Here is a 1153433-nt window from a genome sequence, read left to right on the forward strand (position 1 = left end):
CAGCACCTGTATCCTAGCAACATTTGCAGTGGGCAGGTGTTCACCATAAATAATTGCAGTCACAATTAATGACAGATTAAGGGGGTACTACACCCCTGGCCAATTTTGTGCCTATTTTTGCATTTTTCAAAAATTATAGCATATTGGTGACAAGTAAGATATGTATATTATAGGGGCAAGGACTACAACTGTATACTGAAAATTCAGCAACTCAAAGTACGTAGTTATTGATTTATTGATCAAATATTGGTTTTCCCTCATTTTTGACTGTAACTCCACAACTGTTGTCTGTGCTGAAATAAAATTTCCAGTGCAGTAGTTGTAGTCCTTGCCCTATAATATACATATCTTGCTTGTCCCCAATACGCTATGATTTTTGAGAAAAATGCAAAAATAGGTACAAAATTGGGCAGGGGTGTAGTACCCCCTTAATACAAACCTCAAAAAGCAATTACTATTGTAGCTTATGCAAATAAAATTCTTTTGTCAAATGGCATAGGTTTGATGTCCTAGTCACCACCGGGTCCGAAGATGGGCAGAGAGCACTATGACAGCGCACACATGCATGACCAATAAACCTGTGAAGTGGTGTTTTTTATCAGGTGATACAAGTGTGAAGTGCTCAGAGGCCAAAAATGACCATCTTCATGGTGGTCCTTCTGAAGTTTTTTTGTAAATTTGAATCCAAATACGGTACACTTCTGGCAATACATTTGCTAAAGGGGACGTCAATTTAATTAGATGTACAATTTTCTTGTTAGTGGTATTTTGCTGAAAACTTGTTTCAAAGGGGCGTTTTGCTGGAAACTCGTACTCTAGCATACTTGAGTGACACCCCTCTATTATTTGTATATTGATTGCGTGTAGTAAGAGCAGTAGATTCAGCTTACTGGAGGAGAATGGAACAAAGGATATACAAAACTCTGAAATAAAAATTTGGCAAACGTGTTTATCTTTTGTTTAATACACATTTTATTTCCATAATGATACAGGAGCAAAATTAAAATGCAAATTGCAACCATGATAAAGAAGCTAACACAAATAATACATACACAGTTGAATAAGTGAATAGGCAAATAGAATGGAATATCAACACACCTGCTAATTACATCCTTTGTTTTTAGTTGAGGGATTATCAGTGATATGATTGGCAAAACTAAAGTTGTTTTTTTAAAACTTCCGTGGTCCGGGTACGCGCTGGTGAATTGCGATCGCGTAGAAGTGACAAGGTCGCCTACTACGCGCCGCGCCGGAAGACCAATGGGTCAGCCGGCTTGTTGTCAAGTGCATTGATCAGCCAATCAGCGGGATTGTTTACTGTTTTTGCGTTTACGCTCGTGTACGCGATACGCACAGGCACGACCACGGAAGTTTAAAAAAAAACTTTAACCAATGGTCGGTTTCTCTAGCAGCTCATCCTTTAACCCAACATAGTAGACTCATAGTCCCAAACTCATTGCAACTCAATTAACATGGAGATGAGTTAAAATGGTCTGGCGTCGGACTTGAATATTATGGGTTCAAGACCTTATTATCAAAATCCAGATTTTTGCATTTTAGGAACAAGCATTATGTGCTAATGAAGAAAATTGCAAAGCAGAATGATTGAGATCAAATCTGATATTGTTGTTGAGCAGGAAAAACCTTGTACATTGTATGTACTTATGGCCCTTGAACATGTTCAAAACTGCCAAAATATTACATAGGAAAGTTAACTTTAAACATGTACAGGGGCCAATGACACACAGGAGGTTTTTCCTGCCCAACAATAATATCAAAGGCGTGAGGCTGTCGAGTCGACTTTGGCAACCATGGGTTGCATATGTACCCTTGCAGTTGACACACGGGATATCAATTTACACTAACAAAGTTATTTGCAATGTGTCTCATGAGTCATGAAACACACACAAGATATTATGATATAATTGGGGATTGTTTCGTGATACAGTTTACGATAAATAGTCTACAGGGGATATTAGTAAGGTGTTTCCTGAGTAACAAAAAAATACACATTCTACAAGTATCTGGGCAGCAGAAGTTGGTATGGTTTTAAAACTACACTTCCTCATCTTTCATGGAAGCTGTCCATCATTGTCTCAAAAATAACCTACCATATTAGACATCATTAATACATGTGTTTAAGTTAACCAAATGGGAAGGGGGATTTATGTCGTGCCAGTTATAAAATGTTCAAGTGGACATTTTCCTAAAACCTGTGATAAAGATTGTAGAACACTGGGATAAAACTAAGTCATGACGATTTATTCTTAAAGTGAAGAACTGACGACACACTAAGTACTTCCTTCACACCAGATGACACAAGTTAAATGGACTATGTACAACTAATCATACTACCAGTCGCAGCATGAGGCAGAAAGATCGTCAACACTGGTATCACATAGCAAAAGCTACATATCGTTATGCAGGAAAAACCTATCTGTGTCATTGGCTCCTGAACATGTTTAAAGCAAACCTCCTTGCTCCTTCGTAACCTCTTCACAGTTTCGTTTTAAACATGTTCAAGGGCCACAAGTACATAAGGATGTTTTTCCTGCTCAATGATGAATTATTTGAGACAAAATAAACACTATTTAATTTTGAGATTGCGTAGCAGTTGCTGCAAGAAAAGAAAACAAAAACGTCCTGTTTACAAATCAATCACTTAAACTTTGAATATCGCTGATGATCAAACGCCAGTAGTGAAAATTGTTAGTTAGAAAGTCGCGATTAGACGCTAGGGTGTGCTATGTTTCTAATCGATATCAGCAATTACTTTTCTGATCAGGCGACTGAAATATGTATAACAACAATATTGTGCTCCTTGCAACTGCTAAGTATGATTTGGGCGCAACTAGTTTTATCAATCTTGTTGAAAAGAATTTAGAAAAAAAAGGACTAATCTTTATTTTCTATAAACCATGTTGATCAATGACTGACATCACATCACACACTGGTTGAGTTCATTAGTTATGGACACATAGCATTATCTTGGAAGCATTGAGATGTCTTCATTATGTGATGTTGACTACAAAAAGAATTGAGTTTCAAAATTGATACATGGTTAGTCTAGAGGCTACAGGCATTCACTTACATGTATCTGCACCATTTAAGGAAATAGTTAATTCACCTCGCCACTTAGCCATCAATTTGTACATCTTTTTTGATAACCCTGCCCAGTTTATTTTCACCTGTAATTTGGCTATAACATAGCAAATTTAGTGCTACCGTCTACAATATATACAGCCCCAATATAATTGGGAGTATTAATTAAATACATAGAATTGGTATTCAATATCAAATCGACAGGAATTGTGTTTAATGCTAGAATCCATTTGAGGCATGTTTTGTCAATTAAAAAACTCAGTAAGACAAGGCAAGGGCGTACAGGGACTACCTAACTGGGAGGGAGGGTTCCAAATCAATATCATTCCGTTCCTGGGAAGTCTCCTTCCCCCAGCGTTATGAACTTGCAACCTTGGTTAGGGATAGCCTGTGTTAGGACCTGGGTTAGGGACAGCCTGTGTCAGGACAATAGCTATATATCAAGTACAAGCTGTTACCTGTACAAAGCACTTTCTTTAAGAGCAATTTTACTGATGTTTTCCCATCTTTACAAATCCTTTCATGCTTGTACGAAAACACCCTTCTTTTTGTCTGTTTTGATTGCATGAAAGTTATGAACTAGTGAGGTTAGCCAGACTATTTTTAGGCATGAGAATGAACTGAAACCCGAGTTGTAAAACTGTTCTCTAATATTGAAACTGATGCCAATTTTCGTAATTAAACAAAATTGGAGATCAACGAGATGAAAAATTGATACTTGCACTTATGCACTACAGTAAATTTGGCTCACTTCTGGCAGTGACATCCGTACTTTATCTCAGTTATTTTACATGTGTACAGATGCACGTCTTTGATCTCACTTGTAAAAACGCCAGTTCTTTGATTCAGTGCACACAATTTAATACTGCACGCACTGGAGCATGTACTGACATCACTGCCTGAAAGTAGCCAAATGGATTATGCCCCGAATCCCTGACACTGCCAGCATGCATCAATTGGACAGCACAGACAAACAAATCCTGCCTATTTGGTTTTAAGAACTTAAAAATTTGTCACAGAATCTATACAATAAACTGTACATTAGTTTTGGTTTGACATTGACATTATCTGCAATATATGAGGCAAAATGGATCACATTTTCCTCAATCATTAAAAATAAAACACATTTATAAACCACGTTGGAATTCTCGTTTTTTTTTTTTTAAAGTAAAGCACCAACTAGATTGCAGACAATCCATGCCTAACCTTACACACAACCAGATCTCTCCATGATCTGGTACCCAAATAGCCAAGCTGTTCCACGCATCACATACTAAGTCTCTTACAGACATTTGAGACTTATGACACTACCTCATAGGTACTAGCAGTTTAGGTAACCCATGGGAGTCTGGTCGTGAATAATTAATTGATAAGATTATTCCAACCCATTAAACCGGACCCGTTCAGGGAATACCCTATCGACATCTAGGGTTGTTTTGCCTTGGCGTGCGTTAGGATGTGCGATTTGAGATTGGTAGACTGGGCAAATTTCTTGTTACATCCATCGAATGGACACACATACGGACGGTCACCTGTGTGGATGCGGACGTGGGTCCGCAAGTTGAAATCCAGAGAGAATCGCTTGCCACAACCTTCAAAGGTACACTGTAGATAAGAGAAGAGAGAAGGAACAAGGTGTTTAAGATAACAGTTGGAGTTATTTAAATGAGTTCTCATAACAAAAATATTGTTGTTTTAGCCCATTTCATAGGAGAGAACTGGGCTATCAATTAGGCCTTCATGCCTAAGTCGCCAATAATCAAAGTCGCCACTATTTGGAGATAGTCGCGACTACGACTAATGATTGCCAATTGGCGAATATTCCTGAAAGTTTAAAAAGCAACAAAATTGAAATAAAAACAGGTTCTAAAAGTGCTAAAAATGGTCAAAGAACTTGTGCTACCACCTTGAAAACCTTTGTGAAAGTTGCTTATAACTTAACCTATGTTATTATTTCTATTGCCAGTTAGAACTAAGGATTAGTGTATATTTTTAAGTGTATTCTGAACAAAAAAAAGATTGAACTTCAAGCAAATTTTGACATTTGACAGTCGCCAAAAGTCGTAGTACGCGATTATTTGCATGGCGACTACTAAAAAAACTTATGTCGTGCAGCCCTACTATCAATGTCCCAAATGGTCATAGCTTTTGCCTCTTCCACACTTGTGTTATGAAGAGAAGTGCATCTAAGACAGCCATTTAAATGTTATGTAATTATTTTGCTTTTCTTTTCCCCCTCTATTCGCCAAGTATTTCACTTGCCAAGACGGTCACGTTCTTACCTGGAATGGCTTTTCTCCTGTGTGAACCAGCTGATGGCGCTTTAATTTGGAGCTTTCAACAAACGCTTTGCCACATTCTGCGCAAACATGAACACGCGGCCCGTGGGTGTGCAAGTGCTTCCTCATTGCAGAGTTATCACGGAACATCTTAGTGCAGCCCTGCAAAGCATGAATGGAGTGAAAAAAAAAATCAGTAACACTCTTGACGATTTATCCTTCATCTTCAGCACAACTTTAATTGTTTTTTAAATACCACATAACATTAATATACTTTAGTTTAACCAGGGCCTCAGATTCGACGAGAATCACTGAATCGATTCTCGTAATGATTCTCGTAACATTTATTGCGAGAATCAATTTCTGCCATTGAATCATGCAGTAATTGAAGCAACTTGGGTGGTTTTGATTCCCGTAAACTGGCACGAAATCTAGGCCCTGGTTTAACTCATTCAAAGTAATAATTGTCATCTCAAAAGTTTCAAATTTTTTCAACTATTTTTTAGTGTGTGTCACCCTTGCGATGGTTTCTGTGGTCCCCAGTTCTCGCAAAAAGTTGTTACCCTTTATTTACTATCAAATCCTATTAGTTTACTGGAGTTTGTACAATTATCTTGGAAAAAAAACATCAATTCACTTTTACTGTCAGTACTTTAGCAATCAGAATAGGACATTCCTGGCATTTGGCAGATAAACCCAAGAGATTTTTCGCCAGGAAGAGGACAAGAAATTTATACATCTTTCGCTCTTTACATTTCACTTTTTGTCAGATTTCAAAAATACAGCATTTTATAAGGTCTCCCTGGCCGTGCGCTGTACTAGACAGTTCTTATAAGCAAATAAAGGGTAACAACTTTCTGGCCGTGCCCTGTACTAATACAGTACCTAAAAGTTAAATTACTCTTTTAAAAACACATATAAAAAAGAATTTTTTATGCAAAACAGCTACATGTATAATGCAAGATAACATACAATGTACCTTATGAGGGCAAGCAATTGTCCGTGGTACATCATCATCTCTGGGCTTCTTGGGTTTGATTCTGGAAAACAACAATTACAATGGATAAGGCGAATTGAGTTAAAAAGACAACGAGATGCGATATATACGTGTAGCTGGATTGCTCTCTATTGCTCTCCTTAAATCTGATATAGGAGAGTGATTTTTAGCTCTCCTTAGTTGACCATTCTCTCCTTACATTCAATTGTAAATGCTCTAAACAGCTTTCCTTGAAGGCTCCAGAAGAGCTATTTAATGCTCTCCTGCAAATTCCAAAAGACAGTCCCTGACTCCCTGAAATTGTTCCAAATTTATTCTAGGATCAGAATCACTTAATTATTACAGCTTAATATTTAAAGACACATAAATAGTTATAAATGGGTCTGTCATTTAGAATGGATTTGGCTTTGAGTATAAATTATGAACATCAACTCAAGCCAAAAGTAAAGTTTAACAATTGAATTGAATTAATTACCTTGCAAATTCAGCTAGTTGTTTCGGATCACTGAGGTCAATACCAGGTATCCCACCAGGAGGCAGCTTCTTCCCTGTCAGATACTCGGAGTAATCTGGTAGATCACCGCTGCTGTGAGCAATATGCTCTGCCACTTGAGCTGCTATCACTTGCTGGGTGGCTACATCTGTGTCATCCGTGAGCTGCTTCTTGTCCTCTGTGTGCAAACCTGCAGGGAGAAAAGAAAGAGTTTGAAAAGTCAGAGTGGGTGTATTCTCTGTCTCAGTCTAGTCTACAGTACAGTAGGCCTAATGGAAAACTATCAGGGCTGCGGGCATACTACACCAAGGCACCAAAGGCAAATTTGTACTTGCCCCAGCACCCCTCCCCTGCACCAGCACCACCTAACTTTGGATGCATTCTCATGGGATTGCCATGGTCCTCTAGAAATGCATGTTTTAGCTGAATTCTATATAAAGTAGTCCACATAATGTCCCTAGCCCTATTTTGTGTATTTTGCTTTATCACTTTAAAATCTGTGATTAACAGATTCAGAAATTTTGCTATTTTAGTATTTTCATAATTTTTTCTGGGCTGAAAAAAAAGTTGTCTGAGCAAACAATTGTCCAAAAATTTATTGATTTGGTGTGGCACGACCACCATTTCAATTCTCATCCAGCTCCAGTAGGCTTATTCAATATTTGGGACAAGTTCTCTGACTTCTTGATCATGCAAAGCAATTAGGAAATTGGATCCTTAGATAATGAAACCAGGAGAGACAATATGTAAAACAGTACGTGAAGAACGATCAATCATCCAGATTTTTGATTCATTTTTTTAAAATCACTGAAAAGCTTGTGAAATCTAGCAAAAAAAATTTTTGCAAACATATTTTGAACATTTTCTGAATTTTTTTTGAAGGTTTTAAGTCTACATCAATCAATTTTGAGCCCAATATGGCAATTTATGATTTTTAACACAATTAAAAAATTCTCCCACAAATTACCAGATGACGCTGAGTATAGTCCCACCCCGCTTTTTGGGTGAACATTTTTCAAAATTGGGGGTGGGACTATACTCAATTTCAAAAAAAAAAAAAAAAAAAAAAATTTTTTTTAATTTTTTTTCGGTTTTGAGTGTCCCTGGACCTAGACCTAAATGCTAGGATCATTCATGGTTGACCTAAAAAAAATTTTAAAAAATTTCAAGATGTTTTGTTATTTTTAATATGAAAATTGATAATTTGTATTCATGTCATACTCTATTAATGATTTCAAAATGCATTGAATGCATTTTGAAATCATTAATAGAGTATGACATGAATACAAATTATCAATTTTCATATTAAAAAATAACAAAACATCTTGAATTTTTTTTTTTTTTTTTTAGGTCAACCATGAATGATCCTAGCATTTAGGTCTAGGTCCTGGGACACTCCAAAGCCGAAAAAATAAATAACTTAAAAATTTTTTTTTTTTTTTTTTTTTTTGTTTTTTTTTAAATTTCTGAAATTTTCCGAAAGTTTGGGGGTGGGACTTTACTCGAAGGTGGGACTATACTCGCGTCAGTACGGTAATCTGGGCTGGTCACCTTGTTTATACAATGTAAGTTACTGAAACCTGACCAGGGGTGCAGGATGGGAGCTTTCATACATGATTTTTTAAATACTAGTATAGCCAAATGCATTTAAACTCTTCATTTTAATTAAAGCATAAGGCCAATATGGAACTTGATTATTAGTTTCCGATTGGATGTTTGAAAAAAAGGACAAGGTCGCTATTTCATTATTCATTATTTGGTCTCTTTTCATTACCCATTATGTCAACAAAATCAATGATTTTATGAACAGCTTTCTCTAACTTTAGGTACCCCACCAGTACCAAAGTATATATTGTTGATGAAAGACCATTTCAAAACAGGTATTAATGCTTTAGATCATCATTACAGACATTTTGCAACAAATTGAGAAAAGATTTGAATTTGTTTTTATTAAAATGCAAAGAAATTTGCAATTTTTGTAATCACTAGAAACATGATGAGGTTATCTGTAAATTTCCATTATTTACCACATCCTCTACCCCTACAACTAAGAAAACTGCTGATTATGATCAGCAGGGGATGTCAGACATTTTGAGAGTTTAAATTTTGATTATTTCCATCTCAATTTTCAGATAATTTGACTTTTTTATAAAAATAATGAAAGTTTTGGTCAAATCGAAAATGTGATGCGGGCGGTCACTAGGAAACTAACAATCGAGTTCCATTAGCCTAACATGACTAAATAAAGGACAATTAAAACTTAGAGACAAATTTTATAAATAGTAATCGTGGAATACATAAACAGTGCTCAGTGAATTAGGGATTCAATCATGTTTCACAGTTGTTCATCACCGTTTAACAACGATGCGGCGCGTCGTCTGCGTGGTTTACTTGGCAGGGCAGCTTTAGCTGCCCGAGCGAAGTAAACCACGCAGACTCGCCGGACGCGAGTTGTTAAACGGTGATGAACAACGGCGAAACATGATTGAATCCCTATCAACAACGAAAAGAAGCTAAATATCGTATAATTCACGATTATTTTACGAGGAATGTCAGTTAATCATTGCCACTCAGCCTTACAAAAACTTCGATGGTTTCTCTTTTAATATCAGCAATAAATAAAACTACAGAATAAAACGGCAAAGTTTAGCCGCTACCTGAAAAATACTGAAATCAACTTGTAAGCTTGCATACGCACAAAGACAAAGGTTCCAGGCATGACGAATTTTACGCGCTCTCGCGTAACGCGTAGTCTCGCTCGCGTTCGCGTATACGCTACAGTAAAAGTGTGGATTCATCACGGATTAACAACGGTTGGCTCCTGTACAAAGGTATAGGAGGAGTTGTTGAAAAGATGAGCATCATGGGTTCTATTCTTTATGTTATTGATAAGCCAGGATTAATGATAAGCCCAGAGATGCCACTCAGTTTCACTCTGTGACAAAAACCCTGAAACTGGTAAGAATAAAAATTCCTTTAAAAAAGGAATGGGGCGCCCAAATTATGTGAGCTTGGACGTGATATGGTGAATTCCATGGCATGGTGTTTAGATTTGGTCCCGGGGATTTGGTATCATAATGATTTTTCTAGGGAAGAGTAGAAGATGATCAAATGCAAGACAAATGTGTTTGATTGGGGAAGGTGTATCACAGGACCGTTTTTGGATGAAATAAATTGAATTGGAATGAAGCTGTCGTGTCAATTTGCGATTATGTGGGGTGGGGAGTTCAATTTTGGGGCATATTGTAGTGATGATATTGCTTTGGATATTGAATATTGTTGAATTTCGTTATGCAGGGGGTATATGATGGATAGTATAGAAGAGGATCTACCCTATTTTGACCAAAAGAAAAGTTTTTATGAATGTATAACGTCTGTGATACTTATACATCATAACGTCTGTGATACATATACATCATCTACTTGCTAATACACTGAAAATCTAATAGAGATGAAGGATAAAAGACAATTACAGAACATTCATTCTTCAAAAGTAGCTATATGGGTATACAATGTTTACAAGATAAGAACGTTAATGTTTTGTACATGAACGTAACATCTTTGATACATAGTTGTTAACACACTGAAAATCTGACTAGAGATTTACAATTTGATGATATCCAAAAGAATACTTACTAACTTAGCATTGAAGAATTAAAATAATTACAGAACTTTCATTTGTTAACATACACGTAGCAATGATTAACAATGTTGAAAATACAAACGTAACGCTTTGTTCATAAACATAACATCCTCGACACATCTAGGATCCGCATAATTTGTTGATTAATGTCATAAACAGTCACAAAAGATTTATGGTCTGATCATTTTATCATTTTAAGGGGACCCGATATTGCATTTGGAAGAACCAGGCTTTTCAATTACTATCAAAACTGCTGGGTACCAAACTTTTTGATACAGCTTGTATAGTAATTTGTTCTAATTTCCATGCAAAAGGAGCCAGTTGTTTCATCCTTAAAACAAATAGGCTACACCATAATTTCCAATTACCCCATGCAGATAGATAAGACCTTGGTAAGATAAGCGTGTTAATTGTTATGTCACTATCACTATCTTGATCTTGATAAGATGCCTGACTTTGAAACTTTGGGTACAAAAACTCATACTCTGCAAGTTAGGTCAAATTTTGCACTATGATTGTTTATTTGAGCTTATTGGACTATGCCATTCAGATTAGGCTATTGTAATCCAAAGTGTTGGTCACCGCTCTATCGGGTTCTAAGAGGCGGTAAACTGGTTACAAAGGTCAAAGTGGTTACAAAGGTCAAAGGTCTCGATTTATTTGGTGTTTTTACAAATCCATTAATTTTGTCTTTTAAACAAAGAATATACGCACACCATTTTATCCTGTGCATAACAGAAAACAATAATAAAATAAAATCCAAGCATATTGTGGATTTATTTCTGAGCAAGGGCATAATTTTAGCAAAATAGCACAACAATTGCGGAGTAAATCTAGTAAGACTGAAATTAGAAGCTACTCACAAGTACATGCCAATATTGTGGGACGCCTCCGTAGAGGGCGCCCCAAAAACATGAAAAAGCATTTATATGAATGCAGGCAAAACACTCCCAAAACGGGCTGAAAATAAATAAAAATGCAGGAATTTGGACTCACAAAAAAGCCTGAAAAGTGGCATCTCTGAATAAAGCCCTGGCTCATCATGATTAGGGTAAATTTATATCAATATGCCTGCTGTGCATGTGTGACTCGAGCTGAACAGAACTTATGAAGTTGCTGTGTGAAATAAATAAATTACAAATTTAACCAGCATGACCAGCAGTGCACATGAGAGACAGCAGCGAGTGTCATGACATGACAGTGAGTGACTGTCACCGATTTCTTCCTGACCACAAATCACACAGGCTATAAAAGATACCTATTCATTTTATTTTTAGTAGTCAAGTAACAAAACATCCCGCTTAACCATGTTAACGCGATAATTGATTGGTCGCTTTCTTTGTTCATCATACCTCAACTTCAGGCACGCCTACGTTGCAATGCTGTGTGCTGCGGAATGACAACTGGTCCGCCATCTTGGATTTTTTGCAAATGTTAAGTCCAAATTTGACCAACATTTGCATCACAAATACACAGTGAAAACTAACCAATACCCCACCAAAACTGTCTTCAAACAAATGATCAACATCTGCAGATGGTGACAGAGCATAGATTGGTCCATATTTCCCAATTTTAATCCAGAATTCTGGAGACGAAATTCAACATGTCCGACACACCCCGCCATCTTGAATCGCCATGTTATAACATGGCTGCCCCCATGGATCAAACATGGCGAGAAAACATGGCCGAAAACCATAATAAATCGTCCATAACAACTAAATAATTGAGCCAACTTTAGTTGAAACGAGTGCGATATCTAACCAACTCAACAAATCCGTATACACTCACTAAATAACACTATTTCGCCAATTTGAAATTGAGATACAAGACTTGGTTTGCTCGAACGACAACTTCGAAATTCTGCCCGTGACCAGCCCATACAAAACTGTGTATGGTACGCATACGTTAGTGCCTGGGAAAAAAGTTTTTTAAAGTTGGAAAAAACAAGCAAAATTATTAGATACGAGAAACAGTAATAAAATGTTCTTTGTCTTACCTGATGCCCACATTGTTACGGAGAATTCTCCTTCTAATGTTTTTATTTGGACCTGTTTTTGCTCCCATTTTCTCGTACTCTTGTCATCAAACGAAAGCTCGCCACTTGCCAAAACCCGTGTTCGCGAAGTTTTCTTTCCCTTCTTTTTCCTGCCTGAAATAGATAAACTATCTTCGTAAACGTCTGATGTTGGTACAGGAACAGAATCCGAATCAATTATATATGTTCCTCCGAAATCATCAACATCTCCGACAATTTCTTCACGAGTTTGAAGTACAATTTCTTCTTGATCTGAAAGTGGTTGCAAAGCTATCATCGGCTGTCCATGATGATCGGTCTCGATAACTGTTTCAACAGTGGCTACATTTTCAATTGTGTCCACGGGAATTGTAATAATATTTTCAGCCGGTACCGTTTCAATGTTTTCTACTGGAATATGTTCAAGTTCTACTTCTTGGACTGGAAGTTCAACTTCACAAGCGTCTGAAATGATAACACTGTCGCCGCAGCTATCAAAAATTATTGTTTCGGACGCCATTTTTCTCAGTGCTTCGCCAGGCAGCCGACTCGCGATGTGATTATGAATATGCTAATCACGAGCTGTCTATCTTCTTCGCAGGGGGTAAGCGAAATAAGTGATTGATATCATGTGGTTTCTGTGAACTGATTTTCAAATGAATTTTAAATATTGTGGTTAAAATTTTACTTTAAAAGATTGATTAATACTAGGGGGAGTAGAAAAAGAGACAGGAGAGCTAGCTAGAAGCCCGGGATCGGCCCCCTCCGTCTCAAGTCCTGTAAAACTTTTTTTATGGCCCGGCTCCTTTAGGAAAATGGGAAATTCGAAAAAAAAAAATGGTTTAATTTTCTTCTTTTTTGAATACTAGTATACAAAATTAATAAGTAGAACTAGAGAAGAAAGTTATAGATGTCACCGATGTTGAATTTACTCCCGATTTCCAAAAAATGCAGCACTTTTAAATGTTGTTGGATTAAAAAACATTATGCCTATCCTGTTTCAGTGCCAAATGAAACCTGACTAAATCCTAATCCTTTAGTTCTTAGGCCTACTACTAGTTTACTAGCATAAAAGTTAAAAAAATCAATTTGAGGGGAAATGAGCCAAAAACATACAATTTTGCAAGTTTTCTTACAATTGCAGTCAAAGACTTGCCACAAGTCTAAGCATTCAAGTTCAAGTTGGCTATCGACATCATCATCATCATCGGAGTTTGCTCATTATTTCATGTTTCATTTGATGTTAATTTTTATATTAAAAAATATGCTTTTCAAAAATTAAGGGCAAAAGTATTAAAAAATGACACAAAGGCGTAGGCGTATAGACAACTTGTGTTCAAGCACTTCCTTTAGGGACCGTTCACAAACACTTGTTGGGGGGCCTGATGCAAAAAAAATTCATAGTGAAATTTTTTCGGGGCCCCCCTTTACTAGACTACCCCGTAGTCCACTTGCCCATTGTGCATATAGGCCTACTCTGGATATTGTATTTAAAGGAGTATTTCGTGATCCTAGCATCCTCTATTTATGTCATTTTTCATTAGATATCCACGAAAAAACCTATTCCCAAAATTTCAGTTGATTCCGATTTTGCGTTCGCGAGTTATGCATGATTATGTGTATTACACTAGCTGCTCCATAGACAATGTGTTGTAATTTCGTTCTGGTGCACCAGAACGAAATTCAAATTTCACGATATCTTTGCTAAACAAATTAATCTGCAAGAAATATTTTGTACATAAACATTATGTAGCCAGAGGTTTCCAGTGATATAAAAATCTCAACTTTGAGAAAAGTGGGGGATGAGGCTGTGGATCACAAAATGCCCCTTTAAGCTTAAAACTCTGATTTAATTAATGTGTGCACAATTGATAGATTTTCACAGCTGATCTTTTCAGTCCCCCTACTCCCTCTGTTTGTTATTTTTAACCTGGAATTTCGCGATTAATAAACTGGCATATTCTAAAATCAGAATTGTTCAGAAGTGCCAATACAATTATGACATTATGATAACTTGCATTCAATAATATAAGCCACTTTACTTTTACTGTCACTAATATAATTATAGTAACTTTTTCATAACAATTTTATACTAAAGTATAATTTCGAGTTCAACTGAATGCTTTCATCATGCTTTTATTTATCAAAAATAGACTATGGCATAGTCTACCCCTTTACAGATCTCAAAAATCAGCCCCCCCTTTTTGACATGAAAATTATGGGTCAACCCCATAGAAAAGCATATAAACTCAATTTTCCCAGGAAAATTTGTGGTCATTTTTTCAGGGCCCCCTTAGGAGGGTCAAAACTTTTCAGTGTACACCTTTTTGCATCAGGCACCCCCTTACAAGTGTTTGTGAACGGTCCCTTAATTCGCCTGATTAATTTTTCGAGTAATGTCCCGGGGGGGGACACTTCAATATGAAATGGATATAGGTGTAGGGCTGGCACTTTCGCACTAAGGGGCATTCGGTGAGAGCAAAAGGTATAAAATATGGGGTCATTGGGTGAGAGCATGATTTTTGGCATTCAGTGAGAGCAAAATGTTAAAAAAAAGGGTCATTGGGTGAAAACATGTCTTTTTTTTAATGGAATCTTTGGGTGAGAGCCAAAACAGCGCCACAGAAACCTCGAAAATCGAATTTCTAGTTCTAAATGGCTTCAAATTTCAGTTTGTTTTTTCAAAATAAGTAACAAAATCAGTGATAAATAAAAGTTGCTGTTCAAATTGAACTTGTAAGGGTCTTTGGGTGACAGATGAAATGGAAAAATAGGGGGTCTTCGGGTGACAGAGCATGTGTTTGTAAAAAAATATGGGGTCTTTGGGTGACAGCAACACTGAAAAAAGCTGAAAAAGGGGGTCTTAACAGCCCTACATACGCGTCACCTCCAAAGTTGGAGTGCCCCGAATGTCCCTTAAATACCATACCTTGAAAGAGTCAACTTCCTTCTAATTTACTGATTTTCATTCTTGTAGGAGTGACTTTACTCTTTTGGAGAGTGAGTTTTTCACTCTTAAACACTCTCAGGTTAAATCAATGCAGAATGTTTTACTTCCAGCTTTCGTTTGAAGAAACTTTCTGTTAGCATGTATTGTATAACACATAATTTATCAAAATTATAATTTCAAATGACCAGGTTTAGCCAGGTGATTTTGAGATGCAGAAAATAACTTCTCAGCTTCTGCTTGTCACACAATTTTTGGCAAGAAAATTGGTGGATATGATCTCCATTGAGCTTTTTGTTATTCTGAATTAAATGATTTTTGAAGTACTGGTATAAAAAAAATCAGCTTTCAACATTGAGTATTTCACATTATTTATTAGTCTTTGTGGTATTTGCCAATAATCTATCCTTTAGTTGATATCTGATGAACTTGACCTGAACTTGCATATATTTCACACTTTACATCCACCATGTTTCATGACAATCCTTGCAACCGATCATCAATAATGGGAACATGCACCCTTAAACACCAAACCAAACTCCTACTTCGTCTCAACTCACCAATTCATAACTCCAAACTTTTCTCCCTTTTCTGTCAAAATCCAGTAATCTTTACTAACTTGACCTCAGATGACCCCTGATGAACTTGAAAGAAATCCTCATATTTTTGCAAGAACTACTAAGTTTCATAAAAATCCAACAATCTTTTCTAATTGACCTCAGATGACCCCTCATGACCTTGGAATAACCTTGGGAAATAATATCCATATTTTTTTCAACTAGAAGTACCAAGTTTCATGAAAATCCAATAATATTTATTAATATGACATCGGATCCCGGCCCCCAACTCAACACAAAAGTTGGCAACCATGAGAGTTACCAAATATTCCAAAGACCCCCTTTGCAATGATTTTTCATCAAATTTACCCCCCTTTTTCATGCAAAATCAAGGACAAAATTTGGCCAAAAACAACCCCTTTTTGTGGTTTTCAATTACTAGAATTTCAAACACCCCTTTTCAATGACACTAAATATTGACATAAAATTACCGGATTTTCTCAAGTACCCCTTTCATCCAAATTTGCACTAGGTTTCAAGAAAATCACAGAATATTTCCGTATTTGACCTCACATGACCTCCATATGACCTTGAAATTACCATGCAAAATACTGGCATTTTATAAAAATTCATCCATTTATCCCATCTCAGATGGTTCCGCCTTTGATACATGTGTGGTTGGATCCTACACATATGGAGGATCATTATGTAGTTGGATCCATGCAGCATCATGTGTAGTAAAATCGCTGGGTGGGCGCTTATATGAGCATGGGCAGTAAAAGGAACAATGGAACAAATGCAATACTAGACAAGTTACAATCATCAGTTTATTATGTAAAATATTACAAATAATCATCTTTTTTCTTCTTTTCTTTCAAAGTATAGTATATAACTTGAAGTGATCACAAGAATCTGAATCATTGACAGGGATAATAACCGGGGGGCACTCACATATTGGTCTGTACGCATGCGTGACAACAAAAAAACAAGTAAAAAGGGGTGTTTTATTAGGCAAGGCAAGTTACGCAGCGTGACACGCTTAGGGTCTAAAAACATTGATTTTCAAGAATATTATAAAGGGTAGTTTTCTGAAACTGAACAACTTGTTTTAGGGTACCTTTTCAAATTTTTGGTAATTACGAGTCCAAAAAGGGTTCATTTTTTTCATTTTCACTAGCCAAAAACTAATTAGGGGGTAAATTCTATATTAAATTACCTCAATATTAAGGGGCTAAATTTGCTGGTAGGGTAAAATTTGTTTAGGGGGCGTTTCAAAAAAAATTTGGTCACGCATGAGTACACTATCATACTTGAATGCCCCCGGATAATAAAAAAAAAGTTAAATAAAATTAAATAGATAAACATTGTACATGTATGAAAAATAAATATGCTAAGGCTAAAATAAAAAACATGTTTGTTTCCTGTACACCAATATGTAAAATACAGGTTATAATTTGCTATTATTACCATATTTGAGTGTGGGCACATGTAATGTGTTGGGGTGTATGTGTCGGAATGTATGACAAAACACGATAAAATCACCAATATCAAATGGTAACATATGAAAATTATGACTTTTAGGAAAACTACAGATTGACTTTCAGTGTTATTGATTTAATTTTCCTGTGAGATCTTATTTTCTAGAATGAAATGCTACTCACTTCATTGTCGATTCTCCAAATAAAAATGAAGAATGGGTCCCAACAAAAGCAAAATGAACATGGCCTACTGGAAACAAACTTATTATTACTTCTTAGCCTAATCAAGTATACAGACCGTGTCAAAATTGATTGGAACCCATCAGTTTGAATGTTTCTTGTGATTATGGACAAGACTACCCTATTAAAATGCAACATAGGAGCTACATTATTTATAGATGAATGCAAAAAAAAAGGTCATAATAACTATGAATCCTGGGCATTTCAAGAGGATCAAATGTTGCATATTGAAGAAGCATACAGACAATAAATGCCAAGAACTGATGGGTACCAATCATTTTGATACAGCCTGTAGTAACAGACAAAAACCACCACATGGGCATCAATCCTGAGGGTTAGGGGGACATGCCCCCCACACACACATCGGAAAACATTTTCACTCAGTTTTGTTCTTACCAGCCACTTTTTGGCAATTTAGTCCCACCCCAATGTCCTCCACTTTTCAAGATGGAATGATGTCATTGATGTAAGGAGTATTTTTCACTATTTTGTGAAAATAAAAAGATAAGAATACTAAATGAATAATTAAATCGTCACTGTTCTGTTAAAACCTTGTAACTCCAATAGCTGCTAGGTGTTAGACATGTACAATAACATATTGTATTATATTATTATAACACCTAGCAGCTATTGGAGTTACAAGGTTTTGACAGAAAAGTGACGAAACATTGCCATACAACCTCAGTGGGAACATTGCAAACAAGAAATGAACATCAACCATGGTTGCTACTTTCTACACCCAAAAGTAAGCCAATTCTGTAAAATTTCCATTGGTTTGTATGCACTTACTCCTTGTGGCAACACTGATGATTTGTTTTAATGCTGTTCACCTGTTACTATTTTATCCAATGTAATAAACTCTTGATAATTACATAGACCACAGATGGGCAGCATTATCAGACTATTATCAGCGATTGTATAATATATTATTGTGAACAGTAAGATGTTCATTAATTAAATAATATTGATCAACAAAAATTAGGCCCAAATTCATTATTTTGTACAAGCAAATTTTTACAGAATATAATCCACAAATTTGAGAACATTTTGTTGTTGAAACACTTGACATTTTTAAGGTTAAATGCATGCCAATTTTATAGTGACTCTGATCAGCACAAAATAGGCACGAATGATTAGGCTTTTGTTACTACGCCTGAAAAGAAGACCCATGCCCAACAATAATTGTCCTATTGTTTTAGGTTTGTGTACATAGAACAAAAGACTCTCTAGGACATCCTTGGGTTTTTGATATTAGCACCAAGCAAGACTCACTTTACGGCTCATCAATATTAATCCGAAATGTGATGAGGCCTTCCAAGTTGGTACTGATCAAAGCAGGGAGTTGTGAGAAAAAAGGTGGGATTTTTATGCATAATAATGACATTGTCTCATAATGCAATGTTTTTGTCCTTGCTTGCTCCTCTGTTCTATAGAACCAATCTCAAGTGTCCTTTTAAAGCTTGGTTGTTAATACTTCAGAAGTCAAATTGGGCAAAGAATTATCTTTAGATGACTTCTCACATTTTATGAATTCACAGAATATTGTTTAGTTACTGACAAGTAAAGTTAGACAAACAATGTTATACTAGAAGGCAAAAGAATGAGAATTGCACTTTGAAAAATTGGTCTAAATATCAAAATAACCTTATAATACCTTGCTCAGAAAAAAAACAAAGCAAAAATAATTTATTACTATATATGTACAACTTAAATGCAAATATATACAAAAACAGGTGGTATTGATTTCATAGTAGCAAATTCATTAATTAATTTTCAGTCTTGTCATGCATTTATACAGATTATGTTTTTGAATTTGGCTCTTGGGTCTGGAGACTGGGAATACATATATAGGAGTATATCTACCATATTGCCTGTAATAAACAATCTATCCAATAAATAATTCCCCCATATAATTTCAATGAAAAAGTGACCGAAGTGCATGCCATACCATGTCATTTGCTGGACATCACAATTGCTGGTAAATTGTATCCATGAACAAGGGTGAAAATAAGCAGACTACAGGCTGGGCATTGTTTCAGGCCCATGATTTGCCTACTGTAGCCCATTGATATTAAAAATCACAAAACCAGGCTACACTTTTTGTCCTGAGGCTGAACCACAGCCCGTCACCATACGAGGGGGTATCCAAAAGTTTTTGACATCACCCAGAAGGAAAAGAGCTATTTTGATGAAATTTTATCAGTGTGATCACTGGTCCTTATGTACATTATGGTCCAAAAATGGTCTCATAAGTATGTTTAATTTTTTACAGGTGGCACTATGATGGGCAGTAGGCGCATAACCTTTTCATGATAAGATCCTCCACTTTTTTGAGTTTCTTCACTGTGGCCGCATCATCCGTAAATGATTGATGTCCACTTCTTGGCTCATCTGTGAGGGACATGTGGCCAGTTTGGAAATTCCTTTTTCAAAAAGCAACAGTACCATATGATGGGCAATCATCACCGTAGATGGCTTTCATTTCATCATAGATTTTCTGAGCATTGTAGGCCTAACCCTCCAAATGCAGGAACTTAATCATGCTGTGTGCCTCAATTTTCACCATCATGCAGGTTATGCGCCTACTGCCCATCTAGCGCCACCTGTAAAGAAAGTAAACATACTTAGGAGACCATTTTTGGACCAAAATGTACATAAGGACCAGTGATTACACTGACAAAATTTCATCAATATAGCTCTTTTCCTTCTGGGTGATGTAAAAAACTTTTGGATACCCCCTCGTACAATGTACAGTCTATACACATTTTAAAATATGCAAGAAATAGAAAATGGTGAACCAAAACAGGGTTTCTCTGCAATTATAAGGTCAGAATTTGAGCTTTCATTGTTGAAAGTACACTGTTGATCTGTGTAATTGGATATCAGACCGTTTTGGCTTAAATTCTGACTGTTGCTAAAACAAACAGGAGTACTAAAATCATAAGTCCTGGTCCCGACTAAATTCAGGTGAACTTGAACTTACTTTTTTCCCAAACTGAGGCCTGGTAGAAAAGCTCTTATTTTCACCCTTGTCCATGGACAAAAATTGGTCCAAACTTTGATCCAGTTCACATAGATATTAGCCAATTTGTATTTTCGAGCTGCTGAATGCCCAAAATTACAACACAGCAGCCTAAAGGGCGATGTAATACATGTAATTGGGCATAACTTGCAATTCAATGTCCGAATCAAATGAAATGCTGGAAATAAGCTTTTTGGGTGGATAACAATTGAACCATCATACCTTACAAAGAGGGTTCTTAAATCACAAAATACCCCTTTAATGGATAATTCACAGGTCTCCTGGTAGTTCTGCCTGATCAATGTTAGTTGGCATACCACTTCATATAAAGACAGAATCTACACTGGGTTTCAGAGAAGAACGGCAGCTCCCTTGCTCAGATTGACGCGAGCGCCCTGTTTAAAATGAGCGACATACGCGGAGCTTTGTGTTCACTTCAAGGGAGCCGATTTGCTCCGACCAACGATTTGATGCACAATCAGCCAATCAGATTATCAGTCTGTTGCTATGATTGTCAAACGATTGATTCAGCCTATCAGAACCCCACTTCTGTGTTTACGCTCTGCACACTCTCAAAATGTAAGTGCCATTCTTCTCTGACAAAAACTTTAAGCCCTTGACTCCTGGAACGAATAACAGTGACACATTTATACACCAGCAGAGTTCAATGCAATGGATTTCTTCAAGTCCAACTATAGCAAAATCCAATTGGATATCACTATCAAAATTTGTTGAATGAAAAATAACATTATACCTCTGCAACAGTGGTGTAGTCAGGTCTTTTTCAGAGTGGGGGCAAGGCAAATTTCACAGGTCAAACTTGGACAAAAATGAGCTAAAAAAGTACAAAAAAGCCTAAAATCTTAAATATCAGGGCAACCAGCTGATTTCACAGGGGGATAAAGGGGGCAAGACTTCTCACAGGAGGGGGCAGCTTGCCTGCTTCCCCCTTGCCCACCCCCCACTCTTGGCTACACCACTGCTCTGTAGAGTTCATTCTTATGTCCATTTCATAGGTCTGCTGCAAGTCCCGGATTTGATGTATTACCGCTGGATTTTGCGAACACACGCATTGCTTCTTTTTCTGCTATCGTCTCCTTCTTACGATCTCGCTTTTTTTCCAACATTTCAAGTTCTTTCTTCTCCTAAAAAAGACAGAGAAAAGAATATAAATTTTAGAGTCTTAACATATCACCTGAAAAATCACTGCTTGTTCACTGATTACACCAGAATTAATGTACACACAAAAATCTGAATAAATGTAACAATATGATCACTGTAAAAAAGAAATAATGTTTTCATAACTTGGAATATAAAAATTATACATCTTAGGGGGCTATCGTTTTCTTTGGAAGGGGGTCCCAAATTTACAAAAAGTCAGCGTCAATAAAATTGCAACCCCCCTATTTTGGCAACAAAAATTGTATGACCCCCCACCACCGATACACCTTACCCCCTAAACAGGCTAAAATTGTATTGAAATCAGTCTTTTTGAATCAAATAAACACACTATCTGTGGTCATCTTGTGACTCCCTACATTTTGGTTATCAAAAATTTTATGACCTCCCTATTTTTCTTTCCAAAAATTTATGACCCCCATATATTTGGGACCCCCCTTCTGAAGAAAATGATAGCCCCTTACATACAAACTCTCTCAGTTAATATCCAGTATACAATGATTCTAACTGGTGTAACCATGGAAGCAAACAGGATCTATGATGTGCCACAATGTACTCAGGCACACAGACACACATAACAACCAAACACCAACACATCCTGCTTTTGCCCCGTTTGACCTAGTTCATTATAAAGTCTTGCTATCTTCAATGATGACACTGGTATTTTATTGGTAATGATTCTGAACATGTATATCCGGGGGTGCTCATTACAAATTACCATACGGGGACATGCTGCAAACATGGGTAGCATTTTCGGCCTTTTGGTATATCCTTTTTCTTTGCCAATTTCCATATATATGAATGGGTCCTTTTTTCAAAATGTTCTCAATATTTTTGGAAAATGGCTAAATTTTGCCCAACTATAGCCAAAAGTTTTGAAATTTCTCCTAATTTGGGGGGGGGGGGGATTTGTAAAAACTAAGACAATTTGTCTTCAATTTGGCCAAACATTTTGATTTTTGGTCTATCGATGGGTCCAAATTTCATAAAAAATTATTATACTGATGCGTCCACTTTAAAATTCTTGGCAGTACACCCCTCCCCAAACCAAACTTGAGTATCCCTGGGATGTATACCCACACTAAGATACATATCCAACACCCCATTGTCAAACTCACACACCCACACCCATGCATATACCCCCCCACACACACACATTGATTGCCTACCTCATCCATTAATCTGTTGTATTCACTAATAGCATATTGGTATTTGGGTGATGTTATTCCTAGCATGTAGGCTAGCTTCTCTCCTACAAAATCACAGGCTGTTGTAAAAGGACAAAAAAACAACAACATTATATTTGTTAGGATTATAGAAAAATTTCAAAAGTCAAAAAAGTTTGCAAATTATGAGATGTTGTTATTCATTACAACATGTTAATTCTGTGGTGGATGGAGATGCTATTGAAGCATCTGGAGTGTACAGGTATTATGAACCTCACATTAATTACTGGACTATGCAATATATCACCCCATACACAATTCATACATCACCCTTCAGTGTTCTCTTGTTAGATCTTAAGAGGGTACTACACCCCTGGCCAATTTTGTGCCTATTTTTGCATTTCTCAAAAATATAGTGCATTGGTGACAAGTAAGATATATTATAGGGCAAGGACTACAACTACTGCACTGAAAATTCAGCAACTCAAGGCAAGTAGTTATTGATTTATTGATCAAATATTGGTTTTCCTCATTTTTGACTGTAACTCCACAACTGTTGTCTGTGCTGAAATACAATTTCCAGTGCAGTAGTTGTAGTCCTTGCCCCTATAATTTTTGAGAAAAATGCAAAAAATAGGCACAAAATTGGGCAGGGGTGTAGTACCCCCTTAAACACAGTCTTTAAATGATGGGTCATGCCCAGTGATTGTGAAAGTCCCCTCGAAATACTGTAAAAGTAGAAATTTTCACGAGGTTTTTATTTCCACAAATTTCGTGAGCTGACATTAAATTGCAAAAATAAAAGGTCGCGAAAATATCCTTTTGCAATAGAGATGCATTGCAATTAATAATAATAAAATTATAAAATCGTGAAAATATCTGCATACAAAAATTTCTACTTTTACAGTTTTGGGCTTTGGCCGCAAATAAAACAGGGATGCCAGTGGCCTGTAGTGACTTTGCAGGAAAAGCCTGAAAAAGTGCACAAATTTGGGCTATAAAGCCTCAATATGGGCTGAAAATAAATAAAAGTGCAGAAATTTGGAGTAAAAAAAAGTAGGAAATCAGCCTAATCAGGTACTTATCTGAACACTGGCATCCCTGATCAAATTAAAAATAAGAAATCAGAATCAAATCCATTTTGTGGGCAAACTGCCAAATTTTAGGCAAATTGTTGGACTGTTGCCCTACCAAATCTGGTACTACCACTGTGTACTTCAAATAGTAAAAACTGACTTACCAGATAATGTTGAAGTTGATGCGTAAAGAAAATAGTACCACAAATAAGGCACCCAAGCTAATGTTTTCTGTATAAAAGAAACAATACAAAATAATCACATTCCTGCCCCATAAAAGAAATCATTTAGCTTCTCTCCATCAGTCAACCCAAATCCGATAGAATTTTTTTTTAAACCAGTACTTTAAGTAGTGAGAATCAAAATTTATCCAAATTGGCAAGAGTTTTGGAAGATAAGATTGAAAAATCCTGACAAGCAATAGAAACTACCAGATTTATAATGGCAAACCTCTCAAAATTTGACAAAGGAAAGATGAAATTTTTGTTAACAAGCAGCATGATGCTATAGTAATGATACATCTTAACAAAATCACGCTTGTTCAATTACAAATTCCCCTTTGTGAAATTCCGTCTCTAACAGTGTAGCACCAAAGTTCCTCCACACAACGACAACGTACCAATAATTTTACCTGTAAAAAGCTAAATCTCACACTGTATTATGCCTCTCTAATTATTACTAACAAACAGAAAAGACATGTAATGTCACATACAGCATAATGATAACTATAAAATAATTAACTTACAGGATCAACTTGTGGCTCTGATGGCTCATCATCACCACCATCCTCCTCATCCGTACTATACTCCTCCATGATCCCATCACTAAAATGAATCACTCTCTTAGGGACGCGCTTCTTTTCCCCCTTGCTGAGGTCAACTGATTCAAACTCTTTGACAGGTTTCGGTTGGTCTGTTGAGGTAGAGATAGTTGCTGGACCCTCTGTAGGATCACATTCTGGGTGCTATAAAAGTCAAGGAAAGAAAACAAAATGATCACCAGTCTGGTAAGGTGGGTAGAACCGATTATTTGCGATCAGCGCAAACCCCATCTCTATGCGGTACCGGATGGATAGCCATGGCTTTAATTAGTTTGGGTGAACTAATGGGGGATATAATGAGTAATGGAGTTCAGCATGGAGTGGACCGAGTATGGTAATGGTACTATAATTAGAGTTAGGTGCACTACACACAGCTCATCTATCTTCCCTTGTTGAATCAGCCTAGCATGGCTCTTACCTTTTGGATTTGGGAAAAAAATAGCAAAAGCAGAGTCAATGAATACGAGTCTAGTAAAATCTGTGTAAATCAAAAGTTAGCAAGAACATTGGTAGTCCTCATTGATTGGCTAAATTACTAATTGAATCACATTCACATCATTATTTATATCACACACATCAGCACCGATCAAGCTGCGCAGCATCGCATGACCTAGATCTTTTTAAGGTCGTGCGTCATGAATTGGGGTATATTGGAAAAGGTGCCGTGTTACATTTGTACATTTTTTCAGCACGTTCTATACTGATCTCAAGAATGAAGAGGGGTACTGAACTTGTTTTGGTCTCATTTTGTTGCTAATTTATCTAGCTAACATGTTGGAAAGTAACAACTTCACACTACATTTCGTTCTTGAGATATTTCAATTCAAACAAAGTAGTGTTAGGGGTGGTGGTGAATACGGTTGAGGTGAATACGGTTGATGTGTTAAAGTATAGGGAATATTGGTTTTTAGTGCCTCTCGAATTTATTTTTTACTGTAACTTCGTAACCCAGCAAGGTATTGGGATGGCTTATGTAGTATATACCATTGTTTTGGTATTTATGTCTAGTAGGTAATGTGACCAATTTTACTCCAAGCTAGTTTAATTTGTTGTAAATGTGCTGCATTCTGTGTCATGGGTTCTAGGCTTTTTTTTAATAGTTTTTCCAGAAAATTTCGGCGAAATTCAGATTTTTTTCTCAAAATACCATGAAAAATGTTGGGAATAAAATTTTTTTTTTAAATCGCATTTCACATTTGTTTTCAAACCACTCGTGAGCTTTGAGACAAACCATTATTTTTTTTTGCCTAACGTTACTGTACTAAGCATGCATTTATGCGCTGAAATGGTCTGAATGTCATATTTCTTGAATAAGTTACCCTACTTCAGTAAAAGTTATCATTTCTTAGAAGGAAATTTGATGAGGAATTCTAATAGGCCATTGGTTTTTGTGTAGGGCATGAAGGAAAAAAGTTTTGATTGAAAATGTAATAAAAATCATAAAAATTTTGTACGACTTTTGAACACCCTGTATCTCAGTTAGGCAACATAACTCATCATTACAAGTTTGCTTTTTTTGAAAGTCTACAATGTTATTAGCACATATCTAAAAAGGTTATAGCAAACCAGGTGTTTATGTTAGTAAATAAGAGAGGAACAAAATTGTATACTTTTTGAACCAAAATTTAACTTTTCCACCCTATATGACATTTGTGGCACCCTGTATATTGACCAATTGTTTGTACGTGTGTATTCCTGCAGTACTCTAAGTCTAAGCTTTACAGTGATATATAATTTTATAGGGTTTTGATGAACAGTTTATTAATTAGATCAGTTTAAGGGGGTACTTCACCCCTGGCCAATTTTGTGCCTATTTTTGCATTTTTCTCAAAAATTTTAGTGCATTGGTAACAAGTAAGATTGGTATATTATAGGGGCAAGGACTACAACTACTGCACTGAAAATTCAGCAACTCAAGGCAAGTAGTTGATCAAATATTGGTTTTCCCTCATTTTTGACTGTAACTTCACAACTGTTGTCTGTGCTGAAATAAAAAATTCTAGTGCAGTAGTTGTAGTCCTTGCCCCTATAATATACATATATTACTTGTCACCAATGCGCTATAATTTTTGAGAAAAATACAAAAATAGGCCCAAAATTTGCCAGGGGTGTAGTACCCCTTAAGTACAAAAACATGTAAATTGTTCAATTTTTTAGTATGTAACGCATTTGGCCCCCAATTCAATGCACGACCTTTAAAACTTCTTTTCCAGTTTTTTTGTTGTTGAAATATTTATCAAATTGCTCATCTGAGGATGCAAACAACAATGTATAGTTTGTGCTATCTACGACTTAGCGTTTATAATTATATATTGAGTTGTTTTTAATTTATTGATGCATAAAAATGCAGTTGGCTGAATATTTTTGATGAAAGTCAATCTTTGACAAGATGCAACTTTGCTACGGAAAGTGCTATGACAAAACGGTTTTCAGTTTTGGCTTTCTTTACTCAAGGGCTTTAATTTGTAATATCACGAAAATGATGCAGTTTGATGGCAAATTTGAATTCACTTACATGTATAAAAAAATAATATAATGTGCACTGAAAGTAAAATTAATTGGTAAGCTTAAAAATTACTGACTACGTACGACTATCACTGTAGCATCAGTGATTATTAAACTTGGCAGAAATATAAAATGTATAAAATACTACAATAGAGTGAACCTTTCTTACCTGCTCATTCTCAACTAGGAAGACTTGAGACCCAGAAACTTCATCTCTTTCCTTCTGAACTGCCATCAAATTGGAAGCCATTGCTGTAAAATGACGATTTGTTTGGGTATGACGTCATTCAATTTCCGGGAACATGTCCATTTCAACAGACGGTGAAGCTACTTGTTTCTGATGATTTCAGGGAAATAAAATGTTAGAGAATTCATTAAATCCAACATTATATATCATGTTCATTTTAACTGAATATAATCAAATCATGTAGCAATAGAAATATAGTTTTTCATGCGCTATAATACTTAGAATATTAACTAATTAATATATATCCCTCCAAAAAATTGAGGTCAACAAACTTTCAAATTTACCTATACCTATACCAAAATGAACCAGTCCACACGATCAGCTGCTGATAAAAATGGCTTCAATGTGAGTGGAAACGATCGTACAAAACAGCCAAAGAAATGCCTTTGTTTCCTTTACACATCATCTATGGAGAGAGATAATCCAGTGGATTAAGCCTCATTATCTACTCAATTGGTAAGTGATAACGGTTACCAGTTAGGATTCTAACACAAGTGTTTATCGCGTTAAAAACAAACACAAATTTGTACACGACAGCGCGTTGGATCGTAGCCAGGCAATGGATCTGTGGAAAAAGGTCAGTGAGCCGTGGCCGTGTGTGTTGTTGTGAAACAGCTGATTTTTGGCAATAACAAACACACACAGGAAAGTGAAACCCCAAACCGCGCAGATCAGATAGAACAAAAAGGTATTGGGCAATGCTAAATTTTGACAGGAATTACATCATTTGCACGTGTTGGGTCACTTTCTTTGTTGGAAGTTATCAGCCAAAATTACCATACAATGCTGCAGTTGAACTGAAGAAGTGAAGTGAAGGTTTAAATGTTATGGAACTTGAAGTTCATACCTGAGCAGAAACAAAGAGCTATGCATGGTTGCATTTGGTTTCTTTCTGCATCCTCAGCACATTAGTGTTGTCATCAAGGACTACTCTGCACCATACCCCATCTTTTGTAAACAACAACAACAGCCAGCAGGTAAGAAGACTTGTTTGGATTTGACATACCAGGTTCACAGCCTTTTCTCTTTTTTATTTTTTCCAGGGGGTCAAGAGCAAAGAATTAAAATTTTAGATTACTAATACTAGTAGAGTTTTAATTTTTTCATTTTTAAATGGGCAAGATATTTATTTGGTGATTCTTAAAAATGCAATGTAAAATTCAACAACTTCACTTTTTCATGTCAGTATTAAAATAATTATATTCCCAACAAACACAATTTGTTTTGTCAAAATCGGGGTCAAAATGTTTTCATAAAATGTCGGGTTAGATAAAGGTCATGAAAAGGTTTTAAATGTTGCTGAAGAGCAATTAAACAAAATAGATAACTTCTCCATCAATACCTGAAGACAGGCCCATAACTAGGGAGGGGCGAGGGGTGGATGCCCCCCCCCCCTCCATTGCTAAAGGCCAAAAAAGTCCCCTTTTTGACCCAAAAGGTACTATTTGCGAATGTAGTATAGTAGTGAGTGAAAAAAATAGGTCAAAAAGGTCAACATTTTTTAAAAAGGTCCACTTTTCTTACAAAAAGGCCCACTTTTTCAAAATCCACCATCCGGCCTCCACAAGTCCACTTTTTCAAAATACCCACCCCCCCCTCAAATAAATCCTGGTTATGGGCCTGCCTGAAGGTCACTCTCACCATACTATGCTCTCACAAAGATGTTGATTACAAGCCGACGACGAATGTCGGCTTGTTCTGTCTCTTCTCAATTCTTTCTTCTTCTTTCTTCTGGCAACTCGTGACATTTTTGCGTGACTTGCCACGTTTCGCCCTAGCTCTCTTATGCTTCGACAGATTTCAACCATACTTGAACCAAATGACCACTGGACTAGGCCAAACCTGCCATTTGACCTTGCTGTGACCTTTGACCTAGCTATAATGGTCAAAAATGTGATTTCACAAAAAATGCTACTCCTTCCACAAATTGCATGCAATGATCATGTGACTCATGCATATGAATCAACATGTGGCAGTGCTTAAAACTTCCTAAAAAGAATTGAGGTCAAAGGTCATTAAGGGGGCCATTCCCGGTCTGAAAGCTAAAAATATTCAAAAAATCACTGTCTTTACAAATTATATAGCAGAGAGTCGCCATTAGCACACATGCATTGCTACTAGCCAGGGTCTTTAGGATGCCTACAGTTTTGGGGTCAAAGGTCATTAAGGGGTTACTTCCAGTCAAAAACCAAAAAGTTCAAACAATTTTTATCTCAAAATGTAAACAGACCAGAGTAATATAACCATCATACATGAATTAGTGTTACCTGATGTATGCATAGTATTTTTATTTTGGGGGTCAAAGGTCATTAAGGGGTCACTTTCTGTTTTTAACTAAATAACTTCAAGAATTTTTATCTCGACAACTGAACATAGTAGAATTTTTAAATTAAAATTAGAACAATGCATTTTGTCTGTGTACATAGGTTTTTTTTTTCATTGAGGTCAAAGGTCATTAAGGGGGTCAAAAGGTCAATCAAAAATTTAAAAAAAATCAAAATCCATGTTTAAGTTCGATTAAGCTGAAATTCACCAGGAATATTTCTTATGACATCCTAAGCACAATGTAAGAGCAGTTGACCCCATCCGTAACCCAGGGGTCAAGTTATAGGGTCAAATTATGCTTGTATTCAGCGTCTGTTGACTCTAGTTGATATCTGACATATCAGCATGTGCTTCCCATTGACTGGTATTGCATTCTTGTGATAGATCTGCATGTGACACCTTGATACATGTAGGTGTAATCCATGATCTATGGTATAATTTACCCATCTCAAGTGTGTGTAGGGTAGAAATCTTGAAGCTCCTTAAAGGAAGTCTCCGGCAATCACAACGTTATTCCTTAAATGTTAGAAAAATAATTATCAAGCACGAATCACATAAACAAACTCATAGTGACCATAAAAACGAATAAAAACATCCGTTTCTCAACACGCGATATTCAAAATTCCCGGGCGCCGAGTGCAATGACGCCCCAGTAATACAATGAAGGCTGACGACAATTGAACACAAATAACCATTACGTCATTGCACTTAGACAATTTCGGCGCGGGAATTTTGAATATCGCGTGTTGAGAGCCGACTGTTTTTATTTGTTTTTATGGTCAATATGAGTTTGTTTTAAATAAAACAATTGATGTGATTCGTGCTTGATAATTATTTTTCTAACATATAACTTAGGCATAATGTTATGATTGCCGGAGTCCCCCTTTAACTGATTTTGCAACTACAAATAACATGTAATTTAACATTAAATAAATTTAACATAATTGTGACCCAACACAAGTAAATGAGGCACTCAGTCATAAATTTTGTTATAATAAAATTAATTTAAAATCTGTTCATCTGAAGGTACTATTTTGTATCACTTGTCATCGAAGATGCATCATCAGGCTGATTACCTGTGTTTACCATTGCAGGTGCATCATCAGACAACATTGGTCATTTTGTATGTTTGGAATACTGTCAGGATCAGGCAAGGCAAGGTATAGCCGAAAAACAATGGTGAAAGTACTAGGAATCTGCACCACGATACTCCTACTAAATATCGCCTTACTAGCCTGGTTATGGGCTATAGCCGTAGAACATTTCACAGTACCAGTAGAATACAATGGCCCACCCCATCAGAGAGGACATAAGCCGCCTTATCCAGGAGATACAATGGACAACTTATGGTGGTTTATACATGTGAGTATGATTATGAATTTGTTGTGAATAATTATTAATGATTTGTTATGAATGAACAGGGTCAGAATTTCGCAGTGCAGGAATCACTCTTGATTCACACAAAGCTGTTTACTAGAATCATTGGGGGAATTGATTCTTGGGTTCTTTCCAAATGATGATTGAAGTAAGATATTCCACCAAAACCTGCGCTCGCTGCTTGATTCACTCGCTATTTGATTGGTGTCGTGGTTTGCAAACAGCATATCTGCCAATTGTCCCGATTTTGGCGGGTCATCCCGATTTTAGACCCCCGAAAACATCATTTTAATTTTCAAAAAATATTTTTGGCCAAAAAATCAAGTCATAGGCCCTAAATTACTTGTTATTGAAGGTGAGATACAAGGACAACTTATGGTGGTTCATACATGTGAGTATGATTATGAATTTGTTATGAATAATTAATGATTTGTTATGAATGAACAGGGTCAGAATTTCGCAGTGCAGGAATCAATCTTGATTCACACAAATCTGTTTACTAGAATCATTGGGGGAATTGATTTTTGGATTCTTTCCGAATGATGATCGAAGTAAGATATTCCACCAAAACCTGCGCTCACTGCTTGATTCACTCGCTATTCGATTGGTGTCGTGGTTTGCAAACAGCATACCTGCCAAGTGTCCCGATTTTGGCGGGACATCCCGATTTTAGACCCCCGAAAACATCATAAAATCGGGATGTCCCGATTTTCTTTTTTTTTAAATGTATTTTTGGCCAAAAATCAAGTTATAGGCCCTAAATTACTTGAAGGTTGGAAACCAGAGAAATACTGCTAGTAAAAAAAATTGCCAATTTATTTTTACAAAGTTGGATAAAGTTGTACAATTTGATTGTAACTGTTGTTTCTATAAGGAAACTGAACATTTGAAACCAATTTTTTAGGATGAAGGAAGCATTTTTTCAAAAAAGTCTAAAACAGGTTTTTATGTCAAAAGTGGTCTTTTGGGGTGCTAAATCTGCTAACATTGCCTGGGCTTAGGTACCCAATTTGCATATTTTACGGTATAATTTTGAGAAAACAAGTCAAGATAACAGCCTTGAAGAAGATTACATGTATAATAGATATTCTTCAAGGCTGTTATCTAGGCTTGTTTTCTCAAAATAACCTTATTTTTTAATCCATTTAAATGTAATTTCCCCTCAGAAATGGTGTCTCCTGTAGTGTAAAATGTGTATAAACCCTCTGGATTCTGGGCCTTCACCCCCTCTACCACCACCTTAAGCGGGCCCCTGGACCCCCGGCCTTAGTCACGAGCGCTACACTCGCTCGCTCCGCTTCCCAAGTGTCCCTATTTCTAGTTTTCAAAAGTTGGCAGGTATGAAACAGGGTTAGGTCTACTAAAATTCAAGTATCCAGCAGTTCCAGGGTAAATAGATACGGTACAGTAGTAAATTAAGCGCAAAGTAATTAAATCAGCATAAGATCGGACCATTTCCTTGATGACCAAGTGCATCTTACCGACAGAGGGACAAGATTGAGGTGATATTTTTATGGGATTCCGATTCATTTTCTGCATGTGAAATGTAATCAAATTTGCTCACTGATGTCTAATGACCGGTGTCACGTTCGTGTTCACCATCACCTCCTCCTTGATAGGCTGGGGAGGTTTTCCTTGGCTCATTGCATTTGATGCATGGTACATTAGATCTATACTATGGCGAGCAAAGTAACCTATGATTTGCACACATTTATCTAGCCTAAGTGGAATTCGGGACAGCTGCACCATGAGCAGAGATTCAGGATTACTACAGATGAGTTCCTTTATCAGTATCAAGGGTACAAGGTTGCCATCTAAAAAGTAAACAAATCTGGAGTCTGAGAAATGGTCACCTCATCTTGCTAAAAAATGTGGTTATTTTACCAGGCAGACCCAATATCAAATGCCCCTCCCCCTCCACATTTTAGTCCCTAAAAAGGGAAAGGATCTAGGCTAAGAGAACAGGAGAAAAAGAGAAGAAAAAAAGGGAGAAAAAGAGAAGAGATAAAGTAAAATTGCACATAATTGAGTAGGCCCATTACTCCCATGCCAAAAAAAACCCACACAGTCGGGTCAATCATAAGTATTTAATATATAGGCCTGGGATTATTTTAGGAATTGCTTCAAGGCGGGTCCTCAGCCTAATAGCCTGTGAAAATTGCCAGGCGATATGCAGGGTCCAACCTGTCATATTTTATCAGTATGTTGCTGACTTCAACATCAATCCATGTATGCTTTCTTGCAAAAAATTTGCAAATTGAGTTTGGGCCCTATTTTTAAGCAATGATCATACATTACATGTAGTAGTGTAAAAATGATGCACCAAATGACCTCAATTATACCTTCATTTGCGTACTTTTTCTATCTAAAATTTTACACAATAATAGTGTCAAAATCATCCACTAAAAGGCTTCAATTGGGCCTTCATTTTGCAAACTTTTCTAACTTCTCAGGGAACATCCCCCTCAAACACCCCCTGCGTATGCATAAAGAAGTTGCCCTACATTGTATGCTTCTGCTTTGGACATCCAGGTTTTTGTTTTTAAAAGCAATACTAGTAATTCATACAAATTTAATAGTGAAGACTTGTCCACAAATGGCTTTAATTAGGTTGTCATCTTACAAGGTTTTGGCTTTTCCCCGGCCCCCGCACTCCGTTCATCCGCGGGTATTCATGCTCGTCGAAAATTTCGCGAAATAAGGGGCGTTTTCAGATGAAGAAACACGATTCGCAAAACACACAAAAAAAGGGGTGTTTTTTTTTCAAACCACGTGTTCGCGAAATTGACAGAAAGGCTATTTTCATCGAGCAGCCTATGCGTTTCTGCCAGAAAAGGGTATATTAGAAATATTGTTTGTGTTTTAAGGAAAATAGGGGTATTGTCGAAGGGCAAAAAAAGGGGTGTTTTTCCCCTAAAAACTTCACGAAATGAGATGCAAAAGAGGTGTTTTTAAAGTTCACCGACAAGCATGAATACCTGGGGATGCACTGTTTCGCCAAAGCGTCATTGACTATCTACCAAAAAACGTTGACAACGTAAAGAAATCAGCAAGTTTAAAAAACCCACCTCGGCTCACTTTTTGAAACTTGGTCCCATTTGTAAAAGGTACTGATTTAAACTTTATCATATTTATATAAATTTAAAACATTTCCAGAAGTGTTATGTATCTTTAATGTGCAGATGCGATATTAATTTGTAAGCTTTCTGGAACGACCTGAAAGGTTATTATCTTGTTCTTGCACGGTAAGCCAATATCCTATTGTGTTTTGTTTTATAATAATCATGATTAATGATTGAATTAAACAAATAACACGTAGGCTTGTAATCTTGTTGGAAACGCTGTGTTCTGTTGATAAAAACACTGATTTGCTGTTGGTGTTTAAAATGGGACCAAGTTTCAAAAAGTGAGCCGAGGTGGGGTTTTTTACACTTGCTGATTTCTTTTACGTTGTCAACGTTTTTTTGGTAGATTTCTTTTCTTTTTATGAATGTAGCCAAGCAGCTCCAAGCTTAGAAAGTCATCAGGTTAGGATGTGCTCCATAAAACAAATAAAACGAAAAATAGATGTTTGAAGTTGCAATTCTGGATTCATGACAATAAATAATTAAACAAAACTTTATCAGTCGTTTATTCTTAAAACTTGCTTGTCACACGTGACTGTAATGTTAAGAGGCGTACACAATGATCAATATACATTTTAATATATTTTAATTATTCAAGGCAACGTAAATATGTAAAGAAAATGTAAATATGAACAACACACACCCAATGTTGATAATGCCAGAGAGACACAGAGAGTAAGTCCGATTTAGGCCTACTTCAAGTCGGAACTGGTAAATGCGCATTATATTTAAGCCTATACTACGGAAGCGCCTAAATGCCCCGAGTAGACAATATAATCGTGTTTTAATGTTTGTGGTTCTTTGTAGCCCTGTGGGGCAACCTAGTTCGATATTCCTATTAAGCGGCGGTTGTCGGCGATCTTTCGTGGTTTGTGGTTTTCATCATGCCCTGCCCTCTATCGGGAGCTAATTTATAGTTTAAGCTTGTTGGATATCCATATTTCGTGGTTTCTGGTTCTTTGTAGCCATGTGGGGCAATCTAGTTGCATATCCAAATTTCGCTGTTTGTGGTTCTTTATAGCCCTGCGGGGCAATCTAGTTGGATATCAATATTGAGCTGCAGTTGTTGTTGATCTTTCGCGGTTTGTGGTCTTAATTTGTTGGATATCCATATTTCGTGGCTTGTGGTTCTTTGAAGCCCTGTGGGGCAATAGTTGCATATCGAAATTCCGCGGTTTGTGGTTCTTTATAGCCCTGCGGGCAATCTAGTTGGATATCCCTATTAAGCGGCGGTTGTCGGCGATCTTTCGCGGTTTGTGATTTTAATTTCCCATATCAAGCCCTGCCCTCTATCGGGAGCTAATTTATAGTTTAAGCTTGTTGGATATCCATATTTCGTGGTGTGTGATTCTTTATAGCCCTGCAGGGCAATCTAGTATATATCCAAATTTCGCGGTTTGTGGTTCTTTATAGCCCTGTGGGGAAATCTAGTTGGATAACAATATTCAGCGGCAGTTGTTGGCGATCTTTCGCTGTTTGTGATTTTAATTTGTGACAATTTATAATATTTATTCCAAATATAATTTCAGTCTGAGCTGCAGCTGTGAACAGAGCCACTGATAAATGTGTTTTAAATGACGAAGATATCATGATAGTCAGGCATGGTGAAAGCATCTGGATGGTGAAAGTAGGCCCTAGGCCTAGGCCTAAATGTGAATAAAACATCAAACATGTTTGTTTGATGAAAAAAAATATAATATCACAATAGCAATGGATGTTCGAAATGGTGTTATTCTTGATTTATGACAATAAATTGGTTAATAAAACATTAAATAAAAAAGGTGGTGGGAAGTTTCAACTTGGGCAAAACTTCATAAGTGGATTAGAAGTCCATGGCCTTAACCACTTCGCCACGGGGACGTCCCGACGTAACGACGTGTGAAAGTGGAGTATTTATTAATATGAATGTATGCTGTGGTCCGGAAAGAATAAAAGAATTGTGAAAAACTTGATTTTTTTGGCGAATGGGATCCAGAATTTGTATGTAGGGTATCCAGGAAAATGCTAGGGTATATTTTGAAAGTGAATCTCAAAAAGTAGTGCGACAGTGACAGCCATGTATGGCTGTAGCAGTGACGAAAGATTCTGGATATCAGTATGATTAGCTATGATTTTACACTAATTTTGGCTATGAAATACAAGCGTGAAATAATACAAGAATGTTTGTTTATTATCAAACAATCGGATTGACTGTAAGATTGGTGTAACTTTTTGAATTAATGAGTTATTAAAATATTACACTTTGGACAGTAAATAAGATTTAGCATGGTTTTAGATATATTTTGTACCCAGCTAAAAATATCACAGAACAATAGCGTTTTGTTTCGTAAATATAGTCCATGGGTGCATCTGTTTATTCTTCTTTATCAGGCGTTTTTTTTAAAACTTGCTGGTCATGCTACCGCTTGACTCTAATTAATAATGGTCATTGTGTCCCCCACTTTTTAAAATGGATTTTTTTTTTGTCTTTTTCCAGACAAATTTGAAGTTGAACTGTGCAAGTTGACTGCCTCCATTATCTGGTATACTGTATTTGGTATGAGAAAATGAGCAGCCTTGTTTTATGTTTGTCATGAGCCTTGAAGGCAGATTATGCCCTATAGATGTCCTTAAAAGATGTCCTTACAAATAGTACCAGTAGACAGATATATTATTTGATTGATTTTATATAACCTTAATTTGAATAAAAAATATAAATGTTGTAGCCTGTGTACATTGTAAAACAGCAGACTTTTTACATGAGTGTGTTGTTATTATGCAGCTATAGACATTTTGAACCAGTATAAGCGTAAGCCCTTTCCCTTGACACCATACTAAAGGAATTGCTATAATCACAGAAGGTTTGCATTTCAGGGTTCAACTTGAAATGTTTGAGAGTATAGCCCTTTCCGTTAATGACCATTATGTTATACAGGAAAAGTGTCCATTAAATGTTACTCCTTCGTGTGGGAAATGTTAGGGTTTTTGTAGACCCACATTAAGAGTGCTATTAGTTGACATGTCTGTTCCCTATTTTAAGTGTTAAAAGAGAGTGGACAAAGTATAGGACTCGAATAATAACTTGTGATGCTTCTGGCGGGGTGTCACAAGAAAATTCTCAAAAGAAAATATTTTGATATTAATCCGTTTAGTTTATATTATTTATACATCACTGATTCAATGATTTTACACATGAGCTCACATGCACGAGATGTGTTGGCCATCACTTGATCGGTGAACCCAAAGTTAAACCAGAGATAACCGGATTTAATATAAAAACTTAAATTTTACTGTTATTAAACACGTCAGGCTTAGTCTCTTTCATGCAGTATTTTAGTACACTATTGGGCATTACAATCATGCAAAAAGTAGAAATTCAAGAGAGCATCGCTGTGGAGCAATTAAATCACATATTATGGCTTTAAATTGTGATTTGTAAGTGACAAATTGCTGTCACCTTTGATTTGCTTTGATATTTGTAACTGTGATTTCCATATTTTCAATGGAAAATGAATAGATGATGTTCATTTAAAGTGCCCCTTTATCATTTATATTGGAAGGGATAGGAACACAGTTTTGGAATGAAATATCTTCTTTTTTTTAACATAAATTGTCCACAATTTCTAGCGAAAAAGGCAGCAATTAAAAGAAAAATTGTTGTTGACCAATAAAGAGTCCTTTGGCCTGGACCCAAATGGATGTACACAAAGTACTTATGCAGGGTCACCCAAAAACAAACAAAAATGAAAAGATATTGAATACATATATTTTGGTGATGTTGATCGATTGTCAGAATTTGTCAAAAATGTATTTGAAAAAATTGCATTACTTGTATGTGACTTAATTTGTACAGTGTCTGTAGTGCTACATTGCAGGTTGATCTTGAATAATGTACATGTATGTATGGTGATATTATTTTAGTACAGTGTAGCCTACATCATTATTATTGGGTGCTGAGAAGCTGTCACCCAAATAAGCTGATTTACATATAATGCATAATTTGGCAGATGTTAGTTGCCCTCTGACCCCACCCCTGGATATGTGTCGTATGTTAGTTTCATTTTCAAGTGGACAGCATGAAGCAAGGATGTGATCATTCTGGTGATCTCAATCTTTAATGCTTTGTGTCAAAGTTGACATTTTCACAAAATATCAAGTGCTATCCAAAGAATCACTCAACCAATATTGGGTTTGTTTGTACTCATTTTAATGCATTTACAGTACTGATTCTTAAGGGGGTACTACACCCCTGGCCAATTTTGTGCCTATTTTTGCAAATTTCTCAAAATTATAGTGCATTGGTGACAAATAAGATATGTATATTATAGGGGCAAGGACTACAACTACTGCACTGAAAATACAGCAACTCAAGGCAGGTAGTTATTGATTTTTGACTGACATAACTCTACAACTGTTGTCTATGCTGAAATAAAATTTCCAGTGCAGTACTTGTAGTCCTTGCCCCTATAATATACATATATTACTTGTCACCAATGCGCTATAATTTTTGAGAAAAATGCCAAAATAGGCACAAAATTGGGCAGGGGTGTAGTACCCCCTTAATGGCCATGGAAATATATAATTTTGACATTTTTTCATTGATAGAAAGTTTTGAACTTTGTTGTCTGCATGTTGACAACCAGGCCCGTACGCAGGATTTCATTTGAGGGGGTGCTGATTTTGAAAAAGTGGACCTTTTTCCAAGGGGAGGGGGCAATTTTGTGAAAAGTGGATAAAATTTGGACATTTTTTGTCTAAAAAAGCGTTTAAAAAAATCCTAGACTCAGTACACCGGTCGATCTTAAAGTTTCCGATGTTGATTAAGATACTTCTTGCATCGATCCCGAGATGCGGAAAAAAACCAATAGTCATTTTGTCCCACATAAATGAATAAATAACAAAACCCCCCCGATCCCCCGAGTGGACTCACCCATTCGGTGACGTCACACACGATAATCATCCCTTATCCTCCTTGGTTTCTAGATGAGATAGACGTGTGGATTTTTCTTTACCAACGCTAAGTATCATTACGAACCAAAGGATTTAGATATACAGTTTGTTTGTTACACTGAGGTAAAAACCAACCAGTATAGTCGCTAGGGAGATAGTTTTGACGACATTTTTCGCTAGGAAAGTGACAAAAACGATCCAAAAACTTAGCTTGTATGTGTGTTTCCGTCAGATCACGGTACACGTTTTCAAAATGGCACGCCTTAGGGCGCCATTTTATTTTTGTTCTCACGTAAAACAACTATAACAGACTAGTAAGTTACAATAGATGTTTGTACAGTACTGTGTATACATGTATGGTGAGTGATTATCGCTATGTTTATGGTGTGCTCTATCGTTATATCTTTCAGTACGCCTGATGACGCCGAGTTACTGCTAAGAGTTCGGTGGGTTTCGAAGGACCAGCCTGACAAATCTTCCCCAAAAGGTTTTCAGTTTTTCATCCCTTTGTATATATATTTTTATATCATACCACTACATCAGCGTCAGCCACTGTGCGTGTGGGTCTGTTTATTGGGCTTGAGCTTGTGTTCGGGGTAGTACTGTACGCTCCCGATTACTACAATGTCTAGGCCTTGTCAATCATGCCCTTCCCTTGTACCAGAGTGGGACCCGCATCCACTCTGCTACTCCCACAGGGATTGCTCTAAATCAAATAAGTGTGCTTCCTTTTGCATAGGCTTATCGGACATCCACTTCGAGGATTTAGAAAGTAGCGCTGCTTAGGTCTTCGACACAGACAGAAGACGAAGACTAAGAAACAGAAGCCTACAGGTAAGATTGATATGGTAGGTACTAGCGAGGCGGCAAGGGCCACGCTAAGGTAACCTCTGGGGCTCCGGTCCCGGCAAGCAGGCGGACCCTCCGGGACTCTAGCGAGCCCGAAGGCCTAGCAGCCAGCGAAAGCACTGACTTTACGCCTAAGCTAGTAGCAGGCAGCAGGGCGGTACTTGCCCTAACGGGCGAGTACCAGTCTACCAGTGAGATCTCTAGCGAGCTTCTTGCAGGTGGACACCCGTCTATTGCTGGCGAACGAGCGGGTCTAGCACCCGCGAAGTAGCCGGCGACGGACAGTATGCCAAGGGGAGCCCGGGCTTGCCGGGGATGGATCCGAGCATACAGCGTGCAGCGGACTTGCCTCGGCCGGTCTGCAGCACGCAGCGTGCCAGTGGACCCCCGGGCTTGCCTGGGTTGATCCACGGCACGCAGCACGCCTTTCGTTCCCCGCAAGGGTCGAATGAAAACGTGAATGGGTTTAGCAGAGACGATACCGGGCTAACGCTTCAGGTGTAGTCTTAGCAGAACCAACTGGGGTTGTCACACGGCAGCGTTCCATGGTGGGACCGCCGAGTGATTCCCTGGGCCTTGGAATGGCTGCCGGCTGTCCTCCGGGACTGGCTAGCGGCTATACCGGGGGTGGGCTCGCAGTCTCTCACGGGACAGCGACCCAAGTGCAAACAGTGGCAGCTACCGAGACGAGCTACGGCTTGACTTCAGTGGTAGCCACTATGCACGCGCCCATAGCTGCCGTGAGTGGTCCGCCACACACAGCGACCTTGGGCGAGGCTCAAGAGGTTAGGGTAGGTAGTTTGAACAGCCTGGCTGATCAACAACCCACTTATGTCCTCGAGAGCCAGCGGAGCGTGGGTGATCCATTACAGTCAATGGGTCAATTACCCTCTTATGATCGATCACTATCTATTCAGCGGAGCATGGCTCCATTGATTGATACTGCCTATTCAGGTAGCGAGGTGACTGATCGAGGGTATACACGCTCAGCTACCCGTGATACTAGGCAAGCTCCTTTTAGCCAAGGGACAGCCAGTATAGCGGGTACCCATACACACGGCTTGATCCTCTAGCGGGAACGCTGTGAGGCATGGGTACAGTGGTACGCAGCCGGAGCCCTACCGGGCACCTACGCTACAACCACGCAGGTACCGCAGTACTCGTCCTGGTTACCACAGTCTCTGTGGCAACAGGGGGGGGGGAGGCGGTACTGGTACTGCCGGTCCATGGGGTTTCCCTGGTGGCGGATCCTTTCAGGGTCAGCTACCAACAGGGTATGCCCCGTGGTATCCGCCGCAGGGTGGTTTCTTCCACGGTCTAGCACCGTGGCAAGTGCCGCCTAGCGTTGGGCAAGCAGTACCACCAGTTGTTACCCAACCCGGCGGCGAGTGGCTAACCCTGATACAGCTCAGGGTAGGCCGCACACTGCTATGGCTAGGGCGACAGCAGCGAGAGCGCATGGATCCCGGGTGCTATAGCTAGCATCTCGGGTCTAGCGGAGTACTCCCTCTTCTGCTGGTGTTCAGTTGGCTAGCCACACGGTGGCGACACCTCCCTGTCCACCTTCAGATGCCCGTCGTCAGATCTCTTCCTCATCAGAGAGTGAGTCAGAGTCTGAAGGCGAGGGAAAGGAGTCGGAAGATGACACCAGTAGCGACTCACAGTCTGATGAGACTGTGCAGCTAGCTTCAGGTATCCTTCCCCCGCTTCCCCGTGAGGAACTCGCTAGCAATGGTCTACCTGCGGACACCGCTGAGGTGATGAGCCGTGTGGCCCAAGGTTTGGGCCTGGCTTTCTCTCAGGAGGAGTCCGTTCAGGAGGACCAGGGCATCTTTTCAGTAGGATGCCCAGCTAGCGCGTCCACACAAGGGTCGCCCGCACTTGCATTCCCGGCGGACCTCAAGGGTAGGTTTCGTAGGGCTGTCAGGCTAGCTGGAGCTTCGACGCCGCGTGCTTGCACGCTTCCACTGCGTGTTTCGCAGGAGGACTACTGAAACCTACCTCAGGGTCCCTGACATGGATCCAGACGTTGCCAGCGCCTGCCGCTGGCGGCCAAGGCGCACGGGTCGTTCTCCCCACAGTGGGAGGAGGAGCTAAAGCTCATCGATAAGCGAGCACGCTCGCTTATCAGAGTCTCTAGCGTCGCTACCACGCTTGCCGAGCACCTCGGTAGGAAGGTAGCGAACGACCACGGGCAACGTCGAACTCTTCCGCGAGGTTAATCTGTTAGCGGTGCTAACAGCTAACCTCAACGAGAGTTCTATGGGCCTAGCCCATAGGATGTCATCTCGCCGCCCGGAGAATGCCTGTCTGTCCCTCCAGTCAACTTACGGCTCCGACTTTGCTGAAGCAATGAAGAAGTCTGACTCGGTGGGACAGGGGCTACTCTTTGGACAGGCCTTTTATGCGCTACGGTGGAGGACCGGGCAAAGAAGGCCACCAATGAGAGCACTCTGAAGAAGTCAGAGGCTGCCCTGACCAAGGGAAGGGCAGTAAGGCGAAGAAGAAGCACAAGAAGAAGAAGTCTTCTAAGCGTTCTTCTGCGCCAGCTCCGCTTCAGCAGGACGCCGCACCACAGACTACACCCGAGCCTGAGGCTACTCCAGCACCTCCCAAAAAATCTGGGAAGCGCAAGAGTAGTTCTGGATCGTATGGCAAGCCCCCTAAGAAGAGCCGTTCTTCTAAGGGTGGCAAACCAGATCGGTCCTGAGGGCACGGCGGTCGACAGTCCATGCCGGCAGGTTTGACTTCCCACAGGGATTCCCCTGTGGGCGGCCGCTGTGCATTACGCCCAGAGATGGCATGCCATCTCACCGGCGCCTGGGTATTGTCAGTGGTCAGTGGGGGTTACAGGCTGGAATTTACCAGCCACCCTCGTCGCGCCTGCACGATTCAGAGGTCCACGGTAGTGCCGCCAGACGGCCCCCAGCGTCGGGCACTACTATCAGAGGTCACTCAGCTTCTCACGGCAAGCGATTGTCCCGGTCTACCCCCTTTCACCAAGGGGTTTTGGAGCACTTTTTTCTGGCTCCAAAGAAGACCGGCGATTGAGGCCATTCTGAACCTCAAGCCGTTGAACGAGTTCATCAGGCCCAAGAGGTTCAGAATGGAGACTCTCGCTTCGGTGCTAGCCTGCCCCATCAAGGGTATGTGGGCGGCATCGCTAGATCTCTCGGACGCATATCTGCATGTTCCGATCGCACCTCAAGATCAGAGGTTTCTACGCTTCAAGGTACAGGGTCAAACTTACCAGTTTCGATGCCTGCCATTCGCTTGTCCACCTCCCCAGAGTGTTTACACTCCTGGTCAGGGCGGTGGCAGCGCATCCTGAAGCGCAGGGGAGTCAACATGTGTTGCTACCTGGACGATTGGTTCATTTACGGACGCACCCCACTGGAGACACAGTGTCTCGTGGAGTTAGTAGTCCGTGACGGTGCGGACCTGGGATTTCTGATCAACGCCAAGAAATCCAATTTGGTCCCGACGCAGACACCACTATTCTTAGGGGCCCAGATCAACCTCAAGGAGGGGATCGCGGCGCCCTCACCCGAGAGGGTGACGAACATGGCGAGGTGTGCCCGACTCTTGGCCGAGTCAGAGGGAGCACCCGCTGTGGCATGGATGAAGGTTTTGGGCCTTATGGCCAGTATGGTAGACCTCGTCCCGTACTCCCGCTTTCACATGAGGCCTATACAACTACACCTTCTAGCCTTTTACAGGCCCAGTCGTCACCCAATATCCCTCGCGGTTCCGATGTCGGAGATCGCGCGAGAGGAACTCTGGTGGTGGACCCATCAGCCCAATTTGACTCAAGGTGTCAGGTTCCTGCACCAGCGGTGCGGCCACGTAGTGACGACCGACGCGTCAAAGCTGGGCTGGGGGCCACATCCACGGGACTCAGTCTCGGGCCTATGGTCGGCCACGGAGACGGAGTTCCATATCAACCTTCTCGAACTTTGGGCAGTGGCGAGAACTCTCCAGCATTTCGAGAAGGCGATCGTGGGATCTCATATCGTTGTGCAAACGGACAACACCACCGTGGTAGCCTACCTCAACAGACAAGGGGGCACCAGGTCACCACGGTTGTGCCTGCACGCACCACGCCTGATAGGGTGGTGCAAGGCCAGGCAGATTACGTTGAGAGCGATGCACATTGCAGGAGTCACCAACATCCTCGCGGACGATCTGTCACGAGGAAAGGTGTCGGGACCTACAGAATGGTCCCTTGCTCCGCAGGTCGCCCAGACGATCTTCGAGGTGATGTACCACCCCTCGATAGATTTGTTCGCATCTCATCGCAATCATCAGCTGCCGGTGTACTGCTCGAGGGTCGCAGACCCACAGGCATTCGCCGTGGGCGCTCTGTCCGTGAGACTGGGAGGAATGACTGCTTACGCTTTCCCCGATCTCACTGCTCGCAAGGGTAGTGACCAAGATCGGGAGGGAGGATTGCAACGTCATTCTGATAGCACCGTTCTGGCCGAAACACCTGTGGTTTCGACCGATGGTGGATCTACTAGCGGCACAGCCGCGAGTACTCCCCGAGTTACCAAATCTACTCCGGATGCCCGGAGGAGAGGTACCAAGTCTACCACTAGAGCACCTGCAGTTAGCTGCATGGCCCTTATCAGGGAACGGGCGGCGGAGGGAGGCTTTTCATCAGAAGCTGCTTCTCTCATCGCCGGGGTAGACGAGAGTCTACCCTCCGTGCGTATAGTCAGCGTTTGGCTCCCTACTACGCATGGTGCGATGAGAGAAATACATCTCCCACTAGAGCCCCTGTGCCTCTAGTAGCAGATTTTCTGACAGAAAAGTTCAGGTCAGGACTTCAGCAGGCAACGATAGCCAACTATAAGTCAGCCATTCTCTCGATTCATCGGGATTTGAAGACGGGTCGACTATCAATTCAGATGGGTCCCTAAGTCTTCTTCTCGACGGTATGTTCAACGAGCGCCCGCCGGAAAGGAAGGTGGTCCCTCCATGGGACCTCAACACAGTCTGGGAGTATATTAAGGGTCCCCTTTTGAGCCCCTGTCAAAAGCGACCCCTTAAATACGCCACTCTTAAGGCGGCCTTTCTTCTGGCGTTGGCTTCGGGACGGCGCTGCTCAGAGTTGCACGCAGTCTCGAAGTCAGCCTCCGTGATTTACTAACAACGGAGCGACGCTGTTTCTTCGCCCGGATTTCCTTGCAAAAATGAGCGGTACATTCCGACACTCGCCCTCTTCCTCCCCAGTATTGGGCAGGGTTCACAATAGCCGAAGACAGGTTGTGGTGCCCGTGAGGCGCTACAGCACTACCTTGGCGAACACAAACCTTAAGAGGGCTCATGACCGCTTATTTATCACTCACGCAGAACCGCACGGTCCAGCCGCTAAACAGACTCTGGCACGGTGGCTGGTCCAGGTGTTGGTGGACTCGGGGCGACAAAGACGCCGCCCCAAGGCCCACTCAACCAGATCTATCTCATCTTCGTGGGCCTACCATAGGGGGTCCCCATAGAAGAGATTTGTCAGGCTGTGTCTTGGAAGAACCCGTCGTCCTTTTCCACGGTTTACTACAAAAACGTAAACCAACGACCAGGCGATAAGTTCTCCAGGGCTATTCTGCGGAGATAATATGGTGGTTGGGTATCAGGTGTTTTGCGGACGATCAGAATTCCAACATGGTAAGAACCAGTGTTTCTATTTTAACCACTGAACTTTCAGTTCAGGGTTTTTGTCTGTTCACGTAGTCTTTCTGTTTCCGGCCGTGAGGGGGGGGAAATAGTTTGACCTCGCGATTACCATGCTACCCACTCTCCCGATCCTTATCAGATGCTGGCCAATCTTGTACCTCCATCCGTCGGTTACTTGCTAGATCGATCTTTCAGATGTTGATGCAAGAAGTATCTTAATCAACATCGGAAGCGGTAAGATCGACCGGTGTACTGAGTCTAGTCCCAAACAAAAATGTTTGGTAGACTCATAACCGTGCGATCTTACCTTTCCGATGTTGATTATCTCGACCCCGCCGCCTCTACAAGTTTGGCCGAGTAGGGGCTGCCCAAGTCGGATAAGGGATGATTATCGTGTGTGACGTCACCGAATGGGTGAGTCCACTGGGATCGGGGTTTTGTTATTTATTCATTTATGTGGGACAAAATGACTATTGGTTTTTTCCGCATCTCGGGATCGATGAAAGAATTATCTTAATCAACATAGGAAAGGTAAGATAGCACCGGTTATGAGTCTACCAAACATTTTTGTTTGGGACTATTTAGGATCTGGTTCATGGTATGCTGGAAGTGGCTATTTTATTTATTATTACTACTGTTATTTAGTGTTGAAAAATCTGCATCTTGATAATATACAATTCTTTTTCTCTTCCTGTATTCCCAATTTTCAGATATCCGATATTCACATATCAAGATTCCGTGACCCGTCAAGGACAACAGATTTCCAAAAATTTTGCACAAATGAGATAGACATTATCAAACCAGAAGTTACCATTGTGACGGGTAAGTCAAATTTACAGTAAATTTGTACGTTTTTAGAGAAAATTTAGAAGAAAAAAAATCTCCCATCTCTCAAAGTGAAACCCAGAGAGTTATCTGAAAAAAGCCTGAAATGCACCCCAAATCTGCCACACACCCCCTTTCCCACCTTTCCACTAAGATGAACCACCCTGATTACCCCCCCTCCCCTCCCACATGGATCCTGGGTGTGTCCTCCAGAAGTCAATTTGACCAAAATACCTTCCCACAAAATAAAGTGCAACAACAAAGGAGATGGACCCCCACCCAGCTGAATATGCCTATTACTACTTGTGGGAAGGAATTTCAGTACAAACTGCAGACTTCCAGTAAAGAAGCCCCGGATCCAAATATTGGATGATTTCTGTGCTTAATTCCATAAAGCCTTTTCTTAAATTTGGCTTGAAATGCAGAAGTCCTATTTGAGCATTGTCCAGCAAACCTTAATCACTTGCGGCACATTTTGCTATTTCAGTTGAAATCCATACACCCCTGGAAGACATAGCTTTAATCTTCCACACAGGGAATGTAGATTTCAAATGGAGTCACCCATTTTTATGTGCTGGTGAAGTGATGTAATAATCGGATTAACTACCATAGTATTAGGGTAAAATAATTTTTGAATATATCCCTCTGCACTACAAGCATGTTGCACTCATCACCTGTGCATACAAAATAATAGATTGAATACAATACCGTTCTTTTCAAAGATATTCTATACTAATCTTACAGGTGGGAGTGGGCATGATATGGTTCAATGCAGAGGTACCACATGAACACACTAGCAAAACGGTCAACTGCATATCTGTCAATACACACTTTTTCAATGGGAAATGAACTTTGCTGCTTGGATGATGTCACGATGAGGTTAGCATTTATTCCGTATTGAAAAGCGTGTACTGACGGATATATGCAGTCGACCGGCCTCCTAGTGAAGTGTGGTATATTCAAAAATTGTTTTACTCCACTACTGTGGCAGTTAATCCGATTATTACATCACTTCGCTAACGAATAGGTAACTCCATTTGAAATTCACACTCCTTGTGTGGTAGATTAAAGTCATATCTTCCATCATAAGGGATGTACATTGATTTCAACTGGAATAGCCCATTTTGTCAGTAAAATTATATCAACCCTGATGGTGATGGGAAAGCCAATATCATTTGAATTTGGCCCCTAGTAATATCTATTAGTACGGTTGCCAAACCTGCGATTTGGTAGCCCAATTGGGCGAGTTTTGAAGATTTTCCCTGTGACTTTTGACCATTTTTACTGTACCATAGAAACCAATGGTTAAGGAAAAACATGAGCAACTTATTGACATTGCCTCCTATCCCATAAAAAACAATGGTAAAGAGAAAAATTTGGCTACTTTTTGATGATTTGACCCTCAGTTCGGAGTGAACATTTTGGCAACCCTGATCTACCGGACTTGGGAGAGTGAATTCAATACTGTGGTGGAGTTCATCTTTTATTAGATGATGAATGTTATTGATTTTTAATGTTACTTGTTATTATAAGAGCTGTATTTACTATTTGATGCTCATGTAATTGTAAATATTGATGTGGGATAATACAGCTGCTCTTATTTGACCTACATGTGCTACATGTTTACCTGAAATGTTTGTGGTAAAAAATATTTGACTTTGGACCACAAAAAGGGGAAAAAACTGAAATGTTGTAGGGGTAGACAGACTAGTCAAATAGGGTTAGAAGGTTGGTTTTTTAGCTGGACCATGAAATGGTATCAGCCTATAATATAGTGTGTCTATGTTACTCGCTTACTAACCTACTTACAGGCTAACCTTTTGGTCTGAAATGGACATCTTGATATGCCACAAAGGTATGACTCCCCATATGGTGTCAAATGAAAGAGAAAAAAGTAAAGAATAAATAAAAATATTATCATAAGACCCCGCTCAATATTTGTATGGGTCCTTTTCAAACCTCAAAATGCTTTTTTTAAATCACTTTTTTAAAAGAAACCTTAAAATTTGACAGTATCAAGGACATTTGATATTTGTTATTTAAATGCATATGTGATTAAAAACATTTCCATTTAAATTCAGTCCAAAAATGCACAATTTTTAACCGTAAAATGTTCAAGCATTTGTCAATACTAGCCTCTTCAAAATGGAGGGCATGGAGGAAGGGCCGCCCAAAAAAGATTGACATACGGACCTTCCAAATTTTTGTCTTGGAAGGGCAACCAAACAATTTTTTTTGGCCAAACTATGAAACTGTGAAAAACATTGTGTCTAACACTGCTACACTATTCTGCTGAACATTTAACATAGCACATTTCCATTGTTTTCACAATCACAGGTGATTTAACAGACGCCAAAGATTGGGATCATGTTGGCTCTAAACAATATGAGATAGAATGGAAGGCGTATCATAATGCCATCAAATTTGGACATGTACAAGAAAAAACAGTATGGATTGATATCAGAGGAAACCATGGTAAGCAATGTTTTCTAGACCTGATTTATTGTGGCATCTAGATGTGTAATTAATTGGTTTCAAAAGAACTTTTGAAGAATCGAGGGTCAAAGGTTATCTGGTTCATTGTTAACAGTGCATAAAATTCTGCCTTTTTCAAATGTTGATATTTTATCAGAATAAATATTTCAGTGTAGTCTCAGAGTGCATGAAGCACTGTTAGAAGTTATGCATGATCACAAAGGTTATTTTGGTATCTGAAACTGACACATCTTTTTAAAAGACTTTTCTTGTTAAATCAAAATGTTCATAAATGTTAGCTCAAGTCCATATAAAATACTATGAAAACTTAATTAAATTGTATTATTGTTGTTTCTGATTGTTGTTGTTGTTGTTGTTGTTGTTGTTGTTGTTGTTGTTATTGTTGTTGTTGATATTATTAGTATCTTGTCATGCACACTGCAGTTGTTGAGGCATGAGTACTTAGGATGAGATTGATCAATAGGGATTTGTTTGCCCTTGAGTGAAATTATTTTGAAAGAAAACACTTTTCTCATATATAGACAATTTAGGTCACTCTTCAAAATTGTCTGTTTGGTATTAGATAACACATTATATTTATACAAAGAAAAAACTTGAAAGTTGAATAAAATAATAAATGAAATTTTTTTTTATACAGATGCTTTTAAAGTTACACACAAAACACACAGTGTCAACTATTACAGGTAAGTTATAAGCAGGGCTACAAAAAAACTTGCTCAAAACAATTCAAATGTGTGCCATATCAATAGTATGAATGAGTGAAACAAGTCTGATATAAAATCCAATTTTATCATTATTTTTTTTGGATCCAATATTTTTACACACTTGGATTCAACAAAACATAATAATGGTGTATATTGGTTTGAAAGGGAGACTCCATTCTGTATGCCATCCTTCCCCACCTCATCTTTTAATGTTAGAGGGTCTTGCAGACCTCTTGACAACATGGCTTGGATTTTTTGCCTTGATTGTAACAGCTATAATAAAAGTAGGTACATGATAAAATTTTTGACAATGTTTACAGTTTGTTTTTACTAACTAAGACTTTGGGATGATGATCAATGCTTTACATTTGGGACATTTGCAAAGCTGGTAATAATAATAATAATAATAATAATAATAAAACCATGCTTATAAAGCGCAATACACAAGTAAGTCTCAAAGCGCTATAATGAATAATATAGATAGAATAATGTTGCACGCTTTTCCGTGTATAACAATTATGGTGCAAGTTTTAGGACCATAGATGCTCTCATTACAAATTAACTAAACTAATATAAAGTAGTAAATTAAAATCATAAATGAAGTAAATATTAATATGAATATTAACCATAATGATGCTGAAACATTCATTTTCTAGCCATTTAAGACTTTTTCTTATCCCATTCCAGGCGTTATTCTGCAATGGGAGAGAAAGGAGACACAACTTTTATGTATCAACATAAACTTCCATTTGGTACTTATTCATTCATATCAGTCAATGCAATCTTAGATCCAGGACCTGGCAGACCGTTCAACTTCTTTGGTTATATAGGAAAGGTAGGTCATTGAAAATAGGGACATTGTGCATATCAGTCAATGCATTCCTGCATCCCCTTCTCCCGGGGGTCTCAAGTTTGGTTTGGGTAAGGGTGTTCTGCGGAGAATTTGAAAGTGGACCCATTCTTCAAGAAATTTTGACCCATTGATATATATCTATAAGTTTAAATTTTTGGCCAAATTTATGAACTTTTCCAAAAATTATTGGAAATTTGTCAAACATTTGGGCTACTGTACTGGGGCAAAAATAGCCTGTTTTCTATTTTTTTTTAAACAGAAAATTTTGACTGAACTGAATCACCCATATACCAAAATTGGACTAGGAAAAGGGGTCAATGATATACCACATTTCACAAATATTACACAAGTGCTCTGAGAAAATATTTTTTCTTGGATATTCACTGATGTATTTAGAGTGCGACCTTCAACACATAAAATACGAAAGGCTATTTAGCATAACAAAAGGATAGATGCACACAGTTCTGTGAGGCATGGAAATTGATTATGTCCATAATAAATACAATACTAAATCCTTTTTAGGCATATTTGTGTATGAAAGATATGTCATGAAAGGCCAAAAAAAGTGACCCTTCAATTGTTTAGTGCAATAGCTGCCATGTGTAGCTGCTATGTGCACTGTGTGTAAATTGCCAAACAGGGCAGCAATTGCACTTACCCAGTTCTGGCACAGAGTAGTCAATATCAGTGTTTCTGGCACTTCTTTCTTTAAATCATTCCCACGCAGCCTTATTTCAGTCAGATTTTACTGACTGAAATGTTTCAGTTTCAGTTTTTGTTCCATCAGTTTTAAGATGTTTTTTTATGATTAATAACTTGTGATATTTTCATATCATCAACATTGCAGGATGATATAGAAAAACTTGAGCACTATGTGGACGAGAGTCACCATAGCAACCATACCATGTTCTTTGGACACTATCCTACATCTACCATTATTGGTGAACAATTTAGACTCAATAATGCATTAAGGTAAGCATTTGATTTTGTGTTTGTTTGTTTTGTTTTTATGCCTCCACCGCGAGGTATACTGTTTTTGCTATGTCCGTCCTTTCGTGCTTCTGTCCCTCCGGATGCTGTATCTCATGAATGGATGGGTGGATTGAATTCAGATTTCAGGTTAGGTGGGTCATGGTCAGAAACTCTGGCTACTTTTATTGAGGGATGTTCAAGTTCATTTACTGAGGTCAAAGGTCATTTGAGGTCAATAACTTTGTGAATTAAAATTTGGTCTCATATGAATAGTTCAAATCCTATTACAACCATACGTGGGTCATAGCTGCACTATGGGAACCCTCGCATCTGTTGGTGGTGTTGAAGGTCATTATACTGAGGTCAAAGGTCATTTGAGGTCAGTTTGTAAAATACCATTATTTAAGACTTTTGGTTAAAATCTGGTCTCATAAAAAATTTAAATCCTAATGCAACTAAATTTGTGTCATACCTGCATTATGGACACCTTCATGTGTGGTGTACAGGTCACATACAGAGGTCAAAGGTCATTTGAGGTTATGTTTGTTTGTTTACATGTACAACTCATAAAGTGTGAAATTTTAATCTTTCTAAATTTAAACTTATCGCCTCATTTTGGAGGCATCCCAATCAACGCCTTTGCGTCCAAAAACCGAGACGCTTTGTTTTTGCTATAAAATAAGCTCCGTGTCTGTCGGTCTGTGTGATGTATGTACAGAATTAAAACATTAACTTTCCACCCATTGTATATGATTAACATGATACATCCTTTCCCAATGAAGCATACACTCAACCTATATCCTACCATACACAATTTAAAAACAACAACCTTGTACTACATTAAATGGCCATTGGGCTGTTCCAGATGAAATCCTTACACCCCCTATGGAAGGCATGGTCTTAATCTTCCACACTGAAATTGTGGATTTCAAATGGTGATATCTAAATGGGCGACTCAAGTTGAAATATTCACCCCCTCCATGGGAGATTAAAGTAATGTCTTCCATATGGGGAATATGGATTTCAACCAGAATAGCCCATTCTCTATAATAGATGTGTGATATAGCTTGTATGCATAAAGATATGCAATATGAACATAGATGTTCCACAACTCATTCATTTATTTATGGTATTGTCCATTAGTGCATGAAATTGAATAATTAATCATGAAATTAAATAATTCATCAGTCATACTTTCTTTGAGAGACGGTATATTTGTGTCTGGGTTATGTTGAAAGAGTTCAGTGGTGGTATACATTTGCTGTCTTAATTGGTGCGCTCTTAATTTTAAAGGTGGGTAACCCGGTTGATAGCCTCATCCCCCACTTTATCAGTCTCGACTATGGTAATGGTATACCATGTTTGAGACTAATTTGACAGTTTTTTGATGATATCTTTGGAAATACATTGATTTGGAACTCCTAATTTCAATGTGTCAATAAAAAAATAGAGTCTTTCATTTGATATCAATATATTACATGATCATGATGATTATCAACAATAAAAACACTGTAGACTACCAGTATCACACTGTTTAAATATCAGTATTTACATAGTCACATTTACGAGAAACAACATGTGTTCTTTTTGCATGAATGCTTGAAAGGGACAACATTTTATGTTATACATAAGTTTAAAAAATTTAATCAAAATATATTTGGTCACCTTCCTTTAAATAATACATTTTTTTATTGCAGCCAAGGTATAGCGTATCTATGTGGTCATCTACACAGTTTAGGCGGGATGATACCTAACATGAAAGCATTACAAAAAACTGGATCACTAGAATTAGAAGTAGAAGACTGGAAAATTAACAGAATGTAAGTGTTTGAAATGGTTAAATAGATGTCATATTATCTGCTCCGTGGAATATGACACCAGACCATATTTTCCTGTATTTCATAAACAGAAAGTAATTAATAATACTGATGCTTCATCAATGAGGCAAACAGATTATGGTAGATGAGTTCCTTTACATATTAAGTTCTATCTGTCTGCAATATTAAATAATGAGGATTTAATATGAGATATATTAATTAAACTTAATTTTAGCATTGTAAGAAGTTGATGCCATATTTATATCTTGAGGCAAGAGAAATACAGTAATGATTGGGAAGTAATTTTTTGTTTCTTGGCAACTTGGTTGTGAAAAAGTATATTGTTAACAGCAAGACATTTCAAAATTAACCTGCACTTTAATGTCAACATTTAGAGCAGTTTAAATCTTGTGTAGTTAATACTAGTAGTTAATACTACTATTAAAAATAGGACAGTGTTTTGGCAGATACATAGCTTTTATAAGACATTTCAAAATTAACCTGCACTTTAATATCAACATTTAGAGCAGTTTAAATCTTGTGTAGTTAATAATAGGACAGTGTTTTGGCAGTATAGCTTTTACATGGTATGTCCATGATGTCTTTAATTAGTTGAATTTGCCATGTTAGAAAATATAATAACTAGACACCAAAATTATTTTCGCGAGTTTTTGTTTTCGCGTTTTTGTCACGAAATTCGTGAAAATAGCCTCGCAAAAATTTCTACTTTTAAAGTAAGTGCAGTAGTTCAATATCTGCAAATCGTGAAAAATTTTGCACATGAAAATTACCATTACACTATGTATGTACACAAGAAGCTCTTCCATCATTGAAATTGGACAATCTTAATTAGTAAAATTGAACCCAGCCGAAAGTGTGTTGACCTTTCTGCCCATAGCAGATAGGGCAACCTATACATTTTTGGATTCCTTATGACCAGATGAGTAATATGGTGTATATTTGAAAAGAATTGAGATATTTTATAATTTTGACCTCTGTTTGACCTTATTTGACCCCTACCAAAAATGTCCTACACTTTAAAGAGGGCAGCCCAAGCTAAATTTGTTCAATATCCTTCAGGCATGCCAAAAACACTTTCAAGAATTCAAACCTTTGTTCCTAAGATTTAGTCACCATACATTAGCACTGGTCTCTTACTAAGACAAAATATGATTTCACATTTGCCAATATTGCATGGTAATAACTAGAATTCTATAAAAGTGGACATTTTCGCAGCAAGTTAATTTTCATGCTTTTCGCAGCCATAGCAAAAATAAAAACACACAAAAATGTTCTTTTATGTATGGGTGTATGTACAAAATCACAAATTTAAGGACAAGTGAAGTAATTAAATATCTGCAAATCGTGAAAAATTTTACGCACAAAAATTACCAATACAGTATATGTACACAAGAAGCTCTTCAAATATTAATAATTAAGGTGTACTATTACATAAAGCTAGATCATTACTTCAATGTGTGTTGGAAATGGCTCTCTTATGTTTTAAACTTAAAGGAGCATTTCATGATCCACAGCATCATCCCCCCCCCCCCACTTTTTTCAAAAAAAAAACCAGGTGACTCTTATACCACTGGAAATCTGTGGCTACATAATGTTTATGTACAAAAAAAAATCTTGCAGATTAATTTGTTTAGCAAAAATATTGTGAAATCTAAATTACATTCTGGTTCACGAAATTACAACACATTGTCTATTGAGCAGTGTAATACATGCATAACTTGCAAATTGGGAATTTAGCATTGGGAATTTAGCATTTTTCTTGGATATCTGCTGAAAAATGTCATAAAAAGAGGATGCTACAATCAAGGCTCCTTAAGAGAAAAAAGGAAGATATTTATCGCTCATTTGTAAGAAAAATATTTGATAAAAAAATTGTGCACTTATTAGTGGTTTGTTTTGGGATCAAAATCAAAGTCATCCAATACATACATAATGCTGTAAATTGTTTTGACATTGACATCCTTTTTACAGGCCATTAATTTATATGAGGTCAGTAAATCACAACAGAGCACTTTATTTTTATGGCAAATGAAAGGTCCCAGCTTTTAGCAGCAGCTAACATGAGTTTTTTACGAGCTATTGTCATAAACCTTAACAATGAACACATTAAAAAGTTCAATGCATTTGCTCTGTGATATCTACAAATCAAACAAAAATGTTAACTTTGTTATTGATCAGGGTTGGTACGATTGATGTAAATCACATTTTAAATCACATTTTTTTTTTAATCATTTTTTTAAATCACTTCAGTTTTTACCATTTTTGATCAATTTAAGTTAATTTCTTTCTTGAATTGACTGTTTTACTTCATTTGTAATGCTTCTACACCTTTTTGATATTTAATCTATTGCTAAAAAATCATTTTCAAGGTACAGAATTCAACAGGTTTTTCCCCATGATTTTATCAAATGTTTCTTTGAAATTTTCACATTTGAAAACATGTTTTGATTTTTTGTAAATACCTGATAGGATTGTGCATATGTCTAGCATTCCACTAGTCACTTTTGACTTTATCAAGGGGTATTGCAGTTCTTGGAATAAAAAAAAAATTAAAATTGATTTAAATTTAAAAACATCTGATTTATCAAGTAAATCAATTTTTATGCCTCCACCGCGAGGCATACTGTTTTTGCAATGTCCGTGCTTCCGTCCTTCCGTCCTTCCGTGCTTCCGAGCTTCCGTGCTTCCGTCCGGATGGTATATCTCGGGCATGCATGGGCGGATTGACTTCAGATTTTCAGGATAGGTGGGTCATGGTCAAAAACTCTGGCTACTTTTTTTTGGGTGAGGTTCAAGGTCATATACTGAGGTTAAAGGTCATTTGAGGTCAGGGGCCCATTTTCCTTATTTACCTCTTTTCTCAGAGACTAGGGTCGACGTTCCTCAAACTTGGTGGGTGGGTGCATCTTGACCCCAGGCAGAACAAGTTTGTATTGGTTAGTGGGTCAAGGTCACCTGAGGTCACCCAGGGGTCATCTGAGGTCAAATGAGCAAAAACTGTTGTATGGCCATGATACTTGGTACATACAATCAACATTTAGAGCCAAATTTTTGGAAGGTCATTTTGGGGTCACCCAGGGGTCATCTGAGGTCAAATTAGTAAAAACTGTCGTATGGGCGTGAAACTTGGTGGGTACAGTCAACATTTAGAGCGAAATTTTTGAAGGTCATTTTGAGGTCATCCAGGGGTCATCTGAGGTCAAATTAGTAAAAACTAGCATATGGGCATGAAACTTGGTGGGTACAGTCAACATTTAGAGCCAAATTTTTGGGAGGTCATATTGGGGTCATCTGAGGTCAAATTAGTAAAAACTGTCATACGTGCATGAAACTTGGTGGGTACAGTCAACATTTAGAGCCAAATATTTGGAAGGTCATTTTGGGGTCATTCGGGGTCACCCAGAGATCATCTGAGGTCAAATTGATACAAACTGCTTTGTATCAACTTTTGAGTGCCACATCGCTCCCTTTGGTGGAGGCATCACGGTCGACGCTGTGCGTCGAAAACCGCGACATCCGAGAACCGCGGTCCATCTAGTTTGATTTTTTTGTAATCGCCAACCCTGTTATTGATATGATTGTCTTTTCACATGAGATGCTTTTTGATTATAATACTTGATATTCTCATTTATATCCGCCATATAGGTACAGAGTAATGGCATATGACCATGATCTGCTCTCATTTAATGATGTGAATTTTGGAGAATGGCCTGTAGTGCTTATCACCAATCCTAAGAGAGCTCGATTTATGGCACCCAAACACGAACCAGTTGATAAAATGATACATTCCACTCACATAAGGTAAGCTGTGTTACATTAATTCATTCCATCCTAATTTGTTACCTATAACAATGTGATCAAGCAAAATCAGTCGGAAGTCTGGAAATTTTTATTTTGAGATAAACTAAACAAATTTCTTCTGTTTCGTATTGTTTTGGAAATCCTTCAATTGCTTATATCTTTGGAACAAATTTTTAAAATTCAAAATTAAATGTATAGCTTTCTTTTATACATCCATGCCGGACATCATACTGATTTTGCTTGATCACACCACATATTCTTATTTAATGATATAAATTTTGGAGAGTCACGAATCCTAAGAGAGCTCGGTTTATGGCACCCAAACATGAACCAGTTGATAAAATGTACGATAAGCTGCATTTCTTTTGGTATCTTTGTTTAACTTGTGACACCGAACAGATGGAATGGACTGTTATGTGTCAAGTTAACAGTGTATTTGTTCCAAAAAGTAACTCTGAAATATATGTACAGGTGTGGACACCAGTAAACTGATAAAAAAACCAGTTATCTGCAATTGTTTGGAATCCATTTGTTCCCAAAGTGAAACACACTGTCTTCTATATACATCATTAATTTTATGATCCTGTTTTTAAGATATCAGGAAATTAAGATTTTCACATCGCTAGATCTAATGGGTTTTCTAGGTAAAGATTGTACATTTGAATACATGTGTCAAAAATATTGGCCAACTTTCAAAATAAGCCCTCAGTGTTGGGCACCGATTGTTGTGGTTTGCAATAGGTCGCTGAACCCCATTTCTAATTATGTTTTCCAGCTAAAATAGGACGAAACTGAATCAAAATGTACGAGTGGATATCAAAATGATATTAAGAATTTTGATGTTGCTGTTAAAATTGTGAAAACATATGTTACGAGGGCCGGTCAAAAAGTTCGTAGAACTCGGTATGCTACTTTGTCCCACGGTATTGAATTTGGTCTCATTTGAAAGCTTGTTCCTTAAAAACATTACTGCAAAGATATTATATTTTTGCATCACTGTATATGGGCAGGACACTCTTCAGAGGAAGCCTACCTCCATGAATTCACAGGTACTACCAAAAGTGAATACAGGGTCATCATGGAAATTTCTCCCGACGGTGGTGAAAACTCAAATAAACTTTAACAATGTACAGTTGTTGTAAATGGTAATGAAGTCCTTGGTATTCAACAGCAACAAAATGGTTCTTAGAGTTCAAGAATGGAATGAGCGCCCTTGAAGATCATCCAAGGTCCAAAAGACTTGCTGACGTCACCACTAATGATATACGCGCTGGTACAGTGGCATTGGTAATGAATAATGAGCCAAATAAGAAAGATGAGATGGCCACAAAATATGACAATTCTGATGAATGTGTTTTCAATATTAATCCATTTACATTTGGGTATTCCAGGGTGTCTTCTAGATGGGGTCCCGGAATCTTCATGTTCAAAATTGATACCAGTTGACATATTCAGGTCCACACCTTCTATACACTTAGAATGAGGACCAAGGCAAGTTTAATCTATATGTGGCTAAAGGTGATAAGGCATACATTAATCACTGGAATTATGAGTGAATTTAGTGGAAGCACCTGGATCTCACATCCCTAAGAAGATCATCACTCGGTCACCGTAGTGCAAGGTCTTCATCGCTGTTTCTGAGATCCAGGGATAGTTTTGATGACAGATCTTTTGCCAAATGAAAGTACAATTATAGGCACATGTCATACAATTTTGATAGCAAAATTGAGGCAAGCCATCATATGAAGAAGGTTGATGGTAGGAATATGGCTGTTCTAGGATTGTATCCTGTACGCTATTCTTAGTTTGTCAAGCTGCCATTCAGGACAGAGGGGTCAGTTAACTAAAGTAACCACATTGTGTTTCAGGCATGGCCTCCAGTTAGTGAAACCTATTTTAGAATTTTAAGTCCTACCTTCATAATATCAGGTTTGCTGGTGATCAATGCTGGTGAGCCTTCACTGAAGAATGGCTCAAGGAGCTATCGGAAGACTTCCATTTTGTTGACATAGAAGGTCTCAAGAAAAATTGCGACGGGTGCATTCAGGTTTGTAATGACCATGCTCAAGCCTGAGATAGAACGAATTTGGCTAGTACTCTTTCAAGTACCTTGTTCTACGAACTTATTGACCGCCCCTCGTAGATTCTAGGAATGTAAAAACAATTTTCTTTCATGACATTGCTTATTAAATAACAAATCAGTTATCAATAAAATTAAAACCAAGTGTCTTTTAGATGTTAATTGAATGTATAATATATAGTATACAAACATTGAAATTGAAATTTTAATAACTCTTCCATTTTGCCATGTGAAATGGAATAGTTAAAAATTAAGAGTGATATATTTCTACCATTGCACAAATATTTGTTTTATATAATGATACAAAACAAATAATTTCCCAGCCGTTAAATAGTACAAACTCTGCTATCATTATAAAGTAATTAATATTAATACTGCATTTTTTATGAGGGAAGGTCAGATGTGCTACACAGGTGGGCGTGACTTCCTGTCGGGGTGGTGGCTATAAATTGCCCATGGCTCAATCCTATGTAATTCTCAATCCTATTTAAACAAAATTGTTATTTTTATCTTTATTGGAAATAAAAATATTTTTAAAACTGAAGACTTTGTTGTAGTTTTACAGATTGTTTTTGTTTGTGTTCATCCTCTGCAGATTCCTGCTATTTTCTCCATCGCCCATTACATTAGCAACAGTAGCTATTGATGGTGTTGATTTGGGACCAGCCAAGCATGTGGAGGGACCTTTATATGTATTACCATGGGAACCAGCCAAATTTATGGATGGATTGCATACTATAACTGTTACTGCCAAAGTAAGTTTCAATCAAATAAGACTCAATTCCCATGTGTCATTGTCCATGTTTTTCCTTTTTCTGTCCCATTCTCCAAGCTGTTTTTTTACCCTCTATGCCTATTTGTCTGTTCTTCCGTGTCTATACAGTATGGTACATATGTGACGTGTCATGTCAAAAAGAGACACTTTTGGGCAGGATCGTAAATGGACAAATATCCAAAAATCTGGCCCGGGGTGATTTTTTCACAATTTGGGTTTGTTGCGAATTTGTGATGTTATGAATGTTAAAAATATTGTCTGATAGTTTCAGACCGGAATATAACTGGCATCTTGTATTTTTTGAGACATTTTTCAAGGTAATTCCTATTCTCAACATTGTCAATAATATTTTTAAAGGCCGATATCTCAATTTCCAATTTTATAATACCATAACTTACGAACTCAATATCTTCGCTTAAGAATGTCCTATTTCATTGGGGAAAATGGTGTTGTGGAGCAAAATATCTCTACATTTAAGATATGTAAAAACCTCAAAATTGATAACCTGCCCAAAAGTGTCTCCTTTTGACATGACACGTCACATATTTGTCTCTATCTTTTTCATTCTCAACTCTAAGCTTTCTTCTTCCACCTCGACCTGCATCCTCAGTTTGTCTCTACATGTATTTCACCCTGTTTCTTATCTCTTTCCCAGGATTGCCCAACATTTGAGTAAAGAAAAGCAGTTAGATGTGATTCATTCAGGACCTCCCTCTCTCTTTCTGTCTGGGTGTCTGTGTGTCTGTCTCTGTCTGTCTATCGCTCTCTCTTGCTCTATCTCTATAAATCTCTTTATATCTCAGTCTCTATCTGTATATTTCCCTCCTTCCTTCCTCCCTCCCTTCCTTGCTACCCTCCATACATACCAACATACCAGTACTTCCTTCCTCCCTCCATAAACCTCCATTCGATCCCCCCTTCCCTTCCATCCTTCCTTCAATTCTCCATCACTTCCACCCTTCCATCCTTCTTTCTTCCCTTCCTTTTTCCTTCCTTTCTTCCTCCCTCCCTGCCAAACACTTCATCACAAATACCAGTGCTTATACTTGATTGCTATGCTAAGCATTATTTATTACCTTTCCCTGCTTTCAGAATGCTGATGGTGATGTAACCAACACTGGCTATAGGTTCTCATTAGATGGAAGTAGACCTATGCAGTGGTTTGCAGCTAGTTTGTTTCTTATGGGAGATATTACTTGTGGGGTAAGTGCAAGTGGGTTTAAGTGTTTGTTTGTTATTTTCATTAAGGTCCGTATGCACAAAAGAGTTAGACCGGGTCTAAAGTTAGACCTGGTCTAAGTGAAAGTTAGTTTCATCAGGAATGGTCCCGTCATCTTATTTCCTTCCTAGAGTAGCCAGCAAATTTTAAAGATTTAAATGCAAAGTTCAAAAATAATACAAAATAACTTAAGAAAATGTAAAGGAAAGTGTCCTTTTTCCTGGTACTAAATTCCACTTAGACCAGGTCTAACTTTAGAACCAGTCTAACTCGTAAATTGTGCATACGGACCTAAGGGTTTAAACTGCAGTACCAGAAACCCCGCAAATAATTTCATGAGGATTGTCAATAGAACAGATAATTGAGAGATCCTTTTGATCAGTACAATCCATGTGTAGATGTTGAACAATTGAACTTGGATTGAGTCTACAAACCTGTCATGAGTGTACCCATTATCTTGTAGCCCCGTAGACTGAATCTGGCCATCAGTCGTTTAACATCTATGCATGTCATAATGGTCATTGGGTTGTGTGCTGAAGAAGAGGAGGGAGAAAGACTTTGAGAGCCTTGGACAAGGCTATGGTGATGTAACTAACTCTGGCTACAGCATGTATCATTGTATATTTTTGTTCTCTGAGGAAAGGAGACATTTCTGATGGAATTTGAAAAAGTAGAGTTATATGAAAGGCCAGGAAATATCAACAACTATGGAAGGAATTGGATTACACTTTGTTGTAATTTGAATGTAATCACATTTGAATGAAGCTGGCAACTGTTGCATGGAAAGTGCAATGACCTTTTATTTAAATGCAACAAAATTAATGACCTTAACAAAATAATGATTGCATTCATCTAATAAAGTAAACTTCAGTCTTTTACCTCAGAGTCATATATTGCAAAATGTACATATTTGTCACTAATTTCAAATTTCCTGTCTATTTTCTATTTCCACAGTTACAATTTTTATGTATATTTGTTGGTTTTTGGTTTGTACTCTCATTACCTGTTGTAAGATGGCTCACTAAATCAAGTGCTGGTAAGTTGACTGGTCTAAAACAATGTTTTCTTGTGAAATTTATATTGTGGTTGCAGTCAGTGCATCTATCCATAAGCACTATTTTTCACTGAGTTTGTCTTGGGTGAATAAAGGGTATATTATAAGCTGTCGTTTGCTCCTTGGATTTGCAAAGGAAACTTTGGAGATATCGATATAACTGGCTGGAACCCTTCGTAACAACTGCTCATATCTTAAAGGTGATTTACTTTAAATATCATGGTTTACTACATGAAATCCACACAGCCCATAGGGGTGACATTATGAACACATGGAACTACAAATAGCATACTATATCCTTCTGAAAAAGCACTTTCAGTGAACTGTACAGTACACTAGTACTAGATTTGACCATTCAGTGTAAAAATTGCTTTACAAGTGGAATATTTATAAAACAGTTCCCTGATTGAACTAATTGTACTAATTATTATGTTTTGTTGCATTCTTACAGGCTATCGTCACCATGGTCTACCTCGTAGTCTGGTAGTACTAGTACATAACAATATGTATCTGTACTCAATTCTAGGAATAGCTATCTACCCTCTAATAGGTATGTATTATAGGATATTTACACAAAAAGCCAAATACGTCTGTATCTTAAGCTAAGATTTGACAAGTGACTGTCATTTTCATCAAAACTGCCTGTTCAAAATTGAAAACAAATACACCTCTGCCCCTTCTGGGGTTTCAGTCAGTTCAAATAGCTATTGCTAACCTAGATTTGTTTGTCTGGTCTTGTTTTGGTTCACAGAACTTATTCAAGCATTATTTTACAAATGTAGCATTTGAGCAAACTGCCTGTCCAAAAGGATGGGTGGCTAGCTAACACCCTGCATTACATCAATTCTACCATTTAGGAGTAGAGGGCAATGCAAGGCTGAAGAAAGCAATGAAGTGATGAGAGGCCTGGCATAAGAAATTCAAATTGTAATGTGATAATATGTCAACTTGGCTGATCAGCTAAAATGAACAAAAAGTATAAAGTTTACGACCTTTAAAAAAGTTGCTTGAACTTGTTATCTGATGTCATGAAGGAAATGTTTATTGGAGTCAATTCAACAATAGTTGGTTGACCTTGGCCCATATCAGACATATTGTGATCAGCTGGATGGTAATTATAATGTTTGCCAGTATCAATGACAGTACCAGGTCTAAAGACTACAGTGAAAGGTGGACATCACATCATAACTGCATATTCTCCAGTATTGATTAATTAATTCACAATTATTGTGGCTGCATACATGTGTGTTGAAAAAAATCTTAACTTCTAGGTGAACTGGAGTATAGTGTACTGTAAAAGTGGAAATTTTCGCACTGCATTTATATTCGCACTTTACACATTCTTAGGTGCTACCGTGAAAATAATAGAGTGCAAATATATTCCTTTTATGTATAGGTCAATAAGGAAACTTAGAATCACAAATTTAAGAACAAGGGAAACAGGTCATAATTGTCAAAGCGTAAAAAAATAATCGCGCATTTTCACTTTTTACAGTATATTCTCTCTTCCTATAAGGTGGAAAGCCCTTCAAAAATCCATGGAACCAATTTGACAGTACTTTGATCAAAACATATTTCATCAAAATGTTGCCAATACTATAGCAGATTCAACCAATCGTGGTGGGACGTTTTTAAAACAAATTCAGGCTACTGGGCGATCATGCATATAATGCTATGCATGACTGGCAGATGTTTGACCGGCAGCCTGGATTTGTTGGAAAAAATGTCCCACGATGGGTTGAATCTGCTATAGTACTAGTGAAATTTCACAAACATACACACAGTTTGCTGTTTGTCTATTTTTGTACTTGATTCAATTGCAACAGTTTCATTTCAATTTTATTTTAGGTCCATGGTGCATAGGGGAAATAATACAAGGTCATTACGGTGCTAGCACACTATTAGGACTCTATGTGAATGGCACTTTTATACCGGAGACATTCAGCTATGCAGTAGTGTTTGTAGATGTAAGTATCTGTATATCAGTAGCACATTGCATGAAATGATAAAGGACAGAGTGCCTATCTCTCTTTCAAAGCATTCGATATTCCAGCTGAAATCCATACACCCCCTATGGATGACATGGCCTTAATCTTCCACACAGGGAGTGTGAATTTCAAATGGGGTTACCTGAATGGATTTACTCCATTTGAAATCTACACCCCTGTGTGACAGATGTAAGGTCATGTTTTCCATAGGGGTGTATGGATTTCAACTGGAATAGCCCATTTGGTGCCTGACAACTCCTCAATGTAACATGCTAGAGGAAAGCCACCACCTACACAGTGTGTACCTTCCCAGCATAAACCAGCACACTTGGGTGGAGAGAGGAATATAGGTGAAAGGCCTTGGTAGGAAGCACAAGGGTTCAAATCTGCAACTTCAAGATCATGTGTAGAAAACTGAGTCTCTCATGTAACAACCTTTCTACTGAATAGATCCTCATCATCATCAGCATTATCCAATACTATGTTGAAAACCTCAATAAGTGCAGACAAAAAGACTGGTGCTGATCCAAAACTATATACAAGGTGCATGTGCAGTCAAAAGGTATAGATGACTGAAAAGTGAACTGGTTAGGTGAAGGAGATGCCACACACTCTGGACTTAAAGCCCGGGGGGGTACTCAGTACAAATGACCACCGGGGACGTGCCGCAAACATGGGTAGCATTTTTGGCCTTCTGGTATATCAATGACCCCTTCTTCAAAGCCTATTTTGGTATATGAATGGGTCCTTTTGTCAAAATTTTCTCAATTTTTTTGGAAAACAGCCCAAATTTTCCTTAATCTAGCCAAAATTTTCTTAATTTTCCCAAAATTTTGGAAAAATTTGTAAAAACTAAGACAATTTTAGTTAAATTCGGCCGAAAATTTTGACTTTTGGTATATCAATGGGTCCAAATTTCTTGAAAAATTGGTATATTTATGGGTCCACTTCCAAAATCTCAGTGGCACGTCCCTACCAAAACCGAACTTGAGTGCCCCGGGACTTAAAGATATCTAGTGTTGGTGACTTAACCACTTCCTGTGGCAATAAATATCGGTATGACATCCCATGGCTAGAGGCTATGCAAGAACTTGAATTGATTATTTATACCTAAACCATTTTACCAGCTTTGTAGATTATTTTAAATTCCCAGTCTTGGTATGTGCCTAATTGTGTTTCTGCTTCATCTTTTGTCATATCCGCAGATTCTACTATTCCAGCTGCCAATGACAATCTACTTTGCTCTTCATCTAGATTGCTACCAACCAACAGTATCTAACGGATCCATTACAATGAAATCCAACAGGCGTGCAAAGCGCCCTCTATGTCTATGCTCCAGTGTGACTTCATTTGCATGTCTAGTCAGCATGTTCATATGGAAAATATACTTATGCTATAGCGCATATGCTTGCTATGGAACATTAGCACTGTTTACCTCCAAAGACCTGTGGACAATGGTTTTTGTTCTGCTGTTACGAAGTAAGCTTGTACGATCAAAACAATATTATAGAGAAATGAACGGAAACGGACAGACAAGTTGATGTTTGGACGTGATGTGATTGTACTGTAAGAGGTACATGTACCAACTAGGGAATTTGGAATCAATCGTAGTAATTTTGACAGATGTAAGTATTAAGAGGTAAATGTACGGTGATGTACCAATTACTTTTGTTACCTTAGGGAATTTGGACTCAGTCGTAGTCATTTTTACAGATGTAAGTATTAAGTTAAGACCCAGTAAGTTGGGTCAAGTGGTTCTTGAATATTTTTATAGTAGTGTGATAAATTGCCAGTATCTTTAATCTTCATGTGTAATTCTCAAGACAGTCTTAGAATTTGTTGCACTCCTAGAAGTTGAACAAATTTTTATCTTTACCCAGAGCAGCCAGTGCACATAAACTTTGAAAAAAAACCAGTGTATCTGGCCGGATTCGAACCGGCGATCTTCATATTACTAGCACAACGCTTTAGCCAATTGAGCCACAGAGACACACTGGAGAAGAGTGGAAGATTTTAATCTATAGGTATTAGGATCGAATGGTGTTCGTCACATTCCTAGCAGAAGGCATCAGAACTGCATATTTTTTATAGAAATATACAAAGTCACATAGGGATGAAAGTATATAATTTTCACTTATAGAAATTCTTCCAAATGTAGATTGGAAGTCATTCATACACTCTTTGATACCGAGAACCAATCAGAGCAAACGTTAGAAAATTACGAAACATGCATTGATTGTGTATATTGTGCACTCCGTGTACTACTCGCAGTGTTTCGCGCGCGTTCGCGTCGCATAGGATTGATTCATTTTTCGGGCGGGTTGATGCATTATATTTCTTTCTATTTTTCAACATGTTTAGTGATAATTCGTTATGAAAAATCACAAATTTTTCTTTCTTCTCGTATATGAAATAGGTTAATAAACGCGTATTACTTGTTGCTCGAGGAATTAGACAAAATAATGCACTTGCGCTGATGTTGATGCATCTAATGCACTCCCCCCTTCGGGGCTCGTGCATTAGACGCATCAACATCAGCGCACATGCATTATTTTGTCTAATTTCTCTCCCAACAAGTAATACTTGTTCATTAACCTATAATCGCTGTATCGGCGTCTGAAGACGAGGGTTGTCTAGCTGGCATATTTGTGAGAGAGAAAATGAACCACTCTTTTGAGGGGTTAGTTCAAGAAGGTCCTATCATAGCTGCCCTATAGGTATTTGACAATTGCTGCATACTATATTGTACACATCTCTAAATGTCACCTGGCAGCTATTACATATTTGTGAGAGAGAAGAGAATGAACCACTTTTTCAAGGGGTTTGCTCAAGAAAGTCATATATGCAATAGCTGCTCTATAGATATTTGACAATTGCTGCATACTATATTGTACACATCTCTAAATATGTCACCAGGCAGCTATTGCAGACGAATCTTTTTGTGTATTACATTAGGGGTCTTCTTGCACTAACCCCATGATGTATGGCTTTGCCAAAGATGTTGGAATCCTGGGGGGTACTGAAGTTTGGTTTTTGGGTAAGGGAATTTGAAAGTGGACCCATCAATATACCAATATTTTAATGGACCCATTGATAAAAATAGTTTTTGGCCAAATTTAACATAAATTGTCATAATTTTGACATTTTTTTCCCAAAATTTGAGGGAAATTATAAAATTTAGCAGTGAGGCAAAATTGGGCTATTTTCCCAAAATAATTTTTGAAAAAAGGACCCATCCGAAAACCAAAATTGGCCTAGAAAAAGGGGTCATTGATATACCAAAAGGCTGAAAATGCTACCCATGTTTGTCCCCATATGGTCTTTTGTACTGAGTAGCAACCCCCAGGTTGAAATATGCGAGTCTGGATTCTGCATGGCCCTTGGTGTAACACTATGGAAATTTGCAATATTGAATTGTTGCAGCATGGGGATAAAATAGTGCAGTCCCTGATATTTATCAAATAAGGCTCAAAATGGAACAATAACTACTGCTGTAAAGCATGATGATTGTTATGAAGGATTATGTAGGTAGTGCTGTAGCATACATTATCACCATAGTGGGCCATTCCAGTTGAAATACATACACCTGATGGAAGATGACTTACACAGGGAATGTGAATATCCAATGGGGGTTACCTGAATTGGTGACTCTATTTGAAATCTACACCCCCTTTGTGGGATATTAAGGACATGTCTATCCATAGGGGATGGATGGATTTCAACTGGAATGGCCCAAAATTGCTCAAATGCATTGCACACTATTGCTAGATGGCAAACAAGCTTGCCTTAAAGAATCGAAGTTTGCTAATAAGTATTAAAGATATTATGCAATATTTCACTGTAAAGCGTATTTCAATGACAATTTGCCTGTCCAATATCTAGAAGAGCTAAAACACTGGCTCCTAATTCAAACCGGTTTTCAAGGAATTTACATTTGAAGCTTCTTGAAAGAATTAGCACAGAAGTACTCTTAAATTTTATATTTGTATCTGCAACAAAAAGTGTACAATGTCAGCATTAAGAGCTATTAAGCTACATGCAGGCTGGGAAATAAGAAGCGCCAGACCAGGGGCTACTCTGTAAAAAAATAGCCCCTGGTTCACAGGGTTTTACAGGAAACGGGACTATTTTCAATGGATCAGGGGCTATTTTGAAAACACATAATTACTGATGTTCGACAATGTTATGATAAATGCCTTAATAACCAGTGTTGGAGGACTCGGGACTCGGACTCGGACTCGAGTCCGGACTCGAGTCCTTTTTTCAAGGACTCGGACTTGGACTCGGAAGCTAAGGACTTGGACTCGGACTCGGACTCGGACCCCAAGGACTCGGGACTCGGCTTCGAGTCCTCCTCGAGTCCGCAAAATAGGGTCTTTTTAGGTCTTTTATTTTCGCTCATTGTAAACTTCTTATGCTTGATCAATGATCACATCACATGATTAATTTAAGTAGTTTTACATGCAAATAAATTCAGTTTGTAAATAAAAGTAGGCCTACAATCAAAAGGCAAGATTGCTTTCAGTTATATCTTTAATCGGTTAAATGGATTTTAATCATATTCGTTTGTTTTGACATGACTGCTTTGTTAGACGCAAGTGTAGAATGTACATGAATAATAATAATACTCTGGGGCACTCAAGTTAAATTTTGGTAGGGGTGTGCGGCGCCAAACTTTGGGAACTATAAGAACTGATTTGGGGGCAAAATAGGGGCTTGATGAACGGAAATTTCAACATTTTTGTGGAGGTCTGTGAACTAAAGTTGGGCCAAATTGTAGGCTTTGGAGCTAACAAATTCAAAATATTTCCAAATTTGAGCTCAAGACCTACAATTTTCAGAGTGTAAGGCTCAATGAGCTGGAGCATGATGCAAATGTGTTAAGGGACGGCCGGAGAGCCTGAAAAAGGACCCCTGACTGCATCTTTTGCCTCTCTAAAACACAAGCCTAATAAGTTACTGTGAGTCTGTTTCCAAGGTATGCTACCTAAGGTTAAAAAGTTTTGACCGATCGAAAGGGAGGGTGGAAGCAATTTTTGGCAATGGGGGAACAAGCAATTTTTGGCACATATGGGGCACCTTTCAAATTAAATGCTCTAAAAAGGCTTAGAAAACAGTACGGAAACGCTTACATAAATACAGATTTCCCTGCTCGCTGCACTTGAAACATAATTAACCTTTTAAGGTTTGTAAATTGGGATCCCCAAAAAATGGCATGTGCAAAGGGGTGCAAAGATTTTTGGCAGGTCGGGAGGGGGGGGGACGATTTTTGGCAGGCCGAGAAGGGATAAGCATTTTTGGCATTTTCACCCCTCCCCGGGCTCAGCATAATTATTGCACAGCCCCAAAACAATACTAGGCATGCTAGGTGGGACTAGCAAATTATGTATTTACAAGAAAATAATATAGAACTAAAATTCTGTTTAAGTATATAGGCTATACGTTGATAACTTGAGTATTGGTGAAAACCCTGGGGCTTGAATTTGATACATAAGGACTCGGACTCGGACTCGGACTCGAACATTGAGGACTCGGACTCGGACTCGGACTCGGACATCAGAAATTGGCAGGGACTCGGACTCGGACTTGGACTCGGACACCAAGGACTCGGACTCGGACTCGGATGACGAGGACTCGACTACAACACTGTTAATAACCAGATGAACAGGCAGAGAATGCAAGAAATAACCTAAATTATATGAACAAAATGCACAATTCTGTCAAAATGACCGTTAGGGCCAGGGGCCAGTTTGAACAAAATAGGTGTCCCTGGTCACATGTATTTACTTGAGAACCAGGGCCTTTTGGGGCTTTATGGGAGCCAAATGGCCCCTGGTCCCCACTTATTTCCCAGCCTGGCTACATGCAATGACCTAAAAATGTATGTTTTTATTATATGTGTAACATTCTTTGTGAATGTCTTTCAGATTTTAAGCAAGTTGTTAATATAAAGCTTTTTAATATTGTAGGTAAATTTCGTCAAATTAGCAATTTATGAACTAATATATCAGTAAGCAAAAAAAATGCAAATTAGAGTTAATATGACAATTGGAAATACTCAAGTTACAAACTAGAACATTTCGACTGCTGAGTACCAGAAGCGGGTAAGTGCAGTAGCTGCCCTGTGAACATTTCGCAATTTACACACAGTATATTGTACTCATCTACACATGGCAGCTATTACACTTACCCACTTCTGGCACTGAGCAGTCGATTTGCTTGTTAACTTGTATCTGAGACTATTGTCTCAGCGTGTATGGTTAGGATGTGCATGATGATACTCAATCAAATGCAATTATCTAAAGAAATTGCAGTGTGGGTTTTGTGTGTGTGTTGTGCTTGGTTTTTCTTTATTTTGTTTACTTTGAAGTTCCATTATATAATTTCTTCATTCCAAATGCTATGCACTGCTGCAACATATATTACCATGTTTAAGTGTAAAATTAAATAATTTCTGACCACTCATAGTCTCAAAGGGTAATGCTGCATTGCTGTATTTTTTTAATCGACCACATCATATTACAAATATGCTAGAAACTGACTCGGCTTATTTGACTGCTGCGTAATGATGGTCTATAACAAGATGGCCTACCTGCAGCTTTACTGGCCCCTTACAGCCTTCAACGATGACCAGTGAGACATTTTCTTACAAAAATAACATAACTTTATAAAATAAAAGTTTGTAATAACTCTGGTCCAAAATGTGATAATCCCTGGTCTATAATATTTATGCAAATTATGATTTCATTATTATTTAGTTTATCACTGCAATATGGTATCCTTTTTCCATAATATTAGTTTATCACTGCAATATATGTTACATATATACTTTTTCCATAATATGTTGTATATAATATTTTATACCCTGATTTCCATCAGCTTATTAATTATTTATTCAAATTTATTTTATTTGTACTGACTTCTTGAAGAGACATGCAAGACCTTTGCTTAAAAATACCAAAAAATATTTGTTAAAATATGGTTTAAGGCCAGAGTAATGGGAGAGATCATGAACCTTTTCGAGCATCATTATTTCTGAATTGTATGTCCAAAGTATATAAAACTGTACATTTTTGGAAAGGAAATGAGTCAAAGAATCCCATGGTGACGTCAGATTTGTTCTAAAATCACATTTTTACCCCAATTTTTTTGTGACAACTTAGAAAAAAATCCGTACGGAGTAAAAAAAAATCAGTTAGCTTGAACATGAACTATGGGAAGGTTTTTTAATTTTTTGAAATTCATCTCTTTTTCAAAATATTGAAAAAACACGTGGAAAAAGCAATTTTGTCACTCTATTAAGCTAAAAATTGCACATAATGGTGTATATTTTTGTTTAAAACAAATATTTTGAAAAAATGAGAAAACCTTCCCTAGGCTTTGATGTACTCTAAGCGATAGTGCAAAAAGTTTACCTTTTGTTTGCATATTTTTCGAGTTATCTTGTCACAAAAATCGCTCAATATTGTCAAAAGTGAACTCTGAGAAATCGATGTTTTAGTAAAAAAATGTCAAAATTATGCACAAAACGTCCTTATATTTTAAAACGGCAAGACTTTCAGGCTTGTAAAAGCTGTATCTGGTGCATGGTCTAAATATGCATCTTTTTACACCAATAAATCTATAATGTCCACTTTCAGTGCGCCAAAATTCAAAATAATTTAAAAATCTAAGTGGCATTTTGACTGCAAATTTTTGTTTTGTTTACACCACATTTACTGGCGTGAAGAACATACCGAATGCGCCTTTGACTGTGTTTGACATACGCGATAGTTGCGCCTGTGTCACGCTGTGTGAATCGCACGCAGAATCACAATATTTCGTGATTCGCATTTCTGACTCATTATTTCCCGCCAATTTACTAAGCTGTCTTGAACCATGTGACTTTTTAGAGTTGAAAAGAGTGAAACAAATCAAGCAAAAATATGAGTAAATATTAGAAAGTTGTATTTTATCAGTTTCAAGTGAAAGAATACATCTTAGTGTTGATAAATATCAAGAAATCTCAAATTCAGGCGTGGACGAATGTGTCTTCCATTACTCTGGCCTTATAAGCATTTTGTTTGTACAAATGTGTGATTAACACTTTTCAATTAATAATTCATTCTGTGTATAAGAATGTAAGTTTTGAAAGTTTGGGGAAAAATTGAGATAAAAAAAAACCACACATTCCACTTTGGCTTTTAAAATCTTCACAAGCTTTGAGGAGACATTTTTTTGCCTTAAGAAGTATTGCAGCAATATTGTTATTGGCTTCATTTCTTCAGCTAGTCACCCAATTCACCTGATTAAAGACCCATTCAGTTATCCCTGCCAAGTGTAAAAACAAATTAAAATTGTTTATAAATTGCTTTAAAGTGAACAATAAGTCATTCAAATTGTCATTTGGTATTTTTAAAACGAAAAATTTGGCAAAAAAACGCAGTATTGATGAAGTTATGATGATGACACCCTATTTAAATACATATAGCTAATTTATATACTGTCAGTATATAACAGATTCATGTAAAATGTCTTATTTTGTCTAAAATACACAGCTTTCGGGTGAACCACTAGCAGGCTATGTTAGCACATCTATGACAATGATAAAGGTACCAAAACCGGAATTTTGATGATTTTTACGATCGTCCGGATGAGCAAATCACTGAATGGGCCTTTAATGTTTGCAAGGATAAATGTAGGATGGGTATTATTGTGACAGGCAAACCTTGCATCCCTTTCAATGTTCTTTCATTGGTTATATTTGTGACATGTTCTTGTTTTGCCAAAGTTCAAATCGAGGGGTCAGTGACACAAAGACGTAACTCCATTTTGGACATTCTGAGAAAAATGAGTTTGTAGATAATTGACTTATGTAGTTAAGTCTATGTTTCACTGGCCATTGATTTCAATTGGGTGCTAAATGGAGTTACTTCAATATGCTTATTGGAAAGTGCTCATGTTTCTGAAAATGTTGATATCAAAATCTAATTTGTGCAAAAAATGGAGTTACGTCTTTGTGACACTGGCCCCTCTAAATGGAAGCATAGCCAGAAAATGTGGGAGTAATCCTATTTGTTTATTTTTATTTTTTTGGTTGTTTTTTTTACTTTAAACAGATTTTGTAGGATGAATTTTGTGGGTGAGCATATAAACAGCACTTTAGACTACATTGTCACTTTGGTTTTATATTTATCATGTTTTTGATATAAATTTTGAAATTCCTGGTTTATTCGTTTTGTACAACTGCACAAAATTAGCCTAGCAGTAGCATAGAAACCATCTATTGATGGATTGATAGATAGATAGATAGATAACAATCTTTATTCAGGGTAATTCATTCAGTTTACAAAAACTGGTCTCCCATGAGACCCTGATAATAATATAAGATTTTTACATGTCAAGAGATAAATTACATAATACAAAAGAAAAGCAAAATTGAATAATGTTTACATTCATGTACATTTAGGTAATATTTACAAATCAAGATGATAAAATGTATTTATAAGACATGAATCTTAACAAACAGACCTAGCGATAATTTAGTAGTAGTACAGAGTTGGAAAGGTGTGAATTAAATGCATATCTTTGATTTTAACATATTCACATTCATTGATGTAAGATTACTGCGAACATCAGAAGACAATCTGTTCCACACTGAGGCACCTCTGTAAGAAAAAGTTTGTTTCCCTGAATTATTATTCCAAGATGGCAAGACAAGTGTATTACAAGATTGACTTCTGGTACATTTTGAATGAATTGAAGAAGTAAAAATAAATTGCCATGAGAGGTAAGAAGGAGCATCATGATGAAGACATTTAAAAACAATTACAAGAAGCTGTTTATCCCATCTTTCATTTAATCTGTCCCAGATTATACAGATTTATTCCATAAGTAGTTTAATTCCTAAATGGAGTCTTCACACTAGTCTAACTCTTGAATATCTTACACCAAGGATACACCATTATCATGCTTCAAGGAAAATCTTGATCAAACAAAATGACACTGGCAAGATCAAAGTATAGGTAACTCAATATGGTTTAAACATCTCATTAAGGTTGTCCGATTTTAATCAGAAAAGACTGATTGTAGGGTGCTAGTCTGTAGTTTTCAACTTCTTGTTGATCATTAGCAAAGTTATGTCATATTTTGACTGGACACATCAACTGCTCAGTGCAAGAAGTGGGTAAGAGCAATAGCTGCCCTGTGAAAATTTGGCAATTTGTACACAGTATCTTGCACTCATCTACATATGGCAGCTATTGCACTTACCCACTTCTGGCACTGAGCAGTTGATAATTTGTATATACATGTACTAACACCAAAGTTGTGCCACATAATTTGATGCAAAAAAAATGTGCACCCCTTCTGCGTCAGCAATGCAAATATATATAGTGTTATTATTATCGTATGTAGAATTATAATTTATATGTCTACCCGTATATTATTATGTAAGTGCAGCCAAGAGGTATTAGAAATATAATTTCATTCTGTTATATTTAGATTTTCTTGTCATCATATTTTTTGCTTCATACATTCAACATTTGTAATTATTGATATAGTTTTCTGTTTTATTACTAATTACTAACTTCAGATAGAGTCTTGTGTGTTTTGTTTGTGAGCAATGTAGCAGAGCAAAAAAAAATGTTTGATTGCCCTCCGCCACCGACCGAAAAGGTTTTTTATTCTTTTTTTCTCAATCACTTTTTTTTTAAAGAAACATTAAAATTCGACAGTATCAAGGATATTTTATATTTGTTATTCACTCATTTTATTCATTAAATGCATATTTGATTAAAAACAAGAAGTATTTCCATTTAAATTCAGTCCAAAAAGGCATGTTTTACTGTAAAATGTTCAAGCATTTGTTAATACTAGCCTTCTCAAAATGGAGAACGAGCTCATGAAAAAAAAAGAAGTTCAACCTACTGACTCTCCATATGTTTGTCTTGGAAGGCAACCAAACTATTTTTTTTGTTTTGCCTAACGTTAGGTATTGTGATTAGATCAAACTATTTCATGGCAGCCATATGATCTCTTTCCTGTACTTCTGTGTGTACATAATGCAATATTACTTTTATTTAGTCCATGTTTATACTTTATAGTCAATATCTTTAGCAGGGTTTTCAATGGTTTGTACAAAGCCTAAAACTATGTCAAAGTGGAATAAACCTGAAAACCTGCCAAATTAACCCTGATTGGGTATCAATGATGCACACATCTTTACTGCACAATTCACTGCGATTCAACAAGCGCAAATTTACAAGAGGCTTTCGAGAGTTACCAGAATGGTCTATTCAGAGATTGTAAGGGGAAAAACATCTGGGGTGTGACTAAACTAGGGTTAATATGCACAAATCATTGAGCCTTATGCCAGTATTTAGAATGGTTATATTTCTGCAATTTTTATGTATTTATTTATTAGGTTATCAATGGATATTCCTGGAATCCATACAGCCCTTATGGAAGACATGACCTTAATCTTCCATGCATGGAGTGTGAACTTCAAACAAGGTTAACTGAATGGGCAACTTCATATGAAATCTACACATGATTCTGTATGAAATCTGTATGGGAGATTAAGGCCATGTCTTCCATAGGGGGTGTATGGATTTAAAGAGGAATAGCCCATTTCTTTGCTTTATAAAGAGTATTGGGTTATTCCAGTTGAAATCCATACACTGATTACACGCCTATGGAAGACATTACCTTAATCATCCACACAGGGAGTGTGAATTTTAAATGGGGTTACCTGAATGGGTAACTCCAGTTGATGATGGCCCATTTTAGCATGTATAGTATGTATGTTCTTGAAAGTCTTGAATGTGGTCGGTATCTGGACCATCCTCTTGCACCAGCAATTTTTCAAATTTCATTTAGTAACAAATGTTCATAGAGCTTACAACTACTGTTAAATTTGCACAAACAAATGTAGCAGAATCATAATGGGTGTGTCATGCATGATATATGCAGCTCTTTCAACTAATTTGTGTACCACTCGGTATGCAATGCATACAACACATGCAACTTCGTGGGCAGCAACACACGCATCTGTACGACACAACTGCAACATGCAGAATCAATCAATCACATTCATGGATAAGATTATCATATAGACTGTGTCTTACTGTGCATGCTACATTTACGTGATGCATATATGTTCCACGATGGTCACAAATTATTTGAAAGGTCTGTATTGAGTAAAAGTGCAAATGAATGCAAAAATGTCTCATTTAAGACAAACATCACAGTATGCCAATTAGGGTCAGGCGTTACTAACCCTAACCCCTTAACTCCTGACTCTTATTAACCCCTGACCCTAATTAGCATATCATGATGGTCTGTCTTAAATAAGACCTAAAACTTTGGTAGGTAGTTTTAAACTTTGTATCCAAAAAAAAAAAAAAAGGAAATCTTGTTACAGTGAAGGGCAAGGATTATTTTTTCATTCTTCCAATTTTTTTGGAAAAAAAAAACTTGATTATTTTATCTCTTAAAAGCTGAAAAACTGCATTATTTTGATGCAGGATATTGAGATGTTATGATGTAATATTCAACTGACAAGCTGTCAACAAAAAATGCAACTTTTTAAAAATGGCCTTTCATATTTGTCTCAAACCGTATGTCATGTTTGTTTGGCTTATAATTTGATGAATTATTCAGTTTTTGTTATTGCAAGCATCGATATAGAACCAACTTATGCTCGTGTTAATTCACATAAGCGCGCACCAGTAAAATTAAGTAACACACATCTAGCACAAGTGCTGCACCCAACTGCGTACATGCCATTCAATACCAATACATGATGTTATGAGTCTTCATTATTTAGCCAATCATAAGCTGAACAAACTATAGCATAATGGTTGTCATTCCGAATTGAATGTGGAAGCAACTTAAGATTTAATATATTACATAGAATATGCTTTTTTATATTATCGTGTGTTATATTATGTTAATATAATGTAGAGAATTGACAATACAATGCAAAATACTAAAGCTACAATGATTAAACGAAAACATTTGTCTTGTGTTTTATTTATTTTTGTACTGCATTTCTATGAAGTACTTATGACATGTTCATACTTCCCTACACTTGCACTAAATTTATAGAATTAAAAAGGTATATGCCTAATCTTGTTTTTGGCATCCTAATCCTTTAGTTCTAACTGGCATTCTAAGACTTGGCACAAGTCTAAGCATTCAAAATCTTGAGTATAGGCTAGCAGTGTCTCATAATCTTCTTTTATGTTATTTTTTTTTTTTTTGATATTTGGTTTAGAAAATATTTCGATTAGAAAAAATGTTTTCCCGAAAATTAAAATGTGTAACCTGAAATTAGTCTTTGAACAAGTCTTTGGGCTTGATTATCACAGCATACAAGAAATGCATGTTTTTAGCCCTTATTTCCTAAATATTGACATTTTATTGCTAGTTAGAACTAACTGAAGGATTAGAATTAGGCTATGTTTTACTTGGCAAATCAGGATATTTTTTAATCCCCAAAAATTGATGCTGTTATTTTATTTGAATTCCACATTCACAGCATTCCCCTGCAATTGCACATTGCAGGGTATTATAAATAGTAGTTTACTCAGCTGCTTCATCATGTTATTGTGATTTCCCATATACTGGCAAATAAACTATCTCTGTCTGGGAGTATTTGACACTTGAGGCTCCAATTTAACTCTTGGTTTTCACCCACAAGTGGTTTGATCCCTAATATAAAGGTTACATATTGATTCACTCTTGGTTATTTCTTTCTAACTCTTGGAATTTTTACTGAAGAGTCAAATCACCTGGGGAAAAATCCCTATGGCATCACGGCTACAGTCATTATAATATATACCACCTGTTAAACATGGTTAATGCCTTGATCAGCCTTGACATCAAAAATATATAAGGGAATAGTTCATGGTTATCCGAGATATGTGGGGATCACAGCCATATGAAATGAGTACAAAGTCGCAAGTTGGTAATTTCGAGACATCCTGGCTGACTAGTTGATGTTCTTTGTTTAGTTGCCTGGTACCTGTACAAGCCAGTAATAATTTATGTGAATGGCCCATTGTGCCACCATTCACCAAGGACTTACATGTACAGACATATACTTCTGGCTTGAGCAGGTGCATGTAAAACATAGACACAGTAGCCACAGCATTCTGAAACTAGCAACTTGCGATTTTACGCTCATTTCGAGGTAGCAGGTCACATATTGTTGTAAAAAATAATGTTTTGGAAGACATGACCTTAATCTTCCACAAAGGGAGTGTGAATTTCAATGGGGTTACCTGAGTGGGTGACTCCATTTGAAATTCACACTCCCTGTGTGAGAGATTAAGTTCATGTCTTCCATAGGGGATGTATAACTTTCAACTGGAATAGCTTCATACACTCTTAGATAGCGAGAACCAATCAGATCAAGCGTTAGAAAAATCCAAACCATGCATTGATTGTGTAAATTGTGCACTCCGCGTACTACGTGCAATGCTTTCGCACACATTTGCATTGACTTGATTCATTTTTCAGGCTGGTTAATGCATTTATAGTTGGTTCTATTTTTCAACATTTTTAGTGATAATTTTGTTATAAAAACAGTAAAAATCACTTTTTTTTTTCTTCTTGTGTATGAAATAGGTTAATGAACACGTATTACTTGTTCGGAGAGAAATTAGACAAAATGTGATGTTGATGCGTCTAATGCACTGTGCATTAGACGCATCAACATCAGTGCGTGTGCATTATTTTGTCTACTCTCCCAACACGTAATACACGTTCATTAACCTATAATTATTGTATATGCTCCACAAAAATATAAGTGCCTTTTGTAATTATGTGTGCAAGAAAATTGTGCATATTTCGTTAGTTCCATAGATTTGTGACATTTTCATGCTCACAAATATTTTGTCCTACAGACCTTTATCAACACAAAAATGAGGCAAGGTTATCTTGAAATTGATAAAGTTTTGTTCCAGGAAAATATTACAGAAGCGTTTTCTAGATACAACATGAACACTTTTTTCTCAGTATAATAGTTTGTATGTCTTCATCTCCACTACAGCACCAACAACTGACGCCAGTCCATACATCACTTCTTCAACCATAGCAATCTATCATGTCACCTTTCTTCTCCCGACACCAACATATGCACATTCTTTTCTGTTGACAACATATGTGCGCATCTGTCTGCGCCCACCACTGCTGCGAGTCTATGCGCGTCGTACTTTGAGTACAGCACCATGCATGTGTGCTCAGTAACGGTACCTCGTCTTGAGTCCAGCATGTTGCAAAGTTCACTATAGTAATGTGGATAGGATGGTAGCTGGTAGAAGATGAGGTTAGTAATTCCACGAAGCTTGTACCTGCATATGGGGCAAAAACGGTAAACTTTGTTAGAACATTGAATTGGTAGAAATACATGGAACCCACTAGCCAAGCTAATTCTGGGTTTTGTGACTAAAAGGTCATCTTAATTTAATAATTTGTCTCAAAGCCCTTCCCAAGTTGAAAATCTAATTAGGAATGTGGGACAAGCTTTTTGACAAGAATATACCACCTTTCATCTCTCAAGGAGGACTTAGGCTATTTTCACATCTGACATGAGATTTTTGTGTGGTGGATTTGAAAGAAAAAAAAAAACAGAAAAAAAGTGAAATTTACTCAATCCATCAGGAATAACACGCAAAAGGCAGGCAATTTTACTAAGGCCTACAAAAATTGTTTGATTGGCGTAACCCGACCGACCCTCAAAATTGGCCCGACCCTAAAAATAAGCCCGACCCTAGACTTTTTTCTTATTTTTTGCAAAAATTTAAAATTTAAATTTAAAAAAAAAGTTCCAAAAGCCTTTATCATACGCAATTTACAGCTTAAAATGAGTGTAAAAAAATAATTTAAAAAAAATTGCCGACCGACCTACCCTAATTTTTTTTTAATGTTTCACCAATCAAGCAATTGTTTTAGGCCTAAAGCACGCGGGGACCTTTGAGACAAACTATTCAATTAGGATGACCTAAATTGAAATCCCTGCACATGATACCTTGCAAGTTCAGAGTCTATTGGTGTAATCAATGCTATGACTTTCTTATCTAGACTGTGAAGCCTTGATATGAGTCATATATCATAGCCATGGATTGGAAGTACAGTCTCATCATCACAAGCACAACTTAGCCCATTTAAATCATCCTTTGCTTTGGCCAATCAATCGATTGATCATGATCTATCCATCAATCAATCCATCAATTAATTGGGAATCTATCAATCTAAATTAGGCTATTAACTAATTCCAAACTGAGCTCCTTAGCACTAGAATGCTAAAATACTAGTTTTGTCAAAGGTCATCTGGGGTCATTTGTTTGTTTGTGTACCCAAGTTGGTCCATGAGGGACACATGCTAATACATGGGAAATCCATGGACCGTTCCAAGCTCATACTAAAAAAACACAAGCCTGGATAGCCAATGTAGGCTAATAAGATGCATGCTGGCTTAGATAGCTTTGATAAACAAAGCAAGAAATGGAAGAAAATAGCAAGGAAAAGAAGAAAGAGAGAAGGCCACTCCCAAACACAATTGTACAATTTTACTCTTAGCCCTTACTTCGTGAGAATATGCTTTCATTGGTATGATATTAACTACACTTTGTTCACCTCAAGTTGGGTAGTGATGTTAGTGCTTTTACACTGGTGTGTCACAAGCGAGCCAACAATCCACCCTTGAATGCACACGTAAACCCTTCCTTTTTTTTATTTGATTTGTTTGGGTTTTGACAACCGTGGATAACCTAAAAAAAGCCTCTATTGAAGCTTATTTCCATTGGGGTCCATTTGAACACTGGTACAGGTTGGGAACAGTCAGGGGTTAACACCGGTCCCTACTCTTTTCAAATATGGTTGTGAGATATATGTTCAGGTATGGCTCTCTGTACACAGGGCTGATGGCTTAATGTCCCCTCTGAAGGACAGAGTACTTTCATGATTCATTTACCCAATTCTAAATGAACCATAGGGAGAGTGGAAGTCTGAATTTAATCTGCAGAGGTTGCCAATTAATTTCAGACATTTTTCCCCAAGTCAATATCTCAGCAAATCTCCACAGCTGGGAATTGATCCCGGGACCTCAAGTACTAAAGGGAAGTACCCTAACCATTAGGCCACGCTCTTGCTTGATTGGGTTAGTGTGTGTAATTCGACACTGCGACCAGCGAAATATGCACCTACATACTACCAAACACAAAGAGAAACGCAGTACAACCACTGATCAAGTCTCAGATAGGAAAACCAAGAGTAATTTGCTACAACATTTGAGTGCTTCTGACATATCCTCTCGTAAGCAACCTTACTGTCTCACCTTCTGTAGAAATGAAATCTCTCTGTGTACACCAGGTAATGTCTGTTTCCTCCAACCATGTACTGCCTGGCTCGCACTATGTTGGGCTGACTTGTGTATCTATATACAAGAAGAAAGACTTGGCATATTAATGACAAGAACATTCTGCAGTTCAATTTTAAAACAACAGTCTATTTGACAAAAAAAAGTTTTTAATTCAGATTTAAATGCAATCAACAATGAAGATGAATATATGTATTCAAGAAAACTTTCTGCCATACACAGAACACATTAAACCCTTATGGAAAACAAAACGCATTACTCACTCGCATATCTGGGCAAACTTGATCTCCTGCTTCCGAAAGTAATTCCGAATTCGTACAAAGTCAAAGTAGGATGGTACATAGATCATGGTACCTGCCATGATGCCGTCACGGAACTGAGGCAGAATCTGCAGCGTAATCAAACAATAACCAGTATTACAATCAAATCAGTTAGTTTTGCCATGAATAAATACCGAGATGGATATTAAAGATTACAAATACTTGCTTGTTCAGATTCTAATAGTGTAATCAATGCTATGACTGGGTCATCAAGCCTATATAGTCTTGATATAAGTCATATATCATAGCCATGGAAGTACAGTCTCGTCATCACAAGCAAATATCAATCAATCAATTAGTTAATCAATCAATCAATCATCGATCAATCATCAACAGGCTTCAAAATGAGGTGGGCCCTCGAACCAAATGTCATTAGAAATAGGAGAGGGGCTGTGAACTTCTTACAAGGGACCCAACTTTTTGTACACAACATCCCTTTCAATAGCATAAGCCCTGGAGAGCCTGCATGAGAAATGTCCTATTTGAAGCCCGATAATCATTAAGTTAATCAATCATCAATCAAGTACAATGGTGATCAAGAGAATCTACTTACCTTTTTCACAAAGAAATCAAATCTTTTTTGCGCATCCTCTGAGAAGCTACCGCACTCCACTTTGTGAAACACCTGTAACAAATCAAAATATATCAAATTAGAATTTTTAAAGTTATATTAACAGAATATTAGTGGTTCATTTAAGGGGGTACTACACCCTGGCCAATTTTATGTTAGTTTTGCATTTTTCCTCCAAAATTATAGCACATTGGTGACAAGTAAGATATGTATATTATAGGGGCAAGGACTACAACTACTGTACTGAAAATTCAGCAACTCAAAGCAAGTAGTTATTGATTTATTGATCAAATATTGGTTTTCCCTCATTTTTGACTGTAACTCCACAACTGTTGTCTGTGCTGAAATAAAATTGCCAGTGCAGTAGTTGTAGTCCTTTCCCCTATAATATACATATCTTACTTGTCCCCAATGCGCTATAATTTTTGAGAAAAATGCAAAAATAGGCACCAAATTGGGCAGGGGTGTAGTACCCACTTAATTTGATTAGATGTTACCATTCCTCACCAGGTTCATGGCCACCAACTTGGAGCCCAATCTGAGCAATCTATTGGACTTTGTTGGAATGGAGGGAGTTATTAATGAAGGACCCAAAGAAGGGAAGGGAAGGGAAGGGAAGGCTATATGAACTGAAAATGACCCCCACAGAGCCATCCAACACCCACAACAAATTGCTAAGTGGTCCTTCCAGCTATGCTGGCGGAACACAAAATTGTAGTTTTTTACCCAGCAAATTTGATATTTTGTGCACAAAATATGTGAGCTCTCAAACTGAAACAGAGCAATTGTAATCAAAAATGAAATCTTCAAATTTCTATATCTGGGGAAAAGTTGCTTTAAAATGACACCTCAAAAATTGATGTTAGATATACAATGTATTATATATATAGAATTGTGATTATATGCGACAAATATGTTAAACAGTTTTTCATACCGATTTTCATTAGTATCTTTAAGGGTAGACGATATATTGTTGGTCGAAGCAGCCACAAAAAAATCAATTTTCATTATCGAACTCAATATATTATTGAAAAATAACACTTTGATGTTTTGCAAAAGATCATTCTACAAATCATACACTTTGAAAACTTTCTTGATTTATTGTTGTTAATGAGTTATGTACGTTTTACAAAAGTGTTGTTGTTTCAGCCCTCTTTACAACATAACTCAAGAACCACAGGACCTACAAAAGTATATCTGTGATACAGTCCGACCTCGGTTATCCAGACACGTTGGGACCAGCTACAGGCCGGATATGCGAAATATCCGGATATGCTTAAAAAGTCGGAAAACGGTCAAGATTGTATGGGGTCCTATGCGAATTACGACATGTTTATGAGTTTAATTGCTTTGTTGAACTTACTAGAAGAAAAATAAATATTTATTTTAACAAGAATTTATGTGTATATTGTCATTCTTTGGTACATCCTTGGCATTTAGGCCTATTTGTGCTGTTGCCGAAAATATCACGGCCCCACGTAGCATGCCGAGCCATTCCATAGGATGGATGTGAATTGATTGCTTGAGTCATAATTTGACCTTTTACATTCTGTACGCAACTCCAATATTTTAACTACTGAATTTAAAGACCAGCTTTCTCATCACTGCATTTGACAAATAAACTGACCCTAAAAGCCTAATCCTACACAGGTTCCCCTCATCAATCGGCTACAAGGTCTGTTATTTTCCTAGGCCAGTATCATCAGAACTGCAAAATAAATAGCAGCAAGGTAGAGATTGTAACATCATGCACGTTTACCTTGCTGCGAATAATGATCAGATCATGTGTCACGGTTGCAAAATAAACATGATAAATGCAGCAAGGTAGCGGCTGTAATATTGTGCACATAGAGACCTATACCATGCTGTGAATAATGAACAGACCCACATGTATACCAACTGGCTATGGCTCTTGATTGTAAACAAATTGAAGATGTCAATAGTAATGGGACGTAATCTGTAATAAATGGATCATTTCCAAAGTTTATGTTGTGGTGAATTTTGGAAGTCAACATGGGTGACGATGGAGAATATAATAGGCCTACAGGGGTTTTAACAACATGGTTTATCGCTAAAACTTGGTCAATTGCATTTACAGTTGATGTCCTTACAAGTTACAAAGTAAGCTTACTCGTTTTTGACAATGAAGATGGAATTTATTAAAAACCTATCAACACTATATGTGACGTGCCATGTCAAAAGGAGACACTTTTGGGCAGGATCGTAAATGGAGAAATAGCAAAAAATTTACGCGGGGTGATTTTTTCACAATTTGGGTTTGTTGCGAATTTGTAATGTTATTAATGTAAAAAATATTGTCTGATAGTTTCAGACCCGAATATAACTAGCATCTTGTAGTTTTGGAGACATTTTTCAAGGTAATTCCTACTCTCAACATTGTCAATAATATTTGTAAAGGCCGATATCTCAATTTCCAATTTTATAATACTATAACTTACTTAGGAATGTCCGATTACATTGGGGAAAACGGCATTGTGGAGCAAAATATCTCTTTATTTAAGATATTATATGTAAAAACCTCCAAATTGTTAGCCTGCCCAAAAGTGTCTCCTTTTGACATGACACATCACATATTATTCAGCTTGCAAAATGGGTCCGGATAACAGAGGTATCTGGATAATTGAGGGCCGGATAATCGAGGTCGGACTGTATTTGAATTCTTCTACACCCTCGCTATTAAATGATCAATGCAATTTTTGCCAAAGCTCACCACCATTCGCAAAATGCTGTGAACTACCAAATCGCAACAGTTTAAAATAGTTGCTAACCTTAAATGTAGGTTTCGACACAAACTCAATATCTTCGCTTAGGAATGTCCGATTACATTGGGGAAAACGGCATTGTGGAGCAAAATATCTCTTTATTTAAGATATGTAAAAACCTCCAAATTGTTACCCTGCCCAAAAGTGTCTCCTTTTGACATGACACGTCACATATTATTCAGCTTGCAAAAAGTGTCCGGATAACAGAGGTGTCTGGATAATTGAGGGCTGGATAATCGAGATCGGACTGTATTTGAATTCTTCTACACACTCGCTATTAAATGATCAATGCAAATTTTGCCAAAGCTCACCACCATTCGCAAAATGCTGTGAACTACCAAATCGCAACAGTTTAAGATAGTTGCTAACCTTAAATGTAGGTTTTCGACACCTGTCGTGTTTGGATGTGATGGGTCGCATACATTGAACACACAATAAGATCAATTAAACCAGGTTAATATTAACAGGGTTTATAACACATTAACAATTATATTTACTGTTAATAAGATCATATTGACATTGGCTTTGAATTAAAGTATATAACTTCCCCGTCTTTCAGGGTTTGGTATCAGCAACTTTTGACCTATCATGGTTGCCAAACTACATCCTATGCACACAATTGGGCTGTTTTGGGCTACTTTTCAATCTTGTGAAGGTGTATTTGTGTATGTAGACCTCAAATTCAACCACCACAGTCCAATTTGCACTCCACAGATACAAGTAAAGTAGGTAATGGGGCTATGCATCCTGCACAAGACCATATAAACACAATGGGGAACGATTGCTCACTACAAGAGGAAACTGAATGTAATTAATAAGAACAGTTTACCAACCCAAAGTGTTATAAATTAAACAAGACACAAATCCCGCCTGGCACACAACCCAACTTGAAAAAAAAGCAAGGGAATGTGCCGGCGTGGGATTCGAACCCACGACCTTCCGATCACTAGGTGTCTGTCTTTCTTTCTTCCACAGAAGGCATCATGGCGCATTCACTACACTTAGTGAACTATTGACTCTGCAACTAACTTCCAACTTTATTTCGTATCTCCAAGCTAACACATTTAGCAGTCTCCACAAGTTGCAACATTTGGATTTTACTTCAAATAATATATCATCCTTGCATGATGATGCATTCACTGGACTTGATGAACTATTAACTCTGAGACTCTTTCACAACTCAATTTCCCATATACAAGCTAATGTATTTAGCAGCCTTCAAAAGCTGCAATATATGGATCTTTCCTTTAACCATATATCAACACTGCATGATGATACATTTGCTGGACTTCACGATCTACTAATTTTGGACTTGAGTAACAACTTAATATCCTTCATCTGCGACAAAGCCTTTAGCAAACTTGGCAAACTCACCACCTTGAATGTACGGTACGGGGGAAACTACTTACATTCATTAGAAGGCGCACCCTTTCAGAATCTCACTTCGCTGCAAACACTTCAACTTGGTTGGCAAAATGTAACAAGTCTTAGTACTTCCTCACTTGTAGGACTCGAAAATTTACAAAATCTACATATGGCATTTCATGATGGGTCTGATCATATCACTGGTACCCCTCTAGCTCGACTTTCATCGTTACACATACTCTACATTTCACCTGATGACTATTATGACTGTGATAATATTATCGGACTATTTACTGGATTACATAACCTACAACACATTGGGATCAGAGTCAGCGGCACCTGTCCTGATATCATGTTTGGCTCATCGTATGAAGAAACTATCCATCACCTGAATGCAAGAAGTAAATGTAACCGAGTGATTCCGTTAACATATCTGAAATTTACACAGGCATCACCAAGTACTACAAGTCTTCCTGCATTTGAGGTGCTCAACAATCTTACTTGTCTCTACCTTGTTCTTCAAGCTGACATCCATACAGCCATAGAGGCTTTGAACTCACTAGATTCACCCCTTCAAAACCTAACTATCCGTACATTTGGCAATGCTATCGTTAACTTAAATTCAACAACATTTGCATCATGGGGAAATTGGAAGGCATCATTGCAGACATTAACATTATATGCTAATGAATATGAGTTTCAAGGTGCACCTTTTGAATGGTTTCAGCAATTAAAAGTGTTATCTTTATCCGCACTTGATAATGCTCCAACAACATTGTCTGCGAATGTCTTCAAAGGGTTAAGACAATTATATGATTTACAATTCAAACTTGTAAACACTGATTTGCCTTCATCTGGTGCTCTGAATATATTTAGTAACTACGACTCTTTAACATACTTGGATCTGTCCTACAGAAAATTGAGCGGTGACTTTGAAGCTTTGTGGGTGCAGTTGTGTAACCTTTCATCACTTGAAACAATAGACTTATCAAACAATAATTTTGACAGTAATCAAATTTGGTCATGCTCTCCACCAAATTTGAGAAAACTGCGTGTAGGCCAGCAACGATCAAGTGATGAGACATTTGGTGCAAATATATGTCAGGTTGCGCCACACTTGGAATCATTTGATGCTGGCACAACCATAATCAACTTCCAGCAAACAAATTCTACCTGTCCATTTCTTGAGACTTTAGATTTTTCCGAGTGCCTCTTGCTTAATTATAATAGAAATACTGCTATGCAATTACCTGTTTTACAAAGACTGTACTTGGATAGGATCAAATATACTGGCCTTGCTGGTGTACTGAATATCTTCAAAGCACCTAGATTACAAAGCCTTGTTTTGAGTCGCAATAGAATTACCAACATTGAAAATGAACTTGTTACTTATTTCAGTAGCTTAACATTCCTGGATTTAAGTAACAATAAACTGGTATCAGTGAGCAATTTGCAGCACTTAAGCAATATAAGACAACTGATTCTTCATGACAATGCAATCATAATTGTTCCAAGAGAAATTCTAACTCAATCAGGTCATCCTAATATGAGCATCTTAGATTTCAGTAACAATCCATTTCAATGTGATTGTAGTGTGGAGGCATTTAGGAACTGGATACTCACAGATAACATGCTCAAATTTACCATGCTTGATGATATTAAATACACATGTTTTTCCCCAGATTCAGAAAAAGACTTCAGCATTACACAAGTAAATTTAGATTGTGGATTACACCTATGGAAGTACATTTCAATTGGCATTGCTTGTGCTGTAGTTCTAGTAATTTCAGTAATTTTGATAGTACGTTATTGGTGGCACATCAAGTACACTTTTTTCCTAGTATTCAACAGAAGACAAAACCAACAATATCATCTCATTGAAAACACTGAATGTATCAATGATGATGAGAATGGACCCCCTCAATATGATGCCTATGTTTCCTACAATGAAGAAAGTGCTGATGATTGGGTACATGGAGAGTTACTACCCAATATTGAGCAAGGCGATGAACCTTTCAGACTTTTCCTAAGGTATCGAGACATGCGTATTGGGAGAATAAAGTTGGATGAAATATCTCTTCACATGCAAAGAAGTCGCAAAGTTCTTGTTATACTTTCACCAAAATTTTTTGATTATTTTTGGTGTAATAAAGAACTAGAGATGGCACATTATAGAGTCCTGGAAGAGAATCGCAATGTGATGATTCTTATCATCTTGGAAGAGATTCCAAACAATAAAAAGACTCTGTTATTTAGACAATTACTCTGTAAAGTCCAGTGCCTAAAATGGCCAGGTGATGGATATGGACAGTATTTGTTTTGGAGACACCTTCGAGAGGAACTCAAGAGGCCTGTGCCACTAGATCGTCGGTTTAATATTTAATTTGTTGTACCTAGTGTCCCCCACAAAGGTTAGATGTAGAAAATTAACCAAATTTTGCAATGGCACAACCAATTCAACTTTTCAGAATATTATTTATTCATCCTTCTTGTAAAAGTTTTGACTCTGTATCTTAAGCAAATATTATATGTCACATAAACAGTTTGCTCAGGAATATGTGCCTGGAATGCGGGCTAAATATGCAAGTTGTGAACTGTCATTCACAGATAAAAATTCACAGGAAATAATATTTGTTAACATAAACTTAGATTATTTTGAAATATTTTCAAAAATCTACATGTAACCTTTTGTTGGGACACACATGGTTTAATTATTCACATAATTTGAATAGATTTAATATGTTTGATTTCCGTGGTAGCTGTGTCGATCGAGAAAAGAAAAAATTAATCTTCCGTGAAAATTTCCACTTTTTAAACAATCATTTGATAAAATTGGTTATAACCATTCTGAAAACACAGAAGTAAACATCCCATTCTGGATTTGGTAACAATTTTAGTCGAAATAATTAAAATCTGCACTTTTAAATGAACAAATATTATCCTTTGTTTTGTTCTTTTCAGCAAGGCTCCCGCTAGCCTTCAAAAACTCTGCGTCCGATCGGACGCACAACTGTAAAACCTGGTCGGGAAATGTGAGTCCCACAAAATTTGTGTGCGTCTGTACATGTATATTAATGTGTTGGGCAACAGGGAATACAATTTTACAAAGCCCCGGTATTGCATCGCAGTTTGATGCAAATATTTGACTATTTCCTTTCAGATTCCTGATGAGATTTTATAGATTTATGTAAATATTATTGTCAATAACAAATTACGTGAATGCAAACTTGCTGACAACGTACGATAGTTTAGAAAGTTGTATTTTTGCTCTCGTGTTTGAAAGCTTATCACGTCTCGCTGCCGTAAGAATTTTCATTCATTGACTGGTGACCGGAAGTGTTACAAAATGGTAGTGGTTAAATGTGAAAGGTCAATAACTCGTTTACTGATTGGTCCATTGGTTATGAATATTAATTAAGCTTTATTAGGAGAATTAGGAATGATCAGTCAACGTAATTTTCGCGATTTTTATGATGATGAAGTTGGTAAGCTTATAATCACTCATTTTTGGGCTGAATCAACTTGCGTCCGACTGGACGCAACGGATTGATGAAATTTGTTGAACATTGCGTCCAGCAATACAAAAATGCATCTGGACGCAAGAATTCGCGTCTAGCGGGAGCCTTGCTTTTAAGCATAAGAAAGACCAGCTCTCTTCACAGTATTCTGGAAAATCTGATAAATGTTCTTCCCTATTAAATTTGGAGAACATTCATTTGTTATTAGTTTTCCGATTTAATATTAAATTCCGTTTCACATAAAAATGTTTGGTAACGCTATTTACATTATGATATCGTTATGTGAAATGGACAATGATATGTAACCTTTTTTTATTTCTGACAATATTTTGAATTGAATTTTCAATCTTGTGAATTGAACATGCAACAGAAATTGTATTCTGGCATATTAGTACTGCACAGAACTTAACATGTTTTCTCATATATTTTAATCATTCTGTAACCTGTAATGTTTAAAATAGCTTTGCAAATCAAAGAAATAAATTTAAAACTATGTGATCACTGCTCTTCTCCATCTGACTCATTAGCAAAGTTGGTAGAGCATCGGTCTGGTGTAGTAGTGATTCGAAGGTCCCAGGCTCAAATCCTGGATGGTCAGTGAAAATTTTCAATGGTGTCATTTATGTCTGTGCAGACTTGTGGTAAAAAACCTTTCTCACAGTTTTGCAAATGTTTTATAGTGAGTGACTCCAATTGCAATCTACACTCCCTGTGTGGGAGAATAAGGTCATGTCTTCCATAGGGTGTGTATGGATTTCAATTGGAATAGACCAGTATGATGGTTCTTTTCAAATCGCAAAAAAAATTCATGCAGCAAAAATATTGTGCATTCAACAAAAAATAAAATTATCGCTTTTTTCTATTTTGTTTAAATTAAATTATTCAAACCAGTTTCTGTAACCATCACCACTGTTGTAAGGTTGGTATTACTATTAACACTGGAAATGTGGACAAAATGCTTCAAATTTGAGTTAAAAGCATGCTTCTTTTATGAAGTTCTCCCAAATTGATAATTTTCAATCACTTTTAGTGAATGCTCTTCAAGTTGGCCAAAATATCAAACAGAGACAAAAAATGTATTCCTAGATCTTTTCATCTAGTTTTTGAAACTTTATAAAAAAATAATAATTTTGCAGTGCCCGGGTTGCGCGGTTGTGATCATATTCAAGGAAATTGGTGGTCCGCTTTTATTTTAAGATGTTCTAATTCTCACCATATTCATATCCACCAACTTTGAGCCCAATTTGAGCAATTAAAAAATTTGATCCCTCCATGACATTTGACCTCGATGACCCGTGCATGATCCCACCCCCACTCCCCTCCAAAAGATTATTATCACCAGGTTTGGTTGGTCTAAGTATGTTTAAAGCAGAAATATGACCAAAAATCTATCCGATTCTGTGAACAAAAGAGCATTTTGAAATATTTTGAAAAATGACTTGTGACCCTTGACATAGATAATAACTTACATAATAGCTTACTAACTAAGTACTACTCATGGACACTCATGTTCAACTTACATTGACAGGAGCATTATAATTTGGAAAAGGGACCATTTTAGAGACATTAACTGATACCTTAACATACATACACACACCCCACCCACACACATACACACATTATTTAGTCTATTTTTCAAAAGGGGAGTTAATTAGAGGTCTTTTTTACAATGCTAATTCCCATTAAAAACATTGCTTTATAGTATCATCTGGCAATGCTCCAAACAATAAGGAATTTCTATACTGTAAACACTGTCGATAACAGTGGCTGCACACATCAATATTGTGAAATTGGTAATCGTATGTTTGAAAATACAGGCACTGTATGGTATTTTGACAGCATTTATGAAAAAGTTTGGTTGAAAAAAATGGGGGAGGTGCTTTAATTGAGAGAGAAAACAGTATGCTGGCGGTTCACAAACATAATGAAAGAAACACATTCCATACATTGGGACATCTACACAGGGCCTGGCAATAAAAATAATAAATTATCTAGACTCGATTATTGCAACAGTTTATTAGCAGGTATCGACAACAATCTCCTTAAAAGACTCCAGAACATTCAGCGCACTGCAGCAAGGTTGATCACCAGAAAACGAAAATATGATCTCATCCACTTGCATTGGTTGCCTGTTAAGTAAAGAATTGACTTTAAGATCATGGTTCTAACATACAAATCTCTCCACCCACAGGCTCCAGAATATCTTTCTAGCATGCTCCAAATACAGACTGACCGCAGGCTGTTACGTTCATCCTCTGCACCATTACTGTTCGAACCTAGAACTCACCATAGAACATTTGCAGACCGTGCTTTTACATGCTACGCACCTCGTCAATGGAACCGGCTGCCGAAACATATATCAGAAATGCAAACTCTCTTCTCATTTTCAAAAGACTCTTGAAATGCCATTTGTTTAATGTTGCCTATGGACTGTAATTTTATTTGGTTTAAGTGTTTGTCAGCACCTTAGTACAATTGTTTGGTTTTAGACGCTTTATAAATTTCAGTTGCAATAAATCTGCATCAATCTGTACTCCTAAATCCAGATCAATCCGGACCTGCCCAGCACACTTTGCTGTCTACACAGTGTAAATGTAACATAACACTAGTAGCATAATAGGCTATTCCAGCTGAAATCCATACACCCCTATGGAAGACATGACCTTAATCTCCCACACAGGGGGTGTAGATTTCAAAAGGAGCCACCCATTCAGGTAACCCCATTTGATTAAGGTCATGTCTTCCATAGGGGGTGTATGGATTTCAACTGGAACAGCCCAATATATGGATTACATTACAATGCTTCCCATACACTTAGGGATTCAATCATGTTTCTTTAGCTGCCCGAGCGAAGTAAACCACTCAGACACGCCAGACGCGAGTTGTTAATCGGTGATTGAATCCCTTTCAACAACGAAACAAGCTAAAGATGTCTAATTCACACGATTCTTTCATTCGGAATGTCTGTTTGTCATTGCCACTCAACCTTACAAGAAGCAATAAAACTAAAGAATAAAGCGGTAATATTTAGCTGCTACCGCCAACATAAGAGAGTTCATGTTTACGGATACGTTCCAGGCATGACGAATTTTAAGCGCTCATGCGTAACACATACGCGTAACCTTGCATTTTGCGTATACGCTACTGGACTGTAGATTCATCATGGATTAACAATGCTTGGCTCCTGTACAAAGGTATAGGAAGAGTTTTTGAATCTGTTCTTTTAACCACAGATGCAAGTTCAGAGTATGATAGTGTAATCATTGCTATGACTATATCATCAAGACAAAAAAGTCTCAATGTATGTCACATCATAGCCATGGAAGTACAGAGTCTCATCATTACAAGCATCGATGGATCAATTGATGAATGAATCGATGATCCATCAACTGATCATTGGCTGGTACAGATCAATCAGTCCATCATTCGATCCATCAATCATTCAGTCAATCAATCAATTACTCAAAACTGATTCATTCATGTAAATGTCAGAATAATGAATTCTTCACGTAGTGCAACTAGCCGAGATTGGTGGCTTTGAAAATTCAAACTTTTATGAAAACTGATCTAGCACAGAACCAACCCTGTGCCTTCTTTTGATAAGCTTACCTGAGGTAATTGTGTCACCACCTGACATATGGAGCCGTTCACTGGAGGGTTTTGTATCATAATTCGACCAGCATAATCTAAAACATTTGAGTCAAGGAATATTAACTATTTTATGCCATCAATATATCAAGATATAATATTTTGTAGAAATTGAACAGCAAGTGATATTTTTCTGCAAAAGAAAAATAGTTTATTTTACATTCTTTGGAATTAATACACTCCTATTCCACATAAGCCAATCAGAAAATACAGGTATTGAATGTGTCTTAACCACACTCCACAAACTAAATGTAGGATTGACAATTTTCTTTGGATTTATATTTGTCAACTTTTAGTGACAAATTTGCTATCAAAATAGGACAAATTGTGGCTTTTCTTTCTTGTGTATTACTAGGTTAAAAACTGTGTATTACTGGTTGCACAAGAAATAAACCAACTCAATACACTTTGCACTGAATTTTGAGGCTGTTCTAATCTGCAGGGCTAAAGTACATTCATTTGATGCATCAACATCTCAGCATGCATGCATTAATTTGCCAGCAGATTTTAACCCTATTCTCTCCTTGTACAGTCACCAAGTTTGAGCCTCAAACTGGCAGCATATATGTGACACGATCAAGGGAAATGAATCGGGTGTCGCTAATATTGATTTTGAGATATTGGCAAAGAAAGTGTTAAAATTCTTTTGTTTTATATTGTTTTCAGCGATCGATAAATTGATGTAACTTTGCAAAGGAAAGTCGTATCAACATGGGGTTTTCAGTTTCAAAAAGCTATAAATGGCCTCTTAAGAAATATATGTAAAACCCGACATGTGACTCATTCCCCTTGATCATGTCACATATGAACCGGTCACATGACATTGTGCAAAGTTATGTAATTCTTCCTTTCATGTTGCCAGGGTTAGTTCCAAGCTTTACCCAGTATACCTTTGCAGCATCTGAACAAAAATCGTTGGAAATTAGTACAGAAAGATGACACATGCCCCAACATGTCAACCAATCAATTTCTGGCAATTTGCATGCGTAATCCACCACGCAGTGGACACCACGTTCAATATGCTGCATCAAATAAGAGCGCCGTGATACATGGTTGGTGTGAACAATCATACCACACTACCTGCTCATTGAATGCTCATCGAATGTTTACCTTGGTTGTGCATGATTGGTGTTTTTTGCAAAAAATCCTCCTGAAAAGGCCTATATGGCAGAATTGGCTAGGAGTAAATAATCATTCTCTATGATGACACTAAAAGGATAGACTGCTGCCCTCATTTGTCAACCTTCTGGATTGACGACTGAGAAAACTATATGGAAAAAAAGTGACGGATATTGCAACAGGATTCCTGTGGCATAGAGCATTTGTGTCCAAATTGATGTTTTGACCGAGTTTGTTGTTTTTAGAACTACAGAGCGTGATCTTATCACAACGGCGCGGTACACGGGTGCCGCTAGTCAGTCGTGCTATATCGCACAACCAAAGTCGCATTGAATATTTTCAGTAGTCCGTCACGATATGGACTGTAAGTTAATCAGTCGTCACTGCGAAGCATAACAGAGTACATGCACAGTGTAGACGGCTGATTGGAATTAGTCTAACTAAAAGGATACTGTGACAATGGCGGTTGAAAAGTGCTTTCAATTCTGGTACTGCTATACTGCTACAGATGACGGTCTGTCTGTAGAATTTGTTCCTGTCAAATAGAAATAACAAAAATGGCTGATATTAACATTTAAAATTCCTGTTTGGAATTTGTACATCACTGCAACATTTGAAGATTTTTTATGAAGTCTTTGTTTCTTAACCCGAGGTATAGGACATTTGATGTATGAGGACAAACGCTGATTACGGAGAGAACGGACTATACGAACACTCTACCAACACACTATGCAAAATTAGAAAACATAATAAGGTGCATTTTCCCAACACACTATGCAAAAATTAGAAAACATAATAAGGTGCATTTTTTTTGGCTAGAAATTGGGTTTATAGTGCCCTAATCGGCCAATAAACTCCATTATGGACTTGCATGTAAAACGCCTTTTTTTATCTAAAAAATGCCAAAAATAAAAAATGCACCTAAATTATTTAATCAAGTTTGCACATGATATTTTTGAAACATACTGGCATCTGATTCTATAGATCATTAATCATAAATGGTTCAGATAGCTTAAGTGAAATCACAGCTAATGCAGCATTTGGTAGAAGCATAGTCATAGCCATGGAAGTTTAGTCTCATCATAACCACATATGATTTACAACCCAAATCAGGGGTGTGATTTAAAGCTTGTGAAATATCCTAAAAATAGTTTTAAAAATCCAGAAAAACAGCGCGAAATTGGGCAAAAATACCCTACAACAGGCTGAAAATCATTTAAATTGAGTAAATTTTGGCCACAAGAAATCCGAAAAAATCCAGACAAATTACACCCTGCCAAATAATTAAAAACCCAACAAATAATTTACTTTCATGAACAATTTTACTTTGTTAATATCTGCACCCAATGAGGCTGCATAAAATCCATTTTTACTCCCCATTCTGTGCAGATAGAATGTCAAATGGTGTCATCGTGGTTTGGGGGTGAGGCAGGAAGATATGTCGAATTTCCATCCAAGATAACAACATTTCCAATAATTTGTCATGCATTTCTTACAGATGCAAAATTTTCCTTCAAATGCCAAAATTTCCCTGGAATGAGCTTCCTGTATTCCATATTAAATCCCCTGCGCCTACGTAAATAACTGGCATGTTTACACTCGCAATCTGTGGATCTGAACATGTGCGAAGTAACAAAGTTCAAGTTCTTAATCATTGCCTCAAAGAAGCCAAATGGACTGCAGAGGGAAAGATCAGACACTTCAATATCCTTACATCTATGGTGTCATGAAGACATTAGCCCCGGATATCGACGACAAAGAAGAAAGACACAAGACAACCAAACTTTTGTGCGGAATGACCACAGAATAATTTTATGGCTCAATAATACTGAATAAAAAACACATAAAACACAAAGCCGTATATACACAGGCTAACTGTGCAATGTTAAACACAAGAGCACCTTTAAATTCTGAATTACCAACTGTCACCGCCATACACAGGCGCACGAATAAAAACATATACTTTCAACATGTACTTACACAATGTTTATGCTGTCGCCATACTACACGGACGACTAAATATAACAATTTGTAGCAAATCACAATAGTCCCTAAAAGCTTAAAAGTTTTTTCCCAACCCCTATTTGTTCCCGAAGGGGGCGCGTCCCCTCCAACGTGAATAATCTGAAAAAACCGCTCAGGCTCCAAAAAGTAGGCCCTCAACGCCCACCCTTTTTTTTCCCGAAACGAAACAAGGGCGGGTAAGGTGGGTTTTCATTTGAAAGAATGGCCATCAAAACTATTACGGAGCCAAATTGTGATGACAACGGCCAATGCACACGCCTCAACGCCGATCGATACCGGGCTAACACCAATTAACGAAAACAGGTTTCGCTAATTGTACTTAAATCAATTTACTCACCATCTGTTGAGAGCCCACATTCGGACGCGAGAGAAATCAACATCATGAGATTCTTGGGGTTGCAGATGCATGTACTCCATCAAATGCTACAAGAACAAATTATATAACAGAAACAGATATCAGTATGTGAACGCCGACTTCATGGGACAGAGACAGTCAAAATTGTAATACTTTCCAAAATCCTGCAAAAGAGAAGACTTTTCCTATAGTTTTGTACATGGAACTATTATTATCTGAAAATTTTATGAAACCTTCAATTTTTTATTATTGCAAATTGTAACAAAGACAATTTATTTCCTCTCTTTAATTAATTTTGTACCCAATGCCTTAGTATAGCTGTTTATATTAAACTCAAATCTAAGTTTTATATCAACTAGAATGTCATGTCTTTCATTAAGTGCCCCCCCCACACTGCCTTTTTTGCCCATTTGCCTCCAAAGACCACATATTTGTTAAGGCCGGCGTTGACACGTCTTCTGTCAGAATCCTGTTGACAAAGTGAATTATATCAATATTCTTCTTCCATGGCGACATAAAAGTTCAGTGCTCAGGAAATGGCCCAGTAAAATCATTTTTACTCAAAATATTGGCCAATGTATTTTCAACAAAATGTAGTGCCAAATCTGATCTTTTACCTAATATTTCACCAACTTTTCTTGTTATTTGCCTGCACGGGTCATACTTTTGGTAGTATTTTGCCTTGTTTTCTGGTGTAAGTGTACACTTGATCGCTGTGGCCACTATGAATTTTGCTAATGATTTTTCTAGATATTTTTAGGAAATTTTTAGGAAATTTCCCTAAAATTATGAAAAAAAAGGTCCTGGTAAGTTTCAGAATCAAAATGTATGTTGACACACTGTCGACGTCAAGATACGAAATATGTCGACATCAAACAACAGTGCCAACACCGGCCCTAATTTATTGTGTTTTCCCCAAAAGACCCCTCCTTCCCCACAGACCTCATATTTGTTTCCCCCAAACAATGACTCCTCCTTACAACTCTTGATTTTAGCCAATGATTGCAAGTTCAGAGTATGATAGTGTAAGCATTGCTATATGACTATATCATCAAAACAAAATAGTCTCAATGTATGTCACATCATAGCCATGGAAGTACAGAGTCTCATCATAACAAGCAAGGAAAGTCTAGGCAATTAAACAAGGCATTTGTTTTACATAGCTAAAAAAAGTTGCAACTTGTTTGTATCAAACTCAAACACGAAGCATTATATCAATCAAATTGCATTAAACATTTCATCTGACATGTGTACGTCTCTGGCAACACTGCCTTAAATTACAAGGCTTAAAATTAACTAAACTGATCCGTGGATCAAATTCTTGAATCATTAAATAAAGTATCTTGAAAGTTGAACCCAGTTGAAAAAAGTTCAAACAAGTAGACCGCCTAACGTGTCGTACGCTATTTTGTGCGGTTTGTATAGCAAGGAGATCACTGGCTTGTGCAACGCTATATTGTATGCTTTGCATAATTCATTGAACTACAATTTACTCATAGACTAATTTGCAGTCAACAGGATTTTTACAGTTTTTTGTTGTTGTCGTTTTTGGGAAATCGGACTGTTCTGATTTTTACAACTTTTATACTAAAAAATTAGAACAAATCCAATTGTATTCCGAAAGAAATTCCTATAAATCATCTTGTCCCGTTTTTTCTATAATGATAATGACACAATGCCATAATATAAAGGATACTAAATTGATTGAAAAATGATACCCCCTCCTTTAATTTGACATTACATGTATAACGTTCTATGTTCATCAACTGTGACCATTTACAATTAAAGGCCAACCAAAAAATCTGGAATATTACCATTTTACTGTCCATTTAATCTAGTGGTATTAGTTTTATGAGCATATCAGTAAAACATAATTTGATATAATTTTTCTGTTAAACAAACTTGAACACAAACGTCACACAATGATACCAACTTTATTACATTTATTCCTGTTTAATAGCGACTGCAAACACAGATTGAGAATGTGGGTAGGATATAATTTGTCACTGACAAAGGGACAGACAAGGGCGTTATTACTAGTCTTACAGCTATTCTAGCGTACGACAATAACAAATATCCAACAGGTAGTGAAGACATAATGCTCTTGTCCTAACCTGCCAACTTACATTAATGTGATCCCAGTTCTGCATAAGAAAGACATCCGCTTGGTCCATAAAAAGAATCTCAATGGATGACAGGAAATCATAGTCTTGATGCTTCTCTCTGAGGGTCGGAAAAGAACAAAATTAAACCATGGCTAAATTGCAGACATAATGTATGGACCTCCAGATCTTTCTAATGAAGTTGATGGCCATTTTTGTGTACAAAAAATTGAGGGCCAGCCAAGAATCCACAGGCCCTCACATAAGTTTAAGGGCATTTGGTCCGAGGATCCACCTTATTTCAAGGCCCGAAGTCTCACTCTGCATAACAATATTCACAAAGAGATATCTCAGCAGTATTTTAGCAGCGGAATAGCTCTCGTCTGGAAATTGTGAGTGTGCTGGTTCAATCCCAATACGCCCCTGGTTCAGATTCTTGTTTCACTCTTTCAATTTAATACATGTACACTTTTCCCGAGTTTCCTTTTCAACTGACATATTCCCAAGATCTCACTTTCCTGTTGAGGCACATTAGCCCAAACCAAGGCAGAACTTTACGGTCAGGATTAAGGTACAAATTAAGGGGTTAGGGTTAGGGTCACATCTTAAACCAATTGCCACATATATAAAATGTAAGGAACCTTTTCAGAAACAGGCACAAGCCAAAAATACCAATGCCCACAGGAAATCATGAAGAGAAATGATATGAACATAATAAAATACCAACCCTTTAGTTCCAATAACAGTTCTAAGCCCCAATGGGGATGCAATGATGATATCCGACATGTAAAACTTGGTGTAGAGTCTGAGATGTTTGCGAGACACAGCCAGGCCTATCCTGAAGTGATCATCTGTGTTTCCTGAAAACGTGGCTTCCCAGTCCTCTGTAGTTAGAAGTATATTGAAGGAAAATACATGGATGACGTTGTAATTATTCATTGTCAATGAAGTGTCATTCATTGTCAATTAAGTGTCAATCAGAAATATTTTTAAGCACTTCCCATATTCCATTTGCAAAAGTGTCATCACCACGGTTTCAACTGTTACTGTAGCTCGCACTGTAGCTTGCATTGAAAAGATGTTTTTTGGAACAAAAGAGTTCTACAGGTAGAGGGTATGTTACACTAATGTATCAAGTTAATTTTCTTATCAACTGAAGTTTGACTATTAACATTTGCAACTCAAATAACAGCGAAACTCAAAAATTTGATCACACAACTGTGTGTAGTTAACCTTGGCCTGTTTGCAGTGCACAGAACATTGAGATTCACAAGTTGAATAAAGCTTAAAAAGTTACCTATTCAGAGTCTGAGTTGAGCTACGTCTTTGAGTCAGAGTTGAGCAAAGACGTAGCTTGCGACGCCATCACAGCAAACTCAGACTGTGAAAAGATAACTTTTTAAGCTTATGTCAATATGACAGAGTCCAATATCAGTCTACATACTGCTAAGTTGAATAAAGTTTAAAGGCACTACTCACCAGGCTTAGGTACTTTACTTTGGTGTGGATTCTCATCGCTGTACTCATCCTGAAATCTCTTACGATGACTCACATGTTGAGTGGTACCCTGTGTTTCTAGTAGCTTAATGAACGTATTGACAATACGCAGGGCAGCATCACGGAACGGAACAACGATGAGCACTCTGGGTCTGGTCAGGCCTTGGTCTCGCATAGTTCTGAAATGTATGAGAGATGAGGCTCTCTTGGTCAAATGTATGGCACATACTGTAATAATGTCCACATACTAACGATGCCAGTAACTAGATTCCTATAAGCCATCTCTAAATTACCCGTAAAGTGGCCTTAGGCATTTTTACACAAGAGGTTTGATTTCAAAAGGCCAAATACACATCGGAGTATTTTGCGATTCTCGGATTCGCTTTTTATAGTATTTTTCAGTAGATATCCATAAATAAAGCTCATTCCCAAAATTTCAGTTAATAACGATTTGGTATATGCGAGTTAAGCATGATTATGTGTATTCATACAGTCAGTCTACTCTGAAGTACAAAGTACCGACGCGGATGCACACATTGTGCCGACTTTAAAGGCACGCATACCTGCAGCAAAGACACAGAACTACGCACTGTTAACGCGCTGTATATGCGCACATTGTCACTTTGTACTTCAGAGTGGACAAACTGTAGGCTCCATAGGCCACTGTGTTGTAATTTTATTACGTTATCAGAACATAAATACAAATTTGATGATATTTTTGCCAAGCGAATGAATCTGCAAGAATTTTTTTGCACACAAACATTATGTAGCAAGAGGTTTCTGTTGGTATAAATACACACCTTTTTGTTTTAAGTGGATGGGGATGAGGCTGCTGATCACAAAATGTTAAAATATCAAGTTATTTACATTATTTCTATCTGCAAATTCTTTGGTTACATATCAATATACATGTTTAAATCTTACTCAGAATCCAAGTTAGGGTCTGCAGACAGCATACTGTTGTGTTTCAGTACTGTACTTCTTGATCTACAAACAAATGAAAAGGAAAGCAAGTTAGTCATCATGTGTTTTAAGATTGTACAAACTGGATTGGAACAATACTGTTTAAATGAATTGTTACATACATGTATATATCATAAGTGTTATACTGTCGATTAACCACAACCGCCCCAGGATGGGTTAGTTGAATACCTGTGCTTTACAATGAATCATTAATTACAACAAATACATATCATTATTAGTACCGGTACTTAATTAATTTCCAACAAACATTTAGCTCCATAAAGTAAAATTCTAACACATGACAACTTACTTGATGACATGGTTGAGAATATGAAGACAATAGACATTTCTCAACTCTTCAGCATTCTTGTGGCTTCTGTCTGTATACAATAAATCCTGCAAAAAATAAACAAACAACAATGACAAACAACATACTGTTGTTGTTGTACTTTCATAACAACAAAATTTGTGGAAATGTGTCCCATAAAGTGACATGAAACAAACCTTTTGCTAGCTATTAAGACAGATGATCAATCCAAGTCATGATGTAATGAAATTGTGGGAAAGTACATCAGGGATTCAGGATCTTCCCTCTACTTTTTTCAGGCAAAGATGTAATTCTACTTCTCTTGCAAGTTTGTTTTCCTAATTCTGCCAACTTTTCTTGTTTGTCCAATTTCGTGACTTTTTGATCAGTGCCACAATTCTCAGCACTTTTTCTTTAATATTTTTTTATAATCCTGATAAATTTGTGTATAGATTAGATTTGGACCCCCCCCCCACCTCAAAATCATTTTGGGTTGTCTAACACTGTTTGGTTGCCAACAAACAACTAAACTTATTTTCAATGCTGACTGTTATAATTCTCCTTCTACAGTGACTTTGGATATTTCCACTGTTCAGTGCTAGAAGTGGGTAAGTGTAATAGCTGCCATGTGTAGCTAGCATGTGTAGATGAGTACAATATACTGTGTGTGTAAAGTGCCAACTGATCAGAGAGCTATTGCACTTACCCACTTCTGGCACTGAGAGCAGGCGACCTATACTGATTTTCAATGTCAACTGTTTAAGTCATAATTCTCCTTCTAGAGTGACTTTGGATATTTATGTCACCAATAACTCACTTGATATGAATTCATTACAGCAAACATCTCCTCTTGGTATGGTGTAAATATTTGCTTCTCATCCTCAACAAACTCTGCATTGACTCTCTTCCACTGGTCAGCAATGCGTTTTCTCACCTGCAAAAGTGATAGAAAAGACAACACATTACATGTCATTGTTCTGACTTCGATTTCACAGCTCTAATTTCAAATTTCTTGTCAAAACATGGCACACACATTTCATTATTCGACTAGACCATGTGGAAGATTTTAGAAAAGTCTTCCGCATACATGTAGGTGTTTAGCTTGTGTTTAGATTATATACAGGTTGATGTTTGGTATCTAAACATGATGTTTAGCTAAACGGTAGAGCTGTAACACTTTTTAAACACATTAGGCATTTAGATACAAATTGAAAGTGTGAATTGAATTTTATTTTGAATTTGTGATGTGTAGGAGAATAGGTTTCAAAATATGAAACCTCTTTCTGAATAAGGTACATGTATATATTAATAACAATTTGGCTAAACGCCTAATATGTTTTAAAAGTGTTCGAGCAAGGGCTTTACAGTGCAGTGATAATTGTATGACTAATCTTTCACTTATAAACTATTCCTACAAATCAGAAATATTGTTATAATTTTCCCAGGAGATCACTGACATTGCATAGAGCATGTCACATGCTGTGAAAGACATTAACACATGTACAGAGGCAGTGGTTCAGCTAATCAGTAGGATTCAATGGAAGCAATCATAAAAAATGTCACACTTTTCATGTGGAGTACTGTCTCATCATAACCACTCCATGCTTGATAAGAAATTATGAGATGGTAAACTCAAATGACTAAACAGAGCTATCACAAACAGGCAAAGTCCAGCCTCACCTCTTAATGAGGGCAAATTGCTCTACTACATTGGGTTTCAGAGAAGAATGGCAGTCCCTTGCTCAGATTGATGCGAGCACCCTGTTAATGAGTAACATACGCTGAGCTTTGTGTTCCCTTCAAGGGTGCAGATCTGCGCCGACCAACGTTTCGACGCACAATCTGCCAATCAGATTAGCAGTCTGTTGCTATGATTGCCAGATTTCTGATTCAGCCAATCAGAACCCACTTCCGTGTTTATGCTCTACACGCTCTCAAAATGTAAACAAGTGCCGTTATTCTCTGACAAAAACTGTAAATGCGCAAGACAAAATTCCTATGCCCACTCTGCATCTGTTATGCTTTTTCGAAGCGCCCTCATGATATGTATCGTATAAATACAAAGGCGCACAACGCGGTGCATGATTTGTTAGACATGGACAAAAGAACAATCAGCTCTCATATGATTATGTGAAAAAAACTTCATTTCATATAAACCACAGGAACTTTGCCCGTTTGCACCGCATCTATTCTTTTTATACTGGGCTATTCCAGTTGACATCCATATTTGAATGGGCGACTCCAACTGAAATCTATAGCAGCTTTGTGAAAAACTGATTAGGGAATCATTAATGACATCAAACTGGCAACCCTGTCACATACTTTAGTAAGCAGCCAGAATGGCATTTACAAATCTCAACAAATAAATATTTATAATGTTTCTCCACTTTGTTGTTCTTTGAGAGTTTTTACAGCAAATATTGCAATTCAACTTTTTGATATTCATTGAGAGACCATGGGATATATAGAATGAAATGTTTCTTCAGAGATACACAAAGGGCAAAAACTTTGTCCTAGCAGTATAGTACTTACACGCAAATCTTGTAGGCTGTTCCCTTTAGTTTTCTTGACTCCCTCTGACTGAGAGGATGGAGATGTACATAGCATTTTACCAAGACATGGCCACTAAAATTGTTATGAAAACAACATACAATGTTGAACTGATTAGAAAGTATGTAAGTTACAGCTTAAAGAGCCTCAAACACACTGAAGTGAGAACACATTGGGCTATTCCAGTTGAAATTCCCACTACCCCTGTGGAAGATTAGGTCTTCCACAGAGGGAGTATGAGTTTCAAATAGAATAGGCAGTTGGGTAACTTCCATTTGAAATACTCACTCCAGCTGTGGAAGATATAGGTTAAGCCATAAAACAGGGGGAGTATGGGTTTCAAAATGCTTTACCCTGACCAATTGCATTTGAAAAACATATTCCCCCTATGGAAGATATTTCCAAAATCTTCCACAGGGGGAATGTGGACTTTAACTGGAATAGCCCATTGGCAAAGTTTTAGGAAAAATCCAAATGCTTTGAACTTGAAATGCATTCAAGTTTGATTTTGAAAAACATTAAGTCTTGAAATGTTTCAGGCAACTGCAAGTTAAGATTCAAGAGCATGTACACTATGAGAAAACAGTTCTAGGGCTAAATCCAAATACTATGAACTTTTGAATCATGTTCAATTTTGCAAAATATAGTGCAAAAGTGGAAATTTTCACACGATTAATTTTAGCACTTTGCCAATTTCAGACAGTTTCCCTGTTTTTAAATTTCTAAGTTTCTTTACATTGACTTTTACACAAAAGGAACGTATAAAAGTGTAAAAATAAATATAGTGTGAAAATGTCCACTTTTGCAGTATGAAGTTGTGAGCACTTCAGCAAATTTGAATAGCTCATTAACTTGGTATTTTGATCAAAATCACCAAAATACAACAGAAAATATATAAATAAATGTATTACAAAAACCAATATGCATGTTTGTGTGATTTGGCTCAAATGAAAAAATGTAAGCGTAATGATAATTTTTATTTAAACTGTGTCTAAAGCATTTGTATAAATTTAAAAAGATCATATAGTGGTTATGCCCCAATCGCTCACTTAAAGGCACTCCTGCCTCACATTATTCATACCTTCTCTTCAGAAGTTTTGCCAGCAATCTTCCCTTCACCAAGTTTGGCTGCCATCTTCTCACCTATATCATAGTCCATCCTCTTAAAGAAAATATCTACAATGAAAATAAGCACAAAAAAAGTACTTTCAGGAGGCTACTAAAATCTTTGAACAAGTCATGTTACAAATGACTTCATTTAGGACTCTAGGGACACCTCTCTAAGAATGTGAATGCTCTTACTGAAGGTTGTCATCTGTGGCATTGCATCTCTGAAGTCACAAGCTGTCAACCATTCGAACCAACCAAGTAACCAATTCTCAGTTTCACAATTGCTGTATTGGGCTATTCCAGTTGAATTTCATACACTTCCTATGGAAGACATTGTGACATTAATCTTCCATATGGAGTCACCCATTCAGATAATCCCATTTGAAAAACACACTCCCTGTGTGGAAGATAAAGGTCATGTCTTCCATAGGGGGTGTATTGATTTCAATTGGAATAGCCCATCTGGCCTGGATGCATGAGACTGCATGACATATATCAAGTAGAAAGGTAGGGCCTTGAAACAAGCAGTAGAGAGAATGGTTTTGAAAATACCTTGTAGTGTGAGAAACTCTTAATAGCAAGATTAAGCAGTCTACATTTTTATGCACAGGCAATTTGAACAAAGCTCAATAACAGATATATAGATGCATGCATGCAAATCTGTATGCTATCTGTACCTTTATAAATCAATGAAACTATAACCTTTTGGTCGATCCTTCATATAAATATTTTGTGTATGTTAATCCGAACCCTAAGCCTAATCCTAACCCTAATCATAATCATAAGCCTAATCTTAACCTTAATCCTTACCCTAACCCTAAACTTACCATAACCTTAACCCTAACCCTGATTTCGTGTAAAATCACATGAAGGAATAACCAACATTTCGCTGTAAACCTTTGATGAGCGCATACTACCTTTTTGTAGCAAAGTCAGAGCTGATAACGTGTATGGCGCAAAGTCATTCATAAATTTCCACACGGCAACAGCAGATCAGAAACAAACACATTTCAACGTAGTAAATATGCGATGTACGCTTAAAATATGCTTAAAACTAGCTCTCATCAAAAGTTTACAGGAAAAATTATAGCCCTATTACTTACCTTGAACATTCACTTTTACATCTGCTTCTTCGTCTTCCTCATCTTCATCATCATCATCAGCCTCATCTTCGTCGTCATCTGCATCTTCCTCCTCATCGTTCTCATCCTCGTCATCATCACTCCCATCCTCACTTGGTTTCTCTTCATTTTTAGTTTGTTCTCCACTGCCCTCTTCATCATCATCATCATCATCATCATCATCTTCATCTTCATCATCATCAACATCTTGCTGTGCTGTGGCCTGCTGTTGTCTTGATGACAAGGTTTCTTCATCGCTCACATCACTGTTAACTTCTATTTCATCTCCACTGCCTGGAAACAAATTAAAGTATTTTTACAATTTATTCCATTAACAATGGGTATGTTTGATCGATGAGTAATTTAATACAGCACCGTAACAAATCATTGCTCACATCACCTACAAATCCTTCATCTTTTAAAATGAACTTTTGAAGAATAAAGAATGCAATTGCAAATCCTTTGAGCTTTTAACACTTTTACTCTGTTTGATATGTTTGCAAATTGTCATTTGCACCAATTTTGTCAAAAGGCAACATATTGTAATTATTTTGATATTCTTCATGTTTTATCTGATACCGGAGTGTGGTACATCACTATTCCATATCTGAACAATTTTTTAAAACATACAATGTAGAATTGTAGACATGTCAGTACAGCCATATGTACAACAATGTTAATGGCATTGTCCTGTCCTTGCCATAAACACCTTATGTTGATGTGTGAAACACTGACATGGCATATGCAATACATACAGAGTATGTGAGTGACTGATAAAACTTACCTTCCTCAGCTTCATTTTCAACATCTTCTTCCTCCTCCTCACTTTCTTCTTCATCTATGTAAAAAAAACCATATATGTAACACTTGTTCAGTTCCTGTTAAGGCAAGTGGGATGGCAAGAGACATATTTTTTCCAGTTTTAGAAATTTAAACTCAAAGGTCTGTATGCACAAAAGAGTTAAACCGGGTCTTAGTTCCATCAGGAATGGGCCTTTACTCTTATTTCCTTCCTAGATTAGCTACCAAATTCTAAAGATGTTAATGCAAAGTTCAAAAATAATGCAAAATAAATTAAGCATATGTAAAGGAAAATATCCTTTCTCCTGGAACTAATTCCACTTAGACCAGGTCTAACTTTAGACCCTGTCTAACTCTTCTGTGCATACGGACCAACATTTGTAGTATATTTTTAAATATTAATTTATTGATCTTATTGGAAATTACTCAAATGAGCAACAGAATCCAATTATCGTATAAATATTTCCATGGGTCTTACAGTTTTTAAGTTAAGACCAAAAACACAAGTTTAAGGCATTTCCCCTCCCAAGAAAAATCATGCACATCAGGTAGATGGGCTACTCCCAATTGAAATCATTACTTACACCCCATATGGAAAACCATGACTTTAATCTTGCACACATGGAGTGTACATTGCAAATGGGGTTACCTGAATGGGTAACTCCATTTGAAATCTACACTCCCTGTGTGGTAAATTTAAGTTATGTCTCCCACAGGGGGTGTATGGATTTCAACTGGAATATCCCAATGTTAATGACATTCTGAACCCCTATGTACCTAGCAAAACATCTTTTCTCCACAGAGTTTAATTTACTAATCTTTTTGATTTGCTCCGTAAGTCAATTTAATTTTGGCTTAAAACAGTCACTTTCTTGCTCGTTAGCACTCAATAATGCCATTTCATAATAATCCCAGGCTACATGCCTAGTAAATGGTACCTGAATACTTGTAGTCTATATCAGTGTTTTTCCCTAAGGTAGATAACAGCATCTGGTAGCTTGATACCGTCGTCTCCTCCTCACTCTCAGAAGATTCGTCTATCACCTAAAGCAAATATATAATTATGGAAATGAACTAGCAATGGGCAAAAATTAGGTATAAGAATGAACTTTGATTGATGATAAACCTGAAAGTGACGAAAATCCTTGGAAAAAGCACAATATTTACCAAAAGCATACCCAAATAATCTGAAACCAAATAAAAACATGTATATTTTGGTGACAGGAAACCTTGAATTCAAATATCGACCAGAATATTCTTCATACCTGAGTATAAGATGATAAATAGATCTCAAATCTGGACCAGGTTTTTGTTGCACGAGTTGTCATCTGATTTGTACATTATGCTACTGGCTACATGTAGCTAATCTGTCTGCATGTCATTTTAAGCTAAGACTTGCTCCTGAGACAGGCAAAATTAATGGCTTAAAAACAGAAGCTGTTGAGAAAGTGCCTTGAATTTTCAATGGACCATTTTTTACAAAACGCACATTTGCAGGTCGTATGCAGGATTTATTTGGTGGGGCGAGACTTCCAAAAATGTATGTGCTTGTACAGATTTTTTGTAAAAATGTGAGCCAAAACTTCCTAGAAATTGCCCTTTTTTATTTTTTGAATGCCTTATCATCAAAAAGTGGACTCAATTTTTCTCATACTTCCCATTAAAGAAGCAAAAAGTAGACCTCTGCGGATTTAGTCGGTGCCTCTGCACCTCCACCCCCCCCCCCCCCGCTTTGCAACATCTTGGTTGGTGTGTAATGTAATCAAGAGGTTAAGCCCGATCCTGACTCCACTTCGCAGCGATGCGATGCTGCAATGCTTTTTAGTTTTCAAATATCGCAGCATCGCGCGATGAAATTAAAATGTACATTTTAATTTCATCGTGTTACATCGTGTTTCATCGATGTTACGATGTTTTAAAAGCATGTGGGGTCTGCATCTCCTTTTAAGGTCATTCTACCGACCTTGATTTTGCAGCAGCTAATCAGAAGCATGCACGGCTGCGATATCGCAGCGCGATGCGGACCGAAATTTTCACCGCTGAGCTCGTAAAAACATGGCTCAGATTACAGTTTTTTTAGCATCGCAGCATCGCATCGTGCTGCGATGTGGAGTCAGGATCAGGCTTTAGTGCAAGGCCTTATCTGCAATAGCTGCCCTGTAATAGACATTTAACATTTCTGCATTCTATATATCGTACACATCTAAAAATATGACAACTGGCAGCTATTGCTGATTTTCTTGAGCTCGAATCCCTCAGTTTTCAAATTTCTCATCTTAAGCCTTTATTCTTACCTTAAGCCTTTATTCTTACCTCATTGTTATCTTTGTTTTCAGTTTTCTTGTCTTCTTCTGGCAATTCATTTCTGGAAACAAAATTACTCAAGTTTAGGTTGAAGAAGAAAGATCTATCCCAGTTGAAATCCATATACCCCCTATGCAGAGGATGTTTAAAGACATTCCCACAACCCAATGGGGTTTCTGACCTTGTATGTCTGGCTTTTGTACACATGTGGTACAGTTGACCATACCTTGCATTGGGATTGTGTGCAAATATCTGGTGTTTTCATCCTATTATTTAACATTCAAAACATCGAGACTTAGGAATAAAATTAATGCAGTGGGGCAATATAAATGTTTCCTGTAAGAAAATCAAATATCAGTCGTAAGTCTCAACTATTATCTCGTTGGCTGCAGTTTTAAAATTACCATTTTGTGTGTGTGGCAATGGGGACTTTGCCTTTAAAATTAGGTTATATTGATCAACTTTCCCAATCATAGTGCATTGTAGGAATGCCTTTAAGCCTCCTCTGCCCCCTATGAAAGACATGACCTTATTAAATCTCCCACACAAATAGAGTCACCCACTCAGGTAATCCCTTGTGTGGATGCTTGTTTCATACTTTCCTGCCGCTTGTTGCTTTGCCGCTCTGAAGAGGAATTTGCTTCACTGCGCAGTCGCACCAGAAACGGTAGCGGTGACCAGTGGGAAGCCGATATGTTGATCACTCCACCGCTTTGCCCAAGCGGCAGCAACACTGGGAGTTGAATTAAAATCAATTTGGAGCGGTGCCACTCTGATTGATCAATTAGCACCTGTCAAATTCAGAGATAACCTTGTTACTGATTAATTTGATAACCAGGCAGGTTTGGTTCACCTCAGAAGAACTGCTTTGGAAGGGCTTCATCTTTAATAGCCCTTCTAGCTGGGTAAAACCATATGGCCCAACAGGTCCCATGTACAAGTAATGTGGCCCATACACGTTCAATCCTATTGATGAATATCAAAGATCCTAGATTCAAGAGTGGATACAAAATCTACCATTGAACATGCACAATGGTAGGGTCCCCTATATTGATCAATATTTTGATAGTGTATGGGCCGCATTAGATTCCATACCTGTTCTGAAATTTGCCTTTATTTTTCTGCTTGCTGAGATTGTTCAAGTCTATCGTCACGGCGCTTCTTGGGAGCGTGATTCCTTCGCTTTAAAGTGACGCTTTTCTACCCATCTTTCATCACCTGGTTGTCTTATCTATTATCTGCCAAACAAAAACAAACTAGATATCAGTGCTGTGAAAAGAGGGAATGACATATAAAAATCATGAAATTAAACACTGATAAATTATTCCACTGTATGTATTGCACTACATTTGTGACCGTACAGCACGAATGAGCCGTAAATTCCCTAAATTGTATTCCGAGTTACAGTGTAAACTATGCATGCAGGTCGTATTCATCGGCATCTCTAGCTGGCGCGACATCTATCTCATTTTGATAGTCAAACACCCATCAATAATCCTATTGTTGAAGAGGATAATAAGCTTCTACCTTAGATGGCAATAGAATTTTTAATAGCTCTGGTCTTTGTTTGCTTTGGCTAAATCCTGTTCAAGTGGTGGGTTACCAGGTATTGTATTTTGTATAGGTAAGTATAACCAACAATTAACAATGAGAGAATTTTCTTGAACCTTGTTGACTTTGGGGATGATTTGATATGACCGCCAATTATGACTGTTTGATATTTATTGCCAGCAATGTGGAAAAAGAGACACACGTAGAAACGAAAAAAGCTACCATTTTGTTGAAGGAGCAAAGTTCAACAAACCATAACCCCGCTACTGGATATCATTTGAAGTAAAATAATATATCATTTTAAAGCTTATGATGTATATTTTCTAAACACGAAATAAAACAATTTTGACCGGGGGAGGAATTTACGGCTCATTCACCGTGACAGGTCACATTTGTTTTCATATTGCCTTATATCAGTAGTCAGACCACAGATCCTGATCTGTGGTTAGACCTGAGCCAGATCTGGACCTGATATTAGTTCATAGTCTTAGGATAGTCCGACGAGTAGGCCCGGCGAGTAGGACCTTTTTTTTCTTATTTACCAGACTATGTTCAGCTCAGACTATGACCACTATCTCATATGGCGCACACCCCTACTTGCTCGAGAAGTCTAGCCAAGAATTTGCTCACCGATAGCTTCACATTCTAGGTTAGAGACCATTGCATTCAAAATCTAGTCGGATTCACTGAAGCATGACACCATGAAAAGTAATGGAAGTTCAGAAGTAAATACAGCCGATCACAACAGGCGATAGCATCAAAAATGTTGCTACTAAAATTACACTTCAGCAACAGCAGATCGCCTCAGGCTCAGCCTCAGCAGCGCAGCCAATCAGAGACAAGTGCGTCCAACACAGTAAATATGCGATGTATGCTTAAATATGCGCTTGTCAAAGAAGGTTTACTGCAAATGAATATAGTACTACATGATGTAAGCTCAACATGCTTAAAGTTAAATGACTGTAAGTGTAACATGTTATGTCATGATGTTAAAACATGTTAAAAGTTCTGTTATTGTAATTTGTATATACTTAAAGTTACTTATGGCTATGCTTTACTACAAATCTAGAGCAATTATAACAACAATAAATTATTAATATAAATACTGCACAACACTTACAATATACATGTACATGATAGATGTGGTGAATGGTTGAATTTTGTATCGGTTCAGTAAGTTGGTGATGTTGCCTTTTTTTTAGGAGGTGTTCTACCGACACAAATACCCAGATCCAGATCCAGAAGCTTACACTCACACTGCACTTGCATGCACATGGTTAGACAAATGACCTTTAACGATTGCCCTTGTTTACCAATCATGCAATGCAATGCAAAGCGCAATGCAAAACCACGTGGGTCATTAAACTTAGACTTCTGGTAATGATGTGATTTTTAGTGAAATCAATAATATTTTATTTTGTAACACATTTTCAATAATTATAATTTTCTTTAAATGAATTATAATTAAAATACAAAATATAAATATAATCTATATGATATTTTCATAATAAAAAATATTAATAAATAAAGTAGGTCTTATTTATTTGAAAAATAATACAATAATTTTGAATATATTTTGATGAATATCTTTCTTAACGTAAAATAATATTGATTTCCTGTAAGTAATTTACCAGCGTGCATTTTACATTTTGTGGTGGTCCGAGGAAAATCGGCCGCGAAAACGTCGAGAAAAGAAGTAGGTAAGTGCCACATTTTGGCAAAATCTTGGAAAATCAAGTATTCAGAATATATGTGTAATCTTTCAAGCCAGGTTTGAAACATGCAGGAGGAATATTTATGCGCAAAATATGTCGGGAAACTCAGTCATGTCATTGACACAATGAGAATCCTGATGTGAACACAACACGGCGGAATTCAATGGTGTCATGTAGTAATGTTATCAAGGGGCGCAACACTAAATAAGCGTCCCATAGGATAACGTGTGATTTTGGCCTACTTCGAGCGCCATTCCTGGCGTCCCTGCAATACTTGGCAAAATAAATTTGGTATCAAATTAAAGCTCTGTTTCTGTAGATTCCAAAACTTTTGTCGGCATATATCGATGACCGTGACTTTTTTTTTTTATTTCGCGGTGCAAAAAATATGGCCTAAAAATACTAAATTCACCACTCACATTTCAAAATCGGAAGTTGTCTTCATCCGCCACAGAGAATTGCTTTTGAGATAAAATGTCCGGTTTTTTCTGCATGTTATCATTGAAGACACTTGTCGAATTCATATGAGCTGATATTGAGTGATTTAAAGTGAACATGTCGGTAGATATGGTCGCTACAATATCATACTCACTATGGACTATATTAGCTTAATTTCGTTCTTACATAAAATGCGTAGTGATTTAGTGTTAAGCCTTTATAAGGATTTAAAAGTTTTCAAAATCCACATTTGTCACTTATTAATTAAATTAGAGAAAATTTGTAGCTCAACACCGAAAATTTCATGTCTCTGCGACATTTCGTTCAAGAGATATGTTGTTTTAAAGATCAGTGCCGAAACGCGGAAAATCGAATATTTCGACTTTTCCTCCAATATGCTAGAGTTTGCACAAAACTCACTAAAACTAGTGACAGACAACAATTTAAGCAACGCCTTTGAACCAAGTTTAATTTCTTTTCTAGATTATCTGTCTTGCCATTTTGTTTTGGAAAGCACTTGTTAATGAGTGTGAAGTACAAACACCCCCTGTTTCAGTAGTAACAATTATGGTCTTTTTGTATAGGCCTACTGAATATGCAGCAAAACGGCTTCATGCAGATTAACAATGCCTATTAACTTTAAAACCCATTTTTGAGCCTTTTTGAAGATTTTTGGATACAATTTCTAGACTTTGCAGGCGCCTGCTCGGCCAATAAAGCATTTTTCCCAATTATAATTCATCAGGGTGACTTTTCGTAATTCTTCTTTATCATCATGATTGAAATAGAACACATTTCATGACGCGCATTTCTTATTTTACGCGAAGAATGTAAAAAGAACGCGTTCATAGCGACGGCCGTTACAAGGATTTAAAAGTTTTCAAAATCCACATTTGTCACTTATTAATTAAATTAGAGAAAATTTGTAGCTCAACACCGAAAATTTCATGTCTCTCGACATTTCGCTCAAGAGATATGTTGTTTTAAAGATCAGTGCCGAAACGCGGAAAATCGAATATTTCGACTTTTCCTCCAATATGCGAGAGTTTGCACAAAACTCACTAAAACTAGTGACAGACAACAATTTAAGCACCTCTTTGAACCAAGTTTAATTTCTTTTCTAGATTATCTGTCTTGCCATTTTGTTTTGGAAAGCACTTGTTAATGAGTGTGAAGTACAAACACCCCCCCTGTTTCAGTAGTAACAATTATGATCTTTTTGTATAGGCCTACTGAATATGCAGCAAAACGGCTTCATGCAGATTAACAATGCCTATTAACTTTAAAACCCATTTTTGAGCCTTTTTGAAGATTTTTGGATACAATTTCTAGACTTTGCAGGCGCCTGCTCGGCCAATAAAGCATTTTTCCCAATTATAATTCATCAGGGTGACTTTTCGTAATTCTTCTTTATCATCATGATTGAAATAGAACACATTTCATGACGCGCATTTCTTATTTTACGCGAAGAATGTAAAAAGAACGCGTTCACAATGACGGCCGTTACAAGGGGGGCGCAACACTAAATAAGCGTCCCATAGGATAACATGTGATTTTGGCCTATTTCGAGCGCCATTCCTGGCGCCCCTGCAATACTTGGCAAAATTAATTTGGTATCAAATTAAAGCTCTGTTTCTGTAGATTCCAAAACTTTTGTCGGCATATATCGATGACCGTTGACTTTTTTTTTTTTTTTTCTTTTTTATTTATTTTTCTTATAAATATACTAAATTCACCACTCACATTTCAAAATCGGAAGTTGTCTTCATCCGCCACAGAGAATTGCTTTTGAGATAAAATGTCCGGTTTTTTCTGCATGTTATCATTGAAGACACTTGTCGAATTCATATGAGCTGATATTGAGTGATTTAAAGTGAACATGTCGGTAGATATGGTCGCTACAATATCATACTCACTATGGACTATATTAGCCGAATTTCGTTCTTACATAAAATGCGTAGTGATTTAGTGTTGCGCCCCCTCAATGCGCGATTAATTGCAATATGCGCTCAAACTAGTATGCTGGGCGTGGCGCTATGTCCGCAGATTTGCGTGAGCGCCATGATTGCGTAATGTATTTTATTATTGTAATTCACTTTTGAATGTAATGTCCGACCGTGATGTCGTAAAACTATGGAATGGGAAGAAAAGAGGAGAGAGAGGATGGAGAGAGGAATAAAAGGACTCTAACTAGTCTAAGAATTATGGTAAAACTTCGCCTGATGGTGTGATTTCATAGTTTTATTAAGAAGATAAGCCGGCAGCGAACGTAACATGGTGGCAGCGGAAAAAGTAAATCTACAGGTACGCCATTTCCAAGAAATAGCCTAAGAAAGACTCAAAGAAATCACCAAGAAAACATCAACGAAGTTTTCAAGAAAGAAACTGAAAATCGCCAAAGAAAACATTAACAAAGGTTTCTAAGAACGATACTTGAAAATCGACAAAGAAGGTATCAAAGTCGATAAAGAAGCTTGAAGACTAGTTCAGCTTTGAAGAAGAAACCTTCAGTGAGCTAGCCATAAGAAGAAAGAAGAGGACGCAGAACTGATTAACTGTTGTATTGGAAGCCCGGATTGGAAGAAAGAAGAGAGCGTCACAGTACCAGATAGCTTCGCTACAGAAGAAAGAAGAGAAGAAAACAGATAGCTTCGTTGACTGTATCATCATCAATTCCGCTCAAATACCAGAATTGTGAGATTTGATGCATTTTCATCGTTGGAATATATTGCTGATTTGTGTTCTTCTGGAAAAAGACGGGTGAATCGTGTTTTCATGACAGTGGCAGTGTTGTCTACATGATCTACGCATCGGTGTGGCAGATTGATGTGGGAAATGGATTACGAGAGGCTGTCTTCAGGTTCTAGCCTGCTTGGATTCCTTGCTAAATGACCAGACATTTGGTATGATATTTTGACTGTTGGCCTTTTTACTTGAAGACAATCAAGAGATGTTCATATTTTCACAGATGAAAATGATCAGTAATATGGCGATCCTGACTTTTAGACCACCCGAGCTATATAAGGTACAAATTGCAAATTTATCATATTAAACTTTCGCAACAAGGTTAAACATGTTTTCAACTGTGCAAGCATACCTTTTATTCCATCGAACAAGCTTTATTTTGTTCCAAAATTCACGCTTTTATAGCTATTTTTGACGTAAAAGAGCTGGTAACAAAACCGTGATGCCAGCTCAAGTTTTCGCAGAGCACAAGCGCTTGATGTACGCTCATTTTGACGGTAATTTACGCTAGCGTATCATGCATTTTCAAACGCGTTTGACATCGTTTTACTGCGTGACGCAATTCTGCATTTATTCAAGATGGCGAATTTCTCGAAAAACGTGATGTATTTTACCCCGTAATTTCCCTCATTACTCAAAGCCCTGCCCTCTTTTACAACATTTTAGCTTCTTGGATATCATCGAAAACATAGATTAGTAATATTAGGTAGGTCACTGTATTTCTTAAGAATTTTTAGATGATTTTTACGATGAAAAAATTGATGTTTTAAGCTTCTTTTCAAAAATTGGTTTTAGCTTGTTAAAAAACGGGCAAAAATCGTTTTTAGCTTGTTGGATATTTTTGCTTAATAGTTTAAAGCTTGACTCCTTAGATGAAACTTTTAGTTTAAGCTTGTTAGAATATTAAACCTTGATGAAATAGTTATATTTGAGCCCTATATAGCGCGGGTGGTCTAAAAGTCAGGATCGCCAGTAATATATTATAAAATTTAAATGAAGATTGTGCGATAGTGAAGCAAGTATTATAAATATTGCAAATGTACGTGCACAAATGAAAGGTACGCATAACTAAAAAATGTGTATGCACATATCAAAATTAAATGTTGTATACATCATGCGTAGTAGAAATGTAGGCCTAACCTAAGCTTACATAATGCACGCAATCTTTGTGGCATTCAAAAATGTTTTGTTGTGTAAAAGCATAATTGCTTTAAAAACAAAGATAAACAGCAATGAAACATTATATTGTTTTAATTTAGTATTATCATGCACATGGACAAATGTGTGCATTATTTCACATGCAAAAACTCCAGCCAGAGTACAAAAATGTGTGTAGATTTTTTATTTTATTGTTGTAATAAGCGAAGAGCGTTTGGGATTGCAGCAGTAGTGCGCAAGTCAATCGAGTCGACATTTCTTTAAAAATTGAAATGAAGGATAAAGTAATATAATATGGTCGTCAAAAAAATGTTGTGTTTAAAATAAGATTTTATCACAAAATGTGCGTATTGATCAGGATTTCATGATGAATTTAAATTTCTGGACAAGCGTTTGGTATTGCAGCTATAGTGCGCAATTAGTCAAGCGACATTTCCATATAAACATGGACATGTATAACTAAATTCATTATGTTTTGGAGAGATGGAAACTAGTGTGAGATTATCATTGGAGAAGAAATTTATCACATAAATTTTATTTGTATTTATGGCAAATGTACGTTTGGAGAATATTTTATATAATGAATTAAAACGCATTAAAAACAAATTGCATGAAATTATATTTATGCACACAAAAAGATGTAAATTTAACGCGATTTAAATGTGCATTTTTGAGATGATTGACACAATCATATAGGAGTTCGGGAGTGTCATGTAGTAATGTTATCAATGCGCGATTAATTGCAATATGCGCCAAACTAGTACGCGGCGTGATGCGCTATGTCCGCAGATTTGCGTGGCGCCATGATTGCGAATGTATTTTATTATTGTAATTCACTTTTGAATGTAATGTCCGACCGTGATGTCGTAAAACTATGGAATGGGAAGAAAAGAGGAGAGAGAGGATGGAGAGAGGAATAAAAGGACTCTAACTAGTCTAAGAATTATGGTAAAACTTCGCCTGATGGTGTGATTTCATAGTTTTATAGAAGATAAGCCGGCAGCGAACGTAACAAATGGCCAATGCATACTTCATTAATTACTTGCTTGTGCATTATTAAAGTATTCCATTATCTTTTATCAGGGGTGTGATTTTTCCGGATTTCCGGATTTTTGGGATTTAAAAAAAATATGATAAAATCTCCAATTTTAAAATGAAAATTCCTTAGAACCCTGACTGGATGATTTATACTTTAATTATAGACACACTGTACTGTGCAAAAATGGTGATGCAATTTCTCATGTGTATGTGAATGATATGATACTGGAAGTATCTATTCACAGATAATAAATGTTTTGATACTATAAAGTGAAGTATTTTAACAGTTTCTCATTTTTGCATTTTACCCCATGAAATTGCATCTCCAGTGGTGCTCAAGTGTGTAAAACCCTCTGGCTTTGGGGGGCTTCTCCTCTCAACCCCCACCAGGGCGTTGCCCCTGGACCCCACCAGGGGCCCTTAAGGATGCACACAGGATCACTGAAGTGTTACATGGCCAAAATTGAGTTTTCATCATTAATGTCATCTTCAAACCGTATTTTATCTTGTCATTAAAAGATTTTAAAGAAATCTTAAAATTTGAACCATAAGAAAAGCTATTTTAAAGACCCTTTTACATTAAAATTCACAAAATGCAAAAGCAAATAAATCATTGTTTTCCCATAATATATCGCGTTCTCGAAACGCTGTATGCGGCGTACAGCTAGCAAAGACACGCACGCATGATCAACTGGATGGGCGAGGTGATTGCTGATTGAGGCGCTGGAGTCGCCAATCGCGATAACTACCGTATTTTATCGTATTGATCTCTTCCAAGGTAGGTAAAGCTTGCACCATTGCATTGCGAAACTGCGGGCCGACAGACCACCACCGTCCCCATCCTAGAATCAGTAGGCCTACTCGATAAAAAAAAAAAAAAAAGTGCTGATATAGTGGTATAAATTATAGGTTTTTTATATGAACATAATTTAGTTAATTAATTTATTGTAGCTTTAGGCCTATAATAGGCCTATGACCTTTGTACGTGTTTGATATTCCGTAAAAAGTTAAAAATAAAATATGATAACTAGGCCTACAAACAATTACAATAACAAAAACGGAATATTGAGTAATGCGACACATCAGAATCTTTTCAAAATTTACTTGGGATTCCTGTGGTGTATAGGCCTACATGTAGCTATAACGGGCGTTAAAATCTCATTGGCGCGGACGGGCCGTTGTGGTGCCTCTCAAGCACTAACTAAAAAGAAAAAGCAACGAGTAGTAACAACATATTGTTTGCGGTTCAGAAAAGGACAATGAACATAAAATGCAATATTTGTCAACACCAAAAAAAAAAAAAAAAAAAAAAGGAAAGAAAATAACCAAAAACGATAAATTAAAAACATTGCATTTTTAAAGCAAAATTAAGAAAATTAGGACAAAACAGAAATCACAATTATAATATGTCTCAATTTATTCTTCATTTCATCAAAACTTCCTGATTATCTGCTAAAATAATTGCTTGTCAGTTATTCTATGCTACTTTTAATGTTCTGATGTCCGCAAATTTTAATACAGAGCATGATCTTTTTTTGTACGGAACAGGACAAAATTGTGCTTAAATAATCATGGTTTCGCTTCAAGGCAACACTACCATGCACTGTGCAACTTATTCGCAGTAACCTGTCTGTCTGTCCGCTACCCTGTCGCTCCTCAAACGCTGACGCTGACGCCATGCTGCCCGCTGCCTTGCCGGAAGCTCTGCTGCACCATGGAAACAAGACTGCAGTAAATAAAATGATTACACCATGTGGATAAATAGCTGCCGAATGTGCACGGATACTTTAGTAAAATTGTATATTTTACCTTCTAAATCACCAAAAAATGCCAATCTGCTGCAGTTGGACGCCTTCTCATTTTCTAACTTGACCAAACGTCACAAGTCACCGGATTATATATTTATGGAATAATCTTCAAAATGGACCTAAAATCCGCTGTATTTTTCTAAATCGCGATTTTCGCAAGTTCACTTTTGACCACTTTTAACCATTTTTGGTCCGCCATAGCGTCTAAATGAAGCATCACTGAGGTAAGTTTTAAGTCAAACGCTTAGATATGGCCAAAATCTAGATAGTGTTTTTTCATTTTTTAAATTAGGGCCTAGAACTTTTTTATCACCCATGATTCAAAAATTTGAACACGGGTCATACGCTTTTTACTGATTTTTTGCCTATATTTTAAAAACTAAGCAAAATTTCGAAAAAATAAAAAAACACTTTCTAGATTTATTTGTCTAAATTAATAAAATTCATGTTTTACAGTTTTTGATTTTCAAATAATTTTTTTATGGCGGACCAAAAATTTTTGGTCAAAAAAGCTTTTTGACCCAAAACTGACATTTTAAATGGATTGATGAGCTCATTTCCGCTCAAAAAATGTATACTTTTATATACTTTACATAAATAGTTTTCGAGTTATGAGGTGAATAATAATGGATAATTAGTGATCCTGTGTGCCTCCTTAAGCGGGCCCCTGGACCCCCCGTCGCAACAGGCGAGAGCTCCGCTCGCTCCGCTTCGCAATTTCATTGCTTTGGGGTTTTTTTCAGAAAGCACCAATCACACCCCTGTTTTATCCATAGATATATTTTTATGTATCACATGTTTTGTACTTTGATTCATATGGATTACACCTGTATGTTAGGTATATATCAATATTAAAACATGACCTTTTTTAGGTCATTTGATTTGTCATGCTGATTCTGTCGTCGACGTCGCGTCGGTATGCACGAACGAACTATACGTCGAACAACTGAATACATGCACAACGGACGGACCAATATATTTTTGTAAACATTTTAGGCCTATAACAAAATGTATATTTTCGCACAATTGTACAACTATCGCTTTCTACCCTATGACCTATAAAAGTTACCTGTTATCAAAGTGTCCGCAAAAAACTGGTCATCGCAAGTATCTTTGATGCTGAAAAGTCACGATATTCACGCAGGGACAGGCCGAAAACCTTACCTCGATCGAAAAATCCAGCCCATGCATGTCATAAATAATTCATTATTGTATTGCGTAAATGTCACTGATTGTGTCAACGTATTGTTATTGCACCTGTTACAGCAGAAGTCATGCTGAATTTATACTCGATCGCTGGATCACCATGTGAATTCGCTTATTAAAAAAAAAAAAAACCTCTACGACCAGGTTGTTAAGCATCGAGCACGCTGACTGGCTTAGCAAATATCCAATTATTTTTTTAAACCAATCAGGTTAGACGTACTTTACTGGCGGGTCACATTAATTCATACCGTAAAAGGCCGTCGCCTTCATTGATTGGCTAACAATTGCGATGAATGGTGTTTGCAACCAATCACAAAACGGGTTACAAATAAATAAGGCGCCCATCGGAAATTTTGTGTGACGTCATGCCACGAGGTAGCCGGAGGCTTCGCTTTTCTGCTAGCTTTAAAAGCGAGCGAGTGGTATAAAGTCAGTTTCACAGCTGTGATTTATGGAGCATATCATAAAATCTCTGAGCACATACACAGCGGATTTGACAGATAAAATGACATTTGCAATTCTGAGCAACGGGATTCCATGAAATTGAAGATTATGTGTTATTCTACAGGATCGGTAATAATTAACAGCTGGTCTGCAGTATTTGAAGTGCATATTGAAGTTTGTAAGTTTGTGACATCGTACGTTATGTGCAATAGATATTACAGGAAGCTTAAATTGGCACGCTTTCCTGCAATTTGTCTGTCGCTTACGAAAGTTATTGGGAGTTCAGGGCACGTCACACCGAGTGTGACGTGACCTCGCTGGGCATACGAACGAGCTACCCCTATAACGCTGTACGAAGTTAGAAATAAATTAGCCAGTTAGCATGCTAGGCACCACTCAGCATGCAAAGTGCTATAGCTAAAATAATAGTTTCTCGATCATGAGAGTATTATGTCGCAATTAGTGGAATGACCCCGGGAATGACACGATAGCGCGATCGATTGTGCATGCACAGTAAATGCAGCACTACCCAAAGCGTGTGTGGTAGGCGTTGTACACCACCAACGCAATTGTCATTGCGTACCTATTGAGCTCTCATGATCGAGAAACTATTATTATAGCTATAGACAGCTGCCCTCATTCGTCAACCTTCTGGATTGACGACTGAGAAAACTACATGGAAAAAAAGTGGCGGACTTTTGCAACCAGATTCTGGTTGCACATGAATATTAAGTAGGTTGCAAACTTTCACGGAGACTGCACAGTTGTGTGAGTCCAAGACTGAGTTTGTTGTTTTTAGAACTTCAGAGCGTGATCTTGTCACAACGGTGCAGTACACACTGTGCGGTACACGGGCGCCGTTAGTCAGTCGCGCTATGGCGCATTAACCAAAGTCGCAAGCATGGGTCCGCCACAATTTGAACTGTAAGATAATCAGTCATTACTACGATGCTCGAAGCAAACACAGTACATGGGCAGTGTAGACGGCTAGTGGAATAAGTCTAGCAAAGTGCATAGCATCGGAACTTTGGGTGATCCCCATCATCTTTTTTATAAATCGTATGACGGTATGAGGCAGCATGGCGCTGCTCATTAAATATTCATGAACATGTTACACACTCACGTGGACATGGTCTTATTCGGAAGATTGGAGTGGTTGGAATTGACCTGATGTGGGTTTTTTTAATGGATTTATGAACTTACAGGGGTTAGACAATATACATACACATTCATGTTTTACTTGACATTCAAGATGATCCTGGCAAAAACAATTCAAATCCGTTCCATTTGGAAAATATTGCTGTTTGAAAATAGACTTTTTTCTGGCATCAAACGAGCAAAAATTTTGATGACTGAAGATTCTCAAATTTTATTTATCTGTTATTTTGGTTTTAATTTTTCATTGGACATGGTATATCTGACTTAGCTAAAAGCTTATGGTCATGATGGATTTTACTTCAGAGGATCCTGTTTTTTCAACAGAAACGGACAATATGCATGAGGTGTTTTTTACCAAATTTGACAAAAATTTCACCGATCCTACGCACACAAATCGTCAGTTCTGTGCATGTGATGTCATGCAGTCAGTGCGTGGTGCGGTGCTTGGAAATTTGCATAATTTAGACTTTGTAAGAAGTTTGATTGTGGTATGGTCGCATTGGTCGGGCTTTTTTTTTAGTTTGACAACAAGTTGAAGAAGATGAGACTGATGATTGAAAACAAAGGTCTGTGTATAGTTAGACTGGCCCCCAGTCTCGGTTTGGTTCCATCTCTGGATAATGTAACAATAAATAATTACATAATGCCCTATGAAAAAAATATGAAAAGTCCTGTAACCCCCCCCCCCTTATTTTCTTCAGTGCCAAAAACCCATTCCTCTTCATCCACAAATCGACGCCACTAATTACACCCACCACAGTCAACCATGCAGCAATATAGAAATATAGGCCTACTCAGATTATAAGTGAACGCGAAAGTCCATTGAGCGCTGATTCCGAGACTGGTCCAATCTGTTAGAGATCTCCTTCCAAATATTCGTTCAACGAAGCACGTTGTTTCCGATGTCACTTACGAAAGCCCCGCCCCAGTTTCAATTCAAATATGGTAGCACAAAGCTATGCCGCGGGATGTGACGCAAGATCGGATGGGACACTTGTCAACAACTGAGAGGTATTGAGCTCAAGTGGCACGCGTCTGATAGACCCATGGTACGCTCAATAATAAAAGGCAACCACTCGACTCGGACTTAGGCCTATTGTCCATATTGCGTATATTAGCTTGTGCGGTTTGCAAATGTTTGCACATTATTTAGCTAGGAAGCCTTTTCAAATATCCCCGCTGCCAAGCTGCGTTGATTGGTCGGATACAATATCGTTGTTTTAGTCGCTTACACAAACGTTAATGTAGTGAAAACATGGATGTGGTATATAGAAAGATTGCGTGACTCCTAGGCATATTCGGTATACCGAATTTCGCGGTTTATATCGGTTTGAAATCAATACCGAAACCGATACCGACCGTTTTTTCAAAAACCGAAAAACGAAAAAAAAGGAAAAAAAAAAATCGATTTTTTTTTTTTTAATTTTTTTTTTTTAATTTTTTTTTAAATGTTTTCCCTAACCTTATAACCCTCTAACCCACCCCAACCTTACGACTATCCCTTCTGCCAAACCTTACTATAACTATACAAACCCATCCAAGCCCAACTAACCTAACACCCTTGCCCGAATCGGGAATTAGGGATGAAATTTATTTCACCTAAAAATCGGACCTATATATATTTTTTTTCAAATTTTATTTTGTTTAAATGTTTTTCCTTACCTTATAACCCTCTAACCCACCCCAACCTTACGACTACCCCTTCTACCAAACCTTACTATAACTATACAAACCCACCCAAGCCCAACTAACCTTTAACCTAATCCAAAACCCTTGCCCCCTTATTAGGGGAGAAATTGATTTCACCTTGAAAATCAGACAGGTATTTAATTTTTTATGTTTTAAATGCATGAATGTGTTAATAACGTTTTAATTACTTTATTTTGCCTCATTTCATTGATTTGCTATTTTTATTGCTAAATTATAAAAGAGAAACCTTTAAAAGAATTTTTGAAATTTCAAAAAAAAATCTAAAATTCTGAAAATACAAAAAAATACATTCAAGTGCACAAGTTGTTTTCATCTGGGTAAGAATTTTTATCTTACATGCACCAGTTTCTTTCTTGCAGGTTAGAAATTTGATAAATAGGTCATCATATACAAAATTCATGCATGGGCCTATTTATCAAATTTCTAACCTGCAAGAAAGAAACTGGTGTGTGTAAGATAAAAATTTTACCTAGAAGAAAACAACTTGTGCACTCTAATGTATTTTCTTTGTATTTTCAGAATTTTAGATTTTGTTTGAAATTTCCAAAGTTATGTGAAATGTTTCTCCTTTTATAATTAGCCATAAAAATAGCCATTTTGATGAGATGAGGCTAAACAAGGTAATTGAAATATTATTGACATATATTTATGCATTTAATAACACTAAACATGTCTAGGTCCGATTTTAGGTGAAATCAATTTACCTCTAATTCCCTCTTTGGTGTTGGGGCTAGGGTGTTAGGTTAGTTGGGCTTGGGTGAGTTTGCATAGTAAGGCCTGCGAAAAAGGGTTATAGTTTGTTTAAGGTCAGAAAAACATTAAAACAAAGTAACATTTGAAATTTGAAAAAGAATATTTTTATATGTTTATAGGTCCGATTTTTAGGTGAAATTTAAATTCCCCAATTCCCTTTGGGGTTGTGACATGGGTGTTAGGTTAGTTGGGCTTGGGTGGGTTTGTATATTATGTAGTACGGTTTGGGGGAGGGTTAAGAGTTTGTTTATGGGTAGGAAAAACATTAAAAAACTTGTGAAAAAAATTTATATCGGTTTTACACAGACGGTATATCGGTTTTTACAATACCGATTATGCCTAGTGACTCCAAATCCGTAAAAGTGAACTCCCAGCATTTTGTGGGAACTTGAAGGCAAATTGCTTACAGACTGGGAGGGTCCATGTATTGGGTTGATTTTTAATGCTATGTAATCTACATTACCAGTCGTTCTCCATGGACCCGAGGGAGGGTCTAGTGTATAGTAGGCCTGCTAAGAATACGCGATTTTTTAATTTTTTTTTTGGGATTTGGAGAGTCCCTGGACCTAACATCAAGTGCTACCATCATTTTTAAAAAATAGGAAAAAAAAAATAAAGAAAATAAAAATAATAAAAATTATGGATTTAGAGAATCCCTTGACCTAGAGTGAAGTACTGCAATCATTTGTGGTTGATTTTTAAAAATTGGTTTTGTACACAAGTCTATATCTTAGATAGATTTTGAAGTGAACACAAGTTACAAATTGGTCCCATTTGGATACAAACTTTTTTTTTTTTTTAATGATGGTAGCACTTGATGTTAGGCGCGTGAAAGTCGATTCCGAGTTTATAGTCCCCCGCCCGGCGTCACTTTTTGGAAACCAAAATGCCCGCGTCAAATTTTCAAAAATGCCAAAATAATTCATTATTTTCAAAGTATCAGTGTTTTCACCAGTTTTAGCAATTGGAAACATATATTTTTGGTTGTAAAACATATAAATTCATAACTCTAGGCCCTACCCATAAAAAAAACATGTTTATAAATCACATGTATGAGTTTGGGTTTAAATCAAAACGCATTTTAGGTCAATAATGAAATCTGATGAAAAATGAAAAAGTCACCTCACCAACCTGGGGAAAAAGTGACGATAAACTCGAATTGACTTTCATGGGCCTTAGGTCCAGGGACTCTCCAAATCCATGAAATTTTTTTTTTTTTTTTTTTTTTTTTTTTTTAGATTTTTCAAAATGTCAAAAAACGTAATTGGAGCCAAAATACGCAAATTGCGGCGCAAATAACGCAATTGCGTATTCTTAGCAGCCCTAGTGTATAGCTAGTCCTGCCAGCAAGACTTCAGTCTTTATCATAAACATAATGACATCTACGGACCTGAATCAGTAATCAGATAATGTCATAATGTTAAATAAAGATTACTGAGTTAGAGTTACTGGAACTAGTGTATAGCACACTATATTTTATCAATCGCTTTTTATATTTTGAGGGCTGAACAAAAGCAATTAACAATGCCAATCATGCAATTGAATGATGATTGAAATTGAATATAATGCAAGATGCTCGGTCGGTGTGGTTTGTCGCAACCTTGGAATGGAAATTGCCCAGAGAATTTAAAATCAGGCCTGTTATCGACTGTCGAAAGTATCGACAGTCGGAAAATTCACAGACTTCTGACATGTCGGTACACTCAATGATAGTATCGATACACAAACGACATGACCGATACACAAACGACATGAACGATGTACTGTCTCCCAACATCAAAAGCCACTAGCCGCTGATAGCTTAAACACTTGAAATATAAATAGCACAAGACCAAAACAAACCAGGAGTAGGAAACTACCATTAATGCAATTTTTTGTACGGAAAATTACTAGGCCACACCCCCGGCATAGAGAGTTTAGCCACTCGTGCACTCACCCAGGGGCCAACTTGTGACACCCGACATGATTAAGTTTGTTGACCTTAAGGGCTGGGGTATGAACGTTTGGACAGTATTTATTTTGGGACATTAGAGCACATCAGACATATCGAATTGCATTCTGAATACGAAGAATGTCATTCTGTTATCAAATAATTTTGATTTTTTGAAATTCGTAATTTGATACACATTTTATGGCAAATCATTAAAATTGATATTTTGATATTTAACAGTACTTGAAGTAAACTTTATAAATCTGATGATTTATACTTAAAGTGTATGTAGGTGGGATGAAAAGTCGACGATCAATTGAACATTTTGATCTTTTCAGATTGAAGATATGGATTTTTTCCCAAAACACCAAAAAAATTAGGTCGCTTTTGGGAAAAAATCCATATCTTCAATATGAAAGGTCAAAATTTTCAATTGACCGTCGGCTTTTCCTCCCTGCTACATACACTTTAAGAATATATCATTAGATTTATAATAATTTACTTCGAGGACTGTTATATATCAAAATTTGAAAAATATCAAATTTTTATAATTTGTCATAAAATTTGTATTATATTGTGATTTTAAAAAATGAAAATTATTTGATATCAGAAAGACATGCTTCAGATTCAGAATGCAATTCGATAGGTCTGAGGTGCTCTCATGTCCCACAAAAAATACTGTCGAAACGCAATTAACGCTCATTTTGGATCCCTTAAGTTCACACGGTCAACAAAAATTATACACCAAGACATACCCCCACAACCAGGAGCATAGAATTGTATTCACAAATTACATGACATGCACAAGATATGTCATCACAGTGATGTGAATTTACCGTAATAAATGGACAAACACATTTATGTAAATATCATGTCAGTGACATGGGCACCTTCCAACCAATTACACCTTTGGAATATATTATCATGACATAATGTTCACTATTGTGCAGATCACGTTGGGGTAGAGCAGCAATGCCACACACACGATGATGAATATTAGGTAAGCTTAATTGGAGGTTGGTGCAATGGGCAAGTTAAGATATTTCCCACGCTGTCAGGTTGTTGACTGTCGATACATGTCGATCGTCGGAAGTATTTTCTTCCGACATGGCGATACACAAAATCTCTATCGATAACACCATTATTTAAAATCAGCCTCTAGCCTTGTTAGACCCCGCCCCATATCGAGTATGCTGTAATTTGGGATCAGAATAACAAGGTGAAAGTGGAGAAGATCCAGAGAAGTGCTGTCCGCTTTGTCAAGTCAAATTAAGAACGCATAGGGACAGTGACAACTCTCTCAGAGCTCAGCAGTCAGGTTTAGCGCTCGATTCGGTGATCAGTGACTAGAGGGACACATGTTCCGACATCGGCTGATTTGGTGACATTCAACGTAATATTTTTAAACATAATTTTTGTTCAAACGTCAGAATATGGTATATTATTATGCTTTGAATTTGAATCCAAGCTCTACTTGAACCTTCAAATCTAGACTAAAAACCCAGGAGCCTAATTCCTGGATCCCCCTTCTTCTATAAGTGGCAGTACACTAGTGCACAGTGACATTATCTTATGAAACAAGCCTAAGTCTCCTATCCCTAAAGTTATTTATATCTAGAATTCTATTAATTAAAGGTGTACAAATGTTTGTTTTTTCCAGTTCCACACAATGACGACCAAAAGCTGTATGTGGGCAACCTGCCCAAGGGTTGTACCAGTCAGATGCTGTCAGAAATATTTGAGAAATTTGGCGAAGTTGTCGAGTGTGACGTCATTAGAAATTACGGGTTTGTGGTAAGTACATATTTGTGTGAGACTAGAACTGACAAATGAGAATTCACAACCAACTGTGGACTGGAACCAGGATTTGAAATTAGCGGGGGAATGAGAAGTTTGTGTGAATCAAAGTTGATTCTCACAAACTCGTCTCATCTGCCAAGAATCAAGTGAAAATCCACTGATCATTGTAACATACTGTGTACAGAATTGATATAATTTGGGGAGAATCAATTATGATTCTTGCAAACTAAGTTTAGGAGAATCTTTGCGAGAATTAATTCTCTGTTTTCTCACCGAATGTGAGGCCCTGAAAGCAGACTTACAGTATTAGAAGTCAAGTCATGACTCGTAAATTGAAGGAAAAAATGATGGAGCTCAACTCTACTAAATTTCAGATTTGTCCCCAATGAAATTGTAGAGTGACTTGACATGATTTGACAAGACATGATTTGAATAGACTTAAAAAAATAATTCCAATGACTCCACTCAACTTGAATTTTCATGACTCTGATAGCAAGTCTGCATTATGTAGTCATTGTACATTGTCAGGTCATGTCTGCACCTGGAATGGATACTTAAAGGGAGTCTCTGGCAATCATAACATTATAATAAGTTAGAAAAATAATTATCAAGCACAAATCACATGGTTTTATTTAAAACATACTAATATTGACCATAAAAACAGTCAGCTCTCAACATGCGATGTTCAAAATTCCTGTGCCGAAATTGTCTCAAGTGCAATGATGCAAGGTTATTTGTGCTTAATTGTCACCAGCCTTTATAATATTACTGGGATGTCATTGCACTCAACAATTTCAGCACCCAGGAATTTTGAATATCACGTGTTGAGAGACAAATGGTTTTTTTTTTCATTTTTATGGTCACTATTGAGTTTGTTTTAAATAAAACCATGTGATTCATGCTTGATAATTATTTGTCTTACACATGTACATATAAGGCTTAATGATGTGATTGACGAAGACTTCCTTTGAGAGTCCATGCTAAGGCGAATCAACTCAATAAGGTAGGTCAGTGTCAGCAGTTGTATGTGGGTTGTCTTTGTGTGTTTTTGCGAGTCTTGTTTATATTCCAGTTCTGAAGATTATCACAAAGCTTATGTGTGTGGGTGTCTTTTTAAAAGAGATGTACAAAGTGCATATATCAATAAATATGCAATGTTCAAATGTGCAGGCTTCAAAATAATAGGTACATGTAACGTTGTTTCTTTTCTGTTATTTGTAGCATATGACCAATGAAACTGAAGGCCAGGAAGCAATAACCAATCTTGACGACAGTAACTTCATGGGTTCTAAAATCCTGGTTCAGTTTTCCACCACTGATGTACACAAGGCACCCGGTGTTGGCAGTGCGGGAGAATGCTTTAGATGTGGCAATAGGGGACACTTATCAAGAGAATGCCCAGAAGGAGGGTGAGTAGAAGCAGTAGTGAGTGCTGTTGTATATCAAATATTGGTTCTTTTGATACCTGCAACTCTCTGCAAGCAGAATTGACTTACATCAGGGAGTGAATTACATGTGTTTCTTACCGAAGTGGGGAAAATGTCAAAATTTGAAGAGATAATCTGAGATAAAAATATGAAGTGGAAGAATTTGCTGGTAAAGTACTGAAAAAGTTGTAATTTTTTTGTGTAATTTTTTGCACTTCGCCAATTTCAGACTACTTCACCTGTTTTGAAATTTGCAGATTTTGAGTTTCTATAGAAATATTTTTATTTTCGCAGAAGGTGTGTTGAGCGTGAAAAGAGTGTTCTGTGAAAATTTCCACTTTTACAGCTTGCACATACAGGGTGTATCAAAATGATTGGTACCCATCAGCTTTAGTGTCTAATAAAATGTCTGATTCTTCCCAATTCAATATTAGATCAGCTTGAAACGACTACTATTTATAGGTTTCCTTAATCACAGAAATCTACAAATAAGGTGGATGTTATACTGCATTTGGATGTGGCAGTCTTGGCAATACTCATTGGATATTGAGCAGTACCAAACTACCAATCATTTTGATAGTTCAAAATAATGCACTTACCAAACTTGACGGTGAAATAAGGTATCACTTGTACCTTGCAGGACCGACACACCATGATTCTGAACACTGCAATATTTTGTCTTGTGATTTCTTTGCTGTTTGAAATGAACAGAAGAGGAGATGAAAACCCATGTCTGAAGTTCAATCAGATGATGTTTTGCAGCAAAACATTAGCCCCGAGATATTTTCCACTTAATGAGATATTCCTGTGACTGTGAGTACACCCTAGAAAGTTAACATTTGAAACTAATAATGCAATTTAATAAAAATAAATTCATGTTTTGCTCTCATAGGACCAAACCAAGGAGGCGAGGCGGCCGCGGAGGCAGAGGTGGTGGTGGAGGTGGAGGCGGGTACAGAGGGGGTAGGGATCGAGGACGAGCAGCTATGATTCATACGATTCAGATTATTATGATTACCTCCTCCCAGGAGATTTGGACCTCCCCAGGTTACGACTATGACAGAAGGTAAGCTCTAGGAAATAGAATCACACACACATGAGTAAGGACATGCATTAGCATAACAGGTGGAGGTAGCTTGTGGCGGTGGGTTCGAATCCAGATAGTGCCAATGTGTTGTGCACTTGGGCAAGGCACTTCGCCAAGTGTGTCTCACCCCAACCCTGTGTTATGGGGAGCTGTCAGGGGATAATTGCAATCTAATTGCTGATAGGAGCTGAACTTCGGTTGCACCCTTGTTGAAGCAAAGTTCTTCAAGTGTATCTCAGCAAATCGACAATAATTTGCATCTTTAAGCTTGAGCGTTGCAACGTGATGCGTACAGCCGTACACCGCACTCGCACAATTTTGGCACAACATGTTTCACACAGAATGCAAACAACAACACGCATAGAATAAAAGTTTGCAGGGGGCTTGGCTACATTATCCCGGGGTACAATATTTGCCCTCAATGAGTGACATGCAACATGGCAGTGTACTATAATGGTTCCACCTCATTGACTTTTTGTAAGAATGCTCGAGTTACAAAATGTGTCAAGATTGTCAAAACATGTTTTAAAGGAACAGCTCCACTATTTTGCTTCTGATATCTTACCAACAAGCATTAATATTGTCATCAGAAATTTGATAAATATATAAAAATATCCCTCTTTTGTGAAATAAAACTGATTTTTTTCACATCATATCTATTATCTTTTGCACAAAAATGTATGATTAACTTCAATGTCTTTTTTCTTCTTCAGGCCGCCCATGCCCAGGGACTATCCATACCCTCCTCCTTACAGAAGTCGCAGCCGCAGTCCACCAGGAAGGCGCCCTCCAGCAGACATGTACATGCGCAGAGGCAGGTCACCACCAAGGTAGGGATTGTGATCTTGCAATGATAAGTATATTGTAATTATGGAGGATGTACATGTATAATGTATTCTTCCAATTCTTAGTATTGGTACCATATAATTGTCTCAAATATCTAAAATGGCCAGAAACAAGTACCATCCGAAACTGCTTTGCCATATATTTGCTACATCTTTGTCCATCAAGAACCTTTCATCAGACTTGTGACATATTGATTGTGTGACATATTGTCAGGTGACAGATAAATAACATTTTGTTTCGTAAAACGTAAACGTCAGATTCTCGTGTTATTATCCATCAGTAATCTCCGCAAAATAACTGTAGCAGACACTATTTCCAGGATAAACGCATCTGCAGAATCACGGTTGTGTAACATAATGCTACGTCTGAACAAACAGAGGCGCGTGGGGTTGAGACACCATGTAGTAGTAGGGGTGTGGAGGTTTTACTACATCCCGTGCAGCGCGTAATTGCACAGGCACGGGAAGTAGTCAAAATATCAGACTTTCGACGCTGGCGCTATTAACCAATAAGATGTCCTAATAAATATTTATGAGTTATAGTAATCTCATCTTCCCAAGTCTCCTACTTACTTGTACTTGTCATAATATGTGGAGATATAATATGCATGCGAATGGTTGAGCCATACCTAGTCAACCCTCCTACCAAACTTTACAGCAGTATGACTTGTACCATATCGTATGAATAGCCTAACCATGTATACAGTTCTGTAAACTACAGTCCATTTGGTCTCTTAAGAGAGAGTGACGTTAGCACTTTGTGTAGATGTACCGCCTTTGAGCACACATTTAAATTGAGTTGATGTTGGCGATCTACACGTACTGGACCACATGTTGACGTCATTCTCTCAGTGAAGCCAAATGGCCAATAGAGGCCGTCAGCGTGACGTCATATGCCGCCATCTTGTGGGTACACGCTGCGATGGTCGTTCAATCTCCATGCGTGAACAGCAAAACACTGTGTCGATGCGTGATAACAGCTGTGTGGCAAGCTGCGCCTTACGCGTAGTATCCGACGCATGAACACGCGTATAATTTGTACCCACAAGATGGCGAAAGGCTGACGGCCTCTATAAGTTTATAGTAGCTTCTAATCTGCTAATTCTTCAGGGTTGATTATGTGAGATCACAACACTGTTTCTTCTTTTTGTTTTTTCACAGAGATTATCGTGACTACTACGACAGGCCACCCATGCCCAGGGATTACTACGACATGCCTCCCCCTAGACGGTACTACACACACTAAATGTTTATTCTACATAACCAGTATTATTGCACTAAAAAAAACGTAGAAATAAGATCTTTTGTACATAATGGTGAACAGTAGCCTGCTTTGATAAACCTACTCTAAGACGATGAAGGTCTCAAAAATTTCTTGACTACAAATTCAAGATGATAACGGTTTGGTGCAAGAAAGGCTTATCTGCAATAGCTGCTGTATAGACAATTCGACCATTTGTGCATTCTGTATTGTACACATATGAGACATGGCAGCTATTGCTGATAAGCATTTCTTGCGCTACACCCAAAATGATTGATTAGAGGGAACAATTGGATATGGATTCTCTGGGTGGAGATTAGATTGGAGTCCCAAGGTGCTCTGGGTTCTTCTATGCACAGTTAAACCACCTGCAATTTGAAGGACTACTTGGGGATAACAAAAATTGTCAATTTTTGCATGCGTTCTCTGGCTTTTCCAAAACAGGACTTTTGTGTCATTTGTGTCTTTGTATTTTGTAAACCCAATTTTTATCTCTTGTGCAGCCTTTGGAATCCCCCAGTAACATAAGCGTGGTGTAGATATCCCTTGCTCTTAATCTATGACATATTGAAGCTGACATCTCCCAAATTGGGCTATTCTGTTTGAAATCCATACACCCCCTATGGAAGACATGACCTAAAGCTTTCACACAGGGAGTATGAATTTCAAATGGGTTTACCATTTGAAATCTACACTCCATGTGTGGGAAATTGAGATCATATCTTCCATAGGGGGTGTATGTATTTAGACTGGAATACCCCAATGTAGCAGCTGATTAATTTGACTGGTATTTTTGGACCAAACCTTATGTTGTATGACCATACTGGTTGAATATTTAGATTTGCTTGTCAGACACAGCATGATTCATTTGAAAGATAGCTTAATTTGTGGGTTTTTTTCACTATGTGAGAAATATTAGTGGTTTACTTATAGCAGGTTACATGGTTTACTTACTGCAGATTACATGTACTTTAACTCGTAGGTGTGTGAGATTTTTGTGATAGTTTGTTATATGCTGTTTAAATCAAGTGTACAGATAAAGTATTATTCAGATTTCCTTTTACAAAGTAAGCGTACTGCTAGCCGTCCAGCGCGTATTATTTTGCACATGGTCCAATGCACACGCTTGACGTCGCGCACGTATGCGCGATGGTTAATTTGTAAAAGGAAATCTGAATATTACTTTACTAGTCATTTGTTTGTTTTTTTACATTTTAACAAGTTTTTGTTATGTAGAGAAGTTTCCTTACGATTGATATGACTTTTAACATAATAAATATTTAACAAGGGGATGTAATTCTGTCGTTAATTACGTGCCCCGAACACATTTTTTGGCAAAATGAAAGGTTAGAAGCAAAATTTTGTTTTTGAAATGATACAAAGTTTCTTGATATTGTGATAGATAGAGCTAAACTCTCAGTCTCCAGTTGTAACAAGTGTACATGTATGCAGGGTTTTTATTCCATCAAATTCATTTTACTGCATGGATTCTATTTTGTCGGTTTTAAATCTGGGACATTTGATGATGATAATTTTGCTTTTACCTTCATCGAGTCAGTGACGTCAGTACGGAAATCAGTGGTTGCAGCATTCAAACGTGCGCATTGAGTCGGCACTGGTTTTAAGACGCATGTTTAAAGGCAGTGTGTAGATACAATGACCTGCTGACGTCACCAACTCGAGGAAGGCAAATATAGTAATTGTGATTTGATAGACATGTATGAATATATCGTAAGTACAAAACAATCAAATGTCCTAGGATTTTTGACTCCCACTGTTCTGGTGTAAATCGCATTGCACTTTTAACGATAGATTTTAAAGTTTCCACAGGTTTTAATCTAACCAATCACGGGAAGGTATTAAACGAGCCGCGTGGGGACGGACAAACCCAGTAACGGTGACGCTATCGGTGATCATGCAAGATGTAGCACTTTTCATAAACAGTATCGGCATGTACTTGGGACTGTGTATTATTAAGAACTGATGCATCAGTGAACTTTGTGGTAACAATATGAGATATTATACATGGTGTATATCATTATGGCATACCTCGTAAAATTTGTTGCACATGTTGTAGATAAACATTTCACAGAAATATTTTCGGAAAGATGTGCGCTTCCGGTGATCAAATCGGCAGATAGATGGATATGATCAAGTGAGCTAGTAAATTTGTATAGAACTTAAATAGTTAAGGAGCCAACTTCATGTGGGGTATTATTAGTGCTGTTGTCAACAACACACATTTCATGGTTTCAAGTGAAGCTGGATATATATCACACATATTCGATGACAATCCCATTAAATATCACATTTGTATTTTATTTGCTTCAGAACAAGAACAATTAAGAATTAAAATGTTTATCTTTCAAACGTTGCTGATTATGAATTAAATGTTTATTCTTTAAAACGTTGGTAGTTTTCCACATATAATTTCCATCGTTCATGATAGTTGCAGAATTCAGCATACATTATGTCAAAAATTGTTGACATTGAGACCCAGCGTTTATTTTTCGGTGACACATCAACAATGAAAACGCCAGTAACGACAACAGCACTATTAAGATACATATATGTATGTTTTCAGTTGTAGACCGACTTGTAGTGCATTGTAATTGCTTCAAATTAATTATTCATAGTCAGTACTGAACTCCGTGAACTGTATTACATTTAAAGAAGCTTTTAAAATACTGAGCACAAGTTGAGATGTTAAGAAAGATTTATACTCTAGATACTATCAAGAAAACGGAATACAAATGCTGTTGTAATTAGAAATGATAACTTCTGTGTTTTAGCTAGATCAATGGTAACATTTGTTATTGTCGTGCATATATTACCTATAAACGCGATTTGCTACTTAATTTATGTAAGAATCGGTCCTTGTGATTAAACGGCTAAATAATAATGTAAGATTCGGTCATTGTGATTAAACAGCTTTGAATATTAAGTTAATATCAGCATCGATATGTCTTACTTTGTCAATTGTATATTTCAAACTGATATCAAGTGCTTCATGACAAGTTGCTGATCATTGCAACTCCGGAAAAGACGTTATTTATGATTCTGTTGATTGAGAGTGTGTGTGTGATGTGAGTCTGGAGCATGCAGCATATTATAAATTGTTGAATCTACCATTGGTCAGATAAATTGTTACGGATTCAACCATCGGTGAGCTACACGGAACATGTGCTACATCAGATGTACTAGTAGGCTGTATTAACATCTACAGCGTTGATATGTCTGTATTTGTCGAGTGTACATTTCAAACTGATACCAAGTGCTTCATGACAAGTTGCTGATCATTGCAACTCCGGAAAAGACGTCATTTGTGATTCTGTTGATTGAGAGTGTGTGTGATGTGAGAGTCTGGAGCATGCAGCATATTATACATTGTTGAATCAACCATTGTTAGATATATTGTTACGGATTCAACCATCGGCGAGCTACACGCTGCTACTGTAGGCTGTATTAACATCTATGAACAAACATAGCCAACTCCAGTCCAACTTCAAGATGTCCATACTATCGCTGCGGTGGATCCTCAGTAATGGGCTTCTCACTTGCGGAAATGGCTGGACCATTCCGGTAGTGGATTCGCGCCATCGGACAGCCTACGTTAACTCGATGAAACGTAAACCTTACTAACGGAAGCACCTTTTCGGCAGTGGATGACTTATTCGTGTGGTAACGTTCACTTATTTGGCACAGGTATCGGTTTTAACTATTTCATATCGCGTGGAATTTGTTTAGCTCGGTTCCAAACAAATGTAATGTGGTTTCTTTTGTTCCATATCGTCGTTGGACAGGACCTCTTATGTGCTTTTGGCCCCTGAACATGTTTAAAACATAACTGCCAATGGGTTACATAGGAGGTTTTGCTTTAAACATGTTCAGGGCCAATGACACATTTTTCCTGCCCAACGACAATATTGTTTCGGTTTTAGTTCGGCTGCCAACTTAGAATATGATGTTGATATGCATAAACTTCTTGTACGCTTTAATTTTGATTTTATGTTAAAACAGAATCCAGCTGTTTTAAATATCTGAAGGCTTAGATTAATATCCTCAACAAAAATAAAAATAAATGCATACTACATATACTGGATCTGTACAAAATATTCCATGTTTTTACGCTTCGGTTTCCGCATGGATTTTCGGATATTTGCAAGAGACAGGTCATACAGATTATCTTTGCTCTAGGGAATGTCTACGCTATTTGTTAAGATCTTTAATGCATTAGCGCCAGTCTCTTTAAAGATGTTATAAATTTTGCATTATTTAGAAGTTTGTTTAATATAATAATCTTTAATGCTTTTTATATTAAGTTCTCAGTAATTTATAATGTGTGTGTGTTTTTTTGCAAATTGAAATGAGTTTTCATACCGGTATTTATTTCAGTATTGTTGCTTTATGTTACAGAGATGCGCCAGTGTCATACCCGCTTCCATCGGCGTACAGAGACCGTCCTAGTTACAACGACAGAGGCTACCAAGACGGAGCAAGTTACAGACCCAGGGGCGGAGTTAAAGCACCGCCTCAAAGGCCCGCATATCCCAAAGCACAACCGTTCACAAAGAGAGGTGCTTTCACCAATGGCAGCTCTTCAAATAACACTTTAAACGGACAGTTGAATGGTGCATTTACGGAAGATGTATGCTGATGCTTTGCTTGAAAATCAGGATGCATTTGCTGCATACAGTGACTAGTATTATTAACTGGATTATTTAATGCGAAAACAAGTCCTTTGTGCTGTAGTGATTTGATCCGGCCCACCGTATGCAAAAACTATGTTTGTTGTGTTAAAATCAGCATTTTTTTCTTCGCCTACAACTTTTGTCTACTGTGGATTTCAAAGAGCAGGGAAAGGAGCTGTACTTAACAGGCATATCCATTGTGATTTGAAGCATAACTTATAGCATAAACTTAGAAGTTTGGTCACAACTTTTGTACGCCCACGGTCACATCCATCACTAGGATCACGCCCATGCTCATCCGTCAGGACAGAATTCCGTAACCTCAATATCCTTGTACACTTATAGAATGACCTTTCAATGCATTGGGTACAAAAACTCATACCCTGCAACTGGAGGTCAACCATTGAACTATGAGTGTTGAATGAGAGTTACGTAATTATGCCCCTAAACATGATGCTGTTTTGGTTGATAATCTGTGTTGCACTGATGTGCTACTATGTTTGCTATCTGTGATACACTAACTGAATTTTTGCCAGATTTTTAAAATGATTACGAACATGGTGAATCGGTCAAGCACAAAGCAATTTGTATCATTTATGGGTGCCAGCTGACAATGTCTAGTCTACATGAAGCGTATTCTTAGAATTTTTGTCTAACCATTGAAGTATTTTATATTGCAGCTGTTATGGTTATTAGATAACAATTTCAATTTGATGTCGATTTGAAGCCAGTGATGCCAACACAATACATCACACTGCATTGTCCAATATTGTGGAAAGGCCAGTTGCACTTAGACATTTTGCTTATCCAGGATACAAACGTCCTATACTTTGCGTAGGGAGGAGACCATTGTCAAGGACTCATTTCTAACAAGTTGTAGCCAGCCCAGCAAACACAGAAATGTTTTTTAAAACATTGTTTGGTTTTTGTTAAAACATTTTTAATTGTCGGGTTTATATAATTATATAAATATTTTTCTCTTTGAAAAAACACTACAACAACAACAAAATGTTGTCAAAATGTTATTGAAAAATATTTTGTCAGCACCTTACTAACATTATGTTGGAATGTTTTTGTAGCAATATTTCAAAAAAAATGTACATGTGAATGTTATTAAAATGTTTTATACCTTTTATATAACCTGACATGTAAAATGTTTTGTGTTTGCTGGGAAATGGCAGCAGGTGTATGCCAGTAGTCCGTCGATCGGAGTATGCCTGACTGCATTCGGCAGTACATTAACGCTAATGATTGCCAATCAGTTTTACATGATCTGCTGTGTACACAAAATGGAAAAGAACAAATGACTGCAGTGGTTCTGCTGTTACCACACTATCATGGCCAGTATTCTTAATTTACTTTGTGGATTTATATCCAGTAAACGGTCAGATAACTTGCCTTGGGAGTCTTCTACTTTACATGTATAGTGCCAGGATAAATACTTTACTGTTTTTTTATATAAATTATGTGAAGTTCTAAAGTCTGTATGTTTTAAGAAACCAGTGAAGTGCTGTATCAGTACTTACTACTTATGAAACCATAGGCTTATGTGTGCAATTTGTTGCATGCTTAACATGCAAAAGTGCAAAAAAACATGCAGGACAAACAAAGTTGGTGCAGCAATTTTCTTTCATTTCCCGCCTTCCTGACAATTACATGGTGATGACCTGATAGCATCCCTATCCTCAATTGTTGTCACAATCAAAGCAGGTTATCATGGCCACTGACGAACCTACGCTTTCTCATTGCTAATTTGACATGTTAGGCTGGGTTCATTTCTTTGAGCTAAGTATGTAGCTTGGGTCAACCAATTTGTTAACAAATGGTAGTATTTTTAGCTGAGTCATTCTCCCTCTCTGGTAATGCTACTCCAGTTGGGGAGAATGGAGGTTAAAGGCGAGAAATAGCATAAAATGCAGTTTGGCCATCCTGTGGTAATACTAATATAAATTCTATGGTTTATTTTGTCATTTTGTAAAGTACTCAGTCTGTCTGGAATTGTACGTTCATATTTGAAGTGCAAGTAGCTTACGTCTACATTTTGTGCCATAAATGGGCTTTTGTAGTTGAAATTCATACACCATTATGGAAGACATGACCTTAATCACCCACCCACACTGGGGTATAGATTTCAAATGGAATCACCCATTTTGGTAGTCCCATTTGAAATTCACACTCCTTGTGTGGAAGATTAAGGTTGTGTCTTTCATAGGGGGTGTATGGATTTTAACTGGAATAGCCAAATTCATGACCTGATCAAGGAAAATGAGGACAATGTTGTAAAATCTATGTTAATTTTGAGATTTTTTGCATCATGATAATTAAGAACTTTCAATGCAAATTCCATCAACCTGTGTAAGAAACAAAGTTGAAAACATCAGGTATTTAATTAAACAAAGCTTATTTGGATTTGTGAGTGATAAATTGGATCATATCACACACTCGGAAACAGTTTGGCTGCATTGTCCTCAATTTACTGGATCGCGTCAAATTTGATAATCAAAAACCTTGTGTAATTGATATTAAACTACTGTAAAGTAGTGAACTTCATGTGCCAACTTTGTAGCTTAAACTAAGGACAATTTTGTATTCTAGACATTCCATGCCATTGATTTTTGTGTATAAATAAACAAGGGTCAGTATTAGTTCTTTGTTATACGGGATTGTCACAATAGGAGCCAAATGTACCTCCTACTTTTCATCGGTAAAGCAGGGACTGTCTTTTGGAATTTGCAAGAGAGCATTAAATAGCTCTTCTGGAGCCTTCAAGGAGAGCTGTTTAGAGCATTTACAAGAGAATGTAAGGAAAGAATGATCAACTAAGGAGAGATCAAAATCACTCTATATCAGATTTAAGAGCAGTAGAGAGTGATTTACTCTATCAGATTTAAGGAGAGCAGTAGAGAGTGATTGCTCTCACTCTCCTCAAACGGCAATCCCTGGTAAAGACCCCAAATAGGACAATATTTGATATCTTAAAGCATGGGCATTACGCAGGTATACTGTGTACTATTTGGGCTATTCCAGTTGAAATCCATACACCCTCTATGGACGGGGGTGTGAATTTCTAATGGGGTTGCCGGAGTGGGTGACTCTGTTTGAAATCTACACTCCCTGTGTGGAAGTTTGAGGTCATGTCTTCCATAGGGGGTGTATGGATTTCAACTGAAATAGCCCATTTTGGTCTCCTTACTGACAATTCAATATTGCAGAGTCCCCATCGTTGTTGGGCAGGAAAACCCTCCTATGTGCTTTTGGCCCCTGAACATGTTTAAAATAAAACTACCTACCGGTTACATAGGAGGTTTTGCTTTAAACATGTTCAGGGGCCAATGACACATACAAGGGTTTTCCTGTGACACATACAAGGGTTTTCCTGCCCAATGGCGCCATATTTATCAAGCCCAAGTTCTTGTGGTTCAATTTCTGAAATAGCAAAAGCTTATAAACTGCCAGTGGTTGGGTTCATGCCTGGGCAGTGTTTTTACTATTTAATATATCCTACATTTGTTATAATAAATTACAAAAAATTGTTGTTTGCAAAGTATCGCAAAACTAAAGCACAAAGGAAGAAAGTATTCCATGATCCATCCAAGTTTTGTATTCCTTTATCTCTCTCTTTCTCTTGTAACTCTTAGGAAGTTGTGGAGACAGAATTTGATCAGATTTGATTATCATTATAAGCTACTAAAATATGTACAGGGTCAGAAATTTGGTATGAATTTGAGAATTGATTCTTGCAAAGATTCGCCTGATTATATTTGCTAAATCTTATTACAGTAGATTTGTGTAAATAATATAATTATAAAGACTAGTTAAATGACAGGGGATCCAAAGATTTGTGTACAATTCTTTTAGCCAGAATCCATATAGATTCTTACAGTATGTTACAGAATTCTGACCATACTTCTATGCCTTAATCAGTCAGTACAGACTACTTATAACTCGGTACCAATTTTGCATTTTGAATCATCCATAGTTTTTAATCAATTTTTACAGTCCATATTAAAGATGATATCAAAATCTCATTTGTACTCCATACAACTGTTGATAAAAGTAATTTTACAAAGATACAGGGTACTATTATTAATATAATAACATGTGCAAATTTTATGTTTCTCTGCAGTTCTAACACCATTTGAAATCTGTATGGGAGAGAGTAAGGTCACATCTTCCATGGGAGTTATGTATTTCAACTGGAATAACTCATTCTAAAAACTAAACATGGGTCCCTTTTCCAAACTAGTTTTCTGAACATTTTGTGATCCATAGCTAAAGGTCCATTCATACTACGTCGCAATTGCGTTGAGGTGCGTTGCTGATATATCGATCACTTTCTACTGCAACTCAACGCAATTCGTCGCATTTCCAAGTTAAAATGTTTTAAAACTTTATTGCGATATCGCAATGCAGTATTTTTCAGTACAATCGCACTGCATCGCAACGCAATTGGTGTAGCATGAATGGACCTTGTTGCCATTTTGGTTGTTGCAAACGACTGTTTATTTTTAACACTGCTAAAAATCCATCATGCACAGAACTGTCAAGGGAGACAGCTAGGTTTTACAATACTGTATGCCACCTTAGAACTGCGCTTTGTTCCATGAGTATGCACCGCTCTCTAAATAATAATAAGGTGTATGGCTGGGTGTAGGACTAGGTACCAGATTCAAAAGTTGTGCCAGGGAGACTACCAATCAGTGTTGTTTTTTTTAAATAATTTGGATACTGATATTAAGTATCACCCTGAACCATACAGACAGTATAGGTCACTTTCTTTCTAAGCAGTGACTGTTTCCAAATATATTATACCAAATTGATCGTTTGTGGTTGGCAATAGACCAAGTATAGTGATGATATTTAATTTTGTCCAATGGGACGACCATGTACACGTAGCTTTAATTTGTTATATACAGGGTTCCCACAGTCATTGAAAGTCCTTGAATTTGAAAACACCTTTTCAAGGCCTTGAAAGTCCTGGTAATTTGACAAGGTCCTTGAAAATTGGGATTTTTTGACAAAATATGTGCTGTATGGAGAGCCATATCATTATTTTCATGTTGTTGTAAGTCCTTGAAAATCATGCTTTTGGAGTGGACCTTGAAAGTCCTTGAATTTTAAAGGCTTCAAGGTGCGGGAGCACTGTATATAACTTAACCATTGTGTTGCAGCTGTATTCCATGTAAATGCTAATGTGCTGTGACATGTTCATTAACATGTAGGAGGCACGACTTGTGTTTTTTTATTCCAAAACTTAACAGTATTATTATATTATGCAGTAGTTTTAAAATGCTAACTTCATTGCACTAAATATGGAGAGGTGCATTGTGGTAGTTTCAGTGACTGCTTTATAAAGCTAATGAAAGTTGATTCACCTTTTAGGTAAATCCCACAAGCCTTTGCGAATGCACCTGAGAATTTGTCATTTGATGTCACGCCGACTTGCAATGCGCAGTAACGATGTTCGATAAACGATGCGCAGATCAGCGTGACGTCAAATGACAAGGTCTCAGGTGTACTCGCAAAGGCTTATGGGATTTACCGAAAAGGTGAATTCTGAGTTTCCTGTCACCTGCTAAGATTACCTTTTCATTTTGACCAAAACTTTCATTTATTATCATGAAAAAGTCAATTATCTGGAAAAATTGAGATGGAAATTACAAAAAGTATACTCTCAGATGTCAGACATGGCCAGTTGATATTTTCATCTGGTTGCCTCAGTTGTAGAGGTAGAGGATGTAATCAATGAAAATTGAAGGATTCCATCATCACATTCCTGTTGATTACAAAAATTGGACAATTTTCATTTTAATAAAAACAAACTCAATATTACTCAAATCTGTTGCATAATGTCTGTAAAGATATCCCTGCTTTGACGGACATGGTCTTACATCAAACAATAATGAAATACAGCCAAATAATGAAAGAGTTGCCTCTTCCAACAAAAAATGTGTGACGGGAAACTTAACACCAACTTTCATTAGCCTAATGTCAATTTTTGTTTTGCCAGTTTAGTTGATGTTGTCATTATACAGGAAAAAATTGTCTTAGTACAATGTATTTAATAATTTTACAGTACTTCAGAATTCTTCAAAACTAATTACATCAAACGGCTTTATCCCGAATGTGTTATTTTAAGACCTGAGTGAAATACCAACAATTACTAAATGTTTATACTAGGATTTGGGCAGGTAACCTTGTCCTTACATATCACAATGTTCTTTTAGATGGTCAGGACCATGGCGAGTTGGACACTTTTATTATCATGGATTATGTTATGCCATAAAATGCTGAGCTTGTGTAACACTTTATGAATAAATCCAGATGTGCTGTTTACTCTTTAAGTGAAAACTAAACTTTAAAGAGGAACCAATTCATCTGGATTTATTCATGAAGTGTTAAAACAAGCCTGTGGTTTTATGGCAAAACATTTAATACTATATGAAAATTGAGGTGTCCAGACTCCCAAGGTTAGACCTGTGTAAAAAAAACCCTGTATGATATGCAAGTACAAGGTCACCGTCACTAATCCTACACTAGCTTCCAGAGAAGTACAGCAGTCTCTTGCTCTGATTGATGCAAGCACACTGTTAATGAGCGACATATGCCGGGCTTTAATGATCACCTCTCTGCGCCAATTACTTCTTTGACCCACAATGGGCCAATCAGATTACCAGTCTGTTGTTATGATTGTCAGACGATTGAAATATCCAATCAGAACCTCACTTCCATGTTTACGCTGTGTATGCTCGCCATGCGCAAGAGAAAGCCATTCTTCCCTGGAAACTAGTGTAGTGTAAACATTTTGTAATTGGATGTCATAGATGGATACTCTATACAAAAACAGATGTTACTAGAGTTGAACTGGTCAACGGCTGTTTCCTCTTTATGAGCTTTTCTCAAGTTCAGTTCAAGTTTCACAAATTCAAGGAGAACGGTGAACAAGATTCAAAAGATTATTGCCTGTGTATGGTAGCAGTCCTTCCCATACTATATGCACGATACCCACATGCCCTTTATTCAGAGGTGCTTTGACCTGCTTTCTTTTTCATGAACAATATGAAGAAAAGATGGGTTCAATTCATATTCAGTAGTAAGCTCAGGTTTTAATCAAAACTTCCATATTCTATATTCTAGAACCAAAAATCATTAACAATCCCACTTTTGGGTGAAAATTGCAAATTTTTATAAAACTTGCACCCCCCCACCACCACACACACCCCCCCTGTGTGGCACCTGACAATTGTGCAATTGAAATAATGTGTGCCCCCCCCCCTGAAGGCCATCAATTTGAACAATTGTTTGATTATATGATAAACCATTCTTTGCAGTGAGCTTACATTAAGTGTGTACAGGTACATGTATCCTAATGCTACATGTACAATACAAATTGAACTTTAGGGGACAGACCATAAGATCAATGTAGCCCTATGATTAACACAAGTTGTTTTTCTTGTACACTCTTTTTTGTTACAGGTGTAAATGGAGGGAGTCGGATTTGTAACAAAACTTTGATCGTTTGGTTTGAAATGCCGTAAAATATTTTGCGTCCTTATAATTCACTATGCTCCGGTGTAGTGATTTCAGAATGTAGACTATTTTCGATATTTGCTTATTTTGAGTTGCCAAAATTATAAGACTGCCATTAAGTATTTTGTGTGACGTTTTCTATTTTGCACTAGATTTGAGGTTGAAGTGATCAAATATTGCACATTGATGTACAATGATATTGTTATTTATAAGATTGTGAGCAGTGGCGGTACTATCTCCCCCACAATATCTTTCTTTTCCCCAGCTTGCCCAAAAATTACAAAAATTTCCACTTTTTGCAACAATTTTCGGCTAAATATGTTGATTTTGCCTGCCCCCTCCCTCTAAAATTCGCTTCACCCCCACCCAAAAATTCCTAGTACCACCACTGATTCCTTACCACCGGTCATTTCTGGTTCATACATGATCCACTGAGCTCTCATATCCAGCTTGTATTTGGATTGGAAAAGTAGAATTATATCAGATCTGTACAGGAGTTGAGTAGTTCAAACCGGTTAGGGTGTAACCAGCCCAGACATTCTAAGGGAGTAAAAGACTGGAGGTAAAATGAGTCCAAAATTGCATAGATGAGTTAACATTATTCTTTCTGTCCCAATTTCACCTGTTACACCCTCGACTTTTCTGTCTCAATTTCACCCCCTCCCTGTTGCACGGGCCATATTTAAGTGCCACTACTGTAGACTGGATCCCTGTGCTCTGAATTTGTATTCAAAGGTGTAATACGTGATCATTTTGAATAACCCGTTTCGATATAATGTTAAGGACATTTGGAACCATTGTGCTCCTATTTTGTACAAAAGGGCTATTTCATTATAAATGACAACATTGAGTCCCAAAAGGGGTCAAAATTCAAACTCATTTATTTCATGCAAATTCATTATCATTTCAAAGTTCAGATGGTGTGTCAATAATTCTCAAAATATTAGAGCGTCAAACCCTCAGGAACCATTAAAAAAATTAAATTGAATTTTTGCTGTGTAAAACATAGCTGCCGTCTGGAGGGACATTTTTTAAACAATTTAATACACAACTTTGAAAGAGTATATGTAACCAACATTGGGTTCATACTTATTCATATTTAGTCTGTAATAATTGTTGTATGTTCCTTTACACTTCAGTGTCTTAAATATGCCAGTTTCAATATAAAACAATTAGTAAATTGATACTAATCCAGATAAATGGTGCAAAATTACTACATATTTTAAGGATAAACTTTATCTTCACATGAAAAATTCATGAAATAGTCATTTTGTCCTGCCCAATAGCTACACTGATGCATAAGTGAGTATTCTGAGTCAATCTGTTGTACTAGTCATGGAAAACCTAAAATAAAAGACCCCTCCTGTGTCATTTGTTCTGGATAGGACACATTTTTTAACACATAATAAAGCATACTTTAACTTTAGAAATAGCTGCATCAATATTATTGCATCAATATTATTGCCTAAAAGATCCCCAGCATTTAAAATCCACTACAAACAGGGTTAATATTCTGGTTAAATTAGGAATATTGCAATTTTTAGCTAACCGAAGTTCAATGCAGAATAATATCATATGTGTTCTCAACAACTGGACAATAATTTGAACACTAAAGTGGTTTGTAAGCATAATTTGCAATAAAATGCAAAAATTTCTTGTGGGTTTGGCTCTTTGAAATTTTTATTTTTTAGTTTGTTTACCAATTCATGGAAATGACATAATTGTGCTGGAGAGGACATTTGTTAAATTGCAAACAGAATCGTGGATACAGGCTTGCAAAATGCAACAAATACCAAATCATGTGCCACCTTGGTAGAAGGAAGACCACTCTTCCTCTACAAATTTCACATTCTATGATATAATCCTTCTTATTTCAACAATTAGTAATTAACTTCAGTTCTGGAGAGGACAAATTTTTAACGCGGAACTGTGGTATCAAGAACAAGTGGTCTACTGTATGTAAAATAAATGAATTCCTCAATCAGTGCCCTGTCCCATCAATTGGTAATATAACACAGATTATACAGGTAGGGTAAGGGTTTATATTTCCTCTTTAATGTTAACAAAAATGGAGGCATGAATTGGAGAGGACACTCATTTTTTTTAAGAAAATGCCAATTTTGCAAGAATCTACGGAATTTTAACATTTTTGCACCAATTTTCACCATTCAACTTGCATGATGTTCCACACATATCATATTTTCATTGCAACAAGCACATTGCCATAGAATGTACCTAATTTTTCAAAGAATTAATTCAGAATACATGGGCAAAATGAAATGGGACTCCAAAATTGGGTTAAAATGTACCTTTTGGCAATTTTTTTATACAAAAAATAGACAGAATTCTGTAAAAATGCTCATGTAGCTTGTAGTTTGTGGCATACTTAGAATTAAGTTAATAACACTGCATTATCACCCTAATTATATCAACCAGATATGATAAAAGCCATTTTTGTGAACGTGTCATTTATAATGAAATAGCCCAAAAATAGGAATAATTTAAGATGCCATATGGGCATTAAAAAGTGTGCGATCAAGACTTGGAAATTTTTTCCACATTTATATCAAATGATTATATTTAACACTAACAATATCAAGTTGGCGCACAGGGTACTGAGCTAGCTGCTTTATGTTTACGTGAACCACTAAAAGCTTCTTTATAAAAAAATCATTGAGCTATAACTGATTGTCCACAGCTGTTTCTGTCAAAAACAATATAAAATCCATCATTGTTATTTAATTCCATCATTTTTTGTACCATTTTAAGTTATTTTTGTTATGCAGCTTTATTCCTTCCATCCAGCTGACCAAGTTTGTATTATGTAGTTGACCAAAGATAGCATCATGTCTTTTTTATTATTTTTTGTAAATAAATACATTCGTGTATATTAACAAGTTTCAATCAGTTCAAATGTGTTTGAGTCGTGTGTTTCTTTTGATTTCCTGTAATTATGTCGATTCGTTCATGATAAATTTACTCCTCAAAACAGATGTTGACTCCCAAAATCTTTTTATGACATTTTTCAGTAGATATCCACGTATAAAGCTTATTCCAAAAATTTCATTTGATTCCAATTTTGAGTTGATAAGTTACGCATTATGTGTATTACACTGCGCCATAAATAAAAATCACACTGACATATTCCTAGGGTCTTAAGTTGTCAATTTATCAATTTATTTGTTGTGACTATCTCAATTGCAATTTGTATCAATTGATGATTTAAGGGATCTAAAATGAGCGTTTATTATGCTTTCGACAGTATTTTTGTGGGATATGAAAGCACCTCCGACCTATCGATTGCATTCTGAATACGAAGCATGTCTTTCTGATATCAAATAATTTTCATTTTTTGAAAATCACAATATAATACAAATTGTATGACAAATTATAAAAATTTGATATTTTTCAAATTTTTGATATATAACAGTCCTCGGCGTAAATTATATAAATCTAATGATATATTCTTAAAGTGTATGTAGCAGGGAGGAAAAGCCGACGGTCAATTGAAAATTTTGACCTTTCAGATTAAAGATATGGATTTTTTCCCAAAAGACCTCATTTTTTTTGGTGTTTTGGGAAAAAAATCCATATCTTCAATACGAAAGGTCAAAATTTTCAATTGATCGTCGGCTTTTCATCCCACCTACATACACTTTAAGTATAAATCATCAGATTTACAAAGTTTACTTCAAGTACTGTTAAATATCAGAAATATCAATTTTTAATGATTTGCCATAAAATGTGTATTAAATTGCGAATTTCAAAAAATCAAAATTATTTGATATCAGAATGATATTCTTCGATTCAGAATGCAATTCGATATGTCTGATGTGCTCTAAGGTCCCAAAATAAATACTGTCCAAACGTTCATACCAGCGTTCGAAATTTTGGGTGTCCGGTTGCCCGGGACAACTAAAAAAGTCGCCGGACAACCAAAAATATTGATTCGGTTGTCCGCCGGACAACCATAAATCTAGCCAAAAGTCACATTTATAGGCCTACGGACAACCAAAAACTTAGACGGACAACCGGAAATTGTAATCTGGTTGTCCGTGGGACAACCATTTATTTTTCCTAAATTCGAACACTGGTTCATACCCCAGCCCAAATTGTAGCACAACCAATTCATTGAACAATTTGCAGCATAAAAAAAATAAGTAAGCCACAAAAGCCTGAAGGGGTTTCGCCAAATTTACCATTTTATACAGAAACTATTATAATAGCAGTTGTGCAAAACCAGAAACTTTAAAATACCCATTGTAATGAGTCGCCTAAACACAACAGATTCACAATACAGGCAATAAAAACTTTTTTGTATACTGGGAAACATTTATTTGTGTACTTCATACAGAGTATAAAATTGTTGCAATGTTATCTGCATAAATATAATATCCAGCATCAAATAACATGCATATAACATGATTACACAATCATGAAACAATGCAATGAAATTGTCATCTACTGAACACATGCAAATCATGAGTAACCAGACATTAAATTGTTATTTAATGACATTTTACCCTAAAATTCCAGGTATAGAATTAATACAGTGGTCTTCAAAATATAATTCAAGCAAATTTAACATTCCTTATTTGGCTTCCAACATTTGTCCCTTCAAAATTAGCCTATTGTCAAGACTTCATTGCAGGATTACACAGCTTTATTCTGTTAGCTCTATCCTAGACTTGATACTAGGCTAACTCTATGACATTAGCCTATTGTCAAGACTTCATTGCGGGATTACACAGCTTTATTCTGTTAGCTCTATCCTAGACTTGATACTAGGCTAACTCTATGACATTAGCCTATTGTCAAGACTTCATTGAGGGATTACACAGCTTTATTCCGTAAGCTGTATAATCCCAGACTTGATACTAGGCTAACTCTATGACATTAGCCTATTGTCAAGACTTCATTGAGGGATTACACAGCTTTATTCTCTTAGCTGTATAATCCCAGACTTGATACTAGGCTAACTCTATGACATTAGCCTATTGTCTAGACTTCATTGAGGGATTAGACAGCTTTATTCTGTTAGCTGTATATTACATCCCAGACTTGATACTAGGCTAATTCTGAGTAGGCTTGTAACATGATGGCAAATACACTCAATCACCAGCATGGTGCATTTTTGTTTCCGATGCTTCCCGCCACTATTCACCGTTGTAGTGTGACGTCAATGTTGATCGTTGCCAGGTGAACTGGTTCACGCTATCTGTGTTTGGAACCACAGTCAAAATGATCACCACACAAAGTCAATGGGTAGCTGACAGGGGTACAAACCAAGCGCGAACCAGTTACTAAGGTATGACATATACAATAATACGGCAAATACTGGCTTGGCCCTCGCACCTAAAACTACGGTAACAAACTCAGTTCCATAACAAACTGATGATTCATAATACACCTGAAATTCTTATGATGGCAGGAGCGTAGCCAGCTTTCTTGGTCACAGGGGAACAAAATAAAAATTTGGGGGGAAAAGACAAAAAAAGTCCTGGTTACAACATTTTGACCCGGTATTATCGGTGGGATTATTAGAGAGACTACATGCAAGTCTGAGCTTTCAAAAAAGGTCTTTATTGGGACAATGTGCATGCATACAAATTTGGTATTTTGCACTATTTTGGTCCATGATCGGGATGAATTTTGTTGGGAAAAAGACTCCTTTGCCCTTTACTTTACTTTGTTTTCCCAATTTTTTCTTTCATTTTTTATCAAAGTGGCATTTTTCTCTTCATATTTTGTCAATGGAGGAACCCTGCCCCACCTGCCTCACTGCTGGCTACGCTACTGTACGATTGTCTTAATTTTGGCATAGTAAGTACTCCCAGTGAGAAAATTAACAAAGACTTTTTTTTTTAACACAAGGAAGATAATGAACACACTTGGACTGGTGGAAGAGAATATTTTAGAATACATTATACTAAGATGCAATTATCAAGGTATCTGAAATGGTTTACAATCATGATTTATACACATTATTTTCCCTATCTACAATTGTAGATATTATTTCCTGAAACAAGATTTGTAAAATTTGGAGCCTGCATCTCTGATTTTGAAAATGATTAATAATAATAATATATAGATCTATATCTTTCAGAATACACAATTTTATAATAAATCAAATTATTACAGATACACAAATAAAGTTAAAATCACAGATGACATAACATGATAACTATGTCCATGGACTGCTCACTCTAGAAAAGATTGATCGTTAATTTGTTATCAAATATTTGTTTTAAATACCATACCGTAAAACCTTGTTTACAAACATATTGAGTGGGTTTTTTTTATGAAAGCTAAATTAATCCAGGTGCCCTCCATAAACAAAGTAATAACTTTATGGAGTTTGAGCTTATAAATTACAGATAACGTATACTTGTATGACCAATCTGCTATATTGGCATATTTACGGCCGCTTCGTATTAATTCATCATCAAAAACACTCTATATGCTTGTAGACAAGGTTTTACGGTATGTAACTAGAACATAATTCACCATTGCTAACCCAGAATCTACTAAGTATATGAGAAGAATTGTTTTGCAACTGCAGAATAATATTAGCTTCCAGCTGAAATCATTACATCCCCTATGGAAGACATGACCACAGGGTGTGTGTAGATTTCAAATGTGGTCACACATTCACCCCTCCTCATTTGAAATTCACACTCTCCATGTTAAACATTAAAGGTCATTTCTTCCATGCGAGTGTATGGATTTCAACTGGAATCATTACACCCCCTATGAAAAACACAACCACAGGGTGTGTATAGATTTCAAATGGAGACACACATTCAGGTAACCCCAATTGAAATTCACAATCTCCATGTTGAACATTAAAGGTCATGTCTTCCATGTGGGAGTATGAATTTCAACTGGAATAGCTTGGTACCTTTGAGGTATTATGAAATCAAAAGTACAAAATATGGCCAATGGAAAAATGATCAGTTCTAAAGACTTTATAACATCCATCCAAGATTCAAAGAATGAAACAATCAAATCCATATTTCCCAAATGGGTGGAAAGTTATGATAATAGCGACATCACCTAAAAGCTTTGTTGGAAGTGTAAATTGCAATTAGGATCATATTTCCAAGATTCGGCATTGCATAACCCCTTATTTGACTTGACATTATTTTCCTTGACCACATCCAATAAAGTGAGCACCCCTAGACGATAAGGCACAAATAAATAGGATAGTCCTCTATATATAATAGTACAGCACATAAATATACACATCATCAAGAAGTAGTACCACTTTTTAAAAAGAAAGCACTGACTCTTTTCCTCACACAAAATTTCTTGTATCTACAGTACTGCTAAAAACAATTTATCTAAATATACCAATCCTACTTGCATATCGTCTCCACAGCTAGACTACTCTAATTACACGTCTATGTAGCACAAAATAAACTGGTACCTGTAAGGTACTCATGATGTACTTCACCTCAGCACACATGGTAAAATTAACCATTTAACATGCAACAACAAAACCCACTGCTTTAGCGGGCCAAGTTTGTTCGACTTATATAAGGCGGAAATTATTTGGCTTTTGTTACTGCGCGTGACAATAAAGTCCCAACTGACAACTCGTGTATATCCACATAAGCGTGCGGCAGTCACACATTACACAACACACAACGTAAACATTGCGCCCAACTGTGTGCATGCCATTCTATATCAATACAGGATGTTACAAGTCTTATCTTTCCGCCTTATGTAAGCCAAACAAACTTTATCACATGGTGGTGTACACAAGGGGAAACATGATCACATGGTGTACACGGGGTGTGTGTCTGGCTGTGAATGTAATGAATAAAAAAAACTTTAAAATCTTCAAGCTTTATGGAAAGCTTGTTTTTTATAACAACAAGTGTGCATAGGTATGATGCACTAAGCTGCAAATTTTCATTTGGTTTATATGAAACCTATAAATGAGTTGACTTCTGACATCAATGCCTGGCAGTATGCGCACGCATCATCTTAATTTTCATTGTTTATTGCCTGGCAGTATGTGCGTGCATCATATTTTGTTCAGGGCCCGTTTTTTTTAAACTCCCGCCACATCAAAATAAGGCTATTGAACAGTGTAGTGGTTGCATGGGGTTCATTCAAGCATATCGATATACCAGTCCCTAGCCTTTGTTGATAAACATTGAGGTCAACTCATCTATAGATGTTTCAATAACAAGTGTGCAATGTGCATAGATGTGATGCACTAAGCTGCAAATTTTCATATGGTTTATGGGAAACCTATAGATGTTTCAATGTCAGTAATATGAATGAAAAGTTATCTTAATAACTTTATGATGAGTAACTATTTGATAGTTGTGTGAAAGCAACTTCAGGTTGTACTAGTTACGACCCTTATAATAAAATAATGCAACATTACAACAAACTATACTTTGATCAGCTCGTAATCGGCGGGAATTTTAACATCGCGGATTAATATCAATATATTTTATTTAGAGAATTGTCTTGTCACACCTCGCCAGAAAAATCACAATTTATTAATTCAAGTCCTATACTTGTCTACTTTCTTTAACATGCACATTGTAGATCTTCCAGATGAACAATATCACTCTTAACGCGGATCTACTTTTTCGGCGTAGTGGTAAAAGCCTAACAATTCCCGCCGATTACGAGCTGATCAAAGTATAGCCTTGTTGCACATGCGCAGCACGTTTAATCTTTGGGTTTTTATAGGAGTAGTACTTTGACGAGAGGTGGCAGAAGGTGTTCACTTTTTGCTTGATTGTGTCACATTAATATACACGCTTCATGAATAGGAGAATTCATATTGGAGATGATTAAGAGAATTCAAATTCAATGACTGATTTTTTTTAAAGAAATTTGAACCCTTACACCCCCTTTCCAAGAAAATCAAGAATCTCCTCATTCCTCACCCCTTCTGCCACTAATGATAACTAGTACAATTGGTGGGTATTTAAAAAGAAACATTATGCAGTGGTCACTGCTCCCATGGATCTTTCTGTGTGGGGTCTACAGACGATGGTCTCTTGACTCTTGCATAAGGTCCAATTTTGGGGTCGAAGATGAAATCCCACACTACTTTACCGAATGAGTCATGCCTTGGAAGAGGATCGTAGTACTCTGGTGCTATCTTCCGTAACTGAAATGAAACAATACAGAAATCAAAACACTTGAGTTTACATCTGTGCAAAAAAATATATTGTAGGATAAACAAAAAACTATTTCAGTTGTCAACTGTCAAATCTCAGTTGGAATTGTTCATTAAACTCATTTTTTCCCCCAATAAAAGATTCAATCCAATATCTTTAGCCCATCCATTTTGAGTTTAGTCATATATTTGGGGGCCCAATAAGTCCAAAATCAGAGTTCTGATTATGAAGCTCTGGACAAAGCCACTCCTGAATCTAATCTATTGATTAAGCACAGCCACGGTACCTCATAAATAATCATCATAGCACAAACTGGCAAGTGTAAAATGTTTGGGACTGGGATTTCTATAATACATTGTAGGCTTTACATAGATTCAGCAATCAGCTTGTTAGTTTTTGGAAGTTTATGGTTTAGTTCAGTTTAAGATAAGTTTAGGGAACAAATTCTAAATTCATTCACTCATGAATTCTTCCTTGGAGCCAGCCAGTGAGTGGAAGAAGCATAAATTGCTGCACAAGACCACAAGATTTGGACTTATCTCACACATAAGGCAGCATGCAGCAGGTGCAGCAATATTGCATGTAGCTGACTGGAAAGTATATAAGGAATAAACCTAAAGATAGATGAAGTCCTACGAAGGGAGGGAGGTTCAAAATTGAGATTACGTTTCTCTTATCATCGCTGTAATGACCCCTCGGTTCTCACTTTTTGGTGAAATTGATATATTGTACTGATCTTAATTGTAGCTAGCAAGCCAGGCTTCATACTGGCAAAACCTATATGTCTATCTTCAACAATAAACCCACAGTAACCTTACATGTATTTTCAAAATTGAACTTGTGACAAAACCTCATACATCTTACATATATAGGATAAGATACGAATACGATATAAAACGTACTACAGATTTCAGCCAAAAACAAAATGAATGTTTTTGAAAGTAATTGTGCAAAAACCTTGTATCTCCAAAACTCAAAACCATGAAATCCATTTTTGTGTCTTTCTTTGTGTTGGGAGTTATTAATATTATAGTCATGACTGTAGCAAAGCGCATACAAAACATTGTTTCTTGTCAAAAGAAGGCTTTAACATTGATATTTTTTTACCCTTTCAGTTTTGGGAAGGAGATCAGCTACAAAACATAACTACAATCCCGGACATAAGTCGTTCGAACACTTGTGTCAAAGTAGGACTGTTTGAGACCCTATTTCTGATATACTTGACATATTAAAATATCGCTTTCTTTGACGTGAAGTCTGAACCATTTCCTACTACTATAACCTCCCCTGCCCCACCAATCAATGTTGGATGTTTCTAGGGTTCATGACCAAAAAGAACCAACAACATTGATCAGGGGGAATGGGGGGCATATTTGAGGTACTCATGTTAAAGTGTTCGAACAATTATGACCGGGATTGTATTTGCGATGTCAAAAATATAACATCTAAATTTGGTTTTTGGCTCATATCTTTAAAACCAAAGTAGGTATAACAACCAAATTTGGCACACATTATCACAATGATATGTGTCATATGTTCTGAATTGGACAGCATGATATTGATTAAATTAAGGGAACGGTCAATGAAAATGTGTCGCACACCATGTAAACCTATGTGAAAACTGTCCTATTTTCAAGAGTGTTTTGCCTGCCAATTTAAAATAATTTAGTAGAATTTAATGATTTTTTTCAGATATTATTCCTGAAAGTAAGATTTTTATATACACGCTAATATTTTCTATGGGGGATCTTTATATTTTAGGGATCGGTCAATACAAATATTGAATATTATAGGTTTTTTGATGTAAATTAGGTACTTTTTTATGAGAAAAGACCACAATTTGATATTAAGTGTTAAAAAGAAATCATTTTCATTGCAAATATATTCAAATTGTGTACAATTTAATAAATATTCGATATTAAATGCCAAACTTTGTGCTAAATTGATCACTGATTGAGCCACTGGAAGTGAATAACCGCAGAGGCAAAATTTATCTTCAGTAGATAGCAGGGTTTATCTTCAGTAGATAGCAAACCACTGCACAACCTGTACGTTTTTGGTTCGTGATCAGTAGAGTACAATCATTTCACCCATATAAACAGAAAGCCAGAGATTCACAGACGGAGGCGACACCCGAGCAATGTGTTTTGGGAATGTATCCTCAATTCAAATATTAAAGTGAAAAACAAAACAATCAACGTGCATTTTCAAGAAATTTGATGTAAATTTGATGTAAATGTCAAAATCCAAAATGTTAATACATCTTATTCAGACAAAGTTACTTAATGACTCATCATTAAAAATGAAAAAAATTGTAAAAATATATCCATTTACTTTTGATTATTTTATTCCACAGTGTCAAAGCAATTTAATGTGTAAATGAGAGGGGACGATAATGACAATGTTTAACACTAGAGGAAGTTTTGGATGAGAAAACGGACATTTTGATGAGAAACGGCCAAAATGGTGAGAATTTAAATTTTCTCATTCTTTTGGATGAGAAACTTCCTGGTGTAGGTGTCAATCATTATTGTCTTATTAAAACTGGTGAGAATTGCTAATCCCCGCTGAGCTCAAAACAAACATTATTATTTTCTCATCCAAAAGAATGAGAAAATTTGAATTCTCACCATTTTGGCCGTTTCTCATCAAAATGTCCGTTTTCTCATCCAAAACTTCGTCTAGTGTAAGTTGTCATACAGACAAAAAATCACATCGTCGTCGTCCGTATGCGAATTAACGCATCATAAAGAATTCCTTCATAATCACTATATGTAGCAAGTCCTTCATTCAGTCTCGTTCCAAAACTAAGTCTAATCGTGAAATTTAAATATACTGTATGGACTTTGCATTTTAGGATGCGCACATGACGATAAGCCAACGGTATACCACACGCAAATCAATGCATACCATCGATAATCCACTACTGTTAAAGATTTGATCATTGTGATTTCTAATATTCTATGAATATGGTGGTATATCGTTAATTTATGTGTTTATGGTGTACAAATCGACACAATATTTTCACAACAATATGGATTACCGATATGATCATTTCAGAAATTAATTTTTTTAGCGCAATTTGTCAATTTAAATAACATGATTAATATGACACTTCTCAATGAACAAAACCAAACCAAAACCACTGGCCTTCAATAGCTCAATCGGTTAGAGCGCTCTTGATCTGCAGTTAACGTGGCGGGTTCGAATCAATCCAAGTATTTTTTTTATTACTATTTATTAATTGTTATAAATATTTCAGGAAAATTTTCATTCAAATAACTTTGCAGAGCAATTGTTGTCAAATTCTTTTTATTTTTTCAACTAAAATGCAAAATGTCACTATTATGCGCAGTTTATTGTGTCTTCTTAGTATCTCAGGCAGATTCTCCTATACTCCGGTTGTTGTGCTATAAGTTAATATGTTGTTTCATGAAGATGATCCATATTTTCCTGTGATTTATCCCTAACTCGTGGACTATACATTTACCATGTTTACTAGTATTCATCCTTATGATCACCAGGACCTACAAGGATATGAATTTGAAAACATCTCCTTGCGCATTTACACATAGATTTTATTAGAATGTGAATTTGCATGGTTTTTATGGTCCCGTATACATTTTCATTGACCGTTCCCTTAATTTACAATATTTAATACTGCCCATTTTATAAAACTGAGAACATATTGTTGTGATAAAACGTGCCAAATTTGGTTGTAATAGCTGCTTCCGTTTTAAAGATATGAGCCAAAAACCAATTTTAGATGATTTTTTTTGGACATCGCCAATACAATCCCGGACATAAGTCGTTCGAACACTTGTGTCAAAGTAGGACTGTTTGAGACCCTATTTCTGATATACTTGACATATTAAAATATCGCTTTCTTTGACGTGAAGTCTGAACCATTTCCTACTACTACAACCCTCCCCCTGCCCCACCAATCAATGTTGGATGTTTCTAGGGGTTCATGACCAAAAAAGAACCAACAACATTGATCAGGGGGAATGGGGGGCATATTTGAGGTACCCATATTAAAGTGTTCGAACAATTATGACCGGGATTGTAGTTATGCGTATGGGCGCCATTGATATTTTGGTAGTTTCTAAACATTCTGACTGCCGAGTTGATGTTCTTTGTTTGCCGCTCACCCGTACAAGCCAGTAGTATGTCCTCAGTGAATGGCCCATATATTTCTGTGCCCTTCATTCACAAAGAACATACATACATACTATTGGCTTGAACCGGAGCGTGTGAAACAAACAACACAACGCAGAAGATAGGATGTCTTGAAACTACCAACTTGTGACTTTACGCTCATTTCATGTTAGCAGGTTACATATTTTGTCTTGCTTACCAGAGGAAGTTTATGCCCAGGTATATTTGGGAAGTCATGATGCTCCATGTGATAGCCAACATTGAATCCAATATAGTTATACGCTCCTCTATATGAATACGTCTCATGTCCTTCTTCAAACAGATAATGCTCCGAGATAAAATGTCCCGCTAACGGATGCAACCCCATGGTGACTAAACTACCGATGATAAGATACAGGAGTCCTTTAATTCCGCTGCAGTATATAACGGCTGCATTGAAGACTATCTGCACAGCGAGGTTGACGTACTCCAGATTACAAGGTATTTTGGGGCGCTTGAAGAATGGCCGGAAGGCATAGAATAATGGTTGAAGAATCATCCAGATGGTTTTGGTGAATGAGGTGCGGAAGAGGTAGCCTTCCCATTCTGACGGGACATCGGGATCAAGGGCGTCTTCACCCTGAGACGTACAAGAAAAAAATATAACAGATGTATTAGTGTTGATAAATAAAAGCATGAATTATAATATTTAGTATTCAATGAGCTAGTTGAAAGGTATTTGTAGGTTTTTTCAATTTTTCATTTTCAGATTATTAATAATTAATTACTTTTAGGCCATGCTGTTTGATTGCTTTTAATTAAAGCATAACTGACTCCATCAAAGTTGACTTCACAATTCTCTAGCCTGTGACAGCTGCAGCAATAAAACAGTAAGGGACTGTGCAATAATTATGAGACCTGGGGGGGGGCGAAACTTGGGGGGGAAGAAATTTTTGGCGAGCTGAAAGGAGGGAAGCAATTTTTGGCAAGCCGAGGAGGGGGGCAAGCGATTTTGGCACACTTTCATGGGGCGCCTTTTAAATAAAACGCTCTAAAAAGGCTTAGGAAAACAGTACGGAAACACCAATCACTAGGATCTCAACATGCTCAACTATCAGTCGACAGTTCTTTACCCTCTAGGCTGTCATCGATAAAATGACCTTTGAGTGTTGGGTACAAAAACTCATACTCCACAATTTGAGGTCAATTTTTGAGCTATGCTTGTTGAATGTAGGTTAATCAGGTTATTGAACTTGACCCTTATTATAGATGAAATCATTTTGGCTAATAGTGTATTATCCTTTTTTACTATGCTTAAAAATGTGATTTTTGTTGATTTTGTAGATTTTTTGATTTTGACTGAGTGCCTTGATAAGGGTAAATCAAATTCATAACACAGCAACAACCATTTGAACTATTAAAAACAGGGAAAATATGACACAACATCCAATGGGGGGAGTAACTTAAGACATATAAACAAAGTTAAAAACCAGACGTTTGAAAAGACAAAACTTTTCTTTCTCAAGGGATAGAAAGAAAAGTTTTGTCTTTTCGAAACGTCGGGTTTTTAACTTTGTTTTAAGTTACTCCCCCCATTGGATGTTGTGTCATATTTTCCCTGTTTTTAATTTTATCCATTGCTAGTGTGACACTGTTGTATCCTTTTGGATCCATCTTTTTTGGTTCCCCGCCGGTCAGTTGGAACAGATTTTCCCTGTTTTTATACATTTGAACTCTGTAAGTCCGCATTAAATGTCAATGTTTTTTAGAAGGTCAAATTTAAGATGGTCAAATTTTGGAGAGACACTGACATCATGAACACACAGGAGATTTTGTTAAAGATTTGAACTTGCTGTTTGGAAAGGACAAAATGAAAAACCTGAAAGAGCTCCTTACCTGGTAACGATGATGATCATGATGATACCTCCTAAATGAAATCGATATCGGCACCCCGATGCAGCAATTACCTATGAACCCAATCCACCTATTCCATATAGGCTTAGCATGACCATAGGCTAAATTATGACCTATCTCATGAATAGCCAGAGTCATTGAATGATTCACCACGCCGCCAAAACAGTAACCGACAATGACGATGGTCGCCCATGATTCGTTGCGTAAACAGTAGGCTGTGATGAACTGTACTGCTACCATTGCTAAAACAATCTTGGCCATGTATGTGTCGTGACCCATTAATCTCTTGATTTCTGGATATTTTTCTGTGGACAAAGAGAGAGAAAATTCAAATATATTAGCACACATTTATTTATATTCCTGTCATTAAGGGGGTATTACACCCCTGCCCAATTTTGAGCCTATTTTTGCATTTTTCTTAAAATTATAACGCATTGGTGACAAGTAAGATATCGTATATTATAGGGGCAAGGACTACAACTACTGCGCTGAAATTTTATTTCAGTACAGAAAACAGTTGTGGGGTTACAGTCAAAAATGAGGGAAAACCAATATTTGATCAATAAATCAATAACTACTTGCCCTGAGTTGCTGAATTTTCAGTGCAGTAGTTGTAGTCCTTGCCCCTATAATATACATATCTTACTTGTCACCTATGCGCTATAATTTGTGAGAAAATTGCTAAAATAAACACAAAATTGGCTAGGGGTGTAGTACCCCCGTAACAGAACAAACATTTCCGAACACCTGTCAGAGGTCTAATTCTGCTGTAAACTGACATATAAATTTGCAAAGGAAGGGCAGGAATAGACTAAATTCCAATCAGCCGTCTACACTTCTCATACTATGTTATGCTGCGTAGTGATGACTGATTATCTTCCAGTCCATATCGTGACGGACTTCTGAAAACTATTCAATGCGACTTTGGTTGTGCGCCGTAGCGCGACTGACCGTGTACCACGTCGCTGTACCGCCGCTGTGACAAGATTCCGCTCTGAAGTTCTAAAAACAACAAACTCTGTCAAAAGGTCAATTTGGACACAATAATAATAATAATATTTATTTCAATTGTCATAAATTACAAACATGTAAAAACATTAAAAGCAATTTAAATGACAATCCAGGAAAGAAGAAATAGACTAAACAGTCCAAACACAATGTGTTCTTCTTTCCTGATTATAATGTACATATAATAATAATAATAATATAATGATAATAGTAATAAATACCAGATACACATTAAAGCAAAAACATTTGCAGAAAAAAAGAGTGAAACACTCTAAGACATATAACTTATGCACACAGGATGTATCAATAGTACACAAGATACAGGCAGCAAAAAATACACATAATTATGTGAACAAAGTTATTGCCATAGAGTGGGCTCCAAATTTAAAAATAAAACTAAATTTCCCAAATTTAAACCAAAATGTTTACTCACAAGAGATTTTAAAACATAAATGGCAATGAAGGGGGAAAAATTAGATAAGTAAACATGCATATATGAAAAATATAATTACATCATAAAATGTTCTTTACACATGGCCTTAAACAAGGTAAGGGAGGGCGAGAGCGGATATCATCGGAAGTTCATTCCACAAACGTGGAAAGGAAACAAAAACAGAGTTGAAAAAGGCATTGGTATGAGAACTACAGTGGAGATACCTAAACTCCTTAACCTTAGAAGGCTTGAAAAATTGGCAAAAAGAAGAAGAAGGACCAATTCCATTAATCAATTTAAAGCAGAAGATCAACCTCAACAAATCAAATAAGTCGCACGCTTTTAAGTAATCTAAATTCATCTAATCTAGACTCATATGAAAGATCAGAAGGACACCTCTTCCTATACATCAAAACTTTAGAAATCTTTCTCTGACTCTTATCTAACCTATCAAGCAGGCCAGTCTGACAAGGATTCCAAATAACAGCACAGTATGTAAGATGAGGGAGTATCAATGCTTTAAATAGATGCAGAAGAGCACTGAAGTGCATATGGCGAGAAGTTCTGATGACAAAACCAGTTAGACGAGAAACCTTTTTACAGATATTATCAACATGTGAAGAGAACGATAAGGAAGAATTGAAAACAACACCAAGCAGTTTATACTCATCAACAACCTTAATTGGAATACCACCTAACTTGTATGTAAAAAGACTACAAGCCCTAGACCTCGAAAAATGAACAACAGCACACTTAGAAGCATCAAGGGGAGATTATTCTCAATGGTCCACCTGTGAATTCTGTCAAGATCTTTCTGCAGAGCAACTTGATCCTCAAAAGTTCTAATAGAGCGCACAAGTGTATGGTCATCAGCAAATTGAAATAAGGGAGAGGACAGGTTTTCATTAATGTCATTTACAAATAACAGAAACAAGATGGGCCCCAAAACAGAACCTTGAGGAACTCCCGATGTGACTGAAGACCAATCAGATTTAGCTCCGCCAAATATAACTGCGCATGCTCTATGCCACAGGAATCCTGTTGCAAAATCCGTCACTTTTTTTCCATGTAGTTTTCTCAGTCGTCAATCCAGACGGTTGACGACTGAGGGCAGCAGTCTAGGGCAGGAACAAAGGTCCAAGGTTTTTGTCAGGTGTGTGCATAGAACCTTGTGGTGCATGGTTAGCAGAATGTTTAATTTGTAAAAGGAAATTTGCAAAACATTACATTAATTGTTTGGTCATGTTTGATGTTGGTAAATATTTACATACATTCTCTTGTTCGGGTTGTTCCATCTATAATTGCACTAATACAGGTATTTATCATGTTTGTCAAATGTCAAATGGGACACCCTAGTGAATTCCCTCTTGATTCATACAGGGGCTTTTAGTCAATTTTCTCAGCATAGTAAATACCGGTTTGCCATTTCTTATGTAATTAATTTGTATCCTAAATAATGAAGAAGGAGGCGGCCTATATGCTTCACCCTAGCAGGGCGTAAGACAATGCGAGACACAAATTGATATGTGAGGATCGGAAATAAACGATACAATCCTGATAAGAAAACTTTTTGAATTGTTTCAAGAGGTATTTATTTTATGATTATGTTAATTGTAATGTTACCTGGTGATTTCCCCCCATTGCATGATTGAGTGCTAGAGACCTTTGCATTCAAAATCTAGTCGGATTCGCTGAAGCATGACACCGTGTAAAGCAATGGAAGTTCAGAAGTAAACACAGCCGATCACGACAGTCGATTGCATCAAAAATGTTGCTAAAATTACACTTCAGCAAAATTTTAGACTGTCCAAAATAGGTCAATCTTGTTCAAAAAATACAGTTGACTGACTCATCAAAATAACTTTCATCCAAATTTCAACATTTAATAACAAAATAAATAACCTCGGGTGCAACAAATTGCACCACTGCGCGACGAAAAATGATAGCAACGCACTCTAGCATTGAATGCGTAACTATCGTGTGCAAATTCGAAGCTAGAGTTCTCGAGTAATTATCAGCGTTATGCAAATTAAGTCAATTAGAGTACTCTAATCTAGGATTAGAGCTGAGAGTGATCGTAAAATGAGCAAGGCTGCTCACTGCCAACACACAGATTAGTCCCAAACAGAAATGTTTGGTAGACTCATAACCGTGCGATCTTACCTTTCCGATGTTGATTAAGATACTTCTTGCATCGATCCCGAGATGCGGAAAACCAATAGTCATTTTGTCCCACATAAATGAATAAATAACAAAAAACCCGATCCCCGGTGGACTCACCCAAAAGGTGACGTCACACCATATGATCGCCCCTTATCCGACTTGGGATCCCCTACTCGGACCAAACTTGTAGGGGTGGCGGGTCGGGATAATCAATATCGAAAGGTAAGATCGCACGGTTATGAGTCTACCAAACATTTCTGTTTGGGACTAGACTCAGTACACCGGTCGATCTTACCGCTTCGATGTTGATTAAGATACTTCTTGCATCAACATCTGAAAGATCGATCTAGCAAGTAACCGACGGATGGAGGTACAAGATTGGTCAGCATCTGATCAGGGATCGGGAGCGGTAACGATGGTTTTCGCGAGGTCAGAAAATATTTTCCCCAACGGTCGGGAAACAAAAAAGACCACGCGATCACAGACATAAACCTCCTTACTTAATAAGTTTGGTGGTTAAGAATAGCGACACTGGTTCTTACCATGCTGAGTATTCTGTATAGTCTGAAAACCTGGTACCCGTACACCACCGTATTATGATCGCCCGAACAATGTCCCGGTAAACCTCCCACCCCGTCTCTGATTACTAACGTAAACGGAAGTATCGTAGAGAAGGGCGAAGGTGGCTTCCGGGACACCGCCTGCTAGATCTCCTCAAGGGACAACCGAACAGTATACCCAAGATGATGAGATAGCTCGTGTCGAGTGGGTCGTGGGACGCGAAACCTTCGCGATCCCCCAGACCCCACCAACACCTGGACCAGCCATTGCGACAGCGGCTGGACCGAAAACTCTGTAAGGGTGATGAATGCGGTCGTGAGTCCTCGCAAGGCTTGTGTTCGGAAGAAATAGTGCTGCAGCGCCTTATCGGACACCCCAGCCTATCTTTGGCTTCAGCCGAACCTTGCCCAACCCTGGGGATTGGAGAGGGACGAATGTCGGTATGCACCGCGCCCGTTCAGAGTCACGAGAACAGAGCGCCAAACAGTGTCGCTCCAGTGTTTGTGAACACGGAAGCTAACCTCGAGACCGTGTGCAACTCAGCACCGCCGTCCCGAAGCCAACGCCAAACCGAAAAGCCATCTTGAGAGTTACGTATTTAAGCGTCGCTTTTGACGGAAGGTCAAAAGGGTGACCCTTAAAGTAATCTAAGACTGTGTTGGGATCCCTTAGGAGGATCACTTTCCTTTTTTGAGGTAGACACTGCTTGAACATACCGTCGAGGCGTAGACTAATAAGGTAACCATCGGCTATGATAGTCGAATTCGCCTCGAAACCTCGGTGAATGGAGAGGACAGCTGACTTATAGCTGGCCCCAGTGGCCCGCTGAAGTCTTGCTTGGAACTTTTCTGTCAGAAACTCCGAACTAGCAGCACAGAGGTTTCTAGCGGGAGAGCTATTTGTCTCATTGCACCAAGCGTAGTATGGAGCCAGACTCTGGCTATACGTGACGGAGGGTAGACTTCCGCCTAGCCCCGGCGATGAGAAAAAACAGCTTCTGATGAAAAGTATCCCTCCGCTGCGTGTTCCCTGGTAAGGGCCATGCAGCTAACTGCAGGTGCTCTAGTGATAGACTGGTACCTCCGCTCCGGGCATCCGGAGTAGATCTGGTACTGGGAGTGCCAGCGGCCTTGCCGCTAGCAGAATGACAATGCAGTCTTCCCACCCGATCTTGGCCACCACCCTCATGAGTAGTGAGATCGGAGGGACTGCATAAGCTGTCATCCCTCCCCAGTCTATGGACAGAGCGACCACGGTGAATGCTTGGGGGTCCGCGACCCTTGAGCAGTACACCGGCAGTGGATGATTATGCGATGAGATGCGAACAGATCTTTCGAGGGGTGGTACATCCCCTTGAAGATCGTCTGAGCGACCTGCGGCGCAAGGGACCATTCTGCTGGTCCCGACACCCTTCCTCGTGACAGATTGTGCGCGAGGATGCTGGTGACGCCCGCGATGTGTATCGCTCTCATCGTAATCTGCCTGAACTTGCACCACCCTATCAGGTGTCGTGCATGCAGGCTCAATCGTGGTGGCCCGGAGTCCCCTTGTCTGTTGGGGTAGGCTACCACGGTTGTGTTATCCGTCAGGACAACGGTATGTGATTCCACGATCACCTCCTCGTAAGCGAGGGAGGTTGATGTGAAACTCTGTCTCTATGGCCCCCATAGGCCCGAGACGGAGTCTCCGTGGATGTGGACCCCCAGCCCCGCTTTTGACGCTATGGTCGCTCACTACGTGACATACCGGGGTGCAGGAAACCTGACACCCTGGGTCAAATTGGGCTGATGGGTCCACCACCAGAGTTCTCTCGCGCGATCTCCGACAACGGAACCGCGAGGGATATTGGTGACGACTGGGCCTGCAAGCAGGCTAGAAGGTGTAGTTGGGTAAGCCTAACGTAGAAACGGCAGTACAGTACGAGGTCTACCATACTGGCCATTAGGCCTACCACCTTCATCCATGCCACAGCGGGTTTTGCCCGAGACTCGCCAAGAGTCAGGCACACCGCACCATGTTCGCCACCCGCCGGGTGAGAGCACCGCGAACCCCTCCGTGAGGGTGATCTGGGCCCCTACAAATAGTGGTGTTCATGCGTCGGGACCACGCTGGACTTTTTTTTTTTTTTTAAAAATCCAGGGTCCCGCACCCTACGGACTATCAACCCCATGAGACCCGTAGTCTTCAGTGGAGTGCGTCCGTATATGAGCCAAACGTCCAGGTAGCAACTGATGTTGACACCCCTGTGCTTCAGGTACGCTGCCACCGCTCTGACCAAGAGTGTTAAACACCCTGGGAGAGATGGACAGGCGGATGGCCGGTATCAAAACTGGTAATTTTGATCCTGTACCTAGAAGCGCAGATGCCTCCGATCTTGAGAGGCGATTGGCATATGCAGATAGGCGTCCGAGAGATCTAGCGATGCTGTTCCCATGCCCCTGATGGGGCAGGCTAGCACCGAGGCGAGAGTCCCCATTCTGAACCTCTTGGGCCTGAAGAACGTGTTCAACAGCCTGCGGTTCCGGATGGGGTTCCCGTCGCCGGTCTTCCTTGGAGCCAATGGCTCCAAGATCACCCGTAGAAACGGGGGTAGACCGACAATCGCCCGCCGTGAGAAGCTGTGTGATCCCTGTCAGTAGTGCCCGACGCTGGGGGCCGTCTGACGGCACTACTGTGGACCTCTGAAATGTGCAGACGAATGTGGGGAGACTGGATTGCCAGTCTGTAACCCCCACTCACCACTGACCATACCCAGGCGCTCAAAGAGATGGTTTCCCACCTCTGGGTGAAAGCCATAAGCGGTTGTCCACTGGGAGATCCCCTGTGGAAAAACCGCTGAGCCCCCAGGAATGCTCTGCCTAGCTTCCCTTGGAAGAGCGCTTGCTCTTCTTCGGGCTTGCCAGCTGTTCCTGTGCTACCCTTGCGCCTCCCAGAAATGGGTGCTGCAGAGGTAGTGGGCTCGGGTACTGTTGGTGGTGCACGGCCTGCTGAAGTCGGAGCTCCTACCCATGGTAAGGGCAGTTTCCGACCTCTTCAGAGTGCTCCCGTTGGTAGCTTCTTTGCACGGTCCTCCCCCGTAGCGTGGAAGCATCCAAAGAGAAAAAGGACCCTGCCTTTCCATCGCGTTGAGCGATTGGAGTGGCAGGCCCCTCCCCCGCGCTGAGTGGACACCCTATGGGCTAGGCCCATGGAGCTCTCGTTGAGGCTAGCTGTTAGCACCGCTAATAGGCTCACCTCGCGGAAGAGCTCAGATGTTGTCTGAGCGTGATACGCTTGACGACATCTGGGTCCCTCTCGGATCCCCTCAGGTATGTCCCGTGGTCCTCCCGCGATACACGCAGAGGAAGCGTGCAAGCACGCAGGCGCCATAGCTCTACTGAGCTCGACAGCCCCACGATATCTACCCGTGAGGTTTGCCGGGAATGAGAGTGCAGGCGTCCCCTGTGAGGAAGCAGCAGCTGAGCATCCTACTGAAAGGATCCCTGGTCCTCCTCCATGGACTCCCCTTAGGGGGTGTCCGGAGGAAGATCAGTGCTGTTGCTCCCCTCGCGGGCAGCGGGGAAGGAGATTGTAGTGATGTCACTACCGGACTCAGCTTCCGACTCCTTTCCCTCGCCCACAGTATCCGTATCATGCTCCGATGATGACGGCAACTGAGGACGGGCATCTGAAAGCGGGTAAGAAGGCATAACCACTGTGTGGCTCGCCGACTACCTGCCAGCAGAAGAGGGAGTACTCCCGCAAGACCCTGAGGTATCCGCCATGGCACCACTGGGTCCGCATGCTCTCGCAGCCGTCGTCCTAGCGCTAGCAGCACGGGGCCTACCCTGATCAAGATCTGGGTTAGCCCCATGCCGGCTGGTCTGGTCAACAGCTGATGTTGGTACTGCGTGGCCATCGCTAGGCGACACTTGCCACGGTGCTAGGCCGTGGAAGAAACACCCTGCGGCGGGTACCACGGGGCATACCCAGCCGGCAGCTGACCCTGAAAGGATCCGCCACCAGGGTAACCCCATGGTACTGCAGTACCAGCACCGCCTCCCCTTGTTGCCACAGAGACTGTGGCGACTAAGGCGGTGCTCGGTACCGGTGCGGTATCAGCGTGGGTACCCGTGAGGGTTCCCAACTGTGGACCGCTGTACCTCGCCACACTGCGCTCCCTGTTTGGGGGATCAAGCTGTGTGCTGGCGTGTACCGGCGCTGCACTAGCATGGGTACCCGTGAGGGTTCCCGGTTGTGTACCGCTGTATGCGTGGTTCCAGCGTAGGTGCCCGTGAGGGCTCCCGGCTGTGTACCACTGTACCCATGCCTCACTGCTGTTCCCCGCAAGGGGATCAAGCCGCGTGTATGGGTACCCCGCTATACCGGCTGTCCCTTGGCTAGAGGGAGCTTGCCTAGTACCACGGGTAGCTGAGCGTGCATACCCCCCGATCAATCACCTCGCCACCTGAATAGGCAGCGTCAATCAATGGAGCTATGCCCTGTTGATTTGACAGTGATCGATCAAGAGAGGGTAATTGACCCATTGACGGTAATGGATCACCCACGCTCCGCTGGCTCTCGAGGACATAAGTGGGTTGTTGATCAGCTAGGCTGTTCAAGCTACTTACTGTACCCTCTAGAGCTTCGCCCAAGGTCGCTGTGTGTGGCGGACCACTCACGGCAGCTATGGGCGGGTGCATAGCGGCTACCACTGAAGTCAAGCCGTAGCTCGCCTTTGTAGCTGCCACCGAATGCACCTGGGTCGCTGTCCCGTGAGAGACTGCGAGCCCAACCCCTGAATAATCGCCAGCCAGTCCCTGTGGACAGCCAGCAGCTATTCTAGGGCCCAGGGTATCACTCGGCGGTCCCGCCATGGAACGCTGCCGTGTGACAACCCCAGTTGGTTCTGCTAAGACTACACCCACAGCGTTAGCAGCGGTATCGTCTCTGCTGAACCCATGCATGCTCGGGTTCAACCCAGGCAAGCGCGGGGTACCCTTGCATGCTGCCCGTCGCTGGCTACTACTGTGGCTGTTTGAGCCCGTAGATATGCCTGCAACAGACGGGTGTCCTCCTGCTAAAAACCCGTGAGGATTTTCGCTAGAGGACTGGTATCCTCCTGCTACAAAACCCGCTAGGGTTTTCGCTGGTGGTTACCGCTCTGCTGCCTGCTACTTTGCTCCGACGTATAGTCAGTGCTTTCGCTGGCTGCTGAGCCTTTGGACGCCGCTTAGCAGTCCCGAAGGAACCGCCTGCTTGTCCGGGGACCGGAGCCCCTTAAGCAGACCTGCCATGACCCATAGGGGCTGTCACAGCAGAATCTACCGTGTCGACTGGTATCCTCCTGCTGCAAAACCCGCTAGGGTTTTCGCTGGTGGTTACCGCTCTGCTGCCTGCTACTTTGCTCCGACGTATAGTCAGTGCTTTCGCTGGCTGCTGAGCCTTTGGACGCGCTTAGCAGTCCCGAAGGAACCGCTTGCTTGTCCGGGGACCGAGCCCCCTTAAGCAGACCTGCCATGACCCATAGGGGCTGTCACAGCAGAATCCACCGTGACGACCTTACCAGTGCCCTTGGTAGATTTCTTCTTCGCCTTATGGCGATGACGGAGCCTATCCCAATCGTCAAGCTGGAACTCGGAGAGTCCTAAGCAAAAGAAAGACATCTAGAAGATCGTGAGCACTCCCTGTGGGTGAAACAGAGCGGGTGTGGGTCCCGCTCCGTCACCAGGGAAGGGCAAGCCCGACAGGGCCGAGGCGAAGCGAGGAGAAAGGGAGGGGGCACTACCCCCCAACACGCGACTCAAGCCCAGTAAGCAAACCTGAGCACGGAGGCTGGTCGCTAACGTTAGTGGTAAAGTAAGGACTGGCTAACTTTATTACTAAAATGTCAGACGGTCCCTACCAATCCCCACCGTATGAATATCTGATTAACTCGCCTTTATTGGACGGTAATGAAGACATAACGATAGAGTAATCACCCTAACATAGCAACAATAACCTACCGTACATGAAATACAATGTGTATGTACAAACATCTATTGTAACTTACAGGCTGCAATGGTTGTTTTACGTGGGAAACAAAATGAATGGCGCCAACGAGCGCCATTTTGAATTGCTCGTGTGTCCCGTGATACAAACGGAGGCACGATATGTAGCTAAGTTTTGGATCGTTTTTGTCACTTTTTCGCCAGAAAATGCCGTCAAAACTATCCTCAGCCGAACAATACCGGTTTGGTTTTACCTAAGGTGTGAAACTACAACCCGTATATCTCGCCTTAATTAGAAATTGATACACAGTGCTATGAACAATCGATAGGCACGTCTGTGTCAGTCGGAGACCAAGGAGGATAAGGGGCGATCATATGGTGTGACGTCACCTTTTGGGTGAGTCCACCTGGGGATCGGGGTTTTGTTATTTATTCATTTATGTGGGACAAAATGACTATTGGTTTTTCCGCATCTCGGATCGATGCAAGAAGTATCTTAATCAACATCGGAAACGGTAAGATCGACCGGTGTACTGAGTCTTAGGGTTTCTCTACCAGAAGTCAATTTGTGCCGAAATTCCTCCCACAATGCAATAAGCATTTTGCATAACAATAGATACAGTTCGGAGGTTAATCAATATTCTTTGTTAATCTGCGTATTACTCTACCCACTTACTCAAAATGGATTAGACTTTAGGGGTGTAAATTAACGGTTATTTGTCTAACCGTTTAAACAGTCCACAATCCGGTCGGTTAACCGTGTCAACGTATGTAAAAAAAAAAAGTTAAAAAATTTTGGAATCAAAACAACATGGCAACGCTGCGATTGGTGTTATTCAGTGGTGAAAACCCGGGTGAGAATTGCCTATTTTCCCCTAGCCTTGTCAGATAGAAAATGTATAGCATAATAGAAGATGTTATTTATAAGTGAAAAATAATTCTATTTGGAGTTTGAGCTCCGGATGGGCTTCTGAGCATTGCTGAGTGCCTTCAAACTGCTACGGCGGATGGCCCTAGTAGACCCCCGGCTGCTATTGCGCTGCTCACTTCGCTAGATGTCGGCGCTAGATTTTTTTTTTATGTTTAAACGGTTAGTGATTTTCCTAAACGGATAGTACTCGGGGAGCTAGGACCACTTTCTGTGCACCCCCACAGGACTAAACCAAACCAACTTTTTTAGGTTCCTGAGATGACCCCAAAACATAATCAGGATGTTCCCAAAAATATAAACTGGCCTCAAGGGGGTAAAAGGTCATCGAACAAATCAAATAAGGATAGGATTGTAATATCTTGGATGCTTCGTTACCTAGGTAACACAGCAAAATAGGTCAAGTAGGCCCTACCATTGAGGCCTATTGACCATGACCTATTTTGCTGTGTTACCCAAGTAACGAAACATCCAAGATAGTGCAATCCTATTCTTATTTGATTTGTTTCATCAAAACGAACATTTTGACACCTCTTTCTGCAAAATCGGAACACTTTGATGTATTCGACCCCCATAGAGGCAAAAAACGTGACCTTGACCTTTTTGGTTATAACTCAAGAACGGTACATCCTAGATAGGTCAAACTATACATTTTCTGAATCCTTGTGACTAGTGGAATACATTGGAATGGGTTTCAACACAATTTGAGCAAGTTTTTGACCCTATGCAAAGTTCGATGACCTTTTACCCCCCTTGGGGCCAGTTTATATTTTTGGGAACATCCTGATTATGTTTTGGGGTCATCTCAGGAACCTAAAAAAATTTGGTTTGGTTTGGTCCTGCGGGGGTGCACAGAAAGTGGTCCTAGCTCCCTAGTATAGTGCATTTTACGAAAATCGAGTTAAGGGGTACTACACCCATGTGGTAATTTGTGGCAATTTTGCATTTTTCTCAAAAATAATAACACACTGGTAACAAAGGTTATGTATATTGGGGCAGGAATCCAATTACTACACTGAAATTTCAATGACTCAAGACAAGCGGTTCATTATATATGATAGGAAACGAGGTACATCCTAGTGGTACCTTATTTCTTATCATAAATAACAAACCGCTTGCCTTGGATCACTGGAATTCCAGTGTAGTAATTGGTTTCCTTGCCCTATAATATACATAACTTTTGTTACCACTGTGTTATTAGTTTTTGAGAAAAATGCAAAATAGACACAAATTTATCGAGGGTGTAGTACCCCTTAAACGTGAAACGAGACACCCTTAATTAGACTTGTAGAGATTGTAAAATGAGCAATGGCTGCTGAATGTCAATTATAGAGTGAGAGGGGTGTGTTTCATCACACTAAACTTATCTGCATGTGTGTTTATCGCAAAGCCACTACCGGTACATGACTAGTGTTCATGGTGTTCGAGCTTTACCAAGCCCGGGGATCAAGCCCAAGAAATACTTTTAATTTAATCCCTCCCTATAGTCATGCTAGCACTAGAAAAATACCCGATATAAATTCATCTCAGGATTTTGTAGGTATGATCATCAAATTTTTCAAGTATGATATTTCACATTGAAATTGTTTTGTTTTCCAAGTTCTGTGACCATCATTCATTGACAGTACCTTACAATGAATTACTGTACAAACAAGCTAGTACATGCAACATTTTTCAGTACAGTGATCCATTTTACAGAAAAGCGATTTCATTTGAAAAAAAATTACTATGACTGTGTGACAGTGTATGATAACTTCTATATCACGGTATACCAATTGACACTTTTTATCTTTCTACGTAAGGTTTCTGGCGTTTAAATTTCAAATTTTTGTATTTTCCTACATGGGGTGGGGATTACACAGTTAAGCCATTTCTGTGGTTACAAGTAGGAGTTGAATGAGGCCCTCTGTAATTACACCCATCGAATGTGTGTCATCAGCCCTCAGATCGGCCCTCAGACTGTAGGTGACTGTAGGAACCCATGGATTCGATCCATGTACTCTGTAATAAGCAATGTCAATGTGGGCATACCTATTTTAGGTCTGGATCTTTTTTTTTTTTTTTTTTTTTTTTTTTTTTTTTATGTCAAGACATATCAAGGCATTAACAGCTGTTATCGCTGCAATAAAGCTGACGGGTTGGCGCCTAGATAGCTATTAACCGCCTTTTTGAAGCTGTTCCTTTTCGCAATTCCAGGAATGTGAGGCGGGAGTGCATTCCATGTGCATGCTGTAGATGGAATGAAAGACCGCTCATGACTAACAAGGTTAGATCTTGGAATTTGAACTGCAAGGTCGTGAGATCTAACTGAACGGCGCGGCTGGCGAGGGTCAGTCTGGAGCTGGTCCGAAGTAGTTGGCATAGTAATTCAGGGGCATTCCCGTAGAAAATTCGATGGAACATAGTGGTGGCACCTACTGTTCTCACGGTGAGCCAAAGGCTGAATTTGAAGAGAGGAAAGTTCTTCTCCAGGGAGATCGATGATGCGAGCAGCACGCCTCTGGACTGCATCTAGTTTTGACAGTGATGTAGGAGTTGCTCCATGCCATGCTGTGCTAGCATACTCCATCTTAGATCTCACCATACTCTTATAAATTATCGCTCTCTGAGCTGGCACCAAGTAGGGAGCAGCACGACGGAGGAGACCAGTGCGCTGGGCTGCTGTCTTTGCCATCTTGGTTAAAACAGGATTCCAAGATAAATCTCTGCTGAGGGTGAGACCAAGGAGTTCAACACTATCTGCCTCTGGGAGCTTTATACCAAAGAATTGGAGGCTAGGATGATTGCCAGCAGAATCTCTGCGGTTGGAAACCGTGATGGATTGGCATTTAGCTGCTCGAAAAGAACATTCCATGTAGAGGCCCATGTTTCGATCTCTAGTAGGTCTTTGTTGAGAGATGCAGCAGCAGCTTGTCTGTCCTCTCTGGACTCGATAAAGGTCATCAGGGTAACATCGTCAGCATACAAGATGGAAGTATTTGTCAGCCTCTGAGAGATGTCATCTATGAATATTATAAACAGGAGAGGACCAAGGATGGATCCTTGTGGGACACCAGCATTGATCCACTTCAGACTGGACGATTTGCCATTCAGAATAACCTTCATGGAGCGGTTCGAGAGGTAGTCAGCTAACCATGCTAACAGCTTTCCAGAGAAGCCAAGAGCAGAGAGTTTCTCCAGAAGTCCAGGGTGCCAGACTCGGTCGAATGCTTTGCTGATGTCCAGGCAGACAACACGAGCTTCTTCTCTGTTGTTCAAGGTGTTGGTGAGACGCTGGGAAACATAAGTGAGGGCATCTGATGTTGAGTGGCCAGCTCTGAAACCAAACTGCTGTTTGGATATCAGCTTCTGTTTGTTGAGATGTTTCCACATAGCCTTGTTGACCAACTTCTCCATGATCTTGGAGAGAACAGGGAGGAGAGAGATGGGCCGGTAGTTGCTTGGAGAGTGTTTGTCCCCTTTCTTGAAACATGGGATCTGGATGCTGTACTCCGATTAAGCAGGACAAGCCTACATCACATCAGAGGGTTTGACCTATAAATGACCTAATTGTTGGAGTGACTGGGTTTGTCGAGGGCTATGAAATTTGAGTCCAGGAGTTTGACAAGTTCTGTCTTGAAGCTTGTGAGTTTAGTTGAATCCAATATGCCATGGGGCAAGTCGTTCCAGGCCTTGGTTGTCCATGGGAAGAAACTTAGTTCCCGGATACGAGTTCTGGATTGTTGTCGTTGATAGGTCAGAGCATGGGTATTTTTAAGTAACGTTGGGGTTTGGTGAGGTGGTCTTTCCAGTCAATATCAACTAGATTATGTGAAATCTTAAACATCAGGATGAGCCGTGTGATAATGCGCCTATTCTCAAGGCTGGTCCACTTCAAATCTTTCGAAAAGGGGTATAATCCTTCTTGTCTTCCATGAGCAACCGCGTCATATCTGGTATAATCTTCCTTCCAGGAGCAACCACTGTGTATGATTGACGGGCTATTCCATTGCTCGTAATAGGGTAGTGTATTTTAGCGGGGCAATACTGGAATGTGCACGCGCGGTTGCACGATGTACAAGGTAGACTTTCGCCAAGACTTGGCATGTGGTTGTTGGTGTAGGGGGTACCGGGTGTGCAGGTGGAGGGGGGGGGAGGCGTGTTGTCTGAGATGTTAGGGATTATTTAATAATAGTTTTTAATATTGGAAGAACGTTTTAAACTTTAATTTAAGGCATAGTAGCCTATACGATTTTATACTATTTTAGATTTTCAATTAATTACAAAATAATAAAATAGCATTTAAAAATTATATTAATATAGGCCTATTTAAACTATACAGGAAAGGGTTATGATATAGCATTCGAGATCTGACTTAATTGTGTTTGGTGGCCATCAATAATCCAAAATGCACCTCGAATCTGTCGCACATCCCGTAGTAGGCATACCCTCCTCCTCCCCCCCCGCTTGCCCTAAACTATACGTGTATAATGTAACCGCCACGAGTAGGGCCTATTTTTTTACCTGTAGGCAAGCTCACCCCTACAGTCGGAATAGTTCTAGCCCAGATAGCTTTTAACTCACGCCTACTAATAACATACTTTCATCAAGTGATGGCGCTATAAGGTTTACCACGGAAGCTGTTTGGTTTACCGTGGAAGAAGATTATACCCCATATGAATCTTTCAGCATTTCAGTGACGCTTGACTCCCTTGAATAGTCATTCATACACATTCTAGCCGCAGACCGTTGGATCATATTAAGCCTGTGAGAATCTTGTTTTGTAATTGGGTGCCATGCGGCAGAGCCATACTCTAATTTTGGTTGTACCAAGGAGAGGTACAATTTAGATTTAATATCACGGGAGCAGGATTTGAAATTCCTGCGGACAACCCCAATCACCATTTTGCAGCTGTTTGTGACATTATTAATATGATTGCTCCATTTCATGTCAGAATTAAATTGAATGCCTAAATATGGTGCGTGATGATGCCCATGCATGATCTACAACTTAAGATCTATCTAGTATCTATGGCTGCATGTTCTCATAAACAACACACTTAAGGTCCGTTCATACTACCACCGCATTTGCGATGCGTTGCTTTGCGATGCCGATATATCGATTACTTTTTGCCGCAACTCAACGCAACTCGTCGCAAGTTAAAATGTATTTAACTTCATTGCGATATCGCAATGCAGTAGTTTGCAGTACGATGCAGTGCGGCAACGCACCGCATCGCAAAGCAACGCATCGCAAATGCGGTGCGCCGGTGGTAGTATGAACGAACCTTTACACAGTGCCAGTGGCAGCAGTTGAGCATGAAGTATGATTTAATTGCTTGTATTTTTTATTTATAAGCTTACATGAATTTGATGAAAATGAAAAATGGGCACGCCCATCAAATAAATTCAGTAAGCTTTAAAAAAAAATTAACTTATCTACTCACTCAGCATCTCTTTTCTCCTCGTGAAATGTGGTTCATCTGTGTAGACCCAAGCGAAGTCACTTCTGGACCCCGAAGCACCCATTTTGGCTGTGTTCAGCTGCAAAACTCAGCTTGATTTTGCACGTACGTCGACGAAACACGGGGTTGGACTTTGTACCGGTCTTCGTTTCCAACGTGATTTTGCAACACTGATCATCCGAGGTTATGAAATTATCAATCGATAATTGATTGGAAACCGTTGTATTCCATTGTCCAAGTAGCTAAATATGAATATGAATTAAATGACGTCAAAAAGAAAACTGGCCTAAGGGACCGTTCACAAACACTTGTAGGGGGGCTGATGCAAAAAGGGGGCCCTGAAAAATTTGACCCTCCTATTATAAGGGATAACAATGACCACAAATTTTCCTGGAAAAATTAAGTTTATATGCTTTTCTATGGGGTTGACCCATAATTTTCATGTTAAAAAGGGGGGGGGCCTGAAATGTTTGAGGTCTGTAAAGGGGGGGGGGGGAGCCCAAACATTTTCGCGATGATTTTTTTGCACGTGAACGGTCCCTAAATTCACTGTAAATGCCGTTATCTTCAACAAACTCTTAACATTTTGAAAACTAACCGATTTGGGGTTTCACTTGTAAAAGGGGACACCGACACCAAAAAATTCGAATTGCTATATTTAGGCCTAACCAAAGCAGTTTTATTTAAGTCGATTTTTTTTTATTTCATGTAACCATGCCACTCATCATATAGGCCTACCCAAATAAATCATGAACCAGTTGTTTCAACTGAATTTTATTCTAAGAAAATTATATTTAGGGCCTACCGTGTGAACAACTTAAAGGGGACACCAAGCTCATTTTGTGCATTTTCTCAAATTCTGAAAGAACTTGACCAAATTTTATGAAGTACCCCTAACTGTTACAAACCCTGCTCTAGCAATACAGTTAGGCGCTAACAGTGAGCTTTAGGCCTAATTTGGAAAAATATACATTTATTAAATATTTTTAAAAATCATTAGAAGATGTATATTATAGGGGCAAGGACTACAACTACTGCACTGAAAATTCAGCAACTCAAGGCAAGTATTTATTGATTTATTGATCAAATATTGGTTTTCCCTCATTTTTGACTGTAACTCCACAACTGTTGTCTGTGTTGAAGTAAAATTTCCAGTGCAGCAGTTGTAGTCCTTGCCTATAATAAACATAGGCCTATCTTACTTGTCACCAATGCGCTATAATTTTTGAGAAAAATGCAAAAATAGGCACAAAATTGGGCAGGGGTGTAGTTTTTGTTTCTTCTGAACTTTTTGTGGTGGGCCAGGACAACTAAATAAAAACAAATCCCAACCGGCACATAACCCAACTTCAAAAAAATCAAGGGAATCATGTGCCGACGTCGATGGGACTCGAACCCACGACCTTCCGATTAACGGTGGTTAAAACTCGTTTTCCCAGTATAATACAAGTAAAATAAGTCAAAGTAAATTAATAAGAAAGAAAGAACAGTTTACCAATCCAAAGTGTTACAATTAAACAAAACAATAAATAAAAACAAATCCCAATCGGCACACAACCTATTTTGAAAAACAAAGCAAGGGAATGTGCCGGCATGGGATTCGAACCCACGACCTTAGACAGACGCTCTATCCATTAACTATCTCTCATACACAATGTCAAAGTAGGTCAACGCAGCGGGCAGGTTCAATAGTTAATGCTCAACCAAATAGGGATGGAAATAATGACAAAATCGCGCTCAGCAAAGGTATGCAAGCATTCTTTTCTTCTTCAAATTAAGTTCGCCTTTGTTGACCGCGTTTTTGACATTATTTCCATCCTTATTTGGTTGATAAAATACCCGCCCTCTGCTAAAATGCACATTCAGGGACTTTTTTCATTACTCCCGGGCATTATTTTACACAACATAATCGGTAAGGCCTAAGTTTCTATCAGCAGTATAGGGCAGTGATGAACTATTTGCAATCAGCAGTAAATAAGGCATTGATGAACTATACTTGCAATCAGCAGTAGATAGATGAACTACTTGCAATCAGCAGTAGATATGGCATATATTAATGAACTACTTGCTGTCAGCTGTATAGGGCATTGATGAACTAAGCCCACTTGCTATCATCAGTAGATAGGGCATTGATGAACGACTTTAAATCAGCAGTAGATATGGCATTGATGAACTACTTGCAATTAGCAGTAGATAAGGCATTGATGAACGACTTGCTATCAGCAATAGATAGGGCATTAATTACTTGCTATCAGTAGATATGGTATTGATTAACTACTTGCTATCAGCAATAGACAAGGCATTGATGAACTACTTGCTATCAGAAGTAGATATGGCATTGATGAACTGCTTGCTATCAGCAGTAGATATAGGACATTGATGAACTACTTGAAATGAGAAGTAAGTAGGACATTGATGAACTACTTGCTATCAGCAGTAGATAAGACATTGATAAACTACTTGTTATCAGCAGTAGATAGGGCATTGATGAACTACTTGCTATCAGCCGTAGATAAGGCATTAATGAACTACTTGCTATCAGCAGTAGATAAGGTATTGATGAACTACTTGCTATCAGCAGTAGATAAGACATTGATGAACTACTTGCTATCAGCAGTAGATAAGGTATTGATGAACTACTTGCTATCAGCAGTAGATAAGACATTGATGAACTACTTGCTATCAGCAGTAGATAAGGCATTGATAAACTACTTGCTATCAGCAGTAGATAAGACATTGATGAACTACTTGCTATCAGCAGTAGATAAGGCATTGATTAACTACTTGCTTTCAGCAGTAGATAAGGCATTGATGAACTACTTGCTATCAGCAGTAGATAAGGTATTGATGAACTACTTGCTATCAGCAATAGACAAGGCATTGATGAACGACTTGCAATAACCAATTATAGATAAGGCATTGATGAACTACTTGCTGTCAGAAGTAGATATGGCATTGATGAACTACTTGAAATCAGCAGTAGATAGGGCATTGATGGACTACTTGCTATCAGCCGTAGATAAGACATTCATGTACTTGCTATCAGCAGAAGATAAGGCATTAATAAACTACTTGCTATCAGCAGTAGATAAGGCATTAATGAACTACTTGCTATTAGCAGTAGATAGGGCATTGATGAACTACTTGCTATCAGCCGTAGATAAGGCATTCATGTACTTGCTATCAGCAGAAGATAAGGCATTAATGAACTACTTGCTATCAGCAGTAGATAAGGCATTAATGAACTACTTGCTATCAGCAGTAGATAAGGTATTGATGAACTACTTGCTATCAGCAGTAGATAAGACATTGATGAACTACTTGCTATCAGCAGTAGATAAGGCATTGATAAACTACTTGCTATCAGCAGTAGATAAGACATTGATGAACTACTTGCTATCAGCAGTAGATAAGGCATTGATTAACTACTTGCTTTCAGCAGTAGATAAGGCATTGATGAACTACTTGCTATCAGCAGTAGATAAGGTATTGATGAACTACTTGCTATCAGCAATAGACAAGGCATTGATGAACGACTTGCAATAACCAATTATAGATAAGGCATTGATGAACTACTTGCTGTCAGAAGTAGATATGGCATTGATGAACTACTTGAAATCAGCAGTAGATAGGGCATTGATGGACTACTTGCTATCAGCCGTAGATAAGACATTCATGTACTTGCTATCAGCAGAAGATAAGGCATTAATAAACTACTTGCTATCAGCAGTAGATAAGGCATTAATGAACTACTTGCTATCAGCAGTAGATAAGGCATTGATGAACTACTTGCTATCAGCCGTAGATAAGACATTGATGAACTACTTGCTATCAGCAGTAGATAAGACATTGATAAACTACTTGTTATCAGCAGTAGATAGGGCATTGATGAACTACTTGAAATCAGCAGTAGACAAGTCATTGATAAACTACTTGCTATCAGCAGTAGATTAGGCATTGATGAACTACTTGCTATCAGCCGTAGATAAGGCATTGATGTACTTGCTATCAGCAGTAGATAAGGCATTGATGAACTACTTGCTATCAGCAGTAGATAAGGCATTGATGAACTACTTGCTATCAGCAGTAGATAAGGTATTGATGAACTACTTGCTACCAGCAATAGACAAGGCATTGATGAACGACTTGCAATAACCAATAGATAAGGCATTGATGAACTACTTGCTATCAGAAGTAGATATGGCTTTGATGAACTACTTGAAATCAGCAGTAGATAGGGCATTGATGAACTACTTGCTATCAGCCGTAGATAAGGCATTAATGAACTACTTGCTATCAGCAGTAGATAAGGTATTGATGAACTACTTGCTATCAGCAGTAGATAAGACATTGATGAACTACTTGCTATCAGCAGTAGATAATGCATTGATAAACTACTTGCTATCAGCAGTAGATAAGACATTGATGAACTACTTGCTATCAGCAGTAGATAAGGCATTGATTAACTACTTGCTTTCAGCAGTAGATAAGGCATTGATGAACTACTTGCTATCAGCAGTAGATAAGGTATTGATGAACTACTTGCTATCAGCAATAGACAAGGCATTGATGAACGACTTGCAATAACCAATTACAGATAAGGCATTGATGAACTACTTGCTCTCAGAAGTAGATATGGCATTGATGAACTACTTGAAATCAGCAGTAGATAGGGCATTGATGGACTACTTGCTATCAGCCGTAGATAAGACATTCATGTACTTGCTATAAGCAGAAGATAAGGCATTAATAAACTACTTGCTATCAGCAGTAGATAAGGCATTAATGAACTACTTGCTATTAGCAGTAGATAAGGCATTGATGAACTACTTGCTATCAGCCGTAGATAAGACATTGATGAACTACTTGCTATCAGCAGTAGATAAGACATTGATAAACTACTTGTTATCAGCAGTAGATAGAGCATTGATGAACTACTTGCTATCAGCAGTAGATAAGGCATTGATGAACTACTTGCTATCAGCAGTAGATAAGGTATTGATGAACTACTTGCTACCAGCAATAGACAAGGCATTGATGAACGACTTGCAATAACCAATAGATAAGGCATTGATGAACTACTTGCTATCAGAAGTAGATATGGCTTTGATGAACTACTTGAAATCAGCAGTAGATAGGGCATTGATGAACTACTTGCTATCAGCCGTAGATAAGGCATTCATGTACTTGCTATCAGCAGAAGATAAGGCATTAATGAACTACTTGCTATCAGCAGTAGATAAGGCATTAATGAACTACTTGCTATTAGCAGTAGATAAGACATTGATGAACTACTTGCTATCAGCAGTAGATAAGACATTGATAAACTACTTGCTATCAGCAGTAGATAGAGCATTGATGAACTACTTGCTATCAGCAGTAGATAAGGCATTGATGAACTACTTGCTATCAGCAGTAGATAAGGTATTGATGAACTACTTGCTATCAGCAATAGACAAGGCATTGATGAACGACTTGCAATAACCAATAGATAAGGCATTGATGAACTACTTGCTATCAGAAGTAGATATGACATTGATGAACTACTTGAAATCAGCAGTAGATAGGACATTGATGAGCTATTTGCTATCAGCAGTAGATAGGGCATTGATGAACTACTTGCTATCAGCAGTAGACATGGCATTGTTGAACTACCTGAAATCAGCAGTAGATAGGGCATTGATGAACGACTTGCTATCAGCAGTAGATAGGGCATTGATGAACTACTTGCTATCAGCAGTAGATAAGGCATTGTTGAACTACCTGAAATCAGCAGTAGATAGGGCATTGATGAACTGCTTGCTATCAGCAGTAGATAGGGCATTGATGAACGACTTGCTATCAGCAGTAGATAGGGCATTGATGAACTACTTGCTATCAGCAGTAGATATGGCATTGTTGAACTACCTGAAATCAGCAGGGTCACACCAGCAGTACATTATCACTAAGCATCTCATCATTGCTACCCGAAATTAGCAGGGTCACACCATTGTTTAAAGATGGTCAACGTTCATCTGTTGGAAACTACCGACCCATCTCTGTCATTCCTGTGGTGATGAAATTGCTTGAAAGGATAGTTCATGATCAGTTTTATGAATATCTCTCTAGTCATAACATGTTTTCTAGTGAACAATCAGGCTTCAGACCGAAACACTCGACTCAGACAACCCTTCTTGAGGTATCCGACTACATTCCGAAAAATATCGATGCTGGTCATCTTGTTGGTGCAGTATTTTTGGACCTCAAGAAGGCGTTTGATACGGTTTGTCATTCTATTCTTATTAGAAAGTTACAGAGTTTTAGTGTTGGGGGTCTGGACATGCGCGTATTTTGGGGGGGGGGGGCTTTGGGGGCGCCAGCCCCCCGGGGTCAAAGTACGGGGCGGCAAAAACGAAGGGGCGGCGGAAGAAGAAGGGGCGGCAAAAACGAAGGGGGCGGCAAAACGAATTGGCAAAGAAAAAAGGGCGCCAAAAATTGAAAAAGCATAAATAATTGTGGAAAAAGGTTGCTTTTGGGACGCTAGCGCCTAAAATCCTTTTTTTTTTTTTTTTTCTTCACTTTTTCAAACGACCGTGAAAAAAATTGGGTCAACCTTTTCGGGCTGTTAAGGAAGGGGCGGCAAAACTGTTTCTTCTTCAGCCCCCCGGGGTTGGGGCGGCCACTCTCTAAATTCCTAAGATTTAAAAATAAGTCGAAGAGACTTATTAAAATGACAAAACTTTTGAAAGACTTAAAATTCAACTCTTTATTAGAGTATAATCCATTAGATTTGAATTTTAAGTCTTTTCAAAGTTTTGTCATTTTAATAAGTCCCTGGAATTTAGAGAGCACGGTACGCCACTGCATGCTGGAGCTTGATTGGTTCATCTCATATCTATCAAATAGAAAGCAAATTACTCAAATTGGCACTGCCATTTCAGATGTTGCTAGTGTAAATTATGGGGTGCCGGCGCGCAGGGATCCATACTAGGCCCTCTTCTATTCACATTGTATATAAATAGTCTGCCTGCTGTGGTTTCTCATTTGCCTTGTAAAATCAATCTTTATGCAGATGACACTGCTGTTTTTTGTGCCGGTAAATCAGGTGTTGAAATTGCTAAAAATCTCACTGCATGCATGACTAGAGTTGCAATTTGGATGGAAGAAAATGGACTTACTCTGAATGTATCAAAAACAAAATCCATGCTTTTTGGGTCTCATTTTAAACTAAACAAAGCTGCCCCTCTCAATGTATATATTAGATCAAATAGATCAAATTGAACCAGTGCCCTCTTTTAAATACCTTGGCTTACATTTTGATCAAACCCTATCCTGGAATGTTCATGTTGATAATGTTATTAAATCTGTGGTGAAATATATTGGGTTGTTCTACAGAATAAGAAAGTATCTGTCTCAGGAAAGTCTTACCATTTTACGCAATTCCCTTTTATTGCCAAGAATTGATTAAGATATTGTATGGGGCAACTGCAGCAAGCATTTATGTGACAGAATAGAGCGCCTCCAAACAAGATCAGCCAGGGCTATTCTAAGGAAACCAATTCGCACAAGTAATGAGTATCTTCGTAAAAAGATGGGGTGGGAAACTTTGGAAAAGCGCAGAAATTACCATCTCAATCTTGCTGTTTTAAATGTCTTTCTGGGCTGATCCCAAATGCTTTGTGCAATCATTTTTCACTTGTAGGAATTCACACACTCTCAATACTTCTCGAGTGCTCACGGGAAAATTAGACCCATTAGGCCTTTTCTTGAATATGGCAGGCGCTCATTTCAATATAGGGGGCTCTTGCTTGGAATCAACTCCACAATTCAATCATTTCTCCGTTACCAACCAGTACTGGTGTTTTTAAATCAAGATTCTATCCAAAATAGTAGGTCTATTAATTTCTCTTGCCACCAAACATTGGTTTAAAAATGTTAGGCTCTTTTGTTGAGTATTTTTAAATAATAGGCATTGCAATGATTGTTACAGGATCAACTTTTGCCAAATTTCTTTTGTTTAAATTTTTATTGATTTTTCTATTTGCTGTTTGATTATTGTGTTCTATCCTAGCTACTAAGTTTTTATCCATTTCCTTTGATTATTTGAATGTAGTTTGTTGTATTTTGAAATCCTGATTTTAAATTATTATGCTGGCATAATGTTTTATCATTTTAAAATTTAAATTCTTTTTAAATTCTCATAGTGCAATAAGAAATAATAATAATATTAATTTTGTCAATGTATTTGAAAATGTAGTCTAATTAATGCAATATAGTGTGTGCTATGTATTATGTTTTACCTATCTTTTAATATTATTGTTGTACCCAATTAATTTTGGTAATTCATGTAATTTAAGTTAATATAGTAAATTATTCTAAGTGTTTTGTAATTATTTATTTGTATTTTTGTATGTAATAACTGGGCCATATGGATGAACAGGGGAATACTTAAATTTTCCCCTGAATATGGACCCAGTATAAAGAAGAAATAAACAAACAAACAAATAGGGCATTGATGAACTGCTTGTTATCAGCAGTAGATAGGGCATTGATGTACTTGCTATCAGCAGTAGATAAGACATTGATGAACTACTTGCTATCAGTCGTAGATAAGGTATTGATGAACTACTTGCTATCAGCAGTAGATAAGACATTAATGAACTAATTGCTATCAGCAGGAGATAAGGCATTGATGAACTACTTGCTATCAGCAGTAGATAGGGCATTGATGAACTACTTGCTATCAGCAATAGACAAGTTATTGATAAACTACTTGCTATCAGCAGTAGATTAGGCATTGATGAACTACTTGCTATCAGCAGTAGATAGGGCATTGATGAACTACTTGCTATCAGCAGTAGATAGGGCATTGATGAACTACTTGAAATCAGCAGTAGACAAGTCATTGATGAACTACTTGCTATCAGCAGTAGATTAGGCATTGATGAACTACTTGCTATCAGCAGTAGATAGGGCATTGATGAACTACTTGAAATCAGCAGTAGACAAGTCATTGATAAACTACTTGCTATCAGCAGTAGATTAGGCATTGATGAACTACTTGCTATCAGCCGTAGATAAGGCATTGATGTACTTGCTATCAGCAGTAGATAAGGCATTGATGAACTACTTGCTATCAGCAGTAGATAAGGCATTGATGAACTACTTGCTATCAGCAGTAATGAACTACTTGTTATCAGCAGTAGATAGGGCATTGATGAACTACTTGCTATCAGCAGTAGATAAGGCATTGATGAACTACTTGCTATCAGCAGTAATGAACTACTTGTTATCAGCAGTAGATAGGGCATTGATGAACTACTTGCTATCAGCCGTAGATAAGGCATTAATGAACTATACTTGCTATTAGCAGTAGATAAGACATTGATGAACTACTTGCTATCAACAGTAGATAAGGCATTGATAAACTATTTGCTATCAGCAGAAGATAAGGCATTAATGAACTACTTGCTATCAGCCGTAGATAAGGCATTAATGAACTACTTGCTATTAGCAGTAGTTAAGACATTGATGAACTACTTGCTATCAACAGTAGATAAGGCATTGATAAACTACTTGCTATCAGCAGTAGATAGGGCATTGATGAACTACTTGCTATCAGCAGTAGATAGGGCATTGATGAACTACTTGAAATCAGCAGTAGACAAGTCATTGATGAGCTACTTGCTATCAGCAGTAGATTAGGCATTGATCAACTACTTGCTATCAGCAGTAGATAGGGCATTGATCAATTAATAGCTTTGCAGTAGTAGATAGGACATTGATGTCTGAACCGTCGCAACCAGAATTAACACGTAGGAATATTGGCGTGGTACATTCAAATGAACCCGCATGTTGTATTATCATACCTGTAAAAATTGAAAGAAGGTCAGAATTAAAAAAAACTGCGCAAAAAAGATGGTTCACCAACTTCAAATAGGGAGGAAATCCTCAAAATATGTTCAGAATCAAGAACTATACAATTCACACATAGAAGCCAAACATACTGCAGTTACTGTCCGTTTTCCTATACACAATACACAGTGCTCTCACCATTGAGCTGTGACCTGTACAAATCGTGCCATGTTAGAAGTATAGGCATTTGCCTAGTTAACGTTAATGTGTGAAAAATAACCGGCCAATATTAAAAGTACTCTCAAAACCTTCTAGCAAATATATTTCTCTAACATTTAAATTACAGCTAGTAATGTTCAGAAATATTCGTACTTTGGATAGTGAGGGCAAGGCATAGCTAGCCAAACTCCCGTGTTAATTGAATGGAGATTTGACCGAAAATTTTGGTAAACGGACCGCTCACTTCTGTCGAATGCCACACGAAAACGGTACAAGCTACATTTAAAGTACTCTCTGTTCGATCATCATGATGAGTTTCTTATATAGTATGCCGAAATTGGGTACTGTAGGTGATTGACAAAGGGTCGTACTTCGCTGATGAGTAAATGACAGTGAACATGAAAGTCAGCGCACATAACCCAAGTTAGTAGCTAGTTAGTGGAGGCCGTCGCGGGACTGATTATTGATTATTGAAGTGCTTTATTTGGTCATGAGAGCGCGATTTAGGGCAAGAAAAAAAACGGGACACTTTTGGAGACATCATCATCATCATCATCATCATCATCATCATCATCATCATCATCACTTTCTACATTTGTTCTAAACAACATACTGTTTTAATAAGAATTTTTCTTAAAATGCATGTAACAACTATAATAATTATTGTTTAGAGCGTGATGAAATAAAACATCACGATTTTCATCACAAAACAAATATAATGCATAAGAAATCGTTTGTTTTAGAGCGTGATGATGAAATAAAACATCACGGTTTTCATCACGAAACAAAGTAATACATAAGAAATCCATTTTTCGTGAGTGATGAAATAAAACATCACGATTTTCATCACGAAACAAAGTAATACATTAAGAAATCGTTTGTTTTAGAGCGTGATGAAATAAAACATCACGATTTTCATCACGGAACAAAGTAATACATAAGACATCGTTTGTTTGATTGCAATCAACCGCGACAGTTCGTCTCACACACATAACAATGCACTGCGATCAAATAGGTTGATGACAACATTTGATTGAATGGACTGCACTGCGCCATGATTACGGTGAGGACACCGGTTCAAATCCTTTGTTTGGAGTATGGAGCCAATCAATAATTTCACGCACAGCCTCTATGCAAATTAGAGTTTACACACGCTGCAGCTGGGGTGATCGATCGAAGCTGGTTGCCGTTAGTGATCGAATGCATGAGCATATTTGCTTTACTGGATCGATTTACTGGATTAATTTCCTGTTAACTGGGTTTAGTGCCACAAAGGTCGAATCGGGTTTGCCGTGGACCATAAGTGCATCATGAATAACATCACCAGAAAACTCAGAATTACCAGACATCACATTTCGTGAAGTAGAAACAGCAATCAAGGTGATGAAGAAAAACAAGGCACCAGGAGTAGGTGAAATAACAAAGGATATTCTCGGGGAGGAAGTGAAGTAATAACCAATCTAGCAAAACTGTTTAACCAAATCATCACCAAAAATGCATCCCACAATCTTGGAAAGAAGCAAAAATCATTCTTCTTCACAAGAAGGGAGACAAAGCAGACATCAAGAATTACAGACCCATTAGTCTTCTCTCACATATATATGTAAAAAAGTTTTGCAAAATTTCTTCAACATAGACTAATAGTTAGGGGAAAAAGTTCACTTTGGTGACCACTCTCTGGCTAGTAAGGTTTGACGATTGATTCGACTTCTATGGACCATTTAGAAAAAAATACCACCACCATTTTGAAAATTTAAGTTTTGAACCAGAGCACCTATAATCATGCACAAAGACACTTTTTCGGATATGTCGAGTACAAGGATTCCTATTCTGACATTAGTTTGACATTACGGCATCATTTTCACCCAGAAATCCAAGATGGTGGCCGGCACCATCTTGAAAAATTTAGTTTTGAACAAGAGGACCTTAAATCGTGTACAAAGACACTTTTTTGGATAAGTCGACCACAAGGATTTCAAATTTGACATTACTTTGACATTACGAACTCATATTTACCCAGAAATCCAAGATGGTGGCCGCCGGCGCCATCTTGAAAAAATAAGTTTTGAACCAGATTACCTAAAATCGTGTACAAAGACACTTTTTCCGGTAAGTCGACCCCAAGAAATCCGAATCTGACATTAATTTGACGTTACAAAATAATTTTTGCCCAGAAATCCAAGATGGCCCCCATTTGGTAGAGCGTAAATGTGATTTTTGAATGAAAGCAGAAGCATAAATGTGTCATTTCCGCCTTATCTGGGTTCATGTCCCTTATATGGGGTTTAAACTGCCTTATCTTGGGTTTACATCCCTTATCTAGAGATAAGGCGCCTTACCTGTGGTTTAGACGGCCTTATCCTGGGTTTACGTTCCTTACCTGTGGCTAAGATGCCTTAACCTTAGCATATCGCAGTCTAAACCCAGATAAGGCATCTAAACCCCAGATAATGCGCTGTAACCCCAGATAAGAGACGTAGACCGTCGATAAAGCAGTCCAACCCCCAAATAAGGCGCTTTAACCCTAAATGAGGAACATAAACCTAAGATAAGGCATCTAAACCCCACATAAGGTGCCCAAACTCTAGATACGGGTCGTTAACCCCAGATAAGGGTCGTAAACCTCAGATAAGACATCTAAACCCAAGATAAGGCGCCTTAACCCCAGATAAGAGACGTAAACTCAGATATGACAGTTTAAACCCCCGATAAGGCGCCGTAACCCCAGATAAGGGACGTACACCTCAGATAAACCAGTCCCAACCCCAAATAAGGCGCCTTAACCATAAATAAGGAAAATAAACCTAATATAAGAGAAGTAAACCCCAGACGGCGCCTTATCTGGGGTTTAGACTGCCATATCTGAGTTTACGTCTCTTATCTGGGGTTAAGGCGCCTTATCTTGGGTTTAGATGCCTTATCTGAGGTTATCGACCTTTATCTGGGGTTAACAACCCTTATCTAGAGTTAAGGCACCTTATGTGGGGTTTAGATGCCTTTTCTGGGGTTTATGTTCCTTATTTAGGGTTAAGGCGCCTTATTTGGGGTTTAGACTGCTTTATCTGGGGTCTACGCCGCTTATCTGGGGTTACGGCGCATCATCTGGGGTTTATATGCCTTATCTGGGTTTAGACTGCGATATGCTAAGGTTAAGGCATCTTAGCCACAGGTAAGGAACGTAAACCCAGGATAAGGCCGTCTAAACCACAGATAAGGCGCCTTATCCCTAGATAAGGGATGTAAACCCAAGATAAGGCAGCTGAAACCCCATATAATAGACATGAACCCCAGATAAGGCGGAAATGACACACTTATGCTTCTGCTCTCATTCAAAAATCACATTTACGCTCTACCAAATGGGGCCATCTTGGATTTCTGGGCAAAAATTATTTTGTAACGTCAAATTAATGTCAGATTCGGATTTCTTGGGGTCGACTTACCGGAAAAAGTGTCTTTGTACACAATTTTAGGTAATCTGGTTCAAAACTTATTTTTTTCAAGATGGCGCCGGCGGCCACCATCTTGGATTTCTGGGTAAATATGAGTTCGTAATGTCAAAGTAATGTCAAATTTGAAATCCTTGTGGTCGACTTATCCAAAAAGTGTCTTTGTACACGATTTAAGGTCCTCTTGTTCAAAACTAAATTTTTCAAGATGGTGCCGGCCACCATGTTGGATTTCTGGGTGAAAATGATGCCGTAATGTCAAACTAATGTCAGAATCGGTATCCTTGTAATCAACATATCCGAAAAAAGTGTCTTTGTGCATGATTATAGGTGCTCTGGTTCAAAACTTAAATTTTCAAAATGGTGGTGGCGGCCATTTTGGATTTTGGCCTCTAGCGAAAAATGCCGGGATTTTCGCGAGGGACATGGTGGCTATTTTTTTCTAAATGGTCCATAGAAGTCGAATCAATCGTCAAACCTTACTAGCCAGAGAGTGGTCACCAAAGTGAACTTTTTCCCCTAACTATAAAGAAAGAACTGGATGAACATCAACCACGAGAGCAGGCGGGATTTAGAGAAGGTTTCTCAACCATGGACCATCTACTTACAATAAACCTTAAAACATTGAAAAATCAAACGAATATCAACTTGACCTATGTATTGGATTCATTGATTACGGGAAAGCATTTGATTCCAGAGAACATCAGGATCTCTTCCAAGCACTGAGAGAAATAGGTATAAGATATGTTTGTATTCTGGAGGATATATACACAAATGCAACATCTCAAATCCATCTGGATAGTGACGTTTCTGAAATTGTTAAGATATCCAGAGGAGTTAGACAAGGAGATACATTGTCACCAAAGATATTCACAACAGCTATGGAGGCTATCTTCAAAAAACTACCTTTGGATGAAAGAGGGATGAATGTTGTTGGAGAAAAATTAACAGACCTCCGATTTGCAGATGACGTCGCCCTTACTACCTCAACAGTGATGGACACGGAAACACAGCTTGAATAAAGAAAGCAAGAAGACGGAATTGAAAATGCACAAAGGAAAAACAAAATATATGACAAATTTGGCAACAGATGAAAAGATCATCATTGAAGACCAGGAAATTGAAAGAGTTGAGGAGTATAAATATCTGGGCCAAACACTGAGGTTAAAGGATTGTTCGAAGGAAGAAGCATTGAGAAGGATAAAAGCAGGGTGGAGCTGCTTTGGAAGACATAAAGAAATCGTATGCAATAAAAATATACCCGTGTCACTCAGAAGGAAAGTATATAATCAATGTGTCCTTCCAACAATGATGTATGGCTCTGAAACACGGTCATTAACTAAATATTTAGAAACTAAACTACAATCTGCCCAAAGAGACAAAGTAAGGTGTTCACCCATCTGACAGCTGACCGGTGTTGCAGACATTTTGAGGAAAATCAAACAATCAAAATGGAGATGGGCTGGACATGTTGCCAGAAGAAATGATAACAGATGGACAAAGAGATTTATTGGAACCCGACGTTCTGTACAGCTTTTTCGAAAAATATTACGTGAATTTAATGTTTATCAAGTTTGTCAAATGGACTTGTTGAATCTGACAATATCTTATTTAATTCATAACGTTTCCACATTTGTCGCTACAAATATTAAATGCACGGTGCGTGCACCGTGTATACAACAGTTAAAGCGAACTTATTGAGCTTCTGTGCAATCGTCCAGGGACCTTTATCATGTTTATCTGTTTTTGGCCTCAAATAAATTGATCTTTACTCCCGGCTGGTCAGTGCCTATCTCCATGTATACATCTCGCACCTGAACCTGCTTTGACATTTGTGTATATGAGAAACACTTTTAAATACTCAACCAAATAAGGATGGAAATAATGACAAAAACGCGGCCAACAAAGGTAAGCAAGCATTCTTTTCTTCTTCAAATTAAACTTCAGCTTTGTTGACCGCGTTTTTGTCATTATTTCCATCCTTATTTGGTTGATAAAATATCCATCCTTTTCTTGTTGCTAAAACGCACATTCAGGGACTTTTGTCATTACTCCCATGCATTGCACCAATATAATCGGTGAGGCCTATATAAGTTTCTCTCATAAACACAATGTCAAGGCAGGTTCAAGTACGAGATGTATACATGAATTTTGCTTTGGTGTGTTGGGAACGCCAAAGAAATAATTATGGTACTTCCAACTTTGAAGAACAACATATGCCTTAATGGATCTTGTCAATGCAGACAATTCGAGTATTCGACGTGATTTTGTAAGCTCGGAAGATATGAAGGTATTATGCTGAAAGGTATCTTTTTTGATTACTTTCCTATCTTTCTTTTTGTTCAGAATTAATGATTTACAAATTCACACTCCTATCCCTAAATACCCCCACTTTGCTCTAACTTTACTAAATTCTACTAATAAGTCATCGCTAAAAAAAACTCTAATAATAATTATGCACTCTGGAACATGGAAAATGAGTTGTCATTTTCATCAATGATTTTGCAGATTTTCGTCCCACCCCTGGGGACCCTTTTTGAATTTTTTTAACATAGCTTATCTTTTTCTACACATGTTTTCTTATCTAGCAACGTTGATTAGAAGTAGCATATATTTCAGAGAGTGCACGCTAGGTTTTTCTTTCAAATAAACTAGTAGTGATACTTTCCCCAATTCAACCCATCCGATTCCAATCCAAACCAGTGGCGGCACTACGGGAGGGGGGGGGGGGCACTTTTGAAGCAAAACCCTCAAAATTACGTAAATTTTCACTTTTTGCGGCAATTTTGGGCAAAATTCGTCGATTTTGCCCTCCTGAAATTCATTTTGCCCACTACGGTCTACTAATTCAATCGATAATGACGCTATTGACATGTATGGGCGTCTTTACCCCCCGAAAAAAAATCCTGGTGCCGCCACTGAGACAAACACTCTTTCTTTGAGAGCTCTTAGCTGCATCTGGTTGGCAGTAATCCTACAGAACTGTCTTTGGGTAAAGCTGGTGTAGCCTGTCAAATCTGTATCGAGGTAATGTGTACCTTTTCCACACCCACCAACATACCAAGCCCAGTTCGATAACCATAATTCAGCACAAGATATTAACAGCAACGAAGGTTAAGTATCCGTACTTCTGGCGTGATCATTAAAACCATGGCATCCGCCATCCGCGCTCGTCGAGATCTATCCCCCACGGACGTTCCTTCTTCATCACTCAAATGCCTATCTGATAGCATTGTAGGAAATTCTTTGATTAGAGATTTTCCCTTCTCACATAAAATAATTGTCAATAGTCGTGACCAGACGGAGGCCGAAAATTGGAGGTATCAGAAAATTCGAGGGGTAATTCGGGGTTTCGGACAGATTCTCACACGTGTGGATGCAATTTGGGTGTCAGCCTCTCGAGGGTCCAACAGCCGACACGGCTGATGTCGCAAAATGCACGATCAAATTAAATTACCCAGAGCATATCACAGGTTTTATCCAAAAAGGGGGTTAAACCTAACATTATGATTGTATCATTTTTATTTAAAATTTGCAGTGTGGTTGTACATCTCGACTTCCGTTGGCAGTCATATCTGTAGCTGTTGGATCATGTTCACACTTTGGATTTCATTGTGGGGTCATAAGTGCCCCCAGCCAGGTGAGCAAAGGTAAATACGGAGGCAAAATTTTTTTTTTTTTAATAAACAACAACAGCAACACATCAGAATTGAATCAACAAAATTGAAAGTTGCCAACACCAGGAGTAATATTTAGACATAAGACCCCGGTTTCAGTCCACAAACACCCACAGTGACAGGACTTACGACAGACTGGCAGTCACCATGGTCACGGTCTTTCGGAGAACAATAGTGAGTTGAACCCAAATAATGTATTTGAATATTTTGTTTCAAGACAAAACAAGTCATCTTTCTTTTAATGATAAGATGAGTGAAATTCTACGAATAAACTTGTAATCTTGTCAAGACTTTTGTATTTGAACTTTGTTCACCATTTCGGGTAATGGTGGAGGTACAAACGCCTGAACTCCATGAGAACTACCTGCCGATTGGCCAAAAAGAAGTTCTCATTATCAGTTGGTCCAATCAGCAACATTGTTAGAATAATTTCACCAAGCAAAACAATTGGGGTGAATTATTTGCAAAGATCCATTCTGATTGGTGATTAAAGTGAAACTGTCATGTAATTAACCAATCAGAGGCAATATTAGATCGGCAGGTAGAGCTTAGATGAACACTTGTATTTGGGGTATTCGGAGGTAATCCTCTTTGAAACTCTTTGAAACTCTAAGAATAATACAAGAAGTAGCTTTATTTGTGTGATCCTTTATTTCAGGTGATACAGGAATTTTATAACAGCTCCCACGTCGACAGACGAGGCATCATCTTAACGGAAAGCACAACACGTTTGTTGTGGGCTGTGACGGTGTCCATTTTGTGTTTAGGAGCGGCTGTTGGAAGCATACTAGGTGGATACGCAGGCGACTTCATTGGACGGTGAGTGATCCAAGAATACTTAATCTTAGTAAAGCTGCAAATTGCAAGTTGTCATTTAGAAACACGGTTCTTCTTCTTGCCTGGTGTAAGAAAAGGATCGTCGGACCATCCGTGCGTAGAGTACTCTGTGTCATCGATTTTTTCTTTTTTCAATTAAAGAAAGTGGTTCACAAAGTTCCGGCAAATCAGCGATTATTATATATGACACACTGGACAAAGAAATTTAGTTTAGGTCATTGAAAGTATGACTTATTGGCTGCAGTGTAAGACGAAGCGGTAGGTGTGTCTCAACTGGAAGGGGATTGCCTAAGTTGGTCCCTGTTTGTTCAGCCACAAACCGTAATTCCTGCACGGTAGGACGGGTTGATGTAAGAGTGGTTGATGAAACATTGCCGCCCTGTTCGAATCCCCGCCATGTCGCGTAAGCATGGTAAGTGAGCATGTTTCGCGATCCATGACCGTCCTCGCAGGGTTTCCTCCGGGCATTCCGATTTACAATGATTTAACTCCTGTATCCTGCATTTTAAAAATTTGACCCCTTCACATAAGCCTTCTTATCCGGTTCTCCCTGATGTGTATATGCATGCTGCGCTTCACAACAGCACCTTTAATCACTTCATGCACTTGGTGGATATAAGTCGCGTGCTTATAAACCCATTTATTCCTTTGTTAATATCACTGCGAAAACGTCTCTCCCATCCTAGGATTGACAGCAATCTTGTCAACAGCGACTAAGCGGAAATATTGATAGATTTCCCCATTTTTGTTTCAGAAAACGGACTCTCTTAGTAAATAATGCGTTCTCCATATTAGCCGCATTACTGGTCATACTAGCTCAGTATCTCAATGTCTACGAAACCGTTATCGTAGCTCGTTTTTTTGCTGGTATAAATATAGGTAAGTAATAATATTTGGCTTAACCCAGTTGATATATCAACCTTGATTCGGCATATACACATTGTGAGAAACAAGCAAACATATAACTCTTCATGTACCGAACACAATACAAAAGAAAAAAATCATCTAGTGTAACTTACAGCAGCTGAAGGGAGTATCCCATTATGCTTTGCGGTACCATTCTAGATCTGATTGTGCCATAGAAAATGTACACAAAATCCCACACTTCAACTTTCAATTACTCTCTTAAATCAAGGAAGCTTAGACTTTTGTTTGAAAAAATATCACCCATAGAGTATTGTCAATCTATCAATAGCTCTCAATATCTAAGCGGCTCTTGTTTATATTTTGTATACATTTGCTATGGAGCAAGCAGATATACTGCAATGCACGATGGGATATTCCTTTCAGCTACTGTGAGTCTAACTTGAAAGAAGTCACGTATATTTGGCTAAACCGAGTAGGCTAAACCCAGTTGATATATCAACCTTTATTCGGACAATACAAAGTGTGAGAAACAAGCAAACATACCGTAAACGTTCGCCTAATGGCGCACTTGGGCTTCTTTGCCTGGAGGTAAATTTTATGTATAAATAGAGATCTCCCTTCTCTAAAAATCCCAACAAGAATTAAGAGTATGTGCCCTTATTTTCTGGTGGAATTTTAATGTAAGGGCACTTTTAGTTTGTGTCTAAAATTCCAGTGTTGTCAAGGAAGCCCATAGCGCCATTAGGCGAACGTTTACGGTATAACTCTTCATTATCGACAGTTGAGAGTCAGAAAGCCTCAACTCACAATCACCTGCTCCCACAAAATGAGCACAAAGTCACCAAGGCACTATAGAAGATACAGTCCATTATAAGTATGACAAAATTCATTAGAAAACAAAGACATTGTGGAGGAAATATTAATTTTTGAATACAAAAGCAAGGAGCCAACTTTATACTCATTTTGCGAGAGCTAGTCATAGTGAGTTGCGGCTTTCTGGTTCTGAACCCTCAAATGAAGATTTTAGACCTCACTCATAAGTTTGGCAGCCCAGTCATGTACCAGTGCACCTAACCATAGACTGTAACCTAACAAAATACAAAAAAAAGAAGCTCATCCAGTGCAAACTTGCAAGAAGTCATGTATAAGTAAGATTCGGAACACTCACTGAAAACAGATGGTCTACGGGGCGTGTGTACGTCCACCTCCAGTGCAAAATACGCAAGAAGTCCAGTAAAAGAAGGACGCTGGGCACTCACTTAAAATGGATGACATGGGTGTGGGCATGAGGAGCAAGGTCATCGGACGATGGAAACTGCGAGGTTTTTTTTTAAATACTGCCCAAACTCAATAATGCCGAATATAAACATAGTGTCTACAATGATTTAATTCTTTAGAAAATGTACATATCACTATGTTGATGATTTTGTTACAATAGGAGTTTCGGTTACCGTAGCTGGTATTTACGTAGCAGAGATTTCACCGACAAATATACGAGGGTCTCTACTTGCGGCACTTGGCATCGGTACTAATGCGGGCTTAATCATCGCTTTTGTACGTCATGTTGTTTGATTGTTTGTCAGTTTGTGTCCGCCATTTATATTGTAATGACTATAAACTGTTAAAGCCATATTGTAACATTTCCATAAGAAATAAAATTGTATTTTTTTCCACAAAATGTTAGTTTCACTGTCGGATATATGTCCTCTTTTAATTTTGACCCAAACAGATGACGCAATACGAAGAAAATATAACGCGACCTATATGTAATTGATACAACAATTATCTCTGCCTTTTCAGGTCCTAAGTTTTTATACCTTCAATCACAACTACGATTGGGGCATATTGATCGGACTAACTCCGTTCTTATTAAGTTTATTTGAGCTTATCACCCTACCATTTTGTCCAGAAAGTCCAAGATGGCTGTTACTTGTAAAGAATGACGAGCGAAAGGCTCGTGAAGGTGAGTCACGTGACAAATATAACATGAAGAGAAGGGAAATAAGAAGAGAATGAATGGTAGGCTGGCAAGAGAACGGGAATGAAGTGAGTGAAATGGGAGAACGGAAAGGAAGAGACAGGGATGAAATGAAACGGACGGGGAGAGAGGAAGGGGAGAGGCAAGATAACAAAATGGTAACATTATGTTTGTAAGAAAATGTCCTGCTGGTTTTAATAGCTATAATATAGCTTATATCTTTCCGTTTATATAGCTCTCGCAATCTTCCGTGACGATGCAGATATCGAGGATGTTGAAATTGAGGAGATGTATAGAGAAGCCAAATTAGAAGAGAAATGCAAAGTCAGTGTATTTCACTTATTCAACCCACGCAATGGACGTCCTGAATGGCGATTACCGTTGGCCATTTGTGTATTTTTTGGTATCACCCATAGCTTTAGCGGAATGAACATGGTAAGTTCGAATTGATTTTTATTATAGATTAGCCTGTAATAACAGATATTGAAAGCAGGCATAAGATGAAGATTGGGTATATATAAGTCAAATTCTTGTCTCAGCGGAAAACGCTTTGTTCGTTAATTTGTTTGTTGAAACTGCGATATATAGTCTCGCAAAACACCGATTCTATTATGCACTGGTACTCTATGGACGTGAACATTATACCAGTTCCATCAAATCCCTTTATTTCACAGCTATTGGCGTTGGAATGTCCATCATCTTTACATTGTATCCTTTCACAAAACATTGTATCCTTTACTCAAAGCTACTCAGTGTATTTTTGCCTTTGTTTCTAGCTTTGGTTTTATTCCTCCAGCCTTTTAGCATCAGCGGGGTTATCACGAAACCAGATCCGTTTCAGTATGGTGCTATTTGGTGTGGATGCACTCATCACAACAGCACTTGGCGTAAGTGTGGGTAGGCCTACGATTAGGCGTGTAATGTATATCTGGAAATCTGAACATCAGTATGTTTTTGTGTGCGTGTGTGGGATGTAGACATGGGGTAGGTCACCCTAGGTGTGCTGAAGATCCGAGTTCATATACTCCTCACCTAAAAAATCCGAACGATAAGAGTATCGCGTAATTTCGAGTTCGAGTTCGAGTTTCAAGTTTCGAGTTCGAGTTTCGATTTCGAATTTCAAGTTCGAGTTTCGAGTTCGTGTGTGGTTGTCCGCTTACTTTTTGTATATTTTTTTATTATTAATATTATGTGATGAGATGCATTTGTATGATTGAAGAATGATGCTGCTAATTTGATTATGCTAGACAAATCCAAAGTCAAATTCACTCGCGATTTTTCTTAGCTTTCGCTATCTTGTCTGATGGCTAGAACACAGATAGATGGTAGGACTACAGCAACACAGCAAACCCACTGACAGGTATCGCGCGAAAAGCAGTAGGCTATAGACCTTTTCAAATCGAAGTTTTCCGAAGTTTGTTATGGATTACCCCGTTTACAATTTCGGGACATCGACGCTAACGCAAACGCAACTATTACGTCTGAACACAAATCTGCGTGAAAGACACGGTCAAGCGTTGGGTATGGCTTGTTCAAGAGATTGATATTTATATTGGGAAGACCACACGAAGACCAAATCCAATGTGCCGCAGACGACAAACATCTGCATTTTTCTTTCTTTTACTGTCACATTGTGAAGTGCCAAATAGTGGAAGTGTTAGTTCAATACCTTTAGAAAATATTTCTCCGTGATGACTCATGTTGATTTTGGCTAAATACGTTGTATTTCACTCAAAAGTGTACGTGATTCCGCTTGATTCATTGTGCACCATTTGACCCCCTAGCTTACTGAATAAATACTGCGGCTTTCCGATCCTATTTTGAAAAGGTCTATACCATCTGTAGTGATCAATCCATCAGAAAAAATGGCGAAAGCTAAAAGAATGGTGAGTGAACTTGACATTAGATTTGTCTAACATAATCAACATAACAATAACTTCTATTACATTGTTACATGAGCAGATATTCTTTTATTTGCATAGGGACGTTTATGTGATAAGTTTGGACGTCGACCTGTTATTCTTTCTTCTTTTGTGATTTGTGCTGTTTTAATGGCTACGTTTTGTGCGACAGCAATTTTTAAAGTAAGTGCGTAATTGTACGATCAATGACAGTAATAAAGCAACCATGGTTTTCGACAAGCTTAATAATACCTTCAAGTATTAAGCTTTGCATTATTTGGGGCAACATTATTTGTTGGTGCAGGCCCTTGTGTCGGACCGTTTGTTAAAGCCATTATTATAACATTTGCTGAGGAGAACACCCTCAATATTTTTCAAAATTCTTTTTTTACACGATTATATTGTACTTTATTAAATCAACATACCCTGCAAAAATCAAGGCCCTATGTGCTGTACTTTTGTCAAAATCCGAGATTTTGAATAAAACGCAGGAACCGTCGTTTTATTATTACGATGGAAATATTAGTCGAACGCATATGATACGCGATGTTCATAACACAGTACTGATGTACATGTCCTGCCGGGGCGGCGATCTACACTGAGGATCGTACCATAACACGACCGAAGGAGGGATACGTATTGGCGACACTGGCGCTGGTAGCAAATTCCAATTTTCTTTGCTTTACCTCAATTAGAAGGGGATATATCTGACAGTAAAAGCTAATACTTTATGGCAAAGAAATACTAATATATTTTGTATAAAAATGTTATAATATGGCTTTAATTTAAAAAAATATCAGCGTTGTAGAGATATGAGTGCAAGCACACAAAAATTGAACGTTAACCTTAAAAATGTCACTTTCTCTTTTTAGGAAGAATTTCCGTGGATGACGTGGGTCAGCATAGCAATAATATTTCTGTTCATCATGTTTTGGAATTTTGGTCCAGGTAACAGTCAAGACAAATTTACAAGTGACCCCCCCCCCCCCTTATGATACAGGTGTAATGTAAATATCTCTTTGTGACAGAAGAAAGGAGAGGAGAGGTATGAGGAGAGGACAATGGAGGAGAGGAGGTAGAGGGGTGGGCGGAGATGAAATGAGATTGGAGTGGTAGAAGAGGACTCAGTGGAGTGACGTGTACAGCCTGTCTCAAAAAAAGTTGTGCAAGTAAAAGCGCCCTCTCTGGCAATAAGAAAATACCTTTGTGACATGATGCTTACATCAACGTCAAGGGCACAATCTTAGCTCTCAAATACCGTTTGTTCTGTTCAATTTGCTCTTTTTAATCTCGAGATATGTTTAGTTAACGACGAAAGGGTAAAATCACAATTGTGCCACTTTTACTAGGGAATGGGGCTGTACATGTAAATCAATGATAGCTGATGTTGATGCGTCTAATGCACTCCCCCTTCGGGGCTCGTGCATTAGACGCATCAACACCAGCGCGCGAGCATTATTTTGTCTAATTTCATTAATTTGTCAAATTACATGAACTTCTCAAAGTTCATTAACCTATAAGTGTGCAATATTTGTCTGTCTTTTAACATGTCTTGAATGACAAAGAGAACAGTATTTACCATGGTAAAATCATTGACATGCACATGTATTTAATTTTACAGCAGAATGTGAAATATTCATTTATCGTTTAATTTGTCGTAAGTAGAAAAAGAGAATCATTATACATTTCTCATGAAAAACACTTAAAACAATTTTGTATTGTTGTGTAATTGATGCATTCTTTTGATTTCACGAAGAAACTCTTGATAAACTTGATGCTATCATTGATTTACATGTACAGACCTATTCCCTAGTAAAAGTGGCACAATTGTGATTTTACCCTTTCGTTGTTAAGTAAGCATATCTCGAGATTAAAACAAGCAAATTGAACAGACTAAACGGCATTAGAGAGCTAAGACTATGCCCTTGACGTTGATGTAAGCATTATGTCACAACGGTATTTTCTAATTGCCAACGAGGGCGCTTTTCACTTGCACAATTTTTTTTGAGACAGGCTGTATGGTGGTATATTCGTAGGAAAAACCACGCGGAGGCCGTGAGGGGCTACGCGAAGGGATCCGATGCATTAATCCCATCAAGGCGGAGAATATGAATATCAGTCAATAGTTTTTCATCAGCCAATAACAAGTTCTCATTGAACGTTTAAGCTTTTTATAAGTTATTTGGCCTTACTAGCCCTGCTGGGTTTTTCAAATATTGGACCTACATCACAAACAAGCCTTTGCTAAGGACGTTTAGGCGCTCGTCGCTGTCGCTTCCTCGCGCTTGTGGATGTAAAAAGAGGACACGGGAAGAGAGTAAAAACTGAAAGCAATAATTATTCAATTAAATTTTTCATTCTGTAGGACCAGTCATTTCTATAGTATGTTATGAATTATGGGCCCAAGGACGACGTCAGGCTGGTGTTATTGTTACAATGCAGAGTTTCTGGTGGGGGATGTTCGTGTGTGGACAAATTCTACCATTTTTACAGGTATGATGCTCAGTGGCATTTTAGCCTACGAGCGAATCTTTCTTACTGCCTTACTAGCGTATACTGAAGAAGAAAAATTATTCATTGGTAGAACACCAGCGCTGTCACCTTCAGAGCATTCACCCTTTTTATGATGAGCACTCCATTGTAGTTTCCTCTTGTGAAGGTGGCTTGGGAAAAGTTCCTTGAACTGTGTTTCTTCTCTTTGCTTATTTACAAACAAACAAAATCAGCTTATACAATAGGCCTATGAATAACAGGGCTTAAGCTACACTAGCAAGTGCCACACCGTTGCAACGGTCGACCCAGGGTAATTTAAGGCAGCAGGTAGGACTAGTGTAGAACTATTAAAAGTATCATTGAGGAATAGTTCTTTCATGGGTAAAACATCAACACTGTCACCATCGAAGCCTATTTCACAATATAGTGTGCACTTGGGTCTCTGGACGTGGGACCAGATTTTAGCGGGTGAAACCAGTTTTATGAGCGTTCAACCGTCCCTCTTCCCTCCAAGTGCTTTATTGGTGAAGTTAGAGCCATTTGGTTGAATACTTCGTTTTGACGGCATAGCCAGATGGCGTAGCTAGCCCTGTGTGTAGTCTTGGAGGATGTGTCCATAATTTATTTATTTCCACTTGGAACTGCCAAAGCTGCAAGGCATTTGCTCAGTGAGGTATTGTAAAAGCCTCTGCTTCCTACTTCAATTGGGAAGTAGTGGGTGCGCCAACCTCTATTCTCGCACTCTGCTACAAGGTCTTGATATTTGCACTTTTTTCTGGCATGTGCATTGGACAAGTTCTCTTTCATTGGAACAGTGAGTTCGAGAACTTGACTCTATACCCAATCTTCATGTTCTTATGTCTACTTTTCAGAGTAGATGGTAACGTTTAGCTGTTTCTGCTATTTAGAGAGGGCACACTATTTGTTTGTATTCTTCATCCATTAGGACTTCCCAGTCTTAAGCATTTTGTAGGATGTTTGTACATTCCTTCTTTGGAAGAGGCAAGGCTGGGATCCTGTAGGTTGTACCATCTGCTGTGCGGTCAAGCGCCTTCTGTGTTCCTGCGACTTCATGTCTTTTTAAAGCCACAGCTGTCCTCTGCACATCTCATTTAGTATCGGGTGGCGTTCTCTCTGCTCTAGTTCCTTGACTCCATTCCATCTTACTTGCTTTGCCTTCTTTTGGAGACAGTCTGTGTTTAGAGCTTGAGTGCTTCCATCTATGGAGTGTTTGTTGAGATGGTACTTGGTGACCTGCATGCACTTTACAGAAGTGGTGAGCCTCTTTTGCTGTAGGCCGTATCTATTCCTACTTCGGTACAGAGGTGTTGGTGGTGTATCGGCTTTCTCCAGGCCATCGCTTTAAGTGTTTGGTAGCCTCCAGATTCTAGAGGAATTTCACGGTGCGTGTCCACCTGAGGAAGTCATTGCCTATGTTGATCACTTCTGGCAATCTTCTGGGCGTTTGGCAATCAGTGTGAGATCAGCTTTAGCAGAGGTTTCGGTGGTTGTGTTGCTCTCACGGTACGCAAGGTGGCTGTGTTTATCAAGTAGATCAAGACCTAAGTTAAAGGCAGCCAGAAATAGGATGCAGGACAGGTGGCACCCTTGGAACACACCAATACTACAGTGTATCCAGTCTGTTGTCCAATCCTTTGTCTTTACACGAATGTAACTCTCATCGTAGTATTTACAGATCACCCTCCATAAGTTATCTGGGACATGATACCATTCCAGTGGGAACTGAAGTTGTGTGGTACAGTGCCATACACATTTTGGTGATCAAGCCATGTTGTCACAATAGGATTTCCATTTCCTTTAGCATCCTGGAGCATCTCGGTTAATTCTTCTTACTTACTTATTTATGTATCTATTTTAGTTTTACTTATTTTGTTTAATTTCTCTATGTTTATTTGTTTTTTTATTTCATAACACTCACTTTTGATACCAATTTTCTAAATTCTGATGTGTTTTTGGTGTTGTTTTTTTCTTTCTCTCTTATAGAATGCCATTGGAGCTTATACATTCGTGTTTTTCGCATCCGTCCTCTTCGTGAGCTCCATATTTTTCTACATCTACGTCCCGGAAACAAATAATGTGACCTTTGGAGAAACAACAGAGTACTTCCGTCGTAGGTCATTAGGTCTTGAGAACAATGACAAGGTGACAAAAGTTAGGACATCTTTGCTGAAGAACAATCAAGTTTAAATTGGACAATGTTCAAATCACTCATCGCTATTGCTACTGGAGTATACACAGTGCCATACTAACGCTTCCTATTCGGTGAGGATGACAAAAATTGACATCCTTGTTTGTTTACAAACAGAGGAGTAGACAAAAGACTTGTCAAAACTGTTCTGGTTGTCCAAACACATTTAAGTGTCAGAAGTATCAGAAGGATCATAGATGGTCCACATTGACGCAACATGAATAGGGATTGAAAAGCTGTCAAAGTGGTATCATGTGCTTCTATTACCCAGTTTGCCATCTAGATTTTGAATGCAAACAGTTCAGACCCAGAACACAATCATGTCAGTGCAGTAAATGAATATTTTGACTGATTATTCGGACTAGAGTATTGTATCAGAGCAGATTTACCAAATAAACCCATGTACCTGCTGTTCAGTATAGACCCTTGCCGGCTCCCTTTAGTGTCCGGCCCACCATGAAATCCAAAGTGTGAGCATGATCCAATAGATATGACTGCCAACAGACGTCTAGTTGTACAATCACGCTGCACGTTTTAAATAAAAAATTACATCATAATGTAAGGTTTAACTACCTTTTTGAATGAAACTTGCGATGTTCCCGAGTAATCCAATTTATCGAGCATTTTGTGACATTAGCCCTACCGGTGTCGGTCCCTGGAGGTTCTTACACCCCAATCACATCTACACGGGTGAGAATTTGTCCGAACCCCAGAATTACCGTTCGAATTTCCCGACACCTTTCAAGTATCGGCCTCAGATAGTTTTACTATTTCATGTGAGAAGGGCAAATCTCCAACCAGCTATCAGATGGGTATTTGAGCGATGAAGAAGGGATGACCGGGACGGGGACCGGGAGGGATGGAACTCGCCGAGCGGCGATGGCGAATGCCATGGTTTTGAGGATCACGTCAGAAGTACGCATGTAATTGCTGTTTATCTTGTGCTGAATTATGGTTATAGAAGTTTAAAAAAAAATTAACCGAAGTAAAACATGGAGTAACAGAACCGGACTTGGCAATGCATATTGATGTGGAAAAGTTACACAACGACTATCACCTCGATATAGATCTGACAGTCTACATCAGCCTTAATACACGCACACCCCCGTAGGATTACTGCAACCAGATACAGGTACAAGATCTCTCAAAAAAAGAGTGTTTGGAGTGGAGAAGGTATCACTATTTAGCCACCGGCACAAGGAAAAGTGAGGAGTACACCAAAAGTGCATATGTAAAGGAGGAGCACGGGGCAAGCGGAACGACCACTGACTCATAATCGGAAGGTTCGAGCCCCAGCGACGCCATCGTGTTATGTCCTTGAGTAAGGCACTTTATCTCGATTACTCCTCTCCACCCAGGTGTTTAAATGGGTACCGGCATTCTTAAATGCTGGGAAGGTAACAGACTCGCTGTGGAAGAGGTGTGGTGATCCCTAACAGCAACATTTCACGGTGGAGTCACTGAAGTTATCATTTATGTCGTCAGTAGTATATGGGCCTTTAGGGAAGTTCAGGGGCGCAACACTAAATAAGCGTCCCATAGGATAACGTGTGATTTTGGCCTACTTCGAGCGCCATTCCTGGCGTCCCTGCAATACTTGACAAAATAAATTTGGTATCAAATTAAAACTCTGTTTCTGTAGATTCCAAAACTTTTGTCGGCATATATCGATGACCGTTGACTTTTTTTCGCTATTTCGCGGTGCAAAAAATATGGCCAAAAAATATACTAAATTCACCACTCACATTTCAAAATCGGAAGTTGTCTTCATCCGCCACAGAGAATTGCTTTTGAGATAAAATGTCCGGTTTTTTTCTGCATGTTATTATTGAAGACACTTGTCGAATTCATATGAGCTGATATTGAGTGATTTAAAGTGAACATGTCGGTAGATATGGTCGCTACAATCTCATACTCACTATGGACTATATTAGCCGAATTTCGTTCTTACATAAAATGCGTAGTGATTTAGTGTTGCGCCCCTTCACTTCCAGATCGGGTCAAAGGTCGCTTCCTGCTTGGGTGTAAGGTCACTTCCGGTTTGGGTCAAAGGGCACTTCCTTTTCGGATCACTTCCGGTTTGCATATTAATGATGTGAACGTGGCTAAAAATTAAATAAAAAGAGTAATTTGCGCAGTATGAGCATGGAATGAGTAAACGAGCAAGGAATGAGCGTTGAATCGAGTAAATGAGCGTCGAATGAGCGATGACTGAGTCAATGAGCACTGAATGAGCGATGGAAATATTTTTAAACCCTCCTAAACCACCCCTCATCCCCGATACATTTGTCCCGATCCGATTCATTAGACACGCCCACTTCATTTATATTCAAATATGCTAATCAACCACGCCCATCCAAAGTGATCTGGACCGGAAGTGACCTTTGACCCCGGACCGGAAATGTCCTTTGACTCGGACCGGAAGTGACCTTTGACCCGAACCGGAAGTGACATTTGACCTTTGACCGGAAGTGAACGTCCTTAAAAGCCCTTATACTACTGTTGTCCGTTTTCAAAGTCGTCGCAGCATTTATGTCATCTGTTTTTAAAGTCGTCACTAAATTAACTGTAACCGTAATAATTTGACAAGTATTTTATTTAATTCATGATGTTGTCAAATTTGTTACTACTTTGTCATATTAAATTAAAACAGAAAGTGATCGGATAGCAACGTTTACACAATATTTTTTGTGGGACATGAGAGCATAGGCCTACTCGAATTTTTTAGGTCTTTTTAAACGTATATCTTTAATACTAACGGTCCAAATTTTCAAATGATCGTCGGCTTTTCCTCCCAGCTACATAATATGTAAATATCATTAGATTTATAAATTTTACTTCGAGGACTTTTAAATATCAATAATATCTATTTTAGCGCCATAAGGTTTGTATCATATCGCGAATTTCAAAAAATTAAAATAATTAATTTTAAGAAGGACATTCTTCGTATTCATAATGCAATTCGATAATTCGCTCTCAGGCCCACTGTGCAAAGGTGGGTGACCGACCCATTAATTAATGATGTTGACTATATCTACATGTATAAACAGATAATGTTATAATACTACAACTCATTTATCGATCACGCTAGGCGGCCGGGGATGCCATGGCCGCCCCACTTCTTGAGAAATTTGTTATGTTTTTCTTTGTATCTTTATTTCAATTTGGGCATATATTTGTAATTTGGCCGCCCCACATTTGTGATGGCCGCCCCACATTATTCAACCTTGCTACGGCCCTATCTTGCGCAATCGTCCAGGGACCTTTATCATGTTTATATCTCTCAGTATTGGAGCTCAAATAAATTGATCTTTACTCCTTCGTCAGTTATTTATCACCGTGTATAGGCCTACATCTCGTACTTGAACCAGCCTCGACATTGTGTATAATAGAAATACTTAATATAGGCCTAGGTTATGTTGTATAATGCCCGGGAGTAATGCCAAAGGTCCCTGAATGTGCATTGTAGCAACAGGAAGAGGACGGATACTTAAATCAACCAGACAAATAAGGATGGAAAAAGCGTCAAAAACAGCGTCAAAGGTAAGCACTAATGCATTATTTTCGGGATTATTTTCTTCTTCAACACTACGTACGCCCCCCCCCCCCAGCAAACACAACAATTACCCCTTTTAGTTTTCGGCGTATGTTTTTTAAAGGGGTCACAAGATTGCCAATAGTGTTACAAAACGTTTTCGCAACATTTTTACAATATTTTCAAAAAGGTTTCAGAAAAAGTTTTTCATAATGTTATTTGATTTAGATATTTTGTAAGCCTTTAGACTACCACGTGTAAAAGGAACCACGTGTCAAAAGGAGTAGTGGTTCCTTTTTACACGTGGTAACTAACAGACCCTTAATGACATAATAGGTCGGGATAATGGGTTATTCCATCAGTGAAATGCATACTCCCTTTATGGAATAAATGACCTTAATCACATGGGGGAGTGTGAATTTCAAATGGGTTACCTGTATGGGTGGCTCTATTTTAAATCTACACCCCTGTGTGAGCCTCATGTCTTTCATAGTACGAGGTGTATTTCAACTGGAAGATCCCAATTGATAGCTATTTTAGAATCTGTGCCCAGATGAACTTAAAATGGGTTATCACTGAAAATAGATGCGTACCCCATATAATAAAGTGTGGACATGGGGCCTAAGTAGTCAAGTTAGCTCAGTCGTTAAGGCGTTCGACTATGGTGCGAGAGGCGTTGCGGGTTCGAACCCTGGCGGTGCCAACTATGCTCTCGTGGAAAATTGTAGTTAGCTTGAAATTCCCCTGGACAAGGAACTTACTGCTAATTGTCTCGTTGTAACCCGTGCGAAACTCGGGGAGCTGATCCTGGTTGCAATAGTTATTTGTGGAATGTATAGGGTGTGCGCTCTGTGATAGCAGCAAAGTCCCTGAATTGTTGTTAAATGGTTTATGGAATGATATGGGCCGTAGTCAGCGACAACCTGTAAAGTGTGCTGAGGCTTGTGGATCAACGTCTAGGCGTTGTGCCTGTACGTAGCGCACTATAAATCACTGCGCTTTTCTTTCTTCTTCTTTTTTTTAAGTAGTGTGCTCTGAAACAAACATCTTACTTCCCGTGAGTGGTTGAAAAAGTCAATGTGTCACAAAACTATTGGTGTAACTGGGACAAGGTCTAAATGAACTCAAACAAAGACTGGATGTTTTGTCAAGAAACCGTTTCTTTTTGTTAAAGTCGCTGACGACTTTGGCTACACCCGCCGCGAGCCTGGATATACGTATATAGTATAGTTTGCAGTATTTCATCGATTTAAATAAAAATTAAAATTTCTGAGACATCGATATTATTACATATATGAAAGAAAAACCTATATTACTGACGAGCATGAACTTGTAACGTAGAAAACTGAATTTTCGTATGGTAACTTCTGTGTCCACAACGTCACTACGGACACTAATGTTATGACTCCAGAAAATTGTTCCAATTCCAATCCAATTCAATTCTTCATTGCTCACAATTATTTCAATTCCAATCCAAATACATTCATGCCTAAGCCAAATCAATTCCAATGCATTGAAATGAAAATCACCAAAAATTAATTTCAATTCAATTTAAATTTCAATGTCATGGTAACACATTAAAAAGCGCGAGGCTCTTACCCTAAAAAGTACGGGTGTCCCTGAAAGAACTGTATCGTCGGAAACTTAATTGTTTGGGTATTTTAACGCCACAACTAAACATAACAAAATAACTGGTGTCGTTGAGGAATAAATCAGCTATCACATACTTTTTGAATTTTGACAATTGACCACACCGTTTGTGAAATATAAGAATTATTCGAAACTCCCTCATTTTCACATTTCCATGGATTATCAATCGATGATCTGTATTCGAAGTGCTAATTACTATCAGCGAATGAGGCGTTTTTGTCATTGATAGTAATAAATGATAGATATTTGATTCCGTGGAACGGGCTGAAAATGAGGTAGTTTCGTAAAATTCTTTTATTTCAAAAACGCAGCGGTCAATTGTCAACATTCAAAAAGTATGTGATAGCTGATATATTCCTCAACCACATCAGTTATTTAGTTATGTTTGGTTTATGCGTTAAACCGTAATACTATATAGGGCAGTTCCGCATTTATGTCAACCACTTAATGGCATTTGAACATCGTTTTATCTCACATCCCAGTAATTTGACATTGTAGATAGTGTAAACTATTCTTTTTCTGAATCCCCACAAGTAGATGAACAATTTACTACCAATTTCAAGGAAATCGGAGCAAGTTTTGTTCCCTGTACAATCTGAAAATGAGACCTCTGTTGCCTATGTTCACTCCCAAACTGCCACCTTTTTGCATAACTTTTAAATAAAAGTTGATAACTAGCTCTCTCGATTTTGCATCCGTGTTCAGTATTAAAGATTTTGGTATCAGGTGAAAGACGTGTCCCCCCTGTCCCCACCTAATTGACACCCTTGGACCCTGAGCATGCTCCTGAGCGCACAGAACACATAAATCGTGGTCATTGCACTAAATGGATCGCTTCGAAGTTCAATAGAACCCGAAGCGACGTTCTACACTCTTTTCAAAAAATATCCATGGAAACGACTCAATTTACAAAGAATATTATTGAGTAATCTGCGGTTTTATATCATCGGGTCGTCAAGTTTAAGTCTGGGGATCTGACCATATACTCTGGTCTGACAATATATAATTTAGCAACATGATTTTCACATTTATCGCTGCTTTGCAAATAATTGAATAAAACATCCAGTCTTTAAAATTAATTTAACCTTTATCGTGTTAACATATAGCATATATACTGCGCCAATAAAGTATCCTTACACTTGGAAAAATAATCACAATTTCAAAACTGAACAATATTGGGGTAAATTTGGTTCTTTTAATAGATGCACTATCTAATCCTGCACATTATGACACCACATTGAATCCAATGTGACCTCAAGAAGTAAAGTTACAAGCAATTGAATAGACAAAGGTCCCGTTTTAAAAGTGAACAAATTTACCCCAATATTGTTCAGTTTGAAAATTGTGATTATTTTTCCAAGTGTAAGGATACTTTATTGGCGCAGCGCGCAGTATATATCTCAGTTTTCAAAGGCTCAAAATACATTTTATGTTTACTCGTACTCGTCAGTTCTGTTATCTCCATGGCATATGAACTCGCTATATGACATTGCGTATATGACACTGTAATAATATCCGAGAATCTAGGGCTCACAAAATTGTGCAATGCCCGGGAGTAATGTCAAAGGTCCCAGTCTGTATAAAAGCCGGGTATAAAGGAGCATGAGAAAAGCGTGTTCATGATATACATGTGCATATTGTGAAGAAACAGTGATACTTTGTACTTTCAGTCTACAGTTTGGTAAAAATGTTCTTATTATAAGCTATTATAATGCCTTTTCATGAGGCACGCTGCAGAGGTTCCCCGTGCTAACATAACCGTTGGAATTGATTTAGGTCTATGTGTCACAGCCTCATCCCGCATCCCGACACATCCGATATGAGAAACTGATCAGTGCATACTCCGACTCATTTTACTGCTAAGAGGACGGATATAAATTTCCTAATAAGGATGGAAATTGTGAAAAAAACGTGGCCATCAGATGCAGAGGTAAGCATTTGTTCTTCCTCAAATTTTTTTTCTCTTCATAAGGCTACAGGCGGGCATACAGGTCAACATGCTATAAGCTTTTCAGCTTGGCTTGAGCATTTTACTTGAGCCTGGTCCCATCAGGACCCTAGCGTGTATCCGCTCAGACCGACTGTTTTTTAAACAAACGAATAAAGCTCGGATGTCATAATACAGGCTGTGTATCAATAAATTATGTGTACCCCATCGTGCACCCAGAGACCAGAACGGGGTGGTGAATTATCCAAATGGCCCGTCACCAAATAATCGCCCCCTAGGTCCCTCTTTTGCCGTGCCAAAAATCGTTGCTTCTCCTTCACAGAAATCAGTGGCGTGGGTCATCATATTGGGGGGGCACCGACCATGATTGGGGGGCACCGAGTCTGATTGGGGGCACAAGCCGTTTTTCGGCCATTTTCCTATGGGATTTAAACATTTTTTAGATCGATTGGGGGCACGTGCCCCCCGATGACGCTACGCCACTGACAGAAATTTTTAAATCACGTGACTGATGCGAACAAGAAATTGTGCAATTGTGACGCGCGCATAAAAATGTGTCTACAATCTTTAGTTAAATAATTGCAAAATTTCCGCGCACTCCTCTCGTTTTCATTACAATCAAATTTTTCGCGCACTCTTTACACTTCAAAGTTTTTGCGCCCTGGTCATAATATGTTTCAGTCTGTTATGGGGGGGTGCCAAAATGTCGATGCTCAAATCCGACCCTTTTTCGCTTTTTTTTTAAATTAACGCTGATGCGCACCGGGGATGTGCAGCACTTTATTCGAGTGCCCCTCCCTCCATGTTAGGCCATCCCCTGCATGCTCTCATGTTTCAGGGGCGTAAGGAGGCATGTGCCCACCAGGTACCATGTTGTATATAGGGCGCAATCAACCCTGGAAATCGTTTTTTATGTTATCTACCTTGAAACTTGGTGAAAGTGCATCTTTTTAAGTGCTCTAACCCAGCAAACACAATACGTTTTCGACAAAGTTCGCAAAAGGTTATAAAAGGTCGTTAGAAAACGTTTAAACATTGTTAAATGTCGGGTTATATAAATGGTATATAAAAGATTTAACATAATGTTATTTAAGTGCTGACAATATATTTGGCACAAATGTTTGCAAAAAATAGTTTACGATAATATTTTGCAAACATTTTAAAAATATTGTTGCAATGTGTTTTCATACAAAACGTTTAAACGTTTTCATGACCTTTATATAACCCGACATTTAATGTTATTAAAACGTTTTTACCCAAACCAAAACCCAAAATATAACGTTTAAAACGTTTTTGTGTTTGCTGGGAATGTATATTGTCTCAGAGCCGCCCTTTTATTAGCACATTTGCATAATTAATGAGCAAACTTGAGTAAATGCAAATCAAATATGCCATGCGGTCTTTGTTTAAATATTGTTGGGTATCATGGTCAACATGATCAAGGTTAGCCATACGCAATTAATCTATTTAAAACATGCTCTTGGTACTTTCCTAATTTCCAGAAAATGCCTCATCCAACATACTACCATGCACTTTGTACCATGACAATGAAAAAGAAGTTTGTACCCTGACTTTGAACTTCCCTAGGACAACTTGCGTCAACTTGCGTGAATATTTTAATTGCTAACGGCTCTAATGTGGACATTGGCATAAATGACATTGTTTGATGACAAACTTACCTTGACCGCCATTTCCCAATAATATTATTGAAGGGCGGATGACAAGGAAGTTTATTTTTAGGTCCAAATTTAACAATGTCAACTAAAAGTAACTCAAGGTAACCAATTGCTAAAAATGCACAAATAAACCAGGTATACATAGTCAAAGAAAGGATGGTATATGCAAGCAACATATTAGGCCATGTAAGGCCGTACGTTGGCCTATATAAACACCCAAAACACACAATGTTACTCACAATGAACTTGTGCCCTTTAAGTAGACCAATTTCAACACAAAATGTACAATTTGTAGCGTAAATATTTAGCCGAGTTTTATTTCCCCTATTGTGCTTTTTAGTCGCCATCATCAAGTCGCAACGCGACTACTACTATAGTCGCGACTTATTTGTGCACTTAAACCGTGCTTGTAACTTTCAATTTTATTAACACCAACAAACATGAACATGCTCAATCTGAGGCTATTGGCCTGGGTTCGGAACCACTATGGTTCGGAACAGCTAAATGGCTGCTAGTGCTGTTATGTGTTTAGTTTCAATAATAATGATCATTATTATTTTCTTTATTCATTCCTTTATTTTGTTTTCTCTGCACTTAAATTATTTCTTATGCCTACACATTGGGGGCCTATCACTCCCACGCTCTTCTTCTCCCTCCCCCGTTCTTTCTTTTTCATATGTCTTCTTCCCTCCCCCTCCCTCTCGATTGCCCATCCGCTTCTGCTCTCACCCCTTCCCTCACTTTCCCCTAGCATTTAAAATTAATATTAGTTATACTGAAAAAAAACACCACAATTTGACTTCATTGAAATAGGCCTATATACACGAAATAGTTACTTGATAGAAAGTGACACAGATAGACATGAACCCAGCAAACACAAAAACGTTTTTAAAACGTTATAAATAAGTTATATTTTGGCTTTTGGTTTAGGTAAAAACGTTTTAATAACATTAAAATGTCGGGTTATATAAAGGTCATGAAAACGTTTTAAAACGTTATATATGAAAACACACTACAACAATATTTTTAAAATGTTTTTTAAAATGTTATTGTAAACTATTTTCGCAAACGTTTTTGCGAAATATTTTGTCAACACTTAAATAACATTATGTTAAAATATTTGCACTCATCAAACACAGAAATGTTCTTAAAATGTTTTATTCAAAACGTTTTAATAACATTTAAATGTCGGGTTATATAAAGGTCATGAAAATGTTTTTAAAACGTTATTGCAAATATTTTGGGCAAACATTTTTCGCAAAATATTCTTTCAACCCCAAAATAACATTCTGTTTAGAATGTTTTGTATCAAGTTTTCAAAATGTTTTTGGAATGTTATTAAAACGTTTTTATACCCTTTATATAACCCGACATTTAAACGTTTTCTGCAAAACATTTTGTGTTTGTTGGGCAGAAGATTATCAAAAAATGTTTTTGAATGTCATGAAAACGTTTTATACCCTTAATATACCCTTTATATAACCCGACATTTAAACATTTTCTGACAACCTTTTATAACCTTTTGCGAATGATGTCAAAAACGTTTTGTGTTTGCTGGGAACCTATTACCTGGCAGCCACGCCACGTTGTTACTGGCAATCAATCAGCAACTCTCTTAGCGAGGCAAATAATGTGAAGGTCATTTTAGGGCCAAGTTAAATTGTACCGGTTCAAATTATGCGCGTCAAGGTGGAAGAATTGCGGCCGACGCTTTGCGTGGAGAAGTCGTTAACCGCGCAAGTCGAGAACCGCGAAATTCTATTTTTTTTTATGTAATCCGATTGTTTGACCAGTTAAATTTAACATAAAGTTGGAAAATCTACTGAATTGTTATTATCAGATTATTTAAATTTAATAGCTAGATAATCATGAAAAATCTATGAAAGAAAACAGCAATCCATCTTAGGCCGCATAAAATTAATGTTTTGGTAGTAAAGTAAGAGATCTAAAAAATGTTTCTTAACCAAATATTAATTTGAAAGAAAGGTTTCAAAGATATTGAACAAATTTGGCTTGGGCTGAGTGGCAGACATTTTTGGTTGGGGTCAATTAGGGTCAAACATGGGGTCAAAATTATAAATTATCTCAATTCTTTTCAAAGTATGCCAAATGGTCATAAGGAATCCTAAATGTATAGTTTGCCCTATCTGCGACCTTTGGCTATGGTCAGCGTGACAAAGTCAACGCACTTTCGGCTAGGTGTATTTACTAAAACGGTTAAGATTGTCTCGAACACCATAACATAAACATGATAAAGGTGTGAACCACATTTATATTGAGCCACCAGGATGAGGAGCCATCAGGGAGCTACAGTATCCTGTGTATTAGGGCCGCTACAGACTCCGAGTATTTGACGTATATTTCATGTAACATATCTACGTTATTTAATCTAGTTCCGTTCTATTTCCAGTAATGTTTAAGTTCTAACGAATGTTTGATGACGTAAAATCGATAATATGTTACGTATAATATCTGGTAGAAATATATTATCGATTTTACATCATCAAACCTTCGTTAGAACTTAAACATTACTGGAAACAGAATGGGAATAGATTAAATAACGTAGATATGTTACATCGAATATTTTACGCCGAATAAAAAGTCTGTAGGGTCACTTATACCAGAGAAGACTAATGTCTTTAACGTCATTGGCACATCATTACAAAAGTCATGACACAAAAATTCAGTTCGTTGTCGTCAGATGTTACAAAGGTTTTTTTTTTATAACATCGATTGACATCTACACGGAAATTGTAATTTTGTCTACCCAGACATGGATTCTGTAGTCAAAGTCACTGAAAGACTGGCGAAAAGCAACTCATTTCTTAACCCTAACGGCAGGGAAAGAACGAAGGCATGAAGAGAGAAAACAAGGAAAGAAATCGTTTGCTCTGGGTGGGATTCGAACAAGCACTGGGTCGGCGACACTTAGCCACGGGTGTTGGGCTTCGCTGACCAGCGAAACCGTGCCTATATAAATCACTTTGGGGCGATTGCGTCATCACACCACGTGGGATGCACGTGGGAACAGCGCATAATATCAAGTGGTATTTTGTAGTACCTGGTACGGTTAGAGTTAATACTAGTGGCAAATGGTGGTCATAGACCACAAACCTAGCTGGGCGTGTTGGTGTTGTGGAGGAATCTGACTCCTGCAAAATGTTCCAAAAATGTTCCCCTGGTTATGAGGTTTGTTGTCACCGAGTTTGAGTCCTGCACTCCTTACAGATGTCAAGAAAATGTATTTCTAAGATTTGACCCCAGATGACATTTGACCCGACACCTCTGACCCCTGTATGATGTTCCATAACGTTCTCCAGGTCATAAGGTTTGTTGCCACTGAGTTTGAGCCCTGTACCTCTTACAGATGTCCAGATTATTAAATTATTAAATTAAAGATCTGGCCCCAGATGACCTTTGACCTGACCCCTGCAAAGTGTTCCAAAATGTTCCCCTTGATATTAAGCCCCGTACCCCTTACAGATGTCCAGAAAATGTATTTCTAAAATTTGACCTCTGCATGACCTTTGACCTGACCCCTGCAAATGTTCCCTGGGTCATGATATTTGTTGTCACTAAATTTGAGAGGCATAACCCTTACAGATGTCCAGATAATATAATTGTAAGATTTTACCCACTTAATGACCTTTGACCCCAATTCTGTGTGTAAGGTATGGACACTGGGTAAAGCCGATGCACATGTCTAAGTGACATCATTGTGCTATGTAATATGTGGCAGAAGAAGCATTTTGAAAATATTTGGTTATATACCGAAAATGCCCCTTTAATGACCTTTGATCCCAATTTTGTTTGCACCATATGGCCACTGGATATAGCCGATACATATGTGCAAGTTACGTAATTGTATGGTGTAACATGTAGGAGGAGAAGCATTTTGAAGTTTGTTGCCAGAAGAAGAAGAAGAACCAGATGACCTTTGACCTGACCCCTGCAATGTGTTCCAACATATTCCCACATGGTCATTAAGTTTGTTGTCACAGAGTTTGAGCTCTGTACCACTATCGGATGTCCAGAAATTGCATTTCTAAAATTTGACCTCTGCATAACCTTTGACCTGACCCCTACAAAATATTCCCCTGGTCACAAGATTTGTTGTCACCAAGTTTGAGCCCCATACCCCTTACAGATGTCCAGATAATACAATTGTAAGATTTTACCCCCTTAATGACCTTTGACCCCAATTCTGTGTGTACGAGTTATGGGTAACTGGGTAAAGCCGATGCATATGTGCAAGTGGCGTCATTATGCTATGTAATATGTGGTAGAAGAAGCATTTTGAAAGTATTTGGTTAAATACCAGAAATACCCCTTTGATGACCTTTGACCCCAATTCTGTGAACAAGTTATGAGCACTGGGTATAGCCGATGCATAATGTGCAAGTGATGTCATTGTGCTATATAGGCCTAATATGTGGCAGAAGAAGCATTTTGAAGGTATTTGGTTATATACCGGCAATGCCCCTTTAATGACCTTTGACCCCAATTTCGTTTACACCATATGGGTACTGGATATAGCCGATACATGTGTGCAAGTTACGTAATTGTAGGGCGTAACATGTAGGAGGAGAAGCATTTTGAAGTTTTGTTGCCAGAAAGAAGCAGGATCGGTCCTTGCTTAACTCACTTACATCCCAGTTACCATGGTTACGACAACAGTTTATTGACGCATTTACTGTTCATGGGAAGTAGGCCTACATTCTTTGTTTCAAAGAACACTTGTGCCTACATTTTAACTCACTTACATCCCAGTGTCCCAGTTACCATGATTACGACAACAGTTTATTGACGCATTTACTGTTCATGATGGGAAGTACATTCTTTGTTTCAAAGTACACTTGTGCCTACATTTTAAAGTTTCGTTTCCCTAACACGAAAGTTTCCTGTTATGACCACACACAAAGAAATTTAAAAACCCCTCCAGAATGTATTATTTCCAATAGTTCCTACAAAATTACCTTTATACAATGGATATCACCAAGGTTATCATGGTTATAGTCAAAAGTGGCGACTAGCGCAAAGGCTTTGACATTGACAGTTGTTATACGATCATGCCGAATTAATTAATAAATCAGATGAGCTATGCACTCACAGAAATGACCCGCTTTTTTGTTTTTACAACGTATTCAAATAGTAAGGACGACTTTAAAAACTTCTAATTTTTGAAAGTTGGACATACTTGGATCCTATAATAGGTTAACTTTTTTCAATTACAAAAATGCACCAGTTCTGCGCTGCGCGCTCGAAAGCCGCTTCTACCTGGTATAGAAGGGGGAGGGCAGGGTGATGCAAGGTGGAAAACAAGAAAATCTATCACATAGCAATTATTGCCTAGCTGCTTATTCCTTTTAGCACGAAAAAACAGCAAAGTTTTTGGCCCAACTAGGGTAAAATTGCAAAATTTGTATACGCCTGCGCGCACTGGTCCATAAAATAGCTCATTTGGGCAAAACACACTTTCATTCACAGTGGCGTACCGTGGCCGCCCCAACCCCGGGGGGCTGAAGAAGAAACAATTTTGCCGCCCCTTCCTTAACAGCCCGAAAAGGTTGACCAAATTTTTTTCACGGTCGTTTGAAAAAGTGAAAAAAAAAAAAGGATTTTAGGCGCTAGCGCCCTAAAGCAACTTTTTTCAAAAATTGTTATGCTTTTTCAATTTTTTTCGCCCTTTTTTCTTTGCTAATTCGTTTTGCCGCCCCCTTCGTTTTTGCCGCCCCTGTTTTTACCGCCCCTTCTTCTTCCGCCGCCCCTTCGTTTTTGCCGCCCCCTACTTTGACCCCGGGGGGGCTGGCGCCCCCAAAGCCCCCCCCCAAAAAAATACGCGCATGATTCACGTGCGCTTGCGCGTGCAACATGTGCAAAAGAAGTCCCAATAAAACCGGAACAAAATATGCTCGTCCCGACTCTTCCCTAATTTTTAATGCTTCCGCCGCCACTTTTCGTAATCGGCGCAAAAAATGTCATAAAGGGAACCACTTTTTGATGAAATAAATAGATGCATTTGTAGGATTGTAGATACTTAGTTCAAACATTAATTTTCTTGACAAATCCATTAAATCTGACTTTAGCTTTCGCCATTAGGGCTGAACCAGATGGCTTGATCACAAGTGACTTGGTCCACTGCTTTTCCCACAAAACTTCTCTTCGAGAAAAACCACACCTTCATCACGGTTGATTGCTTTGGTCCCCTTTTTGTGAATGTGGGTTGCTTCCTTTATTCTTCTGGAGAATGCATGTGAGTCCTTATGGAGGATTGTTGCCCCTTCCCATTCGATGATGTGATTTTTTTGAGCTATGTGGTCTATAATGGTGAATTGTGCTGTTCTGAAGTTGATTCTTTTCTGTTTGTTCTCGTGAACCTTCTTTCCGCTTTTGTTTCAGAGCCCTTCTTACGTTATTTTTTCCTTGTTCCGAACTGTCTTCCAGTCCCTCTCCTATACTCCTAAGACTTGTCGCATCCTATACAAGGAATATTGTACACATGATTCCACAGCCATGAGGCCTACCAACACGCTTAAAAACCTGCTGGTCCACCCGAAGGATAAAAGAAGACATTAAGCAGACCAGTGTGACCCACAAGGACATGAAGGAGGCGGTCATCGGAAAAAAGAGGAATATTTTATGACACATACTCCGGTAGACCATTTTTGAACACACGAAACAAAAGGGGCCCCAGGACAGTGCCCTGGGGTACTCCTTATGATGTGACGTTTGTCAAACTGCACTGCCCCTCTTTGTGGATGACTAGTTGGTACGCCGTGCTAGAAAAGAGAAATGATGACCACGGACCACATATAGAGTAGTGAAGTTTCTGGAGAAGGTGTTCATGTAGACTCGATCCTCCAGTCCTCGAATACTCACGCACGGCCGCTCATGTGCTGTAACCTGGCTGAAGGACTTCGCTATAAATATCAGATTGATATCCTCCTCTACGACTATGTGAAGGCTTTCGATCGAGCCCCACATGAACACTAGCCTGAATCCTTCTGGCCTCTAATGGCGGCGCCTTTTTTTACCCACAATCCTTCACGTTGCCAAGGATTATTCATAACAGCTGTGATTCGCAGGATCGACTCTTCCTACATTGTATATCAAAATTGGCTGTCTGCCAGAAGACCACGATCGTCTAGGTAATGAATTATTTGGCAGCGGACGATGTGCTCTCGACAGAGATTGAAATCCAAACTGTATGGCAGCTTACTGGCAGTAGTTTTTTAAGACTTCAAGTACTCGTGGGTTAGGAGTATTGTGCAAAACATCAAAGTAAGAAAGGCAATGGCATGGAAACCTTGTAACAAACTCGATAATATTTGAAAATCTTCTTTACCCAGACCCCGGGACACATGCACATACCTGTTCCAAGCCACTGTAGAAAGATCCCTGCTGTATTGTTTTGAAAATTAGTAAAGCAATGGGTGGGTGCTGTAATATAATAGAATGTTACGATGCAATCAGCACTAGAAAATACACATTACCAATAAAGAATTGTATGGAGATATTCCACATGTAACTTAGGGATTCAATCATGTTTCACCGTTGTTCATCACCGTTTAACAACGATGCGGCCGCGTCGTCTGCGTGGTTTACTTCGCGAGGGCAGCTTTAGCTGCCCGAGCGGAGTAAACCACGCAGACGCGCCGGACGCGAGTTGTTAAACGGTGATGAACAACGGTGAAACATGATTGAATCCTTTCAACAACGAAAAGAAGCTAAAGATCGTATAATTCACATGATTATTTCATGAGGAATGTCAGTTAATCATTGCCACTCAGCCTTCCAAAAACTTCGATGATTTTTCTGCTAAAATCAGCAATAAAACTGGGATAAAACTACAGAATAAAACTGCAATGTTTAGCCGCTGAAAAATACTGAATTTAATTAGTAAAGCTTGCATACGCACACAGGTTCCAAACATGACGAATTTTACGCGCTCTCGCGTAACGCGTAGTCTCGCTCGCGTTCGCGTATATACGCTATAGTATAAGTGTGGATTCATCACGGATTAACAACGGTTGGCTCCTGTACAAAGGTATAGGAGGAGTTGTTGAATCCCTATATCACTACAAACCGGCTACGGTTTGCAGGACACTGTAAGAGAACCAAAGGGAGGATTACATCTGATCTGGTTACTTGGAAAGTCACACAAGGAAACAGAGCCAAAGGACATCACAAGAAGACCAAGAGGACCTGCTTCAAGACGACACAGGATATACAGTACAGGGGTCGTGTGGCGCAGTAGCTAGAGCATTGGACTCATGATCGTAAGGTTGTGGGTTCGAACCCCATCTCGGCCATTGCTTTTACTCAACAGACCCTAGAGTAATCATTGTACCGTCCAAAAATGGACCATCAGGCTATGATGTTTCCAAATAGACGTAAAAGTTTGTAGAAATTGACCATGTGTAAGCTTGGTGAAATGGTTGATGGAAATCGCCCCTGCCGAGTTCCTCCGGAAGTTTCAGATGAGACAGACAGAAGACAGTACTAGAAACAGAGACCAACATGCACTGATTCGACTCTGACACTCCGAAATTCAACATGGCGTTACTCTCAAATTGAGACGAGACACGGGTCACAATGTAGGCTAATAGTATATGGTAAGGCTTTGGTACATCATCTGTATCAATGTCTTCAAAATGATCCAAATAGTGTTAGTTACGAGAAAAAGGATTTAAACTAACATCATGATTATTCATTCTTATTTGAAACTTGCAGCGTGGTTGTACAACTCGGCTTCTGTTGACAGTCATATCTGTAGCTGTTGGATCATGCGCACAGGTTGGATTTCATTGTGGGGTCATAAGTGCCCCCAGCCAGGTAAGTGAAGGAAAACAAACAAACCCCAACAAAAAACCCAACTACGTTATTCAACACATTAAACAAACGAACATCCCCATATAGGATCTATAACAGAGCGTCACTAAAACGTCAAGCACGTCAAATCCTTCTGTCTTGCATAACCATTCCCATATCCAGTCCAGTGTCCTGTTTCAATACATGTTAGAGGGGTCTGCCAGGTTTTCTGTTTCCATGTTTTGGTGTCCAATGGATCAGCTTGGCTACAGGCTCGATTTCGCTTCTGTATGCATGCCCAGCGAAACGTATCCTCCTCTTTCTGATCTTCTGTGAGATTTTCGATACAGCTCCATTTGATGTTGTATACTGCTCTTAAAGCATTCTTGTGTAGCAACCATCAAGTGAGTTAATAGTGAGTTGCACCCAAATACTTTATTCCAATATTTTGTTTCAACATGTCATGATGCAGTCATGTCTACAGTAGAATTCATCTCGACCTTTGCAGGACTTAACCCCATTAAAAGCTATTAAACCAAGATAACACTCATTGAAACAGCTCAACTGATTAAATCGGATCTTCTCTGGTTGTGCACAAGTGTCTGTTTTCATGTGCGATATCGCAATAAAGCTGGTATTATAGCTTCAGTTGGGTAACCGATTATAAAGGAAACGAAAGGAAACAATGTGTACCTTTGTTCACGAAATGAGACAATTGCCTGCTTTTTGTAAACCAGCATTCTTGAAAATGAGCAACATAATGATTGTTGACTTAACACGGTTTGGAAATAATTTCTTCATATTTTTGGTGTTATCTGTCGTTTACATATCCTTCCTAAAACACAAAAGTGCGACCCTCTCCAAACACCTAAATTAGCTAAAAATTTAGGGGCATGTTACTAAACTATATTGTCTAGAATTTTAGAAGAGTACTTTTAATATTGGCCGGTTATTTTTCACACAGCGACGTTAACTAGGCAATGTACTATTACCTATAACATTAACTAAAACACCAAAGTACGAATATTTCCAAACATCTAAATTAGCTAAAAATTTAGGACATGTTAAAAACTATATTTTCTAGAACTTTAGAAGAGTACTTTTAATATTGGCCGGTTATTTTTCACAAAGCGACGTTAACTAGTCATATCCCCATACTGTTAACGTAGGGCTATTTGTAGAGGTCACGCGTCAATGGGAAAGAGCACTGTGTATTGTGTATTGTGTATAGGAAAACGGACAATAACTGCAGTATGTTCAAGATAATACAGGTCATCTTTTTTTCTTCAATGAAAAGACGTAAAGAAATCTTGTCAAAACGTAGATTGTACACCATTTCGGGCAATTGTCAAGGTACAAATTTCCTTTAACATGTTAACATGAATGTTTGGAAAGAGGAAAAAGGTATCTTGCGGGTATTCAAAAGTAAACATGGTCAAACTCTAGGAATATTACATCTACTAGCGGTCACCCGTCTTTCGCGGTTCGTAAATAAATGCAATTTTCCAAATGCATCACCACCCTCCGAGTTTTATTTTACCAACTCCTTAATTTATCACCGATTGATCAGTCGTTTCATTTAATTCATTTTAACCAACTTCTTCTTTGTGCCCCCTGAATGTGAAACGTAAAATGTACAATTTTTAAGTCAGTATATAAGTATGTCCTATCCCGGGGTCCTATGCTCAAAAAATTTAGAACGGCTATTAATTTGTATTTTTGCCATGTTCGCAAAGTTTGATGGTCACCTATACCCATGCATCGCGGATTGTTAAATAATATCACCAACTCATGGCACCCATGCACTCCCCTCACTCATTTTGTTTTTCCCGTGCTTAATATTCCCACTTGCTTTAGAGGCAGCGTGTTGACGCGATGTCGCGAGATGACGCGTTTTGTTGTTTGACGCGGCGTGTTGATATGCGAAGACGCAATATTTTTTTGTTTGACGCGATGTAGTTTTAGGCGGACATGGTAACCGATGCTCACTATTTTGAGGTCCCTGGATATTTTTAAAACTATTTTTACTCATTTTTAGACTTTAATCACTAAGATTTTTTTAAATGAGGTGAATATGCAGCGTAACTCGGTGAATGATTCGGTTTGCAAAAGTGAAATTTGCAGTTGCATCACCACCGTTCGAGTTTTTATCACGAAAAGTTTTGCAACTCGGTAATTTGTTATAGACTAGCGGGACACCCGCGCTTCGCGCGGGTCCTCGCTAGATGAGTAAATGGGAGCGTTCACTATAACAGGAAGAATTACTGAACAGGTAGAATTATCGAAAATTTTATTTTTCTTTATAGTACCGCTTCATGTTGTTTATACAACACACATCTTTTTCCCGTATTTATTACGTCCTTTCATAGCGTGTCTGCGGACGTGTTCACCCGGTATCCCGTGACCCGTCCCCGTCCATGTACCTTTTTGTCCTTTTTTCTTTCTTTCCGTATTATTTTATGGTATCATTTTTGTACCATCTGGTTCATTTACAAAAGCAATGATTAGACTTAAAGACAAAGCAATGAAAGCATATTATAAAATTAGGGATAATTTTATAAGTGACTCCTACAAATGTAGCATGAAATTATTTCAGACCCTCATCCAACCAATCCTTAGCTATGGATGTGAGGTTTGGGCACCATATTTGTTAAACAAACTGAACGACTCAAACTTTCTTACAACATGTGATAAACTTCCAAGTGAATCTATTCACATTAAGGTTTGCAAAATTATACTCGGAGTTCATAAAAATCCACTAACAATGCAGTAAGAGGCGAATTAGGTAGTTTTCCACTGCTCACAACTATGCTTTCTTTATCTGTAAAATACTGGTGGAAGCTAAACGAAAAATGTATTAATGGTAATGATTCTCTTGTAATTCAAGCACTTGTAGATAACAGAAAGTTAGTGTGTACTAATAATTTCACATGGTCGACAGGTATAAAAAATATATTTAGCCTTATCAATAGGATTGACATTTGGGATAAACCAAATACGATCACCGCTTCCAATTTTAATGAAATTATTGTATCTAAACTTCAAATCGTCTATAACAATCTTTGGGTTAATCATATTAATAATTTTAGTCCTAAACTCAGAACATATTGTACATTCAAAAATTCTTTCAGTACAGAAAATTATGTTATTATCGCTAAAAGATCTTCCAGGGCTGCATTCTGTAAATTAAGAATAAGCGCACATAATCTCATGATCGAAAAGGGCGTCACTTCTCTCCAAAAATTAATCCAGAGAATAGAATTTGTACACTTTGTAATTTAAATAAGGTGGAGGATGAATTTCATTTTGTAATGATATGTCCTTTCTATACCAACCCTCGCCAAGATTTATTATCTACAATACATGAAATGTATGATATAGATGGTATGGTAGACACTGACATTTTCAAACTTATAATGAGTGCAAGTGATTTTGACAGTATTACTCCAATAACCAAATTCGTCAAATCAGCTTTTGATTCACGAACGAACATGGACTTATAGATAATAACAAAGTTCCCATTTGGGCTTAGAGCAGCGACCCCCTGTCATATTTTCATTCTATAGGCTCAATGTAACATGGACTTGAGCGCCACTATTAATATTGTCTATTATTATTAAGACTAATTTATATTTCTTCTATAATTGTAAATATTTGTACTTGTAACTTTAATATTGCAATTTCAATTGTAAATATTTGTATTTGTAAATATTAACTATACCAGTTTGTTTGGTGAATGTTAATAAAATATATTGATATTATCATGTCCACTGGTCTCTGGCTCGCAAGTCGTGTGGCTCTGCGCCGTTTACGCGCGCATTGGCGTAATGCGCATTACGCACGCGGCGCCGACGCGCTGCCGGCCAGCTGCAGTGACGCGTAGGCTGGTAACTGATTTTCATAACAAAACCCGTTTTTACCCATATTTTCACTGTTTTTGCAGCTAATTCTTGACCGTTTCCAACCAAATTTTCGCATAACCGTATACTATTAAAGAGGAACTTGCCGATAATCGATACTTTGAAGAGGAACTGATCGATTCATCGGTATCATCTCGGAGATTATAGATAAATTATAAATTAATAAATAGATAAATAAATAAGTTCTAGCATTTCCAGATGAATGGTAAATGCATAGATAGATAGATAAATTAATAAATACAAATAATTATTTGGATTTATTCGGTAGATCAACCAATGGTGGCCCGCTTATTTACGGTCCGTTGCTGCGTTGCTATACGCGGATTACGCACAGGTCGTGGCAACTTCCCGACGCGCTAATGGTAACAAAACTTCCAGTTTCATCTAAGACGGAAAATATCACATCTCTTAGACGGAACTAACAAATTAATGGCTGAGACAAAGGTGGTTTTAAGTTACGTATTTTGAAAATAAATGGTCCAAGTGATCTAATAATTTTGAAAGTGATATTAGTTTATCCGTTCGTGGTGACTTTCGACGGAGAGTGGGCATTATGCGGCATGGTAACCGCAACGGCTATAATAATAAATCAACTGCATTCGTTTATGCAAATTATGACTTTCGGAAACTTCTTTTGTGATGACTTTCCGAAGATTTTAAATTCAAGGTAGGCCTAGGCATATATACGGTATTGGAAAGTAATTTGAGTTTATTCGTTTGTCAGGTTGTGATGAATTTCGATGGGGAGTGTGGGACATTATTAGCAGATTATAGCATGGTATAAAACCGCAACCGCTAAATATCCGTGGCGTAGATTTCTTTTTGACATTAGGGAGGGATGAAAACATTTCTTGAAGTAGGCATATTAATAGTGAATCCGGCATCTTTTGGCAACATTAACAATGGCGTAGATTTCTCTTGGCATGGCATGGGGGATGGGTCCGTTTAAATCAATTTCTTGCAATAGGCCTACAGTGAAGCCAGCATCTTGGCGACAGAATAATTTATGGCAAGCTAATTAGGCCTACTGGTGAATTATATTGTGCAAAAGTGGAACAAATTCGCACGAAGGCCGCAAAAATTAGCACTTTTTAGTTTGGCCAAAAATGAGGTTAATTTTGTCAGAAACCCACATCTATTATACATGTGTGAACTTGGGGTGATTGTACGGACCATTGACCTTATCAAAACATTGGGGGGGTATACCCACCCCAACACCGGAATTTACGCTATGTAACTCAACCTTCTTGAAACCCAATGTTGCTATAGGCCTACTTGATGAAACAGAAACACATATAAAAAAAAAACGAACGAAAGAAATAAAGGAACCCACATACATGCGTCAACATGGAAGTGATCAGTAGATCATGCCCCTTATCGAAATATTGAGGAATTTATTACTCATCCCGGATTTATGCCTATGTAAAGAAAGAAGAAGGAAGGAAGGAAAAAAGGAAGGAAAGAGGGAAGGAAAGAGGGAAAGAAAGGGGGAAAGAACGAAAGAAAGAAAGAAAGAAAGAAAAAGAAACGGGAAAGCAAGAAAGAGAAAGGGAGAGAGAAACGAAAACAAAGAAGAAATAGACAGACAGAAAGAAAGAAAGAAAGAAGAGAGAGAGAGAGAGAGAGAGAGAAAGAAAGTGAACAAGCAAGAAACAGAAAGAGAAATGGAACGCAAGAAAGAGAGAAACTGAAAGAAAAAAGGGAAAGACAAAGAAAAAATAAGTAAAAAGGGGAAGGAAAGAGGGAAAGAAAGAAAGAAAGAAAGAAAGAAAGAAAGAAAGAAAGAGGGAAAGAAAGAAAGAAAGATAGAAAGAAAGGGAAGAAAGAAAGAAAGAAAGAAAGAAAGGAAAGCAAGAAAGAAAGTGAGGGAAAGCAAGAAAGAAAGGGAGGGAAAGCAAGAAAGAAAGGGAGGGAAAGCAAGAAAGAAAGGGAGGGAAAGCAAGAAAGAAAGGGAGGGAAAGCAAGAAAGAAAGAACGGGAAAGCAAGAAAGAAAGAACGGGAAAGTAAGAAAGAAAGAACGTCGTTTGCAAAGTAGAGGCAACAAAAAGGGAGGGAAAGCAAGAAAGAAAGGGAGGGAAAGAAAGAACGGGAAAGCAAGAAAGAAAGAACGTGAAAGCAAGAAAGAAAGAACGGGAAAGCAAGAAAGAAAGAACGGGAAAGCAAGAAAGAAAGAACGGGAAAGCAAGAAAGAAAGAACGTCGTTTGCAAAGTAGAGGCAACAAATGGTAGGCCTACCACATCACTAACCGCGTAATAATTGAGCTGTTAAAAGCGATACCAATTGACATGATTACCATTTCCATCGTTTATACTAACCGATCCCGTTTACTAACCGCTCCCATTTACTCATCTAGCGGGGGCCCGCGCGAAGCGCGGGTACCCGCTAGTGAGTATAGAAGAAGCACTAACATTTATGTGATCCTTTATTTCAGGTGATACAGAAATTTTATAACAGCTCCCAAATCGACAGACGAGGCACCATCTTAACGGAAAGCACAACACGTTTGTTGTGGGCTGTGACGGTGTCCATTTTGTGTTTAGGAGCGGCTGTTGGAAGTATATTAGGGGGATATGCAGGCGACTTAATTGGACGGTAAGTCAAACCAAAAATTCTTAATTGTATTTCTGCCTGTAGGTTGTCTTGCAATTTACATAAACGCTATTCTATCTCTTACAAGCAGTGGCGTAGCCAGTGAGGGGGAGGGGGCTGTGCTCATCATGGCCGTCAGTATACCTTAGGCCGTCGGTGCACAACTAGCCTAGGCAGGAAAAATTGGGGTCAACAATTTGTAGACAATTTTGTGTGCACTGCTTGTACATGGTATGGTGAAGAAGCAAAGTACATGTTGGCCTGAACTGCCTCTGCCTGTTTACGTTACGTTAGTACATAAGTTAGGCATAATATAAGTTAAACTGGGCAACAAATGGGGATAAATAATTCACGAATTCCAATATTAACAAGTTGTGCCCCCTTTCCAAAAACCTGGCTACGCCAATGAAGTAGAGAGTCCGTGTCAATGACTTGTTGGTTGCAATTTTGAAACGGTAGGCAGTCTTAATAGGAAGAGTACCTAATTGGTCCTGGTCCAACCACAAACCGTAACCCCATGAGGACTCTTTGGTTATGTCGTATATGCTATCTAGAGCTCTAGACGACTTTGCCATTTGTTTTGATGAGAAAGTCCAAACGCTTCATGGTAACTTTAAGCAGACAGTAAGACACTCTCCGGATATACTGTACACTCTCTGGACATGGAAGATCTTGCTCTTTCAGTGCAGTGAGTTTCACGCTTTGTCTGAGCAATAGGTACACATGTTGGTCAATAGCATTGGTCAAATCGTGTCCTTTGGACCCGATGCCAACATGGCTTATCAAGCAATGCTTATATCAGATTTTCCTTTCAATAACACAAATTGATAACAGTAAGACATACACTCTACCCTCTCTGGACATGGAAGAATTAGAAACACCTTGGTCTTTCAGTGCAGCGAGTTTCACGCTTTGCTTGACAAATGCTTGAGGATGAAGTACGCAAGTTGGTCAATAGTATGCCTTCCAAATCGTGTCCTTTGAACCCGATGCCACCATGGCTTGTCAAACAATGCTTAGATCAGCTTCCAAGGTTCTCTTCAACACTTCGATGACACAGTCGTTATCCTTCCCTTCAACTTTCAAAATGGCTGATGTCATCCAACTCATCAAAAAGCGTACCTTACTTGATCCACAATCATTTCAAAGGTATACCGCAGTTTGTCTAATCTGGAATTTCAATCTGATAACTCAAAACTTACTTGGCTGAAAATGGACTGTACCATGAGTTTCAAAATACTTCTCGATAACATCACAATTGTGAAACTGCGCAGACCCGTGTCTGAAATGGCCTCCTTTTGTCTGTCGACGAGCGAAAGGATGCGGTACTAATCCACTTGGCATTAAGTGCAGCTATCGACATTATGGACCGCAGCATTCTCTCTCAGCGGCTTACAGGAAGCGCTCTCATGTGGTTTGACTCCTACATGCGTGTCCGCAAGCATGTTGTCCAAAATTGCTGACTCCACACGATTTCCCCAAGGGTCTGTTACAGGCCCACAAATCGTTACTTTGTACGCTATATACCCCGGTTGAAGACATTGCTAGGCGCTACCAAGTCAGCGGATTAGTGAAATAAAGACCTGGACTGTGAAAAACATACTCTCCCTGAATGACAATAAAACTTAGGCTGTCCACATACCATCATGCTACTCACACAATACTATTATTCAATCCCTTACTGTGGGTGATGCTGTTGCAGAGCCCGTCAATCGATCAAGCCAAAGACCTCGGCGTCTTCATCGATGAAAATATCTCCATTCTCTCCCATGTTTAACATGTGCCGCTTTGCTTAGCTCACCATTAGAAGTATTGGCCATGTGCGCAAACATCTTGATCATAATATAATTATGGTTCATTCATTCATCTTAAAACTGGACTCAAACAATGGCATCCTCTACGGGCTTCCAAATGATCCTTCAGATCAACAAACTGCAACGCATACTAAATGCTGCCGCCCGGCTTGTTACATTGACCAAGAAGCGCGAACACACAACTCCAATTCTTCAATCCCTTCGTTGGTTGACTGTAGAGAAGCGCATCATAATTATACAAACTTCCGTTTCTTACCTCCAAATGTCTCAACAACCTGGCACCTGACTACTTTTTCAAGCTCATCACCATCATGAAAGCAACTCGTGTTCTTAGATCTGACGCAAGACTCTCAGTACTGTAACTAAGAGATCATTTTCGTGTACTGCGGCCCGGGTTTTATTCCCCGTAGTACAGGCCGGCGTAAGTGAGCATGGCTCACGACTCATAACCGTCCTCGCAGGTTTTTCTCCAAGTACTCCGGTTTAATCATGTGATCTAAAATCGGACCTATTTTCCCACAGGTTCCGGTTCTTGTCGTTGTAATACTATAATAGCTGCATGCTGCGTTGCCCATTTTGTATTTCAGAAAACGGACACTCCTGGCCAATAATGTGTTTTCCATATTGGCCGCATTACTGGTGGTCGTATTCGCTCAGTATCTCAATGTCTACGAAACCGTTATTGTAGCTCGGTTTCTTGCTGGTATAAATAGTGGTAAGTAATATTACCGTAAAAACTCGATAGTTAGCATAATATGCTTACTATCGAGCGCTTTTGAAAACAAGAAACTGTACCCAATTCCGGCGCATTACGAACTGAGCTAATGGGTTGAGGCACGCATTTGCAGGTTTACTTGTTCGTATATAACTACATCTATGATTTGCTCCAAACCCTTTACACTTTTGTGGATGGGGCTCTTCATGTTTGCATGTTTTAAAATCGCTCGATATTAAGTCGAGTTTTTACGGTATTTGGCTAAACCCAGTTGATATAATAACCTTTATTCGACAAATACAAGCAGACATATATAAACTCTTCATTCGAATATTTTAGACCTCACTCATAAGTTTAGCGGCCCGGTCATGTACCGATCACCGATGTACCTAACAAAATACCAGAAAGCTCCTCCAGTGGATAACTTGCAAGAAGTCACGTATAAAGAAGACGCGGGACATTCACTGAAAACAGACGGTGGGTGTGTGCACGTCCACCTTCAGTGGAAATCTCGCAAGAAGCCAGGTAAAAGGAGGACGCTGGACACTCGCTAAAAATGGATGACCCTGTTCAGTGCACACGAGGAGATAAGTCATCGGACGATGCAAACTACGATTTATTTTATAAAAATACTGCCCAAACTTTATACCTTTATTAAACTATTAAAGACAAATCAATAGTGCCGAATATAAATATTGTGGCTACAATGATTTATTTCTTACAAAATGTACTTATCACTATGTTGATGATTTTTTTACGATAGGAGTTTCGTTCACCGTAGCTGGTCTTTACTTAGCAGAGATTTCACCGATAAATCTACGAGGGACTCTACTTGTGGCAGTTTCAATCGGTAATAACGTGGGATTAATCATCAGCTTGGTAAGGCGTGTTTGTTTATTTATTTATTTGTTTGTCAGCCAGGGGATGATTTTGAGTCTTCAATCACCCCCTTGGGATTAGAAGGAAGATGAGAGGGAAGGACTTATTTCTAATGATCAAAAACGTGATTTCTTATAAGTTGCAACGGGGAAAATATTAAACCAATACCAATACCATTTTTTGTATCTAAATTTGCTAAAGTCTCAGCTTCAGAGCATTGCCCTCGACCCCACCAGGGGCCCTGGGCTCAAGCCCTTGGAGCGTCACAACTGACAAGTGCGGATGCAGGGGACCGCCGGCTCGCCCCACCCCTTGAGAGAAATCAAAAAGAAAAGAGGGAGAAAAGAGAAAAGAAAGGAAAGGACAGAAATTAATAAATTTCTGTGTTTTATATAGAGAATATCAGAGAATATCAGTATTATCAGCTACCTATAATATAGCGCTACCTATAATCTAATTGATACGACCATTCTCTCTATCTTTTCAGGTGCTTAGTTTTTATGTCTTCAACCATGACTACGATTGGGACATATTGATCGGGCTAACTCCATTCTTGTTAAGTTTGTTTGCGCTTATCACTCTACCATTTAGTCCAGAAAGCCCAAGATGGCTGTTACTTGAAAAGAAAGACGAGCGAAATGCTCGTGAAGGTGAGTCACGCGCCAAATATAAAATGGGGAGGGGAGGGGGAAGAAGGGAAGGACGGGTAGGGCAAAGGCTGGATTGGGAAGGGGATGAAAGGAAGGGAATTTGGAGGGAAAGAAGGGAGTGATGGGATGAAAAGAAAGGGGGCAAAAAGGAAGTAAAAAAGGAAGGGAGGAAAACAGTAATGGTAGCATCAATTATTTGTAAAAAAAAAAATATCCTGATTGTAATGACATGGTCTACATGTACATCTTTCCGTTGCACGTTATAGCTCTCACAATCTTTCGCGAGGATGCAAATATCGATGATGAAATTGAGGAGATGTATAGAGAAGCCAAACTAGAAGAGAAATGCAAAGTCGGTGTATTTCACTTATTCAACCCACGCAATGGACGGCCTGAGTGGCGATTACCGTTGGCCATCTGTGTATTTTTTGGTGCCGCCAATAGCTTCAGTGGAATGAACATGGTAATGTTTGAATTTATTTTAGTGTAGATGGGCTAGTGCATGCATGACAACATTGAAACCAGACACAAGAACATTGAGAATGGATATCAAATCATTTTTTGTCGCAGCGGAAAATGCTTTACCCGTTGAGTGTATTACGAAACATGAAATGCGTCAACTCCGGGGGGGGGGGGGCCTTCAATATGAAATGGATATAGGTGGAGGGCTGGCACTTTTGCACTAAGGGGCATTCGGTGAGAGCAAAATGTAAAAAATATGGGGTCATTGGGTGAGAGCATGATTTTTGGCATTCGGTGAGAGCAAAATGTAAAAAATATGGGGTCATTGGGTGAGAAAATGACAAAAAACAGCGTCAAAAATCCTCGAAAATCGAATTTTTAGTTCAAAAAGGCTTCAAATTTCTTAGTTTTTTCAAAAATAGGTAACAAAATCAGTGATAAATGAAAGTTGCTGTTCAAATTGAAAAGTAAGGGTCTTTGGGTGACAGATCAAATGGAAAAATAAGGGGTCTTTGGGTGACAGAACATGTGTTCGTAAAAATATATGGGGTCTTTGGGTGAGAGCGACGCTGAAAAGGGGGGTCTTAACAGCCCTACATACGCGTCACCTCCAAAGTGGGAGTGCCCCCCCCCCCCCCGGGGCGTCAACCTTGTACTAACTTACTCAATTTATTTTTGTTTTTCTTTTCTAGCTTTGGTTTTACTCCTCCAGCCTTTTAGCATCAGCAGGGTTATCACGAAATCAAATCAGTTTAAGTATGGTACTGTTTGGTGTGGATGCACTTATCACATCGGCTCTCTGCGTAAGTGTGGATACCATTGGTAATATAAATAATCCGTGTAACGTGCATCTTGAAACCTGAACGTTATATCAAATATGTTTTTCTGTATGGGTGGAGTGTAAGGCGGAGTAAGCTTGTGCGTTAGCACCACGTGCATGAGCAGTGGCTCATGAACAGTTATATTATCATTGGGGGGAATGCCCCCTGTCAGAACTCTTTCCAGGTAACTCTTTCCCCCCAGTAAAAACCAAAAGTTACGAAAAACACCACTTTTTGCGACTATTTTGCGCAAAATTTGTTGATTTTGGCTCCCCTGAAATTCACTTTGCCCCTCCTGGCGCCGCCACTGTGCACGAGCGTGTGTATTAGCTTGTATTTTCTATAATTATATTATTTATATATATTATTGTTTATTATTTTATAAACTTCTATTATACATAAGCAAATATTCTATTGTTTGCATATTGTATATAGGGAGGTTATGCGATAGGTTTGGACGTCGACCTGTTATGCTGTCTTCTTTTGTGATTTGCACTGTTTTACTGGCTTCGTTTTGTGCAACAGCCATTTTGGAAGTAAGTGTTCGATTTTTGAAAAAATACAAAATAAACAACAATAAAAAAAAAACCATGATGGTACATCATTACGCATTTATATTTAAATCATAGTCACCACTATTCCAGGATTTATATAAAATAAGAGAACCCGTGGTTTTAGATTTTTGTACCAAATGTCATCAAATACCAGTGTTGCACGTACGTCACGGTACTTTGTCATGAGTGCGAGTAAAGCACAATAGCAAATCTCGAGAACGCGTTTGCAAATTCGCTGGCGTAGTGCACGTTAGAATATGACCGTTGCTATGTCAACTGACTCGCGCTTTCTTCGATACGAACCACTTGACTGATCGAAATGATCACAACACAAATTCTATGGCATATCATAATTCGGAACAGGTGCATGAGCCCAGGCTTGAACCAGAAACCAATGGTTACTAACGTGCACTACAGCAGCGTATACTTGGGCTTGAGTACAAGTCTACGAGTAATTCGTCATGAGATTGAGTACAGCATGAGTACGGCTGTACGAATACGAGTAAACCACAATTACAAAGTATGCGTAGGGCATACTTTGGTACGAGTACGAGTAATAATTATGTCTGTGTACGAGTCGTTTCGAATGTGAGTACTAGTCAAGAACTAATACTGTACACTCAGTACTCCAAGGTCGTAAAATACACGCACAGACTGAACACAACTTACCTAAATGAAAATCAAACGATAACCTAATTTCACTTTGTCTTTTTAGGAAAAATTTCCATGGATGACGTGGATCAGCATAGCAATAATATTTCTATTCATCATGTTTTGGAATTTTGGTCCAGGTAAACCTTAACGAACCCTTATTTTACAGCGTGAAATACATCCATATCTCTTTTTAGTTATAGTATTTCTACGCACATTTTCATGTATGTCCACTATAACTGATGAAGTATAATAATGTACGAAGTTATAATAGGATAATTTTTAAAGATTCAGGGGCCGTTTTATGAATCTTTAATAATGTGATTTCTACGAGTATATACGCCCACTACGCCGTAAGACTGATATTGGAAGTACGAGAGACCTCGTATCCCTTCCATGGACTGATGAAGTCGGGGACCCATCTGACGAAAGCTCGACCAATCACACATGGACAGACTGCACATGTACTGTGATTACCGCGACGCGCGCGCGCCGTGGCGCGGCGAACTCGTAAATACTTTTAAGTTGGTATGAATTTACGTCGAAAAATTACACGTATTGTGGCGTGCTGTGCATGGATTGCAGTTTTATTTGAAGTTAAGTCTTGAAGAGCTAAGAAGAGAAGAAGGGAAGAGAGCAATTTAAACAGAGAACAATATTCTGTCATTTTTTCTTCTGCAGGACCTGTTATTTTCATAGTATGTCCAGAATTATGGGCCCAAGGACCACGTCAAGCAAGTCATAGTATAACGTTGCAACTCTTCTGGTGGGGGATGTTCGTGTGTGGACAAATTCTACCATTTTTACAGGTATGATGCTCGATTGCATTTTTGCTGGACGCGGGGTGCGTTTGTGTGGTGTGTGGGAATGTTATACCGCCCAATGTTCTTATTTATTAATTCTGGTTGCGACGGTTCAGCTCTTGCAAGCCGATCATGGATCTGTCCCACTGCACTGAGGATCTTCGATTATACCTCAAATAAATGATCGTGTGCATGAGAACAAGGCTGCATTTTGTTAAATCATGTAAATGATGACAATTAGTTGTGATAGCGGCGTAATGTGCATTGGTAATTTATTTATGTATTAGTTTATTCATGATGTATTTATTTCAATTAATACAAATTACTTAAATTATGGTGTGTTTTCCCCCGTCTCTCTTGCAGAAGGCCATAGGAGCCTATACATTCGCCTTTTTTGCATCCGTCCTCTTCGTGAGCTCCATATTTTTCTACTTCTACGTCCCGGAAACAAATAACGTGACCTTTGGAGAAACAACAGAGTACTTCCGTCGTAGGTCATTAGGTTTAGGACCTGAGGACAATGAAGATGTGACTAAAGTTAGGTTATCTTTGCTGAAGACCAGTCAAGTTTAAAGTTATAATGCTCAGTTGCTAGCGATTGATATTGAAGACGAAGACGATGTGATTAGAACCTCATCAATTGGACAATGTTTATTCGCGATCGCTATAGATGCCCTACATGCTTTTATCGATTGGCTCCAAACTGAGGATTTGAACCGGTGCCCTTCACCGTAATCATGGCGCAGTGCAGTCCATTCAATCAAATGTTGTCATCAACCTATTTCATCGTAGTGCATTTGCTATGTGTGTGAGACAAACTGTCGCGGTAGTTGCAATCATGCTTTTGTTGAATGCATTTGAGTAGTCCGCCATATTTATGGTATGATACGTCATATGCACAACCTCTATTGACAGTGGAGTATAAACTCAGGTACTTTCTTTCACGGGTTAATGACGTCAATTAACGTCAAAACTTTGATCCCAAGTGATATGAAGCCCAAACAGAGTTGCTATACTTCAGTCGTACAGGTCACTATAGAGTGGCACGAGAGGATGTTGTAAAAAAGAAGACACATTAATACAGACGATTTCAAAAGTCCCCCCATAAAAAGTCTGTCTAATCATTTTGGTGCTGATATGTTTCTTATGATAATTCATGAAGTGTGTGTAACCTAGACTCTCTCTGTGCTAGGAAGATATTCGCTTAAGTTTGATCATTCGCTTGCAGACTATACTCTTTCTAGTAAGTTGCTCCCTCCCTCCAAGCAAAAGTCCACGGAAGACATTTGAGACTTGCAGCCGATATCTCTCATAATTGCCAGTGCAGTGAGCAGATTGCTACAAGCTCCATTCACGACTATCTATTTAATTTACTGAGTATGTTGCCTTATTTGTTGGATTGTCATGAAACTTGGTGGATGTGATTACAAACATTTTCAAGGTCATTTCAAGATCAACTGAATATAGATTGTTTGAATTGTTATGAAACTTAGTAATATGATTTCCATTGAGCTTTTTGTTACAATTCTGTACTAAATTTATTTAGAATATATTTCTAGAGTAAATTCAGCGTTCAAAATGTAAATTCTTGAGTATCAGCATTTCAGGCACTCATCAATGCAAAATTTGGAAACTTGATCTTCATTTGTAGACGTTTTCTTTTTTAAAGACAGTTCTTTTAGTTCATTACCATTATGTAGTATTATTTTGTTTCTTTCATATTTTAATATTGCTGTGTATTTCGTACAATGCAATTTGGCCCCATAGCCCCAATCGTGTGCAAGTTTAAGAAAATCATATCATTAACTATAAATAATTTGAATTTGTTATTTGATAACGTGTTTATAATTATAGTAGTAGGTTTCATCTCATGTACTCATGTAAAACTATATATTATGTCTTATTTCTTATAATAAACATCACAATAGATTATTTCGTCTGTTATCTTGCCTATTTATTATGATTGATCTTTGTACGTTGATGACTTCAACCACATGCATACACAATGATGCTAGCAAGCCCCAGAGGAGGTCCTTGGAAAAATGTTGTACGGGAATGTGCCACGCAGACTTGGAATGTGCCACGCAGACTTTAACTATTCTCTAAACCTATTTTTTGCAACCCATCAGAACACCAATTTTGCACAAAAGGACCCAATTTTGTCACAATTTGGTGCTTTTGCCCGGTGCTCAAATGCGCCCAAATTGGACGCATTGGTTTCCACTGAAACTCCACCCATCAATATACCAAAATCGCTGAAAAGGTACCCCCACCCAAACCAAGGCATATCCCCGTATATCTTTAACCAGGAAGAACCCAAGCCGGTAACAACATGTGCAGTGATATTTGAATTAGCATTTTGTATTTCAGTACATTTTGTATATTAGGCTCTAAATTAAGCCAAAAAGTTTCCCTATATATGATAACTTACAGTCTTTTTTCAGCATTTGGCGGCTATTTTGAAAATACATTGACTTTTGGGACTTTTCTCTTTATATACACTTCTAGTGCCCGTTTCTATTCATCGTTATGTATTCTTCTCCCGTGCATTATTTTCGCGAACTACCCTTCACAGCCCAAATTATATAAACCTGCACGCTAAACAATGCATTATCTAAAACCTGCACGCTAAACAATAGATTCTAGATAATACGTGCACGCTCAAATACTAGAAATACTACTTTCACATAACCATATAGTAGAGTTAGGTGACGCTCTCGACACAGAGGTCACATAACTATATAATTGTCTGTTCGATATATATACCATCAAAAAAGTACGAATATACATTCTGTGGTGTTAAAATGGTATAGTTACAAACGGTGTTCTATAATAGGGTACAATTACCGAATAGGGTGCAACTCGCTAGACTTGAGTCCAGTCCTCGTTTACGGAGTTTAGGGTTAGGGTTTAGGGTTGGGATAGGGCAGTCTTGTAATAAGACTAGTAGAGTTGCACCCTATTCGGCAATCGCTCGTGCAAATATCATTGTCATAAATTATGATTAATGACCTCAAATAAATCAAACATCAAATGAGAATAATCGAGCTTCTATTAATTAAAAAGGGCCAAAAACAGGTGGATCATAATTATACAAGATGACACCATTGCAAAATATTCAGCATTTTACAAATGAAATACATGTAGGCCTATATCTAAAATAACATAGCCGGGCCCGGGAAACACACACTAGCGCATAATATCATGATCTAATTTATAATACCATAGGCCTTCAAACACATGTGTTTGAAGGCCTATGATAATACTGAACAAATTGTTAAATCCCAATGTCGTGTGTTTTAATATAAGTAGATTTTAAAGTTCAAAATATAGAGCTATAAAGTCCAGTTGATATTGATATGTTTTTCCTCTCATCTCAATTCACCGTAGTACTAGTCGGACATCTAAATCGATCGTTTCCAGTTGAACTGGTTCAGTGCTCTCTGTGTTCGAAACCACGGTATTAAATGATCACAACATAAAGTCAATTGGTTACAAACCATGCGTGAATAAGTTACTAAAGTATGACGTATGGCGCAATCGATACCATTGATAGCTAACTTATACAGGGATTGATTTTCTTTACCAGTTAAATGCTACGTAGCTGGTCAATGTCCTGACGGTGTTTTTAAAATGTAAGATATTTTCCCTACTATTAAAACTAATATAATGAATGCAGCAATTAATATTGCCTATTGTTTTAATAGGCCTACACTCAAAGTGTATGACGGATAATGTACTCGTGCAAATGCATTCGTCAAGATAATTGCACTTGCCATGGAGTTATTGCATTTAGCTCTTGAGCCTATCGGCTCTCGAGCTAAATGCAATAACTCCACGGCGCGTGCGATTATCTTGACGAATGCATTGCACTCAGTTCATTATCCTTATCATCAACTTGAGTTTATGTGGGACTCTTTAGCTGAAAAAGTTAGTTTGGTTCAGAAATAGTATTCATAGGCCATCTTGGAAAAAAAAACCTTGGGGCCAGTTTATATTTTTGGGAAGATCCTAATTATGTTTTGAGGTCATCTCAGGAACCTAAAAAGGTTGGTTAGGTTTGGTTTGGTTTTGTGGGGGTGCAAAGGAGGAAGTCCTAGCTCCTCTAGTAGTAGATTTGTTACACGTTGTTTATCAATTACTATATCAGATGCAGATCTTTCACGTAGTTTATCAATTACTTCATCAGATGTAGATATCTTGCACGTAGTTTATCAATTACTACATCAGATGTAGATATCTTACACGTAGTTTATCAATCACTACATCAGGGGTAGATATCTTACACGTAATTTATCAATGACTACATCAGATGTAGATCTTGCACGTAGTTTATCAATTACTACATCAGGGGTAGATATCTTGCACGTAGTTGATCAATTACTACATCAGATGTAGATATCTTACACGTAATTTATCAATTACTACATCAGATGTAGATATCTTACATGTAGTTTATCAATTACTACCTCAAATGTAGATATCTTGCACGTAATTTATCAATGACTACATCAGGGGTAGATAGCTTACACATAGTTTATCAATTACTACATCAGATGTAGATATCTTACACGTAGTTGATCAATGACTACATCAGATGTAGACGTCGTACACGTAGTTTATCAATTACTACATCAGGGGTAGATAGCTTACACGTAGTTTATCAATTACTACATCAGATGTAGATATCTTACACGTAGTTTATCAATTACTACATCAGGGGTAGATATCTTGCACGTAGTTTATCAATTACTACATCAGGGGTAGATATCTTACACGTAGTTTATCAATTACTACATCAGGGGTAGGTATCTTGCACGTAGTTCATCAATGACTACATCAGGGTAGATATCTTGCACGTAGTTTATCAATTACTACATCAGGGGTAGATATCTTACACGTAGTTTATCAATTACTACATCAGGGGTAGATATCTTGCACGTAGTTTATCAATTACTACATCAGGGGTAGATATCTTGCACGTAGTTTATCAATTACTACATCAGGGGTAGATATCTTGCACGTAGTGTATCAATTACTACATCAGGGGTAGATATCTTGCACGTAGTTTATCAATTACTACATCAGGGGTAGATATCTTACATGTAGTTTATCAATTACTAAATCAGGGGTAAATATCTTGCACGTAGTTTATCAATTACTACATCAGGGGTAGATATCTTGCACGTAGTTGATCAATTACTACATCAGGGGTAGATATCTTACATGTAGTTTATCAATTACTAAATCAGGGGTAAATATCTTACACGTAGTTTATCAATTACTACATCAGGGGTAGATATCTTACACGTAGTTTATCAATGACTACATCAGGGGTAGATATCTTGCACGTAGTTTATCAATTACTACATCAGGGGTAGATATCTTACACGTAGTTTATCAATTACTACATCAGATGTAGATATCTTACACGTAGTTTATCAATGACTACATCAGGGGTAGATATCTTGCACGTAGTTTATCAATTACTACATCAGGGGTAAATATCTTACACGTTACGTATAGAAGTGCAGATTCATACGTAGTGGTAATAACAATGAAAATTATTAATTTAAACTTCAACACTTATACTTGTTTATCTCGCTTACCGGGAGCGCTTTCGAACAGTCTACAAAATTACATGTGATGATTGTCACGCCACATACATCGGAGAGTCGGGCATGAAGTTAGAAAAGCGACTTGCGGAACACAAGTCGAAAGCGGCTGGCTCTATCGGCGGTACAAGAACATGTAAAAGCGAGCAAAAACACGCACCAAATAGACTGGGACAACGTAAAAGTACTGTAGAAAGAAACAAAAGAATTTCCCAGGAGGGTCCTGGAAGCTATCCAGATCAAGCAACAGGGACCTTCATTGAACCGAGACACAGGATTGGAACTAGATGTGGGACAACCTGATCAAACCCAGCGGCACCAGGGGTAGGAAACTTCCGACTTTGGTGACGTCATCAAGTGTGATGTCACCTGATCAGGTTGGTCTCTAGCCGTTTCCAAGAAAACATCAGAGCTAACAACATCGGCTGATGACGAGGAAGTTCCTCGAAAGCGCTCCCGGTAAGCGAAATAAACAAGTAGTGTTGAAGTTTAAATTAATAATTTTCAATCTTACACGTAGTTGATCATAGCTACATCAGATGTAGATATGTTGCACGTAGTTGATCAATTACTACATCAGATGTAGATATCTTACACGTAGTTGATCAATGACTACATCAGGGGTAAATATCTTGCACGTAGTTTATCAATTACTACATCAGGGGTAGATAGCTTACACGTAGTTTATCAATTACTACATCAGATGTAGATATCTTACACGTAGTTTATCAATTACTACATCAGGGTAGATATCTTACACGTAGTTTATCAATGACTACATCAGGTGTAGATATCTTACACGTAGTTTATCAATTACTACATCAGATGTAGATATCTTGATCAATGACTACATCAGGGGTAGATATCTTGCACGTAGTTTATCAATTACTTTACACCAGGGGTAAATATCTTACACGTAGTTTATCAATTACTACATCAGATGTAGATATCTTACACGTAGTTTATCAATTACTACATCAGATGTAGATATCTTACACGTAGTTTATCAATTACTACATCAGATGTAGATAGCTTACACGTAGTTTATCAATTACTACATCAGATGTAGATATCATGCACGTAGTTTATTAATGACTACATCAGGGGTAAATATCTTACACGTAGTTTATCAATTACTACATCAGGGATAGATATCTTACACGTAGTTTATCAATTACTACATCAGGGGTAGATATCTTGCACGTAGTTAATCAATTACTACATCAGGGGTAAATATCTTACACGTAGTTTATCAATTACTACATCAGGGATAGATATCTTGCACGTAGTTGATCAATGACTACATCAGGGGTAAATATCTTGCACGTAGTTTATCAATTACTACATCAGGGGTAGATAGCTTACACGTAGTTTATCAATTACTACATCAGATGTAGATATCTTACACGTAGTTTATCAATGACTACATCAGGGGTAGATATCTTACACGTAGTTTATCAATGACTACATCAGGTGTAGATATCTTACACGTAGTTTATCAATTACTACATCAGATGTAGATATCTTGATCAATGACTACATCAGGGGTAGATATCTTGCACGTAGTTTATCAATTACTTTACACCAGGGGTAAATATCTTACACGTAGTTTATCAATTACTACATCAGATGTAGATATCTTACACGTAGTTTATCAATTACTACATCAGATGTAGATATCTTACACGTAGTTTATCAATTACTACATCAGGGGTAGATAGCTTACACGTAGTTTATCAATTACTACATCAGATGTAGATATCATGCACGTAGTTTATTAATGACTACATCAGGGGTAAATATCTTACACGTAGTTTATCAATTACTACATCAGGGATAGATATCTTACACGTAGTTTATCAATTACTACATCAGGGGTAGATATCTTGCACGTAGTTAATCAATTACTACATCAGGGGTAAATATCTTACACGTAGTTTATCAATTACTACATCAGGGATAGATATCTTGCACGTAGTTTATCAATTACTACATCAGATGTAGATATCTTGCACGCAGTTTATCAATTACTTCGTCAGATGTAGATATCATGCACGTAGTTTATCAATGACTGCATCAGGGGTAGATATCTTGCACGTAGTTTATTAATGACTACATCAGGGGTAGATATCTTACACGTAGTTTATCAATTACTACATCAGGGACAGATATCTTACACTTAGTTTATCAATTACTACATCAGGGGTAGATATCTTACACGTAGTTTATCAATGACTACATCAGGGGTAGATATCTTGCACGTAGTTGATCAATGACTACATCAGATGTAGATATCTTGCACGTAGTTTATCAATTACTACATCAGATGTAGATATCTTACACGTAGTTTATCAATTACTACATCAGATGTAGATATCTTGCACGTAGTTTATCAATTACTACATCAGATGTAGATATCTTGCACGTAGTTTATCAATTACTACATCAGATGTAGATATCTTGCACGTAGTTTATCAATGACTACATCAGGGGTAAATATCTTACACGTAGTTTATCAATTGATAAACTCTTTGTCGTGTTTACATAGTAATAACTGATTCCACTTTTTAACCTGTTCTCCATAAGCAGACAGTGATAAACTGTGGATCACCCCACGTATAAAGAAACTCATATTTCAAAACGCCAACTTGCATTTGAAGCTCATGAAAGCAGTTGCGTAGTGCACACAAAAATCACGTGATTGGGTGGGATGAGGCTCAGGTCATTGACCAAGAATCTGACAAAACAACACGCTGGCTAAAGGAAGCAATCTGGATTAGAAGTAGAGGGAAAGACACCATGAACAAGGACGAGGGGGCTTACAGACTGGACAAAATTTATGACCAGGTCATAAATTCTCGGCAACAAGAAAGTTTGGTGACGTCATCAAAACCAGACAGAAGTGTTGCCGGTTCTAAAAACATCTAGAAACACCAGTACCAGAGTGAACAAGATTCCTGATAGGAATTGAAATATTTCTGAGTGAGTAGTATCATTTTATTGGATCTGAAAAAGAACCTTTATCAATCTTATAAAATCACGTGTATGCTTAAGGGCTGGGGTATGAACGTTTGGACAGTATTTATTTTGGGACATTAGAGCACATCAGACATATCGAATTGCATTCTGAATACGAAGAATGTCATTCTGATATCAAATAATTTTGATTTTTTGAAATTCGCAATTTAATACACATTTTATGGCAAATCATTAAAATTGATATTTTTGATATTTAACAGTACTTGAAGTAAACTTTATAAATCTGATGATTTATACTTAAAGTGTATGTAGGTGGGATGAAAAGCCGACGATCAATTGAAAATTTTGACCTTTCGTATTGAAGATATGGATTTTTTTCCCAAAACACCAAAAAAAATTAGGTCTTTTTGGGAAAAAAATCCATATCTTCAATATGAAAGGTCAAAATTTTCAATTGACCGTCGGCTTTTCCTCCCTGCTACATACACTTTAAGAATATATCATTAGATTTATATAATTTACTTCGGGGACTGTTATATATCAAAAATTTGAAAAATATCAAATTTTTATAATTTGTCATAAAATGTGTATTATATTGTGATTTAAAAAAATGAAAATTATTTGATATCAGAAAGACATGCTTCGTATTCAGAATGCAATTCGATAGGTCTGAGGTGCTCTCATGTCCCACAAAAATACTGTCGAAACGCAATAAACGCTCATTTTGGATCCCTTAAGGTGTCTGTCAAAATTGGGCAAAATGGGAGGAGTCTTCCATGTGAAGGGGTGAAGTATATTCTGCAATTACACCATATTGTAAAAGCCAAATGTTCAAGTTCTCAAGTATTCAAGGGCTCCAACACTTTAATATAATGGTGTTATAATTGAGTAGAAACAATAATTAATAAATTGAGTGAAATAATTGGCAATAATTGAGTAATGACGAGTACTTGCATAAAAGATTACCATTTTGATCAAAATGGTCACAGGTCTTAGTTTTACAGGTCTTAGTTTTGTAGGCAGGTCTCAGTTTTATAGGTCTTAGTTTTGTAGACAGGATCTTATTTTTATGGGTCTTAGTTTTGCAGACAGGGTCTTAGTAGGTCTTAGTTTTGAAGTCAGGTCTTAGTTTTGTAGACAGGTCTTAGTTTTGTAGAGAGGATCTTATTTTTAGTTTATCAATTACTACATCAGGGGTAGATATCTTGCACGTAGTTTATCAATTAGTACATCAGTGGTAGATATCTTACACGTAGTTTATCAATGACTACATCACATGTAGATATCTTGCACGTAATTTTATCAATGACTATATCAGGGGTAAATATCTTACATGTAGTTTATCTATCAATTACTACATCAGGGGTATATATCTTACACGTAGTTTATCAATTACTACATCAGGGGTAGATATCTTGCACGTAGTTAATCAATTACTACATCAGATGTAGATCTTACACGTAGTTTATCAATTACTACATCAGGGGTAGATAGCTTACACGTAGTTTATCAATTACTACATCAGGGGTAGATATCTTGCACGTAGTTAATCAATTACTACATCAGATGTAGATCTTACACGTAGTTTATCAATTACTACATCAGGGGTAGATATCTTACACGTAGGTCATCAATTACTACATCAGATGTAGATATCTTGCACGTAGTTTATCAATTACTACATCAGATGTAGATATCTTGCACGTAGTTTATCAATGACTACATCAGGGGTAAATATCTTACACGTAGTTTATCAATTGATAAACTCTTTGTCGTGTTCACATAGTAACTGATTCCACTTTTTAACCTGTTCTCCATAAGCAGACAGTGATAAACTGTGGATCACCCCACGTATAAAGAAACTCATATTTCAAAACGACAACTTGCATTTGAAGCTCATGAAAGCAGTTGCGTAATGAGGTGAAAAGAGAAATTGAGAAAGCTAAAGTGAATTATGCGAACAGAGTGAGAAAGTTGCAACAGACCGAACCGTACAAAATGGTGTCAACAAATCACGTGTATGCTTAAGGGGTGGGGTATGAACGTTTGGACAGTATTTATTGTGCGACATTAGAGCACATCAGACATATCGAATTGCATGCTGAATACGAAGAATGTCCTTAATAATTAATAAATAATTTTGATTTTTTGAAATTCGCAATGCAATACACATTTTATGGCAAATGATTAAAAATTGATATTTTTGATATTTAACAGTACTCGAAGTAAACTTTATAAATTTGATGATTTATACTTAAAGTGTATGTAGGTGGGATGAAAAGCTGACGATCAATTGAAAATGTTGACCTTTCGTATTGAAGATATGGATTTTTTGCCCAAAACACCAAAAAAAATAGGTCTTTTGGGGAAAAAAATCCATAACTTCAATGTGAAAGGTCAAAATTTTCAATTGATCGTCGGCTTTTCCTCTCAGCTACATACACTTTAAGAATATGTCATTAGATTTATAAAATTTACTTCGAGGACTGTTATATATCAAAAATGTGAAAAATATCAAATTTTAATAATTTATCATAAAATTTGTATTATATCGTGAATTTCAAAAAATGAAAATTATTTGATATCAGAACTTAGACATTCTTCGTATTCAGAATGCAATTCTATATGTCTGATGTGCTCTTATGTCCCACAAAAAATACTGTCAAAACGCTCATTCAAGATCCCTTAAGGTGTCTGTCCAAGTTTGAAAACAAAATTGGGCAAAATGGGAGGAGTCTTCCATGTGAAGGGGTGAAGTATATTCTGCAATTACACCATATTGTAAAAGCCAATGTTCAAGTTCTCAAGTATTCAAGGGCTCCAGAGGATGATTTAAGGAAGCCCCATCATGCACCGTAAAAGTGTTATCACTAGAGTTTCGACTGCCACTTTACTTTTTAAATCCCATTGAACTCTGTGCAAAAGATGTTGTTTTAGAATTGCCCGTGTGTCGTCATTACTTAGTCGATTTTAGATCTAAAGTGATGTATGCATGAAGGATACTTCACACCTTCTGTAGATAACATAAAAAGTGAAATCGACCAACCTTATGAAGGTGTTTTTATTGTAAATATATCTGTCCAAATTCAAATTTAACCATGCAAGTGTGTATGCAGTGGGCGGGCAGTGGTGTAATGTTCACTAGAGAGATTGCGAAATTTACGTGAAACGTGACACGGGAACGCGAACAGCAAGCTACATTAGTCGAAAATCGGTTATTATGCCCTCTAGAGGGTGAAATCTATTGTAAATTGGTCAATCGTGGAATTACCGTAAGGCGATTACGTTCCGGTTGGTTGTAAAAAATGACGTTCCAAAATGACAAAAAAACGCATTATAAAATGCAGAAAAATGTTATGTTTATCATGTTATGAAACGAATCAAAGTATCCTAATAGAACAAGTAGAGTCCGACATGTAATAAAATCCATTTTGGGGGTTAAAATTCGACGCAAATTCGAACGGGCAGATTGCCTATTCATTTGTCTGTGGAAAATGCCGTCCAAAAATCAGCTTGCGAAGAGGCGTTTTAGGCAAGATTGTGTCGTGTTACGGCATAAATGCGGTATAATTGTCTGTTTGGGACGGGGAACAAAAGTTCGTGCAACGCTATTTTTCGCCTTGCTTTTTCGTTCTGCATTAAACAGCTGTCAAAGTGTTTTGCTTATGGATACTATTCAGCAAACTCCAAAATGTTTTTAAAACATGATAATGCATGTGTTTTTGGTTTTAGTTAAAACGTTTTGATAACATATCGATGTATGTTTATATAAAAATCATGAAAACTCGTGTTATACTGAAAAAATAATACAACAACATTTTAAGCCAAAATTCGAAATGCTATAGTAAAATATCATTTGGCAAACATATTTAAGTGTCTATTGTGTTAGAACGTTTATCAGCAAGTTTAGAACAAAGGGTTTTTTTTTGTTATTAAAACTTTTAATGCCCTTGACCCTCACATAACCTTTAACGTTTTCTGTAATATATTTGTGTTTGCTGGGTAGTAATCGAACTAGGCATATTAGATTATCTATTTTCATTTTGCTTTAGAAAGTAAACAGGGTATTATTTATATGATAATGGAGTTTGTTTCTTGTTATTCGAATAATATACACCAAGACTTCCTAGGCATCCAACACCAAACTCTGTTTAGATTATGTAGACAAATAGCATACACGTGTGAACATAGGCCTATACTCATTTTCCAATAGCCCGCAAAACTCAAATATGGACTGAATGCTTAGAGCATTAAAGATACAGCCAGTCGTATTTGCATATCAATACCGAGGAAAGTAGTTCGATGAAAGAAGATAATCTTCTCTGGTTCGATGCACCCAAGGTGAATCAATGGGTGCTTCCTATTACCTTTAGATTATTTGTCTCAGCATAGCGCCATCATGATTGCAATTGCGTGTACACGTAGTCTTGGTTCAGACTCTATGCGGCTATCACGAACATACTAGGAACGACGAGCGTTAGGACCGACACAAACTGGCTGTGTAGGAGGCTAGTTTGGATGTGAACGGGACTATGACGTTCTACCGCAAAATGCAGAAATCCGTAACCCGTATGGCGTTTGCAGTGAACGCCTCTCCGCAATCTCTCTACTCACACAGCTGTGCTAACCGCAAGACTTCTGGGAAGTGCTTAAATCATCCTCTGCAAGGGCTCCAACACTTTAATATAATGGTGTTATAATTGAGTAGAAACAATAATTAATAATTGAGTGAAATAATTGGCAATAATTGAGTAATGACGAGTACTTGCATAAAAGATTACCATTTTGATCAAAATGGTCACAGGTCTTAGTTTTACAGGTCTTAGTTTTGTAGGCAGGTCTTAGTTTTATAGGTCTTAGTTTTGCAGACAGGGTCTTAGTAGGTCTTAGATTTGAAGTCAGGTCTTAGTTTTGTAGACAGGTCTTAGTTTTACAGGTCTTAGTTTTGTAGACAGGATCTTATTTTTATAGGTCTTAGTTTTGCAGACAGGGTCTTAGTTTTATAGGTCTTAGTTTTGTAGTCAGGTCTTAGTTTTGTAGGTCTTAGTTTTGTAGACATGATCTTAGACAGGTCTTAGTTTTGCAGACAGGGTCTTAGTAGGTCTTAGTTTTGAAGTCAGGTCTTAGTTTTGTAGACAGGATCTTAGTTTTATAGGTCTTTAGTTTTGTAGACAGGTCTTAGTTTTACAGGTCTTAGTTTTGTAGTCAGGTCTTAGTTTTACAGGTCTTAGTTTTGTAGTCAGGATCTTATTTTTATAGGTCTTAGTTTTGAAGTCAGGTCTTAGTTTTGTAGACAGGATCTTAGTTTTATAGGTCTTTAGTTTTGTAGACAGGTCTTAGTTTTACAGGTCTTAGTTTTGTAGTCAGGATCTTATTTTTATAGGTCTTAGTTTTGAAGTCAGGTCTTAGTTTTGTAGACAGGATCTTAGTTTTATAGGTCTTAGTTTTGCAGACAGGGTCTTAGTTTTATAGGTCTTAGTTTTGTAGTCAGGTCTTAGTTTTGTAGGTCTTAGTTTTGTAGACATGATCTTAGACAGGTCTTAGTTTTGTAGACAGGTCTTAGTTTTATATCCGGTTTTATAGGTCTTAGTTTTGTAGGTCTTAGATTTATAGGTCTTAGTTTTGTAGACAGGTCATATGTCTTAGCTTTGTAGGTCTTAGGGACCGTTCACAAACACTTGTAAAAGGGGGGGCTGATGCAAAAAGGGGGCCCGGAAAATGTTGATCTCTCTAAAGGGGGCCTTTAAATATATCACCTTAATTTCTCTCCTAGAACATGAGTTTACACTATTTTCTATGGGGTTGACGTTCATTTTTCATGGCCAAAAAGGGGTCCTGAAAATAATTTTAGGTCCGAAAGGGGGCCCCTGAAAAAAATTTGATTTTTTTTTGCATCAGCCCCACCCCCTTTACAAGTGTTTGTGAACGGTCCTTCAAGTTTTTGGGTCTACACACTTAAAAATAGGTAGTCAAAATCATTTGACTAATTTAGGGGGTCAATTTGAAATAACCCTGATGAAGTCAAATTTGACTACCATAGGGGTCATTTTCAGTTGTTGACATCATATTAAATTGACTCCTAAAAGGGTCATATTTAATTGACCCCAAATATAGTAATTTTTTGACCCACGTTCCGGGGTCATTTTCAAACCGGGACCCCTGAATGTAGTCATTTCAACTACGTTAGAGGTAATTTTCTAATTATGACCCCCGGATATAGTCATTTTTTGACACTAATAGGGTTATTTTTCAACTGACTCTGTTGGGGGTCAAATCATTTTTTTACCCTAAATGTAGTCATTTTTAACTACAATTTGGGTCAAATCATTTGACTTCATCTCCGGGTCAAAAATGACTTCAATGGGTTCGGTGCATAGTTGACCCTGCCATGGGGTCAAAAATGACTGCTTTAGGGTCATTTTTGACTACCTATTTTTAAGTGTGTTGACACCCAAATTTTATAAAGTTGAGTTCCTCTCCCCGAGATACAAATTTAGTCTCCTTCGCAGCCGGCCAGTTTGGTCCCGCTCCCTGCATAGACGGAACCAAACTGGCTGCGGAGGAGACTAATGCAAACTGTGTTTGTCACCAGGCCCTGGGACCAGGCCCTGTTTGTAGCTGTTTGTCACAGATGTTGTATCATACTTATCTGTGAAAAAACTCGACATTATTTTTTTACAGCCTATAATGAATTCGCCTTTCCCGGGGGGGGGGTTCTTCCTGGTTGAAGGTATACGGGGATGTGCCACGGTTTTGTGGTACCTTTTCAGCAATTTTGGTATATCGATGGGTGGGTTATCAGCGGAGACCAATGCGCCCAATTGGGCGCATTTTGGAAATATTGCACTTAAAGCGCCCAATTATGGCAAATTTGGGTGCTTTTTGGGTGCTTTTTCTTGAAAATTGGTATACTGATGGGTAGCAAAAACAGCAAAAAGTAGGTATAGAGAAAGTCAGCATCCGAAAGTCTGCGTGGCACACCCCCGTACAAATTTTTTCGAAGAACCCCCCGGGTCGCCTTTACGTTTTATTAAACGCTAGACATAAATAAATACATGTACGCTGCGCGCTGAATAGCCTATACTTTGTAATCAGATCCTCACTGTGAGTACCTCGGGCTAAGGTCATTCCATTCATATAGAGATACAGTAGGCAGGTAGAAACATGGCTGTCGCATTACCTGTGTGTGTTAAAGACTTCGAAGACTTTGCACAACGGAATTTACCGAAATATGTTTATAATTATTTTGCAGGAGGTTCTAGCGATGAACAAACTCTACAAGACAATGTAAAGGCATATAGAAGGTAAGACCACAATGGACTCAAAAGTGGAGTGAATTTGACACTGGCATGCAGTTTAAAAAGCTTTAAAACACGATCACTTGATTAAAAGCCGGTATTAAAAGTCTTCAATAGGTACCGGTAGGCCTATGCAGTAGACCAATATACCATGCCATAATATTATATAGCTCATAATAAAACAGTGAATAAACCATTTTTGTAAACAGTGATAACTTTCAAAGCATTTTCCTCTCTGATTTTTTTTCTCTTTTCCACTGAGCACATACTTCGGTGCCAGTGCTTTTATTCCTCTCTGATTTGATCCAGTGGCGTAGATTTCTTTTTGACATGGGGGGGGGGGGTGGGGGGGGAAAAAAATTCTTGAAGTATAGGCCTAGTGAATGAAGCACCTTTTGGCGACGGAATAAGTAAATAGTATACAAATGCAAGCGAAGCTAAATTGATGAAATATAAAAGTGGAATAAATTTGTGTGAAGTGTGCAAAAATTTGCACTTTGGGGGCTAACATGGCCAAATATGAGGTCAATTTGGTCAGAAACCCACATACAGGTGTCAACATTGGGGGGATGGACCACCCCCTGGCAAAATATTGGGGAGATTTATCCCCCCAGGATCTACGCCTATATTATTTGGTCAGACCACTTTAAAGTGGGGGAAGCCTGGTTCGCTGAACCATGCAACTGGGCAAATTTCAATGGCGTGGCAATAAGGCCGAATTATAGGCCTAAAAGGAGCGATTGCCAAATAGGGTGCAACTCCTCTACCCTAACCCTAAACCCTAACCCTAAACTCCGTAAACGCGGACTGGACTCAAGTCTACCAAGTTGCACCCTAATCGGTAATTGTACCCGATCAGTGGAGGGGTCTAACCTACCAGAAAAATACAAAATAAAAGAGGCCTCCTCCTTTTTTCCAGGTATCATAGATCAAATAGGGTTTTCCACCATTTTTCAAAAAAACAAAAAAGCCCATTCCAAAAAAATTTATCCTACATGACAAACATCCCACCCACACTACCCCACACAACATCAGCCATTAAATCACATCGAAAAATACCCCCAGCCACAAATACCACCCTCACACACACACCAGCAGAAGTTGTGCAATTTACAAAAAACATTGTTAATTTTTCATGCCAAAAAGGAAGATGTACATGTACATCAAGGAAATTTTGCTTTATTTTGTCTTCATTTAGGAATTTTAGGGGGGGGGGTCCCCCATGGAACAATTTAGGGGAAACATGTCCCCCTGCCCCCAACCCCACACTACCCAACACACAGATTTAATAGCCAGGCCTAAAATTAATGAGGGTAAACCATGAAACAGTGCCTATTTTTTGTTTTTTTGGATTTTAGTCTTTAGGGTGCTGGCATTTTCTTCGGAAGGGGGGGGTCCCAAATTTACAAAAAATCGGCATCAATAAAATTGCGACCCCCCTATTTCGGCGACAAATTTTATGACCCCCTCCCCCACCACTGATACACCTTCTGTGGTCATCTTGTGACTTCCTACATTTTAGTCATCAAAACTTTCATGACTCCCCCTATTTTTCTTTCCAAAAATTTATGACCCCCAGTATATTTGGTACCCACCCCCTTCCAAAGAAAATGCCAGCCCCCTAAAGTAAAATGCCACTTTTGCATTTTTTGCAACACATGATTTTTACCCCAAGGGTATCAGGAGATTCCTATTTACAGATGTGCACTCATATAGTGAAATAAAAATTCCTTTAAAAAAGGAATGGGGCGCCCAATGTGAGCTTGGACGTGATATGGTGAATTCCATGGCATGGTGTTTAGATTTGATATTATAATGATTTTTTCTAGGGAAGAGTAGAAGATGATCAAATGCAAATGTGTTTGATTGGGGAAGGTGTATCACAGGACCGTTTTGGATGAAATAAATTGAATTGGAATGAAACTGTCGTGTCAATTTGGGATTATGTGGGGTGGGGGAGTTCTGTTTTTGGGGCAAGTTGTAGTGATGATATTGCTTTGGATATTGAATATTGTTGAATCTCGTTATGCATGGGGGTATATGATGGATAGTATAGAAGACACAAGTAAGTAAGCTCCCCCTGCCAAAATATTGTGGGGGGGGGGGTTATCCCCCACCCTGGATCTACGCCTATGTTGACCAAAAGAAAAGTTTTTATGAATGTATAACGTCTGTGATACATATACATCATCTACTTGCTAATACACTGAAAATCTAATAGAGATGAAGGATAAAAACAATTACAGAACATTCATTCTTCATAAAAGTAGCTATGGGTATACAATGTTTACAAGATAAGAACGGTAATGTTTTGTACATGAACGTAACGTCTTTGATACATAGTTGTTAACACACTGAAAATCTGACTAGAGATATACAATTTGATGATATCCAAAAGAATACTTAGCATTGAAGAATTAAAAAAAGTTACAGAACTTTCATTTGTTGACATACACGTAGCAACAAATTGAAAATACAAACGTAACGTTTTGTTCATAAACGTAACATCCTCGACACATCTAGGATCCGCATAATTTGTTGATTAATGTCATAAAGAGTCACAAAAGATTTATGGTCTGATCATTTTATCATTTTAAGGGGGACCCGATATTGCATTTGGAAGAAACAGCCTTTTCAATAACTATCAAAACTGCTGGGTACCAAACTTTTTGATACAGCCTGTACATGTTGTATAGTAATTTCAATTACACCATGCAGATAGATAAGACCTTGGTAAGATAAGCATGTTAATTGTTATGTCACTATCACTATCTTGATCTTGATAAGATACCTACTCATACACTGTACCCTGCTGCCTGCGTATTAAACAAGGACAACTATACAACATTGTATACATGTGTACATTAATTGAATGACTTTGAAACTTTGGGTACAAAAACTCATACTCTGCAAGTTAGGTCAACTTTTGCACTATGATTGTTTATTTGAGGTTATTGGATTATGCCATTGAGATTAGGCTATTGTGATCCATAGTGTTGGTCACCGTCTATCGGGTTCTAAGAGGCGGTAAACTAGTTAAAGCCCGTACAAAGGTCACGGGTTATTTGGTGTTTTTATAAGTCCATTAATTTTGTATTTTAAACAAAGAATATACGCACAAGATTTTATCCCATCCATATCAGAAAACAATAATAAAATAAAATCCAAGCAAATTGTGGTTTTATTTCTGAGCTGGGCATAATTTTAGCAAAACAATTGCGAAGTAAATCTAGCAAGACTGAAATTAAAAGCTTTTTGCAAAGTCAAGCCTAATAATGGGGCCGCCGCCGTAGCGGGCGCCCCAAAAACACAATTTCAAAAATTTTTGTCTCTTAATGACATGTTCTTTTGTCTATGCAGAATATGGCTAAAACCACGCTTAATGAGAGATGTGTCTAACAGAGACTTATCAACAACAATATTAGGACAACGAATTGCATTCCCTATTGCTATATCACCCACTGGTGTACATTGTATGGCTCATCCAGACGGGGAGATAGCCACGGCTAGAGGTATTTAATCTTTCATCGTTTTCATAAAATTTTTGAGCTGTGAGAGAACAAAATAATGGTATACCACTTTCTCAAGTGGTGCCCTCACACGATTTTCTTTTGATCACTTAGTGACAGCCGCCTGCTGGATAAAGCATTAATATGCTGTCAGCAGGTGGTTGCCAGGTAAGTTACGGTACCAATTTAATGCAGGGACTGCCTTTTGAGGAGAGCGAGATGAGAGCGCTCACCTTAAATCTGATATAGAAGAGTGATTTTTAGCTCTCCTTAGTTGAACATTCTCTCCTTACATTCTACTGTAAATGTTCTAAACAGCTCTCCTTGAAGGCTCCAGAAGAGTTATTTAATGCTCTCCTGGAAATTTTAAAATACTGTTAATGGCGGAACCATTTTGTCCGAAACAAAAGGTACCACGTAATGAATAGCTCGTTTGCAAATCAATTTGGCATCAAAGAAACAATTTGTTACATAATATAATGTATTGCATCTCCATGTTTATTATTACTGTATCCTTGCCTATAACCCTATTCACTGTGACGTTGTAATTGGATTAACTGTCATAGCAATGATTTTTTTTGAATAGATCGCCCTGCACTACAAGCAGGTTGCACTCATCACCTGTGTATGTCTGCAATCATAGATTGAATACAATACCGCTCTTTTCAGAGATACTAATCTTACAGGTGTGAATGATTAGTATTTCTTTGACTTCTACAGTTCAATGCATAGGTACCGCGTGAACGTTGTGCAGGGTTATCTATTCAAAAATTGTATTCATCTATTGCTATAGTAGCCTTACGTCACTTCTACAGCGAATAGGTCGTAATTTACCATTTTGACGAATCATTTGAACCAATTTACTTCCAGCTGCAGCCGCTTTAGAAACTGGTATGGCAGTTAGCACCTATTCAACCAATAAAATGGAGGAAGTTGCAAGGTCCGCGCCTGAAGGACTAAGATGGTTGCAAATTAATGTCTTCAAAGATCGTGAACTGTTAAAGAATTTTGTCAAAAGAGCAGAAAACCTGGGGTTTAAAGCGCTGTTTTTGACAATGGATAAGCCTGTTGAAGGAGCAGGTCGTTATAATGTTCATGGGAAATTTGTGCTTCCTGCACAGTATAGGTAAGAGAAACCTCAACATGTATAGTAAAGTTTAGGTTAAGTTTCAATTTGGTCAGTTGCCAAATAATAAAATCTATTTTCATTTTTTTCTTTGAATAAGTAAGTTTGGAAACCTGATCAAGATGTAGACTTGAGCAACGTTATTTGCCAATAATATTCGGTTTGAACATTCCTACCTTCCTGAGTTGCATTGTATTCTTTGGTGGATCAGATCGTAGTGGAAGTTGAAATAAAACAAATGAGTTTTTTTTAACCAGCTTATTGGCAACAACAAGGGTTTTGGGATACCACTAGGGGGGCACTCAACTTTAGAAGTGACAGGTATGTGCCTACCAGCGCCATGAATTAGGGGCCTATTGGTACAAAAAGTTGTTTTAAAAAAGGTCATTGGGTACAAATAAAATGAAAACGGTGGTCATTGGGTACAAACAAAATGAAAAAGGGGTCATTGGGTAGAAAATTTTCTCAAATTTACAGAACAAATTTGCTGAAATAAGAGAATTTGAAAGTTTCTGCATTATTTTGTGGCATTGTGATGATACAATTCTAGAAAAAAAGGGGTCATTGGGTAGCCGCACCTACAAAAAGGGGGTCAAGCCAAAACCATGAATTTTGGGCATGGGGAGTGGCAATGATATCGCTCATTCTACAAAATCCGTGCCAATAGCCTTTTTTCCATTCTTTGGTCCACAAAAACTTTGTCGAGCATTTAGGGCATCAAATATGTTGTTTTTCTGGTAGAACTCAACGAGATCTACACGGACATATATAGTTTTCCATACTTTAAATGCTTTCTTCAGCCTGATTAACCCTTGCAAAGGCTCAAAATCGCTAAAAATGCGCTTTCCACAGCTCAAGTGTCACATCTAACCCTAAATATTTTCTTTGAATAAATGCGATTTCTTTACATATTGTTGTTTTTTAATTAGATAACGCACCATCATATTGTTTATCAACATTATTTTTTAGTGATTAAAATGTCTTTGTGTAATTCTAAAATAAATTGCACTTTCCACCAAAACGCTGTGAGCTACGTTACCCTTTTTAACACACGTTATTGGAAAGAAGTAAAACAGAGGTATCAATGTAATTTGCGGTTTTGAAAGGAAACACTCATAGGTTTTAAAAATCACAGTAAAAATCGTGATGCTGTAGCATTTTTGGCATAGAAATGTTGTAAACATTGAAATTTCGACCGACCATGTTAAGATTGGTGAGCTATGTTACCAGAATTCTATAGTATGCACTTGTATTACATGTACTTCCTAATAATATGTGAAAGCTACCAGTGGTCGAACCCCATTTATATTAGAATTAACCGACATAACGTTCTAACGTTCGCAAATCACATTAAAAACATTAAAAACCAGTGAACTACGTTACTGTGAGCTACGTTACACACTCATTTATGCATCTTCAAAACTTCTATGAAATGGTGAAATCTGTTTTACATTTCACTCAAGTGATCTTTAATTTGCTTTTTATGACCTTGGATTGAGTAAAAACAGCCCATTTTATAGTCGGTAACGTAGCTAATATTACATTGAGTTTTAATGTTAAAAAACATCATGACATCCTGAAAGAAAAATATGCAAGTGGTGTTGGCAATTTTTTACATCTGAAAGTAGTGATACATTTACTTTTAAAAACACAAAAAGCAGGTTTTTTTGAACAACTTTTATTTTTTCTATTTTTTTAGTGGATTGGCACCGGATTTTGTAGAATGAGCGATATACATTAGCATAGGCATATCTGGCTTTTTTGACTATGACTTTAGGTAAAACGTATACCCTTGCTCATCCAATTGTTATTGCTATTTGATATATTTGATATAGTTTAGGTAACTTTCAGGGGCTTATTAATGTTCGATCTTATGCTCAAACCGATAAACTGCGAGACAAGTCAGCAACATGGGATTCAGTGGACTGGTTAAGAAGCATTACCAGGTTGCCGATTGTTGCCAAAGGAATACTAACAGGTAAGATAGCAACCAAATTGGAATACTAACCAGTAAGATAACAACCAAATTGGAATACTAACCGGTAAGATAGCAACCAAATTGGAATACTAACCGGTAAGATAGCAACCAAATTGGAATACTAACCGGTAAGATAGCAACCAAATTGGAATACTAACCGGTAAGATAACAACCAAATTGGAATACTATTAAACCGTAAAGATAGCAACCAAATTGGAATACTATACTGGTAAGATAGCAACCAAATTAGAATACTAACCGGTAAGATAGCAACCAAATTGGAATACTAACTGGTAAGATAGCAACCAAATTGGAATACTATTAAACCGTAAAGATAGCAACCAAATTGGAATACTATACTGGTAAGATAGCAACCAAATTGGAATACTAACCGTAAGATAGCAACCAAATTGGAATACTAACCGGTAAGATAGCAACCAAACCCAGGGGGACTCAACTTAAATTTTGGTAGGGGCATGCGGCGCAGAGCGCCAAACTTTGGGAACTATTAGAACTGATTTTGGGTCAAAATAGGGGCTTGATGAACATTTTTGTGGAGGTCTGCAACCTAAAATTTGGCCAAATGATAGGCTTTGGAGCTAAAAAATTCAACATTTTTCAAAATTTGAGCTAAAGAGCTACAATTTTCAGAGTTTTAGGCTCCATGAACTGGAGCATGATGCAAATGTGGCTCTTAAGGAACCGCCGGAGAGTCCTAAAAGGGGACCCTTAACCGCAACACATACCCATACCATCTTTACATATGAGTGAGTGAGACCCCGGGCTGCAGCGGCCCGGGTCATTCAAGGTTAGACAAGTTTGAAGGCTGCTTTTGCTTTAACAAAAACTTGCTTAGCCCATAATGCATGTTTATAAAGATGAAAAGTATGAAAAGAGAAACTCATTATTAGTGAGTATATCATTGGCCAAAAACCTTATGACTCCACAAAATAAATTTTTAAAAAAGGGTTGGGGTAATGAAAGTATATCCTAATAGAGGCATGATCGAAAATAATATAGTCTGATAAATTTGAATCCGATTGGTCGAAATGCTTATAAATGTTAAGGGGGTACTACACCCCTCGATAGATTTGTGTCTATTTTTGCATTTTTCTCAAAAACTAATAACACAGTGGTAACAAAAGTTATGTTTTTTATAGGGGCAAGGTATCCAATTACTACACTGGAATTTCAGTGACCTAAGACAAGCGGTTCGTTATTTATGGTAAGAAATTAGGTACCGCTAGGATGTACCTCATTTCCGATCATATATGATCCTGTGCCATATACTGGGGTACACAAAAAGGTGGCTTTGTTACATTTTGATGTGCAGTTTGGATTTCAAAACACTGTCTCTTGAGTATTCCTTCACTTAGAAGATTCAATTAGGTCTTAAATTGAGGCTAATTTATTCTATATTACTCATGTTTTTATCCTGTTTTCAAATATTTTTCAATTATTTTCTTATTACGTTTGGCATGAAATGTGCCAAGGGTGGCTGAGGATTAGGGGGGGGAGGATTAGGGGGAGGGATTCATATTGTAAATTTGATTTAAAACCCCCTTTAAAAATTTGAATCTAGTAAAAAAATGTCTAAATGAACTCCCAGACATCTAAACCAAGTGAATAAATACAAAATTTCATTTAAAAGACCAATACTTGCTCAGAATGATTGTAAATGTGGAAAAAGAGGTGGGGTTACATCCTCCCTACTTTGTGATTGTTTTTGCCAAGCACTCTCTCATTTTTTAACCGATTTCCATAAAAAAGGTGTCAAAATGCTCAGAAGGATGAACCACTTCAAATGAGATGTGTAGGTAAAATGTATGAACCATTTCATTTTTTTACTATGTAACACAAAGGTACTCCAGGTTGTGACACAGGACCATATACTGAACCGCTATTGTCTTGAGTCACTGAAATTTCAATGTAGTAATTGGGATCCTTGCCCCAATAATCTACTTAATTTTTGTTACCAGTGTGTTATTATTTTTTGAGAAAAATGCGAAAATAGTCACAGATTTACCACAGGGGTGTAGTACCCCTTAATGTTAAATGATGGTTTATGAAATGTTCAAATTATTCTCAAACATCAGGAGAGTGTTTTTTTATAGTCCATCAAGATATATGCCCATTTAATGATAAAACTGAATTCCTGATGATCAGCAAGAAATATGGGAAAAAGATAGTTGCAAGAAATGCCTGGGGTTTAATGATTGAGGTCCAATAAAATATCAAGCTTGATTTAAAAACTCTCGATCATCTTTTCACATTAAAAATGTAAGTTTACTAATATTTTTCTTATAGTCAAGATTAAAAAAATATATTATCAGACTATTATTTATTATAATTACCTCCATCAAGCTGAGGACGCACGTGAAGCTGTGAAGCATGGAGTCTCTGGGATTTTGGTATCAAATCATGGAGGACGTGGCCTGGATGGAGTACCAGCAACGGTAAATAGATTATGCTAGTATAATACATTCAATATTGTGTATTGTGAGGCGCCACTTACGGAAGGTACAGTTGAACTATAACCGCCCAGTAGCAGCACAAGGATTTTTTTCTGGGGGTGGGAGTTAATATTTTGGCGGGCATATTTATATTTTAAACAGAGGCAGGTGTAGAAGAATCTGATCAACTTTGCTACATTTAAAGCAAAATTTTGAACTATGCACTGACCATAATATTAGCTAAATCAGTTTCCTAATACTTTTTGAAATATATAGATTGACTCTGCACCCTATTAAACAAAAAAATGTTTTTAAAACATTATAAATATGAAATAAACATGTTTTTATAACATTTAAATGTTGGGTTATATAAAGGTCATGAATTTTTTTTAAAATGTTCAATAATATGAAGAAACACTGAAACAGCATTTTAAAAATGTTGTCAAAATGTTATTGCAAAAAAGTTTTGACAAACTACTTTGTCACCCGAGCTTTGTCAACATGTAATAACATTATGTTGCAACGTTTTGCATCACGTTTTCAAAAATGCTGTAAACTGAATGTTATTAAAACGCTTTTATACCCTTTATATAACCTGACATTTAAATGTTTTTAATGAAACCTTTTGTGTTTGCTGGGACATTACTCATTTCAAAACAAAATGGAAGTTGGTATGCTGAAGAAGGTTTATCTGTTCTCTACTTAGATCGATGTTCTATCTGAAGTTGTTGAAGCAGTCAAAGGTTCTGGTGTTGAGGTGTACGTGGACGGAGGAATACGTATGGGAACGGATGTTGTGAAAGCTTTAGCTCTTGGAGCTCAAGCTGTGTTTGTTGGCAGGGCTGTTATCTGGGGATTAGCGTATGATGTAAGTTGGCTTTTATTTCTAAATTTACACTACTTTTCTCACTAAATTTCCATAATTTTCATGCTTAACTTTTATTTTTCCCCAGCTTCAAATGCAGCTAAATTGACATTTCTTATATTACCAAAGATATAATGTGCTATTCCAGTTGAACTCCATACACCCCCTATGGAAGACATTACCTTAATCTCACACACAGTGAGTGTAGATTTCAAATGGAGCCATCCATTCAGATAACCCCATTTGAAATTCACACTCCCTGTTTGGAAGATTAAGGTCATGTCTTCCATAGAGGGTGTATGTATATCAACTGGAATATCCCGATATCTGACATTATTTTGGTGATTATAGTTTGAAAATAATATTACAAGCTCAAAAAGTGATCACAGAATTTCTTGTTTTGTACAGGGTGAAAATGGAGTGAAGAAAGTTCTTGAAATCCTTCGTGATGAATTTAGTATTGCAATGGCTTTATCAGGTAAGTATGCTAACAAATCCCTAAAATTATTGTCAGAAAATCCATATGCTCCTTCCCTATAATATATACTACGCACAAAAACTATTCAAATCCTTGAAACAAAAGCAATATCTTTAAAAACTCAACCTAAAAGTACCAATTAAAGTAATCATTAGTTGGCTAATTTTGTTTTACATTTTTTGATACCCCAACCCCTAAGTTATACTGAATTGAATAGAAAAAGAGAGCATTTCAAAAGTGACGATTTGGGTTATTTCCTCCTTCAGGGTTAGGCAAAAAAAAAAATTGTTGTGTTGCCCTCAAGTGAGAAAATGGGAAAGTTGGGTAGGACGGTCGGATTTTTTTTTTTTTTTTTAAACCTCTAGTTTTTAAAATCCCCTCAAAATATTAAATAATGCTTCTTCAATTAGGGGACATTTGTCAATTTTGACTTCAGGATACCTGTTAAACATCAATTAAAGACTAGTCTTTCAATAAAATATTAATTTTAAGTGAAAAACATTGATTTTTTGAACAAGTCTGTAAAAATCACCATTCAAAAAAAAAAAAAAAAATTGCGACCCTGATTTTTCAGGATTTAGGGGCGGGCGGTTGAGGGCAACACAACAATTTTTTTTTTTTCCTTATTCTTAAGGGATCAACACTCACTCGCCGCACTCATAATTGGCATGTTTCGAGATCCCGCGAGAGAAAAGTATGTAAATTTTATCACTTTTTGAAATGCTCACCTTTTTATTCAAATTGTGATAACTTTGGGGAAAAGAAAGACGCATCGTGCCGAATGTATCAAAATATGCAGAACAATTTCTCCATATATGGACTACATCATTATTTTGGTAAATTAGATTTAGTATCTTTCAAATATTGCTTTTGTTATAGAAGTGTTCAGATACATTTTATGCGCTGTATACATGTAATCCTTGCGAGTCATTGTTAAACCCACTTTTCTCTGGGCTGTACTCCAATCCTTCCAAGTTTGATGTCTATATTTCCTTCCTACCTGTTCAACCAGCTTATTCTTAGTAATTTATGTTAATCTCAATTGTTTTAAAATAGTTAATAGTTATGATTTTCACATTTTTGATGGAACAGTTCTGTGACAGAAACATTTCGAAGGATTTTTCTTTTAAACAAAACAAAACAAAAGAAAAGTCTAATCAAAGTAAAACTGCTCTCAAAAAGCAAAATGTGCACACCCTTTCAGGAAAAAACTTTTTTTGTTTTCATTAAGCCTTCGAGAGCCTTGTTGAAATGGTGTTCTTTCTTATTCATTATAATTATATATTACAAGGACAAATTGTGTTCACTGAGTTTCTGTTTATTATGTTACTGTTCCAGGCTGCCGATCCCTAGACGAAATTAGTGCCGACTTGGTTGAAAAACGCAGTGCATATTCTTCAAAATTGTAACTTCTTCATAAGCTAACAGGTGTATCAGGATTTTTGTAAGCTCATGCTAAGGCCAAACAATTGCTCAAGGGTAAAAAAGGTGGAGCAGCTACCCCTCTTGGCTACGTCACTGCTGAAAATGATAGATGCAGTATCACTATTTCCAGGATACTCACTCAGGGGAGGGAAAATAATGTACCCCAATACTATTTTGCTAAGCACTTGGCAAATTTATATATATAGACCACGTGACATGTGACATCATTGCCTGTCAGTATGCGCACGAATTATGGCAATTTCCATCGTTCTTTGCCCTGCAGTTTGTTGATAAACAACGATGTCAAGTGGTCTATACAATAAGCACATAAGGTATTGGGGCGAATCCAGTCAAAATCCATAAACCCCTCTATGGAAGACATGGCTATAATCTCCCACACAGGTAGTGTGAATTTCAAATTGGGTTACCTGAATGGGTGACTCCATTTGAAATCTATACTCCCTGTGTGGGAGATTAAGGTCATATGTTCCATAGGGTGTGTATGGATTTTATCTGGAATAGCCTGATAATTGCCTGATAAGCACACATTTTGGCCCCAGAATTCTCTTTTGGTCCCTGTGCCTAACAATTCAATATAGGTTTATATCCGACTCCAGGGTTTAATTTCTCCAGTTAAATTCTGCTACTGACACTTTATTTGCACAGTCATCACCTTTTATCGCTTATGCTTTGCCTTGTTAGAAAAGACGCTGAAAGCATAAATGCACTTTTAGCGTGGATAATTTCATCTTGGGGGCAAGATCTGTGCAAAGGGTCACTATGGGATTAACAGGCTCTGGCCTATTTGGTTGAAGCTGAGGACATTTAGTATACATGATTAAGGAATCAGATAGCAACGTTTACAGTATTTTTTTGGGACCTGAGAGCACATCAAACATATAAAATTGCATTCTGAATACGAGAAATGTCCTTCTGATATCTGATATTTTTTTTAATTTTTGATATTCAACAGTCAACTTTAGAAATCTAATGATATGTACTTTAAGTGTATGTAGCTGGGATGAAAAGCCGACCATCAATTGAAAATTTTGATATTTTTCCCCAAAATATTTTGGTATTTTGGGAAAAAATCTATATCTTCAATACAAAAGGTCAAAATTTTCATATGATGGACGGCTTTTCATCCCAGCTACATTAAGTACATATCATTAGATTTATGCAACTTACTTTGAACTGTTAAAATTTCAAAAATATCAATCTTTAATCATTTGCCATATCATGAATTTAAAAAAATCTAATTTATTTGATATCAGAAGATCGTTCCTCGTATTCAAAATGCAATTCAATATGTCTGGTGTGCTCTCAATTCTCACAAAAAATGTGTGGAACCTTCCTATCCCAGCCATTGAGCACATCTTGACGAAAATAAAAACACAGTCACACATTGTATAAAGTCATTCTTTTGCAAGCCTGTCTATTATTTATTCCTTCATCTTGATCTTTTGTCATATTCTCTTTTTTTGTCAACATGATCTTTACTGGTTTAGTTCAGAATAGGTATTTACTGTATAGTGAATCTCAAAAGGGTGATAAAAAAGATGCAAAATAAGCTATTCCAGTTGAAATCCATACACCCCCATGACCTTAATCTCCCACACAGGGAGTGTGCATTTCAAATGGGGTTACCTGAATGGGTGACTGTATTTAAAATTCACACTCCCAGTGTCTTTCATAGGGGGTGTATGGATTTCAACTGAATAGCCTATGTGATATATCATAGCTGCCTTACATTACTTTTATCTTTATCTGATTATTATTATTTTATATTTAATTGACACAAACCCAGATTAGTACACAAGGCAGCCATTAATACTGCATTAAACCTCATTAGTAGCTACCCCAATCAGTGATTACAAAAGTATCCATTACATAAGATAACAAATGCACACAGCAGCCTTTTGATTGATCACACTTTTCATAACATATTTCTTCCCTTTGAACACTAGACTGGGCATGCAACAATGTGAATGGAATTTGCTCCATGCCAGAAGTGAGTAAGTGCAATAGCTGCCCTATGAACATTTGGCAATTTACACACGGTAATGCTGTCAGTATATTGTACTCATCCGCATGGCAGCTATTGCACTTACACACTTCTGGCACTGAGCAGTCGAATTGTTAAATAATGTTACATAATTGGCTATTCTGTTTGAATCCCATACACCCAATATAATCTTCCACACAGGGAGTGTGAATATCAAATGGGGTTCCCTGAAAGGGTGACTCCATATCGAATCTACTACACCCCCTGTGTGGAATATTAAGATCATGTCTTTCATAGGTGGTGAATGGAATAGCGCAATTTCTTTTCCGATTTCCCATTCATTTTGCTGTCACTTCCGCACCTCTATCCACAAAATATATAGTTTATTTCATCCATGGGAGGTGGTAAGTTGTATTTATTAATGGCATAATGTTACTTGGATGGAGGTAAATTGAGTTTTTGAGATACAGCCATATCGGAGGGCACTGTTTTCTGCTTATCCGAGTTTTTGGTGACACACAGTACTTCAGAACTGCCATACTGGGCCAGAGACTGGCCCAATGCACGAAGTATTGCAGATATTTAATGAATGGTACGCTTCAATATTAAGAGAATAAAATGGACTAATTGTGTATTGGAATATGTGTTGACAATTTCTTACACCAATGCCAGTGAATGATTTATGTAAAAGTCCCAAAATTTGAGATATTTTCTCAAAATATCATGAGCTATCTCAAGAACAACTAGGCTTGTTTGTACTTATTTTAATGCATATTTCACGCAGATTCCCAAAATGGTCATGGAAATGTTAAATTTTAAAATTTATTGAATTTTTAAAGAAAATTTGGACTTAATGTCATCTGCAGTCGACACATTGAAATCCAGACACAGTGAAGTGAATTTGAATAAACGCAGACGTTAGTGTTGGCGTGAGAAATTCCGATATCTCAAATAAGTTAAACCCACTGGCACTAGTGAAGAAAATATCAGGATTTGAAAGTTGACAATGAAAACTTACAAAATGTTTACCACTAATATTAGCCACTATGCAGAATAACTTTGTAATAAAGTGAGAATTTGTTATCCTATGTTTTTATTTCCCTCAAGAAAGTTGTTTACATTTCAGTTAAAATTTTACTTTTTCCCCTGTAAACTACCGCTATAATAAATCATTCTTCTGACCACATATGAAATTGAAAAGTATGTATTCTTCACACATCCAATGACATGATTATCTATATCTTAAAATTTAGCAAAAGATAATTTCACAAAATTGAACAAACATTTTGTAGTTTGTGAAGATCTTTGTAGATTTGGAAAGATAGTTTTGTAGAATTTAGTTAACCCCATGAGCACTATCTTACATTGCCTCTGATTGGTCAATTGCATGATATAATCATCTCAGTAACCAATCAAACTAGAGCTTTATAGTTTTATAGAAATTTTAAGCTTAATCAGCCCTACTGATTATTTCTTACCATATCCCTGATTGGCCCAATACATGATATAGCCTTCTTTGTAACTAATCAAAATAAAGTGCTCATGGGGTTATTATAAGCTTGGAGAATTATGTGACATGATTACTATCCAGCAAATACACCACTCTACAAAATATCACCATCTGAGAGCAGAATTACAAACAAAACATAAGTTAAACAATCCACTCAGGATTCTGGGTAACAATAAACTCATACCCACAATTTGCAAGATGCTTTATGAACAGTGACATGCATGTTTGAAGGACTCTGCTCTCTGGAGGTTGATGCTATAATCTGATCCATTTTTTTCTAGCCATTGTCATCATTTATAACAATACATAGATACTATTAATAAGGCTAAATTTCTTTTTAAACTGTTATATACAGCAATTTACACTAGACCTCACGCCTAGTTTTAAAATTAACACATTGTTTTTAAAGTTGTAAATTAGCATTAAATTTCTTGTAATAACATACTTACATACACAGCTATATAACAAGTTTTATCTCATATATAATATATTATATAGAGCCTTTGTCACATTTTGTTATAATAACATACAGAAATGATATGATACAATAGAAGAATTATAACCTACACACATTTGTTAAATTTATATACACTTTGTGCAGACAAATGAAAAAGAAATGCTATAATAATATTAATAATAATAATAAACAAACCCGTCCAGACATATATCTCTAAGACATTTCAAGAATATAAATGGTATTTACATCTGATATGGATGTATTCACCTCAGATAAACAGCATTTAATATTATAACCCCATGGGCACTACTGTTTTCCTTACAGAGCCCCTAATTGGTTAATTACATAATATAATCATCCAAGTAACCAATCAAAATAGAGCTTTTAGATCTCTCAGCAATTTTAAGCTTAATCCCCCTTCAGCCCTACTGATTATTCTTACCAAACCTCTGATTGGCTCAACACACGATATACACCTCTTTGCAACCAATCAAGACAGTTCTTAGAGACCGATTAATGGCTGGTAGTGCCCATGGTGTTACCAGAATACTTAATTACTATTCTTTGTTTCCAGTGGGAGGTAGGATCAACAGAAGCCTCCTACTGCAGGCTCAAAAATAGCCCCTATGATACTATCATAAGTTACAAAGCTCTTAGTGATTTTTTTTCTATACCCACCTGCACCAATTGGTTTTTTTAAATCCTCCATGTAAAAATCATGTTTGTTGCTGAACTTATGATTAGTATGGTATGTCTATAGCTCTATATATAGCTCTATATATTTCTATATTATAGACCTATGTATGACTACATCCCCCAAATGAGCAGGTAATTTTAAAGAGTTTTAAAGCAAATTTTAATTTTAACATATAACTGAAAATAAAATTTGATGGACTGTTTTATTTCATTATTAAAAGCAAAATAACAACACGATACAATTAAACAAAAACATATTTCCAAACTATTGAAAAAGGTGACCTTTTTTTCTTAAAGTAGAATAGTTATTATTTATTCTCACTGGTCCAGCTTTCACAACTAGTTGCCGGAAATTTGTGGAAAATCTTTAAAAACAGAAATTTACATTAATTGCTGTTAAAAGGGTGTATTTGCAGAAGAAAAAAAAAACAATCCTTGAAAACTCATTATTGATCTAAGGAAAAAGCGTTAAACAATCCTAGTTTTTGTGTGAGGCATGATGATCCCCAAAACTGTTATGGGTCAATCTACAAGCACACATTACCCATGCTAGCTCACTGAATCGAGCCTTTGGGTATGAGGATACTATTCTTTATAATCCGCAGCCACAAGCTGCACCACTCATTGCACTGTTGTTGTTATGGTAACACAATAATAATAATAATACAAAAGAAATGAAATATAATAATCTACTTTACATGTATAGAACAGAAAAGTTAATTGCATTAATTTACAAAAGAGTTTCAATGAATACTTATGTACAATTTTACATATTATATAATGATAGTGCATTCTATTGCTTCAGGAGAGGGTAAACGTGGTATAAACACAGAATTCATCAAAGAAAGATGATAGACCACCTGTGATTGTCTTTCAATCATTTAGGCAGAAAGAAAATAATGAAAGTACCGGGCTATTCCACTTGAAATCCATACACCCTGTGGAAGACATGACCTTAATCTTCCACACAGGGAGTGTGGATTCAATAATTACCCGGGCAACTCCATTTGAAACCTACACTCCCTGTGTGTGAGATTTATATCATGTCTTCCACAGGGGTGTATGGAATTCAACGGTAATAGCCAACTGTACTCAGATTTGATCAGAAGTGCACTTTACACAATTTTGAAACATTAGTTTGATAGTGTTGACATGCATTCACAAACACTAAGCTTGCATAGTCAATGCATATGCCGCACTTCCCAGTGGACACATGTTTGAATTCCCAGGGAGGCGCAGGGGGGGGGGGTTCTGAGTGGTAATGTAAGTTGGGTACGTATACAGGGATGTACGCCAAATTGCGGTGCATTTTCAAGCTTTTTGGTATAGATGTGGGATGCAAGTTGCAGAAAAAAACTGGTTAAGAGATGGGGTGGTGGGTTTTTTTTCAAAATATTTATCAAAACAATCTTTAAAAAAAGTGCACATTTATCATTGTCTTTTAGCTAAATGTTTGAAATTTTTCCAGAATCCACTGTAATTTTGAACAGAAATAACAGAAAATTAGTACACATATATTTGTGGGTATGTTTTTGGAATCTCTGTTGCACATTCATGCACAAATCAAAATGAAGCTCCCCACCTGAGTTAAATTTTAATCATACATTGTAAGTTGAGAGAAGGGACCAAATACCTACTATTTCTTCCATGGTTGACAATGCCACTGATAGGGGCAAATGAAAAGGGGACTTTCATCTTCCTTTATTTTGAACTCTGGTACAATGGTAGTGAGATCAGATTTGCATCAATATTAGAAATAAATGTGTAAAACTTTCAAGCAAATTGACCATAAACACAGATGACTCACGATATAGCCAATGAAAGGATTTGAATTTATTTCTAACACCGATGATTATTCTCAGTCTCGCACTCAATTGTTGAGACACAAAACATTGTGCTCAAATGCATATCTTATAATTATCGCAATGAATATGGTACATCTCGCCATGGATGCCTTGATTATACAACAGACTTGTAGTTGACTCACCAAACTCGTGTCAAGTCGAGTCGATTTGAGTCATTACAAGTCATACATGTTATAAATGTCTCAATGACTCAATGACTCCATAACTCAAAACTTGACTCATCACCATAACCATAGCTTAACACTGAATCTATTTACAACATGACTTAATTCAACCAGATTGCATATTAGTCTATGACACAAAAACTCATGATTCAAAGACCTATTTCTTGATCCAGACAACTTGGGTCACCGTACAGTGTTGCCAGTCTTCAGGAAATTTCCTGATTTCAGGAAATTTTACTTGGAATGATCCTGTACAAATGTATAGGCAAAGTACATTTTTCAGGATTTTTTTTGCCATTTCAGGATTTTTTGCCATTTCAGGATTTTTTGACAACACTCTGTCAGGGTGTCATGTTCATCAGCTTAATACCTACTTGCCAAGTTTTAACTGACTTTACTGAATCATGCTTAACAGATACATGTCTACATATTCACTTCCTGCTAATTCCCATTCTATCCTGACACAAACAATTTACCAATATATTACATTGCCACTTCTAGCTAAGATGTACCATCCATTGCAACATATTTTCATTCAGTAGTATAGGCATAGTTGTATAGTAATCTAAATCATGTAAAACATACTACAAACATTGTGCCATAATTTCCATAGTATAAGCTGCACCATGCATGTGCTGCGCAAGTTGTCCACAGAACCCTACACTTGCGTTTACCTTTGTACAGAGTGCCTTGCATAAGTTGAGATGGTTATTATAATAAATATGGTATAATTATTGGCAATACATGCATGGGTAAGTGTACAACACACCAAATTAATTTCCGTTCCTGACGTCACCGGCAACAATGGCACCTGTAGGCACCAACTTCACCAACTCAAAAAAGATATTGATGCATATCTGTACCAACACCTATGAATCCAGCTTCAAAGCAATGCACATTCAGTAATTTGCAAAACCAAATTTGTTCATTTCATTTATATTAATCAAGATTAGGGTATGTTTGGAACATCCATGGATGAGTTACATAAAACCAACTTAATCAAGACCAAATTAGTCAAATGATTTGAAGATGGAATAAGTTTTATAAAACAAGAAGAAAAAGAAACTGATTTGGCAGCAGAAATTCCACACCATTCACAGAAACAAAATGTGTGCATTAAATTGAGATGCCAGAATCTAAATATGACTAGATCCAACATGTTGTTTACAGTCTCTGTCATAATCCTTTTGCAATTGCTGACTTGCATCCTGATTATTGCACAGAATTGAGAAATAGCTGTACCACAACCTCAACCTGTTTTGGTTTGTGTAGAATGCTGATATTTCATGATCGAGTCCATTGGTTAATCAATTCCCACTACTGTACGTGCACACTCGCACGCTATCAGAGTGGAAGGATTATAACATGACCAAGGGTCCATTTCACTAAACTCTGAACCTTTTTCAACACCAGTGACCGTTCATAAGTTACGAATACCCTTTTACTAGAATAAAATTTACGAAGGGTCCCTGTAAATCCATATTACTTCCGATCGTAAGTTACTTTGGTGACATGGAACTTGTGATACGTTGTAATTAAGTTACGATTGATTATGAGACTTACAAAGCTTCGTAAAGTTTTTGTGAAATGGACCCCAGATATTACCTCAATATTATTGTATTGTACACTAAAAATAAACACAATTTTTGCCTTCTATAGATGTACAACTTTCCTTTCGCTCATTTTAAACTTTCCTCATAAAAGTCTGACCAATTGTACAAATTTGCAACAAAAATGTGTCATCATCAAGCTAGCCAAAAGCAAATTGTAGCACCATCCACTTGTCACAAACCTCCTCATCTCAGTGTCCTTGAAAGTCAGAGGCTAAGTGACCTGATAAAAAGAATAGTATACAGTATCTGAAAGAGCGCAAAAAGTCATGAATGAAGTGAGCGTTATAGAAAAGTCCCAAAACAGTCAACATATCCAGTATAAAAAATCTTGGCACTCAAAAACAAATCCAGAAAAAATAGATCACATTTGGCTTATCCATTTCAATAACACATTTCAGATGAAAGTAAGACGCCATATTTGGCACTTTTTAAAGACTAGAAACTAGAAAAAAACATAAAAGGAACTTTGTTTTATATGAAGAAACAAAATCGTAATTAATAAATTACTCTAGTCATAATAAAATTACAAATAAAAAAGTATAAATCAAGCACAATTAAATTGCTAAAGCTAAGATAGAGGAAATTTTACAGAGAGCAAGTAATTGTAAAGTTCATTTGCATTCACTTGGTGAGAAATCACTGCCAAAACAAAATCAGCCATCTTGAATTTTCTGTGCAATTGTCCAAAATGGATCATTCCAGTTGAAATCCACACACCCCCTATGGAAGACATGATCTCAATCTCCCACACGGGAGTGTAGATTTCAAATGGAGTCACCCATTCAAGTAACCCATTTGAAATGTGCACCCCTGTGTGGAAGATTAAGGTCATGACTTTTATAGGTTGTAGTTCTCAAGTTAAGAGTACCACCATGCTAAATGGCGCAGTTTCAAATTGTGCGCTAACCTAATCCCACAGGTGTATACACACGTATAGAAGTGCTGTTCGTCCCTACGCTCACGATGCAACTGCATAAACGCACACTGACGGTACTCTCAACTTGAGATAAGACACGGTATAACACAAAAATTTAAGATAGAACCCTGATGATGTAAAGAAGTAAAAAATTAAATCTATAGATAATCATCAAACTGTGCAATCAGTTCCTCATTTAACTCATACTGACTGTGAATACATCACCAAAGCTTTCCTTTTCTCGACTTTGCTCATCAAACACATTCACTTCTTACTGAAATTCTAGATCAAAACTACCACACCATCAGCATTGTAAATTTCTTCAAAAAGAAAAGTATACTATTTACAAATAATAACAAAATCCAATCCTTCTTCTTAATTTTTAATGTGTCATCACATTGTGGTAACACCACTTATTGAAAATAAATTGCACATTATAGCATAGCAGAAGGAAAAACAAAAGTGATTGTTTCACCATATTCGTCTCAAATCAAGCTTTCCAATTCGACAACTTTATAATAGACCCTTTGCGTGGATCCACCATCTTGCTACCAAATATGGTTCTCCATTCAAACATAGGGATATTCCAATTCAACTCCATACACCCCCTATGGAAGACATATCCTTAAATCTTCTACACAGGGAGTATGAATTTCAAAATGGGGTTACCTGAATGGGTGACTCCATTTGAAATCTACACCCCCTGTGAGGGAGATTAAGGTCATGTCTTCCATGGGGGTATATGGATTTCAACTGGAATAGTCCATATGCTCTGCAAAAGTCCATTTTTACACAATTCTCGTTTAAATTTATGCAATGCCCTAGAATGAAAGTATACAGCATACGCATAAACACACAGCTTGTCAGTAAACTTTTTGAGATGACTGACTGTGCAAAGGGTCTATTAAAAGCATGGACTAATGTTTTTACGACTTTCTATCCTTCAAATAGGCAAACAAATTCTGCTGTCACTTTTTGACTATTTCTCTTACGTTTCTACAAATGGCACAATTAAATTTAAGTAGCATGGCACTAGAACCCATTTCTTGGCACATTAGTTGCTACATTTGTGACTGTGTGTTTATAAATAATTATAATACACAAGAAAGAAAAAAGAATATACAAAATCACTGTTTAATTCCACCATAGAATTGGATCGTCGGTTTATGAGATCAAATAATACCTTTTAAGGACATGTTCATACCAAAATCTGTGATTCAAGTCAATGCAGGTGTTTTCTTAAAACAATCAATAGCTGATTTCTTGTTCACACTAATTCCATACCAAAATGTGATTTGCATCAATCCACATTAAACACGATTCATTCACCATCAACAATACTTATACATGTACACCACTGTGACATATAGAGGTTGTGCATATGACGTATCATACCGTAAAAATATGTCGGACTACTCAAATGCATTCAACAAAAGCATGATTGCAATATACCGTGACAGTTTGTCTCACATGCACACATAACAAATGCACTACGATCAAATAGGTTGATGACAACATCTGATTGAATGGACTGCAATGCGCCATGATTACGGTGAAGGACATCGGTTCAAATCCTTTGTTTGGAGCCAATCAATAATAAGTTCACGCACAATCTCTATTGCCACTGGGGTGTGTGGTGGTGTGCATATTTATATTCAACAGTCTGCCATGATTCATATAAATCACAAGACAGCATGTTCACACTAATCTTCTGAAACACATTGACCCGGGTTTCATCTGAGATGTGGGACAACATTGCTTTTGGTTTAAACATGTCCTTACTGTACTGCTTAATTCGTGCTTATAATGACTGGTCCAGGCATGTAACCAGCCTAGGCATTCCAAGTGATCCAAGGAAACATTTTCGAGAGGGGGGCAATCCGCCCCTTCCATCCCACTGGTTACCCCCCTGGACTGATCCCCAAGCACCAAGACTCTTCATCGTATGTAATACGTTTTTTTAAAACTGGCCATGCAATCTTAAAAAGCAGCTTTTAAGTTTTACCAACATAAATGCGAATGATATGTGAACTTCTATCACAACAACTACCACAACTACTAGAATATTACAATGGCACCGTGTGTCAAAGGTCACATTCCAGTCACATTATAACCTACAGGTATGTGGACAAGCTCTAAAATTTGGCTAACATACCCTGACATAGGGAAATAATTTGGCTGTACCTTTGCAAACGTTTGCAGAAATCATTTCAGTAGTGTAATATGTATTGCTGCTAACACTGACAACATACTATTGTCACATTGTCATAATAACAATTCCAATTATAGATACGAGACTTTATAATGAGGTAGCATTCATGTGCTTAATCATTGGAATCAAATCAAATATTCTGACTTGCATTCACAAAAGTGCACTAACTTAGTTTCTGTAACTGTTAAGGACTCTTAAAAGTTTACACTCTTGGAACAAAAAGTTTTAACAGGATTCTAAAGTTCTCCTGTGAGAACATGCACTTGAATGCGCAAGTCCTCAAAGAACCTTGAAAGAACCATTACAGGTTCAGCAGGTCTTTAGAGAACCACAGTAAGTTCCTCTAGAGTGCCTGAAGATCGATCATTTCCTAGTTCTGTAAGACTCATCTAGGAAAGAACCTTTTTGGAACCTTTTTATTTTCTAAGAGTGTATGCTATCATGTCACATACTGCATCCTTCACATGTTTGTTAATGCTACTCTTTGCTTTTCTTTTGCCATTGAGTTATTCCATTTAAAATCCACACTACCCCTGTGGAAGATTTTGGAAATATCTTCCACAGGGGGAGTATGAATTTCAAATGGAATGAACACATTAACAGCTCCATTTGAAACTCACTCTCCCTTTGTGGAAGATTCAGGCTGAATCTTTCTCAGAGGGTGTATGACATTGAAATAGAACTGCTTAATGTGTTCATTCCATTTGAAATTCATACTCCCCCTGTGGAAGATATTTCCAAAATCTTCCACAGGGGGAGTGTGCATTTTGAATGGAATGGCCCAATTTGCTTTGCCAAGAATTTTGTCCAAGAAGAACATTCTATTAAATAAGCCGATCATTCCCTCTTAAGTCTTAACTTAATGTTAGTCAGGGTTGCCAAACCCGCGATTTGGTAGCCCAATTGGGCGACTTTTGAAGATTTTTCCCGCGACTTATGACAATTTCCTGTCCCATAGAAACCAATGGTTAAGAAAAAATTTGGGCGACTTTTCAACATTGGCTCCCGCGACTTCCGATAGTTTCCTGCCCCATAGAAACCAATGGTAAAGAGGTAAAGAGAAAATTGGGCGACTTTTTCGATTATTTGACCCGCGATTCGGGCTGAAATCTTTTGGCAACCCTGATGTTAGTCCACCTTTCTTAATACAAGCCCTAAATTTGATAACAACAAACTGAAAATTCAACAACCCGTTTTTAAGAAGAAATTTTCACTAAAAACTGAATTTTTTCAAGTATCAGGAAAAACTATAGCAACAACAACAGTTCTTAGTTACAAAACAAACTAAGTGGAAAAAAAAAGAGAGTGATATTTGTATAAAAATATCCACATTAAGTTATTCCAAACTTGATAAAATAACTAAACGTATTGATTGTGAATTTATAGAACAGGTGAGGATTTCATTACTATGGTAACCAATGGGCTATTCCAGTTCAAATACATACACCCTCTATGGAAGACATGACCTTAATACACCGCATAGGGTGTGTGAATTTCAAAGAAGGTGTTACCTGAATGGGCGACTTCATTTGAAAGCTATACTCCCTGTGTGCAAGATTAAGGTCATGTCTTCCACAAGGGGTGTAAGGAATTCAACTGGAATAGCACTATGCTATGGTGGAGGGTGCAAAATAGTTTTGCACTTATCAAAGTTTTTGTGGTTTGTTGGGTATCAAAGGCAACTTGTTTTGCCAATGACGATGAAAACACAAGATGTACATCTTAGCACACACATACACACAAAATTTTAACTTAAATACAGTCCACAGCTGGGGCAAAATTATACAATTATTTAACTTTGTCCTTCAATCAAGATTTTTCGTATGGAAATTCGCTGTCGTAGTGCACGTTAGTAATGGTTACTGGTTCAAGCCTGGGCTCATACACCTGTTCCGAATTTTGATATGCCATAGGCTTTGTGTTGTGATCATTTCGATCAGTGGTTCGTAACAAAGAAAGCGTGAGCCAGTTGACCTAGCAACAGTAATATTGTAACGTACACTACGACAGCGAATAAGCCATACTGTATTTGTTCTATGAATACACAACCAACTCTTCCACAAACACTCATGTGTTTGCTTCTTCACAATGCATATTTAATCATAGTTTGCAATCAACAGGTATGAGATGAGGAGTAGTAAAAACACACACAAAACGAGGCATGCACTAGTGCATGCACGCTGCCTTCAAATGTCCGTTTCTCTCGTCGAACTGTGTGTGAGATTCGAGAATGCATAGCTGCTCTCGTCTTTGCCCTCCTGACTGGCTCTTCTCTCCTCCGTACTGCACCCCTGAATATCACGCTGATTAAGTTCTTTCGACAGCTTTCTTACTGCCTCGACTGCCTCTTTGGCCTCTATCCTCTGCGCTGCCTTCTCAGCAGCCGCCTCTGCCTCAGCGGCAGTTTCACCTTCACAGTCTTCTAGTGTCAGATCAAACTGATCCTTGTCGCCAATAGGCGTGCAATCCTTGTCCCTTTCCTGTTCGTCCGGCGTCGGACTGTTTTCTGTTTGCGCATAATAGTAATTCCTGTTTTCCTCGAGATGTTCCAGGAGGTCCTGTGCATCTGGGAATACCAGATCTGCCCATGTTTCCCATAACGGGTGCACGATGTAATCGATGAAACCAACCTAGTAGAAAAGGAAATACAGACAAGTTAACAGACTATCTTTGACAACAATTTATCTTTGATATGGTTCATCTTGTTTCCATTAATTAGATCTTCAATTTGCAGCATCAAGAAGCAAACATGAAAGTTGTTTGTACTTTGATTTGGTACTGATATACCATAGAATTCTGTCCGTCTACAAGCATATATATATATGCCTCTAAATGAGGGCTTTTTGATGAAAAAGACAAAAGGCAGATACCCTTAAACATTACAATACATTGGTCTTACAATAATACATGTTTGTACCAATGCCTGTATCAGTAATAACAAACTCCAAATTAAAATTTTTGTGGCGGGTGTCTGCCTTTCGTCAAAAAAAGGCATATATGCTTAGGGAGCAAACCAAAAGATCGATGACGTCCTATAAACGTAACTGGTTTCGTTTCTCAGCCGACCCCCTCCCTCCCTGCCTGAAACGTAATAAAGAAATGTTGAAAATTTTGACATAATAATAATAATGACACATTCTTCAGACCGATGTTTTTGTACAAACGTTTATAGGACGTCATCGATCTTTTGGTTTGTTCCCTCATAGATGGAATTCTATGTTATTTGAATATGCTATTTGATGACTTCATTGCTGTATAACCAGCAGCTTAATATATTGAATCATTTTTAAGTTGGCATGTTCCTACATAAAAAATGAGCGCATTGCAAACGCGTCATCACCTGAAAGCTTGAAATGTACTTTATACAGTGCAGTGAATTGAGATAAAAAATGCCAAAACAATGAATTTAGGGAACATGTTAGAGTGATGCAAGTCCGTATAAAGTTGTTTCTTGTTGTTTATTTTGGGTAGTAATTTATGCTAAATAATGGATAATTACACATGAGAGCTGGATCTGCATTAAAACACATCAACGCAATCTCCTGGGATGTGCATCCATGCATCAAAAGAAAGAAATAATAAAGATTTGTCTCAGCGTAACATGTACATAGCTTTTGATTTTGGCATTTCGGAATTTCTTCTTTTCTTCATGCTCTTGAGTTTCTCAAGGTATTTTTTTAATAATCAAAAGAAAAAAAATTAGGAATGTGACTGTGAAATGGCCAAAAAAGTAACCAAATAATGCAATCGAAAATTAACTCCTGCATATCACATAGCCTTGTTTGACTACCTCACATCCTAAATGAAGCTAGCGCTTAGGCCGAGACAAATCTTTCAAAATCATACAAACAACACAGAAGTTTTCATGCCAGGGCGTTTTGTTAATATACCACCCGCAACCGCGCCCTCTATCCCTACCTGCGATTTTGGGATGGTAACGTTATACCTATCCATCAACGGACTTATCGGCCAGTCCATATCTCTCTCCTTGTCCCCCTGACAGAAGTTATCCTCCATGATACGGTCCACCCATTCATTGTATATATCTAACGGTTTAACCGGATTTCCCAAATCTGCGCAATGCAACAAATTGGTCATGACCTGCAAGGAATAACACACAACACCACTCGGGGGTTACAACAACCACATGCACCACACTTAAAGGGTTTACACGTCAAACCATACCTGCGATTTCTCAACAGAGCTGGACGCATTCTCTCTGTCTGCCATTGGGCTGATCTCCAAGCCCTTTTCTCGCTCCAGGTCGCCCTGACCGAACGTCTCGTCTGTGAAGCGTTTCACCCAGTTTTTGTAGATTACAAGCGGTTTGCATGGATTGCCAAGATCGGCACAGTGCACAAGATTCTTTAGGACCTGTAATCAATCATGCGTATATCATGCATTAGACATGCCCATAGCCCCCATGATAGCTCAATACCATAAAATCAGAATAAAGCACAGATAAAGAAATGAAATACAAGAAATAAATCTGTTCAACCAGAAACTATGCTAAAAAGTCTCTTTACTTTTTCTGGTAACAAAATTTGTACCACTAATTTGAAAAAAAAAATCTTTGAAGAGAAACGCTTAGAAAAGGCAATGAGCATGCATTGGTATTCTTAAACTGCTTTTTGTGTTGTTGTTTAATTTTAAGTAGGTGCTACATAAAAAGGACAAGTCTAATACTTAAATAATGTGCTTTGTGCATGTTCTCATCAATGCTTTCAGCATTTTTTTTTTTTTTTTTTTGAGATGTAAAGCTCTAAAAAGGTAAAAAGACTTTTGGGACATGTTGCAATCCCATTTCATAAATGCTACTTCTCACCTAGGCTAAGCTGATCAAATTTATTTCATGACAATTTAGGTTAGCATCATTTATTTTTTATACGTTGGTTCGCCTCAAGTAAGGTAGCGAGGTAGATGCTTATTTCGCTGGTCGCAGAATTGCGCACATAAAGTTAATCGTGCACGTAAAGGTAATTGTGCAGAGCATCGTAAGAACACGTGTACGGGGCAGCTTGTCGGCACGCTTGAGGCGAAACCACAAAAAGCACTGACCTCACTACCAAACTTGAGATTAATCAAAGTATATACTCAATGTTAGGAGGTAAAATAATCATAAAGTAAAATTTGGAACATTTCAATGAAGCCATAACATGTTACATAATCACAATGTCACCTGAAGGTGATACAATCTTGAAGATTTTGGCCAATTTTTTGACCAGAGCCATTAGAAAATGGATCATTTTACAGCAGCACAATATCATGTGGCAGCCTTTATTGGTTGAAGTGTAAAAAATGTTTGAAATTGTTTGAAAATGTTGGCCTGGACTGCATGGTGCACAGTCCTATACCATAACTTGTGGCCAGAATCTTCAAGTTGCGAGGTTATCTCCTCTGCCCACAGTTTGATTCCGCTTGTCATCAAGCACAACTTGAAACAATGCTTTTAATAGGTTAATTGGCTACTTAATATTAATGCTTCCTGAGCATAGTCCTGTAGAGTGATTATATACTTTTTAATATCAAACTTCAGATCAGAACACTGGAAAAGTTTCCGGATATAACTTTTTTTGTGTTAGATCTTTATGGCCAATCAGAGGATGGTTTGTGCAGAAGGCGAGCAGAATACAGGGCAGAACCAAACTGGCAATAGAGGAGATAAGGAGTCATTTTCTGACGTACAACTTTGAACTTAAATGTAAATAATGCACTCAAATTTAACTGAATTAACACTAGACTTTGCATAACTTAACATGACACAACCTTTGACTCATTATGACCGACCTTCAACCCATAGCGAAGTTCAGTTAGTCCAGTTTTTAATTGCAAACTTTGACAGAAAATATCTCCATATTTGTATGCCATCTTTTGCAATCAAGATAAAATATGAGCCTTGAATACCCTCTAGTTTCATGCAACAAGCATATCATGCAAACTGAAAAATAAATCTAAAATTCTACTTCAAACTTTACCCAAATGCTCAAATAACCATTTTCATTGCATTGTGGACATGAAAGTTTAAGAATGAAGTTTTTAGAAAGATTCAAACGTAAGGCAATGGTTTGCATGCTATATGCACTTGGTCACCTCTCAGAAAAAAAGGTGACACAAGAAAATGGATATGAAAAGTTTGATGGCAAATTCTTGAGTAAATTTCTCATGGTATGATGGAACCTGGGGGGCTGCACATATCATACTATGCAATTGCAAGGAGCCTTATCTTTTAAACACAACTTCCGATGCTTATCGGTAAAGTGATTGCCGATATCTGACCGATAAATTGCTAGCACACCCTAGCATAGCAAATCACAAGTAGCTGACTTGAAGGCAACTTTGTCAAAATGTCGCTAGCCACGACTAGTAGCGACTGAGAAACTGTGAAGTTGATTACTCATGATTTAAACGCTGCAATTGCAAGTATGACATGGCGTTAAGTGATACGATCAAGCAAAATCAATACTTTAAAAATCTACATTTATTGTTGGAAATAAGTAAAATTATTCAAGCTCCATTTGGCCCTAAAAGTCTGCAATCTACAGGTCTGTCACAATGGTCCACATTTTGTGACACCTTTTAAAACCAATTCGCTGTCGAAGTGACGTAATAAATCAGATTAACTACCATAGCAATGGATGAATACAATTTTGACTATATCGCCCTGCACTACAAGCAGGTTGCATTCATCACCTGTGTATGTCTGCAATCATAGATTGAATACAATACCGCTCTTTTCTTACAGGTGCGAGTGATCAGAATGATATGGTTCAATGCATAGGTACCGCGTGAGCGTTGTAGTGCAGGGCGATATACACCAGGCACAAAAAGAAACTCGTCAGTTATAGTCATCCTTGCTGTTCAACAACCTGATAATTTTGATTATTCTGAAATATACATTTTGTTAATTGGACTTTGCTTTCTCATTTGACACCCTGTTCAGTGAACATCGAACAAGAATTGACAAAGATATGCGTTTCCAAACCGTCAAACCCCAAAATCAAAAGTTGCAGTTTCAGTTATTTTCAATGGGAACGCACCGTTGTATTGCACACAAGCACCACGGGCCAATCAATAAAGCACACAGTGTAACAGGCACAATTGAATCCATAAAATTGCAACTTTTGATTTTAGGGTTTGAGGGTTTGGAGGTGCATATCTTGGCCAATCCTTGCTCGATTTTCACGAATAGGGTGTCAAATGAGAAAGGCAAAGTCCAATCAACAAAATGTATATTTCAGAATAATCCAAAATTATCAGGTTGTTGAACAGCAAGGATGACTATAACTGACGAGTTTCTTTTTGTGCCTGGTGTAGTCAAAATTGTATTCATCCATTGCTATGGTAGTTTATCTGATTAGCAGGTACGGATTGCTGCTGTGAGCCCATTTTAATGTCTTTCACAACAAAATTTCAAGGGTTCTGTATCGAGGGCCTTGTATAATTGAAGACCGAATTAAAAAGACTAGGTGCGGCACGATTGGTTGCTGACCTGCACAGTACAGCATTTTTGGTCTGGTTGACAGGACGTCATATACAAACTAGTCTTTTTAATTTGGTCTTCAATTATAGGCCTATGGTCATGTTTTTCAAGTTGGGTACCCATAAATGGTGGGGCTGTTACATTTTGATCTCATGATTAGTCTTTAGATGCTTGTATTTTAGTAATCCTGTATCTGACTGATACTCTTGAGGGCTTATTTTAAAGGTTAGTTATTAGGCTTCAAATATCACAAGAGAAAAAAAAAAGTAACTTGTTTTAATTAAAACAGTTTGTTAAGCATAATTAGTCAGGGGTATAATTGCAATTGTTACCGGTACCCCCAATGCCAGCTTTCCTAACTGTTATTCATCTACTCACATGACTAACATGACAATGCTAATTATAATATTTTAAAACTTGTAAATATAATTTCAAAACCTAATTAGTGGTAATTTATTAATAACATTCCTCAAATATAACAAGAACATGGAATTGAACTTGAAATGGCAACATTTTTCCAAAAAACAAACAAACGCATAACATGATTCATTATTATAAAAAATAATTCTGTTTTAAAACAAAATTTAAAAGTTATAAACAAATTATAAACAATTTGCAATCAATTTGAATGTAAAAAGAAATGCCATTGTACCCAATGCAAATCTGATTTATACTCGTGATCTTCGTCCTGCAAATGGAACAGAACGATTATACACTTTCAAATGAGGAACACGCAGAAATACTGTGCAACATTTTTGAAGCAAATTACTGAATGTGGATATCTGGTAGAAACACAGCTAACTTGTAATTTATGCATGTAAGTTGAACAGGTAAATTCCATACTTTAAACAAGCTAATATAATTTGACCACCCTGTATGTTAAATAGCTAAACCTAATGCTTTGATATCCACCCTGTATGCATGACAGAATATGAGTAACTTTTTGAGTATATTGGTTTAATTGCAAAATTTCCTGAAAATACACATGTAACACAATTGGATCCCAGGTTAAAAAAACATGACCCTATATGATAATGTATCCGAGCAGGCCTGCAGTGACTTTCATGACCTTGTTTCCAACACTGAACATTGTTCACATTACTACATAATATAAATTTGCATTGAATTTTACCAAACCATCATTTGAGATATAAACTGAGCTCAAAAAGAAACTTATAATTTTTTACAACTTGTGAATCACAAGGTCATATCTTAAAATAGTGTCAATCAAAATGAACCAAAATAACATACAGGATTACTTTAATACTCTACTCAAAACACATGTCAGTTACCAAGCAGTTGTCCAACTGACACAACAGCAAAATGCACTGTCATGGGACAGCTTCCTGGAAGTTCCTCCACTTTCACAGCCCAACATTTGGCACCCAGCACAAAAAATCTGTGAGAATGCACGCAAGATCCTTGCACAGATGATAAAACGGTGCTGCTTTCTGCTTTTCATACACTTTTTCATGAAACAGGGCTGGGCTGTGAATGTGGTCCAGGAAGCTGTTCCATGTCAGTGCATTTTGCTGTTGTGTCAGTTGGATAACTGCTTGGTTACCGACATGTGTTAAGAGTAGAGTATTGAAGTAAACCTGTGTGTAATTTTGGTTCAATTTGATGGACAGGATTTCAAGATATGACCTTGTGAACAATTATAAGTTTCTTTTTGAGCTCAGTTTATATGTTATCTACTTGTTTTGATTGCAATAAATATATCCAGGGTGTCTCAATCAAAAGTTAGTTTGTATCAAAAATTCCTTCCCACAAGGTAATTAATTGGCATATTGCATAACAATAGATTCAGTTTGGAGGTTAATCTATCTCCTTTGTTATGCCATGCGCGTATTTTGGGGTGAGCTTTGGGGCGCGACCCCACCAAAAGCAGGGTGCTGCCAAAAAAAAGGGGCGGCGGAACATGAAGGGGTGGCAAGAAAAATAATTAAAGAAAAAAAAAGGCAGGGTAAAAAGAGGCGGCAGGAAGAATTATTAATGAAAAAATGGCGGAAAATTATGGGAAAACCAATGTAACTATACCCTTATGATCACCAGCAGGGCTTGAGCGGTGGGTGTAATTGGGGGTGTAACACCTCTAATTATTTAATATTAAAAAAATAGTTAAGAAAAATCCCCCCACTCTTTAGATTCTTTAGCGCCATCATGGCTGGAAAAAAAATCGGGTCAACCTTTTCGGGCTGTTGCAGCATGCAGGGGGCGGCAAAATTTACATTTTCTGTAGGCCCCCGGGTAGAAGCAGCCACAACACTCCACTGTATGCAATATGCATATATATTGTAGGAAGGAGTTTCAGTACAAATTGACTTCTGAAGGATAAACCCAGGATCAAGAGGAAGGGAACAAAATGTCAGACTATACTAGCATGCTAGTCTTTACAAGTTATAAAGTGCCTGTACATTGGTTCATTTAAATGCCACACTCCCCCTGTGGAAGAGTTTGGAAATACCTTCCACAGGGGGAGTACGAATTTCAAATGGAATAAACACATGAGCTGCTCCATTTGAAACTCACTCTCCCTCTGTGGAAGATTCAAGTTGAATCTTTCTCAGAGGGTATATGAAATTTAAATGGAGCTGCTAAATGCATTCATTCTATTTGGAATTCATACTCCCCCTGTGGAAGATATTCCCAAAATCTTCCACAGTGGGAGTATGGATTTTAAATGGAATAGACCATTTACCTGTATTCTGTCATTGTAGTTGTCTAGCAATAAGACCCCTGAGCCAGCTACTTTCTTCGTTTCCACCATGGTCTTCAAATCGGCTAACAGACCCATGTGCTTTGTCATGTCTGTGGCCAGAACCTAAACACATAGATGAAAATTTGATACGGAAAATAAGTTACATTCGGGATAATATCAATTCAAACCCTGGCTAACAATAATTTGCAAGTTCTTGTCAAGTTTGTAATGAACAATATGCGACAAGGGGGTTTGAGTCGCATGTCGGCAATTTTCAATTGGAAGTTGTGTGCACCATTTTCTGACAATTTACCAATGCTACATTTTGATGTAAACCCCATCAAAATCTGACATCTGGTTACTGAATTATGAGCGATTTATCAATGGCTGAAAACAATATAAAACAAGAATTTTAACACTGTTTTTGCCAATATCTCAAAAACAATATTTGCAACATTCGACTCATTCCCATTGATCATGTCACATATAGTGACATCATTATCATTAATTAGGCTTCTTCTTTACAGTCACTGTTACTGAGAAATTACAAGATAACTTTTTGACATACCTGAAATTTAATTAGACCAACACCCGACCATTTGGATTACTGTAAAGTGATTAACAAGTTTGGGAGCCATTTCTTTTTTTACAAGTCTTTGCCTGATTGTGCACAATACCAGGCATGTCAAGTCTTGCTAGGCAGATGTTTCTGGCACCCTGCTTCCTCTTTGGTGTAATTGAATTTATCAACTTGAGATGAATTTACTCAAATGCTTGAAAATGTTGGCCAAACACAATACTATACACATGTATGCCCAACAGCATTGGACAACCACATAGGAATACATATGCAATTGTTTTCTCCATGTAAACCAATTTAATTCAGGATGGAAAAAAATCCTAGGGTACAGTATTTTCCTTCCATTAGAACACAACCATAGCATCGTCTGGACAACCTGTCTTCAGATTATACATTATTGCCAATTACAATCCTAGTTCAAGTCCTTGGTAAAGTGCTATACAGTATTTTGTAAGGCACAATGTCTAATTTAGTCCTAAAGTGCTATCGGTACCCCGATAGGTACTGATGGCTCTTTTTATCGTACCCTGAACAATTGCATAGCGCTCTCATTATTTATTTACATGCAAAATATAAGTCATGCCACATATTATGTTAATATTTACAGTTGATACAATTTATTACATCACCAAGGTATGACAGAAAGAGTCATCAGTACCTAACTGGGCACATATAGTGCTATAGGGCCAAATAATACATGGTGCCTAAGTAACTGTTTTGTATGCCCAAAGAGCAATGATACATGTAATATACCTATTCCTGAAGATGTCAAAGTTCACTTAATCCTCAATGGACACTGTCCAGGGACTCCCATATAACTCAGTACTCACCATGTCTATTGACATCTTCCTTAAGGTTTGCATCTGTTTCCGACTCAATGATTCAAAGATGTTGCAGTTCTTGTCCTGCAGTACCTTGAATGCTACCGCTAACGAGTGAGCCTCCAATACCGACTCGTCGTTATACATTATTGCCAATTCAGAACCTGGGATGGGGCATAAAAGTAAATATTTGGTTGCTTTGATCACAAAATCTATGTTATCTGCAACTAAAGCTGCACCTTAGTTCTACTAGTACTCGCCCCCATATCTGTGGCAGGTAACTTCACTGTTGGGTATATAAATTGTGTAAGTACCCAGCACCAGTGCAGCATATTATGCCCGTAATGTAAATACCCACCTTTCTAGATAAGTGAGTGATAACAATTTGACACCAGTAATTCAAATGTTAGACTGGTTATAGGGCATGTGGATTGGAATATCTGGGAATGTGTTTTACCAAAGAGATTAGTCCAGGACTCATGGAGGTTAAAATAGTGTACTTATTATTTCACCTATGCACCCGCCAAATTTTTATTTTAAGTGCACACATTGCATTCTGCATGTAGTGCACTCAGGGATGTACTTTAGCACCCGTCCAAACGCCAGGGGCGGGCAACTTTGCTGTCGGGCAGGTAAATTTTCAAAAGTGTCCGCCCGCCTGGGTAAATTTTTTTCTTTGCCCCCCTGACAAAAATTCCAGGCATGCCACTGCTTATTTGGAGCTGGACTTTATGTCTAATCTCATTAACAAAATATAAACATGGACATTTTTTTCTGTTTTGCGCACAGTCTTCTCATGCAGTCCTATTGCCTCACCTACTCCAAGCAACTACGGCAAATTGATCTACTTTTTGTGACAGTAATTTGCAGCTTATGTCAAAGGTCATATGACATGCTTGCTATAATATGATTACTTGAATGATTGAGAATATAATTTGTATTGACAAGTTATTGATTACTGAATTGATTGATAGATTATTGATTAATTACTTACCTGTATTGATAAGGAATTGATTGCTGAGACCAGGATGGTCTACGTCGTGTATTGCAGCAGAAAACAGAGCAGCCAATATTTCAAGATCTGTGAATACATTCTGCAAAGGAAAAACAAATTAAACTTACAAATCAATTTTTTGGCTAGACAAACAATCTGTTCTCTAAGGCCCTGTATCCATAGGCTGTTCCCTTGTGGCATGTGCCCTTGTTCTGTGTTCACTTGTTCCCATGTGACCTGCCACACAGACAACGAACCTTTGTTTTGCTTAGTGGCTGCAAAGGTTTGTTGTCTGTGTGGCAGGTCACATGGGAACAAGTGAACACGGAACAAGGGCACACACCACAAGGAACAGCCTATGGATACAGGGCCTAAAAGCTACCAGCATGTTATTAAATAAATTTAATTTTGTGTTTCGGTTCAACACAATGGATTAACATTTTTCTTGAGCAGAAAGTGAGAGAATATCAAACTGGACGATATTTTGCAAGTTTGAACTGTTAAAGAAAAAAAAAAAGAAAAGTTTGAACTGTTTCAAGAAAAGATAAGACTGATGTTTCAAATTCTGTTTACTTTCCCAATCACAACAATTTTGGCCTATTTAAAGAACATTTTGAACAATTTTCACCCTCATCTTTTTTTTACAAAAATGGGTACAAACTGGCTTTAAAAACTCCACGTTTTAAGTTCATTTTTTCAAAACTACCCCTATGTTAAACATTTTAAGAATATTATCAAAAAACCATTTTGCCAGATTCATCTCTAAGTAACACACTACTACTGGTTTTATTCATATTAGGTATGATTAAAATGAAAAACAATTGAGTTGCAGAAGATCATGTATACACATAGTCAATGTCAGGGGTGCGATTCAAAGCTTGTGAAATATCCTTAAAGTAGTAGAAAATCCTGAAAAACGGTGTGAAATTAGGCAAAAACACCCCAAAAAGGGGCTGAAAATCAATAAAATTGCATCAATTTTGGCCACAAAAAATCCTGAAATCAGGAAAAATCCTGAAGAGTCACACCCCTGGACTAAGAACACCAGGGTCGGCTTGTACTCACTTCTAGTGCGGGTGCAGAGAGAAGGAAGTGTGTCGAGTGTACCACATCAGCTGCGTGGATCTGGTTGTGATATTTGACGTCTTTGTGATAGTGATCTTCTATCATCATAAGATATGTAACCAGTGTTTTCTGCGGGATCTCAAACTCTTTCATTAAACCTCTCAGCTGAAAAGAGACAAAGTCAAACAGTTAGCAACACAATCACATAGTGTATCAGTGGAGAATCTTGCAAGTTGAGCAAAATAATATCAAACAAGGCGGTTCTCGAACCACGAGTCTCGCCTGCTTTTGTGACCGCCTGCTTTTGCGATAACTGTTGGTAGAGAGGTAAATGAATTTGGCGGTTATCGGCTGGGCACGATTATCTGGCCGATGGTAACTGTACCCACCAAGTTTCATGCCCATGCAACAGTTTTTACTAATATGACCTCAGATGACCCCTGGTGGCCCTGAAATGACCTAAAATTTTGGCTCTAAATGTTGACTGTACCTCTCGTGCTAAGTTTCATGCCCATACGACAGTTTTTACTAATTTGACCTCAGATGACCCCTGGTGGCCTCGAAATGACCTTCCAAAATTTGGCTTTAAATGTTGACTGTACCCATCAAGTTTCATGCCCATACGAGTTTTTACTAATTTGTCCTCAGATGACCCCTGGTGACTCAAATTACCTTCCAAATATTTGGCTTTAAATGTTGACTGTACCCACCAAGTTCCATGTCCATCCAACAGTTTTACTAATTTGACCTCAGATGACCCCTCAAATGACCTTCCAAAATTTGGCTTGAAATGTTGACTGTACCCACCAAGTTTCATGTCCATACGACAGTTTTTACTAATTTGACCTCAGATGACCCCTGGTGACCCCAAAATGACCTTCCAAAAATTTGGCTTTAAATGTTGACTGTACCCACCAAGTTTCATGTCCATACGACAGTTTTTACTAATTTGACCTCAGATGACCCCTGGTGACCCCAAAATGACCTTCCAAAAATTTGGCTTTAAATGATGACTGTACCCACCAAGTTTCATGCCCATACGAGTTTTTAATAACTTGACCTCAGATGACCCCTGAGTGACCTCGGATGACCCCGTAATGACCTTCCAAAATTTGGCAAAACCAAAGAACTATTTCATCAAAGTAATAAATCAAAACAGAAAGATGCTTCCTTTACGAAGTTATCACTCATTGAAAGTGCTACTTTGCTATACTTTACATGGAAAGCGACTATCTTAAAGTCGCTATATTTCCTTAATTACATGACCGATCAAGCTGTTATTGGGATATGTGATGCACAGTTGAAAATTAATTGTTAAAAGATTTGGTGACCTCAGTTGACCTTTGACCTTGTATGTGACCTTTGACCTCACGAAATTGGAAAAAGTATGTTGCGCTGAAAAATCAAATTTGGCAATACCAAAGAACTATTTCATCAAATAAATCAAAACAGAAAGATGCTTCCTTTACGAGTTATCACTCATTGAAAGTGCTACTTTGCTATACTTTACAAAGAAAGCGACTATCTTAAAGTCGCTATATTTCCTTAATTACATGACCGATCAAGCTGTTATTGGGATATGTGATGCACAGTTGAAATTTAATTATTAAAAGATTTGGTGACCTCAGTTGACCTTTGACCTTGTATGTGACCTTTGACCTCATGAAAATCTAATCAGGTCGAGTACCTCTGGCCATGCAACTCCCCACCAAGTTACGCCACTGTACCCCATACGGATCTCCAGATAATCTGTTCACAAGGTATTTTGCTTATTACGCATATATTATGCAAATTAGGTACTTAATTACCATATTTTACGCTCAAAATCTAATCAGGTCGAGAACCTCTGGCCCCGCTTACTCCTCACCAAGTTACGCCACTGTACCCCATAATGGATCTCCAGATAAGCTGTTCACAAGGGTTTTTTGCTTGATACGCATCAAATACGCATAAATTATGCAAATTAGGGACTTAATTAGCATATTTTGCGCTGAAAATCTAATCAGGTCGAGAACATCTGGCCACGCTTACTCCCCACCAAGTTACGCCACTGTACCCCATACGGGATCTCCAGATAAGCTGTTCACAAGGTTTTTTTTTGCTTGATACGCATCAAATACGCATAAATTATGCAAATTAGGTACTTAATTAGCATATTTTGCGCTGAAAATCTAATCAGGTCGAGAACATCTGGCCACGCTTACTCCCCACCAAGTTACGCCACTGTACCCCATACGGATCTCCAGATAATCTGTTCACAAGGTATTTTGCTTATTACGCATAAATTATGCAAATTAGGTACTTAATTACCATATTTTGCGCTCAAAATCTAATCAGGTCGACACCCTCTGGTCATGCTACCCCTATAAAGTTTCATCATCATAGCACTTACGGTTCTCAAGATAACGCGCTCACAAGCTTTTTCCAACACACACACGCACACACGCACACACCCCCTCTTGTAAATGCCGCCAAGTGTGGAGGTGTGTGTATATTCCAACTGGGGAGATTCACACACCCACATTCAAACTGGGGAGATTTTTTTACACAAATCTCACAGCAACCGCCATACTGTGGAGGTTGCTCTAATCAGAAAATGACAGGTGGTATACCCCCTCTATGGCCCAAAAACCCCATTTTTGAGCTTATCTTCAACTGTGGAGCTCCACGGTTGTTCGCAGACTCCACAGTGTGAATGTGACAAGACACACACACCTCCACAGTTGGAGGCATTTACAAACGCACGCACACACACACACACACACACACGGACACACACACACCATAGTGATTACTAAGTCTCTCCCTGAACATTCAGGCGAGACAACAAAAGCAGCTCACCCATTATTGGCACAAACTAGGATATAGAAAATTTGGTGTAGTCTACAGTATTTTTGGTCATGTATAGGAAACCTAGTGTATTCTAAGCCAAATATTTGGTGTAGTCTACAGTATTTTTGGTCATATACCATAAAATTCCGTCTACAAGCATATATATGCCTCTAAATGAGGTTTTTTTGACACAAGAGACAAGAGGCAGACACTCTCAACAAAAAACATTATTTGGAGTTTGAACAACTATATTACTGATAAAGGCGGCTGTACAAACATGTATATTTGTAAGACCAATCTATTGCAATGTTTTTGAGAAGGGTATTGGCCTTTCATATCTTTCGTTAAAAAAACCCTCGTTTAGAGGCATATATGCTTCTAGACGGAATTCTACGGTGTATTGGAAACATAGTACAAAAACACTTATTTTTTAGCTCTTAATTACAAAATTTAGACATACTGTAGAGCACACTAATTCAGCTGCATGACATTTTTGTGATTAGGAAAGAACTCACATATTGGCAGCATGAAATTTCGCAAATTCAGAAGTTCTTTGGTTGCCTATAGGAAAATGATTATTTGCTAGCATGAAAATTTCATGAACCAGTCACAAAATTCATGAAATTTTGGAAAAATTGGTTCCGCATATTTCTGGACTCGGGAGAAGTTTATTTTTGTTGTACTACTTACCTCAAATATTTTATATGTTATAGCTGTTAGCGACCTATTGTGTGATAATTCATCTATCCTGAAGACATCTATTGACCATTTGTCTATTGTCTCCATTTCCTGGAAAAGAATATGCAAATGTGATTAATATCATTATGTAAATGAGGTGTGTTCTAGATGTGTAACATAATCAAAGAGAATTAGGGGTTCATTCATATATTGTCATGACTAAACGATTGTTTATGCCCGTTCATACATACGCATCACTCACTTGCTGTTATTTTCCTCCACAACTAAAAATACCATCATTTTAGACTAAAACTACTACTTCCTTATCATTTTTTAAAGGTGTTTCCATCGCTAATTGTGAGAAAACGTTGTGTTTAGACGCGCGCGAACATCGCGTACATCACTTGCTAGTAAATAGCTCGCAAGCAGAGGCGCATAATATCCTACTCGCGAGCGTTCATCAGTTCTCTCGCGGCTTGTTTATGAGCTGTTATATAGCGCGTATGCATGAAGTACAGTTTACACACACCTATGTCTGTGTGTTATTCATGGAGATGAAAACATTGAACCTCTGACTATTTTGCTGATCAGGCTATTCTATTTAAAATCCACACACCCCCTGTGGGACATTTCACTGGCACCTCAATGCCAGTTGCAAGTTATGTTCAATGCAGTTGGAAAACGGTACTTGTTTACGTTAAATTCCTGCAGAAACTTGTTGATATTCCTATTATAATCTAGTTGAATTTTGCACAATTTGGAAGACAGGAAAGTTAAAAATCTTTATTTTTATTTTTGAGTTATGGGCAAGCTCATAATTTCTGATATATAACTGGCCAGGATAGCTCCCTATGTTGGTATTCAAAAGCTAATATTTTAGAGATTTTTTTTTATTTCCTATTATTATCTGGCATGTTCAAGAACCATATCTTCTTCTCTTTACTGGTGACTTTCCGCTGATTTTGTGAGAAAAGGGTCCATTTCACTAAACTTCGTAACTCAAGTAACTGTTCGTAAAGTTACAAATACCCAATACTAGACGTAACTTTACAAAGGGTCCCTGTAGTACATCCCTATTACTTACGAAGAGTACTGTTAGACATGTCGTAAGTTATGAACGATTTTGAGACTTACAAAGTTTCGTAAAGTTAAGTGAAATGAACCACAGGTCTCATTTCCGCATGAAGTTATCAAGTCCTGTGACATAAGCCCTGGGGAAAAAACTTGCCATAATTATGCACAGTACTTTTTAACGTCAAAAAAGCTAAAAAATGTGTCAAAAACATTCTACCTGCTCCATTCTTACCTTATCTACTTCCGCCTCCTTTTCAACTTTGACCCCATATTTGGGCATTGCATCTTCTTTGATGCTGTTTACATTAACTAGTGTACTCTTGGGCTTAATCGGCTTGACCTGAGCCATTTCTGTGCCTTTCTTCGTCCGACTTGCTGTTAATGACGTTGATGCTGTTTTTGATAATGGCGACTGTGTTTCTTTAGGCGCTTGATGTGACGGTACATCCATGTCTTGTTGCCTGTCTGAAAGTGGTAAGTTATAAATAAAATTTATCAGTTAAATTTAGAAGAATTGTATGATTAACACTTTCAATTGGTGAAAATATTTCATTATAAGAATCTAAGTTTTGAAAGTTTGGAGCTTTTCAAGCTTAACTGTACAGGTTGAGTGAACATGAATAGCCAGCTTCGTAGTAACCAAAATGATGTGACAGGAAAAGGACTTGGCTATAATGTGCTGACATTATATCAGGATTGTTGATTCTTGGAATGTAATGAAACCTGCATTTGGCTATTCCAGATAAAATCCACACTACCCCTGTAGAAGATTTTAGAAATATCTTCCACATGGGGAGTATGTTTTTCAAATGTAATTGGTCAGGGTTAATCATTTTGAAACCTATACTTCCCCTGTATATGGCTTTTATATCTCCCACAACTGGAGTGAGTATTTCAAATGGAAGCTACCCAATTGTCTATCTATTCTATTCAAAACTCATACTCCCTCCGTGGAAGACTTTAGACAAATCTTCCACAGGGGTAGTGTGGATTTTTTAGTGGAATAGCCCATTCTGCATTGGAGTTTAAAACCTTCATGTTCAAGAAGATATCTTGTCCTCTTAAACTTATTACTCTAATCCTAGTGCATAAAATAGACATGCATGAGAATGAAAAAACCTGATAAGTTTGAAAAAGTCTGGAAAAGGGTGTGAAATTAGGATTAAAAGGCAAAAAAAACCTGAATTCAGGCTTAAACCTGAAAATTCTCATGCCTGAATAGAATATCTGGTGTGCCTTCCCTTCAGCAGGGAAGGGGTTGGCACACATGGGACAACGCTGACCAAACCAGCTGAAAGGTTCATGAACAAAATTTGACATGAAATTTTATTTTGATACACCCTGTACATCTACTCTGTTAAGAGTATTTTTATTTTTCCTATTTGGCCATCTAATCCTAGACAAGGTATCTTGCACTTCCCACAATGCATTTCTTCACAGTTCTGATTTGCTATTCAGTGCAACTTAGGTCGATAGTGACAAAAATACCTCAAATGCAAGATATCGATGAGCTCTGTATATTGAGTTATTTTTGTCACTATCGACCCATGTTGCACTGCAGAGCAAATCAGTACAGGGAAGGAATGCATTATGGGAAGCGTAAGAGGTTATCGACCTATGTTGCACTGCAGAGCAAATCAGTACAGGGAAGGAATGCATTGTGGGAAGCGTAAGATATCTATCATCTCGGATCCATTCCTATCTACAAATCTTTTAATTACTGGAACACCCTGTATACCTCATCTGTCAAGGATATTGTATATTTTCCTGATCAACCTATTGTCAATTTACGGGAAGAATACTTGGTGAACCGTTTGAAATCAGTCCGTAATCTCCAGAGATGGCAGGAGTTCAGCGGCACACAATTTGTCATCACCAGTTGATCAATAGCAGAATGCCAGAATTCTCAAGAAAATTGAAGTGCTCATTTCACCACTTATTACTTTTGTTCTAATCAATAGCAGGCCTGAGTTTTCAACAGTTACTGCGATATATTTTTGTCGTTTCCATTTCATTTTAGATGTGAACCCGGTTGTGCCCTTTACTTCAACAGTTACATGCGATATATTTGTCGTTTCTGTTTCAATTTACACGTGAACCCTGTTGTGCCCTTTAGTTTAAATTACACTAGCACTTATGTAATGCAATACAGGCAATGAAAGACATGGACAAGATCATTCAAATCAAACTTAAAATGTTTCATTAAGAGCTTTGGGTGTAAAATATATTTCTTTTGGCTTTAATGGGTCTTTTAAGAAATTCTAAATGAAAGGTTTAAGTCTCAATTCTTCATTATTTTCAGAGGTGGATTTAAGGGGGGTGCACCCAGCGAACGCCCCCCCCCTAATTTTTGCAGAGCGGCGCCTGACTTTGTGTATTTTTGCAGAGCGGCGCCTGACTTTGTGTGGGCGCCGAGCCGTCACGGTGGCGCTGGTGGCTCGGCGCCCCCCTATTGAGAATTCCTGGATCCGCCCCTAATTTTCTCTGTACCTCACAATCAATATTACAGACAAACAACAGGGGTCCATTTCGCTAACCCCTCGAACTCCAGGAACTGTACGTAAAGTTACAAATACCCAATACTAGACACAACTTTACGAAGAGTCCCTGTAGTAAATCCCTATTTACTAAGTTATGGGTATCATTCATAAGTAAGTTTAGTGAAATGGAACTTATGATTTTATGAACAATTTCAAGACTTACGAAGCTTTGTTAAGTTTAGTGAAATGGACCCCTGATCACATAGCTGCTGTTTTTGCTGCCAAAATAAACATTAACAGACAGGTAGAAATAAATTGATCTCATCTGCTTGTATCAAATCTGGCAAAGTTTGATGACCTTTCCAAATATGCTTCCAGTAATAACAATAAATTCCGCCAAAATGAAAAAAACATAGTATAATATCAACATCCAGGGATATTGGAGTATTGACCAATATGTATGCATTTTTTGCAGATTTATGTATGGATTCAGGGGTTGCCACTACGCTATAATCTAGCAACAACATCAGGAGCACTTAGATACAATTTTTATTGAGGTATGTACTGTTTTTCCCCCAATATTTAAGACTAGTACTCTGTAGAACATTTCTAAAAGTGAGGGCTTTGATGAAAACAACTGCTGTAAAAAGTATGGTTTCAGGCCCAATGTACTACAATTCTAGTAGAACTAAAATGTTATTGAGCTATAAAAAATAAAGTTGGATTAGAGAACTGATTTGAGGAATATTTTTGGTACAAACCATCAAGGCAAAAATATGGTGCAGCTTATGATATCCATGCAGGTTTTTCCAAAATGAAATCTTTATGTCAGAATTTTAACTTTTGGAATAATTTTGTCATAAAACGGGTGCCTGAATATTATAAGCACGCTATAACCGGGGTGCTCAAGAACTGCAGGATGTAAGATGGTGCACTTGACTGTCAGTCATACCCATACCATAATAATGTAGGGAACCCCCTATCCCCAGGGACATACAGCTTGTTATTGCCAAATAATACATACTGCTTGAGGACTCCAGGTGTATGTACTATGAGCTTTATAAATCCAAACTAAAAATACATCAAAATCATTGAAAGATACATGCAACTATAGAATGCCTGTTTGCTTAGATTGTGTTGTGCTATTCCGGTTGAAATCCACCCACCCCCTGTTGAAGACATGACCTTAATCTTAGGGAGTGCAAATTTCAAATGGGGTTACCTGAATGGGTGACTCCATTTGAAATCTATGTACACTGCCCAATGTGGAAGATTAAGGTCAATGTCTTCCATTGTGAGGGGGGGGGGTGGATTATAAAGTGGAAGAGCCCTATGTCTGTTTGCTCAGACTGCAATAATCTGCACTAGCCACAAGGTTGAGGTTTCAGCAGACTAGAACAAATTTTTATTTAAATTTTAATATTTTTTAGCAACATGCACTAGCTCGCTTGCTTCAAATCTTTATCTATCAAACCTACATCTATAATAGAGAGCTGTCAATCAAATTTGAACTGAAACAAAAGGAATGACAAGCCTAGGAATAATATTGAGTTTTTACAATTGCGATGTTTCATGCATCCATGCACTTCAAGGGGTGCTGTCTTGCAAGTGTGGAACCTATCAACAGGGTTTATAAAATTTATTACAAATATTTTGATATGCAATACTGAGGACTGTACTATCTTAAGTAACATAGAACTACAATCCTGGCAGAAATTTGTTGCCACACCAACACGAGCTGGTGTTAAAAGCACGCAATCGGAGCTAAATATGTGACAGTTCTGCATTATCTTTGTGTAATAGTTGCATATGCACATTCAGCTTACACTCGCCCTTCCCCACCCCCATTTATAAATGTTGGGAAACTGTAATGTACTTGAAGATGACGATTTTGTCCAAATCAACATTGCAATAGGGGAGTAGGGAAGGATGTTGACCAATTAACACTCTGGTGTAGCAACATTTTTTGCAAGGATTGTAGGCTCACTTTCTTACCTAAAAATGTATCAAAGAGGTACTGTGATACTTGATTGCCTGATTTGCTTGTTTCTGAGAACGCCGATAACTCCCGACCTAACATCCTCTTGAACTGTACGGAAAGAGAAACAATATAAAAAAGTGTATTGATGTGGGTGTAAAAGAAGTATTAAATCAATGTTAACAATATTAACTACCAAAGTTGCTTAAAAATACAGTTGGGCATAGCATTAATTTTCTTTCCCAGAACTTGAGACCCAAGATCTCTCATTGTTGATGATATATGTGAAGTGTTTAAGCAAAAAACAAGTCGAAAAATCAAAATCAATGTTAATTATTAGACTTTATTTCAACACGGAAAGCCCAATTCAACAAAAGTTGTTCTTCCTTGGGGCCGTGCATAAACAAACATACATGTACAAAATAACAAACAATTACAAAAGCTTATTATCTAGGCTTAAACATATTACAATCACAAAATTATTAATTGTCAAAAGCCATTATGATACTCTTATGGTTACTTACCATGCTTACAGGCATGTCATTATGGGTTTTTTTAGATTATTTTTAAAAGTATATAATGTTGGAGAATTTTGGATATTATTTTCTAGTTCATTCCAGCTTACAGCACCTCTATAAGACAGACTGCGCTTTTTGTACTCTGTTCTTGGCAGGGGTATAGTTACATTACTTTGGCTTTGACGGAAATTATAACTGTTGTTTACATGACTGAAAATATGACCCAAATAAGGAGGTGCAAGATGATTTAAGATTTTGTAGGTTAAAATTAAACAATTTGAGTTTTGTCTGTCAATTAAAGGTTTCCAGTTAAGTTCAGCACGAACATCTCTGCTAGGTGTGTCCCATTTTGCACCACAGATAGTTCTTGCAGCCCTGTTTTGAATAACTTGAAGTTTCTTTGAAACAGTAACACCACAATTTCCCCATACAACATTACAATAATCTAAGTGTGGCAGAACAATAGCATTATACACAGTACATAAAATATCCTTAGGGAGACAATTTGCCCTGCATTGTTTTAGCATGAACATACCTTTTAGGCTCTTTTTACGTACATTATTGATTTGCTCATTCCAAGTTAATGTGTCATCAATAATTACACCCAGATGTTTACATTTATTAACTTTCCTAATAGTTACGCCATTTATGCTGATAGATAATTCTTTAACACTGTCCTTAATTGTATTGAGTCTTTGTCTAGATCCTATTAGCATAAATTCAGTTTTATCAGTATTAAGACTAAGTTTATTACTTTGTAACCAATTATTTATATTTTTTAAATCATTATTAATACATTCCATGATATCATTTGGCGAGTTAGAAGCATAGTACAGCACAGTATCATCAGCATACATATTAACTTTACAATGAGAAACACAATTTGGTAAATCATTTATATAAATAAGAAAAGCGAGTGGTCCGTCAATTGAGCCCTGGGGCATTCCACAAACAGTTTCTTTAAAATCTGAAAGAATCCCATTTACAGATGTACATTGGGTGCGACCAGAAAGATAACTAGTAAACCACTTAATACAATATTCACCTACTTTATACATTTTAAGCTTACTCAAGAAGATATTATGGTTTACGGTGTCAAATGCTTTCTTCAGATCCAGCAGACATAATCCAATTAAATTACCTTTATCAATTTCATTATACCAATCCTCCGTGATGTTTACGAGAGAAGAAGAAGTGGAGTGAGATGGCGGAAACCAGATTGGTTTATATTAATTAAACAATTTACATTTAAGTACTCGTACAGTTGGCCTCTAACACAGCCCTTTCAATAATTTTAGAGATAACAACTAGAATTGAAATAGGTCTATAATTGCTAGGATCATTGGGATCACCAGCTTTAAATACAGGAATCACCTTTGCACGTTTCCAGCATGTAGGAAAAGTACATGATGCAAAAGAATTATTTATTAAATAAGTTACAATTGGTGTGATAACTGGTGATGCTATTTTCAGCAGTCGAGATGGGATGTTATCTAAACCAGTAGCTTTATCATTTGCTAACTTATTGAGTTGATTGAATACATAGTCATTAGTTACATTAAGGGGTACTACACTTATATGGTAAATTGTGACTATTTTTGCATTTTCTCAAAAATAATAACACACTGGTAACAAAGTTATGTATATTATTGGGGCAAGGAATCAATTACTACACTGAAATTTCAGTGACTCAAGACAAGCGGTTCAGTATATACGATAGGAAACGAGGTACATCATAGCGGTACCTTATTTCTTATTATAAATAACAAATCGCTTGTCTTGGGTCACTGAAATTCCAGTGTAGTAATTAGATTCCTTGCCCCTATAATATACATAACTTTTGTTACCACTGTTTTATTAGTTTTTGAGAAAAATGCAAAAATAGACACAAATTTATTGAGGGGTGTAGTACCCCCTTAAGATAATTAATCAATTAACATGTGACAATATGCTGACAAATTAAAATTGCATTAAAATCTTGAGATATTATGGCTGGAAACAATAAAAAAAAGAAGCTACTTCCGTAAGGAACAACCCAGAAGTTTGATGACGTCCTATAAAAGAAAGGGCTTTTGTTAGGCGTATGTCTCCCTCCCTCCTCCTTGAAATGCAAGTTAGTGTGAATTATTGATAATTTGACAATATTTTGACTAGTTTTTGAATCCCTCCCCAAAACAAAGGAACTATCGTTTATAGAACGTCATCAAACTTTTTGTTCATGTTCCCTTAGCTGTAAATTGATGAGGTTCAAAGGACTCATTTTAATTGATACCTGCATAAATTTTATTTACATTTTTGATTTTTACTATAAGGAAAGGTAAGGATCATATACTGAACACAAACTCTTCAATTCAGTCTCTGGGTTTCCTGAAAATTCATGCCAAATCAGCCTATTTCAGGCACATTTTAGCAACTCAGCCCCAGTGCACTCCGAGGCCCCCCTGGCGCACTAGAACCCCAGTTACTTGTTTCTGGCCACGTCCATGCTCTAACAAATAGATTATGACCGTAAGTTTAAGGTGCAGAGTGGGTGTACGATGCCCTTGTCATGCTTGTCACAGTTGTCATTCAGCCCAACCAACAACTGCGACCTCTGTACCTTAACTAAAGGTCAAAATTAACTTGATGAGCACTCTTATGTGAACCGATTCAGCCAAGGCAGATATGAACTTTACTCACACAATATATTACATTACACGTATACAAGGAAATGGCTGCAGTAAATGGCCGGGTTTGGCACACAAAGAGGATATTAAAGCGAGTTTCAAGGAAATAGTATCCCACTGAGAGTATTTTGTAAAAGCATAAACACTAATATGTATTTCTTTAGTAGCTACTTTGTACTTTAACTCCCTGTCCAGGTGTAAATACAGAGTAGAGATGTTATTGTAGCACCATATTGGTTAACCACATGCACCGTATGTACTAGGTTAGAGTTCAGTTCGGTGTAGGGTTAAAGATAGGGTAGTGAGGTATTCAATATTAATAAATAAAATCATTATTGGCTTGAGAATAATTTAAAATTGGACTCCAACACTTCGAGGGTTCAGAACCACAAAGCCGTAACTCACTATGACCAGCTCTCAAAAAATGAGCATGAAGTTGGCTCCCTGTTTGGTCTTCAAAATCAATATTTCCTCTTTGTTTTCTATTGAATTTTGTCATGATTAATGGACTATATCTTCTATAGTGTCCTGGCGACTTTATGCTCATTTTGTGGGAGCAGGTGATTGTGAGTTGAGGCTTTCTGGCTCTCAACTTGCTTATTTCACTTTACCAGGCACGTGAGCGCTTTCGAGGAACTTCCTCATCATCAGCCGAAGTTTTTAGCTCTGTGGTTTCATGGAAAAAAGAGATCAACCAGACCTGTTGACGTCATACTAGGTGACGTCCCCCCACACTACGTAATGTCCCTGAAGCTAACAACATCGACTGATAATGAGGCAGTTCCTTGAAACTGCTCCCGGTAAGCGAAATAAACAAGTAGTATTGAAGTCTAAATTAAAGCAATTCTCATTTTATTACCACTACGTATGAATTTTACATTATTCTATTATTTTGGAGTTGAATTTGTTTTGTATGAAACAAGTGTACGGAGAATTCTAATTTATTTATTCATTGCTGAGTGGGCTCTAATAAGGCTCCATAGAGACAAGAATCACAACAACAACAACAATGACAACAACAACAACATGATGGCAATTTGATTACACAGTAAGATTGTATCTTGGTCATAACGTTTGATGAGAAAACTTGAGTTACAAAAGAGGTCTAGCTTTTACTTGATTTGCAGCATTATTGACTTTCAGGCATTCATTATACAACTTTTCCAAGGAGTTAACCCATTTTACTGGACTCTACTGTATAGGCCTAGTTTGGTTTCTTAGATGTCTCTAACTAACACCTTGCAGAGGGGGACACCCCGTCAGTCCGAAACACCTTATACGAACCAGTCAGTCCAAAAACCTGTTAGGGTTAGGGCTAACCCTAACCAGTTTTTGGACTGATGGGGGTTTGGATTGACAGTGTTTCAGACAGACAGAGAGATCCCCTTGCAGAGTACAGAGTTGCTTATGAATAGCTATTCACAAACTTTTGCCTCGTTTCTTATCAAACTATCTTGACCTTATGACCTCTGTGTCATTAACCTATGACCTTACCTTGCTTGTTGCTAAATCACTGACAGACCTATGTGTTTGCATGGTTTCTAACTAGTCCTTACACCAGTCTAATTCCTATTGGTTCTATTGCCATTTTACTTGACCTTATGACCTAGTGTCATTGACCTATGACCTTACCTTGCTTGTTGCTAAATCACTGACAGACCTATGTGTTTGCATGGTTTCTAACTGGTCCATACACCAGTCTAATTCCTCTAGTGTTTCTATTGCCATTTTACCATAGTTTTCATCTGTGGAACAAAAAAAAAGATCATAAATTAACAATTTTAACTTTAATTTGATAGATCTTGTTACATGAGCCTTGCTACTTTAAAAATTAGCCTGGTAATACAAGCATAAGGAACCTGTGCATGCTCATCTATCAAGCCACAGTTCTTTAATCCCAATATGCTATTATATATTCATTGAATGACCTTTGAAAATTTGGGTAAAAACTCATACTCTTTCAATTTGAGGTCAAATTTGGCACTGTGAATTTATTGAACGATGCATTTGGGATGATGCTATTTATGTTCCATACTGAAGTCGTCTGCACTTTGTTGACATGTGAGCTGGTAGGGAGTTGGAGCATTGTGAAAATGTCCTGTGCTAGGAGCTGCTCTACACATGACACATGAGTACTTATCAGCTAATTAGTTAACCTTTTAAGCATCACATTTTCTGAACTTCAAAACAAAAACAAGTCAATGCACTTAGTTAACAGCTTAGATCTATGACAGTTGACACTTAACCTTTTGTGTTTACAAATTTAATTACTCAACGGGGGGAATGAAAGAGTGAAAGGAAGAATGAAAGAGAGGGTAAAAGAATGAAAAAGAATGAAAGGTCGAAAGAAAGACAAAGATGAAAGGGAGGTAAGAAAGAAGGAAAGGAAAACAAAAAGAAAGAGAGAAAGAAAGAAAGAAAGAAGGAAAGAAAGAAAGAAGGAGGAGAGGAGGAGAGGAGAGAGGAGAGGAGAGGAGAGGAGAGAGAGGAGAGGAGAGGAGAGGAGAGGAGAGGAGAGGAGAGAGAGGAGAGGAGAGGAGAGGAGAGGAGAGGAGAGGAGAGGAGAGGAGAGGAGAGGAGAGGAGAGGAGAGGAGAGGAGAGAAGAGAAGAGAAGAGAAGAGAAAGGAAATAAAATAACTAAATAAAGTAAAACATAAAGTAAGACAAAAACAAAGGGTGAACAAAAAATAGAAAGGTGAACGTAAAAAAGAAAGGGTAAAATAATCAAATACTCCAACCAATAAAAGGTCATGGCATATCCAGGGGGTGCCGAGGGACCATGTGCAACTGGGACTCTGCCCCTTGACCCCCAGTCGATGCTAAAGCCTGGATACATCCATGATAGTAGACAAAGGGATAAAAACCAGAGGAAAGAAAGAAATACGGAAACACAAAAAAAGAAATGAGAAAAGATGCAACACTTACCGACTGTAATATTGGGTTTAAATGAACTAGATTGCGTCTTTGGTGATTGTCTGTAGAGGAAACACAAGAAATCAAAGACGGTTAACTTCATTGGTCCATCACAACAAAACTCAATGTCTGATATGGAATGAATATCATCTACGGAAATATAGGATAATCCAAGACGGTCTTTGCCGCAACATATCCGTGCATCAGTCTCACTTTTAGTACACCTATCCATCGGAATGTGTAACAACTCATGCCGGCTTTTTTTGTCAAATTTTTGCGCAGAACGAGCTTTGTTAATATACGTTTCCATGGCAACGTGTGATAATCCACGTCGGCAACAACAATGTTTCGTTGCGTCATTGGCACGCTTGCTGCACACATCCATGGCAGCATGAGAAAATCCAACATAGTTGTCCAGAATCTCTTTCAGGATAGCACTATTGCTATCTTCAGTAGACGTATCCATGGCAAGAAAATTCTCTGTTGAAAATTACTCGTAAATATGTTGATGTAGACTAGTCACAATAATCAAACTTCAACCATACACACAAATATGTGGAAGCTCGGTGAGCTTTATCATAAAACTGTAGAGAAATTAGAATCTATGTTCACAGAGTCTTTGTCATTCACCATACAAAAAGCAACACAGGTATAGTAACTCCATTTCATCATCAACATGAAAAATGTTTGGAAGTAGAAAACTAAACAATATATTCACAGAATGTTTGAAGAACAACTTTGTGCGATGTGCTGTAACTCAAGAATATCCCTGCATCTTTGAAGAACAACTTAGTGCTTTAAGGCTATCACTGTATCTTTGAAGAACAACTTTGAATGCAATGCTTTTACACAAGTCGGTATCTCCTATTAATCTAAAAATAACCCGTCACGGTATTTACATAATGACATCTATTACGGTGACGTAATTATACCAAGCATCATCATCCACCATCATCCTCTGACTCCTCATTACTACTACCAAGCGGGTTTATAATTTTATTATAAGTACACCACAACAAGCTACTACCATTGAATGACTAAGATTGTTATGGATTCCAGTGCAAGTATGCGTAAGATGATCCCATGACCGACAATGCCGTCACAAGAATGCCATCACATGCTACTATGTACCCACTCAATTTTTGCACCCACATTATTTGTACCAACTTTTATCGTATAAATGCTGCCAAATCTCTGGGGCAAAGTGCTGAATTTACGCATATTTGATTTTGATTTCATTACAACGCATCCTGAAGAATTCTTGGAAAAGGATTTAAGCTTGTGACAAGACTTATATCCGCCTGGAAATCAAAACAAATTTATCTAATCCGACAAACAATTGTTGAATACCGGGAAATACTACGTGCGGTGTTGCGCATCTGAGGTAGTCGGGAGAAAATACGGAACAAGCCTAAGCCAAATATGTAGCAATAAAATAAGTACAAGGAAACAAACGCCCCCCTGAGGGTATTTTTGCAGATCAAAAAATTGACACACAAAATTATTTAGTTGACAAATAATCGTTTAATACCAGGAAATACTACGTGCGGTACTGCACATCTGAGGTAGTCAGGAGCAATTACGGAACAAGCTTAAATAAAATATGTAGCAATAAAATACGTACCAGGAAACAAGCGCCCTCCTGAGGGCATTTTTCCAGATTAAAATAAAGTATCATGCAAAATTATTTAGTTTGGCAAATAATCGTTTAATACCAGGAAACACTACGTGCAGAGTTGCACATCTGAGGTAGTCAGGAGCAATTATGGAACAAGCTTAATAAAATATGTAGCAATAAAATACGTACCCAAAAACAAGCGCCCTCCTGAGGGCATATTTGGAGATTAAAATAAAGTGACATATCGGCGAGACTATATCCTGTTTTAAGTCCACAAGCAGAATTCATTTTAAAAGTTCAAAATTATTTTGGACAAGTCAAATTTTTACACATGCTCTCTCAAATTCGATGCAGTCATGAGAAATGTAACGTAATGTATCCTATTTAAAGGATGTACTCACAGTTTTGTCACATGGACCAAATGGGGGAACTTTTGAATCTAAGAACTACAAGACCTATTGATGTCCCCCTCCCTCAAACTTGAGGGAACGTCAGTAGCTTAGCCAGGATTTCAGAGTGAGGGGCAAAGCTATATTTTTGGCCCGATTTATCAATTTTTTGTCCCATTTTAAGGACACTTTACTCTTTGCCGTCCCCATTTTTTCTATGCAGTACAAGCCTAGCTGGAGAGGGCTGGGCTGAACTGACAATGTCCCCAAACTCAGTCTAGATAGTAAATCATGCCCCAGATAATAAGTTCTACGCCTTAAAAGGCATCAAGAAAATTTAGTTGCACCATCCTGTTGGGACAGGCTGTAGGCTAATCATTTTGAACATATTTGCTTTTAATTTTGCTTCAGGTATATCAAAACACTTGAGTACTTTATTTGACCAGGGTTCCATTTTGTTCAACTTTTAACCCTTTGTATCTAAAGTAACCATTCGCAAGTAACGAAAAGTCGAATACCCTTTTAATAGACGTAACTATTTATGAAGGGTCCCTATAGTACATCCCTTTACTATTACTTATGACGGGTACCAATTTGTTATTTGAGTGAAATGGAAAAGTGAATAGTCACGATTGATATGGAGACTTACAAAGCTTCATTAAGTTTAGTGAAATTAGTCTTTGTCAAAGACTACTCATGATTGAGGGGGGACACACTCCTTAAATAACGAGCCAAGTGAGCGACTATAGTTTCCAAGAGTGTGTGGTTCCCAGAATGCAGAATATTATCTCCCTATGGGTAATATAAGTACACAGTCTGTAGTACAGACTAAGTGAAATGTAACCAAAACAATCCTGCAATCTTACAAGAGATAAATAGTATAATAGCCTAAGTTTGGTTTGGGATAGGGATGTGCCACAGAGAACCTCAAAGTGGACTCATATTTACACCAATTTGGGCTCCTGAGGAGGGAAAAATGTGGTATTTTTTTTGAAAAAAGTTGAAGAAATAAAAAAAATTAAAAAGACCCAAAATTTATACAAAAATGGACATACCATTATTGCTATCTTCTGCTGATAGAGGTATGGATGACATGCTAGTATTGCTATCTACTGCTGATAGAGGCATGGATGACATACCAGTATCATTGCTATCTACTGCCATTGTTAAACCAGAAGCCCGCAAATGAGACTGATATTGGTGGCACATCCCTGTTTTGTCATTTGTACTGGGTAGTAGGTACCCCCTTCCTCTCCCCCTCCCCTCCCCCGGGTTGATAAAAACGCCAACCAAGCTCTGTGAAGTAGAAAACTGTACTGCATGAACTAGAAAGGTTTCAGTTTTGGTTGTTTATATTCTGGCAAATAAATTCATAAAAAAGGCAATAAATAGATATAATTCTATTCAGTGAGAAACTTTCATCGTATTTTCAGCTTTTCATGTCAACTGGAAGGACCCCATTTCATGACAACCAGACCCATAATTGTGTTTACAAACCCTAGGATATTTTTGCAGCTTAAATTTAGGAGAATTCTTACATCACATCTTCTAAGTTATCTAATGATTGGGCCACACAGAGGTAAACATCTCTCACAAGCATGCAGACACGCAAATGTCAGATTTCATTGATCCGTTTCTCTCGCAGAGGTTTAAATGTCATAACTACAAGGGCTTCATCTGCATATGACCCAAGGGTTGCTCTTGAGCAGCGCCCTCTCAGTCACTGAGAAATTGAGCCTCCCCCCTTTACACTTACAGTTTTTACTGTCCATTGAGAGCAAGATGGTGGCCAGGATTTTTTGCGGGGATGTGCAATTTCCAAAATGTGAACCTTCCCCCCCTCCCCCCCACAAAAAACAACACCAAATTGCTTGCACAGACTTCAAAAACCTCCAGAAAAATTGATTTTTTTTTAAAGGCAATACTGAACAGTTTAACATGAAAAAGTGGTCCTTTTTTATTTTGCTTTCTCATATGGATCTATTTGTACCCTAAAAAGTTACGGATTTGGAGAGGTGTGTCTTGTCGTCCTCACCCCCTGGCTACAGGCCTGATTGATCGAGTCCAGATTACACCTCCTCTGACACTGTATTTTCTCCCTGTAGCTTCCTCATTTATCATTTTTATCTAGGCTTTTAAGTTATTTAGTATGTTTTCATGGATTCATCATCATTTTGCATGCAGATGCCAGAATTATTCAAATTTGAAATTTACAGTGTCTCCTTGTTGTTGAAGACAACCGCTCTGTAATCAGAGCCACAAACTCCCCCATCATATCCATCCGCTCTGTAATCAGAGCCACAAACTCCCCCATCATATCCATCCGCTCTGTAATCAGAGCCACAAACTCCCCCATCATATCCAACCACTCTGTAATCAGAGCCACAAACTCCCCCATCATATCCAACCGCTCTGTAATCAGAGCCACAAACTCCCCCATCATATGTACCTTGAAGGCAAATTGATTTGATATTTAACATTGTTATTTCTTCTGTTTTTGCTTCTGCTTGTTAAGCTTTTATTTAAATATCCTGATGGAAACATTGCTTTCTTTGTGCTATTCCATTTAAAATCCACACTACCCCTGTGGAAGATTTTGGAAATATCTGCTACAGGGGGAGTATGAATTTCAAATGGAATTAACACATTAGCAGTTCCATTTGAAACTCTCTTCCTCAGGGGAAGGTTCAGTTTGAATCTTTCTCAGAGGGTGTATGAAATTCAAATGGAGCTGCCTAACGTGCTCATTCCAATTGAAATTCATACACCCCCTGTGGCAGATATTTCCAAAACTTTCCAATGGAATAGCCAAATGGTGCTATTATATATACGTGTATGGTGTATTTACACTATAATAGTAAAACTTTTGTTTGAATGAACACAGCTGCCAACAGCATGACGATTGCCCACATCTACTGTGTGATGCCCCCTACGTGTGCGTAACATGGAAGTGAATCCAACCACAGGCCCTGTGATCCAACTCACTCATGATTGGTTAGTTCTAAGTACTTATGAAAGGTCGTGCATTCTTGTTGTATTTTGAAATAAAATCACAATCAGATAACATACAGCTGCGGCTGTGTTCATTCAAATGAAAATTTTAATATAGGGCTTACGCAATATTTTGTGCTTTCTTGTTTTTAAATTTGCAGAAAAGAGCGCATTATTTTTTGCATTTTTATGTTTGTGTGGGATATGTATATATGCAAGTCATTATTGTGCGTAGTTCCATACCACATCTCACGCGGAGGTCCACTGTTGAATTCTAGTAACTGTGCATCTTATTCATGTTTTGACAAATTAATTAAGTTTGATTGGGTCTCATGGATCTTGTATATATTCATGAGGTTATGAATTTGTGTTAATCAAGTAAGATGACATGAATGTTTTGTAAAACCAAAAACACAAGTCCTTAAACATCTATAAATTTAAGCCTGAAAATTCACTCTTCTTCCTACAAGGTGAAAGACCCTACAAAAGCTTACAAATAAAGTTGTAGAAACACAAACACTGAAAGTGGCATTTCTGATGTCAATAAATGTCTATATTTAGCACAAGACATGATTCAGTAGTAGATTAAAGGATTATTTGCTGATCATTCTGAGAGATAGGTTTACATCTTGTACTAGGATATAAGATCTTATAGATTTGATATAAAAAAATTCGTAACCAATATTGATTCAAATCTCAAAGGCTATAGCTACACAACTAAACGGTATTTTTGCATATTTTAGCGAGGAAAGAAGGAAGTTGGTTGGTTGGTTGGTTGGTTGGGGAAGGAAGTTGGTTGGTTGGAGTTTTGAACCAGGGACCCCTCGGGTGCCAGACACGCACATGGCCACACCTTGCCACCGGGTCTACCGTCTATCAGTGGCGTGCGCAAAGGGGGGAGGGGGGGCAGGGGGCACGTGCCCCCCTCTTTGTTGGTCATTCGGGGGAAAACGCTAAAACCGCACCTTACACACCTAAATCAGACTCCATTCGGGGGGGAACTGAACAACCTGGCCCCCCTCACTTTCAATGTGCTGCACGCCACTGAGATACCTGAGCCCGGGACCTGAGCTTGCAGATGCTCTGTGAGTTGAACTTTTTAGATGTTTGGTTCAGTTAGGGTTAAATGAAATTTTATAGAATGAATGAATGAATAAATAAAAAGAAAATGAAAGATTCAACTCACTTGAGACAAGCTTATTTAATTCTATAAACATTTTTTAGCTGTTGATGTAATACTGTTTAAAGTACTTAAAAATAAGAAAATAAGTAGGCCTAATACACAAATTGGGATTTAATTGATAATTTCTAAACAAATTAGTCCACATGATTTATAACCAAAATTATCAATCATGATATTCATCTTTACGAGTACAACAGTGTTGACAGTCAACATATTGCAATGCACAAGTTGGTTGAACCTTGTTATTTATCATCCATGTTGTTATAAGTCGGTTGACGAGTAGTAATGTTGATTGTGGCGACGTCAACGACGTGGGTCATCATCCGCAAGTCGCCCACGATTCTATTTTACTTTATATCCAGAGCATATAATGAATCAATGTAATTTAAGACCCTTGATAGTCATGGGCTATTTAGGACGAGACTAATAATGAGGCTGTCCATAAGTGTATGTGTCTATAGTATTGCATAATGTGCAGTTGTAATCTATGTACATGTATGTGTCCTGGGTATGTGTGTAGAGGATTGTTGATGTGTAGGGGTGTAAATGAGCCAAAATGTTTTGAGCAGTTGGGGGAATTGAGATCCATGGCCCCCACTTTTGGAAACCTGAGCATGCCACTGGTGTTTATAAAGACCCGCAAATGAGGATAATCAGGACATACACCTGAAAAGAGAAAAATAATGAGGACACCTGCAACCGAGGATGTCCACGGTCCACTCTACCTACCAATGTGTTGCGAACAACATGGAAATGCACATAAGACCATATGGAGCTTAGCTTCAGGTGTGCAAGGTCCCTGGTTAGATAGGAAAGTTGTCGGTCCTTGTTTACAGATCTTTACAAGTAGGGGTATATGTGTGTATGCTTGTTTGTTAGCTTTTGTTTATGTGTGTATCTATGAGGGTGGTTGGTGGCCAGTGCTCACTCTTGCCAGAATTTTGGTGCACCAAATAGGGCATTATTTCCTAAATTTGGGCAAAAATGTTAAATTTTTCATCAAGAATGACAACTCTCTTGCACTAAATCTCATTCCCACTGCACCAAAATAATGGGGCTATAGAGTGAATACTAGTGTGGGAGTTGGCGTGACAATTTGAACCTAGGACCTGAGCTTTCCAAAGCAGACCCCATCAAACTCCCACTATCAGGGTTTTCTTTAAGCATTCTGCTGAAGGGTATATTCAAAATTTTTACCCTTTTAATTGTCATTTTTCCTCTGAAGGGGTATAAAACATTACCCAAGTGGTATTTGTATCTTGGAATACTTTTTGAACAATGTATGTCTTAATTTCTATATCAAATCATACAATATTTAATAGGTTTTCAAGATTTTGTACGCGTGAAGGCGTAAATACGTATTGCGTTAAAGTAAACCCTGCCCACTATCCCCCATATCAGCAAATATCCTTGGAAGTGACACAGCAAATGTATTTACAAATAATATATTAACATGGTCTTTATGTATTTATGTGGATGAGAATTGAAGGCTAACTTGTTTAAAAAAACAAAGACAGAAGAACATTGTTCAATGAAATAGCACGGTGAATACGCTCTTTAATTCTGCTCCTGGCTGTCTGCCCCAATAATTCTTACCACGTAAATAGTCTCTTACACGTTCACCAACAAAATACAAGGTCAATTCAATCCTATCCAATCGTCAAGCTTCAGATTTCACATTAGCTAATTTCTAGCGTATGCATCAGCAGATGTGGAAGAGATTGTTTTTAGACTAGGATCGCAAAATGGCCAGCAGCTATGAGGAACCTTCTTGCCATGTACACAGCAACCTGATATATTTAACGATGCGCGGCCGTCTGCTGTAAATACTTCAGACGAGTTAATTTATGGCGACATATTTAAGTGATGATGCCGTTTATGCGGCAGTTCCTTCAAATATTCAGCTCATGTGCATGGGGTTGAGTCACTGTGAAATTGTGAATCTATTAAAATGCCCCTTAAAGGGACATTCAGAGCTCTGCCAATCCCAAACTACACCATTCCTCACGTGTGACATTTGTTTCAACTTTTAGAATACCATAGAATTCCGTCTACAAGTACATTTGCCTCGTAATGAAATTTTTTGATGAACAGTCAGAATTAATAGGTAAATTTTCACAGGAAAATTTTCTGGACATGTGACACCCATGGGCGCAGACATATTAGCATTATGGAATGTGACCCCGAGCACAGCGGGTGGTCTTCCAATGTATTTGAATAGGAAGAATTCCTCCTTTGATGCAAAATAAGTAACTTGTCGCAAGTTAAAAATATTATGGTAAGAGTTTCCGTAGATAAATATTTTTTTTCCGAAGGTAGATATTTTTGAAATTACGTTTTGATGATATTGTGAAGAAATTAAGATTGCATGATATTCAATAAATTTGGAATACACGAATTTCTATCGAAATTGCGGCCAAGAATACTATTCCAATTCAAAATTACTAAGACTTGAATAGCGAGGTCACCGCCGGGGGTCAGATATCAGGCTCGAGGTTACAATTACATTGATACGCATTGGTCACGTGTCCAGAAATTTTCCCGTGAAAATATACCCATTAATGTTGACTGATGAAAGAGAAGAAGGTAGACACCCTCCACAACAACACGATTTGTCAAATAATTTAGCTATATAAATTATTTGTTCTTTGATGATATTTGTCTGAAAAGTTCATATCATGTTGTGTATAAGTGTTCCATCACTTGAGTATTTGGACACTTGGTGTCTTGTGATGACAGCACCCATGGGTCAGGCGCAGTCATTTTAATCAACTTATTTTAATCATCTAAGCTCACTGAAAAACTTTCCATTTCAATCTGGCCAGTCAAAATGCACTATTTGTGTCACGACCAGGTACAATGGTTTGTGTGTAAAAAAAAAGCCTTACGGCCAACAGTGATTTGTCCCACCCATCCCCTGTGTCCAATACTTGACATTAACACATTTTGGAGCTAAGCAGGTCTAAAACCCCTGTGGGACAATTATTTGAACAATTAAATTTAAATTTTAGACAACCATATTGTTTGGCATTTATTAAGAAGTAAATTGAACATTTGAAAGTAATGTGGAGCAAGAATAAATCAAATTACACATGTCCCAGGAACATCGCTAACATCAATGTCCCATGGTATTTCCTGAAGCACAACATACGATGCAATAGGAATAATTAAATTTAGAAAACATGCTTGTCTACTGGACAATTCAGATGGTTATCAATTGTCTAGAGATTCCACATGGTCCTGTCACTGGTGACAGCAAATTTAAAGCTCTCAGATGAGTATATATTTTCCTGAGTCCCTTCATCAAGCACTGACCTCTATGTGTACTTTATAGATTGTGAGCACTCCAGAGTCCAGAGGCTAGTATTCGGAAGGTAAGTGCTTCGGAGGTACTTCAGAGGTATACTATGATACACCATAGACACTTCATGGGGACATCATGAGTCAATGACCATGCACAACTCCAGTGTTGAAAGTATAGGCTATAATAAGACATGACATGACCTTAATCTTCCTCACAGGGAGTGTGAATTTTAAATGGAATTCTCTAAATGGATGACTCCATTTGAAATCTACATCCCATGTGTGGGAGATTAAAGTCTCATCTTTCATAGGGGGTGTAAGGATTTCAACTGGAACAACCCACTTTCTAGTAGCCCATTGGTTGCATCTAAACTATAATCCTCTATATCCCAAATCAACCCGTGATTTACACCAGGTATTTGTGCCAATTGCAATACGTTATGAATATGCATGGGCACGTAGGTAACATCATCTCAGCTTAACTCTGGGTAAATCTGACAATCCAGTATAATGCGAATGGCATAGCCAGTATTCCAACCACGTAGCTATGTACCTGTTAAATCTGTGGCACTCGATACAGTTCATTTCGTGTTTGTAACAATTAAGCGTGCAAAACCCGTCTTCTGTTAAATCACACAGGGCCTGCATAATGACGCCCACTCTTTGCGTATTTCGGACGAGTCTTGCGATGGTTGTTAAGTGATTGGGAATGGGATTTTTGACAAACCATTTCATATGTTCACCATTTATGGCTAAGTGGGGATAAAAAGCCTAAAATATGCTATAGGCTTCTTAATTCTATGAACCACAAAATTTCTTGGTGAAAACATCACCAAATATCTCAATGTTGCAGACTGTATTATCTGTAATAAATGGCCCCCTAAATGCCCCCTCTAATAAATGCCCCTACACATTTTGTAAAGTAAAAGTGACCGGAATGCAAAAATTGCCATCGCATATCACGTAGGCAAGCTTAAAACTGGCATTTTCTGGGTGTCATGATCGCCACAGTGGCGGAACCAGAAGTAATTTGCGATAAAAATAGAACAGAAAGTAAACTGCAAGTGTAAGCTTACATTACATTTTTTTCGTCCAAAATTCACTTCTAATAAATGCCCCTCCCCTTTTAAAAATGTCAGACCAAGGTTCATTTATTAGAGAGAATATAGCATTCATTTAACTCCAATATCTTTGTACATTAATATAGAATGCCCATCTTTGATTAAGTTGGGTACAAAAACTCATATCGCCAAGGTTACGGATAGCTTCAAAACCCAACTGTGAGATGACCGCTGGTGCCCCGGGAGAACTAGCAATTGGTCTGATGTTCAAAACAATAGAACATGGTAAAACCATTGGTTCTGCTAGGGCACCTGCAGTTGACAGGTGGTTGGGTTTGGAAATCATCCCTTACAATACACTGCCCAGCCATTAGAAAGAGGACCAGGATTAGAGCATTTTGTTTTCCCCAGATTTAAGTAGGCACCTTCCCACTTAAGTTCTATCCATCACCTTCACATCAGATATGGTGAAATTTGATCAATCTAGCAAATAGCCAAACCACTTGATCTTCTGAGTGCAGTCCAAATACACAGCTAGGTGTCTATCAATCAACTAAATAGATCTGTACAAGTCTAAGGATCTGCCCTTTCACAGGCAGAACATGTAAAGGGCTGGTCCTTTCTGTTGTGAAAAGTTTGGCCTTTTGTAGTTCATATCAACAGATAGTTTCAATATGGTTTGGATAAATATATACAACCTTTCATTTTCCCAGTGGCGTAGCATGGGTCATCACATTGGGGGGGCACTGACCATGATGGGGGTACCGACCATGATTGGGGGGCACAAGCCGTTTTTCGGCAAATTTCCTATGGGATTTGCTCATTTTTGCAATCGATTGGGGGCCCCTATGACACTACGCCACTGATTTTACCCTATTCCCAGTTCCCTTAAGTTGGTGCAGGGGGAATGATGTACACATCCACAAATACGCACCTTGAGAGTCTCTCTAACAGATGCCGATTTGTACCCAAATTCCTTTCCACAAGGCAATATGCATATTGCATAACAATAGATACACTTCAGAGGTTAATCCATCTTCTTTGTTATGCAATGTAAGCGGAATTGTGGAAAGGAATTTCTGTACAAATCGACATCTGATAGAGAAACCCTAAAGGGGTGTATTTAGGTGTGTACATCGTACCCCTGCACCAACCCTTGGCTAGGGACCTGAGAATATGGTTATAAAAAGGGGGAAACACACAACTTTTTGTCACTTTTTTGTCAAAACTCCCACTCCCCACCCCCATGTAAATATTGAACAGTCCCTTATAAACACAGAATGTGTAGCTATTTCCAGTACAATCAAACACTTGTAATTCTAAGCAGCTGAATATCCTGATATCAGTTTGTGAGAAGCTATGCAACCAAGCACAACTCCCCAGGATCTGGTCTTTAGATTGGCCTGTTTAGTATTGCTATTCATGGCAAATGATGAATAAATGATGTGGATCTTGAATGCCTCCAAATCCCAACAAAGAGTGTTAATGCATCCCAATCTACACAGGTTTACAGAAGAGTTATGGTAAAACACCTGCCCTAAAGTAAATAGGGATCAGCAGTTAATTGTGCATATGCCCAAGACGCAAGTCGACTTTATCTAGAAATCAAACTCTAAAGCTATACCATATACATGACATGGGAAGTTGATATACACACTATTGTGTGGGAGGTCTGGCTAAGTCCCAAACCCGCTTTTTTGGTAGTAAGAGTATATGGCATTAGCTACGAATATTCTTACATAGCATTCAGCAAAATGCTACTATAAGTGACAGATGTCCTTTTATAGTAAGGTGCGCTGATCTGATGTTGAGTCTATATTGAGGAGCCTGGCCCCAATGCTTCATAAGAGAGATGGGCGCTCGGCCGCACTCTTCGGAATAACCAGCTGAGATTCCTTGGGCCTCAGGCACACCCTTCCCAGGCACCTTCATCTACCAGAGGAAGAGCCTGCTAAGAAGGTACACTCTCCACATACCTCCTCATGGCAAAAGGAGACTCGGACACTCACACACACCTCCTATGTAACCCACCTCCAATGTGTGCTGGGGTAGGATGAAGGCAAGATTCAAGCAGAATAGTTAGCCGCATTTGCAAATGATCCTGCTTCGCACTCGAAGGATAATAATGATGATGTGAATATAACAAAGCCAGGTGAAATATGCTCACAACAAAAATGTTCACTTACGTGGGCTTTCGGTTTGCGGTTGCTGAGTGTTTAAAATGTAATTTTACCCACTCGCTAGGAAGCCTGTAAATCAGGGTTATAAATCAACAAAACAGATCAGGGTTATAAATCAACAAAACAAATCTGTAATTCGTATTCAGTGGGAGTGGTCTACTTCATAGACATATAATCTGATTGGACAATTGCATGATTTCGGTGTCGCTCTATCAGGCGTGAAGTTTCGCTCAATTTAGAATAAGGGCGTTTTTATGACAGCAGCTTAATTTTTGCTCCAATTAATTAAATTCGGGTCTGTTTTTGTGTCAAATTTGGTTTAAAATCAGTAGTTTCCACTACCCAAACCGAAGTTGAGAGTCCCCCCGCTCTCCAGACCAAATCCAAATCCAAATACTCTTAGAAGTGGACATAAGCAGTTCTGGCTCTTTGCCATCGATACATTTCATTTGTTTATTTGTTTACTAGTTTTGGTTTGAATGCATTCCAATTCAATAATTATGATACTTAAATTTGAATTTATCTCAAGAAGTATATACATGTTTGCTATATCATAAGACAAACTTAAATCTACCCCTGGGGCCCACATTTTGAAATAATTTTACATTTTTACAGCAATTTTAGCTTTATAATGGCAAATTTTTGCAAAATTTTGGCCTAGAAAGTTAATTTTCATGGTCAAATTTTAGCGTTTCCACACATAATGACCCCCCAAAATTGCCACCGATAGACCCCCCTGAAACTACCCCAGGAAGTTTATATCATACTTCATGATAAAAAAAAAGGTATGACAGCAGCAAAGCAATAACTAAATGCAATACAATATCTTTGCTATAATAAAAGATGAAATATCCTTGCCATGATAAATGAAAGTATCACACTACCAAAGAAATAACCAGATACAATATTTTTGCTATTATGAGATTTACACTTGAATATACCAACAGAAGAATATCACACTCCATGATAAAAGAAAGTATGATTCTAGCAAAACAATAATTGGACACTATCTTTTTGCTATAAATATCTTTCAATCTACCAAAGGGAGTAAATCATACACCATAATAAAAGACAGTATGACAATAGAAAAGAAATAATCACATACAACATTTTTGCTCTATTGAATTGACCACCACTCAGGTATCATGTGTGAAGTAAATGCACTGTGGCAAGATACAGCCAATTTAAAATATCATTTCCCTTCTAAATCTCTAATTGGCTCAAGTTCAACGACTTGTCATATCTTCTATACTATATTTTGCCATTACTGTAATGATCTGCATGCTAGCCATAGGCTTCAACATAAAAAGGCCAAGTTTAGAAATATTTTCTCAAAATATCAAGAGCTATCTATCTTAAGAACCACTGAACCAATACTAGGCTTGTTTGTACTCATTTGAATGCATTTTTCAAGCTGATTCCAAATATGGTCATGAAAATTTACAATTCTGAAATTTTTTTATTTTGAAAAAAAAACACTTTGTCATCTGCAGTTGACACTCGTGAGCAGAGAGTCAAATAGAGACTGCTCAATATGGTCAAGGGTGGAGTGGGCATGTGGCAAACTGAGAGAAGCACAATTTTCCTGGAAAACCTGCGAAATCAGGAGGAACAAAACATTTTTGCGGAAATGCAAGAGGTGATGCAAATCTTTTCATCTGAAAAATTGTGAATACCCCATTTTTCTGTCTTAATGGTAATTTTGATTTGTCCATTAAATGTGTACTTTGTATAGTACCTTTTCGCTCATTTCTTTTTAAGTGCTGCTGTTTGAGTGGATATCAGTGGCCACAACAGAAAATCAAATCTTCCCTTGTACTTCACAGGAAATTGAGCTATAGCTAGTAAACATACGCCTCAAAAACCTGGCTATAGTATATTGCTGTAGGGTAGTCATTGCAAGTGTTTATATTGAGCATCCCGCATCACCACGCTTTTATTCCTCCGCATTTTTAATCCTCTCAAAGTCAACCGAGTCGCTTCTGCTGCGCTGCAAAATAATGCAGGGTAACAATTCACTTCTCATGTATTTAGTGGGGAGGGCGGAAGTCGTGAAAAACTGTTTTGTGACCCACTAAATCGTCACCCGTACTGTTCTACTGGGTACATCATCACGTATTACCCAAAGTTAGCCATCTCAAAAGGTAGTTGACAGTTGACAGTGCGGTTAACTCACATCATCACTGATCGATTGATCCCGCATCGCCCTTCACTTCCCTTTCTCCATACACCTTGAGAAAAAGTTGATTTTCTGCATGATGATAGCAATGTTCCCAAACACGACTGCTACTAAAGATAATCGAAGAGCCAAACTGCCACTTTATTGCAAATGTATTGAACCACAGTTACAACTTGTTTCCTTTTAATATCATAGCTCAAAACAGGAAACAAAAGTACAAGTAATCATGTGGATTGAGTTGTCACAAAGGAAAATTTATATTAAGATATTGCAAAGTGTTCACTCTTTTGTGTCTTATTGTTATAGTGCAGATTTCAAAATATTGTAAGAATGAACCTATGGAATCCTATTGAAAGTGGACATTTTCCCGCTACATTTATGTTCATTCTTTTCACGGTCAAAGCTGCTACCGTATAAATAACAATGTGAATATATTCTTTTGTGTAAAAGTTCAATTTAAGGAAATTAAGAATCACATATTTATAAAAAAAGAGAAACCATTACAAAATTGGCAATGAGGAAAATATTAAGCGTGCAAAGTGCAAACTCGTAAAATAAATAGAAGAGCATGATTGCAATTGACAAGACAGTGGGCGAATACCTGTCCCGGGGGTACTCAGTACAAATGACCATACGGGGACGTGCACGCAAACATGGGTAGCATTTTCAGCCTTCTGGTATATCAATGACCCCTTTTTCAAAGCCTATTTTGGTATATGTATGGGTCCTTTTTTCAATTTTTTTCGGAAAACAGCCCAATTTTTCCTTAATCTAGCTAAAATTTTCCCAAAATTTTGGGAAAATTTGTAAAAACTAAGACAATTTTTGGTAAATTCGGCCGAAAATTTTGACTTTTGGTATATCAATGGGTCCAAATTTCTTGACAAATTGGTATATTTATGGGTCTACTTCCAAAATCTCAGCGGCACGTCCCTACCAAAACCAAACTTGAGTACCCCCCCCCCGGGTACCTGTCTACTGTAATTGAGTTTCATACAGGCCTAATGTGCTAATCCATTTAAAGTATACACTCCCCCTGTGGAAAAGTTTGGAAATATCTTCCACAGGGGGAGTATGGATATTAAATGAAATTAGTACATTAACCAACTCTTATTTGAAACTCTCCAAGACAGTGCACGATCTGAGGTTACTGGTCCAAACCAACAGTGGCGTACCGTGGCTGCCCCAACCCCGGGGGGCTGAAGAAAATTCCAATTTTGCCGCTCCTTCCTCAACAGCCCGAAAAGGTTGACCCAATTTTTTTCTCGGTCGTTTGAAAAAGTGAAGAGCAAAAAAGAAAAAAAAAAAGGGTTTCAGGCGATAGCGCCCTAAAGGCAGCACATTCATTTTGGCCGCCCCCTGCTTTTACCCCGGGGGCTGGCACCCCCCAAAGCCCCCCAAAATATGCGCATGTACAATGCATACAGACCATAGTACGGCCCTCTATAACAATACACACACTGTACAAAATAAAGCATAGTATCCACACATTCATCAATAGCCTCCTCAGATTGAGCATGTTATGAACTCGCCCTCCCTTTGTGGAAGATTTCAGGTTGAATCTTTCTCAGAGGGTGTATGAAATTCAAATCGAGATGAACACATGGAAGATATTTCCCAAATTTTCCTCAGGGGTTGTGTGGAATAAATGGAATAGCGTAATGTACTTGCCACCTGTGGTATCACAATTGAACCAGGAAACACTTCTCATTAGACTCAGTCAATACAACCTACCCTATACGAGATCGGTGAACCAGGGGCATGATGTTCGTGATGCATGAGTAATATCACAATATTTGATGAAATTTTATCAATTTAAAGAATTTAAAAGTCAAACTTGCCAACTGTGATACAATAAGTGAACTAAAAATAGCTTCTCCAATACAATACAGTTTTATATTATAACCTACTGAGTGCAAGTGATTTTTGTGATGTATGTATGGGTAATTTCACCAACATCGGACTTAAAAACTCCTTGTAAGGGACCGTTCACAAACACTTGTAAGGGGGGGGCCTGATGCAAAAAAATTTCATCGCAAAATTTTTTGGCCCCCCTTTACAGACCTCAAAAATTTCAGGGCCCCCCTTTTTGACATGAAAATTATGGGTCAACCCCATAGAAAAGCATATAAACTTAATTTTTCCAGGAAAATTTGTGGTCATATTTTTCAGGGCCCCCCTTTGGAGGGTCAAAAATTTTCAGGGCCCCCCTTTTGCATCAGGCCCCCCTACAAGTGTTTGTGAACAGTCCCTAATATTATGTAAAGATAAACAAAATGAACTTGATGTCACCTTTGATATCGAAACTAAACCAAGAATACCTTCTTATTTTGTATAGTAGATAAAAGACCAAGAAAACGCTATTTGTGGCTGTGTAATCAATATAATTTGCATACCAACTTGCATGAACTTAAGAAATAAAGGTCATGCAGTATCCTTTACACCCATATAATGTGTCTGAGGTAGTAAAATAGTAACCCATTATTTGAACATTTTTACTGCAGAGGACACATTAAATTCCCGGGGGGGGGGGCACTCACATGTTAAGGTGGTACGGGTATGTGCAGCGGTCAAGGGTCCCTTTTTCAGGCTCTCCGGCAGTTCCTTAAGCCCCACATTTGGATCTGCTCCAGTTCTTTGAGCCTCAAACTCTGACAATTGTAGCTCTTTAAGCTCAAATTTGGAAATAATTTAGAAATTTTAGCTAAACAGCCTATAATTTGGCCCTAATTTCAGTTCTTCAAGCCCCTCTTTTGCCCGAAAATCAGTTCTTAGTTCCCAAAGTTCGGCGCTCCGCGCCGCACACCCCTACCAAAATTTAAGTTGAGTGCAACCCCCGGGATTAAATTATGTAAATGATACAGCCTCACCCTTTATTTCTATTCTATTACCACAAAATAGTATGATTTAAATAGAAAATATCACTTTCTTTACCCAAATATTTAATATTGTACGTTTAACCAAGTGTTAATGCTAAGCCTTGCTACGGCATTCAAACCATTATAGTGAATAAAGGGCTCTCACATGATATGTTTTAATAAAGTTGTTAGGGTAATAGAATTGTAATTTTAGCTGTCTGAATGATTGAACAAGTAGAACAAGTTTTAGCAGTGCATAATAATAACTCAAACTTGTACAGATAACAAAGTATAATAATAGCTGTTGTAACAGTGTTAGTAAGCTCAGAAGTAGATCAAATTCCTAAATAATGGTCACTACACATATCACAGTAGACTTACCTATTCATATTGGGAGGTAACCCTGTCAGTGATGCGTAGTTTTTCCGCACACTCCGTAAACTTGCAAGAATCTGCGCAAACGGTGTGACGATAATGTCTTCTGCATTGTGACTAGTAACGGAAGAAGAAAACATCATAAGAAATTCAAGTCAGAAACCACGAAAGTTAGACGACAAAAATGTTCTAGTAGTAATAAAAAACTTTGTGCAACTAATTCTGAAAGGGCTCATGCAAACAATTATGTAAGTAAAAACAATTCTAGTATAATTCAAACCATACTACTGTTACAATAATACGCAGAAAGAGAATATCAAAATATTTCACTCAAAAGCAAACATTTGTATGCATTCACACAAAGCTTCATATTGAATCTGATTAGAAAATTTGATAAAATACAAGAAAAAAAGCAAAAGATACAAAAAGCAATACAAAAAGTTATGCAAGAACGTCATACACATTTCCCTATATTTCAGACTGGTATTTGATTGTAACTTTACAACCAGGAAATTTCAATTCAATTTCACGAAGAACGGTTACTATGTTGTAAGTTTCTATCGATGGTATACATCTAAACCAAGGTGTTTGTTATACTTTTTATTAATAGGTAAATATTATGGGGAGGGAGGAGAATTGAACATTTCCTATACATAACAAAGAGTTATTATAAACAACAATAAAACAGTTTCATTTGAAAATATAAGAACAATTTCATAAATGTACAAATGAAAGCTTTAGAATTTAAATGGGCGAGGACAGAAAAAACAGTATGGTTTGTACACAAAACTGGAAAGTTTTGAATGACAAGTTTTCCCCATGCCAGGAGTTGTTTCATGTATACACAACACGATTCCTATTGCTGCCAACCGCAGAGGTATACTGCTGCCCAGCTTATTTGTGGCACTGCTGCCTATACTATGTGGCTACTCTGGAGTACTCCAGGGCAGTACCAATCCAGTACCAGTGTTTCTACTGTACATATGATTCCAATGTATGTACTCTAGAGTACCCACACTAGCTTTTCTATAGAGTACCAATGAAGAAGCTGGGTAGCAGTGTAGTTCTGGGGGCGATAGCAATAAAAGCGGGTAGTGATACATTTTGAAACCAGTTACTCTTGAAAGTCACATTTCCGAAATGGGTGGATATGGCAACCCAGATATTACTGAATTGGATCATGTGAAACTTTCAGTTTCATTAACCCTAACCATTCTGGATAGGCCTACTATATACAAAACACTATTATCCTGGGTGCCTCCCCTTCAGTAAGGTGGGGCAGGCACCTCTAACCAAATCACCCTGATGGCATTACAGTTTAGTGGAAAGCAACCATATTATGTCACAGCACCACAGCCACCACCACCTCTCACCAGGCATTTATCATTCATAAGGATTACACAACAAAGTTTCCTGTTGAGTGTTGTATAGTTAACAAGTTAAAACAGACCCCGATTTACTCTTGAAGCAGTGTGGCGGTACCAAAAGGAATGGGGGTCATGGGGACCCCCCCCCTCTCATCCTGCAATCAAAATATTTTTTAAAAATCAAAGAATTTTAAACAAAAACATCCACTCTATACACAAATATTCAGATTATTGGCCCATACCCCCTGAAAAAAAATTCATGGTGCCCCCATTGTCTGTGACATTATTTATATGAAAAAGTTGTTCATAAGTTTAGCAACAAATTACAAAACAGAACACATAGATAATTATCCTATAAAAAAGTAGAACATCAGCATGCAATTATTAAACATCACAATCTCAAATATTTTAAAATACAGCAAATACCCATTACCAATATATCCTATCCAGATTAATAATAAAATACTCAAAACGTTAAAGCATGCAGGGAAAATATGGAAGAGTTGGACATGTAAAATTGAATAAAAAGTTAAACCTTTAATACCAGTGATTTTTGAAACAAGAAATTATGCTATTTACAGAGCAAGAACCAGTGACGGCACCAGGATTTTTTTTTTGGGGGGGAGTGATTATCGGGGGCAAAATTAAACAATTGTGCCCAAAATTGCTGCAAAGAGTAAATTTGTGTAATTTTGTTTTTTTTTTGCCTTGAAAGTGGGGGGAGGGCAAGAAAATATTTGGGGAAAATTCCCTTACCCTCCCCTAGACAATTTCTAGTGGGCCAAGTTGATGATGGGTGAGCTTTGGAGTGGGCAATATGGCAAAAGACCACTGAAATGTCCCAGTTATCCGAACTACACCATAATGGCTATACACATGTTAAGGTAAAATCTTGAAGCAAGCATTTCAATCAAGAGGAAAAACTTGAAAATATCTATTCTACTTGAGAAGCTAAATCTTGATATGGTGACTATGTTTATAGTGCAGATAGTTTGACATAAATCTGACGATTCACAAAAATTTGATAATAAGCATATGTGCCCATATTTAACGAGTTGCTCGACAAGAACAAATTTTTACAGTAGTTTGTTAAACTTTTTAAAACTATTTTTTACAAATATCTGTAACATAAATATTTGTAAAATAAAAGAAAACAAATTAAAAAGTTTAACAAACAACCGTAAAAATTTGTACTTGTCCGAGCAACTCGTTAATAGGCATATGCGTATTATCAAATTTTTACGGTATATGGTTCCCATAAGCAAAAACTGTTGCTTAAACACACACATAATCAATAAACATCTTTTTAAACCCAATGTTAAACTGATCAGTAAGACATCACAAAAAATGTCCATATACTTGGTAGGAAATTGGAAACACAACTTTTACTAGACCAGAGATGTAACATAAGTTCTTGTCCAAATCCTGAGTGTTTGCATGCGGCGTTACACATATATGGGGGCTCGGCCGGGAATAGGCTACAAGGTATCACCCGTAATTTTAAAAAAAACCTGTACTCTTAAATGCTAAAATAATCATCCATTTCCAGAAAGGTTAAAATTTTTTTTACAAAAATAAAAATATTCAGGATTTATTTGATTTATGGCCCCAGATTTGAATTTCCGGATGAATCCGGATATGTTACATCTCTGCTAGACTTTTGCTCCCAATTCATGCTGTGTAAAATTAGGATAGCGGATGGACAAATTACCAAATACGATTTGAAGTCAACCTTTAAGATAAAACATTTCTATCAATTTCATTCTAGAAATGTTTCTAAAGACTAAAACCTAGGGCTAATTTACAGTGTTGCCAGTGACATTGTTCAACCACCCAATTTGTGATATTTTTTATTAATTTTGTTGCAGACTATGAAACCAGGGGGAGGGCCTTGTACGACCTCGTTATTTTTGTTTTGCTGTTAGAGTCCAATGACCCCTTTCGAAATAGTGCTGAACAAATTTTAGATAAGCTTTCACTTAATGACCCCCTTTTTCTTTAAAATGACTACTAATAATTTCTTAAATATTTCCCAATATATTTCTAATTGGACTCCTTATTTTAACATTAATGTTTGTTTGAAAATGCACCAACATTTGTTTATGAGCCCAACATTGTCTATTGTCTCACTGAACGACCTCTTTTTCTGGGGCTTCTCACCTCCTTTTTGGCATCAAATCTCTCATCAAATCTCTCATCCCTAGATTAAAGTTATGGATTTACATGGCATACTTTCACTGTCACTTTGAAAGTCAGGTGCCCCCTCCCAGGATAAGAAACAATTTTGTTTGATGCATGGATTTATTGGATGCATTTAAATGCTGCAACAAATAAAGCAACTAATAAAGTGGACAAAAGTTCTAAAGTTTGTTCGGCTTATAATAGGCAAAAATTATTTGCTTAATCCCAACTCATGCTCGCGTAAATTCAAATAAGCATGTGCCAGTCATGCATTTCGCAACACGTAACTAGCATAAGTACTACGCCCAACTGCGTGTACGCCATTCTATATCAATACACAGATGTTATGAGTCTTTGTCACCTATTATAAGCCGAAAAAACTTTAGAATAGATTCAAGTTTTGGCAACACTGCTACTAGCTAACTGATAAACCCGGTAGGATTTCTCATATATTGAAATAATCTACCCAGCCAGACTCTTGTTTGAAGTATTTCACTGTAAGTGTACATCTTGTATATAATGAATATTTGAGATTCATTCCTCATATAGTGCTCCTGGAGCATTGCTTGTTTGCTAACCGGGCGTATTCATGGCATTTATTCCGTAAAGCTGAAAGTTGTTGAACAAATCTCAATTTTGCTAAATTCACAGCTCACATCAGATCAGTATTGACTAAAAAGTTCAATATTCAAAATGCAATATCTTGATAAACTTGTAATGTGTTTTGCAGTTTATCAGTTAAAAAAGAAGACACTAGTCTGGCTGAGTGGAGATTTACAAATGCAAATGAACAAATTACAGATTCTCCTTTGCATCTGTTTAAGTCTCTATCCATATTCTGTATACTTCTTACCATCCTTTTGTAGTCACACTAGGGATAGGATAGCTTTTCCAATTAAAAAAAATCCAAACAAATATATTTAATATTTCATTCTCAATTAATTTTGAAAGAATACAGGGGAAGTTGATCCTCTCTTGATCAATATACAAGGAGCTAATATAATAGCATCATACCAAATGGCAAGGTCCAATAAGCACCATTAAGCAATCATAGCTCACATATTTACCTCAAGATAAGGAGTATGAGTTTTTGTACTCAAGGTATTCAAAGGTCATTCTATGAGTGTACGGGTATATTGGGGTTAAAGAACTGTGTGTTGGGAAACTGGGCTGCTAGCCATATGGGAGTTATAATTGAAGAAGACCGTATGTAAATACATGTACTTCAAATGTCAAATTTCCTATATGCATGCATTAATAAAACAATTTGAATTAATCTAACTTATTAACTAATTCATTAAACACGTCAAGGAAAAAAAATACATTTCTAAAACATAGCAACATTGTTTAGTTTTCTCAAAAACAATTCAATATATGTTAGTATTCAAATATAATTACTGGGAACAAAAAAAATCAATATATATTAATTTACTTTTTGAACAAATTTTAGACAATATTCCAGGAGTTCCCCAAACATGAGTCGTTGTTGGTCAACGACAAAATAAAAATCAAATCAAAAACACTTGCAATGTAACCAAATGAGTGCAAACAAGTTGTACCAATAATAGCTGCTTTATGATTCAATTTGTATCATTTTCTATTCAACAGTTGCGGGACCGGGTTTTTTTTTTGGGGGGGGGGGGATGGGAAGAGAATTTCAGGGGGGCAAAATCAACAAATTTTGCACAAAATTGCCAAAAAGTGGAAATTTGTGTAATTTTTTGGTTTTGCCTGGAAAAAAAAGAGGGGGGGGGGTGGGAACTGAGGTGAAAAACAAATTGCCCCCTCAATTAGTAGAGATCACATTCATAAGTTCTAGTAAAACACGATTTTCAACACTAAAATTGTTAATATTGTACCGATAGTTGGGACTATGGGCGATTAGGTGTGATAAACTTTTGCCGTAAACTTTTGGCGGATTTAGTAGTATGAACCCTCAATCAAACTCACTATACATAAGTCCTTGAATAAATTCATCAGGTCTGTAGATTATCCTTGACATAAAGAATTTCATCTGATCAAGACCAGTCAAAACTTACGTTTTTCTGGACATTTCATCCACCATTGGTTGACTTCATCAGCAGTGTTGCTGTTTTGAAGTGCTGTGTGATATTGAACCGGCAAGTCTAGAACAGAGATGAGGGGGCCTACCAACTTTCACATCTGTACAATCCTGTGTTGCATAAGAACTTTGACACAGGAGTTGATGCTGCCACATGCTGCTCAAACTTCTAGAGTTGCTGGTTCATTATCACACAAAACAGCAACACTGCTGATGAAGTAAACCGATGGTTGATGAAACGTCCAGAAAAACGTAAGTTTTGACTGGTCTTGAACAGATGAAATTCTTTATGTCACTATACATAAACCAAAATGCTTTACAGCAGCTATTACAAGTTCAACCTCATTGCACTTAAACATGATAATAGTTCACCAACATGTTATAGGTGCATAATTACAAAGCACTTCGCTTATTCAGGAATTGAATTATACTTCCTTCCCGACAAAAATAACAATACATCCTCATCAACCAGCCAACCCTTGATGAAGCTTTAATTATTCCTCCTCAGTCTCAGTATTTCACAGATTAAAGGAGCATTTCATTTTCTGTAATAAATTCATAACACTACTTAGGATGTGGAAAATTTTTATTTAAACTAAACACCCAATGCTATAAAACGGATTTAAATTGATACACTGCATTGGCATAATCTGCACAACACCATTAAAACTTCATCAAGGTATTGACGATATTGATCGCAATGTGAGTAATTAACACCATGCTTGCTAATTAATTAATCAATACATATCAATAAATCAAATCCCAAGTGGATTAATCAACCAATAATTCAACCCAAATCAAAATAATCAACCACTCCAGCCTGCTAATGGACCATTAATGATTTGCCATTTTCACATCATACACAGCTAAACTCCTTCATGAATCAGCTGCACAGGTGCATAGGGAGAGGTTATACTCAACTCTTGCATGTTGTTTGGTATGTGATTTCCAAATACAATATTAGGCTATTCCAGTTGAAATACATCCCCTATGGAAGAGGGTGTTTGAATTTGAAATGGAGTTACCTGAATGGGCGACTCCATTTGAAATCTACACCCCCTGTGTGGGAGATTAAGGTCATGTCTTCCAAAAGGGGTGTATGGATTTCAACTGGAATTGCCCAATATGGGGATCTATGTGGAGATAATTACCACATAGGCACTGGAAGAAAAGTCCCGCATGTGGATCTTGGAATTGGGAAAAATTTAGTGGAACGCCTAATGAGAATACTTTCATCACTTCCATATCATTGTTTTTATAATTATATTATTCTCTTTGAAATAAAGGTAATAAAAATAATCCACTTGATGAATCCAAAGTGTGAAAATGGACTGTGCTGTCACTTGTATTTCAACAGTAGGATATTTTTGTTAGATTTTTAATTAAAAATAAGAATACTTTTATAAAACACTAAAAATAAACTAATTTTGAAATAAAAGTAATAAAAAGTATTTTGCTTTCCCCAACTTTGTATTATTAACTCATACATTTCAGTGAATTGACTATTTGCATTGCTGTTATTTCAAGAATATAGGTTATTCTTGTTAGATCTTTTCCCCGTCATCATTACAATTCTTCTAATGCAATTTTTTTTCTTGACTGCAGATGCTTTTTCAGCCTTCAGACTGTCTAATCAAATTCTGAAAATTTGCCAACAAGTGGTAAATTTCCCTATTTTTTTTTTTTTTTGCCAGGGGACAAGAGTGGGAATATTTAGTACCATAGAAAGTTGAGCACAGGGGTATAACCTGTGCTGTCCCATCTAAGGAAGGAGTTCAGCTGTGTACATGTGTGGAAAGGCAACACCAGAATTGCTGGATGAAATGTTAAACTCAAGTGTGGGTACTATATCAATCCATTAACAATATTACTAGTTGATTACTCCAGTTTACCAGTTTTGTCATTATTGCTCAACTGGGGCAGAGTACTGAATATAAAGGGAGTCCTTTCTTTGTCCTCTCAGCAGAACCCTTGAAGCTTCTTAGGAGGAAGTTTAGGACACTCTGATGAACTTTTGGTTCTCTGAAAGTAAAGAATTTTTTCAGTTTCCTAAGAGTTCTATATTTTAAGAACCATAAAGGTTTTAGAACCTCCAAATTCAAAAGGTTCATAAACATATAAGAACCTTTTGTAGAACCAATAAAGGTTCTAGATAAGTTTCAGAGAACCAAAAAGGTCATAAGAACATTTTATGGTTCTTTCAAAGAATCATCGAGGTTCTTCTGACAGGATAAAAAAAGGTTCATTTGGAACTTCTAATTCTAAAAGTGCACACTCAGCACCCAAGATTAAGTGTAATTTCATCCAGCATTTGTAATAAGGGGTGTACATAGGTATGAACCGATATTTTTGTTTCTCAACACCATGCACCGACCGCAGACCAGGAATGGATTCATTTACCCTAAAGTTCCATCATGCGAGATACTTTCTCGTAAGGGTTTCTTGAAAAACTGTTGTTGACTTGTAGGAGTACTGCTACAAAAATAAAATCAATTTGATGTCAGAACATTTAACTATAGATTATACTTGGTTGCTGATTAAAAAAACCTGAAAAAGAATTTGGACTCATTAAAATATTAAAATCTTTTAAGATTTTAAAAGCTGAAAAGCTGAATTTATACCTGATCGCTTTTGCAGAAAAGCGATTCTAGTGCATGCTCTTTTTGCGCTTCCAATTATTAGTATATCAAGCCAACGTGAGTTGAACATTTGCCATTGTTGCTCGTCATGTGAACTGCATTGACCAATCACTGACTGTATGTTGTATTTTGCAAATTAATTTACTACTCTCAATCATCAATTTTCAATGTGAGTTAATTCAAAACAATAAATATCAAGAGCCATCCTAAAATATTAATATACTTTGTGATATTATAAATATCTGAATTAAAATTGATAAAAAATTGATGCATCGCAATTGGCTATTTCATTCAAAATCCTAACTACCCTGTAGAAGATTTTTGAAATAACTACCCACCCCTCCCATGTGACACATCATATGGGCTATTCCATTTAAATCCACACTACCTCTGTGGAAGATTTTGGAAATATCTTCTACAGAGGGAGTATGAATTTTAAATGGAATTGCACATTAACCAACTCTATTTGAAACTCGCCCTCCCTCTGTAGAGATTCATGTAGAATCTTTCTCAGAGGGTATATGAAATTCAAATGGAGCTGCCTGATGTGCTCATTCCATTTGAAATTCATACTCCCCCTGTGGAAGATATTTCCAAAATCTTCCACAGAGGTAGTGTGGATTTTAAATGGAACAGCCCAATTGCAAAGCCATCAGGTGTAAATTCAGCTTTACAGTTATACAACATCAATGAATACATCTTATATTCCTACAAATTATTCTTGGACAAATAAATAATTCCATATAGCTCAAATCGTCGGTCGCAACACATAGTGGTGTACGTGAAGGACAAAATATGTGTCCGAGCAAAACATTTTTGAAGGACATGGTACTAGTATGGGCTCTACACTCCTCCACTGTTATCTCTCAGCGGCCCGATTCAATTTGAAATTGAAGTTTAAGGTTCAAACTATTAAACTGTATCTTTAATAGCTAACAAGGAATAAATATTATAGGATAATAGCATGGTCTAAACCTATACGCCACTATGTGAAACGGAAAAATTTGGAAAATCACTGCACGCCACTATGTGTTGCCACCGACGAAATGAAACAAGGACTATAAAGATATTATTACACCGGTAAAATCTTTATCAAATGCATCATCAGTACAATTAAAAGGCCATGAAACTCCTCTTGACTTACCATTTTATGGTATTTCTACAAAGTTATCATACAAATGTGCCTGCTTAATAGGCTAATCAAGAAATTAAGATGCATTTTTGAGCTTATCAAGATAGAATATATAGCTAATCAAGATGGATAATGTATTTGAGCTAATCAAGAAATTATAACACCGCTTAAGGGATGGGGTATGAACGTTTGGACAGTATTTATTGTGGGACATTGGAGCACATCAGACATATCGAATTGAATTCTGAATATCAAATTTTTTTGATATTTAACAGTACTCGAAGTAAACTTCATAAATCTGATGATTTATACTTAAAGTGTATGTAGGTGGGATGAAAAGCCGACGATCAATTGAAAATTTTGACCTTTCGTATTGAAGATATGGATTTTTTCCCCAAAACACCAGAAAAAATGAGGTCTTTTGGGAAAAAATCCATATCTTCAATATGAAAGGTCAAAATTTTCAATTGATCATCGGCTTTTCCTCCCAGCTACATACACAAATAAGAATATATCATTAGATTTATAAAATTTACTACGAAGACTGTTATATATCAAAAATGTGAAAAATATCAAATTTTAAATAATTTGTCATAAAATTTGTATTATATCGTGAATTTCAAAAATGAAAATTATTTGATATCAGAAAGACATTCTTCAGATTCAGAATGCAATTCGATATGTCTGATGTGCTCTCATGTCCCACAAAAAATACTGTCGAAACACTCAAAACGCTCATTCCAGATCCCTTAAGAGCTTATAATCAAGAAACTGCAACACACCTTTCAAGTTTATCAAGAAATTGCAATAGCACTTTTGAGCTTATCAAGAAATTGAAAGATCTCTACTAAGCTTCAAGATGTCATAAACTGAATTTATATGATTCTAGACACCAATTAAATATATTTGGAGTTAAGTTGCTTACTACTTAATTGCTTTTCAAATTATTTAATTGCCGTTCCTAAATTGAAACTGTGATCTTCACAGGAGATTAATTTGGTAACATTTCATGACCTCTGCACTTTGCTTAAACACAGCTAAACGTTTATGCCATATGCCAATAATGATGAGAGCCTATGAAGAATTTAACAATTAAAATAACAACATAAATAAAGCTAAATAAAGAAACAACTGTCAAATGGATGAAAAAATGACCGACTGACTGAATAAATAAACAAATGAATGTTTCACACGTATATTATAGTAAAAATTGCATTTATGTTTCATACACAGAACTTTTCAAAATATGGTAAAAATAAAAAGTCTGCACTGAAATATCATGTTATTGATTTCTCTTGTTTCTCATAGGGTATATAACCAACATGGTAGATTTAAGCCTATTACATTTTAAACTTGGACAAAAACAAGAAATATTCTATAAATAATATGTTGAAACATGACTTTTACAACATATAAATCTACAAGGAATTCTAAAAGTCAAGGGGTTGGCTTAGAATTGAGATAAAATCGCATAATTCCGTTCATCACATAAGCCACTTTGTTTGCTTCATCCCACACTGTAAACCCACAACAGACACTCAGACCTACCCACAATGCATTAGCTCAGAATCTTTAACAGCACATGCATAATCTGTAATTTTGTCAAATTTAGATGAATGCTGTATTCTCTCTTAAATAATTAATGACACCAGGGTTTCTGCGCTTTCCAAAATGGGGGAGGGGCATTAATTAGATCTTTTTTACAACAATATTTTCCATAAAAAAATCGCCAGTACCCTTTGCCAAGGCTGAGGTGCTCCACAAACCATAAGGAATTTGTGTAAACAATGGCCACTGCCACATGGATATCATGAAATCGGCGATTGATGCTTGAAAATATGTGTACTGTATGGTATTTTGACACTCATTTATGGAACACTGAGTTTGGTTGAAAAAATGGTGGAGGCATTTATTACAGGGGGGCTTTAAATATATTGTGTCTCATCTCAAGTTGAGAGTAACGCCATGTTGGGTTTTGCAGTGGCAGATTCGAATTGGTGCGTTTACGCGGTTGCGTCACTAGTGACCAAAGTGACAAATCGCCCTTCTATGCATTTATGTATCCCCCGCCTCGCAAAATCCAATATGGCGTTACTCTCAACTTGCATTGAGACAGACTACAGAAAGAATACAGTATAATTATTCGATTATGAGGTTTGAGATCAATCTTGTAAGGTGTAAAACTGACCCTGTTGATGTGCTAGGGTCAATAACCTCCCCTAAACGCAAAGAACAGTGATATCGACAATGAATGTGATCACAATTTCAAATATGCAATGAATTATGGGAAGATGTTATGTTATGCTGTGCTTTGTAAACCTTACTATGACATTCCCTATTGAGAAACACAAACAAATCAATATGGCCTGAGTATTTCCAATTACCATTAACATTTGCTGTGCATAAGTCAAATCCACATGACTCTTGAAAGCCTTGTGATTTTCGTCCAAAAAATTGAAATCTGATACATTTTTGTGACAATTATTTTAAAATGTCATGAAAAATTGATTTAGATGGGAGTAACATGCCTAGTATTGGTTCAGTGGTTCGGAGATAATCATATCAATTTCATTTTGAATGACATGATGACAGGAATTTTGTTTACACTCCGGGCAATTTATAGCGTAAAAGGGTTGCTGATCAATCGCTAAGAACGGTCCATGTTGACTTTATTGATCACTGCAAGCCACGGTGGCCGCGTATTCCATTTGTTTTCTTTATCATCATATCATCCACTTGTTTTCGCTATCTAGGAGGCCATATATCATATTATTATTTCATTGATGTCATAATAGTGCAGAGTAACAAAAAAAGAGGAAACTATAATTGATTATTTGAATTCTGAAGTGACATGAAAAGAAACAAAATGAAAAACCAAAATTAAAAAACTAGAGCAATTTTTTTCAGTAAATAAATAAAACAAAAACAAAAACATTTTTTTTACCCAAATCTCAAGCGAAATAATAATGCAATAGTTCACCCTTGTGTCCTGCACCCTGGGGTCTAGGTTTATGTATGAGTGCAGGCCCGTAACCAAGGGGCTGGGGCGAAGCCCCCTAATCGCCAAAAGTCCCATTTGCGAGCGAAAAATGTTTTTTAATGCCTTTTTGGTCAAAAAAGGTCCAAATTTTGAAAAAAGTCCACTTTTTCAAAATCAGCCCCCCCCCAAATAAATCCTGATTACGGACCTGTATGTGTGTTTCTCAGTGTCTGATAAAATTACCTCAAAATTATGCATTGACCTAATTAAAGCATCACTATTTAAGATTAGATGATATAGACATTTTCAAATCCTCACAGTAGAAGGACATAACCTGTTCCTAAGGTAATTAAATGTCCACTTAAGCTCAAGTTGTCTAAATATGACCTGGTATTGAATAGCTATCAACCGTTTAAAATAGATCGCTGCTCGTTTGCATAATATTCAGCTGTCCATCCATGGATGTGTTTAATAACAACTAATAACCGAATACAAATTATGCAGCTTGAAAAACAGATTATAATTACCCATTGCAAGCTGCTCACTTTTGTTTAATAGCAATAATTTTCCTCATATAATAGGCCTACTTTTGTATATCGCTCATTCTACAAAATCCGGTGCCAATCCACTGTAAAAATTGAAAAAAAAAAGTTGTTCAAAAGACCTGCTTTTTGTGTTTTTAAGAGCAAATGTATCACTACTTTCAGATGTAAAAGATTGTCAACACCACTTGTATATTTTTCTTTCAGGAAGTCATGATGTTTTTTAACACTAAAACTCAATGTTATGTGAGCTACGTTACCGGCTACAAAATGGGCTGGTTTTACTTAATCCAAGGTCATAAAAAGCAAACGAAAGATCACTTGAGTGAAATGTAACACCGATTTCACCATTTCATAGAAGTTTTGAAGATGCATAAATGAGTGCGTAACGTAGCTCACAGTAACGTAGTTCACGGGTTTTTAATGTTTTTGATGTGATTTGCGAGCGTTAGAATGTTATGTCGGTTAATTCTAATATAAATGGGGTTCGATCACTGGTACCTATCACATATTATTAGGAAGTACTTGTTATACAAGTGCATACTATGGAATTCTGGTAACGTAGCTCACCAATCTTAACATGGTCGGTCGAAATTTCAATGTTTACAACATTTCTATGCCAAAAATGCTACAGCATCACGATTTTTACCATTATTTTTAAAAACCTATGAGTGTTTCCTTTCAAAAACCGTAAACTACGTTGATACCTCTGTTTTACGTCTTTTCAATAAAGTGTGTTAAAAAGGGGTAACGTAGCTCATAGCGTTTTGGTGGAAAGTGCAATTTATTTTAGAATTACACAAAGGCGTTTTAATCACTAAAAATAATGTTGATATGCAATATGATGGCGCCTTATCTAATTAAAAAACAACAAATATGTAAAGATATCGCATTTATTCAAAGAAAATATTAAGGATCAGATTTGACACTTGAGTAGTGGAAACACAATTTTAGCGATTTTCGAGCCTTTGCAAGGGTTAATCAGGCTGAAGAAAGCATTTAAAGTATGGACAACTATATATGTCCGTGTAGATCTCGTTTAGTTCTACCAGAAAAACAACATATTTGATGCCCTAAATGCTCGACAAAGTATTTGTGGACCAAAGAATGGAAAAAGGGCTATTGGCACCAGATTTTGTAGAATGAGCGATATTATGAAATTATTTAGAATAGAAAATACACAATAGGCCTACATGGACATGTAGTGCCCGTAAGTGACCTACCTTTACGGTATGAAGTTTAAACAAAATTTACTTTTTCAATTTTCCCCTAAATGATTATTTTTCAGATCTAAAACAAAAACTGACTCAATACATCTACATTTGACTGCATTTTCTTTGTAGATTTGAATAAAGAGGGCCATGGTCTAGAAATCTTAACCCTTTTGTTGCTACAAACTGCTCATTTAGATTTATAGAATTTGGGTCCAATAAAGCTCTGTTTTTCTGATTTTCTCCTTCTTTAAAATTCAATTCATAACTTTGTTTTATAATCTTTCTTGATTAGCTCAAAATTGATAATTGTTCTTGATGAACTCACAACTCCTTTTTCACTGCCTTTTATTTCTTCAATCAGTTCAAAGGTCACATATCACACCTTTACCCACAATTCTTTGGTTCAGCTCCTTCTTTTTTTAAAATCTTGCTGAAAAAAAACATGATTAAGTTATACTATACATCCCAAATCATACATCTTATATATCCATATGAGAAATCTTTAAGCATAAATCAACCTCATGCAAAGGTACTAATGTTTTTCTTACAGAGCCCCCAATTGGCTCAATACATGATATACCCCTCTTAAATAACCAATCAAAATAGTTCTTAGAGGATCTTCACTTACCATTCACTTGTAATTGAGGAATTTCTTGACATGGACTTTGGTGACAAGTCAAAATCACTGTCTGATCTGTACAAAAACGATTCCCTCCTCTGGGGGAAGTTAGCTGACAGCACCAACCCTGATGACGGGCTTGCCGCCCCTCCATGCCGGGACTCCGACTCGGCGAAGCGCCATTTTCAATATCAAAACTGTATAAAGTAAAACAGAAAAAGGAAAAGGAAACAGAATAAGTTGGATTTCAAGTATGAAGTAAGCATTACTGGAGAAAACAATGAGCTGAAAAGAAGATAATTATTTTAAACCATCACTATATTATATTGTTAATTTTGACGATTATGTTCTTATATTGATCTGCAAAAGAGAAACAATTTTATTAATAATAACATTGTTGTAAAACACCCTAAAAATACAAATAAAACAATCAAGTAAACACAAAGGAAGACAGATACGCACACAGATAGACAGACGAACAGAACTAAAATAATAAGATGGATAGCCAACGGAATATGCAATGGTTAATAAGTCGATTTATTTATTTCAAATCGATTTTTGTAAGTGTTTTGGTAATCACTTGTTATTTTTGAGACAGAATATTTTTAAATTCTGTGTTTCGTTATTTAGTCTTGTTCAAGTCCAAATATGCCAATAGGAAAGCACACATGGAATTAAAATAAATTGGGTATTACGGACTCATTGATTGACTGTATTGATGGCTCATATACCTGGCTCATCATAATGTTCATTCGTGTATGCCCTGCCTGACAATACATTTATGAATGATCCACCACAAAATAACATATATTTTTACATTCTCTTTGAAATCATAAAATTGATAATTTTTCATGATTTTATATTTCAAATTTGTCAACTTTTTCAAATTTCATCATCAACAGTTGATGAAAAGGCAAAGTCAATTTTATTAAAAATACATGTATTACTGTACTGACGCTTGAGTATAGTCCCACCTTGAGTAAAGTCCCACCCCAAATTTTTGAAAAATTTCAGAAATTAAATTTTTTTTGTTGAAATTAGACTATAGTCCCACACCCCAATTTTGAAAAATGTTCACCCAAAAGCGGGGTGGGACTATACTTTCAGCGTCAGTCACGGTATTAATTATATTTTATTTACAACCATCACCTTCATCCCTTTTAAGCTTTCATATGCTCCCCAAAAAACTCCATTAATGATAGATCTTGCATCTTTTCACAATCTGTATGCGCCAACACACGATAAAATAAAATAAATACCAGATACCCCATACCAAAAGACCATTAATTTAAATTCCGTCGACTCATTAATATAGACAAATGTTTTATGGGAAGAATCAAGTGTCGCAATTATCTGGCATTGAATCAAGTTTGTGACTAGTTTCATGTAGAAATCCCTACATGGGGGGCACTCACATGTAAAGGTGGTATGGGTATGTGCGGTGGTCAAGGGTCCCTTTTTCAGGCTTTCCGGCAGTTCTTTAAGACCCATGCCATTTGGATCATGCTCCAGTTTTTTGAACCTCAAACTCTGAAAATTGTTAGCTCAAATTTAGAAAAATTTGGAATTTTTTTAGCTAAATAGCCTATAATTTGGCCCAATTTTAGTTCACTGGACCCTTGAAGTTGAAATTTCAGTTCATCAAGCGTCTCTTTTGCCTGAAAATAAGTTCCCAATGTTTGGCGCTTTGTGCCGCATACCCATACCAATAATTCAAGTTGAGTGCCCCCACCCCGGGTTACATTAAAGGGGTATTTTGTGATTCTAGCATCCTCTTTGTATGCTATGTTTCAAACGGAATAAAACTGGCTGTGGAGGAGACTATCATTCTGCTTGATACTGTCACATAATGTGTGCTTACATAGTAGAGCCTCATTTCTGTCAATGTGCACATATGTGTTATACTATCTACCAGATGTTGTTCTACATACTGAATCTAAACAAATATAACATGAAACTGGGTGATGTGAAAATGAGACAAAAATGATAGAATTACCTGCTTTTTCCTTACATTTTAGTCACAAGTATATTCTGAACTAAAACCAACTTTCTCTGTACTCATTTGAAATAATTGTTCAAAAAGATTTTGCATGTTATTATAATTTTAGTCTCGTAAAATTTCGCAACACATTTACAAAGTATCAGCGAATGCAAGGTTAATATATCATGGTTCAAACATTGGCAACATTGCAGAGCGCTACACATGAAAGAAGCGCCTCCGTTTGCAGTACTTTCATCTGCCTGTCTGTGCGTAGTGAGCAGCAATAAAAAATGGACATAAATATTTTACAACATGTTTGAAATCTTTTTTTTTTTCATTCCACATAAATGTTTGATACTAGGAACACTGAACTTGTGATGTGTGCCGTGACGGACTAGAAGCTTCGGTGGAATGCACTTTAAATCATGCAGCAAGAATTGCTTCTTGCAAATTACATGGTAAATAGTTAACTTTACATGATGAAATATTTTTCTTTTTGTTCATATTAGATGAGTTTATATTCAATGGATAAATATACAAGCTTGCTAGCAATTTCATTACCTTTTGTGGACTTTTAACTTTTTTTTTGCAGAGCTTTGAATATTGACATTTTTGCAGCCCATTTGGTTCGTAGATCGGCTTTGTATACACAAAAGATTATTTTACTTTACTTTGTGTGGTGAAAATGTTTTAAAGTATTACTATTTGACTTGTAAGGAAAAGAAAGTACATGGTTTGCTGTTTCAACGAACAAAATCGAGTAAGTATTGCCAAAGTTGTGCTTGAATTAATTATGACTTTAAAAGTTATAGCTGACCTCTACGTTTTCCTTTTTAGTCGGAAAAACACAATGTTTTGGTCCACAATAGGAAACTTTTCAAAATATTGCAAAAATTCTAATAAGAAAAAATAAAACAATATTTATTGACCTCTACATTTTCCTTTTTAGACCGGAAAAACAGAATGAAAATAGGAAAGAAATGGAAACTTTTGCACGCTTCGAAAAAAAAAAAAAATGCTCGCCTCCTTAAGCTTCTGCAGCCCTCAGACGCAGCTACTGGATACAATACCGAGAGTAAAGATGGCAATGCTCGCTAGCATCATTCATACTGGAGAGGAATTCGACCACTCGCCTAGCATCATGCTGGCGAGTGATTAACCACGCGCCTTTAAAATCTAGACGACAAGGCCTGGTTCTCATCATGATGGTTTGGTGGACTGTCATGAAACATGAATTTACATGATGGATGTAAGCGTGATCCTAAAAATGCCTTTCACGGTAACTCAAACTAATTACAAGACCTCTACATTGAGGCTGGCTTTCCCTTTTAAAGGAATTTTATTGCATTAAAAATAGTTCAAATGATAACCTAAGTTTCATCGTCACCATAAAAATGATTAATTATCAAGACTAAAAGAGCTTGTTGAATTTTGGAAATCTTTGAATTGAAATAATGTATTGTCTGTAATAATCACCCCTCTCATAAACGTCCCCCCCCCTATGATTTGCAATTAAAAAGTTATCGAAATGCAAACATTTCCCTGCCATATTGTGCGAGTATTAAAGCTTAAAAACATGCATCAGTGCTGGCTATCGCAATCGCTAAATTGCATGGACAAAAGCTATTTTAACAGTTTATTGCCAAATTATGGCAGAATTTCACAATCACATTCTTGCTTAAATGACCCCATATTTTTTACATTTTGCTCTTACCGAATGCCCCTTAGTGTGAAAGTGCCAGCCCTACACCTATATCCATTTCAAATTGAAGTGCCCCCCCCCCCCCCGGGTGTTTATCTAGGCCCATAATCGGGGGAAGGGGGGTGGCAAGGAACAGACATAGAGGTTTTTATGCCTTTTTGGTCAAAAAGGTCAAAATTTTGAAGAAAAAGTCCACCTTTTCAAAATCAACCCCAGTCCATTTTTTTTAAATCTTTTCTCCCCCAGATAAATCATGGTTACTGGCCTGTGTTTATTACAGACAATATAGTAGTCAAACAATATGCAAAAAAATAAAAATAAATAAATAAAGTGCAGAATATACAAAGCTTTATGTTTAGGTACATCAAAATGTCAAGTCACATCCAATCTAATCATGAAAAAGAAGATATTTGTATCACACACTATAGCCATAAAAACCCATCTGCATGCAATATTGATTCATTATGTCTCAAACCAAGAAACTAGATATCAATTAACCATTATCCAATTAAGACCTTCACGTAGCCATTAGGTATATAGAGCATGGAGTAACATGCAAATCTGGACCCTTGCCACGTTCGTGCTGTCTGAGCGTGTTGACAATTTTCATTCTTCAAATTTTTCATCTGTGGCCAAAATTATATTTCAGGTTTTTAAAGTTTAAAATACATATATAAATAACTTTCATAGAAATAATGATAGAAATTGGCAAAGTCCGATAAATGTCAAGTGACTTTCAGTTACTGTAGGTGTGTGCAGATGGTCACAGAATTCTTGTGGATCAGAGTACTTGAGAATTGTGATTCCTAAGTCAATCCCCGACTGCTATTACACACAACTCCACTGAAGAATGGAATCCCTAAGTTTTGCAATGCACGATGACATCAGCTTTGGAATTGCAACTGGAAGCTTACAGTGCCCTTTCTAGTGGTGTGCCAAATTAAACCATATAATTAAACCATAGGTTAAAGCTCAGCACTCGAGAATCGCAAAATGGCTTATTCACACGTAAGTAGCATTCAAGGATCACTGGAGGATCACACAGGGTTATCACAAAATCCTTTAAATTTCTTGGGGATAAATTTAGAGATTAGAATCCTCAAGACGATTCACACGGCAGATTTCACCAAGTTTTTGCTTGAGAATCATGTTGCTTAAGCAGAAAGTCCTATATGTGGATGTGCCTTATATGAGTGAATGGTTTTGTGTCATTTGTGGCTTGGTAACTGTCAAATCATTTTGGTTGGCGATAAAAAAAATATTTCAGGAACAATATTGGAAGTGAAATAAAAATCAAATTTGAGAAGTCAGCATCTCAATTCTAAATACTGTGCAAGTGGTTATTTCCACGAGGGTTTCATAGTCGCAAATTTAAGTGAATAAAGGTTATCGCGCAAATTTAACAACACACAAATATGAAATTTTATCATACAATAACGATGCAATTGGTAAGGCATGAATTTTACAAAAATATCAACACACACACAAAAGTTTTCTGTTGGAAATTGCGAAAATATTTATATGTGAAAATAACCATTTGCATAGTTATTGAATAGAGCTTTATATAACATATGCAGCTCTATGGGTTTAACTGGCTATTTATTATATTCAGGAAGTAATCTTTTAGAAACCACATCGATATGCCATTTTTCTATGATATACAAGACTTATCACAGATGAAAGGTTAGTTTCGAACACAAAAGCATTTACACATCCAAATATAAAGTTCAATGACTGAATAATTAAAGATTTTAGTTGAAGATGGTAACCATAGCCTTGCAAAGTTTGCAAAATGTCACGTTTACAATCAATGGAATTCCAGAGTGACTTCTATTCTTATATCAATACAAGTATCTAATGATATGTCTTTTACACTCTCTCTGTATACAATTCCACTACAAGGGAGTCACTCACACCAGAAGAATGATTAAAGTCATAAATGTACGTACGATCTTATAATACAAAATTTGTTAATTTTGTTAAAACCCAATTTTTTTGGCATATTTTTAATATTTACACATGTCCCAACTTGCACCTAAATGGAATTGTCCAAATCTGTTGTCTTTGTAGGTCAACAGAGCAAAGTTCGCAATAAATTAAGTCATAATTCTTTTATTGTGACTTTACGTCCTTCCATAGACTGCATGTTAAATGGCCAAAATAACCAGTGGGATTTCTTTGGTCAAAAAACAAGGTTTAAAATAAGGTTATGTTGAAGATTTGCTGTCGAAAATTAGGGGGGGGGCAGATTCCCCCTCCTCCCGGGGCTCCCCCTGGCTATACCACTGGAGTGCTGCCTCCTCGCAATGAAAAAACCCAAAAAAACGATTCAAATCGACAACGTCTAAAATTTAGCCTTACTTTAACGACAGAGACTGACAGATCTCTGCTCTGTTTTCATTGACAAAGTTCATGTTAATGTTAATCACACACAGCAAACAATTGTTATACATGGTTATGTAAGGCTTTCCCAGGGTATATCCTGTAGTAGATGACCAACTGCTATTAGTTCAACATACAGGATATGTGTACTGTAAATAGCTGCTAGAAACTACAATAGTGTCTGACATTAAAACGATGAAGCCATGTTTAAATGTCAATAATTGTAATCATCAAAGCAACTTTAACAATAACATGTAGGCTACTATTCTTGTTTTTCAAAATATTTTTCTGAACATGATGTATTTGTAAGATGTATAAATTACGAATGAATGAATGAATGAATGAATGAATGAAGGAAGGAATGAATGGATGAAGAATGAAAAAAAATGTATGAAAAAAATAATTTAATAATTTAATAAATAAATAAATAAATAAATAAATAAATAAATAAATAAATAAATAAATAAATAAATAAATAAATAAATAAATAAATAAATAGGAATAAATAAATAATTAAATAGGAATAAATAAATAATTAAATAGGAATAAATAAATAAATAGGAATAAATAAATAAATAGGAATAAATAAATAAATAAATAGGAATAAATAAATAAATTAAAATAAATAAAACTTATTTTTCAGATATGAGCCAACCCCGTTCAACCCTAAAAGATATTTGCTGCATATCAAGCATGAACCATATTCCAAGGAGAAAAACATACAAATGGCTTGGGCTGGTACAGCAAAATTCATAATTGTATTTTTAGCCAATTTATTTTCTCAACTGCCGATTTTCAGCCATTTTTAACCAGAAAATTGTTGATGGAGAGCAGCCCACGGGGAGCAGCCCTTTATATGAAATATAATATATACCCAAATTTCATCATCAACAGTTGATGAAAAGGCAAAGTCAATTTTATTAAAAATACATGTATTACTGTACTGACGCGAGTATAGTCCCACCTTCGAGTAAAGTCCCACCCCCAAATTTTTGAAAAATTTCAGAAATTAAATTTTTTTTGTTGAAATTAGACTATAGTCCCACACCCCAATTTTGAAAAATGTTCACCCAAAAACGGGGTGGGACTATACTCGCGTCAGTACGGTATTAATTATATTTTATTTACAACCATCACCTTCATCCCTTTTAAGCTTTCATATGCTCCCCAAAAAACTCCATTAATGATAGATCTTGCATCTTTTCACAATCTGTATGCGCCAACACACGATAAAATAAAATAAATACCAGATACCCCATACCAAAAGACCATTAATTTAAATTCCGTCGACTCATTAATATAGACAAATGTTTTATGGGAAGAATCAAGTGTCGCAATTATCTGGCATTGAATCAAGTTTGTGACTAGTTTCATGTAGAAATCCCTACATGGGGGGCACTCACATGTAAAGGTGGTATGGGTATGTGCGGTGGTCAAGGGTCCCTTTTTCAGGCTTTCCGGCAGTTCTTTAAGACCCATGCCATTTGGATCATGCTCCAGTTTTTTGAACCTCAAACTCTGAAAATTGTTAGCTCAAATTTAGAAAAATTTGGAATTTTTTTTTAGCTAAATAGCCTATAATTTGGCCCAATTTTAGTTCACTGGACCCTTGAAGTTGAAATTTCAGTTCATCAAGCGTCTCTTTTGCCTGAAAATAAGTTCCCAATGTTTGGCGCTTTGTGCCGCATACCCATACCAATAATTCAAGTTGAGTGCCCCCACCCCGGGTTACATTAAAGGGGTATTTTGTGATTCTAGCATCCTCTTTGTATGCTATGTTTCAAACGGAATAAAACTGGCTGTGGAGGAGACTATCATTCTGCTTGATACTGTCACATAATGTGTGCTTACATAGTAGAGCCTCATTTCTGTCAATGTGCACATATGTGTTATACTATCTACCAGATGTTGTTCTACATACTGAATCTAAACAAATATAACATGAAACTGGGTGATGTGAAAATGAGACAAAAATGATAGAATTACCTGCTTTTTCCTTACATTTTAGTCACAAGTATATTCTGAACTAAAACCAACTTTCTCTGTACTCATTTGAAATAATTGTTCAAAAAGATTTTGCATGTTATTATAATTTTAGTCTCGTAAAATTTCGCAACACATTTACAAAGTATCAGCGAATGCAAGGTTAATATATCATGGTTCAAACATTGGCAACATTGCAGAGCGCTACACATGAAAGAAGCGCCTCCGTTTGCAGTACTTTCATCTGCCTGTCTGTGCGTAGTGAGCAGCAATAAAAAATGGACATAAATATTTTACAACATGTTTGAAATCTTTTTTTTTTTTCATTCCACATAAATGTTTGATACTAGGAACACTGAACTTGTGATGTGTGCCGTGACGGACTAAAGCTTGGTGGAATGCACTTTAAATCATGCAGCAAGAATTGCTTCTTGCAAATTACATGGTAAATAGTTAACTTTACATGATGAAATATTTTTCTTTTTGTTCATATTAGATGAGTTTATATTCAATGGATAAATATACAAGCTTGCTAGCAATTTCATTACCTTTTGTGGACTTTTAACTTTTTTTTTGCAGAGCTTTGAATATTGACATTTTGCAGCCCATTTGGTTCAGTAGATCGGCTTTGTATACACAAAGATTATTTTACTTTACTTTGTGTGGTGAAAATGTTTTAAAGTATTACTATTTGACTTGTAAGGAAAAGAAAGTACATGGTTTGCTGTTTCAACGAACAAAATCGAGTAAGTATTGCCAAAGTTGTGCTTGAATTAATTATGACTTTAAAAGTTATAGCTGACCTCTACGTTTTCCTTTTTAGTCGGAAAAACACAATGTTTTGGTCCACAATAGGAAACTTTTCAAAATATTGCAAAAATTCTAATAAGAAAAAATAAAACAATATTTATTGACCTCTACATTTTCCTTTTTAGACGGAAAAACAGAATGAAAATAGGAAAGAAATGGAAACTTTTGCACGCTTCGAAAAAAAAAAATGCTCGCCTCCTTAAGCTTCTGCAGCCCTCAGACGCAGCTACTGGATACAATACCGAGAGTAAAGATGGCAATGCTCGCCTAGCATCATTCATACTGGAGAGGAATTCGACCACTCGCCTAGCATCATGCTGGCGGTGATTAACTCACGCCTTTAAAATCTAGGCGACAAGGCCTGGTTCTCATCATGATGGTTTGGTGGACTGTCATGAAACATGAATTTACATGATGGATGTAAGCGTGATCCTAAAAATGCCTTTCACGGTAACTCAAACTAATTACAAGACCTCTACATTGAGGCTGGCTTTCCCTTTTAAAGGGAATTTTTATTGCATTAAAAATAGTTCAAATGATAACCTAAGTTTCATCGTCACCATAAAAATGATTAATTATCAAGACTAAAAGAGCTTGTTGAATTTTGGAAATCTTTGAATTGAAATAATGTATTGTCTGTAATAATCACCCCTCTCATAAACGTCCCCCTATGATTTGCAATTAAAAGTTATCGAAATGCAAACATTTCCCTGCCATATTGTGCGAGTATTAAAGCTTAAAAACATGCATCAGTGCTGGCTATCGCAATCGCTAAATTGCATGGACAAAAGCTATTTTAACAGTTTATTGCCAAATTATGGCAGAATTTCACAATCACATTCTTGCTTAAATGACCCCATATTTTTTACATTTTGCTCTTACCGAATGCCCCTTAGTGTGAAAGTGCCAGCCCTACACCTATATCCATTTCAAATTGAAGTGCCCCGGTGTTTATCTAGGCCCATAATCGGGGGGAAGGGGGGGTGGCAAGGGGGCAGACATAGAGGTTTTTATGCCTTTTTTGGTCAAAAAGGTCAAAATTTTGAAGAAAAAAGTCCACCTTTTCAAAATCAACCCCAGTCCATTTTTTCAAAATCGGCCCTCCCCCAGATAAATCCTGGTTACGGGCCTGTGTTTATTACAGACAATATAGTAGTCAAACAATATGCAAAAAAATAAAAATAAATAAATAAAGTGCAGAATATACAAAGCTTTATGTTTAGGTACATCAAAATGTCAAGTCACATCCAATCTAATCATGAAAAAGAAGATATTTGTATCACACACTATAGCCATAAACACCCATCTGCATGCAATATTGATTCATTATGTCTCAAACCAAGAAACTAGATATCAATTAACCATTATCCAATTAAGACCTTCACGTAGCCATTAGGTATATAGAGCATGGAGTAACATGCAAATCTGGACCCTTGCCACGTTAGGTGCTGTCTGAGCGTGTTGACAATTTTCATTCTTCAAATTTTTCATCTGTGGCCAAAATTATATTTCAGGTTTTTTTTTTTTTTTTTACATATATAAATAACTTTCATAGAAATAATGATAGAAATTGGCAAAGTCCGATAAATGTCAAGTGACTTTCAGTTACTGTAGGTGTGTGCAGATGGTCACAGAATTCTTGTGGATCAGAGTACTTGAGAATTGTGATTCCTAAGTCAATCCCCGACTGCTATTACACACAACTCCACTGAAGAATGGAATCCCTAAGTTTTGCAATGCACGATGACATCAGCTTTGGAATTGCAACTGGAAGCTTACAGTGCCCTTTCTAGTGGTGTGCCAAATTAAACCATATAATTAAACCATAGGTTAAAGCTCAGCACTCGAGAATCGCAAAATGGCTTATTCACACGTAAGTAGCATTCAAGGATCACTGGAGGATCACACAGGGTTATCACAAAATCCTTTAAATTTCTTGGGGATAAATTTAGAGATTAGAATCCTCAAGACGATTCACACGGCAGATTTCACCAAGTTTTTGCTTGAGAATCATGTTGCTTAAGCAGAAAGTCCTATATGTGGATGTGCCTTATATGAGTGAATGGTTTTGTGTCATTTGTGGCTTGGTAACTGTCAAATCATTTTGGTTGGCGATAAAAAAAATATTTCAGGAACAATATTGGAAGTGAAATAAAAATCAAATTTGAGAAGTCAGCATCTCAATTCTAAATACTGTGCAAGTGGTTATTTCCACGAGGGTTTCATAGTCGCAAATTTCGTGAATAAAGGTTATCGCAAATTTAACAACACACAAATATGAAATTTTATCATACAATAACGATGCAATTGGTAAGGCATGAATTTTACAAAAATATCAACACACGCACAAAAGTTTTCTGTTGGAAATTGCGAAAATATTTATATGTGAAAATAACCATTTGCATAGTTATTGAATAGAGCTTTATATAACATATGCAGCTCTATGGGTTTAACTGGCTATTTATTATATTCAGGAAGTAATCTTTTAGAAACCACATCGATATGCCATTTTTCTATGATATACAAGACTTATCACAGATGAAAGGTTAGTTTCGAACACAAAAGCATTTACACATCCAAATATAAAGTTCAATGACTGAATAATTAAAGATTTTAGTTGAAGATGGTAACCATAGCCTTGCAAAGTTTGCAAAATGTCACGTTTACAATCAATGGAATTCCAGAGTGACTTCTATTCTTATATCAATACAAGTATCTAATGATATGTCTTTTACACTCTCTCTGTATACAATTCCACTACAAGGGAGTCACTCACACCAGAAGAATGATTAAAGTCATAAATGTACGTACGATCTTATAATACAAAATTTGTTAATTTTGTTAAAACCCAATTTTTTGGCATATTTTAATATTTACACATGTCCCAACTTGCACCTAAATGGAATTGTCCAAATCTGTTGTCTTTGTAGGTCAACAGAGCAAAGTTCGCAATAAATTAAGTCATAATTCTTTTATTGTGACTTTACGTCCTTCCATAGACTGCATGTTAAATGGCCAAAATAACCAGTGGGATTTCTTTGGTCAAAAAACAAGGTTTAAAATAAGGTTATGTTGAAGATTTGCTGTCGAAAATTAGGGGGGGGGCAGATTCCCCCTCCTCCCGGGGCTCCCCCTGGCTATACCACTGGAGTGCTGCCTCCTCGCAATGAAAAAACCCAAAAAAACGATTCAAATCGACAACGTCTAAAATTTAGCCTTACTTTAACGACAGAGACTGACAGATCTCTGCTCTGTTTTCATTGACAAAGTTCATGTTAATGTTAATCACACACAGCAAACAATTGTTATACATGGTTATGTAAGGCTTTCCCAGGGTATATCCTGTAGTAGATGACCAACTGCTATTAGTTCAACATACAGGATATGTGTACTGTAAATAGCTGCTAGAAACTACAATAGTGTCTGACATTAAAACGATGAAGCCATGTTTAAATGTCAATAATTGTGTCATCAAAGCAACTTTAACAATAACATGTAGGCTACTATTCTTGTTTTTCAAAATATTTTTCTGAACATGATGTATTTGTAAGATGTATAAATTACGAATGAATGAATGAATGAATGAATGAATGAAGGAAGGAATGAATGGATGAAGAATGAAAAAAAATGTATGAAAAAAATAATTTAATAATTTAATAAATAAATAAATAAATAAATAAATAAATAAATAAATAAATAAATAAATAAATAAATAAATAAATAAATAAATAGGAATAAATAAATAATTAAATAGGAATAAATAAATAATTAAATAGGAATAAATAAATAAATAGGAATAAATAAATAAATAGGAATAAATAAATAAATAAATAGGAATAAATAAATAAATTAAAATAAATAAAACTTATTTTTCAGATATGAGCCAACCCCGTTCAACCCTAAAAGATATTTGCTTTAATTTTCACCCTTTTTTCTACACATTTTATTCAAAAAGCAGATAGATAATAAGCAAATAAGCGTGCATGCAAATTTTTCTCAGACTACTTCATTCAACATTGATAATGGGCAGCAACCATACATCAAGTGCTGGCCGTTCTGGAAATCAGCCAGTCTTCATCAATCATCATTGTCAAGAGCTAACTGGTTTGTCAAAATATACACCCTATCACAAAATATTGACTTAGAAATGGATCCCTATTCATTATGGCAACCTGTGTCACTTCGTCTTTTACGGTATTGGTGTGCAATGGTAACCAGTTTCCTCTTCAATATTGTTTCATATAAAGGGCTGCTCCCCGTGGGCTGCTCTCCATCAACAATTTTCTGGTTAAAAATGGCTGAAAATCGGCAGTTGAGAAAATAAATTGGCTAAAAAATACAATTATGAATTTTGCTGTACCAGCCCAAGCCATTTGTATGTTTTTCTCCTTGGAATATGGTTCATGCTTGATATGCAGCAAGACAAACAATTTGGAATAACTATGAACCCTGTACAAGAAGCAAATTCAATTTTTTTGGTCTTTTTGACGGTCACAGTCTCAAAATAGTACTTGGCAGACAACACAAATTCAGCGTACCCAATTTAACAAAATAAAGCCGGTTTCCATCATTTACACCAACTTGCTGAATGGAACCTTTTTTAATTGCCTCCCTGAAGTGAACTATTGGCTTCTGATTATAAAAATACATTATGGCTTCTGATTATTAAACTAAATTATAGATCAGTCTGCTCAATAAACAAGCACCTGTATCAGGCCCGTACGCAGGATATTTTTTTGGGGGGGGGGGTGCTGATTTTGAAAAAGTGGACTTTTTTACCAAGGGGGGGGCGATTTTGTGAAAAGTGGACTTTCTTCCCAAAATTTGGACCTTTTTTGACCAAAAAAGTGTAAAAAACCTGATTTTTTTTTTGCTCGGTACGCTCGCAAATTGTTATTTTTGGACTTTTTGTATACTTTGCTATTTTTTTGGGGGGGGGTGCGACCGTACACCCCCCCCCCCCCACTGCATGGGCCTGCCTGTATGCCTTCTCTACAGCCACACTGATTGTTTTTGCTATATTGTAACCCATAACAGTGGCTTCTTCAAAACAGAAGATTTTCCAACATGGGAGGGAGGCCGACAAAACTAAATTTGGTCGATGATCCATTCTAGGGGTGCCCTAGGAGGTTCTCTCCTCGGAATTAGAAAATTGGGCAAAAAAATAGGTAAAAACATAAAATTTTTCCAGTATTTTATCACCTTCAACTGGAATTATTGGGCTAAGGGTATTTGAGGCTCGAGTCCCCGCACAACTGGAATTATTGGGCTAAGGGTATTTGAGGCTCGAGTCCCCGCACAACTGGAATTATTGGGCTAAGGGTATTTGAGGCTCGAGTCCCCGCACAACTGGAATTATTGGGCTAAGGGTATTTGAGGCTCGAGTCCCCGCACAACTGGAATTATTGGGCTAAGGGTATTTGAGGCTCGAGTCCCCGCACAACTGGAATTATTGGGCTAAGGGTATTTGAGACTCGAGTCCCCGCACCAAAATTATTGAGGGAGCTGAGCCCCCTCTAGACACCCAGTTCCTAAGCATAACAAATTAAGCACCACATAAAAATTTTAACAATGTCTGTCAAATTTGAAATTGGTCAATATTTGTATAATCAAAGATCACAAACATGACTGTTTTGGCCAACATTTTCTCCATCTATAGACCACTGGACATGTGACGTCATTATTGCCCTGCAGTATGCGCGCAAATTATAGCAATTTCCATCGTTCTTTGCCCTGCAGTGTGTGTACAGATGCGAGTTAGCGCAGCGATAATTCCCTCGCTTTGCACCACTGAGGTCCCGGGTTCAAGCCCAGGCGCGGCCCAAGGACTCATGTGCACTTGGTTTATCCCGATTCCATGCTCGCTCTCGCAGGTTTTCTCCGGGATCTCCGGTTTCCTCCTGTATCGCAAAAATCGGTGATTAGTTGTTTGGTTATCAAAAAAAAAACTTCCTTCACCCAATGGAATTTGGGGAGCTGCACAGATAATTGGTGGATGTTACAATCTAAATGCGGATAGGTGTGCGCCGTTCAGCAGCAACCTAGTTGATGCAATCTGATTGTGATGATTCACCATTGCAGCGAAATTACAGCACTTTGAGTCCTCTAAGATCTGGAGAAAGGTGCTTTATAAATCCAAAATTTATTTATTATTTATTAAAATTTATTACACAAATTTGCACAGGGCACATGCATTTTAAACCTCTCACCATATTTCATATAGTACAAGAAAGCCATTGAACAGTGTAGCGGTTCATTCAAGCATATCGATAGACCAGCCCCTTGCCTTTGTTGATAAACAATGATGTCAAGTGGCCTATACAACAAGCACTAAAATATGCATGCTAAGTTTGAGTAAACTGTCAAACAACATTTTCCAAGTGAAATCATATCATCATCAGATCTTAAAGTAAAAAGTACAATACATAGCAACATAGGTATTACAAACTATTCATTTAACCTTCCCATACCCACATTAACACTTCAAGTTGTTTTACCTGAACAATGGCTCAGAGAACTTTCTAAATCTCAACCGCATCCGGTCATGTTTCTCCGACAGACTCCTCAGCGACGTCGCTTTCTTTCGCTGCAACGGTACATGTCCAGGTATCATGTTGGCGCTTGTGTCTTCCGCAGCAAAGTCCCAATCTGTGTACATATGCGTGGTTTTAAACACATTCAGTGTGTTGCCACAATCATGTAACAATGCAATTAAAGATTGCTTTCGACTGTTCTCACTTAATAAGTCAAGCAAGCTTCATTGCATTGTGAGTGTGATATCACCAAATAGCTATATGGATCCACCGTGTATAAACCTCAGCATTAAAATACCGTAACAACCAAGATTATTATCTGCACACCTCGGATGAATTGCGTCAATTTGCAGCGAATTTTCTCCCAGATGTATCAAATATAAACGACCAATGAGGATAGATTTATATCTCACATGCGATGAGAAAAATGTCACCTTGGAGATTGATATGGAACATATAAGCAAATACTATCAGACGAATCTCGTCAGAAAATAGAGAAATAAGGAACAACAGTTGTACAAATACCATCCAATAAGAATCAACGTGGAACGGGAAACTTCACCATGACGACAGGAGACTTAAAAGCACATGAAAAAAGACAATTCCAATAAAAACGCCGATTTCTCCCCTAGTTTTGTCAGAAATATCAATCATCAAGATTAAACTCGCATCACTTAATGAAAGAAAGTGTTTTTGTGATCACCATGACAACAGTGGGGCATACAAGCAACTGTTTAATAACTACAGCCATATATTGATTTTTCTCACCATTTAGTTAAACTGTCTAAAAAATTACACAACAATGTCCCACCATTTGAAATTGAATCAAGAAATTTTGCCATGACAACGTGATATTAAAATTTAATGAAGTCGGTTAATACTGCATGTTGTAATAAATCACTTAACAACAGAAATAAAGTAACACTATTTTAATAATAAAGCTTATTTCATCCGACACGAAAATCTGTCAATCAAACGCTTCTTGCACAGGCAACCAAGTCTTGCATGTGTCACCAGCGGAACTGGAGACAAAATGTCACTTTAAAGAAAGAATACTGAACTGCCAGTGAAGTGATTACATAAATATAACTCCCTCGTATCTAGATCACAAACCTCTTGGAATGATAGTACATACGGTATACCTTATGTGTCTATCACTTTGATTGTGGTTCTGGACTCAACAAGCATGATCCAGTAGACATTGTGATTTAATACTGGATTACACGTAACACTATGATGGCAAAAATGTCGGAGCAAATTATCATCCTGTTTAGCTCAAAATGGCTGCATCATCATCATGGATAATGACAAAATGCTATGCCATTCAAACATACCATGTCCTGGACAATGCAGCAAGACCTTTCCACCTAAACAAACTCCTGGTGACCTAATTAATCCACATGTGCAACCTTTTCGATACAATGATGATTTACCAGCATGGGTATATTACCAGCTGCCGAATCAAAGAGAACACATCAAAATGGATGTAAATGCCTGTCTCCTCTTCTCTCTCAATCATCCCTCTCTCTTCACCATCATCCTACCAACCTCCCATTTTTACGCCAACATTAGCATGATAACAAATGAACAATTTCAAGTAGCTGTATCCAAGACGATGCAGTTAGAATGCAAACAAATCCGGCATTTAGTCGATGATCAATGACATCACGCCAGTCGAGTAAAAGCATCTTCTCTGCTCTATGCCAACATGTCGTCAATAACAGCGTCAGCTACAGCATCCCCACCAACTTCACATTAACACTTTGTAAACAGTTTTTCAATAAACCTTTTAAAAGCCTACGGATGTGGCAGTTAGTGCTCAGTCGTCGCAGACTTTCATCTGTGCGCCTGCCGCTGACCACAATGCGTGCAACGTAAACACTATCGTAAGCAATTAGTCTTGTCAAACTCGTTGATTTTTATGCAAAGTGGCTGCTGATTTATGGCCATCCCAGCAGAATTAGACAACCTTTCTACTTTCCTCAGGCCTCCTACATAGTTGTGTTGCCATGACAACAGAACAAGCCATCCTCATTATCTTTATCACACGTGTCAAATGAGATGGGGAGCTTTTAAAAAGCGTAATTGTCTGTTTAATGAAAGTATATTAAAAAATTATTTTGAGAAATGATTCATAACAAACAATTTCAATTTCTAGATTAAATAGATCAATTTTAAATTAAGATGCAAATAAATTTCTACTTTATGCAAAAAAATATAGACACCAAAAGGCCTTTTAGCACTCTTGTTCAAGTAAACCTAGTTAGCAGACAAGTAAACCTAGTTAGCAGACAACTAAACCTAGTTAGCAGTCAAGTAACTCAATCTTGTCACCCAATATTGTTATCATTTGATTTAGGTTGTATCCTTTGGGCATTCATTGAAATGTTCATCTCTAAAGTGCTTTCAAAAATACGAAGGAGAATACATGTACTGATAAAATGTGCTGTACTTTTAACCCAACATTGAGTCGACTCAAAAAAGAGGATATCTTACCCATCCCAGAATCCTCTGCAAAATGATGCACCACCTCATTACATCAAATGACACTCCTATAACTTTGTACAGGTGCACTTTCTTTTTACGTTGAGAATTGACTGGCTAAACAAGGGTCGATAGTCAAGAAATAAAATTTTTGCAAGATCTGAACTTTTTGTCACTATCAGCCCATGTTGCATTAGCTAGCAAATCAATACAGAAAATTGAAATGGAAGAAATGCATTGTGGTTAGAGTGAGATGTCCTATGAACAACTCAAAAATTGGGTTAAATATCTTGTCTTACGGGTTTTGTACACAACAGATGAGGTGTTCCTTCAAGTAAAAATTACCCCACAATTTTAACAGCGTAAATCATTGAGCTAATTCGCCCATTTTGTATGAACACTTATTTTGAACGTGTGTAATTGCATGATTAACGAATGACTTTAATTTGGTACAGCACCAATAAAAAATGAAATGCTCGATGGAAAATCATGGAATATATGATTAAAATGTGTCGGACACCCACGCCCATGAAATTGACAACTACCAGTACTGTACAAGTGCTGCTACTACGATAAATTACCGTTCTGTTTTGGTTTTTGCACGTGTGCAGCTCATATTTCAAAATAATCATCCTAGTTGAAGTGTGGATGACAATCATCAAGTTTATTTTGACTGCTAACAAGCTGTGTAAAGATGAAATATGGGAAATTGGGATGTGAAATTCAAAACCATATCTGCAGTGACCATAAAAAGATACGATAACAATGACCACAGGTGTGGTGGTGCCAATGCGCTTGCTCACCGCTAGAGTTGCAGCTTCTCTACTTCCATGAATGAGGGGGTGAGGAACTCACTGGGGGAAACTATAGACCAATCCCCACCAGAGCAGTTCTGCTGGGGTGAACCAAACTTACCTGGTTATCAAATTAATCAGTGACATGGTTATCTCTGAATTTCACTGGTGTTAATTGATGCAATAACATTAAATCATCAATTGGCACCTGTCAAATTCATAGATAACCTTGTCACTGATTAATTTGATAACAAGGCAGGTTTGGTTCACCCCAGAACTGCTCTGACAGGCTTCCTCTTTAAGTTCAAAAGAACAAGTCCTACTAGTAATAGCATGATACTGTATAAATGTAATAAGTGATGTGGTCCTTGTAGGGTGCTATATAAATTGTATTGTATTGTATACCGTTTTCCCATGGATTAGCATGTGTCCCTCACGGACCAACCTGGGCAAACAAACTAACTAAATGTCTCTTACGTGTCCAACTCCATAAACATGTCCAGTCCAACTCCAAAAACAATAAACTCCCTAAATCACAACTCAAAATATTATGTCTTCATGGCATCTTCCTACTGATTTTAATACAGGCACAGGATTTATCAGCACATATAAACTTCATCTGCACACTAATTAATGAACAGGATATCAATATACTATTTTCCATCACCGCACTTGACATATTTTCCAACCCACTCCTTTGCGACAACATTGGTGTGGGAGGGCCATCCTTCTTAAAAGTGACATCCACACGCACAGTTTCCTTCTTGTAACGTAAATTACATGCATCGTACCATCCCTGGTGCATCGTTATGCATCACATAAGACAAAAGAAAAACATCTTCAAAACTGAACGACCTCCATTATTATCACCTCAAGCAAATTAATATGCAACCCAACAACTATGTCGCTCCGACCGACTTTACCGAAGGAGACCTTGACGTAGGACGATTCACGATTGTCCTACAATGTCACACCATCCACCGTGATATCTGCACTGAATTGCATACATCAAATACTACACCTCCGCTATAATCAGTGTGTCAAATTCAGAACAACACTGACTACACCACAGGAATAACACACTACATGTGATGCCGGTGTCCGTCACTGATACAATGACTGATTAAAGTGGGTTGTTTGGTTTTATAATAACACACTCTCTCTCAGTCTCGGACTTTGCTTCCTTTATTGCTCTCTCAGTCTCGGACTTTGCTTCCTTTATTGCTCTATAGGCCGGCCATATATACATGTAATAAAATCCTGGTTTTAGATGAATTCCTCGCTTGTATGTACATTGTATAAATGTAGTATTTATCCAGGGTCCTACAGCGATCGACATATGGCTGTACATGTATGTATCAATACCACCACAATTCTTCCGTGTATGGTGTGAAACCACTAAACACTGATGATATCTAGGCCTATCATGATATCACACAATGTAGACCAACTAGTGCTACAAGCTACACGCTACACTACTCTCATCTCCAATTGCAAAGTTCATAATCAACCGCAATTAAACAATCATAGCAGTTGACCTCAAGTTGCGGAGTATGATATTGATACTCACCACCTTCATAGGTCATTCTATGCATTCACAAACAAATTATTAGGAAATAACTGTGTCGTGACTTATGAGCATGCTTGAGATCCTGAAGCAAACTTAACAAAATCCTGGCAACTTTTTTATCTCTCATGGGTCCAATATATCTGAATAGCTTTAGTCCGAGCAGTGAAGCCTACTCTCACTTCCCTGGTCAGAGCAACGGCATAAACATCACCGGTCAAGGACCAAAATAGCCAGAAGTATAAGCCTGAGCCGAGCCCGCGGAGTTTTTAACACAACTCGCACTAAGCTTTCACAATTCACAGGACACTATGATTGGTGGGACCTGAGCTAGGTCCGGGAGCTTGGTGTAGAAGTAGTATCTGACACAATGGCCTCATCCCAATGGCATAGTTCAAAAACTTCAATAATACTGTAATCATATAGTGCAAAATTTGACCTCAAGTTGCAGAGTATGAGTTTTTGTACCTTAATTTTCAATGAATGTACAAATGTATTGGGGTTAAAGAACTGTGCCCTGATAGATGAACATGTTGTGGATACTAGTGTGAGCAGTGACATTGGGCTATTCCAGTTGAATTCCTTACACCCCTGATGGAAGAACATGACCTATTATAAACTTCAACACAGGGAGTGTGAATTTCAAACGGGGATACCTGAATGGGTGACACCATTTGAAATCTACATCCCCTGTGTGGGAGATTAAGGTTGTCTAATTCCACAGGGGTGTAAGAATTTCAACCGAAATAGCCAATGCGTCCATTTCCCTAATCAACTAATGCATGACATTGTATACTTTGTCATACACCCAAGAGGGTCTACATGGACTATTTGATCATGTTCCCACAAAACGCCAGAAAGCTGATGCCCGATACGTTTCTAAAAATATCACAACTCGGGACAAAACAAGAATTTCAACAATGCTCCACCTTTACTGTAAAATCCATGTAGGAAACAGACCTGTATGCAGGAGTTAATTTGTGGAGCATGGATCTTCCAAAAGGTGAACCTTTTTCAAATGAAAAGTGCATTGCATAGATGACTTTTTATAAAAAGTGGCCCTAACCACACTAAAAAGCATCCTTTTTGGAACTTTATGATGCTGTATAATAACAAAATGGACTTTCTGTCCAGTTTAGGACATTTTATTGGAAAATATATGGCAAAAGCGAACATTTATGCTGCCCCTCCTCCCCCAAATAATGTTGCCAATTTTGGGGCAATCCTGTAGACCTATGTAGTGTTCATACATGTTCACATACATATATTTCAATGTATTTAACCAGGTAAAGTGTATCCAGTATTTGTATTGGGCATAAATGAGGTCCGGGGCCATAGCCAGGGGGGATTTTTCCAGGCACTGGGGGGTGTGGGCATTTGTCCTCTCAGTCAAACCTGTGCCCGTCTGGAGAATTAGCAGAAATACAGGTGCCTACAGAGTAAATGTTCAGATTTTACCCCCTGTGAATTTCCCTCCATAAGAACTGAGCTAATATGGTAAGCTACATATTTCAAAGGACCCCAGGCCCTTATGTTTTGAATGTAAAACATTTTACATAGAAAGCAGTATTGCAATATTAATACTTTTGGAAGTGCACAAGAACATGAATCACGTCACAGCCAATGTAACTCAATGTCCTGATCACTCCTGTACCAGTATGATAATCCACACTTGTATGATGACCAGTAAGAGGCAGTTTATATTTTCTGTATGCAATATATTTCCGCACCCAGAGTCCACAGCACTTATTATTAGAGAAGGAGCACTAATTAGGGTTTAAGTTGAATACAGTACGAATCGTTACACTTTCCACATAAAACACAGAATCACATCACACACTGATCCATATAACCACTCAATGCTTAGCCTGCTGTGGCTTGTATAGCCTAAATCAAATCATGCCATGGCTAGGCTCCACTCATCTTGATCATAATTCCTACATAATATAGATCAACAGGACATATCCATAGGTTAAACAAGTATCATTAAGTACCGAAGACAATACGTGTGTCGCCATTCATGTGCATATTTCCTCCGATATGTGTCACACAAACACTTAAAAGCCAATCTCAGTAGCCTTTCTCAGCCACACACAACCTGCAGAGGTAAAATCCTGTATGGTAGTTCTTCAACACATGTGTACACATGTCAAAACATAGCGAGGTGCTCATTGACAATCGCTGGCAGACTAGAGAGTTTTTGACTTGACCCCCTTACCCATCGTTACTAGGTCAAGAACACTTGGCTAACGGTTCACTCCTGGACTAAAACTCAGGATGCATCCCTCTCCTCCTTTGGTAAGCTTAAAATAAAATATCAGCTGGAGCCAAAAGATGCCAGTGAAATCACGTGGAGCACTGTTCAGTAAATTATGATGTCATTATTTCTTGCTGCTTGCAAGTACTAGGTGCTAGCTCGTTAAAGATCAACATGATCAATGGTCATGATTAACACGAAAACAAATGAATATGCGAGGTGAGTACTTTGTCTTGTTGGCACAGTGCTGCAGTCAAGTGGCTAATTATTATGATTTGCAAACTAAATGTATCCATGGCGAGATTTCAATAGCACATTTCTGTCAAAAATATTTCAGGCAGATTAGCTTTCATGCATGCTGCACATCTGCAATGGAAACATTTTTATGCAGTATGCATGCATGCAATTGTATTTAACACCATACTTTTAAGCCTATTTTATTATGATTGTATTGATCTATCACAAATTTTGCAGTCAAAGTTCACAAAACTAGGCCAATCCTATTGACAATTGCAACCAAGTATCTAATACTTGAGTATTAAACTCATCCTCTTTATTTCTGAAGGATACGGTTTCATATAAATACAGGGCTACATTCCTGAACTTTGACTTCTGAAAGTAGTGGGAATCGGTAGTATGCAGCTGACAGTCAGGTAACCTTGGACAAGGTCGGGAAAACTAAAAATAGAATCAACTGTGCCAAAAATATTTCATACCTGCCTCTTTTTACAATATCAGATTTTGCTGTTTCTTGACTCAAGCACACAGTATATAGTTGCTAGTTACATGCCTGAATAAATTCAATAAAATGTATGACCCAACAACATTTGAACTATTTGTAATATTGTTCTATCTTGCAAACTAAACACCATAAAATTAAAAGGTCTGGGAAAATAACTTGAACTTGGAACTATAAAGAACTTTGTAGTCTTTTCCAAAGACTTGACTGGGAAGTTTGGTGCATACCAGACTTACCAGTATAATATTACTGTACCATGCATGAAGCAGGTCTTGGCCAAAATCTAAGGAAAACTTACCACAAGGTCCTGTATGACCTGTAAACATGAACTTCAGTCAAATTGATACTTTTTAGATCAAAATGCACTCAATTCTCTTTACAGTTATTGTCTCAAACATGGAATCTTGCTGTTAATCCAAGCAAAACAAAAGTTTTAATATTTTCTCATGGGAAGATCAGAAGAAAACCATTATTCCACTGAGCGGGGACCAATCAATATACCAATTTTCAAGACATTTTGACCCATCGATATCGCCCCTACCAAAATTCAAAAAATTCCTGCCAAATTTAACACAAATTGTCTTAATTTTTATAACTCTTCCTCCGTATTTTGGGGTAATTTCAAAAATATTGGCTACAATGATGCAAAATTGGGCTATTTTCCGAAAAATTTGAGAAAAATGGACTCATCAATATATCAAAAGTGGCTTTGGAAATGAGGTTATTGATATACAAAAAGGCTGAAAATGCTACCAATGTTTGCGGCATGTACCCATATGGTCATTTGTACTGAGTACCACCTCCTATCCGAATCATGTCACAATTTCCAAATTCAACTACATCAATTGATTTATTTAAAATTTGGAGACAAAGAACTTGGAGCCACTGACATTATATAGGCCTATTGACTTTGCATACCATCAAACAGGTCTATATTCAGTAGTTTAAATTGGTTCAATTAGTGTGATATAGACAAATTATGCCATCAACTGAAGACTGAATGATTACAAAAGCTAGCAAACTGTTATTTTGCTCTTTCAATGATAATACTACACTGTACAGTTAACACAATTGTATGTGGGCAAATTGATCACAGATAGGCTTCTTTTTATTTTTGAAATCACAAATGCTATACAATTCTGACGCAAAATTTATGTTTGCGGATCCAAGTATACTTCGCTTCATGCCTGTGGACCACTCAAGTTTGGCATGGTTCACCAACCTGTCATATTCAACCTGATACATCGTGGGATTGGTACAAGAAAGGCCTACCTACAATAGCTGCCCTATGCTCAATTTGACCATTTCTGCATTCTATATTGTACACATATGACACCTGGCAGCTATAGCAGATAGGCCTTTCTTGCTCTAAACCCTCCATATTGTTAAGTGGTATATCAACCATATTTACCATGCCTGACCTGCTAACAGTTTCATGTTTATTTGTCATTGTTAATTTTCAACTTCATTAACTCTAAGTAACACAATTTTTTATATTTTTTTTTTTTTTGCTTCCTTTTTCTGAACCAATTTTTTTCTTCTAAAGAGTAAAGATGGACAAATAAACACAAATATGTTGAACAAAGATTTAAATAGCTTATTCATTAGATAACTATTTGGTATGCCTTTTTCAATTAAAAGAAATTTAAATGCTGAAATTTCTTTTTATGAAATTCCAATACTTCTCATAACCTGGTGTGATATATATAAATATCTCACTGTATTATATACAAAATAACAAATAGGTACAGCTTAAATTCTTTTTGTGCTCAAAAGCCAAAATTACATGGTTCAAAACATTTACTTATTTTGTATAAATCACAAACAATGATAACATCGGGCGTGCCCAAATAAGGCAAAACCAGATCAGAGCAGTCGCAATTACCTTAAAAGGAAGTATAACTGATCACCTGATTCGAGGTATGCACCAGAATGTGTGATCACGATATCAGAATATCGATGTTGCCATGACAACAAAGTATAAACTATCAGAACAATAATTACAGCAATAAAACTGATACAATGGGAATGAATCAGCAACTTGGCTTTGAACTACTCCAGTCTCGATAATGTCAAAGGGTGATGTAGATATTAAACTGCCTGGCTATCTATGCCTTGCAGTGGTGTGGTATGTGTCTCTCCTTTGATTCCCACACTGAATGACCGTTTCCCAAATGAAACAAGACAATTGATAACTTGAAATCATATCCAAACATATATAATAAGTGGCTTTGAAAGATTTTCAACATGGGAAGGGGGCTGGGGGGGCTGACAACAAAACCAAATTTGCTGATAACCTGTACTGGGTGGTGCCCAAGGGGTGGTCCCTTTCTGAGTCAGGAAAATTGGCAAAAATGGATCAAAAATAGTCATTTTCACAGTTTTTTTCACTTCACCTGCAATTATTGGGAGACTGAAGGGTATTGGACCCCCTGCTACAAAGGAATATAAATGGAGAAATTTGTGAAAAGCGGGAAACAATTTTTTTTAAACAAGTCCTCTTTACCATAAAAAGTGAATTCCCCAATTCTCCTCTAGCATAAATATGGATTGTCCCTTATCCCCTATTCCCCATGGGCACTCAGTTTACCGACCAAATTATCAACCTCTTAGAAGTATTTTGATTGGTTAAAAAGAGAGGTATATCATATATTGAGCCAATCAGAGTTGTGCTAAAATGAATTAAGCTTAAAACTGCTAAGAGATCTAAAGGCTCTATTTTGATTGGTTACTCAGATGATAATATCATGTAATTGACCAATCAGAGGCTCTGTAAGAAAAGCAATAGTGTCCATGAATTTATGTTGCACAATTATCTCTATCTTCATTTCAAAGGGAGAACATTTCACTCTCCTCAAATCTATAAATAGCACAGTCTCACTTTTAATTAGCTTTTACAGATTTAAAGTGAGTTAATTAATGTTACTTGGCTTTTACAATTAATCCACCTTACATCTTTAATTAGAATCATATAAAATTTGTGAAAATGTATAAAAATTTACGAAAGCTGCGCATCAATTTTAATTCATAAGCGCATTTAATTAAAACTTGCTGATCCAGTAAACAAGGATTGAATTTCACAGTGAAATGGTGCATTGATTATGTGTGCATGATAATTTCAGTTCTTCAGATTCCAGGAATTTAAGATGAAATCTAATTAAGTATGCATAATTAGTAATTATGCAATTAGTAATAGGATGAGTGTACCTGTTAAGCTTTCCAAGTTTGCTAATAATTAATTGAACTGGGTGCCATTGGCATCACAGGCATAACAATGTTTTAGTACTTGCTCATCTAAGCTCAATCTAAGCTTACAAAATTCTGAAAATCAATATTGGTATTACGAATCCTACGATATGAATTTCCATGCTGGAAAGATGGCAAAATGTGAGGGAAATTTATAACAGAATTCACACTACGGGGTGGCAGTTGCTCCCAATTTGAACCTTTCCCCCTGCTCCCCCCCCCCTACAGTGGCATGGCTAAGGGGCAAGGCAGGATACCTGGGTGCCATCTTGGACCAAGAACGTACACACAATGATATAACATCATAACATAAGCATGCAAAAAGCATCCATTTTATTGAATCCATCTGAATTTCTAACAATTCAATTTATTCAATTTTTAAATCTTGACTAACCTTCTGCTTCTGTAAATGCCCGGGATCTGAAGAGAGCGCGACATCATGGCGTCCTGTTATTTCCCTCTCTAAGTCTCAAAAAGAGCTCTGATATATTGCCTGGACGACTACATGTACTGTCCACAGACAACAATATTTAAATAGTTATTTTATGAGGACATAAATATCCACAGATATCCTTATAAATGAGGCCTCTGATTATCCACATGGACCAGTGCTATCTAGCAGTACAACATGGTAATAGTTTAGACCATGAACAGTAATAAATGTCTATATATATATATCCATGGAGTGATAAGGCCTCCAATTTTCTTATGAAGTACTTCCCATGTTGCTGATAAAACCAAATGGTATTGTCATCTCAGACAAAGGTATTTTCAAAGAGACTATTGAGTATGTTACCAGACAAAAAACAATAAATTTTATGTCAATTCAAACGAGTGTCCTTGTAATAATTGATGTTCAATTAAGAGCAGTTTTTGAAAAGTTTATCTTCAGTAGATATGAAGTTAGTTACCGTCTGATGTAAATATACATGTTTATACTCGCATTACTGCGCTTTCATCTTCACCTGCAAGTCTAACCTTCATCGGGTTGTTTCTACTGCACTGTAAATGCAGGGTAACAATTCACTACCCACAGGGCGGAAGACCAGAAAAAAGTGTTCTTGACATTCAAGGTCAGATTTTGAATGCTCACACTGTATTGTGGTAGGCTAACTTCCGGTATCACCCGCAAAATCGTCACCCGAACTGTTTCTAATGCGAACGTTACCGCGTATTCACCACTATTAACCACCTCAATAGGTCATTGATGGATTCACTTGCATTACCGCGCATTCACCTTCACCCGATCTGTTTCTGCTGGGGCCGTTTCACACCGAATTCACTCAAATTCACCTGCAACCGTTTGTTCAGTAGAAACACAATGTTAGTCACTTCCTTCTATATGAGATTTTTGAGAACACGGTGGATGCATCTGTATGGAAGACGGTAATGGTGATATTTTATGTAGATTTGAAATCATAATTAGCTTCCTTATGGGAAAGTCTTTGCAGCATCAGGTGTTTGTCAGGTGTTTCAAAGCAGACTATTTAAACAATTGATGTGGTGTATATTTATGAAGATCACTTTCCCATTGCTAACGTTGATCAGACCATTGAGATGTGTAGCACAGACACATGAATATTCTGATATCATAAAATCTTGGATTAGAATTGCTGCAAGAACAAAGTTCACCAAAGATGATACATGTGATGGAAAAAATGGTCTTTGGCATCAATTACGCATATTTATGGTTAACACAACATCAATGTTATCTTGCAGAACAACACAAAATGTTGAAGCTTTCTGCCGTGGTTTGAACACTTCTGATGACAAACAACATCTATGTCTTCAAAATACAGATGAATATCTCTTAAAGCCAACAAAATTGTAACATCTTAAACAAATTTAAGACGTAACGCTTGCAAACTTGATTCTTCAAAACATTACTATCTCGTAAAATAATGAAAATTTCTTCTGTAAGGTGAAAATTCTCATGTCCAACCAAATATAGAGTATACACAGATATCCTCCTGTTTTAGTTGAAAATACTGACGTTTCTTAAACAGTAGCCTATTCTTGTAGGTATAATTCCTCCACACAAAAAAACCTCCAACAATATGTTCACGAAAATGCAATCTTTTGAAGTTGAAAATGCCAATCCTTGTACTATGATAACCTAAGAAATATCTCTAAATTTTATAAAAACAACATGGCCTTCTGCAAGATGTTTTGCAAACAGACGGGTGGGTATCTTTGACGTTGACAATCCCATGCATCACTGTAGCATTCCTATACTAAAAAAATTATGGTAATCCAACAAATGTATCCAATTATCGTAGAAACAACATGGCCTTCTGCGCAAGATGTTTATGTAGCCAGGTATATGTTCTAGAGTGAGAAATGCTGATATTTCAGAAGATACATGTAGCTATTTTGGAATGACGATAATCATCTTTGCGATGCCCTCTCGCTGGCCCCTTTTTAACGTTTCTAGTGATTTGATTAGCTTGAAAATTAATATGCACCACTTAACGAATTGGAAGGAGGGTACTCTGGTGCGCTCAAATAAAACTGTTAAAAAATCTATATCATCATTTGAAGTGTAAAAGCTGCCTTAATAGGCCACAATAGCTGCCCTACGCAACCCACTGTTCTCACATATAGTTAAGAAATGCCTTAGTTAAAAAAAAATGCATAGTTTCTTCAATCTTTAAGAATTTGACTGACATAAAGACACTTTCCAAATTTGAGAAGCTTGATTAAAATTGACTTGTGCTCCTAGAATTATTGACTCCAGGACTGAAAATTGAGCAAATTCTGTGATTTTGATCCTTTCAAATGAAAATTTCAATTAAGCTTAAATAAGTATGGGGGAAAACCTAGTAGGAGTGGATCTGCAGGGGATGACATTATTGAGCAAATTCTGTGATTTTGATTCTTTGAAATGAAAATTTCAAATATAAAGCTTAAATACGTATGGGGGGAAACCTACATGTAGTACGAGTGGATCTGCAGTGGATGACATTATCATAAAATGTTAGTTGGTAATTTGTTTGAAATATTTACTATTTCAGAATTATTATTATCCCAATAATTTATTACAATAGTGCGTGATTTCGCTATTGGTTTTCCAACATGGATCTTTTTGTTGTTGTCAGTTTGTGAAAACAGATTCAAAATTGCTGAAATGGGAGCTGCTAAAACATAGTGCATTTTGTTTTTTAATAACATGAGAAAGAACTTTAAGAATGTTTTATACAATGTCATACCTGCCAACATTGTAAAAATAAAAATCTGTACAGGGTGCGTGCGACCCGGAGCGTGCAAAGCACGCGCTCACCCATAACGGCGCATACTTGCCAACCTTTGGAACTAAGGTTGGTGTCTAATTAGAGTGAAGCGAGAAGCGAAACAAAACTTTGGAAAAAAGAAGTTATAGACCCTAAATTACTTGCTATTCAAGGTTGGAAAAAAATTAAAAATTTTTTTTAATTACATTTTTTTCTCTTAATTTTTTAAAACAAATTTCAAAGTTTTTGGCAACTTTAGAGAACCACTGGACCTATTCTGAAGTGCTAACATCATTCACAGGTAATTTGAAAAAAATATGTAAACCATTAACTAGTGTTTACCTCTTCACGTATCACATATTATAGATGCATTGGTTTTCCATGCATTTATAATATGTGCTACATAAAGAGGTAAATGGTTTGCATATTAAAAATAATGGTTTGCATTTTTTTGTTTTTTTTTTCTTTTTTTAAAATTAACTGTGAATGATCCTTATGATCCTAGCACTTCAGAATAGGTCCAGTGAGGTTTTTTTTAGCATTTTTCAAAAATCGGATTTTTCCGATTTTTGTGACCTTTGACCTCAAAAATCCGAACGAATCCGATTAAATCAGAACGGTTGGCAGGCATGCAATGTATATAATAAGGTATCAGTGTAAATGCATAAACATGCAGCAACAATGATACAGTCAAGAGTTTAATATTGGAATATTCCAGTTGAAATCCATATACACCCACATAACCGTAATCTTCAACACAGGGAGTGTGATGTTCAAATGGGGGTCACCTGAAATGTGTGACTCCATTTGAAATCTACACACCCTGTGTAGGAGATTAAGGTCATGTTTTCCTTAAGGGGTGGCTGGATTTCAACTGGAATAGCCTAATTTAGCAAATGAATTCATTTCATGTAGCTACAGTCCAGAAAGATATCTTACACTTCCCACAATGCATTTCTTCCATTTAAATTTTCTGTACTGATTTGATATCTAGTGCAACATGGGTCGATAGTAACAAAAAGTACCTCGATGAACAGAGCACAACCAGATCTTGCAAAATATTCATGACTATCAACCCATGTTTAGCCAGTCTATTCTCAACATGAAAACAAAGGGAATTTGAATGATGTAATATAAGTGCCCTTTGCTAAAAGGAGATGATGCATCAAGTTGCAAAGGATTCTGGGAAGGGTAAGATATCTCCTCTGTTTACAGATGCGCTACAGATAACATCACAGAGAGTTTCAAGCAAGTCTATACATATAGGAACATTCAATATCTGATCAAACAAAAAGCTGAACCCCTCAGTTTAATAACAAAAAGCTGAACTCCTCAGTTTAATAAAAACCGACAGTTGGGTGCATCCCCTTCAGCTATAGGCAGGCCAGGGCAGGCAACACATACAGCACCTCCGCCCTGGACCTCCACCCAACCACCCTAAGGAAGTTAAGGTTAAACTTTGGTTCAAAAGACTACTTATTGCATCTAGAAATGTGCACAGTATTTTTCTTGTCTTGTCTTGTCCACACAAAGTACCTCAGGTGCCTATCATCAACATACACTCCATCAAGCTATATTTTCTTCACATTGTCTTTTCTGTCTTTGTTAATAAGTTTTTCATCAGCAGGTCTAGACATTCTGACACTGCACAATCACTAGGATCCACAACATGTCCATCTATCAGGGCACAGTTCTTTAACCCCAATACATTTGTACATTCATTGAATGACCTTTGAAAATTTGGGTACAAAACTCATACTCTGCAACTCGAGGTCAAATTTTGCACTGTGATTGTTTAATTGAGGTTATTGAACTATGCCATTGGGATGAGGCCATTGTGGTCCATAAGTGAATGTTATTTGAATCCATTTGAATACCAATTTTAACTACCTCCAGGATGAAATACTAGTAGTAGTACTCTTCACACATTTGATATCTGCTGACTATGTAGTCTTTGTCAAAGACTACTCATGATCGAGGGATGGGTGGCAATGCTGCCACATTGAGCCGCCATCAAGGGGAGACAAGTGGCGAAGCCGCGACAGCGAAGAGTCTGGTTTCTGTGTGCATGTGTGGTACCCAGCAGTTTCTCTTCCTATGAATAATATAGGTACATGGTTTGTAGCACAGACTATTGACCATGATGCTTTCTAAAATAGAAAATAGAGGGTGCTCTGTCATTTTCAGCACATTTTGTCAGTTGTTTTTAAAGGAAATTAAGTCATTGAATTTGAGTATTTGGTCATTTGGGATAACCTAGTTTGGTCTGGTGTTTTACTTTATTTGTGTGTGTGTGCAAGCATTCATTTGGTATTGAGTACTATACTGGATTGGCAGTGGCAGCCCCGTTTAGTAAAAACCCAAAATTACGAAATTTGCACTTTTTGCGGCAATTTTGAGCAAAATTGGTTGATTTTGCTCCCCCATTCACTTTGCCCCAATGCCCCCCTGAAAAAATTCCTAGCGCCACCACTGTTCCAAATTCAGTGATTTTGCCGCACTGTTTTGACCAATATGCCATCTGCAGCAAGCGTGGACAGCTTAATTTACCCACCCATAAAAGCTACTCAGCAATCGCATGTGATCTACATCTATAATTATGGTTTTCTGTGTCAATTGGTCCTGATTCCAGGGCATCACACTGGACCAATCTGATACAATAGGAGTATAGATATTTGTCAGATAACTTGTAAGATGCTACAGCTGCAAACAACAGTGTAAAGCAGTATTCAGACTTTTTATTGTATTACAATATTGTATGCAACATATCTCGTTGTTTAATCTATTGCCATTCTATTTCCAGTAATGTTTAAGTTCTAACGAATGTTTGATGACGTAAAATCGATAATATATTTCTACTAGATATTACATGTAACATATTATCGATTTTTCGTCATCAAACATTCGTTAGAACTTAAACATTACTGGAAATAGAATGGCAATAGATTAAATAACGAGATATGTTGCATACAATATTGTACGATAATACTCGGAGTCTGTGGAGCGCTTAAGAGAGATTTTCTGAGAAATACAGATGAAATGGGAAAAAGGCGGAAGATGGGGGTCAGCAAATTTCAACCATATTTTGGCAATTTAGTAAGTTTGGATAAGTGTTACGCAGTAATCAGGTTTAAAAATCTGGTATGCCCCTCCTAGGAAATATGGGACCCCCTAAAATATGCCCCTAACACATATTTCCCTGACTTGTAAAATACCGTTTTATACCATTTTTGAGCAATATTTTGGCGCCTAAGACGACCATTAATGAAAGTAAATTTTTGTACACAAAATCTTTCATCCTTCGTGTTCTTGAAAAAATATAAAACAACAAATATTTATATTGGGATGTTCCATTTATTTACAGGGGAGGGGGCCCATATTTTAAATTTTACAACTTTTGAAAAAAACTGAAATATCCCTCTACTTTGTGACGTCATTGTAAGAGTTCCCCAATCTTTTTCAAATTGTTCATTACAGGGGAGAAGCTCTGTACATAGGTTATTCATGTAATGCAATAAAAATCATGGAGACTTCTTTACTTTTCAGAAAACACAAACATGTATTTCCCCAATATATGGCATTGGTATAATGATGCTGTATACTACACCAACATCAAACTTATGATCTTTTCACTGTATCAGTCCCTTATCTTGAGTCAATAGTTAGTAATTGCTTTGAAGAGGTGATCACCACATTTAGGAATACAAACCAAGTATATGGGTGCTTTTCTTTTACAGCACATTGGTAAAATCGCGAGTAAATAATGCTCCATGAACTCCCAAACGCGTATTTCCCTGACTTGTAAAATGCGGTTTTATACCATTTTTGAACAATATTTTTGCACCTAAGACGAGAATTTATGAAAGTAAATATTTGTACGTACACAAAATCTTTCATCCTTCGTCTTCTTGAAAAAATATAAAACAACAATTTATATCGGGATGTTCCATTTATTTACAGAGGAGGGGCCATATTTCACATTTTACAACTTTTGAAAAAAGAAGTGAAATATCCCTCTACTTTGTGACGTCATTGTAAGAGTTCCCCAATTTTTTTCATATTGTTTATTACATGAGAGAAGCTCTGTACATAGGTTATTTATATCATGCAATAAAAACTATGGAGACTTCTTTACTTTTCAAAAAACACAAAGATATATTTTCCCCATAAACGGTATGGCATTGGTATAATCATAGACCATTTAAAACAGGGATAAAGTTCTAGTATTCATTTCAAAGGCCCCGCGATAGCAAAATGAGGCTATGTGTGTAGCCACGATGACAGATTTCATTAAACCAGCCACAGGACTTACGTAATGACCTTGCAGCGCACGACCGCCAATCACAGCGCTGCTCTCGTAATGCATTTGTCCACGTCCCTTTAATCGCAACATTGGCCAATCACACGCGCCGTACCATAGCGGTTCGGTTGCCAATTGTAAACATTACCGCATGGTTTCAACGTGGTTATTGACGGAAAAACAATAATCGATATTGCCAGCTTTGTGTTGTATATGCTAAACTGGATCTTTTTACAGGCGTAGAGGGACTATCGAACTACAAATGTGCCACGGTATGTTGAATTCTGTCATGGATATCCGATATAAAATCTTGATTTTCGACTTCCGACTTCCGGGTTACATCTTTGTGATGGAAAATTCAGCCATGCTTCAGCGAAGGTTGCGGTGATTTAAGAATGCAGATTTTACATTCAATATTTCGTTGTCGTCTATAATTGAAGGTAATTATATGTAGTTTTATTAATAATACTCCTCAGAATGAAACAAGAAACGTTCTTTCAACCAGAATATTAATGTTTTAAATGAGAAACGTTGACGCTTTTCATCATGCACACATGTCGAGTCGAGTGTGAGTGCCTGTGTACGTACGTGTGTAGTTCCATCACCATTGTTTACATGGTTTTAAATCAAGATTTTACATTCAAAATTTGGGGTGTGGAAACTTGGAATCTTCAAACCGGGGAATTTGATGTGAAAAACAAGTGAATTAGTCATGTAGCGAAGGATATAAGCTTTCGTGTGATACCAAATTCTTTACATCGTGGTTTGGTTCAGTTTGCAAAATGGGGTCGATTTTGAAATGGACTCGAAATCATCAATGATTGTAATATCATAGCTGAGCTAGCTTGCATTTTACATTAATATGGCCTGTAGATTTAAATTAAATCGTGTGAATTTTTAATTATTTGATCTTAATTAATAATTTATAAAAATTAAAAATACTAATATATTTGTTCTATTTTTTATATTATTTACGATTCCAGGATCTGTGACGGGAGGTATGAAAAACTGCACAACAAAGAGGAAAACGACAGAGTCAACGATGGAACTTCAGTGGTTGATGAGGAACTACAATTCATATTTAAATATTTAAATATCTCTAAATTATCACTCGATCTAGACTGTCACTATTTTTAAGGGAAATGTTAAACTGTAAATTGTGAAAGGAAACTGAGACTGGGACCGTATTAATGAGAAATGATGTCAAAGACATGCATCGTCTTGTGGTTGGAATTGTGAATTTTATTCCTGGACCTGCACTCTACAGAAAGAAATCAGAGGCTTGGAATGTAGAATGGAACAAATCCGAACAATAAATATTTACATAGTTGCACGATGATCTTGATAAATTATGGTTATAGAATACAATGGAAATACTTCTATTCACCGTCAACAAATTAAAAATATCAGGTACTGAAATTGAAATTACAAAACGTTTTCTTTTTTTAATTTTGCTAAATTATTGTGTAAAATCAGCCTTTTTTTGGCCTGAATTTATTGATTTTGACTGAAATTTTTTTGAAAAAATTCAGAACATTTTCAAAATATGTTTGCAAAAAATTGTCAAAGTCCTGACCAACCGACCCTAATGTAAAAGTCTATGCGCTCAGTAAAACAGTCCTTTTTTGTCGCCTACAGGTATTTAAAACAGCAAAAAATATTATTGAATTTTATTGTTATTTTAAAAAAGCCTGCATACTTTTACATCAAATTTAGATTGTTCATTTGACTCGGCTTCAACTGCATAACTATAGAAAAATTATTTAATTCCTGTTCATCGTAGAACTTTCCCATGTGGCGTATACAGCGTAGAACGCAGATGCAAAAGCTTGTTATTGCACTGACGCAAGTCTACTTTTTCAAAATCGGCCCCCCCCAAATAAATCCTGGCTACGGGCCTGCTGAGTGCGTTAAAATTTTGCATTGTAGGATAGCTATTATAGCTATAAATTGTACTCCCATTTTTTTCTATAACCCCCTATTTTGGGTGTTTAAAATCATAACCCCACTATTTTTGGGTTAAAGATTCTATGACCCCTCCCCCTTCCGAAGAAAATGCCAGCCCGCTTGTGCCATATTTCAGTGGTGGATCCAGGATCAGCTTTTAAAAAATATTAATTATTATTTTTTCAAGCCCAGTAATCCCCAGATATTTTTTCTTGAATTCTTTGATTTGCCAGTGCATTGCATTTGTATAAATTTCTTCTAAATATAAATCAGTAAATATAATTAGATTTTTTCAGTTTGTACTGCTGGAAGTTTAAAGAAATAAAACATTCAGAACTTTTTCAGAAAAAAAATTGAGGTGCATTATTTATTAAAATTCATTCATACATTTTATTTCACACAAAATTCGTCGGGAAAACAATGAACGTACTTGTTTGTCTATGAGTTCTTCTATGGTTTATTTTTATTTGTTGTTTATCTTGATGTTGTGAATATTCATGACTTCGTGCATCATCCGACCAATCACAACCGGTTATTGACATCATGTGACATGACGTGGCGAGATATTTGACCTCTGTGGTGACCTGGTAAACATGTTTTTTCTCCAGCGAGATCATTGTTTTGATCCCGGTTTTGATGTCGACAGTTTTGAGATTTTGCGTCTTATTATCCGGGCGGAAATATTTATTGCAAATTGAATGTATATTTTAAGTGAAAAACACATCAAACTTTGGTAATATTGTGTTTTTTTTCTACTCTGACCCGATAAATAAAAAATGATATTTCTTGCCCGGATTTCTTGACCAAAAATTTGCGACGAATCATGTGAAATTTTTCGAGGTATAACGTTCGACCTAAGCGACCTTCCAGAATATATTTTAAGCCATCACTTTACAACCAATCATTAATTTGGAGTTTATATCAGTAATATTTTTCATAAAAACTAATTATTTTTTGATATTTTGGGGGGAAATCCCGGGGATAAATTCATGCCGTCGGTCGAGCCACGAGTCCAGATCGCGATGCAGTGTGGGTAATCTCGAGTTGCGTAGCGGGTAATTTGAGCAAATTTTAGCTCGGCTCAATCAACACCACCTGTCGTGACTCGTCATGGTGAGGGGTAGATTTTCGAGCGCTACATACATCGCTTCAAAGCAAATACCGCTGAACTTTATCCCTGTTTTAAATGGTCTATGGTATAATGATGCTGTATATTAGGCCTACACCAACATCAAACATTATGATCTTTTCATTGTTGATCAGTCCCTTATCTCGAGTCAGTTATCTTGAGTCAGTTATTGCTTTGATGAGTTGAGCACCACATTTAAGAATACAAACCAAGTACATGGGTGCTTCTTTTTTTTTACAGCATATTGGTAAAATCACCAGTAAATAATGCTCCATGAACATATAGGCTTATATGTTAGCGTTATCCCGATTATCATGATGATCACAAGCAACAATTGACCCATTTTCATATTACTTGCATTACAAAAGTTTGTATTACACTTTATGTTATTGATATATATGGATTCTTTAATTTTAGGCTACATTAGGAGAATTCAAAGAGAAGACAGTTTCCATGGCAACAGACATTTATACTACTCTCTTCATGTAAAAGAGTGAAATTTTAGAGTGAATTTTCACTCTTACAAAGAGTGACTCTAGGGACCAGTCATTGAAGAGTGAAAATCACTCTTTGTAAAGTGCTTTCTCACTCTTAAAAAGACTGAAATCGACTCTCAAAAGAGTGGAAATGAAATGACTCTCACTCCAAAAAAGTGGTAATTCACTCTTAATTGAGTGAAAACTAATCAATCTGTTTAGAGTGAATTATATTACTCTCTTGTCACTCGAAAAGGAGCCAATTTTACTCGATAAGAGTGAAAATCAGTTCACTCTTGACAGGGAGTGAAAATTTCACTCTTTTACATTTAGAGAGTAATTTTTAATTCCCCAGTGAATTGAGCAAATGTCCCGGTAAATAAAACATGCTATTTTATTAATCACTCATATGGATATGAAATTATTTAATTCAAGAAAGGTAGACCTTCTCCGAATTACTGCGAACGGAGCCAGTTTTGATAATAGTTTTGGTATCGAAACAGTAGCGTCACTTTTCAACAGTTTCAATAAAAAATCTGATACTGTAAAGATAGCCATGAAATTAAAGCTTAAGGGCTCGGATAGCGATGTTTTTACGTATTTTTGGGACCTTAGAACATTTTGAATACGAACAATGTCCTTCTGATATTAAATAATTTAAAATATTTTAAATTCGCGATATAATACCCATTTTATGGCAAATTATTAAAAATTTATATATTTTTTTAAATTTAACAGTCCTCAAAGTAAATTGTATTAATATGATGATATGTACTTAAGGTGGTACAACACCCCTTGATAAATTTGTGACTATATTTGCATTTTTCTCAAAAACTAATAAAACACTGGTAACAAAAGTTATGTATATTATAGGGGCAAGGAATCCAGTCACTACACTGGAATTTTAGTGACTCAAGATAAGTAGTTATTGATTTATTGATCAAATATTGGTTTTCCCTCATTTTTGACTGTAACTCCACAACTGTTATCTGTAATGCAATGAAATTTTCAGTGCAGTAGTTGTAGGCCTACATGTACTCCTTGCCCCTATAATATACATTATCTTACTTGTCACCAATGCTCTATAATTTATGAGAAAAATGCAAAATAGGTACAAAATTGGCCAGGGGTGTAGTACCACCTTAAAGCCGACGATCAATTGAAAATGTTGACCTTAAGGGATCTAAAATGAGCGTTTATTGCTTTTCGACAGTATTTTTTGTGGGACATGAGAGCACCTCAGACCTATCGAATTGCATTCTGAATACTGAAGCATGTCTTTCTGATATCAAATAATTTTCATTTTTGAAAATCACAATATAATACAAATTTTATGACAAATTATAAAAATTTGATATTTTTCAAATTTTTGATATATAACAGTCCCCGACGTAAATTATATAAATCTAATGATATATTCTTAAAGTGTATGTAGCAGGGAGGAAAAGCCGACGGTCAATTAAAAATGTTGATCTTTCATATTGAAGATATGGATTTTTTCCCAAAAAGACCTAATTTTTTTTTTGGTGTTTTGGGAAAAAAATCCATATCTTCAATCTGAAGGTCAATATTTTCAATTGATCGTCGACTTTTCATCCCACCTACATACACTTTAAGTATAAATCATCAGATTTATAAAGTTTACTTCAAGTACTGTTAAATATCAAAATATCAATTTTAATGATTTGCCATAAAAATGTGTATTAAATTGCGAATTTCAAAAAATCAAAATTATTTGATATCAGAATGACATTCTTCGTATTCAGAATGCAATTCGATATGTCTGATGTGCTCTAATGTCCCAAAATAAATACTGTCCAAACGCTCATACCCCAGCCCTTAATCTAATATAGATTTTTTTTTTTTTAAACACCAAAGCAGGTTAGGTCTTTTTGGGAAAAATCTGAGCCCTTAAATGAAAATTTATTCTTTATTTAATACAACTAGAGAGGATGTAAAAATTGAAAAATATTGCCACGCATGGTAGAAATGTTGATTTTTACATGCTTTGCAATATGATGGAGCATGGAGAGAGAGAGAGAGAGGAGGAGGGAGAGAGGAGGAGGAAGAGAGAGAGAGAGAGCACTATACAAATCCCAAAATCAATTGAATGTCAGTAGCATGATTGGTGTTTCAAAAATTAAGAATCATAGATAGATATTAAAGCATTTTTATGTTTATCATAATAACGCCCCTACTTGATGAATGTATCATTCCAATATTACTATTGTCTTTGTTGTTCACTACATGTGGTAGCAAATAATTGTAGGCTATATCAACCTTGGAAGAAAGAGATAATATTCATTTGAGGATGCATATAAGCATGATGCAATTTTAAAATCAAAACAGAGGGAATTTTAGTACTGACTCGGGGTATTGACACCCAACAAATAATGGAATGGTCCTTTTCTAAGCATTTCTACAGCAAAATTGAGGCCCTAAACTTATTATGCAACAGTATTGTTGATGTTGTTTACTTCTAATATGCTCACTTTTTATCCAATTTCTTTTTCAAACATGGAAAATCACCGAACATGAGTTTATAGCTTATAAATATCACGGTTGCATTTTACGAAAAAGGGCATGGAATAAGATGTGCTCATTTTAAAACAGAAAAAGTCTCCATGATTTTTATTTGCTCAATTGTTTGGCCTATATTTACTTTATCTAACATATCAATAACGTTTACAAAAATATTGGGGAACTCTCACAATCATCTTGTAAACTTGGCTTTAAAATTGGGATTTTTAACATTTTATAAAATTGCTGAAAAGGCCATTACACTCCTCTCTGAAAATGGAACAATCCAAACTTTTTCTAAAGAATTTGTAATTGCTCTGTCAAGACAAAATGTGCATAATTACTGTGAAGTATAAATAAATTGTCTGCAAATTGGTGTTATTACGTGGCTCTAGTCAAAAGTTAGCACATATTTCGAAGTTTTTGTGTCTGAGAAGGCAATCATAGAGGTTCACTTTGAGGGGGGTCCAGTATCTCCCAGTGGGGGGTCCTCAAAAATTTTTCATACCTCCACTGTAAATACTCATGGACACATGTTTGATTAACAAAATATGAACAAAATTTGCTGACCCCCATCTTCCACCTACCATCTGAGTCTATCGGATAAACTCTCTTAAGAATCCTAACCAGGCGCTATACCATTGCCATGTTTCTTCAATTAAGTTATATCTGGTACATTCAATCAAGCAATTTATTCAATTATGCACCATTTCTTCTTTGCTCGCTGGTTCCCAGCTAGTGTATATCTGACATCCCACCTAATAATGCAGTATCTGAAACCAAATGTCTAAACAAATACTCCCTTTTTACTTAGGTGTTTTTGTATCAGTCGGATCTTGATGTAAAAAATACAATATCTGCAGGTAAACAACATAAGAGATAACACTGTGTATAGCAGATAACAGGATGATAACACTGTGTAGCTGACCTCAGATGAACCCCGGTCATCCACCTAGCTGACGATCACACGGTTTTGGTTGCAACGATGGGGATGCCATCTAAACAGGCCATATGCAGGGGTTTTTTTTAGGGGGGAGGTGTAAATTTGGAAAAAATTGACCTTTTTCTAGGAAGGTTCAAAATTTGGGCCTTTATTTGGGAGAAGGGGGCAAAGCCGCATCCCCGCATCTAAAAAACATGGTTGACTAGATTTAATTAAGCACAATTTGAACACTGCAGATTATTTTGGGAAGCAAGTATCTTGAACATTTGTGATTGAGCAAAATGAGTAGGATGTTCGGAATAGTGATTTTGAGATATAGCCAATAATAGTATTCAACTTCCTTTGTACTTTATTGTTCTGAGCAATGCTAAAATGGTCATATCTCTGGAACTATAAGTCTAATTATGATGGGTACGGTAAACAATTCCAACTAAAAAACAACGGTGATTTACTCACATTTTAGTGACGTTTCACCACTTCAGTGGTAAATCACTTTCCTTTTTAGTTGGAATTGTTTACTGCGAACAAAATTAAATGCTGAACATTCCTAATGAACTTGTTCAAAGAAGAAAAATAATTATGATAGGATTTTCAGCAAAATAAAGCTGCGAGAATGGCTCACGTAAAGAAATTGAAAACTGAATTTTGATTTTGATCGAGATCAGACTCATTTAGCTTGATCGCATCACATTTTTAATCATTCTGCTCCTGCTTTTAGTTGGCATTGTTTACAATGAACAAAATTCACAGTTGAAATCAACATTCCCAACAAACTTGTTCAAAGAAAAAAAATTGAGAACTGAATTTTGATCAAGATCAAGCTCAGACTCATTTGATCGCATCACATTTTTGAATCATCCTGCTCCTAAGCTCTCCTAAAGTAAAAGGCTGTATTTGCTTGTAATTACCAGAGCACATACTGCATTTTTACTTAGGAGTAAAGATGTAGATTTGTAATCATGACCGAGGGAAAATGGAAGTAAAATGGATATGGAGTTGACTCAGGCACCGACACATATTCGTCTGGACCTATAGGCCAGTTTCGCCCTTTCCACTAATGCATTCCTCCTGGAGGGCCTTACTGTGCAAAAAAGGATGTTCTGACGGGGTGGTGGAAAGTTTTCTGGCAACCAAAGATGATATTTCCTCCGATTTCAACTTTTCAAGCTGACATTTTCTACTCTCCTTTCAAGGATGAAAGCAGACGGATGAGCTATAGGAAGTGTAGTCTTACATGGATTAATTTCAAGTTCATTGTCATGCAAGTCAAATACAAAACTAAGTAAGTAGTAGACAAGAATTCAAATTAGCATGATCAGATATGGGTAAAAAAATGATACGCTGTTAGAGCACTGGGTAAATATCTGTTGGGTAAATTATTTGACCAACATTGGTTAAATTCACCCAACATTGGTTAAATTCATCTTGATTTTCATAAATTTACCCAATGCCTTATCATGTAAACTTAAAAACTGGTGTCATGATTGCTAAATTGCATGGAAAAGTTTTATGCACTTACAAATGTAATTTTGTAGTATTTACTGTGGTAATAGGCCTATGCTGTTGCACTGTACGATTTTCACCCAGATTTTTTTCACTGAAAATTTGCTTCAAATAAATGACCCCTTTCAAAAAATGTTGTATGTGCGTTTATTACAGATAATATGGTAGGCCTTACTATGAAAATATGTCAATTAATATTCAGGTTCCATAGCAGCTCAATTTTAAAAAATGCCAAAAAACAAAAAATAGTTGAACCAAACAGATAACATTAACAAGACTAATCAAGTTCAGGGTGTATTTTATCAGCCTGGCTCTATCCCACTCCAATGCTGTCACTGAAGGCATTTCACTTTGCACAGAACAGTATTTTAGCCATTTTGATAAAAGCCTGTAGGACTTAACACTCAAGTCATTGCCTTCAAATTAACTTAACTTCTCATACATCCTCCTGGAATAACATCCCACGTTGGTATTATTTAATAGACTGTCCCAATTAAATACAGGTACAGCGATTAGTGCGGACGATTTAATTATTATTGCCATTTTGTGGTTACGGTGTGTGCTTGATTGAGCCATGGGTGGACATTTGGTAAGGCAACAAATAAAAAAGCCTGTTTTACGTCGGATGGACTTTTCAAGTAGGATCTGTCGGTGGGGACTTTTTTTTTTTTTTCAGGCGGCTAAAATGGCTTTAAAATATCACTGAAAGCTTGAAAATTTTGCAAAAATTTGATTATTTTTTGGCAAACAAATTTAAAAATGTTCTGATATTTTTCACAAATTTTCAGTCAAAGTCAATCAATTTTGGCCCCCAAACAGCTGATTTTACATGATTTTGGCAAAAAGTTTTAAAAAAAACACCTGGTGATCAACGCATATTGCCCAATAGTATCCAACTATAAACCAATTGTATTGTATTATTTTGTCAACAGAGGGCGATGTTACAGATTTTTACATTGAAAACCCTTAGAGAGAAGCCATATTCTCATGTTCTACCATCTGTCAAACCATATGTCTATGTCTATACTTTGTAATGGCAAAAGGCAGTTAATGTTGTCATCATTATATGATTTATTCATATCGAATGTTTGTTTACATACCAATCATAACTAATTTGCTCTTCAGAGAAAACAAGCATGAATAGCTTGAATTCGGGCTGTACAGGTGCATGAGCCAATTAACAGTAGATTCCTTACCAAAAATGTACAGCAGAACATAGGCAGAAAAGGTTGCACCAATAAACATTTCATGGAAACTTAAACAAGATGAGTTTTTAAAAAGGACAATCCCATAGTAAGAGGTGAATTTAATGATGTCTTTCCAATTTTTTTAAAACCAAATCTACGCTTTGTTCTTAACTATACCACTGGTTTGGACCAAGGGCAGGGGGTTTTACAGGGTGGGGTGGGGCAAAACACTCAATATTGATGTTTGCATTTTTTATCCATTGCCCCCAAAGATCCCATAATATTCCTATTTTCCCCTCAAATACCCTCCCCCCTTTCTAGAACAAAATCCCCACCAAAGAGAGTTTAAAGACCTTTTTTTTGTACCAAAAGATTCTCCCGTTTGTCAATTCACCCTGAAACACCACCAATTTGGAATATTTTCCCATGAAAGACACATTTTCACACAATTCCTCCCCCAGCCTCATGTTGAATGTTGCGGCCATACATGCATATCACATTACTATTTGCTGGGGATTTGATTGGTTGCTGTTACATGAGCATAGATAATATTTAATGGCGGCACCATAGGATTGTATTCAGTCCATGGCATAACAAACTTTGCAAACGAGCAAGGAACGATTTGTCTATTAGTTTCATTCTCACATTCATGAGAATAGCAAGCACATAAACATGTATAGCAATGGCAGATAACCAAGCCCCTTCCCATAATGCATTGTTTCAGTCTTAACAGCCATCCCATAATCTGTAATGTTTTCGAATTGAGAAAATTGACCTTTTTGGATAAGTCCCATAATTCCTTGCGGTTAGAACCGAAATGTCGTCGTTTGATGTCACGCCGAAGTGCACATCGTTTAGTGAAAATCGTTACTGTGCACTGCAAGACGACGTGACATCAAATGATGACATCCCGGGTCTAGCCCCCAGCAATTATGGGATTTAACGAAATTATTTCTGCTGCAAGGTTTGGGATAATATACTGTCAACATGTACACTCGGGTGGCTACTGGTCAGTGACAAGGGGGTATGATGTGTGACCACAAAGTCTCAAAAAGCACCTTATACAAATATTTGTGTGGTCTGAAAATGCATCCCTAAACAAGAATGACAAGTGCAATTTCACCCCACGCCTCCCGCCCGATGATGTACATCAGACCTTGTTGATGCTCTATGAAAAATTACCACCCTAAAACTATATCACTCTTAATGTGCGTCTAGTGTAGTGGTAAACGCCCAACAATTCCCGCTGACTATTACGAGCTGATCAAACTATAGTTCAATTTCCTGCATTGCATCATGGGACAGTTTCATTTACTGCAGTGATACATGGCCAGTATGTAAGTATGTAACTGGGTTACATTCCTGATTGATACCAGTAATTAATGCCAATGTTTCTTAACCCAGATAGCTACTGTCAAACCAATCACTTTACCCTCATTATTTTTTGCGCTTCCTCAAAACACCACTTTAACATCAATAATTTCTCATTTTTCATCTATTATTCTTACATTTACAACACCTAAACAAGAAATGTTCGAGTAGTTTTATATTTTTCACGAGCGAGCTCGGAAGATGGTGTGACAGTGTGAAAAATTGATGTACACTAATATAAAACCTGACTATATAGACAGCTGCTCGATTAACTTAAAAGACTATCCACAATATCTGATGAGAGGAATACTTAATGACCTACATGCGGCTTGTTACCATCCATTTTCCTGTAGGTCGTATTGTATATAGAAATCAATTCGTGCTGGGTCTATTAGTTGGTAAATTAAGAGAATCATGCTTTACTCGGCTTAGGTTGAAGGGATGTAATTTTATCCATTGCATTATACATATTCTGATATTATGTTTCATTGCTGCTGTTGATATTGTTTCTATTAGGCCAAGTAAAAAATAAAACATGTTTCACGTCCGGGTTTTCAAAAAAAAGGAGGCTGAGGGGGCTTTTTATTTTCTATTTTTTATCCCAAAATTGGTGTAAATACCCATACTTAGAGCTGTTTTAGCGTATACAATAATGCCTGGAAAAAGAAGGAGGCCCTTTTTTTATTTGTTGTTCTGAGGGTTACATCCCCTCCAATGATCACAAAACCTTCCTAAAATGTTTCTTGTATCTTAACAAGGCTATAGAAAGCATTCCAACTTCCTAGACATATTTTTGAAAAGTTATAACTGAATTTCAAAAAATAAAAATATATTAAAAAAACCTCAAAAAAGGAAGCGGGAGGGGACGTGAAACATGTTTATTTTTTTATTTTGCCTTATAGTCATTATTATTGTGATAATTCAATGCAATTATATATGCCCTTTGAAATTTTGTGTTTATATGATAATAATAGCATTTATACATTTTATACAGTAAAGCACATGCAGACATGAAAACTGATCTTGACAACAAAAAAAAACACTGAAAACCATGTCTTTTTACAATTTTCTATGAATTTGATTCAATTAGGCTGAAAAACAATGAAAACAGTAACAAAAAATGCTGACACATTTCTCCTGGCAATGCGATAGCCACAACTTTCCCAGTCTTTCTCTAGATCAATAATTGAAACACCCTGTATAATTTCTTAAGCTTCTTAGCACTTCTCTAACCACACCGAGCTCTGTACCTCTACTGTAATCATAATTATATAATCATGAACTTATAATGGATGGACACACTCTTAATCACTCGGAAAGCATACTTTTAATTATCCCAGATTGTAATTACAACAGAACTAGAACTCCATATTTGGAGGGTCAATTCCCCCCCCCCTAAAAATATAATCTCCAAACCAATGGTACTGGATATAGGCAATAGGTATACATGCATAATATTTCAAAGTTGCTTTTGATGTTATGCTGTAATACAGGAGAAAGAAAGAACAAATATAGGCCTATACTAAACTTGAAAATAAAATTCAGTGGCATGAGGTGGAAGGTTCTCCATACAGCTTTCACAGTACTGCCAATCACCCAAAGACCCCATATTTTTCACACTTTTGCTGTAACTAAATACCTACAATTTTACTTAGGACTAAAAAAATTGTTTGATTGGCGTAACCCGGCCAACCCTAAAAGTAAAATAAATAAATATATAAATAAATATATAAATTTTAAAAAAAGAACAAAAGTTCCAACAAGGCCTTTACCCAATGCAATTTACAGATCTAAGAGTAACAAAAAAAATCCCGACCTACCTACCCTAATTATCCCGACCTACCTACCCTAATTTTTTTTTATGTTACGCCAATCAAACAATTTATTTTTTAGGCCATATAATGATCCGTCTCTCAAAGATCCATTATTTTAAAATTGAATCCCAACTTACAAAGTAAGAAAGCGGAGGGATGAGGTTATGGATTGAATAAGTACTCTTGATAGGCCATACAACAGCCAAAACATAAATTTTATGCAACCTTATTATTGCATCACTATTACTCTCCATCTTATTCAGTTTCAATTGATGGGATTTCTACAGCTGTACTTAACTATATTTGCATATTTACTGATAATACCTGCTAAATTAAGCTTATCAAATTAAATATTTGGTATGGTTTCTATAAATATATCACAAAGTTTGTGTTGTTTAGAAGTGAGCACGTTCACAAATACAATAGTATAGTTACTATAGCGTGGTTCAGTCAGGAAGCATTTTGTTAATATATAGACATATTGATAAAATATTATTACTATTTACTACTGTGTATTTCAACATATAAAATATGCAAATGTAAATAACTTGTCAATAAAACCCACTTATATCTACTATAAAGTGTGATATATTCGCGGTATTAATTTGTTGCGATTTGGACTGTTCGGAACAGTTCTGCACTTTCTTAAATTCGCAATTACAAACTGTTACACATTAAAGCCTATAGGAAAAAATTAAATTAAATTAGCGGTTCTCAAATTAACCTTTCATGAAAGTAAAAATAAAAACGTCATGAAATTTTGTCTGCTTTACAGTAGCATATGTGACACAATCAAACAATATAGGTCGACTGTCGAACCAGGGAAGTGGCACTTCCCTGGTCGAACCAAATCAATTTCCATTATTTCATTCATCATTAATGTCCCACTTTTGGGCAAAAATAAATTGAAATTTCAATCAAAGTTACAGCAATAATATTTTGATATTTTTCCATCACAAATTAATGAAATTATTATTTTGTTTTTACTTTCAGAAATGTTCCCTTTTCATTTTGCAATTTCATTTCAGCACCTAAATCATTCTCTCAGTCAGGGTTGTTCCATCTATTGCACTTACCCATTTCTCATGTCTGTCAAAGGGGATATGCATGCAGGTGTCAATTAAAAGCTAGCAGATGTTGGTGGCCTTAAGGGCTGGGGTATGGATCGTTTGGACAGTATTTATTTTGGGACATCAGAGCACATCAGACATATCGAATTGCATTCTGAATACGAAGAATGTCATTCTGATATCAAATAATTTTGATTTTTGAAATTACGCAATTTAATACACATTTTATGGCAAATCATTAAAATTGATATTTAACAGTACTTGAAGTAAACTTTATAAATCTGATGATTTATACTTAAAGTGTATGTAGGTGGGATGAAAAGCCGACGATTAATTGAAAATTTTGACCTTTCGTATTGAAGATATAGATTTTTTTCCCAAAACACCAAAAAAAAATAGGTCTTTTGGGGAAAAAATCCATATCTTCAATATGAAAGGTCAAAATTTTCAATTGACCGTCGGCTTTTCCTCCCTGCTACATACACTTTAAGAATATATCATTAGATTTATATAATTTACTTCGAGGACTGTTATATATCAAAAATTTGAAAAATATCAAATTTTTATAATTTGTCATAAAATTTGTATTATATTGTGATTTTCAAAAATGAAAATTATTTGATATCAGAAAGACATGCTTCAGATTCAGAATGCAATTCGATAGGTCTGAGGTGCTCTCATATCCTACAAAAAATACTGTCGAAACGCAATAAACGCTCATTTTAGATCCCTTAATGCAAAAAGTTTGAAAATGGTGTTTATCAGCATTTGCATCTGAGCTCTCTTTTCCTTCTTTAGCACATTTGACTATGGCTTTAAAAGTCCCATTCCCTGAGATATGGTAAGATACATTGTTAAAAACAATACCATACTAAAGAATTTGATTTTTTTGTTCATATTCAGCACAAATTAATTGGCAACAATATCAAAATTCAATGAAATTAAAAATTGCTGTTCCTGTCATATGGTTAGGTTAATATTGGTTGGACTATTGCAGTTGAAATACATACACCCCCTAGATGGAAGACATAGTCTTAATTATCTACATACAGAGTGTGAATTTCAAATGGGATTACCAGAATAGATAACTCCATTTGAAATCTACACCCTTTTGTGGGAGATTAAGGTCATGTCTTCCATAGAGGGTGTATGGATTTCAGCTAGAATAGCTTGGAATAGCACATTGGTAAAAACATTGATGGCAGATTTGACTACTTATTTTTGCCATTAAAATTCAAAATCAATTCTTTTCGGCAACGACTCATTAGTCTTGATAGTGTCACATATTCATTAGGCACATATTGATCGATTAATTAATGAATATTTTTGTCATGTTTTATAATCCAAGCTTAACTACTCTATGCATAAATTAACACAGTAACACATACATGTAGCCACTCATGTAAGCGCCGTGATGCATTATAACCCATATACTAAAGTGTAAGGTGACGAGCCCGCTGGCTAATCCGGAGGCCAGATATGACAGAATCAGCTATGTATATATGTATGTGTGTAACAATATGGCATATTACAACATCCAAAACGCACTTTGTTGTTGTCGAGTCGTCATATGAAAATCTCAAGTATATGGGTGATATGCAACATGGTGCATGTTTACATTCTGTTTTACACCTACCGTTTACCCCATTTGAGGCGCGAATGAAATATGCTCGCCTCTGAATGTCGGCGCCGAAAAGGCACGGCCTTCGGCGTAGTCATAATGTATTCACTTGTGGACGATGCAATTTATATCCCACAAAAAACATCCAGCGTTGAATTCTGCACCCCTTACAGGTAAATTCAAGTTAAGCGGCACTATCTGTACACCGGCATTAACATCCAACAGTAAATTATAGTGATCCACTGAACGTCGTCATGAAATAAAGATTTTCCAAATCCAAAGCGACAATGTTATGTCTGTGAAATTCTGCACCCCTTGTTATTCCTGTGCAGCAGTATAGCCTCACGGCCATTAACATCTTTATGTTGAACCTAAGTCGGAGCCGTTATCCATCACCAATGTCGACGATGGCAGTCCATTAGGGGGGACAAAAGTGGCGATGCATGAGTTGTGTATCATTCTGACCGAGCAAATCACCTGTTTTATAAAAAGCGAGCCCATGTAATATAAGAACTATATAAGTATGTCAGTCCATATGGTCCCTTCATAAAACATTCAACAGACTCAGCTTATATTATACAAGTTCCTGCATTAGCCATCAACATAAATGCCTCCACAATTCAGCTCTCATATTCCATTAAAATCACCCCAACTAACATCAGTTATGCAGCCAACGAGGAAAAACTTTACCCCGTTCCACGCTAATTACCATAAGACCGCGAATTTATAAGTAGTCTCGATGGAGTGAACGCCCTCGAGGGAAAAGTAGTGCAGTTAAACACACAACGTTCCCAAGTCACCCACTCTCGACGACACACGGTCAAGTTCGATAGCTCACGTCGGTCGGTCGACTCACAAGTTGCGGCAAAACAAGAAAAATCTGAATATCATCACAGAAAAAGGCTAACACTCATCCCTGTCCACACAGATATATTATTTACGTCACGTATACAACTTATCGCTCCTTGAAGGTTATTTTCCAATCTTTACTTAAAATTAGTCGCCATATCACTAGCACTGCAAGTAAACCAGTTGCTAGAAGAGAGAAAGTTCTTGATATAACGTATTTGCAACATCAACAAGATCAAACCATGAGATCGAGTCCTATGACATCATTGTCTTTGGGGACCATGCATAACATCATGGGTCCACACTTGAACTATCAACCTAATTACCGGTCATCAAAATTGTCTTCAAATGATTCCACAATTTTGCAAAAGTGAAATGTTTACAAGCATCACAACAAGAAATGATTCATAAAATTTCCTCACACTTCTTAATACTATTTACTTCCTGCGAGGAAATTGAACAAATTTGCTTGAATTATCGAAAAATTCATGGCGCAAAATGATTGGTTTTGAAACAATTTGTGGAAAATATTGACCGCAAAATTTTGGCGCATTCCTGCACTTGAGGAAAGCGGATCAAACGCAAAACCGACATCGCCTCACTGAACAAGTTACACTTAATCTCTTTCTTCTGCTTGCTGCCCAAAGATTAATCAGAAAGATTCTAAATCTGATTGCTTCTAAAAATAGATCAGTGATGAAAAATATCTACAAAAATTGCATCAATGTCATCAAGTATTTCAGTATTTGCATGCAAGACAGATCTTGGATCTAAGATATTTTATAAGATGATAACAAATGAAATTCTGCTGAATTAATACCCCTCTCTCTTGGGAATTTAAATAAATCTGTAATATATCGAACTTGAAATTATTAACTCATATTAGTCACAGCTATTATATGATATTGCACAACATTAAGGAGGAGATGCTGTGTGCATGAAATTTTAACTTATGCATGAAATTTTAATTTATGCATGCTTTTGATATGCATGGTCACATCGTATTGTAAGGCAAAAAAATAATTGTGTTGCCCTCACTGCAGTGACCGACCCTAAATCCTGAAAAATTAGGGTCGCATTTTTTTTTGAATGACCATTGTTTAAAATAAATGAATGTTTTTCACTTAAAATTAATATTTTATTGAAAGACTAGTCTTAAATTGATTGTCTAACAAGTATCCAGTTGTCAAAATTGACAAATATCCCCAACGGAAGAAGTATTATTTAATATTTGTGGGTATTTTTTTAAAAACTGAAAGTTTAAAAAAAAGATAATAGACCTGCCAACCCAACTTTTCATTCTACTCACTTGAGGGCAACACATTTATTTTTATTTGCCTAAGCATTTACTGAAATAATTTGGCATTATGAAGAGTTGTCACCATTTGATCCATTCCACAAGAAAATCAGAAAATCAAGTCAATATGATGACACTGTACTGAATTGAGGTGCACTCACTAAAAATGGGTGACAGGGATGTGCAGCCACATTGACCCCCATTTTTCAACTTCGTCTCACCCAATCACCCCCTTTTCTGTTTTACTGAACACCCAATGACCCCCTTTTTTCACAAATTTTGGGAGAATTTTTTCAAATTTTACTAGTATCAACTTTTATATCTTGCCCTAAAATTTTTCCCAGTCTCACTGAATGACCCCCTTTTTTGTTCAAGTTTCCCCAGTCTCAGTGTCTAGGCTCTCACTGAAAGACCCCTAGTTTCAGACTGCTGTCCGCACTTCCAAAGTCGAGTACCCCTCCTGGAATATGCCCTTTAATCAATTTGCTAATTTTCAGTGAGATAGGCAAGATATGCTCAAATTTATTTATTTTTCTTCAGTGAAACTGGTGCTTTGTGCCCACAAAACTTCCCCTTCACCATGCTATTTGGTGGCTCAAAATAAATACCATACAGCTCTTTTATATTATTTCCTATTATATTAATTAAATTCTTTATTTTGCTTTAAAAACAAAACAAAAAAACATTTCAAATATTATTAAACCAACCAGTACCACCTTAATCAGTTTTTAAATGTCTTTAAACTTGGAATGCTGGACAAATCCGGAAAGACAAATATTGTTTAGGGACATGGGAATTGGTAAACAAATACTAGAATATTCTATTTTGGTCATTTTACAGGAAAATATTGACATATCTGTACAAAATAAAGGAAATAACAACATGATGACCTAGATTGGTTTATGAACTTTAAAATCCAATTTAAAGTTCACTGCAACCTGATTTTTCCCATAATTCAACCAATTGTCAGTTCCAAAATTAACGATCTTGTCTTTTTAACAACCATATTCAATCAGCAAAGCCACTTTTTTTTTCAATCTTCATTTTTTATTGCAAATTTTAAATTCACAAAAGCACCTGATTCCATAGGGTGCAGGCTTATATATTAAATAAATTGAGTTAAATCATGATGATATAAACATGGAAGAAAGAGATAAGAAGGAACCACAACGAACGCATTCACTTTGTCCACTCCCTTTACCGACATTTAGTTGACATTGTTATTCATGAGGATTTACTTTGATCAATACCCAGCGTTAAATAGGTGATTGGTATTGTATTCCATGTATTTGCATGTCTTCTGGAGCGTGTGAATGATGATTTGAACTAATGACCTTGCGTGCAAGCACCCTATAGGATTTTCTCTGGTGACGTGATCATCGGTCATTGATGGCCTACATCTTTTTCTTCCATTTTGCCCAATTTTTCCGAACTTTGATGATTTTTTTCTCAGAGTTGGCAGTCTTTGGCACTGAAACGAGTTAGCTAGTTACGATTATACACATATAAACTATTAAATTAAACAGGTTTTATGTACGGACTCAACCGAACATTGTGCATTATTTAAGAACATTTTTACATCTATTTTTCATCGAAAAAGTCACCAAAATCTTACCTTATTTGCTAAAGATGAAACTCAGCAAAAAAACGGCCGATTTTGATTACCTTTTTGATGTTTTATAGGCCATTTTCTACACAACACGATCAAGAAAACAGTTTGACTGTAGATCCCAAAACAAAGCTACTATACATGTTCAGAGCATCAGTGAAATTCCATAATCTTACTTCTGGGTAGCGTTTGTTTGTTCGTGGATGGGTTTGTTATAAATTTTTTCCAGTAAAGATTTCGCCAAGCATCGATCATGTAAATGGATTATACATGAAAGGAAGTACCATTGATAGCTTTTTCTTTTCATGCGTCCAATAGATAAGCGGATTAAAACTTGGCCGATCGAAGTCGTTGTGGTTCCTTCTCATCTCTTTCTTCCATGATATAAATAAGCTAAGATTGGGCTATCATAGTTGAAGTCCATACACCCCTATGGAAGAAAGTACCTCAATCTCCCACAAAAGGGGTGTAGATAGGGATATATAAATAAAAGCTAAAGAGTATATAGTTCTGTCACTTAGGTAAAAATTATCTTACAAATAAATTTTTTCAATTTAATGAAAAAATCTCTGCCCCTGAAAAAAACTAAATAAAAAAACATGCATGTGATTTCTGGATTATTTTTTCAGTTGTTAAGGGCAAGCAACCTTTTTTTTTTTGCCTAAACGTGATACTTTGATACTTCAAAATAAAGAGGAAATGACACTCTCCTTGGCCCTATATCAAAGACGGACTGATGGTCAGCCAAATTACAGAAGCGACTTGAAAGCTAATTATATCATACTATATATATTGGCTCAGTAACTATTTATAGAAATGACAAAATTAGCTAAATTACTCAAACGATAGAAATTCCTAAACAATTTGGATAAAAACAGCATGCAATTCATGTGTATATGTGTGGGAAGAGTACCTACGTGCCAGTGTATTTTGTAACCTATTGCACTTACAAACATTCATAAAGGATGACAATTGATGCTCACATTTTGAAACTAGTTTTTGGCACATGAAATAATTTTTTAGTATTTTAGAAATAGTGTTTATCCTCCTCCTCTTTCATCTGTGGGAATTCCTTATCTAAGGGGGCTTCTGATTTGATATGTCAAAGGCTCCGCTATATCAACAACAAAAAAAGCTTTGCTATAGGGTTAGGGTTAGGGTTACGGTTAGGTTTATGGGCAATTCCAGTTGAAATCCATACACCCCCATGGAAGACATGACCTTAATATCACACACAGTGGTAACCCCATTTGAAAGTCACACACCCCTATATGGAAGATTACGGTCATGTCTTCCATAGGTGCATGGAATTCAACTGGAATAATCCATATTTTGCAATAAAATTGCTATTTTCCCATCTTTATGATATTCACAATGTTGTCATCTAGGTCCTCTACATAACTTGAAGTAGGGTAGGTGCAGGTAATATGGGACAGCAGGTAATATGGGACACCTGTTTTCATTTTAAAAAAAAGTAGCTTAGAGAAGGTACACACTTTAAGTTGATTTGTTAAGTGTTTAGAGACATCAATTGTGCTTCTAGAAATGCAGTTTTGGAGTCTGTGTATCAAACTCTTGGAAATCAATGCCAAAAACAGTGAAATTGCCCAAAAATTTACGTCGTTTTTTTGGCCTGATATAAAATCAATGACGCCACATTTTATGATTGTGTATCCAAATACTCTGGTACTGAGGGTGCATTTGTCACTTTTTATGATCTTTAGGTGATGGGTTAAGCTTATCAGCAGGTAAAATTCCACTGAAAAGTGGCACTTTCCTTTTATAAATGATTATTTTCTCTGATTTTCAACTGAATGGGTGCAGGTAATATGGGACACATAGGAAATTGTGTGCATTGTCAATGCTAAAAGCAAAACTATTTAGAAAATTGAATTTTCTTGTTGAAATTTGCATTTAACATTCAAAATCATGTAACAAAAATGTTTTTAGAACAAAAGAGTGATTTTCTGAACATTTTGATTTTCACCATAGAGATAACACAGTGTCCCATATTACCTGCACATGCAGGTAATATGGGACACTTGACGATGACGTCATTTTGACGTCATAGCGTCCCAAACAAACATAAAAACAAGATAACATTGCCTGTTTTATTAATCTTAAAGGACAGGTTGTTCATCATAACAATCTCTTTTGGGCATATCTTCTATAGTTTTTATGCACATAAGCTAAACGTCCTTAATGGTCCCATATTACCTGCAGGTACCCTATAGTTAATCCTTTTATGATTTTGATTATCATCAAGCGTTTAACAAGTACACATCACTGTAAATATACTAGATATAAACCATAGGTATTCTCCTCCAATACCTACATGTATGTATAGACCACCTGACATCATTGTTTATCAACAAAGACGAGGGACTGGTCTATCGATATGCTTGAACCAACCGCTACACTGTTCAATGGCTTTCTTGTACTATATGAAATGTGGTGGGCGATTTAAAATTCATGTGCCCTGCGTACGCACACTGCAGGGCAAAAAACAATGGAAATTGCCATAATTCGCACGCATACTGCTGTGCAATGACGTCACATGTCAAGTGGTCTATAAACACACACAATCAACAAGAGACTTGACTCCTTGAGGAGGGAGCTCTTTGGACCCGTAACTCCCTCAGTGCGTGTAACTCCCTCTTTAAGTAGCTCCATATGGTACTCCAGCCAATACTAAACCAGAAACAGGCAATTCTTCTCACTGTTCCAATCAACTGAAGTAGAAACCTATCGCAATCAATGTTATCTGTTCGCTATCATCAAGAACATTGTTTATGTTCATTGATACCTACCGACTACACATAAGAAAGCAAACAGATTTTGCCACACACTTGGCCAACCGACCCATCAATTTTACATTAGTCCGCAAACACACAACTCATGCCTCTACATAGCCCATCGCTAATCATCAAACATGTATATCCATGCATGATGGCACATCGCATCGCATCATGAATTTGAATTAGCAGTGGTAACTGTTGACACATGCTTCCAACATAGTCATCAAATCATGTAATCCGCTATATTTCCAACGAAACGATATGTAACGTATGTTTGCCTCCGTTCAATAATACGACATCGTAGGCCGAGTATTACCATTACGACATCCCCGGGACGACATCAGCATCTTTATCAACCAAAGGTCCATTGATCACCTCCCATATCGCTTTCTATAGTAGATAGTAAATGCAGCTCTAGTACACTGGCTAAAGTACAGTACAAAGGTTATTACCATATGTACTATATAGTACAACACATTCCAATACAGCTAAAAAGCATACGATCAGTTTCTATAATCCATTTCATAGTCTACTAGTTTTATATACTGTAATTAAGCAAGATATGATATCTGACCTTATGGTAATTACAGGGATCCCACATTGTAAATTTCATGTATTGATTGCATGCATTTGCATTTGTTAAACCATGGAAGCAGGGATACTTTACTGTGAGAAACAGGGAACATGATCTAGATTGACTCTAATGTGGAGGGGGAAATGGACAAAAATTAAAATGTAGGCACAAAATGGGAAACATTGTATAATATGTAGAAAATGTGAACAATTCTAGATGGTGAAAATATGAGGGACTTTTTTTACAAAAACTTGAACATCAGGCTTACAGAGTGTGAAATTATTGCCCTAAAATATATTATTAGTTTCATTCTCTATTCATTGGGGCCACTATCAAGCTTTGGGGCAGCTATAAAATATCAGGTGGCAGCTATTGCACCCACTGACATAATGCTTGCTACAGGCATGTACTCATCACTTTCACACTGGCAAACAAAATGTATTGGTTTAAATGTAAATATGACTTTTGTGGCTAGGCCTGCTAACATGCAGTCTGTCAAATTTAGCTTGGCAATGTGTTATTGTACAAACAATTTTCGCGGAACAGCATTTTTGCGATTTGAAAAGAACTACAAGATTGGGCTATTCCATTTAAAATCCACACTACCCCTGTGGAAGATTTTGCAAATATCTTCCACAGGGGGAGTATGATTTTCAAATAGAATGAACACATTAGACAGCTTCATTTGAATTTCATACACCCTCTGAGAAAGATTCAACCTGAATCTTCCACAGAGGGAGGGTGAGTTATAAATGGAGCTGCTAATGTGCTCATTCCATTTGGAATTCATACTCCCGTGCTCATTCCATTTGCAATTCATACTCCCCCTGTGGAAGATATTTCTAAAATCTTCCACAGGGGTAGTGTGGATTTTAAATGGACTAGCCCAATCTATGCCCATTTTCTTTTAAAAAGGTCCGTATAAATATTTAACCAGCATGAACATTTTGCGAAACTGTGTCACTCACAAAATTAGTGAAAATTTCAAGCACACAAACATATCATGCTTTAGAGTACTTCCTGGACTTCAATTCCAAAAAGGAAAATACACATCATATAACAGATATGGTCAATGTCATGGCCATGTCCCTATATGGACAGTCATATAATAATCTGTGACACTTTATTGCTAATTTAAATGAATACTAGTAGAAAGCTGGCATTTGATCAAGTGCACTTTAAAATGAATTTCATGGGGCAGGGTGCAATTGTCATTTGGGAAGGTTAACAATTTGAAAACAAAGAAATACTAAGAAATTTTCCTTGTATCTTCATTCATTCATTTGAGGGGGTCAGAGGCATTTTTCACTTATTTGTGGGGGGGGGGGTCAAAAGGACTGCCCTGATTTGATTTGATATGTGAAGTAATCATAAAACAATAGCTAATGTTTTATATATCTGGGTGACTAAACCTTTAAATTGTTCGGCCAACAAGGGCTATGGGAACTAGAGCGGTTCTCGGCTTTCGCGGTTCTCGGCATTCGCGGTTCTCGGTAGTGTGGGTTGGTCCGTATGTGACGTTTCTGTTCAGAACCTTGTGTGACCCTTCCCCCAGAAAAAAAATCATCCGCCACCACTGGTTATAACAAGGGCCTTGTAAATGCAACTGGTGAGACAGAGCCTCGAATGACGCTTTGTGTTTTCAGTCTGATTTCAGTTCCCTAACAGGTACAAAGTTTACGCATTATCATTAGGCCTACCAAGTATTGTATGTCCTATAATCTCTTATGTATGACATGGATCTTTACCATGATTGTGCAAGCCAAAAAATATCATTTCAATACCCCAAACATGCGTTAAAAAAAGACCATGTTTTACACATGCAACCTCAGTTTAGACATATAATTTAATTTTCCCTAAACCCTCATGCACGGGAAAAATCATGCCGCCACCATTGGTTATGATAAGGGCCTTTTAGGGTGCACACCAGTAAATAACCCTCACTGACTTTCTGTACAGACAGGGGCCGGGAAAACAACTCAGTTCTTCAAAACTTCCCTTTCTGCAAGCAGACGGTCAGATGACGACATCCATTGTAAAAATTAATATATGGATTTCAGGATTTTTTTTCCAGAAATATTGTAAAAAGTTCAACCTATAACCCATACAGCTAACGCCACCTCACAAACAGCTTGGTGTTTCTGAAATGTAACACATTTTGAAAGTCGCATAAAAAGTCGGATCCTGCTAAATTTACACAGACAATCTAATTTACAGGCCTAAATGATGATTAAATATGAATCAGGGCCTAATAGTTGCCTTTTAAGCCTTTTCTAATGTATTACATTAAGTCATATTGCACATTTCCTCGTTTCAAATACTGTTTTTTTTCCCTTCCAAGGTGTAGCTAGACTTCTCCGTACTCCACTTGCCAATTGTGCTTCTGGCTATTGCATTTAAGCTTAAAACTCTGATTATTATTTGTGCACAATTGATAGATTTTCACATCTAATCTTTTCAGTCACCGTCGCCTCTGTTTGTTAGCTTCCCAAGTGGACTACTGACTTTGGATTATGGATAACTTTTTAACACGGGATTCTATGGAGAGTTAGGCCAATTTCTGGCCTAACTAAAATTGGTCATGATGTAATGCATCTTTAAATGAATCTGGCTTGTGATTGGTCCCCAGATATCGTTATTGATTGAACAAATTCATCAGGACCGGTAGAGTAAACTAGTAAACCAGAGTTCGTAGTATCTGATCCAAGAAAATGCACTTACTGTGTATGCGTTTCAACAACCACTGTTGTCTTTGTCAACACTTGATGAGGAGTGACTGCAATCTACTGACAACCAACGCTAGAGGGATATGTAAAATCAGGCGGTTTTTGGCGATTTTAGCCATTAAGCCCCCCCCACCGCATAAATCTGAAAGCCCTCTGAGCCCCCCTCCTGGAGACGCTATTGCAAAATCAATGGAGAGAAACTATACTACCTTGTTTCTTAATAAAATGTAACGGGGGACATCAGGCAACTATGAGAGCCAAAAAGGCCTCAAATTGAGCAAAGAAAGACATTAATTTTCACGTGCATTTCAACCAAGACGCTTCATTAGTGGTGTTCGCCCTTAATGTCATATTATCATGACCGCTTTTATTTTGTTTTATGTTAAGGGCTGGGGTATGAACGTTTGGACAGTATTTATTGTGGGACATTAGAGCACATCAGACATATCAATTGCATTCTGAATACTAAGAATGTCCTGATATCAAATAATTTTGATTTTTTGAAATTGCAATGTAATACACATTTTATGACAAATCATTAAAAATTGATATTTTTGATATATAACAGTCCTCGAAGTAAATTTTATAAATTTAATGATACATTCTTTAAGTATATGTACCTGGGAGGAAAGGCCGACGATCAATTGAAAATTTTGAGCTTTAGTATTGAAGATATGGATTTCCCCCAAAAAAAAAAAAAAAATAGGTCTTTTGGGAAATAAAATCCATATCGTCAATATGATAGGTCAAAATTTTCAATTGCTGGTCGGGTTTTCCTCCCAGCTACATACACTTTAAGAATATGTCATTAGATTTATAAAATTTACTTCGAGGACTGTTATATATCAAAATTTGAAAAATATCAAATTTTAATAATTTGTCATAAAATTTGCATTATATCGTGAATTTCAAAAAATGAAAATTATTTGATATGAGAAAGACATTCTTCGTATTCAGAATGCAATTCGATATGTCTGATGTGCTCTCATTTCCCACAAAAATACTGTCGAAACGCTCAAAACGCTCATTCCAGATCCCTTAAGTATATGTCATATTACATGTTTCACATTTGTACGATTTTAAATAATTCTTTATCATGTTTATAGGACATGCTCTGTTATATTTTTATATCCTCTTTTCATTCTTGAAAAGATAGATCATGCTTTTATTTCACCCATTGGGTATTTCTTTATTAATTTGTGTTTATATGGCGATTTCAAGTGGGATAATAACTCCTGGATGACGTAAGCATAATGTTGATAGATTTAAATATCATTATAAATAGGCACTTAATAATAATGATATTGAAATAAATTGATAAATAGATAAATTAATAGATAAATAAATAAAAGATATATAAGCCTAGATAAATAATAAATAAATGATAAACTAGGAGTAAATTGCAAACATTAAATATCTTAGAGCAAATGAGCATTTAATAAGTTTTTATGACAAATATTTTGCCCCTTCTTGTACGCTTTTATCATTATTTTATCTTTTACTAATTTTTTTTTTTTTTTTCTCGCTTATTTATTTTTTATGTGTTCCTCTTATCATTTGTGAAGTATTTCTTTATTTTTGTTTTAGTACAAGTGATCACTGAGTATGTTTAACTGTGGAAATATCGGTAGATAAGGTGTTTTTTATTTTTAAGTGTATCAACATACATTTCACATGTCATGATTTTTCATTGTTTTATTTTAAAGCAATTCTTTATTGGGGTGCATGCTCTCATATATTAGGTGGGTTTTTTTTCATGTTCCTCTTGTCATTCTTGATAGATGGCTGTTTATTTATGTCGCGTGTTAAGTATTTTTTTAATTTTTGGTCGAAGTGTATAATTATCATCACATGCTGTACGCTGTTTATTTATTTCGCCCTCCTTTTCTTTACTTTTTTTTTTTAGATCTTTAGTTCTTTATTTTTGTTTCTGTGAATATCATCCGAAAAGTAGGCCTTCTGCACATTATGATTTTTCCTTGCTTTATTTAACTCTTTACTGGGGTGCATGCATGTTCCTCTTATCATTATTGACAAGATAGCACCTGCTGTACGCTGTTTATTTATTTAAGCCCTAAATTATTTCTTTACTTTTGTTTTTAGATTTTGAAGTTGATATCATGATATCACACGCTATGTTTTATACCAACCGCATTGTCTGGTTAAAGACAGTTCTTGTTTTAAATCCTGAATACAATGTCAACATTCAGTTCGTTCACCTCACAATGCGGTGCGATGTTATATAACTGTATATATTGCAGGGTTGCCAAACCATGCGATGTAATAGGCCTAGGTCAATAGGATGAGTTTTGAAGATTTTCCTCGCGACAATTTCCTGTCCTATAGACACCAATTGATGGTTAAGAAAAATATTGCATGACTTCTCAACATTGGCTTACGCGAGTTTTTTATCTCATAGAAACCAACGGTTGATAAAAAAAAAATATTAGGCGACTTGTCAATGATTTGACCCGCGGGTGGCCCTCATTTGTTTGGCAACGGTGGTCTGTGTTAAGTGAATATATTTCGTAAGAAAATAATTATCATAGACCATGTAGACAGAACGGACAATAGTCATAGGCGCTCTCCTCCATTTTGAGAAATATACTTTTACACACACACTACATTTATAATTAAAATGATCAGCCTTAAAGTTTTACCTTTTAGTGGGTTAAGCCAAACCTAAGTGGATGAAATATAAATCAACACTTCTGGCACTGATTGGTTTCCGTAGTTGTTATATGGAATACGAGCTGTCTGTAGCTACAAAATTGTCTGCAAATCGGCTTTTGCCGGGCCTCTCTTTTTCGGCGTTTCTCTCATTAAATTAGGGTCCCGCTCAAATAAAAAATAAACTGGTGTCTAGATGTAATCACAGTTAACAGACCAGGAAAATTATAGAATATACAACAACCTAGTTACACCTGTAGACTGCGAACAAACATGCACCTGGCCAGACCTGGCCGTAAAACAAAGTGTTCTCCCTACGGATACCCTTAAGGGTCACACAATAATAATCTACACTCTCAAAAAATGTGCAAGATTTCACTAGATTTCTGGTCAAATTTGACAAGAAATGCAACATGAGCTCCTTTTACTAGGAATCTATGCAAATTCAAACAGACCTTTTTAAGAGTGTGGCCTTACAGGCTATGAAGGGAAAACCCCTATTTCATTGTTCAATTAAAATGACCTTGGTCTTCATCCAAATTTAGGTATTTCACTTGAATTTAATTTTAACTGCCAAAGTCATTTATTTTTGTTGCATGATTTAACAAAGTTTTGCTTTGGGCCATGTGCTTGTCATTATATTGGTCCAGGTCCAAAACATTTTAGAGAAAAAAAAAAAAAAAGTCTCATTTATTATTAGGCTAAGTAAAAAATAAAACATGTTTCACGTCTGGGTTTTCGAAAAAAAGGAGGAGGAGGGGGCTTTTTATTTTCTATTTTTAATTGCAAAATTGGTGTAAATACCCACACTTAGAGCTGTTTTAGCGTATATAATAATGCCTGGAAAAAGGAGGAGGCCCTTTTTTATTTGTTGTTCTGAGAGTTACACCCCCTCCAATGATCACAAAACCTTCCTAAAATGTTTCTTGTATCTTAACAAGGCTATAGAAAGCATTCCAACTTCCTAGACATATTTTTTGAAAAGTTATAAACCTGTTTTACGAGCTTATGGACTTTTCAAGTAGGGTCGGCTGGTCGATCGGGATTTTTTTTGGTTTTTTTGCAAACATATTTTGAAAATGTTCAGAATTTTTTTCCAAAATTTCAGTCAAAATTAATAAATTTTGCCCCAATTATCCCAAAATGCAAAATCTGGGTTGGTTAGGCCCATAAACAATTTCATTTTTTCGCGGCCTTAGTGCAAAAGTAGTAGTAACATCACAGGAGATGGGAGAGGGGCATTTCATAAAAACTTGAGGTCCCCTTACCTCAGTCGTCGTAATAAAATTAAATCATGACAAATTCCACTGTTTTAGGCAAATAATCCCAAATCTTCTGTCCCCTGCAAGAATTCTGATGCCAACACTGATCATAAGTAGGCTATATTCATTTTTTTACAAACAAATTTATCCCGTGCATCCACTATCTATAATACATATCAATCAAAACAAATTTGATTTTAATTTTGTGATGCCAAATAGAGTGTTCAATTTCTTTTCTATATCTAGTTTAAGTTATTTTTGGCAATATGGAAATTATCATATCTCTCAAATCACAAGTCCATCTTAGATAGAAAATCAAATATAATATTGTAGCCATACAGTACAATAGACAATAATTATTAGATTTAAAAAAAATATAAAAAATGCTTGCTCAACAAACAATTTATGGTGTAGACTGCTTTGCATTCCTTTTTGATAAACAATTCATATCATTCATTTTTGGTGACACGGTTTTCGGGTGCTGGGTTTTCGGAGTGAACCACTAACATTGAAGATTTCTAGAGGAATGATAAAATAAAATGGTCTACTAAAGTAGACTACTCATGCTGAAATGCATCACAATATGTGTAATTCTGCCTTCAAATAAGCGAAAAAGGCTTTAATACACGATGCACTACAACTCAAATAGCTTTCATATAAATCTATGCTCTGCTTGCTCATACTTGTAGGACACTTCAGAATTGTGTCACTTTACATTAAATAAGACAGCAGAGGGCAGTATTGGTTCCTAACAGCATAGCTTAATAAGCCTACACAAATACTGAACTGGAAAATATACTCATGTACAAGCAATACTAGTGATGCCTGGGAGCCACATCACAGATTCTAGAATCTGTGGCCACATCCGGGGGGCCACATCAACTTCATCTCTGTTTTATACCTTCCTGTGGTTTGATTTTTGCTGAACCATGAAATGGTATCAGCCTATAGTGTATGTTACTAGCTTACTAGTTCTTCCTACAAAGTTTTTGCCCCTGGATCAAGTGGCCCTGTGACATGCCCTTGGACTCTACATGTTGTGCTCCCACTATACCCCCATACCCACAAAATGTTTCCCCCAGTCAATTCAGTGTGGTCCTTCCCCCTCACCCACTGTAAAAATCTAGTGCCACCGTTTGAGATTGCTCATCACTACTTAATTAGATTTCTTGTGGTTCAAATAGTTGAAAGGATTACAACTTTTGAAATTTTGTTTTGGATGAAAAACGTTAAAAAGTTTTAAAAAAGGATATTATCATAATAAATAAAGTTACACATTGTGAAAAACTTTGTAAATAAAATAAAAACATAAATGAATTGTTATCTGGCAAGACTCAAGAGGAAGATCTGCAGTATTTTTTGTCCAATTACAGTTAATATTTTTAGGATCTCAGTTGACATAATTGTTTACACTTCCTGATCAGTATAGGTCAAGTTTACAGCAATTGATGCTGGCTACTTCCCCAAAGCAGTTCAAAATCAAATTTCTTAAAAAAGACATTTATTACTTCGGATATTACTCTTTTTGACATAAACAATCGACATTATATTAATTTCATTCAAGAACAAAATTCGAGGACTGTTTAATATCAAAAATATCAATTTTTAATAATATGCCATAAAATGTGTATTATATCGCGAAATTATTTGATATCATCAGGATATCCCTTGTATTCAGAAAGCAATTCAATATGTCTGATGTGCTCTCATGTCTCACACAAATGCTGTGCAAACATTGCTATCCGATCCTTTAAATCCAACAATCACATTTTATCACAAAGATTGTTGACATGCTAAAATTGTTACATCTTTGGAATGAACAGGTTTCACCTGGACGTTCAGTTGTAAAATCCACAACTTTGCAAATGTTCAGAATAACATGACTTTTCATAACTCTGTGGGAACCCTATAAAAAACACCTGCTTTCAGAGGAAAAAATGTGCAAAGTTTTCATCTGTAATAGCGCAATGTTACAGTAGAATACCATAACCAGGGGGTAGGTAGGGTGGTGGCACTCAACTTAAATGTTAGTGGTGTGTGCGACAGTTTGGGAACTAAGAAATGATTTTTGGGCAAAACAGGGGCTTCTAAGCTTCTGAAATTTCAAAATATTTTTGGGTCTAGTGAACTAAATTTGGACCAAATTATAGGCTCTGGAGTTAAGATGTTCCAAATGTGTCCAAATTTGAGCTTAAGAACTCCAATTTGGGGAGTTTAACTCACAATGAAACTAAAGAACTGGAGCACGATCTCCATATGTGGGTCTCCAGAACAGCAGCAGAGCCTGAAAAGGGACCCCTTGACCACTGCACATACCCATACCACCTTTTCATATGAATGACACCTCCTGGACCAGAGCATCTTATATGAGAGACAAATAAACTCATCACCATGTCAAATTTAAGGCCCTATAAATGGAGTCTGGTGCATTACTAATTTAGCTTATGAAAAGATATACTCATCTTATGTTGTTATATTGATCGTCTTAATGCTGAATATTTTATTGTGTAGGCGTAATTTGCCTTTTTTGTTGTTGAACTGATTTTGTTTACGTAATCCACATATATCAGTTGCCATACAGTATTTATATTGTAAAAAAATATTATGTTAATATTAATCTTTGGTTTTTGTAAGTCATCCTTTATTTAGCATCGTAATTTGAAATTGACCACTGATGACATCAATTATATTGTGAATTAATCTGGGTCAAGGACGGACAAAGAAGAAAACAAATACATTAAATACACAAACAAGAAAATAAATAAACATGAAGACAAATAAACGTTAAACAGCGACAACAAATGTATATTTTGAAACATTTTGTCTAAGGCATGAAAACACAACAACAACAATGAAGACAACAACAACAACATCAACAACACAATATGCGAAACAATCTGGTCCATGGAGGTCAAAGGGGCAAAAAATAAGGGCAAAAATATGGTGAAAAACAATAAAATACATCAGAAAATACAGAAAAAACTTTATAGAACCAAGTATGTTAGACCTTTGGTGTTTTCAGAATATGATATATCTTTATATATATGATGATATATTTTTATATATAATATAAAATGTTAAGGCTTAAAAGCCTTAACATTTTATAAGGTAATAATTACAGTAGCTCAATTTTCAAAGATGCCTCCTTTCTCCTCCATGGACCATATTGTGTCACATATAATAATAATTAACTGCAAATACAAATTCAGTATTATAATTAGTAACAATTAAAAAAAATACTGCTAACAAATTTTAACCACTTTTAACTTACCTGTTATGAGTGGACGAGTTGGTAGAAAGAGATCAACATGAAAGAAAATGACAAAAAAAAAAGAAAAGAAATGTTAGAAATGTGTCTTCATAAGAATATCAATTACAACAAAGCTGAAGTGCCTCTCTCCCAGCCCTCGAATTAAGGATCTGAAGGGGCACGGCAAATTTTTTAGGGCAAGTTGAAAATTGCCTTGGATTTTCACTGAAAAGGCAAGGCAGCACGGCAGTTTGTAATATTTCAAGAGGGCATCATGGCAACTGTTGAAAATTTGAGAAGGGCACCAAGGCAATTTCTCAAAAGTGAAGAAAAAACACACACAAACATAGATACATGTAGATGATTTTATAATGAACGGGCAGGGCTGGGGCACCAATGGCAACTTCATTAGAGGGCACGGCAAGTGACTGCCTTGGATAAAGGACATATTTTGAGGGCATTACGGCAGTGGGGATGGGCACCCACGGCAAAATGCCATGGGTGCCGTGGGTTAATTCGAGGGCTGCTCTCTCCATGCCATGATATTTCTTTTTTGTTTATTTTACAGGAAAACTTGATGGCACGATCTTAAATTCACAATAACGGTTCTTCTTATATTTATCAATTGACCTAGGAACAAGAGAATCAAACAGGCAAGCAATAATAATAACATAGCCAAAAGGGGGTGCAAAAGGGGGCAGCTGCCCTTCTTTCCCTCCCTCCGGATGCTAGTCATCCTGATATTTAAGATATTTTTATGCCTTTTTGTACCTCAACCCATTTTGACCATTTTCATCAAATTTTCCCCGGCTACACCTATGATAAGGCAAGGCATTAAATTACTGAAATGTGGATATTATTGTCCGATACCATGCATCCAGTTATGTTGAAAGAACTTCAGTATAAATATAATGGCATATATAATACATCAAATTTGTTGTCACTAAGATGTTTATTGTTGATGTTATTGTTGATGTTATTGTTGTCATCATCATCATCGTCATCAACATCATCTGACTCCATCCTTATCGTCTCCCTCTTCTCATACTTCACATCACTCAATCCCCACCCCCATAATTGCCATCGTCATCAAAAAAATTATCCCACTCAAAACTCTTATAAAAGCTCATCTTCTGCATCTACTAATCTTCAAATAGGAAAGTCGCTATAAAAATATCAGTCAGTAAACAAGTACATAACATATTTAAGAAAAAAAAGTAAAAGCCAGAAATCCTACTCATCAGTTTATCACCTCCCTAGCGACAATTTCAATTGCCTTATCGATCCCTCATCAAGGACGGCGCAAAAAAAGGCCACACGTCGTACGGACAGCGATTGAGTTTGACCTAAAAATAGAGCGTCGTTGTTGACGCTGCCATCAGGAGTATATCCCCTGCAGGTTGTTTTGGGCGAACATGATTTGTACGGGTCAGATTTATGTGAGCAGATAAGACCCTGGGCTTTGCTTCTAATTTTAGATCAGCTCTGCATGGTACGCAGGTGGTAAACATGTAAGGTAATATAGGAGGCTTCTGGTTAGCTTTATTTTATATTTTGCTACTTAAACGAATCATAATGCTTTCTACATGGGTTGCGATGTTCAACAATTAGGAATTCTTGTTAAACTTTGTAAAAAATGATGAGTTACTGAGAGGGCTACTTAGATGGAGCATAAGGTTCATTTCAAATGGGGTAACCTGAATGGGGTGACTCCATCTACACCAATGTCTTACATAATGCATAGTCTATAATGTAGGCCTATATGCAGGGGTAGCGCGAGCACAAAAAATCAAGGGGTCCAATTAAATTTTTCTGGACCCTTTGGTACCTGCAAAACCTACATTTAAGGGGTCCAATGAGAATTTAAGGAGTCCATCTGTCCGAAATTCTAAACTTTGAAACTTGTCAAATATTCCAGTGAAATTATTAGTGTTATTGGCCTATGGCCATTCGGAAGATTTACTGATCTTTTTACTTTTTTATTTTTAATTAACGATTCTTATACTGATTTACGCCTCTGTGCATCATAAAATTAAGGAGTCCATACAATTTTATCGGACTCTTTGGTTGTTTCAACTTGTGATTTAAGGAGTCCAAAATGGCCAAAATAAAAAAATAAGGAGTCCCTGGACGCGCAAACTCCTTAAATGCGACCCCTGCCTATATGTGTATGGATTTAACTGGAATAACCCAATTTTGTAATATCAGTGGCAGCAACATGATATTTGGAGAACGGGGAGCAAAAGAAGTTTGGTTTTTTTGTGGTGGGGGGGGGGGGGGGCAAAAGGGAAATTGTTTAGTTTCTTATTTGGACTGGGTATGGGAAGGACAAAGCCCAAGATTGGGAAAATGCCCCCTCCCTACACCACCACTGGCAAAAATTGCAGATGCTTTTTCATATTTTTTTATTTATAAAAAAATTTCATAACCTTTGCTATCAAAAAGGTTCATAACCTTTGCTATCAGTATCAAAAAGGTTCACAACCTTTCTTAGAGTATCGATATTCAATTTAATTACCTTGCAATTCTGTAAATTGTGTAACAAAGGAAAAGGTGTGTAATTTCCACTTTGTGGCATCAATATTTAATTATAACATCAACGTTAAACGGTAAATTTTGTGACTTCTGAGCAAATAAATCAATTTTTATAATACATGGTTGCTCTGAAAAAGGTAGAAAATGGGTTATGGGTTAATGAAAAGAAATTTGTGTAAAAATATTCAAAGTGTGATCAAAACAGCAGCATTAAACTGAATTTTCTCACAAATTAATGTCTACAGTACATTGCTATATTATGCATACAAGAGATCATGTGCATTATTATAGCACAGACAGGCTATGCTACAATCTCAGATAAAATGTGTTTGATTCACATGATTTTTTTACCACACCGATACATGTTATTTGACTTACTTGAATCTATGAATATGTATTGCTACAATGTTCATCTTCCCTGCTCTGGGTAAAGATTAAAAATTTATTCATCATATCAACCCAGAGAACTACTTAGTAAGTACATAATTTTCAATTAATATCAGACTTTTGTAAAACTCTAGTTCCTCCGGAATAATAAATATTTCATACACCACACTGTGTCAAAATCATCAGAAGGAAAAAGAGGGATTTTACTGTTGAGGTTTGTGCAGATACTCCAAATGCTATTTGTTTAGTTTTGTTTTTCAAGAAAAATATTGAAACTTTTGTTTGGCAAAAATTACAATTTGGTGCATGTAAATCGGAAACAAATGACTAATTTCCATTAGCCTTATTAGATTGTTAATGACTACAGACAGTCTGTTTGACTGCCAAATTCTTCAATCTATTTATTGACTGATGAAATATAATTGATAGCCTCAAACAAGTTTCACACTACCTGCATATACTAGTAAAGGAATTGGTGTGACAATTTATGATGCACGCCCTCTCTGTGCTAGAAGGCTGCCATAAGTGTGCACTTCAGTGCTCTATTTGCCAGGCGACTGTAAACATGGTAAATTATCATAGGTGAATGACTGCAGTTTGCAGGTTGCCCCTTCCTTAGTATTGAGTGTACTATTGAGTGAGAGGTACACACAGGGTAGAGTTATCGGAGGAGGGGGTTCTTGGATTTCTGTTGGGTCCCCATAAGCTCATACATAAATATGTGAGAATAGTGTGCACCTCAGTGCTCCATTTGCCAGGTGACTGTAAACATGGTAAATAATCATAGGTGAATGACTTCAGTTTGCAGGTTGCCCCTTCCTTAGTATTGAGTGTACCATTGAGTGCACTATTGAGTGAGAGGTACATTTGGGGTAGAATGATTGGGGAGGGGGTTCTTGGTTTTCTGTTGGGTCCCCATAAGCCCATACATAAATATGAGAACAGTGCTCCATTTGCCAAGCTTCTGTAAACATGGTAATAGGTGAATGACTTCAGTTTGCAGGTTGCCCCTTCCTTGGTATTGAGTGTACTATTGAGTGAGAGGTGCACATGGGGTAGAATGATTGGGGAAGGGGTTCTTGGATTTCTGTTAGGTCCCCATGAGCTCATGCACAAATATGTGAGAATAGTCATAGATGCACCCTCATAAATGAACCATGGCTACATTCTGAGTATCATAAAACAACTTGTCACTTGTTTAAATTCATTATATGGTTCTATCAAATCTGCTGTAAACATTGAAGAAATCTCTGAGAGTATGTACGCAAATAGCAGAGAAAGTCACAAAAGGGTATCAAAAATTCCCAATCATTTTGTGCACAAATTCCTGGAAAGGGTTAGCACTACTTTCGGGCTCTATTGCTTTATAATATACTGTCCAGAGAGATAATTAGTCGGTCCAGCCCTTTGGGCTGCCCTCGTACTTGTACCCTTGTACCCCCGTACCCCTCCTGCCCGCGTTTGCAGGGGGGAATGGGGGGCAAAGTGAATTTCAAGGGGGGAAAATCAACAAATTTTGCCTAAAATTGCTGCAAAAAGGGGAAATTTGTGTAACTTTGGGGGTTTTGCCTTGAAAGTGGGGGGGGGGGAACTGGTAGGGGCCAGACCCCCCCGTAGTGCCGCCACTGCTCGTACTCATCATTTGCAAAGTCCTTGAGGGCCACAAACTGCAGCTGAAACGATAGACCTTTTTGTCATCTGTAGGTACAAAGCTTTACAGCCATTTTTGGCACCTTGTACATGCATTTATAGGAACGCAACCAAGATCCACCCTTGAACATTGAACACCCATACAAGTATAGAGAAAGAATCTAGCTGTGTATCATCATAATAACTACAGGGCATCTTCAAGTGCTGCATTAATCAGTACTGATTAAAAACCTGAGAACATTAATTCACATCTAATTTCTCATTTCATGCTGAAGCATATTAGAGCAAGGAAATGCAAATCCAGGATGTAATTCTGTTTCTTACTAGTGTTTGCTCTGCGTGCTAGCCATAGGCTTCAACATAAAAAGTCCAAGTTTTGCGATATTTTCTCAAAATTTCAAGAGCTATCTTAAGAACCACTGAACCAATACTAGGCTTGTTTGTACTCATTTTAATGCATTTTTCATGTTGATTCCAATTATGGTCATTAAAATGTACAATTCCGAAATTTTTGAATTTTGGATTTTTTTTTAACTTGTCGTCTGCAGTCAACACCTGCGTGGAGAGAGTTAATGTACCATCAATATCAACATAATTAGCACTATAGGCTTTTCCTGATAAAAAGCTAAGGTGCACTTATTAGAATGATGTAGAGAAGATTTGATGAATATTAGTAAATGCAAAGAGGCCAATAAATAGGTTATTGAAAAAAACACCCGTTTTTACCTAATGTTTTACGTAATTAAATTCTTCAAGTTCACTATATGTGATGCGATCAAGCAAAATCAGTTGAAACTCTAACATATTGATTATGAGATATAGCCAAAGAAAGGAAATATTTCCTTTTGTTTCCTTTTGTTTTGGAAACTCTTTAATTGCTCATATCTTTGGAACCGGTTGTTCAATTTCAATGTGGTTTTCTGCAAAATCCAGCTTTTATTTCCGGGTTCCGAGTGATTTTGCTTGATCGCACCACATATGCATGGGGGCCAATTTACACTGATTTTGATTAAGAGTTGAGGTGGTTGGATTTATTCGCACTTATCCATTAATCCTACCATTTGTGTCAATTTCCATTACCTTTATTTAACTCAGTGAAAAATATTTTTCAATCTCTGTCCTCATCTCCTCATATTATTTAGACAGCTTAGCCTAGCTATCTATAGAGAGAAATCAATGCAACTATATTGTGTGTTATTTTGCATCCAAACACTCTATGAACAACTCACTATACATGAGTGTTATCTTTCCTTTACAAGCGATACAGATTTCTCTTTGGATTTTCTTCAAAGAGTGTTTTCTCGGGGGAACTTGCTTCACAATCACTTCTCCACACAAAAAGATCTACTGACTTAATTAGGTCAATTTGATTTATAGTTCATCTGTTTTTTATTATTATTATCATTTCACAAAATAGATAGTAGTCGTGTTCACATTGTTGGACGTACGCCCGGCGGAATTTGATCGGCGTAAGTTGCTAGGAGTAGCGGTAGGCGCTGCCAGGAGTAGGTGCAGTGTGAACGATGGTCAGCGTAAGTTCCACCATTCGTACGGCCGACGATTTACTCCTGACAAAAGTCAGGAGTAGCGAGCTGGGTGTAACCTCCGCCAGGCGTAAGTTGCAATGTGAACGCTGCTACTCCTGGCACCCGGTATAAGTATGACCTTTTGTTAGTCGGAACTAAGAAATTACATACCGCGCGGTTGATAAAGGTCACAGAAACACCGGAAGTGGTAGCCAATGTTTACGCCGACCAGAAGTGAATGCTTGGTGGAACTAATTGGCGTAGTGCTATAGGAGTAGGCTAGGTGTGGACACGCGGTAGGAGTAGGGAAAATATTTGTGGAATTTTAATCAATGTTAGCGTAAGTTTACGCCGGGTGTAAATCAAAATGTGAACACGACTAGTATTTCCATTGGCAAATGACACTGTTCTATTTCAATCTCATATCAGGGTGGCCAAAACACTTTTAAGGTGTTCTTTCTAATTGCAGAGATATCAACATGCCATAAACATGATAATTGAGGAGCTATTTGCTCAAAGTGAGTTTGCTGTCTTTTTCTGAATGCTAAGATTGATGTATTCTAACTACTGAATTGTTGAATGAAACAATATATAAATACTTTACAACTCTTCAGATGGGTTTTATACTTTTATTGAATTCTACTTTTTGAATCAAAGTTAACATACTACAAAGTGGGAAAGTTTTGCAGTGTTTGTAAACCCTAATGCTGGGTTTTTGGCTATCGGAAAGGAATGAAGGAATGGAAAAGGAAAGAAGATGAAGAAAAAGTTGGCTCGGCCAACAAAACTGTGAATATATTATATGTGACGCAATCTGGTTCATGGAGGCTTAACATTAGGGTATCATTATACTGATAACACCAAGGTCTAGAATACTTGGTTCTAAAGTTATGAAGTTTTATAATGGCTATTTTCTTACATATTTTCTTATATTTTTACACCATATTTTTGACGTTATCTCATTTTTAAATTTGGCGCCTTTCGCTTCCATGGACCAGATCGTGTCAAATATATGAGTTATGGTGATTGCATCATTGCATCATGTGAGATGCAAGAAGCCCAACACAATTGCAATTGGGATGAGAAGCCCATCGCAATTGTTGACCAATATAATTGTCCCAATATTTTGAGTCAGGGAAGGTGCCTTGCCTCCTTCCCTCCAGTCAATACACCACTGGCTAAACTTTGTTCAACAGATAAGTGGCAAAAATTGCTCGGTTTTGTACTGTGCATGTCAAGAAGTCCAAACTTAATTATTTTGGGCAAAAGTTTGCGACGTTGATGCCTATATAGGCTGAAAGCTTGAAAAAATGTAGCAGAGCTTGAGACTCATGCAGGAGCATTGGCTACCTATATTTTTATTTTAAAAGAAAAGAGACAACAATATACGGTAAATTTAACAATACAAAATAGTGGAATGTGTTGATTTGATCTTAACAATGTAATCGTTAAAACCCATTGGAATAGGTGAGAGGGCTTGAGCAGACATTTTTAAAATCCCTTATTAAGTGGCTATATTTACCATCATTCAAATACGTGCAACTTGTTAAAGTGATCTCCAGTCTCTACGCTACATTTTAAGAACCTACTTGTGTGTAGCATTGCAGCTGGGATTTATTTGTATAGGGTGCAGAATTTTCAATATATGGACCCTTTTAATAAATCATGGCATTTTCTAATATGCAAAAGGGGGTTCTTATCCCCTAAAATATATGAAGTAAGCTAGGCCGTAACAATTAAGGGGGCACGCAAAAATATCTAAAATTTTGGTCAAAATTGACAAAAAAGTCAAATTTGTATTCTTTTTAACCCATGTTTTACAATAATATCCTATTGCAATTAAGCAAACAATGCTTCTTGTAATGACTGCATTTGATAAATACCTTTTTCATTGCAAGCAGGTCATCATTTCTTGTGGTCTGAGATGGTGACCCATTCATTTATGTTGTCATCAGTTAACGTAATGGACAAGGACCTGCTTAATGCATTTCTCATTATTCATGACATCACCCCACATACTAGTAATCCCAGAGAAGATATGTTACCCTTCCCAGAATCCTTTGCAACGTTATAATTAGTGCCTGACCGATCATGTCCTTATCAATTCCCTCTTTGATCTGCCGATTCGATCACCGATTACCAATGCCCCAATTGTAACAATGGCTGCCATCGCCGGGAGTACATTACACCTGTATGTTGAAAGGGTGCTTGAACGCAAAGTATAACCATAATTATGTATACTCTGAGCACAAAAAACACACTCCCGTATTCATTTAAAATACTTAATTTGACCATGATTATTCTAAGTTCAATTTACCTTTTCCCCCGATGTCCGAGTCCGTCTAATCATTCGATCGGCCCATTTTAATATTGTGTTTACGTTCAAGTCAGTGTGAGTTTTGCACACGGCCTGTAGCTCTCTCCAATCTGACATGCACATGTTTAACCCGGAAATAACTACAATTACGTACGGCGTACGTACATGTAGATGCGGGGAATTACGTGATTATCTTAGCTGCGTGCCTGAATCAGTGAATCCCGGTATGATTATAGGTTTATCGCCTACAAAGCTTTTTTTTTGCTCAATTTCGCTTGATTTAACTTGTCTAATTCGAAGAAACATACCAATAAATGAATACTTGTTAAGCTTCAACAATTACTTTCATGATATTGGGTGATCGGTGCATTACATCGGCGGATGAAAAAAAAATCGGCCGATGCAGATCACTACCGATAAGCTAATAATCGGTCCGATTCGGAAGCTACCGATCTGATCGGTCAGTCTCTAGTTATAATCCCCTTATTTCATCAAATGACACTCCCATTACATTTGTACAGGTTCCCTTTGTTTTCATTTTGAGAATAGACTGGTTAAACATGGGTCGATAGTCGTAAACATATTTTGCAAGATTTGGATATGCTCTGTTCATTGAGGTACATTTCGTCACCATCAACACACGTTGCACTAGTAGATAGCAAATCAGTACAGGAAATTAAAATGAGAGAAATGCATTATGGGAAGCTTAACACATCTTCTCTGAAGTAATCCCTTCTCAGCTGTTAACAACAAGATTTAAATTTTATTTTAAAACATTTAAACCCTCAAATTTAAAAAACTGGACACTTTAACGACCATAATTAATTGAAATATACATAAAAAGTTATACAAATCCATTCAAATACATCTGACCAGGGCAGTGCCTCCCGGAGTAAGCTTAAGGAGATTTTACTAAAAATCTCTGTATCAGTTAAATTATTTGTATACAGCAAGCTTAAATTACATGATGGCAGAATCCAGGTCTGTGGCTTAAGTAATCAAATTGGTTCAGGTTGCATGCCTTGTGCTATATGGTTTCCTAACGTGGCTTAACATTTGTGTATAACGGGATATTCATCAAAGGAGAAAAACTCAATTATAAGCGCACATATCGCTGTTACCGTTGGCATAGATACGCAGATTTCTCTTTATTTCCCTCTCCGTTTTGTCATGCCTCCGAAATGAAATTACCGGAAATGTTGTAAGCATCACTGAGGTCCTAAGTGAATCAACTACAGGTTTGAATGACACAAGAATTGTGCTTGTATTGGTGTTGATTTCTTGGGCAGGCAATAACACAAAGCGTGATTTATTGAGTGAACGGATAAGACCTGGAATTATATTCCCATCATCACTGATGAACAAGTGCAAGCACTGACCAATGAGATTAATGGAACATTGTCATGTGATACAGCATGATCATTCTCATTGGATGAAACTGCTCATTGCTTGCAACTGAAGTATGAATATAGTTTCAGGGACAGTACGTATGAAATGACAGAACCTGCATGCATTGAGATGATTAAAGTGCACCTCAAAATATTCTTCTGTGTCATTAAAGGGACACATATGTATCTAGTTTAAAATCAATGAATGATTTAAATTTGTCATTGTCACAAATGTTAATTATTAAAGCCATTATAGTCATTTGCTGAGGAGGACACACTCAATATTTTTCAATTTCAAGCGTTTTTTGAAAGCATGAAGAGATTTGACCGGTGTAGTGCAGTTGGGAGTTTGTTTCATTATTTTGATGCTAAGACCCCGGCTAAGACCTAAAATCATCAGAAGTGGATTGGAGCTTCTGGGGATAACTTGTACTAGATGTATAAGATGAAAAAGAAAAGGAGCTTTTGGTGTGTACAATTGTAATTGAAATTGTATTCTTTCTAACCCCGGGGGGGGTACTCAAATTTTTTTTGGGTAGGGGTGTGCCTCCGAAGATTTTGAAGTAGGACCCATGTCTATACCACTTCAAACCTGATTTTTACTACCGATGCATATACCAACATAGAATAGACACCCATGACTATACCACTTGAAAAGACAAAAATACCACCCATTGATATACCAACCCCATATACTGACCCATCCATATACCACTATACGCTTAGAATACCGTAAAAAAATTCAGATCATATTTTTTATTTCTTGTTTACTCTATTTTGTATTTTTTAATTCTATTTTGACAAGGGTCTATCATTTATTAATTATTATTATCTTGTTTGTTAGGGGTGGTACAATAAGTATGTGTACCCCCTGGGTGGTGAATTATAGGGGGGTAAAGATTTTTTGGCAGGCCAAAAGGGGGGGGGGAGCAATTTTTGGCAGGACATTTTGAGAATTCACCACCCAGGGTACACTTAATTGTTGCACCACCCCTTATTTTGTAATGAATACAAATCCAAAATATATTCGGTTGTTTTGTTTTCTCAGTTTCCAAATTTATGTTCGTTTGTCTTGTAGGGGCCAATCTAGCCTAGTTTGTAACAAGTATTGTCAGGACCGCGACACTCCGGCACTTGTTGGAAGACATCTAGTACAGCAGACAGTACATGTACAATGTGATTCTTTCATTTATAATTAGGATTACGTCATTGCCAGAGCTTGTTTATTTGTTCATTAGAATGATTGACAGCGGTGGGGCGGACTTATACGCTTTGTACCGCTCACAAAACAAAGCTCTGGCAATGACGTAATCCTCATTATAATTGAGAGAATCACATTGTACATGTACGTACTGTCTGCTCACTCTGCTGTATTAGATGTCTTCAGCTGCGGTATAGCACGGTATAGGCAGTTTGCAGAGAGTGTCGCTTCTCTACCTATTTTTCTCGGGTATTGTGTAGGGAAAGATGATTCTTGCACTTATTTAAATTTTATTTAACATACACAAAACCCCGAAAAAAGGGGGGCAGCCAGGGTCCCCCCTCATCATGGCCTTTGGTTCATGCAAGGCAGTCGATTAACGGAAGATGTCTGTGAAAAAAATTGGGTGAGCAATCATAATTTGTACCCTGCATGGTGAAAGAAGAACGGAAAAAAAAAAAAAAATTAATATACATTTTGAACATGAAATTTTTATTTTTTGTACGGTACCTTTTTCTTTCTACTCATAATTTATTGAAATTTTAAACGAATTTAATATTCATGCTTTTCTGTTCAATGCAATTGCAATTATCATTGAATTTATCGAACCAAAACAACATCAATTTAACCCATGCACATGCATATCGATCGTGTATAATCTTGGCAGTGCTGTCGCGTGTTATATCAGCTGAATTCGGCACCAAAAATAAAATTCAACTTTACACTAACAAGAAATGTCTTTAAAAAAGACAACGCAGTGATTAAAAGAAACATGATGGATTTGCCTCGGTTCCGGAGCCACTGATTTAAAAGTAACAGGTTTTAAAGGCCCATTCGGCGATTTGCTCATTTGGACGATCGTATCGTGAGTCATCAAAATTCAGATTTTGGTACCTTTGCATTGTCATAGATGTCCTAACATAATAATTCAGCTGAAAGCTATGTATTTAAGACAAAATTTACTTTCGCTGGAATCACTGAAAGCACTTAACTTAAGAGAAGTATAGAATAAATAATCTTTGAATGAAAACATGTCACATCTGGAGACGAATAGTTATATTCGTCTCCGCTTTAATGATTTTGTCACTGCAGGTTTGTCTTCAATGTTGTTAATGTTGTTAATTAATATTAATTGAAAGGTCAGCACAGCATTAACACTCAATGCCTAACAAAACTGAGATTTTGTATGAATTGAGTTACATGTAGATGCTGTAGGCCTATTTGACTGCACTTTAGTATATTCATATAAAGACAGCAAATAATTGAAATAACCAAGGCGGCGGAACCGGGGGGCTGGGGGCAGGGGGCCAGTGGCCCCTCCACTTTTTTGACTGGGGACCTGCCCCCCCTTTAACCCATAATGTGCTGTGTGTAACATGTCTGGGTGAACATAAATAATCAAATCTCTATTCTAGACCTTAACATGCTTAAAGAAAGTGTAAAAATTATGCACAAAATGGCTTCAATTGGACCTTCATTTTGCAAAATTTTCCAACTCCCCTGTATTAGGACACCCAACACTAAAAGCAATAATTTATACAATTATAGTGAAAACTTATCCACGAATGGCTTCAATTTGGGCCTTCATTTAACCCATTTTCGAATTTTCAAACTAAAATTGTACACAATAATAGTGCCAGAATGGTCCACCAAGTGGGATACGATCAAGCAAAATCAGTCGGAACTCGCAAATATTGATTTTGAGATATAGCCAAACAAAGGCAACATTTCCTTTTGTTTCCTCTTGTTTTCGAAACCCTTTAATTGCTCATATCTTTGGAACTTGTTGTTCGATTGCAATGGGGTTTTCTGCAAAATACAGCTGTGTAAATGTGTTTTACTATCATGTAAGAAACTGAAAATTTATTATTGCCGAGTTCCGACTGATTTTGCTTGATCGCATCACAAATGGCTTAAATTGGGCCTTCATTTTGCAAAAGTTTCTCACTTCTGAGGGGGGCACATCCCCCCTCAGACACCCCCCTGCGGCGCGCAAGCGCGACGCGATGGCCGCTTCGCGGCCATTATTTTGATTTTTTACATCACCCTGACTGGCCCCCCACTTTCAACATCGTTCCGCCGCCCCTGGAAATAACAGGTTGCTGGAATTGAATTTGTAACAATGTGTGATATCTGGTGTAGGGCCCAAGCCGGCAAATTTGTAATTGAGATCAAGGCAAAAATATGGTGTAGGGGCCAACAAAAATAACATTTAAGAAAATGGATACTACAATCATCAGAACTCTACTAGAACCAAGCATATTGAAGTATGGCGGTTGCCCGGTAGGGGTCACTCCCATTGTGGCATCACGGTACACCATCCGCAATAATAAAAAACGCGTAAAACAGGTACTTTTTAGGGTAGGCGCGATACGCTGCTTTAGTGTTTAGGGTGTAATAAACATGAAAATTGGGGAAAAGGTAGCAAAATTTCAATTGCTAATCGCTGAAATGAAATTTAGGGTATGAAATTTGATACAAGGAATAAAATCCCTGTTTAGGGTGTGAAACAGGCGCTGTTACGCATACCTGTTTAGGGTGTCGCTTTTGCCAAGGGTTAAATCCTTGTTTAGGGTGCTTTCAAAAGTTGATTATCGCGGATGGTGTACAGGCGACAATAGGAGTGCCCCCCCCCCCTCCGGGAAATGAATTGTGAAAAATGCTTCCTTTGTTCTGCATGATCAGATTGTGTCACATATTTAATACGTAACTTCTGGAATTTCACAGACTTTGTATTGGGTTCAAAGGGTTGCTTTTAAATCAGTATACACATAACTTAACGGGAATCACAAGAATGTGGTTTTTAGTTTTCTTTAAAACAGCATTTTTGGAGTTATGATACTTTTTTTCTGAGTAACAGGTTTGTAAAATACTTGAAACTATAATACTAACATAATACTAACAGTTCACATAGATGAACGCGGCGTTATAAATCATGTGTGCACCGGTAATATAAATAGGCGATGCACATACTAAGTACAGTAATAGATTTTTGTCAACTGAAAGCATACTAGACCCTGTAAAGGTCTATAATTATGCTGAAAGCAGCATACAGAGAACGTACATGTCAAGTCCACTGTGTGAGAGAACATGCACAACTTACAAGGCCATGCGAATGTTTACCTTGGTGATGCTACAAGAAGCAATTAGTGCACTTGAGCTTGGGTTCATAAAAAATCTTGATATTAACAAACTCGCAGTATGCACTGACGTGCTGACCTGGTCAAGTCATTTCGCATGGTAACCTTCTATATTAACCCCACTACTCCTTTAACCCCATCACAAAATGTTACGCCAGCCGTTATTCGCTGGTTTCCGATTACATCACAGTGATCACACGTTGTGTATAAAACGAGAAAATAAGTTTACTCCAAACCCGGAACAACAACCGGAGACAAAGACTTTTTTATTTTTCGTGTCATCCACGTGCAAGCTGACCGTATTATCTGAACGTTAACTTAATGTCCCTCCACATTAAAGCAAAATATAGTCCCATGACAAACATTTCCTCATCATTCTTCATTATCTTCTTTGAATTGATTGTCAGCTTCAGTAGACCTATACAACAATTGTATACGACAATAAAACAATTTAACATTTCCCACAATTACTTATTACTTGACATGCATAATTTATTGCACGTGTCTGCAACTCCATGTGCATGTCCATGTGACTTTGACCATTTCACGTTTACTGACCTCTATAGCTCCATGTCCCTCCGCATTAAAACCATAACAAATAGTCCCATGACACAAATTCGTCATAAATGCACGGTTATTTTCGAAATTTTACTGTCACTTTCATTGACAACAATTAATACAACAGTAAAATAAAAATGTCAGCGAAAATTTTACTTGACATGCATTATTTCTCAATCTAAAACAAATCACTTTTCGATGATGTCATATCTCTATCCCTACCTTTATCGTGAATTAAGTTATCCAACTTTAACTATGCCTTGCGCGCCAAGTAAATTAGCGGGCTAAACTTTTCGAACAAATACAATACACTAGGACATATTATTACACGTAGTACAATATTTGCCATTTGCGACATGCCTGGACATTGTGCAGATTTACAAAAACAAATGTTTCAACAGTTTAAATATATACGCATTATATCATCAAACGCAATCGCAGCAACTTCATTTTACTGGAACTCTACTATCACTAAGCACGCCACAGCCTTATCAACGAACTTATGCATATGCAAATGAGCCCAATTCTATACAAAATTGACACCACGCATGCGTCTAGCTCAGTGAAGAGGCCAGAGAGTTTCTAAAAATAGTGTGTTTGTAAAAAAAGTATATTAAAATGAATGTTTTTTTCCAAATTATCGTACTCAATCACAACACAGCTACAACCGCAATTTAACCTAATTCAATCTTCTTAAACATAAAGCTACCAAACACAAAAACAATTTCCACAGTCACAATTATGTGTCAAATAATTATATTTTATCCCCAGCAAATTCCGTATTATATCCGCCTGCGGAAAAAACTTACCCGATTGTTGAAAAAACCTATTTATATGATTCGATGCATTTAAAATCGGCAGTTAGTTTTATGATCCCAATTCTGAGAGGCAAAACTGACTTAAAAACAGCGATGAAAAAATTGCTGTTGCAACTTCGATACCGATAGTATTTCAGTGCTTTATCAAAATTGGCCCGGGTAAACAGAAGTAGTGCTGGGCTCGCATATACTACACCGGAAGATGTCGCCATCTGTTTGCAATGACAACTCAACGTTTGCTAATCGGACTATCAATTGATTTGCCCAGCTCTGAATTTATGGTTCTGATTTGCCTTATTTGGATAGCGATGTACCTTATTTGGACGAGATCAGACAATTATTTTCGTGAAATTCATGCAAGTGAGTTTAAAGATTTTCGACCCATTGATATACCAAAATCTGATTTAGACCCCATTTGAATACCAATTTCAACTTACTACCCATGCGTATACCACAAAAACGGAAAAAATAAGGGGTCATTGATATACCAAGCGGCGAAAAATGCGACCCATGTTTGCGGCACGTCCCAGATGGCCTTTTTGTACTGAGTACCCCCGGTTTCTAACACATTAATAAAAAAAATAAAAAATAAAATTAGTCTAGTTTAATTGCATTACATTTTTCCATTAGGCAAAAAAAAAAGTTTGTTTATCCATAGAGGCTTATGAAACAGTTGGGTCGGTAGGTCAGATTTTTTATTTTTTTTTTTTTTTTTTACAGATATTGCACTTGAAACTGACAATTTGAAGACTGGTAAGTAAGTCAAAACACACATCACTTTACCGGTTTAACTCTTGAGACGGTTCTGCATGTTATACTATTCATTTTATTTGCATTTTCTTTCTTTAAATTTATACTAACTACTGTTTTACTAGCACATTCAACGAAATTAAAAAAAAAAAAAAAAAAAAAAAGACACGGTCGGGACCAAGGTACATGGTCGGTCGGACGTGGACAAACAAACAATTTTTTTTTGGCCTTATACATTATAGGTGTGACAAATCTCATCAAAACATACACTCACTTAATTAACTCCACATAAAGCTTTATCTAATTAACAACACACATTTCAATGTTTTTCAATCATTCAAAACATGTCCTTGAAGCAAGCAATTAGCCCTACATATCACACAATGTCATTATGTAATTTGATGAGAATAAAAGAATTTAGCAGCAGCAAGGACCGAATAAATTACTAAGCAACAAAAGATTTCAGATGAGATTTGTGACGCACAGATTGTTGCATTGTGTTATCATATTTTAATCAAAATTTTATGTGCGGTACAATACTTGATTTTCAAAGAAATTTGTGTTGAAGTGCATGTTTAATTAAATGATGTTTATTATTACATAAACTATGGTATTTTACCTAATTATTACCTCTCCCCTAATTAGTGTCCCTACATATTTTTTTTCAAATGACATTTGTCTAACCCCCCTTACAATGCACCTATAGAACTAAATCCATGGGGGAGTATGTTTTTCAACTGTAATTGGTCAGGGTTAATCATTTTGAAACCCATACTCCCCTGTATTATGGTTGTACTATATCTTCCACAACTGGAGTAAGTATTTCAAATAGAAATTATCCAATTGTCTATTCTATTCAAAAGTCACACTCCCCCTGTGGATGATATTTCCAAAATCTTAGTCCATTTCATTATTGACCAATCAGATGCATTGTAATCAAGGCAGCAGTGCCCAAAAAGGTGTTAAAATACTCATCAACACATCCTCTAATTAGTTCAAAACTCGCAAATCTTCATTTAATTAACAACATGCAAATTTCAATATATATTTTCAATACTTTGAATCAAAGTGTCCTTGAAAAAAATAATCCCATATATCAAATTATCATTATCTAATTTGATGAGAATATTAGTAATTAGTATCAGCAATAGCGCAAGGACCAAATAATTAGCGACTGACAAGTGACATTGTGACGAGATATTCGATGCACAGATTGTTGTATTGTTATCAAATTTTAATTAAAATTTCACACTTCAAAGCTCATTTTTCATCATACACATACAACATATACATAGACATTTCTGCTGAAGCATGCGTGTACGTAAAATGACAGTGTTTTTAAATTTTGATTTCATATTTCTCTCGCATATTGTTGCATTGTGTTATCAAATTTTGATTAAAATCTCACACTCCAAAGCTCATTTTTCATCATCCACAACATATACATGTGTCGTACGAAAAGTGACAGTGTTTTTAAATTTTGATTTCATAATTTTTTTCACAGACGTACGTACACAGGGCCGGATTTACCATTGGGCCAGATGGGCCCAGGCCCAGGGCCTCCACTTTTTGTGGGCGCCAAAAATTGCCCTGTGTATTTTCATTTTTAGCACCTCAAACACCATGTTTTGGCCCAAAAATAGGGTTAAATTGCAAAAAAATTTCACGCCTCACACTCACTTGTCTGTTATTATGTAGCAAAATTCACCTTGATTTGGGGCTAAAATAGTCTTGGATTGAATTTTTTGCGTGCAAATATCCTAGTAAAAATCTATGCTCTGCTCCCTCTAAATTGTAATACTCTACCTAAACTAAAACTTGGCCACTTGAGTTCACATGCTTTCCTCACAGTGAGTTTGGGGCCTCCAAATTTTGGCCTGGCTGTGAAAAAGGTAAATCCAGCCCTGGCACGTACATTCTATTTCAGTATTGTTCTACATGGTATACTTCAATCATCTATGTGCAGACACTTTTTTCTTGTGTATGCATTTATTAACCTATAATTGAATGCTACTTAAGAGGAGTCATTTGTCTATCTCCCACAGCTTAAACAGAATTATATTGTTCTAAAATATCCTACACGCTTCAAATCTATGAGGCCTGCTGTGTACTTTTTATTTGACAAAGAATAATTATTTGATGCAACATGTCTTCATTATTTAAGCTATAATTAAAGACAGAGATAAAAACAATTTATCGCGTCTGATGTCACTGTCAATTACGATCCTTGACTGGTTTACACAGGTTAATCAGCGCGTAAAGGAAGACCGATCTATCTGGTGCTGATCGGAGAAAAGGAATAGCAGCAAATGGCGAAAAAGTTCAGACTTTTACAAGGCAAAAAGCAGCTTTTCTAGGCATTGTGGACACGGTGCCTTCACCAAAGAAAGTTTCCCACTATAAAGACCTAACTTTTGAGATGGTTTGCATGTCGAAGGTGCAAAATCAACAATAAGGCGCCCGGTTATAAATCCGCGTTCAGCAAGTCATCATCACGACACTTGTAAACAAACTGTGCTCGAGTTTGATTGACAGGTGACGTCAGACGCGATAAATTGTCTTTATCTTTGTCTTTCATTATACTCCCATTCTGTTCCAAGTCGTGTTTAACTTCTAACAAATGCTTGATGATGCAAGATCAATAATATATTTCCATCATACATGTACATTCGGCATCAAATATAATTGATATTCCATCAACAAACATTCGTTAGAAGATAAAAATGAATTAAAATAGATTGAATAACGACTTATTGTTGGATGAATATTCTACACCAAATATCTCGAGTATATATGGCCCTTAAGTCACATACTAATTTGAAAAAGACATGTGATTACTTTATAGACCCATTTTAAATCCAGAGAGACATTAAGCAAATTGCAGTGCCATCATTGGTACGATTTAACCATATCAACATGCCAGTTTATCACGAAACTTTGTTTACATAAACTTCATCTAATAATCCAGCCGGGCTGATTGACAATTTGTTAACCAGAAATTGGGGTTGTACTTAGTATGAAATTTCTTACTCTCTCCCCTGTTTTTAATACAGAAATGTTTCTGAGGTGGGCAAGAGGCGGTGTTGTATATTCACCTGATATCGCTGACATACATTTGACATATGGACCATAGAGTTCTTTATAGAGTCTATGTATGGACACTGCTTAAACTTGATGACGTAAATAACGTATGGATAAGCATGCCAATTTTTCAGCACGCTCCCAGAAAATATGTAAAATGGTCCGAAAAAATACTGTATTTCAATCCTTTTTCATTATCAATTTGCACTCAAAAATCATATCAGCTATAGATACATTTTTTTGAAGATGGCAGCACTGTTATCATCATTTGAAACTTCTTTGTTGAAAAAATAAGTCAGTAAGGAATGTTTAGGTTGTACTGCAGTACAAGTATACAAGCATTAATCTACAGATGTCCCCCCACTCCTTTTAAAGGAATTTTTATTTAATACAACCTCATCATTGTGGCAGTGCATGGTGTAAATTTCATTGACTAATCTATATTATTTGAAGCTTTTTTCTTGTTTTTCTCATTTTTTCAAAGTCAATATAATTCAGGTAATTTGTTGATATGTTGGCATATGCCTCGTAAACATATTGTCTAAATTTAAAAGATCTCCCCCCTCTTCCCAAATTCAGTGATGACGTTAAATGTTACTCATCTCAAGCATTACTTTTGTAATCTTTGACAGACCTATAATATATATTTCAAAAACGTCAACAATACTAGCCAGACATTGCCATCAGTCAATGGAGCAGTTATAGCCGCTATATTTGAAACTCCTGGTCACAACACTTTCATCTTCAACAAAATATTCAATAAATTTATTTTAAAAAGCAAGAGTCTGTTCAATTACCATGGATGTCTATGTAAATTTAATCGGTGGCATAGCAGAGAGCAGACTTCTGCAAGGCAAGTAATCGACGTGGATTTAATCAAATTTAAGTAGGTCGCAGCAGGTTGACAACAAACTTATCTTCACATAGGTTGACATTTTGTAATCTTTCACAATTAACTTTGCACAAATTTGCTTCTGTGCAAGAGCCTCGCATTAAACGTTATACATTAATTAATTAATTTGTTTGTTTGCGTAACTGTACATGGCTTTCAAATTTGTGAAAATAATAGAGCAGTGAAAACTCTGGTCATGTTTTAGGAGGTTTGTTTTGTTGGGTTGGGAGAGATCCCTTTGCTAGATAGTTGTATTGACAGTTGGATGCACTAGTGTGCATGTCTTTTGGCTAAATCACCTTTTTGAGCTCTATTAGGCTTCTTCTAGCTATGCCTTAATGAACTATTGCTCCAGAAAACTGAATGGTTAAGGTACATTTTGGGTGCCTTTTCTGTACATAATGGGCACCTTTTTCACATGACACCCACTTGGGTGACTTTGGTCTGTAGAAAAGAATGCTGAACAGAAATCGGGTGTCTTTTTAAATTTTATTCACTGCATCTTGGTACATGATGATAACATTGGCAAAACTACCTTCGAAGATGCACATGGGCAATATCAGACTTAAATTTATCTTTATATTAAAAATTCTTTTAATTTGTTCCCTGCAAAAGTACAATCCAATTGCAAGAGCTGTTTAAAATCTCTATGGATGGACAAACACAGAAAATTGGACATTCCATTTAAAATCCAGACACCCCATGCAGAATACATATCCTTAATCTTCCATGCAAGGAGTGTGAATTCAAATGGGGTTAACTGAATGGGTGACTCCTTTTGAAATCCACACTCCCTGTGTGGGAGATTAAGGTCATGTCTTCCATAGGGGGTGTGGATTTCAACTGGAAAAGCCAAATATGGTGGATGAAGAGGAACTCAAGATAAGAAACAAGATAGTACCAGTTTTCCCCTCATCTGCCCACATAATTGAGACCAAGTGAACTGCTAAGTCTTGTCTCTCATGTCTGCTACTTGAATATCAGTAATTAGTTCCCTGTTCTGGTCTGCTTTGGCATAGCAAAGGGATGGGAGTATAGCATATGAACCACCATTTCTATCAAACATGTCGGGTTTATCTCAGCTCATGACAAAAAAGCAATTACAATTAATTAGAATCACTTTGCAGGTTTAAATTTGTCTGAAACTCAAAAGAAACCTAATATCCTCATATTAAGTAGGAAGGACTCAACTAAGAAGATCCTTGTCTGTCCGATAAACCGTCTTTCTTTTGTACGACATTACTATGCAACAGAAGTGAAGATATGTTACACTTCCAACAATGCATTTCTTCTCTATACTGATTTGATATTCAGTGTAATATGGGTCAATAGTGACAATTAAGACATATCCAACTTGCAAGATCTTAATGAGCTCTGTTAATGCTCTGCGTGCTAGCCATGCGCTTCAATGAAAAAAGTTCAAGTTTTGAAATATTTTCTCAAAATATCAAGAGTTATCTTAAGAACTACTGAATCAATACTAGGCTTGTTTGTACTCATTTTAATGCATTTTTCGTGCTGATTTCAAATATGGTCATGAAAATTTACATTTCTGAAATTTTTGAATTTCTAAAAAAAATTTGAAACTTATCGTCTGCAGTCGACACCCGCTTGAAGAGAGTTAATCAGGGCATTTTTTCTCACTATCGACATATGTTGTACTGAATCACAACAATACAAGGAAGAAATGCATTATGGGAAGTATAAAATATCCTCTCTGGTGCAGCATCCTCGTCATGATTCATGATATGAAGTAGGCCCCCTATACATGGGGTGATAACCTGTCTTAACTCATGTAATACATTCACATCATAGCTAAAGGGGATGAATGAGTGAGCACAGTCAAAAAGAGATAAATTGAAAAATTCCCTGTCGTTGTTGTGAGCCGGGATGCCGATGCAGCGCTAAGCCAGCGATCAGTAATATTTAATGAGTTGACGGAGTTGTCTCATAACATTTGGTTTGAATTTACACTGTGTGTATAGAGGATGAGCGAGCACCTTAAAAATGTGATGTGATCAAGAAAAACATGTTGTGTTCGATAAAATATATATTTTCATTTTTCTCTTACAATCCTTCCCGAATTAATAGTTTACAACAGGAATGAGAATACATTTTAAATGAAAAACCGGAAAATTCTGAAAAACCAAGATGCAGCATGTAAAATCTGGCGAAAATGTTACGAAACGGACTAAAAACGTGTTGATTTGCAGTAACCACACAGACACAGGAAGTGTCTGTACTATCCTATGGGGCATATAATTGTTATGCACGTTTTTGCCTCCTATATCAAAAATAGCAAGTAAAACTCATAATTTGGAAACATATTGTTTTAATGGTAGGCCTTAATGTAAGATAGAAAACAGAACATGTAAAGATTGGACCACGCCCCCTTAATTGCCTCAATGTACAAAAGAGGAAATAATAATGGGCCATTCCAGTTGACAACCATACACCTCCTATGGAAAACATTACCTTAATATCCCACACAGGGGGTGTAGATTTCAAATGGAGTCACCCATTCAGGTAACCCATTTGAAATTCACACACCCTGTGTGGGAGAATAAGGCCATGTCTTCCATAGGGGGTGTATGGATTTCAATATGAATAGCCAATTCATGACTTGATTGAATTGTCTCACAATATTTTCATTCACTTTAACCATCTGAGCACTACCTGCTGATCTAACATTGCCTCTGATTGGTCAATTGCATGATATCTTCACTTTAATCACCAATCAGAATGGAGCTTTGCAAACAATTCACCCCAATTTTTTTGTGTGGCGAAATTATTCTAACAATGTTGCTGATTGGGGCAGTTGATAACGAAAACTTGGCCATTCGGCAGGTAGTTCTCATGGGGTTAATAATTTATTCAACTAGGGCACGAGTAAGCGCCTGAATACGAAAATTTTACAAAACGTCTCACAAAATATTTGATCAATATTACAATTTTATATGCGTAGTGAGTGAGCACCTGGAAGAGGTAATTTGACAAATTTACAGCCATCGTTTGTCAACTGTGATGATAGTACACCATTTGCTTCAGACAGATAATATTTCATAATTCAACTCAACTGTCATTTAGCAGCAGTCTCACAATAGTTTGTTGACACTGTACAATTTCCGCTTGGTAGAAACCGGTATTAGTATTGCAGATTTGCCGGTTATGGTATGTTACTGTGGTACTGTTGCTGTAGTGTAATTTTGTTGTTGTATTACAATCTCTAGGTATTTTCACTTGTTTTGTTTTTATAGGAATTCTCAATTTTCATCACCATAATCATCACTGTTATTGTCTGCAATTATCTTGATCATTGTTATCATCATCATGTAGTCATCATCATCAATGCTATCATCATCTACCATCAATACCATCAGCAACATCCCCATTACCTTTATCCAACCACCACTGCCATCACCTAAACATCACTGTCATCATCATCATCATCAGTGGTATCATCACCCACCATCAATACCACCAGCAACATCCCATTACCTTTATCCAACCACCACCACCATCTCCATCAACATCATTGTCATCATCAAGATAGTCATCATCATCATCATCATCATCATCATCATCATCATCATCATCATCATCATCATCATCAATGGTATCATCATCTACCATGAGCAACATCCCATTACCTTCATACAACCACCACTGCCATCCAAACATCCGCTATGGAAGACATGAGCTTAATCTTCCACACAGGGAGTGTGAATTTCAAATGGGTTACCTAAATGTGTGACTCCATTTGAAATCTACACCCCTGTGTGGGAAATTAAGGTCATGTCTTCCATAGGGGGTGTATGGATTTCAATTGGATAGTAATATCATGGAAGAAAGAGATGAGAAGGAACCACAACGACTTGATCGGCCAAGTTTTAATCCGCTTATCTATTGGCGCATGAAAGAAAAGCTATCAATGGTACTTACTTTCATGTATGATCCATTTACCGCGATCGATGCTTGGCAAAATCATTACTGGAAAAATTTATAACAAACCCATCCACGAACAAACAAACGCTACCCAGAAGTAAGATTATGGAATTTCACTGATGCTCTGAACATGTATAGTAGCTTTGTTTTGGGATCTACAGTCAAACTGTTTTCTTGATCGTGTTGTGTAGAAAATGTCCTATAAAACATCGAAAAGGTAATCAAAATCGGCCGTTTTTTGCTGAGTTTCATCTTTAGCAAATAAGGTAAGATTTTGGTGACTTTTTCGATGAAAAATAGATGTAAAATGTTCTTAAATAATGCACAATGTTCCGGTTGAGTCCGGTTCATAAAACCTGTTTAATTTAATAGTTTATATGTGTATACTCGTAACTAGCTAACTCGTTTCAGTGCCAAAGACTGCCAACTCTGAGAAAAAAGTCATCAAAGTTCGGAAAAATTGGGCAAAATGGAAGAAAAAGATGTAGGCCATCAATGACCGATGATCACGTCACCAGAGAAAAGCGTATAGGGTGCTTGCACGGAAGGTCATTAGTTCAAATCATCCTTCACACACGCTCCAGAAGACATGCAAATACATGGAATACAATACCAATCACCTATTTAACGCTGGGTATTGATCAAAGTAAAACCTCATGAATAACAATGTCAACTAAATGTCGGTAAAGGGAGTGGACAAAGTGAATGCGTTCGTTGTGGTTCCTTCTTATCTCTTTCTTCCATGGTAATATTACCATAAGCAGTATTATCAGCAGCACCTAAAATGACAAAAAGTACTTCATAATTTTGACACTTTGAAGATTAAAACAACACTTACCTGTAAATGGATGAATGGTCACAGAATGAATCGATGAACATGAAAGAAAGAAAAAGATACAAAACCAATGTTAGAAAAATCTTGTAATGAAAAATCAAGAAAAGTTAACTGTTGGTGATAAAAACTTGATTACAATTTGAAGTTAATGACTGCGCAAGAGTTGTTTTGAGGGTATTGTGAAATATCTGAACATTTTGTTTTGGAACTGAAGAATATCTCGAGGGGTGCATTCCCGAAGGATATTCCGAGGTCCAAGTAAAATGTTTAGATTTTTCACAATAATAACTGATTCAATGTTATTAACCTCATTCATAACCGTAATTTTTCACCTTTCTAATTCCATCTGCGTCACATTTCCTCCTTCTAAATCTGAAAGCAAAATACAATTTCAACTTTATCTTTCATTTTGCCTGTAAAAAATTGAATAACCAATTAAGGAAATACAATCAAGTGATGTTCAAATATGACAGCCAGTGCCCGCATAAATTGCTCAAACGAATAACATGTCACACAACATGGTCATTGCAACACATACTTATGTACTATACATCACGAGACGCAGTCGTAATACTGTTTCAATAATCTGCAAATTGTGTCCGCATATTTAAAATTTATTATCTGCGATTGGATTAAACACATCATGTTGGTTCATGAGATTATGAATATCACATATTTGTCATCATTGTGGAAAGAAATCATCTTCATCACCAGTCAACAGGATTGTCACAGTCATCATCATCATCATCATTATCAACAGGATTGTCAGTCACTGTTGCTACTTTTGTCATCATCATCATCATCATCATCATCATCATCATCATCATCATCATCACCATCACCATCACCATCAACATCATCATCACCATCAACATCATCATTATCATCATCATCATCATCAACATCATCCAAGATCATCATCATCATCATCAATCACCATCAACATCATCATCATCATCATCATCACCATCAACATCATCATTATCATCATCATCATCATCATTATCATCATCATCATCATCATCATCATCATCATCATCATCATCATCATCATCATCATCATCACCATCAACATCATCATCATCATCATCATCACCATCAACATCATCATTATCATCATCATCATCATCATCATTATCATTATCATCATCATCATCATCATCATCATCATCATCATCACCATCAACATCATCATTATCATCATCATCATCATCAACATCACCAAGATCATCATCATCATCATCAACATCACCAAGATCATCATCATCATCATCATCAAGATCATCATCATCATCAACATCATCATCATCATCAACATCATCATCAACATCACCAAGATAATCATTATCATCATCATTGTGATACTCCAGTTGAAATCCATACACCAAGACACAACCTTGATGTTCCACATGGCTTTGAATGGGGTTACCTGAGGTCATGTCTTGCATAGGGGGTGTATGGATTTCAACTGCAATAAGCTATTGCACATATCATCATAGATGTTACATAATATATGCCATGGTCCTATTTCATCATTTTCCTCAATTATTACATCAAAACCCGACTATTTTTTACTCCATCTACAGTTCAATAAATATTATCATGTTCCTTTAATGCATAAGCTCTCCAATTCATTACGTTCATCTCCATAACTTGCCGCATCAAAACACACTGAAGTGCAACCTTTCAAAACACATCAAAAGGGCACACCTGATATTTTTGCTGAAAATGAAAATGGGTTATTTCAGTCAAAATACGTACTCCCCCTGTGGTAGACATTAAGGTCATGTCTTCCATAGGGAGAGTATGGATTTCAACTGTATATCCTAATTCACCTTAAATGGCTTCAGGTTGTTGATATCTCCCTTTGAAGCAGGATTTGAATCACCACAATCTTAAACTCCTAACCCAAAATCCAAACCCATCAAAATTGATATGCGTGTAAAAGTCAATGTAAACTATTGCTGTTCAGGATGGACGGGTAGAGAAGCCAGGTGTCATTCAAATTTGTTCACATTCCGACTGCCAGAAGTGGTAAGTGCAATAGCTGCCATGTGTAGCTGCCATGTGTAGATGAGTACAATACATGTACACTGTGTGTAAATTGCCAACTGTTCCTAGGGCAACTATTGCACTTACTCACTTCTGGCACTGAGCAGTCGATTTAATCACAAAATGAAAGAAATGTGACACAAATTTTGTTAGATATTCTATCCGGTGTATAATTAAAATCTATGGGATGTAATTCATGCATGCAATACTATTCCACTGTTCGGGCAATCATAGGCAGTAATATTTTGTAAAACTACTATGCATGGAGCCGGAGGGATTTTTGTGGGGCACTTCTCAGTTTACCTTGCTTCTCCTTTTTCATGAGGACATCTCCAAATATATGTTTATATGTCATGTATGTCAACGACAGTACTAATACAAAGTAGTCTTTGCCCATTGCGCTCTTCCATTACCTTAATTTCACACACAGGGGGTGTAGATTTTAACTGGAGTCACAAATTCAGGTAACCCCATTTAAAATGCACACTCCCTGTGTGGAACATTAAGGTCATGTCTTCCTTAGGGGTGTATGGATTTCAAATGGTATAGGCCTAGCCTGTTACCTCAAACACAATCCATTTTAGTTATACCATGAAATGACAGTAAGGTCAAATTCCACCACCAGCATTCATCTTCTTCTTCTCCCTCCTCCTCCTCATCATATTCCTGCATCTAACAACAACAATATAATTTAACTCTCTCATGTGTCGACAGAAGAAAACAAGTATAAAAATAATCAAAATTCAAAAATTTCAGAATTATAAATTTTCAAGACCATATTTAGAATCAGCATGAAAAATACATTAAAATGAGTACAAACAAGCCTAGTATTGGTTCAGTGGTTCTTGAGATAGCTCTTGATATTTTGAGAAATTATCTCAAAACTTGGAATTTTTATGTTGAAGCCTATATGACCAGCACACAGAGTACTAACAACCACCAGCCGTACTAGATTACCCATCACAGAGCCTGTAATTACCATTCACTCATCCATGTCATATGCTCGTTTTTCCTGTAAGGCAATTGTACGTTACATGTCTCCCGTTTGATGAAACAAAAATTGCATAATTTGATGACAGCCTGCACTGTCTGTCTGAGCAACATGGTGGTTGCTATATATTATCATTAAAAAGCATTTCATCGTTTTCACCTGGAAATTTTTAATTTTTAATGGTTGTGATTAATTTATAAGAACTAAACCGAATATTGAAAGCTTATTTTTTGTGATCAGAACATTCAGGGTTGCAGCCGAATTAAAAATGTTAAAACAGTTTCGTAAGCAATTATCAAAATGTCACGAGTACACTGATAAGAGCAAAACACCTCTTGTATTGATGTCAAGGAGACCTTGGATAATTGGGAATCATTTGGGCATTGTACATGCTCCACACTGCCGTGTTCTCTCATGCGCTCTTTCATGTGCAGTGATAATTTCTACAATCCAATTGAAGACTGCAGAGTGGAAGAAGAACTCAAGTGGCAAATTTATTTTAAAGAAAATTATAGACCATGTTCTAAACAAGATCAATAAATCAAAATCTGTCCTTTTTATTGGAAATGCTGTGGATTTGACATCTTCAGCTATATCAGCTTGTTGAAAACATCTTTAATAACCTTTGGTCAAAAGATCAAACCATTTCTTTCTTTCAACTGGTTCAACCGTTGCCAATTTGGTACAGTACTGTATCAGCTTGAATCTTTCATGACCTCAATCCCTTCCTACCTGTACCGTATATATCACTTGTAGTATCAAGTCATTCTCACGATTGACATCATGTTTCAATGTATATATTGTTGCTATCTACTGAAGATAACATTTTCATTCAATATATTTTATTGCTATCTACTGAAGACAGCATTTACATTATGTACATTAATGCTATCTACTGAAGATAGCATTTGCTTTGTGTACTTTATTGCTATGTACTGAAGACAGCATTTACATTATGTACATTATTGCTATCTACCGAAGACAGCATTTGCTTTGTGTACATTATTGCTATCTACTGAAGACAGCATTTGTTTTAAGTACATTATTGCTATCTACTGAAGACAGCATTTTCATTATGTACATCATTGCTATCTACTGAAGACAGCATTTGCTTTATTTACATTATTGCTATCTACCGAAGACAGCATTTGCTTTGTGTACATTATTGCTATCTACTGAAGACAGCATTTGTTTTAAGTACATTATTGCTATCTACTGAAGACAGTATTTTCATTATGTACATCATTGCTATCTACTGAAGACAGCATTTGCTTTATTTACATTATTGCTATCTACCGAAGACAGCATTTGCTTTGTGTACATTATTGCTATCTACTGAAGACAGCATTTGTTTTAAGTACATTATTGCTATCTACTGAAGACAGTATTTTCATTATGTACATCATTGCTATCTACTGAAGACAGCAATGAGCATTTGCTTTATTTACATTATTGCTATCTACTGAAGATAGTATTTCCATTCAATTTTCAGAGTCAGGTTTAAGGAGACATATTTATCGTATATTATTTGTAGTGGAATAAGTAGGTAATGGTGAATCCAACGGACGAGGACACAAAACACATCAAGGATCAATAAATGATACACGAGGATACCTTGAATATATGAACAACTGGAAAGAAAAAAAGCAAGGTACACCAACTTGACGTGGGGGAACAAGTAAAATACAGACTAGACAGTACGAAGGGGGGGGAACAAAATTGGCATAAGAAGAAAAAGTGTACTAAAACAAGCGATGAAAATCACTGAGCACATAAGTAGACAAAAACCAAAGAACCAATGTAGGCCTAGAAACAGGAAAGTTCGGTGCCGAGTGCCAAAATTAAATGGCCGAAATTGCCAATTCCAGAACCCACAGAAGTGTCAGGAAGACAGTACAAAAGTACACTGGAGTGATGAAAATCACTGTGTACATAGTCGACAAACAAAACCTAACAGACAAAAAATCAACCGACGTTTCGAGCAGATAAACTACTCTTCTTCAGGGACAGACGACAAAATATTAAATTAAACAACGAAAACTACATGCTGTAGTTTAAAACCAAATACAAGACAAAAACTGAAGGCAAGTAAAGGGTAGCAAACAAGACAAGCCCAGAGCAAGTATAAGCTATGTCTTTACTGTAAGAGAGCATGTTCACTACTAAGTGCAGAGAAGCAATATGCAAATAGACAACTCCTGAGGACAATAGGGTATTGTCCTAATTGACAGGATGTAAATGTCAAGAGGGGTCGCAATCAATAGAAGAGAAATAGATTGAAAAGAGGATATAGGACTAAATAGGAAAAAAAGTGTCACTCAAACATATAATAAGAAACCGCATCATCAGTTCCAATCCTGAGACGCTTCAGAAGAGAAAATATGAAGCGGATTCAACATGTTTAAGACAACTTAGACAAGACGGATTTGGGGATATACGAGAGACAAACAAGGGGGGTCCTAGGTCCGGAACCATGACGGCTGCAGGGGATCACCAGCAAAATCAGAAAAAGTAGGTAATGGTGAATCCAACGGACGAGGACACAAAACACATCAAGGATCAATAAATGATACACGAGGATACCTTGAATATATGAACAACTGGAAAGAAAAAAAGCAAGGTACACCAACTTGACGTGGGGGAACAAGTAAAATACAGACTAGACAGTACGAAGGGGGGGGGGAACAAAAAGGTAGTGGAATAGTTTTTGATATATTACTTGTAGTATCGAAGTCTTTCTCATAATTAATATTTCAATATATATTATTGCTATCTAAGACACCATTTTCATTATGTAAATTATTGTTATCTACTGCAGACAGCATTTGTTTTATATACATTATATACAGACAGCATTTGCTTTATGTACATTATTGCTATCTACTGGAGAATGCATTTTCATTATGTACAGTATTGCTATCTACTGAAGACAGCATTTGATTTATTTACATTATTGCTATCTACTGAAGATAGCATTTTCATTATGTACAGTATTGCTATCTACTGAAGACAGCATTTGATTTATTTACATTATTGCTATCTACTGAAGATAGTATTTTCATTCAATTTTCAGAGTCAGGTTTAAGGAGACATATTAATCCATATTATTTGTAGTGGAATAGTTTCTGATTAGGGATATTTTTGTCAAACACATTTCCAATACAATATTCACATCTAATCAAATGCTATTGTAAACTTGAATCTTCTTTAAAACTCATCATTGAAAATAAAGATGTACTTTTCTGAAAAAAAAGATTTCACTTTTACTGACAAAATTGCCACCAATATTGACCCCATGACAAACCAAGAACTACTGCACCGTTTAATGCATAGACAGCAGAAAGGAACATCTACAGTCTATGGTTAATGTTACACCCTGTATAATTTATATTCCACATTGCAACATTTATGACATGAATTTATGATTAATTTATGATTCCAAGGTGCACATGCTAAGATATCAAACATCCTCAACTACCAGGGCACAATTCATTAACCCTATATGTTTGTATACACATAGAATAACTTTTTATTGTGTTAGGTACAAAAACTCGTACTTCACAGATTGAGGTCAACTGTTGAGCTACCATAGTTATAATGGATGTTCATGAACTGTACCCATGCAAATGAAGCTAATATGGCTCATGATAGTGACATGTGGTGTTGTTTATATAAGTGATGCTTTCAAGAAAATTAAGGTACTTGTCAGAGCTAAATCAATTCTCATTTAATCAATTCTCATTTGCCATCAAATTCAGAGTTGCCAAACCTGTGATTTTGTAGCCCAATTGGACTACATTTGAAGATTCTCCTTGCTAATAATTTGCTGTCCCGTAGAAACCAATGTTAAGGGTAAATGAGGTATTGTTGGTCGAAGCAGTCAAAATAAAATCGATTTTCATCATCTAAACGAATGAATATTATTGACAAATAACACTTTGATGTTTTGCAAAAGCTCATTCTACCAATCATAAACTTGCTTGATTTATTGTTGCAAATGAGTTACATGTTTTACAAAAGTGTTGTTGTTTCAGCCCTCTTTACATCATAACTCAAGAACCACAGGACTTACAAAAGTATATCTGTGATACTTGAATTCTTCTACACACTCGCTATAAAATACAATCAATGCAATTTTTGCCAAAGCTCACTACCATTCGTAAGATGCTGTGAACTACCAAATCGCAACAGTTTAAAATAGTTGCTAACCTTAAGAAAAGATTTGGACGACATTTCAACATTGCCTGTTGCAATTTTCAGTAGTTTCCTTAAGCCAATGGTTAAAAGAACCTTTTGATAATTTAAGCTGTGCTTCTACCTGAAAATAATTTGCACAACCCTGATCAAAATTTACATGCAAATTGGACTATTTTGGACAACTAATTGTTGTTATGCAACAATGGCTTACAGGTTGCTTAAACAATACAATATAAAAAGTTTTTGATGTTATCTTTAATTCAATTTAGTAGACATGGGATACACTGGGCTATTCCAGATGAAATCCACACTACCCCTGTGGAAGATTTTGGAAATATCTTCTACAGTGGGAGTATGTTTTTCAAATGTAATTGGTCAGGGTTAATCATTTGAGACCCAAACTCCCCCTGTATTATCGTTTTACCTATATCTTCCACAACTGGGGTGAGTATTTCAAATAGAACTTACCCAATTGTCTATTCTATTCTATTCAAAACTCAAACTCCCTCTGTGGAAGACTTTAGCTAAATCTTCCACAGGGGTAGTGTGGAATTTACATGGAATAGCTCATTTGCTTGATTAGAAATATTGGCGTAATATAATGTTAACCTTATGTGCAATTAAAAGGGTAGCCAACAATGAAAAATAACCACATTAAAATTCAAAAAAATTCCCAATCTAATTTGAAATCTACATTCAAAATGCATTAAAATGAGTGCATATGTACTTTAGTATTGGTTCAGTGGTTGCTGAAACAGATTTTGTCTCTGAGTTGAAGTAGCCTTGGAACATGATGAATCGGCTGCATTTGAAGAGTTATAGGTATGGCATAAAATGCGATATACACTGTTGCTGCCCCATGTAACTTTGATTAATAATATTACTGAAAGCACTATTTTATATTATTATACTCAAGCCAGAGATAAAAATAAAAGCTTGCATTTGATGTTCAACTCCTCAAAGCCTGTGATTGGTTAATAGCGCATAAAAGGAAGGTCTATTCATTTAGTGCCTTCATTGGGAAATTCCAATTTTGTGTTTGCGAGTTAAGCATAATTATGTGTATTACACTGCTCCATAGACAATGTGTTGTAGTTTCGTTCTGGTATAACAGAACAAAATTCAAATTTCACGAAATCTTTGCTAAATGAATTAATCTGCAAGAATTTTTTTGTACATAAACATTATGTAGACAGAGGTTTCCAGTGATATAAAAATCTCAAATTTTTTAGAATAGTGGGGGATGATGCTGTGAATCACAAAATGCCCTTTTAATTCTCATTAATTAGTTGTTAGTTCATTAATAACAAGCATCGAAGCAGCATCGACCGTTGATCTAAAGATCAAACAAATTTGGTTCTGGTGCCTTAGTGTTCATTTCTTTTTTATAATGATCCCAACATGCCCCGGGCGCCACCTTAGGGGGGTGCCAAATTGACAATTCAGCATCGACTCTGCGTCCCTTCAAGCAATGAAAGTCACAATTTTCGTGCATATTTCACCACAAAATCAATTGAAAGAACATTACCGATATTCAACTTTTAATAACCAAAATTAATTAGTGTATAGGTCTTATTTGTCCAAAATTTGTTTCAAGAATGGGGGGGTGGGGCATTATATATCCTTAGCCCATAAAATAACAATATTAATTCACACAAGGCAGCTTTTCTCTAACATCACATTTTGCATCTCAACTCACTTTCCAACCATTATGAAAGAATGTTAAGCACACATCAATCGCAATGCATATCAAAAGTACTTATGGGTGACAGCATTCATATAGAGAAAAATTACAACACATTTCCATTTCCGATATATAACCTGAATCATATTACACAATGTGATTACATCTACAATCCACAGGAATACTGGGTTAATGCTGTGTACTAGCCAAATGCTTTAACATAAAAAGTTTGAGACATTTTCTCACATTATCATGAACTATCTTAAGAACCACTGAACCAATACAAGGCTTATTTGTACTCAATTTGATGCATTTTTCATGCTGATTCCAAATATTGTCATGAAAATTTACAATTCTGAAATTTTTTGAATTTTGAAAAAAAAATTGAAACTTGTTGTCTACAGTCGACACCCGTGTGGAGAGGGTTAAGTAGTCTTGGGCCCAGACTTCATATGGTAATCCTGAACACAGTTGGGGAACTTGAATGATCTAGTTGACTGTGATTGGCCAGTTGATTTGACTGACGTCAAAAGTTTACTATGTTAACATTGTCACAATTGGTCAACAACATCGAGTGTGGTGACCAGTTGTGGTGATCAGTCAACAGCATCTAGATGCGCATGGGGTTCGGTGACCAGATGTGTGTTTATTCTTGGACCAGACCATGTGGCACCATACCTTCTTCTCTGCAGTCTATTTAGAATGGACCTGCGAGGCATCACTGCAATCCACCTGAGTGTGGATTTTACCACTAATACACTCATGGGTCCTTTCTCTGGATAGACTGAATTCCCTTGATAGTGCAGGAATAGCCAATCAGAGGAGTTGTTGTTTCTGCTTGATTGTAAACAATTTGTTAGAAACTACGAGTGTTAAGATCCACAGAAACCAGCTTTGATGGAGACTACTGGTTGAATTGCCAAAAGGCAATATCTGACGAGAGAATACAATACTGACGCCGGTCATTCGACACCACACAAAGACTACACGCATGGTATAGTGAACACATTTGTATACAGAAATAAGGACACTATTACATCTGTGAAATAACCAACTGAATCATGTTTCATAATGTGTGGGGGCACAAAAGGGATTCTGTGAATGTATGTCATTTAAATGTATCTAGCAAACATTTGTTGCTGACTGTATCTAGCAAACATTTGTTGCTGACAAGTATATCAATAGGTTTTGAGTTCATCAATGACAAGTATATCAGTTGGTTTTTAGTTCATCAATTCAATAGATTATGAAAACTTTAATGCTTCTGCCGTTTACAAATTCTTGCCTTTGACAACTAAATATGGCATCCGCACCTCTTCTTACTCTTATTTACTGAAAATATTAGTACATTTTTTGCAATGTTCTGAGGGCACGAAAAACACAATTTCTGCTATCTACTGAAGATAGTACCATCATTTCTAGCTTGCTACTAAGCTAACACATGTACTAACTCCAGTATGAAGATAGCACTGCTACTAGGTTTGCTGTCAATTCAATTTAACAACTGTATATATTGCTGACATTGGCAATGGTACCCATCAATTCACAAAACTTGTTACTAAATTACCTAGCAATTAGTGCTATCTAATGAAGAAAGCAATGCCACTATTTACTGCTATCTACCAAAGATTGCAGCACCATTAACTGTTGCTATCTACTGAAGACAGCAGCACAATTACTTACTGCTATCTACTGAAGATAGCAGCGCCATTAACTACTGCTATCTACTGAAGATAGCAACACCATTAACTATTACTATCTACTGAAGATAGCATCACTATTAACTACTGCTATTTACTGAAGACAGCAGCACAATTTAGCTATTGCTATCTACTGAAGATAGCAACTCCATTAACTATTACTATTTACTGAAGATAGCAGTGCCATTAACTATTGTTACCTACTGTAGACAGCAGCACAATTATTGCTATTTACTGAAGATAGCAGCACCATTAACTTTTGCTATCTACTGAAGATAGCAGCCTCTTCAATTCTTCCTATCTACTGAAGACAGCAGCTCCGTCAATTCCTGCTAGCTACTGAATATAGCAACTCAATCAATTAGTGCTATCTACTGAAGATAGCAGCACCAACAAATATGCTATCTACCAAAGTTAGCTTCCTCCTGATTTCTCTTCCTAATATTAGCACATCTACAGAAGCTAGCAACAAGATTGATTAATCAATCTTATTGCTATCTACTGTAGATAGCAGCACCATTAACTATTGCTATCTACTGAAGATAGCAGCACCATTAATTATTGCTATCTACTGAAAATAGCAGCACCATTAACTATTGCTATCTACTGAAGATGGCAGCACCATTAATTATTGCTATCTACTGAAGATAGCAGCACCATTAACTATTGCTATCTACTGAAGATGGCAGCACCATTAATAACTGCTATCTACTGAAGATAGCAGTCCCATCAATTCCTGTTATCTACTGAATACAGCAGCTCCATCAATTCCTGATATCTACTGAAGATAGCAGCACCATCTGGTTAATAAGAAGACTTCTACAACCTTCTGAAGATATGTTCATTATTCTTGAGGACACAATCTATATACTACAATTTTATGTATCTACTGTAGATGAAGAATTTAATCTAATTATTATGAAAAAAATATAAAATAGTAGCAAATGTTGCAATATATTAAATGGAATACAATTTGATTTAAAAATACCCATTAAAAATATAACTTGTGCAATATTTACCAATTGAGAGAAATAATAACCTGTTGTCTGTTCGTGTCATCGTCAGAACAACGATGGTAAATAAAACAAGTGCTTTTACCTTGACACAATCATCATCATTAAAATACAATAATGGTTAAACACCCATGGGGGAAAACATCTAGAATGTAATTTAAAACGCAGGCAGACAATATTGACTTGAACAAATTATTAACTCTCTCCTCTCCCCTCTCTCTCTTCAAATCAAGGACAAACAGCTGCCTCAAATTGTATGTCCAGGAGGTATGCAAGAAAGCCATATCTGTAATAGCTGCCAGGTGTATTATTTTTAGATTGTGTACAATATAAAATGCAGAAATTGTCAAATGGTCACAGGGCAGCTATTGCAGATACGGCCTTCAATGGGCTACTACAAGAAAGCTCCCATCTCTAATTGCTGCCAGGTGTCATATTTGTAGATTTTGTACAATATAGAATGCAGAAACTGTCAAATGGATATAGGGCAGCTATTGCATATCCCCTATAATTTTTTGGAGCATATTTGATCTGTAGCCTTGACCAATCTGGTAACAAAACTTTCAATGATTACAAACATGCTTTTTATTTAATCCTGTACATTTTCAGAAATTTCACAAATTCTGATAACCTAAATTACATCATTGAACAAGTTCATTAGTATTTGTGGTGAAGTGTAGTGGTGAAATGTCACTATAACGTGAGTAAATCACCATCCTTTTTAATTGGAATTGTTCAAAACGAACAAAATTCACAACCTAAATTACATTTTATTCATTTACCACTTTCCTGTAATGAGCACACGCTATACAGACACATTGCCTTGCTGATATTGTACCTATTTCAGAGCCACCAGGCTCGTTTAGAAATTACACGCATCAAAGGAGTTAAACCCCTGTGGGCAAGTGCACCAAGCTTCGTAATAATCAGGAAGAAATGCAACTTTGGTGTACGATAGTACGACAATTTGTGAGCATGCTGAAAAGCAAGGTAAACACCAGGTTTCCGTTTTGTACGGCAAATTGATTTTTCAGTATCCTGATTTTCTGACGTTTTTAATAATGTTATAGGAGAAAAGAATTTTCAGAATTTTATACTACTCAGTAAAAGAAATAATATGACAAAGATCCCTACTGGTTACTTATTGGGAATGACACATTTTTGACAAGGTACTCAAAACTGGCTTTCCAAGACAAGAAATCATAAATATCCAAGACGGCAGAAAAAAGTGTCTCATTTAGCGAAACCTGCAGCAAAATGGACTGACTGTTTAATGTTCAACAGGGAAGAAATGTCATTTTGTTATTAAAGGGATTCCCTCGGAGTTGACCATTGCATTGCATGCTTTTCATTCCAAAGATGGGTACCTGAATGACACAGTGCCAAAAATTAGAGACAAAATGCTACTGCATTACTATGACATCATTGGGATTCCTGGATGGTGATTGGCTAACAATGCATTAAGTCGGACAACATTCTTTTACAGATGTGTAGCAAATATGAGGGGCAAGAGAATCAAACTGTACTCCCTAATACAAAGATACACCGAAATATACACACAACAACACTGTGTAATGTAGATGTTAGCTTAGTAGAAAGCTCAAATCAATGTCCTATCTTCGGTAGATAGCAAAATATCCACAAATGGTTGTCAAAACTGAAGCTGTGGACTGACATTTCAATACGCAGTGAAATGATGGATAGGTGTACACTAGGTTATTTTCAATAAAAGCACACTCAAGATCTTTCTTATTCATTCCAATACCATTAAGTACAGATTGTCATGGCTAAGTCAATTACTGGCCATGCGACCCGGCCATTTACGACACCTAAGCCAATTTCACTTATTGAAAAGCTTTTAATTCAAAACGAGTTATTTTCCACATTAAGAGCAGCTGCAAGGACAAGGGGATGCAGCTACATCAGTCAAAAGTTCATATTGTTAGTTATATCATTTCAGCATGTTTTAACAAGATAGTATAAAAAGATAATATAAAGTATATCTGTCAATGTTGATGCTTCTCAGTTATTTCAATCACTTCATTTGTTCACTACAGTTCGGGTTAATCAATGTACTGCACCCCATGCTCTGTGTTTGCATTGCACTCATCCACCATCTAATATATAATATTATTTAAGGAACAGAATCTGACAATCTTTATTCTATATTCTTCTTTTGTTTTATTACTGTGCTAAACAAGATATGTTTCAGTGTCACTGGACATCAGTACCTGGTAGTGCAAGTGTTCTGTAGCATATATATTACTGAATGAAATAATACTCAGCTGATTTACAAGGGTAACACGGTTTTTTTCAAAATGCTAATATTTAAGTTTGATCCTTAAATTTCTTTTGAGAAGTGTATATCACGTTTAAAAAGTCCTAAACTTGTTTTACAGCAACTCGCCATTTTCTAATTAGAATAGTTCACAGATGTTTTACAGAAATTTTTGAATATGCCTCCAGAAATGGGTATTAGCTGTAAATACTACTAATTGTCCATTAATGTGTACTTCTTATACTAAAATAACTCTCTGTACAAATATACACAATTTAATAACAACGTTCTGGCAGTGGTTCCAGTTTGATAAGTTATATGATTTTGCATGTTTATGTATTTTGAATTCCTCTGTTATTTAATATGTATGATGATAATTATATTTTATGATGATTGTTTGGTGATTGTATAAAAACTAAAAGCATCATTTCTACTGGTATGCTTCATGTAAGACAATATACAACAAATTTCAAAGTAAATAATGTATTTTGGTGTTTTTATAAGGAAAATATATAGGACTATGCTTTTAAAAACTATAATATACAAGTACAATTTTTTCCAAAAATATGAAATAATATTATTAGTAACACCTTTCATGAAGATTTTCCGTCCATTTAAGCCAAAATAATGAGGGGGGACTTAACTGTAGAGTGGTATGGGGATTTAATGTTGTAATTACAATATTAATTTAAAATTGTTTTGTTGCCCTGCAAAATTTCACTGATTCCAATTCAGTGTAAGTTGGGAAATGTGTAAACATTCATTTTACAGGGAATGCAAGTGGGTTATTTAAAAAAATACGGAAAAAAATATACAGAAACTATGCGAACGAAGCGAGCATCCCGAGCGCATTACGTGAGGCGTTCTCTGGGGTGCGTTCTCCGTACGGCAAGCGGCCACGTGCTGCCACAGAGACAGGTGAAACTAGCGAAATATAATCGCTTGAGGCGCTTATTTTTTGTTCCCCTGTTCCAGACGGGTATTTTCATGGAGAAAAACACGTAAAAAAAACGAAGAAAAAATACATTTTCGTGTCGGAAAATTACGGGAAAATACGGAAAATACAGAGATTTTTGGGGATGAAAAAAAATATGGAATTCCGTAAAAATACGGAGAAATTACATCTCTGATTTTAAATTTAACACAACCTTTTCAATTTTACACAAGTTGTGTATTTCCAGTGCTCAATACCAGAAGTGGGTAAGTGCAATAGCTGCCATGTGAACATTTAGCAATTTACACACAGTATATTGTACTCATTTACACATGGCAGCTATATTGTACTTACCCACTTCTGGCACCGAGCAGTCGATTATTAAACAACACAACTTGCTAGGTTTATACAGTAAACAACACTGTAAATTTAACCCACCATTTTAACAGTGTAGGTTCAATTACTGATCATCGCCACTGATCAAATTACTCTTCTACCGCAAATTTACGCACTTGGGACAGATTATTTTCAGAAAGCCGAAGCAACAGCGGCCATATTTACATTTCTATTGGTCACTTATGAACTTGAGCCAATTTACTTAACTTCAGTGGACATCTATCTTGTTTTCAGTCATTGTCATTTGGTTATTTTCCCTGGACAATCAATGACACTTGAACCACTTCTCTATACTAGCTCTTCTACTGCTGATTCTATCAAAACACTTGTTATTTTCACGAACTGTCATCAGTGGTCATAGGAGCCATGGTTTTGTTATTTTGGCAAAACCCTTTTCTTTTACATTGTAAAAATAAGAGGCTAATGCATGCATTTTAACATCCGCAACTAAAGAACTCTTGATGTCTAGGATTTCAAAATGTTTTTAACAAGTTGGATCAAAGTTAATGTTTTAAAATTCCTAACAAATATTATGCCGTGATGGTTTGGGGTTGGGTAGGATATGTGCCTGGAATCGTAACCCTGAAAAATAAGGTCAAGTTGGCCAAAAAAGTGACCCAACATACACTACTCAAAGAAATGTTTATCACCATAAAAACAAAACAAAGAAAGAAGGCAAACTCAAATTCCGATCCTTTAATTAAATATTTTGAGTAGTGTATATACTTGTGAACTGGAATTTCAATTGATTTCTATTCAAAATGAATCTAACAAAATAAATTCTCACTTGCCTTAACTGGGTTTAAAACAATGATTTCCTTGCTGATCAATATCATGTTACAAATTAGTAAATGCAGTGCTTGACTGCTCTCAGTCATCAGATATCATGTTATCATCTCTAAATGATAAATGTTTCATCAATAGGTTGTTTACAACTAGTCACCTTTGAAAGAAATGTAAGTAGCGAGCAAAGTTCAACGTCATTACGTTGAAAGAAATGCTGATCAAATGTCTAATGTTATCATTGCAAAGTTCAAGATCATTATGGTGAATGGTGATCAAATGACTAATGTTATATAATTATTTATGTATATTTGTTAGCGACACAAAACAGTAATTTTTGCTATCTACTGATGATAGCATCAATTCTTGCTATCTGCTGAAGATATCAGCACCACAACATCCTGCTATCTGCTATAGATAGTACCACAAAATCATGCTATCTACTGAAGATAGCAGCACCACAAAATACTGCTATCTACTGAAGATAGCAGCACCACAAGATTCTGCTATCTACTGTAGATAGCAGTACCACACAATCCTGCTATCTACTGAAGATAGTAGCACCACAAAAACCTGCTATCTACTGAAGATAGCACTACCTCAACATTCAATCTACTGAAGATAGCAGCACCACAAGATCCTGCTATCTACTGAAGATAGCAGTACCACACAATCCTGCTATCTACTGAAGATAGTAGCACCACAAAAACCTGCTATCTACTGAAGATAGCACTACCTCAACATTCAATCTACTGAAGATAGCAGCACCACAAGATCCTGCTATCTACTGAAGATAGCAGTACCACAAGATCCTGCTATCTACTGAAGATAGCAGTACCACAAAATTGAATCTACTGACAGCAGCACCACAAAATCCTGCTATCTACTGAAGATAGCAGCACCACAAAATCCAATCTACTGAAGATAGCAGCATAATAAAATACTGCTATCTATGGAAGATAGCAGTACTACAAAAACTGCTATCTACTGAAGATAGCAGTACCACAAAAAACTGCTATCTACTGAAGATAGCAGTACTACAAAATCCAATCTAGTACCACAAAATCCTGCTATCTACTGAAGATAGCAGCACCACTAAATCCTGCTTTCTACTGTCAGATAGCAGAACCACAACATACTACTATCTACTGAAGACAGCAGCACCACAATTTATTTGTGAGAAGGTGAAGGAAAATAAGACCTCACTTGTGACCTTGACTCTCTTATTTGCAGAACCATCTGCATTTTACTTCCTTAAGAATAAAATGCTTTTTAAATGGTCAAGCTCACTTCCGAAACTATGTCTATTTTGAGACACTGGTCAGTACTTGGACAACAATGGTTGGGTATCTAGTTCATCAATCATGGTTGCTGTACTGTCAGCCTTAACCTTTGATACATATATTATTCAGAAGTAGGGTGGTGTCATCATGGTCATGCATATTCCAAGTCCTGTATGTGGGACACACGGTCATCGCGGTGACTAGGAAATTCACTTCATGGGCTTTGGTAAAAGGGTATACACCCCATCAGTCTGAAACCCTGTCAGTCCAAACCACCTCTAGTCTGAATTTTAAGCTTACCTAACGCTAACCCTAACTCTAACCCTAAAGGCTAAACCTAACCCTAACCCTAAACCTAACCCTTACCCTAAAAATTCAAACTAGCGGTGGTTCGGACTGACGGTGTTCGGACTGACGGGGTGACCCCTTGATAAAAATGACTACATAGCTGGTTCAGGTAACAAAAGTCATGAACCAGAGTTCCGTTGCCCACACGAAAATATCCAAATACTCCCTTTAGCCAGCAAATTGAGTATTTCGAAGCACAAAATCAATATTCATATTTGTATTGACAATTATGGTCTTAGTAAACAGGTTATAATATGCTGAAAATCTTACCAAAAATGGTCTTTTGGTGCATGAGTTGAAACAGTTTTACATGAAATACTATGAAGATAAACACAGTTTGCTACAATTGAAGAGAACAAATGCGTATAAAGTGTTGTATTAGAAGATACAGTAATACTTGCGCTGGCAGATCTGCATTTCATGCATTCACTATTTATACTTTGATCAGCTAATAATCGGCAGGCATTTTAACATACAGATTAATATCAATATTGTATTTTGAGTATTGCCCTGTGACAACATGTTGGAAGCATCACAAATTATTAATTGAAGTCCCACACTTTGTCTACTTATTTAACAAGCACATTATGGACCAGACAGGTCAACTATATCACTCTTAACGTGGGTCTGCTTTTTGGCGTAGTGCTAAAAGCCTAACAATTCCCGCCGATTACGAGCTGATCAAAGTATAATGGTGTATATGGGCTCCCCTGACATAACTGAGGCAGATATTTGTATGTGAAATTTACCCTAAGGCAAATGAGCCCAGGTGCGCCATTAGGCAAATCTTTACATGTAGATGCCATGTGGATCACATGAGTACAACATTGCAGAACATCAACACACATCTACACTCTCGCACATATTGTCTTGTGAGTCATCAAACCACATATCCTGCCCCTTGGTAGCCGAGTTTCAATGCTCGTATTTAGACCGGAGTTGCAATGGTAGTATGTGTGTCATACGACGCTTTTCACATGACATGCTTTGCAAAAATGTCTCAACCAAATCCCATCCCCTTCCCAAAGCGAAGCTGATGCTATGCAGCCATGACATTGTGATTGTTTAAACATCTCAGGATATTGACAATGAACATAATGTACAGCATCTGGTAGAATTCGATTGGCTATAATTACAGGGTTGAGAAATGAGCTACACGAACGAACGATCATTTTTTACAAGATTTATTTTTCAAGACTTGAAATTATTTTTTAAAAGGTAACCTTAACAAAACAGATTTATAAAGTCTTTATAAACATTTTAAATTTGGACATATCATCAAATCATAATTTCCTGATTTTAGCTGGGTTTCATGGGAGCAGGTCTTATAAATTGTGAAAATAAAACCTTCATCGAATTTTAAGTGGATACAAACAAGTCAAAATTGAAGGTCAACTCTAGCTTGTGATGTTTTGGGTTGGAACAGTAGATGAACCAATTGAAGCCAATAAATTTTAAGTGGATACAAACAAGTCAAAATTGAAGGTCAACTAGCTTGTGATGTTTTGGGTTGGAACAGTAGATGAACCAATTGAAGCCAATACATTTTAATGCATAAGACGTGGACATGGCCGGAGGTTTTTACAATACTGTTTAATAGAAAAATGTTGCTCGGTACCTCTTTCCCATATTCATCATAAGCAAATTCAACACTCGTATACCAAAAACTGATAAACCAAGACTTGATAAATTTGTACTCATTTGAATGTATTTTCCTTGTAGATATTAAAACCGGTAATGAAATTACATATTATTTTAATATATTTGTTGTAATATATTTGCATTTTGTTGAGTGCTTAGTATCGAAGGGTTAAGACGCTATTACAATATGATGTAGCATATATGCATGGGCATTCATACCTGACAGTAATTGCCAATGTGAATGCAACAGAATGAGGCTTTGGACATTTGGTCATTAAGGAAATATATGCAGAGACAGGCTTATATTGTATGTATATTGTGGGTTATCACCATTAATCCTAAAATGGATGGGGCACAAAATCCTTATTACAAACATGAGAGTGTGTAACTTTGATGTAAATTTACCATAGAGAAAATTTACAGTGATGGCAGAAGCATTAAAATGTAGAGGGGGTTCGGGGATGGGTATATTTTGTTATAGTTTTACTGAGACTTCTTTTGCACGTGCGAAGCGGGCGAAAAATTTCAATTCAGACTATTTAAGCCTCAAATGAAGGTGTGTTTTGCTACTTAATGCACGCTAGTGTTTTGCAATTTTACCCTATTTGGGCCAAAAATGTGGCATTTTTTTATGCTAAAAAGATGGTGTTTTTAATGCTAAAAAGGAAGATGCAGAGGGCAATTATTGCTTTATTTTTCTTCTATTTTCATTTTCAGGGGTTTTTTTACTCGATATTTTGCACATATGCTTACTATCAAGAGCTTTTAAAACATGCCCCATCCACAAAAGTGTAAAGGGTTTTGAGAAAATCATCAATACACATAGAACTTTATATTTACGAACAAGTAAACCTGCAAATTTGTGTCTCAACCCCATAAGCTCAGTTGGTAAAGCTCCAGACTTTGGTACAATTTCATGTTTTCAAAAGCACTTGATAGTAAGCACATATGCTAACTATCAAGTTTTTACGGTATATGACATCATTAGCATTTAAGTTTTCTTACCAAATATCAACTATTTATATACATCTGTTTTTGGAACCTCTTATCTGAAACCATGTCCATATAAAAAAAATCATAATCTTCCCTGCTAAACCAAACCTTCTCTCTTGTAGTTTTTAGGAACATAATTTTCTGTGATATTTTATCCGATCATACAATAGGCATATCAAATGAATTTTGTATGATCGGATAAAATATCGCAGAAAATTATGGAAAAATGAAAATGGAAATACAAAAAACACTTCATTATCATTTGATCAGATGATCATTGAGTAGGGACAATGATCCAAGATGCACAGTTGCCAAGGTCACAGCTTAACCACCCAATTCTATTATTATTAAAGTAACTTCCCATCTATTTGTTTTCGTTTTGTTTGTTTTTTACTTTATACTTTACGAAAAAAGTTATAACATAAATAAGTGCACATTCATTGTACGATTCCTAACATGAGGACTGTTTCGGCAACATACAAAATAATAGTTGAGCTAAATCAAAACGCTGTAAGTTTCATCAATGCGTACATTTGTGCATAATTTTGAGCAATACTGAAGACATGGGAATAATATGAAAATAATCACGCAAAAATACAAAATTCCCAACGTGCATTACCAAAGTAGATTCTAAGCCGAGATAATTAGATTGAATTGCAAAATGATAAATGGAATATTTAAATGTGATCAAAAAAACATAGTAAACCATGCAGTCTTGTGAGATTATTATCTTCCTAGCAAAATGCAATTTACAATATTGCTAAAAAACAAAACTGTTCTCATTTTTCTCTATTCTTTTAAACAATTTGTTGTTTTCGTTTTCCCTGATTGCTTTAGGGCATGTTGTTTGATTCTGTAGACATGCATGTACTTCTCATCAGGCATAGAGGTTTTTGATCATAACAACATGGAAATGCAACGATCATGTCACGTTTCTCCTCCATGCAGCTACTTTATTTGTAATTAGCAATGCTCGCAATGTCGTTATGGTCCACAATACGGTGACACTTTTCGAGCGCTATCAATTTTAGAGCCTTATCTCAGGTCGGTGTATGGTCAAAGAATAACCACTGACCTCAAATAAGGCAATTATATTGCGAAGACAGACCAAATATTCATAAAAATATTGCAAAATGGCCAGCCCTATATCAGAAAGTAACACAGACCTACTAGATATAGAGATTATACAAATTAACCCCATGAGAACTACCTGCTGATTGGTCAAAATGAATATATTGTTCAATTTTGAACCAATCAAGGGGATTATTAATAAGATCAAATGCAAGTTTGACCATAAATAGTTGAAAGCCTATTCATAATTGGCCATTGAAATGAGCATTTCAAGTTATCAACCAATCAGAAATGCTGTAAGATGACCAGTAGTATCTAGGGGTTAAGATATTGGTTTGGAATAAAGTATTTCACATAATCATGATAATATAACAGCTCTATATCAAAGACACAATCAAGTGTGTGGTGTATGTCTGTGTAAGGTGTAAGAGATGGTGCTGTTATTAGCAAAAATATTGTATTGTATTATAGTCCAATATCTTGGAAAAATATTTCTAGCGATAAGGCAATGTAAACACCATTTTGCTACGGTTATTCTTTACAAAAGCCTTAATTCTGATAGACTCCTTATCATATCAAAGAATATGTGTTCAAGTACAGCTGTGTTACTCTGCATATGATAATATATTACCAGTTTATTTGTTACTATGACATGCCATAATTATATAGGCCTATGGATACACAAAAGTCCACCGCTACACATTTCTGCAACTGCTGAAATATTTTTCTCCGGGATTTTGTATATACTTTTGCTATCTTCTCACATTGAATGGAAAGCAGCAAAATCAAAAAGAAAAGAAAACATTTTAAAGACCTAAAGACTCTTTCTACCTTTTAGGATCTCAATAATTATCAGTGCTATAATCAGTATAGGAAAAAGACTGCATTGTCAAATGCATAAACATGATAAAAGCAGTAAAATCTTTTTCTCTCTCTCTCGTTTATAGACAATATACTTTTGAGTATCTTATTATTTTCCGATTTCACTAAAGTAAAAACAACACCAATGATCAAATTTCAAAACAAACATAAACATCTTATTTTTACAGCCAATTTTGACAGAAAACGGTTGTTTTGTAAAAAACAAGAAATAACAAGTGCACTAAAAGGAGAAACTTGATAACTCACGTAAGCCTCACCTCACACGAGCTGTGTTTTATTCTTTGTGTGATGCTCCATCATTCTCAAACAGTGTCAGACAGGAGTGGGGCAACATGTAGATATAGTTTGATCAGCTCGTAATCGGCGGGCCTTAAAACATCACAGATTAATATCAATATTTTATTTTGAGAATTGTCTTGTGGCACCTCACCAGAAGAATCGCTAATTATTAATTGAAGTCCTATATTCTAGTGTCTTCTTGTTTAGCACAAAAGATATAGACCAGTCAGATCAACTATAGGGCCTATCACTCTAAACTCCAGTCTACTTTTCGGCGTAGTGTGTGGCAAAACTCCTGCAGATTACGAGCTGATCAAACTATAATATTATCTGTATCTGGTACAAGTGCTCTGTAGTCATACTAGTGAATTTCCCAGGTGAAGAAAATACAGTAAATGTTATACCTGTGTTCACAAGCCAGAGAGCTCATTTTTCTCTCCAAGCTTTGAGGCCAGATTCTTTCCTCAGGTGGGTTCTCCATGTGCACCTCTGTCATGCATGTATTCACAGCCCAAAATGCTCTTTTTCACAGCATTGGGGTCAGACTCCTCCCCTGTAGGGGAAGGTGGGGCATAACGGAACACTTAACTTTGAGGATGCTCTGTGACGTCACCATAAGTAATATGACTGTAAAAATTATATGTTCAGTTGAAGTTTGTATTTACCTTTAATATACCATTAACCAATATAACTTGAATCTTACAATTTTTATAAAAATGAAGAAATATTTTCAACAAAAAAAACCCGTTTTGCCCCACTATCGGGCAAACGGAACCCCTATGGGGCAAAACGGCACCCTGGGTGTAAACTTATATCAGTTGTGCCATCAGTAGGCCCTAGGCCTAGTTAGGCCCTATATGTTGGCCTATATTCAGTTACATTATTAAGTGGGCCTACCATCTCTGTGGAGTGAGTGGTTAACTTCTTATAGGCCTAGTAGGCCTATAATATGTATGACCAATATTTGATCAGAAAGAAATATTCAGTAGGCCTACCATCTCTGTGGAGTAAGTGGTTAAATTTTAATCATTAATTCTATCTGTAGGTCTAGTTATATGTCTATGTTTCAGCGAAGTGTTTACCATGTTCGAGTAGGCCCCTAGATAACGCCTACATTTCCTTGAGTGAAGACAAGTTATGTCCAATTGGGGCAAAAGCGGAACCCATCTGTGGGACAAAAGCGCCGGGGCAAACGGAACCCTGTTCCGTTATGCCCCACACCTAGGGTTCCGTTTTGCCCCATACCCGATTTTTTAGAAATAGATTGCATGCATAATACATCAGTAGCATATAGGCCATGCACTTAATACAGCTCATGGCTAGTACCTTCGTGTTTACAATATACACAATTATTTGGGAATCCGATATTAATGAAGTAAAATTTCAGCGCATTAAACATCTACATATCTTACACCAGACGGATAGTAATTTTTTGACTCGATCTTGCTCAAATGTCAGTGGATTGTTTCAGATAAACTTTTTGTTGTAAATCCTCGTAGCCATACTTGTGTTCCTCAATATAATTTGCATAGACGGCAGTATTGCGAAGGCCTATTTTTCCAGGTGGTTCCGTTTTGCCCCGGGGGTCCGTTATGCCCCACCTTCCCCTAATGCCAGTATGTGGAGGTTTGTCCACACCTCCTGCTCAGCAAGTCTGTTTTCCAAGCAAATGCTGCAATGGCATCCTAAAAATTCACTTACTTGTGTAGCAATTACGTAATAAACCTTGGGTCAATTGTTTAACACAGTGGCAACACCAGGGTTTGAACCCTCAACCTTGTTATGTGATCATGAGCCAAAGCCCACATATAATTGCACTATATCCTCAAATGCACAGTTACATAGTAAGATATGGGTGAGAAAGACACTCAATTTTGGACTAATGTTTCCTCAGGTTATCAATTACTGAATGACTGATAACATTGGATGACTGAACTGAATTCATTCACTTTCACTTAACTTGAGGAATCCATAACAGGAAGCAGCAGAGTGTCTTCCTTGGAGCACCGGAAAGCGGCAAGGGGTCTTTGTTCATTTGCCCCATTTAGGTTTCGCAAGTTAATCACATTGAAAAAGCACTTACTCGGCTTGACCAACCTATTCTCTCACACAGTGGGCTTTCGGTGCATAGGCAGCTTTCATCTGTAGTTTCTTAGGCTAGGTTACGAGCTAAGTATTTAAGACTAAAAAGAAGCCTCAGAGCAGTCAGGGACTCTTGCTATAGCTTTGATCACTTTACTGCAGCAACACATCTGGCTTTAGAGTGAAGAAAACATTTCACCAGAACTCTATAACTAAGGCCAGTGATACATGGAAATGTTATAAGAGAAAAGAAGAATATAGTTCCGTCTGACAGTGCTGCGGTGCTCCACAAAAATACGGGACTTCTTCAAATACTGTAAACATTGTTGATAACAATGGCCTGCCCTCACATTGATATCATGAAATTTGCTACAGATGTTCAAAAATGCAGGATCTGTGTGGTATTTTCACAGCATTTACAGAACAGTTCGGTTAAATGGTGGGGCGTTTATTAGAGGGGCGTAAATTAGAGAGTATATCAGTTGTAATTGACAATATAATACTCCCACACCCCAAAAAACAAATCTTGCTTTATACAGATCTATATAGCTTTGCACAAATTAAGCTCATTATCTTTGCTTGATCCTAACGATTAATTCTTACATCACACTTGAAATAATGCCAATTTCTTCCTACAGATTCAAACATTCTTTCAAGTTTGGAAGACACACATGCCAAAATAGTGGCTGCAAATATGACCAATTTAACATGACAACAGTGCATTGTGTATGCGTCCTCATTTTGCCGGCAGGGGAGTATACACATGCATGTTATATGAGCAAAACAGTAATATCTGGAGTAGCATTAACAATTTAGCCAGATTGATAATAGACTTAAGGTTGGTCTTAACCCTGGAATTACTTTGGGGCCTCATAACTGCTGCATTGTTGGTCTAAAGTATATAAAAGTATACATATTTAGAATATTTACAATTTATCTGTGATGTCAAATTTGGGCCAAAATGCTCATTTTTGGCCCAAAATCCCCCAAACAGTTTTTTTTTTTATTACTTTTTTTTTTTTTTTTAAACTAGACAAAAATATCTAGGAGCCATTTTTTAATTTTTTGTGATTTTAACCAACTTTGAGAAATTTGCACCAAAAATGGTCATAAAAAGGCTGATTTTTGCCCAAATATGAAAAAAAATTTGGTGAAGTTGGTCAAAATTCAAAAAATAAAAAAAACAGCTCCTAGATATTTTTATCTAGTTCTTAAAAATGAATAATAAAAACAATTTTGGCCCAAGAATTTTTTTGTTACGTATAACGAAAAAGAGGTGGGCCAAAAAAAGGTTTTTTGGTATTTTGGGCCAAAAATGAGCATTTTGTCCCAAATTTGACATCACAAATAAATTGATCAAGTCTTTGCCGTTCTAAATATGTGTACTTTTATATACTTTAGACCAACAATTTAGCAGTTATAAGGCCCGAAAGTTTCCATAATTCCAGGGTTAAGACCAACCTTAAATGACGCAGACTACCTTACATAAACAATCCACCGGCAAGAACTGAGGTGCATAATGAATAAGGTCCAGTTTCTATTTACTGCAAGCAACTTTATCCTGTGTCATCACATAATCCATTTTCAAGGAAAGTCAGCCTTATTTTAAAAAAACCATTTGATATGTAATAAAAATGCACGTAAGCACTATTACACAGAGATTTTATTATGATCGTATTGAACCAGTGTGTTTGCAGGTGTTTTTAAATACAATCAGCGGCACATTCAGCAGCGGATTCATGTGGTGTAGGTACCTGCCCCCTCCCCATTTTGACTCAATAACATGTGGGTGAGGAAAGAAAGCCGGACATTTTTTCATGAGTGCCCCCCCCCAAAAAAAACCACCTGGATTGTCCCCGAATACTATTGTTGGGATGTATTGACGACATGACTCTTACTTGTGATATATTTTTGCTGAACCATGAAATGGTATCAGCCTATAAGAGTGAATGTTACTAGCTTACTTACTAGCTTACTTACTAGCTTACTTACTAGCTTACTAGCTTACTAACTAACCATTTGGTCTGAAATGGACATATCTTTAAATGCCACGAAGGTATGACCCCATGAGTGGTGTCATATGAAAGAGGAAAACATAAAGAATATAATAGAAATATTTCCAAACGTCGGAGGTCATCCAGAGGTCACAGGGGTCAAAAAAGGTAATTTTAACCGAAAATGCTCCGATTGAGCTTAAACTTAAATGCAATGATCCTTATGACATTCTAAACATGTTTAAAACATTTAAAAATTTATTTAAGGTCATTAAGGGGTCATAAAGGGGTCAAAGGTCAAGGTTCTCAAAATGCTCCAATTGAGCTGAAATTTAAATGCAGTGATCCTTATGACATTCTAAACATTTAAAAAATATTTTAAGATTCATTTCAGGTCATTAAGGGGTCATAAAGGGGTCAAAGGTCAAGTTTTCCAAAATGCTCCAATTGAGCTGAAATTTGAACGCAATGATCCTTATGACATACTAAACATGTTGAAAATATTTTAAAATTCATTTAAGGTCATTAAGGGGCACTAAAGGGGTCAAATGTCAAGTTTTCAAAATGCTTCAATTGAGCTGAAATTTAAATGCAATGATCCTTGTGACATTCTTAACATGTTTTAAATATTTTAAAATTCACTTAAGGTCATTAAGGGGGTCATACAGAGGTCAAAAGTCAAGTTTTCAAAATGCCAGCTTCTCACGATCAAGGTATATTAAAACGGCAATTAATGAAACAGTCTTATTAAAATTAATACTATCCTGCACAGTATTGCTGCTTGATCAGATCGTCACAGTCATCCGCCTAACTTACCTTGTGCCCTTGCAAAGGGCACAGTTGCTCTAGTTTATTTTATATTCTTTACTTTTCCTCTTTCATTAACACCACTCGGGCGGTCATACCTTCGTAGCATTTCGAGATTATGTCCATTACAGACTCCTGGTGACAGTGGTATAGGCCTACCACAATATACTGCCGAAGCCACATGGTTCAGCTATGGTGCGGTTATCGCTCTAGTTTCAACAGGTGTTATTCAATTTTCTCCATGAAACTGAGAGTTTACTCTAAGCTCTCACTCAAGTTCATATCTTTGTACAGGGGGGCCGGCCAAGATTGACTGAATTTTGACGTCGTCATTGGTTTTACACGTAAACACAAAAATGTCTCAAATAATTCCAAAAGTGTATGCATGTTATCAAGCACTATTTTATCAGTCTAAATCCGTTGAGGTTCGACAATGAACCTCATTGTAAGTACTGTTTTTTTTGAATTTTTGTATGAATAACGCATTTATATGTTACGATATATACTGAAAATTCACCGACGTATATCAATGCGACTTTTGTGGTGTAATGGTTAAGAGTCTCGCCTCCCATGCAGAGGGTCCCGAGATCGATTCCCTCACCCGGCAATGATTAAAAAATTTTCTTCTTTTTTTTTCTTTGAATCTAAAATTATTTATTTTCATGTGAAAATGTATACATTGCACTGGAAATATATTTTGTGCATTTTTTTTTTTTTCTGTAATGGGGCCAATAGAGCTAAAAAGCATCTTGGCTCGAAAAAAAATAATTAAGTCCCAACGTGCAGGCAGTGTTGCCGTCATATTGTCTGTTTTGTTTACGCTTTTGGCTGTTGCCACATTGAATAATGTCGTCCACCGTCGTCTGTCTTTGTATGAATTAATTTGCGAGGTAACCTCTATTCAAACTAACCTCTATTCACAAAATTCACAAGCCTAAAACCATCAAGAAAATCATAGCACTCAGTAACACATTTGACACTCTCCGAGTTGAATCCATCAAGTCAGCAAAAAGCTATAGTCCTGAAACTGGGTCCGCCAGAAGACCTTTAACCAGTTCATATTTTACCAATCCATATTGTTATGATCTTAAGGTGATACCTAAGGGCCGACTTATTTTTAATAAAATCTCTATCCATTAAACCATTGGCAATCCCTTAAAGCAATGAGCTATTCCACTTGAAATCCATACACCCCCTATGAAAGACATGACCTTAATCTCCCACACATGGAGTGCAAATTTTAAATGGAGTTACCATAATGGGTGACTCCATTTGAAATCTACACCCCCTATGTGGGAGATTAAGGTTATGTCATCCACAGGGGGTGTATGGATTTCAACTTGAATTGCCCAATCACCGTGCAGCAATCCCATTACCAATACCGTCATACCAATCCAATTCTCACTAACCTTGGAATTCTCGGCAGCGTAGACCCACCACAGATCAATCGAAATTAAAATCTTAATAACCCTGACCAGTTTTTACGCTCATCGCCTCTGGCTAGGCATTACGCAAAGGCGTATCATCATTCCTAAGCATTTTTGTACCCCAAAAGTAGAAATTTTCGCAGAACATTAATTTTCACGCTCCTCTGAAAATAAAAATGTGTGAATATATTCTTATATGCGTAGTGCTATGTATGAAAACTCAAAATTACGAATTAAAAAATAAGCAAAGTAATTCAAAATAGGAAAAACGTGAAATATTACACGTGCAAAAATAAGCACTTTACAGTATTTGTAATTTTCAGTTCTCACTTCACACAGTCAATTCAGTAAATATCGCTTGATAAAAGAAACCATAGTTATTCCTTTCAAAAATATAAAAATAACATTTCCAAGGATTTTGTCATTTTTTAGAGCCAGCTATTTTTCTTTTAAGTTGGGACAATTTGATTCACGTTTTTATCTTTAGATTAAATTATTTTCAGAAACAATAAAAACAAAAAATGCAAAACCTCATTTTATTGGTTTGACTATATAGGTAGAAATTCCCAATACAGTCTGCAGTCTGATAAATCAAGGACTTCACTTCCCTAAATCAAGGACTTTGCTCTTCTCCATACAAATAACCAATAAAAATGTATTTTCAGCAATTATTATTAATTTACTGTTTTTTTGTCCAATGTTAAATATATCAAGAACGTAACGCATGTACACACACCTCTACTCGTATTGCGTGCCAACCGGGAACATTCAAACCAGGGGACATCGAATATAGTTTTCATCAAACTGGGGACAATTGCTACCATTTAGAAAATGTTTTCAGCCAATCAGGGACAGCACCCTCTCCCTGTATGGTGTCCCCAGTTATAATGACATCATTTGAGGATTGCTGGACACAGGGTAGCATAAGCCAAATGCTCAGTGCCAAAATTTCTGAAATTTTTCGAAAATTTGGGGGTGGGACTTTATTCAAAGGTGGGACTATACTTCAATAGAGGATGTCCCCACAAAGAAGGTCCCTGATCATAAAATTACAAATTCACAGCCACACACCAACATATTTTTGTAAATGAGGACCTACAACTTTCTTGTCTAAACGAGGACCTTGCACACTCTACGCTAAACTCTAAACCGTGCACCCTTTTGACTTTTTCCTATCCAACCAAGACCAGATTTTAGTTTTTACACCCGTAAACAAGACATGGTCTTATAATATGCATTTTACATTGTTTGCAATATGCTGGTAGGGAACCATGGACATCCTCGGTTATCAGCATAAAACAAGACATGGTCTTATATATGCATTGTTTGCAATATGCTGGTAGGGAACCATGGACAATATTGGACATCCTCAGTTATCAGCGTAAACAAGACATGGTCTTATATGCATTGTTTGCAATATGCTGGTAGGGAACCATGGACATCCTCAGTTATCAGCGTAAACAAGACATGGTCTTCATGCATTGTTTGCAATATGCTGGTAGGGAACCATGGACATCCTTGATTATCAACATAAACAAGACATGGTCTTATGCATTACAAGTTTGCAATATGCTGGTAGGGAACCATGGACATCCTCAGTTATCAGCGTAAACAAGACATGGTCTTCATGCATTGTTTGCAATATGCTGGTAGGGAACCATGGACATCCTCAGTTATCAACGTAAACAAGACATGGTCTTATGCATTGTTTGCAATATGCTGGTTGGGAACCATGGATGTCCTCGGATATCAACGTAAACAAGGCATGGTCTTATATGTATTGTTTGCAATATGCTGGTAGGGAACTGTGGATATTCTTGGTTATCAAGCTATCTTTAGGGATATGAAACATTTGTAACTCCTTACACACCCCTGCACACCATACACACATACAACATTTAACTAGTACATACTGTTTAGCATGGAATCGTGATCTGAGTATCGCCTGCTGTAGATCCAATATCGGCTTCTCTCTAGATGGTGAGTCAACCATGATGAACTGTTTACCACTGCTGCTTCCAGATATAATCACATACAATAAATCCGCTTACTATAATCCAATGACACCACCAGCGCAAAAAATTGTTGCCAATTGTGTTTCTAGAATGTGTAGATCCTGTTCTAAATCCGTATGGTAAGAAAAATTACCGTTTTTTAAAATACAAAAATATGACACTCGCCAAAAAACAATCTTGTCTTATGATATAAGACACCATACATGAAACATCAGTCCATAAAATATGTATTATAGCACAAAATCACGCTCTATGTCTGTATTGTCAAAATCAATAAATCTCGTTGCATGTAAAGTGGGCTAGAAGTCAGTTATCTGTGCAAGATTCAATTACATATCTTGCATGAAAACAAATCTTGACGTATAATTATGTTATCACGACGGTACATGTCTCTGATTTTATATACACAGAATCAATCCAAATATATGTTCAGTGTTCACACCAAATACATACACTTGGTATTTTCTAGAATAGTCGCCTCTTTAATTCCGTACATTTATCGCATGTGACAAGACGATCCCCTCGTAAATGTTATGTTGTTGCAGCCAATAAAAACATCCAGTATATTTATAAATACGTATGTCATTACAGCGATATCCGTATGAATCTTGGCATAACGCGATTCACCAGCCACTACACTGTTGCGTCATTACCCCTGAACACAACCGAGCCCGGTCTATATATTGTTCTAAATATATATATCCAGAAAGATAGATGCACCTACATCCACAGTAACCAAAAAATTCACAAAATCAAACAATCGCAAAGACAGTCATAAATTCAATCCTATAATACATCAAAGTTATAGCAATTTGAGAATAAAATTTCTGGCGGTATTCCTTGATGTTATTCAGAATATTGACATAAAAGAAACACCTTTTAAAAGGTTGTATCCACAGTAAACACCGCAATTATTCCAGTTCTTCTGTATGATCCAGATAAAGATGAGCTTGTTGATTAGATGGTGTCTTACAGTACCTGTCTACACACAATACCTATGTTCTAGCAGTACCCATACATTTATATCACAACAGTGTCGTGCTTTTATTTAGAGCAATGACGCATCACTTGAAAAAACCATTTCAATCCATTTCTGCCACTGAATAACCTCATCAATAATTTCCTCCTCCCCTGAAGTAGAAGCTTAAATCAAAATCGGATGTGCTTTTACTACCACCACACCGTCCAGCAGCACAAATCTACCGCTATTGTATGCATACGATTCCCACAGCACAGTGTAACTCCACACTATTTAGAATACCAACACACCACCATTTGATTTTAATAATATTCTCCCATTACCAGCTAGCACACAACTGCTTGTCTTGTGTGATGTGTGTATATACGAGCCCGTTATCTTCTACTGAGTCAAGCCTCCCTGTGATTATACACAGTGTATGTACGCCAGCCGGTGAGTTCAGTTTGAGAGTGAATGAATGTCGAAGGAGGCCAGCTAGCATCTACCAATTCAATGGACTAATCATTCATTCACCTGAGTTGACAACAACATAGATATCCTTGTATCCGATGAGTAAACAAATTTCACCACTACTCCATTATCAATCCAAAATCATAATACTGTCACACCGGTCAATAATTAATATATAACTTATCTGATCCTGCGTCGAAGTACAATTACTAATTTGGATCGCAGAATTTATTTCTTCTATTGATGCTACAGCAAAGTAAAATTCATTTTTTCCGAACAAAATTGGTTAAAATTCACCTTTTTCATCAAAAATTCAAATTAGTCACAATACTGGGAAAGCAATTTACTTCTTCTTCTATTGATGCTACAGCAAAGTAAAATTCACTTTTTCCAAACAAAATTTGTTACAAATCTCCTTTTTCACCAAAAATTAGTCACAATACTGGGAAAGCAATTTACTTCTTCTTCTATTGATGCTACAGCAAAGTAAAATTCATTTTTTCCAAACAAAATTTGTTACAAATCTCCTTTCTCACCAAAAATTAGTCACAATACTGGGAAAGCAATTTACTTCTTCTTCTATTGATGCTACAGCAAAGTAAAATTCATTTTTTCCAAACAAAATTGGTAACAAATCTCCTTTCTCACCAAACATTAGTCACAATACTGGGAAAGCAATTGACTTCTGTTGATGCTACAGCAAAGTAAAATTCACTTTTTCCAAACAAAATTGGTTAAAATTCACCTTTTTCATTAAAAATTAGTCACAATACTAGGAAAGCAAACAGCAACAGTTCATTCAGTTGTGAAACTGACTGTATACTATAAATATACCAGAATTCCTGTCTTCAATCGGTGGCGATGCAATCACCTAACAACATGGGTGAAACTTGATCACTACTAAAATAGGTAAAAAATGATAAAACGGCAGAGAAATGGTAGATGGTAGGCGCCTATAGCCAATTTCATTTGCACAATGCAGTATATAGCTCCTCAATCATATGATGTTACAACACCATTACTCACAGTCATATAGCGACATAGAATGTCAAATTTCACTCCATTGCTGGAAAATAATCAACTCATAATAATAAATTAATATACCAGTTGTATTTTGACAGTAATAAATAATGTATAGCTTATATTTGATCCAAGTTTGGCTACTACAAAAATTATGCAGAATTACAGCATGTCACGTCTGATGACAACGCTTTAGCGACAATTTCGCTAGTCCCCAATTTGATGAGAGCATTCGTGGAGTAGGGCATCGATGAAGTTTGTCTAGCTATTAAGTTCCGACTACAGCTGATGGTTGTCGAGCTGAGTGCTTTTCAATTGCATAAATCTAATGTTCCAACAATATATTTCTATCATCCGTGTTGCCTTTACATTAATGATATATATAGCCAGGGTTTATGCTTTGAAATTTCAAACTAGTCAGACTGATACCAGTCTGTAATATCACTCTCTCTCTTTTCTATAATAGCTCTAGTTGGGGTCGCCGACTTGGGTGTTTCCCTGTTCAGACGATATAATTCTCATCACCGCCCGCACTCAAATGAAAGATAAAATTGATATAGATTACATCGGTGGAAAATGCCAACTGGTTTAGGCCGTTATCACAAATTGGTAGCCAGCCATTATCATGCTCTCTCTATTGCCTCTCTAGATAGTCAACCATAGAGCTGCATATAGAAGTCAAGTGCTTTCATTTGCATCAGTGTTCTGACCATATCCTTGTCCTCGGTGATGTTATATACTAGATAGATTGCAATTTGTAGATAGCATATATAAAGAACTTCACCAACTGGTCTAGGTTGTAATATCACTTTAATATTATCCCTGTTATTACAGTCTCTCATTCATATGAATGAAGAGCGTGTAGCCTATACAATATGGCTACAGCAGGTCATTATTCCCTTGCTCTATTAATACCACTATAGTATTGTAGCTGGCTCCTAATGCAATTTTAACCCCACAGCAGCTTGAGAATATTTCCTTCCCAACATCCATAAGTCCAGCATCTCTAGTATTACCAACAGAATAATTGTGTATTATTGTGAAAATCTCGAATGGTTACAATATACAGGATCTGTGAAAAAATTATGCGTACTACTAGGAAAGGGTGAATTCTCCAATTGGTATGCCAAAAATTGCTTCCCCCATCCTGTCCATACTATTACGAAGAAATTTTTGCCCCCTCCTTTTTGATGGACCAAAACTTCATCTTCATCAAAAAGACCATCTATCCGCAAGTCACATTGTGGGGAACCCAATTTGAAAACCTTAAAAAAATTGTTTAATCATATCAGGGCAGGGTGTGGGAGGCCATGGCCAGCCCAATTTTTGTTTATTTTTTTTTTCTTTATAGCTTTATTCCAATTTTGGGGCATATTTGTATTTTGGCCTCCGCACAATTTGATGGCTGCCCCACATTGTTCAACTTTGCTACGGCCCTAAATCATATGCGATGCGAGTGCAATGAGCAGGAAATTTGAATACCGTAAACGTTCGCCTAATGGCGCACATGGGCTCCTTTGCCTTGGGGTAAGTTTCATGTGAAAATAGAGAGCTCCTTCCTCTGAAATCCCAACAAGAATTAAGGTTCCGTGCCCTTATTTGCTGGTGGGAATTTTACGGGAGGGCACTTTTAAGTTTTGCCTAAAATTTCACTTATATCAAAGGAGCCCATAGCGCCATTAGGTGAATGTTTACGGTATTTGACTTTAAGCATATCAAAATGGTGCCCCCTCCCCTTTGGCCTGCAAAAACAATCTTTGCCTCCCCCTATAATTCAACCCCAAGAGGTACACATAATTATTGCACCACCCCTAATTCAATTCTGTTTATTTTTCATGATTGATGACCATCATTATGAAATAAGATAGCAAAGTTGTCTGACAAAGATCGCTAACTGATCTACATCACAATTCATGCAAAGCACCCTGGGAAGGGTTAATTTTTGCTGTATTTTAAGTATCATTGCCAGATGTTGGGGGTATCAATATGTGACCTATCACATAATACACCTATGACACTTGTCTGTATCCAAAAATGAAATTCCAGATTTGGTAACCAAGTTACACAGCTGCTGACGAAATAAATTTATAAAAGAATACCTTGAACCCTCACCACTAAAATAGTGATGTAGGCTGTAAGAAAGTACTGTTTTGGTTCTGGTCCGGAGTATCTTCATTAATTGATGAGGGAAGGAGGGTTTTTTTTTTTCAGTGGTTTCAAAGATCTTAAAAAATAAATTTAATTTTTAGAATCTTTGGTAGTTTTCAGTCTTTTCCAACAGTGCTTGAGGAAAGGAGGAGCTAGCAGGAGGCCCCTTTTCATTCTTTTTCAAATGTGAGATTCAGAGGGATAAACCCCTAGAGTAGGCCCTACCACAAAAAGACTTGGAAATGATCTTTGTTCTCTAAGAAACTTACTCATATGTATATGTTTAAAGTTGTCCTAAAACATTACATTTGTTGAAAAATCTATTTTTTTAAATCTGACAAATTCTGGAAATTGAGACAGGAGGGGACGAGAACCAAAACATTATTTTTTTGGCCTTAGGTGAATACTGCATGAATATAGGCTATAGGTCTTAGTGTACAAATTCTTTATTACTTTCATGACTTTTTCCTGTAAATATTCATTCCATGTGACATTACATGTTGATGATACAGGCTGGATTGTTCAAATGAAAATTTCAACAACAAATAAGGTACAAATAACATCATCAAAAACAGGCAAAACCATAGAAACAAATGGGCGATTCTGAATTTTTCTTACATTATAAAATTTAATAAAATATATGCTATTAGATTTAGCAATTTATATCAAATTAACTGTGTGGCTCTAAAATTAGTCGATTATTTTTTCAGCTTCAGCAAATTCATTTGCAGACAATATTATCAACTAAATCGAAGCAATTATGAAAATGCCTAGCAGATTTTCAAGGAAATTAACATTTACAAATTTGGAGTGCACAATATCAAAATCAGTGAACATTTTATTGACACCACATATATTACATGTAGGGATATTCCAAATGAAATCCAATCACCCCCTATGGAAGACATGATCTTAATATTATCCACACAGGGAGTTTGAATTTCAAATGGGGTTCTTCTATTAGTGTCTCCCTCATATGTAAGAGTATTATTGCACTGTGTACAGACAAGCTGTACTTGTGTTTAATTCTGGAACCTAGAGTAGATGAGTGTATTTTTACCTGAATGGGTGATTCCATTTGAAATCTACACCCCCTATGTGGGAGATTAAGGCCATGTCTTCAATCAGAGGAGGCTTAAAGGCATTCCTACAATGCACTATGATTGGGAAATTTGATCAATATAACCTAATTTTAAAGGCAAAGTCCCCATTGCCACACACACAAAAGGGTAATTTTACAACTGCAGCCAACAAGCTAATAGTTGAGACTTAGGACTGATATTTGATTTTCTTACAGGAAACATTCATATTGTCCCACTGCATTAATTTTATTCCTAAGTCTCGATGTTATGAATGTTAAATAATAGGATGAAAACACCAGATATTTGCACACAATTCCAATGCAAGGCATGATCAACTGTACCACATGTGTACAAAAGCCAGACATACAAGGTCAGAAACCCCATTGGGTTGTGGGAATGTCTTTAAACATCCTCTGGTCTTCAATAGGGGGTGTATGGATTTCAACTAGAATTGCCAAAGCTACTGATACGATTATTTATAACAGTGTTTCATGAGAGAAGGGTGAAAGGTTCACAAACTGGCCAGGAGGCAAGATTGATCATCAGTCTGGAACCAACCATTGATGACATGACTGTGCTTTATTTTTCCTACTAAAGTATTTCATTTTTCAAAATTCGTAGGGAGCTGAGATTCAGGATTTTAAATATCCACAAATGTATCACTTATTGTAGTTTCATAGAAATAAAACGTCTGGATTTTAAGAGAAATTAAGTTCTTCACAAATAATGGCTTATTGGGTAATAGTAAAATAATGTCCCATGAAATAAAGTCCTTTTTATATATAATAAACGTTTCATTAACTGGATGTCAACCTGCGACATCCCGATTTAATATATTTTCATCCACAGCCCATTGTTTACACGCCTCTATAATAAGTTGTTTATGTTTGAGACTACACATTAATGTAGCTTTTAACCTGTAACCTATCTGAATAAAAAACAACTCTGTTTTACGGGTGGACGGACTTGCCAAGTAGAGTTGGTCTGTATTTATTTCTCTCTGGAAGACCCAACAAAATCACAAAAGCTGAAAAAAAAATCACACTACCCCACAAGAAAGCTTGCATTGGAGCAAACCCCAAATTGAACGCTTTATAATTGGAGTGCAAGAGTACAGTGTCCAATTCACTACGGCAAAAAACATCGGGTTTTTTTTATTTTCGTACAGTTAAAAATATTCTTGAAAAAAAATTGAACTTACTCTATTTTCTTTACTTTTTAATACAAAAGTACATCCTAAAACCCTGTTTTTGATACTTGTTATCTAATGCCATTGATGGCTTTCCAAAATAAACATGCAAGTGTCATATAAAACGCTTGTATAGGAAAAGTCAAATGTATCATGGTGGCCCATATTCTTAACGCAGCTCATTTTTCATGAACGTGACATGCTTGTATATTGATAAGAAATATTATTCTTGTTAAACTTGTGTGATATAAATTGCTTGTACAAGAAAAAGCAAAAGTATAGGCCCTAATTGGTAGCCTGTTCATAATAATGCAATTTCAAATTAAAAAGCCAGCTTGCTTTTCATGTGCACGTGCTCGTGCTTTATAAAATTCTTGTAAAGCTTGAGCGATATGAATTGCTTGATTGGTGACCCTGGATTTTTAAATCAATTTAGTATCAGGCAGCTCTTTAACTATATTCAGTGTGTGGTATTATTGTTGCAGTATATGACTGCATAAACATTATACTGTACAACAAATGCTTGTATAAGAAAACTGCATCTAATTGGGGGGTCTTCAAGTTGAAATCCGTATAGAGGTTGTGCATATGACATATCATACCGTAAATATGGCGGACTACTCAAATGCACTCAATAAAAGCATGATTGCAATCTACCTCGACACTTCGTCTCACACACATAACAAATAATGCACTGCGCCATGATTACGGTGAAGGACACCGGTTCAAATCCCTTTGTTTGGAGCCAATCAATAATTTCATGCACAACCTCTATATGAAAGACATGACCTTAATTTTCCACACAGGCTGGGTGTAGATTTTAAAAGGAGTCACCCATTCAGGTAACCCTAGCCCTAGAACTCTGGCCATAGTATCCGTTTTTACTTCCACTAGGGCCAGAGGCACTTACATTGAAAAAATTGTTGGAGATGGTTGAACGCAACAGAACAAATAAATGATGAAAATTGACCTTTTCATTGTGTTCGTGGGTCACCGCAAGAGCTGTAAAATTCCATTTGAAAAAACATATTTTTCATATTTATGCACACTTTCCCTACCTATTTAAATGAACCTCAATATTGATCATCATATTGTACCCATTTGTGTTACCTTCAATTCGACGATCCCTGTTGATTTGCCGTGAAAACGCTTGCATTTACTTGGAGGGAATTGTTCGGTTCTTCCGTTATTAACATCATTGGCATCATTTGACCTTTCATGTGACTTTTTCCATTTGCAACAATCTTCCCTATAATTGAAGACCGAATTGAAAAGACTAGTTTGCGTATGACGTGACATGACGTCCTGTCAACCAGACCAAAAATGCCGTACTGCGCAGGTCAGTAACCAATCACGTCGCGCCTTTGCCCTGACGTCAGACGCAAACTAGTCTTTTTAATTCGGTCTTCAATTATACCATCATGCAACCGCATCTGACCTCGCCACATCCTCGTCGTCATGTCCATTTTACTTGTGGGGTGGATAAATGACGGAGTAGTGGACTAGAATATTAAATTAACATGAAACGTAAAACACCTGTATAAAACGAGAATAACTCACGCATGACCGACCGGCCGACCGCCCGTTGGAATAAAAAATACACGCTGGATTGTCTTGGAACTCCAAATGCTTTAGTTACAAACAGAGATTGCGCTAGTAAAAAATGCATTTCAGCCCCTGCCAAAGTTCATTTTCGGACTCCCCCGTAAGTAGAATAGTCCAGATTATCGTAACCTTTGACATTGCCAATATCACACAAATGTCGTCTATTTCATGCCGTAAAGATGTATGAGCAAGTTTCTGAAGAATATTGGTAAGTTTAAAGGCCAGATATCAGGCTAACGAATATGATCTGCATATATAGAAAGATCCGATCGTTGTCCGAACGTCAAAATTTGATAAATGTCAATGGTACAATTCTAAGCACATGAAAGTTGTGAGGTCATTTCTCAACACAATACCTGTCAGAGGATAATTTACATAGGCACAAAAGACCGTGTTCAACGTAGCGTTACTCAGCCAAACATGGCAGAGTAGGTCCCGGATGGTCGTACATGTTCCTATCTCCACAACGTTATACCTTTCCAAAAAGGAAAGAGATACAAAAGGCGAACGTCTAGGTAACCCCCATTTGTAATTAACACTCCCGAGTCCCTGTGTGGGAGAATATTAATGGTAATGTCTTCCATATGAGGTGTATGGATTTCAACTGGAATAGCCCAACTGGTGACCTACAATTCTTAAATTTCATCATCACTTAAATGCAACAAGAGGAATCAGTGGACCAAGACAGAACGATGCAACTTCATGAATTTGAATCATTTTTGGCTCGAGCTGCCGAACCTGTAAAATTCTAATAGAGGTTATCCACGTTACTCATGTGTGACTTCTAACAAAAGGTGCTGGTTCCGTAGTATTCCTCATTTAAACCAATTCAATGCACGACCTCAGACTTACTTGCATGACTTTAGCGGCTATTTTGAAACAGTCATGGTTGCACATGCAGGTACTTCTTTTGAAAATCCTAAACAAGGTATAGCAGTCGTTGATAGGATATGCACCTTATAGAACACGGATAACCTCTATTGTAAGATTACTTTGGTTAATATAAGCCCATATTTTTACCGATCTTATTGTGTGTGTGTCAGTGTGTAGTGTGCGAAAAAACAATATTTTACTGTGTTGCATGGAAAGTTTTTCTATGCAGACCCATGTCTAAGCATTTCTTGCACTCACAAAAATGAGTGTCTAATCATCCCCATGTAACCAAAATATCTGCAATGTGTCAGAATTCAAACACAAAACTTAAAAATTGGTGTTCAAGTGTAAAGCGTACAAGTCAATGGAAGTTGTCAGTTTTTGGTAATTTTCTTGAAATAGTCAATATATTAGTTGTGCTCATTTAGAAGGGCAATTCTTATTATGCATAAACTGATATATCATTGATTAATCTTTAGGTATTTAATATTTCTAAAAAGAAACTAGCGTTGAAAAAAGGAGTTTAATTGGCGACTCAAAAATAAAAAATAAAAAAATATATGCAGAAATATATTATGCATTCAAGCATCAGGGATAATGTAATATTAACTGAGTGAGTGAGAGCTAGTGAATGTACATAATGCAATTCAGAAATGCCATGCTACTTCGTACTTCACTGCTACATACTACCTTATTGCTCATGATGAGGTACAGTTGTATGCATAATAAAATGATATTATACTTTCATGACAAAACTGTTTACCATGTTTAGGGCTGTGCAATAATTATCTGTCCATCTGAGGTGGTAAAACGTCAAAATGGCCTGCCTTAAAATGCCCCCCCCTCTTGGCATGCCAAAAGAACCTTGTCCACCCCCCCTTTGCATATACCAAATTGTTAGAATGTTTCCTTCTTGTTTTCCTAAGCCTTTTTAGAGCCTTTTAATTCAAAGGTAGCCATGAAATTTTTTTGTGCCCCCCCCCTTTTGACTCGCCAAAATGTCTTGCCCCAAAATTGCTTCCCTCAATTTCCCCACAGGGAGGCAAATAATCATTGCACAGTCCCTTAAAATCCCTACACAATACCAGGAAAGGCAATTCTAAAAAAAAATCTCATATCAAAATAATTCTACTTAAAATACCATTGAATGCATGGCACTTAAATTACTGCTAATGGTATTGATTAAAGTGAGAGAGCGTGTAACACGCTAATCAAGTTAATGTGCCCTTTGGCCCAACATGGGTGCTTCTTCCATGAAGCTACCGTTCCAAGGGAAAATTTCTACGAATGGTTAATTATTTTCTTCCACTTACTTTTCTATTTGAGTTAATTTCCATTCTGTATAGCAGGCATGATTATATCACATAGAGTAATATTCATTTGTGCTGGCTGAAAGTAGGCTTTGAATGAATGACATTTGGAGAAGAAAATACACTTGTGTTTGGAACAATGACATAATTTGTTTTATTTCGAAATTGCAATACAGAAATATTTTTGTTCACTTCTTATGTTCTGCTACCTTGGGACTTAAAGGCCCATGACCCAATCAACAGTCTTATCCCCTTGATTTATCTCATTGTTGATGACATCATATAATTGATCATATTTTTCTCATAACCATCCTGAATATGACGTTCCAACTCAATGTATTTGGGAAGAAATTGTGAAAAAACAGTAAGTTTGTGGTTACCACTTTAGCGAAATTAATCTCTCACTCCGGGGGTGTAGATTTCATATGGAGTCACCCATTCCAGTAACCCCAGGCACGTACGCAGGAGTTTTTTGGGGTGTGCCGCTTTTGAAAAAGTGGACTTTTTTCAAGAGGGGGGGGGGAGCAATTTTGTGAAAAGTGGACATTCTTCCCAAAATTTGGACCTTTTTGACCAAAAAGCGCAAAAAAACTGATTCTTTTGCTCGATATGCTTGCAAATTGTGATATTTTGCGACTTTTTGTATACTGTTTCAAATTAGTGGTGGGGGTGCAGCCCCCTGTGTATGGGCCTGGGTAACCCCATTTGAAATTCCCACTCCCTTTGTATAAGATTAAGGTCACATCTTCCATAGGGGTGTAAGGATTACAACTGGAATAGCCTATCAACTGAATACTAGCACTAGCACAGAATAAAGATTCCATTTTTAATGCTATGTGTGCTGGCCATAGGCTTAACACAAAAAAGTCCTTTTGAGATATTTTCTCAAAATATCAAGAGCTATCTCAAGAACCACTCAACCAATACTAGACTTGTTTGTACTCATTTTAATGCATTTTTCAGGCTGATTCCAAATATGGCAATGAAAATCTAAAAAAATTTTTAAATAAAAAAAACAAAAAACTTGTCGTCTGCAGTCAACACCCGCGTGGAGAGATTTAAATGTATGGTAATAAGACAGATGATGGATGACACTCCTCCACTGTGACAGTGAATGCACCTGTGACATTCTGAAACTGGAGAACTAAATGTACTATATATCATAAGAGGCTTTACATCTAGAGGTGATTGTCTAAGTGGCGAGTTGTGTATGGGCGAGTTGTAGGGTGAATTGTGGGGCGAGTTTGTGAACATCAATGGATGATCATGCTCTTCAAGTTGAACATAATATGCTCATTAGTCACTATTACAGCAATAAAAAAACTCAACTTATAACTCGCTCCAAAATAACTCCACTATATACAACAGACACAATAGCTACAACAACTCGCTATACTACTCGCCCTGCAACTTGCTCCACAACTCGCTCATACACAACTCACCATTTAGCCACCCCCATCTTAAGGTACCTGGTACAACGTTGTATGACAGCAAGATTTAGTTCTGAGTTAGTGCTGATCAAAGTTTGAAAATCATAGAAATCTTTATATGGGATATAGCGAAAATGAAACATGTAATAAGATGATTAGTATCCTCTACCATCATCGGACACAGGAACCAGGGGGTCTTCCAAAAAATTTGGATGGCGACTTTCTCTATACCTAATTTTTGCTGTTTTTGCTCCCCATCAGTATACCAATTTTCAACAAAATCACCCAAAAATCGCCAATTTGTCCTAATTGGGCGATTTTAAGGGCACTTTTGCCAAAATGTGCCCGATTGGGCACATTGATCTTCACCGTGGCACATTCCCGTATACCTTCAACCATGGAGAGAAATACTGGGACTTTCCTAAATATCTTGTATCATTTGCCAAGTAGGGTTGGTTGGTATGTGACCCTAATCTGGACCAATCAGACCAAGGGAGGATATTTTGGAAAATGAGCCATTAGGTGACAAAAAAACCCAACAATTTGTTCTATATATTGTTTGTCAAGGGGTCGGTCGATCAGGATTTTTTTCTTCTTCTGTTTTTTAATGTTATTTTTTTCTGGAATAAGCTAAATGACCTTAAAAAATCACTGAAAGCTTGAAAATCAGAAACTTTTTTGCATGACATATTTTGAAAATTTTCATAATTTTTTTTCAATAAATTTCTGTCAATATCAATCCACTTCAGCCAAAAAATGGCTGCTTTTAATTTCGTACTGATAAAAGAGAGATACAAAACACAAAATCTGGGTCCGTCAAAATCAAAATCTTATTTTATTGATTTTTATGACCTATTTTCTCCTTATTTCAATATAAAAACTGCGGCATTTGGCCTCAATGAATCCGAATGTATCACATTTGCATTAAAAATGTCCTACACATAGATTGATTTTTCCCTTTTCAGTGCAGTGAGTGAGCAGAAAAATTAAAAAAATATCTTTATACTTACAGTACCAACTTTAAGTTTCCACATAAAAAAAATCCATTTCTATATTCCCACATAATTTCAACCGTGTTTCCCGTTCATATAATTAATTTATTCCTTCATGAATTGCAAAACATCACCCAATTTATTCTGCATGAAATCTGATGATCCCATCATGAATTCATTCATACAAGATTTTTACTTTGCCATATTTTTTACATAATACAATATGCATTAATTGCCACTACATCAAAGTGTCAAATCTGATTTCAAACATGAACCCTGTCATTTTTTTCCCTTTTCAATTAGCTCTACCCCTACACTCCTCTTATCCACTTAAGGCATGTCGGAGGTGAGCATGACAAAGCAGAATTTGCCCTTAAATGGACTCAAGAACCACAAGATCTATAGATGGATATATAATAAATACAATTATCGGATCCCTTAAGTAATATCCAATAAAATCAATGTAGTATTATTACAAACTACACTGCAGTTTTTTTTTAAACTGGACAACTATGGCTCCTGCCATCTGACATGCCTTAACCCCCTGGACACTACTTGTCATCTAACAGCATTTCTGATTGGTTGACAACTTGAAATGCTCATTTCAATTGCCAATTATGACTAGGCTTATTAATACCCTCCTTGATTGGTTCAAAATTGGACACAATATTAATTTTGGCCAATCAGCAAGTAGTTCTCATGCTCATGTAGTCCTCATCAGATTTTCCCTTATCAATCAGACTCCTGAACTTCTGTTATCCACTTACAAAACTGATAAAATGAGAAAAGAATTTCATGTTTACAAAAGTGGTTCCAGAATGTCGAGCACATGACGTAATGTGCTGCTTACATAAATAAAAACATATTTATACAACTGCTATATGTTTGCACCGAACAATCTTAATTTGAACAAAATCAAACATGCTGATCCATTTTTAAACAAGTTGTTTAAAATTTTTGTGAACAGAATGTTCAGTGCACTTTTTTTGATGAACTTGTTGTATTATCAGTGTGCACAAAAAGTGTCAGTCCTATGACCTATAATAGAAACAATGCGATGTACTTTGAACTGGGGAAAGTTAGTTAAGGGTCTTTGACCGGATCGATAGCCTCATCCCCCATTTTTCTCATTACCCCACTCAAACACCCGGGATATATTTCGCTACAATTTTTCATTTGAAATTTGGGGACCAGTTATGGTGAAATTGGGGTATTTTATAAACAGAGGTCCAAATACGATACTCATATTGGTAGCACATGCCTGTACTGTACTGAGTACCCCCTGGTCCTAACCCTTACTCCTGTCACTACCATCTAACAGTGGCAAACCTTAAAGCATTGCCATAATTTTTGCAAAAGAACACACAATATGCATCTTTATTTAACATCAAAATGGCATCATATAATGGTACATCCAAACTGCATTAGGACATCGACACCAGTAACAGACGACATCCAATATGCTTTAGTTTTATTTAGAACACTAGTTGCCGTCCTTATCTAAACATGACAATACGCTGGGCCCCTGTCTTATAATATTATACAGCCGGCGTGCGCAACCAAGTGGGCAAATTTCCAAATTCATTCCGCGCTATAAGTCGTACTCAAAGCATATCTGTTTACATTCTTAGATCTCCATTTATAAAGGTAAGCTTATGCACGGCCACGAGGTTATGGATTTAAGTCAATGCGGCTTTGATCCAAAAACATAGAAAATCGTGAGCAAAATCAATAAGTAAGGTTCACAAGAGTTAATATCAATAAACGTTTAACCGAACACAAATAAATTTCCTCTCCAAACTTCTATTTTTACTATCCGTTACAGATGAAAGTAAGCCATTGCATGGGACATATACAGAAGAGCAAATCTGAACAAAATAGGGTAGTAAGAAAACATTACTTTCTTTGGGTATCATAAAAATTCGTTCAAAATGTTTAAATCTAAAATAAATTATACACGTCTTGATCTGAAAAAAAATGCATCAGAAAAACACCGACATGATCTTATACAATGCTACCAATATATTTCTACATAATATATAGCATAGTTAGGCTATTCCAGTTGAAATCCATACACCCCCTATGGAAGACATGACCTTAATCTCCTACACAGGGAGTGTGAATTTCAAATGGGGTTACCTGAATAGGTGATTCCATTTAAAATCTATACCCCCTTGTGAGAGATTTTAAGGGCATGTCATCTATAGGGGGTGTATGGATTTCAAATGGAATAGCTCAATGTATGAACCTGGGTGTGTGTCACTAGGATCCACAACATGCTCATCTATCAAGGCACAGTTCTTTAATCCCGATATATTTGTACATTCATTGAATGACCTTTGAAAATTTAAATACTAAAACTCGTACTCTGCAACTTGAGGCCAAATTTTACACTATGATTGTTTAATTATGGTTATTGAACTCTGCCACTAGAATGAGGCCATTGTGGTCCATGTAGTGTGTATAAAAAATATGCCCCAGGGCTGACATACATACATGTAAATCAAACTTTAAGGAGATTTTCGAGAATAAAACCGAATATAAAATGTGTTCGGTCGGGAAATATAAATTATTTGAAAAAATATCACAAAAACACAAGATGTAATATGCTACAGCACGGAATATCATTACCACGGCAACAATGGTGTACCACGTTGCCGCCGGCATATATTATGTACGGATCCATCACATGTAATGCGATCAAAGGAAAACGAGTTTCATGTCGGCAAAAATCAATTCTGGCTTTTCCATTATAGACCGCCCGATTTAAAACCTTCCAAGAAGAAGATGAAATCGTATCGCAATACAACTTGAACTTCCTCAAAAATTAATACAAACATATTCCATGATGCTACAACTATAAATAACAATAAGGCCAAATTAAAAAAAGGTTTGTGATTTGGGATTATCTTTTCCAGCATGAATTTTTTGTGAATTTATCAATTTCTTTGAGTACATTTATTGGAAAATTAAATATTTGCAAGCATGAAAATCACAAGCATCGCAAGTACTTGCCAGTTGCTAAATTGGTGAAATTTTTATGTATATACATAATCATTTCATGCTTCACAGTGACATACATACATAATGCTAAACAAAACAAATCACATTTACAAAATGTATGGTTTGATTCTGGTCGTTTTATTTTTTATACTGTCTTATCTTGTGGGGACATACAAATCCCCTGTTTCTAGGTACACTTAACCTTCGTAAGACTCAGTGAAGATAGTTTGGAAATGTACAACATAGACTGCAAACCACAGCCTTCTTGATTTTCAATGGTAAATTTTTTTTAAAGAAAAAGAAAACAGTTTTCTTGACAATTTATGTGTGACACATACACAAATATTTTCAAATACATGCAGGAGCTTTCAGGCAAAGTTTTTTAAAATTTGGCCTAATGATAATTCACCATATGAAGGGAACAAAAAATATATAATTGAAATCAAAATGGCTGCCTTTTTTTTATTCATACTAAAATTGCAATTGTTTTATTTTTGAGCCAGTAATTTTTGCCATGGCTCGAAAGGAGGTGAAATTACTTAACTAGCATCCTAAAAGCCACTGGCCCAAAGATGTGGCATTATTGTGCTCATGTGGACCATTGAAGATGACAATAGGCAATTTTACAGATAAAACCTTTGAACTTCATAACGAATTCACTTGAAATCCCACTTATTATGCCGGCTCATCACATCACAGTTTTGTTGTCAAGTCAGGCCTGCAGCCAGGATTTGAAGGGGGTTTGGTAATTTCCAAAATATGAACATTTAACTTAAAGCAGATTTAACTAAAGATTTCCGATGCAAAACATGATATATGCAAAGGCTGCCCTTTTGCATTAACCCCTGATGAGAACTACATGCCGATTGGCCAAAATGAATATTGTGTCCAATTTTGAGCCAATCAAGGAGGGTGTTAATAAGATCATCTGCAAATGCAAGTTTGACCATGAATAGTTTAAGGCCTAGTCATAATTGGCTATTGAAATGAGCATTTCAAGTTACAACCAATCAGATATGCTGAGTCAAAGTAGATGGATGATCTATTAATACCTCCTTGATTGGTTCAAAATTGGACACAATATTCATTTTGGCCAATCGGCAGGTAGTTCTCATGGGGTTAACAAAATTATCACAAGGCAGCACACAGCATTTATTGAGTTCTGCATCCTGAACTCTTCAACACATTCTTTCAGATACAGCTTTCTTGCTCTATCAAAACAATTATCACTTATAGCGGAGCATGAACTCCAATCCCTCCGTAAATCCAAAGGTATTTGGACTCAAATTTTCTAGACAAAATTTCTCCTCCATATCAGACAGGCTTCTGCCAGCTCTCATCTGCCCGTAGGGTATTTTCCATTTGCTCTGCGCACTCACCGCACCAAGAAGGGGAAAAAATCAATCTACTATCACATGTAGGTACAGACAAAAGCACTTTCATTTTTGCCAAAAGGTATGATTTAAAAAGAAGATGAAAACAAAGAATATTTATTGTTCTTAATCTTTGTGCTAAATCCACCCATTTTATATTATATTTTATTTACCATATTTGCCTGGTAGAAAACTTGCAAATATGTTGATTTGAGTTGGTTGCCTTTTTGTTACTTGCCAAATGATGTGCTTTGAAAAAGTCCAAATTATGAACTATTTTATCAAAATATCAAGAGCAATCTTAAGAACCACTGAACCAATACTGACTGGGCTTGTTTGTACTCAATTTAATGTATTTTTCATGCTTATACCAAATATGGTCATGCAAATTTACAATTCTGAAATTTTTACATTTTTTTGCAATTTTTTGAAACTTGTCGTCTGCAGTCATCACCCGCATGGAGAGAGTTAAACATACATATTTTTCAGTCTCTCTATGTAAATTAAAGCACATGCCATATATTACATCCTACTGTCATTGGGCATAGCCAGTTTCTTGGCGGGGGAAAGCAAAATGAACATTTCTTCTCAGTTTTTGGTGGTGGGCAGGAATTGGGTAGGATAAAAAAATTTCCTGGCATGCATCATTTTGGCCCAGTATTATACCAGGTATCTTTTCTATAAAGACTACATGTATGTGAAGTCTTCCTGCTTTCAAAAGGGTTTTATTTGGACAGTGGACAATTTTTGTGCATATGGTACAACTATTTAGAATTTTACACTATTATTAAACTTTGGCCCATAATAAAGGTGAATTTTGGTGTAAAATGCCAACGATACACCGAGTCCAGGTAGCTTTTGTGGGCTTCTTTCTTATCCCCCTTCTTTTCCTTTTTCCTCCTTTCAATATTTCTTTGCCGTAGCAATTTTCTCTTTTGATTTTTATCTCAGAACTGGTATTTCCAAGCCAAAGGTACGATATGAGTCATTCATGATGATATGTAAATCTTGATGTTATAGAGGTCTGACTCAAGCAAAGCCAAAAGATAGCTAGCTGGAAAAAAATAAGCAGCGAATAAGAACCTTTAGGCAACATAATAGGCTACTCTATTTAAAATGCACACTCCCAATGGGGATGATTTAGATAAAGATAAAAGAGGACGTATGGAACAAAATAAAACAGACAAGCGGGTAACTTCCATTTGAAATACTCACTCCAGTTGTGCCAGATTGGTAGATACTGGGGTAGTATGGGTGTCAAAACAATTAACCCCACACAATTCCATTTGAAAAACAAACTCCCTCTGTAGAAGACGTTTTTTAAATCTTCCATAAAGGAAACTGTGGATTTCACATGGAATGCCCATCATCAACTCGTATTCAAGTATCAGAGGAAAGTATCGATGTTTGAAACATGAGTCCAAGATACATCCGTTTTTCCTATGAACACGTTAGCATCGTTTCACATCATCACAAGAGCGTGCTTCATGTTCGAAATAAGTTTGCACAATATGCCAGGAGTGGTACATTTACTTGAATTTCCTTAGCAGTAACACTTTACTTGAATATGTAGAAAAAAAAGAGGCTAATTTATCAGGAACATTGCACTACCATGCAGAATTCACACATTCATACAACTACATTATAACCATGTCCCAACTGGGTAGTGAAATAAATTGGAAATTTGGTTACTGCTGAATTTCTCCTGTCACTGACTGTAAAACTATACTTAATTTTGTCAGATATTTAATTTTGTGAATTGTGCAGGCATGCAGCCCAAATTTGTGGATCTACATGCCACCCAATTAAATAAAAAACCTGCATTTTGACAAGTCTGAAAGCGTTGTCTTTGATATCGTTGTAAATCAAGTACCCGCAACATGAAGTCGTTTTATTATAGTATTTCATGAGATGTAAAAAGACAAAGAAAACCACATTACTCTGGCACAGCGCATTTGAGAATAGTTAAATTATCCTGCATTGAAACAGCATGACAAAAAAAACTTAAGAATCAATAAAATGTAAACCAGAAAAATAGTTTGACGCAAGTCAAATATGAACTGTGCACTTATTTTTCTTCAATCCACTTTTGTTGAATGGTCTTGAAAGGTTTGCTTTTTTGGCAACCTTTTATTATTGATTTCAGTCAAACTTTTATTAATTTTTATTCTTCAATTAAGCCCTTTGTCAATCATTGCTTTCATGACAAAACAAGTTTGGCTTATTGCAACCACTAACTTCTTGAATATTACATGCTTGAAACGTAAAATCTTTAAAAATATCAAATGTTGTCAGAGCTAGGTATAATTTTGTAGGAATAGGAACAATATAGCATCTCATGAGGAGATAAATAACTTTAAGTGACAAACGAGATGCTTGATCGTTAAATTTTTTACCATGTTTATTAAGACAATATTTCGCTAGACGTTCTTTTCATTCCATAAAAATACAATTATGGAGAATCTTGCCACTATCTCTCATTCGTTCACAATAATAATACAATCAAGTGTGCCATGTGTGCGTGCATAGTAATAAAAGACCTACTTTGCATGGCAAATAAAAATGCATTTTGCCCATCAAAAATCATTAATAAAAATGTCAAGAAAATATTTTGCCAAAAGGCTATTCAATTTGAAATCCATACACCCCTATGGAAGACATGACCTTAATCTCCCACACAGGGGTGTGAATATCACATAGGGTTACCTGAATGGGTGACTCCACTGATTTGAAATTTATACCCCCCGTGTGGAAGATTAAGGTCATGTCTTCCATAGGGGTATATGGATTTTATATGGAATAGCCCAATTCAGTGTAAGCATACACATTTTGAAAAATCACAGCATTTCATGGTTTTAGTGTGCATACATATCGACTGCTCAGTGCCAGAAGTGGGTAAGTGCAATAGCTGCCCTGTGTAGATGAGTGCAATATTTTGTGTATATAAATTGTCAAATGTTCACAGGGCAGCTATAGCACTTACCCACTTCTGGCACTCAGCAGTCTATATGTAAGAAACATTTAACTACATTTTTACCAAGAAAAAAACAAACAAGTCCATTTTGTTCTATAGTCTCAGCATTTTGCTTGCAATTTAAGTTTAGAAAACAGAATCAGGGCAATGTATTAGTAGGACTAAAAATCTGCTTTTATTTTTATTTTTATCCCATTTCTGCTTTTCAATCTTTATTTTATATTTGGTTACTTCACTTCCTAATTGTAGTATAGGGTCTATAACTTTTTTTCTTTCATATTTCGATTCAGCTCTAAGGAAGCTTTGAATCACAAATTTAAAAAGAAGGGAAGCAGTTCAAAATTGGAAAAGTGCAAAAAGTTAACTGAGCAAAAATTTCTACTTTTTTACGATAAATCAACAAAGATGCAATCTCCTCTCTCCAGTGTGTTTAAAAGAGCAGCTATAGCTAATCAATTTATCTTCAAGTCATGGAACCATCTGTTTATTAATAAATGAACCCTTGCGATCCAGAAATAACTTCCTCTGATCAATGAAAATGATAAACCAAAAGCAGAGCGCATCACGTCAAATACGTTATTGGCATCCTCAAGGAATTGGCGCATAAGGTGGTTATAACGTCCCCACACACATACAAACATAATTACGAACAGAAGATGCTGAGATTGGTTTTATGTAAATTTATTTTGATGGAGTAAGAATTCCGGCTACCAAAATATTTTTCTTGTAAATTTATTCATGATCTTTCTAATAAAATGTAATTTTCAGCCATGTGGAGTAGATTAAGAGTACCTTAAGGGGGTACTACACCCCTGTGGTAAATTTGTGACTATTTTTGCATTTTTCTCAAAAAATAATAACACACTGGTAACAAAGTTATGTATATTATTGGGGCAAGGAATCCAATTACTTCAGTGACCCAAGACGAGCGGTTCAGTATATATGAAAGGAAACGATGTACATCTTAGCGGTACCTTATTTCTTATCATAAATAACGAACCGCTTGTCTTGGGTCACTGAAATTCCAGTGTAGTAATTGGATTCCTTGCCCCTATAATATACATAAATTTTGTAACCAGTGTGTTATTAGTTTCTGAGAAAAATGCAAAAATAGACACAAATTTATCGAGGGGTGTAGTACCCCTTAAGCTATGCACACATCAGGAAAATTGCATGCACTGTGAGAGACACCCACAATGCACTTGTGAGAATGTCTTGCATAATAATTTCCTATTAAATTTATTCATACATATATAGAGATATTTTGAATGCGCATCTTTGAATGGGAGCATGATCAAAATTAAATTGTAAGCACATTCAGTATCATACATGAAGATATTTCCCATACTTGTTATTCAAGGTTGGAAAATGGAGAAATACTACAACAACAAAAAAGGGAAAAAAAACAGTTATTTTGAAAGTATTTTTGTCAAAGCTGGGTAAAGTTGTATGTTTTAATTACTTTTGCTTCTATTGAACAGCTAGCAATGCATACTAATTCAATATGCACCTGGCTGGTCAATAGAAGTAACAGTAGTTAAAATGTACAACTTGATCCAGCTTTAAAAAAATACTTTAAATTTTTAAAATTTTTGTAGTAACAGTATTTCTCCGCTTTCCAACCTTGAATAACAAGTAGTTTACAATGGTTTAGGGTCTAGTTTTTTGAGGAAAAGCAGTCCATCATTTGAAAATTTTGACCTTTGGTAATGAAAATAAACATTTTTTCCCCAAAAAGACCTAAAAATTGGTCTCACAAAAAATACTGTGCAAATGTTGCTATCTTATTCCTTAAAAGGAATGATTTACATAACAACTGGCAGCTATATGAGAGGAATTTTCTGGCATCTATACAACTATGAAAATTATGTAGCACACACTGACTTTTTCAAAGAATCTGTAGGTGTCTAAATCGTGACTGCATGTATGTATAAATAATGCAGTATGACTTGGGAAAAAACTGGGCCAAATAATTCAAGCATTCATCAATGTTCATCAAATCCCATAACTATCATTGCCATTGTAACAAGCCATTGATGCTGAACCTGAATTATTAATAATTATATTATGGTTTAAAGTTGTCACAGTTTAAAAAGTCCCATTTTCTGATAAAAATAAGTTGCACAGACAAAATTAAACTAGTTTTTGCCTACGATATTCAAAAGTAGTACGGTACTTCATCAACACCACCTAAAATCATCATTGTCAGGTCCATGACCAGAATTTTTTTTTGGGGGAGGGCGGATTTTGAAGAAGTGGATTTTTTTCCTTTCAACATTTGGACCTTTTTTGACTGGGGGCAGATTTTGAAAAAAATTGACTTTTTTCCAAAATTTGGACCTTTTTTGAACAAAAAGGCATAAAAAACATATTTTTTCGCTCGCTACGCTTTTTGGAATAAAAAAAGGTCCCCGCCCCTGGTTACGGGTCTGATCATTGTCATTATACTAGCCATCATCAACATCATTATCATTATTAGTACTATGACTATCAATTGTCATCATCATCTCACTGCCATCCAAACATTACTGTTTTCAAACAAAAACATCATTATTTTCTTAGATTCTAAATATAGTGTGACAAGATCAAGGTTTACAAGTCTAATATTTAAAATATTCATGTCTTTTTTTTAATTGGTTACTACTAGACCTTCACAAATGCTACATTGTGATACAAAACACACTTAACTTCTGGGTACTAATGCTGGTTTCATACTTTCTGCCGCTGCGGCATGATGCTTCATCATGCTGCTTGTTCTTTTCTACAAGCGTAGCGACACACCTTGGAGCGGCAGCAGTATGAAAGCCAATGAAAGTAAAACACACTGAGCTCAGCACCGCCCATAATCGTATCTTGTTCTCATACATCAAAGCGGCACCGCCCCCGATGTTGACTTGAATTCAGCTCCTAATGATCTGTCGCTTTGGTCAAAGCGGTGGAGTGATCGATATATTGGCTTGTCGCTGATCACCAGTATAGCGTTTCTGGTGTGACTGCACAGTGAAGCAAAATCTTGTCAGAGCGGCAAAGTGGCGAGCGAAAGTATGAAACCAGCATTAAGTTATAGGCAATTTATCAGTTGCTGTAAAAAATAAGAAACAACAATTTGAGCACCCATTTTTGTCAGTAACTCAAAGTCAATACTAGCGACATTAGACTCATTCCCCATGATCTCCTCACATGTTTTGTCTTCCGCAACTAATCATCCGGAAGTGAAATTCCTCCTACATCTGAGATAAAAATAGAACTACAAAACAATTTTAAAATCATTTTCCTTACCTGTTTTTCAGATAAAAATATCATCAATAGCAATGATCGACCCACACAGCACATGAAAAGAAAAAGAAAAGATAAAAACATGCTTTAAAATTATGGAAATATAAATAGATTGATAATTCTCTTGAGTAGTTGAGGTCAACAGAGATGGATTTAAAGAGTTTGTGATCAATAACAAGTACAAATGCAATAATGACATTTGAAATCATTTCATTTATTATATCTATACTAGAGTCCGAAGTTTACCGTTTTCTAAAATCCATTTTCCGTGTTGTAATCTGTGTTGTAAAATTTGTAAATCCGTGTCATGAATAAAGCTTAAAATGTATAAACATAATACAATGATATTAATGTCACAATAAAGTGTTCAATATTGCGATCAATATGCTCTGATTGGAATATTCTCATGATAATAGGCCGACTATTACGATGTTTGGAGGGATATGGGGGGGTTCATGCCTTGGTAATATACCTTTTTTCGGTATTATTAAACAGTATTTTAGCCATAAAAATTGACATACACAACTCATGCTTGTTTTTAACACTTATTTCTCTATCTTTTAACAATTTTTGTCACATCATACAAAAATGTAATTTACCGTGTTGTACCTCTGATTCCGTGATTTTCTTCCATTTTCCGTAAAACGGAAAACTTCGGACTCTAATCTATACACCTTTTTTAGGAATTCTATAAACAGACAATTTCATTTCACAAATGAAAAGATAAAGGATCATTTTGTAATATTTTTGATGGGCATAAACGGTTGGAAGCTTACACTTAAGCCATTAGATTTCCGTGATATGGAAAATGGACAAACTTCACGGAATCGGAGGTAGAAAATGGAAAACAGAATATGATAAATAAAATAATAAGTTCCAAAGATATGAGCAATTAAAGAGTTTCCAAAACAACAGGAAACAAAAGGAAATATTACCTTTGTTTGGCTACATCTCAAAATCAATATTTCCGAGTTCTGACTGATTTTGCTTGATTGCATCACATATATCTTTATTAAACTTCTTGTAAAAGAGACAAAAACAAACAAAACATTGAAAGACACAAGAAAATGAAAAAAAAAACACGGAAAGTGACATATTGACAAAATGGAATTTAAAAAGTAGAACACAGAAAACTTATGGCTTTTATAGCTTACACCGCCTTACTACATCAGAGCCAGACATGTGACAAGAATAATCTTCACTATCAATTTTTTAATGGACATTTTCAGCAGCTGATCGGAAATCTTCGGAAATTAAGATGTAAACAAAACACTACAACCAATCACGCACAGGCCGTGTGGCATGGTATGATTTTTCACACCAATCATATATTAATATATCGCGTCTATCTTACATGATGTACCGAATACGATATATCCACTGCGTGATTGAATGTGTTCAAATCAGCAGAAATTGATTGAATATGTTTTGATGGTCGCTCATGTTCAATGTTTTTCATTAACTCTTTCGACGTGGGTGACGACTGCAGACGACAAGTTTATTTATTTTCAATTTAAAAATGTCAGAATTGTAAATTTTCATGACCACTTGGAATCAGTATGAAAAATGCATTAAAATGAGTGCAAACAAGCCTAAGTATTGGTTCAGTGGTTCTTGAGATAGCTCTTACTATGTTTTGAGAAAATATTGGGATTTTTATGTTGAGACCTATGGTTAGCACGCAGAACATTAAGTTCTCACAAAAAGGTCTACAGCCTCTGAATATTCACAAAGACTAAAGACCCTGTGTTTCTAGGTAATTCTGAATCAATTGATGCAAGTTTAACACAAATCCCTCCACATTTCATACAAAGTATTAACCCTAACCCTACCCGTGGTATTTTTGCTATCGGAAGGGAAAGAAGAAATGAATAAAGGAGAGAAGATGAGGAGAAAAGTCACTTGGCACCCCCGGGATTCAAGCCTGGGACCCCTCGCATGCCACGCAGAAGATCCCCAGCATGTAGCCACACAGGTGACATTGGCCCGCCAACGATTCCCTGGGTATATATGACTTGGGCTGATTAAGTCATCAAGTCACGTGGAATGCATGCACGCAGAGTGATTTTAATAGTGAGCTTTAGTGAGACCTAGTTGGGTTAGGGTTAATCTACATAAATGACTTGCCAATGATCTTTTTAGCACTTTTCTTTATCCAAAAGATCAACAATGGTCTCATAGCCACAGAAAGTCTGCATTTTTGCAAGGTAATGGGATCAAATATTGCATGCGGTAATACTGGTTCTTCATCTCTCTTTTTTTCATATGTGACCGTACACCACGAATTAGAGAATAAACGATAGAAATTTTTATTTTCACAATCCTCTACCGTGTGATAGACGACAGGCAGGTCCAATATTTTTATCGTAGTGGATGCCGGTGCAGTTACCGTCATAAAAACTCCCCTTTTTCTAAAATGAACAAAACTTGTTTACAACTTCACATCTTTTGTTGCGCGTACTGCTATCGCATGCGAGTATTCCGCACTGCGTCTACGCATACAACGCAATACATACGTGCGCCTCTATGAGCATTTTACGTGTTACCAACACTCATGATGACGTGAGGTCGTCTACAGCCTGATAGACGACACCCAAAATCATGCGATTGTCCAATCAGATTATGTGTCTACTAATAGACCACTCCCACTGACTAAGAATGAGCCGTAAAGTCTGGCCCCGGTCAATTTTGTTTTATTTCATGTTTAGAAAATATATATCATAAGCTTTAAAATGGTATATCATTTGATTTCAAACGATATCCAGAAGCGGGGTTATGGTATGTTGAACTTTGCTCCTTCAACAAAATGGTATACCTTCTTTGGTTCTACATGTGTCTCTTTTTCCACATTGCTGGTAATAAATATCAAACAGTCATAATTGGCGGTCATTTCAAATCATCCCCAAGTCAACAAGGTTCAGGAATGTCCTCTCATTGTTAATTGTTGGTCACCTAGACAAAATACAATGCTTTGTAACCTACCACTTGAACAGGATTTAGCCAAAGCAAACAAAGACTAGAGATATTTAAGAATTCTATAGACATATGTAGAAGTTTATTATCCTCTTAGGATTATTGATTCGTTTAAAAGGTGTTTGACTGGTGCTATCAAAATGAGATACATGTTGCACCAACTTGAGGTACCTATGAATACGACCTTCTTGCACATTTTACACTGTAACTCAGAATACAATTTATAACATTTACAGCTCATTTGTGGTATACGGTCACATATTATACATCATTTGTTTTCAGAACCTCTCTTTTTCTGCCTGATTTCATTAACTCATGGCCATGTTGTCTCAGGGATTTCCAACCCACATATTACTGTAAACTATAACCATTCTAGTTTCTCATCAGACAACGATTTAAAAACAAATCTTACTCTCATGACGGTCCTATTACCACCAAGATTGATATTTTAGTGTCCATGCATAAAAGCACAGATGCACAACAACAACAACAGTCCGAAGTTTACCGTTTTCTAAAATCCATTTTCCGTGTTGTAATCCGTGTTGTAAAATTTGTAAATCCATGTCTATGAATAAAGCTTAAAATGTATAAAAAATTATTATGAATGATATTAATGTCACAATATAGTGTTCAATATCGCAATCAGTATGCTCCGATTGGAATATTCTCACGATAATAGGCCAACTGTTACGATGTTTGGATGGATAGGGGGTTCATGCCTTGGTATATACCTTTATTTCGGTATTATTAAACAGTATTTTTGATCATAAAAAATAATAAATTGACACACACAACTCAACATTGTTTTCAACATTTATTTCTCTTATCTTTTAACAATTTTTGTCACGGCATACAAAAATGTCATTTTCCGTGTTGTACATCCGATTCCGTGATTTTTTTCCGTTTTCCGTAAAACGGAAAACTTTGGACTCTAACATAGCCCAACCTGTCTGTGCTGGCAATTGTGGATCATATGTGTGTTGCTATAAAAATCAGGACATTGCAACATGCTCAATTGATGTTTAATCGATATTCGAAGACCAAAATGGCTGATATTTTGCGTGTTTAGCCATATGTGACCTGATCTGGTCCATGGGGGCCAGAGGAGGCATTTTGGAAAATTGAGTTGCTGTAATTATTACATTATACATACAATAGGCTATCATTTTAATACTGAAAACACCAAAGGTCTAGCATACTTGATTCTAAAGTTCTTAAAGTTTTTTGGTGTCTATTTTCTTATGTATTTGATTGTTTTTTTACTCCATATTTTTACTTTTATCTTAGTTTCAAATTTGTTGTCTTTGGACCCCATGGACCAGATCATGTCACATAGAGAGTATCTTATATGCCTACCAAGCGTGGTCAGTATTTTTCCTGCACAATATAATAGAGGATGTAGGCCTACATCAGTGGCATACCATGGAGTTCAATGTTCCCGCCAACACAAAGGCCGCATAGTTGTGTACCATGTAGTTATTAATGGTAATGGCAGGTGCCCGGAGGATTTAAACCATAACGAGATCTGGGCGACCAATCACAAGCCAGATCCAATTAAAGATGCATTACATCATGGCCAATTTTAGTTAGGCCAGAAATTGGCCTAACTCTCTCCATAGAGCCCTGTGTTAAAAATGTTAACCGCAAGTCAAAGTCAGTAGTCCACTTGGGAAGCTACAAACAGAGGGGCTACGGTAACTGAAAAGATCAGTTGTGAAAATCTATCAATTGTGCACACATTAATTAAATCAGAGTTTTAAGCTTAAATACAATGTCCAGTATAACACAATGGGCAAGTGGACTACGGAGTAGTCTAGCTGCAGGCATCCATGAAATGAGGACTGTATTCGTTTGCAGGTACATTCATGGTTTAAATTTGAAGTCTTGTGTGCAGTTAGACACATGCATCGCATGCACAAAAATACTAGCATACCGAAACCAGGCACACACCCCTTACTGTGCATGTGGTTGAGGATTTTTTCTACAGCAGTTTTACTTTTAGAGATAGATGTATAGAAACCTGTGTCTGGGAACCATGGACATCCACAGTTCCTGTGTGTCCACTGTTACACAGAATTTCTCATGTGTGTGTCCTTGTTTGCCAGTGTTTACAAACACCCTGCACACACACACACATATACACCCCCCCCAGCACACCCCCGCATACAAACAGACAGACAAGAATATGACTGTGTATAATCCATATACCATCTGCAGTGAATATTTAATGTCAAATCTAAATGTTGTTGATTTAGTAAGTTGAAACTCCTAATGATATTACCATGCTAGCGACTAGTGTCACATCTAATGAACCATTATGACATTCTACCCATGCTGGGAAAATTTTCGCCAAGTTTTATTTTCATGCTTTTCGCAGCTAAATTCAGAACAGTAAATTTAAAAGCCAGCGATAACATTTTTACCCATAGGCAGGGACAGGCGATTTGCGCGAACTTTTTTCCAGCAATTCCGCAAATTAGCTATTTTTTTTTCCTATGGGCAGGGATACATGATTTGCACTAAAAAAAGAGTTCCGCGCAATTCCGCGCAATTTGCTTTTTTTTTTTCGCGCAAATGGCCTGTCCCTGCCCATAGGTTTTGATTTAATGCGCAGCTGATTGAAATCGCCAATACAAAAAATGCAAAAGCGCAAAATATTAACCCTCTTCACACGGGCATTGACTGCAGACGACAAGTTCCAAAATTTATTTTAAAATACAAAAAATTTCAGAATTGCACATTATCATGACCATATTTGGAATCATCATGAAAAATACATTAAAATGAGTACAAACAAACCTAGTATTGATTCAGTGGTTCTTGAGATAGCTATTGATATTTTGAGAAAATATCTCAAAATTTAGGACTTTTTATGTTGAAGCCTATGGCTAGCATGCATAGCATAAATGCACAGCTGTTTGAAACTACCAATACAAAAAAATTTAAAAAATAAAAAATGCAAAACTGTTCAGAACAAATATCAATACCACTAAAACATCCAGTTATACAGTAGTCAAATTCAACAACTAATACCTACTGGGTAATTTCACGCTACATTTATTTTCACGCATTTACTACGAAAATAACGACAGAGGCCTATTCTTTCTGTATATTCCGGATAACGTAAGGATGGTTGAAATTAAAAATTTGAAAACAATTAACACAGTCCAAAATCAAAGTCTAAAAATTTAATTGCACATACATTTCCACTTTTATTGTTGATGGTTCAGTAAGGATTTCATGCCATCTGATTTGTAAAATCAAATTAGGCATGGACTGAAGCTATATACATGCAGTCATAAAATGAGATTTAACATGGATGTGAAGTAGTCAAAGGTCAAAGGTTATTTTAAAATGTAAATAAATTTCAGAATGCAAACCATCAAAATAGCACATTTTCATCATTTTCGTGAAAAACCAACATCCCTACTGTTTGTTCTAAAGATTGTTGATATAAACCTTACAATTCATAATGTCAAATTTTAACTTCATTATTTGAATGGCAAGTCTGACTTTAACAGCCGAGATATTTGGTCAACAAGTGACAATTTTAGCGAACTAAAAAACAATTGAGGGGAAAATTTGAAAGCAAAATCCTGGAGAAAATTTCGCAAAAATGCTGCTCTGGTTTAGTAAATCAGTGACTGTCCTTTCAGATCAAGAGAACCTCATCCCTCGGGTTTTCAGCTAAATGCCACACTAAATCCTGGGGCTTTGACTCTCGCTAAAAATGAGTGACAGGGATGTGCGGCCATATTGACCACCATTTTTCAACTCCCTCTCACCCAATGACCCCTTTTTATGTTTTATTGAACTCCCTCTCACCTAATGACCTATAATATTTTGTTTGCCTGCCACCAAAAGACCCCCTTTTTATCAAGAATTTTGAACTTATTGCTGATAATTTCTTACTGATTGATTACCCTGTTTTTTCACTAAATTTCACTCTTCATCAAATCAAATTTTTAAAAAATTTTCACATTTGATGTCTTTTTGAAAAATATGTATCAAAATGTGTAAGTTGTGACCCCAAATTTTCCCAAAGTCTCACAAAAACACCCTTTTTGGGCCTTCTCACTGAATGACCCCCTTTTTTTGTGTGTCAAAGCGCAAACTCTCACCAAAAGACCCCTAGTTTCGAACCTGGTGTCTGCACATCCCCATCACTTCCAAAGTCAAGTGCTTAACCAAACCCCCCTCCCACACACTAAAACATGATCCATGTGAAAATAAATATTGGTTTTATTCAACAAACAAGTGATTTTCTTTGATGCATCACATATCATGGTGACATTTTGCATAAGAAGAGTTTAGATGGAAAATGCAATACACCCAAAGGCTGCCATATGTTATGTTCTCAAACCTGTAAATGCAAAAGTATGTTCTATCACGTAGCCCTACATTCATAGCGTTCATAAAAACATTGCACTATTCAGCCTTTGTGGAGACATTAGGCCTACATTTTTTCATCTCAACTGCTCAGCGCCAGAAGTGGGTAAGTGCAATAGCTGCCCTGTAAAAATTTGTCAATTTACTAACAGTATATTGTACTCATCTACACATGGCAGCTCCACATGGCAGCTATTGCACTTACCCACTTCTGGCACTGAACAAGCAATCTGAACTCTTTGAATGTTATGTGATGAAGAAGAACGAGCCTCTTGTTACATTAATACACAACTAGATTAATTTAAATGCAATAAAACCTAATCAAAATCAAATGTATACAGGTCTGAACGTGTACATAAAAACATACATTCTGCAAAAAGTAATTACTAGTAAAAAAGAGAAATTGGACCCTTTGCATTGGACGCATTTTGAAATTCCACCGACTTCTGCCTTATGTTCCTCTTTGACGGCTGCAAGATAATTTCATCTGATGGTATAGATTTATCATCCGCCAGGCTACCCTGGTATAATAAATATTATACAGCATATGGTTTTCAAATCAAATCATTAAGAAACTGGGTTATGTTCGCTTTATATGATTGGCAATTTGAGCTAATCAAATTGTGTATACCAGAAGAAAATTAGAGACTTCACAAACAGTGTGATTGAGCGATATTGTATGTATCTTTGTTAAAACAGAAAATGGCTAGTAGAGTAGCCAATTTATGCTCTATGTTTGAAGTCAAATAACGGATGCCAAAATACTGTATTGTAATGTCAATAAGTATTCAAAATAAACATCTCAAAAAAAGTAACTAATCCCCCTTAAATAATGACCATTATTCAAAAATGGGTGATTGTATTACAAATCTGTAAAATGCGTTGGAAGCAGAATTTATTTATGCGCATTTTGACACCTCATTTGATACGATAGCCAGAAAACAATAAAACACCGGTCAATTTAATGTAGTGAGGTCCAGATTTGAAAGTTGCACTTACATACAAATTTTACAATACAAAAACACTCAGATATCATTACACAGATTTCCTTCCATTACACTGAATACAAAATCAATACAATTTACTGCAACTTTCAAATCTTGGGTTACATTGATTTAAATGTACGCAGTGACGTCAATATTTAGTCAATTACTACAAATGAGGTGTCAAAATATGCAGAAATAAATTCTGCTTCCAAAGCATTTGACAGATTTGTAAAACAATCACCCGTTTTTGAATAATGGTCAATATTTGAGGGGGGTTAGTTACTTTTTTTGAGATGTTTAGAATAAAAAGTATAAACGAAGGAAATATGATTGGACACATAAATGAATAGATGTCAGGATTAGTATAGTGCTCTAATTCTAGGTGCTGTCGGGAATAATTTTGGATGTCACAAGAAATATTCAACAATGAATATTTGACATCGAATATCAGCCCTAAAAGTAAACTTTAAAAATTCAAATGTATCTCAGTGATATTATGAACAAAATAATCTTTCAGAATTTCAATGTTTTTGGTGATTTTTAAGGGTTATTTTATTTAGCCTTTCCAGGAAAAAAATCCTGACTGACCGATCCTACTTGGAAAAGTCTCTCCCATTCATTGAACATGGTTTTTTTTCAGTGACAAGATGATGAAGAACAAGGAATCATAAATGTGTCGTGTAATATCAATTTTTGTTGGTTCATTAAATATCCATGGCCATTAATCAGGCTTCTATATGCCGAAAACATCCTCAACACTTGAATTATGGTGTTTGAGATATGAGTAGTATCCAATAAGGTAGAACCAAAGATGGCATGTTTGCATTCAGTTGCATTCTGTGTGTGAATGCAAATGAATGCTAGTAAGTGCTGAGTGTGTAAACCTTTATAATGCTAAAGCTTCTCTACAAATTCTCATTAGATTTCGGGTTCTTGCAGAAAAATGCTGGAGGTACACAATTTGATATCCATGAGCGACACCCAAACATAGCAGAGTTGGTACTCTTTGGTTCTATCTCAATGGTAGTCCAAGGTGCTCTGACGATAACACTCCAATCGCCATGTAATCTACGTTTATTAAGCCAGTGTAGTAGGCCAGTGGGAGAATGGAACCGCTATGTGAACGAGCTATCTCAATGGTAGAGCAACAAACCAAAATGGTGGATTTACCATTGTGTTACACAGAGTGTAATTTTGAGTTGGTACTCTAATCTTTGGTATTTTCATGTTGCAAATAACTACTATGACATGCAATATTTGAGATACCTCCTACATTATAGTACAGCTTTAGCATAAGCTTATCTAAATTTGCTCTAATGGTGTACTCACCACTTATAGAGCGTTATCGGAACATAACATATTGACGGAATACCGGTATCAATTTTGTGACATACGACAGCTCAACAGTAACCTTTTATCAACATTTAATTTCAAAACAATAATCAAATTTAATTTCATCACATGTTATTTTAAACAAAGTCTATAGAGTAGTTCCTGTGTAGGTTAGAACTGGGTCAGACCCTCGGAGCGCAGCGTGGAGGGAGGTGCACATGGAGGGCGTACAGCTGTGGAGCAGCCTTCCAGCGCGCTTTTTCAGTTTTGTAGGATATAGGGCACCTACATAAAAGGTACAATAAAGTGCAATTGATGGGAAGAGAATACATTATCAACTGACATCATAATTAACTGACTGAATGAAAACAGGTTGATTAAACACAATCCCATAATGCAATGCTGTATTGAATGATGTCAACTGGCAAATTTCAACACCTATTGACCTTTTTGGTAAATCCCATAAATCCTTGCATTAGATCCCAGGTGTCGTCATTTGATGTCACATTGACTTGCAATGCACAGTACCGGTGTTCGCTAATGACGACATCTGGGGTATAACTGCAAGGAATTATGGGATTTAGCAAAAAGTTAAATTCCCATTCAAGTCTGAATTCAAGCCGTGACTTGCATGTATAGCAATGTATCAATTAACAAGGGCAGGGCTCAAACCAAACCAAACCAAGTTCTGAATTGGCTTTCCCAGTCCTTAAAAAAATGTTGTTTAAACATTGGTAATGCCCCTTTAAGACCAAAATGTGATCGAGTGCCCCTTTAAGACCAAAACATGGAATGTCCCTTTAAATTATTTTTTAATGCCCCTGACTTTTTTGACAGAGTCAGTGGCGGCGCCAGGAATTGAATTACAGGGGGGCAAAATCAACAAAGTTTGCGCAAAATTTCTGCAAAAAGGTGACATTTTCGTAATTTTGGGTTTTTACTGGGGGGGCAAGAGTTCTGACTGGGGGGTATTTGCCCCCTCATGCCCCCCTGTGGCACGACCACTGGACAGAGTGCTCCTTTAAGACCAAAATATAAGTGACTCAGTAAGTAAGCAAGCAAGCAAGCTCTTGTAAGCTGGACATGTGCTGGTCCAGCAAACTTAAGAACAGTGCATTTGAAGTGCATTTATAACAATAATCACAACAAGCCACACAACATGAAATCCAGGTACCTCACCTTAAAATGTCCCATTCTTATTTTGAAAGACTTTCCAAGGGTCTGTGACTCAGATCTACATGTTCTGATTTACAAGATAAGGGCTGGATAGCCCCGGGGGGCCACTCAAATATGACAGTGTACGCATGCGTGACCAAATTTTTTTCAAACACCCCCTAAACAAGTTTTACCCTACCAGCAAATTTAGCCCCTTAATAAGATAATTTAGTGTAGAATTTACCCCCTAATGAGTTTTTGGCTGGTGAAAATGCAACAAATGTACCCTTTTTGGACTCATAATTTACCAAAAATTTGAAAAGGTACCCTAAACAAGTTGTCCAGTTTCAGAAAACTACCCTTATTCTTGAAAATCACTGTTTTTAGACCCTAAACGCGTCACGCGTGTAACTTGCCTTGACTAAAAAAACACCCCCTTTTACTTGTTTTTTTGGTCACGCATGCGTACAGACCATTTATGTGAGTGATCCCCCCGGGTGGATAGCCTACTCTTTATAGCCCTACAATAACTGTGGGTGGCTCATGTTGCATCCTCAAGTCATGTACTGACCACACTGCAAGTCACTTGTACATCCTCTTACATCGCAGAAAATCTATTCTACAGAAAACTGTTCTACTTTTCACAACTGAGATATTTTCTCAAAATATCAAGAGCTCTCTTGAGAATCACTGAACCAATACTATGCTTGTTTGTGCTCATTTTAATGCATTTTTGATGCTGATTCCAAATATAGTCATGACAATTTACAATTCTGACATTTTGAAAATTTTGAAAAAAAAAATTGAAACTTGTCGTCTGCAGTCGACACCCGTGTGGAGAGAGTTAAAATGGCTGTCTATATGGTATAAACATGCTTTATTACATGGCCTCCTATTTGAGGTTGCCCAAAATTGTAATAGACAAAAAAATGTTGATATGAAGTTCCTTTTTTATTTATAATGTTTTGCTTATGCCCCATTGCATTATGGGATAATATCAAGTTTCATTCCAACATACAGGAACATTATCCCCTGAGGTTGCACCATTCAATCCATTCACCATGATAAATACCATCATCATCATTCCACATAAATAACCCCGGTATATTACCATCATGTAGTAACACACCACCCCACAAGTTACCCAAAACGCATTTGTCGTTATCATAAGAAGATGACAACAAAACATTCCGAGGAAAAGTATGTCGTTTGTTCAACTAGAATCATACAACCGAGATGAACCTGTCTGTTTTTTCTAAACGGAAGGAAACGGAGAAGAGCGGAAGGCGGAGACTGCCAGCATGTTATATTGCATTGTGTATGTATTGACTAGCTCTCTAATGCACAGGCATACCCCTCAAGGTATACCATTCATCATGACAAAATAGTAACATCATCATTCCTCACCCAAAGTTACCTAAACAAACTTGTCATCATCAGTACAAAATTTAAAATGGAAAATCAAAATATTATATTCTGAAAGACTTCAAAAGATCATATATTTTATCGGTATTTGCTTTTGAAATAAAAACTGAATGATTTTTTTCATATGTTCACAAATCCCTAGCAAAATTATTTTGAAATGCCTCCAAATGCATATTCTCTTTACATACATACCAGACAGACAATATGCCTGAAAAAAAAATTCAAGAAGCTTATTGCTGGTAATTTTTTCATTATTAAGTCCCAACTACATGCCATTGCCTACTTGACAATAGATCTGGATATATTAAGAGGGTACTACACCCCTGCCCAATTTTGTGCCCATTTTTGCATTTTTCTCAAAAATTAAAGCACATTGGTGACAAGTAAGATATGTATATTATAGGGGCAAGGACTACTACTACTGCATTGGAAATTCTTATTTCAACACAGACAACAGTTGTGGAGTTACAGTCAAAAATGAGGGAAACCAATATTTGATCAATAAATCAATAACTACTTGCCTTGAGTTGCTGAATTGTCAGTGCAGTAGTTGTACTAGTCCTTGCCCCTATAATATACATATCTTACTTGTCACTAATGCGCTTTAATTTGTGAGAAAAATGCAAAAATAGGCAAAAACTTGGCCAGGGGTGTAGTACCCCCTTAACATTTGTTTCAACTTTTACATCTTTGATTTGATTGATTAAGGTTCTTTTTCAGATCCAATTAAAATGATACTACTCACTCAGATATATATTTCAATTCCTTTCAGGAATCTTGTTCACTCTGGTACTGGTGTTTCTAGATGTTTGAAATATTTCTGAGTGAGTAGCAGGGCCGTAGCAAGCGGGGCGGCCGGGGATGCCATAGCCGCCCCACTTTTTGAGAAATTTGTTATATTTTTCTTTATATCTTTATTTCAATATGGGCATATATTTGTATTTTGGCCGCCCCACATTTGTGATGGCCGTCCCACATTTTTTAACCTTGCTACGGGCCCTGGTGAGTAGTATCATTTTAATTGGATCTGAAAAAGAACCTTTATCAATCAAATGAACTATGAACTATCCTGATGAATCTGTTTCAAGAGAAAAAACTTTTCCATATGTCCTTCGACTCAATTAAAAACATCGGAAAGGTTGAGAAGCAAAAACTTTGGGTGGCCCTGTTTAATTATCATATCTTAATGTTGCTATCTTCAGTAGATAGCGTGTGGTTAGCAATGCACATGCTGCATTAATTTGAGTCAGAATCATACTTAAACTTGAATTATTTCACTTTTAATTGGTCAAGATATGTTGAGAAAGGCTGAATATCATGTAAAATGATCTTTTTAAACATTTTTGCTCCCACAGGATTTCAAAAGTTAGGGGCATGGCATTAATCCCCTGAATTGATACCCCCAACTGATGCTTACTGGTTTATAGAAAATTTTGTAAAAAACCTCAACTTTCCCAACTGGTTGAAGTTTTCCCAACTGGCAGCCAAAGGTGGGTGGGTAACTTCCCTTTACGCACATCACTGCCAGAAAAACATTACGCCAACAGCTTCATGTTTATCATGTTTTACCATGTTTTTATCAAATTATCCGACACATTGTTTTGATATTGCTTTTATAATGGCTGAATAAATCACATGTGTTATCAATCTAGCAATATTGAATTTTAATTCATACCATTCAAAACAACTTTGCTTGAATCAAATTACACTTTAGTTTTTCTTTATAGTAGGCAGAAGTTAAAAAAACACTTGAAATGAAAAACAAAATATCTTTGAAAAGTTTTGGCTCTTCAAGGTTTTCAAGTGCTATAACAACATATTAATTTTTCAGGACATTGCCATAGTTTTTGCACAAGTGTTTTGTTTATATCTCCTTCATTTGTCACAGTACATACATCTGTACTGGGATATTCTGGTTGAAATCCACACACCCTTTATGGAAGACATGACCTTAATCTCCAACACAGGGGTGTAAAGTGTGCTGATGATTGTCCACACTATATATCACTGCGCTCTTTTTTTAAAGATTTTAAATGAAGTTACTCATTCAGATAACCCCATTTGAAATTCACACTCTCTGTGTGGAAGATAAAGGCCATGTATTCCATAGGGAGTATGGACTTCAACTGGAATAGCCCAATCACAAGATCCGATACCCCTATAGTTTGTTCTGCCAGTAAAAATTATGTATCTAGCTCTATCGTTCACTTGACTCTCAGAATTCATAAAATATAATATGCCGGTATGGATCACTCAGATCAGTGGCTTATTTCAAGTCTTTAGTATTTTTCCTTTTCATAATTTACTTATTTCTCAAATAATATAGGCCTACCTCTTGCAAAAAGCGTATACCACTTGAAGTAAAAATCTATATTGAGTGATGTGGTGTTACAATTTGTTGGGCAGATATAATTATGAATGATGAGGACAAATATCAGGTTAATATTAGGATATTAATATGTCATCTACTGTAAGAAATTTGGGTATGCAAATTTATGCCGTCACTAAAAATCCATCACTTGCTTGGTAAAGCCATTCCTTCTAAAGGCTAGGTTATAGTCTGACGTCTTTGTGGATGATTTATGAAAATGTTGTGTTTTCAGTTCTCCAAGCATTGAGTGTTTAAGGCGCAATAGTGTGATTGCGCACCTTAAATCGCCTTTCCGGGCGACATTTATAGCACACCTCCATTGCTTACATATACACTGGTTCTATACAGCGACTTTCCGTACTCGGCCTTGACTTTCCACTCAAGTGATTAGTTTTTTACAGGGCTTTGTTCTCCTTGATGCTGTTTTAGCAGCGGAAGATGCGTTTGATCCTTCATGTAATATTTTGTGTAAGATTTGAAGAATGTTGAAAGGTGTGTCTGTTCCATGCCATGGAAATAAATAACACATGCCATGGAAATAAATATGCATCATTTATCTTACCTTTCTTACTGCTATGATGTAGTATTGTAAATGAGGCATTATGGTAAACTGAGCTCAAAAAGAAACTTATAATTTTTTACAACTTGTGAATCACAAGGTCATATCTTAAAATACTGTCAATCAAAATGAACCAAAATTACACACAGGATTACCTTCCTTAATACTCTACTCAAAACACATGTCAGTAACCAAGCAGTTGTCCAACTGACACAACAGCAAAATGCACTGTCATGGGACAGCTTCCTGGACTTCCTTCACTTTCACAGCCCAGGACAAAAAATCTGTGAGAATGCACACAAGATCCTTGCACAGATGATAAAATGGTGCTGCTTTCTGCTTTTCATACACTTTTTTTCATGAAACAGGGCTGGGCTGTGAATGTGGTCCAGGAAGCTGTCCCATGTCAGTGCATTTTGCTGTTGTGTCAGTTGGATAACTGCTTGGTTACTGACATGTGTTAAGAGTAGAGTATTGAAGTAAATCTGTGTGTAATTTTGGTTCAATTTGATGGACAGGATTTCAAGATATGACCTTGTGAAAAATTATAAGTTTCTTTTTGAGCTCAGTTTAGTAGCAATTGCAGAGATGATATCAAGCATAGCCAAAAAAATTTGTCAAACAAAAAATAATAACAAGTTTGCTCATGGAATTGATAACCAAAGGGAATATGCACTACTCTGCCACATGTCAGGGTTTACTGGTAAACAAAAATGGAAACTCCTATGTAATTTTCATTGTTTGGCAAAACAGGGAACAGTACAAAATGTCAAATTTGAAGGTATTTTTATTTTGCAGGCGATATCAAACACACTTAAAGGCTCATTGGGACGATTTAAGACAAAATAAGGCATTTTACATATGAATCTGTAATTTACATACTGACAGTATCTAAATTAGCTACGTGTATTTGAATTGGGCTTCAACTTCGTCAATACTGCTGTTTTCTTCGTTTTTTACCAAATTTGTCATTTTTAAAATACCAAATGATAATTTGAATGACTTATCCTTCACTTTTAAGCAATTTATAAACAATTTTAATTTTGTAACACATGCACAGGGATAACTGAATGGGAACTAATACAAAACAACACCTTTAGTCTACCTTTGAACATTTAGGCTATTTTTGAGTCCACTGCAAAATGACAAGACTTCAAATTTGACAAATTGTTCTGTTCCCTTTTTTGCCAAATGAGTTACAGTGAAAATTGCAGTTTTCCTGCCCAGCAACGATATATGCATATTCGGAAAAGAGACTTGTTACAACAGATGTTACCACTATCTCAAGTACAGACACTTACACCTGGCTTCCTTTTAATCACTTATTGATACTTGTGTACCAGGTCAAGCATTTATACGTCATTGGGGCAGTCACCAATTAACTGGCGGAACCTTTTTTGTCTCAAACAAAATGTACCACTTTATGAATAACTTGTCAGATAAATCACTTCAGCACAAAAGATGATGTTACTCTCTATCCATGTTTATAAAAGAACCTTGCTTGCCAATACTTTGATCAGATCAAACCCCTACCACTTGACCGAGTTGTACCCAAGGCATTTCGATCATAAGACACTCTGCAATTTTGGCCCGACTAAATTGCCAGAAGCATCTGCATTAAGGGCTGGGGTATGAACGTTTGGACAGTATTTATTTTGGGACATTAGAGCACATCAGACATATCGAATTGCATTCTGAATATGAAGAATGTCATTCTGATATCAAATAATTTTGATTTTTTGAAATTCGCAATTTAATACACATTTATGGCAAATCATTAAAATTGACATTTTTGATATTTAACAGTACTTGAAGTAAACTTTATAAATCTGATGATTTATACTTAAAGTGTATGTAGGTGGGATGAAAAGCCGACGATCAATTGAAAATTTTGACCTTTTCAGTATTGAAGATATGGATTTTTTTTCCCAAAACACCAAAACAAATTAGGTCTTTTGGGAAAAAAATCCATATCTTCAATATGAAAGGTCAAAATTTTCAATTGACCGTCGGCTTTTCCTCCCTGCTACATACACTTTAAGAATATATCATTAGATTTATATAATTTACTTTGAGGACTGTTATATATCAAAAATTTGAAAAATATCAAATTTTTATAATTTGTCATAAAATTTGTATTATATTGTGATTTTAAAAAATGAAAATTATTTGATATCAGAAAGACATGCTTCAGATTCAGAATGCAATTCGATAGGTCTGAGGTGCTCTCATGTCCCACAAAAATACTGTCGAAACGCAATAAACGCTCATTTTGGATCCCTTAATGCTATCAGCAATATGACCATCAGCTATTTATCTTCATCCCTGCAACTGCTATAGTGTGTCTCATCTCAAGTTAAGAATAACGCCATGTTTGATTTCGCAGCGGCAGATTCGAATCAGTGTGTTGCATCGCCAGTGTGTAGAAAAATCGCCCTTTTACGCATGTGAATACACCGCACGGGATTAGGTTAGCGCACATGATTCGAAGCTGCCAATGCAACAAATTAATCCAAAATGGCGTTACTCTCAACTTGCGACGGGACAGACTATAGTACATAGAAGCGAACAAACCTGACTACTTGTACTAACTAAAATGGCAAGAGTACCCCAATTAAGATATCCAATTACAATGCAAAGTGCTGTGGTTAGATTGCCATACTTGCTTTCAATAGATAGGCCCATTTACTAACTTGTCATTTTTAATGGAGATACAAACATGCATGATGTGTATCATCAATCGCTATAAACACAGTTATACTGAAATTGTACATCACATGAGGATATTCACATAGTGGGCTTGGGTTGGGTTTGGATTTGTCCTTGACTGCATAGTGCATACATGTCATTAAAGTCACTGATCAATACTCACTTATTTCCGTAATTTTTGCTGCCATTGCTTTTTGTATTTTTGAATTTTTTGGTTTTCTTTTCTCTTGCGCCTTGAATCCCTGGGCAAAGGCGCATATAAATACTTTATGTTATGTCAATTTCAAGCATCTTGTTTAAATTTGTTTATTTCCCTTTATTATGTTCACATTTTAAGCAATTTAAAAGTTTCAAAAGTCTAAACTCGACGATTTCATCCAATATTAAATGTACTGAACAAGTTTGGCCAATCGCCAATTCATTATATAAAAAATATCTACAAGAACTGGACTTCAAGAAAGTTTGCTTTTTAAAATCCGCCCACCTGCCGCCTGCACTTTCTCTCTCAATGGCATTACAAATGACCAAAAAAATATTTTTTCTTGGCCGATGGGGAAATTAAGCCTTAACAGGTGGGAGTGATGATAATCTGTGAATAAGTAACTATAATTTTGTTGGAATATGAGACACTGGAGGTTTTTGAGATGAGGCATTTCTGGCTTTCCGCTCCATGGTGTATCACCGAGGGATATGATGAGAAATAAGGAGATACCAAACCTTGCAGCTTAATGTGAAAAAAACTAAAGACTGTTCTACTTTTCACAACTGTAGCATCTACTTTTGCCAATTGTAGTAGTTGTTTGATTTTCATATTTGTTGGGTCATTTATCTGAATTTGACATTTTCTTGAATTGCAATTACCTTCTTTTGACAGTGGGGTGATGGTTAATGGTCTATTAATTAATGCACTTTGGCAAAAAAAGGTCTCATTAACTTACATAGATATGTATACATTAACAACTGTACAGCACTAGAACTCATCTTGCTTAATCATCCTACCAACTTTCAAATGAATCTAACCTTGTGTTTTCAGGTAGAGGGAATTTAGTGGTTTGTTCCAATCAACATATGGGCAATACTGTTATGGTGAGAATTCTCTATAGGTTTTATTTTCATATTTTTCAGAGTTAATTTCACAACTGCAAATTTAAAAACCTGCAAAAATATTTTTGACCCATGGGCTTGAAATAGTCAAAGAAAGCGTAAACTGTTAAAATCGCGAAAATTTAATACCGCTAAAATATTCTGCTATACAGTATCCTCATGCAGGTTGGTAAAATATCCTCTTCATGCTCTGCGTGCTAGCCATAGGCTTCAACATAAAAAGTTCCAAGTTTTGAGATATTTACTCAAAATATCAAGGGCTCTCTTAAGAACCACTGAACCAATACCAGGCTTGTTCGTACTCGTTTTAATGCATTTTTCATGCTGATTCCAAATATGGTCACATAATGAAAATGAAAATTTACAATTCTGAATGATTTTTAAAATTTGGAGAAAAAAAAAGAAACTTGTCGTCTGCAGTCGACACCCGCATGGAGAGGTAAAATGGCTGCCCACATGATATAAATGATGCTTTATTACATGGCCTCCTATTTGAGGTTGCCCAAAATTGTAATAGACAAAAAAATGTTGATATGAAGTTCCTTTTTTATTTATAATGTTTTGCTTATGCCCCATTGCATTATGGGATAATATCAAGTTTCATTCCAACATATAGGAACATTATCCCCTGAGGTTGCACCATTCAATCCATTCACCATGATAAATACCATCATCATCATTCCGCATAAATAACCCCCGGTTTATTACCATCATGCAGTAACGCACCACCCCCACAAGTTACCCAAAACGCATTTGTCGTTATCATAAGAAGATGACAACAAAAACATTCTGAGGAAAAGTATGTCGTTTGTTCAACTAGAATCATACAACCGAGATGAACCTGTCTGTTTTTTCTAAACGGAAGGAAACGGAGAAGAGCGGAAGGCGGAGACTGCCAGCATGTTATATTGCATTGTGTATGTATTGACTAGCTCTCTAATGCACAGGCATACCCCTCAAGGTATACCATTCATCATGACAAAATAGTAACATCATCATTCCTCACCCAAAGTTACCCAAACAAACTTGTCATCATCAGTACAAAATTTAAAATGGAAAATCAAAATATTATATTCTGAAAGACTTCAAAAGATCATATATTTTATCGGTATTTGCTTTTGAAATAAATAAAAAAACAAGTGATTTTTTTCATATGTTCACAAATCCCTAGCAAAATTATTTTGAAATGCCTCCAAATGCATATTCTCTTTAAATAAAACCAGACAGACAATATGCCTGAAAAAAACAATTCAAGAAGCTTATTGCTGGGAATTTTTTCATTATTAAGGGATCTAAAATTAGCGTTTATTGCGTTTCGACAGTATTTTTTGTGGGACATGAGAGCACCTCAGACCTATCGATTTGCATTCTGAATACGAAGCATGTTTTTCTGATATCAAATAATTTTCATTTTTTGAAAATCACAATATAATACAAATTTTATGACAAATTATAAAAATTTGATATTTTTCAAATTTTTGATATATAACAGTCCTCGAAGTAAATTATATAAATCTATATTCTTAAAGTGTATGTAGCAGGGAGGAAAAGCCGACGGGCAATTGAAAATTTTGACCTTTCATATTGAAGATATGGATTTTTTTCCCAAAAGGACCTAATTTTTTTTTTGGTGTTTTGGGAAAAAAATCCATATCTTCAATAATGAAAGGTCAAAATTTTCAATTGATCGTCGGCTTTTCTTCCCACCTACATACACTTTAAGTATAAATCATCAGATTTATAAAGTTTACTTCAAGTACTGTTAAATATCAAAAATATCAATTTTAATGATTTGCCATAAAATGTGTATTAAATTGCAATTTCAAAAATCAAAATTATTTGACATCAGAATGACATTCTTCGTATTCAGAATGCAATTCGATATGTCTGATGTGCTCTAATGTCCCACAATAAGTACTGTCCAAACGTTCATACCCCAGCCCTTAAGTCCAAGCAACTACATGCCATTGCCTACTTGACAATAGATCTGGATATATTAACATTTGTTTCAACTTTTACATCTTTGATTTGATTGATAAAGGTTATTTTTCAGATCAAATTAAAATGATACTACTCACTCAGAAATATTTCAATTCCTTTCAGGAATCTTGTTCACTCTGGTACTGGTGTTTCTAGATGTTTGAAATATTTCTGAGTGAGTACATGTATCATTTTAATTGGATCTGAAAAAGAACCTAAATGAACTATGAACTATCCTGATGAATCTGTTTCAAGAGAAAAAACTTTTCCATATGTCCTTCGACTCAATTAAAAACATCGGAAAGGTTGAGAAGCAAAAACTTTGGCCCTGTTTAATTATCATATCTTAATGTTGCTATCTTCAGTAGATAGCGTGTGGTTAGCCATGCACATGCTGCATTAATCGGAGTCAGGATCATACTTAAACTTGAATTAATTCACTTTTAATTGGTCAAAATATGTTGAGAAAGACTGAATATCATGTAAAATGATCTTTTAATGATCTTTTTAAACATTTTTGCTCCCTTAAGAGACCACATTTGACTGAAGAAATAACAACCAGTGTTTCCATTCGCTGACCATGATACTTGCTGTGTTAAAATGGGGGGAAAAGCTTGGAATGAAGGCTGATGTACCCATTTTTTTTGTAATAGAATAGTTGTGCTCTGTGTATGTTTTTCTCAATATCTATGTATAAAAATATTTAAAATATTACAATTCTGAAATTTTAGGAAGGTTTTTTTTTTTTTTTTAACAAATGATGTCACAGCATGGAGGTGCCGTGACTGTAGAGTTTGGTATGGTTTACACCATGTTCGATGCATCACTGTGAAAAATCGGGCAACTTAACTACCAAAAAATGGTGGTTTTAGGGTAGAATATATCATAAACTTTTAGAAAAATTGTATTTTGAATGAACGATGACATTTTAAATATGAGAAAATGACAAATTCTAAAGTACCTTTTAACACATAATAGAATAGGAACTTGATTTAGTACTGTGATCCCAAGTGGGTAAGTGCAATAGCTGCCATGTCTTGCTGCCAGGTGTAGATGAGTACAATATACACCGCTGTTCGTCGTGGGCACTTAGTTTTAACTCCTAGTCTAAATGCGCGTCGCTTAGGCAGTTTTCCCGCGAAATTTGAAATTCAACTTATGCTTAATTTCGCTGCGCGTAAATACAGTCGCATTGTATTTACGCACTATACCGCCTTTTAGTTCCCATTGTAGGCATAAATATTGATGTACTTTTATAAATAAAATGTTCTCTTTCATATAATATTGCTCATTTTTTTCAAAAGTCAAAACAATGTCTTCAAAACATTGTTTTTATTCAGATGTGCCAAAAATACAGATTTGAACTATTTTTTCAGAAATTGCCAAATATATAAATTAAAAGCCAGTTCCAAATATTTTTCAGCGGAAATCCAGATATACCACATAGTTTTTATTAATAACTATCAATGTCGATATTCACTCATGCTTTCAAATTTAACGTATCAATTCTATTTTTTGAAATATATGTCTTCTAATTTTGGACTATTTTTATTCCTTTTTGCGTTGAAAATTTAAATATACCTTCCAGAAGATGTCCCTGTATTTTGCATATATATCATGATATATTACGATTTTTTTTATTAAATCAATTGATAACCCCCCTATTCTTTTGTTTACTATGTATCCGTCTATTTTGTTTACAAACATTGAACAGCTGATCCCACAAATCAGCTGATCTTGCTATACATATCGCATTCGACATAACGCATGAAGGCCTAGCGCGTACCGGTATTAATCCATGCATACATGGTCAATATGTGCATGATATAAAATAAACATCTCTGATGAATTGAAGGACATCGATTCTACAAAGCACGATACCAGCAGGAAGTCACAAAATGATCCAAAAAATAGATCAAGAGGAAGTGTAGTTGTATACGATGAAACAATCTACAGCACAAATGAAATGGGCCAAAATGTAAATGACTGCAGGCATGCACGGTTTACATTATTTCATAGCTTTTCCACACCCAGCGGACATGCAAATGCCGTCGTATTATAAAATAATAAATATAATTATGACTTATATATTAGTTCATGGATATACTAGGTATCATCAGTCTTTGTCCATGGTTATCATGTACGTGACCGAAGGTGGTTTTATGCAGGATTTATCTTATCAACTTGATGCCGCGGCAGGCAGCTTTATACTTGTCAAGGAATCACCGTATCGTAGCCGCTATGCCGTAGTCATGTAGTGCCTAGCTTACAGTATTTTTGTCCAATGATCAACACGATCAAGTTTTAAGCATACCAGGTATATATGTTGATTATATTTATATAATAAGCATTAACTATTATCTGGAATCTTGTATACACTAACAATATATTGCTTTAGTTGAGACAAGCAAAACACGCCTATAGGCCTCTACACATTAGGCAACAGGCCCATAACCTTAGCCTAGCCCTAATAGGCCTACATTAATTCACTACCATGTAAAGCCATATCTATGTGTAAGTTTAATATGACTAAGCAAGACTGTGATAATCCCAATGATGAAACAAAGAGTTCCATGGTAGATTTACAAATTACTGGTAAATATAGGCCTATACCTATAGGCTTCTGTCTATACAAGTTGATAAGCATTATACACAATGTACGCCGCTTGCGATTTCTAATAGAGACACAAGTGATAAAATTGAAAAACAATTTGGGATCCTGGTAGAAAGCCAGTGTTTTCAATGGTTAAGAAAAGATGATGATAATCATCATCTTCATCATGATGCTGATAATGATGATGTTGTAAATGATGATGTATGATGATGTTGTAGGTGATGATTATGATTTTGTAATGATGATGATCATGATGATGATGATGATGATGATAATGATGACCATGATGGTAACTCTCATCATGATCATGATGACCATCATGTCATGTCATGCATGATCATGATTACGAAGATCATGATGAACTTGGTCATGAACGATGATCGTGATCATGATGATCATAATTAGGCCTATAATGGTAATGTAATCGGTTATCATGTAATTGGTTAAGCGTAGGCCTAGCAATTATAACCCCTGGGGATAAAATTTCCATCACCCACCCCTCTTTTACTTTGACCATCCCTCAATATCTGAAAAGTTGCTGATGCATCGGAGTTTAGTAATACTCGTACATTTTTTAATGACCTTTGTTGGCCATTCCTGTAATTTCCTGAGATATTTCTTTTAATCATTAATATTATCTAAATACAACTTTAAGTCTGAAATCACACATATTTATTTTCACATAATTTGTAGAGTATAGGCCTAGGTGAGAGAGGAAACTTTAAGATTGCTTTTTATATGATTTACCAATTTCATTATTATAGGCATTTGTGCACAAAACTTCTCAAATTTAGAACTCGCTCAATTATCCACAAAACGCCGCTGCCGGAAATCTGTACAAAATTGTGTGCATGGGCTATAATTATAAACATAGACTATTTCGAATGAGGACAGGTCATCTTAAAAAAAAAGAAAGAAGAAAATTTCATGCATTAATTGTAAAACAATTCATAGGCCTAGGCCTATTCATTTGTATTGAAAATCATGAACTTAAACAAAAACATACACGACACATGCATGCCCAGCAAACACAAAACGTTTTCGACAAAGTCACAAAAGGTTAGCAAAGGTTGCTAAAAACTAAAGCCATATGATTTCTCCGTGATACGGTCACGGAATTCGGGGTTGCTCACGGAAATTTGGAAATGCAACAAAGAAGTGAAAAACTGTGCAAAATGTCTACCCATACCCTTTTTGTGTTGATTTGCAAAATAGAACAAAGAAAAGTGATTATTTAGCAGTAATCAACCATTAAACAATCCATTCTAGCATTAATTCTATAGGCCTTCGATGCCAAATACACTTTTAAAACATGTTTGTTTTAACTCTTCAGTTCTTTATTGTGGAAAACGGAAATCACGGAAATCGTCCAGTTTGACAACACGGATTTTAAATTTTGTAACACAGACTGGGAAATCATGGCTTTAGCCTACAGAAAACAGGTATGAAGGTTATACTGAGGGTATAATACGTTTTATAACATTAACAAATATTTTTGATAACTACAAATATTTTTACATAATGTTATTTAAAAGTGTTGACAAAATATTTGGCAAATATGTTTGTACAAATATTTTGTAAACACATTTTGACAACATTTTAAAAATGTTATTTTTGTGTGTTTTCATTTAACCTTTCCCGACATTACAACGTTTTTACTCAAACCAAAACCCAAAGCTGTTTTTTAAAGACGAGAGAAGCCTGCTCTGTGTGTGTGTGGGGGGAGGGGGTGGGGGAGGGGGGGTTAGGCCACAATTAACCTCCTTTTGGCCAATTTTATTACTGAAATTGACCATTTTTGCGGCAGTTGACATAAGAGTAGCGAGTCAGCCAGCGGATCAGCAGGACCATCGCACCCGTACCGGCACTCCCCTGCCGTTGGCTTCAGTGGCGGCGCTACTGGGGGGTTGAGGCACAAATATTTTCTTGCCCCCCCAGTTCCTCTCCCACACTTTTGAGGAAAAAACCTAAAATTACGTAAATTTCCACTTTTTATGGCGGCAATTTTACAGCTAAAATTTGTCGATTTTGCCTGAATTCACTTTGCCCCCCCCATGCCCCCCTGAAAAAATTCCTGGTACCGCCATTGGTCGGCTAAGTGGCCTAGACGCGATCATTAAAAAAAATAATGATTGATAGTAATAAAATAAAATTGTTAATAGTGATGTGACAATAAACCATTATACACTCATCATTTTTAAAAAAAGCCGGGGAAAAAAAAGAAAATGTATATTATTTAGGCCTAGGCCACAGAATTCTGTGGCCTAGGCCTATAGGCTAGCCGATGTTGGTATATATTATGCAGAAACATAAAGCTGTTCCTATTTTTACATTTCTATTTTTTTATGAACATTATTTTGTTAAGCATGAATTTTGATAGGCATGTATACAATCGCAAGCAATCCCGGCCCTCACCGAGTGCCTTTCAACAATCACCACGCTAGACGCTCTTTTGCATGTTGAATTTGTGTCCATTTTTGGACCACATTGAGGATGGCTTTACTCGGGTCATGGAATTGATATGTAAAATTTTTCTTTGGAATAAATTAAATTTGACCCTATATATTAATTGTATATTAACGAAATTTCTGAAATTCCGCTATTTTTTTTAAAAACCTGTTATTTTAGTTACTAATTTGGCAAGAGTTTAATTTTTACTCAGAAAGTCATGCAGAAATACTGGGGAAATACTGCGAAGTTCGCTGGTGTTTTTAAAAAAAAATATTACGGCTTCAATAAATCCAGATATATTGTATGGTGCATTTATTACCCTATTTTTGATTTCTTGATGAATTATGTATGTATTCGTTCAAATAGAGCCGTTATACTCATGTTTCCGTGCTTGTTTACTTCACGAAATTGCGCTGTGCACGCCGCCATTTCTATAAACAACCGCGCGCACGCGTAAACGACGTGCAATTGAGACTAAGCGAACTGAACCAAGTGCCCACTTTAACGTACGCACGAACAGCGGTGTATACTGTGTGTAAATTGCCAATGTTCACAGGGCAGCTATTGCATTTACCCATTTCTGGCACTGAGCAGTCGATATATTCTTGTAATATTTTTTAAAGTTGACCAGTTACGTTTGGCCATATCTAAAAATGGATACTTTGGTTTTTGCATCTGCGAACTCTTCATTCAAACCTGTTAATCAGATAGGAACACAGGATTTCAAAAGTTAGGGGCATGGTCATAATCCCCTGACTGATACCCCTAACTGATGCTAACTGGTTTATAGAAAATTTTGTAAAAAATCTCAACTTTCCCAACTGTTTGAAGTTTTTCCAACTGGCAGCCAAAGGTGGTGGGTAACTTCCCTTTACGCATCACTGCCAGAAATACATTACGTCATCAGCTTCATGTTTTACCATGTTTTTATCAAATTATCCCACACATTGTTTTGATATTGCTTTTATAATGGCTGAATAAATCACATGTGTTATCAATCTAGCAATATTGAATTTTAATTCATACCATTCAAAACAATTTTGCTTGAATCAAATTACACTTTAGTTTTTCTTTAGTAGGCAGAAGTTAAAAAAACACTTGAAAATGAAAAACAAAATTTCTTTGAAAAGTTTTGGCTCTTCAAGGTTTTCAAGTGCTAAAACAACATATTAATTTTTCAGGACATTGCCATAGTTTTTGCCCAAGTGTTTTGTTTGTAGCTCCTTCATTTGCCACAGTACATACATCAGTACTGGTTGAAATCCATACACCCTCTGTCTATGGAAGACATGACCTTAATCTCCAACACAGGGGTGTAAAGTGTGCTGTTGTCCACACTATATATCACTGCGCTCTTTTTTTAAAAGATTTTAAATCTTTTTAAAAGTTACCCATTCAGATAACCCCATTTGAAATTCACACTCTCTGTGTGGAAGATAAAGGCCATGTATTCCATAGGGGTATGGACTTCAACTGGAATAGCCCAATCACAAGATCCGATACCCCTATAGTTTGTCCCCTCTAGCTCTATCGTTCACTTGACTCTCAGAATTCATAAAATATAATATGCCGGTATGGATCACTCAGATCAGTGGCTTATTTCAAGTCTTTAGTATTTTTCCTCATTAAATAACAAGGCTTTTCATAATTTACTTTTTTCTCCAATAATATACCTCTTGCAAAGCCTACACTTGATGTATAAATCTATATTGAGCGATGCGGTGTTCCAATTTGTTGGGCAGATATATGAATGATGAGGACAAATAAATATCAGGTTAATATTAGGATATTAATATGTCACCTACTGTAAGAAATTTGGGTTTGCAAATTTATGCCGTCACTAAAAATCCATCACTTGCTTGGTAAAGCCATTCCTTCTAAAGGCTAGGTTATAGTCGGACGTCGTTGTGGATGATTTATGAAAATGTTGTGTTTTCAGTTCTCCAAGCATTGAGTGTTTAAGGCGCAATAGTGCGATTGCGCACCTTAAATCGCCTTTCCGGGCGACATTTATAGTGCACCTCCATTGCTTACATATATACACTGGTTCTATACAGCGACTTTCCGTACTCGGCCTCGACTTTCCACTCAAGTGATTAGTTTTTTGCAGGGCTTTGTTCTCCTTGATGCTGTTTTAGCAGCGGAAGATGTGTTTGATCCTTCATGTAATATTTTGTGTAAGAAAGCCTTAAGATTTGAAGAATGCTGAAAGGTGTGTTTGTTCCATGCCATGGAAATAAATATGCATCATTTATCTCACCTTTCTTACTGCTATGATGTAGTATTGTAAACCCAGGGGGGTCACTCCCGTTGTGGCCTGTACACCATCCGCGATAATAAAAACGTGTAAAAAGGGTAGTTTTTCGTGGGTAGGCACGATACGCGCGCGTATCGTGTTTAGGGTGTCAAAAACATGAAAAATTGGAAAAAAGGGTAGCAAAATTGCAATGGCTAGATACACGGAAATGAAATTTAGGGTATGAAATTTGATGCAAGGAATAAAATCCTTGTTTAGGGTGCGAAAACAGGCGTGTGTTACCTGTTTAGGGTATCGTTTTAGCCAAGGGTTAAATCCTTGTTTAGGGTGTTTTTCAAAAGTTGATTATCGCAGATGGTGTACAGGCCAGAATGGGAGTGACCCCCCAGGATTGTAAATGAGGCAATGGTAGTAGCAATGTCAGAGATGATATCAAGCATAGCAAAAATAAATTTGTCAAACAAAAATAATAACAAGTTTGCTCATGGAATTGATAATCAAAGGGAATATGCACTACTCTGCCACATGTCAGGGTTTACTGGTAAACATAAAATGGAAACTCCTATGTAAATTTGCATTGTTTGGCAAAACAGGGAACAGTACAAAATGTCAAATTTGAAGGTATTTTTTATTTTGCAGGCGATATCACACACACTTAACTAATAAAAAAAACAACACCTTTGATCATTTAGGCTATTTTGAGTCCACTGCAAAATGACAAGACTTCAAATTTGACAAATTGTTCTGTTCCCTTTTTTTTTCAAATGAGTAAAAGTGAAATCACTTATTGAAACTCGTGTACCAGGTCAAGCGCTTATGTTATTTGGGCAGTCACCAATTAAATGGCGGAACCATTTTTGTCTCAAACAAAAGGTACCACTATATGTAAACTTGTCAGATAGATCACTTCAGCACAAAAGAACAATGTATTACATAATGTACTCTCTATCCATGTTTATAAAAGAACCTTGCTTGCAGTGGCGGCGCTCACGGGGGCAAGGGGGCATTTGTCCCCAAAATATTTTTTTCTTGCCCCCCACTTTTGAGGCAAAACCCCCAAAATCACGTAAATTTCCGCTTTTTGCGGCAATTTTGCCCCTGAAATTCACTTTGCCCCCCCAATGCCCCCCTCCCCCTCCCCCCGAAAAAATTCCTGGTGCCGCCACTGCTTGTTTGCCAATACTTTGATCAGATCAAACCCCTACCACTTGACTGAATTGTACCCAAGGCATTTCGATCATAAGACACTCTGCAATTTTGGCCCAGCTAAATTGCCAGAAGCATCTGCATTAACGCTATCAGCAATGACCATCAGTTATTTATCTTCATCCCTGCCACTGCTATATATAGTGTGTCTCATCTCAAGTTGAGAGTACCGTAAAATGGGGTAACTTCGGTCTGCGGGGTAGCTTTGGTCAGTCAAATATATTTTTTTAAATGTTCATATTTTCGTACAGCAATATTGTTTTTTAGTCATATTTATTATCAATTTGTTATAAGAAATATATTTGGAAGAAATAATAGTCGCTCATGTCCAATTTCCTCGAAATTTTTTTGACCAAAAATGAGCATTTTTTTACATTTTTTTCAGAAAAAATCAAAATCGATATTTGTGATCAAGGATGTGTGCTTGATTAATTTTGCAAGGGGTCAAATGTCACAAAAAATAACAACTTGCCCATATACAGCGAAGATCAATTTTTTTGATTTTTTTTTCTTCTTCATGGAATGTAATACTCTGACCAAAGGCGGGGTAACTTAGGTCAGGTTATTTTCGCCAGCCCATTCGGGCTGGTACCTGTTTCAGGTTTGGGGTCAGTTTACTCAAGAGATTATATTTTAGTGGTATTGGAATGATTTTTTTTTTTACTTTTGTGGTTAAATTTTTTAAAAATATTTTAATTCGATTTGTTAGGAAAAGTAAGTATGTTTTGCCGTTTCAACGAATCTAAAACGAGTGAGTATTACCAAAGTTATGTTTGAACTAATTAATTATGACTTTAAAAGTTTAAAGGCCTAAATGTAACAATAATAGTTAATATATATAGCATCATATGGTCAGCAGAAGAAAATCTGACATCACCTATGATGTCATATCAGTGTCCTTGACCGGGGTCCTTACTCCTTGACCACTGAACAGCGTGATATCATGTTGATAACAGATCTATAGAATCAAAATCTTCATCATATCCCGGATCATATCACAGATTCTCAACAATCTGTGATCATATGGACCATATTGATGTGAAAGTAGTTATCTATCATATCCTGTGTCGTTTTATGGACAAAAATGACTCAAAATGTTATTGATGAAATGGTTGCTATCATAAACATCAGTTTTGTCTTTTCAACGGGAAAAATCCGATGCAAAATAAAGTTTTTAGGGCCTAGCTATAATATGGGCATAATTTATGCATATAGTATTGAACAATGTACCCCATTTGACATGCACTTATAGATAAATAAATTGTCTTACTTTATTAATTTAATAACTTCTTTATTATAAATAAAATGACACATAACTATTTGATTCATAAAATTACATTCAACAAAATGATTGAAGAGAAAACACACAAGGCACTAGGCAGACTGTTATAGAATGGAGTATGTAAGATGCCATGTCCATTAGCTTCGCAGGAGTTTCCGACTAGCAATCAACATGATCAGCACATTCAGAAAAACACAGTTTAAGAGTGAAGATTGTAGTGAGTAACCAGTCCTTTATAAATGTGCTGGCCACTATCTATTATAATATAGTAGGCTTAAACTATACATTGCGAATTAATTAAGTTATTTTAAAATAAAATGTACATGTAAGTTAACTCAAACCGGCAGTGTATAATCGAAAGCAGTGAAATCGGACATTCCTAAGCGAAGATATTGAGTTCGTAAGTTCTGGTATTACAAAATTGGAAATTGAGATATCGTGGGTAAAAAGCTGAAAAGACAAAAAAAACCAACGACAACAACAACAACAACAAAAAACAAACAGACCAGAACAATTTGGAGTACATGTAATGAATTAAAAGAGTTGACATGAGATTAGGAATTAATGTTTTCTGCTGTTTCAGTGTGCATGTTCTCATCGTTGATGGTTTGGTGGACTGTCATGTAGATGTAAGCGTGATCCTAAAAATGCCTTTCACATTGACCAAAACTAATTACAAGACCTCTTCTACATTGAGGCTGGCTTTCCTTTTAAAGGGAATTTTTATTAACCCCTAGGGCACCATTACAAAATTATAAAAAAATCTTTTTCAACTTCAAGGTGTAGAAGGCAACCCTAATGTCATAGAAAAGAGATAATTAGAAATGTAATGGGTTTTGTTTGGAAGCAGTGGTTTAAAAACTCTGAAAAGTGCCCAAAGTTACCCCATTTTACGGTAACGTAACGCCATGTTTGATTTCAGTGGCAGATTTGAATCAGTGTGTTTACGCGGTTGCATCGCCAGCAAGTAGACAAATTCCCCTTTTACACCTGCGTATACACCGCGCGGGATTAGGTTAGCGCACATGATTTGAACCTGCCAATGCAACAAATTATTCCAACATGGCGTTACTCTCAACTTGCGACGGGACAGACTATAGTACATAGAAGCGAACAAACCTGACTACTTGTACTAACTAAAATGGCAAGAGTACCCCAATTAAGATATCCAATTACAATGCAAAGTGCTGTGGTTAGATTGCCATACTTGCTTTCAATAGATAGGCCCATTTACTAACTTGTCATTTTTTAATGGAGATACAAACATGCATGATGTGTATCATCAATCGCTATAAACGCAGTTATACTGAAATTATGCATCACATGGGGATATTCACATAGTGGGCTTGGGTTGGGTTTGGCTTTGTCCTTGACTGCATACATGCCATTAAAGTCACTGATCAATACTCACTTATTTCCGTAATTTTTGCTGCCATTGCTTTTTGTATTTTTGAATTTTTTGGTTTTCTTTTCTCTTGCGCCTTGAATCCCTGGGCAAAGGCACATATAAATACTTGTTGTTATATGTTATGTTATGTCAATTTCAAGCATCTTGTTTATATTTGTTTATTTCCCTTTATTATGTTCACATTTTAAGCAATTTAAAAGTTTCAAAAGTCTAAACTCGACGATTTCATCCAATATTAAATATATTGAACAAGTTTGGCCAATCGCCAATTCATTATATAAAAAATATCTACAAGAACTGGACTTCAAGAAAGTTTGCTTTTTAAAATCCGCCCACCTGCCGCCTGCACTTTCTCTCTCAATGGCATTACAAATGACCAAAAAAATATTTTTCTTGGCCGATGGGGAAATTAAGCCTTAACAGGTGGGAGTGATGATAATCTGTGAATAAGTAACTATAATTTTTTTGGAATATGAGACACTGGAGGTTTATGAGATGAGGTATTTCTGGCTTTCCGCTCCATGGTGTATCACCGAGGGATATGATGAGAAATAAGGAGATACCAAACCTTGCAGCTTAATGTGAAAAAAACTAATACAGATGCTGTTTCCAAACATCGTCTTAAATGGTGTGGTCATATCCTTAGAATGCCCAAAAGCAGACTAGCCTACTCCAACACAACTTCATTTAACCCAAAGCGAATTATAATCCATGACTGCATTAAAGGGACCAATTCCAGCAGGATGCCTGTCTCCCACTTTCCAAGCTTGCCAACAACAGGCAAGAATGGAAGCGATGCTCCCATAGGATAATCAGGGACTCCCAGCCTCAGGTTATATACACCTAAGTCATTACATTGAATGTTGGGAAAAACATCTGGCTATATAATCCTCTAACCTTAATATATTATTGAAAAATAACATTTTGGTGTTTTGCAAAAGTTTATTCTACAAATCATATACTTTGAAATCTTGCTTAATTTATTGTTGTTAATGAGTTATGTACGTTTTACAAAAGTGTTGTTGTTTCAACCCTCTTTACAACATAACTCAAGAACCACAGGACTTACAAAAGTATATCTGTGATATTTGAATTCTTCTACACGCTAGCTATGAATTGAGCAATGCAATTTTTGCTAAAGCTCACTACCATTCGCAAGATGCTGTGAACAACTTTTTTTTCTGCTGCTTCGACCAACAATACATTGTATACCCTTAAACCCAGATAGGTGAGGATGGACTGTTCTGAACTGAACTGAACTGTGATCAGTGATAAAACTAGATAGATGGATAGATAGCTGACAATATTAGCATACACTGTTATCAAACTTGAAATGGAAAGTAAACATTTCCTGCTGTAATATGATCCCACACAGGAGTTGAAACTTCTAAGAATTGATGAAAGATGTCAAAGAGATGTAATAACGTTAATTGTGATCAATCAATGGTGAATTTATCTCCAGAGCTTTCACAAACAAATCTATAATAAACATGCCCCAGAAAATGTGTGTGGGGGTTTATTCAACTTTCTCATTTATCAAGACACAAAGAGATTTAAGATTGTCTACAACAAACACTTTTTGATCCAAATATTTTCAATCCAGAATTTTTTTTATAGCAGATGTTATTTTACAACATTAAGTACCCTTAAAAAGGGAGTAACTTAGGTATGCAATGCTAACTTTGCTGGCTTTTCGCAGGACACTTTTTACAAGTTCAACTCTATAGAAATCTGTCAGAAATAGATTTTCTTTAAAAAGAAAGAATTTTTTGTTTGAAAAGAAAGTCAATTTCTGATAGATTTATATAGATGGCCTTGTAAAAATTGACCAGCAAAAGGTTGCCAATGTTACCCCTGTATGTTAAACTAAGTACGTTTAACATCCTATCTTAACCTCGCCAATCAGGATGAAAATGCATTAAAATGAGTACAAACAAGCCCAGTATTGGTTCAGTGGTTCGTGAGATAGCTCTTGATATTTTGGAAAAATATCTCAAAACTTGGCCTAAAGCAAAATACAAAATATTTAGATTTTTCACTGTACCCTCTAAACGTGGATCTTCTTTCTAGGGTCTGTGCTCAAAACAACTGATGTGCAGTCATTAACTGCTACTTAGTGCTCTGTTTGCTAGCCATAGGCTTCAACATAATAAGTTCCAAGTTTTGTCTATATTTTCTCAAAATATCAAGAACTATCTTAAGAACCACCGAACCAATACTAGGCTTGTTTGTACTCATTTTGATGCATTTTTCATGCTGATTCCAAATATGGCCATGACAATTAAAATTTCTGAAATTTTTGAATTTTTAAAAAAACGTTTGAAACTTATCGTCTGCTGTCGACATCCGCGCGAAGAGAGTTAAAATCTCCTATCAGCAGGTGTCCAATATATAATGTTCCAAGGACCCATCCCGATTCAGGAACCCAACCCTCCTGGTGCATGTCATCCCTTTATATAACTATGGAAGTTCTTGATGTAACCCAAGTCCCGCTTACCAGAGAAACGTTAATGAATACAAACGGAAACGGTGGCACCTGCCCCTCAAATATGGGGTTGTATTTACGGATTTATCTTGTGCATATGCTTGTTATTTATAATCGCATGGTACTATCTTCATCATGATGCTTCCTTCACTAATTAAATTACGTTTGATGTATTAACAAATTTACGATGTCACAGTGCTTGCTACTGGAGACAGCAACAATGTTGAAAAATTGGGGTTTTTCTCAATATAAATTTTTGTGCACAAAGTAGTTCTGCATTCCTGACTAAAGTGTAAATGTTTGCTTTGTAATAATTTTTGATATTGTTGACACAGTACCCTTTACTGAAGAAAACAACATTTCAGGGTGATTTAACAACTCTTTAAGGCTTACCCTACGTTTTGGTAAGGGTGGGCATCACCAGGGTTTACCATGCCGCAATATCGCATCAATATTTATCATGATATCGATCATATCACAGTAAATTTGACGCAAACAAATTGTAGTATAAGCTTAAGGGATGAATGTTTGGACAGTATTTATTGTGGGACATTAGAGCACATCAGACATATCGAATTGCATTCTGAATACGAAGAATGTCCTTCTGATATCAAATAATTTTGATTTTTTGAAATTCCACAATGTAATACACATTTTATGGCAAATGATTACAAATTGATATTTTTGATATTTTACAGTACTCGAAGTAAACTTTATAAATCTGATGATTTATACTTAAAGTGTATGTAGGTGGGATGAAAAGCCGACGATCAATTGAAAATTGTGACCTTTCGCATTGAAGATATGGATTTTTTTCCCAAAACAACAAAAATTAGGTCTTTTGAAATGAAAATTATCTGATATCAGAAAAACATTCTTCGTATTCAGAATGCAATTCGATATGTCTGATGTGCTCTCATGTCCCACAAAAAATGCTGTTGAAACACTCAAAACGTTCATTCCAGATCCCTTAAAATAATGCTGTATAATCTTAATCATGCAATTTTCGACAAAACTAATAATTGAAATATTAAATGGATTCATAGAATGAATAATGTACATTGCAAGTGCTTCACTTTATTTAGAAAAGTAAAATTGACTACAAACTTGGAATATTATTGCCAAATTGTCAACTTCATTCAGCTTTTATTTGAGAGTTGTCAAGTCTATAGTTTATCATGGGGTCTGATGAAGCAGTGAGAATTACCGCATCACGATAATTAATATTTTCTCACGGTATTGTCGCCTAGTGCAATATGCACAGTGTTTGCACACCCTACTTTTAGGATAAAACAACAACATGTTTGAACCTATCAAAAATTAGTTGCAACACAAAATAGCAAATAAAGAACCACATCAAGCTCGCTGAAGTATTTTCTTGTCATACTCCTTTTTACATACTTCACAAAAAAGTCAAAACCTCTAAAATAAACAATGTTAATATGTTTAATTGAATTTTTTTTCAAATTTTATGTTAAAATTTTAACTATTGGTTACACTTTGTGAATGGTTTAAAATTGTCAGTCGGCCATTTTGTTGTCTGCAAACCGTTCATATAAATATGAGAAAACTACCCATGCAAGGCACAGCCATGAATCAACACAGATCTCCGAGATGTATACAGCTAATGTATTGCTTTTGCGTTGATGTTTGACTGATAAGATTATGGAATTCATGTTCCCTCAAGGACATTTTGCTAATGGCGGCCAAAACCCTGCTGATGTAACAAAAAATTGCTCATTTCTTTCATATTAATTCTGATCACGGCCAAGTAGCTGTCAACAGTGTGGCTGCGCATACCAATGCAAGCTACAAGGACAAACTTGACAAGGCTACAGTCAATCTATTATAGAGTATAGCAAATTTATCCTGCTATCTATTGAAGACAGCAAAACCATATAGACAATGGTATCTTCTGAAGACAGCAATATTCCTAAGGTAGAAATGTTGGATACCATTAGGCTATAGGTGCTATCTACTGAAAACAATGGGTTATTCCAACTGAAATCCATATACCCCCTATAGAAGATGTGACATTACTCTTCCACACAGGGGGTATAGATTTCAAATGGAATCACCCATTTAGGTAAACCCTTTTGAAATTCACACTCCCTGCTAATTAAAATAAGTACATAATAAACAAATAAATCATTAAAACATTTATTAAGCTTTGATAAGGACTGCTTACTGATAGATTCCATTTTTCAAAATATGTTATCTACTGAAGATAGCAATAAGGCTGTAGTCTACTGAAGATAGCAGTGTGCCTTTGATGGTGCAATCATATTGTCGCATCATCAGTATGCCTGACTTCTGCTGTGATAAGAGCTGCTTACTTATGAATGCAAGTTTCCAAAACATGCTGAAGATAGCAATAAGGCTCAAGTAGCGCTATCTACTGAATATAGCAGTATGCATTGAATAGTGCAATCTTATTATGTCTAGAGAGTAGTGCTATATAATATTATGAAGAAATTTTCAGATAGAAATACACTGTGGTATGGGCTACTTCCTTACGAATGTAATTTTTCAAAATATGCTATCTACTGACAATAGCAATAAGGCTATATGCATGTATGTTTTTAAATGTCTTCAGGGTAATGCACCAGTTTATCTCACAAACTTTCTCACTCATAAACTCAAACCTGCATAAACTCAAACCTGCTACAGGACCCATGACACGTTCTTCTTCCGATACTACTCTTCTCACCGCTCATGTCGGGAAAATCGCATTGAGATAAATCATTTTATGTTTCGCACCCACACTCTGGAACAGCCTCCCAAGAACCATCAGGGAGGCATGCACACTGCCTAGTTTCAAGAAGGTGTTGAAGTCTCATTTTTATCCATCATATTGACTCTGTTTTTGTTATTGCTTTGTTTTTACAGCGCTTTGATCAAGTTGGAAAGGCGCCCTATTAAATGTTGTTTATGTATGTAAGGCTCAAGTACTGCTATCTACTGAAGACAGTAGTATGTATTAAAGAGTGTCGTTTTATTGCCACAGCAGTTTGTCTGGAGTATTGCTATCTTCTGAAGATATGCTTTTATGAATTTATGAATGCACTTTTCCAAAATGTGCTATCTACTGAAGATAGCAATATGCGGTGATAAGGGCTGCTTTATTCTAGAATAAAATTTTCCATAATATTCTATCTCCTGAAGATAGCAATATTCTGTCATAGAGGGTGCCTACTCATGAATTTAATTTTCCAAAATTGCATTCGAAAGTAAGTATAGCCCAAACCATAGTATATTTTTATCTAAAAATATTTTCAGAAGATAGCACTACTCTAGAAAAATATTTTCAGAAGATAGCACTACTCTAGCTGTGCCAATAAGATTGCACTATTCAATATATCTAAAGAAGATAGCAATAAGGTTCAAGTTTAGTTCTATCCAAAATGCAATGAATAGTGTGATTTTATTGCCACAGCAGTAGTGCTATCTTCTGAAGATATGCTTTTATGAATGCAAATTTCCAAAATGTGCTATCTACTGAAGATAACAACATTCTGAAATAATAGCTGCCTAATATTAAATAGGGGTGTGTGACACCTAAGTGAATGATTAAGATATTGCATTATAATGAGACAAACATCTCACAGACATGTTTTTATGACGCATAGAATAATAAATATTCATAATGAGGTGACCAACATAATAACACTCCTAAAATGAAAATATTGTGTGAAATTGCAATCACACCAATGTAATTGACTTGGAATCTGTAAAAGGACATACAAAACATGTTTGGCTTGGCTTGTAAGAGAAATGTTTGGCATGGCCTGTAAGAGAAAATGGCATACTTAATTAATCATTAGTGGTAATTTAATTACAGGTCAGGCGATGGGGGATGAATTATGTAACCAAAGATATCAAAATGTGCATTGATGAGGCAACACAAAAAAGATTGTTTGTTTGTCCTCCACTGACCGACCATAATCTGAAAAAAAGGGGTTTTTTGTTTGTTTTACTGTACAAATGAATACCGACTCTAATTTTGGAAATTCTAGAATTTTTTTTTTCAACATTTTTGACATTTTTTTTTAAATCCCAACTTTCTTTAAACTGAAAGCAATGCAGTATTTATAGGTTACTGTGTATCAGTTATTTGGAGGCATTGTGAAAAATCTAAACATTTTGCCTTTGGAATTGAGGAATATCTCAAGGGACGTAGCCCTGAGGGATATTCCGAGGTCCAAAGCAAAATGTTAAGATTTTTCACAATGCCTGGCATATAACTGATGCAAAGTTATTTACCAAATTCAAAACCATCATTTTTAACTAAAAAATCACACAACCAAATCTCAAGATTTTCTTGTCGTTTTTATTTGATTTTGCTATTATTCTGAAAGAGTTACTTACAGCGTATTTAAAAATTAAAATATTGTGTATTTTTATTATGCTCCTTCCACTTTTAACCTATCAATTTTACTTTTATAATTATATATTGACTATTGTTTTATGAATTGTGCTAATTTGCAAACCTGTCATTTTAATCTGTATGCTGTCATATGCTAGCCACGGACATGTGGAAGAACAATTCGTCGGTCGCAACACATAGTGGCGTACGTGAAGGACAAAATACGTCTCCGAGCAAAACGTTTTTGAAGGATATGCTACTAGTAACTGAGTCAATACTCGTCCACTGTTATCTCTCAGTGGCCCGCTTCCATTTGAAATTGAAGTTTAAGGTTCAAACTATAACACTGTATCATTAATAGTAAACAATAAATAACTATTATAGGATAATAGCTAGCTCTAAACCTGTACGCCACTATGTGAAACGGGAAGTTTGACAAATCACTCTACGCCACTATGTGTTGTGACCAACGAATTGAACATGTTTACTGTAAATAAATAAAGCTATTATATATGAGGGGACTCAAAATAAGACAACAGGAAAATTTCCCCTTTGGGGTGAAAAAAAGGCAGATTTGTCGCAACTTTATTCCTCCTTACGTACATTCACTGCCCTGACTCCCCAGAAAACATTCTGGTACCACCACTGCATAAAACAACATAAACATCTAGATGATTTAATATCAAGATTGCGTCAAAACCCGGACAACTCTAGATGGGGCTATTGATATATCAGTACATCACACAATGTGGATAATAACAAACTTGAGAGGGCAGTATAACATTGGCAAACATCATCACATCAGGGGTATGGTACGGCACCGGAAGTTCATTTTGATTGCTCCCTCTTTGTATGTGAACATTTGTTGTTGTTAAAGCTATCTAAATCTACAGCAATAAGTGGTATTGAAAAATAATTTGATGAGGAGATAAAACAGGGCTGTCAACTCTCACGCATTGGCCGTGAGTCTCACGAATTGGGTCACTTTCTCACGGTAAGGTAGTATAATCTCACACCTAGGTAGTAAATCTCACACAAAAAGCTGGAAAATGAGTAAAATCTCACGCATCGTCATGAATAATTTGTTCCTCCTACCCCTGCTTTTCACATTCTCAAAGCCGTGGCTCAAATAATCATGGTACAAAATGAACATTGGCGTCGGCAAATCCCGGTACGCCTCTGTCTCACGCCAAGCAATTCCAAAAAGTTGACAGCCCTGAGATAAAATGCTTATAAATATATCTGGGACTAATAAATCTTTATGTATTTATCCACTTTTGCTTGACAAAACCAAGTGAATTTTTCCTCATTACAATATTTTGTTCTTCACATCAAAGGAGTTCCATCAGGTATGACTGATATGGTCATTTGATCCACTATCGTGGGAAACTGGTTTCTGTTACTTCTTAATCTATTTTCCAGTCTTTAAAAGTGGATTGTAAAACATGTTAAAATAAATAATTTGAAATATAATAATTAATCAACAAACCAAATGAATCTATTCAAAATAATAAATCTTGTTTTTGGATATACAATATTTGACACTGCTCTACTTCTGGCAGCTTTATTTTTTATCATGTTTGTTTTCCATGCCAATGTCAAACAACTGAAGCCTGCCACCTAGGGTTCAATTTTACATCCCAGCATATTTTAGACCACTCCACACACACACAAAATACTATCTACTGATGATAGCAACATACTTAGAGAATCATATCAAAGTAATGGCATTTGCAATCTTCAGTAGATAGCATGCCAAGTCTATATTTGCTACCTTCATTAATATATTTTCTGTTTTTGCTATCAGTAGAAATCCTTTGTTTACTCCACATTTTTCTTATGAAATTCGGGTTGTGAGAAAAAAGTTGGGGAGCCCTGCATTAATTCTCTATCATCAGTAGAAATGATTCTGTATCCTATATCAATCTTAGGCCTTGTTTGCTCTATCTTTGTAGATAGCATTATGGTCATCTTCAGCGTATAGAGGCCCTGCATGAAATTATCGATTGGCTCCAAACAAAGGATTTGAGCGGTGTCCTTCACCGTAGTTATGGCGAGTGCAGTCCATTCAATCAAATGTTGTCATCAACCTATTTGATCGTAGTGCAGGGTTATGTAAAGCGAGACTTAACTGTCACGGTAGATTGCAATCTTGCTTTTGTTGGATTCATTTGAGTGCTCCGCCATATTTACTGGATGATACGTCACATGCAGGGCCTCTATTGCATTCATATACATATCTTTGCTCAGTAGATAGCATACTGAAGATAGCAATAATTAAGGGCTTACAATGCTATCTACTAAAGATAGCAATTATGGACTTACAAAGCTATCTACTGAAGACAGCAAATTTATGAAGGGCTTACAATGCTATCTACTGAAGACAGCAATTAAGAATGTTACAATATACTGAAGATAGCAATTATTAAGGGCTTACAGTGCTATCTACTGAAGACAGCAATCAAGGGCTTACAATGCTATCAACTGAAGACAGCAATTAAGGGTTTACAATGGTATCTGCTGAAGATAGCAATTAAGGGCTTACAATGGTATCTTCTGAAGATAGCAATTAAGGACTTACAATGCAATCTACTGAAGATAGTAATTAAGGGCTTACAATGCCATCTACTAACAATATCAATTAAGGGCTTATAATGCTATCTACTGAAGATAGCATTTATGGGCTTACAATGCTATCTACTGAAGATAGCAATTAAGGACTTACAATGCTATCTACAGAAGATAGTAATTAAGGGCTTACAATGCCATCTACTAACAATATCAATTAAGGGCTTATAATGCTATCTACTGAAGATAGCAATTATGGGCTTACAATGCTATCTACTGAAGATAGCAATTAAGGACTTACAATGCGATCTACTGAAGATAGTAATTAAGGGCTTACAATGCTATCTACTAACAATATCAATTAAGGGCTTATAATGCTATCTACTGAAGTTAGAAATTATGGGCTTAATGATATCTACTGAAGAGAGCAATTAAGGGCCTACATTGCTATCTACTAATGATATCAATTAAGGGCTTATAATGCTATCTACTGAAGATAGCAATTATGGGCTTACAATGCAATCTACTGGAGATAGCAATTAAGGATTTACAGTGCTATCTTCTGAAGATAGCAGTTAAGGACTTACAATACTATCTACTGGAGACAACAATTAAGGGCTTGCAATGCTGTCTACTAAAGATAACAATTAAGACTTATGATGATAACTAATGAATAATAAAATAATAATAAAATAATAATAATAAAAAATAATAAAACGGCATTTATCCACGCTTTCTGAATACTCAGATTCCTCAAAGCGCACCACGGGTCGATATGCTGCCAAGCCCCAAAGGGCAGCGCAAGTTGACCTCAATGCTGAGTGTGACAGACAACACTGAAGATTGCAAAATATGACTTATTACAAACCTATAAACTTAAAATAGTAAATAATGGCTTTTCTTACTGCCCACAGAAGAGAGTGCACAATAGCTATCTACTGCAGATAGCAAGTAAGGACATAGAATGATAAGTACAGAACGAAAATACAATAAGCCTTCGAATGAAAAACACATATGCAATGGCTTTAATAGACTACCTTAAAATACAAATTACAGATATCAAGGACTTTGTGCTATTTACTGACCTAGCAGACTCTGAAAACATCACTGAAATCATTAAGGTTTGGTTTTAGTGTGCGGGTATTTGCCTCATTGTTTTTTCCTGCAGATTGCAATGGTCTTGTAAACGACTCAAAATTAATGGGATTTACACTTTTCTTTCAATAACAAAAAGTTGTTAAAAACCTCACAACTCCTAAGCTTCAATTCAAGTTGTGTAACTCTGTGAGTCAAAACAACAACTGATTTAATTAGACAATTCAACTGACTCCATGACAGTATTTGCTTTGCTTTTCTCACAATCACACGAAGTGGTTAAAAGCATTTTCATTCCAGGAATTGAAGCTATTATGTATCTGTCTGGATAAACAACAACAAAGTAATGCATTCCGACATACGGAAAAAACATTCATAAGCCAAAGTAGAGCCTTTTTGAGACTAATTTTATTGTTGATTCAGACACCACTTCTGGCCTTTTAAGACATCTAGTAACCTCAAGGGAATTTTGAAATAGGAACTTCTTATTTTATCAAAATATAACAACATTAAACCCAAAAGCTGTTAACAAAACCTCTACCAAATTTACATATAAATAAATGACAAAATGTGTGCCGGGGTCAGAAGACGAATAAAGTTACACTCACACAAAAGTCAATTTAAAACCCGACGCCTCTTCTCCACCTGCTAGAATTTACTTTAGTGTTTACACTATTATGGTTGTGTATACGAAAGTGCAGTCTGTCTATCTACATATAGATGGAAATATGTATGGTTTTATGGGTTACTCTTATCTGTTTGTTTGATGTTGATATTTTTAAAAAAAACACCCTAATTTGCTACAAATTGAACTTTAGTTGCCGAGATGCAATTATTTTCATATAAACTAAATGCTTATTTTGGTAGTATCGTCAAACCAATTTCAGTGGCTCCTTTTTCTTTATTCTGTCACACACATTAACTAAGCACTATCTGTTGTGAGTATATTATCCATCCAAGTTTCCTTATTTCAAATCAGTTAATCTAATCTAATCTAATTACGCATCTCATGGTTCAGAGATGCACAAATATTTTGACCAATAATGCATCAGAGCTTATATATTGTCTTTTTTCGGAAGAGTTATGTGCTTTATAGGCATATGTGTCTGCATTACATAATAATACTACATTAATTCTTTAAACTTCAAAACTGTAAATCACCAGAAAAATGAATATTGCAAATTTAATACAAGATGTCTCAAAATGATTATCAATCAATCAATCAATCAATCAATCAATCAAACAAACAATCAATCAAACAAACAAGAAATAAATGTTAATTAGCATTTAGAGCAGGGAATATAGGTAGTAGCCTATAAAAAATTATAAACATTTTATAAAAAATAATGAAGTTTTTGTATTTTGATTACTGAAGAATACATGTCCTCGGGGATAAGCCATATAAAAACTACAAAGGTTCTGAAGTTATTCTGTATGTAGTGCCTTAAATAGTTAATAAATAAGTCCTTAAATATTTCTCCAAAGAATTAAACAGGTTCTGCAAAGGTTAGAAAGAACCATTTTAGACATGAAAAAGGTTCTGTAAAGGCCAGAAAGAACCACTTTCAATTTAACCTTAGCTGTCCTGTATGTAGAACCCTTGGAACCTTTTTTCCCCAAGAGTTAATGATACAGGCATAAGGCAGACCCTGCACCCCACCTGTTAGTCGCTTCACTAGACTCTCGTGGATATACCGATATAGTCTGAACAGGCACTTCAGAATTATCTACATTTAAAAGCAGCACTTTAAGGAATTCAGTTAAGAACCCCTAATTCAGACAAAACAACCGTGGTTACAGACTAAACTGTGGAAGCTTATAAAATCCTTTGTAAATCACCAATTATATATGCATGGCAGCAGGTTGGTGGTTTTGGAAGAAAACACATCTTCAAGCTTTCATATCTAAGCAATAACCTTTCACCAAAGTACAAACATAAATGAAACCTTTTAAAGCAATTTACAGAATCAACTAAATTCATGAAATTAATAAAGGATAAGTGCACTGGAGTGTTACAGGCATCTATGCTCTGATCAGCATAGGTGGAAATTAGTAAACAATGTTGGGAAAGTTGACTCTTTTTAGTTGGAGATGTTGCCAAAAATTCTCAAAAAATGCCCTTTAACTGTTATTTCTTAAAGCATAGAGTTTGAATAGTTCAATAATAGAGGCGATGAAAGCGTGACAAATCTCTCTAGTCTGAAGGCTCACTAGTTCAAAGGTTCTCTAGTCCGAAGGGTCACTAGTCCAAAAACCAAATTAAGTTCACTAATCCGAATGATTTCTAGTCCAAATATAGAATAAGGTTTAGGGTTAGGGTTAGGGTTAATGTTAGGGTTAGTGTTAGGATTAGTGTTAGGATTAGGGTGAGTGTTAGGGTTAGGGTTAGTGAGCCTTATTCTATATTCGGACTAGAGAACCTTATTTAATATTTGGACTAGTGAACTCTTGGACTAGTGAACTCTCGGACTAGAGAACCCAATATTCGGACTAGCAAACCTTTTTCAGAATTCGGACTAGCGAATGGTAAATTACATGTTCGGACTAGCGAACCTGCAGACTAGCGAACCCTCAGACTAGAGAACCCGATATTCGGACTGGCAAACTTTTGTCAGAATTCGGACTAGCGAATGGTAAATTATGTGTTCGGACTAAGGAGCCTTCAGACTAGGGAACCTTCGGACTAGAGAGTTGTCACAGATGAAAGGCCTGACTGCATTATTGTAAGCATCCTGATGCATCTCCTAATCATGCTAATATTTCTGAGATGGTAATTCAGGGAGCAATATGGGGACCCATAGTTATATTGGTGTAAAAAATTATGCCTACAATTCTGGATGGTGCCAGCAGGTATGATTTTGGTTCTACATTATTATCTCAAAATGTGTTTCAAAAATATGCCTAAGATCTCGATTCTGTAATAAATGAAAGTGTTATCTATAGTTCAGCTTTTTATTATGTTTCAAAACCTGTGCGGCAAGTCGGCAACATAATTAAAAACATTTTCAAAATCCACCACATCCTAAAAATAATCCCCTGCTACAAGCCAGGGTGCATATCATGGAAAAATAGTGAGAGAGAAAAATAACCAAAGCAATCTGAAAACAATGTGAGCCAAGTCTCATATTATGCTGAGATTTGAATTCTATACTCTTCTAATAACAACAATCTATACTGGAGAATCGCTTAACGACCTTACCATATTCACAGTCATGATGATAATATCGCATGACAAAAACACATACTCAAAACTAGTTTAAAATACAGGTAATGTCCTTCCCACTGATGTATATAGCATATACTTTGATCAGCTCATAATCAGCGGGAATTGAAGGCTTTTAAAACTACGCCAAAAAGCAGACCCACGTTAGGAGTGATATAGTTGACATGCCTGGTCTACATTGTGCGTGTTAAATACAGTAGACAAAGTATAGGATTTCAATTAATCATTTGTGATGCTTCTGGTGAGATGTCACAAGGCAATTCTAAAAAAAAAATGTATTGATATTAATCCACGATGTTATAAGGCCTGCCGATTACAAGCTGATCAAACTATACAGGTTGTAACAAAAAAAAATGTATACAATTTAGAAAATAGTATTAGGTAACAGTCAACACCCGCATGGAGAGAGTCAGGTTAAGGCTGGGTATGTTGGGAAATGGGGGGGTGCAACAATTTTCAGTCATCTTGCTTTCAGTTGTACCAATCCATCTGATTTAGTTGTATTTTTGATATGTGATCATGTTTGTTTTTTATGGAAGTAAAATATGATACAATACGTGTTGAAATCATCACCAGCTTGCTTTTTAGTAATAGCATCTCATATCATAACAATCGCATTGAAAACAAATACTGCAACAAATACACCCAACTCTACACTTTTAAATTGCAATGACTCCCTAATCTATTGTATCATTTTCATCTAAGAACCTGAATTGTAAAACTTGAGGGAAATTAAGCTATTCCATTTAAAATCCACACTACCCCTGTGGAAGATTTAGCTGAAGTCTTCCACAGGGGGAGTAGGAGTTTTGAATACAATAGACAATAGAACTTCCATTTAAAATACTCACACCAGTTGTGGAAGATATAGGTAAAGCCATAATACAGGGGAAGTATAATGATTAACCCTGACCAATTACATTTGAAAAACACACTCCCTCTGTGGAAGATTTCGGAAAAATCCAGAGGTAGTGTGGATTTCAACTGGAATAGCCAATTATTCATGTCACCAAAATAACATTGATTTTGTAGCAAAGTTATTTCATAACAAAATGGCACATTTTATGTTCCGACTTGACAGCTTCTCAGTTCCAAATTATTCTCGATTTTATAGATTCTGAGCCACCAACTCATTTTCTTTCAATAACAACGCTTCATTCAAATTCCTAACACTTTTATACCCTGTGAGCAAGCTATCAGAACTGTCTTTCTATGTCACTTTGTCAATGGTGGTGTCATATTCAATCAAATGTACTGGATATAGGGACCAGAGGAGGTTTAAAGAGATGCTGCCCTACTTTCAACTAAGTGCAGTGCAGTCAAAGATTTGGATGTTTCTGGAATTTTATGCAAATTTTGCCAGTTGTTGAAAAGTGCCAACTTATATCTGCGATTGCTAAGGCAAGGCCCATCAACTGTAGCTTTAAAATAATGTGAGTAGTGTAAAATAAAACAATACAAGTGTTGTCTGTAACATAAGTCTCCCTCTGATCAAATTTTAAAACAGAAAATGTAAGTGTATAGTTGGCATAATGGATGGAACACATTGCAAGGATATATCATAGCCTGTTATTTATAATGTGAATTTCTTTAAAACATAGGAACCAAATTTGTTTGATCTATCGGGCGACCATAGATGCATGGTCGATCTTTATAATTTATAAAATATCAACTAATTGACTGTTAATTGTGATAATATTTAATATTTGTATGTAATTTATTGACCAATATCATTTTACTATCAATTATGATTAATTAGTAAACAGTTCATTAATAACATATATCGGAGCAGCATCAACAGCCTATCAAGGTCAAACACATTTTACTGTGGTGCCTAGTGCCTAAGTGTAGTCTAGCTTTTAAATTTTGCAAAACAAAGAAATCATTGTCTTTGATCTATATGTACCAAAAGAAAAAAATCATGAATTAATTTTAAAGTTTCAAATCGATTTTGTTGCAAGCAAAATAGCTGCAGCGATACCAAGCACTTCAGCAAATGTGCATCTGGTGTGCAAAATAGGTTAAAACTCCCAATTGGCTGAAAAAATGTTTTGCCTATACATATGCCTAACAAACCTCTCTGTTATTTCTCTAGACTAAACCAAGAAGAGATAATTTCTGCTTGCAGCCACTGTAGACACTCATAAGGCTCCCCCAAAATAGATTTTTTGCTTGTCCATGTCCACTTTTGATAGATGGGCCGATCGGTCGATAATATTTTTCTCCAAAAAGTGACCACCAGGCACGCCAATATTCACTTGGGTCTACAACTCGCTAAAGACCAGAGGCACGATCTGACCTTTCAATTCTTGTCGATGGCATTTTTGTTGGTACAAACTCCTTTCTCCAATGATCAGTTCAAATATATTGAGAACTATTGCACATTGAGGAGATGTGACGATGTAGTTGCCATTGGCTTCGGGAGATTTTCAACATGGTTGGCTGACCAAATACACAAATTTTTGTGAGCCATCCTAGGGGGTGCCTGAGGGTCAAAAATAGGTCCAAAACACCCATTTTCCCCGGTGTCTGGTCACATTTTTTTACTTCATCTGGAATTATTGTTGGGGTGGGGGGTGGGGGTGGGGGTGGGCGAGGGGGCTGATCACTCGCACCTGTAAGATTGCAGACATACACAGGTGATGAGCACAATGGGAGGGAGATGAGTGCAACCTGCTTGTAGTGCAGAACGATATATTCAAAAATTGTTTTCACCTATTGCTATGGTAGTTATCCGATTATTACATCACTTCGCCGGCGAATAGAAACCATGTTTACATGGGAAATCATAACCATGCAGACTGTCAACAAAAGGTAATACAGAACCTGAAGTATGGCAAGAAAGATTGAAAGTACTAAATATTGATGGGAATGATTTGATCTGTTAATTACTTAAAACAATAGTAACTAGAATGCTAATAATTGTACTCTAGATACTGCGGCTGATTAACGCTATTCAAGGGAAAAAATAGCAAAACACATTAAGCAAATAATCCACAAGTGTGATTTGCTACTGCATAAATGCATCACTTAGCCTATATACATCTTAAATATTTAGATGTGCAGATATGTTTCCTTTTTTTTCTTCCTCTATATCTCAGAAATTTCACACATTCATGCACGAGATACTAATGTACGCATAAAAGGCAACACCATAACAAGTGTTAAAGCAGAAAAAATACCACTATATCTTGAGTTCCACAGTGATCTATTTTGGGAACATGGTTTGCATAAGTGTACATACCATCCTTGAACATGTTGAAGTGTAAAACACATATATCTTCAAATATGAGTTAAAAGCTGCTCTTTGCATTAATGGATCACATGCAGCAAAAAAACACCTGTTTGTCTTTATGCCCCAATTTTTACTGGGATAAAGTTGCTTTTTAACAATACATAATGAAGATAGCACAAACATGATCTCTTTATTTTATTTATCATAAGGCTAATGAAAGTCGATTCCTTGTTTCCCGTTACCCTACTCCGCTCAAAACCAATTGCTGGCCAAATATTTCATTATTTTGAATAAAATGTTGATTTCTAACAAACTTTACATACAAATAAATAATTGTGGTTTTAAATATATCATAAATCTCTTTCTGTTGATTTTCAGGGATTTTCTTTGCAGTAGGAGCATGGTGTATGGTTAATAATGAATTAATAATGAATACCTACTCACTTCTCTGTCCCGCACCTTTTGATCTGCTCTGATCTCATCCCGTAAAAAATATTGTGAAACTTTTGATATAGTTGTACAATCACCTTCATGTGGTTGTAAACTACATCTGTAAACTACAAACTGTGATTTATCACATGTATACATGGGTATTTATTGGTTTACACATGTAACAGATGCAATAAGGCCAAAAAAAAAAGTTGTTTGTTTGTCCTCCACCGCCCGCTCCTCAGATGAAGGCCTGACCAATATTTTTTTTTTTTCAATTTTTTTTTTATAAAAATAAGTAAAATTCAATTTTTTTCCAGATTTGGAGTATCTCTGGACCTCTTTCATGGTTGAAAATTAAAAAAAAGTTCACCAAATCATTAAAAGACTATGACATGAACACAAATTATAACTTTAACTGCATATTTTTTTAAAGTACCATGAATGATTGTAGCATTTAGCTCTAGCAAGGTCCAGAAATACTACAAATCCGAAAAAAACAAAATTAAAAAAAAAAAAAACATCCGCCCGCCCGCACGTCCTCTTTCAAAGCTGTGGAGGACAAACAAACAATTATTTTTTTTGGCCTAATGAAATGGTATGAAATAATGAATAATAAAAAATGAAATGGTCACCTACACAGTCATGAAAAATTGTGTAACGGGAAACAAGGAATTGACTTTCATTGGCCTAACATAGATTCTCAAGACAACTGTGTTGAAAATCTGTGATCATAAGGATTGTAATTTAATATTGCTTTACACTGCATGAAATCAAGTTGTAAATAGAGCAGATGCAATGTCTGCTGTTGCACCCTCCCCTGATCAGGCCCGTAACCAGGATTTGTTGGGGTGGATTTTAAAAAGTGGACCTTTTTTGACCAAAAGGACAAGAAAAAACCCAAATTTTTAGCTCACTACACTCACAAATGGGACTTTTTGGGTAAAAAAAAAGGGGGCTTTTGGGATAGGGGGACTTCTACCCCAGCCCTGCTGGTTACGGGCCTGCCCCCGATCAAAAAAACATGTTGGATAACTTGGTTTTTCTGCATGATTGTTTGCCTATTTGTTTGTTTTTTATGCTCTGCATGCTAGTCTTAGTCTTCAACATAAGAACTCTCAAGTTATGAGATAATTTCTCCAAATTTCAAGAGCTATCTCAAGAACCACTGAACCAATACTAGGCTTGTTTGTACTCATTTTAATGCATTTTTTTGCCGATTCCAAATATGGTCATGAACATGTACAATTCTGAATTTAAAAAACAAAATTGAAACTTGTCTTCTGGAGTTGACACCTGAGCGGAGGGAGTTGACTTTCAGCCATTCCCTGAAATATTTTGCAATTACCTTCAATCAATATTAAACATATTTTATCGTGCATTACTGAAATCTAAGAAAACGTTCCCACTCCAGCCCCAGCTTAATTCCCCCACACCATCCCTCTCCCTTCATTGGCTTCCTCCACCCATACCCCCATCAGCCCACCCTCACCCCACTCCAACCAAAACACCCTTACAATGGCATCAAACATTACTTAAAGCAGCCATCGCATTTCTTAGCACATAGTTTCTTCCCAAATCACATGATAACAAAAAACTAAGAGCATCACCAATATGGAAGGGAGATACTGTGTCACTTCGTCATTTTAGAATTACTATCTTTTTTCATTTCTACAGCACGCTAGCTCCGGGTTATCGTTATACGAATAGCACTTAAGTGAGATTCCGATATAGGCACTATGCAATTAAGATCTTAACATTTTTTCACTCTAAATTCAGCATGTTTTATTGAGCTCCTAGTATCGTGTGCATCGGTATTGAATGAAAAGCTGTCAAGGTATGGTACCACACTTTTTAGTGTTTGATATTGCTGGGGTATTGTTTACAGGCAGGACCCTGGCAAAATTTTACAAGCTTTTTTATGTTTTCTACTTTTTAGGAGTATGTAATCTAAATATGGAAATGTTATCATGAAAATGAAACGTAACATTGTTGTGTGTGGAGAGAAACATTAGGAGATAATGGGCTATTCCGGATGAAAACCTTACACCCCCCTATGGAAGACATGACCTGTAAATTCCATACAGGGAGTGTGAATTTCAAATGGAATTTCCTAAGTAGGTGACTCCATTTAAGATCCATCCCCCTGTATGGGAGATTTAAGGTCATGTCTTCCATGCAAAGGGGGAGTAAAGATTTCAACTGGAATAGTCCTGTAGCGTTTTGTGATAGCAGTACATTGCTGCAAGATTTACATAGCTTTATTTAGCATGAAAGTGTTGAGATATATTTGTTCAGAACATCTGAAAAAACATTGAAAGCTTCTTTTCTCTTACGGTTATCATTTATTTTAAAGCAACTTAAGGGTGTGTGTGTCCTGGTTATAGGCGTTACTCCTGGTTATTTTTGAACTATGATGAATGAAACACAATAACAATGCACTGTATTCACATCATCCAAATATTGCAGGCAACATCCTGTCAAAATTCAACAAATTTAAAAGGTTTTTATAAAGTGTCTGGAGACCAAGTTGTTATTAAATAGTAAGGATGGCTTTTTTTGTATCCCGGAAAACTCTTAAAACTTAACTTGAGGGAGTTTCATCAGTTCCTTATTCACCAGCAAAGTGCAGTAGTTAGGCTAATGTATGATTTAATAATATGAAATTGGTAAATTTGTTCAAACCTGATTGTTTTGGCATATTGTAATGTTTACACATGCCCCAACTTACACTGTGGAATCAGCCAAATTTGTTGTGTTTGTCACATCAACATACTGTCATATTCAGACACTTAAAAGTCCACACAGAACTCGACATCAAATGGCCAAAATAAGCCAGTGGGGTTCTTTATCACTTAATCTTCTTACTTTGGCTTAAAATGGACACATACATATATCTCAGCATTCAGAGTGAAGATTAGCAAAATTAAAACTTGCTGGAAATCGCACATTATGTCTTTACGTCCCTGGTAACTGGATCACACACATTTGGAATGATGATATAAGTGGTTGACTATGTGTGGAGATCATTTTGATCATGGTTCAGGGCTCAAAATCATGATCCAGTTAACATAGTGATAATTGCCCTTTTGGTCAATCCCATGAGCCTTTGCGAGTAGACCTGAGATGTCGTCAGTTGATGTCACACCGACTCATGACCAACTTGCACTGCACAGTAATGTGCGCTAAACGATGTGTGCATCGACGTGACATCAAATGATGATATTTCAGGTCTACTCGTAAAGGCTTACGGGATTTACCAAAAAAAGGTCAACTATCACACATAACACTTCAATGGTGAATATTGTGCTTCTTCAAATTGATACATAAAAACAGCATATATGTGAAGGTGAGTGCCAGTCAAACGGAACCATGTCACTTTGTATGGTGCATCACCAAGTAAGGTATGCTTTGTGTATGGAATACATGATAATGTACTTGACTGAATCAAAACATGCGCACATAAGGTAGCTTTACTAGATAGGCCCTTTAAATGTGGCGCCACCCCAAGAAAACAGCAGATTTATTTGACGCACTGCCATTAACACGACCATCTACTTCCCACGTATTTGGCACCGATCAAAGACTTGGTGGCTTTTGAATATAGTGACACTTACACCATCTTGTAGAGCAAAGCAATAATGTACTGGATGATGTGACGTACGACTACATTGCCCCAATTGTATAATTTCACTGCTTAGCGCCAGAAGTGGGTAAGTGCAAAAGCTGCCATGTGTAGCTGCCATGTGTTACATGAGTACAAATATATACCGTGTGTAAATTACCAAAAGTTCACATGGCAGCTATTGCACTTACCCACTTCTGGCACTGTCGAATTCACTATTATGTAACCCAGACCAGACATCTCAAACATATATCTCTCATCCCTTCAACGGAATTAAGCCATCGCTGAATGGGCTACATTCAAAATGCCTAGAATTTGTAAAGTAACCCTAGCCTGCAAGCTCTGCTTCAGGCGCATACACAGCCAGATTCTTTTCCTCTAAATTTGCTTTGAAAGAGTGGAATTATCCGCCCTCTGGAGTATGTATGTAGCCGTAGGGTATCAATAGTGTTGGTATACATATGACTTTTGAATACTATGGTTTACTTCTGACATTTGCCACCACTAAAGTACCATAGTTTTCTTCAAGAGTACCCATGGAGTACCTAATCAAAAGTACCACTGCACTGGGCAATCACGGTGTTCATCTATTATCAATAGTCTACTCCTGTGCATGATGTACCACTGAGCGTGTTTCTACAGGCGCACCGCTAAGTTACCGCTAAATGGATAACGCTATCTTACCGTTATCTTACCGTTTAACCTGCTGTTTCCACAGACAGGTTTTTGCCATTGGCGTGTTCATACCGTTTAATCTGAATGACAACATGTATTTTGTACGGTAGAATGGCCAGAATATTGCATCGTAGGCCTAGAATTAATGCTAGAATGGATTGTTTGATGGTTGATTATTGCTAAATAATCACTTTTTTTGTTATATTTTGGAAATCAAGAGAAAAGTTTTACATTTTACACAGTTTTTTGTCTTTTTTGTAGCATTTACAAATTTCCGTGAGCAAACCCCGAATTCTGTGAGTTATTCTGTTTTTCCGTATCACGGATAAATTGTGGCTTTACATAACAGTTTGGACTTGTTATGTTGCCCAGGCTGTTATTAACGTTTTTGTCATGTCGTCTGTCCAATTAACATGTTGATTAACAGCCATTTTGTTTGATTTTGCTCAATAATCGGCAAGATACCGCTAAGGTCTGTTTCCACGGAAAATCTACCCGCTTCGTCAACGGCAAAAACCTACTCCAACGAGGTTTCCGTTGGCGATGAAAAGGCGTTGCAAAAAGGCGTTGGAGGCTGTTTCCACAGGAGTGATTAACGGTTCCATACCGTTTCCAAAGCGGTATTTGGCTCTGTAGAAACACGCTCACTGAAGTACACTTGCATATATTAAATGGCAAAGAAGCTAGTACATGATACTAAGGGTTAAATATTTGCATAGGTTAGGGGTTCTTAGCTTCATTTGTTACGAGGCCACAAGGAAACCAAACACATTTCAAACATGCTTGCTTGAGGGCCCAAAATACTCCAGTTTTATATTTTCCTCTAGATTTAGAATTAATCAAGGGCCACATACCAGTGGTTTGTTCCCGGGCGTTTGGGGCCCGGATTTGGTCGGTTGGCCTCCTGTTGATAACCCCTGGCATAAGTGAACATTCATCATCAGTACTCAGAAAAAAACAGAGACAGCCACAATGTTCTCTAGTCAGGGTTCCCGTACCTTGAAGCCTTTAAAATTCAAGGACCTTTCAAGGAATTTTCAAGGGCTTACCACAACACAAAAACAATGATGCGGCTCTCCATGCGGCACACCTTAGGTAAAATTCCAATTTTCAAGGACTTTCAAGGACCTTGTGCAAATTTCCAAGACGCTTAATGCCTTGAAAAGGTGTTTTAAAATTCAAGGACTTTCAAGGACTGCAGGAACCCTGTCTAGAACATAGCTGTGTAGTGCTTACAGACAAATGTGTCACATAAGTCTCTCTGCTAAAGTTAAACACTGTCGATTTATTTCCAACATTGCAATTCACATTTCTCTAACTCATGTTGACTCGGGAACATCGTTCAAATAGACTCACTATCTTTCATTTTCAAAAAAGACAGGAAAAAGTATCACAGATCAATGCTCTAGGTGAGATCAATAATGCACCCAAAAGTCAAGCGGTACTCCATAATTGTTTAGTATTCTGCTTGTCCCCGATGGCACTTCAATGCCATTCTTCTCCTCTGCTTCTTTTTACAATAAAGCGACTCAAACCCTGCCTTATACGGAAATTTAATTGTGGTCGAAGGATCAGTAATTTTTTTTGAAAATGTTCATAAAGCTTATTACATTGTTGTGTCCATTTTGAGATCTCAGTGGTAATATACTTTCAATTGAGCACACATATGGCTAGTATTGAGATACTTGAGACACATCATTAAATATTGGCTAAAATCTCAAAACAAGTTGACTTTATCGTCCGGGAAAAGCTATTAATAGTGGTCAAAAGTTGCTAAACACTGGCGTGTCCACGATCTATTCCTGTGGGGGCTCAGAGAGGCTTTCAGACAGGGCCGTAGCAAGGTTGTAAAATGTGGGGCGGCCATGACAAATGTGGGGCGGCCAAAATACAAATATATGACCAAATTGAAATAAAGATATAAAGAAAAACATAACAAACTTCTCAAAAAGTGGGGCGGCCATGACATCCCCGGCTGCCCCGCTTGCTACGGCCCTGCTTTCAGAGTTATGCGGGGCTTAATGGCTAAAATCAGCAAAAAACAGCTGATTTTACATGATTTTTTAAAAGTGTGGTGCTTCAGCCCCCAAAGTACCCCCTGGACATGCCACTGCTAAGGCCAAAAAAAAAAGGTTCGTCTCAAAGCTGACGCGCGTTTGTAAAATCCCACGATTTGACAAAAAACAAATGCGGAAATTTTTTTTATTTCAAAAAAAAAAAATTTTATAGTTTTTTCCAGAAAAAAATCGGCGAAAATCAGACTTTTTTCTCAAAATACCATGAAAAAAGTCGGAATAAAAAAAAATAAAAAAAAATCGCATTTCGCATTTGTTTTTAAATTTCTCGTGAGCTTTGAGACAAACCTTTTTTTTTTTGGCCTAAAGACATCATGAGAGGTGTTTTGAGGTCTTATATGCAAGCATATGTCAGCATTGACATAAATGGTAAATGTCAGCATTGACTAGTCCATAATCTACTGATCATGACTAGCACCATAATGTGTGGTGCTATCGAGGGGAAACTCACATGTCTAGTGAATTCAATTTCATGATATTTAGCTGGTTTGTTGACTCACCCATTTTCAAATACATAGTAAATTTGCTGACACCTCCTCCATCCATATTGAATATGCGATTCCCTAGAAGGTACCTTTAGCTTTTTTCAAACAGACAATATTGAACCAAGCTTTCACTGCAAAGAAATGTCTTAAAACTCCTATCCAATACTAGTATGCATACCCGTTGGGGGGTACTCAAGTTTGGTTTTGGTAGGGACGTGCGCTGAGATTTTGGAAGTAGACCCATAAATATACCAATTTTTCAAGAAATTTGGACCCATTGATATACCAAAAGTCAAAATTTTCGGCCGAATTTACCCAAAATTGTCTTCGTTTTTACAAATTTTCCCAAAATTTTGGCTAGATTAAGGAAAAATTGGACTGTTTTCCGAAAAAATTGAGAACATTTTGAAAAAGGACCCATTCATATACCAAAATAGGCTTTGAAAAAGGGGTCATTGATATACCAGAAGGCTGAAAATGCTACCCATGTTTGCGGCACGTCCCCGTATGGTCACTGAGTACCCCGGGTATGCATAGTAGTAAAATGACTAATTCAGCATCCTCATCGACAGGACATTTTGGCAAAAGATGTAATATTGTTTTATAAATAAAAAATATATAAAATTTTTTAAATCAACCGACCGACTGGCAACACCAAAATGGCCAATTAGCCAAATTAGTGTAAACTAAAAATTCTAATTAGGCCTAAAAAAAAATGTTTGATTGGCGTAACCCGACCTACCCTAAAATTAGGCCCGACCCTAACTTTTTATTTTTTTTTTTGCAAAAAAAAATAATGAAATTTTAAAAATAAATAAAAATAAATATATTTTTTAAAAAAAAGAAAAAAAAGTTCCAAAGCCTTTATCAAACAAAATTTACAGCTTAAAAAGTAAAAAAAAAAAAAAAAAATCCCGACCTACCTACCCTACTTTTTTTTTAATGTTACGTCAATGAAACAATTTTTTTAGGCCTTACTTGGCTTCACACATGCATTAGTTCCAGCTAAGTTGTTATTTAATGAAGAAGACAAGTCCTTTAATTTTAATACTTAATATTATTGATATCATCGCCCATAAATCAACTTCAATAACCTGATATTATCCCAATGTTTATCAACATCTAGTACTCTGCCTTGGCAATACAAGGATCATATTTCACTTTATATTTAGCCAAGATTGTATGTGCTTTTCATATTCAGCAAATCGTTTGCATACCATTCTTGACACGATTGCAGGCATCTAATATTGATTCTCGATATTTATTCGTAAAATAACTTTTAAGAATCACTATACTGAGCAGAGCCTTGCACAATGTTTTATAAATCCACAGATATATATCAACAAGAAATATCTTTAAAAAAGACAACGCCATGGATGAAGTTCATGTTTCATAATTTTACATTGACAGTACTTGGAATGCTAGTGCACAACTAACCAAGTGGGAAATATCGTTACCACCATTTATGACATACTGGGAAAATACATGAGATCAATTACCTAAACCAAAAAGTGGATGACCACAGTACTAGTATAGCCCAAGGGACCCCATAAACCTGGCATCAACACCATTCCTAGGCAAGATTCAGGGATGTTACTCTGTACAGGTTCAGTACCCTAATAGGCCTATCTGGGATAACCTTTGCAACCAGGATCAGTTCTGCAAGTTTTTCTTATTGGTAAACCCAAGCAAAAGTGTAAGTAGACATTCCTTGTCCAGGACATTTTTATTTTTCACTTGATTGAGCAAGCTAGCATATATCTGTCGGAGGCTTGAGTAAAAATTGTCACAGACTATAGGCATATTATTAGGAATTGAGCTACTCTTGACTGCCAAAGCTATTAACAATCTGCCTGTGTTGATTAATCATGCAAAAAGTGATGAAATCGAACAGGGGGGGGGACTCAGTACAAATGACCACACGGGACTAAGACAATGTACCACAAACATGGGTAGCATTTTCAGCCTTTTGGTGCATTAATAATCCATTTTTCTTTAAGCCAATTTTGGTATATGGATGGGTCCTTTTTTTTTTTTTCCAATTTTTGGGCAAAATACCCCAATTTTGCCTCACTGTAGCCAAACATTTTGAACTTCTTTGATATTTTGTTTTCAATTAAAAACATAAAATGCTCTCATCTTAGGAACACCAAGTCTAAGACCCAGTCCACACAAGTGTGTTTTTTCCTGTCGATCATTTGTGTTATAATCGTATTATGATATCAGTATTGTGTGTCTGCTCAATGTCATTGGCAAACTACAATCATGTCATCATTTGCGAATGATGAGAATTTCCATCATTGGGCTGGTTTCTAGCATGATCGTGTAGTAATTGCCGATGTGTGTACACATTTTTTTTGTATTTATTTTCACTCAATGGATTTCGCAATTACCGTAGCATGTGTATAACCGGAATTTACTATGACACGATGACGAGGTGCTGACCGTGTGGACGCTCTCATCATTCATTTATCATAATCGTGCCATAATCGGGTAATTACGACACAATTACGAAAATATGCTAGTGTGGACTAGGTTTAATTCTGGTGCAGTTATCATCACATTACAGCCTATTAGCTACACATATCAAACAAAAGTAGAGCGGTTACCACACCATAGCTGAACCATGGGGATTTGGCAGTATATTGTGGTATATGTATATATCACTCCTTTATAACCCCTTAATGCCCCATGAATATTAAAATATTTTAAACATGTTTAGAATGTCATAAAGATCATTGCATTTAAATATCAGCTCAATTGGAGCATTTGTGAAAACTTGACCTTTGACCCTTTTATGACCCCTGAATGATTTTAAATGAATATTGGAATATTTTAAACATGTTTAGAATGTCATAAAGATCATTGCATTTAAATATCAGCTCAATTGGAGCATTTTTGACAACTTGACCTTTGACCCCTTTATGGCCCCTTAATGACCTTAAGTGAATATTAAAATATTTTAAACATGTTTAGAATGTCAAAAGGATCATTGCATATAAATTTCAGCTCGATTGGAGCATTTTTGGTTAAAATGACCTTTTTTGACCCCTGTGACCCCTTGGATGACCTCTGATTTTTGGAAATATTTTTATTATATTCTTTACTTCTTTCTCTTTTATTTGACACCACTTGGGGGTTCATACCTTCGTGGCATTTAAAGATATGTCCATTTCAGACCAAATGGTTGGTAAGTAAGTAAGAAAGTAAGTAAGTAAGTAAGTAAGCAAGTAAGTAAGCAAGTAAGTAACATACACTCATATAGGCTGATACCATTTCATCGTTCAGCAAAAATAAACTAATAATCGCGTGACAAACAGACTAATTTGGCCTGACTGCACCACATGTGTTATGATATTTATTTTACAAGTGTTGCAACCAGTATTGGGTAATACTTAATTGCTGCTCCAAAACCGCACATACTTGTGGTGTCTATTTATCAACAGCTTGAACCCAGATGGTACAGAATTATGATATTATTTCATAAAATCTGTTTATACTCAATAAAAACAACCTTTTTAAAAATATTTATTTTCCAGTTGATATGTGGTATTTATACATTATCTTAGTGCAGTTTTTATCATTTTTATATGAGTTAGTAAACAAAATTTTGTGTTGAAATTGTGAATATCTTCAAATGGTTTTGTGTGTGTTTGATTTTGGAAGCTTCTAATTTGTATTTTAATATCTATACAGTTTTGCAATCATCAAAATGAAAAAAAAAAAAAAAAAACCCATTGTTCCAAATAACATTGATGTCCATGTGATAATTGTTCTCATTCTAGCTCTTTTTACGCTGCATTACGGTATGATAGATGTCGTCACCATAACAAGGTTAACACTATTCATTATTGATTAGGATAATTATAACATTAACTAATCAATAATTGGTGTATATTGATCATTTTTGTTGTTGCCATGGTAAAGTATAATTTTGTGACGTAATCAACAGATACAAGCTGGTTCCTGCTATTAACCCTCTCCCCGTGGGTGTCGACTGCAGATGACAAGTTTGCTTGGAATGAAGTGAATTGATGTATGTGTTATATTATCGCTCATTTCTTTGCAATCATTCAACTGATTCAAGTAAAATTTGCGTATACAATGCACAAAAAGATGGGCAACACACTGTTTTTTAATTTTTGGGTTCTGTTGCCTATTTTTTGACTTATGTCCAAATTCATTCACCCGCTATTTTTTTCTGGGACACCCTGTATATTATCACAAGAATAGATTACAGCATTTTTGTTATTGGGCTATTCCAGTTCAAATCCACACACCCCCAATGGAAGACATGACCTAATCTCCCACACAGGGTGTGTGAATTTCAAATGGGCTTACCTAAATGACTGGCTCCATTTTAAATCTATACCCCATGTGAGGAAAATTAAAGCCATAATGTGTGAATTGCTTCACAGCGACACCCTCAATTTTACTCGGATTTTTACTTTTTGCATAATTATAATGCCCAGTGGTATACTAAAATACCACGTAAAAGACTATAAGCCTGAAGTGCTTTAATAACAGTAAAATTAAACTTTTTGTATTAAAACCGGGTCGACCGGTTTTATTCAGAGTTCAACGATCGTGTACTTGCTAACATGTACCGTGGATGTCAGCTTGTATACATGTAATACGATCGGCGAGCGTAGTACGCGCATAGTAGGCGTTGGAATGAATCGCAGTTTTCTTTGTTATACCTCATTTGTTTGGGTCGAAATTAAAAGGGGATAATGTGATCAGTGAAAACAAACATTTAAATAAAAATCTATTCTTTATGCAAATCACACATTATTGCTTTAAGGCCAATTTGTCTTCCACAGGTGTATGGATTTCAACTGGAATACCCATTTATGATAACATCATCTCAAAATGTCAAAGTAATTTAATGCACCAACCTGGTACATTTGAAAGTAATTTTAATCAAGCATTTCAGAAAATTCTACCTCAATCCTCTTCTTTTCTGCATTTTCTAATCTATTTAAAAGATCTCCACGTAGAGTTTGATCTTACACATTTTCATCAATTACTATTACATAAACAAGCTTGTGTCAATTGATGTATAACTATAAAATTTGTAAGAAAACCATCGTTCTTCTCAGACATATTAAAACAAAGCTGTTGACGCAAGAGCTTTTTCAACATAGTTTAATTCATGTAATTTGTTCAATGCAGGTGGTTGCCATGGTAACAAAGCAATCTGATAAAGTGCAAATCTGATGCCTTGAACCTATAACAGCTTCTTCTCTCTGATCTATCACATAAAAGTTGCTACTATAGTGACTTTCAAGCCCAAATACACATGTCTTATAACTGGTTTTATGTCATGGAAGTGTTGCCAGTTTCACAACTTTCAAGCCCAATTTATTGATCTCAAACAGGTGTCATTGCGAATTTTACATTCCTCAGAAAAACAGAAAAAGTTATAATCCTAACCTACAAAGTACACTGAAATGGCAACACAACATTCTCAAGCACTAGCATTACACTTAATGGCAACGCAACATTGTACAACCCATTTATTTCCAATTCACATGCTCCATTTCTTTAAATAAATGAATAAATGAGAAAAAAAGGAGGACTACTCGCACTTCACCATCTACAAATCATATTAAGCTTTTCAAAAAAATCTTAACACTTGCACTGTAAATGTAGGGCCTACAGGTATCTACAGCTACATAATAGTATTCAGTCTAAGATCCAGGTCTAGAACTAGGCCCAATACTATAGTTGAAGTCCCAAGTTTTTGAGATATTTTATCAAAATTATCAAGAGCTATCTTAAGAACCACTAAACCAATACTAGGCTTGTTTGTACTCATTTTGATGCCCTTTTCATGCTGATTCCAATTATGGCCATGAAAATTTACAATTATGAAATTTTTGAAATAAAAAAAATGAAACCTGTCGTCTGCAGTTGTCACCCGCATGCTAGAGAGTTAAGTGAAATGTAGAGATGCTCTGTAAAACATTGTTTGCCTGTCTAATCTCTGAATTGATGGATGAGCATAAATAGATAACTCTCATGATAATTACAGTTCATGCTTTTTGATAAGGCAGTTCAAGTTTCCTTTTGCCTATCATAAGTTCATAGCACTTTCTGTTGGGGAGGGAGGTACTCAGTCCAGATGACTATACAAGGATATGCTGCAAACATGGCTTCCATCATTTCAGGCATATCAAAAGACCCTTTTTAAAGACAGAACAATTTGAAGTAATGAATTAAAAAGTTGACAGGAGTTATAGGAGTTTTGCTGTTTCATTGTGCATGATGGATGTAAGCGTGATCCTAAAAATGCCTTTCACTGTCACCCAAACTAATTACAAGACCTCTTCTCATTGAGGCTGGCTTTACCTTTTAAAGGGAATTTTTATTTATGTCATTATGGATGGGTTCTTTTCAAAATGTTCTCTAAATTTTTAGACAAACATCCAAAATTGCCTCATTGCAGCCAAAATGTTGGCACAATTTTAGAAAGTTGCAAAAACACTGTGAACATGTTTAAAATTCATGACAGAAAATTTGGGCTTTTAGTATACTGTTGGGTCCAATTTTCACGGAAAACTGGTTTAGCCATGGGTCCACTTCTGGATTCTCAGGGGCACCTTTCTACCAAAACCATACTTAAGTTCCCCCCTTGAATCTGACTGCATTGCTGCCACAGCATTTCTTGTTCCTGAGGGCAAGCAACTACTGACTCCTTAAATTTCTCTCTCTCGACACAAAAACACAGTTTCTGACTTATTCATTGCAGGGGTAAGTTACTACAGAGTCAATGATAAACGTGCAAAAGCATTTGCAAAATATGGGGAAACAGGTCATTGCAGCAGTGATGGATCTCAGCAAGTATTTTGTTCTACACCTCTTGCAAAAACAAAGTAAACTGAAGCTCATGAAATACTGCATTTGTACTATGGTACAGGACAAAATTACATGAGAAGCAACTTTTATGGATATAAAACATAATATGGACTTGCGAACGAAGAGATTTATACGTGTTGGGAATAAACATCAAAGGTATATTTTAAAACTGGTCAACAACACTCACTTTTTGAACCAAAAGGACCAAAAGGACATTTTCAACATCTAGAAGCACTGGATAATCATCAGTCAATCTACCAACAGCATTACACCACTGATGGCGGAGAATGGTTTCTCTGAACAGAGAAGATGAGAACCGTGGTTCAAAAAGTGATATACCTTTGATAATATGGACTGTTTGGAGCACACAAGGGTTACTGAAAATGGCTGCTTAGATAATAAAAATGGTAACCACCCTGCACCTTTGCTTTGCTTTGTTTTGCATTGCTTGGGCTTAGCAATTTTGATTAAAACTTTTTCTGCTCCAAACAGCCTTAGCAGCTAATATTTTTGTGTTCCCAGCAGTTGATGTGTATATATCAAAACTATTTTACATAATGTTCATAATCCAGATTCCTGTGTGACCTCTTAATCTTTTAAAAACATTTTTATAAGATCTCCATTTTGTTCCAAGTTACTTCCTGGATACAAAGAAAAAATTTACCACCTCCCTACCTTTCCATGAAGAGACAAAATGGGCCATGTCTGTTCATGGCATGATTTAAAACCTAGTACTTAGCGCAGGCTCTCTGCTGGGACTCGGATACATGTATGAGTGCAGTCAACATACCGAGGATGTTTTCCATCATTTTTTGTATTTTTGTATGTATGAAATTTTACCTAGCAACTGTGGACATTATACCTTACATCAATAGAGGACCTATTTCGCAAATACATGCAATTGCCGTTTGTTTGCAAACCTCCTTGAACTGATGATGGTCCTCCGTTGCAAAGAGAGGTCCATGGTTTAAATGTGAAAATAAGTGTGTGTGTCCTCGTTTGCTGGCAAACACTAGTTGCTCTCTAGCCTAATCTGAATGCTTGCATAAACCGATCAAACATTATTTTGAACATTACTACTTGCCATGGTTTGAATCTAGAAGCTTTTAAAGCATCCATAGAAAATAATTGCAATTGCATAATATTTATTTATCTATAGACGTTGCACCAGAAACAAGTAAATAAACTCTAGATAACATGGCACCTGACGGCCGTATAACGATAGCGTTTACATCAGACATATTGATTTGAAGTGTCCATCCATTAGTAACATTTGACACCTGTTTTGAAATAAATACAATTCTGTTTGAAATATGACATTTTCTGCGAACCAACGGTTTTATTTTAATGCTTTCGATGCATTGTCATAAAAAAATAGAGCATTATAAAACACAAGGTCTTTTTAAAATAGATGTATCCCACAATAAATCACAAGTATAAATCCATCACAGAAAATTGTGGACAGTGAATTTACCCTGGTATGATAAAGGAAAAGGGGATATCTGTTTGGCTCACAGTGTCACATGGCTCCATATTCATGTTCTATGGTATGCACTGCATTGGTAGTGAAAGGATACATGTACTCATCCAGAAAACTTAAAAAATGTACCCACCTTATTTGCTTTTCCAGAACTGGTCTAGTAGTGATGACCAATTTCCTCATTTTGCTCACAAATCTGCCACTTTAACTTTAGACGGGGTTATGTGTGTACCACAAGATGGAACAGAACACTTTATGCAGAGAAACTATTCTTATTAAATTCCATACCACAGACAAACTGAAGTCAATCTTTAAAAAAATGTCAAACTTCTCAGTAGCAACAGCACTTTATAATCCAAGATTTAATTCCTCAACTGCAACCACAGATCCTGGAAATAAACTAGCTTCACAGTATCGATAGTAACTGTTACAGAAAACTTTATATATGATCACATCTCACATGGATAAATCCAACTTGAGCGACTCCACCACAGAATACCAAAAATAATCCAATACCCAAGATACTTGGCACTGATACCGGTTCTTAAAAATATTCAATTTTTGAAATAATACTCTTGCTCTCGTATACCAAACATGATATGCCTGCAAATCCAATACACTCTGTTATGATGATACACTACGTGTGGTATAGTTCACCAGAAATGGAATTTAATTTTCACGGTATAAAAAATTTCATTGATTTTATCTAGCGCTATCAGCACTTGCAAATACAGATCAGATGCTCATATATCTCTGGCAAATATCAACACAATATGCTAAATATAAAAGCAAACTTTGTCTGGAATATCGAATGTACGATTTAAAAAGATGAAAATAAACTAGCGTAAAAATATCTGCACAACTGGCGACTAGATAAGTGTTACTGGTCAAAGGTTAGCTTCCTATAAAAAGATGTTTAATTAAGCACAAAATTATTTTAAAATATGCTTCATAATATATTAATGAACCTAAGTAAGGCGCTGTAAAATTTATTACATTATGAAATTACCATGGGACACGGGATGTTATTAAAACAATGTTGAATTTTTCATGCGTGTCTATATCTCTGCACTTATCTCAACATATTTGCCCAGCAGTACTTGCGCTGTTTTCAAAATGAACTAGACAATTTCCCTTTGGGATATTGGAGGGTTAGGTTGAAATTCGTACATACTTGACCCAGTAATGCCAAACGTGTATGTATCCAATTGAAAATTAAATAAAATTTGGTTTAAAACTATGTATTTGGATGTTTTTTAAACAAAATCACTTTGCATCATCCTAAACATGTTGTTACCAGAGATCCTAATATTTAGGATCTTTGGGTATTACCATGGTTACATGATCCCTTCCAAACCATATACTCAGAGAAGATATTGTACCCTTCCCAGAATTCTTTGTAATATGATGCAACCTCATTTCATCAAAAGACACTCTCATTACATTTGTACATGTTGGTTTTCATTTTGAGAATAGATTGGTTCAACATGGGTCATTAGTCCTACATATTTTGTAAGATCTGGATGTGCTCTGTCCATTGAGGTACATTTTGTCACTATCGACCCATGTTGACTAGATAGCAAATCAGAACAGGTAATTAAAATGGGAGAAATGCATTGTGGGAAGGGTATGATTTCTTCTCTGATAACTGCTGGTATCAACATTCCACACTAGCCCTATTCCAAACCCTAAAATGTATGAAAAATATTGCGGCTAGCGTTTGGATTTGCAACATTCTCTTCTTTTGCCTTTTTTTCTTAGATTTGGGCTCAAAATCTGAAATAACAACCTCAATTAATGTGGCTTACCAATGACCATATCTACAAGCTACATGACCACTGCAGAATAAATAAGATGAACCACAGATATTCCAATATCTGTGGATGAATGTAGACTTCTCAGTGCCAGAAGTGGGTAAGTGCAATAGCTGCCTTGTGACAATGTACACACAGTATGGTGTACTCATCTACACATGGCAGCTATTGCACATACCCACTTCTGGCACTGAGCAGTCAATATATGCCCAGAACAGAAGACTCATTTTACCATATAGTATTCATACCACACTACTATTTCATTATGAACTTTAATTGAAATGATCCGTGCCATGAAAATATGGTGGTACAATGAAAATACGGGGGATGTAATGAAAATATGGTGATGCAATGAAAAAATGGCGATGCAATGAAAATTATGGCATTGCCCATCCAAATGACCTTTAAATGATATTCATCAAATGTGTTAACAAGATTGGGGTTATCAATGAATCATTTTAGCTCAGGGTACGATGGACCACAGAGACTGTCGGTGTCATCAGTTCTCTCTATGTCAACACAATATATAATTCAAGTGGTGTTTTATGTTTTAAAGGAAATAAAAGAAAATTAGAAAATATGATTGTTTCATATTATTTTTTTCATGCAGGAACATTTGTGATATTGTTTGGTCAAATTTCCCTTTTCGATTTTCATTTCATTGCTTTATGTAATTCATTGATTTTCCTTCTTTCCTTCCTTCCTTCCTTCCATCTGCCTTCCTTCTATATTTATTCCTTTTCCTCAACACCTTTCTTGCACAGCACAAAATATTGTCACTGGTATATCATTTTAAGTGTATTCACTTCAGCAGGGACCACAATAACAACAACAACAACAACAACAACAACAACAACAACAACAACAACAACAACAACAACAACAACAACAACCAAAATAGGAAAGTACGGAGAAAGCATGTGTCAATGACAATTCTAATGTAAATAATTTAAAGTTTGGTGTGCAATACTGTGCACCGAGAGGTCCTGGGTTCAATTCCTCGCATGACCCACAAAAAAATGTCATTCCTCTCTCCCTGTGGCTCTCCCAGATGACCCACGATAAAAGACCTCATTACAGTCGGTTCCGATCAGGGTAATAAGCCCAATTGTTGGCTACACTTGTCTGTCCAGTAAAAATACCCTGACCAGCTATCTACGGCGACCCCCTTCACCAGGTCAATTGTGCCTGGCCGAAGTTTCATCAGCTTTATCTTATCTCCTAGATTTCAGCAGTTAATGCCTAGATATGCTTGACATAAAAAATATATACCCCTGCTTTGGTATTTGTATTGTAACACCAGATACCAGATACTTTGTTTTACTTTGGGAGAGCAGATTTAGAAAAAGTATTCGTTGCCACCAGTGACATCCATCAGTTCATATTAGCTCAGTTTAATATGTTATTTCACCTTACATCACAACGACAACATATGTCAGGTACAAGATAATTGTTTGTTTGCCCTCCATTGACTGACAATTTACTTTGGACTGGTCATTCAAAGTGTAATTGGAACATCTCAGTCATATATAGGTCAGGGATGTAGGAATGTAGCATCTATTTGTTCACCCAATTAATCACTTAAGCTATAACCTTTCAGAAGATCAAGAGACACTTAGGGATGCACCATTAGATACTCAGGGGGGGTAGGAAGTTGGGGTTGGGGAAAGAAAAAATTTTCGCCGCCAAAGGTAGCGAAGTTGTTGTTTTTTCTCTGCCGAAGGCGGCAAGTTTTGTTTTTAAATTTCATGCATTTATACACAGTTAGGTGGGGAAAGTTGTTTTTTTTTTTTTTTTTTTTTAGTGTTGGTGGGGAAAGTTTTTTTTTGCTCATGTAGTGGGTGAAGTTTTTTTTTCAAAACTTCCTACCCTCACCCTGAGAATCTAATGGTGTGTCCCTTATTGGGGTGCAGGACTATTTTCCTGGTTCGTTTTCCTTGGGGGGTCTGGGGTTGACCTATGAGGCAGCCATGTTGGAGGACAGTTCTAAATTTACTTTACAAAGCTTATTAGAATTAGAATTCTTACCTGTGTTTTGATCAAGTAGATATGAATCCCAGAGTCCGAGCGTAAATATGGAAGAGAATGCAAAAAGATAATACAAAACATTAATAGTAGTAGTAGTAGTAACAACAGTGCAAGCAATGATGATGAAGATGATCATGATAATGATAAACTCTTTGTGTCACTGCTACTGCCATCAACTCCACCACCAATGGCACTCAACTTTCAAAGTGACATGGGTATGTGGACAGTAGTTCTAAGGCACTATTCATGTACTAATTCCCTGCCCCCCCCCCCCCCCAATCCTGTGGAATGTGAGGCATAATGGAGCCTGTAATCTGGGGCTTAAAGTATATTCCACGACCCTACGGACCACTGTATGCATTACATGTCCCACTATCTTGTTGTTTCTACCATTGCCAATCCCCCAGGTTGAAGGGCCCTCGTGACATTACTAAATATTACAAACTGCTCCACTGGGGAACACCAATCGATAAATCCAATACAATCCACATTGGCCACCTTTTTATAACTCCTTCTCACCACAGACCCTAGAGTCTCACCCCTGTTGTTTGGTTTGCCTTCACCCATTGATCCCCTGAACAGATATGGCTCTCACCGAACGACCCTTTTCCCTCTTAAAATGACTGGAATTTTAATATTTTTTACTCCCATTTTTGACATTTTCATTAAAAAATTTGTCAAAGTTTGCTTTTAGACACTGATATGGGGCTAAAATTGCCCATGTCTCACAGTTGTTTGATAGCATGTAAAGGTGAACACTGATGGCGCTATTTATCTTAAGGCATGTGTTTATCTTTACAAGGGGTAGATGTATATATAATGGCATTAAAACATCAGAAAAAGAGTAACAAATAGCAACAAAATTTTCAAAAAAACTTTTTATCATGAAATTTTAGGAATAACTTATGTAAATAGCGCCCTCAATTTGCACACAAGTATACAATTTATAGAACAAAAATTAACACAAAAAAGCAGTAAAAGATGAATAAGTTGAAAAAGAAACAAAAATCTATGGTAAAAAGAACTGGCGATATATACATATTAGTATGATAGTTACAAGTTAAAAGGTCAACATAGGCAGCATTTATTTAAATATGTGTTACTAACAATAAGATATCATTTAGAAATTGTATACCACATCGAACAGACTCCATTACACTATGATTACCAGGTTTAAATATTCTTCTCTTATGACAATAAGAAAAATTATGCCTGATTTCATGACAGTGATGAAAAGTAATAGGAATATGTGAACACTGCAATACCAGGAAAACTAAACCTCTTCCGCAGGCCCGACACACCTAGATTTTACGTTTCTGCAGATTTTTTTCTTTTGCTGCCAATTAGGCAATTATCACTAAATTCTTTTTCTGAAATACTTTTGTGGTAAGCATGGTAAGTACTAGAAGTATATCAACTAATGGCTCAACAAATTCAATTTTTATGGTAGTCATCTTTTAAAGGCCTCTATCTAAAGAAAAGGCCCACAAACAAGGGCCAGCTTTTCATGTTGGGCTATTTCAGTTGAAATTTAGTTTTCAAATGGAATCACCCATTCAGGTAAATCTCATTTGAAATTCACACTCCTTGTGTGGAAAATTCAGGTCATGTCTTCCATAGGGGATGTATAATGGATACCAACTGAAATAGCCCATTTCGTCGGCCGCATCACATACAGTTCTATTCAAAATTTTTGACTTTTTTGAGAAAATTGGTGTGTAGCAATATGTTTTGGAGCTCTTCAAATCCACCAACTTAAACTTTGATTTTGGTCTATTTGGTTTTTTTTAATTTTGTGTTTCACATACAGGGCTATTCAACAACGTAAGCTACTTTTATCCATTCATACAGTGAACGATGCATCACATACAGATCTAATCAGAGTGTATTTATATTTGTAACCAATACACGCATCACACAGAGATCTATAGAGACTGTAGCATAATATAGCGAAAGAGTAAAAAAAAAATTGTTTCACATAATTATAGAGAGCTATATAAGTTTAACACCATCATATTAAACTATAATTTTTACATGTCAATTTCAACAGAATGAAACTTCCAAGTCTAAATACCCTATCCAAGAAATTATATTGTGAGATAAATATGAAGCCAAATCCAACAACAGAATTTTCAATTGCGATTTTCTCCAATAGCGTGTTGCGTCGAATAGATCAGTATGTGATGCCACCGACGATTTAGGCACTCAACATCTTTTTCAATGGCTTCAGTTTCAATCCTCACTTTCTGACAGTCTGCCACCGGCCACAAACAAAATTAACTTACCGCACAGTTCTTATTCTTTCACCATATAAATCATAGCGAAATCGCATGTTAAGGGGGCGAGGTGGATCGCTACCTGCACGCCTTCTTGTTCTTGATAACTGAAGACTCTGAGGCCCGCCCCGAGGGGATACGAGTGGTGTCATTTTCTCTGGTTCCTGAAGAACCAGAGGGGATATCAGTGATTTCATCATCTTCGTCTTGTTATGTGACATGCTTGAAACTTGGTGAGAAAATTAGGTACTTTTGATGAAACTGAATTGTTCTATAAGTTCAAATATTCACTGATAGAAGTCCTTCATCAGTTAGCTGAAGAATGAAACATGACTTGGTCATTCACAAATGGGACTAAAGAAGATCAGTCCAGTCCAGATCCAGTTTCAGTTAGTCTATGCTGAAGAAAGAAACATGACTTGGTCACTCACAAGTGGGACTAAAGAAGATCCAGTCCACATCCAGTTTGTCTGTGTGAAAGACTAATCTAAAATCTTGTAGTGGGTACCAGCAAGATTAGTCACAAGTTGTGAGAACGACCAATCTAAATTTGTTGTGGATATCAGTAAGGTTGAACTTGACTTCATTTATGTGTAAACAGTGTCGCTGAATTTTGAACTTGACTTCTAATGACGACCCTGAGTAAATGTTTGTAAAATTCAAGCTCTACTTCAAACTTGACTTTCGCAGTGTAAACGAATACGCAATTATAGAAGTTCACATAAGTCGACTACTGTATAACACCCCGTCAACAAATAATTTATGCCAATTCTTGGTTGCAATATGAATCCAATGTCGCAATTGAAGTTGCCTTCTGTGTGTAAACAGGGTCTTATTAACGAGTAGCGCCAAGTCTGTGATATCCTCTGTATAGAATAAATGTAGCCCAATAGAGCAGTCGCTGGTGCTGTATGCGATGCGAAGTGAGCTCACTATTCCAAGAACATTGTGATCCATAAAAGAAACCAGTGCCAGTCACTGAAATTGTTATCAATATTCCATACTATACAATGTAGTGTGTACTTTGATATCTCGTAATCAGCAGGGAATGTTAGGCTTTTAACACAATGCCATCAAGTGCACGTTCCAAGTGATATAGTTGACCTGCCTGGACTATATTTTTTGTGTCAGATAATTTAGTAGATAAGTATACACTGTAGGACTTGAAATACTAATTAACTAGGCTCAAAAAGAGACTTACAATTTTTCACAAGATCATATCTTAAAATCCTGTCCATAAAAATGAACTTAACTTGCACACAGGATTACTTCAATACTCTACTCTAAACACTGGTCAGTAACCAAACAGTTGTCCAACTGACACAACAGCAAAATGCACTGATATGGAACAGCTTCCAGGAAAACATTCACAGCCCAATAATTAGCACCCAACAGAAGAAATCTGTAAATGAGTGGAATAGTGTGGAACAAGACCTGTTTCTTGAAGAAAGTGTGTGAAAAGCAGAAGCAGCCCCTTTCCACACTATTCCACTTACTCTTTGAAAATAATCACCTGTGTAAGGATCTTGTACGCATTCTCACAGATTTCTTTTGCTGGGTGCCAATTATTCGGTTGTGAATGTGGTCCATAAGCTGTTCCGTGTCAATGCATTCAGATCCTCCACATACAGGATAATATCACGGCAAGAACAGTGTCTGTTACCATCAAGAGTTTCTCACAAAACAGAAAGAACATATGTGACGTGTCATGTCAAAAGTAGACACTTTTGGGCAGGATCGTAAATGGAGAAATAGCCAAAAATCTGCCCGGGGTGATTTTTTCACAATTTGGGTTTGTTGCAAATTTGTGATGTTATTAATGTTAAAAATATTATCTGATAGTTTCAGACCCAAATATAACTGGCATCTTGTATTTTTTGAGACATTTTTCAAGGTATTGCCTACTCTCAACATTGTCAATAATATTTTTTTAAGGCCGATAACTCAATTTCCAATTTTATAATACCATAACTTACGAACTCAATATCTTTGCTTAGGAATGTCTGATTACATTGGGAAAAATGGCATTGTGGAGCAAAATATCTCTATATATATTTAAGATATGTAAAAACTTCAAAATTGATAACCTGCCCAAAAGTATCTGCTTTTGACATGACACGTCACATATGTGATGTGATCAAGCAATTGGAAGTTGGAAATATTGATTTAGAGATATAGCCAAACAAAGCAAGTATTTCCTTTTGTTTCCTATTATTTTTGAAACTCTTTAACTGCTCACATCGTTTGAACCGCTTGTTCAAATTCAATGGGGATTTTTGCAAAATGTAGCTTTGCAAAAGCTGTTTACAATCGTATAGAGGCCTTGCATGTGACGTAGCATCCCGTAAATATGGCGGACTACTCAAATGCATTCAACAAAAGCATAATTGCAATCTACCGTGACAGTTCGTCTCAGAAACATAACCCTGCACTATGATCAAATAGGTTGATGACAACATTTGATTGAATGGACTGCACTCGGCCATAACTACGGTGATCGGTGAAGGACACTGGCTCAAATCCTTTGCGTTTGTAAATGGTTCTAACTGTGGAGGTGTGTGTGTTTTGTCACATTCACACTGTGGAGTCTGCTAACAACCGTGGAGCTCCACAGTTGAAGATGGGGTTTTTGAGCCATAGAGGGGGGTATACCACCTGTCATTTTCTGATTAGAGCAACCTCCACAGTATGGCGGTTGCTGTGAGATTTGTGTAAAAAATCTCCCCAGTTTGAATGTGGGTGTGTGAATCTCCCCAGTTGGAAAACACACACACCTCCACACTTGGCAGCATCTACAAGAGGGGGTGTTTGGAGCCAATCGATAATTTCAATCAGGGCCTCTATAAGAAACTGAAAATTGAATATGTCTGACTTCAGACTGATTTTGCTTGATCACACCACATATTCGTTCACTCGGACATCGGCATTGCTGGCCAAGGAATCTATTATATAGGCCTACACACTACATATAGCATCATACAAGATACTATTAATTCCCCAAGTAACAAGTAGCTTCTCATCCCATTCAGATAATTCAATGCACCTCTACTACACAAAACTGAAATGAAACTCATCCATGTAAGTGAAGTCTGTAATTCACTCGTTTGCTTTGTAATTCATTTTCTTCATGTCCGTGACATTTTCTTTCAGTATTGTGTTTCTTTGAGTCTACTTTGCATTACGTGGAAAATGATATGATGAATGAGTATTCGCCAAATACTTGAATTTCACATACTGTAAATCATCATGACATGTTTATATGCATAAAAATTTCCGAAGTATTATGGATTCACAAATGTTCATGCTTGCAAATATTTCCTTTTCTTACAGGCCTTTAAGGGATGGGGTATGAACGTTTGGACAGTATTTATTGTGGGACATTAGAGCACATATGTCATTAGATTAATAAAATTTACTTCGAGGACTGTTATATATCAAAAATGTGAAAAATATCAAATTTTAATAATATGTCATAAAATTTGTATTATATCGTGAATTTCAAAAAATGAAAATTATTTGATATCATAAAGACATTCTTCGTATTCAGAATGCAATTCGATATGTCTGATGTGCTCTCATGTCCCACAAAAAATACTATCGAAATGCTCAAAACGCTCACTCCAGATCCCTTAAGGGCTCAGAGAGCAACATTTTCACATAATTTTTGTGGAACCTTAGAGCATATCAGTTTGGATTAGATCTTTTTGAACAGATTATGTTAGCTACTACCCAAATAAAAGATATGTGATCCCAGCAAGGAGTCTACAGGCAATTGAGGACAATATGATCTATGTAACATGCCAAAATAAATATATTTCCTCTAGCAAAACATATAAAATGTATTTACAAGTAGGGTTGCTAAGCTGTGAACTAATGTATATAAACTCTAAAGCCTGGTGGATAGTCACAGCGTTTTTCTCGAGGCGGCAAATCGCTGCGATTTCTCACTAACGTGTGCGACTTATGGGCGAAAGTTTGCGACTTATCACGCTGTCAATTGCGAGAAAAAAGTTATTGGCTCAGGCATTGCCAGTCTATTATGATGACATATGTTGCCTAAATAATAGCGTCTTGTCTGTTTTATGCATTAGTGTCATTTTCGTATGAAGTATAGTGAATGATAGGATACCAGCGACTTTTGAAGGACAATTTAAGATTTTCTTTCTTTCTCTCTGTCTCGCTATCTCCCCACTCTCGTGAGCTTTGAATATTTACCGCAAAGTAGATTAGGCCTACATGCAAGAAAATAATAGTCTTGAGTCTTTCACACTGTAGGCCTACTGGTCAACATTCCGGCGGAGTCAAACGGTCAGGCTAAAAAACCTAATAATTATAGTAAAACTATTAATAATAATTCTACAGCGGTAATGGTAGGCCATCATGAAAGTAGCCTAGATCACCGCACATCATCATGCACATATACAATGTAGACCTATTAAATTGTGATCAAAACATAAAGATCTAGGTCTAGGCCTATCTCTTAATACTTGCACCTCTTATACATTGCATACTTGCAATGGATTGCCAGGAGTTCTTTTTCTTTTGGGCATCATGATAATCACCCCGACGTAAAATATAGAAAGGATTTTGTTCCACATACGCTGTTCAATTTGATCGTCGGTCAAGTTTGTGATGTCTTTGATTTCTTCATACTTACTTGGGGCAATATTATTTCCCGGTAAAGTAATCACGTGGTGAAATAACACAACCTCATTGGACAAGCACAGAAAATCGCCAGCTAAAATCGTTTCCAGTAGAACAAATTTCTACTGGAACTTTTTCTATCGCAACTCTGTCGGCAGCAAAAAATGGACTCGCCAGCGTTTTCCGCTGAACAAGTGTGACAAAGTTGTTGTTTGTCGGCGGGCAAAAAATCGCGGCATGTGAAAAAAATGCTGTGACTATCCACCAGGCTAAAACCTGTGAATACTCTCTGCCTGCTGGTTACAGACATCAACGTAACAGGCTTCAACATAAAAAGTTAAAGTTCCAAGATATTTTCTCAAAATATCAAGAGCTATCTCAAGACCCACTGAACCAATACTAGGCTTGTTTGTACTCATTTTAATGCATTTTACATGCTGACTCCAAATATTGTCATGAAAATGTACAATTCTAAAATATTCGAACTTTAACAGAAAATTGGAACTTGTCGTCTGCTGTCAACCAGTGTGGAGAGGGTTAAATGCTGTTGGACTGAATGCAAGTTTGCAAATGTCAAGGATTTCCATTGATGCTAGTGGTATTGATTGTTTTAGGAGAAATAAAACTTCACATGTGAATCTTACTACGACCCAGGACATTGACAACTGACTAGAAAAGTACAAATTAAAACACCTTTATAGCATTCAGTTTGAAAATGGTCAAATGTGTGACTCCCAGCCTTGTCAGCAACAATTGATTGTGGAAGCTAATTGAAAACATCCACTTTTCATGTTTTATGTGTGTAAGAAACACTTATTTTTCTCCCAAAATTGTATCTTTTTGGAGTCTTAAAATAAAACTTTATTTCATAAGATCCCAAACGTTAAATTTATCCCTTTTTGAAGCAAAACATATAGAAAACTAAAAATGAAATTAATTATTTGACTAACAATACTTTCCCATATATTCCAAACTAAGATTGTGAACCAAGAATATGATTTCCGGCTAATAGGGACTGTCGATGAAATCAATAATAACCAATAAATCCAACTATCCAATAATATCGTTATCACCGATATCACTTTCTGAAGAAAATTGATATATCCAAGTTGCCAATAATAAAATAAGTATCCAAAAATCGGGGGGAAAGGACAGAAATTGATTTTCATAAGTCACCGGAAGGTGGCTAGTGCATGTGTAAGTCCAAATGGCATAGCGCTCCATAAGTTGCTAGAAGGTGGCTGGTGCATGTGTAAGTCCAAATGGCATAATACATCCTGTTACATAGGTATGGGAAATTCATGGATGAATGTAAGAGAAGATATCGCTAGTATCCAAGATCCTTTGCGGTTGCCGCGGTCGACTTGCTAAAACCATGCTAAAACCACGTGATATCACGTGATACGTTGTTATCGGGTATCGATTGATCAGTTGCCTCTCTCAGTTGTTTACCTTGTGTTTACTACTGTGGACCGAACGAGAGGTCGCAATTAGAAAACATCATGCTCAAGGACCATGAAATGTTTTCATTATTCAGTAGAAAACGACATACCAATAAATATTCCAGGGTATGTCAAGTCCAACTGTTGCACAATAAAGCAAAATGGTCATCTGAAATTTGGATTTAGTCAGCGAACCTGTCGAATTCCACTACCGTGTAGCGTAGCATACATACATTCATATCAAAGGAAAGTTCCACAGAAGTCTCATTTGCATAATTTCACGATATTCGGGCACAATTTCAAGATATTTATGGACATTTGCATAATTTCACGATATTCGGGCATGTATGCAGTGCATGATTTCACGATATTCGGGCACACAGAACCCTTCTCGGGCACGACGTATCACATGCAATCATCATTCATATCTCACTCAGTCAGAATGCTGGCTATAATTAGGGACCTACTTGAAAAATCCCAATTGTAAATCTAAATGGTTATTTATGCACATGTAAACAAATGAACAATCTTTGACTTTTGGATATGGTATCAAAACACATGAATCCACGCCACGGCCAATTGTCTTTACATATCCCTGGTCCCATCAACTCTATTTTTTGAGGTGTGGTATTAATGCGGCTGTCAATTGCAATCCTGCTCCCTAGAAATAATAGGTGTCCACCGCTCAGTCCGACACGTCGCTAGTCCGACAACACAAATTCCCTATACTTAGAGGTGCGTCAGTCCGAAATTGAAAAGCATGGCGCTAGTCCGAAAAAAAAGCATGCATTAGTCCGAAAATAAAAACCACTGCAACAGTCCGACACGCTGCTAGTCCAAATCTGAAAGCAGTTTTCTGTCTGACACACCGATAGTCCAAATCCGAAATACACTGCGCTAGTCCAAATTTGGAAAACACTTCTTCAGTCCGACACTGCGGTAGTCCGAAACTGAAAACCATGGTGCTAGTCCGAAACTGAAAACTACAGCGCTAGTCCGAATCTGAAAAACACTGCACTAGTCCGAATCTGAAAAACACTGCACTAGTCCGAATATCAGACTATCGCAGTGTTTCCCCCAATTCAAATTCGGACTAGCGCAGTGTTTTTCAAATTGGGACTAGCGCAGTGGTTTTCATTTTCGGACTAGCGGCGTGTCGGACTGGCAGAGTGTATTTTAGATTTGGACTAGCGGCGTGTCGGACTGGTGCAGTGCATTTCAGATTCGATTAGGGGCGTGTCGGACTAGCGGAGTGTCGGACTAGCAGCGTGTCGGACTAACGCCCTGTACTCGTTTAATAGTACCTGGGCCAAGTGCGGGGCCAAGTGATGTAACACAGTCACAGGGCTGTCAACTTGTTAGAATTACGGGGACACGGTCACCCAGTCAGTCCGAAACACCGTCAATCCGAACCCCTGTCAACCCAAAATCTCAAAAAGACGTCTTATTTTTAAAAATGCGACTTAATTTAAAAAGACGTCTTATTTCTAAAAAGCGACTTAATTTAAAAAGGCGTCTTATTTTTTTTTAAAAGGCGTATTTTTACAAAATCACCCGTTCTAAAAATAAGTAGTCTTTTAAAATAAAGTAACCTTTTTTTCTGAAATGGCGACTTTAAAAAAAGAAAGCCCTCTGAAAAAGTTTAAACAACGGTACAAAATAATGTACTGCAACACACTGAAAGATACGAGTGCTTCCACACTTTATATTTAATTTCTTTCTATTTTATTTTTAATGTACATGATTTTTTTATGCAATACAGTATTACCCCGGTACAATGAATAATTTTGTGTTAAAATGGAAAAATGAACAATTCAGTACCATATTCAACATGTTTAGAAAACAATAATTTTCTTCCTGAAAATTGCAAAATATGCTCAATATTTTGGGCATGCACCATTTAACTTCAGGGGGGGCTGGAAGATTTTGACAAAAAAAATCCTCCCACTACATGAGCAAAAACCAAAAGCTACATTGTAGTGCAAAAAAAATAGCTGGAAAAAATGCATGCCGTGAAAAATAACTTCCCGTATTTGTATTTGTATATAGTACTACACACAGTAAATACTCATGTGAAACATTATTTTTGCATTTTTGTTAAACCATTTTTTTTTCATTTTCAGCCAATTTGACCTCATATGAACTTGGACCTCGTATCGACCTTGAACACCATGAGGGTTCCCATAGTGCAGCTATGACTCAAGTTTGATATAAAATTGGATTGACTGAGTTTTAAATATTGGACAAGATGTAGTCGATTCCAATATTTTAAAACTCATAGTGAGACCAATAAATACTGGGCGTAAAGCATCCAATTTTATCATTACTATGTGTTGGATCCAATATTTCCACACACTTGGATTAAACAAAACATATAAATAATGGTTGCAATAGGATTTGAACTGTTCATATGTGTACATCCATTTCAAAAGCGATGCACTTGTCGGCTGCTACATGTGTCTCATTTCAAATAATAGCTAGGAATAAATACCAGACTCATCTCAAGTGGAGGTCAATTCAAATCATCCCCAAGTCACATGGTTAAAAGGAAGCCCCGCCAGATCATTTCTTCTGGGGTGAACCAAATCTGCCTGGTTATCAAATTAATCACAAGGTTATCTCTGAATTTGATAGATCCTAAAATTTTGATGTTTTAATGTTATTAATTAATGTTATTACATCAATTAGCATCAGAAGAACTGCTCTGGCAGGGCTTCCTCTTTAAGGAATGTTCTCTGTATTCTAAACCATGTGACTTGGGATGATTTGAAGTGACCTCCACTTGTGTTGAGTCTGACATGTAGCATCCGACAAGTGCATCGTTTTGATATGGATGTACACACATGAGATCAAAAAGCCTTACATTAATTGTTGACACACTGACACACAGGCGGGACAGACACACACGACTCGTGATACCATAAGGTCTTTTCCTTAGGACGACCTAAAAATTAGTAGAAAACGATAAGCTATGTTAAAAAAATTTTGTCCCTAGGGGTCAAATTTCATACTACAGGGGTCAAATTTACAAATGGTCAGATTTTGTCAAAAACCACGGCATGGTATACCTCTGGTAATAACGATTCAGAAAAGTATAGTTTGATCTATCTGTGGCATACTGTTTCAGAGTTCAAAAAGGTCAGAATTAGGAGACGACTCACCAGCGGAACACTTTGGCATATAGTTTTTGACAAAATCTGAACAATTTTGAAATTTGGACCCTGTTATATAAAATTTGACACCTGTTCAACCCAAGGAAATTTTTTGAATATTTTAACAGAAAACGGAGATTGTCGTTTTGTACACATTTTTTCTGATCTACAGACAAGTTGATTTCTGAGGGTGCACAATTGAGTGACTCCTCTTTTTTTCCAACTAAACTACATCTGGAACATCACCCTGTGGTTGCCTAATGTAATTTGCTACATTTATAAGCATGTGATGCATGTAATGCAGCGTAGAGTCTAATGGAAGTTAATGGCCATGTATACGGGAGCGAGTTCCAGTTGTGCAGTCTTTGGGAAGAACTTCTGCTGGAAGCAATCTGTAATGATACGATGATACTTTTTGATGGTACTTTTGGGGGAGTGGATTAGGATTTCTGGTATTATCATTGGTGCTACGTTGATGGAGTTGAGGTAATTCCCTTGAGGTAGTTCGCAAGCTGAAGGCGTAAAACTGGATATCCATTCTCCGGTTTACCGTTTTCCATGTGATGGCGGTCTGAAGCCTCAGGGCTGTTTCATGGTTGGGTAATCACCTGTGTATACAGCAAAAAGGAACAAAAAACAATTTAGTTTCAAAGTATGAAAATCAAATTGCAGCACTCGTTTTATACAGTCTGAACAGTCGTGGCGGCATCAGATTTTTTTGCCGGAGGGGGCATTTCATTAAATTTCCACAAAATTGTGCCACAAGGGGGGACTGGAGAGGAGATCTCCGACTGGGGATTACTAGTACCCCCGGCATGCACTGCACCGCCACTGCTGAACACACAATCCCATCACATGAACAGGCAATAAATGAATTTTGTATTTGAATGATTTCTTGCCCTGTTCTGTATACGGTACACATACATTTTTAACTTCCCGACCAAAAACACGAGTTCCAAAGGAAATTCATCAGGTGGATTATTTGTGTATTTACATGTACATGTAGAACTTTGTTGTTGTTGGGCTCTGTCAAGTCAACAAATTACAAAGGAAAAAACAATCATGTTGTTTACCCTTCCTACATGATGCACAGATGCAGTACATACTACATTACATTACAGTTAACATGGTTAATACACCAGATTATTTTAGGATTTCACTACATTCATAACATTTCTAATTTGCATGTACCACTCGGGGTGTCATCTCATCTCAGCTCCTATTAATTTTTTTTTTGTCAGAATTAAAAACCAACCCACAACTATTTATTCGGAAAATATTCTTTGAAGAAGAAATAATTACAACGATCGACATGAAAATACAAAGCCAACAATTACATCACAAGCATGAAGTCTACGTGCAGCAATGCTACAGCTGATTTTATCATGACGAATGATGACATAATGCACGAATATCATTCTTTGCCTGGATCCGGGAAGTCATCTCATCCGGAAACAATAAAGGATGTACTACAAAACATCAGAATTAAAAACCAAACCACCAAGTCAAGTATTTATTCGGAAAAAGAAGGAAATAAAATTCATATTACGATCGACACGGCATGTGAAAATGCAATATCCACACGCATCTGAATGCATGCAACCAAACAGCCAAAGAAACTCTCTCTGACCCGCGTGCCGGGCTCAAACCAAGTAACAATCGAATATTTAGGTACACAAAGACTCATACTTACCAATATATCCCAAAACATTCAATCAAACTTGATATTTTCCACAATTTCATAGCAGATTCCATCATTCTGTTCTGATCACACTCGCTGTCCACTCACCACTCGTGAATCGTGACCTCGGGTTTGTTTACAACTTGGTAGCCCGATATCGATTGATCGCTGCTTTGTATACATTTGGCTGATCCCGTTTTTCAGCAAATTTGGCGAAATTAGGACAACTTTCATTGACTGTTTTGCCGTCTAAACCTGAATCGTTAGTGAAAAAATGAGCATAGACACGAAGGGGAACCACTGTGAACAAGGGATCGTCTTGATTTCACTAACGATTCAGGTTTAATGCCTATAAAGTGAGTTCAAAGATGGGGAGTTTCAGGCGGGAACACACGCAAGAGAATAGGGTGTAATTTGAAGCGCTTGCGAACACGCAGGAGTTTCGGAGCGAGTTCTGCTGTATGCAGGGATACTAGCGATATCTTCTCTTGATGAATGTATACGATATGAGTAAAATTGGGAGGAAAATTGGTTTATCGATTTTTATCGATATTGAGTGGCCAATTTATCAATTGTTTGAAATCCTTACATCGACAGTCCTTACGGGCTACTAGATAAGGATGAAAATAAACTTTACCATTTCAAGAACTTTTCAATTGAAAAAAAAAATCTGAATTTGTTGTCAAAAAGAAATTACTGAAATATTTATTTAGACCAGCTCAAGGGCTGATCTGGGCTTTTCCGTGTATAAATAAAATTGAAATGAAATGAAATGAAATATTGTTCAATGATTGGTTCCACAAGCATGAGTATCCAATAGTTTTGAGAGTGATGGGACCAGGTTCTGAATTTAGAGGAACTTTGTGGTCACCTGCTCCGCAACTGACGGATGATGTTAGGAAGATGGATTTCAAAACACTAACCAAATTTATATTACACAGTACACTACACAATCAGAGTAGCTAGACCTAAAATGAAATCAAACATCACCTAAATCAGGTCATAATGATAACAAAAATCGACATAATAATGGTCAAAAAGCAGACTGAAAACAAACAAATAAATGGAACATAAATTCCGCAAGGGATATATCTTGTATATAGAAGAAAATTGGTTTCTTGACGTGACATTTGTCTACCCTGTTTATTTGCAAATATAGTTCATCAATATATGAATACATCCTTTCTATAGTTTATGTTATAGACAGAAACTGATTTTACCCAAGCTTCAACTTCAAAGATTGATTTTGGTATATAGTGGTACTGATGAGGATTTTCAGCCTAAATATGTTTTTCTCAAATTTTGCTTTAGGAAGGCTCATAAATATGTATTCTGTAATGATTTATGATTTAAAGAATGCTACATTTATTTTTTTATCTAAAACTTTGCTTTTCAAACTGAAAAACCAGGTTTATCAAATTTAAAAAGCCACATTTTTGAAAACCCTAGTTTATGGAATCTGAATCAGTTTAAATTGAGAAGCCACATTGGTGTCTAATCGATAAACCTAAACAAGGTTCCTCAGCTAAAAACCAGGTTTTCCCTTTTATTTTGTCATAATATTCATCCTTCTGACTTGCCTTCACAACTAGCCAACTCAACGGAACCAAGACTTCAACAAAGACTACATCAATCCTCTTGACTTATACCACTGATATCTACTTTCAAACAATTGCTGTCACATTTTGCTAAATGCCAGCACAAAGTCAAACAAATGTCGCGAAAACTGATCCTGAATATCACCGTGTACAACACCGGGGTACAACGGTATGCATTACAACATATTCCCATTAACCGTACTTGAAGTATTGCAGACCTTACGTATTATGATGTATGTCAAAAGGCTTACCCAGTAGAGCTTTAAACCGTCATCGGTAGATTTCAAGCAGGGAACATTTGCCTAATGTCATATCGTCACATGTGTAAATTTGAAGCAACTGTCATGAAAGCTAATCTTGAATCACACCATGTGGGATACTATAAGTTACAAGTTACCAGACTAATAGCATCTGAAATGTGAAAGACTATAGGTATTATAGATGTGTGCTAAAGGTGACTGGATTTAAAAAGCTACCAAAACTTTATAGTCAAGACTTGATAGAGTGAGATGGCCCTGAACTACCGGCTGGGAGAATACGAAAAATGGGAGGATACAAGCCTTAGGTTTGCATTAATGAGAATTGGCTCCCTCTCCCAAATTTCCTACAATATAAGGTTTGGAATCCTGCAATTATGCATCAGTCAACCCTGTGTATGTTAATTGTCAGAGCTATTTGAAAAGAAAAGCTTAAAAGAGAACCTACAAAATGACTACATCTGTCTACATGTTATAAAACAAGGAGGTAATATCCGTAAGAGCTTGTACCACTCTCAGGATATTGGAAATTACATCAATGCTGAATACTGATTGTGAAAAGACTCATCAAAGGGGAAAAATCCTCCCTGTAATCTCGACAGTAGATTGAGGTAGAACTATCTAGACATGCTGCAAATACGGAATTGCATAATTTCTGGCACAAATGATTTTGCATTTTTCTGCATTTGGTTTTTCCAATTTTGTTAATCAACCATGAATGATCCTAGCGCCTGGCTAGAAGTCAATGGACTCTCCAAATCCATGGAAAAACACACTAAAAATATTGCCAAAAAATATGAATCGCGTATCTAGCATGCCTACTAAAAGAAGTAGCACTAGCTCACTGATCTCTGATACCCTATGATATAAGGGCTTCAAGCCAACCCTTGAAAAAATATAGGGAAAATGTAGGAACATTTTGAATGAAAATATAGGACATGTATAGAACGGCATATACAGTAACTGTTGTTAACCTTGGGGAAAAGTCCCAAAGATAATTGAATTTTTGCATGATGTGTGCATTAACATTGGCAGTAAAATCTACCTGCTTATCTGCTGAAAATTCACGACAACTGCACGTTAAGCCTGCGAAATTAAAAAAAACATCTTAATTTTCTAAATTAAAAAAAAAAAAAGGAATTATAGGACATTTTGAAACAATATAGGTAAGTATAGAATGAGTATAGAAAAATAGGAAATACAGGGCAGCTGGATTACCCCTGGTGAAACTTGAATGATCATACATGTATCAAAATCTGTTTTTACAAAACGTCCATTCAGATTTCACACCACCAAATAGAATTATATCGTTGTGCGCCCTTAATTTCACTTCTTAGAAAAACCCATGCATTCTCAATTTAAGCATTAAAATGAACAGAAATTTGCATAATTTTAGCCAAATTTGGATTGGTCATGATTAGTAATATTATTTCCTGCATGTGTACCACAGATGGGCAAGATCAAATAACTTTTAATGATTTTAAGCAGCCTTTTCTTTACAGAAACACTGGCATGGTTTTGCCTGTACAATAGGCAATTCCTAGACATCGTGAGACTTGAGGGTCAGTCGTAAAAAATAATGACGGTCAACCTATATTTTTTCCCAGCCAGAGGGATCAGGCAAGGGCTGATTTCAACCATCATAGCTGCCGCTTAAAACTGAGTCGCTCCTGTGAAGAAAAATGACGTTTTCTTAAGGCACATTTAGCACATATCTCTATGGGACTCTGATTTGGTGGTGTGAGATCTGAATGGAGCTGTGTTTGTGAGTCTCAACCTTTGATTGAGCAAGTTAGCCCTGTTCCAAATTTGCGTTTGCATCCACCGAAGAAGTGCATTGACTGAATTGATGTTAATTAAAGGCTAAAATTGAAGAGAACTGCAACATTTGCTACAAATATACCAGTGCTAAGGTGAGTTATGACCCGAAATGTGTGTTTGAGTGAAAGATTCCATTTCAGAGAGTGACTTTGGCCATGCAATGTTTACAATCATAATATTTTGTAAGCTTACATCATCAATGGCATGCAATGACTCAGTGCCAGATAGAGAAGACATCAGTATGGTGCTAGGGTACTGGTCGGAACTCATGAAATAGGCGCCTGGATCAGGTAAGCTTACGGTTTGTGTGTGTGCGTGTTGGGGGGGGGGTAGGCTAAGCTTATGATTCCACTACTGGTAACCCATGTAATGTTTACAATCATGATGGTATGCAGTGACTCATTGCCAGATGGAGAAGACATCAGTATATGGTGGCACGTGGGCTAGGGCACTGGTTGGAGCTCATAAAATGTGCCCACGGATCAGGTAAGCTTACATTGGGGGGGGGGGGGGGGAGACTTCACTAATATGCCATATAATTCAACACTTATAATTCAGGCATTGTGGACATGCTCTTCTTTGTTTCTGTGTGTCTGCCTGGCTTCTTGTCCCTCTTGACTGTAAATTGCTGAAAGCCTAAGTCTTGGTGAACTTTAACATGGTAATCACAATGCTATCTTCAGTAGATAGCAGATGTCAGAGACACAATGATCCTGCTTGAAATTTTTTTTTAAACCAGCTTCTTGCTCAAATTATGCTAAAAATAAGTTAATTAGATTAAAATAGTCTGAAATTAAGGACAATCAGAAACATGTTGGATCATTCAGATTTCACACCACCAAATAGAATTATATCGTTATGCCCTTAATTTCACTTCTTAGAAAAACCCATGCATTCTCAATTTAAGCATTAAAATGAACAGAAATTTGCATAATTTTAGCCAAATTTGGATTGGTCATGATTAGTAATATTATTTCCTGCATGTGTACCACAGATGGGCAAGATCAAATAACTTTTAATGATTTTAAGCAGCCTTTTCTTTACAGAAACACTGGCATGGTTTTGCCTGTAAAATAGGCAATTCCTAGACATCGTGAGACTTGAGGGTCAGTCGTAAAAAATAATGACGGTCAACCTATATTTTTCCCAGCCAGAGGGATCAGGCAAGGGCTGATTTCAACCATCATAGCTGCCGCTTAAAACTGAGTCGCTCCTGTGAAGAAAAAATGACGTTTTCTTAAGGCACATTTAGCACATATCTCTATGGGACTCTGATTTGGTGGTGTGAGATCTTCAAGCTCAAATACTGGCTGCCAATGTGTGAGCCATGACAACTGATGCAATATGTGTAACCAAGCAAGTTGATAACACAGTAAAGCAGGAGCTGGGGTAAGCACTATTTGTAGCACTGAGAAAGCAACAGAAGGAAGACATAACTGTGTGTAATTAATCTATACCATATTATATTGTAGGAATTTGTGGTACTTTTCATGATTAATTTCAGGACGGTGAATTTAAAAGCATGCAGAAATATAGTAACCACAAAACAAGCTCAGGACTAACATTAGACCTGGTTTAACCATGGAGATTAGTTCTACAAAGGAACTTTTTGGTATATATAACCTTATTCTATATTGTAGATATTGTTAAGGGCAAATACATGTGGCTTAATGTTAGATGGCTACAGTTTAACTTTTGCACTTGGATAGGAGTAAAGGAGGAAAAAAAGTAGTGACCGGGTTACCCTTAGCCTAACCTCCGCTAACTTGTTTGTGCATACAGCCCACAGGCATTACTGCATAACTGTTTGAAAACCATGAATAAAAGAAACAACTAACTGTTTAGAACAGTTAAAATCCTAACGGGATCATGGGGGAAAATGCCAGATGCCGCAGTAAAAATCCAAAATTGCGAATAAATTTTTGTGGCAATTTTCACTTTTCTAAAATGCACTCTCCTCTCCCCCACCCCATAAAATCTTTCTGATGCCGCAACTGATGAACACTGCGAAATTACCCATTTCGCAGAGAATGGGATACAAATAGGAGAAAGCAAAAATATATAAAAAGGATAAGGTCATAGAACTAAAAACTCACAATACACAAACATTTAAGTATACCTGTATTGAGGTAGCCTACAAGAAAGAAAATGGGGGAAAAGAGGGATTTTATGCCTCAAAACATGCACTACTTGTATACAAAAGGATAACAAAAGAAATCAAAGTGAAACTTGCCTATCACTAGAAACCATCCTCTTCCATGTAAAATAAGCATTATGTTACATTGAGAAAGCTTAAAGGAAAAATGCTGGAAAACTCCCTTAGAGTATATTATCTTCTACTTCTATACATTGGGCAATTACAGTTCAAATACATACACCCCCAGGAAGCCACAACTTAATCTCCCACACAGGGGCCATATATTTTAAATAGACTCCTCCATTCATATTCCCCCTGTGTGGGAGATTAAGCTCATGTTTTCCATAGGGGTGTGAATTTCAAATGGAACAGCCCAATGGTTAGAAGATAAGGAGAAGACAAGTAATGGAAGGGGAAAAAAGAAGATGAAACCCCATACAGTAATCAAACAATGCCAGATACAAGCTACCAGCGGCTTGTTTCTTCAGCAGCCAAGTACTATGACTGTACGATTACAAACAAGTTGAACACAGTCAATTTCAAATTCCATACTACAAAATTGTTAATAATTCCAGCAACTTTATATTGAATTATGCTTTTTTGCAGTTTTGTATTCACTTTAAAAAAAATTTCCATGTCTCATGAAACATGCTGAATTTAAAAGCTACATATGATTAAAAAATCCAATTCAATGCAAGATTTTCAATACCACATATATGAATTCCAATTCTGGTGTGACACAAAAGAAAAGCTATTCCAGTTGAAATCCATTCCGGTAACCCCATTTAATAAAATAATAATAATAAATTTTGGATTTATAAAGCGCCTTTCTCCAGATCTTAGAGGACTCAAAGCGCTGTAATTTCGCTGCAATGGTGAATCATCACAATCAGATCGCATCAACTAGGTTGCTGCCGAGCGGCGCACACCTATCCGCATTTAGATTGTAACATCCACCAATTATCTGTGCAGCTCCCCAAATTCCATTGGGTGAAGGAAGTTTTGATAACCAAACAACTAATCACCGATTTTTGCGATACAGGAGGAAACCGGAGATCCCGGAGAAAACCTGCGAGAGCGAGCATGGAATCGGGATAAACCAAGTGCACATGAGTCCTTGGGCGCGCCCGGCTTGAACCCGGGACCTCAGTGGTGCAAAGCGAGGGAATTACCGCTGCGCTAACTCGCCATAGGCTTCAACATGAAAAGTTTTGAACTATTTTCTCAAAATAGTTTCAAGAACTACTGAACCAATACTAGGCTTGTTAGTACTCATTTTAATGTATTTTTCATGCCGATTCCAAATATGGTCATGAAAATGTATAATTCTGAAATTTTTGAATTTTTAAAGAAAATTTGACACTTGTCGTCTGCAGTCAACACCTGAGTTAAAATCCACACTACCAATGGAAGATTAAGGTTATGTCTTCCATAGGGGGTGTATGAATTTCAAACGGAACAGCCCCCATTGCAGTATACTTCAAAGAATCAAATTCTGCAGACAGCAAACATTTTAGCAATCACATATTTTTTGCCTGTCATTCACTGCGTAAATTTCAAGCAGTGGTAGCGGGGGGGGTCATGGGAAATATGCCCCCCACAGTCAGAACTCTTGCCCCACCCCCTAGTAAAAACCCAAAAATATTTTCTACTTTTTGGAGCAATTTTGAACAAAATTTGTTGATTTTCTTAGTGTTGATTTTTCTTAGTTTGTTGATTTTCTTAGTGTCCTCCTGCTAAGGACTTAGCAGGAGTCCTCCCCAAAAAAAAAAAAGCACCCCCAAAAAAAAAAAATAAAAATTCCTGGCACCGCCACTGATTTCAAGCAATGCTGCAAAGCACTCCTTAAGTCACATAAAATCAATTTATCAAATTTCATCATTCTATCCATTTCAATGTTACCATGGTTACAAATATACTCCATACAAATTAGGCATATGGTAGGATTGCTTTCAAAAAAATATACAAACCATCGAGAATGAAATATTTGTCGTTGGTCATTACCACAAAAATCAATATGACCTATGAGCGACTTATATATTTGTTGAGTTGATGGTATTTTGAGCCTGCCAAACTTCCTGCAATTCTATAAATAGTCATTTGCCAACCCCATCAAGTAAATTGCTTTTCCCTGTACGCACCAAATTTGGGTCAATTTAGGCAATCGGGAATGGCGAAGAGTTTGGTAATAATACTCAATCATAAACAACCTGTGATGCAGTTGAATAAACAAACAGCGATCAAACTCCATCAGATCTCAGGAATGCTTATATCTATGATTCTGGGCAGGCCTGCTGGCCTATTTTGCGGGTGTGTGCAAAATTTCTTTTAAAAAATGTGGAACATCGCTTATATGCAAAAAGAGGACTTAAACCCCGTAAAAACTTAACAGGCTACCGTATTTTGAGGAGTTTAACATGAAAAGGTGGTTCTTTTTCAAATTTTTAATATCTCATTTGTCTGATTCTGGGATTTTATTGCAAAAATTATATTCTATTCTTTTTTTAAATTTTGTTACAGGTGTGCAACAATAGTTAAAATATAAAATGGGTTATTCCAGTTGAAATCCATTCACCCCTATGGAAGACATGACCTTAATCGCCCACACAAGGGGTGTAGATTTCAAATGGAATTGCCCATTCAGGTAACTCCATGTGAAATTCACCCTCCCTGTGTGGAAGATTAAGATCAGGTAGGGGTGTATGGATTTCAAATAGAAAAGCTAAATATCAGGTAACAACAAACATTAGGAATAGAAATAGGCTATTCCAGTTGAAATCCATACACCCCTTATGAAAGACATTACCTAAATCTCCCACACAGGGAGTATGAATGTTAATTGGATTACCAGAATGGGTGACTGCATTTGAAATCTACACCCCTGTGTGGGAGATTAAGGTTATGTCTTCAATTGTGGGTGTATGGATTTCAACTGGAATATCCCAATCACAGTGTTAAGGTCTTGTCTTCCATAGGGGGTGTAGATTTTAACTGGAACAGCCCAATGCATCAAGAGAAACCAATTTGGAGTTGACGAGCATTGACGCTCTTTGGAACTAAATATTGAGCTAACAATTCTACAAAATATGGCTTGTAACTACCTGACACTTTCAGGTTCATTCACCCCTTAGTACTCAACATTTCCCCTCACCCAGTTCCATCATCTCCCTTTTGTTACCCAATACCACTATACTAACACAATGCAAGTGTTTCGCTGAAAATTTCATTACTTGCATGAGCACACAGATAAAATAAAATCAATTAACCATTGTATCTTTAAGATTCCATCATCATGTTACAAAATCCCCTCGTGATGTACGATAATTGCTAAGCAAAAAAAATTAAGAAAAAACTCCAAAAACAACATCTTTGAACTATCACGACAGCATTTTATGCATTCATACTCAATACAGAGATAAACAATTAGGCTGTTTGTTTTGTCAGTACCCAACACTTGCCTACGGACACTCGCCTACACAAAACCTAACCCTCAGTGTCTTGTGCATTTCCCCATGAACCAACTGCCCTGAAGTAACCTACCAACCTAAGCAATTCTCCATGAAAATGGTACATCACAGGTTATTGGTATTCGATATAGACTGGTTCTATTTTGGAATTATGTGCTTATTTAAGCGTCAAGGTTGTGTAGACGTTGGCAACCAAGTTATTTTTGTTCATTCGGGTATGCTGAACTTGAAAATTGTTATCTGCCAAGCTGTACTTGAACCCCATCACCCTAAATAAGGACATCCAAAATGCTCTTATAAGATCATACATGCACAAAAATTAAACATGATAGGAATGTTCTCTGTATTCCTAAAGCATGGGTGATTTGAAGTGACCTCCACTTGAGATGAGTCTGGTTTTCATTTTTTAGCTGCTATGTAAAAAGAGACATGTAGCAGCAGACAAGTGCATCTTTATATGGATGAACACATGCTAAATACCTATGTATATAGAATCTCCACAACTTCACAACTATCCAACATTAACCCTAACTCTATAAAATCTTACAAGCTCTTACAAAGATCACCCCAACTCAAATACACACAGATTACTTGGCCGGACCAGTGAAACACCTGTGGCTACTAGTCACCGATGACGTGCTTGGCACACGAGTGGTCAAGGGAGGGGGGGGGGGACAAAACATGGGAGAAAACTTGCAACTTCTTTGTTAATCTTCTCTCCTTTTTCATTCTTTGTTTCCTTTCCGATAGCCAAAAACCACTTTTAGCATCACTGTCAAAGATATTTCATCAGGTACACATTAAAGTATCTTACCCAAAGAAAAGGGAAGTTTGCTGTGTACATAATTCAAACGGCTAGCAAGTAGGAGACCTAATTAAGTACATTTGCTGTAGGCTAACCCTAGTTCCATATCTAGTACATGAGTAGTACCTATTAATAGAAAAGACGAGAAGTACATCACTTGTACAAGTGAATAGCCCAGAACTGTTTTGACAGAATTCCAGCAGTAATTTCAAACTTGGTGTAAAGCCTCATGGGTAAGCATGATTAATCCACTATGCATGCTGATTGTAAATGGCGTGCAAAATCCTTCCGCAAACAATTGAACAAAATTGTTGGAATCACATTTGATATCATCATGACAAATCGGTGATATGATTACAAAAAATCTTAGCTATGATTTTAAATTTACTGCATTTTGTATTTGAAACACTTGTTCATATAAAAATTAATGGAATGCTTTCTCGCTACTATTAAATCCTATAATATGTATATTCTAGTTGCAACTTAAATGTTTCATTGGGTTGAAGGTGTGTGTTTTTCACTGCATGAACAGTAGATATTATTATATAAAGCATGCTTAGACCTATTGGAAAGCACATAATCAATTTGACATGACAGGTGTGTCATGTAACTTGATATGCACATGTTTGCCTAAAAGCCCCACCTGCCCACCTGTACCTAAAATGACTTCATCCTTTAATCTACCAATAATTAATTAATTAATTGATACTACCAACGTAAGTGAATCTAAGGGAGCTCTATCTATGTAAAGAAGACTTCATTCATATGATCTTCCTAAGATGACATCACTAATGAGTGTTATATACCTAAGATGAATCCATCAAATGCTATCTAAGATGAATCCATCAAATGCTATCTACCTAAGATGAATCCATCAAATGCTATCTACCTAAGATGACTTCATCAATGAATGCTATCTACCTAAGATGACTTCATCAATGAATGCTATCTACCTAAGATGACTTCATCAACAGGTGCTATCTACCTAAGATGACTTCATCAATGAGTGCTATCTACCTAAGATGACTTCATCAATGAGTGCTATCTACCTAAGATGACTTCATCAATGAATGCTATCTACCTAAAGATGTCTTCGTCAATAAGTGCTATCTACCTAAGACGACTTCATCAATAAGTGCTATCTACCTAAGATGACTTCATCAATGAGTGTTATCTACCTAAGATGTCTTCATCAATGAATGTTATCTGCCTAAGATGACTTCATCAATGACTGCTATCTACCTAAGATGACTTCATCAATGAGTGCTATTTATCTAAGATGTCTTCATCAATGAGTGTTATCTACCGAAGATAACTTCATCAATGAGTGCTATCTACCTAAGATGATGTCATCAATGAATGCTATCTGCTGAAGATGACTTCATCAATGCATGCTATCTGCTGAAGATGACCTTCATCAATGCATGCTATCTACCTAAGATGACGTCATCAATGCATGCTATCTACTGAAGATGACTTCATTGATGAGTGCCTTCTACTTAAGATGACTTCATCATTGAGTGTTATCTACCTAAGATGACTTAATCAATGGGTGCTATCTACCTAAGATGATGTCATCAATGAATGCTATCTGCTGAAGATGACTTCATCAATGCATGCTATCTGCTGAAGATGACCTTCATCAATGCATGCTATCTACCTAAGATGACGTCATCAATGCATGCTATCTGCTGAAGATGACTTCATCAATGCATGCTATCTACTTAAGATGACTTCATCATTAAGTGTTATCTACCTAAGATGACTTCATCAACGGGTGCTATCTACCTAAGATGACTTCATCAACAGGTGCTATCTACCTAAGATGACTTCATCAACAGGTGCTATCCACCTAAGATGACTTCATCAACAGGTGCTATCTACTGAAGATAACTTTGTCAACGGGTGCTATCTACCTAAAATGACTTCATCGACGGGTGCTATCTACCTAAGATGACTTCATCAATGAATGCTATCTACCTAAGATGACTTCATCAACAGGTGCTATCTACCTAAGATGACTTCATCAATGAGTACTATCTACCTAAGATGACTTCATCAATGAGCGCTATCTACCTAAGATGACTTCATCAATGAATGCTATCTACCTAAGATGTCTTCATCAAATAAGTGCCATCTACCTAAGATGACTTCATCAATAAGTGCTATCTACCTAAAATGACTTCATCAATGAGTGTTATCAACCTAAGATGTCTTCATCAATGAATGTTATCTGCCTAAGATGACTTCATCAATGACTGCTATCTACCTAAGATGACTTCATCAATGAGTGCTATTTACCTAAGATGTCTTCATCAATGAGTGTTATCTACCGAAGATAACTTCATCAATGAGTGCTATCTACCTAAGATGATGTCATCAATGAATGCTATCTGCTGAAGATGACTTCATCAATGCATGCTATCTGCTTAAGATGACCTTCATCAATGCATGCTATCTACCTAAGATGATGTCATCAATGCATGCTATCTGCTGAAGATGACTTCATCAATGCATGCTATCTACTGACGATGACTTCATTAATGAGTGCCTTCTACTTAAGATGACTTCATCATTGAGTGTTATCTACCTAAGATGACTTAATCAATGGGTGTTATCTACCTACGATGACTTCATCAATGGTGCTATCTACCTAAGATGACTTCATCAACGGGTGCTATCTACCTAAGATGACTTCATCAACAGGTGCTATCTACCTAAGATGACTTCATCAACAGGTGCTATCCACCTAAGATGACTTCATCAACAGGTGCTATCTACTGAAGATAACTTCGTCAACGGGTGCTATCTACCTAAGATGACTTCATCGACGGGTGCTATCTACCTAAGATGACTTCGTCAATAAGTGCTATCTACTTAAGATAACTTCATCAATGAGTGTTATCTACCTAAGATGACTTCATCAATAAGTGCTATCTACTTAATATAACTTAAGATATACCTAAGATGACTTCATCAACAGGTGCTATCCACCTAAGATGACTTCATCAACAGGTGCTATCTACTGAAGATGACTTCATCGACGGGTGCTATCTACCTAAGATGACTTCGTCAATAAGTGCTATCTACTTAAGATAACTTCATCAATCAGTGCTAACTACCTAAAATGACTTCATCAATGAGTGCTATAGATGTATAAATATCTGCTTAAAATGACTTCATCAATGAGTGCTACTAAAAAGAGATGACATCAACAATGAGTGCTATCTAATGGGTAACTTCATTATTATTCATGGGTGCAATCTACCTAAGATGACTAAAGCATTGAGTGTTTGTTTTATACCCACCATGGTGACTTTACACATGTGTCACCATCTATTAAAGATGACTTTTACATAAAATTAAGATTACTTTAATAATCCACTGATGCTATCTTCCTAACATGACCCAAGATTATATTGTTTAATAGTATACAAATATTGACTGCTATGAGGGGCACAGTTAAAATTATAGGCCCGAGGTGATGTCAAAACCCTGACTATGCCCGAAGCGAAGCTGAGGGCATAGTCATGGTTTTGACATCACCGAGGGCCTATAATTTTAACTGTGCCCCGAATATTAAGCAGTCAATATTTGTTTTATATACCGAATAATATAGATTCTGCTCATTTGATTGGTTAAAAGATTTCCTGACTGACAAGGCCTACAAGCTTTGTAACTGCATAGGCCTTAGGCTTAAATGCACACAGTGCATGTAAGAGCAAGGGTGCAGAATTTGGACCGATATCTACCGATTTCATATCTAAAACAACCCTACCGTTTCTGTGCTAACATCACACACTGCCGAGTCTCCAGGTCGTAGTAATTTGTCTAAAAGTGACATTTGGCAGGTATAAATCCTTGACATGTAACAGAATGTAAACAATCACTGCACTCACGGCGGCGGTGAAAGATCGTCGTCAAGGAGAGGTCAAATTCATTGCGAACTGTGACCGCGATAGTCTCAACACTTTCGTAATCAACGCCGGCCGTATAGTGGAGTGCGCAATGTATACTGACGATCTGTGTATTCGGGGTTCAATTATTTTCCGGGCATAGAATCAACTGTGCCCGGGGCACCGTTGTTGTATGACGTCATCTTGATAGAAAAAGGGGGCACAGCTATTTTAATGACTCCACTTTTAACCAATCAGATGAGAGGAATCTATATATGAGGTATATAATACTCTATATACAAAATATTTTTATTCATTAATACTATTTCCAGCTCTGAGGATTTTATGTCACAGGAACACTTGCAAAAAGCTGGCTACTGCTAGCATAATCTCACATTCTTTTATTCTACATACCACCATTGAACTCAAGCATCATACATGCCACATACACTCATACTCAACATTCCTGTCAATTAAATAATTTGTAATGAAAGGAATCAAGCTGTATGCTCTAACATCCCAAACATCCAACTAGTATCCAAGCATCAATCTCCCCCATTCATTATACAATATGTAAACAGTCTATGCATGCGTAATACCAGAAAGCCCAACATCCAATTTAAAGTATCTCTGTGAATCGGAGAGAAAACACCTTGCCATCTGCTCCATTGTGAAGAGATGTATTCAAATCTTGATTTCACTTCACCAATACTGATTTCCAACAAATCAACCTACTGATGATCATGTTACTTTCGCTTTACTCTTTACCCTCACTTTATTCCAAGAAAAACAAGTTGTTTGTTTGTCCGCACTACCTCTCCAAGATGTAGGGTCAATCTGGTGTGAACAAACAACATCTTTGGGAGCTTATACTATAGATTGGATATTATGCGATTACCTCTTTCCAGGTAAATAAACCGTGCTTGCCTCCCAAAAAAATATAGTCTTTTTCAGGTTTTACTTGATTATAATGTGATGCATTTTGTAAGCTATCACAAAAGCATGTGGTGAAGAATACTATCTGGACCATACATTTTAGGATAAGGAATAAGGTTTGGGATATGGGTTTTTACACTTAGGGTTAGGGTTTAGAAGTATGGTTAGGGATTCTTTTTTGGACAGACCTATAAACTATATGCAAAAGGATTACATCAAAACATCATAAATATAAGTCAAAACTAGAATGGCATTTTTGACAACACAAAGAAAACTGTTTTACAGGCCTGACTGACAGAAATGTTACAATAAGGGATTTTTATAAGATTTTTGTAAAATTTGTCGTATGCATGTAAAATCAGCCGGTTTTTTGCTAAAGGCTGATTGAAATTGCTGTATGCATGTAAAATTAGCTGTTTGGGGCAAAAAGTAATTTGTTTTACTTGAAACAAGCGTGAATGAGCGAGCGAAAAAAAATTGCAATTTCTTATAATATAATACAATATAATTTCTTGACAGAATTAATACAAATCTAAGAGCTTTGTAGTTTAATGTCCCTTTCAATATTCTTGTAGTCGCTTCAATTTTGTTGTTGTTTGTTTTGCTTTGACTCTTGTCTGGTCCAAATTGTGTCAACAACAAGGTATAAGGCAAGAAATAGCCAAAAAGGTTTATTTAATCACAACCTGGTGCACTTTTAATAAAAAACACCTGCTTTTGGTGAAAATAGAATTCTACACCCGATGCCTATCTTATACAATAGGACTGCCTAAGTCGATAGATAGTTGGTGTCAAATTTGTGGACTGGCTGTATTTTCTTGACCTGAATTTCAATGAAAACAAAAACAAGGCACAAATCACTACTAAACAACATTACACAATATGGAAGTCTTATCAAATGAATGAGGAAAGGCTCTGATGAGTTATGGCTACTTAGTATCAGTGTTGTAGTCAAGACCTCTATGTCCGAGACCGAGACCGAGACCAAGACCTGCCCGTCCGAGATCGAGACCGAGACCGAGACCGAGACCAAACCTTCCGAGACCAAGACCACCCCTTCCGAGACCGAGACCTCTAAGTTCCGAGACCAAGACCGAGACCGAGACCTTGGTTTAATCCGGGGATACTCAAGTTTGGTTTGGGTAGGGGTGTGCAGCTGGGAATTTGAAAGGAGACCCATCAATGTACCAATTTTTCAAGAAAATGGACCCAAATTTAACAAAATGTGTCTTAATTTTTGCAACTTTTCCTCCAAATTTTGTGAAAATTTCAAAAATGTTGGCTATAGTGGAGGCAAAATTGAGCTATTTTCCGTGCAAATTTTGAGAAAAAGGACCCATCCAAATACCAAATTTGGTCTAGAAAAAAGGAGGTCAATGATATACCGAAAGGCTGAAATTGCTACCCATGTTTGCAGCACGTCCCCCATATGGCCATTTGTACTGAGTACCCCATCCCAGCTTTGTAAAATCAGAGTGGCGGCGGAAGCATTAGCATTTTTGATTATGAAATAAAATTTAAAGCTCACATCCGAACATGCTCACTTTTGAGTCATTTATAACTCCACATTATTATTGTTAAATCCCTAACCTCATACATGTCAGTATCATAAAAATTATTTCTGTATCTTAATAAGGGATCTAAAATGAGCGTTTATTGCGTTTCGACAGTATTTTTTGTGGGACATGAGAGCATCTCAGACCTATCGATTGCATTCTGAATACTGAAGCATGTCTTTCTGATATCAAATAATTTTCATTTTTGAAAATCACAATATAATACAAATTTTATGACAAATTATAAAAATTTGATATTTTTCAAATTTTGATATATAACAGTCTCGGTAAATTATATAAATCTAATGATATATTCTTAAAGTGTATGTAGGTGGGATGAAAAGCCGACGATCAATTGAAAATTTTGACCTTTCATATTGAAGATATGGATTTTTTCCCAAAAAGACCTAATTTTTGTTGGTGTTTTGGGGAAAAAAATCCATATCTTCAATACGAAAGGACAAAATTTTCAATTGATCGTCGGCTTTTCATCCCAGCTACATACACTTTAAGCATAAATCATCAGATTTATAAAATTTACTTCAAGTACTGTTAAGTATCAAAAATATCAATTTTTAATGATTTGCCATAAAATGTGTATTAAATTGCGAATTTCAAAAAATCTAAATTATTTGATATCAGAATGACATTCTTCGTATTCAGAATGCAATTCGATATGTCTGATGTGCTCTAATGTCCCAAAATAAATACTGTCCAAACGCTCATACCCCACCCTTAACAAGTTCTTCAACATTCATTGAAATTTAGGGTAAGGAAAAAGTAATGATCAACAACAGAAAGTCAAATCTTTTTCTTCAGGTCTCGACAGGTCTCGAACTAAAAAACGTCCGAGACCGAGACTTTTGAGGTCCGAGACCAAGACTTTTGAGGTCCGAGACCGAGACCTTGACATCCGAGACCCAAGACCTGCAAAACCAGGTCTCGAGATGGTCTCGAGACCGAGACCTGGTCTCGAGACCTACAACACTGCTTAGTATATACCATTGGGCTGTCCCATTTGAAATCCACACACCCCCCTATGGAAGACATGGTCTTAATCTTGCACACAGGGAGTGTAAATTTTATATGGAGTTACCTGAATATGTGGCTCCATTTGAAATTCACACCTCATGTGTGTGAGATTATGATCAGGTCTTCCATATGGGTGTATGGATTTCAACTGGAATAGCCCATTTATCATTCAGTCACTAGACCCCTGGTTTTCCATAATCATAAAGTACAGCTAAAAGAAGGAAACTGAGCATCTTAAAATGAGGATTAATGGGAGGAACCATCACTTCACATCAAAATGACCCATCACTTAAATGAATATGACTGACCTAGCCCATACATAACCCTCTCTCTGGGTGTACACTAAAGACTACGCCTCCAAATTTCTTTTTAAAAATTTACAAAATTCAGAATTGTACATTGCCATGACCATATTTGGAATCAGCATGAAAAATGCATTAAAATAAGTACAAACAAGTCCAGTATTGGTTCGGTGGTTCTTGAGATAGTTGTTATATTTTGAGAAAATATTTTGAATCTTGCAACTTTTATTTTGAAGCCAGCAGGCAAAACATTGGATTACACAACAGTACTTCAAATGTTGCAACAGCCCATAAAAGCAATTCAACCATTATTCTTAGTAAATTACAAATCTTAGTAAAGCAGCCTATAACATCAATCTTTTTCCATGCAATGTCTTTAATCAGAAATGGACTGTTCCTATTAATATACACATTACACACATACCCCCTATGGAAGACATGACCTTAATCTTCAACACAAGGAGTGTGAATTTCAAACATGGTTACCTGCGACTCCCATTTAAAATCAACACCCCCTGTGTGATAGAATAAGGGCATGTCTTCCATAGGGGTGATGTATTTCAACTGGAACAGCCAAATCCTATCAACAACAAACAAGCACTCAGCGACTGATAGAGAGCGACGCACGTAGCCTACGACAATAGACTCTCTAACGCATCACCTGTCTCGATGTCCGTCCTGTGCCCCGTAATTCGCAAGGCCAGTTTGAATTTCCGCTTCGTCAGACTAAACGAAATTGAAACCAACACCTGCACGGATGCAGATTGTCTTGCACCAGCGTCTATAAATAGTTGGTAATTTCAAAATGGCCTTACATGATTCAAAATCATTTTTATATTACAGTATTAAAGAAGGTTCAACTCAAGCACTGATGCTGGACACACAAAAAAGGCATCTTACTCTTAATCCATCGACTCTTGCTGTCAGGCATCAATGTCCTGCAAGGCTCCATGCTGGTCTCAATTTTTTTTTCTCGAAAAGATATATTTATATAAAATGTGACACAATCTGGTCCATCGGGGGCCAAAAGCAGAATATTTAAAATTGAGATAAAGGTAAAATGTGACACGATCTGGTCCATGGGGGCCAAGGCGGCAAATTTGAAATTGAGATAAAGGTAAAAATATGGAGTAAAAAACAATAAAATACATAAGAAAATAGGCATCAAGTACCAAGTATGCTAGACCTTTGGTGTTTTCAGTAAATGATAGCCAATTGTATGTATAATGTAAAATTGCAGTAACTCAATTTTCAAAAATGCCTCCTTTGGCCCCCATGGGCCAGATCGTGTCACAAATAAAGAGTAAAAAAGCAATAAAATACATAAGAAAATGGACATCACCAAACTTCAGAACTTGAGACCCATGGATGCTGGACCTTTGGTTTTCAGTATATGATAGCCTAATGTTTAGCTAATAATAAAATTATTTTCGTAACTCAATTTTCAAAAATGTATCCATATTCATAAACCAATAATCTTAATTCAATATATTTTTAAGCATATTAGAGCCTGTTACATAGACGTGAATATTAAAAGACGAAACGACTCATTTTTCGAACATTCAACTTGTTAAATTGCACTCACCATACGGTGTCTGCATAAATAAAATAAAATGATCATGTAATTCATTACATGATTACGTGTGAAAGTGGAATATTACAAGATGTCTGCATGATATTTGCTGTTAGCTTGTTACCATCACCTGGGATATCTATCCAATGAATATTCATTAATATGTAAGACTCTGTCAACTTGTCTGAGCTGTGTTTAGTGCAGTCAATAAATGACATTTTGAAAAATTTATAAACAAAACAAAATTATCACATTTTGCATGGCAAAAGTGGCTATCTTATTTTAAAATTTTATCTCCAGAACAACTGAACCAATTCAAATCATGTTTAAATTTTTACTTGTTTTAGATGCATTTCTCCGTGCAGATTTTGGATATGCTAATGAAGATCACCGGTGAAGATCAAAATAATTTCAAATCTTTGAAGATGAAAATAATTTCAAATCTTTGAAAATTGTGCATAATAGCTAAATCATTAGATACAACACTATAGGTACAAGCATAGATCATGATCTATGGTATAATCATGGCATAATTTACCAGTGAAGGTCACGCTTACTTGTGAGTTGGCTTACAAGTAAGTCCTGTGTGGACACACACTCGCTTGTAGTGTAATTTAACTGCTGGCTTGCATGTAAGTTACATTCAAAAGTAGGCTACCGTCTAAACACACCTATAGTGTGGGAAAATGTGGGTTAAACACAAACCTTTTTTGCAAGATACTAGATTAAAAAAATATACATATCCGCAGAAGAAAGGAGCTCATGGCTGTGAATTGAACAATACATAGCAACACCTGTCAATGTTATGGGAAAATATTCTCCCTCCTTTCACTTCTCAGGAAATGTCATCATAGTATTCTCTTGTACTGCATCACTTTGTTGCCATGACGATGAAACAGATGCGATAAGTAGTTGAATAAAAGAAAGAGACCACATTAAAATAACTGGTACAAATATCCTTGAAGATAATGGACTGCTGTCACATTTTCGTTACATAATATGGATCTAAAAGAGAAGAAAATCATTATTTTACAAAAATGTAGTTTGGTCGTGAATACCGAAGCTATAAAAAATATACCGATAAAAAACTGTTCGTTTTATTTTAAAGCCACAATGTATGATTTCGGTCAAATTGTATTTTTGTTACTAGTATTCTGTGCCAAAAATTAGTACATACCGTATTGTCTCTAATAAACCCCCCTGGGGCGTTGCATTTTTCCAAAAGGGGGCATCTATTAGAAGCAAATTTTCAACTATAAAACATAGGCAAACTCTATAAGAATGCTTATAAATATACCTGGAATTGATGAAATATCGCCAGGTGACCTCTGGTTGTACTTCCTGTACTTAAACTTCAGGGTTGCAATGCTATTCTTAGCTATCCGATCGCGATCGGTAAGCTTATATACTCGAGGAAGTATGAACATTTCTGCATTTTTACAGCATTTTGGTCGAAAAATACGATGGGGGCGTTTATTAGAGGGGTGGCTATTATTGGTCAGCTTGGAGATTTTTCACAACAGAAAAGAAGAGATTTGTCAATTTTACATCGGATCCCATTGTCTTCTATTGTAATATAAATTAGCAAAATCGGGTGGAGTGTAAACCTACCCAAGAAAGAGGAGTAGCCCCCTCCCTGGAGTTCAAGAAGGATTATTTTATCTATTTTATGTTAAAACACCATTATTACCATCAAATAGAGAACTGTTTAAATGCTATTTGATCAACAGAGAGCAATATTTGTTTAAAAATATCTCCAATTGTGACTTTAATCTTGGCTGCGAATTATAGGTCACACCAATGACCTGCACTCAATACATAATTTTTTTTATATAATAATATAAATTACCTAATTTAATTTGATCAATTACTGCTTCATTGCAGGAAAAAGATAAATGGTTGCTATGGTTACAAGTTTGAAATTCTGTTATTAATGCTATCAAAAATATTATTGTAAACGTTAGAAAGCAATAATTTGGCATTGAATTCCATATATAGCTTTCTATTAGTCTTTTATGGGTCAGGTGGGTTGCTAGCTTTAGTTAATGGTAATAGAAATTGAGAAGCAAATAACGCATGAAAAATGATCGGAAAGCTTGGACAAAATAAGAATAAAAACAGAAAAATCAGTGAATCCACACCTCCTTCACGTTTCAGACTGGCCTTAATTCATATTTTACTGGCTTGTTTTACCCAGCTATACATCTTACATGACTTCTATTCATCAATAATAATGTGATATACAGTACCACTGACAAAGGCGAGTAATGGGGACACCGGACCTCAGGGGCGGACCATGGTCAAGAGACACAAGGGCTAAATTGACCGAATTGACCAATTCAGCATCGATTCTGCACCCCCTCCAAGCGATGAAAGTCAAACTTTTCCTCCGCTTCTCATGCACACATCATGAGAAATACTCATTTGACTGAAATTCATTGAACTTCATTATTTATAACCAAAATAACTTAGTGGTATTTGTGCAAATTTTCTCCCGCTGCACATGTAATAATGTTTCAAGAATGGGGGGGGCATTATGTATATATTTGGCCCCAGGCGCCACAACCCCTAGCTATGCCACTGAGTGGTTGGTTCAGGGGTTCTGAAAATGGTTCTCAAATTTTAGTTTAAATTTAAAAAAAAACAATATTCCGAAATCTACAATTACAAAATATATTCACAACCCAAAATCTTAAAAGAGATAAAATCCATCAGGGATGGCATATAGGCCTACTACTGAGCATAGCCACTGAAATATGGCAAAAATGTGAGACATACAAGCCCCAGATCTTGACGATAGGGTCACTACCAGGTCAGTACATTAATGGCTGCATTTTTCCATGCTACTGAGTCTGTGATCATAAGCAAAGATATGATGCGTTATGACATTAATGGCTAATAAGCATTCTTCATCTTTATTTAGGTTCAAGTTGGCGACGGCCGACATGGACCACAAGAGCCTCACCCCAATGGCATAGTCCAATAACCTCAATTACATAATCATAGTGCAAAATTTGACCTCAAGTTGCAGAGTATGAGTTTTTGTACCCAAATCTTCAAAGGTCATTCAATGAATGTACAAATATATTGGGGTTTAAGAACTGTTCCCCTGATAGATGAGCATGTTGTGGATCCTAGTGTGAGATGCTGATCCTCTTCCCGATTTGGAACCTGGATTTGCCTGGCACTAACATGGTCATAAATCTAGGGGAATACTAAAACCGGAGTGGCCTGGTTGACTGTCCTAATAAAGCAATAACTGTGCATCAAGGAAAGGACTATTACAGCAAACTCACACAAGTTTCAGTATATGCCCTAAGAAGGTACAGAAAACTTATACCGTCATTTACCCAAAGCAAAAATTAGCCTACATTGTAATTGTACACACATTCCAAGAAGTTTGACAAAATGTTACCCTAAGTAACATGATCAGGAAACACTAGCTTTTTTTCCTGTTCGGCATTTTTTAATCTGAAAACAAAAAACACCCCCTCTCTTGTTTTTGCTTTTGGTCACACATGTGTGCAGTATATTTGGTGATTGACCACATGCCCCTCTAAGCAAAACTATTGCATTTGCAAACGTTCCAACAATGGAGCACTTCATACGGGGCATTACGGGCAGTTCAGCATTGATGTGCATGTGTACTTTAATGGCCTGCATTATGTACTATTAAATGGGCATAACATGATACTGCCTGCGTCATGAAAGCGTTAAATCTATGCTCTCTCAGCTCTGACTTTTGTTATTGCGTCTTGTCATGCAATGCTCAATGTATGATCCGTTTAAATGCATTGCATGATTACATGCAATTACACAATATGTTTGTTTTCAATTTCTTAAAACACTCACCCACATTGATCTGAATTTCAAAAGTCCACTTTGAAGCGGATTTCATATCCACATGTGGAGTGCCCCAAAATTTAACTTCTAAGGCCAAAAAAAAAAAGTTCGTCTCAAAGCTTGCGCGCGCGTTTGTAAAATTCCACGATTTGATAAAAAACAAATGCGGAAATTTTTCAAAAAAAAATTTATTTTTTTATAGTTTTTCCAGAAAAAATCGGTGAAAATCAGACTTTTTTCTCAAAATACCATGAAAAAAAGTCGGGAATAAAAAAATAAAAAAAAAAATCGCATTTCGCATTTGTTTTTAAATTTCTCGTGAGCTTTGAGACAAACCTTTTTTCTTTTTTGGCCTAAGCATCTTTTCATGCTGTGTATACACCTGATGCAACACACATAAACAGCCTTTGCACAGTAAGACCATAATACCTATGTGACAAAATTGACTAGTCTTCGAACCACACTGGGGTCAGACTAGGACATATACTTGTCAAACAAACAAGAAGAGGAGGAAAAAAAGGAGCTTCATTATGCACAAAGCGCTACAGCAAAACATTGCGCACAGGGAGAGTTAATTAGCTTTGAACAGCAAATGTAAACACCCAGGTACTTAACTCTCTCCAGGCGGGTGTTGGCTGCAGACGACAAGTTTCTAAAAAATTAAAACTTCAAAAACTTCAGAATTGTAAATTTTCATGACCATATTTGGAATCAGTATGAAAAATGCATTAAAATGAGTACAAACAAGACTAGTATTGGTTCAGCGGTTTTTAAGATAGCTCTTGATATTTTCAGAAAATATCTCAAAACTTGGATTTCTTATGTTGAAGCCTATGGCTAGCACCCAAAGCATTAAGTTGGCTTGTCTCGTATGTAAATCATATTCTGTTTTAAAGTAGCTTGTTTATTACCTTGTACAGTTGTCTTCGAAAGGTTAAGAATGAAAGATCAAGGATACTTTTGAGCAAATTCTTCTTTGCAACAGGATTATCCTTTATTCACCTTGTTGAGACTGTGACGTCAGTGCGCGGATCATTGAGAGCAGCTTTAAATTGCGATCGTTCACTGAAATCACTGGCATGCAACATGCACGCATTTGAAGATGCCAGTGGCGTAGCCAGGACTTTTTCAGAAGGGAGCAAGGGGGCTCAAGACAAATTTTAAGGGGGGCAAACTTTGATGAAAATGGTCAAAAATGGGCTAAAAATTACAAAAAGGGCCTCTCACCAGGGGAAAGAGGGGGCAAGACTTCTTACAGGAGGGGAGGGGCAGCTTAAGATACCACATAGATATGTGTGTGAAACAGTTGCCTCAACACTTTGAGATCACTGCCTCACCAAGATGAAACATGGTATAATCCTAGCAGTTCCTGACTATGGGGAAATTCCCTAAAAAAGGCATAATATTGCAAGGATTTGTATGTGCTACTTTAATTCTGTGTGCAGTAGGATAATTCTGACTAGTCTAACACATTAATAAACCAGAAGCTATCTGACTATGGGAAATTCCCAACAGGGTATCAGATGCTATGACACTTTATGCAATTTATCTTTCTTTAATAAGAGGCATTTTAAAATACCGAATTACAACCAATAGAAGTTGTTGAATTCAATTGTCTTTCATTGTTTTAAATTCAGCAACGAGAAAATAATAGTAAGTCATTTGTAATTCAAATTGTCGTTGAATTTCCAGCAGGATTTCGTGACCCTAGCATTCTCTTTTTATGGTATTTTCCAGTAGATTTCCACAAAAAAAGCTTATTCCCAAAATTTCAGTTGATTCCGATTTTGCATTTGCGAGTTATGCATGATTTAGTGTATTACACTGCTCCATATAGGCCACTGTTGTAATTTTTGCTAAACGAATTAATCTGCAAGAAATTTTTGGTACATAAACATTATGTAGCCAGAGGTATCTAAATTTCAACTTTTTTTGAGAAAAGTGGGGGGATGAGGCTGTGGATCACAGAATGCCCTTTTAAATGAAAAACTTTGATATAAATTGATTTTTATAATGTCAGGAGCAGCTAGATGAGCAGTGTTCCCAATTTCTATAGAATATTCATGGAATAAATTGTACCATACTGCTCATTTATGGAGTTGCAATTTGTAAACGAAGACAACATTAGCTGGTATAGCATGCAGACATATTCTATCTGGGGTGTAATTGTAAATAAATCCACTGGCTCCAATATAGCAGCTGTATAACTTGGAACATATCCCACCACATTATGCATTTATCAGGTGTGTTTCCTGATCCCCGGTTATTTGGAATAATTTGAATAAAACAAGGGCTTGGTGGTTTGAAAAGCATTTTCTTGAAATTATAAGATGCGCTAAGCATGCTTAAATTCAGTTATCTTGTCAGAACATTATCAGCACACTATGCATTTATCATTTATTGGCCCCATTTATCTAGAAGAATTTGAATAAGACAATGGCTTGAAGGTTTAAACTAAAGTCACAATTTCTCGGTGAAATGGACAAATTCATGGAATTTGGGGTTTGCTCACAGAAATTGCCAAAAAATGCCAAAAAATGGTGAAAAACTGTGTAAAATGTCTAACTTTTGTGTTGATTTGCAAAATAAAACAAAGAAACGTGATTATTTAGCAGAAATCAACCTTTGATGATGCTCAATTTTACAATGTAAAAGCAATGTTGATGGGGGACTACAGTATTAAGGTATGACAAAGTACACTTTTAAAACATTTTAGTTTTTGCTTTTCAATGCTTTATAGTGGAAAACAGAAAATCACAGAAATCATACAATTTGTAACATCATACATGGATTTTAACTTTTGTAACATGGAGAAATCGTGGCTTTAGTTTAAACACTTTCATGAAATTATGAGATACTCTGAGCAGGGAATCTTCATGCATGTTTAAATTAGATTCATTATGTGCATATTTGCATAATCAATTACCAAACATTTTAAAAATCTACTTACTTATAAATGCAGATATGCAATTTTAATTGCATATCTGCATAAGTAAGTAGAACACTCTTTCTCCAAAACAAAGATACATTGGCACACCATTGTGCATTTGATGTTTAAAAAATATTGGCAAAAATACATATTAAGCTTTCAGGCAACAAAAAAAACCCTGTTCTGCGGCCGGACGGACCTTTCAAGTTGGTTGGGCATTTTTTTTTTTTAGCAAATCACTCTAAAAATCACCAAAATCTGTAAATAAATTGCAACTTTTGGTAATATATTTCTCTTGCTTCGCTTGCATTTTTCATTCGAGATAAATGAACTTTTTTGCCCAAAACAGTAGATTTTACATGCATACAGTGATTTCTGTTAAACTCATCCACTTTTGACCAAAAAATGGCTGATTTTGTAAGCATAAAGTAAGTTCTCAAAAATTATCAAAAATGGGGTCGCGCCCGTAGAACAGGGTTTTTCTTCGTCACCTTAGCATAATTATGTTTCCAGTCAATTTAGCTCATAAAGAACACAGATTATTAGCAAAAACAACCAAAAAAGAGATTCAAAATCAAGGTTTTATAAAAATGATTCAGATTACTTCTCCAATTTTCCTGAACTCATACAACATTTATTACCAGCTCACCCTGCGGTCGGTCATCAAATCAATCCTTAGACCTTATTTGCTATATATACCTAATGTCTGTGGTGAAAGATCTTATATATTTATGCTTTGTCAACTTTACGGAATAATTTGCCTCTCAACATCCGACAAATGGGCTCCTTAGTTTTAAACTTATCTATTCACTGCATCATCTTCACATGTGTAAACCGATCTGTATTTGTATGCTTTACTATCTGGGTTGTTTTGCTTTTGTTTTCCCTATCTTTCATGCACTGAGGCATTTTCCTCTTACTAAATATTGTGTATTATTATTAGCAAGAGAATTGGTGATAAATTTGCTTTGTTTTCGTGTATTTTATGCGCCGAGGCATTTTGCGCTTACTAAACATCGTGTATTATTATTATTAGCAAGAGAATTAGTGATAAATGCGCTTTATTTTTTGTTTTTTGTGTATTTTATGTGCTAAGGCAATTTCTGCTTACTAAATATTGTGTTTTATTATTACAAACAGGGGAATTGATGATATATAGTTTCAATCATGTTTTACACCCAAAACTTATAGTGGCAGATATATGTAAATGAATACATGCAAGAACTATATAGAAAAAATACTCAGTAATATAATTATGCCATTAGCTGTAATTGTGATTGAAATGTTTTCCACTCATACTTTCATGTCTATTAAAACTGTTATTAATCTTATTTTTCATCTTCTTCTTCATCGTCAGAGAGAAAAGGTGTCAAGCAACTTCTTGCTGTCATCCAAGTATGCTATTTACACAGTCAGGTAACTCGATATGGCTTTGATGGGTAAATTATCGCTTAACGCAGTATGCAGAAGGAAAAGAGGAAGAGCGGTAATATGAGGCGATGGAGTCGTTTGGCACCACGGGGAAAAATACCATATCATAGTTAAATCATTACTCATATAGTGTTATGTGAGAAAAATAAAGGCATAGTCATGATAGCTGCCTTCCCATTCATATCAGTGTGTTACAGTGCAATTAATTAATTGCCTTCACCTTAAGGAGAACAAGTACGAAGTTCACCCCTAAGTTATTGGTAGCTAACTTTGTTTTACACACTGGTCCAATTTACGATGTCAAACATATATATCCTTTCATTTCATGTAAAAATCTAAAAATCACTATCCCAAAAAATGAGAAGAGTGAAAATCACTCCAAAGGGAGTGAAAATCATTCCAAACAGTGAAAAGCAATCTTTCAAGGTAGATGAAAGTCAAGTCCCAGTTTCTTGTTACCCGACCCGGTCTCGTAAAATTGCTGGTAAAATAATTCATTATTTAAAAATATTTCATTATTTGATATTTTGTCAAGTTTTAGAGAAAAAAAGAACTATTTTGAAACTATTTGTTCATCAAGAAAAACAAATTTTAAGCATCTTTTAATGGATATATAGGGGGTATAAATGCACTCAACAGTTGTTCGCGTCACATTCGTAATTTAACAGGTCTGCATTGTAGTCACATGTTGGTTCAGATACAACATTTACTGTGTTACATTGATAATGAATACCGGTAATGAAAAAGTCTCTACTCAATCTTGAAAAAAAAATTATCAAGTTTTAGGGAAACAAAAACTATTTGAAACTATTTGCTTATCAAGAAAAACATATTTTAAGCATCTTTTTATGGATATATAGGGGTATAAATGCACTCAACAGACATCATGACATTGTTCACGTCGCAGTCAAGTTAAAACAGGTCTGCATTGTAATCACAGATATGCCATTTACTGTGTCACATTGATAATGAATAATGAAAAAGTCCCTACTCAATCTTTTAAAAAAATGTAACAAGAAACTGGGACTCAACTTTCATAAGCCTAATGTGCACAAGGCAGCTATTTAGTATCTTCAAATTCCAAACAATCAGCTGACAATTTTCTCCAATGAAAAAAACATGCGAGGTTCAATGTGCTTTCGCATATCACTATTAACAACTTGGTATGCTTGACATAGGAATCAATGAGGAACTAGAAATGCATTTGATATTAAAATGAGATTTCTTGACATATCCATTACAAACAAGGTTTCAAATTGTCGAGTTCTGTTGTTTTATGGATACGGTAAGATTGGGGGTAAATAGAAATGGTACAATTCGATATCAAACTTGGTTTCGGATTATTTACAACCCTGGTTTACAACTATGACAATTTCCAATGCATCACAACAGTGAATTGCTGGATGTGAAGTATCAAGCAACTTCTGGAGAATATAACATATGTTTTGGGATATTTAGGTCGACTCCACATAGCTATTATAGAAAGATTTAAATCTTTCTGGACTTTTTAAGCCTTTCTCAGTTTCACTTACCTGTATATTGAAAAAGTGGACTTTTTTCAAAATTTAGACCTTTTTTGACCAAAACGGTAAAAAAACCTCTACTTTTTCGCACACTACGCTCGCAAATGGGACTTTTTGTGTCAGAAAAGATTACTTTTTTGGCCTTTGGCAATTTGGCGATGTGGGGGGGGGGGGTGTCTGCACCCTTGCCAGCTAGTTATGGGCCTGTATGTGACACATAAATTAGTCCTTTATCTTATAGAGCCACTTACCTGTATATTTAGGATGAAGGAGAATGATTAACCACAAGGTAGATGGTAGATTCATCAAATATGAAAAGGAAAATAGACAAATAAAACATTCATTACAAAACTATCAAATTTCATTATGATGCAAGAGAAAGTTGGCTGAGATTTAAGATTTCTGAGTAAACACCTGCCGTGTCTGCAGTACCATAAAGGCACTACATTGTACCTGCAGTGATCCTAGCAAAAGAATAAAGAAATTGTACATTTGTAGGAATTGCATAATAAAAGTGATGGCTAAGTCAAATATACAAATTGTTATTAGGAGTTTTTAATATAAAAAATTGGCAAAAATGAAGAAAACAGCAGTGTTGATCAATATAAGATGCCATTCCAATGTATGTAGCTACAAGTGTCCATACTTATGATTAATATTTTCATTTGAATTGAAGTGTTTAAGAATGAGACTAAAGCTATTGTTTTTAGCCGCTGTCGTGCATCTATCGTCTCATATAACACTCAGCATCATTATTTTCTGCGTAAAACAACTTGGCTTCACCTCTTTGTTGTCGCCCGTATTATATGAGACGATAGCTAATAACAATAAGTGGAAGCTGGTAAAATGGATAAAACACCTGACTAGTAAATAGAGGGGTTTGTGGGTTTTGAATCCCATGCCAGCACATTTCCTTGTGCTTTTTTTCAGTTGGGTTGTTCATCGGCCGGGATTTCGTTTATATGTTGTCTAGTTTAATTGAAACACTTTGGGTTGGTTATCACACTCTATGATATCACTGTTGTATGTCTGACTAAATTTCCACTCTGTTTTCACTCTATAAAGACAATTTTGTTCATTTATTTTTTCCCAATATCTTCCAATGTAAACAAACATTCATCTCCATCTCAGCACAGTATGTCCTTGACCCAATGGGCAATATTATCACTTCGAAAATTGTCATAATGCGCCTAGTGTTTACTTGCCCAATCGATCAATAATATATCATTAGCGGACACTAATCAATAAATACCATACAATGAGTAAAACAATGCAGGAAGCGATACAAGCAATTCATTTTCACAAGGTTCAGCCAATTTAACTTTTTCCACGCGGTTGTCGACTGCAGACGACGAGTTTCAACTTTTTTCAAATATTTCAGAATTGTAAATTCTCATGACCATATTTGGAGTCAGCATGAAAAATGCATCAAAATGAATACAATCAAGCCTAGTATTGGATCAGTGATTCTTAAAATAGCTCTTGATATTTTGAGAAAATTACTTAAAACTTAGACTTTTTATGTTGAAGCCTATGGCTAGCAGGCAGAGTGTTGGGTGAGATTTCTGAAACAGGGATGGATGCCAATGGCCTGAAGTGACTTTGCAGGAAAAGCTTGAAAAACAGGATTTTTTTTTTTTGGGGGTAATTGCCCTTGGATTTTCACCCCCCCCCTTGCATAACCAAGACAAAATAATAAATCAGTGAAATTTCAACTTTTTCCCTCTTCTCCTGAAATTCAACCCCCCCAAAAAAATTCCAGTACTACCAACAAGCATGTCTGTATACTTGGTCAATTGAATTTAAAACAAATGTACCCGCCCTTTTTACCACACCCTAATGAAAAATTCATTTGAATTGAACGAGTGTCATTTGATCTGCAAATTGAAGCATAAATTATAGATTTGTGCATGAATTCTTAAAGAAAGGTTACTACTCGGTTGGTTATAATTGTTTTTTCCCAATAACGTAGTTTAACAAGCAAAAATGTATATCTCTAATCAAATTTGCTTGGCCAAAATGAAATGGCTGAAACATGAATGGCATTTGCATTCATTATACAGTGGCGTACCGTGGCCGCTCCTATCCCGGAGGGCTGAAGAAAATTCAATTTTGCCACCCCTTCCCCAACAGCCTGAAAAGGTTGACCCAATTTTTTTTCGGTGGTTTGAAAAAGTGAAGAGCAAAAAAAAAAAAAAGCAACACATTTTGATGTATAGTACCATTTTTTCAATTTTTGCCGCCCTTTTTCTTTGCTAATTCGCTTTGCCGCCCCCCTTCGTTTTGGTCGCTCCTGTTTTGGCTGCCCCTTCTTCCGCCGCCCCTTCGTTTTGGCCGCCCCCTGCTTTGACCAAAAAATACGCGCATGTTATACCACCCTGATAATACAATACTATGCGATAAATCCATTTCATTTCTATTAGATATTATATTTAAGATAAAATAAGATATTACAGCAGTTCAGGGGAGCATATTGTGGTGTTTGCACTCAAATATTGAGACAAAGCAAGCTGACATACAAGAGGACTGGTATAGGTTCTATAGAGGAGATCCCAGGCGGAGGCACCATAATTAATGTTAGCTGTGAATATTTAATTATTTTTCTTTATTTCTCACCCGGTTAAGTCGGGTGGAAAGTAAAGAAAATAATTAAATGCCCAAAGCTGATGCTAAATACAGCGTCTCTGCCTAATGTCCTACAAAATACAAAGTGTCACAACTGTCCGTGTGTTTTGAAGGCAGTTTAATAAAATTCCCTTTAACAGGGAATGGTGGAGTACAAGAAGATTCCCTTTGCCCGATATCATGCATGATACACAGGGAATTATGCAAAGAGGACTCTTCCTCTCTGGCCTGGGGCCCATGTCACAAAGATTTACCATCAATCTTACATTTGATTTACTTGGATTTTATGTGTGATAAATTAAAAAATATTTGATCAATCAATCATAATAAATCTTTGCGCTGCTGCTTTTGTTTGTATATATTCCAAATTTCTGAACAGTAATAATCTGTACGGAAATAGTACCATATAATCCGAAGAAAATGAACCGATTATGATATCATAAAAAACAGCAACCTTCATAAGTTTAAGGATGAAAGTGCTATCGAAATACCAAGAAATTTAACAAAAGAAATCAAATCAAGGCATCCCAGCGGCATTGTAAACCTAGGAATTAATTTTGCCCTAACAATCAACTCATTTTACACCATCTCCGATTCAATCATTGCAACAAAGAATTGACAGTTACATGCTATGGAATTGAGTATGTGCAGATCCAGTGCCATGGGAGTATGTATTAAATTCTTAGAGAAATTTGTATCATTCTGAATGATTTTCTTCAACACATCATAAGCTAAAATGGCTTCATTTTTGATGGCATAGTTCAATAACCATATAGCTTACAAGATGACAAGAAGTTGCAGAGGATGAGATTTTGTACCCAACTCATTCAAAGGTCATTCTATGAGTTCACAAACATACTGAGGTCAACAAACTTTGCAGCCTCAAAGATGTGTATGTTTAAAATGTTTAAGAACTGAGTGAATTTTCACCATCACCATCAATTGTTTCTCTTTTGAAAGTCTTTCTTTTAGGTGTGTGACTTCCCACAATCAATGGGCTATTCCAGTGGGCTACCTGCCGTGTCTGCAGTACCATAAAGGCACTACCGGTAATATTAGCAAAAGAGTTAAGAAATTTTACACAGTGGTGGCACCAGGAATATTTGGGGGGTTTTTGGGAGGGCAAAGTGAATTTTCTGGTGGGGGGCAAACATTAAAATTTGGACAAAATTGCCGCAAAAAGTGGAAATTTTCGTAATTTTGGGTTTTTACTGGGGGAACTGTGGGAGGCAATAGTTTTGACTGGGGGCATTCCCCCCCCCCATGCCCCCTGGTGCTGCCAAGAATTGTACATTTGTAGGAATTGCATAATAAAAGGGATGGCTAAGTCAATAAAATGTCCTGGATTTCGTTTATATGTTATCTAGTTTAATTTGCAATACTTTGGGCTGGTTGGTTATCACTCTTAGTTGCAGTAGAAGTAGTGATGTATGTAACAGGATTACCATAGATATACAATAGTTGAATGTTTTGCCCTGTAGACTGCACTAATCACCTGTCATGTCTGCAGTGGCATGGCCAGGGGGGGGTAAGGGGGCAGCTTCCCCCTTTTAGCCCATTTTTGACCATTTTCATCCAATTTTCCCCCTTGAAAGTTGCCTTTGCCCACCCTCTAAAAAAGTGCTTGCTGCACCACTGCATGTCTGTGTATGTGTGGAATCATAGGTTAAATACAATACAGCTCTTTTCAAAGACACTAATCATACAGGTGTGAATGATGTCAGCATAATTTGACATTTCTATAGAATTACGATCCAGGTCTTTATGACTATTCTTTGATAATCAATGGTGCGATGCAGAGTTACAGTGTACATCAGCTAACATCCAGTGCGGAGCATAACATTCAAAAATTGTATTCATCTATTGCTATTGTAATTAATCCTGTTACACCACTACTTCTACAGCAAATATCACTGTTGTACGTCTGAAGTCGTGTTCACATGGTCAGATATAAGTGAGTTATTACCGGTAACAGGCGACTAGACTGCGGAACTCAGTCCTCAATGATAGTCAGTCATTTATCTTTTGGTCGTTATATGACTATCATTTGAGGACTGAGTTGTTATAATATATTTTCCGAGGTGCAATTTCACACAATAGCTGGGGATTAGTGGGGCAGAGGTTATCTATTGAATCCTTTCATGACCACTGAAGCATAGTCAAGTCTGCCAAGGACACTCGGCACAAATTGAAAGACCATGTCAACTCTCGACAAAAGAATGCATGCATGTCAGGTCATACGACACCAATTTGGTGTTTGTTATGACACCTATTTGGTGTTTGTTATGCTCCTCGAAATTAGTACCTTACAGTCTATGTCTGACAGGCGACTTATAACCGGTAATAGGCGACTTATAACTGGTATTAAGTGACTTAAGTCCGACCGTGTAAACACTACTTGACTAAATTTCTTGCTGTTCTCAATTTGTTCATTTAATTTTTCCCCAATATCTTCCAATGTAAACAAACATTCATCTCCATCTCAGCACAGTATGTCCTTGACCCAATGGGAAATATTATCACTTCCGAAAATTGTCATAATGCGTCTAGTTGCCCAATCGATCAATAATATATCATTAGCGGACACTAATCAATAAATACCATACAATGAGTAAAACAATGCAGGAAGCGATACAAGCAATTCATTTTCACAAGGTTCAGCCAATTTAACTCTTTCCACACGGTTGTCGACTGCAGACGACGAGTTTCAATTTTTTTCAAATATTTCAGAATTGTAAATTCTCATGACCATATTTGGAGTCAGCATGAAAAATGCATCAAAATGAATACAATCAAGCCTAGTATTGGATCAGTGATTCTTAAAATAGCTCTTGATATTTTGAGAAAATTTTGTAAAACTTAAAGACTTTTTATGTTGAAGCCTATGGCTAGTAGGCAGAGTGTTGAGTGAGATTTCTGAAACAGGGATGCCAATGGCCTGAAGTGACTTTGCAGGCAAAGCGTGAAAAACAGGATTTTGGGGGGGGGGGTGGTAATTGCCCTTGGATTTTTCACCCTCCCCCCCCCCCCACTTGCATAACCCACCCAAGACAAAATAATAAATCAGTGAAATTTCAACTTTTTTCCCTCTTCTCCGGAAATTCAACCCCCCCCTCAAAAAAAAAATTCCAGTACTACCAACAAGCATGTCTGTATATACTTGGTCAATTGAATTTAAAACAAATGTACCCGCCCTTTTTACCACACCCTAATGAAAAATTCATTTGAATTGAACGAGTGTCATTTGATCTGTAAATTGAAGCATAAATTATAGATTTGTGCATGAATTCTTAAAGAAAGGTTACTACTCGGTTATAATTGTTTTTTTCCCAATGACGTAGTTTAACAAGTAAAAATGTATATCTCTAATCAAATTTGCTTGGCCAAAATGAAATGGCTGAAACATGAACGGTATTTGCATTCATTATACCACCCTGATAATACAATACTATGTGATAATTTCATTTCATTTCTATTTGATTTTTATATTTAAGATAAAATAAGATATTACAGCAGTTCAGGGGGCATATAGGTTCTATAGAGGAGATCCCAGGCGGAGGCACCATATTTAATGTTAGCTGTGGATATTTAAAAAAAAAAAATTATTTTCTTTATTTGTGAAAAATAAAGAAAATTATTAAATGTCCAAAGCTAATGCTAAATACAGCGTCTCTGCCTAATGTCCTACAAAATACAAAGTGTCACATCTGTCCCTGTGATTTAAAAGGAGTTTAAATAAAATTCCCTTAAACAGGGATGGTGGAGTACAAGAAGATTCCCTTTAGAGGATGTATATCATGCCCAATATCATGCATGATACACAGGGAATTATGCAAAGTGAAGGACTCCTCCTCTCTGGCCTGGGGCCCATGTCACAAAGATTTACCATCCATCTTACATTTGATTTACTTGGGTTTTATGTGTGATAAATTAAAAAATATTTGATCAATCAATCATAATAAATCTTTGGCAAATGCGCTGTTTTTGTTTGTATATATTTCAAATTTCAGAACAGTAATAATCTGTGCGGAAATACTACCATATAATCCGAAGAAAATGAACCGATTATGATATCAACGATCACAAGCGCAACCTTCATAAGTTAAAGGATGAAAGTGCTATCGAAATACCAAGAAATTTAACAAAAGAAATCAAATTAAGGCATCCCAGCAGCATTGTAAACCTAGGAATTAATTTTGCCCTAACAATCAACTCATTCTACACCATCTCCGATTCAAGCATTGCAGCAAAGAATTAACAGTTACATGCTACGGAATTGAGTATGTGCAGATCCAGTGCCATGGGAGTATGTATTAACATATTAAAGAAATCTGTATCATTCTGAACGATTTACTTCAACACATGTAATCAGTATAAGCTAAAATGGCCTCATCTCCGATGGCATAGTTCAATAACCTTATATAGCTTACAAGATGAGCTGAAGTCGTGGAGGATGAGATTTTGTACCCAGCACATTCAAAGGTCATTCTATGAATTTACAAGCATACTGAGGTCAGCAAACTTAATTGCAGCCTTAAAGATGTGTTTAAGAACTTAGTGAATTTTCAGCATTACCATCAGTTCTTCATCTTTTGAAATTCTTCCTTTTAGGCATGTGACTTTGCACACACAATGGGCTATTCCGATTGAAAAACATACACCCCCATATTGAAGACATGCCCTTAACCTTCCACACAGGGAGTGTGAATATCAAAATGGATTTTCCTGAATGGGTGACTCCATTTGAAGTCTATACACCCTGGGTGAATCCATTTGAAGTCTATACATTCTTGGTGAGAGATTAGGTCATGTTTTCCATATGGGATGAGGGATTTTAACTGGAATAGCTTAAATTATCAATACACATAGGAAATCAAATATTCTTTTCCATTAAACTTGTATTTTATTCCATTAAAGAAGGATTCATGTGGTATACTGGCGAATTCATTAAAACTAAAACCTCTTCTTTAGTAAACATCTAAAACATTTCTTATTGGTTTATGTTAAGATATCAGTATCCAATGCAAAATGCAGATTCTGATATCAACATCAAAGATGCCGAATTCTGCATACTGATCATGAATATGACTAAAGAAACCAAAAGTGTCCAGACTGAAGTGTTTAAACACGGTTCTCCTCGATTATATTTATGTTATGTATGCAAAGCTTTCAAGTGTTTTGCAGACAAGGAAGATACAAAAACAAAAAGGTGATATTTTTCCAGGATTTTGCTCAAAATAAACTTGTGTAAGAGGCGAGAGGTGAATGATATAAGAGAACTTGTATAATCAATTTTGAATGAACTAGCCTTGCAAAATTTCAAATGATGTAACGATACAAGAGCAGAACAGACAGAATTTCTGTTAAAAGCAATGAATCAATGTTTCTTTTAAAATTGATTGATAAAATATTGACAATTGTAGGAGTATCAGAATATTGCCTTGGTACACAGAACATATGACCTCAGTTGCAAACTTTATTTAAAGGTACATTTGTCATTCTAGCATCCTTATATGGTTTACAGGAGTATTTTGTGATCATAGCATTCTCTTTTTATGACATTTTTCAGTAGATATCCACAAAAAAGCTTATTCCCAAAATTTCAATTGATTCTGATTTTACGTTTGCAAGTTATGCATGATTATGTGTATTACACTGACAATGTGTTGTAATTTCGTTCTGGTATTCCAGAACGAAATTCAAATTTCACAATATCTTTGCTAAACGAATTAATCTGCAAGAAATATTTTGTACATAAACATTACGTACCGAGAGGTTTCCAATGATATAAATAAAAATCTCTACTTTTTTTGAGAAAAGTGGGGAAATGACGCTGTGGATCACAAAGTGCCCTTTTAATAGACAGATATCCAATCAAAGAATCAATGTTTCTTTTAAAATAAAATATTAGCAATTGTAGAAGTATCGGAATATTGCCTTCAGTACACAGAACATGTGACCTCAGTTGTATAACCAAACTTTATTTAAAGGTACATTTGTCATTCTAGCATCCTTAGAAAATTTCTTAATTCGATAAGTTAATCTTGCTTAACTATTTAAGCATGCGTACACATTACGCTGAACAAAGATCGAACGAAGACATTGCACTATACACATTTCATGAAAGTTAACGAGTCTATTAACGCCTAGCTATTATTAAAGCCAGCGAGGGTCACTAATGTCACATGATCACTTTCTTGCGTCGAACGAAGAAAGCGTACAAATTACAAAATTAGCTTCGTCGAACGAAGTATTCCTTCGTCGAAACAACCTTTTTAGGTTCATTGAACGAAGCAATTTTAATCTTCGAAGGAAGAAAAGTGCGTACACATTAGGAAAAACGATTTTTAATCTTCGTTCGAGGTTCATCAAAAGAAGAACATTGTCTAATGTGAACAGGGTCAATGTTTGTCAAATGACAAAACCTGCATGCAATAAAGCCTATGCACAAAAAATGACTTATTCCCAGGTCTAATGGTATAAAAATCACAACTTTTTTTAGAGTAGTGGTGGGATGAGGCTGTTGATCTTGAAGTGCTCCTTTAAATCAATCAATTTAGTGGTTCAACATTTTAAATCAGTTTGCAGGACAGACTGAAAATATTTACTTCAGATTGATAGAGGATTCCGATTAGACTATAAATTAAATCTGAAACTAAAACTAATATTGAAGGTCCCTTGAAATATTGAGAATCCAGAGAGCATATCATTTATTGTCATCTTGTAGTAAGTGTGCCGAGGCTTGTAAATCACTGCGCTTTTTTCCCCTTTTTTTTGAGTCCAAGTCATCTATCCATGTCATAATTTTCATCTTTTAATATAAAACTTAATGCCGGTAGCTGGTTTTCTGCATATGTCTTAATGATTATTTTCTAATACATTTGTTGCATACAAAAATAAATGTGCATCTGCATTATCTCCAGCGCTAGTATGAGAAATTTCATGTAAAACAGATCGATAAAATGTTTGCTGCCTAGCTACATATGCCTTCGGGCTAAATTGTGATTATTCCGTAAGCCACAGTAAGAGAACATAGTGCTATTCCAGTTGAAATCCACCCTCCCCCTTATTTAAGACATGACCTTAATCTTCCACACAAAGTGTGTGAATTTCAAATGGGGTTATATCCGAATGGGTGATTCTATATGAAATTAACACCCCTTGTGTGGGAGATTAGTAATGTCTTTCATAAGGGGTGTATGAATTTTAACTGGAAGAGTCCATATTGGCAATGATAGCAAGCCATCAGATCATCTCCCTTACAACTACCTGTACATCGCTGACCCAATCTTGTCCCATGCATCCTTTTGCAACATTAGTTGTCTTATAATCTGCGCTGTAGGTTGATCAGATTTCTTCCCGGGATTTCTTCATTTTAATTCCAGGCATGCTCGGATTTATTAACAAAATGTTTTTCATTGTTTTAAGCCCTGCCAAGGTGCATTATAGGCAAATCTCTAATTATTTTTTTCTCATTTCCGATCCTTTTTGAGTGATTCTTTTCAAACAAGTATATTTTTTATATGCCTGTTTTATAGTTCTGACTCTAATACAAGTACTTTCAAGTTTTTGAGCTGCAAAAATAAACTTTGTGGGTTTTGATTGGGGAACATTCACAAATTAATAATTTTCCAATGTTTCATTAAATTCAGAGTGAATCTATTCCAGTTACTGAGATCTTTTAACCCTAACCGCCTAGGGGCTTTTTGGCAACGGGAAGGGAAAGAAGGAAAGAATAAAGAGAGAAAAGAAGGAAAGAAGTTGTTTGCTCTGGGTGGGATTCGAGACCCTCGCATGCCAAGCACTCGGTCGGCGACACTTTGCCACGGTCTTGGGCTTCGCTGGCCAGCTTAAACCGTGCCTATATATCACTTAGGGCGATTGCGTCATCACACCACGTGGGATGCATGCACGAACAGCGCATATACCAAGTAGTATTTTGTAGTATTCAGGGTTAGGGTTAATGGAAGCCTATACTGAGTTTCGATAGTGGTAACCTAACCCTAACCGCCACTGGGCTTTTTGGCGACAGGAAGAATAAAGAGGAAAGAAGGAAGGAATCCCGAGACCCTTCGCATGCCAAGCACTCGATCGGCGACACTTTGCCACGGTCTTGGGCTTCGCTGGCCAGCGAAACTGTGCCTATATATCACTTAGGGCGATTGCGTCATCACACCACGTGGGATGCATGCACGAACAGCGCATATACCAAGTAGTATTTTGTAGTATTCAGGAGGGTTAGGGTTAAGCCACAAGATTTACACTGGAATAAATGTTTTGTCTGCAAAAAAAAGCTACCTCTGGTGAAAGAAACCACTTTTAGGTCCTTTTGGAAGCTAACAAAAATTAACTTGTTGGCCTGTTGCATAAAAAAGTCTGATCAGCTCAAATGTTCCCCTCCCCCAACTCCTGGTTATACACCCACTGCTAAAAAACTGCTTCTACATATTTGTGACACGGTCAAGGGAAATGAGTCGGATGTCGCTAATATTGATTTTTAGATATTGGCAAAGAAAGCTTTGAAATTCTTTTGTTTTATATTGTTTTCAACGAATGATAAATTGATGTAAATTTGCAAAGAAAAATTGTATCAACATGGGATTTTCAGTTTCTGGAAGCTCTATATCTTCTTTAGAAACGTATGTAAAACTCATTTTCGACCAGGGCCGACATGCGACTCATTCCCCTTGATCATGTCACATTTGTGTCTTTCAATGATCTGTAGGCTTCAATAAAAAATGTCCTAATTTTGAGAACCAATACCAGGCTTGTTTGTACTCATTTTAATTCATTTGTCATGCTGATTCCAAATTTGGTCATGAAAATGTACAATTCTGAAATTTTAATTAAAATAAATTTTAAACTTGCCGTCTGCAGGTGACACCCGCATGGAGAGGCTTTAAAGAGATATAAGAGATGAGGATTTAAGATTGCAATATAACTCCAAGGAAGCTTAACTCATTTGCAAAAATACCTGTAGCATTCTCAGACGTTCCGATATTTGCACACCCAGCCAGCCCAGTTTGCTCAATGACAAACTCGCCATTGGGCTATTCCATTTAAAATCCACACTACCCCTGTGGAAGATTTTGAAAATATCTTTCACAGGGGGAGTATGAATTTCAAATGGAATGAACACATAGGCAGCTCCATTTGAAACTCACCCTCCCTCTGTGAAAGATTCAAGATGAATTTTTCTCAAAGGGGGTATGAAATTCAAATGGAGCTGTATAATGTGCTCATTCCATTTGAAATTCATACTCCCCCTGTGGCAGATATTTCAAAAATCTTCCACAGGGGGAATGTGGATTTTGAATGGAATAGCCCATCGCCAATACTTCCAGCGCAATCCTGTCAGACCGAATTATTGTGAAATTTGCTATAGCCAACTCGTCTGGGTTTTGTTACTATAAATATAATATTGCTGAGTGCTACTGTATATTGACATCGTTTATTACGGACGGCTCGCGGACGGCTCGCGGACATAGCGATTCCGTTCGTACCAGGTCCCTCCTCGCATCTCTTAATCCTTTGCACACCTTTTAAAATGAAAAAAAAAGTCAGATTTCCTCAAAATTGTGATGCAATCTCACTCAGAATTACTAAACCAACACTATACATGCGTATTCATTTGAACATTTTTGTAACAATTTTCAAATATTGACTCACAAATTTAAATTGCTACAATTTTTGAAAAAAATATATATACGGCCTGTCAATTTCCTTTAAAAGCATTTTAATATTGAGTGCAATTACAAGGTATTTATTGTTATTCCATTCAAGCTCCATATTTGTTCAAACGTTATATAAAACCCTTCGGCTATGACTTGCCAGTGTTCAAAATTAAATGATACAAAGCTAAACAAGTAAAATGAGGTCGGCCCATAATGACGCACACCCATGGGCAAACCAGGGTGACAGAATTTTTCAGGGCAAAGGTGTGGAAATGCCACAGCCTTGAGTTACTTCCAGTTGGAAGAAGACTGTCAAACACTGGAGGTTTTGCAAACGGACCCTTGTATAAAGCAGTGCTGGTCCACTGATCTTGGCTACCCTCTTTAAATATGTCTGAAAAATGTATTTTTTTTAAATGTATGTGTACTGTATTTTAGCAGTAAAGTTCCTAATTGTGTGAACGAAAAATGATGATTCACTTCTGCATTAAGCATAGTTTAAAACACTGGAAACATATTTCAAGAAATTAAAACTGTGCCTTTCTTCTGAAGATGTCTTTCCCATATAATATTAATTGAGTTCCAATGTATATTACATTTTCAACATTAAATCTTAAAAAATACATAAATAAATAAAGACCTATGGTATAATTTGTATCCAATCACAGCAACAACATTCAACAGTCCCATTTCTGCCAAAATAATTGGGCTTTCCCCCTGTGGAAGAATTTGGAAATATCTTCCACGTGGGGATATGAATTTTGAATGAAATGAAATACAGGCAATTCCATTTCAATTTCATATACCCTCTGAGAAAGATTCAACCTGAATTTTCCACAAAGGGAGGGTAAGTTTCAAATGGAGTTGGTTAATGTGTTATAAATTCCATACTCCCCTGTGGAAGATATTTCAATTTTTTTCCAAAACGGGAATATAGACATTTAATGAATTAGCCCATTCCATTCCTTAAATTCAGAACATTTTTAAAAATGAGGAACATAGTGTCAACCATTACAACTACTCTGATAAAACACAATTATTACCAAATGTATGCAAGGCCCCTTCCCAACCGAGTCCAACTTGCCATTCCTTTTAAAGTGATATTTGTCCTTTTTGTCCTTTTTCTGAAACAGCATCAGGTCATTCAAGCCATGTAAGTGCCACTGGCCAACGTGGAACAGGCCTCAAGTGCAACCACTTAAGAGCTATGAAATACCCATCTAGAATTCTGGCAAATATGTAACCTATATTCTGTAACATTTCATGTCATTGAAGGAAAAAACACACAAAAAAACAACTTGTTATTATCAACTTTACTTTATTAACTAAATTCTAAGTCAATGAGGATTTGGGGAAGGATTTATGTAAGCAATTGCAATGATGCATGTTGTGATAAGCATGTCTATGGAGAACATGCAAGTCAATTTCTTCATGCATATTCCAAAAGTATTGAAGTCCAGTCACCTCAAACACAAGTGCATCCTGGTTTTTCTTTAAAGCATTATGCCTAACTCTCTTCACGCGGGTGTCGACTGCAGACGACATGTTTAAAAAAAATTCAAAAATTTCAGACATGTAAATTTTCATGACCATATTTGGAATCAGCATGAAAAATGCATTAAAATGAGTACAAACAAGCCTAGTATTGGTTCAGTAGTTCTTAAGATAGCTCTTGATATTTTGAGAAAATATTTCAAAACTTGACATTTTACCGTTGAAGTGCATGGCTAGCATGCAGAGCACTAAGCATGTTTTGTTTACTGTGTATAGTTTGACCTATCAAAATGAGGACATAATCAAGAAAACAACTTGATCATATATTTACATAATGATGAAAAACTTTTAGCTTTAATTTGACGTAAATATCACCAGAATGTGATGACGTAAGAAAGCGGAGGTATAGCTGAAAGCGTTGGATATGTCTAGTCATTCCTTCATGTAATTTTATACAAAATTAGGGTTAGAGTTAGGATTAGGCTTAGGGTTAGGATTAGGGTTAAGCTTATGTCAGGATTAGCTTACAAAATAATTACATGAAGGATTAGAAATTAGGAGTAGGATTAGAGTTAGGATCAGGATTTGGCTTTGGTTATAATTAGCTTACACAAAATAATGACATGAAGGATTAGAAATTAGGAGTAGGATTAGAGTTAGGATCAGGATTTGGCTTTGGTTATAATTAGCTTACACAAAATAATTACATGAAGGATCGCCCCAATAAAGAACATAAGGGTTTGAGGATTAGGGTTAGGATTAGCTTACACAAAATAATTACATGAAGGATTACAGTTAGGTTTAGGATTAGGGTTAGGGTAAGAATTAGCTTACGCAAAATAATTACATGAAGTATTAGGGTTAGGACTAAGATTAGGGTTTGGATTAGGCTTAGGTTAGGGTTAGGATTAGCTTACACAAAATAATTACATGAAGGATTTGGGTTAGGACTAGGATTAGGGTTAGGATTAGGCTTAGAGTTAGGGTTATCTGATCTCACACAAAATAATTACCCCAATAAACAACATAAGGGATTTAACGGTAAATCAGCTCATAATATAACTCAAAAACATCTTTGACGACATTGTCCTCATTTGGTCTGACCGAGTCTCATACGGTAAAATATTCTGATACGCGATGCATGGCTCCTTCATCTCCTTGCCATGCAACTGACCCAATTCCATCCATCTTTCAAACTTCACTACTCGCAAAATGGCATCCTCAAAATCAAAAACATTGTGATGGTGACATTGTTTTCATTTTCATCGTTTATAAATAAATTAAAAAAACATCTTTCACGGAATGTACAAGTGGGTTACAGATCCATTTCCTGAAAATTGACCAGACCCTTGGACACCAGAGAAGGTATCCTACACTTCCCACAATTCATTTCTTCAATTTTCTGTACTGATTTGCTAGATCTAGTGCAACATGGGTTGATAGTGATGAAATATACCTCAATGAACAGAGCATATCCATATCTTGCAAAATATATTCATTTCTTGACTATCAACCCATGTTTAGCCAATCTATTCTCAACATGAAAACAAAGGAAACCTGTACAAAGTAATAGGAGTATCATTTGCTGTAATGAGGTGATGCATCATGTTGCAAAGGATTCTAGGAAGGGTAAAATCATGGACGAAAGAGATAACAGACCATGTCCAAGCAGTCAAAGTCTCAGCATCACCTGATAATGAGGGCCAATTATTCCATGAAATGTGACAGGCAAAACTGCTATGCAGTACGCATGCACCGCGTATTTTTACGGTCTTTTGCACAAATGTGAAGACATGCAATGCTGGCGTGATTGTTAGACACAGCACATCGAACAATCGGCCCTCATGAATATGCACAAATTATGCACAGGGGACTTTGACTGTTGATACATAGTCTGTGGGTAAAATATCTTCTCTGCTTGCTTAGTGCTTGGACATATCATGTTTGGGCCAATTGGGGGCTTACATGCAGCATTCAGTATTTAGGAAACAGGCTATGGCAGCGTTAAAAAGGGATATGTATCACCCAGCGAACACAAAACGTTTTACAAAAAATGTAAACGTTATATTAAGGGCATAAAACGTTTTAATAACATTCCAAAAACATTTTTGAAAACTACATGCAAAACATGTTTTCATAAAGTTACTAAAGAGATGACAAAAATTTATATTGTTCAAAAATGTTTGCCAAAATTATTTTGGAATAACATTTTGAAAACATTTTAAAATGTTCTTGTAGTATTCTTTCATATAAAACTTTTTAAGCAGACATTTAAATGTTATTAATATGTTTTGAATAAAACCAAAATGTGTTTACAACTTGTTTTTAGTCTTTTAAGAACATGTTTTTGTTTGTGGACACTCACTTTAAAAATTCTGCTTTTTTGCTGAAAATTCATTTTTGGATTTTTTTTAATGGCCTCATTTTAAGAAATTGACATCTCTGCTTTTCTAGTAATAATTGGTTCCCCAGCAAGAACATTTGTACATGTAGATTACCATAACTGTCAACAAAAACTCGCTAAAAAAATCAATTCATCAATTTAGTCCATTAAATGTCTGCAAGAAAACGTTTTTTCGCTCTGACGTTAAACTATTTTTAAGTGACAACCGTGATTGGAATATAAAAAATAAAACTTGATGACTTCATGAATTCCATCACAAGATGACAATTCTGTAAGATAAACATCAGCATAGAGTAATGACCCCTGCGAATATTGGACGATTGACCGTCGCAAACATCAAGGAATCTTTCAAGATGAGGGCTTAATAATGTTTGACGTGTCCCTCGCTCTTTACCCGCATAAATTGACAATATCATTAACCCCTTGTGTGCTGAAGGGGTTGTTCAAGACAGCTGTAAAGATTCTGGCAACTTTATTGGTTGTTAGCTTGTGTTATTTGAGATCACAAGATAACTTGAGTTGTCCATTCAAAGACCTTTCGATTGCGGTGAAAAGATTGCATCTGACGACTTGATCTGTTGCCCCGGCCGTTGTCAGTCATAGTCAGCTTTTTAGGATATTCAATGTATATTCAATGTGTGTAAATTAGGTAGACTACTATATGAAACATTAACAATAAGGCGATAAAAAAAGGATTAACTTTGTTGTGGCTATATTCATGTATTTAAAATCTGACATATTTTTGGACCAAAGTGGACAGATTTTGACTTAAAAAAATGTGAGTGAAGCGAGTGAAAAAAAACAAAAAACTTTTCGTGGATTTTGGTGATTTTTAGGGTTATTTCAGAATTGGAAACCCGCCCGAATATCTGACCCTATTTGAAAGGTCTGTCCGCCCATAGAACAGGGTCCTTTTCATCGCCAAAAGCTTTATGGGTTAATATAGTCACTACAAATAGAAACTAGTGACCAACTATGATCAACATGGCTGAAAGCACGTGGCTACGATGGCTGATTATGATGTTGACAGAAGAAAGAAGAAGAAAGAAAGAACGCGGTAAAAACAAAGCATTCGACAGAAAATAATGGGAAAGACATTCAAAGATCAAACATGTTTTGGTGCCTTTTTTCTTCAGGTAACGGAAGTTGGGCCCCTACCCCTCAATACCCTGGACTTGTTCCCTGACAAAAAATGCCGCTAGCGGGTAACTTGCAATACAACAAAAGCAATAAACGTGTATGTCAAATTTTCACCAATACTTATTAAATAAATGTCAAGTAGTTCAAATATCTGGTAGGCTTGCAAAGTGTTCTATGGTTACCAGTGCCTTCCTGACTCAATACATGGAAAACACGATAATCAGATTGAATAAAGAAGTCCCGGAAAGAAGGACCAGCTCTGATCATGTCAGTGACGAAACTAGCACATATAACGCCACAAGAATCAGAATTCATCACTTATTTCAGTTTTACTCCTTCAAGTAACACATAGTGTTTATGTTTCATGGACGTGCTACTGCATACTGGACACTTGTCATCTTGTTTTTGCTCAGCGAGTCGCACACAAATACTTCAATGCTCTTGTTTACAATACCAATCAACTTTGCTCCACTTTATGAACAGAATTCAAAATTCAATCTTAGAATGCTTTTGTAAAAGTCATGTACACTCTGCCCATTACCCGTATGTTATTCATTTAATTTGATAGGTCATTATTTCATTTTTTTATAAATTATGGAATGGTCACATAAGAATTAAAAACAAGCTTCTCTTCTTTGCTCATCATATATGTTTTTTAAGTATAGCCAATCCATATCAATTAGTAAATGCTTGGTGATGGACAAAGTCAGCTTTGGACAAGCTTTCTTAATAATTATAATCAACATACGATTTGGAAAAGATGATTTATGTTTGCATGTGATACTATACGCACCACCTTTTCTATTTTTCAGTATTTTCTACAATAAAGGTAACCCTTCTTATTCTAAAACTGGAAAGTGTATATGAAATTATCTTGATGACAATAAAATTACTCATTCACTTATTTTGTTACATTCATAATTTTTGTTTGTTTGCTTGCTTGTTTTGTTTATTGAATTACATAATTAACAGTAGCCTTAGATTGGGCTATTCCAATTGAAATCCATACACCCCATGTGGATTACATGGGGTTACCTGAATGGGTGAATCCATTTAAATCTATAAACCCGGCCTAAGTGGGAGATTAATTCATGTCTTCGATAGGGTGTTGTATGGATTTCAAATCAATTAGTCCATTATATACTAGCACCGATTCAGTGCCAAATAGTGCATCACGCGCGCCGTTACTACGTGAACAAGCATGGACCGCTTATAATAGCGGGCATCACAGTCAGCAAACTGAGATAGTTATATCGAAGGCCTATGGTTCTATACTTGCACTTGAATCAAACCAGAGAGCAGGACAAAATGCAATTGAATTGACAATGGGCTAATCCTGTAGAAATCCATATGGAAAAGGGGGTGTATATTTCAAATGGAGTCACCCATTCAGGCAGCTCCATTTGAAATTCACACTCCCTTTGTGGAAGATTAAAGTCATGTCTTCCATAGGGGGTGTATAATTTTCAAATAGAATAGCCCAATAATAACAGTTTTTACAAAGTAATAATTCCTAGTAATTCCTGACCCTCATGTGTAAGCTACTTTTTCTCTAAAATGAAAATAAAACTTCAAATTCTGACATTTGTTATAAATCCTCTTTTATCCTCACATCATAAATTGCTTAATCAAAATAATAGAAGTGAAAATTTAACTTAGCTTTAGTTTCCACCTGCTATGGATCTATCTTAAGATGAAGCAGGTGTAAAAATAATATTAATATAAAAGCAATTATTAAATTGTGTAATATCGAAGATTATTCAACTCAAGATAAAATGAATTGTGTGTCTCGTAGCTTGTGAGACGAGACACGGTGTAGTTTTGCCTCTTAAATTGATTCACAGGAATTACACTATTCAAATCGTTGCAAGTTAATTTTAGGCTTTCTGAGCTCAACTCAAAATACTACCAGTTTAAGGTTATACTAAACAGGGTTTAGCTTATATGACTGACAATAAATCTGTAGTAAACAAGGTTATGCTTAGTATGATTAACCTGAAATCTCTACTAAACAGGGTTAAGCTCATAATATGATTGACCTGAAATCTCTAGTAAACAGGGTTAAGCTTAGTATGAAATCTCTACTAAACAGGGTTAAGCTCATAATATAATTAACTTGAAATCTCTAGTAAATAGGGTTAAGCTTAGTATGATTAACCTGAAATCTCTACTAATCAGGATTAAGCTCATAATGATTGACCGGAAATCTCTACTAAACAGGCATAAGCTCACATGATTGACCTGAAATTTTCTAACATGCATATAAAGCATGAAATTAAATGATTCTTTTTATAAGCCTAGAAGCAAATTTAAAAATTATTATTTTTACAAGCATATTCAATCTGAAACTACTTATCCATATCCCGAAGCTTAATCAGAAATTATTGAAAGCTTGAAATCCTATGATTACAGAAAAACTAGCATCTTGGTTCAACCACAGGGTAAGCACTCATAGTAAAGTGACAAGGGGGAAAGGTGAGAAAAATGTGGGTCTTTATGGAGCAAATGCTTTAATAAGATTAGGGTCTTTCATGGGCAAAAGCCAAACATTAGAGTTCTACATTAGTGGCAAAAGGTGATAATTAGTATGATTTGTAGTTGTAGTTAGAATTTTGGAAAACAGACTGAGATCAGTGAAAACTTTCAAAAAGGGGTCTTTTGGTGAGAATTTTGTTGCAAAAAAAAGGGCATCTTATCTTTGAGGTGCAAAAAGGAAAACTATGGGGGTCTTTAGGGGCAGAGGACAAAAATACAGGCGATCCAAAGAGGGGAGTATAATGCAAAACTAAATATCGAGTGCCCCGAGGTTCAAAGAAGGGTTCTCTAATCAATCTTGATATCTATTGCTCAAGTCGGTAGCGCATAATTTCAAAGCTTGATATGTACTACGCCATTCTCCCTAAGGGCAGGGGATAAGTTTGTTTGCTAAATTGGTTATCCTTATCAATATACATGCTTCAAATTTGGATGCATACATGTATATCGTGTTGTAGTGTTCATCAATAATATCACAGTATTGTTTATCAATCATCCCATATAAAGTCTCTTGCTCTGCAAGTGATGTCACAAGTACCAGACAGAGGCATCCATTAACTATAAAATTACAAAAAACTCCTAAATGTTTCATCACTAATGTTAGTAAGTGTTATTATTTTATTTACTTATTTCATTCATCTTGTGGGTAAGTGGGTATATTAAACCTTCTAATGCATAGCAGGCACGTATAAAGAACTTCAGCAACCAGGGGGCATGAATTTCTTGGTGAGCTAAGAAATGATCATGAAACATGTAAATATAACATATTGAAGCTTGAATGGTCAAATATGATTTAAATTGGAACAAATTCGTGCAGAGTGTGCCTAAATTTGCTTTTTTTTAAGCTGAAATGGTCAAATATGAGATTAATTTTGTCAAGAGAACATCTTTCTCTTCTAAGTTTCTCTTCTTCTTTTCTCCAATTACTCATATCTCTCTCTTAATTAGTGGATAATTAAATCTGGTCAACCAGAAAAACTCACATTTTGGTCAGATGGAATCACCGACGTTTCGGCCAAAACCTTTGGCCTTCAGCTGGGTGGATGATTTAGGGTCATCCGAGGTCAATCGATGAGGAAGTTGCTTGATGACCCGATCCCAACCATGTGACAGATTCACTCTAACGCCCCGCTCCTGTTGAGTGACGGTTGTTCGCCTCGTACTCCACACTGCTTCTTTGACTCCCGTTCGAACCAACGGGGTTCACGATCCAAAATGACAACGTCGTCAGTGTCATATCTCTCTCTCTTTTTTTTTTATACCCGGGAGCGTGCACCCATTTATAAAGGGCTGTATATGCTACTGCATACAGTTCTATGATTAGCAATATTCTGACTGTCCTCACAAGGAGTTATGGTGGTAATGGCTTCAATTAGGCTTTCATTCGGCCATTTTCAGCTTTTGCAAACTAAAATTTCAAACAATAATAGTGCAAAATGCTCCAGCATATGGCTTCAATTGAGGCCTTCATTTTGCAACTTTCTAACTTCTTGGGGGCACACCCTAAGATATCCTCCTGCGTCGCACAAGCGTGAAGTGATGGGCGGCGATTTTTTACATTTTCCACATTTTTCTCAAGTTGAGCCCCCTCCGACTGCTCAAGATCCGGCAGAGTTTTTGACCGCCCATGAGACCAGAGACAAACCTTTGTTTGCCTCATGGTTGTTTGATGTGATCATTTATTAGTTTTTCAAACAAAACATAATGTACAACCCACTTTTAGGCTTAAACAGCTTAAAGCGGTATCATGCTAATGTATACAGAGACTTTTGAGTCATTTTCATTTAATTTCCCCTTATTTACAACATTATTCACTTTCACAGCATTTTTTAAAGCTTTTTCGGATATAAAATGTAGGCCTATCTATTTATGACAAGATTGGTGACGCTATTTAGATACTGTAAATTACTCTTTCAGGCTTTTAATACAAATAATTCCTGTTATTTTTTGAAGAAATATGTTTATAAAATTTCTTTGTTGCTGGTTTCACGTATTCCACCTGTTTTAATGGCAGTATTGATTACCTACCCTTTGCAAATTAAGAAGAATGATTTACGATGAATAGCGCCACCTATAGTTTGCAATTACTTAATAATGAAGCCAATTCTGTATACCTCAAACAACTGTGGCCTAATCACAATGACAAATTGAGACATGACGATGAATATGAAGTCAGAGTAATCTATCAAAGTAGCTACAAAAAACCCAATCACTTTTAGACACAACCTGACTTTGCATGTAAGACAAAGTATACTTGCATCACTTGCCAAGCGTGGTTATTTTAATATCATTTTTTTTATTGACTGCGAAGACTGTCAGAATAGAAAATGTCTGGTCATTAGTTACTTGCCAATATGACCACTTGTTCAGTGCCTATATGGGAGGACGAGTTAGCGCAGCGGTAATTCCCTCACTTTGCACCACTGAGGTCCCGGGTTCAAGCCCCGGCGCGGCCCAAAGACTCATGTGCACTTGGTTTATCCCAATTCCATGCACGCTTTCGCAGTTTTTCTCCGGGATCTCCAGTTTCCTCATGTATCGCAAAAATCGGTGATTAGTTGTTTGGTTATCAAAAACTTCCTTCACCCAATGGAATTTGAGGAGCTGCACAGATAATTGGTGGATGTTGGAAATGCGGATAGGTGTACGCCGTTCGGCAGCAACCTAGTTGATGTGATCTGATTGTGATGATTCACCATTGCAGCGAAATTACAGTCCTCTAAGATCTGGTGAAAGGCGCTTTATAAATCCAAAATTTATTTATTTATTTTTATATGGGACAATAACAACCCCTCTCTGACATACAAATTTGCACCCCCCAGGAACTAGAACTAGTTCTAGCCAATATCAGCAATTTGCTCAATCGGAGGATAGTTAAAATCATCAGAAGTCAGGTTTTTGCACCTTTGTTATCACATAGATGTGTTTTATCATAGCCTGCTAGTAGTTAAGCCAAAAGCTGTGTATTAAACACAAAATAAGATTGAATCTGCAATATTTCTACTTAAATATAATTTTTACTTCCGCCGCAGTTCCGCGATCGGCTCGAGTGTGGCTATCAAATTCCCAAACCATGGCTAGTGTATGCATGTACTAAACAAAGCAGATCATGGGTGTTAAATTTTATTGGGGGTAATGAAAAAGCTATCTTCTGATACCAAAATCTCATTTTGATGAGGACAAAATAATGGGGGATGCCACTGTTCATCTGGTCACACACACTTATGTATAAACTATTTATTTTTAATTTGGAAAATTTGTTATTTATAATATTTTTTCAATATTAGTGAACACAACGTAAAGCAGTAATGGTGTATGTCGCATTTTGTATCTCAGCTCTTCATATCTACTTGGCTTACAAGATAAGATATCTTGCACTTCCCACAATGCATTGCTTCCATTTCAATATTCTGTACTGGTTTGATATCTAGTGCAACATGGGTCGATAGTGACAAAAGATACCTCAATGTACAGAGCACATACAGATCATGCAAAATATGTTTATTTCTTGACTATCAGCTCATGTTTAGCCAATCGATTCTCAACATGAAAACAAAGGAAACCTATACAAAGTACCGGTAATAGGAGTGTAATTTGCAATGGCCAATTCCAAGCATCATTCCGCAACGCGAAGTTTGCATATGCAAATTAGGGTCTTTTGGAAAAGTTTCTCCCACCTTAATCTTTCACTTACCAAAAATAGTTTCCATTATACTGTTCACCTCATTTGCTGCTGCATTAAAAAGAATTCATGTGCAAACTTCGCGTTGCGGAATGATGGTGCTTGGAATTGCCCAAATAATGAGGTGATGCGTCATGTTGTAAAGGATTCTGGGATGGGTAAGTTAGTAAGCTGTCTTCTCCACTCACAATCTGGGTGGGTAGGGTGCTTATCGCAAGTATCGACAAAAAGATACTATCAACACAAGGAAATAAGACAAGTGATGGCTAATACCTTCATTTCATGTATTTAGATCTTGGTGAGATGGCAAGAAAACTACCTGACATGGCTGGCCTACTTCCAAACTCTTGTTTGTTCTATTATTCTCTTTCTGATTTTGTGTGTCTGTCTGTTTCTCTCTACATCCTTTCTTTTCTGCTTCTTTCCTCCCATCTCCCTCTTTCTTTCCCTTTCACCCTCTGGCCCGTTCCCTCCCTTTGCCTCAATGCATTTCTGAAACTTGACAGCCCAGCAGTGTTGCACTTGATCGCAATCAACTCCTGTCAAACTAAAAACTTTGAAAAGTTATCAAAAATACAATATCTGTATCATCTCTGTATGATCCAAGTTGCAACTTGACTATAGTGTATCTTGCTTTAGGTTGAGAGTAACGCCATGTTGGATATTGCAGTAGCATATTTGAGTCAGTGCGTTCACAAGATTGCATTGCCAGTATATGGACAAATCACCCTTCTACGCATGTGTATACGCCCCACAGGATTAGGTTAGCACCCGTGATTTGAATCTACCAGTGCGAAATCCATCATGGCGTTATTCTCAATTTGAGACAAGACAGACTGTAGAGTCCGCCAGGAAAAACATGTCAGACTATGTTTTACAGTTCAATGTCAACATAATTCAAGGAGTGGCATGAGACATTTTTGTGTACATCAAACTAGCCTGTTCCTGTCAAACCGCAGACCTTGTGTCAAACATAATCTTTTGTAAGACGGACAAACTCCATTGTTTTTATCACAAATCTGACATCTTGCCGGATTAGCTTCAACAGTGTCTACTGCATTCACTGCTCAAATTATTGGCAGACAACAGGCCATAGAAAAAAATTATTCCTTAGAGCAGAAAGTGCTGCAATGATAATAAATCGGACTGCACAAAAAGTAACGCAGCTGTTATAAATACGTCTATAGCCGCAGAACTAATAATTGTGTTCACAATATTTCAACATAGAAAGACGGATGATTTATTTACGCATTTTGATACCCCATGTGTCCAATTTCGTTCAATATTAACAACACATCAGTGTTTTTTAAAGAAAAATACCAGAATTTAAAAGTTGCAGCTATTTATATTGATTTGAAGTCAGCGCAAAGATAATTGGAGGATTTTATGTGCCACAAAGCTTGCGTAATAACCATTGATCGCTGTAAACTGCAACTTTTGAATTCAGGTATTTTCTTTAAAGGCACTACTGTGTTGTAAATATTGAATGACATGTGACAAATGGGGTATCAAAATGTGTGTAAATAAATCATCCTTCTTTCTATGTAGAAATATTGTGAAAACAATTATTAGTTCAGAAGCTATAGGCGTATTTATAACAGCTGCGTTACTTTTTGTGCATGTACTTTAGTTTAACTTATCTACAAGCCAACAACACAAAAACCATTGATAGTGTTAGGATTAGAGTCGGGTTATGGTTAGGTTTAGGGATTAGGGCTTATGTTATAGGTTAGGGTTAGTGTGAAGTTTAGGGTTAGCGAAAGGATAAGGGATTACAGCTAAGTTATTAGGGTTTCAAACTACTGACAGTTTGGACTATCGCCCTGTAACTGAGCGCTTTTATATTTTCAAAAAACATTTTTATCACATAATTCCCTAAATATGTCTAACCCACGCAACTAAAAGTTATTCTTAAACACTTGAGAATGTTCTTGCAATCTTATTGGTTGTTAGCCCTGTGATATGACACAATATCACACACTTTCGCGTGTGTGTCGGCGCGATACTCAATACTCACTATTAGAACCAATTGGAGGTGCATAGCAACAATGGGACTAATTTGATTAAAACTTGGTATACTTAGGATTAATATATCTATTTGAATTGAAGTGTTTAAGAATGAGAATAAAGGTATTGTTTTTAGCCGCTGTCATGCATCTATCATCTCATACAACACACGACATCGTTATTTTTGGTGTAAAACAGCTCAGCGGATTGTTTCACTTAAAATAATGATGTCGCCCATGTTATATGAGACGATAGATGCATGACAGCGGCTAAAAACAATACCTTTATTCTCTAAATATCTATCACACACATCCCTTTTAAAGGGATTTTTATTTAATTAAGTATAAGGAGAGGGAGACCAAGACATTGCTGTACTACATATTAATTAAGCTCCCCTTTCTGATCAAAGTAGGGCCTGGTTTCCATGACCCCAAGATGCGTTTTACTCTTAATTCTTGCAATATATCTTAAATTAATTCTTGCAATTATTTCTGCATTACAAAATAAAATGCAATAATGGAAATTCATCTCAAGTTATAGCTAAATCAAGACCATTAATAATGGTCACAAAACAGATAAATTGCATTCTTCCCCTTAGATAAAAGGATGTTATTTTCATCTTTACTTCCATGTTAAATGTAACCTTCAGTGGATTGGTTTTGCTTTTGAAATCTTTCTCCATTATCACAACGACAAAAGAAACTTGCTTCTTAATTTGTTTCTATTTATAGCATTTCATTCAAAATCAAATCAAATTGTGATCCTTTTCCTCTTTTCCTTAAGTGCACCTTAAAGGTCCATTCAGTGATCTCAGCGTAAGTGTAAAAAAATTTAAAATGAAGTATAAATTGCCTAAAAGTGAAGAATAAGTAATTAAAAATTTACATTAGGTATTTTAGAAATGCAAAATTTGGCATAAAAAGAGGAAAACAGTAGTTGACACAAGTTGAAGCACATTCAAATACATGTAGCTAATTTCTCTTCTAAGTGGAGAAATTACATATTCCTGTCAAATGTCTCACTTTGTCTTTAATACACAACTTTCAGGCTGTTGACACATACAGTAAGCCAAAAAATTAAGGTACCAGTCATGTTCACCACTCGCATATCCTAAACAAAGACAGATATGTCATAATTGGAACCAGCAGCCAATAGCTGCATCTTTTAGCTCGAATTTAAGACCTCGTTTGTTGAAATTGTTCAAGAAATAAAGATATGACGATCCAAAAACCCAAGGAAGATGCCAATGTAAAAGTTCCAGTTTGCTACATTGCGTGCCCTATTGATTTCCACACAATGCGTTCACGAACAAGAGAACCAGCGCCGTGCTTCCATTGATTAACACGTTAAAATTAGCGTCATGCTTTCATTGATTAGAACACGAAAGTGCAACTTTTGATTTCGTCTCTTTATTAGGTTTTAGACCACTGTTTCTTTAATTTCCAACCAATTTCAACAAATGAGGTCTTAAATCAGAGCTAAAGAGTACAGGTATTGGCTATGTGTTTTAATTTTTTGGTGACAAAATCTAAATTTGGATAATTTTTACTGCAAATCACTGAATAGACCTTTAATAATAGAGTGCTATTCCTGAGTGTAATGTAATAAATTTATCATTACTATGGTTATGCAGTGACTTCAACCACCTTTCATGAAATTTAAAAATAAATAATGTGAAAAGTCTGACACATTTGGTGTGTGTTTGTGGGGTTCACTATAAATCAGAATTGTTTCTAACATTTGCAAAATCATGCAAACAGTTCTAAAGAAGCACATGCAATATATAGGCCTATTATAGTAAAGACTTGGATGCATAGACAAGCTTGTCTGTAGTCACAGTGGTGCAAGGAAAGCAGATGAAGAAATACAAACAATTCTAAGATCTTGCAATTTTTTTATTGGCAAAGTCCTGGATGCAGAAAGAGATGTACATGTATCTGTAGTCATGGTAGTACCAGGAAGTTGAGGAAGAGAAAAAAGATGCTTACCTGCCGCCTTTGACTGCAGCAAGTTTTTTAGTTTTAAATTTTCTGTTTTTCCCACAAAATGTTAGTTTCACTATTGATTAGCAAGTATGCATACCACTTTTTGGTATTCAGATTTTAGATTTCAGTATCAAACCAAATCAAAATTTAGTATTGAAACCAGGAGAATACATTCAACCATAAAATAGCACAAAACAAGTATTCAGAATACAACATGAATATATTCAGAATACTACTGTAGAATATATATTCAGAATACTAATTATTGTACTCCAATCTATGTAAAAAAAAAAAAAGTGCAGTGATTTATAGTGCGCTACGCACAGGCACAACACCTAGACGTTGATCCACAAGCCTCAGCACACTTTACAGGTTATGTACCCATAGACTCTGAGTCTATGATGTACTCTACCCTTTTAAATTGTGAGCATGTGTTGAGAACATTGAAAGAAAATCGCTATTTCATCCGAGCACTTCGTCAATGCACGTATCAGTCAATATAGTTTTATGAGGTCGATCAGTTCAATGTGTTATCAACATCCCATGGATTCACACACAAGTCATTTCTGCTAGAAAGTCGACTAATATTTCCAACTGTTGGACCCCATCTTTCAAGCTCAGGATCCCACAATGTTATTTAAAATATCAGCTTGTATCAATTGATTTTCACAGGGTATATTTTTGTTCATTGAAGTACATTATAAAATTTTGAAAAATTGAGGACATCTTCCTTAGCAAATATTACAATATTGCTTTAGATATTGTTTCATTACTAAAGTGTAGGTCTTAAAGTATAAGAGATGATATTTTGTTATTAATTGGCTCAAAACATTGTCTAAACTTTGCTTGCAGACTCTGTTAATTACCATTCTGTGTGCATTGTTAGAAGCATGTTCAATATCAAAGGGGCATTTTGTGATCCACAGCCTCACCCCCCCCCCCCCACTTTCTCAAGAAAAGTTTTTAAAAAATTGGGAATAAGCTTTTTTCATGGATATACTACTGACAACTGACATAAAAAGAGGATGCTAGGGTCTCAAAATACTCCTTTAATCCATGACAAAAACATTAGACTTTTTTTAAGGACGGATGCATAATATTTTTCAATTTGTTTGATTGCATCACCCACAATAAGCAGAATGTAGAATAAATTGGATAACATAAAATAACAGCAATTTGTAAACAATTCTTCCATTTCCTTAAAAAAAATCTGATCTCACAAATTGAATCTCAAAAAAATCCTTTTACATTCTTTCAAATCTCTGCAAATAACATTGTTACAAAGAAGGCAAATACTGTATGCGACAATGAAATACACACCCATTTACAGCATTCTTGCAGAGCTTTGCTGTCTGTCAACAAAACATTTTATAGTGCAGTAAAAAAATCAATTTAAACACTAAAGCAATACAAAACATGTATATCAAATTTCAGTAAAACACCTACCAGAAATCAACGTTGGCCAGAGTGACCCTCCTCGGCCGACGCGTTCTACTACGCGTCCCTGACATCCCCGGCAGTCCTCTAGAAAACATAGTGATGGTCGTCGATGACCCAAGGTATTAATTCCACTAGTAGTTTTCAAAAAACAACACGATATGTAAACAAATCCGTTATATCAGGCGTAAACTGACAGTAAAGTAATGTTTGACTGCTAACTGTCGAACAACCAGCGCATCAGGTGTCAACGCTTTAATGTAATCGAGCACACGCTCCGTTTCCACAACAACGGTGATGTTGCTGCGCAATTTTGTGACTTAATAAGTATACCAATTTCCAAGATGCTTTTTAACAGTGTCAAACCACTTTCAAGTAGGATCAACGCCTCCGTGATATTATTATCGTCAATATTTCAATTTCCACAACATTATGTTGATCCATGAAGTTCACCGATATGGGTGTTGACAGTGATGTAGCGGTCACCTGATCTGGCCACTTTCGCATGCTGAATCTACCAATTCATCTTTGTTACACGCGCGTAAAACTTGACTCGTCACTCATAAAACACTCAAGTCGCAATTCAAGAACTATTCATTGAGTGTTCTTCGAACAACAGTATAAAAACAAGTATCAATGAGCGGTTTTATTTTTCACCTTTACATCAAACTAGGTGAACCATTTGACGCTTATGCCTCAGGTTTTTTCAAACCATATGTCGCATATAACTGCTTTAAGTGATGATTCTCAATGCACTTCACTTGAGCCACATAAGCACTAAATGCGGCGACAGGAGACAACTGTATACAAAACTACAGTTATTTAAGGGTCGTTGATAAACATGCGCTCCGCTTGTCAAATCAACAAACGAAAAGGTTCTTCTAAACTCAATCCTGTTTAAAGCTACATCCAGACATTTAGGCAGTAGTCAGTTTGCTAAACAAACTTGTGAAACAGGTCGGGATTCTATATCGAAGACTTAATCAGTTTGGGCATTTATCGTCCAATTTACATGTAAATTCAATTCCACCTCCAAACTGTATCCATGCAGGCAAATAATAGTCATGAATATTCATCTAAATCAGGTAATAATTCTGTTTTGATTATTTCTATAATATAAAGACTAATCAATTCCACCTTCGTAGTCTAGCTGGCGGCTTTATACATGGGTGAAGTTGTCGTACATTTGGTGTTAATGAATTTTATTTCACTTCACCCGGGAGCATTCATACACAGGTAATAACAATTTGTACCGTGTATACTTGTCTTGTGTCAGATTATTTCTGAATTGATTTTGTTTCAACTCCAATGTGGTATGCGTGCATGTAACCAAGCTCTCCCTTATTGATGTCTCTCACACATGGCAATTACACTACAACACCTACAGCACCAGTAATTGGCAATCACCACAGGCTGTCAAATTAAGGGAATTCCCCATTTCCGTCTTAAAAATAGCAATTAGTCTCCAGCTCATTTATCAGTTTATTAGCACACGATCCGCAGGCCCTCACTGCATCAGTCTGTTGCAATCCACATAAACGTTAAATGCTATCAACGGCAAATTAAGCTTAGTGCACACAACTATTAGTAGCACAGTCTCGCTACATATATTCCATCCATATACCCAAGTAAGCAATTTCAATAGTCAATATTGCTGCTGGTGCTGGTCATCGATCAAAATTTAGCAAATTTTCACTGAATAGAATCGAAATATTTCATTCATTGCATTGTTTACCTTATATGCCACCAGGTATGGCTTGCAAACACACAAGGTCACGGTACACCTGAAACAGTGGCTCGATTTATTGCACCTATACAAGTCAATGAATATTATCTATGTCAGATAGAAATAGAATCATATTCAGGAAATTATACACCACTGTTGCTAAAAATAAGTCCTCACAATGCCGGCAGACACCCTGTGGTAGCAGTTTATAACCTTCCACGTAGAACAAAACCCGGTTGTTGTAATTTGATCCTTGTCAACAATAGGAAACAATACCGATCCCTGATAAACCACAGGACACTGTGCATCTATTGTGCCATATGGGGTAATTCCCAAATTTGCAGCCCTTTGCAGCTTAACAGCAATACCGAATGTGTGCCACAAATAAGTCCCTGCAACCTCCAGTATAGCCTAGAGAACAGGTACCGGTATCACCTAATGCTTGATGACGTCTCTTCTCCTCTGCAAAAATATTTTCTTTTCCTCGGTGTCTTCCTTCGCTCGATAGGTTTTCCACAATTATATGTAATTAAAGAATATAACAAAAATCACTTTTGGTATTTTCCAACTCTCCTTTTTGCGCTATATGTGTTGATTCCTCACTGATTGAACATCACCCGTAAACAAAATTCCTTCATGTCAAACGACGATGAGCACGTGAAATATTTGAAACGTCACGACAACCGCAATGAATATACCATCACTAGGGGGTGACTAGACTACCGTCCTACCCATCAGGAGCATCATCTTCATAATGTGACGACCTCACCAGCACCTCCTTTGACAGACTGGTATGTGTCCCACTTGCTCAACTAGGTGCTAACAACAACACTGCCGAATCACCGAACTTGTTTTGTCAGTATACAAATAGTACTCAAATTTACTCCAAACTTGTCTAGCACTACACAAGTCGATCATCAGTATTTATAGCTATACAGCAGTATTATCGTCTCGTCGCAGAGTGAGCTAGTCTGTACGTATAAAGTGAACTTCCAGTCGATTCTACTGCCAGCCCACAGCACACTAAACAGACACACTGCGGCGCAGCAGACATACCATGCAGTCACACGCACGTGTGCATTTATATACAGACGTACATCAATGGGATGGGAGTTAGAGAAATGATCTATGATTCTCTTCCTTAGTTTAGATGCAGGTCATGGTGAGTTGGTATACACCAATCACAATAATAAGCGGTTGATTTTGTGGGTTTACCATGCTGGTGAGAACTCGATAGTTTATTTTAATTATTTCAGTTATGTCAGTCTGTATGTTGGGTGGTATATCACGAGTCTTGTTAATCAATCAATCAATCAAATTTCAGTTATTCTCATTGTTTGTTTAAATATTCTGTTAATTTGTTATGGAAAAACAGTGACATGATCGACAGGAATTACATACTAAACATAATTTTTCATAACCATAACTTTTTACCCAAATTTGGGGATAAATTTCTAAAATTGTGGCTAGTGAGGTAAATTTGGCTATTTTCAAAAACAAACAAAAAATGAGAAAATGTTAAAAAAAGGATCCATACATGTACATATATGTTTAAATATTCTTCTTTTATGGAAAAAGTGACAAGATCGACAGGAATTTTACATAATAAACATAATTTTTCACCAGGTTCGCCATCGCAAATATAATATGATTTCATCACATCATTTTTATTACAAAAAAGCAATGAATTCCTATAACTATACATTTTATATGTTCAGAAAGTTCTTCTCCTTACAATGTATTGCTTTTATTTGTTTGTTTATCAATATTTTGTCTTGTTTCATAACCAAGATTGGTTTTTACACTATTCTCTAAATAATAAATATTTATATACAAAAGCCTTCAATATTGTTTGACATCAGGCTTTCCTTTTTTAATATCAAACTGTCTTTGTATATTATTGTTTTCCTTGCACATATTTCAATCAAATGAAGAAATTAATAAATACAATAATCCCAATGTTATAGCGTAATGGAAATGTTGCAATTGCAATATCACCTGGAATCAACCAGAACCAGACGAGTTTGAAATGACAGAGGTGAGAATGAAAGTCAAATTGAAATTAAATTTGATTTCACACATATGAAATGATTGATATTCTCTGCCTGTGTGAAAATGTCAAATTCATTAGTGCTGAAGACTGTGATCTTTTAATCACTTAATGGTTGTCAGATAGGGATGGTAGTATTTATAAAAATCAAAATCTTGAAATCTCAAAATGATGGAAGGGACCAGAGGCTGGGGCGGGGTACTCAAGTTTGGTTTGGGTAGGGCGTGCCACTAATAATTTGAAAGTGCATCCATCAATATTCCTATTTTCCAATAAATTTGGACCCATTTAAATACCAAAATTCAAAATTGTTCACCAAATTCCGGGACCAAATTTAACACAAATTGCCTTAGTTTTTACAACTTTTTGGAGGGAAATTTCAAACATTGTGGCTACATTGAGGCAAATTAATTTGGGCTATTTTCTGAACAAAATTGAGAACAAAGTTAAGGCAAGTTGGAAGGGAGCATGACCTGGATTCAAAGCAGTGTTTAGAATCAAATAATGTGACAAATAAAGTTGACACACAAGAAGTATGGTATACTAGTTCTATAATGATCTCCAAAGGCTTGATATAAGGGATGTCATATTCACCCCATGTGCATGGTATTTCTTGGACAAAAAAACTTCTTTGTTTTGATATATTATTCATTGGCTTGAACTCTAGAACCGCTAGACCTATGGAAATATAAATGTGATTCCTAACTCATTTTTAATAAGATCCGAAATTCAGAAGAACACTGGAGTTTTGTAATTCAACAGATAAAGCTGGGAAACTATGGCTCCTACTACCCCACTCACCTTAAGCTTAAAGGGGCCAACAACTGGTGTAAACCATATGGAAGGGAAGGGGACCCAAGTCTCCTCAGTGAGGGTGTTAGTCCTCCTGCTGTCCCACCTCATGAACTCTCATTTTATAGCAATGACTTTATACAAAGGGTCCCGCAAACACTACATTTGATCTCCCTGATGCACCCTCATTTTATGAAAGTTTTGTTGGGCCACTAAGGATGAGTAATTGAGATGAAAAAGTAGAAACTGATTGCACTCCTCAACCTGTGACTTGATTTGCCTGATTGCATTCACATCAGATGAAAGGCCTATCCCATTATGCTTTGAGGTACTATCGAAATGCACGAAGTGCCATATAGAAAATTGTACACAAAATCCCTCACTTCAACTTTCAATTACTCACTTAAATCAAGGGTGCTTAGACTATAAATATGACCCTAGTAAAGTATTGTGAATCTATCTATATAGCTGTCAATAATAGCTAAATATTTTAAAAGAGCATTTCGTGATCCACAGCCTCATCTCCCAACTTTTCTCAAAAAAAGTTGAGATTTTTACACCACATGTGCAAAAAAATTCTTGCAGATCAATTTGTTTAGCAAAAATATCGTCAAATTTGAATTATGTTCAGGTATACCAGAACGATATTATTACAACAGTAGCCTATGGAACAGTGTAATACACATAATCAAGCATAACTCGCAAACGCAAAATCAGAATCAACTGAAATTTTGGGAATAAGCTTTTTTGTTGATATCTACCTAAAAATGTCATAAAAAGAGGATGCTAGGATCAGAAAATACTCCTTTAAGTGGCTCTTACTTATTTTTTTGTATACATTTGCTATGGAGCAAGTAGATACACTGCAATGCATGATGGGATACTCCATTCAACTACTGTGGATTGCATCGCCACACATGTAACATAAACCAATTAGTTAATGGCCAAGATGGTATAATAGAGGTGCCATAGATAAGTATTACTAAAATGTATCAATTGTCATTACTTTTTGCAGATGCAGATCTTAAAATAATAACTTAATGGCTACTCTAGTCTACAGGTGACGTATAAACACTTAACCCCATTGTGATGAGGTTTATACGGGGGTTTGTAAGATCTTTCCATATCTTGGATAATTCCATATTAGGCCTATTTGGAATCCAAAGTTACCTGAGAGTTGTATTAAGGGATGGGGTATGAACGTTTCGACAGTATTTATTGTGGGACATTAGAACACATCAGACATATCGAATTGCATTCTGAATACTGAAGAATGTCCTTCTGATATCAAATAATTTTGATTTTTGAAATTAGCAATGTAATACACATTTTATGGCAAATGATTAAAAATTGATATTTTGATATTTAACAGTACTCAAGTAAACTTTATAAATCTGATGATTTATACTTAAAGTATATGTAGGTGGATGAAAAGTCGACGATCAATTGAAAATTTTGACCTTTTCAGATTGAAGATATGGATTTTTTCCCAAAACACAAAAAAAATTAGGTCTTTTGGGGAAAAAATCCATATCTTCAATATGAAAGGTCACAATTTTCAATTGATCGTCGTATTTTCCTCCCAGCTCCATACATAGCATGGATACATCTTGGATTAAAATAGACACTAATCAAAGACTAATATTTAAGATTAAAAATAAAATCTACTGGATTTTAATTTAAATCTTTTAGATTAAAAACTGGTAACCTAATTCAGATTAGATTAAGAATTTTTAATCTAAGCTTGGAATTGTCCCTCCATGCAATCAAATAGATTAACTTTTTAATCTTAGAAATTCAGAAAGTACATGTAACTTGCAAGGTTATAGTGCCTTTTGATAAGGCCAAAACAAATGCGAAATGCGTTTTTTGTTGTTGTTTTTTTATTCCCGACTTTTTTCATGGTATTTGGAGAAAACAATCTGATTTTTGCCGAAATTTTCTGGAAAAACTATAAAAAAATTTGAAAAAAAAAAAAAAATTCCGCATTTCTTTTTTTTTCAAATCTCACGATTTTACAAATGCGCGCGCGAGCTTTGAGACAAACCTTTTTTTTTTTTTTTTAACACAAAACAACTAATACAACCAAAAAAAAAGCAACAAAAAGACGACACTGGTATCAGGCGGCGGATGATATGATCGAGCCGGCAACTCGTGAAACCGCCCGGCCGTATGGCATTTTCCATGTACTCTGTTAGTTTTGTGGGGTTCATTATCGAACCCCAACGGTTTTAGCTTGTATTTATATTATTTATCAACATAGGCCTATTTGTTTGTGATATTTCAAGCGTTTTAAAATTTCAAAATAATCCCATTCAATTACACGGTTGACGATGAAAATTTACTGAATTTAGGGACTGCACGTCATACACCACCTGACTGGTATGAGCACATCTTCACAACAAGTAGATCTTTGACCATACATAAGATACATGTATCCTACGTTTAAACTAAACAGATCCTCCATATATCCTTAAAGGGAATTGGAATGGAATCATATTTCTAGATACAACTCTGAGGTAAAGATTACTGATAATTATATCTAAAAGGTTTTATAATAGTAGAAGATTGAAGCCTTTTAGGTACTGATTTGGTCACCTGTAACTTCCTTTTATAATTACTTCCATTAGTTGAATATAATGGAGAAATATGATTACCTGACATTTAACCAGGCTTTAAGGGATGTGAGATGGTTCCCATATTATACTGTATCTACGCTCTTATTTTATGAGGGTTTAATTTTTGCGAATTTCATGAGTGGATGTGCAGGCGCAAAAATAACAACACAAATTTTTATTATGTGAAGTTACAATACACTTGACACAAATTTTGCAACTAAACAAAATTTCAAAAAACTTCAAAATAGCGAAAAATTATGCATGCAAAAATAACAGCGTATATAGTAATGGAGGGAATATAGTAAGGGCAAGGAACAAATTACGGGCAAGGAGAATCTTAAGCCTTTCAAGAATCTGATTACTTTGTAATTGTTGTATTACAGATCTGGGTCACTGTGAATTGAACTCTGATCTATAATTATAATTACAGGTAAGTTATACTGAATTAACAGATTCCATCTACAGTTTTTATACCAAAATACTTCCATTTTCCTGAAATTCACTTTGTTCCCCCCCCCCCATGCTCCCCAAAAAAATATTCCTGGCGCCGCCACTGGGGATGTGGACTTTTAGTATGTGGATGACGGTGATCCTATCTTGTCTGTCCATAGATAATCATGAAACAGACATCTTAACTCCTTAAATGACATGAACTCATGTTATTCCATATTCCAGGGGCGTCGTTGTTCACAAACAGGTAAGTTCTAATCAAGATAAAAACTAGACCAAAAATGAATTGCAAATTTACTTTGCAATTCATTTTTGGTCTAGTTTTTAATCTAGTTCATTTATCTTTACCTCGTTCATTGCATTGGTTTTTCTATTCAATCATGAGTATGTTATCATATTTTATATTTTGCATATTGAATGGCTGCTGTTGTATTTCAATGCTCTGTGTGCTGTCTGCGTGCTGGCCATAGGCTTCATCCTACAAAGTCCAAGTTTTGAGATATTTTCTCAAAATTTCAAGCGCTATTTCAAAAACCACTGAACCAATACTAGGCTTGTTTGTACTGATTTTAATGCATTTGTCATGCTGATTAAAGATATGGTCATGAAAAGTTACAATTTTGACATTTTTGAATAATTTGTAAAAAAATTGTGAAACTTGTCGTCTGCAGTCAAAACCACATGGAGAGAGTTATCCTTTAACATTAAATGAGTCTTAACTTGCAAAATTTGTCTCATTTTAGTCAAATTTTCAGACTTTTGCCCTCATCTAAAACTCACTTTAATTTTCTATCAAACTGAAATACAAAGTGTTCAAAAATAATGTTTGAAAAAAATGTAAAAAACAAATCTGAATCAATTACTGCTCATATATCAGCTATGTGCTTCTAATCATTTTAACAGACCTGCTCATCATCCACGAATGCATAGCTTCTATATGATTATTGCAGGTTTCAAGCTGATACTAAAACATGCCCAATACTCTCACAAAGCTCATTATTTAAATGTCTGTTCTTACTTTCTTTTTTATCAAATCTTTGCTACAACATCATTGCTACACACAATTTAAAATGTTTTGTACATTAATCCAGTTTTTGATATTGACTTATAAACACTGATGGCCTGTTAAATAATGAACGCTGTCAAATAATAAATAATGTAAGAATCATCACCCATCAAGTTTCAGTGCATGTCTTTAAACATTAAATGAATGTACCCAGTGGACTGCTTAGATCTAAATCTTGCTCTCAACATCACTTAAAGGTGGACATATAACATATGACATGTAAAATCAGACCAATCTGGATTAAGACCAGCATATTGGCACTTTTTGCATGGATACGCCATTTTGCTACCAAAAAAGGTTCTCCATGCAAACATAATGTGCAAAAGTGCATTTTTCAGGCTCATAGAACAGAGTGATTATATATTTTCCGAAAACATGGACCTTCATGCATGTTGGTATTTTTGCAAAATTTATGCCTATTAACTTTCTCCACACAGGTATTGACTGCAGACTATATACAAGATTCTAATTCTAATCAGTAATGAACATTTTTATGAGCATATTATTTTGGAATCAGCATGAAAAATGCTTTTAAATTAAGTACAAACAGGCCCAGTATTGGTTTAGTGGTTTTGAGATAGCTCTTGATTTTCTTTGATATTTTCAGGAAATATCTCAAATTTGGACTTTTTATGGTGAAGCTTATATGGACAGTATGCAAAACATTCACAATGCTATCTACTGAAGATAGCATAAGAAATAAGAGGAACTTTCATCATAAAAGTTCATCTGCACTGAGACTGGTACAACTGTATACTAGTCTCAGCATCTGCATGTATAAATTGTTAAATTCATGACCTTCAATAACCTATATTCACGAAAGAAAAAAAATTGAAAACAAAAACTACTGAAAAAGTAGATCATCATGCAGCAAAAACCAAATGTAACACAAACAGACTTTTCTGTATTATGTACAAAACTAAGCACATGAGTACAAAATCGAAAAAACGTTTGTGTTTGAAATCCTAAAAAAAAGCATAAAAATACAGCTGCAAAAAAACTAAAGAGCAACTGTAGCATGGGTTGATGTAAAAAGGTCATGATAAAATCAATACCTTCAAAGACCCATCCCATCCTCCCATCTAGTAGCAACGTAAATTGGGCTCTTACCGTAATTGGCTGGCTTGGAAAATACAAACGAATTAAGAATGACGAGGAAACAAGCTGCTCCATGCAGCTTGCAGGTGTCTTTAGTCTATAACCAATAATGTAAGCAATTGCTGTTCCCAAGTGTTTAATATATTTTTCTGCCCTTTTTTATTTGAAGTTGTGTGTTTATGCTCTGATTCCTAAAAAGGCTAATGGTGGGAGTTGTGAGTGGAAAAATAGCTCTAGATATTTAGGTTAAGGCGACACTAAACAGCGGCTTGTCAGATTTTTGACGGGTTCTTTTTTTAAAAATTGTTTTTCACTTAAATAGTAATTTCAGATAGTAATAGATGTTGGATTGAAGTTTGATCGTTTAGTTTAACAAGTAGAGAGGCTTTCTTGATGGGAATTTATAATAAGTTCAAGCATTTCTACGAGTACGCCATTGGTTACAGTTGCGTAGCCACAAATTTAGTGTAAGGGGGCAAAGCCAAATTTTCCAATTTTTAGTTATTTTAAGGACACTTTACTCTTTGTCGTCCCTTTTTATCCCTGAAAAAATTTTCAGAGGGAATTGCTTCCCCGGCTTCCCTATGGCTACGCCCCTGGTTGATGATCACAGTTCTTGTGCAGCTGGTCCCTGTGTTATTGGTCTAGTTTTAAAAACAGTAGAAGTTTAGTTTAGAAAACCATACAAGTGTTCATATTACTCAATAAAAGGAGAAAAAAATCAACTTAAACATAAGAGAAAAAATTAAAGGACTACCATAAATTTTAAGGGAATCATTTTGCCATTTTACATTAATGGGACTTACTTTTGTGAGTAATTTAAGGAAAATTCTAAGAAATGATGCACCTTTATCCCATGCATGGGCAGTACCGGCCGAATTATCTGCCTCTTAGAACAATTTTGATTGGTTACAAAGAGGGCTATATCCTGTATTGAGCCATGGTAAGAGAAGTCAGTAGGGCTGTAGGGGATTAAGCTTAAAATTGCTCAGCGATCTAAAAGCACTATTTTGATTGGTTACTCAGATGATTATATCATGTAATTAACCAATCAGGGGCAATGTTAGAAAGGCAGTACTAGTGTTCATCAGTCAGGATCAAAACAATGAGATAATATGTCCATCTTCCTTTAAAACAGGACTCTATGGGGAAGCAACTGAACTAAAAGTATTAAAAATAGATCTGTTTTGATGAAAGTACTTTATCAACCCTGAGGGTGTACTATGTGGGTGTACACTGAGACTATCAATGCACTTTTAAACCCGACCAAGTTCAACTTAAACTGGATCACTTTATCTATTTTAGGCTGATATTATTAAGTGCTTAAAGTTTGACCTGTCTGTTAAGTCCTACATTTGATTTTCTACAGTCTATGATGTAAAAGTGGTAATTTTTGCAAGTGTAAATTTTTGCACTTTGCAGATTTTGGACTACTTCGCTTGTTTTTAAATTCACAATTTTAAGGTTTATATTCATAGACCTATACATAAAAGAACATATTTGATATTCGCGCATTTTATTTTCACAGTAGCTGCATTGAGGGCTTTGGGGTAAACTATCGAATAAGATGGCCTAACAGACATCTGAACTATTAAGAATTAAGAAAAAAGTTAGAGGCAGCTGTTCAGAATTTTTTCATATTCTGTTTTCTATTTTACATAGGCCTATATTGAGAAGCAAAAATGTATAATGACCACGTTTTTATCCACAACTTCTAAACGAAATGAAATAAATTTCAAGCATTAAATTTTACTGGGGTAAAAAGATAAAATTTTCTTGAATCTGCTGATACCAAAATCTCAAGTTTTGATGAGGAAATGTGGGGGATGAGGCTGTCAATGAGATCATACACCTTTAACAAGATTAAATCAAAGCCATTTGAGACGGTTTAGGGACCAAAGGCCCTGTCTGCAATAGCTGCCTGGTGTCATATTATGAGATGTAGGCTATATGAAACAATATAATATAGAATGCATAAATTGTCAAATGTCTATAGGGCAGCTTTTGCCTTCTTGCACTAAGCCCTCCATTTGCGAGGACAAGAAGGCCCTATATATCTGCAATAGCTGCCAGGTGTAATATTATGAGATGTATATGTGACAATATAATGATAGATAGCAGAAATTGTCAAATGTCTACAGGGCTGCTTTTGCCTTCTTGCACTAAGTCCTCCATTTGAAAGTTCTCAAAGAAAAACAATTCAAAAATTCTAACGAACATTCGGTGTTAGAAAGCCATACATCTTCTTGTTTACATTCAATATATCTCCCACCTGTAGCAGACTACATATTGACAGTCGTCCTTTCTTACCTATTTACACAACTTAGAATCCAATTATGATTTAATAGTACCATAATATCTCCAAGCAGTTTCAAACCTTCCATGTAGATTGATCGTGCCAATGTAACTTTATCACACCTTTTCTTTTGAGATGAGTTGTGTGAGAAGTATACACTATGGACCACAATGGCCTCATCCCAATTGCATAGTTCAATAACCTCAATTAAACAATCACAGAACAAAATTTCACCTCAAGTTGCAGAGTATGAGTTTTTGCACCCAAATTTTCAAAGGTCATTCAATGAATGTACAAATGTATTAGGGTTAAAGAACTGTGCCCTGATAGATGAGCATGTTGTGGATCCTAGTGATAGTACCTAAAGCTATTTCAAGACACTCTTTACTGAAACAAGAGATGCGACTTCTTTTCTTTAGCATTTTGGTTGATTGTGGATTGTCAATTTGTAAATTAGTACGCTTTAGAGTAGAAAGAAGTTGGAATTTTTTGGTGTTTTTTGCCCTTTAAGCAATTAATTTCCAGACTGTTCTTTAATGTGCACTCTATTTCAACGTATCTGTGGGAGAAATTAAGAATTCCATAGCTGTACGTGTGAACATACCTAGTAATGTAGTATGTATCAGGAATGTTTTATGAATATATTATATTGTTCGCATTTTCGAAGGCACTCATTTGGAAGGCCAGTGAGCAAACTCGGGCATAAGGTCACTCCGCACTTTAAACTGAGGAATGCTTTGAAATTGAGTCGTGAGGCAAACATGAATTGTGAAGTCTATTTTTATGTTTAAAAATAGCCTGCAAAATATTGTTGACCTATAGGTTTCAAGTTAGTCTTTGAAACCGCACATAAAACAAACTTCAAAAATTTGTAAAAAATTAATACCCCATAAATACCTCGCTACAGTATATAAATTCTAACATAAGTTTGATATCCCCATACTGAACCTCATTCCCTCACACTGTGTCACAAATGTGTGAAATGCACGTGTCAGCTCCTAACATCTCCTGTAGGTATTGCAAAGGGGAATGATCACTGTCAAATTGATTGCCACCTGATCCAATGATACTCTGTTACTTGTTCTATATCAAAACCATAATATACACTGTACAATTGTTTAAAAATAAATTGATATTTTCATTAATTTTTTTTTCAAACCTGCTTTTTTGGGCAAACTCATAATGTTTACACATGTTCTGACTTGCAGCTAATCGGAATCAGCCACATTTAATATTTTAATAAATGTTTTCAATATAATAAATGTCCCATCTAGAGCTTCATGGTTAAATGGTCACAATAGTAAGTGGTTTTTCTTTCATTTTAACTTGTTATTTCAGCTTAAAATAGATGGAGAACCCTTCCTGATAGAGTTGTTATTTTTGTGAAAGAAAAACAAATGGAAATTTCACAGAAATTGTATCATTAATATGGATTTAATATAGAAATTTTTAAAATGCTTACAAAATGAACCAAATGTATATGTGACATGGTATATCAAAGGGAGACACTTTTGGGCAGGATGGAGAAATAGCAAAAAATCTCCCAGGAAGTGACATTTTTACAATTTGGGTTTGTTGCGAATTTGTGATGTTAATAATGTTTTAAATATTGTCTGATCGTTTCAGACTGGAATATAACTGACATTTTGTATTTTTTCAGACATTTTTCAAGGTCATTTCTACTCTCAACATTATCAATAATATTTTTAAAGGCCGATATCTCAATTTCCAATTTTGTAATATTATCATAACTTACGAACTCAATATCTTCGCTTAGGAATGTCCGATTTCATTGGGGAAAACGGCGTGTTATGTGCTTGAACAATTTGCTTATTTTACAAGGAAACCGAAAAATAGAGTTAGAATTTATTTTGTTTTGAACATGTACAAGTCCAAGAGAAGAAAATATTAAATAATGATACAGTTGAACAACAAAAATAAAAGTGACAGTTATGAAAGAGGTTGAAAAATTATCAAAAATAAATCAATGCTAAATTAAAATAAACAAAAAAAGAGAGAAAATAGAAGTACATGCCAAAACGAAAAGGGTCTTCCCAAGAGCAAATGTGTGGATGCCATTACACATTAATCTTATTTGGGGGTAAATAAAATACAAGGGTCTGAGTGGGGGTACAAGACCTCTCCCATCCCCAGGGTTATTGCACCTGATACCGCCTGGATTTTGTTTCATTTTACTTACATGTAGCTCAACTTGCCTTTGGTCCCACAGGAGGTTGGAAATGCAATGCGGTATTCGTTTTGCTTTGTATTTGCTTTTTCTTCTGAATTATTTTTCAATTATTTTTGATAAAAATATTATAACAATGTCAATGCAGAATTTCATGAAAATACCTTCTTGCAAAAATGTCCACTCTATCAGAATTCACACAAAAAAACTCTGTAAGCGAAATAACCACTACCTACATCAAGGTTAAAAACTATTGATCGCAATTACTCCTTCCCTTAGACTCCGATTCCCAGACCTCCATTAAGTGTTGGGCATACTGATGGCCAATAATGAGAAGCAAATATAGATCAGATAACTAATAAAGAGAATGCGGGGAGAAAGGCACAAACACTTATTGGGCTATTCCATTTAAAGTCCACACTACCCCTGTGGAAGATTTAGCTAAGGTGTTCCACAGAGGGAGTATGAGTTTCAAATAAAATAGACCAATTGGGTAACTTCCATTTGAAATACTCACTCCAGTTGTAAAAGATATAGGTAAAACCATAATACAGGGGGAGTATGGGCTTCAAAATGATTAACATTGACCAATTACATTTGAAAAACATACTCCCAGTGGGAAGATATTTCCAAAATCTTCCACAGGGGTAGTGTGGATTTCAACTGGAATAGCCCATTTGACATTTTACAAAGCAAAGCACTATTTCCCTTTTGTAGTATGGATTGCAACTTCATAGTCATTAAATACAGGACATATAGGTTTAATTTCCACAGGTAGTATACCATGTATATTAAAAGGATGCCAGGGATATTAGGTAGTATACCATGTATATTAAAAGGGAGCCAGGGATATACCACCTGAAAACTTAGACATTGATACTTATTATTTGCACATTTGAGGCAGTGTCACCTGTAGATGTTTTCATCAATCTTGTGCTCAACAACTTTCAGGAAGTGATTTAAACACATCAAAGACAGAAAGTCCCCACTAAAGCATTTTCCACCCTGGTGTGGCAGTGACGTCAGTACGTATACACACGCTTAAAGATCCCGCATAGATGTGCACGCGAAACAGTTGCCTCGATCTACGCTTTGACATCACTGCCACATCAGGGTGGAAAATGCTTTAGTGTGAGTCAGTGGCATGGCATCATAGGGGCACAGGGTGGGGAGCATGTGCCCCTCAATCAATCTGAAATTTGCAAAAGTCCCTTAAGAAAACTGCCCAAAATAGCTTGGTCCCAATAGAACCTGGTGTCCCCAATCATGGTCGGTGCCCCCCCCCCCCCAATATGATGACCCACGCTACATCACAAATTGCACCAAATTAATTTTATTCACAAATCGATCAATCAGTCCAATTCATTTTAACACAATCACGTATGGTATCATACTACAGCTAACAAAATTCTCCACACAATCATATCAATCTTTAAGGATTTGGAGAATTTTTTTAAATAATTTACAGTTGTGATGCTATTGTCTATTATTTTTTACACAATTGAATCACCTAGTCTTACTGACAAAGCCTGTTATGCAGTGGAACAAATGTTTTTCCCATGTAAAGCTTTAAAAACATTTCAGCTAAAAGTTGAGCACAGTTTCTACATCATCTGTAACTGCAGCCGTTATAGTCGCCTGAAAATAGGTAGAATCTAACACCTTTAACTAGACCAAGGAATAAAATACTAAATGTGATTTGACAACATTGCTCTAAGATGCCACACAAACGCACCCTGCCGCTTAGTAATGGCTAATTATGCTCCAGACGATGCTCTCATCATTTGGCTAATGGACATACTAGTTAGTGTAATATACAAAGCAATTATGTGCATTGACTTTGTTATCAGGTTAAGAATATGAAACGAACAGGTTAGCTCTGTGGTTAGCTAAAGGAAGAGCCACCACTATATTTATAATATTACTAGATGCATCAGCCAACTGATGCATAAACCTACAAGTTGACACTTCACATCTTGCAGTTGGCGCTTTGCACCTCCCCTATAAAATTAGGGCTCAACCGAATATTGGATTGCTTATTGTATCGGCCCGATATCGGATTGGATATCGGTAAAAACAAATCCAAGTTTTCTGTGAATTAGGAGAACCACTGTACCTATTCTGAAGTGCTATGATTATTCACAGTTAATTTGAAGAAGAACAAAATGGGGGGGGGGGGGAATTACAAACAAATTACAATTTGTTATCCTTAATATGCAATCTATTAACTTGTGTTTACCTCTTCATCTATCACATATAATAAATGCATGGAAAATCAAGGGACTGGACTGTTCTGAAGATAAAATGGTTAACTGCTAAAGTTGTTTGGTGCACAAAAAGGTTATTACCGTAACTACTAAGGTTATAAAACTTGTTGTGCTCCAAGCAGCCAAGGATTCAATAGCTTTGTCATATTTTTCAAATTAACCTGATCAATGGAATAGAGAACTCGGTGATTCCCCAACTCTCCGAAGCTGTGATGAAGACGGTTGACCAAGGTCGATTATGATGTGGATTCATTAATTTTCAAGCTGCTTCATTTCAGCTTCAAGCTCTTGAACATGGTTTTTATTGAAATATTCATAAGCTTTCAAGTAGTGTTAGGTTCAACCATAAGCTTAAATATTAAAAGCTAATAAAAAGCAAGTTTATTAGAAGCTTTTAATATTAAAGATGAAACAAAGATTGATATCATTTATGGATGCAGACTATAGCCATGGGAACCAGAATTCAAGGTAATATTCATTGGTGCAAATGTTGTGTAACTTAAGTTAAAGGCAGCCTGATGCATTCTAAGAAATAAAATTTCACTTGAAAAACATAGCCATAAAATGTTTACAGAGAACAGTAGCTTTTAAATTCAATAGATTATAAAAATTAAATTAATATCTAAGGTTACATATACCATTTAAAAAAAGCTAATATATTTGGTTCTTTCAAAAAGTATGTAAATTTTACTTTCATGAGAGAGACGCTTTCTTTTTATGTTTTGCACTAACCATGGTAAAAATCATGTTTCTAATTCTAACATGAAGATTAACACTAGTTTTTGTCAAAGAAGAACGGCAGTTGTTTACATTTTGAGAGCGTGCACAGTGTAAACACGGAAGTGGGGTTCTGATTGGCTGATTCAATCATCTGACAATCATAACAAAAATTGGAGTAGCCTGATTGGCCAATTATGCGTCAAAATGTTGGTCAGCATAAACAAAGCTCCTAGTATGTCGCTCATTAACAGGGCATCGATCTGAGCAAGGGTCTCTGAAACCGAGTGTAGTCATTCTTGTCTCAAATTGAGAGTAACACCATGTTGGTTTTTGCTGTGTCAGATTTGAATCATGTGTGCTAACCTAATCCCATGTGATTTGTCCGTATCCTGCAACGTAACCGAGTAAATGCACTGATTCGAACCTGCCACTGCGAAATCCAGCATGGCGTTACTCTATATGAGACACACTATACTCTTAACAGGGGTGTGATTCAAAGCTTGTGATATATCCTGAGAGTAGTAGAAAAATTTGAAAAACAGTGTGAAATTGTGCTATAATACCCTGAAAATCAATACAAATTACAATTGCATAAATTTCGGTCAAAAAAATCAGGAAATCAAGAAAATCTTGGAAGAATCACACCCTGTCTAATGAGAATATTCATATTTACCATCTTCTGCCAGCACCAGGAATATCTATGCCTTTCATGTCCACACTCTCTGATGAGCTATATGTAGCACCTCTAGGTGATGAGCTGTATGTAGCACCTCTAGGTGATGAGCTATATGTAGCACCTCTAGGTGACGAGCTATATGTAGCACCTCTAGGTGATAAGCTTATATGTCTCCTCATCTCTGTTCATTAATACTGCAACCACCACAGAACATCTATGCTACAAAGTACCAATCTTACATCAGCAAATTGTGAGGCATGTTGCATTTCATTATGTAGCGTAATTTTGTCAATGATTCCATGGGTTGGAAATAATCCCGGTAAATGATGGTGGTGTCTGTACGATATACTCCAGATCATGTATATGATGCACGTTCACGGTAGACAACAATTACGCATCCTGGCCGGGCCATGGAAACATCTGATAATAACACCAGTCATCATTTTGAAGCATTCATTATCGAAGACATATTACATCGCATCTGAATAGTGTGAGTACAAAACTAGCTCTATTGCTCAAACAAAGAAGCTATCCCCCGGGAGCTATCCTCTGTAAGATACGGTAGTTTCATTGCAAGAACAGTTTTGAAGTGCATGTATGACGACAAGAAATGACAAATTTTAAAACACAGAGTGATTCATAGATGAGGATCTTACTTTCAAACTTCGCAATGTTTTCGAAAACTTTGTCACATGGTAAAAACAAAATTCAATATATAAGGACTGGTAATCCATAAGAGATGAGCAGTATGCAGATAAGTAAGTTTGCTAAATGTGGATCCCGCAACTCTTGATCTATGGCTTGAACACCTGTATCTAATAATAGCCATTCACAACATTTGTGTTGCGATTCATTCGATCATGGTTCAATCAAGAACGCAAAGTAGTGACTACACATTTGTTAACATCCCAAGTTTAGAAAACTTCACTGAACTATGAAGTGACTTTTCTGAAATGATCCATTCCATCATCTCATCATTGCATCATCATGACGTAAAACCACATGTCCTTATTATCCTAACAACGGTGATCCAGGAAACCGACATTTTGCATACGCTTCAGCGACAGCTGATACACGAATCCCCGCCATCAGCTGCTAAAATGTCTGCATCAACAAGGTCCTAAGACACCACTTGGATGGACATTCCATAACCAGCTGAATTATCGTCTGTATGGAGGATGATGTTCATACATAGTGTATGTACATGTATGTAGGCTATACCGGTGTTTTACTATATGGTCAATACTTCTTACTATAGGTACAGGTCCATAATTGAGTGTTTGTACAAGAGTTATTTAGCTTTGTGTGGTTAACCCATGGTGTGCCAACATATATCTAATGTCCACTGTCTGCGGACATACTGTGCACCGTGGTGTCATTGTGAATCATGCACTTAGAGCCTATTACGCTAATGAATTTTGAACCATTTTAACAAAAAATAGTCTGAATTTGTCATAAAAATTATCATTTTATAGTCTGTTTGGAAATTCCCTTACACATCAGATATGATCAGTCATAGTGTAGGTGGAAGTTTGTAAAGTAATTTGACAAATATCAAAAATCAATTTTAGTTTTGTCAAACCTATTTCAAATCAATCAATCAATCTGCAAGGTGTTAAAAATGTGTGATTACAGTGATTCTAGTTTGTTTTTCCCCACATACTATTGAAATGCCCTCTGCTTCACTCAAAATTATGTTATTGCAAAATGTTGCAGTTTTGCAGCTACGGAGTGATTCCATAGTGTATTAACTCAAATAAAACCAACAATTTATTGTACAGTTGTGTAACTGAACGAAATACATAATGGAATATTCAGTTGAGTACCTACTGAGTTAACCAACTTCAATATGCTCATACCCACAATGTTTATCTTTGACAAGCCATCAAACATCCATTTATTATAGTTTGTTCAATCATGAATGCACATCAAATATTTCAAACTTGTGATAGTTGGCTATAATAAGGGGTGCACCATTTGATTTCCAGGGGGCATGGGAATTTTTTGAATATATAACTGAAAAGCTGTAATCTTCAAAAAAAAATAATTAGGGCCCTATGCTACTTTTTTTTTAAAATAATCACTTACTAAATTCTCAGCTGGATCAAAAATCAGATTGCCAAAATATGTTCAGCCTGGAACAGGTCAAGTCACTTAATTGTTTTTCTTTACTTAAAGAGGCATTTCATGATCCACAGCCTCATCCCCCCACTTTTCCCAAAAAAAGTTGAGATTTTTACACCAATGGATACCTCTGACTACATAATGTTTATGTACCAAATATTTCTTGCAGATTAATTAGTTTAGCAAAAATATCGCTAAATTTGAATTTCGTTCTGGTGCACCAGAACGAAATTACAACACATTGTCTATGGAGCAGTGTAATACACATAATCATGCATAACTCGCAAACGCAAAATCGGAATCAACTGAAATTTTGGAAATAAGCTTTTTTCGTGGATATCTGCTGAAAAATGTAATAAAAAGAGGATGCTAGGATCACGAAATCCTCCTTTAATCATCAGCAAAAAAGAACCAAAAATCATGGTGCTCAAAGGGAAAAGTAACCCAATTTTTCTCCTAACCATTGGTTCCTATGGGACAAGAAATGGTCACAAATAGCAGAGAAAACTACAAAAGTCACTCAATTGGGCTATCAAATATTTTGGAAACCTGCTTAGATGAAAATTAGGCTATTCCATTTTAAATCCATACACCCCCTATGGAAAACATGACCTTAATCTCCTACACAGGGGGTGTAGAACTCAAATGGAGTCACCAAATATGAAAATCACACTCCCTGTATGGGAGATTAAGGTCATGTCTTCCACAGGGGGTGTATGGATTTCAACTGGAATAGCCCAAAAACATTACTCAAATAAAAAGCAGGAAAAGGTCTCTTTTCCAATACCCATGAATGGCCTATATGGACTAGCAATATTGACATGCAGTTGATGACAACCATTACACCAATGTGAAATTCCTATTTGTCTGAGACAAATATTATGTGTGTAAATTCACAAATAGACAACAAAACCTCACCCATGGTAACAAAGTCCAAAATACACTTGCGCAGGGGATTGCAAGGGTATGGATTGATGTTGTTACTAACTCATCTATGGTGACAAAGTCCATATCTATGAACTGTGACCACCAGGTTTGAGGTTTTTTCAACAGAAGAGAAGTTTAAACCTGCAAACTTCAATGATGCCTAGATCAAACATCAACAACTTTGCTATTAATGCAGCTGATCAATATGTACAGGGGGAAACTTAGAATTTTCAACTTTTTTTTATGAGCAACATTTCTTCGGATCTCTTCTGTTGCAACCTTGAATAACAAGTAATTTATAGTCCATATACCTTCCTCGAGTCAGTAAAGTAAAATCTAATTTTAAGATTTTCTCAAAACCCGTTAATTTTTGCAGGAATCTCTTATGCCAGTTAGACTCCTTGCATCATTTCCTTTCTGAAAATCTATACTTTTATATACTTCTCATCACTACATTAAGAGACACAACGAAAAACAATATCTAAATTACTGACTTGAGGAAGGTAAACATACAGAGTACTATTATAGTAAACATGGGGTTTTTTTCTTCGATTTTGTAAAAACAAATATGTGACACGATCAAGTGGAATGAGTCGGATGTCGCTAACACTGATTTTGAGATATTGGCAAAAACAGTGTTAAAATTCTTTTGTTTTATATTGTTTTCAGCGATTGATAAATCAGAAAGAAAAGTCGTATCAGCATGGGGTTTCAGTTTCTGAAAGCTCTAAATGTCCTCTTTAAAATCATGTGTAAAACTCATTTTCGACCAGGGCCGACATGTGACTCATTCCCCTTGATCGTGTCACATATAAAAAAGTTAAATTTTAAAAACCTAAAAAAACCAAAAGCAATTGTACCCAAAAAAATGCAATTGTGGCTGCAAATACTGCAATCACATTTTCCTCCAATCCTTTTGCAGATGCACTTTTTTTATCAAGTTGATATCATTATCACATGTAGTATTCAACATATTTTATGTATATCAATTTATTTTCAAGATGATATCAGGATCTTGTACTGATACTCTGATCAATATTTGATATAACACAGATAGGGCAGGATTCACAGTGTGTACAGTCATTCATAATGTATGGTAACCGGTGGGGATACTCAGTATGATCATATGGGCATGTGCCGCAAACATGCAATCTTAGAAAATATTGTTCGAACACTTTTAAGGCCTTATTGGAAATGGTCCCCCTTCTACCCCCGTACAATGTTGGCATGCCCAATATGCTCATCTTCACCATATCTTCTCCCAACATTGTTTGGTGGGGAAAGGGGAGGGGGTATATATGCTTAAGATGAACATTGAGACAACACTACTATAATCTTTTATAGTTTCCAGTGACTCATATAACGTGCGCACGATACTAAGAAGAACATGGGAATTACAGTGGGTGTTCGAACACATTTTTTCCGGGATTATGGGTAGCATTTTCAGCCTTTTGGTATATCAATGACCCCTTTTTCTAGGCCAATATTGGTATATGATATGGATGATTCCTTTTTTTCAAAATTTCCTCATTTTTTCGAGAAAATAGCCCCAAATTTACCTCACTGTCGCCAACATTATGAAATTTGGAGGGAAATTTGTATTGAATTTTGTATATTAATGGGTCCTAATTTCTTGAAAAATTGTTATATCGATGGGTCCCCTTTTAAATTCTCAGCAGCACAGTGTGTGAGCACACCCAAACCAAACTTGAGTATGGTACCTTCCCCAATGGTGTATCTACTTGAGATCCACAGAGAGCCAATCGGAACTTTAGACTAGAGTCACAAAAATAGAGAGTTCAGATGCAAAAACATCATTGCTGCCTTGTCTTACTTTTTAAATTTATTGTTAGTGGTATCACCAGGAATTTGTTGTGGGGGGGGGGCAAAAATTTGAAAAGTTTCCTAAAATTCAGAGATTTTGGCCCCAAATAGACCAATTTTGGTCCAAAATAGGGCAGATCGACTAAGTGCCAGAAGTGGTAAATACAATATCTGCCTTGTGAACATTTGGCAATTACATGCAGTGTACTTATCTACATATGGAAGCTACACATGGCAGCTATTGCACTCACCCACTTCTGGCACTGATGAGCAGTCAAAATTTGGTTATTTTTGATTATTTTTGTCCTGACTCCAGGAGGAGGAAAATTGGGGAAATTAACAAAATCAGGGGGGGGGGGGGGTAAAGGACAAATGCTCCCCTTGGCACTGCCTGCCTGCTTTATATATTTAATATAGCGTACGTGTTTGAATTAACAAAACTTACTGTAATCACCCTAAAGTACCCTCCTTAATTAGTTTGTGATTACAAAGATATCTCATTACAAAACATAACTTAACACAAAAAATACAAAAGGGCAGCTTTTGGATTTGACACACTTTGGATCTGAACTATTCATAAGCTATAGGTACCACAAGAATATGTGTGCCTATTTTGCATCACGCTTCTCTGTTTACTTGATCCAGATTTTACCATTCAGATAGACTACATCCATGTGCCAGAATGCAAATAGTATTATGATCTTTTGACAAAATACCTCACCATAATTGGTAGTTGGCAAACAATTCACACCATTTCTTTTATTCATCGTGTTTTCTGTTTGCTTGATCCAGATTTTTGGCATTTAGAAAGAACTGGGTCCACAGAAAAAATATTATGACCCTTTTCTAAATTATTAAAACAACACTTGTGATTGGGAATTGACAGAAAAAAAAAAAAAAAAAATGGGGGGGGGGGGGCAAGGTAGCAACTGCTAATTTTGACTTTTGAAAGCATGTAAACAAATATGTTGTAAGATCATTATTATTATATTGGTGTTGAAATGCATAGATCCATAATATTTACATTCAAAATTGCAAGGATTTAGGGAACAACCCAAAAGTTTGATGACGTACTATAAACGTAAGAGCTTTCATTCTTCGTTAGGAGACTAACCCCCTCTCTCCATCCCTCCCTCCCTCTCTCCCTGTAAGGTAAGTGTAAAATAGTGAAAATTGCAACCTCAAAAGATCAATTTCAACCGGTACTTTAATTACTTTTTTTACAAACCTAATCAAACTTTTGGACCCCCTTCCCCCGAAGGAAAGGCCTTTTGTTTATAGGACATCATCAAACTTTTGGTTTGTTCCCTTATAGGTAAGTGCCTATTTGAACCAATAAAAGATCAACTACTGATTCTGTCACATTTTACTTTGATCTGCAGGGTACTTAAAGACACAATCAGTATTATACTTTACACAATCCATGCATATGGCAAACAGAAAAGCAATCTCTTAAGGAGACAAAAATCTGACATTTTTAGCATTAAGGCTAAGTAAAATAAAATACAAGTTTCTCATCCCCTCCCGCCTCCTTTTTGGCCGCCGCCTCCTTTTTTTTTACTATTTACTATTTTTAAAAAATTTAAAAAAAAATTTTTTTTTAAAAATCGATTTTTTTTTTTTTTTTTTTTTAAATAATTTTTTTTTAAAGTTTTAGACTGTTTTTCCTACCCTTCCCCACCTCTAACCCACCCCCAAACCTTACTACAGGTATACAAACCCACCCAAGCCCAACTAGCCAAACACCTTGCCCCAACCCCCTAAAGGGATTGAGGTGTCAAATTGATTTCAACCCCTAAATCGGACCTATATTTAGCTTTTAAACTAAGTTAGTAAATGCATGAATTAATAAAGTTTCAATTACATTATTTAGCCTCATCTCATCAAAATTTTTATGGCTAATTATAGGAAGGAGAAACCTTTCATATAATTTTGTAAATTAAAAAAAAATCTAAAATTCTAAACATACCAAAAAATACATTCAAGTGCAAAAGCGTTTTTCTTCTGGGTAAGAATTTTTTTCTTACATGCAACAGCTTTTTTCTTGCAGGTTAGAAATTTGATAAATAGGCCCATGCATGCATTTTGTATATGATGACATATTTATCAAATTTCTAACGGCAATAAAAAAGCTGTTGCATGTAAGAAAAAATTTTACCCAGAAGAAAAAAAGCTTTTCCTCTCTAATGTATTTTCTTGGTATTTTTAGAATTTTAGAAAAATGTTCAATTTCCAAAATTATGTGAAATGTTTCTCTTTTATTTTGTTAGCGATGAAAATAACAATTTCGATGAATTGAGGCAAAATAAAGTAATTAAAACGCTTTGTCAAGCTGAACAAATGTACATTTTCACTGTTTCTGAGTTTTGAAACATGCTATACAAATCATTTGTTTTGTCATACATTGCATCAATATACTCAAATAGCACAATATCGGTGATTAAATATACATTGAACAGCCATATTTGGCATGGCGGTCATCTTGGAAAAAATAGCAACAAATTGAAAAATAGTAAATAGTAAAGCCCTGCCTCCTCCTATTTTGAAAAAGTCCGGACGAGAAACTTGTTTCTTTTTTTACTTGGCCTAAGGTTAATTTATGCACTTCTTTTCACCTAAGTGAGGCTGTGGTATTCCAAAACCAAGGTTAATATGCAAACATGGAGCAGTAGGCACTGGGAATAACCATTTAACACTTACAAAATACTATTTGCAATGTCTTTGAAATATGCATGACTGAGCTATTTATAGATGATCAAAATCAGTGCTTGTTGATAATTTCGTGCAACATCACTTTAACTATGGGTTATCCAGTTGAAATCCATACACCCCCTCTGGGGATGAGATTACATTGGGTAACTCTGTTTAAAATCTACACCCCCTGTGTGGGAGATTAATGTCATGTCTTCCATAGGGGTGTTTGGATTTCAACTGGAATAGCCCACATTGCTCACTGTTTTTTCTTCTGTATCCAACTTTAACAGCAAAACCTTTGATATTACAGTCTTCTCATTTCTCTTAAGGGCTGGGGTATGAGCGTTTGGACAGTATTTATTTTGGGACATTAGAGCACATCAGACATATCGATTGCATTCTGAATACGAAGAATGTCCTTCTGATATCAAATAATTTTGATTTTTTGAAATTCGCAATGTAATACATATTTTATGGCAAATCATTAAAAATTGATATTTTTGATATTTAACAGTACTTGAAGTAAACTTTATAAATCTGATGATTTATACTTAAAGTGTATAGCAGGGAGGAAAAGCCGACGATCAATTGAAAATTTTGACCTTTTATTGAAGATATGGATTTTTTTCCCAAAACACCAAAAAAAAATTAGGTCTTTTGGGAAAAAACCCATATCTTCAATATGAAAGGTCAAAATTTTCAATTGACCGTCGGCTTTTCCTCCCTGCTACATACACTTTAAGAATATATCATTAGATTTATATAATTTACTTCGAGGACTGTTATATATCAACAATTGGAAAAATATCAAATTTTTATAATTTGTCATAAAATTTGTATTATATTGTGATTTAAAAAATGAAAATTATTTGATATCAGAAAGACATGCTTCAGATTCAGAATGCAATTCGATAGGTCTGAGGTGCTCTCATGTCCCACAAAAATACTGTCGAAACGCAATAAACGCTCATTTTGGATCCCTTAACCACTGCTCTTAAAGGAGGATTTCGTGATCCTAGCATCCTCTTTTTATGACATTTTTCAGTAGATATTCACGAAATAAGCTTATTCCCAAAATTTCAGTTGATTCCGATGTTGCGTTTGCCAGTTATGCATGGTTTAGTGTATTACACTACTCCATATGCCACTAATTCAAATTTGGTGATATTTTTGCTAAACGAATTAATTTGCAAGAAATTTTTGGTACATAAACATTATGTAGCCAGAGGTATCCAGTGGTATAAAAATCTCAACTTTTTTTTGAGAAAAGTGGGGGGATGAGGCTGTGGATCACGAAATGCCCTTTTAAGATATGGTGATCAAAAGAGCTTGCTTTATAATAAAGGACGTATAATGTACATGGAAACATTCTAGAAAGTAGGCCTGCTTGAATGAACTAAATCGTTATAAATGCATGTTAAGTACCATAGAAAGCATAAATATATGATAATGTAAGCTTTTAGAAATTGCTCATTTTGTATAAAATGAATAAAAGTATCTTAAGCTACCAAACATATAGGTAGAAAACTGCAAAATTATAGACAGAGAGCCCTGGAAATCAGGGATTATACATATTTATTATTAATACATGTGTTATCTACTGAAGATAACAACAACTAAGCAAAACTGAATCCATGGATTTATCATTGCCTTTCAATTAAAGAAAAACGCAGTGCATTAAAAATATGGAAGATTTAACTATTAAGCTAGGATATCCACTGAAAGGAACAAATAATTACAAGCTTAAATCCCAGATGAAGGCATTGTACTTTGTACTAGGTTTTGGAAGATCTCAGAACCAGTATTCACTCACTCACCTTATAAATGTAACAGGAATTTCTTATTGTAAGTTGTAGCTTAAAAACAACAGTCACTTCCCTTGTTTAAGGAATTCATTGTGTTTTCAGCTCAACATATTTTGTTGTTCTTGAGATATACGAGTCAAAAAGTTTTTAAATCTCATTTGGGTGCCACACTTTTCCTTGGCTTTAACACCATGGGCATTATCATATCATAACCATGTCCTCAAAGAACTATTTTGTTTTGTTACAAGTGTATATTAGGTATTGTGCCAATCAGAGATATGTGACGTGTCATGTCAAAAGGAGACACAAAATAAAGAGATATTTTGCTCTACAACGCCGTTTTCCCCAATGAAATAGGACATTCCTAAGCGAAGATATTGAGTTTGTAAGTTATGGTATTACAAAACTGAGATATCGGCCTTTAAAAATATTATTGACAATGTTGAGAGTAGGAATTACCTTGAAAAATGCCTCAAAAAATACAAGATGCCAGTTATATTCCAGTCTGAAACTATCAGACAATATTTTTTACATTAATAACATCACAAATTTGCAACAAACTCAAAATCTACAAAAGTCACCCCCAGGCAGATTTTTGGCTATTTCTCCATTTACGATCATGCCCAAAAGTGTCTCCTTTTGACATGACACGTCACATATATTAAGAATGGTATCAACTGAAGGGAATTGGACTTAAAATTACTAAGAGATCTAAAAGCTTAATTATGATTGGTTACTCAGATGACTGTATCATATATTTATCCAATCAGGGACATTGTACAAAGACAGTAGTGCCCACATGGTTAATTTGATCATAAAATGTCAGGTCGTGTGAGCACAGCTTTTAGAATTTCTGCGATTTAGCATTCCTTCTTTTTGATTTTTAAAAATCTTTATTTCTTTTAGAATATGCTATAATATGAGTATTAGAAAAAGGCTCTTCAAGGTAAACACAACTTCAATGTCATATTTTAATAACGGAGTGTAAACTTCAATTTTAATATCTTTTACAAGATGTTTAGCCCACAGCAAATCAAATATCATGCCTGAAATTCAATATAAATCCATGAATTTTTAAAACTTTACTTCACTTTAGCCATGTTCACATTTTGAGTTACACCCAGCGTAAACTTACGCTAACATTGTTAAAGATTCCAAAAATATTATCCTACTCCTACCGGGTGTCCACACCTAGCCTACTCCTAACACTACGCTGACCAGTTCCATCAAGCATTCAATTATGGTCAGCGTAAACATCGGCTACCACTTCCGGTGTTTCTGTAACCCTTTTCAACCACATGATATGTAATTTCTTAGTTCCGACCAAAAAAAGATCAAACTTTATACACCGGGTCCCAGGAGTAGCAGTGTTCACATTGCAACTTAGGCCTTGCGGAGATCACACCAGGTGGTGTATGACGTGCAGTCCCTAAATTCAGTAAATTTTCATCGTCAACCGTGTAATTGAATGGGATTATTTTGAAATTTTAAAACGCTTGAAATATCACAAACAAATAGGCCTATGTTGATAAATAATATAAATACAAGCTAAAACCGTTGGGGTTCGATAATGAACCCCACAAAACTAACCGAGTATATGGAAAATGCCATACGGCCGGGCGGTTTCACGAGTTGCCGGCTCGATCATGTCATCCGCCGCCTGATCACACCTAGCACCTACTCCTGACTTTTGACAGGAGTAAATTGTTGGACGTATGCCTGACAATCTTACGTTGACCATCGTTCACACTGCCACTACTCCTGGCAACGCCTACCTCTACTCCTAGCAACTTGTGCCGACCAAGTTCCGCCGGGGCGTACATCTGACAATGTGAACACAACTTTTAGTATAAGCCATAAAAGTATCAGAGTAAAATGCTCTTCAAGGCAAGCACAACTTCAACATCAAAGTAAAGATTCTTAGGTTATAGCAAATAACATATATGAGACTTGGAACTCAATAATAAAATCCATGATTGAGCAAGATTATGTTCTGCAAATAACATGTAAAGCGTACATTGAGTAAATAAAACATAAAATGACAGACTCTTTGAAGTGGGTTATTTTGGTCTACATGTGACCTACTTAGTAAATTGCAATCATTTTTATTATTCTGTCGTTTCATTCTGATTACTGTTTATGTCCAACAGTGTAGATTAATTTGCTAACATTTCCCACCAGTTTGTTGTAAACTTTTCATTTATTTACACACATTTCTTTTTTATCTTTATCCAATTTTTGATAACAAAGGAATTAGGGCACACAAATTGTGTTTCTTTATTGAAATTGTGTGTTACCAATATTCGCCAGCGAAGTGGTTACATAACTCCTTGATAACTGGATCACACACTTTTGGAATTGGTAGTATATTCCATAGACTTTGTGTTGCGATCATTTTGATCGTGGTGCAGAACTCAAAAGCATGATCCAGTTGACGAAGTGATAATCGGATTGTAACACGTAACACTTTGCTGGCGAATTTACTGCAACTGTAGACATGGTTAATGTACAACTTCAAAAGAAATCATGCACATATCGCTGGTGGAATTGACACCCCTTATTATATAAAGCCTTGAGATTTCCATTAAAGAACCCATATCATTCCTTATGTGTGTCAGCTTTATTTGTTTCAATATTTTAATCCACACATCGTCAGGTCATGCTCCTGTCGAACCTGCCTTGAGGAAAGCAATATCATTGCTTAATCACTGCTCATAAGATGGTGATCAAAAGAACTTACCCTATAATAAAGAGAGTATAACGAACATGGAAACATTGTAGAAAGTACTTGATTGAACTTAATAATTAAGTACCATAGAAAGCACAAAAATACACGATAATGTAAGTTTCTAGAAATTGCTCACTTTGTATAAAATGAATAAAAATATAGACAGAAAAATGCCAAAATATAGACAAAGAGCCATAGAAACCAGGGACTAAATATTCATAAATCCATGGGTTATCTACTGAAGATAGCAAAAAAAAAAGAAAAAGTAAAAGTATATATTTGAAATCACACATCGTTAGGCCATGTTCCTGTCCGCCCCGCCTTTAGGAAAGCAATAGCTTGACACCTGTGTTAAATCAGTCATTTGTATCAAGGGGGTAGAGCAAGAAGACACTATCTGCAATAGCTGCCAGCTGCCATATGTGCACAATATAGAATGCAGAAATTGGCCAATTGTCTATAAGGCAGCTATTCCAGTTAGAACCTTCTTTTAACCTTCCCTATCGTAAAGCCAAGTATTGATAAACATGTTCAATTTATTTTTAACTAAGACATCCATGCAAGATGTTAAGATGGAAGAGATGGCACATCAGGTTCCATGTTAGCGTGACTGAACAAGCCGTCTTATCATCATTTGGACAGGATTATTTACATCGCGTGTCTTCGGATGATATATTGGCATAGAGTTGGGCGAGGATGTTAAATTTTATCACAAAGTAATATCTAACAATGATACGCCAGTTAAATATCTTGACTAACATTGTGAAATAGTCATGGGGATACAGTCTTAAAGGGATTGCAGATGGCACCATTATGGAGGTATAATGTAAATGAGTACCATTACAAAACAAGCTCTTAACTCTAGAACTACTGAGCCATATTTTGTAACACAGAACTACGAAGAGGGGGTTGTTGCAACCCCCCTAATTTTTTCAATTATAAACATCATATACCATTATATTTGGTACTAATGTATAGCTATGGGTCTTCTCTATCCAGTGATACCAAAATAAGTACAAACATGCCCCACAAAATGTCGCTATGATGTTAAATGTGAGGGCACCCATGCAAATTTGTGAAATCTGGCAATGTGCAAAAAGTATTTTCGGCTGAAAATTCTACAAAAATGAGATTTTCACAGAATTTTCTCCTAAATATAAAAGAAAATGACTATTTTCACCTAACTAACAAGTAACAAGTCATTCAGTAGCTCTTGGAATAATTTCACAAGAGCAAAATGAAAATCATTGGGGCCTCACCAACCCCCTCTATGATCATCTTTGATGGCCGGTCCTACCTCCGGGTAAGGTGCTGGGGTAAAAGTTTTATCACTAAAATGAGCGCAAAGGATGGTTCTACGATTAGCTTAGGTCGTTTGCGCGTAAACACAGGCGTTTTTGTATGACAGATAAAAATCTGGGGGTTGCCCCCCCCTTCGTAGTTCTAGGGTTAAAGCCCAATCTAACATTTTGAGAAGACATCATCTGCATGGAAATTAAACTTCTGTAAAAAGTGGAACCACAAAGCATCACGGGATAGACCTTTCAGCTGCTGTGACCCTACACATTTTAAGGGGAACCTCCTTATTTACTCTCTCATGATTATCACCTGTGCTGCCAACAGCTCTAATCACCCACTTTCTACCATATTATTTTATGCAGTATATTTTTAGCACATAGCTTTCCATGATAAATCTTCCTCACAAAATGTCTACATTTTTCCAATTTTCTAACCTTTTAGATTATTAACCCAAACAAGATGCACCTGACATTACCATGGTAACCCACATTGAACTAAATCTTAACAGCCTGCACTATGGACCACAATAGCCTCATCCCAATGGCATAGTCCAATAACCTCAATTACATAATCATTGTACAAAATTTGACCTCAAGTTGCAGAGTTTTTGCACCCAAATCTTCAAAGGTCATTCAATGAATGTACAAATGTATTGGGGTTTAAGAACTGTGCCCCTGATAGATGAGCATGTTGTGGATCCTAGTGCTGGTTACAAAACTGACAAAATAAGGAGGAGTGAAAACCAATCGAAAATCTTGGTGAGGTTATGGCAACATATACTTCACAAAAAATATCCTACAGCCACATATGCAAATGTCAAACAATTAAGGCCCTATAAACCAATCGTGAAGATTTATACCAAAAAAAATGAGATTGCTAGATTTGATTAGCAATATTTTTAAAGCTATTGGGGAATTATGGGAATAATGTGGTTATCATATGACACGTTTGAATCCAGATTGATCTAGTCTGAACTATATTCATCACACATATGGCTTACAGGATATCTGCTTACTGTCGCGACAAACAGAGCAGCAAGAGCCCTGAATAAATCTTAGAGTCAAGAGATAACGAAAATATAGTTTGCATCTGACATCACCTAACCGTTTGTTTGCAACAATTTGTTAGGATGATTGAAATTTCTGAACGCAGCGGGAAAAACATTGTGCCCTATGGTTAGTTTTTATATTAAATGAAATAGGTTACCCTCATTGGAAGTCATATTTGTGGCACATTCCTTTTCAAAGGGATTTTTATTGCTTTTTGCTTTGTATATAAAGTAATGACATCATCTGCCATTTTCTGCGATTCTTTTTCTCTGATGAAGGCACCAGATAAATCAACCTCCGTTTACACGCTACTAACCAATCACAGGCTGTAATGAATTTGATTGACAGAATCACAAGATGCAAACTAGTTTCTTAATCTCTGACTTTTGTTATCACAGCTGAGAATCAAAATGGCAGTGGAGAACCAAAAATTGCTGCAGAAACAAAAAAATGTCAAATCTATCGCAACTGCAAATGTACACAAAATGTCCAATCATAGGGCGCCATGGTACTTTGCCCAGAAACATCAAAATTATTGGGTAAACTGCATGGCTTCTGGTTGTGAACGTGTAGTCTCTTTTCCAGGCTTCAAAAGTGAGTCATAATGTGACTTAGGAAATAAATGTCTTCTTCTCTATTCATGGCCTTTGTCCCCTCTTTGAATGACCATCTATTTATGGCCTTGGTCAACTTCTTTGGACATTTCTGCCCCCTCCCCTCCTCATCATTCAAAGATCATTCACAGAAATGTTTAAACATATGTTGGGATTTAGTAGTTGACTACAGTATGTCCTAACAAATAGATTTAAAATCCATACCCCTTATGAAAGGCATTACATTAACCTACCACACAGAGGGTGTAGATTTGAAATGGAGTCACCAATTCAGGTAACCCCATTTGAAATGCACACTCCCTGTCTTTCTCCCTGGAAAAGTACAATGGGCATGTGTGAGCTCCTAGTGATCTTGGCTACAGTGCAAACAGGATGGCAAGTGTGATCATGGCTGCCCAAATTTATAATAAAATTTAATTTAACCAAATGCTTTTTTGTCTGCCCCAGTTCTTGATAGCCACCCTAATAATATTTACCTTACTAAGGTCTTGTTCTTAAATATCCTAAACCAGATCAATCCAAGTTGTAAAATGCCCTGCAGGTAGCCTAGATTAGACCATAACCACCCTGGATCCTCCAGTAATCTGACTGACAAAAATCAGATTTGAAGCTTTTCTAGTTTCCATAGTAACCAAGTCCTGTAGGAGATTCTGCCGTTAGTCATATTATTGCTGCTAGTGCAAAATATGATCTATCGTCAATCTTTTTCATTAGTTTCTTTTCAATTTATCACACAATAGGAAAAGATTATACATTGATAACATTCAAACTCTTTAGGAAGGGTTTGGTTACGTTTGAAAGGCATTTTATCATCTGATATATTCAAGAAATTGATACTCGGCAAGGAAGCAAGATGATTCTTGCATCTAAACTTAACATGCTTAAGCAAAAAATCAAGATTCCATGTGGAATTCTCAAACTAAATGTGCCCATCTCAAAAAAATATTAAAATTTTATCTAGTGTAGAACTGGCTAAGTTCACTGACTGTGGCGTACCTGGATGGAATAGCCTGAGAAATGCAGCCATTAACCGTCAATTAGTAGAGGGCTATCTTTGAAAGTATTACACAGTACAGAGCCTATGCTAATCTAGTATTATATATCTTCAGAGTAGTGCAATATTAAACCATGTTTGATTCAAAAATTTACACTACGTACATTTTTTCTTAGCAAGAGCACTTTTTCTGGCTTTCAATGTCATCAGCCGGATGTTAGTTGCTCTTGTGATTTTTGAAGAATCATTTCTTGCAACTTCTACGACGTAAATCAATGTGACGTCATCTGACTAGGTTGTCCACTTACAAGTTCCAAGCAAATATCAAGAGCCAGCAAAATTCAGCTGATCTTTGATGAAAAAAATTGCTTGCTAGGTGTATTCTTTCCACACAAAAGATTGAGATTGGTTCATCTACCTTCTGGTAGATGCTAGATGGTCCTTTTTAGTGTGAAAATTGGTATTATATATTTATATGCATGACGGGTTATTGTCAAACTTTTCTCAAATTCATTGGGAAATTGACCATGCCAAAACATACAACAATATTAAAATTTGTATTAGGCCTACATTTGACCAATATAATAGGCTACTTCTGTATTCTGTATAGAAATGGGTCATATTTTTGATGAAAATTGGTAAAAAATATGGGTCCTACTTCCAGACTTTTGAAGGCAGTGTCCCTACCCAAGCTGATGATGCTAAAGATGATGCTAAAGATCCACAAAAATACTCTTAATATACACAGTTATATGTTGGCCTACATATTTAAATTAAAACAAAATGCAAGGAATTAATCTATTAAAGTGGGACGAAACCCCTCTGAAGCAAAGTAACAAGACTAATCTTCTTTATTAATAAATCTTTTCTTCTTATTATTATTACTAATTCAGTTCTTGGTATTTCAAAAAACTCAAAACTTCAAGTTTTATACAACATGAGTTAATAATAATAAGCTCTAAACAAATTGCAATTCTGAAACAACTAATAATCTTGGCAATCTGATTGACTTATATCCTTGCATTTGAGCTGTGACCTGTATCAGGCAATACAAAATAGATTGAACAAAAATAATTTCAATTGAATTTTGACACGATGAGTGGACCAAATTGCCGAAGGACAGAAGGATAAAAGGTAGAGATTGGCTCATGTAGTTCAAATGTCAAAACACATCTATATAAATAACTTTATTACAGATCTGACTTCACCAAGCACTGACAGTAGGGATTATAATGCTAGAAGACACCATATGGTGATACTACTAACATTATAATGTTTCGACTTTAATGAAAAACAAAGACGTCATGCGGGTCGGATAATATTGCTAATATCCTAATGTCTCCCCGCCCCGTCACATGATTTTATTGATAAGAAATGAAACATGTCAATATCGCAACACACTACACAGAATGCATGAAATGTTTGTGTGTTGTGAATATTTCAAATAACAAAACAACAGAAGCAAATAACCAATAGAAATTACTGTACATTTTTTCACAGCCCAAAATGTTTGCGATTTGTAAAGAACCATGATTTTTGCCAGGAATCTTTGCAGCAAAAAATATGCAAAATGTATACATTTTCTGAAAGGCATGTTACAGGAAAAAGAAATATTTGGGAGCTTGAAAATTCTACAAAATTCACAAACATTTCTATTCGTTCATGCTTTATAGCAATCACCATCTGACCATCAAAGCTGTAGAAGTAGCTATAGCGTTTTTAAAAGGGGCATTTTGTGATTTTTGGGAAAAGGATATCCACGAAATTGTAAAAATTTAAGTTGATTCAGACATTGTAAAATTTGCGAGTTATGCATGATTGTGTGCGTTTACAGTGCCCCATATGCTCTAAAAACGTGTTGTCCTTCATTTAACTCCTTGAATAAGTTCAAGAACAAGACATTCACTCCTTTAGTGTGGTTTTCACTTTTTTTTTTAGTGGTTTTAAAGTTAAAATACACATTTCATTGGTTTCATAAGTGAATCACTCTTTTGGGGAATGAGTTTTTCACTCTTTTACATTAATTTTAGAGAGTATAAGCAAATTGTAATACAACACTCCAAAACACACCATAGACATACATCTACTGATTGGTGGTCACCTCCAACCATGGATAAAGTTTAGTCATGCAAACACGGATGCCTAAATCCGCATCAATCGACATACTGAGGATGTTTTCTACCAGTTTTTGTATGTACATGAATAAGATGAAATTTTACCTAGCAACTATAGACAATATTTCTAATGTGAAGCACCGTGGTCTAATGGTTAGAGCTTCATAATCGAAAGGTTGTGGGTGCGAGACCCACCGCAGCCAGTGTGTTGCGTCCTTGGGCAAGACGGCTTAATTCCCAATTGCTTCACTCCACCCAGGTGTAAAATGGGGAGCTGCTGGGGTAATCACAATCCAAGTCAGCTGAGAGTACCTGTGCATCAGTTGCGGACTTGTGGAAGCGGAAATGATTATGATATATCCTAATGGCAGCGGAATAATTGTTGAAGTGTGCTGGTACTTAGGTGTAGCGCATGTTAAATCACCGACATTTATTTATTTTTTCATGTACAATATCTCGCAAATGCATTATACTAACATACAATTGTGGTCATTTGCACACCACCTTGAACCGAGGACAGCCCCCACTGTAGAGATGTCCACAGTTTAAATGTGAAATGCATGTGTGTATCCTGCCCTCGTTTGCTGGCAAATGCACCCCACTCTACATCAAACAAAACACACAACTGTTTCTTCCAGACTGTCCCTCACACCCTCTGTAAATTTAGAGCACCAATTATGCACTTGAACATACTGTGCAACATTCAATACCTGACAAGTAATTAACTTGTACCACTCAGCTCAGTCTTGTATCTGTTGAGAATCACATAGCTGCCATGTCTACAAAAATTTAACAGCCAGCTCTTCTTCAACTTTCTTCAAAAATTTCAAAATCGTAAATTTTCATGACCCTATTTGGAATCAGCATGAAAAATGCATTAAAATAGTACAAACAAGCCTGGTATTCATGGTCACTGGTTCTTAAGATAGCTCTCGCTATTTTGAGAAAATATCTCAAAACTTAGAATCTTTAAGTTAAAGCCTATGGCTAGCACGTAGAGCATTAACATTATTGGTGTACCTTTGCCTAAATACCAATAAGATTAAACCCTCTTAAATCATACTATGTTACCAGGGAGTCTGCACTTCCCATATGTTACCATTTAACCATGTTGATCCAAGAATTGGATTGGGCTTAGAAAGACATAATTGTGTGAACAGTATTTTCCTATCATGATCAAGTTTTTTGCAAAAACATGCAACATTGATCGGGATTTTTTTTTTTTAATGTTGTTTTTGTAATTTAAGTGAAAAGCAATCATTCCAGCATATCGACTTGACACTCCTTTTAAAAACAAAAATAAAACAAAAAGAGCAAGCAATGGCCCACAACATTGTCGACTTTGCACCTTTTTAATTTTGGCCCTGGCTGCCCGGTTTTCAAAGCAATCTCTGACACTCTGTAGCTTTAGTGGCCTTGATGAATAGCCTTTAAACACAGATCCTGCTTTAAATGAGTGCCCTTCAAATGATGTGCCAATATCACCTTTTCTGCCAACGCTTTCCAAGACAAATTCTGCTTCAGGCAGCTATTACTTGCTACGATAATAAATCTTACATGCGCTCACAAAACAACAATCTTGACCATGCAAGGAAAATACTATATAAAGAATTTAATTAAATTACATCCATCCAATCAAGCTATCTGTCCTTTGTTAATTTCTTTTTTTAGAAATAGAAAATCGGACACTGTAATCAAAGGGAACACACTGATTCTATGTACATGATATATATGTGCAAGTACCAAGTCCTAAATCATCCTTGAACAACAAAAAGACAGATAGATACTGGCAGACAGACAAGGAGCGATGGAAAGAAAGAAAGAAAGAAAGAAAGAAAGAAAGAAAGAAAGAAAGAAAGAAAGAAAGAAAGAAAGAAAGAAAGAAAAGAAAGAAAGAAAGAAAGAGAAAGAAAAAAGGAAGAAACAAAGAAACAAAGAAACAAACACACAAACAAACAAAGAAAAAAGAGAAGGAAGAAAGAAAGAAAGAAAGAAAGAAAGAAAGAAAGAAAGAAAAAATGAATGGAAGGAAGCAAGGAAGGAAGAAAGAAGGAAGAGCTCATTTGTTTTCAGATGTCTTCCAAATGTTTTATACATTGCTGTCTAATGAAGATAGCATTCAACCTATAAAATAAAGAAGTTTAATAATTATTAAGACCCATAACTTTTAATTGTTGATAGTTTGATTAATATTGCAACTTGCTATCTACTAAACATAGTATTCAACATTCAACCCACAGAAAGTAGTTGAAGAGCTCAATTTTTTTCAATCAAATTCTCTGCATTTGTAGAGTTTTACAATACTGCTATCTACTGAAGATAGCATTCAAAGTACCCTCATTTAAGACCCACAACTCTAAAATGTTGAAATATTTTGATTGATATTGCCATAGCTTGCAGTAGAAGTGGTGATGTAACAGCATTTATTATCATAGCTATATGTGTCTACACTATTCACAAATGTATTCGAATGTATTGCCCTCCACTATACGTTACGTTGTCATAACAACTATTCCTCTGTATTGTACCATAGATGACAAATATCTGGCTTGTAATTCTACAGAAATTTCACATTATGCCCAGTCCATGTATGTTTCTTGCACCTGTTGGACAGTGATTGCACAGATACACAGGTGATGAGTGCATCCTGCTTATATGTGACGTGTCATGTCAAAAGGAGACACTTTTGGGCAGGTTATGAATTTTGAGGTTTTTACATAATTATCTTAAATATAGAGATATTTTGCTCTACAACGCCGTTTTCCCCAATGAAATTGGACATTCCTAAGCAAAGATATTGAGTTCGTAAGTTATGGTATTATAAAATTGGAAATTGAGATATCGGCCTTTAAAAATATTATTGACACTGTTGAGAGTAGGAATTAACTTGAAAAATGTCTCAAAAAATACAAGATGCCGGTTATATTCCGGTCTGAAACTATCAGACAATATTTTTTAACATTAATAACATCACAAATTTGCAACAAACACAAATTGTGAAAAAATCACCCACCGGCAGATTTTTTGCTATTTCTCCATTTACGATCCTGCCCAAAAGTGTCTCCTTTTGACATGACACGTCACATATGTACAGTGCCGGGAATTAAAACAGCCATAAGGTTTGTGTAGACACATCACTCAGGTAATTAATCCTGTTAATTCCATCGCTACTTCTACAGCGAATAGCTTTCAAATTGCAACATAGAGACTTATACTTTGATCAGCTCGTAATCGGCGGGCCTTGTAACATCGCGGATTAATATCAAAATATTTTATTTTGAGAATTATCTTGTGACATCTCCCCAAAATCATCAAGAATTTTTAATTCAAGTCCCACATATTGTCTACTTTCTTTAAGGGCTGGGGTATGAACGTTTGGACAGTATTTATTTTGGGACACTAGAGCACATCAGACATATCGAATTGCATTCTGAATACGAAGAATGTCATTCTGATATCAAATATTTTGATTTTTGAAATTACATAATTTAATACACATTTTATGGCAAATCATTAAAATTGATATTTTTAATATTTAACAGTACTTGGAGTAAACTTTATAAATCTGATGATTTATACTTAAAGTGTATGTAGGTGAGATGAAAAGCCGATGATCAATTGAAAATTTTGACCTTTGGTATTGAAGATATGGATTTTTTTTCCCAAAACACCAAAAAAATTATGTCTTTTTGGGAAAAAAATCCATATCTTCAATATGAAAGGTCAAAATTTCAATTGACCGTCGGCTTTTCCTCCCTGCTACATACACTTTAAGAATATATCATTAGATTTATATAATTTACTTCGAGGACTGTTATATATCAAAAATATCAAATTTTTATAATTTGTCATAAAATTTGTATTACATTGTGATTTTCAAAAAATGAAAATTATTGATATCAGAAAGACATGCTTCGTATTCAGAATGCAATTCGATAGGTCTGAGGTGCTCATATGTCCCACAAAAATACTGTCGAAAACGCATAATACGCCTCATTTTAGATCCCTTAACACAAAACATATAGACCAATTGGGTCAACTAATAGCACTCTTAACGTTGGGTCTACTTTTTTTTGGCGTAGTGGTAAAAGCCTAACATTTCCCGCCTATTACGAGCTGATCAAACTATAAGTAGCTGCACAGTTCAGTTATTTGTTTTAATCAAATTCTTTATATTTGTTGAAAATTCAATAATATTGCTATCTACTGAAGATAGCATTAAATATATAAAACTAAAGAAGCACATTAATAAACCATAACTTTAAAATTATAATATATAGTTGATTAATATTTCTATCTGCTGAAGATAGCATTCAAAACATTTATCATAATTATAGATTAGAGTAGTTACACAGTAGCTGTTTTGAATCAAAATCTATGTATTTTTTTGACAATTTTATACACTGCTATTTTCTGAAGATAGCATTAAATCTATAAAACAAAAGAAGCACATTTATTAAGAATCGTAACTTTAAAATTAATGATTGCACACTTCACTAGCTGTTTTGAATAGAAATCTATGTATTTTTTGACAATTTTATACACTGCTATCTACTGAAGATAGCATTCAAACTAGAGACTAAAAGAAGTTGCATAGGTCAAATCAGCAGTTGTTTTATCAAATTCTCCATATTTAATAAACATTTTATCAACTAAAGTAAAAATAATAAAAAGCTGAACTGGATTCACACTACTTGTTTATCGCTTTTTGAAGCCAACTGTCTTCACTACCGAAACTAGTGACAAACTGCCTTTAGTGATTAACTGTGTGTGTACAAGCTGAAAACAGATTTTTGCTTGCCCAACAGAGGGAGCTAGTCAACTGCAAAAGACACATCAGACATCTCACTATGGCATGCTTACGTGTCTCTAAACTGCACACTCATTACCTACAATTATACTTATATAAATGTTCATTTTCAATGCTAATTCAGCTGTCTTTTTTTAATCTTACTAAAGATTAATAAAGGTGGATATTATACATTTTCATCACACAGGTGCTTCTATGGTGCCTTCGTCATTATCAATTCCTTCATAAATTATTGGTCTTACAGAATTTGTAACAAAATGTTCTTTGTCTTGAATTGTACATTTGACACACATACTTAAACAAAAACTTGACCAACTAATGAAGCCTATAGCAAATTGAAAACAGAGGATCATGGATAATTTGTCATTTAAAAAAAAGAGAGGTGTTGCAGCCAATTCCAGTCTTACATCCCCTAGCAGTTCACAATAATGACAGAGCTGCATATCTGCTGCCATCACCTTGTAAGTTGTTAGCACAGTTAGAATCCTCCCCATAGTGTTAATAATGACTTGCTCTTCATTTTACACTGATATTTCTACATTGATGTTGATTGATTTAATCCAAGTTTTAACATCACCTTCAGTAAACAGCATTGATATAAATTACACTTGAATCTTAGCATCAGAAATCAACTCCCTTATTTTATCATCACCATCTTACAGTTTCCCACATCACAATGCAAAAATATAGTTAAAAGTACTGTTACCATCTGGAATTTAAGCTTTTTAAAATCACAGCATATTTGGAATAACATCTTATCTTTATACTCTTATCACCTTTTCCTCCAAAATGAAACTCTGACTTTATAAAATCACAGCATTTTTAAACATCAGCACATTGCACACTATCATCGTCAATTTACATGTTACAATGAGCGTATTTATAGTGGGAGCAGATGTGCGGTACATTGCGGTATAATTTCTATCCGGTCAGAAATTATCTGGATACTTGGCCACTATAAACACTAGCAGTATATGTGTGTACGGTACATCGATATCCTTCTCAAACGAAGGATATTGTCGCGAGATATTTGCACTATAAACACACCAGTATAAATTGTATGCGGTATTACCGAAGTAGGAGCTTCTTCATGATGCGTAGAATGCGTGCAGGACATTCGGAACGATTCTCACCCCAATAGTTATCAAAACAGAAGCTACATGTTTGCCGCCATGATCATATTGTTGAATGGGTTGTTTAAAGCTCGCGCCACAATATTTACACATTCCCTGTGTGACCTCGGGTCATTGCAAATGTACGATAATGTTAGTTGGTATATAATTTGTGCGGTAACTGTGTCTCACTATAAACAGCAAGGGTATCGGTACATATACAAGGTTTATCGTACACGGTATACTCAAAATGCGGTATATTCACTATAAACACGCTCAATGAGAAACTCATTATATCAGGAATAAAATTTTGAATGCTATCTTCGTAAATAGCAGACAATTTACACAAAAAACACATCTGTTATCTACTGAAGATAGCATTCTAGTTCATATGGCCCAAAAATATTCATATCAAGTTTTTTGTAGATTTAGCTGTATGCAATAGGTAGCACTAAATATAAACATAAACACTTAAAACTATCTTTGCTGTTAATCGTTGCTGTTCTGTCAAAATCTTGTTACTCCAATAGCTGCAATGTGTTAAATATGTACAATACATATATTGTATTGTACATATTTAAGGGGGTACTACACCCCTGTGGTAAATTTGTGACTATTTTTGCATTTATCTAAAAAAATAATAACACACTGGTAACAAAAGTTATGTATATTATTGGGGCAAGGAATCTAATTACTACACTGAATTTTCAGTGACTCAAGACAAGCGGTTCAGTATAATATGATAGGAAATGAGGTACATCCTAGCGGTACCTTATTTCTTATCATAAATAACAAACCACTTGTCTTGGGTCCCTGAAATGCTAGTGTAGTAATTGAATTCCTTGCCCCTATAATATACCTAACTTTTGTTACCACTGTGTTATTAGTTTTTGAGAAAAATGCAAAAATAGACAAACATTTATCGAGGGGTGTAGTACCCCCTTAACACATAGCAGCTATGCCTCCTTTTGAGTTTGTTTGCTTTTATTTCTTCAAGCTGATGGCTTTATTTTATACCGATTAAGTTTTGCTATCTTCTGTAGATAGCTTATAAATATGTATGCAAGTACTACAAGGAGTATACAAAAAAACCAGTGTATTCTTCAGGACATACAACTTATTCAATTCACTTACCTATGCCTGTAAAGGTTGTAGAGAAAACGCCAGGTCCATTAGCCATGTTATTGGTTGAAAGTTGATTGGATATTAACATGCAAATGAAAAACAAGAAAATAAACATACATTATTAGATTAATAGTTACATTCCAGTGCTAAATTGCAAATGTGTTCTGCTATTCATTCATGTATAGTGGTTTTTTTTATTTGTTGGCTTGTTGGCATAACTCAGGCTAATGCTGTTATGGTCATGCTATTACTACAAAATTAATAAACATATCTAATATAAGGCATGTTGGTCTGTACAGCTTGGTTCCTACCCATTATCCAAAGAGGCATTATTCCTAAAGGATGTTATTCTGAATTGAGCAAATGGGGCATTATTCTGAACTGAGCAAAACCCCAAGCATAACCCACACACCTACATGTACCCACACCCTATCACTTGCCTGCCTAACCCAAATATATTTGGAATTACATCCTTTTTTTCAGTTCGGAATAACACACCTTTGAACAAATGGGTTGACCACTTTAAAGCTAGCTATGTATACTCTTATCAACTTTTCCTCCAAAAAATTCTGACAATATAACTGGGTTATTTTCCATTTAAAATCTGCGATACCTCTGTGGAAGATTTAAGAACAGTTTTCAGACGGAGAGCATTTTTTTTAATGGAATTGGCTGGGATTAATGATTTTGAAACCCATATTACCATGTGGCTCAAAATATGCTAAGGTGTCATATTATAGCCATATATTTTGACATCTTTTTTTTAAAATAATAATTATAGAAATGGAATATTTGCTAGTTTAGTGGCAAGTTTAGGTAGTAAAGACATAGCATGTATGCTCACAATTTAAGTAAAATCCTTTCACTCTAAATAATAAAAATAATAAAAAATAGCTGTAAAAATGCCTATTTTTACACTTTTATTTGTAACATGCCAAGAGACGCCTTTTTTCAACAGCTTTTAATTTTTTTTATGGATCCTTATAGAAATTCATGTGACGTGTTTCCCAAAATGGTGCAGTAAACCAATCAAAAAAACAGAAAGAGGCATTATGAATTATAAGTTAATATATCAAAAAAAGGATTTAAAAGTTTGCCTTTATGTATGTTACTATTGTCTGTCAAACTTTTGATTGATTTTGAAGTCCCTCAGTTTTTTTATAAACAAAGACTTGAAGCATAAACTAAAGGGTAAATCTATTGTAAATAACTTCATTTCTCCATATTATAATCAATTTGTAAGAGGCTGCCATCTTTTTTGAACATATAACAATTTTAAAATTTTTCTTGAAATGTCTGTCAAATAGTAACATACGCAAGACGGTGCTGTAATTCCTGCTAAACTAGGGTGATACAGCTAATTATGCTACATGACATAGCATTTAGCTCCACCTAGCTTTGTGGCACTATCACTTTGTGAGGAGAAGCTTTTTGATGACACAATCCATTGTTAAGTGTTGTCTGTCAAACATTTGTACATAAGTTTGTACGCTAAGATTTGTATGTGTCTGTCAAAAGTAACATCCGCAATACGTTTAAAAAAATTAAAAATCACTTGATGTTCACATTATGATGATAGTTTAGAGTTTATAAAAGTGTTTTAAAACATGTGATTTATAAACTGCATGTGATCTTTATTCAATTTCCCATCTTGAACTACTGTTTTTGCCAAATTATTATTCTGTATGTTACATTTGACAGACATCTTATGTATGTTATGGCTTGACAGACACACATATTTTATTTATAACAATTTATCCTCCTTATTGTAATATTTGGACACATTTTTCCCACAATCAGTTGCTGTAGGTCCTACACCTAAATAACCACAAAATACCTTTTGTAATACTTTATAAATTTTTATTTGATTGCAGAAAATCATCAAAATTGTGTCTGTCAAATATAACGTACGCAAGGGCTAGAAAATTAAATTTGTGAAGTAAATGGTCTATAACTTATCTTTCTTTTAGTGTATTATGAACGATATATGTGCATACTATAATTTAAACCTGGTTGGAGACCAAGAGAAAAGAGCTGGAAAAATAATTGTGTGTTACACTTTTATGACACCTTAGCTTATTTTGAGCCATGTATATAGTTTTACCTATATATAGATAAGTTGACCTCAATGTTTATCAACTAAGGCAAGGGACTGGTACATCGATATGCTTGAGTGAACCCCATGCAACCACTACATTGTTCAATAGCCTTATTGTGATGTAGGCGGGAGTTTTAAATACATGAGCCCTGAACAAAATATGATGTGTGCCCATACTGCCAGGCAAAAAACAATGGAAATTGTGATGATGCGTGCGCATACTGCCAGGCATTGACGCCATAAGTCAACTCATCTATATCTTCCACAACTATAGAGTTAGTATTTCAAATCAAAGTTACCCAATTGTTTATTATATTATATTTGAAAGCCATTCTCCCTCTGTGAAAGACTTTAGATAAATCTTTAGTATGGATTTCAAATGGAATAATAGCCCAAATGCTACCAATAATCGTCTTGTGCACAACAACAAACAATACCGTATACCTAAATCTATGCTAAAAGCACATTTTATTTTCATTACTTCATTCTCCAGAGAGAATTCATCATGTTTCTTTGTTCTTTTCTGTCATAATGTAAGACATATCATCATTGATATGATATAATACACCATTCACTATGTGTAATCCTGACTACAGGATCACTATCATTTCAGATATTATTGCTACTGGCGAGTTCTCTGTGTCAAATATAATCACATGAATCATAAAAGACGATACATAGATGTAATAAGAAATGCTTATTATTTCAACTTGATGCTCTAAGGGTACCGACCTCAAACAACTTGCTTGGCTGTATAACTACTAGGAAGCAAAAAATATAATATCTACCACATATCCTGTATTAGAATTGAAACCTGTCTGGGCCTACTATCTTGACAAAGTTTTTCATGAGTCTTTTGGTTCTTGCAGAAGTGCAACCCAAAGTTTCAAGCTTTGGGGGAAAGTATAAAACTATTTTTCAATCTGGTGTCTTCAGGTGGGGGGGGGGGTACTCAGCACAAGTGACCACACAGGGTTGTGCTACAAACATGGGTCTCATTCTCGGTCATTTGGTATATCAATGACCCTCTTTTCTAAGTAAATTTTGATTGGCATATGGAAGAGTTATTTTTTCACAATTGTACCCATTTTTGCTGAAAGGTATCCCAATTTGCCTACCTATAGACAAAATATTACAATTTGAAATGTTCAGAAAACTTTGCCATTTTGCATTAAATTTAGCCGCATAATTTGACTTTTAGTATGGATCCAAATTTCTTTTAAAAATTGGTATACGGATAGGTCGCCTTTCAAATTCTCAGCAGCAGTGCTCCTACCCGAACCAAACTTGAGTATCCCCCAGGCTACTAAGACTCACATATTATGAATTTGACTGCCTAATGTATTGTATTTTCAGAAAAGAGAAAGTTATACAAGACACAAGCTTTTTGATTTTAACATGCAAGAGAGAAAAGTGCAGGAAAATGGTCAATTCTTCATGGCAAAATAAAGATGCCCCTTTAATATCTGAGCATGTGACGTACAGCAGCTGATACAAATGCCCCTTCACAAAACACTCCCGACAAAATAATATTTTTCCAATTAAACCAGAGCCAAAGGGTCTCGTTATCCTCACTAAATTGAATAATTATGAGAGTTTTATTTGTCATTGCATTCATGAAATTGCTTTGCAGTTAGGGTATAATAAAATTCTCTAAATACCACTATATACCAGATTCAAATTAATAACTTGATATCTATCTGGCTTTTGTTAGTATTGAAGTTATCTAACTTGTTCTGAATTAGAGCATAATATGATCTCTCGCAAAGTTCAATATTAGTTTAATATTTCCAAATTGATATTTTTGATGCTTCATGTTGAAATATATCATTTTAATGAAATGTTGGCCTTTGGTGTAGGAAAATTTCGGTGCCCTATTAGGTGGAGGTAGTTTTCATACCTATACCATAGACCTTAAATTGTCTATGATTTTACCCACAAATTAATGACACTATTAACAAAATCCATTGCCCATAAACCCACCGGTAAAGCTCATTCCAAGTTATTTTATAAAGTTATCATTGAGGAATGTTTGATATTCATGCATGGTATATGTACTCCTTTTCAATATTTGAAGTAGCCAAACCTTCTCCGTGGACAGAGTGAAAAACGGGTACATTTCTTTAAAAGAGCATATCTTCAAAAGTTGTGGGCCGATTGATATAATTGTTTTGGTTTATTAAAGCTAACGACTCAAGGTTTCTTTACATACCAATATATTTGATCAACTTGTCAGAAATAGGAAATAAAGAGGGCGCAATGAGGGGCCTCTTTTTTTGGGACACCCTGTAGTCTACACAAAAGTCATGGCTAAAATGACTAGGCAAACTTTTGTAAGGTCCAAATCTGAATACAAACTCATGGTACTGATGCCCAAAATGCCCATATAAACACAAGGTATATCGCTCATTCTACAAAATCCGGTGCCAATCCACTAAAAAAATAGAAAAAATTAAAGTTGTTCAAAAAGACCTGCTTTTTGTGTTTTTTAAGAGTAAATGTATCACTACTTTCAGATGTAAAAAATTGCCAACACCACTTGCATATTTTTCTTTCAGGAAGTCATGATGTTTTTTAACACTAAAACTCAATGTAATGTGAGCTACGTTACCAACTACAAAATGGGCTGGTTTTACGCAATCCAAGGTCATAAAAAGCAAACTAAAGATCACTTGAGTGAAATGTAAAACAGATTTCACCATTTCATAGAAGTTTTGAAGATGCGTAAATGAGTGTGTAACGTAGCTCACAGTAACGTAGTTCACTGGTTTTTAATGTTTTTAATGTGATTTGCGAACGTTAGAATGTTATGTCGGTTAATTCTAATATAAATGGGGTTCGACTACTAGTAGCCTTCACATATTATTAGGAAGTACATGTAATACAAGTGCATACTATAGAATCCTGGTAACGTAGCTCACCAATCTTAACATGGTCGGTCGAAATTTCAATGTTTACAACATTTCTATGCCAAAAATGCTACAGCATCACGATTTTTACTGTGATCTTTAAAAACCTATGAGTGTTTCCTTTCAAAAACCGCAAATTACATTGATACCTCTGTTTTACTTCTTTCCAAGAACATGTGTTAAACAGGGGTAACGTAGCTCACAGTGTTTTGGTGGAAAGTGCAATTTATTTTAGAATTACACAAAGATGTTTGAATCACTAAAAAATAATGTTGATAAACAATATGATGGTGCGTTGTCTAATTAAAAAACACCATATGTGTGAAGAAATCGCATTTATTCAAAGAAAATATTCAGGATTAGATGTGACACTTGAGCAGTGGAAACGCATTTTTAGTGATTTTTGAGCCTTTGCAAGGGTTAATCAGGCTGAAGAAAGCATTTAAAGTATGGAAAACTATATATGTCCGTGTAGATCTTGTTGAGTTCTACCAGAAAAACAACATATTTGATGCCCTAAATGCTCCACAAAGTGTTTGTGGACCAAAGAATGGAAAAAAGGCTATTGGCACCGGATTTTGTAGAATGAGCGATATGGTCAACATAATAATACAGGGATCATTGAACAAACTAAAAATGTGATGAATGAAAGTGCTTTCATTAGGACTCTTAGGAGGCTCACATAGAAGTTCACATTGATGTGCATAAACTGATCCCAGTGCGCATTGATTCAGATATCACCTCCATGTGAAGTCGCCCAATGTCACCCATGCAAACAATACATACTAGACTAGTATCTTGACATACCATATTACCTTGAGGTTGGCACATGACTTTACTTGGAAACACTCAAGCACTGAGCCGGCCTAATTTCCTGGCTCTCAATCAGTAACTATACCCACCCATCCATCACACACTGTTTGCAGTTTGTGAGTGATGTTATGAAAATGTGGTTCAGGTCTTACAAACTTGAAATTTCAACTGATAATATGTGATGTGATGTAGCCAAATAAGTTGCATTTCTGGGGGGCAGGGGTGGCGATTTCGAAATATGGCCAAACATGCAATTGGTTTATTCCAGTTAAAATCCATACACCCCATGGAAGATATGACCTTAATCTCCCACACAGGGAGTGTCAATTTCAAATGGGGTTACCTGAATGGATGATTGTAAGTTCAAAATCTCATGTATATTCCATAAGATGAGGTAAATTTTGCAGCTATAATTAAAATTAAATTATTGCATGGAGGTTTATGAACTGTGCTATTGAGCCAATGTACAACCAAGAGCACCTAGTTGATGACCAACGGGCTCACTATATATTATCTTTATATTAGCAGATAGGCGAGATCTGCTTGTTCTCTGTTGACAAGGGGCAGTCTTCATTGAATGGCTCTTTTCAGAGTCATCAGTAGGCAAGGGCAGTCTACATATCTCATTCTTAGGTACTTTGTCCTGAAGAAGTCAGAGCTACTCCTGACGAAAGCTTGACAGTTCTAAACTTGTTCGACGGCGAACCTGCTAAAAACCCACTAATTGGGCTCACTATAACAGACATCCTACAGTTTGGGAACTATGATAAAACAGTGAAGAAGCAACAAGCCATTCTGATTTATGCCAATATATTCCATTCAATATCGAACGTCAAACTGCTAACAAGTAGATTAGTAATTTACGCAGTGCATAAAATGTGTCCCAGCCAGAAGGGCTGTTCTTGGGTTTTTGTGGTTCGTAAAATTGTTTTTTTTAAATAAACATATTTGCAAAATGACCTTAAGTGATCCCCAGATGATCTTTGACATTACACCTAACTGACATCACACACATGGATGTACCCAAGGGTCATTGTGTCCAAGTCCCATTGAAATCCATCACAGTATGTGGAAGAAATCAACAAAAAATGCTAAAAGGGTTAACATTTTTGCAAAAGGTTAACATTAAAGGTTAACACATACATGTACAGCCACAAGCAGCCAGACACACATACATCGGAACTCCTTTTATAGTCCTCTTTCCGAACTTTATTTGGCAACGGGGACGATAACTAGGCCAATCACATCGCATTCTCCATGTTCAATACTCCGCTGGTAATAATGCTCTCTACTGAGACAAACCACACTCTATCTTTAGCTCTCTTTGAAATTGAAAATGGCAAGTTAATTTGAGAAACCATTCATGAGGGACGCTTTCAAAAACAACTTAGTTTTGCTCAAGTAACGCTGCTGCTGTTAAAATTATCTTGACTTCTGCCTTTAACCTATTTTCATTATTATGTTTCCTCTTGTTATGGGGGAATATATTCCTTAAATTAAACCCACTTATCAGTGTTTTCTTTTGGAGAATAAAGTATTGTTTTGGGACCCAGCCATATCTATTGCCAGATATGACATGGGAGCATGGTATTATTTTAATTGGAACAATGAGATGGCATGCCAAGTTGTTCCATAATGCTATCTCCATGTTATAGATCAGATGATAGTGGGTCTCATAACAATACCTTTATTCTCATTCTTTTAAAACAGACCACTCATCGATCAAGTTTATGTGTAATCTACATTCTCTTTTTATAGTCATTTGTATCAAGTTCAATCAGTCATACCCAAAATTGGTGAAATTCATTGAGTTCTTCACACACACACACAGATGTAAAATATTGAATATCGCTATGGGTCATGACTTAATGCCTTATGCCGCCCATATACATGATCAATTTGATTGATCAATATTGGGGACCCTAGATGCAGGAATGGATACAAAAAAATATTTCTCTTCAATATTATTGACGAGATCTACTCTAGTTTGATTTTATTGATGGTTGGACAATAAAATCACTATTATGTTCATTTGTGTACAGTACACAATGGTAGATTTTGTATTTATCCACTCTTGTATCTAGGGTCTTTGATAATGATCAATCAAATTGATCGTATGCATGCGCATATTTTGGGGGGGCTTCAAAGTAGGGGGCGGCCAAAACGAAAGGGCGGCGGAAAAAGAAGGGGCGGCAAAAAGAAGGGCGGCGGAAGAAGAAGGGGGCGGCAAAATGAATTAGTAAAGTAAAAAGGGCGGAAAAATTTGACAAAGTACAAAAAACTGGTACTATACATTGCTTTTAGGGCGCTAGAGCCTAAAATCCTTCTGGTTTTTTTTGTTTGTCTTTTTGCTCTTCACGTTTTCAAACCACCGAAAAAAACATTGGGTCAACATTTTTGGGCTGTTGAGGAAGGGGCGGCAAAAAATTGATTTTCCTTCAGCCCCCCGGGTAGGAGCGGCCACGGTACGCCACTGGTATGTGGGCTACATTAGTCTAATTTAATGTTTAAGGAGACCTAGGTAAAGCAACAAGTTACAAATCATGAAATCTCCACTGAAAAAAAGGAGCAGCAAACCATGATTTAAAATTCCATAGAATAGAAACAATAATGCATTAAAAAACACAAAAAGCTTCTAATGGATTCAAGTGTTTTTGATGTTGCCACCCACCATAGAAAGCTATTTTTAGTGGATATTATTACAATACAATCATCTATCTTATAAAGCATAAGTGATCAATAAGCCAGTACTATCTGTAATGCATTTCAAACATGCAATTACCCAACCTTTTGCAAAAATAAAACCTTTTTGCAAAAGGTTAGAAAAGGTTGCCAAAAAAAATTAAAATAGGCCTATCAGGTTATATAAAGGGTACAAAACATTTTCATAACATTCAGATTTTTTTTGTTGAAAACTTAATGCAAAATATTGTGATATTTAAGTGAACATTGACAAAATATTTTGCAAAATATGGTTGCAAAAAGTATGCAAAAATAACATTCGGACAATATTTTTGAAATTCTGCTGCAGTGTGTTTTCTTGCAAAATGTTTTTAAAAATAAACGTGTCATTCTGGTTTATTAATGTTATTGAACCGTTTTTATCAAAACCAAAACACAAAATATAATGCCTTTAAAATGTTTTGAAAATGTTTTGTGTTTGCTGGGGAAACTACAGTGCCTGATAACTGTAGAATACATTTCCAGCATCATTATAATATAATTATAATATCTGTAAAACTGAAGCCAATTTCGAACCTGATTCCAAACTAAAGCAAAATAAGTCAAATGTGAGGAATATTGATTTTGAAGCTCTGGAAGCGTAAGCCTAATTATGATGGGGTTTTCAGCAGAAAAAAGCTCTGAGAATGGCTCATTTAATGAAATTGAAAACTGAATTTTGATCAACATCAGACTAATTTAGCTTGATCACATCACGATATAGTCTCCTCTTTTCAGGCGAGACAAAAACTACATGGTTACAACATTGTGAATACTATCTTCAGTAGATAGCCTACAACAGTCCATGACTGAAACAGGTCACATTAGGGCCGGCGTGGGCACCGTTTTTTTGATGTCAACATATTTCGTATCTCAACGTCGACAGTGTGTTGACATAAATTCGAGTTCGAAACTTACCAGGACTTTTTTTCATGATTTTAGGAAAATTGTAAAAAAATTCCTAAAAATATCTAGAAACACCATCAGCAAAATTCAAGTGGCTTCCATGAGTGACGCACATATTTGGCTATTCCAGTTGCAATCCACACTACCCCTGTGGAAGAGTGGGAGTATTATTTTCAAATGTAATTGGTCAGAGCAGGCTGTAAAATAACCGAAGGCACCAAAGGCAATTGCCTTTGGTGCCTACCAGTTGCCTTGATGCCCCATTAATTGCTGCTATTCTTTAACATGTAATTGTCTTGTAAAATAGATGTGCCCTTTCAAAATTGCCTTGAAATGGGTGTCCTTCAGAATCCTTAATTTGCAGCCTGGGTCAGAGGTGATCATTTCATCTTCCGGTATTATGACTCTACCTATATCCTCCACAACTGGAGTGAATATTTCAAATTGTAGTTACCCAATTGTCTATTCTATTTGAAACGTATACTCCCTCTGTGGAAGATTTTAGCTCAATCTTTCACAGGAGGGAGTGTGAACTTTAAATGGAACATCCCATTGGTGGAGTTGGTACTCATTGATTCTATCACATTGTCTTCTCAACACTTTGATTTTTTTTTCTCTTCAACTCAACACCCGTATCTCATTACCTCTGCTCTAAAGTAACTTTGTAATTCACAACATAACATATCATGCAGGAGCGCTCCATGAACCTCATCATCTCGTTCAATCATGGTTCAATTTACCATAATGGGTTTAAAATACCAATTAGCTCATCTAATTATTTTTATAGGCAGTAAAGATAGCTATAAAATGCAATAAAATGGTATACAGGTACATCGCATACAAAAGTTGATTGATTGAATGAGAATGCTTAATAGACATAATCTATTGTCCTTGTTTTAATTAGGTATTTGGTAAATACATGTACTTCAATGTACAATTAACTCAAAATAGATGAGTCAAGCAATAACACTGCAATTTGACTAAGACTCTCTTTTGACTAAGCATTTTTCCTAATGTGTACACACATCTTCCTTCAATGAAGATTAAAATTGCTTCGTTCAACGTAACCTAGAAGGGTTGTTTTGATGAAGGAATACTTCGTACAACAAAGCTATTTTTTGTAATGTGTACGCTTGCTTCGTTCGACGAAGGAAAGTGATCATGTGACAAGTGACCCTCGCTAGCTTAGATCAAAGTTCATATGCATCACAACAGTCTCTATCGCATGCGTCGTTGTATCAAGCTATCTCGCATCATATTATATTTTCAACTTTTTCATTGGATTTTATCCATTTAGAAATTGTTTTATTCTGTTATAATTTGTTTTTTAACTTTTTTAACCCCACCCTATTCAAAACTAAAAAAATAGTATGATCTCCTACAATGTACATATTTTCCAGACCCCACTAAGGTATTTAGACCATAAACAATTTAGACCATAAATTACTATCAGGCCTGGAAAAAATAGGCCATTTAGCAATCTCCTTTGCTGGGAAATTTGGTCATTTGGAGGGAAATTTTGCTTTTCTGGATAAAGAAATACATCAGAAATGGTGGGAAATCCTGCTAAGTTGGAGGGAAATTTATCTCTCTTGCCAGGAAATAAACATAATTTCCAGGTTTGGCTGTGATATTAACAAGTATATTATACTCACACCTGCCTCACTTTATGCTGGTTTTCATATTGGCTGATTGATCGGGGGTACAGTGGTGTAGCTGCCAGGGGGGGGCAAGGAAAAAAAGAGTAAAAAGGAGGGAGAAAAAGGAAAAAAGAGAGGAGAGAGAGGGGGGAGAGAGGGGTAGAGAGATGGGAATCCATACGATATGCAATACCATACGATTATTATCAATAAGCCTGGCAAAAATTGTCTATTTGGGCCCCTGCCCCCCCCCCCCCCCCCAAGTGCAGGGAAATTTGGTGGATTTGGGCCCCTGCCCCATACATGCTTGCCCCCCTGGAAAAAATCTCAGCTACGCCGCTGGGGAGGTATTTGTAACATATCTGACCATCGACCTCCCCCCATTTGACCCTTGGGATGGCAACATATTTTTGTCTAATAACAGGTCCTTATAATGGCAATGTATTTTTCTTTCAAAACTATTTGTCGATTTGTCGGAGGTCAACTGTTGCTACTTCCGGTCACATGACCCAGTTTCCTGCTACTATCAAACCCAACATCAGTCGGCATTGAAGACCAATGGATGCTGGTCACAGGCCACCAACCTTCACAAAGTAAGTTGTGAGAATTTTGTTAAAATTGTACCTTCTAAAAATCGCTCGATGCTCCTTTACGTCTCTACAGGTAAAACACACACAAATCCCTGCTATATCCTCCAGATTATATTATAACTGGAACTGGTGTCCTTTTACGGTATGAAATTTCATTAAATATTCCTTTTACTCAAACATTCCCTCATTTTGCAATGGATTTGCAAATATAATCTTCAGCTTTAAAGCTTCAAGCAGTTTATTGACTCGCGGCTGCAATCACTACAATCCATAACATGCTCATCTATCAGGGGCGCATTTGTAAATTCACTGAATGACCTTTGAAAATTTGGGTACAAAAACTCATACTCTGCAACTTGAGGTCAAATTTTGCACTATGATTGTTTAAAAGGTTAGAGAGCTATGTCATTGGGATGAGGTCATTGTGGTCCATAGTGAAAATGTCACCATGCATTCATGAAGTATGTTGACATTGAAACATGTAATTTATTTTCATCAACAACAGGTTGCCCTGATCTCCTGAAAAAATGTGCTGTGTTTAAAAAAAATATGAGCATCATAAGGATGCTTCCAGGAATGCCTCTTTCCTGCATCTTTGTCTAGCAACCTTATTCATCTTTTCCCATTTTATTAACAAACGCATGCCTGATGTACATTAGGGGTCCCACTAGGTTAGCAATATAATGTACAGCATTCAAGAGTGAGCTTTCTCATTATTTTGTGGTTCACTTTTGTCATCAACTTATCGTGTCACTGTTTGTTTTGTACTCGAAATGCTGAATGTTGCAATTCGAGCATGTTTGTCAATTAATGTTGCCGTTCGTGCTCTGCTCTACTTCTTTTAAAGTAGTACTAAAGTATAAAATACAGAGCGGTTCCTCCAGAGATAACACAATTCGCTTTTTGATTGCTTTTAAGAAAATCCTGATTTGGATGATAATTTGACCCTATTTTGAAATTTGCCATATTTTTATGGGTAGGCTAGGAATTGTTTGTCAAAGCAGCCAAAAAAAATTGAATTTCATTGAAAAATAACACTTTCATGTTTTGCAAAAGTTCATTCTACAAATCATATACTTTGAAAACTTGCTTGATTTATTGTTGTGAATGAGTTATGTGCGTTTTACAAAAGTGTTGCTGTTTCAGCCCTCTTTACAACATAACTCAAGAACCACAGGACCTACAAAAGTATATCTGTGATATTTGAATTCTTCTACACACTCGCTATGAAATGACCATTGCAATTTTTGCCAAAGCTCACTACCATTCCGATTTCGCAAGATGCTGTGAACTACCAAATCGCAAACTGTTTAAAATAGTTGCTAACCTTAAGGGTCCATTTTGCAAGATTTGTGAGAGTCATCATTAACCAATGGAGACCTTTTACCATGTTTACATTGTCAATGGAGGATGCATGTTTGTATACATTGAAAATGATATGTGACCAATTCCAGCAAAATATTAAGATTAACTAATTTGTAACAATGGGCAAAAATTAGCTTTTTAATGACCCCTTGCTTTTGTAATATGACAGTTTGGTTTTGAAGTTATGAATATATCTCAGACCTTCCCTGGCCAGATTAGGTATATATTTGGCTGCATATACTAGGCCTAATGATTGTTGTTACCAGGAAAAATGTTGCATTTTCAAGTTGAAGAAACTCTTGGAATTAAGTACAACCTATGGTTATAGTTAAAGAAAGCCCTATCTGCAATATAGCTGTCAGGTACCATATTTTTAGATGAGTACAATATAGAATGCAGAAATTGGCACATGTCTATAAGGCAGCTATTGCATATTAACCCTTCAATATGCAGTTTCCATTTGGATCTATACATTAAAATTGGGCTGTTCCAGTTGAAATCCATACACCCCCTATAGAAGACATGACCTTAATCTTCCACACAGGGGGTGTGAATTTCAAATGGGATTGCCTATTATCTACACCCCCTGTGTGAGAGATTAAGGTCATGTCTTCCATAAGGGTGTATGGTTTCAAATGGAATAGCCCATTGCAGAAGATATGTGGGATGAGCAATCAATACTGAAAATCCTCTTAAATTTGTTTCTAGGAATGGGACCAGGTTTCGCATAAAATGTTAAAAGCGAGAAAATTGTGGTGCGTAAAACCCAATGAACGATCTTAATTAATAAAATGATTGAAAGTTGTTTTTGCAGCTTGACGGAGTTCAATCAACTAAATATTGAGCTACAGTTAAATAAAAGGTTATTGAAGTATCTTCCCAGTGTACATCACTGAAATACTTACTGATTCTATCAATCAATATGGCACCATGCCTTGTGGCAAAGTTGAAAAACCTCCCTCCCAATTTAACAGTCTACCGCACAACAGTTCCCATTACAATTATGCAGTTATGAGTTTGGTACCCAACCAGGCCCATATGCGAGGGAGAGAGAGAGGATGTAGCTCCCCAATCCTCCCCACCAAAAAGTCCCTCCATAATTCTACCTTTTCAAGGTAAAAATATCCACAAAATATCCACAAAAAAAAGATCCCAATTAGGCGCTGTATAAATTCCAACATGATATTTTATCCCTAAAAGATTATATTTAAGTATTAATAATAATCAGACCTGAAACAGGGTCTTTATAAAAAATTAAAAAAAGGAAAAAAGATGAAAATGCTAAAAAAACAAAAGCTGAAAAACAGCATGAAATTGGGGTAAATGGCTCAAATTGGGCTGAAAATAAAAGAAAACATGTAAATAAAAAAAAAGAGGAAATCAGCTAAAAAGAGGAAGTTTTAAGTCTGAATAATAAGTATTGGTGCAAAATCAGAGTATTACTGACTAAAAAGGCACATTTATTCACATTTTTGGTAGCCATTTGCAAAGCATTGTGGGTAAGCAATAATTCTTTCTTCTGAGAATTGAACATTAAATACAACAGCTGACATATCATACCATTAATTATGTTGTACAAAATGAGCTGATCAATTTGATATTTTTTAAGGTTACGCAACTTTCAAATTTAATTATTACTACTAGGATATATCAGTAACTATTGAAATATTTGATACTTGAGGGTATTTGGAATTTGGTGTACTTAAAAATATGCCAAATTCCAAAGGTAAACATGTTTGGATTTCTAGTTTATAGAAATATAAATTTTCCATTTCATAATAATGAAACTAAGCTTAATCCTGCACCCTTAATTTCACAAAACTTGAAAAGATTATATATTTTCTCAGGCATGTATCCTCTAGATCCTCGCATTTAAGTAAGGGTACAATATTTAATGTCTCATATTGACTGATGTCCTGATAGGACACAGCAGATAGGCCGCCCTCTCTATTTATAAAAAAACTTGAAAAGTTGAAATAAGCCCAATCGGCATTGGAAGATTGCAATGCATTGTAGGACAGTTTTTGCAGTTTTAGGACACTTTGTCCTTTGACCTTTCAGAAAATTCAGAAATATTGGGTTTTTGTAATGCATAAAAATATAATCTAAAATGTTTTACAATATTTAAAACAAATATAAAAAATATTAGTATTTTATAAATTAATTATTTGGTATTTTTAATGATCAAAATTGTGACAATAATAAGAAAATTAATAATAATTACGTCAATTTTCTCGATATGTCAGAGGTCAAAGTGTCCTAAAACTGCTCTCAAAAACCGGAAGTTAGAATGGCGATTGGGCTTATTCAATGTTAATGCATATTTTGGATATAAACAAACAATATGGACTATTCCATTTAAAATCCACACTATCCATGTGGATGATTTTGGAAATATCTTCTACAGGGGGTGTATGAATTGCAAATGGAATGAACACATTAGCAGCTCCATTAACTCACTCTCCCTCAGTGGAAGATTCAGGTTGAATCTTTCACAAAGGGTGCATGAAATTTAAATGGAGCTGCTTAACACATTCATTCCATTTGAAATTCATACTCCCCTGTGGAAGTTATTTCCAAAATCTTCCACAGGGGTAGTGTGGATTTTAAAATGGGAGAAGAGAGAGAATAACTGACAAACCATGAACTCACCTGAGATTTAGTGATTCCACCTCTCTGTCCAACGAATCCGTTGAGTCTGTGACCTCTATCCTAGGTCCAATTTTAAGTGATGTTGGCTTAATCATATCTGAGTATAGATGCCTTCTATGTAGTCGCGGACTCTCGGCCCCACTGGAGGGTATGGGGTAAAATATGGAGCCCCCTCCACTACTCCGTGATTCCTGTAGCAAGAAAGTAAAAAAACAGAAGGAGTAACATTAACAAATAGTATTAAACTAAATTTTAAAGCAATGGCTGCTCAGAATGTAGTGCAAGTCAACGGTTCCCTCACTGTGGGTCGCAACCCTTTGGGGGTCACAGCCTTTTCCAAAAGGGGTCTTGGGACTTGCCGGAATTTGTTTTTGAAATCCATCTATGTGCATTAACGTGCCGGGTAACATTGTGTTTGTCATGTAATCCCATTTTAGCATTAAATTTGAAAAATGCTTTGCATGCGTTTGTTATGGTAGAGTCACTCTCGCAGCCGGTCAGCTGGACGAAATCGTGCCCCATTTTGAAATTTTGCCCGGTAAGTGCTGGAAAGTAGCAGCATGAGTATATGCTGTGAGTTTCGTATGAAAATTGATTCACCGAAAAACAAGTTTGGCAAGCCCTATCATAAGTTCTTCTTCTTCTTTGTGGTGAGATGTTATCCCTCAGTGGCCGAGTAATATTATCACATCCATGGAGCAAGTGATGTGCAAAAAACACTGACAATAGGTTCAGGAAATAGATGAAAGATTGAAGGTGCTGTACAGTGTAAAGTGTGGCTACAAAAGTGTTCCCTTTTTGCAAGGTGCACCACATACATATGACAGCCTGTTATTTTTTTCAACCTACCTGCACTGCTTAAATTATATAATCAGTAATTTGCAGTCCATCTGAAGGTTTTGGTGTCAAAGACTTAAAGGACTTATCATTTTTCTAATTTTCTTGGAAAAACCAATTTAAGTTTACCATTATTTTGCAGGAAAACAACACCTTTTCCTACTTCTAAAGGTCATTACAGTTACTTCTGCCACTCATTGCTATAGCATTTGTTTCTCATTTTTGAAGAAACAAATTAAAGTTTCCATTGTTTTGCAGGATAGATATCTATCAGCGGTTATCCAATAGGCCTAAAAAAATTGTTTGGTTGGCGTAACATAAAAAAGCTGTAAATTGTGTAAATTGCATTTGAAAAAGGTCTTGGAACTTATTTTCTTCTTTTTTTTATTATTATTTATTTCTTCTTTTTTTTTTTTTTTAATTTTTCAAGTCAGGGTAGGTCTACTCTTGGGGTAGGTTGGGTTACACCAATCAAACAATTTTTTAGGCCTTATTATCTTTCTATGCATCTGATATTGACATCCATGAATTGAAACAATCAATACAACAATAATAATATCAGAATATTAAACCATTTGTCATTGATCTTCCTAAAGTTTTTTCAAATATCAGATTGATTTTACAAGATCTTTAGAATGATAATGACGACAATGATATTATCATTGTCGTCATTATACTATTCTAAAGATTATTGATAAGAGTATTTACAAACCTGTGACAAGTTTAAAATTCAAGGACTAATATTCAGTAGACCACATCTCCTTATTACATACTTCATAACATACATGTTATTTTCAATTTCATGAGGGTTTTTATTTTTGCAAATTTGCAAGTGAATGTGCAGGTGTGAAAATAAAAATGCACATAAAATTTTTATATGAAGTTACATTTTACTTTAAGGGTTGACTAAGTATTGTTGGTTGAGGCAGCCAAAAAGATCGATTTTCATTGTCTAAATCAATTATATTATTGAAAAATAACACATTGATGTTTTGCAGAAGTTCAGCCTACAAATCATATACTTTGAAAACTTGTTTGATTTATTGTTGTCAATGAGTTATGTACATTTTACAAAGGTGATGTGGTTTCAGCCCTCTTTACAACGTAACTCAAGAACCACAGAACCTACAAAAGTATATGATATTTGAATCTTTCTACATGCTTACTATCAGCGTGTTTATACTGAGCGTACGGCTTTCTGACCCCCTATTTTCCGCGCCCACAACACCGATCATAATCCGGCCACCGCTACCCAGCTTGTTTCTACTGAGACCAGAAAGCCGTGTCTCGCATTTATGCACGGCATTTTGTTCCTGTATAAAACCGGAAGTACGGAAAACAGATTTGACGGTTAATTATATCCTAAATTTAAATGTCTACGGATGGCAGCTCATGGCATATGACCTACAATCACAATTTAGTATTTTTGTAAAATCCAAATAGCATTAATTTACCAGTGGATCTAGTAATTGGCTATTATGATAATTAATTTACAGCTCATATATAACCAACTCATTAATCACCAACTCATTAACTAGGGGGCCTACAAAGAAGTAGGCCTAGACTAAATAAAGTCATATCCATTTTACTTCATCAAGTTCATGCGAGTCACACATGTGTCCAGTGTATATAATATCGGAAAGAAGGAACCTACTACATCATAGGCCTAAGCTAGACTATACAAGTAGAATATAAATCGCGTTATTTTTGCAACACGCATGACCTCGACCCGCAACCGATGACACGGCTCGCTTCTACTGCGCAGATTACACGCTTTGATTCGCATGATCCACCTCAAGAGGTGGATCACGAAAGGCGAGCACATGACCCGCATGACACGGCAACCGATTACCCCAAGTCGCTTTACTGGGCTCAAGTTCGCACGGCACGGCACGGACAACGGCATGGCCCGAATTTTACCCTCAGTAGAAACACGCAGTTTGAAATGATCAATGCCATTTGCCAAAGCTCACTACCATTCGCAGGGTGCTGCGAACGACCAAATCGCAACAGGTGGAAATTCCTTCAATCTGAGAACTAACCTGAGATTTAGCTATTCCACCTCTCTGTCCAACATAAATTGACATTTTCAAAAACCTTTCACAAAAATTTTCTGAACGTGAAATTATCAGTACAGTGAAACTTGTACATGAAATTAACAGCTTTAACTACACAACTGGGTTAACTTCAAATGCACACCTTGCCAAGTGTGTCAGTGCCTCAGAAAATGACACACTACATCTTGTCTAAAACTGGGCTACTTTTGCCAGTTTCAAGGTGTTTTTTTATGGTAAATTTCTTCAATCTTGTCAATTTTCGCATGGTTTCCTCAGAGTGCAATTGGTTTATACGGGGGTTTATGGCACCAGTACAGATAGTGCTAGTGAGTCTTTACATCAGCACTACAGTACTTTATATTATAGGCCTACATACATACATGTATGATATAACCTAGTAGTAAACAGTATGCCCATAACACAAATTCTGCAGAAATAGTCCTACAGATTTCACACCACCAAATAGTATATATGGTTGTGCGCCCTTGAATTTCACTTCTCAGAAAAACCCATTGATTCTGAATTTAAGCATTAAAATGAGCAGAAATTTGCATAATTTTAGCCAAATTTGGATTGGTCATGATTAGTAATATTAATTCCTGCAAGTGTACCACAGATGGGAGAGATCGAATTACTTTTAATGATTTTAAGCAGCCTTTTCTTTACAGAAACACCGGCATGGTTTTGCCTGAAAAATAGGAAATTCCCAGACATCGAGACTTTGAGGGCCAGCAGTCGTAAAAAATAATGACGGTCAACCTATATTTTTTCCCAGCCAGAGGGATCAGGCAAGGGCTGATTTCAACCATCATAGCTGTCGCTAAAACTGAGTTGCTCCTGTGAAGAAAAAATTATGTTTTCTTAAGGCAAATTTAGCACATATCTCTATGGGACTCTGATTTGGTGGTGTGAGATCTACATGTATAATGCCATCAAGCTAAATGAATTAGATGGTAACCATGGCGTTGTAATCTGTGACCTCCTATTGTTAAACATGAATCCTTCTTCTTCTTCTTTCGATAATCGGGTATACATGTACACTTCAACGTTCCACAAGGAATCACACAAAGAATTGCTGCTGAAAATTACCTAGTTACATCATATTTACTCAATGGACTCTTAAATTGTTATAGCGTGTGTATAACCTGAAATGATTATGGTACGATGACAAGGTGCTGACCGTGTGAATGCTCTTATCATTCATTTATAATGATTGTGATATAATCGGGAAATAACATAATAACAAAAACTACCAATGTAGAGTGGGTCTTAAACAATGCTTATGTCTAAAAAAAACTAACACTGCTTGGTAAGGAATCAGTATAGCTCCTCATCAAAATCAAAATGTTAGTGTGATTAAAAAATTGCATAACAATCAAAGAAATCCACCATTTGAACATATTTACTCCCAATCTATTTTAACCGAGATTTTAACTTATATTTCTGAGTATAGACAAAAATACCAGTTGATATTTGACATGCACAATGCACAAACCTTGCAGCTATAGTCCGTCCGACAAATCTAAAAGGCCGACTTGTCCATCCGTGATTCCATTAATATCAATCCAATAATAAAGATAATTAAATGCATCTCTAAATTTCTATCACTTCGCTTAATTACTAATCAATGAATTCACAGGGTTGCCAATGTTTATGACTTGCGCATAACAAAAATACGCTGAATGTAAAGGACATGGCAAAAGCACTGAAGGGATCAGATAGAAACGCTTGCACAGTATTTTTGGTGGGAAATGAGAACACATCAGACACACCAAATTGCATGAATTCTGAATACGAGGAAAATCCTTCTGATATCAAATTGTTTTGATTTTTTTTAAATTTGTGATAATGTTTATGACAAATTATTAAAATTGCTATTTTTGACATTATTTAACAGTTCTCGGAGTAAACTTTATAAATTTAGTGATATGTACTTAAAGTGTATGTAACTGGGAGGAAAAGCCATCCATCATTTGAAAATTGTGACCTTTTGTATATACATTTTTTCCCCAAAAGACATAAAATGTGTAGGTCTTTCCAGGAAAAAAATACATGTAGATGGAGTTCTATGGTACTACATGTAGAACAATATTATTATGATGCTTTATTTTCCATGAACGTAACATAACTTCAAAGTTGCAAATGATCTCAAATGTATTTAGCAAAGGTTTGTCAAAAGCCTTCCAGCTGTTGGGCTCATACATTATTAGGCAATGCTGGTTTATACATAAGGCTATATAATTGATACTATTAGTATTACTGTGTTAGTGTTAGCACAGCCAACATAAATGGACATTTATTACGAGTATCCCCATCAATATATTGATTTCTTGCAATGTAAATTTACTATTATGCTAGGCTGTACCTGTCCCTGGATACATTGATACTCATTTTGTTATATTGATTTTATCAGGTATGCATTTGAGGGCTTCCCCCAGTATTCTAAAAATCATGCAAAATCATACTATTTTGGGCACATTTCAGTCACTGGACACCCCCACAGGTTGCCTCATTATTCCCCTACCCTCCCCCACCCTAGAGCCAACAGTACAAATTCTAGACCAAAGTCTGCCAAAATGCTCATATGCATGGCGGTAAAAATGTTTTAAGTTCCCATGTGAACTAGCTCGAGATACTCTAGCTAAAATACAGGTTTACATTTACTATCTTACATTATCTTGCTGTATTTCAGCTAGAGCTCCAAACGACAAGCTTCCGGTTTTTTTGGAGAACAATACTGTTACGTAAGATGAAGAAGAAACCCGCCTCGAGCCCGCCTCTACTCATTATTTCATTGTACTTATTGCAATTTGCCTCCACACATTACATAATCAACACAAAGCTTTTGTGAGGATTAGTGAGTGGATAAGAAATTGACAGTGGAGGATACGAAGGACACGCCGATTGTTAGTTGTCAATCATGAATTGCCGCAACGTATTAATATTTTACTGCATGGCATTCCGCAAACACCAAAACAAATTATGCCGTATTTTTCCAAAGATCATCTCGTATGAAGTAAGCTGAATGCGATCTGTACTTTTGTAACATTCCGATCGCTTTTGATCACCTATTATTGGCGAATTTGCTTGAAAACACGTGAGTTTATGTTGTGTAAACATAATTAGCATGGCCGACACAAATGAAATTACGATGCAATACAATGCAATTTGAATGCGCAGCAGATCTATAGAAATAACGCTGTCTGCTTTATGCAGAATTAGACCCTGTCTGTGAACCACTAATTTTCTGAAAGCCTCCTCCCCCAGCTAGGGCCCAATGGAGTACAATGAACTGGGGAATAATTCTGAAACAACCAATGCAGTACTACCTAAACCTTAAGTATACATAACCCTCTATAACCCTAACCCTATTCCCCAGGCATAACCCTGACTCTAACTCTATAAATCTATATACACCACACAGGGTGCACAGGGTAAACCACAATAAGCTCACAATAATGCCCAAACCGGGTACAGGCGCGACTGGGCGCAGTTTTATTCTCATCATTTCTTATGTGCTGTTGTCATTCTGTGAACAACAAAAAATCATATATTATTTATCATGTATACGTCGTATATGCTAAAAATTTTGAGAAAAAAAGTTTTAAAATGTATATTAATTTCCCTAGAGAACTATGCCAGACAGATAATAATGCAACCAATTTAATCAAGTTCTTTATTTTTCATGAATTACTTTTAATTGCTGAATAAACATACATTTGACTACCACCCCCTCACCCCTGTATCATAAATAACATTATTTGTATTAATATTTTGTATGACTTGTATTTTAAAGCACAATGCATTAAAGCTATAGAAAACATACAAATAACACAGGCATTTATGGTGTAATATATAAAACCCTATTGTAACTGTAACTATTACTTATTAGTCCAGACTATTAGTCAATATTCAACCAGGGGTGCAATGTTTTGTATTGTATGTTTGTAGTCTACTAATTAGTCTCTGCAACGTATCACTGCAACTTGTTGAAGTGTTCAAAACATTTTAACAAACCATTCAATTACACTTTGCATGTAACCTCTCAAACCAACTCACCGTCCAGCTCTTACTGCGTTTTGGAAGCATGCTTCTTTGCGGCCTCGGCCTATCAAGTCTTCTGTTCATGATAGATTCCAAAGCACCAGAGAACACTTTAAGCAATAGCAATGTCAGTCCTATCATTACAAAACATCAATTCCTATTCCAAATCAACTGTGTTGCATGTTAATTATTCCATAATTCCACAGGCCATTGAAGTTACAAACAAACTGGTTTAACCTGATAACATTAATAGTAACTACAGGCAATATACCGATACATTAATATGTGCCATAACGGATTTGGTTCACCAGTTTACCAAAATATTTAACACACAATTCGATTCATATCCATTGGAGCCTTTATTATCATGATTATGATCCTGCTTGACAATTGTCAAGGCCGTACCAGTAGTATTATCTATTCACCTGTGTAATATGTGTATGGGTTTTATTGAATTTTGCGGATATAAAAAAAACGTCAAACCTGTTGCATGACATAGGGGCCAGGGGATATGACATAAGTGACAAAAAAATCAATTTTATTGTTTTGTTACTTAACCTGTTTGTGTGTATAATATATAGGCAGTATCAAAATGATTGTTTTCCAATTGTTTTCAATTTTTGTGAGTTTTTTCAATCATCATGTTGCTGACATTTATATTTGGCATTTTGTTTCAATAAATTCAAATTGCTAAGAATGTCAGGCTTATTTTAAGAATTTTAATTTACACAGAAGTTCTTTTTAAGGAAGTCTTTCTTTTCAAGATTTTATCACAAAACTGGTGTGGTGGCATATCCCCAGTGTAGTAGGGGCTGTGCAATAATTATGAGCCCTGGGGAGGGTAAAATTGGGGGGCAAGAAATTTTACGAGCCAAAAGGGGGAAGCAATTTTTGGCAAGCCGAGAGGGGGGGAGGTTTATTTTTGGCACACATTCATGGGGCGCCTTTTAAATAAAACGCTCTAAAATTAAAAAGGCTTAGAAAAACAGTATGGAAACGCTTTAAAAATATGCAAATTTTCTTGCTCGCTGCGCTCGCAACAGGTACGTATATACACCATTTAATGTTTGTAAATTGGGATCCCAAAATTTGGCATGCGCAAGGGGGGGCAAAGAATTTTTGGCGGGCCGAGGGGGGGCAATCGATTTTTGGAGAGCCGTTTGGAAATTTTACCCCCCCTGCTCATAATTATTGCACAGCCCCTAATAACAATTGTTGTGATATGACCATGTTGACAGGAAAATGTGTACAAGTACTTTGTTGTTCTGTTTTCCACTAATGATCGGTGACAAGAATCAAGAAATATTTTGTTTTACACAGTCACATGGGTCCTCACGTATGAAGTATATGGGGTGTGCCTCTCTAATGGATCGTTTTTTTGCACAAAATCCCTAAATATGGATCCTGAATTGAGAAAAAAACATCAAACCAGTGTCTATTAGGTCAAAAATCACACCCCCCATGGGTCGATCTCATTGATGCTCACATAAAGATACATAGATGATAACCCAAAATCCCCAAAATCCCAGCCCAAAATACATCAATACTGACTACATACCGGTGCTTTTAATCTTGGATACACAGTAGAATCTGTATTGTAGGTATAGTCCCACACATAAAGTTCAAGTGTGAATTAGGTTTTGAGCATAAATAAAAATAGTACTACATGTATAGCAGAGACAGTCAATACCATATTAAATATGCAAAATTGTTGGGAAACGTTGTTGCTGATGATGGACACATAAACATTCCTAGGATCTGTTGGGCCACAGCATATAGCCACCCATGTACAAAATTCAGTCATATGGTCAGTACATATACAGTGAGTAGTACACCAATAATTCCACAATTCCACCTGTTATTGTGCTACCAGTAGTAGTATTAAGGAAAGCTAGTCATTCCACCAGTTAGGGACGCACCATTAGATATTATCGGGGGGGCTAGGGAGTTTGGGTTAGGCAAAATTTTTTTTTTTTGGCCGCCGATGGCGGCGAAATTTTTTTTTTCGCTGCCTTTGGAGCCAAATTTTTTTTTTCGCCGCCATTTCAATTTTAATGTATACCTTTATACAGAGCTGGGTAGGGGAAAATTTTTTTTTTTTTCTCATCAATGAGGCAATTTTTTTTTTTACTCATCAGTGAGGCAAATTTTTTTTTTACTCATCAGTGAGGCAAAACTTTTTTTTTTTTTTTTACTCCCTAGCCCCCCCGATAATATCTAATGGTGCGTCCCTTAGTCATTCACAAAGGTCAACCACCAGTTGGCCCCAGACAGACAATGCAGTCACCTGCCACAAGTCAGGGCAATTCCCTCATAATACCTAGTCAAACTGAACAACACTAAACCTTGACTTTGAGAATCAATAAAATATTAATTTATATGTTGTATACTATAAACACATGTAGTGTACTATAAAACCGAGTGATATGGGATGTACAGTGAGTAGTACACCAATAATTCCACAAGTCCACTATTGTGCTACCAGACTCTGGCTACCAGTATTAAGGAAAGCTAGTCATTCCACCAGTTTATAGTCATCCACAAAGGTCAACCACCAGTTGGCCCCAGACAGACAATGCAGTCACCTGTCACAAGTCAGGGCAATTCCCTCATAATACCTAGTCAAACTGAACAACACTAAACCTTGACTTTGAGAATCAATAAAATATTAATTTTTATGTTGCATACTATAAACACATGCAGTGTATTAAACCCAGTGATATGGACGTAGCACAACAAAGGTTGTAAAAATATTAGTTCTACCTGCAGAATTGACAAATTGTTAAGTAATGTGTAAAAATTATGCACATAATTTCCCTACCTGCATTTACTTGTCAAAAGTCTTGACATCAAACTGAGTAATCAAACCCTTGTATTTAATTCCCATCCAATCCATTCAGCACACAACAAAACAAATTCCATCCACAGGTATCAAATTACAATACAACTGGGTAAATACTTGCCTGCTGCAATGGTGGTCAGAAGTAGCTGAAGTTTACATACAAAATGGTTTATTACAATACAATTCATGGTTTATTTAACTGGTACAGGGCCAAAGTGATTTATTTTTATTGCCAGTTCCTTGCACAAGTGTGAGTGGTATTAAAAGCCCAGTAGGCATGCATGGTATAAACTGGTGGTGATTTAGTCATTCTGTGCATAGAGCCCAGACATAGAGTTGTATAAATGCATAGTATTACCATGGTATTACTATTAGTATATGAATATTATTTGCTTGCAATGATGGCCTTTCCATCATTATTAAAGCATTACTGATGTTTATATCACAAAATATGACAAATAAGAACTATGAAAAAAATTATAGGCCTAAATGGTTATTATTAAATTATCACTAATTATTAATATTATTATGTTACATAACATGTTTGATTGTTTGTAATTTTAATTAATGGTATGATTAGTTTAATATGTTATGTTTATGTTATATATAATTTAGTTTAATATGCTATGTTATATTTAATTTGCCATTTTATAAATGATAATGTTTAATGTTTAAGTTATTTTATTTATTTAGGCCTATTTATTTACTTTTAAATTTTATTTTATTTTATTTTATTTTATTATGTTATGTTATTTTTGTATTATGTTATGTTTTTAATTAATTTAATTAACAACTGAATTTTATATTTGGGTGTGCCGTCGGATATCATATTACCGGTGCAGCCATTCAATGCGTGAAAATACAGTACTGGTGCAGCCACTATGTGAAAATGGTCAAGCTTTCATGATCATCAGATGTGGCTCTGACTTCTTTAGTCCTCATGTATGAAAAGATTAAACATCCGTCTGAATGGTGTACCATAGCAATAATTTCTGAAATAATGTTTTTTTAAAGAAACTGGCTTGAGGGAACCGGGCCTGCTGATAACTTATGGGATTTCCTACATTTCCATATCAATGGGGGGGGGGGAGTATGTCCCTATGCCCCAATGAATGATGCAACTATGAACTCCCCCTCCCCTGGCCCCTCCCTTTTGAATAGGCACAAAATGCCCCCCCCCATTTTGGCATGCCAACAAATCTTTGCACCCCCCATATAATTCACCACCCAGGGGGTACACATTACTGTACGGTACACATTTCTAAATTGGTAGCTTTAAAGCCATAGTGATATTGTAACAATTACTGAGGAGGATGCCGAGCTATATATATCACAATTATTTGTATTTTATAGTATACCCTGCAAAATTCAAGATTTTAGGTGCTGTTGTGGCAAATATCAAGCACAGGAACCATTGTTTAATATAAATTACGATGGAAACATAATGTGTAGTATTGTGTACGTGGTGTTACATATATGTCATATGTGACATGTCATGTCAAAAGGAGACACTTTTGGGCAGGATCGTAAATGGAGAAATAGCCAAAAATCTGCCCAGGGTGATTTTTTCACAATTTGGGTTTGTTGCAAATTTGTGATGTTATTAATATTAGAAATATTGTCTGATAGTTTCAGACCGGAATATAACTGGCATCTTCTATTTTTTTGAGACATTTTTCAAGGTAATTTTTTAAAGGCCGATATCTCAATTTGCAATTTTATAATACCATAACTTACGAACTCAATATCTTCGCTTAGGAATGTCCGATTTCATTGGGGAAAACGGTGTTGTGGAGCAAAATATCTCTTCATATAAGATATGTCAAAATATTAAAATTGATAACCTGCCCAAAAGTGTCTCCTTTTGACATAACACGTCACATAATACACGTACATGCGGGACGGTCTTACACACATCAAAGGACTCTGCCGTAGCACAACCAATGGAGTGACACATATTGGCAACATCGGCACTGGTAGCAAGTTTCAATTTTCCCTGCTTTACCCAGTTGTTCAGCTCAAAATTAAATTAAATAGGGACATATCTGTCAGTAAAAAAGCTATTTCATGAAAGAAAAACTAACATATTTTTAATGGACTTACAATATATGCATTAAGAGTATTTTGTGATCCTGACATCATATTTTTAATTATGACACTTTTCAGTAGAAACCATGAAAAAAACGTATTCTCAACATTTTGATTTAAATGCATTTGCGAGTTTATGCATGACAGATGTGTGACTTGTATAGCTCGGTCCCAGCCGATTTGTGCTCCTTCGTCACTAAACAAACCGTCTGGCGACAACCTCATATACATCTTTTCTGATTGGCTGAACATCAACTCCCTAAACCAGCGTTAAATTTTGCTGTCAATCAACGCTGGGCTTCAGCGCATGCAGCAGTTGATAGACAGCTATGTAGGCCTACGTGAGAACGCGTTGCAAGTCGCGTACACATGAAAGGTGATATCAGACGATCGACGCCTCAGTGGCTGCAAAAGCTAGCGTACATAATTTTTCGTTTGCAGTATACAAATAGTGGAGGGCACTTAAGTCACGTCCTAGTCCGGGGGGGGGGGGTATTCAAGTTTGGTTTTGGTAGGGATGTGCCGCTGAGATTTTGGAAGTGGACCCATAAATATACCAATTTTTCAAGCAATTTGGACCCATTGATATACCAAAAGTCAAAATTTTCGGCCGAATTTAACCAAAATTGTCTTAGATTTTATAAATTTTCCCAAAATTTTGGGAAAATTTTGGCTAGATTAAGGAAAAATTGGGCTGTTTTCCGAAAAAATTGAGAAAATTTTGAAAAAAAGACCCATTCATATACCAAAATAGGCTTTGAAAAGGGGGTCATTGAAGGCTGAAAATGCTACCCATGTTTGCGGCACGTCCCTGTATGGTCATTTGTACTGAGTACCCCCCCCCCCCCCGGGTCCTAGTAGTAGTAATAAGTCCCGGTAATATTAAAGTATAGCCAATTGAAAACAGTTTTATTTATAAATTCATTAACCAATCAGCAATTGTCATTTCACGGGTTGTCGCCAGGCTGTTTGATTAATGATAGAGGAACACAAACCGGCTGGGACCGAGACAAGACTTGTATCACACTGCATGCTTGGCCACTGTCACTGTGTAAATAGATAGATGTCAAAACGTACTAATTCAAATTTGTCAACAATGGCAAAAATGTCAATGTCTGAATTGAATATCATAAAATCATGCATAGCCAGCCGCCGCATCACTCTGTGACAGGGAAAACAATAACCAGGAAATTAACTTACTTCTCAACACAATTTAGCCACCTTCAAAATACAGGAATTTCTCGGAATTATTGATGGTTGAATCCCGGGTTGAATTCGCATTCGTTGAACTACGTTGAACCCGCAAGCCAAAGACACATACACACATGGGATTTCAATTTGTATGTGTCGGCATTTGAAAACACTGCGCATGTGCAAAAGCAGCCCGTAACCAATTACCAATTTTTAATGTCAAGAGTGGAAATAACTGGGCGCAGGTATGGTCAGCCAAGTGTTCAATAATTTAGTTCACATGCACTTATACTTGAGCATGCTGACCAATCACGTTTAAAGAAAAGGAAGAAGGACACAAAATAAAGAATAAGCTATACTCACAACAAATCATGTGAACAATTTTATTATCAGCCTTTGGGTCAAGAGAAAGGAAATTCAAATGTAATCTTAAGATCTAGTTGATGTTGATCACAGGTACTAGGTTTCAATGCACTGTCGGCACACAAGGCATCGAGACGGGACCATCGTGTACCATCGGACGGTCCATGATTTCTAAGGGCTGGCCTCTTCCCCCAAATAAAGACACTACAGAATAATAATTAAAAAAACCATCCTAGTTGCCTACGCCACTGAGCTTTGCCAGTTCTTTGATGCTATGGGGGCATAAGTAACCGGGGCCGGATTTACCTTTTTGGGGGCCCTGGGCCAGGCCAAAATTTGGAGGCCCCAAACGCACCGTGGGGAAGGCATGTGCACTCAAGTGGCCAAGTTTTTAGAGTTTACTAGGACATTTGCGTGCGAAGCGCGCGAAAACATCGCAATTTTAAACTATTAGCCCAAATTGCAATTTTTGTAGGCTATTTTGGCCACAAACATGGTGTTTTTCGGCTAAAATGGAAGATGCACTCTGCACAGGGCAATTTTGGGGCCCCAAAAAATTTGGGGGGCCCATCTGGCCCTAAATCCGGCCCTGTAAGTAACAGTCAGAAGTTGTCACGTCATTCTGACTTTTTGTAAAACAAACAAACAAGCAAACATCTATATATCTTACCGTGAATCCATCAGAAGTTTTAACATTATGTTCAACCCTAGAAAGTGCTGCTGCCTCTTGTTGAAGTTGTTGCTTAAAAAGCCACTTCAACATAGTATTCTTTGGGGCCCGGTCTTGGGCCAAATTTTGCTTGGGTTTCACAACATTTTTCTCATCATATTCTATCCGATCATCCATTGTCTTTTATTGTCTTAAGCGTCAAGACAAAAAGAGATTCATCTAAATGTATGACGGTATATTCCGAGTGCATGAGATTTGTATGCCTCTCTTAATCCTCAGTCGGTCTTCAACTAGTATAGTATGAGCACAAAGAAGCTACAAGACGAAGGCCTAAACAACGGTTCTTATATTATTTTCCAGAAACGGTGTTTCTTAGCGTCCAAAAATGAGATGAATTCACACAACTTTTGCAGTTCTCGTTCTTTCATGACAGACTGACAAGAATGAGCTCACAGTCATGACAGTCGCATACCGTTATACCAATACCATGTAAATATAAAATGGTTCAGTAACACTATAGTCACCAAAACGGTAGTCCACAAGGAAGTGTCATCAAGTGTAAATATGTCTATAAATAGCATTATAGAATTTTCAATAGAATTTCTATCATAGAATTACTAAATATGTAGTAGTTCGGTGATTTTCCGTATTTCATGCATTCAATTGAAACAATATCACCATCATTATCTTCACGGGTCAAAGCTTATTGGTGCGAACCTTTTTTGCATTAGACTTGCGTTTAGCTTGCATTTCCCCATAAACGCCAAAAGACGACACTGTCGACAGGTCTACGCAATCATAGAGCTTCATGCAATCTTCACACACAATTGACCCAACAAATCAGGGCGACATGAGGCTTACTCAAGTATATCCTATCTGATGTTATAAATTAATATGAACTTATTATGAAGTTCATCCCATGAGTTCATCATGATCATAAAATGATGAACACTTCAACGAACAGTTCATGAGTTCAAGCCATTTTGATAACATGCAGGTAATTCAATATGTTGAAGGAGATTATCAGAGAATTTTTGTACAAAATATTTTGTTTAACTGCGACGCCAACAATGACCAAACGATCAACAAATTATATAGGCCAATTTGATAATAATAGTTTTTTTTCAATAGATCATAACTAGTATTTCATAAAACATTGCAAATATCTCGCTATCTAAGCAACATCTTTAACAACACTATGTACACCGAGTGGAAAAAGTGGAAAAACGAGTGAGAGTGAAATGGAGGACCACCCCTTTTTGAGTGGAAAAATTCACTCTAAAAGGATTGAAAAAAGTAGTCTGTATACTCTCAAAAGAGTGAACATTGCCTAAAGAAGATGTACTTTCTTTCATTTTAACGTGTTTTCCGGGTAGTCCTTCGTTCAACTCCTTGAAAGAGTGGAAATTCACTCTTTTACAATTTCAGAGAGTAAGCCATGGACCTTTGTCTATTCAATTGCTTGTAACTTTACTTCTTGAGGCCACATTGGATTCAATGTGGTGTCATAATGAAAAAACCACCAAATTTACCCCAATATTGTTCAGTTTTGAAATTGTGATTATTTTTCCAAGTGTATAAGGATACTTTTTTGGCACAGTATACATCATAGTAGACGTTCACCGTCTTAAAGACTCCACAGTGTGTGATAATAATTATTAGCACTTTCAGTTTGAGCTGTACTAATTAATCACTCGATTTAAAGATTATAGTACAATAGGTATAATTGGACTAACCGTTCTCGACATTTTCAATTTACTCATCAATCAATTAGTTATCATCATTATAGGCACATCATAGCAGGGTTGGCCTATTTTTCGGGCTTATATCGGCGACTCCCAAACGCATCAATACGGGGCTTATACATGTGGTTAGGGTAAATGATAAACCATGCAATCCTTTGAAAATTGATTTTTTTTACGAACTACTTCTTCCAATATTCTTAATCCCAATCGAAACTTCACTGGAAAACTACTGAACTTTTAAAAATTCTGAGAAATTGCCACAAGGAAGTTCTATTTTTCGTTTTTGCTGATGATATGGTGAAATTGTATATCCGTATTGGTTATTATTTATTATTTTAATATTAATTTCGCCGACAGCAGGCCCATTTTGTTCAATGACATCTCAAAATTAGAAGATGGAATAATTACAATTGAGTATGATGAGGCTATAGATAGCTTGGGTCAGATGAGCAGTATCCTCAAGGGCTTGTCAAACATTTATTAGAATTGAACGGGTCAATGTCCACTTTCAAACTAATAATACTACTGTATCCCCGATATGGCGTTTAATATAATTTGATAGAATTAATTGGGGAAAAACGAGCAGTATGTAAGTAATATATTTATAAAGCCTTGGTAAAAACTAACGACAAACACTTTAATATTTAATATTTAATCATTATAATTTATCCGCGCTTCAATGAATTACCTTGACCTCCAGTCTCGACTTTTAAAATACACTAAGGTCACAATAAGTAATACAAGTATATTGGGGTCATAGAACCGAGCCTTGGTATCCTATTGTGCTATTTAAAACAGAGAGGGCACGTTAAGATTTGGACACATTCCAACCGAGGACGCCCTCGGTTACCAGAAACAACTACGAGGCATACCGTACATTTATAACTACCATGCGCGTATGTCTTTTGTGTATAATGTTTTATACTGATGACTGTGTACTTTCTGAGGCCATCCAGAGACAGGAAAGTTTACCTTGATGCTGTCTTTGTCCATACGCTCCCCTTCGGTGACGGTGTGTGGTAGTCTCGGTCCCAACCGATTTGTGCTCCTCCGTCACTAGTTTGTTTAGTGACGGAGGAGCACAAATCGGCTGGGACCGAGACTAGGTGTAGGGGTGTGTGTGTGTGGGGGGATGATTTAGATTACCGTTAACTTATTTTACTACACCCAGAGAAAGAAATATGGCGTAGGCCTATATTGATTTAGATGTCATTTATTTTGTGAGGACATCCAGAAACAGGAAAGCCTACCTTGATGTTGTCCTTGCTATAATAGCAGAATGCAATTCGCCGTAGAAGTAGTGATGTAACAGGATTACGGACACGATTAATTACCATAGCAATAGATTTACACTATTTTTTAATGTATTGCCCCGCACTATAAGCAGGTTGCACTCATCACCTGTTTATGTGTGCAATGATAGATTGACTACGATACCGCTCTTTTAAAAGACACTAAATCTTACAGCATGATCAGCATGATGTGAAAATTCTATAGAATTATGATCCAGTTCTTTATTCAAGTTTATCATTACTTTTCTTTGTTGATTGAAGAGACACTATAATGTATTCTGCTTATAAAATCAAAACGATAATTATTTGAGGGTTTATTTTACACATAAGATGAAACGTGTTTCACCATGTTCATGGTAGGCTACGAATTGGATCCGAAAAGTGCAAATATGTGAGGAATGAGACTATTAATCGAAAGTTGAAGTAACAATTTTCACGATGAGTCAGAAAATCTACGTAAAAATTTAAAAATAGTGCCATATTTTTTTTTATTCTACATGAAATAATCAAACTATGTATAATGAAATGAGTACAAAACTTACTTTCATGACCTAAATCTAGTTCGGTTCAGGAAATGTTAATATTGGCGACAGTCTTAGAATCGACAATTTTTAAACAAGTGACACGCATTAGAACAACAGACAATGTAATACATTATGATCATAATGATTATACGCAATACCGGGTACTTGTATTCATTAATATTCATCACCACATTCATGAAGTATAAATCGTGATGTTCAACCAAAAAAGGTTGTTGATACCGCGTAGGATAGAGTTACGTAAGTATCGTGCCTTAAGGGTGTTGCTATTATTTTATTAGTATTAACATGATTAAGGGACATTTACACGATTTAAAAAATACTGATTAATGCAGATTGAAGTATAGATTCACATCATATGGCGCGTCAACGCGGATAACAGCACCAATAAGAATTAATCTGGATTTGTTGAACCGCGCTATTTTTGTGTCTGACAAAATATGCACGACACACCGCTTGCTATACTGAGTGGTTACCATGGTAATTACTCCAGGTTTTTGGAGACCAGATCAGAATGGATTCAAGAGTGTCGTGGAGATGTCTCATTTGTGTGCACAGTTTATGTACAGTAAGTTGTAAATTTATTATGTTGTCATATTACGTGTGTAGACATTTTAAATTATTTTCATTAGCTTAGAACAGAATTAGGAAATCCAACGCAGTGTAAATTCGAACGTCGTTGTGTCGCTTTTCAAGTTAGTAAAAAATTGCGCTTACCATGCTTACCTTATATTATACTGTAGGTATTTCTGTTTCTTGGAGGAAAGTATAAATCTTGGTATTTTATATACACACATTTATCTTTCTTTGAGAAAGATTTTATGGCACAGAGAAAATATAAAGGTAGAAAATACCAACTCTGCAGATTACACCCAAATCATAAATATGATAAAGCATAAACAAAGACCCGGGCGGTGGAAAGCGTACGTCAGTGACAATACCTTTATTCTAAACATACCAAACGGGCGTACATTAACTCGCCCTATATTCCACATACGTTTCCTCAAAATTATTACGGGAGAAAAAAAAATACGTTGGCAAGCTGGATAAATAAACAAAGAGTATAATTTAACACTAATGTGTTATGCATGTAGATTCAGTTGCTGTATATCAATGCAACATGAGACTTTAATGTGTTTTGTTAAAGCCATAATATATATACGATTTCGGTCACATTTTAACTTGGTTATTCTTTGCCAAATGATATAAATATTATTAGTAACAACTGTCAGGAAAGTTTTCTGGTCATTTAAAGCCGAACCTATGAGGTAAAATGAAAGAAAACTCGCCTATACCTTAGTCGCTTTAACTGATGTGATATGGGCAGATTTATGTATTTGTGGGCGGGATTGCTGTCACGTAAATTCAAATGACAGCAATCAAGCCGAGCTCAGTGTAGGAATCTTTAGTTAGTGTTCGTTATCAATGGGCAATGCAAATGATCAATAGCAGACAAACTGTCCGAAAGATTTTGTTATTATTCATTACTGGATGTGCAATGCTATTGTACCCTAATCCTAAAATACCGGTATAAATGTTTTACGTCTACCCTAATGTGCAAAACATTATCATCAGTGCAATATATAAAAAATGGTTTTCACCTATCGCTATGACAATTAATCCCATTACACCACTAGGCCTACTTCTACGGCGAATAGTGGCAGATGTAGCAACAAAAATGGTGCCTGACTTCCAGTTTCCCTTGTCCTTCATCCGTTAAGTACTATAAGTACTATATATCTAACGCATGATCGCAATATACTTTGGAAAGATATATTATCTATGTATATTAATACGTCTTGCCCTTTTCTATTCAAAGATGTAATGAAGGTAGCTACAATCCAGGAAAAAAATAGTTGGCACACTTGCACTAAACAATGGAAATGCGTGCAATATCAAAATTGGAGAGGCGAGTGAAACATGCATGCAATATATGTGAAGTACAGACTCCCACTATATCTCACCCTTCCCCACTCCCCCATCTTTCAATGATGGAGGGTTTCACGGACCTGTTGACAACATGGTTTTGGTCCAACATTGAATTGGGGGAGCGGGGGAAGAGATATACCAAAAGACAGGCAAAGTGTGCCAACCTTTTTTTCCTGGATTGTAGCTGCCCAGAGACCATTATTAACACAATAGCTCAAGATAACGGTCTCGGGCAGCGAGCTAAACAAAAGGAATACCATGGACATTCTAGAAACACTATGGAAAGGATCACAACATATGTGTCGTATGTGAAGACTGACTGTTCTGTCTGAGAGAAACAGACAACAGATTACGCAAATTCAATTCTCCTTTTCGCGCCATTGGCTCCACACAGCAAAGTACATAGCAAGAAAATGCAGTTGAACAACAAAAATCTAATATTATTACAGCCAATTTGTGTACATACAATAAAGCTTTTTATTAACATAAAATCTAATATTATTACAGCCAATTTGTGTACATAGGCCTACAATAAAGCTTTTTATTAACGTAATTCAATTGATTCAACAATAGACATTCAACACGGAGATGTGCAGATTCTACAATACAGATGACATCATTATTGACAGGGCCAAGGTCACCATATTACATACATCTATATCACAGCCGTTTTCGCCAAACGTTTGGCAACCAATTGCCGATCACGAACGTTTGTAAACATTTTCGTAAACGCCCGTAAACGTTTGATAAACGTTTGTGGTCGCTAAATGCTTGTCAAACGTTTGGTGAAAGTGGTTATGAGTATAGAATAATTTATAAACAACGTCTCACAGCGCCATGGTAGGTTGAATCCACAGCCACGCATGGCCATTTTGTTCCGACTTGTTTAATAGTTTTGAGACGCATAATGAGCGAGGGACATCCGACTAAGGCTACTGACAATAGCCTGGTAATTGACCTATCTGTGTGTGAGTGAGCATGTATACGCCATGAGGTCGTCTGCTTTTACACTGCCTCCACGAGTGAGTGCAGCTAGCCTACGCTTCACTATAGTTCGGCACATATAAAATCAGAATTTTTGTCAGTTTTTGAGTTCAAGACGCACAGTTCTTTGAACTTCTTTCTCAAGACGCAAGATAACGACTATCATATCCGTTCAACACATATATTTAAGTGTCTGGCTTCTTTAGAATAAATAAATTACGAGAGATATTCATCATTTTCTATCCCGGTATCCAAAGATTTATCGTCTGAACATCAAATCGTGCATAGCACATTCACGTGTATCGATCCCGGGTATTGATTTTAGTATCTCTACTGTACCAAGTAATTATTAGCCAGGCGATGTCGGTGTGCGTCTGTCTTGCAGAAGTGTTCAGATTTATTTAGCAAAACACTAATGTCAAGTTTCTTTCAATAAATTCGAGCCATTGTCATGGAAACGAGTGCGTTTGATATGCCTTATGGATTTATTAATGCTATCAAAGTCAATTTGGGCAGAATATTTCATTTGAAGGCCATGGCATAATGCAATAAAGATGATAATAATTTCGAAAAGACAACGATAAAAAAACCTCTAAATTGGAATTATTTTCACTATGCCCCTCAATGATCACGAAGCAGTAATGTTTTATTCATAACCGTTAATGTTCCACAAATTCTACCTTAAAGCCCTAAATTGGAAAACCTCATTTCCCAGGGAAAGATAAGACAGTCCTCTGGACCATCCAACGTACCATGAATTGGCAGGACTATATCTGGTATCTACTGGTCAGTTTATACTCTCATTTCCACATCTGTTGTTTTTAGCTGTGGCTTTAATACCAAAATAGTAGTGTAAATAAATAGCAGTGTCTTTAAACTTGTCCTGATATTGAAACCTCTTTTTAACTTCATACGTATGATGCTAACGGGTATATAATGACCGAAGCAACGTCAATGTGCAAACATCAAAGAAGGCATTGCCATGTGTTTGATCTCAAGTAACATATGCATCAACACCCTTCTTTTAACAAAAGGTCCACGATAACCTTTCTATGCATGGGAATCAAGCTAACACAATACAAAATCACTTATAACTTATACCTCCCAGTTTTAAGTTCAAAATTACTGACACCAAACCACTTTTAGCATGTAAAAATGCATTCTATTGTCTATATCACATTGTTATCTCTGTAGAAGGCATATAAGCAATCTCATTGAGTCCCCTCTTCTGCTGCAGGCAGCTTTAAGCTCTGATGACTGCAGTGGTGAAGCGGCTCAAGCAGCTATTGCGACAAATATTTACACTGTGATTCTTTGTATTTGCATGAGTCAATTCTGACAAAAAAAACATAAAAACAAAGCGCAGTGACTTATTAGTGAGCTACGCCCAGGCACAACGACCAGGCACAACGCCTAGACGTTGATCCACAAACCTCAGCACACTTTACAGGTTGTCGCTGACCACTACGGCCCCACATCATTCCAGAAACCATTTAACAACAACACATGGACTTTGTAGCTTCAACAACGCACACCCTAGACATTCCACAAATGACCATCGCAACCAGGATCAGCTCATCGAGTTTTGTACGGGTTTAATACAACGAGACAATTAGCAGTAACTTCCTTGTCCAGGGGAATTTCAAGCTAACTCAATTTTTCCAATCCACAAAAGCGTACTAAACCACCGCCAGGGTTCGAACCCGTAACCTCTCGCACCATAGTCAAACGCCTTGCGATTGAACTAACTTGACAATCATCATTGAAGGTATTACTGAATCATCTTTATGCGGGTATCAACCAAAACAACCATGGTGGGTAGCCTATAATAGTTTACTACGCTGTGCACTATCACGCTAAAGAATAAACCACCAAATAACTCATGCTAATCCTGGGATCATCCTTTGACTCCCATCTTTGACTCCATACACGGGAGTCAAGCGGGTGATCAAATCTTTCCATTGGTGCCACATAGAACAACATAGTGTTTATAGAGATTCATAGAAGGGGTTGTACGGAACCTACTCACTTAGTACGGTTAACCTGCTGTTTTCCGTTTAGATGTTTAAACTTTTTCTCAATTCCGTTTCTGTATCTGCTTTTCTTTTAACATTACCTGTAAGTAATAGAATTTTTATGAGAACCAAAGTATATTTGCATTGGTAGGTGACAATAACATCCACGTTAATAATCATAGGAAAATATCAGAGGTCTGCCTACCGATTCGCGACGTATGAGGTTGATGCAGAATCTTTTGAATGACTCTCGTTAATATAAATACCAAGACCAACCTGAAATTGGTTGCCTTTTTTGTATTGCTTGTATTCTTATGGATTTTTCATGCAAATTCGAAATGTGAACATGGATACTTTAATTCATAATGTAAAACAGAATACTTGGTGTACATTCTAGTCGACATCCTTAAGGCACAGAGGGTCCATTATTTGTCGATGCTGAGGTCGATACAAGATACATTGCTACTTTCACAAGAAGTACACAGCCCAAGGATAGAGGCACAATGGAACATTCTTCTCTTAAGAAATGGTTCTCTTGACATGCTTGACGAATATACCTTTAAAGAGAACTGCTTTTCCGCACACGAACATTATAAGACACATTTTGTGCGAAAGAGACGACAATATATAAAGAAGGAGTGTGTGAACCAGAAATGACAAGGAAAAGGAAGAACAGTGGCCTGAAGTTACGATGGAAACCATAATGTTTTCAGGTGCCCTGTTTTCGTAATTTGTACGAGTTGATGAGCTTGTAAATTCCCGCGTGTTCAACTGCGTAGCGAGACTGTACTCTACAAAATAATTAAAACCGTGACTTTTGCGCCATTTTTGCCAAGTCGTTTCGTCTGTTGCTGATTGTTACACAAATGAAAGGTCTAAAAATAGGAATAAATGTCAACATTTAATAGATACATTGACGAAAAGACCCGAAAACCCAATCTTTCCAAAATATTTTACCGAGGGTGTATGATAAAAGACCAACTCCAAACAAATAGCCTGCATGAGTTTCATTCGCGGATAAAAGCTTTCGCTTAACCCCCCCCCCAAAAAAACCCATTGTGCTAGTCCATTGAACATGTTGAACAAAACAAATCGAGAGATTATGATTTTTATGTTGAAAATATACGCCAAATTAAAGTTTTGTATAAGAAATGTAGGGAAACACTGGTACATTTTAATCGATAATGTTCAATTCTAGACACCAACAGCTATCACACTAATATACACATTACGTTTTCAGCTACTACTATTTTTTTATTCTATGAACTGTGAATTTGTGTGAAAATTGAGGGCGCTATTTACATACATGTCAAATTTAATTTAATCAATAATATGAGTTATTCTCTCATTAAATGATCAAATGTAGTTTGACAATTTGCTTGCTATATGTTACTCATTTTTACGATGTTTTAATGTCATTATACAAGTGTCTACCCTTGTAAAGATGCAAACAAGATTTAAGATAAATAGCGCCATCAGTGTTCAACTTTGCTTAAAATGAATACAGTTCTACATGCCATCAAACAACCGTAGCCCTGATTACTACTTGAACAATAGTATGTATGAAAGATAGTGTCAGAATGATTGACAGTGACTGACAGTAAAATGAATGGTTATTACTACAGATTACAAAAACGATTTTTTTTTTCATTTGAGTTAAAAAAATTGTAACTCCAAGTCTTGAATGGAACTATTGGCTGTCGGGCTTGTGTTAAGGTAAATCTCTCTAACGTCCTTAGTAGACCTACTTCTTGCGCTGTAAAGGTCGAGCCAGTGACAATTTCAATAGCAGACGGTCATTGCTTTACCGAGGGAATATCTGGTTATAAATCCAGTTTAAAGCCCAGGTCCGCGTCAGAAATCTGATCTCAAGATTTTGTTGACACAGGCCTTTCGCTCTGTTCAATATTTACAATATATAAATGCTTACAGTCACATATGATGCAGCGAATTTGAAAAAAAAACCATCATGTCATAAATGCAAGTGCCTTATTCGTTTAATGTAGGTCATACTTTAAACTGACAATATCATAATATTGACACCATTTCACAAAGTTACGGTCGGTGTTCGTTCACGGTAACAACCTGTATCATAACGCAATATGAATAATGTTCCGCAGCTACGTATGAGGAGAACGTGGCTCAGTGATTCTCGCTTCTGGTGCATAGGTCCCGGGTTCGATTCCCGGGGGTGGAAAACTTGCTGAGGTATTGACTTGGCAAAATAAAGTCTAAATATAATTGGCAAACTCTGTAGATTTAATTCATACTTCCGCTCTCCCCATGGTCCATTAAGAGATGGGTAAACGAACCATGAGATAATTCTATCCTTCGGAGGGAACGTTAAGCCGTCGGTACCGTGTACAGGAGATCAAAACCTGCACATGTAACTCGCAGTCAGTTTCGAGAAGAGTAGGATGTTAAGGCCACTGACAGTACCAACTTACTGCTTCACAATAGGCTTTCTTGGGTTACTCCAGGATGGTCAAACAAAAATAAAAAAAACCACGTAGTCTGCTGTGATTTAATAGATGTAACTGATTTGGGGATTTGCAGTAAAGGCCTGCTGATTCAATACATTATGCACTAACAAACTGTCTAACGCTAAGAGCTTACTTTTTACATACACCCTTTTGTTAGATAGTTTCCTTTTCTAACTCATCATGCTCATGCTCTTGACACGTTTTACCGCCATCAATAATCTAAGGAGATTGTATCTCTTTTTGTTCTCTCTATGCATTTTACTCGGGGCAATTGAACTTCAAGAAGGCACAGTAAAGGGTGTTAAATTATCTTTAGTGCGGTGTTAATTTGCAACTTAGACACTTGTGCAATTGACAGGTTCATTCCCGAAATCCTTTGCAAAAAACCGAAACTACGTCATTATCAATGCGCACACCGGGGCACATTGTCACTAACCTGAATCCTTCAAGTCTCTTATGGCGGCGCTGAGCCTGCCAATGTACATGTACACCAAGAGAGCCTGCAAAAAGCAAAAAAATGAAGTCCAGAATACCGTATACATGGTATAGGGCACTAGAAATAACAAAAGCTCAGAAAAAAAGCATCATACACTGCTCTATTATTAATACTCAGACTGGTCACACAATTTTACACTATTATGGTTAATGTATCGGCCTTATAGCGATGTTGTTGCTTGGACATGTTAAAAGTTATAGGTGTTAAATAATGCAGCAAGTATAGAACTTCATCAAGCGAACATGTCATCAATAAACCAGTACAATCTAGGCTGTACAAGATATGACATGTGAATAGCAACATTGTCGGCTTACGTGACAAAGTCATCCGGAGTAATTCAGCAGATAAGACGGCTGCTAAAGTTAAAATCATGAAAATGATGGATTAATCCAGCTGTATAATCGACAAGATCTGAAAAAGGAATGGTTATGTCACGCACGCCCGGTGTCATAACATGATTTTTACTAGAATGTATCAACAGTTTCATGGTCAATATTCGTCTTAATATTCTCGGGCGAGTTGGCTATTTAATCAGTTGAATGATTTTGTGTAGCTTTAATATATTTATATTTGGACGTTTAACATAAAAGTTAACAATTACTAAAAAAAGGCTCAATAATAGTAGCAGCAGCAGTACAATAGTTTAGATCTGTCCATTGGAAAGAATAATAAGAGCCCCTTATGCACTATTTGATACCTAAAGTGATTTCCCCTGATATGGATACGGAGCTGGTGTTTTGCAGGGTGATATATTTTCCTCTGATTTGTTTGTAACAGTAATTAACGACTACGCCCTGAGAATTGTTGCTGTTGGGAAGGAAGATGCATACACTGGGTTTTTTCTGGCAGCATCTCCCCATATTTTTATTTTTATTTTAAAAATATTGCCAAAGTTAGCCTTATTCCTGCTGGTGTGGAGAGTTTTCCATCCACTTTTGTACGTAACCTCGGAGTTGCTTTTGATCGTCAAATGTGTATGTCTGCTCACATCACCCAACTATGTAAATCAGTCAATGGGCTCATTAGAAACATGAACAGAATTCGTCCATATTTGGATTTCAGTACTTGCCATAATAACACAGAATGATCCTTCCAGACTACAGAAAGTACAGAACAAATGTGCCAGGCCGATATATCGTTAAGCCCAAGTCTGATCATGTGAGTCCACTCTTAAGAGACCCATTCCATGTCAACTCCAGGGATGTGCACCGCAAAAAAATGGACAATAAAATTATTTTTACTTTTGGAGTTCTGACCCCCCGAAGTTGGTCCTGGTTGGACGAAGTTGCATTTTGAGGGCCTTATATCTTTTAAAGTAAAGGAGTTACAAGTTTTCTGATACCAGATTTGAATTCTACACTAAAAAGTACCCCAGGATACATACTTTTCAAAGTTGTAAAGGGTTCCCTTTATACATTTATGGACCTCTAAACGTCGTCTTTCGCGTTGCGACACATTTTTTACGCTGATCCCCCTAAATTTCAAATTGATGCCACGGGAAAACGAAATGGAGTATAAAGCTCAAATTTTCAGGATTTTACTTTCTCATCAATATCTACCACCACACAGAAAAGAAAAAAAAATTGAAGAGGTGCTGCGGTGCACATCCCTGGAGTTGACATGGAATGGGTCAAGAGATCTTCATTGGGTACCAGTTCATGAGAGAATCAAGTTCAAGACACTCACGCTTGTGTACAAGTCCCTGAATGGGCTCTCTCCTCAGTACATTTCCAACTGCTATGAGTACTAGGTCCAGTGAGAGTGTTAATTTTACCATTCCTCGCACCCTGAAATGTGCTAGGATAGAGCCTTTTCAGTGACTGCTCCAAAGTTCTGGAATGGCTTACCATCTACAATCAAGAACGCCATCAGCCTGGGCTCATTTAAGTCATTGATCGAAACTCACTTATTTCCTTAATTTTTGCTGCTATTGCTTTCTGTATTTTTTTTTTTTGGTTTTCTTCTCTCTTGCGCCTTGAATATAGGCAGAGGCGCATATAAATACGTGTTGTTATGTTATGTTATGTTATGTTATGTTATGTTATGTTATGTTATGCACCGAGGATTCCACCTGGAAAAAGAAGGAGCAAACGGATTGGGGCAAAGGTGGTAACAGGTTTGGAAGTACTTCAATAGGAGGAAACATCTGAGTGTTGGCGTACAGTCACCAAGACATAGAGTTCATGTCTTTCAACCAAGGTCAAACATAAGTTGGAAGAGGTAAATGATTTCAAATACCTGCGCGAGTACATGGTTAGTAGCTGAGTAGAATGTCAAAACATATTAAGGCAGCAGCTTGGTCAGCATGTAATAATCTCAACAAAATCTGGAAGTTCATTCTACCAAAGAAATTCAAGCTGACGTAGTCTTTCAGTTTCAGTGCAACAATGAGGTGTGTGTAAACATTATAGATATGTGAAGCCTGGACCATTTTCGGCACTTATTCACGACATTCTTACACGGCTACCTGTTTCAGTTCACTGACTGTACAAAAATGTTGGATATCTCTTTTGATGACATCGTATAAGTACATAGATACAGAGGAATGTATCATGGTTTAATTTTTGTACTGTACACCTGAATTTGGAAAGTTGACCTTGAACAAAGATATATTCACTCGAACCTAAATTCTGTATCTTTGGCAAACCAAAATAAGAACGACCAGTGGGTGACTGATTGTCATAACAATATCAACTTCGAAAAAAAAGTTTGCGTGAATTTAGTCTCCACGGGAAAAAAAAAAGGCGCGAATTTTAGTAGCGCCGCATTAAGTACTAACCTACTTGTAAACGTCAATCAGACTTTGAATTTAATCTTCAGGGGTAATTTTATACTGCAAGCACACATGACTCAATGTTCATCCAAAAGAGCGCATAATTCTTACAGGTTTATATTAATATGCCATGTGGTTATTGCGCTTACCAGAGTTAAGCAAATAGCTCTAATATTTGCATCCGTCTTCTGCATTTATCGCAGCTTATTCGTAAGGAAGTCAATTCTGTTATTTAATATCTACCCAGCATGTATTGTATTGAAGAGCTAAGATGTGCACTGCATTCTTAAGCTTCTAAGAGCCAACCCTTTTATCAAGTTTTATGCTCATCTTTCAATTCAAACCTTTACAGAAAGTGTCAAATTTTTTCACGTATACAACTGCTTTTAAACCCGGGTAATGTTTAACAATAAACATGATAGAAAACACCAACATGACTAGAAATCAAAGGAATACTATCAATGTTTTTCAACATTGTATCCAGTAGTCATGCTAGTTCTTAACTTAATGCATCGTCGTGGGTAACAGCGAATGCAACTGAAAAGCTGTATATTGATGAAAAGGCAATAAGATTGAATTTCAAGAAAATACAAAAGTAAGCTTTCATATTATTTTGGTAGTTTATCTTCTACTTCTTCATAGACGAATTATTTACTGCTTGAAAAATATTTTTATTGCTATATACAAGTTGGACAAGAAGATGTGATAGCGACAATTCCAAACTTGCAAAATATTCCAAAAATATGCAACATTTAAAAACATAAGTTATCTCAATCGCCAACACACACCCAAGAAGAGTAATGGAATGGTAATTGAACATACTCCAATCACACAAGGTCATGTACAATTACGTAAACTTTATACACATGACAATATCATTAAACAAGAAGACATTATTATACTATAGGTAGCCTTTACTATTTTGATAAGGAAATCAAGTTATCCGTTTCTGAGGCAGCGAGAAAAGGGTAAGTGAACATGAGACATATTCCAATCACACCAGATCATGTACAATTACTTAAACTTACACAAGTGACAATATCATCAAACAGTTAAGAATACGTTACTAGGTAGCCTATCTTTTCTATTTTGACAAGGAAATCAAGCTATCCGTTTCTGAGGCAGCTAGAAAAGAGCAATCGTCCTATTGAATGACATATGACTGGATCTTATTTCAATTACAAAACAAACATGATATATGATTTCAATTTGTATTGTGTTTGCCATCAGATATAGGCTATCGACACGATGCTTTGATAGTCCAGATTAATGTGCATAGATTGGATTTGAATCGTGCGTTATGCGTCAACTACAAAGGCGTTCACACCTCGATGCTGAAAACCAAAGAGCTTTTAAATAGAAATAGAGTCGCAATAGATTATATAATCTTTTGTTCGTTTGATGCCGATTAGAAGTTGCGACAGGCTATTCATAAAAGTGGTACCATTGTTTCGAATAAAGGGGTTCCGCCATTACATTGGTCACTGATCCGGCATCATATTAACGCTCTACACAACAGGCGAGTATCAATAAGTGACCACACTACAGTCATGTGTAAGGGCAGTCATGTGTAAAGTGGTACCATTGTACTCAATGTATCCCAAATGTGTGCTTGTGTGGGTCTGAAGACTAAGTATAAGGAGGCTTTAGCTGTCGATGCAATCATCTTTACCACCCACCTGACGATAGGTGTTTCATTTAAATAAATTGAATGCTCTTGGTGATCGATTACACATTAGAATGTATGAAGGCTGCCATTTCCAGTCCATATATCTATATTACACTATAATGGTAATCGCTATACGTATACTTGTAAGTATAAGTATAGGCCTATAAAGGTTGTTTTTAAGAAATTTCCATTTAATTTTATTTTAAGAAGGCGATTGGTATAGAAATAGTGGCGTACCCAAAGAGGGGAGGGGGTTGGGGAGGGACAGATTCACCTCTGTGAGAAGTCTTGGGAGGGGGAGGGAGGAAGGGGGGAGGAGGGGATAGGGAGAATGAGAGAGGGCTGGAGGAAGGGATAATAAAGACAAGTATAGATAAATAGAAATATAAGGAAAATGATGGGAATGAGAGAGGGAGGGTGAGAGGGGACAATGAGAGCGAGGGAGTGATAAAATGTAGGCCTAGGAAAGAATAAGTACAGAGAAGGGAAAAGAAAGGAATGATGAATACATTTAATAATAATTATTAGGCCTATATAATAACTAAACACATAACAGCACTGGGCAGCCATTCGACGATGTCAATGCCTTTATTCGTTACGTAATTAAAACGCCCAGTCATATTATGTATTTCACACCTACCAAACACAACTCACCCAATTTCGCAAACTGGACGTTGAATGTACACTCTCATGAATATTGATTGGCAACATTTTCCAATATGTCAGCGCTCTAATTGGAAACAATAGAACAATAGACCCTGCAGAGCGTTGCTGAAAACCAATCCGGATCTAATCAAAATTCTCACACTCGTACACCTTTCTAAGGATAAATAGCGTACGTTACACGCCAGGCGTAGTTCTGGATGTCGATCAAAAAGTATGGAGGTATACCCGGTAGATGACCTTTGGACGACTTTACAAGTGGGCTTAAGGCTTCTATATTCTTACATGCTTCTGCTTCTTTCTGCTGCTATACTCCTCAACGCTACAATTGTAACCAAACGAGGAAGGAGCATGCTTTATGAAACAAAATATCAGAATCAAGAATCACTGCCCAACTTGTATTCCATGCATTATTTTACAATAATACGAACACAAATTATGGCTCTCTAATTCTCAACATTCAAACATTTCTGTAATGTCGCCTGCATTTAAAATTTGCGCGCGAAAAAGTTCAAGTCCACTTCTTGTACCACACTGTTATCTATTCAGATTTGATACTTTCAAGGTCACAAATAAATTGAGAGAAAGATCTAATGCATTCCAATATGTCTATAGCTCACCACACATTCTGCCAAATTCAATATGAATTCGGTTATTATTCATACTACAACTTCAAGATAAAAGTAGAAGCGATTTGAAACGGAAAACTTATACAAATCCCATAGCTATACGTTTGTGTCAGCTAAGTTGCTTTGGAAAATTTAAGCTAGGGAGATACAACATCACCATAGTACATAGATTAGCACAGGAATAGGGCCTTCATATATGAGACGAAGGTGATAAGGAATTCACTAGACTTGTAATAATACGAAGGCTACCCGATACTTATATTGCACGTACGTAATTATTCTAAAACCGAAACATAAAACGCCATAGACGCCGTAGTTCAGTGTAATTAAAAGCATCGCTCACATTGTTAAGCAAATTTACCTAAGGACCTATCTTTGAACATGCAGAATCAATGATTCTACGGTAACTTTCCCCTGAGTGGAAGGAATCCCTCCCTTAGGTTAAACTAGTATCCGCCATCATTATGCCCACCGTGCCTAAAGCAACACTGCGGTAGCTAAGGAAACAAGGCAACTTTTCCGTATGAAAACATTCCTGACTACGCCTGGTGCGATGTTTTACTCTACTCTATCGAGTAAAGGCATCAAGCTGCAGAAGTTGCCAGGAGCTTTTATTGATTGCCATTTGGGTTTGGGACTCATTTTACAATGTCATTATTTGATGACACATCTCAAGAATAACTGAACTTAACAATGTATAATTGTTTATATTCATTCGTTGCACTTTGTGTGCCGATTTCAATGTTTTTGCCGATTTCAAATATAAGTCGAGTAGAACAAAGTTGTGAAAGAAGTAAGTTTACCAGAGCCTGGGTGTACACTAAATCGTAATTTCAACAATGAACGCGTACTCCAGTAATAGTGACTTTCACTTTGTTAAGAAGTTTTGCGTTTGGTGGTTGTGGTGAAGGACTTATTTCATAGGTAAGCTTACTGAACCAAGGTGTGTATATGCATAACAAACAAAAAAGTACAAATGCCAAAGTATGCTTAGTATGTATGTGAACAGTCACTCATAATTTAAAAAAAAACTAAAAAAAAAACTCAGTTGTGTGATAGCATGTAAAACTACGTCATTTTTAAGAAACGGTGAACACTGATGGCGCTATTTATCTTAAATTGTGTTATTATCGTTACAAGAGGTAGACACTTGTATAATGACATTAAAACATCATAAAAGTGTAAGAAATAGCAACGAAATTGCCAAAAAACTTTCTATCATGAAATGTTAGCAATAACTTATATTATTTGGCTAAATTAAATTTAGAATATATATAAATAGCGCCCTCACTTTGCACACAAATATAGTTTATATAATAAAAATGCCACAGAAAAAGCAGAAAATTTATTGAAAAGAAACGAAAATCTATCTTTAAAAGAGCTGGAAATGTAATTTATACATTAGTGTGGTAGTTGTTGGTATTGTCCAGGTCTAGAATAGAACGTTATATAATGTTTTGTTAGAAAATTTAAAAAATGATAACATCAAACAACCGTGAAAGCTCTCATTTTGTTGGCATGCAGAAGCATTATATAACCTTTGTAATAAAACAATACCTTCAAAGTCAAATGAGTTCATTCTGGAAATACCTGATGCAGTCCTTGTGATGTGATAAGGAGTATCAATAGGTGCCAGAATTAATTACATCCAAGTATACCGGCTGACCTTGTCATCTCTTGATGACTTGAATCTTTGTGCAAATATCTAACTTAAGAACTATAAATAGATAGCATTAAACATTTATCGTATTAATGGCGGCGATTGCTTTCAAAACTTTCTTGTGGATTCGTACCCAACAATTTGATAATAATGGAGTAAAAACTCAAATTCTCCTTCCTTAAATACCGACCAGATGTGCCGTGTAAGGTTCCAGCTGCTTTTAGTTCACGGCAAAATACGTCCCCATTTACTATGGCAAGTATCTTATTACACTTATTCTATAGTGGCGGGTAAATTGATGAGATAAACCACTTGCGGCCGGCTATAATAAGAATTCAGTAAATGTTTAATACTTCGCATACAAGCGCATTATTGGTTTCGAGATCCTTATAAGATCCATCCAAACTCCATTGGAGCTATATTGTAACGGCTGTCTTTTAAAACAACCCTTAGAAAAGATTTCGGACCAGCAGTAGAGCCCACCGTAGGCATATCTGTACTCGCTTGTAACTGATGTAGAACTGCCCAACAAACACATTATGTTTTGGGCAAAGCTTGCAAGAAAACGTTTAAATGTCGGGTTATATATAAAGGGTATAAAACGCCTTCATAACATTCAAAAACTTTTTTTTTCAAAAACATATTGCAAAATATTCTAACATAATGTTATTTAAGTGTTGACAAAATAGTTTTCAAAATTATTTGCAAAAATTATTACAACAACATTTTAAAAACATTTTAAAAATGTTGTTGCAGTATGTTTTGATACAAAACGTTTTCATCATCTTTATAAATCCAGACACTTAATGTTATTAAAACATTTGTAGCAAACCAAAACCAAAAATAGAACTTGTTTAAAACTTTGGTGCAGATCTTTATATGGTTACTTGCCGGTTCAATAACAAACTCACATTACCAACAGGGATCTGTAGGAAAAACTGTTGCCAATCTCTGAAAAACCAAGGATCAGAACTTCAGAAGGCATGCAGGTCATTGCCAGGAGTGAGGAGGAAGTATATAGCACCAATGGTTGTCAAGTGGCAGCCCAAACACGAGAAACGAGCAAAAGATCCCACTAAGAAGGATGAAGATGTTGCCAGAAGACAGTAAGCGGTACCTGACATCAAGAATTGTATGGTGGATAGAACAGTTTTGAGAACCATTACAGGAGTCCAATTACAAGAGTCGCCTAAGAAAGTGTACAAGAACCAACATATAAAATATTAAGTTTTAAAAATACGTAATGGTATTTCTTTTTCACAAATCTGACACTGACGATAACATAACTAAAAACAAAATCGCTATCCAATGCGACAGTATCACATGATTAATGTGCCATCAGATGTACAACTGAGGTAATGGTAACAATAACAAACACGGATCTGTGTGGAAAACTGTTGCCAATCGTTGAGAAACTATTAAGGATCAGAAGGCTTAACTCTGCAGGTCATTGCCAGGTGTGCGGAAACAGTAGCAACAATGGTTCTCAAGTGACAGCCCAAACACGAGAAACAAAAGATCCCTGTAAGAAGGATCAAGATGTTGGCAGAGGACAGCAAACGGGACAGCAGATATAACACGGAAAAAATATCTCGGGAAGCCACTATTATGCTCTCGCGTGATTCTAAACATGGGATATGGTAAACAAATCAAAATTTTGATGAGTTAGTGCCAGAAGGTCCTATCTGCAATAGCTTCACTATATCTGACACCTGGCAGCTATTAAATATTTTATCTTCTTGAAATGATTATTAAGTATGTTCTACAAGCTAAACTGGCTGGATCCGAAGTCAATAAACGCGAAGAGAACATCATAGACAGGTGATTTAAAACTGAAATTCGAGAACCAGGTATGAATTGCTGCATTAAACTTTCCGCACAAAGTCGATAAATTCACAATGTACCCTAACGGAAGTATATTGTCATATACATGTTAGGACATTTCAAAATGACAATACAGTGTGAATGGCGAGACTTCAGATAATTGTGATCTTGAGTCGTTGTTTGAGGCAAAATACGATTTTGTGCACCCCTCTACGACCATGACACGGTTTTGTTTCTGTCTCTTCTAGAACTTGATTACATTACGTTTGGGTTTTGGAAAGAACCTTCTGTTAAATCATGCATGACTCAATTACAAATCTCTACATCCCTTTCTTCTTGTCTATTGATATTTTGAATAGTGTTTATCTTTCCCTAGTAGATAGCGCCCTGATCGATTCTTCCTGCATATCAATATGCTTCATTTACATTACATTACAGAGATCGGACACTAATTCCTACCATAACAAACCATGCATACAATGATCACATATATTACAGGTGATATAACAGGTCTATAAGATTATGAATGTTTTGAGTCATCCAGTAGTATAAAATAGACAAAAATATGAATCAAATACTGGACTCACCAACGATTTTTTCAGTAACGTTGCGACCCGTTCACCGGGTCTTCATCAGACTGCGCAGAGACTTGACTGATGGTTTGGTCACGTGATGGTAATCGGCGAGGAAGTAGTTTCACGGTGGGGTCCCAGGCGTGTGATAGCAGGAAACGGAGGCCCCTTCTTATTGAGTGCTGGCTGCTCAGCTCTTTCCCGGATGGATTCTTTCACTCCCCTCTCAAACCACCTCTCCTCCTTGTCGAAGATTATGATGTCGTCGGCATTGAATTGGTGGCCAGTGGCCAGCGGAGTCCTGGTTTTCGTTGGAACTTCCTCTCCGGTGTTGATTGAAGCGAGCTTTAATAGACTGTTTTGTCTCTCCTACATAAGACTGGGCACAGCTAGTTTCAGAGCATGTGAGGTCTATATTACAGGATTAGATTAGTAAACTATGATCTATTTGCAAGTATTATAATATATGTGACCATCCTCCACAACTGAGCCCGGATGTCGCTAGGGCCCCTCCTCTGAAATTCGCCAGCGCGCTTAACAATGAACGATAGGAAACCTCGGAGGTCGCCGCAGCATTAAAGAAAATAAACTACTTAAATGTCAAGTACTATAGATATGATATACATCATTTTAAAGCTAATTTCAAGCAGAATATTTTGGTTGAATATCTCAAAAATGATGATTGGCGACTTCAGGGCTCAGTTGTGCTGAGGGGTCACATATTGATTGAGCAGGAAAGATGTGATACTATTTTTTTGTATAGTAGTCTAGTTGCCGGCGTCAGGTATACATAGAATGTTTTTTATGATGATGACATGTATGATGCAAACGCATAGGTGTTGCGCGTTTGGCAATTTGGGAGGGGTGGGGGTTCAAAATGACCCCATAGGATTATAAAATCAAAATTTCATTTGCTCAAATACCTCTTTCAAATATATCAAATTTTTTACATAAATAAACAAAAATAAATAAATAAATAAATAAATAAATAAATAAATAAATAAATAAATAAATAAATGAATAAATAAATAAATAAATAAACGAAAAAAATGAACAAATTGTAGCGTAGCATTAAAATCATAAATATAACCATTGCTGGCAGGCGGACTCGAACCAACGATATTGACATCAGCAGTCTGATGCTCTATCATTGAGTTATGACAGCATCTAGTGATGAGGGTCGAGTTTTTAGCTTATTCGCCACTTGCACGGTTCCGCCATTATGCACTATGTGCGGGAGAGCCTCGAACTGGCAGCATACATGAATGGGAATTGAACCAGTCATCTAACTTTCTGTCTAAAGTTACGTTCTTCTTTCTTTCTTTTATGCTGTCAGTTCGAGGCTCTCCCCGCATATAGTGCATAATGGCGGAACCGTGCAAGTGGCGAATACAGTGTTTGTCTGTGATAATGCCGCCTCGTGAAAGAAATAAATATAAAATCTCAATTTTTAATTTAAATTTATTTGATAATTTTATAACCTATATTTTCTTCAGAGCAGGGACAAATATTTCCCCTTTTATCCAATTTGACCGCTAAATAAGAATCTATATACTTCTTTTATTACTAATTTAATTCCGCGATTTGTTCCATTAAGCAATATCAAAGATTAATGTCAAGCATCTCACAACAGATATTTAGTTGGCTTAGTGGTTTTGCATAGTGCTTTTTAACCGGGAGGTACCGAGATCGATTCCCACCTCTGCCTGCAATTTTTTTAAAGACTGGGAAATAATAACCTGACATTCGCCGCTGACATTCGTACTGCAGAAGCGGAGTTATAACTTGTTAAACTTTGCTCCTTCCGTAAAAGGGTACATTATTTTGGCACTACATTATTTCTTTTTTTTCCACATTGCTGGTATTAAATATCAAATGGTCATAATTGGCGGTCACTTCAAATCACCCCCAACTGAACGAGGTTCAGGAATGTCCTCTCATTGTTAATTGTTGGTTAGCCCACCACTTGAACAGGATTTAGCCAAAGCAAACAAAGACTTAAGCTTTTTACTAATGCTACACATAAGTATAAGCTTATTATCCTCTTCATCAATAGGATTAAAGATTGGTGCTTGACTGGAATTACGTGCTAGTGTCATTGGTTATTGTTAAAAGGCAATAAGGTGTGTAATTGCAATATTTCCTCTGAATAGGACAGACTCTATACATCGAACCATGGATGCTGAAGGTTCGCAATACTGTTATTAGCTGTTATTTAGGGGAAGGTATCTTCCAACCCCAATTTCAAATGAGTATTATCGATGTTATGTCTATTCTGAATGGGATGAGTGTAAACACCATTGCTGATATGCTCATGTTCAGTGAGTATTTGACAAGCTGTCGTTAAAGGAGCACCTTCACAGGCTGTATCTAAAGGATTAGTATCCATCAGTTTCGAGTGACTACGAAAACGGCTGGCTTGAAGACTGTCAAACATACAATGTAACATCAAATCCTCCTAATCTGTAAATATGTTATGGTCATAAAACTATACATGATTCTGGTCCTTTCAAGAGGATTCATTGTTTCCTTTCAAAGAAGCGGAAATTTCAATTCACGTTAAAACTGAAGTATCGGGAAGGGTGTTAGTTTTGTTGGGATGTGCCGCCGCCGTGGACACATTTATATTCCTGAGGTCATTTGTGTCCACATTTAAGGCAATTTCGCGAACTATTTTCAAATATATTTTGTTTGAAATTTTGGGCTCTACTTTAAACGAAGGCACATACGGTATTTGCGGTACATTCCCATATGGATATTTGTACTGCGTAGCACCCAGTTGAGTACAGTTATGTTATGTTTTGTTGGGAATTGAAGCTGGTATGAGAAAACCTGTAAAAACGTGAACTGGATGTCCACTGAGCATATTGAGTTGTGTTACTGACAGTATTGCTGGTCCTCTCTTTTAGGGGAAGTGCTTGCTGCAACTGCCTCCAACTAAACTCAATTTGAGAAAAACCAAAATGCGACAGCTTGTATACAGAATGTGATACTTCCAGAATGCAAGAAGGTTGTAAGTGGATTTGCATTTTCTTTGTCACTTTTATGAGTTGCTGGCAAACGCATTCGTATATGGCCGAAGTATATGCCATAGTTTGGAGACCTAACTCACTGCATGCACCAAAGCTCTAAATGTGACCGTACAGCACGAATGAGCCGTAAATGTCCTCAATTGTATTCCGAGTTACAGTGTAAAATGGGCATGAAGGTCGTATTCATTGGTACCTCAATTTGGTGCTACGTGTACCTCATTTAATGAGATACACGTAGCACCAAATTGAAATACCTATGAATATGACCTTCATGCCCATTTTACACTGTAACTCGGAATACAATTGAGGACATTTACGGCTCATTCGTGCTGTACGGTCACAAATATTGGTGAAGAAAAACCTAGACTTTGTTGAATTCGTATTGGTGAAACCTTTAACCAAATGGAAACTATTATTATGATTGGAAAAGGGCGTCAACAGCAGTATAGATAACATGATAGGGTATCGAACTTTCCTTGTAATTGACTTGAGATGAGAGTGAAGACCTGATAAAACCACCTTGTAATATACATTAGCAATGCTATATATAGTGCTTTTTGCAAGTATATATCTTTTGTGTGATCAATGCTTTTACAATGATCTGGTTCGGGGTTGTATACAATTTCTTCACGTGTATAGGTATTGCCGTGTCACTCATCTCTCATTGTGTTGGGGGGGGGGGGGTGAATGTATGTCACTGCACTGTGTTTAAGGGTGGGTGGGTTGAGATGTGACATGAGGTGTCACGGTGTGGTGAAGGGTGTATAAATATACATGGTGTATGTAATTGTGGGTTGATATTAAAGCCGCATACCGTCGGTTATTTTGAGAGGCCATCCAGAGACAGGAAAGTCTACATTGATGTTGTCTTTGCTGACTGCAGACTACCTCGGGAATAGATTTCGCGTTTCGTTTAGCTCCTAAATATGGCTGTGCATAAGTGGGATGTGTGTGTGGATATATACAGGGTTGTGTGGGAGTATATGTACTATAGTGTACTGTATACAAAACTTTGACACATTGGGTCTCCATTGAAAGCGTAAAGCGTGGATAATTAACTTTCTCTTTTTGCTCAACCTAAACCAAGTGTTAAGTGGCCCATACCATATCCCTGTAAACAAACGCATGCCACTGATGGTACTTCTATCTATGGCTTCCATCATCAGCCCTGGGTCCATTACACGCGTTCACATTGTCACAAGTGTAAAGCACGTTTACCACCCTGTAGATATACGTGATAGACAATAGATCTTTTGTTATTGATGACATAATGTGAAATTAGGTTTGTAGTGTCCTGATATTGCCTTGTCAACTCATTTAATAATACAATAGAAATGACAAATGTAGTACTACTGTAATAATATCCCATGAAATCAAACGCTGCAGGGTACCAGTCACTTTTTAATAATACAGTTATGCAAACATCATCATAGTATCATTGCTATGGGCAAAATGGCTCGGTCGCAACATTTGGTACACACAAGAAGATATGTTTAATTAATGTCTCTTATAGTTTATGAGGAAAATCGTTTCATATGCTATTATAATATTATAAAAATGTTAAAAACAGTTCATTATCAAAAGCATAGTAGAAACAGATTTATTTATTTCTGAATGGGAAAAGAGAATGGTTATATGTTACTTAATAACGCAATAAAGTAGTTTTACAAGGCTCAGACGAAACATACTAGTCATGCTCGTCGGACTATGATAGTAGATGGACAATTGGGAAACAATTTGCACAAGTGATTACTTAAACAATAAGTAGAAAAAAGTTCGTTCCTTTACGATGAAAATAAGAACTAACCATTTACCACGCTTTGAATCCTCTAAAGAAATACGCTTTATAAATCCCAAATTTATTTATTTATCTGTTTTTATTATTGCATACATTCATATATTTTGACAGTTTAGCTTGATGTGTTCGCGTAGAAATACTATTTATTGTCGTGAATTCATGTTGAAGGAAAGATCAGAAAAGCGTGAATTGTATGTCTGCTGATAACCATGCATGGTGATATAATGGTAACTGACTTTGATGTTTCCTATAGAAAAGAAAACCTGTTTACTGTTGTGAATTGAAGCTGAAGAGGAAACCTGTGAAAGCGTGAACTGGATGTCCACAGAGCATGCTGAGTATATGTTACTGGCAGTATCCTTTCGTTTAGAGGAAAGTGCTTTCTCAACTGAACTCGAGGTGAAAAAGACAAATGTGAAAGGTATACAGCTTTCGATATTTCCAGTCTACATTACAAATTATTTGCAGAATGCGAAAGGTCGTAACTCGTAAGTGCACTTGTACTTTCTTTGTCATTTACGACTTTCTTGCAAATGCATTTGTATTGGAATAAACATATCATGTCTAGTTTTGACCCCAGTTGGCTGATAGGGGTGTGTTCGCAGGGTGTGGGGTGTGTGGGGTGTAATTATAAGGGGCGTGTGTGTAAAAGTATGTGTTGCATACTGTAATTGCTGTGTTGCACACCGACACCGCCTGGCTAATAATTATTTGGTGCAGAAGGGACACTAAAATGAATACACGGGATCGATACACGTGAATTGCTATGCACGATTTTGATATCAGACGAAAATCTTCTGATACCGGGTTAGAAAATGATGAATATCTCCCGTCATGATTTTTTCTCTAGAAACCAGATTTGGTCTCATAAACTTGGAAATACGTGTTGAACAGATATGATAGTCGCTAGAATGCGCTTTGAAAATTGGCCGTGCGCTTTGAACTCAAAATTTGACCATTTTATATTGCGTTGGTCCTGTTATGGACTACAGCGTGCAGCGTGTAGTACAGCTGCACTCACTGTAGGCAGTATAAAAGTCGATGACCATTGACCTCAATGGGGTATACAAGCTTAATCACGCACAACCAAGATCGATTACCCGGCTATTGTGAGTAGCCTTAGTTATGTCCCTCGACTAATTATTAGTTTAAAAGAGCTTTAAAGGTTTGAACCAAATGGCTAATCGTGGCTGTGGATTTAACCTACCATGGCGATTCCTGCCATGAAGATATAGGGTCGAAGACACTGTGTGTTGGTTGTTTATTATTTATGTCGTCGGTTTATTTTGGGAGTCCATGCAGAGACAGGAAAGTCTACCGTGACATTGTCTTTGCTGACTGCAGACTATCTTGGGAATATTGATCGATTTCGTGTTGTTTCTAAATGTTGTTTTGTAATCACCTGGTACATATATTATTATTATTATTATTATTATTATTATTATTTTTATTATTTATTCTTTCTTTATTGAGGGTTATACTGCTTCAGTGACAAGCACTGCTTTTCAAGCAGGCCCTCATTGATACATGTATGTGTTATATAGCAACAAAATATATTACGATACACAATATTTACAAAGTATCATACAGTATTTACAATGTATTTACAATATATTACAAATAAGTATAATGGTATCATCAACTACAAGATAATTATAAATACCATGATTCAAAATACAGAAATACAATAATTATATTTATATACAAAAAACAAGCAAGTAAATGAATAAAATATAGATAAAGACAGGCCTAAATTTCTTTAATTTTTGATTGAAATTGGCCTAAAGTCATATTTTCCATCTGAGCTCTTACTGCCGGTGGCAAAGAATTCCATGCATAGGCTGCCCTGACATGAAAAGTACGTTGACCTGAATTTGATTTAAATTTTGGTACAATCAATGTATTAGAAGTATGATTTCTAGTTATATGATTATGGTTATCATGAACAAAATCAAATTGAGAAGATAAATATGATGGATATTCATTCTTTAAACATTTGAAAACAGTCATTAATAGAGTATTATGCCATCTTTGATCAAGTTTAATCCACTGCAATGTATTCATTAAATCATTAGTTGGTGTCCTTATATCTGCTGAGAGAATTATTCTAGCTAAATTATTATGAAGTACCTGAAGCCTATTATGGTACTCTACACTAAAATTTGACCAGACCATGCTTCCATAATCAAAGTGGGGAATAACAAGAGCATTGGATAACATTACAGTGGTTTTGTATGGAAGGAAATATTTTATACGTTTTATTATGCCAGTTCTTTTGGAAATAGTTTTACTAACATTATCGACATGAGCTGACCAAGACAGCTTGCTATCAAATTTCACACCTAGATATTTAAACTCATCTACTCTTTCAATATCATTGTTGTTATATATTAAATGTACATTGATGAACTTTTCGAGCATTTTGTTTGTACCAAAGATCATAAACTTAGTCTTTTCAACATTTAAAGTGAGTTTGTTTACTTTGAACCATTCAGCTACCCTACTTAGACATGACTCCATTTGAATTTTAAGATCAGATTCATTTTTAGCTTTACACATTAAAGAGGTATCATCTGCATACATTACAGTTTTACATTCAGACACAGCATTAGGTAAACAGTTAACAAAAATTATAAACAGTAAAGGACCTAAAATTGAGCCCTGAGGAATACCAATATCAATTGGCCTAAAGTCAGAAAAAGTTGAGTTAACATTAACAGTTTGTTCTCTGTTGTTTAAGTATGATTTAAACCATAATAATTCATCCCCACATACCCCATATTGTTTAAGTTTCCTAATCAGAATATCATGATTTACAGTATCAAATGCTTTCTTTAAGTCTATAAATAAAACGCCTGTAGCATAACCTGTATCCATATTCTTTAAAATGTAATCTTGAACATCTAGAAGGGTTGTTGTTGTGGAATGATTCGGACGAAATCCTGATTGAGCATTTGATAATAGTCCTACATTACTCATATATTCATATAATTGATCATGAACAGCTCTTTCAATGATCTTTGATACAATTGGTAATACAGAGATAGGTCTATAGTTACTAACATTAGTTTTATCACCCGATTTAAATATTGGAGTTACTTTAGCCTTCTTCCATGCATCAGGAAAAGTAGACCCATTCAAAGACAGGTTGCAAATATGAACAAGGCATTTTGAGATGAAAGGCGCAGCCAACTTTAATAACCTTACATTGAATGGATCTAATCCTGATGATTTAAAATTTTGCATTTTACTTATTTGTTTAAGAACAAATTCATTAGATATCGCTCTAAAACTAAATTTATTTACACTATGACTTTGATGAGAACATACAGTATTACAAGTGCATACATAATTATCATTGTTATTATTAAATTTACTCCCAAGTTCATTACCTATAGAAGTGAAAAACTCATTGAATTCATTTGCCATATCCTTTTTGTTACCTGAGTAATTACCATTCTTTTTAACAACTGCTGTAGGTATACTTGATGTTTTGTTATACGTATCTGTCTGTGTAAACTCCTGTTATATATCTCGCAAAGACAATCGTGCAAAACGTAGAAATTCAAGAAAAAATGAGGACATCGCTGTGAGGAAATCACCCAGACAAACATCTGGGGCAAATCACACATTATCGCTTTAACTCGAGGCTAATGATAAGCTTTAATATTAGAGTAACGTTTAGCACATTTGGATATACGTGATAGACAACTCCTTTGTCATGAATGACATAACGAGGTTTGCCGTGTTCTGATATTAACTTGTCAACTCGTTTAAAATAAAATAGAAATGACAAATGTAACAGTATTGTAGTATTATCCCAGAGAGTTAAAGGCTGCAGGGTACGACTACCAGTCACTTTTTAATAATACAGTTATGTAAGTGTAGCTCACACATAAACATCATTGTTCGACATCATTGCTATGGGCAAAATGTCTCGGTCGTAACATTTGGCCAACGCATACAGATATGTTTCATAAATGGTTTGATATTTTTGAGTAGTCGTGTTTTTAATGTTTATATAGATCTAAAATCGTTTCACATGCTCTTAAAGAGTTAAAAAAAATATAAAGATAATACAAATACGTCCAGTAACAGTTCGTCAATAGCGAAATATAACCAAAAGCATAGCAGAAATATAATGTTAATCGGGTTTTTAATAGGAAAGTTATTTTTCTCTATATAATTACATAAAAAGCGTCCATTATGTATTCGTTTTCCTTTAAAAGCTTCTTGGAAAGCTATAAGTGCAAGTTTGTTTTCTATCTTATATAGAAAATACTTCTGTGGATAAAGTAGCTTTACATTTGATTCTGCAAATATCTCGCTGATTGAATGATACATTTATAACGGTCCGCTGGCTCCATTGCGGTGGATTGCTGACTAATAGGATTCCCTGTACAAACTATTTACTGGATTCCGAATCAAGCAAAAGTGAATAGATAAAATAAAAAGCTAAAGAAAGATTGCGCAAGCCAAACGTAGTAGGATATACGGTTTGCGTCAAAAGATGTGCTTTGCGAGTTACTGGATTGTTTTTATTGCGTCGCGTGTTTATTCAAAAGCATTAAACAATATTCACTTTCGTAAACAATGCACTTAATATATAATATTTTCTTACTAGAAGCATTAGTGACATCACAGCAAATACAAAACGTTTTTAAAAAGATTTAAATGGGTTAAATTCTGGGTTTTGGTTTTGATGAAAATGTTTTAATAGCATTAAAATGTCGGGTTATATGTGATGCGATCAAACTAAATCAGTCGGAACTGGGAAATATTGATTTTGAGATATAGCCATACAAAGGAAATATTTCCTTTTGTTTCCTATTGTTTTGGAAAGTCTTTAATTGCTCATATCTTTGGAACTGGTTGTTCAATTTCAATGGGGTTTTCTGCAAAATTCAGATTTGTAAATGCTTTTTACTATCCTATAAGAAACTGAAACGTTAATATTTCCGAGTTTCGACTGATTTTGCTTGATCGCATCACATACTAAGGTCACAAATACGTTTTAAAACATTTTGTATGAAAAAAACATTTTGTAAATATTGTTAAAATTTATTGAAAATATTTTTCAATAGCATTATGGTACAATATTTGGCAGCAAGTTTAAAAAAATGTTTGCTGGGACAATAATAATATCAATAAATATTTATACTCGCATAATTTCTGTGGCTTCAAGAGTAAATAAAAAAACCCAGTAAATAGCAGACAAATTTAAAATCTCCGTTTTTAAATTTGTTTGAAACAGTCAACATTAAAAGACTTCTTCGATCAATTGGAAGATCCTTCTATACAGCAGGACCAACTTAGGAGAAGCTTTTTACTGTCCATAGTTTTTGAGGTTATGTGGTCAGGTGTCTGTTATTGTTGCAAGTGATATATAAATTAAGAAAGTAAATAGTAAAATAATACGTTTCAATGTCAATTTCTTACTTAATGAGGGCTTCAAGTTCCACCTACTTTGTTATTGAAGCCTCATGAATAATTCAATAGGTCCCAAAATCAAAGTAAAACAGTTTGCCTCATTGGTATTTTCTATCCTTAATTTCATGCATACTTTGTAATCGAGGTCTTATCACATTATGAAAAGAACGAATAATATCGAGAGGACGAAAAATAGGTTGACGAACAAGAGAGCTATCGCAACAATGGGCAAATTCTTCTTGCAAAAAAATGTTATACCAAAATAAATTAGATTGGTACGTCATCGTTAGTTGTGCTTTAAAAGTGTATGGTTCATTTCTTCATAAGAATTATGACAGCAATGTTCAGTTCGTCATAAAAGTGGCTATTAGAGTTAATGAAATTGATATGATGCATTTACTAAAGTCATTTCATTGTGCTTTTAAAATTAATTGCACAATATCAAATATAATTGCATAGCAACATTACCTCCATAATGAGAGAACAACAACAACCTTCAGCTAACCAACTTCTTCCCATAGTTAAAGTACCTATCAACTACTCCGTGTTCACATTGTGAATTATGCATAGCTACGAATAGCTTCTTGTTCCCTTGTGATTGTTAAATAAATGTTAATTAACTGATATCTCTTGGCAATAAGCGTTTGACTGTTTCGACACATAAAGAGAAAAACCGATAACATATCATATTCTTCGCTGCGCAGTATTCACGATAAGTAATGCATTGTGGTACACATTACGTATTTATCAATTTATCCACACCGGGTTTGCCACTTAACTAAAGATCGTTAGTGTTTATACCCATTAATTGGAAAATGAGTTCAATAATGTGGATGAAACTAATCTAAAAGGTTTAAAGATAATTAATAAAAGACTAACCGTCTCTCGGTCATTATCAATATGGTCAAAATAACTTTAATGGTTGCCAAATACCTGTGGTAATGATGCTTACAAAACAGGGGTTCCCAGCCCGTGGGTCACATGGAGTCGCGAAACTTTAAGGAGTCAATGGTATATGGTAACAATACCGAAGATAATACGGACAAAAATATCTGGGGGAAGACGCTCTCGCGTGATTCTAAACATGGGATATGAAAAACAAATCAAAATTCGATGAGTTAGTGCCAGAAGGTCCTATCTGCAATAGCTTCTCTTTAGACACATCTGACACCCGGCAGCTATTGCATATTTTATTTTCTTAAAATGATTATTAAGTATGTTCCTCAAGCTAAACTGGCTGGATCCGAAGTCAATAAACGCGAAGAGAACATCATAGACAGGTGATTTAAAACTGAAATTCGAGAACCAGGTATAAATTGCTGTATTAAACTTCCGCACAAAGTCGATAAATTCACAATGTACCCTAACGGAAGTAGTATATTGTCTAAAATTACATGTTGTTCAAAACGACAATACAGTGTGAATGGCGAGACTTCAGATAACAATGATCTTGAGTCGTTGTTTGAGGCAAAATACGATTTTGTGCACCCTTCTACGACCATGACACGGTTTTGTTTCTTTCTCTTCTCGAACTTGATTCGTATTATCGATGTTATGTCTATTCTGAATGGGATGAATGTAAACACCATTGCTGATGTGCTCATGTTGAGAGAGTATTTGACAAGCTGTTGTTAAAGGAGCACCTTTACAGGTTGTATCTAAAGGATTGGTGTCCATCAGTTTCGAGTGACTACGGAAATGACTGCCTCGAAGATTGTCAAACATAAAATGTTACATTAAATCCTCCTAATCTCTAAATATGTTGTGGTCAGAAAAGTGTCTAAAATATTTTTATCATAAAATGAAAGGAATATCTCGTATCAATTATCATTTAGCTAATTTAGATTTAAAATATATCTAAATAGCGCCCTCAATTTTCACACAAATTATACAGTTTGTAGAAAAAAATGTTGTTAAACTAGCCCCATAAAACTATATATGTGACCCATCACATCAAAACCGACCACTTCGCGGCTGGCTTCATTGACAGATATTAATGAAACATGAGAAAATTTAAAGAAATAACAAGAAGTTTGAGCTTGTTTTGCCTCATAAAACATTTTTACGGCATCTGATTTCAACACGCTAGGTGTCATTTTAAAGCTAAAAAACAGCAGTTTATCCTAGTGTTAAAATCTCTATTTTCATTTCTGAAGCCAGGTGGTTTGTTTTGTGATGGGTCACATAATCTGGTCCTTTCAAGAGTATTCCGTGTTTCATTTCAAAGAAGCAGGAATGCCAATCAATGTCAAAACGGAAGTATTGGGAAGGTCGTTGGTTTTGGTGGATGTGCCGCCAGGAATCGGAAAGTGGACCCATATTATACCTGAAGCCCAGATTTGTGTCCACATTTAACAAATTTTCGCGAAATATTTTCAAATATTTTTGGGTTGAAATTTTGGGCTTCAGTTAAAACGAGGCACATACGGTATTTGCGGTACATTCCCGTATGGGTATTTGTACTGAGTAGAACCCAGATAAGTACAGTCATGTTATGCTTTACTGTTGAAGCTGATTAAGAGAAAACCTGTAAAAACGTGAACTGGGTGTCCACTGAGCAGTATTGCTGGTCCTCTCTTTTAGGGGAAGACCTTGTTGCAACTCGCTCCAACTGAACTCAAGTTGAGAAATAACCAAAATATGAAAGCTTGTATACAGTATTTTGCATTTTCTTTGTCACTTACATGATTTTGGCAAATGCATTCGTATATAGCTTAAGAACATAATTGCCTTAGTTTGGTGAGCTTTGGTGCATGGAGTGAGTGAGGTCTAAATATTGGTGAAGAAAATCATAGACTTTGTTGACTTCGATGTGGTGAAGCCTTTAACCAAATGGAAACCATTATTATGATTGGAGAAGGGCGTCAACAGCAGTATAGATGGCATGACGAACTAAGGTGTCGAACTTTTCATGTAATTGACTTGAGATGAGAGTGAAGACCCGATAAAACCACTTTATAATACACATTAGCAATGCTATATATAGTGCTTTTTTGCAAGTATATATCTCTTATGTGATCAATGCTTTTACAATTATCTGGTTTGGTGTTGTAAACAAAATCTTCATGGGTATAGGTATTGCCGTGTCACTCATCTCTCCGTGTGGTGGGGGTGGGGTGAATGTGTGTGACTGTATTGGGGTGGGTGGGGCGAGATGTGAGATGGGTGTATAAATATATGGTGTATGTACAAATGATGTAATTTTGTGTTGATATTAATACCGCATGCCGGCGGTTATTTTGAGAGGCCATCCAGAGACAGGAAAGTCTACCTTGATGTTGTCTTTGCTGACTGCAGACTACCTCGGGAATAATATATAGATTTCGTTTAGTTCTTGACACAAACCCGGCTTGAACACAGTCATAGCCATGTTCATGAATATGGCTGTGTGCAAGCGGGGTGTGTGGGGGTGTGTGTGGGGTATGTGTACTGTATACATTGACACATCGAGTCTTCATTGAAAGCGTAAAACGCGGTGAATTAACTTTCTCTTTTTGCCAACCAAGTGTTAAGTGGCCCATACCATATCCTTGAAAACAAACGCATGCCACTGATGGTACTTCTATCCCTGGCTTCCATCATCAGCCCTTGGTCCATTACACGCGTTTACATTGTCATAAGTGTAAAGTACGTTCACCACCCTGTGAATATACGTGATAGACAATAGATCTTTTGTTATTGATGACATAATGTGAAATTAGGTTTGTATTGTCCTGATATTGCCTTGTCAACTCATTTATTAATACAATAGAAATGACAAATGTAGTAGTATTGTAATAATATCCCATGAAATCAAACGCTGCAGGGTACCAGTCACTTTTTAATAATACAGTTATGCAAACATCATCATAACATTGATATGGGCAAAATGGCTCCGTCGCAACATTTGGTACACACATGAAGATATGTTTAATTAATGGCTTTTATAGTTTATGAGGCAAATCGTTTCATGCTATTCAAATATTATAAAAATGTTAAAAACAGTTCATTATCAAAAGCATAGTAGAAACAGATTTATTTCTTTTTGAATGGGAAAAGAGAATGGTTTTATGTTGCTTAATAACGCAATAAAGTAGTTTTACAAGGCTCAGACGAAACATACTAGTCATGCTTGTCGGACTATGATAGTAGATGGACAATTGGGATACAATTTGCAAGAACTAACCATTTACCACGCTTTGAATCCTCTAAAGAAATGTGCTTTATAAATCCCACATTTATTTATTTATCTGTTTTTATTATTGCATACATTCATATATTTTGACAGTTTACCTTGACGTGTTCGCGTAGAAATACTATTTATTGTCGTGAATTCATGTTGAAAGAAAGACCAGAAAAGCGTGAATAGTATGTCTGCTGATAACCATGCATGGTGATATAATGGTAACTGACTTTGATGTTTCCTATAGAAAAGAAAACCTGTTTACTGTTGTGAATTGAAGCTAAAGAGAAAACCTGTAAAAGCGTGAACTGCATGTCCGCTGAGAATGCTGAGTATGTGTTACCGACAGTATCGTTGATCCTTTCTTTTAGAGAAAAGTTCTTTCTGAACTGAACTCGAGGTGAAAAAAGACAAATGTGAAAGTTCGCATACAGCTTTTGATATTTCCAGTCTACATTACAAATCATTTGCAGAATGCGAAAGGTCGTAAGTACATTATTTTGTACTTTCTTTGTCATTTACGACTTTCTTGCAAATGCATTTGTATAAGAATAAACATATCATGTCTAGTTTTGACCCAGTTGGCTGATAGGGGTGTGTTCGCAGGGTGTGGGGTGTGTTGGGGTATAATAATAAAGGGCGTGTGTTTAAAATTATGTGTTGTATAATTGTGTTTTGGTTGTTTATATTTATCTCGTCGGTTTATTTTGAGAGGCCATCCAGAGACAGGAAAGTCTACCTTGATATTGTCTTTGCTGACTGCAGACTATTTTGGGATTATTGATCGATTTCGTGTTGTTTCTAAATGTTGTTGTGTATATAAAGCATCTTGTACATATACTTATGTATCTGTAGTATACTGTGCAACCACCTGTTAACAGGGTATCCCGCACAGAAAATCGTGCAAAAAGTAGAAATTCAAGGAAAAAAGAGGACATCGCTGTGAGGAAATCACCCAGACAAACATCTGGGGCAAATCACATATTATTGCTTTAACTCGAGGCTAATGATAAGCTTTAATATTACAGTAACGTATACCACATTTTGGATATATGTGATAGACAACTCTTTTGTCATTGATGACATAATGAGATTTGCCGTGTTCTGATACTGTCTTGTCAACTCGTTTAAAATATAATAGAAATGACAAATGTAACGGTATTGTAATAATATCCCAGCGAGTCAAAGGCTGCAGGGTACCAGTCACTTTTTAATAATACAGTTATGTAAGCGTAGCTCATACACAAACATCATTGTTCGACATCATTGCTATGGGCAAAATGTCTCGGTCGTAACATTTGGCTAACGCATGAAGATATGTTTCATAAATGGTTTATATTTTTGGGTAGTCGTGTTTTTAATGTTTATATAGATCTAAAAATCGTTTCACATGCTCTTAAAATGTTAAAAAGATATACATATATTACTAATACGTCTAGTAACAGTTCGTCAATGGCGAAATATAACTATAGTAGACACTATAATGTTTATTGGGTTTTGTAATGGGAAAACAGAAGGGCTATTTTTCTCTATATTGTTACATAAAAGCGTCCATTATGTATTCGTTTTCTTTTAAAAACTTCTTGGAAAGCTATAAGTGCAAGTTTGTTTTCTATCTAGAAAATACGTATGTGGACAAAGTAGCTTTACATTTGATTCTGCAAATATCTGACTGATTGAATGATACATTTATAACGGTCCGCTGGACTAATAGGATTGCCTGCACAAACTATTTACCGGATTCCGAATCAAGCAAAAGTAAGTAAATAGATAAAATATAAAAGCTAAAGAAGGATTGCGCAAGCCAAAAGTAGTAGGATATACGGTTTGCGTCAAAAGATATGCTTTGCGATTTATTAGATACTCGGTTGTTTTTATTGCATCGGAGATTTATTCAAAAGCATTAAAACAATATTCACTTTCGTGAAAAATACACTTAATGAATAAATTTTTCTTACTAGAACCATTAGTGACATCCCAGCAAATACAAAACGTTTTTTGTTTGTGATGAAAATGTGTTAATAGCATTGAAATATGGGGTTATATAAAGGTCACGAATATGTTCTGAAACATTTTGTAAACATCTTATTGAAAAAATATTTTTGCAAACATTTTTGCGAAACATGGTACAATATTTGCCAGCAAGTTTAAAAAAATGTTAGCTGGGACAATAATAATATTAATTATGGCTTCAAAAGTAAATAAAAAAACACCCAATAAATAACAGAACATTTAAAAAGAAACGTCTTTATGAAAGACAAAGTTCACGGATGTATAGTACTTTTGTCTAACTTTAAATATTCATATATTTAAAAACCTCATTTTGCATTTAGGTTTTAAGCCACCCACAGGAAACCAATTTGGCTATTACTACGAATCAAATTGTCCAGTAGGCCTAAAATATCAGTAAGAATTCCAGAAAAAGGTTGACAAACAAGAGAGCTACCACACCAATGTGCAAATTATTTTTGCAATAAATGTTATACCAAAATAAATTAGATTGGTACGTCATCGTTAGTTGTGCTTTAAAAGTGTACATTAGGGTGCATCTCTTGCCCCTCATGTTACCCAAATTTCTTGTCCCTAGTCTCAAAACGTTCCATTGGTCAAAATATTACTCCATACCAAATTTAAAATTATTCCGAAGTCGTTTAGGGGGCCTCCGTGACGTTGAAATTGTTAGTCAATTGCCATACCATATGCATAAGGCAGCTATTTTGTTTAGATGGTTAACATTAGAAATTACTGCTGCCTTATGTATTTTGTCCATGTAGTTAGGACTATTATGAATCAAGATGTTGAAAAAAGCCCATGTCCCAAAATTAAACATAAGGGAGCTATCTACAAGGACCAAGTTTATGTAAACATAAATGGCTGCCCTTTGCTGTCTTTACTGTGTAATTGTGAAATTACTTTTAAAATATTCATAAAAATATTCATAACTTTCCTGTTTTCATGCCAACTTTGAACCGTTAGGCTGATAGTTACTACTACATGTACAGACTATAGTGATCACACACTTGCATCTAGACCTTGCTGAATTTGATGAGACAACACACACAGGACTGAGGTTCTTCAAATCTTGATATTGGATATCTCCGACTGGTACTGGCATGATCATTTTACCCCATACGGCTTTATACATTGTCTTCGTTATGGCCGTTTAAGTCAGTGCTTCTCCTGTGTTGGTACTTTGTCAATTGTCACTGCAGAGTGCAACTGCAAAATGTACCATTTGGTTTGGTTTTACATTGCAACTTTCTTTTATGTACTATGATTTAACTGGCATTGAAATTATATGATTCACAAAGTAACCTTTGAAGGCCTATGAATATTTTCATGAGAGATACATGTAGTTCTTCTTGGATTGGAACCTCAATTCAAGTAAGCAGATCTTTATGGGGAACAAAAGTTTTGCCATTCATCTCGCCTAGCATCTACAATGCTCTGGAATCTTAAACTTAACTTCAGAGTTTGCTCACCACTACCCACAATAATGCAATTCACAACTTCGCGAAATCATCTCTGCTGAGAACTCCGATCTGAAGATTTGAGGAACCTCAGCCTTCCATTCTTTTTAACGTATAACACGATGCTGTCTCATCAAATTGAGCAAGGTCTATAAATGTGCAAGTGTGCGATCACTCTTCTGTATATCAGCCTAACAGGTCAAAGTTAGCACGAAAACAGGAAAGATATGTATACTAGTATCTAAGCAAATTCACAATTACACAGTAAAGATAGCAAAGGGCAGCCATTTATGTTTACATAAACTTGACCTCTGTAGATAGCTCCCTTGTGTTTTATTTTTTTGAGTTAGACTATTTTAACATCTTGAATCATTAATAGTCCAACTACATGAACAAAATACATAAGGCAGCAGTCATTTCTAATGTTAACCATGCAAAACAAAATAGCTGCCTTATGCATATGGTATGGCCATTGACCAATAATTTCAACGTCACGGAGGCCCCCCTAAACGACTTCGGAATAATTTTAAATTTGGTATGGGGTAATATTTTAACCAATGGCACATTTTGAGACTAGGGACAAGAAATTTGGGTAACATGAGGGGCAAGAGATGCACCCTAGTGTACATGGTTCATTTCTTCATAAGAATAATAACAGCAATGTTCAGTTCGTCCTAAAAAGTGACTATTAGTGTTAATGAAATTGATTTGATGGAGTCCTTTCATTGTGCATTCAAAATTAATTGCACAATATCAAACATAATTGAACAGCAACATTACCTCTATAATGGGACAACAACAACCTTCAGCCAACCAACGTCTTCCCATATTTAAAGTACTTAAGTGCTCACATCGTGAATTTTGCATAGCTACGAATAGCTTTTCGTCCCTTTGCGATTGTGCAATAAATGTAAATTAACTGATTACCTAGGCAATAAGCGTTTAACTGTTTCGACACATAAGATAACACCGACAACATACCATATTCATCGCTGCGCAGTATTCACGATAAGTAATGCTTTGTGGTACACATTACGTATTTATCAATTTATCCACACTGGATTTACCACTTAACTAAAGGTCGTTAGTATTTATATCCATTAATTGGAAAATGAGTTCAATAATGTGGATGAAACTAATCAAAAAGGTTGAATGATAATTACTAAAAGACTAACCGAAACTGTGTAGACTCTCATTCATCTGGGTATGTTGAAATTAAGATTTAATTTAAATCTGGTCAACCAGACATACCTATTTTGACGGACGAAACGTCTTCACAATCGCATGTTACCACATCGCAGAGCCAGCTCAAGTGGAAACGACTCATCAGTGTTCTTACATCTGAAAGCCACCGGACACCAGTTTGATACCAAGGATGTCCGAATCCTAGATCGCGAGCATCGTTGGTTTGAGCGTGGAGTGAAAGAGGCAATCTGGGTGAGGGCTGAGCAACCATCCCTCAACCGCGGTGGAGGCGTCCGGGCCAAACTATCACACGGCTGGGACAGGATCATAAAGGACATTCCTCGTCGATTGTCATCAATACCGGAAGTGTCCGGTACTCAAGGTCATTTGCATCACAACCCAGCTGAAGACTGAAGGTTTCAGTCGCAACGTCGGTTCTTCCGTCAAAATAGGTATGTCTGGTTGACCAGATTTAAATTAAATCTTAATAACCGTCTCTTGCTCATTATCAATATAGTCAAAATAATTTTAATGGTTGCCGAATACCTGTGATAATAATGCTTACAAAACAGGGGTTCCCAGCCCGTGGGTCATATGGAGTCGTAAAACTTCAAGAAGTTGATCGTGCTGACACTAAAAAGGATCAAAACCCTCAACAGAACCTCTGTTATAAAATAAAATACTGTGAGTGAACTGTCTAACTCGCTAAAATTCGTTTTATTGATTATTTGACAATGCTTGATTTAATATCGCACTAAGATATATTTTCAAAATTATTCGTTACATATTTTATATTTTAGATTATATTGTATACTTTAGATGATAACCCTTTTGATCTCGTTAAGGCAGATTTCATCTGAATTACAATAAAAACTTATAACAATATGAAATCTCTATTTTTACCCATTTATTCATTTTGTTAAGAGTGTTTCATAATTCGTTTACCTACAACTTTAGCGAGAAAAGTTTAGGTATTGTATCAAGAAATAAAGGACTAATTTATTATTGTTGAAATTGTCCAAACAATGTACTGAATGATTTTAATCATTTAAAAATATCCAAGCCCCGACTTAAGAACTGCAATTCATTTTACATGCACGAGTCATATAAAAAGTAATCACAACTTTTTTTTTTTTTTTTTTCCTAATCCAAGATACTAGAATTGCGTTCATCGTCTGCTTATAAAGTCTGCGGGGAGAGTTAACACGCATTGCATGCCGGGACGCATTGATATGGATTGATTGATATCGTCGAGTTCCTCTCTATATTGTTCCGCCTTTACACCTGTACCTGCATTCTCACACAATACCACCGTGGCGGCACAAAATCTATAATATCCCTTAACACGTCCTTGTCGTCTGCCAATTTCAGATATGCATTTTGCATCAAAGTGTTAAAAAATTCAAAAATTCAAAGATTTAAAGCAAGAATATTATATTTTGAAACCTGTGTAATAGATGACTTTCAACGAGCAAAAAAGTGCGATCGTAAGTGCTCGTTGAATAGATATTCCGCAAAGGACGAAAATCTGTGTATTGTGCAGAACATAAAAAGCAAATGGTCATGATGGCGGCCAAAAATCTATCATAATAGATTTACTCATGACTTAGGTCTCGTTACCAGAGGCAATACACGCAATAATGTGGCTGCATCTTATTGTCTATTCGTGGTTAACTATCAGGGCATATTCAATCATTATTCGTTGCAAGAGTGCAAAATGATTGTATTTGAGGCAGCTGCCGTATGGTGCAATTATTTAATGTATGTTATGATTAGGAACTTCACAAATTGTAAAAAGTTAATTTTGTGAGTCAATGGCGTATGTGAAGTTGGGTCAGAATACATATTTTACTCGTAGGACTAGGTAAAGAACGACTACCCGAAGACTTAGTAGTTTGGCTTTGTGGTTAAGAAACAAATAGACAAAAGACAACATGATGCGTATAAAAGCATTCACACTAAAAGATGTAAAGGATCAGAATCACCTTCTTTCAAGTTTGATTTTATGGTGCTAACTAAGGCATTTTTCAGTGTCACAGGACATGAGTACTTGGTAGTAGCCTGAATCCTTCCAGGCCCAGAATTGCGGCGTCTTTTATTACCCACAATCCTTTACGTTGCCTTATGACCGTGCGTAGATGTTGAAGGACTGGAGGATTTAGCCTAACTTTAGTCTAACTTGGTCTTAGCAGTCATGTTAGCTCAATCGATAAGGCGTTCGACTACGGTGCGAGAGATTGCGGGTTCGAACTCTGGCGGTGGATGGTACTTTCTCGTATAAAAAATTGGGTTAGCTTGAAATTCCCATGGATAATGAACTTACTGCTAATTGTCTCATTGTAACCCGTACAAACATTGTATAGGGTGTGCGCTTCTTAGCTGCAAGTCCATGTGATGTTGTTTAATAATTTATGGAATAATTTGGGACTGTAGTGGTCAGCGACAACTTGTAAAGTGTGCTGAGGCTTGTGGATCAAGGACTAGGCGTTGTGACTGTGCGTAGCGCATTATAAATAACTTCGCTTTTTTTTAAAAGTGCAGGTGTTCCCGTGTCTAAACATTACTGAATGAAATGACACTCATCTGATTTACAAGGTTAATGCTGTTTTTGCAAAATGCTGATAAATAAGCCCGATCCTTTAATTTCTTTGAGTAGTGTATGTAAGCTATATGTATGTCATTGTAAAGGGAACACAAGAATTTTGACGATTGCAATTTAACAAAAATGCGCAAAATGTTATGATAACTGATCAAAGATGGTGATAAGAACTTGCTAAAATGATTGCAGCGCTGGTTTCGAAATTGTGGGCTATTCCATTTGAAATCCACACTACCCCTGGGGAAGATTTTGGAAATATCTTCCACAGGGGGAGTAGCAAATTAATCAAGTCTATTTAAAAATAACCATCCCTCTGTGGAAGATTCAGACTAAATCTTTCTCAGAGGGTGTATGAAATTCAAATGGAGCTGCCTAATGTGTTCATTCCATTTCAAATTCATACTCCCCCTATGGAAGATATTTCCAAAATTTTCCACAGGGGCAGTGTGGATTTTAAATGGAATAGCCCAATGAGATCGTGACGATCAAGATCAGAAATCTCTACCGGCATCTTTTCAATAAATAATAAAAAAAACACACAACAAAAGTACATTTCCCTTTTGACTCGACGAAACAAAATACAAAGGCAATGTGCTAGAAACATAACTTGAGCAAATGTAGGGCGCAAGATTAAGTAGCTGATATCATTCAGGAGGTTGTTCCACAACAATGTCAGAGAAACATAAAATTATTTGTCTTCCTGATCAGAGAGTGAATTGGAAAAAGAGGATGCAACTAGTAGCTTCCAGCTAGAATATCCCAAAATGACTAAACATTGAGATATAGTACTGGGCATGTGTGTCGTCAATCAAAATGACTGTGCGATTTTATATCCGGTATCGTTCGGAAAAATGTAACATTTCAACGTTTACAACATTTATGAATATTAAAGCTACAAGCCGAATGCGCTGGCTAGACCGCGTTAAAGTGGCTAAGCAACTACTTTTCTAAAATAGTGAACGTTATAAGGTATAATATTGTTAATGTTGTTTACTGTTGTCACTGGCGCGAATTATAAGTGATGGCATTTCTTGCCAGCACCTGTTATGCTCTGAACAATGTTCACGACTATTTCTTTGCTATAGCTTCTCTCTTCTCTCTTCTCATTTTTTACTGTTGCATATAAGATAGGTCCCTTTACTTGAGGTTTGCCGAACCTCTTTATTATTTTTAAACATAGAAATAGGTGACAAAATACAAATTTATAAAGTAATGTGCTAGAAACATAAGTTGAGCAAATGTAGGGCGCAAGATTAAGTACATGATATTATTTAGGAGGTTGTTCCACAACAATGTCACAGAAACATAGAATTATTTGTCTTCCTGATCAGAGAGTGAATTGGAAAAAGAGGATGCAACTAGTAGCTTCCAGCTAGATTATTCCAGAAATAACTAAACATTGAAATATTATACTGGGCATGGGACGTGGGTTGACAAACAAAAATGACTGTGCGATTTTGATGCAAATCTGATATCGAAAAAATGTAACACTTTAAAATTTACAACATTTATGAATATTAAAGCTACAAGCCGAATGCGCTAGCTGCACCGAGTTAAAGTGGCTAAACAACTACTTTTCTCAAGTAGCTAAACAACATTATCAAAAGAGCGTTAAAAGTGTAAGGTATAATATTGTAAATGTTGTTTACTGTTGTCACTGGCGCGAATTATAAGTGATGGCATTTCTTCGTGGTGTCAGCACCTATATGCTCCGAACAATGTTCACGACTATTTCTTTGCTATAGCTTCTCTCGTCACATTTATACTGGTGTATTTAACTATAAGATAGGTCCCTTTACTTGAGGTTCACTGAACCTCTTTATTATTTTTAAACATAGAAATAGGTGACAAAATACACATTTATAAAGTAATGTGCTAGAAACATAAGTTGAGCAAATGTAGGGCGCAAGATTAAGTACATGATATCATTCAGGAGGTTGTTCCACAACAATGTCACAGAAACATAGAATTATTTGTTCTTGATCACATCAAGAATAGAAAAGGGAGGATATAGCTAGTAACTCGTAGCTTTGTGGGTATCCCACAGACCCACAAAGATATGAACATTACAATATAAATCTGATGGCGTCCAATATTTGATTGGAACATTTGAAAGTTTCAAATATGTTTCAAAATATCGCAGCTACAAGCCCAATGCGTTGGCTAGACCACGTTCAAATGCACATTCACTGCACAACATTGTCAAGAGATTGTTAAATGTGTAACTTACAATGTTTGTAATGTCGTCTGCTTTTGTCAAATGGCGCGAAGATGGGTTAAGTACCAGTGATGGCATTACTTCGTGATGTCAGTACATATGCTCTGTACAATGTTGATGACCATTTTGCAGCTATATATAGCTACTCTTATTCACATTTTATACTGTTGTATATAAGATAGGTCCCTTTACTTGAGGTTCGCTGAACTTCTTATTTCTAAACATAGAAGCATGTGACGTGACAAGTTGATAGTCCGGATAGAGGGAACGCGTAGTTTAAGTACGCACTTGTAAAGTATTGAAAGATATAGGCACTAGATTCTCTAATTAAGATTGATTCGTTACAGCTTGGTTGAAAATAAATGCGTAGAAATGTATTAAGAAATTAAAATTGCTGGCTCTCCGGGATATTGCGCCTGGTATTAGAAACCTCTTAGTTGTCTCTTGATAATCAAATACATAATAGCATGTTCTAGATCCAGAAAATATGTTTAACTCTGAAGCTTTAATGCATGGAGTGTAAAAATATGGAGACCCATTCACTGCAAATATGAAACGTGAAATGATAATGTGAAAAATATGAAAATAATGCAAGAAATAAAGTGTTTTCTCTGATTTAAATACTTAGTAGAGGTTTTTTTGTTTATTTCCATATACAGCACGCAGGTGCGTCTTAATTGTTGTTTTCCTGTGAAGCACAAAAGTCATAATGTGCTGAGCTAGCAAATACTTAGCGCCTCTACAGCTATAATATAATAGTACAGTTCACTTCCGGGAGTTTGTTTGTGCACCCTGATTCAAGTAAGCGTACCTTAGTAAGTTAATTTTGCTGGGCCGTTATCTATTACGTGGTTTAAAATGCGCTATGCACTGGTTCGTACATTTGACTACAGTATATTTGACTATAGTAAACAAGATTCTTCTTAGATTTCTCAAAAACAACGCAAATCAATAATCAAAATTGACCTACCAATGAGGTGGGTCTTTATGTCTTCATGTTCTTACACCAAGATATAACGATCAATTAATTGGTCAACATACAGTCACTCATTGTGGTGATCAAATCATACAAGGCGGTTCTCGAACCACGAGTCTCGCCTGCTTTTGTGACCGCCTGCTTTTGCGATAACTGTTGGTAGAGAGGTAAATGAATTTGGCGGTTATCGGCTGGGCACGATTATCTGGCCGATGGTAACTGTACCCACCAAGTTTCATGCCCATGCAACAGTTTTACTAATATGACCTCAGATGACCCTGGTGGCCCTGAAATGACCTAAAATTTGGCTCTAAATGTTGACTGTACCCCTCGTGCTAAGTTTCATGCCCATACGACAGTTTTTACTAATTTGACCTCAGATGACCCCTGGTGGCCTCGAAATGACCTTCCAAAAATTTGGCTTTAAATGTTGACTGTACCCATCAAGTTTCATGCCCATACGAGTTTTTACTAATTTGTCCTCAGATGCCCCCTGGTGACTCTGAAATTACCTTCCAAATATTTGGTTTTAAATGTTGACTGTACCCACCAAGTTTCATGCCCATCCGACAGTTTTTACAAATTTGACCTCAGATGACCCCTGGTAACCTCAAAATGACCTTCCAAAAATTTGGCTTTAAATGTTGACTGTACCCACCAAGTTTCATGTCCATCCAACAGTTTTTACTAATTTGACCTCAGATGACCCCGAAATGACCTTCCAAAAATTTGGCTTGAAATGTTGCCTGTACCCCCCAAGTTTCATGTCCATACAACAGTTTTTACTAATTTGACCTCAGATGACCCCTGGTGACCCCAAAATGACCTTCCAAAATTTGGCTTAAAATGATGACTGTACCCACCAAGTTTCATGCCCATACGACAGTTTTTACTAATTTGACCTCAGATGACCCCTGGTGACCCCAAAATGAACTTCCAAAAATTTGCCTTGAAATGTTGACTGTACCCATCAAGTTTCATGCCCATACGAGTTTTTAATAACTTGACCTCAGATGACCCCTGAGTGACCTCGGATGACCCCGTAATGACCTTCCAAAAATTTGGCAAAACCAAAGAACTATTTCATCAAAGTAATAAATCAAAACAGAAAGATGCTTCCTTTACGAGTTATCACTCATTGAAAGTGCTACTTTGTTATACTTTACATGGAAAGCGACTATCTTAAAGTCGTCATATTTCCTTAATTACATGACCGATCAAGCTGTTATTGGGATATGTGATGCACAGTTGAAAATTGATTATTAAAAGATTTGGTGACCTCAGTTGACCTTTGACCTTGTATGTGACCTTTGACCTCACGAAATTGGATAAAGTATGTTGCGCTGAAAAATCAAATTTGGCAATACCAAAGAACTATTTCATCAAATAAATCAAAACAGAAAGATGCTTCCTTTACGAGTTATCACTCATTGAAAGTGCTACTTTGCTTTACTTTACAAAGAAAGCGACTATCTTAAAGTCGTCATATTTCCTTAATTACATGACCGATCAAGCTGTTATTGGGATATGTGATGCACAGTTGAAAATTAATTATTAAAAGATTTGGTGACCTCAGTTGACCTTTGACCTTGTATGTGACCTTTGACCTCATGAAAATCTAATCAGGTCGAGTACCTCTGGCCACGCAACTCCCCACCAAGTTACGTCACTGTACCCCATACGGATCTCCAGATAATCTGTTCACAAGGTATTTTGCTTATTACGCATATATTATGCAAATTAGGTACTTAATTACCATATTTTACGCTCAAAATCTAATCAGGTCGAGAACCTCTGGCCCCGCTACTCCTCACCAAGTTACGTCACTGTACCCCATACGGATCTCCAGATAAGCTGTTCACAAGGGTTTTTTGCTTGATACGCATCAAATACACATAAATTATGCAAATTAGGTACTTAATTAGCATATTTTGCGCTGAAAATCTAATCAGGTCGAGAACATCTGGCCATGCTACTCCCCACCAAGTTACGTCACTGTACCCCATACGGATCTCCAGATAATCTGTTCACAAGGTATTTTGCTTATTACGCATAAATTATGCAAATTAGGTACTTAATTACCATATTTTGCGCTCAAAATCTAATCAGGTCGACACCCTTTGGTCATGCTACCCCCTATAAAGTTTCATCATCATAGCACTTACGGTTCTCAAGATAACGCGTTCACAAGCTTTTTCCGAACACACACACGCACACACGCACCCCCGCACACGCACACACACACACCCCCACGGACACACACACACCATAGTGATTACTAAGTCTCTCCCTGAACATTCAGGCGAGACAAAAAGGATTCACAAATCCTTCTAAGACTTTTAAGATACATTTATTGGTCAGAACCTATTTTGTTTGACACACATGGTTCAATTTACAATGTCAAATAACATTGCGTTCGATCACAAAGCATGCAGACTATTCTAAACTGTAGATTACGTTCTGTATGTTCCAAGTGAGAGTTATATGGACCGGCTTGTGCCCACCAGATCTGAAGGCACTGCTACATAAGCCATTTGCAGTCAGAAGAGCTAACCGCTCCAGCTTGTCCATGTCTTGCCCTGCTCTCATAGTACCAGTTTCTAGAACCATATCTACTGACAGGACCTTCATCCACACTGCAGTTCACGTTGCCTACCAGATGGAGTAGTCGGAGACATATTTGACAACGGCGCACCTTCCTTCAAGTGCAGACTGTATAAGCATCTCATTTCTCGTGTCTGATGCTTTACTGTACCACTTCACTCTTGTTGTCCTTAAGCTGCTGTGAACCACTGATTGGCCTTCGTGGTTGTCTTTTATAGTTTCCAGGTATCTATATAAGTTCTTGACCTGTGTCACTCCTCATGGGCTATTGTTCACTCTAGCACTGCATACTTTCTTACACGATGAGCCATCGTGACCGAACGCAACGACATTGTAAATTGGACTAGGTATGTAACACAACAGAGGCTACCAATATCTTTTATAATCTTTTAATTTCATGAACAATATTTTTGATTTATATTAAAAAGTCTTAAAAAGAATTTGTGAATACTTTAGAAATTCACGTAATACTTTGGCAAATGCAGAAGTATGTAAATTTTAAAGATGCAAAGAGTGTTTTATACTTTATTTGAATAACTTGTTCGATTTCATTGAATATCTTGTACCCCAAAGTGTTTCATGCGGCTGAATGAGCACAGGCTTGCACGCAATCTGCATGAAACATTGAATATCAAGGGCTATAAAAGCCACAAAAATAACCGCTATTGGTTTGGCACAGAAACAAAGAATTCTACTTCTGAAACCAGCTACATTTTTGCCGTATGTGAGGAAAAAATTCTACATCAGCAGTGTTAACAATCCTATCAGAGACACTGCAGACTACGACAAAAAGCAAGCTGTGAATACAAAAAACAATCGTGTACAAAAGGCGGAACAATAATAAAGCGATAGCCCTAGTGGATAGAAATATGCTGAGCTGGTTGCTCGAGATTAAAATCCAAGTTCAACAAAGTAAGGTGATGCACTTACAAGAGGCATTTGCAGGTAGTGGTTAAAAGGATAGTGTAGCAATATGGTTGCTAGAATGTCGTTCAATGATTTGTGTTAATAAAGTGTATACTAAAAGAGTTTTTGTATACCCGCAGTAGTCGGTTTAAGGCAGCCTTTACAATTAGATAAGCTGTTCTCTTTACCACTTAGTACTATCATGACTATGATAAGTCAAAAGGCTAAAAGCAACATGTTGTTTATTATTATACTACTTCCCTGTTGATTCTGTATATTTTCCAAATAAGTAGCATTTCTGTAAGAAGCTGTTTGAGCAATCCACCTTGACACGCTTTTTTTTTTAATTGTTAGAGCGAACTCAAGGTGTTTCGTTACGAAGCTGCTGTTAAAACAAACAAGCTAACTGTGCCAGGTTTAATAAGTGGAGTAATATAATTCATACCACCATTTGAATGTAAATGTAGTGTACCAAGTGTATGGAAATGTTTGATTAAAAAGAGGTAGGCACCAATTGACGACAGAATGTTATTCAAAATTCATCTATTTATGCTCCGACTTTATTGAAGAATGCCATAATGTCCTCGTGGCATAATGGCATCAGGTGAATGGCACTCAGTTCACAGGGGTTCGCAAAGTTACTTACAACTATAAGAATGTAGCAAACATATAAATCAGCGATTTTTGAGATGTTGATCAATTATTTTTTGGTATCAGTGGCGGCACGGTGGCGCAGCGGTACGGGCTCTGCCTCGCAATTGGAGGATTGCTAGTTCGAGCCCGGGCAGTGTCATCGTCTCGTGCACTTGGGCAAGGCGCTTTACTGCACTTGCCTCTGTCTACCCAGGGGGAAATGGGGAGCTGTTATGAATATTGTCTATTGAGGTATGAGAACGCCTTGGGTATTATAGGGCAGCTGACATATTCTAACGACACCAGAATAAATGTAAGTCCTATGACATGTATAAATGACAACATTTATTTATAGAAAGTAGAGACCTATACCTATCCATTGTTACCAATATCATAGACATCGAATGTTTCATTGTAACTCCCTCCCCCCGTTCATTAGACGTATTATAAAATGCCTCAGCTAACCAAGGGTTAATACCATATAACTCCCCTTTTGGTTCTCTATTGCTTTCAAATCAGCAGCATTTATGTAACATGCCTTTTGAAAGGAGCAACCCCCTTGACATGATTTTTATTATAAGAACGAACTCAAGGTGTTTCGGTACGGCTTAGACAAGGAGCTAATTGTGTCACGTTTAACAAGTGGAGTAATTTAATTCATGCTACCATTAAGGTAATACACTATTTTAAAGTGTTGCGATTTGGTAGTTCACAACATCTTGCGAATGGTAATGAGCTTTGGCAAAAATTGCATTGCTCATTTCCTTGCGAGCGTGTAGAAGAATTCAAATATCACAGAAATAATTTTGTAGGTCCTGTGGTTCTTGAGTTATGTTGTAAAGAGGGCTGAAACAACAACACTTTTGTAAAATGTACATAACTCATTAACAACAATAAATTAAGCAAGTTTTCAAATTATATAATTTGTAGAATGAACCTTTGCAAAACATCAAGGTGTTATTTGTCAATAATTTATTGATCTAGAGAATGAAAATCGATTTTTTTGGTTGCTTCGACCAACAACTCCTCGTCTACCCTTAAGTGTATGGGAATGTTGATTAAACCATAGACAGTAGCTCTCTACACAGAAGTAGGTGCCAATTGGCGACGAATGTTATTCACAATCCAGCTACCCAGCAAACACAAAACGTTTTCGACATCATTCGCAAAAGGTTATAAAAGGTTGTCAGAAAACGTTTAAATGTCGGGTTATATAAAGGGTATATTAAGAGTATAAAACGTTTTTATAACCTTACAAAACATTTTTTGATAATCTACTGCTCAGTAAACAAAAATGTTTTACAGAAAACGTTTAAATGTCGGGTTATATAAAGGGTTTAAAAATGTTTTAATAACATTCCAAAAACATTCTTGAAAACTTGATACAAAACATTCTAAACAGAATGTTATTTTGGGGTTGAAAAAATATTTTGCGAAAAATGTTTGCCCAAAATATTTGCAATTACGTTTAAAAACGTTTTCATGACCTTTATATAACCCGACATTTAAATGTTATTAAAAGGTTTTGAAAAAAACATTTTAAGAACATCTCTGTGTTTGCTGGGTTCAAATATTTTAACATAATGTTTTTTAAGTATTGACAAAATATTTGGCAACAATGTTTGCAAAAATAGTTTACAATAACATTTTTTGAAAACATTAAAAAAATATTGTTGTAGTGTGTTTTCATACAAAACGTTTTGAAACGTTATCATGACCTTTATATAACCCGACATTTTAAAGTTATTAAAACGTTTTTACCTAAACCAAAAGCCCAAATATAACTTTTTTAAAACGTTTTTAAAACGTTTTTGTGTTTGCTGGGTATGTATGCCTAGAATTCATTGATGAAGTTATTGCATAAGGTATCAGGTGAATGACATTTAGTGCACAGAGGTTGGTGAAGTTAAGCAAGGGCATGGTATTAATAGTTTTTTATCTGCTAATAGTTTAGATATACATGGATCAGTTAAGAGGTAAGTGCCATTAATGACATTAAAATTATTTGCAATATCTTGTGCTGCAAAAGTAAATAGCTGATAATGGACGACCTAGTCAATTTGTCAACATGCAGTTGATCATTGTGGAGATCACACATTAGGAAACGAATTTGGAGAAAACCTTCTGTTAATAAAATACTATGCTCAGCCACCAGCCTGGGTGGTTCACGCTCCAGAAATTTCAGATGATTGAGCTCAGTAATACATCAAAGAATGTCTTCCAATTCATGAAAACAAATAGCTAATCAGCTTATCGGATTAAAAGCTTAGAGGGAAGGTCTTGCTGCTAAGCGAGTGTTTGTAATTATCATCAGGTTTCTCCAAATTCATTCTCTAATGATAATAAACGCAAGTAATATTTTGGCAAACGCAGAAGAACAAGGCAATTTGGGGAAGCAAAGAATGACTTTTAATTCCGTTCAATAACTAGTTCACTTTCATCCTCGATACTGAATACCTCGTTTTCCAATTTTCGAACAATGTGTTCCACGCGGCTGTCTTAGCATAGGTTTGCACGCAATCGGCATGGAATTTAAATATCAAGGAATTCATATTGCTACCAAAATAGTTTTTATTCCTTTGAATACTGATTACAATTGACAAAGAAACAACAAATTCTAATTCTGAACACTGTAACATTGTTGCCGTATGGGAGGGGAAAAACTGCACCGGTAGTGTTAACCCCGGTGTTAACACTCCTGTCAGAGACACCGTAGACTACGACAAAATAGAAGCTGTGAATGCAAAGAATGATCGTGTACAAAAGGCGGTACAATAATAGAGTCATATCCCTCGTGGATAGAGATTTGTTGAACTCGCTGCTCGAGATTAAAATCCAAGTTTAACATTGTAAGATGAGCATTTACTAAAGGCATTTTGAGGTACGAGTTTAAAGGAACATGCTTGCTATCTAGAATGTCATTCACCGATTTGTGTTAATAAAGTGTTTACTAAATATAAAGCTTTTGTGAGCTTTTACACAAGTAATTCTCAATCCACTGCGATAATTGAAAAAGCTAAAAGCATCTTGTGGTTTATTTGACCAATAATAGTGATTTTATGTTACTCGACCCTCATTGGCACGCTTTTCAAACAAACCAACTGGAGTAATTAAATCAAATCCAGGACACATTTTGTTAGAAGAGTATGGGAATTTATAGCTAAGTTCTATAAAGCATATCTATGTACAAAGTACTCACATTTTATGGAGACTCGACGTTTCGAAACCTTCTTGTCTGGTTTCCTAATCATGAGTGATGACTTGATCCAGCAACACTGGTGGTGTTTCTAGAAGAAGTAGTGTTTCTAGAATTGTTCTAGAACATAGGAAGGAAGCGGACAAAATCATCAACAAAATCCAAACCAGAGCAAATAGACTCTCTTCAATATCGGACCAACACAAAACGGCCATATCAGATCATGTCGCCGCAACAAACCACGTTATAGACTGGGAGGGAGCAAAGCTCCTCCACCGAGAAAACGAAAGATATCCCAGATGGATAAGGGAATCCATATGGATTCGTCGCAGGGGAGACAAAGCAATGAACAGCCAAGGGTGCGCAGCATTCAACCTCAGTCACAGTTATGACCATTTGATCCAGAACAATTCTAGAAACACTACATCTTCTAGAAACACCACCAGTGTTGATGGATCAAGTCATCACTCATGATTAGGAAACCAGACAAGAAGGTTTCGAAACGTCGAGTCTCTATAAAATGTGAGTACTTTGTACATGGATATGCTTTATAGAACTTAGCTACAAATTTGAACTTTGAACTATCCAAATGAACCTCTTCCAGAAGAGTATGGGAATGTTGATTACAGCACTAATTTTTTGGAATTAAAAAAGGATTTCCTGTTTTGCCAAACAAAACGTTAGCTAAATCCTAATCCTTTAGTTATTACTAACTGGCAAGGAAATTAAACAAACCAGCTACTAGCGTAAGTGTGCCAGATTTAATAATTAAATTCAGGACACTAATTAAATGTTGAAGTAAATGTACGACACAATTTTGTGATGCAAAGAATGTTTTACACTTCTTTAGAATAATTAGTTCGATTTCATTCAGAGTCTATTCAGCGATATTGAATTTCCCTTTTTTCAACCAAAGTATTTCACGCGGCCCGAGCATAGTCTTGCAATCTTCATAAATATTAAATATCAAGGACTATTAACCTGATTAAGAGCCACTAAAAGAGTCCGTATTCCTTTGGATACTGATTGCAATTGGGACAGAAACAATGAATTCTAATTCTGAAATATTTGGAAATTTATTCGGTTGATACTGCCCTCGTTGAATTAGAATAAATTAAACTTCTTCACGATTACGTCATCGGGAATGAGATTGTGAAGGGTTGTTCCGGGGTTAGATCACTTCACGTCGGTAGCTGGAGCCTACAACACACACTTTTTTTTCTGTGGTCAAGCTGTTAGTAGTCTGGATGGGAAGGTCTTTTGGCACGTGAAATTTTGGCGGGAGGGAGAATCGAACACCAGATTGGCATGGGGTGACTAGGCTGGGCCAATCTACGTTCTCAAATTTTCTTGTTCTTTATCAATAATTCAAAATATTAATAATAATAAAAAGTTTTCGTAGCTCCCTAGTTGCTGCGTTCGTATTCTGTGTAGGCTGTCCTGTTGTAATAGATTCAATTCTCCTGATCTATGTAGTAGTTTAAGACAATGGATTCATTATGTTTAACATAATGGTAATCATGGAGCATTACAGTAGTGCTCTGATCAATAACAGTACCGACAATTAATGCTAATTTCTTGTGTTTTGGTATGTTTATTCGTTTGTGTGAGGGGGGCCCGGTGGGGGATCTCAGGGTCGGGAGGTATGAGTGAAGAAGTAACATTGTTGCCGTGTGAAAGGACAAAAATCCTGCACCGGCAGTGTTAACACTCCTGTCAGAGACACCGTAGACTACGACAAAAAAACCAAGCTGTGCAAAGAACGATCGTGTACAAAAGGCGAAACAATAATAGAGCTACATCATATCCCTCGTGGATAGAGATTTGTTGAGCTCACTGCTCGAGATTAAAATCCAAGTTCAACACTGTAAGATGAGCATTTACTACAAGCATTTTGAGGCACGAGTTTAAAGGGAGAGTATATTAATATGCTTGCTAGAATATCATTCAATGATTTGTATTTATAAGTGTATACTAAAATAGAACTTTTGTATAACTTCGGTAGTGTTTGTGAGCTTTTACAAGCTGTTCTCTATATCTACGACGATGATTGAAAAGGATGAAAACCCCATTTTGTTTATTTGACTACTGAGATTGATTTTTCTTTTCCTTATTATATCACTTCCCTTTCGGTTCTCTATTGTTTGTAGAATGCTCAGCAATTCTGTACGAAGCTTTTTGACAGTAATCAGCAATTCGCTTTAATACGATTTTTATTGTAAGAACGATCTCAAGGTGTTTTGGTACGAAGCTGCTGTTAAAACAAACAAGCTAACTATGCCAGGTCTAATAAGTGGAGTAATTTAATTCATGCAACCATTTGAAAGTAAAAGTGTACCAAGTGTATGTGAATGTTTAATTAAGGGTATGCGAGGTATTGTTGGTCGAAGCAGCCAAAAACGTAATCGACTTTCATTATCTGAATCAATATATTATTGAAAAATAACACTTTGGTGTTTTACAAAAGTTCATTCTACAAATCATATACTTTGAAAACTTCCTTAATTTATTGTTGTTAATGAGTTATGTACGTTTTACAAAAGTGTTGTTATTTCAGCCCTCTTAATAACATAACTCAAGAACCACAAGGACCTACAAAAGTATATCTGTGATATTTGAATTCTTCTACACGGCTCGCTATGAATTGAGCAATGCAATTTTTGCTAAAGCTGTAAAGCTGTAAAGCTGTAAAGCTGCAAGATGCTGTAAACTACTTTGTTCTGCTGCTTCGACCAACAATACACCGTATAACCTTAAAAAGAAGTAGCCTAGATATTGATTGATGACGAATGTTATTCAAAATCCAGCTATTTATTGAAGACTTGGCATAATGGCATCAGGTGAATGACATTTAGCACAGAGGTTGGCAAAATTACTTACAAGTTTACCTAAGTAAGTGGATATGATATTAATAGATTTTTTTTTAATCGTTTTGTTTATAGTTTGGAAATACAATGAATCTTTGTAAGAGGTGAGTGGCATTACACGACGTATACTCTGAGGTAGGCTATAGTATCAAAAGTAGTGGTATTTCAATGCATTGGAATGGGAATTGAATTACCTAGCTGGGGGGTTTACACCCCCCAGCTAGGTATTGTAATCGTTCGGGTTCTTCCGCTGGCAACAAACCACTGTAATCTTCCCGTTTTCTTCCGCTGGCAACTAAGTGAAATTGCACATGTTTTTGTACTTTATGCACCAAACCTCTATCTTTTTAACCAAATATCCCACAGAGTTGTGCGATATGTCAAACTTTTCCTCTGGTGATAAGGAACAAAAAAGTCAGTGGTCACATCTCTGTTGGATCATTGGTTAATGAGATATAGTCACTTTTTTGTACTTTATGCACCAAACCCTCTATCTTTTTAACCAAATATCCCACAGAGTCGTGCGATATGTCAAACTTTTCCTCTGGTCATAAAGAACGAAAAAGTCAGTGGTCACATCGCTGTAGGATCATTGGTTAATGAGATATAGTCACTTTTTTGTACTTTGTGTACTTAAGCCTCTATCTTTTTAACCAAATATCCCACAGAGTTGTGCGATATGTCAAACTTTTCCTCTGGTCATAAGGAACAAAAAGTCAGTGGTCACATCTCTGTAGGATCATTGGTTAATGAGATATAGTCACTTTTTGTACTTTGTGTACTTACCCCTCTATCTTTTTAACCAAATATCCCACAGAGTCGTGCGATATGTCAAACTTTTCCTCTGGTCATAAAGAACGAAAAAGTCAGTGGTCACATCTCTGTAGGATCATTGGTTAATGAGATATAGTGACTTTTGTACTTTGTGTACTTAACCTCTATCTTTTTAACCAAATATCCCACAGAGTTGTGCGATATGTCAAACTTTTCCTCTGGTCATAAGGAACAAAAAAAGTCAGTGGTCACATCTCTGTAGGATCATTGGTTAATGAGATATAGTCACTTTTTTGTACTTTGTGTACTTAAACCCTGTACCTCTTTATCCAGAGATCCCACCCAGTTACGCGATATGTCAAACTTTTCCTCTGGTCATAAAGAACGAAAAGTCAGTGGTCACATCTCTGTAGGATCATTGGTTAATGAGATATAGTGACTTTTTGTACTTTGTGTACTTAACCCTCTATCTTTTTAACCAAATATCCCACAGAGTTGTGCGATATGTCAAACTTTTCCTCTGGTCATAAGGAACAAAAAAGTCAGTGGTCACATCTCTGTAGGATCATTGGTTAATGAGATATAGTCACTTTTTTGTACTTTATGCACCAAACCCTCTATCTTTTTATCCAAATATCCCACAGAGTCGTGCGATATGTCAAACTTTTCCTCTGGTCATAAAGAACGAAAAGTCAGTGGTCACATCTCTGTAGGATCATTGGTTAATGAGATATAGTCACTTTTTTGTACTTTGTGTACTTAACCCTCTATCTTTTTAACCAAATATCCCACAGAGTTGTGCGATATGTCAAACTTTTCTTCTGGTCATAAGGAACAAAAAAAGTCAGTGGTCACATCTCTGTAGGATCATTGGTTAATGAGATATAGTCACTTTTTTGTACTTAATGCACCAAACCCTCTATCTTTTTAACCAAATATCCCACAGAGTCGTGCGATATGTCAAACTTTTCCTCTGGTCATAAAGAACAAAAAAGTTAGTGGTCACATCTCTGTAGGATCATTGGTAAATGAGATATAGTCACTTTTTTGTACTTTGTGTACTTAACAATCTATCTTTTTAACCAAATATCCCACAGAGTCGTGCGATATGTCAAACTTTTCCTCTGGTCATAAAGAACGAAAAAGTCAGTGGTCACATCGCTGTAGGATCATTGGTTAATGAGATATAGTCACTTTTTTGTACTTTGTGTACTTAACCCTCTATCTTTTTAACCAAATATCCCACAGAGTTGTGCGATATGTCAAACTTTTCCTCTGGTCATAAGGAACAAAAAGTCAGTGGTCACATCTCTGTAGGATCATTGGTTAATGAGATATAGTCACTTTTTGTACTTTGTGTACTTACCCCTCTATCTTTTTAACCAAATATCCCACAGAGTCGTGCGATATGTCAAACTTTTCCTCTGGTCATAAAGAACGAAAAAGTCAGTGTTCACATCTCTGTAGGATCATTGGTTAATGAGATATAGTGACTTTTTGTACTTTGTGTACTTAACCCTCTATCTTTTTAACCAAATATCCCACAGAGTTGTGCGATATGTCAAACTTTTCTCTGGTCATAAGGAACAAAAAAGTCAGTGGTCACATCTCTGTAGGATCATTGGTTAATGAGATATAGTCACTTTTTTGTACTTTATGCACCAAACCCTCTATCTTTTTAACCAAATATCCCACAGAGTCGTGCGATATGTCAAACTTTTCCTCTGGTCATAAAGAACAAAAAGTTAGTGGTCACATCTCTGTAGGATCATTGGTAAATGAGATATAGTCACTTTTTTGTACTTTGTGTACTTAACAATCTATCTTTTTAACCAAATATCCCACAGAGTCGTGCGATATGTCAAACTTTTCCTCTGGTCATAAAGAACAAAAGTCAGTGCTCACATCTCTGTAGGATCATTGGTTAATGAGATATAGCACTTTGTGCATTTAACCCTCTATCTTGTTAACCAAATATACCACAGAGTCGTGCGATATCTGATATGTCAAACTTTACCTCTAGTACGTGAAGACGGCCTGATTGGCGCGAGGTTCATATCGGTGCGTATGCACCAAATATGTATCTTGTAAACCTTAATAAGTTTTGCCTTGCCTTGCTTCGTAATCCTGTTTGGGCTGGACAAAAATTTTTTTTCCACTTTTCCCCAGTTTCCCCTAGGTATTTCGTCTTTAAGCTTACTGATATACAGGGATTGAATACGAGTGTCACGGCCCTGGTTAGTGTGCATTCAAATCAGAGATCCCTGTTCAAGGCCATCTTACTTAGCCGTCGGAAATGATTGCAAATTACCCCGGGCAAATTACACATTTGTAATCATTTTGACCACAAAATATGATGTGAAAACACAGGTAAGCAATGAGAACAAGTCCTCAAACATTTGAAATTTGTAGCTTACTACAACCTGATGATGTACTCATCCCAGGCAAACCTTAGTTAACACATTTGCTAGTCGGCCAAATTCGCCGACAAAATGCAAATCAAGGGGGTGACACTAAATTCACGGTTGTTCTATTAGCAACGCAAAATCTATGAAAAATTCAGCTGGTTTACTAGCTAGAAAGTGAGGCCAGTTATCGATCCGTTATAGCTCGTTATGAATAATTCATGTTCGACCCCTTGGCACGGTTGTTTGATGGGATCATTTATTAGTTGTTTAAACAAAACATCAAGTACAACCAAATTTTAGGCTTAAACAGCTAAATATGATATCATACTAATTTATACAGGTGCTTTTGAGTCATTCTCAACTTTAATTTCCCCTCTTTTACAAAATTATTCATTTTTATTGCATTTTTATAGCTTTTTCGGATATAAAATGTATCTATTAATGACAAAATTGGTGGCGCTATTTAGTTACTGGAAATTACTCTTACAAGCTTCTTACCTATCACATGCAAATAAAGAGATATGATTTAGGATAAATAGCGCCATCTATAGTTTGCATTAAGTTAATAATGAAGCCAATTCTATATACATCAAACAACCGTGTTGGATCATGTTAATTGAGTTTCGCAAATAACAACGTTGTTAGTTTTGCGAACTTTGCCTGTTCAATGAGAGTATAGCGCGCCCCCAATACATCTGGGCACAAACCAGGCGAAAACGATCCAGTTTAATGAAATGGCGGACGGGTATTCCCATCAGGCACCAGTGATATGTTTTTTCAAAGAAAGTCTACTAATTTGATATGAAATGACATTTTGCAATTTGCAAAGTCAAAATTAGGACTTGCTGGCAATAATATGAAGGAAATATGTGACAGAGGCAATGTGGGAAATACAAGTAGTATTTAAGTTATAATAACCTTTGATACCCGACCTGACCTTCCATCATGGCGCCTTATTCGTCTTATGTATTTCTATTATGCTCTCAAGTAAAATAAAATACCAATCTGCACTGAGTAGACAATGTTACTTGGCTCCCAGCATGAATTATTGATTTTATACGGAGGTAAAGAAATGCACAGTGTATGTGCATGATGTGCAAGCATACTCCAAATATTTACGGTAAATCTGAATAGTGGTCACATGTTGAAATATCATGTGTTCGGGAAATCACGTGGCAACATTTTAAGATTTCAGGCTTGTTTACTAGTTAATTGCCATTTGTACTCTTTATTATTTATCTTTGTTAATTAACATATATTTTAAATGCTGATAAATCGTGGTTGGCTGCCCATGATATCTGTTAAATTCAATGTTTTATGAATATAATTCTACCACGCAGCAGAATTTCACATCACCTGACTTAGCTAGATTTCGAAGCTCTGCTTTTCAAATTCATGTAAATTTCAAAGTTTATACATTTAATATATTTAATATGATACTAATTTTTTGTTATAACCAACTGGTACACGAAATATACTAGCTTATTACCTTTACAGAAAGGTGATTATCAGCCTTCACTCAGCAAATTGACATGCCTGGCATATGCAGCCATTCTCCGTCTGGGTAACATGACTGTCGCCCTCAATACGTCTGGGCACAAATTTAAATAACAATACGCTATTTACATATCAATGTGGCCTCATGCTAATTAAAGCTGCCCCATCCAGGAGTTCATCTATGTGCATATTTACATAGAAATTTAAAACAACTGGCCGAAGAAGGAAACCTACATAAATATGTTTTATATACTTCACTTGACCCAAATATATGATTTTTTATGGTGATAAGACAATCGCACAAGGAATTTTAGAGGGATTTTGATAGCAGTTCCATTAAAAAAAAGCTGCTATCATAATGAGACTAAGATCTAGAAACACCCCGAAATGCCGTTTTGGGGAATTTTGCTAGCTGAATCTTTTTGATGAAAGTCAATCTTTGACAAGATGTAACTTTGCTACGGAAAGTGCTATGAAAAAAAGGTTTTCAGTTTTGGCTTTGTTTACTCAAGAGCAGGGTTAGCGGTGACCTGCTGAGTCCAGGGGTCCAAATTGGCAAATAAAGGGGTCCAGGCATCTAATTCTACACAGACGTACAAAATTAAGGGGTCCAAATCACGGGGACCTGCCAAATCAAGGAGTCCTGGACCCCAAGACCCCTTAAAACGCTACCCCTGCTCAAGAGCTTTAATTTCATATATAAAATGATGCAGTTTGATGGCAAATTTGAATTCACCTAGCATACCTAATATACCATGTACATGTCAGATGTACGGTATATTGTATTGGCAAATATCCATAAAAGTGTTCATTATAAAATTATTTTGATAAATTGTCACATTTTATGCCATGTATTAATATCCTTAAAAGTAACCGGTGGATTTGCGAACAATTTGTCGACATAAATGACCTTCCCGGAGAAACGGTAGCCCAAAATGGGTTATATTTCATAATATGCAGACGAATGGTCAAATTAATAGAAAAATACCTGTGATAAATTTATCTGTACACATTGTCGCACTCCGAGTGACGTATAGTATATTTGCAACCCTGTGGTGGATTTGCGAACAATTTGTCGACATAATGATGTTCGCGGAGAAAAGGTGGCCCAAAATGCGTTATTTTTGGTAATATGCAGACGAATGGCCAAATTAATAGAAAAATAGCTGTGATAAATTTATCTGTACAAATTGTCACACTACGAGTGACATATGGTATATTTGCAACCCTACTGTGGATTGGCAAACAATTTGTCGACATAAATGACCTTCGCGGAAAAACGGTAGCCCAAAATGGGTTATATTTGGTAATATGCAGACGAATGGTCAAATTAATAGAAAAATACCTGTGATAAATTTATCTGTACACATTGTCGCACTCTGAGTGACGTATGGTATATTTGCAACCCTGTGGTGGATTTGCGAACAATTTGTCTACATAATGATGTTCGCGGAGAAACGGTGGCCCAAAATGCGTTATTTTTGGTAATATGCAGACGAATGGCCAAATTAATAGAAAAATACCTGTGATAAATTTATCTGTACAAATTGTCGCACTACGAGTGACATATGGTATATTTGCAACCCTACTGTGGATTTGTGAACAATTTGTCGACATAAATGACCTTCGCGGAAAAACGGTAGCCCAAAATTGGTAATATGCAGACGAATGGTCAAATTAATAGAAAAATACCTGTGATAAATTTATCTGTACACATTGTCGCACTCTGAGTGACGTATGGTATATTTGCAACCCTGTGGTGGATTTGCGAACAATTTGTCGACATAATGATGTTCGCGGAGAAACGGTGGCCCAAAATGCGTTATTTTTGGTAATATGCAGACGAATGGTCAAATTAATAAAAAAAATACCTGTGATAAATTTATCTGTACAAATTGTCGCACTCCGAGTGACATATAGTATATTTGCAACCCTACTGTGGATTTGCAATTGACCTGGGGAACATATTGGAACATTTTGCACGGGTCAGCTCAAAAGACATCACTAAGTTCTGGGGCCAAATCTTAGAATTGCGTTATCTGGACATCTGTAAGAGGCACAGGGCTCAAACTCGGTGACAACTCATGACCAGGGGTGAATTATGGAACTTCTTGCAGGGGTCTGGTCAAAGGTCATCTGGGTCAAATCTTAGAATTGCATTTTCTGGACATCTGTGAGGAGTACAGGACTCAAAACTCGGTGACAACAAACCTCATGAGAGGGGAACATTTTTGGAACATTTTGCAGGGGTCAGATACCTCCACAACACCAACATGCCCCAGCTAGGTTTGTGGTCTATGACCACCATTTGCCTCTAGTTGAATTTGATTTTGGCCATTTTTCAATTCAATTCAGTGAATTGAATCGAAATGTTTGTTTTTTCATTTCAATTCAATTCAATGAATCGAAAATACATGCAACATGTATTTTGATTCTGCCATTCCCCCTGTATTGTCAGCTTATCAGTTTGAATAAACTTTCTCCCTGAACTGCTTTTAGCCAAATGACCGGTAAAATGTATAATAAGAATTGAATTTGAATATGAATTGAATTAAAATCCTGTGAATTTGAATTGGAATTGGTTAGCAGTTAATTTCAATGCATTGAATTGGAATTAAATCAAAATAATTTAAACCAGAGAAGAATTGAATTGAAATTGCATCAAAAATGATTTGATAAAATAATAATTGAATCTGAATTGAATTGAAATTCATTTTCTGAATCGAAATAACACTAATCAAAAGAGGGTTTATATGTGACTGTCCACCATAAACCAGCCGTAATGTCGGCTCTCGGTTAATTTTGTTTTATTTCGTGGTTAGAAAATATATATCGTAAGCTTTAAAATGGTATATCATTTGATTTCAAACGATATCCAGAATATCCAGGGCTTATGGTTTGTTGAACTTTGCTCCTTCAACAAAATGGTACCTTATTTCGGTTCTACATGTCTCTTTTTCCACATTGCTGGTAATAAATATCAAACAGTCATAATTGGCGGTCATTTCAAATCATCCACAAGTCAACGAGGTTCAGGAATGTCCTGTCATTGTTAATTGTTGGTTATACATACTTAGACAAAATACAATGCTTTGTAACCCACCACATGAACAGGATTTAGCCAAAGTAAACAAAGACTATAGCTATTTAAGAATTCTATAGACATAGGTAGAAGCTTATTATCCTCTTCAACAATAGGATAAGGTGTTTGACTGGTACTAGCAAGATGAGATACATGTAGCACCAACTTGAGGTACCTATGAATACGACCTTCATGCACATTTTACACTGTAACTGTAAAATTGTCCTACTCCTTAAGTCTTGATAAGACATTTAATACTAGACAGCCTATTCACCGTAGAAGTGATGATGTAGGCCTAACAGGATTAACTACCACAGCAAATAGATGAATACAATTTTTGAACATATCGCCCTGCACTACAACGTGCATTGAACTATAGATGTCAAAGAACTGGGATAATGACCTGGATCGTAATTCTATAGAATACTCATATCATGCTGACACTCCCACCTGTAAGATTCGTATCTTTGAAAAGAGCGGTATTGCATTCAATATATGATTGCAGACATACATAGGTGATGAGTGCAACCTACTTGTAGTGCTGGGCGATATATTCAAAAATTGCATTGCTATGGTAGTTAATCCAGTTACATCATTACTTCTATGATTGGACAATTGCACCACGTTAAGTGATCCAAAGAGTAACCGTTTGGTGGACCCATTAGCTCGGGTATTGTGTAGCTTGGCAAAACATGCATGTAGTTTATATACAATGATATTAAATGTTAAATATTTACAAACTTATTTTGTTTATTTAAATTACAATTTCGTAAGTAATAAAAATGTGTAATTATATTATGAGAAAATATATAACTTACCTATTGGTAGACAAAGAATCAGCGTGACAGAACCAGCGTGACAAATGATGAATTGGTAATCATGAGTGCATGTGACAAAAAAGAAAGATAGATAAGACAATAACAATTAATTAGAAATGTCTTTTCATTAAAAGTAACAAATTAGCAAGAGTTATATTACAAATATCTATTAATATAAAACAAAGAATGCAATTTACAAAAACAAACCCACAGATTTGTAGTTGCAGTAAAAGAATGTATACAGTCGATAAAATCAGGAAATATCGGAAGGCAGGTCGATTAAAACATGAGCCACGTGCGTCTATTTAGAGTGCTATCGCAGACAACGATAAGGAAGCGTGTTTTGTTTGTTGAATTTAAATCATTTGGGCTTCAAAACAGGAGATGCAGACTAAACTGGATCAATGAAGCTACGACTTTATAGATCTGTTTAGCCCTTGAGCAGATTCATAGTTGACATGCGTCGCTTGGTGTATAAGCGACGCACGTTAGCCCAAGCTTCGCGCGTTACGTGTCGCGGTTTATTGCGTACTTGACCTGTTTTGTTTTATTCATATCAAACTAGATCTAATGGCGTGGGTTTAGATAGCCCACTCTATATGCAATCTTATCGCGGCTATGTTTAGACCCTATGCGACCTACTTAACGTCGCATAAGATTAATATGTTGCACTGCAATGATGTATTGCCACGACGCGAAGGTATCTATATATTCATTTTGAAGAGTTGTTTGGAAACACTATAGCAATATGATGTACTGGGATTAGGCTTCATTTAAAGCCATAATGTACGATTTTATATGCAATTTGTTATTTTTTAGACCTGATGTTTTAGTCCCAACTTAAACCTAAATGGAATGAGCCCAATTCATTGTGTTTGTAGGTCAACAGAGCAATTTAGACATAAAGTCATTCATTGTGCCAGTGGGGTTTCTTTCACTTTATTTTAATCTTATAATCTTGTAATTTATGCTTAAAATGGACAGAAACCCTTCCCAGCAGTTATTTTTAATATTTTTTCAGCAGTTTGGGTAAAGAATAACAAAATAAAAATTAGAAGGATATCGTACATTATAGCTTTAAGAATGAGGTTGAAAGTTGAAAATGCCAAAATTCTAAATTCTAAAGTCTATCACACAAACAACCGTGACAATAATATTTGACTCAAGCAATACAAATATGAAGCGAGTCTGATTTGTATAGATCCCAAATGACGATTGTAACCATGCAGAAAGACATTTCTATCCCAATTATTATTATCTTTTTGGATCGTAATTTATATGCCTTGATAGATAAATAATCGTTCATCTGATATGATATCACACTGGTAACAAAAGTTATGTATATTATTGGGGCAAGGAATCCAATTACTACACTGAAATGTCAGTGACTCAAGACAAGCGGTTCAGTATATATGATAGGAAATGAGGTACATCGTAGCGGTACCTTATTTCTTATCATAAATAACAAACCGCTTGTCTTGGGTCACTGAAATTCCAGTGTAGTAATTGATTCCTTGCCCCTATAATATACATAACTTTTGTTACCACTGTGTTATTAGTTTTTGAGAAAAATGCAAACATAGACACAAATTTACCGAGGGGTGTAATACCCCCTTAACATGCTTTAAGTTCGGGCTTATTTAAATTGATAAAATGGAAGTGAATGGCACCACTCTTGTGGAATGCATTTGACGTTAAAATAGTGAATAAAGGCGAAGAACATGCACAAACACATTGTCTTCGTTCTAAGTCATCACTGTGGTCCTCAGTGACATCAATAGTACTAATTTCCTTTGGGGTTTGATCTCTTAGAAAAACGGTACTAATTATATCACCTCGGGCCCCATAATTTTAACCGGAAGCCCTCATAGCTGTAATGTATGTGTATAAAACTCATGAATATCATTAATAAGAGATCTTCAGCAATTTATTGTACTGTATGACTATAACATGTAGTATTTAGAGAATAAAGGTATTGTTTTTAGCTTCTCGATTGCATCTATCGTCTCATATAACACGGGCGACATCATTATTTTCAGTAAAACAACGAGGCGCAGCCGAGTTGTTTTACGCCAAAAATAATGATGTCGCCCGTGTTATATGAGACGATAGATGCACGACAGCGGCTAAAACAATACCTTTATTCTCATTCTTAAACGCTTCAATTCAAATAAAAATATCATAAGTATTACAAATTTTAATCAAATTAAATTCTACATTTTACAAGGAATTACTTAGGGCTTAGAATCGATCAGTCCCGTTGTTGCTATGCGCATCCAATTGGTTCAAATAGCGAGTACGAGAAACGCGTCGATGCACACACGCTGACCCGTGTGATATCGTGTCATCACGGGTAAGAACCAATAAGATTGCAGGAACGTTCTCAAGTGTTTCAGAATTCCATATTTACGCAGGTCACCGTTAATCCTCGATATAGATTGTGTTCGTGTCAAATGTTTAAAGTGATTCTGATAAAGCAGTTAATATTTTGATCAGTTAAAATGTGCTTATCTTTATGAATATCATGCACTTGAAAGACCTTGAAAACAAACTGTACATGACATTATCATTTAAACTTGTAAAACACCGAATCATAATTATTAAACTAATTGCATATCTTTTGGGGAGCCTTTAAGTTTATTTCTCTATTCGCTTTCTTTCGTTGATTGTAAATGTCATATGTTGTTTCAATCAAAATGAGTAGGTAAGTAAATAAATATAATTAGACAAAGGGCCCATGGCCCAAAGTTATTCCCTTCCGCAATCCTAGAAGCGATTATTTGTGCGGTGAGTGATCAGTTTTCAAATATATATCAAATATATCAAATATACAGTAAGCCAAATAATTAAGGTACCAGTTACGTTCACCCCCTGTATATCCTAGCTCAAATTTAAGACCTCATTCGTTGAAATTGTTCAAGAAATAAAGACACGACGGTCCAAAAACCCAAGGAAGATGCAAATTTAAAAGTTGCAGTTTGCCAAATTACATGCCCTATTGATTAGTAGCGTCGTACTTTCATTGATTAGAACACAAAAGTGCAACTTGTTATTTCGTATCTTCATTAGGTTTTGGATCACCGTTTCTTTAATTCTCAACCAATTTCAACAAATGATGTCTTAAATCAGAGCTAAAGAGTGCATGCATTTGCTGCTTGTTTCCATTTTGACACGTATTTTTTTTGCTTACTGTATTTGCAAATACTCCGTTTACGGCCACTCTCTAGGATCCTGCAAATGCATTATTATTGCGACGAGCAATTACAGCATTGGAGAGTATGTCCTACCATGTTGTATTATAGGTAAAATCACATGACACGTTAGAGTATATGGCACTACCCGATAGTCCGGTTAAGTAACGTAATCAAAACAACATTATATGAATATAGATATTACAAGACTGGTTACCTGTCGATTTATGTCATTTGTTAACAAAAGGGTAAAGACGACATATCGTATAGAGACAGCGGAAATAATGTGTCACCAATTATTTAGCTTATTCATCAACCAATGTCAATGTTTAATAACACAACATGTAGATAAACAACATATCATAAAGCTTTTCGCAGGTGTCACGTTAATCTCAACATTCATGAACCGATGACTTTCTAGGTATATAAAATACATAAAACTACCAGGCTCTATGTATTATGCTTTACCACCGAAATAGGGCCTACCACTATTTTGGTATCTCAACCAATCAAACAATAGCAAAAGTACAAACAAGATCAAAACAATATGATAAGTATCTTTTGCCCGAAAAGAATTGTTATTGACATAAAATTTGGCTTCCATTTCCATCCTAGGATTGACCACACGTACTTGACCATCTACTTAAAGGGGCATTTCGTGATCCACAGCCTCATCCCCCCACTTTTCCCAAAAAAAGTTGAGATTTTTACACCACTGGATACCTCTGGCTACATAATGTTTATGTACCAAATATTTTTTTGCAGATTAATTCGTTTAGCAAAAATATCGCCAAATTTGAATCTCGTTCTGGTGCACCAGAACGAAATTCCAACACATTGTCTATGGAGCAGTGTAATACACATAATCATGCATAACTCGCAAACGCAAAATCGGAATCAACTGAAATTTTGGAAATAAGCTTTTTTCGTGGATATCTACTGAAAAATGTCACATAATGAAAACTTTACCAAGAAAATGGACAAATACTAAGTGTGAGCCAGAGGTCTGTGGGGAGACTGAATATCTTGACTCTGTGACCTATCCTGGTCCACATGTACGGTAAAACATACTACTGCGTGGGATACTCCACAGTCAGTTCTGATGACGTCACAGATTTTAGCCCAACACAGAGGCTAAGTTCGACTGGAACACAGTTTTTCAAGCTAAAAAAAACCATACTTCTGCTTATTCAATAAGAATGAGGTTTATATCATAATCTGGAGAATTTCAATGGCATATCAATGCAATTTGCCCCAAATTTCTACGACCTTTCGTTTTCATATACCAAATTGAGATAACTGTCCGACCCAGATATTTTGAGGCCAAAGGGGAAATTCTCCATTGAGAAGTTGTCAGACATGAACTCTTCTAGTTAAAAAAAACCATATATTTTGTGAAGCTATGTAAATCACTTGAAGTTCATTGACTAGATGAAAAAAAGTTCTTTTCAATGGCGTTCACCCCAGGTTGATACTATGAGTAGATCCAAAGTTATGAGCTATGGAAGTAAAACAGAGAGGGTTTGACACATGCTTTAGTGGCCGTGTAGTAGTGTGCAGAGCAGATGTCGCGAAGTTTTCATTATGAAAAAGAGGATGCTAGGATCACGAAATCCTCCTTTAACATCATAATCAATTCGGTCGATTCACAATACGATGCGCCTCCAGCGGTCGATGGGGAATGGACGAAATACGCAGTGCATCATGGGAAAATGTCGACATCAAAAGCCCGCGTAATACGAATACAACACAGGAACATGTCAATTTGTGTTTAAATGTCAATATAATTATGGCACACGCGTATGTACACTAAACAGTAGTTTACAATAATTGTAGTAGATCCATTTCCGATCAATTGATCACACGGAATCCTTTGTGGAACTGTTTTCAGCATTATTATTATCACACTCGCGTAAAAACCCAATGGTGGCTATGAAGGCGATGTCGACCCTGGAAGTCAAAGTTTGGACTAGCAAGAGCAACCGTTGGAGGCGCATTGTATTGTGAATCGCGAGAATTTTATGGGTCATACGTCATTACGTTAATGTTAATTAAATCTCTTTACTCATTATGATCCGTTTTAATGACTTTTGCCCCGATAATGAACGTTCCTTTAAAGTGCATTATTCTTGTTTTGTTTACACAAACAACATCCGTTATTTTGAAACAGGTTCATGAGGTTTGTTAATAAACAAAATAAGAGTTTTCGATTTGTCCACGGGTTTGTCCAACCAAAACAGTCAGCAAGAAAATAATAAGTTCTTCATTTGGTTTTGAAATCAAAAACTCTTTAATCATCCAAAATTAGTCCAGGAATAATTCTCAGCCTCGTTCAGGCATGAAATGGCAACTGATATTCCAAAGGGACGCCAAATGCATTACGAGATGAGCACGTTCGTTCAATGTGTCTAAAAATGAACATAATTGTGTCGGAGAAAAACTTGCTTAGGAATAGAAACACATTATCGAACATTGTTTGTAGGATAATACAAGTTTGACTAGCTGATAAAGATGGGTAACTGCGGTTGGTTTAAGCTAAAGGAAGACAACTGTATGTTGATTCGGAAATCTTAGAGCTACTGCAAGATTGGTGACAGCTTAGAGGTAAATGATAGTTACCAGGCAATCTTCGTCTTTATTAAATACAATGTGTCCCTCAAAGTAGAGTATTGATATCATTGCTCTGATCAATACAAATTGGTTGAAGCTCAATATTTCAAGACATAGTAAGTTTGAATGTGAACTAAAATAAAATCGCACACGAGTCAAATTTGACCAGAAATCGTACGCATTTAGATCAATTCGTGTCAAATTTGATCCGAAATACCTCATTTATGTAGATTTCTACTAATACAAACGTGTAGCTACATTAAATAGAAACAGAAGTGTAGCTTTACTTCCAGACATAGTGAAACATGTTTACGCGTGCCACAATACATCTCAAATACCTCAAGAAGTAGGGTGCAAGAAAATGTGAGGTCAATACAGTCTCTTGCTAATTCAGGCTTGTAGTAGAGAGCAGAACGCGTTATTCAACGCAGGAAATGTTATGGTTCATAGTCTTTATAGTTCGAAATTCAACTGCGGTTGACTAAGCAAGTTCTATTCATCACACGGGGGACATTGCTAGAACAGTATTCTAATAGACTTGTGGGTGATAAAAAGGAGCACGGTTATACTGGGCATAGCCTACAGGGTGTATCAAAATGATTGGTACCGAAGACTTCTCATTTGTTGCCGAATTTTTTTACTATTTTTTGTGCCAGGTTGGGGTTAATTGTTTAAATATTTGTAATTATAGTAGTTTTATCTTCTCTAGGAATTTTAGATCATAAAGATAGCACATTCTATTCAGAAGTTACATGATTCTAAAGGAAAGTAGGTGTTTTTACACTTTTCATCGTAACGCTGGATCAGTAGCGCACCATTTTCAAAGCTCTATTTTACTGCAAATCCCTTGTGAGGATGATATGTTGAAAATCATGGAACCGTTTAATATTTTCATTGCCTATTTCTTCATTCATAATATATATAAATGTTATAATCAATATTTATTGCTTGAGAGTAATATTATTGACTTTAATAATTTAGATGGGGTGAAAGAAGTTTGTGTATCAACACCATCCAGGGCGGTAATTTAAATTGTATTATTGAGATTACTAAGAAGATGGTGTGGCAGAATGGCTATAGACTGTAGACAGTGTAGGTTAGTATAGACCTGGTAAAAGTTATTGGAATCGCTCCACAGTATTCCACACTTCAGTGTGCATTCATAGCTAAGAATTACTGATCGACACGAAGCTATGGAGAAGTGCAGAGAAGATTTAGGAGACAGTTTCTAAGAGCAAGGCGTATCCCATGCAAACATGCTATAACTTGCAATGCTTCAAAATTTGATATGGGCAGTTACAGAATGGACCCATCCCAGGTGTTAAGTTCTTTCAAGATAGGGCTTCACCTCACACTGCCAGAGTGTCGTAAGGCAGGGACTTCAGGAACTATCTTTCTAAAAGCATGTGTAAAGCAATTTTATGTTACGTATACTGAGGCGAGATATTGAATAGTATGTATGAATAAATGGTTCAAGCAGTGAACCTATTCATCTTGTGTTGTGTAAGTCAAACCATGATTACGTCGATCTTCGTTTAAATGACAATAGCTCCCAGATGCATCAACCTATCAACTTCAGATTAATAGATCAACAAGTTAACATATGCCCTTTCTATTTATAGTACAAAAACTATATTAATTAGCAATTTTGTATTTTTGATATATTTTTGAAAATGTCACATAGCCCGGTACCAATCATTTTGATACACCCTGTACATGTCTTTGTATCACGGCCATTTGTTTGAACGTACAATAACAGTATCAATCTGCTAAAGTTGATCACTACTGTCAGCCAAATTTATCTGCCAGTCTGAAAGTTATGTATACTTTAAAATAATTCTATCAATTGCAGTAAGAAAATGTCCATCAATTTGGCGAGTCTGTTCGGGTTTGAACTATTATGATGGTTATATAGTGATTTCATTTACCAGCTAGGCCCACTTCTTAAACATCCTGCAATACCAAAGCAAAACTCATCACCAGGTAACACTTTGCTACCAGTGCCAAACCTGGAATGTCAACAAAAGAATAACCCAGAAGCTCATCACCTGTGAAATGAGATGGTGGGCACTACTTAAATCACAGAATATGTTGCAAATCAACAAGTTAGATGGTACAGTAACCTTATGCGAATGGCCCTTAGCCAACCTGCAGCAAGAACTTATAACAGCAAAACAACAGGACCTAGGGCTAGAGGAAGACCAAGGAAGTGGTGGGCAGATTGAGTAAAAGGAAGTGCTCGCAACACTTGTGATCACCATGAGTGAAACTACCCGACTCGCCCAGAAAAGATGGTTACATTTCCTCACAACGCTATGAAAGGCAACAGTGGTGGATAGAAATAAAGTAAAGTAAGTATACAGGGATGCCATCCTTAATGAAAGTATCACTCTGCTAAAGTTAATCAAATATTAGCTAAAGTACAGACAAGACAAATATCTTTTGCCAGAAAATAAAATGAATTTTCTTGACTTAAAGATGGCTTCAATTTCTATCCAAGGATTTATTAATTTAATAGGCTCTACATCATTACTTTATTTTTTGTTTAACTCTTTTTACTCTGTATTAATGCTTTAAATGCACCGATTAGCATAGTTCCTTTAAAGTGTATTAATATTTTACTTGTCTCGTTTACACAAACACAATCCGAAAATAATTCTCAGCTCAGGCATGAATTGCCGACTGATATCCCAAAGGGGCGCCAAATGCATTACGAGATGAGCAAACGTATCAATGTATCTGAAAATGAATAAAACTACGTTGGAGAAAAACTAGCTTAGGAATGAAAAGAAACACATTACCGAGCATTTTTTGTTGGACAATACAAGTTTGGCTAGCTGACTGATAGGTAACTGCGGTCATTTTAGGTCAAAGGAAGAAACGAATGCAATTTGCCTCGGAAATCTAAGAGCTACAAAAAGATTGGTGACAGCTCGGAGCTAAATGATGGTAACAGAATTGCGCTGAGTACTACAATTGGTTCAAACTCTTTACATTAAAAAAAAAAGATTTTGAACGCAAACTAAAATTTGCTATCCTGAACAAAACTATTGCAGAAGTTCAGTATCTTGGAAGATGTTTTTTAAACAGCATGACGCGTTTCCTTCCTGTTCGAAAACAATGATTTTATTATGTATTCAATAAACAATATAAACAATCTCTTATAACGATTCCTAGTAAATAAGACTTTACACGAGTCAAAATCTGCCGAGAAATCATGTCATATTTATTCAACCCCTCAACCCCACCAAAAATGTCCGACTACATTAAATGGATACAGTAGGGTAGCTTTACTTCGAGCATATTAAAGTGAAACGTGTTTGCGCGTGCCACAATACATCTCAATTTCGTCATAACTCCCTGGTCAGAAGTAGAGTGCAAGAAAATGTGAGGTCAACACAGTCTCTCGCTAATTCAGGTTTGTAGTAGGGAGCAGAACGCGTTAACCAGCGCAGGAAATGTTATGGTTCATAGTCTTTATAGTTCGATATTCAACTGCGGTTGAAAAGCAAGTTCTATTCATCACACGGGGGACATTGCTAGAACAGTATTCTAATAGACTTGTGTGGGATAAGAGGAACAAGTAAAGGTTATGCTGGGCATACATGCCTTGGATATCAATGAACGCTTGAACACGACTATACTAAGCACAAAAGCGAGATATCCTTCTAAATAGATCTTTTGTATCAGGGCTACTTCTTTGAATGTATCAAATACATGGATGTTATTTTCAATGAGAGTGCCAGTCTGCTAGATCTAGTTCATCCTAACTGTCAACAAAGCTGGTCTGCCAGTCTGACATTAACAGTATACCGTTTATACAATACTACCAAATGCAATTGACAAAGTGATCGTCGAAGTTATAGCTTGAAATCCCAATCTGATACCCAAGCTGGCATGATTACTTCTGCCCGTATTCTCAAAGAACACTTACAAGGTGGCATAATTCGACAACCACCTTTGGATTTGTTAGGACACTATATGAAAGCGGCGCATTGCTCCTTAAATGGGTTTCGCCAAAATATAAACCACTTCGAGGAATAATCGGTTGCAAAATTCACACCCAATTAAAAAAAAGCCTAAGAGCAACACAAGCAATGTAAGAACACCAAACCTAACAATACTGTCATAATCTGGAATGGCAGCAACAACCACAGACAATGTGAATATATAATTTTGTGAAAAGTTGCACAATTGAAAGCCATGAAGCTACTTTCAATGGTAGTATTTTGATTTTCTGCTACTTTTTGATGCGAAATAGGGCAATGTTGTGTTATTACACGTATATTTATTTGTTTACGTTTGTGCAATATTATGTGAATGTGTATGTAATTCAAAGTTGTAAACAATGAACAATGTATCATTCTTGTTTCACTCCTGGTTTGCATTAGTTATGATATTTTCGTAGTTTTTCTGGGCCAATAATCTTAACTAACAGTTATCTGTGGAGCATCCGGATCACTCTGCAAAGATGTAATGACGAAATACAGGTCCGCCGCACCAGAACTCGAACACACAAGCTCGCGGATGTGTGATCCTGACCTTACCTGAAAAACTAAAACAACTTCAGCAGTGAGCTTTGCATCAAACAAAACATAGTTTGCGAAAAAATAAAATTCGACAAAAGGGTTACAGCTAAAAGTTCATTTCATTTTTAGAAGCGTGTATTTGTGCAGTGAGTGATCAGTTTTCAATATCAAATGTATTTCCCAACTATTCATATACTGTCCCTCTCTAGGGTCCTGCTAAGGCATCTCCTGCCAAGCAACTAACTAATTCTCCTGTTATAATGCTGACTAGGGAACGTACTCAAAAACAATATGACATAAGGCTGGGTACCTGTCATTTAATAACAAAAGAGTAAAAACGACATTCATAGAGGCAACGGAAAGGATGTGTCACCAATCATCTAACCTGTTCATCTACCAATGTCAATGCTTTTACTGATAAGCCAAATCATCATGATCATCTACAATGTCATAAAGCTTCATCCGGGGACATTGCTAGAGTAGACTTGTGGGTGTTAGAGAGGAACCGCGTTATACTGGGCATACATGTCTTGGATATCAATTCGCGCCATAAAACACGACACTATACTTTTAAAGCACGAAAAGTTAGATTGGTTCTTTTGAATCAGGACTATTTGTTTGAGCATTATTAAATACAGTTTCTCAATGAGAGTATCAGTCTGCTAAAGTTGATCAATACTGTCAGCAAAATTTGTCTGCCAGTCTGAAATTAATGGTTTACCGTAACATAACAATACCAATTGCAGTCTGTCCGGGCGAGTCTGTTCGGGTCTGAATTGTTATCATGATTGGGACGTGTCCAAGCCTTTCAGAAGATGAAAAATGTGGATTGAAATTGACCATTGGAATTATTGTTTGAAATTCCAACCTGGTACTCTTATGGATTCTTGTTTTTGCTGATACGTAAACCCATCACATAGCTGGTTTGATTACCTCTGCTCTGCCAGACAAGAGCAAAATAAGTTTTTTCGACATAAAAGATGGCTTCCATTTCTATCCTAGGATTAACCACATTGACATATCATTGTATAAATTTTATGGGTTCTACGTCACTAATTTACTGGAACTATCTTTACTTATTATGAACCGTTTTAATGCTTCAAATATAATGATTAGGATAGTTCCTTTAAAGTGCATGTTCCTTGTCTCGTTTAGTCAAACATCATCCGAAAATAGTTTATTTGTTCCGGAATAATTCTCAGCTTCGTTCAGACATGAATTGCTAACATACATCCCAAAGGGACGCCAAATGCATTACGAGATGAGCAAACGTATCAATGTGTCTGAAAATGAATAAAATTGTGTCGGAGAAAAACTAGCTTAGGACTGAAAAGAAGCATATTATCGAACATTCTTAAACACTTGAGAACGTTCCTGCAATCTTATTGGTTCTTACCCGTGTGATATGACACGATATGACGCGGGTCAGTGCGTATGCGTCGACGCGATACGCGTACTCGCTATTTGAACCAATCGGAGGCGCACTGCAACAACGGTGCTGATCGATTTTAAGACCTAGGTAATTCCTTGTAAAATGTAGAATTTAATTTGATTAAAATTTGTAATACTTTGTAATTTGTAATGTCTCATATAACACGGGCGAAATCATTATTTTTGGCGTAAAACAACTTATATTGATTACTGCGGTTTTTTAGTTTGAAGGAAACAAAATGCATTTGGACTCGGATAAGAGCTACTACAACACTGGGAACAGTTTGGAACAGATAGATAATAAGCATTAATTCGAATTACTCTGAGTAATGCATATAACATGTAGTTAAAATTCAATACCGGTATGTCAAAATATGGTGAACTTAAATACAAAATTAAACATAATTCGGTATTCGGAACTACATTTAAGTTATATTGCAGAGGTTCAGTATATTCAGATGCAGTACATTCTATTAGTTCATTTGTATCATGGCTTTTTTTTTTTTTTTTTTTTAGTACACTATAATGTCATTCGCAATGAGAGTATCAGTCTGCTAAAGTTGATCGATAATGTCAGAAATTTTTTCTACCAGTTTGAAATTAAAGGTGTGGATTTATTGACAGTTTTATTGATTTTTCACTACTTTAATGTCAAGTACTATAGACATGATATACATCATTTTAAAGCTAATTTCAAGCAGCAATTGGCGCATCTGTTTAGGTTAAAACTGACCGCTGAGGGCCACAGACTGTGGCTAGGTTATGGAGTGCCCGATGCATTCAGCAGATGCGTTTACGTAAAGAGGCGGATTAGACAAATTGACCATTGGAGTTATTGCTTGAAATCCCAAGCCCATTTTGCTTTACTGTTACATAAACCAATGATATAGCTGCCATGATTACTTCGATCTACCCGTATTCTCACAGAATACTTATAGTGTAAGGCAAGTAGCAACCACTTTAAAGAACTTCTTGAAACGACTCAATGTGCCATTCCTATTTCACTCCTGGGCTGTGTGTAGTGAAGCACGATTCAATGAAAACACGGGTCCGCCGCACCGGTACCCGAAACCACAACCTCGCGAACATGTTCGACTACCTTAATAAAATATTACTTCAAGAACTAACATTTTAGTAGTGTGCTTACACTGATCAAACAGCAGCACTAAATACGTGTAGCAAATACGAACTATTGTGGGTTTTGTTTATACCTGATAACATCTCAGAGCTTCCAAAGCGGAAAGTAGCCCTATTCACCCATAATCTCCTGACATTAAAACTGACTTTACAGCAGCTGCAGTTTCTATTGTGAAAGCCCATTCAGAATGTTGCACAATAAAGCCGCATTATTGACTTCAAAATTTTATTGGAATATTTTTCTCAATTTCCCCATAATTGCCGATGCAGGATTATCCTGAGTTTTGCAGTTACGAAAATACCGATTTGTATTGAAAACTCCCATATTAACTAAATTAGTTTCGTTAGAGGGGAAGGCTTAAAAATGTCGATTACGTTTCAAGAACACTATTGAGCACACCGATGTTATTTTGTCCTCTTTTACCAGAGGTAGCGTGGTCATCTTGAACTTTAGTTAGGTATAGGCTATATGGCTTCGTCAATATTTAATTTGTTTCCTGTAAGTTAGAATATTCGATGTATTTGCTAATGCAGTCTACGGATGCAACAAAGTTACCCCTTCTCTGGGTGAATAGTTGTGTGAATGTAGACACGGTAGAAGAAAGGTCAACATTTTGCAAAGAAAAAATCTTGTCAGAGGTCTTGATAAAGTCCGATAATGATTTTCTAACTAATATATAGGGAACCAACCGAGTTGTCTCAAAGACATATTAAAACCTGGCATTAACTCAAAATCAATCTAAATATCCAAATTTAAAATTGAAATAGAAAAAAGAAACCCATTTTTGCACATTTTGATATCTCCTTTGTCTGGATAGCTCGAAATTTGGTGACTCCTTGAATGAAAAGATGCAGAATCAAAAGTTGCACAAAAAGATACTCAAGTCAGTGTACCATATTTACATTCTCTACATGACTGGTCAAGGATGGCCCGCAGTGACCAGTGACGAACAGGCACTCAAGCAGCAAAATCAACATTTTCAATGGGTTTAGGTGCAACTTGGCATCAAAATTAGGCATCAAAATTTGCACAGCAAAACTAATGCACAGAGTTTGAATTATTATCTCATAATAAAAGGGTTATTACTTTATATGAAGTGTTTATAATGGAAGCAAAGTGCAAATATTTTTCTGGCAATGTTATTTACTGTCGATACATTATGTTGTTTTATATTTGACAAATTGAAGGGTGCTTCAAAGTGCAACAAGTCGCCAAAGAATGTGTTATGTTCATGATACACGGAAACAACCGTCTTTCAGTCAGGTGTTTTGATCATTAATGATGATAGATTAAAAGTGATCAGATTCAAAAAGAATAACAAAAGACAATTGAATGACAAGTTTTTCTTTCAGGATATTATCGCAATTAGGCCAAGTAATATATTACAATTACGAAAGCAATTATAGTATAACTGATCATGTTTTTGTGTAAATTTGACTTGAAATTAAAAACTAGGCGTCTTAGTCTTAGTTTTAAAGTTGGTGTATTGTCTGGCACAATAAGACCTGTGACAGCACATGCATTTATTTTTTGTCGCACCACAATTATCATTAGAGGTGTGGCAAGCCTTGTGATATAATGTTGCTATGGCAACGCTACCATCGCATCATGCCAACGAATAGCAACACATAACTATGTATACTTTGAACAGCTCGTAATCGGCGGGCCTTATAACATCGCGGATTAATATCAATATATTTTATTTGGAGAGTTGTCTTGTGAAATCTCGCCAGAAGTATTACAAATTATAAATTGAAGTCCTTTGCTTTGTCTACTTTCTTTAACACGTAAATTATAGACCAGGCAGAACAACTATATCACTCTTAACGTGGGTCTACATTTCGGCGTAGTAGTAAAAGCCTAATAATTCCCGCCAATTACGAGCTGATCAAAATATATATTGCTTGCTATTTCTAAAGTGGTTTACTATGAAGTACGACTTACATTTTGTGATCTAAAAACTGGGTTCACAACATTTTGAAGGAATTGTACACCATCATACGATCTATTTTAAAACGTTAAATAATTGATATAAAAATTCTTCCTTCATTTCCTTCCTTGCTTCAAGTGCAGACTTCACAAGTGAATAATATCGCACTGCGTAGGAAATTAAATCTAGCAATATTCTTGAATAAAACAATATTGAGTTTATCTATATATTGATTTCTCCATATTAAATATACATTAACACTAATTATAATCCAAGTGATAGAGTTAATTGTTTTAAATGTCACATTTATATTCGGCATTCGATATTATTAACACCCCAATGCATGTATTCTTTGATTAGTGTTGCAATTTTGATTTTAAATATGTATATTGATTAGTCATACTAGCAACGCTGTGCTAATATGATTAATATAACATTCTAAGGTATTTAATAACTGTTTATAATATTTATAATTATGTAATTTTAAATTTTAATATATTTCAATGTTTATATTGTTTGGATCCCTGGGCTTCATGGAAGTACAAAGGACAGTTTGTATTATTCTCTGAATGAGTACCGTAGGTTAAAGATACCTCTCGATATTTTTCCATTGTCTATTTCATATATTGATGTGATTTCACTGGGTGGGTCTTGATAGTAAAACACTTGTCGCTTCTAATTATAGAGGTATTTAATGGTAAAGTAGTTAGTTGAAAAATGTATGAGCTGCAAACATGTTGAATATTGTGTTCAAGCTATATTCTAGCCCAGTCAAAATTAATAATACCGTGTAATTGAATTTGAAAGCTGGGCAGAAAGATATAATTCTATAGTACAAGAAAATGCAATTTTGAATTTCCGGTATACCCTTAATATCTAATTTTATGTTGTAGTAACATCATTGTCTTCAAGGATTGACAAAGTATTGTTGGTCGAAAAAAAAAAAAAGATCCATTTTCATTGTCTAAATTAATATATTATTGAAAAATAACACCTTGAAGTTCAAATCATAAACTTTGAATACTTGCTTGATTTATTGTTGTTAATGAGTTACGTTTTACAAAGGTGATGTGGTTTCCGCTTTCTTTACAACATAACTCAAGAACTACAAAAGTATATCTGTGATATTTGAATTCTTCTACACACTCGCTATGATATGATCAATGCAATTTTTGCTAAAGCTCACTACCATTTGCTTATGTTGCGAACGACCAAACCGCAACAACTGAAAATAGTTACTAACCTTAAAGTAACCTTGGGACCTGAAACTTAGTTTGTGTCTGCTTAGAGAACATGTTGTATCGCAGAAGGGCAGAACAAGTTTTCCATTTGATGGATAGATAAAAATGGACAATCAATCTCATTTAATGTATATCTAGCTTTATCAGCAGGTGCCTACTATATAATTCGACGTCCAAATGCCTGAATATTTCAGTCAGAGCAACCTCCGACTAAATTTAGATAAGCTCAGACAAACTGCCGCTGTTCACTGATGACCATGCATCAAGATTTTGGTCGAATTTAGTACTTTTCCGTTGGGACTTGAAAATTATCAACAAAACGATAAAGTCTCGGACAAGTTGTTAAACAAGGCATTAACTGGCTGAATGTCTAGTTGTAAAAGAGTTGTAAGTAGAGTATTACCTACAAATAACAGGGGTACAATTTAAACTGGTTGGCAAGTTATCAATCACAACAACTGTGCTAATGGGCAAATTGATCAAGAAATAAAAGCATCACATACCTCTTCTATTTCACTTGTACCATCCATGAAGCTAACTTTCAGTAATGACTCAATTTAATGAAGCGGTATAATCCTTGACCTTTTCAAAAATTGTTTTATCCTTGAAGTTCCAGCTAAGCTTAGATCTCAGTCACCCAATAGCAATAATATTGAAGCATATCTGATGACTAAAATTCCGAATCCAATTGTTAGTGATATGTTCCTCACGCGTGTCTTTCTAATATTTGAAATTCTGCTTCTGTGGCTTACATACTTCTAGTTTATGATATTGGCCTACCGCAAACAAGCAAACATAAATAGATATGGATATACGACTTTGGCGCATGCTCAAACGGGGTAACAAGAACAGCGTAATACAAAATTGCTTAACATTAGACTATTGAGTTTTGACGGATATCATTGCTTATGGACATCATTGTCATCCAGAAGGACAGTGTCCTGATTTTGCATCAATTACAACATCCATCATTTCATATTGTAGTACTCAGATCCCTCTTTAGTTGGTCTGCAGGATGTACCAATAAAAATGATTTTTTATTAACTTTCTAACCAGACAGCTTCAATTTTATTAATTTCACTCTCATTTTGTCTAATGTGTTTGATTTCATCCCTAATATAGGCAGCAACATCACCCGGCAACACCACCACCGTGTCTGTTTCTAAAAACAAAGTGCAAGGATATTTCTGGCAATGTCACTTACTGTCGATACATTATGTTGTCTTATATGTGATGCGATCAAGCAAAATCAGTCGGAACTCGGCAATAATAAATTTTCAGTTTCCTATAGAATGGTAACAAGCATTTATAAAGCTGGATTTTGGAGAAAATCCCATTAAAATTGAACAACCCGTTCCAAAGATATGTGCAATTAAAGAGTTTCCAAAACAAGAGGAAACAAAAGGAAAAATTGTCTTTGTTTGGCTATATCTCAAAATCAATATTCCCGAGTTCCGACTGATTTGGCTTGATCGCATCACATATTTGACCATTGAAATGTGCTTCAAAGTGCAACAAGTCGCCAAAGAATGTGTTATTTTCATGATACACGCGGAAACAACCGTCTTTCAGTCAGGTGTTTTGGATCATTAATGATGATAAATTAGAAGCGATCTGATTCAACAGGAATAACAAGGACGATTAATTAGCAAGTTTTAATATAAAGGTATTATCGTAGTTATGCCAAGAAATATATTATAATTACGAAAACAATTAGTTTAACTGATCATGTTTTTGTGTAAATTTGACTTGAAATTAAAAACGAAAATAAGCGACTTTAGTTAGTGGTTAGACCTGTGACAGCACATTTTGTCGCACCAAAATCATTAAAGGTGTGGCAGACCTTGTGTGGTATGATGTTGCTATGGCAACGCTATCGTCTCATAGTTAGCCAACTAATAACAGCACATAACTATTTGCGTATTATCTTGTCAGGTGGATATTGCTTGCTATTTTTTAAGTGGTTATCAGTGATTTACAATGTTGTACGACGTAAATTTTGTTTGTATACCACCACACGATCTATTTTAGAATGTTAAATAACTGATATCAAAACTCGTTAATTAAAATCAAAATTAACAATATCTTTCAATGAAACAATTTATTGATTTTATCTATGTATTGTATTATGCATCGCCATTTGAAACACTTAAAAACCCAATAAACTAACATAAAGTAAAATATGAATTACAAAGAACAATAAACTACTACAGTCAGTCCACTCTGAAGTACAAAGTACCGACTCGGTGGCACGCATTGTGTCGACTTTGAAGGCACGCATACCTGCAGCAGAGACGCAGCACTGCGCACTGTTTACGCGCGGTATACTCGCGCATTGTCACTTTGTACTTCAGAGTGGACAAACTGTATAGTGGAAGTAATGTCAATATTTTACTGTCGTTACATTAACTTATTTATATTTGACAATTGAAAGGTGCTTCATAGTGCAACAAGTCGCCAAAGAATGTGTTATGTTCATGATACGCGGAAACAACCGTCTTTCAGTCAGGTGGTTTGGATCATTAATTATGATAGATTGGAAGCAATCTGATTCAACAAGAATAACAAATGACCTTAAAGATGATTAATTAGCAAGTTTTAATATCAAGGTATTATCGTAGTTATGCCAAGAAATATATATTATAATTACGAAAACAATTAGTTTAACTGATCATGTTTTTGTGTAAATTTGACTTGAAATTAAGAACAAAAATATCGAATTAAGTTAGTGGTTAGACCTGTAACAGCACATTCTTTCGCACCACAATCATTAAAGGTGTGGCATGTCTTATGTGGTATGATGTTGCTATGGCAACGCTATTCTCTCATAGTTAGCCAACTAATAACATCACATAACTATTTGCGTATTACCTTGTCAAGTAGATATTGCTTGCTGTTTATTAAGCTGTTAACAGTGATTTACAATGTTGTACGACGTTATTTTTGTTGGCTAAAGAAAACGTTAATTAATTGATATCAAAACTCGTTAATTAAAATAAAGTTAACAATATTCTTTAATGTCACAATGTATTGATTTTATCTATGTATTGAATTCTCAAAATTGATTAAATACACAATGTTGATTGAATTGAAAACTGAGATTATCTGATTGCTATTTGTGACAAAATCAATTTCATTATTGTATTCTTTGTGTTGTCAGTAATTGGTACACGACGGTTGTATATCTACAATCTTTAGCAAGGCGTCTTTATTTCAATTGATTTTGTTTCAGCTATTATTTTTCATAATGCATGAATATAACGGAGTCATATACTTCGGAAACATCCAATGCCTTAGCCTCTATTGGCTGGATTTGGATGACGCCTTTAATTTTGATGTCGATAAATTATGTTCAAAGTAAATACAACCTGAGACTATAACATGACTGAATTTATTTATATTATTCTCTGGTAGAACATAATTGTTTTCAATGTAAGTTTTACGTTGCAAAACTAATATACAGTAAGCCAAAAAATTAAGGTACCAGTTGTGTTCACCCCTGTATATCCTAAATAAAGACATTATGTCAAAATTAAAACAAGTAGCTAATACCTGAACTCCTTAGCTCTGATTCAAGACCTTATATGTTGAAATTGGTTGAGAAAGAAACGTTGATATAAAACCTACCGAAGAGACGAAATCAAAAGTTGCACTTTTGTGTTCTAATCAATGAAAGCACGATGCTAGTTTTAACGTGCTATTCAATGGAAGCACGGCGCTAGTTCCCTTGTTCGCGAACGGTTTGTGTACACATCAATAACGCATGCAATGGAGGAAACTGCAACTTTTAAATTGGCACCTTCATTGGGCTTTTGGATCGTGTGTCTTTATTTCGTAAACAATCTCAACGAGTGAGGTCTTAAATTCGAGCTAAAAGATGCAGCTGTTGGCTGCTGGTTCCAATTATGACACATCTGTCTTTGTGTAGGATATACAGGGGGTAAACGTAACTGGTACCTTAATTTTTTGGCTTACTGTATAAGTCGCCCACCCCGATAAATTCCATCTATACTTGTAATCTTCGTACTAGTTCAGTAGTTTGGATTTTCATAGCGAAAACAATCTACTTTTCCATTTTGTCTGGAACCATTATTTTATACCAATTTTGGATATATGCATGTGAGAATTTAAACCAGTTACAGCTCCCTATATTCTTTTACGCGGAATATTTTCAATTGTCGGTTTGATAATGTTGACTTGATATCCCTGGATGACAAGAGGAACTTGAAAACAAACCAGATGCCGATTATAATTATACAGGCGGTTAATGGTAAGTAGAAAATTTGTAAATTGAAAAGATATCAAGAACAATTCAAATGAAAAAGCACTGCTGAATTTGAAAGCTTGGCAGAAAGCTGTAATTCTTCAGTTCAAGAGGGTGCATTTAAAATTCACACTGCCCCTGTGGAAGAATTTGGAAATATCTTCCACAGGAGGAGTAGTATGTTTTTCAAATGTAATTGGTTAGGGTTAATCATTTTGAAGCCAATACTCCCCTGTGTTATGGCTTTACCTATATCTTCAACAACTGGGTGAGAGTTTCAAATTGTCTATTTTATTCAAAACTTGTACTCCCTCTATAGAAGACTTTAGCTAAATCTTCCACAGAAGTAGTGTGGATTTAAAATTCAATAACTTTCCTGTTAGAGTGTGACAAATGCAAAGTTTCAAGTAACTTGTCTGATAACTTTAACTTGCAGATATTGTAAATTGAGACTTTTAAGTACTTAACAGTCTAAGCTAATGGTACTCATTTTAAAAGCAATATTCAGCGGAAGTTGTTCAAGACTTTCGACGACCACTGTAGCTTAAAACACACACAAATGCTCAATGACGACCATAGATCAAGATTTGTTTAATAATTTCAGCATGTAAAATTTTGTTCGAATTAAGCACTTTCTTGTTAGATATTGTAATATGTAAAATTTCAGGTAAGTTGTGAGATAACTTGCAGAATGTCTAGTAGTTAATTGCTAATGGCACTCATTTTAAAAGCAATATTCAACGGAAGTTTTTCAAGACTTTTGACGACCATTTTTAGCTTAAAACACACACAAATGCCTTTGTTCACTGACGACCATACAACAAGATTTGGTTAATAATTATAACAATATGTATGTAAATTTTGTTCGAACACTTTCCTGTTGGAAAAATGTAAAATTTCAGGTAAGTTGTGAGATAACTTTAACTTGCAGAATGTCTAATAGTAAATTGAGACTTTTAAGTACACTCTGAGCTAATGGCACTCATTTTAAAAGCAATATTCAACGGAAAATGTTCAAGACTTTAGACGACCATTGTAGCATAAAACACACACAAATGCCTTTGTTCACTGACGACCATACAACAAGATTTGGTTAATAATTATAACAATATGTATGTAAATTTTGTTCGAACACTTTCCTGTTGGAAAAATGTAAAATTTCAGGTAAGTTGTGAGATAACTTTAACTTGCAGAATGTCTAATAGTAAATTGAGACTTTTAAGTACACTCTGAGCTAATGGCACTCATTTTAAAAGCAATATTCAACGGAAAATGTTCAAGACTTTAGACGACCATTGTAGCTTAAAACACACACAAATGCCTTTGATCACTGACGACCATAAATCAAGATTTGTTTAATAATTTAATGTATGAAAGATTTGCTCGAATTAAGCACTTTCCTGTTGAATTTTAAGTACAGCCTAATCTAATGGGACGCATTTTAAAAGCAATTTCAACGTAAGTTTTTAAAAAATAAGCGGGAAAAGGTTATGCTGTTGGTGGGCAAATTGTCAATCACAGCAATTGATCTAATGGACAGGTTGATCAAGAAAGTATCCCTAATGGGCTATTCCCGTTGAAATCCGCACTACCTCTGTGGAAGATTTAGCTAACGTCTTTCCACAGAGGGAGTATGAGTTTCGAAAAGAAAATACGGCTGAAAATACTCACTGGGGGAGTATGTGTTTCAAATTTATTAACCCTGACCAATTACATCATACTCTCCTGTGAAAGATATAAGACACATACCTCTTCTGTTTCACGTGTAACATCCATGAAAGCTAGCTTTCATTAATAACGTGAGATGCGCAAATTGTGATGTCCTGAAACAATTGATCAATATACAGCCCGAAGATGTACAATTGTATTGACAGTCTCAGCACCTTCACTTTAATGAAGCCGTATAATCCTTCCTTGACCTTCTCAAAGAAAATCCTATTTTTATCCTTAAAATTCCACGTAAGCTTAGATCTCAGTCACACAATACTAGCAATAATTTTGAAGCATATCTGATGACTAAAATTCATAATCCAGTTGTTAGTGATATGTTCCTCACGCGCGTATTTCTAATATTTGAAAACCTGCTTCTGTGGCTTACATACTTCTGGTTTATGATATTGGCCTATACACAAACAAGCAGACGTAAATAGATATGGGTATACAACTTTGGCGCATGCTCAAATGGGTTAAGAAGAACAGCGTAACATAATTAGAAAATGATTGATGACGGACATCATTGCTTAACAGTAGACTTTTAAAGTACTGATGGATATTATAGCTTTAACAGTTTGATGGACATCGTTCTTTAAAGGTACGTCTCTGTCTAAAGGAAGATGATCTGTACTATTTCCACCATGTTTCAATGGCCTTGACAAGCACTCCATACCTTTTCAATCTATGAGTGCTACGGACCATTTTCCTTTAAAAAAAACAATAATATATTATGAAGTAGTCAATAGATGGATAATTTTGCTCTACATATTTTGATACGATGATATTTTCCAAAATTAATATTAATTTGAATGAACAATAGAGCATTTCATAAGTGACAAAATTTACATCCTTTTTTCTCTCGAAACACGAGAATGGTGATTGAGCGTTGATCTGTCACGCTATAATGAGCCCGTTAGAATAGCCGGTAGGAATCACCCTGAAGAAGGAAATAGCCCAAAACTTTTTAGCTCTCTTATCCATTCAGTTCAGTATAACTTGGGGAAATAAAGTCGCATCGTGCCAAATGAGGTATTAAAATACGCAGAACAAAATAATCCATCTATTGATTACATTATTTGGTAATTTCGGTTAATTGTCTTTAAGATACTGCTTTTATTTTAAGTGTTCAGATACTTTTTGTGCGCAGTGTACTTTAAGACATTTTCTGATTCCTCTTATAACAAATCACAAATAAACCAAACATAATACGCTGCATTGCTAACATTAAGAATGAATGACAAGTGAAACTCAAAATAGCATTTTGAATATCATTTTCTGTCTCTCAGTTTTCAACTTGCTTTTTATGTATTCCATTACAAGATATCGTTATACACATGACTGGTAGAGTTCAAAACGTACTGTCTAAATCGGTCCTACGAAATGTGCTTCTACGTCATACAATAGATTCCTAAACTATCTGCGATTGAATTTACGGAAAGGTCAGCGTGTTGGATTCGACTAATAATCCGCTGATATATTCCTCTTCACATGTAACCAAATACAAGCGAAAGTCATGTCCAGATTTAAGTCCAAAGAAATCTACCCAAAACAATAAACAAACTTTTCGAGCGCACATCTGAATTATTCACAGAAAATGCATTCAAATGAGTGCAAACAAGCCTACATTAGGTACAGTGGTTCTTGTGAGATTCATCTAAAAATCAAAAGGCTTGCGCAGCAGAACATATTTCCACGTTCTGAAGCCATACTGCACTATGATTATATTACAATAGTATGCCACATAAACAGGCCAGTAATCAACACATATGGACGCGCAGGTGAAACATAAATCAAGTATGCGAGTGTGTATTATGTGTTGGTATGCATATGGGTGGGGATTGCGTACGTGTGGGGGTGTTGACATTTAACCGTTAGCTTATTTTGTGAGGACACTCAAAGACAGGAAAATCTGCCTTGGTGCTATCCTAATTGCTGACTGAATGTGAGCTGTAGCTGTTTATGGATGTGTGGTGTGGTGTGGTGTGGTGTGGTGTGGTGTGGTGTGGGTTGGATGAGGGTTGCGGTGATATTGACGACTTTGTCAGTAAGGACATCCAAAGACGGGAAAGTCTACCTTGATACTGTCCTTGCTTACAGTAATGTACATTAAGATTAATACAACTGATTTATGCATAACTTTTGTGCAATGGGCACTATCGATTAATGTAATTTTCTTATAGATACAGGTCCAGTGTGCAATGGGGTGTGTGATTGAGAGGGGTGCGGTGAGCGTGTGAATTGAAATTGATGTTTGATTTTATATTGAGAGGACGTCCCGATACAGGAAAGTGTACCTTGATGCCGTCCTTGCTTACAACAGAGTACCATTGGATGCGGGTAGCTGATTTACTTTCATTTTGTCTTTGAACGTAATTGTGTATGTGTGGGGTGTGTTTGATTGTGTGTTTGATTGGACCATGGTTGTCATGGTCCATGAGACTGAGAGTATCCGAGTGCCTTTGTGTTGGAGATGTATATGCATTGAAGAGTATTTTTCTTCAGCGGATAGTGATAAACGATGAACGTATATGGTGCTACAGGGAGTGTATGGTGAAAGTGAATTATTTCAGCTCTTGCATTCCCGATACATAAATGTGCATCACGGTTGTTTCATGTAATCATTTATTAATTTTTGGAACAAAACATTATATAATGTTCAATTCTAGATCTGGTCAATACTAACAGATATCATACTAATACACATCTATTTTAAAGCGATTTTTTAAGATAGAGCTTTGTTCATTCTATATCAAATTATTCATATTTTACTGTTTTTGTGGGAATTTTAATTTTATAAACTGTACATTTGTGTGGAAATTGAGGGCGCTATTTACATATATTCTCAATTTAAATTAGCCAAATAATATGACTTATTCCTTACATTTCATGATAAAAAGGTTTTTGAAAATGTCCTTGCCATTTGTTTGTGTTTTTCCTGATGTTCTAATGTAGCATTATTCAAGTGTCTAAAGATGCAAACAAGATTTAAGATAAATACTGCCATCATGTTCCACTATGCACTTTACTTAAAAATTACACAGTTTTACATTACATCAAACAACCGTGGCATGTGTTTGTATATGTTTCTTAATAGTTATTGTGCTACCAGTTCTTATTTCAGTAGGAGATTCTAACTTGAAATGAATTGTTAACATCTTTTTAATTGATGACAAAATAAGATAAAACATTATTTTATAAACTGTACATTTGTGTGGAAATTGGGGGCGCTATTTACATATATTTTTAATTTAAATTAGCCAAATAATATGACTTATTCCTTACATTTCATGATAAAAAGGTTTCTGATGTTCTAATGTAGCAATATACAAGTGTCTAAAGATGCAAACAAGATTTAAGATAAATACCGCCATCATGTTCAACTTTACTTAAAAATTACACAGTTTTACATTACATCAAAAAACTGTGGCATGCGTTTGTATATGTTTCTTAAATAGTAATTGTGCTGCCAGTTCTTATTTCAATAGGAGATTCTAACTTGAAATGAATTGTTAACATCTTTTTAATTGACGATAAAATAAAATAAAACAACATACATATTTATTAAACTCATCCCTTTGTTTCATAATAAGCAATGACCTTCTCTCTTAAATAAACATCCAGATATATCAATACCATGAAGCAGCTCATCATACACATCTAAGACGCATTGGCCCCGGACAGTATATTCACCTGCTTCATAAATGACAGTTATTTTAATCAATTAAATCTTTGCATGGTTTATTAAAGTCTATCAACAGACTGTCACTAGTAGTAAGTGTCTTAAATTGATGGAGCACTTTATCCACAATATACATACTTGACCACCTCGTACTTAAAAACATTCACGATGTTTAGGTAAGAGATGCGCGAGTGTGGCTGTAATGCTCAGAACACGGCTGCCTTACGGTAGAGAGGTGACCGTATATTTGCCGGAACGTGTTAGGGTTAAGGTTTAGGGCTTCCGACAAATACGTTCATTGCCACTCTCCCACGTAAGCAAATGAATCTCTCGATCTATAGCTATCCCATGCTGCGCATCTACTCTGCACTCCGCATCCACTACTTAGCTAAACCTCGTAATTTAATATACAGTGAGGTGAATGTAAGCCAGGAAAAGTTCATGCTAAATCAACAAAGTATTTACCCTATCAACCTATCAACAGCAATTTGCAAATGTTTCATTGACGAAAGACACGCACACAAAATATAGACTTCTCCGTACCGTAGTCAACTTGCCCATTGTGCATACATATCTCTGGCTATTTAATTACATTTAAGCATAAAACTCTGACTTGTATCAATTTATGTTCATTTGATAGATTTTCATATCTGATCTTTTCAGTCACCGTACTCCCTCTGTTTGTTAGCAGCTTCCCAAATTGATAGAAAAAAAGACGAAACATTAGAAATTCAGGCATAAAAGATAAGCAGTGACAAGAAAACTTATGGGGCATCACAAACAATCTGATCAGTGTGTGATGATGTGCGAATGGGAGGAAATGAGAAAAAATGATCGTAGTATTTTAAAATATTTTATCTGACATAGGAATAGTTTAGTAAATGTGATGAATTGAAAGACAAATTGGACGCTATATTTTCTCTATCGGACATCTCAACATATTCAAGGTCAAATCATAGCGGCAAATAATTGACTCGTTTAAGGTACTGTAACACGGCATGTATGTAAACAAGACTCAGTGTCTTGACATTATGCCAATTTCAAATCGATATTGTGTGTGTGATTGCTTCATAGTCTATTCCATGAAATGTTCTCAATCCTTTGAGCGATTGATATCTGAGTTTTAATTTAGGGCCCATCTTTGAGGGGCAAGTTGCAGAAATGGGGTAAAGAAATCAAATTATGTTATCCGAAAAGGCCACAGCATTCTTGCATATTTCAAAATGTCCGTCTCTCAATTTAAACACTGTGACCTTGAAATTGAAAACAAAATAATGTACTGACTTAACCTTTGAAACAGATGGCAGAAATTACAGTGAATGGCCTCATCCTAGACGACGAAAAAAATAAGTATCGGAATGGAGACTCTCATGCAATAGTTTGAACAACTATTAAACCGTTTCGATGCGATTAGATCTCCTGAGATGCGCATCCATAATAGAAAGTGTCTGCACGGCGCTTGAATCCGCATCCGGGAAATGATCGCGTGGTGAGCACGTTTCTTGGAAGTGCGTTACACTACGTGTGCGAGTATGGCGCTCGTGGCGCGAGCCGTGTGCGTGTAGAGCGCTCATGACGCGATGCCGCCTGCGCGCACAATAGGAGCTAACATTGATCCGCCTCTCGTGTGGAGACACACCCTATGTCAACTTTGGTATATTGCATGTCAACCACATACACATTTGGTTGCATGCTTCTTTTATGACAGAAACGTGGAACGTTAGTTTTTTTCATTTACACATTTCAACAATTTAACTACCTTTTTATAAAACAGCAGTAATACAGTTTTAGAAGCTGTCCTTTGCAAGGAAAATAAAAAGCGTAAAATAAAAACCATAAAGTCACTGATTATGAGAAATTGTCGTGTCTAAAACTAAATAGGCTAATTCATTTGTAATTGGTAATTTGAGAACATCTGATGTTATGTACGCGAATAGTTTTAGTTCGAGGTATTTAACAATAGAAATCAAGCGACTATCGACTCTCAGCAATGATAGAAGACTAATAATTCGATCTAAAAATTAATTCTGGCAGATGCATACAATGCACTTATCATAAGATGCTTCGGTAGTTAAGTTCTTCCAGTTTGAGCAACTGATGTTGTTGATTAATTTCGTCTTTTGACAATTTGATATTATTTATATCAAGCGTCAAAGTTCAATGACAGCAAATGAAATGCAAATGCATGTAATTTATTTTAGAATTTACTGTGACATGGCATGTAAATAAGACTCAGTGTCTTGACATTATGCCAATTTCAAATCGATATTGTGTGTGTGATTGCTTCATAATCTATTCGATCACCTATGTACTGTTTTCAATCCTTTGAATGATTGATACCTGGTCTTTGATTTAGGGCCCATCCATTGTGACCTTGAAATTGAAAACAAAATAAACAAAAAATGTACTGACCTTAGCCTTTAAAACAGAAGACAGAAATGACAGTGAACGACCTCATCCGATGAATATGGTAAAGATTAAAAAAAAATATCTAGATTTAAAATTAAAAGAAGTATCAGAACGGAGACTCTCATGCAATAGTTAGTTTGACAGAAGACTAAATAATTCGATCTAAAAATTAATTCTGGCAGATGCATACAATGCACTTACCACAAGATGCTTCGGTAGTTCAAAAGTTTTTCCAGTTTGAGCAACAATTTTAAAATACATGCATTTACTTTCATTTGCTGTCATTGACCTTTGTTTTAAAAGCATGATTTTGATGCTTGATATAAATAATATCAAATTGTCAAAAGACGAAATTAATTGATAACAACATACGAAAGAACACATGTTAGTTTTGATTATACTCATACACGTGTCAAATGTAATTTTTGAAATCACTTCTGTATATAAAATGTCATATCTTTTGGTTAATTATTAAATTAAAAGTGCGTCATGTTATAACCATCGGCTTTTTACACATGGAATAACGGAAAGCACAATATACGTCATTATTATTTAATTATAATTATATTATTGTTTTTACATTGACTTTTAGCAAAAGCAACATCTTTTTGATCAAATACTTTGGTAAAATATAACATGTAAAGGTATTGTTGGGGTATTACATTCCAGTAGTTCAGATGGTTCTCACTAGGTGGTTCTTAAGGGGTACTACACCCCGATAAATTTGTGTCTATTTTTGCATTTTTCAAAAACTAATAGCACAGTGGTAACAAAAGTTATGTATATTATAGGGGCAAGGAATCATTTACTACACTGGAATTTCGTTGACCCAAGACAAGCGGTTCGTTATATATGATAAGAAATAAGCTACCGCTAGGATGTACCTCATTTCCCATCATATATACTGAACCGCTTGTCTTGAGTCACAGATATTTCAGTGTAGTAATTGGATTCCTTGCCCCAATAATATGTATATTTTTTTTGTTACCAGTGTTTTATTATTTTTTTGAGAAAATGCAAAAAATGGTCACAAATTTACCACAGGGGTGTAGTACCTCCTTAACGTTATGACTTAGAGAAAAATAATAACAATAAAACCCTATCCTATAGCACTATTTCGCAGGCAGGTTTCTCACTTTTTACATGTTTGTCGATTATAACAACTAAAACAAAATTCTAAAGACCAACCTTTAAGTATAGTCAAAGCTAAGCAAATATCAAAACCATTATTGTTTTGAAACTAAATATAGCGTGCTTGTCTATTTGAATATTGCTCACATTAAGTACCATTACTGGCATATTATATTGATGTATACTTAATATAAGATTTTGTGATAGCTTGTGTTCTGCTTCTGCTCTATTTTTTCTGATTTGTTAAGGCTACACTTTTTTACGTTAAGTTGTTTATAATATTTGTAAATAAAATACAAGCAGCAGAAAGCAGGGAATCTAAATATATTTCACTCACTCTTATACATTTTAGGTTAACCGAGACTTGATATTTATCAAAATATTTTTTGACCTAATTAAACAATTACCGGAGCTTTAATGGCTACTTTCATGACAGATGTCGTATCCATTTTATTATTCAATGCTGTTGTTGATGTTGTTACTACTGATGATGACTATGATTATATGATGATGATATATATGATGATGTTGTTCTTTGTGTTGTTGTTGTGATGATGATGGTGGGGAAAGAGGAGGATGTTGAGGAGGAAGAGGAGTAGGAGGAGGAGCAGCAGCAGTATAAGGAGGAAAAGGAGAAGGAAAACGAGGATCAGAACATTACTATCAAGGCATTGGGTCGAAATTATATATTTTTTTATACAATAACAAAAACTCTAAAAACAGCATTAAACCGATCAGCACAACAATATCATGGTGCATGCTTGTCAAGTTTTGCAGAAATTTCTCAAGAATAACGCGCAACCGACTGGTCTTTGTAGGTTTATAATTCGAGAGGAAATATCAACAATATAAAATACTGCACCTGTTTGGTCTTATTTAAAAAACAACAAAGGTTTTCAGAACTCACATATTGTATTTACCAAAACATGTAAACGATGCCAAGTGCAGCAATGATATTCAAGTGTTTCACGGCATCATTCCCACTACATAGGATTATGCAGAATATTAAATTACTCATCTCATGAATCTACTTATAAGATTCACATTTCCCCAAACAAAATTAATTTGTGGATCACAAAAATTCGTTAAAACAATACATTTTAGTCCACAAACTTGCCCATTATCATGCACTTGTTGTACCCATTTAAGACGCACTTCATTCTAGTTTTAATATACTAGTATCTTGAAAATAATAAAATATGCCATTATTTTGAAGATGTCGTCAAACCTGTTGTTAGTAAGAGGGTTAAATGCTTTATCGTAATGAACTACCTATCGGTAATTCTGTATTTCATAGTTCAAATCGGTTGCTATCCAATCGTTTCAACGCATGCGTATATGATAATATATAGAGTAGAAGATACTTTATTGGCTAATGTCGCTTTTCGCTTATCAGCTGCGACTGAGAAATATTTAACCTACATGAAGCTCTATTTTTATACGCTAAATCTCGCGGCTTATTGGGTCAAGTTTCTGAACTATACAGAAGGCTGAAACTATGCTACAACCACTGACAGCAAGCGATCAGTACTTGACCAATGAGGTGGATCGTATGCCGTGATTTTGGAAGAAACAATACACATTCATTGGTCGAATACCAATCGCACATCTTTTTGTATATATTCAACATAAGTGGTGCAAAAAAGAATGCAGCGTTAAATTTCAAGACATGTTTGAGCCCATCGAGTCATGGAGTGGCTCCAAGAGAGGACAATATATATGAACGAAAAGTTTGCACGATATTTAGGAAACAGGTTGTTAAGGAAGTCAGACCGTGAACCACTGGTATTAAGCTGTAAAAGTTGCCCTGGGTAATCGCACGATGAGTGGGCGGAAGCTTTCCTAGATCCTGGCAGGGTTTCAGGGAAGTAATGCCAACCTAGACTAATACGAGGGAACTTTTATAAATGGATAAGCACTTGGAGCTACTTGGCATATAGACTCTATCGTTATATAGTAATAAATTACGTGTATTTTGGTGTCGATGGGCGTAAAAGGGAAGTAGGAAAAGTTATTTGCCCTATATAGTATATAGGCTATTCCATTTGAATTCCATACACCCCTTTTGGACGATATGACCATAATTTCCAACACAGGGAGCGTGAACCAGGGCTACCTGAATGGGTAACTCTATTTGAAATCAGCAGCCCCTGTGTAGGAGATTAAGATCATGTCTTCCACAGGGGGTGTATGGATTTTAACTGAAATAGCCCAAATGGCTATTACAAAGACAACATTAAAAGAAAGTTCACACTTCTTTGAGATGTCATAATTTTTAATTTTAAGAATTTCGTTAGCTACAGTTTGATACCTCACTCATCTGAGAAGAATTTGAAATCAACCAGATTTTACTGATTGTATGAAAATTAGTGCGATTTGGAAAGTTGCAAAGTATGTTACTCTGTAAAAGTATCATAAGAAACTTATTCAATGGGATACATTGAACAGTTTTACAGTTCAGTGGTTTATAAAATAAAGTAGTCAAATAGACATTCACACCCACCCATACACTCAGCACAGCTTTGCTCACTATGCAGCCTTTCCGCTCAAGGTCAGAACTACCAGTGCGTAACCTGCTATATTAAAAGAGGATGGTAGTCTTACGTCCAACCCTACCTTTCAGATGTAATGGCGATTAGTTGAAATCAATCAAATGACGAGCTATCCTGTTCATATTCATAAGTATTTCAAAGATTTGTATGTAATTGACACCACAAACGTACTTCTAAATGCAATTATTGAAACAAAAGCTTTGTGGTGTTATCTCAACGCAGAAACCATTTTATACTGTTAAAATGAAGCATATCAACACAGAGTTATATTTTCATTGAAAGACGACTGTTTAGAATTGTTAAAAAAGAAGAGTGACGAGTTACATGTCATAGTAAAACTATAGGGCGCCCAAAGGTATTCTTGTGTGCGCTAGGCCGTATAATACAGTAATAAGTTTGAATTGTACGCTTTAATGGGCATGGACTATACACAATCGTCTACAATTTTAAAAGACAACAGTCCGTGTGGAATTTTACCGATTACGACACACACTGACCGCTGCTTGCTTTAGGCGAGTACTTTAGGCGAGGCTCAGCAATTTGACACCACGTAATCTGTTTGACTTTTCAAATACTCCTCCCAGCATTCGTAAAATCGGCAAAATCGACAAGAGCTTGAATTCTTTTAACATAAGTGAGGTATAACTGTTTAACGGTATTTAGTTACCTATCTAACCAATCAAAAGACAGAATTTTGCTTCCAACAAACAGAAACGAATCAGTTTGAAATTTTGAATCAGTTTCTCACCTCCACAAGCTGTAACTTTTTCGGGCCAATAAATGGGACTTGCTGAGCAAACATCAGAAGTAAATATAGGAAATCAGAAAACAGGTTGTTGTAACTTAGTGTTATATGTATACAAATACAATATTGCATGTAATATTGAAAACATACGAGTAGTGAACGATAGCCTATCGGAGGGATGCCCTAAAATTTCATTATTAGTTGCCCGAAGCAAACCACTAGTGGAGTAGTCCTTTCCGCAGACTTTATTAAACGGATGCAAAACATTGGAGATTACAGTGCCGAAATGTTAAGAACCGGAGGCACCCAGAAGCATTTGGCGGCTATTACTGGTTTGTTCTGTTGTTTCTTGGGTCGGATAATTAGAAGACATCATCATCAAACTCAAAACTGTGCATGCTGATTGACTAGAAGGCAAGGCAACCCGAGACCACCGTGACCACAGAACACAGTTTTCTTTTGCTTCGTACTACACCGTAATACTTTCTCATATCTCAATGACAGTTTCGTACTGCACCATAATACTTTCTCATATCTCAAGAACAGATTTGTACTGCACCGTAATACATTCTCATATCTTAATGACAGTTTCGTACTGCACCATAATACTTTCTCATATTTCAATGACAGTTTCGTACTGCACCGTAATACTTTCTCATATCTTAATGACAGTTTCGTACTGCACCGTAATACTTTCTCATATCTCAACGACAGTTTTGTATTACATCGTAATACTTTCTCATATCTCAACGACAGTTCCATATTACATCGTACTACTTTTCATATCTCAATGACAGTTTCTGTACTGCACCGTAATACTTTCTCATATCTCAATGACAGTTTCTGTATTACACCACAGTACTTTCTCATATCTCAATGACAGTTTCATACTGCACCGTAATACTTTCTCATATCTCAATGACAGTTTCGTACTGCACCGTAATACTTTCTCATATCTCAATGACAGTTTCGTACTACACCGTAATACTTTCTCATATCTCAATGACAGTTTCGTATTACACCGTAATACTTTCTCATATCTCAATGACAGTTTCGTACTGCACCGTAATACTTTCTCATATCTCAATGACAGTTTTGTACTGCACCGTAGTACTTTCTCATATCTCAATGACAGTTTCATACTGCACCGTAATACTTTCTCATATCTCAATGACAGTTTCGTATTCCACCGTAATACTTTCTCATATCTCAATGACAGTTTCGTACTACACCGTAATACTTTCTCATATCTCAATGACAGATTCGTACTGCACCGTAATGCTTTCTCATATCTCAAGAACAGATTCGTACTGCACCGTAATACTTTCTCATATCTCAAGGACAGTTTTGTACTGCACCGTAATACTTTCTCATATCTCAATGACAGTTTCGCATTACACCGTAATACTTTCTCATGTCTCAATGACAGTTTCGTATTACACCGTAATGCTTTCTCATATCTCAATGAACAGTTTCGTAGTGCACCGTAATACTTTCTCATATCTCAATGACAGTTTCTGTACTGCACCGTAATACTTTCTCATATCTCAATGACAGTTTCGTACTACACCGTAATACTTTCTCATATCTCAATGACAGTTTCGTATTACACCGTAATACTTTCTCATATCTCAAGAACAGATTCGTACTGCACCGTAATACTTTCTCATATCTCAATGACAGATTCGTACTGCACCATAATACTTTCTCATATCTCAATGACAGTTTCGTACTGCACCGTAATACTTTCTCATATCTCAATGACAGTTTCGTACTACACCGTAATACTTTCTCATATCTCAATGACAGTTTCGTATTGCACCGTAATACTTTCTCATGTCTCAATGACAGTTTCGTATTACACCGTAATGCTTTCTCATATCTCAAGAACAGATTCGTACTGCACCGTAATACTTTCTCATATCTCAAGGACAGTATTGTACTGCACCGTAATACTTTCTCATATGTCAATGACAGTTTCGTACTGCACCGTAATACTTTCTCATGTCAATGACAGTTTCGTACTGCACCGTAATTCTTTCTCATGTCTCAATGAAAGTTTTGTACTGCACCCTAGTACTTTCTCATATCTCAAGGACAGTGTCATATTACACCGTAGTACCTTCGCATATCTCAAGGACAGTTTCAAATTACACTGTAGCACTTTCTCATATCTCAATGACAGTTTCATATTACATAGTAGTACTTTTTAAAGAAAGTAATACAATGTAGTACGAAACTGTTTTTGAGATATATTCACCATCATTTTATACCTAATAATATCTTGATTTGTATACCAGAACTTTGGAAAAAATCTGTTGGAAAATATGAATTATGGACAATACTGATTTTGTTTTCAAAATTCATATGCACAATATGACAAATAAGAGAAAACCATCAATATTTGTATAAACATGTCTAATATTGATACAGCAGTTCATGAAAAAAGTTATCTATTATTATCCTGTGAATTACCCTAGATTGACATATACCTGGATACCTGGTAGATCGTACAATTAAGACATTTAAAAGATCAACAAACAACCCAGATATCCGACTGCAATTAAAATGTCAACGACAGTCATTAAACTACAGATTTACACAACACTTTACTAGCAAAGCTATGGGTTCAAAACCAAAGCACTTATCACTAATGTATCATGAATCCCTTTCTTTTATAAATGTCAAATAGATTCAACTGCTGCAGAAAACAACCAAGAATAATACAAAATAATTCTTTTTTTTCTTTCTTTCTTTCTTTCTTTCTTTCTTTCTTTCTTTCTTTTTCTTTCTTTCTTTCTTTCTTTCTTTCTTTCTTTCTTTCTTTCTTCTTTCTTTCTTTCTTTCTTTCTTTCTTTCTTTCTTTCTTTCTTTCTTTCTTTCTTTCTTTCTTTCTTTCTTTCTTTCTTTCTTTCTTTCTTTCTTTCTTTCTTTCTTTCTTTCTTTCTTTCTTTCTTTCTTTCTTTCTTTCTTTCTTTCTTTCTTTCTTTCTTTCTTTCTTTCTTCCTCGTTCACGACTCACGACTGTTAAATAAATTTAGCTTATAAAACAAAGAAATATAAACTATATCACAATCATCGACAGATATATACATTAACCTGAAGATATGTATCGTCAATTATGAAGGTTGAAGTGGCTTCTGTATAATCAATTTGACGTTTAAAATAAATATTAGATTCTGCTTACAGAATTGTCATTAAAGGGAAATGTTATGAAAGTATGTGTGTCAAGTTGACATACTATCGATGTGTTTACGTGTAATGCACATATCACGCGTAACTTGTCTTTTGATTCAGAAGGGAGTTTGAGTATGTAACTGTCGACAGACGACATGTACTTGTCATACTAAATCACATTTCAAGGTGATACTATTACATTTCTGGATGTGACAAGGATGTTATTGCCCAGGAGGTTTTGCATCTTATTGTCACAATGTAACTTAGTTAGTAAACCCTTTTCGATGCCTAAACGATGAGCATTAATATATTAATTAGTTGTAATTTTAGCGACGAGCTTCTAAATTTAAATCTACATCTATTTCACAATCAAAACGTTGTCGAAGTAATATTGAGGAAACTGTGCTCTGCTATTGAATAAAAAAAGTTTTTCGGCAAATATTTGTGTTTGGAAGATGCAACCTTGCAATCAAGCAATATGATTTACTATTTGAAGAGGTGTTTGCTGGAAAGAGTCAGGAAATGTCATATTTGGAAAATCAACATTACAGTTGAATAGCGTAACATTTACATTTAGAAGATGGAGACGGTAAGTCTCTGTCTTCTCGTAAACAAATACTAGGTAATTGTCCTCCTTTTCATCACAATATTTGAAGTGAAGTTAAAATTATAAATATTAAATCACTGAAGTGACAAAAATATTTCTTTGAACACTAAAAACCTTGGGTCGCGAGTACTACACTGCAAAATTCCTGGCGACATAGTGACTATATCGCACTGGAACTCTAAAGTCACTACCGCCGTCACTCCAGAATAACCTACCTTATGGTGGCCGACGGAGTCACTACAGGAGAGTGACTACATCGGAAACAAGGCAGTAGGGTATTATGCAGCAGTGTCATCACGCAGTGACTACAACTGCTAGCCTCCGATGTGTTACCTGCTCGATGCCGCATCGGCGACTCATGATGTACACCACTGAGTAGATTCCGACAGTGGTCCACATCTTGTAGTCACATCAAAGTGACTTCCGTAGCCAGTGCCCCCATGCGTCGCCTGCTCGGTGCCCAGTCGGCGAACTTCAAGGTGACTACACTGCCAATAGGTCGTTGACCGAGCCCTGTTATGAGTTCGAACACTCTGGGGACGCGCGCGTATATCTACAAAATACGCGTTGATGATGACAAAATACGCGTATCATGCTTGTTTACTGCTTGCATACGCTCATGAATGGAATGAGTTGGTTTTATAATTAATTGATTGATGCATGCTGTACACTGGGTCCGTGGCTAGCTGTACTGCCGTCTTTGTGTTTTTTATCGTGCTTTTGCATTCTTTATCATTTAGGCCTATATTTCAACTGTGAGACTTCCGATTAATTTTGTTTCGTTTATTTATTGTTCTCTTTTATATATTTTAATTCTTTTCGTGCTGCATGTTTAATAATCTCATCAACTGCGTGTGTTTTATTTGCAGTTCTTGTTCTTGGTTTATTTGTTTGTTTCATTTCAAACGTTTTTATTTCCTTTATTTGTTTGTTTGTTTTCACACAAAACTTATATCATTGCTTTGTTTACTTCAGTGGTTAGATGGCATGTTTTGCAATCAAATTAGGCCTATTTTTCATATTTTTGCATGATAACGTTATAGGCCTATTGACACTTTTTTTTTATTTAAAATAAATTGTGTTAAAAGCGATATTAATTTAATTTTCAGCCGAAGTTCGCAAAGTAGGCCTATGCCTATAGGCCTAGCATTTTCAATTTATACATTTTGATTTGCCAAAGCTTCACTTATGTTGAAGCAAGAAATTTTCTGTTAATTGATTTATAGGCCTAGCATGCATTTTGTTTTACTTCTTGTCACTTTCCTGAATAAAGGCCTACTACAATTTATACTTTTACTGCCGTAAGTTTATGCAAAACTTTGGCTTGTGCTATTTTCTTTTTCCGTTTTTCAAAATGGTGTTTTTTATAGGCCTATTAGTTTGATTTCTTTTTCATGTTGATTTTTTTTACGTTATCAAATTATGCCTATAAATCGGGGAATTTTTTTATTTGTATTTTTTGTTGCTATTGTCGTCGACTGGCGACTCGTAGGTAAACTTTTGTTTGCTGTGTATTTTTGTAAACTTGATGCGTGCACTTTTTAAAAATAGCTACGGTAACTTGTTTTTGTTGCTTGAGTTTGATATTCACTTCACTAAATTTTGTTTTTATTATTCACATCAACATAGGCCTATTGCAGTGTTTGTTTGAAACTGTGTCTTATTTTTATCACGCAAATATTAATGCTTGTTACAAATTATTATTGTTATAATTATTATTATTAATTTATTTTACACATTTAATATTTTAATTCATCAATAGGCCTACATGCTTCTTATAATATTCCTACTTTTAACTTCTTTAATTGCAATTTTCCTCAAGTTGTTTTCTTTCGAAGTGTTTCTTTGTTTCTTCCATTCTTTGCATGTTTATTGGTTTCTTCATGTTTATTTATTTCTTTTTTTTTATTTATTTAGTTATTCAAATAACTTGACCACCAATTAATAAAAATGTATCTTATTCATCATGTTAATTTATTGAATTATACTTTGTTTACTTATCATGTTTATTTCTTTTACTAACAAATTTATTTTATTCATCTAATATTTCCCTTATTTTTAAAGTGCAGTTTGTAATTTCCCCCTCCCTAATCCCTTAAAAAAGCAAGAAATAAAGAATATTAATTGAATAAATCAAGAGAATATAAAAAATATGGCAATAAAAGCAAAACCGGCAACCCAAAACCCCGGTACTGAGCACCCAGGCACAGTCGCGTAGTCACACCGGTGTGACTCTCCTGCGAAGTCACCGCGCCGCGAAGTCACTCTGTAGAAACCTAGGAGGCTGGCTACCCGGCTATTACGGACCGGCGATATGGAAAACCGAGGTGTAGTTTCCGATGGAGTGACATTCTGGTGACATCGGCGTCACACAGATGAGAATCTTGCAGTGTAGTACAACTATTGAAAGTAAAGTATTTTTGATTAGCTTTCCAAAACTAAGTTGTACAACCGTAGCAATAAACATCAAGGTTTGTCTTCATTTCATAGTTAATCACATGACCAGTTTTGGGTCTGGAAGAATGAGCAATAACCACAGCAGCAACCAACGACAAGCAAAAATGAGATGCAACGTCATTTTAAGTTGGGCAAGCTCAGCAGAGAGTGAGCAAATGTAAATAGTTTACTACAACTGGAGTACTGTGACATACAAAAACATTTCCGAAGGTTAAAATACCAATTGATTAGCCCATTAATCTATATGCTTCTATACGCCCTTGTGATAGCAAACCCCGGTTGCGGTAAGCTCACTTTACTGCCAAACTTGATCTATAATTAGAACAGTCGATAGTATTTCTTCAGCATATTGATCGCCACTTTGATTGTGTACATCTACAGGACGTATCTGAAATAATAAATTGAAGTGGATTACTGTTTATAAAGTATCCTCGTTTTTGATTAAGTGTCTGGTGGTTCTGATATATTGTTTCTGTACGTATATAATATATTAGAATATATTCTAAATAATAATATCTAAATATAATTCCTAAATAACAGGTAGTCCAGTACAGGCCCCTTGACCAATACGTCGAAACCGTATATCCGTAAGTTACTTGAACTAATAACCCCTAGAGATTTTGTCCAAGGGTCAAGTTTGAATATTTATTTAACAATTTGTTCTAAGCTTGTCTTCAGCAGCTAAGGGCGCACACTACTAAATAATCGTCCTATTGAAATACACGGGAAAATACAAGAAAGTAAGTTTGTTTTTCTACCCCATGTAACAACATTGTTAATATTTTGATCAAACCAACGTCATAAATAAAGATTAAACTTTTATTTAAATTTAATTTTTTGGGACAAGTTCAGACAAACTTGAAAGATACGAACTCCTGAACAGCGCCATCCCAAATTTCAGCCGGCACTCTCGCCTCCTTACCAGTTCCGGCCATGATATTGTTCCGAGGGCCTATTACCCATGTACATTCGATTCGGAACATTTTCTGAACAGATTTGTAATGTTCAGCTCCTATTCTATCGTTTTTATCAAAACAACCAAGAGTCACTCAAATTTGATTCCCTCGGGACGCCGATATATTTCGCATAGGCGCTATTTTTATGAAGGGTTACACCAAATGCGGAAGGATTTAGTGTAGTGCACTCCTAACAATATACAGTTATGAAAAAAGGTTGGAGACCAATGTAATAACTAATATAGCAGAGTAGCACATGTAAGTCAAATTTAATTAAGTTGCTTGATTTGTGTATACAAATATTGGGCTGATGCTGATGATGCGATTGGGAAGGATTAGAAGTAAGCGAATGTAATAAACACATCACTTCACCGCTGGATGGATTTGAACAGTGCAGTAAAGAAATTCATTTCTATTTAAGAGGACGCTGATCGGTTAAGTTGGTATTTGAAGAGTTTAATGATCTTTTTCCAACGAAATTCATATTAGCAGGAGGACAGGTCATTCATGGTTCTTACCGGGGAGGTTCTAAGATATTTAGTGAATTATAATTTTAACTTAAATAAATCCATATCACCATCAGATTCAAAGTTGTATTGGTACATAAAGGGCGATCAGATGGTAGTAAATCCAACTCACCACGTCAGAAATAATCTTATCAGTTCCAGATATTGTTAAAAACCCCGGACATGTTCAGTCATATCAGTTAGGGTGTGACTTGGCATCGGCCTCTATACTTATTTTCTGAGTGGTTCCTTAACGGATCTCATGCACTATGGACCACAATGCCCTCATCTCAATGGCATAGTTCAATAACCTCAATTAAACACTCATAGTGCAAAATTTGACCTCAAGTTGCAGAGTATGAGTTTTTGTACCGAAATTTTCAAAGGTCATTCAATGAATGTGCAAATGTATTGGGGTTAAAGAACTGTGCCCTGATAGATGATCATATTGTGGATCCTGGCGATGGTCGTCTCTAAATATTTTAAAAATGACGGTTTTTTAATCTATCAGTCCGAAAAACATCTAATAAGCTGCTGGCAAAGTTGATTAGTATCACCCTTATTCAGACGATTACAGAGATCCGACTAATAAAGCAACCGCCATCATATTATGAGATTATCAGATATATTTAGCAAATGTATCCTTTTGAACTTTCTATCAACAATATGGTATGGTATATTATTATATATAAGTTGTATATATTTATATTATTAATATTCACCAACAAAGTCGCGGTAGGCACGCATGACATAATACTTCCGTCAAGTATGAATACTTTTGGATAATAATGATCGCATCAAGGTGAAAGCAGGTTTTTATGAACGATATTGTTTCTATATTAGGATAAAAAATATACAGAATTAATGGAAATGTGTGATGGGAGTGTGAACGGTTTTTAATATTCAGGCTTGAGAATATGAGACACAAAATCAGAGTTATTAGGAGAATATTATGTTTGAGTGACATCAAATTGACGTCAAGCGTTCACGCACTGCGTCCACATGCGAACACATTACCTAGGATCCACAACATGCTCATCTATCAGGGCACAGTTCATTAACCCCAATACATTTGTAAATTCATTGAATTTGAATGAACAACTAGAGGTCAAATTTTGCACTATGATTGTTTTATTGAGGTTATTGAACTATGCCATTGGGATGAGGCCATTGTGGTCCATAGTGCGTGTCTCGTTTTTATTGTTCTACGCAGGCCGTTGCGCTATGCACACGTGACAGACTATGCTGGTAAAGGTTACGAGTAAAGGGTAAAGCAAGAATTGGCAAAACCACCTTGTGGTGGAAATTGCATTGGAGCTATTACCTTTGGGCTTAAAACATAATTTCACAATTCAATGGCGACAAATTGAAGAGCGTGTCACAAAACATTCCAAGCATACATAATATTCACATTATTATCAGCATCTTCACCATCAGCATCATTGTTATCATCGTCAGCATTATCTATATCTTTGGACTGATTTTTATCAATGAAGATGCATCCGTTCCATTCAAAATTATCTTAGAAATAGGTTACCTAGTCATAATTAAATAATGTGCACCACATTTTAGTCACGGTATATGCTTGTCGTTGTGTATTAATGGAAGAATGTATTGAATATTTCCAGTAAGTGAAGAGGTTATTTGATCCTGTTTGGTGGAAGGGTGGAAAGGGAATCTGCACTATTGGCCATCAGGCGATACGGTATTGAAGTTCCAAGTCATTTGTATGAGGGTACTGTATGTGTTTGCGAGTAAAAATATTTCTACAGTTCATGGTATTTGCGTATACATGAGACTGTGGACGTTGAAATGAGGTTGCTAGTTGTTCCGTACTGCAATGTGAAGTTAATGGTATTGTAAGAAATGTAAATTAACTAAATTGTTTGTATTTAGTGTGGGTCATTGGAAATTATTATAACAATTATCAATCAATCCAGGGACCACTACATTTATTACCAATCGATTTCTCTATCACTAGATACGAGAGGGATGGGCTGCCAGGGACGTAAATGGATTCCTACACAATCAACATAACTTTCATTATTACAATATCATCGGAGGTGAAAGTTTAATTTTTTAGACCAAAATATCAACTGATATGATAGATTTTGAGCATATCAATTATATGACATGTATTTTATTGCTCACGCGAAACCTAAAAATGTGTTTAACGTCATTTTCGTTAAGGTTGACACAAAAAAAGCAATATTTTTTGGAATTATTTTCGCGTATTTGCCTATCTCAAATAACATGATAATAAAACAAGTCCAATTTTCTTTTATTGCATTTTGTGCTCAGTTTGAGCTGGGATAATCAATATGCTGCTATATTTGTACACAGATTATGAGGCATGTTGTAGTCTCAAAAAATTAATCCTCAGTTTCAGTTATAAATCGCATTTTTTATTACCATCTGCATAATACCGGTATTATATTTTTCTATCAAAATATAATAGTAGTGCTTAACATACTTTCCAGACGCTTTTCTAATACATGCATTTTTATACGAAGGTGTTTGTGTTCTGGTCTGAGAACTTGTGTATGAATGCAAATACGAAAATAAGGCAAATCAAATTGATTTTTTGGTCACAGGTTTTTTTTATTGGATTTTACTGATGTGGGCGAGATGTCTGTTTATGTTAATGTTTATCTATTTGACAATATAATAAGACTGAATTCGTGTATATTTTAGTTATCATAATTTGGCAAATCAAAATGACTGACTGATAAAGCATGTAATGTTCACAAAAAGTAACTTTTGCAGGTAGATCATTGAGCTTCAAATACAAAAACAGATTCCAGTATGTGCTTTTCCTTCTAAATGAAGACGGTTTGAACTGAAATAGTATATAATATAATTGCTAGCAAATTGAGAATTGACCAATGAGATGGGCTGTTTCTGAATACATAGGAAATAACGACCCAGTTAATTTGCCAAAAATCAGCCACTTATCGCTATGACAATCGAAGCATAAATTGAGATTATATTTACATTTCTAAAAAGATCAACAGTTAGTGACGTCAGTTGCATTACAATCACAAAATCCAGGTAATTTTGTACCCGTTGAAGTACAGTTCATTCCAATCGGGATTTGAGATTACATGTCCCACATGGAGTCTAGGAGGAAGCTAGCATTAAATTAGAGGTCAATTTATTTAACATTGACACTTCAAGATGAAAGTACATACTTGACTTGTCAATATCAAGCTAGGATGTTTATTTTTGCGCGAAAAAGTTACTGGATAGGAGTCTATCGCTCATTGCTGGCGATCAAAGTTGTTGTGACGATAATTCAGTCAATAATTGATTATTGATCATAGGGCAGAAAGCCATGAATAACCATTCATCAAGTGAACGTTTTATATCCGATTCCGTGCATCAATTGCACTGAGTGAACCAATGATTTGTTTCTCCGTTAATAAATTCGTCACTCCTTGCTAGCCTTGCGACTGATGCACATCTACTCAACTTTGGTTCACGATGAATAGTTAGACTGGTAACATGATGACGATTCTAATGTCATCATGTCTTGCACGTGATTCATATTAAATTATACTACTTATGTGATGTAACTCTGGTAAGGTTTTATATTAATTCATACACTTTGTATTTTGATCAGTTTAACGTAAATTCATAATAAATTCTATGATACGTAATTTCTGTTTCACCTTGTTCATTTAGAGATTGTTTTTTTTGTAATGATACGGCATCCCTTGGGACTCCAAATCTGGTACCTCGCTCTTCCTTCCCATGACTAATTCCCCAATTTAAATTCATAATACATGGTGGAAGAATCCTTTCGGTCAATCATTTTTATGTTATTTGGAGTCCCGTTTGCAATTTTGTTCATTTCTCGCATACATTCGCACACATTATACACACAAGGGTATTGTGAGTTACATCGTGTCATTTGTCGTCACAAGAATGGACAGCTTGGCTGGCAGGGAGGCCGTGTATTGCACGTAAAACATGTAAGTCCGTTGTTTTTGTCTTATTTATCGTTTATGGCAAACTAGAATTTATATTTATTTTATTATGTATTGGCGAGCTAGCAAAAATATTGTTGTACATGCATTGTGATCAAGCAGACATTTAGGCCTTTTCAATTTCAGAAGCGTATATAGTGTTTGGGGCAATGCCCTATAAGTTCTTTGTTTGGTAAAGTATAAAGATACGTTCTTTGTCAGTTTCTGTCAGCTTGATCTCATTATGCATAATCTCAGCCACCTCATGTGAAATTATTGATGATGTTCTGTTTGGACTCAATCCTATTGATTGACACACCTTGATTTACCTTTGTTATATTATTATCATTGATTTGAGATACATGCAGTAATTCTTTAAAATTGAATAGGCCGCGTGGTACTTGAACAATTTTCTGAGCGCTTGACTGATTGTCTGTTGAATGAAACATTGGTTCATCGTCCTATTAACTTAGAATATTTTTGCAGTCATTTATTTTTGTAATCCTTCACTGTTTGGACTTTGACAATTTTTCGTAGTGAAATATTTGTTTCATTCTTCACCGTCTGGACTTAGAAAATTTTTGATTTTAATTTTCAAATCGTTACGCGGCTGGACTTAGTTTATTTTCATTGATCATATCCAAACTGTCATCACTATTTACTGCGTATGTTGTGAGTAATATATTATAAACAATGTTATATCGTATGTGATCCGATGATCACCGTGTATTATTTTATCATGTTCTCTGGTTATATGATATGATGATCGTGTGTATTTGTTAACATGAGTGATAATGATGTAAAAGAGGAGTCTCAAAGTGATCATAGTAATTCAGATAGTGACAGTGAGACCGATAGTATTGTGGATTATTCAGACATGTCTTTCAAATATGACATGCGTGGTTTTGGTCTCAAATATTCAGGGGTCCAAAGGATGATCTTGATACTTTTATTCGCAAATTCAATAATTATGCGCAGTTGAGAGATTATACCGATCCCAAATCCTCTTGGCTTTAAATGCAGTCATTGATGGTCACGCTAGCGTTTATTTGGAAAGAATTGAGGAGGCTGACAAAAACACTGTTGATAAAATACACAAGTTACTCAAAGATCACTTTGAAGGTCAATCATGGTTATGGGGCATTGAGTCGCAATTGTTAACCCGTCGTCAACAGGTGTCCGAATCTATTGATGACTATGCCTCTGATATTATGTTGTGGGGTAGGCAGGCAAAGAAGACAGACGCTGAGCTTATGTCAATTTTCATTCGAAATTTATTGCCAAAAGTGCGGGCTTTTGTATTCTCGAAACAGCCTGAATCATTCACGGCTGCCCTTGAAGCAGCGAGACTTGCCATTTCAGTAGTAGAGCTTTCAGCAAATGAGCCTGCAAATGAGTCTCTTATTTCACATCATGACAAAGCTAAACAGTCGCCTGTCTCCTCTGATCCTACAACTTCGGCCTTAGACAAAATTACTGGTTTGGTGGCAAATATTTCTTCAAGATTGGAAAATGTAGAGCAAAATGTAAATACCACTCCAAATTCCAGTAGAAATTCTAGGCCTACTAGGTCAATTGTATGCTTCCGTTGTGGCTATACAGGTCACAAATGGAGGAATTGCTATGCACGAAAAGGCATAGACGGTAAACCGTTAAACTAACATCCCCATTTGCCAAGTTTGAAGGGAAATATGTTGGGAAACATGCAAGTGGGGAAGATAGAAATTCTTCTCAACATGAACGTAAATCAAGAGTAAAACAAAGATGTGATAATGCGCGCTCAGTCCGCCCACCTTCACAAAGTCCAGAACGATCGCGTAGACAATCAAAATCTTCCAGGCATGACCGCAAGATCGATATCAAATTATCTGAGTGGAATACCATCTCAGCGTCTATTCAAAACAGATCAGTTCAATGTCTGGTAGATACTGGTGCGTCAATAAATTTAATTGATTATGATTGGCTAATTGCAAATTTGCCTATGGGTTCTTACAAAATGGAACAATCGCGTATAAGTCTAGCTCGAGCAGCAAACGGTAGTGATATGCATATTGCTGGTTTTGTAACCCTTCCATTGTCAATAGATGGTAGTATTTTTGTCACACCTTTGAATGTTGCTCACAATCTTTCTGAGACTGTTATTTTGGGATCTATGTTTTTAAGGAAACACGGTGCTGTGATAAATTGTGCGACAGACACGCTTACTCTAAACAAAAAGAGCCAAATTCGTGTTCTTGAAAAACAAGAAATCCCCCCGCACACTCAATCAATTGTTCGCGCAAAACTTTCCAATAAATTGCCAGTAAATTCTATAGGCCTTTGTCAAGGTGGAAGACGCATTACAGCGCTTGGTGTTTTAGTTGCAAACACTACATCAAGTGTTATCGACAATTGTGCGCATTTACTAGTTATGAATGCTACTGATGATCCAATTACTTTGTATCCCCGCACCAAGTTGGGTACATTTTCTCGTGTTCTTCCAAAACTTGTAACTCCATTTTCATCAGTAACATGTGAAAAGGTCAATAGTGTAAATATGTCTTCTAAAGAAAGTAGCAAAATTGATCAAATAAAAAATAATATGGAGTCTAAAGATACTATTAATCCACAAGTGCAAGAAGTTATGTCTAAAGTGAAACTAAATGAAAATCATTTGTCAAAAAATGAAATGTCTGAAATTACAGGGTTGATATCAGATTATGTTGACATTTTCCAAGTAGATGGTGGGCCACTTGGTAATTATTCAGGAATCAAACATGAAATTCATACCGATAGTCCCCAGTTCGTTCCCGGCCGTATAGACATGCACCTCATGTTCAAGCAGAAGTTCGAAGGCAAGTTGATGTAATGTTAGACCAGGGAGTTATTCGTGAATCAACTAGCCCTTGGAGTTTTCCCGTGTGCATGATACCTAAACCAGGGACAAATACTTGGCGTTTTTGTATCGATTTTAGGAAATTAAATAGTTTAGAGCCGCGTCAGAATTGGCCGATTGCTCATATACATGACGCTCTAGACAGTTTGGGGTCTAACGAACCAAAATACTTTACAACTTTGGACTTAGCCTCTGGCTACTGGCAAATAGGCCTTGAGGAGCAATCTAAGCCTAAAACCGCATTTATCACCCAAGACGGTCTGTATGAATTCAATGTTATGCCATTTGGCCTCCATAATGCGCCGGCAACCTTCCAGCGAGCGATGCAAGAAGTATTGCGAGGGCTAAATTGGAAATTTGTATTCTGTTACTTAGACGATGTGATTATCTTTAGTAGAAGTTTTGAAGAACATTTGGATCATTTAAAACAAGTATTTGATAGACTAAGAGAAGCAGGATTAAAGTTACAACCCAAGAAATGCACTTTTGGACAAACTGAAGTCAAGTATTTAGGGCACATCGTTAGCAAAGATGGCATAGCTACAGATCCCGCCAAGCTGCAAATTGTTAAGGATTATCCTACTCCAACCAAAGTTTCTGAAGTTCGTTCTTTTTTAGGTTTTGTGGGGGGTATTATCGCAGATATATCAAAGATTTCTGTAAAATTGCTGACCCACTCACAAATTTAACCAGAAAGAATATTCCTTTTCGTTGGGATGCAAAATGCATTGAAGCATTTGAAACTTTGAAGCAGAAACTGCTGGAGCCTCCAATTCTGGCCTATCCAAGATTTGATGGTACTGAATTCATTCTTCAAACTGATGCCTGTTATACAGGGCTAGGTTATATATTGGCCCAGAAACAAGACGACAAAGAAAGAGTTATTTCATACGGTGGTCGAGCATTACATGATTCAGAGCGCAATTATACCACCACTGAGTTAGAGGCTTTAGCAGTAGTCGAAGGCGTGAAGAAATATGCGCCATATCTTCAGCATACTGTCAATTTCGTCGTGGTCACGGACCATTGTGCCCTAAAATGGCTATTTTCGAATAAACCATCCGGGGGACGCCTAGCTCGATGGGCCCTTAAACTTCAGTCTTACAATTTTGAAGTTGTGCATATTCGCGGACGTAACAATACCAATGCAGACGCTCTTAGCAGACTAAATTATGCAAATTTAGACAATTGTGCTTGCTGTTCTCATAGTCATTCCCCTGAATCCTTACAGACAGAGTGGGAAAAGTCTGATTTTGATGATATGGCAGATGACGTTTTGCAAGTACCGCAAAACCCTCAAGTTCATCCTCAAGTTGATGCCATAAGAAATTTGCGCTTCAATCACGGTAAACGGATGAAGATTGACGATGAAACAGCAGCACAAAATGCCCCTCCATTCCCAGTGATATAGATTTGGGGAAATTCAAAGAGGCATTGTTGACGGATGGGTTTGCAAGTCCAATGTTGGCTTATTTAGATCATGATGAGTTGCCTAAAGATGCATCAAAGGCTAGAGATATTGTTCTACAGTCAGAACAATATTTTGCTCTGGGTGGTTTGTTATATCATATATGGCACACCCCGGCAAGACGACATTTACCAGAAAGAAATGTCGTACGTCTTTATGTTCCCATCATATTTATTGATACAATTTTGAATAACTGTCACGACCATGTACTAGCCGCTCATTTTGGTTTCCAACGAACTTATGATCGGATCCGTCAGCGATATTTCTGGAAGGGCATGTACCGAGATATAGACAATTGGGTTAGGTCATGTATTTCTTGTTCACAAAGGAAAACTCATAGACACAAAGTTTTGGCACCCTTGGTCACAATGAAAGTCCTGGAGCATTTGAACGGGTTAGTGTAGATGTGCTAGGACCATTGCCAATTACTGTATCGGGAAACCGTTATGTTTTATGTTTCACAGACCATTGCACAAGATGGCCTATCTTAGTTCCATTAAAAGAAACCGATGCATCTACAGTGGCTAGAGTTTTCTTTGACTATGTAATTTGTGAACATGGCTGCCCAAATTCATTATTAAGTGACAGAGGGACAAACTTTCTCAGCAAAGTGGTACTTGAAGTATGTCGCATTATGCGCACCCAGAAACTAAATACTAGTTCATATCACCCACAATGCAATGCAATTCAAGAAAGGTACAATGCAGTGATATTAGATACTATTTCACATTATGTAAATCAATTTCATAATGACTGGGATAGATACTTATCAGCGATACAATTTGCATATCGTACCACTCCTGCAACAAATTCTGTTGGTTTTAGTCCCTTCTTCCTATTGTATGGCAGGGAAGCAAGACTTCCCATTGACGTTACTTTACTGAAAGAATGTCAATATCCTGACAAGACATTAAGAGATCATATACATGTTCTCATTAGCCAATTAGAGGTATTCAGAGCAGTTTCCAAATCTCATGCCGATGAGCATCAAGCAAATATGAAAGATCGGTATGATGAACGTTCACATGAAGTTGAATATCAGATAGGGGATACTGTTTGGATATATATCCCAGCTTTGCAAAAAGGTCTCTCCCGCAAATTGATGAAGTTTTGGTCTGGTCCTTACTTGTTGGTTGAGAAAACGGGTCCCGTTAATTTTCGAGTCAGAAACTTGGAAAACAACAAGTTAATCAGTACGCCGATTCACGTGAATCGAATGAAATATGCGTACGATAGGTATGTTAGGCCAAGCAACCAAGATCTTCCCTTAGACCAAAATCAAAGAGATGAAGTACCAGGTCTAATACCGGATGACTGTCCTGAGGATTCATTTGAATCTCTCTAGCAACCCAGGAAGCACACAAGACAGTTATCCCCATTATTCCAGGTCTTCCCGCGGTTCAGGAACCTGCTCTAGAATACGAAGTTGAACAAATTGTGAGAGGACGTTACCGAAACAAACGTCTTGAATATCTGATCAAATGGAAAAATTTCCCTCACTCCAGAAATACTTGGGAACCTGAGTGTAATTTAAATGCTGCTGCATTAAACTTTCTCAAGGAAAATCCTGTCAAAATTACAGGTAAAGTGTAAAATGGAGTCGGAGACAAATAACTTGAGTTATTTTTGTTACTTGATATTAAAAGTGAATAAGTGTAAAAGAAAGTAGTGTTGGTTAATATTTGAAGCCAAAAATGTAAATAGATTTTACATAAAAATTTATGTTTATCATGTCTGTTGACATTATTATTGACATTGAGAAATATAGTCATAAAATGTATAAAACTGTATCATGTTTAAACAAAATATGAGAATGTATAGCTTTAAATGGCCAACACATGAATGAAATCTCGTAACTTGACGATTGTGATAAAATATAGTATGATTAGTGTATCACATGTTTTAACATGTTTAATGTGATGATGAATTGTTGTCTATGGTGGCAAAATAATGACTATTGTCTGGCATGACAATATTGAATTTGTTTTTCAAAGACACAAAATAATTGAATACTGTGTAATGGTGTCAGGAGTTCATTTGTGTTTGTGCAATGTCAAATCCATCCATGGTAGGATTGTGATCTCGATATTGTAACTAGCGAACAATTGGTCGAGATAACTTGAGTCGACGCAAGTTGTCTTTTATACCAAATGTTTGTTGGTTTACACTATCAGATTCACCATTGCATGATCCGAATAACTTTGTGACTGAAAAGTTAACTCAAATAATTTTGAGTGTGTAACATAGGCCTATGTGATAATGAAATGGTTGTCATTTCTGTGAATGTATATATAGAGGGCCTATGCCTTGATTTATAAGTAAAATGCAATTTGAAATGAAATTGTATGAGTATTTTGAAATGTATTTGAAATGTGTAAAATGATAGAATCGTCAAATTATATAGACGAAAATATGTGTACAATTAACAATGTGTTAATTTTGATATACTGAGTCTTTATCTGTTAAAAGTAGCATGTGATACAAAATTGTTGAACAATGTGAAAAGTCGGATATGAAGTTATTTGGTGTGTAATATTCTGTGTGGATGAATAGGTGTTATTATATGGTATAGATGTGGTTAAATAATCTGTGCGATACGTGTTAAATTTCCATAATGTATTATTACACGTAGGCGCACTTAAGTTGGATATACCTAAGGGGTTAAGCGTATGTTGTGTACTTTGTGTTATTTTTTGCTAGTTTGCCATAAACATAATTGTCCTAAGTGTTTGTGTTGTCACTCAAGTCTCTCTATGTTTCATGTACAGTGTTAAAAAAAAAAAAAAAGCAATGAAAAAAAAAAAAAAAATTATCTTGATTGTACAATGGTTGAAAATAATATATCAGAGTATTGTATTTAAAAGATAATTTGGTATAAAATTGGGAATGTACAATATTAATAGGCCAAACAAATTGTACACGTTTATCTGCATGTAATCAGTTGTTAAAAGATGTATGTGCTAACCATTTAATTTTTTTTTTTCTTCGCGATAGCTTGGAAAAGAAAATCGCAATTAGGCCATTTTAACACCGACATTTGGTGCGTGCACGTGCTGAGTTTCAAGCTGGGACATCGCGCGGTCCTTGATGGAACTCTAACGCTAATCAAAAATTATTCGGAGAGAACGCAGAAATACCACGTTATTAAGTCTACATAAATCTTCCAGCGCGGAGATCTACTTCAAGTTCAACTAAAAAAAAAAAAAATCATTGTCTTCAAGTTCTACGTGGCTTCAGTTGTATTTTACTGTATCATTTATATTTGTCGTATGTATTTGGTTAAAAGAATATGACTTGTATGACTTCCATCTTGATATTATGTGTCAATGATGCATGGTCTATAAATAAGTCGGATTCAGTTTTGTTTTAAAAAAAATGGCATTTTATTAGCAATGATTGTATGTTCTTAAATTGCCAGGAGTCAATTATTTAAGGGGGAGCGTATGTTGTGACGATAATTCAGTCAATAATTAATTATTGATCATAGGGCAGAAAGCCATGAATAACCATTCATCAAGTGAACGTTTTTATATCCGATTCCGTGCATCAATTGCACTGAGTGAACCAATGATTTGTTTCTCCGTTAATAAATTCGTCACTCCTTGCTAGCCTTGCGACTGATGCACATCTACTCAACTTTGGTTCACGATGAATAGTTAGACTGGTAACATGATGACGATTCTAATGTCATCATGTCTTGCACGTGATTCATATTAAATTATACTACTTATGTGATGTAACTCTGGTAAGGTTTTATATTAATTCATACACTTTGTATTTTGATCAGTTTAACGTAAATTCATAATAAATTCTATGATACGTAATTTCTGTTTCACCTTGTTCATTTAGAGATTGTCATTCCCGTTTCCGTTCATTCCCTCATCCCTTGGGACTCCAAATCTGGTACCTCGCTCTTCCTTCCCATGACTAATTCCCCAATTTAAATTCATAATAAAGTATTAACAATTTTTGATATATTTTTAGATTACAACTTGTGATCACGTTTGTGGCTTTCATAAGGCTGCGTTCACATAGAGGTATACTATTCGGGTATACGGTGCACGTTTTGCAGGTTCACGCGTATAGCTTAAATCGAGCAAGGCAATGTCATAGTACCGGGTCACATAAGGCTACGATCGCATAGAAGTATACTATTCGGGTATACGATGCACGTTTGGCAGGTGCACGCGTATAGTTTAAATCGAGCATGGTAATTTCATAGTACCGGGTCACATAAGAGCTATTCGAAAAGGCCGTATACCTGCGTTTAGTATAGTATAGTGGGAATCGCGCGTGTTCGATTTTAGTGCAGCGTATACCGTCCAAATTTAAAAAAACCTAAACCATATGTGGGTAAATTAATTTTTTAAATAGATGCACTATCTAATTCTGCACATTATGACACCTCATTGAATGCAATGTGACCTCAAGAAGTAAAGTTACAAGCATTTGATAAGACGAAGAAAATGGGTAAACTGACATACTCGCTGTTCGCTATACGAAATACGCTCATTTGATCAGGCTGAGTTCACATAGTATACTCCTATATGAACTCAGCCTGATAGAATGAGCGTATTTCGTATAGCGAATACCGTATACCGTATACTTCTATGTGAACTCAGCCTAAGTAACACGGAACTCTTACGCAAAATAATGTAATGCATGACCAAATTCTCAATTTGGCTAAATATATATGTGTTAACTCTGGGTACTGAGAATAGTTCCCACGCAATACGAGTACTCTTGTTACGAACTGATGAGGTATTCCAATACTTAACTGGTTCCCAAAAACAATAGTACCAAAATGTATGAAACAGTGACACCCCTTTGTCTTTTTTTTTTAAAATAAAGTTATGCAGGTGGTACATTTGATTCTTTGCGTTTGATGCTGGAATTATTTGAGCGTTCAATGGCTTTACTTTAATAAAACTTGACATAATTTGGCTTTTTCTAATAAATTTAATTTACTATTTGATGACACAGTTGGTGCAAAGCAATGTTTCGTTTTCATATTGACAAAATGGTTGTTGATATTTTGTATGTTTAATCCATGTAATTCAGCTATTTAAGAGCAAAAGTCAGTAAATATAAAGCACACAATGGCCAACTTTTTCTTATATTTTGCCCAACAGTAGTCAATGGACCAGCAATAAAGTAGGTGATAAAAATTTTCTGATTCACACTTGGTTTCCATGGCAACAGGCAAATTTCAATATTTAGACCCTTTTAGGCACATTTCAAGATTTTTAAAGGTCAAAATATCAAGATTTTGAGACATCTGCAGCACATGAACAAAGTTTTTAGAATATTTATTTTTACATGGGGGTATTAGCATTATGTCTCAGCTTCATGATAATATCAAAAAAAATAACCAGGTGTCTAGAGTTGGGATGTACCATTATTTTTAGAAAGGGTGTTTTTCAATTTATCAGGATTGTCAATTAAGTGCCAACTTGAGCAGCTCATTATATATAAAGTAACGCTTTGATTGATCTAAAATTATAGATTCAGGTAAAAGGGACCTTGATAGTTAAATGAAATAAGAAATCAGCTTGGGACCTGCATCCTCTTTCACAGGGTGTTGCCAGATACTTTGATATTTTTTGAAAATTCATAATATATAAGATACACTATTAAGATACAATACTTTTACCGATCATCACAATTGAACATACAACAACACATCTTTATGTAAATAGTGTCAGAATGCAACAAATCATACACTAAAATCTCATCTGTGGGCCCAAGTGTTGCCAGTTCCCCTGATTTTTTTTTCAAAGTGTGTATTATTCCGATTTTACAACCTGAATTTTTGCATTGAAAATAATACAGACTAAATAACCCGGCAATGCAGCAGTTCTGTGGCACAATTTGGATCTAATACAGGCCTTTGTCTGTTCTACTGAAGTTACGTGTCAATTAAGGGGGTACTACACCCCTGGCCAATTTTGTGCCTATTTTTGCATTTTTCTCAAAAATTATAGCGCCTTGGTGACAAGTAAGATATGTATATTATAGGGGCAAGGACTTCAAATATTGCACTGAAAATTCAGCAACTCAAGGCAAGTAGTTATTGGATTTATTGATCAAATATTGGTTTTCCGTCATTTTTGATTGTAACTCCACAACTGTTGGCTGTGTTGAAATAAAATTTCCAGTGCAGTAGTTGTAGTCCTTGCCCCATATACATATCTTACTTGTCACCAATGTGCTATAATTTTTGGGAAAAAAAGCGAAAATAGGCACAAAATTGGGCTGGGGTGTAGTACCCCCTTAACGTTTGAGGGAATGATCAAATTTGGTTAAACCACTGTCTACTTCTCATTTTGTGTTGTTAGTATTTATACAGATGTTCCTGAAGCATAGACAGATTGAAATACTCTTGTTCCTTATTTAAAGCATGGGCACTGCTTTGAAAATATAGTAACCTTCTCAATATATGGAGCCTGTCTCCTCTTTGTCTTAACATCGGTGGTATCAATTTGAAATGATTGGCAGATATCCTCCAATTGTTGCAAGGTTTGATAATGTACCCTCATTAGCAAAATGGCAAATGTCTATGTTTTGAAACATCACTGGGTGTTGCAAGCATAATGTTGTTTGCAGCGTTTATATCATTGTCTGATGAGCTCTGATGCTTCACTTGTACACTTCGGTCTTCTCCTGGCTGCTTCTCTTGAGTAGAAACTGCTAACCTGTTGACATGTCAGGTATTCTTGGACAGAAAAAAGGTTCTGACCAGCTGCACCCCGTGCCTTTCTCATGCGCTTAGCAACTTCCTTTGTTTCTAGCTTTTTGCCAGTTTCCTCCCCTGTTTGAAACTTTTCTCTCAAGTAGTTTGTCTGTCCATGCAGTTGTAAACCTACCTGATGTTTTCACAACTTTCAATACCCAACCCATTATAAGAAATTCTAAGTATAACTTCACTGGTAGGGAACTATCAGTATAGAAAAAGCATGACTTAAGGCACACAATCAAAGCTTATATGTCTATTTTATGCACAAGGAACAAATCTTGATTTTTCATATTGTATACATTGAGTTTATGGCAAGGCCTACTTTTAAATATAATTATCTATAATATAGAAACACTTGAATAAAAAACCCATTTTTTAGTGTTTCCAAATTTCAATATTAATCGTTAGTCTCAAAATAGGTATGCCTTCAGTGAAAGGATCAAACATAGCTTTAAAAATTCAGAAAAAATGCGTTTACACACGAAAATTAGTCTACAAAATACGGTTTTTTTTCTAGAAACACTGTGTAAACAGTATCTGAGGTCCCAAAGTTGGACATATTAATTTTTAGGCTCAAAATAGGTATGCCTTCAGTGAAAGGATCAAACATAGCTTTAAAAATTCAGAAAAAATGTGTTTACACGCGAAAATTAGTCTACAAAATACGGGTTTTTTTCTAGAAACACTGTGTAAACAGTATCTGAGGTCCCAAAGTTGGACATATTAATTTTTAGGCTCAAAATAGGTATGCCTTCAGTGAAAGGATCAAACATAGCTTTAAAAATTCAGAAAAAATGCGTTCACACACAAAAAATTAGTTTAAAAAATGCGGTTTTTTCTAGAAACACTGTGTAAAAAGTATGAAAGGTCCCAAAGTAATTTTGTCCTATAGGACTTTCCAAAGGCTTAGTGCATCCATGGAGCAGGTATGAGTTTTGAGGATGTGTTACTTTATTGTAAATGGTAACTTAAAAGTATGCCTTTTTTCAGATGAATTTATTTTAGTAAAACACCCCTATTTGCAATAATGCTATCTGCCACAATGGAAGCTTCAATTACAATGATGATACACTTAAATGATAGGTCTAACCTTGCCTTCCAATCTGGCAAAAGATAGGGTTTGGGTGTTGTATGGAATTTTGTACCCATGCATTTGACTTTTTACCTTTTTCAACCAACTTTTTAAAAATAATTTGCCCATATTCATTAAAAATAACATATTTGGTCGTTGCCATGGTAACCAGCCACAAATACCAAAATTATTATAATCATGGTTGCCCTTGACCAAAGTGTAACTCATTGGTAAACTTTAAAGAAATTGGATAATTTTTAATTTGGCCAGGTTTTTTTCATTTTATTTGAAATTACTGGACTTTCTCTCTTAACTGCGAATTGGTTTTTAATAAATCTGAGTTTGAAATCTGATGTACACTGTATGATAGCTACCGATCGTCTTACTATGCTAAGTGCTTTCCACTACTGCTATTGGTTTTTTGTTTTAAATTCACTATGGTTTCAAATCTCAGATTTCAAATTTCAATTTTTCACCGATGCTAAAAAGTACAATCAATAGACGTATCTGTGGGATATTGACAATTAAATGAAACGAACTTGATATCTGCATGTCACGTCCACGCGTAGACGATCATATGTGGCGGCATATTTTAATGTTAAAACCTGTTAAACCAGGTGTTTCCGTCTAGGTTTGTATTACAATAATGTGTATCTCGTTTTATGTATAAAAACATAGTCCACACACTGCTTTGGAAGCGCTTAGTTGGTAATTGATTTGATTTAAGTGTTGTAATTACATGATAAAGCAGCTTTAGAGTCGTATTGGAAGGCTATGGTGGTCATGATAATGATGTTGCGTTTCAGTCACTAGAATTAGTATTGTTTTACTAAAAAGTAGCATGGTCTGCAATACAGAGCTGGCCAGATACACGTATACGTACTGTATCGCGTTTTAAATACAGCTTAGCATAAAAATCAATACATAGTGAACGAGTATAGCACAATCAGAACAAGGATGGTAATAAGAAAAGATAAAAAGGAATAAGGAAAAGTGTAAGAATAAGAATATAAAAGAATAAAAGAAGAATAAGACTAGAAAAAGAATAAGATTAGGAATAAGGAAAAGAACAGCAGCGACAAAAAGAATAAGGATAAGAAATAATTAGAATAGGCATAGAATAGAAATAGAATTACAGCAATCCTTCGAATTTCCCTAAAGGAATCGACACATCTGGTAGATTATGCAATCAAAAATTTAACCAAAATAACAAATATCCAGATTTCCAAATAATGACAGTCGTTAAAGTGTGATACTACAGATTTACATACCACTTAACCAGTAAAGCTACGGGATATAAAACTAAGGCAGATATCAATAATGTATCACAAACCTCTTCCATTTATAAATGTCAAATACATTTGAGTGGTCTGAGCTAACAACAAAGTAGAATAATAAAAACTATGACTTAGCACTTTGAAAACAATTCACGTTTGAAATACACACGGAAATGCATTGAATAAGTATCTTAACATTTCTTGACAAAAGCTATAACAGTGGAAAGAAGAATTGAATACATGAATTCAAAACCCACCCAAGTCCATGGGAAGTGATTTTGAGAAAAAAACCTGTGTATCATTTTAATTCCTTCAGTTAGATTTACCTGGTAAATATGGTAAGTTTTACGTGCAAATGGGTGGGTTAAACTGTATTAGGTATGACGATTAGCATTTCAGGGACTTCATGGGGTTCATTTTAAATGCTGGACTTGGGTGGTTTTTTGAATCACATACAAAGACAATAATGTTGGAATGAGATTACCACTAGTAAGATAATACAAAATAAAGCACATTACACACAGTTATGTATAATGTTGATAAGCATTCTGCCATGTAATATAAACCACAAACTTTCCTTGATTAAACCCATTTTTTTTTTCAAAAGTCACTCTCCAGCAATGGATGTGTTACAAGTGGACTTTTATACATACTGGATTTCAATCAATGTGTTACAAGACTCAAATCATAGACTTGGGTGGTTCTTTCATACATGCTATTTTTCACATGCTCAATAGACACAGAGGATGAATTTGAGTTCTTTCATACATATGACAGGCCTATGTATAGCAACAATTTCCCATGCTTAACTCAATTTGGCCAAAGTATGGACTTGGGTGGGTTTTGTATTCATATATTCAATTGTATAACCTTGTCGTTAGAATTGTTGGCACAATTTTTTCTTTTCCGAGACTAACTGATTTAAATATCAGTTTTGCTTCTCAAACAAAGAATTGTAAACTATATCACAATCACTGATATACATTGACCTGAGGATACTTATAGTCAATTACGAAGGTCGAAGTGGCTTCTGTATAGTCAATATGTTTGGAAATAAATATTAGATTCTGCTTACAGAATTGTCACTTTAAGCAAATGTTATGAAAATATATGTGTCAAGTTGACATATAACCGTGTGTTTACGTATATGACAAGTATCACGATTAAGTTGTCCTTTGATTAAAAAGGGGATTTAAGTGTATGAAAAACGGCTTGTGATTTTCATATAAGAAGATTTAAAGGTGATCATATATCATGTCTGGACGCGACGAGGAGATTATTGCATAGTCGTTATTGTAGCTTATTGTCAGAAACACTTATTGTCAGTACACCTTTTTCAAAGCCAAAAGGAAGAAGTTTAATATGATGTAATCTTAGTTTCTACATCTACATCTATCACATACTCAAAACCTTGCAGAAGCAATATCTAAATGAGAAAACTGTGTGTGGTGACATTGAATGAAAAATACACACATACATAGTCTATTTAAAAGCAATACAAGATAGCCTTTACTTGCTTTGACGATTGACAAATTTGTTAATAATAATTTAAATGAAAATAGAATATTTTAGTTTGTAAAATTTTCAAAAGATTGATACTGCCTCCTTTTGCCCTAATTTACTGATGATGGAATCGAATTGATCTTTCAGCTTTGCTTACTTCAACAGTATTTTCAGCCTTGCTTTAACTTTAACAGATCTTTCAGCCATGCTTACTTTAACATATCTTTCAGCCTTGCTTACTTTAACAGTATCATAGCGTGGGAAGTACGAGATTTAAGGGAGAGAATTATTCTACTCACATATGAAAATCAAAGGTTATGTGAAATTAGGCTAAAAGAATTTCATCATATCATAATATTGTCAAGTGTTAGGACGTCTGTTTCCTTGAATTGATTTGCTTCCTTTATTGTACACTCAAATGACACAATATTTCTTGATTTAATATATCACAGTATTCACAAGAGGGAACTATGTGTAATTTGAGACACGATTCGAGTGCATTTTCCCAGAAATGTTTGTGTTTAAAAGATTATTTGCGACTTTGTAATCAAGCAATGTGATTTATTATTGTAAAAGATTGTTACCTGTGCAAATAGTCAGGAAAACTTTTATTAATGGTATTTTGGAAATTAAAAATCAACATCTACGTATCATAGACGACAAATCTGAAAACTAGCAAATAAAAGCTAACACCAGCGTTTTCATCCGATTCATAATAGTCCATTTTATGACATTATTTGAAATAAAGCCCGTCAGTAATTGAAATCGCTAACAGAAGTGATTTTCGAACACTAAAAACCTTGCGTCAAGTACAACTGCTTAAGGTCAAGTACTTTTGGTTTATAGTTTTCTAAAATAAGATTGATTTGATTTGATTTGATTTGATTTTATTCACCATGTTAAAATGGATACACATTACAAACATTATATTGCACTTACAGGTAAAATACATATTATAAACATACACATTATTTTACATACAGAATCCATAACGCCATGCCAAGGATAACCCTTTAAGCTTAAAAACTTATTTCCAAAGGGGTCCTTATATTACAGAAAAAAAAAGATAATAAAAGTTAAGACTGGTAAAAAACACCAAAAATAAAAAAAAAAGCATTGGAGCAAAAACAACAAACTAGACATTCATTTGATTTAAAGGTGAGCTTTGACATCTTTTTAAACTTGTATTTCAGTGAAACAGATTTAATATCCGGAAATCAGTTGATTTAAAACTGTTTAGTTAACATCAGAGGTCGTCTTTATTTAAACTGGGTGCAGCTGAACATATGAAGGTTAGGTCTGGAAGAAGAACAACAACGACAGCAACAACCAACAACAAATACTAATTGGATGCGGCGATAGTTTACCACACATGCACAACCGTGACATTCAGAAACATTTCCGAAGGTTAAAAGACTAACTGATAGGCCCATTAATCAATACAGATATATGCTGATGCGTCCTTGATAGTACACCCCGGTTGCGGTAAGCTCACCTTACTTGCAAACTTCTTCTATATTTAGAAACAGGCGACAGTGTTCTAATTGGTATATTGATTATCACTTTGATTGTTTACATCTATAAGACGGATTAAGGTGGATTAATTAAACTATTTGTTTATCAAGTACCTGCTTATTTGATCAAGTTTCTTGAGCTTTTAATTTCTCTCATATTTGTCTCTCCATACCATAAAATCTTACTTAAGTCTGTATCTCTAAATGCAACGATGAGAAGAATATTAAAGTATACATTTTCAGAAAGGAAATAATGGAAGAAATCCAACTAGTGTAACAGATTCCTGCAAAATTTAACAGTTTTTGAGATTTGATTTGAAGGTATACAGTTCGAAATTTACAACTTTCACAATGTTAAGTATGTGGTGGATGATGAACCTGATATGGATCACAACGCAAATTGAATTAGTATTCTTTCCCTATATTAAAAAAATAAATCTTTTCGTCAAATTCTTATCTATATAATTCTGTAAAAAAAACCCCCAAAAACATGAAAGTTGTAAAGGTTTGAATGGAAATTGTACAGATGAATAAATAGCGGGTTCACAACAGGTGATCCAGCACAAGTCCCTTGAACACAAGAATGAAACCCTATATTCGTAAGCCAGTAGCAGTAGCAGGCTGGACCACTTTGTTTCAAGAGTTACGTTTGAGTATTTGCTAAACAATTGTGTCCAATATAGAGCTTGTATTGACAAGCAAACACAGTCATGAACAAGATTCAGACCCATTCAGACCTATGTAATAACTAATATAGCGTAGTTCATGTAAGTCAAATTTAATTAAGTTGCTTGATTTGTGTATACAAATATTGACCGATGCTGATGATGCGACTGGGAAGGATTATAAGCAAGCGAATGTAATAAACACTTCACTTCAACGCTGGATGGATTTGGAAAGTGCAATAAAGGAATTCATCTCATTTTAAGAGGACGCTGAACGGTAACTTGGTGTTAGTTTTCTCCAAAATTCACGTTAGCAGTCACTATAGGAAAAGTCATTCATGGTTCCTATCGTGGATGTTCTACGAATCTTAGGGGATAAGTTATAACTTAAATAAATCCATATCACTCCCAGATTTATAGTTGTAACTATACGCTGGCGAAATTATATAATAATCGGATAAACTACCATAGCAATAGGTAAATTTTTTTTGAATATACCGCGCTGCACTGGTACGTTCACGCGGTACCTCTGCATTGAACCATATCATGCTGATTACTCATACCTGTAAGATTAGTATCTTTTGAAAAGACCGGTATTGTTTTCAATCTATGATTGCAGACATACACATGTGATGTGTGCAACCTACTCATAGTGCAGCGCGATATATACAAAATTGTTTTCACCTATTGCTATGGTAGTTAATCCGATTTATTATGTCACTTCGCCAGCGTATTGATAAGATGGGGCACATTAATTGCGGTCAGATGGTAGTAATGTCTCCACGTCAGAAATAATCTTATCAGTCCAGTTTCGTTAAAACCCGTGGACATTTTTCAATCATCCTCTATACTTATTTGCTACGTGGTTCCTAAACGGATCACATGGTTGTCTCGACATATTTTCAAAATGACGAATCTTTAGTTCGAAAAGTATTTAATTAAGCTGCTTGCAAACCTAATCAATATCACCCTTATTCAGACGATTACAGAGTTCCGACTAATAAAGCAGCCGCCTTGATATTATGAGATTATCAGATACATTTATAAAATGTATCCTTTTGAACTTTCTTTCAATAATCGTGGTTATATCATAAGTTATATTATTGATATAATTATTATTCAATGACTGAGTAACCATAGACACGAACTTAACATTTGATAATTTGTATAACAGGTTTTGAATATATATATTACGTATTATTATCATTATTACGGAATGTTTTTTAAACTATGGTCAAATTTTAATTAAAATGCTTAAAACGTGCAAACACCTAAATAAAAATAGTTGTCAAGAAACTCAATAAATTCATGAATAAACCTAACCTTTGCTCATTTGTACCTCATTCGTGACATTGACACATAAAAATAGTCACATAGGCTATTGGTGTCAAGTATATGATATAAATGTAGATGGTAAAGCAAGAATTGGTAAAATTACCTGATGTGTAAATGTCATTGGAGCCATTACCTTTGGGCTTAAAACATAATTTCACAATTCAATGGCGACAAATTGAAGAGCGTGTCACAAAACATTCCAAGCATAAATAATATTCACATTATTATCAGCATCTTCACCATCGTCGTCATCAGCATTATCTATATCTTTGGAGTGAAAATGGACGGATTTTTATCAATGAAGATGCATCCGGTTCATCCAACGTGTACAAAATTATCACAAAAAATAGGTTACTCATGCTATTATTACCTGGTCATAATTACAACATAGACACGGTAATGCTTGTCGTTGTGTAAATGGAAGAATGTATAAAATATTTGCAGTAAGTGCAGAGGTTATTTGATTCTGCGTGGAAGGGAGGAAAGAATATGCATTATAGTATTAGACCTCAAACGATATTGAAGTTTCACATACTTTGTATGTAGGGAAGTATGTGTGAGCGAATATATGAATGATATACGTATATATGAGACTGTGGTCGTTGAAATGTGGTTGCTAGCTGTTCCGGACTGCAATGTGAAGTTAATGGTATTACAAAAAATGTAAAATTAACTAAATTGTTTGTATTTAGTATGGGTCATTGGAAATTATTATAACAATTAGCAATCAATCCATGGACCACTACATTTATTACCAATCGATTTCCCTATCACTAGGTGAGAGAGGGATGGGCTGCCAGGGACGTAAATTGGTTCCTACACAATCAACATTACGTTCATTATTACGATATCATCTGAGGTAAAATATTTAGACCAAAATATCACCTGAGATGAATCATTGCTTACGCAAAAACTGAAAATGTGTTAAATGTCGTTTTTGCTTAGACTATAACAAAAAAGCAACCTTGTGTTTTATTATGTCACGTATTGGTCCATCTCAAATAAATTGTTAATAAAACACAATTTTCTTTTTATTGCAATTTGTGCTCAATTTGAGCTGAGACAATCAATATGTTATTACATTTTACACATTTTTATCACATTTTTCATAAATATATTTTTCAATCAAAATATAGTTGTAATAGTGCTTTAAAAATCATTCTTTCCAGACGCGTTATATAATACATGTATTTTTATACTAAGGTGTTTGTGTTCCGGTCTGAGAGCTTGTGTATTACTGTAAATAAGTAAATAAGGCAATTCAAATGGATTATTTTGGTTAGCGGGGTATTTCCATTGGATTGCACTTAAGTAAATAAGGCAAATCAAATTGATTATTTTGGTCAGCGGGGTATATTTCATTGGATTGTACTTATGTGGGCGAGATATATGTTTATGGTTATCATAATTGTGCAAATCAAAATGGTTGACTGATAAAGCATAAAATGTTCACTAAAAGTGATTTCTGCAGGTAGAACCTGAACTTCAAATACAAAACAGGTTCCAGTATATACTTCCCCCTCAACATGAACTTAAATAGTATATAATACAATCGCTAGCAAATTGAGAACTGACCAATGAGATATAACCAACTGTAACGACTAGTAGGTCAACATCAATAGGACTCAATTGGTAATGACATATTTTGCTGTGTTACCTTGGCAACAAGTCATTTTGGATTGTTCAAACTATTCTTTATTAGATTGAGATAATAGTGCCAACAATTTGCGACCATTTTCAACAAAGTTTGAGCATTTTTCTATTTTAACCCCTGTTCAGTTCTTTATTAAACCTTCGACCTTTTTGCCCATAACTCCATAACGAAAATTGGACAAGTTTTTAATTTTGAGCCATTTATAAACTTTGACCTTGGATATCTCGAATTGCCCAGTGATGACAATTTTACACCCCTCAGAATCTGATTTTGTACCACCCATAGAACAATAATCAACAAACAAAAACACTTACACTGGCAAAACTTGGTCTGTCATCGGACTAATACATGTATTTTTGATAGGTTTAACTATAGTGTATGTAACCATGAAATTCAGCTATTTAATTGCGGATTGGTTTTTAATAAATTCTAAGTTTTAAACCTGATGGTAGCTAGCAAACTTCATACATTTTACGCTAAGTGCTTTCCAAATTGCTATTGGTTTTTGTTTTAAATTCACTAAGGTTTCAAATCTCAAATCTCAGATTTCAAATTTCAGATTTCACCGGTCACCGGTACAATCAATAGACGCATCAAACTTGGGATATTCTCGTCCTTTGACAATTAAATGAAATGCACTTGATATATACATGTCATGTCCACACAAAGATGATAATATGATCACCTGCTATGTGGCGGCATATTAACAGGTGTTTCGGTCTAAGTTTATTTTGCAATAATATGTATATCTTGTTTTATGCATAAAAACATAGGCAACACACTGCTTTGGAAGTCTAAGTCTATGCACTTCGCTTAGTTAGTTATTGATTTGATTTAAGTATTGTAATGACAAGATAAATAAGCTTTAAAGTCATATAGAAAGGCCATGGTTCCACAGGCCGTACAGGACATAATTGTGTACTCAGTATGATGATGATGTTGAGTTCCAGTTACTAGAGTTCGTATTGTTTTACAAGGGTAATAGCCGTACAAGTTTGCAATACAGACATTAGCGTAGCCAAGATTTTAGGGGGCAAGGCCAAATTTTCGTCCCCATTTCTCAATTTTTTGTCCCTTTTTTTGTCATTTTAAGGATTCTTTACTCTTTGCCGTCCCAATTTTATCCCTGAAAAATTTCTGGCCACTGGCTACACACCTGAATACAGAACTAGCCAGATACATGTATACGTACTGTAGCGCGTTTTAAATGCAGCTTAGCTTGAAAATCAATACAGAGTGAACGAGTATAGCACAATCAGAATAAGGATGATTATAAAAAAAGATAAAAAAGAATAAGGTAATGGTCAGAATAAAAATAAGAATAAGAATAAAATAAGAATGAGAATGCAACAAAAACAAGAATAAGTACAAGAGCAGCAGCGACAATAAGAATAAGAAATATAAGAATAACGATGAGAATATGCAAAATAAAAATACAGCAATCCTTCGAATTACCCTAAAGGAATCGACACACCTGGTAGATTTATGCAAATTTAACAAAATATCAAGATTTCCGAACAGCAAATAAAATGACAATGACAGTCGTTAAAGTTAGATACTACAACACTTAACTAGCAAAGCTATGTGATATAAAATTCACGTAAAGGCACGTATCAATAATGTATCATAAACCTCTTTCATCTATAAAATGTCAAATAGATTTGACTGCTCTGAAATAATAACCAATATATAGATGGTCTAGCACTTAAGAAAATTCACGTTTGAAGTACACATGAATTCAGTAAGTACAAGTATTTATGCATGTCTTGACAAAATCTATTACAAGTTTCTTAACACTGTTAAGCTTTTGTTTGGCACACTCTTTTCCATTCGCGATTAACTAATATAAATATCAGTTTTGTTTATAAAACAAAGAAATGTAAACTATATCACAATTATTGACAGATATACATTAACCTGAGGATATTTATCGTCAATTACGAAGGTTGAAGTGGCTCCTGTATAATCAATATGACATTTAAATTAAATATTAGGTTATGCTTACAGAATTGTCAGTAAAAGGAAACGCCATGAAAGTATATGTGTCAAGTTGACATATAACCGATGTGTTTACCTGTATGACACATAACGATTAAGTTGTCTTTTGATTTTCATATTAGAGCAGATTAAAGGTGATTATATATCATGCCTGGACGTGAAGAGGAGGTTTATATTACCTTGGAGGTATCGTAGCTTATTGTCAGAAAAACTACTTAGTACCCAACAAACATAATTTTTTTTCGCAGAAAACGTTTAAATGGCAGATTATATAAAAGGTATAACAACGTTTTTAATAACATTCAAAAACATTTTTTTAATACTTAATGGAAAACATTCTGAACAGAATTTTATTTATGCGTTGAAAAAATATTTGCAAAAATGTTTGCCCAAAATATTTTACAATAACGTTGTAAAAAGTTTTCATGAACTGACATTTAAATGTTATTAAAACATTTTGAAAAAATGTTATAAGAATATTTTTGTGTTAGCTGGGTAAACAATCTTAGTTTTGTAAATTACTTTAACTCTGTAATATATAGACGAGTTTCTACATCTACATCTATCACATGCTCAAAACGTAGCAGAAGCAATATCTAAATGAGGAAACTGTGCGGCGGCATTGAATGAAAAACACACACATACATAAAGACAAACATAATCTTAATATTATGCCTTATTATTAGTTTACTAGCCTTGACAATATTAGTAGGCATGTCCACTAAAAATTGAAGTACTTTTAAATTGATTCAGACCTAACTTATTGGATGGGAATTGATGAAAGAAACATTTTGGCGTTTAAATAATCTTAATCGGACGTTTCATTCCAGAGATATGGCCTTTCGAGTGTCACGGTTTTATATAGGGCTGCTAGAACATGTTAAAAAGTTAAAGTCCAAAAAGGAATACTAACAGAAAGTGCAACTTTAAGGTACTTTTTCTTAATGTATTTATTAACTATCTTATCTGGAACATTATATTTGCTTATAACAACATGAAAATAAGATCATCCTGAAAATGTAATCGATTTTGTTGACATACAACAAAAACTATAAGACCTCAAAACCCATGGTTTGTTTGTTGAAACCTCAAGTATGATCATAGATGGCCGCCATGGAAAATATCTCCATAGAGGAGATGAACAATAAGTGCATTATTTCAAATGAAAAGCGGTAGTCTTAAACATTGTTCAATCTTTTAAGGTCAGCACATTTTATCTTCAAAAATTATTATATTTCATCATGGCATAAGTTTGGTAACATTAATCACTACCAATTTTGAGAAATTTGCTCCAACTCAAAGGTTATCTTTACTACATTGAGCAATACACTGTGTGCATGGAAGCCATGATGGTCCCCGGTTTTTATACTCCCTATGAAATGGACATGGTAGTGAGAAGTGCACGGGGAAGTGCATGATTTGAGATGGGCCGCGGTAGGCTTAAACATTCTTAAATTTCTGAACATCCTACACATTTTGTCTTCATAAATAGTTAAATTTTATGAGTATGTAAGTTTGCTTGTCTGATTCACTCCAAATTCGGAGATAATTGCGTTTGAACACCTGATGCACGGAATGGTGTCACTTCAACCTGTTGTAGTTCTCATCTCATTAAATTTTCATTAAAAAAGTTGATCTCTTCATGCAGGAAGGTCCTCTCTATTTACTGACCAAACAGGAAAAAGTTTGGTGAATGTTTTCTGGTGGAATCAGGAATTTCTTGAAACACCCTGATATAGGCTTACATTTGGATCAAAACAAGTATGTACGCCATTTAACATGCCTGGGATTTCTTGTATCGATCAGTTTCTCCATAGACAATACGTGTGTGAGTGCACGCACACAGTAAATGAAAAATCGTTCTAGTGGAAACTGTATTGACAGTGGGCATCCCTAATATTAGTAACATGGTTATTGAAAATACATTCAGATGGTTATAGAATGTTTCAGTTCTTAGAATTTGAAAAGATTGACTTTGCCTCTAATTTACTGATGATGGATACGATTTGGCATTGGATCTTTCAGTTCTGCTTACATTACCAGTAGGAGAGCGTGGGAAGCACGGGATTATAGAGAAAGAATTCTACTCACTATAAAAATGTGAAACTAGGCAAAAATGATTTCAAACATTTCGTCAGATTGTCAAGTGAGCGAACATTTGTTTTCCTTGATTGCGTTTGTTTTCATTGATTTTATACCCAAGTGACAACAACATTTCTTGATTTAATAAATCACAGTATCCAATAAGAGCGACACGACTCGAGTGCATTTTGCCGCAAATGTTTGTGTTTGAAAGATTATTTGCCACCTAGCAATCAAACAATGTGATTTATTATTGACAAACACTGCTTGCCGAAAATAGTCAGGAAAACTTCATTAATGGTATATTGGATATAGAAAATCAACAGTAACGTATGAAGAGCGTGACATATACATTTGTGAGATTGTTGCAGACGAAAAATCTGTCCACTAGTAAACAAATGCTCCCGGGCAGATGCTAGCTCCACTGCTTTCATCCAATCATAATAGTCCTTTTCATGACATTATTTGAAATAAAGTCCGTCAGTAATTTGAAATCGCTGAAGTAGAGAAATGTTTTTAGAACAATAAAAACTCCTGCGAGTACCAGTACAACTACAAAAGGTCAAGTACTTTTAGTTAAGCTTTCCAAAACTAAGTTATACAACCGTAACAATTAACATCAAAGTTCGTCTTCATTTAAAATGGCGGCAGCTGAACACACGAAGAACAACAACAACCACAGCAACAACCAACGAGAAATACCAATCAGATGTAGCGACTTTTTAAAGTTGTGCAATATTCCCGGGGCAATATTAGCAGAGAGACATCAAATGTAAATAGTTGACCACAACCGGAGCAATGTGACATTCAGAAACATTTCCGAAGGTTAAAAGACCAACTGATTGGCCTATTAATATAATACGGATACATTCTGATATATCCTTGTGCTAGTACATCCTCCCTGCAATGTACGTGTGGCAAACTATAATTGGCCTATATAAATGGTAAACCAAGAATTGGTAAAATTATCTTATGGTCTAAATTACATTAGAGCACCGGAGGTAAATTGTTTTGGGCAAAATATCAGATGAGGTTTTCTGCATATCTACAGACTTGACATTTAGTATGGAATATTTTTCGCAAAATTCCAAGACTGGTCTGCATAAATATTATTTGGAATGTGTCAGGAGATGGTGTAAAATAATTTTTTGACAGAAAATGTGCTTTCCATTAGTTTACATTATGGCGCTCATAATGTAGCGAATTAGCCTAAAATGGCGGTTTTAAGGATACTGAATTGATTTTTGTGGGTGTAAAATTCTGAATTTGAGCAACATTATTCTGATATTATCAAATTGATTGGTGATATTTACTAAACCTATACCTAAATACTAATAAGTGTTCACAATTCAACAATTATTTTGCACCATCTCCCGACACACCCCAATTAATATTTAGCCCGTGCGGTTTATGCAGACCCCTTCCAGACAGGTCTTGGAATTTTGCGAAAAAATATTCAATACTAAATGTCAAGTCTGTATTATATGATATATATTCTATCGCTCAAGCAAAACCTAAAAATGTGTTTTATGTCATCTTTGCTTTGGTCATCACAAAAGACACCTTATGTTTATTTCGTGAAAAAATAAATCAAGCAAAATAAATGGGTATACAACGTAATAATATTTTGTCGCGTATTGGCCCATCTCAAATAACATGTTAATAAAACAAGTTCAATATTCTTTTTATTGCATAGTGTGCTCAATTTGAGCTGGAGAAATCAATGTGCTGCTTATAGCTTACACAGATCATGAAGCACGTTTTATGCGTGCATAAAAATGGTTTAATTACGGTATAAACGCACTATCATCTCATTATTCATATGTGTCCTGCTAACACGAAATGAGCGTAAAGTCGCAAGTTGGTGGTTTCAAGACATTCTGGCTGAATGAGTTGATGTTCTTTGTTTGCCGCGCACCTGTACAAGCCAGTAGTATGTCTTTTGAGAATGGCCCATTGTGCTCCCATTCACAAAGGACATACAGGCATACAACATCTTTGAACAGGTGCGTTAAAGAACACCAACGCAGTAGCCAGGGCGTCTCGAAACTACCAACTTGCGACTTTACGCTCATTTCGTGGAAGCAGTTCACATATTATAAAACATTACATTTTACTGTCAAAATATAATTATAGCAGTGTCTTAAAGCACACTTTCTAGACGTGTTAATATATTCAATTTATTTATTTCTAGACGAAGCCGTTGCTGTTCCGGTCTGAGAATTAATTCAAACTCGTATGAATGTGAATAAGGAAATGAGGTAAATCAAATTGATTATTTTGGTCAGCGGTTATTTTTCACTGGCTTTCATTTATGTGGTGAGATGTTTAAATCCGTTTATGTTAGTGACCCTACCTGGAAGCGTCCTTGTTCTCATAATAAGATTGGATTCATGAATAGTTTAGTTAGCATAATTTTGCAAATGAAAATGGCTGACTGATAAAGCGATGTATCGTTCACACAACAGAATTTTGCCAATACAACCTGAACTGCAAACACAGAAACAGATTCCGGTATGTACTTTTTCTCTCAAGATGACGGTTTGAACTGAAATAGTATATAATATAATCGCTAGCGAGAAGCCACTGAGAATTGACCAATGAGATGGCACATATCTGGATGCTTTATAAATAACGACCCAGATCATTTGCCAATTCAGCCGCTCGTCACTGTACTATAACAATCAGAGCATAAATAAATCCAGATTAAATTTACATTTTCTAAAAAGATCAACAGTTAGTGACGTCAGTTATAACCAAACAATTCAGCTTATTTTGTACCCGTTGAAGTACAGTTCATTCCAATCGGGATTTGAGATTACATGTACCACACGGAGTCTGGTAAGAAGCTAGCCTTAAATTGGAGGTCAGTTTATTTAGCATTCACACTTGCACAAGATGAAATTATACTTGACTTGTCGGTTTCGAGCGATTTATCTGCAGCAAAATAATCTACTGAATAGAAGTCTATCAACCATTGCTAGTGACCAAGTATGCACAAGTTATGATACATTTTCAGATCACAACTTGCGATCACGTTTGTGACTTCACCAGATTATGAATGGTGTGCTTTCGTAAGGCACAACATTTGTTTTGGTCCTATAGCGCTATCAGTGCATGCCCGAAGAGGTACCGATGACACTTTTTATCATACCCTGAATATTTGTACCTTGCATTTGTTTTTTTATTTAAATGAAAAACAATAACACTATGCAACTTTTAATTATTATGCTTGATACAATTTATTATATCTCCAGGGAGCGATGTTAAGGGTCATCGGTACCTAACCGGGCACCGATAGTTCTATAGGACCAAATTGAACGTGGTGCCTAAGTAACACGGAATTCTTATAATGCAAGTCATGTTTGTACAAAATTCACTCAACTCCCAATTTGGCAGATTATTATGTTTTGATGAATTCAAGTGTGTGAAAGTAATAGGTTCAAAACACAATAATGATAAAATTAGGTGCTTTACGCCCAATATTTATTGGTGTTGCTATGAGTTTTAAAATATGGGCTCAATTGATCCAATTTTATATCAAAATATGCTGACTCAGAATAGTTACCACGCAATATGAGTACCCTCATCGTGAACCTGAGGCATTCCAATACTTATCAGATTCCCCAAAACAATAACATTAAAATGTATACAATATAGTGCCATCAATTTGCCCCTTTTAAAAATAAAATGTTCCAATGGTTTTACTTAAATATAACTTGCACTTTTGGCTGTTCCATTCAAATCTTATTCAATATCTAAATAATGTACTTATTTTCTCCGTTTTGTTTAATAATTTTACTATTTGATGACTCAATTGCTGCAGATCAATGTTTTTTCTTGCTTTCAAAATGTTTGTTGATGTTTCAAGTTTAATATATGTATGTTTTAACTATATATATATGTTTTAACTTATGTAATGTTTTTGATAAATCTGAAATCCGACTTCGAATTCTGATGGTAACTAATTATGAGAACGTTTTAAATTCACTGAGATGAGATTAAAATATTACCTATGCTCAAAAATACAATCGATGCACGCATCAAATCTAAGATACTCTTGTCCGTTGACAATTGAAAAGAAATGCACCTGATAACGGCAAGTCACATCTACACGAAGACAATGACAGGCTTCATAACATATTAACAGGTGCTTTTGCCTACGTTTATGAATACATTTTAATGTTGCTATGTTAAATCATTTTTCTCTATATATAAAAACATAGCACACGCCCTGTTTTGTGAACCCATTGTCTATTCAATTCGCTTTGTCGGTAAATTGATTTGATTTCAGTGTTGTAATGATATGATTAATCAGCTTTAGAGTCGTATAGGAAGACTAATTGACTTGCACGAGGTGACCTTGATTTTGATTCTGAAACTATGGTTACACAGGTTGTCGTGTATGCAGCATGTGGATACATAGACCATGCAGATATGTCTGTATGGTGGATAGTTACAATGTATTTGGAGTATCAATCGCTAAGAGCTGCTAAGACGTATATAAGATAAGAGGTTGTCCATCACTAGAATGAAAAGTGCTGATACAAAAAAATTAATACAACATTAAGTAAGGAAGTCGTCAAGGACATATTTTCAAAAAGACTATAGTTTGAAAATTGTACATGTAAGCAATGATAGTATTCAAATGTGAAACAAGGCAAGTAGAAACAAATATAGTTTAACCAATCCCCACATTACCATTGTATACGTTGTTATAGTCAGATGCACGTGCCTGTCTATCGAGTTTTAAATGCAGCTTAGCAAGAAAATCAATACAGAATATACAAGGATAGCGTGATAAGATAAGGACTGAAAATAGCATTAAGAATAAGAATGAAAATAAGAATAAGAATGAGAATGAGAATGAGAATGAGAATGAGAATGAGAATGAGAATGAGAATGAGAATGAGAATAAGAATAAGAATAAGAATAAGAATAAGAATAAGAATGAGAATAAGAATAAGAATAAGAATAAGAATAAGAATAAGAATAAGAATAAGAATAAGAATAAGAATAAGAATAAGAATAAGAATAAGAATAAGAATAAGAATAAGAATAAGAATAAGAATAAGAATAAAACCAGAAATGAGAATAGGAAAGCGGAGACGAACAACCTATTATAAAGTAGTTTTGCCACTACTAGCAATAGCTTGCAAAACTAATCTGGAACTGGTCCAAGGTCAGAAACAAGAACACCTCCGACAAAAACAACAGAAACATTACTATTGTATACGTTGTTATATGCGTGCATAAAAATTGTTTAATTACGGTATAAACGCACTATCATCTCATTATTCATATGTGTCCTGCTAACACGAAATGAGCGTAAAGTCGCAAGTTGGTAGTTTCAAGACATTCTCGCCGACTGGATTGATGTTCTTTGTTTGCCGCGCACCTGTACAAGCCAGTAGTATGTCCTTCGAGAATGGGCCATTGTACCTCCATTCACAAAGGACATACAGACATACTACTGCTTTGAACAGGTACGTAAGAAACAAACAACACCAACGCAGTAGCCATGGGGTCACAGAACTATCAACTTGCGACTTTACCCTCATTTCGTTATAGCAGATCACATAGTATTATAAAATATTACATTTTACTGTCAAAATATAATTATAGCAGTGTCTTAAAGCACACTTTCTAGACGTGTTATTCAATTTATTTATTTCTAGACGAAGGTGTTTCTGTTCCGGTCTGTATCTCTATATTCCGGTCTCATATATGAATGTGAATAAGGAAATGAGGTGAATCAAATTGATTATTTTGGTCAGCGGTTATTTTTCACTGGCTTTCATTTCTGTGGGTGAGATATTAAAATCCGTTTATGTTGGTGACCCTACCTGGGAGTGTCCTTGTTCTCATAATAAGATTGGATTCATGTATAGTTTAGTTAGCATAATTTTGCAAATGAAAATGGCTGACTGATAAAGCGATGTATCGTTCACACAAACGAATTTTGCCAATACAACCTGAACTGCAAACACAGAAACATATTCTGGTATGTACTTTGTCTCTCAAGATGACGGTTTGAACTGTAATAGTATAATATAATCGCTAGCGAGAAGCCACTGAGAATTGACCAATGAGATTGCACATATCTGGATGCTTTATAAATAGCGACCCAGTTCATTTGCCAAAATTTAGCCGCTCGTCACTATGACAATCGGAGCATAAATAAACTCATATTAAATTTACCTCTTCTAAAAAGATCAACAGTTAGTGACGTCAGTTGCAATTACAATCACAAAATCCGCCTAAATTTGTACCCGTTGAAGTACAGTTCATTCCAATCGAGGTTTGAGATTACATGTCCCATACGGGTCTAGTAAGAAGCTAGCCTTAACATTCACACTTCATGAAATTATACTTGACTTGTATCGAGCGATTCATCTGTAGCAAAATAAGCTACTGAATAGAATTCTATCAATCATTCCTTGAATAAGTTCATTGTTAATTAAATCATTGTTTGTGACCAAGCAAAAATAAGAATAAAAATAAGAATAAGAATAAGAATAAGAATAAGAATAAGAATAAGAATAAGAATAAGAATAAGAATTGAATAAGAATAAGAATAAGAATAAGAATAAGAATAAGAATAAGAATGATAATAAGAATAAGAATAAGAATAAGAATAAGAATAAGAATAAGAATAAGAATAAGAATAAGAATAAGAATTGAATAAGAATAAGAATAAGAATAAGAATGAAAATAAGAATAAGAATAAGAATGAAAATAAGAATACGAATAAGAATAGAATAAGAATAAGAATAAGAATAAGAATAAGAATAAGAATAAGAATAAGAATAAGAATTGAATAAGAATAAGAATAAGAATAAGAATAAGAATAAGAATAAGAATAAGAATTGAATAAGAATAGAATAAGAATAAGAATAAGAATAAGAATAAGAATAAGAATAAGAATAAGAATTGAATAGAATAAGAATAAGAATAAGAATAAGAATAAGAATAAGAATGAAAATAAGAATAAGAATAAGAATAAGAATAAGAATAAGAAGAAGAATAAGAATTGAATAAGAATAAGAATAAGAATAAGAATGAAAATAAGAATAAGAATAAGAATGAAAATAAGAATACGAATAAGAATAGAATAAGAATAAGAATAAGAATAAGAATAAGAATAAGAATAAGAATAAGAATAAGAATAAGAATAAGAATTGAATAAGAATAAGAATAAGAATAAGAATAAGAATAAGAATAAGAATAAGAATGAAAATAAGAATAAGAATAAGAATAAGAATAAGAATAAGAATAAGAATAAGAATTGAATAAGAATAAGAATAAGAATAAGAATGAAAATAAGAATAAGAATAAGAAGAATAAGAATAAGAATAAGAATAAGAATAAGAATAAGAATAAGAATAAGAATAAGAATAAGAATAAGAATAAAAATAAGAACAAGAACAAGTACAAGAATAAGAATAAAAACAAAACCAGAAATGAGAATAGGAAAACGGAGACGAACACTTAACTATAAAATAGTTTTGCCTCTACTAGCAATAGCTTGCAAAACTAAACTAGAACTGGACCAAGGTCAGAAACAAAAACAAAAACAACAGAAACACAAGGCTACAGAAATCACCTGCGTTCGGCAACTGCCCCTGAACTAGGTGAGGTCTCAATAACAAAAAGCTGGTCCCCTACGTCATGCACGTGTGAAAAAAATATATCTGTAAATTAGACCATCTACTATGATATTAAATAGAGTAAACAGATAACCAGGGGGATAGCAGTCCTAGCACCGCTGAGATTAACACCATTGGTATATAACCATTTAGGTACAAACTCCCGCGTAAACGCTAATTCAAAGAATATTTTCATAACAGATTAAAAAAATCGAAAACATTGCATTTTCATTTATACACTGAAAACTAATATGAAAAATGCGATCAAATTAGTACAAATAAGCATAGTATTGGTACAGCGGTTCTTCAAGAATTCGATAAGTTGGTTTGTTTACTATAGTAACCGGCATTTAATGCATTAAATGTCAGAATAAAAGGTCATCCAATGCAGACGGGCATCGTGGGGAATCAGGCAGTGTAATTAGCCGGAAAGGTATCAAATTGATATGGTTCCTCAGTCAGTGTATTTAATTCAACTACTCTCAATGAATGAGCCTTAATGCTTTCTATTCAACTACTGTGTAGAATAAGTAAGATTGTGTTGAAATAATATCAGACAGGCTGGAGGCATCTGTGAGCAAGAATTTATTGGTCTAACTGTACTCATTCGAAGCATCTGTGTACAGTGTAAAAAGTTGATGAGATGGTTAAATTGGCATAGCAATAAGTAAACGAACTAAATTATGGCTGCTGTCAACAAGTCTTGATCAAAGGGTTAACAATAATCGAGATGAAAATAAAAATAGTTTGAAATAATGAATTAACATGGCTTTTCGCATCTACAGGTCATTATCTCAGTTGGAAGAGCGCCGGAGCAGTAACCCGAAGGTCACGGGTTCAATTAGGGTTGCAATCAGTGGTGTAGCGTGAGTTATCCTTGGTGGACCAACCATCATGGGGGAGCATCAGGCTTGATCGGATGCACAAGCTGTTTTTTGGCAATTTTCCTATGGGATTTTCTATATTTTCAAATCGATGAGGTCACGTGCCACCTAGACTTCTCCGTAGTCTACTTACCATTGGTGCATACTCGGGCTATTACATTTAAGCATAAAACTCGTAACAATTTGTATTGATTTGTATACAATTAATAGATTTTCACATCTGATCTTTTCAGTCACCGCACTCCCTCTGTTGGTTAGCTTCCCAAGTGATTAATACACTGGTAGATTCCAAAATCAAAACTGTTCAGTAAGTGAGCCCTCATTATAATGCCAAGATATGTTGCATTCAATAATATACGTACACTTTACCTTTACTGCCCATTTATGACCATTTATTGAACGCTTTAATTGTGATAAACATCAGTATAATTTCAAGTTTATCATCATTAATAACATATATGGCTCATATGACACTACACCACTGGTTTCATTATTGTCTATCACAAATTGCGGTAATCAAGTTCCCTTACCTTACTCCAATGAATTCGCTTTGTTTATTTCAGCTGTATAACTCTTTCTCTAACCCTGTACCCACAACTTACCGGAAACCATCGTGGAAAGTATTCCTTAGATAAGCGATGTAGGTAACCTTGTATCTTGCCAGTCAAAAAATCACAATAATACAATAGGTAATTCCATGGCACACGTGTGTTCGAGCAACAAATGCATTCCGCCACAAAATAACATCAAAGGGCATGGCATACTTACTAATATAATATCCGACAAATACGTTCCGTTGTTAGAACAAAATACTTATTTCCAAAAGTGTAAAGAGAAAAATTATCATATCACGATATCCACATAACAGGCAATATAAATTCGACGTAGGTAAGTCGTGTAGGAGCAGTAGACTCGCTAATGCACACGCGTAGTTTAAACTCAATACATACACACTCGTGCTCCTGCATAAAAATTGATGCAGACGACGTTAGAATTCCCGCGTATTTTAAGGTGTGCTGCTTTCTTAAATCGTCTGCTTTCAAATCAACGATATGTTATCGGCTAGCGTGTCCACCTAGTTTTCATGAGAGGTGTCCTAAGAGACTTCTTGGTTGTTGTCGATAGCAGCAAGCAGCCAATCTTTGCATGCTTTGGCGCTCTCAGTGATCTAGACTCATGTGAGGAGTCATTTCACGAGAGTTATTCCTTAGAGATATATTCCACATGTGACACGTATAGGTTGGAAATTCAGTGTTTACGTTTTTTTGTCGCGGCATGGTTGGTAATAAATGCAAAAAGCGACACGGCTGCGACCGTGGCGGTGGTTATGGGCGACGAGGCGTTATGTGGGAGAGTAATAAATACACTTAATCATATTAATGTGCAAAAATATATGATAGTATATTGCGGGAAACTGCTATCTTATTATCGTAGTGTCTAGTACTTTTCTGAGTATTTGTTTTGCAAAAATGTCTTGGTTCAGACGTTTTATTTAAGAGAGGTATTCAGACTTTTCTGCAAAAATGTCATGTCTTTTCAAACTCTACCGAGAACGTATGTTTAAACTATTCTTACTGAAATATATTTCAGCATATTAGCAATAATGTGTTCAAAACACCTGTGACATTTCTTCTTATTACACTTTCAGTAAAACATGCAGCCTAACAGATAGTCACAAAGAAAAAAAAATCAAAGCGCTTGCCATTTTCTTCATCTTTTGTCAACGATTCACTGAGGCAGGAAGGTAGTATACGAAAAACTGTTGCGCATAATACCTTAGTCCCTCTCTATGTGGACGGTGTTTGCATATTAGATAAGTCCACAACTATGCAGAAAAAAATCATATTGCAAAGTATTTATACCCATTTTGTAAACCCTGGAGCAAAGTACCTTCTTATGAACAGAAAATATTCTTAGTATTTTTCCAGTGGAACTTGAGATGATTCGTTAGAGATTTAAGACATTTTTTGATCATAACGGGTGAAAAGTATTACAGCGACAATTTGTCAGCTTTTAAATCAGAAAGAAGATTGACACATTCCTTACGGGTGGGTTGTGTTTAAACAGGTGGAGATGCCGGTGATAAACAGGATGAATGGAGCAAAGTGCATTACAAGGTAAGTGGAAGTGTAACAAAGGCGAAAATGCAAAAAGCTGCCTAGTGTGTTTTTTCCTGTCGGAATCATTAACCAGCTACATTCGACTATATTTATAAATACGCACAACATACTAAGACCAAGCGTGACCAAATCCTCATGCCATCGAAAAGGATAGGAACTCTTTAGATATATGAATATAATCAAATTTAAGTGTTAGTTTAATAGCAAATTTATTACACATGTGGGATTTCGAATTTGTAATATGTTATCAAAAACAACATTTTGAAAGTATTTGTTAATGGAAAAGAATATTATCGACGGAAACGTTTACAATATAATCACAAAGCTGAACAAAATAGACAATTTTACTGCACAGTCTCGCGTTGCTTATAGCCTTTACATTCAAATGTACAGGAAGACCACACGCTATGTAGAAGGTCACTTCGAGACTTACTGCTATGGCAGCGCGGAGGTGGTCACGTGCGTATTAATAAATTCGTATTTATAAATATAGTCGAAGCATACTGTTAACGACTCTTACAAAGTAAAGTATGCCTCCAATACTGATAGTAGAAGGCACTGAGACTTTTTTATTTGCTCGATATGATCGGAACGACCAGGAGACAAGATATCACTTTCGGCCTCAGAATCAAGTGGGTGTCATATTTTTTAGCAAATAGTAATATCGAAAAACTAGAGTTTGAAGCATCTTGGGTAAAGTAGTTGGCTGATTAAGTTTCTTGTTCTTACTATGTTTTTAGGACTGACTAGTCAGGAATATTTTGTTCGTCTATTTTTCATGGCAATATCAAGCTATTCAAATTTTTATTACGACTTGAGTATTTTAGAGGAAAAAAAATGCTTTGGTATCAGAGGAATCACATAATATAATAACACGGGGCAGCCATTTTATGGAGATTACCTTGTTTTTACCTATTAACAAAAATAATACCTTATAAAATGGCAGCTATCATGTTACCCCTTCTAAATTTTACATAATAAGATAAAACGTATCGAATTTAAAGCACTGATGTGAAAGTGCAATGGAGCACATAACACGTGGTGCGCATACTTGACATATATAAGTGGCATCTGGTGGCATACAAAATGGCGATCGGAATGTACCTGAAAGTTTCGATTGACTATTACCTGAATTAATTAGGATTTAACTAATGCAGACCTAAGTGGCTGTTATGACGCAGCAACAGAACAAAAACTAGTTTTCCAAAACAGGTTCAATTTAGCGGCACGTTGTTTAGATGCATAAAAACAAGGTCTGTTTTTCACATTATCCTACTTAAAGTTGATCTTATTGTGTAAGTAGTTAAAAAAAACTGCGCGAGATTGTTTAAGGATAAACATTATTATTTTTGAAATGCTAATTTTCAACACCGATGTTACACGGTGGAAAGGAGATATATAATTAGTTTATGTAGAATAAGCGTGTGTAAAAACATACATATTTTTGCCATACATATTCTTAAATATAAATTGCACGTTTGTTAAATCTGCTTATTTTAATTGCAATGTAATATCCAAAGAATGCCCATATGTTGTGACTAATTCCCTTTAACATTGCATCAGAACAAATATTGAAGTTTGCATATTTTTTTCTGACCTGATCATGCTCATAGCAGACAATATCTAAATGCATCCAAAATGATCACAAGAGATTACCTCAATGCAAGTCGGATTGGGCTATTCCATTTAAAATCCGCACTACCCCTGTGAAGGATTTAGCTAAAGTCTTCCACAGGGGGAGGATAAGTTTCAAATAGAATAAACAATTGGGTAACTTCCAGAAGAAATACTCATTCCAGTTGTGAAAGATATAAGTAAAATCATAATACAGGGGGAGTATGGGTTTTAAAATTATCAACTCTGGCCAAAACTTACGCCTCCTGCTGAAGGTATTTCCAAAATCTTTCACAGGGGTAGTGTGGATTTCAGCTGGAATAGCCCATTGGAAGACAACCGTAGACAAATTTGAATGTCAGTAACGGTAGCCAAACTGACGAAGAAAAGAACTAGAGCAGCACCTCGTAGGAATGTTTATGCCAGTTCAAAAATGTAGGGCATGCAAATTATTGGCTTACCTAAAGTGTACCAGTAAAGGACACTGGAATCATGTCTAAAAATAACATTTTTTTGTAACTTTGAAGTGATGCTCTTTCAACAATCAATATGTCACATATGTTTGGAATACCCAGTGTTACGCCTTTCTCTTACTTATAATATGTATAGGTAACGAGGTCATATGTGAACTGCCACCACAAAATGAGCGTAAAGTCGCAAGTTGATAGTTTCGAGACGCACTGGCTACTGCGTTGGTGTTCTTTGTTTCTTAGGTACCTGTTCAAAGCAGTAATATGTCTGTATGTCCTTTGTGAATGGGGGCACAATGGGCCATTCTCAAAGGACACACTACTGGTTTATTATACAGCCATATGTCTTGAAACTACAAACTTGCGACTTTACGCTCATTTCGTGTTAGCAGGACACATAATGTAATAATGGACATCTAAGGTCTAAGCAACTCAAAAAACTACCATGTAATGTAAATATGTTTACATGTAGATATCAGTACATTCCGCCAGTAGCTGCCTAAGTACTGATATTACACACTATGGCAAAGAGAAAGAGCTTCAAATGAGGTAGATAACAATGATTGATTGAACTACCCTCCATCCATCTAACTAACAGAGAGATTAATGAGCCGATATGGACCGTGTTTGGAAATAAAAAACCAAGGCTAATACATCTATATGGAGACCAATTTTGGCATTTTATTATAATAATGGTATTTGTAATTCTGTTTACACAGCAAGATTCCTTTATTGGTTGGTTACATTCGGTGCATGGGTTCGCAAATCCGCATCTGTCACAACTGTGATATAGATTGGTCTTTCTGGAACCATAGTCGCCTTGTAACTCTAACCATTAAAAGGTTATCACATTCTCAACATGATTATGCATAATGATAAGCTGTCGGTTATTTATCGACCGATGGACCATCTTTAGTATAGGTCGAATAATTGTACAATAGAAGTACCGCCGGAGTACCTATGGAGTGTAGTAACTCACTGCGTACCTCTGATATAATGACGGTAAAATAGCGTTATGTAAACCGAGTTTAAATCAAGGAATAATTATTTAAAACATTTCCATTTAACCATTTCATACGCAGTGGGGTTTTTCATGTTGTATAATGATACTATAATTATGCTAACACATGTCAAGGTTGACTATATTTTCCAATGGTAATTACGAGGTATAAATTAGCAGTATCTTTTTGACAAAATATAATATAAAGGGACAAATTGAGTTGTTGCTTTCTATAAACATTTTCGCGATTAATCGAATGGGTACATAGTGTTACACAATACAATTATCCCACCTTACGAATTGTGTTGCATTGTGGGATATTATCCATCCATTCATCCTCTGACTTAAGCCTTACTGTGTCATGGTGTATGCATAAATAAAGATGAGCATATAGATCCACAGCCTAAGCCATCAAGCTCCCCTAATCTATCTGGTGTTTATCTTGGATGTTACACATCATGGACACGCTGGATATAATTTGACACTGATGGGTTAGATAGCGACAGTTTTACTCGATGTTGATACTGATCAGTCAATAGGCAAACTGGTTGGATGTTTGGTTCATGTAAACAGTTGACTATCTGACAAGTTTTACTAGCCTTTGACAGCTGAAATTTTGCTCACATTAAGGGCTGGGGTATGAGCGACCTTGAAGTTCCGGTATCTGGAGAGGGGAAGCAATGAGTTACCCCAAATCACAGCGGCAGGTAGTGACTGGGCCGCCGAGTGCTAATATATATTTATTTTGGAAGGTTCGCGTTTGTTTTAAATTTTGGGGCGTTTTTCCAAAATTTGATATTTTTGGTCATATTTCAAAAAGCGACATGCCAAAGACAACTCTTTGGGCACATAGTTTGTTATTGTTATTGCAGTTCTTTTCCACATACCTACGTTAACATTCGATTTCGTGATTTACTAATATTATATATTTTATGACTGCAATTTGGCGTTTTCAATACGTTTTACACGTATCATGAAATTAACGCAAATATCTAGTCACGCTGCTTTTAGAATTTTTACCTGATCGTCGGCTTTTGCAGGCAACAGAATGCAGATTGGCTCACGATAGATGTCGTATTCCTCTATGTGGTTCACTCATTGATAAAATGAGTTTGCATTCCTTGTAACAACACACACATTGCCGTCTGGAAACCGGGTCTGGTACTGATTTTGGGACAGCCAATAGACTTCAGCGCCGTATCAAATCTCATAAAACCACACGACTGACGACTATGTGTTTATGTTTCCCGCACGAAAGCTTGTGTCTACATCTATTATTATACTTCTTTGGAAACGTTGACCTTTGACCATTCTTTGTATAACGCCCTGATATGACCTTGATATGTTCGCTTGATTGGGTACGTTATAGCATCCATTTCATTGAGGTGTTAGGACTTGGTCAGTATAATACTTGCAGGGATACAATAGTTTAACATGGTGTGTGAGCATGGTGAAAGACTCATTATTGATTAGGCGCGGACATATTAAAGGCACAGGTCCTTTGCGTGTATAGCAGAAAATTATAATAGAATGTGTGTGAATAGAATGTTGGGAATTTTGCAACTAAAATACTAACTGCATTCTGCATTATGTATTTATTTATTTATTTAGGCCTATGCCTATTTATTTATTTACTGACTTATTTATTTATTTTATTTATTTGGAATATTAGTTAGTAGGCCTAGTTAGTAATATTCCATGATAGGCCTACGTCGGTTTATTATTGATTGTTGATAACTTGACAACTTGATTGATTGATCGATTGATAGTCGAATTCCACACCTTGACCACACGGATTCTCTGTAGAATTCCCGATATTTACCGTCTCTCTGAGAATCTGCATAAATGTTTACTTATAAATTAAACATTTAATCACCTTGACTGTCTTTAAGTCACGTCTCTGTCGGAGAGATCCTACGAATATTCACGGGACACTGTTTAATTCGGATCAATCTACCTAAAAATGCTGATTAAGAACAGACCGTAAACCTGTGACTTGTAAATACACTCTTGGGTTACATTATTGATACAGATTGATCTACATCACGTAGAAGCTCGTTAGTCTCTTGACTATTCCGTCAATTTGGTTAATGTAATGAGTTAGCTTTTGTGTCTCGGCATATAACGCTGACTGGGTAATAAGCTAATAATAGACTAGTCAATTTAAGTAAAATAATGGGTACATCTGGACACAACACCAATGTTTTTGCTCGCAAGGTTTTTAAGGGTACTACACCCCTGCCCAATTTTGTGCCTATTTTTGCATTTTTTCTCAAAAAAATATATCGCATTGGTGACAAGTAAGATATATATTATAGGGCAAGGACTACAATTACTGCACTGGAAATTTATTTCAACACAGACAACAGTTGTGGAGTTACAGTCAAAAATGAGGGAAAACCAATATTTGATCAATAAATCAATAACTACTTGTCTTGAGTTGCTGAATTTTAAGTGCAGTAATTGTAATCCTTGCCCCTATAATATACATATCTTACTTGTCACCAATGCACTATAATTTTTGAGAAAAATGCAAACATAGGCACAAGATTTGCCAGGGGTGTAGTACCGCCTTAACACCCTCCTGAACAACGTATGAAAAAAGGACAAAAAATGTTAATTTGCATCAAACAAAAATGGCCGCTAATACAGGGCTCTAAAATTTCAAAATTGTGCGAATATAGATAAAAATCATCTTCCTCTCAATATAAGGTAAGAAAAGCAGATTGTGTATTGTTTGGATTTGGATAGAAATTACCTTAATGTGAGTGAAATTAAATAGCGAAGACGAAATTGGGTCAATGGTGTATTCAATTGTTTTACGAGAGAACGTTTAGGATGCTCTTATGATGGCATTGAGCGGGTTGTCAATGACTGTGAATCTTATATTGCTTCCCCTTAATGGAAATCACGTGTAATTTAAAGAGAAGCGAAATTATTTAGTTTTGAATAAAAGATAAGCTAAATGAATTCTTTTTCTGTTTCTTTTCTGATGCAATTACCGATCACAATCTTGAAATTTTGAATAAACATGTAGCCACTTAATAATGTAAAAATAAAGCTCTAAACATTGACAAGCACGCTCAAAATTGATGATAAATTCACAAAAAATGAATCATGAAAACTTGTGCCTCAAGTATCATAATCATGAAACTTGAATTCTTTATCACGTGACTACTATGCGTTAATTCAACATCATACCATAATGATAATGCAATAAAACAGACTCAAAGAGAAATCACTACAAACGTAGTTTAGTGTGTCCAAACAAAGGAAAGCAAAGTCAATGGTGGAACGTTTCGAAATTCCCAACTTGCGACTTAATGCTCATCTCGAGGGAGCAGTTCACATATAACAAATAGTTTGCGATCGAAATTGGTAAGGGCAATTGAAAACAAAAAATTCAAAAATATGCAGCCTGTTAATTATAAAAGAACGTAGCTCTGCCATCTGACTAGACAATGCCATAGTCGAATTTGGATTTAAATAAAAATATGTTATTATTACTCATGATGAACGCATCCTGTTGGAACTCAAAATTAATGTGTATTATAATTTATAGTAAAATGGTCATAAAGAGTTTATATAATTAGTGGCAGTAAAAGTAAAGTATACCGTATTGAATGCAACATATCTTGCATAATGGCTAATGCGATAAAACAGACTAACGTATGACAATATTTAACCACCGTTTATCAATGGGAGCTGGTAGCCTATTGGATACGGAGTCCGTCTAGAGATTGGAAGGTCGGGGTTCGAATGCCGGCACATTCCCATTTTATTTTGCGTTGGGGTGTGTGCCAGTCGGGATTATTATCTATGTGTTGTCTTGTTTGATTGTAGCACTTTGGGGTGGTAAACTATTCATTCTTTCTTATTAATTATATTCAGTTTCTTCTTGCCGCGTCCGGCGCGTCTGCGTGGTTTACTTCGTTCGGGCAGCTAAAGCTGCCCTCGCGAAGTAAACCACGCAGACGACGCGGACGCATCGTTGTTAATCGGTGATGAACAACGGTGAAACATGATTGAATCCCTAAATTAACACTATGCTACTCAATTATATAGTTAATATTTCTACGGTATCACTGGGGAGATATCAATAACACTATCCATTCTTTCCACATTTCGGGCAATAGGCGAGGTCCAATACCTTCTAATATTTTCTTGAAGCTGTAAGGTCAATTGGAATCTTAATTACTATAGTATCATTCTTTTACGATGCAGTATTCATGATTTAATTCACTATGATGTCAAGCAACAAACGGTAATCGTTTGTTTTTTCCAAAGTTAATAACCCATGAGGTTAACCGTTTTACACCTTAGTATTAAAGTACTCTACTAATTATCTGCTATTTTCATTCCAGATACTTCCAAAAATTGACACCACCTATCTCATGAAATGTCTTCATCAAAGCATGTTAGTAGTACGCGTTCGAATGTTTTGTCATCCAGAGTTGAAGTTTCATGATGAAAATGTTCTAAATTTATATTAATATTTGATAAGTAGTCTGCAATCAGAAGCGCGCGAAAAGTCAGGTGAGGGTTAAATAAATCAGCAAAATGCCCGCGCAAAGAGACTGAATGTGACAAGAATGACACGATGAGTATAGCACGTGTGTAACACTCCCGCCATGTCGGATGCCGTCTAAAGACGATAAAGGAATAACATTGGAAACAAAATTGACAATCTACCAGAATTGTTCATATTTTCGATAGTTTTGTATCGTTAATAGTCATAACAAATACATTTAAATCAGTAAAACATGTCCAGCGCTTGTTCAGAAGTTCTTGCAATTTACCCACATTTTTGATAACGAGGCGTCAAATACAATTTGTTGTACTTCTAAATGGTGAAACCGAAAGCGATTTGTAATTTACGTCGGCGCCGTTGAATCGATTCGCCGCAAATCTACATTACGCATTTTGCATCCTAATATAAACGAAGTATTTTTAGAATTTGGCAAATAGCACAGAATTTCACCCTTTTTTATAACAATGTGGTGATGAAACAGCTTCGAGTCTCATATTGGTTGACGAAGTCTATTAAGCATGATTTGCATTGATTTAGCAATTACAAACAAATTCTTTTTTTATTCAAATGCCAAATTTTAAAAGCGACAACGCAAATCATCTTCCTTCATTTCTTAGCCCAAAATATGAGCAACCCCCCCAAAAAAAACCAAACCGACAGTATGGTTACATCGAAGAGGCCCCAAAAGGTAAGCTTGTATGAAATAGAGGTAATTGTCGAAACATCTTTGAATAAAGTTTCAAATTGGCGAAACATGTACCAACCTGCAATTCGTGTTGTTGAAGACTAAATAGACCTATAATGGATAACAATAGCTTACAGAGGAACATTTACTTTGCAGAAGCACTGATCAAATCATGTGGACTAACTTTTCTTAGCAATTCTACGAGTATAAGGCTTTCATGGCAAGGGCACTTGTTCCAAATTAATGTATGTGATTCATGTTTTTCCACAATGTTGCCTTTGCGTTGTTTTTTTTGTTGGCGCGTAAAGGATTGACAACTAACATTAAAATCAAATAGTAACATACATGGTTTTTCAAACATTTGCACGTAAATCCAGCAAAATGCCAAATCCTATGCAAAATCTCGATAAACCGATAATAGGTTTGTTATATTGACACTCTTTGTATCATACTTTACAATAATGCAAATACAGTCGTTGTATGTAAAGTCAATTTGGAAGTTTTATTTTTGATTGCTTGTATATGGATTGCCATTCGCGATGTGATGGTAGGTATATCTATTATTTCTTGTCATGTGATCATGGTGATCCGCAAGCGATAGTCTCATTATACAACCTAGTCTCCTCTACTAAAGTGCTAACATTAAGCATTGTACAACATATTTAGCACATTAGTGCAGTGAAAGCGACATCAGTCGTTTTTCAGTATATTTAAGGTTACGCAAACTTTTTTAAATTGTAAAAAAAGTTGTGAAGGCTACGCAGGATTTTGCACATTTAAAATTGGGGACAACAAGCCAGGCAGGGCTGAGACCGCCGACTTCCATAGTAAAGACTTGCAAATAATGGAGTTCCAATATAGAAGAGCCCCGCAGGGCATAAAAGCAAGGTGAACGAGATTCCTTATAGTCAGCCCGTTATACTTAGGAACAGCCCGTCATATATATATTTCATTGTGTCAAAATATAGCTTCAAAACGTTTTATATGCGGAATAAACCGAATAACAACAGATGGCGCTATCACTAAAGTAATGTACTTAATATTGGCACTTCGAGACTTTTTTACAGTGCTTAATATTAGCACTTTAGTAGAGAGACTGGGTTGCATAGGTGAAACATCGATCCAAGATAAGCGGATTGGAGATAGATACTATTAATATGTCTCCAATCTTGCATTGAGACAATTTTGCATAATATTATAATTTTAGCTTCGTGATTTGACTAAAACCTGCATGAACTAATTAGGGTTTGACTAATGCAGGCTTAAGGCGGCACGCAGGATCACTCAAGGTGGTAAAGTTTAGACATTGCTATGTACTGTACCTTTTAAAGTAATGATGATTAATCGGTCCACCATAACAGCTTACCCTAAATATCTAAATCGACGTAAATTGCATATTTGTGTTCTAAAGACACAAAGCTAGAACAGTTTTCTCAAATTTTTGAATTTTTTCTTTGTTTTCAAAATGTCCAACATTTTGGTCAAAATCCAAGGATTATTTAAAACATTCCCAGTAAATTTTACAGTGGGGTTTTCTAAACTATAATGCTACTATAATGTTAACATAATCTTTTAATAATTTACGTTCATACTCTTGTTTTAACTTGAAAACACGATAAAGGACAAACTGACCGTTTGCATTTAGGAAGTACTCACCAATGACTACAGAGAACAATGTTACCAACCTTACCAATCGTATTGCATTTTGGGATATTATTCATTCATTGACTTAATTTTTCTGTGTATTTAGTGATAAAGATGAGCATATAGATCCACAGCCTAAGCCATCAAGCTCCCCTAATCTATCTGGTGTTTATCTTGGATGTTACACATCATGGACACGCTGGATATAATTTGACACTGATGGGTTAGATAGCGACAGTTTTACTCGATGCTGATACTGATCAGTCAGTAGGCGAACTGGTTGGATGTTTGATTCATGTAAATAGTTCATTCACTTTACTAGTTTTACTAACCTTTGGCAGCTGAAATTTTGCTTACGTTGAGATGTTTTGAAACGCAATTATTTTCCTTATCCACACAATTGAGAGACTGGTATACATTATGCTTTATGGAAAGCCAAAAGAAGTTTCACAAAAGAAACAAAAGAAGAATTCGATTTGTGTATTCAATTCGCATGTTTTTGCAGAAGAAAGCAAAAGAAATCGTGATAATAATCAGGCTAATTTCTCCTTAAACAAAAGTAAAAACAAAATTGCAACATTTGAGTTTTTTTCAGTTAGATGTAAGTGATGTTTGTGTTTGAAGTAGCTGCTGCTGCTGATTTTGATTACAATTTTGATCAAAGATATCGTCATTATTATCGCCACATCATCATTTATTAACATCATCATCATATTATCATCATCCCCACCGTCATCATCACCGTCCGTTATTCTTAGTACACATGTAAATATACATAAAACTATTACGAGGTCACGTGTAGAATGTGGACACAATTGACACATGTCACCAATAAATCCTCAACATATTCTTTCAAGTATCATATACCAAAGCAAAGCAAAGAAAAGAGTGAACCAACCCTTAAGCAAGCCTTCGTAAGTCGCCAAATTCCACACCTTGACCACACGGACTCTCTGTAGAATTCCCGATATTTACCGTCTCATGTCTTAAGCTCTGGGGAATCTGCACAATATTTTTTTCTTATAAATTAAACATTTAATCGCTTCGACTGTCTTTCAGTCACGTCTTTGACGGTGAGATTCAGGGAATATTCACCAGGACACTTTTTAATTCGGATCAATCTAATTGGTGAAAATCCGGATTAAATAAAGGAGGACGCGCTACGCGCGAATACGGCGTCCATGCATAGAGCATCTACCTCCAGCGGTCCACCTGTTCATTTAGACCTGATATTATATCAGTGGATAGATATCGGATTTTATGGTTTAGTTAGTGTGCCAAAACCGATAGAATTTCGATTCGGTGTAAAACCTAGCGACAAATGTGACTTTTAAAGATACACATTTGGTGTACATCATAGATGCAGATTGATCTACATTACGTAAAACCTCCTTAGTCTCTTGACTATTCTGTCAATTTGGATAATGTAATGAGCTAGTTTTTGTGTCTCGGCATTTTACGCTGACTGGATAATCAGCTAATAAGTGGAGAAAGCCGATTGCGTATTGTTTGCAATTGGTAGAAATTAGTTTTCATATCTGCTAACACGGAGAATGGTTTTGTGATAACATCGAGCAGTTTGTCAAAGATGTTACATATTGAATTGCTTCCCCTCATTCTTGAGGATATTTTGTTTTGTAAAAGAAACAATATGAGTAATAACCATGAATTTATGATTATAATCTGATCTATTGTTCTTACCTTATATGAGTGGCAATATTTCACACCCTATCCCGGATGCTTTATCGGTCCAACTGATGTTATGGCGGCAAAGGTTCGTTGACCTTGAGTCAAACCTCTGAGGGATATTCTTGATTGCTTAACAATAGACCCCTGTCAAGTAGCCCGCCTCCCTTGTTAACTGAAAGCTTCTCTCTTTTTACATAAATAGCTTCTTTGACAACACCCGCTTTACAAGAGCATCCTCTTCACGAATTTTTTGCAGCCTTAACATAAGTTGGCCTAACAAAACATCCGAGATAGGATGTGACATATTGTCACTTATAAAACGTAAGTCCAGTAGATCAGATAATAATCACAAATGCATAGTTATAAAGGGCTCGGATAGCGACGTTTTCGCGTATTTTTGTGGGACCTGAGAGTGCATTTTGAATCTGATATCAAATAATTTAGATTTTTTGAAATTCGCGATATAATACACATTTTATGGCAAATGATTAAAAATTGATAGGCCTATTATTTTTTTTACAACTTTGTTGTTTGTTTTATGATGGTGAGTGAGAGGAAGGGCAATCAGACACTTTTATTAGAGCTTCATACACTCTTAGATTGCGAGAACCAATCAGAGCAAATGTAAAAAAATATAAACCATGCTTCGATTTTGTATAATGCACGGGCGCATACACCGCGTACGCTTTTGGGCACGTTCATTTTCTTGCGGGTTGATGCATGTATAGGCCTATTTGCTTGTATTTCCAACATTTTTAGCGACAATTTTATAATTTTATTATAGGAAAAATCATAGAAATTGTTCTCGTAGGTTAATAAATGCGTATCACTTGTTCCTCGAAAATGTTTACAAAATAATGTACTTGCACTAAGATGTTGATGCGTCTAATGTACTCAGCGGGGCTCGTGCAATAGACGCATCAACATCTCAGTACGCGTGTATTACTTTGTAAAATTTCACTCCATACAAGTCATACACATTATTTTATTAACATATAATTTTTTCACGTGGATTTGGACCTGTATTTTTTGTTAATTAATAAGTGTTATTTGCTACTTATTTACAAGGGGGTTGAAATGAGTGCATTGAACATGTTAAACTGGCATCAGAAAAATGACTAACATATTGAAAGGACATTTTCAAAAAATGCCTTATCTTGAAATGAGATGAATTTAAAATATCAATATATATATAAATACCGCCCTCAATTTTCACACAAATACTAGTATTCAGTTTTTAGAATACAAATATTACAAAAAAGGAAGAAAGGTGAATAATTTTATAAAGGGCAATCGATGTTTTAAATATTACCATCTCCATGAAAACCAGGAACAAGTCGCCAGACATGTTTTTGAGTAATAGGTATTAAAAGATGACATTCCCATAAAAAAATTTGTGAATTTAAATTTTGGAATTCTTAATTTCATAATTTCATGGTATTAGACTGTGGGACTAAGTGGACTTTCAAATCCCTGAAACTGCTTATTAAAAAGAGGTTTATTTAATCAATAAATAACAGTTGAACTATGATAATCCCTATTCAATCTTGTGCAAGGCAGGAAACTAATTGGCCCATTACTCAATTTGGGAAAAAAATTGGGAAAAGTTTGGGAAAAATATTAAGGTATCATTTACAACATTATCCATATCTTGAAAACTATTGATGATATTTATATAATTTTGGTATTATGTTAAAGCTTATTGTCTAGTGCTTACATTTTTATTCAAATCATGAAATGTCAAAAAAGCGACTTGTTCCTGGTTTTGTCAGAGCGGGTCACAACTAGCTAAAAAGTAGAGTGTGATAGCTATTGGTATTGCCCAGGTCTGGAATTAAAATTACATGATGTGCCATTGGGAACATATCAATATAATGCGTATCTCCCTCTTTCCTGCACTTTGGGCAACGGTCGAGGTCCAATACCGCCTGATCTTTTCTTGGAGCTGTATAAGATTGCTTGGAATCCAATTTATTATAGTATCAATTGCTTTACCATGCAGTAATTACAATCATGATTTAATTCACTGTGATGTCGAGCAACAAACGGTAATCTGTTGGTTTTTTTCAGGGTTAATACCCCATTGGGCAAATCGTTTTGCACCGCTGTAATCTACTATCTACTACTTTATTTCAAGATAATTCCAAAATTGAAACCATTTATCCGAAGCGTCTTCATCAATACCAATTATGTTACTACATGTGGTTTACTTGAAAAATCATGATGAAAATGTAAACATTTGCGAAAATGTTCTAAATTTGTATTATAATTTCAAAAGTAGTCTGCAATCAGAAGTCAGGTGAGGGTTAAATGAATGAGCAAAATGCCCGCGTAAAGAGACTGAATGTGACATGAATGACACAATTAGAATAGCATGTGTATTTATACTCCCACTATACAGGATGCCGACTAAAGACGAGGAAGGCGATAACCTTCAAAAAGTTGTCAACCCATAAGGATATTTCATATTTTGGAATGCATTAGTTGAAATAATCATAATAAATGCGTTCGAATCAGTAACACATGCCTTGCACTGGTTCAGTGGTTCTTGAAGTTAATTTTCGACAACGAGGTGTCTTACAATTTGCTGTATTTCTGAATGATGAAACCGAAAGCGACATGTAATTTACGTCGACGCCGTTAAATCGATTGGCCACAAATCCTTATAGGCATTTTGCATACGAATATAAACGGAATTAAATATTTTTAGAATTTGACTAAATTTCGTATTTTTACGACAATATTATGATGAAACAACTATGGATTGATTGGTTGATGGATTCTTTGTGTGTATGTATAATTCACACACAAAAAAAGAAAAACAATTGCGACACTTTAAAGACGACATCGTAAATCATTCTTAAAAGGGCATTTCGTGATCCACAGCATCATCCCCCACTATACCACTGAAAACCTCTGGCTACATAATGTTTATATACCAAATATTTCTTGCAGATTAATTCGTTCTGCAAAAATATCGTGAACTCTGAATTACGTTCTGGTACACCATAACGAAATTACAACACATTGTCTATGGAGCAGTGTAATACATATAATCATACATAACTCGCAAACACAAAATCGGAATCAACTGACATTTTGGGAATAAGCTTTTTTCGTGGATATCGACAGACAAATGTCATAAAAAGAATGCTATGATCACCAAATACTCCTTTAAATACGTTTTCCTTCTTCTCTTAGCCCAATTATAGCAACAGAAAAACGACATTATGGTTACATCGAAAAGGTAAGCTTATGAAACCGATTTTGTCGAAGCATCTTTGATTAAAGTGTTAAACATTACACCCGCCTGCAATTCGTGTGATTAAAGGCGTACTAGACTTATAACAAATAAGAGTATTTTACAATCATATCGACTTTGCAGAAGCGCTGATCAGATCATGTGAACTAAATTTTCTTACCAATTCTATATTACATGGTAAGAGCACTTGTTCAAAATTAATGTGCGTGTTGTATGTTTTTCCACAATTTTGCCTTGATTGTCGGCGTCGTTTGCTTTTTGGCGCGTAAACGATTGACAACTAACATTCAAATCAAATACTAGCCTGCATAGTGCTAGTAGTTCAAACATTATCCTTTGCACGCAACTATTGTGTTTCTACTGTACACATTCAAAGCTACCAAAATCCAACAAAAGACCAAACCCTTTTCAAAATCTCGCTAACTGACGATAGGCTTGTTGACGCTCTTCATATCACATTTCATGACAAATTCAAATACAGTCATGGTGTGTTAATTATAATTTATGTTAGAATTGCTTGTATGGAATAGCCATTCGAGATGCGATGGTAGTATTTCTATTATTGCATGTAATCCGCATGCGAAAGTCCCATCGATCTGATGGATCAAATGTGGGTTAGAGACGGGAGGAACTACTTCATTTAGTATCAATAAGATGGCGCTCTTTCCAAAGTAAAGGAAGATTACAAATAAAACAATTATATTCCCGGTACCCTTTTAGTGAATACTTTGAGGTAAATAGTTAAAAAGTCATAACATAAACACGATAAAGTCATTGTCAAATTAATTAGTATACAAATACAACATGTTTTGAGGGGAAGTAGTCAAAACTACTGACGCGTCGGGAAGTAGTCAAATCATCCAACACCTCGGGACCAGTAGTTTTGACTACTTCCCCGAAATGAAACATGTTGTATTTGTTTAACTATACCTCATGAATATTTTCACTATCACGGCAAAATCGTAAACAAAAGTCCAAACACACACCAGTCGTGCCGGCCGGCATGGTAAATAAGCCTAATATTTTGCTTACCTGATTTTATTGCAGGATTTCTGTTCAATCAATATTTACATTTTGGCCTATATTATTCAGATTTTCTTTTTAACTTTCCATAAATAACATTTTGTTTCATAAAACGTCAAATTCGCGTGTTATTATCCATCGGTAATCTCGGCAAAATAACTGCAGCCGACGCCATTTTCACGATAAACGCATCTGCAGAATCGCCGTTGTGTAGCATAATGCTACGTCTGAAGGAACGGTGACGCGCGGGGTCGAGACACCGTGTGGTAGTAGGGTGCGGAAGTTTTAGTACTTCCCCGCGTTCGCGTAATTGCACAGGCGCGGGGAAGTAGTCAAAATACCGTACTCGGACGCTAGCGTTATTAACCAATAAGATGTCTGGATTACCTAATAAATATTTATGAGGTATAGTAATCTTTAATACTAGCCGTAGGTTCTTTGTTAGTTAATTCATATTAAAAATGTTTCGCTTAATTCTGAATGCAGAATTTTCATTTACACCTACATTTGCATGTAAAGTAAATTTACCAACAATTAATATATAGCAAAAAAAAAAGAATGATTCGGCATTTTCAAAAATGATATGCCTACTACTATATTAAGCCCTATTGTGATTGTTATAAATAAAGTATACGTATATTATGTATGCTAACGTTTTCACGATTCCGTTATAAACACATTAGCTGCATACATTTTAAATGTCAAAATGTTGTTTGCGATTATGTATGGGTTTTGTTTTGATACTAAAGTACACTTCTCGCCTCCAGGATTGCCACGCATAATTCTACTTCAACATTGAATAATAACTTTTATTTTTCTTAGTGAGCAAAATTGGAATACATAATCATATTTTCAATGGTCCTTGCAATATTTGAATTATTGGTGGCAATACCTTCTTGAGATGCTTTTAAAATAATATTTAAAAATCTGTCGGATGATAAACAAGTTTCTGGGATAGATTACGACATTTAAAGAATATTACAGTCGACGTGACTGCGGTAACCTACTGATTTTTTTTCTGCGGTTAATAGACAGTGATAGTGTCGATCATTGAGAGCCGTTATTGAGCAATTATAAGTATCGTATCACCACTTGTCGACTTTTTAACATCCTTTTTGGATCTTGACAGTAACCAGATGCTACACAACTGGCTAAAGAGGCGTTCACACGGCATCATTATAACTGGGTTGATGCAGATATAATGTCAATTTGAATCATTTTGGATACGCCAATTTTTAACGTAATAGAATCTAGTCAGCACACATCTACCGAAATTAGTTAATAGTAACAATAATTGATTGACAGCCATTGTTACGTTACTGGGTTTGATTGACAGATCTTTTGACAGTAAAGGTACCAAAACGGTTGACAAAGAGGTGGAATAAAATACAGATGTTATGAAAGAACTAATTACAAAAACTAAGTCAAAGATTTGAACTGTGTTACTGTATATCAGTGCAGAAGCAAAATTATTCAATACCTTTTGAGATTATTAACATAGAGCAAATGCAAGTTAGCCATCAAATGGCGTTTGGCCAATTCTGGAACATTTTAGAGCAAAGATGGAAACTTTGAAGCCAAAACCATACGCCCGAACCCCAAGGAGGGCTACCAAACAGTTGGGGATATAAATTCCGCAGTTTAACTCCAGTATTACTGGCAAATAAAATATTTTTCCACATCTTTACCAGATAACTAGCTATAGATATTCTATAAGGTATAAGCCTCGCTAACATAGGCCCCATTATTAATATAAATTCGCGCCCATGGCTCGTAAGTAAGTGCACTCACATGGAATGATTAAAATAAACATCTTGACCGTGCCTTGAGGTCCTTAATCTATGAAACCGTTCTTCAAGTTATGAAACCGTTATTCAAGTTGCGTAGAACAGAAATGCTTAAAACTTGCCGCTAATGTGCCGCGAGTTTTAAATTACTTACCGATATTTTCTTGATCAGAACTGACCCGTTTAGCGTCGATTATTCAACCAATCAACACAGCGGACGAGCCTGACTTGACATTACTTTAAGTCTGATATCCGATTACCGGGATACGTATCAGGTACCTCTAGGAGGCGCTATATACTTCGAATTGTCGGCTTATGAAAATTTAACTCATTTCTTCTGCCGTGGGAAGAGTGGGGGAACATTAGTTGTTGAATATGTGCTATGTCCACTGTACACGATTTACATGTTCATCACCGACGTGAAAGCACCACATTGGACTACTTACAAAACTACTTACAGTAATTACCAAAAAAAAAAGTTTAAGCTCGCGTGACCACAAAATGAAACTCATAATTAAAGCCAATGTAACGGAGATTCTTAAAAGTGCAGAACTACACATTGTAAATATATATGTGACACGTGAAGAAGAAATATATAGAGAAGTCTGTGCGAAATAAGTAGCCTATAATGAATTCACATGGTCAAGACTGATGGTTAAAGCCATATTATAACAATTTTACACGATTGTTATGTACTTTAGTAAACTAACATACCCTGCAAAAATCAAGACTTTAGGTTCTGTTCTATTATTACGATGAAAATATTAGTCGAACGCGTACATGTACACGATGTACATATATCACAGTACGTACATGGCATGCGGGAAGTCGAAAAGAGCGAAAGAGTGGCTCGCATTGGCGACATATGCGCTGGTATTAAATAGCGATTTTCTTTGTATTACCTCGTCTGTTTTGGGCCGTTTGACACTGTTTGACAGTGAAAACTAACATTTTATACCAAAAAGTACAATTCTATTTCTTATGGTAATGTTATAATATGGCTTTAAAGTTGAATAAGTCTTAAACTTACCCGTTTTCCTGCCCCAAAATTATTGACACGCCGAAAGTAAACATCATTCTAGTTAGTAAAATCAAAAGACAAACAAAAACAAACCAAAAACAAAATTAAATTAACATGCAGATGTAATAATAAAATCCAAAATGATAGAGAAAATAAATAAGGAATATAAATAAATCAGAAAATGAGGTCCACGCTATTATATCAATATCATGCTAACAATTTTATCTTACCTGTTTATCGGACGTCGCGTTGACAAGCACAAATGCGTTGATATGGAAAATAATAGAGAAAATTATAGAAATACAGTTAGTGTTTGTGTTAGTGTTATTTGTAATTCATATTGCTACAATATACTTTTACGTTTTCCGTATATTATATGATCAGCTAAAATAGTTTTGAACGCTGGTCGACAAAATAAATTCCCCTCTGCAGAAGAAATTGGACCAGTCTTGTCGTTAATTGGAAAGGCTTACTATCCACCAACAAATATGCAAGCAAAGCAACCCCACTATTGACGAGGTTACACCAAGGGTATCCAATCGGATAGGTTAAAGGAGTGGTAGAGCAATTGTTTTGGGACAGTGTTTATTGCAAAGTCAGAATTCTGTCAGATAAGATTGTAAATGTTTATTTGTATTCAAACGATACACATTAACTTCCTATACCACATAAACAAGAGAAAACGCAAACACACCATTTCCACAAGTAAGAAAAAATATTATCATCCAAATGCGCTTAATCATGTTAATCCTCGACCTTCTGACCACTTTTTGTAATACAAACTACGATGAGTGGGGTTGTTACAAAGAGGGTTATTGTTGCAACCCCTTATTGTCTATTATAAGCGTCATATACCGTTATACCGTAAAACCCCGTCTACAAGGATATACCTAAGAAACGCCCTCAATAAAATTGGTTGCTTTTTGTATTTGGAGTTTGAGCAAATATATACTGGCACTGGGTGGCTATGCATTCCATCTAAGTATGTTGTAACACCAATCAATTGTATTGACATAATAACGACTGTTTCGTATATCAGGATCGTATAGCTCAATTGATAGAGCGTCAGACTTTGGAACTGAAGACATGCTGAAGAGAGCATGGTCCGGTCATTCTCGTTTAATTTTAACTTTTTGACTTTTTTTTTTTATCTTTCTTCAAATCTACCTTTCTACTTTTAATTTTAGGTGTTTTTTTTTTTTTTTTTTTTTTTTTTAGTTTTTTTTATAGTTTTTTTAGTAATTTTGTGGTTTTATAGAAACTAGTAAAAGCATTTATTCTAAATAATAGCGAAACCCACGGTTAGACAGATGTGTTGTAACTACTTGTCTGTCCTCGTCTTTGCAATAAAAACCTATGTTGCACCTTTGTGCCATCCCAATTCTTGAGGAATGGTAGGTAGAGTGCGTTTTTGGCTTAAGCACGATTTTGTTTCTACTTGAAATGAAATCAAAATAAATATTGTTCTGTTGCCACAATTGCAGTTTTTTCAATAAAAAAAAATAGATGAGGAATAATAATTATTCCATATTTGAATCTATTGTCCCATCAAGAATAGAGTGTCTTCAAAACTTCAATCAATTCATCTGACAAAGGAAACTATTCTGGTCATTCAATTTTGTTTCGCTTGCACCTGTTATATCACAGGCGTTGGTAGAGAAGGCACACTTCTCTTGTCTTCACCGAAGTAGTGATGTAAACACTAACATGATTAATTACCATAGCTAGCAATGGACATACACTATTTTTTGTTCCACTTGAACCCATACTCATAGGCTATTCGCTGTCGATGTGACGTAATTAATCGGATTAACTACCATAGCAATTGATGAATACAATTTCGAATATATAGCCCTGCACAAAGAGCTTTTAAATAGAAATAGAGTCGCAATAGATTATATAATCTTTTGTTCGTTTGATGCCGATTAGAAGTTGCGACAGGCTATTCATAAAAGTGGTACCATTGTTTCGAATAAAGGGGTTCCGCCATTAAATTGGTCACTGATCCGGCATCATATTAACGCTCTACACAACAGGCGAGTATCAATAAGTGACCATACTACAGTCATGTGTAAGGGCAGTCATGTGTAAAGTGGTACCATTGTACTCAGGTATCCCAAATGTGTGCTTGTGTGGGTCTGATGTCTATAAGGAGGCTTTAGCTGTCGATGCAATCATCTTTACCACCCACCTGACGTTAGGCGTTTCATTTAAATAAATTGAATGCTCTTCCTGATCGATTACGCATTAGAATGTATGATGGCTGCCATGTCCAGTCCATATATCTATATTACACTAATCGCTATACGTATACATGTAAGTATAAGTATAGGCCTATTAAGGTTGTTTTTAAGAAATGTCCATTTAATTTTATTTTAAGAAGGAGATTGGTATAGAAATAGTGGCGTACCCAAAGAGGGGAGGGGGTTGGGGAGGGACAGATTCACCTCTGTGAGAAGTCTTGGGAGGGGATGAGGGAGGAAGAGGGGAGGAGGGGATATGGAGAATGAGAGGGCTGGAGGAAGGGAGAAATAAAAAGATATAATAAAGACAAGTAGATAAATAGAAATATAAGGAAAATGATGGGAATGAGAGAGGGAGTGTGAGATGGGACAATGAGAGCGAGGGAGGGATAAAGTGTAGGCCTAGGAAAGAATAAGTACAGAGAAGGGAAAAGAAAGGAATGATGAACACATTTAATAATAATTATTAGGCCTATATAATAACTAAACACATAACAGCACTGGGCAGCCATTCGATGATGTCAATGCCTTTATTCGTTACGTAATTAAAACGCCCAGTCAGATGTATTTCACACCTACCAAACACAACTCACCCAATTTCGCAAACTGGACGTTGAATGTACACTATCATGAATATTGATTGGCAACATTTTCCAATATGTCAGCGCTCTAATCGGAAACAATAGAACAATAGACCCTGCAGAGCGTTGGCCCTGCACTTCATCGGTCACGTGGCACCTATGCATTGAACCATAGTTGTCAAAGAAATGCTAATCACTCGCCATGTAAGATTAGTATTTATAATTTATAAAAAGAGTGGTATTCAATCTATGTTTGGTGACATACGCGGGTGATTAGTGCAGTCTGCTTGATGGTAGTTATTGCGATTATTACGTCACTTCGACCAGGTGGTGTATGACGTGCAGTCCCTAAATTCAGTAAATTTTCATCGTCAACCGTGTAATTGAATGGTATTATTTTGAAATTTTAAAACGCTTGAAATATCACAAACAAATAGGCCTATGTTGATAAATAATATAAATGCAAGCTAAAACCGTTGGGGTTCGATAATAAACCCCACAAATATAACCGAGTATATGGAAAATGCTATACGGCCGGGCGGTTTCACGAGTTGCCGGCTCGATCATGTCATCCGCCGCCTGACTTCGACAGCGAATTGTAGTATAGACGAATCCAACAAGCCAAGTGATGGTCAGAATTTATTCGGCCATTATACGCTGGTGAAGTTACGTAATTAATCGGATTAATTACCATAGCAATAGGTGAAAACAATTTTGAACATATCGCGCTGCGCTACAAGCAGGTTACACTCATCACCTGTACTGTGTATGTCTGCAATCATAGATTGAATACAACTGGTCTTTTCAAAGATACTAATCTTACAGGTGCAGCATGATATGGTTCAATGAAGAGGTACCGCCTGAACGTATCAGTGTATAACGCGGTATATTCAAAAATTGTTTTCACCTATTGCTATGGTAGTTAATCCGATTATTACGTAACTTCGCCAGCGTATTGAATAAAACAGGAGGATGTGAGTTCATAAGGGCAATGTCGGGGATTATAGGTCACAATCGATGTGGAGAGATGAGAGGTCCGACCAACAGCCATAGCGAATGGTTCATGTTCAACTAATTCCAGCGGACGGTCTGTGGCTAGTAAGGAATCGTCTTTGACCACATGCGCAGATCTGTCTCGTCAGGAAGATATTTAATATCCCGAATTTATAATAGGCCTATGCCTACCAGTTCCATCGTATAACCGATCTGCTAGAGAATAATTGTTACCATGTTTAATAAATTCGTATTTATCGTATAATAAAATGTAGACAAATGTATATTATGTGTCACACGGTTTTCTGCTGAACCACTAACAGGCTATGTTACCACATCTATGACAATGACAAAGGTGAATTTTGATGATTTTTACGATCGTCCGGATGAGCAAATCACTGAATGGGTCTTTAGTTCCTCCTCTCCTTATCCTGCCAATATTATATGAATCAAAGAAAAATAAAGAAAAATAAAATTAAACAAGAAAAAAAAGACAAAGAAAAGAAACAATAAAAGAAAAACAATAGAATAAATTAAACTAAATATGAAAAAAAAAATGATCACGAAAGGAGTCTTTAGAAAATGCAAGAAAATATAAATGAAAAGTTTGAACAATATTTTGTTTATAAAAGTTTGTGCGACCGTGATGAGGCTCGAACTCACCATCTTCCGATCTAAAGAACCAAAGTTTTATGCCTTGCCAAGTGAGCTATGCTCGTGAGATGCGAAATAAAGATAAAATAATACATTGTATACCTGCTTGTGTCGGTAAATGATTTGCTCAAATTCCATAATGATATAATATTGTGGAGGGCGCTAGCGTGAAATATGCTATCATCACAGTCGCTACTATTCCTTGTAGACGGGTTTCTACGGTATTTGGTACACTATAATACCAGTGATACTAGAATAATTAGAACAATTCTCCATATAATGTTGCTATGACGCTATGAAAAAAGTATCGGCTAAACAAATCTACGAACATGAGATATTTTTACCAGATTTTCTCTTAAATATAGAAGGAAATGACTACTTCTGCCTAACTACCAAGTAAAAAGTCTCTTGGAATAAGTTTACAGGAGCAAAATAAAAATCACGGCGATTCCTGTAGATACCTATGATGGGTCATATTTAGTTGTCAGTGTTGGGTGAAAAACCAAACACTAAAATAAGCGCATAGGATGGATCCACGATTAGATTAAGTCGCTTGGGCCATGTATCTGTAAACAAAACAACTCGCCGTCGTACGACGTCTTTGCCAAGTCAACTGGTTCACGCTATAGGCCTATGTGTTTGAAACCACGATCAAAATGATCACAACACAAAGTCAATGGGTTGCTAAGAGGTGTGCAAACCTAGCGTGAACCAGTAAGGCATGACGTATTCCCTACGACGGAGGAAAGCGTACTCTTGGCGTACTCTTCCCAGAATCGGGAATAACTTGCAGAAACAAACATGTAGCATAAAGTTACGACGTTTTGGGTAAATCACCAGGGCTGCCACTTTTTATGGTCTAAATTCATCTTTAAAAGATTATTCAGAAGATCAGCATACTGAAATGATGCCCCGAATGCATATAAATTATAATCAACCTTGTAAGGGATCGCTGTTAGATAGCGTCTTCAACTTGTTGTCTTTGCATATCGCATATCACCATCAAAAACTACTTCAGCCTGCTAGTGCATGTGCTCTTATACAATGTCAGAAGCAGCCTGAATAAAATATGGCCCCAAGTATTTTTATAAGCTAATGAGTTTACGTCATAACGCTAATCTTCACTGTTGCATCTTCATTATCATTTAAGAGTATTCTACGTCCAATGGATACAAACGATACCAGCAAGGCTAGTGCTTATTCCTAAGCAGTTTTGAAACTGCTTATTTTAGTATATTTTAGTGCTTATTCGCTGAAATTGTTATGTTTACACAAAACTAACAAATCGTACTTGAAGCATGATATTTGATGCCAAACTTTAAGCGTTATAAAACATATCAGCCTTTGATATGCACTCCACTGTCTGATTGGTGAATAGCATTCCGCCCTCTATATTTAATCCTCTAAATCACAATGAGGGATGCGTGACTTAAAACATAAAACGTAGCCTCACTGGTGGGAGTTAACAGGCATGTACTTAAGTTCATTATTTAATTCTTGCGCATTTTCATACCTCATCAATAGTCCAAACACTGTTACCCAATACTGCCGTACAAATGTAATAAGAACCAACTCACGTGTTTACAAAGTCTTCAATAGTCCCTTGTAAACGACATTACCCTGGAAAATTAGAAAATGCTCTGTTCAGCCCGATATTACAAATGAGTAGTTACGGTCTGCACTATCATGTAAGTTTTATCTGATATCTGTAAGCAGTATGATAATAATAATCCTCATAGGAAATGCGTAATTCAATTTATACAAAAGAGATGCAAATGCGTGGCTTTATTTATATAATTCAAGGATTAGTATAAATGAGAAAGACCCATGCATATTAGAATAATTTGTTTCACATGAATTCGGAGAAAACTGTAATTATGTATAGGTATTAATATCAATTGAAGCCCATAAACTCCCATACCGAGCAGTAGCTGTATTTGCCATTTGGAAGCGGTAATATTCTTTCCCCCATTTCGGGCAATGGTAGGGGTCTAAATGCTCTCTAACCTTAGAAGCTACACTCTTAGAGAAAAGAAATAATGGAGCAGATCATATAATATACGGAATTTCTAAGAAAAAACTTTAAAGTTCTTAAATGCTTAAATGGTTCTAAGAAGAAATGAAATTGGGTCTGAAAAGTGAGAATGAACCATTATTGGAAAGGTCAGAATGAACAATTATTGGGTTGTGTTAATGTCATAGAACTTTTTCTCTTCCTCTGTCCTGTAAGTAGAACCCTTTTTTTCTAAGAGTGTAAGATCATTTGGAATCTAGAGAAAATTCCTCAAATATATCGGTAAAATTGCCGGCCATATGGAATAAACACGCTTTATTCCGTCGTCATCGTCTTTCGCAAGGCTTGAGAAGATTGTCAATACTGTCAACATCCTCAAATACAGTGAGTCAAACAAGTGCAATTGTGCAAAGAATCCATCTTTATTTTAAAACCAGGTTGAACTAGGTTTTAAAACGTATAAATTATATATCCATTAGTGACCTTGTGTGAAAACATGAAGTAATTTACCGTTCTGTTTTAATGATACTCTTCATAGCGAAACCTAAATGTCTTTTGGGGGAAGAAAATGTATATCTTCAATACGAAAGGTCACTGAAATTTTCAAATAATGGACGGCTATTCCTCCCAGCTATATACACTTTAAGTACATATCATTAGATTTATATTTATTTCGACGACTGTTAGATATCAAAAATATCAATTTGTAACAATTTGCCATAAAATTTGTATTACATCGCAAATTTCAAACAATGTAAATTATTTGATATCAGAAGGACATTCCTCGTATTCATAATGCAATTTGGTGTTTCTGATATGCTCTCAAAGTCCTAAACAAAAATACTGTGCAAACATTGCTATCCGATTCCTTAAAATGCAATTTAAAACTTGAACACAGAAACCTGTAATAACAAGCAAGTGCAAGATTGGGAAATGACCGTGTGTGTCCTCAAAATGTTTCCAAACAAGGCAATCAAAAAGCGGATAGAAAACATAAGCAAAGAAATAAATTAAATTCTACGATTAAACCGATAGAAATCAAGATCTTATAATAGTACCCGTAAGCGAAATAATTTCATTACGTTCAAGTCAGCAATATTAATTCTTACATTTATATATCTGATGATTAAATTATTATTCCCCAAAGTAAACAACGAATCCTCGGTGGATATTTACTACTTCCACTTACAGCTACATTAATTTTATTAGAAAATCATAAGCTCCTGATAATATCATTTTATATGGCAAGCAAACGCTTACGAGACCAGACGGGAACAATTACGCGGCAAATTGCATAACAATTCCTATGCTAAATTAGACCTAGTTAACCTTATTCCCGCCAAAATCAGTAGCAAATGATTTTAAAACAAATGAAATTTGGTTTATGAATTTCTTTTGAATAGTCTTTAAATATTTTTGAACAAAGTATATAAAATGTTTGGTATATTTAAGTGGTTCTCAACACATGGCCTTGGAATTGAAAAAAGAATGGCAAATCAGCTGATCTTGTTAAAAGCATGATAGAACTGATATAGTGTGTAAAAGAATCTGCCTGTAGGCTACCGGAGACCTGTACTTGACAGGGAGCGGTGAATATTAGCTACGATAATGAGATAGCTGATATCTTGAGGGGCAGAAGATGTAACTTTGGGACTTAATTAAAATGTCATGTGTCAAGCCGTGTCGTCTTGATCAAAGATGATACGGTATTATTATGAAATGAAACAATGGTTATTTCCTTTGTATGAATGTAGAAACCTGCCATGATCTGAATCTCAATTTATATTATCTTTACAGTTGTAGCTATAGCTTCGAATTTCATAAAATATGTTTAGTATCATACGATCATTAGAATAACAACGAGAGAAAATGTTTTCTATTTATTTGAACCGAAGTGTGTTAGTATTCTGGAGGCTGGGAAGGAAATGGATCGCTTGTGACAACAATACTATGGCTGAATCCGCATCAACTTCAAAGGACCCTTAATAGTCTGTTATTGCTTATTTGGTAACTTCTCAGAAATCGCATGTAATCCAAACATGACCGATACCTTTATCACGTCTTATTTTCCCATAAATAACATTGTCTTCTATTTTTACAGCAGCGCAGCGCAGTGATTTATAGTGCGCTACGCACAGGTACAACGCCTAGCGCAGTGATTTATAGTGCGCTACGCATAGGCATAACGCCTAGACGATGATTCACAAGCCTCAGCACACTTTACAGGATGTCGCTGATCACTACGGCCCACATCACTCCATAAACCATTTAACAACAACATAGGGACTTTGCTGCTTCAAGAGCGCACACCCTAGACTTTCCACAAATAACCATCGCAACCAGGATCAGCTCTCCGAGTTTCGTACCGGTTACAACGAGACAATTAGCAGTAAGTTCCTTGTCCAGGGGAATTTAAAGTTACTAGCAACTCAATTTTCCAAGAGAGCGTACTTTACCACCACCGGGGTCGAACTCGCAACCTCTCCACCAGAGTCGGATGCCTTATCGATTGAGCTAACTTGACTGCGTAAAGCCATTATTTGAAAAAGCAGATGTGGAAGTGATAGTTTAACTGACCAGTTGTAGTCCTAATTCTCTAGGGAATTTTCCTGGGGAAAGGAGAAATTCAAATGTGTGGTTTTAAACCAAAGTATTGACGTAGTTGTTTATAATTAACCAATTATAGGTAATTTTACATGATGACGGATACCGGTTACTCTGTCCCCTGGAGTAGAGCTCCCATAACAATGGGAGGCTAGTCAAAAGCCTATGGTTACTTGCATATTCTACTGCGTAAACTCGAAGTACATTTTATTTTGCCCTAATGCCGACAAAAAGTGGTATAAAACGCTGTAAACCATACACTATATGTTGAATTCCAAATGCTGGAAAACATTCAAATTATATCCCAAGTATATCAAAGAAAAATAGCTCATTCTCAAGGGAAGTACAAGATTGGGAAATAATCGCTTGTGTTTCTGAAGCGCATAGAAAACGTGATAGTTAACAAAGAAAATAATGAATGAATTTCAACGATTTAACCGATATCGATGATTAAATTATTATTCCTCCAAAGTAAACAACAAATCCCTCCGATTTGACATTTGATACGTTCACATTAATTTTCATTACAAAAGCATCAAGTCTTGATTAATGTCATCTTATATCTCAAGCAAAAGTTTGCGAGACTAGATGGGAACAATAAGCCCAATCGCCATTCTAACTTCCGGTTTTTGAGAGCAGTTTTGGGACACTTTGACCTTTGACATATCAGGAAAATTTACCTAATTATTGTCATAATGTTGATCATTAAAAATACTAAATAATTAATTTATAAAATACTAATATTTTTTATATTTGTTTTAATTATTGTTAAACATTTTAGAATATAGTTTGTACGTACAAAAACCCAATATTTCTGAATTTTCTGAAAGGTCAAAGGACAAAGTGTCCCAAAACTGCAAAAACTGTCCTACAATGCATTGCAAACTTTCAGGGCCGATTTGGCTTATTCCGCGGAAATTACAGAACATGTTGCATAACAATGGAGGCTGGTCAAAATCCCATGATTTCTTGCCTAACTACTTCATAACTTGGGTTCACCCAGTGACCAGTAGTATATCGTATACCAAATAAATTCTGCCCTGCTGCCCTTTTCGACAGAAAGTGGTATAAAACGTTATAAAAAAAAGCGCAATGATTTATAGTTCGCTACGCACAGGCACAACGCCTAGACGTTGATCCACAACCCTCAGCACACTTTATAGGTTAGGTTGTCACTCACCACTACGGCCCACATCATTCCATAAACCATTTAACAACAAATCAGGGACTTTGCTGCTATAAGAGCGCATACCCTAGACATTCCACAAATAACCATCGCAACCAGGATCAGTTCAAGCTAACTCAATTTTCCACGAGAGCATACTATGCGCCACCAGGGTTCGAACCCGCAACCTCTCGCACCATAGACGAGCGCCTTAACGATTGAGCTAACTTGACTGCTACAAAAAGTTCAAATACTTTACAGTATGTTGAATTGTTCAGCCTATAACTTTGTAATTGCATGAAAGTAGAAACCAATAGGAAATTATACCCAAATGCTGGAAAATATTCAAGTTATATCCCAAGTAAAGGAACACAGAACATTATCGCGGAAAGTCCATGCGCTAATGGAAGTCGAAAGGGATACTTAAGATTAAACCCCGTCTGATATTCTATCTTCTGAAATCAATAAGGGATTGAATTTAGATCAGATTCACGGAAGAAGTGTCTCTTCTGGAGTACTGGTGTATAACTGTTGAATCTTTAAAACACCAAATTAAGTCGTCTTGAACTTGATTAATTTAATATAAAACATGAAATAAATGAATCAGGATGAAATACCCTCAGGAAACATCCCCTTTTAACAGTCTGATGGTTATAGACCCACTCCAGATACATCCATAAGGTGCTTCAGTTATATATGAGATTATATTGGTGCCTGTTTGACATTCAAAACCGAAACGGGGTCCGACATTAAAGGGACTTCAAAGGCTTCAGGAGATTATGCATGGGAAAGGTATTTCCATATTAACAAAATTGAAGACCTTCACCATGGAATATATTATATAAATGCATTAGCATTATGCCGTATGTTGAGTTCACTCCGGTACAGTCAGTTGACATTACTACCAAACATTGTGACATAAAAAGCAAAGGTGCCAAAATCGGTATTTTGATGATTTTTTTTACGATCCTCCCGATGAGCAAATCACTGAATATGTCTTTAAGGTCGAAACTGTACCAAAACGAAAGTTTTGGCATATGCATGCCCTTTCCTATTGAGTGTCATCTTTAATTGTTTCCCATATTGAAGCTAAAATGGCGAAATATGATGCAAAATTGGAACAATTTTGGACGAAAAACTCATTGATATTGTCACTGTCTACGAAAGACCTTGCAGGATAGTGAATGACTATTAAATATTACATGACCTCCTATCAGGAAACATAAAATCACAAAACCCCTCCTGTTTGTCAAAGTGAAAATCACATAACCTCCCTACATTTCCCCGCCCCTCCGACATTAATAATGAATGGCCGCTAATTTTGAAGAGAATTGGTTAGTGTACTTTCGACTGATTTAATCTTCATTCTCGACTCATAATTACTAGCGACTTGTAATTATATTTGACTCTGAAATCCAACAATAAAGACATTCAATATTATCTTAATGGCTTAGTAAACAAATTCAATATTATTTTAAATTAATTTTAGCTTAGATTGTATTGACGACGTGTATGTAGTGGTCAATGTAGTTATTGACAAAACAGTCTGTGTTACTATTGGAAATCATATTGACTGCATTCGTACGCAAACGTACGCAACACCATTTTTGAAGGCCGATGGCAACACCAAATCGTATTATAACACTCTGGACCACAATAGCGTCATCCTAATAGCATAGTTCAGTAACCTCAATTAAACAACCAGAGTGCAAAATTTGACCTCATGTTGCAGAGTATGAGTTTTTGTACTCATACTTTCGAAGGTCATACAATGAATGTGCAAATGTATTGGTATTAAAGGATTGAGTCCTGATAGATGAGCATGTTGTGGATCCTAGTGTCTTACCAAGACACCAAAACGATAACTAGGCGCCAGATCTGGTGCCCGTGAGAGGCGAGTTCGAGTCCCGAAAGTGTCGTCTAAGTTTGCTCACGTGAAAAATTGACTTAGATTGAAATTATCCTGGACAAAAAAGCTACTGATATTATTTGGCCGTTGTAACCCGTATAAGAAACTCGGGGAGCTGGTCCTGATGCGACAAAGTGTATATCAGGTGTACTTTGTACTTTCAATTCAACTATATGGAAAACAGGACCAGCTAGAGACAATGTGTTTACTGTCTCTTGGTCATTGCCATCATAGCCATTAGCTGATAGGAAGAGACATTAGCCAGAGAGACAAACTACAGCTGATGTGCCTCAAGAGGTACATGTACGAAATCAACCGGTGGCTAATGCTAATTTTGGAGGTCTTTGTCCGAACGGTCTATACATCCTTCAGTCCTAAGGTTCGCTAGTCTGAAAAGGTTTCTAGTACTTTAACCCTAACCACAACCTTTACTCTAGTCCTAGCCCTAACCACTATATCTTAACTTTCGGTATAGAGATCCCTTTTATGTTTCGAACCAGCGAACCTTTTTCCGGACCAGCGAAACCTAATTTTGGACTCACGAACCTTAAGACTAGCGAAAGCTTCTATTACAGAAACACGCACCCCATTGTCACATCTCCACAGCTCAGCTGTTTTCTGCATTTTGTTTCGTTATAAAATAGAAATGCAAAGAATATCGACACAAATATTTACTCTAAAAACAATGAACACGTTTGCGCCCTTGCATATTCTTAAGTGACGAACCATATCTAAATATCAACAATTCCCGTATGAATTTTCCCATTAGTACTACAATTCGTTGTCAGGGTCCCCAATGTAAACTTCACACGTGCCGAGCAAACATGATAAATGTATTTAAAAAAAATCAAATAAAACCGATGCGTAATGCTTGCAAAAAACCAATCTTATGTGACAACATAAATTTGAAATGAATAAACAGAAACTTCTAAATATATTGTAAGGTTATCATCCGATTGTATCACGTACGACTATAATATCACTTCCCTAAAACGAAGAAGAGGAGAATAAACAACATCGACAGCTGATTATGGAAGTGGATTGTTTTGTGTATTTACTCAGTTGCGTGCAATTTCATGTCTTCAATTTGCTTAAGTGAAAATAGGTGAGGGTTGAGAGAGTGCTGAGGCTTTTTACGATTTCGAAGGTTAGAAGTGGGTGCTTGTCAGTGTATAACAATGCAGACTGATTGAATCTTTAAAACGCCAAATTAATTCGCCTTGAACTTGATTAATTTAATGTAAAACATGGAATAAATGAATCGGGATGAAATAACCTGAGGAAACACTCCCTTTTAACAGTCCCACTACAGATACATCCATAACGTGCTTCAATTTTATATGAGATTATATTGCTGCCTGCTTGACATTCAAAACCGAAACAGGGTTCAATAGTAAAGGAAATTAAAGGCTTTAGGAGGTTACGCTTGGGAAAGGTATTTCCAAATTTAAGGACACTTACATGTATTAACAAAATTGAAGACCTCCGCCATGGAATATAAATGCATTAGCATTATGCCGTATGTTGAGTTCACTCCGGTACAGTCAGTTGACATTACTACCAAACATTGTGACATAAAAAGCTAAGGTGCCAAAATCCGTATTTTGATGATTGTTACGATCCTCAGGATGAGCAAATCACTGAATATAACTTTAATACCGAAACTGTACTAAAACCATAGATTATTGGCATATGCATGTCCTTTCTGCTTGAGTGTCATCTTTAATTGTTTTACCATATGGTGCAAAATTTGAAAATTTTTGGGAGAAAAAGTCATTAGACAATTATACATGGTATGGTACAGTGTACATGGTACAGTGGATGATTCAAGAAGAAGAGGAAGACCGAAAAAGAGATTGGAAGACAACATAAGAGAATGGACTGTCCTGAACTTTTCCACCTCACAGAGGGCAGTGGAAGACAGGAACAGATGGAGAGAAATTGTCAGGATGTCATCAGTGGTGCCCCGACAACCAAACCGGTTAAGGAAGCAGTAAGCAGTAAGTAATGGTATGGTTGATATTGTCACTGTCTACGAAAGACCTTGCAGGATAGTGAATGACTATTAAATATTACATGACCCCCTATCTGGAAACATAAAATCACATAACCCCTCTTGTTTGTCAAAGTGAAAATCACATAACCTCCCCACATTTCCCCGCGAATTATTCTTCCCCGCCCCTCCGGCATTAATAATGAATGGCCGCTAATTTGGAAGAGAATTGGTTAGTGTACTTTCGACTGATTTAATCTTCATTCTCGACACATAATTACAAGCGACTTGTAATTAATTATATTTGACTCTGAAATCCAACAATAAAGACATTTAATATTATCTTAATGGCTTAGTAAACAGATTCAATATTATTTTAAATTAATTTTAGCTTAGATTGTATTGACGACGTGTATGTAGTGGTCAAGGTAGTTATTGACAAAACAGCCTGTGTTACAATTGGAAATCATATTGACTACATTCGTACGCAAACGTACGCAACACCATTTTTGAAGGCCGATGGCAACACCAGAGTGACAAACTACAGTTGCTGTGCCTCAAGAGGCACATGTACGAAATCAACCGGTGGCTAATGCTAATTTTGGAGGTCTTTGTCCGAACGGTCTATACATCCTTCAGTCCTAACGTTCGCTAGTCTGAAAAGGTTTCTAATACTTTAACCCTAACCACAACCTTTATTCTAGTCCTAGCCCTAACCCCTATATCTTAACTTTCGGTATAGAGATCCCTTTTATGTTTCGCACCAGCGAACCTTTTACCGGACCAGCGAAACCTAATTTTGGACTCACGAACCTTAAGACTAGCAAAAGGTTCTATTATAGAAACACGCACCCCAGTGTCACATCTCCACAGCTCTGCTGTTTTCTGCATTTTGTTTCGTTATAAAATAGAAATGCAAAGAACATCGACACAAATATTTACTCTAAAAACAATGAACACGTTTGCGCCCTTGCATATTCTTAAGTGACGAACCATATCTAAATATCAGCAATTCCCGTATGAATTTTCCCATTAGCACTACAATTCGTTGTCAGGGTCCCCAATGTAAACTTCACACGTGCCGAGCAAACATGATAAATGTATTAAAAAAAAATCAAACAAAACCGATGCGTAATGCATACAAAAAACCAATCTTAAGTGACAACATAAATTTGAAATGAATAAACAGAAACTTCTAAATATATTGTTAGGTTATCATCCGATTGTATCACGTAATATCACTTCCCTAAAACGAAGACGAGGAGAATAAACAGCACTGACAGCTGATTATGGAAGTGGATTGTTTTGTGTATTTACTCAGTTGCGTGCAATTTCACGTCTTCATATTGCTTAAGTGAAAATAGGTGAGGGTTGAGAGAGTGCTGAGGCTTTTTACGATTTCGAAGGTTATAACTGGGTGCTTGTCAGTGTATAACAATGCAGACTGATTGAATCTTTAAAACGCCAAATTAATTCGCCTTGAACTTGATTAATTTAATGTAAAACATGGAATAAATGAATCGGGATGAAATAACCTGAGGAAACACTCCCTTTTAACAGTCCCACTACAGATGCATCCATAACGTGCTTCAGTTTTATATGAGATTATATTGCTGCCTGCTTGACATTCAAAACCGAAACAGGGTTCAATAGTAAAGGAAATTAAAGGCTTTAGGAGGTTACGCTTGGGAAAGGTATTTCCAAAATTAAGGACAGTTACATGTATTAAAAAAAATTGAAAACCTTCACCATGGAATATAAATGCATTAGCATTATGCCGTATGTTGAGTTCACTCCGGTACAGTCAGTTGACATTACTACCAAACATTGTGACATAAAAAGCGAAGGTGCCAAAATCCGTATTTTGATGATTTTTTACGATCCTCCGGATGAGCAAATCACTGAATGTGTCTTTAAGGCCGAAAGTGAACCAAAACGAAAGTTTTGGCACATGCATGCCCTTTTTCTCTTAAGTGTCATCTTTAATTGTTTTCCCATATTGAAGCTAAAATGGTGAAATATGGTGCAAAATTGGAACAATTTTGGACAAAAAAGTCATTGATATTGTCACTGTCTACGAAAGACCTTGCAGGATAGTGAATGACTATTAAATATTACATGACCCCCTATCAGGAAACATAAAATCACATAACCCCTCCTGTGTTTTCAAAGTGAAAATCACATAACCCCCTACATTTCCCCGCCCCTCCGGCATTAATAATGAATGGCCGCTAATTTTGAAGAGAATTGGTTAGTGTACTTTCGACTGATTTAATCTTCATTCTCGACACATAATTACGAGCGAAGTAATTATATTTGACTCTGAAATCCAACAATACAGACATTTAATATTATCTTAATGGCTTAGTAAACAAATTCAATATTATTTTAAATTAATTTTAGCTAGATTGTATTGACGACGTGTATACAGTGGTCAAGGTAAATATTGACAAAACAGTCTGTGTTACAATTGGAAATCATATTGACTACATTCGCTGAACAAGGTCACAAACGTATGCAACACCAGGCAGGATCTTTGCACCAGGTTTGAAGGCCGATGGCAACACCAAGTCGTATTATAATGCTGTCGCATTAGGCGCCAGACTCTGGTGCCCACGAGAGTACGAGTTCGAGTCACGACAGTGTCGTATAAGTTTGCTTACGTAAAAATTGACTTAGATTGAAATTCTCCTGGACAAAAAAAGCTAATGCTATAAATTGGCCGATGTAACCCGTATAAGAAACTCGGGGAGCTGGTTCTGATGCGACGACGTATATAACATGCGTGCCCTGTACTTACAATTCAACTATATGGAAAACAGGACCAGCTAGAGACAATGTGTTTACTGTTTCGTAGCTCTTGCCATCATAGCCATTAACTGATAGCAAGATCCAGTAGCCAGAGAGACAAACTACAGCTGATGTGCCTCAAGAGGTACGAAATCAGCCGGTGGCTAATGCTGATGTTGGAGGTCTTTGTCCGTAGGGTCTATACATCCGCTAGTCCTAAGGCTCGCTGGTCCGAAACGTTTTTCTAGTACTTTATCTCTAACCACAACCCTTACTTTACCCCTAACTCCTAAACCTTACCTCTCCGTATAGTGATCCCTTTTATATTTCGAACTAGCGAAACCTATTTTCGGACTCACGAACCTTAGGACTAGCGAAAGGTCCCGTCCGTACGGATAATTACAGCACCCCAGCTTCACATTTCCACTGCTCTGCTGTTTTCTGCTTTTTGCATTTTGTTTCGTTATAAAATAGAAATGCAAAGAATGTCGACACAAATATTTACTCTAGAAACATTGAACACGTTTGCGCCCTTGCATATTCTTAAGTGATGAACCGTATCTAAATATCAACAATTCCCGTATGAATTTTCCCATTAGCGCTATATTTGTTGTCAGGGTCCCCGATGTAAATTTTACACGTGCCGGGCAAACATGTTAAATGTATTTAAAAAAAAATCAAACAAAACCCATGCCTTATGGATGAAAATAACAAAATCCTAAGTGACAATATATTTTGAAATGAATAAACAGAAACTTATAAACATAGTTTTAAGTTATCATCCGTATTTGACGATTGTACCACGTACGACTAGTCTTAAAATAATATCACTTCCCTAAAACGAAGAAGAGGAGAATAAACAACATTGACAGCTGATTTTGGAAGTGGATTGTTTTGTGTATTTACTCAGTTGCGTGCAATTTCACGTCTTCGTATTGCTTAAGTGAAAATAGGTGAGGGTTGAGAGAGTGCTGAGGCTTTTTATGATTTCGAAGGTTAGAAGTGGGTGCTTGTCAGTTGAAAGCTGTACAAATAGTCTTGGTAGTTGTTTGAATCTTACCAGGGAATCTTAACAGAACAAGGATAAACTTGCTGTACAAACGATTAGTTGCATGTTCGACTATCCAGAATTTAGAATCCAGACTATTTAAACAGAATCTTTTAAACAATAATAGCGGCAAAGTAAGGCTATTATTTCTACACACCATTTTGGTATCCGCAGTGCAGTTGGTAGAAGGCTGTGGTATTCTTTTGTTGCAGTGTGTTGTGTTTTTCTCTTAATTATTTTTACCTGGTATTGAAACAATATTAAAATCTGAAACTTTTTCATTAATTTCATTCAACTGCTGAGCAGGCAACTACAAAGTTTATCAAAGCACCAAGCACCACGATCCACAGCTAGTGGGACAATAGCATCTGGTTGTAAATCGTTGTTGGTATCCTCCAACAGCTTCTGTATTTAAGTCAGATAGCTTGTCTGTTGTCTATCTGGGTCCCTTTTGCCATGTGATGGAACATAAAGACCATATCTTCTACAGGGCTCATTGTGGGCAATGTGTCCGAGGAAGCGAAGTTGACACTGCCTTACTAGGAAATTGCATGAAAGCCGATACCAACAGAAAATTATACCGAATGCTGGAAAATATTCAACTTATATCCCTAGTATAGCAAATTGCGAAATGATCGCTTGTGTCCTCAAAATTTTTTCAAAGAAGGCAATCAAAATGCGTACAGAAAACGTAATAGTTAGCAAAGAAATAAATTAAGTTCAACGATTAAACGATAGAAATCAAGATCATACAATAGTACCCGCAAGCGAAATAATTTCATTACGTCAGCAATATTAAATCTTACATTTATATATCTGATGATTAGATTATAATTTCCCCAAAAGCAAACCACGAATCTCTCTGTGGCTATTTACTACTTCCGTTTACAGCTACATTAATTTTATTAGAAAATCATAAGCTCATGATAATATCATTTTATCACAAGCAAACGGTTACGAGACCAGACGGGAATAATTACGCGGCAAATTGGACAAGAATTCCTTTGCTAAATTAGACTTAGTTAACCTTATTACCGTCAAAATCAGTAAACAGACGTACACATAAATTAAATTTTTGGGGAAAGTGTACAAAATGGTTCGCATTTTTAAGGTTAGTAACTATTTTAACTATTTTAAACTGTTGCGATTTGGTAGTTCACTGCATCTTGCAAATGGTAGTAATTCTTGACAAAAACTGCATTGATTATTCCATAGCGAGTGTGTAGAAGAATTCAAATATCACAGATATACTTTTGTAGGTTCTATGGTTCTTAACAACAACACTTTTGTAAAACGTACATAACTCATTTACAACAATAAATCAAGTTAAGTTAATAAAGTTGTCAAAGTATATGATTTTTAACATGAACTTTCGCAAAATATCAAAGTGTTATTTGTCAATAATATATTCATTTAGATAATAATAAATTGATTTGTTTTGGCTGCTTCGACCAACAATACCTCGTCTACCCTTAAGTGGCTCTCAACACCTGGCAACGAATTGCAAATCAGCTGATCTTATTAGAAGCATGATATAACTGATATAGTGTGTAAAAGAATCAGCCTGTAGGCTACCGGAGACTTGTACTTGACAGGGAGCGCTGAATATTAGCAATGGTGATGAGATAGCTGATATCTAGAAGGGAGAAGATGTAACTTTGGGACTTAATTAAAATGTCATGTGTCAAGCTGTGTCGTCTTGATCAAAGATGATATTATTATGAAATGAAACAATGGTTATTTCCTGTGTATGAATGTAGAAACCTGCCATGATCCAAATCTCAATAATATCTTTACAGTTGTAGCTATAGTTTTGAATTCAATAAAACGTGGTTGGTATAATAAGAGAGAATAACAATGAGAGAAATGTTTTCTTTTTATTCGAATCGAATTTTCTAGTATTCTGGGAAGGAAATGCATCGCTTTTTACTACAGCTGAACCCGCATCAGTCCTCAGGGTCTTTAATAGTCGGTTTATTGCTTATTTGTAATTTCTCAGAAATTGCATGTATAATCCAAACATGACCAAACCTTTATCACGTCTTATTTGCCCACTAAAGACACTGCCTTGTATTTTTAAACTTACGTATATTGACGTATAATTGACCAATTATAGGTAATTTCACACGATGATGGATACCCGTTATTCTGTACTCTAAAGTACGGCTGACATGAAAATGTTGTTTACTGCGTCAAGATTAGGAAATTATATATTTCTCGAATGTTTCTTAACATGGGAGGCTGATCAAAACTTCATGCACTCATAGAAATTGTTCGTTGGCATTACTCAGTAAGTTGATGTAAGTCGTTGCGTCAACTTTCCGAGTAATGCCAACGCGTACAATTTTGAGTAACGCTGACTCGATATCATTATGTTGGTCGCACTCATTTGCACTTACTTTATTGAGTTGTTACAACTCAGAAAATGAAACTAGGTTAGCATAATTTTCTAGAGGTGTGCTATAGTATACAAAATTTTGCACTGATTACAAAAATAAATATTTGAATACTGCTAATTGTGCAGAAAATTATCCAATTACGTGAATTAAGTAACAAAGTACCAAATTGGAATAACCCATAACAATAAGTACCAGTAACTTAATATGAACGAGTTACATCAACTTACATGTTGAGTTACAATAACTCAACTAATTGGTTCTTTGAACCTTGTTTATTTTTCTAAGTTCCCTGAACTTGAATTCAGAAGTTGGCATTACTTAAACAGCTGACGCAACGACTTACATCAACTTTTTAAGTAATGCCAACAAAGTTGATTAGTTGACGGAACTTTTTGAGCTTTTTTCAGCATTTTTAAGTTCGGATAACTAAAATGAATTTTGTTTTGGCAACTTTTACACTATTTTTGAGTTGTCCAAACTTACTCCTTTTGAATTGCGCCAACAAGGCGAACAAGTCATTTCTATGAGTGTGGTTACTTACATAAGTAAAAAAGCTCAAGATCGTGAACATGTCATATTATATATATCTCAAGCAAAGGTTTACGAGGCCAGATGGGAACAATTACGCGAAAATTACAGAACATGTTGCATAAGATGGGAGGCTGGTCAAAAACCCATAACCCATGGTTTCTTGCATATTATCATGATTATACTGTATAAATTGGCTTCACCCTGTGACCCGTAGTATATTTTATAGCATAGACATTTTGTCCTGCTTCCCTTCTGTTTCGACCAAAACGGGTATAAACGTTGTCGTAAACCTTACACTATGCTGAATGTGCAAGGCTAGAACTCTGAAATTGCATGAAAGCAGAAACCAATAGGAAATTGTACCAAATACTGGAAAATATTTAAATTATGTTCCAAGTAAAGGCACAAAGAACATTCTCGAGGGAAGCCCAAGCTGCAATAAAGTCGAAAAGGGGATGCTTTAGATTAAAACCCGTCTGATATTCTATCTTTTGAAATCAGTTTAAAGAGATTGAATTTAGACTGGATTAACGAAATAAGTGTGTCTTCTGGAGTACAGGGTATAACAAAGAAGACTATTTGAATCTTTAAAAGGGCAAATTAAGTCGCCTTGAACTTCATTAATTTAATATAAAACATGAAATGAATGAATCAGGATAACATACCCTTAGGAAAGGCTCTCATTTTTATAGCTGTCTGATGAATGTTGACCCACTCCAGATATATTCATAAGATGCTTTATCAGTTTTATTTGAGATTATATTGAGAAGTCATTCCTGCCTGTTAGACATCCAAAACAGAATCGGGATCCAATATTGAAGGAACTTCAAACGCTTCAGGAGGTTATGCATGGAACATCAGGAAAGGTATTTCCAAAATAAAGACACTTTAGTTTATTAAAAAAATTCACAGAGGACTAGTAAATTGACATAGCACTTACATTTTTTCATCACCATTTTCCACCACTCACTATCATTATGCACCTGTAATATCTCGGGTAGCATTAAGAGAACTGGGTTTTATTGACATTCCCTTGCATCCTGTACATTTTGCACTTTAATTCAACTATATGGAAAACAGGACCAGCTAGAGACAATGTGTTTACTGTCTCTTAGCCATTAGCTGATAGCATTAAGAGACATAAGCCAGAGTGACAAACTACAGTTGCTGTGACTCAAAGAGGTACGAAGTCAGCCGGTGGCTACGCTGGTTGTGTAGGTCATTGTCCGAATGGTCCATACATCCGCTAGAGCCCGCTAGTCCTAAGGCTCGCTAGTCCGAAACATTTTCTAGTACTTTAACCCTAACCACAACCCTTACTATAGCCCTAACCCATAATGGCCCTATACCTTAACTTTCGGTATAGAAAACCCTTTTATGTTTCGAACTAGCGAACCCTTTAGCGAAACAATTTTTGGACTGTATTTTGACGACTGTACCACGTACGACTAGTCGTAATATAATATCACTTACATAAAACGAAGAAGAGGGGAATAAACAACATTGACAGCTTAGTTCGGCAGTGGATTGTTTTGTGTAGATGTATTTACTCAGTTGCGTGCAATTTCACGTCTTCGTATTGCTTAAGTGAAAATAGGTGAGGGTTGAGAGAGTGCTGAGGCTTTTTACGATTTCGTGGGTGCTTGTCAGTTTAAAGATGTACAAACAATTTCAGTATTTGTTTGACTCTAGAGCCATTAGCCAGAGAGACAAACTACAGCTACTGTGCCTCAAGAGGTACGAAATCAACCGGTGGCTAATGCTAATTTTGAAGGTTTTTGTTTGTAAATATATAAATCCGCTAGTCCTAAGGTTTGCGAGTCTGAAAAGTTTTCAAGTACTTTAACCCAAACAACAACCCTTACTCTAGCCCTAACCCTAACCCCTATACCTTAACTTTCGGTATAGAGAACCCTTTTACGTTTTGAACCCTTTTCTGGACTGGCGAAACCTATTTTTGGACTCACGAACGAAGGAATAGCGAAAGGTCCCGTCCATACGGACTATTACAGCAACACATACCCCAGCTTCACATCTCCACAGCTCTGCTGTTTTTTGCCTGTTTGTATTTATTTTGTTATATAATAGAAATGCAAAGAATATTGACACAAATATTTACTCTAAAAACACTGAACACGTTTGCGGCCTTGCATATTCTTAAGTGATGAACAATATCTAAATATCAACAATTCTCGTATGCATTTTCCCATGTGGCTATATTTGTTGTCAGGGTCCCCGATGTAAATTTTACTACATGTGCTGACCAAACATGTTAAATGTATTAAAAAATAATCAAACAAAACCTATGGATGGAAATAACATATCCCAAGTGACAACATAAATTTGAAATGAATAAATGGAAACGTCTAAACATATTGTTCAGTTATCATCCGTATTTTGGCGATTATACCACGTATGACTAGTCCTAATATAATATCACTTCCCTAAAACGAAGAGGAGGAGAATAAACAACATTGACAGTTGATTTTGGATGTGAATTGTTTTGTGTATTTACTCAGTTGCGTGCAATTTCACGTCTTCATATTGCTTAAGTGAAAATAGGTGAGGGTTGAGAGAGTGTTGAGGCTTTTTTACGATTTCGAAGGTTAGAAGTGGGTGCTTGTCAGTTTAAAGCTGTACAAACAATATCGGTAGTTGTTTGAATCTTACAAGGGGAATCTTAACAGAACAAGGATAAATTTGCTGTACAAACTATTTGTTGCATGTTCGACTATCCAGAATGTAGAATCCAGACTATTCGGGAACTTACATTCAAATAGAATATTTTAAATAACAATAGCGGCAAAGTATAAGGCTACTATTTCTACACACCATTTTGGTGTACACAGTGCAGTTTGTAGAAGGCCGTGGTATTCTTTTGTTGTAGTGTGTTGTGTTTTTCTCTTGATTATTTTTGCCTGGTATTGAAACAATATTCAAATCTGAAACTTTTTTCATTCATTTCATTCAACTGCGGAGCAGGCGACTACAAAGTTTATAAGCACCAAGAATCACGATCCATAACTAGTGGGACAATAGCATCTGGTTGTAAATCGTTGTTGGTATCCTCCATCCTCCAGCAGCTTCTGTATTTAAGTCAGATAGCTTGTCCTTTGTCTATCTGGATCCCTTTTGCCATGTGATGGAACATAAAGACCATATGTGACGTGTCATGTCAAAAGGAGACACTTTTGGGCAGGATCGTAAATGGAGAAATAGCCAAAAATCTGCCCGCGGGTGATTTTTTCACAATTTGGGTTTGTTGCGAATTTGTGATGTTATTAATGTTAAAAATATTGTCTGATAGTTTCAGACCCGAATATAACTAGCATCTTGTATTTTTGGACATATTTTTCAAGGCAATTCCTACTCTCAACATTGTCAATAATATTTTTAAAGGCCGATATCTCAATTTCCAATTTTATAATCCCATAACTTACAAACTCAATATCTTCACTTAGGAATGTCCGATTACATTGGGGAAAACGGCATTGTGGAGCAAAATATCTCTTTATTAAAGATATGTAAAAACCTCCAAATTGATAACCTGCCCAAAAGTGTCTCCTTTTGACATGACACGTCACATATCTTCTACAGGGCTCATTGTGGGCAATGTGTCCGAGGAAGCGAAGTTGACACTGCCTTACTAGGAAATTGCATGAAAGCCGATACCAACAGAAAATTATACCAAATGCTGGAAAATATTCAACTTATATCCCTAGTATAGCAAATTGCGAAATGATCGCCTGTGTCCTCAAAATATTTCCAAACAAGGCAATCAAAATGCGTACAGAAAACGTAATAGTTAGCAAAGAAATAAATGAAATTCAACGATTAAACGATAGAAATCAAGATCATATAATAGTACCCGCAAGCGAAATAATTTCATTACGTTCAAGTCAGCAATATTAAATCTTACATTTATATATATGATGATTAGATTATAATTTCCCCAAAAGCAAACAACGAATCTCTCTGTGGCTATTTACTACTTCCGTTTACAGCTACATTAATTTTATTAGAAAATCATAAGCTCATGATAATATCATTTTATATCACAAGCAAACGCTTACGAGACCAGACGGGAATAATTACGCGGCAAATTGCACAAGAATTCCTTTGCTAAATTAGACTTAGTTAACCTTATTACCGTCAAAATCAGTAACAGACGTGCACATAAATTAAATTTTTGGGGAAAGTGTACAAAATAGTTCGCATTTTTAAGGTTAGTAACTATTTTAACTATTTTAAACTGTTGCGATTTGGTAGTTCACTGCATCTTGCAAATGGTAGTAATTTTTGACAAAAACTGCATTGATTATTTCATAGCGAGTGTGTAGAAGAATTCAAATATCACAGATATACTTTTGTAGGTTCTGTGGTTCTTGAGTTATGTTGTAAAAAGGACTGAAACAACAACACTTTTGTAAAATGTACATAACTCATTTACAACAATAAATCAAGCAAATTGTCAAAGTATATGATTTGTAACATGAACTTTCGCAAAATATCAAAGTGTTATTTGTCAATAATATATTCATTCAGATAATAATAAATTGATTTGTTTTGGCTGCTTCGACCAACAATACCTCGTCTACCCTTAAGTGGCTCTCAACACCTGGCAACGAATTGCAAATCAGCTGATCTTATTAGAAGCATGATATAACTGATGTAGTGTGTAAAAGAATCAGCCTGTAGGCTACCGGAGACTTGTACTTGACAGGGAGCGCTGAATATTACCAATGATCATGAGATAGCTGATATCTTGAGGGTAGAAGATGTAACTTTGGGACTTAATTAAAATGTCATGTGTCAAGCTGTGCCGTCTTAATCAAAGATGATATTATTATGAAATGAAACAATGGTAATTTCCTTTATATGAATGTAGAAACCTGCCATGATCCAAATCTCAATATTATCTTTGCAATTCTAGCTATAGTTTTGAATTCCATAAGAGAGAATAACGAATAACAACGAGAGAAATGTTTTCTATTTATTCGAATCGAATTTTCTTGTATTCTGGGAAGGAAATGCATCGCTTGTTACAGCAATACTATGGCTGAACCCGTATCAGTCCTCAGGGTCTTTAATAGTCTGTTTATTGCTTATTTGTAATTTCTCGGAAATTGCATGTATAATCCAAACATGACCAAACCTTTATCACGTCTTATTTGCCCACTAAAGACACCGCCTTGTATTTTTAAACTTACGTATATTGATGTACCTCGTTTTTAATCATGTTAATTGACCATTTATTGGTAATAACACACGATGATGGATACCCGTTATTCTGTACTCTAAAGTACGGCTCACATGAAAATGTTGTTTACTGCGTCAAGATTGGGAAATGATATTCTCGAATGTGTCTTAACATGGGAGGCTGATCAAAACTTCATAGTTCAAAAAAAGCTCAAAATCGTGAGCATGTCATATTATATCTCAAGCAAAAGTTTACGAAATGGGAAAAATAGCGCGAAAATTACAGAACATGTTGCATAACATGGGATGCTGGTCAAAAACCCATGTTTTTTTCTTGTATACTATCATGATTATAATGTATAAATTGGTTTCACCCTGTGACCCGTAGTATATTTTATAGCATAGAAATTCTGTCCTGCTTCCCGTCTGTTTCTACAAAAACTGGTATAAACGTTGTCGTAAACCTTACACTATGCTGAATTGTGCTAGGCTACAACTCTGAAATTGCATGAAAGCAGAAACCAATAAGAAATTATACCAAATACTAGAAAATATTCAAGTTATATCCCAGGTAAAGGAACAAAGAACATTCTCGAGGATAGCACAAGCTGCAAAACAGTCGAAAAGGGGATACTTTAGATTAAAACCCGTGTGATATTCTATCTTTTGAAATCAATTTAAAGAGATTGAATTTAGTCTGGATTAACGAAGGAAGTGTCTCTTCTGGAGTAAAGGGTATAACAAAGCAGACTGTTTGAATCTTAAAAGGGGCAAATTAACTCGTCTTGAACTTCATTAATTTAATATAAAACATGAAATGAATGAATAAGGATAATACCCTGAGGAAAGACTCACTTTTTATAGCTGTCTGATAGACCCACTCCAAATATATTCATAAGGTGCTTCAGTTTTATTTGAGATTATATTGAGAAGTCATTCCATGGCTTCCTGTTAGACATCCAAAACCAAATCGGGGTCCAATATTGAAGGAGCTTCAAACGCTTCAGGAGGTTATGCATGGAACATCGGGAAAGGTATTTCCAAAATTAAGACACTTTCGTTTATTAAAAAAATTCAGAGAGGACTAGTAAATTGACATAGCACTTACATGTTTTCATCGCCATTTTCCACCACTCACTATCATTATGCACCTGTAATATCTCGGGTAGCATTAAGAGAACTGGGTTTTATTGACATTCCCTTGCATCCTGTACATTTTGCACTTTAATTCAACTATATGGAAAACAGGACCAGCTAGAGACAATGTGTTTACTGTCTCTTTAGCCATTAGTTGATAGCGAGAGCCATTAGCCAGAGTGACAAACTACAGTTGCTGTGCCTCAAAGAGGTACGAAATCAGCCGGTGGCTATGCTGATTTTGGAGGTCTTTGTCCGAATGGTCCATATATACATCCGCTTGAGCTCGCTAGTCCTAAGGCTCGCTAGCCCGAAACGTTTTCTAGTACTTTAACCCTAACCACAACCCTTACTATAGCCCTAACCCATAATGGCCCTATACCTTAACTTTCGGTATAGAAAACCCTTTTATGTTTCGAACCCTTTTCCGGACTGGCGAAACCAATTTTTGGACTAGCGAAAGTTCCCGTATGGACTATTACAGCAACACGCACCCCAGCTTCACATCTCCACAGCTCTGCTGTTTTCTGCCTTTTGCATATTGTTTCGTGACAAAATTGACATGCAAAGAATATCGACACAAATATTTACTCTAAAAACACTGAACACGTTTGCGCCCTTGCAAGTGACGAACCATATCTAAATATCAACAATTCCCGTATGCATTTTCCCACTAGCGCTATATTTGTTGTCAGAGTCCCCGATGTAAATTTGACCAAACATGTTAAATGTATTAAAAAATAATCAAATAAAAGCCATGAATGAAAAAAATATTCTAAATGACATGGAAGTCTAAATATTATATTGTTAAGTTATCATCCGTATTTGACGACTGTACCACATACGACTAGTCCTAATATAATATCACTTACATAAAACGAAGAAGAGGAGAATAAATAACATTGACAGCTTAGTTCGGAAGTGGATTGTTTTGTGTATTTACTCAGTTGCGTGCAATTTCACGTCTTTGTATTGCTTAAGTGAAAATAGGTGAGGGCTGGGAGAGTGCTGAGGCTTTTTACGATTTCGAAGGTTATAAGTGGGTGCTTGTCAGTTTAAAGCTGTACAAACAATCTCAGTACTTGTTTGACTCAAGAGCCATTAGCCAGAGAGACAAACTACAACTGCTGTGCCTAAAGAGGTACGAAATCAACTGGTGGCTAATGCTAATTTTGAAGGTTTTTGTTCGTAAATATATAAATCCGCTAGTCCTAAGGTTTGCGAGTCTGAAAAGTTTTCAAGTACTTTAACCCAAACAACAACCCTTACTCTAGCCCTAACTCTTAACTTTCGGTATAGAGAACCCTTTCACGTTTTGAACCCTTTTCCTGACTGGCGAAACCTACTTTTGGACTCACGAACCATAGGACTAGCGAAAGGTCCCGTCCGTACGGACTATTAATACAGCAACACGCACCCCGGCTTCACATCTCCACAGCTCTGCTGTTTTCTGCCTTCTTGTATTTTTTCGTTATAAAATAGAAATGCAAAGAATTTCGACACAAATATTTACTCTAAAAACACTGAACACGTTTGCGCCCTTGCATATTCTTAAGTGATGAACCATATCTAAATATCAACAAATCCCGTATGACTTTTCCCATTAGCGCTATATTTGTTGTCAGGGTCCCCGATGTAAATTTTACTACATGTGCTGACCAAACATGTTAAATGTATTAAAAAATAATCAAACAAAACCCATGGATGAAAATAACATATCCTAAGTGACAACATAATTTGAAATGAATAAATGGGAACGTCTAAACATATTGTTCAGTTATCATCCGTAATTCGGCGATTGTACCACGACTAGTCCTAATATAATATCACTTCTCTAAAACGCAGAAGAGGAGAATAAACAACATTGACAGCTGATTTTGGAAGTGGATTGTTTTGTGTATTTACTCAGTTGCGTGCAATTTCACGTCTTCGTATGGCTTAAGTGAAAATAGGCGAGGGTGGAGAGAGTGCTCAGGCTTTTTACGATTTCGAAGGTTAGAAGTGGGTGCTTGTCACTTTAAAGCTGTACAAACAATCTCAGTAGTTGTTTGAATTAAATTGAATCAAGAACCATTAGCCAGAGAGACAAACTACAGCTGCTGTGCCTCAAGAGGTACAAAATTACCCGGTGGCTTATGCTAATTTTGGAGGTTTTTGTTCGTACAATTATAAATCCGCTAGTCCTAAGGTTTGCGAGTCTGAAAGGTTTTCTAGTACTTTAACCCTAACCACAACCCTTACTTTAGCCCTAACCCCTATACCTTAACTTTCGGTATAGAGAACACTTAACGTTTCGAACTGGCGAATCTTTATCCGAACCAGCGAAACATAATATCTCCAGTTAGCTACGGCTCAGAGGATGATTTAAGGAAGCCCCATCATGCACTGCAAAAGTGTTATCACTAGAGTTTCAACTGCCACTTAACTTTTCAAATCCCATTGAATTCTGTGCAAAAGATGTTGTTTAAGAATTGTGTATGTGTTATTATTACTTGGTCGATTTCAGAACAAAAGTGATGCATGCATAAAGGATAATTCACACCTTCTGTAGATAACATAAAATGTGAAATCGACCAGCATTTTGAACGTGTTTTTATTGTAAATATAAAAGTCCAAATTCAAATTTAACCATGCACGTCTATGTAGTGTCATGTTCACTCACACAGCTGTACTAACCGCAAGTCAACACAGTGGCGCGATGGGTAGTGCTTAAATCATCCTCTGGCTACGGCTAAGCGATTCCAGCTGCATGGTAATTCAAATTCAATAATAATGGCTTTAAGGGCGTACTACACCCATATATTGGTTTGATTGGTCTAAAAAAATATTTTTTCATTTATAGCGAGGCGATATATGCACGGATCATGTGAAATATAATTTTTTTTTTAAATAAATAAAAAAGGTGTTTTTAAACCATTGTATAGTAAGTCATTTTAGCCCTATATATTTTTTGTTTACCGTATCCTGGTAACTCAGATGCGTGTTTCATAACAAACCACAATTTATTCTTTTCAACATGTTCAAGTAGGGTACATGAATAGAATACATTAAATCCTTTGTTATACTCTCTATAGAAAATCTAGTGGTGCTTGCAAAATATATAACACTGAATAAATTAAATAAACACTTTACACAATAGATGCATAGTCATTAGTCAATTTGATATTGATGTTGTTATTGATGTGTTGTTAGGAGAAGAAAAGGCTATTAGGTTACCGTATGTCAGGTTATAGGTCAATTGGTTCAGGTCAAATTTAAGCATCAATTTTGAATACACATGTGAGAGTCTGTGATACAAAATGTATCATAATGAGGAATAATTTTGATATTCTGTCTTTAACTGGATATATATCGAGAAGTGCAAGGTGGATATACTAATATACCTTGGGATGTAAATGGTGAGTACAATTTAGAATGCCTAGTTGAGATGGATTTCACAAATAAATATAAAATAGTTACCAAAATCACAAAAGCTAAGCTTACGGAAAACTACCCAATATGGTGGTATAGGTGACAAGAAATACAATTTTTTCAACATTGCTGTAGTATGGTTGTGGTAACCTGTTACCTATGGCTTAATTAAGTTTCAGTGAAATAATGTCGCAAGTTAAAAATACAAAATATAGCTCAACATTGAAAATAGAAGCATTTTAACCAGTTCCTTTTTTGATAGTTGTGGAGCACCAAGTTCATGAAGTCATAAAAGAAATCAGGAACCACTTATTCCCATTTTACATATCAACTTTATTTTCCTAACGTGTTAGCAACACATATCCAAAATTTTAACGAAATCCGTTGATATTAAGCTTTCCAAAATGAAGTGAATTTAAATCATCAGTGATGTACCACCTTTTGGCTTCTACTTTTAAAAGCATGTAAGCTACGTTGATACCGATGCCACCAATAAAACGAGAAGATTTGCCCTTCATTTTGCATACCACTTTGTCCAATTTTTTTGTAATTTCTTCACAAAATGAAAAAAAAAGAAAAAAAAAATCAATGGGTGTAGTACCCCCTTAATGTATCCATAAAATTCACATATTTTGAGAGGTTAGTGCAAGAAGGCTCCATCTGCTATAGCTGCCAGGTGTCATATCTTTAGGGACCGTTCACAAACACTTGTTAGGGGGCCTGATGCAAAAAGAGGGGGCCCTGAAAATGTGTGTCACTCCTGGGGGGCTGAAAAAAAATTACCACAAAATTTCCTGGGAAAATTGAGTTTATATGCTATGGGGTTGACCCATAATTTTCATGTCAAAAAAAAGGGGGCCTGAATATTTTGGAGATCTGTGAAGGGGGGGGGCGAAAAATGTTCGCGATAAAAATGTTTTGCATCAGGCCCCCCCTACAAGTGTTTGTGAACGGTCCCTTAGATCTGTACAATAGAGAAAAGCTGTTTATTTTTCAAAGACCTTGGTACTGGGAAACATTAAAAAAAGTAGTATACATTCAAGTTCTTTATATAGTTTCCACTTTAACATAAATGACCTTGAACCGACTCTCCACTTGTGAGATTTAGTATTTATTTTTACATCCCTTTGGATTTTTGATGTAAAACGGCGCATTAGGCATTAGAATGGGAATTGTTGTATACAATGATCGCGTGCAAGGTTAACCAGAATATAGAAAACTACATTTGCATCATACGGATAAGACATTAAAGTAATGCTATCGGAATTATTTAAAGGTGTGTGTCACTATTAACAACTTCACTACCACCACTATCACCATCAAAATTAGTTTGGTATCAGGTATAATAAGCTCATATTTTTCTCATAACCCCATTGAAATTTTGGGCCTGAAAATCAACATAAAAGGAAAGATCAAAAGAAACAAATCCAGGGTTTCTGAGTTCAAGTGCTGCAACTTAGTGTTGTCATAATGTTTGTCTGGATAAAAAATTCAGGAAATCAAATTCTTATTCCTTACTACATACATTCTAACTTACTCTACACAACAAATTTTTTTTTAAACATAAGAATGAGGAACAAAATCATCACATGCATTAAAGGTCCTTGACCCGATCGACAGCTTCATCCTCCAGTTTTCTTCATCAAAATTGAGAATTTTGTATCAGAAGAAACTCATATTTTCTTCATTATCCCAGTGAAATTTAACACCCGAGATATTTTTCGTTTAAATGGTGTGAGCAAAAACGTAGTTATTTGTGGTAACCACGCCGGATGTATTATGTACTATCCTATGGGGTATTGTAATACAGGGTATTTTGTATCAGATTCCTCATTGCAAAAAGTACACACATTACTTCTTTGGTTAATTTTATGCATAATGGTATTGGTGGTTAAAATTCTATTTAGAATTCTGTACTAAAACCAATGTAATTGGGGTCCAAAATTGGGCCCTTGTTTTCAAGATGCATTAAACAGAAGTAGTTTCTGAATGGAAATGGTTCAAATACTGTGGGTTTTGAATACTCCTAACAATTAATAAGAAACTGAGAATTCAACAAAATAAGAAAAGTAACACTATGTTCTAAATTAAATATTTCCTCACTCGAGCTAATATTTCCTCACTCGAGCTGACCTCCAGCATGATAGCATTGGCAAACTATAATAACCGAAATGTAATTCAAGCTTCGGAACTTTATCAGATGCAATTTTCCGTTGGTCGCCCATTTCTTTTTTAAAGGAACGTTTATTTCTATTGGATCACATTATGCATACATGCTGCCGGGATATTCTGTCTATAATAGGATTTTCGGAGGTTCGGAGAACTTATGAATATAACATTTCGTTTCAAATTAGTACCAGCAAGCGTAGATGTTCTTGAGATCAATTTTCAAATTGCTGAAGAAAATGTTGTCAATTTTTACTCGAATCGTTATTTCACACCACACGTGATTATGTACATTACCTGACGAAAGTTCAATAAATCATAACCGCATTACTGATTATAATTAAAACCTCATCTCGAGAATATTGCAAAGGCCTATGTAGACGTTTATATATTTAAAAAAATTATATTGGAGCGGCTAAAGGGTATTGACCTCGGCCATTGCCCGAAATAGGAACAAATTAAGTAACAAAAGAATTATTGGTCGCACCAGAACCACTGCTCAATATGGATAGTTCATGAGCCCCTCAATTGGAAATGTATTATAGCTTGTTCATTGGCAAATAAATTATAATGCTCTAATTATCATTATAAAGTGTATTAACCGTCTTTTACGCCAATACGCAGTTTGTGTGTACTCCCTAGTTATTATAATGTCAATGCCACAACCTTTAAAATAATCCAATTTGGAAATATTCTATACCTTTAACTTTAGTAGTCTGCGATGCACAGAATAGGTTACGGATTTTCTTTTATGATTGATGAGTTGCAAACGGCGACATGTTTCGCACATAGTACCCTAGATTTTATAATAAAGGTAAACTTGTTCGTTATTCGCCAATATACATTACTAAGCAGCAGGATGTTGATTATGGTGTATCTTGTCTTGGGAAGCCGCATTGTATGTGCTGACCTTTTCTATGCCCAGAACAAATTAACACAGTCAGAGATAGGCTATACAAAATATTTTGCCAATGATCCAACACATGATCAACACGTATAAATCGGCTATTTGGATCATAGTCCATATTTCTATATTGAAAATATATCGTTTTGTAAGTATTACTGACTATCCCTGACATCGACTGCTGGAGTTGGTATGCTATGCACGATTTCCAAATTTGACCGCACACCATGCACCACCACGTTGTGATGTGCGAGTTATACAATTATGTTTGTTTGCATTTAAAACTATTTTATGAGAGATTGGAACCCTCTTTTCTGTAATCAAGTTGATTCAACAACAATTCAGTCAGATTTATTAATATCTTTGGAATTCCAACATGACTCAATGTCATCATGGTATCGCATTATATTATGGAAAAACACTGTGGTTATAATAAGGTGAATGTGACAGAATGAGCTTTGCTTAGAATGAAACATTCCAGTTTTATAAGTTTTTGGTACAAAAGAGAGATATATTCGTGGCAGATTTTATCAATAAAGTTGTTATAGGCCTTTTAATGTGTTTCATATAGTCTATGTGCTTTCAAAGAAAGATACTTGTAAGTCAGTCATTTTGCACAGCCAATAATCCAGCAATATATAACGGAGGAGATTTCGCATAAACGAATGTGCTCATCCTTGCCATTGCAGAAAGGGAATATATTCTTCTATCGATTTGCTGAAGTCTGGTTTATGAAACAACACAGCCTGTCGAAGTAAGTGGAACTATGCGGAAAAGCCTGTTTTCTGAAGAAAGTGAGTGAGTGGTGAAAGCAGCATCGTTTTAAAAATTGTCATCTGTGGAATGATTTCGCAAAGGATATTATAAGTTCAAGTCAACAGTGGACCTCGCTAGACAAGTTTGAATCAAGATATACATCAGTCGTCCGGAACATTGAGTGCAGCAGTTTTGTTAACTTATACAAACAGTGTGTTATGTTGTGCATTCTGAAGGGAATTGGGTAAAAGGCGCTTTTGACTTTGGGTCGTTGTGATCTGTAACAACGTCTTCCCAACCTTTTAAAAGCCAAATTTATCAGCCGGGAAAATCTCACAAAACAATGCAAAATATAAGATAAAACACAAGAACTAACGTAAACCAAAAAGTGGCATCTTTGGTAGCATTGGATCTCAGTCCCTATGTTTTGTATCTGTAGAAAGTATTTAATATGAAAGGTTTAAAAAAGTGGTAAGATCATGGAAATCTCTAGGAAGTTAGGTAATGCCAAATCGTGACATTTTGAGAAAAACTGTGAATCTGTAAAACGCCATTATTGTAAAGTAAAATTCAACCGCACACACTGCTCTTTCAATTATATCCCTTTATGATTTACACTTCAATCGCTGGCGACTAATCAATGGCGGTTCTGACCAATGATACAAGCAGTTCCATTGTCTCCTAAAATACTCAAAAGTTGATTGACTTAATGATAGCGATCATATATTAGTTAAAGCTGCAGGAGTGGCTAGCGCTGGTTTGACGTACAAGAAATACGAGAAAAGGAAAACAAAAGACAAACAAAAGATGATTTATAGGGCGCTAGCCAAACCAACAGATCAGTACATTTTTACAGCATCCGCGCAAGGACGTTTCATTCCCCCATACATTCCATTTTTATTAAATGTACATCAAAGCTATATGCCTAAGGATAAGGAACAACATGCAATAAATGAATTGGTAAAACGCTGTGCTTCTTTTTCATATCGAATATGAATGTACGGCCTGAGGATGACATTATCTACGATGAATTACGTTAGCTGCTGCGTAAACTCGTTCCATATCATTTTTTAAAAATGGGTCAAGTAACATTTTGTGATGTATGTTAACTATCATAAATAAAAACATGTTTTTAACCATGAATCAGGTCAGCGGTTTTTTGTAAGCGCAACCTTGTCGACACAAATTTCTGATCACATTCTAAATAGACGGCATCATCCTGTAGGTTGGTAGATATTTTTACATAGTCGAACAACTGTTTTAAGTTTGAATACCTGAAGGTATACTGATTGTCCAATTTAAATAACTAAAAGCCACAATGAGAGTATAAACTGACCAGAAAATACCAGTTGTAGTCCTATTAATGTATATATGTAGGGCATATGGGATGGCCTAGGGGGAAGTTAGCCCATATTTGCAATACTATCCATGCCTTCCAAGTGAAATAAACCTACTATGATCTGGCTTGTATCGGCTGTTTTCCTGGAAAACGTTGCTTTTCAATGTGGTGGTTTGAGCGATTAAGTTTTTGCGATATGGACCTCTGGTATGATAGGCATACAATTAATTACTTGACGTCAGTTTGTGGACATTCACATGGCGATATTGCTGTTATAGGGTGACATATTTGACTGAAATCAGATTGACTCTTTCATGGAGAGATGTCTTCCATGCAGGATAAACACCACATGTGATACATTTTGTTTAACATTACAGTAAATGTTACACAAATTTCCACAATCAAGGCTAAAAAACAAGGTGATTGTGATGTATTATGAAGCAGCTATTACTTTTTCAATGCCGATAATTACGCCATTTGTGCACTCATTTCAGCACTATGTACTCACGCAGGCGATGTTAATGTGGCGGGAAAACCGAGATAAGTACATTCCCTATTTTGCCTTTCTTGGCAGACGACACGAATTAACAATACAGCGACGTAGATATCAACGTTTTGTATTGACGCCAAATCTTAGCGCAAAGCATCAAATTACAAACTAAGGGTAGTTGCTTAAATTGAAGTTGATATATATGAAGAACATGATACAATACATATTAAATTGAAATTTGATGATGTAGATAATGTAATCCATGGTAATACTCGCACGTGATGTTCTAAGGAACCATTTGGCTGCCTATCACCTCCAGCAATACCATTTTGTTTCTTCTCTTTTATCGATCCCTCGGCAACAAGTGTGCGTGGTTTTGCCAAATCTCTGTCAGAAAAATAAAGTTCTTACGCGAGCTGAATTAGAAAATGTGTGGGCAAAATTAATTTAAACAAAAAGGTAGTCCTTGATATTTTGAATCTGAGTACTTGATGAATCTGAGTACAACGATAGTTTTGCAAGGCTATTGACTAATGGAAAATAAAAACAGCGCGACTGAATTTTCTTACATCTTTTTTGAATGTAAAATAAGAAAAGAAACAAAAATAATCAAAACATTGAAAAAGACAACAATTTTGCAATAAAATAAAAATTTAAAAGCCATGACTGTGGTCTTCTCAGAATTGCTTTTACAAAACTTCACAGGTTGTGGTATTTGAGACGAATATCTGACTTTGGTGATTTTGGTGAAGTCGAAGTGTTTATTATAAAAATTGCCAATATAAGAGGTGACCCAAAATTTGGAAAACTTACATTGATAACATGGTTATAGCTGTGTGTTACAAGTCCAACATAAGATGTGCACCTAGATTTGAAAAACCTGTATGATTGTACATAAGAGGTGCATCAAGATTTGGAAAACCTACAGTGCTAACCTGATTGTACTTGTGTGTTACAAATCCAGCTTAAAAGGTGGACTAAGATTTGGAAAACTTACATTATTATTATGACCATACCTGTGTGTCACAATTCCAACATAAGAGGTACACCAAGATTGAGAAAATCTACATTACTAATATGATTGTACTTGTGTGTGGTCTGAACCCTTAAGGGTGGTCTGAACCCTGGAATTATGGAAACTTTCGGGCCTCATAACTGCTAAATTATTAATCCAAAGAATATAAAAGTAACACACAAGTACAATCATGTTAACAATGTAAGTTTTCCAAATCTTGGTGAACCTTATGTTAGAATTTTAACACGCAAGTGCACTCAGATATTGGTGCACCTCTTGTTTCATCTTTCATGTTGGAAAATTAACACACAAGTTCAATCATGTTGGCAATATAGGGTTTTCCAAATCTTAGTGCACCTTTTAAGGTTGGTCTTAACCCTGGAATTATGGAAACTTTCGGGCTTCATAACTGCTAAATTATTGGTCTAAAGAATATAAAAGTATACATTTTTAGAATGGAAATGACTTGATGAATTCATCTGTGAGGTCTAATTTGGGCCAAAATGCTCATTTTTAGAAAATCACAAAAACAGGTTTTTGGCCCAAATTTTTCGCAACGTAACAAAAAATTGTTTTTTTTTATTAATTTTTAAAAACTAGATAAAAATATCTAGGGACAGTTTTTTCATTTTTTTGAATTTTGACCAACTTCACCAAAAATATTTGAAATTTGGGCGAAAATCAGGTTTTTTTTATGATTTTTTTGAAAATTTTGCATTTTGCATTTTTTTTGGTGCAAATTTCTCAAAGTTGGTCAAAATTCAAAAAAAATAAAAAACGGTCCCTAGATATTTTAATCTAGTTTTAAAAATTAATAAAAAACATTTTGGCCAAACAATTTTTTGTTATGTAGCGCGAAAAATTTGGGCCAAAAAACCTGTTTTTGTGATTTTCTCAAAATTAGCATTTTGGCCCAAATTGACCTCACAGATGAATTTGTCAAGTCATTTCAATTCTAAAAATGTATACTTTTATATTCTTTAGACCAATAATTTGTTTCCATAATTCCAGGGTTAAGACCAACCTTAAAAGGTGCACTAAGATTTGGAAAACCCTATATTGCCAACATGATTGAACTTGTGTGTTAATTTTCCAACATGAAAGATGAAACAAGAGGTGCACCAATATCTGAGTGCACTTGCGTGTTAAAATTCTAACATAAGGTTCACCAAGATTTGGAAAACTTACATTGTTAACATGATTGTACTTGTGTGTTACAATTCCAAGATGAGAGGTGCAATAAGATTTTGAAAACCTACGTTGCTATTATGATCATATTTGTTACAATTCCAGCATAAGAGGTGCACCAAGACTTGAAAAATCCTACATTGCTAACATGATTGTACTTGTGTGTTACAATTCAAACATAAGAGGTGCACCAAAATTTGGAAAACCTACATTGCTAACATGACTGAACTTGAGTATTACAATTCCAACATAAAAGGTGCACCAAAATTTGGAAAACTTACATTGCTAACATGATTGTACTTATGTGTTACAAGTCTAACATAAGAGGCGAACTAAGATTCTGAAAACTTCTATTGCTAACATTATTGTACTTATGTGCTACAAGTCTAACATAAGAGGTCCATCAAGATTGGGAAAAATTACATTACCTTGCCCTCGTGGCATATTTTGAGCTTCGGACCATTTAATTACTTGAAAAAAGCAGAATCCCTCTAATTGTGTTAAAATGGCTATTAAACCAAGATATAAAACATCACATTCGAATAAAAGTAAAAAGAAAAATAAGTTTAATTGGGGAAAGAAATCAAATACCGGTATGCTACAAATATGTGCGGTAAACTGTTTGCATCACGGTGGACACTATTATTAAACAGCTCCAGGTGTTGACAGAACTAAAGAATACACAATACAACCTAAATGTGTTAAAATGGCTATTCAACTAAGATATAACAAAAATCACATTCGATTTGGAAGTTTTAAGTGTGGGAGGAAATCGAATATGCTACAAACATATGCGACGATATTAACTGTTTGCATCACAGTGGACACTATTATTAAACAGCCCCAGGTGTTGACAGAACTAAAGAATTTGCAATACACAGATGTCCAAGTATTTCCAAGTCAAGCCAATAACAGACACGTCTGATGACAATCCGGCCTCTATCCTTTCAAGTATTCACTTCATTCCTAAATAGAGACTGACAAAAGCATGAAAACCTCGAACTAACTTTAAGCCTATATAAAATGGCAAATACAGCAAAAGTCCGGATCGATCTGCTTTTATTTTGGTACAGTTTGGTGAGCACACACACTATGTTAATGAAATTTCCGGATTCATGTTACTTTCGGTAAATAAACAAGCTACGAAAAAGGGGTTTACAACCTTTTCATATTCGAAACATCTCGTGCATACGCAAATTCTTTGATACTGAGTCCCCTTATCATATTGCCAGATCATTAATTTTGTCGCGACTTGATTATTGAAACGCCCTTCCATATGGTTGCAGGGAGGCTGATCTTTGACAGTCTTCAGCGTCGCAAAATCGTGCAGCGATTATTTTATGGAGCTAGTAGATTGGAACTATCTTTGTCGCTTCTTAAGAAACTTCACTGTCAGTAAGACAAGGAATTGATGTCAAAGTGAATGCATACACATACACCATAGTTAATGCCAATGATCCAAATGACTGTATTTCACATTATGTACATGTACGCTCTGGTTTTTAAATCTTAAAAGATCAAACTCAGACAAAACAAACAAAAACTGGGGTGTTCAACTATCTCTATTAAGAGGGAATAATGTTTTCTGTTGCTGGATGGGGTTTGACATGTGATGCGATCAAGCAAAACTAGTCGGATGTTGGGAATATTATTTTGATTTTGATCGACATCAGACTCATTTAGCTTGATCACATCACATATTAGATCATATCGTTCCTAGCTTTTAAATAATATTGAATGTACGCTCATATTATTTTTTCAACACTAGTATTGTATTACATTACCATTCAAGGAAAGGTTCATGACCCTAGTTTTAAGCCTTCTACCCATGTGTCGTTACTCACATGTTAGGAAGCCCTGATACATGGACCGTTACATAACCAGTAGACTTCGATTGTATATATAAATGCGCATTTATAAATGCGCACGTGACCAGATGGCCAGCGCCATATTTGCATTACATAACTGTCAATCACTGAAATGGTGACCATTGAAGGAGTGGCTACAGTTGTGACCTTGTTTCGTGGCTAGCACTGGCAAGGAACATTGGCTGGAGGTTCGATGCTATAAATTTGCAAGGATAAATCATGGATATCAAAGGATCATGATTATTGCACAGCACCCCCATGTACAAACATAACTAATGTTTATTTATTTATTTATATTTATTTATTTATTTATTTATTTATTTATTTATTTATTTATTTATTTATTTATTTATTTATTTATTTATTTATTTATTTATTTATTTATTTATGCGACGAAAAACGAAAACCCTGTTCTATTTTGAACAAATTGGGAAACAAATTTTTCCTGTACAAATGAATGCCGACCCCAAATTTCGGAAATTTCAGGACAATTTTTTTTGTATTTTCTCAAATTGAAATTTATTTACAGATTTTTGTGATTTTTTGGGTTATAAATACCAACCGACCGACCGACCCTACTTGAAAGGTCCGTTCGCCCATAGATCAGGGTTTCTCTCTTTCTCGCCTTACTTATAATTTTATAAATATTATTTGTCCCCCCTTCCCCAAAACCACCCCACCCCTTTTACACTCATAAATTAATTGTTTTTTGCTAACTTTCCCTTTCCGTGTAAAGTAAAACTTTATAAGCCGGTTGAATCAAACTGAACAAAATTGACGTATACAATTACAATATACCATGACAATAATGTGTATGACGAGATCTAACTTACTAGCTGAATAAAACTCAAACCATGCATCAAATACGTGATTGTACGTCATATTGTCATATAACGTATGAGCGTGATGTATAGTATACGAGTCTTCCAGCCGGGATGATTAGATCATGTACAGTCATCTACGTGTTTATACTCTAAATTGTACGTCAAAGGGTGACAAAGGGCGTACAGATTACCGATTTAGCATGGGGGACACAAAAAGGTGCTTAAAAACACATTTTGAATTTGTTTTTTGTCCATTTGCGAGCGAATGAGTAAATTAGAATTGAGGAGGTCGGGCGGGGACATCTAGCCTATTAGTTTGAGAGGGTCATTATACCGAAAAGGGCGTAAGTTATAGTTTCCTCAATTTACGTTATAATTAGAGTTAAAATTAGGGTCAGAGTTATGTTCATTGGCGGCGCTACGGGGGGGATACTTATCTTGACTCCCAAATAAATAAATCCATGACCCCTTCCTTCCGAAGAAAATGACAGCCCCCTAAGTTCCCTACGTGCAAACATTATCAAATAACATCATCGGCAGCTACCCAGTTCTGACCTTAATGCCAGTAAGAATCACATTTCGTCATCAATATGGCCAATTGCCACGCCCATTTAGCACGGAAATAATGAAATATAACTTTTTAAATCAGCTATATCTAGCTTTTCCGTCATAATTTTTTTTCCGTGATGGAAAATCCAAATAAAGAGTTTATGTTTCGGGTCAAATTATTTTGCCCTTTGCAATCAATGCCACTATTTTGCAAAACCAATTTTCCTTGTAACCTGTCATTTTCGCCTACCCAGTTCTGACCTTAATGCCAGTAAGAATCACATTTCGTCATCAATATGGCCAATTGCCACGCCCATTTAGCACGGAAATAATGAAATATAACTTTTAAATCAGCTATATCTAGCTTTTCCGTCATAGTTTTTTTTTCCGTGATGGAAAATCCAAATAAAGAGTTTATGTTTCGGGTCAAATTATTTTGCCCTTTGCAATCAATGCCACTATTTTGCAAAACCAATTTTCCTTGTAACCTGTCATTTTCGCCTATACTTTTGCGTGTGGAATTTGTGCACATCCGGGTACCTTACATCGTTGAACACGGTATGGCGACTTGTAGATGTCACGTGCGCATTTATAAATGCGCATTTATATATACAACCGAAGTCTACTGATAACATCAGTCCTTAATTGATCCGGATCAAAACGCCTAAGACGGATCTAGATTGCAATGTTTTGTGTGAATAGTGCTTCTTTCATGCATGTACAATATTGAGTAAAAGAGGCTGACAGTGTGACGGCTACATTATAAAGAGTTACAATCAGTCAGACTACAAGCGGCTTTAGTATAGTCATGACTGTTGCGTATTAGGTAGCTGTACCTACATAGCCATAGGCTTAATTCTCACTGTGATATTTATATCCTTGGAAAACATGATTTCACGGCGCTAGATGTAACGGACAAACTTTTAACATAGCATGATGTTGAATATTTATGTAAAAGTTGTGAGTGGATAGAGGCAATCAAGGTTACGAGTATGTAGTTTCTATCTTAAAGCATAACGAACATAAATAGGTACTTTATAAAATAACATTCACAAAGAACCGTACTTACGAGTATGTAGTCTCTATCTTAAGGGATCCAAAATGAGCGTTTATTGTGTTTCGACAGTATTTTTTGTGGGACATGAGAGCACCTCAGACCTATCGAATTGCATTCTGAATACGAAGCATGTCTTTCTGATATCAAATAATTTTCATTTTTAAAAAATCACAATATAATACAAATTTTATGACAAATTATAAAAATTTGATATTTTCAAATTTTTGATATATAACAGTCCTCGAAGTAAATTATATAAATCTAATGATATATTCTTAAAGTGTATGTAGCAGGAGGAAAAGCCGACGGTCAATTAAAATTTTGACCTTTCATATTGAAGATATGGATTTTTTTCCCAAAAAGACCTATTTTTTTTGGTGTTTTGGGAAAAAAATCCATATCTTCAATACGAAAGGTCAAAATTTTCAATTGATCGTCGGCTTTTCATCCCACCTACATACACTTTAAGTATAAATCATCAGATTTATAAAGTTTACTTCAAGTACTGTTAAATATCAAAATATCAATTTTAATGATTTACCATAAAATGTGTATTAAATTGCGAATTTCAAAAAATCAAAATTATTTGATATCAGAATGACATTCTTCGTATTCAGAATGCAATTCGATATGTCTGATGTGCTCTTATGTCCCAAAATAAATACTGTCCAAACGTTCATACCCCAGCCCTTAAAGCAAACCGAACAGAAATATGTACCATTGACATTATGACGTTCACAAATAACTGCACTTACCCTTTTGATTTTTTTCTATACTGGCATTATAGGATTTGAAATTTGTTGTTGTTGGGCGGTACGAAAGGTCCTTAGGAACAGAAATTCGTCAGTTTGAGAACTGGCTGAACGTTTTCTGACTAATATGTTTCAATTTCCTTCTGAATTCATTATCTGACTGTCATATTTGTCATAAGCTAAAAAAGAAGGTTCAGTAAAATTAAATTTTGAGCCTTACAACAAATACTGGCAAGAAGCAATAGAATGTGTCAGAGATGATCTTTTCCCAAATAACGAATGAAGTTGTTGATTGTCTTATAGATGTTTTATTGATTTCGCGCAACCAAGTCTAGGGAGGGAGGTTTTATCTAGTATCGGACCCGTCATAAGTGTATTTCCCGTAGAAACGTACTTTTGATCTGATTTTGGCGATCAAGATTAGTCTAGATCCACAAGATTTGTATGAATATCCTTTTTACCGATTATTGGGAATGGAGACGCACAGAGTGGACCTGCTTCTTAATAGAAATTGGAGATGACATGAATGATTAGGTCAATTGTTTACTTGTAGCCTTCACGTGAAAGAAGCGTGTTGCTTGTTTTTGTGTTTTGTGGTAGCAACACCCAGTCAAAACTAATATATCAGATAAACTAACAACAGATAAACGTCAATAAGTTTCGTGCCGGTTGTTTCTTTTACAATACCAATTTCCTACTCTATGGCAAAATATGGCGAAATCTGTTTAGAATGTCATGTTTCTTCTTTGGAGTGCAAATCCAGGTGTTGTATTGTTCCTAAAGAATACCCACACCATATATGTCCGCAGTAAAGCTTTGGAATATCCAATATCAAAGTTCCGATTAAAAACCACAAGTGCATTTCTGTCATCATAATTTAGAAGTATAGTTTTAATTACACTTCTCAAATCTCAAAAAATGAAACAATCAGAATCTGACATGCCTGATTTGCGTCTTTTTGTCTTTGTTCTCATGGCGCTGACCGAAGTGTTTCTCAGTGTCATGGGACCTCAGTACTCGGTGGTGCAAGTGTTGTCAGAACATTACTAAATGAAACGACATTCATACGATTTATAGTGTTAATGCTGTTTTCGAAAAATGCGAAAAATTCTAAGAAATAAGTCTGGTTCTTATATTTTTGAGTAATAATAAATAATAATAATAATTAACAACATTTTTAAAGCGCAAAATACAAAGGTTTCTAAGCGCTAGCAACAACTTACACTACAACTTGCACTACTACAAAATGACATGAACATGAAGGGTATCTTCGATAATAATAGTTCGTGAGATATAGGCAAAAAGGTAAAATGTCAAATGTTGGGTTTTCAAAAATTGAAAAATACTCCAGATTTAAGGCTGCTTTTCCCTACTAGGATTTCTTTAACTTTTAGTGGTGACAAAAACTCAATGTTGTAATTACTTCCAAGATGAGAGAGAAAAAAATTGCCCGATTTCCTGTATGACAGCACCATATCTGTGACTAATTTCGTTTAGGATGTTAAACATTGCATGAACTCAAAACCTTCCATACCTTGTGAGCATGGTGAGAGACTAATTGAGGTAATTGGATATGGTTATATAGAACATCTTACTCTTATTTAATCATTAAAACTAGATCAACAGCTTCCTTCTGAAAGCGGCATTATGTAATGTTAAGAAAAGCATTATTGTACTTCTAATTGAATGTCTGACGTAGGATTTGCCCTATATTAATCCGGAACATACGACGCTTTTCACATTTGCGAGTAGTCTTGGAAGTGTGTCGTGTGGAGAGAAAAGCACAATCCCCGTGAATGCCGCCGGTTAAATAAAGGAGGGAAAATTCAATATATTCCCAATATGCTTTGCGATTTTGCATGAAAATATCAAAGAGTAATCGATTTAACAAAAGCATGTATAATTGATCAGCATCGGGTGTTGAACGCGATCACTCTTGTTCCGGCAGTTAACAGTCGCCAAGTATAAGAAGAAAAGTTTAAGATTTTTAAACAATTAATGTTCAAAGGCGTGATTTTGCGCTTAATCTGCAAAGTTTAACGTATGTTAAAAGACTGTTAAACTCGAGCGTATAAAGGTGGTTATTTTTTGTTACGTTAAAAGGCGTTAAACTGTGTAATGTTTAGTGGAATTGTATTTTACATGTTTAACGATACATCTCGCGCCACGGAATTTTAACCAATTATTGTTTAAAATGACAAAAGCAAATGGCGGCCACGAGTGAATGCTGGTCGTGCTGCTTATGGTATCCTAAAACTTCGTTCAAATAGGTAGGTTTGAGTCAATCAGGTTGCACCAAACTCGAGATTCGTTTGATAAGTTATGCATAGACATCATTGAGACATAAAGGATGGATATTGATGCGTTCATTTGCTAGATTTAACAACGTCATTGGGATTGACATTCTAGCGATACTGTACTGTACTGTTCTACATGCACGGTACATGTATATCACCAATGTGTGTACCGCGATGTTCAGTTTTGGGCATACGCACAATAGCTTACAATGTAGACGAAATGCATTGAAGTATCGGTATGCTGGATACCGTATCGAGTGTGTGAATTTATTAGCGTTGATGTATTGTATTTTAGCATTGTATCGTAATGCATGCGAGAGAGAAAGGCTTACTATATTTTAATTTTTTACTCGGATACATTGCCCGGATACATAGCGGGTTGAACTGATAAAAAAAAAACTTTATGCATGAAATTGTATTTTTGAACGAATCTCACAGTTGACCAAGATCTGATGACTTCATATCTATCATGAATTATGTTTCAGTATAAAATTAAAAAAAAAAGAAAGAAAGAAAGTCCCAATCATAATTAAATCCAATACAAACATTGATTAAGCAGTTGTATTTCTTAAACAATCCTTAGATAAAATAGAACATATAAATCATTATCTGTTTAGAGTTATTAAGCAAATATTGATTAAAAGACCTTAAACAACCTAGTTGGTTAAGCACTTAAACTTGAAGCTGGTTAAAGTGCTATATGCATTTATTGGTTAAAAGTTTTAACCAACTATTGATTTGAGCCTTAAACAACAAGAAAATTAAGGGCCCTTAACCAATATTTCGACGAGAGGACCACGTAACTAACACAAGTTTAAGATTGATTAAGATTGTTTAAGACTTTTTTAATTGGCGAAATAAGAGTGATATATGGTAACAATATAGTGTTGTCTTTTCTAGTCTGGAGTGCTTATAATCCAAAATTTCATTGATTAAAAAATAAAATGTCTGACGGTTTCACTCAAACCATTCCTCCGTTCGACACGTATTGTGGGCGAGGTAAATGAATTCTTTCAATAAAGCCGTTAAAACGGAGAAGACATTAGAAAAGAGGACGTGAAGTATTTATCCTCTCGATTTAGGTTTGTAACTTCAATTGCACACTCATCTTACATAATGAACCGGTTGCCCATGAATTCTAATGCAGGCATCGTTTTCCGTGGCGCTAAATTTAATTTCCTTTCATATATTGATTTTTAGACAAAGGAAAGTAAAAATAAATGTGTTTTCATGGTAGTTCTGGTAGTTTCTGGTACTTTTGCATCAGTGGTTTATTACATAGCCTCGAGTACAGTGTTAAAAGCACTCATTTTAGTGATATATTTCTATCTCGCGCTTAGCAATACTTAACACAGAAAAAACTTTACTGGCTGTTTCAGACAAAATCCAATAACATATACGTTATCATGTCAATTATATGAAAAAAACACACTTAAATTATTGGTTTAACTGTTCTTGAAATAAGCCTTGAAACATGAAATGTCTTGGGCTTGGACATATTTCCTATGGTCGAGACTCTGACTGTGTGCAGAGAATGACATTTACGGAGGTTGAACATGTTGAAAGAGTGTTTCAAATGTAGGTAAGTGTGTTTACATTTCAATGTTAGCTATTCATGTTATTTAGTAGTAATTGGATCCTTTGTGTGAGTGATATTCTACAAGGTATCCAGTGCCTCGTATATATATCTAACTGTGATAATGAAACCGAATAGCTACTACTGCTAGGCATGAAGAGAGCTGTAGGGCATACTTCTTTAAATGTAATATAGTTATAGTAAGAGATATGTGGTTGAAATTTGTCGAGTGGCTCCTGGACATCCCTGGGAACACAAACAAGATTTCAGCATGTTCATTAATGCTTTTAGGTGATACAGGTATCAAATGATTAGATCTTGTGCAAACCAATTCATACATTTTGTTTTCCGTGGTGGGCAAGGTTCTAAAACGTTTTGAGGGACAAAAGTAATAGATCTTCCTTTTCTGGCAATAATGATTCAAAATCTAAAAATAAGTAAAATAAAAGAAACCATAGGCTCTATAAATTATGTAAGATTGAGTGGTTTATTTGTGTCAAACATTAAACGCAAGGGTTTTAAGCTGTGTTTATCCAGGGAATCAGGGCGACGAGAAATTGTGTCATAGGCAGCAAATTGACTCTGTGCATATACGGGTTGGTTAATTGCCCAAACTGGATAAGCGTAAAAAGAGGCGATGCATCCTTTTATCCAGTGATACCTCGTTACCGGCGATTGCAGCTAGTCTTTAATAGCTCGTCTCCTTTTCAACATTCCATAAGACCATTACAAGTCTAGACGCATTGGATTGATACTTAGCCCGTAATTCGTTTTTGATCTGGCCTTTTCATGGACTACCGTTTACTTCCCACACTCCGTATGAAGTCTTTCTGCATGATAGTGCTTGGACTTTTCGGGCCAATCAATAAGTAGAGAAAGCAGGTCCAAGTCACAGATAGACCTGATCCTGCTTGACTACGCCAAAGCCTTCGATAAGGTCTCCCATCGCCATCTACTCCTGAAGGCCGAATACTACGGTATACGGGGGACCCTGTTAGAGTGGACAAGAGACTTCCTGAGTGAACGCACACAACAAGTCCTGCTTGAAGGCCAGACAAGTTCAACGTCCAAAGTAACATCCGGTGTGCCTCAGGGCAGTGTGCTCGGGCCTCTGCTGTTTTTGATATTTATTAATGACATGCCAGAGTGTGCTACCAGGTCTACTACCAGACTCTTTGCCGACGATAGTGTTTTGTACAAGCGCATCTCAACATCCACTGACAGCAAACATCTTCAGGAGGATCTTGACTCCTTAGTCAAGTGGGAAACCCGCTGGTTGATGCAGTTTAATGCTTCTAAGTGTCAGGTGTTGAGAATCACCAATAAGCGGAAACCAGTCCTGGCTTCATACACCATCCATGGCCACGAGTTGGAGCTTGTTGACTCTGCGAAGTATCTTGGAGTCCACCTTGACTCGAAGCTGAACTTCAACATGCATGTTGACACTGTGGCAAAGAAAGCCAATTCCATCAGAGCCTTCCTTAGCAGAAACATCGGCCACTGTGGACACAAGATCAAAGAGACCAGCTACAAAACCTTCATTCGCCCAATAGTTGAGTATGCCGCCACATCCTGGGACCCTCATACTCAACGCAACATCAGAAAGATTGAGCAGGTTCAGCGAAGTTGTGCTAGGTTTGTCACAGGTGACTATGATCGCTCCAGCAGTGTGTCAGCCATGGTTCAAGATCTCCAATGGCCCACCTTGGCTACCAGACGTCTCCAAAGCAGACTGGAGATGATGTATCGCATACGGTTTGACCTCATCGACATCAGGTGGTCCCAGTACATGACTCCACTAGCTTCAATCACCAGAGGCCATGGTTCCCGCTTTCAATATCCGCGGTGTAGTTCGACAGCCTACTTAAACTCATATTTTCCACGCACCATCCGTGACTGGAACAGCCTGTCAACCGACCCAGCTGCATCCTGTTCCCTCAACGCCTTCAAGACTGCGTTGAGGGCCTGCTGGCAGTAATCATCTTGCTACCAGTTTTTACTCGCACCTGTTTATTTTGCGCACAATTTGTTTTGTTTATGTCATGCTTGTACCACGCATGACCACCCTCGCAGTGCGTTTGATACTCATCCATATGAGGACTGCACAACCATGGAAGAAGAAGAAGTCTATTGGACATTATTGATTTGTTACACTTTCATTGTCTGCTCTACATAGCCCAGTTTGAGATAGGGACGCTTGTAAGTGATTGGATCCTTTATACAATCCACGGATCATCTTCCTTTGTTTATATCAATTGATTGCTGAGAGTGGAATGAATGATGGTTGTGTTGTAATGCCGTTACGTCCAAAATTGCTCGGAGGAGATGAGAGAGCCATGCCAATATTTAAATTTTTGTACTATGACGTAACCCCGGGGACGTAACTTTAACGTCATTCAAGAGATACCTGAACGATCATATCAGTCACGTGTGTGATCTCAACGAGTACACAAAAGAAGCTAATCTTCTAATTAAATGATTGCCACACCGTGTCACCAGGCTAACGCGATAATATCAGATCGAATATTGGTATATTTGTGACTTGTATTCGTAGAGCAAGTGCAATCCATGTAAAGCAATAGATTTGTATACCGAAGGCTTGTTGTTTACCTTCTTCAAAGCGTGATTGCGCTGGCCTCTTCTATAACACTATATCACTTAGTTAGAGAAAGAAATCAACAATTCAAACAGTTTTGCATGGTTAAGTAGTTGTCATAGGAACTTGTTGTGACATTTTCATGGACTATTACAAGTATGCCAGTACCAGGCAGTTTGTTGATTGGGTACTCTACCGACACAGAGGGTTGACCTGACCGAGTAGGAAGTGGTGTACAAAATAATTAGAAAAAGATTACAAATGGAGTAACGCTGGTGTGGCCCCATCAGCATGATCAGCCGATTATTTCGGAATAATCGTGCTATGTACACGAGCCCTAAAATTTAAATTTCTGTCATGTCTGAGACTATTTCGATTAGGATATAAACTATATATTACATGAACTCAAAACCTTCCATACTTTGTGAGACACTAATTGAGGTAATTGGATATGGTTAACATCTTACTTTTACTTAATCATTAAAAATAGATTAACGGCTTCCTTCTGAAAGCGGCATTACATAATGTTAAGAAAAGTATTATTGTGCTTCTAAATTGAATGGCTGACGTAGGAATTGCCCTATATTAATGCGGAACATACGACGCTTTTCACATTTGCGAGTAGTCTTGGAAGTGTGTCGTGTGGAGAGAGAAGCACAATCCCCGTGAACTAGCAGACGACATATTCAAAGAATGCCGCCGGTTAAATAAAGGAGGGAAAATTCAATATGTTCCCAATATGCTTTGCGACACTAATTTTGGATAAAAATATCAAAAACTAATCGATTTTGTTGCCTATATCTCACGAACCATTCCTCCGTTCGACACGTATTGTGGGCGAGGTAAATGAATTCTTGCAATAAAGCTGTTAAAACGGAGAAGACATTAGAAAAGAGGACGTGAAGTATTTATCCTCTCGATTTAGGTTTGTAACTTCAATTGCACACTCATCTTACATAATGAACCGGTTGCCCATGAATTCTAATGCAGGCATCGTTTTCCGTGGCGCTAAATTTAATTTCTTTTCATATATTGATTTTTAGACAAAAGAAAGTAAAAATAAATGTGTTTTTATGGTATTTCTGGTAGTTTCTGGTACTTTTGCATCAGTGGTTTATTACATAGCCTCAAGTACAATGTTAAAAGCACTCATTTTAGTGATATATTTCCATCTCGCGCTTAGCAATACTTAACACAGAAAAAACTTTACTGTCTGTTTCAGACAAAACCCAATAACATAATCAGTATAGTATGTACTTGCTCAACACTCTCCACAGTAGCCATGTTAACCGAAAGAGTATATTTTTACAATCATCTCAAAAGGTACTGATACGTTTTCATGTCAATTATAAAAAAAAAAAAACACTTAAATTATTGGTTTAACTGTTCTTGAAATAAGCCTTAATTAAGAAAACTTACGTTGCTATCATGAATATACCTGTGTGTTGCAATTCCAACATAAGAGGTGCACCCAGATTGGGAAACCTACATTGCTAACACGGTTGTACGTGTGTGTTACAAGTCCAACAAAAAATGGTCCACCCACATTTTGAGAACCTTTTCAACATAAGAGGTGCACCTGGATTTTGAAAACCACTTTGCTATTATGATCATACCTGTGTAAGACGGATCTAGATTGCAATGTTTTGTGTGAATAGTGCTTCTTTCATGCATGCATGTACAATATTGATATAAAATTGGATGGATTGAGCATGATACACAAAGATATTGGTCGAGCTGTGAGTTTTAAAAGATATCGTGCGAGGCGATAGCCGAGCACGATATCTTTTAAACTCACAGCGAGACCAATATCTTTGTGTATCGTGCGAAAGGATCCATTCAATTTTATCATTATTATGCTTTGAGAATCTGTTTTTTGGTGAAAAATGTGATTTTTGGTGAAAAATGTGATTTTTGGTGAAAAATGTGATTTTTGTGATTTTTGGTGAAAAATGTGATTTTTGGTGAAAAAATGTAATTTTTGGTGAAAAATGTGATTTTTGGTAAAAAATGTGATTTTTGGTAAAAAATTTGATTTTTGGTAAAAAATGTGATTTTTGGTAAAAAATGTGATTTTTGGTAAAAAATGTGATTTTTGGTAAAAAATGTGATTTTTGGTAAAAATGAGATTTTTGTGAAAAATGTGTCGCTAAACGGTGTTACGATATATCTATACACTACATGATATGTATGGTGATCGTGGACTGCAAGCTGATGCAGAGACGTCCGTGTTCAGGTGAAATTGGTCGCCAATATCCAGAATAATTGGTTTTTAAAAATGTGTACAAAGTATAGGATGGAAGATTCTCAAAGCATAATAATGAGTAAAAGAGGCTGACAGGGTGACGGCTACATTATAAAGAGTTAAAATCAGTCAGAATACAAGCGGCTTTAGTATAGTCATGACTGTTGCGTATTAGGTAGCTGTACCTACATAGCCATAGGCTTAATTCTCACTGTGATATTTATATCCTTGGAAAACATGATTTCACGGCGCTAGATGTAACGGACAAACGTTGAACATAGCATGATGTTGAATATTTATGTAAAAGGTTGTGAGTGGATAGAGGCAATCAAGGTTACGAGTATGTAGTTTCTATCTTAAAGCAAAACGAACATAAAAATAGGTACTATATAAAATAACGTTCCCAAAGAACCGTACTTATGAGTATGTAGTCTCTATCTTAAAGCAAACCGAACAGAAATAGGTACCATTAAAATTATGACGTTCACAAAGAACCGCACTTACCCTTTTGATATTTTTTCTATACTGGCATTATAGGATTTGAAATTCGTTGTTGTTGGGTGGTACGAAAGGTCCTTAGTAACAGAAATTCGTCAGTTTGAGAACTGGCTGAACGTTTTCTGACTAATATGTTTCAATTTCCTTCTGAATTCATTTTCTGACTGTCATATTTGTTTCCCCAAAGCTAAAAAAGAAGGTTCAGTGAAATTAAATGTTGAGCCTTACAACAAATACTGGCAAGAAGCAATAGAATGTGTCAGAGATGATCTTTTCCCAAATAACGAATGAAGTTGTTGATTGTCTTATAGATGTTTTATTGATTTCGCGCAACCAAGTCTAGGGAGGAGGTTTTATCTAGTATCGGACCCGTCATAAGTGTATTTCCCGTAGAAACGTACTTTTGATCTGATTTTGGCGATCAAGATTAGTCTAGATCCACAAGATTTGTATGAATATCCCTATTACCGATTATTGGGAATGGAGTCGCACAGAGTGGACCTGCTTCTTAACAGAAATTGGAGATGACATGAATGATTAGGTCAATTGTTTACTTGTAGGCTTCACGTGTTGCTTGTTTTTGTGTTTTGTGGTAGCAACACCCAGTCAAAACTAATATATCAGATAAACTAACAACAGATAAACGTCAATAAGTTTCGTGCCGTTTGTTTCTTTCACAATACCAATTTCCTACTCTATGGCAACATATGGCGAAATTTGTTTAGAGTGTCATGTTTCTTCTTTGGAGTGCAAATCCAGGTGTTGTATTGTTCCTAAAGAATACCCACACCATATATGGTATATATACGTCCTTTGGAGTATCCAATATCAAAGTTCTGATTAAAAACCAAAGTGCATTTCTGTAATAATTTAGAAGTATAGTTTAATTACACTTCTCAAATCTCAAAAAATGAAAGAATCAGAATCTGACATGCCTGATCTGCGTCTTCTTTTCTTTGTTCTCATGGTGCTGATCAAAGTGTTTCTCAGTGTCATGGAACCTCAGTACGAGTATGTAGTCTCTATCTTAAAGCAAACCGAACAGAAATAGGTACCATTAAAAATTATGACGTTCACAAAGAAAACACTTACCTTTTGATTTTTTTCTAAACTGGCATTATAGGATTTGAAATTCGTTGTTGTTGGGTGGTACAAAAGGTCCTTAGGAACAGAAATTCGACAGTTTGAGAACTGGCTGAACGTTCTTACTAATATGTTTCAATTTCCTTCTGAATTCATTTTCTGACTGTCATATTTGTTTCCCCAAAGCTAAAAAAGAAGGTTAAGTTAAATTAAATTTTTAGCAAGAAGCAATAGAATGTGTCAGAGATGATCTTTTCCCAAATAACGAATGAAGTTGATGATGGTCTTATAGATGTTTTATTGATTTCGCGCAACCAAGTCCAGGGAGGGAGGTTGTGTCTAGTATCGGACGCGTCATAAGTGTATTTCCCATAGAAACGTACTTTTGATTTTGGCGATCAAGATTAGTCTAGATCCACAAGATTTGTATGAATATCCTTAAGTTATTACCGATTATTGGGAATGGAGACGCACAGAGTGGACCTGCTTCTTAATAGAAATTGGAGATGACATGAATGATTAGGTCAATTGTTTACTTGTAGCCTTCACGTGAAAGCAGCGTGTTGCTTGTTTTTGTGTTTTGTGGTAGCAACACCCAGTCAAAACTAATGTATCAGATAAACTAACAACAGATAAATGTCAATAAGTTTCGTGCCGGTTGTTTCTTTCACAATACCAATTTCAAAGTGTTTCTCAGTGTCATGGAACCTCAGTACTCGGTAGTGCAAGTGTTGTCAGAACAATTACTAAACGACACTCATCCGATTTATAGTGTTAATGCTGTTTTCGGAAATGCGAGTTCTATATTTCTGAGTAGGGTATCTTCGATAATAATCTGATAATAGTATGTGAGATATAGACAAAAAGGTAAAATGTCAAATGTTGGGTTTTCAAAAATTGAAAAATACTCCAGATTTAAGGCTGCTTTTCCCTACTAGGATTTCTGTAACTTTTAGTGGTGACAAAAACTCAATGTTGTAATTACTTCCAAGAAGAGGGAGACAAAAATTGCCCGATTTCCTGGACTATTACAAGTATGACAGCATCAGGCAATTTGTTGATTGTGTACTCTACCGACAGCCGATTATTTCGGAATAGTCGTGCTTTGTACATGAGACCTAAAATTTACATTTCTGCCATATCTGTGACTATTTCGTTTAGGATGTTAAACATTGCATGAACTCAAAACCTTCCATACCTTGTGAGCATGGTGAGAGACTAATTGAGGAATTGGATAGTTATATAGAACATCTTACTCTTATTTAATCATTAAATCTAGATCAACGGCTTCCTTCTGAAAGCGGCATTATGTAATGTTAAGAAAAGCATTATTGTACTTCTAATTGAATGGCTGACGTAGGATTTGCCCTATATTAATCCGGAACATACGACGTTTTTTACATTTGCGAGTAGTCTTGGAAGTGTGTCGTGTGGAGAGAAAAGCACAATCCCCGCGAACTAGCAGTCGACATATTCAAAGAATGCCGCCGGCTAAATAAAGGAGGGAAAATTCAATATATTCCCAATATGCTTTGCGATTTTGCATGAAAATATCAAAGAGTAATCGATTTAACAAAATCATGTAATTGATCAGCATCGGGTGTTGAACGCGATGATAACAATATAGTGTTGTCTTTCCTAGTCTGGAGTGCTTATAATCCAAAACTTAATTGATTAAAAAATAAAATGATGTCTGACGGTTTCACTCAAACCATTCCTCCGATCGACACGTATTGTGGGCGAGGTAAATGAATTCTTTCAATAAAGCCGTTAAAACGGAGAAGACATTAGAAAAGAGGACGTGAAGTATTTATCCTCTCGATTTAGGTTTGTAACTTCAATTGCACACTCATCTTACATAATGAACCGGTTGCCCATGAATTCTAATGCAGGCATCGTTTTCCGTGGCGCTAAATTTAATTTCCTTTCATATATTGACATATTTAGACAAAAGAAAGTAAAAATAAATGTGTTTTCATGGTAGTTCTGGTAGTTTCGGGTACTTTTGCATCAGTGGTTTATTACATAGCCTCAAGTACAATGTTAAAAGCACTCATTTTAGTGATATATTTCTATCTCGCGCTTAGCAATACTTAACACAGAAAAAACTTTTCTGGCTGTTTCAGACAAAATCCAATAACATAATCAACACTCTGCACAGTAGCCATGTTAACCGAAAAAGTATATTGTTACAATTATCTCAAAAGGTATTGATACGTTTTCATGTCAATTATAATGAAAAAAAAAAAAAACACTTAAATTATTGGTTTAACTGTTCTTGAAACATGAAATGTCTTGGGCTTGGACAGGTTTCGCATGGTTAAGACTGTGACTGTGTGCAGAGAATGACATTTACGGGGGTTGAACATGCTGAAAGAGTGTTTCAAATGTAGGTAAGTGTGTTTACATTTCAATGTTAGCTATTCATGTTATGTAGAAGTAATTGGATCCTTTGTGTGAGTGATATTCTACAAGGTATCCAGTGCCTCGTATATCTAACTGTGATAATGAAACCGAATAGTTACTACTGCTAGGCATGAAGAGAGCTGTAGGGCATACTTCTTTAAATGTAATATAGTTATAGTAAAAGATAATGTGGTTGAAGAATTTGTTGAGTGGCTCCTGGACATCCCTGGGAACACAAACAAGATTTCAGCATGTTCATTAATGCTTTTAGGTTATACGAGTATTATAGGTATCAAATGATTAAATCTTGTGCAAACCAATTCATATATTTTGTTTTCCGTGGTGGGCAAGGTTCTAAAACGTTTTGTAGGAAACAAGTAATAAATTTTCCTTTTCTGGCAATAATGATTTAAAACCTAAAAAAATATATATAAATAAAAGAAACCATACTATAAATAATGTAAGCTTAAGTGTTTTATTTGTGTCAAACATTTACAAGGAGTTTAAGCTGTATTAACAGGGGAATCGAAGGCGACGAAAAATTGCGCTATAGCCAGCAAATTGGATCTGTGCATATCAGATTGGTAAATTGCCAAAACTGGATAAGCGTAAAAAGATGCGACCCATTTTTTAGTCCAGGTATATCTCATTACCGGCGATGGCAGTCCAGCCCATTGTCCCCAAGTTGTCAACATTACATAAGGCCATTAAAAGCCCAGCCGAATTGGATTGATGCTTAGCCCATATTTCTCTTTAATCTGACTTTTTTATGGACTACCCTTTACATCCCACATCCCGTGCACTATTTAAACCGTACGAGTTCTTCCTGCATAGTGCTCGGTCTGCTCGGGCCAATCAATAAGTAGAGAAAGCACGTCAAAGTCTATTGGACATTATTGATTTTGTCTGCGCTATATAGCCCAGTTGATGACAGCGACGCTTGAAAGAGATTGGACGCTTTATACAATCCACGGATCATCTTCCTTTGGTCTTATACAGGGTGTTCCCAAAAAAAGAGGCCCTTCATTACGCCCTTTTTTCTCCTATTCATAAAAGTTGATCAAGTATATGTTGGTATGTAAAGAAGTCTTTACCCGTTAGCTTTAATAAACCGAAACAAATATTTCAATCAGCTCATAACTTTTGAAGATATGCCCTTTTAAAGAAATGTATCCGTTTTTCACTCTGTCCACGGAAGAGGTTTGGCTACTTCTAAAGATTGTAAAGTGCATATACCATGCATGAATATAAAACATTACTCGATGATAACTTTATAAAATAACAACTTTATTTTAGGGAATGGACTTTACCGGTGGGCTTATGGGTTATGGATTTTGTTAATGTGGGATGGGACTTCTTTTGCTATACTTGCAATTTATGTTTTTCTCGGTTATTTTATGCCTTCTTGTTTTATTATGTTTCTTACTTTATTGTTTCTTGCTTTCTTTTTATTGACAACATAAGTCATTTCTCTTTTTGGAATAAAAGGTAGCCCTGAAAAGGGGTGTTTAGTTTGTCTTTGGCTCTTTTGAAGTGAGTTTACTGTGCTGCTCTGCCCTCTACCTGGTTGCCTCCTTGACGAATACAGGTTTCAGCCCTAGTCCTCATTGCATCAATTGCGTTGCGTACCAACCTTGTGCGCCGGATACTTGCGAATATAGCAGTAATACGTTTGCAAAGATCTTGGATTTTGCCACAAATGAAGAAATCAAGTGGTGTGAGGTCTGTTTGATCTTGCAGGCCACTACACAGCATGACCCATCCCAACCACTATGTTTGCTATCCGTGGACAGAGTGAAAAACGGGTCTTTAAAAGGGCATATCTTCAAAAGGTGTGAGCCGATTGAAATAATTGTTTTGGTTTATTAAAGCTAACAATTAAAGGTTTCTTTACATACCAACATATATTTGATCAACTTTTCAAAAATAGGCGAAAAAGAGGGCGCAATGAGGGGCCTTTTTTTGGGACACCCTGTATCAATTGAGTGCTGAGAGTGGAATGAATGATGGTTGTGTTGTAATGCCGTTATGTCCAAAATTGCTCGGAGGAGCTGAGGGGACCAAACCAACGTTTTAATTTTTTTACTATGACGTAACCCCGGGGACGTAACTTTAACGTCATTCAAGAGAGACCTGATCGGTCACATCAGTCACTTGTGTGATCCCAACGATTACAAAAGGGAAACTAATCGTATTCATGTAGTCATTTAAGGATTGACACACCATGTCAGGCTAACGCGATAGTATCAGATCAAATGTCCGTATATTTATGACTTGTATTCGTAGAGCAAGTGCAATCTATGTTAAGCAATAGATTTGTATGCCGGAGGCTTGTTGTTTACCTTCTTCAGAGCGTGCTTGCGATGGCCTCTTCTATGACACTAAATCACTTAGTTAGTGAAGAGAATCAACATTCAAACAGTCCTACTTAAGGAATTGTCAAATAGCTGCTAGGAACTTGCCTCCTAAGCTCGTGTTAGACTTTCAGTTTCGTGTACGTGTCCCCAGAGTACATACGGTACGCATACGCAAACATCACTGTGGTGCGTCGCTTTCATGGTCAAGAAAGAAGCCCGCGTACCGGTACATCTTCTTGCTTCATTCGAGTTCGCGATTGTATTACTGCTACAAGTAACGTACGACGTATACAGTCAAATGTTTGTTGTTTCCATGTAAAATGTATATTTGAGCAAATACTTGTAAATTTGCTCACCGACCTTGGATGGCTAACCCTTTTTCAAACGTGATCAGACGGTCGTATTCTTTTTAAAAGCATTACATCAGTGATTCGGTAAATCAAGATATTACCAAGAAAAGTAGAGTTGAATTTTCAATTGAATACATGAATACAAAACCCACCCAAGTCCATGGGAAGTGATTTTGAGAACAAAACCCCTGTGTATCATTTTAATTCCTTCAGTGAGATTTACATGGTCAATTTGGTAAGTTTTACGTGCAAATGAGTGGGTTAAACTGTATTAGGTATGATGATTAGCATTTCAGGGAATTCGTGGGGTTCATTTTAAATGCTGGACTTGGGTGGTTTTTTTAATCATATACAAAGACAACAATGTTGGAATGAGATTACCCCTAGTAATATAATACAAAATAAAGCACACAGATATGTATGTTGATAAGCATACTGCCATGTAAAATAAACCACACACTTTCCTTGATTAAACCCATTTTTTGTTTCAAAAGTCACTCTCCAGCAATGAATGTGTTACAAGTTGTTCTTTTATACATACTGGATCTCAATCAATGTGTTACAAGACTCAAATCCTGGACTTGGGTAGTCCTTTCATACATGCTATTTTTCACATGCTCAATAGACACAGAGGATGAATTTGAGTTGCTCTTTCATACATATGACAGGACTATGTATAGCAACAATTTCCCATGCTTAACTCAATTTGGCCAAAGTATGGACTTGGGTGGGTTTGGTCTTCATGTATTCAATTGATAGTCGGCTTTTCGTCCCAGCTACATTTACATTAAGTACATATAATTAGATTTATGAAATTTATTTTGATGACTGGTATTCTTACAGCTATTCCTACAGATTTTTTAAAATATATTTTTACGCTTTTTCATGAATCATTGGTAGTGCCTTTAACACAGCCCGCAACAGCCTGTGACTTGTTTAGGATAGGCAAGTACAAGATCTAGATTTTTATTCATGGTGTTCTAGTTACGGTGATGTCTCTCTCTAAAGCTGCAAGTGCAAGTTTGCAGGTTTTCATTTTTATTTTAAAAAGGTTTATAATAGGAAACAATCAAAGGAATTAATCAGGAAGGCTCTGCGGACTTAAGAATACCATTATCTATCATTGGATTACACTAATTGAGCACTTAGCGAAAAGCACTTGGGTTCCTATATTCCATATTAACGATTTCAAACGCACTCAAATTTCAATATGTAACCTTGCCTTACAATACCGTGTAATTTTAAAAGTACAGATCAGGTAACAAAGCTTCATTATTTTGGAGTTAAATAAAAAATATTCGCCACAATGCAGTGTTTTATTAAGGAACAGAATCTACGGAATCAGTTGATATCAGGTATCATACACTCAAATTTGAACAATTAAAATATCACATATCGTAAAATGTCGCATTCGCATGAAAGGTATATTTATATTCCATTCGCTTGTAAAGAGCGATAAACAAGTGGTTATGGATGAAATCACAACTCGACTGGCGTTCCGCCCGGTTTCTATTGTTAATAACAATGTATAACCAGACGGAACCGGGCTGAACGAACGCTGGTTCCGGCCGGTTTCTATTGTTATGAGCAATGGAAATCGGATGGTCGAGTTTTTGATTACATCCCTTATCAAGATTTGTTCAAATTCCCTAAAACGACACCATATGGATATACTGGTGGTCAAAATGCTCTTTTTTTATATTCAGAAGCACATCAAATTACTTCTCTGGTCACAAGGAGCATACAATTTAAAGTTTGTCCGTCTAAGTTATGTGCCCAATCAAAGGTCAATTTTCAAGTTGCACAGGAGTCAACATTATAGTTGCAGCGATTTTCATAAAACATGGACAAAATTGTTTGTTTAACTTCAGGCAGTGAGAAAAAGAACGATCTCATCGCCACTTTATGAGAAGTATAGTAAGGTAGAACTGCTTAAGTGGAATATTTTCTAAGCACCATGCGGCCTGTACACAAAGCTGAAAGATGAAGGTCAGCCAAATCCAATGATATTTGGTATGTAGTCTAGCTAGGTCAGATGGTTCACAACTATGATAGTAACAAAATCAGGTGACCCCCTGGGGAAATTCCATGACCCCCTAAAATTGGCCCTCTTTTGACCTGCCTCAGAATTGATACAGCTTAAAATGAACAACATTTGACATCATGAAAATGTCCTTTGAAATAACATGGGTCTGACAGAAAGTTGAACATATATGAATTGAACTATGCTTTATAAGATGACCTATTCAGAAAAATGTATTTCTTTTGATATAATTACGTAATATCATCGTGGAATTTGGGCAAAAACAGGATTTTTCATAATTTTGAAAGTAGCGAAAAACGAGCATTTTCAAATCACATTTTCTGCTATATTCAGGCTAACATTGGATCAAACCTTTTGGATAATATAACCAACATGTTGTACTTCTGAAATATGTTTAAATTAGCGTGGGACTTTTTCCTATACTGCAGGGGAGTTTGTTGATTTTGGCGGATTTTCCGTTTTTGCTTTTTTTTGTAGACTCAATTAACGTTTTCCAATGTATAAACATACTAATTATTTTACATTCACAATACGGCTTCAATTCTCAACCAAGGTTATTATTGATTTAAGTTTGATAACTATTTTCATGTGGATTTTGCTCTTTTATTATAGTGGAATTTGTTAATTTTCATGGAATTTGCATATGAATCTCCCTGCTAACTAATGATATGAAACTCGGGTTTCCTAGATTGATATGATATTTATTTTGATTGCTGATTTTAGAAATATGTTTCTAATAACAGAATGTGTTTTTTTTAATGGAATTTGTTTTTTCCAAGGAATTTGTGTCTTTAAACATATTTTCGAAAGTGGAATTTGCAACCAACATTACACTGATTAGGTAATAAATCATATTTAAAATAAAATTGACTAATATTTAGTTAACTGTTAGATCAGGCAAAAAACAACAACACATTTATTACAAAACAAAACAAACACCACGCCATACTTCATATAATATCTACTACCAATGCAATGGAATTTTCATCTCTTTTCAAAGGCGAATTTGATAATATGAGTTATCTATCAAATAACACGTACAGGTACTTCAAGCATTGTCTAAAATATTGAATGTGAATAAGTACATGTAATGATGTACGTTTACAATATCTCATTGAGCGTGAGACTCACGCATTCGGGGACTTTATCAGGTGTCAGATCTATTGCCATTTGGTCTAATACCATTTGGTCTAATACCCATTTTATCTACAGACTTGACATTTAGTATGGAATATTTTCTCGCAAAATTCGAGGACTGGGCTGGAATTTCTGACTTTATGCAAAATTGTTCTGTTATTATCAAAATCAAATGTATAGGGGTTTGAGGTGATATTTCCTAAACTTCGTCAGCAATAGGCATTTATCACATTTGAAATACACTTGCAATGTACACATTTTTGAACATGGGAGGAGATTAAAATATGGCTCTTAAAAGTGGTACGTACTCAGAAAGTTTAAATGACCCCCGGGGTCAAATGTTATAAACTTATGGTACAAAAACAACTGCGCGGATTTCTGGTTGTCCAATGAACTCACGCTGCTTCTTTGTGTCCAGTAAGATTGTAAGGGGACATTAAAACTTTCTGAGTGCGTACCACTTTTAAGAGCCATATTTTTAAAGCTCCTCCCACTTTCAAAACTGGTAAATTACAAGTGCATTTCAGTTCTGAGGAACACTTATTGGTATTAAGGTTCAGTAAACATCACCTTAAACCTCAATAAATTTGATAATAACAGAATGATGTTGCTCAAATTCAGAAATTTTACCCCCACAAAAATCCAATTCAGTCTCCTTAAAACCGCAATTTTAGGATAATTCACTACATTATGAGCGCCATAATGTAAACTAATGGAATTTGGAAAGCACATTTTCTGTCAAAAATTATGTTACACCATCTCCCGACACACCCCGATTAATATTTAGCCCGTGCGGTTTATGCAGACCCCTTCCAGACCAGTCTTGGAATTTTGCAAACAAATATTCCATACTAAATATCAAGTCTGTATATACAAAAGGTCTGGTACCAGAAAGGCTAATTACCACGTCTAATAATCATATAGTCTAATGTCCATTTAGTATAATATTGTTTGGTCCATTAACCAGTATGTCTACTGACCATATAGACTAATAACCATTTGGTCTAATATTTTTGGCCCCACATATATGTGGGGCTTATGTTATCATCCAAATGGTTGACTGGTTGTTTGTTTCTTTGTTTCTTTGTTTGGCTGTCCGGGCGGAAGCAAATTCATTAATCCACTGTGCAGCTTAAACGTAATAACCTATCAACTTCAACCTTGGTTTGGTGATTGGTCATGGTAGCTTGATGTGCTGTATAGTTTTCTGTCATGTTATTGGCATATTTATGAATATTAATGAGCTTATTTGCATATTTTGCCTACATTTTGCAGCTACATTTTCATTAATTCACTCTGCAGCTTAAATGCAATAACCGATCAACTTCAAACTTGATTTGGTGATTGGATATGGTGGCCTGGTGTGCTGTATAGTTTGTGTTATGTTATTTGTATATCAATGAATATTAATTAGCTTATTTGCATATTTTGCCTATATTTTCATTCATCCACTCTGCAGCTTAAACGCAATAACCGATAAATTTCAAACTTGGTTTGGTGATTGGATATGGTGGCCTGATAAGCTGTATAGTTTTGTGATATTTATGAATATTGATGAGCTGATTTGCATATTTTGCTTACATTTTCATCAACCCACTCTACAGCTTAAACGCAACAACCGATCATCTTCTAACTTGGTCTTGTGATACATGTAGTATATGGTGGCCTGATGTGCTGGATAGTTTCGTGTCATGTTATTTGCGTATATTTTATTGATATTAATGAGCTTATTAACATATTACATATTATTTGTTGTTTACACACATTTGGGGGGGGGGGGCACCTTAATTATGAACCGCGTAAATTCTAGTATTATTAACAATCTGGCCTAATTACCTTTGATTTAATAACAGTTTGGTCTATTAACCGTATGGTCTAATAACCAGTTATAATCTAATACTATGTCGTGTATTTGCCAATTCATCAAAAAAAACGTCTACAACTGGTTACGGGCTGTAAATATATGTAAATGAGACGGACACGTGTATAAACATACTACATTCATCAAATATAGTGTACCCAAAAATTAAGAAGAAGACATATGCGGCCTGCATGTATTGAAAGTGACATTTTGCCGGGCTATTTGTTCTTCTTTTCCGGTCTTTACAAGGTATATAAATAATATAACCGGTATAGGCTCATCATGCATCACCGGGGTGCCACAGGCATGGGACATGGGCCAGTATGAGTTATCTGTCACTCCAAACTTTAAAACGAAATAGGTTTCTATGGGGTTGACCCATAATTTTCATGTCAAAAAGGGGATCATAATACTTTGCAAGATGACGGCAAGATTAAAAACGTATCCCCAAGTGACAGCACCAAGGTCGACAAAGTTACATTCTTTTAGTTTGAAGACAGCTTTTCTTTTTGAATAACAGATCATCTTTTCCAAGACATCAATCAGCCCACGTAAGTGAACTCGAAGTGTTGCGCATAAATATAACCATCATATTTTATTGTCTTCAACATTCATCATTATATTTGATTTACTTGGGCTAATTGGGCCATTCTATTTAAAATCCACACTACTCCCTGTGGAAGTCTTCCACAGAGGGTGTATGAGTTTCAATTAGAATAGACAAATTGGGTAACTTCCATTTGAAATACTCACTCCGGTTATGGAAGATATAGCTAAGCCATAATACAGAGGGAGTATGGGTATCAAAATGATTAACCTTGATCAATTACATTTGAAAAACATACTCCCCCTGTGGAACATATTTCCAAAATCTTCCCACAGGGGTAGTGTGGATTTCAAATGGAATAGCTCATTGACATGTTATCTGTATGCAAGCATAGAAAACGATTACATCGTAGCTGCACCATTAAAAGGTTACATGAGAAAATTCAAGAATTTCAAGTGCAAAACAAAAAGATTCCAGGATAGCCCCATGCCATACATGGCTGACCTTTTAAACAAATAATATGGTGTTTTTGAGTGCAATTGTATAATTGTATTTTTTCAACTCATTTTGCTGCCAGGTTTTTGAATATTATCTTGTTTTTTAATATTATATTGTGTTAATTTGGTTGACCCCCCTGTTATCAGGTATTCAAAGTTCAAACTTTTTAGCAGCTGGTCTGCTCAGTGCAATTTTGTCTGTGATAGCTATTTCATTTTCATTTTTATCTATTTTTTCCCCAAATATTTAAATCCAATTTTCTTGCAAGCAGCTGGTCTGCTCATTATGTATCCCCCCTTCCAAATTTAGCCCCTTTTAAAACAGCTGGTCTGTTCTGTGTAATCCCCCATGGTCTAAATTTTTGTTTGGTATTATTAATTACATGTATTTCTAATGTGCAATATTTGATGTTTTTTTATATATATATTTAAATGTTTCTCGTGTGCAATTATTCTAAATGTATTTTGATGTTTTTACAATTTCTAAATGTGTCTTTAAAATGTTATTTGATGTTTTTATACTATTTAAATCAAATTGTAAAATCCATGTAATTCAGCCATTTGGCTGCAATGTGTTTTAATAAATATACTATACTATACTATTACGCCTCGTCGGTGCTGGAGAACCAATTAGCCTAATTATACGAAATAAAACATTTAACTTACATTGCAGAAATAAGTAGTATGATAAATATGATAGTAATTTGGCCTTGAGATGCCTTTCATCAATCCACCTTCAAACATAGCACGTTGAAGACATTATGAACACCCTTTCGGTTCTTAACACTCTATATAATACAAGTTGCAATATTATGTTATCGATATATATGCATCAACCTCCCCAGGGTGTTTAGAAAACTGAAACACGTGCGGTGAGATGGATTTTCAAAAGACAGTTCCTAGGGAAAACGTACATTATCCATGAAGTGTAATGGATGAAATGAAGAAATAGATAAAGATGAAAAATAATATGGCATATCATGCTATAGCTATCATCAATACCCCAGCTACTTAATGTTTTGCTTTTCGTGTAATATAAGTCGGTGGTCAAGGGACTACATTGTGCTTTTGTTCTGACATTTGCAAGTAATTTCCTACATAAGAGTCTTTAATGCACCCCTTCATTTTCTTCACTATACTTTTCGAATATTCTTGAAGATGTTCATCAGGACTGTTCATGGTAACTGGTATTTGTAATTTCATACAACTAGTCCAAAAATTTCCACTTACTTGCAGACGTTTCGGAAACTCACAGTTTCCTTTATCGATGCTATTGTTGCAGTGACAATCTGTGTACAGCAGATGATTGTATGAAATTACAAATACCACTTTTCGAATACTCGTTAAAGCAAATTATATCGTAGGTAAAGCAACCTAAAACGTTTGTAGCTATCCAGAAATATGAAATGAATCTGTTGGTAAAAAGAAAGCAAAAAATATTCCAGCAGCTATCTTCATAAGTGAAGAAAGAAATTGTGATTGGAGATAACTATTTTATGATGAAATGTCAATTGTTTTGTGGGAGAGTAAACTTTCTCTCTTTCTCTCTCACCTTCGCCAAGAAACGCATTTGTCTTTCGATCTCAGGGCATGAAATAGTTTACGATTGATCGATACCATAACTGGAACATATGTTTTTTCTTGATCGCTGAGAATTAGATAATTACGAGGCGAACGTATTGGATAGTTACATTTGTCTTATTTTATATTCTAAAGCAGTGGTATGTGTACCGGGCGGAATAGATGGCATGTCTTAGAACGTGCATCAAAATGTTTCAAGCATTTTACCGATGCAAGTAACAAAATTGGTAGAGAGTGGGATAATATTGGAAGAAATTGGAAGCCTAAAATCTTATTAACGCTACTCTGCTAATTGGATAGAAAAATACCAAGGGACGGGTTGTGTTGGAGGGTGAAGTTGCTGATAAAATAAATTCAGTGTAAAAATAACATTAGGTAAGCCAGGTATGCACTCCAATCATTAATGTAAAAACAACATTAGGTAAGCTAAGTATGCACTTCAATCTTCTACAAACGTGGATTATTAGGGCGACTCTCGAGACCTGATGAGTAAATGAAATACAGGGAAGGAATTAATGATTATACAATTTTACATCACATGAAGAGTACCAAGAGACGATAGGCAAATATTTTCGAATTGTAACTTATAAAACAAGACAGACTTGAATACTTTTGATCAAGGTCGAAAGAAACCCAAATAAGATAAGATATATAGTATTGGCACCAATCTATCAGAATACTTCGCAAGATGACGGCAAGATTAAAAACGTAGTTCCAAGTGACAGCACCAAGGTCAACAACGTTACATTCTTTTAGTTTGAAGAATAACAGATCATCTTTTCCAAGCCATCAATCAGCCCACGTAAGTGAACTCGAAGTGTTGCACATAACCATCATATTTTATTGTCTTCAACATTCATCATTAAATGTGATTTATTTGGGCTAATTGACATGTTATGTTATCTGCTTGCAAGCATAGAAAATGATTACATCGCAGCTGCAGCATTAAAAGGCTACGTCTCTTCGGTGCTGGAGAACCAATTAGCCTAATTATTCGAAATAAAACATTTAACTTACATTGCAGAAATAACTAGTATGATAAATATAATGGTAATTTGGCCTTGAGATGCCTTTAAGGTTTCATCAATCCACCTTCAAACATAACACGTTGAAGACATTATGAACACCCTCTCAGTTCTTAACACTCTATATAATACAAGTTGCAATATTATGTTATCGATATATATGCACCAACTTCCCCAGGGTGTTTAGAAAACTGAAACACGTGCGGTGAGATGGATTTTCAAAAGACAGTTCCTAGGGAAAACGTACATTATCCATGAAGTGTAATGGATGAAATGAAGAAATAGATAAAGATGAAAAATAATATGCCATATCATGCTATAGCTACCATCAATACCGTCTACTGCTTAATGTTTTACTTTTCATGTAATATAAGTCGGCGGTCAAGGGACTACATTACGCTTTTGTTCTGACATTTGCAAGCAATGTTTTACATAAAAGTCTTTAATGAAAACCTACGTGTTCTTCAATGGGCTATTCCATTTCAAATCCACACTACCTCTGTGGAAGATTTTGAAAATATCTTCCATAGGGGGAGTATGCATTTGAAATATAATAAATACATTGAGCAGCTCCATGTGAATTTCATACACACTCTGAGAAAGATTCAATTTGAATCTGTCACAGAGGAAGGGTTAGTTTAAGAAAGAGTTGGTTAATGGTGCTAATTCCATTTGAAATTCATACTCCCCTCATGGAAGATGTTTCCAAAATCTTCCAAATGGGTAGTGTAGATTTCAAATGGAATAGCCCAATATACTTTTCTAATATTCTAATATAAAGCGAATTATATGGTACAAAAGTAACCTAAAACGTTTGAAGCTTTCCAAAAATATGAAAAGAATCTGCTGGTAAAAACAAAGCCAAAAAATATTTCAGCAACCATCTTCCCGTTAGTGGAGAGAGAAAGAAATTGTGATTGAAGATAACTGCAAAAACCGTATGTATCTTTTTACACGATCTACTGTAATAAAAATTTTCATGTACCGTCTTACAACCATAACTGTGACTTAACATTGGAATACGTTATTGCCTTATTAATCGGATACTTAAATACTAATACATGGTTTAATCATGGATTAAACCGGTTGAAAAGGTTAATATTATTTAAGGGGCTTCGTAAAATAAGCTTTGATATATATTTAACAAACACATGTATAGTTCATCAACTAAGTAGGTACTCAACATTATGGCAACAATACAGTGTAGTCATTTCCTCGTCCGGGGCTCATGATCCAGAATGGCATTGATTTTTAACATAAAATGATACAGGTTTCTTTCAAACCAGGCAGGTAATATGGGCAAGGTAAGCTCAATTCTTTCAATAAAGCTGTTAAAATAAATTGACATGAAAATGTATTAGACAGCAAGCAGATTCCCATGCTCTGATAGCCCATCAGACATTAGCTTAAAATGGATGGTGGTATAAGTTTGAATTTTTAATTTGCCAATCTTTCCTTTTGATGGCACGTTTGATATTGTTTCAGTTATAATCTGTAGGAGGGATACCTACAAATGTCCATGTAAATGTTTTAAGATTTTGAACTGTTTCCGAAAATTTGTATCAATAAACAGTTGCTCTCATTTGTAGGTGACATTTAAATGTACAAGCTTGCCTTGTTTGAAGAAGCTACCATTTATACGCAACGATGTAAGCAACACTGTAAGAGTTGAGACAGACCTTATTGAATAACCCTCGTATTCGTAGTTGTAACGAGAGAAGTATAGTTAAAGAATTTGCCGAGAGGCTTCTAGACATCCATGGGAAATCACAGATTAATCAAACTAATTTGAAATACAATAGTTTACTGGTCGGTAAGATTCCATGAGTAGGATAATTTATTAGCCAACATATTTAGTCTATATTAGAAAAGAAAAAGTAATAAATCATCCTCCAATAATGATTTCAAAACAAATCGGCCTTAATATAAGCTTAAGTGTTTTATTTGTGTCAAAGGCGACGAGCAATTGCGTCATAGCCAGTAAGTTGGATCAGCATATAAAGTTTATAAACACTGTAGGCTTAAACAGGTGGCTTAATAGATATAAGTGGATTTTAAAACGAAGAAAGGAATGGTCTATCTGTATGTCTACTGATAGCTTAATATTGCTATTTCATAAAACCATTCAAAATCCAGACAAAGTGGGTTACTTTTTAGCCTATAAATCTTTTTTCGTACCTCGTACACTTTCTAATATCAGTGATATTAAACGAATTCCTGCAAAATGCCTCAGACCTTTCAATAAGCACATAAAGTACGTCAAAGTTTCTTTGACATCATAATTGATTTGTAACGCTTCCGTACGTCTGCATTAGCACAGTTGATGGCAGAGACAACTTCGATGTTACGCGCATAATCCTCTCCCATGGATGGTGAATGCAGAATGGAAAGGAAGCTGGTTGCTGTATAATGTATATGGAAGGATGCTGCCTCAACAGTTCTCAGAGAAGGTAAAAAATAAGCCATGTGTGCCGGCGATTGTTTTCCGTGAGGTAAATTTAACGTAACTCAAGATAACTCATTGTCAAATAAGTAAGTCACGCATGTAATTCGCAAAGCCCTGCGATTACATTTGAGAACATTCATAGTAATCATCATAGTTTGGTCGTAGGATCGGCACTCTAACGTCAGTCTAAACGTGATAGCATCAGATCACATGTCCTTAGATTTGTATGCCGGAGACTTGGTGTGTACCTACTTCAGTGGGTAGCTATGTGATCTATCTATACTGGCCTCTTCCATAATACAACATTACTAAGGGAATAAAATATTAGAACCGCTTGGTTTAAGGATTTGCCAAATAGCTGCTAGAAACAGGAGCAAGCGATATTTTAATTCCTGTACGTCATTCAAGAGACCTGATCGGTCACATGAGTCACGCAGGGGAGCTAATCGTCTTCATATGGTTAAGCTTGGTTATAAGGGTTTGACATTCCAGTTCGGGCTAACACGATAGTATCAGATCAAATGTCCATATATTTGTGCATAGTAGTCATAGCGCAAGTCCAATCTGTGTTAAAGCAAAGATTTGTATGCCAGCGGCTTGTTGTTTACCTTCTTCAGAGTATGGAGTAGTTGCGAGATTGTATTTATAGACTAGCCTCTCCTGTGACACTAGATCACTTAGATCACTTAGTTGAAGAAGGGAATGAACACTTACATAGTTGCTTAAGGATTTGTCAAACAGCTGATAGAAGCTTGGCCCATAAGCTTGTTTTCGAGATTTCGAGTACGTGTCACCAGTGTTATTTACATACGACATAGCATACACATAGATATAATTGTCACTTAAAAGACCAGCAAGTAGGCCGCGTAATTTCCCACTGATCACCGGTTTCTCTTATATGTAGAGTCTTTAAAAACACGACTTCTACACTGCAATAAAACAACACCGTACAATCCGCAGTATGCTCGTTCATCCCAAGGACAAACTTATCCCTCAACAAAAAGCGGGTGCGATCTATGAAATCTCCTGCGGGAGAAACCTATATGAGAAACCGGTTTGTCCCTTCGGCGTTCGTCTCAAAGAACACCAAAGAGATGGAGAAATTTGAAACTAAGCTATACGCACGTGCTAGTGACAGATCAACGATGTTGACAAAGAAGCTGACAAGGTGGCTGAAAGAAGCAATCTGGACTACAACGAAAAGGAAAACTCATTACGACCTCTACGGCGGATCCTGACGCATATAAAAGGAAACAGTCAGATGTGATGGGTTGCCAGTCTGATGAACACACTAGTGTAGTGGTGAAACGTCATTAAATAAAATGCGAGTCTAACATCTTTATTTGCCTTGGAATTGCACAAGTTTTGACTAATAGCCTAGAAGACGTCCCCACCCACGAAGCGTCCGGGAAGGCCAGTAACCGTCACCACACATGATACTAAATTGAATTCTCTGACCGTCAAGGTTTATTTATCTCTAACAGAAAAACAAGAAAGGATAATCACTTCAAACGTTAATCAACATTTAATTAGTCAATTCCCGATATTCGAGTTATGATGATGGCTCTTTTTAAAGCTGCCAGTGCAAATACAACATTTGTTTTTTGATTTACATAAAGTTATATAGAACGATCAAAAGAATCAGGAAAGCTCTGCGACGTGTGAATACTATTATCGTGGATACTGTGAATATTATTATTTGGTTACACTAATTTAGCGATTGGGGAAAGCATTATTTTGGATTCCTAATTTGATTTGCTATTCAAAATTGCAATGGTTATAAAATTCCAGTTAATAGTATTTCTCACAATAACGTGTATTTTTATCCATTGATATCAGGTATCACAGCTCTGAATTTAAAAATTGTCGACACAATGTCGTGTTTTATAAAGGTAAAATCTACGGAATTATTCGATATCAAGCTATTAAACAGCTACGGATTAGTCGATATCAAGTATCACAAAACTCAAATTTGAAACATATTAAAATATCACATAATCGTTAAATATCAAATGAAGTTACTACATTCTTGAGTTATAAGCAAAAAGATCAAAAGCTGGTGTGGTGATCTGTGTTTTGGCCACACAGGAGTAAAAAAACCGCTCCGATTTCACCAAACATACTTGTCATTTAAAAACAAATAAAACGAAATAAAGAATAATTCTAGGATAGGAATCACTCTAGAAAAAATCTAGGTAGGTCAAACTATACTTATTCTGAATCTTTGAGAGGAATACTCAAATACTAGTACTCATTTGGTATGGTTTTAACAAATTGGAGCACATTTAAAATTTGACCCCTGTGTTGACCTTTGATTGACCCCCAGGGTCTTTCAATCACATGTCAATTTTGGAAACCGATCAAATCTGGTATATACCCAGCAAACACAAAAACGTTTTAAAAATGTTTTAAATAAGTTATATTTTGGCTTTTGGTTTAGGTAAAAACGTTTTAATAACATTAAAATGTCGGGTTATATAAAGGTCATGATAACGTTTTAAAACGTTTTGTATGAAAACACACTACCACAATATTTTTAAATGTTTCAAAAAATGTTATTGTAAACTATTTTTGCAAACATTTTTGCCAAATATTGTGTCAATACTTAAATATCATTATGTTAAAATATTTTAACCCAGCAAACACAGAAATGTTCTTAAAATGTTTTTTTCAAAACCTTTTAATAACATTTAAATGTCGGGTTATATAAAGGTCATGAAAACGTTTTTAATGTTATTGAAAATATTTTGGGCAAACATTTTTCGCAAAATATTTTTTCAACCCCAAAATAAAATTCTGTTTAGAATGTTTTGTATCAAGTTTTCAAGAATATTTTTGGAATGTTATGAAAACGTTTTTATACCCTTTATATAAGCCAACATTTAAACGTTTTCTGTAAAACATTTTTGTTTGCTGAGCAGTAGATTATCAAAAAATGTTTTTTAAGGTTATGAAAACGTTTCATACTCTTAATATACCCTTTATATAACCCGACATTTACACGTTTTCTGACAACCTTTTATAACCTTTTGCGAATTATGTCGAAAACGTTTTGTGTTTGCTGGGTATAGCACTTCAAAAATATGTGTCATTAAACCCGAGAATTATGCTGACTAAGCCCTCTTACATCGCTACTAATCGTACTCTCTAAAACACGCGTTACATCACGTAACATACTATTCCCTTTCATATTTTATAGGAGAACGAAGATTTTATAAATGGAACTCTAAGATAGATCACAAACAACATCACTTACATTACATTCCAGATGTTGAACCTACATCATATTATGTAAAATTTGGTCAAACAAGAAACTTACGTTTTTATTCGAAGGACGTTTTCCTGTAACTAGTGTTTAGTGTAGTTCTATTGAGAGTATGCTCATTGAGGGCGCTATAAAATTCACCATGTTCATTTGAGGTAATATTAAAAGCAAATGTCTTTAAAATACACGTTTCTATTTTCTGAAATTTGTACTCTATGTAGTTTAAAATGTTAAAATACAACCAAATAGTTGCCTCGTATGCGCTATTCGTTAGAAAAAGTCACATACTTCCGTAATAAGCCCAATCGCCATTCTAACTAACATTCAAAGCAGTTTTGGGACACTTTGGCCTCTGACATATCGGGAAAATTGACATAATTATTATTATTTTTCTTATTATTGTCATTATATTGATCATTAAAAATAATAAATAATTAAAAATAAAATACTAATATTTTTTATATTTGGTCTAATTATTGTAAAACATTTTACATTATATTTTGTACGTACAAAACCCAATATTTCTGAATTTTCTGAAAGGTCAAAGGACAAAGTGTCCTAAAACTGCAAAAACTGTCCTACAATGCATTGCAAACTTCCAATGCCGATTTGGCTTATTACCCAGGTGGCAAATTTGGTACTAACGAATAAACATGCGAGACCTTGAGTTAAACGAGTAAAATTGTGCTTTTCGCATGAATCAATGTGAAAGTTGATAAGCTTTCTTCTGCTTTTGAAATGCACAGGCAGTCATGCTTAAAAAAGAGTAAATTGACTGTAAAATGAAATGTATCTGAGATGTAAAAGCGTATCGAAGTCTATTTTCCATAAAGTCACGTTTACAATGATGCAATACATACTTCTACGAAGCATGCTACAATAGACGTCAAAACCTCATTATATTCCTGTTGCAAGAAAACCGGGCAAGAAAAACATCGGCGGTCAAAATCAATTGCAAGTCGCTTTTGAGGGTGCTATTATTGTATTGACGTAAACAGGGCCGGGAAACAGGGCCAGGGACATGTCCTTGAAGCAAATATTCTTTGTTTTCATTTTAGTTTTGGATTCAGTCATGAGCTCTTATCATAACAGGAAAAAAGTGGTGTGTGTGTTTAACTTTGTTATGTAATCCTCTGGCGACAAATTTTCATGGGTAGAAGGCCACCGATCAAAGTAGACAAAAAGTCTCACATACGATAATTTGAAACATTCTTCACGTTGGTGTTAAAGGAGTAAACTTACAGTCATGACTTCACCCGAAATGAATATAATACAAAACGACAAGCTATGAATGAATAAAATAAGCTTTTAAAATATGACACATGATTTGTTATTTTGGAATCTAGAAACACTTTTAGGATTTAAGACTAAGGGCCGGTTTCTAAAAGCATGGCTTGTGATCAGGATTCCCAAGTCATCAGGTTTAAGCCCAATATCAGTGCCTACAATTTCACATCGTAAATCACCTAGAAAGAAAAAAAAATAAAATGGATCCACATAGGAAGCTTGACCACTAGCCAATCTTCAAGAAATCGAACCTTTGAATTTCTTGTAAATACGTACGCAAACATTATCCTTGAGTTACTGGGCATTAAACTTTCATTTTATAATCCCGTCTGGCGTATTCAAGTTCCGTTATTTTCCTTATAAGCGTACATTGTCATTAGCAATGTGTGTAATAGAGCAAGTTAAGTGTGATATAAATAGACCTGAATCTGTCTGGTCATATTAGACGGGTATTGCATCAACAAGGTGCACATCAGCCTTGTTTAGTTTGGCCGTCTCGATAAAGTACGAATTAGTGAGTGTGTATCGAAGATTGCGCGCATTTGGTCCCGATATGCGACCCTGTCCGATGGCACAAAGTATCATTCGAAAGAGCACATTAATGTTTAAAAGCCGAGTCTATTCTATGGAACATTTACATCGACATGAAGGAATTTCCAATATTGACGTCATGGATGAGTGTTAAAACCTTGCATAGAGTTATAGCACAGTACGGATTATAATTATTGTGAGACGATGTTAAATCATGCAAGTGCAATAATTATCTGCCTTGAGTTAGTCAATATTTTCAACAGGATTACTAGCAGGGATGCATAAAGCGGAGAGCGGGGAGGATCGTTCTTAGGAAATGATGTATGTGGGAGAAAAACGTTGCTCTTGAGGAAGGAATAACTTTATACATCTCTGAGGATTAGTGCCATGTCGATGATGATTATTATATTAAGCTTGTTCCTGATCGTCGCTTTTTCGTGCAAAGAACGCACCTTTCTTGCGTGGCCACATAAACGCGAACAAATTACGTACTAGTATTCTTGTGTATCTGTTGCGGACATATTACTCTCAGCATCGATTTGCTATATCATTGTGTCTGTCTATATGGAGCTGATCCGAGAGTTGATCAAAGTAAAGATAATGTCCTAATAACAGTGGCGAAGATCTCTTTTTGACATTGGGGGGATGGGGTTGGAAAAATTTAGTTAATCCAGCACCTTTTGGTGACCAAATAAGTTTATTGTACAAATACGCGTGTAGCACGCGAAAATTTTTGCCATATTGAACCTAAAATATGGTGCAAAAGTGGAATATATTCGCGCGAAACGCGCAAAAATTGGCACTTTTGGGGCTAAAATAGCCAAATATGTGGTTAATTTGGTTGGTCAGAAACCCACATACAGGCGTCAACATGGGGGGGGGGGGTGATGATTGTATGGACTATTCCCCTGGCAAAATATTGGGGGGATTTATCCCCCATCCCCTCGGGATCTACGCCTATGCCTAATAATAATTACACGTTATGCTTGTTATAATCCCAATGTCAATTTCTCCTATATACATTCATGAGTCATTTTGTAAAAATCCTACTGCATCTTGTGATTGTTCTAAGTGACGTGTGACATATGTGATGCGATCAAGCAAAATCAGTCGGAACTCGGCCATAATAAATTTTCAGTTTCCTATAGGATAGTAAAAAGCATTTACAAAGCTGGATTTTACAGAAAACCCCATTGAAATTGAATAACCAGTTCCAAAGATATGAGCAATTAAAGAGTTTCCAAAACAAGAGGTTTGTTTGGCTATATCTCAAAATCAATATTTCCGAGTTCCGACTGATTTGGCTTGATCGCATCACATATGACTAATTAGAACAGAAAACTGAAGCCCAATTTAGGTTAGTGGGTCATGGTGTATACATGGTATCATCGCGTTGGGTGGATGTTTAAACTCATGTCATAAGTCTGACAATCAAGCCACTGTCAATAGACTTCAATATTAAGTCTTGAGCTATCGATAGCGACTTCCAATCAACACTACTCAAAGACAAGAAAAGAAAGCGCAGTGATTTATAGTGCGCTACGCACAGGCACAACGCCTAGTTCACAAGCCACAACACACTTTACTCAATTCCTCCTCTCTGATGTTGAGGTATCAGGGTTGAAACCTTAAGATAAAAATCGAGTCTGACTTTGATGCAGTTTGACTATCGTCTCCCAAGCCATACAAATACCAAATCAAGCCATAGCAATATTTTGAGTCTTGAAAAGGTCACGGATATAAGTTTCGCTGCTGGTAACGAAATTTACGTGCAATACATAAATGCACAACGATCGACAATGTGTTTACATAACCCCCAAAAGTAACAGTTTCAATCTATTAATGAAGTCCCTGTATTCTATGAGCGGCCACGTTTGGGAAGATAAAGATCACCCAATGTGCTTAGGGTTAACGGTTTTGATGAAAGGTTTCTGCAGTGTCTGGATTTCTGTTGCAATCATGGAGATATACCGGGCGATAATGCAGGAATTTACTCATCACATATTCATAATACATTTACTCAATAATGTCTTCACAAAATGCACCATTTAAACACTGATACCGAATGAGTTATTCAATATACCGGTGACGTCATGAGATTAAATTGTTGAAATTGGTTGAGAATTAAAGAAACGGTGACCTTAAACCCAGGGAAAGAACGCGAAATCAAAAGTTACACTTGTATGTTCTAATCAATGGAAAGCGCGGCCCAATTTTAATGTGCTAATCAACGGAAAGCATGGCACTACCTCCATTGTTCAAGAATGCGTTGTGTATAAATCAACAGGGTATGCAATGGATCAAACGGAAACTTTCTTTGGGTTTTTGGATCATCGTGTCGTTATTTCTTAAACAATTTCCACGAATGAGATCTTAAATCCGAACTAAAAGATACAGCTATGGTATCTTATTTTCTAGAGCAAAGGTATATACATTCCGGACGTTTCCAGAAATAAGTTACATGACTTAGGGATTGTTTTATCCCTCTTCAAGCGTATGCCAACAAATTAAAAAGGCAGGCAACAGGCCCAAGGCCAACAGATTACTGGCCTTATCTGATAGAGAGGGTGAGAACTATTGGAAGAAATGGAAGCATCAAAACTTAATGATGTTTAATGATGAAATAACCTCACTGTAAAAACAACATGATCTAAGACTTCAATGTTGGATTAGGTTTTACGGAGCGATTCTCGAGACCTGGTGATTACAAAGAAATACAAGAAACCTTCTACCCAAGGAATTAAATGTTATCGAGTTTTATGATGAACCCCATGAGACGGCAGGAAAACATCTTTGAATTAAACTGAAAGAAACAACACAGACTTTCATTAACTAAGAGAAACAAGACAGACCTCCATTACTTTTGATCAAGATCGAGAGAAACCCCAAATAAGATACCATAAGGTACCATATCGGCATACTGACGTCAAACACAAATGACAATACGGGTATGTTCCCCCGGAACGACCCCCCTTTTGGATTTCGCAGCTCCGAAAGACCCCCTATATTAATTGACCAAAACAGAGCTCCGAAAGACCATTGATTTCGATCATTTCAGCTCTAAAAGGTTTTTGTCAGGCGATTTTCAACCAGAAAGCCAAGAAAGACCCTTGATTTGGACTGTTCGCAGCTCCAAAAAACTAAATTGTACTTGTTCGCAGCTCCAAAAGACCCCGTTTTACCGGTACACCGTCAGCTCCAAAAGACCCACCCCCTCAAAATTCCGGGGGAACATACCCACCAAAATTTTTGATGTGTCCCCGGGCATCAATCAGCCCACGTAAAGTGAACACGAAGTGTTGTGTATAATCATTATATTAAATTGTCGTTAACATGCATTATAAATTTGATTTATTTGGACTAATTGACATGTTATCTTAGCTGTAGGCAAAATAGAAAGAGATTATATCGCAAGCTGCAGCATTAAGGTTTCGTCTCGTCGGTGCTGGAGAACCAATTAGCCTAATTTTACTTATTGGAACATTCAACTCACATGCATGTAGCATGATATGTATGATGGTAGCGTGGCCTTGAGATACCTTTAAGGTTTCAGAAATGCACCTTAAAACATTTTACACGCTAAAAACATGATTGCAAAAATGCAATATTGTGTTTAACGACAGAATATGCATCAACCTTTCTGGGTGTTTAGGAAACTGACACACGCGCGGTGAGATGCATTTTCAAAAGACAGTTGTTACGAGCCTTAATGACTCAAGGCCAAAATCACACTTTTACCTGAATTCACACGAATGCACAACAAAAATACACTGTTTGATTAAGTTAACAAAATCTAAGTCTTTAATTGAAAGTAAAATATGTTTGATACGTGACAACAAATGCACATACAATATAATCAAATATGATCAAATATGATCACCCTTTTAACTAAATCCTAATTTATTAGCAGGCAGTCTTCTTCTTGGTGATCATAGAGTTCATTGGAATGTTCTGGATGGCTGATGTATACTTGTCTTGCGAAAATCACTGTTCAGCGAAGTCCACTGTACATTTGCATTTATAATCCTTTGCGTATAAAATCCTTGCACAAAAATGGTGCTGCGTTCTCCAAATACTTAACTCCTTGCGCAGTTCTCCAAACACTTAACTCCTTGCACTGTTCTCCAAACACTTAACTCTTTGCGCAGATGACAATCTCCATAAATGGTGTTTCTTTCACCAATCACTCTCTTTCTGCAGGAAACAGGCTTCTTTCTGCACTGCTCCACTTGATTGACAGATGTATTGTAATATAAACCAGACTCCAGCAAGTCTTTCATACACTCAAAATCTCCTTCGTTGCTGTATTAAAATAGCACATTATTGGCTATGCAAACTGGTTCAAATGTACCTCCTTTTGAAGCACAATGACGACCAATACATTGTAGAGCGTACAAACTCTCTTCATATTCTGTTAAGAGCAAACTCACTTGCTTTCCATGATCTATTAATAGACCATTCTGTCACATTACAATACTTCCTGTGGGTATTCCGCATATAATGTCATACCCACTTTACACTATAGGGGATTCCCCTAATGGTGTAATACACTGAACATTTTAGAGAGCAGAGGATTTTCCAACAATTCAAAATTATATATGATTCAATTTATTTTGATCAACTTGACGAATGAGAGGGATTTCCCCAATGTCTCATGAAATAGATTTTAATTGTAAACAAAGATAAATAATCAAATTGAATACTCAGGGCACATCACACAGTCCTTAGGGAAACATACATTATCCATGATTTTAAAAGACTTGTGTTTATATTTATTTTGAGCTCTCAAATTGAGGATTTCTGATTTTGAGCTATTTTTCTGCCGGTTTTTTGCCTTTGGACACTTTAAAAGTCCGAAAATCCGAACTCCTCTATAGGGGGTGTACATCTATTTTCTGGAACAGCCCAATGTAGCGGTTCATTTTTTTCATCTTGAAAATGGTTCTTCTAACGATATGTGATTCATTATACTAAAAGCCAATTACGAGTAAGAAATACCAGTCACAGAGTCGCATCAACGGATCCCCTGATATATTCTTTAAAATAGCTACATAAACATAGAGATACTTAAAATAGAAATCATGTCCTAATTACAAATCCTATGTGACCAGTGGTGTTTTTACAATGTCTGTTATTTATGTGGTATGGCAAATACATGTAGTTCATTAGATTAAGGAAATGCTTACCTGAAGTATTTCAATTGGGTGACGATTGAAGAAGAACCCCATAAATACCAGAGTCGATTTGTTTTATATGAAAGGAAAAGAAGAAATGAAAACATGTAATAGTAACACAAAATAATAAGAATTTTTCTTTTAATGAACATTCGATTGAGTGTTTGCTTCATGTACGAAAAGAGAGTACTCCAAAAGTCAAACTTTGTAAACATTTATTCAAGAATATTTGCAAACAAATTAAGCGAAGGAACATTAAAGCCATATTATAACATTTTAAAACAAAATAGACTAGCATTTCTTTGCTATAAAATGTTAGCTTTTACTGTCAGATATATCCCTTTTATTTTTGAGCCGAACAACTACGGCAAAGCAAAGAAAATTGGAATTTACTACCAGCGCACATGTCGCCAATACGTACCACTCCTTCGGTTATGTTATGGTACGACCCTTTGTTGTGTATATCACCGTCCCGCACGCCGTATACGTACTGTGTGTTATGAACATCGTGTATGCGTTCGACTAATAATTCCATCGTAATAATAAAGCGCCGAATCCGGCGTTTTATTCAAAATCTCAGATTTTGACAAAACTACAGCACCTAGAGTCTTGAATTTTGCAGGGTATATTGGTTTAATAAAGTACAATTTAATCGTGTAAAAAAAAGAATTTGAGTGAGATGCAACATTGTTTTAAACCACCAGTGCATTATTTCAGTTGACTACATATTTCAATATTGTGAGTAATAATACCACAAAAAAACAAAGAATAATATCCTGTACCAAAGATCATGTATCAATTATGCAATAAATATTGAATCTGATAGCAACAACGGATGATATTTGATATACTGGAGGATATGGTTATTCCTCTAAGAGGATATTACATTTTGGCAACTCTCCTAAATGCTCCGGTTAATAACAACATTCGTTACAGATAACTTCCTTTTGGTTTGCTTACTTAAGTATAAAAAGGTTATGTTACAAGAGAGATACGTAATACTTCCAAGACATTCAATTCCGAGTCTGATAAGATTGATCGTGGTGAAACCTTTGATATTCGAAACCTCGACATTCGAAACACATCAAATTTACTTAAATATCACATTTGATAAAGTCAATATTCTGCTATCGTATCGGCTACAACGACTTGGTTTGAGATTTCGACACAATATTTTGACACCTCGGTTTTATAGGACTTGGATAGGGGTGTTTATAAACATCTATAAGTAGGGATAACCATCAAAATTTCATGTTGCCCCTATTGCTACAAAAGATCGTTTTCTGGATAGAACTCATCAATAGAAGTATTTTGGTGGTTAAATGGTCAAAATCGGTCAAAACTTTTCGAATTATGAATTTTCAAAGTTTCCCATTCTGACCGGTCATTGGAACGAAATGAAATGACAAGGTCCAAAAATAGCAATTGGGAGCAAAATTGGCATAATCATATATTTACCTTATATTTCTTTATTTTAACATATATGCAAACATGAAACAAGCATATTGTGAAAGTATCAAAGGGTTTCTTATGAAATGGCACTTTACTAGTCAATGGCATAAATTATTTTTTCAAACCGAGGCATTGAAATCATTTAGAGAACATTTGGCAAAAATCATCTAAGATGGCCGATATGGCACAAAATCAAAATTGCACTAAGTACAGGTGAACTTTTTTTTTCACAACCAAAAATTTCATTGTTATTGGGTTTAATATGACCAATTAGTAGGTGTATGCAAAGAAAATGTCATTGAAGGTCATTGACTCATTCACAACAATAAGATGTTATCCACTTCACTCATCATGCTCATGTGTGACTTCTAACAAAAGGTGCTGGTTCCCGTAGTATTCCTTATTCAATACAATTCAATGCATGACCTCGAAGTTAGCTGCATGACTTTCGCGGGCTATTTTGAAACAGTTATGGTTGCACATTCAGGTACTTCTTTTGAAAGTTCTAAACAAGGTATAGCCAGCAGCAAGTTGTAGATGGTATAGGCCTAAATATAAGAAAACGTTTAGGGTTAAAATCAGGTGAACTAAACATCAAATGAGCACGAAACTTCACATTTATGTTCAGAAAGGTGTCTTCCTAGCATGATTCGAAAGGAGTATGGAAATTCCAAAGGGAAGCTGGTGATTTAATTTGTAACTCGAGATCTACTTGTTCAATTTATTAACCTTTTTACAGAGGGTATGATAGAGGTATTACTGGCAACTCTGCCAAATTACAGCTCAGTAGGCTACGTTGTTCACCTGATCTTATTGACATGAATATTTTGTGCCATTCTTGAGCAGTGCTGAACTCAGCCACTGGCAATTAAGCGCACTGTGGCGATGGACCAATTTTGACTCGCACTTACAGGAAAATGAAATAAGTTATGTTGCTGTAATTTGCAAGATAGTTACAAAACATAATTGGCATTAACATCCCCAATTTTACAGAAAAATTATGAAAAATAAAAGAATGAGCTCAATTTAGAAATGTCTGTGCAAGCAGTGCACAGTTGAGCTCCCTGCATGTCTATGGGAGTGTTCTAATCAAGTTGATGGTTCATTGGTCATCCCTACTATAAGCATGATAAGGATAGGCAGTTTACCAAGTGGTGGAAATAACGAAGCTGGTGTTAAGTAATTTGCTTTGGTAAGTGAGGCAAATGCCGTAGCACAAGCAGTGTCATTTGGTGTAACATATCCTCATGCGTTATAATGGTTATAATATTTATTCGTTTGGTTATAGTATTGGTTTTACATTAGTTTATCGACTTTTAGCCTAAACCAGACATGGTGGACCGCAACTGTAGAGCTATAAAAAGCACTGAACCGACCTCGGCCTTAATGTTCTGATCAGACATCAGACAACAGAGTTCAGTAATAACGCTATACTCCAGGCACAAAAAGAAACTCGTCAGTTACAGTCATCCTTGCTGTTCAACAACCTAATAATTTCGGATTATTCTAAAACATATTGTTAATTGGACTTTGCTTTCTCATTTGACATCCTGTTCGTAAAATCAAACAAGAATTGACCAAGATTCAATTGTGCCTGTTATATTGTGTACTTTATTGATTGGCCCGTGGTGCTTGTGTGCAATACAACGATGCGTTCCTATTGAAAATCGTTGGAATTTTAACTTTTGATTTTGGGGTTTGACGGTTTGAAGGCGCATATCTTGGTCAATTTATTTTTCAAAAATATGACTGTATATTACGAATATACTATAAAAACTCGGCCAAGTTAGGTGGCTTATTTTCTGTATGTTAGTTTATACAAAATAAGTGGGTTAGTTGGTCATGGTATATGTAACATGGCATCATCAATGCCAGTAGAATTTAAGTCAGAAGATCATTCCACTGTAATCAAATGCTATTAGACTCCTTAACTTGATCGTTTCTCTTCAACTTACGATACGGATTTTACAGAAGCGACATCCAATGAAGACCTCTATGGCTTTCGTAGGGTGTCAAGTTTGATACTTGAACAACAAAAGGTAAAGCCTTTACTTTGCCAGCTGACTTTCAAGGGGCTATTCCATTTAAAATCCACACTACCCCTGTGAAAGATTCAGCTAGTCTTCCACAGTGGGAGTACGAGTTTCGAATAGAATAGACATTTGGATGACCTCCATTTGAAATACTCACTTCAGCTGTGGAAGATATAGGTAAAGCCATAATACAGGGGGAGTATGGGTTTCAAAATGATTAACCCTAACAAATTACATTAGAAAAACATACTACCTCTGTGGAAGATATTTCCAGAACCTTCCACAGGGGTAGTGTGAATTTAAAATGGAATAGCCCAATAGACTTGATACTGCCTCAGGATATAACCTAAATCGAGTCATTTCAACATTTTAACATCAGTCTTGAAAAGGTCACCTATATAAGTTTCATTGCTAGTATAACAAAATTAACGCACAATACATAAATGCACATCGACGAAAAGTTTGAAAAGTTTGAAAAGTGTGAAACAGTTCCAGAACCACGTTCTGGAACTGTTTACCACATTTCATGTAAACACTGTCTTGCTGCCTATGTTGGAGAATCCGAACGCACGCTAAACACCAGATTGAATGAACACAAGCGCAAGAGCAACACGTCTTCTCCAGTTTCTCAACACGCCCAAGCCACGAAAAACATATCGCGTGGAAGGATGTGAATGTGCTGGATCAAGACACATCAGTTTGAAAAAGACACAGAGTCGTCGTGTCGAAAGCTCACGTAAGTGAAAAAAAATGGATGTGTGTATCGGTTTAAAATTGAACCAATATGTCTTATTTTCACAATCATGACGCTACATTTTGCATAATCCCCGCAAGTAACACTTCCAATCTGGTAATGAAAACGCTAGTACTCGTAGGATACGAGCGGCCCCATTAAGTAGATAAAGATCACACTATGAGCTTAAAGTTAACGGCTTCTGACGATATATAATATCTTCTGACGATATAATAATAGCTCTACTGCAGAATGTGAGGGACGAAGATGGAGGGCTTTAATCTTCACATATTTATAATAAGCATCTAATATACATCCAGTATACCGAATTTTATATTGGGTGTATTTTTCTATGAGCCTTTACGTGCTCAAAATGGCCTTAAATGAGGCTATAACGCCTTCTCTAATCTTCAGCTCCATAGACTTTACATCTAAAATGAAAAGAGTTCATTAAATTCATCATTCAAGTTTGTTATAAAAGTTGCGAAAATTTCTAATTGAGCAAGTACATATGCAAGGCACTAGTTTTTGAGAGCGGCATACAAATTATTTTTCATGTATTGTATATCATTGGTATGAATGGTCTTTTCAAAAGTAAGATGTCCATATGAAACATAGGTGCGGAGCTATTTTTGATTGGGCATTGTTCATAATATGAACAATGCCCAATGTCCATGAACGAGTTTACAAAACTTCTTGTTAAAAATTCTAATGGAATATCGTAATGTATCGCGAGAGAGTAAACTTCGCCAAGTAATTGCTTATAATATATATAGTTTTTCTAACTTAAACTGATCACGTAAAGCAACGTAAAACGTTTGTAGATTTTCCTCAAAATTTAACGAATCAGCTGGAAAAACGAAAACATAAGGATTTTAGCAATTACATTTCTTCCCATACATCTCAAAATACTCAATGCTGACAGGTTCAGTAAACATATTTTTAAAATTGGTCATCTTGAGAAGCAAGATCTATCAATAACAAAACTATGGACACCAACGTGTAACCCACTGGCAGCCGGACTAAAGTCAATTTTTGGTTTGTAATCGGGTATTTACCCATTTTAATCGATGGAATATGCTGAAAGTGTTAATACTAGGGGGAGTATGGGTTTCAAAATGATTAACCCTAACAAATTACATTAGAAAAACATACTACCTCTGTGGAAGATATTTCCAGAACCTTCCACAGGGGTAGTGTGAATTTAAAATGGAATAGCCCAATAGACTTGATACTGCCTCAGGATATAACCTAAATCGAGTCATTTCAACATTTTAACATCAGTCTTGAAAAGGTCACCTATATAAGTTTCATTGCTAGTATAACAAAATTAACGCACAATACATAAATGCACATCGACGAAAAGTTTGAAAAGTTTGAAAGTGTGAAACAGTTCCAGAACCACGTTCTGGAACTGTTTACCACATTTCATGTAAACACTGTCTTGCTGCCTATGTTGGAGAATCCGAACGCACGCTAAACACCAGATTGAATGAACACAAGCGCAAGAGCAACACGTCTTCTCCAGTTTCTCAACACGCCCAAGCCACGAAAAACATATCGCGTGGAAGGATGTGAATGTGCTGGATCAAGACACATCAGTTTGAAAAAGACACAGAGTCGTCGTGTCGAAAGCTCACGTAAGTGAAAAAAAAATGGTTGTGTGTATCGGTTTAAAATTGAACCAATATGTCTTATTTTCACAATCATGACGCTACATTTTGCATAATCCCCGCAAGTAACACTTCCAATCTGGTAATGAAAACGCTAGTACTCGTAGGATACGAGCGGCCCCATTAAGTAGATAAAGATCACACTATGAGCTTAAAGTTAACGGCTTCTGACGATATATAATATCTTCTGACGATATAATAATAGCTCTACTGCAGAATGTGAGGGACGAAGATGGAGGGCTTTAATCTTCACATATTTATAATAAGCATCTAATATACATCCAGTATACCGAATTTTATATTGGGTGTATTTTTCTATGAGCCTTTACGTGCTCAAAATGGCCTTAAATGAGGCTATAACGCCTTCTCTAATCTTCAGCTCCATAGACTTTACATCTAAAATGAAAAGAGTTCATTAAATTCATCATTCAAGTTTGTTATAAAAGTTGCGAAAATTTCTAATTGAGCAAGTACATATGCAAGGCACTAGTTTTTGAGAGCGGCATACAAATTATTTTTCATGTATTGTATATCATTGGTATGAATGGTCTTTTCAAAAGTAAGATGTCCATATGAAACATAGGTGCGGAGCTATTTTTGATTGGGCATTGTTCATAATATGAACAATGCCCAATGTCCATGAACGAGTTTACAAAACTTCTTGTTAAAAATTCTAATGGAATATCGTAATGTATCGCGAGAGAGTAAACTTCGCCAAGTAATTGCTTATAATATATATAGTTTTTCTAACTTAAACTGATCACGTAAAGCAACGTAAAACGTTTGTAGATTTTCCTCAAAAATTTAACGAATCAGCTGGAAAAACGAAAACATAAGGATTTTAGCAATTACATTTCTTCCCATACATCTCAAAATACTCAATGCTGACAGGTTCAGTAAACATATTTTTAAAATTGGTCATCTTGAGAAGCAAGATCTATCAATAACAAAACTATGGACACCAACGTGTAACCCACTGGCAGCCGGACTAAAGTCAATTTTTGGTTTGTAATCGGGTATTTACCCATTTTAATCGATGGAATATGCTGAAAGTGTTAATATTAGTAGGCATGTCCACTAAAAATTGAAGTACTTTTAAATTGATTCAGACCTAACTTATTGGATGGGAATTGATGAAAGAAACGTTTTGGCGTTTAAATAATCTTAATCGGACGTTTCATTCCAGAGATATGGCCTTTCGAGTGTCACGGTTTTATATAGGGCTGCTAGAACATGTTAAAAAGTTAAAGTCCAAAAAGGAATACTAACAGAAAGTGCAACTTTAAGGTACTTTTTTTTAATGTATTTATTAACTATCTTGTCTGGAACATTATATTTGCTTATAACAACATGAAAATAAGATCATCCTGAAAATTTAATCGATTGTGTTGACATACAACAAAAACTATAAGACCTCAAAACCCATGGTTTGTTTGTTGAAACCTCAAGCATGATCATAGATGGCCGCCATGGAAAAATCTCCATAGAGGAGATGAACAATAAGTGCATTATTTCAAATGAAAAGCGGTAGTCTTAAACATTGTTCAATCTTTTAAGGTCAGCACATTTTATCTTCAAAAATTATTATATTTCATCATGGCATAAGTTTGGTAACATTAATCACTATCAATTTTGAGAAATTTGCTCCAACTCAAAGGTTATCTTTACTACATTGAGCAATACACTGTGTGCATGGAAGCCATGATGGTCCCCGGTTTTTATACTCCCTATGAAATGGACATGGTAGTGAGAAGTGCACGGGGAAGTGCATGATTTGAGATGGGCCGCGGTAGGCTTAAACATTCTTAAATTTCTTAACATCCTACACATTTTGTCTTCATAAATAGTTAAATTTTATGAGTATGTAAGTTTGCTTGTCTGATTCACTCCAAATTCGGAGATAATTGCGTTTGAACACCTTATGCACGGAATGGTGTCACTTCAACCTGTTGTAGTTCTCATCTCATTAAATTTTTCATTAAAAAAAGTTGATCTCTTCATGCAGGAAGGTCCTCTCTATTTACTGACCAAACAGGAAAAAGTTTGGTGAATGTTTTCTGGTGGAATCAGGAATTTCTTGAAACACCCTGATATAGGCCTACATTTGGATCAAAACAAGTATGTACGCCATTTAACATGCCTGGGATTTCTTGTATCGATCAGTTTCTCCATAGACAATACGTGTGTGAGTGCACGCACACAGTAAATGAAAAATCGTTCTAGTGGAAACTGTATTGAGAGTGGGCATCCCTAATATTAGCTTAGTCGGCTTTAAAAAAAAGAAGCATATTTAATAGTGATCAATACTTAATTATCAATAAAGGCCGTATAGTTTGTGAAATATAACTTGAATCTACTTGAACTCAAATCTACAAAGGCTTTGCCAAAATTTGATTTTGTTATTCTTTATTCAAAATGTTGAAATAATATTAGTAATAACTGACGGGAAGGGTTGCTGTCCATTTTAGGTTGAAATAAAAAGGTAAAGTGAAAGAAATCCCACTGGTTAATTTGACCAATTAACACGCAGTTCTATGGGAGGACATATTATCATAATTTTTAAATTATGATAATATGTCAAACTTTGCTCTATTGACCTACAAAGACAACAGATTTGGCCGATTCCATTTAGGTGCAAGTTGGCACATGTGTAAACATTACAAATATGCACAAAAATCAGGTTTGAACATTTTTTACCAATTTCATATTATAAGATCGTACATTATTCGTACTTTAACATCAAATTGCGTTCACGGTTGGTTCAGATCTAGACGTCTTGTACGAATACCCTTATTCTGCGGGATGCAGATGCACTGACAGAGTGGACTTATTTTCAATAGATGTTGGGGATGACGAGAATGAGTCAATGCTATTGTTTTGTTTATGTGACTACACATTGTGTGTCTGTCACTATTTCATTTAGGATTACTATTTGCGTGCATTCAAATCTTATATCTCTTTGTGGGAGACTAATTTAAGTGAACTAATTTGATCTGGTGATCTAGAACATCCTACTCTTAATATAATTAAATGTATAAAAACTAGATCAACAGCTTCCCCATGAAAGCAGTATTATATAATACTAAGAAAAGCTTTATTGTGCTTGTGTGAAAGGCAGATGCAGGAATGGCATTATATCGACGTGGAACATATTTTTCCATTCGTGCATAGTCTTAGCAGCCCCTCATTTCAAATTATATGTTTTGGTTTCTGTTTTGTTCAGAAATCAAAAATTAAGGGATTAAAAGTAGAGCAGATTCTGGACTGCAATCATAACACTATTATGCTGAAAGGACACGTTATAGGGTACATAACCATGAGTATATAATAGCCTATTGTGCTAACATAATTATTATCGATATCTATCCCCGCGGGCGGTAGTTTATGCAATTGAAATCTAATTGAGTCTTAACTTACTTCAGATAAATTTGTCGTAGGTGGCATACTTTTATGTCACCGTATAATTACACCCCGAGTTCTAGGCCTAGAAATCATGCGCGTATATTGAGGGGTGGTGGGTGTAGACTTTGTTTGTATGAAACATAAACGATGCATGGAGATGATTTGATTATGAATTATTAACCCCGGTAAGCACAACCCATACCTCTTACCTAGGCTCCCTCTCCCCACCTATATAACCTCCGTGTCCATAAATGTCTTCTTCTCCCCCTCCTTGCCTCCCGATTCATTCGAGATTTCCTCTATCTCGAGCTCTCCCCCTTCCCTTTTCACTTCCGATGCTCTCTCCCATCTGTTTCTCTTTCTCCCTCCCCTTCCCTCTACCCCCACTCTGTTTTCCCCCTCTATCTTCCAGTAAAATTGCTTATATTGGAAGTCATATAATGCCCTTCCATCGATTATCGTCCATACGACAAGGACATGAATCGATTTTGTTTATATCCCCTGAGTCGGCTCTTTTGTAATGTCGAATGCAAACATTTCGCTGGTCTATATTTTTTACAGCTAAAATAGCTATACCTTATTGGATTTTCTAAACCGCGTTTTTCCATTTGAATTTGGATTTGGAAGATACCTTCTCTTAAATAACAGTATTGCGAACCACCAGCATACATAACTCGATGTAGAGAGTCTTTCCTATTCAGAGGAAATATTGCAATTACACACCTTATTGCCTTTTAACAATAACCATTGACACTAGCACATATCAGAGAAGATGTAAGAAAAGGATGGAGAACAGAATTATATCCTTGAGATAATCCCGTAGGTAATCCTGTTGCACCTATCATAGTCCTTTATTCTCAAGTGGTGGGTTAACCAACAGTTAACAATGAGAGGAAATTCCTGAACCTAGTTCAGTTGGGGATGATTTGAAGTGACCGCCAATTATGACCATTTGATATTTAATACCAGCAATGTGAAAAAAAAATAATAATAATGTAGTGCCAAAATAATGTACCCTTTTACGGAAGGAGCAAAGTTTAAGAAGTTATAACTCCGCTACTGAAGTACGAATGTCAGCGGCGAATGTCAGGTTATTATTTCCCAGTCTTTAAAAAAAAATTGCAGGCAGAGGTGGGAATCGATCTCGGTACCTCCCGGTTAAACAGCACTGTGAAAGACCACTAGACCAACTAAATATCTGTTGTGAGATGTGTGACATTAATCTTTGATATTGCTTAATGGAACAAATCGCGGAATTAAATCAGTAATAAAATAAATAGATTCTTATATAGCGGTCAAATTAGATAAAAGGGGAAATATTTGTCCCTGCTCGAAAGAAAATATAGGTTAGAAAATTATCAAATAAATTTAAATTACAAATTGAGATTTTATATTTCTTTCTTTCACGAGGCGACATTATCACAGACAAACACTGTATAAGCTAAAAACTCGACGCTCATCACTAGATGCTGTTATTTAGCTCAATGGTAGAGCATCAGACTGCTGATATCAATATCGTTGGTTCGAGTCCTCCTGCCAGCAATGGTTATATTTATGATTTTAATGCTACGCTAAAATTTGTTCAATTTTTTCGTTTATTTATTTATTTATTTATTTATTTATTTATTTATTTATTTATTTATTTATTTATTTATTTATTTATTTGTTTTTGTTTATTTATGTAAATAATTTGATATATTTGAAAGAGGTATTTGAGCAATTTTATGATCCTATGGGGTCATTTTGAACCCCCACCCCTCCCAACTTGCCAAACGCACAACACCTATGAGTTTGCATCATACATGTCATCATTAGTCACGATTATGCACTTTCAGTTTCCCACGCGTTTGAACGGGAATTGGATTGCGTACTTTTTCGATGTCTAGTGAGCAATTTTTTTCTTTATTTTGAGAAAATGATGTCAAATTTTCTATTCTATATTGTTTGGTAATAATGTCTTTTGCCAATAGTATGTTTAAAGTTGTAATTTTGTGTTTTTGATCGCAAAGATCGGATATTTTCGTTCCCGATTCGAATTCTGAACCCTTCGCAAGGGTGCCGATTTCGGCAGAACTTTGACGATAATTTTGCCTTTTTGGTTACTTATATGCTTTCGATCCTTAATTTTGTTTCAACCGAGTCTTAAATTATCAAGCACAATACAGTTGGTACCACATTTATATACATTGATGAAATTTTAAAGATTTTTTTTTCAAGTTTCTAACCGGCGCAAATCGTTAAGTGTGTATTTCCCATTGACATCTAAAATGGCGTAAGCCAGTCCTCAATATACATAGGTACGGCGTATATAGGACTGGCAAGCGAGTCTATGTCATCATCATAAAATGTGAAATTCAGGTCCCACAAAAATACAGTAATTGTGCAAAAGAGGACATAAATAATTTCTTTCTGCAACCATAATGGGCCGCAATATATCACTAACCGCATAGTCCGAGGCAAGGTTCATTATTGTCAGGGTTAGGGTCTTAGGGTTAGGGTCTTATGGTGAGGGTTAGGGGTTAGGGGTTAGGGTTAAGGGGGTTAGGTTAGGGTTAGGGTTAGGGTTAGGGTTAGGGGTAAAGGGTTAGGGTTAGGGATTAGGGTTAGGGTTAGGATTATATTCGTATTTATTATACTAGTAATAGTATATTGTGTGTATGCAGTTTATTCCGTAATCAATAAGTATCATATAACAAACACCTTTCTGGCACAACGAATCATAGCACAGTCGTGTAGGCATTAGACTATGGATACAAAGGTTGTGGGTTCGAACCCCAGGTAAACCGTTATAGAATTTTAATTCTATCGATTTCTTTTTATTTTATTAAGTAAGAGGAAATAATAATGGTAATAAACTCGTGTTATATCTAGCCTCATAGGCCTATTAATTACATGTATGTACTATGTGTTATCGCATTGTGGCCCATTTAATATGGTTGCAGAAAGAAATAACGCACGCCGGCAATTAGACTACTATACAAAAAAATAGTATCAAATCTTTCCTGCTCAATCAATATAATACTTGCAAATAGATCATAGTTTACTAATCTAATCCTGTAATATAGACCTGTTATATCACCTGTATTTGCATGTAGAGTCTATACATTGTTTGTTATGGTAGGGATTAGTGCCCGATCTCTGTAATGTAATGTAAATGAAGCATATTGATATGCAGGAAGAATCGATCAGGGCGCTATCTATTAGATAAAACACTATTCAAAATATCAATAGACAAGAAGAAAGGGATGTAGAGATTTGTAATTGAGTCATGCATGATTTATCAGAAGGTTCTTTCCAATTCCCAAACGTAATGCAATGTAGATTGACATGCTCGATTTCTCTCCTCGTGAATATTGCACTGCGAAATTTAACCATTTCTTTTGTATACTTAGATCAGGTAACTTCAAACCAAGTGAATTTCTTCTTCACACCATTATATGAGAAACTGAAATGCAAAACCGAATTTCCTTATCACAAATCTCATGTTTCAAACAAAGGGTAGAAACAAAGATATCAATAATCATATGAGTCAAGAGCTTAGGTGGGATAATAGGAAACCACGTGACCAAAACCAAAACTAAAAACTCAATATTTGAAATGAGGCTATGCGTCTTGTGGACAGACATAAGAACACACCTTATTTCGACACCTGGTTGGTAAGGTTCCACAAAAGTTTGGATAGAGAAAGAGTAATCGATCTTCCTTTTCAGGCAAAAATTATTTCATACCCAATGTAAGCTTATGTATTTTATTTGTGTCAAATATTGAACGTACGGACGTTGAGCAGGGATTATAGGGGAACGAACGGCGACGAGTAATTGCGTCATAGCAGGTAAACTGGATCACTGTATAAACAGGTTGGTTATCGGCGTCAAAAGTATTGATCAAACTTTTGTCCAGTGATGGACGATTGCAGTCCAGACTAATAGCTCGTCTCCTTTTCAACATTTCATAAAACCATTAAGAGTATAGATGAAGTGGATTAATGTTTATTATCTTTTCGAACTTCAGTGACATCTCATGCATATTTTGTCTGGGTAGGATTGAACCTCTGTTCACTGAAGGGACATGAACACTTTTCTTAGTAAAATACTAATACCTATTTTAATGCCTCCAACGGTCCAGGCACGCCTTCTCAACTAGCGGCGCTCGCGACATTTGTGGCGCTTGGAGTCAGTCGAAGTGGCGCACGGTAATTTTGATATTGTTTCACATAAATGTTGAACAAAAAAGGGGTGAAAATACCCAATCTGGGCCTTTAAAAACCTCAAAATACAGGAGCTTCCGGGGGCACTGCCCACTGGACCCCCGATAAAGCTTCACCACTGCACCGTACCCGCTATGGGCCCGCTCTAACTCACAGAGTCCTCAGGCTCCCTTAACATGTTGGCGCTTCATGATTACTGAAATTTTCCACTTGGCGCTTCAAATAACAGGTTGAGAAGGCCTGGCTGATATTAATGAGGTGTCACCGGAGCTGGAATAGAGTCTACAATTCTTTTTCTCTGGCTATATTTTTGAATACATTTTACATTCTGAGACCCATTGATAACATCAGTGATATTCCTAATCAATAATCACGGAAAGCGTGTCCACGTTTCTTTGATATTAACATGGAAGCCTCACTACAGCGCTAGCCCAATTGATAATAGGGACGACTGTAACCTTACCAGTGGTGGGGAGTACACTTTATGCATTCCACGATCCCCTCTCTCTCTCTCTCTTTTATCAATGTTGAGTGTTAAGTGGAATGAATGATAGTTGTGCTGTATGGTCGTCCAATATTGCTCGGGGGAGGACGGAGGTGATAACTGATGTATCATTCTTGTATCGTGAAGTAGGTTATATTTAATTCCAGAGATCGGTAACGTATGTTACCAATGGTCAGATCTAAGATGGAGTATGCTAGCACAGCATGCCATGGCGCAACTCCTACATCACTGTCAAAACTAGATGCAGTCCAGAGGCGTGCTGCTCGCATCATCGATCTCCCTGGAGAAGAACTTTCCTCTCTTCAAATTCAGCCTTTGGCTCACGGTAGAACAGTAGGTGCCACCACTATGTTCCATCGAATTTTCTACGGGAATGCCCCTGAATTACTATGCCAACTACTTCCGGACCAGCTCCAGACTGACCCTCGCCTTCGCCGCTCAGTTAGATCTCACGACCTTGCAGTTCAAATTCCAAGATCTAACCTTGTTAGTCATGAGCGGTCTTTCATTCCATCTACAGCCCGCACATGGAATGCACTCCCGCCTCACATTCCTGGAATTGTGAAACGGAACAGCTTCAAAAAGGAGGTTAATAGCTTTCTAGGCGCCAACCCGTCAGCTTTATCGTAACGATAACAGCTGTTAATGCCTTGATATGTATTGACATAAAAAAATGGTTACGCTTGTAAGCCCTACGATTACACAAAGGAAATCTCCAAGGGGATTGGTACTCCTGTAATTATACCAAATAGGCCTACCTTTAGACTTAAAGAACCGATCAAAACTGTGTTTTTGGAACTGAGATTTTGGTATTAGAATATATCTCTTTGTTTCATTACCTGGGCAGCAGAACTTAAAAGGGCATTTCGTGATCCACAGCCTCATCCCCCACTTTTCTCAAAAAAAAAGTTGAGATTTTTATATCACTGGAATACTCTGGCTACATAATGTTTATGTACAAAATATTTCTTGCAGATTAATTCGTTTAGCAAAGATATCGCGGATTACGAAATTACAACGTATTGTCTATGGAGCAGTGTAATACACATAATCATGCATAACTCGCAAACGCAAAATCGGAATCAACTGAAATTTTGGGAATATGCTTTTTTCGTGGATATGTACTGACAAATGTCATAAAAAGAGGATGCTAGGATCACGAAATACTCCTTTAACACCTGAGATATGTTTCGTGTAGATGGTGTGAACAAACAAAAACGTGGTGAATTGTGGTAACCATAACCGGAAGTATAATGTACTGTCCTATGGGGCATTGTTATACAAGTTTTTGCATATCAAAACCGCTGGAGCAATATAATACAACCTAAAATTTGAAAACATACTGGTTTAATGGTACGCCTCAATGTGAGATGAAAAATCGGACCACGCTAAGGTTTGTAGTGGTAGCGCAAGTCCAATCCATGTAAAGCAATAGATTTGTATGCCGGAGGCTTGTTGTTTACCTTCTTCAGACTGTGGAGTAGTTGTGTCACTTGTGTGATTGTAGTTTTGAAGACTGGCGTCTTCTATGACACCAAATCACTTAGAGAATGGAATCAACAATTCAAACATTTCTGCTTGGATAAGGATTTGTAAAATAGCTGCTGGCAGCTTGGCTTATAAGCTCGTTTAGCCTTCTCGTTTGTACCACCAGTGTTATTTATAGACGGTACGCGTAGTCAAAGATACTATTCTTGTCGCTTTAGATGGTCAACAAGTGGATCGTGTACCACCCGTCGATTGTCCACTGGTTACCATAGTTAATGTAGATGTGTATTTGAAGTATTATTATCACTTGATTGTAGTCAATAAAAGTGGTACCTCTTTCTGACTGAAGCTATACCCCGGGGGTACAATACTGGCAATGTTGGTCTAGCATAAACCTTATACAAAGACGGTCAGGTCAAAAACAACACGCCTTGTTACGTACAGGGTGTCTAAAAAAAGAGGCCCCTCATTGCGCCCTCTTTTGCTCCTATCCCTTTAAATACATTAATAAATATTAATATCATAATTTTTTCTCATTATACCGACAAAAACGGTAAGAAGTATGCACTGTTAAGGTATATGGGCCATTGTTATACACGTTTTTGTTTTTAATATCAACACTGCTGGAGCAAAACACGTAAAACTTAAAATTGGGAAAGATTGTTTTAATGATTGGCTTCAATGTAACATAGAAAACACCAAATGAAAAATTTGACCACCCGTCTTTATGTCAAACTTTTATTCGTTTCTAATAACCCCTTTCAATGCAGTAAAATAAATATTATCTTAATAACGTCTAGCCGAATCATCCAGCACATGAATACATAATAATTATGTGTATCTCGTTATACAACGTGGATTTAAATAACTTCATACTTGCATTGAGATATTCCTCTAACGTCAGATTTTACAGCTGCGTAATAACCAAGCTATTCATAATGAAACCTGCGCAATGTAATAAAGTCTAATATAAAAGAAAACGTGTTTAACACACGAACTTGGCGAATAATAAACACTCGAGACTTTGATTTAACCGATAAAATGTGAAAGTTGATAGCTTTCATTGTTTCGCTTTCTGCAGGCAGTCGTGCTTAAAAAGAATAAATTGACTGTAAAATAAAATGTCACATGGGTAAAAAAGCGTGTCGAAGTACGTTTTCATGAAGTCATGTTCTAATGTAATACATACTTATACGAAGCATACTATATAAATATCACGCGATTTTGATCGTTCAACAAGTGGGCTCAATGTATAGGGTCTACTAAAAGTTCCCCCTAATAAAAATATTGTACGGAATATAAAGGTGCAACATCTCCCTCCAAATTCATGAAAATCCACCGAACGAGAGCCATATTTATTTTATGTATTCTTCGAAGGTCACTGATCAGAGTAGACAAACGAAATGTCGAAATTATTTGATAAGTCTCCGATGAAATACTATTCACGTTGACGTAACATTTGTAAAATGGAAATACAAATGTAAAGACTTAGGATTTTACTTTTCATACCCGTACGCATTTATCTTGTGAGTTACAGGACATTAAACTTTTATATAAACCGTCTGGTGTTTTTAAGTGAGTTTATTTTTTCTTATAGGCGCACACTGTCATTAGCAATGTGTGTAGTAGAATGAGTTAAGTGCGTTATAAATAGACCTGATTCTGTCTGGTCATATTAGAGGTGTAATGCATCAAGAAGGTACGAGAATGTGAGCCCTGTTTATTTTGGCTTGTAGAGATTTCGCACTCTACTCTATTCTACTCTGCTCCGCTCCGCTCCGCTCCACCCCGCCCACTCCACTCCATTCCACTCCACTCCACTCCACTCCACTCCACTCCACTCCACTCCACTCCACTCCACTCTTCGCTTATCTTTATATGTAAAATGATGTTGAAGTGTCTGGGTTGAAACTTGAATAGCTTAAGATAAAAATCGAGTCTGACTTTTGCTAAGATTCCCGAGTAATACTGTCTCAGAAAATAACCTACATCAAGACATATCAACATTTCATCATCAAAGTCTTGAAAAGGTCATAGATATAAGTTTCGTTGCTAGTAACACGAGTTACGAACAATGCAAAAATGCACATCGATCGACAATGTGTGAAGCAGGTTTCACGCTTAACATATAATATGGCGGGCTACATTTCACATAACGATCAAAAGCAACACTTCGAACTGGTTAATGAAGTCTCCTGTAAGCTATAGAAGCTGCGACATTTACGAGATAAAGAGCTCACGGTATTAATGAAAGGTTTTTGCATGCCAGTGAATGTTATCTTCTGACACAATTATTGAGACTCCCCTTAAAAGGGGTTATAATGCAGAGTACATGGCTTTGATTAGGGTAAATACCCAGCAAACACAAAAACGTTTTTAAAACGTTTTAAGTAAGTTATATTTTGGGTTTTGGTTTAGGTAAAAACGTTTTAATAACATTAAAATGTCGGGTTATATAAAGGTCATGAAATCGTTTTAAAACGTTTTGTATGAAAACAAACTACAACAATATTTTTAAAATGTTTTTGAAATGTCATTGTAAACTATTTTTGCAAACATTGTTCGCCAAATATTTTGTCAATACTTAAATAACATTATGTTATAACATTTGCACCCAGCAAACACAGAAATGATCTTAAAATGTTTTTTACAAAACGTTTTAATAACATTTAAATGTCGGGTTATATAAAGGTCGTGAAAACATTTTAAAAACGTTATTGTAAATATTTTGGGCAAACATTTTTTGCAAAATATTTTTTCAACCCCAAAATAACATTCTGTTTAGAATGATTTGTACTAAGTTTTCAAAAATGTTTTTGGAATGTTATTAAAACGTTTTTATACCCTTTATATATAAACATATTATTTTCTCTTGATATACCCATTTAACGAAATCCGAGGTGAAAGTAATGAAGACATGAATTTGTCTCAGTTTATTTTCTATAGTACAGTAATTTGTACCGGACATAAGTGTGATTCAAACATCTTCAATCGTATGCCAAATCCAAGCAACAGGTCCTGGGCCAACAAATCGGTGGTGCTGTAGAGGGTGAGTAATATTTGAATAAACTCAATCATAAAATCGTATTGCCGTTACGCCTTATAAACTAAATACAGAAGAACCAACAAGGTACTATACCGTAAAACCCCGTCTACAAGCATATAGAGTACGTCTGATGAAAGCTAAATTAATCCAGGCGCCATTATGGAGTTTGAGCAAATAAATTACAGATCCAAGCATATACAAACAAGTATTATTGTAAGACTAATATATAATATTGGCATATTTACGCATGTATCGTATTAAGTTAGCTTTCATCAAAAACACTATGCTTGTAGACGAGGTTTTACGGTATCTGCACCAATCTATCACAATAGTTTGCATAATGATACCAAGGTTAAAATGTATGTCCAAATAATAGCATCAAGGTCAAAAAAGTTACAATCTTTTAAGCTCTTTTAGTTTAAAGACACCTTTACTTTAAAAAACAACAACCAGATAATATATTTTGCTAGACATCAATCAGCCTACGTAAGTGACTAGACAGTGTTGTGTATAACCGTCATATTAAATTGTCCTCAATATTCATTATTTGATCTATTTGGAGTGTTATGACATGTTATGTTAGCTGCAGGTAAGAACAGAAAGAGATTACATCGCAGCGGCAGCATTTAAAGGTTACGTCTCGTCGGTGCTGGAGAACCAATTAGCCTAATTACACGTATTTCAACATTCAACTTCAGTTACATTATTGAAATATAAGCGGTATAATATTTCTGATAGTAATGTGGCCTTGAGTTGCCTTTAAAGCAGTGTTCGAAATATGCCTCAAAAAGTTACAGGCCAGCCGGGCTTGACCTTAAAAAGTTACTGGCCAGCCGGGCCGGCAACTAGATGCCAGTCAGAAAAGTTACCGGCCAGGCCAAAAAGTTACAGGCCAATGGCCGGCTGACCGGCCCTATTTCGAACGCTGCTTTAAAGGCCCAAAATCGTTGGCCTGGTCAACTGACAGGTGTGTGCAGGAACTAAATACCGACAATTACAAAATGTTTATACAAGGATTTGAGCAGGTAACCTTGTCCTTACATATCACAATGTTCTTTTAGATGGTCTGGACCTTGACGCGTTGGACACTTTTATTATCATGGATTATGTTATGTCATAAAATACTGAGCTTGGTAACACTTTATGAATAAATCCAGACGTGCTGTTAACCCTTTAAATGTTCCAGAAATCCATCTGCAAACGATTTTACACGCTGAAAACATGACTAACATCCTCTTGATTCTTTGCAGTATACACAGGGAAAATATGCCACATAGTGCCAGGTTGGCACTTGCCAACTGATGCCAATGTGGCATTTGCCAGGTTCGGCCAAGAAGAATGTGCAAGGGGTACGCACAACCAGGCATTTGCAGCCACGGGCCAAATTGGCATTTGCCATCAATATCCAGAGTGTCAGAAATCATTGGCATCTGCCAATTGTACCAGGTTGGCAAGTGTCAATCTGGCAGGGGTTGGCATTATCATTTTTGGTGATTTATAGATTTGTATTATTTTTGAACAAAAATGAGATTTTTAGATGGTTTCCAGCGGTGGTTCCCAGTGTTTTAGGCTCCATATTGTTTTGAACATACAAAACATTGCATGATCTTTGTTTTCATTGGTTTTTGTAATTTGAATAAATCAAAACAATGATTTTGTATAAAAATGAGCTATTTCTGATGATTGAATTTCTTTTTCATGTGTTTTTAATTTTATTATCCTAATTTATTTTGGAACAAAAATGCAATTTTTGGATGGTTTCCTGTGGTGGTTCCCAAGTTAGGCTCCAGGTCGTTTTGATAATAATTATGAATTTGCAGGTTTGTACTTTGATGTGTTTTTATTATTTTTCAAGATTTAAATTATAATGGAACAAAAACAAAAATGCATTTTTGGATGGTTTCCTATGGTGGTTCCCGATGTTTTCGGTTCCGTGTTGTTTTGATAGTAATTGTGCATTGGTTGATTTGTGCTTTCATATGTTTTTGTTACTCAGTCAGTCGTGAGCACGGTCGCTAATGAGCTGAATCGGCTAGTTGTGAAATGAGAATCTCGAAGAATCTCATGGTTTCTCGCTCGCAATCCGTGTACAATAATTTAGACAAAAACACGCTCAGCACTGGCTGACCTGAAAGATAAGGTTTATACTGTCATCTGTTTTCCGAAAAACATTTCAAAATTGCTTTAAAATTGCTAAGGAGGCATGTACATTTAATTCTGTGACAAAAAACGAGACCAAGTTTGCTTTATTTTTGTTGTTTTTGATCATTTAAATGACACTAACTTTTTGTTCAATTTTTCCAAATTGAAAACCTTAGGCGACATTCGTCTACCTCCCTCCGATTTACCTAATCATGAACTTTTTGACTTCATTTTCACGTAGTTCACATAATTCCGCTTCGTTTGGTATATTTATAGATATGTGTTATTTAGATTAAGTGTCTAAATTGTTCTTCAAAAATGATGGAAAATGCGAATTTTACTGAATTGCAGGCATTTCTCGTGGTATTTTTTGCGTCACCTATCAATCAACATTCGGGTTGTACGCGCCCTAACACAAATACCGCGCCGGCGCGCAGTTAACTTTGCGTGACGCTCGCGCTATGCAAGTGGTGTACAGTGTGATACGCGTTTAAGTTCGCCACAGCATAAATAAGTAAACAAAAAGTTTTAAAAAACCTGAATATTTTCAAAGCTCATTTCATCTTCGCCGATAACTGTCTACCTCCCGGGTGATTTACGTCAATGTGTACAACATTTTCGTGGCATTTGTGTACGAAACCGTTTTATCTTTCATATTTGTGATTTTTATGATTGTGTTATTTAAATTACAAATACAAAATTAAGTTTAAGTATGATGCTTTTTTCCCAACTTTTATTGAAATTGTTTAGTTCAAAACACACGTTTATTTTTCATCTAAATAATCTTTGATTTCCTTCTTTTTTGTGACATGCAAGTTCACTAGTTTGGAATGTTAATTTGAGAGAGTGATAATTTTTCGTGTTAAAATAAATGAATTAGAGCTCTTCAAACAGGGAAATGTCATGGGCTGATTGTTCTCGAACCTCATTTTACCTTCACAAAAAAGTGTCTACCTCCTGGTCGATTTACGCCAATTCGTACGGATTTTTCGAGGTATTTGTATTCAAAACCTTTGTATCGGTCAGATTTTTGAATTATACGAATGTGTTATTTCAATTACCGCAGAAAAATGGAATTTAATACTGTGTTTTTCCCGACATTTGTACTGAAATGTGCTAGTTCAAAACACACGCTATTTATTCATCCAAATAAACTTGGATCTACTTCTCTTTTCGCAACGTGCAAGTTCATTGGGTTGGCATGATAATTTGAAAGTTTCGTAATTTTTCGTGCTAAAACAAAGAAATGGGAGCTCTTCAAACAGGGGAATGTCATGAGCTAATTAGTATGCATAATTGGCCACGGAGCATTACGCGCACTGGTTGTTATGCATATTTACTTTCACACAGAGCAGCGTTTGAGCGTGCTCACGACTGACTGTACTTTGCAAGATTTAAATTATTTTGGAACATTAGATGCATTTTTGGATGGTTTCCTGTGGTGGTTCCCGGTGTTTCGGCTCCGTGTTGTTTTGATAGTAGGCCTACTGGTGCATTGGTAGTTTGGGCTCTCTCATTTGCAAGAATTAGGCCTAAATTATTTTGGAACAACAATGTATTGTTAGATGATTTCCTGTCCTGGTTCACGGTGTTTTCGGCTCCATTTATGCATTTGTGTTCAGTCGTGAGCTCCCTCAAATGCTGTTGTATGTGAAAGAGCTCTAATGACAAATTATCATACCAAACCAGTAAATGTGCACGTCGCAAAAAAAAGTAGATTTAAGATTATTCAGATGAAAAATTAGTGTGTGTTTCAGTCAAAAGTAAGAAGAAACGCCATTATTAAACTTAATTTTTTATGTGCAATTTAAATAAGACAATCTTAAAAATCACAATGAAAGATAAAACGGTTTTGTACACAATACCACGGAAATGGTGTACATATTGGCGTAAATCAACCGGGAGGTTGACAAGTATTAAGCGAAGATTAAATTAAATGAGTTTTGAAATTTTCAGTCTTTTTAAAATTTTGTTTACTTTTTATGGCTTGAAGAACTGAATCGCGTATTACGCAGCCCACCACTCGCATGGCGCAGAGCGCCACGCAAAGTTCATTGCGCGTACCGGCGCGTAATTTTATCGCAATCGCGGATAAGCCAAGTTGATTGATCGGTGACGCAAAATCACGCACGAGAAATAGACTGGATCCTTCAGTCTTTCAACAACTACGCACGGTCATCGGGTTGTGCTGTTGGTGAAGACTGAACTGTTCTGCGTTCCAAATCAGGAGCAGTGAAAATGAATATTTAGTAGAATTTGATTACGTCACTGTTTCAGCGACTATGTATCTCATATCATGCTACTATGGGAATATAAAGACAAACGGAGCCCTGATCTGACACTTTTGAAACCCGACATTTGGCTGATTTGGCTAGCTTTCGTTCGCTATACATAAGGTAGGGATGTGCTGTGGTGCGAACCAGGGTGGACGTGTTTGAAGATCGCTCCGTCCCCGAGCTCGAAAATACAACCTTTTGAGCATAGTTCCCCACAAAATAAAGGTTTTAAAACATCAGGAAACCTTTAATCTGCAGAGTGGTTGCTTTTTGGACTGTTTTTGCCGTTGGATGGGTGAAATATTCGGAGATTTCTTTAAGATTTGAAATCGCCACCAGTGGACTTTCTTCGTGCAAGATGGCGTACGTGTCGGGCGCTATGGATATTATGGAGTAGACATTAGCATCGGACGGGCGTAGGGTAGCGGCGGATTGAGTGGGGTGACCCCTCATCTTGCTTCTGATTCATTTTGTTCTGCATTTTTGTGGTTATGGCTTCTGTAACTGTGAGTACACTATCTCTATTTATCATCACCTGGATGATGGTTCGTCCGGCGACGCCATGGTCACATGACGAGCGAGCGGGAAGTGTAAACAATGGAAACGGTATAAGATACGCATACAAGAGAGATTGTACAGACATGACAGGTTTAATCTCAGAGTTCATGTTCAAATATGTGCCTACTCATTGCCTTAATGAAGCAAAAAATTCATTCATACAGGTATATAATGGTTCAAATAAACCGAACAAATCTGCTTTATTGTATATATGTATGCTGGTAATAGTGCAGGCACATGACTGCCATCCTAATCCAGGGCCGACGCCCAGTGTTGATGTAACTATGGGTTCCAGTGAAAATGCTTCTGATTCCCAATTTCCCTGCCCTATGTGTCACAAAGCGTGTTTGTGGGGGGAACGTGCGATATGCTGTGACCACTGTGACGGGTGGTATCATGTGGAGTGTTTGGGTATGAATACCACAAACTTTGAAGTGTTTGCTGAGAACAGCAAGATAACTTGGATTTGTTGGCATTGTAACATGCCAAACTTTTCCAGTAGCTTATTTGAATCAGGGGCTATTGAACTTGCCAATAGTTACAGCACGCTGGAGTCACTGGATACAACAAATAAAACAGATGAAGATTTCTGTATTAGATCACCAATTGCAACATCCTCTCCCCAAAACAAAAACACCACTAAAGAACGCATACAGGTGAACAAAGACAATAAAACTGGAACTAAAGAAAAGTCCAACAAAAGAAAACAAGCTAGTAAAAGAATAACCGCCCGATAAAAACACTGGTCATAAATTTCCAAAGCATACGAGATAAGGTAGCCGAGCTTACGGTGTGCCTGGAAACACATGACCCGGATGTTGTTATCGGTACCGAAACTTGGTTGGGTCCCAACACCCAAAGTAGTGAGGTTTTTCCATCAAATTACACGGTTATTAGAAAAGACAGGGAACCAAATCAGAAAAACCAGAAATTTTATGGTGGCGTGTTAATTGCTATTAAAAATGATATAATCGGTGTGCATAGAGCTGATTTAGACACTGATTGCGAGGTTCTTTGGGCTCAAATTGAAGTGGTTGGTGCCAAACCGATCATCATCGGGGCTTTTTACAGGCCTCCAGACTCAGATTTGGCGTACCTGAGTAAATTTAGAGAATCCATTGATAAGATCAATAAACAACCAATTTGGCCATGTTTGGATAGGGGGCGACGTGAACTTGGGTGACATTCATTGGCCAACCCAGACCGTCAAACCCGGTGGCCAAAAAATTGCTCTGTGTAAAGAGATGATAAATCTGGCCAATGACTTTGGCTTGGACCAGCTCATTGATAGACCAACAAGGAAGAAAAAAACCTTAGACCTTTTCTTCACCTCAAATCCTACTTTGGTTGTCAAGGCAACAACCGTCCCTGGGATGAGCGATCACGACGGCATTCCATCAGTCGTTATAGATATTTGTGTTAAAAATCAAAACCGCACCCTAGGAAGGTGTTTATGTACCACAGAGCTAACACCGAAGGTTTGAAGGCAGATGCACTGAAGATTAGTGAGGAATTTGAGCGAAAAAATCTTACAGTGACGGATGCAGACGACCTATGGTGTGAGTTCAAGGTTAAGGTGCAAACATCAATTGAACAACATGTTCCTTCAAAAATAGTAAGGAAAAACAACACAACCCCTTGGATATCGCAAAAAATCAAGCGATATCAGAGACGTAAGCAGAGAGCGTACAATACAGCAGTTAAGAGAAACACACAGGAGGACTGGAACAAGTATTATGAATTAAGAAAGTTTGTCAAAAAAGAAACAAGAAGAGCTTACAGGAAACACATTCACGATACATGTTTGGAGTCTACAAAACAGCTTTATAGTTTTATTAAATCATTAAACAATGATAATACAGGAATTTCTGCCCTGAGAGAACCATCATCGGGGAACTTGGTTTCTGAAAGTAAACAAAAGCTGATATTCTAAACAGTCAATTCATGTCCCAATTCACTCAGGAGGATTTGAAAAATATGCCTGAAATGCCTGATAGTGAAATCCCTTCTATGCCGGATTTTGAGATCAACGAAGAAGGAGTGATCAAGTTGCTTGAAGAACTGAATCAGAACAAAGCAACAGGCCCAGACGGAATTTCCGCTAAATATCTGAAATTAACCGCAAAAGAAATTGGTTTGGCTTTAAAAATCATTTGCCAGCTTTCTTATGATAGTGGTATTGTTCCCAGTGATTGGCTGATTTCAAACATTTCTCCAATTTTTAAAAAGGGACAAGACAAACCCAGCAAATTATAGATCTGTAAATCTAACTTCAGTTAGCAGCAAGGTTTTTGAACATATCCTAAAATCTAACATCATGAAACATCTGGATAGACATGGTATCTTGTGCGCAAATCAACTGGTTTTCGCAAAAACCATTCTTGCGAGACTCAGTTAATTAACACAATACAAGAAATAGCTACCCACCTTGATCAAAAACAACAAGTGGATATTATAATCATGGATTTCGAAAAGGCGTTCGATAAGGTGCCGCACCAACGCTTGCTACTGAAGTTGGATAATTATGGTATTCGGGGAAAAACACTCGAATGGACCAAGGCATTTTTAACACAACGGAAACAACGCGTTGTTGTGGACGGTCAGTGCTCGGATTGGGTAGACGTTAAATCTAGTGTCCCACAGGGCACAGTTACTGGTCCACTGGACTTCCTCATTTTTATTAATGATTTGCCCCAGAACTTAACATCTTCTGTGAAATTATTCGCAGATGACTGCGTTGTTTACAGAAAATTAGCGGATCTGAGGATGCCGATATGTTACAAAAAGATCTGAACACGCTCTCTGCCTGGCAGTCTAAATGGCAAATGAAATTTAATGCCAAAAATGCTTTGTCCTCAAAATTACACATGCAAGAAAGCAATTAGAGTACAAATACACCTTAAACAATACATCATTAGCGGAAGTTAGCGAGTACCCATACCTGGGGGTAACATTAAACTCAAAGCTAACTTGGAACTCACACATTAATAATACAGCAGCAAAGGCAAATAGAACTCTGGGATTTATTAAGAGGAACCTGTATTCATGTTCTAGACAAAAAAAAAACCTAGCATACAAATCTCTCATCCGTCCAGGGATGGAGTATTGTGGATCCGTGTGGGACCCACATACACAGGAACTCATACAAAAGCTCGAAGGTGTGCAGAACCGGGCAGCAAGATTCGTAATGGCAGATTACGAACGGTACAGCAGCGTGACATCAATGAAAGAAGATCTTGAGTGGGAGCCTCTTGAAGATCGGAGGAAGACAACAAGAATTTCAGTCTTCCAGCAAGCTCTGATGGGTCACCTCGCCATTCCAATGCATAATATCCTGCGCCCCGTCCAACGCGCCTCACGACATAGTAGATTCACACAACTAAAAGCAAAAAAAAAACTGTTTAAAATACTCATTCATGAACCGCACAATTAAGGACTGGAATAACCTACCATACCAAATCACAGACATAGAAGACAAGGACAAGTTTAAATCATCAGTCAAACAGCACATCAAAGATAAAGAAAGCAAGAAATAAGCAACCAAAGCATCTGCAGATTAGCACCACCCTGCTCGCGTGACCCCTTCCCAGGGGCGTTGGGCAGTAACTAATCCAGATCCAGATCCAGATCCATAAAGCGGGCTTGAAAACAAATAGCTGAGTACCGACGCAGGGAATAAACCTTTCTTGCTTGCAATTTGGTAGCTGATGTTTAAAAAAAAAATCTGTTGCGTCCGCCATTAGTGGTTTCTACAATTTTTCCATTTTTAAACCAAAAGAATGAACTTTGCACGATTTTTAGTCATCATGGTGAAACTTATGTGGATTTGTAACACATTGAGGCCATTGCACACCGACAGATCGCAATATTCAACTTGATTTTGAGAAGGAAAGATCGTCACAAAAACCCCGCTCAGAGCACACACCGGGACCACACAGTCATGCAGTAGTGACGTGACATGCACCGACTATATGCACAGCACAGCTTCGGTATTCACGGTGGTCATGCATGCATGGTATAAAGCAATGTAAGTATAAAAGCTGAAGTTATTTCAATTATTTTCACGTAGGATATGCATCTTTTACACTAAAACAAGAGCAGTGTCGTGACTCATGACTGATTCAATATTGTAAATGTAATTTGTAGGCAGTCATGACATGACGTGCATGACATTAATTTAGTCTTAGATTTACTGGTACCGGTACATGATTTACAAAATAACAAATACAATCATCATCATGCCCTAGGTACTCCTGCTTTTCATCATGTGTGATGTGTTGTGAATGTTTTCTCGGACACGGACAACCGCGGGCGGACAACATGATGTTTGTTTGTTTGGTTAAGGTTGAAAAAAATGACTCGTAACAACGACCAATGTGCTGTATTGATTAAATACAATAAACTATTAAATTACATGTAGAATGGCATGCACGCACTGCCACGAGCCCACGCAGTTGGGCGCAATCGTGGGCGTAAGCAATGCTTAAATCAAATGCTAGTTGTGCGTTGCGTAATGCGTGACTGGCGCACGCTAAATGTGAATTTATGTGAGAGTGACTGAGTTTGGACTTTATTGATGAGCGCAATAACAAAAGCCGAATAATTTCCGCCTAAAAAGGCGCTGCGCCCAGCTGTGTATGCAATCCACGATAGACCATGATGAGTCCTGCTCCTGACTATAAAAAGACAGAAGTTTTTTCTGCATTGCGGATTTTCCGCGACAATCTCAGAATTCAGGAAGAAAAACAGTTTTGCTAAAAAAAGAAAAAATGAACCAGTTGAAAAAAGCTTAAAAAAAGAAAATTGAAAAAAAAGGGAGTCTCCGGCAATCATAACATTATGCCTTCACGAATCACATGGTTTTATTTAAAACAAATAAAATAAAACAAATAAAAACCGTCGGCTCTGAACACGCGATATTCAAAATTCCCGCACCGAAGTCCAATGACGTACGGTAATGGTTATTTGTGCTCAATTGTTGTCAGCCTTCATTGTCTGGGACGTCATTGCACTCGACAAATTCAGCGCCCGGGAATTTTGAATATCGCGTGTTGAGAGACGGATGTTTTTATTCGTTTTTAAATGGTTATGGTCATGGTCACTATGAATTTGTTGAAATAAAACCATGTGATTCGTGCTTGATAATTATTTTTCTTACAAAGGCATTGTGATTACTGGAGACTTAAGGTTGGTCTGAACCCTGGAATTATGGAAACTTTCGGGCCTGCTAAATTGTTGGTCTAAAGTATATAAAAGTATACATATTTTGAATGGCAAAGACTTGATAAGTTCATCTGTGAGGTCAAATTTGGGCCAAAATGCTCATTTTGGCCCAAAACCCCAAAAACTGTTTTTTTGGCCCACTTCTTTTTTCGTGCATCTGATCCTACCAAAAAAATTCTTGGGCCAAATTTTTTTTATTAATTTTAAAAACTAGATAAAAATATCTAGGAGCCATTTTTTTGGCCCAAGAATTTTTTTGGTAGGATGCACGAAAAAGAAGTGGGCCAAAAAAACAGGTTTTTTGGGGTTTTGGGCCAAAATGAGCATTTTGGCCCAAATTTGACCTCACAGATGAACTTATCAAGTCTTTGCCAAATTCTAAATATGTATACCGGTACTTTTACCTTACTTGGATTTATTTACCGGTACTTTTATACACTTTAGACCAACAATTTAGCAGAACTTTATGAGGCCCAAAAGTTTCCATAATTCCCAGGGTTCAGACCAACCTTAAATACCGGTAATAAAAACAGTTTCAAAATTCAACATTATAAATTGTTAATAAACCATCATTTCGCCCACATAGGCCCTATATTTGATCGTAAGGGTTTTTTTGTGAAAATTTTTTTATCGCAAAATTTACGAAGCGGGAAAAAGCGGAATTTGACATTTTGTAAAGCAGAAAATTTTGGGCTTTTTTTTATATACATGTAGTTAGTCCTGACTCCCATCTCACACATGATGACCAGCTGATCATAGTTTAGCCTTTAAGGCATGAATGGGCAAAATGCCAAATTACAATATGTGTGTTACACTTCAAATGCACCACCATTGATCTCTTCAACACAACTCACATGCTATACACATCACATATGGATGCAATGATCAAATAATTTGCGGCACTTTTATTTAAGGGATCTAAAATGAGCGTTTATTGCGTTTCGACAGTATTTTTTTGTGGGACATGAGAGCACCTCAGACCTATCGAATTGCATTCTGAATACGAAGCATGTCTTTCTGATATCAAATAATTTTCATTTTTGAAAATCACAATATAATACAAATTTTATGACAAATTATAAAAATTTGATATTTTTCAAATTTTTGATATATAACAGTCCTCGAAGTAAATTATATACATCTAATGATATATTCTTAAAGTGTATGTAGCAGGGAGGAAAAGCCGACGGTCAATTGAAAATTTTGACCTTTCATATTGAAGATATGGATTTTTTCCCAAAAGACCTAATTTTTTTTGGTGTTTTGGGAAAAAAAATCCATATCTTCAATACGAAAGGTCAACATTTTCAATTGATCGTCGGCTTTTCATCCCACCTACATACACTTTAAGTATAAATCATCAGATTTATAAAGTTTACTTCAAGTACTGTTAAATATCAAAAATATCATTTTTAATGATTTGCCATAAAATGTGTATTAAATTGCGAATTTCAAAAATCAAAATTATTTGATATCAGAATGACATTCTTCGTATTCAGAATGCAATTCGATATGTCTGATGTGCTCTAATGTCCCAAAATAAATACTGTCCAAACGTTCATACCCCAGCCCTTAAAAGGTGCGCAGTAAATCCGCAGTTTACTTTTGTGTGCAAATAAATGGTATGGTAAAACAATTTCCAAAAATATATTTTGAATTGGTACTTAGGCCTCCCATGTAACTCTGGGGCTAGGATTGCAGCATGGAGAAGCCCAAGTTCAGAAACCAGGAGGCAAAGCATGTTTGTTCTTGTAAAACGTTTCTCCAAATTAAGATATTGTTTCTTGAATTTTCCCAACTAGGTGATACCAGTGATGTCAACTTGATGTGAACTGTACAGGTGCAGCAACTGCTTTCAGGAGATGGTGGATTTTAATCAGAATGTATAGTGATGAACTCAACAGTACTGGACAAGCTGGTATGTACTATGATTAACCAGGGACTGCCTTTTGAGGAGAGTAAGAGCATTGCTCTCTACTGCTCTCCTTAAATCTGATATAAGAGAGTGATGTTTGATTTTCATGCGTGTATTGGGGGGCTTTGGGGGCGGCCAAATCGAAGGGGTCAAGGGGCAGCGAAAGAAGGGCCGGCAAAAAGAATTGGTAAAGAAAAAAGGGCGGAAAAAATTTAAAAAGTATAAAAAATTAGAAAAAATTACAAGTACTCGGGGGGGAGGGGGGGTCACTTCCATTGTGGCCTGTACACCATCCGCGACAATAAAAACGTGTAAAAAGGGTAGTTTTTCGTGGGTAGGCACAATACGCGTGTATCGTGTTTAGGACCCGTGTCAAAAACATGAAAAATTGGAAAAAATGGTAGCAAAATTGCAATTGCTGATACGTTGAAATGAAATTTAAGGGTATGAAATTTGATGCAATGAATAAAATCCCTGTTTAGGCCCGCCTAATTTATGGTGTGAAACAGGTGCGTGTTACTGTTACATGTTTAGGGTATCGTTTTAGCCAAGGGTTAGATCCTTGTTTAGGGTGCTTTTCAAAAGTTGATTATCGCGGATGATGTACAGGCCACAATGGGAGTGACCCCCGGGCAAGTACTATACATCAAAATGTGTTGCTATTAGGGTGCTAGTGCTTATAATCCTTTTTTTTTTTTTGCTCTTCACTTTTTCAAACCACCGAAAAAAAAAAAACTGAGGAAGGGACGGCAAAATTGAATTTTCTTCAGCCCTCCCCTCCGGAAGGAGCTCTCGAAGTGACATGGAAAGAAAAAAAAATCATTGGGCCCTACATACTATCCCTGACTTGGTAACTCGGGTCCAATCTGGTAATTTGGGTCCCGGACTTGGTAACTTGGGACCCGACTAAGTAACTCAGGCCCCCAAGATAGTAACTTCAAGTTCAAGCCCCAAGATAGTATCTGACTTAGTGGCACGGGCCCCTAATTTATAGTCAGGCCTGAGCTATTAAGTCAGGTCCCAAGATATTTTTTTCTTTCCATGTCACTTTTGGGGATCTGTAGGTTGTTAATTTTAAAATCTTGATAAGAAAAACATCTAAATATTTTCAATTGATATTTTGGTTATTTCTTTACAGATGAAATTTGAACTTATTGGAAGGAACCACTTGCAGCAACAAGCTAAAGCAAGAGACAGATCGAGATGAAGATATAGTGATGATGTGTTAAGTAAATGCTCCATAGCAATCACCTGTGCCATATAGAATGTCGGCGCTTCAACTAAGTTCAAGTGACTTTAACTATTGACAGAAAAAGACATTGTCAACATAATGGCTGTTACAGCCTACATGTAGGCCTACGCCTACCTATCAATTAGGTTTGGTGGACTAGCTAGCTGGTAGCCATCGCTTACTGATAATTTGATATTTTACCACAGTGGAACTCATAATTTATAATTATGCTAATGTGGACTACAATTAAGTCAACAAATCCTGGACACAGTGGTAACTAGGCAAGTTAAAAAAGGCGAGTTAAAAGAAAGGCGACTTAAAGAAAAGGCAAGTTACCCCCCACAGAGATTAGGGATTTTTCAATTACTCCCATAAAGTAAGCTAAAGGCGAGTTACGACAAAGCCATGAAGTCCGAACGGCGAGTTACAACAACACAATCAAGTCGCTGAGTTATGACAACATTATCAAGATAGTTACAGCAATGCCGTTATATGATGACACTATGACAGGGAAATTGCTTTCACTAGTTGAGGTTCATGATGGTGAGAAAAAATCCATTTTACCCTAAATCATATTGTAATCTTAACTTGCTGATAAGACTTGCCATAACTCGCTGATGGGACTTGCCGTAAATTTTAACTCATCGATGGGACTTGTCATAACTCGTCTGCTGGACTTGCCATAAAAATCTTAACTCACCGGCGAGACTTCCCGTATTCTCTGCAGGGGCCAGGGGAGTAACTTATCTAACTCGCCATTTTCTTTCAATCTAACTCGCCCATTTTTAACTTGCCATTAATTAGCTGTCCCTTAGGGACCGTTCACAAACACTTGTAAGGGGGGGCCTGATGCAAAAAAGGGGGGCCTGAATTTTTTACCCTCCTCAGGGGGGCCCTGACAAAAATGACCACAAATTTTCCTGGAAAAATTGAGTTTATATGCTTTTCTATGGGGTTGACCCATAATTTTCATGTCAAAAAGGGGGGCCTGAAATTTTCGAGGCCTGTAAAGGTCCCAGGCCCCCCCCCCTTACAAGTGTTTGTGAACGGTCCCTTACCCTGGTAGGCTACATGACTTTTGTATGTGCCCATTTTACAGACTGAATTATAATAATAAATAAATAATTAATAATAATAACCTAGTAGGTTAGACATGTACCTGTATGTATTAAACAGTGGACAATAATAATTAGACAATGTTAATTTTAGTGATCCTAGCATACTCTTTTTATATCATTTTTAAGGGCTGGGGTATGAATATGAACGTTTGGACAGTATTTATTTTGGGACATCAGAGCACATCAGACATATCGAATTGCACTCTGAATACGAAGAATGTCATTCTGATATCAAATAATTTTGATTTTTGAAATTCGCAATTTAATACACATTTTATGGCAAATCATTAAAAATTGATATTTTTGATATTTAACAGTACTTGAAGTAAACTTTATAAATCTGATGATTTATACTTAAAGTGTATGTAGGTGGGATGAAAAGTCGACGATCAATTGAAAATTTTGACCTTTCGTATTGAAGATATGGATTTTTTCCCAAAACACCCAAAAAATTAGGTCTTTTGGGGAAAAATCCATATCTTCAATATGAAAGGTCAAAATTTTCAATTGACCGTCGGCTTTTCCTTCCTGCTACATACACTTTAAGAATATATCATTAGATTTATATAATTTACTTCAAGGACTGTTATATATCAAAAATTTGAAAAATATCAAATTTTTATAATTTGTCATAAAATTTGTATTATATTGTGATTTTCAAAAAATGAAAATTATTTGATATCAGAAAGACATGCTTCGTATTCAGAATGCAATTCGATAGGTCTGAGGTGCTCTCATGTCCCACAAAAAATACTGTCGAAACCCAATAAACGCTCATTTTAGATCCCTTAAGTAGATATCCACAAAAGAGGTTTATTCCCAAAATTTCAGTTGATTCCAATTTTGCATTTGTGAGGTATGCATGATTTTGTGTACGACACTGATGCTAAGGCTATCTTAATTAAATCCTGTGTCTCAAAGCTTGTGAGAAATTGAAAACCTAATGCGGAATGCTGTGTTTTTTACTGTATTTTTTATGTGTCAGTACAGGATTTCGGACAAGCATTTTGTGCAAAATACAGTATATCCAATGTTGCAAATGTTGGAATAACAGACAAAAAAGTAACTGCTACAAACTATTATTCTTCTCTTTATTATATTTGTACATTTGTCAGTACAATGTATATCAGTCAGTACAATGTATATCATGTATTATTGAAGTTGTAAATTGTGAAATGAATGTTTCTTGAATTGAATTGAATATATTCGTGTTCAAAAAATCAAAACTTGAAATCAAATACGAATTTTGAGTTTTATTTTCGCCTTTTTGTTTAAAAAAATAAAGAGATAAAAAAAATTAATTTTTTGATTTTCAAAGAGGACTACGCGCACGATTTTACTAACGCGCGCGGTAGCTTTGAGACACCGGATGTAATTAAGATGGCCTTAGACATTATTTGTTTTAATTTTGTACTACAGCCTGTCTCAAAAAATTATCTCCTGTATCAATAAATTCAATTATGTATTTACTAGCGTCTCTCAAAAATAAGTTAACTGAGTAATCTGAATACCAGTTATTTCATGTTAAAAGCAGGGTTTTTTATTGATTTTATTTAAAATGCAAATTTTCTTAGTGTATTTTTCCAATTAAAATAAACTGATGCTTGTTTGAATCATATTGACCGTATCAAGTTGTAATCCTTTTTTTTGTGTGTGCTTTGTGCACCATGTCAGTCATGTGATAGAAAAATAAAATGAAAAGAAGTATCATGTACCAGTATCTGTGTGCTTGTTTTCTTTTTTTGTTTAGTCCTTTAGGGACTTACTGGTATCAATATTGGGTGTATTTGTGGGTGATAATTTTCTCAACTAGCGCATTGGTGACAAGTAAGATAAATTTATGTATATTATAGGGGCAAGGGCTACAACTACTGCACTGGAAATTTTATTTCAACACACTGAACACATACAACAGTTGTGGAGTAACAGTCAAAAATGAAGGAAAACCAATATTTGATCAATAAGTCAATAACTACTTTCCTTGAGTTCCTGAATTTTTAGTGCAGTAATTGTAGTCCTTGCCCATATACATATCTTGTCACCAATATGCGCAATAATTTTTGAGAAAAATTCAAAATTGGCCAGGGGTGTAGACAGTATCCCCTTAAGGCCGTGTAAAATTAATATTTTGGTTCTCGTCCCTCCCTCCTCAATTTCTGGGATTTGTCAGATTTTTTTTTTTAAATAGATTTTTCAATTTTTTAGACTTTGGAATGATTTATGAAATTTTCATACATATAAATAAGTTTATTAGAGAACAAGCATCACTTCCAAGTCTTTTTGTGGTACTCTAGGGGGTTTATCCCTCAGAATCTCACATTTAAAAAAAAAAAAGGGCCTCATCGTTTCCTCGAGCACTGTTGGAGAAGACCGAAAACTACTGACAATGCTAATTTTACATTGAAAAAAAAAAAAAAAACACCTCCCTCCCTCATCAATTCATGAAAATCCCCTGGACGCGACCAAAACATTAATTTTATACGGCCTAAGAGGGAATCAAACATTATTAAAAAAAACCTATAAACTTGTAAATATAAGATTTTATATAATTAAACGCGATTTTTCATCAAATGAATGTAAACATTTTGAGCCAAGCAACTGAGTAAACAGTTTCCATCAAAATCAGGTCTCTAGTCAAAATATTAATTGGTTTCTTTTGTGATGCGTTCACATTCACTGCTTGTACAAAAAAAAGGCATACCAGCAATTTTAAAAACATTTGTGTGCTTGCTGGTATGCCTTTTTTTTGTACAAAAATAATAATTTTCATATAAACAGTTTGGTTTTGGTAAAAGAAACCGTTAAAAGGGAGGATTCATAAATACTTTGGTGGGCGGGGTGTTGGAACCTCGGACATCAAAAATTTTTGATACCCCTAAAAAAGCGTGGATTTATTTATTTTTTATTTCCCCTTTCATGGTCTAAACTTTTTTTTATTCCACCCCCCCCCCCCCCCCCTTCATGTCCTAAAAAAGAACTCATTAGCCAAAAATTACCGTTAGTGTTTTACATCTTGACTCTGACTTTTTATCTGTTTTTTGCTTGTTTTTATTATGTTCTTACCTGCATGACTTATGTATATATTGGTCTTGCGTATTTTATCACTTTTGTCTAGGATAAATTCTGTAGTGTAAGATTTTAAAAATGCTCTCTGTGTATTTTATATATCTATTTTGCTGTTGTAGAGTAAGAGTTTTCTGTAAAGCGCACTGAGACCTTGTAACTTGCGCTCTATAAATGCCTTTTTATTATTATTATTATTATTATTATTATTATTATATTATTTTACACCCAAAGTGTGAAGTGCGCAAACTTTCTTGATATTTTGATCCCCCTATTAAGAACTGAATTTTTGTTCCCCCTTTTTCGGACCCAAAATGTTTTTGATCCCCTATTTCCGCCCCAAGGTATTTATGAACACTTCCTAAGAACATTCAAATGTCTGATTTAATATAGGCCTATAAAGGTCATGAAAATGTGTTAAATTTATTAAAAACTCCACAATAGGCCTATAAACACTTTTTAAATGTCAAAATATTTTTTGTAAATTATTGATTTTATTAAAACGTTGAATGCCCATTATAAACCCGACATTCTGTCTCACTTTTAGCGGTTGCTTTAAAAGAAAGATCTTGTCAGGCACGAAGGAGGGGGGGGGGGGCAAAATTCTTTTGTTGAAAGTAGGACAGCGTGATTTTTGGGTTTTTGGGGACTAATATGATACCCAATCAGTTAAAGTCGAGAGTCATGGCTTTTTGTGATCGAGTCTTTTATTTTTAACCAAAAAGTTAAAAGTAAGAAAAATATATGTTTATAAATGAAAAACGTGTTTCTGTGCCAAAACATTAATAATAATAATGATACGAAGAAGAATATTAAAGAATAACTTGGAATAATAATGATTCTGGCAATGAAAGTGAATAAATAACGAAACCATTGTCTAGGCCTACTGTCTGACTGTCTCAGTACCGCTACCCGCTGGCAGATGATAACACGATTGTCCAGACTTCGACAATATGCAAGCCATGACGCAAGCTCATTACTTATTCATGATATAGTCTCCTTAGCCGCCATGTAATTTAGCGTCATGAGCGGGATAAAACTGGCGGCGTTAGAGACTACGTCATATAAACAAGTGCATACTGCGCAAACTCAAGCCCAAAATCTGGGCTTGGAGCGCTCCTGTTTTTTTCGTGTTTGGAATTCAGGCCTCGAATAAGGCAACGTGAAGGATTGTGGGTAAATAAAAGGCGCCGCCATTAGAGGCCAGATGGATTCAGGCTACACGAGAAATGCATTATTTACGATCTGCATCATTTTCTAGCTCGGAAGGCGCGCGCGCAAATGGCTATCTTCTGAAGATAGCATTGCGGGCCTAATAAAGCAACAGAAAACATTTCACACATTTGAAAAACATCTGTTGTTAGGAAAGTTTGTTTTTGATGTGTTTTGTTTGTTTGTTTTTCCACTATCTACTCAAGATAGCGGGTTTTTTTATAATAAAATAGGCCTAAGAAAGTAAGAAAGGTTGACAATATTTTGTTATCTACCATTTGAAACAGTATGAACTAATTTTTTTTTTAAATCAAAGAAGTCGGAAATTTCATTTGGTATATTTTTTGTACTACATGTTTGTTGTTTGTTTGCTTGTTTGTTTGTTATCTACTCAAGGTAGAATTTACGGTGTGATTTGCAAATCATTATAGGCCCTTTGCGACATCACGAATCATGCATATGCTGTCAAAAACGCGCTCAAATCCTACTTACGGCCTGCATCATTTTGTCGGCACTCGCAAACGGCTTTACGGGCTTAATAAAACAACGCAGAAAATATTTCACAAATTTAGAAAACGTCTGTTAGGAAAGTTTGTTTTGATGTTTTTTGTTTGTTTATTATTATTTGCCTGCTTGTTAGTTTTTCCGCTATCTACTCAAGTAAAATACAAAGAAATTGAGAAAGGTTGAATATATTTTGTCAGGCCTATCTACTGATGATAGCATTATAAAACCTAATGAAATAATACAAAAAGAAGGAAATTATAAGACTTAGCATGAGACGAGTCAAAAAGATAATTTGATATGTTTTTGTATATTTCATGTTTGTTTGTCTGGTTTTTTGTTTGTTTTGTTTTTGTTTTTTATCTACTCAAGATACCATTTACAGTGCGATTTGCAAATCACCCGTTGCGACATGCATCTGTGAACACGCACGAGCCCACTTACGGCCTGCATCATTTACGATCTGCATCATTTTCTCGGAACACGCAAACGGCTATCTTCTGAAGATAACATTGCGGGCCTAATAAAGCAACAGAAAATATTTCACACATTTAGAAAACATCTGTTAGGAAAGGTTGTTTTGAGGGTTTTTGTTTGTTTGTTTGTTTGTTTGTTTATTCCGCTATCTACTAAAGATTTTTTTTTTTTGTTGATAAATTACAAAGAAAGTAAGTAAGAAAGGTTGACAATATTTTGCTATCTACTGATGATACCATTTGGAACCGTATGAACCAATTTCTTGTTTGTTTGTTATCTACTCAAGGTAGAATTTACGGTGTGATTTGCAAATCATTATAGGCCCTTTGCGACACCAAGCATCATCTGCTGTCCAAAAAACGCGCTCAAAGCCTATTAGTCCCTCAGCTAGCATCGATTTAATCACCCCTTGAGTTCCAAAATTCTGACAGGGTCTATCTTATTCAGAATTTTCCACAGAATTCAAAAATCAATTTCTTACTCGCCAAAGCGCTGGCCATGGGGGTGAAAATTTCACTTTTTTACCAAAAACCTCTATTTTAAAGGGAAAATCCTCAAAATTAGTATTTTGATTATTTCATCAGTATTTGGTAAGCTATTGATGTCTTTTTGGTGTCAAATTAAAGCTACACAACTGTTCATGACAATCAATTTGTAATCTTTTTCATATAAGGTAATTTTGATATTGAAAAAAGACAAAATTTGGGCAAAAATCATGTTTTTTTACCATTTTAAATACTTTTTGGATTTTCAAATGTTTTGAAATCTTTAATGTGACTTAAAACACAATTATGTATGTTTAGCCTAAGAGACAATATTCTTCTGATTACAAAAATTTCTTTAAAAAAAATAAATAGTGAATTTAAAGGTAAGAAATGCATTTTTTACCAAAAACCTTCATTTTAAAGTAAAAATTCTAAAAATCGGTATTTTGACCATTTGATCAGTATTTGGTGTGCTATTGATGTCTTTTTGGTGTCAAATTAAAGCTACGCAACTTTTTTTGACAATTATTTGTAATTTATTTCATATAAAGTCATTTTAATGTTGAAAATGGACAAAATTTGGGCAAAAATCATGTTTTTTTATCATTTTATTAATTTTTGGTTTTTCAAATGTTTTGAAATATTTATGTCACTTAAAACACAATTCTGTATAATAAGCCTAAGCGACAATATTCTGCTGATTACAAAAATGTCTTTTTTTTCAAAAAAATAGTGAATTTAAAGGTAAGAAATGCATTTTTTTACCAAAAACCTTCATTTTAAAGTAAAAATTCTAAAAATCCGTATTTTGACCATTTGATCAGTATTTTGTGAGCTATTGATGTCTTTTTGGTGTCAAATTAAAGCTACGCAACATTTCTTGACAATTATTTGTAATCTATTTCACATAAAGTCATTTTAATGTTGAAAAAAATACAAAATTGGGGCAAAAATCATGTTTTTTTATCATTATTATTATTTTTGGTTTTTCAAATGTTTTGAAATATTTAAGTGACTTAAAACACAATTCTGTATAATAAGCCTAAGAGACAATTATAATCCTCTGGTTACAAAAATGTCTTTTTTTCATGAAAATAGTCAATCAAAAGGTGAGAAATGTATTTTTGACCAAAAACCCCCATTTAAAAAAAAATCTAAAAATCGGTATTGTGACCATTTTATCAGTATTTGGTGAGCTATGTGATGTCTTTTTGATGTCAAGTTAAAGCCATGTAACTGTTCATGACAGTCAATTTGTAATCTTTTTCACATGAAGTACAAAAATAATTTTTGTTTTTTCTAATGTTTTGAAACATTTAATGTGTATGTTTAGCGTGAGCGGCAATATTCTTTGATAACAAACATATCTTTAAAAAAAATAGTGAATGGGTGTAATGCATTTATTTTTTACCAAAAACTCTTATTTAAAAGGATAATTCTAAATATCATTATTTTGACTATTTTGTTTGTATTTGGTAACCTACTGATATCTTTTTGGTCGGAATGGAAGCCATATAACTGTTACTGGTTATACATTTGTAAGATTTTGCATTATGAAGTGCTTTTACTTTGGGCAAAAGTCACGTTTCTTTGACATTTTTATTGAGTTTTGATTGTTTGAAATCTTTAACGTGACTTAAACATAACTTTGTAGGATTAACCTAAGAGAGTACACTCTTGTGATTCTAAATATATCTTTTTTCATGTAAATGGTGAAGGTAAAGGTAAAAAATACATTTTTAACCAATACCGGACATTTTTAGATGAGAGTTCACAACCACATGAGTACTTTTACACCTATAACCATGATAACCTTCTTTGCGTGGATGGGCCATGATCTAGATTACTGATTCCACTCCAGTGGACTTCTCCTTTTCAGAATGTATTCTAATATGATTATAAACTTTGAAGGCACTAACCAGGATTTCACATCAACCATGTATCGTATTTGAAATACCTGGGATCCATGATGGGATTCAAAGATTTAAAAACATTTTTAAAAAGCCAAACATGAACCAAAATGGTCTTTTTCAACTAATTTCCATGATGTGCTGATGGCATAGGGTATCATTTTTCTTGTTTAAAAGATTCCCCAAGAAACAAAGCATCGACAGTACACAAACAAGGTCAATTTGAATGCTCATCAGTGGTAGATCACGATAGTAATCTTAAAGGCCCATATAAAAATAACAGATGTGGAAATAGGAGTATAAACTGACCAGTAGATACCAGTTGTAGTCCAACTAATTCATGGCATATTAGATTGCCTAGGTGAAAGTTGGCCCATATTTGCAAGACTATCCTTGCCTTCAAGGTGAAACAAACCTACTCATGTTACCCTCTGGCCATGGGCTGGCCTGATGTCAGATCTTACCCACGGAAAGATGACATTCCAATATTGGCCTTTAACAGTTTCCAGGGGGGGGGGGGGCACATAGAATAATACATGTAAGCATCCGCCTGAAAGAAAACATGGATTTAGGGTGGATTTGAAAAGCAAAAACAAAAGATCCGCGCAGATCCGCCATTAGAGTCTCAAAACACTCATTTTACTAGAAGGGGTGTTTTTTAAGGACGAATGCTTGACGACTATTCTCTCTGCTACTTTTCGGATTGCGTTTTCAAAGATATCATACCTGCCAGAGATGGTTGATGACGTGTCATCCAAGTCCAGGGCTTAGAATTAGTTTGCCAGCTCCAACTGAAGCCTCAGAGCAGATTCTTGCAGCTTCAATCAGTTGAACTTGGGTCTTTTGGCAGGTTTCCTTTTGCTAGTTCGCAGACTGGTAAGAAGTATAGGATACTGAGGATACATTGGTCGGAATCCAATTCTACTATATTGTAGGAACAACAGTTGCAGAAAAAAAATTACTCACACTATAACTTGCTGTAAAATAGAATGTGGTCCCATGTGTATGGATCCAGCTGGATGACACCAAGTCCAAAGACGGTTTCTGGGCTGGAGAAAGCTCATGTTGACCAATATGTCACCATTGTCGGTGTTTCTATAGAAGTGGTTGCGTCGAATGACCAGATGATTAGAAAGATGGTTGTCCAGGCTTCTTATTCTGGCATTGAAATCACTGATTCAAGAATGAGATTGATATTGTGGTTCTTTACTTGGTCTAGTACTCCTATTCCTTATTGACCACTCTGTTGGAGCATACATACCACAGTTGTGATGACTAGCTTTTACACTGGGGGGTCCTGTGGATGTGTTTAGACTTCTCCTTGCCTCTGGTTTGTGGCTGAACTGTAGACCAGCACCCAGTTAATGACATCTGACCAAAGTTCTTCTGGTAGATTATAAGTGATGCACTAGTGTTCTTGAAATGATGTCAATCCCTGCATGTATTAGCGCAGCTCATTTGGCGGATATGTCCTTGCTGGTAGAGAGTGTAGATGTCATATGAAGGCAGACCAAAACATTAGTCTGTCACGATGTTGTACCAGGGTCCCACTGGCACGTCATAGAGTCCTGAAGTTGTAGACCCCCTTATGTTTTTCATCTCAGGCATACTAACTGAATGACAAAAGCTTAACGTAGACATCCTTAAAATGATAACCCATCATGGCCACCCTCAATGTTGACCATATGGGGTTGATATAGGTGAAGCTCGCAATTATTGGTTTCTGCAGTAAACTCCATGATTTTTATTTTGCCCTAGATTAAGTACTTCATAATCCAAAATATTACAAATGTATTGCCAGGAACGATTATATGGCTTTCATCTGAAACCTAAGTAATACCAAATAGCCTACAGATAAAATGGTCAAAATAACGATATTGAGCATTTTCCTTTTAAATGAGGGTTTTTGGTTAAAAAATGCATTTCTCACCTTTGCATTCACTATTTTCATAAAAGATAATATGTTTGCAATCAAAAGAATATTGCCTCTTACGGTAAAAATACAGAATTATGTTTCAAGTCATATTAAATGCTTCAAAAACATTAGAAGAAACAAAAGTGATTAAAACGGTAAAAACCATGATTTTTGACCAACTTTGGTATTTTTGAACACTAGAAGTACTTCATGTGAAAAAGATTACAATTGATTGTGATGCGCAGTCACATGGCTTTAACTGGACACCAAAACACATCAATAGCTCACCAAATATTGATAAAATGGTCACAATACTGATTTTTAGAATTTTTTTAATGGGCGTTTTTGGTAAAAAAATTCAATTCGCACATTTATATTTACTATTTTCATGAAAAAAATACATTTTTGTAATCAGCAGAATGTTGTCTCTTAGACTTATTATACAGACTTGTGTTTTAAGTGACATAAATATTTCAAAACATTTGAAAAACCAAAAATTAATAAAAATGATAAAAAAAACATGATTTTTGCCAAAATTTTGTCTATTTTCAACATTAAAATGACTTTATATGAAATAAATTACAAATAATTGTCAAGAAAAGTTGCGTAGCTTTAATTTGACACCAAAAAGACATCAGTAGCTCACCAAATACTGATCAAATGGTCAAAATATTGATTTTTAGAATTTTTACTTTAAAATTCAGGTTTTTAGTAAAAAATGCATTTCTTACCTTTAAATTCACTATTTTTTGGAAAAAAAAAGACATTTTTGTAATCAGAAGAATATTGTCTCTTAGGCTAAACATACATAATTGTGTTTTAAGTCACATTAAAGATTTCAAAACATTTGAAAAGCCAAAAAGTATTAAAAATGGTAAAAAAACGTGATTTTTGCCCAAGTTTTGTCTTTTTTCAATATTAAAATTACCTTATATGAAAACGATTACAAATTGATTGTCAGGAACAGTTGTGTAGCTTTAATTTGACACCAAAAAGACATCAATAGCTTACCAAATACTGATGAAATAATCAAAATACTAATTTTGAGGATTTTCCCTTTAAAATAGAGGTTTTTGGTAAAAAAGTGAAATTTTCACCCCCATGGCCAGCGCTTTGGCGAGTAAGAAATTGATTTTTGAATTCTGTGTAAAATTCTGAATAAGATAGACCCTGTCAGAATTTTGGAACCCGAGGGGTGATTAAATCGATGCTAGCTGAGGGACTATATTTACGGCCAGAAAATATTTCACACATTTGAAAAACATCTGTTGTTAGGAAAGTTTGTTTTTGATGTGTTTTGTTTGTTTGTTTTTCCGCTATCTACTCAAGATAGTAGTTTTTTTAATAAAATAGGCCTAAGGTCTAAGAAAGTAAGAAAGGTTGACAATATTTTGTTATCTACTGATGATACCATTTGAAACCGTATGAACTAATATCTTTAAAAAATCATAGAAGAAAATATTTCACAAATTTAGAAAACGTATATAGCCCCAGACAAGCAACGTGTATAAGTAGGCGTAAAACTAATTTTGGTGGGTTTAATTAAATACTTTCCAGAAAAATCATGAAACGTTTCATAATATTTTAAAAAGGCCTACTAACGGTGCCTTAAATTAAATATTGTTGTATACGTTTTTCTAACATTTTCACAAATCATATCGGCTTACTGTCAATATCAATACGGCGTATTTTTTATTCATAAACAAAACATTGATTATAATAAAAGTATTTTGTCAAAATCGGTAATAAATTAATTTAGGTTTTCTATTAAATATGTAAAACAAATGTTAAAAAAATGTTTTTTAATAATTTGTGTTTGCTAGGTTCTCGATAGAAAAAATACGTTGTATTTTATTAAGTGGCATTATTTATTATAAGGGCATTATTTATTATAAGGGCATTAAGGGCGTGTATAGGCTATAATCTTAAAATACAGGGTGATTTAAAATGAACTGTACCCAACTTCAAAAATTAAAATAAAATACTTACCGACATTTAAATAATTTGTGTTTGTAGGCTGTAACAGGATAGTATTTTTTCTATTATTGGTGAAAAAATCATGTCTTTACCTCTAATGGTTTGGACGAAAAATACATTCTTAGAAAACACACCAAAAACGATGTTGCACACATGAGTATTTTAATCAAATATTCTGTTCTACAACGGTTTGATCACTCAACTGCCCTCAGACGCTTTTAGTTCAAAATAAATTGCGCATGTTTATTTAAAAATGAAAATAAGATGAATTGATAAATGAATAAAATTAAAATTAAATACTTACCGACATTTAAATGATTTTATGTAGCAAGCTGTAATAGGGTAGTAGGTTATGTTTCCTATTATTTGTGAAAAATTCTGTTCTCAATTACGAGTGATATTGCACCAGCACCATTTCTATTTGCATTTAAATTTCCCTCTACAATTTCAAGTCAACGAGTCCTTTGTTCTACATGTATTATTTACATGTAATCTTTGGAAACCTGACATTGTCATAACCGTCATAATATATTCAATTTAGTGATACAAAAGTTCAACAGTTTAAAATTGTAAAATGTATACGACATCGTTTTGTGTCAATTTTTATTTATTTCGTTTGTACATAAATTAACACGGAATAAAGCTAAATTAACTTTGAAATCTGATTTTCTCAAAATCAACTGATTTTACAAAAATAATGTACGACAAACGAAAAAATGATTATGTCGAATAACACCAATAATGAAACTGCTGTTGAAATATTAACCATCAAACGGTAGGTCTACTCGACTCATCTTACTCATGGTTGTAAAAGAAATAGGCCTATGTAGCCCCCCCTCAACACAAAGGTTGACAACCACGAGAGTAACCAAATCTTTCAAAGATCCCCTTTGCAATGATTTTTCATCAAATTTACCCCCCTTTTTCATGCAAATTCGAGGTCAACAAATTAAATAGACCCTACACCATATTTGTGACCGTACACCACGAATGAATAAATGTCCTCAATTGTATTCTGAGTTACAGTGTAAAATGGGCATGAAGGTCGTATTCATAGGTACCTCAATTTGGTGCTACGTGTACCTCATTTAATGAGATACACGTAGCACCAAATTGAAATACCTATGAATATGACCTTCATGCCCATTTTACACTGTAACTCAGAATACAATTGAGGACATTTACGGCTCATTCGTGGTGTACGGTCACATTTGGCCAATTTCACGATCCTTGCTTTTGGATCCTTCAGTCTTTCAACAACTACGCACGGTCATCAGGTTAAGGCAATGTGAAAGATTGTGGGTAAATAAAAGGCGCCGCCATTAGAGGCCAGAAGGATTCAGGCTAGTCCTTGCTGCTGGTAAAAAAATAACCCCTTTTCCGCGCAATTTCAATTTGGTAACTCTCATGGATGTCAACTTTTGTGTTGACTAGGGTGCCGGGGTAGGCCTAAGGCCTATATAGTCATTTTCAAATAACCGCAATCTACAGCTGCTAGTATAAGTTCTGAAGAAAGTTTTATATTTTTTGCTGACATTTACCCGAACATTTATTTTAACCTACGTCATGTATATTCCTGAAAACAGTCACCAGCATGTACTTTTCAAATAATTTAGCTATTCTATTTTGATAATTTCATAATAGTTGAAATTGTAACAAACTGACATAAGAACACCCCAATTATGTTTTTTTAGGGTGTTTTCCGTATGTTGTGATAATCAAGCCCAAAGACTTGAACTAAGAATAATAACATTTTATGCCTTCTAATTTTTGGAAAAGACATGTTTCATTCTTATATAAAGCAACCATTTATTAAAGTAACACAAAAAAAGTGAAAATTGGATCAAAATTTCGGCATATGTGACACGATCAAGGGGAATGAGTCACATGTCGACCCTAGTCAAAAATGAGTTTTACAAATGTTTCTAAAGAGGACATTTAGAGCTTTCAGAAACTGAAAACTCCATGTTGATACAACTTTTCTTTGCGAAGTTGCATCAATTTATCAATCGCTGAAAACAATATAAAACAAAAGAATTTGAACACTGTTTTTGCCAATATCTCAAAAACAATATCAGTGACATCAGACTCATTTCCCTTGATCGTGTCACATATACTGAATATTTTAAATGCTTAGATTTGTTCCAAGTTTGTGATTTTCGTGACTCGGTTGTCAGAAAACATGCCGAAAATGCATGTTTTTGGCTCTTTTTCAAGATATTAGTGAAATAGTGAACTTTTTCTTTTATCTCCAGTTAGGACTAACTAAAGGATTAGGATTTAGCTATGTTTCATTTGCCAAAACAGGATAATATTTTTTTAATCGCAAGAAAATTAGTTCTGTATTTTTCTGGAATGTGGCGTAGACACTGTTTCTTTCGCTAAATTGAGTTTTTTGAAATGTATTTACTTTGTTATGTTTTTCATAAATACAAGAAAAATTATCCAGATTTGTTAACTCTAACTGTTCTATTTTATGGATTTTATTTCACTATTTCACTTGTTTCCGCAATTTAGAAGGAAAGGAAATCTTTGTTGTACCATCGGGGTACACGCGAGGAACAACACATCGCGTTTTGTAGTCGCGCAATTTGTTAACGCACGGATACGCTACGCATACGCAACGATTATCTGCATGCGCGGCGCATCTTATGGAAGCACCACGGAAGCACTGATTTAAAAAAAAACCTTGCGGTCAAAGGGCTCCGTTTTAGCTACTGTGATTTTTTTTCAAGTTCTCTCCCCGATTTTAACATCAAGATATGAAAATATTTCGCCCAAACTTCTCAAGGGGCTGTGGATTTACTCGATGTTCACGTAATGTAAGGAAGAAAGACGAGAAATGCCGCATTCTCCTGTGATCTTTGATCAAAGTGCAAAATGTGACCACTTTAAACTTCAACTGCCTTTATTTCAATGTTCATTTTCTCGGTAAAATGACGATTTAGGTACACGATAACTCAATGAATACAGCATTTATTAAGCAATTGTGCTCATCATAAGACGCATGATCGACTTAAGAGACGTTTTTCTCATTTTCTTATATTTGAGTCTATTTCCAATTTTAGGCATCATTTTGTGCAAATAGGCGTTTGTGAATTTTAAAAAGTACATTTTGATGCTTTATAGGCCTATGGTCAATATCTCAAAAAATAAGGCTAATATCAAAAACTAAAAACTTTTTGGAAAGAGTGTTTTTTTTGTTATGATGTACGGAACAAAAATTGTCAAAATTCATTTTGTAGGTAAAAATCAAACAAATAAAAACAGACAAACAAACATGGAAAATACAATAATATACCAAATTATCTTTCCGACTCGTCTCATGCTAAGTCTTATAATTTCCTCTTTTTTTGTATTATTTCATTAGGTTTAAAAATGCTATCACCAGTAGATAGGCCTAACGGACAACCTTTCTCATTTTTTTTGTATTTTACTTGCGGAAAAACTAACAAGCAAACAAATAAATAAATAAACAAACAAAAAACATCAAAACAAACTTTCCTGATAGACGTTTTATAAATTTGTGAAATATTTTCTGGCCGTAAATAGACTTTGAGCGGTTTTTTTTTGAGCAGATGATGCTTGGTGCCGCAAATCACACCGTAAATTCTACCTTGAGTAGATAACAAACAAACAAGAAATTGTTGGTTCATACAATTCCAAATGGTATCATCAGTAGATAACAAAATATTGTCAGCCTTTCTTACTTAGGCCTACTTTCTTTGTAATTTATCAACAACAAAAAATATCTTTAGTAGATAGCGGAATAAACAAACAAACAAACAAACAAACAAAACTCTCAAAAACAACCTTTCCTAACAGATGTTTTCTAACTGTGTGAAATATTTTCTGTTGCTTTATTAGGCCCGCAATGTTATCTTCAGAAGATAGCCGTTTGCGCGGGCGCCTTCCGAGAAAATGATGCAGATCGTAAATGATGCAGGCCGTAAGTGGGCTCGCGCGTGTTCACAGATGCATGTCGCAACGGGTGATTTGCAAATCGCACTGTAAATGGTATCTTGAGTAGATAAAAACAAAAACAGACAAACAAACATGAAATATACAAAAACATATCAAATTATCTTTCTGACTCGTCTCATGCTAAGTCTTATAATTTCCTTCTTTTTGTATTATTTCATTAGGTTTTATAATGCTATCATCAGTAGATAGGCCTGACAAAAATATATTCAACCTTTCTCAATTTCTTTGTATTTTACTTGAGTAGATAGCGGAAAAACTAACAAGCAGACAAATAATAATAAACAAACAAAAAACATCAAACAAACTTTCCTAACAGACGTTTTCTAAATTTGTGAAATATTTTCTGCGTTGTTTTATTAAGCCCGTAAAGCCGTTTGCGAGTGCCGACAAAATGATGCAGGCCGTAAGTAGGATTTGAGCGCGTTTTTTTTGACAGCATATGCATGATTCGTGATGTCGCAAAGGGCCTATAATGATTTGCAAATCACACCGTAAATTCTATATTTTTTTAAAAATTAGTTCATACGGTTTCAAATGGTAGATAACAAAATATTGTCAACCTTTCTTACTTTCTTAGGCCTATTTTATTATAAAAAAACCGCTATCTTGAGTAGATAGTGGAAAAACAAACAAACAAAACACATCAAAAACAAACTTTCCTAACAACAGATGTTTTTCAAATGCGTGAAATGTTTTCTGTTGCTTTATTAGGCCCGCAATGCTATCTTCAGAAGATAGCCGTTTGCGCGCGCACCTTCCGAGCTAGAAAATGATGCAGATCGTAAATAATGCATTTCTCGTGCGTGATTTTGCGTCACCGATCAATCAACTTGGCTTATCCGCGATTGCGATAAAATTACGCGCCGGTACGCGCAATGAACTTTGCGTGGCGCTCTGCGCCATGCGAGTGGTGGGCTGCGTAATACGCGATTCAGTTCTTCAAGCTATAAAAAAGTAAACAAAATTTAAAAAAGACTGAAAATTTCAAAACTCATTTAATTTAATCTTCGCTAATACTTGTCAACCTCCCGGTTGATTTACGCCAATATGTACACCATTTCCGTGGTATTGTGTACAAAACCGTTTTATCTTTCATTGTGATTTTTAAGATTGTGTTATTTAAATTGCAAACAAAAATTAAGTTTAATAATGGCGTTTCTTCTTACTTTTGACTGAAACACACACTAATTTTTCATCTGAATAATCTTAAATCTACTTTTTTTTGCGACGTGCACATTTACTGGTTTGGTATGATAATTTGTCATTAGAGCTCTTTCACATACAACAGCATTTGAGGGAGCTCACGACTGAACACAAATGCATAAATGGAGCCGAAAACACCGTGAACCAGGAAATCATCTAACAATACATTGTTGTTCCAAAATAATTTAGGCCTAATTCTTGCAAATGAGAGAGCCCAAACTACCAATGCACCAGTAGGCCTAATATCAAAACAACACGGAGCCGAAACACCGGGAACCACCACAGGAAACCATCCAAAAATGCATTCAATGTTCCAAAATAATTTAAATCTTGCAAAGTAACAAAAACATATGAAAGCACAAATCAACCAATGCACAATTACTATCAAAACAACACGATACCGAAAACATCGGGAACCACCATAGGAAACCATCCAAAAATGCATTTTTGTTTTTGTTCCATTATAATTTAAATCTTGAAAAATAACAAAAACACATCAAAGTACAAACCTGCAAATTCATAATTATTATCAAAACGACCTGGAGCCTAACCCCGGGAACCACCACAGGAAACCATCCAAAATTGCATTTTGTTCCAAAATAAATTAGAATAATAAAATTAAAAACACATGAAAAAGAAATTCAATCATCAGAAATAGCTCATTTTTATACAAAATCATTGTTTTGATTTATTCAAATTACAAAAACCAATGAAAACAAAGATCATGCAATGTTTTGTATGTTTAAAACAATATGGAGCCTAAAACACTGGGAACCACCGCTGGAAACCATCTAAAAATCTCATTTTTGTTCAAAAATAATACAAATCTATAAATCACCAAAAAATGATAATGCCAACCCCTGCCAGATTGACACTTGCCAACCTGGTACAATTGGCAGATGCCAATGATTTCTGACACTCTGGATATTGATGGCAAATGCCAATTTGGCCTGTGACTGCAAATGCCTGGTTGTGCGTACCCCTTGCACATTCTTCTTGGCCGAACCTGGCAAATGCCACATTGGCATGCAGTTGGCAAGTGCCAACCTGGCACTATGTGGCATATTTTCCCTGTGTAGATTGCACAAGTTGCAATATTATGTTATCGATAGAAATATGCATCAACCTCCCCGGGGTGTTTAGAGAACTGAAACACGCGCGGTGAGATGGATTTTCAAAAACAGGTTTCTAGGGAAACTTGTACATTATCCATGAAGTATTTGTATCAATAATAAAGGTAAAATAAAAAGTAAAAAGAAAGTTCAGCGACCACCAATACCGCTGCTATTCAAAGTTTTATGCAAACAGGTTACTCTCTAGTTATAGCCTATGTGTTTTGTTTACTAATCGAATGATATATACTAAGCTAAAAAAAGAAACATATAATTTTTCACAAGGTCATATCTTAAGGATGCACACAGGATCACTGAAGTGTTACATGGCCAAAATTGAGTTTTCATCACTAATGTTATCTTCAAACCGTATTTTATCTTGTCATTAATAGATTTTAAAGAAATCTTAAAATTTGAACCATAAGAAAAGCTATTTTAAAGACCCTTTTTCAATAAAAATTCGTCAAAATGCAAAAGCAAATAAATCATTGTTTTCCCGCAATAAATCGCGTTCTCGTAACGCGTATTGCGGCGTACAGCTAGCAAAGACACGCACACATGGTAAACTGGATGGGCGAGGTGATTACTGATTGAGGCGCTGGAGTCGCCAATCATGATCACTACCGTATTTTATCGTATTGATCTCTTCCAAGGTATGTAAAGCTTGCACCATTGCATTGCGAAACTGCGGGCCGACAGACCACCACCGTCCCCGTCCCAGAATCAGTAGGCCTACTCGATAAATTTCGCCAAAAAGTGCTGATATAGTGGTATAAATTATAGTGTTTTTTTATATGAACACAATAGTGAATTTTTTGTTTGTTTTTGTTTTGTTTTTCAAGTTTCATTCTGAACTTGAAAAGATGAAATTTATCTGTAAGAAGTAGTTACCCGTAAGATTTCGCCCTGTAATGATGACGCAATCTGGTAGATACGATAGAAAACGTAGGCCCTAAATATTTTGCTAGTAGGCTAGACTTAGCCCGTATATCAATAGGCTTATTATTTGTGACCGTACAGCACGAATGAGCCGTAAATGTCCTCAATTGTATTCTGAGTTACAGTGTAAAATGGGCATGAAGGTCGTATTCATAGGTACCTCAATTTGGTGCTACGTGTACCTCATTTAATGAGATACACGTAGCACCAAATTGAAATATCTATGAATATGACCTTCATGCCCATTTTACACTGTAACTCAGAATACAATTGAGGACATTTACGGCTCATTCGTGCTGTACGGTCACATTTTATGTTTAAAAATTTGTTTTATTTCATTCATTCATTCATTCATTCATTCATTCATTCATTCATTCATTCATTTCATTGTTATTATTTGATTTACCAAGTTGGTGTAGTTGGACAAGAATATAGGCCTATTATATTAGCTTATATTTTATGCAGTCTCAGCCTTGGTTCGGGAGCCTCGGTGGTCGTTCAGTCTCGTTTTAATTTTGAAGACCATAAAAATAGGCAAGTAGTTACTACTGGTAGGCCTATATTAGGATACCTAAGGCCCTGAATAATGTTTCAAAGTGTTATTAAAACACGAATAATTTAAGATTCGTTTTCAAACGTTCTCTACTCCTGATTGACCATTAACGCAATGTCAAAAACGTTGACATTTCAATACATCATATCGACCATCTAGGCATAGGCCTACAACTCTATGTCAAAAATGTCGATATTTGAAATCGGCATAGCGAGCACGCGTTTATGAAAGCATTTTCATGAATGTTTTAAGAAAGCATTTTCATGAATGTTTTAATGCTAAATAATAATTTCAAACGAGAAATATAATCGAAAACGCAAATTCGTGCTTTTTTCATAACCCATTTTAACTAAATTTCCATTAGTAGGCCTATTAGGTCTACCATATACCATGATTGCGATAAAAGCTTTTGGTTTTACAACACTTTTTGCGCATGTTTTGGCCGAATGCCTTTTATTTGCAATGTTTGTCTGGCTTTCAACTTTCACGTTTATAATGTTTTCTGCATACTTTAAAAGGTAAACTGCTTTAAAGCATTTTTCGTGAATGTTTTCATGCAGTGTTTTAAAACGCTCTTTATAGAATGGTGCCTATATACGATAGGCCTACTGCATAAACCACAATCTAATTTAAAGTCATAAGTGTTCCGTTTTCTACTTTTGAAATTCGGTTTTGTTAGGCTATATAAATTTCCGTGTTTTTCAGTTTTCTTGTGACCTCTCCGTGTTTTGCCCGTTTAACATATATATATAGGCCTACTTTTTGTCCGTTTTACAAGAAATTTATTCAAGACATATTACAACTTTAACCCCACTTTTCTTTTTACACGTTTATTTGATTGAAAACAACAACAGACACACTTTTGTTGTTGTTGTATTTTATTCACTTTTTATGCGGTACAAAATATTTTACAACTTTATTGTGGCTTTAGGCCTATAATAGGCCTATGACTTTTGTACGTGTTTGATATTCCGTAAAAGTTAAAAATAAAATATGATAACAACAAACAATTACAATAACAAAAACGGAATATTGAGTAGTGCGACACATCAGAATATTTTAAAATTTTACTTGGTATTCCTGTGGTGTAGGCCTAGCTATAACGGGCGTTAAAATGCCTATCTTTGGCGCGGACGGGCCGCTGTGGTGCCTCTCAAGCACCAACTAAAAAGAAAAAGCAACAAGTAGTAACAACATCATGTTTGCGGTTCAGAAAAGGACAATGAACATAAAAATGCAATATTTGTCAACACCAAAAAAAAAGAAGAAAAAAATAAAAAAATAAAATAAAATCTCCCAAACCGATAAATTAAAAACATTGCATTTTTAAAGCAAAATTATGAAAATTAGTACAAAACAGAAATCGCAATTATCATGATTTATGTCTCAATTTATTCTTCATTTCATAAAACTTTCTGATTATCTGCTAAAATAATTGCTTGTCAGTTATTCTATGCTAATTTTAATATTCTGATGTCCGCACATTTTAATACAGAGCATGATCTTTTTTTATACGGAACAGGACAAAATTGTGCTAAATAATCATGGTTTCGTTCGCGGCAACACGACCATGCACTGTGCAACTTATTCGCGTAACCTATCTGTCTGTCCGCGCGCCCTGTCGCTCCTCAAACGCCGACGCGACGCCGCGACCTTGCCGGAAGCTTTGCTGCACCATGGAAACAAGACTGCAGTAAATAAAATGGCTACACCATGTGGATAAAACATCTGCCGAATGTGCATGGATAATTTTGTCTTATTGTATATTTTACCTTCTAAATCACCAAAAAAATGCCAATCTGCTGCAGTTGGACGCCCCTTCTCATTTTCTAACTTGACCAAACGTCACAAGTCACCGGATTATATATTTATGGAATAATCTTCAAAAATGGACCTAAAATCCGCTGTATTTGTCTAAATCGCGATTTTCGGCAAGTTCACTTTTGACCACTTTTAACCATTTTTGGTCCGCCATAGCGTCTAAATGAAGCATCACTGAGGTAAGTTTTGAAGTCAAACGTTTAGATATGGCCAAAATCTAGATAGTGTTTTTTCGTTTTTTAAATTAGAGCCTAGAACTTTTTTTATCACCCATGATTCAAAAATTTGAACACGGGTCACACGTTTTTACTGATTTTTTGCCTATATTTTAAAAACTAAGCAAAATTTCGAAAAAATAAAAAAACACTTTCTAGATTTATTTGTCTAAATTAAAAAAATTCATGTTTTACAGTTTTTGACTTTCAAATAATTTTTTTTGGCGGACCAAAATTGTTGGTCAAAAAAGCCGTTTTTTGTGATTTTCTCGAAAATTGTACTTTTTGACCCAAAACTGACATTTTAAATGGATTTATGAGCTCATTTCCGTTCAAAAAATGTATAATTTTATATACTTTACATAAATAGTTTTCGAGTTATGAGGTGAATAATAATGGCTAATTAGTGATCATGTGTGCCTCCTTAAAACCCTGTATATACACACAGGATTGCCTCAATACTCTACTCTACACAGATGTCAGTAACTAAGCAGTTTTCCAACTGACACAATAGCAAAATGCACTGATATGGAACATCTTCCTGGACCACATTCACATCCCACTAATAGGCACCCAGTAAAAGAAACCCGTGAGAATCGTTGAACAGATGATAATTTACAAAACGATACTGCTTTCTGCTTTTCACGCACTTTCTTGGTTAATTTTGATGGACAGGAGTTTCGTTTTTGGCTTAGTGTAATAAATAAAGTAATCCAGAAAGTTTGGAGATTTTGCAAAAGACGACAATAATAATTAAGAAGTAGAAGATACAGACGGCAAAATAATTAAGGGACCAGTTATTATCTCTCCACTGTATAACCTAAACAAAAAAGTTATGTCATAATAAGACCCAGCAGCCAATAGCTACATCTTTAAAACTCGGATTTAAGACCTCATTCGTTGAAATCATTCAAGAAACAAAGACACAGTGAATCCACAATCCCACGGAAATTTCGGAAGTTGCAGTTTCTCGAACAAGAAAATTAGCTCTGTGCTTTCCATGGATTAGATACGGTAGAACATTAAAATGCCGCTTTTGATTTCGTTCCTTCCTGGGGGTTTAAATCACCGTTTCTTTCATTCTCAACCGATGTCTACAAATGAGGCCTTAAATCAGAGCTAAATGGTTTTGATAGCTGGTTTTAATACTGACAAAATTGTATTTGTTTAGGATTTACAGGCGTGAGCATAACTAATACCTTAAATCTTTTGCTGTCTGCATAATCATATTTGATAAAAACAAACAAACAAACAAACAAACAAAAAACACCGCAATACAGTTGTAAGGTTGAGAAGCCAGCACAAGTCACAACTCAACAAATAAGGTAAACAATTACTCAAATTGAGTACATAATACCCAACATTGAGCTCATATTAATAAATAATACCCTCAATGTTGAGTACTATTTATCAATATGAGCTCAATGTTGGGTATTATTTCCTCGATTTGAGTAATTTTTTACTCATTTTTTTGAATTGTGACCTTTTTACCCAATTCCACACGCGATATTCACAGAAATGGTCCAGTACAATGACGTCCCAGTAATACAATGAAGGGTGACAACAATTGAGCACAAGTAACCATGACGTCATTGCACTAGACAATTTCGGCGCGGGAATTTTGAATATTGTGTGTTGAGAGCTGGCTGTTTTTATTCGTTTTATGGTCAATAGGAGTTTGATTTAAATAAAACCACGTGATTCGTGCTTGTTATTGATTTCTATCATATAAGGCATATTGTTGTGATTGCCGGAGACATCCTTTAAACTGAAATGTACAATACCATTAATTGAACTTTCGGTGACGACTCAGTGGAAATGGTTATTCAACATTACCTAATAAGAAGCACGTATAACACGTCGCTTCTCAGGTGAATATTGAATTTGTGTTGCACTGTAAAAGTGCCAAATGATTAAATGCTTCTCTAAACACCATTTGTAGAAGATTTTTTAATTATACTAAAATATGTGAACGTTGGAATAGATTTCTTGACACTTAAGTACAGTTACAGTAAAGATTATATCCTTGGTAGACTTCCGAATCAAATTAAACACACATTACACCTAATAGGTTTGAATATGCCAACAGAAAGCCGGTACCAACCAAATTAGACGTGTTTCTCACGCAGTTGCCTACCCTTTGCTAAGTCCCCACTCTGCGAACAAGCATCAGGTGTTGCTCAGTCAAGTGACGAAAATGGTGGTTCAATTTGTTCTTCTCTAAAGTGTTTTTATCTAACGATATTTGATTAACTCCGGTAAAAGCCAATACCGAGGAGTAAGAAATGATTGTCACAGAGTCCACACCATAGCTATATCGAGGATTGAGAACCAGAAACCCTGAACTCACAAAGGATTCCTTTGTGTGTTAAGGCTTTCTGGCTCTCAACCCTCAATATAAACATAAAGATACTTGAAATGGAAATCATGCCCCAGTTTCAAATCCTAGGTGCCCAATAATGTTTTCACAATGTCTGTCATTTATGTGGTACGGAAAATACTTTATTAGACTAAAAAATGCTTACCTGAATGTCAATTAGGTGAAGATTGATGTAGACAACCACACACAAGAGCAGAGTCATTTAATATGAAAATAAAAGAAATGAAAACATTTAGTTTCAAATAAAAGAAGCAAAGGAACATTAATTAAGATCAGCGTGAGTGAGATGCAAGATTGTTTTAAATCACTATTGCATAATATTGTGAGTAATAATGCCTGTCGACAATTATAATCCTAGTGTATCAATTATGCAATAAACAATGCATGGGTAATATTTGATAAACTGGGATATTTTGTTCTTAATCTAAGAGGATATTAAATTTCGGCAACTCTTCTAATTGATAGGTTAACTTAAAAACGATTTTTATGCAGACAGATTCCTTCCTGTTGAGTTTTTTACTTAGGCATGAAAAGGTTATGTTACAAGAGAGATATCTGATACTTCGAAGACATCCAATACTGAGCTTGATAGCAGATTGATCGTGAAACTTTTGATATTTGAAACCTTCGGGAGAGGCGTTCGAATTGACCTAAATATCATCATTGATAAAGTCAATATCATTTATGTGGTACCAGTTACAGAAAGCGTATTTCAGTATCAGGAAAAGGTACAAATTCAGGGAGACTTGGTTTGAGATATTATTCCGATATAACATTTTTGAGTGTTTAATAACATAATAGGTTAATGATTTTGGTTTGACTGAAGTTGTGGCATTATATTGTGTTTGTTTGTTGCCTTTTATGAATAGTGTCTGCGGCGTGTGGAAAAGGTATAGGACCTATTGTCTCTGGCAAGCTATTTGCGAAATAGAGGAGAAATACGTTTTCTTGATAAAAGAATCTTGTTGTTAATTGAAAAACCTTGTTCGCGGTCAAAATCAAAGCATATTTTAATTTCTTTTTCAAATTTTATATAAACTGAGAAATCGAGAAATCTGGCCAACCGAATTTGAAAAGTCAGGACTCGAAAAACGTTATCCATTAAAAATCATATTGTCCAATCATGAAATCGGATTCATCTATTTAAGATGGTTATTCTGAAATAATTCTTTAGATTTCAATTGTTTTAACGTCTAACTAAACAAATGAAACCTGCATCTTAATTCATACTTTAGTCGCTGGTGCAAGTTTATAAGCGATTTGTCAATGAATAATGAGCTGGTTTGTATCGAAATCGCTAGTCGTTGGAGACAAATGTATAATTCCGTGTTTTTTTTTCCAGTTCTTGTCAAGTTCGCTGCCAAGGGGCATAAAATTTTAAAGCAAATAGTCATGGGCATAATCAATATACTTGGGCTACTGAAAAGTGACATTTCTCGACAAAATAGTGACGTGTTATCATACCCTTGGGTACATTAAGCTTCTTCACACGTTTTTCCACATCAAAGTACAGACATGGGTTTTTTAAATGTATATATTTTTAAAGTGATAATTATAGTATTTCTTTAGTTGTCATGGTGAAAAAGTAAAATGTATTGATTCATTAGCCGATGTCAGCGCGGCAAGTTTCTATTAAAAATATGACTAAGAAAATAATTGCCTTAAACAGATATCTGTGCGCAAATACAGTATCAGCTTCATGCGAAGCGTTATAATTGACATGACGTGACTGTCACCTACGAGGATGGATAGATCGACGGTAAAACATTGTACACCTTAGGGAAAGTAGATTGTTTCTAGTTTTATTTAACTTTTTACAGGCGGAATTGAAGTTCCCCTAAAAAGCTTGTTTTAAAGGTTGAAAATTCTTTAATCTGGGAATCTCCAGAACAAGTAAACCGACGTAGGATTTGCTCTGCTCATCTGCATGAATTGTCCAAGTCAAATTGAAAAACCTTTTGGAATATATAAATCCTGAAATATAGTGACATTTTTGCAGTAGAAATTGCATTACGCTCGTCAATTGTCTTTGATGCGAAAAGAGTCAAAATAGCGGAAATCAGAAGGTGATATGTTTCGCGGCGTCAAAAGACATTTATTTCTTGCAGCAATAATTGCTACAATCTAAACTAATGGATAAAGCTTTACCTGTAGATACTAGTGACCTTGAGAATACTAGTATCATCAATTGAAATTCTTGCCACACTTTGTGGAAGTTTTATCAGTTACTTACGAGTTTCAGATTGTACATTCCAATTTGAAGCTGAGCTGAAGTTTAATTATTATTATATCTGTATAACAACTGCATCAAACCGGGGCATATTGATAAAGGGTATGTTAACAAATTACTTATGATTGTGTAAATGTAAAATGTTTGAAGCGAGCAAATTTAAAACCCATGACCCACATATTTCGCTGCAGAAGCAGAAGATTCACTTAATCCACCTCGTATTAAATTCTGAAGTGCATAGGTAAGCATGGTTGACTTAGTACTCTGTAAATTCGGTTAATCTAGATTCATGTTTTCGTGCATTTAGTCTGAGTAAATGTAAATAATTTGTATCATTGACTCAGATTAAATATATTCCTAAAAATACATTATATCAAAATATAAGACTACATACACCTTTGTTACTGCTATACGGTAAAAAACACGATAGTTAGCATATGTGCCCATCCACAAAAGTGTAAAGGGTTTTGTGCAAATTATCGCTACAAATGATTATATATGAACAAGTAAACCTGCAAATTTGTGTCTCAATCCCATTAGCTCAGTTGGTAAAGCGCCGGACTTTGGTACAATTTCATGTTTTCAAAAGCGCTCGAGAGTAAGTACATATGCTAACTATCAAAGAAACCATAGGATAAGACGTATAATGAACTGTGGACTTCCTCAGTGAAGTAAGAACAGTACTGTAAACCAAACCATCTCCGAGAGTGTTGCTGATGTGCAGTCTAATTGCCATGACCAACTGTTCATCTTTTCATGACTTTAATTTGCCAAAAATATGCCTACATATTATCCAAATCAGTGCAAATAAACATGATACTCATGAGGTTTGTGAAGACCAGGGGTGAAGACATATTTTGTGATAATATACAAGAAAAATCGAAGAATGTGGAGTCATTTGTGCGCCGAGAGATTGAAATCAGTGTAACGCGTAAAGAGGAACCAATGACGATTTCCAAAACCCAGATACACATTCATATATCATATATATTCATATATCATGATTTTAAAACAATAAAGAAGCACAAAGGTCTTATATTAATACGGTAAGTTGGTAATAGTAATTGAAGACCTGAGCGCAAGAAGACCGTAAGTCCCCTTGGCCCCTCAACATGTATACACTAAAGTTGCGTATAATTTCGTATAGTTTGGTAATGTTTTATACATGTTCAGTGGCCAAAACAAATCTTTCACAACCTTTCATGATGTTTTCACCCTGGAACATGTATTAAACATTATAAAACCCTATGAAACTATACGTAACTTTAGTATATACATGTTGAGAGGCCAAGTGGACTTACGCTCAAGTCTTCAATTGAATGACTTGATTAACGACCTTTTAAGCGGTGGCGGCGCAAGGGGCATGGAGGGGATGTCCCCAGTGAGAACTATGTCCCCCGTTGCTACGGTAAAAACCCAAAATAACGAAAATGTTCACTTTTTGCAGCAATTTTCCCAGAAAAAAATTCCTGGCGCCGCCACTGGTTTTAAGCGGTAATCACCTACACGTTCTATTAAACTTCCAAATGAACGCTTATCTGACGCAGTATATCTATTGCACAATGATGCGGTTACATTGCTATAATATCATGGAACCAGTGCCTGTCTATCTGGCATGTTTGGAGCTAATGAAAGTAAACAGAATGTCAAAATAACTCTAAACTATTCACGGCCCAATTCCTCCGACATCCATGACCCATTTTCCGAAAATCCCCTACTGCACATAGTGTGATATGAGCCTCGTTCTATCTGCTCATGTTATTACAGACAAATCAAGTACTTTATGATTCAGGTTAGTGGGTCATGATATATATAACATGGCATTTAAGACAAATTATTAAGCCATTGTAATCTAAGACTATTAGACGCAATCTTATTTTATTGAACTTAAGATGAGGAACTTTTGGAAGTGACAGTAAGTGTTATCACTTGCTTTTCTGGGTAAGCTGTGTCAGAGTTAAAATTTGAATAACTAAGGATAAAAATCGAGTCTTCACTTTGCCGGATGACTATATATGTAAATTTAATACTGTCGCACAAAGTAAGCTAGATCGAGTGCTATCAACATTTTACCATATCAGTAAAGCAAGTCCAGTCCACAAAACAAGATATGTCGGAAATGCAAGAAATGCACATCGATAAAATAGGAAACAGGTTTCACGTTCAACATAATGACGGCTAAATGATACTTCCAATCATTAATTAAGTCATCTGTATGCTAGGAATGGACATAGTTGAGGGGATAAAGATCACACAATGAAAGATTTCTGCCAGTACAGGGTGTATCAAAATGATTGGTACCGGGCTATGTGACATTTTCAAAACTATATCAAAAATATAAAATTGCTAATTAATATAGTTTTTGTACTATAAATAGAGAGGGGCATATGGTAACTTATTGATCTAGTAATCTGAAGTTGACAGGTTGCTGCATCTGGGAGCTATTGTCATTTAAACGAAGATCGACGTAATCATGGTTTGACTTACGCAACACAAAATGAATAGGTTCTCTGCTTGAACCATTTATTGCATACATACGCCTCAGTATACATAACATAAAATTGCTTTACACATTCTTTTAGAAAGATAGTTCCCGAAGTCCCTGCCTTACGACTCTTGCAGTGTGAGGTGAAGTCCTATCTTGAAAGAACTTAACACCTGGGATGGGTCCATTCTGTAACTGCCCATATCATGTTTGCATGGGATATACGCCTTGCTCTTTGAAACTGTCTCCTAAATCTTCTCTGCACTTCTCCATAGATTCGTGTCGACCAGTTATTCTTAACTATGAATGCACACTGAAGTGTGGAATACTGTGGAGCCATTCCAATAACTTTTACCAGGTCTAAACTAACCTACACTGTCTAAACTCTATAGCCATTCTGCCACACCATCTACTTTATAGTAATCTCAATAATACAATTTAAATTACCTCCCTGGATGGTGTTGATACACAAACTTCTTTCACCCCACCTGAATTATTCAAGTCAATAATATTACTCTCAAGCAATAAATATTGATTATAACATTTGTATATATGAATGAAGAAATAGGCAAGGAAAATATTAAACATTTCCATGAATTTCAACATATCATCCTCACAAGGTATTTGCAGTAAAATAGAGCTTTGAAAATGGTGCGCTACTGATCCAGCGTTATGATGAAAAGTGTAAAAAACACCTACTTTCCTTTAGAATCATGTAACTTCTGAATAGAATGTGCCATCTTTATGATCTAAAATTCTTAGAGGAGATAAAACTTCTATAATTACAAATATTTAAACAATTAACCCCAAACTGGCACAAAAAATAGTTAAAAAATCGGCAAAAAATGAGAAGTCTTCGGTACCAATCATTTTGATACACCCTGTATAATGATATCTCTTTTGACATAGGCATGACGAGATGATGGTCGATAGTGCAGGTTACGTATAGGATAATGGCCAAGGATTAGAACGTGAGTGGGTAAGAATGGCTGAGCCGCGGAGCGGCGAAGCCATTCTTACCCACTCACGTTCTAATCCGCGGCCATTAACCGACTTAATACACAAGTATGACGTCGCGCTATTGTTTTACCGCTCCATTATTTTTCACGAATGGAGTGTTATTGAAATAGGTTGCTCTTTACAAATTGATCAATTACTCATTGATGCCGGACAATACACTAATATAATGATCGTACTAAATTTTAGGTGCGAGTGCAAAATAGTCCGACTCAGCTTTATGTAAAATTTCTATAGAAATACCCATCATATCACGATCCAGGTGTTTAGTTCAAATCATCCGTAACCACCTTCTTGAATTATAAAGATTTAAAATGTTTGTTACACAAATTGAATAAACGTAGATTCGTAAAATCATTAAAGTGATTAGACCATCAACAGTTCTTTATGCCCACTTCTAATGTATTAACTGTTGAAGTTTAGGTCTCTATTTTGCATAATAAGGAAAATTGGCAAAAAGGTCATATAGCATGTATAGGCTCATATGAAATGGTCATTACAGTTGTCAACCTCAAGAAAACTACACCTATCGCTATACCTGAGCAATGATACTCTTCTCTGTGAATCGAGTTTACGATTTTGGAACAACCATGCAATTATGGACACTATTGTTTATCTTGGATATTTTTGTGATGGAATCATTCCGAGGATACATATCGTTGATTCGCAGCAGGAGGACCAAAATCAGGTACGAAAAGGTACGAAAATTTTAAATGTACTACAACACATTTTACCTAGGCCTATTATTGTCCTTGAACTTTGTCGGCAAAAAAAAAAAAACTTCGCCGCCTTCGACGCGAAATAAAAGCCACCTCAACTTCCAGTCCACCTTCCGAAATCAAATGGAGCGTCCCTAACATTGTAATATTTAATTACCGTAAAATGGGGGTAACTTCGGTAAGCGGGGTAACTTTGGTCGTTTTTAAATGGTCATATTTCCGTACAGCAATATTGTTTTTAGTCATATTTGGTCTCAATTTGTTAAGAAATATATTTGGAAGAAGTCGCTCATGTCCAATTTCTTTGAAAGTTACGAAAATATTGGCATTTTGACCAAAAATGAGCATTTTTTACATTTTTTCAGACAAAATAAAAATCGATATTTGTGAGCAAGGATGCGTGCTCGCTTAATTTTGCACGGGGACAAATGTCACAAAACACAAAACCTTGCCCATATACAGCGAAGATCAATTTTTTTCATTTTCTTTTCTTCATGGAATGTAATACTCTGACCAAAGTTGCCCCAAATGCGGGGTAACTTTGGTCAGGCTATTTTCAACCCCTAGGGCACCCTTTCAAAATTATTCAAAAATCTTTTTCAACTTCAAGGTGTAGAAGGGAACCCTAACGTCATAAAAAAAGAGATAATTAGAAGTATATTTGGTTTTGTTTGGAAGCAGTGGTTTAAAAACTCTGAAAAGTGCCCAAAGTTACCCGTTTTACGGTATCGGATAGGCCTACTGATCGATGTAAGTAAATATTCAAGCATGCCAAAATACCATCAGATGAAACATCAGATATACTAATGACAAATAAAAATTATACAGAAAATAGACCTACTGTGGCTTTTATCATTATTAAACATGCCCGAAGAGAACGATTTGAAAATAAACAGATTCATAGGCCTAAATACATTGATACAGAATGTGTATTATGTATATGTAGCAATGTTGCCCAAAATATGACAAATTATATGTAGGGCCTAAGCCACTGAAAACGTATAAAAATATAAAGAAGGAAAAAAATGTTATAAACAACAGTAAGCGTAGAAAGAAAGGTCCAAATAAATAAAAGTAAAGGCCTACGAAGTAAAGCCTAAGTGAGGGTAAAACACATCTTGCATAATAAGTACAACGTACTTAGCCAACAATTTAACCTGCCCGTTTTGATCTTGACTTACTTTTCACAGATTGCATTGTAAGGGCTCGGATAGCGACGTTTTTACGTATTTTGTTTGTGGCACCTAAGAGCAAATCAGACACATCCTTCTGATATCAAATAATTTAGATTTTTATTAAATTCGCGATACAATACACATTTTAAGGCAAATTATTAAAAATTGATATTTTTGAAATTTAACAGTCCTCAAAGTAAATTGTATAAATCTAACGATATGCAGTAAATAGTAGGAAGTTGGGTTGAACAGCCGTCAATCATATGAAAATTGTGACCTTCATTATTAAAGGTATAGATTTTTTCCTCAAAACACTAAAAAATGTAGGTCTTTTTGGAAACAAATGTTTAAGTTCTATATGAAAGGTCAAATTTTCAATTGAGTCGGCTTTTCATCCCAGCTATAGGCCTATAGTTTAATTACATATCATTAGATTTATAAAGTTTACTTCGAGGACTGTTAAATTTGGAAAAATATAAAAAATATGAAATTTTAATAATTTGTATTATATCGCGAATTTCACAAAATCAAAATTATTATTATTATTAGATATAGGGACAATCCTCGTATTCAGCATGCAATTTGATATGTCTGATGTGCTCTCAGGTCCCATGACAATACTGTGCAAATGTTGCTATCCGCTTCCTCAATTTATTGTATTAATGAAAATCATTTTCTTCTTGTTTTTCGTATCATTGTTTTGCATGAATGAAGTGATGATAACAATACCGCACTTTTCGCAAATACTTGCTTTTCAAAAGTGCAATTGATATTAACACTACATTCGTAAATGCCAGTACTTTTTCCCTGAAAAGTATTTGCTTTTCAGAGAAAAGAGAAAGGCATTTACGAATGGCGTGTTATGTGATCATCGCTCCATTCGTGGAAAATAATGGAGCGGTAAAACAATAGCGCGACGTCATAGGTGTGTATTAATTAAGCATAACATACTCAAAGTGTTAAAATTTTGCATGGGGTATTTTTTAAACAACATGAGAGGGTGAACGGTAAAACATTAGAATCATCTTCTGCATACGGTATTATCAAGTGATAAACTGTGTAAGAGAGCAAAGTTTAGGAAGTAATTAAATTCGCTGACAAAAATAGCATTATGTATAATCGTATGTGCTATAAAATACCAGAAAAAACTTGCATCCAAGGAATAAGATTGCCACTTTTACGCCGAACGGAGAGCATCAAGAGACGGTAAGCAAACGTCTTCGAATTGTAAAGAGGAGCAAAACTTTAATTCTTGTTGATTTCTATCTGGGGATCGAATGGGAAACAGAAACAAATAATATAAATAAAACTACTATATTCGCTCCAATCTATCGCAATTTTCAGCCAACATGATGTCAAATTAAAAACACATCCTCAAGTGACACCACTAAGGTCGACTAAGTCACACTGATTTAGTTTGCCGAAATCTTTGCTTTTTGAAAATCCGATCACTTTTACAAGACGGAAGCTCATGTAAGTGACCGCAAATTGTTTCGTGTAAACATGATATAAATATATATATTATTGTAGTCAACATTCATTACATTTGATTTATTTGGACACATTGATATGTAATGTATTATACAATACCTCTCGTCGGTGCTTGAGAACCAATTAACTTAATTAAACGAAATAAAATGTAATTTCAGTTGCATTGCAGAAATATAAGAGGTATGATAGATCTGACAGTAATTTGACCTATAAACCTTACACGTTTAAAAACATTATAAACACCCTCTTGGTTCTTTACGTTTTTATAAACACATATATTATGTTATCGACAGAAATATGCAAAAACCTCTCCAAAGTCACAAGGTTTTGAATTAAATCAAAATTAATACTGGAACTTACATTTTTTGCAACTTGCTACGTTGCGTCTGAAACTATCAGACGTCTCAAGTTCTGTTTGTCTTATTGACTAATATGGTAATCCAGAACGTTCCTAGAATTTCCAAAAGAAGACAATAAGTAGTAGAAGATATATAATTATGTTTCAAAAATAAAAGCAATTAAATGAAGGCAAGATTACCGTGTATATTTTCTTTGTTGAAATCAAATGCAACAAAACTCTGGCCGCGACAGTTGTTCGGTCTTTTTCTGTAGACGCAACATCCCATCTTTCAATCAATATGGAAATTAATTACACAGTGCCTGCTGATAATACCCGAAAAACAAAAGATAATATCCTGTACCAGGGATCCTGTAGCGGTTACGATAAGCATTGATTTTGATAGCATTCATAGCAACAGCCGGTAATATATTGATATACTAGGGATAGATGGATAGGGTTCTTCCTCTTAGAGGATATTACCTTTTGCCAACTCTTCAAAATATCGTTTTTGATACGGTGTATAATGACATTCATGCAGACAGATACCTTCCTTTTGGATTGCTTGAGATAAGTATGAAAAGGTTATGAAACAAGACAGATATTTAATATACTTCTAAGACATCCAATTCTGAGTCTGATGGGAGACTGATCATGGTGAAATATTTGATATTGGGAACCATCGTCTGAGACTTTCGACCCACATTAAATTGACCTAAATATCATCATTGATAAAGTCAATATTGTTGTAGCGTATCTGCGGTGTGTTTGAGGTAAAATGTACATATTTTTTGTTGTTTTGAAATATTAACATGATTAAGTCGATACGACATTCCATAACATTTCGGCTTAGATACTAACGATTATACGCCATGGCAAATGACTTGGCTTCAGCATGGTTTTGATAGTTTTGATAGTGTATGTTTTTTTCTGAGAAAGTTATCTGGTAAAAGTATATTATTGATGAATGCCAAAAGCTATTGCTCAATAAAGGAGTGATACTTTTTGAACAATTCCAGTGAAAAATGAAGTTGACTACTCACATTTTGACTACTCACACAAGTGACGTTTCACCACTACATTAGTGGTTACAACTCATCACATCTGACTGGTTCCTTTTATGCGCAACAGAAACAGTTGAGGACGTGATGAGTTGACTAAAGATATTGTTGAGTGAATGGCCCCCTCGTCCTTATTTCTTTTCCATTTTGGCGTATCCAGATGGCTTCTTTTAGCAGTCTAGTGGTCTTGTTAGCTTCTCTGTCGATAACTTTGGAGTCCTCTCAATTGATATTTGACAAATTCATCACGCCCTCAACGATCCCTGTTGCCTATAAAAGGAAGCAGTCAAATATGATGAGTTGCCAGTCTGATGAAACCATTAGTGAAGTGATGAAACGTCACTAAAAACGTGAGTAGTCAACATCATTTTTTTCACTGGAATTGTTAAAAAAAACCATATTATGTTAGGAGCAGATACAATGTCGACATAATAACTATAAACGGCCCAATCCTAAAATCAATTATTCTGACATTCTTGACTGGTATTGTCTGGCTATGTTAGTAACCTATAGCCAAATCAAGCAGATTATATTAAGCAGAGGATAGTGGGTTATGGCATAACATATATGGATTATGGATTTCAGTCGAAGATGGTGTCATTTACTGATGAAATACTAACTGTAAAAGAAAAAAAGCACATGGCCCATATGCACCACAAACATGGAGCAACTCAGGAGACTTAAAGATGAAACAAAATACCAAAGGAGTTAAAGATGATCAATATTCACGTCACACATCCTACATCCATGACTCATTTTGCAAAAATCCCTACTGCAAACAGTTTGATATGAACCTAGTTCTATCTGCTCATGTTTATGTTATTATAGACAAAAGTACTTTATGATTCAGGTTAGTGGGTCATGATATATATAACATGGCATCAACTATTTAAGTCACATGATTGAGTCATTGTAATCTAAGACTATTAGACGCAGACATAAGATGCTGAACTTATTGAAGTGACAATAGGTGCTATCATTTGCTTTTCTGGGTTAAAACTTGACAGAAAAACATTTAGCAGAAATCTTTGCTTTCCGAAAAACAGATCACTTTTACAAGACGGAAGCTCATGTAAGTGAACACAAATTGTTGCGTGTATACATGGTATAAATATATTATCATTGTCGTCAACATTAATTACATTTGATTTATTTGGACACATTGACATGTAATGTAATATATAGGCAACTTATGTAAGAATTTAAAGAGATTGCATCGCAGATGCAGCATTTAAAGGTCAAGTTGTGTCGGTGCTGGAGAACCAATTAACCTAATTATACAAAATAGAACATTTAACTCAGCGGTATGATAAGTCTAATGATAATTTAACCTTTAGATGCTTTGATGTTTTTAAGAAATCCACCTCTTAACATTACATGTTTAGGAACATTCTATAAAACACCATCTTGGTTCCTTCCGTCTTAATAAACACCTGCTTTAATTTTGCATGGGGTACCTTCTTTTTAAATTAAAATAAACAACGTGTGTGTCCATTTAAAACTTAGAATCACTTTTTGAGTACCAAGGGATAAACTGTGTTAGAGGGGAAGGTTTACCAAGTAAATAATCTCGCTGAAAAACAGCAGTATGTAAGCTACGTATACACTTCAATTTTCTACAAATAAGGATTAGTTTATGCATCTCCAATTCACGAATCTTGTTGAATGCAATAAAATACAAGAAAAAAAATCTTGCATCCAAGGAATAAGATTACCACTTTTACGTCACACGGAGAGCATCAAGAAACGGTAAGTAAACATCTTCGAATTGTAAAGGGAAGCAAAACCTCTTTTACCACAAGATCAAATGAGAAACATAAACCAATACGACAAAATAAAACTACTGTATTCGCATCAATTTTACCAATTTTCTGCTAACATGACGTCAAAATTAAAACATATCCCCAAGTAACATCACCAAGGTCAACAAAGTCACACTCATTAAGTTTGCAGGAATGTTTGCTTATCAAAAACAGATCACTTTTACAAGACGGAAGCTCATGTAAGTGACCGCAAATAACTGTTGCGTGTAAACAATGATATAAATAGATACATTTTTATTGTCAACATTTATTTCATTGATTTATTTGGACACATTGACATCTAATGTAATATACACGCAACTTACGCAAGACTTAAAGCATTTAAAGGTCAAATTGTGTCAATGCTGGAGAACCAATTAACCTAATAGAACATTTAACTCCAGTTGTATTGTAGAAATATAATCGGTATGATAAGTCTAGTGGTAATTTGACCTTGAGGTGCTTTGATGTTTTTAAAAATCCACCTCTTAACATTACACGTTTACGAACATTATATAAAACACCATCTTGGTTACTTCCGTCTTAATAAACACGTGCTAAAACTTTGCATGGGGTACCTTTTCTTAAATTAAAATAAACAACGGGTGCCCATTAAAAAACTAGAACCGCCTTCTACATATCAAAGTAGATAAAAATAAATAAACTGTATTAGAAGGCAAAGTTTACCAAGTAAATAATCTCGCGAAATCTCGTATGCACTTCAATTTTGTAAAAACAAGGATTAGTTTATGCATCTTATTTCACGAATCTTGTTGAAAAAACACCTGCATCCAAGGAATAAGATTACCTGTTTTACGTCACATGGAGAGCATCCAGAAACGGTAAGTAAACATCTTTGAATTGTAAAGGGGAGCAAAACTTTAATTCCTTTTGATCTCTACCACATTTCTGCTAACATGACGTCAAAATAAAACACATCCCACAGTGACATCACCAAGGACAACAAAGTCATGTAGTTTGCAGCAATTATTGCTTATCACTTTTTATCACTTTTACAAGACGGAAGCTCATGTAAGTGAACGCAAATTGTTGCGCATAAATATGATATAAATAGATACATTATTGTTGTCAACATTCATTACATTTGATATACTTCGACACATTTACACTGTAATGTAATAAGCATAAAACTTACGCAAGCATTTAAAGGATTAAATCGCAGATGCAGCATTAAAAGGTCACGTTGTGTCGGTGCTGGAGAACCAATTAACCTAATTATACGAAAAAGAACTTTTAACTCAAGTTGCAATGCAGAAATATAAGGCCATGTGTCACAAGTTTGGACCATATGAAAAGGTTCGACTACAAAAACGACTCACTTATAAATACATCTACTCACAGTTTCCACCTCAATACACCCGAGTACACAGATATTTCCAACACAGCGAGCCTAGTCTCCACGCACTCTGTGTTATAATACACAGTTGAGTGCATAGCATCATAAGAGCTGTGTGAAATTTAGTGCAAAATAGACATCTGTGATTGGTTTTTGCCAAAACCGCAAGTGTTCCCTTCATCCAATCAATTTTTTTTGTATCGAACGAAAGCTAACACTTCCTCCACATTAGGCCAACAGATATGACCTTTGACCTCAATATGTGACCTTGAACACCACCGTTGCATGAAAGCTCCCATAATGCATTTTTGGCTCAAGTTTGGTTGCAATTGGATGTGAACTCTTCATGTGAGAACAACATTTATATTTTCAGCCTATCTATTTTCAGCCTAATTGACCTCAAATGACCTTTCACCTCAGTACCTTGAATGTCACCAATAGATGAGGGTTTCCATAGTGCAGCTTTGACCCAAGTTTGGATGCAAAAAGATTTGAACTGTTCATATGAGACCAAAAAAGCCTTACATTGGTACACACACGGACGGACGGACAGACTGAAGGACATACGACTCGTGATGCCATGAGGTATTTTCCCTCGGACGATCTAAAAACCCTGGCCGTGACAATTGCTCGTTTTTTCTGTGAGACGCAGCATCACATCTTTCAATCACCATCGCATTATGTTGTCCGATAACATTTCAATATGGGAATTAATTGAACAGTGCTTGCTGCTAAAACCCTAAAAACAAAGATAGCGGCTACGATAAGCATTGAGTTTGATAGTATTCATAGCAACAGCCGGTAATAATTATATTGATATACTAGGGATAGATGGATAGGGTTCTTCCTCTTAGAGGATATTACATTTTGCCAACTCTTCAAAATATTGTTTTTGATACGTTTTACGATATTCATGTGGACAGATTCCTTCCTTCTGGATTACTTACATTACATTAAAAGGTTATAAAACAAGACAGATACTTAATTATACGTCCAACTCCAAGACATCCAATTCTGAGTCTGATGGGAGATTGATCATGATGAAACCTTTGATATTTGAAACCATCGTCTGAGACTTTCGACCCAGATCAAATTGACCTAAATATCATCATTGATAAAAGTCAATATTATTGAAGCGTATCTGCGGAGCGTGTATTTCAGGTTAAAGGAACATTTGTTTTTGGTTGTTTTGCATGTTTGAAATATTAACATGATTAAGTCGATATGATATTCCATAGCACTTCGGCCTAGGTACTTGTGTGTTCATAAACATCTAGGTTGGGCATTATTTCTAGTGGTGAAACTAACAATGGCAAATGCTTTGTCTTCAGCAGGGATGCCTTTTTTGGTAGTGTATGTCTTTTTCTGAGAAAGTTATCTTGTAAAAGAATATTATTGATGAATGCTATAAGCTATATCAAACTATATTCATTATTTTTTTCCATTTAATTCTATAGTAAATGGTGTCTCAAATGTGCCAAGAAATTTTTATCAACATTTCTATTCGTGAAATATTTTTAAAGCATGCCCTCTCAGAGAGGATTTTAACATGTAAAAATAGGTATAATTCTTTAACAATTGAGGGTCTCAATATAAAAACGACCTATCCCACATGTGGGTTATTTTGAGAAAACAAGACTTTTTTTTTGTGTGCGAATTTTCAATACAATACATAACAATTTCACATCTTAAAACATTGATTTAACAAATTTACCAAGTTACATTCATGATGATTCATGTTTGTAATAATGACCTTTGGTGACCTTAACATTTTTCAGCAGCGCCCTCTATTTTTACCAAAATGTGGGATAGGCCGTTTTTATATTGAGCCCCTCAATTTAAAATTATCCGAATCAGTCGTAATACGCCGAATAGTGAGATTTGTGGCGACATACAAGGAGACACAAAGATAAAATAAAATAAAACTTCCACCAAATGAATTAAAGATTATCAATATTCACGTCACACGAAGAGCAGAGAGAGACGGTAAGTAAATATTTTGGTATTGTAACTAAAAGAAGCAAACCTTTCAGTACTTTTCAGGTTTTTACCCTACGACCAAAATAAAAACAGATACCAAATAAGATAACATTTATTTATTATTCTTTAGGTTTTTGAAGATAAGTTTCCTTTCTGAAAATAAGATCCCTTATGCAAGGCATCAGCCCACGTAAGTGAACGCGTAAGTGAACATTGTTGGGTTTAATCACCATGATAATATTGTCGTCAACCTTCATTACATTTGATTTATTTGATGAGTTGACAAGTTATGTAAGATGCATGCAACATATGCAATAATAAAAAAACGATTACATCGCAGTTGCAGCAGGGAAAGGTTACGTTTCGCCAGTGCTGGAGAACCAATTAGCCTAATTATTCGATTTAGAACATTCCACTTCAGTTACATTACAGATATATAAGCAGTACATTATGTCTGAGAGTAATTTGGCCTTGAGATACCTTTTTAAGGTTCCTGAAATCCACCTTCAAACATTTTACACACTGAAAAATTTATAAACACCCTCTCGGTTCTTTGCCGTCTCTATAGCATACGTTACAATAGTATGTTATCGATAGAGATATGCACCAACCTCCTCTGGGTGTTTAGAAAACTGAAACACGCGCGGTGAGATGGATTTTCAAAAGACAGTTCCTAGGGACAAAAGTACATTATCCATGAAGTGTTTGTTTCAATACTATGGGTGAAATAAAGAAATAGATATAGGTGAATATGTCATATACTATGGCTACCAACAATACTGCTGCTCCTAAAATAAATTGGTTTTCTATTCTTTACGTTATGTTGTCTGCAAAACAAAATTATATTACAGACTTTATTTCTGCACATTTTGACATCTCATTTGTATTAATTGACTAAAACTTGACGTGTCACAGCGTACATTTAAATCAATGTAACTCAAGATTTGAAAGTTCCAGTAAATTTTATTGATTTGTGTTCACTACATTAAATTGACCGGTGTTTTATTGTTTTCGTATCAAATGAGGTGTCAAAATACGCAGAAATAAATTCTGCTTCCAACGCATTTTACAGATTTGTAATACAATAGCCCGTTTTTGAATAATGCCCATTATTTAAAGGTGGGTAATTACTTTTTTTTGAGATGTTTATTATAAATCTCTGCATACTAACACTTCATTTCTTCAATGAGATATTAGAAGTATGGGGTAACACAAAGATACATTACAGAGCCCTTCCATTCACACGCTATGGATATACATTAGAATTAGTCAATGGACTGATTAGTCTTCATGGATTAAGTAAAGACATAATGAAAGTATAAGCGTTTGAAAGAGTGGGTAGAATTTAGAAATGGTTGAACCTGGACCTCCGTTTGCAGTTGGTAGTGTTTCGGTTAGATCTTATTCTTCCCTTTTTCTTTTATGTGATCTGATAGACATGTACAAAAATAAACCATTTCTTCAATTAAATACATGCATAAAATAGAGTGAATAACAATTGAAAAAACACACCATATCATGAAGCACAGAGCTGAAGCATCATGTGAAAGTTCATTGCCATATGTCATGAGCTTATTTCTTCATTTAACTTGAACTGCTCGTTTCCATTCAATTTAGTTTTTCTTAAGCATGGATGAACATAAAAACAACACGCGTGTGTTTGAACTCACAGTGTGATTTTCCCATGAGAGAAGTACAGTGTTCCCATTATCTTAGTTTACAGAGTACTTATCCAATATGAAGCCATTAGATCCTCAAAGACCTCTTGGTCAATACGTTTGGCATGTCTGGGATTTTCTTGTGACGTAAGATAATCTTAGCATTTTATGGTTAACCTTGGTATTGCTCTTATAGGGTTGTCTAATCAATACCTCCCTATCATCATTACATTGACCTTGTGATTGTTAAGTTATTCTGTAATAGAAAGCGTCTATACGCACAGCATTCTTGTCTTTGTTGAAATTAGTTTCTGCAAAACCAAACTCAATTGAAATGTAAACTTTTGTCTTGCTTACACTACCCTTTGTTATATACCCATTTAGTGGCCAAGCGTCAAGTGACAATTGTAGAGCTAAATTTTTACTTCTTTTTTGAGTGTTTTTTCTAAAGATACTTGAGTAATTATGCTAAAATAAAAGCCAACACTGAGGAGAAAGAAATGTCTGTTACAGAGTAGCATCGAGTAGGATTCCTATTAATACTGCACCTTTATAAATAGCTATATGACATAGGGATACTTGAAATAGAAATCATTTCTCAATATGCACCTTTATAATTGAAGACCGAATTTAAAAAAAACTTTGCGGCTGACATCAGGACAAAGGCGAGTTGTGTTTGGTTGCTGACATGCGCAATAGGGCATTACTGGTCTGGTTGACAGAATGTCAAACGCAAACTAGTCTTTTTAATACGGTCTTCAATTACAGGGTTTCTCTACCGGATGTCGATTTGTACCGAAATTCCTTCCCACAATATCATATGCGTATTGCATAACAAAATAGATGGATTACCCTCTAATCTACTGTTATGCAAAATGTCTTTTATACCTTGTGGGAAGGAATTTAGGTACAAATCAACATCCGGTAAAAAACGTATTACAAATCGTAGACATGCTAGGTGACAAGTGTTATTTGTACAATGTCTGTCATTTATGTGTTATGGCAAATAGTCCATTAGATTAAGAAAATGCTTACCTGTATTATTTCAGTTGGGTAAAGATTGAAGAAGACAACCATAGACCAGAGCAGATTCGTTTAATATGAAAAGAAAAGAAGATATAAAAACACGTATTATGATTTTGAAAACACATCTGAAAAGCTTGTTTCCAAACCATGTTAAGTCCACAAACACATGTGTCTGATTTACTTGTGCGATATTGCAATGAATTGTGATGCTATAGGCATAGTAATTTCAGTTGGATGCACCATTACAAAGCAAACAGTGGATGGATGCACAGTAACACTACTGTGTGATGCATTTGTTTCCCAAATGAGAACAATAGTCTGCATACTGTTTTACAGCATTGTTGTGGTAAATAATGGCTTGTTGATGGTACAACTCATTGTTTTTAATGTCAAACTTGTCAAAGTAATTGTGATTGTATCATTGTGATGAAACATTGGGTTGTGGACTTAACATGGTTTGGAAACAAGCTCTTCATATACATAAAAGTATTATTTTAAAAACGAGCTGATTGAGTGTTTGCTTTTAAGAGCAGAAGGTATACTCCAAATAATTGTAAACAAAATTAGAGTGAGATGAAACATTGCTTTAAATCACTATTGTATTTTGTAGGTTGATTACATATTTCAACATTGTGAGTAACAATGCCAGTCGACAACACCTCAAAACAGGATAATATCCTGTACCAGTGATTCTGTATCGGTTGCAATAAACATTGAATGTGATAGCAACAACGGGTAATATTTGATATACTAGGAGATATTTGTCTTCCTCTGAGAGGATATTACATTTTGGCAACTCTTCTAAATGATTTTGGTATGTTACTAACGATATTCATGTAGACAGATTCCTTCCTTTTGGATTGTTTACTTAGGCATGAAGAGGTTATGTTACAAGAGAGATACGTAATACCTCCAAGACATTCAATTTTGAGTCTGATAGCAGATTGATCGTGGTGAAACGTTTGATATTTGCAACCTTCAATTGAGACTCTCGACCCATATCAAATTGACCTAAATATCATCATTGATACAGTCAACATTATTGTAGCGTATCTACTATGGAGCGAGTGTTTTAGTATAGGGTAAAAGGTGCAAATTTATGGAGAGTCGATACGACATTCTCCCTTCCGTGGCAATTTAGTTCACTTCACTTCGATGGGATTTTTTAAAATTAATGATGGCCTCAATGCAGGGTAATAAGGCTATTAATCCTAACGCTGAAAGTGGATTCAGCTATCGGAAATTAAAGAAGGAACAAAGATGAACAGAGACGTTGAATTTTTCACCCGGGTTTCGACATCAAGACCCCTTGCGCGCGAAGTAATCCGTCGGTGACTGTTAGCCACTGGTGTTTCGCTGCCTTGGCCAACGAAACCGTGCGTCATGGCATCACGTGAAATGCATGCATGCGCAGTGGTTAAGATTCGTGACATTTTGTAAGATTTATTGTTAATAACATTTATTTGGCTTGCCTTTCTTTTTATTCGCCAAAAAGGGAGACCTAAGTTTAGTCATAGTAAAACCTCACTCTAAACTAAAGTATTTCTTAAAGTAATGTACTGAAATTTAATAATCAAGTTGACTTATTCGAGAATCCCGACTTTTGAATTTTGAAACTCAAATTATTGGAAACAAATACACAATGCTTCATCGAATAGAAACGCAAACCCATTTAATCATGCAAATATGAAGTGCTATAATTTTCCTAATCGAGAAATCAGTTTATCAACTTGATAAGTCTAGTTATTGCCTAATCTAACCAAACAAAGGAAACCTGAATCTTAATTCATACTTAAGTCGCTGAGCATTTTGATAAGAGATTGGTCAATATATTTACACCTTAATCGCTTGTCATTTCGCACAGATGTATAATTCCGCTTATAAATAAGCCACGCCACCAATGGACATAAAATTTTAAAGCAAATAGTCATGGGCATAATCAATATACTTGGGCTACTGAAAAGTGACATTTCTCGACAAAATAGTGACGTGTTATCATACCCTTGGGTACATTAAGCTTCTTCACACGTTTGTCCACATCATCAAAGTACAGAAAGAGATTTTGTTAATGCAGATTTCAGATCTGTTAATTCTTTAGTTACCACGTTTGAACAGTAAAATGTATTGATTCACTAGCCGTTTTATTTGAGAAGTTATTTAAAAATGTAAAAGGAAGAAGAAAATAGATATTTGTGTGTCAATAAAGTCTCCGTCGTATATGAAGCGTTACAATTGACATGGCGTGTTACTGAACGGTTTTAAAGATGGATGGACTAACGGTAAAACATGGTACACCTGAGGGAAAACGAGATTATTTCTAGGCTTACTTTTAGTTCACAATAAATATTGCTTTTTACACTCGTAAATAAAGTTCCCTAAAAGCTTTTGTATGAACGTTATGTGCCGAGCAATCTCAAGACCCACTGACTCGACATAGGGGGAAAATCGTAATGGCAGTATTTGTTTACTATCCGTTTTGGCGTGGAAGGAGTTAACAATAATCAAGACTGAAATCAAACGAAAATGTATCGCAATTGTGTCTTTATTTAGCAGAAATCTATTGCTTCAGAATAAATCGTTATCTTTAGTTGTAAGAACATCTAAAGGCAACAATTTATCAATGAAACTTAGGTTATTGTTTTTGTCAAATAAAACAATATTTTCAAGGTTATCATTTATTATTCTCCAATTCTTTTAGATTGTGCATGTGCCCATTGCAAGCAGAGGTTCTACATAATCGTACTAATGTTGCTTTTCAATGAGTGCTGACAGTGTCAGTATCTAATTGATGTAAATCATATAAAAATACATCAAATCGTTACATATAGATCGACGGTGTACTGGCAACTTACATCGCCTCGATGTAAAATTCTTGAAAGCGAGCTATTTTCAAAACATATGATTGACATTTTCACTATTCTAATTTTAAGTGCGCAGTAGAATGTACCATGTAATTGTCAGTAAATGCCAAGGAAATATTACATGTAAATGACGTACTTTGCGTAGAGGCGAAACAAATAAATTAAGTAACTTATCTACAGCCCGTGGTAATAGACGAGGTGATGCTATTACATTACACTTGCAGGAAGATATCGCTGTAGCTACCTTTTTTCCCATTGGAAATCTACCGAAGACCTGCAACACCCTCTTAGTAATGATTATACTTATAGTGCAGAGGCATAAGTTGCATTAGCTCAAAAAATTCACAGGGGTTGATGTACATAGACAGCTCGATCACTTGTTCAAAAAAGTTCAAAAAAAGATAACTTAGTCGAAGCCAACCAATTTGCATGTACTATATGAACGATAATTGTACAAGGATTACATAGCGACTTCAAAATTTGAAGAAAAAAATCGCCTTCGGCTTAAAAATCCGGTAAAACTTAAAATTTTTTATGAAAATTCAGCTCAAAATCCAAGATGGCGGCCGTAAAGTGAAAATTGTCAGAAGAAGAAAACTAAATTGAAGCCAAGCCATTAACATATCTCACATGATAGGTAATTGCATACAGATTAATTGGGGACTTTAAAAAATGAAGACAAAATTCGTCTTTGGTTTCAAAATGCACAAAATTGCAAAAATCCAAAATGGCGGATATACGAACAAATGATCAGGGCCAACACCTGTGAATTAGGTCAACGCCGGGAACTAGACATTCTAGATTTATATTTATATGCATCAACTTTGAGTAAATATGAATAGTTTGATATTATTGCTCAGGTTAGGATCCATAATTAAAGGAGAAAAGTACATCACATCAATCTTTTTGATAACATAAAATGGACGTGTGTCGCCCCACTATTTTTCCCGTTTTATTCATAAAATACCACGATATTTATTATTTATCCGTTTCCCGCTATTTTGACAGAAGATGATAGATCTTCGTAAACGAAAAGATTTCTAAGGGGACTGTTCTTTGTACAGTCTAATCGCCATTTCTGCTATTATAAGAAATAATTTATTTCTTTTAGAACATTAAAAATATTGAAATGAGTGTAAATTATCCTGATACTGAAATCGTTGACGAGAGTAGAGAGCCAAATGGAAGAAATGTGAGAAGAAATTTGTTTGGGAAGTCAGTGCAACGCGTCCCGGATACACATGTGTATACATATTATTGTAATTATGTGTATACTTTAATATTATTGTAAACTTTCATGTAAAAGTTTCAAGGACATTAGTGTCTATAGTCAAAGATTATCCAGTAGTTTTGATTATAGCAATAATATTTGCTTTTAATAAATAAATCGTTGGATTTCCAACGCCGATATGCTTCACCTTATGATTTCCGTTTCTACTTCAAGTCCTTCCACACCAAAGACGATAACAGACAACAAACGATTCAATTTCAACTTTGAAAACCACCCATTATATTTTTGCACATTTCAGAAAAGTAAACTATATTTTTTGCTTAATCTTTATTTCCGAATTAAAGCCTACACATTTCATTTCCCGCTTGATTATCTTTACTCTCTGTGTAGTCTGAGGAGCTCTGGTAATATGAGATAGGATATTTATGTAAGCTACCATACTGTTGTCAATCAATACCCTATATAAATAGCCTTTCAGACTATCCATAACCTTTAGAAAACAAAAACAATAAAGGCGGTGCATACATCCCTTGAGTAACACGTCCAAGATAAACAAAATAAAAAGTTAGATTTAATAAGTAAATAAACATAGGCGTAATAAAAAAAAGGGACAGTGGGCGAGATTATCAAAGGCGTTTGAATGGTATACCTCATTAGAGGAAGCTCATAAATTATGATTAAATTAGATGGACTAGTCCTTTTCATACGCGAAAGAGAAACGTTACGATATCATTGATAAAGATGTTTTCCTCCTCTTGATTATGTTGATTGCACAATATCTGATTTATGGGGTCCAAAACTGTTACTATCAATCAATATCTAAATTTCAACATTATACCATCTGCCACCTGCTATCTGTTTTTCTTGGTCCCAGCCGGTTTGTGTTCCTCTATCACTAAACAAACTAGTTTAGTGACGAAGGAGCACAAATCGGCTGGGACCGAGACTACTATCTGTTTTGCCGCGAAAAGAGTCAAAAATAGAAATCAGACGAATATATATCGTGACGGTTTGTTTTTCTCTATGGCGTTAATGATTGCTACAATCAAAGCTAATATCAATCTATACCTGTAGATGCAAATGTCCTTGAAACTCAAGCTTAAGAATTTTCCAATAACGCATGTTTTTAGGCCAGAGTAAATTGCGCGCTTTCTTTGCTTTTGTAAATTGTCATTATAGTGCTCTTCAAGTCATTACATGTATTATGATCCAATTAGAAGCAGAGGTTTACAGAATTGTACCGTTTTTCAACGAGTGTGCCAGTAATAGCTGAGTATAATTATCTTTGTTGTAGAACTACATCGAACCGGGACATGTGTTTATATAATTATATATCCAGCAATTGCTAAACATTGCTTATATGTAAAATACTTAAAGCGATGCAAGTATTAATTCTCAAGATCCCAATTTCCCCTCGTCCTATAAAACTGACGTACTCTGTGTGAAGAAGAAATAAGTTAAATTAAATAACTCATCAATAGCTTACGGAGATAGGCATGGTGATTATATTAATTACTTCTTGTAAGAAGATATCTCTACCTTTTTTTTAACCAAAATTATAACATTCATTATCAGACTCAGAAGGCCCACAAAACCCTCTTGGTAATGCACACACATGTAGGTATAAATTAAATTCTCACTCCTCAAATTAGGTTAACATCGTGTTGGGAACTAGACAGTTTATATTTATATTTATAGGCAGTAAGTCTGAGTAAATAATTTGATACCATTGAGTTAGAATATGTTCCCTATTTAAAGGAGATAAATAAATCACGTCACATCACATCACATCGAAGATAACATAAAATGGTCGTACGATTGCTCCACTATTTTTTTAAATATTTTATACCACGATTGTCATATTGCGGTTTCAGTTGTGTTTAAACTTGATCTATGTAATGCAGAAGTTTAGACATTGAGTTTAAAACTCTGGACAAGCCTTCACTGGTAATTCACGGGGGTTATGAAATTCGTTTATTTCCTAGACCTTTATCTTTAGAGATTTGTCATTCTATGAATATCCAAACAGTACCGGACTGCAGCAAAGTTTCTGTATACACGAGTGTGGCTCTTATACATATACTACCAGATTCCTGCCGCCCCAGGGGTACACTGCTACCCAGCTACTTCATTGTACCTGTGTGGGTACTCTAGAGTACATACATCAGAATTACATGTACAGTATATATACTTGTACTGGTTTGGTACTAGACTGGTACTTGAGAGTAGAAACAAAGTAGCTGACCAGCAATGTACCTCTAGAGTTGGCAGTAATAAAGATTAAATTCCACCTAATGTTCCCTATTCATCACTCAGCATGCAAGGGATCCAACGTGGAATGAATTGAGTACCAGCGGCACCACAAATAAGTATGGTATTGGTTTCCTCCAGTTAAGGTACAACAGGGCTTTACAAAGTAGGATGTCGCTCTAAACCAAATTTTTCCCGAGTGGACTGTTGATACAAAATAATGTGAATTATCCTGATTATGAAGTTTGTGATGAAAAGCAAAATCAGAGAATTTGGGATATTTGAGTAGCAAGGTTGAAGTCAGTGCACCGTGTACACATGCAAGCAAGATCGATTTACCACAACCCGGATACACGTGTATATAAGATTGTTTTGTCTATCTCGCGACATGCATACGTTATTATTGCATTAAATATATTATATTATGAGAGAATATTGTATCATTGTATTGTTATTATGTAACATTATATGAATCGTATGATTATACAACATTTCTAATGCATCATGTTTTAGCATATCATATATCGTATATCATGACATATCCTATATCATGTCATGCCATATTTTCTATATTTTTATATTGTTTTTAATTTTATAACATTTCATTTTACCTAATCTTATCAGATCACATTATATCTCACCATATTATATATTTGCTTCGATTGTAGATTGAATTCATGTGTATGCAGATAATTACAAACTTAAGTTTCAAGGCCATTATTGCCTATAGTCAAAGAATCATCCAGTCGTTTTGATTATATATATATAGCAATATTGATGCTTGAAAAGAAATAAAATTGGTTGACTTCTAATGACGAGATCTACCATGTTTTGATTTCCATTTCTATAGCCACACCAAAAACCACAACATACAAGACATACAAAGATTTTTCTACTTTTTCTACAAGTAAATAAATCGCATTTTCTTTGTATTTGTTATGTATCCCTTTAAAATATCTTAATTCTGATATTCTTAAGATCAGAGAAATTTCAACAAATATTTCTCCTCACTTCCGGTCTGCTTTTCCCTCAAAATTCAATGCTTTTTTGCCGGACAAAGAGTTATTTTCTCTCTGTACAATTCGCGCAAGTCTTTGAGCTCTGGTAATATGCAATGTAAGCTACCATACTGTTGTCAATCAATACCCTATATAAATAGTCTTTCAGACTATCCATACCTTTAGAAAACAAATGCAATAAACGCGATGCATACATCCCTTGAGTAACACATCCAAAATAAGCAAACTAGAAAATGAAATTTGATAAGTAAATAAACACAAACTTAATACAAAAAGGGACAGTGGGCGATATTTTCAAAGGGGTTTGAATATGATATACCTTATGGGCAAATGCTATAGGATTTAAATCAGATTGAAATAATAAACTAGTCTGTTTCGTGGATAAGAGGGAAACATTACATACTAACCATGGACACATTTTTAATTTTTTGTTTGTTTTGTTCCTCTTGATCATGTGGATTCCAGTACCCGGTCGGAATAAAGTTAACGAAGTCATGAAAGTGTTGGATATGGAACATTAAACTGCATAAGGCAATAGAACGAAATTAGTTCGATCTTTCGATCTACCATCGATGCATGGTCGATCCTCAATATTTAGGAAATCAATTGATTTGACCATTGCTAATTCTGATTAGATATGAAAATTTGCATGTAATGATATTGAACAACACAATTAATTATGATTAATGAGTTCATAGATCATTAATAACAAGTATCGAAACAGCATCGATAGTTGAACCAAAGATCGAATAAATATGGTTCTGGTGCCTTAGGAAACAATGCGATTGAGAGTATAGGGCGATGCGGTTGAGAAAGATAAGGCAACGAAGCCAAACGTGTTCGATACTTCTATCAACCATGACGCTAGGTAGATCCTTATTATTTTATATCAATTACTAGTAATTGAATTGTATTGCAATACATTTAATATTTTGTATGATATTATAGATCAACAAACAACCATTAAATCTAACTAATTAGTCGATAGTTTATTAGGCGTGTGAAGGAAATCCCTCTCATCTTGGGATGATCCCATGTTATCCCGTCTTTGTCTACCCCATGTTTGACTACAATAATTGGCTTGCTAGTTAGAAATATAGTAAACCAGGAACTTGTCGGCAAGTTGTCGCCATGTGATCCCAAGAAAGCAGGTTTAATGCATTGTGTACTGGATCAGACAGCTATTATTGAAAAAGCCAAGGTGGTGGCGATGACACAACAGAAACTTATATTTGACCGGTTGTGCCGCCTTTACACGCGGTTGTATTATACTGTGATTCCGAAAACGGCGCGAGTGTTTCCAGTCTAGGTTTCTAGGAAGGTTTTTTTTATTTCAAACTCTACTGGTGACCCGCAGGTCAAATTGCTAGAATTGTACATTAAACACACCTAAACAGACACAATGCAATTTGCAGGCAGCAGCTTAATCAGCGCCAATATTGCAACATTGAAACAAACAACTATACAAACATCCAATCCAACCCAACCACATCCCCCAGTAGGCAATGAGGATAAAGTGCCTTGCCCAAGGACACAACACGTTGGCACGAGCGGGGCTCGAACTCACAACCTATGCATTATGAGTCGGGCGCCGTATCTACACAACCTAAACACACACACAGTGATGTCGCTACCAATGTCAAGGTGAGAATCAGTATAATGCAGTAAAAACCTCGGAAGGATCAAAATATGGACATACACGCTGTATGAAGTGGCATGTTGACTACTGTAAAGGACGATGCACTGATATGGCATTGAAAGTCACGATATAGAGCTTCAGACAACACTTAACTTGCTTAAAGCCTCTTATAAAACGCGATGAGATAAAAGGTATATTCGATCTGGTTTTCTGAGTATCCTCCAATGTGTCATGTGGACTACTGAAAAGGACGATGTAGGTATGAGAGACATGATAGAAGCACTTCAGGCAACAGATTATTTAAGTTAAAACATGTTCAAGCTTCGCATCAAAAGCGATCAGATTAAAGCCATACGTGCTTTACAATATAGTCCGATCTGGTTTGTAGAGAGCAAAGGGCTATTCCAGAAAAAGTGCACGCCACCTATACTGAGGAGTAACTTTTCAATAAAAGAAATGCCTGGGTTTCCAAGTTTTCTTTATGAAAACGACTGGAATTCCAGTTGCCAATGTCACTGGAAAAAGTTTGGAAATCCAATTAAATGAATGAAAAATCACGGAATTGTCCACATGAGCCTCTCAAATTGAGGATTCTCGATTTTGAACTAGTTTTCTGCTGGAATTTGTTGCCTTTTGTCTGAACAAAAAGTTCGGAAATCCGAACTCCTCTATAGGGTGTGTGCATCTATTTTCTGGAATAGCCCAAAACGAAACATTATTCAATGTGTTGCGTGTCAAGCGTGGGTTTTATCCTAACACGCAACGCCTTTGGTTGTTCTCGGGCCTACTCAGATTCTAACGGCCGCAAAACACATTTATGGATGATGCCCTGATGCAGAAGGATTATTCTATATTAATTTGGGATTGATGTTTGATGTGAAATCCCTTATATGAGTTAGACAGCAGCTTGACAGAACACTTGACTACAGCTCAAATATTTGTCATTGGACGAGACAAATAGATGCGTGATCAAAACAGGTCCATGTATAATGTTCATTCAAGGCATAGATTATGTAGAAAGAGAAGGAAATATAATATTGCTATCTTACATTATTATTTCTATACGAGTAGTATTCGTAATCACAACATATGTCATAATTTAAACTTGCGCATGCAGCCACACCCCCTTTTTGATCTTAATGACGATTATTGTGAGCATCAAATTATATTACTAATAATACAGTTGATGTAAATTCCACCTTTACAGATTCTAAGGTCAAGTTTAATACAATTGAAAGTTAGAAGATTACACAATGATGGACATGATTGGTACTTTGTTATGTGTTTTGCTGTGAACAAATCTTATGTTATCATTAAAGGTGCGCGACCAAATTGTGGTAAGATTGTGACACATTTTGTTGTGTTTCACATTGAGGCCCATTTGAGGCCTATTAGCCAAACATTCTTATTTGAAGTTTTGAGTTAAAAGCGTTTTGGATTCTAGAAGTATATGTATCCCAGTGGCCCATAGAAACGACTTCCGGGATCATAACCACTAAACTACTATGTTTTGGTACATACCGCCTTACCGAAACATATTCCATGCCTACATTTCACTGGGGTTATAAGAAACATACGAGCTTTCACCTGGTACTAAAATATGTGTGTGGGGGATGAGGCTGTCAATCTGATCAAGCTCCTTTAATACCATTATATAGGCTATATAATTATTTAAAACATGCAAACATGAAGTGCCCCATCCACAAAAGTGTAAAGTGTTTTGAGCAAATTATCAATACACATAGTTATATATGAAAAAGTAAACCTAAAAATTTGTGTCTCAACCCCATTAGTTCATTTGTTAAAGCGCCGGACATTGCTAAATTTTATGTTTTCAAAAGCACTCGATAATAAGCACATATGCTAACTATCGAGTTTTTACGTAGTACACAAGACGAGATGAATGAAGGAAACTAATAAAACATAGGACACTAGATGGCAAAAAGCAAACACTACAGATATTCCAGCTAAGACCTCTTTCCGAAAATGGTTTGCGCTAGAATTGAAACTACTTGACTAATTACGATGCTATGTGAAAGTGTGAAAGTGACTGATTCCATTTGATGCATACACACCATCAAATGAAACACATATGGATACTGCTCAACTAACAAGTAAGAAGAATAGAAGTCATGAATATATAAAGAAACTTATAATTATAAATTTAATCTTTTTACTTGCCTCTTAATAAAAAATTACGATCGCACGACTACGATCAACAGTCGTTAGACAGTACTATAATTATATATTTTCATCCTGCACATTTTCTCGGGATTTGAAGAGAGTTACCGCATGACCTTATGTTTTCATGAAGTATTAAATTTCGCACATTGTGTAATCCGATTTCCCTCATGTTCCATAATTATTCAAAAGGTAGTATGGAGCACGAACCGTCATCGTTATTAGTCCGTTTCCCGCCAATTTGGCAGCAGACGATAGGTTTATTGTTTTCTATAAAAATATTCACAAAAATTAATAATTCTAAAAATTAATCATCAATATTAAGCAAATGACATGAAAAATGCATTTGCTGCGTATGATCGACCTTAGTAATTGCTCAGATCTTAAAATATCATTTAATTGATGAAAACAAAATCTGAATTAGTCGACATTTGTTTGTTGAGAGTAAAAGTGGCATGCAAAGAATTAAGTGAAAAATTGTCACGAATTCTTGATTAAATTTCCTCACTTTTTTCTAGTGCTTTATTAATACAGAATACGAATACGACTGTATCATTCCGGAGTATAGTCAATTTCAAAGTTTCAGTGCTTCAAAATACGAATATATTAGGTACATAATGTTGAAAACACGATTTTGTGGTCAATATGAGACAATATAAAATCTATTCCATGACCTGTTAAACAATGTAATATTTTGTTTCTTAACAAATGTCCAATCTTATAACCGGATATAGAAAATGGCCCGTTATTAACAGGATGTATTCTACTTTCATAAAGAGATATTCTGAAATAATATCCGAGGACCGTATTTAAAACCGACGTGAGATTGCTCATATCAATCACTGCTCGGTCAATTCAACACAAAAATAGAATAGATAAAATATAGTAAATCAACAGATTTAAGTGTTTCTAGGTATAAGGACCGGTAAGTAAACCCATGTCACGTTGCATTATATTTATAGTCTCCTTCGTGTTCGTAAGCAGTCAAATCAGTGTAATTGGAGAGACGCCAGACTCTGGTATGTGATGGGTATGAGTTTGTGTGATGGAGAAGAGTTCGTGTACCTACAATGTCGTTATTTTGTTCTCGTGGAAATAGTTTTAATTCGTCTTTACAATGAACTTACTCCTAATTGCTCCTGATCCTGGCTGTGATGGTTATGTAGATGTAAACTCAATAAGGTACTGCGTCTGTGTAGAGTGTAGACCTTGAATGATGCTAAACATGCTAAATGGTTTATATACATGTAACAGTATATTTTGGGCCAACGGGAAAAGCAAATATGCAATGATATATCTTCGTTTCATTTCTTTGATTCAATGATCAAACTAACGAGCGCACGTTTTAAACAACCTTATTATTGTTTGAACTACTGCGGGGAAACATAAACAAATGGTATTCTTGTGAAAGGGGCAAACGCCGTAAGTGAGTTTAAAGTTCCCAATAGAGCCATACACAGCCAACAAAGTGGTCCACACGCCTCCAGAATTAGGTCAGAATCGCAGTCTGTATACAAGCAGACACGAAAATCAATTATCGTACTTATAAGTATATTAAATCAAAATCAGATAACTAAACAATACTACTTAAAAGTAATAAATTGTCTAGTAGTAAGGCACCAGAGACAAATTTGATCGATCTTTGGATCGACCAAGTAACAATAAAATCACCTAGAATAATTACAAAGTCGTTACGATGACACGTAGTATAAATTCAAAAATAAATATACTCAAGGATACTCAGGACACAGTTCTTTATCACGAATATGTCATACAGTGACCTTATTTTTTTTTATCCACGCTTTGCTAAATGGAGGCTAGTAAAAGCCTAGTAAACTGCGGCATTCAAAATTTCAGCTTATAGTGATACACGTCGATCATCTTTATAATCTGGAAGCAGCATACACGTCAGAAGATGTAATTTTCGAAATCGATTTTCATTATCTGAATCAATATATTATTGAAAAATAACACTTTGGTGTTTTGATAACCAAGATCTGTACACTATATTCATAGACCAAGAAAAGGCGTTTGATCGAGTAAACAGAGAAAGGGCAACTGCTGGACAGTGTGAGAGCCATCTACAGGGGCAGCCTCTGTACTGTCAGGACTCACCAAGTGGTTTCCTGTGAAGTCAGGTGTCCGACAAGGATGCGTCCTCTCGCCTCTCCTGTTCCTCAGTTTTATGGACAGGATCACCCAAGAAGCAAATCTAGATGAAGAAGTTCTCAATGAAATACTGTTTGCAGATGATCAATGTCTCATCATGCACCATGACAACCTTAGCTTACAAAACCACACAGACTGCACGCAACCTGCCAGAAGTATGGCATGAGCATAAGCATCCCAAAGACAGAAACCATGCTGATCAGCCGATCCCAAAAGACCTTGGACATAAAGATTGACAACACAACCCTCCAGCAAACGAAGGTTAAAAGTACCTGGGCAGCATCTTTACTGAAGACGGGAAGATAGACCGAGAAATTGAAACGAGATGCCAGAAAGCAAACAACATCACCTTCATGCTTGGGCCTATACTTTCCCACCCAGCCGTGCTAATGCATGCAAAAAGAACAATCATCAACGCAATCTATACTCCGACTCTCTGCTACCAGGCACAAACATGGGCTATGAACAAAAAGACTGAACGGAAGATCACCACCTGTGAAATGAAATGCCTACGAAAAGCTGTAAACAAGACAAGACGGGACAAAATCAGGAATGAAGTCATCAGAGACATGGTTGACACAAGCCTATGCTAGTCAAGATTGAAAGCCATCGCATCAAATGGTTTGGTCATCTTATGCACATGCCCACAAATCAACCAGCCCTGCCGATCTACAACAGCAAACTGTCCGGTACCAATCCTGTAGGAAGAACAAGGAGAAGATGGATTGAGGGGTCAAGAAAATCCTGACAAGGCACAACACCAACCTGACAGATGCTACCCATGCAGCCCAAGACAGACGTCCCATCATTTCCCCGCGACTCTGAGAGGAACAAGCGGAGGACAAAAGTAAAGTAAAGTAAAGGTGTTTTGCAAAAGTTCATTCTACAAATCATATACTTCGAAAACTTGCTTAATTTATTGTTGTTAATGAGTTAACAACATAACTCAAGAACCACGGACCTACAAAAGTATATCTGTGATATTTGAATTCTTCTACACGCTCGCTACGAATTGAGCGATGCAATTTTTGCTAAAGCTCACTACCATTCTGCTTCGACCAACAATACATCGTACAACCTTAATTTGAAAGGATTTCAAACATACTCATCTATCAGGACAGAGTTCTCAGTAACATCAATAATTATGTTCGGTATAATGTTAAACAGGGGTTAACGAACTGTGCCGTTCAAGAGTTTGTCTTACATAATATATTGATCATTAAAATGATTCCTGCAGCCTTGAGAATTAGACGTTGACAGATCTATTTATTCCATCATAATAGTAAATTGATTACTTATATACCTTATATCTAATTGTAGTTTTTGTCTTTAGAATCATGTGATTCATTATAAGCTGGCTTTGTCAAATTGTTTTATTGACAATTATTTCTATTTATATACTACTTCTTTCATGGATCTTCTTTAATGAAAGCGCTGTTACAAAGAAGGCACCGGTGCGGGATAAACACTAGTATGGCTCCATTTCAACAATTTTTTTTTTTTTTTTATAATATCATATTTGACAATTGTGTTGATTAATGCCGGGATTAACTTAAGACCACTTCCTCATGATTAACAGCCTTTATTCATTATTCATTATCTATAGTATGGTTGTATAATACTCTACTTGTTACGTTATGTTTGGAAAGTTTAATATGCATGATTTTGTCTGACGATAACACATCTATAGTGTAATGTAAACTCATCCTAGTCTTCAGGCATTATATTCTGTTTTAGTTCTTGTAGAAGATCATTGAACTTCCACGGGAGGATTATAAATTTGAAATCACAACACAAGATTGAAAAACTGTGCTTTATCAAGAAATCTGTGAGGTATATGTCATTTGAGTTCTTGTTCGCTTGCAGTCTCTATGGAAATAGCAGATTCATATAATAATATGAACGCTATGTACTTCACTAGATGTGTATAAATGTGATCGTAAACGAAATCTGCGCATACAATTACATTGTAATTAATATGGTACTTCAGATCTGACACTACCAAATCAGAGTCCCGCAGAGATGTGTGCACAATTTGCCTCATAAAAACGTCATTTTTTCTTCACAAGAGCGACTCAGTTCTTAGCAACAGCTATGATGGTTGAAATCAGCCCTTGCCTGATCCCTCTGGCTGGGAAAAAATAGTTTGACCGTCATTATTTTTTTACGACTGGCCCTCGAAATCTATGAAATCCGGGAATTACCTAATTTACATGCAAAATAAGAAAACAGAAGAAAAAACAGCTGAAAATCATTACAAATTGCTCGAGCTGTCCCATCTGTGGTACACTTGCAGCAATTAACATTACTAATCATGACCAATCCAAATTTAGCCAACATTATTCAAATTTCTGCGCATTTTAATGTTTACTCTGGGTATTAATGAGTTTTTCTTAGAATTGTTGAAATCAAGAGCGCACAACCATATAATACTATTTGGTGGTGTGAAATCTTCAAACTCTCCTTTGAATTCTTTCCTTGTTTGGTGAAAACTACTTCTTGGTTAAATTGGAATATGCATTTAATATGCTTTAATTTCACGCTTTTAAAAGGGTAATAGGGTCGTGGTATTTTATTTAGTGAGTGACGGCTAGACACTATGAAGTATTTAGGTGTCTAGTGTAGACGGTCGTTTACGAGAGCAGATGTGACACAGTCCTTAAATGAATAAATTCAGCTCCTGTCATGGAATCGTGTGATATGCATCAAAGATGTTTGCGTAATGTTATATACATAATAATATATTACTCGTAAAAACAGTCACAAAAGCAAACACAAACCAAAATACATTAAAACATGCAATTAAAAGCCAAACATACATGCAGATAGCCAAAAGGCTCAAAATTATTTTTAGCCTAACCTTGGACGTCCAAGATGCAATCTTTGAAGTCCAAGGATAATCTTAGGCGTATTTTGATATAAATTCGTAGGTTTATCTTGCAAAGCTGATTATCTAAGAACAATATCGAACAATATTGTTTTGCTTTAGCTTTATTCATTTGAAATATGTGACCGTACACGACGAATAAGCCGTAAATGTCCTAAATTGTATTCTGAGTTAGAGTGTAAAATGTGCATGAAGGTCGTATTCATAGGTACCTCAAGGTGGTGCGACATGTATCTCATTTTGATTCCTATTTAAAAGGACATTTTTCATTTAAGTATTTGGTCCTGCTCTTGTAAAAACGTGGTGGTAAGAGTTTGAACCACCACAGTGTCGTTATTTTGTTCTAGTGGACAAATATAATTCTTCTGAACAAAAAATGTACTGCTAATTGTGATCCTAAATCTAATCTATGATTAATGATAAACGGTTTATAAAGTATGTCTTGGGCTACTGAGGTCAACAAATATCTTAAAGCGCAACCATCCTACGTATTTGCGCGTTATACACGCAAAGCTTTAAAACACACAACTACAACGACATATCTTTATTTCATTTCTTTGATTCAATTGTCAAACTCAAGCGCGACTAACGAGTTACGAGCGCACGTTTTGAATAACCTTGTTATTGTTTGAAAGACACTGGGGAAAAATAAACAATGGTATTCTAGTAAATAGAACAAACACCTTAAGTAAGTTTAAAGTTCACAAGTTAGCATTACGCAGCCAACAAAGTGGTCCCCACGCCTCCAGAGTTAGGTCACAATTGCGGTTTATATACTATACGTTTTGTAAGTTGTTTTTACTAGTGTCAGCCTACGCGACAGTCAATTATTGTCTTTCTGAGAAGTATTGTTTTAGTCATTTGCTAATGATTTTTAAAGAATAAACAATTGTATACCTGAGTGATGATTATTCTAGAATGGTAACAAATTATAAACCCTGGAGAATAATTAAATCAAGGCAGCAGATTAAAGTTAAAGGCCCAACAGGAAACTCTTGTGACATTTATGTTTGTCAGTACAGTTACCATAACGGTGTGAAGTTTTCAAAGTTCGGTTCGCGGTTCTTGTATGTTGGAGAAAAGAAAATATACTAAATGTGGTAGTGAAAGCCAATAGTGCTTGATTAACTTCGCGACTCAAAGAAGAGACAGACTGAAATATCTCCATCAACAAACTGTGGTATATTGCTGGATTAACATGTTTATCTGATTGTCAAGTGGAACAGATAGCTTGCTCAAGTGTTCTTCGACAGAGGAGCTATACGGTCAACATAAAAGACCGTTTGGAAAACACTATAGCAGCTACGCTAGTGAAAACATAGTCTACAGGACTTAGACCGAGACTGTTGTAGACCAGAGGTTTCTCTTGGGTAGACAGGATCTTGGACATTGCCGGGTCTTGGATCATCTAATGAAGATCTCCAGGCTTTATAAGTAATCTTAGCGAAAAAATCTGTATAGAAACTCCTGCAGGCGTGATTTTGTAATGTCACTTGATTGACAGCCATACCATGCATACTGCACTAATTAATAAATAATCATAAGTGTTGGATATAATAAACAGTGTGTTTGTGTGAACTAATTTTGCCTTTAGATTTCTGACTTATGTTTGCCTTGTTTGATATTCCTTTAAAGAAAACGATGTTTGTTTTTGAATGAATAACGTAGGCAATGCTGGATATATACAGGTATAGTCTCATTTCAACACATTTTTTTTCACAGATATTTGGCAATAGACTATTTATAATCGTAAATATAATTGGGTTTTTTTGGCATGATTAAAACAATACCACTTCCCCATAATTACTATTGCTTGTTATTCTTATTGAATATCTATCGCGATAATACAATACGACTTGTTGGGAAAAATAATATGAATGAATTTGTGATTTGTGTGACGATAACACTTCTAATTATTGTATTGTAAAGTCATCCTAGTCTTCAGGCAATGTATTATGTGTTAGTACTTGTGGGAGGATGCATTGAACTTCCATTGGGAGGATCAGATACTTGTAATGAAAAGCTGTACTTTTGGAAGAAATATGATAGGCGCCAATCATTTGAATCCATCGTTTTTAATTATGTTCTTATTTACTTACGATCTTTATCATGCTTATAGATGATGAACGTTTACTCCCTAACTAGACATGCTTGATGTGATTAAACTTTATCGTATACGAGATCTGTTCTGACAGGTAAATAATCTTTGATCGGATGAAATTGGGTGCTTCAAATTAATCTCCTTTCAATTATGTCCTTGTCTGGAGACAATTTCTGTAATAATTCCATTGTTTAATATGCATTTAATATGCTTTAAAATATGATAGGCTTATGTTATCAGGCCGTCTAGAGTTTAAAGTGATCAATCAATCGCTAGCATGATGCTATGCAGTGGTCGAATCATTCATATGTTCGGAAAGATCATTTGTACTAATATGAAACAATTACACACTGTTGATACCCTTTCTTTCGTATTGGATTCCATTTTGGGCGACTTGCAGCGAGCGATACTTAGTGTCTATGGCGAGTGGCAAATCGCTCACTAGAAATTGAGTTTGGGCGAGTAGTGGCGAGCAAGAGCGATCGCTTGCCTCAAACGGCAAGACATGTATTATTGTTTTAATGAAGTGATGTCTGGACAATATGAAGTGAGGTTGGTGACTATAATTATAGGTGTTTTTTTGACACAATCTATACATAAACTGAGCTCAAAAAACTTTATAATTTTTCACAACTTGTGAATCACAAGGTCATATCTTACAATCCTGTCAATCAAAATGAACCAAAATTACACACAGGAATACTTCAATACTATATTCAAAACACGTGTCAGTAACTAAACAGAACAGCTTCCTGGACCACTTTCACAGCCCAATATTTGGCACCCAACACAAGAAATCTGTGAGAATGCATGCAAGATCCTAGCATAGATGATGAAACAGTGCTACTTTCTGCTTTTCACGCTTTTCACCCACGGTCTTGTTCCACATTATTCCATTTACTCTTGGGGAATTATCACCTGTGCAAGGATCTTGAACTCGTTCTCACAGATTTCTGTTGCTGGGTGCCAATTATTGGGCAACGAATGTGGTCCATGAAGCTGTTCCATATCAATGCATTTTGCTGTTGTATCAGTTGGATATCAGTTGGATCAGAGTAGAGTATTGAAGTAAACATGTGTGTGTTTGGTTCATTTTGATGGATTTTAAGATATGACGATGTGAAAAATTATAAGCTTCTTTTTGAGCTCAGTTTATATAAATGCAATTCAATGTAGCTCCCCACACACTGACCCTGTCACCAAAAAAAAACCCGCAAATAAAGCTACATCAAAACCTGCAATCAAATAGCCAAACATGCTAAGCAGTAAATATTCAAATATAAACCTGGCTAACATAATATTATTTTGCTTTATTCATTTGAACTATATAATATTATGGGCGGTGCTGTCAAATGTATAAAAGGTCAATAATGTGTCACCCGAATCAATTCAGTTGATATTGTCACTTATCTGCAAGTCAATCTAGTTATTGATTCTCTGTTGGCAAATCTTATTTCTATTATGATTTGCAACACAGCGTAAATGGTGTATTTTAAGGTCTCAGGCGAAAAGTTGAAAACCGGGGTTGAAAAGAAGGTTGAGCCCACATCGTTCGGCCCGGAAGCAGATAAACATGACCGCATTGACCGGGGACATCGGGCCATGCGCTGCCTTGCGGGTACGTTTTGACAGTATATCTGTTACTATAATAAGATTTCCATAGCAAAGTACTGATAGAAAAAATATTTCACTTCATGGTGGCTTCTTTGCTATACAGAAGTGAGGTATGAAATGTTTTTAATTTCGCGTGTATGCCTGACTACCGATGTCAAGGTTTAATCCTATTGAGAACAAGAGCATATTTTGCAAATATTATTGTATTACTTTTTTGCAAATACCTTTTATTTACTTCAGACAACTAATATGACTCGTAAAATTTTCCATAATTCCAGGAAACATACTAAGCTCAAAATATATTAGGTAAAAGGGTATTTGGGTGGTTATTAAAGTCGATCATCTTTAGACCGAGAGGATATTCCTTGTGAACAGACGCCAGCAGGCGAATATTAACGATCAATAATATATTGATGAATTAAATTAAAATTATTTAATCAGCCTTGAGAATCACAAATGTGCGGGCGTTGATCCATCAAGACAAAAGACTAACTTATAAACTAATTATAATTCTGCCCTAAGAAGGATGTTTGCGTTGTTTGTTGTTTGTAAATTATTTTGATTGACAATTATTTCTATTTCTATTTGTTTCTTTCACGGTTTCCTTTAACGAAATTGCTGTTTGCTTTTGAAATGCTGGATATAATTTAATTTCAACACATTTTGTCATATATAATGAATAGACTCGTTAAAATCGTAAATAATTTTGATTTTTCGCCGTGATTGAAGCAAGGTTATTTCCCCATAATTATCGGTCATTGATTATCTATAACAATTGCATGATCATATGATACGACATGTCATGTTTAGAAAGTTAAAATACATGCTTTTATCTGACAATAACATTACTATAATGTATTGTAAGCTCATCCCAGTCTTCAGGCATTCTTCAGTGCCACGGAAGTTCAATGCATCCTCTACGGTGTAGAAGATGCATTGAACTTCCATAGGGAGGATCAGATACTTGTAATAACAACAGACTATTGAAAAGGCGCACTTTCTCAAGATATATGATAGGCGCACATCATTTGAATCCATCGTTTAATTATGTTCTTGTTTACTTACAATCTCTATGGAAATAGCAAATTCGTAGGAATGAACATGGTATGTTTCACTAGAAGTGATCAAAGTTCTTGGTAAACGAGATATACTCCTACAGTTACATAGTCACTAAGCGGATGAAGTTAGAGTTATTAGGGTGCAACAATGTCTTCTTACCTTTCCTTGGTTATGCATTCAATATGCTTTAATTGCACATGGTAATAGGCTATGAGGTCATGGCATGTTAATTAGCAAGTTGATTAGACGTTGATCCACAAGCCGTTAAAGAGTCCAGACGGTAGTAAAGTCAAGACAATAACGAGTTTGCGATTTTTAACTCGATCTACAACGATTTTTTACACTAGTCCAAACTAAGTTAACATGTCAATCAACTCATAGACCGTCAAGAGATGGACGGTCATCTGGATCGTAATTCTATAGAAATTTCACATTATGCTGAGACCATGTATGTCTCGCTCGCACCTGTTGGATTAGCGTGTTTGAAAGAAGCGGCATTCAATCGAAGTACATACTTGGTCTCTGACACAGTTTCGACTGCAATGTAAACTCTGTTGTCACAAACAATTATAGTTACAAGAAATGCCACGGTAAAAACTGCTTATTTGATTCAGTTTGAAGTTAATTAAATAAATGCATATATTCACCGTTGCAATTTATCTAACAATACCTGTAACTCTGGCATTGAATTAGTTTCACTTTGCGTTATATATGCCGTGGTCTCAACGTCATGCTTGCACGGGGGCTCATAGCACAACATTCCATTGGTTTGCGACTGATAATGCAATTGAGTGGACGAGAGTTGAGTCATTGACTTTTTGTACGATAAATCGATTCGATGGCAGGTTTGAAGACTATCTTGTCTTTGTGTTCAGGCGAGACGATCATAGCTTCAAAGGAGTGCTGCAGATGACCGTCCATGTCTTTACGGTCTATGATCAACTTGGCAATAACTGGCCCTTCTCTGTGTACGTCTTTGCCAGCAAGTCAAGGAAATTGATATTTGGCAAATCTATTTATATAATTTGCAGCACAGCGTAAAAATATACTTTAAGGGGGTACTACACCCCTGTGGTAAATTCGTGACTATTTTGCATTTTTCTCAAAAATAATAACACACTGGTAACAAAAGTTATGTATATTATTGGGGCAAGGAATCCAATTACTACACTGAAATTTCAGTGACTCAAGACAAGCAGTTCAGTATATATGATAGGAAATGTGGTACATTCTAGCAGTACCTCTATTTCTTTTCTTGAAATTCCAGTGTAGTAATTGGATTCCTTGCCCCTATAATATACGTAACTTTTGTTATCACTGTGTTATTAGTTTTTGAGAAAAATGAAAAAATAGACACAAATTTATCGAGGGGTGTAGTACCCCCTTAAGGTCTCAGGCGTTAAGTTGAAAAGAAGGTTGAGCCCACATCGTTCGGCCTGGAAGCAGATAAACATACACTGCCTTGTGGGTACGTTTTGACAGTTAAAGTCTAATGCTATTATAAGATTTCATTAGCGAAGTATAATAAAGACAGAAAAAGTATGTCACTTCACGGTTGTGGCTTCAATGCTATATTGAAGTGAGTAATGAAAGGTTTTAAAATGGGGCATATGTTATGCTTGACTACAGTAAGCTTGCAGTGCTTCACACTGCTCTTGTAATTGCGCAACGGTAGAATTTCGAACTATTTCGAATTATTTTGTTCTTTTGGAAAAATGAAATTCTTCTGGACAAAGAACTTACTGCTAATTGCGCCTGTGTACGAAACTCTTGAAGCTGATCCTGGTTACTGTAGATGTACCGCGCCTGTATAGAGCTGCGTCCTTTAATGATTGATCATATATGGTTTAGGCCTACATAGTGTGTGTTTGTGCTATTGAGGCTAGCAACCTTATGTAAAGCGCTATCATAATGTATCTGCGCGCTATGATATATTCTTTGATTCAATGTTCAAATTTTTGTGTGACTAATGAGCGCACGTTTTGAACAATCTTATTAGAGAGATTGTGATGTTCTATACGTGCTACGTAGACCGTACGTTTATACGGCGTTCAAAACGGCGTTCAATATTGCTAGTCTTGGTTCCAAGCTGGATTTTGCTCATTCACGAAGGAGAACAACGACTGGAACAACGGCTAACATCTGATCTGGTCGCAAGAAGGCGAAGCGCTTGAAATTTAATGGTCACCAGGACTTCAATACAGCATGCTTTTAACATGCTGCTTAAAATTAATTGTATTTCAGTGCTTCCCAAATATTATAAAAGAAATGTCAGGATTTCCAAGATTGCTTTCTGAAAATGACTGGAATTCCAGTTGCTAATGTTACTTGAAAAAGGTTTGGAAATTCAATTAGATGAAAAATGACTGAAATGTCCAAATAAGCTTTCAAATAATGAGGATTTCTATTTTTGAACGAGTTTTCTGATTGACTTCCACTTTGGTCACTTTAAAAGTCTGGATTTCCAACAATCACGACTGGACAAAAAGTCCATAAATCCGAACTCCAATATAGGGGTTGGGGATCTATTTTCTGGAATAGCCCAATAGATCCCCGGGCTTATGATCACGGCGTGCCGCGGCGTTTGGAAATCGCAAGCTCTCAATTATTGTTTGAACTACGGCGCGCGGCGGTGAAACATAAACAAAGGGGCAAACACCGTAAGTGAGTAAGTTCCTAATATAGCCGTACGCAGCAAGCAAATTGATCTTCATACTTTTAATAACCCAATTCTAAATGAAACACGTGGAGAGCGGAAGTCTAAATTTAATCTACAGAGGTTGCCAATTAATTTCAGACATTATTTCCCCAAGTAAATATCCCAGCAAATATCCACCGCCGGGAATTGAACACATGACATCATGCACCAAAGGCAAGTACGCTAACCATTATGCCAAGTTCTCCTCTGAAGATGATATCAATGAGCATTTTCTGTAAAGTTTGCTGAGGCTTGTGGATTTATACATGTGCATAGCGAACTATAAACGACTGCACCTTTTCATAAAATATATTAATGAATTAAATTAAAATGATTCCATCAGCCTTGAGAATTATAGAAGTGCGGGCGTTGATCTATTAATTCCACCACGATAACAAAGCTATTACTTGTATTATCTAATTATAACTTTCCCTATAGAACTATTGTCGCCTTGTTTGTTATAGGTTGGCATTGATAATTATTTTTAAGTGACAATTATTTCTATTTATATAGTACTGTTTTCATAGATCCTATTAATAAAAACCCTTCATGTATCCGAATAAAAAATAGGTGTCAATATACAGTTTCATTTCAACACAATTTTTCACAGATATTTGACAAAAAGAATCGTTAAAATCGTAATTATAAAATTGTGTTTTTTTTCCACCAAAACTACTTCATGGTGATGTGTCGTTATTATTTATTGATTATCTATTGCATGATCAATTCGCCCTAGAAGTGACATAATACTCAGATTAACTACGATAGCAATATACACTACGCAAAAAAAAATTCTTTATGGTTAGGAAATTTACCCACTATTAAAATCTAGCGACTAATTTTGTACGTTTGCTAAATAATCGCATGAGGGTGATTGTCCTGCGCATTTTGACACCTCAATTATTACTCTACGACACTCCTGAGAAAAGATATGAATGTTTAAGTAATACGAGGTCGAAAAATAAAAATTGCAAAAAGGCCTATTCAAGTTTTCAGCATAAAAGAACACAAAAAACAACAAACATGCAGATAACATTTTTGTTTAATTGCTGAGCACATTTCAGGCATCATACTGCCGCTTCCAACTTCACTTGAGATTAATCTCTTTCTTTACCAGTCTTTCAATACTTTGTGTGTCCTCCGTTGGCTTCCCTTACAGCAGCCACGCGGCGTCTCATGCTCCTAATGAGGCGTTGAATGTTACCTTGCTCAACCCCGTTCCGCTCGTTGATAACGATGCGACGCAACCCCACCAGAGTTGTATCTGCCTTTATCTTCTTGTTGACTCGCCTCTTGTGCTGATCCCAAAGGTTCTCCAAGGGGTTAAGATCAGGGCTTCTGGAGGGCCAGTCAAGTGTCTCAATTCCTTCTGCTTCCAGGAATGCAGCTGTAATCATGACCTGTTTTGAGTCCCTTTTCCAAATCCATCTCTCAAAAGGTAAATGTATTAGTACCCACTCACCTTTGTCTTTGATCATTCATGTGCACAATAATCAATGGATTATCCAACATGCATCAATTAAAATGCTTTAAATTAAAATGGAAAAGGCGGGAATAATGAAACCGTCTTGGATCAGTGAATCATCTCTAAAACCATTGAATAGGCTTCTTTGCAATTTTCATTTTTCGACCTCGTGTTACTTAAACATCCATATCTTTTCTCAGGAGTGTCGTAGAGTAGTGATTGAGGTGTCAAAATGCGCAGGACAATCTCCCGCATGCGATTATTTAGCAAACGTACACAATTGGTTGCTAGATTTTAATAGTGGGTAAATTTCCTAACCATAAAGAAACTTTTTTTGCGTAGTTTAGGAATATAATTTTTGAGTAGATCGCCCTGCAATACAAGCAGGTTGCACTAATCACATGTGTATATCAGCAAACATAGATTGAATACAATACGGCGAATAGATGAGTTGACCTCAATGTTTATCAACAAAGGCAAGGGACTGGTATATCGATATGCTTGAGCGAACTGCATACAACCAACACACTGTTCAATAGCCTTATTGTGATGTGGACTAAAGTTAATATGAATGATTTTGTCTGACAATAGCACCTCTATAGCGGATTGTATACGCATCTCGGGCATTCTATTCTGTTTAAGCACTTGTGCAGGATGCATTGAACTTCCATGGGGAGGATCAGATACTTGTAATAACAACACAATTGAAAGGTTATACTTCCGCAAGAAATATGATAGGCGCAAATCATATAAATCCATCATTTTGAATTATGTTCTTGTTTACTTTCAATCTCTATGGAAATACTAGCAGATTTACAATCATTAATGAAAAGTAGCATAGTATGCTACATGCAGATTACAATTGATCGTATACGAGCTCTGCTCCTACAGTTAAATCCGATCGGATGAAGATAGAGGCATTAGGGTGCTTCAAACTAAAATTGTTTCTTGTCTGGAGAGAACGTATTCCGTGGTTAATTGGAATGTGCATTTAATATGCTTTAATTTCACGCTTAAAAACGGTAACAGGTTCATAATATTTATTTAGCAGGTGGCAGCTAGACAATATGGAGTAGGTGTCTACTGTAGGTAGTCATTTACAAGCAGATGTGACACAGTGTTTATATGAATAAATGCATCTCATGTCATGGAATCGTGTAAAGACCATCGAAGATGTTTGTGTAATGCTCCACAGACACCCACGCACCCCACCCCACGCACCTCCAACCCACGCACCCCACCGACCCTCAAACCACACACAAAAGCAAACACAACAAATACATTAACCTGAAATCAAATAGCTAAACATGCTAGAAAATAAACATGATTGCACAAATAAATTGGTTTGTGCTTGCTGTCAAGTAAGAGTCCAGTAGGTAAAGTAATAACAATAAACTACGGACATTGCATAAATTGTGTCACGTGAATCAATTCAGCAATATAGGCACTTCTCAATGTACGACTTTCTCCAGAAAGTGAAGGTGCTGACTCTTCTGTTGGCAAATCGTATTATATATAATTTGCAGCTCAGCGTAAATGGTGTACTTTAAGCTCTCAGGCGTCAACTTCCAAAGAAGGTTGAGCTTATAACGTTCAGCCCGGAAGCAGGTCAACATGAACGGGGACATCGGGCCACGCACTCCCTTGCGGGTACGTTTTGACAGTACGCCAAATGCTATTACAAGATTCCGTAGCGAAGTACAGATAGAAAAAGTATGTCACTTCATGGCTTGGGTTCTATGCTATATGTAACAGATAAAGTGAGTTAATAGCGTATGTTATGCTTGGCAGCAGCTGTCCCATTATGAAATCTTACTTAGAAAAAAGGAGATATTTTACAATGTTATGCGAATGATTTTGAAAATGCACACTTCCCTTTTTTAAGTATGCTGTGCACTTTCAGGTAGCAAAGTGCCATAACCTCTTCTTACATGACGCAAGACACATAAAAGTATACATTTTTTAAAGGCAAGACATTAAAGAATCTAAATATATATAAATACAGATGTGGATCATTTTTATTTGTTTTGGTACAGCCGGTTTTGTGATGTGCCTCTATTTGCATCTGTTTTGTGCGGATTGGGTTGCAATGTTTGATTCCCATGCCGTTCGTGGACGTCCATGCTTGTGTTTGTTGTCAGGATTCTTTGTTTTTGGGCAAGGACCTATTCATTATTGTGTTTGTCTTCCAATTGATCCGGTAACAGCATAGTTCAAAGGCGGTGATATTTTTGGAGTCGAGGCTTCACATCGATAATCCATATGTTGCTATGGGGAACATGAGTGCCTGAAGCTGTCTGGTTTTGACTTTGAGTAGTTTTTGCGTTTGAATAAATTTGCTTCATTTTCGGATATATTGCACAACCTTTTGCAAGTACAATGGTCTTATTTCTAAAACATTGAACTTGTCAGTAATTCGGTTGTACATTGAAGTGGTCAGTGACGCGGTGATTAAATCGGCATCGGATGTCATTAGTAGATTATGACTAGTAAACAGAGCTGTTTCAAAGGGGTTTGACCAACCTAGAATGTTCTAATCCGCGGACATCATCCTTCACAGGGACTAATTTCAATATTTAATGCTATCAAAGCAACATTAGTCCGACGAGTAGGACCTCTGACTCTGATCGCTCAAGAAAAATTAATCACAATAATCTACTTACCACCCCTCCCGAAAACAAAGCCCCCTTTCGGGCGGCGCGGTCACTGAACTACTGCGATTCGTCTTTCTTGCGCCATTTGAGATAGTGATCATAGTCTGAGTTGAATATAGTCTGGTAACTTAGAAAAAAGGTCTTACTCGTCGGAAAAGCGACACGCACATCATGTGAACCACATGCTATTGAAATAATCAGATATAACAGCAATTTGTGTTACATTTACGTGGACCCATTAAGGTATCGTGTACTTTATTTTTCACCGAATTCTCTTTTAAACCATGATATTTTAGCCACCAATTTCGGTATGAGTGACAAAACAAAACAATATTGATCAAAATTCTAAACTAAATGAAAACAAGCCACATAACAACATCAATATTAATAAGAAACACTTCTAACTTCACAGATCTATGTTTTGTTATCAAGCAATAAAGTGTTTACTGAAGATGTTTTTTCAGCGTGCATTTTAAAGTCATGCAAACAAAAATCTGTAATTATATTCAATTAGAACAAAGTGACCATTTTGCTGGGAAATTAATTCAGTTAGAATTTGATTATGTTGTATTAATCTTAAGGTGATTGTAAGAATAGTTAAACCTGCGAATTGTGTGTGGGTGTGTGTGTGTGTGTGTGGGGGGGGGGGGGGTGGGGGGGTGTGTGCTTCAAATTTTAATGCTTCTTCATGTCTTTGTTTTCGTCTTTTCTTCTAGTTTCTTTCATCCCAAGTAAACATATCATCTATGTCAATGCCTCTCAACCTCCATCGTCACCTTAACTACATTTGACCACAGTCTCGGCAACTTCCTGCCTGAATTAACAAATATTAGCATTCAAAAAGAAGGTAAGAAAATAAGAACATGTTTGTATTGAAGTTCATATTTAACCGTATGGTTACGAGTAGTTAATATAAATAAAAGCAAGACACTAGATGCGGAGGTGATTTAAGTTTAAAGCATAGAAGATATTGTCAGAAAAAGTCAAAATACCAAATTGACTAACTATATTCATAAATATCGACCAATTTAAGTAAAGTGAATCTATACTTGTGATACGTTTGAAACAAATGCACGGTGTCTGAATAAATACAATAATCCTATAAGACCACGAACACAGCCGTGGTGTGACCCCTTAATTACCTTTGACCCCAAAATCTCAGAACAGCCCATAGACATTGGCTAATGACAATGCACATTGACGTCACGGCTGTGTAACAACCGTTCTGTATCGAATTATGAGCAGTTGATTTCTTTTAGAGTTGACTTAAGATATACGTAATGTGTCATGTTAATCGCGAAAACTAACATTCCGAATGAAATTCAACAGAAAATCTTGCCACATACAACATATCCACGCAAAAAAACTATGCATTTTAATACAGGGTGTCCCTGAAATAACTGTATCGTCAGAAAACAACTGAGTAACCGATGTGGTTGAAAAATATATCAGTTATCACATACTTCTTGAATTTTGACAATCGACCACTCCGTTTCTGAAATAAAAGAATTTTCCGAAATGACCTCATTTTCAGCCCGTTCCACGGAGGCAAATAGCTACCAATGACAATAGATGCCTCTTTCGCTGGTAATGTGCAATGATTAGCACTGCGAATACAGATCATCGATTGATATTTGAATCCGTGGAAAGGTTTGAAAATTCTTATACTTCACGAACGGTGTGGTCAATTGTCAAAATTTTAAACCTCAATCACACCAGTTATTTTGTTATGTTTAGTTGTGGCGTTAAAATACCCAAACAACTATGTTTGCGACGATACAGTTCTTTCAGGGACACACTGCACAGCGTCATCATCCCTATATCTTCGTGTCAAAAATTGCCGTGATAGTACGGCGAATTCGCTCGTTTTTCAATAGCTACGCATGGCGATTTTGTTCGAGATAGGCCGAGCGACTCAGGCTAAGCATAGTACGACTATCATATGAGATCAAGTTCTATTCTACACATTATTACGATTTGCGCATGCTCTAGTATCCCATATGGTGTTGCTATTACAAGGAAATTCTATTTGTTTTCAGGTAAAACACAGGTTTTGTTTTTAATACACTAACTTGAAATTAAATACACTAATTAGCGGCCATTGCTGTTTGCTCTGGATACATTTTTACTGCATTTTTGGCGTAACAATTTTTAAATCGTAAGTTAAAATTGTGATATATTTAATTTTGAGAATTACAATTATATAAAGGAACACATATCCCATTCACCTAAGATCCAGGTGCGGCTTGTATAGAATATTCGATCGCACGTGTATTATCACAATGCATATGTAAACTTTCTTTATCTATGTCAATAATAGAGTATTGATTTCACCAACGGAGTTGGAGCTGTATGAAAAAATATTTATAATATAGGGTGTTGACACTGTGCACTGTAGTTTACTTCCTGCCTGCCCGCTTTGTTAGATCCCTACACAGATTTACCTGGGATTTACTCAACTATTTCCAAATCTTTGTTAAGCTTACACCGGAGAATTGGACACTCAAAGCCTCTCCACATGCGGACGTTTTCTGCAGACGACCCATTTTGTTTGAACAATATTTGTTTTCTTCAAAATTTTCATAAAACAATCTTTGAATTTTATATTTACGTGTTCATTTTCGAAACCATAAAAATCTGATCGAGCACAAAGAGGTCTAGTGTTGGTCCAATAGTGTGAAAGCTAGAAGTTTTCATTTGAATTCGGAGTCTTACACAATACAGTTAACTTACCAAAACCGAGATGACGTAAATCAGATGATCTTGGTACCATCTCCAATGGTTTGTTGAGAGTATTGGCTAAGCACAGAAAATGCGTAAAGGCTGTCTAAATTTAGCATTCGGAGTATTAAGAAAAATAATATTTTTGAATACCAGTTTTTATTTGCTTTAAAACTTTTTCGAGTCGGGCTGTGCAGGGTAGCTAGCTCTCAATAAGTATTATGCCATGTCTCGGGAGGTTCAAATGTTCTCGATTACATTTTAATTCCTATATAATATACATTACGGTTATAATCGGTATTATTTTCAGTGTATAAGTAAAGGTGTACATTTTTATTAAATTAGAGGATAGGATCGTTTTGAATAACATTCGACACATGCATAAAACATGTCGCCATATTCCTATTATATTTCTCAAGTTGCTGTGGCCTGTTTGCTAAGCATCACATATCCCACTGCGCCCCTGTGAACGTTACAGGTTGTCGACTGACTTCCATCATTCCTGAACAAGACCTTTGCATCGAGTAACTCTGACACGACTGGGGAACAGTTTACAAATTTTAATTCGCACTGTAATCTTATTACCTTTATTAGATCAATGATTATAAACCACATAGGTAATCATGAAGACTTTAACTACGTCAGCTGCAAGCAGTAGTAGTATTAATGGTATATAAGCAACTCTTTATTTACATTATTATTATTTCAAATTTCAGAATTTCAGAAAAAGTATAGTTTGACATATCTCCGATGTACATTTCATGAGTTATATGGGAAAATGTCAAAATGTCAAAATTTGGACTCTACAGGGGGACAAAAAATGAAAAGTTCTCCGATTTTTATCAAAACGGTCTCTTGCAAAAACATTAATAAAAGAATAGTTTGCCATATCTCAGGTGCTTTATTACCTTGGTAACATAGCAAAGAAAATCAAATTCAATTGAGCCGTGTTGACCTTGACCTATTCTGTGATGTTACCTATGTAACAAAACATCCAAAACAATTTTGATTTATTTTTGCCAAAGGAACAATTTGAGACCAGTTGGATTAAAATTGGAGCAGACTTTAATTGTATACGCCCGTGGGCCCCAAAATTTGACATTTGACCTTTTTGCTTATAACTCAAGAACTATATGTCAGAGACTGGTCAAACTATACTTTCTCTGAATCATTATGAGGAGAGCAATACATTGATATGTTTCTTAACAGGATTGGACCAGCTTTGAAATTTCACCCCTGCATAAGCGGCCATTTTGGATTATGCAAATTAGGCACTGTTCCACTAGGGGATTTTCGGGGACTTTTGATGTGGTATTAAATATGCTCTTCTGAAATGAATGCTGGTTAAATGGATTCTGTCGCAATTAGTGGTGGGTTAAACCCTTGTTTTTCTTAATTCGATTGGCCTATAACATAACTAAACCTCAGCATTTTATAGGTGATTCGGTGCTCTACTTCATTGACATCTACCGTATCCACGGTCCAAATTGATAGGTGCGTCACATTTAGTGTGTACACAGGCTTGTAAATTATTCAACCACTCTAAGAAGGGATGATGGAAAGCAATAGTTTGACTACTCAGTTCTGCCATCGTACTGTAACCAGACCGTTTCCAGACAACCGTGTGGGGGTAACGTTTACATCATTAATCTGTACCGCAATCTCATCAACTGTATCTGATTAGTGAAAATAGGTCGCACCGGTTACCCTGAAGACTACCTGATGCATATACTGTATATAAACAGATTTCCAATTATTCAATGTTTAAGAGTCATTGAAAAAGCAATTAAAGGCAATATACAATACCACCGGTGAGAGGAGACTATAATAGCACATTTAATACATAAGTCACGGTGTTATCATGGTTATTATGATTATGCGATCAGATTTAGCTACACAATATGGAAATATCCAGCTTAAAATATTTAGCTTACCAAAATAAACAAACCTCTGTATTTTACAGGACTTCATTTACATTTAAGCTCCAAATTGTGCCACATCCAATGTTTGGCCTGTAGATTATTCATTGACGCTAAGTAGGGAATATGAACGCAATAGTTGCACTTCTCAATTCTGCCATCCAACCGTAACCAGAGCTTTTTCCTGACGATGATCGGAGGTAAAGGTTACAAAAGTATCTGTTACGCAATACCATCCACCGTTTATTAGTGAAAATAGGTCGCATATGTTACCTTGAAGACTAGATGTATAAACTGTATACGTGGCATAAAGCAACTCGAACTCTTTCTACGCCTTTTCCAGACGATGCTCTGGGGCCTGGGGTCTGGGGAAACGTTAACAACATTAATCTGTACCGTTATCTCATCAACTTGATCTTATTAGTGAAAATAGGTCGCATATGTCACCTTAAAAGCTAACTGATGTATAAACTGTCTCGCATAGCAACTGTAGATTTTCAAATATCCAATGTTAAAAGTCACAGAAAAAACCACCAATTTAATTATACAAAGTGGTTACACAATATACAATATTGTTTCAAGTGGACATTGCATCTTATAACAACATAACAGGAGACTATATCCCATGTTAAATGAAAGGCCAAGTCATAATGTCACTTGAATATGCGATCAGATTTAGCCACAAAAACGGAGATATCCCGCTCAAAGTATTTATCTTCCTAATGTAATAAACTTCTGAATTTTAGAGGTTTTTCGGTGTTCAACGTCGTAAACATCAAAGCTGCAAATGGATGTTTGCATTGGCTTGTAAATGATTCAAGCGCAAAAAAGACAAAATCCACCGTGTCTTTCGAATCACTCATAAACATTCCGAGTTATGAAATATTTTGATATTGTCGATGTCAAGTGCTAATATCTCAGAACAACGCTAAATTAGTAAGACCTTTGACCTTGGTTGCCTCAAATTGCTATGAGAACTAGAGTATCTGTGGGTCCCCCGTATTTGGATAAAGCTTTCGAATATTGCCTGTCCTTTGAAATTAAACTATAACCGATCTCCCACAGTGAAGGATAGGGCACGAAGAAATAAGCAAACTGGAGAGTTTATATCGCCCATAGGAAATGATAGGGTACATGTACTGGATGGATGTGCATGCAATGACTGACCTTGTGGATTTCATGAACCACTGAACTAAACCGCCTACTCAGTATGTTTGTCTCCGTTGTGTACGGTATGTTTTATGTGTGACTTGGCTTTTGTGTCACATTCTAGTTGACAGCACATGGAAAAGGTAAGTTTTCTGATTTACATATTTCATATTTTGCAATTCAGTAACAAAGAGAGGAAACACCGATTCCAAAAAAAAAAAAATCCAAAAATCAAGTATCCATCACCAATCTCGCTGTAATTGCATCCCAGATAATCTCAGGAGAACATTCACTATACGAAACATTGAAAATGATTTTATTATGAGTTTCCAAATGGGGCCAGGCCTTTCCTCTCCCGTGATAATTACTGAACTCTCATTTAGTCCCAAAAACTTATTTTGGTAGGTAATGTATGCCTAATTTGTCGAACAGAATATTTATAACCATCATTGAGTGTGAATCGCTTGTGCTAGGATTATAGGCGACTAGGCGCAACACTGTACTCGGTTGAATTTGCAGTGTATAATTTTTCTATTCATTGCTTTGAATGTGTGAAAGCAAAACTTCTTTACATTCTGCTCTACAGTTCCAAAAGTATCAGTTTCCATTGGGGACCAGTCCAGAACTGATCAGTTTCAATTGGGGACCAGAACTGGGTATCCCTAAACTTTAGCTCATCAGCCTCAACTTCAAGTAGAAATTGTAATTCCCACGTTCGGTACCACTGTTATCAAAAGGCACTGCAAGTCTTGGTATACAATGTTAAACCACCAAAACATACGAGTAAAAAACATGACACATTTACACTTTTTAATTTATTGTTAAGAATCTGGAGATAAAGATACAAAGACGAATAATGATGCTTTTCTCTGTGCCTTACTCAACATCATGTTTAAAACAACCACGAAATAAACCACAGCCACAAAATAGTTATATAAATGACGAAATAAATGGTATCAATCTTTTACATTTACATTTATCATTTGAAACTCTTTGATAAACTACTTTTGCTTTATTCGACGATCTAAAATTAAAGTTGTACGTTTGCAGTAACTGTTTTTTCTTCCGTCGCTACATCGTTGCTGTACCTCCGATCAACACACGAAAGTACTATGATACATAAAGGTGGCAGTGCTTACGCCTTCTTGGACAGGTCGCAGGCGCTCCAGGATATTCTGAAATTTATGACAATCCACTTGACTTAGCTTTCTTCACATGAAGTAAAATGCAAACAGTCCTAAACTTACATCTTGCTATTATAAATTTTCAAGAAGAACTTGTTTTTAGTTAACTTTGTCAATGACTGATGAATCACACCAATAATTAACTAATGTTAGTACCCTTTGAGTGCTTGTAAATGAGCTACCTACTCGGCATTGTAATTCCATTGCAATCAAATCTACTTAGAGATTCATAACAATATTCAATTCCATCACTTATTTCATGAAGGAGTCTGAAAATTAGACGAAACCACGGAAACAGAAAATGCAGTTACTATATATTTTGCCAAGCCTAGTTACATTAATAAGTTTGCTTGGTATTAAGAAAGTACCATGTCAATCTTCTGTACAATACAGATTGTAAAGCCCTTGTACTCATGTAAAATGACAACTGGTAAAAAAAAAAAAAAAAAAAGAAAACAAAAAAAAAAGAAAGAAAAACCGTTCGTACTTTAATTTTACGGGTGAAAGGCGTCAATGACGATTTCCCGTTGCATTCTGGGATTTCCAGATGTGGCGTGTTTTTTATTTTCTTGCAATAGAAAAAGTGTCGACACTCAATCTGCTCAATGACGTCATATGCGACCTTTGAGCACTCGATGATTGAAACAAAAGAGGAAATACCTTAAAATATGCGATTATTATGCATCTTTGCCTTTAATTTACACATTTGTTTCTTCAACATAAGTTCCGTATAATCGTTTTGACAGTTCGTTTCTGTAAAAGTATGTAGCCCTTTTAGAAACTTGCCTTCTTCTGGAAAATATTTAGCGTATCGATCAATTGCCCAATCGACTTATCGACCGATTCGATTCATTCCATCACTGATCAACAATATAATGCCATCGATGGCTGAGTATAGTCAATTTCCCTCTTGAACTATTATAGACCATTGTCTCTTGAAGAAAGTGTGTGAAAAGCAGAAGCAGCCCGTTCCACACTATTCCACTTACTCTTTGGAAATTATCACCTGTGTAAGGATCTTGTACGCACTCTACATTTTATTTCCGGGTTTCTGTCTCGAATGTATTTTTGTCGTGTGCCAGACTGATTAATCAACAGCGTTAAAGCATTCTGTCCTTACTTTAATTTATAACGTTAACTTATTTTTTTTAGCAAAGTTAGTGCTTCCCTACTCCGCTCTGTGGTATAATCTCAACAGACTTGACAATGATTTACGAAGACGTGAATAGGTTCATCGATTTTGAGATAACCGATTTCTTTTGCGGTGGATTTTAAGATTAAATTGATTGAAGTATAATATCATGCGTGTTGATGTAAGCGTATTAGAGAGATATTGAGTAGGTACTTGGTTGGTTGACGTAATGTCTGATAGTGGTCAAAAACCTCCCAATTTCCAATTTCAATTTGAAGCTTATTGTGGTGACATTTACTAACGTGGGATACCATTATGTACGCATTTCTGATTTTTTGATCAAGATCGGAATTGTGGCTGAATGGCACGTGAGTCTTGCACTCGTAATTTACTGATTATATGAAATATGGGTACGAAAACATAGTAAATGGTTTGCACATCTGGTTAAAATTAAAGTGTCGGATAGCATCGTTTGCAGAGTACTTTTTGTGGAACCTGAGAGCACATCTGACGTATCGAATTGCATTCTGAATACAAGGAATGTCCGCCTGATATTATATAATTTTGATTTTTTGAAATTCGCGATATAATACAAATTTTATGGGAAATTATTAAAATTTGATATTTTTGATATTTAACAGTCCTCAAAGTAAACGTTATAAATCTAATGATATGTAATTAAAGTGTCTGAAGCTAATAACAGATACCACACACTTGTTTTATTAAAAAGCCTTAAAGTCGGTCCTGCAATTTAAGGCTTTACTTGCCATTTAACTTTAGAAATGTTTTTCAAAATTCATCAGTCATGCCATGAGTGGTAAATGGCAAACTAAATAGCACTAGTGTTTTAGTTTTCAAAACCAGTGATCCGAAGCAGAATGTCGAACAATAGCAGTCGCAACCTTGCTGCAAGCGATTGTTGTATTTTCTTAATATTTTGAGTATTGTGTGTTTGTGGTACAAACCACACATTTGAATTTGGGGTTGGAAGATACCTTCCCCTAAATAACAGCTAATAACAGTATTGCGAACCATCAGCATCCATGGTTCGATGTAGAGAGTCTTTCCTATTCAGAGGAGATATTGCAATTACACACCTTATTGCCTTTTAACAATAACCAATGACACTAGCACGTAATTCCAGTCAAGCACCAATCTTTAATCCTATTTATATTGAAGAGGATAATAAGCTTATACTTATGTATAGCATTAGTAAAACCTTAAAAGTCTTTGTTTGCTTTAGCTAAATCCTGTTCAAGAGAGGACATTCCTGAACCTCGTTCAGTTGGGGATGATTTGAAGTGACCGCCAATTATGACCATTTGATATTTAATACCAGCAATGTGGAAAAAAAGAAATAATGTAGTGCCAAAATAATGTACCCTTTTACGGAAGGAGCAAAGTTTAACAAGTTATAACTCCGCTTCTGCAGTACGAATGGTCAGCGGCGAATGTCAAGTTATTATTTCCCAGTCTTTAAAAAAAATTGCAGGCAGCGGTGGGAATCGATCTCGGTACCTCGCGGTTAAAAAGCACTGTGCAAGACTACTAAGCCAACTAAATATCTGTTGTGCGATGCTTGACATTAATCTTTGATATTGCTTAATGGAACAAATCGCGGCATTAAATTAGTAATAAAAGAAGTATATAGATTCTTATTTAGCGGTCAAATTGGATAAAAGGGGAAATATTTGTCCCTGCTCTAAAGAAAATATAGGTTAGAAAATTATGAAATAAATTTAAATTAAAAATTGAGATTTTATATTTATTTATTTCACGAGGCGGCATTATCACAGACAAACACTGTATAAGCTAAAAACTCGACCCTCATCACTAGATGCTGTCATAGCTCAATGGTAGAGCATCAGACTGGTAAGGTCAATATCGTTGGTTCGAGTCCTCCTGCCAGCAATGGTGATATTTATGATTTTAATGCTACGCTACAATTTGTTCTATTTTTTCGTTTATTTATTTATTTATTTATTTATTTATTTATTTATTTATTTATTTATTTATTTATTTATTTATTTATTTATTTATTTATTTATTTTTGTTTATTTATGTAAATAATTTGATATATTTGAAAGAGGTATTTGAGAAATTGAAATTTTGATTTTATAATCCTATGGGGTCATTTTGAACCCCCACCCCTCCCAACTTGCCAAACGCACAACACCTATGAGTTTGCATCATACATGTCATCATCATAAAAAAAAATTCTATGTACATGTATACCTGACGCCGGCAACTAGACTACTAATACTATACAAACAAATAGTATCACATCTTTCCTGCTCAATCAATATAATACTTGCAAATAGATCATAGTTTACTAATCTAATCCTGTAATATAGACCTGTTATATCACCTGTATTTGCTTGTAGAGTCTATACATGGTTTGTTATGGTAGGGATTAGTGTCCGATTTCTGTAATGTAATGTAAATGAAGCATATTGATATGCAGGAAGAATCGATCAGGGCGCTATCTATTAGGGAAAGATAAACACTATTCAAAATATCAATAGACAAGAAGAAAGGGATGTAGAGATTTGTAATTGAGTCATGCATGATTTAACAGAAGGTTCTTTCCAAAACCCAAACGTAATGACAAACCGACATTTTATTGGGACACCATGTATACAGAGACGAAGTTGCTAAGCCGAAATTCTATACATCAGCACTGCATACGTAGGTAAACTTCACACGTCCTTGAAAGCATCAAAATAATTTGCAAAGTGCATTTTATTTTACCCCATTTCATAAAAGCTCAATCATTCAATATTCATAAAAGATTAATGTAAAAAACCTCTATTCATGATGTTTTTTTTTCACTTATGAATGTATGTCAGGTCGTTATAAAAATGCACACGTTGATTCTAAAAATCACACAACACAAACTCTAAATAAAGGATGCCCTGAATTAATCTAAGAACCATTGTATTTTACATTTTTACATCCCTTTGTTTCGATTTCCAGCAGAAAATTTCAAACATGGCCACTTAAAATAACGTTATAATTTGTTTGGAAAAAAACTATTTGAACCTCACCTCTGTACAAACCGTCCACGCATTACACGTGTTTCTTTTAATTGTCTGCTACAAAAGTGCATTTAACTTTGCCATAAGGAAAATATAAAATTTTGAAATGTTTGTGTCTGCATCTCATATTGCAAATATATAATACCTACCTCGAATACAGAAGCGACATTTGACGATACTAAATGGGAAATGTCCATAAAGTTTAGGACTGAAATGGATCAGAAAACATATTTACAACAAAATGGTCTGACGTTTCAATGTATGATTCGTGTTCCAAAGTAAACCATTCATCGATGACGATTCTGTCTAAAAGGGTATATAAATTGATGAATATACAAGCAATGAAAGAATGAAACATTTGAGATTTAAATTGGAAAATTTTAAACTTTGGAAAACTAAATTGGATTTGGCAACTAGATGTCAATTTTGATACCGATGAAGAATAAGAGGATTGTGCTTTCAAAGAAACGAATCTGCTTTGGATGAATCTCAATCGCCCGTGTGCCATTGCCACTTTGAAGGTCATTGACTCACTGACGGTTAACTTTCCAAGTACGTTACACATACGGTTGTATTTGCCAATTTCAGTTTCAAAAATGAAAAAAGCTGAGTATAGGGGATTATTGGAAAGCTACTATGTTGTTCAAGGAAAAATCGTCAATTGTCAGGGTCAGGGTCAAAGCTACAGTCATTGACAAAAGTTTGGAATATTGTTCAATTTAGGGTAATCCCATTTAAATCATAGTTTGATAACAAAATCTTGATAATATACTTTCATTTTGCATCACATTATGTCAATTATCATGGTATTTTATCCCTTTAAAACTGTTATCACCATATCAGGGAGGGATGGGAACAAAATGGAGACAAAATAAATGGAGAATTTGAGGGACGTGACAAAACCAACTTCTCGGGTACTATAGAGACATGTTATTTCCAGAACAGGGAGCCAATGAAGCTAAATATCCTACAAACATGACCACTTTAAATATAAAACATCGTTATTATTTGTTTGGTAAATAACTACTTGAACCTCACCTATGTACACAGCACCCACGCATTACACGTGCTTCTTTTCATTATCTGCTACAAAAGTGCATTTGACTTTGCCATAAGGAAAATATAAGATTTTGAAATGTTTGTGTCTGCATCTCATATTGCAAATATATAATACCGACCTCGAATACAGAAGCGACATTTGACGATACGGGAAATGTCCATAAAGTTTAGGGTTGAAATGGATCAGAAAACACATTTACAACATAATGGTCTGACGTTTCAATGTATCATTCGTGTTCCAAAGTAAAACATTCATCGATGACTAAAAGGGTATATAAATTGATGAATATACAAGCAATGAAAGAATGAAACATTTGAGATTTAAATTGGAAAAACGATTGAAAACCTAACATAAGCTTACAGTTTGCAGATTGGTTTTAGACGACTCATGCATTGCACGTGACTGTTTTCAAAACTATTTTAGACAGGATTACTATGCATTTTCTTATAACAAAACGAAGTGAAAACTAACATCAATAAATTGAAGGTGTGCTATAACAATAGATTTCTAACACAATGACAGAAGTAAAGACAATCAGGAAAAAACTTATACGCAAAATTAGTAGGAGTGGATTTGGTGACTAGATGTCAATTTTGATACCGATGAAGAATAAGAGGATTGTGCTTTCAAAGAAACGAATCTGCTTTGGATGAATCTCAATCGCCCGTGTGCCATTGCCACTTTGAAGGTCATTGACTCACTGACGGTTAACTTTCCAAGTACTTTACACATACGGTTGTATTTGCCAATTTCAGTTTCAAAAATGAAAAAAGCTGGGTATAGGGGATTATTGGAAAGTACTATGCTGTTCAAGGAAAAGTCGTCCAATTGTCAGGGTCAGGGTCAAAGCTACAGTCATTGACAAAAGTTTGGAATATTGTTCAATTTAGGGTAAGCCCATTTAAATCATAGTTTGATAACAAAATCTTGATAATATATTTTCATTTTGCATCACATTATGTCAATTATCATGGTATTTTATTCCTAAACTGTTATCACCATATTATATTAAAATGTTCTCAAACAAATCCAAATAAAGGTGATGTTAACATACCTCAATGACGTTTCGTGCTGTAACACAGCACTTTCTCAAATTGAATGACCAGCTTTGACCTTTGACGTCGGCTGCTTCCTGTTGGTAGCTGACGTAGGTGGTGCTGTCAATAACTGATCATAGATGTGCGGAAGGAAGTAGTTCCCACAATCCCTGTTGAGAGTATTTGCCTGCCCCCTCTTCCTTATCCATATTGATTCTTTGATGTGTCTCCTTTTCCTGCTAGTTTCAATGTCTCTTATTTTGGCCTCTTCCCAGCCTATCACATGATTGTCCTTGGCGACATGGTCCGTGAGAGCGGATTTCTTAGGGGCGCTGGCGACAGATGTTTTCCTTTGGGCCCTGGTATATGGTTTTTCTGATGCCAGGTCCGATTCAGTTTTATGTTCTTTCATCCTTGTACCGAAAAGTCTGGAAGTCTCTCCGATATAGGATTTGGGGCAACCTAGGCAGGGAATTTCGTACACGCAATCTGCTGTTGTTTTGGTATCCCTTTTACCTTTGGGATGCACCAGGTGATTTCTAAGCGTTTGGTGTGGTTTAAAGTTCGCTTGGTAGCCGTGTTTTTTGAAAATTCTTCTTGTCTTTTCCGACAAGCCCTGCTTATAAGGGAGGCACACAAAGCCACGACTTTTGGTGGTTTGAGATTGGTCAATGACTTTTGGCTTACTGGGCTCCTGAACCTTTTTAAAGGCCCACTCCGGGTAGCCGCAACGCGTAAGGGCTTCTTTTATTTTTGACTCCTCAAGCTCTCTGTCTTTTTCCTCGGTTACTACTTTATCTTTTCTGTCCATGAGAGTTCGGATAACACTAAGTTTGTGTTGTAAGGGGTGGTGTGATTGGAAGTGCAGATATTGATCTGTATGTGTCTTCTTTCTATATATTAACAGTTTGAGAGTCCCGTCTGATTTCCTGACAATTAGCGTGTCTAAGAATGGGATTTGCTGATCTTCCTCCGTTTCATAAGTGAATTTAATGTTGCCGGTTTTGTCGATTTGATTTAAATGCTCAGTGAGGGGTTCTGCGGATCCTTTATTGACTATCTCCAACACATCGTCCACATAGCGTTTCCATAGCCTCGGTTTTATGTCAAGGGGGGCTGTGACGAGTGCTTCTTGCTCGAGCCACTCCATGTACAAATTCGCTACTATAGGGCTGACCGGGGAACCCATAGCCGTGCCAAATCGTTGTTGGTATATTTGTCCTCGAAAGGAAAAATAAGTGGTGGTAAGAGCAAATTCAAGTACTTCCATGATGTTGTCTATGGTTAGCTTAGTCCGTTCTTTCAAGGTCTTATCATCCTCCAAGCGCTTCCTAATAATATTCAAGGATTCGCTGACCGGGGTGTTAGTAAATAAGGATACCACGTCATGAGACATGAACTCTTCTCCTTCGTCAATTAAAATCTCCGCTAGACCCTCCGATAGATCTTTTGAATTAACCACGTGATGTTGGGTCTGGCCTACCAAAGGACCTAAGATATGAGCAAGTTCTTTTGAGGTCTCGTACATGATTGAGCCACAATAATCGACAATGGGTCTCAACGGGGTACCAGGCTTATGTATTTTAGGAGTACAATACATACGAGGGTGTTTTCCGCAGTAGGGTACAATTTCCAGTACTCGCTAACTGTGATCTTTTCTTCCTTTTTCCATTTCTTTAACATACCAAGGAGTTTGTCCTTATATTTGGATGTTGGGTCAGATTTCAGTTTTTGGTACGTTTTTTCATCACTTAACATGTTGTTTACTTTGTCTTCATAGGAATCTTTGTCTAAAACCACTGTGGATTTGCCTTTGTCTGCTGGTAAAATCATGATTTTATCGTCTTTCTTGAGATCTTGTAAAGCCCGTTTTTCCTCTTTTGACAAGTTGGATTTTGTGTTATTGGAAGATTTAATCGCGCCAACCATTTCTGCACGTAACTGGGAAGCATCGCTCACGTTCAAACCTGCGCAGGCTTCCTCAGTGGCAACAATATAATCGTGCAATACTTCGCTGTTGTTTTCCGGCGTGACTGCATAATTCAGCCCTTTTGCGAGCAGAGTGGTTTCAGGGGCGGATAAATCGCGTTTAGAATTATTAATAACCCATTTCTTGAGCTGTGTACCACTGAGATCAATTTCATTACTACTGGTAGTACTCACATGATTACTCACCACCTACGTCAGCTACCAACAGGAAGCAGCCGACGTCAAAGGTCAAAGCTGGTCATTCAATTTGAGAAAGTGCTGTGTTACAGCACGAAACGTCATTGAGGTATGTTAACATCACCTTTATTTGGATTTGTTTGAGAACATTTTAATATAATTTTAATGGACAATCCTGATGAATCTATTTGCGGTGTTATCACCATATATGGGAGGGATGGGAACAAAAGGGATGCAAACTAAATGGAGAATTTGAGGGACTTGACAAAACCAACCCCTGGGTACTATAGGGACATGTTATTTCCAGAACAGGGAGCCAATAAAGCTAAATATCCCGTAAACATATTAAAGTCAAATGATTGAAGTACTGTTACCGTGACAGCTTGATAATTGACTAACCTGATGCCAAATCAAATTAAATTATTAACATTTTGATTGTCAAATTAAGATTAAATAGGTTTGTCCTAAATCAGTGTACCTCGGTTATATATATAAATGCGCTTTTGTAAATGCGCACGTGACCACCTCCGAGCTGCCATAACAGCTTATAGACAGTAAGTCTCGAAGTAACCTTCTACATAGCGAGTGGTCTTTCTATACATTTGAATGCAAGGCGGAAAAACACGAGACTGCTGTGCAGCAAAATTGTATATTTTGTTCAACTTTGTGACTATATTGTAAACGTTTCTGTCGTTAACTATTTTTTTCCGTCAACGAATACTTTCAAAATGTTGTTTTTGATAACATATTACAAATTCGGAATTGCAAAATGTGTAATAATTTTGCAATTCAATTAATACTAAATTTGATGATATTTATCTACAGAGTTCCAATCCTTTTCTGTACAGTGGTCAATGCGTGCGCATTTATAAAAGCGCATTTATAGATATATCCGATGTAAACTGTAAATTGAACAATATTCCATGATAACTTTTGTAATTTTCATATTCTTCAAAAACAGCTACTTAGCATGTAACCGTCGTAGCCAATCTTTACTGTTGTACTTGCGTCGAATAATCACATTTGTAAAGTTGGGAGTTGAAAGTAACTTTAACACGGAATTAACACGGAACAGCTTCCTGGACCACATTCACAGGCTAATAATTGGCACCCAGCAAAGAAAGCTATGAGAATGCGTACAAGATCCTTACACAGGTGATAATTTCCAAAGAGTAAGTGGAATAGTGTGGAACGGGCTGCTTCTGCTTTTCACACACTTTCTTCAAGAAACAGGTCTTGTTCCACACGTCTAGCCCTTATTCACAGATTTCTTGTGTTGGGTGCCAATTAATGCTTGGGCTGTGGATTGGGCTGTGAAGCGGTTCCATGTCAGTGCATTTTGCCGTTGCGTCAGTTAGACAACTGTTTGGTTTACTGACTAGTGTTTAGAGTAGAGTATTGAAGTAATTTCGCTTCATTTTTATGGACAGGATTTTAAGATATAATCTTGTGAAAAATTGTAAGTTAGATTTGTGAATAAGCGCGGTATTAGATGTAACATGTTTGTACGTACAAATTGCCACGTAAGTTGACAACTTTCAATTAAGCATGTTCACTTACCTTTACGTCGAATCAATGAAGAAATCACACCAGAATTATTTGAGATAAACATTGACATAATCAATGGAAGCATCAATCATCACCACCCAATCGAAAATGAATACCGGAAACAAAAATAGAGACAAAGAAACGAAAGTAAGTCGGTGTATTAATAATGTGCAGTGCAATATTGTTAAAATCACATATTTTAGTATACAGAATATGACTAGACATTGTTTCGGGTTTTATTGCATTATTAATTTTCAAATTTGACATCCAAATATGCCCGTAGCAAATCAGAATCAATTTATTTAATTAGAAACAGTAAGGAGTAAACGAAGCGGATGACTAGAGGAATACATTGATCGGTGATTAAATGCAGAACTATTTTAACACAAGTAAAGTAACTTGTAATACCAACAAAGACGAACATAACATAAAATAAGGGCAGTCTTTATAAGTTCAAAACTGGAAAAAGATCTGATTGATAAGTACCTACGACTGCAGTGCTTCATTAACGCGCTATATCATTCCTAAAACACTTCAGAAAGTTCTTGTAATCTTATTGGTTCTTAGCCGTGTTATATGACACAATGCGCTATTTGAACCAATCGGAGGCTCAAAGCAACAACGGGACTGACCGATTCTAAGCCCTAGGTAATTCCTTGTGAACTGTTGCAAATTTGAATTGAAGTGTTTAAGAATGAGAATAAAGGTGTTTTTTTAACCACTGTCGTGCATCGTCTGATATAGTGAGGTGTTCGACTTATTTAAAAAATAATTCGAAATATAATGTGATCTTACTGCATTCTAGACGCTCTCAGAATAATTCATTATACAATGCATTTTATGACAATTATGTTGTTATGCATTCTATATTGTTTTCCAAAAGGGGCTTTCCCGTTCCTCTCCCATGTCAATTACTAAACTCTCCTTTTATACCCAAGTATTTATTTTTGGTGGGTAATTTATGCCTAACTTGTTGAAAAGACAAACGAGCGGAATATTCATAAGCATCATTTGAGTGTATGTACTAGAATAGAGGGACCTCTACGGAACACTCTACTCGGTCGCAGCTGCAGCGCATGATTTCTATTCATGGCTTCGAACGCGCGTAAAAGCAGAAACTTCTTACTTATTTGGCTGTACAGTTCCACAAGTATCGGTTTCCTTTGGAGACCAAAACTGGATATCCCTAAACTTTAACTCGGTTTCGCTGTTACACACACCAAACAGTAATACAACATGCCACATTTAGGTTTGTTATTTTATTGTTGGGAATCCCAGAGATGAGATAAAGACACTATCATGAATAATCATGCCTCCCTCTGTGCCTTATTTCCTGAGAACTACACTTGTAAATGATAAATGTATTGAAAAAAGTCGATTAAGTCATTATCGTGTTTAAAACAACCATGAAATAAACCACAGCCGCAAAATAATTATATAAACGGCGAAATAAATAGGGTAATCTTTTATATTTGCATGTACCATTGAAACTTGTTGAGAATAATAATTGTTCAACTACTTTGCTTCACTCGACGATCGAAAATGAATTTTCTTGCGCTGAACAAACGATTAAATTACAATATTGTTTTCATGCCTTAAAGCAGTTTCTAGAAATGACACACGATATGCGAAGATGTACTACTCAGGAGTGTTCCCGTATTCTGCTTTGGTATATCATATATCAGTATAACATAGTTAATTGATTCTGAAACAATGCAAGTATATGCAAGTATATGAGTCTTAAACAAAAAAGAAAACGTCGTTTCGAGATTAAATATGATGGTTTTCTAGGTTGAAATAATTTCGAAAAATACAAACCAAGTTGAGTTAATATGTTGTTGTTTTCTTTCAAGTACCGTATCTGTGCCTCTCCGATAAAATACAAAGGTACTTCGATACACAGGTGGCAGTGCTTACACCTTCTCGACATGTCGGAAAAAATATAATTATATTGATATGTGTGGCCACCCAATTTACTTACATTTTACATACTTTACATGAAGTAAAGGCGGACAGTGCTAGAATGGATAACAACTGTTAGATGTGTTTCATCGCTTTCATCGCATCTTACTACTATAAACATTATTGAAGAACAACTGGCTTCTGTTTTATACAAATAACTTGTAATTCTCAACTTTTGCAATAATGCTGCATCATGCCAATGATTAACTAGGCTTATTACCCTTTAAGTGTTTTTGAATAAAGTATTTACTCGGCATTTACATTAAATTGCATCCAAATCCTCTTGGATAGTCATGACAGTGTGCAATTTCATCACTTAATTTCTAAACATTAGAAACATAAAGTGCATAGTCACTATACATTTTTGCAAGCCTAGTTGCATTAAAAAGTTCGCTAGGAATATAAAAAGGTATTTGGGGAGTCGAACCTGCGTTTTTTACAGGACGGAGTGCACATCTTTCTTTCGGTAGCAATTAGGTTAGACTCTACCGTGAAATATTGTTGTGAGGGATCGCCACATCTCCTCCATAGCGAGTCTGTTTAATACCTTTCCAGCATTTAAGGATGCAGGTATCCATTTATACATAGATGGATAGAGAGGAGATAAAGGATTTTTTCTCCCGGGCACAAACACGATGGCATAGTCGGGTTTCGATCGAGCCAGCAACCTTCCAATTATAAGTCGGAGCCCGTTCCGCTCGGCCACCTGCTCCCTAATATGTGGTGTGATCAAGCAAAATCAGTCGGAAATATTCAATTTTCAGTTTCTTATAGACGAATCCAATTTCACGCATTCCTACACCTCAATGGCAGCCATTGCTGGGTCCCCCTTAGGTCTATTCCACCTAAAATGTGAAATGATGTGGCCTTGGCGTTGATATTAAATGCATTTCATCACCCGTGTTACACGTAGACAAAATAATGATGAAAGTTTACAACACAATACAATTCAACATCGATTTTTAAGCGTATTTAATCCGCCCAATTAGGCAATAACAACACCAGTTTTATGCAGACGGGACCCAGTAATGGCCGACTGAATTATGACCATCACTTGGCTCGTTGGATTCGTCTATAGGATTGTAAACAGTATTTGCAAAACTACAGTTTGCACAAAACCCCATTAAATTTGGACAACCAGTTCAAAATATGTGAGCAGTTCAAGAGTTTCCTAATTGGTATATTTCTGGAGAAATCATAAAAAACTGTCGAATTAGTCTCAAATATGGTATACCATATTTTAGACTAATTCAACAGTATTTTGATAATATCTTCGGAAATACACCGATTTGGAACTCCTAATTTCAATATGTTAATGAGAAAAATAGGATCTCTCATTTGATATCAATTTTTTATGATGATTATCATTAATAAAAACACTGTAAACTACCAAAATCACGCTGTATAAGGAATTAGTCACATTTGCAAGGAACATTTACATGTTCTTTATGCATGAATGATTGAAAGGGACGACATTTTATTGTATAGGGAAGTTTTAAAGCATTTGATTTTCCAAATATATCAGGTCACCTTCCTTTAAAGCATTCTTATTTTATGTTTGAACTATTTTTTTTAGGCTGAGACACAGATAAGCAGATTACTGCTTTCTCTTCCCCTCTGTGGTATATTCTCACCAGACTTGGTGTACAAGACGTGAATTAGTACATCGATTTTGAGATAACACACTTCTTTTGCGGGGGATTTCAAGATGAAGTTGACTTGAGTATAGTATTATGGGTATCGTTGTACGCTTATAAGAGAGATATTAAGTAGATACTTGGTCGGATGTCAAACTGTCTGATAGTGGTAAAAGACCTCTCAATGTCCAAGTTCAATTTAAAGCTTATTTGAGGTGACATTCACTTACGGGGGTTAATGTCATTTTTTTACGCATTTCTGATTTCTTGATCAAAACTATTCGTATTGTATGGCAAGCTGGATGTATAGTAATTAGATAATTCAGTTTCTCTGAGATCACCTTAGTTTATCAAGTGAAAAGTATTAGATTAGATTTTTTAAATAAAGTTTATCCGGCAGAAAAAAAAGGATTGTCTTTCAGATATTATTTTTTTAATAAACTGAAACGGTGATTTGTTTTGATAAATTTAGTTTTTCTGATAAACACATGAAAAAGGTTTCTCTCCGATAAAAATAGTTTTTCGCAGATGAAAAACAAAGTTTATCAGATAAACTAAGTTTATCAAGTGAAACAAACATAATTTGTCTGTGATAAATATAGTTTATCTGAGACAAACTAAGTCTATCTGTGATAATTAAGTTTTCTGTGATAAATCTAGGTTATCTACCTGAGAATCTAGGTTTATCTGAGATAAACTCAGTTTGTCTGAGAAAAAAATATTAATTCATTCGATAAACTAAGTACTGTACAACCAGCGTTCCATAGACACGTTCAATGAGTTTTGCACTGGCAATAATACTAGTCCAGTGGCTACTAAAATATGGGTATGAAAAAATAATAAAATGTTTTTTTTTGGACATGTGGTTGAAATTAAAGAGTCGGAGACAGAATGGAACTATTGACGTTATTCATACTACACTCTATAAACCAAGCTTGCTTTATTATAGGGAGTGCTCGTGTATCCAATCGAAATTTACCACAATGAAATCATGCCAAATTTGACCCGAATAGTGTCAACTTTGACACGGATCGAATCAAATCATATAAAATGTGACCCGAACAGTGTCAACACTTGATACGGATCGAGTCAAATCATGTCAAATTGTACCCGAACAGTGTCAACTTTGATACGGATCGAGTCAAATCACGTCAAATTTGACCCAAACAGTGTCAACTTTGACACGGATCGAGTCAAATCATGTCAAATTTGACCCGAGCAGTGTCAACTTTGACACGGATCGAGTCAAACTTTGACACGGATCGAGTCAAATGATGTAAAATGGAACCTGAACAGTGTCAACTTTGACACGGATCGAGTCAAATCAAGTCAAATTTGACCCGAACAGTGTCAACTTTGACATGGATTGAGTCGAGTCAAATCATACCAAATGTGACCCGAACATTGTCAACTTTGACACGGATCGAGCCAAATCATGTCAAATTGAAGCGCATTAATTTAATTTTTGGGTATAATGGGTAGTCACAACATTCTGTACTTTTAAAGACCAAATACAATATCCCATTACAGTGATAATTTAACTTTTGGTTAAAAAGCAATGACCGTTTTTTATGGAATATTGACGTCAACATGTTTACTTGATACCTACTTTATTGAGTACTAATCAATGTATAAATCCAATATTTTAATAAATTAAACTTGAATTGTGTAATTTTATACCCGATGCGTGGGGGACCTTTCATATAAAAACAGAAATAAATAAATGCAAGCAAGCAGTCATCAAATTTAAAATAACTTACATAAGTGGTACATGATGTCGTTATAGCAATAATATCATTACATATTATGGGTCTTAACGGACGCATTAGTAAAATCGCGCATGTTTTGCTCTTTAGACAACATGAAATTCTCATTCTTTTCTTGCTCTGCTTTTAAGCAAAACAGTAAAACTCCTGCTAGACATTGTGCATTCAGTGCATTATTTTTTTAAATATTTGAATTTTGGGCGAAAATCAAGCTTTTTTTATGGTTTTTGAACATTAAGCATTTTTGACCATTTTTGGTGCAAATTTCTCAAAGTTGGTCAAAATTGAAAAAATGAAATAAATAAAAACCGGTTTGTAGATATTTTATCCAGTTTTTAAAAAATCAATAAAAAATTCACCTCACAGAAGAGTTTACCAAGTCTTTGTCATTCTAAATATATATACTTTTATATTATACTTAGACCAACAATTTAGCCCAAAAGTTACCATAATTCCAGGGTTAAGACCACCCTTCAATTTACACCGATTGATGTGAGCAAAAGGTATTTTATATCACTTCAATTTGGTCTACTTATGACTTCGTTGTAGATATACCGTAAAAACTCGATAGTTAGCATGTGCTTACTATCGACCGCTTTTGAAAACATGAAATTGTACCAAAGGCTGGCGCTTTACCAACTGAGCTATTATGGGGTTGAGACACACATTTGCAGGGTTACTTGTTCGTTTATAACTATGTGTATCGATGATTTACTCGCAACCCTTTACACTTTTGTGGATGGGGTTCTTCATGTTTTTACGGTATGTATAGTTTTTCTCCATTTCAGAGACAACGAATCCTGATTTCCTGCTATATACAGAAGCTGAGAGATGAGTGTGGAGGCTGAATTTGTTGAATGACCCTCGTTTAGTATTAGGCCAATGGTTACTTTAAAAGCACGTTCGTTTGATGTCAAAATACGGAATATTTGACGTCGCGACAAGCTTTATTGATATTCATATTCAGAGATTTGAATTAAGCATTGTTAAAATAAAGAATCATCAGGAAATGTATTTCAGAACATTTTAACCGTACCGTAATGAAATTATTACCTGCATCAAAACGATCCATGGAGGTTCAACACAGTTTATTATGATATCGCAACATAGATTACATGTTATGAAAATGTCAAATTTGTTCAACACAATTGAGTTTAACATTAATCTATTTGATGGGCGAATGCTTTTATCTCATACCGATGCCATCATCATCACTATAAGAGGTTTTTTTTTCAAAAATGGATAATTCACAACATGGCTGTTTTATGTGAATGTACACATTCTAAATCGAATTCACATTGACATAGCTTGATAACTTTCTCTGGGCAAATCAAAATAATGATTCCATTTTTTCTGAAACTTTTACAGAATGAAGATAGACGTTTGAATATTCAAATTCTAAAAGTAAACTGGAACATATTTAATCAAAACGGATATGAGCGGGTTGTTCAATTAAATGATTCTTTATACTTACCATATAAATCCAGAAATGTTCAAACTTTAAAAATGTGATGGCAGTAATACAATTAATACATTTTTTTAAAATTCTTTGGGAGTGGTTCATTCATTTTAAGAACCGTTTTGCCCAACCCTATTTTGTATGCTCTTATCTCTCATGAAATGGTGGCGGGCATCCATTTAGGTTCGGTGTTTTAAAAAAATCAGGTCAGTGGTGCCATGTAAAATAACCCTTCTACTTTTGCCTAATAGCAGTGTAGTTGAGTGAATTGTAAATATAAGAAGAAAATGATTGAAGTTAATGATCATTTTCCCATTGAAAACTGTGTAACAGGCAATTTGTAGAGTATAACCAAATAGCACAAGTGTTACATTATGTCTGTATGTGAATTTTGTATTTTGTAATATTCTGAGAATTGTGTTACAACCCTCTGGACACATTTATTGGGGCACAATTTAAACAAAGACGAAGTTGCCAAACCGTAATTCTATACATGAGCACTGCATACGTAGGTAAATTCACACGTCCTTGAAAGCAGCAAAAAATGATTTGCAAAGTGGTTTTTATTCTACCCCTTTTCATAAAAACTCAATAATTTAATTCATAAATGCTTCAAAGTAAAAGTACTCTGGTTGGGTTTTGTCACTTACAAATGTATGTCAGGTCGTTCTAAAACTGCACACGTTAATAAGTTATGGAAATAAAAATCACAAAATGCAAAATCTAAAATTAATAAAGTATGCCCTGCATTAATTCAAGAATAATTGTACATACAATATGAACATTCCTTTGTTTGAGTATCCTCATGAAGATTTCAAACACTAAAGGGTTATTATTACTTTTTAATCATTTAAAATGTTTGAACGTCGTCTCGTCTCTGAACAAATCATCTACGCATTATAGTGCTTTCTTTTATTGTCTAATACCAAAAAGTGCATTTTACTTCGCCATAAGATAACTAAATGATTTGAAATGTTACTGTCTAAAGCCCATATTGCAACTACACCAGGCACAAAAAGAAACTCGTCAGTTATATTCATCCTTGCTGTTCAATAACTTGATAATTTTGGATTATTCTGAAATATACATTTTGTTAATTGGACCTTGCTTTCTCATTTGACACCCTGTTCGTGAAAAACGAACAAGAAATGACCAAGATATGCGCCTCCAAAGCCTCAAACCGCAAAATCAAAAGTTGCATTTTCAACGATTTTCAATGGGAACGCATCGTTGTTTTGCCAACAAGCACCACGGGCCAATCAATAAAGCACACAGTGTAACAGGCACAATTGAAACGTTAAAATTGCAACTTTTCATTTTGGGGTTTGAGAGTTTGGAGGCGCATATCTTGGTCAATGTTCACAAACAGGGTGTCAAATGAGAAAGAAAATTCCAATTAACAAAATGTATATTTCAGAATAATCCAAAATTATGAAGTTATTGAACAGCAAGGATGAATATAACTGACGAGTTTCTTTTTGTGCCTGGTGTATATGATACATGCCGCGAAAACAGAAGCACTGTTTGACGATACTTAATGTGAAATGTCCATAAAGTTTAGGGTTGAAATGGATCAGTAAATACACTTATTGCATAATGGTCTGATGTTTCAATGTTTGATTCGTGATCCAAAGTATTAGTTGAACATTCATCGATGACATTTCTGTCTAGAGCGGTAAATAAATCGATGAATAAACAGACGAGAGAATCAAAGATTTGAAATTTAAATTGAAAAATTGATTGAATACCTAACATAAGCTTACAATTTGCAGATTGTGTTTGGACAACTCGTGCATTACACGTGACTTTTGTCGAAACTGTTGTCGACACGATTACGCAATTCGTACGTTATCTTATAACAAAACGAAGTAAAAACTTACTTCAATATTATTGATGTGAGTGCTATAACAAAAAGACATTTCAAACAACCAGCAGCTATATATACAATCACAAAATAACTTAATCGCAACATTAACATGAGTAGATTTGGGCGAGAATAAAGTACAATCACATTTTAATGGGTACAGTAACGAACAAAGGATAAAATAATGAATAGCGCTGACGTGAGGCGAATGAAATAATATTTCATCATGCTTTTAAGCTATAAAGTGTAGAGAATTTGACCCAAAGAATCATGAATAATCAAATTTATTTGTATAGGATAAAGACATACGGTTTGAATATAATACGTAGGCAGACTATGATAAGAACGTTTTATCTTTTTAGTGCAGTGATTTTGTTCAAAATCATTTACAAGACATGGGTTAGTGTACGAACTATTGGAAATCAATAATTGTGTGAGCGTCTTTGGATCTTGATTGACACTTGACAGCAACTTGTTTCCGTAAAAATCTTGTATCGGAGTAAAAACTAACTTCAATACATTGATCTGAGTGCTATAACAAAAATAACATTTAAGACAATCAGCAGCTATTATGTACAATAGAAAAATAACTTAATCGCAACATTAACATGAGTAGATTTGGGCGAGATTAAAGTACAATCACATTTTAATGGGTACAGTAACGAACAAAGGATAAAATAATGAATAGCGCTGACGTGAGGCGAGTAGTCCTGCTCCAGACATGCTTTTAAGCTATAAGGACTAGTGTAGAGAATTTGACCCAAAGCATCATGAATAATCAAAATTATCAGTGAGATCACAATTGCTTATCTGATGCAACTGAAATTTATGATTGAAAAATTCATAAACTGTGTGATGTAAATCCATCATAGTCAGATGAAGTCAATGAGCTGTACATCAAAACTGATGTCAAATCCTCTCCGAAATTTTAAAAATAAAAAGCAAAAGACCAATTCTCATGACCATGATGACATTGAATATTCTGGTATAGGTTTGGTGACAATTCTGGTGATTGCTAACTTTCTCTCCTCTAAATTCAATGACACTGTTCAATTTGAAGTTTTAAAGTGTCTATGTCTATGGGCATTATCAATAAATGCTATAGTCATTGCAGAATGTTTCGAATGTGGGTCACATGTTTTTTCGAAATTGCAGTCCAATTCCACAAATTTCTGATAGGTCATATAAGACCCTGACACAAGCTTACAATTTTGCAGATTGGGTATGGACGATTCATGTATTACACGTGACTTTAGTCAACTGTTTTCGGCAGGATTACTCAATTCGTACGTTTTCTTATAACAAACTTCAATACATTGATGTGAGTGCTATAACAAAAATGACATTTCAAACAACTAGCAGCTATATGTACAATCACAAATAACTCAATCGCAACATTAACATGGGTAGATTTTGGCGGGAATAAAGTGCAATCACATTTAAATGGATAAAGCAACAAACAAAGGATAAAATAATGAATAGCACTGACGTGAGGCGAAGGTTCCTACTCCAGGCAAAATAATCATTCTTTTAAGCTATAAAGGGTTTGATCAAAAACATCATGAATAATCAAAATCATCAGTGAGATCACAATTGCTTATCTGATGCAACTGAAATTTATGATTCAAAAATTCATAAACAGTGTGATGAAAATCCATCATGATGATCAAAATTGATGTCAAATCTTCTTCGAAATTTTAAAAACAAAATGCGAGATAAAATAAACTAATCTCACGACCATGATGACATTGAATATTCTGTTATAGGTTTGGTGACAATTCTGATGATTGTTAACTTTCTCCCGTCTAATGGCGCTGTTCGATTTGAGGTTTTAAAGTGTCTATGTCTTTGGGCATTAACCAAAAGTGCTATAGTCATGACAGAAATATTGGTGCTTCGAATGACGGTCATAATTTTTGTTTCGAAATTGCAGTCCAATTCTACTAATTTCTGATAGATCAAATTAATAAGTGGCAGCTCGTAATAACTGGCAAAATGAGCACTACATGTCATTCATAAGCAAGACAGGAAACATTTAGTCATTTAGTGAGTTTAAAATAGCGGTTAACGGACCAACATATTTCTAAGCAGAAGGTTGCTAGCTTGGAGACATATGTTACCGTTTCCAATTTTAAGTGTGTACGGGTAATATGTGATGCGATCAAGCAACATCAGTCGGAACTCGGAAATATTGATTTTGAGATATAGGTCAACAAAGGAAATATTTCCTTTTGTTTCCTGTTGTTTTGGAAATTCTTTAATTGCTCATGTCTTTGGAAATGGTTCAATTGTTCAATTTCAATGGGGTTTTCTGCAACATGCAACTTTGTAAATGCTTTTTACTATCTTGTAAGAAAATGAAAATTTAATATTTCCGAGTTCCGACTGACTTTGCTTGATCGCATCACATATGATCATCGCACCTGTTGTACACATGACCCCAATAAAGAACAGAATGCCACACAGTAAACAAAAGCACTTGTTCTCTGAAAGATAATATAAACAAATCTGTCCCGTTCTTAGTAAATGGATAAAGTTCCACATTACCCTTTAGGAGCAAGCGTTTCTTATCTACTTTAAAAATCCGCAATTTTGATTAATATTGATCTGCTATAAATGTAATCACACCAGGACTATAGACAGCTTTAGTCCGTAAGCTGTATAATCTATGCTTTGATACTAGATTAACTCTTAGTGTGCCTACACGAAGATATTGCCATCAGAAGTAGTATAATAGCAGCAGCAGGAAAAATTACCTTAACTTAATGTTTCCAAATATCATGAGACTGTCGAAGGCGGCGACAAGTTATTTTTTTACCAATGAATAAGATTAGTTGGTGTTTCAAAGAAACAAATCTGCTTATTGGATGGCTCCCAATCGCTCATCGCTCAAGTGCCAATATCATTGTAAGTATCGTTGACTTACTGACGGCTATCTTGCATAGTGATTTACACATACGGTTGATTTTGCCAATAATAGTTTCTTATGCAAAAATGAAAGAGGCTATATAAAGAGATTATTGGAAAGGTGCTGTGATATTCAGGAGAATATGGTCAATTTTCAGGTTCATGGTAGGATTTTTGACTTACTGAACGCTACCTTAGAAAAGCTTCTTTTGCTGGAGGTTGGTAGCGTGGGGACGTAAACGCATCCCAAAAAGAAAGTATCCAGTTTGATTTTGGACCATAAATCAAAGATGGGGTCTTAGATCAAGACCTACCAAAAGTATGGTACATATGAATTTATTCCGCACAGTTTGATACCTCATTTGTCCAAATCGATGCAGAATTGATGACACAGTGACCTTTTAAATGCAATCACCTCAATTTTAAAAGTTGCAGTAATCCCTATTGATGTGGTTTTCCTGCTTCTCAAGTTTCTTCATAAAGGTATACAATAACAAACGGTATAAGACTGCTTCATGTGCTCTTTTACTCCTTCAATGTTTTACCATTCACTCTTCACAGTCGATATCTGGTATGTCATCCTGCTGCATCAATGACTGCCAGCCAGACATCTACGGCGCATGCTTTTAGCGAGACGTCTGATGCGCCCTGGCCTTGATCTATCGCTGCTCATATTGAGCATGTTGAGTAGCAGGACCAAATCAATAGAAATTTACTGCAACTTTTAAAAGTGAGGCGATTGCATTCAAAAGATCATTGTGTCATCAATTCTGCATCGATTTAGACAAATTAGGTATCAAAATGTGCGGAATAAATTTATCGGTAACATACTTTTGGTAGGTCTTGATTTAAGACCCCATCTTTGACTTATGGACCAAAATCAAACTGGATACTTTCTTTTTGGGATGCGTTTATATTACGTTTCCTAATTTTAAGTGTGTGCGGGTAATACAATCATCGCACCTGTTGCACATAGATAACATTCCATCCACACCTGTGTCTGATCAGGTAAACGTATTGTGATTTAACTACTCCGATTGATTCAAAAGCACTTGTTCTCTGAAAGTAGCAAGTGTTTTTTATCTACTTTTAAAATCCGTAATATTCATTAATATTGATCTGCTACAAATTTAATCACACACGGAGGACTATAGACAGCTGTAGTCCGTAAGCTGTATAATCTATGCTTTGATGCTAGACTAACTCTGAGTGTGCTTATACGATGACATTGCTATCAGAAGTAGTATAATAGCAGTAGCAGTAAAATTACCCTTACTTAATCATGAGACTGTCGAAGACGGGGACAGGTTGATTTTCTTATAGTGATTTACACATACGGTTGCATTTGCCAATAATAGTTTTTATGCAAAAAATGAAAGAGGCTATATGAGAGATTATTGGAAAGGTACTGTGATATTCATGAGAATATTGTCAATCGTCAGGTTCACGATAGGATTTTTGCCTTACTGAAGACTACCTTAGAAAAGCAACTTAAATATAATTTTATTATAAATAAACAATAAAGTTATACATCTACATGTATTCTGAATAAGCGTGTCAAAATGATCTCATTTGAATCTCGTAGTTGTAATTTGAATATCAAATATAGAATGAATGGCCAATTAACTCGCATTGTTTTCATTTTGAAGTGGGATGTAATTTCAAAGATATTCCAAAGATTATATAAATTAGTAATCATAATCATATTGAAGACTACCCGCCTAACTGCACGAGCTGACAGGCGATCGATACAATATTACAGAGGTATATCGCTATATCGCAATAACAGGTATTAAACTTGTAAAGGATGTATATATAAATAGATGAAACATGTCACATCGACACGTCGGTTAATGAATTATCTGGCAGTCCTCATGTTTATTTGTATAGGATAAAAGCACACAATTTAAATATAGCCTAATATGTAGCCAAACTATAATAAGAACATTTCATCTCTTTTGTACAGTGATTTTGTACAAAACCATTTACAAGACATGGGTACGACGAACTATTGCAAATCAATAATTGCGTGAGCGTCTTTGGATCCTGATTGACTCTTGACAGCATCGTGTTTCCGTAAAAATCTTGTGCCGGCTGACATTGGAGTGAGTGTGTGGTTATTTGGGCTATCTGATCAACTTTGAAAGGTCCTTTTACAAGACATGGGTAAGAGAACGAACTATTGGAAATCAATAATTGCGTGAGCGTCTTGGATCCTGATTGACTCTTGACAGCGTCTTATGTCAGCTGACATTGGAGTGAGTGTGCGGATATTTGGTTATCTGAGCAACTTTGAAAGGTCCTTTGAAATGAGGATACTACTCCATTGATTAAATATCTGGTTGAATCCGGGGAAATGTCCTAGTAAGATTGAGAACTGCAAATGGTCCTCTAAAGGCTATTATGTACAATGTTAAGAAATATTTCCGTAAAAAAGGCAAAAACCTTTTAGGTTTTCACAAAACTCAAAATTGGTCTGATTTGGTTAAAGCTATATCAATTCAGGTCACAGATTCAGAAAACATATAGTCTGATTTATCTACGACTAATACGTCAGCACTGCGTGCGTAGGCAAACTTCGCACGTCCTTGAAAGCAGCAAAAATTCTTAGCAAAGTAGTTTTTTATTTTACCCTTTTTCATCTAAAACTCAATCATTCAATTCATAAATGATTCAAAGTAATAGTACTCCATTGATGATGGGGTTAGTCACTTATAAATGTATGTCAGGTCGTTATAGAACTGCATACGTTGATAAATTTTGGATATGAAAATCATAAAATCATAAAATGCAAAATCTAAAATTGATTACGTACGCCCTAAATTAAGTTACTATGACCTCGCCCCTGTCTACGACATCTACAGGGTTTGACTGTCTGCTTTAAAGTATACTCGATTTCACTATAAGGCGAATATAAGATGTAAACTGCTGTGATGAAGCTCATATTTTGACAATACTTAATGCGAAATGTCCATAAAGTTAAGAGTTGAAATGGATCAGATGATATATTAGCAACATGATGGTCTGATGTTTGATTCGTGTTCCAAAGTAAAACATTCCTTGATGATGTTTCTGTCTATAATAGTATATAAATCAATGAATAAATTGAAAACCTAAAATATGCTTACAGTTTACAGATGATATGGGCACTGCACGTGACGTTTTACAAAGATTACTCAATCTAATTTTACGAAGACATATTTACATCAATAATTAATGGAGTGCTGCAACAAAAAGGAATTTGTTTGTATCAACAGCTACATATAAAATCAGAAAATAACTTACATAATCGCATCATCCAGAGAAGGGGATTGGGACGAGAAAAAACATGATAAAAGGCAATTTACAAATGAATATAACGGAATAGACTTTAAACGCACATACTTATTCAAAGAGCTGGAGTGAAGCGAATTACTCAATTATGGCCCTATGTGTGAGGTAAATCCAAAGTATGAGTTGATGTCAAATCCTCTACGACATTTAAAACTAAGAACGAGATAAATATTGAATATTCCATGACATGGTGACATTGTTGGATAGGAGTGGTGACAATTGAGGATGATTGCAATATTTATCATCTCCAAATGCAGTGGCGTTGTTCAATTTGAAATTTTAAAGTTTCTTTAGTGATAGTCAAGACAGAAAATATGTTCTTTTGAATGACATTTTTCAGAATCGTAGTTATTTGGTCGCCAAGTATAACGGTAGCATTCTGAACGGTCAAATGAGCAGCATTTATAGTCCAATGCAGTAAACCTTTGACGAGCGCGACTACCGTGATGTTGAAAATTCGGAGCTAACAACGCGTACGGCGCACAGTTCATTCATAAATTTCTACTTGGCAACAGCAGATCGCCTCAGCACCCAATCAGAGACAAGTGCGTGCAACGCAGTAAATACGCGATGTATTTTTAAAATACGAGTTGAGGCTTTCTGGCTCTCAACCCTCGATATATCACTTTAGTCTGGGATGTAAGGCCATATCACAGTACGATTTTTCTATGGCTGTCCCAACACATTTTGATGAGGATTGTAGGTGATTATTTACAGGTAACACAATCACCGCACCTGTTTCACATTGATAACATTCCATCCACACCTGTTAATGAACAGGTAAAAGGTATTGTGATTTCACTTTTCCGATTGATGTTATTCCAATATGATGATAAGGGTTGATAACCTCTATGAAGTACAGGATGGCATGCAGTACCTCGTAAAACTTGAGAAGAAGAGTAAAAATGTCCCGTTCATGGTAACTAAATACAAGGTCTATATACATTACCCGGAATAATAAACGTTTCCTGTCTTGTTTATGAATGACCTTTTTTGCAAAACTATCACGTTCATTAAAATCGATCTGCTAACTGCGTCGTCATAATCAGAAGCAGAGGCGAAGCAGAAAAGTGTCCATTACTTTCCAAAATGATACAGTTTTGATGCATTATTTGAAAGGATATGTCATTAAGGTTGAAATCATAATCCAGTCTTCAGCGGCGGCGATATGTTGATATTTTTACCAAGGAAAAAGATTGGCGCTCTCAATCAAAGAAACGAATCTGCTTCTTGGATGGACCTCAGTCGCTTATTGCTCATGTGTCATTATTATTATCAGGATCGATGACACACTAATCTTGCAAAGTGATTTACACATAAGGTTGCCTTGCCTTTGTCAATTTCATTATATGCAAAATTGAAAAAGGCTATGGATCATTGGAAGGCTATTCTGTTATTCATGTGAAAATCGTCAATTGTCAAAAACATGATACGATTTTGACCTATTGACGGCTACCTTACAAAAGGTACTTTAATTTAATATCTGCAAAAGCTACTGGAATTTGAATGTGTTGAAGAAGCATGAAGATATTTTGAAGGAACCGTGCGAGGTTTTCTTGCTACTACACCTCTAAACTGACGTACGTATGTAGAAATAATCGTATATTTGGAAGTTGAAATCTACAAAAGCTAAGCAAATTTCAAAGTGATTGGCAAATTAAGTTGTATTGTTTTCATTGAGGTGGTATGTCAATTCAAATATATTTTGAAGATAAAGTATATTTAGAGCTCTGTTGAAGAAAAGCCTGAACTGACAAGAGATCGATAAAAATCGGAGATAAATAATTGCAATCACAGGTATGAAACTGGTAAGGGAAGTAAAATCGATGTAACGATAATGAACTATCTGGCATTCTTATGTCTGTTTGTATAGGATAGAAGTGTATAGTTTTTATATAATTCATAAGCGGTCTATAATAATAATGAAGAAACCCCTACCAAAAAAGCACGCATTGAAAAGAGATCGATGCAAAAATCAGAGAGATATCCCAATCACTGGCATTAAACTGGTAACTTTGGTAATAAATAATGTACACTAAGCCAAAACAAGTCACTTATATTTTTTTAAGGTCATATCTTAAAATCCTGTTCATCAAAATTAACCACAATTACACACAGGATTGCCTCAATACTCTACTCTAACACGTGTCAGTGACCAAGCAGTTGTCCAACTGACACAACAGCAAAATGCTCTGCACCACATTTACAGCCCAATAATTGGCATCCAGCACAAGAAATTTGTAATAATCGTTGAATCGTAAACATGGTAAAGAAATCTTTACGAAACAGGTCTTGTACCATACAATTCCACTTACTCTTTGGGAGTTATCATCTGTGCAAGGACCTTGTTCACATTCTCACAGATTTCTTGTGCTGGGTGCATGTATTCTGACATATTTTTCTAGCGGTAGAAACGTTTAATCTGATCAGAAACTGAACACAATTATTCATTGTTTAGTTACAGCGAGGGAACACACAATGGATACGTTATTCTGAAACCACTTCTATAATTGAAGACCGAATTAAAAAAACTAGTTTGCGTCTGACGTCAGGGCAAAGGCTTGACGTGGTTGGTTGCTGACCTGCGCAGTACAGTATTTATGATCAGGTTGACATAACGTCATACGCAAACTAGTCTTTTTAATCCGGTCTTCAATTATAGGTAGACTATTATTCTAATGTCTAAGCAGCCTAGCACTTCTCCTATCAAGTAGACAGGTACGTCAATTTAGCAATTCAAAATTACGGATTTAATTCGAGTTGATTAATTATTTTATACAATGTTTAATTGAAACTTCCATTACAGTATCCATAGAATATTAAACTATATCTTGAATTCCATGAGTTGCTCTTCAGATTTGTCTCTACATTGACTGTCATCGAATTTGACATTTCTACAGCATGTTATTATAATTAAGGATATCTTTAGAAATTGATATCTTTATTTTTACTACACCAGTATCAAGGTCATAGAACACTGATCTGATTGTAAAATAGGTAATGTTTATACACTCTAGTTTCGGAAAACCAATATATATGTTCTTCTGTCGACTTGCTGAAGTCTGGTTTATGAAACAACACATTTGTCAATGTAAGTGGAAACAGGGGGATCCAAGGCGGACCTGTTTTCTTGAAGAAATTGTGTGAAAGATGAAAATAGCACCATTTAGGAGATAGCCAACTGTGCGAGGATTTTATGCAAATGATATAAAAGTCTTTCGCTGAACAATGATCTTCTCAGGATAAGCGAACAAGGATATATACATCAGCCAGCCAGAACATTGTAACAGAACATTAGAATCAACAAGAAGAAGACTGGTGGTGAAGTACTGATTAGTAAAAATTGTGATTGTGTGATTATATTGCATGTGCATTCATTGTTCATGTATCAATCATATTTTACTTTCAATTGAAGACTTAGATTTTGTTAACTTAATCAAACAGAGTATTATTGTTGCGCATTCTTGTGAATTTGGGTAAAATGTGATTTTGGCCTTGAGTCATTACGGCTCGTAACAATATGTATAACTCAGGCATTGTCACTAAATGAAACACACCAGATAATGACGACAATAAAACTAATCCAATTATGAAGCGTCAGCTCGTACACAAGTACGTATCCTCCAGTAAGAAGATTACTTGTCTTTCTCTTTTATCCAGCACAAAATCCAATGTAATGTAACATATTACCGATAGGTAAAATAGGATACGACATCCTGAGAGTAACTTTATGACTAGAATTATTTTAGCAGAACAAATTAGCCTCAATTCATAGATGTACAAGAGCTAAATTGGACGATTATGTTGGCTCAAATTTTGACGTGATCAAGCAAAATCAGTCGGAACAAGGAAATATTGATTTTGAGATATAGCCAAACATAGGAAATATTTTCTTTTGTATCCTATTGTTTTGGAAATCATATCTTTGGAACTGGTTGTTCAATTTCAATGGGGTTTTCTGCAGCATGCAGATTTGCTAATGCTTTTTGCTATCATATAAGAAACCGAAAATTCAATAATTCCGATTTCCGACTGATTTTGCTTGATTGCATCACATATGTTCCATTATATAGTTATAACAACTCCTATCTATAAATACAAGAAATGGCGGTTCCAAGGACACGTGTATTCTTTGTCATGCAAGCAATCTAAGTCAAATTTATATTGCGCAATGCTTGCACTAGAGCTGGGCATTGTCTGATGGAGTGACTAATCATCATCTAGCTGTAAAATTAGTACGCATTAATTATGACAAGAAAGAAGCCTTTTCGAAGTTTATTTGTATCGCAAACAATACTTTCAGATTCTGGTTTCTGAATCCTACCAATGCTTGTATGGCAATCCCGTTGAATAACACGAGAATGTGTGAAATGATAGATACAGATACAAGCAAATGCAGAATGTGCATGAATATACAACTTACTTAAAACATGATCGATCCATTGTTATAAGAATCATTTCCAAGGTCTAGAGTGATCTAGATATGTCTTTTAAACACATTTGAAAAACATATGATTATGTGTCATCGCCCAACGGGGGGGGCAATTATTTCATGTTCAATGACGAAACAGGATCGGTTGTCAAAATGGATTGTTTCATCTTGCATTAACTCATATGGCCAATGATAATGTAATCTCTCCTCTCTAGCAACTAAAGTATAAATTCAACACGCCATTATCATGTTAAGAAAGACAACCAAGTCCCAAAGTCATCGTTGATTGAAATTAGAGCACGTTCTATCTGACCGATTTTAAACTAGCATAGCAGGTAAATATGCGCAGCTCTTGGATGTTTGCAGGATTAAGTTTGTAACTTGACATTTGAGATTTCGTAACCCGATAATTACATCGCCCAGTACCTAATACATTGGGATTTCGGTTGGCACACTCTAATTCCTTACAAAGAAATACCTGTATATTCATGTACATTTAGTCCGTAAAACAAAAGTAGCGAAATCCACAACAAAATATATCATAATATTATTTTCAAGGTCATTTCCCTATATCTGATGAGTGACACATACGTCGATGCATTTTCAGCTTGGTTAGGAATTTTGGGAATATAGCTAAATGAACGGACAAGTGAAATCTCTAAATATCGTCTCCATGTGAACATTGCTTTGTGAAAAGAGGTATTCACATCATTGACAAGTGGAAAAAGCGATCAACATATCCTAAACTTAGCACAACGCTAAAATACGAACGGTAATCTCGAAGAACCGTGAGGGCCAGGAGCAAAATGACATGCAGGCATCGTTACGTATCACTCTTCCCTACGCCATTACATAAATTCTCCCAGCCACATTTCCCTAATATAAAAAAGAAAGAAAAAAGAAGTACATGTTCGGCAGAGGTGGGGCTCGAACCCACGCCGCTATCATGGATACAGTATACTTCCAGCACCTTAGACCGCTCGCCTACCTGACTTATTGGTAGCTATCATGAAATTTGAACATATAATCGCAACTTCAACATACATTGATGGATGATGTAATTATTCCAAAACTGTTAATACCAATTCCAGAGATACTTGATAACTGATAAGGAAAGCGTATAATGAAATATTTTTTCGATTTATTTCAAAAAGCGTTAGTGGGAACAGAGATTGTTTTAGATCATGGTTTAAAACCCAGTGTTATTATACCAATCATCAGGCATGTGCAAAAACTAGTACATTTTGAGGTTTGCTACTGCTACTGGACTTTAACTTTCAACAAACATTCATCTGGATAAACAGTTAACAAGCATATCCCGAACAGGTATTAACAGGTATTAATAATACATTAGTGCACATGGACCGTGCAATATTGGTCACACAGCACCAACTGCCCATACACTCGGTAAAGGTCCAAGTGCAAGCATTAACTAGGGGGGGGGGGGCAATTATTTCATGTTCAATGACGAAACAGGATCGGTTGTCAAAATGGATTGTTTCATCTTGCATTAACTCATATGGCCAATGATAATGTAATCTCTCCTCTCTAGCAACTAAAGTATAAATTCAACACGCCATTATCATGTTAAGAAAGACAACCAAGTCCCAAAGTCATCGTTGATTGAAATTAGAGCACGTTCTATCTGACCGATTTTTAAACTAGCATAGCAGGTAAATATGCGCAGCTCTTGGATGTTTGCAGGATTAAGTTTGTAACTTGACATTTGAGATTTCGTAACCCGATAATTACATCGCCCAGTACCTAATACATTGGGATTTCGGTTGGCACACTCTAATTCCTTACAAAGAAATACCTGTATATTCATGTACATTTAGTCCGTAAAACAAAAGTAGCGAAATCCACAACAAAATATATCATAATATTATTTTCAAGGTCATTTCCCTATATCTGATGAGTGACACATACGTCGATGCATTTTCAGCTTGGTTAGGAATTTTGGGAATATAGCTAAATGAACGGACAAGTGAAATCTCTAAATATCGTCTCCATGTGAACATTGCTTTGTGAAAAGAGGTATTCACATCATTGACAAGTGGAAAAAGCGATCAACATATCCTAAACTTAGCACAACGCTAAAATACGAACGGTAATCTCGAAGAACCGTGAGGGCCAGGAGCAAAATGACATGCAGGCATCGTTACGTATCACTCTTCCCTACGCCATTACATAAATTCTCCCAGCCACATTTCCCTAATATAAAAAAGAAAGAAAAAAGAAGTACATGTTCGGCAGAGGTGGGGCTCGAACCCACGCCGCTATCATGGATACAGTATACTTCCAGCACCTTAGACCGCTCGCCTACCTGACTTATTGGTAGCTATCATGAAATTTGAACATATAATCGCAACTTCAACATACATTGATGGATGATGTAATTATTCCAAAACTGTTAATACCAATTCCAGAGATACTTGATAACTGATAAGGAAAGCGTATAATGAAATATTTTTTCGATTTATTTCAAAAAGCGTTAGTGGGAACAGAGATTGTTTTAGATCATGGTTTAAAACCCAGTGTTATTATACCAATCATCAGGCATGTGCAAAAACTAGTACATTTTGAGGTTTGCTACTGCTACTGGACTTTAACGTTCAACAAACATTCATCTGGATAAACAGTTAACAAGCATATCCCGAACAGGTATTAACAGGTATTAATAATACATTAGTGCACATGGACCGTGCAATATTGGTCACACAGCACCAACTGCCCATACACTCGGTAAAGGTCCAAGTGCAAGCATTAACTAGCTCACAAATATGAGTTTATATGTTTGGAAAATTGGTTAATATTAACATTTCCAAATGACCGATTTTGAAATTGAAATGTTAATGCCGCTTTTTCTAATAGAACATGGAACTTGGAAATTTTTTGGAATAAATCATTTCAACTAAAAAAAATTCCAACATATTCCATTTCATTCCATTCCATTTTGCTTGCTTAGGTCTCTTTTCAAATTTGTGTATGCTTTTATTTTATTTTGTGTCTAGAAACGCAGCCCGGGAAATACAGCCATGACAATCACCGCATGACACGACATTGACTAAAAGGCATTGTTCTGCATTGATGGATGATGTCATTCTTCCATAATAGTTAATATCAATTCAGAAGATACCTGGTAACTGATAAAGGAAAGCGTAGTATAAAATATTTTTTCGATTTATATTAAAAAACGTTAATGGGAACAGAGATTGTGTAAGATCATGGTTTAAACCCCAGTGTTATTATACAAATCACCAGGCACATGCAAAAACTAGTACATTTTGAGGTTTGCTACTGCTTTTACGCACTCCCACTGTAGCTCACTTCTTCAATGAAGCCCCAATGTAACGATAGCTTAAATCAACAATGCCTGGCAGTAATGTGGTGTGAATTACCTGATCATGTTTCTAGCGTGCGACACAAATTACTCGTAATAAGCTTAGGTTTAGCTTATACCAAATGGTACATGTTTTAGTAACTGAATACTACTTGCATCATTCAGGTACTCTGTCTCTATCTAGATAGATATGCTTACATCCATTTTAGAGATTTCGATGCCAATACGAAGAAACTTCTTCTTCTCAATGTCGCATCGTAAGGGGGAGGATATACAGCATGAGCTTCCTGGCTCCCAAATGACTTTTTTCTTTCACCTTGTAAGGTAATGACCGAGTCAAGAACTTCCCGCAAAATATGATAAACAATAGCCGTTCAATGATTTATTGCAAACTAAAAGCATTCCCATAACACTGAAGAAAAAAACGGTTTTCCTCAAACATGCACACATATATCACTACAACCAAGTGTAGTAAGTCAAGGCTGTTTATTTCTTACACTGTCTTAAAAAGATAAAAGCGATCTAACGTTTAAATAAACCGCATATATCGCTTTATTGTACACCCATCCTCAACGTTTGTGCCGTAATTTCGCAGTCTCGTAGGACACTCAACTTGCCTCATTGGATTGCCACAAAACCTGACAGAGGCTGTCTGACAGCTTTGACCTTCACAAAATAGCTATTATACTAGTCACTATATAGGCACAATAGATCGCTGAATGGCATGTTGTTTTTCGCAAAAGCCGCGCTACACGACACTTCCGAAAACAAAATATTAAAATAATTAGCTGGAAGGGTAAGTTTTTAGGAAAAGGTTATAATTGCTCATCTCATATAATAAACTTTGAGAATATTTGGTACTCCGCAGCTTTATCGCGATGAAAAAAATTCTGCAGACCCGGGCGAGCAAGACTTCCCGTTTTGGGATTTTTTTTGGTACGCGATATCTTGCAAAAGCGACGTCGTTTTTGCATTGGCGATTTTTATCGATTTATCGGCTTGACGCTCCAAAAACGGAAGTAAACATTGAGCATGCATGAGAATCGCTTTTCTGCAAAAGCGATTGGTTCAGCTTAAGGTTAGACGAGGTATTGTTGGTCGAAGCAACCTAAAAATCGATTTTCATTATCTAGATCAATATATTATTGGAAATTAACACCTTGATGTTTTGCAAAAGTTCATTCTACAAATCGTATATTTTGCAAACTTGCTTAATTTATTGTTGTTAATGGGTTATGTACGTTTATCAAAAGTGTTGTTGTTTCAGCCCTCTTTACAACGTAACTCAAAGAACCGCAGCACCTATAAAAGTATATTTGTGATATTTTAATTCTTCTACACGCTCGCTATGAATTGAGCAATGCAGGTTTTGCCAAAGCTCACTACCATTCGTAAGATGATGTGAACTACCAAATCACAACAGTTTAAAATAATTAATAACCTTAATGATCTCGATCGCCCATCACTGATGTAATATTGTTATTGTCAGGGTTGATGACTCCCAGATGGTTATATCCCAAAGTGATTTACACCTACGTATGCGTTTGCCAACATAAATTTCTTTATGCAAAAATGAAAAGGCTATAGGTATAAGAGATTATTGAAAGGGTAATCTGTTATTCATGAGAAACTCGTGAGCTGACAGTAACATGACACGATTGTTGACTTACTGATGACTACCTTAGAAAACCTACTTAAGTTTAATATCTATATTTCACTATGGCTGGAAGTTGAAATCCACAATAGTTAGGAAATTTAGAAGTGATTGGCAAATTATTCTGTCTTGTTTTCATATGAACTGATATGTCAATTTGAAGGTTTTTTGAAAGATTAAATTATAGTGTTCTGATGCGGAAGGTTCTTTCTGTAAACACAGACTGACGGGAGATCAATATTAAAATCACATTGTATCGCAACGTACATTCAAACTCTGAGATCGACACTTCGGTTTCTATCTAATACAGGATTTATTGTGAAAAATTTTAGATATAATCCCCAACCAGTCTATATAAAAACGTTTAGGTTTCTTTATCAAAATGGATTGAGCATGATCTTGTACAAATTGTATTTACAAGTATACACGTTAATTTGTATTTTTTTAGTATGTACCTTGCAATTATGAATACAATGAAATGCGGTGACGTAGGTAGGGGTTAGTGGCGCCCGGGGCAAGTATAGGTAAGTTGTCCAAAACTTGAACAATTACTTTAATCGACTGAAATTGCTAATTGTTGAAACGTTATTTGTAGCAATATTAATCCTTGAATATGACCATATTTTGGTTAATTTAATGCAAACAGACAAAAAGGAAGAAGCAAATCGCAAATTTGGGCAATATATTATATAAGTACACACAACATGGTTGAATTGGTTGACCCCCAAATATTTAACCAGCGGCTATTCAACACCCCCCACCCCTATGACGGCGCCCAGGGCACGTGTCCCCTTACCCTCCTTAGCTACGCCACTGATGGAATGTGTGGCATTCATAACTTAATAAAATGTAACAAAGACCACATTTCAATATTGTCGGTGAAAGCGATTTCTTTGTTGCTGTTTCCAAAATGACGTCTTACAAAATGAATGTGCTCTTTAAATTTAGAACATTTTTCACTTTATACCTTTCAGATGAATTCAATGTGGAAATCACACCAAATTTAAACGATATGAATTGAAGACAAGAGCACATTTGACAGAATCAATGGATGAATCAATCATCACTACCCAATGGAAAATGACACCGGAAAGAAATACAGACTAACAAATGAAGTAAGTCAGTGTGTTAATGATTTATTAACGTCTTGTTTACAACTCACACATAGACAGAATGTGAACATAATATGAACAGACACTATTTCGGATTTTCCGGTTTTAAGCTTTTTAACTTGACACTGCTAAATTATTTTTTCATCCTATAGCATTAAGCATGCATGTAATAAACTTGCAAGATAATACCATTTATATCATTGTATCATTGTGTCATTTTGAATTGCATACTGGTACAAGATGATTATAACCCACATGTGTGAAGCTTGTAAAATTCCCTGTGTTAAATGTAGTAAACTTATTGGATTTCTGAAGAGTGCTATAAATTAAAGCAACATTCAGGTATATTTTGTGCAATATTTTTGGTTTGCCTAATGTCTCTTCGAATCGATCAATTAAATACAGATAATTCCATTTGATGATAATAACCCATGCTTTCCACGAATGTAATAACTGTAGACAGTTATCAAATTCAGTAGGGTGCTATCCACTGACTGTCATAAATTGGTACATAATACTGTTCCCCGCGGATAGCTCGTACACCGTGTAAATCTGTTTACGCTCTGAATAAAAATGCTGAAAATATTGAGTAAAAAGGGAACAAAGCACGAAAAGTAGTCAAAAGAGGATCTCAATCAATCTTAATTTTACTCAAGTTGAGTGCAATTTAATAAATATTGAGCTCCATTTTGTTGCTCTGTTCCCTTCTTAATCAACATTTTAATGCTCTTCGACGGAAAAAGTTCAAGTTTTGAAATATTTTCTCAAAATATCAAAAGCTATCTTAAGAACTACTGAACCAATACTAGGCTTGTTTGTACTCATTTTAATGCATTTTTCATGCTGATGCCAAATATGATCATGCAAATTTACATTTCTGAAATTTTTGAATTTTTAGAAAACAAAACAAAACATGTCGTCTGCAGTCGACACCCGCGCGAAGATAATTAATGTGATAATTAGAGTAAGAAGGGAACAGAGCAACAAAATGGAGCTCAATATTTGTAGTTGCAGTAATTGGGCATCACTGGTATGAACCCATGTACCCGGGAAACGTACATCATCAAGATTTGAAATCGATCTGAATTTACTTCGTGCATTCAACGGCAAAAACAGCAATCAATTCACTTTGAAAACGAAAGCTAAGTTTTGCATATGCATCAATACAAAACTGCTGATAAGATTTGCTTGCTATTCAAAACGATAAGACAATATTTTTCTAGAAGTAGAAAAGTTCCATTTTAAAGCATAAACTCAACACTTCATTCCTAGTTTACTTTAGGGAGGGAACGTTTCCTCAAACAACAAGGGATGTGTTAATCAAAAACCACTTTTAGGGAGCACTGTTATTCTAATATCTAAGCTGTCTGACACTTAACCCCAAGCAAATTGACAGGTGCATCAACTTAACAATTCAAATTGTGAGTTCAATTCTATTTGGTTCATACAATTTATAATTAAAATTTCATGTCCCCAACTCCTTCATTAAAATCCATGCCTTCAGAGTTATCAATTAAATGAAATGTTATTTTGATGGTAAATTCGAGATGCGGGTTCTTCCAGGCCTTGTTATGCTTTCCCTAACGCGTTGCATATGAGTGTGTATGTAGTTTAACATTTGAATACCTCTAATGTCACTAAATGTCACGAAAGTTTACTCGGATGTTTCAGGAATCACTGATCAATACTTTTAGCTCATAGATCTACCGTATTTTCAAGAGCACTGCTCTGATTGTAAGATCGTGACGTAATGTTTGTACACCCTGGTTTCAGAAGATTCTACTCATCTCAGTAAGGTAACAAGTAACATTTTGGTATACGGTACTTAAATGAACACTACAAGACATAATTTAGTCCACCTTAGGCACATATGAAGACTTATATAATATAGAATGGCTTTAGGTGTGGTACAAAAATTGTAAAACTCAGAAGGTTGATATAAATAATGATCTGTATGTTCAATTCGTAATGCCTGATTTGGCAAGATAAGATTATATGGTCCTGCAAGAGACAACAGCTTACTTACACCACCATTACAGTTACCTAGCTTAAGACCTTTAAGTCGTTCTAAAATTGTACGAGACACACTTTAAGAAACAGACTAAATATTTTAAGTTTGATAGTTTGTATTATTTGCAGGGAAAATCGAGTTGCTAGACCAAACGCGAGTTATGTTACAAAATGAAAGCAAACTTGATCGTCCTATTGAATTCTAATATGATCGATAAAGAGGCATCGAAACATTGGTTTTCACTTTCATTGATGCATATGGGTTTTCAGAAAAAAAATGTTTAAGTCCGTAACAAAAATTGAGCAAAATGATATATTATGAAGGATATAATTTTAATCAATGCTTTGTATTTTTTTTCTCAAAAGAGAAATACAGAGCGTTCTACAAGGTCACACATTTTGTTTGTTATCAATATTTTATAACGTAGAAAACATCAATAATATTAACAGCATTAAATAGGATAATTGATTCAGACAATGTCTTTCAGTGGGCATTAAATGAAGCACATAAAACAATGACTATAGAGTTTAATTTTGTACAGAATAGCCTCTGGTAGGTTTTACCCGCCATCTATTTGTAATCTGGCAAAACTTCCTATATGTTATGTAACCTATTAAAGATAGATAAAATAGGATATAAGATGATGGGAAAACTAATATGACTAGAATTATTTTAACAGAACAATTTATCCTTATTCCATATTGGACGATTATGTTGGCTCAATAATTGTTCCTTAGTTGTTAGTATTCAAACTATTTAAAACACAAGCGTATTTTTCGATGATCCTAAAAACATCTGCCAATTACGTCATACAATAAAACTAGTTCAAATCTCTATTTCGTAATGCTATTGGGCTATTCCAGAAAATAGGTGCACATCCCCTATAGAGGAGTAAATTTTCAATCAAAGAAATGTCCGGATTTCCAAGTCTGCTTTCTGAAAACGACTGGATTTCCAGTTGCCAATGTTACTGAAAAAAGCTTGGAAATCCAGTCAAATGAAGGAAAAATCGCAGAAATGTTGAAAATGAGCTCTCAAATTGAGGATTTCTTATTTTAAACTATTTTTCTGCCGGATTTTTTTGCCTTTTGGCACTTTAAAAGTCTAGATTTCCAATAGTCATGACTGGACAAAAAGTCCGGATATCCGAACTCCTCTATAGGGGGTGTGCATCTATTTTCTGGACTAGCCCATTAAAACTTGGTTAATGGTTATGGTCTGATGGAGTGGACAATAATCATCTCGCCGTAATATAAATGTATCACTTATTGCAATAAACAAACCTTGTTTTAGTTATTCGTATTGCAAACAATACTTTCATTTTCTGTTTAATTTCACATTATGCCTAACTTCCAATGTTTGGTAGGCAAAAGGTGTAACACTCTCTTTTTGCGAATGTGCGAAACACGTCGGTCTAGAATGACATGTTTTCTACCATTATTTTACTGTTTTGATGAAAAGTTCCCTAAAATTCATCCGCTGCACATCGATTTTGCCACCCAACCTACGGGCTCCAATCTGGTCACAAAAAAAGAGGGCGCACAGTTAAAGTATGGTATTTACATTCAGTGCTTTATAACAAAAGTCTCAGGTCATCATATGTTGAAATTTTGGTCATTTGGGGATTCATCCTTCTACTCTTAATCGATAATAATGTCCTTTCACTGTAAGAGTTCCATGTATGAGAAAATCGTGTTTGAAATTACCTATTTTTCCATTAAAACTTGTGTTATTGAGAATTAGTGGTATTGAACCAATACTTGTATTAAGTCTTGCACCAGAAAGTACGCTTCAAGTACGCTGTAACTCATATGGCCAGTGCAGTGATCGATCCTCGTTAGCAACTGAAGTATAAATTGAACATATTATGGCATTATCCTATTAAGTACACTCAAGTCATCGTTGACTGAAATTAGAGCACGTTTTATCTGACCGATTTTCTAAGTAAGTACATCACATTTCCTGATGGTGAAAGATAGCACGTAAAATGCACAGCTTTTAGATTTTACAAGGATTTGGTTTCTCCTCTTGTTATTTGAGATTTAAAAACGTTAGGGTTATATCGCCAAATACATTCAAATTTTGGACGACACGAATAATTCGTTACGAAAAGTAGCGAAATTTAGAAAATCCTTGATATATTTTCAGGGGCATTTTCCATATCTGATGAATCATACGGTGTCCAATCTATTTCGAGCTTATGTGCTATCCCTCCTGTACATATAACTTAATACTTAAGTCGGTGACTTATTATAAGTCAGTGACTTAAAATATCGTCTTAGTGTGAACATACATTTTGAAAGGAGGTATGCGCATAATTGACTAATGGAAAAGGCGATCAACGGTATATCGTATCACTTAGCACAAACGAGATTCGCGTCCCAGCAAACACAAAAACGTTTAAAACGTTTAAAAATAAGTTAAATTTTGGCTTTTGGTTTAGGTAAAAACGTTTTAATAACATCAAAATGTCGGGTTATATAAAGGTCATGATAACGTTTTAAAACGTTTTGTATGAAAACACATTACAACAATATTTTTAAATGTTTTCAAAAAATGTTATTGTAAATTATTTTTGCAAAAATTTTTGCCAAATATTGTGTCAATACTTAAAATAACATTATGTTAAAATATTTGAACCCAGCAAACACAGAAATGTTCTTAAAATGTTTTTTTTCAAAACCTTTTAATAACATTTAAATGTCGGGTTATATAAAGGTCATGCAAACGTTTTTAAAACGTTATTGAAAATATTTTGGGCAAACATTTTTCGCAAAATATTTTTCAACTAAAATAACATTCTGTTTAGAATGTTTTGTATCAAGTTTTCAAGAATGTTTTTGGAATGTTATTAAAACGTTTTTATACCCTTTATATAACCCGACATTTAAACGTTTTCTGTAAAACATTTTCGTTTGCTGAGCAGTAGATTATCAAAAATGTTTTTGAGGTTATGAAAACGTTTTATACTCTTAATTTACCCTTTATATAACCCGACATTTAAACGTTTTCTGACAACCTTTTATAACCTTTTGCGAATGATGTCGAAAACGTTTTGTGTTTGCTGGGGTATTCAACGGTCAAAATTTGTCCATCATGGATGGTTCATATATCCTCTAAAATACGAAAGGTAATCTCAAAGACCTAACAAGGAGCGAAAGTATGTAGACAGTGTTTTGTTTGTTTCAATACATGGTTTGGAAATATTTATCGGACTTTAACGTTCGCAACCATTATCTATCTGGATAAGGAATACAGAACGTAACAAAACAATGTCACATCAAATTTTATATCTTGATGACAATCAAACTTTTCATGCATTTTAAAATATTTTCTGAAATCGTCTCTTTTCTTGAGAAGAGCCTAAAAACCCTGGGCTAAAAACAGCTAGGCGATAGGAGAAGATTTGGCCCTTCATTTTGCATACCACTTCGTCCATTTTTTCCCTCATTTCTTCACAAAATGCAAAAAAAAAAAAAATACAATGGGTGTAGTACCCCCCTAAGAGAACTGTTCTTGGTTTTCTTGGTTGAATAAAAACATATGAGGATAGATTTCTTAGATCATAATATAAAAACCTACGTGTTCCTATACAAATCATCTAGCACAGAAACTATAATTGAAGACAGAGAAAAAGACTAGTTTGCGCCTGACGTCACTGTCAATCAAATTCCCTACGATTCTTGATTGGTTAATCGCGCGTAAAAGGAATGTCTATTTATCTGGTGCCGATCGGAGAAAATGAATAGCAGAAAATGGCGAAAAATTACGTACATTTACAAGACAAAAAGCAACTTTTCTAGGCATTGTAGACATAGTGCCTTCGCGAAAGAAAGTTTCCTACTACAAAGACCTAACTTTTGAGATGGTTTGTATGTATGAAGGTGCAAAATTAACAATTAGGCACCCGGTTTTACCGCCGCGTTCAGCAACTCATATCATCACGACACCTGTAAACAAACCGTGCTCGAGTTTGATTGACAGATGACGTCAGACGCAAACTAGTCTTTTTTATCTCTGTCTTTCATTATACTACATTTTGAGGTTAACGACTGCTTTTACCTCATCCCACTGCAACTCATTTCTTCAATGAAGACCCAATACAATGTAACAATAGCTTAAATCAACAAACATGCCTGGGAGTAATGTGGTGTACATTACCTACATGATCATGTGTCAAGTGTGCAATACAAATTACTCCTATTAAGCGTAAATTTAGCCTATACCAAACGATACACGTTTTAGTATTAACCGGATATAATAATATCAGCATCATTCGGGTACCTTACAATTTACAGATATCAGTTTCAATACGACAGAAGTTCTTCTCAATGACTCAACCTGAGGGGCAGAAGGATACAATATAAGCTTCTTCTTGATCCCAGATCAGAAATTGCGTTCTTTGTTGCTCCCAAATGACATAGTTTGCTGGCTTATTCTGCTTCGGTTTTTTTAAATTCAAAATATTTCCATACGAATTTAACACGTCATTGTAATGAAACCATATACCCTATATAAAAAACACCAGTCTTTACTAACTCGGTCAAACACGCACATATATTGTATTTCACTACTTATATCCAAGCACAGTAAGTCAAGGTCGTCAAAGATTGTCATAGTCTCTTGTCTTACATTTCTTACACTGTTTGAAAAGGATGAAAGCGATCTAACGTCAAAAAGAGGTAAATATTGCTCTACTGTAACGCTCGAGCAGCGCTTGTGCATTGATTCCAGTCTCTATCATGATAGGATACTCAACTTGGCCGTTGGGATATCAAACAGAGGTTGTCTGACAGCCTTGGCATTCACATAATAATTATTTCTAGTCGTTGAGGACAAAAGATCGCTGAATTACGCGCAAAATTGTCCAAAAGGCGCGCTACGAAAGGGTGGGGAGGGAGAGAGAGGCTGGTTAAGTTATGAATATGTGAATAAAACGTCTCTAACCATTTTGTAGTAGTGTCCTTGCTGTGCTGCCGATTGCCGATAATTCAGTGAAGTTAGTGACATGTTTAAAGATATTTCATTTTGTATACATTTTCTTCATAGCTAATGGCCGCAAGTATAGATATTGTTGAAACAACACTTAAATACGGGTAACGATTTACAGAACATCAAAAAAAGCGCGGTGATTTATAACGGGCTACGCACAGGCACAACGCCTAGACGTTGATCCACAAGCTTCAGCACACTTTACAAAACAAAATAAACGAAGTGAAAAGTACTGCAATATATGGTATTTAGCAATGTTTACATTTCAACGATTTAATTATGTGTTTTGGAGGAGTGAACAATTGTTTATATCATTTTTCTTCTTTCTTTTTGTTATTGCCGCATAGAATAATCTTTGCTATTATTCCGGAAAACAAACTAAAAGATACCTTGAACATCCAACTTAAAAGAAGCTGATCCATTTACACACAGTTAAATATATATAATAAAAACACCAAACAAACAACCCAGCAAACACAAAACGTTTTCGACATCATTCCCAAAAGGTTATAAAAGGTTGTCAGAAAACGTTTAAATGTCGGGTTATAAAAATGGTATATTAAGGGTATAAAACGTTTTCATAACATTAAAAATCATTTTTGATAATCTACTGCTCAGCAAACAAAAATGTTTTAGAGAAAACGTTTAAATGTCGGGTTATATAAAGGGTATAAAACGTTTTAATAACATTCCAAAAACATTTTGAAAACTTGATACAAAACATTCTAAACAGAATGTTATTTTGGGGTTGAAAAATATTTTGCGAAAAATGTTTGCCCAAAATATTTGCAATAACGTTTTAAAAACGTTTTCATAACCTTTATATAACCCGACATTTAAATGTTATTAAAACGTTTTGAAAAAAAACATTTTAAGAACATTTCTGTGTTTGCTGAGTGCAAATATTTTAACATAATGTTATTTAAGTGTTGACAAAATATTTGGCAAAAAATGTTTGCAAAAATAGTTTACAATAACATTTTTGAAAACATTTTTAAAATATTGTTGTAGTGTGTTTTCATACAAAACGTTTTAAAACGTTTTCATGACCTTTATATAACCCGACATTTTAATGTTATTAAAACGTTATTATGTAAACCAAAAGCCAAAATATAACCTATTAAAAACGTTTTTAAAACGTTTTTGTGTTTGCTGGGAAGCCACTGGAGAAATTGTTCTGACCAGAGCCGCAAATGGTTTATGTTTCTAACACGCACTAAATTTATTAACACTTGAATACGGTCAATAACTTTGTCGCTATGAGCAATTAAGTAACCAATTTTACGCCGATAACAAGCAACGTCGGGTTTAATCTTGTGTAAAATCTTAATTGTGGAGTTTGTCGTCTACTGGAAGGTTTCATTGAAATGATTACTTTAGAAATTCTCATAGATTCAAAGGTATACACAGACACTTCAAATGCACTGAAGTATAATTGTCACGGTTCTTACATTATGCAGACTGGCAGACTGGGGCAGACTGGCAGACTGGGGCAGACTGGCAGACTGTGGCAGACTGGCAGACTGGGTTAGAATATGAGACTAGTATCAAAATATACCATTTGGTATACTAGTGGTAGTAATGTCAGGTTAGAACTACCCCTAATGGTGGACAAAAATTATCAAGGTCATGTCAGGGTCATACAGGCTCAAATTGCCACAGATTGTTGCAGGTTCTTAAAAAATGGTGTGAAGGAAAGCGAGACAACAAGCTACAACAAATGTCTGATGTAAAATCGATATATGAATACGTATAATATCTGGTAAAAATATATTACCGTTTTTATGTCATCAAACATACGTTAGAACTTAAGGGGCTGTGCAATAATTATGAGCACTGGGTGAGGGTAAAATTCAGGGGAATTTTTGGCGAGCCGAAAGGGGGGGGGCCGAGAGGGGGGGGAGCAATTTTTGGCAAGCCGAGAGGGGGGCAAGCGATTTTTGGCACACATTCATGGGGCGTCTTTTGAATAAAACGTGCTAAAAAGGCTTAGGAAAACGGTACGGTACTGAAACGCTTTAATATGCAAATTTTCCTGCTCGCTGCACTCACAACATTTATCAAGACCATTTAAGGTTTGTAAATTGGGATGTGCACGGGGGGAGGCGGGCCGAGTGGGGGCAAGCAATTTTTTGGCGAGCCGTTTCGAAATTTACCCCCCCCCCAACACACACACACTGGGGGCTCATAATTATTGCACAGCCCCTAAACATTTAAATACTGAAAATAGAATGGGAATAGATTTAAAAAAATACGGTAGATATGTTACATCAAATATTTTACATCGAATAAAAAGTCTGTAGGGTGATAGGGTCACTAACACTATTAAGATTTGACAACCACTTTCCATCCTATTTATCATAAATCTAGGCCACCACACACTATGGACCACAATGACCGCATCCCAATGGCATAGCCCAATAACCTGAATTAAACAATCATAGTGCAAAATTTGACCTGAAGTTGCAGAGTATGAGTTTTTATCCCCATATTTTGAAAGGTCATTCAATGAATGTACAAATGTATTGGGGTTAAAGAACGGTGCCCCTGATAGATGAGCATGTTGCGGATCCTAGTGACACTACGTGTATTATCCATTATAATACTAGGAACACAAGAGGATGAATTCCTAGCATGAGGGTCAACCCAAATATATTGCTCAATACAATAGGGGTATTTTGTTAAATAATTGAATTGAATTGAATACATACAATTATTAAGTATGGCCTGTTTACACAGCAACTGTTGTAAAAAATTACAGTTTTATAATGATGGAAAGTATTTCATGAACATGCAACAATCCAGTCTGCCAGTCTGCCACAGTCTGCCAGTCTGCCACAGTCTGCCCCAGTCTGCCAGTCTGCATAATGTAAGAACCGTAATTGTCACAGCTTTTATGTTGTATGTCCTGCGAAACAATTTTGTTTGTCTGTTGCATCCCTACAGTGTGCGCGGTCATTCTGGTTTCCTCTTCACATATGCTGGAGCATAATAGGGCATATTCTTTCACATGCTCCTCTTCTGTCAGACGTCTGCCACCTACTGACGTACATGTGTCGACATAATCTCATTTGTATCGAATAGTTGCAAATCAAAATCAGCGAATGTTAAGTAAATCTACAAGTGATTGGTAGATTTACTTAGCTTGGGTTTCAATTTAAAGACGTTTTAAAGATTAAATTAGCGTGTTGTTGAAGAAGGCTGTCTGAAAAAACTGACGTGAAATTACAATCACAAGCTTGTAAGGAAGTAAAATGGATATGAGATTGATACTTCGGTAATGATTTATCCCACATTCTACTTCATTGTTTTGCATAGGATAATACCGAACATATTGAATATAATGCACAATCAGTCTACGTATATGTAAGAACGAATTGTATTTTTGACAAACAAGCAAACCAAACAGCTCAATTTGTTTATTTGGTATTGTGCAATAATAGTTTTAGTGTTTCACCTAAATGACCTGTGCCGTAATACTAGTATTATAAGCGTTCAAATATGTGATACTCTCTCTAAAACGGCGCATTACAAATTTAATAGTAACAAGGTAAATAATTTCCAGATTTAAAGGTTCCAGATCTGTATCCCTGTTTTGTGATAATCTACAGAACAGTGCAGAAGAACAGTAAGATGAAGTTATGTCTAGTGCAGGGCAATACATTTTTTCTCGAACATCAAGGGACGTGTTAATTAAGCTATTTTAATGTTCACCCCGGCCTTATTCAGCTTACCTTTACGCATTGTCGACTACAGCCACAAATCGAACCTTTTCCCTGCACACACTCGTAAAGGTCAATACCTCGGACATTAACCCTAACACCCATAGATACCACAAAATACCACGATGAAAACCACTACTCATGCGTGAATCCCAGGGTCTGCGATGACGCAATCACCCTAAGTCTTATATGCTCATGGAATCGCTGCCCCGGCCAGCGTTACCCGTGTAGCTACCGGTCTATGATCGTGTGCTCGGCATGCGGGGGGTCTAAGGTTCGAATCCCGGGGGTGCCAAATGACTTCTTTGTTCACCTTCTCTCCTTTTTCGTTTCTTCTTTAACTTCCGATAGCAAAAAGCAGGGTTGGGTGTTAGGGTTAAACGCTCTATCAGTGATTTGTTAAATAAATTAAAAATCAGATTTTTACATGTTTGTTAAGATAACAGGCGCACATTATGGTACCGAACGCCGTACTATCAGATATTGGTCAATGTTTAGGGAGTTTGTCCGTACGGGTGGTGTAGTCATTATTGAACGTAGATTCATAATTATCAACTCCAAAAAAATCTAATGACAATTTTATTGACTTCTCTTTTATTTTTAAGGTAACCCTACAAATTATCACAACTTTTCCGCCGGGATCATTGATAGAGCCTTAAAGTTTAGAACGTCCATGTGAAATTATCAACCCCGCAAAATAGAGAGCAACGTGCAATAAGAACTCGATATTAGGCCAAATTCAAAAGAGCACGTGTATTATGTGTGCTAATAGAACTTGGTACTTTGGCGTTTTATGCAACACACGTAGCATATCACAATTAAGTAATCCCTTCACGAGCTCGACATTTTGGGAGAAATGGTTAATAAGAGTATCAGCTGCAAAACTAAAGAAATAAACATGATCATGATACCCGAGTCTCCATTCGGGCAAAGCCAAGCTCTATGGAAAACAGATAGCTATGTGCTTACATTCCTTCTTTAACAGATTAGTTACCAATCTTGACACTGTCACACTATTCGAGTATAGCAATTGGGTCATATATCTGGACCACATCAGTAAAGGTTATTATCCCACAAGATATGTTGCAACTTGAGAGCAATTAGTGTCAACAAATTTGCCTGTAAACCTAAAACAAAGGTCATAAAACACACGCTACTTGTATTGCTCTAGTTAGCACGTAAAGTTCAGTCAATTTACTAGGAACTCAAACATCACAATTTGCGAGGACGAAGTTCTTTAATACCCCGAGTATGCCTCTACACTCATTGCATGACCTTTAGAAGTGTTTGATACAAAGATATCATAATCCACAGCTGAAGGTCAAGATTTTAGCTATGCTTTTTAAATAGGTTTTAAAATGAGGTTTTATTATGGCTAACAGTAAAACAGAGCTGTTTTACTGTGAAATAATCACATGTACGTACAATAACATTAATTGAATATATTCAAAAGCGAAATCAATGCCATCTTTCCATATCACTATGACCATGATTTAAGAGTTGTATTCATCTATACATGCTTAACAGCTTTTCCTAAAAAGCAAATGATGAAAATGTCTCAAACATCCTTCAAACTAAAAAAATATTGTTAGAAACAATGTCACCACAAGAATGATTCGTGCATTGATACTATAAAGGCAAATAACACTATCAAAAATAAAATGCAAGTCACTAATGCAATATATTTAAGAGAACAATGTACACCTTGCTTATCACGAACACCGTAAATTAAGATATTGTCAGATTTTATTTTACTGGATAGAATTTTGTTTTTATTGGACTCGAACTAGTTGTTATTAAGCCTTGTCCTAATTTACGGGTTTTGATCCTAAAATAAACCATCAAAGGACCTGCCATAATCGTAGGACCTTGGATAGAATTTTATTTTTACTGCACATTGTCTATGTTTTATTCACTTAAGGGGGTACTACACCCATTGCATTTTTGCGTGTTTTTGTGAAGAAATCAGTGATGTACCACTTTTCGGTTTCTACCTTTAAAAGCATGTAAGCTACATTGATACCGATGCCACCAATAGAACGAGAAGATTTGCCCCTTCCTTTTGTATACCACTCTGTCCAATTTTTTCTCATTTCATCACAAAATGCAAAAAAAAAAAAAAAAAAAACACCGCAAAAAATGCAATGGGTGTAGTACCCCCTCAACAGTATTAACAGTATCATGTACCAAGAGTATTATTAATGAAGGTCCATATGGAGCCTTGAGGTAATAAATTCATCAGGATCGGTAGAATAAAGTCAATCAAAAGGCAATAATTATTTTCAATCCAATAAATTGCACTTACTGTGTGCAAGAAAAGAAAGATATCAATAGGTGATTGGATGACCAGTTGTCAGTAGCAGTCTTCATTCAGTTATGAAACAGAGTGGGTATCGAAAGGTACACAGTAAGTGCAATTTAATTGGATACCACTATTATTCGGAGTCATATGACTGATACCGTCCAAACTGTTTCCTGTTTTCTAAAAAAACCTTTTGAACCATCCGAAGACAATACTTCTGAAACCTTAATGGTCTAGCAACAAGATGTGTCAAAGGCTTTTGACATGTCAAAAAAAAAATCCAATTGTATTTTCATTTCTTTCTACTGCAATACTTATCTTATGAATGGTTTGATCTGAATGCAAACTGATTATCATCTGCAATGCCCTTTTTTTAATCAATACATGAATTTTCCATACATCGGTTAAATAAAATTATTAGGTTGTCGAGTATTTTGGAAAAACATGGAAGTACAGAGACTGGGAGTTGTTGTAAATTACACGAACTTTTATCAGCAACTTTTAGTTGTTGCGGAACAATACTGGTAGAAGATGACTGATTGACGATTGTTTTTAATGGCTCTGATTACCAGTAACCTTCTGAGTTTCTGATATAACTATGACCTCGGCTCTTATTTTTATTAATATAAACTGTTAAAGAAAGGAAGATGTCATCATCTTTGGGTATATACCGGTAACACAATCACTGCACCTGTCTCACCTGGACTAACATTGGGCTATTGCAGTTGAAATCTACATACCCCTATGGAAGACATGACATTAATCAGAGGGGGTGTGGGTTTCAAATGGAGTCACCCATTCAGGCAATCCCATTTGAAATATATACCTTTTGCGTGGATGATTACTTTGATGTATTCCATATGGGGTGTATGGATTTCAACTGGAATAGCATATTTCCATCCATTCAGTAATATCTAAAAGGCACAGCAAGTTACTAATGCAGTATTTTTCAGAGGTGAATGTATTGTAATTTATATTCGCCGAATAATTTGATGCAAATATTAGAAAAGGTTGACAACCCCTATAAAGAACAACATGGTACACAGTAATCCAGAACTCGTTCTCTGGAAGAAAATGGAAAATCTGACCCGAGACCGAAGTTATATATTACCTGGAGCAATAAATGCTTCTTGTCTATTTGTGAATTCGCTTGCCTTTTCCTTATATAAATTCTAATTTCTTTGCAATATTGGCAATTTCATCAATATTTGAAATGTTACCTACGTTATCAAAATCAGAAGTAGGAGCAAATAACAAGAATAATATTGCTTTAAACGATTTTGACAAATTAAATTATTTAAAAAGATACACGTAGTTTAGGCTGAATTCATAATCCAGTCGCCAGCGGCAAGGGATTGATCTTTAAAAACAAATTTATGGTGCTCTCAAAGAATTGATTCAGCCTATTGGATGGGTCTGAATCGCTCATTGCTCAAGTGCCATTATCATTGTCAGGGTCGTTGACTTACTGACGGTGATCGTGTAAAGTGATTTACACATACGGTTCACTTAGTCAATACCAGTTTCTATTATACAATATGAAAAGGCTAGGTAGAAGGGATTATTGGAAGGATACGGTGTTATTCATGTAAAAATCGTCAATTGTCAGTGACATGATAGGATTGTTGACTTACCGAAGGCTACTTATATCTAATGTGCTACAAAAAGCCACCTATATTTAATGTTCTGCAACAGAGCCAGTTAATTTTATGTTCTGAACAAGTATGAGCTGTCAAAAAGACCGCGGAAGGCTTGCCACACTCTACTGACGTACATGTGTTAAACTAATTTTATTTGTATCGAATAGTTGGAAATCAAAATCTGCACATGTTGAGCAAATTTAAAAGTGATTGGCAAATTTACTTAACTGTTTTGTCAAATCAAAGTTGTTTTTAAAGATTCAATTTAGCGTGTTGTCAAAGAAGATTGCTTGAAAATACAAACTGAGGGAGATCGCAATGACAGGCATTTCACTTGTAAAGAAGTAAATATAGATATGAGATCGATATCTCCTTGTTTTGTATTGGATAAAAGTGAACATTCTGAATATAATGCTCAACCAGTTAAAGTTTGTTCGGCTTATATAAGGCGGAATTTGTTTTATTTTACTGGATGGAATTTTGTTTTTATTTTACATGATCTAGTTGTTATTATGCCTTGTCCTAAATAAACAATCAAATGACTTGCCATAATCGTAGTACTATTTTATTTTTACTGCACATTGTCTATTTTTTATTCATTTTAACCCTCGTCGAACGGAAATGCGGGGAAGGGGGGGTGAAAGGCATTAGCAAATAAGATAAACTTTAGTAAGGAAGATGTATTAACAATACCATGTATATACCAAGAGTATGGTTTAATGAAGGTCCAAATATGGAGCCTTGAGGTACACCACAACGGATACCCATATATTTAAAGTCATGTGACTGATATCGTACAAACTGTTCCTTGTTTTCGAAATAATATTTTAAACCATTCGAAGACAATACTTCTGAAACCGTAATGCTCTAACTTTTACAACAAGATGATATGATTGATGGCGAGAAAGGCTTTTAACAGATCTAAAAATATTCCAAGTGTATCTTCATTTCTTTCTACTGTACTTAGTTTATGAATGTTTGATCTAAATGCAAACTTCTTTACAATGAAGTTTCTTATATAACCATGACCTCGGCTCTTATTTTTTATCAATATAAACTGGGAAAGAAAGGAAGATGTCATCGTGGTGACCTGTGCCGACCATCTTTGGGTATAAACCGGTAACTCAATCACTGCACCTGTCTCACCTGGACTAACATTGGGCTATTGCAGTTGAAATTTACATACCCCTATGGAAGACATGACATTAATCACAGGGGGGTGTGGGTTTCAAATGGAGTCACCCATTCAGGCAATCCCCTCTTTCGGGGAATATGACTTTTTAATGTATTCCACATGGGATGTAAGGATTTCAACGGGAATAGCACATTCCATCCATTCAGTGATATCTAAAAGCACTGCAAGTTTACTAATGCAGTACTTTCCAGAGGTGAATGTATTGAAAATAATTTGATGCAAATATTAGGAAAGGTTGACAACCCCTATAAAGAAAACCATGGTACACAGTAATCCACAACTCGTACTCTGGAAGAGAATGGAAAATCTGACCCAAGACCGAAGTTATACATTACCTGGAGCAATAAATGCTTCTTGAGTATTTGTGAATTCGCTTGCCTTTTCCTTATATAAGTTCTATTTGAAATGTTAGCTACGATCAAAATCAGAAGTAGGAGCAAATATTAAGAATAATAACCGTTGCTTTAAATTCATAATCCAGTCGCCAGCGGCAAGGGATTGATCTTTAAAACAAATTTATGGTGCTTTCAAAGAATTGATTCAGCCTATTGGATGGCTCTCATTCGCTCATCGCTCAAGTGCCATTATCATTGTCAGGGTCGTTGACTTACTGACGGTGATCGTGTAAAGTGATTTACACATACGGTTCACTTAGTCAATACCAGTTTCTATTATACAATATGAAAAGGCTAGGTAGAAGGGATTATTGGAAGGGTACGGTGTTAATATGAAAAAAAAATCGTCAATTGTCAGTGACATGATAGGATTGTTGACTTACCGAAGGCTACTTATATCTAATGTACAACAAAAAGCCACCTATATTCAATGTTCTGCAACAGAGCTTGTTAATTTTATGTTCTGAACAAGTATAAACTGTCAAATATATCCGTGACAGACTTTCTACCCACCCTCTACTGACATACATGTGTCGAAATAATTTCATTTGTATCGAATAGTTGGAAATCAAAATCAGCACATGTTAAAGTAAATTTAAAAGTGATTGGCATATTTACTTAACTGGAATGTCAAATCAAAGTTGTATTTAACTCTCTTCACGCGGGTGTCGACTGCAGACGACATGTTTAAAAAAAATTCAAAATTCAACAAAATTCAGAAATGTAAATTTTCATGACCATATTTGGAATCAGCATGAAAAATGCATTAAAATGAGTACAAACAAGTCTACTATTGGTTCAGTAGTTCTTAAGATAGGTCTTGATATTTTGAGAAAATATTTCAAAACTTCAACTTTTTCCGTTGAAGCGCATGGCTAGCACGCAGAGCATTAAAGATTCAGTTTAGCGAGTTGTCAAAGAAGATTGCTTGAAAATACAAACTGAGGGAGATCGCAATCACAGGCATTGCACTTGTAAGGAAGTAAATATAGATATGAGATCGATATCTCATTGTTTTGTATTGGATAAAAGTGAACATTCTGAATATAATGCTCCACCAGCAAAAACGTGGTGTTTATTTTTCGACAAACTGATTGAATCTGACTTCATACAGATGTAAAGTACAAGTAATCAAGTCATTTTGTTCATTTAGTATTTTGTAGGTTAAATGTTTCTCATACATGGAATGTGCACAAATGCAATGGAATGTGCAAATGGAAAGTGCACAATAATTGTAAACATTTAGGCTTATGTGTGTTGCGCTCTCCAAAAAGGCGTGTTACAAATTTTAATTAGTCAGTATTTTCACTTACCTTTTGGTCAAAGTCGATGAAGGAATCACACCGGAATTATATGAGATTAAATGACCACAATTGCACATTGGACATAATCAATGGAAGCATCAATCACCACCAGCCAATGCGTGAAATAAACACCGGAAAGTAAGTCAGTGTAATATTGATCTATACATTGTTAATATCATCATTGAAATTTACATGATAAATACAGAATATAAGTTTTCTGGTTAAAGCCTTGTTTTTAAATAGACACCGCTACATTACTGTCACATTTTGAAATCAAAATATGCCCCATAGTCTAAATAATTAGGCATCTGCATATAATAAGTTTGCTTCGGTTATACTTTTGTCACTATATCCCTACGTCACTTGATATTGCTTACTGCTACAAGAGTTTTATTAGAAAATGTGTGACATGTTTCAAGTTTTATAAGGAAGGAACAGAGTAAATGTAAAGTAAAATAGTTCAAAAGCCCACAAGCATTCTCACTATTGTATTTTAGGGAGATCCAAAACATGATGACTATGTTCATTAAGAATTCATTATCACATAGTACACACACAAACGTTTGCCCACTATATCACAGTAACGTTATACTTTAAAGCGTTATTCCTGCAGAATCGTAAAAATAGAAACAATCGACTTAATTTGATGCAGTAAGCATGATAAGGAGGAAACAAAATGGAAAGACAAAAACCCACATATACACATCTACAAATGCGTGATATAAATTTCCATACCATATAGGCTTAAAACAAAAGTATTGAGTGAAGCCATTTAAAGGCATCAAACATCTGTCATTCAAAGCACCTAAAACTACTCTTGTCCATTAAGGTCCTTTTCTTAACGCAGCTGATAAATGACGATTTTTATGGCAGATTTTATTCCAAGACAAGATTACAAAGCCAAAGCTTTAAATGCATTACGAACACTGTTGCTCTACACCATGACAAGGTCAAATCAAGATTGCTATTATTCGACGCTTTTAATATGGATTAATCTAGATTGACAACTCAAATGAGGAAGGAAGCGATAATGCGTTCCTGCAAAGTGAGGCCATATTATGTGGTACGCATATGATTCAGACGATTTTAGATATGTGAGAGGGGGCAACCATATGAGACGGAAGGCATCATTGGATGCGCAAAGCACTGTATGGGGGGGGTTACATGCATTGTGTAAGTACCGCAATACTCTTGTATTTAAAGGAAAAGCAGCAATCAATTCACCTCTTGAAAATGCCTACTAATGTGAGCTTTGCACATACATTTGTTACCTTTTTTTTATGCAAAACTACTAGAAATTATGAAATATCCTTTTAGCAGTGCAAATATTTAATGTTTAGCATAAAATCAAACCTGCCTTTACCCGTTTGGTTACAGGAAACCTTAAACTTCCTCGAGCAAACACGGAACCGCTTTAGGGAGCACTTTTGTTTTAATTTCAAAGTGTGGTAACAGGTGCGTCAATTTAACAATTCGAAGTGTGGTAACAGGTGCGTCAATTTAACAATTCGAAATTATGAATTCAATTAGATATGATTTATACAATGATTAATTAAATTGAATTATCATCGCCCTTGAAATCTACATAACATTTTGAATGTAATACAAATTACACTACATTAAAGCATAGACTCTGTAATACAAATTACACTACATTAAAGCATAGACTCTGACAGAGTCTATGATTAAAGTCACGGAGTTTTACTTTTGTTATAAGTAGGGATGACCATCATAATTTCATGTTGCCCCTTTTGCTACAAAAGATTGTTTGCTGGAAAGAACTCATCAACAGAAGTATTTTGGTGGTTAAATGGTCAAAATCGGTCAAAAACTTTTCGAATTATGAATTTTCAAAGTTTCCCATTCTGACCGGTCATTGGAACGAAATAAATTGACAAAGTCTAAATATAGCAATGTGAGCAAAATTGGTATAAGCATATATTTACCTTTTTATATTTCTTTATTTTAATATATATGCAAACATGAAACAAGCATATTGTGAAAGTATCAAAGGGTTTCTTATGAAATGGCACTTTACTAGTCAATAGCATGAAGTATTTCTTCAAACCGAGGCACTGAAATCATGCTTTTAGAAAAAAATACTCAAAAATCATCCATAATGGCCAAAGTGGCACAAAATCAAAAGTCCAGGTGAACTTTTTTTTCACAACAATATACACTACACATAAGAAAAATACTAATGTACTACAAGGGATTTTCAACATAATGTAGGAATCCAAACAATCAAGTACCAACATGCACAGCTTTGTCCTGATATCACTTCTGGGGTTTTAACAAAATGTTTAACCTCTATTGTGATTGGCAGCAGCATAAGGTATCTCTTTGATAGCTGATAATGCCCAGCCATTCAGCAAGTGGCTAATAACAGACCTTGATAGGCTTGAATGAATACTGTCATGTGCTACAAAACCATCACACTCCAGGGCCCGGTCACTCCATATGCTACAGGGAGCACAGTACTTTAACAATGGAGTGAAAGACTCATTATTGATTAGGCGCGTATTTTAAAAGTACAGCTCCTGTGCGTGTATAGCAGCAAGTCAGTGCAGATGGTATTAATATAAGAAAATGTTTAGGGTTGAGATCAGGTGAATAATACAACAAATGAGCATGAAACTTCACATTTATGTTCAGAAAGGTGTCTATTTAACATGATTCGAAAGGTGTTTGGAAATTCAAAGGGAAGCTGGTGATTTAATTTGTAACTCGAGATCTACTTGTCCGTTTTTTTTTTTTTTTCATAGGGTATGATAGAGGTAATAACAACAACTCTGCCAAATTACAGCTCAGTAGGTCAAGGTGTTCACCTGATCTTATTCATCAGAATATTTTGTGCCATTCTGAGCAGTGCTGCACTGGGCCACTGGCAATTAAGCGCACTGTGGCGATGGACCAATTTTGACTCACACTTACAGAAAAACCAAATAAGTTATGATGCTGTAATTTGCAGGATAGTTACAAAACATAATTGGCATTAACATCTCCAATTTTTACAGAAAAATTATGAAAAAAAAAAGAATGAGCTCAATTTAGAAATGTCTGTGCAAGCAGTGCACAGTTGAGCTCCCTGCATATCTATGGGAGTGTTCTAATCAAGTTGATGGTTCATTGGTCATCCCTATTATAAGTCTATCTCAATTTGAATGCGGAAAATTGTGAAACCTAAGGCCTATCTGCCGTAGCGAAGAATAATTAAGCTTTAATATAAATTGTATTCTACTTCCATCGGTGGTAATAATAATAATAAGTAATAATAATAATAATAATAATAATAATAATAATAATAATAATAATAATAATAATAATAATAATAATAATAATAATAATAAATATAAATATAAATATCTCTCAAGTCAATTTTTCTCAAGGCATTTTAGGTATTAAATGAAACACCCAAAACAATGGCGATAAAAATAAATCCAGTTATGGAGCTTCATTTTGTAGACGATAGCCTCCGGTAGAATATTACTCGCCATATGTCCATAATCCAGCACAGATTTCTATCAGTTATGTAACATATGTAAACATATGTAAAAGGCAGATATAACACAGGAGAAAAACTAATATGGCTAGAATTATTTTTAACCATACGATTTATTCTCATTTCATAGAAGGATAAGAGCATAATTGGATGATTATGTTGGCTCAAATGTTACATTGTTGATAGTATACAATTTACAAAACAAGAGAGTATTAGGTACTATGACGGCGGTTCCAAGGACATATGTCTTCTTCGTCATGCAAACAATCTAGTTCAAAATCTACAGTCTGTCCACATCAATTCTGTGGTCCACATAGAAGTACAAAGTAAATAGACTTCGCAAAATGGAGATATGAGAATATTAATTATTTTAGTGCAATGCGTGTGTAAATAGCTGTAAATACATGTACTTCTTTGGCGTGCAGTGACGCAAAACATCGACCTCCGATGCCACAGATTGGACAGACTGTATAATGATAGCACTGGAGCTGGACATTGTCTCATGCAGTGGACAATTATCTCATCGCCTTAGAACACTTTTTATTGCATCGTATCACTTGAAAAACATTCAGAATATGTGTTCTAATTTCCTGTTGTAATTTCTTAAGTTTGGTTGACCAGTACAAGTGATAAACCTAAGAAAATATAATTAAAATGTGCAAGCAAAACAAATGCTTTAATGAGGTTGACTTACTATAAACACACAAAATATGTAAAATCTCAGTACTTTTGTTATACATTAGTTAAGTTTAAATGTAATGCTTGTTTTGTCGCTAGCGCCAAATGACTGAAATTTGATCAACAAGGTGGATTGCATTTGTAACATCTTGCACCAGACAGCACACGTTAACTCATATGACCAATGATCAAGTATTCACTGCTCATCTAGCAACCGTCGTATAAATTCAACATGTGGCATTATCCTGTACACCAACACTGACAGTTATTACCGATCGAAATTAGAACACGTTTTATCTGACCGAATTTTCTAACTGAGTATATCGCATTCCCTGTTGGTGAAACATAGTACGTAAAATGCATTTCCTGTTGGTGAAACATAGTACGTAAAATGCATTTTACAAGGGTTGTGTTTTCAACTTGATGTTCGTGATTTCGAAACCTAAAGATGATCATGATTAAATCGTCCTGTACTTAATGCATACAGGATTTCGGACGACACATTCTAGTTCCTTAAGGGATCCAAAATGAGCGTTTATTGCGTTTCGACAGTATTTTTTGTGGGACATGAGAGCACCTCAGACCTATCGAATTGCATTCTGAATACGAAGCATGTCTTTCTGATATCAAATAATTTTCATTTTTAAAAATCACAATAATAATACAAATTTTATGACAAATGTTTGATATATAACAGTCCTCGAAGTAAATTATATAAATCTAATGATATATTCTTAAAGTGTATGTAGCAGGAGGAAAAGCCGACGGTCAATTGAAAATTTTGACCTTTCATATTGAAGATATGGATTTTTTTCCCAAAAAGACCTAATTTTTTTGGTGTTTTGGGAAAAAAATCCATATCTTCAATACGAAAGGTCAAAATTTTCAATTGATCGTCGGCTTTTCATCCCACCTACATACACTTTAAGTATAAATCATCAGATTTATAAAGTTTACTTCAAGTACTGTTAAATATCAAAATATCAATTTTTAATGATTTGCCATAAAATGTGTATTAAATTGCAATTTCAAAAATCAAAATTATTTGATATCAAATGACATTCTTCATATTCAGAATGCAATTCGATATGTCTGATGTGCTCTAATGTCCCAAAATAAATACTGTCCAAACGTTCATACCCCAGCCCTTAACGAAAGCATCGGGGATATAATGCAAACGCGCTCGAGTATATTCGGTATATCAAAGAAGTGAAATTCAACAAAAACAATACTATATTTTCAATTTGTTTTCATATCTGACGAATCACATGGAGTCCAGTACATTTTAAACTTGGTTATGCATATTACGCTATCTCTCCTTGGAATACAACTTCGTGTAAGTAAGTATAGGTACCAGTCGGTAAAACATCAAACTATAGGTCCATTTGAACATGCATAGACGTATTCAGACTAATGGAAAAAGCGATCAACGGTATATCCTATCACTTAGCACATACGAGACTTGCGTATTCAACGTTCAAAAATTTGCCCATTATATTTGATGCATCCTCTGCATATACGAACGGTTTTCTCACAAATTTAAGATTGTCAGGAGCAAAATTACATGAAGACATCATTATGAGTGTCGGAAGGGGGCAGCCTTTACCCCGATTAAGTCAGTAGGGCCGACAGGAGATAAAGCTTAAAAGTACCAAGCGATCTAAGAGCTCTATTTTGATTGGTTACTCAGATAATTATATCATGTAATTAACCAATTAGGGGTACTTTAAGAAATGAGTGCAATAGATGGTCCACAATTAGTCCGAGTTGTTTGGCGGTAGCGTTTTAGCGTGCCCAAAAAACCTAATAGGGGGTTTGGTACAACCCACCCTCTTTGGTAGACGAGGCTTAAACCGTTGCCATCGCAAAAGGCTGCCATTTGTGATTTTTATTATCATCATTGTTGTATTTCATTTTGTTAATTTATATTTCAGCATGGTTTGTAATGTTGTGACAATACCTTAAAATTACTATATATAGCTAATTTTACAATACATCTCGTCACAATTAGATGACAATAGTTAAAAGAGATCCCACAAGGCAGCATTATGAGAAACGACAGTATGTGATGTAGACGACGAAATGTAGGGTTAACCGTTATTATTCATCCATCCATAAGGAAAGCGTAGTATGTCAGGAATGGAGAGCGTAACAAAACCCCGCATCAATTATTTGTGCATTTAATAGGATGTTCTTCAAATCACCTTCATTTTCGGTAAGATCCTAACAAACAGTCAATCTGGTTTGATAATGTCATGTGTTTTCTTCACTCAAATGTATTTATATAAACGCTCACAATTTTATAATATAATAATGCTTTATTTATTTTCTTATTTACAGACCTGCACTTTTAAGAGTCTTGTTTTTGCTGAACATAGTAGGAGACGAAAGTATATAAAACCTATGTATATAGCGACTGCTTCACGGATTCTCACTGCAAGTCACTCTTTAATGAAACCACAATGTAACCATAGCCTTTAAGCTGTCGTTACATTTATATTTAAGTCAACAAACATGCTTGGTAGTGAATTACCTACATGATCATGTGTCAAGTGTGCGACACAAATTACTCCTAATAAGGGATGATTTAACATTATACCAAACAATACATGTTTCAGTAACCGGACACTATACTAGCATCACTTGGATATGTTCGTATTTATATACATGATTTGTTTACATTATTTTACAGATATGAGTCTCAATTCAAAGGATCTTCTTCTCAATGTCATAGCCTGAGGGGAAGGAAGATAGAAGCTTTTTGTTGCTCCAAGCTCAGGACTCTTGTCTTCATTGGTCCCAAATGACGTAGTTTTCTGCTTCTCTCAACCATATAAGGTAATGACTGAGTAAAGAACGGCCTGTTTTGTTTCCTCTACTAATTCACTCAAGGCAATAACCTTAAATTATATTTTATAACTTCTTAGGCCAAAAATACATGTTTGTTTCTTGTAGCAGGTTAAAAGAGTCAAATGCGAAATGCGTTTTTTTAAATATAGGTCTTGAAATAAAAAATAAAAAACACCTTTATTGCTGCAAATTGGAATGGTAATTTACAGTGGGTTTCTCCGACACACCCTCTCACACACACCGATCATATTTCTTCATATTCAAGCATATTTATGATCCCCTTTGAACCGGTAGATTTTAAAAAGTATGGAACTACTTCAACTTAATAATACGTTAAGAGAAATGTTCGTGGTGTTCAGCACACGCACACTTTCAACAGTGTCTTTGCATCATACAGTTTTATTGAATAGTATAAAAACCTGTTAAGCATTGAAATTTGTTAAGCAAAGAAACCAATATATATTTTGAGTTTAGAAACTGCTTTACGCAGTCCCACTGCAACTTACTCTCAAATTCACTTCAATAGCTTAAATCAACAAACATGCCTGACAGTAATGTGGTGTTAATTACCAATATGATCATGTGTTAAGTAAGCGACAAAAATTACTCCTAATAAGCGAAGATTTGCCATATACCAAACGGTACATATTTCAGTAACCGGATACTACTAGCATCACTTGGGTACGTTTTTCTGTAACAGGATACTATACTAGTATCACTTGGGTATGTTCTTCTCTATCATGTCTAGCTACATGATTTCTTTACATCAATTTACAGATTTCAGTCCCGATTCGAAGGAACTTCTTCTCAATGTCCCAACCTGATATGAGAGGAAGGATGATTACAACATAAGCTTTTTTTTTGCTCCCAGCTCAGGGTGCTTGTTTTCCTTGCTCCCAAATTACTTATTTTCTGCTTCTTTATCAAGTAAGGTTAAAATCTGCTTGTTTTGGTTTGAAATAGAAACATTTTATGCGTCAATGCAATACAACAGCTTAGTAATATTGTCCTCTTGCTCCCAAATGTTTTGCTGCTTCTGCTTCGAGTAAGAGCTGATTTTCTTTTTTTTAATACAATCTTTATCGACTTTTTATATTTACACGTGATTGCAAAAAAAAAAAAAAAAAAATAGGTACAGCTGATAATAACGTAATTAAAAGAAAGGTAGTGGTCGTCCACAGCCACAAATCCGACCTTTTCCCTGTACATTGAAGGCTCTATCAGTGATTTGTTAGTAAAAATAAGATTTTTACATTTTTGTAAAGATGTACCGAACACCGTATTATCAGATATCGGTCAATGTTTAGTGAGTTTATCCGTACGGACACTTGTAGCCTTCTTAATTGAACGTACCTTCATAATTATCAACACCGCCGTTTTTTCGTTTTGCCATTTCATATAAAAATTTCCTATAAATTAGCCCAACTTTTTCGCTGGGATCATTGATAGAGCCTTAAAGTTAACACGAACATCCATGTGAAATTATTAACCCCACGAAATAGAGAGCAACGTGCAATAAGAACTCGATATTACGCCACATTCAAAAGAGCACATGTATTATGTGTGCTAATAGAATTTGGTACTTTGTCGTTTAATGTAACATGCATAACATATCACAAGTAATCCCTTCACGAGCTCGACATTTTGCGAGAAATGGTTCATAAGAGTATCATCTGCAAAACTAAAGAAATTAACATGATCATGATACCCGAGTCTCCATTCGGGCAAAGTCAAAACTCTATGGAAAACAGATAGCCATGTGCTTACATTCCTTCTTTAACAGATTAGTTACCAATCTTGACACTGTCATACTATTCGAGTGTAGCAATTGGGTCATATATCTGGACTACATCAGTAAAGGTTATTATCCCACAAGATAGTTTGCAACTTGAGAGCAATTAGTGTCAACAAATTTGCTTGTAAACCTAAAACAAAGGTCATAAAACAAACGCTACTTGCATTGCTCTAGTTAGCACGTAAAGATTTTGTTCAGTTAATTTACTAGGAACTCAAACATCACAATTTGCGAGGACGCAGTTCTTTAATAACCTCAGTATGCCTCTACACTCATTACATGACCTTTAGAAGTGTTTAGTACAAAGATATCATAATCCGCAGCTTAAGGTCAAGATTTTAGCTGTTTTTAAATAGGTTCTAAAATGAGGTTTACTATGGCTAATAGTAAAACAACTGTACATTAATGGAATGAATGTATTCAAAAGCGATATCAATGTTACCTTTCCATATCACTATGACCATGATTTAGGAATTGTATTCATCTATATATGCTTAACAGCTTTCCCTAAAAAGCTAAAAAGCAAATGATGAAAATGTCTGGAACATCCTTCAAACTAAAACAATATTGTTAGAAACAATGTCACCACAAGAATGATTCGTGCATTGATACTATAAAGCCAAATAACACTATCAAAAACACACTCGCAAGTCACTAATACAATGCATTTAAGAGAACAATATACGCTTTCCTTATCACGAACGCCGTAAATTAAGATTGTCGGATTTTATGTTACTGGATGGAATTTTGTTTTTATTGGACATGATCTAGTTGTTATTAGGCCTTGTCCTAAATAAACCATCAAATGACTTGCCATAATCGTAGTACTTTGGATAAAATTTAATTTTTTACTGCACATTGTCTATTTTTTATTCATTTTAACCCTCGTCGAACGGAAATGCGGGGGAGGGGGGGGGGCAGGCAAAGGCATTAGCAAATAAGATAAACTTTAGTAAGGAAGAGGTATTAACAATACCATGTACCAAGAGTATGACTAATGAAGGTCCAAATATGGAACCTTGATGTACACCACAACGTATACCCATATATTCAAAGTCATGTGACTGATATCGTACAAACTGTTCCTTGTTTTCTAAAATAATTTTTGAACCACCCGAAGACAATATTTCTGAAACCGTAATGCTCTAGCTTATACAACAAGATGCTATGATTGATGGTGATTGTACTTTCATTTCTTTCTACTGTGTATATTTTATGAATGGTTTGATCTAAATGCAAACTTCTTTACAATGAAGTTTCTTATATAACCATGACCTTGGCTCTTATTTTCGCCAGCCCATAGGGCTGGTATCTAATTCTTAGATGGGATTTGTGTACACTAAAGATTAGATAAGATTATAGCCTTCTTCTATTGGTATGAATTATTGTTTTTACTTCTTGTGGTGGAAATGTTTTTGATGTCTGCTAATTCGATTTGTAAGGAAAAGAAAGTATGTTTTGCCGTTTCAACCAACGAAAACGATTGAGTATTGCCAAAGTTATGTTTGAATTAATTATGACTTAAAAAGTAATATCATAGGTAGGCCTACACATATAAACATAAACTTGTTCAGCAATCAGCATATCAAAAAAAAAAAAAATGACATGGTCAACAGGGTAATTAGTGGGGTATATCACCAGCACCAACAAGGTCATATCTGTGGACTACTGAGCATAGCATGTTTGGTTGCATGTGAGTGCATAATTGATATGTTGATAACAGATCTAATCATGTTGTAGAATCAAAATCTTCATTATATGGACAACATTGAAGTCAAAGTAATTATCTATCCTATCCTGTATCGTTTTATGAATAAAAATGACTCAAAATGATGATATTATTGCTATCTTAAACATCAGTTTTGTCTTTTCAACAGGAAAAATCCGATGGAAAATAAAGTTTTTAGGGGCTAGCTATAATGGGCCCAAGCCTATATAGTATTGAACAATATATATCCCATATTTTGACATGCACTTATAGAAAATAAATAAATTAGTGTCTTACTTTATAGATTATAAATACTGTAAAATGACACATAGTGAGGCCACTTTCTATCTATTTTTATTTGATTCATAAAATTACATTCAACAAAATGATTGAAGACTGAGAAAACACGCAATGCAGACTATTACAGAATGGAATAGTAAGATACCATGTTCATAGCTTCGCAGGAGTTTCGGAATAACAATCAACACATTCAGAAAAAATACAGTTTAGAAGTGAAGATTGTAGTGAGTTATCAGTCCTTTATCATGTGCTTGCCACTATCTACTTTATAGTAAACTCACAGTGTAGTAAACTATACATTGCGAATAATATAAAATCATTTTAAAATAAAATGTGCATGTAAATTGAGTTTACATAGCGAATTAACCGAACAACTGCAGTGTATTTCTTGATTTTAATAATAAGCATGGGTAAAAAGCAAAAATACAGAACAATTTGGAGTAATGAATTAAAGAGTTGACAGGAGTTATAGGAGTTAATGTTTTTTGCTGTTTCAGTGTGCATGTTCTCATCATTGATCATGTTGATGGGTTAGTGGACTGTCATGTAACATGGATATAAGTGTGATCCTAAATGCCTTTCACGGTGACCCAAACTATTTACAAGACCTCTTCTGCATTGAGGCTGGCCTTCCCTTTTAAAGGGAATTTTTATTATCAATATAAACTGTGCAAGAAAGGAAGATGTCATCGTGGCGACATATGCCGACCATCTTTGGGTACTATATACTGGTAACAAAATCACTGCACCTGTTTCACCTGGACTAACATTGGGCTGTTGCAGTTGAAATCAGTATACCCCTATAGAAGACATGACATCAATCACAGGGGGTGTGGGTTTCAAATGGAGTCACCCATTCAGACAATCCCCTCTTTCGGGAATATGACTTTTTAATGTATTCCACAAGGGATGTAAGGATTTCAACTGGAATAGCACATTCCATCCATTCAGTAATATCTAAAGGCCCTGCAAGTTTACTAATGCAGTACTTTCTAGAGGTGAATGTATTGAAAATAATTTGATGCAAATATTAGAAAAGGTTGACAACCCCTATAAAGAAAACCATGGTGCACAGTAATCCAGAACTCGTTCTCTGGAAGAGAATGGAAAATCTGACCCGAGACCGAAGTTATACATTACCTGGAGCAATAAATGCTTCTTGTCTATTTGTGAATTCGCTTGCCTTTTCCTTATATAAATTCTATTTGAAATGTTACCTACGTTATCAAAATCAGAAGTAGGAGCAAATATCAAGAATAATAACCGTTGCTTTAAACGATTTTGACACATTATATTATTTAAAAAATATGTAGTTTCGGCTGAATTCATAATCCAGTCGCCAGCGGCAACGGATTGATCTTTAAAAACAAATTTATGGTGCTTTCAAAGAATTGATTCAGCCTATTGGATGGGTCTGAATCGCTCATTGCTCAAGTGCCATTATCATTGTCAGGGTCGTTGACTTACTGACGGTTACCGTGTAAAGTGATTTACACATACGGTTCACTTAGTCAATATCAGTTTCTATTATGCAATATGAAAAGGCTAGGTAGAAGGGATTATTGGAAGGGTACGGTGTTATTCATGTAAAAATCGTCAATTGTCAGTGACATGATAGGATTGTTGACTTACCGAAGGCTACTTATATCTAATGTGCTACAAAAAGCCACCTATATTTAATGTTCTGCAACAGAGCCAGTTAATTTTATGTTCTGAACAAGTATGAGCTGTCAAAAAGACCGCGGAAGGCTTGCCACACTCTACTGACGTACATGTGTTAAACTAATTTTATTTGTATCGAATAGTTGGAAATCAAAATCTGCACATGTTGAGCAAATTTAAAAGTGATTGGCAAATTTACTTAACTGTTTTGTCAAATCAAAGTTGTTTTTAAAGATTCAATTTAGCGTGTTGTCAAAGGAGATTGCTTGAAAATACAAACTGAGGGAGATCGCAATCACAGGCATTTCACTTGTAAAGAAGTAAATATAGATATGAGATCGATATCTCCTTGTTTTGTATTGGATAAAAGTGAACATTCTGAATATAATGCTCAACCAGTTAAAGTTTGTTCGGCTTATATATGGCGGAATTTGTTTTATTTTACTGGATGGAATTTTGTTTTTATTTTACATGATCTACTTGTTATTATGCCTTGTCCTAAATAAAACATCAAATGACTTGCCATAATCGTAGTACTATTTTATTTTTACTGCACATTGTCTATTTTTTATTCACTTAACCCTCGTCCAATACATACATACATACATACAGAATGCTTATATAGCGCTGCTACATAAAGAACGCAGCGCTGAACAAGAAGAACCATAATAAAACTACAAATATGAGAACCTACAGGCATGTATATAAGACAAACAAAGTCAGTTAAGCAGGAAACAAATGTGTTTTCAATGATTTCTTAAAAGCAGGTAATGTGGTAGACTCTCTGATGATGACAGGTAGACTGTTCCAGATGCGAGGAGCTGTGTAAGAGAATGTCCTTTTTTCAAAAGATATTAGTGTCTTAGTTGAGTTATGTTCAGAGAGGCGAGTTGTGTCTGCTGTTGAACGGAGACCTTGACGGGTTGGAATGTGAAGAGAAAGACATTGCGATAAGTAGTCCGGTGCCGTCCCATTGAGGCATTTGAACACTAGCACCAAGATCTTGAAGGTAACTCCATCCTCAACGGGCAGCCAATGTAGTTGGTGTAAATAAGGCGTGGCATGATCTCGTTTCAAAGCTTGGCAAATAACTTTCGCGGCCCAGTTCTGGATCCTCTGTAACTTCTGGATGTCAGTTTTGGCTGATCCAAGAAGGAGTCCATTGCAATAATCCCGTCTGGAGAGAATAATGGCACGCGTGACGAGATGGCAGGTGTCATAGTCCAGGAACCTACGTATACGCGAAATATTGCGGAGTTGGAAGTTTAGGTTTGTGCAGAGAGATTTTACATGTGAAGACATGGACATTTGTGAGTCAAAGATGACACCAAGATTGCGAACACTGTCACTAGGAGATATTGTAACGTCCTCAACTAGCAAAGAAATAGGATACATGTGGTGTTTGAGATGTGGTGATGTTATAACCATAAACTCTGTCTTGTCATCGTTTAGCTTGAGCATGTTGTTATTCATCCAGTTCCCCAATGGAAATGGGGGGGGGGGGCTGGGAAAGGCATTAGCAAATAAGATAAACTTTAGTAAGGAAGATGTATTAACAATACCATGTATATACCAAGAGTATGGTTTAATGAAGGTCCAAATATGGAGCCTTGAGGTACACCACAACGGATACCCATATATTTAAAGTCATGTGACTGATATCGTACAAACTTTTCCTTGTTTTCGAAATAATATTTTAAACCATTCCAAGACAATACTTCTGAAACCGTAATGCTCTAACTTATACAACAAGATGCTATGATTGATGGTGAGAAAGGCTTTTAAGAGATCTAAAAATATTCCAATTGTATCTTCATTTCTTTCTACTGTACTTAGTTTATGAATGTTTGATCTAAATGCAAACTTCTTTACAATGAAGTTTCTTATATAACCATGACCTCGGCTCTTATTTTTATCAATATAAACTGGGAAAGAAAGGAAGATGTCACCGTGGTGACCTATGCCGACCATCTTTGGGTATATACCGGTAACACAATCACTGCACCTGTCTCACCTGGACTAACATTGGGCTATGGCAGTTGATATCAAACATACCCATATGGAAGACATGACGTTAATCACAGGGGGTGTGGGTTTTAAATGGAGTCATCCATTCAGGCAATCCCATTTGAAATTACTTTAATGTATTCCATATGGGGTGTATGGATTTCAACTGGAATAGCACATTCCAGCCAGTAATATCTAAAAGGCACTGCAAGTTACGAATGCAGTACTTTTCAGAGTTGAATGTATTGTGATTTATATTCTCCGAATAATTTGATGCAAATATTAGGAAAGGTTGACAATCCCTGTAAAGAAAACCATGGTACACATAAATCCAGAACTCGTTCTCTGGAAGAAAATGGAAAATCTGACCCGAGACCGAAGTTATACATTACCTGGAGAAATAAATGCTTCTTGTGTATTTGTGAATTCGCTTGTCTTTTCCTTATATAAATTCTATTTGAAATGTTACCTACGTTATCAAAATCAGAAGTAGGAGCAAATATCAAGAATACTAACCGTTGCTTTAAACGATTTTGACACATTATATTATTTAGAAAAAATGTAGTTTCGGCTGAATTCATAATCCAGTCGCCAGCGGCAAGGGATTGATCTTTAAAAACAAATTTATGGTGCTTTCAAAGAATTGATACAGCCTATTGGATGAGTCTCAATCGCTCATCGCTCAAGTGCCATTATCATTGTCAGGGTCGTTGACTTACTGACGGTTACCGTGTAAAGTGATTTACACATACGGTTCACTTTAATAGTCAATATCAGTTTCTATTATGCAATATGAAAAGGCTAGGTAGAAGGGATTATTGGAAGGGTACGGTGTTATTCATGTAAAAATCGTCAATTGTCAGTGACATGATAGGATTGTTGACTTACCGAAGGCTACTTATATCTAATGTACTACAAAAAGCCACCTATATTTAATGTGCTGCAACAGAGCTAGTTATTTTTATGTATTGAAAGTATAAGCTGTTAAAAAGACCGTGACAGACTTTCTTCCCACCCTCTACTGACGTATTTGTATCGAATAGTTGGAAATCAAAATCAGCACATGTTAAGTAAATTTAAAAGTGATTGGCATATTTACTTAACTGGAATGTCAAATCAAAGTTGTTTTTAAAGATTCAATTTAGCGAGTTGTCAAAGAAGATTGCTTGAAAATGCAAACTGAGGGAGATCGAAATCACAAGCATTTCACTTGTACGGAAGTAAATATAGATATGAGATCGATACTTTTGAAATGAATCACATACATTCAACCTCTTTGTTTTGTATTAGATAAAAGTTAATTTCTGAATAAAATGCACAACCAGTATGTGTATTAAAAACGCGTTGTTTATTTTATGACAAATTGATTGAATCGACTTTATACAGATGTGAAATACAAGTTATCACGTCAGTTTGTTCATTTAGTATTTTGGAGGTTAAATGTTTTGCAATCTCATACATGACATCCTGCACTGGCAACACCTTATAATTATAAAGTAAAAGCGAAAGGAATGTGTACAATATAAATTGCAAACATTTAGGTGTGTTGCTCTCTCCAAAATGGCGTGTTACAAATTTTAATTATTCAGTATTTTCACTTACCTTTTGGTCAAAGTCGGAATTATATGAGATTAAGTGACCACAATCGCACATTCGACATAATCAATGGAAGCATCAATCACCATCAGCCAATGCGCCAAATGAGCACCGGAAAGGAAAACAGACAAACAACTACAGTAAGTCAGTGTAATAATGATCTGTTCATTGCTAATAATACATAAATATATGCAGAATATGAGCAACACGGATTCTGGTTTAAAGCCTTATTTTTTATATAGACACTGCTACATTATTGTCACATTTTGAAATCAAAATATGTCACAAAATATGTCCATAGCCTTTGAACATTTAGGCATCTACATATTATTATGGCAGTTTATCCCTACGCTACGTGTTATTGCTTACTGCTACAAGAGGTTTATTAGACAAATGTGTGATATGTTTCAAGTTTTATAAGGAAGGAATAAATTAAATGTACAGTAAAATAGTTCAAAAACATAGTTAATTCATGATAAATATATTAAGCATTCTCACTATAATATTTTTAGGGAGGTCAAGAAATTTATAACCAGCTTTCTTAACAATTCATTATTACATAGCATACACACAAATGTTTGCCCACTCTATCACAATAACGCTATACGTACTTTAAAGGGGGATTTGCCATTTGGTCTAATACCATTTGGTCTAATATCCATTTAGTCTACATCCATTTCATCTAAACCCATTAGGTCTATATCCACTACGTTCAATAATCATTTGGTCCTATAACCATTTGGTCAGATAATCATTTAGTCCGATAACCATTTAGTCTAATACCCATTAAGTCTAAAACCATTTAGTCTAACAACCATTTAGTCTAATACCCATTTAGTCTATAACCAATAGGTCTAATAACCATTTGGTCTAATACCCATTTGGTCTACAAACCATTTTAGTCTTACAAGCATTTAGTTTATTAATAAATAGACGAAATTGTATAAGACTAAATGGTTATTAGACCATACGAGTATTAGACCTAATGGTTATTAGACCAAACGGTTATTAGACCAAACGGTTATTGAAGAAATATTAGACCACATGGTTATTAGACTCTATGGTTAGTAGACATACCGGTTATTAGATCAAACAATGTTAGACTAAATAGATATTAGACTATATGATTATTAGACCAAGTGGCAATTAGCCTTTCTGGTAATAGACCAATTGAATATAGACCTAACGGGAATTAGACGAAATTGTATTAGACCAAATGGCAATAGACCCTTTAAAGCGTTATATATTCCAGCAGAATCGTAAAAAACAGAAACAATCGTTTTGCTTTGATGGAGTAAGGAGGAAACAAAAAACAAATATACACATCTATAAATGCGTGATATAAATTTCCATACCATATAGGCTTAAAACAAAAGTATTGAGTGAAGCCATTTAAAGGCACCAAACATCTGTCATTCAAAGCACCCAAAACCACTGTTGTCCATTAAGGTCCTTTTCTTAACGCAGCTGATAAATGACGATTTTTTTTATGGCAGATTTTATTCCAAGACAAGATTACAAAGCTAAAGCTTTAAATGCATTAAGAACACTGTTGCTCTACACCATGACAAGATCAAATCAAGATTGCTATTTTTCGACGCTTTTAATATGGATTAATCCAAATTGATAACTCAAATGAAGCAGGAAGCGATAATACGTTCCTGCAAAGGGAGGCCATATTTTATTTTATTTATTTATTTATTTGGCTTCATACACTGGTTACAATATCAAATAACAAAATTAACAAAATTAGATAAAAGATGGATAAATATATTGCACAAAGTAAAAGTATAAAAGACATATATATATACATGTGAATAAAACGCACCACGGATCCAGCACATGTAGGAGAGATACCAGTGTAGAGGATTGTGATGAACAGGTGCATATCACCTCTAAGACCATCCCACCTCAAGATCAAAAATTTAATTAAGACACCCTACAAATAGCACAGCTGCATACGGAAACCCACGTACAAATGTCAGCCGGCCGAAAATTTAACTCAAAATGAGAATGCAAAAAATTAACCACATTGCTTTTAAAAACAGAAAAAGATGAAGAGGACCTAACACTAAGGGGAAGCTGATTCCAAATTGGCACAATGCGGTTAAAAAAACTGGACTTAAAAGCTTCCGTTTTGCAGAAGGGGATCCTAATATAGTATGCATAGGTTTCGAACGATTTTAGAAATGGGAGAGGGGCAACCATATAAAACAGAAGGCCTCATTGGATGCGCAAAGCACTGTGGGGTTTACGTTGTGTAAGTACCATTTTAAAGGAAAAAGCAGCAATCAATTCACCTTGAAAATGCCGACTAATTTGAGCTTTGCACATACATTTGGTTTTTTTTAAATACAAAACTGCAAAACCACTAGAAATTATAAAATATTCTTTTAGCAGTGGAAATGTTTATTGTTTAACATAAAATCAAACCTGCCTTAACCAGTTTGGTTACAGGAAACCTAAAACTTCCTCGAACAAACAAGAAACCACTTTAGGGTGCACAGTTATTCTAATTTCAAAGAAGCCTTGCACTTGTCTTAAGTATGGTAACAGGTGCGTCAATTTAACAATTCAAAATTGTGAATTCAATTAGATTCGAATTATACAATGACTAATTAAAATTGAATTATCATTGCCCTTAAAATCTACATTACATTTTGAATGTAATATAAACTACACTACATTAAAGTTACGTAATTTTACTTTTGTTAAGTCTATCTCAAATTGAACGAGGAAAACTGTGAAACCTAAGGCGTATCTTAAAACTATGCCGTAGAGAAGAATAATTTTATTTTTCTTCGCTTAAAAGCTTCTACTTCAATCGGCGGTTTAGAACAAAAGTTATGCTTCATCAAAGAAAGGGGATAATAATAATAATAATAATAATAATAATAATAATAATAATAATAATAATAATAATAATAATAATAATAATAATAATAATAATAATAATAATAATTTGAATACAAATAAAACTCCCAACTCAATTTTTCTCAATCAACGGCATTAACAAGGATATTTGACTCAGATTTGTCATTGAGTGGGCATTAAATGAAACACCCAAAACAATGGCGATAAAAATAAATCCAGTTATGGAGCTTCATTTTGTAGACGATAGCCTCCGGTAGAGTTTTACTCGACATCTGCCTATAATCCAGCACAAATTTCTATGTGTTATGTAACAGATTAAAGATGGTAAAAGACAGATATAACACAGGAGAAAAACTAATATAGCTGGAATTGTTTTTGACCAAACAATTTATTCTCATTTCACGGAAGGATAAGAGCATAATTGGATGATTATGTTGGCTCAAATGTAATATTGTTGACAGTATACATTGTACATAACAAGATAAGAGAGTATTAGTTACTATGATGGCGGTCTCAAGGACACATGTCTTCTTCTTCATGCAAATAATCTAGTTCAAATTCTCTATAATGATAGCACAAGAGCTGGATATTGTCTCATGCAGTGGACAATAATTTCATCGTCGCGCCTTAGAGCACTTTTTTGGTGCATCGTATCACATTCAAAATGTGTTTTTAAATTTCCTGTTGTGACTTCCAATGTTTGGTTGACAAGAACCATTGATAAACCCAAGAAAATACAATTGAAATGTGCAAGCAAATTCTGTAAACCCACCGATCCATTGCTACAACGGACTTATCCGAGGTCAAAAGCCAACAAAGGTAAAAATAAATCATTCGAAATCTATTTGGAGTTTGATTAAATTAAAGTATACAATCTTGCCTAAAAGTAAAATTACATCTACTCGATGAAATCAGTCAATATCATATCATGAGTCACATAAAAGTGTAAACCCTCCTTTAAAGCCTTAATGTACGATTTCCGTCAAATTTTGATTTTATTATTCTTGATTCAAAATTTTGAAATAATATTAGTAATAACTGACGGGAAGGGTTGCTGCCCATTTTAGGTTCAAATAACAAGGTAAAGTGAAAGAAACCCTTCTGGTTATTTTGGCCATTTAACACATAGTTCTATGGGAAGACATATTATCATAATTTTCAAATTATGATAATATGTCGAATTTTGCTCTGTTGACCTACAAAGACAACAGATTTGGCCGATTCCATTTAGGTGCAAGTTGGGAGCTGTGTAACCATTATAAATATATCAAAAAATCAGGTTTGAAAAATTTCAGTTTTAGTTTTGGGTTTCATTTGAGAAAAAACTGAATACAGAAACAGATATTTTCGAGCAAAGCAAAAGATTTAAAGAGGGTGACTTACTGAAAGCATTTACCGGTGTCTTCGAACACATCATCGCACAAATAAGTTGAAATCACTGAAATATTATATGTGGATTGTGTTAAATACCGGTGTCCCAAAAAGGTTACATGTAGATTCTTGAAAACAATCTAAGTTAATGTTAACAAGTATAAATATCCTTTTCATGACATAATATAGGCCTATGTACCCTCTACTAGTACCCATGTGAATGTCAAGTTCACAACCTACGTACTTAGCCCGCATTCCAGGCATTCCTGAGCAAGCTCCTTACGTGACATAATGCAACACGAGGTCATTATACCAGCGTCACAGCCACCGTGTGTTTGGCGGGGCACTTGAGTAGGCCCAGCCATAGCATGACACATGCAGTATTTTATTCTGATAAACAAAGAAAAACACTTGTTCAGTTTTATTTCAAGAGTTCAGTCAGAAATGTGAAAACAAACAGCAGCGATTTCAAGTCAACAAAATCCAAGCAAGCCCTAAATGCAAAACATTGTTATTCATTTCACTGACAACAGGAGATACAGCGTGCAGAACTGCTTTCGCCAAAAACGTGTTCTTCTGTAATGACCATCTTCCTTTATTTGTTACCACCAAGAGTCTAGAAGCTCTAAAACCGATTCATTTTCAGTGTACAATATTTAATTTTTCAATGTTTCTTTTGTGCAATAAGTTCAACAATGAAAAATAAGAAAAACATAAAAAGTAATAAAGAAAAAAATCTGAAAACAAAAGTGTGATTGTGTTCAACTTTCGTTATGCGATATTTTGATGGTTCGCCACTCTTGACACCCATGTCATCTTGCGCTCATAAGTTAAGTTGCTTTTAAGATAAAGAATTGAAACTTAGCAAACAGTTACAAGAAGAATGAATAAATAAAATCTGAAAAAATTACATTGTTTTGTTGTACCATCACAAAATGCGATTCGTTTTCTACATGTAACCTTTTTATGGGACACCTTGTACTTATTAAAATAAATAACACATTAAAAAAAAAGTGTTTATTTTACTCTTGGCTAAATTTGAAAAGAAACATAATATTATCTAAATATGTGTACAATCTCAATGTTTTTGTTATACGATGCTATTTGACCCCTGATGACCTTTTTATTTTACTTTTTGACATGTTCCCGTCATATTGAGGATTTTTTTTACCACTTTTAAGCCCGATTGGGCATACTCTAACGTTTGACCCCATATGACCTTTGCCCTTGAGTGACCACGGTTTGATCTTGTTCATGCTCCAGTGATATGGAGAATTACTTCCACCAAGTTTAGGCCAAATCGGGAGAAGTTTAAAATTGAGGCCCTGGATGACCTTTGACCTTAGATGACCTCAATTATATTTATTACGTGCTCCCCTCATACGAAGGATTCCATCCACCAAGTTAAAGCTCGATCGGACAAAGTTTGAAATTTGAACACTTCGTAGAGAACTTTGACCTCGATTGACCTTCATTTTATTTCGCGCATACATTCCTCTCGTATCAAGGATTCCGCCCACCAAATTTGAGCCCGATCGGACAAATTGTTAAATTGTGACCTTTGACCTTGACCTCCGATGACTTCGAAAACCACACGGTCAACATGCTTTTCCCGATACCTATCCATATCCGAAATATCGGATCGATGCGTCGAAGCGCGGCGAAACGCATAGCCGGACAACCAGAGAGACAGACACCCTTCGCTCATTATTTTAGTATAGTAGATGCTTGTTTTGTCGTTAGCGCCAAATGACTGAAATTTGATCAAAAAGGTGGATTGTATTTGTAACATCTTGCAATAGACAGTACGCGTTAACTCATATAGTCAATGATCAAGTATTCACTGCTCACTAGCAACCGTTGTATAAATTCAACATGTGACATTATCCTGGGCACCGACACTGACAGTTATCACCGATCGAAATTAGAACACGTTTTATCTGACCGAATTTTCTAACTGTGAGTACATCGCATTTCCTGTTGGTGAAACATAGTACGTAAAATGCATTTTACAAGGGTTGTGTTTTCAACTTGATGTTCGAGATTTCGAAACCTAAAGATGATCATGATTAAATCGTCCTGTACTTAATGCATAGGATTTCGGACGATACATTCTAGTTCCTTAACGAAAGCATCGGGGATATAATACAGACGCGCTCGAGTATATTCGGTGTAACAAAGTAGTGAAGTTCAACAAAAAATATTATATTTTCAATTTTTTCCATATCTGACGAATCACATGGAGTCCAATCCATTTTGAACGTGGTTATGCATATTACGCCATCTCTTCTAGGAATACAACTTCGTGTAAGTAAGTATAGGTACCATCCCAAGTCGGTAAAACATCAAACTATAGGTCCATTTGAACATGCATAGATGTATTTAGACTAATGGAAAAGCGATCAACAGTATATCCTATCACTTAGCACATACGAGACTTGCGTATTCAACGTTCAAAAATTTGCTCATCATATTTCATGCATCCTCTGCATATACGAACGGTTTCGTCAAAGATTTAGAATTGTCAGGAGCAAAATTACATAAAGACATCATTATGATTGTCGGAAGGGGTAGCCTTTACCCCGGTTAACCCTATGGGAACTACCGGCCGAAATATCGGCCTCTAAGAACTACTTTGATTGGATACAAAGAGAACTATTATCATGTATTTACCTAATCAGAGATATGGTAACAAAAGTCATTAGGGCTGACAGGAGATAAAGCTTAAAAGTACCAAGAGATCTAAAAGCTCTATTTTGGTCGGTTACTCAGATGATTATATCATGTAATTAACCAATCAGGGGTACTGTAAGAAATGAGTGCAATAGATGGTCCATAATTAGCCCGAGTCGTTTGGCGGTAGCGTTTTAGCGTCCCAAAAACCCTAATAGACGAGGGTTAAATCATTGTCTGCATCACATACTCTCGTCTCTCAAAAAGGCTGCCATATGTGACTTTTATTATCATTGTTGTATTTCATTTTGTTAATTTATATTTCAGCATGGTTGTTTTCAGCAATGTTGTGATAATACCTCAAAATTACTATATCAAGTTAATTGTACAGTGCATCTCGTCACAAGTAGATGACAATAGTTAAAAAAATCCCACAAGGCAGCATTTACAGAAACGTATGTGATGTAGACGACGATATGTAGCGTAACAAAACCCCGCATCATTTATTTGTGCATTTAAAAGGATATAAAATCACCTTCATTTTGGTAAGATACTAACAAACAGTCAATCTAGTGGTTGATAACGTCCTGTTGTTTTCTTCACTCAAATGTATTAGTATAAAGGCTCACAATCTTATAGTATAATAATGTTATATTTTTCTTATTTACAGGTCTGCACTTTTAAGAAATGTACTGTTTTTTATACATTGTTAAGCACACACCATGAAATGGCTTTGCAGCATACTGAGCATAGATTTCCTTACATCAGAGTATATAAAACTTATGTGTTGTTAGTATACAAATTGTTAAGCAAAAGAACACACGAGCATCGTATGAGGTTAGCGACTGCTTCACGCATTCTCACTGCAAGTACTCATCAATGAAGCCACAATGTAACTATAGCCTTTAAGCTGTCGTTACATTTATATTTAAATCAACAAACATGCTTGGTAGTGAATTACCTACATGATCATGTGTCAAGTGTGCGACACAAATTACTCCTAATAAGCGAATATTTAACCTATACCAAATGATACATGTTTCAGTAACCGGATACTACACTAGCGTCACTTGGATATGTTCTTCTTTATATACATGATTTGTTTACATTATTTTACAGACTCAATACGAAGGATCTTCTTCTCAATGTCATAGCCTGAGGGGAAGGAAGATACAATATAAGCTTTTTGTTGCTCCAAGCTCAAGACTCTTGACTTCATTGGTCCCAAATGACTTAGTTTTCTACTTCTCTCAACCATATACGGTAACGAATGAATAAAGATAAAATCGGCCTGTTTTGTTTCCTTTAACATTTTACTCGAGGATTTTCCATATTTCATCACTTCTTATAACCATGTATGGCAAGTATAGTCAAGTCAAGGTGGTTAAAATTTGCAATTGTCATTAATAAGTCAGTGACCAAAGTCATTTTTTATGTCTAAATTTTCGACTAAAAATTTTATGAACTCCCCTCCGCCTATATACAGAATTAAGTCAAATTTTTTACTGCCGGAACTCAGGCGCGGAGCACACAACAAATTTTGATCGTAAGTGTAAAGAAGGCGCGCAGAGCGCGAGAAAAGTTTGCATTATATAACTAAAGAGTGTGCGCACGAAAAGTCTGAGTCCCCAGCCCTTAATAACTGCCCTATTTTTGGTTGATTGATTGATTGATTCATGACCTTCCTATTCTGAAGAAAATTACAGCTCTCTAATACTGTTTGAAAGAGGAATGTCGAATACAAATATGCGAGTCATTTAACATGATGCATAAACATAAAGTCATGAAATGAACGTGATTCTAAATATACCTGACCTCTTTCTATATGTGATTAATGCTTCCAATTAAACTCATTTAGAAAAAAAGGTATTTTATTTGATACCGAAATGAGAAAAAGTAAATGTTTAAGAGTTTATAGACACGACACATTCATAAACACTGTTCATAAAGATGAAAACGATCTGACATCTCAAAAACCGCAAATTTCGCTTTAATGCACACCTTCGACTCTTTCTTTCTCTCATGATACCCGTTTGGATTGCTGCAAATCTGATTGTCTGACACCCTTGACCTTCACACAGTTATTACTAGCCGTTGATGCACAATATATGGCTAAGTGGCTCGCCTGTAGTTCTTCCCGCGCAAAAGTGGGCAAAAACACCAGATCATAAAAATGTTATTAAAAAATGTTTTTAAAATTTTTGATTTTTGTTAAATTGACCATGATTGGAATTCAGATACAAAAATGCTTTTAAATGCTTTTACAATAATGCCGGGGCCTTGGTTCAACGGTTCTTATGATAGGTCCTTATATGTAAGGAGAGAAGTCTAAATTGGCAATAATATACATTTATTTGCACATTGCCACAGGGAGTAATCCAGACAACGACCTGAGTAGCAGTTTTATGCAAACGACAATGGCATAAAAGTGGAAGGTAAAGGTGTGTTTGTTTTTCTTAGGAAATATCGACGTAATAGAAAAAGCAAACATTTAACTCACGAATGGTAAAAAAACATGCTATTACTTTGTCGTTCCCTATCTAATGGATATACTGCGGCGTAGCTGAAATACATTAATGTTCAACCTTCACGAATGTATCAACACACTCAGGTGTGCTAAAGCCTCGCTAGTATGACAAAGCATCGATCAACACGATCAAATTCAGATTCGGATGTACCTCTTGACCGATGGCTAATATGTCTCTTGAGATATTTAACGTTACATTCATGCCAAACTGATGCAATGAGACTTTGACATACTTGGATAAAATACATTGTGATGTATTACCGAATTCATGTTTAACTACATGTAAGAGAGCTAAATTGAAACAGGCAGCCTTCAACTAAAACGTATCACTTTCAATATTCAATCGCATTCAATTACATGTTAATTATTACACACTTGTGAAGCTCAATGCTATGTCATTGGATTGCGTGTTCTGGATTTCGTTAAACCAAACGACGAGCGACTGACTATTATCATGATTATTGGACAGATGGGACTCGAACCTCATATAACTCCTAGCTGGACAAAGTATTTATTAAAAATAATATTTTAGCTTTTTCACATTATTTTACATTTTTTACGATCTATCGGTCTCTTATAACGAATGAGTATGAAGATCATCGTATTCAGCCATTGAGCCACCGCAGGGCAGTTGAAGCAGCCACCCTCTTCTATTTTATGTTCTACAAGGAGGCACCTGAGTTGTTATGCCAGCTGATGCTAGACATCCATATCCATGACCCCAGGTTGCGACGATCTGTGAGATCTCATGACCTAGCAGTGGAAGTCCAAAGATCAAACCTTGTCAGCCATGAAAGATCATTTCTACCACCTACAGCCCAATTATGGAATTCTCTTCCTGCTCAAATTCCAGCCACAAGATCAAGGGCCAGCTTCAGCAGGGAGGTTAATCGCTTTCTGTGTGCTTCCTCGTCAGCGGCTTCAAAATGATTTTTTATCCCTGCTGTTAATGCCCAGTTATGCCATGTCATAAAAAAGGCCTTGTTATTAAATAATAATAGAATCACACGTCTTTAATATATGAGTACATCCAGGACATTCATGATCAGAGCAACATTATAATAAAGGATGTCATCAACAATAATTGGATGTCTGCGCATGACAACATAATGCATAATGCATCGTAATTTATCGCAAAAAAGGAGGAACAATGGCATTGCTCATCTTCTTAGTCAAAAAAGGTACTGGAATACTACAGTTTCCATCTTACCACAGAGGCCACGTTGTGACATTATGCATTAACTATTGTGTATGGATATTTGATGAAAACGTCATTGACCATTTGTGGGTGGTGTGAACATGGTGAACACCTGTGTTTAGTGACGTTTTATTGTATAATCGAATCACTTTCGTTAAAGCTAATGACCGTACGAATAAAGACCCTTTGACACCACACTTATTGGAACGAATCCTGTGGGATTACAGAACACATTAAGTAATTTATACAATTGTATGCTACAATTATAATAATAATAATTATAGTGGCGTAGCAAAAGTAATAATTTTCCTTTTGGATTTGCTAATTTGTTTGTTAATGGATTGGGGCAAATAGGGACGATATGCCACTGTACGTAAGCGTGTACATATAGGTTTCAAATAATAAAACTTCTTTTGCCACAGATATACTCTATTTTGTTAACCATTTATTCAAGTTTGTTGTTGATATACACCCCAGATGGATCTGCATACAACACTTAAACGTCCCATCGATATTTGAACTAATTTGGAAGAAGGGCAAAAATTAATTTACCCATAACAAAAATGGAATGAGAAAATTATCGCACAAACAGACAACCACTAGAGAAATGGTGCTGACCAGAGCCGCAAATGGTTCATGTTTCTAGGTCGACACCTTTTTACGCTGTGAGCAATTAAGTAACCAATTTATGAGGCAAGAAAGGTCAAGTATGACTTCAATAACAAATTTAATTTGATTTTTGCCATCTTTTTCGGTGGTATCATTGAAGCAATATTTTAAGTTTTCATCCTGAGCGTAATAATTGCCACGGCATATATTTTGCCGATCCTCAAGTATAACATGGTTAGATATTAGGTAACCAGATACCATGCACCTTTTCTGCGAGTTATATAACCAGGCATGAGCAATCAACAAGACAGCAAATGTTTGAAATTGAGATCTAGAGCTAATGCGCGGTATATGATCTACCCGGATGAATTGATAGAGAAGAAATATACAGTTCAGAGGAATTTGTGAAATACTTTATTAAACTTTTGCTACAAACCAAAGTAGGTAAATGCATAATTAAATAATAGGCTACCACTACTGTTGGAATAGTGCTGATCATAGCCGCAAATTGGGTCACTTTTCTACACGCACTCGTAAAGGTGAACACTTCAGACATCAGAGTTAAAAGCAATTGAAGAACACGAACTTCCATATGAAATTATTCACCCCGCGAAACGGAGAGCAACGTGAAACAAGAACACGATATATAGGCCACAAAGAGCACGTGTATACGCATGTTAATATAACTTGTGTATAGGTCACAAGAGATTCCTTGACGAGCTCGACATTTGTGAGAAACGGTTCCAAAGAGCATCAATACGCAAAGCTAAAAATTAAGAGACATAATGATACCTAAAAGTCAAAGATATCAAACAAAATGATTCCATTACACAATTATTGTTGCAAGAGGGTTTCTTGGCTACGCAGGCCAAAGCTTGGCCTCCGCGCTCTGTGGTCAAATGGCTGATATGCCATCATGAACATAATATTGGTTTACCAAAGGACACTGGTTATATAAGTACATCAACTGGGTCATATATTTGGAAGACTTTAGTAAAGGTCATCCCAAAAGATATTTGGAAACTTGAGAGCAATTAGGGTCAACCAATTTTCTTGTAAAACTAAAACAAAGGTCACAAACCACATGCATGCAAGATGTATTTCTAGTTAGCACGCAAAGATTTCTTTCAATTAAGTTACTATAGACTCTCAAACATGCCAATCTGCGAGGAAAAAAAGTTCCTAACAACAAATAACATCAATGTCTTTTACACTCATATGATGACTTTTGGAGTTAGGTACACAAACTCATATTCAGCAGCGTAAGTTCAAAATTTTAGCTGTGCTTTTTAAATGGATATCATTGAATTATGCCTTTGAAAATAAGACTACTATGTCTAACTGTTAAACACTTATGAAATGTATTCAAAAGCGATGTCAATGTTATCTTTCCATATTACTTTGACCATGAATTAGGAGTTGTATTCAGTTATACATACTTAACAACATTTCCTACTTGGCAGTGTTTCCAGAAAAGGGAAGGATGAAGGATTCAAATGTCTGAAGTATCCTTCAAATGAAAGAAATGATGTTATAAATAATGTCACCGCTAGAATTACCATAGAGTCAAACAGCAATATCTAGATCACACTGCAAGTCACGAATACACAATGAAGATTGTCGAATTCTATATACTGGATAGAATTTGGATAGAATTTGATTTTATTATGATCTATTTTTACCATAAAAATACAAGACAATAGGATTTTGCTGCAACTTCCAAATCGTGGGTTACTTTCATTTAAATATACGATGAGACATCAATATTGGGACCATTGCAACAAATGAGATGTCATAATGCGCAGCAATAAATTCTACTTCGACTGCACAATCCAAATTTGGCATACGATCAATTTTGGAACAGTCGGTATTATATAAGAGGGGATTACTTTTTGGTAGATATTTACTACTGGGCTTGTACAGGTGCACGTCAAACAAAGAACACCAACTCAGCAGCCATGAGATCTAAATGCTATCAATTTTAGACTTTACACTCATTTTGTGGGAGCAGGTGAGTCACATTCATTTATTGAAAGAAGAAGTTGCAGAGAGATAGAGGAAGAGAGAGAAAGTGTGTGTGAGAGGGGTATGGGGTGAAAGTGTGGAGGGGCGTTAAGAGAGTGAGAGTCTCTCTCAATATGATATGAGCATATTGATACATATTTCACCCTATAGTTTAAAGGGAACAATCTGTTTTCAGACATTCATGATCAGAACAACATTATAATAAGGGATGTCATCAAAAATGTCTTAAATATTTGGTTACCAGACACAATGCACATTTTCTGTGAGTTATATAATCAGACATGAGCAACGGAGAGCAACGTGATTATAAGAACAGGATAATATAGGTCACAAGAGATTCCTTGACGAGCTCGACATTTGTGAGAAACGGTTCCAAAGAGCATCTATACGCAAAACTAAAAAATGAGAAACACATAAGGATATCTAACTCATTACACAATTAGACAAACCAATGCGCGATTTTTTGGCCGTACAGACCAAAGCTTGGACGCCGTCAAAGTCAAGCTCTATGGTCAAATGGCTGACATACCGTCATGAACATATCGGTCACCAAAGGACACTGGTTATATTACCAAATGACACTAGTTATATAATTAGGACACTGGTTATATAAGTACATCAACTGGGTCATATATCTGGAAGACTTCAGTAAAGGTCATCTCACAAGATATTTTGAAACTTGAGAGCAATTAGAGTCAACCAATTTTCTGGTAAAACTAAAACAAAGGTCACAAAACACATGTTTGCAAGATGTATTTTAGTTAGCACGTAAAGAATTCTTTCAATTAAATCACCAGACTCTCACACATGCCAATCAGTAAGGTAGTAATAACCTCAATGTACTTATACACTTAATAAGATGAACTTAGGAAGTCTGGAGGTGTTAGGTACAAGAACTCTACTCAGCAGCAAAAGGTCAAAAATTTTGCTATGCTTTTTAAATAGTAGGACTATTATGTCTAACAATCGAACAGCTGTAAAATAATCAAATGTTCGCACAATGAAGTCAACCGATAGAAAGATGGTAGATTCATTTGAATCATAGTGCTACCACAGAATCCTTAGGGTATCTTGGACAGACAAGAGGACAAACGAATGGATCCTCAAAGAGATTGGAACAAAGAAGATACTACGTATTAAAATATATTCCCGAAAGCTGTACTAATTTGGATTTTTTTACAAGCATTCATGCCTAGAGAAATCAGTTGTGTAAGGGATGGTGGGCGGAAGAGATGAAGACCAGCAGCAAGCTGGCTAAATGATATCAAGAAGTTCACTGGCTTGAGCGTGACAGATGCAACAAGGACTGCTGCTAACCGAACTCGATAACGAGCTCTCATGAGGACTAACACCTGCATTATATGTATGCTATGTGACTTTTAGAGAGCAAGACGCACAATAAAACTAATGGAATGTATTCAAAAGCGATATCAATGTTATCTTTCCATATCACTTAGACCATGAATTAGGATTTGTTTTCAGTTATACATAGGGTGTAATTGTGTGGAGGCGTTGAGAGAATGAGAGTCTCTCTCGATATTATATGAAGTTATGCTCCTTTAGGCAACAACTTGATATGGGCTCTAATCTGTTTTCAAGTTTGTCATTATTAAAAAACAGAAATTGTATTGATACAGTATTTGGTTGTTTGACTGATTACATTTACAGCAATTCCTGTATGAATTTAATTAATATTAAACGATCAAATCAGTTTTAATTAGCGTATTCATTACTCGAATCCCATGATAGAGTACCAAAAGGACAATAAAACAAATTAAGAAAAACAAACAGAAACAAACAAGAAAGCCTGCAAAAAGACAAGCAAAGTAAATAACAACCGGTATCAAATCATTTTTAGAACTCTAATAGCTTACCCAATTACCTGAAGTAGTATTCAGTTAGGACGCTGGACTACCGATTGTTATTGTTCTGCAAGACTCACTCAGTCATTTAATAAGGCAATACAAACGATCGAATTTGGTATTCAAATGAACAAAATTTTGAATTACACCTTTTCAGTGTAAACATTTTTTTCTCGGCCAAATGAAAAGCAATAATTTTCATTTTTTCAGTAAATGTCAGGAAAAACTGTAATGCTTGATACTGTATTTTTTTTCAAATCTTAGTGTTAAACTTAGTCGTGAAATTCAGTCATTTAGTGTAAGATTTTCGATTTTGATAGGCTTCAACTCTGCCCGCGAGCCTTTTTTTGTTTGTACCTTTTAGCTTTTCAAAGTAATATAGTTCGCTAAAGAAGGATTTTTCCCAACTTTCTAACGCACATCACCGTGAGCGATATATCATAGTTTTGTCAGAATTTCCGTTTTGATTCCATAATTTTTGACTACCAGCTGAAAATTTTTCAAATCCACGCGTGAAATCTTAGGCTAATACTAGCATTGTGGATCGATATCTCTGGGTGCCCGGCCTGGATACAGAGTGCCAGAACTTCAATATAGAAAAGAAATTACCTAGTGTTTCAATTGTCATGAAGGTGACTGGGTATAGTGCCTTTTGTTTGTGTTTGTTTGAAATTGCTTAAACCCACCGAAAGTCATAATGAAGCAGCCAAAACAATACAAGGTTAAACATGGAAGTTTATAACAACCTATTATAATGACCTAAAGGAAAAATCATTTATGGCAACAATGAGCCTTGCATTGTAAGTCATGGTTAAAATGTGTTGAATACCCACCCCACCCCCATAGGCCTACATAATATTACATACCGGTACCTTATAATATTTATATAGCACGGCTATAGCTATAGCCTACATTTAGAAAGTAGGTCCTATAGCGCTAAATTATGACAAATAGGCCTACACAAACCCGAACGCAAGTCTGAAGGGTGTAATGAAAATGCCAACCCGCGATGGGGGGGGGGTCATTCAAAATTCACCTGGAGATAGGAGGGACAGAAAATTAAAATCCCCTCTAATAACACGCGAATTTTTCTAGGTTTGGACAGTGGATTTTCCCAAGGACCTCATCCTAGGTAAATAAACAAACAAACAAACAGACAAAATGGTTTTCATAATCATGGAATCCATAGCCCTATAAATTGAAATTGCAGGCTATCACGGGAGCAAATTTCCAAAATTCACCTCATTTACCAGAATTGGGGATTTGGGCTACCAAATCGCTGGTCAGGCAATTCTGGTTTTCAATGGAAAATGAAAATGGATGACAACAATTGAAATATCGATTATTTCTGCTGGTTGTTCTCGAGATAAAGTACTGAGTTTGACATTTTCGGAGCATGAAGGGAAAAAGGGTAAAATAAAAACGGAAATTCTGACAAAACTATAATATATACACCCACACGATGTGCTTTACAGAGGTGGGAAATATCTTTCTTTAGCAAACTATATTAGTTTGAGACGCTAAAAAATGAATTCCGTAAAAAGCTCGCGGGCGAACTAAAGGCCTATAAAAATCAAAAATATCACACTAAAAGACAAAATATGATGCTTGAATTTTAACACCAGGATTTAAAAAAAAATGTATATGGTTGAATCCAACCAAAAGTGTCCACGGGCCAAAAATAAAAGTCCAAAATAAACATGTCTCCACAATTTTTTCCTTTTGCCCATTGATTGCTGGCATGTTGGTCTTATAGGAACCAAAAGTGCCATCACTAATCTTGAAAAATAAATCCAGGACATGTGATAGTAAATGTGGCATCAAAACCAAATGTTACCTACGAATACCACTAGGATGCTTTCACTATCGCAATACTAATCAACCTAAAACAAATGGAATATTCCCATTAACGTTTTTTTTGTGTAATGTAGACCACATGGTGTCAGGAAAATGCTAGCTCAACCAGAAAATATTTGTTTTTATTTTTATAACGCGATCAATATGATTTTAGTCAATTTATGCTATTTTATTTTTGAAAATGAAGTTGAGGTCAGTTTCTGTATTTTAGTTATCAAATGAGTATGAATCAATTTACATATTGTATAAGAACGAGTGGGATATCTGTTTTCAGGAATATTAGGAATTATACGCATACACCTAACGATTTATCAAACGATAGGTGAAGAATCCCGGGTATTCGTAGGTAACATGAGCGATTTAACAATATCTATATTAAGTTTAGTGGTTCAAATTTTGCTATTATGATAATGAATGAATAAAATGTTAGTTTTTAGATCTCTTTCAGATGATACGTCAAAATGAATAAATGCTATTACCTTAGATCAACATTTTTTTGATGCTTTTAGCAAGATTTTGAACACTTCATTTTGATATACAAGTAGTTAAACAGCAAATTTACATTATAAATAATTGTTGAATGAGTCCGTATATGGGTAATAATATTGTCCGGGGGTACCGCTTAAAGTTGTTGACAATTAATATCCATTGGCATGGACACTTCATTACATATGTCATGTATTATGCTGTATTCGTAAGTAACAATTCAGTATTTGTAGGTAAGAATTAGACTTTTGGTGGATATCGCAATCAAATCTTCATTTGGTAAAGCACTTTGATTGTATTATTTTCTTTATGTGCGTTTATTGATACTTGAGACCATATCATGTATTTATAATGCCGATTCACAGTGGTTGAAAGAGGATTGAAGAAACAAAGGCAATAAAGTGACTTTAAATTGCTTAATTGCACACAAATCGCTTAAAACCGTTATTGCAGACTTGTTAAGTCCATCTTGGAGTCAGTTACGTCTTGTGGCCTTTCGTTTGAGGGAAACTATAATTAGCTTTATACTAGGGTCCACAACTGTGTTGTCTAGATCATGAGACAATGAGAAAAGTCGTTTTTGTCCATGGTATTCGTAGGTAACCTTAGCAAAAACGTCAAAGTTACCTTCGAATAAATCAATTTGGACACAAATTACTCAGAAACCAGAAGGTCGGTAAACGTTTAAAATGAAGCACACATGACAGCTGACAAATCCGAGTATTTATCCCCTTCTAATCTTCTTTGAATCTGATTTTTCTTTCAAATGAGCAGACCGTCGTCTATTTCAGTACATATTTTTCAACAATTAAGCCGTATTCAGTTTTGCATGGTGGGCATGTATGTGAATTCGCAACTTTCATTGACATATGATTTGATAGCGAACGTACAGGCCTTCGTTATGTACCGATATGGGCATTGGCATAAATGGCGGTGTTTCACAATAGGGTCATGATCTCAAATTGTATTTGTAGGCAACATTCAGCTACCGAAATTTACCTACGAATACTTACTTATTTTGTTAATATCTCAGAAATGGTTAAATGCAGGCTATTGAAACTTGGTAGTATTAACGAGTGCATTTCAATGCACCTATTGCTTAAATATAATTTACTATTCTCTCAGTTTGTGGAAATGACAGAGCTTTTAACATGTATTCGGAGGTAATGCATATTTTTTACCAAACCTAGCTTTTTGCCATTTAGAATTTCTGGCAGCTAAACACAATAATAAAGCTGTCCGAATGCAATGCATTTCAGTATTGGACATATCAAAGCTTGTATCAATCGCGCATTTATTAGTGATTTCCATTTTTAAAGATATATCTAGTGCTATGAAAAATTGTATTCGTAGGTAATGTAAAAAATACCACTCAAAAAATCATCACAAAAAATTCATAATTATATACAAATATGTGAAAAATTGAACAGGCAATCTTTGAATACATACCTTTCAGGAAACCAATTTAGATTCAATCCAATGACTGCTTTTCATAACTGATTTAAATGTTTTTAAAAATACTCTAAGAAATATTTTGAAAAATTGGGTAAAAATAACATGTTTTTGGGTCTCTGTGTCTACGTTTTTCACAGAAGAGGGTCTTATAATATATGGCGCGAAGCGTATGATCAAGGCGAATAAACACAATACAAAAACGAAAGCCAAATGATTACTACTTTTAAATTATGGCCCTGAACATGCCGTGTACACTTTTCGTTGGATTCGACCATATCCAAGCACTATGTCTTTAACTGACATTACTGAAAAAAAAAAAATTGCTTTATATTTGACCGAGAAAATAAATTTCATAGCAAAAGGTGTATCTCTGAATTGTGCTGATTTTAACATGTATCGATCGACTTTTAGCGCGACTATGCATTTCTAAAGAATTGGTAGTCCAGCGTCCTAACTGTATTGTTTATTAGTGTCATTTTGCCAACGAGGTTATTTCTAAAGGGCGCTATAGGTCATAAGACATAGATCCTGGAGGATCTGTGCCTAAAGAAGAGTATGGGGAATAATACTATCGCATGTAGGCTGTTGCGAATACAGCAGCAATTCCATGTATAGCAGGTTGTATATACTATGTCGTTCTGGAGGATGATTCCAGTCAAGCCTCCAGTCTGCGACCTGATGAGAACGCCGTATAGATTGTCTGATCAATACAATAATTATGATCTAACTTACTTTACCATTATCAAAATACTGAGCTTGTTCCAAAATTGTCAAGGATCAAGGTATTGGCAACTTACTAGGCCAGCAACTTACCTCGATCTTTGGGAAGAGGTTTCTTATGGTAGGTGTCGTGTTCAACCTTTGACCAAAGTGGAGCTGTATTAAATTGTTTTCAAAAACTACTAGTATATTACTGCTGATCGACTCAGCACATTATTATTTCAAAGGAAAAATGCACAAATGGTACTTTTACCATATTTTGTTGGTTAAACATGGTAAGATGGTTACGAATACCTTCCAAACTAGCGCACGGTGTCAAATTAATGATACTTTAATAACGTTTTTCTTAATAAATCAATTTACAGGGGAAAGAAGATCTACGTATTTGTTTGATGGCATGTAAAACTGATTCATTTTAAAGAAAAGTTCAACAATGATGGCGCTATTTATCTAAACCCTTGTTTGCATCTTTACAAGGGGTGTACAATTGTAAAATGGCATTAGAACACCAGCAAAAAGATCAGCAAATGACAAGGGAATTTTCAAAAAAACTTTTTATCATGAAATGTAAGGTATAACTCATATTATTTGGCTAATCTAAATTTAAAATATATGTAAATAGCGCCCTCAATTTGCACACAAATGTTAAAAATTGCTAAACATTTTATTATTGTGATGTTGTTAATTAATAAATGATCACATCAAACAATAGTGATCGCACTCTAGCAGATTTAAACAGGAAATTACAATGGATTCATAACATGTATCGGTAGAGAAAAATAACTTCGGATATACAGGGTGTCCCAGAAAAAATTACCAAGCGAATGAATTTGGATGTAAGTCGAGAAATAGACATCGGAATCCACAAATCTAAACATTAGCGTGTAGCCCATCTTATTCTGCATCCTATACGTCAATTTTACTGGAATCGGTTGACTGATTGCGAAGAAATGAGCGATTACATAACGCATGCATCAATTCACTTCATTCCAAGTTTGAAAGAAAGATTATTCAACACAATGCACACTAGTGGTTAACTGTCAATGAGCTTCATATTTTGTTCTGTAAAATCCTTTTCGCTCTTTTTGAACAACCTGTTTCTTGCAAAACATTTAATTAGGGTTTGTTCAAAATTGAAAACCTGCACGATATTGAAAAGAAAGCTTGCATATAAGATGATGCTCGGTACTTGTAAATATATTTTTTTCATTAATGTTGTTATAAATGTTGCATAAAGAATAATTGCATAAAGAATTCCAGCTGGCTTAAAAAATTTTCACACACATTAATGTTTTTGGAATATTTCCAAGAAATTGTAATGCTAAGTTTAAATCTTTAAAAACGTCAACATTAATGTTGCATGGTATCAAAAATCACACGTTAAGCTGTGAGCACTTGTTCGTTGTTATTCTTGGCTCAAATGTTCTTTGGAACAGCCTAACAAATTTGCACAACATAAAGAATTGCAGCTGGAAAGCTTCCAATTGCAGAAATCAAAGTTTTCTCGGACAAACTGTTATTTATCTTCAGTGAAAGCATGAATGACATAACAACGTCCGATTATAAAATAGATAGTGTGATGTGGACTCAATTTAATGAGATACACAAACTTTGTGAAGCGGTGAGCGAGTATGAAAAAAGCGCCTGTTGATCAAACTTGGAATGAAATGAATTGATGCACGCATTATGTAATCGATCATTTCTTCGCAGCCAATCAACCAAATGAAATAAAAAATTTATATGTGATGCACAACAAAATCAACTATGTGCTACATTTTAAATTATTTGATTCTGATGTCTATTTCTCGACTTACGTTCAATTTTATTCGCTCGGTAATTTTTTCTGGGACACCCTGTACCTACCTGTGTGGGGACTTGAATCCAGACATTTGGATTGTGCGTCCAATGCACTAAACCACTGAGCTACATTGACAAATAAACAGGACTCAAGTCTGGTACTTATGGATATGAGTAGTCAGGGTAGCCAGTACAAACAACATTCCAGCGCACGAGATCAATTAATGATGCTTATCTGCCAGCCTAATTTATCATACAAGCAAAGAAAGAGGCTTACGTATCGTACATGGAATCACAAAAACACTTAAACATTACAAACTAGCGCACGAGATCAAATTAATAATATATCAAAATACAACTTAGACAGAAATTTGGTTAATTAAAAGAACCCTTTCCTTATGATCTTCCCTGTATTTTCTGCAATTGCCTGCCGTTGTCGAAAAACACAATAATTGATTTTTACATCCCATAATTTCACCGAGCTGTTAGAAAAGCAGAAAAGCGTATTTTATCGGTTTTTGTCCTTTGATTTATGTTACTAATCACTGCACTTCCAATGCATGATGGGATCGAATAAGAGGAACACATGGCTGTTGATTGAATAGCAGTGACCTGTAAAGTGCCTGCAGATATTATGAAACTGTTTTCGCCAGGTACTTTTGTTATTAAAATAGACGTAACGGCTTCAAGAAACACTTTGTAGACTTGGTGAACGGAGTGTTGTGTTCATTTCAATTACGGTATTTCAGTCCGGGAGTATATCAGTCATCGAAAGGGATAAAAATGCGCCTGAGTACCATGACAAAATTACTAGGTTAAATTATTGTCTTCTAATAAAAATGCGAAGAAAATAGCAGCATTGACAAAGTTTAAGCCCCATTCAAATACATGTAGTTAATTTCTCTACAGAAGTTACAGATTCATGTAAAATGTCTTATTTTGTCTTTAATAAGTTATCTCAGAGAAAATGTAAAAAACATTAATAAATTGTATATAAATTGCTCAAAAGTATTTTTGAAACGAGAAATTTGGCAACAACGAGGATAACACCAGTATTGACAAAGTTGAACCCACAAAATATATGTGGCTAATTTCTCTACTTAAAGACATATTCAGTGATTTGCTTACATTAAGAATTGGGTTCAGTAGGATTGACCTTTGTCATAAATAACGAAGCTTTATTGATTATGGTTGTCGAAAATAAAATTAACAAAGGTCGCAAGACAAACCCAGATTCCTTTTATTCTAAATAGATTTAAAGAGATTTGGCTGTCGTCATAAATACTTTATGAATGTATTCCGATAATTATATGGGAGACGTTGCTCGTAAAAATCATCAATATTCAAATTTTGGCACCTTAGTTAGTGTCATAGATGTGCTAACATAGCCTTTTAGTGGTTAAGCAAAAATCCGCCTTCTAGTGGTTAAGCAAAAACCCAAGTGGTTATGCAAAAAATAACTACATAGTGGGCTTCAACTTTGTCAGTACTGCTGTTTTCCTGGCCTTTTTTCTATTTTTTTTTATAGCAAAACTAATTGTAGATAAACCCTTTGCGCTCATTTTAGTGGTTAGGCTCAAATACGCATTTTATTTCATATTTCATTTGTGTAAATTTGCACCTAGGAATACTCATTGATTACGCTTTCCTGGTTATGGTTAGCAAATATCGTACATATAGATATGGAACAATCTGAGTGTAACAGTACACATTTTAGATCCAAATACCTCTGAAACAATTTCTAATATAAAATCAAATTAGAATCAAAATTTGTTTCGTAACTAAGAAATAATATAAAATCTTTATTTGAATGCCATATATTATGTCAATAAAATTATCTGATAAACATTGTAATTTTGTGTATCTTACACTTTACCGGACAAGACTATTTACTCGGGGTCAATTGATGTGTAGAGACAAATCATATATTGTGTGCTATTCGCTTATGCTTTGCACGTGTCAGTGTCTTAACCCTTTACGAAATACAGAAATCACCACTATTAAAGTGCAAGCAACCACAGAACCAATACCAAGGCGTTTCGAAATTACTACAAACAAGCATATCACATAGCTCTTTTGCCAAACGTTTGTGAGACAAACCTTTCATTTTTCTTAGCCTAAAATGTAGTAATACCAAACATTTACATTTTGAGTTGAAACCTTTAAATGAACATAACATTTCCCGAAGAGGCTCATAGTTTATTTGCAGGTTAGCCCAATATATCGCTTACAGTCGATTATCATATTGTAATTTTATCTTTAGACTTTTAACTATAACACATAAAACGATTTTGAACACGAAGCAATAAGTAACAATTTTAGAGACAGAATGTCTTAAAATAGCTGCCACTTCATGACTAAGGCTAACCATCTTCGTGACCTTGTTGGGAATGTCAGAATATACTTGTGTCCATGATGCGGAATCCTAGCAGTAGTACTGTGTATGAAAGTGATAACAATTAAGATTTAACACCTTGAAAGGAATTCAAGTTCACTGGAACAATAATCATGATAATAAATGTCAGTGGTAAAAATAACACCTGAGTTTCGTACTGATGAGCGACAGGAACAACAATTTATGTTACTCGTTCATAGAAGCTGTGATACGGAAAGTGAACATTGATTTCGCCAAACAGCACGTCGATTATAACATAAAGGTTATATATACAAATATTAGATTTAGTACAAAGTAACGCAGGTGCAAAAAATATATCGTTCTCAATTATCTTTTGTGCCAGAGCAGACTCAACTGGTGTAACTTTCATGCTTCTATTTCCTTCCAATTCCCTTTGATTGTACCACCAGAGGGAAATTTGAAAATATGCAATTTTTACCATCATACAAATGACTACAAATCATGCCTTTCATAAGGTTATATTATTCTATAGTGTTTCGTTAGATGATGAGACATGCATTCGCTTGTTGTTTGACTTAGTGGAAAGGAAAACAATATTAAATGGGAAAAAAGTGGGGAGTTCCCGCCTAAGGCAATAACTTGAAAGATATTGAAGTTCAATATTTACAAACACAGTTGATATAAAAAAAAAAGACTTTTAAACCATGTAGTGGTTGCGGTAATCTTTAGTTGACTATTGCATAAAGACATGACAATAGATTCTGTTCATACTCCGGCTGAAGTAGCCAATATTCAGGCTATCAAATTGTACTTGAAGCGAAAGCAGGTCACTTACTTTCGACACTTGATATAGTAGATGCCAGTTCTTCAAGAAAGACCTCGGCACATCACAAGGCGTGAGCCGAGCGAGACTGATAGCTTAGCATCAATTCTCGCTACAACCAGGAGTCGTTTTGAAGGACACTGTAATACTGGTGACCATACAGTCTGCTGGTAATGTAACTCATATTCGAATGTGAACTTTAGTGCAAAAACTGTTCTTTTACATCAGCGGACTCAGATACAGTCTAAAATGCAACTAATTTTGAAATTCGACGCGTCATAATATTGTTCTTGATTTTTGTTTCATATCATATTGTTTTGTATTGCCGGACCGTCTTCTAATAACACGTTTCGTCCACTCTACAATAATAAAATCGGACATGTTTTATCAGGTGATAGCTACACATAGAATCTAGTTCTCTAATTTTATTTTGTTTTCAATTACTTAAATTTTCCCAAACAGTTTCGAATTTACTGTGACATAATACTACGATTCTGCAGCTGACGCAACATGCGAGAACATCTTGTGCAATACCGTAATTGCATGGGCGCATTATCTGTGACCTATTAACTATACGCTATTTACCTACTAGAGTAAGAAGAACCACGCATCGCACTCTAGAACGATTAAACATGAAATTACAATGGAAACATGACATACATGGACAGATAAACCAGAGAAAAAAATCCAGATATACTTGCACGTGCGGTGACATGAACCCCAGATCTTTCACTTGCTCGGCGAACGCTCTAACCACTGAGCTACACAAAATGTCCCCGATAAACAAGGCTCAAGTCTGGTACTGATGGATATGAGCAGTCAGGGTAAACAGTATAAACAACACACAACACACCAGCGTACAAGATCAATTAATGATGTACCCGCCAGCCTATATGGAGAGTTAACATTAAAAATGGAATATTTCTTTACGAATTGCCAAGGCTAGTCTGAAAGGGATCTGCATAAACCACACGGGCTAAATATTAAATGTAGTGTGTCGGAAGATGGGGTAAAATAATAGTTTGATAGAAAATGTGTTTTCCATGAATTTACATTAGATGCTCAAAATTGCGGATTTAAGGAGACTTGAATTTGAGCTTTTTGGGCGACACAATTTTTATCAATCAATTATTTTACACCCGACACACCTCAATTAATATTTAGCCCGTGCGGTTTATGCATATCCTTTTTATAATAGTCTTGATTCTTCGTGAAGAAACATTCAATACTTAATGACAAGTATGTATATCATACAAACAATTTACTAAGATTTTAAATATGAGATTTTAAAGAACCTTCTAAAGAGTGAAGAAAAATGTTGTCTTCTGTAAATAGTAAATAGACGTTGACCTAAATATTATCACTGTATAAGATGGACAGCACTGGCTGCACGTGCCTGCGAATTTAGCATGTTAATAAAGAAGCTGCTTCTACATTATCACGCAATAATTGCCCGTAACCTTTTTGAAGTATCACATGACTCAAATGAACAATGCAAAGATTTTAGAATTTTGAAAACGAAAGCTTTCAATTTTTATCAATATGTACGTTTTGAATTTACGTACGGATAAACTCTTTACCTTTATTAAACGCTGAAGGTAATGGTAGTAATACTGCTTAAAAAAATTATTACTATTACAATAAAGATCTACTATTAGTCATCGGTTTGCATCAAATCAAAGTGTTTTATCGATTGCTGGTGCGTGCCTTTGCAACCTTTGCTGACGCCTACTCAGGTTTGATCAACTTTTTAGAGGCTTTTTTTGTTTTGTTGACTGCAGGTATTTGCTATAGACAGGATAGAAATAGAGATTTCTATCCAGTTTACGAACAATATCGTCATTTGTTGTTCACATTTCATTGTTTCATTCCGCTAGTCTGGTCTAAGGTTTGCTAGTACGAAAAATAAAAAAGGTGACTAGTCCAAAAAGTTGGCTAGCACACTAACCCTAGAGCTAAACCTACCCCTGACGATAACCATGATCCGGAATCCTAAAACTAACTCTAACACTAACCCCAACTCTCGGACTAGTGACCCCCCTTTTCGGACTAGCAAACTTCTTTTTTTGGACTCGCGGACTTTATTTTGGGAGTAGCAAACCTGAAGATTAGCGAAGCTTAGGATTAGCAAACAGGTTCCGTTCAGGCAATAGAACATAATATATTAGGCACCAGAAATAAATGTGCTCGATCTTTGAATCGACCGATGATTCTGCTTCAAGGATTGTTTTTAATAAACTAACAACTAATTAATCAGAATTAATGATAAATTTATATTGGTCAATATCACGACATGCAAATATTCATATGTTATCTTAATTAACAATAGTCAATTGATTCCATAAATAATAAGGATCGACCATGTATCGATGGTCGATCGAAAGATTGAACTAATTTGTTTATATTGTCTAATGAAGTCCTATAACACAGAAAAGCATTTTAAACAATGGTGAGATAGAACATAAGGAATGCAAATCAGAATTTTTCGGATTTTGATTCATTAATTTTTTTAAAGAAGTTTAGTTAGTACATGTGTTTCGTATTTTTGTCCAACGTCTGCGATTTATCGGAATACATGCATAAAATATTTAAGACGACAGCCAAATCGCTTTAAATCTATTTAAAATAATAAGAAACTGGGTTTGTATTGCGACCTTTGTGAATGTTATCTTCGACACCCATAATTAATAAAGCTTCGTGATTTATGACAAAGGTCAATCCTATTGAACCCAATTCTTAATGTAATCTTTGGCTAGAAAGAGCTCAATGAAGAGTAAGAATGATGCTCATAATCATGTGCTATGCTCGATAGCTTTAAGCAATTATATGTAATGCGTCATTGGACCAGGATGGCTGAACACACTGCTTACATTCATTTACACGCTTTATGTAGTGTTGTCGTATGTGAGACAGCAAAAGTTGTGTGATTCTTTTGAAATGGTCAAATCGCTAAGAAATCCACGAACAAGCTCTGAGCATAGATGTTTTTATTTTCTATCATTATTTAAAATTTTTTTAAAGTAAATATGCTAAAAATCTGGAATTTGGGAAAAAAGAAGAAAATAGCCGATGTTTGAATGATTTATGAACATGCCACCTGATAATACACACCTGTGGTGAGCAGGTAAAGGGCTAGGTGTTAACATGATAACATCGACGTACAAATGCGATGATTATTTTGAAAATGTTAGATTACTCAAGAATCCTTGAACAAACACGAGACATAATTGTTCTTATTTTCTATATTTATATGACGATTTCAAAATTGAAGTAAAAATGCTACAAATTTGATTTGGAAAAATGAAGAAAAAGACCAATGTTAGGAAGATTTATGAACCTCTAGCTCTCACCAGATACTATATATAGCAATACATATTTGTGGTGAGCAGGTAAAGGATTGGGTATGATAACATCGATATCCAAATACGAATTCAGGAATCAATTGTAAACCAATTTGGGGTACCCTTAAGCCATTTTGACAAGTCTCTTGATATCTTCCTTAAATCTGTGTAAGGTTGTAGTGACTATGAAATGACGTGTGGCAAAAGGAAACCTGAAATCTTATGGGACTTATGGTCATAAAAGCCTCGCTTTATAACTGATCATGGATGTTATTGTTGGTGCTTAGCACACGGCTGTGTTTCGTAATGCTACGACGTTAAATTTCCACTGATTCAATTTTTCATTGAATCTAGGGACTGAGGCAATCAGCGTTCATGCTTTCGTGAATGATTTAAAGGTTAGCAATGTAAACGAACATTCGGGCGTTCCCCACATCAGTACTGGTTGCAATGTCATACATTCAGATTGCAGTGACATCATCATTCCTTGATGTTAAAGTACAAAGTACAAGTTAATTTAACTTCATCAAAATAAAATGCCAATTCTTGATAGCCTCTTGATTTTTGGTGAAAACTATGGGAAATCATAACTTCCAATACATTGTTATATTTTTGGATATGGTTGGATTAAGTATGTTGTTGAAATGGCTTCAATAATTTTTCGTACCGTTCATACCCTTGAATACAAGGCAGATATATAGAACAAGCCCAAGATGTTCGGTATCGCCATCTAAACTTTATTCAAAAGAGATTTTTCGTTCACTTTAATGAACAAAATTATTATTATTATTATTATTATTATTATTATTATTATTATTATTATTATTTACTATTATTATTATTATTATTATTATTATTATTATTATTGTTATTATTATTATTATTATTACTATTATTATTATTATTATTATTATTATTATTATTATTATCACTTGTGCAGGAGGCTTCTACAAGTCAGAAACGACATAACTATTATTTATTAAACAACACTTATTGAGCGCTATATTATCAACTGTCTAAGCGTTATTGAGCGGTATATTATCAACCGCCAAAGCGCTTTAAAGGTAAAAAACAACAACATTAAAATGCAAATTCAAGAATAATATACATCAAACCATATCTTAGAAAGTACATAATAAAAAACACAAAATAAATTACATATTAAAAAATCACATGAAATCACATTTTTTAGAATCGGCCAAATGTCCAGATTTACTGTATGCAATGTACATACATACACGTACGTTGCTAGTATGTTGGAAACTTCGGCCATTTTGTGCTCAAGTCCTTTGACATGATGCACGAAACTGGGGTTGTTTAACGACCTTTGTGAATTCGATAACCACAATCAATAAAGCTACATGATTTATGACAAAGTTCAATCCTACTGAACTCGAATTTGAACGTAATCTTGCGCTATATAGAGCTCAGTGAAGAGTAAAAATGATGCTCATAATCCTGTTCTAAATTTGATAGCTTTGAGCAATTACACGATTATGTGTCGTTGAACACACTGCTTACATTCATTTACACGCTTCACACGCAGCGTAGTCGTACATGAGGCACCAAAAGTCAGTTTTATGATTCTTTTGAAAATGTCAAATCAATGAAGAATCCTGTATGACAATTTTAAAGTAAAAATGTTACAAATCTGATTTGGAAAACAGACGAAAATTGGCAATGCCAGAAAGATTTATGAACCTGTCACCAGATACAAATACACGCCTGTGGTGAGCAGGTAAATGATTGGGCGTTAACATAAGAACATCGATATACAAATACGATGTACGATTTCAGAAATCAATTGTAAACCAATTTGGGGTACCCTAAATACATTTAAACAAGTCTCTTGACATTTTCCTCGCATCTTTGTAAGCATGGTAAGGTTTTAATGAGGATGAAATGACGTGTGGCAAAAGGAAACCTGAAATCGTATGGGACTTATGGTCATAAAAGCCTCGCTTTGCTACTGATCACGGATGTTATTGTTGGTGCTTAGCACTCGGCTGTACCTCATAATGCTACGACGTGAACTTTCTACTGTTTCAATTTTTCATTGAATCTAGGGACTGAGGCAATCGGCGTTCATGCTCTCGTGAATGACTAAAAGGTTAGCAGTGTATACGAACATTCGGGCGTTGCCCACATCAGTACTGTTTGTGATGCCATTGTCATTTGCTGAGTATGTCGTCATTTTGATTATTTGAGCATCACATTGAATATGCACGTTGATGCAAGTTGCTTTGAAAAACAATTAAGTTAAAAGAGGGAATAAATGTGAATGTCCTTATATTAAAAGTGAATAAAAACCGCAAAACTGCCCCTAGAACTTCCTTTACATGTTCATTACGCAACGTGCCCAGCGCACAAAAATGGCACTAAAGTGAGCTGATTCCTCAAGGAATCGTTTGGAGCCCTTACGAGTAATACGTGCATGAACGCCAGCATTATCTAGTTCTTAGTACTTCCATCGCATATGATCTTTAGAAGTCCCAATGGATGCTAAAAGTTTAATGGTGACTTTACGAGACAGGGGCAATGTACTATAATAATATAGCAGTTAAGCTGAATTATACAATATGCTTATGAAACATGTATTATTAGCCTTATAGCTATCATGTTAGTGTGAAAGTCATGGTAGGTTTCTGTTTTTAATAAGGTATTACATTTTAGAGATAAAAAAAATAAGAGAATGCCGCGTTAAAAATAGATCAGACTAATGTCCAGATTGGCTGTATGACATGTATGTTGCCAACATATGTGACCAGCACCAACAAAAGTCTTGAGTTATCTATAAAGATGACATTCCCATAAAAAGGTTTAATAAAGAGGTTTATTTAATTAATAATTGACAGTTGAACTATGATAATCCCTATTCAATCCTGTGTAAAGCAGGAAACTAATTCTCAGAAATAGAAGTTCGGTAAAAATATCAAGGTATCATTTACAAAGTCATCCATATCTTGAAAAGTATTGATGCTATGTAAATAATTTTTGTATCATTTTAAAGCTTATTTTCCTGTGCTTGCATTTTTTTTTTTAAATAATGAAATGTCAAAAATGCGACTTGTTCCTGGTTTTTTCAGAACGGGTCACATATGGCTAATTTAGTCATTTTGTTCCACTTTGGTGGTAATACTTTTAAGTCTCAATTGATGCAGTATGATAGAACACGTGCGTGCTTACATGGCATAATTTCCCGAATGTCATGAATATTGATGCATGCATCGCAATTTGACATTTTTCTAGTGTAACATTCAGGCAAACCAGACACTATAATGAAGAACTTGAGTACTTATGACGACAGTCAAATCTCTTTAAAAAAATCTTATAATTGAAAACGAAACTGGGGTTGTTTTGCGACCTTTTCTTAATTGGATCTTTGACAACCATAATAATCATCATATTATGATAATCAATAAAGCTACATGATATATGACAAAGGTGAATCACACTGAATTCAATGTTTAAGGGCTAGATAGAGCTTAATGAAATAAGAATGATGCTCATAATCATGTAACTTGATAGCTTTAGGCAATAATACACATATATAGATGTGATCACTGTAAGAACACGCACGGCTTACATTCATTTACACGCTTTATTACATGTATTGTTGTATAAATGAGGCGCCAAAAGTTATGTGATTATTTTGAAAATGTCAAATCCAAATCACTGAAGATTCTTTGAACAAGCTCTAAGTATAATTGTTCTTATTTTCTATTGTTATCTGTATGACAATTTAAAAATTGAAGTAAAAGTTCTAAAAATCAGATTTGGAAAAAAGAAGAAAATAACTAAGATTAAGGGATGAAATCAAAACTCGACCACCGGTTGACCGGCGGTTACCGGCGGCTGAACCACGTTTCATTATTAGGTTTGGTTTCATTCCTAAGAAGATAATATGAACCTGTAACATGTGATTTATTTAATTTAATTTATGATGGAATCATTTACATAACCTAGATATCGTCATCTTAATATAATGATCACAATTACGCTGGTGTTGACTATTTCATCACAAAGGTGATCGTGACAATCATCACCGTCGCCATCACCTTCATCGTCATCGTCGATGCAGTCGTTGGCATCGTCATCATCATCATTTTCATCGTCATCGTCCTGACCATTGTCATTTTCAACATCATTGTCATCATCATTAACATCGCCATCAGCATGCGTTGTCATCATCATCATCATCATCTTCGCCATCATTCTAATACATGGCTAGTGAGTATGCTGGTTATGCATATAGTGCAACCTGGTATGGAAAAAAATCAACGCTTAAAGAGGGAAATAAATGTGAATGTCCTTATCAAAGTGAATAAAAACCGCTCTTGTGAAGAACTGTTACCTGAGGCCCCGAGTACGTACCAACTTCCTTTCCATGTTCATTACGCAACGTGCCTAGGGCGCAAACATGGCACTAAAGTGAGCTGATTCCTCATGGGTTCTTTTAGAGCCCTTAAAGTAATACGTGCATGAATGCAGACATGTGACCATCTTTTTCTTAGTATTTGCATCGCCCCTATCTTTTAAGTCACACTGGATGCTAAAGTTTAATGGCGATTTTAAGAGTCGGGGGCAATGCACTAAAATATAACGTTTAAACTGAATTATACATTATGCTCGTGGTACATATATTATTAGCTTTATCATTTTTTGTGTGCAAGTTATAGTGGGTTTCTATTTTTATTTCTTTGGCATTATATTATGTAAGTGTTATGAACAATAGCACACTGTCTCTATTAATAAAATAGATATTCTAAGCGACATACAAGCATGTTGGCTATTCTCCCGGTGTAATGTTAGTGTTTCCATTGCTGTATAAAAAGGCTTAATTCGGTTTCCTATCAAATAAGTTCTGTCATTCACGGTGCTTATTGTGTGTTAAGGGTTGACTAAGTATTGTTAGTCGAGGCAGCCAAAAAGATCGATTTCATTGTCTAAATCAATATATTATTGAAAAATAACATATACTTTATGATATATGTACGTTTTACAAAAGTGTTGTTCTTACAACATAACCCAAGAACCACAATACCTACAAAATTAAATCTGTAATATTTGAATTCTTCTACACACTCGCTATGAAATGATCAATGCAATTTTTGCCAAACTACCAAACTGTAAACTACCAAATCGCAATAGTTTACAATAGTTGCTAACCTGAAGTCGATACCAATGCATGCAGCACATTCGTAATTTGACACTTTAAAAGCGTAACATTCATGCAGACCGGACACTATAATGAAGTACTTGAGAAAGATTGTCGAATAATAACGCTGAATTAAGACACTTCAACGGCTTAGGGGTTTTCCCTATTCAGCAGCATATGGAAACGCGGGAATAATCATGATAATGTTACACTTTAAGATAAACCACTTGTATAATTTCATTATACATAGAAAAATGTTTTTGAATGTCTCAAATTCCTGTGAATTGATCATGAGGCTGAAAATACATGATAAGCTTCATAGCTCATGTTATGTGCTTGCTTAATCCCACTGGAAACAATGTTGGAGTGGACAACCACCATCGATTATTGAAGGGGAGCGGGGATGCGCGAAATAAACAAAGTCTGGCAACATTTTCGCGCAAGCTTGTACGTCAAGAGAGGCTATATCGAGCGCGTCTAGTTCGAGCCATTCCATGTTCACTACAATCGGGCAAAGCACTGTTGGTCAATTTGAAATCGGAAACACAAATATGTGGTGGTAATACAAGGACTGCCATGATGTCAACTTTGGGGTAGAATTTCCAATACTCTTTTCCTTCTTGTTCCATATCTTTAACGTACCAAGGAGCTTGTAATTAAATTTGGTTGTTCGGGCAGGTTTCGGTTTTTGATATATGCTTTTTCATCGCTCAACATGTTGGTCACCATGGGTTGGTCACTGTTTCCTCATAAGTACCTCTGCGTTTGATATGATATTCTGTTTAAAGAATGAGGGAGCAGGCTAATCTCAATTTCCTTCCGCATGACCAGTTGCTAAAAACGCCATCTACGTCAGCATCCAACTGGAGGCAGCCG

At 36.1% G+C, this 1153433-nt stretch overlaps 11 protein-coding genes and 1 long non-coding RNA gene across 27 annotated transcripts; 6 read left to right on the forward strand and 6 right to left on the reverse strand.

Moving 5' to 3' along the window:
- Positions 1 to 948: 948 nt before the first annotated feature.
- On the reverse strand, positions 949 to 13099 carry LOC140162013 (transcription factor YY2-like). The gene is made up of 5 exons (XM_072185333.1): positions 12511 to 13099; positions 6854 to 7061; positions 6361 to 6421; positions 5385 to 5543; positions 949 to 4707 (listed from the first exon to the last, which is right to left on the reverse strand). Exons 1-5 carry the CDS (start codon positions 13046 to 13048, stop codon positions 4528 to 4530), a joined length of 1146 nt encoding a protein of 381 aa, XP_072041434.1. The 5' UTR covers positions 13049 to 13099; the 3' UTR covers positions 949 to 4527.
- Positions 13100 to 19378: 6279 nt separating this feature from the next.
- Positions 19379 to 28164, reverse strand: LOC140162421 (protein FAM177A1-like). Of its 2 annotated transcripts, none has more exons than XM_072185684.1 (6): positions 28050 to 28164; positions 27688 to 27855; positions 24939 to 25157; positions 24358 to 24424; positions 23121 to 23218; positions 19379 to 21917 (listed from the first exon to the last, which is right to left on the reverse strand). In XM_072185684.1, the coding sequence occupies exons 2-6, from the start codon at positions 27766 to 27768 to the stop codon at positions 21783 to 21785; spliced, it is 600 nt and encodes a 199-aa protein (XP_072041785.1). In that variant the 5' UTR covers positions 27769 to 27855; positions 28050 to 28164; the 3' UTR covers positions 19379 to 21782. The 2 variants fall into 2 exon arrangements, with proteins under 2 accessions (XP_072041785.1, XP_072041852.1); XM_072185751.1 differs by having other exon boundaries at positions 28056 to 28146.
- Positions 28100 to 66873, forward strand: LOC140162218 (transmembrane protein 62-like). Its single transcript, XM_072185503.1, has 15 exons — positions 28100 to 28221; positions 31185 to 31452; positions 46757 to 46868; positions 49209 to 49346; positions 50005 to 50050; positions 50759 to 50906; positions 51772 to 51896; positions 53594 to 53716; positions 57380 to 57535; positions 60211 to 60370; positions 61483 to 61593; positions 62564 to 62645; positions 63115 to 63213; positions 64512 to 64630; positions 65857 to 66873. Exons 2-15 carry the CDS (start codon positions 31216 to 31218, stop codon positions 66190 to 66192), a joined length of 1992 nt encoding a protein of 663 aa, XP_072041604.1. The 5' UTR covers positions 28100 to 28221; positions 31185 to 31215; the 3' UTR covers positions 66193 to 66873.
- Positions 66874 to 77692: 10819 nt separating this feature from the next.
- Positions 77693 to 113204, reverse strand: LOC140162110 (U3 small nucleolar RNA-associated protein 25 homolog). The gene is made up of 21 exons (XM_072185419.1): positions 113147 to 113204; positions 111571 to 111713; positions 110485 to 110536; positions 109110 to 109215; positions 108155 to 108208; positions 107353 to 107664; positions 106221 to 106315; positions 105122 to 105214; positions 103407 to 103523; positions 102593 to 102678; positions 102244 to 102306; positions 101302 to 101498; positions 100550 to 100706; positions 99847 to 99943; positions 97703 to 97788; positions 95793 to 95875; positions 94183 to 94259; positions 82890 to 82961; positions 82280 to 82404; positions 81975 to 82073; positions 77693 to 79989 (listed from the first exon to the last, which is right to left on the reverse strand). The coding sequence occupies exons 4-21, from the start codon at positions 109159 to 109161 to the stop codon at positions 79746 to 79748; spliced, it is 2109 nt and encodes a 702-aa protein (XP_072041520.1). The 5' UTR covers positions 109162 to 109215; positions 110485 to 110536; positions 111571 to 111713; positions 113147 to 113204; the 3' UTR covers positions 77693 to 79745.
- Positions 113205 to 113648: 444 nt separating this feature from the next.
- Positions 113649 to 141297, forward strand: LOC140162325 (uncharacterized). The gene is made up of 7 exons (XM_072185577.1): positions 113649 to 113726; positions 129790 to 129923; positions 131151 to 131338; positions 132249 to 132422; positions 133157 to 133273; positions 134450 to 134518; positions 138966 to 141297. The coding sequence occupies exons 2-7, from the start codon at positions 129852 to 129854 to the stop codon at positions 139204 to 139206; spliced, it is 861 nt and encodes a 286-aa protein (XP_072041678.1). The 5' UTR covers positions 113649 to 113726; positions 129790 to 129851; the 3' UTR covers positions 139207 to 141297.
- Positions 141298 to 155443: 14146 nt separating this feature from the next.
- Positions 155444 to 178649, reverse strand: LOC140162567 (sphingolipid delta(4)-desaturase DES1-like). The gene is made up of 4 exons (XM_072185862.1): positions 178462 to 178649; positions 161956 to 162278; positions 160280 to 160699; positions 155444 to 155912 (listed from the first exon to the last, which is right to left on the reverse strand). The coding sequence occupies exons 1-4, from the start codon at positions 178541 to 178543 to the stop codon at positions 155751 to 155753; spliced, it is 987 nt and encodes a 328-aa protein (XP_072041963.1). The 5' UTR covers positions 178544 to 178649; the 3' UTR covers positions 155444 to 155750.
- A 15553-nt stretch (positions 178650 to 194202) lies between these two features.
- LOC140156589 (solute carrier family 2, facilitated glucose transporter member 4-like) lies at positions 194203 to 198931 on the forward strand. Its single transcript, XM_072179529.1, has 5 exons — positions 194203 to 194268; positions 195517 to 195618; positions 196314 to 196474; positions 197247 to 197371; positions 198798 to 198931. The coding sequence occupies exons 1-5, from the start codon at positions 194203 to 194205 to the stop codon at positions 198929 to 198931; spliced, it is 588 nt and encodes a 195-aa protein (XP_072035630.1).
- Positions 198932 to 209296: 10365 nt separating this feature from the next.
- Positions 209297 to 239337, forward strand: LOC140162748 (solute carrier family 2, facilitated glucose transporter member 7-like). 2 transcript variants are annotated; one of them, XM_072186075.1, is made up of 12 exons: positions 209297 to 209483; positions 223483 to 223584; positions 229914 to 230074; positions 232473 to 232600; positions 233364 to 233479; positions 233967 to 234129; positions 234396 to 234592; positions 235284 to 235394; positions 235847 to 235948; positions 236682 to 236757; positions 237299 to 237426; positions 237784 to 239337. In XM_072186075.1, the coding sequence occupies exons 1-12, from the start codon at positions 209397 to 209399 to the stop codon at positions 237991 to 237993; spliced, it is 1581 nt and encodes a 526-aa protein (XP_072042176.1). In that variant the 5' UTR covers positions 209297 to 209396; the 3' UTR covers positions 237994 to 239337. The 2 variants fall into 2 exon arrangements, with proteins under 2 accessions (XP_072042176.1, XP_072042244.1); XM_072186143.1 differs by lacking the exon at positions 209297 to 209483 and adding an exon at positions 212676 to 213055.
- A 13773-nt stretch (positions 239338 to 253110) lies between these two features.
- On the forward strand, positions 253111 to 266564 carry LOC140163853 (2-Hydroxyacid oxidase 1-like). Its single transcript, XM_072187192.1, has 8 exons — positions 253111 to 253318; positions 256673 to 256824; positions 257692 to 257947; positions 259783 to 259925; positions 262290 to 262381; positions 263085 to 263246; positions 263652 to 263721; positions 265060 to 266564. Exons 1-8 carry the CDS (start codon positions 253179 to 253181, stop codon positions 265128 to 265130), a joined length of 1086 nt encoding a protein of 361 aa, XP_072043293.1. The 5' UTR covers positions 253111 to 253178; the 3' UTR covers positions 265131 to 266564.
- On the reverse strand, positions 266558 to 840394 carry LOC140162964 (3',5'-cyclic-AMP phosphodiesterase 4C-like). 14 transcript variants are annotated; one of them, XM_072186398.1, is made up of 17 exons: positions 839966 to 840394; positions 683229 to 683419; positions 338248 to 338435; positions 331513 to 331587; positions 323509 to 323619; positions 305378 to 305427; positions 304084 to 304196; positions 299285 to 299378; positions 295042 to 295274; positions 293748 to 293846; positions 290226 to 290390; positions 289161 to 289260; positions 288176 to 288330; positions 286766 to 286888; positions 284717 to 284752; positions 280770 to 280958; positions 266558 to 279214 (listed from the first exon to the last, which is right to left on the reverse strand). In XM_072186398.1, the coding sequence occupies exons 3-17, from the start codon at positions 338277 to 338279 to the stop codon at positions 278771 to 278773; spliced, it is 2019 nt and encodes a 672-aa protein (XP_072042499.1). In that variant the 5' UTR covers positions 338280 to 338435; positions 683229 to 683419; positions 839966 to 840394; the 3' UTR covers positions 266558 to 278770. The 14 variants fall into 14 exon arrangements, with proteins under 14 accessions (XP_072042499.1, XP_072042576.1, XP_072042647.1 ...); XM_072186475.1 differs by lacking the exon at positions 839966 to 840394 and adding an exon at positions 784335 to 784465; XM_072186546.1 differs by lacking the exon at positions 839966 to 840394 and adding an exon at positions 690182 to 690313.
- Positions 840395 to 967590: 127196 nt separating this feature from the next.
- Positions 967591 to 972612, forward strand: LOC140162901 (uncharacterized). The gene is made up of 3 exons (XR_011860381.1): positions 967591 to 967967; positions 970966 to 971081; positions 972217 to 972612. It is a non-coding gene; the product is annotated as an uncharacterized lncRNA (long non-coding RNA).
- A 143933-nt stretch (positions 972613 to 1116545) lies between these two features.
- Positions 1116546 to 1117283, reverse strand: LOC140156630 (uncharacterized). Its single transcript, XM_072179567.1, has one exon. It carries the CDS (start codon positions 1117281 to 1117283, stop codon positions 1116546 to 1116548), a length of 738 nt encoding a protein of 245 aa, XP_072035668.1.
- Positions 1117284 to 1153433: the final 36150 nt, after the last annotated feature.

This window comes from Amphiura filiformis, chromosome 1 (genome assembly GCF_039555335.1).
Source record: "Amphiura filiformis chromosome 1, Afil_fr2py, whole genome shotgun sequence".
NCBI lineage: Eukaryota > Metazoa > Echinodermata > Ophiuroidea > Amphilepidida > Amphiuridae > Amphiura > Amphiura filiformis.

Excerpts from the sequence above, each read along its gene's own strand:
- LOC140162748 (XM_072186075.1), top strand. The coding sequence starts at position 209,397 with ATGTGCATTGTAGCAACAGGAAGAGGACGGATACTTAAATCAACCAGA. Across the intron at positions 223,585-229,913 it reads TCATAAGTGCCCCCAGCCAG|GTGATACAGAAATTTTATAA; the intron begins GTAAGTGAAGGA and ends CCTTTATTTCAG. Across the intron at positions 232,601-233,363 it reads TCTTGCTGGTATAAATAGTG|GAGTTTCGTTCACCGTAGCT; the intron begins GTAAGTAATATT and ends TTTTTACGATAG.
- LOC140162325 (XM_072185577.1), top strand. The coding sequence starts at position 129,852 with ATGCTGTCAGAAATATTTGAGAAATTTGGCGAAGTTGTCGAGTGTGAC. Across the intron at positions 131,339-132,248 it reads AGAGAATGCCCAGAAGGAGG|GACCAAACCAAGGAGGCGAG; the intron begins GTGAGTAGAAGC and ends TTGCTCTCATAG. Across the intron at positions 134,519-138,965 it reads GACATGCCTCCCCCTAGACG|AGATGCGCCAGTGTCATACC; the intron begins GTACTACACACA and ends TTTATGTTACAG.
- LOC140162567 (XM_072185862.1), bottom strand. The coding sequence starts at position 178,543 with ATGGGTGCTTCGGGGTCCAGAAGTGACTTCGCTTGGGTCTACACAGAT. Across the intron at positions 162,279-178,461 it reads GAGGAGAAAAGAGATGCTGA|AAAAATATCCAGAAATCAAG; the intron begins GTGAGTAGATAA and ends CTTTGTCCACAG. Across the intron at positions 155,913-160,279 it reads CTGGGCATAAACTTCCTCTG|TTACGGAAGATAGCACCAGA; the intron begins GTAAGCAAGACA and ends GTTTCATTTCAG.
- LOC140163853 (XM_072187192.1), top strand. The coding sequence starts at position 253,179 with ATGGCTGTCGCATTACCTGTGTGTGTTAAAGACTTCGAAGACTTTGCA. Across the intron at positions 257,948-259,782 it reads GTGCTTCCTGCACAGTATAG|TTTAGGTAACTTTCAGGGGC; the intron begins GTAAGAGAAACC and ends TATTTGATATAG. Across the intron at positions 259,926-262,289 it reads TGCCAAAGGAATACTAACAG|CTGAGGACGCACGTGAAGCT; the intron begins GTAAGATAGCAA and ends ACCTCCATCAAG.
- LOC140162013 (XM_072185333.1), bottom strand. The coding sequence starts at position 13,048 with ATGGCGTCCGAAACAATAATTTTTGATAGCTGCGGCGACAGTGTTATC. Across the intron at positions 7,062-12,510 it reads CGTAACAATGTGGGCATCAG|GTTTGCACACAGAGGACAAG; the intron begins GTAAGACAAAGA and ends TTCTCCCTGCAG. Across the intron at positions 5,544-6,360 it reads CAATTGCTTGCCCTCATAAG|GGCTGCACTAAGATGTTCCG; the intron begins GTACATTGTATG and ends CATGCTTTGCAG.
- LOC140162218 (XM_072185503.1), top strand. The coding sequence starts at position 31,216 with ATGTTTGGAATACTGTCAGGATCAGGCAAGGCAAGGTATAGCCGAAAA. Across the intron at positions 46,869-49,208 it reads AGAAGTTACCATTGTGACGG|GTGATTTAACAGACGCCAAA; the intron begins GTAAGTCAAATT and ends TCACAATCACAG. Across the intron at positions 57,536-60,210 it reads ATACATTCCACTCACATAAG|ATTCCTGCTATTTTCTCCAT; the intron begins GTAAGCTGTGTT and ends CATCCTCTGCAG.
- LOC140156589 (XM_072179529.1), top strand. The coding sequence starts at position 194,203 with ATGGATCTTGTCAATGCAGACAATTCGAGTATTCGACGTGATTTTGTA. Across the intron at positions 194,269-195,516 it reads TAAGCTCGGAAGATATGAAG|TGTGGTTGTACATCTCGACT; the intron begins GTATTATGCTGA and ends TAAAATTTGCAG. Across the intron at positions 196,475-197,246 it reads GCAGGCGACTTCATTGGACG|AAAACGGACTCTCTTAGTAA; the intron begins GTGAGTGATCCA and ends TTTTTGTTTCAG.
- LOC140162110 (XM_072185419.1), bottom strand. The coding sequence starts at position 109,161 with ATGCTGTTATCTACCTTAGGGAAAAACACTGATATAGACTACAAGTAT. Across the intron at positions 101,499-102,243 it reads GACCCTAACTTGGATTCTGA|AACTATGCGAGACCAAGGCC; the intron begins GTAAGATTTAAA and ends CATACATTTCAG. Across the intron at positions 97,789-99,846 it reads AGAACTGGGATCACATTAAT|CATTTGATGGAGTACATGCA; the intron begins GTAAGTTGGCAG and ends TTGTTCTTGTAG.
- LOC140162964 (XM_072186398.1), bottom strand. The coding sequence starts at position 338,279 with ATGTCAAGAAATTCCTCAATTACAAGTGAATG. Across the intron at positions 299,379-304,083 it reads GTGATTTAGCAACAAGCAAG|TTCAAGAGGATGTTAGGTCG; the intron begins GTAAGGTCATAG and ends CTTTCCGTACAG. Across the intron at positions 290,391-293,747 it reads TAACATATAAAATATTTGAG|CTGAGAGGTTTAATGAAAGA; the intron begins GTAAGTAGTACA and ends GTCTCTTTTCAG.
- LOC140156630 (XM_072179567.1), bottom strand. The coding sequence starts at position 1,117,283 with ATGCTCAAGCTAAACGATGACAAGACAGAGTTTATGGTTATAACATCA.
- LOC140162421 (XM_072185684.1), bottom strand. The coding sequence starts at position 27,768 with ATGGCTTCCAATTTGATGGCAGTTCAGAAGGAAAGAGATGAAGTTTCT. Across the intron at positions 23,219-24,357 it reads ATCAACTTCAACATTATCTG|CCTGTGATTTTGTAGGAGAG; the intron begins GTAAGTCAGTTT and ends CTTTTACAACAG. Across the intron at positions 21,918-23,120 it reads ACAACAGATTAATGGATGAG|GAGAAGAAAGAACTTGAAAT; the intron begins GTAGGCAATCAA and ends TGTCTTTTTTAG.